Raw genomic sequence first — 905,713 nt, forward strand, 5'->3', positions numbered from 1 at the left:
TACAGGTAAAGTAGAATTGTCTCACAGCTGGTTAACTTAGATGTCAAATGACTTAAGTGGCTGGTTCGGTTTAAAAGAGCCTGTTTTTGGGTCATGTCTGAGGTTGTATGTAATATACCATGTAATATGAACTTAACCTAAGTGTCTGTGAATGAGGACTAGTGCATTGTCACTAAATTCCCACTTAATTCTCCGGTGAATACAGAGAGAGAGGAGATTCATCACATCACAATGAGGAGTGGACACACGAGTAAACAACATAAATCCGCATGCATGTAGAAGCATGTGCAGCTGAAGGACTTCAACAGCTAGCAGCCAAGTAAAAATTGACGTTAGTCTCATTTACATAAACATTTGAAAAATTACGGGGGCTGGGGCACACAGCTGTGTCTGTTGGTGGGTGAACGTTAGAAGCTCCATCATCTCAACTCCCTGCTGATGTAATGACCCTGCCAACTCTACTCATGGCCTGCGGGAACAACAAATTGTTCGTTTGGCTGTTGGTGGGACTTGGCAGTGGCAAGTTGTGTGCGGACATAAATGGTACGACAGAAACTGCCTTCCCAGTCCCTTTTGTTAGACCAGTCGGTGGTTTGAAATCCACCTGACGTGTCTGCAGGTGTACACGCTGTATCTGAAAAGCAGGAGGGCAGCAATGAATAACAGTGAATGAAACAGACAAACAAAAGCTCTAAGCAGACCAGCTGGCTGCTGCCCACGTCTCCCCAGCCACTATTTAATCTATATTTTATTTTTGCTCTTTTCATCTTATTCTATTCTGTTTGAATGCAAAACTGAATGAAAACACACAGTCTGCTAATGCTATAGTAAGACAACATTTACGTTTATTTGTGTTACATGTTGCTCATGTGATAGGTGACTTTCAAGATGATTGGCTGGCACAATTGAGACAATGAATTATTTGTGACAATGTGACAAAAATGTTATGCTTTTCTTTTTATTTGAGGTAATGATTTGCTTTGTTTTTTGTTAACTATAATAAAACCGTTCCAAGGTCGGTCATGAAGACTGCTAACACCCAAAAAGACACTATCAGGGCTTGTGGAAGCATCATCTCAAGCTTGTGATTCACTTGAGTCACTCTCACGGTGGAGTCATGTGACCTCGGGAATAATTTCTGCTCTCATGCTCTTCACACCCACAGTGACAGACATCTGGTCTAATATGCCAAGAGTCTCTGGAAAGAACCCCAAAAAAACCTCTCAGTCTGTATATTTGTGTTTGGTCCTGGGCTTTACGTTTATTTCATTGTTTTCCCAGAGGCTGTAGCAGATGTTTTTGCTTCTGCAGTGTTTTCTGGGGGGTGAAAAGTAGGCGTGAGAGAGGAAGGTGAATGTGAAATTTCCCACCACCTGCACATGCAACACAGCCTTACTCAAAACAGGAAACACAGATGAAAGAGAATGATTCAGAAAACAGCAGCTTGGACAACATCAAAACTTAACCAGCACAACATATTTTTTCACTTTGCTTTGCTGCTTGAAACTTGAGAGTTTTGGTTTGTTAAGTGTTCCTCAGTGCCTCAGTGCTTCCTGTGAGTAAAAGGCAATATACTCTCATATTTTCTCCATTACAGTATGGCGTCAGATACTGCATCCTTTTGTAAGAGATACTGTGAAACTGCTTTTTATATCTAGTAGTCCTTGCTAAATGCATACCTCAATACCGCTAATCTTGCAGGTTAAGAAGATGTGTGTACATTTATAAGATTTACATTAAAAGCTCTTTTGACATCAGTAAGACAGCATCCACAAAAGCAAAACCACCAAAACATCATTAAAACCATTCAGAACCCCTTAGCATCCACATAGCAACATCCTGGTACCCACTCAAAAAATGTCAAAATCTACTTTTTTTATGTCCACTCTCTATCATTGCACAAAACCAGAAAGTGAAATATTTACAGAAACTGTACCTAAACCGTGGCATTGTTTGCTGGGGAGAGCCAAGAATACCAAGCATATCTTGAGTATTAATATCCATTATAAAATTAAACACAGCTTTGTTTAATGTAGGGTCACAGAACGGGCCTGCTCAGTTAAACACACACAAAGCACTTTATATCAGTCACAGCAGAAAAACGATTCATGCTTTCTCCCTCTCACGCACACACAAATCCTACGCTCCTCACAGTCAGGCCCGCATTAAGGAACAGGAACCAGTTTCTCCGGGATAGCAGCAGGAGAAACGGGTCAAGCAGGCCAGGCAGAGAGAGAAGAGCTCTCGCCTGCAGGCAGAAACTGTATGTCCTTGCCCATAAAAAGAATACTGGGATTCAGGGAAAACTTGGTTCCCAATGGGAAAAGTGTGTGTGAAAAACGTGCTTGCAAAAAGGTGTGAGAACAGCGGCTGGAAGAACATGCCGGTACATGCAATTCCAATTCCATGGATTTTAACAGATCGAGTTGTGTTCACATGCTATTCTTCCATAAAATAAATGGACGAATGGACAAAAAGATGCCTCTTTGTAGTAGAATTTACAGCAAGTTAATAAAATTCCAACTATGCAGGTTAGGAATGTAAATATTGAAAATGATGAAAAATAACATTTAGTCATAATTTGGGTTAATTTTGTTTTAGATTTTGTTATAATTTTTTGTATTATTGTTACTGAAAAGACCATTTTCACCATAATTGATGGAACTGATAATAGGTCACAGGTTGCATATTGTATAAAACATATTGGGTTTGTTAAAAAATACAGCCCTGGGTGTAAAAATTAACTTTTAGAAATTATGTTTATTTCATTTGCATTTTACAGAGATTTTACAGTTTCCCATGTGCAACTTCGAAAGACCCAAGAACTCTTACATATTCTTTATGCAAATACTGACCCTACATTTTTATGCCAAAATCGCCCCTTGAGGATATTTGGGATGAACCTTGGTGACGTTTTTTAGGGAAGAAAACTTCCCCTCAAGCATGGAATTTGTATATGGACTGCGTGCACAGCACTATACAAGCAAACGGTTTTAAAATGCACCATGATTTCATTTAGATCAGGTTGTGATTGTTGTATGCAAACCTTAAAATGGACCTTTGGTGCATTAAAACACCTAATCCTGTAAACAGGCTCACGCGGACACCAATCTGGGCACACTGAGTCAGTCATTTTGTTTTTGATCAGTAAAAGTGTTTGGCAGACTCGAGACACTCAACGCAGGTGGATCAGGGGGAGGTGAGAGACAGTGAATCTCTAAGAACTAGACATGTCAGCAGGACTCACAACTTCGCAAGCTAATGGCTATCACTGAAACATATAACTTCTGTCCCATAGATTCTAATAATTAGGCAAACACTCAGCACTATGTAACAAATAAATATGACAGGTTGTAAAGAAGTCGCACAGGTTTACGCCACAACTTGCAATGAAATTGAACTGTATAACAATGTAAAAAGTAAACCCTACCGAAAGGTAGCAAAGCAAAGCAACAGTACAGGAAAAAGATTATGTATGAAAAATGAACGTATACATACCAAGTACACAGTAATAAAAATTTAAACAGCAGTGAAATTGCAGGTAGATCACAGCCAGTAGTAGGCCTAGTATATAAGCATAGTAGCATACATTAGTGCACTTAAAGATGCGTCATTAAATTGTCTGGTAAGCATCGGCCGTGCTTCAAAAGTTAACAGCAAATGAGGTCAAAGCTATTATTTTTAGAGCGTTACTACCATGCAGCACATTCCTTGTGGGCAATCCTGTCGCTAAATGCAACGCTCCATAAAATTCAGTGCAGTGGGGATTGTTGACGTCAGACATGTAAAAGGGTCTTAATGCTAAAGAAACTTATGCAAATTAGATGTCTCTTTATAGATGCAAAGGTTTATGAGGTTGTAGAAGGCAGCTAAAGGTCAGCGGTAAACACGGACTTTTAAGTACAGAGGAAAACCCTCTACGCTCATTCACCATTAATGGCCCGTTCCTCTTTATCTCATTTACATGCCTGTCCACGTAATCCCCCGTATCTCATCTGAATAAGAAAGCAAACATTAGATGCCCAAATTCCTAGTGTCTGTGCATGTTTGCATGTTTGCGTACATGCAGGCTTCCGTGGTCTCTCGTACAAGAACCATGAAGGCCATCGTGTGCCCACTCGTCGTGTGGGCGATGCTGACGGACAGTGTAGGTGAGTGTTTACAAGCAGATAACACAGGACCAATGTGATTAACTGGCAATATCACTAATAACGAAAGTCCACAATCAGTAGCGTAAATATAAAGATCAGTAGACTTTTACTAGGTGACTAGATTTCAAGAGTAACTCTCACTGTCAATTTGATGGTGGAAAACACAAATATATAAAAAAAAGTCCATAATCAATGCATTGAATTTTTATTGCAAGGTCTAGGCACTACATTTCTAGGTGTACCACATTTAAAAATCTTTATTTTATTTGCATCTATGGGATTATATTTTTTCCATGTGTATCTCTGAAGATCTTAATAATACATTATTTATGCATCTATGCATTTATGCATCTACCAATCCTTTAAGATGGACATTTGTGATTCAATTGATAAAAGCTGAAAATAATGCAATAAGATACAGCTTAATATGCAAGTGAACAAAAACAACATTGTTCTTGTACCCTTGCAAACTGTTCTCCTAAAATCCTAAACATGTAAAAAATATAAAAATCCCCTGCTGGGATGATTATTATATTAAATAATATATTGATTTTCCAACAACAGAACTTTTCAATATAAAGGGCAGGACTGGCAGTACAAAAGAACAAGCAGTAAGACGGTCCATAGGAAGACAGCCAAGTACGCAGAGAACAAAAACAGTGTGAATAAGAGATTGGACGGGTGGGGGCTGTGAGAACGAAAGCACTGCACAATTTCTGTAGTGACGCAACATGGATTCTACTCTCAAGTGACCATATTAGGGCAGGGGCAGGGCTTCAGAAAAAAAAACAGGAAGCAGGGGGTCCTCTAGTGGAAATACCACATGACTTCCAGTACCATCTTGAAATATCTCTCTTCCATTCGCCCTCCCTTTCAGCTCTCTGTTTTTCTCTCTCAAACCGAATGCAATCTCTTCTGTGTCATTATGGCAGAATTTATTGATCAGTTAAAACGTGAAGCAAGCAAGAGTAACATGAGGTGCTCTTCCAATCACTATGCTAACAAACAGTATAATCAGATTACTGGCATTTGCCTCAAAAGTTTGAGCAAGCTAATGCAATCACGTACCTTTTCGTAAGACTCATTCTGGTAAATGAAAGTAAACACAATCGCTTGGTGTAAAGTTGTTTAGAAGCTGCTTGTGTATGGTTTATCTGTTTATAACATATCATAGTATAACAGTCTATGTTAAGACCTTATATTCAGTGATCACTGTGGTGATTTAACAGTGTTAAGAGTCAATGAGCATCCAAAGCAAAGGCATGACTGTAAACATACAGTACATTTACGTATTTGGCAGACGCTTTTATCCAAATCTAGTAGTGTTAGAATTTGTACATTTTAATTTATACTTTTTAATCTTAGGGCTGTCAAACAATTAATCACATCCAGAATAAAAGTTTGTGTTAACATAATATATGTCTGTGTACTGTGCATATTCATTTTGTATTCATAAACACATACACACACAGTACATGCATATATTTAAGAAAAATATAAAAATTAGTAAACATTCATATATCGTTTAAATGATTGATTAATATAAATATGTTACACGTGAAGTCGTGAATATTTCCTAAATATGTATGCATGTATGTGTATGTGTTTAAATAGGCTACAAAACACAAAATGAATATGCACAGTACACATACATATATTATGTAAACACAAGCTTTTATTCTGGGTGTGATTAATCGTTTGACAGCCCTAGTTTATTCTCATTCTGTTATTATTTTATTAGGCTGTTATTTAATATTGCTTGTTTACTCCATTTGGACTATTGGTATTTTATATTGCATTATTTCTGCATTGTTTTTACTGCATCCAGTGGCACACACAAAACACAACTGTACAGTTTATTTTATGCTTATTCAGTGCTATAGCTAAACACTACAGTAATACAAATAGTAATCAATCTGCCAAAAAATATGAGTTGGCTACACTTATGCTATATGGTTATTTCCCGAAGTTTTGGAGTACCAGTATGACTGACTGACTGACTAGCATCGTCAACAACAGTCCAGAGTCCTTTGACACGGTCACTCGTGTCAGACACATGTTAACCGTAAGCATAAAGATCATTAGACTGCGGGTTAGGAGCAAGAGAATGATAACATCCACCCTCGCACCCACAACAGAGAGACACACAAACCTCTGGAATCCCTCCGTTTACCTCAAACAAATACCAAGCTGGAGGTCAGTATCGCGCGAAAGGGCGGGAATCACCCGCGATCGGCGTCATGGTAACCACACAAGAACGTTCCGCCACTGCGCGCGCCCCGGCCTCTGCTTTCTTTTTCGCGCTCTCAACTCTCCCGCCCACTCGCGAGGCAATCCCCCTCAGCGACGCTCGAGCGTCACTTTCGCAGCCACGCCTACACTACGACGCTCTGCCCGTTTCTCCGCTACGCACGCAGTGGGCTGTGAACCTGACGCTTGTACACATTGGCGTTATTGTTCTGCGCGTGCAGACAACTGAGCAAAATGTCATTTATACGCTGTGCCTGATAAAACGGTGCAGGGGGAATAATTCACCACAAACCTAATAAAACAAGTTTTTTTTTATTAAACACTGCAGTGGGAACCAATACCAACAGGCACATACTGCATTTAATTGTGCTTGCTTGTATGTTTAAGTATTTTTGAAGAAAGTATTCCATATTGTTTTATCTACGTAACAATGTAAATATAAATTGAACTTGAAACATTTACATGAACTTTAGAATATTTTAATCTTTGGTATGTTCCCCATTTGTTTTCATGCACTCACCTCCACAAGTCTGTGCAAAATGTGCGTGAAAAAAAGATTTTAGTTTTGCATTAACTGCTTTCAGTTTCCTAAACTGACAAGGTGTGCATAAAGAATGTTGCATGTTTATCTAAGAATGCATTTATATGCTTGTACATACAGTATACTGTATGAGTGTGAATAGCCACTGTTATCTCCTCCACACTCTTCACAAAACAGTTTCCCAGCACAGTATCAATAAAACACAAGGAGGGCTGTTGCTATAGTAACAACTCTAGTCTTTGTTCTCTTTTACAGAAAGGGTCTCAGTCTGTTATCACTGCAGCCCAGTCAGCTGCACAGTTAACACGTTGATTAAAACCCATTGACATCCAATGTGCTATCAAAGGAGTTACATGACAGAATTTGACTTTGTGGTTTTGTCCTAACGCTGCAATTAATTGGGAAACAGGGCTTTTGCGATACCCTCATTTGTGATAGCAGGATTTATATCAACAACTTCGGAGCCTTCGGACAACTCTTAGACCTCCAGAGCACCCCTCTACCACCTCTGAATCCCCAAATCCCTCGGGTGGGGGACTGGGAGGGGGTAACATCCACCCTCACTTTATCTTGAGCCTGACACACACACACCCACCACCCGTGAGACCTGTGCTTATGAGGGCAGCAAGAGCAGCTCTGATGTCATCACTGCATGTGTATTGTTGGCCTGCAGTGTTGGTTGAGTATGACTCACCCCTGGGAGCCCACTTGTGCACCCCTAAACGAACGCATATATGAGTAAGACCGTAACATGACCAATGAATATTGATTACTGAGGTCGGGACCTACTTTAATTTTAGGAGAAAAAGGATATTCAGTGCTTTCTCACAGTAGCCTAATGCTGCTGTAGCCTCTGTGTTATTATAGCGATTCGCAAGTATTGTGATCATGTATCATGTTTGTCATTTGTAAGTGGCTTTAAATGAAAGAACATGCAAAGTGATTAAATGTTAATGAGGTCAACAGACCTTGAATGACTACATTGTCGTGCAGTTTTTGGAAATCATTCAAAGCCTTTAACATCTTCATGCATTCAACAGTGTAGTGGAATACATTTAGATGAAACATTATGAACCAGCTGTTAATGTAGCATTAAATGAAAGCAGTTTTGGCAGATAAAAATATGCAAAAGTTTCTCAGACTGCAATGATCATTAAGTTGATACCACAAGGATAAACTTCATTAATTCCCACAGTGAGTGTTGGTCTGCCCGCACTGCTTTTATCCACACTGAATCATCACCATCTGCCTCTGAAAAGACGTCAATGAGAGACAAAGAAGTTCTTTTAGCAATAATTTAACTGTGAATCATCAATGGCGCTGCTTTACCAGTGCACCTGCTGTGATAAATTGAGTTAATATTTCCACCTCGCAAAGCTCTGATTGGTGCTTCTGAGTCGCTGTTTAACACGTGCCCATAAAACACAGATGAGATATCTGCAATAAGTGTGTAGCACTATTAACAGAGCGCAAATCAGAAGCTCTTACTTCTTGCTTCTCAGATGTTTATTTTTTGCAAGAACAACTTGCCATCTTCCCATCAGTGTATCAAACAAGGCTCAGATTCGCCACGACATGAATCAAGAGATTTCAATATGAACATTTCTCAGCATACATCCAAACCTAAAATATCTAGTTAGCAATATTATAGTTTTCTTACTAAATGTCATCCATTTGGTCTTAGGAGAAACATATGTGACCAAGTTGACACCTAAACATAACTTAGAATCTCCTGAGCTATTAATGTACAACTTCAGAGAAGCACATTTTCCTCTATGTTGCTCTCAATGCAGAAGTCTGGTAGAGCATAAATGAAATGTTTAACTCGACCGGCAACCTGAACTCTGTCTTAGAGGGAAAGGGAGAAAAATAGAGGGAAGCAGATGCAGAGAAGGAGGGGTGCATGTACTACTCCATTAGCCTTAAACCATTATGAGTTGGCAGGTGTTGTGTATAAGCCAGAGGAGGAAAACACAATGAGGAAGAAAGTGAAAATGTTCAGTTAACCTGCAAGGCGAGGACAATAGATAATCTGTCCGCCTAAACGTCGAATCTGGCCCCTTTCACGGAACTTAGCAACCAGCACTTAAACACTGTAAACTAAAAACATGATAACTGTCAAGTGTTCAGATACACCGCTGTAGATATGGAGCAGTGGGTCAGTGGGTTTGTACTGTGTAAACAGGTGCTTGTTGTTATTTCATCTTTTATTTTCACTAGCACTGATAAGATCTCACGTAAAGTGTTTATCCTGTGTGAATAGCATTGCATGACGGTGGAATGAAGGGACGTTCAAGATGATGCAAGCATTTTCTACATTGTAGTCTACAGAAGAAAACTTTCACTGCATGTTTTTTAAAGTACATTATTTGTCCTTTTGCATTAATCATCAAATTTGTATATGTACTTGTCATAGTTTACATTGTAAGAGAAGTGAAGAATACGATCCAAGAACAGTTCATTCAGACACAAGTGGCTATGAGATTATACATTATACTATATAGGCCTATTAATATAGAAAACAAGGTCTAAATTCATGCATTTCACTACTGGTAAAATAAAATTAAAGATCGATGTAAATTTAAATCATACACATTCAATGGAAGATACCTTTATACAAACCTACTGACTCATGTAGAGATTTTAAATGAGAGCTGTTCAAGAAATCCCAAAGCACTGGTGAGAATAGACATTTTTTGTCATCAGGTTTTTTGATGTGAATAGTAAGACTGAAAATTCAATGACCCTCTAAAAGCAGTGATATTCTGTCCCAGCAATACATTCAGATTTACTCTTGATATGAGTTGATTTGTTTGAATGGGCTGCCCAGTTTCTAGTAATAAGTGGAAATGTCACTTCTCATTTTCAGTCAGTGCATTTTAGGGGAAAACGTGAACTGACCAAAATGAGTAATACCGTGAAATGCAGAATGCAGAACTTCAATCACACACCAAATATTTACATGAATGTTTGAGATTCAATAGAACAAAAATGGTTCAAACAACAAGTTTTTCCATCATTTGCTCACCCTCATGTCATTTCAAACCTGTATGAGTTTCTTTCTTCTGCAGAACACAAAAGAAGATATTTTGAAGAATGTTGGTAGCCAAACAACATTGGCCCCTCATTGACATCCATTGTATGGACCACTTAAGACATTTCTCAAAATATCTTCTTTTGAGTCATATACAGTAATGTGACATGACTGATGACAAAAAATGTTATGTTTGCAAGAACTATCCCCTTAAATGAAGAAAAATATTCTATAGTAGGAATAAAAATGACTATGGTCAAGTCAATGGGGACCATTTTGGGGTGATCTATTCCTTTAAGTTCCATCCATGAGCAAAGAAACATTTTTATACAGAATATTTATACAGATCTGCAGTGGAGCAATTCTTTGGATGCAGGGCATCATGAAGGAACACTCAACTGATAAAATGTTTACCTTTGATGCACTGTAGGCCGCTTTAGATAAAAGCATCTGCCAAATGCACAAAATAATGCATAAATGTACTTTTGTCATGAGGAGGCCAAGAAGAGACAAGGGGGTTTTCAAAGAAAGGTGGTGGGTTAGTAGCATCATGCACCCGTGTGGGTGCAGAAGGGGGGGTTGAGTGTACGGTTAGTACGCATGCTGGTGGCATTGTGTGAGTGTGTCACACTGGTTGGTTGACTCATCGTGGAGACCGCAGCTATGGAGATGAGTATAGAAGCTGAACAGTGCATTGTTTTTACACCGTTACAGTACACATACAGCCTGCCCACTGACGCCCACTGTTCAAGCTCACACACATCTGCCCACACGCCCTCTGTCCATACCTCTCACTCTCTTTAATTCTCTTGTTGTATGACCTGTCCTGCAGGTTTGGTGTAGATCAGTACTACACAGAATAAACCATTACCCTTGCATTAAACAAGAATCCTTACATTTTTGTATTTGCCCATGAAGAATCTTGCCATAATGCATGAATTTGCCAACTGGCACAAATCAAAAGATCTCACATCATTTTTTTTTTTTTTTGGTCTTATTTCCCTCCTTTAATGTAAGTCTATTGGATTTGCTTGTCTGTTTTATCATCTAAATGTATGCATATATGCATTTCACCTTTCAAATGAGTATGAGCTCCTTGAAACATTATACGTTCGCTTTAGTTTGTATATATCTGTGTAAACGTACACAGTTATAAAGCTCTAAGCCTAAATCAACAGTTCTCCTCCACAGGTCAGTCAGTTCAGAGGGTCACTCGATTAACTCTCCCACCCCATCAGACGTTTATTTGACCGTCATTAGTGGACCTCTCGACCTCTTGCCCCCTGCAGGTCATTCAGCTGCAGAAGTGTGAAGTGTCTTCTCCCACGGTGCAGGACTCCACATACCAGCACTACTGAAAATATACCTTCCCCGAAAAGAAAACTGTTCCAATATCAGTTCCATAATCCTATATCAAAATCATTTAGAAAATACTATTTACACAGATCTGGAGCCATCATCAGTAATTGACTTCACAGACAGTAACTATAGTTACAAAATTCTTTCAGATTTAGGAGAATAGTGGAGCCCACACGACAACAATAAACAATAAAAATGCAGGAAAAGTATTGGATCACTTTCTGAGTATTCTTTTACAGGCGATGAACAACAAAACACTGATGGCCAATCAAAATCAAAATTGAATTTAAAGGGCTCACACATCTAAAATATAAAACTGTGGTGCACATACAGTATATTGTTCTTGGTTTAAATGGGCCTTAAGGAAATCTTTGCGGTACATGTCATAAAATGCATTCAGGAAAAAACCTTTCTTTCCTTAAAGAAAATCCAAGATAAAAAACGGAAGGAAATTTACTATTAGCGACTTGTTAATAAAGGTGATTGAAACATTAAATACTCACACCTCCAAACTGCATTTGACAGGACCACTGATAAAGCTTCAGAGCTTCAGTCAGTCTGATGAGACCAGGTGAGACTTCAATAAAATAAATCAAGGGTTTGCTGTGAATGATCTCACCTCGGACACCCCTGAAGGACAGCCGTATCTGTCACCTCTCACATGTTAATAAATTAGCAGACGGGCTCAGATGGTGTATGTTTCAACACAGCCACTCACAGACTGTGGCATATGACACTTCTACCACTTACATTTTGCCTTAAATTATAAGGGATAAAATATTGCCCCTGGATTCCTGCTGTCAGGCTGTGTTAATTGAGAGTCTGAATGAGTCACTTAAAGGGACAGTTCACCCAAAAATGAAAATTCTGTCACCATTTACTCACCCTCAAGTTGTACCAAACCTGTATAAATGTATTTGTTCTGTTCACCACAAAGAAAGATATTTGGAAGAATGTTAGTAATTTTCAGTTCTGGGGCACCATTGACTACCATAGTAGAAAAAATTATTGTACGTGTTTTTTTGTTCTGTTGAACAGAAAAGAAGATATTTTAAAGAATGTAGGAAAGCAAACAGTTCTTTGACTACCATTGTAATTTTTCCTACTAGTCAATGATGTACCAGAACAGAAAATCACTAACATTCTTCCAAATATCTTCCATTGTGCTCAGTAGAACAAAGTAATTTATACAGATTTGTAACAATTTGAGGGGGGTAAATTATGACAGAATTTTCATTTTTGGGTGAACTATCCCTTTAATGCTTGCTCTTGGATTTCACGCTGCTTAACTTTTTGAATTGTGAAATGTGTGGACTAAAACTCATAGGGAGAGTGAATTTATCAAGATTGACAGGATTGTTACAGTATGCACTTACAATAATATCAAACTGATTTTCTATTAGTTCTGTGTGTGCTTTAAAAGCATTTTGTTAATGTGTTGGTAAATTGCATGTTCAAACTTTAATGCTATATTCTATCTTGATGAGCACATAAAAGACTTTGTGATAAGATTACATAGCTTGCAGGTGAACATTATTAGTTGTGCTTCAAAAAGACAAGCATCACCATTATTATAGCTAGTACTTAGGAATTAGCAATAGTAAGGAACTTTTTAGGTCACTCGAATTGTGTTTTTTTTCAGGAGAAGTGTGATTTTTAATTTTTGATTTTCACCATTATAAAAGGGGTAAGGAAATTATATGATTTGAAAAAGGAACACATGAAAAAGAGTAATAAAAGCAAATATTGTAACTAATAATAAAATAGAAATAAACATTATTTTATGCTCTAACTTTTCACCCTACATGTGGCAGCCCTCAAATAAAACTTGGCATCATTATTGTGCAGGTTTGGCATGATGATTGGTTATATTATTTTTTATTATATTTTATTTTATTTTTCAGCCTGTTCCTCACATAAAACGTTGTATTGTTATTTACTATTAGTCACGCTTTATGTTTGTCACTGGGTTTTGCAAATTTCTAACCAATAAAAAGTATTAAAAAGTTTGAGAATGCAATATGCATTCATTGAAAAAGTTCAGTTTTTTTTCCATTTCCAGAAAAACAGCGAATTTGGACCTCCAAGATTTCAGACGGACAGCGACGATATATAAAAAACAATTAGACAGGCTTAGCAAAGAAAATCTATATTTTAATATAAGAAGTCTTTCAAATGTCAAGCAATTAGAAGTTTCAAAACATGTTTTGATTTTTTTGTCTTGGTTGTTAATGTGTTAAGATTGATTTTAATTATTTTGTACATGACATGACATGTTCCATGCTAATGCTATTAACCAGAAAATATAAATGCTGTGTTTGCTACACAAAAGCTACAAGTCAATTACAAAGGCAAAACATCAGAAAAAGCTAATAGTCCAAATGATCTTAGATGCTTAACATGAGAAGCAGTGTGTGTAGGTCCTTAATCTTTCTCCACAGGCATTTTCATCCCTGAAGAGAAGCTTCTACTCATTACAGCGTTCACGCCTCAACAAACGCGTCTTGTCACTCTTAGCACCAGCCTGGGCTCCGATGAAGTGTATTGGTGAGAGATTAAGGTGGCGGTGGGCGTGTGCGGAGGGGTGTTAGATCTATCAGTCTGTCTGAGGGGGAAGAAGCTGACTCAGTATGGATCCAGACCCCCGGGGTTCTGACACCTCCACTGCAGGTCATGAGAGAGTCTCTGGGCTGCAGGAGAGATTCATGGAAATCTGCACGAAGGCCTCGTTTACTGTGAGAATTGTAAATGTATTACTTTAAAATTAAATAGATTTAACGTAGAGACACTGAGAAAGTTAGAATGCAGACAACATCTGTTACAGTATTTTTATTTGTTATAGGATTTTATTTAATATTCTACAATAATACCCCCATTACTCATTTTTGTATATTCTTTAGGAATATTATGTGTAAAACTATCATAACGTTATAAGTGAAACACTAACACAGACAGAGATGAGGGCGAGAGGTGACAGGTTCAGTGAGAGGTGCGGGAATGTTTGTCCTGACTGAGGTCGGGAATAAACTGGCCACCTGAGAACAGACACAGCTCAGACACGCTGAGTTATGAGGCCGTTTCTGCTCTATATGATGATCAAACCAGAGCCACTGACCCAAACACTCCACATGAGCTCTCTCACATGAGAAAGAGACACTGAACGGAGGCTGCGGGAACTGGTTCTGTTTGGATTTACATCTGATTTACATGCCTACTGGTGGTAACAGAGGGAGGAAGATTGTGCCAGTCGTGAGACATCTCATATTTACTCACTGACCCAGAGACATTATACACTTTAATTATTAATCAGTAGAAAAATGTGTTTTAAACTGTATATTTTTCTGTATTTTATTTTATTCACTTTTCTACCTGTTCCCCACATAAAACTATTGTACGACTTTGGAATACTATACTAAATTTTATTTTATTATTTTATTTCATTTCATTTTATTTTATTTGTTTTGTGGCAACTGGAAGAATATTGCATATGTTGTTTATAGAGCTTTGAGAGTATTGAACATTCTTTTATCAACAAACTGCACAGTTGTGGAATCAACAAGATAGTTTCAATAAGTAATGAGAGAATTTAATGAAAGATATTTTTAATGTTAAAGAACAATTACAGGACAGCATCTCACCACACATTTGTAGTCTATTAAACATAGAGTTACATAAAATATTTTTGCAAAACCTACAAAGTTTTTTTATTTTATTCTCATCTTATTTTGCTTAGGGTAGCAAATAAGCCAGGACTGCCAGGGTGACCCTCAAACACAAACTGTAGATGATGCCACAGGATAAACATATCCAGTAGGAATAGACATCATGCCTCAGGCCTTTTCTCTAATCCTGGACCAGCTTCTATGTGTTAAACGGCAGAAACTGGTTTTAATTCACATACAAATTGTATTTCCTGGTTTCTGCTTGTGTCATCATTCGAGGGAAGCTGCGTTTTCATGAGAAACAGGAAGGACTGGAAGGCGGAGGATCAGATCCAAACCCAGCCTTTTCTAGTATACTGTACGCATGGATACACACACACTAACATGAAAGCAGATGTGTGCTGATCCCACCCAGCGTGCGCGTGATTATACTCAGACTGAACCAGACATGATGACAGTGTAATAACAGACAAAGTGTCTCGGTATTGTTCACTTTTGTCGGTTCATCAGATTGGTTCATTCCCAAAATGTCTCTTCAAAACATTCCAGACTGAAATCTCCCAAAGTGTCTCTCCAACCCTAATCAGGCAAATTCCCAAACTGTATTTGTTTAATTTCCAACATTGGCTCCGTGTAGCTCTGCCACACACCACATTCCATCCATTCCTTCCATGAATATTCCACATAAAAAAATCTTCTTTTCCAGAATCACATTTTTTCAGGGGGAGGATAGCATTCCCAAACCATTAGTCTACTTACATTTCCAGAATTAACAATAACCTGTGTGTGCAACAGGAGGCAGTAAGAGCAGAGCGTTCCATAGTTTTAACTTTGGGAGGGTTACCAAGCAAATAGAGCGGATTGTTCTCTCACCGTCACATATCATGAAGAGGAATTTCAGAAATGTTCCTGTAGCTTCCTCTGGCTTTGTTTTACATACACATCTCTGCATGCACAAGATGACCTGTCATTTGAAGAATGCAAAGTTCAGCGTGTCGATACAAAAATGGAAAAGTTGAATTTAGATCTGTTAACTGGCTCTGAAGAGAAATTTGCAGCTGGTAAACATCAATACTGCTGTCGTTTGTAAACAGGAATTATCAATTGTTGGCACAAACTGAGAAGATACTCTGTTACTTTCAGTCAGTGATCAAACTGCTGGTTTTTAAAGTAATAAAATTGACAAAAAATGCATTGATTTAAATTAAAGGTCCAGTGTATAAAATTTAGCGGCATCAAGCGGTGAGGTTACGAATTGCAACCAACGGCTCACTCCACCCCTCCCTCCTCCCTTTCAAAGCACTACGGAGGCTGACACAGGGCTAAGAAGTCATCAATTTTTCAGTTCTTTGCAGAAGTAGATAATGTATTTAGAGCAGTTTGTGCGTTTAGGGCTACTGTAGAAACAACATGGCCAATTCCATGCAAAGGGTGATAAAAACATGACGCTTCATTATGTAAGGTCTTTATACACCTCTGAACAAATGGTTATGCATATTATATTGCATTTCTGTCAATAGATGCAAATTGTCCATAGATCTGCAGTTTTGGGCCATTTGATGCAAAGCCAATTGCTTTCTACTTAAAATAAAATGTAATGGAGCCAATTCAATTCTCTTGTTTATAGGATTGCTTGTGTTAATCAGGATTATCATTTTTATTCTTATTCTAGAAATGATAATATGACATTTACATCTTACTTTCCTGTGCAAAGGATTTTTGCAAAGGCCTCTTCAGATGAGTAACTTTTATGAGTTTTTTTTTAGTTTAAATGATAAAAGCTTGTGTTTATGATGGGGGACATGAAGCAGAGGAGATCAACTCCAGAGTATCTTATCAAAATGATGACTCGCGTGCTTTCATCAATTAAAGGTCAAACGAGTAATCCCTCTTTCTTCTCTCGTCGAGAGAGACCTCGCTAAAGGTTAGACCACAAACATCAGTCTCTCTCTCATACACACACACGCACACACGCACACACATACACACACACACGTGGGTTGAGAGTGTGGGAGGGGGAGAACATGTGTGTGAGATACTGTGATGTAGACGTGAAAGTGTGAGGACAGATCACTCCTCCCTCACATGAGAAGAGAGATGTCAAGAAAACCATGCAACGAAATCAAAAGTAGCATTTGAAGTTAAAGTTAAATCCAGTGTGTCATTTTTTGAAGGATCTATTGATAGAAATGCAATATAATATATACAGTATGTCTTTAGACGTTTATAAAGACCTTACATAATGAAGCGTTATGTTTTTATTACCTTAGAATGAGTTATTTCTATCCATATACACCGCAGGTCCCCCTACATGGAATTCAGCATGTTGTTTCTATAAGCCCTAAACTGACAAACTGCTCTACAGAGCGCATTTTGTAAATACGTTATCTCCTTCTGCAAAGAAGTGAAAATGTGATGACATGTTTGTACCGTGTCAGCCACCGTAGTGCTGCGAAATGGAGTGTTGGAGTGAACCATTGGTTGCGATTTGCAACCTCACCACTAGATGCCGCTAAAGTTGCTACACTGGATCTTTAACGTCAACCCTATTCGTTTTTTTCCAAAAACGTTTTTGGTGTTATTGTGCACAATCCATCAGTGCACAATATTCCAATTATATACTTTTTTTGGTCAGAATCTGTTTGTTTGAGCCAGACATAACAGCTACTGGCCCAGTATTAAATATGGTTGGGACACACCTTTTACAAAAGGGCCCAAAAGTGGGTGCTGGCAGTGTTCCAGAAAGCAAATTCTCTACAAATAACCGCAAACCCGAATCTTTTCAGTTATAGAACTCCCACTGGCAAAAAATCGCACAAACAAAAAGAAAATCAAGTCCAGTCTACTTTTTTTTGCATAGACTGTTTCACTCAGAAGCCTGTTAGTAAAGTGGGCTATGAGTTATGTTTTTGGGGTAGTTGAGGTCTGTGAACTGAAGAAGCACCAATATTGTTTAAAATATTGTTCATTTGACAACAACATGTATATATAGATTTCAAGCATGTTTTACGTATTTAACTAAGTTTATATTACATTTTAACCATGTTTCTTGTTTGCTAAATACATAACTGGAGCAGTAGACTTTAAAAAACATGTACATTAACCCCTGTCTGTGGAAACGCATGTTCGTGTTCTTGGTTTTGTGGAAAGTTCACACTGAAATCACACTGTTTATTGTGGTCTGAGGTCTCTCTTCTGACTGAAGTGGAGCAATACCCAGCAATAAGCACGTGACAGGTGTCAGAACAGCACCAGATGAAGCAACCACCCTGCAATCCCCCTCATATTTACAAACAAACATCTCCCCACAAAACATCACTGGCATTCCTCCAAAATAATATTCCCCCAGTGCGCCCCCCCCAAAAACAAATTGTTTTTGAGTGGTCCACACGTGATCTGGTGGGAGGGGGGTCTCTGGACGAGTGTTGAAAACAGGAACAGCTTTCCAGCTGCGGTGCAACTCAAACAAAACAAGTTCAGCTCATCAAAACATGATCTCATTCTGCTTAAACTTTCGAAGACATGATGTGTGGGGGGGGAGCAGTGGGGTAAAGTGGTTGTTGTTTTAGAGCATGTTTTTGACCTCGTGTTTTTGGCTGCGATGCTGTTTCTCAACACGAGCTGGAATACGGCGTGCGGGTTCAAAGGAAAAGAGAAACGCTGAGTCACTCAGAGTATCAGGAGAAACAATGACTAGGCGGTCGCTCTCTCTGTCTTCCAGCGTGGAAGTAATTAGCTGGAACATTTAAGCCGGGCACTCGTGTAGCGAACAGGAAGAAAGTCAACATGACGATATTCCAGTATCTATCAAACAATATTTGTCTACATTGAAATATTACAGTAATTGCATCACACAGATCATAAACCAAAGTCACAAGAATTTCACATGTGCAATGTGGTTTCAAACATTTTGTGTGAATCCCATGTATATTTACATGTAAAAATTGTTTTGGTAAAGGATTTTTAATATATGTGTCAATAGCCTACATTGCATCATTAATAATGTGTCATGTCATATATACTCCTACTGTAGATTCATTCCAACTTTTCACTTCAGTAGTGCCGAAATATGCCACATTCCTTCATATACAGCCCCTCGGTGACCAAAACATAAAAAAATGCACCCACCATTAGACCACCAGACAGTCTGAAAGCATAGCTGCTAGACATAAACTCCCCAGTAAAGATTTGTATTTGTTTGCCTTATATAAAAATAGCACACCAGTAGAAAGGCATGTTTTATCTGTTTTGGGGGAAGCCATTCACACTAGTATGCGGAGAATCTAGACAGAAGCCAGCCGTCTGGCCAGACAAGCCCGCCGGTTTCCTGCAGAGGCTCCTGGAGGAGACCCTGAAAGTGTCAGACCACTTTGATGACTCAAAGTCTAGTGGCGAACTGATGTAATGCCAGAGGAATTTACCTCAGCCACTGCTGGCCGCCTGCCCTGCGCACTAGACTAAACTATAGAGAGAACGGTGACAAAACTGGTCCTGCAGCGCCACCTGCTGCTGTATACTGGAATTGGTAACCAAACATCATTGACTCCCATTGATTTCCATTGTATGGACACAAAACCAGAGACATTTCTCTTCTTTTGTACCTCACGGAAGAAAGAGTCATAAACCAGTTTTGAACTACACGAAGGTAAATAAATGATGACAGAATGTTTATTCTTGGGTGAACTGTCACTAGTTTTACAGCCTGCATACTACTCTATACTGAGCTATGTGAAGGGACTACTTTTCTTGGCGAATGAACATTTTGTGTAGGCCTTCTGATGACATAATTCCTACATGGATTTTTGTCTTTGCAAAGGTCCCTTCTGGTCTTCTTATATGTATTGATAAAAGTTAATGGGTTTCCTGTCTAAACACATTTATGACATCCCTGGAAAAAAATAACTGTGAGGTAATTTACCCATGTGCATGTTGTGTCTCATAGACTTCCATTGCAAGTGCATCATACATTGTGATTCCATTAAAACAGAGTTGAGTTGCAGTAAATGCAATATACAAGACAGGTGCTGCAGGGAGGATTGTGTAGGAAATTGCATGAATCCCACCCCTGTCAGGAAGAAAATCCCAGAAAATGTTTCACAGAAATAATGCAGTCGGTGCCACGGAAAGGTGGACCACTGTTCTGGAATTTTCCCATGTTCCCAGCAGCAAACAGGACAGACCATAAGCAGAGCTCCTCGTCTAAGCCAATCAGAAGGCAAAGCTGCAGCACACAGCCAATCATGGGTGCAATCTCACCCAGCCAATCAGAAAGCTGCTTTGATCCATGAAGGGATGTTTATCTGTACAAAGTGTCCCATTTGTATGCACATGCAACATTTGATCAATGTTGTGTGTGTGTGTGTGTGTGTGTGCGTGCGTGCGTGCGTGCGTGCGTGCGTGCGTGTGTGTGTGTGTGTTTTAAAGCATGCAGTGAGAGAAATGTCCCTCTAAGCCAAGTTTGACAGTATGTGCTCCTATTTCCATCTCCGAGGGAGAGTTTGTTTACGTTTGCTTGGGGCACTTTGTGGAGCCATTGACTGATGTGTGAAAGGAATATTTTTTCTCAAACTGCGCTAAATGTAATGTGAATTTTTAAACCGGTGTGCTCACCAAAATGTGAAAATTAAAACAAAGAGTTACCCACTCCTGAAATGTACCAATTCGTGATGTTCAAACTACATTTAACCACTTACATAAGCGTCAGCTATTTTTAAGCGTTTTATTGATCGCAAAAACAAGTTAATATAAATGTTGAGTGTGTTAGCTGTTAAATGATGCATGGTTTGTAAAAGTTCATTGAAAATGTATGTAAAACAAAGGAAATAAAAATGCAAACACGATAAAAAAACACCTTTTCCATGGGCCCTGTGCATGTTGGGGGTTAACAACAAGAATAAAAATGGTATTCTTTGATGTTTTGGTTTCACAAAGATGACTTGGGTAGCTCCAGCAATGCTTTTGTTGAATTGGTATTTATCTTTTATTGTCCAAAAGGATGAATTAAATGTAACCTGGCTTCCACAGGTGTGTTCAAATAGTCCCGTGTGATGTTTACCATGAATGTTAGTTCCTATCATTTTTCCATTAAACCCATTGTTTACTATGTCAGACATTCATTTGTATCTTAAAACAATCATGTTTAGTGGTGGTTGTTCTGTGGAATTCTGTGACTGTGGTAGCGCCTGTTTTCAGGTGGGGCTGTCGGCTGGCCATCGCATCTGACAATGTTTTTTCTCTAATCACTGCATGTGTGACACGAGGGAGGCACACAGCAGACATAAAGGAGTTTCCTTCATGCAGACAAGGTTATTGTTGTGTGGAAAAAGAATGAAAGTTCAAAACATTTTCCAGGCAGGGTGGGCCTTTCCAGAGTTTGGAGCACATTGTCCGTTGTATACTGTCCAGGTTTTTCCTATCTGGCCTTACAGGGAAAAACAATCGGGATCTTTTTTAGCTCAAGGTCACTATTGTTACCAGAAATGTAAAAAAGGCTCTGATGATTGGTTAAAAATGTGAGTGCCTGTGGGTGGAGATAGCAGCGAATTGGTCACATGCACGAGTTACAACACTCATCTGTCCTTTTAAACATATGAGTTAACACTCTTCAAAAACATGTGTTTACAGTAAAGCGGTTTACAATACTGTTAAAAGTTGTCTACAGGAAAATTCCATGTTTCAGACTTCACTTGAGAAAAATATATAAACATCAAACACTTCACATACTCAAAGTGTGTAAAACATGTGAATGTCTCAGACTGGGTGTTTTTCCTGACAATAAACATGCACATGTGCTTGATAATACGTGGGTGTTCAGCTTGTGTGCATTTTTTTTTTACAGGCTGTGAGCTGGCTTTCAGTGCCTGTCTGTACATCCTGATGCATTTACTTCACATGTGACCATTGTAAAAAATAATCAAACTACCGTATCACTGCACATAGCAAGTGAGGTCAAGGTCTATCTAGCCCTCCTCTGACGTCCACATGCATCTCATGGGAAAAGAAAAAAAACATTCATGTAACCAACGGTCAATGACACTCTGCATAACAAATAGTGACATAAGTAGGATGGTAATAGTACAGGAGGTGGATGGATGTGTGTTTGTGTTCAAGAGTGCGTCTACAAACACTTGTATTTATGAGTTTCTCTCTGAGCTCAGGGATAAAGTTCACAGAAAGAGGCATGTCGTTTCTTCATAGTCACATGACCGCTGACGTCCTATCTAATGAGAAGTAGGCCAGAGGATTGCAGTACAGACGATTCTGGACAGCGCAGACGGCATATTCAGTCAATGCAATAGGCATGTTTACACACACATACAGACATTAGTCAAATCCACACTACTATTACATTACTGTGGAAGAATAACTGTATTTCCAGGCATTATAAACTGTTATATGAGTCCAGCTTCATTATTCAGAGAAGTAAGCTGGAACTTCACTGCACACCACTTACCTATACACCAACACCTTGCAGTGGTGCAGTTTTATTAATGCTTTTTTCAAACATAGTGTTTAAGGTGATGAAAATATATTTTTAAGCATCTTGTTTACATTTAAGCATTTGACAAACTTTCTTATCCAAAGTGACTTATAGTGCATTAGGTACACAATGCATGTGTCGTGTTCCTATAGAATAGGTGTTATCTTTGTATGTTTGGTTGTGTTTGTTTTTTTGCAAAAACTTTATACCATTTATAACAGAAAAAATAACTTTAAAAATGTTTATTTTATATTTGTTTTGTATAAATGTTTTTATCATTTGACTGTCACTGAATTTAATTCACCTACATCCACAATCCACGATGAATGTAATGTTTTGCAATATAGACCCAACGTTGGTAAAGTTTGTTACAGACCAAAAAAAAATACTGAAATTTTTATTATGAGTAAGTTATTTTAGACCATTTACTTTTTCTACATAATTTATACCAATAAATATATTTAATATAAAATATTATAAACTGGTCAAATGTATATTGTAGAGGCTTAGACCTTTCCAGTGATATACAGTTTGTCAATAATAGACTAAATTTAATTGTGATTTTATTTTGAAATAACCTTTAGGTTAAAAATCATAAATTTATTGTTTTATAATGTTGTTCTTACATAATCACTTCCTGCAGTTCCTTTATGACTTCCTTCATTTTTATATGTATTTTATTATTAGAACTTTTTTCTGCTGTTTTTTCTGTGAAGCAATGCCCGAAACTTAAAACTCCAAAATGGATATAAGGGAATATTCACATGCCTTGAGATCAGTGTTGGGTAAGTTACTCTGAAAAAGTAATTAATTACTAGTTACATTCGATAATGTAATTAGATTACTGTACAAGTTACTCTCTTCAAAAAGTATTTAGTTACTTATTACTTTTACCAGGGACGAATTGCTTAACATTAAGCAATGCCCTTCTATCAATCTTTTCCCTAATTTTGAAAATTCAGACGTCTTACTGGACATTTTACTCGGAGGAGCGGCAGCTCTGTACAAACGCTCTAAAAGACGCAAGCGGGGAAAGCGAGCGGGTGCGCTCGTCAGACTCCGACGACGCGGATTTAGGACCCCGCTGCCGAGTATACACCTGGCGAATGTCCGCTCCCTTACCAACAAAACGGACGAAATACTCTTACTCACCAGGACAAACAAAGATTTTTCCAACTCCGCTGCGCTGTGTTTCACAGAAACATGGCTCAATGACACCATACCGGACAGCGCGTTACATCTGCCGGGTTTTCAGCTGTTCAGAGCGGATCGCATTGCCGAGTCAACAGGGAAGACACGTGGTGGTGGATTATGTTTTTATATAAACGAAGGTTGGTGCAGAGATATAACAACACTGAAGAAGATGTGCTTTTCGTACTTAGAAGCGTTCTCTATCAACTGCAAACCTTTTTATTCGCCACGCGAGTTTTCCTCATTTATTCTCGTGAATGTTTACATTCCTCCACATGCTTGTGCGAGCGCGGCGCTGCAACAGCTGGCGGATTACATCACTGACACGGAGCAGCAACACCCGGATTCTCTTATTATTATTATTGGGGACTTTAACAGAGCAAACCTCTCCCGTGAGCTGCCAAAATACAGGCAGCATATCACATGCCCCACCAGAGACAGCAACATTCTGGATCACTGTTACACCACAATACGGGATGCATACCACTCTGTTCCCAGAGCAGCTCTGGGTCTCTCTGATCATTGCCTGGTTCATCTTCTTCCGACCTACAGACAGAAGCTTAAATCTGCCAAGCCTGTAGCAAGAACAGCAAAGAGATGGAGCAGCGAAACAGAGCGGGCCTTACAAGCCTGTTTCGACTGCACGGATTGGAGTGTCTTTGAAGCTGCAGCCACTGATCTGGATGAGTTAACTGACACAGTGACATCCTACATCAGCTTCTGTGAGGACATGTGTATTCCCACCAGGACTCGCTTAACATACAACAATGACAAACCATGGTTTACAATGAAACTGAGACAGCTTCGTCAGGCCAAAGAAGATGCTTACAGAAGTGGGGACAAAGTCTTGTATAATCAGGCCAAAAACACACTGACAAAGGAGATAAGAGCAGCTAAGAGAAGCTACTCTGAAAAGCTGAAGAACCAGTTTTCAGCCAACGACCCTGCATCGGTGTGGAAAGGCCTGAAAGACATTACCAACTACAAGCCATCATCCCCTCAGTCTATGGGTAATCAACGACTGGCTGACGACCTGAACGACTTCTATTGTCGTTTTGAAATGCAGAGTCTCACCCTTCACACCCGCCCTGACCCTATCTCTGCTATACCATTAACACCTCCTCTTGACACTCAACCTGCACTTAAGATCTGCGAAGAGGATGTTTGCCAGCTTTTCCGCAAACAAAAGATCAGAAAAGCACCAGGCCCAGACAATGTCTCACCCTCCTGCCTGAAAGTCTGTGCGGAGCAGCTGTCGCCCATCTTCACTAATATTTTTAACAGATCTTTGGAGCAGTGTGAAGTCCCTTCATGCTTCAAACGCTCCACCATCATCCCTGTACAGAAGAAACCCAAAATATCTGGACTTAATGACTACAGGCCTGTTGCTTTAACATCTGTGGTCATGAAGTCATTTGAGAGACTTGTACTGGCCCACCTGAAGGACATCACCAGACCACTTCTTGATCCCCTCCAGTTTGCTTACCGAGCAAACAGGTCTGTGGACGATGCAGTAAACATGGGACTGCATTACATCCTACAACACCTAGACAGACCAGGGACTTACGTCAGGATCCTGTTTGTAGACTTCAGCTCGGCCTTCAACACCATAATCCCAGACCTCCTCCTGCCCAAGCTTACCCAGCTCTCTGTGCCAACCTCTACCTGTCAGTGGATTATTAACTTCCTGTCGAACAGGCAGCAGCTAGTGAGGTTGGGAAAATTTAAATCCAGCACATGTACCATCAGCACCGGAGCTCCTCAAGGATGTGTTCTTTCTCCACTGCTATTTTCACTCTACACAAACGAATGCACCTCTACAGACCCTTCTGTCAAACTCCTGAAGTTTGCAGATGACACCACAGTCATTGGCCTTATTCAAGACGGTGATGAATCTGCCTACAGAAAGGAGGTTGCTCAGCTGGCTGCCTGGTGTAGTCAAAACAACCTAGAGCTGAATGCATTCAAGACAGTGGAGATGATAGTGGATTTCAGAAGGAACCCTCCATCACTTCCTCCCCTCACCATCCTGGACAGCACTGTGGATACTGTGGAGTCATTCAGGTTCCTGGGCTCCACCATCTCTCAGGACCTGAAGTGGGAGTCCCACATAGACTCCATTGTAAAGAAGGCCCAGCAGAGGTTATACTTCCTCCGTCAATTGAGGAAGTTCAACCTACCACAGGAGCTACTGACCCAGTTCTACTCAGTGGTCATCGAATCTGTTCTGTGCACTTCAATTACTGTTTGGTATGGCTCGGCCACCAAATCAGACCTACGAAGACTACAACGGACAGTTCGTAGTGCTGAGAAAATTATTGGTGCTCCTCTGCCCACACTTCAGGACCTGTACGATTCCAGAGTGAAAAACAGGGCAAGAAAAATCATCATTGACTCCACACACCCAGCACACAAACTCTTTGATCTGCTGCCCTCTGGCCGGCGCTTTAGAGCACCAAACACCAGGACTTCCAGACACAGAAGCAGCTTCTTCCCCCAGGCAATCTCCCTCCTAAACAGATAACTGCTCCTTAAGAGCAATATTCCACTTCCACTACTCCTATAGTGTGCACTACTGTGCCTTATTATATCTACATCTTATGTATACATGTATATAACACTACCTCTACTTACTAAATTATCCATTTGCACAAGTGTACATACAATCTGTTAATATGTTTATTCTACTATATACTACCCTGTACAATGTCTCTTATATGTTATTATCCCCCATTTTCTGTAAAATAGTCTTTATTTTATATATGCACAATTTAGAATGTTTTAGACTGTAAATCGTATTATATTGTATTGTCATTGTATTGTCATTGTGTTGAATGTCTGTACTAGAAGCTTCCAACACCAAAGAAAATTCCTTGTGTGTGCAAGCACACTTGGCAATAAAGCTCTTCTGATTCTGATTCTGATTACTAATTACTTTCTATATCCTACATCAACCTTGATAAGTTAAGTGATTCAAGGATAGACATGAAACGGCTCTTTTAATTCATTCAAATAAATAATATAAAACTAGATAAAGTATTATTATTAATTACAAATGTTAGAATTATACATTAAAGCACAGATTTTAAAGTTAGACTTTGAATGTTGATGTAAATTCCTCTTCTGCACACACACGTTACACAAAGTATTTAGTTTAATTACATCAGAAGTAACTAATTAAATTACAGAAAAAATAAGAGTAATCCCTTACTTTACTTTTTCAAGGTAAAAGTAATTAAATTACAGTAACTAATTACACCCAACACTGCTTGAGATGTACTGGAATTGTAACAATATGCATGACAAACAGACTGTAGTTTTCGATAAACAGTAACTAACTTTAAGTTACTTTAAGGTTTTATGTTACTTTCAGGAATACTACTGAATTGTGGGAATGTCTGTATAGTTAATATGAAATATAGAGCAACCCCTTGTTTAAATGGCAATATTAAATGTTTTTATTTAACACATATCGCTCTAAGACGTTCTGCCAGGCCTTGCTCTGATGATGTCATCTCTGCGTCATGAGTGTGCAGGTCAGCACGTACTATAAGAACAAGCTGCTGCTCACAAAGCTCACGGTTTATCAATGGCGTACATCTGGACCATTTCTTTTCCAGATGCTTCTTACAATAAATACTTCCAAGCCAAGTGGTCATGAAACACTTAATGTCGGAGCTTTAAAAGGCAACAGAACTGGAATTTGTAAACCAGCAGAAAAGAACACATGTAAGGGAAAAATGTAGGATGATGGCACAAGTTGTTCCAACAATGTTCTTGCGGGAAACCTTGAGTCCTGGCATTCATGTGCATGTTACCACGTACCACCTACCTAAAGATTACTCCAGACCATACTTCTTCAGGATCTGCTGCTAAAGTCTTGGTTCCAGATATTGCAGACATGTTTAGGGGTTTTGTATTAACACTTTTGTGAAATGACCTAAATGGCTGACCTATAGTTGCCATAGCACATACAACTGTCATAGGAGAAAGTGCAACATGAATGTGTGTATACGCATTTCACCGTTAAACAGAGAAGTGTTCTCCTGTACCATAAACAGCTATTGTATCATTTGCTTTAGTTTGAGTCATCAAGGCCTGTTACATAAAGCTCATGTCCGTACTGAACACAGATCTGCCGCAGAGAAAGTGTTGTGCAGTGGGAGGCTTTTATCACAGATCCTTGCATCATCCAGACTTTCACAGGAAACAGGATGATGAGGGTTCACATGTCTTACAGTCAGATGATGGACTCATTTTATTCTGTTCACGTCTGATCAGATTCATACAGTCAACAGATTCCTTGAAAATATACAGCTTCAAGAAAAGAACATCCTGATGTTCTGAATGTCGATTGGCTGATGGCCCCACAGGAAGTATGCACAGTCCTAAACTTATCACTAGTGACTGTCCTGAGATGAAAACATCTCTTACAACCTGCCCCAGGATTTACCGGTCACATCAGCACCAAACTAGCACTAGCCTGGAGCCACATGCAAATTTACGCCGATGTGAGCTGTTATTTTTTTCAACAGGATAGCGTTCTGTGTCATGCTGACATGAAGCGTATGCACGGGGAATTGAACACACACATAAACAAATGTTTGTAGTGCTCCAGAATATCTTTCCAGGCAGTAATCTACATAAATTTGCAAGGGGCTTTTGTCAGAGGTTATACTGACCTCTGGTTTTTAATGAACCCTATATTCAGGTACAGGTCATGTTTAGTATGTTCCATGATAATGTCATATCAGATGTATAAATGTGATTCAAAAATACCCCTGTTTTCTGTTATTACAAAAGCGACGTGATGTTTGTAACTCGTTGTTGCTGCGCTCATAATTACGTAATCAGCATGATGAGATGCCGACGTCATCGGCAGTGCGTGTTTATCTAAACAGAAAGTACGCCATCTTGTGGTGACTCTGTAAACATTTGACTTTTTTATTGTACTGTAATAACGTTTATAAAGATGGCTTGGCTTTCAGTTACAGTTTTTCACAATTGCTATGACATTTTTTAAAATTCTCTTCACAATTTTCCTAAACTCTTAACACAGTTATCACAACATATGGCTGTGTAGGCTCAATTAACACATTTCTACACAAAATCCATACATTTAACACAAATTTAAAATGCTTTAACTTCTTTAACACACAAGCTCAACCTAGACCAAAACAAAGTATTTTAACTGCCAAATTTACAAATGCTTTCACACTGTAGGCCTATGTCAGAACAGATAACATCACGTTCTAAACCTAACTTATAGGCTAAACTAAAGTCAAAGTGAACAGCAGATAATATTGTGAATTACAACACAAATGTACCACCTGTATTTTATTCCATTGCTAATGAGAAACAGCAAATTAAAGTTATGCAAATATATAAAGCACAGCCGTAGTCTTATGTTTATACCTTCTGTCAGAGCCGATTCTGTCTATAGGCAAACTACGCAAGTTGCGTAGGGCCTCTGCACCACCAGAGGGCCTCCTTGAGTACCGAATCAAAAACACTATAATGTAAACAAGACGCGGATTCAACTTTCTGCCTTCGGAGTGTTCTGTTACAAACTTTACAGGAATCATTTGGACATTTGCTTTTCAATACTTAAAGGCGCAGTTCTTGAAAATCAGCGGCCACTAGCTTTGTATTCTAGTTTTGCAACGAATCTCTGAGTCATTTGCCCACCCCTCCCTTTCGAATTACGACGGTGGCCGCAACAGTAAAAAAAGATGTCGTCTACCGAGACAGCGGATAACAGTGATACAAGCAGGTAAGGCAATATATTAACGTAATTAATCATTTAACATGTATTCTATTGCGAAAGTTACTGTTACAATTCTATAATTAGATATATTTCTTGCGTGCTATCTAGTACACGCTGAGAGTAGTGAAGTAACTAAAGTTAGCTAATCGTAAATAGCAACGCTGTTCAAAGCGTTTGATCTGACAGCGACATAGGCAGTTAGGTGTAAGTTAGTAGACGTTTGTCTCCCCCTTTGTAAAGTCAGGAACAAGCGGAGTACGTACCGCAGGGACGGAAAAACATTATTATTCGGAGGTTATATGGCCATTGGTATAAAATGCTAACGTTACCCTTTCAACAAAACAGTTGTTTGGTAAACATTGAAAAAGTGGAAACATTGAAAATGTTGAATTATCTTACCAGTCTAGCAGAAAACAGGCAACTTCGGCGTCGCCTTGAAAACATTTGTCTTTCAACAGTGCCTTCCATCTGGTAATAGATACACCGATGTTTATCCTGGATTTCTGCCGCCGTTTGTCTCTAATTCGTCTGGCAGCATCACGTTTGTGCTTCTTTGACGACGGAGATTCACGCTCTGTCGGCTCTTGTGCACAATACGCATGGTCCTCCATTTTATCAAAACTTCTAAGACAGAACAATCAATTGCTTCAGCTAGACGACGACTACTCCTCCACCTCTCCGTACTACGACTTACTACTTTGTGCGTCTTCAACTCAGTGATGACGCAAGCTGCGTCTAAAAACACACACGAAGACCAACATATACGAAACGCGCTCTGTAGAGCTGCTTGTCCGTTAGAGCTTACTGTACAAAACATGGCTGCGCACATAGGCGTAATTTGCGGGTGGATGGGTGGGTCGTCCCCACCACTTATTGTGAAGAAATAAAAAATACGGAGGTCTATTTACCGTGCAAGTAGCCCGCTTTGTAAGCAGAGGCTATTTATACTAACTCCGCCCATCAGTTTCAGATTGAATAAACAAAATGTAAGAAAGGCACACAAAATTAACTGCTCCGTGGCTAGAGCGTAAAGCAAGTGTTACCTGCTTCATGTCGTCGTGGGTTCGGACTGCTGTTTGCTGAACTTTTTCCCTATCACATATCAGATTGTAAAGGTATTTATTTTTAATAAAATGATGAAAATATTTGAAAATGGCTGTTCAAGTCATACATGTACCAAACATTTTGCGCTTAATTGCACTTTGGTGCTATATATTCGTCCTTATTGTTCTCGACATGCGGTTGCTATCGCTATTGCAAGATTAATTACATTTGATACTTGATAGAAAATCCAATAAATGGAAAAAGTCACAACTTTGTAGTTTCATGAGATAGAAAACTCCAATAAATGGAAAAAGTCACAACTTTGTAGTTTCATGAGTTCAAAACAAAATTTAGAAAGTTTGTTGTATATTTGTAGCCTATCAGGCAATGCCCGTAGTAATTAGTGAAAATAAGATTTTTTAAAGATATTATTTTCCATCTGTTTCCCCTGTATACTTGAATGTTTGTCCTTATTAGCAGGGGGTTGTCAAACACCAAATTTTTAACATGGGGAAAACACACATTCGTTTCAGTAGTTTTTGTTTCATCACGAATTAATACGTTTAATTACGTACGGCAACAGCCATCCTTACATATAATAAAGCACAACATGCTTTAAATTATATATTGATGAAAACATGATATAGTTTAAAAACAAATGGAAGCAGATCTGATATGTGAAAATTTAGAATAGTGAGATCAGCGGATTCGAACCTGCTTCACGGCGCATGCCGTCTATTGCGCCTTACTACTACACCTGTGCAGTGAACGTGGGGGTGAGACAGAGGCAGAGGACCCAGTGCAGACACGGGTAAGGGGTTAACAAGAATTTAATAAATAATAGTATAAAACAACAACACCCACGGGGGGTAACATAACAAAACACAAGGGTATAAAACATGACACCAAGGACAAGGACTAACTACACCTAACCAGACTAAGACAACACTTGAATTAAATACAAAATAACTAAACTACACTGACAAGACAGGAACTCACCACATATGACACACACACGACAGTACAATGATTCAGCACAGGACAATGAAACAAGAGGACTATATAAAGGGGACTAAATCAAGAAGGGGACAGGTGCGGGACATGAACTAATTAACAAGCAATAACGAGACGAAAGGGCGGGAACAGAGACGCCACACCGGAGAGAGGGAGTATATGGAATACCAAAACTGACTCCACATAAAACAAGAGGTTCTATCATGGTTCTGCCACTAGGTCAAGAAAAGCAAGACAAGGTGGGGCAGAACCATGACAGAAGCCCCTCCTTAAGGAGCAGCATCCTGATGCTCCTCAAGGAACAAACAAGACTACACAGACTGTGACAAAAAACATAACAATACAAAACACGACCAAAAACGTGATACATAGAAAAAAAAGTCCAAACAAAGACATGGCGCCAGCTGGAAGGCCGGCTACACAGCACATGGCGCCGGCTGGAAGGCCGGCTGGACAGCACATGGTGCCGGCTGGAAGGCCGGCTGGACAGCACATGGCGCCGGCTGGAAGGCCGGCTGGACAGCACATGGCGCCGGCTGGACAACACATGACGCCGGCTGGAAGGCCGGCTGGACAGTACATGGCGCCGGCTGGATGGCCGGCTGGACAACACATGACGCCGGCTGGATGGCCGGCTGGACAGTACATGGCGCCGGCTGGATGGCCGGCTGGACAGTACATGACGCCGGCTGGAAGGCCGGCTGGACAGCACATGGCGCCGGCTGGAAGGCCGGCTGGACAGCACATGGCGCCGGCTGGAAGGCCGGCTGGACAGCGCATGGCGCCGGCTGGAAGGCCGGCTGGACAGTACATGGCGCCGGCTGGATGGCCGGCTGGACAACGCATGACGCTGGCTGGAAGGCCGACTCTGGAAGGGAGTCTGGCGGCTTCGACCCTGGATGGGAGCCCGGCAGCATCAACCCCTCCCGCCGAGATCCCTCTGTCTGCTGGGTCCGTCGTTGGCTGAATCATTCTGTCATGAACGTGGGTGGTGAGGACAAGGACAGAGGACCCAGGTGCAGACAGCGGGTAAGGGGTTAACAAGACATTTAATAAAATATAAGTACAAAACAAACACCCACGGGGGGGGTAACATAACAAAACACAAGGGTATAAAACATGACACCAAGGACAAGGACTAACTACACCTAACCAGACTAAGACAACACTCGAATTAAATACAAAATAACTAAACTACACTGACAAGACAGGAAATCACCACATATGACACACACACACGACAGTACAATGATTCAGCACAGGACAGTACAATGATTCAGCACAGGACAATGAAACAAGAGGACTATATAAAGGGGACTAAATCAAGAAGGGGACAGGTGCGGGACATGAACTAATTAACAAGCAATAACGAGACGAAAGGGCGGGAACAGAGACGCCACACCGGAGAGAGGGAGTATATGGAATACCAAAACTGACTCTCTCCACATAAAACAAGAGGTTCTATCATGGTTCTGCCACTAGGTCAAGAAAAGCAAGACAAGGTGGGGCAGAACCATGACAACACCACTGAAGCCGTCGATAAAGCGGCGCAGTTTTTATACTTTTTTCTAGAGGAGTCACCTACATGTTTCGCGCTTGTGATGTTCATGAATATTCCCAATGAGTTCTTACAGCAACAATTTATTAAAGTATTGTTTGTGTCGTCTTTGTCCCCACCACTTTTCAAAACAAAGTTACGCCACTGGCTGCGCAATATAACAAATTCCATGTAGATAGGCCCGCTCCCTATGTAGATACAATTGGTTTATTCTAAGGTAATAAAAACTTTACTTTTCTTTACGTAAGGTTTTTATACACATCTAAAGACACAGTTTTGTATGTTATATTGCATTTCTGTTAATAGATCATACAAAACATCCCGCACTGTACCTTTAATTTATTTAATTACTGTGACATCATGCAGTGCGCGCAGGTGATGACATTGTAACGGCCACTTAGAGCAGGTACGGTAGAGACGAAACTGCGCATGCGCGTGGCGGCAATTGACATGTAATGGATGGAACAGTTTGGGAAGACGAGAGAACCGCTCTGCCGACTTCTGTCCTTTTTCTTTTCTTTTCTTTTTTTGCTTTTGTTTACCAATGTGGGGATGTCTTATGTTTTGTCGCTCAGCCCGCATGTATGCTGACGAGTTGACGACGTGAGAACTTCTTAAACCCGTGGAAAGTAAATCAGCCTTGTTTCTCGTTCATTATTTTCCCTGGCAACGTTAACTTTTCTTCTCTCGTTGCACAAGGCACCCTTACGTTGCGTTACAACATGCGCATAATGTGATGATGCGTCTTACATTTGGCTTCAAAACAAAGCTATCCGTATGCAGCTGGAAAAACGGCAACAACGTGAAGCAAAAGAACAAGAACTAGAAGGCATGTGTTTTTGTACTATTTTAAAGTCTTATTTACTTTTGTCAACTTATGCAAGTACATATTTACAGAACAGTTGGTTTGACTGTGGACGTTCGATAGTCGTGAATTTAGGGACCGTCTCCAAAGTTACATACACATTCATATTCTAACTTCAATAGCATTTACAGGGAATGACTTAGTCACAAAACCAGCTGTACAATGTTCATGTGAGTCTCAGCTATAATGCTCACCACTGTATTTCGTTTTCCCAATGATAATATGTCATTTTTGCGTCATCACATTTAGAGAATAATTCATATGTTTTTTTTTTTCGAATGCTTAGCTTTCTTGGGTAAACTATATTTTCTGTTTTATTTTTGTTAATCACTCATTTGATTAGTAAAAAGATAGATGGTTCCAGAGCCATGTGTTACTTTAGGTAAAGGATTATTTACATGTGAATCAAAATGTGAATTTAATTTATACTTAATTGTTCTTACTGTCAGTTTAAGGTTTTTTGTCTTTTAGTTTTAATTTGTTTAAGTGTGTTAATTGATTTATCATTTTATATCTTATAGTTTACAGTTATGCTCATCTTATTTGAACTGTTATGACAAGGGTCCCTCACAAAGGTTTGCATAGGGCCCCCAGATGTCTAGGTCATAAACTGTCTGTCGTAAACATGTAAAGCGAGGGACAGAACATTACCGTAAGATGAACCTTTTGTGAGGGATCCCCTTCCTAAAACACATGTCCATCTATCAATTTTTATGTGTAAAGAAACATTTAATTTTATGAGATAAATAGTGTATGTGATATTACAGTATAAAGACAACATATTGTTGCCAATCTTACAAATAGTTGGCTACACTTGTTAGAGGTAGACCTACATAACCCTGAAGAGACATTTTCAATTCAAATGCATTTGTACTGTAACAACTTTTACTTTGAGTGCGAAAAAAGGCAATATTCAATACAAATATACAAATATGAAACATTCTGGAATCTATGCATATAGCAAAAAAGCACATCAACACTTACGTAAGCTTCTGGAGGTCCCTGGACCCCAGTTTGAAAACCCCGATCATAAACCACAGGCTATAATACAGAGAGGCAGGTGAATGAATACAGACAAATCTCATCTTTGGCATTTATTGTCCATATTTTTTGAGCAACCAACAGGTAGGATATTGTAAGGGCAGTCCTGACACATATAAAATAATGCAGTTTCTGTAATTCCATCTGATGTTTTTATGGCATTGTGCTAAGATTGACAAATGTTCCTGTTGGTAGAGAACATGTGTTAATGTTTTGGTGATACAGTGTTGGTGAGTGTTGGAGTTTAGTTTATAATTTGTGAGATTTTGAGCATGAAATTAACAGTTTTGCTAATTTTGTGTTTCGGGTGTGTTGCTGTGTTAAGAGTTTAGGAAAATTGTCAGGAGAATTGAAAAAATGGTCATAGCAATTGTAAAAAACTGTAAAGAAGTGTTCGACATTGTAGTCTGAATAATTAAAAAATTCAGTTACAGTAAATCATAGTGGCAAAAGCTCTCTCAATATGAATTTAATTTCAATTTAAGTTTGCTTTATTGACAAAGCATTTGCTGCTGGGCTGCGTACAAAACTATTATGCAGCCAATAATGTTTACCAAAGAAAACGTGAGACGTCTGCAGTGAAAAACTAAATAAAGTTTAGAAATCAAAACAGGCATAAAAATTTAAATATACAAGTGTACATACAGTATATCTATATATGATGGAAACATCAGGCCAGGGCCCATTCACTGTCTCTTCTATTGTTGCAGGCAAAAGTGTGTGTGTGTGTGTGTGTGTGTAAGATATACAGTTTGTACAGTATTACAGTAATTATGCCCATGGAAAGTCCATAAATGTTTTGTATCTTTAATTTTTTTAATAAAAGTTTGTAATATTATAGATGTGTAGTCCTCAAATGACGTAAGATTCTACCTATGCAAATAATGACCCATGATAGCATTCATGATATGATAAGAGGAAACTGTGGTGGTTTATTTACAACGTCACAGCAGGTTTATATCATCCCAGTGCAAACAATAATGAAACAATTGGGCTTTTATTTATCTTTTCATTTGGCAGAAACCACACCTACTGTTACACGTCAACATCCTGCTCCTCAGGATACGCTTCGTCTCTGGTAGTTTAGCTGTGGTGGACTCCTGTGATATTTTGCTTTTTGTGTCTCACAGCATGACTAAAATGATTTTGTGTGTAGTATTTGTCTTACTAATTTCTGTGCCGGAAGGTAAGAGAATGTGCTTGTGAAATTCACATTGCTGTTTATTTAACTTTTAATTCAACTCAAAGTGCAGAGATAAAAATGATAATCAATATTTATTAACAAATAATAAATGGGATTGGTATTTGAGTATTTGTGAATAAAGTAATACAGCCTGCAATGTTTTTTATTAAATTTCAAAGTCTTGGTGATTGTATGAGTCATTAATCAATTTAACCAACAAAGTTTTATGCTGTATGCTGGACTAACAAAACAATATCAGTAATCTTACAGTATACGTAAGGTCAAACAACTACCAGTCAAAAGTTTGAACACAATGACTGAATTTGTCAAGACATACTTTTTTATTCTTAAATGCTTGAGTTTGATAGAAAAATATAAATTGTATGATTATAAACAAAAGGTTTAAATGCATACTGGAGTAAACACAGGCTGACTCGGTTTTACTAGCATCACAAAATGCACCTCTTGAAAAAATGATAAAAATGTGCTGAAATCTAATCTGTTATTATAAAACAGAAAAAAATGATAGGATAAATTTATGGGATTATTTATGTGAGCCATGATACACAATTACATGAAGGTGCTACAAAATGTTTTTAAAGTTATGCTATAGAAGAACACTTTTTTATAGTCTAAAGAACCATTTTTTAGCTTAAAAGAACCTTTTGGCAAACGGAGGCTCTTTGGGATGTTAATGTTCTTAGTGGAACCTTTCCGTTAAAATGTTTCTTCTATGACATCATAAAATGTACTGATTTAATTTTTCTGTTGAATAATGTTATTGTATGTTAACAATTGTTTCATTTGTGTATATTTTTAGGTCTTTTAAATTATTATTTTTAAATATACTATTAAATAAAAAAATACTAATAAATGAAACGTAAAGTCTCCTGAAAGAGAAACCTCTAAACCATAACATTTGTCTCTACAGGTTGTCTTCAATCGGCATCTACAGATGTGTCCTCTACTACACTGAGCACTTTTAAAACAAATTCACATAACCTGAGCAGTCCAACAGCTCGATCAAATTCTGATAAACTTACAACAACTACATCAACCGATGACAGTTCAGCCATCAGATCAACTACTGACCATTCAACAGATGACAGATCAACCACTGACACGACAGGCTCTGAATATGCTTCTCGATCACAGACAACACCACTGGATTTCAAAAGCACCACTGCTCAACAAACAACACAAATGGATGTTACAAAGAGAAATCAAACCACTTTACAATTTACTTCGCAGTTACAAAAGTCTACTGTTCTGAAAACACCCGAATCTACAAATGAAACAGCATTTCCAACAGGACAAAACAGCACAACCTCCAGCACAGGTACATGATTCAGCACATGTAATGATTAGATGATAATGATTATAAATATATTATTTGCAATATATTTTTAATCTATAGATGTTTCTTTTCATACGCTTTTATAGCTCTGGAGAATAAAGGGGGGCATGATGTGGCAGGAAATCCCGGGCTCATTGCAGTGCTGTGTATTTTCTTCATTACGTTGGCTGTTCTTCTTGTAATTGTGATAGTGAAAGTGGTTCGAGCCAGGAGACCACAGTTTGAAAGGCTTGATGATGTACCAATGGTGGGTCTTATATTGTTTCAAGTCATAACCATAATTCATATTACAAATTTGTAATAATCAGGTCATAGGAACAGTAATGAAGTTTCATATTTGTCTGCAATTTTAATTGTTATTTTTCCTTTAACAGGGCAATATAAGTGAGGATGCCCCATTTGCACGCTACCCTCCAAAATAAAGAAGAGACACGCATTTTATTAGAGAAGAAGTGTGTCATTTTCAAACAGAAATGCAAAAATAATATTCTAAACGTTTTCAGATTATTGGCTTGGCTGTGTCCAAAACTACAGACAGCTGCCTTGCTGCTCCAGAAGATAATGTATTGCTGTACAGCTCTGGGCATTTAATGGAGTTCTCAGTTGTGCATATAATTAATCTCAGATGTTTCATGTAAAATTGCTTAGAATAAATAATATACAAATGAGACAATTGTTATAACACATTACGAGTATGGAGGTGTAAAATGAAAGTAGATTATTGTACTGGTAAAATCATCTGGATTTGGGTAAATGTGATGTTTTTATTTCAATTAAAAGCACTTTTTATACCTAGTTATGTCGTGCAATACTCCTATGGTCACTCATTTTGGTCCTAAAATGCCACAACCAAGAAATCAACTTTTAAATTTTGATTAGAAATTAGAAAAAACAAGTCACTTTTGTTCAGATCATTTGCTGAAATTAAAATAAAATTTCCAAAATTGGCTCAATATCCTACACCTGGTGCAAAAAGAAATTACACTTATGTTTAGTAGATACTCTCACTGGAGCGTGACGTTTCCAGTTTAGCCTCTAGATGGCGATCAAATCGTTCATAAGACATTTAATGTTGAGCTTCTGTATAACATAAGCCAGCTCTTTTAAAGTTATTTGAGAAATTGTAAATGGAAAAAGATTTTGTTGATAAATTATTACAAATAAACTAAATTATGCAATAAACTGAAACCATGAAAGCATTATTATCTCAGATACCTGGTAACATATAGATTATAGTCTATATTGCTGTAATCTATACAAAAGGTAATTTATGTTGTCTGCTTTGAAGAAGCTGAAATAAAATATTGCAATTACTTCCATTTGTGTTTTAAGGTTAACTATTGTTTCAAAATGTAGAAAATGAGAAAAGGTATCTTCTGACTGACAGATTCTATGAAAAGTGAAAGTCTATAATTTAAGCGCTGTGACTGATCACCATTGTTATTTACCTTTTTTATTCACCTATTATTTTCGCTGTGCTACATTGTGAAAATTAATTCTTAAAGAGAATATGTTCCACAGAGTTAGTTGCTTATGACTCTAAAAATGCTATTTCAATTCATTTTTAGATGACATAGCATGTCACATACCCTTGAACTCTGTGAGAAAGCATGCACTCATTGTTTACATTAAGACATTCCCTAGCATGTGACTGCATAGGCGTCATGTGAAATCAGTGTGTGGTTCAGAGTTTGAAGTCTAAAAATCTTCCACCTCAAATCTGAAGTGTGTTAACTCATCTACAGAACAGTCGCACCTGCCTGACACTCCCCTTCTACTGCACAGCAATGCACACGTAAGGCCTTTTCTACTTTCTGTTTTTCATACTGGTGAGTTTAAGTGGACATTTTATTCCCTGAAATGTACTTAACATTATTTCCAGCTAGTTGATTTTGTATAATATTTAACTTGTTAATAAAATGAACTGGTTTAGCAAAAGTTTAATTAAAAGTGCTTGACTATACAAAGACAAAATGGGTTACTTGTAAAAGATCTCAATACAAAGTTTTATAAAACTTTTTACTCTTTTTTTTTCTTCACTTGTCTTTGCATTAATATTTTGAAATATCAGTTGATTGTTTTTGTTTGTTTTAAAGAAATTGAGGTAAAGTAATGTAGGAAAACTCAAAATGTTTGTTAGTTAAGTGATCTTAGAATAGAATAGAATAGAATATTCATGTATACTGCAATGCAGTGTAATATAATCATTTACAGTTGTATATACGTTATTAGAAATGAAGCCAGTGGTGTTAATACGATCATATGAAGGTGATCACAATTAATTAAAAGTTGACCCGTTTTAGTTATTACCAAAATGTAATTTGCAGGAAATTTTAACCTTCAGATTTTGGAGACTTACTCAGAGGGTGGGCGTCTGTATCCAGTCAATTCCTCATGCAGGAATTATGACATCATAACAACACTGAACAATTTGATCTCATATTACCTCATGTAATAAACAGGCACAAAGTGCAGGGAAATATGAGTCATAAACATGTTGAGATACTGGCAATGAGAAGAAGTGTGTGCTAATAATGAGAAGGTATAATACATGTGGAAAGACATGCAGAAATAATTCTTAATTATTCTGATTCTTAAGCTCTGTTTGTGGGGGCCAATCACCTGAGTTGTAGATGTCATGTGACTAATCACTCTGAATGCACAGGAAAATTACATTATGTAAATTCTCCAGCTTGACATTTCACAAGCCAAAAAATAAGCAGGTAAAATATGTCTAAATATGTATGAAAAATATGTGTAAACACATTACGGGTAATGAACGGAAGCTTTTACATTGAGAAAGATGCATTCTGCAGCCAGATGGTGTAGTTTCACACGGTTTTGCTAAGACTGCTAACCAGCCAAACCTTATTAGTATCAATCACTGCGAAATCAAGATTGGTAGAACAATATCAGTCCCTATGATATGAATTCATGCCCATCTGAAGGATTATTTTAAAATGTTTTGAAGGATTAATATGTCATTCTAAGTGTTCAGTGTGTCTGCATGGTTGCTGTTCGATGGTTTCTAGTGTTGCTGGGCAAGGTGGTCCAAAGGTGGTCACGATGAGCAGTGAAACTGAGGCAAGCAGGTGTAACATTGTAATTGTGTAATTGTGTTTGGGTTAAATGTCATTTGACAGAAACGGCGTTCAGATCGAGTGGTCCAAACACTCAGCGATTGCCACATGAATCCACCCATTGTACACATGCAGTTGTTGATAAAAGAGTCTTAATCATCAGTCAAGTTTTACAGTTATTTTATTGCCTTTTTGTTTGTTCACACGTGTTTGTCTCTATTAATTACCCACAAAGGGTCAAACGTGTCTCAGTGCTGCCTGAGTATCAGTTAGTTGTGATTATGTGAAGATGCATTATAACACCTTTATTACTAACCATCATGCTTAATAACATGACAATGGCTAAAATTGTGTGTTTTAAAACTGTGACGAATTGTTCGAGGAGTTTTGTGTGATTCGTATGCTTTGTGCACTCCTACATTTGGCAAAACTTAAAAGTTGGATTTTTAAATATTTGGCAGAAATACACATTCAAACGAGCATTCATTCTCTTCCTTCCAGAAAAACGGATCAAAATGTTTGCACCTCTTTTTTTGACAGAAATAAGAATACCTTCCCCCGATATCACAGACTGAAAAACGATTTAGCTAGCTGGTTCATGTCTTTGGCAACAAAAGTGATTTGGTGATTTGGGAACTGATTCCTGATGTTTTTTTCTGTGTTCGAGTGAAATCCTTCATTTTCTGCTGTGCAATGTCATAGCTGATGATTTGCCTATGGCAAGCACTTTCATCCAAAAGACGCCCTGGGTTTGGAGGTATGATGCAACCGAGCAAGACTATTATTAAAGAAATAGTTCAAGTAAAAATGCAAATTCTGTCCCCTCTAGTCATCCCAAAACACGTGTTTAGTAAAACACACTGTAAGAAATACTGCACAAAATATTGGAGAGTGCGCTCTTCTTTAATGGAGACTGGGGCTGTCAAGCTCCAGACATGTTTCAAACAAAACAGAAACACTCAAACAAACAAGCAAAAATGAAAAATGTGTATTAAAAAACAGTTTATAAGACTTGTGCACTATTCCAATTCTTCTAAGACCATCTAATGGCTTTCTGTGAAGAACAGAAGTCCCAAATCACCTTTAATTTAAATAAGACAGGCCCAGTCTGCATTATGGATTACAGCACTCTTGATATTCTCTCTCTTACTCGTTCTGGCCCCTTTAAATGTTGATATTCAATCAAAGTGATTTCTTTAAAATGATCAGTCACGGAGATTACGCATTATGCAAAAATTATGTTTTTTTTCCAAAGAGAAATTCTGTGATTGCTCTGAAGTGAGCTGTGGTGACACAGCAGATATGTTTGTCATCAGCCATATTTCAGTGACCGCTTCACTTGAGGCATTTTACCAGTTGAACGTCTCTCATGTGCTTGTGCTGAAAAGCCACCTGCTGTGTTTGAAATTCATCTGCCATTGCATTCAGCCCATTCAGACATCATGTTCAGTTCTTGAGTACCAAAACATCAAAATAAAACAAAACAGATATGATCTGTACTTTATGCCTGTTGTGAAACTGACATCTGCTTTGTTAAGATTCAACGTCTTTATCACTCAGGTCATTCAGTAGTCTGCGTCACTCCACATCAAAGAATGACGTATTCTTGTTTTATAGCACTTAAGGCGGTCTTGAGAGAACGCAGTTAATTGTGGTTTAATAATTAAACGGTTGTAGAATTGGGGGTTTCCTAAGAAGAAAGCACACTATATGACAGAGCTCACAGTTACAAATCATTAATAAAACAGTTTAGTCATTTGTCAGGGTGTGTGTGTCACATTCCAATCCCTCCCCTTCACGTAGACCTTTCATGTCTTCACAGACTTCCCGCAAAAAATATAATAGTTGACCAAAAATTTTAATATCATCATTAACCCTCAAGCCATTTTATACCTATGATGTATTTTTTTAATTGTTTGCTCATCTGCAATACATCCCTGAAACGTTTCCTTTCAGATGTCACACAGACATTTGCAAGATGTCTGTAAGATGTAAATTATTCAGAATGTACAAAAAATGTAAAGAATGTAAAAAAAGGAAATTTTCTGGTAGCTGGGCGCCAGATATTTTCCATAAAAACAGTTTTCTGGCAAAAAACAGTTTTCCAGTATTCTCTGTTTTCTTGTAAATTTGCTGTCTTTTTCTGTAATTTGACAATTTTTGACCGTATTTCAAAAGTATGAATGTGAAACAGTTGATATCTTACAGACGTACCTGTGCTGTCTGGGTGTATGGCAGCTGTATTTCACTTTTGGCTCGTTTATACTAAAGTGGACAGAAACCAGCAAACAATTTCTATTTAAAGATTAAATAGATCTTTTTCCCAAAGGATCCCCAGAAATATTCATGAGCTTATCGTCGACAGCACTTCATATACATTTCTGCATTAATGTTCACTTCTGAGAAATAGAAATAACTAAAATGCAATCCAGTGTATTTGTTTGCAAATACAGTGTTTACCCAGAACCTCTCCAAGTCATGCACATTGCCCTCTACAAATTATACAGAGTGAGATATTTGTGTCAGTTTGACAACACATACTATATACATTTACTCCCACAAACCTCATAAACATACTACAGTCACAATTCTGTTTCCTATGAGTGTGGGTGAACTGTAAAAGCAGTAAGCACTTGCATACTGAATACACTAAATTAACACTTAAAGAGCACACTATTTATGGAGGTGTAAAAATCTGTCGCTGAATAATCGGTGAGAACCACATCTGAATAAAATAAAGAATTGTAAGAGGAACAGGTTTTGTTTGTTTTTTTTGGTAGGCTACGTAAACTATATTACAGTATATTATATCACTGAGTCCATTAAATGGAACATCAGATATTTCTGAAAAGGTTTTTAAACCTCAGAACGTCAGCCTTCGTTCTAAAAAATATTTTTTTCATATTCATATTAGATCATGTATTTCTGTGTCAGAACCATGATGTCTCAACTCCGTCACCCTTATTTTAAAGACATTATTTGCTATTTTTAAAGCACACCTTTGGTTTTACGACATATAACAGCTATTAACAGCAGAAAATAATACTGGCTGCTTATGCAAAATATGGTTTGTAAACACCAGAAGCTGCCAAGCTGTCAAGCCCTGAGTGAATATACAATATGTTATGTTTAATAGATGCAGCTGACAGTTTGAAAGCATCTTGCATTCTCAATTCATAGCTGAAATCAATATTATCTTCATTGAATTTAAATGGCTTATTATTAGTAGTAATAATAATAATAATAATAATTGATACAACAGTGATACACTTGATACAACTGTGCTCGTTATTTTCATGTCTGGCAGTGTTAACACATTGAGAAAATGGAAGAAGCAGTAAAATACATAGCCTCAGCACATAAATACGTAGTTTTGGGTTATGTAACCTGTTTTTTACTGTGTAAGCAATTAAAAATTACATTAAAATCAAGCCCACTTCCATGATATTTTGGTATCTTGATGTGCAGGGAAAACAATCGCAAATAAAAAACTACTTAAAAATAATCGGTGTAACCTCTACTGTTTAGTTAACAAACAAAGGAGTGTGAAGTATTGTTTAAAGTTTACACCAAAATGTAAAATAATCTCATTAAAAACTCATGTCAATCCAAGCATGCATGCTGTAACTTTTTCAGTGGAACACAAAACAGAAATCTTTAGCTCTTTTTCATTTTTCGAAAATGAAACCTGGCACGTGACATATTTTCCTGCTTTAACAGATGAGGTCAATTTGATCACAATTTTTTTAAAATTTCTTTAGTGTTATATAAGAGCATGCGAGATGGGAATCACGTGCGGGTGAGTAAATGTTTTTTTGTGTGTGTGGGGGGTGAACGATTCCTTCAATTAAGGATTTGATTCTATGTGCATGAATATTTTATTCGGCCCTATTGCTGATTGAACTCCACTGTTTGGGCGTATTATCTTCATGATGTGATTCATACTGTCGTGGTAGAGGCTGTAACTTCGCTGCTGGCATTTATTGAAGTGAAATCCTGCTGGTGCCCTCAGGGTGACATACACATGTCAAACATGCTTAAAAAACACAATCTCAGGCCTTCCACGTTATGCCTTACAGTAGTCTTGCCGATTTAAACAGATTTAAGTGTATCACTGCTCTATTTCATGTGTATCCGTAGTGTATTTTTGGGCAGATGGGCAACAGTAGTGGGTCGTATGTGTGTGCTGAGGCGACAGGCTGCTTTGAGGCCAACACAAGCCTTAATATAAACCACCTTTGACAATGTTTACTCTATGCATAGAAAATCAAGAGCCATTCACCACAAATATGTCAATAATATCAGGGTCTTGGTTCAAGAGTTGTCTGTAGTTCTGAGACTGACTCATTGTGGCCACAACAGATTCACAGCTTACATGAAGCAATTAGCACAACATCCCCACAGTTTTGTGCCGACGGCCTACGGTGTCCCGCTCTTCACATTAGTCACCGCTGTGGCTTCTTACCGTTTGTCAAAAGTGTGACAGATTCACCGAAAAAAAAGTAAATACTGATTGCAGAAGCGGACAGCTCAGCCGGAGTGTCAGTGAAGAGACTATTGAATTGTTTGTACTCTCGCTGCTAAACTGGCTAATCGATGGGTTCTTGATCTTTTTAAGAGGACAGCCCTGCTGTCCCCAATGAGAAACTCTTGGATGTTGTGTTGTTTACTTGTCAGAGGTGAGCGGAACGATCAAGTGATTTTCCCACTTTTGCAATAGTCTCACACCTCACAGGCAAACGGTAAACCAAACACACAGTCTCCTGTGACTTCATTTTAAAGTAGATATACAGTATACGATTTCAATATTGTATATAGTTAGTTCTCACTGATCACTCTACACACTGTAATGCTCATGTAATTGCTCATCGGGGATTTGAACAAACCCCATGTATTACATTTCGGGGTGTGATTTATCCTACATCATTTGTGCTACAGACTGACGGGTCGGATTGTGTGAGAAAAGTATGTTATTACTGTTCAAAGCAAATGAACAAAGCAATTGAGTGATGTTTGCCTCATGGACAATAAAACTGGCGAGATAATCTTACAGGGCTCTATTGAAGTTGCTAAAGCTAAAAACCTCATCGTAACTGTACAGCAATGCAATGGGGAGCATCCATACAACCTGAATTCTGAAACAATTTTGATTTATTTTATGTTTGGTGTTGTAACGATGAGGCAGAGACGAAGCGAAAATAGAGAATCCACATTCTAGCTCAATGTATTGACATTACAAACACAGGTAATCCAAGGCAAACTAGGAGACTCAGGACAAAACAACGACTGACAAACCACAAGGGAAACACAAGGGCAATTTATACACAGGCTAACAATGTAATGAGAGGAGATAACAAGGCACACCCGGGTAGACAAATCAACATGAAAAACTACAAAGAACTACAAAACAGGGCAAAAGACAGGAAATAACCAAAGTTCACAAGGCAAGGGAAAAATAAGCAAGAATTATGACATGCGTACAATACGGTATCTATAGAGATGCTCTTCTACAATGTAAATTGCGAAGAGTGTGTTATCAATAAACGGGAATTGAAATGAACTCAATTGAATTAAAAACTTCAACATTTGAACTTAAAAACTTACCCTAAATTTTTATGTCACATAATTTTTTTCATATGATATTAAACTGATTTGGAAATAATCAACCTCAAACTTCATTTTACAAGTTATTCAAAATGCAGCTAGATTTTTTAAGTCAAAATAATATACCTTAAATTCAGTTGACTTGTAAAGCCAATTTAATTTAACTTGAAAATTAAGGGATTTACACAAAAGTTTTTAAGTTGAAATAATGTGACATTTTTACAGTTTGGTGGTGAGTTTTGCACAGCCCATCAAAACTCTAGTTTTAAATCTTTAAAATCTACATTTAAAGTTTCATATACTGTAATACCAATTTGAGTAACTGTTTTTGTTTGTGTCTGTTGCAGTTTCTTTATGGATATTTAAAAGCATCAAGATGTGGTTCTGAAGTGATCAAACTATCAGCTATAGTGATGGAAAATGAGGTATGTTTGTTTTTGTTCTAAAACTCTTAGTGTTAATGGTGAAGTATGTTTTGAGTGTAAAAAAGACCTATAGGCCACTTCGTAAGACATAAACAACGCAGGTTCAACGCTGGTCCCGAAGATCTTTAACACTGCACACTGAATGTTTGAACAAAATATAACCAGCAACAGTACATTTACAATTCTATCAAAATGTTAAACAAATACCTTTAAGATTAAGGAAGTGCTGCTGGACCACTGTTAACTTTACATCTTTCGAAGTGGTCTATTCCAGCTTCACAGAAGAACTGTAAGACTTCGGTAAGAAGATTTCCCGAACATTGTAAACACTAGCTCTGTGGTGCTATTAAAACTGTGTTGTGGTTGTTTTAGCATCTGGACAAGCCCAACTCACCAAACCTCAACCAATCCCATGAGTCTGGGGCAAGGCTCTCTGTTTGCCTGTCCAAAGAGAGATTGAATAAAGTTATTATTTTTGCACAAAATACATAAATATTTTGGGGTTTGGTGAAATTGAATCAAGGTGCACAAATGACAAATTACTACACCATAAATCTACAGTATATTCCATTATAATTGTTCATTAAGAAGTGTTACTTTAATATTTAAATCCTGAATTGGTAAATTACAGAACAGCTCTTACTCTGCACTTCAACAGTTTTTGCCTGGTTAACTCATAACTTGAATTCTTCATTCAGAGAAGAAGGTTTTCCCTTACCACCAACGCACTGGACCCTCGCCCCAGCTATGCCATTCGTCGCAGGTTGTCCGGGCCAGTCATGCTTCCACCTTTGGCCCGCAGACACTCGTCGCTGGATGGCAGGAAGTTACAGAACCTTGAAGCTCTGTTTAAATCAGCCCTGGCCAGTGTTGAGACACAGAAGGAGATAAAGTGAGTACTGCCGCACAGAAAATTCCCTGCCAAGAAGATGTAGTGCTTTGATAAAAGCATACGACATCAGAAGTGATGTGTTCAGATCTGATTCTTCACCAGCATCACATCTTACCAGTCTCAGATATCAGAAACAGATTGATTCTGTCACTTGTGGATGGGTTTCTCAAAAATTGCACTGAATGTGCCTACAGACTCGCTGAGTGAAATATGAGTCAGGCCAGCAACTGATGTCATAGCTTTGCTGATGTATGAAACAAAGAAGGTGAAGGTGTGTTTTTGTCATCCCAAGTTATATGATTCAGAATCAAGTGAACCTGGGAAAGCAAATGATGGAAAGGTCAGGGAGATTTGAGCAGAGGGTGGGAATTCCCCCCAGGTGCTTAGCTTTCAATATACTGCGTTTACTGAGCCGATAAAAGGGCACAATGACTTGGATGTGATCTTATGAAAACAGAAACAAAAGTGGCCACCTTGCACCAATTTAACACGTACAGCAGGCATTTATTGACACAGTATTATGTCGTGTTTTAATTTTTGGTAATCATAAAAAGAATAATAAACAATTAGTAACATTTGCACTATGTATCCTCTTTACGAAATTAAAAAAGTACTTCTGTGCGCATTTATTTTCTTTGACAGTTTCTACCTTTATATCAGTTGTTGTACTGGCTGCCCAATCCATGTTAAACCCATTTGCTTCAATGTTTATCTACCTCGGTGTGAACTGTTCAAGGTGGGGGTGTGAAGCACCTGGTGATGTAATGCAAACGTCGCTCGGCTGGATATTTATATCAGCCTCAGAGCGCACGCTCCCACTTCAGTCGGGTACGAGCTGTAGATATGTTACGCTGCGCTCGCTGCTTCGCCTTTTTGTTGTCGGTCAGACCTCAATATCTCTCAGGCAGTATTTGAAATCACTTCGTCTCTTTCTGCACCGGACAAACAGCTTTGATTCTGCGAACGCGCTCCGGTATGTTAACTTGAGCTCATCAGACGAGCGCGCTCGTTTCAGCACCGGCGACAGGTGGACAGCTCCGCGGACCGGAAGGGTTTAGACGAGACGACAAATCAATCAATTTTGATGAACTCTTGAATTTGGACAGAAAGTCAGAGCTCAACTTTTGTGACGATGGAGTGCTCGGCGTTGAGCAGGGAAGGCGCTGGTTTGGCCAAGCCGCCCAAGCATTTGTGGCGGCAACCCCGAACTCACATCCGAATCAAGCAGCGGTACCACTCCGACACCGAGAAGTACTTGTGCTGTAACAGAACCGCGGAGAAAAACCGCCCGGGACTCAAAAAACCACGAATGTCCTGGCCGTCGTCTTTTCATAAACGGTAATTTGTTTCAATTCTTAATGCAGAAGAGGACGTTGTCACATTTTACGAACAAAAGTCCAACAAACTACACTGTAAAAAAACCCGTAAAAAACAGATAAAGCTGGCAGAAAATTACCAGTAGCCTACATTTTCTTTTATTTCATGCTAAAATGTCATTTAATGCAGTGCAAAATGTAAAATACAGGTAAAATAACTGTAAAAAAGAATACGGAAAATTCCTATTAATACAGTATTTTTTAGAGTGTAATATTAGCATGTTAGTTACAAAAGCCAGTTTAACCTTAACATTGGGATATTTTTTATTTTATTTAAAAATGAAAACTGACTGGATACATGAAGACATTTTATACCATGATTTATTTATTTTGCATGTTATTATTTGTGCTGTCGATGTTCCCCAATGAATTGAAACATATTTTAGTCAAGACCCTTTTCTGGTCGTGAATCATTGCCATACATATATAGACACAGTGCATTTGATTCACCAATCACCCACACAGGGCTTTCTTAAAATGAAAGCTCAAGTTGTGCACAATGTGGCCATGAAATGTTGTATTATAAGGCAGAGTATATGGCCCATGAGCACTGATTGTTTGGCATTGAGTTTTGAATAGAGCTGAATCACAGATACTCATACTAAGGTGACTCATAACTCTTATTTGACTTTTACTTATTTATTTATTTATTTAAACTCTCTTACTTGTACTATCAAGTTTGGGAATCATATTTCTTTCATTACATTTACCTGAACACGTATGGGTTTTAGTATTGGAAAGGAAAATCAAAAAGCTATCCATTTGAAATAACAACTTTTTGTTCTCTTGGCCGATGTTTTAAAGAATTGGAAATCAAAAACATCACATGGCTGTACATCACAGTTTTTTTAATTAGTAAAAGGCAATACCCAGGAGAATTGAATCACATGATCTTTCGACCTCCTACCTCTGGGATTTTTAAGTCACTTTACTTTCATGTGTTATCTTTTGGTTGAACAAGCAAGGAGGCTGTACTTTTTTTCTTTTTCTGTAATTGCATCGATAATCAACATTTGTTTGGTTCTGTGCAAGTTTTTAAAGCCTTTTACAATAGTTCAGCAAAGCACATCAATGACACATTGTGAAGACGAGCAGATATGTCACTGCACCCCCAGTGACGAATTCATGAAAAGTAGTTCAAAAGCTATGAATATATTTACAGCTTTATAAAGTTTGCTCCTGTGTTCAGAATTATGTGTTTTATATGAGCAGTTTGGCAACGAAATGTAGAAAGTTTTGGCAGTGTGGTTTTTCTGGTGAACAGTGTTGTGTTGATCTGAATCTGACCTGAAAGCATTTGGTGGAGATTCTACAAATAAAAAGAGCAGAAAACTAAAATCAAGTTTTTGCCAGTTGGTTCTGGATTGCTTTAGAAAACGAATACTATAGATGCAAGTTTATCATAATTTCCTGAACACGTAGGTGAATGATTTAGCATGCAGTGGCATATGGCATCTATCATGAAATGAGACCTGATTTATGTTCATAAAAACAAAATGTCAGTGATATAATATCTTATACATCATTTTAAGCATGTTTGTCAAAAACTGTTAATTCTGTCTTTGTGTAAAACGGTTTTAAGAGGAACCATTAATATTGTAATGTAGCTTTAAGAATATATTAGGATGTTAAATGAAGTTACCTCATTTTAGATAGCCCTCTGGGTTTTCAGCGCATCTTCCATCTGTTTAACCACTGACTGAGCTTTACCCTGTAGTGCAGATGTGTTATCTAGAGATCGCACCGCCGTTCTCCAGTTCTCCAGACATCGGAGGAAACAGCAGTCATTTACACATTTAAATTACATCAAGGTGGTGTCAGCTGGTTGTGTTGAAACTATATATATATTTATATTACATAAATTGCTTTTGAGGCACAGGTAGTCCTGCCAAATGTCATTAAGAAATACGTGATGAATGCAACACATTGTAAGGCATAAAAGATATCCTGATGTGAAGGCTGTTTGAAAGGAAAGGAAACATTATCATTGTCAAAAGAAATCCCAGAATGCACAGGTAAAATGTATTTCAGTAGTGTTGAAACAGGTTAGTTTAATGACATATTGATCATTTTACCCTATATTTGTGTGTTTATGGCAAGATAGCTTTTATAAGTCTTAATTCAGACTTTATGAATCTAAAACCTTAAAATGAAAGATAAGCACGCTGCACACAATTGAGAACAGATACTGAAACTATTGATATCTAGTCACAAAAAATATTATTTTAATCTATCATTATTCTTTTTCTTTAATTATGTTATTATGGACATTTTTCTGATATTTGATATTTTATGAAATGATGATATTTTAATGACATTTTATGAAACTATATTAGGCATACAATACTTTCTAATAATCTCTTTTCACTTATATTGCCCAAAACCTCACTGAATTCATTTTAAGCACAACCAAAATTGAAATTTGGAAAATGCAATATACCATCTAGCTTTTAAGACCCTCCATTTTGTTGTCAAGATGCCAGGCTGAGGCTTTACCCTCTGGGGACACCCAGAAAAAGAGAATTATATCCCCTCATCCCAGACCGGGACGTACTTTAACAAGCCACTGCTGGAACACGAAATAACTCTCTAATTCTCTAGCACTATCTACATTGCACTTCAGAAATAACTATATAAATGTAGAGTAGACATGTCTGACACGTAGAAATAAAGTGCTTTCTGAACAGAGAGATGCAGCTTTCATCTGCCCCATTGAAAGAGGGACGTTTTGTTCCTTAACTGGAGATTTTCAGAGAGGACATGTTGTTCTTTTGAGACGTGATTGTATCACTGAGCATCATTTCTAATAGAATAGTTATCCAGGAGAAATTGTTATGCCGGGAATGAAACTTAAGCTTGAAATCGCTAGAATGTCATTTGGAACCTCAAATATGCTAAGGAATCGCCTACATTGTCTGCTTAGCTTGCGGTGTAAATGCAGAAATGCGTTATTTTCTTCTTTCGGTGTCTTTCTGTCAGAAACAAACGCGTTTTAGCTTATTATTTGCACGTTGGTACAGATAAACAATAAAATAAAGTATTTAAGTATTATTACTCTTGCATTAAAAATAGTTGGGGATGTACAAACAAGACACATGATATATTGACGCATTCTGTTATTTAACACTCACATCAATCCTGTGTCACCGTACAAAAGCTGAATTGAATCAGAATCATTTCCTTGTGTCTCATATGTTTGTTATTAGATCTGCATGAATGTTTTATGTAACCAGCTCTGCCTATCCACATTTCTGTGAGCTCAGTTTTGCCCTTTTATTTCTGAGAATCAAAGTGACGGAGGGAACATTTAGACAGATTAAAAGACGTCGACCATGCAATATCACCCTTACACGCACACGCTCGAGCACCTGAACACTCCTGCTGTCATATTCATCAGACTTGATTAAAAAAATGCCATTGATCTAATTTGCATGAGGTGAAGTGTGTTTTGAATGGCTTTAAATGATTGCCTGGTTTTGTCAAGGTCGGATAATTCCATTGGGGAAAATACACACACACAAATCCAAATTGTGGCCATGAATTGTTTTAAAGGGTAGTTATAATTGGTAACAAATGTTTCCGGGAACCCAAACCCAGTTTATGCCCTCTAATCTCGCCCTCTGCCAGCCACATGGTGCCTTATCTGTGAAATTAAACTCGTTTCTCATTTCGGGGGGTTTGGACGGGCGATTGTCGCCACAAGTCTGTCTCTACAGACCGCAAGGAAGGTGATGACCAACTCATGTCACGAGCACAGTCTGGTCACTGAGGCCATGCACCTGACCCCACAACGCTGTGACATTATTACATCATTAATTCGGTCCGGATTTCTTCCCATACGCTCAGTAGCAATCTCTCCTGCTAGTGTCCACCTGAACATTCCACCCTGTGGATTTCTTCAGAGCTTTGATTTTTCTCTGTGCACCAGATCGTAACAATGTCTGGAGCCCTACTGCCTACTCTTTCGGGTGAGACGTTAAACCGAGGTCCTGACTCTCTGTGGTCATTAAAAATCCCAGGACGTCCTTCGAAAAAGATTGGCCAAATTCGCCCATTCGCCTCTATACATCATCATGGCCTCCTAATCATCCCCATATGTACTAATTGGCTTCGTGCTCTGCCTCCTCTCCACCAAAAAGCTGGTGTGTGGTGGGCGTTCTGGCACAATATGGCTGCCGTCGCATCATCCAGGTGGAAGCTGCACATTGGTGGTGGTTGAGGAGATTCCTCCCTTCCATGTAAAGCGCTTTGAGTACCCAGAAAAGCGCTATGTAAATGTAACGAATTATAATTATAACGACATACTTGACATGTGTCGCTATTTTAAATAGTGATGCACAATATTGGATTTTTGCCGATATGCCGATAATTTCCACCTCAATTAAGCCGATAGCCGATGCCGATATATGCTGTCTATCCACCGGGCGTTTTTACGCAGCTAAAAGCTCAGGTGCTGGACAGCACTTTTTCAACCAAGGTGCTTTGGTCGCAATTATAAGCTGCATGAGGAAAAAATAAGCGCCAGCACTGAGCCCGTGGAAAAAAACAAGGGGCATAGGGGGCATATGCTTCACAAATAGCTGATGAAGGTCGAGATGGCGACTTTTGAGATGAGTTATTAAATTTGTGGTGTTGAAGGAGTGTCGTTTGTCTCCTCCTCGTAAGACTGATGCCTTGCAGTGGTTGCAAACCAAAACTTTGACATCAGTCTGACTTACTGTAAAATATTCCCACACCGCTGACATGCTCGCTGTAGCACTCACAAACACGCAAATTGATGCATGCGCATATTAATCAACACAGCTTCCAATCGGCGAGGCATATCGGCATTATTTTCTTTATCGGGCCGATGCCAATAAATCATTTATAAGCCATTATCTGCCGATAATATCGTGCATCCCTAATTTTAAAGTCCCATAATTGCATTGTGGTGATTGAACTGCTATTTTGCAGCTCTCAGACACTCCCAACAGGCAGTACTTTTATAAGAGATCACGTAACGCTTTTCTTCTAAATGTGTGTGCTGAAGTTGTACAGAGTACAGAGAAACGTCTTGAAGTTAATATAGTGTAAGCACAGGGTTTGTTTGCATTAATAACAATTAACAATCAGACCTGGGTAAAAGGTGCAGAACTAATTCTAAGTACATTTTAAAGCAAACAGAACAATGTTTAAATAACTATCATGGCAGATGCTAAAGCTTTATTAACCTGAACTGGTGTTTGCTGAGACACATATTACAATTATTACTGTCCACATTTAAAAATCACCATTATTCACATCAATAAAGGGACAGTTCAGACAAACATAACATTTCGGTCATCATTTAGTAAAATTAATTTAACTTAAAACCTGTGTATCACTTTTTTCCTGTGGTACACAAAAGACGATATTTTGAGAAATGTCTCAGTGGTTTTGTGGTCATACATGGGTCAATGGGGGTCAGTGTTGTTTGGTTACCAATATTCTTCAAAATATCTTCTTTTGTGTTCTGCAGAAGAAAGAAAGTCACGCAGGTTTAAATGACATGATAGCTAGAAAATGAAAAAAAAAATGGGTGAGCTATCCCTTTAAATTAAAAAGGGACCTGAACTACAGCAGCAAAATTCTCACAAAACCCACCAGGTCACATTTAACCCAATACACATCAAAATAAAAAAGTTTTTCTTAAAAAGAAAAATGAAACGTATTTTATGACCTTAAAATCTTAATTTTCTCATTGTTTGTGTGACAATGAAATCAGAACATTTTTGCAACTTGAGAGCGATGTCCTAGACTGTATAAATCAAGTTTTAAAGGAACAGTTCACCCCAAAATAAAAAGTCACCCTCAGGTTGTTCCAAATCTGTATACATTTTTTTTGTTCTGTTGAACACAAAATAAGATATTTTGAAGAATGTAGGAAAGCAAACAGTTCTGGGGCACCATTGACTACTATTGTAATTTTTCCTACTATGGTAGGCCAAGAACTGTTTGGTTACAAGCATTCTTCCAAATATCTTTCTCTGTGTTCATCAGAACAAAGAAATTTATACAGATTTGGAACAACTCGAGGGTGAGTAAATGAAGAAATTTGTTGAGTGAACTGTTCTTTTAAATATACCTTTCTTATAAATTTCAATGTAAATGACTAATTACTGAAACAACCCTTCAGTGGCAACTGAATAACGAATGATCAATACAATGATCTGGGTCACCCATAAACACTACGTATCCTGAACCATATTGCCATTATCAAATGATAACATGATGATATAATCCTGTCAAGAAAGGGATTGTTAAAAAAATCTTACACTGAATTACATAAATTTTAATAATAAATGAATCATTTGCTCATCTGCTAAGAAATATCATATATTTTTGCTCACTGTGCGAGGATGTTAGCAGAGAGACATTAAGGTCTTTTTTCTCCCAATTATAATATGTGCTCATGCGGCCTGTCTAATGAGTAGAAACTCATCATGTTTTGGTTCAATCCGCCATCTGCTATATCTCAGACACGCAGAAAGCCTGTTAACAGTGATTTTCAACAACATTCTTCTGGTTTATACAAATACACAGAGCTCAGGTGTGTGTAAAGCTGGTCATTATTTTCCAAAATCAAGATCGGTTGCTCACAGATTCATATCAAACACTGTCATACAAAAAATATCATTGAACTGATTTTGTAATGTTTTCCAAGAAGAAATAACTCACCCAAAAATGAACATGAGCTGATTATTTTTACTCATATGTCATTTCAAACCTGAATGCTGTAATTATTTTTCTGTGAAATACAGAAGAATTTTTGACATAATTGGCATCAAATATAATGGTTATATAATTGTGTATGAGTAAATTAATTACCATCAAACCAAATTTGTATAACACAAGGTAAACTGTTTTTAAATATGAATACAATTGACCTTGAACTGTTTTTGACAACGGGGTTTGGCTTTTCATCTGGAAATATGACATTATTTGTCGACATTGTTGCCGTCCTTCACTCAAATTTTTTTGGTGATATATAGCACCTGAAGAAGCACCAAAATATGGTGCTATATAGCACTAAAAGCGGTTCTTGGCTCGTCAGAACGATTTTTAATCATTTAAAAATGACAGTTTTTCCATTCAAAGTTGACAAGCATTTTTTATACTTTCTATTGGTTACACATTTGCAAAACCAGTGACAAACATAAAGGGTGACTAATTGTTTATTTTTAAAAAAAATCATGAAATATGGAGATAGGAGGTTTCAGAAGGACAGCAGCAACATTACAGAAATATTTTTATGTTGTACTGTGCATGCATTATTTTCTTACATCAGCAGAGGGCAGCGTTTATTCAAACACTTCTTGAATGTGCTTCCATTAGGGGGTAAATTATAATGAGACAATCTTTTGATTTCATTACCATCACCCATCATCAAGGCTAATGTGATTTCGGTCTGTAACCTCCTGTGTCGGGTCAGAAGGGATTTGCAATATTGCGGGTGATGAATGTTGGAACAGCAATGTACATTGGTGTGGAGATGTGCAAATGTGCTTCATCTTCTCTTATCTGGTTGCTAATTGAAATGATGTTAAAAGCTTTTAAGGCATTTGCTTGGTTGGGGTCAATATATCATCTGTAACACACTCAGACAAAATCCAGATTTATCAGAGGGGGATGGCACAAACGCAGCATGGCTCACGACGATAGCAGATGGCTTGACGGTTCTGAACAAGTGGGCCAGCCTCAGTTCTCTTATGACAGCATCAGCGTCCACCTGTTCTCCAAAGCACAAATGATCACTTTTTCCCCATCAGAAAAACCATTGAGAGTAGAGTGAGAAAATGGATAAATAATTTAATGTAACAGGTCTCTTTAGCAGAGGTGAGGTGCGTCTTCATTGTTAGTCTGAATAGAATGTTGGTCAGGGAAAACTGTTTCTAGGACGATGGCCTTGAGATGAACGTTGTCAGGTGAAGTATGACAAGGACTCTTGTTTGTTTCTAGCAGGGTACTGGTTGCTTGTTGGAGACCTAAAGCAGCATTGCATTACATCAATCTATGGTTTTTAAGGATTGTGAGTGCCAAGTGCCTGTAAATTCTGCCATAACGCTTGTTTTTAGTATTATGCCATGCAATAATAAAAGACTTTAAAGTAATCTCGCTCCTCTCTTCAATATGCCATGAACTGAGATTTGCATTAAGAGAATGATAAGATAAAATAAAATTGAATAAATGAAACCTGTTTTGTTCTATAAATTTGTTTTCTGTATAAAATCGCTGAATTTGCACATTTCCTGCTCAGATAAACGGGAGAAATGCGATGTGCGGCAGCGACATGAGCATCATTTCTAATGTTGCTGTCTCTCTTTATGTCGCCAATATAATGTTTGCAGGCACGTTTATTATACACCCTCACTTTCAACAGTCTGGCTAATATCTTTCATGAATGTGTGTGACATAATTAGTCTTGCTAATCGGACATAAAACCGCAGTGAAAAGGCACAAGGTGAGGCAGACAGTTACCGTGCCGCAACTGAAGGGGGCAGATATGAGCCAAACAGTCAGGATGACTTTTACAACAAAGTGACGGAGATTTTCATGAAAAAGGATAGGCCCAAAAAAAACAATAAAATATTTAAAACTAAAACTTAAATAGAAAATTATTTTACATTTTACATTTACATGGACGTCAGTAGTCGAATTATTTGCCTCATTCCGAGTAAGCTAATATTACGATTAGGGCTGTGTATTGGCAAGTGCCTCCCGATACGATACATATCACGATAGATGGGTCACGATACAATATATTGCTATGTATTTCGATACGATACACATTTGCGATATACTGCAATACTTTAAATAGAAAATGTAAAAAGTAGAGCTAGAAATACATCACGCTGTGCACCACCGGGGGTTTTCTGTAAGGATAAGTGTCAAAACATCCCTTACCTCTGCAGAGTGGCCATGATGTGTGATGCATGGACCTTTAGATCAGAGGTTTGGGTTCTCAAACTGTGGATTGCGCCCCTCAAGTGGGTAGCACAGGGGAATAAGGTGGCTCACGCAAGTCACTTGGTTGTTGTGGTGCATTACAGTTAAAACATTGAACATGGGCAGTTTAAAACCTCTGGTTCATCTGTGCTGTAAATGCTCTGGTGTCACATCCGTGAAAACACAATAAATGTCATTGTTACTTTTCTTAATAAACTTTTTGTCTAATGCACTGCAGTAGCCAAGTGACTTGTGTCATGACTTGCAAAGCCTACAAACAGCATTATTTTATATAACTCTTTACTCCATGACTTATTTTGACATACACATCAGCTCTGAGAGCTCCAAGCGTTCTCATATTTTTCGCCATGCTCGCTTCCACTTACTTTTGGCCGTATGTAATGACATGATTAAAAAAACTATATCGATAGTAGAGGTATCACTATCGATACACTATCGAAAAAAAATATTGCGATAGTTACATGTATCGATATTTTTGCACAGCCCTAATTACGATTAAGGTGTTTACATGAGTTGCTTTAAGAATATACCTTTCATGTTCCCGTTTTACATGTTACACTACATAGTTCGATTAATGGCATACGTCATTACGTCCCTAAGCGACGCCGTTCGACCTTCCCTCCATATTTTCATGTATCAACAAACAGTTCGTCTTCGCCATGGTACCACATACAGTTTTTGGTGTTTCATTTGTTTTCTAGAATTGTTGGCATCTTTCTTGTTTCCCGTTCGGACCAAAAATGTGCTTTCTTGCTTGAAGCCATGTTGTTTGCCTTAAAACAAAACGGCTGTCCACTGCCGTGCGTGTTGTGTAACCTGTCGCAAAGTGCCGCGAAAGTTCCTACACACCGGTAATAGTGCGATTAAGCTGTGTACATGTCAATACCGCACTTCGATAATGCGACGAAAATAGGAGTACTAAACCCGTCTTAATTCGATTTGTGTTTACTACGATTATGAGTTTAGATGGATTAAGCCAATCAAAAAGCTCTGTTTACATGGTCCATTCTTAATCAGAGTATTGTCTTAATCGTGTTAATATCAGATTATTGTTGTCCATGTAAACGTGGTCAATGGTTTTACACATTTGCAGTGGATAAGATCCATTGTGCTCATTAACACTAATGAGATACACCTGTGCCTATATGTGAAAATGGCATGTGGACAGCTGTGGTTTTTCTCCCATTTCTTCTGTTTATCACTGGACCTTGATATTGTGTCCAGTCAGATCATCGGTCTGGTTCTGTCTGAACTTTGGTTTAGTACAGTGTCTGATCAGAAATGAATTTCAATACGACATCTAATGGGAACTTCAGTCTGGTACTGTTGATGTTCATTTTTAGGGCAATTCCGCAAAAATGTCAACCTAGCCACGAAAAAATTAAGTTTTTACCAGCGGTTTTTACTATGGTAACAGTACAGATTTTAACATTTGGTGGTTCAAATACCCATGTGAGATCTCTCTTCAAATTTGTAAAGCATTTGTTTTATTTTTAGTGCATGATTTTTCATAGTCAGGTAAGTGCCATTTTCAGGATTGTCACATCCATAACGCTACATATTCCTCATAAATGGACACATGAAAATGAATATAAAGTAACTATTTAATGTTCTATAAAGAGGCATCCCTTCTCCATTCATTGGGTATTATTGCTTCAGGATTGTGCATTTTATTTTACAGAAATCCTACAAAGTTTATCGTCTCCCAAAAACCGCGTCCTTTTTTTGTCACATCCATAACGCATGTTTATTTCCCTTTTTTAAATAGAATTTTTTTTCACAGACTGACATTTTTTGATGTTTAGACTCTATCAACAAGGGTTCAGTAAAATATAAACAGATGGTTCAATATAATCGTAACAAATTCATTCTCTGAGCATTTTTATGTCACATCCATAACGCAAAATGTCACATCCATAACGCTGGAATTGCCTTTTAAACATGGGTCAGGCTTGTTTTTGCAGTGCATTCCACAACATTGGCACTAGTTTGTGCCCGTATTTTCGATCGAATCAGCATGTTCAGTCGAGCTGGTGGAAGAGACTGCTCTGATTATATTTTTATGTATGATCTATACATTAGGAGTTACACCGTGTCTACACTGGATGCGACCGGTGCGGCGCGACGTGATATGACACACAGTTTGTTCTAATGGGTTCCGCATCCAGTGTGGACAAAAATTTTAAATGATAATGGGTTCTAAGGGATTCACCGATATGTAAATTTTGGCCGATAACCGATAATTATTTAACACTGGAAGCCGATAATCGATAACTTGGCTGATATACAGTATCTAAATATTAATATTACATTTTCTGAGACTGAAACGAAAAGTGGAAAGCTGTTTTTATGTGAAAACATTTACTGCAGAACACAAGGTAACTATTAGTTTTGTTTTTCCCTGAAAATCATGTGCTAAGCCTACTTTACACTAGTTAAAGATTCTTTAACTTTTAAACTTTTCTGGCATATTTATTTAATAAACAAATTAAATATGGTCTTCCAGAGCAACCCAATAAAGTGTTCTTAATAGCCACATATCTAACAGGTCTCCAGACAGAAAGCATTCAGACAGCAATCGGCTTTAAAAAAATATGCTTTTGTTCCTATAATTTACACATTCATAAATATCTACATACTTTGCACCTACATTTACGATGTTTTGCTAATAACAGTGAACGATCACGACAGAAAGACAGTACTGTACTGGATTTTAACTGTGAGCAGCGTGCAGCTGAAGTGTTTTAATTAGAGAAAATGATTAATATTTATTAGCTATAATTTATCGGCCTAAATTTTATTATCGGCCGATACCGATAACACTAAAAAAACACGATATGGCCGATAATTTATCGTGCAGCCCTAGTTCTCATGCGTTTCTAATGTCTTTTGTCCGGTGTAGACAGTGTTATACAGACAAATAAAATAATGTAATATACAGTGCATAGCATATTTTTATATTACATATACAGCCTCTGAAAAAATAAAAGACCATTTCAAAATCAGTTTTCTGATTTTAAAATGCACTATTTATACAGTAGGTATGTGTTTAAGTAAAATGATTCTTTTTGTTTTATTCTGTGAACTACTAACAATATTTCTCCCAAATTTCAAATAAAAATATTGTTTTGTTTGTATTTATTTGCAGAAAATAAACAGGAGAAACAGGTCGAAATAACAGAAACGATGCTCTGTATTCTTTCAGACCTCAAATACTGCAAAGAAAACAAGTTTATCTTCACTTTTAAGCAATACAACAGTACAACAGTACAAACAAACAGTACAAACAAACTTTTTTGTGTGATAACCTCGTATGATTTTTATTACAGTTTTCATGTTGTCTTCACATTGCTGTTGGATGACTTTATGTCACTCCTGAGGTTTTATGTTGTTGGAATTCAACCGACACTGGACTGGAATGACCACAATAGAAATGTTGATTAAATGAAAATTTGGAATGGTCTCTCAATTTTATACAAATAGGATTATGTCTTATTTTTTTTAAAGAAATCGTTTTATTTATATTATATATATTTATATGAAAATCGTAAGTAAACATTTCCTTGTTTTTGAATGATGAATTTAGACTAGTGTCACCTGCTAGTATGGTATTGTCTCTCATGCTGGCACAGAATGTGAGCTAGATGAGCTTTGGCTGTAGACTTTGTGGTGTATTCAAGCTCAACTTTTTTGGGGCCAACCCATGCGACACCACAGTCAGCTTTCGTCATGATAGAGTTCTTTGGCCCAACCAGAATATTTGACAAAACTTACTACTGTTATTCAGGTCTAGTCTGGATCGCTGTGGACAGTGTTTGGCTTTATTAAAGCACATAACCTTTCCTCTGTTTGGATGCGTATCATGCACCTCTGCACATCACGCGGAGTCCTCCAGACTGAAAGACTCTGCTATGATCTGTGGGTTAAGCAAGGTTATAATATATGCCAAAACATGCAGTCTTGGAGGAGGCGGACACATGAAGGTTATGAAAGGAAGCTTTTGTTGGGTTCAGGTTTAGATGTCAGATGAGCCCCAGGTGATGCGTCTCATCATTTGTTATATGCTCAGAGTATCTTTGAGACTATCTTGTTTGAAGGCATAACATTCTCATTCTTTTAGGATTTGTTTGATGTCTTTAGACTTTTTTCCCTTTACTGTGATATGTTAGGGCAGCAAAAATTGAGAAAACAAACTGTTAATAATATATATTTTTATATTTTTAATATATTTATTATGTTATTATATAAAATTATTATTAATTATATTATGCATCTTTGCTATGTTACACCATAGGACACATGCGCGGCTTATATCAACTACCCGCATGCTTTAAGATTTAATGACAACTGATAAAGGTAACAGTTTATTGAGATCTTCAATAATATTGACTTTTGATTGTAGACTTGACAAATCTGAGGTCAGTTTGTGACATTATTGACATCTCTTTCTTTTCAGAAACCTCAGAGATTCATGTTAAATGGTTCCATTTGATATCCATTTGAGAGATCTCATATGAAATTGTGCTTTCTTATGGGTGTGTGCTTTGGCTTTTTTTCAGACCAGAACCGTCTGACAATCTTTCTCAACCTCTGGCTTTTATATCCACAAACATACAGTGATACATGTAGGAACATGACTCCCAAACATGTGTCATCTAACAGGCAGGTCCAAAGTTGTCTGCTTCTCTTATCGGAAAGTGTTAAATTCCTAAAGAGATTTCTTACAGAGACTGGAATGCACATACTGCTCCACATGGTTTTAAAATAAAATATGAACCGGAAAATACATAAACCTTGGGCTATATTTTATCATCATAGCTGTTTATTACTCTGACCCTGATATGTCTATTTTATTTTACGCTCACATCTTTACTTATAAGTGATGAGAATACTTAGAGAAGGATTCTCTAAATTCTCTAAATCCTCTAAATCCAAAATTCTGAGCAGCCGTTATACAAGCAGCAATCGTAAAGGATTATTAAAAATCAATCACATAGTGTATGTCTGGATTTAGAGTCACATTAATATGTACATGCTCTCTCTCTCTCTCTCTCTCTCTCTCTCTGCTCTGAATATTGCGAGAAGGCCTGTTTATTACAAACATTACATCTTCATGAGAGGAAGCGAGCACAGATGTTCATGATCTTACAGGAGGTTTTAAACGTTTCTTCAGGCGGTCATGACCCCTGAGTGGAAAATCCTTGACGTCAGAGACCAGGAAGAATGAGTGAACTCTTTTCAGTGCTTTGGGCAATAGAAATGTTTACACGACAGTCGGATTGACTAACATGTGCACAGCTCCCTCCCACAGATATCCCTCCCGGTGATATCAAAACTGATTGTCAGGAGCCGTTTGGATGACAACATTTCTGTGATTTTGGACCAGACAAAGAAGTTATGAAGAAGTCTATATCAAGTCAATCTTTCCCTGCGGGCGACGGAAGTGCCGCGATTGAGCATGCAGACGACAACATATGCATGTCAGCGCAGCTCCCGCCGCGACTGTGTGTTGTTATGGTGTCATGCTGTGTGCTTTCACATGCTGTTTGACGCCGTTGGCAGCCACCCACCCATCGCAGGCTATCCACTACACACACACACGGATGTACGTATACATTACTGTGGCGTGTGACCGCACACCACCCTCCAGGCTCAATGAGTTGTACCTCCTTTCTTTTTCGCTTTCTTCTCCTTCCCGCCCATCCAACATTTATCCAACAAAACTAATATGGAAACTAAACAGGAACTCATACCCCTAAATAGCTTCTCCAGGGAGCCCAATAATGTGGCTGACGTTTTGCTGTTCTCCTTTTTGTTACTGCTCACAGGAGAAAAGCAGTTTTTAGAACTTTCTGGTGAGTCTTATTTGATAAGTTGATGAAGAAATAAGGCTTCAACAGTGGTAGACGATCTACAGTTGAGAATGGGAACTCTTAATGGAACCAAGACGTTTGGGACAGAGGCGTTAGACTTTCTCTCAGGCCCATGAGGTCTTCACCTAGCTTCTTCTACTTTTACCTGTGTGCTCACTCTGTTGAGTTTTGGATGACCGATACTCACCGGAGACGTTCTTTCAAGATGTTTCTTTCAACTAAAAAACACTGGTAAAAGGCCGAAGATTTGTTTCCGCAACTTTTCGAAATGACGCACAAGGACCCTCGTAACCCCAGGAGGAGTTCGCTCTTTAACATCGGCTCGAATCTGAGACGCCACTCTTGTATCGGGTAGGTTTGGTCGTTTTTTCAAACCGTCGTTTGTTTGCTACTAATGAATTGTGAAATGATCTCCACAAGGTCTAATATATGAGGCTTTTTGGTTTGGATTGCTCATTTCAGATCGGTCAAGATTGTCAGTCTATTGGTAATATTGATGTATGTTCAGATATTTGTTAGGACAAAATACTAGTTTATTTATTGGGATAAACCCCTTGAGATGAAACATCTCGTTTTCGAGGGGGGCCCACTTACTTTACTAGTAACTGTAAATGTATTAGGATTTGTGGTGGTCTAAGATCAACTATTATTTTGTCATTGGTTATGTCTACGGATCTTAAAAAACAATATTAAACTATGTCTGTTGCTTCATGCAATGCAAAACAAACGCAAATTTAGACTATGTGGTCTAATGTAAACAAAGGCCACAGTTTTATAACGTTCCCCCTCCCCTAGATGGCATATGTTTAACACATATAAAAAAAGCTGTGAGACATGAAAACATTGCAGGCTATTGGAAGTCAATATCATGTGACTTTGGCCAGTTATTGCTGAAGCACAGCAGACCGCTGCTTTATTATTAGGAATGCTGTGATGCTAAAGTCCTCTGAGAAATCTCTTCCAGATGTACAGATCACAGTCTCGCATGTGAGCTCGGCCCGCGTTTGAGGAAACTTCCCAGACAGTTACAATTACGTTGAAACATTTCATCAGCCCTTAAACATCACAGATGTGTTCACAGTTTAATGAATGGACGCAGTTAGCATTGAGAATCAGAAAGAAGGCTAAACTCAGCCGAGTACCTATAAGATGCATCATTGTTGATATTGATATACATTCAGCCAATGCTCGAACTGAATCATGTCTGAATCAAGTCACCACCAGGAGATGTTTTATGGGGGAACCAAAAAATTGTACATCGACATAGATCGATGATCATTAGAAAAATATTTTAAGCTGGTTTTAATAGAAAATATCGCAAGACAATACTAAATATATTAAAAATGAGTATGAAACTTTATGTTTTCGAGTACAGTAGCATCATTTTGTATTGTTTTATCAAAGAGGTGCCTCACAACCAGCAAACGATATCACATGCTTACATTTTTAAAGTGACCTGACAAGTCACCTAAAAACAAAATGATTAATTATTGTAAATAATAATGATCTATATTTACTGTATCTTATCTGCACAAATTTCAGAACTGTCATTATTATTTTTTCTCAAATGTATCTTTTTTTATTATCTTTTTTATCTGAGGGATCACCTTTTACTTCTTACAGGGCGTCCCTCATGCCTTATGCGGATCCCGGAACCACCAGCTTAACACTGCTTCATCAATTATGTTAAATGATAAGATGCAACTAAAAATATATTATTTGTACAGTAGACTGTTTTAGAAACACGCTTCACATTAAATGTATTTCTACATTGAAGGGTTCACTTATAGATGGCAGCAATAAAAGTTTGTTAGTGGTCACATTTTTGGTGCAGTATTTCTTTAACATTTTTTAATGCTTCTGCTTTTCTATTCACCCGCTTTTACTCTCCTCGAGTACACTTGTGTCCCATCATTAATAAAACAGTATCATTCCATGGTTTCTTTGGTAAACTGTTGGAAATTATTCTCATAGCAGTTACCTGTGTGTGGCTGCCCTCATCTGGATAAAGAGTGAACTGTTTTATTTTGTTTGATGAAACTCCTTTGAGATAATAATAACTTATGCAAAGATGTTATTGGTTTGGTTTGGTTTATTTCTTATAAAGCACATTTCTGCTGCCACAAGGGCAGCCAAAAGTGCTGTACAATACATTATGTCACAATAGAGATTGGGTTGCATTAGTCCATAAATAATATGCAAAAACTGTACCCTCTTTCTCTCGATCTCTTTCTTGCAAAGGAGAAAATGGGAGTTTAATGCATATGGAAAGATACAATGTGCGCGCGTGTGTGTGTGTACATGTTTTTATATCCCGGTGGGGACCTAAACCTGAACGCACACAGACACATGGAGACTCGTGTCACCGTGGGGACCAAAATTGAGGTCCTCATGGGCACAAAAGCTTATAAATTGTACAGAACAATATTTTTTTAAATCTAAAAATGCATAAAGGTTTCTAAGATCTTTAGGTTTAGGGGATAAAATATAGTTTTTACAGTATAAAAAACATTACGCCTATGGACTGTCCCCACAGAGATAGTAAACCAGACTGTGTGTGTGTGTGTGTGTGTGTGCGTGCGTGCGTGCGTTTACATACCTCTGTCTTTGGTAGTTGCAGCAGAGAATAGACACTGTGAATACCCAGTTGTTTTTGCGGTTTCACACTACTGATAATGTACTTGTGATGTACAATATGTACATTGTTTGGTTTTTAAATTGGATCAGTTTATTATCCATTGGAAATTCAAGGTTTGGCCTGTTGCATCACTCATAATAAATCTCAGATTTATTCAACCTCATTCATGCAGCTCTTATGTAGGGTTGTATTTAGCAAAAGGTGATTTTGTTGATTTGCGCAAATTAAAGCACAGATAAAGGTCACAATTCTGCATAGGCATCAGTAAGGAGGTTTGGAAAATGTATACTGTATGTGCCAGGATTTGAACAAACATAGACTTATTTGAAATAAATCTTGTCCTATACACACGCTATAAAGACATGCAGCATATGCTGATGTGCCTTTACTTTTTTAAGCTATTGAATGTATGGTTTTCTATAAACATTCTGTACAGTACATTGCAGTGTAGATAAAGAAGGGATACAAATCATGCGGACCTTAATATCAGGCTAAATATCACTGATTTGGTGCAAACCCAGTGTAGACAGATGATGTGTGTCTGCAGCGATGTGTTTATTTACACACATGACATTCAGTGCTGTGTATATGTATGAGCTGTTTCGAACGGCCTGTGGTTGACCCCATAAACATATTAAAAACCTAAACGAGGTATTGGCTGCTCTACACCGCTGCTGCGCTACGTCAACGGTGCCGCCATATTAGGTAGGGCAAAAGCCCACTAAACTCATAGAAGTGAATGGGAGAACTGAGCTTTTTTTCTGCATTAAAAGCACGTTTACATTTCTTAACACATTTCAATGGTTTAAATATACATAGAGTACAAATTTATCATGTCCCTAGGTACTTAATATCGCTAGTTCTCTATATTTTCTTAGCGGCGGAGGTCCAGACAATACTTTTTTAGATAAATAATATTTAGTCAATTGAGCCCAGTCGAAAATGTATATAAAAAGTTAGCATCTAATGTTAATATCAGGCCATTTATTTTATATTCTGATACCCACAGTATGTATGAAACATAGAAAGCCTGGTAACTGAGAAAATGTGTTAAAGCCTAGTGGTCTGTTTTAATATAAAAAAACTACATCAGAAACAATCATGTTAAGATTGTTTCTGAGTTTTATTTGAATCATCGAACAAAACACCCAAGGTAAAATGATTTAATTAAAATATTATCTAAAAAAATAAAGATGTTTAACTGGGGAAATGGCTTTTTCTGTCTGTTGTCTTGTGTCATTTATACATTTATACTGATTTTCCCTGACTTTTATACAATTTCAATAATAAAAGATTTAATAAAACAATTACAGCAGTAAAACATGTGAGATAGTAAAACAAATAACACTGTTGTGCATTATAAATAGTATGAAATATGGCAACAAGACCCAATATTAATATATAACCAGGTTTTCCCAAGATTTTAAAGTAACCGAGCTGTGTTCTAATCATGTGTATTTTCATCTCAATTACATCACATTAGCGATGTGTACACAATTATTAAGCCTAAATGAATGCTTGACAAGATTGGGTTTTAGCAGTTCCATATGACAATACATATTTTTTCAAGTCTAACCATCTTCAACTGGAGCAATAACGTTTCTGTACTCCACGTATAAATAATAAAGTATTGGAATTAGTTGAGAAATGAAACTGTTATTGTGTTTATATGCAGAAAACCACTTGTATGTGTTTAGAGTCGGTTTTTGCCCTGACCAATATGGCGGCGCCGTTGACAATGGCGCGTCTAGGTATTATATATGTCTATGGTTGACCCACCAACTGATACCCCCACAACACCACAGACTGAGCAAATATTTACCCTGATTTGAGCAGAGATCAGATTCAGCCCTGAGGGAGCACAAATCAGACCGGGACGTCCCTTAAATCACCACAGATTATTTTACTGGAAATGTAATTTTTATGAAATATAAAGACTGTATAAAACTTAAGACACACTTAAAATGACGATGAAATCATGATTTAAAGCAAGCACAGATTTCAAGCAAAACATTTCATGCAAGTTTGTTCGGTTTGAGGTTTGTGTTGGAGTTTATTTTCTAAAATATATTTTAGTGTATTTTAGTATGCTTTTTAAAATATACTTTTCTAAATGAAGACAACACTGATTTGGTCACCTTAGTTATACTTAAATGTCTGAATACCATTGCCTTATATAACACCACATTAAAAGCATGTTGCATCTGCAAACAATGATGTTAGACCTGTTCTCAGAACTAACTGCACATTTCTGAGGCATTTTTGTATTGACTTTTAACTGCTGTCAGTGTGATTTATCGGCTGATTTAACGCAAGCTTTTTAAGACTTGTATAATGTTGATATTGGACTTTATAGCTGATGTAAAACAATATTTCTTAGCAAAGTCTAGTCACACCATGTCATGGTCAATTTAAATACATTACCTTATATTACATTGACATGTTTAGGTAGGTTTTCTTGTCATTTTGATTTCTATTTGTTGCATTTGTTGCTTTAATGTTTCATTGACTTTGCAAGGTGGTATGAAAAGACTTAAAAACATTTACATTTCTGAATTATAGTGCTATAGAATCGTTTGTGCATCAGTGATTTGTTGTGTTATGTTGTGTACCGAGCTGGGTTTTGTGGGCCGCTCCTGCCGAAGAAGTCCAGGGCCACTTTTTATTCTCAGTCCGCCCCTGTAACAGACCATTAGAAAACAGAAATACAGTATATGGTGTACTGAAAAATATAATAAAATATATTACATAATATATTTGTGTATACTGGAACAAAATGCTTATATTTTTCAATATAAATTTGTATAAGCATAAATTCCTAATGAATTATTAAATATATTGTAAAACTGTAATATAATAAGTTTACAATTATTGTCTATGTTTTCTAAATAATTTAATATAGTGACAGTTAATACATAAGAAAATAGGAATCCAGATCAGACATGTTCAAAAAATGTGTCATCCTGAAAGTCTCCCAACAAAATTCTGTTAATGTGTTTCTTTCATGTCTAATGCATTGACCTTCATATATTGTTAAATGTAACAGTAAAGTAGCTTAAATGGATAGTTCACCCAAACAACATTTCATCATTTATCCACCCTCGTGCGATATGACTTTCTTCTGCAGAACACAAAAGAAGATATTTCGAAGATAACCAACATTGACTGTCATTGTATGAACACAAAACCACAGAGACATTTCTCAAAATATCTTCTTTGGTGTTCCTCTGAAGAAAGAGTCATATACAGGTTTTGAATGACATGAGCGTGAAAAGAGTTAATGCTGAAGACAGTCATTGGCTGGCTCCGCCCCCTCTATGGGCTGTGACCTCACTGTGCAGCTGCCAGTCCCTCAAATGCACATAAACACATATGCACGCAGACACGCACACTCACCAGCGCACACACGTTGCAGTGAAGTCCTGTATATCAGTTCAGCTGTCAGAGCTGCTGGAGGATCAAGAGAGAGAGAGAGTGAGAGAGACTTGTTTGGTTACTTTGAAAGAATCTTGCTCTCAAACATGTACTTTACAGTAGCTTTCCACAACAGCTTTACGAGCGAACTGAGGCTATCACTTCAGAAAAGTTGAAAGCTGAAGGATGACTGCTGTACGAATGCGAGACCGTCAGCTTCAAGCCATCTGGAGAACTTCAATCATGTTAGCATGGCTTGATGTGTTCAATGCTCTTCTGTGACTGTAAGCCAGCGCTTGGAGGCATGTGTCTCAGAGAGGGCTGATTTCGGGAGCACATGGAAAATATGAGTTTGCCAAGTGGCTGTGTCTTTCTTCCGCCGACCGACCGCACTTTTAAAGTTCGGAATGGGAACCTCTGCGGCTCGGCGTGTGCTGTCAACTGTCCCATTGACATCGTGCAGAAACGCAGGCGGTAATTGAATTGTGTTTTCTTATCCTTCTGTTGTGTCTTTTATCAGTGAAACTGGCCAACTTTTTTGTACAGTTTAATGTGCTGAGACAATGAAGTAAGATGTTCTTTGATTTTCTCAAAAGTGTAAAACTGTGACTGTGTGGAGCTGTCAAAACATGAACAAGCTTTGTTTGTTTGAGTGGTCTGACATGTCAACTTGCTCAACCAATGGTGTGAGTTTAGGGCGCGGTTACCTCTTTAAATAACAAATGGGTGAGTGCGTTTGGAAAACCTGCCTGAAAACTATTTTTGCAATTCTCTTTGGTGCCGTTACTGGAAAAGAAGTTACACACTTTGTCTGGATGGTGTGATTCACAGAAATTAAAGCTGCCATCTGCCAACTTCTTTGGTTGAAAATAAGCAAAATTTATAAGTACAATTTCACGGATAAAGTTATTTTGACGTAATTTGACTTCAAGACACGCAAAGATACGTAAACTATATGCAGTTTTATGTTTCAAACAGAGATGGCGATATAGAGACAAAGTTACATTGCTTTGGTTTTGTTAGATGTTAAAGAAATAGTTCACCTTCAAAATAAAAATTCATAATTTACTCACTCTGTCATTTTAATCTGGTGTGATTTTCTTTCTTCTGCAAAACAAAAAAGAAGATATTTTGGTCCACATTGACTTCTATTGTGTGAACACAAAACCAATACAAGTCAATGGGGACCAAACTTTTTCTGTTATCAACATTTTTCTAAATATCTTCTGACAAGATGGCGTGTAAATAATGACAGAATTTTCATTTTTAAGGTGAACTATTCCTTTACGTTATGGTAGGTTTACAATAGCTTGAAAGTGTGTTGCTGCGTCTCTATAATGTGAAACTGTTATCCACACAGGTCCAACCTAAAATTTTCAGTACCCTTGAAGACCATGTTGTATGCTCCTTATGGCAATGATTAAGTACAGTTTTTTGGGTATATACATAAAGTATTCGTTACTTTAATGAAAAGGTTAAGCCAACAATTATTTCAAAGCCATCACTTACTCACTAATGTTCCATGGTATTATCATACAGATAATCATACAGACTTCCATGTAAATACCTTATATTATATACTGTAAATCTAAAAATCATTAAGTGTCATAGATATCACAGTATCACGACTGGATGGCGTCACTGTACCGTGGTACTTTTTGGCACTTTTCACTTTCAAATGCTTTGCTGTTGAAGGACAATTGATGTCCCTGTGAAGGCCTGTGCTGAGGAACTCGAGAAGTCTAGACATGAACTCACAAAATATCACTGATTGCTGACATCAATGTTATGCTTTAGTCTTATCTCAAACACATCAGCCATCTTTGTCCTCTATCTCAGAGCAAACTCGCATCACATTCAGCGTGATGCAGAGCAACACAGATGTCTGTGATCAGCCTGTTAGTGAATTGGAAAGAGTTGTGATTAGTGTGTGCGCAAGAAAGGATTCTGAATCAACAATACAGCACAACGTTGACAACACAATATTTTATCTGCCTTGGTTTTTTCCTATTAATTTTTCCACGCGAATTTTCTTCATAAAAGAATGGGCTAGTTGCACAAGATGGCACCGGTGAGCTTTTGCGACGCCAGAGTCGGCAGACTAATTTCCGGTCGTATAACACTATCGAGTTGTGTTGGCTTAACGAAGTGCTCAGCAATGTAAAGAGGATCTTTCATTTCGCTGATATTTTTTATCTAAAAGCACCCATATTTGCCGGCCCAAAATCCTCCTTTTCCCATACAGTGTTATACGACTGGAAATTAGTCTGCCGACTCTGGCATCGCAGAAGCTCACCCACACCATCTTGTGCAACTAGCGAATTCTAAGCCATTAACCTCTCAGAAAACTGACTACAATATTACAAAGTTTTATTTTGAGAAATCATGTCTTTACAATGACTGCCTTTTATTTAGATGAATAACTTATCCAAAAAATAATATGTGAATTATGTTATCCAATTTTTGAACTCTTGTCTGTAATTGCCTGTAAGTATAAATGTGACATTTTAAACATTTGTTACAAACTCCTAAATTAAATATATTGATTGAGAATGTAGACAAACGGTTAAGACTATTTAAAGGGATAGTTCACCCAAAGATAAACATTCATTCATAATTTACTCTCTCAGAAGTTATAGAAATTTCTTTGTTCTGTTGAACACAAAATAAGATATTTTGAACAATGTGGGAAACCAATCAGTTCTGGGGCACCATTGACTACAATGTTTCTTCTTCCTACTATGGAAGTCAATACAATATGGAAGTTTGATTACAAACATTCTTCCAAATATCTTTCTGTGTGTTTAGCACAACAAGAACATTTATACAGGTTTGGAACAACTTCTGGGTGAGTAAATGATGACAAAATGTTTATTTGGGGGTGAACTGTTCCTTTAAAGGCGGAGTGTCCGATTTCTCTTAGCCGTTGTTGATGTTCAAATCACCAAAACAAACACACCCCTACCCCCATCTGTCGCTTTCATCAGCGCTCGGCTTATTGGCTTCAATGTTGTTTTGGTACTCGGCCCGACTCAGTTGTCTAAAGCGTAATTCGGAAATTGGTTTCCCCGCCTTTAAGTCTGATTGCTGCAAATCAAGTTTCTATTGTAACAGTGGACTGTGGATAATGTAGTAATTCGCCTGGAATTGGACAATTCAGTCTGACACAATCAATTCAATCAAAAATTAATGTACAATTCAATGAGACTGTGGCGCCTACAGAAACAAATGCCTTTTAACATAGGAGATCTATCTTTAAAAGTTGGTATTTGAAGTAAATTTATCTGCGGCCTGTTGAGGGTATTTTACACTTAAAAACAGTTCAAACAAATCAGAACTAACATAATTTACTCACTGTCATGTACTTCTCAGAACTATATTTATAACACACCTAAGTACACTAGACTTATACTGACAGAATTTTTTTAAGTATATAAGTATACATGATCAGTTATAGTTTATATCTAGATCAAATTATTCTAAGTATACTTGACTTGTAGTTGTGTTTACTCCTCTAATTATAATTTACTTCCTCTAATAAAATACTTGTTTCACTATTTTGACTAGTTTACTAAGAGTACACTTCAAAGTGTACTTTCATAAACTAAAAATGTGCTACAGGTACAACTACTAAACTATCAGTAAATAAGTTAACTTGTAGTTACAGCACAAACAAAAAACATAGCTGTAAACTATGTACTACTAGTTGTGTACTCAAAACTGACTTGTGTGCAGTACACTTAATAGTGGGCTAATTTATCCCTAAGTACCTTAAATAGTACACTTAAAAGTATACTACTACACTTTGATATTACTATATACAGTACTTATTTTTTTAAGTACACTCAAAAATATACTTGAGTTTTACTTAAGTATACTCTGACTTACAGTAAAACATACACTTCAGACACTAGAGTACTTTTGATTCTTTGTGACACTCGGGTACTTGGCCCCAGGAAAAAATAAAGAACCCAAGAAAGGAGAAAAATTGTCAAAAAGGAGTAAAAAAGTCATATGGGTTAAGATCTGCTGAGGCAAACCGGGCAACTGCTTTTCTCCCAAACCTCAGTAATATGGTCCTCCTGAGTTCATTATTGGTTAATTTAAGCAGGAAGTGGTAGCGGCCAAGCTTGAATGACTCATTTATTGAAATGTTTTGATGTAGGGCACATCTGCACCTTTAATCAGAGTCTCTAAAGCTGCTCTCTCCTTTAGTCTTCCCTCCCATCATGCATTGAGTCTTTATGACTGGCCACTGTGCACTTTAATTGCTTCTGCTCGGTAACTGATGCGTCCTGTCCTGTCACGATCGAAGCAATGTTCCAAATAAAGACAGATTGTTAATTGGCTCCAGCAGAGGCTCTAAAGTCTGAGCTCTGGACTACAGTTACTTATCTGATAGACTAGGGCCCAAGTGCATTGTGGGAGAAGAACTGTCCCCTATTACGACAGACCTCTCATCGCGCCCTTCACACCAAGAGAATATCGATCCCACCATGCTTGTTCTCCTCTCATAACATGAGCACCCGGTGGGATTGTTCGTGTCTTTTCTGAGTTCACCGCCTCATGTTAGCCAATTCTGAGCACAATGATCTCAACCCTTGACTGTGAACCGGCATTACAAGTGAGCAAAACAAGACCAGAAAGCAGATTCAGAAGCATTGGAAAAGGTCATAATGTAGCGCATCTGTTGTGTATTTCACCGTCATGTCAATAATAATGTTGTTTCACTTCAACATGTCTTGTTTCAAAGGTCAATAGGGTTATTTTAGTCAGGGTCTGCAAAATGTTAAGAGTAGAAATTTGTATTTCATCATTAGTCCAAAACAAGTTTTGCAATAAATTATTTTTCTTTAAATTCTAACTTAACTAACACTTCTAAATTTAAATTCACCACTTGATTTGGAATTAAGAGGAAATTCTTGATTCAGTTTAAACTGCACAACCCTCAATCTAGTTAACTACGTTTCTCAACCAGATTAATATTCAGAACCGATGACGACAATTGAACGTGTGTTGAAACGCAAACATCTCCGGTTCAATAGATTAATTTGACAGTCTATGATGACCTGATAACTTAGACTCCTCAGGCATATTGCTTCATTTAACTTACACATACGGTATTTGTACAAGCAGTTTGTTTTATGACTTGAGTAAATACTGTGTGTAAAAACATTTACCCTCACTACGCTCATCTATTGCTTCACTCAAATCATACATGGTATGACAAAATATTACAATCTGATTTCATCACTCTACCATAGTACCCACACAGAATATTTGTAAGAGTTTTAAAATGCAAAGGCATTTACAGCGTTTATAAAAACTTGTTATTAAACGAATGCAAACATGAAGTAAAAGTCAAATGGGCATATTGGGTATATTATAAATATATTGAAAATTGTGCTACACTTTTCAATCTCACATACGATCTCAAAAAAATGTCACCCAAATATTTAAAAAAAAAATTAAGAAATTATACAAAATATAAAATTCTTTCCCAAAACGCTATTTTGCATTGTAATCATAAAACTAAACATATTATTTGTATGTCAAAGTACATTTTATATACATATATATTAATAATAATTTGTGCAAAAAGCACAAAAAATGCTGTTTTTTTCTAAAACAGCGTGTCTGCTCTTGTAATACTCTAACGTGCTTTGGTAAGTTATAAATCTGTCACATCGCTTGACGTGCATGTTGGGACTTGTGTACTGGCAAAGAGCACAAGCCCCAGTATGTGTGTGTGTGGAATATAGAGAGAGGAATAGAGGTAGTTTTCGAATGTTGGTCTCTGGATTTGTCCAACTAAATTCAAGGTTTTTAAATGAAACGCATTTAAAAATAACATTACATCATTATGATTAAGACATTTTTAAAATAGTAAGGTTGGCCGTGGATGTGTCTTAAAGGATTTTTATTGAAGGTCTGGAGAATGGCAGGTTACCCACGAGCAAGACAGATATTTGACCAAAGGCACGTACGGTGGTGAGTTCACTGTTGCCACATCATACATGTTTAGTCAATCTGCTCTTCAGAAGTTATGATGTGTACTTTGCTCGTCAACACTCCATTGTTTAACTACATGCTTATGTGCTACACCGAACTACGGGTTATGGGGGAAAAAGCTGTTATTGAACAATATTGTACTTTTTTACTTTAAGGTTACTTCCTAATCCATGCTTTTGTCCTTATTTGGTGGACAGCTTACTTTCATTGTATGGGAATTATCAAAATTCTCTTAAATTCTTTTTTGTGTGTGTGCCAGAGATGAGATAATCATTCAGGTTTTTGCCTGCACTCTCTTTTAGATTCAAGGTGTTGTCAAATGTTTTTTAGTTTTAATCAGTTTCTGTAGGGTTGTCTATGTGAGTGTCAACCTATGTAGCCAGTAATTTACGCCAAACGTCTGCCTGGTCATGTCTTCGTCTTGTTTTTTCCTGTGGTACATTCTTCTGGTCCCCTGTCTCTGAAGAGCCAAGGCCAATACAGGAGCCTACACTGGGAAAAATATAACCTGTTTGTTTTACACTTTTTTAATGATAACATCTGTGCAGGAAATGTGCAGTTGTGTAAAAGCCGGTTCACACCAAGAACAAAACATAAAAACTCTTCGCCCCAATGAAATAACCCATCTGACAATGCAGATTCATCCGCTTTGATGTCAACATGACATTAAAATCCACCCTGTTTATTTCTTTAGCACATTCCTGGAATTCTTGTGAATGTTTCATTGGTGCATGGTATTCCAAAAAACAAATGTTTGTCTTTCTGGGTTTACTTAAAATGTAAGGATTTTGTCAACTTGACTGATAATGAAAAAAATGATTTTTTTAGCATTCACTGTAATCCCGAACAGTACAATCTACTCATTAAAAATGAGTTAACTGTACTCAAAACTGAAATAGTCCCGTTTACATAAAACTTTAAAGTTTCCCAGATAGCAAGCAACCATTGAATACATTTTTAAAAAAGGTTAAAATTTAACCAGACTATCATTATGATGATCAGTGTTTTCTTTAGTTGGGCTCTTGACTCTCAGTGTTTCACTACTAGAACATTTGCTTAGCTTCTCTTTAACCGCTGAAACAGTGTGTTAAAACCCGTTTGTTTGGGGTAAAAAGCAAAGAAATCCGGTAGCTGATTTCAATTGGTGATCATTATGAATCACTGATAAAGAGTGTGTTGTGCTATTACTTTGTAAACTATTTTATAACAGATTAGTGTTATGACTGTCATATCCTCAGAGACAAATTAAATATGCTTAAAAACCTTTTAACTAATAAATAAATTAGACATGAATAATCAGTGTATGAATCTCAACAATGGTGACAATCAACAAAATCATTCATGATTCCCAGCATGCATTGCCGTTGATCTGTTTATCTGAATTTGTTTGATGATTGTCACCATTGTTGAGTTTTGTGTGATGAGTGTGTCAGTAAAACCTTCTTTATTTTGAACAATCCTTGTGCATTTATGAACTGAAACATTCTCATCAGTAAGAAAAGGATCAAACTCATTCTTTTTTACAACAGCTTTTGTACTTCATTAATAATTTACACCTATGAAATCTACTCCAAACTGACCTTTTAAAGATCTCTTTTCAGTCAATGCGCAAGTGTTATTTCTGAAACACACACAAGCACTGACAGAGAAGTTAACTTCTAGCCAAGAGTCAAGAGCCCAACTAAAGCAAACACTGATCACCATAATGGTAGTTTAATCACTTGCTAATATTTTTTTAGTAAAGTGTACACTATTATAATAAGTTAACGTAAGTAATGATTTTGAGTCAGCAGTACTTAATTATATTTGATCAGTAAGTTCAGACAACAATTATTATTGAGTTCTACTAACTTAAAATTAAAACGTTACTTAAAAATATTGATGTAATCGGTTTCCTCATATTTTTTAAGTAAAGTCAACTTACTACATTTCACAGTTCGACAGAGCAGTTGATGTTACTAATTATTTTAAGTTCAGTCTACTTAGAATTTAGTGCAATGCCCTTTTATATGTTGGATGAGCTGAACATTTTAAGTTCCCTTTACTCCAATGTCAAATACATATTACTCAACTTTTTTAAGGTAATCGGTTACCTCAAAATGTTTAAGTACACTCAACTTGTCTGGGTTTACAGTGTTGTTTTAATGTTAACATTTGCTTAGACTGAAAATAATACAAATAAATGGCTTTTTAATCAAATTAAATTATTTTAAAAGTAAAAAATTCTTAAAAATAATATTAATTTATATTATAATAAATATTTGTATGTGTTCTGCAGAAAAATGAATGGTGCACAAGTCACCGCCATGATGCTATACTGTTGTCTGTGATTGGCAGGGTGTTGCTATGTGGTTGCTAAGGTGTTCTGAGTGATTTTAAATATGTTTTAAAGATATTCTTGTCATTTCTATAGTTTTCAGTGCAGATGTAAGGTGATTTTTGACTGATGCAGGTCAAAAGAATCCACACTCAATTCTCAATGATATTATGGTCTATGTTATGACTTTGGTCCCTCTCTCAGTGGTAGTCTAAGGGTTTATTCCCCCACTAAATGTAAATGTGTTGGAGAGAAGCAACATTTTACCTGAGAGACTAAAAATAGCCCCTTAGCCGATGGCAATGAACCTTCACCACAGATATAAATAAACCAGAACCAGTGCTGGCAACTTTCACTTCACAGCAAAACAGAGTCATTGAATTCAGTACAGTCATTCCAGAAGAGGCCTTTTAACTTCTCTAACATACAGAATTTACAGCATGTGGTTCATTCACTTGATGAATTAAAAAATTTTAATCACAGTTTTCACTTAATTAACTTAAGTTTTCCTTACAACAAAATGATGGGTGATTATTTCTTTTACAGCATTTTACATTTAGGAATTTAGCAGATGCTTTTATCCTTTTAATTTGTCAAAATGTTTTGTCAGAGACCTAATATCCCCTAACCTGTCCTTATGTTGCAGTTTTGATGTGGAAAATGGGTTGTCGATCGGGCGAAGTCCTCTGGACCCTACCATCAGTCCGAGCTCCGGTCTGGTCCTCCAGACAAACAGTCAGCGCCGCGAGTCTTTTCTCTATCGATCCGACTCAGATTTTGACCTCTCGCCCAAGACGATGTCCAGAAACTCATCGACGGCCAGTGAGCTGTGAGCTATCATTACATACTAAAGATAAAAAAATAAATTGGTACAGTAATAATGTGATTGCATTAGCTTGACTCATTTAATTTGAGCTGAGTGATTTATGGCTAAATTATGTATCTACCTCTTGGCACTTGCTCCTGAGAGTCTTAAACAGATGTGTCATATTTAAATGAGTAATTTGCACGAGGAATGGAAACATGATCTCAGTGGGGTACCAGTCTGTAATAAATTGTAATAATAATGTGATTATGATTGTTTGATTTTTCTCTTGCAGTCATGGGGAGGACATGATTGTAACGCCATTTGCTCAGGTCAGTTGGCTGCTAATTTGGAAAATGTATGAAGAACAAAAATACGTTTTAAACGTCTTAAAAGTGTTCAGACCCAAATATAGGTGCAAACTCTTAAAATTACATTATGAGGTGACTATGAAATATTAGGACTATAAATATTTAGACCCACTATGGTGGAAGAGTTAGTTACTGCATAAAGGTGGCTTTGTTTTTTCTGATTCTATCATTCTTGTAGCATTTTTGATGAAGCACCACCCTCCATAAAATAATGAAAATAAATATTTTAAGCATGTGTGTACTGTAGGTTCTTGCCAGTCTACGTACAGTGAGAGGGAATGTTGCCGTTTTGACTCATGGGCAGGATAGAGGCAACAAGTAAGTCCATAGCCAAACATTAGCAGACAGCCACTGAATGAATGGAAATATTTTAATGTGTCTTAATCTTTATGGATATCATTTTCTTTATGTTAGGAGACAACCTAGCACTAACCCTCAATCTGCCTGCAAGACAAACCTATCAGGTGAGGAAAATTGCTTGTAGCTATCATAGATATCTATCGCTCAAATAAACAAAAATACTTGGTTAAAATTAAAATCTCTTTTTTGGCATGGTCCAGTGGAAATATTGACAGATCACAAATATGAACATCATTGTTGTTGAGTGCTATTGTTCTGAGATCTATAGTTTTGTGGTGGCAGATGAGGCGTATCAGAAACTTGCAGTGGAGACTCTGGAGGAATTGGACTGGTGTCTGGACCAGCTGGAGACCCTGCAAACACGCCACTCAGTCAGCGAAATGGCCTCCAATAAAGTGAGAGGGTAACCTGGGGTTCATTTTGCAAATGCAGGATTATATAACCCCATATACAGTCTAAATGAGAAGACTAGTTTCTTTACAGGCTTTGTATGGTTGCCATAACCGAGTAACACTGTTATGATGTTGTATATTGTGGCGTAGGACTGATCATTGGTGGAGTTATAACATTAGTTCTGCTTCTAGTACGATTTGCTAATATTACACTGTAGTCTGTCACGTAATGGAAACAATAAGATGCTTCTATCTGTTATTTCATGTTCGTGTTTTATTGTTTGCAGTTTAAAAGAATGCTCAACAGAGAGCTTACGCAGCTGTCCGAGACCAGCCGCTCAGGAAACCAGGTGTCGGAGTTCATATCAAACACGTTTTTGCGTGAGTGATTTGATGATTTGTAATGAAGATTTTGCAGAAATGTGAGGTCTGCAAAACAATATAAAAATACTACATAGACATTTGTTTTTTCATTGCATTGTCATCGCTGAACAAAAACACGCCTACAGCACAATCAGAATAATAAGTAATAATATGTGTGAAGGCCAGCTTTACCATTCCAGAAACACTGATGCTTTCAAAATAAATTCAAATAAAATGACAATTCCCTTTAGTCTGAATAGTGCAGCTCAAATTCATATCGCTCGACTGTATGTTTGTGTTGCAGAGAAACAGCATGATGTGGAGGTTGTGTCAGCAGCATGTAAAGAGGAGAAGAAACGCCGGCCTATGTCTCAAATAAGCGGAGTGAGGAAACTGAGCCCCAGTCCGAGTCTCCACCCAACAAGCATCCCACGATTTGGTGTCACCACCCAGCACGAGAACCTCCTGTCCAAGGTTCCCCTCCACCATTATGAACACACTATTATAAAAATAAATCACAGCTGTTTGACTATTGCATGGTTTTACAACAGCTTATTTGATCAACCAAATTCATACTTGGGGCTATATTATTTTTATTAGTAGGAGAGGTGCTCAAATTTTTCTACCATATTTGTAATTCTAGGAGATTGAAGACATAGATCGATGGGGTATAGATATCTTTAAGATAGCAGAGTACTCTGGGAATCGGCCGCTGACAGTCGTGATGTACAACATTTTCCAGGTAATAATTTTAGATTCAAATTACACTGCTTAACTACTGGAATACTAAATTAGCCACACATGATAAATTTAGCCACACATATGCTTAATTTCAATGCTTAAACTATGCTGCGATATTTAAAGTTTCACTAGATGATGTTTATATGCCTTGTTACTCTCAATCTCAGGAGCGAGATTTGCTCAAATGCTTCAAAATCCCACCAGACACCTTCTTAACCTTTCTTATGACTTTGGAAGACCACTATCGTGCGGATGTAGCCTACCATAACAATATCCACGCCGCAGATGTTGTGCAGTCCACACATGTTCTTCTCTCCACACCTGCCCTAGAGGTCTGCATGGATGCTTCTGACACATACATAGTGAGCATGGGAATTAAACTTTAGACAAACTGTTGTTAAAAGCGGGGTATATCTGTGTTTGTTTTTCAGGATGTGTTCACAGATCTTGAGATCATGGCTGCTCTGTTTGCTAGTGCAATTCATGACGTAGACCATCCAGGACTGTCCAACCAGTTCCTCATTAACACAAGTATGGGCTTCTGGGACCTTTGTCTTCTCCCAAATACAAACTCATAAAAGGCAAACATATTTCAACACCCGTCAGGACCACAGTGTGTTGTTTGCTTCCTCTTTAGACTCTGAACTGGCTCTGATGTATAATGATGCCTCTGTTTTGGAGAATCATCACCTGGCTGTAGGCTTCAAGCTTCTACAGCAAGAAAACTGTGACATCTTCTGTAACCTTAGCAAGAAACAACGCCGGTCCCTGCGGCAGATGACTATAGATATGGTGAGTCGCAGCCTGAGACTTTTCATTGTTATTGAAACAAAAATATGCATCTAACGTACATCTTATATACTTTCCATCATTTCCTCAGGTATTAGCCACTGACATGTCCAAACACATGAATTACCTAGCTGACCTCAAGACAATGGTAGAAACCAAAAAAGTGACCAGTTTAGGAGTCTTGCTGCTGGACAACTACTCAGACCGAATACAGGTACTGCACATCTCCGTTTATGCAAAAACAAAAGTAGGTAATGCTATTATAATGGCATGTGCAAAACCAAATATTTTTAAAAGCGGGTGGGTTGTTGACCTGATTATACAGTATGATGTATATACAGTAGTGGCCAAAAGTGATGTCCAACTGTGGAAAACTATTGGCTCTGTATTCAAAAATATTACCAAAGGTTTATTAAAAATGTTTTATGCATGTTGTGTAGTTGTAAACTGAAGCTCCGCTTTGGTAAAAATCTAAGGAGGCGTGGCAAAAAAGACACATAACACATGCACAAATAACGGCTAAAAATATTACTACAAGGGAGGATCAACAAAATATGAATAAATGATCAGCTGTATAATTTTGAAATGAATCTTAAAAGTTAGTCTTTTCTCAATTTTGTACTATGCCATAATCTAACAGAGGGGGCATGAAAGGTAAATATTCTACAAATATGCCATACGGACAATCTATTTTGGCCTCTACTGTACTGTATGTATAAACACATGTCAGTGTATCTTTGTTGCTCACAGATGATGTTATTTTATTAGAATGCACAGCGATTTGTAAATTGCCATCAATGAAGAAACTATTATGTTTTTGGCTGCATAATGTTGTGTGCCTGTTCTCCTAAAAACAACGCATGGTTTGTGCAAGCAGCTTATTATGACCTATACTGACGTTTTCAAGATAAGCGCCCTCTAGCTGTCACATTGTGTTGCGTGTGACATTATAAAATTACATTTGACCATTGCTACCAATCAAAATCTGTGTTCGTTTTTACGTAATGTGTGAACTTTATAGATAGTCCCTTACTCACCGTTTTTACAATATTAAATTTGCAAAACATGCTTTACATTGAAGTATTAGTCAGAAGCTTTGAATAAACACACACTTTTTTTGTTCCCTGGGATTTAGTGAAAACTAGCATGAATAGCATGCACATTAACCCAACAAAAAACTACGGTGAACATTTGTATGACCTATCCTGCTGCCGGTAGGAGCTAATTTTAAAAAGCTCCTATGGGTCGCATTTAAGGAAAGAAACAAACGACCTATATGGTTGTATGGGTTGGAGGATTTTACTTAAAGTTATGTTAAAACATTGTCAACCTTACAAATTGATTACTTACTTCAATATTGGTTAGCAGTGTTCAGATATAAAATTGTATTTTTAATCCATTGTCTAAAGGTACTCCAGAACATGGTGCACTGCGCTGACCTCAGCAACCCCACCAAACCCCTGGAGCTCTACCGACAGTGGACAGATCGAATCATGGTGGAGCTTTTCAGTCAGGGTGACTGCGAACGTGACAAGGGCATTGAAATCAGCCCCATGTGTGACAAACACACGGCCTCTGTAGAAAAAACTCAGGTATGCTGTGATTAAATTCTTAGTATGCGTCCTTAAAGATTGCTGTTTTTAATCGCTGTCTCTGTAAATCCAAAGGTGGGATTCATCGACTACATTGTCCACCCTCTGTGGGAGACATGGGCCGATCTGGTCCATCCCGATGCTCAGGACATTCTAGATACATTAGAAGACAATCGTGAATGGTACCAGAGCATGATTCCACGCAGCCCTTCGCCCACCCCCGACGAGCAGGACTTGCGGGCCATTGTGGGCGTTGGGGGATCAGGAGAAAAGTTCCAGTTTGACCTCACTCTTGAGGAAGAGGTTGGGGAGCTGGAAGGTGATGAGGAGAACATGAACACAGAACAAGGACTTAGATTAAGGACTATGAACGCCAAGCATTCAGCAATGTCCCAGAGCCTCACAGTTGGAGTCACTCCCATTTTAGATGGTGGCGAAAGAGAACTGGACCAAGAAATGACCAGTGTGTCTGTCCTGCAGTTGGAAACTTAACAGGGAAGATCTGCTTTAGTTGTGTTGCTCAGTCACACTCATGAAGTTTGAGGTTTCGTGGTGAACCGTCCACTACCAGTTTTCTCATATTAACTCCGACTTGTCCTTTTGAAATAACTGGACATAAGGTTTATCCAACCGAATAAGCCCATGTTTTAAAAAACACAGATTTTGCAAAGGATTGAGGAGGAACATGTAGATGTTTATGTGGTCCAATTTGAGAGTCATGTGGAGAAACATGGTGTCTTCCCTTGTCCATGCCAACTGCAGAGGAAAGCTAATGAACTCATGATGTGAACTTTTTATTACTACACTCTAGGGTATTTATTATCTTCAAACTTTTCATTTTGGATAACTTAATGCTTTTGCTTTTTTATGCTTTTCCCACTGAGAAATAACCGAGATGGAAACTGAGAAATAACCGTTTCCAATATGGAACTGGGACGGCCGTTACACAACTATTTAATGCATTAGTGATAAGATTGTGACGCTAACAACCTCAGGATAAGAATGATTTCATGTAGCAAAACTCCAAAGGGCAGTCACTAAACTGTCTGTTTATAATCTTGTTTGAAACAAAATTAAAATATGAAAATGTTTCAAAAACTGTCAAAATTAAGACTGCCGTATGGAGAATCCCTTTACATTTCTTTGTACTGAAATACCTCTTGACACGTTAGCACTATGTAGACATGTACTATGTACTGATTATTTAAATATAAACAGGGTTGATTTAGCTTTAATGCTGAATTATGAATGAACTCAAATGATAACTGATCTTCATGGAGGCTTTTGTTTGCAACTCTAAACTCCCCCACACTTAATGCACTTACGAGTGAATCAGTATTTGATGCTGATTCTCACTGACATACACAGGTCTGACATTGTAAATTGGAGATGAAAAGCTGAAGTGGATCTGATGCTTCATTACAATCCACCCAGAGGTGGATTTTTACATGAACCCAGGACAGCACAGACAACCATTACTCTGAGCTAAACAAAGGGCTTCGACTAATAGACGTGTTAGATTCTGCTCTAATGTTGCCATCATTCTCTGATATTTCTTCAAAATATTTCAAAAATAATGTGTTATAGATTTGGATATATAGAGTCAGAGGCAGCACAGACATGCAGTGAAAAGACAAAGAAGCCTTAAAGGTGAAGTGTGTATACTTTTTAATGTTTCTCTTATCCTGGTTTGTGTGGAGAGATTATAAATAAGTAGGGATGTAACAATATTATCGATATTGTGTTATCGCAATAGCAAAATTGTCTCAATATTATCATGCTCACATGACAGTATGAAACGATTGGTCTTCCGGGACTAACATAGAGAAAGTTAGAAAAAATTATATGTTACCTTTGGCAAGGTCCATCTGGTGCAGTTATTTTATTTTATAAAAGGGATTTTTAGGTCATTTGACCCATCTCATACTATAACTCATACTTCTAAGCAACATTTATGATTGGAGGATAAAGAAAAGAAGATGCTGTGGCACGTTTCCAAGTCATCATTTGTCATGTTAAATATTGCAATAAATACCGCACTGTGGACTTATACCTAGGTATTACCGTACAGTGAGATTTTGATATTGTTACATTTCTGTAAATACGTAAGCCTCATAACCACAGAGACTCTGTCGTGTTTTACAAGTGCTGTACTTGTTTGGGATGAGACTAAATCTGCCATATTCGATCACAGGCACTCAGTTCTGGTTTTTGATCACCAGAGCCTTAAATGCCATGTGACAGTGATGACAGGCTGGTGACATCACAAGAATATTTACAGTAACCTTGAAAAGAAAGAGTTATTAGGAAAAAGGAACTACAATATAAAGAGATATTTACAATTTATATGTTACTTAGAATGTTTTTTGACAGAATACATTCACTTTTAAATAGAAATAAACGGATAAATATTTGAGAGTGGGTTTGAAGCATGTCTACCTCTATATTTGACAAATGGCAGACAGGGAAAGTTCTTGGGAAACAGTTGCACGCTTCACCTTTAATTATTTTATGTTAAGAATATAAAAAATAATCCATAAAGTCTTTCAATACATTCCCTTACAAAAAGCAGGAGTCATCCGCACTGAGAAGTCAGAGTTGACTATTTCTTCAGCTTTGATACTTCATGCTTAAAGTGCCACATAACTCATGTAGCCTTGTCCGCATTCATCTCAGAGATCAGCCGGGATAGATACACAAGAATTCAGCCTTGAACACACCCCTTTAGCTCCAGTGCTCCTACAATGGAGGCTGTGAAACATTTCTAGTGTCTAAAACTAAATCTGTTGTAGGATAATAACAGAACTGTACCATTTTGTATGTAGTAATGTGCTAAATTCTCTGTTTGTTAATATTACTGACAATGTCAAAAGTGTTTGTTCGGTTTGTTTACAGGTTAATGCCACACATGCTTCAGCTAAACGTGTTTTATTTGTTCTTTACTGTAAGAGCCAAAAAATATTCAATTCTTAATTCAGGTTGTTCTGAACTGCCAATAAATAAAAATATTGTTGTGTTGTTTGGATCTGTGTTGATCTAAATGTGGAGTAGTAAAATAGGTGTTAAGAACTGGTAAAAATAAATAGCTGGTGCAGGTGCAACAAACATAGCGCGCTTATTCAAATCTAGATTTGTCAATTACATCAAATTGACAAAGTACAAAGTATATAATTTCATTTAGAAATAAATAAATAATAGGTCTGCATAAATATAAAACATGTTTAAAAAGCATATCATGGTAAGAAATGAAGCTGAATAAGCTTGTATATAAAATGCCAAAAGTACAAATTCTAGACAAAGGTGACTACACTGAAGATGCTAAAATAAAGTTCCATGCAGGATGTGACTATAATATAAACTTGAAATATAAATAAAATGTATTTATTACCAACATATTGAACCATCTGTTTATTTTTTCCTAAACCCCTATCAGAAAATATCAGTCTATACACGTTTTCTTTATAAAATGAGGGTAATATCTAATATACATTAGTTTTTGAGAGACAAAATACTTTGTAGAATTAATGCAGGAGTTGTAGGATTGTAAATTAAAATGCACAAACCACAAGCAATAATACCCCACAAATGGAGAAGGGATATACTTTGTATTTTATAGAAAATTATATTTTATTTCATGTGCCCATTCAAGAAAAATTTGGATCGTTGTGGATGTGACAAATTTGAAAGGGGAACATACTTGACTATGGAAAATGCTTTAAAAATAAAAGAAGTTTGAGAGACATCACATTGTTATTTAAACCAACACAGCTATGGTGAAAACTGTCTACTTTTAAAAATAAAGGTGCATAAAAAGGTTCTTCACAGCGATGCCATAAAGAACCATTTTTTGGCAACGCAAAGAACTATTAGAACTATTTAGTCAAAAAGTTCTTTAAAGAACGACCTCTTTCTTACCCTTTTATCCTTTTTTCTTTGGATTTTAAAGGTTCTTGATGAAACCATTTAGACAAAAAATTTTTATATGGCATCCTGAAGCACCTTCATTTTTAAGAGTGTATGGGAACATAATTCCCTTAGTCCAATAGTGTCATTCCATAGTTTTTTTTCCATTTTACTAGCATTCTAATATGGGGACCATAAACTTCAGTTGTGTAAATAGCTCAAAGCTAAACACCACTTGTGGTTTTTCCCGCCACCCAGTGTTCAAATTCTTGTTTAAGTTTGCAAATGTTTCAATAATTTTGGTTTGGCTTGATATTGTTCAGCTTGCGTATTATTTTAGTCGCTAGTTATTTTCAGTTGGAACTAGTTCAGGCTTTACATAAACTATTGAGTTTTAAATGTCAAATGTCAGAAGTTGTGGTAAAGGGACAAGCATTGGTTACATATCAGTGTGTTGAAAAGGCCACTGACCTGCATTGTTCATGTAGGGATGGGTTGCTCGACACCCCGTGTCGACACACGTATCGAGTTTTCGACACACTAGTGCTTCTAAACAGTGTTCCGGAGCATCGCTTGAAATGAGTCTGTCACGTGACCTGAGGAAACGAAGCTTCGTTACCTCACTGACACGTCACGCAGGGATCAAACTCAAAGCCCGTCGATTGCGCTGAACCATAGGAATGTTATAACGATATATTTAATTGATATAATTTTATCATTTTGTATTGATAATTAAAGTACTATTTAAAACCATGACATGTTATAATGTCTGTTGTCAAAAAGTAAATTGCAGGTTTAACACTGTTCGCAAAAAGTGTAAGTGTTTCTTCAACCACAAACTGGTTTTCTGCTAGTAAACGCCGTCCTCGGTTCTCTGCAGCTTACACGTGCAGAAGTGTGTTTGATCTTTAAATGGAGAATGCACGCAAGAGACCCCGTTCTCAAGTGTGGGAACACTTCAGTCTCGACACTGCTAATGTCTCATATGCGAGCAAACTTTGTCTTATTCCAATAATACATCCTCAATGCTTCGTCACTTACGCTCCAAACATCCAAACGCTCTCGGCAACGATACTCAAACAACAGAGCACCAGTCTGTCCCATCTGGGGAGAGGGTAAAATACATATTAATAATAAAGAAATTTCCGTTGGGACAATAAAAACTATCTATTTCCCTCAACAAATGAGCAATAAAGTAATTAAAATGCAAGAAAAGTCACCCGTTTTTGAGTTTAGATTTTCATATTCTATTCCATTTTTATTTGTTGTAATAGATTACACTGTTTAAGAACACAGAGTACTTTAGTATCCATTAGTTTGGTGGGTTAATCTATTTTAAGCTTTACAGGATATGTTGGATTTAAGGCCAACACCAACCAAACACTTAAAATTGTGTCCACATTCACACTATATTATTATTTATTATATATATATATATATATGAAGAGTTTGGTTCCAAACTTTTTTTATCATGTTTTTTTTTGTGTTAGATTGCCGCATTTTTCGAGTTATTATGGCTTAAACCAACTACAGTTTAATTGATATTAAGTGGAATGCACCATAAAAAACATAATTTGTTAACATTTTGAAAAACAGAAATTTAAAAAATCTAATTTTGGAAGTCTTCATATATATTAAATTATTATTCATGTTACTTAAGAACTGGATGTGCTTTTCTTTGTTACTTTGAGTTCTAATTCTATATATTATTAAATTATATATTAAATATACAAATAAACTTATAATAACATTTCAATGAACAAAATATCTGAGTGACACAGTTGGTGTAGGAATTTTTATTGACCACCAGATGGCGAAGTAGAGCACTGTGTCAAAAACTTCGAAGCACCGATACATTTTTTTTTTTAAAGCCTCATTGATTCAGAAGCTTCATTCGGCACATCCCTATGTTCATGTAAACAAATTCTTGAGCCAGCTGGTCATTCTTCACAACCGTTTTAATTGATTAATTATGGAGAGACTGAAGCCCCGACTGCTCAATAATGGATGATGTTGGTTTTAAAGCATCTTGAATATTTTACGTCCTGTGGGAGGGATCGCGATTTTATTCGTTCTTCAAGGCGTCAATCAAAGTGCCCCTGGTCCCGCCCCGTCTTTGCGTCACACGTCTTTCAAGTGACGTCAAGTTTGTCTGCAGGTGTTGGAAGAGGCGCAGTATTGGCGTAAGTGACGTTTAAAACGGATTTTACGGTAAGACCACATCAGTAAAATGCGTTTGAAATTATTTGCGGCGAATACATCGGAATATATGATAGGCGTGCGTGTTTTTACTGTAAAAGAGCTAAAGATTAAGAGCTGATGGCAAAGAGAATAACCTTCATTTGACATGGACATCGCGCATCCTTCTGTTTTTACTCCCAATGAAAGGCACATCTGCCACATTACATTTAACACATTGACACTGCATTGCACGTAATTTCTTTTGATTTGTATATATATATATCAGTAAGAATAATGAAATCGCGATCGTTTTCTTTAGCATCATCTCAGAAGATGGTGAATCAGGTTTAAATATATTCCGCAGCAGTGTTGCGTGTACATGTGCTGTTTCCTATTATGTAAGGATGCCCTGATCTCTTGCTGGTTACATTTTCTCTAACTGATGTTATACACTATATTATACCCTGTATTATATAATATATTTGCATATATTGATGAAATTCATTCAATCTTGTCTTGTTAAACCCTTCAAGGCATTATAACGGCATAATCCCATTTATGGCTTTATTTCCTATGAGATTTTTCTCTTTCTTTTAACAAAATTGCTGATATTAAATCGTCATCATGTCCTTGTTTCGAACCATCTTTCTGGACAACCACAAAAACATGGCTCTGTATGCTCTCTTGCTTTCTCATTTTATTTCTGTGGGAAATCAACATGCTATCTGCAATGACATTTAAAATGAATATTTCTGAACAAATCAGTATGACAGTTCTTGGACAACGCAGCATAAACCACAGAGTCCCCAATGCTGTCAGCGTTGATTTTCCCGGACCTTTGCATTATTGAGGATTGGAGTGTAAAGGAGTGTAAATGAGGTGAAAAGTGCTCTCCAGCGCAGAGCCTTAGCTTTCTTAATGCTGAAACCTCTTTACTTCAACGGTATGAACACAAAGATGCGCTCAGTTCCCCCTGAGGCGGTCCGGCATCTCTGTTTTTGTTGGGCCGGGAGAGCAGCTGGTCTAAAAGTTTGCTTCTATTTTTAGTCAGCTCCAGCCCTGTGTTATCAGGAGAGATGCTGATTTCAGGATGCTTTGGTGTTCTGCGAATCTTTCAGACACACCAGACGTGTGGTGAGTTGCAGATCAGTTTCCAGGGTCTCCTGAGGAGAAGTGTTTCTTTCTGCTTTTGGACCTGGTTTTGAAGATTTTTAATTGAGATGAAGCTTTATTTAATATTAGAATATTTGTGCTGTGTTTAATGGAGTACGGATGTGCAATAGTGCAAACTATCCAAAGCTTTCTCGTCCGACATCATACAAATGTATCTTATGTTCAGGTGTCCTAGAAACTGAATAGGATGCTTATTTGCCACAACATCACCAATCCCTCTTTTGGCTTTTTTTGTCCCAGTATTGATAGTGTCTGATAAAGACAAAAAAACATTTTTATTAATAGAATAATCTTTATCTGTATGTGTGCATGTAAAGGAGAGAGACTATGTTGTAAATGAAATACAGGCTTACTTAAAGTTGACATGAAATCGTAGTTGCAATGGTGTTTTCTTTCCTTTTGTGACGTACGTATGTGAAATGGTGATCATAGATGTGGGGTTTTTTGTGTGTGCAAAAAGAACAGTTTGAACATACTGCAAAATATCTCATTTTGTGTTATTAGAAAGTGGGGTTGCGGGTAGGGCAGGGCGATATGGCAAAAAAGTAAACTCGATAGTTTTTTTCTATATTGATCGATAACGATATTTATTTCGATATATATTTAATTAAAAAACTGTATTTAAAAGAATCTATTTTAAATACAGTTTATTAACAAAAGTTAACCTTTAACCAGGTAAAATTCAATTAAATTAATGCACTGTTGCAACACAGAGGATATTAGGCCATAAACAACATGTACCAGTTCATTCAGTCTCATTTTGACTCAATTGACTCGTTAAGTTAAGGGAGTGTTCATTCAGTACATTCAACCAATGAAAGGGCTCCGTTACTGCGTACATTCGAACGCTATTGGCTCAGCACCTGCGCACATATATAACGCTGCAGTAATGTCGTGCTCGAGTAGTGGGATTCATTCAATGTATTCAGTGAACCTTAAAGACATCTCACATAAACTGTAGTACATTTCTTTAATCATGCAAGCATCGTACATACAAGGTTCAATATTTTAATGTGCACACAAACTCACTTCATTACATTTCTTATCTGTACAGGGCAGCGCTGGTTTGTTTCATATGCACCAGCTCATGTTAGCAGTTATGTTAACGATGGATATAAAAACGTTTGTGCTTGAGTTTCGAAGTAACTCGCTTGCAATTGCGCCTCAAGTTTGTTTTGTTTAACCGGCGATTGCGAAAAAAAATAAGACACTTGATAAACTGCGTGATGACAACTCGAGGTTAGTTTCACCTTTGTTTCCACTTCCAGTCATGTTTTCCTCCTCATGTCGAGTTTTCTTTGCCAAGTGCAGTATGAAATGGACTTTGTACTTTGACGCGCATGATAAAAGCTGCATGCTGACTGACTGTTGTTGCGTTTATTTCTGCGTTCTGTTAGACTGTAAAATTAATCCATATCGAGTCAAAATGCCAATAGCTTATCATCGGTTTTGAAATACATTCTATCGCGATTCGATATGATATTGTTTATCAGCACAGCCATAGTTGCGCGGTAAACCGGTTCTGGAAATTTACCGGTACAATACCAGAATTTAGCTTGTTTCGGTACTTGAAACACTGCTGTTCCAAAGTTCACCGCTATGCGGCACATTATGCCACAGAACTGACGCAGAACCGGCAACATAGAAGAAGAAGATGAATCCCTCTAGAAGCACTTTTGCAACCATTTAAACTGAGACACTGTGAGTGATTTATTACAAATTCGGCTCTTTCTACTTTTGCTGAGAGATCTTTAGATTGTTTTACAGTGTAACGTATATTCTACATGCTGCGATGCGTCTGTACATCCCCATTCAACGGCAAACATAGCATATATAACGTTATCTCAGTTAGCTTACTAATCATCATGAAGTTCTCTTTCGCGTCTTATACATGTTCTTATACTGTCAAATACACACGCTGTTATGTCAAAAACACACAAGGTTCACATAAGCACAGTCTGTTGTGTTTTAAATGTATATCCGCAAGATTCCGCATCAAAAATGAGTTTGCCTGAAAGTGACATTAACCTAATAAATCTGTGTCACTTATTAAAGAGAAAATGAAACTTTTGTAGCTTTATTTAGAGTCATTGCATATTTATATTATACAGTGAAGACTGTGCAGTGTTTTATTTTTATTGATCATTCAGTTTTCATCTTGAGTGCTAACGTTAAATAGACCTACTTGAAACATTTAATTGTTGTTCAAAATTGAATTGTTCATATTTGTGGGATTATGATGATAAGTCTATATAACCAAAGCATTTTTCAATAATACAGTGTAAAAGTGTAAAAATAAAATGGTGCTATATAAAATATAAAAATAATATATGCATTAAAGCAGTTACAGCAGTTTCATGTAGTCTTCTTGACATTTTTTCAAATAATTTATTTTGGGGCTGGTTATTGATCACCTACCGATGTGGTACCGATATTACCGGGAAATTAGATTCTGGTACCGTACCGAAGCCAAAATTTTGGTATCGAGCCAACACTATTTGAAAGATAGAAAATCATTTTCATTGTGGGCCTTTTTGAAACCCTTGCACACCCTTTACTTAAACATGTAAAACAAATGTGAGGCTTTAAGTAAATGTGTGGCTGTAATGGCCACTCTGGGATCAAACTAAACCAACATTCCCTCAAAGTGCTCGAGACAGCCTGATTAGAATCAAACAACTGCCCTTGTCAAAGTGAAATGCTCACACCGTGTTTCAGCCCTTCTCTTATAGAGAAATGAGCGCATTTGGCATCTATAAGATCTGATTGTTGCCGTTGTTCTGTTTCTCTGTGCTTTGCCAAGTCATCCTGATCTGTATAGCATGTGAGCTCATGTTACAGTTGTCCTGCAGACCAAACTTCCTTCCCAGCTCACCTTTAACATCCTGTTTCGGTTAATTGCTTTCTCAAAAAAAGACTCTACAGTTACAGATCATTTCAGCGATGGCTACATCAGATCATGTGAACGTCTTGTGAACAGGAATGCTTTGCTATTTGGCAGAGTTAGATGGAGCTGAACAAATGCCTGTTTTATATTCAAAGACTCCGACCTCTACCAATTATTGTTCTGACACCAAAAGAAAATGTCAGATAAGGCCAAGACCTGGCAGTACTTCAAATTCCTTTTGTTTAGCATTAATTAGACAAAAAGAAAGGATTTTAAAGAGGTGGTGACCCTAACTCAGGTCTGGAAAATGAGTCGCTCATTTAAATATGTTTGAAAGGATAGTAAATGGGTAAATGTTCATTTTAAAGTAGTGTTAGTGCTTTTTCTAACTATTTAGCATAGTCATGTGAAATCATGTGATAGCTGATGAACAGACCAATATTCAAGGCACTAAGCCTTGAGCGAAGTAGTGATGTCTAATTTGTGAACAGATCATTCTTTTCAATGAAACGGTTTATCCAATTCCATCTGAATAAATCATTTACAAATCAGACTGATGTGGGTCTCGAGCCTCACTGACTCGAGCGGTTTTCGAGTTAACAGCTCACTGGAGAAGATAGTTATCAGTAAAAACAAGACTTTCCTGAAGCTAAGCTGTTTCCTGGCTTCAGAACACTTCAGAAAAATATCAAGCACGGATCAATTTGAAATTTATTTATGTTTTTTAACATCCTTTCTAAGGCTTTAACGCTGCAGTCCCCATTCATTGTTTTGCACAGAAAAAGCAAGCAGTAAATTCTAAATGTCTAAATTTGGAAATGAGTGATGCGGCTTGAACGATAGAAGAAAATAACCAACACAATCTTGCAAAAAGTAATGTACGATCTCATTCATACGTTTTTGTACGATTTCCTTTCACGCCAGTGATGTTAGGGGTGGGGGTTCATTATCATTTTTTTCTAGTAATGGTACGATTTTGTACGATTCACAACATGCAAAATCATATGAATAAGCCACCTCGTGAAACAGTTACGAATTCCCGTGAGGTCTGGTTGAAATAACATAAAAGTAAGAATGGTTAGGTTTCTTTACAGTGCACCTGAAATCAAAATTTACTCTATTTACTTTGTTAGCACACATTGGGTCTCATTCACTAATAATTGTGTAGATTTTTCGTATTATACGCAGATTACGCACATTTGAACTTCTCACGAAAACTTTCCGCCTAATTCACAACACGTGCGTACGCACATGAATTTGTTCTTAACCTCGTCCTAATGTTAGTGAATTTGGAGTATTCTAAATGAGTGGCCGCATGCACAAGTTTAGTCATTTGCATAAAATACACCCAGTCCATCTCCATATTAGGGCTTTCCGCCTAACTTTGCTGTATCACCTGTAGTGACTAAGTCAAAGATACTCCAGGCAACTCCATGTGACACTGTCTACAGACGCGCTCTCGCAAGTAATTCCAAGTGCGCAGTCCTCAACATCAGTTCATACACAATAAAACACCTTTTACAGACACGCAGTTTAAAGAGTTCTTGTTAGCCGGCTGTAAAAGTGCTATAGTCTAACGCACTTGTATATGATAAAATATACATCTATGTGTAATTATATATATATATATATATATAATTTTGTCTTAGAGAGAGAGACAGAAAGAAAGAAAGAGACTGGTGATTTTTGCGTACGTGTGCTTTCAGCTGTTTTTTTTTGTGAATCATGATTTATTCGTGAAAACGATCGTACGCAGGTTTCATGCACAAATTTGTGCGTACGCATGCTTAGTGAATGAGACCCATTATTTGTTTTGGGAGGAACAATTTGTAAGTGCAAGTCATTTTGCATTTTGTTTTTGTCTTCGTAATCTTTTATCAAAATTTGATATTGTACTTCTGAAGTAAAGCCTGGTTATTAGCAAATGCTTATGTCACAGAATGCTTACTCTTCCTACCATCCATGTTAAACTATACATATTATTAAGAATCTTGAATAACCTGTGAATAACCTCAATTTCTCTGTTCCCTCTAGATGGCTTCAGCTACAGATAACCGTTATGGACAAAAGGAGTCTTCCGATCAAAACTTTGATTACATGTTCAAAATCCTGATCATCGGGAACAGCAGCGTCGGGAAGACGAGTTTTCTGTTTCGTTACGCAGACGACTCTTTCACGCCAGCGTTTGTAAGCACAGTGGGCATTGACTTCAAGGTGAAGACCATCTACAGGAATGACAAGAGGATAAAACTTCAGATCTGGGTGAGAAATAATTTCCCATCAGTATTGGGCTTTTGAGTTTTGGTGAAATGTTTGCTTGTTACATACTGTATATGTGCCAGTTTATGGGTTTGTTCTGGTCATCTGAAGCAAGGGGCAAAAAAGGCCAAGCGTAGAGATTTATGGATTTGTTTTTGAATAAAGAACTGGAGTAGAAAGATGTTTGAATTATGTTTGAGATGTTTCGTTTTTTGTAAGTTCTTTACAGTTCAGTCTTAGCTCTATAGTTGACAATCAATTGCGTTTATACTGCTGTCTAAACTTACTCTTTATTTGGTATTGATCCTTACATTTCAGAGTAATAAATCCCATCTCAGGAATAGAGGTTAAAGCAATGGTACTAGTTATGCTTTAAGACCCAGATTTTATTGGTATCCTACACAGTTCCAAAATCGTACAAAAGTGCATTTTTATTGGTTTATTATTAGTTTTTAAATGACTCTTGAATTGTAATGCTTTAATGCTTGTGGCAGCCAATAACTCACTGTGTGAAACAATTTCCAAAATTACATAAGATCTTCCTTGCAGCAAGGTTAGATGTATAGCAATGTACATAGACCCAAGACAAAAAATACATTATTATAATTACATGAGATTACAAATGACAAAGAGCTGAATATATTAAATTAACCATTGGAGTCAATGAAGCTGGTGTACTTAAATAAAGATGTGTGGTGGTCTTCAGAGAGAGTCAGTAGCTGGCCTGTATGATTGTGTAGGTTTCCTCATGCATTGGACGAGTAACCAATCAGAAAAGCCTACGATGTGTCAGGACCCCTCCCCCCAATGTCTCAAATTTTCCTGTGGTGGAAAATTACCCTTCCCCACCTCACAGATCAGCACACGCCAGAGAAAAGCTTTCGCTTTATTTCTGTAGCAAATAATGTTCAGAAAGAAATACTAGATCACTACTTAATAAATATTGTGTTAAATATACTTTAACAATAATGTGCAAATACCTTGTGCAACAATAGTCACATGACCTCACCACATTATTCAGCAAATGCCGTTCGGGTTATGATCTCTGAAATTCACTTTTTTATGTATTTTTGTGTGTCGCAGGTCAATAAAATAATATATGATTTTAGTTTATGTAACATCTATTTCATTATTTACACTGGAAATGGAAAGTCAAGTGCATTGCATTGTATTAATGCAGTCTGTACTGCACATTTTGTCATATGCATATAGAAAACATCTTCGATTTTTGGCTTAACGTAGATGTATATTCTGTATATCTTTATATTGTTTTTATGGTTCATAAACAGTGTAATAGAAAATAGAAACACTGCAGCATATTGTTGAAAGATGCTGATGTATTATTGTGGTATCAGACTCCAGAGCCAAAAATAGTCTTCCAGTCTCCATTCCAGATCCCTTTTGATATATTAATAGGTCTGTCGGTAGATGCAGTGGTAGGAACCCAATATGATCTCATGAAGTCTCCATTGGAATGAAACTACGTGCCAAAGAGAAATTCGGTCTATTGATTTGTCAAGTTACTTTGATATAATCTGCAGTGATGCATGATCCATCTGGATTCTTGCATACAAGTTCATTGTCTTACCACCTCTCAGAATATCTTCCGTAGTTGATTGAGTTATATTTCTTAAATATTACTGGAGATCAGATTGTGGCAGTTAATGCCACTATACACAGTAAAAAACAAGTTTAAAAGAGTGAAAACCCTTATGAATAAATAATACCTTAAATTGTATTGTCACAGTCCTGTCTGCCTCCCGGTGTTTTCCTGTGCCTGTTTCTCCTGTGTTCCCCCCTGGACTACATCACCCATCATCCTCCACGTTCCCTCACCAGTCCCTCATTAGCAATCACCACACCGAGGTGGTGACGTGCCATTGCGTTAAATGCATACGTGTCCGTCTCGCTAATGCCTTCGCGTTGCGTGCATTCGCGTTAATAACGTCCGTTTGTCCGGCCCGAGCATCCATTACGGCCCCATACATTAGCGGTCCACCGGGAAAAATTCCGATACTCCAGATGTTCGGTCCGCTCCTGGTCGCGGCCGTAGGCCGTCGGTGGGATGGCCGTTCTGGACTTTGACAGAATGTCCTACTGGTCAGTCCGCCCCTGCTTGGAAGTAAAAGTATATGTGGTATTATAACTCCAACTGCATTATTCTTCAAGAAGAAAGTCACATTTACTTAGGATGCCTTGAGGGTGAGTAAAACATGGGAAAAAATTTATTCAAGCCTGAAGGTGAGGACCATTTATTTTTATTGTGCATAAAACCATAGAATTCAAAGAGGGTGTACTTTTATTTTTCACAAAACTGGTCATGGCAATATTTTTTAATCGTCATTGGCTGATAAATCTTTCCCTTCAGCTGTATATCACATTAGCGCTTTCTTTTTAAGCCATTCAGATGTAAAACCAGCATCTGACATACAGTAAAATTACTAATCATCATTCACTTTTTAATGCGATATTTCATTGTTACACAAAACAACACGCCATGCAGCGACAGTCTTTCTCAAACAGTACTGTGAGGTGTCAGATCTGAAACCCAGCGGTAGGTTAAACACAGATGTTGTTCTTACAAACAGATGTTGATGTTCAAACTCACAAACTATCAAACTATGTCGCTTTCAGTAACCTCAAAAGCCTGTGTCTGTGGAAAAAGCTTGTGGAATAAAAATACGTTTGAGTATATATATATATATATATATATACTGTATATATATATATATATATATATATTTAACTGTTTAATGCTTTTTGTTGTCCTTATGTTGTTCCAATTGCTTCCATTGTTTCCCTCATCTGTAAATCGCTTTGGATAAAAGCGTCTGCTAAATGTAAATGTAAAATGTAAATGTCTACAGTAAAAGTAATATCAAGTGTGGAGTATTCCTTTTTATGTGTTAAGTCTGTTTTGATGCTAAACTTGCATGCTTCTATGTCTTAATTACATTTACATTTAGTAATTTAGCAGACGCTTTTATCCAAAGCGACTTACAAAGAGTATAAGGAGCAATAAGCGATATGTCATACAGAATTATAATTATATTATATAACATAACTCTATGTTAATTACTGTAATTACATATAAATTGTTGAATCCCCCCACATTGATTCTCAATATCAGCCATTAAAAAAACCATATTGGATATATTTGCAAAACTGTATTAAGGGTCTAGTGTTTGAAATTTTGCGGCATCTAGGGGTGAGGTTGGAAATTGCAACCAATGGCTCACTTCACCGCTCCCCCCCTCCTTTTCAAAGCACTACGGTGGCTGACACGGAACTAAGATGTCGTCATGTTTTTCATTTCTTTGCCGAAGGAGATAACGTATTTGGGCCATTCTACAGAATAATATAATATAAATATATAAATATAAAATCAGAGTTGGAAAATCTTGAAGAAATGTGTTTTTTTCCCAGAATTTTTTTATGTATGCAAATTGTATAATATCAAAGGTACACATTTCTAGTAATTGTGCAGTTAATTTTCATATTGTAATTTCAGAAGGTTTTGGGAAATTCTTCCTCTCCCCAAATTTTGTCACAACCGAAACACAAAATTATATAATTTAATAAGAAGGATTATATTTACATATTAAGATTTAGTTTAAATCTACTTTTTAAATATAATTTTTGCTATTTTAAAATAATGTATTCACATGTAAATCAATAACAGTTACAATTTTAACAATTGTTCAATAGTTAATAAAAAGTGTAATTTTTTAGATTTGTTGTATTTTGTAATCTTTCTTTGTAAAGGGCATAAAATTTATCAAAGCGATTTCAAAGTTAAAGCAACAACGAGCCGTTTTGGTGTATGGTTACCCCATGTAGTTGATAAGCACAATTGTCTTATATGTGTGTCGTAAATACTGTCGCAAAGTTTCCCCGTTTGTCAGCTCAATACACGTGAATTTGTTTACAAAGCTGATGTAACCGGTGTATGTGCATAACTGGTCTGAACTACGCAATCTGCACATTTTTACCACAAAACGTTTATTGTGGTTTGGTAGTCTTCGTTTACATGCAATACACAAATTTGTGACGAGAAACAACATGCTAGCTATCGACACCGGGGGCAACAAAATATTATCTCTCAGCTACCTTACGGTTATAAATTGTGAATCGGTGGTGCACCAATGAACAACCTGAACACATCCTAATAACAAATAAGCTCAAAAGTACAGGAGTGTAAGAAAAATGTACATATAACACTTACAAATCCAGTAGCAGGACCGCTAGGTCTCCATCAGTTTTACAACCCGTTGCCTCTTTCAGCTCGCGCCACCGAGTGTAAGCCTGTCCGATATTGATTCATGATCGGGCTAGTGTCCGATCACTCTCTCTCTCTTTCTTTTCGTCGCTTCCTCCGACAAAACCCTCTTTGTTTCTTTTGCAGGCTCTGCTATGGTGATGGTTTGGAGACTTGCGTTGAACTAGATGGTCTCGACTTATTGTTAGATGTTGGCTAACTTCACCCAGGCTATGAGTAAAACGTGACGTATGCCGTAAAGCAGGTGATGGGCGGGGCTTGTGAACCTACCCACAAACCAAAGTTACAAATGTGATTTCAGCCGATAGAGGGCTGCTTAGGTAGAAGCGGCAGTAAAATTCGTCCAGTTAAGAGTTGTCCTACCACTAAAATAATTTTAGAGAGATTATTTTAAGGTCGAAAAACGGCTCGTTGTTGCTTTAAGGATTCATTAGTTTATATATACATTGAACCAAACACTATCATAACATCTTAGTTGATAATTGAATATACTTTATTTTTTACAAAACATCACGTTTCGGTCGTGACATATTTTCAGTAGTGATGGGAATGTTTTGGTAGTGATCACAATATTTAATTTGCAGAGCTGAATCAGACTTTCAAAATTTTATGTTGATACAAATAACTAACTATGTTGCACATACGCAGCCAGCACATATAGCAGACACACATCTGACAGTAAATATCTAATAGAAAACGATTGTTCTGTAACAACCCCACTCGTCAGCCGGCCACGCCCCACCCTGCACCAGGCTCTCACTGATTATACCGCGCCACCTTAATTGCACCTGACACCTGCAGCTCATCACCCCGAACTCTTTATATAGTGTGCTTACTGTGTTAGTATTTGTCAGGTCTAGTTGTCTTAAGTTATCTTTCTGTGTATGCTAGTATGCTAGTTTTTTTCTGTTTTTGCCCTATTGTGGATTACCCTTTTCAACTGTTTTTTCACCCGTGGATTCATTAACTCAACTCAACTTTATTTATATAGCGCTTTTTACAATTTTCATTGTTACAAAGCAGCTGTACATGAGACATATTGACTATAAGCAAAATAATTAAAGTTGTACCTGCAAAAACAAGAAAAAGTTGAAAACACAGAAGACAGACATACCCACATACAAAACACTCCACACACACAATATGCACACGTACTAACACACATAGACATAGAGACACACACACACACACGGATGCGCACGCACACACACACACACACACACACACACACGTACGTACACAGACAAGTACGCACACACACACACGCTCAGTGAGAGCACACATTTAAGATAAAGGAGAGGATAAACCATTAAAATGGTTAAACGTCTTCCGATCTGGTGTGCATCGTCCTTGTCTGGAGAAATGTGACAGAAGACCTGACCTACCGATCACGATGTCCACACCACCATCACAATATTCATCACCGGACCCCTTCGCCACCCTAGAGCCCTTCACTGACCCTCTTTCGGACCTGGACTACGACATCACCTCTCCAGAGACCAGGCTGATGCAGCTCTGCCAGGACGGCATGACTCTGGAGAGGTATGCAGAGTATTTCTTCAAAGCATGCAGACTGTTGAGTTGGAACAACTCCGAATTTAACCATTTGTTTCTGTCGGGACTGGATGATGAGCTACATGCTCTCATTATGCTTCCCGACACGGATGAATACCCCCTGGAGGACTTTATTAACTGAGTGCTTCAGGCAGTGGGGTGTGAATTTGCATTGGGGAAAGTGATGAGTGCGAGCACAGTAGTCATCCGGTCCCAGCCGTAAATGGCGGGGTTGTTTCAGCCCGGAATGCGCGCCTCAATCCTCCGCAGTCCAGCGCTCTGAACCCCACGGATCCCAAACCAGTGACCAGCCAGCCACCACCTCACAGCACGGAGCGATTACCGAACGTCCCCGCAGACGGAGAGCCTGAGCCCTTATATGTAATTACACCAACGCCAGCACGCAACCTAGCAACTGAGCCTGCTTTCGCCCTGGAGCCTGAGCCCCGAGACGCGTCTGACCAGGTGCTTGAGCCGGCAACATCGCCCGCCGCCATGAGAGTTCTGGTGGACTTCGAGGCTTTGAGGGAAGCCCCGCCCATACTCCCGCCGCTGAGGGTGAGCTGCAAACGGCCTCTGGACTGGACTAATGACAGCGCCCAGTGCTTCGACGTCCCCGCTGGTCCCGCCCAGCCCTCCCTCAGCAACCAACTCTCCTTCGCAAGTCCCCAGGAAGCTCCCGTCCTCCCTCCCTCTGCCTTCATCAACCAGTTGGTCAGCCCTGGATGTGTTGGCAACCGGAAATCCCTCAGCTCACCCTCAGCATGCCAGCGTTGTTGGGTCGAATGAGCCTCTGAATCCCCAGCCGCCAACTACCCCTGAAATGGAGTATCCCATGTCTCTGCCCTCAGCCTCTGAGACCCAGACTCCACCTCGGTCCTCCGACCTAGCGGCAACACCTCGGCTCGTACCTCCCTAGTCTTCACCGTGGCCCGTCATCCCTGGCTTCACCATGGCTCCTCCCTCCCTCTACTCCGCCCTGGGACCTCCTCCTGCCTGGTCTCTTGGACATTGTTCTCACCCTGCGCTGGACTCTTCCCTGCTTTCTCCTTCCATCTACACCTCCACAGCCCTATCGACCATCCCTTGCCACTTTCCCTCTACCTACCCCTCATCCACCTCCTGAGCCCCCACCCACCTCCCCTGTTGGTTCGTTAAGGCGCGAGGACATGCCTGCAGAAGGGGGGTACTATAACAACCCCACTCGTCAGCCGGCCACGCCCCCCCTTCACCAGCCCTCTCACTGATTATACCCGCACCACCTTGATTGCACCTGACACCTGCAGCTCATCACCCTGGACTCTTTATATACTGTGCTTTGTGTGTTAGTGTTTGTCAGGTCTAGTTGTCTTTCTGTGTATGCTAGTTCAGACCCATTGAGCCTACTTATGCTTTTATCCATGGATGTATTTTTGTCTGTTTTTGCCCTATTGTGGATTACCCTTTTCATTAAACTGGTTAAATGTCTTCCAATCTGATGTGCATCGTCTTTGTCTGGGAATTTGTGACAGGTTCCCTGAGATAACGGGAACGAGCATTGCATTTAGCAAAACGCTATGGAAAAACTCCTGTTTTATCCGATACTGGAGCCTATTGGTTAACGTTTGTGAAAATCACAGACCAATGGTGTTTGGGCCCGCCGTTTTGGGTGGCACCGCTCACCTATATAACTCCGGGCCAAACGCCATTCAGTACCATATTCGACTTAAGTGCGATGTAAAGACTTGTTGCGTAGCACAACATGCTACGCAATGCTCGTTCCCGTTATCTCAGGGAACTGGGGTTACGTGAGTAACCTTATCATTCCCTTTCGATACGGTTCACTTCGCATTCCTTTTAGCAAAACATTATGGGAATCATATCCCATCACGCCGCGCTACAACAGACTTGAAGAATGCATGCGACCCAGAGATTGGACACCCCTAAGGGCCCTAAAAACCTGGCAGCAGGAGCTCAGGCTCACCGGAGCTCACCATATGTGCACTAACACAGCAGTATAACCGAATAATATGAGCGCATACAGGGGCTCATAACATTTAGTGTCCAAGCCCATATCAGGCAGATAGATCTGCGCTTAAAGGGAAGATCTGCGCTTAAAGGGAGGTATGGCTTCCCAGGAGGAAGCCATACCTCTGGTAGAGTGGGCTTTCACACCTAACGAACACGTCAAATTCAGGGATTCGTACGCGGCCATGATGGAATCCACAATCCATCTGGATAATCGCTGTTTAGAGATTGGCAAACCAAGTGTGCTGTCCACGAACACGAACAGCTGTTCTGACTTTCTGTACTGAGCAGAGCGGTCGGTACACTCGTAGTGCCCTGACTCATTGTCCTCCGAGGGGAGAGCGAGCAGAGAACTTAACGATCAGATCGTGCTTCCCGATTGAACGACTGTCTATGGGGGTGTAATTCGCCGCTTTAGCCGCCCTGTAGACTTTGAGGGTGGAGGTGGCACGGCAGGAAAAGCATAAAGGCAGCGGGACGGCCAGCTCTGGGCTAGGGCGTCGTTCTGCCTCAAGAAGTGCAACGGGCAGTGAGCATTCTCATCTGACGCGAACAGGTCAGTGTCCGCCCGACAGAAAATGCTTAAAATTTCCTTGATGGAGTCTCCATTCCCCCGCGGCGGGCCGCTGCGAGATAGCATATCCGCCCCTGAGTTCTCTGTGCCCGGGACGTGCGTAGCTCTGACCGAGCGGACATTCCGCTGAGCCCTGTAAAGGAAGCACCTCTACAATCTGTTCAATGGGCGAGATCATAACCCTCCCTAGAGATTTATAAGTGAAACCACCGTCATGTTGTCCGATCGTACCAGAACGTGATGGTGTTGGAGTTCCGATCGGAAGTGTCCAAATGCTAATATCACTGCCAGCATTTCGAGGTGATTGATATATAGCTGTGACGGGGGAGCGTCCATGTGCCTGACGCGGGTTCGCCGTCGCACAGCGCTCCCCAGCCCATCTTCGAGGCATCCGTCGTCATCACTTTCCTTCTGCCTACCGAGCCGAGCTCCGTGCCTGTGACGAATAGGTGAGGGGATTTCCAGGGCAGCATAGTTCTTTTGCAGTCATGCGTCACTTTTAGCATCAGCTGTCCTAGCATCCATGCTCGAGGCGGGACTCTCGCTTTCAGCCAAAATTGCAGCGGCCGCATGCGGAGCAGACCCAGCAGAATGAGCGGGGATGCCGCAGCCATGAGACCTGCATTCTCTGAAGCTTCTTGAGCGGGACGAAAGAACCTACTCTGGACGAAGCCGCAGTGCGCTTGACTACCGAGGCGCGTTCTGTTGTTAGCTAGGCTTGAACCCGCGTAGAGTCGACAACATGCTCAAAAATAGAATTTGTTGAGTGGGGGTTAACAAAACTCTTGCCGAGGTTGATTTTGAACCTCAATTTCTCCAAATGCTCGAAGACAGTGGACCTGTTCATGCATATCTCCTGTTCCAACTGGGCTAGTCAGTCATTGAGATAATTCAGAATGCAGTTGACTGCCTGTCTCAGGGGTGCAAGCACCGCATCTGCACATTTGGTAAATGTACGCGGGGCGAGAGAAATCCCGAAGGGCTTCGAACGCGAATCTCAAGAGCGGTCTGTTGCGGGGCACTATAGGGATGTGAAAATAAGCATAAGACTTAACCCCTTTCTCCTCCTCGGGTTCCGCGCCTCAGGTATTCGGAGTCGGCACAGGGTCGAGCATCAGCCGGGGACGGGGACCTCTTACCCTGGGAAGTCTGGCAAACTGTGAGAAAATGGTACTGAATGGAGTTCGGCCCGGACTTATATAGGCGAGCGGTGCCGCCCAAAATGGCGGGTCCTAACCCCATTGGTCTGTGATTTTCACAGACGTTAACCAATAGGCTTCAGTATCGGATAAAACAGGAGTTTTCCCATAGCGTTTATCGAAAGGGAACCTACAGTTCACAAACTATATCGTTACTAAAACATACTAAAATACTAATGATTGGCATAACTGTATGGAGTTTTATTTATTCCCCCAAATAAAGGATTAAGTGTTCCTTTTTGTCACTACCGAAACAATTTTTGTCACTACCTAAACAATGATACCCAGTGATACGTTTCGGTCGTGACTGTTTTGGTAGTTACAATTTTTGAATACTTTTGAGCCTAGCTCAAAGATGCTAATCAGCACATGGTTAGCAAGCACAGTTCTGAACAGAAGTACACACATAAAAACTAAATTTTATGAAATAACGCTCAAAAAAGTTGGCTTAATTGCAGAAAAAAGATGTTTGGTAGTTATGTTCCTTAAAGTTACACACATATTTTAAGACTTTTGAACACATTTACTTTAAAATGATAACACCGATCTACTCACCATGTAGCTATTAGAGAGAGGGACACAGTAATGATTCTTGATAAAAAATGTAGGGGTGTGGCTAAAATCATAAAAAATGGACTAAAACATACACTGTTTCGGTAGTGACATGAAAGTCCGGGACACATTTCTTACGTAAAGTTTAATCATTTACAAATAAAATATAAAATAAACATTTTATGAACTTCACTTTTTTAAAAACATCAAAAATATATTTTTAAAAATAACAATGGAAAAAAATGTTTCATGAGTTGAAATTTAGGGGTTTGGATTCGGGACACCCATCTCCCAATTGAAAGTACCCAATTAATGATGATTTGATATATATTAAGCTTACTGATATTATAAATATTATTGTGGGTTTCGAAAGATGATCTAAGTAAACAACCAATATTTGAATACGTGAATGCTTTTTCAATGTGTTTTTTATATGGGACAGCAGTTTGCACGAATTCTGTGGAATGGCCCATTTACGAAATAGGCTCTGTAGAGCAGTTTGTCAGTTTAGGGCTACTTTAGAAACAACATGGTGAATTCCATGCAAGGGGTCCGGCTATTTTTTACACCTCTATAAAACGCTGCGGTTTGTTGTTTGGTCTGTATGCATAATGGTGTAACGGAGAGTGTTCATAGTTAACAGGCTCATATCTCTGGTGCTGTGATGCAGAGAGATCAGTTCTTTACTTACTAAACCACTAACATTCTGAATGCCTATTCTTGCTCTCGTGGACTATTGGATTTCGTCGCAGGTGGAGCCAAAAATGAAACCATAGCTAAATCCTGTTTTCCTGGTTTGTCTGAATAACAGCAGTGTCTTTGAATACTTTATTTAACCACTTGTTATCCCTAAACTGCTCATTTCTTAATACTCTCTTTGCATCACTTTGCAAATATTGTAGTTAATCATTCTGGGTTTTTGGTCTTTTTAATAACACTACCAGTTTATGTTTCTGATGATCTGCATGTTTTGGAAACCTTTTGATCTAAAGACTAATGCTTAAACATGTTAAATTATTATTGTGACGATATTTTTTTATGCGTAGCTTGTCCGTGAAGCACGGCTCTGGGATCAGTAGGAAATGCTGCTCGATCTAAAAGCAGTGCGTGTCTGAGTCGCTTATAACGTGCATTTGAAAAAGCAACACCCGTCAAACATGATCATTATAAATATACTTTATTATCATAAAAATACCTGATGAGGCTTGAGTAACAGTGATCAAAATATGTCCATAGGCATTTCCAAGATTCTATAACATGTTCTTCTTCTGCAGTGTGTATTTGGAGTTTCCGCACGAGCGCGCCCTCTGGCTTTTGGGTGCAGCAGCATTTTCCCGTACTTCACTCAAAAGCTGTGCATAAATCACGTTATATTTATCTACGGTTTATCGTGACAGCCCTAGCTGATACCAATAAATAAATTTACATTTTAACTCAAGTTTTGGTTTGGTCACTTCGGTTGATTTATGTTATTCTGTTCATCTAATGGTTGGCTGGCTCTTCCTCAACAGGACACAGCAGGACAGGAGCGCTACAGGACCATCACCACTGCCTACTACCGTGGAGCCATGGGCTTCATCCTGATGTACGACATCACCAACGAGGAGTCATTTGCTGCAGTGCAGGACTGGTGAGGCAGATACAGCCATCTAAAACGAACTTAAAAAAGAGAATAGGAAACCCTGCTTTGCATGCAACATATATTCATTGCTCACTAATCTTCTACAGGTCCACACAGATTAAGACATACTCATGGGATAATGCCCAGGTGCTTCTGGTGGGCAACAAATGTGATATGGAAGATGAGAGGGTCGTGGCCTCTGAGAGGGGCCGGCAGCTTTCCGAGCACCTTGGTAAAGTTTCTCCTGTAGTGGTGAACATATCACTACTTTCCATGGATCATGCGTCATACATATCTAGCTTCTGACACAATTGACCCAATTTATGATTGTGGTTTAACATGTTGCTAAAATAATTACACAATACTGCAAAAATGTACATACTGTACATATTGGTAACTATTGCATTTTTAACCATTTTTGTTGATAAATTTTGCTATTAAATAAGTAAAAATTATACATATCAAAATGTTCCTGACAGTAATTGCCATCTTGGAGGTTTTTATTTATCGAGCTCATAACAATGCATTATGGAATTGCCTCCTCTATGAAGATACATCTGGTGTCAAGAGTATTTTCTATGATCTTCTATGTAGCTCATCAGTTTTTGTGACAGAGCCTTTTGGTCTTTACTTAGGTTTTGAGTTTTTTGAGGCCAGTGCCAAGGACAACATCAACGTCAAACAAACCTTTGAGCGGCTGGTGGACATAATCTGTGAGAAGATGTCTGAGAGTCTGGATGCGGCTGATCCTGCAGTGACGGGAGCCAAACAGGGACCCCAGCTCACAGAGCAGCCCGCCGCTCCGCACCAGGACTGCGCTTGCTGAAATCAAACCCAGCTGCAGCTGCACTGCCTTGCACCAACACGAGCAACACGTTTAGGTATTTAAAAAAGAACATGAAACATAAAACCCTCAATTTCCCTTAATGTCTGCTCTGGCCACACCCTAGCTCCTCCTAGGACTTAGCTCCTCCCCCTCATCTCTGAACTGTAGGAATTTTAACATCCTAAGATTTGAAATAATTTTATTTCACCCACAAGTCATTATAAAAAAAGCCATAGTACCCTTTAAGGGTTTGGAATAGGCTTGAAATTTGAAAGGGTTTGCTAATATTTGAACAATATGATTAGGCCTAAGTTTTAAAGGAATGTGAGGTTAAATTAGTTTAGGCCGAGATAAGATTGGACTTAAGTTCATAGCAATTTTGTCCGTGCACACATAATCACTGTTATAGCCTTCATTTCACTTCATGTTTCAAAATTCTTTTTTTATTTTTTCTTATTCTCACTGTCCTTAAATTATTTATGAACAAAAGAAGAGTTTGGTTCCAAAATGAGATAACTCAACTTTTTTCAAAAATCATGTCTTTTATTGTGCATTCCAATTAATATCAATCAAACTGCAGTTGGTTTGTTTTGATTTAAGCCATAATAAGAAAAAAAAAATACAGCTAACTTACACAATAAAAACACGATAACATAATAAAAACATGATTTAAAAAAATGGAGTTATCTCATTTTGGAACCAAACTCTTCAAATATAAAAGAAGACTAGGATAAGATTTCTGTATATTTATTCAGATTGTGTACATAATACAGTGCAGTATTTAAATAATACAGTTAGAGATGCATATATAAAATGTTTTGTTATTGATATAAGTTTTTGACCAATTTACAAAAATATAAAGAAAGTTAGAGAAGTCAGTTAATGCTGTTTTCATGGTAACTTTGCAGTGCTTGTCACAAACCTTTCTTGCTTATTTGTATGTGTGACGTATCAATTGTTCACTGCCTTGCCTCATGTTATTTCAGTCCAGAGACTGAAACCCAAATATCATACAGAAACATTCCTTAATGTAAATTGCATGGAAGGAAATGAAGCCATTTAGGCACATAGTGGTAGGGTTCCTATCTAACTGCTTTGTTAGGTCTAGTAAAGTGTATTTTTAGTCAGAATCTGAGTTTATTTTCTGCCCATGCTCTTGCTTCCATCATTGTAGCAGCGGAGCCATTATCTTGTACTGGCTAATATCAACAATACTCTTATTAAATACTCTCTCTCAACATTTAGCTAAAGTTACTCAGATTTGATTAGCATTTCCCATAATGACTCTCTAGATTAGGTGTCCTGTGAAAGATTTTATGTGGCTCTGTTGAATGCCAGGCCTGCAGCTATAATGCAAAAATTTGCAAAAAAAGTATTAACGTTTACATGTGCAAGATCCTCCCAAATTATCCCTGCATCTTTCCTTTGCTATTCTGTCTTCCTTTCGTGAAAACTTACTGTAAATACATTTGAGTCTTGGTTTTTACGTGTGAACTGTGTTGTAAAAACCCTGGGCTATAAGAAGAAAAAAGGATATAAAGGATGTTCTTTACCTGCTGTTGTGTATGCCTGCTTGTGAATGAATGTGTCACTTTATTACAGAGCAATATTGAAGAAAATACCCGATCATGGGTTATGATTTTTCATCACACTAATAACACATTTTTCTACGTAAGATGTGAAAGAAATGGGATTGTCTATGTAAAGTGGTTTAAATACTGGTTGAGATGCATTTGGACTGAATATCATCTAATCTGGAGCAGGTTTGCTGAAACTCAAAAGCCCGACTAAACTTTTTTAATAACAATCAAATTTGTTGAAAATCACATACAGTTTTTCACTGATATAGTGATTTTACAGATGTGTGAAAGACATGGGCTTGAGTCTCTTATCATCATCACAGTTCACCCTGTAATGTAGCCTCTCCACTTTCATGAGTCATGACAACGATCCAGAGCTTGTTCTCCGTTTCCTACATTTTTATTATGTATTTTTTATTTTCGTGTGCTGATCATGCTTTCCATTGTTTTTTATTCCGTTTTTCTTGTATCAAAGTGTAATGTACAAGGAAAAAAACACTTAATATGCAGTAGTAAATGTACTGTATTTACAAAGGGGTTTGGTGTCAAAGTGTCCAGTGGTGAAATTTACCAAATCAACTGTCTATGTTGTGAAAATGACTGAACTTAATAAAAATAAAGGTTTGTGCTGTTTACTTGAGTCTGTAGTTATGTGTCATTTTATTGGTCAGCATTGTCCCTAACATCTAATATAAATAAATTACAGTGGCCTGTGTCAAACAACAAACGCTAGAGGGAACTAAAGGTTAAAACATTTTCTATGTTGAGCTAAAAATAGAAGCACCCCACTGGGACATTATGCCAGGGTTGCGTTCAGCATTGAACACCCGTTCTGATGACCCAAGAGTTGCAACTATGGCACCTGAGAAGGCTATTCTTTGTGTTCTTTTTAAAGAATTTTCGGAGCCTGATGAAATCGGTATAAATACGTGTTTAATACTATAAAACTCTTACGACAAACATGTCTTCTAATATCTTCAATTGTTGAAGGATGAAGGCTGATTCTGCTGTTGTCATGGCAACACCCGATGGACGCAATAAGATTCACTGATTGGCTGAGAGAAGATAAAGCTGGAGGACAGATTAGAGACAGGTGATATTTAACGTGAAGGACTATGTTACATTTACCGTTTACCATGAATGACTATTTATTAATTTATTATTGATAATTTAAACTATTCTAAATGTATGTTTATAATTCTTTCAGGATCCAATTAGATGTAAGTTTTTGTCTTCTTTTAACACATTTTGCCATATAAAACAAATTAAAATAGATTTTTTTACAATTATAGAAAAAGTTTTAAAAAGTCTACATAGGCCTATCATTTGTTGTACTAGATAACATCATTTCTTTAAATGCCAACATGTACTGTGACATACTGAAGCAGAGCACGATCCCTGCAGGGCAGTATTCCAACATGATAACGACCCCAAAAGAAGCTGGGGTTAAAGGTGATGGACTGGCCAAGCATGTCTCCAGACCTAAACCCTATTGAGCATCTGTGGGGCATCCTCAAACGGAAGGTGGAGGAGCGCAAGGTCTCTACCATCCACCAGCTCCGTGATGTCGTCGTGAGAGAGGACTCCAGTGGCAACCTGTGAAGTTCTGGTGAACTCCATGCCCAAGAGGGTTAAGGCAGTGCTGGAAAATAATGGTGGCCACACAAAATATTGACACTTTGGTCTCAATTTGGACATTTTCACTCACTTTTGTTGCCAGCGGTTTAGACATTAATGGCTGTGTGTTGAGTTGTTTTGAGGAACAGCAAATTTACACTGTTATACAAGCTGTACACTCACTACTTTACATTGTAGCAAAGTGTCATTTCTTCGGTGTTGTCACATGAAAAGATATAAAATATTTACAAAAATGTGAGGGGTGTACTCACTTCTGTGAGATACTGTACATCTCCCTGTTTACTATTACAATAAATAAAAAGCTATTTTCATATTAATCATCAAAGCTCTACGCCAGCTTGTCGGGACTGGTTTGTTTGTCGGACAAAATGGCAGTCAGTCACAGGGGCACATAACATCGGTGTTATGATTGGTCAGATTGCATGTCAATCAAACTGCTTGCGAAGGGTCAATTGCAATATTTAACAAAAATCTTTTATTCACAAGTGCATTATACACAAGTCAAGTTGCACTGTAAAGCACAAAAAATTTAAACGGAGCAAATGTGAAAACGTGAGCAAACAGAAAATAAAAACGGTTCAGAATGAATGGAAGAGCATCTCTACATTACGATTTGTCCAAATTAAAATCTTCACCTAGATCCTTTTAAATCAAACGCACTCTCTTGGGTTGATTATCAAACTGAGAAAGCAGACGACACAAAACATCTGTTTTATTTTACAGGTATTTTGTAAAACTTTACATGACCAAGGTTCTGTGTTGTTTTATCCAAGGTCTTACAAATCAACTCAGTGCAAAAAAAAAGGGTTCATGACAACAATAATGTGTCAGTTTGATGCATGGACTGAACATTTTTAATAAGGCTCTACCAGAAAAAAAAGATGTAAATGTGTGAATGTCAAGTGACCCAAAGAGTTGTTCTGTAGATGAAAGTAGTAAAACTCTAACACATCAGGCCCTGCATTAAAGCTAGTGTTGGTTTTTGACACCTTGTGGCTTTCCAGGCTTTTTGTCTTGTTGCAGCCCACGTCCAGTACCGGGAATACCTCTACCACGGCCTCCAAACACACCTAAAAGGACAGAGAGATATTATGTGACAACTTCAAAAACTGTGTTAACACAATATGATATTTCAGATTTTCATCCAGCAAATGAGGAAATTGAAATAAAAATTACCTCTGCCAGGTGCGCCTCCTCTGCCAGGTCCGCCTCCCCTGCCCTTTCCTTGTGGTTTGTTCTGCTGCATTCCACCCCGGCCACGTCCCTTTGACACTACTTCCTCTTTCACCATATCTATGATCTCATCAGGGATTCTTAAGTATTTAATGGTGCTTCCTCTGATGTAACATTCCGGCATCCTCCAAAACTTATCTCCATCCTGTAAAAAAAAAAAATTCACACAGATGACATCACTTACATTTCAACTAAAAGTTGTGTGACCTCTCAATCACAACAATGTTTAAAATACTCTTAAGACCCTTCAAGGGTGTCTTGAGGGCTTCTCTAGAGACTGTGTTTTATTTACCCGTGAGGTGCAAATAACTTCTCTCAAATTGATGTTCATCCAGTTGTCACAGCTGACCAGATGACCGTTGTATGTCTCACCATTCTTCAACTCCACCAGCTGGAAACAAAAGCAGGATGAAATACAACCTAGGAAATTGACAACTCCTTTAGGTGGTTTTACTCTATCTAACAAAAATATTGTGGAGGTACATTGATTGCATCATTTGATTTTGTGAATTTTTCGTATCAATTTCAGAAGTAAATATCATCTACCATCAACAACTTTGACTGCTACAGTTAAGTCCATAAATATTTGGACAGAGGCACATTTTTTGTTATTTTAGCTGTGTACCAAAATTTATTCAAGTAACAGTTGTATAATGGATATTGGCTTAAAGTGAACATTCTCAGCTTTATTGAGTTTATTCACATCCAGATTAGCTGAAGGCTTTAGGAATTGCAGCTCTTTAATATGTAGCTTCCACCTTTTCAGGGGACCAAAAGTAATTGGACAGTTGAATCAAAAGCTGTTCTATGGACAGGTATGGGCATTTCCTTAAATAATTTCTTCATAAATGAAGCATATTAAAGGTCTGGACTGGAGTTGATGCTACGTGTGGCGTTTGCATTTGGAAACTGTTGCTGTGAGCCAATATCATGGGGTTCAGGGAGATCTCCATGCAAGTGAAACAGACCAGTTAGATTTAAAAAACACAACAAATCCATCAGAAAGATGCCAGGAACATTAAGAGCGACCAAATCAACAATTAGGTACATTCTGAGAAAAAAAAACACACCGTTCAGTTTAGCAACAAAAAATCCTGGATGTGTCCATATGAGATCAACTGTCCAATTACTTTTGGTCCCCTGAAAAAGGGGGAAGCTACATATTAAAGAGTTGTAATTCCTAAAGCCTTCATCTAATCTGGATGTGAATACACTCAATAAAGCTGAGAGTGTGCACTTTAAACCAATATCCATTATATAACTGTTACTCGAATACATTTAGGTACATAGCTAAAATAGCAAAAAAATGTGCCTCTGTTCAAATATTTATGGATCTAACTGTATATGGCTTTACAAGACCATAGCAGTATATTTTATACCAGAGACCTTGCAATTAAACCTTATTTTTTAAGCAGCTTTATATAGCTTCACCCAACTAAACCTTTACAAACTCAATTGCTATGATAGTCTGTGAAGGAAATAAATGAGAAATGTTTCATTCTTTACCATGATGCTAAATTAATACTGTTGATGTCGTTTGTAGACAAAACAAGCAGCACATGTGGTGCTTCATACTCACCATCGGATGGTTCTGTGCTGTCTTCAGTAAAGATAACGGGAGCTGGAAAACAAGAGAAGTCAAATAACGTTAAACCCGTTCATCACCTCGGACATTATTTGGATTTGACGCTGGTGATTAATTGTCGATAGAAAAAAGCACATGGAAACTCAAGTTGTGTGATCTAGCGGTCTATGTTTCTGTTTGCAGGAGTATGTATTAGCGTTCACAGAATTGTATTGTTTACACCAACAAGTGCAGATTTAATAAATCAAGATAGAAGGTTTCAAAAATCAGAAATCTCTTAATTGTTACAGGGCAAGAAAGTGAGCGCCAATCTACAACGCTCCATCATAATTCACAGATACTTCAAGACTAATAAGCAGTATTATGCGTATGCTTACCATGTCAGCCAAACGATTTGTTAATCTTATGTAACTGTGGATTAAATAGATTAATTTTGAAATCACAAAGGTTTGTTCTAAATCGAACGTACAACCCAAGCGGTCGAAATGACTGCGTTCAATTTACTTCCGGGTGAGACCGGAAGTTGTCAAAATAAGAGTTTAGGCTAGCGTTAAAGATGTTTGCGAGTCAAGATATTTACTTCAATTTTCGTGTGACTTGTTTTATTTAGGAACAGAGTCAACGTCCCAATAAAATGCTGTTTATTTCAAAATAGTGTCATATTTTTATTGTTTTACATTGAATTGCGGCAAATGAATGATAAAAACAATATGTACGAAATCAAATATGCAGCTTCAAGAGTCCACTACTGTCATGTTCTTTTTTGTTGTTGCTTTTTCTTCTGATGCTTTTCTTGAGTTTTTCCTTTTAACTTTTCCTTTCGCTTCATTTTGTCAAGTTCATGTTTCCTTTTTTCTTCCAAATCTGGATCCTATGATGTCAAAATAAAAATAGGTCAAATATAAAACTGAATCAAACACAATTTCATTTAGCAGAATTTAACAGATCTTGCCTTTACAGAAAGTTTATGTTTAGAGCTCTACTTTCTGACAGTGTGAAAAAAAAAAACCCTCACTTTTCCCTCTAGAATCATCCGTTTCCTTTTGTTGATGTTCTTCTTCTCATCAAAATCAGTTGCCTCCAGTTTCTACAACAGAATAAAATATTATACAATAAAACGCATGTTCTGTGTGAAACAAAAAAAATGACCACTCATAAAATGGAGTCTCACAATTTCACATTGTCGTCTTGTTACGTTGACCTGCGTGAGGATCTTTAACACCTCTTTTTCTTCAACTGTAAACTCCTTCAATTTTGCCTCTAAAAATACAAACAATACAGTAAATCAATGCATGAAATGTAGACTGCAACACTTGAGAGTATGGGATGACTTTTAAAAATTAAGTGCCAGTTTAAAACGTATCTGTAAAATTGGTTTATTAGGCCCGGCCGACAGTTTCTGGGGTGAACTTACGTATCAGTTCCTCAATGGCACTGACAAGGTGGATGTCGTATTGTGTGACTAATGTAATGGATACACCATTTCGACCTGGACCACAGAAGAAGGACAATGTGAGCTAAAGCACAAAGGTTAACTAATGTTAAGAGCACTAATAGGTCAGCACTAAACTCACCAGCTCGAGCAGTTCGTCCCACTCTGTGGATGTAAGTTTTAGGCAAACCTGGCGTGTTATGGTTGATAACAACCTGTACGGTGGGAATATCCAAACCCCTTCAGATAAATCACACAAAAAATACATTAGAGGCAAATAAATAATCAAACTCAAATAGGTTTTTTCATAAACACTGCATTAATTTGACTTGTTCATCTCTCAGATGTAAACAACACATAGATTTTTGAGACTGTACAAAGCATATAAATATTTATAGTTTTAAGACAGTTAATAATTGGTTGTCTCTAAAGCTGTTTCACAATACTACACATAGTTGACTTACAGAGGTTAGAAACCATTATGAGAATGATGAAAAATGCTTCATACCTGGCAGCAACATCTGTTGCTACGAGAATTTTGAAGACGTTTGACTTGAACTTTGCCAGGTTGGCAAAACGCTGTCTCTGGAAAAAGACAAAACACAAAAACTTAAGCCAGAAATTAGGCACAAAGTAAAAATCTGTTTTATCTAGGTAACACGTCCTTTACCTGCTTCATCATTGAGTGCAGAGTGATGGTTGGGAAATTGAATTCACGCAGCATCATTGTGAGTATCTGACAGTTCCTGTAATATTTATAAACTTATAAACACAACATCATCTTAAGCTTAACATTCTCTTGCACTGTAACTGAGGACTTACTTGCATGTGTTTGTGAATATTATGACAGACCAGTCAGCATGTTCATCCTGGAACTTCTGGATGAGATGGACCAGGTAAGCATCCTTGACCTTCTCAGGAGTGAGGATGTATCTCTGATCCAACTCTTCTACTGTTCGCACCCTGAAAGAGAGAAGAACCCTTTCTTAATATTTAAGTCACATCAATGCATCAACATAATATGTCTACTACCTGATCTGTGTCTAAACAGCTGTACGGTTTATTAGCATCAACACAACAACCTCACTCCTCCTTTTGGGTCTCTATACACACACACACACACACACACACACACACACACACACACACAGTGACTTACTCAGATGTGTGCTCCCAGAAGAAAGGTTTGTTCATGGCGATGCTCTGTAGCTGCTGCAGCGTGTCTGTAAGTGTGGCACTGAACAGCAGTGTCTGGCGTTTTGCAGGCACAACACTGAGAATGACCTCTAGGTCTTTAGTGAAATCTGTGCAGCCCTGCTCCAAAAGACGGTCGGCTTCATCCAGGATCTGCCAAAAAACATAGAATAATTGCTTTAAAACAGACATACTTGGATATTTTGAAGACAAAACAATCGATATAAAATACTGAATTGGAATGTTTGAAAGTTCAGCATCATTACTAGAAACTGGATTTTGTTCAAGTTGATGGTGTCAGAGCTTCTGATGTGATCAGCAAGTCGTCCTGGTGTAGCAACAACAACATGAGGCATTCTCGACAGCTCTAAACCCTGGGTGACCATGTCTTGAAGAAAAAATAACATACTAAATAAAGCATTTGGATATACAAGACATTTATAAAATATTTTGTTACAAGGTCAGGATACTCTGAATACTGTCTTACCCATTCCACCCACAATGATACAGTCCTTCAAGCCCAGTGGCTTTCCTAATGCTCGGAACTGTTCTGCTATCTGGTAAGCAAGCTCCCTGGACAGACATGAAGAGATAATGACGTCACAGCTGACAAAACACCCATAAGGAAAGTTAATATTTTTATGTAAACAAGTAACGAAGTAAACCTAGTGGGGGTTAAGACCAAGCAGAAAACACCATAAGGGTCGTCAGACAACTTTTGCAGCACTGGGAGGACAAAAGCTGCCGTTTTCCCACTTCCAGTTTTTGCACAGCCCATGCAGTCCCGACCTGCGTGAAAAACACAACTCGGGTGACAAACTGATCACTCCTTTTTGTTTACTACAACCACCTAAAACACACGAAAGTACAACCACGACTTAATTGTGTGTTTATAACTTATTAATTACTGTGATCTTGATATTTCTGTCGCGTTTAAGGCTGTTATGACAAACAGATTTAGATATTTACCTTCCAGTATGGCTGGGATACATTTCTCCTGTACTGGCGTTGGACGATTTATGCCCATCTGCTTACACTGCTGGATCAACCAATCACACAGGCCGAGAGACTCAAACGTAGCCATTTTACCACCCTCAACAAATTATCCAAAACATTAATATTTTCTTCTATAAAAACGTAAGTTATTTGTGAGGAACGATCGCAATGTCCCTCGTGTGTGACTCGACTGGACGCGTAAATTATACGTCATGTGAAGCGGCGAGGACCACGCCCCTTACGGTGAACGGGGCTGCGCGTTTTCTGCGCAAAAAAATCAATAAGAGGATGTATTTACGCATTCTGGAAGGATTGCTCTGAACAGCTGAGTTGCATAGAAACTAATAATAACAAACAGCACACGTAGTTTATGTTGTGTAACGGTGTCATATTGGGTAGATGTAACGCGAAGTCGTGCGGGAGTGGCGTGTTCGTGAGCGCGCAGCGGTTGCGGGGTCGCGCTGGTCGGAGGGTGCGCGCAGGTGAGCTGAACTCTTAGCACCTGGATTGTGTCCTTCAGTGCAGGCCGTGCAATACTATTGGGGGTAAAACAAAAACATTGCTCTCTTTAATTTGATTATTATCTTCATAAAGTATATGCATTTTATTCAAAAGAAATAAATATGCGATGTTTTGTTTACTGGTTATTAACGTAATGTGTTTTGTTTTGTTTTATATTTTAGCCATACTGAGCATGGCTAGCGGTGATTTGAGTTTGTCCACATGATGACCTTCTTCATCCTGGCTGAGCATGGCGGAGTCGGATGGTGTGGAGTTAAATCGAGCTCAAAGCAGGTAGACAGACATGCATGCTGCAGCACCATATGTTGCATGTCTGAGAGGCTTTTCATAACGGTACAGACATAAGCCACTATAATGTATGGAGAGGAAACAGGTTGAATAACGGTTGTTTGCGTTCTGTGACCATACGAAAATGTTTATTTTTACTTACCAGTGTTCGTTTGTGTCACTGTGTTGTTCTGCCGTTGTTATTGGCTGTGGTCGTATCCCACATAAACAATGTTTATGTATGTTGCACGGATCCCATTTCTAAAAAGTACAGATCTACTTTGAGGTAAATTATTCATAATATCTGCCAAATGAGTTTTGAGTCTAAAAAAGTCTACTCAGTAAAATAAGTTCAAGTTTGTATGCACCGTGTTCACAAACACCGGTTGAGTTTATGGGTTTTGGTCACAACAACTGTTTGGTGTTTGGCATTTGTGAGTCTAATGGGTTGTGTTTCCATTTGATGAATAATTGAAAACTAAGCAGCATTACAGAGATCATGGTGAGATCCTGCAAGAGTTTAGAAACTGAAAGAAGGTGGTGGAGTGTCTGGAGACAGCAGATGCATTAAGCAAAGTTCCATTGACCGTAAGTGAAAGACATAATAAGCGGAGAGTGGTGAAGGATAAAGTTGTTTCTTTCTCTTTCCAGCATGGCTGACAACAAGAATAGCGTGCTTCGTTGTACTTTCTCGGCCCCCAGCCACAGTAATACTCTCCTGAGGGGGTTGTCTGCATTGCGAGCTCAAGGTCAGTTGCTGGATGTGGTTCTGGCCATTGACAACGAGCGTTTTGAAGTTCACAAAGCTGTTTTGGCCTCCTGCAGTGACTACTTCAGGTGAGACATGACATGTGTGGTATAGAGTGACATTAAGCGATACTTCAGCCAAGAAACAACATTTCCCCATGTTTTACTCAACATTGTTTGTTTGCTTTGGCTTTAAATGGGGAGTACAGGGGTCTGTTCTGATGTCTTTTTTGTTGAAAAGTCGAGTGCTAGATTTCTGAGGAGCTTTTGAATAAAGCAAGGTTTGCAATGGCAGTGAAAACAAACTTTTTCCCATGTGCATATGAACTGCTTTTCTCTAACCTTGGAAATACTGTTCCAACTTTTTCAGACTTATTTTAACATCCATAACATCATTTAGATAGGATGAATTATTTATATTATTTTTTTAGGCCTTGGACTTATGCTTAACCCTGGGAAAAAGAAAGTTTGAAAAGCAAGGCCTCAGCCTAAAATGCATATAAACATTTAAACTGTGGAAACGTTTTTAAAACCTTGTGTAATGTTTGTTTGTGGGAACCTTTTTCAATGTTTGCCATAAAAATGTATGCGATTAATTGTTTTTTTAACCTAAGGCATATTTATTCAAGAAGACAAATGTTTTTCTTTTACCCAAATTATAGATTTGTCTTTTTAGTATTTTCTTTACTTTATAAAAAAATGAATAGCATTGTTTTTCATAAAGGTGAGACCTGTTAAACTCTGTGGACCCCTCGAAGGGTCCAAAATCCTATCATTAACATCAACAGTGTCCATGGTTGACAAATAATTTGTGACAAATAAAATAAGTTCATGTTTCAGGTATATGACAAATATTAACCATATAGACCAGTGTTTCCCAACCCTGGTCCTCGGGGCACACCTTCCAGAATGTTTTAGATTAGGAGAGAATTAAAACATTCTAGAAGGTGTGCCCAGAGGACCAGGGTTGGGAAACACTGATATAGACGGTTTCAGCGGCAGCAACATACTGTAAACAGATGTTATGTGGCCCAAACTTAACTTCCAGTATGAAGGATTAAACAAATGATCAACTGTTGACTAGCTTTAATTAAATTTAATACAATTAATATACAGTACAATAAAATAATAATGTAAATTAATATTAACATACATTAAATATAAAATAAATCCTTATATTATAACCAAACATAGACCAGAGTTAACTTCGGGCCAGACGCGTGTGTCTAATGAAACCGTGTTTGAATAAGATCAAGTGTTTTGCATACATTTTTATGGCTGTATTGACTTGAAAGCCGAATACTAAACTGTCAAAAAAATGGTCCCAAGCGGTCACTGGAGCTGTACTCTTTTAAAAAGCACACCTTTGCACCTAAAGATATTATATTAGTACCTCAGAGGTACATATTAGGACCTTTAAAAGGGTACAGTTCCAATGACCGTTTGGGACCATTTCTTCTGACAATATACTGTGGGTCCAGTAACAAAAATATGTGGCTGAGTCACAAAAATATTAACACCATACAAGGGTTAAACCAACCCAAAGGTTGGAATAACATGAGGGTGAGTAAAAAATAACACTGTATCTTTAGGTGAACTGTTCCTTGGAGTAAGAAGGTGTCAGATCTTTTGAGTAATACTCTTTCTGATCCACACAGAGCCATGTTCACTGGAGGAATGAAGGAGTCAAACCAGGACACCATTGAGCTAAAAGGTCTATCAGCCAGAGGACTGAAGCACATCATCGATTTTGCTTACAGTTCCGAGGTCACTTTGGACCTGGACTGCATCCAGGATGTTCTCGGAGCAGCTGTGTTCCTGCAGATGGTGCCTGTGGTGGATCTTTGCGAGGAGTTCCTAAAATCAGCCATGAGTGTGGAGACTTGTCTGAACATCGGCCAGATGGCCACCACATTCAGCCTCTCCTCCCTCAAAAAGTCTGTGGATGCATTTACATTCCGTCACTTCCTTCAAATCTCTCAGGAAGAAGACTTCCTACACATTCCGATGGAGCGGCTGGTGTTCTTCCTCCAGAGCAACAAGTTGAAGAACTGTAGCGAGATCGACTTGTTCCACGCTGCGATCCGCTGGCTGCAGCATGACGAGTCCAGGCGAGCCGCAGCCAGCGAAGTTCTCTGCCACGTGCGCTTCCCGTTAATGCGGTCGTCTGAACTAGTGGACAGCGTCCAGACGGTCAGCATCATGGTGGAGGACGTCCTGTGTCAACAGTTTCTTCTGAAAGCCTTCAATTATCAGATCCTTCCGTTCCGACAGCACGACATGCAGTCTGCCCGAACTTCCATCCGGTCCGACATCACGTCGCTTATCACTTTTGGCGGCACGCCGTACACCGACAACGACCGTTCTGTTAGCGGCAAAGTTTTTTATCTTCCTGACATCACGGCGCGACAGTTCAAAGAGCTTACTGAAATGGAGATGGGGTGCAGCCATGCGTGTGTGTCAGTTCTGGACAATTTTGTGTACGTGGTGGGCGGGCAGCATTTGCAGTACCGCAGCGGAGAAGGCGCAGTCGACTTATGCTTCCGCTACGACCCCCATCTGAACCAGTGGCTGCGGATCCAGCCCATGCAGGAGAGTCGCATTCAATTTCAGCTCAACGTGCTGCACGGGCTACTTTACGCCACAGGGGGGCGCAACCGAGCTGGCAGCATGTCTTCTGTCGAGTGCTACTGCCCCAGGAAAAACGAATGGATATATGTGGATTCCCTAAAGAGGAGAATCTGGGGTCATGCCGGCGCTACGTGCGGGGGTAAACTTTACGTCTCCGGTGGTTACGGAGTGTCCGTCGAGGATAAGAAGACGTTGCATTGTTATGATCCAGCGTCTGATCAGTGGGAATTCAAGTGCCCCATGAATGAGCCGCGAGTCCTGCACGCAATGATCAGCGTGAATAACCGCATTTATGCCTTGGGGGGCAGAATGGACCATGTTGACCGCTGCTTTGACGTTCTCGCTGTAGAGTATTATGTTCCAGAGACCGATCAATGGACAACGGTCAGCCCGATGCGTGCCGGTCAGTCAGAGGCTGGCTGCTGCTTGCTGGATAAAAAGATCTATATTGTTGGCGGATACAACTGGCATCTCAATAACGTCACTAGTATTGTGCAGGTTTATAACACAGAGACAGATGAGTGGGAGCGGGATCTGCATTTTCCAGAATCTTTCGCAGGAATAGCTTGTACGCCAATTGTACTTCCGCAAACCACCACCCAGCGCTAAGAGTTTGATCAACTCAAAGCACAAATTCTTTTCTATGTGTCCTATAAGGATAAAACGGATAGAATTGACTGAAAGGTTTTCCCTTGGGATGGAAAGGGGTCATTATTGTATGTCTTATGTGCTTTTAAACATGCAAAAGATTTAAGGCCTGTTCATTTTGGTGCAATTAAATGACACAGAATCATAAACGTTCTTAATGAACTTGTTGAGAACCTGACCATAGATTTGGGCATTTTTGTTGTTTGCCCTTGTGTTCTTTGTTTGTACAATTCATATTCAGTAGGTACATGTCGGAACCCCTCATTAGGCCAAATAGGAAAAATGCCATGTCTTCATCCCGAATATCCAACACGATGTCATGACGATTCGAAACGATTTAATAGGTGGCTAATTTCTATGAATTCGTACTTATGCGTACATTTAAAGGGATAGTTTGCCCAAAAATGAAAATTCTGTCATCATTTACTAGCCCTCTTGTCATTTCAAACCTGTATGACTGGTGCTTCCACAGAACACAAAAGAAGATATTTTGAAGAAAGTTGGTAACCAAACGGCGCCAGTACCCATTCACTTCTATTGTATGAACACAAAACCAAAGCAAGTGAATGGGTGCAGGTTAACGACATTCTTCAAAATATCTTCTTTTGTGTTCTGCGGAAGAAAAAAAGTCATACAGGTTTGAAATGACAAGAGGGTGAGTAAATGATGACAGAATATTTGGGAAATTTCATGTTAGATTTCATATAAATTTATGCAAAATCGCCAGTTTGTAAAATAGTTATGTTTTCCGTGAGATCAGGTCGGAATGTCTTGTTTACTTGGATGTTACCAGAGACGTTGAAAAACAGAGTTACAACACTCGCATAGACGTCTATTGGAAGAATGGAATGCAGAAGTGACTCGCGTCATGGAGTGACCCATAGTTCCAAACACTGCACTGAAGCCCATTCATTTCAGTGTCTCCCAAATGCATTTGCTGTACAGTTGGTGAAATAACGAGATCTTACTAACTGACATGAAAGCATAAACCAATTGCAGGCACAAACTCTTCAACTGAATCTAATGTAATTTTTCATTATCTTTTGAAAAAAGTTTGATTATTTTTATTAATTGTTTAGCACCTAAAAAACAAAACATAAGCCAAATAGCAGAGGGCCTAAGTCAACGTGACACAATGACGCAAACTTGATCCTGGTGAACTTGTTCTAAAACATAAAGTATCCAACTACTGTACATGCTTCTTGAGAAGTTGGCTCTGATGTCAGTGTGTACAAGTCAACAGCTGTGTGTACAGGGTAAGGTTGGCGTTATGTGTTTGTTCTGTTGTTTTTCTTAAAAATGTGTTTAATGGACCTTACAGTTTGTCTTGTGTTACGTAAAATTTGACTACACATTCCTTCTGCTCATGTTTTGTGGATAAAGCCCAGTGTCTCCTGAACTGAAGTTGACCGATTATCCCATGAGTTTTTATTGAAAACACAAATGGGTTGTTAATATCTCATATGGTGCACCTCAACCGTATGCATATTTATCATAACCTGTAGCTAAAACACCACACACACAACATTTAGTGGCAGCTAATGTTAACATGATCATACAATCATATATCATAAAGTATTAATCATTTATTATATTAATGACCAAGAGTTCTCCGTTATGATAAGCAAAATTTGGTTGACTTTGGATCTGTTCTCAGTTTTGTATATTTTTTAAAATAAGACAGTGTATCAGTTTGAACTGTTAAAGTGTCACAATGAGGATAAAAATAGATTACACTTTTTTTCTATTGAAACCATTTTTTTCTTAAGTTTTAATACATCAGGGAGCATTTGTAAAATAACACCCCATTGTGAGATATATGGTTATGATTTCACAAGAAACTAAAATTTATTTTGTTGTAGCCATTTTGTATCTAATCATTACAAAAATGGAAATACTAACTGGGTAAAATAATTGTAGCCTTTGTCTAACAATTGTTTTTTCCACCAACTGAGCAAGCACATTTCATAATGCACTTGTAACGTAATGACTGAAATATTAAAAAGGCATTTTTTGTATGAATTGGAAATTTCCACATTATATATGCAGAGAGATTGGATATGGAGCAGTGAGAGAAGCTTGTGGTCTTATTTTGATACTAAAACTAATACTTCCAGTCTTTTCTCTTAACTTTTTGTTGGCAGATTTTTCTTCCAATATATGAATGTGAAAAAAACTACTTAATCGATTAGTTCACTAAATAATGCAAAGTTTCTGTTAGTTTATGCACCCCCAGGCCATCCAAGATGTTGATGACAGTTTCTCCAGTACAACAGTAAGGAAGGAACCGTTTTCTGCCTAAACTGTGGTTCTTGGTCAGTCAAAGTCCTCAAAGAGTGAAAATAGCAGATACAGGCAACAAAAGAGTACTTAAAGAAAGAGTTCACCCAAAAATGAAAATTCTGTCTTCAGTTACTCACCCTTCATTCTGTGTAAATGTACAGATATTTGGAAGATATTTGGAAGAATGCTTGTAACCAAAACAGTTCTTGGACCCTATTGACGTAGTAGGAAAAATTACTTTATAAATGTCTTTGTTCTTTTGAACACAAAAGAAGATATTTTGAAGAATATAGGAAAGCAAACAGTTCTGGGGCACTTTTGACTCCATTGTATTTTTCCTATAGTCAATGGTGACCAAGAACTGTTTGGTTACAAGCATTCTACCAAATATCTTTCTCTGTGTTCAACAGAACAAAGAAATGTATACAGATCTGGAACAACTCAAGTGGTGAGTAAATGGAATGGACAGAAATTTTATTTTTGAGTCGACTGTTATTTTAATGTGGCTTCTGATGATATTTTGAGGTTTTATGAAGCAAAATGTTTGGCCTTGGCGAGAAACTGAATGTTATGTACAACATATTACTAGCAATCTGCAGCCTCTGCCAGTCATCCCTACCCCATCTGAAACTTCAGGTGAATCCAATTGGTAACCCTGGAGTGAGATGGGCAATTGTATCTCACAATATAGTTGTTTGGAACACTGGTGAAATGAGTAGTAAAAAATGTCCCTTTCTCTTTATCTGAGACAACCCTTTGTGTGGTGTCTTCCCGCAGTGCCTTTCAAGAACACAAAACCTGAATATGCCTTTTCTGACTGATGCTTAATGGATTCATATAGATTACTGTTAATGTTGTAAATGTTTTAATGTTTCTTTCACAGACCAATTGTTATGCTTCATAAGACCTCAATATATCATTAAGATATCTTTGACTCCAATAGACCTTTGCTTATTATGAATTATGAATGACCACAGTTTTAGCTCAAAATAATCATCACCTGTTATGTACCTCCTGGATGGCATGGGTAAGTAAATGAACAGCAAATTGTCATTTGTGAACTAACAGTTTAATTTAGAAACTTTCTGAGATGTTTTCCTTTTATTGTGTGCATATTTAGAACAAGATGACTTGCTTGATTGTTACTTCTTACAGTCATGTTCTGCTCTTGTAGATTTCTACAATTTCATGTAATAAGCGTTTGTGGCATAATGTTGATTACCATAGAGAATAATTGTGTATATTTACCTCACTAATAAATGAGAGTCTCACTACAGTTAGCAGACCAATGTGGAAGTCAGCAGTATGCCATTAATGCTGTTTGTAGTGAATCTGAAATATTCCTTTGAGGCGTTTCCAACAACAAAATTACATTTTGTATAATATTGAACATAATGACAGCAGTGAATGACAGTCACAGTCAGCTCAGGGAAACCTTGAAATGTAATAGTGGGCAACATCTGGAAGATTTTTGACTTAGATGGGTCACATTAAAATGGCCTTTATTTTTTCCTACTGAACTGATCAAACATGTCAGCCTTAATAAACCTGTTGCATTCAGATGCTTTTTATTCTAACATGTTGGAAATGATAAAAGCCCGGTCTTTCACCTTGGCATTTAAAATCAGTTTTTTACAAAAATCTTCATATAAACTTGAGATATAATAAATACAGTTCTGAGTTATTGATTATTAATTATTATTTTGAAAATTCTGAATGTATTCTTGGTAGCACTTTTTTGCATTTACATGCTTATATGCTTTTTTGTTATGATGTTTGTCTTCCATGCATAATGCTTCTGTGTTTTACGTCTTTATATTGTCTAAATAAACGAACTAAAAGTTTATTGTTTGTCTACAATTGATGTGGTGTATTGTTTATCTTTCATTTAAGAAATATTAAATTGTTTTAATTAAGGCTACATTTTTATATGTATTGTAAACTATGTAAGTAAAAAATCGGCCCTAAGTATATAAATCTAATGAATGTTTAAAAAGCATGCAAAAGCAATTTTTACCAAGTTCATAAAGAAAGCATGTTTCTATTAAAACACTTAAAAGACTAACACAACAATATTCTAGTTAAATAGGCCTACTATAATAATCAAGTATTTATGTGTGCGTATATTAAATGTTTTATTTTTAAATATAAAAAATTATCTAGCTATCTAATGTATCTTTGTCTTATTTTTATATTAAAAATAAAGATCCTGGATCATCGTGGTGGGTGTGTGTGTTTGTTTTCCCAATGACATGCTTCGGCAGTGGACTGTCACTGGACTCCAATGCCCAGAACTCTGCCCGCGATGACGCGCCGCCGCAGCGCGCAACGCGTCTCACGCATCGCTCAGTGTTTTGGAGAAGAACGGAAGATGGCGACCTCAAACAATCCGCGCAAATTCAGCGAGAAAATCGCCCTGCACAACCAGAAGCAGGCGGAGGAGACCGCGGCGTTTGAGGAGGTCATGAAGGACCTGAGCATCACTCGGGCTGCACGGGTACGTGTGTCACGCCAAACGCGCACTGACCAGCTAAAGCACGGGTGCTATGTAGAATACAGACTGAAATGTGATTGAATCACTTTTGTCGACCGATAGTCGTGATAAAGCTGTATGGGCGATAATGATGTACCTGTGGTTAAGCGTAAGGGGACATGGATGAGATGAATGGGACGCTGAGGATGCGCTGCTGTAAGGATGCTCGGCCAGTCGCCTTACAGATGTCGTGCACATCTGCACAGGGACTGCGAGCCTGTTCTGGCCTATGATAGCATTTCAATCTTTTATTTCTTGTCTTGTTGATGTGATATAGCCTATATCAGAAAGCGTTTTAAATGTCATATCGGAAAGACCGGGGCTAGTTGTCACAATATATGTCCAGTTTCACAAATGCATGTTTCTTCTAGAAGTGCTTTTCAGTGTTGGTTTCAACCACTTCTTAAAATTCTTTTAAATTATAAATGTAGTGTGATTTCAATCCTCCATACAAAAATTCTGTCCCATCACATTTTTGTTGGCTAAACAACAATTGCAAGTTCTGTTGACATTGCACTCCATTGTTTTCAAAATTTTAAATGTTGCTTTTCACACTTTTATTTTTTACCTGAAGATTGAAGATTATTGAAAAATAAGGACTTTTCTTTTGTAGAATAGCATTGACTTCCAAAATGAACTCAAGAAAATTTTGTAAATATTGTGACAACTTGCCCCGGTCTTGCTGTCACCATCCCAGTAGATGAAATAATCCAGACTTTCACCACGTCTCTTTATATTGAACTCTAAAGTATATTAGAAGTGACAGGCTCATAATATGTTGATGCCCATGTTCTGCTATTTTTTCTTGTCTTTCACCAGTGGCTTCTCTCATAACTCACCCGATGAAGTGTTCAGTGTGTGCTTTAGGTTTCATTCATGGGTTCATTAAATCATTCACTGCTGCTTTTCACACACTGTTATTTTGCACAGCTGCAGTTGCAGAAGACGCAGTATTTGCAACTAGGCCAGAATCGAGCTCAGTGCTATGGAGGGTCACTGCCCAATGTCAATCAGATTGGAAATAGCAACACTGACCTCCCTTTTCAGGTGAGAGCATAGCATTTCATAAATTTGACAATAATCTCGTCTATCACTTTATGCATCCATTTTCCCTAATCTAGTCATGATTCATAAACATCCAAAGTGAATAACACAAATGTAGTGTGAAGAATATGGATGCATAGTTTGTTATTCAGTTACTGTTGAACTCTTGTTATTTCGGGCAAAAATCAGGTTATACCAGAGTTGCAGAAATAGCCTTGAATCAAACTGGGGCACTTAAATGTTGGTAAATGAAAACAGATTTTTTAATCTAATAATGAGATAATGACAAGGTTGCCTAGAATGTTGAATTTAATTTATATATTCTTAACTTTTGTTTGTTAAAGGAATATATATGAAACTTTCAAGGTGGAAAGTTGTAATGAGAAAAATCAGCAAATAAATCAATTGAAAAAAAAATTTGGTCGAAAATAACAACTGAACAAACATCAAAAACATTTCTTGCTAAATTGACCGTCTTATTTTATAAGTTACAAAGATGGCAAGTAGCCAAAAAATGCATACGTATGTTCACCTACATTCTAAAAAATGCTGGGCTATTTTTAACCCACTGTTGGGTCAAAAAAGTATCGAACCCAGCCCATTGGGTTGTTATTTAACCTATGCTGGGTTGTTTTAACCCATTGGTGGGTCAAATAAAAACATTTTACAGCAATATTCTGATCAAACTAAAATAACCAATATGATTTTCATCCATAGAAATTTTAAACTGTATTCTATGTATTCTTTATATTAAGACATAGGATATCCAACTGGAAATGGTCAATAGTCACTGGGGGGACAGTGACTAGTCTAGTTGGCGACATTTTTTATATTTTTAAACCACATGTGCAGAAAATGACACTTTGTGTATGTATGATGTGTTTATAGCGTTTCATGGATAAAAGATAGAAATCCACATATTTGAAGTTCACTTTCTGAACTCCTCCCTATTTCCAGCCCTGAGGATATGTACAAAAAATGTATTGACTAAGAATAATGAATAGTAAGAATGTAAAACAAAATATTAACCAAAAAAATTCAGATTACTGTTAAACAAAGTGTCCTGTATCCAGAAAAGTGTTGATCATCAAGTGTTTATTAAAGACAAGTGTCATTTCCTCTGCTATCATTGCTCTTCATTTTATGAGACATTAACTTGATAAAGTTCGGGGTTGTTTCTCATTGCTTTTCAAAGCTTTCATGTTGCCAGTCCATCTTCTGCGTGAAGCTGTATTCTGCTTTTATTTGCCCAGCAATGCTGCAACAGTTTTGAGAGCTGAGAGTTCTCTTAAACAAACCAGAATCTTTTACAGACAACAGTTTTGGACACCAGTCGGACAACCCGACATCATGGCCTGGTGGACCGTGTGTATCGCGACAGAAATCGCATCGCTTCTCCGCATTGCAGACCTCTCTCTGTGGACAAGCACGGACGTCAGATATCCTTCACCACAAATTTTACTTTGCAATGTTTTTTTAACAGTGCATGACTTTTTTCTTAACTTTTAATTACATTGACAGCTGTCCATACAGCTCGGTGTATCTGTCACCACCACTCGACACAAGCTGGAGGAGGTACAACAATTTTTCTTATCAAAAAATTAACAAAACGGGTTCAAAGGTCATAAATGATTCTGTTTTAAATGTTGGCTTCACTTCTACTGGTTCTGCCGCAGGACTAACTCTGACTCAGCTCTACACCAGAGTGCTGTGACTCCATCTCCACAGGACACTTTTGTCGGTGGATCTCAGGAACTGCAGTTAAAAGGAGTTCAAACATGTACGAATTTAGGAGGTTATTTGCTATTTTTACAGAACTTAGAACATCTTTCTAAATATTTTGTAACACATTACAATAAGGTTGTATTTGTTAACATTAGTAAATGCAACAATGAACTATATGGAACTATATGTACAGTATGTACTATATACATACATACTCTTAAAAAATTAAGAGACCATTCCAGATTTTAATTTAATCAGCATTTCTAGATGAATTGTGTCCATTTCAGTCCAGTGTCTGTTGAATTCCAACACAATCAAACCTCAGGAGTGACATAAAGTCATCCAACAGCAATGTGAAAGACTGACAGCAAGACAAGACACATGAAAACTGTGATAAAAATCAGGGTTATCACTTAAAAAATATACGTAAATTTGAACTTTGCTAATACATATAGAAATATTTAGAAAGTAAATATGAACTAGTTTTCTTTGCAGTATTTGAGATCTGAAAAAATACAGAGCATTTTTTCTGTTATTTGACCTGTTTCTCCAGTTTTCATTTTCTGCAAATACATGTAAATAGAAACAATATTTTTATTTGAAATTTGGGAGAAATATTGTTTGTAGTTCACAGAATGAAACAAAATGATAATTTTACCTGAACACATACCTATAAATAGCAAATTCAGAAAAAATGAAAGTAATTTTGAAATGGTCTCAAAGTGTGAAGCTTTTATATTGGAATATTGGAACCGAGTAGCTCTTTTTGTTATCCTGCAGGTTCAGATGGGATGAGAGACTTCTTTACAACCACATTAAGTATTATTGTTTGACTTGCCCTTCAGCATTCATCTCTCTTTTTATATGTTTGTCTTTCAGTACTGTTGCTCACCCCTCCAGACACAGAGGACACAGAAACAGAGATGGAGAAAGATGAACCAAAAGCATCTCTTCACTCAGAGTCACATGATGTGCCAGGAATTAAGTGAGTTTATTATGAAAGATCTTATTTTCTCCTGCACCTGTGATTGACAGAAGGTTTGGCAGAACCTTTAGATGCAGGATTAAATGAACACTCGCAAGCACAAAAACCTTGGGTGAATACATGAAGTTACCAGTTGGCCGGTGTAGTTTTATTAGTATCTGCAGCTAATCATACTCTGACTGCTGTTCATAAAAAACAATAAAAAATAATGAACAAAATTAAAATGGTCCCAAAAAGGACCCATTTTTTAATCTACAATATTATTTCTTCTCATATTTGGGTGACATGTGACCTGGACATGCTTTAGTGAGAATAACCCATTTATTAACAAAATAAAAACGAGGTTTACCACCACGGGGTGTGCATTAACTTTCGAATAATTGAACTGACCGGTGTTAATTATTCCGCTTAATCCATACCACAGGACATTGTTCATATGTTAAATTTCTATGTTTGTCATGTTATCGTCTTTAAAGTGGATATAACATGCTACAGTATTTCATGCATTCTGACTTCTTTACACCATTAAATGTGCTGGCTTCTCAAGCTTAACATGGTCAACTTGTCAAAAACCGAGTTGAACATATGACGTAGTATTTCTGTGCCCGATTCACTCCGCCAGGGATTCGTACAGGTTTCGGAAAGATTTTCTCGAACATGGATTCCCGTTTCGTAACACAGGTTCTTAAGATACGAAGTATGCAATACTGCCGTGTAGGTACTCAAGATTAATATGAGATTGGCCGAAACTGCGTGCGTTACCTTATCTTTAAAATGCTCTTGATGGTAGGACTACTTTCTTGCGTATCTTATTTCAAGCACCCGATAGAGCGAACGGACACGGAGGCTTGAGCCACTGCTATGAGGTGTGAGTGAGAGAGCGAGAGACGGCAAGTTAATTCATACCCATAGAACGTTTGTCAATCAGATTGAAGCATTCAAAAGCCCCGTGGTATTAAAGTGCTTTAATCTATCTTTTTCTTTATACCATTTGTCACTTATGTTACTGTATCTTTCCAGCATATTTCCATCTCCCGATCAAGAAATGAACACCTCTCTGATGCCAGCGGCTAACAGCACGGGCGGTTCTTTACCCGATCTGACAAACATCCAGTTTCCGCCTCCTCTTCCCACCCCGCTGGATCCAGATGATCCCATAACCTTCCCCACATCCAGCCCCAGCAGTACCAGTAACCTGACAACCAACCTAACGCACCTTGGCATCAGTGCCGCCAGTCACATTCCTCCCAACCCTCCTGCCCAACACAGTGGCCCCTCGCCCAATATCAACCCGCAGCAGCCCGCCCCCACCATATCACATGTGGTTTCATCTCAAATACCTATCGCACAGGTAACCTCACCTTCATTAATTGTATAGCAAAACATTACATTCATGTAAATAAACAATATACAATATTACATTTTGCTAGATTAAAATAAAAAACGTTTAAATAATTCTTAAAATGCTTAATTTATTTAACATTATTACTAATATTATTATTATTATTAATCAACATTGTTTTATTTATTTATTCGTTGATTTATTTATCATACATATTTTACTAAATGATTATTTTTAATAATATTTAGACTTTTTATAACTGATTTCTCAATTGATTTATCAGTAGCTCATTTAATAATAATATGAAACAATGGCTTTTTTATTTTTAACATTCACATCGGTGTCTTCTTGTCATAGCCGATCACGATGGACAGCCTGACGCTGGAGCAGCAGTTATCTCAATACTCACTGCTGAGTTTACTGAATGATCTGCAGAAACAGCCACACACGCTCCCTCAGAACATCCGTCTCATTCGACTCCCGCCTCTCACTGTAAGCTCCACCCCCAGCACCGTCCAAATCTCTCTACCCAGCCAATCACAGACGGTCACCAGCGGAACTACCAACTCGGTATGGAGTACAAATGCAGTACAATTTTGCAGTACAAAACAGTTACCAGTATAAATGCATAGATTTTCTAACAGACACAGACATTAATTGTTTGAATGCTGAAATCAGACACTGTTGGAGACTGACCTTTAATCAGATCTGTCACATAGGCTAACACTGTTAGTTGTTTTCCTCTCAACAGCACCGCAATTCAGCCAATCAGTCACCAACATCTCCAGTGTCCAATCAGGGCTTCTCACCTGGAGGCTCACCACAAGTAAAACTTCAATTTTTAGTTTCATTTGACATTTGGTGTGCGTGTTTTTTGTCATATTATTTTTTGTTAGCGCTTTATATGTACTCTGGTGTTGTTTTATTCAAAATTATATATGCTTCAATCAGCTACAAAATTAAGTTATGTTTATTCAATAACATTAATAGTCTGTTACTAATGTTGATTTCGTAACAACAATTATTCTAATTAAAAATTACATTAGTATAGTGTAAGATGCAATAAATGTTATCTCTCACTAATGCTATTCTTCTTTAATAAAAAATGATTTACAATTATTATTAAATGCATTAATGTCATGTCACATTTTTTTTTGACAAATACATTACATTCATTACATACATTGTTTTTAATTACCTTTTGCCTTTTTCAGAAATGTCATTTTGTTTTTAATCTTTTGTACTCTGCTAGTGGGCATTTTTAGGGTAATTTTCCACATACTGTGAATGATTTTGTACATGCTCTTATTTTGCTCATCATTGGTCTTGTGTCCTCACAGCACATTCCGGTGGTTGGCAGCATCTTTGGAGACTCGTTCTATGAACAGCAGCTTTCATCCAGACAGACCACTGCCCTCTCTAACCAGGTACATGCGTTTCAATAGATTTTCAATTTCTGATAAAATTAAGAGACCGTTTCAAAATTATTTTCAGTTTTTTATCATTTTTGTTTAATTATGCGAACTACTAACAATATTTCTCCCAAATTAAAAAAAGTATTGTTTCTATTCGCATTTATTTGCAGAAAATGAAAACTGGAGAAACAGGTCAAAATAACAGCAAAGTTGCTCTATATTTTTTTCAGACCTCAAAACTGCAAAGAAAACAAGTTCATATTCATCTTTAAGCAATACAGCAGTGTTTGTACATGTATTTAGAAAAAGTTAATAATTGATCACCTGGATTTTTATCATATTTTTTATCACACTTTATGTCACTCCTGAGGTTTGATTTTGCTGAAATTCAACAAACACTGGACTGGAATGACCATAATACATATAGAAATTAAATGCTGATTAAACATAAATTTTGAATGGTCTCTTAATTTTTTTCCACGGCTGTATGTGTCCATGTCTGTGAAATCCAAAGTCTATGGTCATAGGCAATATGAAAGATATCAAGGTTAGTTTTACAATGATGTTTTTATGTTGAAGATGATTCTATGTTGAAAACAGTAAGTCACAAAAAATGACTTAAGCTGGGTTTTCACAGATGCATGTTAACATTTGGAATGTTGTTGTTTCAGTTGGAGCAGTTCAATATGAATATGTTGGAGAATCCGGGCAGCTCCAGTCACTGTTCAACGCTGAACTACACGCAGGCAGCCATGATGGGTTTAACTGGGAGCCACAGTAACCAGCTGGACTCACAGCAGCTGAGCTACAGTAACCATGGCAACATTCCCAACATCATTCTCACAGGTATTGTGCATTTCTCTTCGACAAGAACTTTTCAAGAGAGGTCACGGACCTAATTTGAGTGTCTTTATGTCTGATTGGCTGGCTTTATATAACATCATGATACATGATGTTTATATGCAAGCAGAAACAAATCATTAACTTTTAAGTATGGATGTCAAAGGATTAATCGTGATTAACCGCATCCAGAATAAACATTTATGTTTACATAATATGTGTCTGTGTACTGTGCATATTCATTTTGGATTTATATAAACATTCACATACATGCATATATTTAAGAAAAATATAAAAATTAATACATTTAATATACTATTTCACTCATTGGTAAATATAAATAAATTAGGGTGTCAAAAAATTAATCACGATTAATTGCATCCAGAATATAAGTTTGTGTTTATATAATATATACTGTATGTCTGTGTACTGTGCATATTAATTTTGTATTTATAGATGCCTTTGCGGTTAGTAAACATTGTGACACGTTTTTGTGGGCGTAGCTTAGGCAGAGGCCGAAAGATCCCCTGACCGCATTACTAATTCTAGGTAGCACGTTTTGTTTGCTTGCTTTTTGACAATGACTAGAAAAAAATCGGATTAAATTTTAACATGTAATGTCACTCACTGTCTAGGAACGCGATTGTTTTTGAAAAAGTAAACTTTCGGTCGCCGAAGCTCATTAAAGGGGTGATATGACACGGCTAAAACAAATATTATCGTTTGTTTTAGATGTAATGCAATGTGTAAACACGATTTAAGGTCAAAAACGTTGTATTTTCCACATACCGTGCATGTTTGTATCTCCTCTTTGCCCCGCCTCTCTGAAACGTGCAGATTTTTTACAAAGCTCATCGCTCTGAAAAGCGAGGTGTGCTATGATTGGCCAGTTCACCAGTGCGTAGTGATTGGTCGAATACTGCAAGCGTGTGAGGGAAATGTAACGCCTCTTACCATATTTGGAACATCAGGTTCCTCTTCAATTGTACTGACAGGTACGGCACACCTTACTTGAGTATACATTTGGGTGGTCTTAGTCAAATCATACCACCAACTGACGTAGATTTGTGGGGGTGTGGTTACACGAGGTGTTTCAGGCAGGTCTGGGTGAGCATTCGCTTTTAGATAGAATGCATCTTTTCTTCCGACACTTTTATTTTAGCAATTTTACGTGTCCAATACATGCATGTGCAACTTATAACACACCAAAGACACAGAAAAACACGCATTCGTGCCATATGACCCCTTTAAGTATAAGCAGGTCAGCAACATGATCTGGACCTGTCTCGAGCTATCCCAGACGCTACAATATTTTCAAACCAGCTTGATATTATCGCCAAGTGATCTTGTTGTGTGTGACACTGTGGAACTAATCCAGCCAGTCACAGCGCAGAAGGTTTACGTCAAATTATTGCGTGGAGGAATTAAAACTGCTGGCATATATATTTATTAACATTACAGAGTGTGTTAAATGGCGGGTATAAAAGACATAAAGCTATTTTAAACTATCCTAAAGCAACGATAATAGAATATGGTTAAATAGCTTTATGTCTTTAATAACACTTCAATGTTTCACGCTCCATTCCAGTGGATGGCGTCAACGCACCAACAACTCCACCAGTAACCACCAAACTAGAAGTTAGTGCAATGTGGGAGGTGTTTTCACTGTTAGTCGCATCTGCTCCTCGACCAAGGTCTTTTTGTTAGTGCACCTTGTCTGCGTTGTGTTGTGTAGTGTGCGTGCTACTACAACAAGAAGATGAAGGATGCCAAGAAACCTTGTTGAGTAGTGTAAGCGCCATAGCAATTCAAGTAGTCTCACAGTCTCGTAGTGTCAGCTCTGCTTTACGTGGCCTGACATCTACACCTAGCAGACAGAGAAACCAAGCCTGCACAGTAAAGATAAACTGAGAGCGTATACTTCTATAGATGCCTGCGTGTACTAACAGTGGCAAATGTTAGCAAATGCATTACTTGAACACAAACCTGACACATAACATGAACCTTCTCACTGTTCCCTCTCCCTTTATACTAATGCACTTGTGACAACTAAAGAAAAAGAGATGACAAACAGTTTCCTTTATGTTTAGTTTCTGGCTGATAGTTAACTGCTAGTTGTATAACTAACAAAGTTAGCTAGCATACCCTATGCGTTCAAAAGTTAACGCTACGTGAAAAATTACTACCTTGTTCCCCAGTTTCTGATTTGGGCATACGTGAGATATTTTCAGACACATACCCCCAAATCATAATCCATACGAACAAAAGACAGTACTATTTTAATCTTAAGTGTTATGAAGGACACTTAAGATTAAACATTTATTTACGATCCGTATTTATTATAATTATTAACGCGAGCATTTTTAATGATCGTTTCTGTTCAGTCCGCTCGTTTTATTGTGTTTAACTACAGATGTCGTCAGTGTTTTTGTTTGGCAATGGCAGCAGGTATGTGTTAAATATCAAATTGGAGACTGTATTCTGTCGATTGTGGCACTAAACAACACATGATATTTTAAACTCCTTATGTAGCCGAATCTGTGCTGGTTTTGGCCGCCTCCAGTTTTCCATTTGTTTTGCCTCCAGCTGATGCCGTGACGTAAGCGTGACGTCGCCACAAAAGGGGTACATACACACACAGTACATGTATGTGGGTCAAACACGTTAAGATGTCCCCATCAAAGGAAATTTACAAAAGTGATTTTATGTCCATAGAAAGCACATTAAATGTATAAGTAAAATGTCTACTTTATGGTTTCAACCAAGTTTTTGGAGAATAAAATGTCAAAATTTGGTTGAAATAATGTTACATTGTCATTCAGTGTTACACAATATTTATGTACAAATTCTAACAACATGCTTATTCTGACTTGTACATATTAAAATAAATAAAAGAATAAGGGAGCATATTACATTTTATTGTGCTTTAAATGAGTAAAATGTTATTGACAAATGGGCAAAACCTATAGGATAGTGGCAAATGTTAAAAAATGTAAAATTACAACTAATTAGCATTTGGGGTGAAAGTAGTTAGTCTTTTAATATGTCATAAAAAAAATTTTTGTTGTAAATATGCCTGACAAGATTGTTACACTGAATGACATTTTAGTGGCGTCTTCTGAAAATCAGGGAAAAATGTATGATATTTATTTTTTGCTCAGAAAAACAAAAATGCAATTAAATTAAACAGAAAACGTTTTCTTTTTTTGAACAACAACAATTTAAAGCAGTATTACACTTATTGTTTTTATGCTTAAACCCTTTTTCATCTTTGACCCATGCATATTTATGTATTTATTTATATTTACCAATAATTTAAATGATACATAAACGTTTATTAATTTTTATATTTTGCTTAAATGTATACATGTGAATGTGTTTATAAATACAAAATAAATATGCACAGTAAACAGACATATTATGTAAACACAAACATTTATTCTGGATGCGATTAATTGCAATTAATCGTTTGATAGCCCTACTTTTAACCATCAAATGTTAATTTCTTGGTTTCACTTACAGTTTCTCACGGGAGGCTCATCCAGTGTCTTTGCTCCTTGCTGTATTTACTAACTTGCCTAACTCGATTTGTTTCATATTAGTGACGGGAGAATCTCCGCCAAGTCTCTCCAAGGACCTCACCAGCACATTGGCCAGCGTTGGTGATGTCAGCTTTGACTCTCAGTTTCCATTGGACGAGTTAAAGATCGACCCCCTGACACTGGACGGACTTCATATGCTCAACGACCCGGACATGGTTCTCGCCGACCCGGCCACCGAGGATACGTTCCGCATGGATCGACTGTGAATCTGTGAATGCCATTTTAAGCGAGACGTTCAGTTGCATGGCCTCTCTGTTCACCATCTGGTCAGTGGCCGTCCCCCCAACCACCCACATAACAGCATGCTGCCGAAACGCTTGTGACCGGAGGCTTGTGATGGGGGTTCGGGGGGGTGAGTGGAGGTGGAATTGCTGTATCCACACTGGATGGTTTCCAATGCGCAATACTGTCCACCATCCACTCTCATTTTTTGATTTTGTTGTCGCCAACCTGTAGTTTCTGTTCGACTGTTTTTTTGTTTGTTTGTTTGTTGTTTTTTCTGGTTTACTGTCCATTATTGTCTTGATCCTGGAAGCACGTCTACCGTTGTTTTGTTTTACTATAATCATTTTCGTTATCGTTTTCGTTTCTACCGGATACCTGTTTTTTAACGTTTACATTATTCTGTCCTTTAATAACTGTGTATGTAATTGTGTTCATTTATTGGACATTTATTTACGATCTGTATTTATTATAATTATTTTCATCACATGCATTATTTATTCATGTTTATGTAACGATAAGGAGCACTACTCCCCCTGTGGTTTAAGTATTTAAGGGAGGTTGCTCAATATAAAGTGGAAGGCAAAAAAGCTGCTTGAACAAAATGGCTTCCATAAAGCTTCATTTTTGCTAGCATTTTATAACCTCCAAACATCTCAAGATGTGACGATTCGTGTTTTGATATCGTTCGTGGTCTTCTTTCTGTCAATATTCGCCAGTGATCCGTGACGTTTCCTTACAGAAGGACGGCAAGTTTTGCGGATACTTGGAGATCCTGTTTGCATACGTTACTGAAGATTCGTTCGCTGTTTTCGCTGTATCGTTCGCTTCACAGGTGGTCAGTAAATGTGACTCAAGAGCTGCTAAACACTTCACTGTGAGAGGACCTGATTTTGCCTTATATAAACGAAATGCTGTTTTTAACAGTCAGTGTGTTTTTCTAACCGTCTCGGAAACATTTTATCTCTCGTGTCTGGTTCTAGTTCGGCTGCGGTATTCTTGTTTTGACTATCCTGTTCAGTATTAAATCCTGTATAGTTTGTATATGTACTGCCAAACAAGTCGAGGTTCTGTCGTGAAGATGTCAATCTTTTGGCTTGGGGAGAGTAATGCTCCTTATTCTCTGTGCTGTTTACGGGAGTTTGTGTTTGTCATTTTCAAGTGTTCGTTCGAGCCCTGTTGCACGTTGATCAAGTGATGTTGTTTATCCGAAAGGTGTTAAGGAATCACTTATTTGCGACTCAAAGATGCAGTTATGATCTCTATGTACAGTCCGGTGCAAACGTCTGAGACCACGTTGAAAATGAATGACATGATAATTCTTTTGTGCAAAAGGTCAGATTTCCTTGCTTCCATTGAAGCACACAAGATGCTCTTTGGAACGGTCTTAAATCATGCTGGGATAACATGAATCATCAGGTATGGCACTAACTTATGGAGTGCTACCATTAAAGCTAAAGCGGGACGTACCAAATGTCCATTTTTTAAAACTTGTCATTCAAATTTCTATAATGATATAAATTGTAATGGAAAAAAGTATTGAAATAGAAATGAATGTGAAGTGGTCATGGATTTTGGACTCGACTCTCAAAAAAAATAATATATATATATATTGAAAATGTATGCCATTGGAGGGGTGACGTTTAGCCCTTTCTGCAATGAATCATGATGTTTGTTGATCAAATATGAGTCATTTTGATAAGGTTGTAGTTGGATAGGTTTGGGAAAGTTAATCTAGATTGTTGAGGAGAATATCTAGAAAAATATGTAATAATAGTTACTCGCAAAACTGCAAATCCAATTTGTGATTCCTGCAAACTAAAGGCATCAATTAAACAACAATCTGAAAGATTTCTAGTTGAATACAGTTTGTGAACACTCTTAAAACTAAAGGTGCTGAAAAGGTTCGATTCCATAGAAGAGCCGTTTTTGGTTCCACAAAGAACCATTCAGTCAAAGGTTCTTTAAAGAACCATGTCTTTCTTACTTTTTTATAATCTGAAGAACCTTTTTTCGCCACAAAGAACCTTTTGTGAAACAGAAAGGTTCTTCAGATGTTAAAGGTTCTTTATGGAACCAAAAGGCTCTTCCATAGCATCAAAGAACCTTTTGAAGCACCTCTTTTTAAGAGTGTACTTGGGGCCAAGACATAGCAAAGATTTATTAAATGTTGAATAAATGTCAAAATTAGTTATTTTTTACATCGATTCAACATTAAAACAATTATTTTTCACAGATTGTGGATTTACTGTAGTTAGACGTAACGAAACAAACTGCAATACTCACTTTAGTCCTAATTCTTCACAGCATTTATTCAGTTGTTTCACGTTTACCATCAACGTGTTTCTCAAACATCCATCCTGAATATAGTGTATATAAAGCTTATCACAGGAATATGACTACTGCATGTCAAAATGAGAAAAAAAACCTTTGGAACGAGCTTTTTGGTATGAGGTCTTTGTTAGCTTGGCTGATTCCAGTAAAGATTCACTGCACATAAAACAATATAGACCCCCCCAAAACATGGTGCATGTATTATTTAATGCTAGTGGTGTCATTTTACTGGTTTATCACTGATCATGTTTAGAAACAGAATGTATTTATGGGGCTCCGTGTTATGATGAGTGCATTACACCAAATGACCTGCTTGCTTGACCAAAGCACTACTGTTTTATTTCTCTGATCTGATTTGTCACTGTTTTCTGGTCACGGTAGCATTTTTTCCTGTTTTTCACGATTGTAGCATGTTTGATAGTTGGGTCATTTCCCTGGCCTCTTGCATCTTGAGTTTCCGTTTGAAATCCTGTCAGAAATCTCCGAGATATGGCAACTTACTGACGTATGTGCATTTCGAAAGCGTTCAGGCCGCTGCTCCTCGCTCATGAAACTCGGGACTGTTTTATCTTCTGAGAATGCCGACTGTTCAACGCCGTACATGCATTTTCCCCATTGTATCGTGAAGGTATCCTTTGTGAACTGTTCTCTGCATTGCACTGAAAATCCAGAGGGAAAACTTATTCGGAAGTGTGTTCGTGACTTCCCAATGCAAACTGAAAAAAGGGCTCCGTCCGTTTGTTGCTTTAACACGTTCAAAACATTGGGAGATGTGGACAAACCGCATGTGTTTTTTGGTCGAATCTGTTATCGATGCTTAGCATCTTGCTAACACATGCAGCATGCAGCCAAACTGTTTTACTGGACCGAATTTAGCTAACAGTACAGCACTGTATGTTGGAATTGTTCATTCATGTCCTGAATTTTTGTGTGAAAGCAAACCCCTTTAGCGTAACTTTCCCTTTAAGCCTTAGAACTGCTGAGCAGTTAGTTACCATGTCCTCATCCCCTCACCATTAATACTAATAAGGACGTAGTTGTCTAAATGGAATGTATTTCTAATGATAGTGACCCATAGGGCGTATAGCTGATAAATATATCAACCCTTACCCGTAAGTAACGTATAGTGTAAGCATTAACCAAGTGCCATCGACATCGATTACAAATGTTTTTATTTTGTCGACCACCATTTCACTTAACGCAGGTTTAATAAGATGATGTAAAAATGAACAGCTCGTAGATGACAGAATGTGCATAAAGTCTTTGTGAACTTTATGTTGCGAGCGCACGCTCGCTCTTTATTGGAAATAATGGTATATTAGGACATATCATTTGTGGTTTTCTAGAGCTTTCATTGGGTTGGTTCTATAAAGATGCCCCGTTTTGTAGTCGCTTTGCTGGTGTGCTCATCTCTTTCTGTGTCTCCTAAGTGTGGTACCGTATTGTAGAAGGAGCTGATTTCGTCCTTATTGTTTTGCTGGTCCTTTTCCTTTCTCAGAAAAATATGCTAATATGGATGTGCATGATGTCTCAGCTGCATTTATCAGAGCCTTCTTGTTATATCATTTATATTTTGTAACCTGTATTTCTGTACGTGTTTTTAAAATACATATATATATATATTTAATTACAGTGTTTGTGACTTCAGTTCTGATTCAGTGTTTCTTTCGGGTAACTGGTAACAACACTTCTCTAAACAAGAAGTTGATCAATTAACTATTTCTATCTACATACACAGCGGGTATACCCTTACATGGACTTTGCCATGTTGTTTCTACAGTAGCCCTAAACAGACAAACTACAGAGCGCATTTCGTAAATACATTATCTATGACATCTTAGTTCTGTGTCAACCACTGTAGTGCTTCGGAACGGAGGGGCGAGTGGTGGAGTGAGCTGTTGGTTGCAATTTGCAACCTCACTGCTAGATGCTGCTAAATTTCATACACTGGACCTTTAATACTATATTTTGCCAGTTAGTTCTAAATTGAACATTTAAATTTGATCAGAGAAGCTCTGGTCCAATGATCATTGAGCAAATGAAAATACGGCAAACAGTCCCTTACAGAAAAGACACACGAATTTCACATGTTTTTCACATGTGTACAACATGTGCAAAAACACACGTGAAATGTGTATTTTTGGAACAATTTTGTGTGAATCCCATGTAAATTCTCATGTGAAACCCATGGGATCACATGTAAAAACATCATACTAAAGACTGTATCAAACTTCTTGGAATGATGCTCCAGTCAGATTACTGGACTGGAACTGCTATAAAAAAATATATTAAAAAGTGTAATGACACGCAGGACAGATTGTTGCATATATACAACTTAAAACACACATTTTTGTTACTCTAGTAAAAAAAGAATTTATTTAGCATTTGTCACTAAATAAATGTTGAGCGTGGGTTTAAAAAAGCTGGATTTGCTGGGTTCTGAATGCCTCAAAGTCCTCAGGAATGGTATCTGTGGAACAAAAGGAAATATACAGCAGATTCAGTAACTCGCACGTACCTTACATCCAAATGTGACTTTGCATGTTAGAAATGCATTGAATATTGTATAAAGTCAGCAGTAAGCAAGAGCAGTTTTTATTTCTGCAAAAAACTTGAAACATGAGTTTCTAATGAGTATATGAAATTCACTTTTGTTATCTTTTCGTAATTTTGAGTAAAAGGGGATGTTTACCAAGAAAAAAAAGAATTTTAACCACTGATTGGATTGTGAAACAAATCTTTTTTTATGATAGGTATAGTTTAAAGGGAAAGAATTAAAAAAATCATAATAGGACATGTGGACCATTTTGCAGGATGTAAACAACATTGGTATAAAAGCACTTCCTGTTTTTTTTATCCCTAAAAACTTTTGAACAAAATACAACCAGCAGAACATTTAAAACTTAAACAAATTATTAAATACATATCTTTAAGGTTTATTTATATATGTGAATTTAAAAAAAAAATTAAACAGGAAGTGCTTCAGGACCCGTATTGTTTACATTTTTCGGACTTTACACTATGACTGTTCTTGTTAACATTGGAAAATGCATGTAACCAACAATGAACAATACGTCTACAGCATTTATTCATGTTAGTTTACATGACTTCAGCATTTACTAATATCATGTTTTTTAATCCAAATTTATATTTGTTAATAGCTGTGTACTGTGAACTAACATGAACATTGTTTTGACATTAAATAACATTAACAAAGATTAATACATTCTGAAAAACTATATTGCTCATTGTTAGTTCATGTTGGCAAATTCATTTGTTAAATTCATGTTAACAATTATAACCTTATTGTAAAGTGATAACCGTTTTTAGTCTATAGCAGGGGTTCTCAACCTTTTTGACTCCGAGGCCCCCCACTATATAATTTCTACGCACTAAAATATTTCAGAGCTTGATATCAACTGGAAAAGTGTTTATTCTATATTAAACTTGACAAATAATAAGAAATATCTTAGTTTTTAGTTGTTTCAAATGTATTTCAATGCTCATTTTGTCTCATTTTAAATTATTATTGATGCTAATTGGCCCCCTTGGAAGTCAGCTGGTGCCCCCTTTGTGGGCCACAGCCCCCCTGTTGCGAACCACTGGTCTATAGCTATTAGTAGATTCAAAGACAAGAACTGACCATTGCATCGGTAGCGCAGGTTGGCCCAGATGATGTTCTCTTGAGAAAAGCAGAAAACTCCGAGTCTGCCTCCTCTCATAGTTGTGTCAATGATAATTCCTGTGTCTGCCACCATCTGTGTGCCTTCGTAGAACTGAACCCTGTATCCATAATACACAGAACACTCACAGGGCAATACTTCTAATGAATGAAAAGATGATTTGTTGATGCAACACTGTCATTTTTGTCATACCTGATATAACCTTCTTGAGGTCTGTGCTGGAGGAACCAACGGTAGGAGGTCTTATCTTTCCAGCCAACATTTCTGGCATCTTTCCACAAGAGTTTCACCTGGTTGGATGAGTGACCTGTGTGCCAGAGTGAGTTGCGGAGGTTCTCTCCAGGACCAGTGTCTGACTTCACTGCCTGCCGACAAGATAAAGAAACAGGTGTCATGTTCAGAACCGTAACTTGGATTGATCTGAAGCTGTCATTCAGAAATGTAAGAAACCAGATCATACTTTAAGTTGGATACCAGGCTCGGCAACAGCCCGGAAAGGATTGGCTTGCCAATAGATCTGCTCCACCTGTTTCCACATCACCACGTAGAAACTGGAGCTGTCCTGATAGCCGAAGATGAAGCCTGCGTAGTCATCATCCGTCTCAGTATTCACGTGAAACGTCCCTTCAAAGTCCACGCCATTGAATGCGGTGTAGCCTATGAGAGGAATCAGAAAGCAATGAGCTTAAAATCTGTTGTGATGGCGAATCCACTATGCTGTTATCCTTTGTCATAGCATCTTACCCACAGCCAGTCCAGGATCACTGTTCATGGTCTGAACAATCTCTCTTCCCTGTTGAAAGAATAAGGATTTCTTTGGAAAAGTTAACACTGTGAATTAAACCAAACACACTGAACACACGCAGACTGACCTGATTGAGCACCACCCAGTTTGGATCAATCTGTGCATCACCTTCTGGATCCAGAACAACAGTCTGATAAGTTCTAAAGTCAGTGAGAGTGACCTCAGCATTCTCAGGACAAACATCAACAACATCGCTAAATGTGTCATTGTCGAAGTCGTTCTCGCAAACGTTGCCAATTCCATCGCCTGCAAACAAACAGTCAAGAAAATGACGAAAAAGTCAACATGCGGTGAAGATCCAGGTTTGTTAGTAATTCTGCTGACCAGAAAAAAAAAATGCTGGGTAAGATTGGTTAGTGCTGGTTAAGTCGCATAAACCTAGTCATCTTATGTCAGAGATCGTTCAGAGATAGAGATAGTTCGCCGGAAAATAAAAATCTTTTTAGTGACTCTTTCTTTTGTTTTTTAATTTCTACACAAAAGTAGAAATGATGAGAAATGTCTCAGTGGTTTTGTGTCTATGGACGTCAATGGGGACCAATGTTGTTTGGTTAACAACATTCTTCAAAATATCTTCTTTTGGGTTCTACAGAGGAAAGAAAGATGTATATAGATGTGGAATGACATATTAAGGACACGAATATGAAGGACAGAATTTTCATTTTTCAGTGAACTATCCCTTAAATGATGTTTCTAAGCCCGAAACTCCTAACCATCAAAATCCTCCTGCAGTGGGTTTGGTACCAGACGGCAGTTGTCTGGACCAGGTGGAAGGAGATCAGGAATGCCATCGTTGTCGTCATCATCATCACATTCATCTCCAATGCCGTCCTTGTCTGTGTCCAGCTGGGAGCTGTTGATCACTGCAGGACAGTTGTCTCGGGAATCCTGATGACCATCTCCATCACTGAGGACCGAAAGCCAATGGGAAATTTGACATTCAGATCATAAATATAACCAATGGCAATCATATACTGATGACATGTTATACAGCACCTGTCTTTGTTGGTGTCACAAGGATCGCCAATTAAATCATTGTCCACATCCGTCTGCCATAAAAAGAAGAATTATGAACTATGATGATATCACCAATAGTGCTTCACTTAGTGCAAAATACTTTCATGCCCATTTCAAACTGTATTAGAGTTCACATGTAACCCGAACACCAACCGAATAAACCAAACTCTTGCTTCAAACGAAAATGTACCTAAAGATTTTTGTAAAAGTACCATTAGAGGAGAAAAGTTGATTTGGAGTGTAGGGTGTTATTCTGACCTGATCAGGGTTGCGGATGTAAGGACAACTGTCGCAAGCATCACCAACATTATCACCATCTCTGTCTTTCTGGTCCCGGTTTGGTACCTTTTTGCAGTTATCCTGGTTGTTTTTGATCCCTGATAAGAAAAATCCAAGTCTCAGTAGAATCACACATAATACGCCAATGGAGGCATCTTAAAGTCTTACCATCTCCATCTATGTCGTCATCACATTCATCACCGTCACCATCGCCATCTGTGTCCTTCTGGTCATTGTTTTTGATCAGACGACAGTTATCGCAAGCGTCTCCGTAATCATCCTGGTCATTATTCTTCTGATTCACATTGGGGACGAGGACACAGTTGTCCTGTCAGAGAAGACAGCAAGTATGACGTCATGTGAATGAGTATTAAATATTTTCGTTGTCATTATTCACCAATATTTAGGAACAGTTTTAATAATTGAATAGATTGTGCTGACTTCTGTGTTTAAGATGCCATCTCCATCTGCATCATCATCACATGCATCACCAATGTTGTCTTTGTCTGCATCCTCTTGGCCAGAGTTTGGAACAGTGAGACAGTTGTCCTACAAAAACATTTTTAAGACATTTACTTTGACTAAAGTTTGTTGCAAGAACTTGTTGATGATTTTTATTCTTGTTCACCTTTGCACAGTTCCTCTCATCACATTTCAACTTTTCATCAGGAAAGCCATCGATATCAGTGTCTGCTCCACACAAGTATCCATTCCCAGCCCATCCAACTCCACACTGAAACAGAGCAGTTCATCAGTACCAGTCAAACCCATATAGCAGTCTGAATAAAATCCTCATTCTTATGGACTCACCACACATTCGATCTGTCCATCACGGTGAACGATACATTCTGCACTGGCGTGGCAAGGGTTCGGCTGCCCGTTGCCACAAGCACGCTCTGGTTTACAGCCTTTCACCTGATCCCCATGATAACCAGGCTTACAGCGGCCACAGCGAAAAGAACCCTAAATAGAAACACAGTGAATCACATCAACATTTTCCAACTTATTTATAATCACAATAAAAATTTCAGATCATACAGTATGTGCACAAGAAAGGGAAACCATAATGCAGACAGACCACAATGCAATGGCGCATAACTGTTTTTAAATGATGACTCAAACGACGACTGCACATCAAGGTTATTTTAGTTTAGTTTACTTTGAAAGCATTTATGTTTATTGAAATCAATTTAAAATATTGGCCTGAAAATTATTGGAAAAAATAACCTAACAAAGAATTTAAATGTTGCCTCAGAAATAAACTGAAATAAGTTTAAAGCACTAAAATTTTAATAATAAACCAAATTTAAACTAAAATTAATTAATCTTATAAAGCAACATAAAAATAAACAAATACATAATAATAAAACGACAAAGCATAGGCTATAAGAAAGTTACTAAATATTTAACTAAAATTAACATGAAAACTAAAAATCTATAAATAAAAGCTAATTTAAAATATTTATAAAAACTAATAAAACTCAAATCAAAACAATAATAACTCTGCTGCACATAGCACAAAAAAGTATAATGTCTCTAAAACCAAACTTTAAAGTTTATATTAGTATTATATTGTATAAAATTATATTTACCTTAATATTGCCATTATTGGTTTGTGCCTATTAGTGTTTACATGAATTAATACATGAATAATTGTATAATTAAGTAAATAATTGTACATTTTACTTTAATAAAAGGTAATATTTTAATAAAATATTAATATATGTATTAATATTACTACAAGTTTGTCTTCATAATTGAAGTGTAAATGTGTCTTGAGTTTCAATGGTTCTATACTTTCTGCAGCCTGTTAAAACATTGTGTTTGGCACAGACTCAGATAACTCAGTTTATCCTGTTTTGCAACTGAGTGTGGATTTCAAATAAATCTTAGTCATATTCTTTGTTACTTTGTGCAAAGTTTTGCTAATGGTTTTCTCAGATAAAGGTACAGAATATCATGTAACCTGATGTAACTGCTACTTTCCTGGGTCAAGGCCCATATATTCAGAAACACTGATGTAGACCATATGTGCATGACGGGGTCTGAGGGGTCTTGACAGACCATAATGTATCACTCACCGGTGTGTTGACGCAGTTGGAGTTCTCCACGCAGCCTCCATTTGAGTTCTCACATTCATTAATGTCTGCGCAGATCTGCATATATGAGTTTTCATTTCAGACATTCTATCCAATGGCTGTGTGCATTGAAAGATACTCGCACAGAAATGATACATGCATACCTGCTTGTTGGCAGATGCGTATGCAAGTCCTACCCCCTGCACCTGAGGACCCGCGTAACCAGCAGGACAAGGGCCGCAGCGGAAACCAGGTGATGTATTTATGCATCTCACCCCCATGTGACATGGCATTACCGAACACTACACACAATAATTCAGTAGAAACATAAACTGTCATTTGGTGTGATGTAAAAATCAAAAGTCAACTCTTGAATATTTATTGTGAATGGTATCCAATCCCATAGTGCCAATATAGCTGTCACCTCATCAACATCCATACAATGAGTTCCATTTCCTGTCAGACCATCTGGGCATGGGCCACACCTGAACCCACCGGGTGTTATAATGCATTCAACACCAGAGTGGCAGGGGTTAGGATCGCATGCGTTCTGCGGTTCAACTGGTCGCATGCCTGCAAAGGAACGCGCAAAAGAATTCACAATTTAGATGATACACTTTCATTTACAAAAACGGTTTGACAATAAGCTCAGAATTCCTCACCACAGGCTTCACACTCCATAACCGTGTTCTTCAGAAAAACAATTTCCTGTATCTATAAAGATGAGATGATTTTATAGCTTTATGGAAAATTAATTTTAAAACTTTAGATCTTGTCACGTATCTGTCTCTTGTTTCCCCTAGTTGTTGTGGACTTTTAGTTTGTATTCCTTAGTTCCTGTTTCCTGTGTTATGTTGTAGTTCTTTTTGTTCATTGGCTCCCAGTTGATTTCTGTCATGTATCTGTCTCTTGTTTCCCCTAGTTGCTTATTTAGACATTTTGTCTTCTGTCACGAACTGCACGAAGATGCACAGATTCTGATCCAAATGCAGTGTATTTATATATATTTAATAAAACCAAAGAACACATGTACAAAACTCAAAGAGATAATGAAAGAACATCCATACAATGCAATAATACCAGGTAACAGGAGAAACAGGGGTAGTGTTGGGTAAGTTACTCTGAAAAAGTAATTAATTACTAGTTACTAATTACACACTCAATAGTGTAATTAGATTACTGTACAAATTACTCTCTACAAAAAGTATTTAAATACTTATTACTAATTACTTTCTATATGTTATATCAACCTTGATTAGTTAAGTGAGTCAAGGATAGACATGAAAGACTCTCAATTCATTCAAATAAATCATATAAAACTACATAAAGTACAATTATTAACTGACTTGTATAACAAATGTGTGAAAGATACATTAATGCATGCATTTTAAAGTTAGATTTTGAATTTTAATGTCAATTCCACTATTGTATACATTATACAGTATTTAATTCAGTTACATCAGAAGTAACAAATAAGAGTAATCCCTTACTTTACTTTTTTAAGGGAAAAGTAATTAAATTACAGTAACTAATTACTTAGTAACTAGTTACACCCAACACTGAACAAGACACACATGGGAGACAATCAAGTGGGAGCCAATGAACAAAAAGAACTACAACATAACACAGGAAACAGGAACTAAGGAATACAAACTAAAAGTCCACAACAACTAGAGGAAGCAAGAGACAGATACATGACAGATCTTTAGGTGTCAGCCATTTATAACACTTAAAACAAATGATCATAGTTTCTGGACATGGTACAGTTTTTAATAAAACGTTCTGGAAATGCAGAATGGTGAGAATAACCTATTTAACATTGATACAACATTAGAACAATTATCTTTAAAATCTGGGTATCGATTACTGTTGTAGGGGCTGTAACATTGTTTTTAATACATTTCAATAATTATGCTTTCTGTGAACTCGCTGTCTTCCTGCTCAATTGTTTCAATCCTACAGAAACCATTCAAATAGACGAATATAAGACGAAAGACAGTGTAGTTTACCTGTTGTTTTAATAATTCTTTGATTTCAGCAAGCTCTTGGTTTGTGCCTTTAATCTGTTTGATAATCTCTCCATCTGTAATAAAGAATGTGGATTTTAAAGGAGTTTACTACATCCTGGTTTATTTGTAAGAAGTTTACCTATAAATAGAAATTCTGCCATCATATACTTACCTTTACTGTATATCAAATGGAAACTTTAGCAGATCTCTCATATGTGCTCTTTTCTGTACAATGGTTGAGGTCAAGGCCATTCACTTTCATTGTATGTAAAAGAGCAAATTGGAGATGTTGCTAAACTTCTTTGATGACTTCTTTTATAAAAAAAAATCATGGAACAACATGAGCATGAGTAAGCCATGACATTTCATGTCTGTGTTTCGTTTTTAGGTGAACTATCTCTTGCAAATAATAGAAGCAAGAACAACGTGACAGCGCTATGATTAATGTGTATAAAGCTTAGATCAGAATAATGTGTTTTCCAGCAGGTTCTCAGGATGATATTCAGCATGTGATTTTTGTAATCTATTTCACAGCCATTCAGCAGGCCCCTTGTAGCCTAAGCCTGAGCTGATTATGGGGCGATTCACATTTCTCGACGCGTCTAAAACCGCGCGGAAAACGCGAGCATTCTGAAAAGTATTTCCATCTCGATGCGGCGCACTAGAAAAATGTGCGCGCCGCACCGTTCAAATAGCCGAGTGTCTACATTAAAATTACGAAATTGCGCGCGCAAAAGACGCGAAATGTGAATCGCCCCAATGATTATTACTGCATAACTGCTAATGGTTAATTTGTTTCCTGTATTTAAACATGAAAACATGTCCAAATAAAAAGCTTCATTTGGATTCCTCGTGCACGCTTTTGTGACACCACAGGAGTAAAGTGTGATTTATGAGGTTAGGTTAGGCTTAGTTATGTTTTTCTGAGCCACTAAAATTATCACATGAACCTTAAACCATTTATTTCCTTTTGTATTAATGTTGGGTTACGTTTAGGTTTATTTTTTCTGTACGTGATTCTAGTACATTTGAGTAAAAGAAGGACGCAGAAAATAAAGTTAATGGCGGTTTCTGTCAGAGGTCTCCCTCCCCAGAGGGCAGTTTGAATAAACAAAAAGAAAATGTGCTCTTTCCATTGGCGATATCAATGTTTTCCATATGTATTCCAGGCATAAATTCAACATATCAGTCAACCATCTTGCCTGGTGGGCCACTAAAAATGTTGATCTTTCCTGAAATTTAGTGTGCAGAACTTACAAGTTCTAAAAACTTGTAGTATGTTTTCTAAAATGTGTAAGTTGTTTTATGTAATTAATAATATAATTTAGAAGTATATCATTTAAAAGAACAAAACACGAAAACATTATGTAAAATCCATATCAAATAATGTAATAATTATTATAATGTAAATATGTTATTATTCCAAATTATTCCAAATTATTTAAAATTTGTGATTTCTAGAAAAGAAAAGCATTAATCTTAATGAAATCAAATACAAAAACTTTTATTGTTAATTGTCATTAATTATAAAATATGAAAATAATTTGTATTATAAAACAAGAATGTTCAGTTCTAAAATAGTTAAACACCTTGAGATTATTTTTTAAGTGCCATAGTCATAGAAAAGTAAATTGTTCAAAGTTTGTGTAAACTCTGCACATATGAAAGTGAATGCAAACACGTCAACTCACCTCTGGATATTCCTTGAGCAGAAAGCAGAACGGGTAGCAAGCATAAGCAAGAGCTGAACAAGAGCGTCCACTGCATGGTCAGTATGTCTGAGGCTCTGAATGTCTCTGTGTGCTTCTTGTCTCTGCAGCTTTTATACCGCGCCTCTGATGTCATGTGCAGTCTGGATCTTCACACATCACACCTTTCACAGCATTCCAAACTTCACATGTACAGTGAGGAAAAGCCTCAAACCAAAAGATGTTATGTGTGCCAATGCATTTATGCATTAATCCTACACTTAAGTAAATAAAAGACACACTGAAAAACTTTGCTGTAGTTTTGCAGCAGGTTTGCCAGTAACTTACTGTAGATTTAATTTTGTTTTAAACATAAACTTATAGATTTTGTAATTTAACTAGATATTTTCTTTTATAAAACAAGACTAAATATCTTATCTCTTTTCTTGTTACGTAAATGTATCATAATTTAAGAAGTTTTAAATGTTTTTACTAAAACAAAAATGCTAAGAAAGAATGTCAGTGTTACGGTGCTAATGCTAGTAATGAGACCAGTCTCTTCTTGCTTATTTTGAATCTCAAAAGTCAAAGTGTTTTAATTTTGATTAAAGTAAAGTTGAACTCAAATTAAAAACAGTACTAGTATGAAAATATTAAGTAGTAATCAAATCTACGGTAAGTTACCTGCAAACCTGCTGCAAAATTACAGCAAAGTTTAACAGTGCAGATTTAAGAAGATTAATTAATAATAAAACTAAATAAATAAATAAACAGATAGCAGAAAAACTTTTCCAGTTTGGTGTGCAATATGCATCAGAATGTTGGCAAACTGACTGTGGGAGGCCCGTGGGCGATCTGAGGCTGAAACTACGTAGTCACCAACAATAAAGCTTCTTTAAATTAACCATCCTTTGCCTACATCTCTGCACTTTTAAGGCATTCCCAACCAACTTCATGTACATCCCCCTTGCACTTACGTTTGTAGTAAGTCAACAACCATAAAATTATATTGGACCATTTGTCTTTTAAGTCGTATAAAGCAAAGCATCACTGAGGTTCTCTGCACAGTTGAGGGCTTTTATTATAGTAAGTCTTGTTTGTGGATAATTGCATCCACAGATGTAGTTTGAATTCCATCTTGAAGAACCCTGGGGTACATGTGGCGCACCTTCAGCTCTTGTACTTCACTACATTCTGCTGAACTCTCCCTCTGTCTCACTCACTGTGAGCTTTTCTGGAAAAACAAACACAGACGCTAACAGGCTTGCGGTTGCTGTTTTCAGCAGTTTTTCAGATGACACGGGAAAGAGAACTAAACAACTTTTCTCAAAATGCTTCTTCATTTTTGAGTCATTCAGTTTACGGGATTAATGTGCTTGATGTTCCACAAGATAAAAACATGTCTCAGATTGACTCTGCTGACTTTTTATCCCACAACAAGTATATGTTTTGAGATTTACAACCTGATATAGCCACATTTTTCATCAAAGAAGGGGTAAAATAATGCTGACAGCTGAGAATGTCACTGTCAGATAAGGTTCCCCAATGTTCAGCAAGGGAAAAAGTGGGATGGGCTGGATTTACAATCCATTAAGAGTATACTAAACATTCAGTCACTGCCTTCTTTTCTGGCGGGCACTGATATTTGTACCCTTCTACTGTTTAATTCGTAGGCCTACATGACTGCAGGGGAATGCATCCTAATGCCTAATACATCCTAATATTTAGACACTGTTCCCCATGTGCTTCCTATGACAGAAAGTTCCTATGCGTGTCAAATTTACAGCAGGTGGGTTCTGAGATTGTGAGCCTGACATTGTTCAATTTGAAAACAAAAATGTGATTGTTCATATATGTAAAGTTTATGTATAGAGTAAACTAATGATGACCAATTTCTTTTGTTAAAACCTAAGTAAAGTAATGCAGCAAAACACAACATACAGCACAAGAAATGCTTTGTTTAGTTACCTTCAGTTTCAGGAGGCACTTGAAATGTTTTTTAATGTTTCTAACCTCTCTTTTACCACCAGAGGGCAGTGTCAGAACATTAAAACACGCCACAACAAACTGGGTGATGAATGGAAAGTGTCAACAACACGTCCAGCGAGATGTGGGCCATTTCACAGCTGCATTGTATGTTCTTATATATTTACACCTTCTGATCAAATAACGTATAAGTACTGTAACTGTAATTGCTGCGGTTTGTGGATAGTTTGGTAAAAAAAAGTAGGCCTATATGCATTTGGAAGCAACAAATATGTTTTAACAGAGTGTTTTGGGAGACGGTTTCAGCAGCAACAACATAAGCAAACGTTATGTCCTGTGGCCCAAACTTAACTTCCGGTAGACCTCCGCAAAGAATCAATAACTTTTTTAATTTAATTTAATGCAATTATTATATGAAATAAAATGTTAATGATATATAAATAAAAAATCATATAAATTGTTTTATTACAACCAAACACACACCGGAAATTAACTTCGGGCCAGGCTGCGTGTGCTCACTAAATCCTTGGTGTTTCGAGTCAGATCCGTGGGCGTGGCTTGTTGGTTTGGTAAAGCTTTGGTGTTTCAAGTCTTACGAAACCTTTACCCTAACCCACACCCTAACCTTACTCTAACCATTTAAACTACCTATGATTGTTAAAATTGACGAAAAAACACGTTTGGGTGATGACGTAGTGAGAGCCCAGGCGCATGAGTCCCATGAAACCTCGCATATTACTCAGGCCTATGTTATTCTACAAAGGATATGCTCTATGTTTGTTTTGTGTTCTGTTTTTTGTTGATGGTGTTTGCACCCAATAATATTATATAATAATGAATAAAATATTTAATAGAATATTGTTTACTGTTCCCACATACTTTTATATTATATGTAGATAACTGTAAATTAAAATTTTAAGAATGATTCCTTGATTCTTTGTGGTAGTTTTACTTTAATGTAATGTCTTGTAAAGACTTTTTGTATAATGTAACCACGTATGGTGTTAGACGTGACTGATACGATCTAAATCTCACATGCCATTAGATTAAAATAAAACCACTATTTGCCTGGAAACCAGTGAAATGTCCTCATAAGTTGGTGGTGGTCATGATATTTCACTATGTCAAGGAGGACATTTGGCCCTCACAAGCCTATCCAAAACCTGTATACACACACCTGTTAATTATTGCTTCTTCCCTTTGAATCTTTAGATGTACACCAGCAGATGTTCCAGCAGATGTCCTATCCTGTCTGTATCTTCAGCAACATTCCCCTAAATCAATGACCAGCATTTTCCGTCATCATGAGGACCACAGTATCATAAGAACCTAAAGTATGTTTCACCTTGGCTTATATATACTGTATATCATTTGATATAAAAATGTGGATTGGAATAATTATGGGCATTTAAAAGCAGTTCACTAACTTACCGTTTACGGATGTAAAAATCCTGAAACAGAAAACTCAGAAAACGTCAAAGAAATACAGTAGCTAAAACTCTAACCTTACACGGAGCACCACAGTGTGAACACTTTTGGGTGAATGTATTTCACACTTACATGCAATAATTTGGGATAGGAGAACGTATTTAAATAAATCCACAAAAGAAGACAAGCCAGTCGTTGTTTTACTTTACGTTTGTGCTTCTTTATTTTTCTGGTCCCTCACATAATATTTATTGAATAAACACTGTTTCTGCAGTAAAGTTGTAAACGCGTTTGACAGGAACATGTTCGTAAAGGTTCACGCTCTGTGTTTTGAATGTGCTCGAGATTCTAAAAGTGCTTTCATATCATGTATTGCTAAAGCAAATGGCGTTAAATTATGGGAGGAAATATTGACACCGACAGGAGAAAATGGTCTGTACAGGGGATTTCATTAGTGCTGATAATACACATATAGAGTTCACATACAGGATATATGTTAGATGACGAAATGCATATATTAAGGTTTTCCAGTGCCATCAACACTTGAAAAACGTAATGTTAAAACGAAACACCGGCGGACAGCCCCCTCCCTGAGCCCCCCCACCCGTCACAAAAAATAGCCTTTATAAATAATCACATTTAGGACTTATTCACTGTGCTTTAATAAGATATAGCTCTGTTCTGGATGAAAAGATCTCAAACACATTTAATATGAAGGTAGTTTTCTATCGTCAGGCATGCATTACGCACTTAACTCTGTTATACCAGGTTACGTCGCTGGCAAGCTAAGAATGTCCTTCGTCCCGAATTGTTTTCTAATTCATAATAGGTTTTTGTGCTGCTATAGTATGCAATTTGGAAGAGCAGATAGTGTCCCCTCTCGAGCTGTGCTTTTCCATCTTTGGATGAGAATTGCTTCCGATGCAGAACCAGTTCAAGACGTTCATGTCTGCATTTCAACACCGTACCGTTAAAGACACAGCCTCGCGTCAAAAGGGCCATATTGATGATTTTGGTCTGTCTTGAATTCAAGTCTGCATGTGTGATAGTCATGGGACGTCCTTCCTGCTTGACGTGTCAGCTCATCAAGTCTCGTACACAGAGTCACTACAGGAGCCAAACATAACGGGGAGACGGTTGACGGTTCGGATGCACACTAAAGGTTACCTGATTGAGACTGAGAGAGGAGGTGAGGGACTTATGTACATTTTTGAGGAGTCAGTTACGCGTCGAGCCATGCCATGGTGTATTCTGCCATCTCCTACATCACACTGCACTTGGCCTTCAGCTTATCCGCACGTCTCTGCTTGCTGGAGCGCATGTTCAGGCTCATGTCACGCTTCTTGTCCAGGTTCAGCAGCTCCTGAAAAAGCTCCTTGACGTTGGTGTTGGTCTTGGCCGACGTCTCCATGAATGCGCATTTCCAGATGTTGGCCTGAGCTTCGCCCTCCTTGGTCTCCACCTCTCGCTGGGTCTCGTCGCTCTTGTTGCCCACTAGCATGATGGGGATGTTCTCTACGTTGCTTTTGATGGCCAACACCTGCTGGTAGATGGGCTTGAGCTCCTCCAGCGACTGCCTGCTGGTGATGGAGTAGACCAGGATGAAGGCGTGGCCTTTGGAGATGGACAGACGCTGCATAGCAGGGAACTGGTGGCTGCCGGTGGTGTCGGTGATCTCCAGAGTGCATACGCTCTTGTCGCAGCTGATCACCTGCCGGTAGGTGTCCTCCACCGTTGGGATGTAGGTGTCCCTGAAAGTGCCCTTTACGAAGCGCAGAACCAGGGAGCTTTTGCCCACGCCCCCGGCTCCGAACACCACCACCCGGTAATCGTTACTCTGCTCTGGCATGCTGCTCGGGTGTATCGGGGTATCTGACGATTAACACTTGATGATTCCCTGAGATCTGAAAAACAGAAAAGCATAAGATGCATTTGATAAATGTGCACATCATGAGAGGTGGACACCAAATTGACAAGAGAATCCCCCACATTCACAGTTTCTCAGAATTTATCAAACGGTCTGAAAAGAAAAGAAAACCAGCACTGGTGCTTTTCAAAGTAACCCGTCACCTTATCTCATCATTACTTGTGTGTGCATTGTGTTCGTGTTGTTGAATCATGTTTAGAAAATATGTCCACGCCTCCAAAACATCAAATCAGTTAAAGGGATAGTTCACCCAAAAATGAAAATTCTATCAACATTTACTCAACCTCGTGTCATTTCAAACCTGTATGACTTTCTTTCTTCTGCAGAACACAAAAGAAGATATTTTGAAGAATGTCGGTAAACGAAAACTGTTGGTTCCCATTGACTTGCATTGGTTTTGTGTTCAATGGTTTTGTGTTCAAAGTCAATGGGGGCAAACGGTTTTCGGTAACCAACTTTCTTCAAAATATGTACTTTTGTGTTTTGCTGAAGATAGAAAGTCATACAAGTTTAAAAAGAGCTAGGGTGAGTAAATGATGACATAATTTATGTTTTTGGGTGAACTATCCCTTTAAGGCATATTCACGTCAAGAACAGCTATAAAGATAACTAAATTGATAAAGTTGTTTATTTTGAGCTTACATGCTAAAGTCTCACACTTGAAATGGGCGAGCTCTTTAAATTCTAATGGATTTTGATTTTGACGTTTTATCATTTATCAGCTGGAAAAAATTGCTCTGAAAATGATCCCAATGAATAATACAATGCCTGTTTTATTTAAACCTGCCCAAATTTTATTTATTTATTTATTGACATCCATTGTAGGAAAAATGACAACGGTAGTCAAAAGTGCCCCAGAACTGTTTGCTTTCCTACATTCTTCAAAATATCTTCTTTTGTGCTCAACAGAATAGACATTTTTCCTACGATGGTAGTCAATGGGGTCCAAGAACTGTTTGTTTACAAGCACTCTTCCAAATATCTTTCCCCGTGTTCATCAGAGCAAATAAATTTATACCGATTTGGAAAAAGTCAAGCGTTTGTAAATGATGACAGAATTTTCTTTTTCGGGTGAATTGTCCCTTTGAATACAATTTCGTCTTTCTTCATCCTGATTTTGGGGTGAAATAAGACCCGGAAATAAAATACACAGAATGTACCATAGTGCACCACTTACAACAGGGCTGTATTGTATTATTCTTTGCGCACACATGGTTGATCTCCAACAGAATGGTCAGCATATTCTTATTTGTGTGCTTTATATGTATACAGGAGTGTATATGTGACTTTGTGCATACGCCTGTATGCCATTGTGTATTGAGTAGGATGGCTTTTCTGCCATCAGCATCAAGGTCATCTATTAATGACTCATTTATCTCGCTGTGAGGCAGCCGTTGGTCTTGGTCTCCTGTGGAAAGCAAGATCACACCGGATATTTCTGGCACCTCACAGAATTCTCGCAGCATTCGGACACGGAGGCCACTTCCTGACTCCCTCAACAGAGATTTATGACTCATTTTCAGATGATGGATGGTGATTAATGTGATTAACAGAGAACCTGTCTGTGTTTAAGAGCTTGAAAATGCTCCGTGGGTCGCACATCTCCTGCAGCCCCGGAGGAAAATTCAGCCATACTTAGCCTACCAGCAATGAACAGACTTCCTACAGACTTTTCCTTTGGTTTGACAGCAGTAAGAAATACAGCCTGAGCTTAAAGCACGTTTATAGAGATTTTTATGTTCAGAAGCTGATTATATTTAGAAGTCAAGCACTCATAAAACTCGTGCGTCTCATATTCCACCATTTTACTCATATGGTCAGCTGCAAACACCAGACATTTTATGTATAAGTTTTGCAAATCCCGTCTACTGGAGTTAATGAATAGGAGCGTCAGGGGATGTGTCTGACAGCATTGGGATGGGGTTATGAATGATAAATGCCAGATCATGATAAATAGTTACACAAGGTGCTGCTTCTATTTGTACATGCCGTTCCCTTTTGCAGACACAGTACAGAATTGTAAGCTTCAATCGGATTCCACACCAATATTTTGATTACCAATATAAAGAGCTACTAGATGCAGGAATTGCACGTAAAGTACAACGTTCCAAATGCAACTTTTTATGGCATGGGCTGTACCTGTAAAGTTGCTATTTTGCTTCATTTTTACATTTCTCTGGCAACCCCAAACGCCCTGTCTATTTGTGAAGTGTATTCTTTGGCAGATTGACTATTTCCATTGTTTTAATATGAATTAATTTAGATTTTTTAACATTGGTGTTGTCACCTTTTTGGTGTCTATATTAATTGCCTCAAAACAACAAGCATCCTTGGTCATGCATTTCAGTGATTTTCCATTGGGTCTCCTCATACACTGTAAAAATCATTATTTTAAACATAAGTCAATTCAAATGTATTTATTGAATATATAGAATGCACATTTAATAAGTACAGGTAATCTATTTATATATACAGTAAATAGAAATGTGTATACAAGATATATACGAAAAAGAATACAGTAAATGGTATCATTGCAATTTCTATTGTCCTATAAAAATACTGCTAAATATACTAAATACTAATCTAAAAAGTGATATACTGTATACTTCTCCTGAGACTTTTAGAAGACAATAAGTCCTGAAGATATATTAAAACACAAAATGCATTTCCAGCTTACATGGAAATGACCCTTAAACAGAAGAGAATATTATATACGAGAATAGAAGTGCAATATCAAATTGCAGTAATACCATGAAATGTACTTATTTTGACATGGCATTAAAGTTGTCTGTACTGGTTTGTAACAGCATGCATGATGTCACGTCTTTGAACATCTAAGCGTACATCAAAGACTCTCACTGTGTCTCCCTGTGGTACTCGGGGATCTCTGTTGTGCATCTTTTTTGGAAACCCTGGGAGTTCTCCAGTTACTGTGGAAACAGACCTCGGGGGCATGTACATGGTGATGGAGACAGAGGTGCTGATGAAGGGGAGGTAGACTGAGCTCAAAAACAGACATCTAATGTTGGATGGGGGATAGACATCAAAATTTTCTGTCAGTTCAGTTACCGTAGTAACCAAACAACAAACTGTGGCTTCAATCTACGTCACTGCAGCCTATTCCTACACTGATTTGCTGAAAAACTATTTATAGGATAAACTATTACTACTGAGTAAAATGAAATCTTAACAGGGAAGAAAAACCTGGAGATTGCTTCGGGGATCTTATAGGCTACACTATTGTTCATTTTGTTTTGATTTTTGCTCAATAAAAATAAGTCTTCGAGAGGTAGTGAGACTTGCAACATGTAAACGTCCGTCTCATGCGTCTAAAAATACCACAACCGAGCAGCTCCATTCTTACTCTACAGGATTCTGGACCCTTTCCAGCTCTGATGGAATTTAGATATAGACCCTTTAAGATGCGTCTTTTAATCAATGGCTTTTGCTTAGTATCGCGCATAGAGCTGTGATTATAGACAACATTCAAAACAGACATCCTGTTATTTCCTCTCAGCCTGTTGGGTAAAGCACAGCATAGGCCACGCAACATGTACGAGCGCTTCGAAGCTATGGTCGAAATGAAATTTTAAATGATTAGAATTCATTTTTATGTCACGTATGTCGCAATCATGTGACATGTAAATGCATCATCCCGGGTTAATTCCCTTCACATGACCGCATGAACGGAACGGTGTTTTTGTGAAAGCTGGTAAAGGCTACTGATGTGTCCATAAACGTTGGTTTGGCGTCAAATGAGCGTCGTTCCCGCACACAGGCGACGAATAATAAAATGCAAAGGCTTCTCAAAGTCATTACGTTGCTCGGCATGCCACTGCCTTTCCTCCATTCGCTGTGCTCGGAAAGGATGCTATTGCGCTCCGTCACAAGAAATTGCGCAAGGACGCGCGTCAAAGACATTCTCGAGCGACATCGATTAGCGAAATACGCGTTTGTCTAAACGGCTGTGATGTGAAAACATAAATAGCTCGTAAGAAACCAAACCATTTATTCTTACCTGGTGACTTGTGTTGAAACGTCCCGAATCTTGTTACTTATATATTGTAGGAAGCATTAGGAGATCAGATACACGACAAATGTCTTACATTCTATGGCGTGCCAGTCCCGTTTCATTTTCCCGTGTTATCTGCATGGCGTTTATCGAGCGATGTCGCTGAAAATGCTGTTATTGCTCTTCGGGCGGGCGGGCGTGCGCGTCCTCTGTGACGCACACAAGCGCAAGAGATGCTGCTCACCCCCGCGTCCTGTGTCCCGTTACACGACATTGGCAGCGATGAGAACAAAAACCCCACCTGCTCAATACCGTTAAACCATTTTCCATCAACGCCATGTTAATCATACAACATTGTTCCGTAACGGAAGGAGGTCATGCTCTGTTAATAAAACACCATTTTGTGCGCAATATTCTACAGGCAAATACTGAAGAACAATCTTATCTGAATGATATTTTAAAAGGGTTATATAAGACAATAGTAGTAATAAGCGATGTTGTTGTGCCTCTACATATAAAATGTGATATATGGACAGATTTCAGTTATGATTAAGAGAGCTGTTTCTACTGATAGGACAACTGAAATCACATGCATTTGTGCCCTCTAATAATAACAATTAAAGGCTAAACACCAAACAATATAATACTCATTATATTTGTTGTAATATTCTGTTTAATCTTGTAACAACAGAAATCTACTGACACACCTTAAATACAAGGTGTGTACATATTTGCGTCACCACAGCCACGTTTGTTCTTTGCTGAACTGTAGTCTCTGTCTCCCTCCAGCGGCTTTTACGCGAATCGACAAAATACTCAGTTCACATAAGTAAAGCGTTTAAAAACCATTTAAACAACAGCGGTGACGGACTAGCTGTCACAGACAGGCAGTGGGAATCCCAGTAACTCACAAATCTTGTGCTTTTGTTTGTTAAATATTAAATACACTACACACGCAGCGAGGCCATAATCATAAGAACCGTGATTGGTTCCCAAACAACATTAAATGATCAATAAGCATTTCTTTAAATATATGTAGAATAGGCCTAGTCTGTGCAACAGAAAGAGTTCAGTGGATGCTTTTATGGAACCTTACAGCCTGGCAAAAAAAAACATTTTTAGGAACCTTTATTTTTTAGAAATTTATAAGATGTATAACTTGTATAACAACAATAAATAAGGACATTTATTTTAGCAAATACCCCAACCAAACTGGCAGGGCAGTGATCAATAATTAAAATAAGTTAAATGTAATGTGTTATCAGGATAATATTTTTTGTATAGCCTACGTCAGCTCCGTGGTATTTTAAATGTATATACATTTACATCCATTGCAGTAGCGTTGACCAGCAGAGCTTCAGATACATTGACAATCTCAATGGATAGACATTTTTCCTGTTAAACTAAGTGTTCTTGTAAGACAAAGCCAGAGAGAGAGGGAAACACTATGTCTGTATGTGTGTGGGAGAGGGAGAGAGAAAGCATTGCGTTGCGTGACATCAGAGCGCGCGGAGCATCATTGAACGCAAGGCATCGTCCTCGTAGAGAAAGACAGCAGCGACTCCACGCCCAGTAAATACCACCAACGCTGCACGAAAATGAGGTAAGATCCGATCATCTTTAATCTATTAGCCTATATGTGAAATCATGCACGACCTATTATCACCTAACATGCGTGTGTGCTGATGTTTTATGCGTTGAAATGTAACGGACAACATACACTACCGTGAGTCAGATGGTCCTGATGAGAATATTTATGAGGGAGAGATGGCTGCTCGCGCTCACGCATTCCCACCAATGTTATCCTTTAACGAGGCCAACTAAGATGAACCTCTTATGACTGTGACAAATTACTGTTTTTCGGGTTATTTTTTCGTTCTGTTCCGTGTGGGTATTCAAAATACTAGTGCCAAGGTCAAAAATAAAACATCAAAGGCACTTATATTGGAGGATTCTGAGCGTAATGCGATTTGGTGTTAAGAAATCTGAAATACATTTCGTTCTATAGTTTATGATATAAGGTTTAAACTATTTTAAAGAAGCAGATTTTAGGAATGTAATGCCTTTGATGGACAGATAAGCAAGCAATGGGTTTTGTATGCTCTTTTGCGAATGTGCCTCTGTGTTTTGCATGAGCACAAAGAAAATGTGATGATGCTTATTACAGTTGCAGGTGATATTGCAGTCATTGACATTTCAATACGTCATTGATAATCTTTAGTTAAGACAGAAATGGAGGCTCTTCATTACACAATAAAAAAAGTAAAGCCTGGGGCAAAAGGGCCATAAAGCCCAAAGCTTAAAGTTCATCTACTTTGGATCTTTACACAAAATTTCCTTATCTGTGATAAATGAGTTACTGAGATTTCAACTAGCATTAACAGTCCCGTGGACACACATGTTACATTGGTCCCCACAAAGACTGAAAACACAAACCGCTTCTGTAATGTTTTGTATAGAGTGTTATAGATTGTGACAGTTGTTACTTTGTGCTGTTAGTGGATAGTGAATTCTGACTGAATACTCAGACACAAGATGGTGGTGCTCTCTCTCTCTCAAACCAATTATATAAGTCTTGCTTAGGGGTGTGTAGAAAGATTATAATATATGTTTTGTTGATACAAATCTTATCTATAGTCCTAACTTCAGAAGAAACATTTCATGTTTAGAATTTCCATGATTTACTTGTAGGTCAGTTTAATACATTTGTATTGACATTGTTTTAACATTGCAAACTGCAAATATTATACATAAACTGATATAGGCTTTTTCCTGTTCAGGGCAGGGCTGGGTTTGCTAGGGGGTGCGTTTCCCCCCCCAGATGTTATCCCTCCAAAAATATCCAACTGACAATTAAAATAATTAAAAATTAAATACTTATTATTAAATACTTTTGACATATTTGTAATATCTATTGCACAATGATCTGTTAATTTAATCACACAAAAATTTTAAATACTTAAATAATATAAATATCTGCCCAACAAAAATATGTAATTACCCCCCCCCATTGAGCCAGCCTATTCAGCCTGGTTCAAGTGTTAAAACTGTGACTACAGTGAGGGGGAAATATTGGAAGCAATGTTCTTTTCCTTCTATTCTTTACATTTAATCAAAGAGTCTGTTTTGTACTGACGTGTAATATTAGCCTGTTTTCCTCAAAATCATAATATGCATGACATCCCAGTTAAGCTTATTGAAGGTTGAGTCATGTTGTGGTCAGCAAGATAAAAAAAAGTGAGAGATTACATACACTCTTAGAAATAAAGGTGCTTCACACGATGCCATAGAAGAACATTTTTTGTCTAAATGGTTCCATAAAGAACCTTTAACATTCGAAGAACCTTTTTGTTTCACAAAAGGTTCTTTGTGGTGAAAAAGGTTCTTCAGATTACAAGAAGGTAAGAAAGAGATGGTTCTTTAAAGAACCTTTGACTGAATGGTTCTATGTGGAACCAAAAATGGTTCTTCTGTGGCATCGCTGTAAAGAAGCTTTTATTTATTTATAAGTGCTCAAAGACATCTGAGAACTCAGCTCAGGGCTTGAAACTTGTCATGTGGAGATTATAGTTTGTTTCATTCGAACCTGATCCTGAAACAATATTTATCTGTACATGCACATCTGAGACCCTTCAGTCTTATATATTGGAACTGCTGTGTTATATCAAACAAAGGTTATTGGCAAGCATATAATGAAGGTTGCTGCAGCTGTGCTTTACATTTAGCAAACATTAGATGTTGTAAACATTCCATGAGTCATTTTTATTATCGGGCCTATGGTCATCTGAATAATTCAGTGACCTTATTTTATAAACACATTTTGTCAGCTAGTCTTGATTGATGGATCTGCATGAAGACTGCGGTACGTACAAGGGTCATCTGTACGAGAAATTCTGCGCATACCTAGAACCCAGAGACTATTTGCTGCACTTAAAAATCAAAATATCAAATGATGCTGGATCTTTTTGTACTTCTGAGGCCTTATTTTTAATCAGCTTGCTCTAAAATCATTTTTAGTGCATGTGCAAAATGAACATGAACAGTAATCGCAGGTGTAGTTACTATGAACATGTTTCATTAAATTATGTACATTTGGCATCTTTTAAACAACATATATATTAATAACCAAACAAAAATGTTGTTTATTTGTAGTACAATGGCATTCATATATTGTGGTGTGTGGTTAAAATTTCCAAATAAATTGCGACAGTAAAAAAAATGTATCTCCTTTTTATTCTGTTTTTCTTTGCTTTAAAAAAAAACAGCTCACCGGTGGGTTCATAAAATAATCTCAATCAAATCACTCCTAGATTATAAAGCAGGGCACATCATTTAATTAAATGCATTGAAAAAGTCACTCATCCACTATTCCCCACTTGGCTCACGGTTGAATTCTCTGGCAACCATTTTATACAAACGGTTCACAATATACAGTACTACTGTAAAGCTGTTAATGCCGTCTCTTAACCAAACACATGACCTGCTGGCTCAGATCTGGAATTCTCAGGCCTGCTTTCCTTTGCAGGTGCTGTTTCCTTGGTAACCAGACGGTCTAGTAGTGAACGGTTGTTGGGAGATAGATGTGGAGGGGGGAGGAGGGTAGGCTTCCTCCATCTTCTTTGTTCTCAATCCTGCTGCCGTGGCCTGCTTATACAGTGTATCGCAAGAGCTTCCTTCAGACAAGCCTGGTGGAAATATTTATTGATTTCTCAAAAGAAATAAATCAATTGAAGCCTCTAGCTCATGATGGGGTTCAGTAAATCATTTTTACCATTCCTTTGTGCAACCATTTTGTGTTACACAAAGAACCATTTATTCAAAGGTTCTTTAAATAACCATCTCTTTCTTACTTTTTATAATCTGAAGAACCTTTTTTTGCCACAAAGAACCTTTTGTGAAACAGAAAGGTTCTTCAGATGTTAAAGGTTCTTTGTGGAACCAAAAGGTTCTTTTAAGAGTATACTGATTGTCTAAAATTATAATTGAACTTTATTTGGAGTTCTACTTGTACACAATGTACATTTCTTAATATTAGGCCTAAAATGTGTTTTAATGTCACTTTTGATAAGAATTCTATGATTTTTGAATAATATCAATCTTTAAATGCAAGATATTTAAAGTGTATATACTTGCAATAGTTCTACTGTAGCACGATCAAATATACTTAAAGCGATAGTTCGCCCAAAAATTTAAATTCCATTTACATACCCCTCAGTTTGTTCTAAAACTGTATATGTGTTGTTTTGCTAAACAACGGGACAGATATTAGGAAGAATGCTTGTAACCAAACAATTCTGGGGAACTATGGAGTTCCATAGTACAGAACAAAAAATACTATGGTAGTCAATAGTTCCCCAGAACTGTTTAGTTTCCCACATTATTCAAAATATCTTCTTTTGTGTTCAACAGAACCAAGAATTTTATACAGTTTTAGAACAACTTGAAGGTTAGTAAATGATGACAGATTTTTCATTTTTGGGTGCTAGCTCTTTAAGTGTATTGTAATACATGGTATTTCAAATACATTTTAGTATATTTATTTTTTACTTGGGTAGGGATTATGCACTTTATATTATAATTATGTATTATATTGTTTTATATTGTATTTTGCTGTTGTATTTGCTGTTTTGTGTGCATGACTGAAGAGCCTCAGGCTTAAGTTATATCACAAATAAGGAGGACATTAGGGCACAGCACAGTCACAGGCATCTCACACAAAATGTTCAGCGTCTACTGCAGCACATCCAGTAAAAACAATCTGCATAATCCATAATACCAATTATTCTGTCCGAATACATTTTTAATTATTTTTTAACAAATCAATGACTGATATTGACCGAACCATTTATTTCTTACAGTTGTAAGGCTGTGTTTCTTTATTGTTGTGTTGGTCAGAGCTGCCCTGGGCTTAGCTGTGTGAGCTACAGTGTATTAGGTTCTGCTAGGGACAGATTACCCCAAATAACAATTATTTATTATTTACCCTTATGTCATTTCAAACTAGTATGACTTTCTTCTACAAAGCACAAAATAAGATTTTTGAAGAACATTGGTAAGCAGTGACGTTGGCCCTCATTGACTTCCATTGTATGGACACAAAACTACAGAGACATTTCTCAAAATATCTTCTTCATAAACAGGATGTGAAAGACATGAGGGTGAATAAATGATGACAGAATTTTTATTTTTGGGTGAACTGTCCCTTTAAGATGTGCTGTTTTAGGCAGTGTCAGGCTTTGTTAGAGTGTCTAAAGTGAATTTATATCAGTTATTTTACACTTCAATTATTTAACTCCAAAATTGTCTTTATTAAGTCTTTATATACAGTATTTATATAAAATTGTCTTTATATACAGTGTAAACCAGTGCTACCAACGCGCTCTTCTTCATGACTAATGCCCACCAGTTTGTTCCAGTTGTTCTTCTTTACTGTGTCTTTACTGTGTTTGTATTACTTACATTATGAGTCAGAGCATGCATCAGGGGTCAAAGGTTGTCCAACCGTTGTGCATGTAATTGGTCATGTTTGCTAACGATGAATCATTTTTTGAATGTGTCTCGCTGTGATCAGTAGAATTTTCTGCTGCATGAGTCACTAGAGTCTGTATCTAACACTCACTGCGGGGCGATTTCCAAAAATAAGTAGTTGCACTATATTGTGTTCAGCTACGAATCTATTTTCCTTTTAGTGAATCAGGCACTAAAACAAATCAGACAATACATATAAATCAATTGCGAATCTGAGCATGCTAATTCTGAGACATCTGCCCTCTGTGTATATCCGTCCTCTATCTGACAATAAACGACACATCGGAACGGCTCAGTTTGCTATGTGACCCAGGGGAGGTGTGCTGTACCGCTGTAAACCCCAGCGTTAGATCAAACGGTGACATACTGTAAATTGGGTATCACTTCATTTCCAGTCACAGCCTAAGTTCAGATGCTGTGATTTTTAGCACTTTCCCTCCCGAAGCAGAACAGGGATGGGTTGTTACCATGGTAACCATCTAGAACCGCTGCACCGCAATGGCAGCTCTCTGACGCTCTCTCAGTTATTGTCCTCGAGGGACATATCTTTGAACAGCAGCATTCACCGCAGCACATAAAACGCAGCATCAAAACACGAAAAAGGAGGATTGCAGTTTTCTTTCCGGCACCATTAGTGTAATGGTTATTGAAACACCTCCAGGAGCCAATTAAAATCTCTGCATGGCCAACTGGTCATGTATTCGGCCTATTAGATGTGGAACAAAACTAGCCAGATGAAAAAGATAAACCAGCTGCGCTTGAATCCCTGTGGATGGGCACGCTTGCTTCATCATCAAACGTCTCTCTATCCCAAAGATTCTCCCCCCCTTTTATCTTACACATAAAAACAGATATTTTGGTTTCTGTCATGGTGACCTACCCTTGACTTCTAATCTTTTAATACTAAGATAATGATATTTTCTATCTCTTTCACATCTTCCACATAAACCATTTTGCATTTTAGATTTTATTCAGTATGTTTACATCTATTTTTCTTTATGGGGTACAGTTAATTGGTAGATAGGGCCGTTGAAAAACAGAGTTATGACACTCGCATAGACGTCCGTTGGAAGAAATGTCTGCAGAAGTAACTCGTGTCATGGAGTGACCAGTCGTTCCAAACACTGCACTGAAGCCCATTCATTTCAATGCCTCCCAAACGCATTTGCTGTACATTTGGTGAAATAACGGCATGTTTATACATTTTAACAAGTTGGCGGACATATCTTATATTCATAGATCTTATATTTATAGATCTTATATTCATATTACTCCCCAGACAAAACGCTGCTATAAATGTTGTCAATGTCGTATTCAGTGTACAAAATGTGCTAATATATTTAGCAAAGGTTATGCAAATATAGTTGCTGTTGTCTGTCCCGCTAAAATCCATTCAAATAGGTTGACAGCACAGATTTATTTGGAACTATTGAGCGCATCAGGAACCGTGTGACCAGGTCAAAGTGTGTCGCAACTCTGTTTTTCAATGGCTCTGGTTGATACTATTCAGAATAATTTATTTTCTTCTACTGTGTGAACTGACGTGTCCTCATAAACTACAGTAGTCGAAATTTGATCAAAGCACAACAAAGCATATATGCACCTCCACAGGCCATCGCTCTGGCCTCTGTTTTCCCAGAAAATTGGTTTTCTGCCTTGATCTGTATACGTCTGAATTTTAATGGATTGATTCTGGGGTCGTGCAGGATCTTTACATAATCCAGTCTGTCCTCAGATGGACTTCAATGGAGCATAAAGGCGTGTGGTTCTCCAGATAGGTCTGGTTGTGTGCTGGATGTGTTAATGTAGTTTAACACCGGCTGAGACTGGGATCTGTTCAGTCTGGAGAACACAACGGCCTGTTTGTGAGTAAATCTTTATTTGACTAATAGAGGGCTGTTAGAAGAGAATTACAGAGACTTAATTTAGAAAATTAGAGGATTGTCGTGATTGTTGTGAATGCCTTGGGATTTCTTTATCTGTGCTGGTATCTCCATTGAGACAATGATCCAACAGAAGTGTATTTATTTTAATAGATTAAATCTATTAAAAACGGTCACATGGAGTTATGTTTTGTTCGGGTGTGGTTGTTATCGTGTATCAAGCTTTGTGGGTTTTGTTGGCCTGCGTTAGGGTGTGTTAAAACGGATTTGGGTGTTTTAGTTTCTGTAAAGCTGTGTCGGGTGCTTTGAGTACATTAACATGTTCTGGACTATGTGAGGTGTGTTCACCCAAAAATAAAGATTCTGGCATCATTTATTCATCCTCATGTCGTTCAACCCTGCACATGACTCTTTTTTTCTGTGGAACACAAAAGAAGGTATTTTGAGAAATGTCTCAGTGGTTTTGTGTCCATGCAATGGAAGTCAATGGAGGCCTGTTGTTATTTGGTTACCAACATTCTTCAAAATATCTTCTTTTGTGTTCCGCAGATAAAAGAAAGTCATACAGGTTTGGAATTTGAAGAGGGTGAGTAAATGATGACAGAATTTAAATTTTTGGGTGAACTATCCCTTTAAGATGTGTTTGGCTGTGTCTTTGAATCATTCACCTTAGGTGGTATTCTAAGCGGCAGACTGAGGTTTATATCAAGGTACAGGCTATCGCCTTAAACTCCCAGCTTTGTTGAAAGAGAACAGTTCACAGAAACCAATGTAGACATGCTGCTGGCTTGAGGGATATGTGCATGTGTATCATTGGAGAGACGAGGAAAAGCAGGGAGACAGTAGAGGATGGAAACGAGTGAGTGAGCGAGTGGGGGGATATAAAGGTTTGATGTGTTTATGGTTTGGACTGTAATGTGGGGGATGGTCAATAGAGGAGCTGCTGGCACCAGTCACAGAGAATTAACAGCCGTGAATAATGCAAACCTGTCATTTCACACACACACGGAGGCTCTGCTCATACAGACAGATGGCTTGATCCTGGTTTTTGGGACCTGGTCATTCACAAGCTTAAAGATTTGATTTGTGTCTACTTACCAGATATGGCTTTGCAATTATCAGATCAAATAGTCCCTTTAAATGCTGTATATAGCATAGATGGTATATGAGTAATGTTTTATACTGTTAAACATTAAACATGATTTAGTTAAGTATCAATGGATCCGTTGCTCACTTGCCTTTCAGGGTTCAGCTTAGCTTTCTCTTGTTTAGTAACTAATCTGAAAAGCTAAGAAGTGCATTCATGTTCAGCCAAATGTAATGGATGAAACAGTGGTGCAGATTTAGATCAACTGAATTTGGCACATGATGTATTCACCTTTGTGCCATTTGCTGCCATGAAATGTTCCTGAGATGTTATGAGTCTTGTCAACATTCACACCAGTGATGGTTATATGTACTCTGTGGCGTAACTTTGTTTAGAAAAGTGGTGGGGACAAAAACGACAAAAACAATACTTTAATAAATTGTTTCTGTAATAACTCGTTGGGAATATTTATCATATATAGTGGGCTGGGCAGACCGCCCATTGATGCACAAGCAAGTGCCGTGAGCGCAGATGATGCGCTCATTTCATACTGGCCGCATTTCTGGAGTCGGGGGCTCTCTGTCTTCCGCAAATATACTTACGAGTGTGAGCAATGGGAGATGGTGAGAAAGCGGCGCATCCTGTGTTTTCCATGAGTTTTAGATGTTAATGGCCCCTAAGCAATACACACCTTCCGCTTTCTTAATTTCTTCCAAAAAGTGGTGGGGGCGTGTCCCACCTGTCCAAATTACGCCTATGTATGTACTGTATTTATACAGTAGACCTCCAGTGTTTGGGTGTGATGAAATAAACCTTCCTACTGTAGTGCTGCGAGAGCTGAAATTGTTTTTTTTTCTCTATTTTTAATTTGGTCAATATATTCTAGAACAGTGGTTCTCAAACTTTTTCTTTGTAAGGCCCCCTTTGTGTTAAGTGCATCGCTTTGCGGCCCCCCATATAAAGACGTATAATCTTAAATTTAGAATTTTAATTCAACCAAAAACATTCAGTTATACAATGCTGGAACCTCAATTATTTTGTTTGGTGGTGTCATTTTTCTGATGTTTGATTGCATAAAATCTATGATAAATTTCTATATTTCATAAAATGCCACAAAATCTGTGGCCCCCCTGGATCCATCTTGGGGCCCCCCAGGGGGCCACGGCCCCCAGTTTGAGAACCACTGTTCTAGAAGATCCAACTTTAACACCATCTTAAAGGGTTTTACATAATTCATAATAGATGCATTCCAAAACTTTGGATGTCCGAATGTGCTGTTTTTCAGGAAAAGGAAAAAGTACTTTTTAAATGATTAAATACTGTGTTGTCAAAGTTGGGAAGCACTTTTAATACTTTTTATTGTTTAAATACAGTGACAATCATGAAGGGTGACTAATAATAATGATTCATGGCAAAAACAAAATCACGAAATATGGAGATAAAAGGTTTCAGAAGGGCAGCAGCAATATGTTTGTCTACTAAGGTGGTTATAGATTAACAAATAAAAATTCACGGCGTTATGCAATTTTTTTAATCAATACAGACATGAAAATGATGTAGAAATACTTAACACATGTTTACTGTAAAATGTACTAAAAATAAAAAAACCTATGAGATTCAGCATAGGCATAAGCATTCATAAATGGGTCCCACTCCCACATATTGTATGTTGGTAAATTTTTCTGTGATTTGCTGGTATTTTATAAATATTTGTGACCTACAGTTGTGTGTGTCTAAGGGTGAAAACATTTCTACAAGCACCGAATAAACAGATGTCATGTTTCAAAACCCAGCATGACCACTTTAAGCTGTTTTTTCCAGCAGGGGTCTTTTGGGCACTCGTGGGGTGTTGTGATTTACTGTGATCTGTTGACTGTATAGTGTCGTGTACACACCACCCCTCTAAATGGAATTCCTGCAGACATTAAACTGAACTCTGACCCCTGCTCTCTGACCTTCTCAGGGATCCCATCGTGTGATGATGTCGTACCCGACGGCCTCCTATGACCAGCTGGTGCGTCAGGTGGAGGATCTCCGTCAGGAGAACTCTCACCTGCGACGTGAGCTTCAGGACAACTCACATCACCTGTCCAAGCTGGAGAATGAAACCTCAGACATGAAGGTGAGTGAAGCTTAGATGACTATATGATTATTAAACTGAAAATAAGAGGTTTGCTTTTAGTTGAACTTTACATACTGTACTTAATTTAATCACTGAGAAATTGAATCTGTTCAGTGTTTGTTAATGTTTTAGTCAGTTTTGCTCACATATATGATGTACAGTATATACTGTAAATACTGCCAGGCGTGTTGAGCAGTGTGCTGCGTAATCTTGCCTTAGTCATGACCCACTTTCTACAAAATGTCGGGGGACGAGACTCTAATGGTAAATGTCCAGCATCCCTGAGTTGAATGATGCCTGAGTGCATTTTAAATTCACTGTTGCTCATTCCAGTCTTTGTTATTGCTTAAAGCTGAACAGAAGGTTAATGGAGGTTATTTTATCATTATTGACCCTGAGTCTTAAGTTGCAGATGTTTGATGTCATATGAGCTTGATATTGCTTCAGTTTTTGAGTTCCAGTAAAGTGGGTGTGTCCAATTCCTATCATATTCTGCATTATAATAGGGCTGTCAGTTTAACATATTACTTTATTGTGATTAAGTATTGGGAAATGACAAAAAAACATGACATGCAACATAATGTACTGAATATAATGTAACTTGATATAATTTACATTTACATTTATGCATTTGGCAGACGCTTTTATCCAAAGCGAATTACATTGCATTATACTATACATTGTATCTGAGTATGTGCAATTTGTGTAATTGAAATGTTTTTGTAAATGTTTTTGTGTTTATTAGTAAGCTTTTTAATTAATACATTTGGTTAATTGTAATTTAATCAATTTGATGCATGAATTGGCATATGTAGTTTTATTTAATGAATAGATTTATTTAAATCAATGGACTGCCATAAAGACAGAGGTGAACAGTACTAAAGTATTTTTTATCTTTTTTTCACATTAAATTGTTATCATTGTCTTTCACTTCACTACTTTTCATAAATGCATGTCATTTTTACCTTGAATACTTAAGTACATTAAAATCTAGTACTTTTTTACTTTTACAAGTGTTTTACTAAAAAAAAAAATGCAGGAAGTACTGGATTTACAATGTACTTAAGAACTAAAGATAAAAAATGTATATGAAATTTAGTGGAGTAAAAAGTACTATATTATGCTTTGGAATGTAGTGAAGTAAAATCCAAAAGTAAAGACATTTTCCAAAGTGAAAACATTCTGATACAGTACAGATAAATGCGTAGAATAAATCACTTCACACCACACCACAGCTTCACCACGATAATACTCAATTAAATCACAAACAAATTCTACATACAGTATCCATTGAATACAAGGTAAAAACTCACATCGCACAGAACTGCACTATAATTCAATCAATCGGTTTTGCTGGTAATGGGGTGCAGATTCATGCCTGTTTTGTCAATATGACTATGCTTGGAGACATTAATCCTGTGGGGAGTGAAACCTCTGAAGAGCTCATTAAGAATCAACTGCTTTGTTTTTGCTTGTTTGAGTTTGTCCTAAATTGACATTTGAAACACACAGTAATGCATGTTTATCTATAGTGTATAAAAATAGGACTTCTAAAATAAAAACTCATGTTTTTCCCATTGTACAAGGTGATCCAGCTGTTTTATGCAGCTGTAATGCCTTAAAACTATTTTAAAACAAAAGCATCAAAAACTGATTCCAGACCAGCAATGATATCCCATGATTTCACTGTGGCCCACATGTCCAGATGCTCTGTGTAATCCTCACTAAAGCCTGAAAATCACTGACTGCATCAGAGCAGATGAAAGCATTATAAAGATGAGGTCATCTGGTTTTCATGTTATACCTCCATATGAGAGAGAAGATGCTGTTCTGCTCTTCTCTTGGTTATTTTGTGCTAAAATGGACTCCAGGCAAGCGCTGACGGCCGCCTATCTGTGTTTTTGTTTGTTGTAGGAGGTTCTGAGGCAGCTGCAGACTAAACTGGAGCAGGAGGCAGGAACTCTCGCCTCATCGGGCAGAAGTGATGTGCTGGACCAGCTCAAAGGTACCCACTTCTTCACGCAGTCAGAACTATTTATTTTGCATTTATTAATATCTAAAATCCTAATTCTTTTAATGTTATTTACTGATGCATTTGTTAAATGAATGAGGTAATATTCTTGATTTATTTAAAAAGTGGCATGCTCATGTCAAAAGTGTCTGTATAAATATCAGTATTGTTATTTACTGTACCTGTTTGTTCCTTTAGAGCTGCATATGGACTTGACCAACTACTATGAACTCAAGTACCAGCCTCACAACCTGCGTGCGTTTCCAGAGATGATGGCGGGTCAGGTAGGGGAAGGGGAGGAGAGACTCAGCATCGGCAGATCCTGGAGCCCCATCTGTCCATCGTCCCGCCAGTCCTCATCTGCATCTGGAGAGGGTACGGCCATACACCCCACGCACCCTCATCAGGGACCTGGAGAAGGCCGTGTCACTGTCCAGCATTTGGAGGAACTGTGTAAAGAGAGGTGAGATAAACACTGTTTCTTTAGTTAAGTGTTATTGTTTCCTTAAAGAATCTGTGACTTGGCTTGATGAGCAGTTTTATCTTCAGTATTTCCTGTATTAAAGGAACAGTTCATCCAAAAATGAAAAATCTGTCATCATTTACTCACCCTCAGGTTGTTTCAAACATGTATACAGTTCTTTGTTCCAAATGAACACAAAGATATTTGGAAGAATGCTAGCAATTTTCAGTTCTGGGACATCATCCACTACCATAGTAGGAAAAAAATATTGCACTTTTTTGTTCTGGTCAACACAAAATAAGATATTTTGGAGAATTTCACATGGAGAATTGAAGAGTTCTCGGGCACCTTTGACTACCATTGTAATTTTTTCCCACTATGGTAGTCAACGATGTCCCGAAACTGAAAATTATTAACATTCTTCCAAATATCTTTCTTTGTGTTCATCGGAACAAAGTCATTTATACAGGTATGAAATTACATGAGCGTGAGTAAATGATGACAGAATTTTCATTTTTGGATGAACTATCCCTTTAATTGAGTATTAAGGAGTCTGTCTATTTGTGTTGTAGGTCTATGTTGCTGAGTGAAACAGAAAAAGAAGAGAATGAGCAGCGGTGGTATTACTCACAGCTCCAGAGTTTGTCTCAGAAACTGGCTGATCTGCCCCGGCTTGATACGGTAAAGCATTTTTTACTGAATTAGTTCATCTGATGGGACTGAGCTGATGCCATCATGATCAATGGCTGTCAAAAATTAAAAGTTGTCATCACGACATGAATTATTCCTTTAACTGCAACTTAACCACTACCATATGTTTCTCTGGGGCTTTGTGACTTATGACATCTCAAGAGGTTTAGATTTGCTTAAAATGTTAAAAGAATGATAACGCATGCAGTAAAAACATTTTTCTGTTCATCACAGTTTTCCATGCAGGTAGATTTTATTCGTCAGCAGCTGGAGTTTGAAGCCCAGCAACTGCGCTCTGTTATGGAGGAACGTTTCGGCACCAGCGATGAGATGGTTCAGAGAACACAAGTAAGAGCAGATTACAGATTTAGCATTACATTTTCATCAACAAAGAACTAGCTATAAATCCATCTTAAGTGTCACGTGTTTGTCATCAGCACATCACGCGGAAACCAAACTTCATGGCTTATTGTGTCTCAATAATCGGTCAATAATAACTACATGTGCATCTGCATTTAGATCCGTGTTGCTCGGTTGGAGCAGCTGGAGAAAGAGTTGCAGGAGGTCCAAAGCTCACGAGGTCCACAGGAGAAGAGCGCTATAACAGAGACTCAGGTGAGTCAACTCCATCTGCCATTTTATCATTTACATTCATTATTTTTTAAATAAATAACTAGTGAATTAGTTCGCTTATTTTTGCGCTCAATAACATTTTTTTAAATATATTATTATTAATATATATATTATTTTTATCGTATTTAATTATATATATATATATACTGTACATAGTTAATACATTTTAAAACTGTTTTTCAAAAACATGTATAGCTCCCCCATTTCATCATTTACATTTAATTATTTCTATAAATAATCAACTTGTAAAGTAGTATTTTTGTCATAAATATTGTACATACAGTAAATACATTTTCCTTCAAATATATTTATTATATTAAATCATTACATTTTTAAAATGTGTTCTTCAAAAGAAAAATAAGTTTTAAACTTTTTTTAATCCTCTTGACAATTTATCAGTTTGTTTATTATAATCTGTCTATATATTAAAATATCTTAAAATTCAAAAACATGCTAAAATTTAATAGTAAGTAGTCAATAATAACATCAAATAAGCCTTCAAATTTTCTTAGAAATAAAAAGATATATATAATATATATATATAAATTAAAATAAATTATTAATGCAACAAAATAATAGTTATTGTAATTTACAGTCCCACATATTATGAGAGAAGAAATGCCCCTTTGATTTATTATTTACTTTTTCTCAGTTAATTGGTTATACTGTATCAATATGCTACAGACAAGATTTTTGTAAGATATCCTATTCCTCAATATGGTAAAATGATACAGAGAGCAATATATAGATGCTGTAAACTCTTACCAAAGGTTTGACTGTTGTTGTTGACTGACCCGTGAAGAAGGTCTTACAGTCGTCTAGGCTTTTCTTTGCACAGCTGTACCTCTCGGTCTCACCTGGCACTGTCTTAAAGCACAGACTGGCACGGAATGTTGCTATGCAGAAAACAGGGGACATGCCCACTGCTCACCCTCTCCTATTGGGTGCTCAGTATCTGGGATGCTTGGCAAATGTGGGGCTGTCATTTCAAAGTAAAGCTCTAAAGGGATTCCCAGTGCAGTACAGTTCATCTGTGTGCTCAAACACATCACCAGACTGACAGTAAACTCCTGAGACACATTGCCTACTGTTTAAAAAAAACAAGACGCAAGATTTGATTTGTATGCGTTATTAGATAATTATGGGACATACTGTACATACTATTTAGTGTATTTTAGGCTCTAAACTATTTTAGATCTTATAGTCTGCTTCTTAGGTACCCCCACAGCTCAAGTATCTATTTATTAACAACACATGCTTATATATGTGTTCGTCATATTATACTGGATAACATGTATTATTATTATTGTCCATTCATTATTAAAATGAATTATTGTGAATTATGTACAGCAGACTTACCAATAAGCTTTTCTCTCCTTTTAATACTGTGAGACACTTGAATGTCATTTACAAGTTGTCGCAGTTTTGGGGGCAACTGTACCTGATTGTAATGCAAATATGAGAAAAATTCACGCAATAATTTCAGATTCTTCACTTTATTTCATTGATTTTGTAAGTCATGATTTCTGTTTGATAGTTTAAACTAAGGAAGAGTAAATCTTTCCCAGCACTCTATTGGATGACTGCTCCATAGATCAGCAGCATGTGGATAGCTGGTGCCAGGAGTTACCATAGTGACGGGCTTGAGCATGAAAGAATGAATCAAGTGCTTTGGCAATGGTGCTGATTCACTCCCCACATGCAGATGGTGCTTACATGCTCTACCCAGATTTCCATCTTAAAAATATGGCAAATGATCTATGCACTCTTGCAATGTAGTTTAGATTTATCGAGAAATAATCACAGATCAGAACTGACACACAAACCTAATTTTATTAGTAGCACGAATGAACAAATCATGTTTTCTCTCTCCACAGAGCACAGAGTGCTTCTCAAAAGCTTCTGCTCCTGACATGGATACTGGAAATGCTGGTACTTCGGAGGCCCCTGGAGAAGCAGGGAGCAAAGTAAGACCATTATCCAAATTTCCTTGAGATGAAATCCGTTTTCACTTTCAAACATGGCAGCAAGCTGTAAATTCAATCTGTGCTGTAAATAATGCATAAGATATACAGTAAATGTATTGATAGAAATTACTTTAAATGGTTTCATTTTTTATGCAAAATGAAAGGGATTGTTCACTCAAAAATGAAACGTATGTCATCATTTACTCTCCCTCAAGTTGCTTTAAACCTGTAACACAAGAGAAGATGTTTGGAGGAATGTTTGTAAACAAACAGTTCTGGGGCACTATTGACTCCTATAGTAGGAAACAAAACTACTGTAGTAGTCAATGGTGACCCAGAACTGTTTCACACATTTTTTTAAATATTTGCTTTTGTGTGTAATAAAATTAATAAATGTATACAGATCTGAAACTTGAGGGTGAGTATATGACAAAAATTTCCTTTTTGGGTGAACTTTGCCTTTAATACCTACAGGGACATTACCCTTCATTTTAAACACTGTTTCTGTTTAATCTGTATAATTTTCGCCCTTAACTCTGGTTTGTCTCTGACCACTCTATGCAGTTTTCAAATAATTTGTTGTAAACACAAGAATAACTTAAAATACCCGTGCATGTTGTTTGTAAAGTATACAGTTAATATACCATAGTAATATTGTGTTTGTACTGTAGGTAGAGATGGTGTTTTGGCTGTTGTCTATGCTGGCCTCCAGAGATCGAGAGGAGATGTCCCGCACACTGCTGGCGATGTCAAGCTCACAGGAGAGCTGCATCGCCATGCGCAAGTCTGGCTGCGTCCCACTGCTTGTGCAAATACTACACGAGGGGGGCACCGGCGAGGTGGCTGGAACCGGGGGATACAGTCGAGAAGCCCGTTCTAGAGCTAGTGCTGCCCTGCACAACATTGTGTACTCACAGCCAGATGAAGGTCAGGCTCGCCGTGAGATGAGGGTCCTGCACATACTGGAGCAGATCCGATCACACTGCGAGAATGGATGGGACTGGATTGAGAATCATTTGGGAACCCCCTCACCTGGTGGTATCAAGACCACAGGTGAGTCCTGGCGAAGTCAATAATATCCTGGGTTTTTAAAAATAAATGTACTGAATTTTAATTTTACTCTACACATTAACATAATGACAGTATGTGATATTTTCTTTGATCACATCACAGAAATCCCTGAGCCAGTGGATCCTCAGATTTGCCAAGCCTTGTGTGCAATAATGAAGTTATCTTTTGAGGAGGAATACCGCAGGGCAATGAATGAACTAGGTACGGGAAGGAAGTATAGTTTCTGTAATTACACTAGAGAGCAATGCTGTGTGCTGCAGTTGTAAATAAACATTTTCACAGTGAAGTAATACTCAACGGGTTGCATTGAAAATGCTTGTTTGTGCATCTTTCAGGGGGCCTGCAAGCCATTGCAGAACTAATGCAGCTGGACCAGGAATTATATGGTATGCAGAATGAACCAATCAATATGGCCCTGCGGCGGTACGCTGGAATGGCACTAACTAACCTTACGTATGGTGACGTTGTAAATAAGGTACATTTCAAAACACAACATTCAAAAATTTCAATCAAATTTGGACTTCTTTTTAGATAAACATAAGCGTTCAGACTTCAGTCTCTTAATATTACCACACTTGTGTTTACTAGACAGAAATAGTTTCACCAGTCATGAAACTATTTTGCATTATTTTCTTTATATTTTTAGTTTTTTTTTATATTAGTTTGTTTTATAGTTTCGATTGTATTGCACTATTATAGGCTATGCAATAACATGCAAATGTATATCCAAGACATAGAGGATTTTTTAAAGCTTAAGTATTTGTGTTCTTGTTATATTTATAACATTGGCTTTTTTCTTTTCAGGCTACACTTTGCTCAAAGAAAACCTGCCTTCAAGCCATAGTTGCACAACTTGCATCTGACAATGAGGAGTTGCAGCAGGTATAAAAACAAATTTTAGAACAATAAGGCATTTAATCGTTTCTTTATTATCTCATAGTCCAGAAGTTTCAGCGAGTATTCGTTGCTTTGCCCCCCGAACATCTCTGTGATTTGATTTTAGGTGGTATCAAGTATCTTGAGAAACTTGTCTTGGCGTGCTGATATCAACAGCAAGAGAGCTCTACGGGACGTCGGCAGTGTTTCAGGACTTATGACCTGTGCACTGCAGGCTACAAAGGTACCAGGATTTCTATAATATTACGAATTGTTTTAACTCAGTAGTTATTTTATAAGTAAATTTGTGACAGTTACCTTTCATTACATTTAACAAGTAATTCTTCGTGTTCTTCGCTACAGGAATCCACCTTAAAGAGTGTCCTGAGTGCATTGTGGAATCTGTCCGCACACAGCACAGAGAATAAAGTGGCAATCTGCTCTGTTGATGGTGCTCTTGGCTTTTTGGTTAGCACGTTGACTTATCGATGTCAAACCAACTCACTGGCCATTATTGAGAGCGGTGGAGGCATCTTGCGTAACGTGTCCAGCCTTATTGCTACCCGAGATGATTACAGGTCTCACGCGCATTTACATTTGCATTTACATCAAAAGCAGAGTGATCCTTCATAGTACTAATCACATCACACCATTTCATCCTCAGGCAAATCCTCAGGGATTATAACTGTCTTCAGACTCTGCTACAGCACTTGCGATCCCATAGCCTTACCATTGTAAGCAATGCATGTGGAACCCTCTGGAACCTATCAGCACGAAATCCAAAAGACCAGGAATTACTGTGGGACCTTGGAGCTGTGAGCATGCTGCGCAATCTCATCCACTCAAAGCACAAAATGATAGCCATGGGAAGTGCTGCAGCTCTGCGGAACCTCCTCACAAATCGTCCCTTCAAATATAAGGATACTGCTGTTATATCCCCAGGATCCTGTATGCCGTCTCTCTACATGAGAAAGCAGAAAGCACTGGAGGCAGAGTTAGATGCTAAACACCTGGCAGAGACATTCGATTCAATAGAGAAGCAAAATTTCAAACATCAGAGTATAAACAAACCACTGCGGCACATTGAGAGCCTTGCAAAGGATTATGCTTCAGATTCTGGTTGTTTTGATGACGATGAGGCACCTAATGTGTCCAGCAGCCTGGACACGGGGACCTTCTCCATGCTTTCAATGTTCTTGAACAATTCTAACTTCCTTCAGGCTCAGCCTCGAAAGCGAGAGGGGGAGCCTGAACAAGACATTGAGCCCCTTCAAACTGACAATAAAAGGTCACAATCACCTGATGATGAAGTGACGGTTGCAGCTGAGAAATTAGCCAAGAAGATCACCAACACTGTGGCTAAAATTGACAAGCTGGTAGAAGATATTACCATGCATACATCTTCAGAAGACAGTTTCAGTCTTAGTTCAGAAGATCATTTTTTGGATTGGAATTATGGGCCGGATGAACTTCATGAGGCAAGAGCCATTTCGTGCTCCCCTTGCCATTTCTCTGATACCACTGCTTTTTCACCTAAGGAGCGTCTTAGCAGAGCACAGGCCTTCTTGCGTCTCAAAATGGCAAACTCAAGTTTATCCAATGACAGCCTTAACAGTGGTAGCATCAGTGATGGCTATTGTGGCAGTCAGGACCAGACTCATACACCTGAGAGGGCGACCGAACAACGACGTCCAAATAAACTTGACCTGAAGGTGGCTCACGAGGAACCAATGAACAGTGGCATGAATCATTTGTCAAGAATCATTTGTCAAAATGAGATCCCTGAGAGAGATTTTGAGACTAACAAAGATGCCGCTTTGCCTGAATTAGCTTCCACAGATACAGAAAAGAGCCAAGAACCTATAGCAACACCAGCAACCGTATCAACCAAGTTGTCCTTTGATACCAGTATACCAACTGTCAAGCTCTCTCCCTCCTACCAACATGTTCCACTGATCCAGAGTGTTGCTAAGTTTGCTGTTGCACAGACTTCAATTAATGTACAGGCAGCACAAGCAATGCGCAGGCAAGCTTGGGTTCCAACAGTGATGACTGGTGGAAGTATTAGCAAATTGTCCCCAATATGTTCTGCAAGAAGCCCCACAATAGGACAGCTGGAGACACCTCAGAAGTATTCTGTAGAAAACACTCCAATTTGCTTCTCACGCTGTAGCTCTCTGTCATCTTTGTCTTCTGGGGATGGAGCCCTTGATGGGCAGAGTCATACTGACAACGAGCTAGAGAGTGACTCCTCTCTAGAAATCATAGAGGTGGAAGATGTGAATGATGAAAGAAAAGACGAAGAGGATGAGACACTTGATGACTTGAGTGACAGCCAGTTGTTAGTTACTGATCAGAAAACATGTCCAACCAATAACAGCAGCTCTGATCCTGTTGAGATCACTTGTACAATTAACAATGAAAAGAGGTTCTATAGAGGAGTATCTCCGATAATTCTTGAGGACAGGACACCATCCAGCTCTTCAGAAAACTACATTCATGATACGCCACTTGTAATGAGCCGATGTAGTTCTGTGAGCTCACTTGGCAGCTTTGAATCCCCCTCAATAGCCAGTTCTATTCAGAGTGATCCGTGCAGTGAAATGATTAGTGGTACTGTTAGCCCCAGTGACCTACCAGACAGCCCTGGTCAAACAATGCCACCAAGTCGCAGCAAAACTCCATGTTGCACAGAATCAGTTGGGCCAGAGACACAGACTCTAGGTGTAGGAAGCCAATGGGAAAACAGCTTACGCAAGTTTATGGAAATCGCTGACTTTAAGGAAAGGTTTAACCTACCACCAGATTTGGACACAATGATTTATTTCACTGTGGAAAAACCAATTGAGAATTTCTCATGTGCCTCAAGTCTAAGTGCTCTACCTCTGCATGAGCACTACGTCCAGAAAGACGTGGAGCTCAAGCTTACTCCTTTGCTAAACCAACAAGACAATGATCCAGAGGATTCTGGGAAGGAGGAGGATATGGATGACCAAGACCAATACAGTGAAGGCAACTCAGACGATGACATTGAAATCCTCAAAGAGTGCATCAATTCTGCCATGCCTTCCAGGTTTAAGAAGGTAAGACCTACTATGATGCCCACCTTGTCAAACCAAGTTCTCAACATGCAGGGTCGAAAATCTGTGCCACTACCGGTGTATATGGTGCTGCAGAATAGAAACAGCCAAATGTGTCCTGGACAAAAATTCGGAATGTATGCAAACGAAATCTATCATGATGATTCCTCCTACACTGATTCTGCTGAAGGAACCCAAATCAATTTCTCAAGCACCACTTCATTAAGTGACGAAACCCTACAATATCCAGTCAGAACTAAAGGAATAAAGGACTGGAGGTCAAGAAGCAAAGAGACACAGGAGCTTGTTGATATAGAAACCAAAAGAATCGAAGAGCTACGCATGTTCTCTCGCTTTCACAAACCAACTAAATTAGCATGTCAGTCTCAAATAAAGCCAAACCAACTTAACAAAACAATCAGACACATGGTTCCCACTCAAAGATTACTTACACAAAGTAAAGAGATGGCAGCAAAACTGACCCAACAAAGAATTCAAAGTCAATCTCCAGTTCGACAAGGGCAAGGGCAAAATCTGTCACAAAGCATGCCACAGTTAGATATTCCCTTAAGGAAACAAGGCACTGATGTGTACCAAAATAAGAAATCCTGCTCTCTGAGTCATGCCCAGGAAAACACTTTAGCCTTTCAGTCAAGGCATCACCCAGCATCTTCAGAAATGGCCATTTACAACAATAAAATGGATAGACAGAACGGACTGATGAATAGAACTGGACGAAAACTACAGCGTGAATCAGGCCGGACTAACATGATACACAATGCAAATATACAAGATCAAGCCAACAGTTACCAGTCCCGCCAAAAAGGTTTTCAGAGGATTAAGCAAAATCTGGTTTTAGAAGACGCACCCCCATGTTACTCTTTAAGTTCCTCTCTAAGCTCTTTGAGTGATGCAGACTTTGAGGAACATCATGAAAATGTGCAGCATACATGGGTGAGGAATAGAAATAATACAACATGCAAACCTGGTCAGTACCCTTTGAAATGTCAGCAAAACAAGTATGAAGAGAACAGTTCACCAAGCTCAGTCAGCATGGACTCAGAGGATGATCTTTTGGTCAAATGCATAACATCTGCAATGCCTCAGCATAAGAAAAGACAAGCTGCCAGAAAAAAGAAGGCTGAGAAAAAGCACAAACAGAAAACTGCCTCTCAGAAGGCCACAGAGCAAGTGTGCCCAGAAGATGACTTTGACAGTGATGATATGGTATCAGACAAAGACTCTGACCTTAACAGTGTTGAATGGAGAGCAATTCAAGAAGGAGCAAATACCATCATTACAAAGTTGCAAGCTTCGAAGTCCCAGGAACCATCATCAGAGTCTGAATCAGTTATGTCTTTTATCTCTGCTTCGAGCTTTACTCCTAAAGAGAAGAAGGTTTTTAAAGATGATAAAAAGGCTAACAAGCCACTTGATTTTGCCCCTAGGAAACCTGTTCCAAACTTACCCATGGTCTTCAGGGGTAGAACAGTGATATACACACCTAAGAAGGAGATGACCCTCTCTCAAAGACCAGCACCAACACCCAAAAAAGTTACACCGAAATCAGACGCCCCCAAAAATCCAAATCTAGCTCAACACAGATCAAGAAGCCTTCACAGACTGGGCCATCCACTTGACTCGACACAGTTGTCATTGCCCAAGAGAAGTTCAACACCTCCTGCCAGGATACCAAAGAGTTCATCATCTGGATCATCTCAGAGTTCAACTCCTTCCAGGTGTCCTCAGAAAAAAGGAACTTCTCCAACACAACCAATTAAACAACATCAAGAAAAAGTGGCATCTGCGCCATGCAGTCCACCGGAGAAAAGGGTAAGCATTCCAAACACCAATCAAGCTAGATCTCCCGTAGACAAGAAAACTCAGAAATCCCCTGTCAGAATACCATTCATGCAGAATCCAGCAAAGCAAACAAGAAACATTTCACCTTTAGTAACCAACCAGCCCTCTGGCATCAGCAGACAAAACACCCAGATGTCAGGGAAAAGAATCTTACCAGCACACCGAATGGATCTGGTTTGCATGGCATCTAGTCATTCAAGCAGTGGAGAATCAGACCGGAATAGCTATCTCAGACAACTGACGTTCATCAAGGAATCGTCAAAAGTCTCAAGACACGATGCTTCTTGTTCACGCTCTGTTCCTACATCGCAGCATGCCTCACCTCGAAGAGCAGGTCCAGGGGCTCCAGCGGTCTTCCTATGCTCCTCTCGTTGTCAAGAGCTGAAGGAAGAAGTTCAGGGTCCAAGAAGAATGCTTGTGACTCAAGGACAAAGACCAATACAGGAACAAGGGGTTTTCAGACAAGGCACGGCTCTGTCAAGAGCCACCTCCATTGACAGAAATGTCACTGTGAAACGTCCAGCTAGACGAACAAGCTCAGAAAGTCCTTGCAGGGCACAGCAAAGGAATACACCTGGGACAAAGCAAAGAGAGAAGAGGGATGATACCTTCAAGAGATACTCTTCTTCACCCAGTATAAATATCTTAAGTCGAGTCACCAGTTGCTCTTCTCTACGTTCCTCATCTTCTGACTCAAGTGGACGAGCTAAGAGTGAAAGGAACATAAGTCAGAAGCAGCAAAGAGTTGGACTGCGAAACACAGATAGAGCTGCATCACGAAGTACTGACAAAGTGACCTGGAGAAGGATTCGGGATGAGGATGTTCCACAGATATTAAAGAGCACTCTACCGTCCACTGCATTGCCTCTGTTGCCTTCACCTGAGGGTACCAAACAGATGCCACCACCCCTACCAAGAAAACTTCCAACTATTACTCTGGCATCACGGAAAACAAGCGACGCAATTGTTCAAACAGAGGACTTCTCAGCCAACAAAACAAACTCAAGTACCTCCCCCACAATTGAAAATGGCCTTGGCATTACGGAGGTCACAACGATGGCCATCCCCAGAAAAATAAGCACTGCCTTTGGGAATAACCTACAAGATGTGGATTCAGATGGATCCCTCAAGAACTACAGCACAGCATCAACATCTACCTTTCAGTCAGTGGAAAGTACCCATAGTGGTGGGGTTGGCCATTTCCGTCAGAGCTCTCCTAGTAAAGCTGTCAGGGTTACTCCCTTCAACTACATCCCGAGTCCCATGGTCTCCTGCTCTCCACAGACACAAGGTCAAGCACCACCAATGCCTGTGAAGTCAAGTGAGAAACATGAAGCGTAAAACCTGACATGTCCACATTTCCGGGCTTGTATGTATAAGGCCACTGCTGGGTAAAGACAATGGTGGTAATGGACGTTATTCTCTTTACCTCAGTTCTGTGCTTGCCAATGTAGTAGAAGTTTTACCTATTTGAGAAAACACTCACAGTTACCCATGAACTATTGAAAGACACTAGAACACGGACCTAATCACACCACAGGCAATGTACAATTTTTGATATTTTTGTACAGCTGTATTATCCATTGCTTATGCCGTTTGGATGATTCATCACACAGACTGTCATGAAGTTTTCTGTTGGCGCCCCACATTCAAGACAATATGCAAGACATTCTCTGAAAAACAGTTACGACAGATGACCATGTGCCACCTTCAAACCGGAAAAGACTGTTGTACTCTCACAAGAGAACCATGTATGCACATGCCTTTTTGCCACACTGACAGGTTATAACAGCCTATTGCCTTCACTTATTATTAATGCAGGTAAATATAGTTATAGTAGGTCAAATCTGCACAAAATGTCTATGTAATCGTTCTGGTTATTTAGTAAAACTGTTGTAAATATTTACCAATTTAAAACTGTAGGCTAATGCTTCCCAGACGGCAAAATATAATCCTGTCATTGCTAAAAATAGCATGCTAAATACTCACCCACTGTACACGTGTGATGTGAATTTGACAGTTTTTTGTTGAAAATGCCAGTATGAAGACAACCACGCACCTTTTTCCCACACATTCGCATTTTTCAATTTAAAATCATTGTAATTGTTGAGTGTTCAGCAAATGTATGTAAACAATTAAGTGGTTGTACATATTTCTGCTTACCGAATGCTTTCATAATATTATGACTGTGTAAACTCATTTTATGATTTAAGTATTTCAAAGTGAGTAGTAGCTTCGTGGATTGAGACAAAGACTTGGAATTTAAGATGGACTGAATTTTACCTGTAGAATGTTCAAAATGGCTTCCGTTCAACCAAAGCCCATTGCCAAACCCACCAGCTACACAAACAAATATTGTAGGTTTGATTATAGCTCAACCCTTAAATGTTTGACTTATTTGGTGAGGTGCAGTATTTACATTGATTTTGTTTAATCTGTAATATAGCATCTTAATCTGAAGTTTCTTTAGATGCATTCAGTAATGTCACTGGTCCAGCATCTATCTTTGGAAATTCTGAGAATGATAAACAGAGCTACATTTCATATGTGATGTGCTTGACAATAACAATACTGTTGTTCACTGATTAAAGACATCTAGTAACACAATTTAGAAACTGGGTTTGGCCCAATTACAGAGGTTCATGTAATGCTTTCATTTTACAGTGTTGGTAGGGGTAAATATGACGCAATGACAATTTGTCCTTAAATCAAACAATTACAGTTCTGTATCTGGAGCATAAATATTGATGTAATTGATAACCCTAATGTTACCTTTAAGAAATAAATGGTACAGTTCACCCAAAAATGACAATTCTTATAATTTACTAGCCCTCTTTCCATCCCTTGAGTTCCTTTCTTCAGTTCAAAACTTTATATTAAAATGTTATTTTATCAAATGGTAAAGCTCCAAAAAGCACACACAACCATTATAAAAGTAATACAGAAGGTTCTAGCATGTCAGTAAATGTCTTTTGAAGTTAATATGTTTGTGCGAGAACAAACAAACAACCTAAATCCAAACATGGCAGCTTTCAAATATGGTAATTTCAAATCTCATTGGTTCTTGTGTGTCTCATGAGTAGCTGTTGTACGATATTTGAAATTCTTAAGTAAATTAAGAATCTTAATTTTTGGGTGAACTGTTTCTTTACTTTTCAAAGCCTGATTTGGGTTCAAAGTGTTGTCTCAAAGAATATGGTGTAAACTAACAATAAAACAGTGGCCAAGGGGATAGAGGAGTCTTTGAATAAACATTCTCATTAAGTCTGTGTCTGGATTTCAATTTACTGAGTGAAACGGTTTAAAGGATGTAAAATATTGAGCTCATGTGACATTATGACAAAGTACTGCTCTTACCCCCGATGCAGATGAAATAGAGGCTGTTAAAGATAAAAGTGCAGTCCATTAATAGGTTTAATGAAAAGTGCTTTTAACTCTGCAGATGTGTTGTGGAAAGTACAAATAAATTAAGAAGACTCCACAAAGTGTCCTTTTAGACCAAGAGAAAGGTCCGCGTAGTTTGGGCTTGTGCACAAATTCTGGGATGTGTAAAGATAATAAATCCACATCGATCTCTGGAATTGCTATTTTGGAAACACTGAATGGGTTGTTGTTTTGGCAAGTTTGCAACACCTGCACGATACATGTAGCTACTTATTGATTAATTGATTAAACACACCCTGTGAAGAAGAAAAACAACATGCTTGTCCTTAATATTGACTGAGTAGATGCATCACAATCTTTTCCGCCAAACATATTACAAATCATGGATGTACCTCAGCTTTGGAAAATGACAACTCATCCCACAAAAATATGGAAACAAATACATCACTGAAACCTTGAATTTCCATTTAAAGCAAATTAGTCTAAAGCAAGAAGTCATGGGTCAATAAATATGTCCATCACTGCGAAAAAGCAGCAAAGAATAAAATGTCTATGCCAACCACTGTTGAAACACATCCTTTTGTGTTCCACAAATCACAGACGTGAGCGGATGGTGCAAGGAACGATGTCAAAGCGCGCTCCCTTTCACCTCGGCCACGCTGTGTTCCAAAGCCTCTCCGGTCGCGCGCAGCTCCTCCCTGCGCCTCGTGAGATCACTGCGCGCTTCTTGCAGTTTTTCGTGCAGTTCTATGTAGCGTCTACTTTGCAGGTATTTCTCCACCACTTCATTGCTGCTGGAGCTGCCCTTTAAATCTGAAAGATGACATCTGTGTCACTGCAGAGATCGTTTTAGTCACACTGTAAATTTCAATCTATAAAAAAGTGCTCACATAGGACAAATAATACTATAAAACACATAAGTTGATCAAACATACTGATGATATTCAGCTGCCTACAGTCATTCTAAAGTGGATTTACATGACAAAATATTCAACATTACTGTATCGTAAATACGTATTATCTTATATGCATAACTCTAATCAAATCATGACACTACTGTCAAGTTGCGCACATCCATTTAAGCTGTTTGACCAACAGCTATCGTGTTACAAAAGTCTTATAATTTGTGTTCTTGTCTTCATGTTTCTGGTAACTTACCTTCTGCAGAGTCGTGTAAAATAGTAAATACTGGATCGTTGGGATAAGCTCTGTTCACATCCTCAATGAGCTGCTCCACTGTCGGGGGATCGGGTCGGCTCGGCAGGACCATCCGCTTCTTGCTTTTAGAACCAAAATTCATGTTGATTCAAGTTTTGAAGCTCCAGTTTTAACGTTTCACAGATGCTCTTTATAAGGCACTAGTGTTTAGACTAATTAGAAATTCTACGCTGTAAAATAAACTCGATTTGTGAATGCTTTAACATGTTTTACATGTAAACTCAGCATGTAGTGTTTACTGTGAAACTCACTTGTGACCTGACATGTCAGAGGGTGACGTTATACGACTGTGTGTAATGACAGTCGCCGCCTCCTGGCGTGGAGTAACACTGCTTTTTTAAAGGCTTTTAATGCATTTTACTGAAACAATGTGTATTCATATATATTAATGTAATTTGATTATATAAGAAATCTAAATACTATCTCAATTATGTTTAGCGTCATTTCATGTCTTTTAACTTTGCTGATAGGTAAATGAGCTAAAAAGATTACAAAACAAAGTTATTGAATTTATTTATTAGAATAATATTAGGAATTCAAAATCAATAGCTATAAAATATGCCATAAATACAACATTACTATTAATATATCAAATGCAGTACATAAAACATGTTTTCATGCTGAATTGTGATTTAAAAGAAATACAAGAACATTTTGAATAAATACTAGCTTTCGTCAATGACATTTATTATTATTATTTTAAAAAAATATATAAATTGGTAAGTAAAGAATGTAAATGTCTAACTATATAAGTGATATGTTGCACGGTGAGTTTATTTTAACATCTCCGAGTTGAAACAGTAACAGAGTAGTGTTGATACAGCACTTCTGGGTCTGATGTGTTTAACACACTATGTTTGTATCATGTCCCATTTGTCCTGCCTGCAGCCATTTCTGTTTCTCCCTAAATCTGTAAAATAATGATGATAACATATAGCTACAGTATATTTATTAAGTTTATTATATTTATTAAACTAAAAATACCTATTTAATATTAAGTGAACCCAACCACCACCGCCCACCCAAACCAGTTGAAAAACGTACCTTTCAGTCAACGGGTTCAGACTATGGGTATATAAGAATGAAAGAAATGATTAATGTGGAGCATATAAATGAATTGGAAAATGGATCAGGTTTTAGATATGAACAAATGCATTAGTAGTAATACATTTTGTGTATGTATGTGTTAAATGTGGGTGATTTAGTAATGCGAGGACCTACAGGAGTTGCACTGGGCAGTCCTTTGGGTTCAGACTGGGCTGGACCAATAGTTCTGTTTCTCACAAGAGTATGAAGAACTGCAATGCAGACAATCATGAAACAAATGTGCAAATATCAATAAATAATGTTTGTTGTTCTTGTTCTGCATACCCTCTCTGGTGGCATTCTCAGCAACTGTCATGGCTTTCCCGCCCAGATTGTTGACAATCCCGTCCACTGCAGTTTCATACTTCAGAAAAAACGGCCGTACCATATGCCTATACAGAATCTGAGAGCCATTCCAAGATACCGGAGCCATGCACCACAGTAAGAACAAGCACTGAAGTCCAGTTAAAAGAGGATGGGTCAAACCAGAGGAACATAGGTGTATAATCTGGTGTAACCATCACTAGTATTGACATATCTTGCATTGTTCTACTTACCTTACAGACGTAGTATAAAGGAAACCAGTATAGAAAGATGTCCGAGAAGAATTCACCCACACTGAAGAAGCTGTACACGACCCAATATGTCAGCCATTTTGTATCATCCTCTTTATCTGGACTTTCTACGGCTTTGATTCTAAAGTATTTAAATGACACAAAGTACGTTTTACAATGAACTACTCCTTTAAAAGACATGAAGACATTCAAATTGATTAGCAAAAACCAAGAACACGACTCACGAATAATATGCTGGATAAACAAAACCAATCAAATTACAGAGCAGAGAGGCACCATATCCAAATAATAAATATGCCCCAGTAACACCTACAGCACTTGTGGGGAGACAACATATAAAAATTAATGAATGAGGTAAATTGGAAAGGTGACTAAAAAATATGTATTTCCATACATCATTACACATCATAATTAACAAGCTTAAATTAGTAGTAGAAATAAAATAATTGATGCTTAAAGATGTAGGCTAATGCTGCCTTCACGTGCTCTTGGAAATTGGATAATTCCCATTTCAACCCGGAAATAATTTATGGAACGGTGCTCTTTTAATGTTAACAGATACTTGTAATGTTTCAATGCTACTAAATCCTTTTAAAGATAGTTAATCCAGACGTTACTTCCTGTGGTGGGAAATATCCCACTTCCGAGATGTCTTGAAGCCAGCATATTCAGTGCGTGCGTGTTTATTACAACGTCAGTTGTTATACAGCCTACTTTTTAGAAATTTGAAAACTCTACTATGGCTATTATATATATTATAGTACACATTACATATATTATTATATATTAGACACATATAACTATAAAAGTATATATTTACAATATAAACCAAAACTGTTTATGTGTGTTTATGTGTTGATGACAGCAACTTCCCGAGTGAGACATGCTAGCCTCATTTCATCTAAAACTAAATTTACATGACAAAAAATTAAGTTACTTGATATATGTGAAATTTAACGTGTCACACAACAGAAATGTTTAAGTGTACTGTAAAAACTATTTAATTGTTAGGCTATAACTTGAATAAAAAAGCTATGGTAAGTAAGTTATTTATAGCTTCTACTGTAGGCTACGTGATTCGTGTCCACCTGTTACTGTAGCCATACCTCCAGGATTAGAGTTTACTGATATTCTGTCATCTATTACCTCTCAAAATAGTTCATTAAAAACTAAAGCGATAGAATAGATAAGAAGAAAAGCAGCATTAGATGAAAAGACAGGGCTTATAATTACCGATCGCCAGGTAGCGTTTCTTGAACCCAGTTTTTTCTTCGATCTTATTGAGACAGTCGGTGACGAAATTTTTCTCGTTTAAAAAAGCCTCTACCCGTTCTTTTATCTTATTAAAAAAAGTTAACATCGTGTCTTCATTTCCGTTAAGCGAAAGTGTATAACTGTAGACTACACATTTATGGTCAAATGTGTCCTCGTTCACGTGTCTGACCAGACAAACACAATCCGCTTACTGTCAACCTGTCTCGTGTCAAACTGATGCTCTGTGGGGGGGGATAATTGCACTCGATTGTAAATGTATAAATAACAATTATATATCGTAAATAGAAAAAAAAAATTACATTACGCATGATATTATACACTTATGTAAAATAAGGTTTCTTTTTGGTTGCAGCCAGTATAAAAACTAGGTCATGTATTAATAACATGCTGCAGTTTTCACAATGAAATGAACTGAGTGTTGTAATAAACAGTATGAACCACTAGAGGTCACTGCTCTTCTGGCGTTGTTACCAAAATGCCACTTAGATATTTTCTCTGGTCCTGAAAAACAGCATTGAGGCAGCTCTAGTAGGAATGCTCACTTTGCTCAGTCAGTCACACAGGTATGTGTACAACTGCAGCAGGCAAGCAGTTACACGTCCGTGATGAAACCAACGGGGATTACAAAACTACAGGAAGAAAGTCTGCATTCATTTTTTCACGTCACAGAGATAACATGAAAACCAGAAGAGAGAAAACATTCAGAGCCATAAAGTACACGTTATTTGTGTGTTGCTACATCTTCTGGGTAAGAGCATGACCTCTGCTGCATGTATGCTGATTTACAGTATGGAGCTCGAATTCAGGTTATAGTAGCTACATTTTGATGTAATGATGTACCTTTCTCCCCTCCAAAAAACAGATTTTTTTGTATTTAGGACTTTTTCTGTTTAAGTGTTTATGAAACAGATATTTGTAACAAATGTGATGTTTGTCAGGTATTCAGTGCTGTTTTAATCGCTGTTGGAATCTACGCAAAAATTGCCAAAGAAACAGGTATTAATTATTATTATAGGCCAACTTTTCTGTTTTTATATAATGATTTTTTATTGAATTTATGAGTCTTGTGGTATTCTATTAAAGTAACCTAATAACTTCTTCACACTTTTATACACTGACATATTCATGTTTTAATGTGCATGGGCTTCAGATTTCTTGAGCACTGTTATTGAATTCTTATTGAAAGTGTTATGCTGTCATTCTTGTGTCATATTCATTTTGTTGACTAATGTTTTGCAGATGTGGTAGACACACTGATCGCGGATCCAGCGCTGTTATTGATCATTGTGGGCTCTCTTATGTTTACCATCACGTTCTTTGGGTGTTTTGGAGCCCTGCGTAACATCTCAGTGCTGCTGAACACAGTAAGAAATTGTAAAAAGTGCTTTATCTCAGTAGCCATAAAGATTTCAGTCAAATTGCACAAATACTTGGTGATTTCTCCAGCAGTAGCTCTTTAAGTTGGTTTTAGCAACTATAGGGCATTTTAGTCAATTCTACTTTTATAATTATAATATTATACATTATGATATTATTCTTACATATTAATACAATATTATTATTACAATTATAATATTATAATTTTGCACCAGCTTTTGGTTAATAAAGTGAACACAATAAAAACACTTAATAAACTATATAGATACTATAAAACAATATATCAAACTACGAAGTAAATTTATATGCATGTCTTTATACATGTTTATTTTTCATTTTCACATATTTACAAAAATGCATCTGTCCAGTTTGTAGGAATTGTGTTGGTCATTCTTCTGCTACAAATAACTGTTGCTATGCTGTGCCTTATGTTCACTGACAAGGTAGTGTGAAGACTTCATACAGACACACAAAAACAATCTTTGGATTAATGCTGAGGTTATGACATCTACTTTATGTTTGGACAGATGAATTCTAATACTTGTTTGTAGGTTCAAGAAAGAACGGAGCAGCTGATGATGTAGGCGATAGTGCGCTATCGAGACGATGAGGACTTAGAAAATGTTATTGATTTTGTACAGAAAAAGGTAAAAGAAACGTATGTGTTTTTTGTTATATCCCGCTGGTGGTAACATTTGCTAGAAAAAACACACAACGGATCTCTCTTCTGCAGTTTCAATGCTGTGGGGTGAATTCATATTCTGACTGGTCTAAAAATATATATTTCAACCTCTCTGACCATAACCCAAGTCTGGAGGCCGGCGGCGTGCCCTTCTCCTGCTGTAAATGGCTGAAGAATGAGGTGAGATTTTGTCAAATATTACTTATGAGCTTTTCTGTGTTACTCTGAAATGCAGGCAATTCAGTCCAAATCATTTAAGATACAGATTACAATTTCAACTCTCTGGGGGGGCATCTACCTCAAATAAGACCATTGCTATCTGACCATTGCTGTTTTATATGTAGACTGTGTTTAACTCCATGTGCGGCTATGGGACTCAGAAGATGAAGCTAAATGCAGCTGTTCAAATCATCTACACCATCGGCTGTCTAGATAAAATCATATGGTGGGGAAAACAGAACCTTCTGCTGGTGGGAGGGATGACCCTCGTCCTTCTCTTCCTCGAGGTCAGGTCACTTTACTTCAGTTTTTCTTCCTGAAAGTTCTGTGTTTTAACAATATTGCAAGTGGTCTCAGACCTTTGGATTCCACTGTAGGTGTTACCTAAAATGGTAATAAGAGATCTGCTCATAACTGGACTTATTCACCAATCTTCCATTTATAAATGACAGAAACCTAATATACAAAAATGTTATCCATAGAATCCTTATCACGATTATCATCATATATATATATATATATATTTTTTTTAATCTAAACTGCATGTGTGGAAACACTAAACTGCCGTCCCAGACGAAATATGCACACTTTCAACTGCTTTGACGTTTGACATTTAATTTTCTTTCTTTCAGATATGCATGATGTCACTGGCTGCGGTACAGCTCCGTCAAATCAAAAGTGTTCAACAGAAAAAGAGGAAAAGTAGAAAAAGAAGCCAGAACCTTTGCTGCAATAGCAGGTCTTGACTGTTCGTTTTCTCCTTTTTTGAAGCCATCTGCCCCTTTGCACTTGCACTAAGATTTAATGATTGTGCCACATTTGAAATAACAATATAACACATTTCCAATTAGATGTGAATATACTCTTTAATTATACTGTGAGTTACCAAACTAAAACTGTGATTACAGAAAATAGAAAAATAAATAATACTATCATTATTATTCCTTTTTTTATAGTATCTATTATGTTAATAAAATCTTAATAACAATATGTTACCTTTGTTTTACTCAAATAACATCAGACTTTTCAAAACAATAGCATCTAAATTAACAAACTGCTCATTATAATTAAAAGTAGTTCAGCTATACGCATGGTACTTTAGTTAGCCACTAACAAAAAGTAGCCATTCAAACAGACACATTTATAATGCCATTAATAAAACTAAAATACTCAAATTTACATTTCGATGTTAAAAACAAAGTCACAAACAATTAAATTGAATTTCAGCCACAAAAAGACAAAAATGTGATGTAGGAACTTTTGTGCAGGAAATCAAATGAATCAACAAAGTATCTACAGAATGTTGCCAAACAATTTCAACGCATTTAATTACAACTACAATTCATTCAGCTGTCAGGCGGGAAGTGTATGTGACATAAAAACAACATTGTTATGTTTGGTCACACTATACCACTATGTTTAAAAAAAAAGAGTTGGTATTAGAAAAGTCCCTGTTTCTATTTTACAAAACAGTTAAGATACTATAAAGTAGGCCTTATACATGACATAGCTAATCCCAACACTATAGACAACATGTACAAAATCTGTTCCTCATAGGACAACACACGTGTTAGATGGTTTGGATTTCATCATGCCTATGAAGTTAAACTGAGCAGGATTGTAGTCTTGGAGATCACTGAGCACGGTGTGCGGAACGCTCTGGCTTTTCTCACGAGAGGTGACGCGGTAATGCGCTCTAAAGTTTCGGAGGGGTTTGTATTCCGGTTTGAGGCTGTCTGGACAGCGGAAGCCTTCCTTGATGAAGGAGCCATGCTGGGACATAGCTACAAATCCATCCTTGTGTGCCATCATCTTTATTACTGGAGAGTATACAAGCTGAATGTACAGCAAACACCCTGAAATGAAAGGACTGAAAATTAGTCCAACAATGTAGATTTTCCTAAAGCACATGACTTGACAGTACATTACATGCTTATTATTCTAATTTATGGAATACAACACATTTCAATATTTTCAGTGAAAATATGAGAACCCCAGGAACTGTCTAGTACTGTGCTTCTCAAACACACATACCCCCGGTGGGCTGTAGCGGTATTGCAGGAGGGCTGTGGCCTATGAATATGTTCCAAAATATGTTCAAACATATTCAAATAAAAGTATAGTTATAATGTATGTTATTACAGTAGATTCATAAACAGACTATGTAGTCATATATAAATAGTATGTAGTGTTATGGATTTTCATTTGTAAAAATAATTCATAATAAAAAGTATCATCTATACAGGCATCATTACCTTCCCAGAATCTGAATTGCAAACTTAACATGAAACCCATACCGACTAAGTAAATAAATTTATAAATATATAAAATAAATTTTATAATAAATTTTGTTCAAATAGACAACCTCATATATATCTGAATTAATTTATCATTTATTTTCTACAAGACAAAAGTAAACTAATAAAACTAAATATGGGGATCTTGAAGCTATTGTATGCTTTTAGGCAGTCAATATTTAGAATGTTTTTAAATTATTTTTGGTATTCATGTCAATTTTAGTTTATTTTTTATTTTATTAATATTATTAATTTTACTTAATTTTAACTTTTGTCAGAACATTTTATTTGTTTGTTGCATTATAATATTTGTTTTTTTTTTAATTAAATTATTATTGTTTATTGATCATTTTTATTTTCAGTTAATAATACTGCCTTAAGCTTGTGTCAGTTTAATGCTGTAAAACAACACTAATCTCGTTCTGGGGGAGATCTGGTGTATATAATACATTCAGATATGCTCACCTGTACCAACATCCCAGACTTTGATGGTTTTGTCCAGAGATCCAGTGAAGACGTATTTGTCATTTTTTGAGAAAACAGCACACAGAACCCCTTCAAAATAAAAACCCTTAGGGATAAAAAGACGAAAATGTTGCTTATGTACTGTAGCATTTCAAATTAGTCACTTATGAGCTTCCAATTTACTTTTCCTCTTTTACTCAAACAAAGCCAGCATGGAAGGGATAGTTCAGCCCAAAATGAATATTTTGTCATCATTTATTCACCCCCATGTCATTTATGCTCAGCACAAAAGAAGATATTTTGAAGAATGTTGGTAATCAAACAACACTGACCCCCATTGACATTTCTCAAAATATCTTCTTTTCTGTTCCCCTGAAGGTCACACAGGTTTGAAATGAAATGGGATAATAATGCAGCAATTTTCATGTTTGGATGAACTATTCTTTTGCGCACAATAACTACAGCAACCCGTCTCAGTCCTTACCTTATACTCCATGGTGTGATCCAGCAAAACGGGGCTCAAATTCCACAACTTCTGCACACAGTCTTGAGAGCCGATCAGAGCATGCGAGTCCCAGTTGCTCATAGTGATGCAGGTGATGGCATAGCCGTGACGATCCAGCTCGGCCGCTGTGGCGCTCTTAAAATCATAGATGACCACTTCCCCGCCGAAGGTCCCGTAGAGCAGCCTACAGTCGGACAGCAGAGCCATGGCAGAAATGGGGGAGTGCAGCAGACACAGGGAATATCTTTCCAACGGGCCGTCCACACATGGGAAACTATCCCTCGACGTGATCTCAAACAGGCAGACAGCATCCTCATACGCCACCGCGATTTGGTCCTCTCGCGGGCTGATGGCCATGCTGCGTACTGTGGGTAGGCTTTCTGGAGGGGGCAGGCACAGAGTTTCTTGGATAATGTCTAGGGGGTAAATAAAGATGGTGCCGGTCCGCAGGCCGCAGAAGAGTAGACGTTTCTGCTGGGCTAATTCCATACAACACACTTCTGAGGAGATGTCCATACTACCTGACTGAAGACCTGTTATGTACATATCAACAGCTTTGAACCTTTAAACTTGTGGATTTTGTTTTGAATTTTATTTTTAAAAGGTTTCTTAAAAAAATAATATTTCCATTAAAATGTATACATTATAATCATACATACAACATTAAAACATATTATAATTATATGTTTCACCTTCCGAACAGTTCCACATGTACACCTCCGATTTATTGCCCTCTTTGATGTAGTAAACAGTATCACCGTCTTTAGACAAGACCACTAGGGGGCAGTAGGCCGGGATGCTGCTCTTGTTCCTGTACTTTGTGTTGTAGTCCAGGTGCCATATTTTGAGCGAGCTGTTGAGAACAGATGAGGAGATAACTGTGCGCTGATGTACAACCAATGAGGACACTACAGAATCCATTCCACCAATCCAGTCCAACAGGGCTCCTGTCGTCACACTCCAAACCTTGAAGAGTACAACAAGATTAACTCTCCAAAAAGATAAAAGTGAGAAAAGGTGCCTGCTTGTGAATAGAGAGATTAAACAATTAAAAAGACCCGTATGATCCGATCCTGAGCGCTCGTGATAATTTCACTACTGTCACTTGTTGAGACTGCACAAAGGACCGATGCATCGTGCTGAAGGTCCAGAACCTTTTGTTTGGAGGTCAGTGTCACAAGAAACACGCACAATGTTCTGTCACATCCTACAACGAGAGAAAATACACAAACACATCAGTGAAGGGAATTACAACACAGTTATGACAATTATGGTGGTTGTGTATTTTGTAGCTCAAATGGTAGAGGGAATGGGTTCGATGCACATTCTGGGTCTTATCATCCACAATTCATTTATGCACAGTATTCCAAATGAAAAAACTTTCCTTTTTGGCTAAAGGCAGAAAATCTTTCAAACATATTTAATCATCAGGAAGCACCTCTGTTACTGCTGTTATCCTTCTATTTTTAAAAGGCAACAGTGTCATGACAAAATGTTTAACATTATCGGCCGAGAAGTCAAAATGGTGGTGATACAGTATCTAGTCTCATTTTTTAAATATTTTTACACAATTTTTATTGCGTTCAATGCATTGTTGAGCTTTTGGTTCAACCCTGTTACCAATGTAGAAATGTAAAAAAACTGAATTCTGTCATGAATACAGTAAAAAATGAATATGACAAATAACATATGACTATAAAAGTAGAACTGACAATTTGTTCAAAATGTTTTAAAAGAAGAGGACTGCTCTGATAAAGTGAGCATCAGAAAGCACCTCTGTTACTGCTTATTCTCCTATTTCTAAAACGAAACTGTAACATGACAAAATGTATAACATTATTGGCTGAGCAGTCAAAACAGTGATGATAAAGTATCTACTCTCATTTTGTGTTTACACAATTTTTATTGTGTTTAATTGTTTTATTGTGCGCCATGTATTTGTCGAGACATTTTGGTTCAATCCTGTTACCGGCATTTATGTAAGAAAAGCATCATTCTGTCATGTATACATTAACAAATGAATATGACTTTTAAAGCTTGAACTGTCTTCAAAATGTTCTGACAAATTGAGCATCAGAAAGCGCCTCTGTTACTGCTATTATCCTTCGATTTTGTTGTGTGACAAAATGTTTAATCAGCCAAGCAGTGGTGATGAGGTATCTCATCTCATTATTGATATTTTCCCCAATTTTTATTGTGTTCAATGAATTTGTCGAGCTTTTGAGTCAACCCTGTTACCACTATTAATGTAGGAAAAACGGCATAAAGCGAAAACACCTGCAAACAGCAGATTCTCATTTTCAGATGTACTGAGGAACAAAGCCGGAGAGGGAAGATCAACTGTAGACTGGACGGTCTGACTGCTCACCTGCACACACACAAACAAACACCTTCAATAAAGCAGAATTGACGCATTTCGCTTGGATTTTACTAAAACAAGCTACATACCAAATGCAGACGGCCCTCTCCAAAAGCAATGAGGATTTTGGAGTGTTTGGTGAGGGTCAGGGAACAGGTGACGCTGTGATCTGAGCAGGGTAGAGTGGTCTGGGAATTTTGAATGCCGGTAGATGTGTCGTAAAAGCAGAGCGCCCCCTCGCTGCACATGCACGCCACTGAATCGCCCACAACACCAAGAACAGAACACACCTCCGCCGGGACCTCATACAGAAGCTCTGCAGTGTCCAAATGCCAAGCTTTGACCTGTGAGAGGATGGATGAGAGGTATTATCTAACATCGACTAGCAACATCTCTTGCATAAATTATTGAATGTATACTTTTAAATCATAACAAAAATGATTTCATACTTGACCACTTGGGTTGGTTAAGATAATTTTCTTTTCTTCAATCATGTGGATGTGTGTAGGGGTGTGTGTTTGGACAGAAACTGCATCAGGGATGCAGAAAAGCTGTTGTCCACTGGTCAAGCACCATTTCCTCAGTGTGCCATCGACACTAGTAGACAGACAGTTATTGGTTTTATCTGTCAGCTTCAGGGACAGCACCCCCGCTAAAGAGAGAGAAAGATATTCATCACCATGACAAAACCAAAAATATGTTCATCATCATAATCTTGACCACACATAATTTTAGCAAAGTGGAAGGAAAAAATAATACAATTTAGAAAATTCATTTATAGTTATAAATTATTATATAATTGTGATCCCTGTTTAATAGTTATTTAATCATTTCTATCATTATACTAGACTCTAAATTTATTTGCAATGCACATTTTGCCAAGAAACTACAGAATTGCCCAGATGACGAGACTCATTGTATTTTTTGTATTTTAGACTAAATAATATGTTACTATATACATCTGTGGAAAAATTAAGAGACAGTTTTTCTAATTTAAAAATTCTATTCTATTTATAGGTATGTATTTTTGTTTCATTTTGTGAACTACTAACAATATTTCTCCCAAATTTCAAATAAAAAATGACTAACATAAAAATGTTTCTATTAAACATTTATTTGCACAAAATAAAAGGTAAAAAAAAGAAGTTCTGTATTTTTTCTGACTTCAAATACTGCAAAGAACACAAATTCAAATTTACTTTTAAGCAATAAAAGTAAACATGTATTACAGTAACATGTATTTAGAAAATGTTTTTTTTATATTTTATGTGATAACCTTGATTTTAATCCAAGTTTTATCAAAGTTTCTATGTGTCTTTATATTAAAATATTTTATTTTGTGTTTAAAAATGTTTTGAAGCGTCTTTGCAATGACGTGCTGTAGAAATCCAAATAAATTGAATAGCTGTATGAAACTACTGCCAAGAACAAACCGGTGTGGCCAGAAAGAGTGTGAAGAATATGTAGATGTCTCAGGCTCCAGACAATGATCCGTCCGTCCTCTGAACCTGCTATCAGCAGTTCCCTCTTTGAGCACACAACAACAGTCCGCACCCCTTTATAAATCAACAGAGAAATATTTCATACGTGAAGCCACATGCTTGAGGTGTTTTTAACAGTAAGATACAAAAGTAAGATTGAGATCGTTATACACCTTTTGTAAACCCAGTGAGGGTGGTCTTCAGCGGGCCCCCAGGGGCCTGAAAGAAGCTGCATTTGGGCACGAGCACTGGGTCGGTACAAGAACCAAACCAGTCCATGCACTGAGAACACAGCTGACCAATCATAGACGGATAGAGATCAGTGAGGGCCTGCAGTCTAGTGTAGATCTCTGTGACCAACAGTGAGGGATCTTAAAGAAACCATGAGAGAAAAAGTTGAATCAAGATTTTAAATCTATCAATCAAGTCATGTTTTCTAAACACTGAGCAGAAAAACAAAAGTATGAGTAATGAAACCAGAAAACATTATGAATGTGATGTGTAAATGATATACTAACAATATTCCCACTTCTTAGAAAAGACTTAAGTGTGTGTTACTTAATAAAACACAGAAATGAAGCATAAATATTAATAATACATTAATTGATATCATATTAGTAATAAAGTAATAATTACAAATTAAAGAATTAAAAATGAATAATAATAATAAATAAAACAACACTAATTTGACAAAATTTCATAAATTATTTATTTGATAATTTGTAGTTGATTAGCAATAACCTTTTATATTTAAACCACACTTTAAAGTTAACATGTACATTTTTTACTTCAAATTTTGCTCCAAAAATAGACAGAATGTCAAGAAAAAACATTTTGTTACTATGAGGCGAAGCAACCATTGAACTTTCCAGCTTCACAAAATCCACAATCAGGTAAACATAAACTAACATGGATACAGAAGACTGTACTTTTATTGTATTTGTTTTAAATCTGTATATAATCTCTATATTTGAAGAGTTTGTTTCCAAAATGAGATAACTCCCGTTTTAAATTTTTTCAAAAATCGTGTTTTTATTGTGTTAGTTAGCTGTATTTTTTTAGGTATTATGGCTTAAATCAAAACAAACCAACTGCAGTTTGATTTATAATTGGAATGCACAATAAAAAAAACATGCTTTTTGAAAAATATTTCATTTTTCACTTCATTTTTTTTCTTTAATTCAAGATTACCCATTTGTTATTATCCAGTTGGTAGAAAAAAGAACCCAATACCTACCCACAAGACTGTCACTAAAATCTAACATGGGCTTTAGCAGCACAAAAGTCTCTTTGAGCATCTGTATCTCATGACAGTCTGTGAGCTGGGTGCAGAGAGAGAGATCCTGAAGAACACAGGCCACACCACACATCAGAGTCTTACAGCACAACCAATCCAGACTCCCTGTAAGAATAAATGCACATTCGTGTGTTTGTTTTGCATATATTTAATCGCAACACTGAATTTTGGTGTCAAAAACTCACCTAGCACTGACTGGCGTAGCTCCTCCCATTTTCCTGCAAGAGCGAGGTGATAGGGCAGTTCATAGAGCTTCCGCATATTGGCGGCTTCTCTGTTGAACCACAAGGGCTGAGGTGGTACCTTAAAAATATGTTTTATTACCTTGTGTACATTTCACAACTAAATTGATTTAAATTAAAAAATATTGATTTGAATTAGAATAAAGCAGCAAAATGCAGGTTGCAGATGCATTAAAGGGATAGTTCACCTAAAAATAAAAATAAATCTGTCATCATTTATCCACCCTCATGTCGTTCAAAATATGTACATGACTCTTTCTGTGAAACACAAAAGAAGATATTTTGAGAAATGTCTTAGTAGTCCATTATATTTTTTCTATTTAATGTAAGTCAATGGGGGTCAGTGTTGACGGATGATGAAAAAATAGTTTTTTGTGTGAAATGTCCCTTTACGGCACATTTATTTCAGATTTCATAGGTTTAATAAATACCTTTCTGTCAGCATTGAGCAGTGTGCCCAGTGAGGGCAGAAGGATGGGTCTGAGCTGACCTGCACTCCACTGCCCTGAGAAATAATCGGCGAGGATGCCGTGTAAATCAGTTTTCATTTCACGTGTCAGGTATCTGTCTCTTACCAGCTCTGAGAATTGCCTGAAAAGGGTAGAGGTTCAGATCTGGACCGTTATGAAAACGTGTGTTCCATACAAGAAAATGTATGTAACTAAGTCTGGTTATAGAAAACTGGGCAATCCTGTACCTGTGGCGAAACCTGAGGAGAATAACTCCACCTTCCCATCTCTCCATCAGGTGATCTCTCAAGTCGTGCAAGAGACGTGACCAATAAAGGCGCGGGAAGCGCAGAAGCGTGTGACTGGGAGGAAGCCAGTATTTATATATCTCAGCCAGAACATCATTATCTAAAGACAGAATATCTTGCAGCTCTGCTTCTGATAGTCCATGTCTGTTGATATACAAAACATACAAAAAATCTAATTTAGCAAGTTTTAGTAGGGAAGAGTGGCAAAGCTTACTGGTATTCACAATAACTGTGATTATTGATATTGTGTTAACACTACACATATTAGAATATCGTAAATTATTCAGCACCAGTATCTGGTTAACACTTCAACTGTAGGTGGTCACATTGTTCTCAATTTACATTTTAAATGTATAATTCATCCAAAAATGAAAATTATGTCATCATTTACTCACTCTCATGTCATTTCAAACATGTATTACTATACGATTCTTTCTTCTGCAGAACAAAAAAGAAGATATTTTGAAGAATGTTGGTAACCGATCAATGGCGGTATTCTACCAATGTAAGTAAATGGGTACTGCCATTGTTCGGTTATGAACATTCTTCAAAATATCTTCTTTTGTGTTCTACAGGTTTGGAATGACATGAGGTAAATGATGACAGAATTTTCATTTTTGAATTGAAGAATCGTAAGAGCCACAATGGTTACAAACTTTCATTGGCCAAAAAATAAAACCAAAAATAAACACAATTCAAATTCAGTTGAATTTGACAGCAAAAACATCAACTATTTATTCAATTTCAATGCACTGTAAAAAAACAGTAATTTTGAAATATGGTAAAAAAATCAAATTACAGAAAAAGACTGCAAATTCTCAAGAAATACACGTTATTTTTACGTGGGAAAATGTTACGGTATTTTATGGTTTAAACTGGCACCCCAGCTGCAGGAAAATTAAAAAAATTTCACAGATTTTTTTTACAGTGTAGCTATCATGATACTTTCATTATCGTGAATTCTTTTGCCTATAGTCATGTAGTAATAACCTGATATTGTGTCAGTACTGTACACTGTAAAAATGTTGTATTACAGAAATAAACTGCAAATATACAAGTTTGGTGTAAAATAACATAAAAAACATGTCATTTTATTTTATATTATTATATGTTTATCTGGTGCCTAGGCTGCAAGTTTTTTTGTACGGGATTTTATTTACAGTGTAATGGATTAAATGAACACTATAACAAAGAAATGAATACGCGGTTATTACAAGGTATCGCATATTTCACAAAATTTTGATTATTTCACAAAGATGGCACTATAAGCTCAAAATGACAAAGCACTCTTATAATGTCTATTACCCAAAGGTTAGATTCTTCTTTCTCAACATACCAAAATATGACTAACCTTGATAACGAGATGAAACTCAGCGCATGACTGACAATTTTCCTCCCGTGATTCTCCTCAAGAGACTGCACAAACCGTGTCATCACTTCCTGTGCAGTGATGCCCAGATGAACACTGGACATGGAGGTGTAGGAGTGCCAGTGTTTGGCAGCGTCCAGCATGAGTTTCAGATGCAATGGACTTCCGCTCTGCTGGAAGCTGTGCAGGATGATATCTAACTGTTCTGAGGTCAGCTGACGTCCTGTCACTTTCATATAAGCATCAATCATATCTTTTCCCTCATCGGCCGTGAGAGGTTCAACTCTGAAGATGTTTTTCTCTTCTGAAACCAAAGTTTTGCATTTCTCGACACAGTCGTCTGAAACGGAGAGCACTATATGCACGTTGGGTGGGATATCTTTGGGTATACAATCTAGTTTATGGTCCTTGCTCGTCTTGAACAGCGTCTCCACTGAGTCTAGAATAATCAGGAGTGTGTCGCCTTGTTTGGACACGTGGTCCAACATGGAACGGAAGAACTTGACAAGCTCCTCATGTGTGTTGGCAACATGCGGGTACGGGAGTTGCAACCCCAAAGCTCCACACACCTGAAGGCAAACACCTCGGAGAACAGAATCAACATCCGAGCTGAGCGGAGACGTGCCCAGCAACCTCAGCACCACCACCGCCCGCTGGTCCAAGACACCCCGCATATCCTGTGCCAGTTTACAAACCAGAGCTGTTTTACCCACCCCTGAAGGTCCATGAATCAGCAGCGGTTCATGACTTCCATTACTGGACTCCCACATGGTGATGCAGATCTTTCCCATGACACCGTCCCTGCCTCTAAACTCGGAGCACATCTCCATCCTCAGCACAGAGTGATGGAAGATCTCCTGTTTCAGCCAGCTCCATCTCTGATCTCCTGAATTTTGAGGAGCGTGCCTGCCGATCAGTTCCTTCATTTGAGATGTTACCTGCTCACACAGGTTTCTCAGGTATTCCTTGTGTTCCTTACGGCTCGGATCCATGGCTCCTTTGCTGAGCTCCATGCAGAGAGGTTGAAGGCGACCCGTGTTGGAAACGCGTTGCTTCAGGTCGGCAAGGAGCTCGCGAGCTTCTGTGTCCAGCAGGCCATCGGCTGTGACGTCCAACAGGAACTTTGCGAAGTTTCTCTTGCATTCTCTTTTACTGAGTCGAGGAAGTTCACGGATAAAGAGCACTGCTGAAGCATCCTGTGCCTTGAGGAAACCATGATCCATCTCATACTCCAGGACTATCAAACACACGTAATAAGAACACTAAATAAGTGAAGGCACATATTACAAATAAAATGTTCATGTCACAATTTCAAATAAATAATAGTAACCATCATTTATCTTTTTAGTATTATTATTAATAACAAGAATAATTAACTTATTATAATAATAATAAAAGTAACCATAATTTATTGTTTTAGTATTATTATTAATAACAATAAAAATTGGTTAATAATAATAATAGTAACTATAATTTATATTTTTTGTATTATTATTAATAACAATAATAATTGGTTTATAATAATAGGTTTATACTACTACTACTACTACTACTAATAATAATAATAATAATAATAATGGTAATAATAATAATAATTTATAACATTAATAACGGGGCAGTAGTGGCCTAATGGTTAGAGAGTCGGACTCGTGACCAGAAGGTTGCCGGTTGGATTCTCAGGGCCGGTGGGTAACGACTGAGGTGCCCTTGAGCAAAGCACCTTACCCCTACTTGCTCCCCGGGCGCTGCAGTGATAGCTGCCCACTGCTCTGGGTGTACGTGTGCACTACTCTCTGGATGGGTTAAATGTAGAGGTCACATTTCGGGAATGGGTCACCATACCTGACAAATAGGTCACTTTCACTTCAGTTCACTAATTTTAAGTGATCCTACACTTTTTCTGGTATCGTTTTCATTTCATACCAACCTTTGTTTTTTTTTTAAATAATTTAACATAGTTTTGAATCTTTGTTTATAGGCAAAGTACGTGTCATCATATCTCACCAGACTTGAGAAACTTCCGCTTGCATTCTACACTGATGTATCCATCTTTCTCAGCTTGTAGAGCAGCAGTGCGGAGAGCCTGCAACAGCCGTGACTCTGTCACATTCCAGGATATGACATCATTATCTCGCAGCTTTGCGTTGTCAGACCCCTTATCATCATAATGAGAATAATGAGTTGTGATTGGCTGCAGAATATATGTGGGTGGGACTGAGTTGCTGTCTTTGGAAAACCACTGGTTAAGGAGCTTTAAACTCTCGGGATCTTTGGAGAGCTTCGCAACCAGCACCTCAAACTCAGTCTCTGATATCTGGCGAGGAACGGGACGATGGCCGTATTGATTGCCAAGAAGAGCCTTGATGGGAGAAACAGAGATACAGTGTTATAGGAATGCAAAGAAGAAACACAAGCCTGCTGTGTAAAGCCCAAAAGTGTAAAATAGTTTAAATTACATACAATAAATGTCGGCCCATTTGATATCTTCTGACAGGACTCGATTTCTCTAACGCAGAGCTCAGCTGTCATGTGATCAGAGGTGATGATGTCACGCACTCCCCATCTGAAATCCACAACCTGTACGCGACATTTTCTTCTTACAATTAAAAATAAACCAAAATAAAATTGTTTTTTGAGCAGACAATATTTTTTTTAAATTGGCTTAATGGTTTCCTTTCACCATTAAACAATGCTAGAAATTTTCAGCACAAACCTCAACGACAAGATCCAGACTTTGACAGTGAGCCTGCAACTCAGAATATGCCTTCTCCCAGAATGCATTTCTCTCACTTTTCATATCTGTCATAAAAATTCATCATAGTAGGTTTAAAAAGCCTCAGAGCACAACTGAACGGAATCAAATGTAAAGACTCAATATTGCAAAATAAAAGCGGGGTGACTTTATGGGACTTGTATCACTTTAAGATTTTTAGGGTTTATTATGGAATAATGATTATACACTGTAAAAATATCCAAGTGTCTCAGCTGAAAATGTTTGAGTACTTCTAAATGTAACTCATAAACTAATAGTTCAGTTCCTAACATACTAAAAGTTAACACCTAAAGTTAAAAGCATTCATATTCTCATGCACTTTTCTTATTTTTTTGTACATCAGACAGTTTCATCTGTTAAATTGGAGTTTATCTAACATTTTTTACAGTGTATATATTCCACACATTGCACGGCTACTACAAGACATTAAATATTGAGTTGAAACCATCTTATATAAGAATAAAAGACATGAGAACTGTACAGCAAGGAAACAGTCAATCACAATTTAAAGGGATACTTCACCCAAAAATGAAAATTCTGTCATCATTTACTCACCTTCGAGTTGTTCCAAATCTGTATACATTTCTTTGTTCTGATGAACACAGAGAAAGATATTTGTAAGAATGCTTATAACCAGACAGATCTCGACCCCCATTGACATTCTTCAAAATGTCTTCTTTTGTATTCAACAGAACAAAAAAAGATAAAGTATTTTTCCCTACTGTGGGAGTCAATGGGGGCAAGATCTGTTTGGTTATAAACATTCTTCCAAATATCTTTCTCTGTGTTCATCAGAACAAAAACATTTATACAGATTTGGAACAACTCGAAGGTGAGTAAATGAAGACAGACTTTTCATTTTTGGGTGAAGTATCCCTTTAAGTGCAATAACCACAGTGACTGACCAATCACAGTTAATCTAAAAAGGATTATTTTGTATTATTTTAATGTTTACAATCTCAGAGCAATTTCAACAGCAGAAAACTACATCTACAAAAATGTTAATGACTTTTATCGTAATCATTTTAAAGGCACGTAAGAGTTTCCATTGTTGTTTGAACCCTGTTTAAGTAGTTAAACATTTCAAAAAAGTTAAAGACTACGGAAACAGAGAAAGTCCTACCTGAGTGTGTGTAGCTGATGAACACGCGCACCGTTCTAGAAACAGGCCGCAGAGCATCAGCGCTCTGTCCCCTTAAAGCCTCCAGTCCAAGAGCTTCAGTCATCTCCACCACAGCCATCCTGACCAACACACTTCAACTATTCCTGATCCTCTGTGCTCCTGTCCACATAACCTCTAATACACTGAACCACTGAGCATTACTTCCATTTAAACATTCACACCGAAAATATTTTGGAAATCTAAATATTTATTATGAAAATATAATGACAGGAAAGAATAAGGACTAAGGACTGAAAAGCGTCTCTCTTGTGGTGTGCCCAACCTCATTTGTTTGTTCTCTTCTGTAACCGTCATTTTATCCACTGAGATCAGTAATGTCGAGAGAGAGCCGGTGTTTACGAGCCCCTGCCTGAGGCAGAGATCAGACCCCAGAGATCCGCCAGCAGCTGCTCCAGGTTTAATTAACCTAAAGTGTAGACGTGCACAAACTGTTGCTTTTCATTTCACATTATATCAGTCAAAAAATCATGTCTAACTAAAATACAAGCCCTATTCAAATGCATTTGTGTGAAAGTGCATTGCCGCTCAACTCGGCCCCAGAGGTGCAGGTGATTTTTATTTTGCTGGTGAATGTGTTAATTGTTACAGTGTTGTTTGTTTCGTGCATCTCTAATGTGCTCAGTCCCGAGAGAGAATAACTCAAACCTAAAGTCACAGAGGAATCGGCTGACAGGTTTATGCTTTCAGTCGGTATCAAAACTGCATTTGCCCAAGGCAAGATTGTGCAATAAATATGCAACAAGCTATTGAGACAAATAATCAAAACGGTCATTTTTAATAGGGTGCATATCTCACGCAACCTGTCAAGAACACGCCCAGTCATAGGCTATTTATTACATTTAAATTACATTTTGTCATCAAACTTTTATTACCACAATATGAAAATTACTTGGAGCATTGGTACTGCATTTGAAGATCATATTGTAGTAATATAGAATAATATTGACCAAAAATCACAATGCACAAAAAAATGTAAATGTTATTTTTCCTTAAAAAAATGTTTGAACTCCGATAGCAAATAAAACTGAATTAATGTTAAATCAATGTTACAAAAGTTATTATCAACATTTATTTAACATTAAATTTACTTTTCTTTCATTAAAGTTTAAGATGAAATGTGACCTGGACATGTTTGTTTTTTGTGAGATTCATTCAATAAAAATTTCCTGGTGACATGAGTACCACACAGATGGTACCATGTATGTGACTATCTATGTGAGGTCATGACTGCATTAGGGCAACACCTCCCAAATCCCTCTAGGGATTTCAATACACTGGCAACATTTCCAAAAAAAACAAGTCAAGACATCATTTTGTTTTTGTTCCATGTTTTTAGACAGCTTTTGTTACAATTTTTTCATTTCGGCAAAAACTGTTTGAGAAGTGCAGGGATGGGAGAGGCTTTGATAAGTGAATGATGAGTTTTAAGGAGTTATCAGTCTTTCTGAGGTTTTCGACGGCTCATTCTAGCTATTAAGCGGTCAGCATGCACAGGGAGTGCCAGGCTCCACCTCCACCGTGAGTCCTTTGCTCAGGAAGAACGCATCCTGCTTAGGTTCTCTTCCTAGGAACTTCTTCAGCATGTCGGCGGCATCCTCTGAGCCTCCGGGCTTCAGGATGCACTTCCTGTAGTCCAGACCCACCTGTTTACAAATACAGGAACACGAGTTGACTTTAAAAAAACAAGAATATTACCAACAAATCACATAAAAAAAATCACCACACAGAAGTATAACAAGAGCACAATAAAAATCTGATATAAATAAACATATCTGTAAATATCTGATCATATTTTAAAGTATCACCACTAAATTTGCCATATGAGCCAATCACTGTAGGTTTAACTGACCTTGGGGTTCATGATGCCTTCCTGTTTGAAACGGGCGTAGAACATGTCCATCGAAAACACTTCACTCCACAGGTAACCGTAATACTGAGCATCATAACCTCCTGCCAGGTGACCAAAGGTGGCAGGCATGTTTGTCCCTGTAGAAACCAGAAATCAAAGGTTTAAGATACTGTGAGATCCTCTCTTTCACTTTATCAAGTTAGTACTGGATGATGTAATATACAGGGAATGATTTTCAGCAATATTGTGAAGATCAAATTGATTTTGTACTTTTCACATCGAGTGTTTGTCAGACTATGTTTGTCATTTATTTAAGTGAAGCAAAATTAAAATATTTGGTATGTCGGACTCATTTGCATGAATCAGTTCAGACTCAAAGATACATATACACTTTGTATTGATTATACAAAGATAATCAAGTAACTTTAACATAGATGTTTTAGTTAAAGGAGTCAAATTATGGTTTTGCATATACTAAACAATATTAGCCTAAACATGTTTCTAACTAGGATTGTTTTGTTGACTGGACTTAGATTCTCAAGTTTTTGGCCAAAATGCATCAAAGTTTGCCCAACTTGCAAAACAGTGTATTCTGAACAAACAATATAGCAAGATTTTGAAAGTTCCCAAGATGCATTGCAGCATGTTAAATTCTGTGTTTCTGTGATTTGTTTTATAAAGATTTTAGTTCTTGCTGGCTTAATTTATGCTTTAATATTGTTGTTACTGTTAGTTATTTATTGTGTTTAGAGTTTTTTTTAATGAATAATGGTTTTTGATTGTTACCATGGTTGAGGTTTGTGTGTTGAATGTTGAGGTGTAAGTACATGACACAATGGCACAATTAAATGCACTCGACACAATGGCACAATTAAATGCACTCAACACAAACTGTTTGGAGTTATTTGATCAAAGTTTTGGTCTGTTTAAGGTAAAAGGCAAATAAATGTGTTTATTTTTAAATAATCAATCTATATTCTCTATTTATGTTCAGCCAACAAAATATTTTGTTCTGTTGTTCATTAGGTAAACTTGACTATGTTGTGACAACTAATTACATTTTTGATTTTTTAAGTTAAGTGGACTTCAGTCTCTGTTTGTTGAGTCAACTTAAAATAATAAGGCAACCTATCACAAGCACGTTTTTAAGTTGACTCAATTTTTTACAGTAAATTATTAATTTGAATTAAAATGTTTTGAAATGAATTGGTTAAAACATTTGATTTGTCATTTGATTTAATGTATTACATGTTTTATTAAAAATAAAACAATTAGGTATACTAAATAAATATGTTGCATCAATTTTTGCTAGCTAGGTGTTTTAATGCTTACATTAAACATGTTGAATCTACTTGGCACCAATCGCTGTTTGATTGAAAGTATGTTTGTTTTCATTAATTTTTTTAGCAAAACAATTTGGTCAAATGTCTAAAAATTAGGTTGTTTTTAAGAATATTGTTAGATCAAATTAAACGTTCCCATTACTTATTGAACATTTTCAATCAAATTCTCATTTTACCCGGTGAGGCAGGAATTCCCAGGATGTCCAGGCAGAGCTTGGCATATTCCTCAGCGGGGTCAAGCCCGGTCTTAGTGTGCAAAGCCTGGTCCACCATGGCCAGAACAATCTGCCTCAAGTTAAACAGCCCTGGTAAACAGTGAGGAAAAGGGTTATTTTAAAGGTGAAGTAAACAATTAGATTCTTAGAAATAACATAACATATCAATTAGTTTCATAATAAGACCAAGAATGACATCATAAAATAAATGTATGCATCCTAACTCTTTTATCCAAATGAGAGCAGTCACTTCCTTTCAATGAACCAACAACATGTCCAGTTTACAAAGCCATATTTACATGTGGGATTAGAGTTGAAGCAATTGTGATTTAATGTACACTTCTGTCTGTGAGAAAGTCCACTGTCTGTTCCATCTTTATGTTTACCTGTATTAGCGAGTCTGGACTTGATGAGTTTGTCCAGAAGCTCCTCTGGGATGGGGTTTCCGGTTTTGTAATGTTTGGACATGCGCTGCAGTGGCTCCTTCTCCCAAACCCAGTTCTCCAACATTTGAGACGGTGCCTCCACAAAATCTCGCTCCACATGAGTCCCGCTGAACATTGCAAAGTCAGCCTGAAAAAAAAACAAGTACATCCCTATGTGAAATTCACACAACAGCCAAAACAGTAAAATGCAAACTGTAGGAGCACTGGACTTAATGCCGACCTGAGCACAGAGCTGATGCATCACATGTCCGAACTCGTGGAAGTATGTTTCCACCTCGTCGTGCTGCAGCAGGGACGGGGCGTCTGCGGTGGGCTTGCTGAAATTAGCCACCATGGCAGCCACAGACATCTGTCTGGTCCCGTCCGACACCAAACATCCAGGCTGCAGGCCAAAACATGCTGCATGGCCGTACTTGCCCTCTCTGTAGAAATAAAGAAATCAGGAGTCAGTTAAGCGACACCGTCACTAGGGTTGAAGTTTTTAAGGGTGCCATTTCTAGATTAACGTAACTGTATTACAGACACATCAAAGATACAAAGCTCTCACCTCGGGAAGAGATCTAGATAAAACTGCCCCACGACCTGTCCAGAGGTGCGATCCTTAACGCTGTACAGCGTGACATCATCGTGCCAGACGGGGGCACCTTCCACCTGCTGAAAGGTGAGATTGAGCAGCTCCTGATAGATGCCCAGCAGACCCCGAGTCACCACCTCCATGGGGAAATACTCCTTCAGCTGGTTCTGATCCACGGCATACTGGGTCTCCTCCACCTGGGTCATGTAGTAGCGCGTGTCCCATGCGTGAATCTCTCCGGCGAACGGTAGGTTTCTCTTCTGACACTCTTGTTCCTTCAGCTTCAGTATCACCGCCCTCTCCTCCTCACCCAGGAGCTTCATCTTACGAGCCAGATCCTCTATAGCGGACAGAGGAGATATGGAGATAAATGTTAACTATTATCACACAGCTAAGAACGATAAACTATGTCCATTTACAGTGAATGTTGTTATTCATTACCAAGGAAGGCGGAGACCTTCTTGGAGGATTTGGCCATGTTCATCTCAAGAACAAAGTCGGCGTGCGCGGCAAAGCCCAGCAGACTGCTCTTCTGAGAGCGCAACTCCACCAGCTCCTTCAGGATAGCAGAATTCTCCTGTTGGATGAACCATTACACCAAGAGGTCAAGACAACTGGATTCATATTTAAAACATTGATTAAACACACACAGTGTGACAGACAGAAAGCATTTCTGAGATATCTGACCTCTTTACAGCGCGAGTTAAAGGCCTCTTCTAATTTCTTCCGTGTCTCTGGGACGAAGCATTTCTTCATGGTGGGGAAATAATGAGGGTACTTCAGAGTGAGCTTCAGCTTTCCAGACTCATCCTTCTCCAAAGAGTTGAGGAAATCCTCAGGGAGCCCCCCTATAGCAAAAGCATTCACACCCGTCATGTCTCATTCATCAAAACCAAAGAAAAAAACAATCTGCCTACAAAAAAAAATGTGTGTTCTGCGTCAAACGATCCTCCAGCTACCCACCGAGCTCCTCCCGAGAAAAAGTCAAGATGGTTGTATCTTCGTTCAGGTGTTTGTTGAAATCGATACACAGATTGCTCAGCTTCTTCTTGATCTTTTTGATCTCCTGTTACAGGGAAGATGAAACTCAATTCTGGGCAAAGATGCACTACTATTACACAAGCAAACGAAAGATCCGAACATCTGACCTCCTGTTTCTCTTTTGGAAGATGGAGGCCGTTTCTTTTGCCCAGCTTTATGAGTCTCTCCATGTAACGCTTGGCTTCGGGTGACAAACCACCATCTGAAAGCTTCTGCAAACGAGGAACCAAAAATGAAATGAAATCAGGGATACAATAATTTCCAAAAAGTCACATTTATAGTATCATTTAAACTAGGGTTGTGCAATTAATAAAAAACATTGTTGTGATTATTTCATGGGGTGCAATTTCATCAAACGTACGTTTTTGGGATGTGATATTATAATGTTGTCTTTTAGCAACATGAGACATATCACACAGATTCGCAATAATTGAATGTTTATCTTTTATTTAATATTTATCTTCTACATCTGATTCACGGATAAAAATGACTCGAACCCTGATCTGTAATTTTTATTCCTGCTATGGAAAGTCAATGGGGACAATTGTTTGGGTGAACTATTCCTTTAAGGGCGCGGCATACTACATTCGAAATCGAAAAACGACAGTCTGTGACATGATTTCGAACCAATTCTGGTCCAAACGACAATTCGTTTCGCTAGTTCGGCACTGCAAACCAAGCAGAACTCTCCGGGAAAGTTCGCGTTGGCCGGTAAATACCTTCGAGCCACCATTGGTTGATGGCCATTGTGTAATAGGTAGGTGTGCTCTGATGCTCCGGTTTCATTCATGGACAAAACAATATCAGCACCGAAAAAAACGTCAAGATAAGAACAACGCCAAAACAGTATTTTATTCACGCAATGTTGATTTTGAATGTTATTTATTTTATTTGCATTTACTAAAACGCTTTCTCTTCGATGAAATATAGGTGCAACACAATACTCTCCAAAAGAAACTGCTGTATTTTGAAATGTATCATCTTCAAAAACAGCTGTAAATCCAGATGTTTAATATTGAGTTGCAAGTATTGAGATGCATTCCGTTTTATTATTAAGAACAGCCTGAGAAAATCTTTCCCGTGATGTCTGATTATTTTATGTGCCAAGTAGCCTATATTTCAAAATGCACATTATGTAAATGCAAAAGAATTGCTGTTCTTGTATCACAGCTTGTATCATGTTTGTTTTGTGAGATTACGTGCACAGCGGCTAATTTTACATTCTCAGCCCATACCCCACCTCCAAAAACAAAGGGACGTTGGAATGTTCGAAAACAGTATACCGTCTCTCAGCATTTTCGAGCTTTGTTTTACCCCCAAACGCAGAACGAAAACGCAATTCGTTCGTACTATGCCGGGCCCTTTAATCTGTGAACAGATGTCAGAGCTCAGTTCCGAAAAAAAATGTTAGTGAAAATCTAACGCTTGCTCCCGGCTCACCTCCAGAGCCACGATTCTCTGATAAACATCCTCCCGCATGCTCATCTCCACATCAAACTCTGACAGCTTCTTATCAGCCTCAGTGCTGGCCGTGCGGACATCTTTGCAAGAGGACACGTGCTGAGGGAAGTCCAACATGTTCCGCTGGACTGCAAAAAAAGGCGCAATAAATTTCAATAAGGTCATTTTGGCCACTCAAACAGATATGAAACTGTAAACCAGCAGAAATTGTGTTGTACTTGTGTTTATTAATAGTGATATAATCGATTGAATGAAGAAATGAAACGAAGAAGTGGTTGTGTCATATTTTCATTTCTGTTTTTCGGGAATGATTGCAGAATTATTTCAGTGAGGCTAACAGCTGAACAATAGTCAAGCACAGTGCAGTCCACAGGCAGGTCAGCGTATCATTGTGTAAAAAGTGCTGAATGGTGTGCATCACTGCATACAACTTTCCTGCACACTCTGACTTTTTTTGTGCCGCAGTGCTTACAAAATGTGCAGGAGAGCGAGGTAAGTTACACTTTGAAATCGTCATCCTGGACTAAACTGTTAAGGTGAAAATGTCAGAGAATGAAAAAAACTCACTCTCAAAATTTAAGATGTACTTCTTTTGTATCATTCAAAATCATTTCTGAGCTGAAATGAGACCTTGACACATTTTCGCCTTTACCCTAAAATCAACATACCATCAACCTTTCATGTAGGTTATATGATCTTTTCAAAACTAAGTATTTGTACCCGTGTAGTCCACTTCTACATCAGAGAGGGCCTTCAGGGTGTTCTCATAGCTGATGCTGGCCAAGTCCAGGGCACCCACGGTGTCGTACACCTTTTTGGTTTTAGCAATAAGGTCATCGGTAAGCTGGTGGATCTGGTCAGGAGTTAAATCCCATCGCAAGCGGTTGTCAGCACAGACCCGATCCCCGGAGCCAAACACAACTTCACCTGAAAATTCAACCTTTGTTAAGAGACAACTTAATTCATCACACCAATATAAGATTAATACACGATTCCCATTAACCAATCACTGCACATTTATAGGCATAAAACTATGGTTTCATAAAACTATGGTCATGATTTAAAAAAAGTGTAAAAGTCTGAAAAGTGGTTTTGTGTCAATGCAACAGGGCTCAATGTGGGTCAAAACTGTTGTATGGTTATCAAAATATCTTCTTTTGTGTTCTGCAGAAGAAAGTCATAAACGTTTGAGATAACATGAGGGTGAGAAACTGATTAAAGAATTTTCATTTTCGGGTGAACTATCCCTTTAACGGATATATGTTTGCTGACCTAAATGCTTAGACTAGTCTTTCAAGTTAGTAATTTTTTTTTTCTTCAAGATTGGTCATAACTTCTATGAATCAGTTACATATGGAATAATGGTCTAATTGAAATCTGACAACTAAGACTTATTAGTCCTAACTAATTGCTAGTTAGTGAGACTAGTTGTTAAGACACAGTCTTAATTTAGCGGCTACATTTGTGCAACTGGCCCCTAAAATCTAATCTCAGGGGCTAACCAGTTAACCCTGCTATACTTGAACATGATGACACATTGTCACTGAATGGAAAGCGCATCCCGACACAGTAACGTTACATATGAAATGTAACAGTTGTCGACACATTCACGTCACGCATTGTGAAACAAGACCTGGGCCCAATGTAATGAATGAGTTTGTGTTTGTATCAGTGCCGTGGGTTCAGTTTCGGTACCGCAGGGCGGAAGTGAAGACGAGCGGTACCAGCTGACCCAAAACAACACAGATGACTCACAGAATATTAGCGCACGGCGCTAACCTGCATTCTGTACCCCTTGGTTAATAACCAAACAACTGTGGCTGCTCTATCATTGTAAGGCGATGTTAAGCATGATAATAGAGTTATGTGTATCTTACCTGTAGGCGCCATTAGTTCAATCAGTACAAACACAACGTGTCTCAGAAGCGCGTCAAAAGAAACTCACAGCCGCTTCACGTTTCCTGGTCCAGTCACGTGACCATTAGAGGAGACTGTGATTGGCTGCGTGCTTCTGCTCTGTGTGCGTCACCGTTAACTGTCATAAATAATCTTTCTGTAGTTCGTGTTTTTTTATGTATTTTGGTGAAGTTCATTGTAGGTTTGTTAGTTGTTACAAATACTTTTATGTGTTTGGTCATATTTTGTTTTATCCAAAAAAAACCACGAGGCAATAAAACAATAAAATAAATGTTTTATATAGTTGCTATCGAGAAAAATATTAAACATGGGATTAAAAATTCTGCTGTATCACGATTATAGCTGTGAGAAAGTTGTCTTGAATTTTGGCCTGTATTTAATATAATCTGCTGTCTGTATACTGATTTACATGTACATTTCTATACTGTCCTTTGCACACCAGCTGCCATCCTGTGCACGTCTCCACATTTTTGAGCTTCTCCTTAAAATCTGGCTGCTGTTGCAACTTGAGAAAAATACATAATAAATAATAAAGTGTAATTACAAAATACATATTCAATCCCTAAAACTATTATCAACAAAGTATTTGAATGTTCAAATACGTTATTAGACAATGAGTAAATCTCACTTATGTTTTAATGTTTTATTTACAAATATAAAGACAGCTGCATGTTAAAGTATAATTTTTTTCGGAGAAATGTTGAATTCTTGAACTTCTAAAGGATTAAGAGTTATAATTGAAGCAATAATAAAGTATGATTAAGAGTAACAATAAAAATGCCTGTATGTTTCAAAACATTCAAGGACATCTTATAATAGAAAAGTAAAACAAATGCATCATTCATAAAAAATATGATTAACACAGTGTCCTAACCAGATGTTACATGACAAAATTCAAGTCAAGTCTGAACACAAAAATGAGGCATAACACAATGTTTAAAAAATGTTCTATGTATTGTCTGTAAATTACAGCTTCTTGTCTTTTCTGAGAGGAATGGACAAAACTTGAGTAATTGTAAAAACAAAACAGAGCAACTAAATGAGCAACAGATGGTTGTCACAAGTTTGGGACGGAAACTCAGAAGATACAGAGCAGAAAAGATTAATATTATTGATTGTCAATCTATCATGTTTGGTTGGGGCAAAGTATAATCACCAATCATGATGAGTGATAACTTTTGAGGTGCAATTTGACAAGATTTGACCGAGAGAAACCTTTTCCACACTTTGGGCACTTATAGCGATAATCACCTGTATGAAGTCTCTTGTGTTCATTCAAGTGGCTTTTCAATTTAAAGCGCCACCTACATGAATCGCAGCTGAAAGGTCTCTCGTTCTGGTGCACTACCTGGTGTATCCGCAAGCATTTCTTGCTGTGAAATGACTTGCCGCAAATGTTGCATGCCATCTGGCTTGTCTGCCGTGCTTTTCGGGTTTTGGTGACGTGACCGTCTCTCATATTGCCATTTTCCACTTCAGGCGAGCTTAATTGACTGACCTGATCATTACTGAATTCTCGTTTAATGGGGACGGATCTTTCCATATTCAAATCACCGAAGTCTTCATTTTCCACCATGATCTCTGCCTGCTGTGTGAAGCACTCAATGGGTTCAAGTTCTTTTTTCCTATCTTCAGAAGCTTGACTCACGGGCTCATGGGAGAACCCAGTGGTCACCTCCATCTGCACATTGATATCAGAGATTTCTGAGCCCAGTGTACGTTGCAGGAGTCCATCGGCACCGATGCTTTGATTATCTGTGTGACATGTGGCATAAGATTAGGTTCTGTTCACATCAGGAAACAATATGGACAGGGCAATATTGACCTTGTTAGTGTAAAATCATGAGATTGTTGGAGGACAGTGTTGCAAATGTGAAAGAACTATTCCCCAGTTGGTAAATTAATAAACTACGCATTAGAAAATACAAAGACTACTTGTGTTTCTTGTTTTTTATATAGATTTAAATAGACACAATTGTCCGGCCTGAAGTTAACTTCCAGCCTGTGTTTGGTTGTATTATAACAATTTATTTGTAATTTATATTAAAAAATAATTTACATTAATAATTTATAATATATTAATTGTATTAAATTAAGTAAAACTACTCAACAGTTATTGATTCTGTACGGATCTCTACCGGAAGTAAAACGTATGTTTATGTTGTTGCCGCTGAAACCGTCTATATTCCATACGCTGTTTAACGGAACACAACATCCACCTCACAGGAGTTCACTCCAAAATAAAAATAAAAAAATCATCACTTACATACACAACTCTACATTTGTAATCTACATTTAGCAAGACCCCGGCCCTAGTTTGGGGGTGGGGTGAGAGAGAAGCGGTGTACAGCACAGGATTTGTTGTAACGTACAGTATTGGTGTTAAAACGATTATGGCTTATATTAGCAAACGTGTTCTATATTACTTTGTAAGGAGAACAATCACTAAAATCATTTTACAAGAGATTGTTGCTGTTTATCATTAGTTAATGTGTTACTGACCGTTGCTTGTTTTTGCACGGTTGCAGTTCCTCGTATAGTTCAGTGTGCTCTTCAGAGAGCGATTTTCCTCCTTCAGACGCTCTATTTCCGTCTGATATACAATAATATTGTCTTTAACAGTGTCGAATATTTCTTCGGCAACTGCCATCATACGCTTTATTAAAAATGAGTGGATAGACACTAGCTCAACCATGTTGATATTTTCGCCAACTCTGACTTCTTCGTGTCCTTTCTGAACAACGGCAGCAATGCGAAAACATGCTGCGGATCACAGCGCCCCCTTCAGGGTGAAACAAACATCACAGCAGAAGTCGAGCAGTCAAAATACAACCTTTCAGAGAATGTATTTATTATCATTATGTTGAATCATCTAGTCTACTTTCCTACACTCCCGTTGAAAAACAGTCCAAGAACAGCAGCATATCATTATGCACGTTTTCTCTTTAAGATGAGGGAAATCAAAGCGTTATTATGAATGTGACTAAAAAAGGCAGTTTTTGAGACAACATTGTTGTATTTCTGTGACTAAAAATACATAAATCAGAAGCATAATACCCAACAAATGGATGGTTTTCCATAGACCATGAAATAAGGATTATATTTAAATTTTCATGTGCGTATTTCAGAAAATGGACAATTGTCTTAAGTACCATGGGAACATTTTTAGTAAAAGACAAAAATACACTGTGTGGGTCAAAATTATCGATTTTTCTGTTATGTCAAAAATCATTAGGATATTAAGTAAAGATCATGTTCCATGAAGATATTTTGTAAATTTCCTACCTTAAATATATAAAAACTTTATTTTTGTGAGTGGATGGTCTGCCACAGTGCCCCTGATTAACAACTTCAAAGGCAATTTTCTCAATATTTTGATTTTTTTGCGCTCTCAGATTCCAGAGTTTTAAACGGTTGTATCTCAGCCAGATATTGTCCTATTCTAACAACTCATATATCTATAGAAAGTTTATTTATTCAGCTTTCAGATTATGTAAAAATCTCAATTTCGAAAAATTGACCCATAAGACTGGTTTTGTTGTCCAGGGTCACATATGGTTTTCAGGCCTGAGTCCACTTTTTCTCATGAAACACAGGGAAACTTATGTGACAGAAAACATTCTTAAGCTTAAGTTATAGTCGTGCGTAGGACCTACGCCGTAACCTACGGCGTAGCCTACGTACGTAGACGACGCCGTCGTGAACATTTATGGTTCTGCGTTGAGAGTATGCGTCGTACTGCAATTACACCGCCGAAACGCTAGTTGGCTCTTTGTGTTTTCCCGGGTTGCTCTTCTTCGCCGATGTTTTGTGTGTATGCTAGTGTTTGCAAGCGTGGAAGCTGATCGCATCTTAACGGAGTTGGAGCTGATCGAAGTAGAAAAACAGTTACTTTTAATTAAATCACTTAAACAAAAAGCTAGAAACCAGAGATGTCGATGCTCGCCATGTTGTTCTTTTGTGGACTCTAACTTGCCGGAAGAAGACGCCAGAGAAGAAGACGCCAGAAATGCGTAGAAGGAAGTACGATGCTGCCAAACCGACCAATCACAGCGCTTGCGGTCCGCGTAGGGTCCGCGTTGAGTTGACGCGTTGTTACATTTTTGGAGAGGTGCGCGTCAGGCTACGGCGTAGGGTACGCACAGGGTACGCGGCTCTGCGTAGGCTACGCCGTAGGTTACGGCGTAGGTCCTACGCAGAACCATAAACTGACCTTTACTTATTTTTGGTTTTGAAAGTCATCAGAGTAAATGTGAAACAAGTATGAACTTTCCATCACATGGAAAACAGGGGAACTGTATCTGACAGCAAAATTCTCAGCTGTCAGATAAGCTCCCTGCTATAACATGGCAAAACTGTAGCTTTGATGTTCTTTCACGTTCCAGCAGGCCCATCCAATATAGCCAACTGGTGTAGTGGTTTGTTATTTTGGTTTGTGATGAAAACAGAGGTGGACAGTAACGAAGTAAATTTGCCTGAGTACTGTACTTAAGTACACTTTTTGAGTATCTGTACTTTACTTGAGTATTATTTTTTCTGAGTACTTGTACTTTAACTTACTACATTTGAAAGACAAATATCATACTTTTTACTCCACTACATTTATAAAAAGGTCCAAAAGTAGAAAATGGTTTCTATGCAGCGGGGTTTCCTGTGTGCGCAATTTATCTGGCTTGCGATCTGCCAGGACCTTTTACTGTTGCCAAGTATTTCAGTTTTTCTAAGCTCGCGGTTTTCCGGCAAGCTTTGAATGGCCATTTGGCAGATTTTTTTAACGCAAATCTGGCAACTCTGGGATCTTCCCCGCTAAACTAATGTAAACGTAGGCGCTGCTACATCGTTGATAGCGCTCTGAAAAGGCAAATAGAACATTAAAAGAGGAAAAAGGCACATGTTAAAGTGTGGTGTAATCATCTGTGGGTTACGATCAGTCAAAGATCGTTGAAACATTGTCATGAAAATGATCGGCATAACGGCTAACGGTAAATAAGCATCACATACACCTTGAGCTACCGTGCGTGTTAACTTCTGATCTGCTGTATATCATTTAAAGCGATTTGGAAAATGAATGATGTTTTTACTGAAGTAACTATAGTTGAAGTATTCCTGTTGAAATAAAAACAATAGAACCCTGCCCAAAATACAACATAAAATGTAATGGATTTAATGGTTATAATGGGAATTGTACTATGGATACTTGTTGTCTACTTGTATGTGATGGATTCTATTGCTGGGATGGTAAATCCTATTGGAATAAAACCCAAAACACACTACAAAGAGGAATTTAATTTAAAAATCTCATTCTAATTAAAAAATTCATTGTTTTTTTTCAGCAGGGATGGTATTTGCATTAAAACCACAGTATCCACAAATTTACCATTTTCTAAATATAGGAACCATACTCCAATTAATAATCTTTAGTAAAACCACAGCAACTAAACATACCATAGTTTCATTATATTCATTATTATACTAGCTATAGTTTATGTGTAGTTAAATTATGGTAATACAAATGGTAATAAGTCCAACAAACACATGGCTTCTACACTTGACTATTTACAAGAACCTTACTACTTACTGGTAAATTGCTGCTAAAACTGGTAAAGGGAATATACAAAATAAAAGAACACTGCTCATAAATACATATAGGCCTAGGGGGCTAATGAGGATAATAGGCTAAATGATCATACAGGATTATATCTAAACTAAACATATGTGTGCTAAACATATAAAGCTCTTAAAGGAGCTGCTCACTTCAAAATTTGCCCCCATTGACTTTCCATAGTAGGAATAAAAACTACTATGGAAAGTCAATGGGGGCAAATTTTGAAGTGAACTAATCCTTTAATACAACTGATTCTGTGAGCTACTCGGTGTATTCAGTAGGGTGCTTCAGAGGCACAAGGTATATGACAATAAAATATGCACAACTGACATAAAGGAAATTTACTTTTAATACTTGAGTACTTTTAAAAGCACGTACTTCTGTACTTTTACTCAAGTAAGAATCTGTCTTTACAACTTTTACTTGTAGTGGAGTAATATTTGACCAGTAGTATCTGTACTTTCACTCAAGTAAGGAAGTTGTGTACTTCGTCCACCTCTGTGATAAAGTCATTGGTTTGAGGCCTTAGTTCAATTTTTTATCATTAAACACAGGAGAACCTTATCTGACACCAACATTTTTATTTATTAAACATAAGCCTGAAACTCTGAGAGCCTACTTCTTTTGGTTTTGAAACTCAGAAGTGTACATATGATACAACTATGAACTTTCCAACTCAAACAAAGTGGTTACGTCATCTGACAGCAAAATTCTCAGCTGTCAGATAACATTCTGCTTGCTATAACATTAGCTTTAGCTTTGATGGGCTTCATGTTCAAAAGGGCTCAACCAATAGGCCAACTGGTGTAGAGGTAAGTGCTTTAGGTTTGCATTTACAGGTTACAGTACACTTAACACAATGAATTTTGTTTTACAGTGTATAGATCAACGTCAACAATATATACATTCTGCATCGTTTAACAAAGAGGCAATTTATATATTTACTTATTTTTTGTATTTATTGTTTTTTGTAAGAATAACCAAAGTCCCTTAATAGTCAGGACAATTATCTCACATTACAAACCAGAATTAGCAATTAGAGTAACAAGCAAATGATCAAATGTAAACCTGAGTATGATTTTCGCTAACATCAAAGATTGTACTCCTTGTAAACCGTTCCTCTAAAAATGAAATATAACACTCAAGTTTCTCCTATTGAGGTAGTGATGCAGGTTACACTTCACCTGCACTTAAAATATTTGCAGCTCTTTTGCAGGTAGAGTCACTTGCATTCAAAAACACAATTTGTCTTCAAACTCTTGGATAAGCCAATTGCATGAGAAAAGACTAATTTTAGATTGTAGTGCTCAACAAAAGATGGTCCAGAATATGTGTTTAACAAATGTATCACAAATATAAAGTACATGCTTTCATTTGTATGCAAGTATAAATGCTTAAAATACTGAGTTGTCTGTAATGTATTGAACACATCTGTGAAAATTACTTGAAAACTGTGCGTTAATAATTTGTTTTGTTTGTAGGCTATAATTGTCCAGGGTGTTAACAAGTTTACAAATGCTATGAGAATAACTTTACTGTTAGTCACTTAGATCTACATAGAAATTATCTACATTAAAACGTAATGAAATATTTGTTCTATATTATTTTGTTTTCATAGAAACAACATTTAAGAAAAACTTTGATTTTGATAGAAAATGACAATACTGAGTATAAATCTTGGCAGAATAAGTAACAACATGCCAATGCAAGGAGAAAAAAATGTTGTAAACAATGAACTCTACTTGACATCCATCCATGACCGTGACAATGAACCAAGATAACCACAGGCAGATATGTGAGTTTAACATTTAAATCATTTTCCTGCCTTGAAGGAAAACCATCTCATAGTTAAGACAAAAATCCATTAAACTAAAGATAGTCCCAATCCTAATTTAATAAACCCTTAGAATAAACATTGAATTGTCCATTAGTATGGAGACTAATATTTGTCATTATAATAATGATCAATGTTAGTGTGAACGAGCCCTTAATCCTTACCAAAATACACAATATTGGTTCAAACTTTTTATGGTGCCATTCTTCATCACTTCTGTTGTTCAGCCTTTCTCCAGGTTACAATTGAAGCCAGATTTCTAAATACTGGTCCAAGGTCAGAGAGCAGCTCAGGATTAAACTCATTATTAGGCAATTCTATGGGGTCCAGGTCTTCAAAGTTCACAGAGATGTCTTCAAGGGCGTAAAGATGAGGCTCATAATCAAGCAACTCATTTTCTAGTGATTGTAGTGAGTGTAGTCTCTGAAAGTTGAAGAATCAGTTTAACATCTTCCAATTAAATGTACTACAATGAACAGGTTTGATAAGGTTAGAAAACAAATACACCTTTGCTAAACAGATAAACATTCAAAGGAATAGTTCACCAAAAATAAAAATTCTGTATTTTAATATTGAATAATTTTTGTTTTAGATATTAATTTAGTATTTGAGAATTTAGACCTTTTATTTGTCTGAAAACGTTACCTTTATGTCTACAACTGAATTATGGGTAAATGTATTTTGGTAAACTGCTGGGAAATTACTCACCAGTAAGAGTAGGCTCTGTAAAGCCGATCGGCTGATGGAATACATGTTCTGGTTTCTTTGTGAAGTTTTTCTACTAAGCTCTGCACCCTGAGGACATGTAAAAATCACCAATACATTAAAGATCTTTTCACAAGAGCACAGTTTCACTAAACAGCAATAGACTCAGCCCTGTCAAAAACAGTGAAATTATAAAGATTGACCTGATAGTGGCTGTCTCTCCGATACAGCGACTGTTTCCATGTGCTTGTCTGCTGGTTAATAGGACAATAGTGGTTAAATTAAATTTTTTGTTAAATTAAATAGCTGTTAAACATTTCTTCTGTTATACCTCATGAGAATTGTACTGTGATCTTTCTATGGACCAGAATCCATTCGATTGAACCAGTGGACTATGAGGGCTAAAATTCTGGGTTGACACCTAAATAAAAAAAATAAAAAAATTGTAGCTTTATATTGAAAGAATTTCCTAAGATAATTTTATGCATGAAACTCATTACAAACATAATTGTTTATCATACCTGATGAACGTCACCTGTGTTCTGAACACCGTTATAGGCAAGAAAAGCTTCCTTTGACTGAGTGTCAATTGTGTTTAGCAGAGCAGTCGGGACCTTCAGATTTAATATAATTATTTGTATATAAAATGAAAAATATTAAATGTGTATACATATTGTTTTTTATGTGTTAAGTAATACAGGATTACTATTACCATGGGCAGTATTTCTGTTTTACTTACAACAAGCAAAAAAAAGTAAATCAAATGCCTATAAAATATTATTTACTCAGACACCTTAAATTTACCGCAGTTATTACCATACAATCTGTGCCAGGTTTCTCAATGTTGTAGGACAGTAGGGCATCTTCTGAGACGTCTTCCACCTGTGCTAAAGACTTCACAGCCCCACAAGAACAAGTGAGGGAGAGTAGCAGGAGTGCTAAGAAGAGACAAACAAAATCTACATTTCAAAAGTCATCATAGAATTTGCATATTATTAGCCATCTAAATCTTTTAGTTCAAAAAGCTGCCTTGAAGGAATAGTCCACCTAAAAATGAAAATTCTATCATCATTTACTCACCCTCAAGTTGTTCCAAATCTGTGTAAATTTCTTTTTTCTGATGAACACAGAAAGATTTATGGAAGATTTGCTTGTAACCAAACAGTTCTTGGACCCCATTGACTACCATGGTAGAAAAAATGACTTAATTTATTTTTTGTTTTTTTGAACATAAAGAAGATATTTTGAAGAATGTAGGAAAACAAACAGTTCTAGGGCACCTTTGACTACCATTGTCATTTTTCCTAATATGATAGTCAATGGTGGCCAAGAACTGTTTGGTTATAAGCATTCTTCCAAACATCTTTCTCTGTGTTCATCAGAGCAAAGAAACTAATACAGGTTTGGAACAACTCGAGGGCGAGTAAATGACAGAATTTTTATTTTCGTGTGAACTGTCCCTTTCAATTTTGAAGTTAAATCAAATTGGCTTTACAAGTTGCTTTAATTTGGAAGTATTACACTGAAGGGTAAATGGGTTAAAACAGATTTCTCAAGTTAACGAAATGCAGCTATAGATACCTCACTATGTGCTGCTCCAACTTCTTTTTCAACACACTAAAAAATGTTTTTGTGATACCAATTCTTGATGTTTTTTACTTCCCAGAATGTAATTCTCACCAAAAACCAGCAAGGAGGCAAAGATGGCTGTTCCAAAAACACCACTTCCCACTCTTTTCTGCACGTTGCGTTGCACCAGACAGCTCGGTGAGACTAAACAATCGCACGCCGCCACAGAGAGATTCTGAAGAACAAAGGTGCCCTGCTTATCAGAGATTTTCACCATCAGTGTGTACTGACCAGGATAGACGCTTTTGTGTTTCACCAAATGCACCGTGTTTCCTAAAGTACAAAGCAACAGAGATAAAACACTTTGATTCCACTGGCATGGTATAAACGCATTAATCTGACACAGATTGTATATGTGGGTATTTTTATATAAATAAATAAAGTATAAATATATAATATAAATGTAACGTTTTTTCTGTACCGTGGCTCGGGTCAAAGTTCCATTCTTCCTTAACGTCTCCTATTAGTTCAAAGCTGAATGGGCCACTGTATGGATCTCCATCAAGGTCATACGCTGTGATCTCTGTGCTTGAGATCTCCTCAGATTGACAGACAGACACCTCACTGTCTTTTAACAAAGGAACGTTGTCATTCTTGTCTTCGACGTAGATTTGAAGCGTAGCAGTGCTTGTCATTTTAGGATTGTCTGGTATGAAAAGTCAGAGGAAAGGCAAACATACATAAACTACGATCCTTCATTTGCATTTCTGTTGAGTTCTATTAACTTAATATTTTCTTATTGAAGTTAAATGAAGTAATGTCTAATTAAGGTTAAAAATCTATATTATAAAAAAATGTTCTTGGGTGCATTCATTAAATAATCTAATCGATAATATTGGTTTTTTTATATTGGTTTTATGTAAAATATGCATGTACATGACACAAATTGATTTAATCAAGACTACTAAATAAATTAAGTTCATACAACAAGATTATAAAGAATCGTTTCGAACAGATTAGATTTTGTCGGAGAAAAGTAATTCAATTTCGAGGAAAATTTTTCTTTAATTTAATTAAGGTTGTGCAACAACTTTTTTTTGAGTGTACATTCCTATAGAGCGGAAATGACTTCCAACATTTCTAACTCTGAGGTGTCTATACCATAGTAAACAGACTGTATTGTGATTTACCTTTGTCAGTAACGATCACAGTGACTGTATAAGTGCCGTTGGTCACGTGACTGGACTCTCTGTCAAAAGACTCTTTTACAAAGACCTCCCCTGTTGTTGGATTTACTGTCACCCAGCCTGCGGGGTCTTGTTTAATAGCATACCTGAAGGGATAAAAGAACAAGAGGGGATGTCAAGCATTGATCTAGCTTTAAGAAAGCTCAGGAATTTGAGATTTTAGGCTAGCAAAGCTAATTTGAGTTGATGGTGTCTTGTCGAAATTATATTTTTGTCAGGTTCACTACAGGCACTTCTGGGCAAAACTCCCTGCCCATCCATGCAGCCATTACGACTAAGGGAGAGCAACGATAACCCCCCTTAGGGTGAACAGAACAAGCAGATGTAATTAGTTCTTATTGACATTTAAGTGTAACAAATGTGATCAAATGCCTTATCATAAATGTACAACTGAACAACATGAGCATGTGAAGAAGTGAAGAACATACTCAAGTTTGTTTAGACGGTGAGTATCAGGATCGAGCGCTGTCACTTTGTCCACAAACGCTCCAACAGCACCATTCTCCTCAACCACTATTTTCCTCACGGGCTCAGAGAAATACGGAGGCTCATTGACGTCTTCAACAGTTATGTTAATGCTTTGAGTAGATTTTTTTGCTGAATGATTGATGATAGTCCATAACCCATCTGTAGGCCTTTCTTTCACTTCACACGAGTAATGGGGCTCTTCATTCTCAACAGAAACGGTGATGCTTTGCTGTGCTTGTTTTTCAAAGTCTAACGGCTGCAGAAAAATAAAACACGGTGTTATATTTATAAATGAACTAGTAAAAGCATTTTTGAAGACAAAAATTTGCAGAGATACGACAGAACATAACAGACATCCCTGAATAGCCTGCACCTTAACAACTGTGAGGATGCCATCATTCGTTTCCGGATCAGTGCGGATGGAGAAGTGACCACCTTTATCTCCCTGTATAGAGTACAAGGCTCTCCACGCAGCAGTGTTAGGAGTGTCACCATCACGTGTGTGTATGACGAGAGGGGAGATACCCGTCGTCTCCTCCAACACTTTACCAGAACCCTAATTTTAGAGAAAAGATTGATCCATAAATGAAGATTCAGTCGATACGTTCTCATCATCAGGTCTTTCCAAAAATCTAGATATGCAAAAATGACTTCATTTCTTCAATTCCTATCGGTTGATTCTAAATAGATATTCCTGTTTCTTCAAGTTTAGGAACTTAGTTGTCATATTTTTATGAATTAACTAATTGATTTGAAGATAAATATAAACCCAAACTATTTTAATATTGTGTGAAAATGATATACAGTATAGTGTATACAAAGTTTGACCTGAAATAATTCAAAAAAAAATTTGTCGTTACAAAAATCTGAACGCTGTTTTAAAAATTTAATTAAAAACTTTTATTGAACAAGAATCATCTTTAAATGCAATAACAAGGGCTGTCGAATGATTATTCATGACTAATCGTATGCAAAACAAAAGTTTTTGTTTACATAATATATGTGTGTGTGCTGTGTATAATACATATACTGTATATATATATACTGTATATATAAAATATAAGTATGCATGTCATTTTAAGAAACTTTATATATTTATATATTTAATATGTATTTATATAATAGAAATTATAAATATAAAAATGTATAGACACATGTAAATATTTCTTAAATTAATAAAATAAAATAAAAAATAAAACAACTTTTATTTTCCACATGATCAGTGGCGGATAATCGTTTGACAGCCCTACACAAAAGCAACCCACTCTATGGTCCAAGTCTACGGCCAATTTGATAACAACACACCAGATTCTTTACCAATTTGACTTTTTTAAAGTTTCATTTAAAAAAAGCACTGCATCAGAGATGACTGCTTTTTAATATTTTCAACATGTTATCACTCACCGTTTGTCCTGTTATAACTGGTGGATGATTATTGCCATCTATAATGTTGACAATGACAGTGGCTGTGCTTGACAACTTCACAACCTCTCCACGGTCCTTTGCTTCAACGGTTATGGTGTATTTATTAGCCACCTGAAAGTAAACCCAGTCAGACGAGTGGGTTTACATACCCCACACTGATTAGAAACCACCGACGTGTTAGATCACGTCAACACATTAAACTGTCATCTTTTCAATGATTGGGTAAAGGGCGTAAACAATTTGTTCCCACGCAAGTCTCATTTGCGAGTTGATGTCATTTAATGGTAAATATTATTTAAATTGATTTGTCAGGTTTTATAATAACCCAAAACAGCTAAACACATGAAATCATCTTTATGAAATAACCCGAACCTCCAAACATTCTGCGGGCAGTCTTTGTTCTGCTAAAAATACAAAAGTCAAATTTTCTTTATAAATATCATACTGTGAAACCTCCTACAATAAAAAATTGTAAAGTGTGTTGGGTCTTATTCCAGTGAGACTGAATGGTTTCCAGAGATCATTAGTTTCCATCAAAATCAATACCATTTAAACCATTACATTTTTTACAATTTCTCTGATGGTTTCAACTTTTTGGGGAGGGTGTATACTAAGAACTGTATCTACAGAAAGAGTTCACACGTAACTTTGAACAACCTTCTTAACGACAACATACTCTACAGACCAGTATACACATGTTTTCACATATTTTTATATAACATAGCACAGACTGGACTTTTATTGTAGATGCCTGTTGATCTGCTATACGAGCTAGTAACATTACATTTCATGTCGTGCTGAATTGCTGCAATATAGCAACAGCAATTTTACAGGCATGAATATGTTAGCACATAAAAGCACCATGCAAGTAAACTCAAAGCAATGCATGCAATGATAAATGAAAATATGCATGTCATCAATGAGTCTTACCTCATAATCCAAACATCCTTTAAAAGATATTGTACCGCTGTCTTGGAGGTAGAATTCTGCATTTTTAGTTCTTGGAGTCACGGAAATGATTTTGTAATCTATGGTTGAATTAAGAGTTCCTGGTGCATCATTGTCTATAGCTAAAACACCAACAACAAAAGATCCTGCAAACAGATATGGAAAAAATGGCTTAATTTCTGTGTCTGTTGATGTAGTTCATTGATGTAAATAATCAATCAACAACCTATTTGTATTTGACAAATATAATCTGTATTTAAGATTTGATGCATTTGTATTGTAAAATATGATTTGTGTTTATTTACTTTTATTTCGAAATGCTTTAAATGTCATTCAACACCACCTTCATTACCACCACAAACCGTGTTTTGAAATGTAGAAATAACATTGATTTAGAAAAATTATGTTTAACAAAAAAATAAAAGAACAGAAGTCTCCTGTAATGCATGTGCACTGAGCATCTTTTAAAGTAATCCAGAGGCCCAAACGTGGCCGTAGATGAAGAAACACTATGCTTTAAATATTTTAAGTACGTTTAAACATGTCTGTAATGATCACAGTCAGAAAGGCTGGATACTGACCTTGTTTGGTTGCTTCTGTTATACTGACATCATAAACTTTCCTTGGAAAGACGGGCGGGTTGTCATTTATGTCCAGTATGTTGACCTCCATGCCTAGCTGTGTGTCTATAGCCGAGTTGGACTTGTTTCTTGCTTGAAACGTTAGCTTTAAGAGATGATGAATTTGGTTTTAAACCTATGCCCCTCATAATACCCCCACAGTAAAAAAAAAGCATAAAACAAGTGCTTTTCTATTACCATGAGAACTTTGTACTTCTCAAAGTCGACTTTACGATGCACTTTAATGACTCCAGTGGTGGGATTTATAGAAAGGACACCCTTTGGGTCTACATCCACCCCTCTGCCTTTTAGCATGAACTCCACCAAATAACTTCGATCCAGTGTAATCTAGAGTTAAAATGAAGGCGATTTCTCAAGAATGTATACAAAAGTTTGTAACATTGTGGTGCTTTTTGTGTTAAAAATGATTACTAATCTGTGAATTAACTGATGCTTTTTATCCAAAATAGCAAATATCTGCAGTATAGAGCACTGACCTCACCCAGGTCATACGGAAAGGGTCCCGGGTGTTCCTCCACAATGTCAAACGAGTCTATAATCCAGGATCTTTTATGACGTTCAAGAAGGTGTGTGTTGCACAAGCAGAGCATTCCCTAAGAAAAGAAATGTATTTTATTTATTAGTATCATTATTGTTAAATGGCACTTTCAAAAAAATGAAGTTGTGTAAAAATCTGTTATTGCACAGTATGCCAGTAACACCAGTTTACTGCCCCCTCATAATAGGTGCTTGTCATCCCTGAAGCATTATAAATCACAGACTCCCTTTTGTCCGTTATTTACTATATGAGAGAAATATGATCGTATGTCTGAAACACAATATGCCATTGTTAAAACTGCGATCAATATTAGGCAGTGCCCTCGAAATCTGCTAAATGTAAAAATTAGACAGATTTCTAAAAACATGTCCAACAGTGAAATACTGATCTTTGTTATACTGTGATTCACAGCATGTCAATACTACAGCATATACCATTCAAAATATCATTCAACAGTTGACATTCAGTTTTAGCCATGGATGAAAGAGCATACATGTCTGCACTCTTTTGTGACGGCTTACACATGCAATCATGTAATTAACTTCTACTCTATATGTTCACCTGAGAAAATTCCAAGTTGTGAAACTGGTTTGGGAAAGGTTATATGTGACACCCTTTTGTAGATGAGCTGACCCCTATAGAGATATGCACTGGATCGCATGTTACGGAAAGACTGTAACAGACCGTACAAGCACACTAGTAAAAGAAGTACATCCTGACATTTTTTACACATTAATGTCCGTTATAAATATAAGCAAGTGCGTTTTTAAAACCATAGATCAGTACAGGTTATAGAATAAAATTGGCTGATTCACCTGAAAAAAAGTTATGATTCTGAAATTTGTCCTCATTCAAAAGTGCAATGGTAAAAACTGTAAAATTATATTTTGCCATTTCACCTAAAAGAGTTTGTCATGAACTGTCTTTATTAAAGTCAAGAATAAAATGTAATATTAGTACTATTAGTATTTACTTTATTAAGTTGTGTAAAACAAAGTAATGTTGTAATGGATTGATCAGGCAAGAACAGCTGCTTAAAAAACAACTACACAATTTCCCTTTTAAAGTTTGAAAAGCTATTTGCCTTTCTAAAACACAGTAAAAAGTAGAGAACACTCAAAATACTGTGAAAATATATTTACACTAAAGATATGATTAAACCTTAGATACTAGTCAAATACTGAACCAAAAAGCAACTTACCAAAAACACAAAATAGTTGATCATTGTGGTTCTAATAGCATCGGTTCATATTAAGCGGTAAATGGATTTAAGACTGGCTTCTCACAAGCTCTCGCGTTAAGCTCTGCTTCAACACTGACAGTATAGTCACACCTTTGAACAGAAGTACATGTAACTATACCCTGGGGCAACGCAAGTTATAAAGTACTAGTATGTACACAGACATTACAGAGAGACCTTACAGGCGTTTCTATAGGGTAGAGAGAAGCGAGCAGAGTTTCACTGCTTGATTTATTCACCTCATGTTTGTTGTCCAAATAAACAGTGCACTCAGAATCAATCAACCTGCTGTAGACAAGTGTCAGACGATCACAATTGTTCATAAATCACTCAACATCTAACCATCCAGTGCCCGACCTTGAGTTTACCACCACTGCTCTATTCAATAGTGAAGTCAATTTTATTCATATAAGCGCTTTTCACAATACGCATTGTTTCCTTGCAACTTCACAAAACAAATATGGCAATATTAATAATTGGAGTTAAGAAAGTAAAAATCTTGTTTTTATGTATTTATAAGCAGAGCTGGGTAGATTACTTGGGAATTGTAATCAGTTACTGATTACAAACTACATGGCAAAATTTGTAGTCGGTAACATAATCCCTTAGATTACACATTTCTTGTAATGTAATCGGACTACTTTTTGATTACATTTAGATTACATTTGTTTATATGTGTCTGTTTTATCTTTACCTGGTGTATCTATGTGTACGCAACGCTTTTCTTGTTACATTTTAAAATATTAAAATTTAATTAAATGATATTAGATGATAAAAGTACATGAAGTAAAGAATAGAAAAGTATAATAGGCCTTACAGTATCAAGTGCAGATACCAAATCAATGTAAATGGGTGTAATATTCATGTTGTGATGGACAAAACAAAAAGAATTTAGACATTTATTTGACAATAAGCTTTTTGATCTAAACAATAAGCTTTTGTGTACATAATTTAGATTCATAAATATCTGCGTGTATTATAGCCACATCAATAATGTTTTACTAATAGCAAATGTAAATGTTCACAGAAAGACTGGATTAAATGACAGGTACACGCAGTCGCAAAACAACAAAATCAAGTTGTGAAAGATGAAATTTATCATCCGCCCGTGCTTATGATTATCTTATACAAAATCCAATGGAAAAAATGGAGAATATATCAATACATTTCACATTTATTATCTTTGTGAACAACGATTTTGAAAATGGATGATATAATGTGAATGCTGGGCATGGACAATTCAGCAAAACAAACCTTTTTGGATTTATAGTAATGCAGTTTCACAATGAATGTTGTGATTTGCAATAATCACGTAAATCATAGTATTATTGTTGCTAGATTGTGAAGATTAACACTGTTCTTGAACAATACATAGCGAACATTGATGCTTGTAACCGAAAACATGTTACACTCGCTATCATGGGTTGGTTGGTTGATTGGTTTAACAGTTAAAGTGGTAGGCTTACCAACAAAGGTAATATGTTAAGTAATCTATGTAATGTAATCTGTAACAGTAAAATAGTAACTGTACTCTAATTACAAGTATTTTAAAATGTAATGTAATTCAATTAAAGCACTTGATTTTTGGAATCTGATTACTTAATCCAGATTACAAGTAATCAGGTACTACCCAGCTCTGTTTATACACTACCAGTTAAAAGTTTAGAGTCACTTATTCATTCTTTATTTATATTTTTCCTACAACTTTAATAGTAAGTAAAGTATATACTGTAACTGTATACTCAACAAAAATGTGGAGTAAAAAATATGTGAATTATGTTGAATAAATAAATACCAAAATAAAACTTATATGTTCTCTTGAAATTTTATGAACCAGCTTCATTAAATCTTCCCCTGCGATGCTTTTTAGACCAAATTTAAGGAATTCCCATCTACAATGGGCTCTAGCTGCTTTATTATTCATTCCAAGTCATTCGTTTTATTAAACATTTTATTAAAATAACATTTTTTTGTCTTTTTTACTCTTCAAAACAATTTGCATTTAACATTTAGACAAACACTAAATGTTTAAAAATCATGAAAAACATTTCAGTCAAGTGTCCAAACTTTTGACTGTTGTGTATTTTTTTCTTCTTAAAAACTTTAAAAATTATTTTGTTATTTATGTAGATGAAAGTACCCCTTAAAAAGTTTATTAAAAATTCAATGGTATTTATTTCTATCGTTATGATTTTACTTTTACTTTAGAAACGAAATGTGTTAAACACAACTTCAAAAGGATAATGGTAGTTTCATTGATCAAACAAAGTGATAATCTTGTTGCAATTTCACCCAGGAGGTGTTTCCCAACATCAAGTATCAGTGGTTCATGAATATTGGGGCCTTTTTTTATGAGTCATGTGCTTCTAACCCCACCCTCCTTTAAAGACATCCACATATTTATTTAATGGAATCAAGCAACCAAAACAAAAATATTAAACATGCTTTTGTAGAGTCTGTTGTTATTAACATATTCATTTAAGTGAGTTTATATTTAGTGGGAAACTTGTGACTTTACTTCTCCAGTAAGGCATCTTCTATCGAGAATAATTTTGGTAGTTGCGACACCATCCACAAACAAGACTTAACAACAAGTTGTCTGCCTGATAAATCTGTGTACACTAGACCAATAATTAAAAAAGTGCCAACAGTGACCTTCTGTCTCACATCTAAATAAATTACAATAACAATTTTAAGCATGTCTACAGTGTATTTGTCCGGTCTAAAAATATTCAACATGTGCGTGTCTGAATGATGCACCACTGCATTCCTCTCGAGGGGTTTGGTCATGAGAGAAAAGAGTCAAGAACACATTGTTTTGCTGTACAGCTGAATTTTTACACCTGTCAACCTTACATTCTTACTGGATTTAGTCAACGGTTGCGGCTAGCTAAACCTGATGCCAAAACGTCTGCATTTCTGTTAGTAAACTGAATATTCTTGTACATTTGAGTACAAGCGTGGTTATTTTGGCATTTATTAACAAAACTCTTCTGAATTAGGGCTGTCACCACATCACATTTTCACTACACAATTATCATGGCCAAAATTATTTATGTGTGGAACACAAAATATATTTTGTGTTCTGCAGAAGTAATAAAGTGAGACAGGATGGATTGACATGAGGCTCTGACATGAGTAAATGATGACAGCATTTTTATTTTCAGGTCAACTACACCTTTAAGGTATCCAGATGCCTAGTTAGAGGTTTGTGAAATACCACAGAATGTTTTAGTACACTATTTCTCAATGTGCATAATACAATTTTTACTTAATTCAGATATTTGCACAGAAAAAAATCCCTTAAAAAAACGTAAATTTTCTTGCAGCTGGGGCGCCAGAAATAAACCGTAAAATAATAAATAATGATAATCATTTTTCCTGTAAAATAACGTTTGCCCCATTTTTCTTGTAAATTTGTGGTCTTTTTCTGTAATTTTACGTTTTGTGATTGTATTTTCAAAAATACATTAAAAATCTGTAAAAACAGTCAAATTACATAAAATTACAGTTTTTTGACATTATACGTGGAAAATCTGTAAAAATAACATAAGATTCTGTAAAATATTTTTTTTACATTTTAAAATCATACATGTGTCCTATGGTGTGACAGCAAAATTTAGAGAACAAACTGTTCATATTATATGTTTTATAGTATTCATATTTATATTTATCATATAAAATAGCATAAGAGGGATTTATCTTCATTGCTAGTTTTTTTCTAAATTTTTCTCATCACACTCGGACAAATTTGCATATTGGTCTGTCAACCTTATATCAACAGTATTGACACACTTTGACTTAATTTCACCTATATCTACACTATATCAAAGATTGCCCGACAGCTTTCTTTCCCTACTTGCCCATACTTGATGTAAAAGATCAGCGAGATAACCGAAAGATCAGCCTCAAACTAGAAAGCAAATTGTTTCTTTTGCTACTCAAACATTTCAGAGGTTTTATTGACATAAAGTTGCGGCTTTGGGGAAATTCACAGTTGTTGTCACAAGTTCTGGGAAAATAATCCATCATCAACATTCTAAAGCTGGAGTTTGGCTTTATTTTAATAGCAAAGCATAAGTGGACATCAGATGAAAGACACATTCTCAACTCATGACCCAAAATAACAATACTACAATATAAACATTCATAAAATACACGCCTTAAAAGTGACAGCGGTTTTAACTCAAAGCTTGACACACAGAGTCTCTCTAAACGGCAGCAGTGTGGTGAGAGAATATTACAAAATATTTGTGTAAAGTGTAGTTGTTAGATACTTGTAATGTTCGCAAAAGATGTTGTGTCATTCCTGTTATTCAGAACCTTCTCATAGGGGTGAATTGTTAATATTACACCATATTATATTATATAGTATAATATTATTTCTTGAATTAAAGTCATAACTCTAATGTAATTGTCAATTCCTTACTGAACATTCCCTTTAGGCATTTGGTCATAAATATTCTTCTTTATTTTTTTATTTAAAGTTACACATGTACAAAATGTACTGAATGACAGTAATGACCCGATAAGATGAATGATAGGGTCTGTCAAATAATGAAGGACACTCCCAGGTGGAAGGGGACACTGAATGAGAATTCCTCTAAAGGTTTGTGGTAGATTGATATACGGCCAAACCGGTCAACCCCCCTTTAAACAGTCTTGTTTTTCAAACGCTTCTCAAACAATCAGGAATTAATGACAAGGCAGTTTATAAAGAGAGACCGGGCTGATCTATTGTGGCATCCTTGCCCGTTGGTGTTCCCGTTTGCAGAAAGCGGTCTTCGTGCACGTCTTCGTCATCTGATTGGATGACGGGAGTGTTTGATCCATCCTCATTGGACGCCTGGCTGTCACAGGTGGAGTTGGATGAAGTGGACAACATGCGTGCTTTAAACTCACAGGAGTCAGGGATTCCCGAGGACGTGAGGTTTCTGCGAAAGTCATCTTCAACATCAGTGTGGCTGAAAGCTGGAGAGGAAATGACTTGTTAAAGCAATTTGTTTTGGAATGACACACATTAAAATGTCCCTGAAATGCTGAAATAGTCTGAAACAACAATCCAAACAAAAAATTCTCCCCGCCTCTATGTCACCGACTTTAAGCATTCAAGTTTGTTTAAGCATCAGGTTGGCTGACATGATTATGGAGGCTGGGATTTTGGAGAGAGAGCTTGTCTAAAAAAGTTGTAAATAACTGTGCTTAACTGAACTGTAAATACCAGGTATCGCCGATGGTTTTACACAGGAATTTACACTTGAACTCACTAAAATTTATGTTTATATACATGTATGTATGATTTACAATGTATGATGCAGCATTACAGTTATTCTTCAAGATATCCCAAAATACAGTGATAGAAATCTGCAGTATGAATATACTGTTAACTACTTACTGCCAGCAGTACAGAGACTTCACGATCTGGAGTGAATTAACAGATGTCAGTGTGAATTACTGCTGGTGTTCAGAATGTACCTGGAAGTGGAGATGTGAGCGCTGCTTCCTCCCCGCTAGAGCTGAAAAAGACATCCAAAACCTCCTGATCAGAGATGTCCAATACCTCCATCTGTTCTAGCATGTCTACATTCACCTCCATTGATGAGATGCTTCCTAATGGAGCTGGAATGGAAAAGAAAATTGTTGACGCTGTAGTGTACTTCTTTAATTGCAAAGTTTTATTCATTTTACATTTTTGTTATAAGAAATCATTAAAACTGGAATTTTTTGCAATGTATTGATTGTTGCCGATTAAAAATTTGTCATTTCTACCTTTGTTCTTGACCCAGACTTATAATGTACATATTGTCACTGTTTTTCAGGAAATGTAAATAAAACTACTTTTTATATTAATGAATAATGTGTTGTCAAAGTTGACAAGCACTTTTTTACATTTTTTATATATTTTCAAAACCCAGTGAAAAACATAAAAGGTGATTAATAATAATGATTATGGCAAAAAAATTAAAATGACCAAATATGGAGATATAAGATTTTAGAAGGACAGAAGCGTTATGTAAAAAAAAACTTGACTAACATATAATACTTTTACTGTGATGCAGGTATGAACAGCTGGAAAATGTTAATAGAAAAAATGAAATAAACTAAGTGTGTGAAAAACTTTTTTTATATGAATAAAGTCCACAGAGCCAAATATGGCCAAGGTGAGAAAAATGTCATGCATGTTATCGCTTACGTCTCTTATAGTCTATCTGCAGGTGTGCAGATGAGAGGTAGACATCCACATCATGTTGAAAGACCTCTTCAAAAAAGCGCTGTCTCTCTCGCAGCCTCATCTGCTGGCTTTGATCTGTGTCAGGGACTCTCTGCGCATGATCCGAGTTTGCTGCCAATCACAACAAACAAGACACAATAACATTTATTAAACAGAAAATCGTCATTATGTTTTAAATACTTTTTTAAGCTACTTTGTCATAGTTTTAGGTTAGATTTTTCACCTCTATTATTTAAAAGAAGAAACATCTCATGTTAACATCTTTATGTTAATAGCGTCACACTAATAGCAATGACACATGCCGTGCTGATCTGTGAACACTGTTTCACCAGCAGGGGGCAGACGTTTACACTTGATCTTCCCACAGTAAATGTACCATTTGTTTATCTGCACCAGTGTCATTTCATTAAAGGGGCCACGCAACGCTGTTTCATGCATTCTGACTTATTTACAATGTTAAATGTGCTGTCTTCTCATGAATGACATGGTCAACTTGTCAAAAAACGTATTAGGTAGTATTTCTGTGCTCAATACACTCCCCCAGCATTCGGAAAGTTTTCGGAAAGTTTTTTTTCGAACATTAAAATCCGTTTTCGTCCCTTATTGGGCAATTCTCCCGGAAAAGCACACCCACGGCAAGGCGAAAGAAATAGCCCGCCTACGCGTCAACCAATGAGCGAGGAAGACCCGCTTACCATCAAGATTGGCTGCGCTGTGGCCCTGCAGCTGCAGCTCGTCACTCTTGCGATAGAGAAAGAAGTTGAAGTGTGTTTGTTTGTTCACGGAATTTCAGTGATGGATGTTATATAAACGGTTGATATAACGCTGGATTTGGAGATCGTTTGAAACTGATAGATGGAGCGGTCCCAGCGCTAAAAGATACCGGACATGAACCTCATGCGGTAAATCAAACTAGTCATATGTCTGTGTTTTGTTGGCATTTGGCGCGTACGTGCATAATGTAAACAACACAAACTTATAGTGAATGAATAGTTATGTAGGGATAATGTATTGCGGTGATGTATTGTGTGCTCGTGATTTAGTTCCTCCCTCTGTACACCCCCAGGAGGTCGTATTTTCCAGAAATAATCGTACAGCTGTATCTCTCTTTTATAAATGTGATCGAACTAAATACTCATCGAAGATACGACGTATGCAATACTACTTTATAGGTACTCAAGATTAATATGAGATTGGCAGAAACTGTGTGTGACATGGCTGCTTTAAAAGCATTTTTTTTTCATTAATCTCAACTGCATCCTATTGTTTGTTTGTTTGTTTGATGGTTGGTTCAGAGCAATTCACTATTAAACAGTGAATATTAAAATGCCATGCAATACAAGCAATAACTTAAGATAGCCATAACATCCACTAATCCTATATTTTTGCTAATCAAATTTATCTTACAGTTCTTGTCATGTCAGTGAATTAAACATTACCGTTCAACCCAATTTTACTTGAGCCGATACTGTCATGAACAAGATGGACTGAATGTGAGGCGATAAAAGTGAATGGACACAGAAAGGGAACATGCTGTACTGGATACTGTCCTCCATGTAAAATATACAGCGAATGTATTATGTGTGATGTGTGAGTATGTTTGTTGAGTCATTGGGCTGATAAACCTTCTTTACTTAAGCTCTAAGGCTTCAATGAATTTATCTAGGCGGTGTGTGTATTAAAGCTCTTAGGCAGACAGTTAAATATAGCAGCTATATGGCACTTGAACGTGTTTTTTTTTGTTTCTGAACTAGCAACTGTTTAAGACGAAATTTACTGATACCTGCCAAAAAAATGTGTCCCATGGCATTATTTGAAGTACCATATTAATATGTCATTAAATGGGTTACCTTATTTATAATAATGTACATTGTATTACTATGTATTACCGTAAACCACACAAACATGTTTGTAAGTAGTCTTATTGACGTGAAAGGTAATCTCTATTATCTATGTGCTTTTCGCTGGCCAGAAGACATGAAAGCTGCAGAGAGGTTAGTCACTGATCTATATATGGAGACAACACACAAACACAACAATCTTGTTCATGTAGTTTAACTAGTTAGGCATTGTCAGCAACACAAACGTCTTGGCTTCAATTGCCAGCGAACACACACACTAATACAAATTTATAAACTGAATCCACTGTAAGTCACTTTGGATGAAAGTGCATAAATGTAAACAAAAGCAATCTCAAAACAGAAACTAATCATCATCAGCTTGACCCCACTATCATCCCTGTTATAAAACATAAACAGCCTGTTTTGACTTTAGATCATGATTTCATCAGATGTAGTACCGGAGCCACTTAATAGAAGAGGAAATATATCATTAGACTGCATTGTGTATTTAAATGACATGAAATAAGATCATAACAGAATAACAAACAAACAAAACAAATTATGAGCCCCCTGTGGAAAAGACCAGTTTAGACCGGCATGAACTTCTACGCTGGTCCAGACTTGTAAAAACTGGTTAATGCCTGTCTCGCCGGTGGATTAGCATTGGCATGTGGTTAATAGGAAAACTTTGTGGAGAATGCAAGTTGACTTCTGGTGAAGATTCTGTTGGGGACACTAGAAACCAGTTATGCAGGTCTTTTAAGCAGGACTACCAGTAAGACACATTCATTCAGGTGAGCATTTGTGTTTTCCTGTCCTTGAAAAGTGACATAAGAGCACCCACCACCTCAACTGAAATAACAGCCCTAAGGCTCACTGCAGGACAAGACAACAGACAACTGTATTCGTTTCCTTTTTCAAGCCATAAAAACACATCCAGACTTGTCTCCTGTGACGGCACCATAAAAAGAAGACATGACTGAGCCTAGAATAATCAAATCTGCCTTTAAACAGGCTTTAAAATAGGAATAATGTAAAGATTATCTGGCATGTACTAAAAGAGTTGAATATGCTCAGCTGCTGTCACCAGACATGGCATTGAAACAAACTGAAACCTGACAAAAGCTTTCTCAGGCTGCACACCGAGGCAGGAAGGCATAATCTTACGTGTAACTAATAAAATGCCTCCATCTTGTCAATTTATAAATGCATTCTTCAATGTCTATGATATCCTACAATCCGGTGATAACTAAAATAATTAGGATAAGAACAGTTGTAAGCAATTAAATATAGCTGCAAGCAGCGATATGGGACCAAGCCCCTCAAGGCTGCGCAGAGCCACGCCGGAGCAGAGCAACGAGAGCGAAAAAGGCAGAAACGTAGCGTACGTGAAAAAAAGACAGGTTGAGAAGAATAGGTGTGAACGGAAATGTAGACTTTACATATAAATATATTACACGGTTCTCACAGGATTCGATCCCACAACCTCGACATCGCAAGGTATGGGGTTTAACAAGCTGCACCACACAGTCAGATACTCAAGTACTGTCTGGAGCTACAGCAGCACAGAGCCATACTGGTGCAAAGCAACAAGAGCAAAAACCACAGAAATGGAATGTACGTGAAACCGTACAGGTTGATAAGCTCAGGGGAGAATGACATCATACTGTAGAATTCTTAAATAACTGTTTCAGTCTCACCACATGGGCTTCGAACTAACAACCTCAGAGACTCGAGGCTTGTGGTTTATCAGGTTGTACCACTCAGTACTTTCAGTGCTGCAAGCATTGATATGGGCCAATCCCCGAAGGTGCCGAAATGAGAACGTAGAGCAGAAAATAATGAAATACAATGTATTTGAGAAACAGATAGCATAAGTGGAATGAACTCAAGAAGATAATTTTGCATAGTAATGCACAAAACGTTACATCCAGTCAGAATAGTTTAATTCAAGTCAACTTTACATACAGTAGGTATTTCTCGAAAAATTGCCCAAGAAATAAAAAATCAGTTCAGCCTTTTCCGTGCGGCTCCGTCCAAAGATCCTACGAGTGGAGCTTGGAAAACAATAGACCACATTTGTCAAATGAGCAACGAAAAAAAACCTTTTTCATATGCTTTACAGTAAGTTATTAACCGGATGTTAGAAAATGACAAATGAGGCATCAATGGAATCGACATGGACCAGAAGAAATAATGACCATCAGAAAATTTATTTCAGACTAAGCTTTCAAGAGTTATAAGCAATTATCTCATGAAGCTATTGGCGCTGTCTTGAAACTTCACGGGTACGTCCGGGACTGTAATTTGATAAAAATTTGAGCCTAAATACAGCCTCAGATCCATTTTTGGGTCAACTTTGAAAAGTATGCAACGTCATAACTTTCGAACAACAGCAAAAATCGCAATTCCATCACCTCTTTGCGGCTCAGTCCAAAGATTGTGTGAGCCAATTTTCATAACAATCCATCACAATTTCTAGGACTAGTAGCGAAAAAAAGCAATGGCTACTGCTGTAATGAGTGGAGTCTAATGTAACACATGGGGTGTTTCTCAAACGCAAGGACGCGTCCTGGGCAGGTTGCAAATCTCAGCTGCCACGTCATCAAGTGCCGCCGAAGGACATCTCAAACAGAAGTATGCTTGGAAGGAAGCTTTCGCTTCATGTCCTTCGTTCAGGCTGTTTTGCAGGATACAACAACTGTATCCTTCGCTGCCTGAAATCACCTACAATCCTTTGCACACGTTCCCAAAGAACGTCACGAGAATCCAGTCAGCACTTTCTTCACATCGTTTTTATGTAATAAAAGAAAAATGCAGAAAAGGAGTAATTCAATATGTATAATGATTTATAATACGGTACATGACATTATTAAAATGAAAAGTTGTATCTGTTAATATTATTTAAAGGACCTGAGCTAACATGAGCTAAAAATGAACTGTTGCATTGTTATGCACAACATATGCACGATTGAAAATAAAACGAACAATAGGAGATGCTCTCTCTGTGATTTTATTTATTTTTCTGTGGTCACACATGACTTCTCTCTTTAAAGTAACCACGGAGGGGGAAACAGTAAGGACGTTGCCATGCGCTCTTACTACATCGTCTCATTCTAGCATTTAATGTCGAAGAGGACTCTAAACATCTACCTTTAGGAGGACTGCTCTAGGTAGGAGGCAGCCTCACTAGTATGTGTCCTTGTGTTTGAGAAACACCCATGCGATGAGCGTGAGCGAGGAGTGCATGACATGTGCTGAGTAGAATTACTGTAGACTGAGGGGTTCAAAAGTTACAGCCATTTGAAAAGCGAATATTTGAACTGCTGGTGACGCTACAGAGTGAATGCTAGGGCCCCCATAATTGGTCACATGACTTTTGAGGACGACCACTACAAGTGTGCCAAATGTCATCATTTTCCTACATACGATTCATAGGCAGAGGTGGACGAAGTACACAACTTCCTTACTTGAGTGAAAGTACAGATACTACTGGTCAAATATTACTCCACTACAAGTAAAAGTTGTAAAGACAGATTCTTACTTAAGTAAAAGTACAGAAGTACGTGCTTTTAAACGTACTTAAGTATTAAAAGTAAATTTCCTTTATGTCAGTTGTGCATTGTTTTATTGTCGTATACCTTATGCCTCTGAAGCAACCTACTGAATACACAGAGTAGCTCACAGTATCAGTTGTATAAAGGAGTAGTTCACTTCAACATTTGCCCCCATTGACTTTCCATAGTAGTTTTTATTCCTACTATGGAAAGTCAATGGAGGCAAATTTTGCAGTGAGCAACTCCTTTAAGAGTTTTATATGTTTAGCGCATATATGTTTAGTTTAGATATAATCCTGTATGATCATTTAGCCTAATTATCCTCATTAGCCCCCTAGGCATATGTATTTATGAGCAGTGTTCTTTTATTTTGTATATTCCCTTTACCAGTTTTAGCAGCAATTTACCAGTAAGTAGTAAGGTTCTTGTAAATAGTAAAGTGTAGAAGCCATGTGTTTGTTGGATTTATTACCATAATTTAACTACAAACATAATGTAAACTATAGCTAGTATAATGAACTATGTTCATTATATGTTTAGTTGCTGTGGTTTTACTAAAGATTATTAATTGGAGTATGGTTCCTATATATAGAAAATGGTAAATATGTTGATACTGTGGTTTTACTGCAAATACCATCCCTGCTGAAAAAAACAATGAATTTTTGAATTAGAATGAGATTTTTAAATTAAATTCCTCTTTGTAGTGTGTTTTGGGTTTTATTCCAATAGGATTTACCATCCCACCAATAGAATCCATCACATACAAGTAGACAACAAGTATCCATAGTACAATTCCCATTATAACCATTAAATCCATTACATTTTATGTTGTATTTTGGGCAGGGTTCTATTGTTTTTATTTCAACAGGAATACTTCAACTATAGTTACTTCAGTAAAAACATCATTCATTTTCCAAATCGCTTTAAATGATATAGCAGCAGATCAGAAGTTAACACGCACGCGTAGCTCAAGGTGTATGTGATGCTTATTTACCGTTTAGCCGTTATGCCGATCATTTTCATGACAATGTTTCTACGATCTTTGACTGATCGTAACCCACAGATGATTACACCACACTTTAACATGTGCCTTTTTCGTCTTTTATTGTTCTATTTGCCTTTTTAGAGCGCTATCAATGGTGTAGCAGCGCGTACGTTTACATTAGTTTAGCGGGGAAGATCCCAGAGTTGCCAGATTTGCGTTAAAAAAATCTGCCAAATGGCCATTCAAAGCTTGCCGGAAAACCGCGAGCTTAGAAAAACTGAAATACTTGGCAACAGTAAAAGGTCCTGGCAGATCGCAAGCCAGATAAATTGCGCACACAGGAAACCCCGCTGCATAGAAACCATTTTCTACTTTTGGACCTTTTTATAAATGTAGTGGAGTAAAAAGTATGATATTTGTCTTTCAAATGTAGTGAAGTTAAAGTACAAGTACTCAGAAAAAATAATACTCAAGTAAAGTACAGATACTCAAAAAGTGTACTTAAGTACAGTACTCAGGCAAATTTACTTCGTTACTGTCCACCACTGTTCATAGGGCTGCCATAGACTCCCATTGGGGAAGAAGAAGAATACCAACAGAAGCAGTAGTGACCATAGCTCCATCAGGGCTCGGCCCCTAATTGGTTTGTTTTTATTGTTAGTTTCTTTTTTCAGCAATGCAGGGCAGGGTTTTCCCCAACAACATTCTTGAACCAAGTGCCAACACGATGTGTTTATATCTGGCCGTCAAAGAATAAACAGTGCAGACAGCTCTTGTTTGCCACCCATGTGTGAGCAGGGCACAACTTTAAACAGACAGCTCTTTATTTGTGACCCTGGACAACGAAACCTAAGTCCTAAGAGTACATTTTCACATCATTTAATTAGATAAGCTTTCCAGTGGTGTATGGTTTAGGATCGGACTATGTTTGACTGAGATGCAACTATTTAAAACTCTGGATTCTGAGGGTGCAAAAAAATCGAAACATTGAGAAAATCACCTTTAAAGTCATCCATCGGAGGTGCTGTAGCAGGCTGTTGCTAAAAGAAATAGGTTTGTTTAAATGCTGAGTAGATGAACCCCAAAGAAGAAATTCTAAGATAACTTGAGTGGGTAATTCCCAAAGAGCGGGCAACAGCGAGCCAAGTTTGTAGGCGTGTTTTCCAGCCATTTTTGTTCGCAATTTTGCTGCATCCACTCACAAAAATAAAGTTTGAAATACAGTGTATTTGCGGTAGGAAATGTACAAAAATCTTCATGGAACATGATCTTTCCTTAATATCCTAATGATTTTTGGCCTAAAATAAAAATCGATCATTTTTGCTCATACAATGTATTTTTGGTAGGACTCGTTTTGTGGTCCAGGTTCACATTTCTCCTATTAGTGATGTATTGCGCACATGCTGAAATGTTCTGATGAAATATCGATGTGGAACAAACACATCTGAACAATCTGAACAAACATCTGAACAAACTACATTAAGGTTGAATGCCAAAAATGCCTCCAAATTCTTATGTCAAAGTTATGTAAAATTATACTCTTATTTTATCTGTGCAATATTTCTTTAAAAGCTCGATTATCTTTTATCTGCATAAAGCAGCTGTATTACAGTATCTGTGTTTTATGTCTTTTAAGGTCTCAGAACTTCATTGCTAGAACGTCTGTCGCTAGACGGTTTCATCGGATGCACGCTCATGGCCCGAAGTTAACTTCTGGTCTGTGTTTTGGTTAATTTATGTTAATATGAATTTATCTGAATATTTTATTGTATATTAATTGTATTAAATAAAATTAAAACTACTCAACAGTTATTTATTCTTTGCAGAGGTCTACGGGAAGTTTGGTCCACATAATGTTTCTTTATGTTGTTGCTGCTGAAACCATATAGCACCTCTTGAGTTAACACAAAGTTACACAAAATTGTTACTCTTTCGTAGATCAGTTGAGTTGAAAATATCAACAAGAAGCTGAAACCACCAGTTATTATTTGTATACAATGTGCATGAGTACTGCATGGTAAATCATTCCTTTAACAGTCCAAAGCTCTTGGGTTTATATACAGGGTACAAACATACTGATAGTATAAAATCTGTAAAAAAAAAAAAAAAAACACCTTTACATTACACCAATAGTGCCTCACTTATATTGAACATTCCTTTACTCCTGCATTCATTATCTCACACTTGACTTGAAAACAGGACTTCATCTCGCAAGTGTCCAAATATCAACCCATTGAACACGGTTAAACACAGTTATATTGCCATATCCTCTCCTCTTTTTCCATGACCTCATCCAAGCCTAATATATTCAAAAAGCGACAGCTTGCCGTATGCTGGTGTTTATAGAGACTGAGAGAAAGGCAAGAGGCACTCTAGCAAACTCGACAGACATGCCATGAATGGATGAAGGGTTGCATAACTGGGCTGGTGTGAATGGTTTTTGAAATGTCATGTATTTGACTGCGCGCATATAAAAAGATGACTCGGTGTTTCAGAAATAACGCGTGGTTAAGCGTTTTGCTCAGGGGAGCAGCGGCTGTGGCTTCATTTTTTTTGTACATGGTTGAGAAAGATGCAAGTGTGGAAAAATGTGATTTGACTGAGCTGAAAAACGGAAAACAAAACGTTGCGCCCACTGTTGCATGTAGTGAAATGCCATGGCATTTGCAATGGAATCAGTGTTTATGGATGTCAGCTCATGAAAAGTATTCACAACATCACGTGGACTTATCAACATATAATGGAGCAATAGTTATATCATATTCATTTCATATTCTCTTTATTTTGTCAGTGATACAACATCTAAACTGTCCCTAAGTATCGAACTTTCATCCTTAAAATAAATTCTTCATAATGATGCCATAGAAGAACCATTTTTGATTCCACAAAGCTTCAGTTTAAGAGACAATTTTCCCCGTTGCAAGCAAAAATATGGCAAAAAAATTCCAACCGACACTAAAGCTATATGACTTGAGAGATATGAAGTCCAAAAAATGAACCCCAATACCTGCACTGTAAAAAAACTGTAATTTTACAGCTGCCAGAAAATCTTCTGGGTTTTTTAACAAGATGTCTTTTTTTACAATTTATTTTTGAAATACAGTCAAAAACTATAATATCACAGAAAAAGACAGCACATTTACAAGAAAAATGGGGAAAACAGTTTAATATATCCTTATATCCTGACCTACAATTTTACAGGGAAAAAAATATTTTACAGTATATTTCTGTTTTTCCAGATTACAGAAAATTACAGTTTTTTACAGATTTTTTTTCTCTGCGTGGGGCTTCTTCTAAATTTGTCCCATCAACAACCAATCAAAACATCCTAGCAATCACGCATTTATAAATACAACAATTATTTAAAAATGAATAATTCATCTTATTTCAGAAAAGCAACCATTATAAAATGATTATAGACAACTTTGGTGATGTATGCAACTTGCAACCTTCCAAATGAGATGTGTACATACTAGAGTAAAAAAAATGTTTGTTTGTAATATTGAGGCAAAATTTCCTTTTTATAGTTTGAGTCACTTTTAAAAAGTTGCTAAATATTGTCAAATAAATCACTTTTGTTGCTGGTGCTTTTTGAAAAAGGCAAAGGGTAGTCTGAAAATTGCTAAGTAGCATCAATGCATAGCAGTCAACTACAAAAATCCCTCAGAACACCTAAGGATTCACATATAGTAGCAACCATTCTGAATACCCTAACAACCATACCCCAGCATCATAACAATAACTCACAACACCTTACCAACTCCATTCCAACGTTAGCATATGACAAAAATGCCACCCGTTACCTTAGCAATGATGAAAGGAATACCCTAGAAACCACCTAGAACGCTGGTTACGGCAGTAAGGACAAGCGATAACCACATTTTCTTCAAACGTAAACATTTAGTTGCCTTTATTAATATCATAATAGCTATAAGAGTTCATCAAGAAAACTACTGAACCACTTTGGCTTTGATTGACAATGGGGTAGAACCAATATGGGAACAACACAGCAGAGCACAATAAGAGTCAGATTTACCGTCAAGTAGAAAATCTGTTCTAATCCATCCATTTTATGATTGGTTTCAAGTAAATGACCTAACCATGAGGCTAAGTGACCCTGCCCTTCACCAAAACATTCAATAAAATCATTCACAGAAAGCGTAAACAGCCACATGAGAATGAGATCATTATTTTTCTGGTTTCCTCTCAGTCTCATCCTTTTCTCCAATCCATCCCACGTTTTTCACTGTGTTGTCTATTCAGGCAGCAGAGGAGCAGGGAGGGGTGCGTGAGGCGCGTGAGATCAAAGCAAAAGAAAGGCGGATTGTCTGGAAGGACGGATTTGTCATTCGCTCCATACAAGGCTAAGCTCTGTTTCCACCACTCACAACCCCCAGTTTTCTTTGTCTCTCACAGTGGATCTGGCACTGAGGCATTGGGGGGATTATGGTTTAGCAGGGCACCGGACATGGCACAGCATCCGTACAGCCCCTCCCACCCCACAGTGCCAAAAACAACCCATTCAGGCACTCATAAACGCTTCAGTCCAAGTTGTGATTTTCAAGGAATGCTTCAGTCCAGAAATTAACATCTGAAGATTCTCTAAATTGTTACAGGTTCGGTTTAACTTGAAAAGAATGCTCATTTAGGTAACTACTGCACCACTGCAGGAATCTTAACAACACATCAACCTCTTCCGGTCATCTATCCCCAAAACTTCCCAACACTGACATTTTCCTGAAACCCACAAAGGGACACTCGGAAGAGAGAATTCGGAAGCGTTTCAGCTTAAAGGGCAGACAAAACCAGTCCTCCACATCCAACAACGATTTAAAAACAGTGCACAGGAAATGAACTTTCCAGATGAATGAGTTGAAAGGTAATTTGAAAACCACAGGGACTGTGGAGCACAGGTCCAGATTTACTAACTAAGAAACCATACACTAAAAATAATGACTAAAAAAGCACACGCTGGTTCTCTCATTGAAGGAATGTTTGGCAGGAACTGATTTTACACACTTTTAACAAAACGTGTGGTAACCCACAATAGAAACAGCCATTATTGGAGGTATTGGGGGAATGAGGAAACTCAAACCCATAAACCAAAGCTAATGAAGACGTTGGATGAGGCATGTGGTGTTCTATAATCACAAGCTATTTAGACAGTTTACAGATGGTGGCCAAGAACTGTTTAGGTACAAGCATTCTTCAAAATATCTTTCTCTATGGTCATCACAACAAAGAAATGTATACACATTTGGAACAACTCGAGGGTGAGTAAATGATGACAGAATTTTCATTTTTGGACGAACTGTCCCTTTAACATGCATACAGCAAACAAACAAAGTTATATGACTGTATAACTGATACTGAAGTCAATAGCACAGCATTTCTTATGTGTCATATAGAAAAACAGCTGAGTTAAGGCACGGCATCATAGTGTAATCATTTCTGTCAACTCCTGGGGTCATCAGGGTTATGTAACAGTCCGTCTCAAGCACAATATGATGACGTCACAGCTCTGTTATAAAAGACGTGATGTCATGGCGATTTTACAATTTGTCAGGTCAACTGCAGCTGTTCATCAGCATTTCTCTTCTGATCTGACCGGCTGTGCTTTTATGTCCACAATATACTTGAGATTTATTTAAAGGGACAGTTCACCCAAAAAAATAAAATTCTGTCATCAGTTACTCACCCTCTTGTCATTTAAACCTGCATGATTTCCTTCTTCTGCAAATCACAAACGATGTTTGGAAGAATGTTGGTAACCGAACAAACTGATGACAACCGAGTAAATACTGCTCTACTGCCATGTAGAAAAAATCACGGCTGGTGACTTTTCCTGTTAATTCGGCAGTAGTTACATTAGGATCTAGTTCATTGTGTGTGCAAGCACACTTGGCAATAAAGCTCTTCTGATTCTGATTCTAATGCACTCAAAGATGTTTAAATTATGTTTTTTGAAAAAGGAAAAACGCACAACATTTTCTGTGAGTGTAAGGTTAATGGGGTAGATTAAGAGTACGTTTACACAATGAAAAACTGACAACTTTTTCCTTTGCGTTTTCGAAAAGTTTCTCGTACACATGACAGCGTTATCAAAACAATCTGCATTTACACGGATCTGGGGAAACGAATAAAAACGCTTTAAATACAGACCAGTGGATGGCGTTGTTGCGCTATAAAGAAACATACGTGCCCGCACACATACACATAGCCAACCCTGTTTTAAGGTAAAAGCGCTTTTAATACACTTTGTCGGCGTGTATGTGTGTTTATAGTAGTGTGCATATAAATACTGTCTCCGCTGGTCGTAGTGGTGCAGTAAATCTACTTTTTCCTGGAAAAATGATATTAAGTATGTCACAGGGCACAAACATGCAGCATGGAGGCCGCCATTATTGTTTGGGGAATACTCGCGCATGCCTACTACAGACTGAACGCGTCATAGGCATGCGTATGACGTCATCGTTTTTCGAAACCGCCGCCTTCAGCGTTTACACAGAAACGATAATGCCATCGTTTCTAAAAACTTGCACTTTGAGACCCGTTTTTTAAAAGTTTGCGCTTTTTAGTCTTTAGTCTCTTGTAAGCGGCCTCTAAGGGTTAGAATCTATACTTAGGTCATTATGTCTGGAAAATCCCCATAAAACTTGAAAACCCAACATGTGTGTTGTGTGATTTGTAAAAACCAGATACAACAAAACCCATCAACAGCTCATATCTCCCCAGCATTCCATTCTAACAATACAGTCATTGTTAGCAAACCCCCTCCTAGAGACATTTAGTTCAGCATCTTTCATAAGGCGACCCCCAATTTAGCTCTTCTATTTCTGGAGACGCTGAGATGAGGACATGTGCCACAAAGAGCTTTCAGAGTGTAAATCGGGGGCCTAGTATATTCCACAAAATGAATGAAATAATTTTCAGTCATCGTGAAAATATGGAACAGGGAGTTGGTGAACTAGATAGTGAGTCTGTGCTATGCGCCGAAGGAAGAGATCCTGTCTGGAATGTGTTTTCTTTATCACAGACGTCATCCATTACTCCTCTGTTACATCAGTGACCGGCTCCTAAAGAATCCCCCCAAAAAACCCCAGTTCTGTCTGTTTGGATTTAATGGCTGTGAGATTCCATGATTTTCTCTAGATGTTAAGCCTGATATGTGTTTCCTACACTTAAGAATGTGTATTCTTTGTGTAATTTCCAGGTCAATAAATTAGGCTGAACCCAATTTCCACTGCATGTAAAAAATGTAAATGTAATGTATGATTCTGTTCAATGTTATTGTCAGCATCACTCAGAAGTCAATTCAACAATATTGACTTATTAATATTGAATAAAAACAAAATTGTCTATTAACACAGTGGTATTCCTTCGTATTATGTGACCTCCTGACAACATCGGTTCCGTATGTAATAACCATGAGTTAAGAAAGCCAAGACAATTAGCAACACTTTCCATACAATCCGGTCATTCCACCTGAATGACACCACCCTAAACATCTGGTGCACAAATCTCCCAGAGACAGACATGGTACTCATAATAGTGTGACAAATTCTCTTGTGGCCTGTCTAATTTCCAGTCTCAGTCTTCAAGCACGCAGTGTGTGTGTGTGTGTGCGTGCGTGAACTTGGATTGTATCCACAATCCATCTGATAAAATTGAGAAAAAAACAATCCAGTTCAAGACAGACAGCAGACAGGTTAGACATACTAAACAAATCTACAAGTTTGTCTTTTAAACACAAAGCTGTGTGACAATGACCTGCAAATTAAGCTTTACAAATGGTAAAAAAGTTAAGGAAATTTTAAGGAAGGAAATGACTTACTATAAACAAAACATTGACTATAAAAGATGTAATGGTCGAAACTCTAAAAATAAAGAGTTTGAGAACATCTTTCCTTATTCAGCCAGAGATGTGATGCGGCCAAATAAGGGAGGGATTTGAAAGCCTGATGGGGAAGTCTAAACTATGTGGAAAAGACTTATCTCATTTTTAAAACCCACTGAAGTGTCTTAAAATCTTTGTTTTATGCATTGATGTAATTTCCAGTGAAACAGGAATTTAGGATGGGACATATTGTGCGGCCCCTCCCACTTTTAAATTAGCCAATAGTGTTTTAATTTACCTCACAGACTGTACACTGATGAGAAGCTGAAGCGCAGAATAATGTCATGAAAATCATTGATCCGTATTGGCAGAAGAGAGATTTTGAATGCTTATATCTTTCAAATGTGAATTTTGTCAGCAATAGAGCACACTGTAGTTATTCTTAAGGCTAACATTTTCATGATAAAATCCCAAATTTTATGGGAACTTTAAATAAATTATGCTCTCAAATACACTCAATGAATATGGCGTGTTGTCACAAAAATTTCATATGAAAATATTTAGCAGCTTTTTTACACTCCAGGTGTCTTTTAAACCCTGAAATAAAAGAAACCCATAAGAAATACCTGGAGTAAAAACTAGTCCCATATTCTGTGTTGATGAAATTATTATTTTGTTTAATAGTGACAGGCAGTCTCCCAAGCTTGATTTCAGAGTTTGAGAAGAATCAGCTCTATACACCCTAAATCATTTGCCTGTGTGACTTAAAAAGGAGAAATACTCACATGACAGGCATCTGTTGGGGATGTTTGTTCCCTTCGAGCTCATGACTCTAGATGAATGGAGACCCGTGGCCTGATGTGAAGCAGCCAGAACTCAGACTGGACTCTTACTCATTCAGCTCATCTCTCTCTCAGTGACTCATACACATGTGCTCATGCACTTCCTCTGAGTCTCTCTGAGCTGCTCACACTCAGACCTTAGGACAGGGCAAGTGGACTGTACCAAATCATCCTTGGGGGGGGGGGTGAAGCTCAAAGCTTGGGATAAAAAAGAAGGAGGTGTTATGAAACAAGAGAGGAGGTGCTAAAACAAATCCTGTTGTCTCTTTCTTTTTTATGTGTCATAAGTAAATTTGAAGGGTTTTAAGCAGGTTCAGGTTCACACACAGGTGTCCTCATAACCACAGATCATCATTCATGTCCCACAGTCATTTGACAGCCAAGAAGTGTCCAAATACTTTCAGTCTTAATTGTCAATGATATATTAACAGGTACAATCACAGATTCTTGTGAAATGTTTGGAAATTGTGTTGTGTATGTTTGGCCTACCCTGATCGTTCTCCTGCTGATGAGCATAATGTGGTTTTCTTTCTTTCTTTCTTTCTTTCTTTCTTTCTTTCTTTCTTTCTTTCTTTCTTTCTTTCTTTCTTTCTTTCTTTCTTTCTTTCTTTCTTAATGAATGTCAGCTTGATTTTTAATTGCAAATTAATTTCAATGTGTTTTAAGCACCGTGAGCATGGCTCTTATTTGTATTCTGGTTGTATTAAAGGGACAGTTCACCTAAAAATGAAAATTCTGTCATCATTTACTCACCCTTGAGTTGTTCCATGTATAAATATATTTGTTCTGATAAACACAGAGAAAGGGAGAGAATTTGGATGAATGCTTATTTTATTTTTGTTATTAAAAAACAGTTCTGGGGCACCATTGACTATAGTAGGAACAATGACAATGGTAGTCAAAAGTGCCCCAGAACTGTTTGCTTTACATTATTCAAAATATCTTCTTGAACAGAACAAACATTTATAAAGCAATTGTATACTATGGTAGTCAATGGTAGCTTAGATGTGTTTGTTTATAAGCATTCTTCCAAATATGTTTCTCCGTGATAATCAGAACAAAAAAAAATGTATACAGATTTGGAACAACTCTGACAGAATTTGACACAAACTGTTCCTTTAACATGACAATCCTCTTTGACTCTCTACTGATACCTACTGGCGTGAATGCGGCATTACCATATCAGCTATAGTCATTCAGAAAGTCCTTCAAAGAATGATTGAATTTCTTACTGTTCAACAAAAACAAAAAATCACTAACATGGGCGTTCACAGCATGTTCGGCTCCGCCATCAAATCTTTCCATCTTAAATATTTAACCCTCTTACATCATTGTAATTGATATCTCAAACATTTTCGTTACAAAAAGTCATCTTCCCAGTTACTTTAATGTACTTGATTAATCTTATTGTAGGATTTGTAATTGGTATTTTCGTGTGAATCCGCTTGAATTACACTTTTGACCCGCTATCAAAGAAAGAATTCGAAGCAAATAAAATAGGCCTACTCAAAAAATGAAAAAATACATATTTATAATATACAAATAAAATTAATTTCAGTTGGAAAAACTACAAACCTTATAAATGTTTTATTAATTAAAACATTTATTTTAAAGAATCGTCAACGCTTCGCATACCAACGCGCCATCTAGTGGTAAAAGCCGGTACACGTTTTTAATAATCTTAGTTCTACTAATACTGACTAAAATATTTTAATATATTCACAAGTATGATCAATGCAACACAATAATGTGACGGTTCACTAGTTGTACATTTACTTTTAGAAACTGTCACTTGAGTAAGCATTTGACTAAGGAACACCCACATAAAACTCTGTCAAAAGTATGTCTAACACATACAGAGGCATCAGTGTAACCACTGCAACCTGTTAATAGACACACACACATACATAAAAAGAAAACATTAAAATGCAAAACAAATACAATATGCAAATGTAATGATCAAATAAAACTACACCATTGAATAATGGTTGTTTTTCCTGTGCATTCACTGAACACTGGTGACAATATTAAACATGAAGTTGTAAAAATCATGAAGTACGAAGTTGTAAAAATCAGAATGAGGTTAATGTTGCTCTTTGGTTTAGGACTGAAAGTAAACTTCAAATGTCCTTTGGAGACACAACTGTGCAGCTGAGCCTTTGGTCTGTACAAGTGTGTAGGATGCGTGGAAAACATTATCAGCATTAGTTCTTTCTAAATGTCACACACACAGATAGCGCTCTTTATATCCCAGATCTATATGCGTGCAGTGTGTGCGTGTGGTGTTACAGAGTTATATGACTCAAACAGAGAATCTTTGCGACTGTGTGTGTGGGCTTGTGGCCGCAGCGTTTCACTAACGCTTTAAGTGCAAACAAAATAAAGAGCAGATGTGCAGAAGGGTTAACTCTGCCATATTGACATGCCTGGCTCGCGTTTTGGGCCAACGTTGGTGAGAGAATAGAGCTGTTATGCAAACGAGGAAAAACACAACATTGAATCACAACCGTCTTGCTAGTTATACCGTGTATAAATTGCAATCACATTTCAATTTTGAATTATAGGCAGTGTTGGGCAAGTTACTCTGAAAAAGAAATTAATTACTAGTTACTAATTACATATTCAATAGTGTAATTAGATTACTGCACAAATTACTCTCTCCATTACTAATTACTTTCTGTATCCTATATCAACCTTGATTAGTTAAGTGATTCAAAGATATACATGAAACGGCTCCTTTAATTCGTTTTCATTCAAATAAATAATATAAAAATACATCAAGTAGTATTATTAACTGACCAAAGTATTACAAATGTGAGACTTATACATTAAAGCACAGATTTTAAAGTTAGACTTTGAACTTTGATGTCAATTCCACTATTGCACACACATAGAGTAGGCCTACACAAAGTATTTAGTTTAATTACATCAGAAGTAACTGTAATTAAATTACAGAAAAATTGAGTAATCCCTTACTTTACTTTTTTAAGGGGAAAGGAATTAAATTACTGTAACTAGTTACACCCAACACTGATTATAAAGCCTTTTTGACGTGTCCCACAATGTTTGACACAAACTTTACAAAAATCTTAAATCATGTGGTGTTTTTTTTTGAAGGGGGTGTGCAATTAGACTTCTTTGCAAATTTCACTGGCCAGCCAAGAAAACGGTGTAAGAATTCCCCAGAGTGACTGTGAAAGTGGAACCCAAGTCATATGCAGAGACAAGAATATCACAGAGATTTAGGGGCTCTTTCGGGTCAGTGAGAAACCACATAGCAACCACTCTAAATAACCTACCTACCAGCAACATGTTAACAACTATAGGGAATGCCTAAACTGTGTAGTAAATTCCCAAGTTACCACGCAGATGCAGAGAACCCTAGCAACCACATAACAACACCCTGGCAACCATGACGGTGAGTTTTGCATGTGCAGGCACCTATTAAAAATCTAATCGGTGTGACTACACACATCACTTTAATAGTGAACAAATAAATGGCCGCATATGCACTATAAATGATTTTGCAGCGAGCGAGAGAGAGAGAGAGAGAGAGAGAGAGAAAACAAGCTGTCAGACAGTGTTGAGAGGCGTGTGGGAGAGACTGAGAGTGAGTAGGAAGAATAAAAGATAAGAATTTGTCTGCCTGTCAGCATCACAACTTGACGCACTACATTAGATGCTACAAGTGTCTAAAGGTAAGATCATTCTTTAATTTCCTGCACAAAATACTGAAATTTTGCTACTCATAAATGTATCATCAAAGTTAAAAAAGCTGCATTAAATGCAAAACAAATAACGGTTATATTTATATTACACATCAGTATATTTTGTCATTATCACAAATACTTTTGCATGCTTTTGCAATAATTAGCTAATTTATTCAGGAATGTGAATTTTACCATAGGCAGTTTAGTCTTTTACTTGAATGACTTTTATTTTGAAATTTATTTTAAAACACTCTCAGTATAAATACGTCTGTATTATATCTGCATTAGTTAGAGTAACCAAAGCAGTTTAACCAAAGCCAAAAGTTCCTGTTTGAGCATTGCAATGTGTGGTTCACACTGTTTAATGGAAACTTTAGAATGCATTGAATTACATTTGAAGGAAACTGTAGAATTCATCTATTAAAAATCAGTTGAATTGTAGAGGAGAATTCAGCTTTGTGCAAATGTGTATTTTTTCATCATTGGTTCTGTACAAAATGATGACTTTGCATGTAAACAGACATCACCGGTCATGCAGTGAAAGTTTCTCCGGTGTTGATATCTACTAATGTATGTTGCATGTATTTTACAAGCCATCCTCAGATGCCTGTTTGCCTAACTATCATTCAAATAAGCTGTTAAATTCCACAGCTATCTAATTCAAATTTTACTGCCATTACCATCACTGAAGTTCTGTATGTTTATTAAGAAGTAAAAGTGTCATGAAGTAGAATGCATGTGTACATTGACAGATATAAATGCTGTGAGTATTATTAGATTCATTTGACTGAATAGCCGGGGTATTTGAATAGGTAAATACTTACCTTATCTTACACCACATGCAGGGATGTAAACTAGTGGTCATAAAGAGAAACATTCATATAACTTAATGATCGTATGGGATTTGAAAGGTTTTATAAGCCGAATGAGGCAAAAATCTAGCGTGTCTTTGTAAGTTTTCTGGACACTCAATCATGCACTGTTATGATAGATAATCAGTTGCCATAGAAATGGTTTTACACAGGGGGAATTTTAGACTCGAAGCTGGTGTGAGGAAGGTCATCTAAGGCTAAATGGTGCTATAGCACACCAAAAACCCACCAAATTAGCAGAAAGAAGCTTGCAAAGTAGAGTTCACATATTAGGGTTGAAAAAATATGTCATATTTAAATTGCTGTTTTGTTGGACTAACCATTCAAACATTGACCCCCTGAATGCATTATCACACAAATTGAAGTTTTATCAGATATTAATGCCGATGTAGAAATACCCTATTCACAATATGAGTATATTCCGGTAGTCTATTTGATATTAGATAAAGTGATTGGCAGATCAGTTTTTGGCAGCCATCTTGTGGAGTGAAACCAATGTAGAATAGAAAGTTCCAAAAAAACATTCTTTTTACATTTAAATTCATTCATTTGACAGCGCTTTTATCCAAAGTGACTTAAATTTGAGGAAAACAACAAGCGATTCGTCTACACACGGCAAGAAGTGCCAACGTTAAGATGATTTAAGCAACATAGAGAAAGAAGACAAAGATTGTTTTAACATGTAAACCCGTTTTAAAAGAAAAAACCTTAACTAAATAAAATTTCAGGTTACTTTACCTTTGTGTACACTGCAAATAACTAAGCATTTTTGTCTTGTTTTCTAGTAAAAATATCTGAAACTTCTTAGATCAAGATACATTTTCTTGACAAGAAAACCAATATCTAGTCTTGTTGTGTAAAAGAAAATATAGGAATAAGGGAAATTTATGTTTAAAACAAGCAACAAAATATGCCAATGGGGTGAGAAAAATCAACTTGAATTTAGTTTGACTTTTTTCTTAAGTACACATAGTGTTTCACACATAGACTTTCCTAATTCTTATATTTGATTAATATAAAGACTAAATATCTTACATTCTTAAAAAGGGTGCTTTAAAAGGTTCTTCCATGCCATAAAATAACCTTTTGGTTCCATAAAGAACCTTTAAAAACCTTACACTTTAAAAAGGGGTGCTTTAAAAGGTTTTTCGATGCCATAGAAGATAGAAGATTAAAGAACCTTTAACACCTGTATTTTGCACAGATTATTAAAAAGTAAGAAAGAGATGGTTCTTTATGGAACCAAAAATGGTTCTTCCATGGCATCGCTGTGAGGAACCTTTTAAGCACCTTTATTTTAAAGAGTGTTCTGGTCAAGAAAATGTCTCTTGATTTAAGAATGTTAAGATACTTGTACTATAAAATACAAAAAATGCTTAGAATGTCATTTTTTTGCAGTGTAGGTTAAAGTCCAATGACATCAAACTCATATTTCTGTGATATCATATAGCCAACATCTTATAAATCATTATTATAAGCTTACTGTTATGAATCGTGGTGAGGTAAAGATTTTTATGCTCACTGATTTTCTGTGCTGGCTTTTTATTTTTAACCAAAATGTTACAAGCTTTCAAGATTTTCTATGGTTTCCACCATGCATGAACTATTTTAATATTGTGTCATATTGTGTGGCTGTTGCCCAAAGGCGGTTTCACATCATTCTGATTCATGTGTAACCTTTTCTTTTTTCAGAATGTTTTACAGATAAAAATGCTGAAAACCACCCAGTCATCTCCCAGTCAGCATGCCACAACTCTCCTTTGAATCCTGAACCATCTCAACAACTCCACTAAGTGAACTCAATGAAATAAAAACCATGTTTTTTTACCAATCTCTCAATTAATCTCTTACGTCACCATAAGCAAACCTTCACTTCATTAAACATTAAAAAACTTGTATAGATGAAAGTTTTCTTGTCGCCATGGCAAATATGAGTTCCTTTTCCGTTTTGGAGAAACTGGATTCAATGCCAAATTGCAATGAACAGCCACCTGCACCCATTTTCAAAACCCCTTCTCCATTTTGGAATCAGGAATCTGTGTTCAGGAGACCTAGACATGTGCGGGAACCCACACCTGATCCATTGACTCTCTATCCTTACAGATATCCAGACCTCTCTTGTGCTACAGGACTAAATCACATCTACTCATCACTGAATGTGAACTCAATGAATGCTAGCAATAGATATCTAACATCAAAATACCTTGTGAATGACCCAAATATTGGAAGGGGGACTTATTATTGTAGTTACTTAACTTCAGAAGTGGAAGATGGGCTCAGAAATCCGCACCATCCACAAACTGACCCATTTTTAGCTTCATATTACTACAGAGGGGCTGTTCAGGATGTACTGCGAAGAGACGTTCCGAGTGAGGAAATCAACACGGGCTCGCAAAAAAAGAGACCCAGAGAAGAGACGTACTGGTACCACGGACCAGAAAAGAAGAGAATTCTGCACGGCTCTAAAAAGAGACACTATGTGAAAAACAACCAACTTTCAGGTTCTCTACAATATGCAGAATCTAATAAAAATAACCATCACCAGCCCACTTTGAACCCCTCCATGTTTGAACAATCAAAGGATGGTGAAAATCAAACAAGAGAAGAGCTCCCCCTACTGGATGGGAGAGAAGATGCAGAAAAACACCAAAGGAACCAAAGTACTCATTCTGAATCCTCTTCTCCTGTCCTGTGCGTGCTCCATCGTTTTGTTGAGGGTTCATTGGTGGAGCTTGAGGGCGGTCGACTGAAACGTGTGGAGGATTTACGGATGGAAGATTTGGAGCAATGTGCCGAGCAACATCCAGAGCTAAAACTGGAACGCTTCACAGTGTTGAAGATCACGCCATCACGCACACCTGCAGTTTTATTACACGTGGAGATTGAACGTGACCATTCACAGGTTAACACGGAGGACATTCTTAAAATTCTAGATATTTTCTGCATTTATGTTTCATTTTTGGGTGACCTGTCACGTTTTCATTCAGCAGTTGTCTCTGGAGGCGAATGAGGGGTTGCCGTTTTTTGTTTGTGGGCAAGGCTGGTCGTCCTGCAACCCTCGACACACAAGAGAAACCTGCAGACTGCAGTGCCACCAACTGAAGGTGGGAGACGTCTGCTTGGCGCTGACGCGTGACCCCGCCCCCGTGACACAGCCTGCCAATCAGAGCCCAGCTGAGGTGAGCACAGATCACACAGAAGAGAAGAGCACACTACCACAAAAAGACAAATCACGGAAGAGACACTTCACAGCTCCAGAGCTCAGGGAAATTTACAAGGTACACCAGGACACAGATTAAGAAATTGGAGATTCATCACAGTCTAATCAATTCAATAGTTTATTAAAATTACTCACCATTGTTTTATTTTTATGTATTGCAATTGCTGTTGTTATCATACATTACATATGCTATATGTTGTATAATATCTGTGTACATAGTCACCAAAATTGTCATGTTACAGAATACATATGACATATGTGTTCACACAACATGCAACTACCAAAGTACAATAACAACAAAACGGCTCTTTAATAGCATCATGTTTTCACCATAACATTCTGTGTAAGAAATATGTGAGACAATAAAAATGGTCAGGTCATTGCAACACAGTCTCATGGAAATTTGTGACATTGTCACGAACTGTAATTTATTAATTCGTGTCAAGGACACGAATTTCCCCTTTTTTGTGTCAGTCAGCGCTTTTTTTGTGTGTGTGTCAGCCAGCACGACTTTCAATCTTAAGTATTTTAATACGCAATATTAGGGATGCACGATAAATCATCAGCCATATCGGTATCGGACGATAAATAATAAAATTTAGGCCGATAAATTATTAATCATTTTCTGTGGTTAAACCATTTCAGGTGCACGCTGGCAGGTACAGTATGTAGAAAGAGTATTTATGAATGTGTACATTAGGAACAAAAGCATATTGTTTGAATCAGACTGCTGTCTGAATGCTTTCTGTCTGGAGACCTGTTAGACATGTTTCTATTAAGAACACTTTTCTGCTGCTCTGGAAGAACATCTATAATTTGTTAGTTACATAAACATTATACCAGAAAAGTTAAAGAATCTTTAACTAGTGTAAAGTATATTGGTACATAATTTTCAGGGAAAAAATATAACTAATGGTTACCTTGTTTTCTTCAGTGAATGTTTTCAAATAAAAGCACTTGTCCACTTTTAGCCTTTTTTTCAGTCTCAGAAAATGTTATATTGATATTTAGATACTATATATCGGCCAACATATCGGTTATCGGCTTCCAATGTTAACGAATTATCGGTTATCTTTATCAGCCAAAATTTACATATCGGGGCATCCCTATGCAATATCTTTTTGTATAAATATATATCAACGCAATTCAACGCTTTTCAGAGCGATGAGCTTTATAAAAAATCTGCGCGTTTCAGAGAGGCGGAGCAAAGAGTAGATACAAACATGCATGCTATGTGGAAAATACAGCATTTTTTAACCTTAAATCGTTTATACACATTGCATTAAATCTAAAACAAATGATATATTTGTTTTAGCCGTTTCATGATTCCTTTAAAAACTTTAAGGGAGACCTCACATAGGTATTTAAACCACCAAATATTGACATCTGACTTATCAGTATGGTGAAAACCTTTGATTTGTTTTTTCATAAAGTTGGCATTTGCTTGACAATATTTCTTTTTCTGTAAAAATGTGTCAAAAATATTCATTTATGGGGGTGTAATAGAAGTGTTTACTCATTTAATTACTAAAATGTGAAAATCCCTCCCTCTTACATTATAAATATCATGTATCTCTCATTAGAAATAGCTAAATCAGTTGTTTTAAGCGGAAATGTTGCCACAGTTCTTGTGGATTTAGTCTTTTCATGCAATCCCAGACTGAATTATAGGACTCCTTGGTCCTACAATAATCCCAGAAAAAGATGTACGTAAACACCTTCAAGTTTTTTAACAGTACTGTAATGACTGAACATTATTCAGTATACCGTTTTTCTCAGTTTTATTATGAATGTAGACTTGGTTTTGTTATGTTGTACATTACAGGCTACAAACTATTATGAAAAAAGGACAACCTCGATATGTCTTACCCCAACTTCCTGATTCAAAAGAAAACATCAACACAGAAAAAAATCATCATTTCTCAAACCGTTGGTTTTGGCGATGTCTCCGAATTAAAATGGCAAATATGCCGAAAATCGTGTTTGATCAACCATGTAAGACTCTCAATGTCCTGCAACATGTAAAACATCTAAAACAATGTATGGCATATGAATGAATTCCAGTTCTCCACACATCTGGTTTTAAAGTTCATCTATTCCATCAGTGAAGCCTCTTTAATGCACAGCTACAATGTCGTATTGTATCCGTGTTATTAAGAACAGCTGCAAGGTTCACATTTTCATCTGCCAAAATCTATCGCACCTGTTTCTCCTTAGATAGTTTCATTCATTTCATTTTATCATTTCATTTATTCCAAATGTTCAGATCGTAACCGAACGGCCTCCCCTGATACCGCCCACCTGCCCGTTTGGCCAGTCTTCACAGATTTGAACATGGTGAGTGATGACTCTGATCGCAGGTGGACAAAAACTGCAACGCTGACCCTTGAGATGGGGATGTACACACTGTACGAAGGCCAAATGTAAGCGCACACATACATATAACGTTCACACTCACTTTAAAAAGTGATTAACAGATTCACACCAAAACAATTTCCCATGATGCATTGCGGCTGTACAAGCACAGAACAATGAGTTTGACTCTTCTGAACCCACTCAAAGGCCAAATCCAAGCACATGAGGGTTATTTCTTTTTTATTGGCTGTATGGGTGATAACTATAAAAAGAAAACATGTGTTCTTTCATGTATGTGATGGAACCAAAGAGACTCAAAGTGGATTGAGTTTCAGCGGTCTTGTTTAATAGACAAGAGTGCAGAGCATCTGCAAAAGGCTTGGACTCATTTAAATAATTTCCATCTCACACCTTTTGCTGAAATATACTTGAACAAAGCAAGATAGTCATTTCTTATAATCACTTTAATGAACTCTGAACTATAAAACATGTTTTATAATGTGTACAAGTGGCGTTACTAAACAAACCCTTTTTAGGGGCGTGTGTAAATGCTGTGCGTGCTCCCTGAGCAGTCTGCTTTCATGTCTCTGAGGCCTGTTTATTCACTTTAAATCTCCTCGTGTCCTCTTTGATATTCCAAACTTGGTTGTCTGGACACGGACTGAAGCCAGAACGGCGCACAGTTGACTCGGCCGTGGTCAGCTTCCCACAATTCAAGGGGTTTCAACGTTGAATGCTGACAAAGAGGTCCAGTTTTGCTCCATTTAGAGTCTTTGGGCTCTTGAAGATCAAGAAAATCTGTCTATTATCGTTTTCCCGGAAAGAGCAGGAGTGAATTAGTGGCATCCACAGGCACGGACGACCATGTTGCGATACTTTTTCAATATAACGTTGGAGCTGTCATCAAAGTATAAGACGGAGATTCCGTGCAGCTGAGTTGGAGCGCAGCAGGGCTTCGGGACTGTTTCTGGGTTTATGAAATGGACCTAGAAGGAAAAAAGAGAAACATAAACATTAATAATCCTTTTTAACTAAAATCGAAACTAAAATATTAAAATGTTTTACTATTAATATTAAATAACAGTGAGTCAGTGAGTAAATAAATAACAGAACATTTGTCTGCCATGAAAATCATTCACAAAAATGATAACGTCACACATCACTTATGAGATCACTAAGGTTAAAAATGCAACCAAAAATTAACATTCTGTCAATATTTATTCATCCTTGTATACCTGTAGGACTTACTTTCTTCTGAAGAACACAAAAGAAGATATTTTACAGAATATTGTCAACCAAACAACATTGGACCCGGTGACTTCCATTGTATGGACACAAAATATCTTCTTTTGTGTTCCAAAGAAGATCGAGTCATATACAGATTTGAAACAACATTGAATAAATCATGGTGACAGGGTGAATAAATCATGACAGAATTTTTTATTTTTTGGTGAACTTTCCCTTTAAGGCAAAGTGTCTTCTTCATTTGTAAGTAACCTTAGTGAAAAGCATCTGCTACATGAACAAAACGTACCTAAATGTGAAGGGTTTTGTTTATTTTCAATGTTCCTTTTTTCAGCTTGACAGCTCACTACAAACTGTCAAACTGCATCACGAATAAAAAGTTTTACTTTGTGTTCCGCACGTAAAATAACAGCATATTATGGGTTTATACTAACAAGAGGGTGAGTGTGAACCTTTTCGTTTTTTATTGTGTATGAATATATCACACAGAGTTTCCCCAAAAATAAACAGTTAGCCCAAACTGTCTGCACCTTCTGATGACTCACCAGTGTCTGTACGATAGCGTGATTTGTGGCGTTCATATACGAGTTGAGGGGGAAAACACATTCTCCTTCACAATAGTATGCGGCGTAACCCTCTGGTGCGATGATCCAGTCCTGCAAACACAAGCGAGTGAGAGCAGAAAGATTTATAGAGGAGATCCAATAAAAGGTGAAAACAGAAAGTTCATCACCGTACCTGCCATCCCAAGTCTCTGAAACTGACATAGAGTTCACGCTTCTTGCAGCCCTGTTTGGGGTCCACGCTGGCACCCTCTGCAGGAGATGAGAGGAATATATTGTATGTTAATAAACAGCGTGCTTATATATATGTTAATAAAAAACGTTCTATCAGCGTTTATTGAGATGTAATATCATATAAAAGATGAACTCATACCCATGGCTGTCTTAAGGGTCACCTGGCTGGGTGCAGAACCAGCTTTGTGGTTTTTGGAGCGGTTGTGACCCCTCTGTTTGTTCCCAGACGCCGAGCGTACACCACGAAAGTGAACTCCTGGCGCTTTTAAGAACGCCACCATGAACGGCTGTTTGTTCTGAGGTCCGCTCTTGCCCACCAGTCCCACTCTTCTAGGGTTCACACTTTCGCCTACAGGGGGCAGTAATGAGTTCAATGGTGATTTTAAAATAAATCTTTTCATCTTCACATGCCTGAAGCTTTTATAAAACATGAAATAGTTGTTGTTATATTTCAATTTTCATGGACCGTTATGTATGTGACAGTATTTTTTGAACTGTAAGGTTTAATATTTCATATTGTTTTTTACATCTGATGTTTGAAGACACTCACCGTGTGTGGACTCCAGAGAGATCTGCAGGCCTAGATTCTGACCCGGGTTTATAACCCAGTGGTTACTGGTGACTGTGAGGTCAAATACCAGCCACCCCTCTTCTGCCGCCCATACCACCTTAGAGTCCAACAGGTACAGCTCCCTACACAAGGTCAGAAGAGGTCACATATGGGTCAGTAGAAGTCGAAAATTCTGTAGTTTACACTTTTTTGGCTGATAAAGGATGATGACAAAATCAATGAGCAATATTTACTGTTAAAAGACAATTTTATTTACAAATTGAGGGTATTGCCACAATGTTACACAACGGTTGCTTACTGGCCCAAATGAAAAGAAACAATCCCCAAGTCTCTCATTCAACAGAGTCTCTGAGATTTTTTCATCCGCCAGGTAACAATCAAAAGTCCTAAGATTGCTTAGAAAAGAAATCAGCATCGTCATTGTCCATTTGCAGCACAAGGTTTTCGAATCCCTAACACCTTCTAAATGATGAAAAGGTTTTTGGTTCTCCAAAAAAACATTCACTCAAAAGGTTCTTATAAGAAACCTTTAGGTTCTTTTTGGAACCATTCAGCCAAAAATGGTTCTTCAATGACATTGTGAAGCACCTTTATGTAAGTGTATTAATAACATGAAATGTCAAGAAGATAAACCACAATGCCACCTACAGTACACTCCAGTGTGGTTAGAAATGTAATACACCATCCGCACACAAGCCGTATAATTTATTAGCATCGTGATCTCTTCGTGAGGTCTTTCTTTGTAGACAAATTCTTTGCATAAATTCGCCAGAACATGTTCTCCTCAAGAAATGGGCTTTATTCCATGAGTTTCAAGTCACAAACGTCTGCTCGAGTTCCACAAGCGTCAACACGTTCTCAAGACGCCATCAAAGTTCTCTTTTATTAAACGCGATGTGTCATAAAAGAGATCTGATAAAAGACCTCCGGTGATGAAATCAGGGGGCTTCTGGATGGATCTCTTGAACAATGACTTGGCTTACAGGTAGAATTTCAAACCTCGGGGGCAACGAGAGACGGGCTCTTTATTTTCCTCCTGTCTGGTCGCCGTGCTGTCTGTGAGCATCAAGGGGGCAAAGCGTCTCTGCATGACAATGGAGAAGGTGCAGGAAGGATGATTCACAACGGGTGGTCTTCACAGGGAATGTGAGAACCGGGGGTGGATGATGCTTGTGACAAGGGAGAACACGAGAGTCGGTCTGTCTAAGCATGTATCACCTGGAGGACTTCTTTAGGTGGGAGACACGTTATGGACAGGAGCAGAAACATTCCAAAGAGAGGTGTGATACAGCGGCGGTTCTCAACCGGTGGGTCAAGACTTGTCAATGGCTTCTGACAGCGGTGACAAGTAATGCTAAATGCAGATAAATGCATAAGCTAAGTATCTGAAAACTGAGCGTCCAAATCAAACCCTTAGATGAAAACTACATCAAGTAACTAACTATAGACGAATATTTGCTTCCTCCTGCAAATTGAGAACCACTGTGTTAAGTAAAGGCTCATATGAGAGAGAGTGAGTGAAATCGAGTCGGATGGAGGGCCGTTACTCCAAATGTCCGGGACGGCAGTTCCTCCCCTTCGCCAAGGACTCTGTATCTCAATAATTGACAGTAATGGCTTTGTAATGGCCGCCGCTCTCTTTGCCTGTTAGCAGCCACACCGTAAATCACCTGGAGGAATTCAGTGGGAGCCCTGGCACTAGACACGTACCGCTGGGCAGGCAAATCTGTATGTGTGTTCATCCCTCCCACATTTAGACTTTAAAAAGTGTGGGTGGTGGCATATGTTTCATCTCAGACGTTTCACTGTGTTTTATGATGCCTAGAGGCCAGTGTTGGGTGTAACTAGTTACTAAGTAATTAGTTACTGTAATTTAATTCCTTTTCCCTTGAAAAAGTGAAGTACGGGATTACTCTTATTTTTTTCTGTAATTGAATTAGTTACGTCTGATGTAATTGAACTAAATACTGTGTAATATATTCAATAGTGGAAATGACATCAAAATGATAAGTCTAACTTTGAAATGTACGCTTCAATGTATCCTTCTCACATTTGTATCCTTTGGTCAGTTAATAAGAATAATTCATGCTATTTATTATTTATTTGAATGAATTAAAAGAGCCGTTTCATGTCTATCCTTGAATCAATTCTAATCAAGGTTGATGTAGGATATAGAAAGTAATTAGTAACAAGTAATTAAATACTTTTTAGAGAGAGTAATTTGTACAGTAATCTAATTACACTATTGAATATGTCATTAGTAACTAGTAATTGATTACTTTTTCAGAGTAACTTACCCAACACTGCTAGAGGCCCTTCCATACAACAAAAAACCCAGGGATGTGAACATACCTAAGCCGTGAATTAGCTTTTACATATTCCCAAAAATGATATGCTTGATGAAGAATCAAATTAAAGGCCGTATACAAAAGATGCGCATATAAATATAAAATGGATTTACGTATATATGAGATGTGTGGTTTTTTTCTATGTTGGTAGATGCACAGAAATTACACAGAAGTCGAATTGTAAAAGCAATTCTATTTTCATTAACAAAGTGTTAAACGCTCTCTCATTTGTAAGTCGCTTCGGATGAAGCGCCTGCTGGATAATAAAATGAAAACGTAATGTAAGTTTTACTGCTGTAATCTAACGTATTTCCAAGTTTAAAGTAGTTGTAAAAGGTCAAATATAAGAAAGACTTAAAGATGTTATTTAAGGGGAAAAGCGAGTCACAAGATTTGGCATAAAGAAGAATGCAAACGGTTTATAAAGAATAATGTATACTGATGTGCACAATAAGACCAAAAACAGCAATGTTGACCTAGAACCCAACATCCTTAAACACAGAACAAACAGCCAGAAAAAGTATTATCATACAGGTTAATATGTGACATACCTTTTGGGCTTCTGTTGGAGCACCTGGAACACACTGACTCTAAATGTCTCGTTTTCATACCGCTCGTGTACAAAATCCTTGTAGATACGAAATTCTGCGGCAGTCACGGTTTCTCCTGGCGGGATGCGCGAGAGGTCAAAGCGAAACTCTCTGCGATGCTGATGGTACAGGCGGAGGTCATCATCTGCTTCCACTGCAAACAAGAGCCAGAAGAATCGGTTATATGTCCATCTGTAGCAATTTGAAAAAACTAAACCAGGTAAACTACCTGTCCGTACACTTCCTGTCTGTGCACATTTAAGGAACTTAAATAAACAGTCGGCTTGGTCTAAATGTGAACTACAGGCGTTTGTCCCATTTGACTTCACAGCGTGGCTTCCAACCAATGAGCGCACACGATCTGACCACAACATAAGTCAACGTAGCCCAACTTCATTCTTTCAGAACACTCTGAGGTCACACCGAGCGCTAACGCTTGATTGCCTCGCCCACATCACTGTGTCCAAAAAAGAAATGTTTGCTTCCATAAGCCAGTGATTGATCTGAGCCTTGGGGACCCCGAGGACTCGAGCTGGGGGAAAACCACAGGCCCTGCACCCTCCCACCATAGACTTCAATCACACACATGTGCCAACCACAAGAAAAGATCTGGTAAAGGACCGGCCCGGAAACCAGCGGTGCCCCACTTACATATATACTCCATGGATACATAAGCACGTTCAGATGGGGACTCATATTGAGACGCTAACCTCCCAATGCTAACGTGAGTGACGTGTTAACTGCTGTAATTTCATCTCATTTTGGATATGGAAGGAAGGATAAATATTTTGCAACCGGGGGTCCAGAATTTGGATAATAAAATGACAAAGCGGTAAATTTGACAAATACTCAAGTTGCTATTTATGATGTAATATGATTCATATTTAACATCTCATGATAACTATACTTATGTTTGTATGCAAAAAGAAAAAACTTAGATCTCATTAGTTGAACCAAAGTGAAGTGAGTGAAAAAGAAAAACTAGGTGCATTCACACTGTCACTGTATTGAAACTGAATTCAGTTCACTTCCGTTGTGATAGAGTTTCAGTCCACTTTTATTCCCAGACCTTTTAAAACCTGGTCAAGTTAAATATAGAATGGTTGATTTTATATACTGTACATATTTTTGTCTCGAAAAAACTGGGATGTGAGTCCTCCTCATGAGCAATGAAATGCTTTTTATCCTCTTGTAAGTTTAGCATTTGTGTCAGTGTGAATCCACACCCATAAACAGCAAAGAAGGCTAAAAAACAGTCATAGTGATTTCATAATGAAGTCTTGGCTGACGCTAATTTAACCCCCATATTGTTTCCACCCAGCCCTAACCCAGCTGAGTCAGTCCTCAGAGTTTCCAGTCTGATGGTGGCATTGGCTGACCATTTCCTGAAGGTTTCCAACATGCTGTTTTTACAACGCTAACCAATCCAATCACATTTGAGTACCACCCCTCCCCCAATTCTTAGGTTTTAGTGCTGTGTATGACCTCCCGCAGGTATCGGTCAAATTCTTTTTTTTTCATGCACATCCTGTCTGAGTTCATGACATCATGTTCGAGAGAACGGCTACGTGTTTGAATCTTTTCCAGCATCTTTCAAGTTCGTGGTTATTGCAGGAATTTCTTTAACTGTGTGCAGTTGTTTGTTTGGCCGCAATTAAACAGTGGAAAGAAAAACAGCAGGATTTTATAATGGCAATAATTGCTTGTGAGGATTTGATGTGTTTATGTGATGCAAAAAGCATATGTATGTTGTTCCACTTGATCTGAAAACAAGTATGCTTCCAAAAACCCTTTGCAAAACAAACATTTCAAGCAAGTCAAACAATCAAAGACTTTTTTTGTCTTAGGGTATAGTCACTGGTTCGTGCCCTTTACATCTATGGCAAATGCAAATCCTCCCCATAATGCCTCTATTCTAGGATGAATGCTAAACGTCAGACATGAACGAGTTGCTTTCTGAGAGGGACGACAAACTAATTGAGGACTAATTGGATTTTGGAAGCAAAAATGCAGAGGAGCTGCTTACTTTCCTCAAAATCAGCTTATCGGCATAAACAGGTGGGTTTGTTCTGTGTGCTTTTACATTGAGAGCTGAAGAGGAATTCGGATTAACAATTCACACAAGGGATCACTGTTTATGTTAAATGTAAACTTATTAACTGTCTGTAAAGGACAAATCACAACGGGAATCAACATTATTGGAGACGAGATGCTTAACAGTCAAAATCCTCAAGGGAATATTAATGATCAACTTCATCAACTTTTTTAGTGAACATCTGGTTCTTAGGAGAACATTATTCGAGCATCAGTATATCTTTGTGAGACATGCAAATGGAAAATGGGAGTCAGGTTATTTCTACCATGAGCTGCTCTATGAGGTCACAGCCAGACTTATGGAAAATGTGTTTGTCTTGTATATTTTCTCAGCAAAATATATGTTACAGCGTGGTTTGTTTCATAAGACAAACTCTATGCAAATTAAAACAAGCTCATTTTAACCAAGACAACCTTTGTTGTTGGCTTGACAAAACCAAAACCTAAAAGCTGTTTCGTATTAAAGTCAGATTTTAAAGGTCATAGGGCTTAAAAACAGACAGAGCGACACATAAAAACATGATCAAAAGCAGTTGACCAAAAACCGAATAACAGCTTTTGGGTAAAAAATGATGTGATCAATAAGTATCAACATATCACATTACTTCAAAGACAAAAATTTATTCTTTCGCTGTCCTTCCTAAACCTCAGCTGTCCAAATTCGCAGTTTGTCTGCAAATGGAAAAAACACTGTACTTTTGAAATGATCAAATACATTTACAATTACGCATTTGGCAGACGCTTTTATCCAAAGCGACTTACATTGCATTGTACTACACATTTTGTTTCTGACTATATGCAATCCCCTGGGATCGAAGCACTGACTTTGGCATTACAGCGCCATGCTCTTACCACTGAGGAAAGCCGTGTTGTCAAAGTTGACATGCACTTTTTAATACTTTTTATTAGTTAGCTATTTGCAAAACCCAGTGACAAACATAAAGGGTGACTAATAATAATGATTTATGGTAAAAAAAATCACGAAATATGGAGATACAAGGTTTCAGAAGGACAGCAGCGATTTGAATTGACTTGCCAATTTTTTTAAACCCGAAAATTTAAGGAAGCAAAAAATATTTTCTTAAATAAAATGTCTTAAATAGACTCATTGCAGGTGGTAGATCACAGTGGTAAAGCGATGCTTTACAGTCCCAGCAGGGAATGTCAGACCACAGGAGTCTGCCACTTCCTCTATAACTTCTTGCTTTGAACTGTAAATTCATCCAAATGACATAAAATGTGACACAATATGAGACCGCCTAACTTTAACTCTGAAGTCATGGTGAATCAGTTGTTCGGTGTGGTCTCCAACATCCACGACGGGCACGTCACCAAAGACACACAACTCAACAGAGAGGAAATGACCCTGCCAGTCATATGCTACACCAACCCCATCGCCCCCTCCATCACACAGATTCCAAACACATAAGTCTACTCTCTCATAAAATGTGGTAAAACACCCAAAAGGTCAGCCAGCACATCAATTACCTTCTGTTATTAAATACAACATTGCTTCAACAACAGCTGTCATTAGCACTAAAGGGTTTTGATGCCGAATGGGAACTCCCTGAGTTGCTGCTAATCCAGAAAAGTGTAAGTGTAGTCTGTAGTTCAAGATCCAAGGAAAACAAAGACAGAAACTGGGTATCATAAATACAATAACATTCAAAAAGATCCCGGCCACCATCTGGGCTTTCAAAAATAACTCACGAACCTGTTTGCATTAACTGCATAAAGCTTCATCTTTCAAAGAGTAACTGAACACACACCGAGCCACAATTTTACACTTTCGGGCACACTAAAAGGTCGGGTGAAAGCAAGAGTGTTTGGATGATGTATGTGACCCTCCCCATCTCTTGCCCTTAGCACGGTTCAGAAATTCCTCCTTAAATCCAAGTCATGCGAAACAAAGCCCCATTAAAGCCTGTCTCAGAGCTTTGAAGGGTTTCTGTGAAAATCTCATACGTGGTTGCTGTCTTTACATTTCACACTGCTCGACAATTCAATTAAGGGAAGATGGGAAAAATCCAGTCTCACAATCTGAGGTGTGCACTTTACTCACTGTGGTCGAAATAACTTAAATACACTGATTTATGCCATAAAATAGTTGTCAAAAGTTTTATTAATCCTAAATATTAAATTTGTCTTCATTTTTGTCTTTCATGAATGTTAAGCAAAACATATTTTCAATAAAATTACAGATTTTTCTTAAAAGGGTGTTTTGTTAAACATGTTTCACTTCCATTCAGAGACATGGATCTTTTTAGCTATTCAGTTAAAAGAGATTTAAAGATATATATGAATAATTTAAACGATCTATAGCAACATTAAGTGTCTAAAAATGTAAATAAAATCATTTTTAAATAAATTTGCATAACCAGTTGTTTCTGATGCCAAACGAATAAATCACATAAAAATCAATAAACACAACCCTAATGAAACTAAAACTTAAATAAAATAAATAAATAATGAATTAATTATAATTCGAGATAAAAATCATAGTTAAATATACTTAGAAACCAAACATTTCACTATCCACAGATTTGTATGTAGCCTAATATTAGTATATTATCAAATTATGATAGAATATAGCCTACATTAGTCATCCATCAGCATTACTTCTTAAATGATTTGTTTTAATTAGCCTATTGGGAATAATAAGATGCTCACCCATATTGACAAAACTCATCACCATGTCCGCGTCATTTAGGAAACGGCTGTCCTGCTGGCTCACCATCGGTGGTCCCGGGGTCGTGTAAACCGGTTCATAGGAGTCCACATAGCCGCTGCGCTGATCTCTATCCTCCAGGATGGCGTTGTACAGATCCAGCATGTACATGGGAGCTGCGGTGTGTCTCTCGTGAAGGAGCGGCCGGGGTCGATGAGGCAGCCCGAGGATGGAGAGGATCTCGCGCTGCATCTCTCTGCGCTCCTGACTCTTGAGCCGCCGCTGGATGAAACTGGACTGAATGTCATTATCCAGAGTGAAGTTTGCACTCATTGCATCTGCGACGATACTCCATACACACGTCAACATAAAAGCACTAAACAGCTGCTGAGTCATTTTTAATCATTTGTTGTAACGACAAAAAAACCAAAAGTTGACTCGTATTCCCAGCGTTGCTTATTGATTTGATCATATCATTGTGTTGATCTTTTAATATAGGTCTAGTGATTTTGTTCAATAGTCCAGTCCGGAGAAAGATCTAGTCCAGCCCGGAGAAAGATCTAGTCCAGCATCGTTCATGATATTGGGAGGATGGTCTCGAGCTGCTCCTGTCTTAACGCTTTAAATAGCGCGCTGAAGGGAGTGGGTGGGGCGCGCGCACACATTGGGCTGGTAAAACAGCAATGAGGGACTACTTTAGAGAACACAAAGGCTAGACTAATTGCTATAGAGATAAGTATGTTTTGTCGTATGTTTTTCGTACCCCTCTATTATACTTTTTAGTGCTCTATTCCTGGCCAAATATATGCGCAGTAGTTCAATAATGTTTAATAAATATTTTTTATCAGCAAGAACATGAAGTGCACTTGCAAAGATACTTTTGTATCTTTGTACTTTGTATCTTTGTATACTTATGTATTTCTTCGAACGTGTTTCACAGTCTTGCATTGTTGCAGCTTTTCAATAAATGCATATTAAAATGGAGACAAAGACAAAGAGGAAAATATGAAATATATAGTATACATGGTATTCACTATAACACTGATTTAACAAAAATTAAATGGAAAGTGTTTTTACGGTATTCAGGATTCAATGGTTTTACTCATACCAAAAATGCTAACATAGAAATCTGAGAATAATCCTATAGGTTGCATACATGGGTTGTATGTAAAATTATACAATTAAATTATAAACTGATTAGCATTGTATATAGACTATACTGTACTAGCCTTCTGTAGTAAGTTGAAAACATCCCATTACATTTATTTTGTTGCATTAAATGTAACAATACTTTGAAATATGCAACTTTCTAATGTAAATGAAGCAGTTACCTGTAAACCTTGGTTTTGGGTTTTCCCACAAATGTGACCATTGATTGACATGTTAACGTGTCCTATGAGATTGATTTGTCTGAATCGGTCCTAATAATAATACAAAAAATCCTTTAATCATTCTAAATATCAAACATGCTGGTTACTTGATAACTTGCATATAGTTATCAACTATTTTTTGGTGAATCCTTTTTTTCGGGTTAATCAATTCTGATTCATCTTAAATGAGGTCCTTACAAAAATGTATACATGGTATCCATAGCCAAACTAGGTAACTGCAGAGTCTTGGTATATTAGCTAGGCATACCCTTTCCTTGAAGACATTATGTAAAATACAAATTATTATGATATAACTATGTTATTTTGTCAAAATTGTGTGTTCATTTGTATTACGACCCTATAGCATCTCCAATATTGCCTTGACAGAGCTGTTTCTTGCTTTAGTCACAACAGAATTGCACTTTATATGGTTAATAATTGCAACCCAATGACAGTCTTATCCATCTGAGCACACAATTTCCATGTTACCGTGATCAATAAAACACCCAGCACTTCCTTGACCTCAGCCTAGTTTTGCCTCCATGGATTAGCATGTTGCACAGCTCGCCTGGCCTAATCTCTGACTGATTAGAGAGCAAACATAAGACGAGTCTTGACAAAACCCTGCTGCTTGTTACGTGGCAATGGAGATTCTGAAAGACAAGATAACAGCCCAAGTATGCTGACCTGCCATGCCGATGACCACCCGCTGTGGTTAGAGCCCCTGTTCCCCGTGCCACACGGATGGACAGCAGCCTGGAGACTCCAGTCTGGCCAGCACCACCCTCCTGCTGTGCTTCCAGCCTGTATGCAGCAGTCGGTCTGGACCCAAAGGTCAAACAAGTCCCACACCCTGGTTAGCTCATACTAACATGTAGACATCTACTCCTGTCCATGCTGAAAGGCACCAATGATCTCACCAGGAACTCTCGGCTGGTCTTTCCCAGACTTTCTTCCTCTGCAGACGTCTGTGATTGTCTGTTAGTAAAGACTGTATCTTTACAAAAACCATCTCTCCTTTTTGAGGTCATATGTGTACCCGAACTAGAAGGATCTGCTATATGTTTGTTTAATGCAAGTTGACAGCAAATCATTACGCTTCTTGGTTTCTTGATAAGAATAACAAGACATCATTTTGCAACTTTTATGACCTCAAGATTTAAAATAGATTACAGTCTGTTTGACATAAAAGGTTGCATTTAATAGATTTGTCATCTATTTTAATGCTTTAAAGCAATAATACTTTCTTTTCAGTCACTTTTTTCTTGTTCAGCATTTTAGCCCCAGGATGTTCAAGAGCTCGCTCAAACAAAGCTGACAACAAGCAACATTAAGATAATCTCCCAAACCTGTATGAAGAAGCCACTTAAACAAACCAATTTTCACGTGGGATCTCCCAAACAAGATCTTGCAACAAAGCAAAACATGCCCTGAGGAACCAGCCACTACTCTAACCAGCTTTTAAAACCTATTAGGAAAGAATGGATACTATTTAACATTTAACCCTGGTCTTTGGATCAAAGTTTCTGCAAAAGAGAAACTGTTGCTTGATGCCACACGAAGCTTGTCACAATACTTATCTGATTTGACATCAGATTTCCAAGAAAATTACATTATAATACATTATTATAAAATACACGTTTTGTCCAACATTCTATTTTAAATGAATCAATATACACGTTTTGGAATGAAGCCACTGTAACTGCAACACTTCACACATTTTGAGGAATGTTTTGGACAAGAAAGACTTGGGGGATGGGATGCTTTTAATATCAGATGTTGATGGGAGATAATCCCACGACTGGTAATTCACGATTTTAAGTGTCTTTGTACTGAAACAAAGAGTAGGGAGCCGCCCTTATGTGCTGACAACATTCGGCAATTTTATAAACCCGAGTTGCAAAACACAAGACATGTGCTAATGTAATCACACAAATAGGTGCGAATGAGCGTGCCAGCTCGTGCGTCTATGATCAAGATCACGTGGCCAACCAATGAAATAAAATAATGAAATTAAATTAATAATTGTAAAAACGTTTTCTCCAAAATGATCAATAAAAAGTCTGAAATCTGGACCGTGAAATTATAGACGCCCTTAAAATATTATTTTGGATGATTGTCTGAGAGTTTCCATGTTCATCATTTAAAAGTAGCCTTAATTTTACAATTAATAAGGTAGAAAATAATAAAATATCAGAGTGTAGTAACTTAAAGCCTTTAAACACACAGAAGGTCGAATATTCACGGGATAATTTTGTACGAACCTATACTGCCACCATGGGGAGAAAATAAGTAAAACAGCTTGGTTTGAGAAGAGTATCGGCTCGTCAGTCAGTGACTGACATTTGTACAAGCATTATTTAATTATGTCTATGTAATAGACGTAAAATCACGTTATTATTTGTATCATTATTTTTCAACGATTCTGCGATCATTATTTATTTATATGCAGAGCACATATTAAAAAACAAGGACCGATCTCCTAACATAAAGGCCAAACAAAACATATCAACTATTTTCTAGTTTATTTAGCTCTACATTGGCTAAAATGTAGATCTAGTTTTTGACTCGAGTCTTTTTTCTCTACAGAACCCACCCACTCTGCAAGAGCGCATGCGCTTTGGTCTGGCCACAACCTATATAACGCGCGTGCTCTCGGTGTCTTCCTTCTTTTCTCTTAAGCTAAGCTTCAGTCGTGAAGGTAAGGTTTATAATATGTTTACTCATCTTCTATATTGGTTTTTTGAAAGGCGATTATAGCAGCAGATTCTACGAAAAACATATAAATGCTGATTTCCCTGATCGTTCAAATTTGCTGTAAAAATGTTACGGTAACTTATTTTCACCATGTTGCTGTGTTCTGCACGTGTGCAGATGTGAGACTCGAGTCTAAGGCACGATTCTAACGTAGTTTGTTTCTAAAAACTATTAAAGCTCGTTAATATATTACATTTAGTATGTTGCTAAGAAACTTTGTGTTCGAAAGGAACCTGAAGTTTAACAGATAATCACTCGTTTTTGTGGTTTCTACAGAACTTTGCGTGCTAAGACAATGACCACGAGTTTGGCCTCGTGTTCTGTTCAGACAACAGTGAGTACAGAAATCATAATACACATTTTAACTGACGACGGTTCACAAGTATCTTATGAGAACTGTGGTATTTGGTAGCAATGATGACTGAACTTTTTTCCCCAGCAGATCGACTCTGTTGACCATTTATAACGAAACAAAAGCCAAATGCTCTGAGCAACCAGCCACATAGCAAAAACAAAACCATTTTCTTGTATAAATGTTGATTGTGATTAACTTTCTCTTCTACCTTTTCACTAGATCATGCTGTTACCAAATGGGTAACCATAAATGCATCCAGCTTAACAGTCAGACATGGGTCAGTTGGGTTTTTTTTTCTCATTTGCTTTCCAGCATGTGGTGCACATGATGACTGAACTTTTTTCCCCAGCAGATCGACTCTGTTGACTATTAACAAAAATAAGCCAAATAGTCTGAGCTACCAGATGATGCCACATACAACGTTTTGGTTAAAATTTCTTGCTAACTGACCTCTTGTTCCTTTTTTGTGCCTAGATTTTGCTATAATCAAATGTGTATCCACAAGTGAATCTGACTTTATAAGTCAAACACAGGCAAGTTTATATAGTTTTATTTGTCCATTTTTGATCATCAAATGCATGTGATGACTGACTTTTTTCCCCAACAGATCGACTCTGTTGACTTTATTTTCTATTTAAGCCAAAGTTTCTGAAGCACAACCTAGATTTCTTGACTTAAATTATGACTTATTTGTTATTAAATCAAGTTATTATTTTCTGACTCTGCAGGACATGTTTTGATTCAGGATGCCCTTGATATGATTTGTGACCCTGGATGACAACATATGAAGGTATTTTAAGTTTGCCCATCAGCTTATCTGCGTGTTATTTTAAACCGTTGTTCATAACATTTATGGTCTCTTTTCCTATTCTAGGTGTTTGAGAGAGCTTGTGCTGCTCTTGAAACGCTGCGTGGAGAAGTGAATTCCTTGTGGTGCCAGCGAGTACTGTGAAAAGCTGAAATGTCAATTGTTTGTAGAGGTTTTTAGACTAAAATTTTGTAAATAAAACTTAACAATGGAAACCTTTTCTGACTTGGCTTATGAACTTCAATGTGACCAGAGGCACTGTTGTTTGTACTTGAACACTAAGGGGCAGTTTCCCAGATAGGGATTCTTAAATCAGGACTTGGCCTTTGTTAAATTACGAAATTTAAATTGTTTTTAAAAACACTTTACAAATAATATTCCTGGTGTGCATCTTGAGACAAAATCTCACTGTTTTAAGCTGTACGTACAAATAGTGTTCGATCAAGACGACTTTAACATTTCATTTCGTCTGTGAATAAATTTAAGCCCTGTCCGGAACACCGCCCCTAGATCTTTTTATAAATACAGGGTTCCCACGGGTCATGGAATTTCAGGAATGTCATGGACTATAGGATTTTTTTTGTCATCTTTTCCATTTAATGTAATTTTGTGCATTTGCGTATTATAGTTCTTTAGTGCCATTTTATTACTTTGTCACCTGGCACTTAAATCAAATGCAGTCACCGTAGCTCTTAACTTGTAAAATGTACATTTCAAAAGCTTTGGCCAAAAACTGGGTTACGTTTATGGTAATTCAACCTTTTAGTCAGGTAATTTGAGTTGACTTACGAGTGGAAACCCTGTAAATAAAGGGAGTCTAAAATGCAACGTTTTGAGCTATCAGTGCACATTGATAATTGCACACCAAACTCTTAGTTTTTCCATTACAAGCTTAAATTGTACATAATTGAAAAGTTGAGGCATTGCTTAATTTCCAGAATGTTTTTAATGACCGCTTGATTTTTTTTTTATTGCACAAACAGGTAGTCCTTTAGTGTATAAAACAAACCTCACATTTCTGTACAAAATTGGCTTTTGAAAACTTGACTCGTTTAGTGAAATGACCATATTTGGCCATTTAAACTAAAATGGTAGCGAACAACCATTCAAAAAAATCCCATTTACAGAAAGTACAATATGCATCCCTCAACACAACTTATGATTTAAGACCTTAAAACATCTAACAGTTAAATAAACATCTTTACAAGAAACAAGCCTGACACCATTTTGCGATAATTCCTTGGTATTTGTTGTGATCCTTATGATCCAAATAACCTGAGGAAAAACATTGTATCATTTAGTGTAAATACTTTAGGAAAAAACAAAATGTTTATATAGTGAATACTCACAAAATCATGCAAAACATGATGAAAATGTTCCAGAGGGCGATGAATATGCGAAAGTACCGTAGACTCAGTAGAAACTCTCTGATGTTGTCACCTAAACACAATTAATGCATGCAAAAACAAGACTCATTTACATATTTTCTATTCTAGTTACGAGTTCAATACACTAACCATAATTGAACATATTTGTAAAAAAATACAATAATTTTTTCTAAGACATGGCCGACACTCACTACACAATGAATTCACAGCGCCAATAAATAATAAAAAACTACACAAACAACGATGAAGGAAAAATGTTACATTTGAGAGAGTCAGAAAACTATATTTCTCAGCTGGTGATATTACCTGTACTGGATGCCCGAGATTCATCTCCAAATCCCTGAGACGGCGTCTCTCTTTTCTTCCTGCGCACACACGCAGCAAAGATCAGCAATTCACGAACAATCCATTAAACTACAGCTGTCAGATGTGTTTGTATATACGCACAGTTTAAAGTTGAGCACAGCTCCAGCGTTCATCAGAAGTGTTCTGAACACACACACATACATGTCCAGAAGATGAGTGACGTGGATAGGAAAACACACTGTTAATACACCGCGACAGTCATATTTTGTACTCCTGAACATTATAATCAAATGTCTTTCCACAAATAAGGACAAACGTCCCTTATTTTGATCGAAACCAGCACAACTTACCCGAAAAGTAAAAGATCTCCAATCATTTTGACAAATGTTTCCGCACAGATTCGTCTTCTTCTTATGTACGCGTTTGATCGCAGTAAGAATGTTTAGTTGATCCGCGCCACCTGGCGGCTGGAATAGAACGTGAGCGTTTTGTTTCCCAAACAAAAAAAACAAGCTACAGTATGAAGGATGCAGTTTATACTGCAATAAGAAACTCTTAAGAAAATTAACCATGGTTTAACTATAGTAACCATTGTTTTACCAGGGCTTGTGTAGTAAAACTATGTTTATTCAAATCAATCTGCGTAAAACATGGTTACTTCTATTATAAAGGGAGTTGCGGTATATGGTATACAGTACATTGTCAATATGATGGCACTTGTGGTTGAAATGTATTATTTTCAGAATCTTTAGTTTTCTTTAAACAATTGGAGCTCGATTATTATAAGCTTTTTAGGAAAATGTAAGTAGAAAAGCAACTTTGAAGCACAAAACAATCATGAAGCAGCAACACGGTAAATGGTAACATAAAAATATCAAACTGTTTTTTAACAGACGTTATATTTATAAAACCAATAACATTTTAAAATCATGTGACCGCTTTCTCTAGTCTGTCAAGTATAAAAATCCTTCTCATACTTTAATGTATGTTCGTGTGTTTCATTCTTCTCATCTGTTGCCCCACCATAAAATCAAAGTGCAGCCCATTAATGACGGTTTTACAGTTTAAAACCTGATTTCACCAATATTTTTATATTTTCTTTTGGCCAAACTTATATGAAGCATTAAAGTAGACTTGCTTTTAATATGTTTTCTTAATATTTTTTAAATGTTATGCAGCTAAAGCAAAATATGTTAATATTAAAATGGTTTGTAGAACCCAACAACAACAAACGTATCATAATAATAATCATCATATAATATTTTTTAATATTGTAACATTCATCATTTTTGTGCGTGTATATTTTAGAGATAGTTAATAGATGTTGAAATCAACAAACAAAAGCCCTGCTTTTATATTATTTAGATCCACTCTTCTTAGTGGTTTGATTAGATTGAAAATCGATCAGGTTGACTCAGGTTTTTGTTCTCATCCACTAAGTGGCGGTAGCGGTACAGGCTTTGAGTCTTCATTTAACCTCTACAGCGCGTCTCAGCCTGTGCTCTGCTCTATATTAATAGGCAGCTGTGTATGTGCAGAGCCCTTCACTCGTGCAGAAGAAGGGTCTCTTCATGTGGTAGGGTCCGAAGAACATCATGGAGGTACTGGATGTCCTAAACCTGGGCGAAATTGCCCAGTATTTCTCGAAGATGGCGATGTTTCCAGTCTTTGATCTCGCTTATTATATCGTGTCGATACTCTACCTCAAATATGAACCAGGTAATGCATTGTTGTTTGGGTCATCCATTATTACACTATTGCAATACACTAAACCTTCATTTGCGTCGTGATGACATGTGGTGAGATTATATGTATTTTTGTTACCAATTGTTTACGTGATTACACAGGGTCAAATGAAAATGATGTCGAGAAATGATATGCATATATTGTGGTTATTTACATTCTTCACGAAACATAGGCCTATTATTTCTCAGATATTAAAAGATTAGAAAAAATAAGAAATATTAAAGAATATTCTCAATGCAGCCTATATTGTCAACAAGTGTTGTAATTTTGACTGCTTCAGGGTTGGCTGTCACTGCTGCCATTGGTTTTGTATTCGTAGAATGCAGGATAGTCTTACTAATTGTGCATTTTACGAGTGTAAATCATTATCCTCTCTATGTGTTTGTAAAGAGTTTTCAGTCCTCTTGGAAACACTATAGAGCGCTTGTGCATTCCGTGGCGCGTCTTGCTGCAATAAATAGAAGCGCCCTAAATAGAGCGCAGCAGCACGCGCAGCTGAGAGAGACACATCGGGACATTTGTTAGTCAAATTCATTTAACCCACGCCTTATTGTTCTTACTTTCATTTAACCATTTAGTTTAGAAGTACGTCCGTTTCACATTTCACCCCAAAAAACAAAAGTAGCTACTATTTTGAGTCGTTATTATTAGTCATTAAATTCCTATTACTTTCTTGCTCAAATTTTACTATCTATTATTTGTTTGTAGTCAAATCAGCAACCACAAATTTACTATGGTCTCGCCACAGTAACCATAGGTTAACAGTTGTGTTTGTATGGTGGTACAATTTGTAAGAAAAATGATTACTACACTTTTACTATAGTAAAACCATGGTTAATTTTCCTAAGGTCATATACTGAGAAGAATTGCAATCAGGGTAAAGTACATTCAGACATAATTTTCTTTACAATAAATACATTTTTTTAATAATAAATAATAATTATGTTTTTACTTTTCAAGATGTTACTTGTTAGCTATATTTAGCTAGATCTGAAGTGATTTTTAAAGCTGTTGCAACTATCAATAGCATCAACTTTGCAACAATTTACAGATTAATTTACAAAGACGCAGTTATTATAAATCTGTTAATTTGTTCTTCTAATGACACATAACGATACATGGCCATATATGTTAATGGTGAAAGAAGGAGATATAAATATCCAATATTTTGTCTAAACATTGTCCTGCGCTTGATTTGTCGTGTCAAATGTTGGAGGTCGTGGTGTGAGACAGGGCCTACAGTCGCGAGGGACGATAAGCTTTGGGGTTCTGTTTATTTTTAGTGCACATTTAAGAGTATCAGTTTTCAGTCAAAATGCCTGTAGAGTGTGTAACCGCCCAGGCCACACCTGTTCTGTACCATCGCTTCATCTCTGGAGATTCGGCAGGGACCCCTCTATCTTGTTTGACTTAATGCTTTCTTAGTGGTGTCAAAAATCATCATGTTGTGAATATAATATTGCTTATTGTTTGATGTTTGGGCAGCTGAACCACAAAAGCGGTGGTCCGAGTTATTCTTGCTGTGAGACTGTTGTAAAGGGCATCATGTGTGCTAAGGTGGACGCAAGCAAAGCTGTTGTGACCTAAAAATATTTTCTTCCATTGTACTTTCTGTTTATTTTTTCTGGTAGTGTTTGCAAAGCCTGTAATTTTGTTTCTCTGTTCACCAGGTGCTGTTGAGGTGTCCCGTAAAAGCCCTGTGGCCTCCTGGCTCTGCGCTATGCTCTATTGCTTCGGAAGTTACATTCTAGCAGACATCATGCTAGGTGTGTCTCCAATCGACTATTTCCATAACAACAGTCACATCCTCCTCGCCTCAGCTGTCTGGTGAGGACATTTTCAATCGCTCAGTGTTTGTACAGTATACTTTGCATGTGGCACAAATGTTATCTTGGGTCATTTCAAGATATTTGTTTATAAATACAGCATCCTTATGGTGCGCAAGTTGTGCTTTAGTTATATTTTATAAAAATAAAAAATGTTTACATTTGTTTATTTTTTTATTGGAAAACCTTAAGAAAGGTTTATTTAGAATCATATAGACAGCTAAATATAACACTGAATAGTTATTTGCATTACAGTGTTTTTCTATGTGACTTGTTTGAGAAATTCTGCTAAATTTACATTCTGTAGATGATGTGGAGTATGTTACGCAAGTCCTCTGCATACACCAGTCTATCTCAGCCATTTTAAACTTTAAGGCCAATTAATATCCAATAAAATATTCTAGAGCTTGGCATACAAAATCTATGTAGAAATATGTTGATTTTATTTTTTAAACTTGTTTTCATGTTTGTTTGTTCTTATTTTAAATCATTTAAGTTCACTTAAAAAACTAGGTTTTATTTCAATTGTTTGTGTTTATTTGCATGTTTGCGTTTATTTGCATACAAATTCAATAAAAAAAATAAGCTAAGTTAAGTTTGCACAGTTTTTAAAGTCAATTTTACATACATTTTTTTTGTCAAGTTTACACAAAAAAAGTAGCTAAATATTCGTTTTTTTCAGTGTTATCTGGTTAAGAAACTGTTAAGAAATGGGTAAGAAACACTGGTAATGTATATGGGTCAAAACACACTACTTGTCCAAAATCCAATGCATAGCTTACAGTTGAAATATACATAAAAATGTCAATGCTAAATTAAATCAGAGCCCTTAATACATAAGAATTTTCAAGAAGATATTATTGCCCATATATTATGGCAGTTGCATCACCGCTGTAAAAACAACATTTTGTCCATTTTAAGAACAAGCACCGAATTTAAGCATCATTTTGGTAAGACAGAAATATTGTGCCTTTTGTGAAATGGAAATGTGATTGGGTTTCTCTCATTACTTTGCAGGTACCTGATCTTCTTCTGCCCTCTAAACCTGTTTTACAAATGTGTGGCGTTTCTGCCTGTGAAACTCGTGCTAGTGGCTTTGAAGGAAGTCGTCCGAAGCCGTAAAATTGCGGCTGGAGTCCATCATGCTCACCATGCCTACCATCACGGGTGGCTGATCATGATTATCACTGGTTATGTCAAGGGCAAGTATCTTATATCTCCAGAGGAGTGTCTCCTTTGGGTTATAGACCCATCAACAAGATGGTTTACATTTTCTTATTTTACATTTACATTTTATTCTTAAATCTTACATAATTAAATCTTAAACATATTTTTGATTCAGTTATAAATGTTCTGTCGGTTGTATTAAGTTCAAACGTTTGTGTGGTGTTAAAAACTGAAACAGAAAGTTCTTCTGGACCAGCGTTGTTTACATCTACAGTATATAGCATAAGAAAAGTTGCTGTGGGTATAAGTGACGCTCTGCTGATCTTGTTCTATTAATACTCATAGGGTCAGGGGTCGCTCTCATGGCCAATTTCGAGCAGCTGTTGCGTGGAGTGTGGAAGCCAGAGACCAATGAAATCCTCAACATGTCATTGTAAGTATTCATGTTCATTGATGCACTGGGTTTTTTTTACCATTCTTTTAGGCTTACAGGAACAGTTCACCCAAAAATGGCAATCTGTCATTTGCTCACCATCATGTGTGTCATTTTAAACTAAATGTGAAGCAGAATGTCTGAGCTTGTGGTTTCTATCATTTATTAAACCATGTACTCATATGTATTTGTACTGTATATAATACTTAGAACTTTGTTTGCTTTTGGAATTTATTTTATATTGATCATTTTACTTGTTTTTTTTGTATTTTGACTTGGTGTTATAACGTTTTGTAAGACATGGTAGTAGTGTGTGACATTTTGGAGATCTTCCGTATAAAATGGTATTTAATAAAGTTCCATGGAGCCACTGTAAATGCTATATGAATACAGTTTCATGGTAAAACCACAGTACATTTTTGTTCAGGATTGTAGATTTTTGTCTGTACTCATTTTTGTCATAAACTTATTGTATTGCTGTGTTCTGAATGGATTCTTGTGTTTTGCAGCCCTACCAAAGCCAGTCTGTATGGAGCCATTCTGTTCACACTACAGGAGGCTCATGTGCTCCCTGCATCAAAGAGCACACTCATCTGCCTCTTCACTCTCTTCATGGCCACATCCAAGGTACATCAATTCTGTCTGATTATAAAAACGGAGTGTCTATTTACACCGAGTACAAATAGCCCGCCTCCTTGGAAGAGACTATTTGTACTAGCTCCGCCCACCAATATGTAATTGGAATAGAGAAAGTGTAAGAAGGACGGCATATCAAACAGTGGCGTAAGGTGTAAAGTCTGTTTATTACACGGCTCGTTGGAATGCTTGATTCTGATTGGCCAGTCGCGACATTTGCAGGTATAATAAAATAATAATAAATAATAATAATAAAATTCATGTAGGGCTTTAATATCTCAACAAGTCATCATAAGTTTTAATAAATATAATGATTTACACTCTGTTATTATTGCATAATGTTTAATGCACAACAATACTGAGGTGTAAAAAGTAATGTTATACACCACTATTTATAAGTACCAATAGCATCTAACTACTATTTCTACTCAATCCAAAGAAAATACAGCTATTTTCAATTAGTGTAAATAGCATCTATTGCAATACATATTGCAATATATGTATTGCAATAGCCGCTGCCTAATAAAAAGTTTATAAATAAATCAGTAAATCCAGTCTGACCGTTTAGTTCATATTTGCTTTGGCATCTGTTTGCATACTGAATTGTAATTGGACATCCTTGCGAGCACTGCAAGCAAAAACATGCAAATCGAGTTAGTGATGTTTATTTAGGCATAACTGCCATTGCTGTTCATTCTCAGGTAAGAGGTTTGGAGAAAATAAAAAAGCTTAAAAACTCTGTAGCAACACATAAAAAACCATGCGCCGAACCTCCCTTTTACTCTTTACGCAGGTGGTTATGACGGCCCGTCACTCTCACGGATCGCCCTTCGCCCTCGTCGAGCACTGGGTGTGCCACCTGCTGTTCGGATCTCCCCTCGGCGAAGAAGAGTCCCACGATCACCACCACTCCGCACCCGCCGCTGCCTCCGCATCCCTCTCTCCTGCCAAAACCAAGGAGGACCTGAGCGAAGGAACCCGCAAGAGAAAGTCAAAGAAAGCCGAGTAGAGCATCAGCAATGACAGAAGTCATGAACCTAATCTGTGGTATGACACAGGGGCTCAGCTCCGCCTGAGAAAAGAGGGAATTTAATGTTAAACCAATGCAAGTATTTGAATGGTGCTTTTGAGAACAGACATGCCACATACATAGGGACTCTGTATATAGCTTCCCAAAATGTGTGTCTTTGTTTATTTGTCATAATGTTTTATATCATCGAAGCCCCATTTGCCCATCTGCCAAAGTGCTGATGCACAGTATGAAATGAACAGACGGATAATGAATGAATGAAAGATCATAAGAAATAAATCTGCAGACTTTGATTTCAGACTCCATTAAAAGGTCTATCCAAACAACTTAAGGAAACAGAATAATTTGCGTCCCTGAATGCTTTTTACATCCAATGGAATGGAAAAAAAGCAAATATATTTTCAAAAAAAATTAAATTAAATTATTTTACAGCCAAAAGCATACGAGTAGTTGTTTCAGATTGTTTATATCTGTTACTAACCTTGTCACATTTTTATGTCCTCAGTGATAATGGAAAAAATAAATTTGAGAGAGTGAATCATATACGATATCTCATTGATAAATTGTCTCTGCGTACTTGTCATGTCACTTAATGTGTTGGTTAATGTTAAAGTGTTTTAAAATTATGTTTCACAGAAAGTACAGAATTGGCTTTTTTGTTTCAAATGGAGAATACAAGGTGAAGACCTTGTTTGAGGATGGATATTGTTTAAATGACAGATTTTTTAAATATCTAGAATATTAAAAAAATACATTTCTTTGAAAAATAATGACATGGCACATTTTCAAAAGAGCACAAATGTCTTACAGAATAGCCTATTGGTTTGATCAGTCAAATTAATATGAAACCATTACATTTGATTGTTATTCTGAATATGATCAAATACAACCACACCATCATTACAAATCAAAAAATGTTCAGTATTTTTTGTGAGCCATAAATGAACTTTTATTGAAACAATTTTATTATCATGAAATAGATAATACAAATCCTTGTCCTCATGAGAATTTATTTTCAAAGTTCCACACAAATGTACTTACATAGGGAACTTTATTACTCAAATTATGTTCACATATTTAAGTTATAAATAGATACACTCTGCAGAACAAGTTTTGTATCTACACTGCATTTGTGAATGAGGCTCTAGATGAATATGTTCAACCATCATGTGTTCAGTTTCTGTGTTAAATAAATGTCCACGTGCCTCTACACATACAACCATGAGTAAATACTGCTATTCCATCCTATTAAAACCCAAATGAGCTGCGAGAAAAAAATGAAAGAAGACACAGTGAGCTATATATTTACAAAGAACCGTAAATAATGTAAACAATCCGCGTCTGTCATATCCTCCTCTGACCACACGAGGGCGTCTTCACCTGAATCCCGACTTCAGATCTCTGCACACCTGCGTTTCATCAACATGTTTATTTTTAGTTGTATAAATTGACCCCACAACCTATCACACTTTGCAAATTGTCTTTGTAGTTTTCAGTTTTACTTTTGGATTGTTTTGGACTTGTTTGCTGGTTTACATTACATTTCTGTCTTTTTCTTTAATCCTTAACGCGGTGTGAAGAATGGAGACCCCAAGTCTCGATTAAACATTTGATCTCATCTAATCTTAATGATGTTGACACACTCCAAAAACATATGGTACACATTATTTTCACTTGTAAAATCTGGTAAGGAATATGAAAGCAGGTTGTTAACATGCCTCTGTCTCAACTGGTGAAACATCTAGCCAGATGACCGACATTGCTAAACTACAATAAATGATCTAAAAATCTAACAACAATATGTCTAAAAAAACTAAAAACATGATTGTCATAAATAGTATTTTGACACAAAAAGTCTATACATTAACAACAGTTTGTTGCGTCACACAAGTGATTTCTAGCTGATCTGAGGTCATGTCTTGTGTCTGTTCAGTAGCTGCTCATGTTTAATTGGATCTTTGAGGTTGTTCAGACGGGAGGAGAGTTCACACAAGACGTAGTTTCAACTTCCTACAGTTCACATACTGCTCGCTGCAGCATGAACATTATTTTGCTTCATGTGTTTATTGTCATATTCATCAGCGTCCATATCCAGTGTATATCTCACCCAAAGCCTTCATGTGGATACCCTCCATCCCAATGGTGCAGCTCTCTTGAGATTGCCATAGAGTGTGGGGTAAGTCTGGAAACAGGTGATTGTTTAACCTTGTTCTAAATCTGTAGATGTCTGGGCTGGATAGCTTTGGATCTCTAATGCATACTCTGTAAAAATGTTTTTCTAATGCATGAATGTCATCGTAGTGAAAAGTTTACTGTTTAATATTTAAATGGATTAAGTGAAACATTGTAAATGAAAAGCAACACTTGGATGGAACATTTTTTTATGCTAAAAAGATCATACCCAGAGTGTGCTGTGAAAAAAATCTAATTAAAATGTTATAAAGGCACCTCTGAGACACCTTACAATTGAAACGTATTCGTCTTGTCTTACTTATATAAGGCACTATAATATCTGGTGGTTTATTACTCCGTTATGGGCTACGTATGGACTAAAACATACACTGGGCATGGTATAAGTGTGTGTTTAAGTGCCATTTTCAAAGGATTCCTTGTGCTTTTAATGAATATCATGCTTTTGAACGTAACCACAAGCAGTTTCCAATTAAACAAGGCACGAGGTATTAGGGTCAGAGGTTCAGTACTTCTAAAGCATCATTGGATACATGCACCACAAACCAAAATGGCCAATTTCTATTTTTCCATTTAACAATTTTTACATCCAAGTTGTTCTTTTGGGTGCAAAATGTATTGTTTGAAAGGCTGTAGTAAAATTATTTTAAGTTTGATTCCACAAAAAAAAACAAGTGAGCAAGTGAATTTTGTGTCCAATATGTTTGATAAAATATGAGAACTATTATTGGGAGTGTTGTGGCATATTGCACATAAAAATCGTTATTTATGATCAATGTCATGTTCCAGGTGAAAAACACATTTTACTCATTATCAGTGTAAAAACATGTTTAAGACTTAACTACTACTTAAAGGGACAGTTCACCTAAGAATAAAAATGTGTCATTTATTCATCCTCAAGTTGTTTTAAACCATTTCTTTGTTCTGTTCAACACAAAATAAAATATTTTGAAGAATGTGGGACACCAACATTTTCTGACTACCACGGTATGTTTTCTTTTCCTACTATGGTAGTCAATAGTGCTCCAACATTCACTTATAAACATTTATAAACACATTTCTTTCTTTCTGTTCAGCAGAAAAATGAAATGTATACAGATTTGGAACAACCTGAGGGTGAGTAAAGCATGACAGAATGTTAATTTCTGGATGAGCAGTCCCTTTAGGAACTAAACAGAAATTTTAAACAGAAGATTGGAGATTGTGAGGGAGGATGGTTTAGTAGTGTCTGGTTATGTTAAGTAACTGATTTATGACCTCAATACTAAATCTGCTTTGAACCATTTTGAAACACTACTGTAAAATGTCAGCATGGTTAAAGTTGTGCAACACTACGTGATTCTGATGTGCACTTCGATGCTTTCGGCAGGTACGGAAACAATGTATGGAACTAAACGCGACTCGACCGGACCCGGTGGTTCCTCTCGATGTCACTCTCTACTATGAGAGTCTGTGTCCAGGGAGCAGAGCTTTCCTGACAGAACAACTCTTCCCAACATGGACTTTACTGAAAGACATCATGGAAGTCAATCTGGTGCCCTTCGGCAATGCTATGGTGAAATTTGCTCTCTTAATGACCGGTGATTTGTTCACAACACTTGATGTTTTTGTGATGTATCTTGCTCTGTGAACGTTTATGATATGTTAACTTGTAACTTTAGGAGATTCCTGAAGAGAACTCATTCATTTGTCAACATGGAGAGCCAGAGTGTTATGCTAACATGATAGAGGTGAGTTTGTGAGCCAACACAACTTTGCTATAAAAGTTAACAAAGTGCCAACCTACGTGACAATTTAAGGCATTTTATTCACTCTCCCAAAGGTGGACATTTTAAGATGTTTTTAAGAAACCTATCCCGTCCCAGAAGTGAAAAGGCGGATGTAGAGAAGAATTTTGTTAACTGGCACCCATTCACTTGCATTAGCTTTGTGTCCATGCAATAGAAGTGAATGGGTGCCGCCGCTGTAATATCTTCTGTTGTGTTCTGCAGAAGGAAGTCATACAGGTTTGAAATAAAGAGGCTGAATAAATGATGACAGAATTGGGTGATCTCTTTAAAAGTCAATGTTTCCCAATGTTTTTGCATGTGATCTATTTGTATGTTTGCAGTGTTTTGTTAGCTTAACGTTAAGCGCTATTTCAATCCATTGTGACTCATGTATAACACATTTTGAGTGACCTTCAGAGTTGTTGCATATGTGATAACTCATCAGTTGTACGTCTTTTCACAGGCATGTATTTTACATGCAGCTGGTCAATCGGCATTCCACGTCATTTACTGCATGGTGTCGTCTGCAGACGTGCTGAAGTCTGCAAAGTCTGTAAGTGGGTTTCCAAAACCCAAAAGGGTCAGGAGTCGTCACATACAGTCCTGCTCACCATTATTGGCACCCTTGGTAAATATGAGCAAAGAAGGCTGTAAAAATAAATCTGCATTGTTTCTCCTTTTTTAATCTTTTATTTAAAAAAATATACAATATTCCAACATTTCATTAAAGTAAAACAATTTGAAGCATGGGGAATATCACATTGAGAATTTTTTTTTCTCTAATACACACTGGCCACAATTATTGGTACCCCTAGAAATTCTTATGAGTAAAATACCTCCCAAGTATATTCCCATTGATATTTACATTTTCTTAGCACACCAAGGTGACTAGAAACATGACGTTGTCCAGTTATGACTTGTTGCACAGGAGAATAAATATTAGTAACACAAAGCCCAACCCCGCTTAATCATTTATCATAATGGATAAAACCAAAGAATCTAGTTCTGATGTACAATATAGTTCTGTTGAGCTACACAAAATACAAAATGGCTTTAAGGAAATGGTTAAAACAATAAACAATGTCATTTCCAACATCAGGGCAATGATCAAGAAGTTTTAATGGACTGGAGATGTTGAAAATCAGCTTGAAACAGCAGGGCTCTAGAGTGCGACCAATTTGGTGCGATTAAAAAAATTCTGAGGTCGCACTGGTGCGACCAGCCGTTCGAGCGAAAAGAAGTCTCTGCGAAAGTCTCCCTGTGGTTCAACAACAGACACATTAGGCCCATATCGTGGTCTAAATCAATCAGAGATAGTGAAGGGCGGACCCCCCTCTGATTGGCCGTGGTCCAGATATTCCTGTACGTGTGTGTACGTTTGAAAATGCAGTGCTGCAGTCGGACAGAGAGGTGAGTAGCCTATAGGCCCGTCAGTTCAACAGAGTGGATGTAGCCGCGGATGATGAGAGAAGATGAAAAGAACGATTGACAACTTTTTCGTTAAGAATGTTAAGTTAAGGCCTGATCCGTCCGAAAATCATAACCAATGCTCTGACACGCTAGACTGCGACTAAATGGTCTCATTTTGCGACAAATTTTCCTGCCAGTGCGACAAGTTTTTCTTAATGGTCGCACCGGTGCGACTGCCAAACTGATCAATATATAATTTTTGCGTATTATAAATTTAATGCGCAGAAATGTTATATTGCGCAAGCTGCGCATTCAGTCACTCATTTTCGTCTCCCCTCCTTCAACCATTCTCATATCTATCAGTGCCCCGCCCCCAAAGACGTAATTCGCGGGTAAGAGGCGAAGGACCGAAAGAGCAGACGAGTGAAGCGCTCAATCTTGCAACTTAAATAAATATGCAGAATACAAGAATTTCCCCTGCTAAGGTACAAAACAGCAAAGATAACGAAATGTGTTGTAAGTATTGTATGCATGTCAAGCTAATGCAGGAAACATGTGTTTAAACTTTAAGCACTGAACTATTGTATAAAGATCTCTAACAATACTGCAAAGCATACACAACTTTAGTCATCACGCTAAATACTATTTATTTGTGAGTCGCTATTGATAGAAGCCAAACGTGTATCAATGCAGCTTTCATGAAGAATAATCACTAAAAGCCTTCAGGTCTCGCGGGTTGTTTGAGATGCGCGCGCCCAGAGAGTCAGAGCACAAAATACTAAACGGAGATCTCTTTCAAGCCTTCTTACTCTGAAACGGACATATTAACACAAAATAACCTATAAAATTCCCATATTAACAAGAAACCTTGTAAAGGTATTCAGTTTGTTTCGTGACCAAACAGTTGGGAAACAAAACACGTGTTCCGGTATATTGCGCGAGCTCTTAAAGGGGCAGCAGCATAATAAAGATCTCTGTTTATATATGTTCATCAAACAACAACGGACGGGCCCAAAAACACTCACTGATATTAAAGGAATTGTGTTCTCTTATAGGAGTCGTTCGCAACAAATAAAGGAAGAAAGTAGCTTTAAGAAAGATGTGCTTTAAATATGGTAAAGTGTTGAAAGAGAGTTTACATATACAATAAAAATAATTCAATCATAAACAATTATTTGTATTAATTTCTAATTGATTTATTAATGTATTAAACACATTTTAATGAAGTTTTAGTGATTCTTTTTTCTTACCTCACTCCACGACTCTGGTGCTATCAAATTAAGGGCTGGTGCCACCAACTGAATAACTTGGTAGCACCAGTGCCACCTCTCTCAAGTGTTAGTCTAGAGCCCTGCTTTCTTGTAGAATTGTGCTTCAAATAAAGAACTTTATGTTGACCAGATTGTTAGTTATTCATTTACAAGTCAATATTGCCTATATGGACAGCGATTTAAAAAAAAAGAGAACTTGTAAAACTGCGGTGTTAAATGCGATGCGGTCGAAAATTTGGGTGCACCTAACTTTTGTGCTGGTGCACCTAAGAAAAAAAGTTAGTCTAGAGCCCTGCGTGTCTGTATTGTCTCAATGCACAACTAGGAGAAGAATTTGAGTGGCCAAAGACTCTTCCAAGAGCACAGATGGAAAATTGCAGCAATCAGTTGAATTTTGGGGTCAGAAAGCATTTAATAAAAATAAAGGAAAACTGCACCTCCATCACCACAAGTTGTTTGGGACACTGTTCAAGAAACAAATCTTCTGCTCTTATGCAAAAATAAACTGCACCATATTAATCTGCCATACTGGAACTTCCACCAGGACTGGGGTCTATGGCCATATGGAATGAAAAAGAGGGTTTTTTTGGCAGCAATAACACAAGATAGGTTTGGTGCACACAGGGATAAAAGAATGCACCATGTCCAGATCTTCAGTGTTGTGAACATATTTTAATACCAGAGGTTCTGGACATTTTGTTCAGATACATGTCATCATGTTTTATATCAAATACCAACAAGTAAAAAAATCAAAACCTGACTTGCTCTGCTAGAAATATAATGGGTCGTGGTTAGATCGTCCATCAGCACATTGGTTCAAAATAAACATCAACATCAATAAAAAATGGGTCACCGAACACAAAATCAAGATCCTGCCATAACCATCCCAGTTCCCTGACCCGAGCCCTATAGAAAATGAGTGGGATGAACTGAAGTATAGGGAGGACCAACATTTGAAGGATCTGGAGAAATTCTTTATGGAGGAATGGACTCAGATGACTCTCAATGTAATCTCAAACCTCATCAGACTGAAAAGAAAACACTCAGAGCTGATTTTCTTATAAATTAAGGTTGCGGGGTGAATTAAATACAAGTGTGCCAATAATTGTGGCCAACATATAAAACATTTTTTTCTCAATGTGATATTCCTCCCATTTCAAATTGTTTTCCTTCAATGAAATGTTGGAGTTTTGTAATTTTTTTAAATAAAAGATTAAAAGGAGAAACAATTCAGATTTATTTTTACAGCCTTCTTTGCTCATATTTACTAAGGGTGCCAATAATGGTGAACAGGACTGTAAGTGTATTTCTGGTGCTTTATCAACCTTTTTGACATTTTGTAATTTTAACAGTGTTTGGAACTATGTGCGCCTTTTGTGAAATGGGCGACAATAGAGTCGTGTGCCGTGGGAGATCTTGGCCATAGATTGATGCATGAGAACGCAATGAAGACACAAGCGCTTCAACCGGAACACACTTATGTGCCATGGATCACCTTCAATGGGGTGAGGCGTTAGCAGAGTAAATTACAGCGTATGACAATATAATATCTGTATGAGAACTATAGATTTCATAAATACCCTTTCTCTTTTTAGGAACACACAAGTGAATGGGAAGATAAAGCAATGTCTACTCTCTTCAGCCTTGTGTGTGATTTGTATAAAGTATGTTCATCTGTTTAGAGTTTGTCATGTATTCTGTCATGCTGACAGTCAGAAACTGGTCTATTTTTAAAGAGTTTTAATTTCACCTGTTTACTTCTCTACCAGGGAATCAAGCCACCGGCCTGCACTGGAGCCCTGAAAAACTGAACTGGCATTTTTGTTAATACACATTGTTACATATTGAGATATAATATAAAGCAAATGTAAGCTGTAGTGTGTTCATTTTTAGGTCAAATGAATGCTTCAATAATATTTTGAGATGTTGGCTGTGTAAATGATTGGCTGATCTAAAAAACGTGTAATCGTGTTCTTGTGTAAATTGTCTGAGGTGTCTTTGCTTTGTGTTTTTTTAATTGCATGATTCATTGGCACATGATTTGTGTGGACTTGCACAAAAATGCATTGCTGCTCACTGCTTGGTGCACAATGGTGGAGGAGAAAATCCATACTTGTCGTGTTTAAAACACTACTGCTGTTGTGCATGTTGCTCAAAAGTTCTTTTGATGAGAATGTAGTTGTCAAAAACAACTTAAATGCATGAAGTGTAATTTTTTATCAAGGTTTTTGACTCTTGGAAGGTTGATGGGTAACAGACATACAACATTTCAATAATAATACAGGGTTACAGGCTTCTTCCGTCATATTTTGACTGTAAAGCAAAAATGTAATGCATTTTTTTGAACAATTGGGCAAGGCAAGGCAAGTTTATTTATATAGCACATTTCATACACAAGGGCAACTCAAAGTGCTTTACATAAAATGATTGACAAAGATAAATAAGAAGTATCTTTAAAATTCAAATGATTTAAGATCACAAATACAACTTTAGATTTTAAGAAACAATAAAACCGCAATAAAATTGATTAAAAATGTGAGTGTATATATAAAAAGAATAAGAAGAAAGAAATTAGAAATAGAAGTGCTGTTGATGTAAACCAGCACAGTGCTCAGGTTGTAAATGTGCAGCTAAACAAGTGTGTTTTTATAAGTACTGAATTGATCCTAATGATCTGAGAAGTCTGTTTGGTTTATATTCAATAAGCATATCTGAAATGTATTCAGGTCCTTGACCATTGAGTGATTTATAGACAATTAATAATACTTTGAAGTTGATTCTAAAAGTAACTGGTAACCAGTGTAAGGACCTGAGGATTGGAGTGATATGCTCAGATTTTTTGGTTCTGGTCAGAATCCTGGCAGCAGCGTTCTGTGTGAGCTGCAGCTGTCTGATGGTTTTTTTGGGAAGACCTGTAAGGAGTCCATTACAGTAATCCACCCTGCTGGTGATGAAAGCATGAACTAGTTTCTCTAAATCTTGGTTTGAGACAAAACATCAAGATTGTTTACCTTACTTTGTGTCTTTAGACCTCTTAAGTCAAGGTATGTGTTTACCTTGTTAGTTTCATCCTTGTTACCAAATACAATGACTTCAGTTTTGTCTTATTTAACTGAAGGAAGTTTTGACACATCCAGCTGTTAATTTCATCAATGCACTGGCAAAGAGAGTCAATAGGCCTGTAGTCATTGGATGAGAGGGTTAGGTAGATCTGAGTGTCATCTGCATAGCTGTGGTAAGCAATTTGGTACTTTTTCATTATTTTAGGCAACAAAAACAGAAACAGCTGCTTACAAACTTTTCATGGTTACTGTTAGTCAATAGTTAACTATTAGTAAATCATTAGCTTAAGTGAAACATCTAAACAAAGAAAAAAAAACATAAAGCTGCTGGAGTGTTTGAAATGCAGTAGATTCAGATTCATCATGTCTGCAGGCTGGACTGTGTTGTTATTCGGTCTGTTTGTATGTATATATGTACAATCAGGCTCTTTTGAGACACTGGTCATCTCCGAGGCCAGTGAGCAATGGGTAAGACTCTTTCTAATCTGTGAAGTGTCCTAAAATAATTATTTTAACTCATGTTGGTGTTGGTGAACTTAAATAATTGTATTTTTTCTGCTATAGCACCTGCTTAAAACAAATTCCAGAAACCTTAAACTTCCTTTGTTTAAAGATTAATATGTTTAATACTTTGCAGTGTGATGGTCTGAGAAAAGATTTAGGGGTAGCATGCAACATTGTAATTTCAATGAAGTAAATTAAGTTGTATGATATGAATAAAGAATAGAAATAAAACGTTTTAATAATGTTTTAACTCTCCCTGCAGGGCAGTCATGATGACGTGAATCGACTGTTAAAGGTATTGGCCATTCAAAGTTTAGATGGGAGGATTTTTTTACGCGAAACATTTTTTGATCTGTGGAGTGATTCACTGTAAAAAGTAATTTTCCGGCAGCTGTAAAACACCATAAAATAACAGTTTTGTGATTCCTATTTTTTTCTTGTAAATTTGCAGTCTTTTCCTGTAATTTTATGTTTTTTGTCGTATTTCGAAAATACATGAAAAATGGGGGGAAAAACGGTAAAATTCTGTAAAATTACAGTTTTTACATTATACGGGTACAATCTATAAAAAATAACAGTAAAATTCTGTAAAATTACAGGTTTGTTTTACAGTGTAGAAAAAAGCAATACTGAAGCCCCTCCCCTAACCACACCCCTAAACCTAACATACTAAAACATACCAATTAGATTGTATGAATTTATACAAATTAGTGTTGAAACCTATGATTGTAAAGTGAAATTTTGATACAATTGTGTTGAAAATTCACAAAATTTGAATTGAGCCAATTAAGAAATGAGTACATTTTGAAGAGTACTGAAAAGTGCTCAAACTTTACATTATATTATGTTTACAATTATCTAATTTTCTAATTTGTCTCACAGAAGCGAAGTGTGAGCAGCAGTCAGGTGGGATGTCTTCTTCACACAACAAACATTTGCACATAAAAACATACATTTATAAATTTTACCTTTTTTAAATAACGTTTTTCAAGTTGAATGGTAAGCATGTCTGACCCTGATCTCAACTGAAATACAGCAGTCTGAGTCAACAAAAGTAGTCATGCTTGCAACATATTTAGTTTTACTCATACTCAAACAACCTTCTGTCCCCATTTATTTACCTCCAAGGTCAATCTGAGTCATGACACAAAGTCTTCTCTTGTGATTTAGATAGAGGTGCAGAGCGTGAAGGTGGACTGCAAGGTGACGTCACGTTTTGCTCACACCGTCATGACCACTAAAGTTCTCAATAAAGCCAACGTCTCGCAGGAATTGTTTTTTGAGGTGGAGCTTCCCAAGACGTCCTTCATTACCAACTTCAGCATGTCGGTCCTTTTCCATATTATGACACATCAATTCAACACACATCACAGTGCTGCATGTTGTAAGACACTGAATGTTTGTTTTACAGGGAGATTGATGGGAAAACATATACAGGTGAGGTGAAAGAGAAAGAGAAGGCCAAGCAGCAGTATGAGAAGGCTGTATCATCTGGACGGACTGCTGGACTGGTCAAGTGAGACGAACTCAAAGAGTCTACAGTAAATGGACTTGATGTTCTTTGCTAAGATCTTCATTTTTACTTGATGATGTTTGTGTTTCAGGGCTTCGGGTAGAAAGATGGAGAAGTTCTCAGTTAATGTGAATGTGGCAGCAAACAGCAGCGTCATATTTACTCTCACCCATGAGGAGCTTCTTCAGCGTGTGTTTGGCAAATATGAGCTCATGATCAGAGTCAAACCCAAACAGTTGGTCCAGCACTTTGAGGTTCTTTATTTTGCATTAAGCATCCAAATTCAGATCATAAAACAGACTGAAATCGAATAAGTGTCTTTCATCCACAGATTGTGGCAGACATCTATGAACCACAGGGCATTGCGTTTGTAGACGCCTATGGCACATTCATCACGAATGAGCTGCTCCCTCTAGTGGAGAAAACTGTCACTGAGAAAAAGGTGATATGAGACAAGTCTGACTCACTGGACGGCATTATTCAATTGACCACTGATTATTTTAACCTCTTGTGCTTGTCTGTTTAGGCCCATGTGTCATTTTCTCCAACACTGGACCAACAGAGGACTTGCCCTGACTGTGAAGGCACACTTATTGATGGAGATTTCTTTATCAAATATGATGTGAACCGTGCTCATGACATCGGAAACATTCAGGTCAGATATCATTGGGATACAAAAAAATGTAAATTAAAGGGGTCCTGTCATACAAGAATAAATAAATACATTTACAAATTAATAATATACACACACACAAAATGATTATTTGTGTTTTGTTCTGTCATCTACTAACAATATTTCTCCCAAATTTCGGAGAAAAAACATTTCTATTTGCATTTATTTGCAGAAAATGAAAACTGGAAAAACAGGTGAAAATAACAGAAAAGACGCTCAGCATTTTTTCAGATATCAAATCCTGCAAAGAAAACAAGTTTATATTCATCTTTAAGCAATACAACAGTCATATTTCTACATGTATTTAGGAAAAGTTTTTTTAATTATGCCAAAATGACAGTTTTCATGTGTCTTGTCATGCCGTCAGTCTTTCACATTGCTGTTGGACGACTTGGTTTGATTTTGTTAAAATTCAACCGACACTGGACTGGAATGGCCACAGTACATCTAGAAATGCTGATGAAATGAACATTTGTAATGGTCTCTTGTAACAAGAAATACTTTTATCGTTTACAGATTGTGAATGGGTACTTTGTGCATTTTTTTGCACCAACCAATCTTCAGCGAGTTCCGAAGATGGTGGTTTTTGTTATAGACAATAGCTTTTCCATGCAAGGGAATAAACTGGCTCAGGTAAGTTGGATTGTTTCTAAACGTCATGTGAAAGCAAAGTACTTGTCATGCTGAACATTTGATTTTTGGACGATAGACTAAGGAGGCAATGTTGACCATTCTGAGTGAACTTCCAGAAGACGACTACTTTGCAATCATTGTGTTTTCAACAAACTTTATTTTGTGGAGGCCACATTTGAGCAAAGCAACACAGGAAAATGTGGAAGATGCCAAGAAATTTGTCAAAACTATTGAAGTTGTTGGGGGTGAGTACTATCAAGATCCAAGACATTATCATTGGGTAAACATTATAAATTTACTTTATAAATGTTAATGTCACTGTAGCACTATAAACCAGTATTTTATGATTGTGTTTCAGGTACAGAAATGCATGATCCTATGATACATGCTGTGAAGATGTTGTATGAAGAACCACGCAATGGTACAACACCACCGAATGCCATTCCAATGATCATTCTGCTGACTGATGGGGAACCAAACCGATGTATGTACAGTATATACATGCATCACCAATATTTCCATCATTGTCCTTAAAGAATAACATAATGTGTAAAGCTGTCTTGGAGCTAAAATCCCTTTAATTATCCAGATGTTTTCCTTTGTTTCTCATATACACAGTTCTTTGTTTTTGATGCATACAGGGAACATTTTAATTCTTAATGTAACTGTCCTAGCTTGTTAATTTATATGAAGTGTGTGAATAATGTTTCACACTCATTCATAGATCCAAGAACTCTGCCTGAGATCCAGGAAAGCATTCGCAATGCCATCAGTGGGAACATCAGTGTGTTCTCTTTGGCCTTTGGCAGGGGTGCAGATTATGGATTTTTGGATGTTCTGAGCAAGCAGAACAATGGAATCGCACGCAGAATTTATGAGGATTCAGACGCTCCACTTCAGCTAAAGGTAGATATGTTTTTCTTGAAAATGTAGATCCCTTCAGCTTTGATGAAGTCTTGAAGTTATGTTGTCATGAGAGCTATTGAGAAAACTGCCGGACGGTTTGCTAATGATTTGTTTTCCAGGGATTTTATGAAGAAGTGGCGAGTCCTCTCCTTTCAGATGTGAATTTTCACTATCCGGACAACACTGTCAACTCACTGACAAAAAGCCACTTTAAACAGCTCTTCAAGGGCTCGGAGATCATGGTCGCTGGTCAACTTAATGACTTGGAACTGAACAACTTTCTAGTTGAAGTAACTGCACAAGGGGTGAGTGAATTAAGCACAGCTTCAAAAGTGACCATTTTGTAAAGTATTTATTTTTTGTTTCTGACATAAAACAGATTTTAGGCAGTATTTTCACTTGGTTATTTTATGTATTCTCATTTTTTATTGTTTTATCCAATTAACAATAGCAGTTACAATAATTATTTAAAGTAATATTTATACTATATAGCATTTATATTCTCATTAGCAATCCTCCTTGATGGTAATTTGTATCAAGGGACTTATTAAAACTGATCCAGGTTTGCTTGTATTGCAACAGCTGGAGAATAATTTTGAGGCGAAAGGTCAGGCATACTCTGAGGAGTGGAAAACCATATATCCTGATGAAGAGTATATCTTTGGAGATTTCACCGAGCGTCTCTGGGCGTATCTGACCATCCAGGAGCTCTTGGATAAGAAGTCAGTTTGTAAATGCATTCTTTTACACCTCCAGCACACTTAAGAAGGAGAAACAATACTGTCCACAATTTAAAAAATGACTCATGTTAGGCCGTGTTCAGACCTGACTTCTTTTTCGAAGCTGCTAGCATCTGTTTTACATTATAATAATCCTATGGAGTAAACCGTGTTTTCAAAAAACGTTTTAAGTTGAAAAAAGTTCAACTTTTCTGAAAAAAACGCCCTACGTCAAGCTCCTTTTCACAGCTAACCAATGACAAGCGAGTTGTGAGACCTGTCGTTTCCAAAACAACATGCGAGGAAGGTGATTGGTCGAGCAGGACCCTTCTCTAAAAAATAAAATGCGTTGCTTTGAACATATTTTTATATGAATTAAAGTTTATTTTTCACCTTTAATAACTTTCGATTGCATTTCTAGTGAGAAATTAGTACTGTAGTTTTAAAATATGGGGTTGGTTTTTGCAAAGAAGGTCTCTGTTTATAATTCAAATGGACTTCCGTTACTCTGCCTATATGAATGCTGAGCTGCCTTCATGCACAAACACTGCCAGGTTTTCTTTTTACTAAAAAAACGCTCTTGTCAACTTTTTCTTGTCAAAAAAGACGTCAAGTGTGTTCATGGCCTTAATGAGGCCCAATGAATGAGTAATATTTTCTCACAGAGACCAGGGTTCACCTGAGGAGAAAGGAAATGCCACCGCTGAGGCTTTGGAACTCTCATTGAAGTACAACTTTGTCACACCACTGACATCAATGGTTGTCACCAAACCTGAAAGTGACGACTCGCTCATTGCCGATAAGTTGACTGAAGGTAAGACAGAACATGAAAAACAAACTGCTCAACATGTGATTCATAATTCATGTTTCACACTCACTCTTTTCTTTGCACTGATTCACAGAGCAACGTGGAAAAGTTCAAAGTTATGGTACGTCTACACTGCCACATGTTGTTCAATGCAACTTTCTTTCATGTCTGACTTTATATCAAACAAAATGCCACACATGAACCCCCATTAGAGGTTCATTTACATTTAAATTCTAAAAGATTCTTTCACATTCACATTTAAAGGGTTAGTTGATGTTTTTTTTTTTTTGAATAAAAACTGTATTCCTTGCAGGTTACAATGCTGTACCATCAAGCTACAGCTACACAGCACCTACAAATTATGGTAAATGCTTTATTACATATAAAATGAAATGCTAAGTGAAATGTGAAGTAAAGAGTGTCAGTCTCGTTATCAAAGAGTGCATTTTTTGTTTGCTATTAAACAGTTGATGGAGATCCACACTTCATCATTGAACTCCCACGTCACAATGATGCGCTGTGCTTTAACATTGATGACAAACCCGGTACCATATTTAACTTGGTTAGAGACCCACTGACAGGTACGCACAACTGTAAAACACAAATCCTTCAGAATTTAACAAAAAATAGGTGCAAAAGAATGTAGATGTTGCTTGTGATGTATGTACACAGGTATTGTGGTCAATGGACAAACCATTGGAGATAAGAAGGTGGCCCCGGGGAAGAAGGTGAACACTTATTTTGGGCGGTTTGGAATCATCCATGAGAGGTATGGTATCAGATTAATGGTGAGCACAAAGGAGATCTCAGTGTCTGAGGAGGGAAAACAGGCAAAGTTTTTCTGGACCGATACTGGCACCATTAAAGGGCTGAAGTGAGATTCATCTCTTCATTTATTTTATGTCATCGTGAGGTAACAACGTAAACTGAACACTTTGCTTTTCTTCCTCCAGCATGGATCTGCAGGTAGTGAAAGATCGCAGCTTAACGGTGACTTTGAGGAACTCGGTCAAGTTTCAGATCATCCTTCACAAAGTATGGAAGGACCATCCGTATCACCAAGACTATCTTGGATTCTACACCCTGGACAGCCACCTGCTATCAAACAGTGTTCATGGACTGCTTGGTAAACCATCTAAAAACCTCACCGCACTATATTTTGTGCTAAATTCTGAAATGTTTTGTCATATTTTTGGACTGATTCAGGACAGTTCTATCACGGGCTGGAGTTTGAGGTGAGTGACCCGTTTCCAGGAAAAGATCAAGGCAAACAGGATGCTGTCATGTTCGTGAAAGGACATGAGCTTGTTGTTACAAGGTGAATTTAAGCCACTACTGTAGTGTACAGTTGTCCTCGAATTGAACATGTACTTTGAGAAACTGCATCATGCCTGTGAGAGGTCGATGTGACGCTGTATCATTTTCTATCAACAGGGGTTGGCAGAGAGATTTCAGAGAGGATGTGAAGAAAGGAGAAAAAGTGCCTTGTTGGTTCATTCATAATAACGGCACTGGACTGCTCGAGGGAGTTCACACAGACTACATAGTGTCTGGTCTCTTCAAAATCAAACAAGAATGAGCTTCTTTGAGTAAAAACTGTTTGCATTTAGACAAATTTAAAGACATGCACATTTATTAAATGTAATTTTAACAAATAATTATGTCATATAAGAGGTATAATGTCTATAAACACCATACAAAGGTAATAGAGATATTTCTGTTATTAAAGGGCGCAGATTTGAAATGCAACAGTATTAAACTGTTCTGAACTGTACAGTATTGAAATGAACAGTATTACTGCACAGTATTAAATATGAAAAACAAAGCATCAGTCATTTCTTCACAATCTTCGCATTAGTCACAATCTAGTGGTAGATGGTCTGAGTCTATGTTGCTAGGTTAGTTTACAAGCAAACCACTGGCTATATAGAGCTTTTAGAATCAGCAGCACTACACTGTTAGACTTTTCGTTGTATTTTTGCGGTAACTCACTGGCAGCACTATTGCCAGTGACTTACTGTAAATTCCCCTCTACAGTAGCTTAGCTGTATATGTACTTTACAGTAATATGACTTTACTGCAACTTCTTTTTACAGTATAAAATCCATACTGTAATATCTTTGTACAGTATAATACTCTTACCACAATTTGGCTTCACAGTATAATAACCTTACAGTAATTTTACTGTAATTATAACTTGCTTAATAGTATTGTAAAATGCATTCCTTCATAATAATTTTACAATTATTTGTATTTCATATTATTATACAATATGTGCCACTAGCAGTACAAAATCTCTATGATTAGTTTACATGAATAATGTTAAATTTTTTAATTCAAAATAAAGACATAAGTCCATGTACAACAGTAATCTTTTTTATTCAGTACAATATTATTAGTTACATCCATTAATAATGGCTTTTTTAAAGCGACAACGAGCAACTTCTGCTCACTGTTGCCCCACGTGGTTGATAAGCGGAATTGTCTGTTTACAGTGTCGTAAAAACAGTCACAAAGATTTCCCGCTGGCAGCCGACGGACCCAGATACGCTATGAAAACAGCGCATAGCATGTGCATATATATATATATAACGACAACATTAGCCTACTCAATGACTGAACTGTTCAACATTTACGTGGTTTACTGGTCTGAACTAAATAATCTGCTACTTTTTACCACAACACGTTTATTGTGGTTTTTTAGTCTTCATTTACAAGCACTACACACATTCATGACGAGACACGACAACATGCTAGCTATCGACACCGGCAACCATATATTATTTCAATTCAATTTCTTTGCTTCCTCCGACAAAACCCTCTTTGTTTTTTTTTGGCTGGCTCTGCCATGGTGATGTTTTGGTTCGTTTCGTCTTACTGTTAGCTCTGCTGTTGGCTAACTTCTCCCAGGCTACGAGTAAAACGTGACGTATGCCGTAAAGCAGGGGATAGGCGGGGCTTGTACCGGCCCGAACACCAAAGTTACAAGTGCAATTTCAGCCGATAGGAGGCTGCTTAGGTAGCAACGGCAGTCAAATTCGTCCAGTTAAAAGTTGACCTACCACTTAAATAATTTTAGAGACATTATTTTAAGGTCAAAAAGTTGCTCGTTGTCGCTTTAACAATGTGATACAGCAGTGCCTGATGGCAACAATAAAACTCTGTCTCTGTTCTGGTGCTGAACTGGCACTTGCACATTGCTAGACAGATGATCTGAAGAGAAACAAAAAGAAAATGTGTGAGAAATGGTCATGGATTTTCTCTCATTTAAACCAAAAGCCAATGGATATATTCTTTATATGTATCATTTCCTATAAAATAGCATATGCATTGAATTACTCACCTCTATACCATCACCCGCATAGTGCATGCTGATACTCCAGATTAACACACGACAAAGGCATGCAGATGGATAACTTCATAGAAGACCTAGCCCTCAATGCTGATCATCCTGTAGGTTGCAGACATCAAAATACACCATGAAATAAAAACATCAGCTCATGTATGGCATTTAATAGAATATCACAACATACTCTCACAATATAGAATTTGTCATACGTAGCTTAATAACGTGTGGTCTGTGTTGTCACCTCAGACATCTTGGTGGATGTTGGCTGCAAATCCAAAACGTAAAGCCTTTTTAGATATTGCAAGTAATTTCTATTAAAAAGAAACAGAATAAATTAAATAAAGATTTATACCTGTTCTTGAAGGCTACTTCATCATCAGAAGAATGGCAATGATGTCAACATGGTAGTGTACATTCCTCTGCCTTCACAGTCCATTTGACAGAGCAGGGCTTTGATGTCTTTGTTCCATTTAAGGCTCTTCTGTTTTTGATAACAAAAAAAATGGGCACAGTAAAATTACTTGGTTGTAATTATATTATACATTACACAATTTTATTTTCCCCAAAACCATACATTAAATCCAACTTACTGCCACATAATTTAGGGGTTTATTTAGAATATTTTACCATTCTCACAACTTGTGTAGTCATTATTGTGTGAGTTAATAAAGGTCAACCTACTTATGCTCAAATGTTACTCTGTTTACCTAAATCATTACTGGGCAAGTTCAGACTCGGCGGTTCAATCTTGCGAGGACGGGAGGACGCAGACCGGTTATTACAAATGGATCAGCAGAGTACTTGATGCCGTCACTTAACCGCAATAACAAATACATGCAGTCCTAGCTCTCAATGTTTATTTTAGTTTTGCTTTACATTAAACAACGTAAAATGTCCGTTAGATATTAAAAAGTAATCATATCGTATGGGGGATTGATATTGCGATTTAAATATGGCAGGGTCGTAACTCGTAAAACAGAGGTAATTCATTTGCAAATAGACTTTGCTTTTCCTTTTGAAATTTGGCAGACATTGTACGTTCGCGTAAATGCAAATGCAAACGGTTTGCATTTGCGTTTGAATTATGTCACAATTTTGACACGAACAAATCCTTTTTAATTTAGTCACAGAATCACTCCATATGCCGATGTGATGCGGCGTTGAGCGGGGTAACGTACATGAGTGCTGAGCGCCGGCTCTCCGAATTCGTCCGCGCCGATTTTGAAAAAGATGCTATCTTTATTAACCGACTGCATATTTGAACATTAAAAACACACATTCTCGACTAAAAAAAGTCTTAAAACTACATTTTGTGACTGACAGTGATATTATAAACTTTAGGCAGTTTTACTGCTCCACTGCTGCTGCTGCAGTGCATGTGAGGAAATATTTAAAAAATGCAAAACTAAATGTATACAGGACTTCTTAACATTTCGCTAGGTATTTTAAAGAAAAACGTTTTTTAGCAGTTCTCACCTTCTGTCAGCCGCTCACTTCCTCCGGTGTCACTCGCTTTTAGTCAGTCGGACCAACGGTCGTGCTCATGCCAGGGTTGCCAGCTCTGCGGTTTTTACACTAAACACGCTTTCGCAGTAGTAAGTTCAAATTTGGCTTCAGGCTTGCATGCTGTGTTCACACTTTACTTCTTTTTTGAAGCTGCCAGCGTTTGTTTCACATTATAATAATCCTATGGAGTAAACCGTGTTTTCCAAAAAGTCACCACCGGCGTCTTTTTCTGCAGCTCCGGGCGCCATTTTAAGTTGAAAGAAGTTCAACTTTTCTGAAGATAACGCCCTACGTCAAGTATATTTTTTGACAGCTGACCAATGACAAGCGAGTAGCGAGACCTGTCGTTTCCATAACAACATGCGAGGAAGGTGATTGGTCGAGCAGGATCCTTCTTTGGAAAATAAAATGGCGGCCGAAGCGATGCTTTGAACATATTTTTATTTGAATTAAAGTTTATTTTTCACCTTTAATAACGTTCGATTGCATTTCTAGCGAGAAATTAGTACTGTAGTTTTAAAATATGGGGTTGGTTTTTGCAAAGAAGGTCTCTGTTTATAATTCAAATTGACTTACGTTACTCTGCCTATATGAATGCTGAGCTGCCTTCATGCACAAACACTGCCAGGTTTTCTTTTTACTAAAAAAACGCTCTTGTCAAAAAAGACGTCAAGTGTTATCCTTTTCCGTTTCTTAAACAATTGCCAATTTAAAATGTTTCTATATAGTGACACATTTTTAATATCTTCACTGATAAAAGTCAGTCTTCAAATACAGTAACACTACTGCTATTGTGTCAATAGTAGAATACTGTAAATTCCCAAAAATACAGTGTATCACTGTAAATTACAATATCGCGTCATAAAAATACCCACAATGCAATGCATATTACAGTAACTAACAACAACAAAAGATTATAGTATTTTACTGGGCATTTTCTGGTAACTAATTGTAAAAACTACAGCAAAGTCTAACAGTGTACATAGTTTATGAGTTTGGAGACAGTTAATGTAATAATTTCAATACATTAACATTGGAAACAAATGTTCAAAACATAACTTTTATTTTAAAAAATGATGCTAAAATTAGTACTTCATTCAGACACTAAAACATTATATATAATATTTATTTTTTCTGTCAAGTACTTAATATTTGACAAATGATTTTTAATACGCTATATTTTCTACACAAAAGATAATAGCCAGAGCCATATGTTTGTGTACCTATGTAGTAAATTAGACAATAAGACATTTAGACAACAAACATTTCAAATGCAGGTAAAAATAACTGTTACAGTTTACCTTTTCTTTTTCTTTCTTTACTTTTCAGTGTTGTAAAATAAACCACAGGACCTTTTTTTCTTTAATATCAATCAAATAATTAAACAAATTAAAAATCAATAATGAAACCTCAGTCCAAAATAACCTTGTTACTGTACATCTAAAAAACAAGTGAACCACTGATTCTTCTTCATCACCACAAAAAGAACAATCTGGTTGAATATCCATAAACTTGGACAAAAATAATTTACAGGGGTAAAGGTTATGGAGAATTTTTATGTGAAGTTCTTTAGCTTTGTTTGGAATTACAAAATTATTATGAACAGCCCATATGTCATAGGAGAGTATTGAAGGGTACATTTGTTTCCATAAAACCATTGCTTTCAGGGCAATACTATTTGTACAAATTAATGTTTTTCTGATATGCCAATTAGTGCATTTTTTATCAAACAAGTCCACCCCACCTATCATTAAACGAGGAATTTCTTCCATTAACCTAGAGTATTGTAGAGATGACTTGATAAGGTGTAAAAGTTTAGGAGATATTCCTTTAATTACCCTCAAATATTCTATACGAGTAATGGAACTCGAAAGTGACAATCGGACTTTTATCCTAGCATGTGCTTACCCATAATCCCTCACTATCGGAAGTATTCGCCAGCTGATGGCAAGGGGAAGGAATCGAAGGATCCACCCATTAATGTCAGGAGATCATGGCTCGTTGCTGATTTTTAAGCATATACAATAAAAACAAGGGCTGGGCGTAAGTATTGCCATTATTCTGGATTTATGAGTTTATAAAATGCGTCCAAAAACGTAATGCGCGTGTGTTGCAGAACTGCAGGCTGCAGCTCAATGTTTCTATTGATAGAATAACAGTCAGCTAATGCTGAAGTAAACTCGTTAGTGATCGTGTTTCGCAGTATCTTTATTTTGACATTATTGTTGGGTAGTGTGGGTTTGTCTTGCATTTGAACTGCATGTCTACCGTTACCGATAGACATTTCCATAGCAACGCATTGGTTCGCGTAAGAATCGGATGTATTGATTAACATTAATAAATAGATACGATCAGATATACTAATACACAGTGTCTTTTTATCATATGAAGAGTTTAGTTCCAAAATGAGATAACTCCGTTTAAAAAAAAAATTATGTTATCATGTTTTTATTGTGTTAGTTAGCTGTATTTTTTTGAGTTATTATGGCTTAAATCAAAACAAACCAACTGCAGTTTGATTGATTTTAATTGGAATGCACAATAAAAAAACATATCTTTATCTCATTTTGGAACCAAACTCTTCATATATAATATCATATATATTCTAATTTAAAAGCTGTTTTAAACTTACACTATATATATATAATTTTTTGAAATTACATTTTGTTGTCATTTTTCCAGCCTGCCTGTCAGATATCAAAAGATGGGAGGCTGGAGTGTGTTTGTGTGGATGATTCTTCTGCTGGCTCTGCTTGGAGATTCACTGGCATCTGCGCCCGAGTTTGATCCGTACAAAGTTCTTGGAGTGTCCAGACATGCCAGTCAGGCAGAGATCAAAAAAGTGTACAAGAGGCTCGCGAGGGAATGGTGAGTGATGTTTTTTGAAAGAAAGAAGAGAAAACTGACTTACGGACAGCAGTCGGGATTGTATAAATGCTATATACTTTATCTGTAGGCATCCAGACAAGAACAAAAGTCCAGGAGCTGAGGATATGTTTATCAAGATCACAAAATCTTATGACGTAAGAGTTTAACCAATACAATATTAATACAATTTACATCCGAAATATATAGCATGTGAGTGTTTAAAATTATTGTTTTTTTTTATGGATAAATTTGCTTATTTTGGAGTGAACATAATGGCCAATATTATGGTTTAAGAAGCATGCACGTCTGTGTTAAGCATAGTCAATTGTGCTACTTCGCACAGATCCTGTCCAATGAGGAAAGAAGGGCGAACTACGACCGTTTCGGTCAAATGGATGAGAATCAAAACTTCGCCCGAGCTCCACAGGGCTTCAGGCACTTTCAAGACAGTTTCTACTTCGACGAATCCTTCTTTCACTTTCCTCGGACGAGTCGAGATTTCACAGAGAGCAAGCACCTCCTTCATTTCAACCAATACATGAAGGAAGTCATGCCGGATAGTTTCAAGAGGCCTTACCTGATCAAGATCACCTCAGAGTGGTGCTTCACCTGCATTCATATCGAGCCCATTTGGAAGGATACCGTGCAAGACCTAGAGCCTTTAGGTGGGGGTGTCAACTATACTGTATCTGTTTGTCCATGCATCCATTTTGTCTGTTTAGCCATGGATTTTTTTTGAAAATGGATTTTTGGAGTTTGCTCTTGTTTGGTGTAGGTGTTGGTATTGGTGTGGTAGACATCGGATATGAGAGACAGCTGGCCAATCATCTTGGAGCCCACCGCACACCTTCCATTCTGGGTGTTATCAATGGCAAAGTCTCTTTCTTCCAGTATGCTGTGGCCAGAGAATACTTGAAACAGTTTGTGGAAAGTCTTCTTCCCACAAAACTGGTGGAGAAGGTAAGACTGTAACCAATAATTCAATCTTTGATCATTTCGTTGTTTTCTTCATTGTTCTGTTTCTCATCTCTCTTCCCTTATCAGTTGACTGATAACAACTACGTTGAGTTTTTAAACAGTTGGCATGAAGAAAATAGGCCGAGGGTTATGATGTTTGACGTAGCATCTTCTGTACCTCTTTTATACAAGGTGAGAATTTGTTCAAATAATCAGAGACTTCTCTTACATCGACATATTTTAAATACTTTCCCTCATATGCTCTTGTTCCCAGCTCACCGCGTTTGCCTACAAAGACTACGTGAGCTTTGGTTATGTGGATATGGGTTTGACTGAGACCTCTCAAGTGGTACAGAGGTTCAACATCAACACGTATGCTCCCACCATGCTCCTGTTCAAGGAGAACTCTGAGAAACCTGCAGACGTCATACAGGTGAAGCCCGGTTCTTCTGTTTGTAAATATGCACTGGTGGTTTTATTCTTGCTAGAGGTTCTTGCTTTCTACTTTGTTTTCATCCATAGGCAAGAGGAATGAAGAAACAGATCATCGATGAGTTTGTGTCCAACAATCGTTTCCTGCTTGTGCCACGGCTGGTTAATCAGAAACTCTTTGATGAGCTGTGTCCGGTTAAACAGTTCCACCGACGAAGAAAGTAAGAACCGGTCTTTTCTGAAACTTTAGAGCAGTTCTATACAGGCTAGCAACAGCAAGCTAGCTTTGAAAGCATTCAAAGGGGAAAGATCCGATCCTACTTTTTAGGGAGGAATAAAGTGAAGTTATTTGGGTGTGCCGGGTGTATCTTGCTCTCATTCTACCCTCTGATTGACAGATACTGTGTTCTTCTCATCACTGGGGAAGGAGAGCAGTTCGTATCGGTGAACGAGGCTTTCTTCAACTTTGCTTCTGCCAACACTAAAGAAGTTTTGAGGTTTTCTTACGTCTATCAAAAACAGCAGCAGCCTCTGTGTGACGCCCTGCTCAAACAGGACGACACAACCCCTCCACAGGTCAGAGACATTCATGAGTCTGTTTAATGTGTGTCTTTGTGCATCTGTCTCTGTGTGTTGTAATCATTGACTCGGTTAATCAATATCTTCAGGTTATTATCTTGGAGAGGCGGAGCTCTACAGGAAGGGTCTTGTATCGGTCAGTGACTGGTGGCTGGAATGGGAGTGATGATGATAAGCTCCGCCTCCACGAGCAGCTTGATATTCTGCAGAGAGACCCCTCCTACCTCACCCACGATGCAATGCTGCCCGAACTAAATAATGAGTTTGCTTCTGTAAGTCACTCCGCAAAACACAGAAAGATCAAGACCTTTTTTCTTGTAGGGTCCCATTTTGTGGAGGATCTATTGACAGAAATGCAATATAATATGCATAACTATGTGTTCAGAGGTGTATAAAGACCTTACATAATGAAGCGTTATGTTTTTATTAGCTTAATCAATCAATAAGTTTGAACAAATATACTATGAGTTATCACAGACAGTAAATGTGATTTTCGTTTGGAGGGCACAAAATATCAAAATGATTTTAAATGTGCATTTTGCTTATGCATATTGCGATGGTTTGCAATAACTGAATAATTTTAAAGCTTCAGAAAGTTATGTATAGTCAAAGTTTTGGGTTGCTGCAAAAGACCTAACAAAAAGAATGTAAAACCTTTGTATTTTTTTTTTAAATATGTTTTTGACAAACTTATTTTTAGCAAATAAACAAGTTATTGCATAACACATTTTTATGCAGTATCACGAAGCCCCATTCGTTCGTAAAAACGAACAAAAAAGCAATATGCTTACAATGGAAGTCTATAGCAATTGGTGCAATAAAGCATAAATGTATTTACTGAAGTTGTATTTTAATACAGATTTGTGTCATGATTATTAATTCAATTATATGCTTTAATAATGGCATTGTTTTTATATTAAAAAAGATCATTAAAATACAAACATATTTGACTTGCACTGTTTCAGATGTTTCTAATTCGGTGGATGAACACAGCATACGATTACCTCGCCCAGTTTTATTTTGATCTTCTCTACTCAAACTGGTAAGCAGTTATTGGGAGAGTTGCTTTATCAAATAATTGTTTATACAAGTATTTGGAAAGCAGAAGCGAAACCATTGTGGTACTTTTAATATTATTATCCAGGAATAGTGATGTCATTACTGTATAGTGAAGATGCTGCAAATAGAATCTGGTGTTTTTGGTGATATTAGAACCAGAAGAATATGGTAGTAACACTTTGCTGTGCTTTCACTAGGCGTGAGATGATGCCTGTGTTATCACTGATCTTCTCTGCTCTTTTCATCTTGTTTGGGACTGTTATCATTCAGGCCTTCAGGTAAGACTATCCACGTGTACAGTACATTCTGTAAAGGGATAAGACTAGAATCCTATTTTTCAAGTGGAGTTGTATATATTTGTATGTTTTTTTTATGGTGGACAGTGATTCTGGTGAAGACAAACCAGCCAAACAAAAGGCAACGGAATCACCAAAGACAGCCGACGGCTCTCCGGGAACAGAGAGCACTTCCAGGTAACACGCTGGTTGTTTATCGATTAAAACTGTGACCAAAAATACAAAGCATAGTCGGATAGCATAGCAGTCCAGTCTCTAGTTTGTTTTCATCTTGCAGCCGTCCACCCAAGAAGAACTTTGTGGAAGTCACCGAGTTGACAGATGTAACCTATATGAGCAACCTGGTCAGGTTAAAGCCTGGCCACATCAATGTGGTGTTGATACTGACTGATGCTTCTAAACAAGTGCTGCTCAGGAAGTTCGCCAAAGAGGTTTACTCCTTCTCAGGGTGAGTCTTGCTTGCGTTTTTCATTCGTTCAGTGTAACTTTTACTCTGCACCTCTGCTCTAAACTAACCCCTGACTTCTCATAGGTCTCAAACGCTCCACTACTCCTTCTTGAACCTGGACAAACACAGCCAGTGGATGGATTCGCTCATGGAGTCGTCCCCCGACGCACGGCCGTCAGACTGCTCGGACGAAGAGGAGGATGCCGCCTCTTACAAACCTGACTACACAGGTCATGTCCTGGCCCTCAACGGCCACAAAAAATACTTCTGCATATTCAGACCCGTGTTTACGGGAGAGGAGGCCGAAGGTAGCAGGTCGTCGGACGAGGATGGGGCGGCAGCCGGGACGAGCAGAGGCTCACGCTCGCGGGGAAGTTCTAGGCAGAAGGCCACCTCTCTGGAGATCCATCACAAACTGGATCGGCTGGGTCTTTGGATGGAGAGGCTTATGGAGGGAACTCTACCCAGGCATTACGTTCCAGCTTGGCCCTTTCTGGACAACATAACACCACAGAAATAGAGGCGGACCCACCCGGGCTTTCGAGAATTTCAGAATCACATCAGTTTTCTGTTAAAAACACTGGTTATGAGTAGAGTTTTGCTTTATTTGGAGCACCACGTGCTCTTTGGCTGCTTTTGAAGCAAAAACTCCTCTCTGTATCTCTTACTTATCTTTTTCTTGACTGTAGGATGCTTTTCTGAAACCCAGATAAAGCCTCTCTGTGTAGCTTTAGGAGCAGCTCACATTCAGTTTAGTTCCGACTTTTTTCTGGTCGCAATTTGGATTATAGAAATTAGAAATTGTGTGGGAGAGGATTAGTCAGTCAGCCCTTCTACATATGCAAAATCTCACACGAAGAACTTGCTGAACTAAACCGTGCATGAGCAGGTCACTTATAACATTATAAAGACTTGATATTTCTGAATAGATCTTAATGCCATATGTGCATGTGCTGCCTTTCCTTTTAACCTGTTATTTTCTAACGTCTTGTTTTATGTTTTTGCACTTTTGACTGCTGCTTTTTCTATTTAGTCTTTTATTCACAAACTAAACGGTACCGAATCATAACATTTAATGATGGTTGAGATTATGACTGCATCTGAAATATCACTACCACATGAGTCAGGTTAAAATGTTTTCTTTTAAGAAAATGTCTATTTATTTATGTTGCACTGTTTGTGGTTGATTTATATTACATGTGCATTGTTTAAAAAGAATAATAAAATTTGTACTGTAGCAAACATCTCCATCCAGTGAATAAGATCGATCGTATGTTTATTTAAAGGAAAAACTATTTATATTCATGAATATAATGTACAGTACATACATGTCTTTTAATACACAGTTTTATACAGCATTCATAACACCTATACACGTCTTCAGGTAAGCTCCTGTAAATCACATCCTCTAGAACAGTGGTTCTCAAACTGGGGGACATTTAGATGGATCTAAGAGGGTTGAAGTTTTTGTGGCATTTTATGAAATTAACATTTTAAGTTTAAGATCATTACGTCTTTATTTGGTGGGGAGTGATGCACCCTACACAAGGGGCCCTTACGACAAAAAGAACCACTGCTCTAGAACACAAGTCTTCAAAACTCATTCATAATATTATTTTTCTTCACTTTTAAGTCCTCTGGGCCAAAAGATGCAGGCAGCAGGTCCCCAACTCTCATCTCCACATAGGAGCCATCAGGTTTGGACAAATACACATCCCAGTTAGCACCAAACTGTAGTCAAAACATTTAAACAACACATTTAAATTTAAACATGTCACTTTTAACATGCTTTTAAATGTAAAGGTGTAAGTGCTACCTCTCTCATAAACTGTCTGCAGCCACCACATGGAGAAATGAACTGCTCACACATATCACTGTAAAAAAAATACTAGACGTTTGCAAAGATGTTCCATGTATGTTACACCGTCCTTCACAGAAAATAATTTTTGTTCTGAGTTTGTTTGTTTTTGTAGACAACCGCTTCGTTCTCATAATGAGGCCTATTATATTTAAAGAAACCGCAGATTATTTTGCTCACAAGAATAAAAAAAACATCGGCTTTATTGCTTTATTTATTTTTAAGTTTAGTTATCATAAAGGGTTTCTGAAGATCTTGGTTAAATTGAATACGGTATTGCTCCGAATATAAGAGGGAGAGAGGGTTTTTTTTGGAAATACATCTGAAAAAATGGGGTCTTACATGTGAGCCGCAGCAATAGGTGGCGCCAAATACGTGTAAAACGAGTTTGCCTTAGAAAAGCATGTCTAAGAAAAGCTTCTAGTCTGTTTTCTGTCTCTTACGCAGATTGGACTTCTATTAAATTTTGGTAGGCTACAGTACGTGGTTTTCACTTTTAATATTAAATTGTACAGGCTATGGTATGTTATAAAGTTTACGATGTTCGAATTTATCCGGATTTTCCAAAGGCTACTTTAAGTATAGCCCTATACAATACAATATGCAATGTTAATTATTTTCAGGTAGGTAAGTGTATTTTGTTTTTGTTAGACTAAATTTGGTCTGCAAAAATAATTTTCCAACAGCTAACGTTACATCTTGAAAAGGTGGGTCGTCTATGCATGCTGTCTTCACGTGCTCGTCGGAAATTCGATAATTCCCACTTCAACCTGGAAATAATTTATGGAACGGTGCTCTTTTAATGTTAACCGATACTTGTAATGTTTTAATGCTACTTAATCATTAGTAACATTAATGTTTTAATGTTACTAAATACTTTTAATGTAGGTAGCCTAAATTCAGACGTTACTTCCGCGTTTGTTGTGAGAAATATCCCACTTCCGAGGTGTTTTGAACCACCATCTCGGGAACTTGGGTATCAAAGTTATTTCCCAACTTCCCAGTGGGAAACGCGACATCAGAGGGCGTTCATGTGCGATTATTCCTAGAGCACGTGAATGCAGCAGTAGCCTATTATCAGAGTCGTCTTGTGATGTTATTCGGAACAATACGGTAGGCCTACTCGAGCCTACTATAATTTTCTTTAATAAATTTATACCCATGTAGTATCGTATCACATTTTATACATGAATGTGTTCTCTACTTACTGTATGTGTATATTCTTCAATTAAACAAACAAACAAACAAGACAAGTTCAATCTATACACCTTGCGATTGCGATGGCTTTGAAATCTCTGTGTCCCTCAGAGACGGCTTTTGAGATGGCGGTTCTCTCTGCACAGATTCCCAAACAGAAGCACGCGTTCTCCACATTACATCCTATATGACAGATAAGAGCATTCATTTGCATGGGTTTCTGTATTAACTGCATTAACAAGCTCATCGTCCCTCCCTGTTTTTAACCATCGCCAATAGATTTATTTCACTCAGTTTGCTGACGGACAGGTAAGATAGTCACGTGTCATCATACGCCACCTAAAAATTAATTTGCCACCTTGTATCGCTTGTGAGTGTATTTTACTTGATTAGATTTGCTTTGTTTTGTCGTCAGGAATCCTTTATGTTTTTATAGGTACAGCAAAACATAATTTAAGTTTTAAGAACACTTTGAACTTTTTTATCCTCTTGTTTAGTATGTTTGATCATTGGATGGTCTGGAGGGGCTTGCGGGTTCAAGGGCCAAGGTTGTTTACATTCTGTGATGACTTACGTTCTCACACGTGCCGAAAACGGTTCACCAAACACAATTTTACTGCACTTCAAGATTACGATATCTGATCATGATAGGCTATATGATATATATGTTCAGATATGAATACTATAATATATGTAAAGAGCATTTTGACAGTTATACTATGTGCAGGACAATACAATCTTGTCATTTTTGTAATATAAATCTTTTGCATATTTATCTGTTCAATACTTTCTTTCACTATAAAGCAATCCTAATTTTAGACTGTAGCACACATACGTTCCTAGTTATTAGTTACACATCATGAGCAATGAAAAATCATGACATCACGAAACATTTTGCTCATATCTGTGTGATGTTCAATTTTTTTTTAAATATATTATTTAATATTATAATTACTAGCAATAAGTGTTATATATTATGGTTTTCCTTTTTGGCATGAAATTGTATTTGCATTCGTCTGCTGTTTGCTCTCAAGAGTGACAGCAAATTCAAAACACGTACAGCCTTCATATATTATTCATCAATTCTGAGTGCACAAACAACTTTACAGCAGCTTAACATTTTCCTGTTGATGTCTCTTACGCAACCGGCGCTGTGCACTGACTGTTAAAACCGGCCGTTATCGGTTCAACTGAATGATTTCTGTGTGAAACGCAGCAGACTCATGCTCACCTGTGAAAACCGTCCCGTCGTGTGTCAGAAGTGCCGCCCCGACTCTAAACTTGCTGTAGGGACAGTATGCAAACTTTTTGGCTTCTAGAGATCGTCCAATCAACTCTTTCACCTCCGCCAAATGCCCATTTAACCCGTCAGCTGCGTCATTTCTAACCTCATGTACGATCTGTACCTCTCCCATGTTGCCTCGCGCAGTGTGTGTGTGTCGTGTTTTGGAGGCTCAGTGAAGCTGCTCATAACTTTGTTTGGAACTTTCCAGATCTGACAGGTAACCAATCCCTGTTTCCCAGATCTCCCGCCTCCCTGACTTTCTGGATTTGATGTGTGGTGCTGTCAAACAGCAAGGTTATGTAATTTCTAGTCAGAGTTAGACTGCAACCTTTCCCTCAGACAGGCTGGGAGACGGTGAGGATGGGAGTAAAGGTCACTGCACAATAATGCTGACATTCCCCATGGAATAACAATGAAAAGCATTTGCGTTTCCATAGGGACAGATAAATAGACTGGAATCACAGCAAAGATAAGCTGCGTTGGAAAATATTCCGTTTATTGTTTAATGGGCCCCTGCCTTGAAATGACTAAGGTAGAATAAAACAAAATATTCGTAAAAGAATAAAGAATGATCGGGGCATTATGGCTTTTTGGTTTTACCGCATGTTTGTTAGAACAGAGATGTTTTTAATTGGTGTGCTGTTCCTTTAAATTCAATCCAACAGGCACCAGTAAACACTGTACATTTGATGTAATGCCAATGCAAACAAGAATTTGCCCCTTTGTCATTCAAAATGTTCAATGTCATCACATTTAAATGGATACTTCACCGTAAAATGAAAAATCTGTCATCATTTACTCACCTTCGAGTTGTTCCAAATCTGTATAAATTATATATAAAAAGATATTTGTAAGAATGCTTGTAACCAAACAGATTTTGCCCCCCATTGACTCCCATAGTAGGAAAAAATACAATGGTAGTCAAAAGTGGCCCAGAATTGTTTCAGTCAACTTCAAAATGATATCTTTTGTGTTCAACTGAAAAAATGATAAAGTAATTTTTCCTACTATGGGAGTCAATGGGGGGCAAAATCTGTTTGGTTACAAGCATTCTTACAAATATCTTTCTCTGTGTTCAACAGAACAAAGACATTTATACAGATTTGGAACAACTCGAAGGCGAGTAAATGATGACAGACTTTGCATTTTTGGGTGAAGTATCACTTTAATTCTTGTGTTTTGTGATTTTCTTCTAAAGTATAAAATAGAAGCTTTATAAAAAAAATCTTTGTTTGAGAACATAAAAGATGAAAGCCACTTTTAATGTTTCAATTATCCATCTCACATCGTTTTTTAACCATCAGGTTTTATTTTTATGGCGGCAGTTCAACATCCTTTAAAAAAGAGCATTTTAGGAGTTGTCGTTTTCAATTATCCAGTTGATCCAGGAGACGTTGTTGCGGACTTTAGTGTAGACTCCGGGGAAGTACCGGTTGGCACAACTGATGCCCCAGGACACGATGCCCTCAAACAAACCATTACAGATGAGAGGTCCACCAGAGTCACCCTGTAGCCAAACAAAGCACGTGTGTTTTTTCCATTTTCATCTTCCAAAATGTATTACAGCAAAACCAAATCACTCACCTGGCAGGAGTCTTTGCCGCCCAGCGGAGATCCAGCGCACACCATGTTGTCTGTGATTCTGTAGTAGTAGTAGTATTGACACTGAGGGATGATGAGGACGTCCACAGCACGGAGGACGGGAGACAGGTAATAACTGTACACCTGAGTGACGCCCCAGCCGCTCACCGTGCATGTTGTGGCCGGTAGTAATGGAGGGCTACCTGAGACTGGCAATGTAGCTGGCTGAACGTTGGCATTGAGCTCTGCTGGACGCTCCAACTGATACACAAATAAATGTGATTAAAAAAACAGTTACCCAAAACTCATCATATATTCATCTTCATGTTGTGCCAAATACAATACATTCTGTTTAACTTTTTTGTTTCATTGAAGAAAGAAATTCATATTGGTTTGGACATCCTGACATGATGTGTAAATGATTGATTTCATTTATGGGTGAATTGTTTCTTTAAATATACATATATGTTTAACTAAACAAACAAATGTAGCCTAGACTTTAAGGGTAATGGATACTTACTTTCAAAAGCATGATGTCATTGTCAAATGTCCTGTAATTGTACATGTAATTGACCAGCACTCTCGACACGTTGAACACCTGCTCATAGCCCTCTTTTTTAGAGAAGTCATGCTCGCTCAGAACCACTCTTATTAAATAACTCCTGCAGACACACCACAAGGTAACATCAGTAAACAAACAACCCATGCTTCATTTATTGCATTATTTCAGTTTTTATTTGCTGCAAATCTGCTTTATTGAATATCCTTCGCCTCTACACACTGTATATTCTTCATCTACACATTCACTTTCGTACAGTACACCATACTGTATGTGTATTGTGTGTATTTTGTGTTATATATTGTGTCGTGTTGTGTTTTGGGCCTTCTTTACAAAACATGGAATAAATGATCATCTTAGTAAATCACTCATAAGAACGTTCCTAATGCTGTGAACACCATGAACTTCGGCGGTACCCATTTAGTTTTATCGTATGGCCAAGACCTATGCAAGTCAAATATCTTCTTTTGTGTTCTGCAGAAGAAAGGCATACAGGTTTGAAATGACAAGATGTTGAGTAAATAATGACAGAATTTTAATTTTTTTGGTGAACTATTCCTTTAACTTGGCCTAGTGTGTGTTTCTGGATCGAGCTGTCAGTTTTTATTTCTTTTCATTTAACAAGCATCAGACAAGCTCAAATAAATTTGAATTTCTATCTCTATACATACAGAACATGGAATTGGCCGTGTTGTTTCTACAGTAGCCCTAAACGGACAAACAGCTCTACAAAGCATATTTCATATATATTTTATACTTGTTCGTGTGTTTTTAGAGGCAGCTTGCATCGTCACTAAGTTGAAGATGCTCGAAGAAGTAGGAGGAGGAGGTGTACTAGTAGCAGTAGTCGTCGTCTGTCTTATTCAAAGAAAATCGGTGGAGCTGACGTTATTCCCAGATGGAAGGCGCTGATGAAAGACAAACGATTTCAAAGTGACGCCAAAGTTGCCTGTTTTCTTCTAGACCGGTAAGCTAATCCAACTTTAGCAATGTAAGTGAAAACTGTTGTTTGATAATGTTTTTACAAATGGTCATAACCTCAGAGAGAAGTAAAGTTTTTTCAAGAAAATATTTTTGTACTGTGGCGGCCACCGTTGTCGAGCTTCGAAAGGGGGGGTGAGCGGAGGACTGAGAGATTGGTTGCAATTCTCAAACTCAACACTAGTGGCCGCTAAAAATCCCACATAGCGGCTTTAAGAAAAAAAAAGAATAAAAATTTCTACAGTACATATTTAAAATGATTGGTACTGTAAATATGAATAAATAAATTTAAATATTTCCTAAATATGTGTATGTGTTTAGAAATACAAAATGAATATGCACATTACACAAACATATATTATGTAAACATAAACTTTTATTCTGAATGCGATTAATCGTTTGACAGCCCTAATTTGTACATATTTCATGATTTGTTATTTTGTTTCTTATTACCTTTGTTTTTTATTGTGCTTAATGTGACGAATAAACAATTTCAATTGAATAAACATTTATTCATTTTACATTTATACGACAGTATACTTTTATTCAAAGTGACTTTGCATACGCACATAGTAGGGGCATTAAAATGTGTGTACGTAAGAATTCACCACACATTTAGATTTCATTCTTAACATATGCATAGGTAGTGTGTAGAGTCCACAGGTTATACACCCTGTTAAGTTTTATACACGAAGCCCTGGCATGGCTGTAATACTCACGGCCTCCAGCAGTGGGCAGCGGTAACCACCCACTGTGGGTGTATGAGGGTACCGCCGCAGTAATGATAGTTGTTGTACTGAACAGAGGCCTGGTATGGGATAGAATATGGCTTAACCTCCTGTCCTCCAATGATTCTCTGCTGCAGTGAGCCTGTGAATGACAGGAATAATGAGAAGCTCATATTCTTAACACAAAACGCATCACCATCTTTATGTAATGTATGCACATACTGCAACATCTTGTGCTATTGAATATGCATTATATTTAGATGAGACTGCTATACTCAGTTATTCAGGAAGTGAAGTGCTTTACCTTGAAGGGTCGAGATGATGAGCAGCAAGATGAATTCAAGACATTTCTTCATGTTTGAGGGGTCTGAAACACAAAGGACATTTAGAGGTCAAAACTACGCTACAATTCAACATCAGGAATATGATTGAATGACATTAGTACATCAAACTCTTTTTATTTCTTTCATAGGTTAGATCAAATAAAATGACATATCCATATGAAAACTAGCCATAGCTTAACTGTAGTAACCATTAGTAAACCATTGTTTAGTACTGTAGAAAATCTTTTAAATCGTTTTAAGTACTATCTTTATTTTTTTAGTTTAAGTACAGTCAACTTGACTTTACAAGTTAATTCAACTTACTATTTAAACTTGGCCAGTGGTGAGTTGTTATAACTTTAAAAACAATCTGAAATTGGTTATTTTCAACTAATGTAAAAGACATGTAAAGGCAAGACGGTTGCACTTATAAATTTAAGGAAGCAAAGAACTTTTCACATTGTGGTATTTGTTGTAAAATAGTAATAAAAATGGTCATCAAAATACTCTTTAGGATGTTTAAAATATAGTTCAGTTTTATACACACACAATATACGTATATGAACATGTACATATGACGAGTTTATTTCCAAAATGAGATAACTCAGTTGAAATTTTTTTTAAATGTTTTTTATTGTGCATTCCAATGAATACCAATCAAACTGCAGTTGGTTTGTTTTGATTTAAGACATAATAACTCAAATAAAACACAATAAAAACATGATAACATAATAAAAAACATGATTTTTGAATTTTTAAAAAAAATTTGGAACCAAACTCTTCATATAGATATAGATGACTTTTCCAGCCCTAAACAGAAATGATGAGCATTGAATTAGTTAAACTCACCCAGAGCATGGAAAGCTTAATCCTGGGCAGTAATAATCCCAATAACTTCCCACCAGCACTACAGATGCTGGCGATATTGTGTTTGCTTTTATGGTGTAACCGCATCCTTCCATGGGGTTTACTGGTGTTGTTTGTAAACTTACTATAATCGAGAACAAACAACAATAACACGACAGAACTTGGATGACCCAAAAGCTCTCTATAGCGCTTTAATTTGACTCTCTGTCTACCAATGAGCCTTTGATTCATAGAGAGTATGCTGCTCTCTGAGGGGAAATCAAATATCTATTGACTGGTTGGTTTGACAAAACTGCTGTGAATAGGGTATCGGGTGACTGTAAAATTGGGTGGAAAGGGCACTGGAATGATGGTAATCAAAGCAGCTGTGAACAAGGTCTTTGCGATATCCCTTGGCGTTTATTAATGCACGTCAGTATCCTCGGGGGAGAGCTCCACCTTGAGCGACGTGCTTTTTATTGATCTCAGGCCAAAAACATGATGTTCCTTCTCAGATGTTATGAATCTGTTCTTAGAAAAGTCATTTTTGTCACTTTTTTTATTTACAGTTTAACGATTCACTGAATATGAAATCATGTAGCCTAAATCTTACTGTTAATGCTTGTAGCGTTTGCAGTGGAAATGCATATTGTTGCTGTTTTTCAAAACCTTGTATCTCCATATTTTGTGATTTTTATTTTATGCCATAAATTATTATTATTCTAAAATCTCTTTTCTCTTTTGTGTCGTATGGGTTGAAAACTATTTTTATCTTTGGGTGTACCTTATGTGATACAGAGTTTTCACATCATGGTAATGTATTTTCTAATGAGGCGTAACTGCTTGTTTTGTTTAAGAGCAACATGTCTGGCCTACAGGTTCATGTGAGTTCAAGTTCAAATGAGCTTTACTGTCATACCACTGTATGTAAAGACAAACAAAAAGAACCAAATGTTGTGTCTCAGAGGACTATGATCGCAGATCTAACCTCGTATCTCCATATTTAGTGATTTTATTTTTTTGTCATAAATCATTATTAGTCACCCTTTATGTTTGTCATTGGGTTTTGCAAATATCTAACCAATAAAAAGTATTAAAAAGGGCTTGTCAACTTTGACAACACAGTATGCACTCATTGAAAAAGTTCAGTGTTTTTTCCATTTCCTGAAAAACTGAATTTGGTCAGCGACATATATAAAATAACATGTATCTAACCTTCTGAATTCATCCAACTACACACAGCCCTTACAAAAATACTTTACATATCATCATTGTCCTTCTGAAACCCTGTGGGGCGGTTTCCCAGACAGGGTTTAAGCCTAGTCTCAGACTAATTTAAATGTGAGAGATGCCTTGATCGAAAACGACTTGCACTGACATATCTTAAAATATATCACTGTGATTGTTTTGTCTCAAGATGCACAAAGTAATATTTTTTTTGTAAAGTATGTTTTTTAAAACACTTAATTATCCTAATTTAACTAAGGCCTAGTCCTGGTTTAAGATAATCCTTGTCTGGGAAACCACCCCATAATGTCCTAATTCTCTGTTTTTTGAACCTGTAGGCCAGACATGTTGCTCTTAAACAAAACAAGCAGTTACGCCTCATTAGAAAATACATTACCATGATGTGAAAACTCTGTATCACATAAGGTACACCCAAAGATAAAAATAGTTTTCAACCCATACGACACAAAAGAGAAAAGAGATTTTAGAATAATAATAATTTATGGCATAAAATAAAAATCACAAAATATGGAGATACAAGGTTTTGAAAAACAGCAACAATATGCATTTCCACTGCAAACGCTACAAGCATTAACAGTAAGATTTAGGCTACATGATTTCATATTCAGTGAATCGTTAAACTGTAAATAAAAAAAGTGACAAAAATGACTTTTCTAAGAACAGATTCATAACATCTGAGAAGGAACATCATGTTTTTGGCCTGAGATCAATAAAAAGCACGTCGCTCAAGGTGGAGCTCTCCCCCGAGGATACTGACGTGCATTAATAAACGCCAAGGGATATCGCAAAGACCTTGTTCACAGCTGCTTTGATTACCATCATTCCAGTGCCCTTTCCACCCAATTTTACAGTCACCCGATACCCTATTCACAGCAGTTTTGTCAAACCAACCAGTCAATAGATATTTGATTTCCCCTCAGAGAGCAGCATACTCTCTATGAATCAAAGGCTCATTGGTAGACAGAGAGTCAAATTAAAGCGCTATAGAGAGCTTTTGGGTCATCCAAGTTCTGTCGTGTTATTGTTGTTTGTTCTCGATTATAGTAAGTTTACAAACAACACCAGTAAACCCCATGGAAGGATGCGGTTACACCATAAAAGCAAACACAATATCGCCAGCATCTGTAGTGCTGGTGGGAAGTTATTGGGATTATTACTGCCCAGGATTAAGCTTTCCATGCTCTGGGTGAGTTTAACTAATTCAATGCTCATCATTTCTGTTTAGGGCTGGAAAAGTCATCTATATCTATATGAAGAGTTTGGTTCCAAATTTTTTTTAAAAATTCAAAAATCATGTTTTTTATTATGTTATCATGTTTTTATTGTGTTTTATTTGAGTTATTATGTCTTAAATCAAAACAAACCAACTGCAGTTTGATTGGTATTCATTGGAATGCACAATAAAAAACATTTAAAAAAAATTTCAACTGAGTTATCTCATTTTGGAAATAAACTCGTCATATGTACATGTTCATATACGTATATTGTGTGTGTATAAAACTGAACTATATTTTAAACATCCTAAAGAGTATTTTGATGACCATTTTTATTACTATTTTACAACAAATACCACAATGTGAAAAGTTCTTTGCTTCCTTAAATTTATAAGTGCAACCGTCTTGCCTTTACATGTCTTTTACATTAGTTGAAAATAACCAATTTCAGATTGTTTTTAAAGTTATAACAACTCACCACTGGCCAAGTTTAAATAGTAAGTTGAATTAACTTGTAAAGTCAAGTTGACTGTACTTAAACTAAAAAAATAAAGATAGTACTTAAAACGATTTAAAAGATTTTCTACAGTACTAAACAATGGTTTACTAATGGTTACTACAGTTAAGCTATGGCTAGTTTTCATATGGATATGTCATTTTATTTGATCTAACCTATGAAAGAAATAAAAAGAGTTTGATGTACTAATGTCATTCAATCATATTCCTGATGTTGAATTGTAGCGTAGTTTTGACCTCTAAATGTCCTTTGTGTTTCAGACCCCTCAAACATGAAGAAATGTCTTGAATTCATCTTGCTGCTCATCATCTCGACCCTTCAAGGTAAAGCACTTCACTTCCTGAATAACTGAGTATAGCAGTCTCATCTAAATATAATGCATATTCAATAGCACAAGATGTTGCAGTATGTGCATACATTACATAAAGATGGTGATGCGTTTTGTGTTAAGAATATGAGCTTCTCATTATTCCTGTCATTCACAGGCTCACTGCAGCAGAGAATCATTGGAGGACAGGAGGTTAAGCCATATTCTATCCCATACCAGGCCTCTGTTCAGTACAACAACTATCATTACTGCGGCGGTACCCTCATACACCCACAGTGGGTGGTTACCGCTGCCCACTGCTGGAGGCCGTGAGTATTACAGCCATGCCAGGGCTTCGTGTATAAAACTTAACAGGGTGTATAACCTGTGGACTCTACACACTACCTATGCATATGTTAAGAATGAAATCTAAATGTGTGGTGAATTCTTACGTACACACATTTTAATGCCCCTACTATGTGCGTATGCAAAGTCACTTTGAATAAAAGTATACTGTCGTATAAATGTAAAATGAATAAATGTTTATTCAATTGAAATTGTTTATTCGTCACATTAAGCACAATAAAAAACAAAGGTAATAAGAAACAAAATAACAAATCATGAAATATGTACAAATTAGGGCTGTCAAACGATTAATCGCATTCAGAATAAAAGTTTATGTTTACATAATATATGTTTGTGTAATGTGCATATTCATTTTGTATTTCTAAACACATACACATATTTAGGAAATATTTAAATTTATTTATTCATATTTACAGTACCAATCATTTTAAATATGTACTGTAGAAATTTTTATTCTTTTTTTTTCTTAAAGCCGCTATGTGGGATTTTTAGCGGCCACTAGTGTTGAGTTTGAGAATTGCAACCAATCTCTCAGTCCTCCGCTCACCCCCCCTTTCGAAGCTCGACAACGGTGGCCGCCACAGTACAAAAATATTTTCTTGAAAAAACTTTACTTCTCTCTGAGGTTATGACCATTTGTAAAAACATTATCAAACAACAGTTTTCACTTACATTGCTAAAGTTGGATTAGCTTACCGGTCTAGAAGAAAACAGGCAACTTTGGCGTCACTTTGAAATCGTTTGTCTTTCATCAGCGCCTTCCATCTGGGAATAACGTCAGCTCCACCGATTTTCTTTGAATAAGACAGACGACGACTACTGCTACTAGTACACCTCCTCCTCCTACTTCTTCGAGCATCTTCAACTTAGTGACGATGCAAGCTGCCTCTAAAAACACACGAACAAGTATAAAATATATATGAAATATGCTTTGTAGAGCTGTTTGTCCGTTTAGGGCTACTGTAGAAACAACACGGCCAATTCCATGTTCTGTATGTATAGAGATAGAAATTCAAATTTATTTGAGCTTGTCTGATGCTTGTTAAATGAAAAGAAATAAAAACTGACAGCTCGATCCAGAAACACACACTAGGCCAAGTTAAAGGAATAGTTCACCAAAAAAATTAAAATTCTGTCATTATTTACTCAACATCTTGTCATTTCAAACCTGTATGCCTTTCTTCTGCAGAACACAAAAGAAGATATTTGACTTGCATAGGTCTTGGCCATACGATAAAACTAAATGGGTACCGCCGAAGTTCATGGTGTTCACAGCATTAGGAACGTTCTTATGAGTGATTTACTAAGATGATCATTTATTCCATGTTTTGTAAAGAAGGCCCAAAACACAACACGACACAATATATAACACAAAATACACACAATACACATACAGTATGGTGTACTGTACGAAAGTGAATGTGTAGATGAAGAATATACAGTGTGTAGAGGCGAAGGATATTCAATAAAGCAGATTTGCAGCAAATAAAAACTGAAATAATGCAATAAATGAAGCATGGGTTGTTTGTTTACTGATGTTACCTTGTGGTGTGTCTGCAGGAGTTATTTAATAAGAGTGGTTCTGAGCGAGCATGACTTCTCTAAAAAAGAGGGCTATGAGCAGGTGTTCAACGTGTCGAGAGTGCTGGTCAATTACATGTACAATTACAGGACATTTGACAATGACATCATGCTTTTGAAAGTAAGTATCCATTACCCTTAAAGTCTAGGCTACATTTGTTTGTTTAGTTAAACATATATGTATATTTAAAGAAACAATTCACCCATAAATGAAATCAATCATTTACACATCATGTCAGGATGTCCAAACCAATATGAATTTCTTTCTTCAATGCAACAAAAAAGTTAAACAGAATGTATTGTATTTGGCACAACATGAAGATGAATATATGATGAGTTTTGGGTAACTGTTTTTTTAATCACATTTATTTGTGTATCAGTTGGAGCGTCCAGCAGAGCTCAATGCCAACGTTCAGCCAGCTACATTGCCAGTCTCAGGTAGCCCTCCATTACTACCGGCCACAACATGCACGGTGAGCGGCTGGGGCGTCACTCAGGTGTACAGTTATTACCTGTCTCCCGTCCTCCGTGCTGTGGACGTCCTCATCATCCCTCAGTGTCAATACTACTACTACTACAGAATCACAGACAACATGGTGTGCGCTGGATCTCCGCTGGGCGGCAAAGACTCCTGCCAGGTGAGTGATTTGGTTTTGCTGTAATACATTTTGGAAGATGAAAATGGAAAAAACACACGTGCTTTGTTTGGCTACAGGGTGACTCTGGTGGACCTCTCATCTGTAATGGTTTGTTTGAGGGCATCGTGTCCTGGGGCATCAGTTGTGCCAACCGGTACTTCCCCGGAGTCTACACTAAAGTCCGCAACAACGTCTCCTGGATCAACTGGATAATTGAAAACGACAACTCCTAAAATGCTCTTTTTTAAAGGATGTTGAACTGCCGCCATAAAAATAAAACCTGATGGTTAAAAAACGATGTGAGATGGATAATTGAAACATTAAAAGTGGCTTTCATCTTTTATGTTCTCAAACAAAGATTTTTTTTATAAAGCTTCTATTTTATACTTTAGAAGAAAATCACAAAACACAAGAATTAAAGTGATACTTCACCCAAAAATGCAAAGTCTGTCATCATTTACTCGCCTTCGAGTTGTTCCAAATCTGTATAAATGTCTTTGTTCTGTTGAACACAGAGAAAGATATTTGTAAGAATGCTTGTAACCAAACAGATTTTGCCCCCCATTGACTCCCATAGTAGGAAAAATTACTTTATCATTTTTTCAGTTGAACACAAAAGATATCATTTTGAAGTTGACTGAAACAATTCTGGGCCACTTTTGACTACCATTGTATTTTTTCCTACTATGGGAGTCAATGGGGGGCAAAATCTGTTTGGTTACAAGCATTCTTACAAATATCTTTTTATATATAATTTATACAGATTTGGAACAACTCGAAGGTGAGTAAATGATGACAGATTTTTCATTTTACGGTGAAGTATCCATTTAAATGTGATGACATTGAACATTTTGAATGACAAAGGGGCAAATTCTTGTTTGCATTGGCATTACATCAAATGTACAGTGTTTACTGGTGCCTGTTGGATTGAATTTAAAGGAACAGCACACCAATTAAAAACATCTCTGTTCTAACAAACATGCGGTAAAACCAAAAAGCCATAATGCCCCGATCATTCTTTATTCTTTTACGAATATTTTGTTTTATTCTACCTTAGTCATTTCAAGGCAGGGGCCCATTAAACAATAAACGGAATATTTTCCAACGCAGCTTATCTTTGCTGTGATTCCAGTCTATTTATCTGTCCCTATGGAAACGCAAATGCTTTTCATTGTTATTCCATGGGGAATGTCAGCATTATTGTGCAGTGACCTTTACTCCCATCCTCACCGTCTCCCAGCCTGTCTGAGGGAAAGGTTGCAGTCTAACTCTGACTAGAAATTACATAACCTTGCTGTTTGACAGCACCACACATCAAATCCAGAAAGTCAGGGAGGCGGGAGATCTGGGAAACAGGGATTGGTTACCTGTCAGATCTGGAAAGTTCCAAACAAAGTTATGAGCAGCTTCACTGAGCCTCCAAAACACGACACACACACACTGCGCGAGGCAACATGGGAGAGGTACAGATCGTACATGAGGTTAGAAATGACGCAGCTGACGGGTTAAATGGGCATTTGGCGGAGGTGAAAGAGTTGATTGGACGATCTCTAGAAGCCAAAAAGTTTGCATACTGTCCCTACAGCAAGTTTAGAGTCGGGGCGGCACTTCTGACACACGACGGGACGGTTTTCACAGGTGAGCATGAGTCTGCTGCGTTTCACACAGAAATCATTCAGTTGAACCGATAACGGCCGGTTTTAACAGTCAGTGCACAGCGCCGGTTGCGTAAGAGACATCAACAGGAAAATGTTAAGCTGCTGTAAAGTTGTTTGTGCACTCAGAATTGATGAATAATATATGAAGGCTGTACGTGTTTTGAATTTGCTGTCACTCTTGAGAGCAAACAGCAGACGAATGCAAATACAATTTCATGCCAAAAAGGAAAACCATAATATATAACACTTATTGCTAGTAATTATAATATTAAATAATATATTTAAAAAAAAATTGAACATCACACAGATATGAGCAAAATGTTTCGTGATGTCATGATTTTTCATTGCTCATGATGTGTAACTAATAACTAGGAACGTATGTGTGCTACAGTCTAAAATTAGGATTGCTTTATAGTGAAAGAAAGTATTGAACAGATAAATATGCAAAAGATTTATATTACAAAAATGACAAGATTGTATTGTCCTGCACATAGTATAACTGTCAAAATGCTCTTTACATATATTATAGTATTCATATCTGAACATATATATCATATAGCCTATCATGATCAGATATCGTAATCTTGAAGTGCAGTAAAATTGTGTTTGGTGAACCGTTTTCGGCACGTGTGAGAACGTAAGTCATCACAGAATGTAAACAACCTTGGCCCTTGAACCCGCAAGCCCCTCCAGACCATCCAATGATCAAACATACTAAACAAGAGGATAAAAAAGTTCAAAGTGTTCTTAAAACTTAAATTATGTTTTGCTGTACCTATAAAAACATAAAGGATTCCTGACGACAAAACAAAGCAAATCTAATCAAGTAAAATACACTCACAAGCGATACAAGGTGGCAAATTAATTTTTAGGTGGCGTATGATGACACGTGACTATCTTACCTGTCCGTCAGCAAACTGAGTGAAATAAATCTATTGGCGATGGTTAAAAACAGGGAGGGACGATGAGCTTGTTAATGCAGTTAATACAGAAACCCATGCAAATGAATGCTCTTATCTGTCATATAGGATGTAATGTGGAGAACGCGTGCTTCTGTTTGGGAATCTGTGCAGAGAGAACCGCCATCTCAAAAGCCGTCTCTGAGGGACACAGAGATTTCAAAGCCATCGCAATCGCAAGGTGTATAGATTGAACTTGTCTTGTTTGTTTGTTTGTTTAATTGAAGAATATACACATACAGTAAGTAGAGAACACATTCATGTATAAAATGTGATACGATACTACATGGGTATAAATTTATTAAAGAAAATTATAGTAGGCTCGAGTAGGCCTACCGTATTGTTCCGAATAACATCACAAGACGACTCTGATAATAGGCTACTGCTGCATTCACGTGCTCTAGGAATAATCGCACATGAACGCCCTCTGATGTCGCGTTTCCCACTGGGAAGTTGGGAAATAACTTTGATACCCAAGTTCCCGAGATGGTGGTTCAAAACACCTCGGAAGTGGGATATTTCTCACAACAAACGCGGAAGTAACGTCTGAATTTAGGCTACCTACATTAAAAGTATTTAGTAACATTAAAACATTAATGTTACTAATGATTAAGTAGCATTAAAACATTACAAGTATCGGTTAACATTAAAAGAGCACCGTTCCATAAATTATTTCCAGGTTGAAGTGGGAATTATCGAATTTCCGACGAGCACGTGAAGACAGCATGCATAGACGACCCACCTTTTCAAGATGTAACGTTAGCTGTTGGAAAATTATTTTTGCAGACCAAATTTAGTCTAACAAAAACAAAATACACTTACCTACCTGAAAATAATTAACATTGCATATTGTATTGTATAGGGCTATACTTAAAGTAGCCTTTGGAAAATCCGGATAAATTCGAACATCGTAAACTTTATAACATACCATAGCCTGTACAATTTAATATTAAAAGTGAAAACCACGTACTGTAGCCTACCAAAATTTAATAGAAGTCCAATCTGCGTAAGAGACAGAAAACAGACTAGAAGCTTTTCTTAGACATGCTTTTCTAAGGCAAACTCGTTTTACACGTATTTGGCGCCACCTATTGCTGCGGCTCACATGTAAGACCCCATTTTTTCAGATGTATTTCCAAAAAAAACCCTCTCTCCCTCTTATATTCGGAGCAATACCGTATTCAATTTAACCAAGATCTTCAGAAACCCTTTATGATAACTAAACTTAAAAATAAATAAAGCAATAAAGCCGATGTTTTTTTTATTCTTGTGAGCAAAATAATCTGCGGTTTCTTTAAATATAATAGGCCTCATTATGAGAACGAAGCGGTTGTCTACAAAAACAAACAAACTCAGAACAAAAATTATTTTCTGTGAAGGACGGTGTAACATACATGGAACATCTTTGCAAACGTCTAGTATTTTTTTTACAGTGATATGTGTGAGCAGTTCATTTCTCCATGTGGTGGCTGCAGACAGTTTATGAGAGAGGTAGCACTTACACCTTTACATTTAAAAGCATGTTAAAAGTGACATGTTTAAATTTAAATGTGTTGTTTAAATGTTTTGACTACAGTTTGGTGCTAACTGGGATGTGTATTTGTCCAAACCTGATGGCTCCTATGTGGAGATGAGAGTTGGGGACCTGCTGCCTGCATCTTTTGGCCCAGAGGACTTAAAAGTGAAGAAAAATAATATTATGAATGAGTTTTGAAGACTTGTGTTCTAGAGCAGTGGTTCTTTTTGTCGTAAGGGCCCNTGTTTTAAAAAACATACTTTACAAAAAAAATATTACTTTGTGCATCTTGAGACAAAACAATCACAGTGATATATTTTAAGATATGTCAGTGCAAGTCGTTTTCGATCAAGGCATCTCTCACATTTAAATTAGTCTGAGACTAGGCTTAAACCCTGTCTGGGAAACCGCCCCACAGGGTTTCAGAAGGACAATGATGATATGTAAAGTATTTTTGTAAGGGCTGTGTGTAGTTGGATGAATTCAGAAGGTTAGATACATGTTATTTTATATATGTCGCTGACCAAATTCAGTTTTTCAGGAAATGGAAAAAACACTGAACTTTTTCAATGAGTGCATACTGTGTTGTCAAAGTTGACAAGCCCTTTTTAATACTTTTTATTGGTTAGATATTTGCAAAACCCAATGACAAACATAAAGGGTGACTAATAATGATTTATGACAAAAAAATAAAATCACTAAATATGGAGATACGAGGTTTGATCTGCGATCTTAGTCCTCTGAGACACAACATTTGGTTCTTTTTGTTTGTCTTTACATACAGTGGTATGACAGTAAAGCTCATTTGAACTTGAACTCACATGAACCTGTAGGCCAGACATGTTGCTCTTAAACAAAACAAGCAGTTACGCCTCATTAGAAAATACATTACCATGATGTGAAAACTCTGTATCACATAAGGTACACCCAAAGCTAAAAATAGTTTTCAACCCATACGACACAAAAGAGAAAAGAGATTTTAGGCAAAATGTTGAGTCAGTGTCAGTCACTATTCACTTTATACTATACTATATCCCATATGTGCACATTTTAGCGAAGATTTAAAGTGTGGGGTTATAGTGACCCCACAAATGTTTTAATAAATCATAATTTACTTGCATTTAAACAATTCATGACTAACAGAATCTGTCATTGATATTTGAAACAAATCCTTATGGGATCCAATAAAAAATCCTTCAGTTTATATGATAATTCATACTACCTTCCAAAACTTGCATGAAACTCAAAATCTTCAAATAATCTAATGTAATTGGGTTGTGTTTTAAGAAATGTAGTGTTTTTTTAACACAATAATACGAGAGAAACGCCATTAGTGAACCATTAGCATTCCTTGAGGATTTCTAACATCTAAAGTCGGGAAGACTACAGACGTGTTTAAACTCATAAATAGCCAGTACTCTCGATTAATTTAGTGAGTTTATGTTTGGTGGGTCATAAAGGAGAATCCTGCTGAAAGACCAACTCACTTTTCTTCCATGAATCCAACATCGTTACCTGAAATCAGAACTTTGGAAACCTGAGGAACAGTGTTGATGTGCAGGATGTGAAGGACTTTGCTTCATATAGCCCAGCCAACATTCAGTCCTGCATTACACTTTTGAGCCATGGCAATGCTGCTCTTCTTAGTGCTGCTGAAACTCTTCCCAGCGGATGGTAAGTAAACTAACAGTAATTACATTAATTGTAGTCATATATGCGTTGTCGTATACGACTTTACTAAATATTCCAAAGAGGTGGATCAATAGATCTTGCTGTTGTTTAAACTTTATTGTTGCTCATTGTTTGCTAATTCATCCATGTAAGCACTCTTGACACTGACAGTGTTGACAATATTGAGATTAGTGGTTGAACAATATTGGTTTTTTAGTTCCGCATTTGACCCCATCCAACCAATGGTGAATATTTGGATACGGCCTTACGTGCACCTGTTAACTTTCATTACTTGTGTACACCAATGAGTGTTTAATACGGAGGATAAAATGCAAAATGAACGTTTTACATTGTTTTACTTCACATTTTACTCATGTTATTTTATGTTAAATATTTTAATTATGACACTGTAAAAAACTAATTTTACAGAGTTTTAGGGGTTGTTTTAGATTTTTCATGTGTAATGTAAAAACTGTCATTTTACAGAGTTTTACTGTTTTTTAACAGATTTTTCACGTATTTTAAAAATACTGTAAAGTGCCAGAAAAAGACTGGAAATTGAACATGTAGTTTTACACAACAAAACTGTTATTATACTGTATTTTGATTTAAGACTGTATTCATTTACATTTTTTCTTTCAGTGTACATATACACATACTTCAAATAAAACTTTGATATTTGCTTGCCTAGATAGAAATTCAAAATCAGGCTTCGTTATATTGGTCTTTTATTTCAAGGTGAATAGGCATAAGATTAAAATTCATCCTTTTTTGGGCTCCTTGAAGTCTGATCTATTTAAAATCTTTTTTCCCTCCAGGTCTGGACTTCATTCAGGGTCGCATTGTTGGAGGATACACCCCATCGCCGAATTCAATCAAGTACATCGTATCATTACAAAGCTCAAAAGGCCAACACTTCTGCGGTGGATCTCTGGTCCATAAATACTGGGTGCTCACCGCTGCTCATTGCAATATTGGGTTTGTGTTTTTTCACCTTTTCTTTAAAGAAATCTCTGCATAACTGACTGAGAAAGACAGGATCTATGGTAACTGAGCTTCTGTCTGATGGCCAAGTCTGTGGGTGAGATGAAAGCCAGAGTATGGCAGACAGTCACACAGGACGCACGGTAACCTTGACCCATCATCACTGTGTGGTACTTAATGGATGTTGGCTTATCTGCTGCTTGGCACAGCTGAGGCTGCTAACAGCGAGAAATTCTGTCACTCATCTCATGTCCTTCACAAAGAACCTCTGTGAGGAGAACAAGTGATGCAATTCAGATCTCAAACATACATCTATCAGAAGCCTTCACAATTTATACAAATGTAAAAAGATGTATTCCACCTTATGAGTTGACTTTGTTTTGAAGTCCTGACTGTAATTTTGAACTAGTGTCCAGCACCCTTGCTTTAAAGGCACCCAAAAATGAAAAATCTGTCATCATTTATTCACCCTTATGTCATTCCAAACCTGTATGACTTTCTCTCCACTGCAGAACACAAAAGAAGATTTTTTGAAGTACGTTGGTAACCAAACAACATAGACCCCCATTGACTTCCATTGTATGGACACAAAACCACTGAGACATTTCTCAAAATATCTTGCTTTGTGTTCTACAGAAGAAAGAGTCACATTCAGGTTTTAAATGATTTGAAGGTGAATAAATGATGACGGAATTTTTGTTTTGGGATAAACTGTCCCTTTAACTTGTCTAATGTGTTTTCAAGGCTTATGTGGTATACGAATGGTCTTGTTTCTTGTCTTTAAGTATGAATGAGATGATGGTGGTGGCTGGAGACTTTACTCTGGGTGGTTACGAGGGAACCGAGCAGTTTTCCAAACCTCAGTCCCTGATCCCACACCCGATGTACAACAAGAGCTCTAACAATGCAGATATCATGCTCATAAAGGTACAGCACTGTTTTCGGTTCCAACATTCTTCAAAATATCTTCTTTTGCAGAAGTCATACAGGTTTGTAATGACATGAGGGTGAAGTATAACAGACAACACTCAGATGCATGGTTTCTTTCAGCTTAGTTCACCCATAGAGCTGAACCGGTACGTGTCCCTCGCTCCACTCCCCAAACAGAACACAGGCCCACTGGCGGGCAGGATGTGCCGGGTGTCTGGGTGGGGCTCCACCAGTCACAGCGGAGGTCAGATCCCCCTCACTCTCCTCACCGTCAGACTCCCCATCGTCTCCACTGCAAAGTGTAACAGCAGTGAGTCTTTCAATGGAAACATCACAGTCAATATGATCTGTGCAGGGACGAGCGCAGGGGGAAAAGATGCGTGCAAGGTACTTCCTGTTTGTGCATATCCCTGTAGATTTCAAATATTTTAACATATAAACTCGTGGCGAAAGAGCTGCTTGTAACATGAAGGCTTTGTGAATTGTAGAATTTAAGCATTAGCCTGTTAAAATAATCATAAGGGAGGTCAATGTGATGTTTCAGGGGGACTCTGGTGGCCCTTTGGTGTGTGATGGACGGGTCTATGGATTGGTCTCCTGGGGGAATGGCTGTGGAGATCCCAGATTTCCAGGAGTGTATACAGCTGTGTCCAGGTTCCGCAGATGGATTGATCAGACCATATACAGCCCGTTGTCACGATGCATTAGGTCAAAGTTCACTGTACCTATATAGAGGACAGGTCACATTAAAACCGCTCCCTCTCTCCTATATTGAACTAGTACTAATTTTGTAGTGGTTTCCGAAACCTGAAGGAACAACTTAGTTCTCTACATTAATTCACTGTTTTTACCCACGATGCACTTTGATTTTGAGAGCACACTTGCTTTCTTACTATTTTCCTTGATATTGACCGTTTGATCGGACGCGCGCGCCTGACCCCCAGTTAACTTCCGGTTTGTGTTTGGCTAGTGTCTTATAATATAACTATTTATATTTAATTCATGTTAATATTCATTTATATTATTATTTTATTGTATAATAATTGTATTAAATAAACGATTTGTTGAATTTTGTTGTTTATTCATTTTATTAAGTAAACAATTTGATGAATTCAAAATATTGGAGAGACAAGTTTAGCCAAACGGTTATTCTCGGTTTCTTTTGATTGTTATCAGAAATAATCTACAGGCACTCTATTGTTTGGGAATGTGTACCGGCGGAGGTTAAGGTGGGGTCATAAAAGTGCGCATGCGCAGTAACGTTTGTTTGTGTTGTTACGACGAAACAGTCTATAAGGTAAAACAATCGCTTGATTTTAATCCACTCCACAAATATGTGTTCATACACATGTAAAGGTAGTGTAGTGTTTTATTTTAAATATAATAAAAGTCAATATGTTCAAAATGCCTACTACAGTATATTTGTATTCTTGTTAACTTTCATAGAACACTGAATAATTTGTGTTATTTATTGTCAATCTGTCATGTTTATATTATCTATTGGTAAGTTGTCAAACACTTTATATAAGATGAGAGTTTTGTGTTGAAGAGTTGCTTTTTTAAGTTGGACATGCAAACCAACGGTTTTAACGTTTCTTGGGTTCATTTAGCTGAAGTTGTTTTGCATAGCCTAGTTTGTATTAATAAACATTCTCAGCCGAGTTGACAAATTAATAATCAAACCAAAATCCCAAATATGTTTAATTGAAAAAAGAACTCTATTCGATATGACTGGAAAGCTAAAAAAGAGCTGATCTACCTCACGTGCAACAATGGGTGTTTGCAAATCTACTAGGACTGGGTGTGTCCGCAGTTCATCTTCTCTGAAGGTGGCATCAGTTCCCCGAGCCTTTGGTTTCACTGCCTGCACATGACACCGCATGTAAAATGATCACTGCATGACAGACCCTGTGTGTCCACACACAATGATTTATGTGCAGATCATAATGAATGCGTGCAAAAACACCATTTTTACAACAATATCAACTTTATGAGCCATTATTCATTACTTGCAGAATTAAAAACAATATAGGTTACAGAAAACAGGTCGTTGGGGGTAATGACGTTTTGGAGGTTGCATGTTTGGCCATTAAAAAATTATCTGATGGATCTTTGAATAGTATTTCTGGGAAGTAAAGCATAACAACATGTTCCCAGAGGGCAAGCATTGTGAATGAATGTGCCACACGAAAATGAGTAAACACTGAAGAACAATGCCTGTGCAACTTTCCACTTGATGACACAGAGCCTGCATCAACATGCTGAATATTTGTGATAATAATGTGATGTAAAACCACAACATGAAACTTAATAAATTAATAAAAAATAACTAATTTGCTTTATTATCTGCCAAGCCAGTTAACATCGCTGATAATCGGCATATACTGTATGTATATGATCGTGAGATGAAAATGTTGCAACTTAAGTCTTCAATGCAGTAACAGAGGACAAATTTGTTTTATCCAGTAGTTTTTATCTAGGGGTCACGACCTACATGTGGGTCACAGCCTCACAGATGTATTATAATAAAGCCATGGACAGCAGGGAAAAAACGATTTAAATATTGAGCACAAATTCACACCGGTCATACTAAGCAAAAGTCATCATGCACGCTGCATGATATGTTACTACAGTATGTGTAAAAAAACGTGGCCAAAACTGTGCATATAAATACATTTAATAAATAAATATCTTTAACTATAAATATGAATTATCAATAGAATCTACACAGCCAATATTAGTTCAAGCATCACTTGTTGCATGGGGCCAACATGGTTTTACTGATCACAAGTTGATCTGATGATAACAAGTAATTGGCTCATTGAAATTCACATTTCACATCACATTCATGCATTGGGCAGACGCTTTTATCCAAAGCAATTTACATTGCATGATACTATGAGTATGTGCAATCCCTGGGATTGAACCCATGATGTTGGCGTTGCTAGCACCATGCTCTTACCACTGAGCTACAGGAAAGCTCATTCAAAGACAGATTACATAAAATCAACGTCCAGTGCTGGGGAGACTGTAGTTGCTGAAATATCTTATACATTTTGGAGGCTATTACAAAGCTAAATATTGGAAATGGTCTACATTTTGAACTCCCTGGACTCTGTTCTCCTGTGTTCCCCCCATTCCCATCAATGTCACGCTGTTGGGCCTGCAATATGTGATATACTATTAATACATTTTAAAGTTTTATTTTAAAGACATTTCTGGTCTAGCTTGTCAAAATTTAAGTACACTAAACAGTCGCATTACTATTCCAATTCAGTCCTCTCTTGTCTCTGTTCTCAACTAGATTGTTCTCAATGAGGCCAGAACGGTCAAATCTAATCGATTATATCACTACGCACATTTTTAGGAAACCGAAACTGTGCACCAACTTTGTGCTTACGCCTCTCTAGCAATTTCTGAATGGAACAAAATGGCCTCCGTCACGGCTCAATCAGAGACGGAAGGAAGCTGTGCGTCTTCCTGCTCACTGGATGTTTCTGCAGTGGAGTGATGGTGACTGTTGTGTGATTCTGGAAAGGTTATGAGTGTGCCTGAAGATTATGCTCTCGAAATCTTGGAAAGAGAAACAAGCCCCCGCAGCTCATATCCAGACGATGCCAGTATCACTCGGGCTTTTGATATTGTGAAATGAAAACCTGTGCACAGAGGGAAGAAAGCATCCCATAATTCTTTCTCCTGCGATTCGCAGGCGTTTTTAATATCTTGTTCTGTTTGATCAGGCTTCAACTGTAAAGAAATGATAAAAGTTCTGAATAGAGAGCAAGCGGGTTCTTTCTACATCGAAGATATATGAGGACATCTAAATGTCATTAGACTCTGTCAGTTCTTACTCAATCCCATTGGCTATTGCTTTTCACAATAATATGCAAGTTGAAAGTCAAAGAGTGAGAAGGGACTCTGAATAGCCTGCATACATAAAGGTTTTATTATTTCATCGAATATAATTGACACTGAAATGGTTACATTAGGGTTGATTGGGGAATCAGACTCTTCATGAAACTTCGGTGATTATGAGTCATTTCTTGACGCGGGCATCTGGAGAATGCTTCCTTTTAGCATCATTTTGATCCTCAGATAAACAGCTTGGAAAATTCCCAAGATTAACATTGGCGATAGCTGCATTGACAGAGCCGGAGAGCGCAAAACGCACGCAGCCCCGCGCGTCGCTCTACCAGGAAGCCCGCGCCTCAGTGACGTTCATTCTCCCTCAGGTCTCGCAGGGATCTTTGTTTTACATCGCTTCCCAATTTGCATTCGTTTCTCAGGTTTTCCATACGACGCCCGAAAAGCACCGCGCAAAGGCGCACTACCTCCGCGAGCGCGCGTTGCCTTTCAGAATTCCAGAAATCCCGGAATAATTCGAGCGGGCACGCGCTGAACGAGGGAAATTACATGCATTCGCCCCGCGTTTCACACATGCACTCGCGGAGACACGTGCGATAGAGGTAAACAGCCGCCCGCGTCGTGAAGGATTCGCTCGACGGTCGCGCAATTTCACATCGATTTCAGAGGAGATACAGTAGCTGCTGTTTGCGCCTCGGGTTAGTTCATACAGCATGTCTGATGTATTGCCGTATAACGAGGAAAAAATGACTCATTATGGAAACGACGGGGACGAGGAACACCTTTCCTTCACCTGCCGCCTCCAAGATACCAACAACTTTTTCGGTGGCAACCAGAATAAACGGCCACCAAAGCTCGGGCAAATCGGGAGAAGCAAAAGAGGTAACGGAGAATGCCTTTGTTTGTTGCACGAACAAAAGAAGTCGCTTTTGTTGATGCGAAATCCTTGTTGCGCTTCACTTATGCTTGCCAATTACCATTTTACGCACGGGCCAAGGAAATGTTGCGCAAATTCTTTATACGCACGATTTTATCAAGTGATGTCGCATGCATTCCGATTGTGTAACAATGCTCAGTCACAATGCTTTAGCGCCGTCTTTTCTGCTCATTTCTTAAAGAGACCGCTTTTTTCTAAACAATGATGTGATGCACCATTTCTGCTGTTGTATTAAAATGCATGGCAGCATGGAATCACCATCTTTGAGCCCCGTGTGGCAGTGCGTGCGCGAATGAGGGAGAGTGACAGACAAATAGGCAACATGATCTATGTTTTTTCTCTCTGTCCATGTACAGTTGACGAAGACAACGATGGCGAAGGGTTGGACAAGAGCACAGAGAAATCGTCCTCCTCTGCGTGAATCGGCCCAAAGACACTTAACCTCTCATGTGTATATCCAAAGACGTTTTGAAGAGGCACTCTCTCCCATCTGGCAACAAGCACTCCACACATTCTCTTTTCGATCTCCTTAACTCCATTGTCCAGGGTTTACAGACTGACAGTACAGTGGACTGAAGCAGCGGTGCAGAAGAGTGGCCCAGGGGCTTGAAGGAATACTGTGTTTTCCAAACTATTCCGAGATATGTGCAATGACAGAGTTCGGTCTCATTGAAGAGACCGCGCTCTCTTTTTTGGGGGTATAATGAAGCAATTAGAAAGACTGAGCAGAGGATACCATTAACATCTGACCAGTGTCTTCCCCCGGTGCACGGTTAACCGAGTAGCCTACTGGTGGTGTTAATGGTATACAAGCGATGTCGACCTTTCTTCCAGAGTGGACCTTCAAAGGGGTTTCACTATGTATGTAAAAAAAGCTATTTATTAATCTTTGGATACATATTTTGCAGTGTTGAAGGTTGAGCAAACGTTTTATATAGAACGATGACGAGAAGTGTTTTCGGTTTTAATGTTTTGTATGTAGCTTAACTGTGACTCTCGTGATCTGCTTTATGGTAATTTCACTTCATTCGTTTCGATGTTCGTTTGCTACCGGGTTGAATCTGGAAAGTCAGTTTTAATGACAGTACCCTTACAGTTGCATTATTATTGTAAAACATATTTACTGTAGATGTGCCAAATTAACCTGACAGAAATGGACGTTTATGCGCTTTCTTCACGTGCAGTTTTATGAATATTTGGTGGTCATGTTTACAGGGCTCTTTCATACTTGTGATGTATTTTAGTAATGCATGGCGAACCTCAAGACCTCAAGAACGTCTTCTTGATTACCGTATTTATCTGGCAGAACATTTCTACAGAATATCTGTTATAATAAAGATTTTGAGAAACATTAATGGAGGCGCCGTTTTTTGTGCTGGCTGAATCTGTGTGTGTTCACCAATCCAGGGGACGTGACATTTCCCCCCCGCCACGAGCTTTAAATGATTCACGGTTTGGGATGAGCATTGTCAAAGCCCACCAATTTAAATCCAGTCTGGCGAGATGGTGGAAGTCACGCGGCGTATCAGGGCGAATATTATATGCTGTACATGAGTTTCCCAAGGCTCCTTCTACCAGTCTGGAGGTGACTGTTGTTAAAACACGGGGTGGATGGGCTGCCATGGCAACAGATTCACCTTGCATGCAGAACCCCCTGAAATCTCCAATGCGTCCACTAGGGAAACCACAGCAGTAGATCTGACTGTGATTGAGGACCATTACATCTGTTTAGAAACACAATATAAATATAGTTTATATAGCAGACAACAAGTCATCTCTGCTACTATGCCCAATTTATAAAACGTCCTAAAAAGGGCAATCCGAGGTTGCGCCACAAAATGTTGCATTCACGTCATGACATCACACCTTTCCAAAATGTCACAAATAGCATAGCAGGGTATGCCATAGGATGAAGATCAGACGTCGAGGCTGTCGAAACGCATTATGTAATACACCTGGGAAGTCAGCCGTACATGGTGGCACAGGCTGGCGCTGCGTTTGGTACAGGCATGCAAAAACGGCGGCTGCTCCTGCGATTTGCATTTGGCTGCTATGTTTTGGTTTTGTTCAATGGGGGCTCCTGCTCCGGGTTTCATGGGAGTGCCTCGTCCACCGGCAATGTGACTCACGCATGTTAAAATGAATTCAGAAAGCATTCAGAATAGGGAAATGTTAGCGGTTTTGGAAATGACCTGTAGTGGATAGTATGAAAAATATTTTCGTTTCTCTGACGTGGACTCTTCACAGCCTTAAACTGAACTTTGTCATTTGTTTTTATGCTAATTGAAGTACCTAATCTATCCACATTTGATAGCCGTCGGCATGACCTCAGCGTATCCAAAACGGCATCTGGCAACCAAAAACAAGATTTTTTAAAACACTAAGTGATTGATGTCAGACTTCATCGATGATACTGTGGATTTGTTTGGAGGGCTGGTTGTTATTTTGTTGGGAGTCTGAGAAGCTCACTCAGTATGTACACCATGCACACCAGAAGGCGACATACACTGTTGGCTGACTGGACTGTTTCCATGGTTACCATTACAGGTTTTTGCTCTCTTCGCTGCTGCAAAGTCGTCAGCGGGAAGTGTACGAGAATGTTTCAGAGAGTGATTTTTGGTGCAGAGGCTTCAAAAGAAAGCAGCCGGACGGCTTCGTAACAACTGCATCAAAACAAACGTGCGAAATCGAAGGTTCTCTGTGGAAATCCTGCAGTCGTGGAGACTGACTGAAAACATGATGGCAGATATGATGTAACATAGCCACTAATTAAAATATCGAAAATCACATTGCGTAGCACGGTTTGGCTTTCCGCTGCGGGTGATGTAACGCTATTGTGCAGTTCCACGCTTCTGAAGGAAACATTTAAAATGCATCAGCCGTCTAGAGCTAAACGCACAGCCCTAACAAATGTTCCACTGCAGAAGAGAAACCTCGCCGTACTTCGCAATCTATTGCATGGTGATCGTTTTCAGAAAGGAACAGAGTGGGTTCTTTGTCTCTGAGTGCCACAGAAACGCTGTGTTAGAGCCCAGGGCAACATGGCTGGTAACTGTGTAAGTCAAGCTCTTGAATAAAATATGTCGGCCCAGATGGATGATCCAGCATTGGTCACTGGATTAGATCCACATGTCTGAAAGACTTTGTCTCTCACCCAGACAAACTGTTAGGACGTTGACTCAGGTACAGATGCCAGATTCAGGGATAAAGCACTTGAGGCATTAAACCAACTACATCTGAGGGTGAATCAAATCACCTCTCGTCGCACTTCCGTCCGAATGCACGACTTGCGAAATCATATGAGACATGCAAGTACATCGCTATTCAACAATTCAATTCTTTTTATTTGATGACTTTCTAGTTTAAGTGGTACCAATCAGCTATTGAATATCAGCATTATAAAGAAACTAATGTATTATTGAGAACATAATAAGGCAGCACTGGGAACATGTTATTGGAGAATGATTGCCTGTCTGCAAACACAATAAAGCGCTCACCTCTCGTACTTTCAGCCAGAAGAACATTACAGGCAGGATCTGGGCCCATGTGTGTTGTATTACTCCCTTTTACTGGGAAAATTATGTCCACAGGATTCAACTTCTGAGGTTTTCATCAATCGTGATTGCCTATTGAAGACATGAGAGGACAGAAAATTTGGAGCAGAGATATCAAAGTGTAGATTCAAGAGTTTTTTGTCATTTATAGACTGTTTCACCGGACAGACGCACTGGCCCGAAGTTAAAGGGGTCATATGACCAGTGTTGGGTGTAACTAGTTACTAAGTAATTAGTTACTGTAATTTAATTACTTTTCCCTTGAAAAGGTAAAGTAAGGGATTACTCTTATTTTTTCTGTAATTTAATTAGTTACTTTTGATGTAATTAAACTAAATACTTTGTGTAATATATGTGTGTGCAATAGTGGAATTGACATCAAAATTCAAAGTCTAACTTTAAAATCTGTACTTTAATGTATAATTCTCACATTTGTAATACTTTGGTCAGTTAATAAGAGTACTTTATGTAGTTTAATATTATTTATTTGAATGAATAAAAAGAGCCCTTTCATGCCTATCCTTGAATCACTTAACTAACCAAGGTTGATGTAGGATATAGAAAGTAATTAGTAATAAGTAATTAAATACTTTTTGGAGAGAGTAATTTGTACAGTAATCTAATTACACTTTTGAATATGTAATTAGTAACTAGTAATTAATTACTTTTTGAGAGTAACTTACCCAACACTGCATATGACACAGCTAAAACGAATATTATCGTTTGTTTTAGATGTAATGTAATGTGTAAACACGATTTAAGGTTCAAAAACGCTGTATTTTCCACATACCGTGCGTGTTTGTATCTCCTCTTTGCCCCGCCTCTCTGAAACGCATGGATTTTTACGAAGCTCATCGCTCTGAAAAGCGAGGTGTGCTATGATTGGCCAGTTAACCAGTGTGTAGTGATTGGTCGAATACTGCAAGCGTGTGATGGAAATGTAACGCCTCTTACCATATTTGGAACATCAGGTTCCTCTTCAATTGTACTGACAGGTACGCCCACCTTACTTGCGTATACATTTGGGCGGTCTTAGTCAAATCATACCACGAACTGACGTAGATTTGTGGGGGTGTGGTTACACGAGGTGTTTCAGGCAGGTCTGGGTGAGCATTCGCTATTAGATAGAATGCATCTTTTGTTCCGACGCTTACATTTTTGCAATTTTACGTGTCTAATACATGCATGGGCAACTTATAACACACCAAAGACACAGAAAAACACGTATTCGTGCCATATTTATTTTAGATTTAATTTATATTAATATTATTTTGTATTCATATTTTATTGTATATTATTGTATTAAATTAAATTAAATTAAAACTCCTCAACAGTTATTGATTCTTTGCAGAGGTCTACCGGAAGTTAAGTTTGGGCCACATAACGTTTGTTTATGTTGTTGTCGCAGAAAGCGTACATTTCCAGTCATAGGTTTGGAATCACTTACTCTTTCTTTTTGATATTTTTTCAACCTTTTTTAATATTAGTAAACTCATCCAAGTCTAGCACAATTCTAACTGTGGGAATTTTGTTGAAATTAAAAGCCTTGAAAATAAATATTATATTTTAGCATATTCAAAGTTGCCATTTGACTTGAATTTACCTAAAAATCCTTCTCTTGGCTTTTTTTATCTTTCAACTTATTGAGGTCTCACCCTGAGAAGCTTTTTAAATAGAACTGAGGGGGTTCCCACAAGCATTTCCAAACTTTTGATCAGGACTGTACGTTGAAACAGTCTGTTACAATACAGAATTCAATTCTTTTTTCTGCAAATCTTCAGGCAACCACTAACATAGATTATAGATAAAGAAAAACATGTACACAGACATACACGTATGCACTTATACATACACACTTTTATACATATAGTATCCATGCAAGCATAGAAAAGTGAAATATGAAATGAACATAAGACAAACATTTGCAAAATCCTCCAAACATATTCAATTGTCACATTTATACAGACTTTGTCATCTGTAATATTAAAGAGTGAATCATACTGTTTTTGTTGTTGTTTTATGAATTATGTCTTGCATTTATGTACATTATGTAGCGTACTTTTATTAGCATTTGAATGATGTCATCATGCATTCTAAGTTTATGGTGTGGTGTTTACAGTATGTTCTAAGTTAAAAGCAACAAAGTATCTCTGTATGAGATTGCTTTAATGTGACTACACGGTTGAGCGGCACTTCATCTGTCTACTTAATCTGAAATGATAAAGTGAAAATATTGGATCTCCGATAGGGCTTGGATTGGTGTATTGTTTATCAAACACACGTCATCTGCAGTATCTGTGAAACAGAATTATTTTTGGTACTGTGAAAACTTTGTCTGTGATGAAGGAGCATTTCATAATCTTTCCATCTTTGGTTGCCATGGACACTTGCAGAGTTATCATAATGGATAAACAAAGCTGAAATGACAAGATTTCTCCAGTTAAGGATACTCTGGAGGAAAAAAGAACTGATGTAATCTTTAAACACAAGCAAAAAGCATGCCTCATTCATTCTGTTCAACAAGAGAAGGGACAAGAATCAATTACTCATTTAAACCAACAAGAGGCCCAGCCAGACCACAGTTAAAAGCAGACGATCACACACCTGATGGGTCCAGAGAATGATCAATATACAAATAAAGAGAGAGTTTGACCCACTATAAGAGAGTAAGATCACAGTAAGAGAGTTAGTTTGGAAATGTATGCTCAAAATGTGCATTGGAAGAGAAATAGATGTGTTTCTTATTGTATTTTAAATGAATCAATCTAGCACCTTCTCATCTTCTGGCATGAAGATTCTGTGCTGTCATTCTGTGAGTGCAAGAAGTTAAAGAGGTATGGGGCAGCATCTACAGGCAATGCTGAGAATTACTGATATCCACACCTGCTCTTCATCTTTTTATTGAAGCATACTGATGGAACTGATATCTGATTAGACATAAACACAATCCAAAGGAAGTCTCTTGGGTTTCGACTCAGAAGACCATACATTTAAAGTTGATATATTATACTTACATTAAATGAAATACTATACAACAAGTCTCCATACTCATTTTGTCTCATAAGTCATTTTGAAAAAAATGTTTTAGGTTAATTTAATTTTGTGTGATGTTACAGTAACAACCCCTCTAGTATTCAATATATTGTTATTATTTTTATTATACTTTGTAAATTATTTATTCACAAATGCAAATGTTTGGGTATTGTCAAATGTTTTGTTTCTTCGGACGTGCGCGCGCCTGACCCCCCAGTTAACCTCCGGTTTGTGTTTGGCTAGTGTCTAATTAATTTATGTCAATATTAAATTATAATGTTATTTTATTGTATAATAGTTGTATTAATTAAACGATTTGTTACATTTTGTTGTATGTTCATTTTATTAAATAAACAATTTGTTGAATGGGTCCTGTAGTTTGGTCGCATTTAAAGAAACCGTATGGTACATTGACATCTAGCGGTTGAGATTGGTATCGCAGTCTAAATTCAAAATATTGGAGAGGGAAGTTTGGCCAAAAAACGGTTCTTCTCGGTTTCTTTTGATTGTTATCAGAAGGGTCACAAAAGTAACATGTAACGTGTGTTTATGTTGTCAAGATGAAACCGTCTAGTCCTTGGTGGACATAAACAACAAAAAATCATTCAGATGTCAAAAATTTCTCTCAATGTTTAAATTTCTATAATTCCCCCCTCTGGCTTATGTTATTTTATTTTTTGTTTATTTGTTACTTTTTGTTGTTGTTTTCTTCCTTGTATGATTATGATTTTTGTGAAGTCTAACTCTCAATATTGTTCTCAGTAGGTTCTGTATGTTATATTGGTTTATTGGCGTTAATAAATAACAAATCACAACCCCACTGCCGAACGTTTATTAGGAACCAAAAGCATGTAACAGTGTTTCCGCCCGGAGGTGTGAGTATCGCACTCCTAGAGAAGCGAGGACAGCCGCACGCCATTGTATGAATTTGTTGTTTTCAAGTGTTTTACGTTTTGTTTTAGTAAAGATTTATATGTGGTTCGGTTTAACAGTCCGCTGTTAAATTGTTGATTCTCGTTTTTAAAAAAGGTTTTATTTGCGAGTAAGAATATGGCAACAGATTCGTGGGCCCAGGCTGTCGATGAACAAGAAGCCGCAGCTGAGTCGGTATGTTTAGATATCTATGATTAATATGACCAAACAAATAAGTAACGTTAATGTGTTTATTTTGTATGTCAACATTTGGCAGAACTGAAATTAGCTAAGCGTTTAATTGTATAACTTAAAAGCGGTGTTTCAGAATAGTAATGTTGCTAAGTTACATTGGTTCAAACTATTTAGAAAAAGGGCTCAACAAAAGCTATTTAACGATCTTAAATCAAACTTGAAAAATAAGATGTTTTGGAGTATTTTAAGAGTTTATAGTGACATCTCCATAACTTGCTAAATGTTTCATTTGAACTTTTGGGATTTTTTTTCAGGATGTAGTTTCGTTTTCCTACAATGCTTGTACAAGTAACGTTACTTGTATTGCCTTTAAATCTTTTAAATACATATGGAATGTAAATTTATTACTTGTATATGTAAATATATATCAAAATAACGCAAAACATAATTATAATTGCATTTTAAAAACTATTTATTTTCATTGAGTGGAGTTATTATAGCAATTAATTTCAATTTTGACATCACAGATAAGCAGTCTTCAAATAAATGAGAAAGACGACACACCGAAAGCAGAGGCAAATGGTGAGTATAAAATTTTTGTATGATGTACCAAGTAAAACTTATTTTTTGCCATTCATTGCTGTTGGAGAATTTATAGTGAATGTTTTTCAATTTGCTTAATAATAAGGGGCAAAGACGGGAGGAGAAGGAGAGAAGACCGAGGAGGAGGACAAAGGTGAGTTTTATGACATTAAAAGCACTAACCATGGTTTATGTTAAATTTGGAATCCATGTTCCTCCACCTGAAAGTTGACAACTGATCTATGTTACAGACGACAAGGCGGCACAGTCACTGCTAAATAAACTGATACGCAGTAATCTAGTGAACACAACCAATCAAGTGGAAGTTCTCCAAAGGGATCCCAGCTCTCCACTATATTCCGTCAAGTCTTTTGAAGAGCTCAGATTGTGAGTTTGACTGATATGAACTAAGACCAGAATGCAATGTGCGTAAAGTTGCCCGTTTAATTTTTACAGGGTTAATATCAACGAATGCACTGTTCTTGTTACGCAGGAAACCTCAGCTACTACAGGGAGTTTATGCCATGGGTTTCAACAGGCCCTCCAAAATCCAAGAAACAGCATTGCCCATGATGTTAGCCGAACCGTGAGTTCACGTGAACCTTTTCTTCATTTACATCCATTGTAATCAGAGCAGAGATGTTAACAGAACACACTCTTTCAGTCCACAGAATCTCATCGCTCAGTCTCAGTCCGGCACGGGTAAAACTGCTGCTTTTGTGCTGGCCATGTTAAGTCACGTGGACCCTGAAAACAAATGGCCACAGGTATGGACCGTGCCATCATCAGCATATGCAGTTGTATTGCATTCATACCGCTAGTTCAGCTGTTTTGATGGTAACGTCACTCTTGTGACTTGTTTTTGCCAGTGTATGTGCGTCTCGCCCACGTACGAGCTGGCCCTGCAGACGGGCAAGGTCATCGAGCAGATGGGGAAGTATTACCCTGAAGTCCAGCTGGTGTATGCTATCCGAGGAAACAAACGTAAGAGCTCTATTTTAGGATTTAAACTCTCCCTTTCCACGCAATATGTCTTATGTTCTCCATTCAGTGAATGTTGATGATGTTGATCCGTACTGAATACTTTGGAAATTGTCAGTTGATCTGCACACATGACTGTACATTCATGTTATTGGGTTGTGTATGTTTTGTGTGGTCTAGTGGAGCGAGGAACTAGGCTGAAGGACCAGATTGTGATTGGTACTCCTGGTACTGTTCTGGACTGGTGCCAAAAGCTCAAGTTCATCGACCCTAAGAAGATCAAGGTGTTTGTTCTGGATGAGGCTGATGTGATGATTGCCACCCAGGGCCATCAAGACCAGAGCATACGTATCCAGAGGTATTCACGTTTGTTCACTAACTTCACTCTTAAACACTTGCATCAAGAAATTTCCTTTTTATTCATTAAAAGCAAGGAAGGATGTGTTTAAAAGCATTAATTGCAAAACATTTACTGACAGTAACACAATTTTTGTTTTTTACAAAAAATTCTCATTACCTCTAATGGAGAGGTCGCGTTAACCGAAAATTCTCCGTCATTGACAGATTTTTTTTACCAGTGACTGAAAAATCTGAAGAACGGATTACAATAAAGGCAATTTGTCACTCCCCGTTTTGTCATTTCCCTTCATTAGAGCGTGATCGTAGGCTTCTACCCCTGCCCTGAACATGATCGCGAAGGGCCGTGTGTTTCCCATTCCTTGGCTTTCTTACAATGCCTGGTCCGTTTTGGAAAATGCGCGCACGGTCAGACGAGACTCGCGCTGCAGATGCAGCTGTCACAGACCACGTCACGTGCACGCATACACACAAAGGTGTGTAGTGGTGCGGAGTTTACAGAGTTTTTTCCTTCAGAAAAGCGTATTTTTGGATAAACATAAGCTTTCAGTGAGTGGAAAAATGTCTCTCTCTGCGTCTTCTCTGTTCAGTGAGCGGCAGAAGCTGCACATTCATGACCAAACCTCAGCTTACTTGTGAGTGAGTACAAAACACTATTTACAAGCACCTGTCATTGTGACTGACTAGACCAGGGGTCACAACCCGTGGCTCTTCTGCCACCCTGATGTGGCTCTCTGCAGTCTTTATAAGGCCCTGGTTATGCCTGGTAATAAGATGCATTTTGGTCCATCAGATCAGAAGTGGACGAAAGAGGCACATACCCGTTTACACCTGCTGCTGTAATCCGTCTATTTTGTCCACTTTTGACCACTACTGTCCTGATTTCTTCAAGAAATATCTGAAAAAGCATTTCATTCGAATATTCGAAATAAGTCCATGCAAAGTACATACTGTATGAGCGTGACCGGAGATGACAGAAAAAAACATGCAGTGCAGAGCAGCGGCTTTATTTCTGCTTTGACAGATGTGAGGCAACGCCTAGCACTGTATGCGTGTGTTAGAACTGGAATGGTGAGAAAACATTCTGCTTGGTACGTTTTTTGTCTTTAAGCCAAACTTTTAGGTCTTTAGCTGGCATAGTTTAAATCCTTTCTGGCTAGCGCGCTTCTCATAATGTTTATGCATGATGTCCGTATGCGGAGAGTAGACAGTCTCTTGTGGCTGTTCATCAAACGCCGCCAAAACAAGTTCACAGAAAAAATCTGATGTCTAACTAAAGCAGCGTGTGCAACACCGGGATGCTACTCTCCTATTGCAACACTCCCACTTCTTGCCAGGGACAAAAATGTTTAAATTACTTATCTAAGTACAATAAAAATCGCACTATATTGCCACCTAGTGGTCCAACTGGGTAACTACTACCTTACATGCATAACCTGTTACAGTAATTTAAAGGTTACATATATTTTGCGGCTCCAGACAAATTTTATTTGGTGGGAGAAGGCCCAAAATGATTCTTTTGGTTGCAAAGGTTGCCGACCCCTGGACATATGAACAAACATTTGTTATATATATATATATATTATATTATATTATTTTATGTCTGACAACAGAAACATTAAATATATAAATGAATATAAACAACAACGGCTTTATTGGGCATTCAGTTGTATTAAAATACAGCAAGTTCTGCTGTCATCTGCATGTCTGCATGATCTGGGAATGTTGGGTGTGCGGTTTTTGTTGTGACACACATCTTAAATTTCATTCATAATGGTCTTAAAGTCTTAGTCTTTGTGAAACCTGCAGAAACCCTGTTTTAACTAAAACAAAAGTATTCTGTTAACATCTGTTAAGGTACTGGTGGGTGTGTTTCTGTAAACAAAACCAAGCTCCATGTAAATATCTTTGTGCATGTGTAAACAGTAGGGATGCAACAATACAGCTCACCTACGGTCCAATACAAACCTTGGTTTTTCGCCCACGGTTTTCTGTTCAGTTCGGTTCGGTTCTGATGGCTTCGGCACATTAAAATGTTTTTTCATTGTTCTATGCTTATGTGACAGGAACAGTAAAAACTTAAGAAAAAAACTATTTTACTGAAATTCTCTTTGTCACTTGACTTATTTTATTATCTTTAAGCAAAAATCAAGTTGTACAAATTCCTGGTGCATTGAATAAATGTAAAGATTTACACTGGCAGCTCACAGCAGTTTTTGGTTTACATCAACATGCCAGTAAAATAAGCTTCTTGAAGAGGTTTTGCGCATCAGAGTATTTAAAATGACGTAATGCAAAACTTGCGATTGCTGTAATGGAAGTAAATGTGCACTCAATGGGAAAGGCCAAAGATAATATATTAACAAGGTGCGCCGCTGCCATTGCAATAAATTGGAAGAAATGCGATGCAAAATCGCTGCCTGGAGGCGCTCTTGCTATGACTAAGCTGTCCGAAAGGCCACCGAGTGGCATGACTTTCATTAAACAGACTTCGGCGTGGTGCTGTAGACGCTCTTTCTGCATGTGCTGAGAGCAACTCGAACGTGCTGCTTTCATATCTATTGTAAAAATACATTCTTGATGTGCCAAATTTGGACATTATCACTTTAGTACAACGGGCATACAATAAAGCCAGACCGTGTCTGTTCGTCAGCATTATACTCAACAGCACATTGCTGAGAACATGTAGTAGAACATCCAACAATTTTTTTTAATGTTTTAACTTTACTGTGTTTAAATTACAACATGTAATGCACTCGAGACGTGTCACGGTAATGAGAATTTCAGCAGAAAAGCATATGTTAAAATTATTGTTTGATTTTTTGTTTTTGTTTGTGTTAACCAATTTTAATTAAAACTGCCATGACGTTTCAGTGGTTTCGTGGGAATGACCCAAATGCGTTTCTATCAACACCTGTATGAGACCGTTTAACTGACAGAATGGGGTATATGCTTACGGGTCAATGACGTACTTCCGCTAAAATCTCAGCCAGGCTGTTACATCCAGCGCCATCGGGAAAAATGGCTTTTCGCTTCAGGATGCACATAGGATTACGATCAACAACGTGAGTCTAACTATGCAAACACTTCGCCATACGTTGACAACCAAAAAGAAGCACTTCAAGCTATCCGTTTCAAGGTACATCAATAAATATGAAAAAAGCAAAGTGAACTTTTGCACTTACTAGAGGCATGATCACAGAGGCACTCAACAATGCTCACCCGTAGTGCTGTTGGTTTGCTGAAATTTGAACGTTTTCTTATCAAACGCATCGTTATCACTTGGTGAAAAATCCCCTTAGTATTATGAAAGCGTAGGTGACCTAGCTAGCAGAGATTTTAGCGGAAGTACGTCATCGTCCCGTGTGCATATACCCCATTAAACCGTTTGTTCTGGTGCTTGATGAAATGCAACCTTATTGTAAAGTTGATTTGTTTTACTTTACAGGATGCTTCCTAAAACTTGCCAGATGCTGCTTTTCTCTGCCACTTTTGAAGACACTGTGTGGAACTTCGCCAAGAGAATCGTTCCCGACCCCAACATCATTAAACTGAAACGTGAGGAGGAGACTCTAGACACCATCAAGCAGTACTACGTTATCTGCAACTGCAAGGAAGAGAAGTTCCAGGCTTTGTGCAACATCTACGGAGCCATCACGATCGCACAGGCCATGATCTTCTGCCATGTAAGTTCAGATTGTCATTCTGCTGAATATCGATGAGTAGCTTCAACAAAATGTTTTAAAGCGGACCTTCAGAGTGTGTGAACTATGTCTTGTCATCCCAGACCAGGAAAACTGCCGGTTGGTTGGCAGGAGAGCTTTCAAGAGAGGGCCACCAGGTGGCGCTGCTCAGTGGAGAGATGCAGGTGGAACAGAGGGCAGCGGTCATCGATCGTTTCCGTGTCGGCAAGGAGAAAGTTCTTGTCACGACTAACGTTTGTGCTAGAGGTGAGTTCATTTGCTGCCCGTATGCATTCTAAACCATCCCGACTAGTTTAGATTTTGTGCAACATGTCTTCTGCTAATGTGTTGGTCGACAGGTATTGACGTTGAGCAGGTGTCTGTGGTTATCAACTTCGATTTGCCGGTGGATAAGGATGGCAACCCTGACAACGAGACGTACCTGCACAGAATCGGGCGTACTGGGCGATTTGGCAAGAGGGGGTTGGCCATCAACATGGTGGACAGCAAGTTCAGCATGAACATCCTCAACCGTATCCAAGAACACTTCAGTATGTTCAACACTTGTTTTTATCAGCTATATTTAAAGGACACGCGTCTGTAGCGGATAAATGAATGTCTTTTGGTTTTGTATCAAGTGTGAATCACAACGTTGACATTAGACATCATTTATTACAAAAACTGCCCTGTAATCATTGGTTATGTTTAATGGTTAAAAAATGCACTAATTTCTTTTATTGCAGATAAGAAAATTGAAAAGCTAGACACTGACGATTTGGACGAAATCGAGAAAATCGCTAACTGAGGACAATCTGTGCTGTGACCGGACTGCGCTAGCACAGTTTTATTTAAGATGCTGGGATGAGATCTATGCCAGAAAGGATGTTTACATGAGCTGTTTTATCTCAGATGGTGTTTTTATAGGTTTTCTCATTTGATCATTTCACTCTTTGTACTTAATAAATTCTGAATGTGTAGTCTTAACGTCACTTGTACGCTAATGTCATCGCAATGGTCAAAGCGTGTTTTAAGTATGGGGACGATGCCTTTCAATATTACTGAATTCGTGCATCTTTTAAATTGACTACAGAAGTCAGTCTGCCTTCACACCAAGTGTGGGAAAGGTATGTTTTGACTGTTACCGAATTTTAAAATGAAGCTCCAAACTAAGAACACGTGGATATTGTGACGTTATTTTTTTTATTGCTTCTAAAGTGTCGATACTTCACGCTTATCTGTAGTTCTGCGTGTTTGGGTCAAGTGTGTTAGTTATATGAAATCAGCTACGTTGGATTTTGTGTAGCGCTCCAAGAAAGGAATTGCAGGGTTTTATTTAATAATAAAAGGAGAGTGCTGTAATGTGTTATTTCACGAATCAGTTGTAAGCTCAATACCTCATAATATGCTCATACACAAGAGTCGGTTCTGAAGTTATTGGCTTTAAATCATTAAAGTAGTTGCCAAAGCCATTACTGGAACAAAAAGAATCGTATAAGAGCCAAAGATTGATGCCTCCATTGGCTTTCGCTAGTATTCAAATTGATTGAAATAACACAATGGTATTTGTTGCATGTTAAAAAGTACAAAGAGTGAAATAACTTATTCAATAGATGCAGTTTAATGAAGCAGATATGTTATAGCATTCATTGTAAGAATGCTCTGTAGTGGAAATATTGTTTGTATTCTTGGTAACAGACTGCATTGGGATTGTATGTTACCAGGGTTAAAATGCATAAAGCAGATGGATTTTTAATCGTGATTATGGGCTGTGCCATTTCAATTTGCAGCTGCCTTAAAGATGTAAAAGCCTGCGAATGCATCCTCTACAGTCTCATTTCAGGGTAGTCGTAGCAAATTATTATTTTATATTCTGGGACATTTGAATTTAATTACTTTGAACTCGGCTGCATTATATATGCATTACATCCAAATATTTTATTCATTAGTCGCAAGGTTGGGGTAAAGTATCGGTCGTGTCTTTTTTTTTTGTTGACAAATTCAGATTCAATTTATTGTCATTGCACATGTACAAGTACAAGTCAACGAAATGTGACCTCTGCATTAAACCCATCCAGAGAGTAGTGAACACACGCACAGCAAGTCGTGAACACACGTACCCCCGGAGCAGTGGGCAGCTATCACTGCAGTGCCTGGGGAGCAAGTAGGGGTAAGGTGCCTTGCTCAAGGGCACCTCAGTTGTTACCCGCCGGCCCTGGGAATCCAACCTTCTGGTCACGAGTCCGACTCTCTAACCATTAGGCCACTACTGTCCATTACTGCCCATAATACTGGATTGACTAAAGATATTATATCCTGATGCCTTGTTCATTTTTCTCAGTTTGGTTCAAGCTGTGAGTCATATTTGACCTGTTAAATGATATTAAACCGAGGTTTTTATTTTCATCTTTTTTTGCGAACACAAAGGTTATGTGAATTCGGTGGTTAACAAATACTGTCTAGACACCAACACTTAATCTGCTGTTGCACAATCAGCTAATAAATAGAAAAGGACTTTTTACTTTGGATATTAAATACATTCCTGCAGTTAGTTTTACCCGAACGTGTTTATCTGTGTTATTGTAATGCTCGAGGCCAATTTACTGACATCATTGAATCATGGGACTAGACATTATGATGTGGTGTTCACCTTGATGGAGATGGTTTTGTTACTATATTCATTTAGTTTATTAGGTAAAAATGCACTTACATCTGAAATATGAATCAGCCTTTTGAATTATGAACATATTTCCCAAGTTAACCTCAATTGAATGTCGATCACAAAAAAAGTTTGTATCTCTTTTAAAATGCTGAGTGTGTGTTTGGATTGGTACAGGAAGAGAGATGCTTGCATTGGATCATGATAACACTGTTTAACAAATTCAGCACCTCTCAGGTCTGCTGTACATCTGGTGATGTTCATGTCTGAATGATATTGTGTGGTAGAATAAAATTAACAATCTGACTATCTTTAAAAATGTTCTCACAACGAGTACAGTTTTTTGAAGCAGTAATATTACACTACGTCATGCCTAATAATACTGTGTCAATGCTTAGATTCAAATATTTATTATCCAATTAACTAAATGTTTTTTGTTTACAACGACAATGTCATTCAAGTGTTATTAAAAATGGCACTTTAATACATTTTCTAAAACACATTTGCATCATATATATGTATGGATAATATTACAGTTGTATGCATACTTCATAAATGTTCAGTGTAAGGCACAAGATCTGTGAGAAAAGGAAAACCGCATTTTAATTCTGCATTTAAAATTGTTGTACATTGAATTGTGGGATACAGTGCACAATGCAATGTGTTTAGTTGTAAACTGCATATTTATCCAATTATTAAATGTACACAAAAATTGCACGTATACAGCTGCGGACAAATTAAGAGACTCATTTTCTCATTGCTGATCTCAAATTCTCATTTAATCAGCATTTCTAGATGTGTTGTGGCCATTCCAGTCCGGTGTCTGTTGAATTTCAACCAAATCAAACCTCAGGAGTGACATCCAACAGCAATGTGAAAGACTGACAGCATGACAAGACACATGAAAACTCATAAAAATCAAGGTTTTCACATAAAAATCATTTTTGAACATTTTTCATGTAGAAAAATGACTGTTGTGTTGCTTAAAAGTGAATCTGAACTTTGCAGTATTAGAGCATCTTTTCTGTTATTTTCATTCAACAAAACAATATTTTTATTAAAAATTTGGCAGAAATATGATTAGTAGTTCACAGAATGAAACAAAAACAATCATTTTACCTAAACACAAATAGTCTTCAAAAAAACTGAAAATAATTTTGAAATGGTCTCTTCATTTTTTCCGCCGCCTGTATATGATGCAGAAACAGTATGCACTATACACTCACCTAAAGGATTATTAGGAACACCTGTTCAATTTCTTATTAATGCAATTATCTAATCAACCAATCACATGGCAGTTGCTTCAATGCATTTAGGGGTGTGGTCCTGGTCAAGACAATCTCCTGAACTCCAAACTGAATGTCAGAATGGGAAAGAAAGGTGATTTAAGCAATTTTGAGCGTGGCATGGTTGTTGGTGCCAGACGGGCCGGTCTGAGTATTTCACAATCTGCTCAGTTACTGGGATTTTCACGCACAACCATTTCTAGGGTTTACAAAGAATGGTGTGAAAAGGGAAAAACATCCAGTATGCGGCAGTCCTGTGGGAGAAAATGCCTTGTTGATGCTAGAGGTCAGAGGAGAATGGGCCGACTGATTCAAGCTGATAGAAGAGCAACTTTGACTGAAATAACCACTCGTTACAACCGAGGTATGCAGCAAAGCATTTGTGAAGCCACAACACGCACAACCTTGAGGCAGATGGGCTACAACAGCAGAAGACCCCACCGGGTACCACTCATCTCCACTACAAATAGGAAAAAGAGGCTACAATTTGCACGAGCTCACCAAAATTGGACAGTTGAAGACTGGAAAAATGTTGCCTGGTCTGATGAGTCTCGATTTCTGTTGAGACATTCAAATGGTAGAGTCAGAATTTGGCGTAAACAGAATGAGAACATGGATCCATCATGCCTTGTTACCACTGTGCAGGCTGGTGGTGGTGGTGTAATGGTGTGGGGGATGTTTTCTTGGCACACTTTAGGCCCCTTAGTGCCAATTGGGCATCGTTTAAATGCCACGGCCTACCTGAGCATTGTTTCTGACCATGTCCATCCCTTTATGACCACCATGTACCCATCCTCTAATGGCTACTTCCAGCAGGATAATGCACCATGTCACAAAGCTCGAATCATTTCAAATTGGTTTCTTGAACATGACAATGAGTTCACTGTACTAGAATGGCCCCCACAGTCACCAGATCTCAACCCGATAGAACATCTTTGGGATGTGGTGGAACGGGAGCTTCGTGCCCTGGATGTGCATCCCACAAATCTCCATCAACTGCAAGATGCTATCCTATCAATATGGGCCAACATTTCTAAAGAATGCTTTCAGCACCTTGTTGAATCAATGCCACGTAGAATTAAGGCAGTTCTGAAGGCGAAAGGGGGTCAAACACCGTATTAGTATGGTGTTCCTAATAATCCTTTAGGTGAGTGTATAACAGTATGCAATTACAAACACATCTGTTCTTACCTTCGTCTCTGTACTCTATGTTGGTCAGAAACAAACCATGGGCCGGAGCGATCAGATTATTTGGGAAGGCTAGAGAATCTTGTGTGTCTAGTAGTTCCTGAATCTGCCGTGCTACCAATCTACCCTGACCGACGGCAACAAGCGCCCCGGTCATCCTCCGCACCTGTAAGGAGAAATGTCACTTGATTTATTACATATATTTGTATTTATCTCAGAGTTTGTGCGGTGAACAACAGTAACGTTGCAGAGTCACATATGTAACACTAGGAGGCACACATCCCACAATACAAAATTACCAGCACGTTCAAAGAGGTGAAAAGCTTGTACTCACTTGTTTGTATAAAAACGATTTACTTTTAAAAGTGAGCTCCCAAAACTGAATATCTCTAAAATGAAACACAAGAAACAGACACAACACAAAACATATAGATCAGTTTCAATAACACATTGTGTCATGCAGAATTTGACAGACTAGCTCGACAGTAAACATTCTGACTGAACCACACGTCTCTACGGCCAAACTGAAGGCCTCTCAACATATTACTTCTGCTTAGTTGACCCTATATTTCTGCCATTAAAACTAAATGGGACTGCTATTTTCCAAGCTGTCTATACAAAGCAAACAGCTGGATATGACATAGGAGCACAAGCCCTGGAGCGGTCAAGCTTGATAAAATCTCAAGCAGCGCTGACAATATTTACTGCCGGAGAGGTTAAATGTTTCATAAGGCCCCGTGAAGGCGACCCTTCTTTTAAAAAGAAAAAACATGGCACTGAATTTATGATGAGATATGTTTGGATTTACTTCACAGAGAAAGAGGATTGATGTTGTGTGGCTCATATCACGGCTTGAATTTGGAGTCTAATGTATAAACTTGCATTTCAGACAATAGTTTGTCATTTTTGTTTCCATTATTATTAATCGTAATATTTTTTGCAAATGGTTTTGTCACATTTGTGAATGAATTATCAGTGCAATGCATTATGCCAAAGGAATTAAATAGGAAATTAAATATGCATATAGGAATTTATTAGCAGTGGCTATGTTTCCCATGCCGTTTTATGAACTCCAACGGTTCTTTTGTGGAAAATAATCTCAGATCTCATTTGCTTTACTGAGCTAACATTTCATACCCAACTCATTGACTTTGTTCTAAATAGGTGCACCTGGATCAAAGCCATTGTCATCATTGCTTGTTTTCCATTCAGTTATTAATTCCTCATCTCCATATGACAATCATGGATGTCACGGAAGAACAGATGTCACGGACGACCACATGTAGGCATATTCATTACACTTTCATATTCATGATATGTCTTATTCATCTACCTCCTGTTGTATTAAAGCTGTTTTTATATTGACATATTTTCCTCTTTTAGTTTGGATGTGTGTCAAAAGCACATGTGTTGTTGTAGGTTAACTGCAGGTGGTACCATCACTAATAAGGTTTCTGGGTCTTGAATTACAAAAGGAAGTGTGTTTTAGTTTAGAAAGGTTTAATAAAGCAACACAAAGGTCTTGTCAAGAGAACTCATATTTTTACTCCTAGCTGTGATCCTACTAACATATTAATGGAGATATTTATACACAGCTGTGAATAAATGTTTAAAGTCCCAGTGAAATAAAAAATGACAATGCCTATTTTTTCATGAAATATTGCAGCGTTTATTGTAAATAGTTTATCTACGTGGGTCATTCTCTTTATAAAATTTGTGTGCCCTCATAATGTTCAGTTAAAATCAGAAAATGCACTTCCGTCCTGTAATGACTATTCATCTTAAATAACGTATGTTAGACGGCTTGGGCGGAGCATTCGTTAACTCCTCCCCTTCAACTGTCAGTCTGCTGCCAGTTCCATTTCAAAATGCAACGGCTGTTTTTATACATCCAATCAAATCCCAGAGAAAGACGAAAGCCACGCCCTCTATTTTTCTCATTAGAAATTCCATTTCACTCGGAAATGTGTCAGAATACAGATGTAAAAACGATCGCAACTTCCGGTTTCCAAGGACTTTAAAGGAACAGTTTGTTGAAAAATTATGTCATCATTTACAACGCCTCATGTTATTTCAAGCCTGTATTTACAAAAAGGTTTGCAACATTTTGACACTGTTCTTTTCTGAAAGACAACAAATATTGGTATGTGACAACAAAATACGTCAGTATGTGTTTTACAAAAGAAAGTAAAGGCTGGAACACACTACAAGACTTAAAATCTGAACAGATTTTTAAAAAACTAGACATCATACACTTGCAGACTTTTTGAACGTTTGCATAGAAAACAATAAATGATCAAATCTGCAGACTGGCGCAGACTTTCTGCAACAACTCCGGACTGAAAATCTGGGCAAAAATCTGAGCAAAAGTCTTGTAGTGTATTCCAGCCATAAGTTTGGAACATCATGAGGGAGAGTAAACGGTGCATTATTATTTCTGGATTCCTATAAAAGCAGATCAACTTTGACTTTTTAAACTTGACGTTTTATGTGCACAGCCGTTTTGATTCTGTATTTTTACTAAATACGTATGTAGTGATTGAGAGTGTGTGTGTGCGTGTGGAGATGATAAAAGCTGATGATGGCCTGCAGCTCTTAACATGAGTGTGAAAGAGAGCAGATGGTCTGTGTCCTCGCTGTGTTCTCTCTCCCAGCTGAGAGATGCACGTGAGAAACCTAAAATGACCTGCCAAACACATCCCAGTGTGAGTTCATTTTAAACATGTGTGTCTAATGTCCAGAATTACAGACAAAAAAATGAGGTTGGTTCAAACATATTGTGGTTCAAGCGATGTTTTGTGTTATTTTTAATCTATCTATTTTATATCTGAAAACTGACTCCTTTTTGGATCAGTCTAAAATAAGATTCCTGACTTGAATAGCATTGATCTGAACTGACGGCATAGGATTCCTCTTCACTGCTCAGATACAAATAAAGAGTTTGGTTCCAAAATGAGATAACTCCGTTTAATTAGTTTTTTTTAAATCATGTTTTTTATTATGTTATCATGTTTTTATTGTGTTAGTTAGCTGTATTTTTTAGTTATTATGGCTTAAATCAAAACAAACCAACTGCAGTTTGATATTAATTGGAATGCACAATGAAAAAATATATATAAACAGAGTCATCTCATTTTGGAACCAAACTCTTCAAATAAAAACAGCCATTCTTCACTACGTGTGATACCATACACAGTGTTCTTCAGCCAAATACAGCAAGATTAGGAGCCAGCCAGTTTTTGTCAGCATCATGCTTCAGTACAATATCTGTTGCCTAGCAACAGTCTCATCACACACTTGCCTTTAAAACCCTAGATCCCGTCTGACAAAATACAAACCACAAAACCTAGCCATCTTCTTTGGATTAGTATCTGTTTTCTTTACATATGTGTGTTTAGTGTGATTGGCTTTTCTCTGTTTAATATTGTGTAGATATACAATGTAAACATTTTCTTTTAGCTTGTAGTTGATGATGACTAGTGGTGGATGAACATGAAGCTCACTATATTCAGTCATAGTCACTGTTATAAAGTATTTACAGCAGTGTTGTAACTGTTGAGCCTTGATGTATCTTTCTAGGAAATCAGAGGCGTATATTTTTATGTTTCGATGCCAAATGACTACACCTACATTTGCACAAATAATCCCTCTGCACACGCTCTTGAATTTGAATAAAATCTCAAAGTTTGAGATTTTGAGATTAAGGGGATTGGCCAATAAATGCCTTGGCCTGGCTGACAAAACCAAAATGCGGATTTCCCTTGTGTATCAGTTCGTTGGTTTTTGTCTTCAAATATTTGAAATAAAATGTATGATAAAATGTATTCATAAAAAGATTATGGATATATATTTCATACTGTATCAGCTCAGTGGAATAAATTTAGCTAGTAAAGATGTGTCGTGGCAGGCAATGAAGTCAACTAAAAATGGTTGTCACATCGTAACACATCGTAAGTTTGAATATGCATAGGATGAATGAGATTTCACCTTCATTTACTGACAGAATCGTACCTGTGAAAGTGTCTTTGACTGAAAGAGCATCCGGGTTCTAGCTGGGCCAACTCTAGGGTCTTCACTGGATTCTTAAAGGGGGTCTCTGAGTTGAGGGCACGGAAGGTGCTGAAGTTGTGGGTTCCTAAAAGCAGTCCAGCAGCTTCTTGCATTGCACTGATATTCAGGTTCCTGCAGGTTATAGAGCACACGAGTGTAGTAGAGAGTAGTGACGATTGCGGGGTGACTGCAATGAATTTAACATCTGTATATTGTTACTATAGACCGTTTCATCGAACGCGCGTTCGTGGACTGCCCTTAACTTCCTCTGTCTCTGTTTGTTTATCGGTCTAATAACATATATAATGATATTTAATTTAATATTAATTTGTATTATTATTTTACTGTATAATAATTGTATTAAATAATCAATTTGTTAAATTTGCACATGCACAGTAACGTGGTTTATGTTGTCGCTTTGAAACCGTCTATAAGTCTGCTGACTCATTTTCAGAAATAGTTTAAAATGACACAAATGAGAGGGACAGTTTGAACTGGTTTAAGGAATTAAACCTACCTATTGTAACAGCATTTTAGCTACAGAATATATTATTTCTAGGTAAGTGTTTAAGTAGCTAAAATGAGCATTTTTGTTTCATTCTGTAGTGAACAACATTTCTACCAAATTTCAAAATGAAAATATTGTTTTTTTCTTTGCATTTATTTTCAGAGAACGGAAACAGGACGGACTGGTAAAAAAACGATGTTAGCAAATCTCAAACGCTGCAAAGAAAACAAGCTCATATTCATGTTCAAACAACACATTACTAATGTTTTACATGTTTTTTAATCAGTTAAAAAAATGAATACATGATGGAATAAACCAACATTTTTTTACTGGTTATTCACAATGTTGCTTAACTTAAAACTTTCCAGCAATAATATTTATGATGATAAAAAATGTAGTCAAAGAGCACGTCTGGTACTCAAAAAACATGGGTGCTCCAGAAAGGGTGAAAAATGCAAATAAGTGGATCCTTCCTCGTGAAAGACAGAAAAGACCAGATTTAGACACTCCCATATATTTTATTATGGGTGTTTTATAATAGGTAGCCCTGCAAATAATAGCTTTAAAAATATCAAAATCTATGCGAGCGCTTGGTTGTAATGTGTTTTTTCCCTAATGAGGAAAGATTCACTTCAATATGTCGCCCAGGTTTAAATTGGCATACAGATGAACAAAACATCTACAATTTTTTAAAGGGGTCATATGGCGTGAATACGTGTTTTTCTGTGTCTTTGGTGTGTTATAAGCTGCCCATGCATGTATTAGACACTTAAATTGAAAAAATTTAAGTTCCGGAACAAAAGATGCATTCTATCTAAAAGCGAATGCTCACCCAGACCTGCCTGAAACACCTCGTGTAACCACACCCCCACAAATCTACGTCAGTTGGTGGTATGATTTGACTAAGACCGCCCAAATGTATACTCAAGTAAGGTGGGCGTACCTGTCAGTACAATCGCTTTGGAACCTGATGTTCCAAATATGGTAAGAGGCGTTACATTTCTGTCACACGCTTGCAGTATTCCACCAATCACTACGCACTGGTTAACTGGCCAATCATAGCACACCTCGCTTTTCAGAGCGATGAGCTTCGTAAAAAATCCGCACGTTTCAGAGAGGCGGGGCAAAGAGGAGATACAAACATGCACGGTGTGTGGAAAATACAGTGTTTTTGAACCTTAAATCGTGTATACACATTACATTACATCTAAAACAAACGATAATATTTGTTTTAGCCGTGACATATGACCCCTTTAAAGGGATATTAAAGGAATTAATCCAATTGATGTCTGTGGAATAGGAGTTCTTGTGAATGGGCTGGAAAACTGGAGTGTGTGTTGACGAGACTAAGACGAGTGTGGGTGTTGTTCTGCGTCACTATAAGCCTGCAGCTCATCTTGGCCTACTTTATACTAAAAATGAAAAAATAGAACTACTGTTCATGTATCACCCTTGAAGAAAAGCCTTGCGCTGCAGCGATCCTACATCGAAAGCTTCGAAAAGATATCTGAGGCATGTACAGCCATCCTTCCCTCATTCTGTTGCCCTATATAACCCGAAATCATTTGCTTAGTGAGCATTTATAATTCATGTGCTGTGTTTTCCATTGTGAATCACAGTGTGTGTTTGTTTCTGTTCCTCTCAGAAAGGATTTAGCTTCTGTCATAAGCCGGCAGTGATGCGGTTTTACTAAGAAGCCGGGTCAAGCACGTGCAGAAGGGAAAATGGCTCACGTGTCGTGTAGTGCCCAGCATAGATCACTCTCCATTACGGGCATCTCCGTGTAGTGCCTGAGACCGAAAGCGAATCGGTACACGTATGTCCTTGATACGGCGCGGTAGCGTGCATGGAAGTCGCTCTGTACGCGATAAGCCCTGGTGATTCTGTAAAAACAGAATAAAAGATTTTGATTAGAATGTGGTTATGGAAAGGGTCAACAATGTTTGTCTTGTGAATTCGCTCATTTTCTAAAAACAAAGCTTTCAGTTTATTTCAGAGTAACTGAGACGTTTGAAGGGAATATCATGGCACTGGTTTTCACGTAAGATAAACAAAAGTCACTCGGAGCTTAAACACAGTCAGTCTTGCCTCATAACATTATTTTTTGCTCTTGAGTGGTCGCGGACGGCACACATGGTGACTTGGAAATATATTCAACTGATCACAAACAACATAGTAAGAAAAATCACTTTATTAATTGTTCTGTTGAACACAAAAGAAGATATTTAGAAGAATGTAGGAAAGCAAACTACTAAACTACTAAAACAAAGACTTACAGAGAGTTCAGGGAGCAATAAAGTGATATGTCATACAGGAGCAATAATACAATAGGTGCTAATACAAAGTTACTAGTTTCAACAAAAGCTAGACCACTACCTGTTGAGAGAAAGAGAGGGTTAGTTTTTTTTTTTCACAAAAGAAATGGGTTTTGAGTAGTTTTTTGAATGTTGTGAGAGATGTGGTTGACCGGACTGAGGTAGGAAGAATGTTCCACCAGGAAGGAGTTGTGAAGGAGAATGAGCGGGAGCGATTTACTGCCCTTATGAAAAGGCAATACAAGACGCCACTGGTTTGCTGAACGCAGGGTTCTTGATGGGGTGTAGGAGTGTAGGAGGGTGTGAAAGTATGCTGGTGCAGATCCAGTGATAGTCCTGTAGGCAAGCATTAGTGACTTGAATCTGATACGGGCTTCAACCGGTAGCCAGTGGAGAGAGATGAAGAGGGCTGTCACATGAGCCCTTTTGGGCTGTTGGAAGACGAGGCGTGCTGCTGCGTTCTGAACCAGCTGGAGCGGTTTGATAGCCTTTGCAGGAAGACCAGCAAGGAGAGCATTGCAGTAGTCCAACTTTGAGATTACCAGGGCCTGGACAAGGAGTTGTGCCGCATGCTCAGTGAGATAGGGTCTAACCTTTCTAATGTTGAATAAGGCATATCGGCATGACCGCGTTGTCTTTGCAATGTGATCATTGAAGGACAGCTGTTCATCAAATATGACTCCGAGGTTCCTGGCTGTTTTGGAAGGATTGTGGTATTGCCAAGTTGGCTGGTAAGATCGTGTTGCACCGTGGGGTGTGCCGGAAACACGAGTAGTTCCGTCTTGGCAGGGTTCAGCTGGAGGTGATGCTCTTTCATCCAAGCTGAGATGTCTTCTAGGCAGGCTGTAATGCGAGCTGCTACAGTGGTATCGTCTGGGTGAAACGAGATGTAGATCTGGGTGTCGTCAGCATAACAGTGATAGGAGAAGCTGTGTGCCCGTATGATGGGTCCCAAGGATGTTGATTAGATGGAAAAAAGCAGCGGTCCAAGCACTGATCCCTGAGGGACCCCAGTGATAATGTGGTGAGCAGTGGACAGCGAGCCCCTCCATGACACCCTGAAGGATCTGCCGGAGAGGTAGGATTTGAACCAGCGGAGAGGAGAGCCTGAGATTCCTAGAGATGACAGGGTTGCTAGCAGTATCTGGTGATTGACAGTGTCAAACGCTGCAGATAGGTCTAGCAGAATCAGGACCGAGGATTTAGATTCCGCCTTGGCTAGCCGCTGTGCTTCTGTGACCGATAGCAGTGCAGTCTCAGTGGAGTGGTTTGTTTTGAAGCCAGACTGCTTGTCATCCAGTAGTTTATTCTGGGATAGGTAGGAAGACACCTGGTTGAAAACTGCCCTTTCAAGTGTTTTCGCAAATAAATTGGATGCAAGAGACAGGTCTGTAACTGTCCGTAATAGAGGGGTTGGGCTGTGGGTTTCTTAAGAAGGGGCGTGATCTGGGCCTGTTTGAATGTGGATGGAAAAGTGCCGGTGAGCAGGTGTTGATGATGTGTGTGAGTGCTGGTGTGAGTGTGCTGGATATGGCCTGGAGGAGATGGGAGGGGATTGGGTCAAGGGGACAGGTGGTGGGGGTGCTGGAGAGAAGTTTGGTGACTTCAGTGTCAGTCCGTGGGGCGAAAGAGGATAATTCAATGTTTGAAGTGAGGGTAGTGTGTACCGAGGTCTGAGGTGCTGAGAATTGTTTGCTGATGGATGATTTTGACACATTTCACACGAGTGAAATGGAATTTCTAATGAGAAAAATAGTGGGCGTGGCTTTCGTTTTTCTCTGCGATTTGATTGGATGTATAAAAACAGACGTTGCATTTTGAAATGGAACTGGCAGCAGACTGACAGTTGAAGGGGAGGAGTTAACGGATGCTCCGCCCAAGCCCTCTAACATACATCATTTAAGATGGATAGTCATTACAGGAAGGAAGTGCATTTACAGATTTTAACTAAAGATTATAAGCGGAACACAACTTTTAAAAAGAGAATGACCCACATTCATAAACTATTTACAATAACGCTGCAATATTTCATGAAAAAATAGGCATTGTAATTCTTAATTTCACTTTAAGGGTGTTTGGTGGATAAAATGCTGCTGTAGTCAACATTCCCAGTACTAAATAAAGATGATAAAGTGCTTGGGCTTCTGGAGGAGTCCCTCAGTGGGTATATCGCTGCTAACGGGAACATGGAATACAACACAAACAGATCTGACGCGAGCACTGTGAACCTTTAGTATCGATCTAAGCAAACCGGGGGGGGGTTTGTTTCACAAATGACTGTAACTCTGTAAATCAGCAGGAACCTGGTGATATGTCGGAACACAATGCAATCTTTTACTTGTTTCTTCTCCATCAGAATAAAGTCTAATGCTGAAGTATATTTAGCTTTACATAAACATGTTCTGAAAGGTTGTAAAATTATTCATTTTTGACACAAGAAAATTGATAAATGATCATGGGAAAATACTCCAATACTCTGAAATATAGACTAATACAGACCACTACAAGACAGTGTTTCTCTTATTTCTCAGATAAGTCAAATGTAATAAGTCGAATGTAAAACAAGAACAGCCCTCAAAAAAACTAATAAACTGAGAGTGTTTTAGTCTTCACAAAGCTTTTGAGAATGATGAACATATTTGTGACGCACAGCAGACGCAGCGTTTGTCTCAGTGACCACAATCAGATCTGACACCTTGGGTTCCCCCATAATCCCTCTCTCTCATGAGCACAACCGCTAAAATATTTATTAAACTGAGGAAATCCCACCGGCCAACTATTCAAGGTCATACAGTACAAGTTGCTGCTGCAAGCAGTCATCCATTTATTTTGTTTTAACTGCTTTGTAAGACTACACTTCTGCTTTAAATAACATATTGTAACATTATTAATCTGTTAACAGACTCATCTGTGGAGATCTATAATTAAGACGTTCATAAATTGATTCACCTAAAAAGCGTATGGCATCAAAACACAGCGACAATTACTCGACCACTGGTGAGATTTTCGGGGCGTGATGTTTGTCTCTGTGTGATGTTTGCTTTGTTTTGTTTCTGTTATCCACAATCAAATGTCAGCAAATGTCTGTAGCTATGATTTGTGACCAACATTATGTGCGATTATGTAAATGACTCTCACCTTATAGGTTCTGGTTTTAAGTGATAATTTAGGGCCTCGATCAAGTGTTGCTCCAGGAGAGGTGGTTTGTCTCCTCTCCGCAGGATATCTACATGTGCAGAGTTACTAAGGGCGTGCACACCAGAGTCTGTTCTACTGGAGATGACCACTGACACTTCATTAACCGGCTTTAGTTTTCGCACTGCATTCTGCATAAAAAAACAACAAACATTAGAAATTGTTAAAAGGGGTTTACAAACAGTTTTAGCAGGGTGTCAGAATTGTGGTGTAGCTGCTAGTGTCCATGCTTATAGACAAGCAGCATTTTACACAATAAATGCTACTGGCATGAAAGTAAGCTGCTTTGGATAAAGCGTCTGCCAAATGCATAAATGTAAGTGCAAATAAAAGTCAGGTTTCCAACTGTTCTGTTTGCAGTGTCTATCACATAGCATTTTGCGTGGCTTCTTTATTATTTATGGGATAGTGCAGTGCTGAAAGGAAACCAGACAGTTAAAGGGGGTGTGGGATCAGGACATGACTTGGATCGGACTCGAACCCAGGTCCCAACAGCACAAATGTGTGGAGGATGTGCGCAGACCACAGTGTTACTTTGAATCATTCCTGACTGAAGTATTTGGCCAATTCCACACAAAAGCAAGTATCTGTCTTGCCAACAGAAAATCTTAAAATACAGAGATTTTACCACAGAATATTTATACTGCCATTCCAAAAAAGAAATAAGTATGGATCAGAAAACATATTGTTAAGTGGAAGATGACAGATGTTTTCAGACAAAAACCAGAGTCAGGGGATTTAAATTCAGGCTGGTGAAATTGAAAACGGGAGAAATAGCCACAAGTCAAGGTTTGATTTCAGTGTCTGTCTAATGACAGATATATTGTGCCAACCACTCTGCCAAAACAGACTCCCAATGGGCATTTCAAACACATTTTCTGAAAAGAAAAACGTTATTCAAGTAATATACACATCAAATATTAACTTCAGCTGAGTCACAGGGAAAAGAACCGTCTATAAAACCAAAACCATGTAACGTTAACACGCAGGCAACACATGTTTTGGGTGTTAGACAGACAGACTGACCTCTAAGTGATTCTGTACGCCCTCTACTGCTTGATGGGCTGGTGCTTTCATTACACCACTGTAAAGAAAACGACATACATGTTGCTGATGTGTTAACTCTTTTAGCGAATTAAGTATTAATGAAGTGGTTGTCATGAACACAGACCTGTATTTGGTTCCTGCGTATTGAAAAAATATTAAATAGCGGGCAACAGATTGCTGCATGTTTCCCAGCATGTTCGGTTAATGTATCCCGCATAACTCCATAAATAACACTGCAATATCTGTCACGTCTAACATAAACTCCTCGAAATACTACACTACACACATGCGGGGTGCCGCAAAGGAAAACACGGGCGCTGTGACTGCAGTTTAGAAGCCCAAGCGATGCCTGTTGAAAAAGGACGGTTGAACTGTCAAGTTACAGAAACAGCACGAAATATTCTAGTTTGGGGTGGAATTTACTTAATTAAAAGCAATTATACGTACAAAAATTGGATCGAATTGGCAGCATTTAATAGATAACTGTGGAGGAGCGGAAAGGCAGTTTGAAGGGACGACCAATAATGTTTAAAAAATCCGCCTCAACCACCGCGGGAGAATGGCTGACATAATGATGAGTGACAGATGAGGAGGAGCATGGCTGCAGAAAATCATATGAATATCTTATGACAGAACTGTATTGCTTAAAATTTGACTTTATGAGTTATTACTGTAATAATAATATTTTAAAGAGAGGTTATTGTAACATATTTAATAATGGCCCACAATGATTTGACGAATTATTCTCTGAGATAAAATCGCCTTCCTTACATTTTTTCACGAGGTCAGAAATAATTAAGTTTGTGAGGTGCGAATGGTAAATCATCTGTCTTGTCAGCTCTACATTTAAATCTACATTTAAATTGCATTTATTAGTTTTTACTGCAGAAGACATCTATCAAAGCAACACATCGGGAAATTGCGTTGGTAAACGAATAGCATCGACCAGTACAAGCATGACATTAAAAAACACCATAGTAATACACAACATCTGGCGGACAACTACAGTAAAATGTGTGTTGCGTTTAGATAGACGCTCCCTTAGTCTCGTAGCATACTTGACGACGCTCCCTTAGCTCGCGCAGCGCTGAAACTGAGCCACATTGATCTGTAGCAGTGTTTCACAGTGTCACTGTTTTACAGAGGAACGAGAGAGACGCTCACATTTAGTTTAGCCCCTCTACAGCCACCGGCAATGATATTCTACATTTTTAACTGAAACACGGAATAACTGCGACAATGACGGTGGATTTTGAGGAGTGTATTAAAGATTCACCCCGATTCAGGTAAGAACACAAACGCATGTTTCACAGCAGACGCCTGTTTGAATGTAATGTTTAGACATCTCTTTAAACAACACCATTGATTTTATATACCAACGTTAGGTCATAACGCTGTTGACGATTCTCCCCTGCTGTGTTTTCACATATGTCTTTGTCGTTTCATGGTCAGTTCAGGGTTATTTGACCCAACGAGATTTTAGATTGTTGTTGCTGTTTATGTTTAGTTGCCCTATGATGGTTAAAACACAGCAAGTAATTATTAAAAACAGCCCGACTTCCGTTTTAACTATTAATCAGTACATCTCCTAAACAATCGATACATACGTCGAAGCCTAGTGAGATGCCTAACGAGACAGCATTTTTGGTCATCAGTCGTGTGCTATTCAGTATCAGTGCTAGTGATATCTCTAAATGGATCACTAGGTTTTGGACACATCCAGTGTGTTCTTAAGGGACCAGTTGAATGAATGAGGTCTCGTTAAGGACACGGATCCGTTTGCTGCAAAGAAAATGGCACAGTTTCGTTTTTTTTTGTGTGTAATGATTTATATAACGTCAGTGGATAATATTCACAGAAATGCATACTATTATTTACTAGATACATCGTATGAAAGCCTATGCAGTGATGATGAGATGAATTCATGGAGGGGGCGTTGCTGCGCTTTAAATGCCAGCTATCGTGATCGCAGACCACGCACAACCGCTGGCCTTTTAAATGAACGAGTTTTATTAAGGCTGGTTTGATAAGAACCCTGTTCGTGTGATACGGTTTCATAAATGATATTTTTACCGTGTTACATCGTGTTTCTGTGTGCTTAGTTTGTTAAACATTGAGTTTTGAGCAACGCATAGGTTGTGGGTTCGACACCCTGGGAACACACGTAACTGATATAACATGCATGAACGCTTTGGATTAAAGCGTTTTTTTTAACATTCATTTACATAGCGTCTTTTTGTAGTCATGGTTAAACAGAGGACAGCATTCACTGTCGTGGCTTCTAACATTTGAAATTATGGCACAGACAGTATGAACTAATTGGATTTATAGTTCAGTTTGTTAACGTCTGAATGCCAGTAGTTCAGTCAGCGCGTGCAGCTTCCAGCATGGGCAGATTCACTGCTTCAAATACATTCAAATGAGATGAGTCACATGTTTTCACGTATTTCCTCATACATGATCATTCAGAAAGACACTGGACCAGTGGACTGGTTACAGAATGTGGCTTTTATCTGTTTATCTGTCTGTCGCAGACATTGACACATGAATGTCTATGTAAACATCAATGATATCTTCTATCAAACACAAGGACATTTATCTATTGATACAGAATGACACTGTACTGGAAAGGATTTGTGTTTCATTGTATGTGCCTTTGAGGTGGAAAGGACTTGAAGATGTGGAGTCTCCGGAAGGGCAGAACATCTGTATAACTAGTTTAAGTGGGGCATAATGGCTAATCCAATTCAGAGTCCAAGCCAGATGGAAATATTTAGAGGAAAATGATGGTTTATGTTGTACAGAAGTGTCTTCTGTCGCCTTTTAACATGCTGATGCATAAACTTTAATACTACCATACTACTGTAATGCAGTTTTTCGTATGGATGAAATGACTAGAACAGTGTATCCCACAACAATGGGCTTGAATTGACTTTCCATTTCCAGTGAAACGAATCAACCATGTATGATGTAAAAACAATGTAGCGTACTAAATTGAATACTGCTTTGCTTTGTATGCAGCTAGCAATGAGCTAGTACAAAGCTCACCCAATTCCTTGGTGCACGTTTTAAGACATGAGCTTTGTCCATTTAGTCTCTTGTTCAGATTTAGTATTACATACAGTACTTCCCATATACCAAACTAAGCAGGTATTCATTTCTTTTCTCTTTTGGAAGCACGACATTTCCAGAGCCCAAGTAACCGAAGCATCTACAGAAACAGTTGGGGTTCCTTGAGGAATATTCAACAAAAACATAAACCTTTACTGAGTCACTTTACCCACAGAATGCAGGGCATGCAGTGGCAGTGCGTGTGTGGATATGTTGATGGAGGGTCGGCTGCTGTTGTGTAACACACGAAACTGGGACGTGGAGAGTAGGAGGAAAGAAAATAATCTCATTCATTCAGACAGACTGTCATCTTCAGGAAAGGTGGAGGTGTGTTAGGCTTCCTCATGCTTCGACTTGCAAGACGCGCCAGAATTAGAACATAAGAGTGAAGGATTGGGAGGATGTCAGGCGTGGCTGTGATATTGTTCGTATACTTACCTAATACCTAAAGTTCCTAAGTGTCTTACCTTAGTTCACTGAAAAATGTAAAAGGTGATGTCATTTACTCACCCTTGGCTTTAAAGAGAGAGAGTTCACTCAAAAAGGAAAATTCTGTCATTATTTACTCATCCACTTGTCATTTCAAACCTGTATGACTGTCTTTCAGTGGTGTAAAGTATTGGAGTAAATGTACTTAGTTACTTTACTGAAGTATATTTTTGGCTACTTTGTAGTTGTATTGAGTATTAAAGATATTAGAAACTTTTACTCTCTACTTAACTACATTTTTGAACAAGTATATGTACTCTTTACTCCACTACATTTGTAATGACTAATGCATTTACACATTACATTCTGCATGGCACCTATCATCAATTTTGAGGTGTTCAGTCTTATTATGATTTAAGAAAATAAATGCGATTGCTCTCCTCACGAATCATCTGTTTCTTGTTTTTCACTGACATGTCTCTTAAGTGTTGAGGACTAGTGCTTCTTTGAGCCTACGAGTAAAATACTCAAGTACTGTTCAAATCAGATACTCGAAGACTTTTACTGAAGTCGTTTTGGAATTGGTGACTTGTAACTTGTAATGGAGTAATTGTCACTGCAAGGTATCTGTACTTTTACTTAAGTATGGTTTCCAGGTACTCTTTACACCTCTGCTGTCTTTCTTCTGCAGAACACAAAAGATAATTTGAACCAAACAACATTTGCCGCCATTGACTTCCATTGTATGGACACAAAACCACATTTCTCAAAAAATCTTCTTTTGTGTTTCACATGTTTGAAAAGACAGGAGGGTAAATAAATGATGAAGGAATTGTAATTTTGGTACAGTGTCCCTTTAAACGTGTTGAAAGTACATATTTTAGTGTTTCTCAAGGGACGTCATAGTGAGCATTAATACAAACAGTTTCCTTCGGGTCAACTTGTGTCGCAATTGGGCACAAGTTTAAAGAGAGTCTTTTTAAAGAGAGTATTTTAAACATGTTTATAAATAGCTAAATAATAATACATCTGGTTTATAGGCATTTGAGGGACACTCATTGAATGCTGAGGTTTGTTTCTTGCTTGGCGAGTCAGAGAAAAAAGACAGATTTCATTGTTGGCCTTCCATTATTTGCTTATGTGTGTTTTACAAAAGCTTTGTAAGTGAGTCTATGCAAAACAGCACGAGTTTTGCACCACAGCCTTTTTACAAAGGCACAATAACACACCTGTCACAATACTCTTCATTCAGTCTTTACCCGTGACCGCTGGCAGTGTCTTCATTGACAATGCAGTAGAACTGGCATGACGCATTGTGTACAAAACTGTGAACTCCCCTCACACCTTCCTTTCACTGAAACATGTATGTTTATACACACGGAGGTCAAGGTTACACTGTGTTATCTGTGGTTTACATTTATTAAACCATCACATCACACCATAAAAAACACAAAAAGTCAAACGACAAAATCAAGTTTGTCTGAAGGAGGTAAAAGTTATTAGTATACAGTTTCATTCATAAAAACCTGATACGTCACTGTCACACCTAACGGCAATGAGCTCACTGCCTTGCAGAACAATTGCCAAGAATGCCAAGCAAGTGATGGCCCTTTTATAAAGATGCTGCTGATTATCTTAAGATGCTTTTATTATACAGCAGAAAATATTATGTTTGGTACAGGAAACTACTACTTTTCTCCAGGCTTCCCACAGTGAAGGAAACAGACAGATATAGAGGTTATGACCCTGCATCACAGCATGTGTTTCTAATGGATGGGCTTCCTTAATCGGCTGTCTGGAATGCATGAAGAATGTATGGTTTAAGATGACAGCCAAAGGAACCTGAGAACATGATACGAGCGTGGCTATAATGCTAAAACCATACTCTAATACACTCTCGTAGCTCTTAAATTGAAATAAATTTGCTTTATAAGGGGTTGAAATTGAATAACTTGTGTATTTAAAGTAACCATTGTGGCTACACTTTGATAGTTTAGTGTAAATTAAATTCACAAATCAGTAACCCGTGAAAGGTCATGAAGTACATTGATTTTAGGCCAGCATTATTAATGTACAGTAAATAAATTGTATTTTTTTATTAATATTAAAGCCTAAAATGTTTAGTTTCAGTGTTTCCTTGCGTTTACTCCGAAACATTTCATCCTCTTTCCAAATCTGTTCTATTTCAGCAGGCAACCCAATAAATCAATTCCTGCTTTAGTAAAGACACAACCTCATTCAGTCCTAAATGTCAACAGGATGTAACCCCTTCTCTTGTGAATAATGAATATCTTCCTAATACGCATAAAGCAACGTGAGCTGCTATCATTTGCAGTGGATTCATCAGGACTGGATGCCATGGCAACAGGCTTTTTGGAACGGAGGTGGATTGCTACTGCTCCCTGTGTGTGTTTCACATGAGTGACTTTCTATGACTGTCTATTTAGTAATATCAATACAATTCATTTAAGGGTTTCCAGTGATTTGCTAATGCTGATTTGATGTATTAAATCATTAGGTCAAGACAGAATAGGTCGATATTAACCTGATACATAAATCTGATTCTGCGTTTGAAAAAAGTACTTGGAGAATTGAATTATGATTCCATTCTGGCTTCGGATATTTGATCATAGGCTTCAAATGATGGAAGTATCCAGTAATCCTGAAGGGTTTATCCCATGAAACAGGTTTTCAGAGGAGGTACGTTCGCATTAAGTCAATTGTTAGACCTGGATTAAAGCCTGAATCTCATCTCTGTCTGCATACAAAAAGAGCTTTACAGAGCATTAGCTGGAAATAAGTGATGTAGAATTGATTGTAACAGAAAGCAAACAAACACTGGGGAATAATGTTAGACGCATCCTGATTTATACACGCACTTAATGTGTGTATACATTGAAATGACATGATTTCGAAGTTGCCACATATTTCTTTGCGTTCACAAAGTGATTTCACTTAGATTTATTTGACAAGCCAAAATTGAGGTTTTAACAGTCTGTTAGGACCCAAGCGTTCATCACAAATCAAATCTAAAAGGAAGAAAAGCTCATAATAAGGAATTACAGCTGTTTTTCTTAAGAGAGATTGTTCCACCATGGCTTCGGGAGCATGCTGGGAATACCAGGACGTCTACTTTCATGTCAAGACCGTGCCACTGCCATTCAAGAACTTCAAAGGAGCACAAGAAATTGAGATGTTACTCTGTTGAGTGAAATATTTCGCAGTAGTTAGCAAAATAAATATTTATTTTCATCATGCAGTCAAGGCTGGCAGTGTTTATATAATTTTTTAGTCTTTGTAAAGAAATAACAGTTAATAAGTGTCCGTAATCATGCATTGTTTATCTGAATTATACTAAACTTGACCTTTGGAACCTTGCGTTTCTACTCTAGCCCAAAACTTCACTGTTTGGTGTTGCTATGGCAACTATCGATATTGTTTATTAGGGATACACCGAATGTTCGGCAACCGAAAATATTCGGCAAGAAAAGACGTATGATATCATCAAGCAGCAACCAGAGAGAAAGAGAGAGAGAGAGAGACGCGAGCACTTTATTAATGCAGCAAAGTGTCGCAGTGTGTGGAGCATTTTAAAGTGTCAGAGAACGGTCGGTAACTTGTGTACCTCAGACTGGAGCAGGCGGTCTGACAGTAGCCCCGCCGTGTCATCCTTTGACATCATACAGTGGTTCACAGCGTGACGTGTAGAAACCGGAAGTAGGGTAAATGCTTGTCCGCTCAATGCTTATAGACCTAATATAGGCTATTCAAGAAGGGAGGGGGCTCCATTTTTTTGTTTTAATTTAGCCTACTTGTTTTTCTCAATTTTATTTTAAGTTATATTGTATATATCAGCCTTCGGCCAAGTGTTTCATTTTTATTCGGCTTTGGCGAAGAATTTTCATTTCAGTGCATCCCTAATTGTTATTGCCTATTTGAACACCTAGTTCCAGTGTACTATACTTTCTATGGAGACCCCAGCGTATATGGGATTGTGTAATATTGTTATTATCAGTGTTTCCTCCATCTTGGATTTAAAAAAAAAAAAAGGCTTGTCAGGACGTACTGATCACATGTCTTTACATGATACATCAGTATTTACATGATGGAATGTGCCAAAATGTGAAACTTCTGATAAGCTTTCCTACGTTTCCAGTCTGCAGCATTTGCATGTGTATGAATGTCAATGGAATGCCTAATTTTGTCTAGTATGGTCACGCATAGCTCTTAGTATAAAAGGTGAAAATGTGTATGTTTTCACAATAAAATACTTGTATCCTTATACTCAGAATATAAGTCTGAGGTCAACCCTGAGTTTAAACACATGGTCTGAGGGCGATGGGACTCTCTAGCCAATGGCAGACTCAGACTGTGAGAATGTTCACTGCCATACACACTTCATGCTCCATCATTTGATACCCCTAGTAATTATTTTAAATGCAGTTTGTAGGAATATCTTCACATGAGCCAGTGGCCATTGGCATAGTCAATACCAACATTATTGAGAGTGAATATATGTTGGGCAATATGTTCTTCATTCAAATGGATTACTCATGGCTTCTGATAGACTGTGTCTCGCAGAACACATTTTGAAGATTACACAGATTAGTGTACATTCTTTTGTCTGCCTATTGCATCAAACATTGGATTGGGTTATCTCTCTAGACAAGAGTATCTCTGTCTGTTAGTCTCTGTTGATGTTGTTAAGTTTGAGTTTGCTCAGTGACTCAATTAATACTAGTGTTTAACAATGTCCCATCTTTAGGGAGGAAGTATTAAGGTGTTCTAGGATAAGGTCATAACAGTGCAAAGTTCTTAAATTGATGATGCATTTGAGAATTGGTCACTGGGCCTTATATTCATACTGGAGTTTGTGACAGTGCATTCTGGGATTGCCTTTGTTAGTTTGTCTACTCTGTTAGATTTGCGCAGCATTTGCATCAGGATTGAATCTACTGTACTGTATGGTGCCTTTGAATGCTGACTCTATTGGTGGCTGTCCAGGTTTTGGAGCAGAGCAATTGTATGGATGTACTGTTGTTTCCTGTGTCACACAAAGATCAGGGCGAAAGAACAACCGTCGTGCTGTGTTTTCAAGAAATAACAGAAACCAGAATGGTAAGGTCATGAAAAACACTATTATGTGGTCTTTTATCAAGATGAGCTCTACCCATGTGAAGTAATCCCCTATATCTTTTGAATCTGTAGAAAGACACAATGAAGGTACACATTGTTGAAGCCTACGTAGGGAGACTCCTTATCCTGTGTGACACTAAAGGCAGGAAAAGTACAAATCCCTTTAGCATAAATCTTATGAAAAGTGACTCATAGTTTTCTGAAAGAACTTTTTGGACAACAAACTGTTTAGAAGGCTGTTTCGAATCTTAGGTAACTTCACTGAATTCAATGGTAATGCCATTGACTATGTACTTGCCTGAGATTTTATTTTAGAAGCACATTTAAAATGATAAATTAAAAACAGTATTTTACAGTGTGGTCCACGCTGACTGGCGATGGATTTTATTATAGCAGTGAAATCAAATCATTTTGCCATCTTGTGTCCTAGGATGAGGTCATAACTAAGTGCAAAGGTCTCAAATGTCTCAGATGATTCCAGTGATAATGAGAGGACATGTTTTGTCTGGGGTTTTCTCATCCTTCGCAGCTGATCATCACTTCTGTTTCTTTTCAATTTGACTCTATGATTTTGCACTATGGGAAAACATATTTGTGTACACATCTTTGACTCTATACAGATCGGGCCCTCTGTTTCATACTTGCTTAGTGTGGTTGGTTGTCTCCAAACTATCTCACAGATTGCATGTGAGTTATTGCTTAATCATTTAATTTTGTTTAACTACAAAATGCAAGCTTGGATGGTTACGGCTTTTTAACAAGCCTTTGACCTAGACATGAAACTTTGCCGTTGAAAGAATGATGTCTTATTGAAACAACCTTATAGTCACTTGCATAGCTTTTAAACAACAGGTTTTGCTTGTCATGGCTTTCCAAAACTCTTGAACGTGAAATCCTGTTCTGCTGTTTAAACCAAACACTGTCTTCAGCTATCTCAAATGCACAATCATTGAATTTAAAGTGAAGATCAACCGCAATGACTTTCTTTCAAAATGACTAGAAATGTATTTTTCTTGAGAAATGTTGATATAGTGGAATAGTGCTGTATTAAATTCCAGTAAAGCTGAATGCTATCTCCATCATTACATGCAAAGATTTATCTGTGGATTTGATGCGTTGGGGTCATGTGGTCATGGGGTTAGGGGCAGGTCAGTATCACAGTCAGTCAGACGTCTCAGTGCAGTGGTTCGGTACTTCCTACATATCGCCACAATTTGTGTTTGCTTAGGCAGAAGAACTAAGAATTGAGGAATTAAATCAGTGTTGTTGTTTCTGAAACTGCGGTGTTTGCTTGTAGATGTTATGAGAAAAGTGTAACACTGTAGCAGAAAGTTTGTGACAAAAAGTGTGATCCATAGTGTTGTTTCACAGTAATCTATACCTCCATCTGCAAAAAGCAGTACCTTTATATTTAATGATATCAATATTGATTGTGGATTACGTGTTTCTCAGAGACTCTCCCAGTGTATTTTTTACATTATTGATCCAAACATTTCTGTAAGCTAGTGGATGCTAACTAGGGGTGGGCGGAATGACCAAAAATCTGTTTCACGGAATGAGTCATTTTATTTCACGGTAACAATCTCCCATTATTATTCTATATCTTATACTTAATTTTTCTTAGATTGATTTAATTTGTTTATTACAGTTCATTTGAATGCTCACCATAATTTAGGCAAGTTATGAAAATGTACTAAAGATATCAAATTTCGTTTTGATAATCAGATTTATTTATATTTATCTTCTGGCTATATCATATCAAGATAGACAACATGTATAGAAAAATCTCAGCGGAAACGGCATATTCCATCATACCGCCCAGCCCTACTGATAACGGTGGTGTTTTTGTGGTCTACAGCTTCCCTTACACGGCTTTCTTTCTCTCCTTTATTTAGTCTTTTGACCTCGTTTGAATTTATTCATAAATATTTATACAACATAAATTGACAAACAGCCGCTGTTGACAAACGGATCCAGTCAGACATACTTCTGTGTTGTTGTCTGAGGTCATCACACCTAACCGAAAAATGTCGTTTACCGAGTCCATGAAAATTCTGTATGAATGTAGATTGTAACTCTTTTGCCGTCTCTGGATTCATCTGGTTTATATAGACACGTCAATGTGTGTACCGCATGTTATCCATCATGCATTCGACTCATTCCTTCTGTTGCTTGCTCAGCTCTCTCTCTCTCTCTCTCTCTCTCTCTCTCTCTCTCTCAGTCAGTCTCTATGTGGTTTGGACTCTTGCCTCTCCACCTTCCGCTGTGCTCTTGTCTCCTCCAAAGCTGAAATTCATGGCCGACAGATGGACTTATCAGGAAACACGTCAAGCAGCCATTATTAACAACACTAATGATAGTTCCCTAGACAGTCTGACCAAACATGCTGTACTAAAAGTCTCCAATGTCCACCCTTATAAATATTGTAATGTTGTGATTTAAATGCAGATATAATTCAGTCATAAGTCTTTTCGCAATGAACGTTGGCCGTTCTGTTAAAAAATACATGATGTGGAAGGAAAACAGTCTCTAGGTACTGGCTTTTTGGTGTATGTTGGTAATAGTTTTGTCCTCATGAGAGGTTTTGTTCTGTATCTTTCCTGTTCTCTGTCTGACCCTAAGCAGGTGTTTCAGTTTTTTTCTGTTACTGTACCTTTAAGACTTTCTAGTTACTACAGCTTAAGTCAGTAAGAAGTCAGATTGTCTTGTATCAGTAACCGCGCTGTGAAAGTGCTAACAGTGCACTTCCAATGTTATAATGTCATTAAACTGATTTCTGTGGTCAAACGCTGTTCACATGTTGCATACGCCACTGATGACTTTCCCAGAACTTGCCATTTTAAACAAAGTATGAATCCCCACTGTGGGAATTTCACAAGACCAAAAAGATGTAAAACTGCGCAATAGCTGCACATTTTTCATAGCTGTTTAAGAGCTGACCCTGGCGGACCCAACACTGGAAAACATTGTCATTTTGTCTAATGGATGGAGGCTGGTAGGAGGGAAGCACATGCTCTGTGTAATGCATGCTTGGTGTGTTATGAAGCCCCAGTTACCCAACCAGCACATGTGTCCTTAGAGAGATTCATCTGGATGCAGCACAGCTTGATTATGTTTTGACCGTGTATATGTGTGTTATAAAGGCTGGAATGAGATGTTCATGCCAAAGTGTGCATGAATTTGTAGCATACAACATTTTGTAGCATTTTAGTAGCGTTATTCATATTTTCCTGAAGTCCACTTAAAATCTTAATAAAAGTTTATCGCACATTTGAGAGTTGAATATTAGTTTTGAAACCATTTTCTAATTATGATTTTTTTTTTTGTGGAATATTGTGGTGTTTTTTACAAATGACTTATCTGTGCACATTATTTTTTTATTCATGCGCCCTCATAATCTTAAGCCAAAAACGTCAACCGCCCCCCCCCCCCCCAACGACCTCTCTTCACTTCCTGTCATGAGTAATGGTGTGAGGGCGGGGCTTCAATGACTGACTGACTGCAAACTGGCATTCAAATCTGCCTCCATTTTGTTAGCAACGCCCAACTTCTAATGATCCAATCAGTTCTCATTGGGTGAAATCAAGCCCTGCCCTACATTTTTTCTATTCCAGAAGCCGTTTCACTTGGATGTACATTCACCGTGGCATCGTTTCAATAGGCTTCTGCAATGTCACAGCATTTATTCCCGTCCAGAGTTGCATTAATTTTTCGCCAGGATCTTGTATTGATTATGGGAGAATCAGACCACTGCGCAAAGTCTCCTCCAGCACATCCCAAAGATTCTCAATGGGGTTAAGGTGTGGACTCTGTGGCGGCCAATCCATTGAGAAATTGAAAAATTGAAAATGATGTCTCATGCTCCCTGAACCACTCTTTCACAATTTGAGCCCAATGAATCCTGGCATTGTCATCTTGGAATATGCCCGTGCCATCATAGCACTGCCTAGGTTGTGACTTTTTTTTGGGACGGGCAGTGTATATTAGATGTTTATGCAAGGCTCACAAAAACTAGTTCACCCAAAAATGAAAATTCTTTCATTGTTTATTCACACTCATGTCATTCCAAACCTGTATATGACTCTTTCTTCAGTGGAACACTAAAGAAGATATTTTGAGAAATGTCTCGGTGGTTTTGTGTCCATACAATGGAAGTCAATTCGGTCAATGTTGTTTGGTTACCAACATTCTTCAAATTGTCTTCTTTTGTGTTCTGCAGAAGAAAGAAACTCATACATGTTTTGAATGACATGAGTATAAATAAATGCAATCTTTTTTTACACTTTTACATTGCTACAACGGTTGTGTAACAACAACAACACTGCATAGGTCAATTTAAACCAAAAGCTTGGTTTTGTCTATATTTTACAACCATGTGTTAAAAACAACCCAGTGTAATACAGTATACAAGTTACATACAACAGCGGAAAAAATTAAGAGACCATTTCAGAGACTGTTTTTCTCATTTTAAAATGTACTATTTATAGGTATGTGTTTAGGCAAAATTATCATTTTTGTTTAATTATGTGAACTACTAACAATATTTTAACCAAAATTTAAATAAAAAATATTATTTTTTCATGTGATAACCTGGATTTTTATCACAGTTTTCATGTGTCTTGTTGTCATGCTGTCAGTCTTTCACATTGCTGTTGGATGACTTTGTCACTCCTGAGGTTTGATTTTGTTAAAATTCAACAGACACTGGACTAGAATGACCACAATACATCTAGAAATGATGATTAAATGAAAATTTGGAATGGACTCCTAATTTTTTCCACGGCTGTATATGTGGTTTAAGTATAGTCATTTATATAATTTAAATTGATTCGCAAGGGCTTTCTGTCACTTCCTCTTTAGATAGTGAACATTCTCTGACCTTCATCTGAAAACATCTCGCATACTTACAATTGAAACACAGCCAAGTATGCTAAAGCTTTAGTGCTCATGAGATCAAAAACGTGACTGTGCCCTGTAGGTCCAAATGACAGTGACACACTGTGATTTCCAACCATGCATCCCCCCCATTAGTAAGACACATACAAGAACATTACAGTCCCGCACAAACATGCTGTCACATCAGTTTAATGTCTTCTTCAGAAATGACAGACCACCTTCAGAGTTCATATAAACATTCAGGGAAAGACGAGCTCTCATGACTCATAAGAATCAACTTCAGCTCATTCTATCTAGCAGCCTTGAGGCTTTTTCATAGAAACATGCCATACCTAAAAAATGTGTGGCATCACACTGGAAACTATTGATGTGATGACACGTTACACACATTTGCCTTCATTTTCACAGTTTCCGTCCATATACCGTCTATCCCTTTAAGATACTATTATTGTTTCAGTTAAGATCCTTTCTCTCTCTAGTTCTCTCTGACAGCTTCCTCAGCTCTCCCGCGTTTGCATGACCAACGTGCCGAGGCTTATCCGTCTGCTACAGGTCCTCCTGCCAAACAAAACACCCCGCTAAGAGAATTAGCCTCTCGCTCCAGAATCCTGGCACTGTCCGGTTAAAAAAGTTACACGCTGGCTGTTGCTTCTCTATGAGCTTTCCTTTGCAGGGCTGTACATTAACTTTTTTTGCACATAGCACCGGTGCTACAGAGTTTTAAAGATTTGTAGCACCGGCCAAACAGTTGTTGCACATGTATACATCTGTTATCATCTTTAAAAAAACACAAGTGCAGGTCATCACATAAATAGACAGGCAATTGAAAAAGGACATTAATGTTATACAAATGGATAAATTAGGGCCATATAATATTTAGTTTTAACTAAATTCATTTTTCCTTTTTTATTTTTTTGAGTTTTGTATTTTCAATGCTCTAATACATTTGAAACGACTTAAAATTCTTGTGTACTGTAGTATATTTGAACATTACTATAGTAAATATTAAAGTATACTATAGTGGTTACTACAGTTTATAAATTTACTACAAGTTAATTATTTTGTCATCTGGTTCAAATTAAGCAGACTTTTATTTTGGCGGGTGGTCTCGAAGACGCTTGAGCTTCAGCTTGTTTGACAGTGGCTTCACACAAACAGTGAAATGCTCGTAAAATAAACTTAGAACAACTCTGTGGATGAAGTTCATGTGTTCATGTCCTTGTATAGTAAGATACAGACAAATCCACGAGTGTCACGCTTGTAACATGTTAAAGTGTACAACTCACTGACACGCAGAACACGCAGAACAAGCAGAAGACATATTTAAATAGTAGAATTCTGCTTTCGTGATTCCTTCCATGTTTTCCCACATCGCGCAGATCAGGGATCTAGATCAATGGACTCGATGCAGCCAGAAAACTAGTTTTAATCGCAAAACGGAAATAAATAGCAGTGTGCCATTAGTTAACCTCACACACGAACAAGCACAACGACAAACGCACTTCACACAAATACGCAGCTCTGTCTAGTGCACCTGCCAAACTGTATCGCACACGTGCTACACTGTTAAATTTATTCGTAGCACAGACCGATTTTTTCGTAGCATGTGCGACATATACAGTATGTCACACTGTACAGCCCTGCTGTGGGTGTTCTGTCTATCCCCGGAGAGCCGTCCAACGCCGCGTCTACTGCCAGTCAGCTGCAACAAACGTTTGTTTTAGGGAGAATTATTCTTGCGGAAAAGAAGCTAGGTTCTTTTCTGACTTTTTAGACAGGGAAATCTCTGACAAAGCTCAGATCAGTTGTTATTTCTCAGGGCTCAGTTCTTGAATTCTTTCAAACATATTTTAGTGGCTGGGTAATGCAGTGATTGGTGTACAGGCCCCGGCTTTCTGCTGCTTGGCTGCAACTCAGGAATGTGACGGGTGGCTCACCTCACCTGTATGAAGCATGTCTGATGTCTCCCGTAATCCTGTTTTGAGCCTTGTGCAATGGTGGTCAATGAGGAAATCGTTTGGATCTAATCTATAGATTACACACAGCCATGTACAATTCAAGAGATCACTCTAATACATCATTTCTAGATGTATTGTGGTCATTCCAGTCAAGTGTCTGTTGAATTTAATCAGAAACGAACCTTAGGAAGTACTTAAAGCCACCCAACAGCAATGTGAAAGACTGAGAGAGTGCTTACTGGAAGTTTTGCACAGTAAAACACAAGACAGGATTGTTGAAGAATTGGTCATCTGTAGGTGGTAATGTGAATGGGTTTTCCGTCCAGATGGCAAGGACATACTCCAAGCCCTTTTTCACGACATGTCTTCTGGTAATGCAACCACTGTGGTGAATGACCATACGCTAGTGGATTGCTTTGAGTGGCGGGTGAGGGATTTTTTTGTTTTTTTTTCATCTTTCTCCCTGAGATATTTGAGGTTTGTGGAGAGAAGTCAAACCACAGTCATTTTGGCACGGGTTAGAATCGTCTGGCTGGTGAGAGTGCTGCATGGGTGGCCTTAAGAACGCCGCATTTTGACGTCATGTTGATCTGTCGTGCGTCATGTTAAGTATCATGAATTGCATTGAAAGTACTTCTATGACTTACGATCAGGTGTAATTATTGGTTTGTGGTGCTCCACATCAGCAAAACTAAAGCAAGCGATTGAAAATAAGATTGCACGTTGGGTTTCATCTGGCTTGAAAACTTAAGGGCTCCATCAGATATGATATGACACATTTATGTTTTCAGTGGCTAAAACACCGATCTCACACAGTCCCAGACTACGGTTGACAAAACAAGCCAGCAAAAACACAATCCCCCAACATTCTCAAAAGCAATTGCCATGTAAGGCAGGGGTTGCTATAGGAGAAACCCCACCAGACTCCATTAGCAGATGGGTCGAACCTCCAACTCTTCTCCACAAAGCTTGGTTGGATGGCCAGAGTAGGCGGTTAAACGCTGATGTAATATTTGAGCATTAAGGAAAAGGGAACAGGATGGATGCCCACAAAGCGGTAAATGTAGCAGTGCTGAAGAACGGATCATGTACTTAGTGCAGATGTTTTTGCCTCAGTGTTGCCTAATACTTGGCGTAGTCCTTTAGCTCACTTAGGGGAGAGGTGCCATTTGAGCTCCCGCAGTTTGCAGAGGAACGTTTGAAGCCAAAGTAAACCCAGACTGTCCAACACTTTTAGGACTTGCTTTTCCCCTCACCACAAATGATGTCTTAGCACTTGGGTTGGGTTTCCTCTGAACTGTCCCTCAAGCAAACGGTCTGCTCCTCTGGGGAACTGATTGATTACCTCACAGTCCTGTCATTTTCTCATCTGCTGTTTCTGTGCTTATTGGGCAAGGTGTTAAGGATTCATATTTTTAGTTGCCTCTTACACACAAGAACACGTCTAGCATTTCGATTCCATGGTCAATTGACCCTTCACGTGGAGTTTGATTGACAGGCGACCAATCATTACGCCGATATTATGCGCCCCCTCATTCTATTCGCCATTTTGTCCGTCAATCAAACCAAAGAGTTTAACCGGCTGCGCATTATGCAGGTTTAAAACGTCCTTTGCGTTTGTTGCTGGCCGTCACACTGTGTGAAGATGATCCCAGCTATAAGTCATGTCACTGTAGAATCTTAGTTGTCATAATGTACAACAATAAAGACTTCTTAAAACCGACTCATACAAGAAGACTTGTCCGGAGTTTTACCTCATAGACTGTCATATGAGCCGCGCTGTAGGACTGCATCTCATCAACACAGCCAGAATTGTATCGGAGGTCAAATTTGATCTTTATGGTCTTAATCACATTTTACCCGTTGCCTAAACATGTCAGAAACCAATGGTGCTATCCAGTCGTTATGTCGTTACAGCAAGCACAGTACGTTAGGCTAGAGCTTCGATCTTTATTTTGTTTACTTTATTCTGAGTCACTTTCACATCCAGAATATATACTTCAAATGCATATCGCAGACTTTCTTATTGCTTTTGGCTGAAAGTACGCGTCATTTTTCCCCCAGAAATGATGATATCACGATAAATATTCTTTAGTGCAGTGGGAGCGCTTTGGCTGATGACGGACTTAGCAAAAGGGGGCGGGCTTTGCGAAGGGTCAATTATGTGGTACTAATAATAATACATCTGAATTTTGGAATTTGCTGGTCCGATCTGCGCTACCAACCTGCCAAGTTGGTCTTCAGCTTATCAGTTGGTTTAGCTGTTTGACCACCCCAACGCCGTTAAAAGAGAGTCGCGTCAACTCTGTTCACGTCAATGAAAAGGTCTTTGCTCAGGAATGGCAGTTCATGGAGCCGGTTCATAAGACGTTTAAAGACGGTTTATAGGAGGATGTTGAATCTCTGGAAACTTATGTCCCATATCCCCACTTTTTAAGACTCGATGACTGTGGATGACTCGCTCCATTAGACACTAAGAATATACGCCCTCACAAACAGATGCTGTGCACCTTATGGCAGCATGTGAGCCTGTCATCCGCTGCAGCTGAAAAATCTTCCTCCACACCATCTGCAAGTCATTATTACACCATTTACATGCTTCTCCAAGTGTGGCACAGTGAAAGGGAAGAGAAACTGGATTATACCTCAATGTTACATCTAGCACGGTTGACGTACATCACAGTGATCTGGGAGGCTCTCATGATGTCTGTGGGTTTGGAGGGTGAGATCTTTTTCATTATCTCCCAGCACCACTCTTTGATTTGGAAGGCAGTGTAATTTCAGGGTGCTCAAAAGAACTGCAGTGACGTGTTGAGATGTTGCTCATTGGTCTACATGACCGTCGACCGCCCACAGATTCTCTGGTTCTGTCCCATCTTGTCTTGCTTTTCTTGACCTAGTGGCAGAATCGTGACAGAACCTCTTGTTTCATGCGGAGAGTGGCTTTTGGCCCTGTTGGCCTTCCACTCTCCGGTGTCGCGTCTCTGTTCCTGCCCTTTTGTCTCCTCATTAGTGATAATTATTAGTTCATGCCCCGCACCTGTCCCCTTCTTGATTTCGTCCCCTTTATATAGTCCTCATGTTTCATTGTCCTGTGCTGGTTCACTGTGTACTGTCGTGTGTGTGTTGCTTGTGGTGAGTTCATGTCTTGTCAGTGTAGTCTAGTCTTTTGTAGTTTATATAGTAAATGTTATTTTTTAGTCCTGTCTAGTTTAGTTAGTCCGTGTTCCTGTTTTTATCTTTATGTTACCCCCACATGGGTCTTTGTTTTGTATTTATATTTCATTAAATGTCTTGCTAACCCCTTACCCGCTGTCTGCGTCTGGGTCCTCTGTACCCTTGTCTCCGTGTCTCATACCGAGAACCTTGTGACAGAATGAACCAGCCCATTCTGGACCCAGAAGACAGAGGGATCTCAGCGGGAGGGGTCGATGCCGCCGGACTCCCTTCCAGGGTTGTATCCGCCAGACTCCCTTCGAGGGTAGAGGCCGCCGGGCTCCAGTCGAGAGTCGGGACCGCCGGACTCCCTTCCGGCGCCGAGACTGCCGGAACCCCGTCCAGGATCGAGACCGCCGGGCTCCCTTCCAGGGTTGAGGTCGTCGGATTACCCTCCAGGGTTGAGGCCGCCGGTGTCCTGTTCCCGCTGCAGATCCCTGCCAGCCTCCCAGCTAGTGCCCAGGCCTGTCGAGTCGACTCTGTTTGTGTGTTGTTTTTGTCCTTGTTTGCTGCCCAGCTGCCAGAGAGCGCTGCCCAGCCGTCGGAGATGCTGCCCAGCTGCCAGAGAGCGCTGCCCATCCGCCGACATCCTGTCCTGTCATGTCGACATCCAGGCCTGCCCAGCCGGTGATAGCCGGCCTCCCAGTCGGCCTTCCAGCCGGCGCCATGTCCTGTCCAGCCGGCGTTCCAGCCGGCGCCATGTACTGTCCATCCGGCCTTCCTGCCGGCGCCATGTACTGTCCAGTCGGCCATCCAGCCGGCGCCATGTACTGTCCAGCCGGCCATCCAGCCGGCGCCATGTACTGTCCAGCCGGCCATCCAGCCGGCGCCATGTACTGTCCAGCCGGCCATCCAGCCGGCGCCATGTCCTGTCCAGCCGGCCATCCAGCCGGCGCCATGTACTGTCCAGCCGGCCATCCAGCCGGCGCCATGTCCTGTCCAGCCGGCCATCCAGCCGGCGCCATGTACTGTCCAGCCGGCGCCATGTACTGTCCAGCCCGCCATCACGGCGCATGTGTTTCCAGCCGGCCAGCCAGCGCCCATGTACCAGTCCAGCGGCCTTCCAGCCGGCGCCATGTACTGTCCCAGCCGGCCATCCAGCCGGCGCAGTACTGTCCAGCCGGCATCCAGCCGGCGCATGACGTCAGCGCCATCAGCCGGGCCATGTCCTGTCCAGCCGGCCATCCACGGCGCATGCTACTTGTCCAGGCGGCGCATGTACTGTCACCACATCAGCCGGCGCCATGTACTGTCCAGCCGGCCTTCCTGCCAGCGTCATGTGTTGTCCAGCCGGCCATCCAGCCGCGCCATGTATTGTCCACCCCTTCCAGCCGGCGCCATGTACTGTCCAGCCGGCCATCCAGCCGCGCCATGTGTTGTCCACCGGCGCCATGTACTGTCCAGCCGCCCAGCTGCGCCATGTGTGTCTAGCCGGCCTTCCAGCCGCGCGCCATGTGCTGTCTAGCCGCCTTCCAGCGGCGCCATGTCTTTGTTGACTTTTTTTTTTCCTGTGTATCACGTTTTTGGTCGTGTTTTGTATGGTTATGTTTGTTTTGTCACAGTCTGTCTAGTCTTGTTTGTTCCTTGAGGAGCATCAGGATGCTGCTTCTTAAGGAGGGGCTTCTGTCATGGTTCTGCCCCATCTTGTCTTGCTTTTCTTGACCTAGTGGCAGAATCGTGACAGAACCTCTTGTTTCATGTGGAGAGTGGCGTTTTGGCCCTGTTGGCCTTCCACTCTCCGGTGTCGCGTCTCTGTTCCCGCCCTTTTGTCTCCTCATTAGTGATAATTATTAGTTCATGTCCCGCACCTGTCCCCTTCTTGATTTCGTCCCCTTTATATAGTCCTCATGTTTCATTGTCCTGTGCTGGTTCACTGTGTACTGTCGTGTGTGTGTTGCTTGTGGTGAGTTCATGTCTTGTCAGTGTAGTCTAGTCTTTTGTAGTTTATATGGTAAATGTTATTTTTTAGTCCTGTCTAGTTTAGTTAGTCCGTGTTCCTGTTTTTATCTTTATGTTACCTCCACGTGGGTCTTTGTTTTGTATTTATATTTTATTAAATGTCTTGCTAACCCCTTACCCGCTGTCTGCGTCTGGGTCCTCTGTACCCTTGTCTCCGTGTCTCACCCCGAGAACCTCGTGACACAGTAGAGCAAATACTGTACTTTTAGCATTATCATAGATGTTTGCGTATTTTGCAAGAGACCCATCAAATTTGTCATTGCATATCATTCTAACACATTCTAACGTTTTTTTATATCAATAAATAATGCATGACATGGCAGTGTAGAGATAAAAGTGTATGAGCAAAGGTGAGGAACACGATTATCTTTTAGCTTTCTTTATAACAAATGTGCATATCAATATTTTCTGGAGCAATGGTCCTCATTTTTGTCTTTGTTATACTGTTGATACATTCTTAAATATTTACAAATTGGCAACTACATGGTAAGGGATTTGATGGGTTTTAACATTATGAATGGAGTTCTGGCCTTTAACATTAAGCCAAGCTGAAAAAACATTTCAAAACCTGTTATACTTGGCATGTTATGCGTTTTAGACATCAGAGACTAGTGTTGTAATGCTTAAAACAAGAAACACATGCTCTTCATAACTGAGGACATATTATATGATTGATGTAATTTAAATATAGGTTTATCTCAAATAACAAGCTTTTAGTCAATAAGGCTGTGTGGATTGCCATTTGAATACCATTTTACTTGAATCACATGACAGATTCCTGTGCGAAACTGGAAGCTAAAGGGATATTTTACCCCCCAAAAAAATTTCCCCATGTTTTACTCACCCTCAACTCAAGGTATCCTATTTGTGTGTGACTTTCTTCTTTCAGAATAAGGCAGTCGGAGTTGTAATTCCAAGTATGCAGGCTCTTCCAAGCTTTAGAATGGGAGTGAATGATGGATGAGATTTTGATGCTCCAAGAAGTGCATCCATCGATCAAAAAACTGCTCAACACGGCTCCGTGGGGTCAATAAAGGCCTTCTGAATCGAATAGATGCGTTTGTTTAAAAGAAATATCCATATTGACAACTTTATTAACAGTAATGTCTAACTTCCGTTGTCCGTCAGCCGCGCGTGTATATGAGAGGATAGCATTTTGCCAAATGACATGTCCTAAGGTTTTTCGAAAAATGCTGTGTTAATCAGTGGAACCTATGACATACACTGACGGACAACAGAAGTTAGACATTATCCTTAATAAAGTTGTCATTATGGATATTTCTTTTAAACAAACGCATCGATTCGCTCGTAAGATTGTGTTGAAATCTGGAAAATTAAACTTGAATTTAATTTGACCACTTTATTAAGTTTATTCAAGTCTTCTTATCCCATTGGCAGATATTTTTGCTTGTATTTGGCATTTTTTATATTTTCTTTGAGGAAAAAAGATTGATTTAAGAATGTTCAGATTTTTCCACTGCAAAGCAAGACAAAAAATACTTAGACGTTCATATTTTAGCAGTAAATTAAGGGTAAAGGTCTTTGCACATACAGTCTGAAATTTTTGTATGCGTTTTTCTTATTTGGTTCTTGTTTGTACGGTGTCTCTGAATTGTTATAAAAGGCCACTCAAAATGCTTGACGGATGCGAAAAACGCATAAAATCGAACCCGGTCCGAATCTTTTTATGACGGACGAAAATATCGGAGGCAGTGTGTAAATGTGATTGACACAACGTGAGGTCGTATTTATTTTTTAACGTGCGGAAATTTCGGACGCAAATTTCGGACTCAATGTGCAATGGGCTTAAGTCTTATAAATAGGCTAATTTATGATTACACATTGATACATTTGCTTCCCACAACATTTTGACAGAATTAGTTGTAATTTATTCACATTTTAGAGCAAACAAAACATCAAGTTTGTGAATGGACACAAAATTCTCAATGTTGCCGTAGGCACAGTAGTTGAACCAGCCAGTCTTCCTCAACTGTAAAACCAAACCAAATTGTCTTGCTTTTCTCCAGCTCAAAAAGTGATTCTCTGTTCCGTCTGTTTCATAAATAAAGCATCTCGCATTTGTTGTTTTGGTTGCTTATGAGGTAAAGGCTGTAAATAGCGAACGCATGTTGTGGACACAGATTGATATTCAGTGATCTGTTAGCTGCGGGCCCTGAAGGCTCCTCTCATTCAGTGGATGAAAACGGCCCCTGTGTTGGCCTATTGAGTTTGTTTGCTAACAGTCCGGGCTTTGTTAGCGGACACAGCTCAGGGAATGTGCTTAGCTGCGCTGGGAGCCTGGACACAACATAGCATTTTAGTGGACTCGCAGGTGTCTTTATAATTCCCCACATCTGAGTTCATCCTTCATATATGGAAGATGTATAGCTGTACTGCAGCTGTGTTTGACTGTTTCACAGTCTTCGAGGTCACATGACTGTTGACTGAGCTCACAGTGGGCTTGTGTTCAGTGGGAGAAATGGGAAGTCTATCATTTCACCAGATTAGACGAGAGAAATGTACATAATTTATAATTGATGTCTGCTCAGTTGAAGAAATAACAAGAAATACAGTAACTGGATTATTTATTGACTCACTGCATTTTTTTACTTCAATTTTTCCCAAATTGTGACCTGTATCAAACCCAATAGGCATTTTAGTGATTTTCTTTTTTCTTAAAAAAAATCCTCCACAATGCAACCCTAAAAAGAACTTTGATATCTTTAATTTTGACTGAGTAAGGCCATGTTAAAGATATTAAGGAAGCCTTTTTTTGTGAAAAAAATAATACAACAATGTCAATAAAATCAGTCATTTCAGTATTTAAAAACATTTATTTATGTGTTTTGAATGAAATGTAATGACATTTTTATTTCTATTTAATTTTGAAATATATCATATAGTCATAGTCTATCATTTACAGCCATTAAAAACTCATTTTCGCCATTTCTAGATTTAGGGACTTTATTTGCATTAATATATCCCAAAACTACCAACATACAAGCAATATTCAACATACAATAACATACAAGCACTGAAGTGACGGGGTTAGACATGTGGTACTCACATTTTCTTCTAAAAATCTCGCCTTTTATGATCATAGGCTATCCGTGTCCCATCCTTCAAACAGGGCAGCAAATAAACTTAACAGCTTCTCTCTAAGAAATGTTTAAAGCCCAAGAGTAACATCACACCATTTTAACAGACTGTGAAATAGAGGACGTCCACAGCCAAGCAAGGAAATTCCAGCAACAAACTACAGGACAGCAACTCATCTAAAGCAATGTTACTCTTTTTAGTTTTTATCATGTGCAGTGCATTTAAAATACAAATACTGTACATCCCTTATGCGTTTCACTCCAGGCCCCTGTATTATTCCTCATCTAAAATGTCAGCAGAGGAGTTATGAGGATAGATTCATGATTCACGGGCACACATGCGTACACATACATGCGCTTGAATGGAGCCAAGAATAGCTTATGGATGGCTGGGAGGCAGCACGCTCGAGTTTAAGATGAAAGACACGTGAGCCATCTCCACATTGTCCATCCACTCACTCATGTGGACATTACTGCATCTATCAGACCAAACGCTATTCCCAACCCAGGGGTTAAACGCCGGGCCTCGTCTGAATGAATGCACACGTATACAAAGACACACAGCTGGTTGTGGTCTAGATGTCCATTGAGAATCCCTTAAATTGGATCTTTTACATCAGACACTTTTTTCCAAGTGAGGAATGTTTGAAACATTGAAACAATGAAAAAACATTTGTAGATCGGAGCGACATTTGTTCTTCTCTAGCAAGCATTTAAAACACGCACCCGACACAATTCATTTAACATCGTCTTTTCTCAATTAGAACAGCTCTGAAAGCACATGTGCATGTGTTAGAGATGGGCTTGGTTTATGTTGATGCCATTAAACCAACACAATCACAATTTATAATGTAAGAATATGACAGATTGGTGATGTACTGAACCAGTGCACCAACAGATGGTCTGAATCTGTGCTGTTCCTGAGAAACAATGTCTCATAAGCTGTGATGTTATCACATGTCATTGAGTCTATGGTGTCATGGCAGCCGGTCGCAGACTCCCAGGACAGTTTTATGCAGTTTACAGTAGCTGTGTACATCACCATGCTTTTATGCACATTTTGAAATATCGCATCAGAAACAAGCGATGGAGTCGGAGCCTAAAGCCTCATGGGCAAGCGCTCCAACATGTGGTGCGGTTGGCACTCGCGGTCCTTTCCCAATTCCTCCCCCACTTTGGTTCTTCTCCCACTGAACTATGGAAATAGAGGCAAAAAGCAGCAAAAATAAAAGTAAAAAGTGATGGAAACGGAATTTAATTTGCAAAAACATTTCTACGCTCAACTGTTTTTTGGTTTTTGACTTGTGCGAATAAGAGTTAATGGAAATTATGGGGATTGAAACCGCATTCGCTGAATAAAGTCTGATGTAAACATTAAATCCATCTGACTAATCGGCTGTTTCCGCGAATAATGTCTGTCCGGTTTCCGGGTCTTGTTTTATTAACCGTTGGTTGCTAGGTTAGCAATACCACCTTCATCCACTTAAACATTTTGATAGGAATTTCACCTATTTCACATTTGTTTCTTTTCTTTTTTTGCGAACTTCAAAAAGATTCGCTTCACATTTGGATGTAAAACCCAGCTAATGTAGAAGTGTCACAGAGTCTGGCGTGATTTCTCAAAATCTCTATTTTAATGATATGTCAGCTTTTATGAGCTGTCAGTAATCTCATTTTCTAGAGGTGTGTAGATAAAGGGGCCGTATGTAGTTTTGATGATCAAAGATGAGTTTTAACGGATTAATTATCTACTACAGGGACTCTGACTTAGTTGACCGAATTCAAAGTAAACAGGCTATTCTTGCCTTAAAGAATGTTATGATTGTCTACTCTCTATACTGTAGTTGTTCATCAGAATGGACCAAGAAGCCTAGTAGCCTCAGCTGTCTACAGTATTTTAGGATCCATTACCTGAGCTCACTTAATAAGACCACCTACTGGGCAACTTGAAGGACCACCAGCTTGTCGGTGAATCCAGGAGATACTTTTCTGTCTTCACATGGGGTGTGTGTTTCCTTAGCTGTTTTCTACATGCTCGGTTCCCTACTAACAATAGCTCACGGGAATGTGACATCCCTCCTGCTCATCACAGATGACATGGAGTTCAAAGGTTAAGCGGATTGTGAACACATCCTTTTACCCTTAAAATGAAAACAAGAGATGTTCTCGCACTGCACAATGTGATTGTTTTTCAGTTTATTGCTCAACCCTGTAGCATCGGTCTCCAAGATCAGCCCAAGAAATGTTCTCAGTGATGATCCACACCTTCTGTAAGTGCTGTTTTGTACAGCAAGACTTATAGCCCCAAACCTTCCCTCTCCCTTGAGAGAAACCGTCAGCTGTGAGACGCAGTCCAGTGTTCAGCCTAATCTCTGCTGTTTTTTTCTTCCCAGTGAAGATTCATATATCTAGTGTCACAGTTGTCTGTCTCAGTCAGTCACAGTTGACCTTTGCATCAAAACTGCAGTGAGGATTTGTATGCAACACTGTTTCTTCTCCATCTTGTTGAACCAAAGATGACAGGTGTCAGTAAATGTGTGTGTGTTGGTCTGTTGAGTATCGATCTCTCACCACTTCATAACAATATGTCTTGTTAGATGGCAGAGTGGAAGACCCCCGCCTGCGACCTCTGTGCCCCACTTAGTAGTTGCTATGACAACTGACCTTTGTGTGTGTGTTCTTTCATTTATTTAAAGTGTGTTGTGTGTGTTTTGGGCTAATGGTTGAGTGGCCTCAGGAGGGCAGGGGTGCATTAAGGAGAGAAGCTGTGTTGTGGTGGGGCAAAAGATGGCATGAAGGATTAGAGGCCGACTGACCTTTGAATTCATGTTTTGTGATGGTACACTGTATGTTCCAAAGCAAAAGGTTTTTAATCAGCTTATCTTATGTACAGAAAAATAAGTAAGCAGATTTTGAATAAGAGAGCACTAATACATGCCTGGATTTATTTACACAACGTGTATTTGTGTCGTAATCTTTTGTAATTCCGGCTTGTTAAAATTGATTTGAAAAAATCATATTAAAGGAACAGTTTCCCAAAAATGTTTACTCACCCTGAGGTCGTTCCAAATTTGTATAAATTTCTTTGTTCTGATTAACACCGATAAAGACATTTGGAAGAATGCTTGTAACCAAACAGCCCTTGGACACCACTGACTACCATAGTAGGAAAAAAAAATCTTTATACATTTCTTTGTTCTGTTGAACACAAAAGAAGATATTTTGAAGAATGTCGGAAAGCAAACCGTTCTGGGGCACTCATTTTTCCTACTATGATAGTCAATGGTGGCCAAGAACTGTTTGGTTACAAGCATTCGTCCAAATATATTTCTCTGTGTTCATCAGAACAAAGACATTTATACAGATTTGGAACAACTCGAAGGTGAGTTAATGAAGACAGAATTTATAGCACATCATTGTGCGATCATACACGTGTGCCACATGGCAACAATAAGGTACATTAAAAGCAGATTGGCACCGCATGTGTCAGTTGGCACGCCAACGAGGATGCGTGCTGATTATTGCTTTATCACAAATCAAAACCAAGCAAATTATACGTGACGTAGCAGATAAACGTGCAAGCGCGCATGCAGTGCTACACATATGCTTTTTGCTTGTACTCCTCTGAGCCTTGCTTGAGTTAGCTAATGTGACAAATCTAAGTAACAGAGCATGATGTGTGGGAGGATGTAAAAGCACGTCGAGGGTGGAGGGCTGTCGAGGGACTCGCATAAAATCCTCAGACGTCTCGTTTTATCACATATGTACCAACTGTGGCGAGCCGACAATAGCAAGAGCTTTTAGCTGGAATGTAAACTGGATTAGGAAGGCTTTTAGTTGGCGTAAGATTAGATATAGGCTATGTCGTCATGCATTTATGAGGATGTATGCAGTGTTGGTGCACATAGTTATTGAAATTTGAAAACTTATTTATAGAAAATGTTCTCACTTTGTATCGCTCTTTCTTATTTCATACTACTGGGTACACTTAGTACAAATCAAGCTTTTACTGGGGTCAACTACGTCATTGATGTCAATGGGGAAACATATCAGGTCATCAGATATGTGTTAAAATTGACTGGAATATGAGCAAATAGGAATGTATAGTTCTGTTTTTTATACTGTTGTATCCTTTTGTATATTCCAGTAAAAATATAATTTTATATTATAAGAACATATGGATTTTTTTGCATTTTTGCAACATATTGCATTCGTGATTTACGACAAGCATCTCTATTAATATTCATGACACGGAGCAGATTCAAATCCCTTAAACTTGGTATTAAACTTTGCACCGTTTGTGCATAAAGTAATACCTTGAATTGTGTGGCTTGCCTATGATAAAATAAATGTACAAAAAATATATCATCAACCTGTCGTAGAATTACCATATAACACCCTAGAAACCACCAAAAGACCAGAAATAAAACTTGTTAGCAGCTGTTAATAAATGTACCGGAATGTAAATGATTTTGTTTGTCACAAATATACATCACCAGTCAGATCTGGCTGTGAAATACTGTACATATGTGTCTTAAAAATATTGCTTTTTTCTTTGCAGGGCGAACATTGATGAAGTTGAGACCGATGTTGTGGAAATAGAAGCCAAGCTTGATAAGGTACGTTCTGTGTGTGTCTTGAGCCGTAGGTTGAAGGATTAGAAACACCGAGCTAACTAAGGTCTAGTGCATTAGTGGATGAACGGCATAGAAAATGTGCGCTGAGCTAAATCCGAGTTTGTACGGCGTACGGGGTTAAAGTGAGAGAGGAGAACCCATTTTGCGGAAGGATGTGGAGAACATTTGCATCACAGAGCAGAAGCGGCAGGAGTCTCTCTTTCTCTCAATGTTAGTCTCATACATGCAACACGCATGTGTGTACCAATACACGTGCTGCATGCGAGCAGCTTTGCATCCGCTAATCGTGTACTTCCTAATTTTCCACAAATTTAATGACAAAGAGGAATAAATGAGCCTGCCATTCCTCAGCATAGATCGTATTAAATGAGGAAGCCAGAAGCCACATTAAATAATCATGCCTAGTTTACTGCAAGGGTGAAAGGCAGAAATAATTCTTGGTCCCTCAGGGCACCACAACGGTTTAAATAGTATTGATGTAAAGGGCTCAAAGCAATATCAAGTCAGGGACCCAGAATTCATAGCGACAACTTTGCATAATTTCCTCCCATGTGATCCACTGTTAATTTATTGAATCGCTTGTATTCAACATTGTCATCTCAATATAGGATTAACCAAAAGCACAATGACATTTTGATGATGATGATGATGATGGCTAATTGACATAATTGTCTTTCCTGAAAGTGACTCAAAATGTTATTAAGCATTGATGCACATAATTTTCTGTGCTCTGTATTGAATCCTGAATGCAAAGGACATGCATGGATTAAATGTGTAACAGCATGTCACACTGTAAGTGAATTAGAAACAGCGATGAAGAAAAATAAACCGTGCTTGCTTCGCCCAAACCCCAAAAACGCCCAAAAAAGGTCCGATGTGTCATTTTTTGGAGGATCTATTGACAGAAATGCAATATAATATACATAACTATGTCTTCAGCGGTGTATAAAGACCTTACATAATGAAGCGTTATGTTTTTATTACCTTAGAATGAGCTTTATATCTACATACACCGCGGGTCCCCTTACATGGAATTCATCATGTTGTTTCTACAGTAGCCCTAAACGGACAAACTGCTCTACAGAGTGCGTTTCGTAAATATGTTATCTCCTTCTGCAAAGAAGCGAAAACGTGACGACATCTTAGTTCTGTGTCAGCCACCGTAGTGCTTTGAAAGGGAGGGGTGTAGGGAGCCGTTGATTGCAATTCGCAACTTCACCACTAGATGCCGCTCAATTTAAAACACTGGACCTTTAAATGAGTAAATGTATAAATATATATATAAAAAAACGATTTGTCCCATCCCACACCATTTGTGTTACAGACATGTATGAAACCTCAGATCACGAACATGTTATTTTCATTTGTTAGTTGGTGAAGCTATGCAGCGGTATGATCGAAGCGGGTCGTGCTTACGTCAGCGCCAACAAGCTCTTCGTCAACGGCATACGAGACCTGTCTCACCACTGCAAGAAAGAGGAGATGATCTCTGTAAGTTTCCCAGACCCTAAAATCCTGGAAGTATCAACACAGTCTATGTCTTTAGACCCTCATCTCACATTATGTTGCTTGAAATATTATTTCATAAAAATAAGAAGAAAATAAAGTTCTTAAGACCAGATTTGTTTTCTCTGTGTTAAGACAGTGTAGTAAATATCTGTATTTTGTTGGTTGCTATAGTAACGTACAGTAAGCATGGCGCTCTTACTCTGGTCACGTTGCGTTCCATACTATCAAAAATAAGTTTCAAAACACATTTAAATACAAATTTTTTAAAACATAAATCAGGTCAGGTTTTCACACAGTTTTTACACAGTTTAGCTGGTCTCAAATCTGGTAACCATTTTAGTCTGGTTTACACGAAGCTGGCTTACAAAGATATGCTGAAAAGTTAGTTTTTCTGTCAATTTACTTTAGTTTTACATGACTCCTAGTCGTATGAGCTGGTCTTTATTTGTCTGGTTGTTTGCTTTCATTCCAGGAATGTCTCGAGAAGTGTGGCGAGAGCCTTCAGGAAATCGTCAACTATCACATGGTAAGACTGATGTCCCAGCATGCTCACATATGTGCGATAATAAAGCACGCACACATACACGTTTACCGGTCAAAGCTCATAGTAATTCATCATATGTTGCTATAACCTGGCATCTCTGGCGCTTCTCTCATGGGTGTTTTTATTATGAATGCGTATTACGTGTGCTCTAGGGCGTAACTCCACCCTGAGAGCGTGAATGTCTTTACACGGGGTGTTTCGCATCGCATGTGCCTGATTTTTTCCACATGCCACCCAAAAGCCATCTGCTGAATCATAAAAGGCCTGGTCTCCATCAGGTCCTGCTGCACATGTTAGCATTAGTTATACTTTCAGCATAGTTTCTGAAAGAATTTCAACAAGAAAAATTAGAAGTGTGATGGAAAGGTCCAGGCCGAGGTCATGTTTCACACATTTCTCACTTGAGCACTAAGGGGCGATTCACATTTTTCGTGCATCGAGATGGAAATAGTGTGAGAAATTTCAGAGTGCCGTGCGCGCCGCGGTCATTTGACTAGAGAAAGTGGCGCAGCTCACGTTTTCCGCACGGTTTTAGACGCTAAATGTGAATTTGCCCCTAAGCCTATTCTATTTGTTGGAAAAATTACATCTTTTTGCTTTATTACAAATCAAGCCCTGGGATTTACAAAAACGCCCGTTGTAAAAGAAACATTCTTGGTTAATCTGCAACAGAGTACGTCATAAAGCTGGATAATAGTCACCTTCTGAACGCATGTGGACTTTTGGGTGTTTTCCTGTTGTAGAGGACATGTGTAATTGAAAACAGAGAGAGTGAGAATAAGAGAGGCAAAACAAAGTAAAACTCGATGTGCGTGTTGTTTTCAGAGCCACCTTCATTTTTAAAGAAAGAGGAAATACCAGCGCTGCGGATAAAGGTATAAAGGACCTGCAGCTTTTTAATTGTCTGCTCATAGACGACTGATCACTTCCTGTTTGTAGAGTCAGCAGCAGTTTAACAGAACAAGTGTGATGCTTCTCTGTTTTTATGGTTAATTAGAGTACGTTTACGCTTGTGATAAACCGTTTTTGCGAGTAACCACTGCATTCCTGACTTGGAACTTATGTAAGTCAAACCCTCAACAGAACTTGTAACCAAAACATTGTGACTTGTGAGTTGCCATGACAGAATATATATCTGTTATTAGGGGAAAAAAATAAGGAAAGAAAACATTTGCAAAAGAAAATTATAGTGAGTCACGACATACAGTACTTATGACAGGTTGGTACTGTTATGACTTCTTTCTTGGCTTGTGCTTTCACATAAACGCAGGATAAACAGCTTTTTACTTTTCCATTCTGACAAAGATATCATCATTTCTAGATGTATTGTGGTCATTCCAGTCCAGTGTCTGTTGAATTTCAACCAAATCAAACCTCAGGAGTGACAAAGTCATGCAACAGCAATGTGAAAGACTGACAACATGACAAGACACATGAAAACTGTGATAACAACCTTTTCCTAAATACATGTACAAATATGACTTGTTGTATCGCTTAAAAGTGAATATGAACTTGTTTTCTTTGCAGTATTTGAGATTTGTAAAAATACAGAGCATCTTTTCTGTTATTTGACCTGTTTCTCCAGTTTTCATTTTCTGCAAATAAACACAAATAGAAACAATATTTTTATTTGAAATTTGGGAGAAATATTGTTTGTAGTTCACAGAATGAAACAAAAATTATCATTTTACCATAACACATACCTATAATTAGTAAATTCTGGAAGAAAAAAACTGAAAATGTATTTGGATATGGTTTCCTTAGCTGTATATAAAATAAAAAATAGAATTAATATATATAATTCTCAGACTCTTGTGGACCTTTGGCGGTCTCGGCATATGAAGGTTAATACAGCGTTTTTTTCTTAGTAGGAACAGGTGTCTGTTGCAGGATGGACAGATAATACCTCTGTGCTGAAAGAACATTACTTGAATTCACTCCTCTCCCCTGATTTTTTCTGGGTCAAACCAGTTAACCTGCCATTCTATAAATCTAAGGCCTGGGCATTTTACGGTGAATGTAATCCCTCTGCCTCATAAATCCAGGACGCCGGTTGCTGCCAAGTCTCTTCCTGCTGTAAATCACTGTCTGTGTGCCATGGAGAAATAGTGTTGTGTAGGCCAGGTGTTAAACTTGATGCGATTCCAATTTATTGAGAGTTGTCAACGTGATTTGGTGAACTAGATTTTTATTTGATGAATGACGGAAAATAAAAAATTCAATATAGGCACAGTAAACAACAGTAATATTAACTACTAATAATATCAATTTTGTTTTTACTTTAGTGTAAACAGTGTAGATCCGTGAAATAAAAAATGACAATGCCTATTTTTCATGAAATATTGCAGCGTTTATTGTAAATAGTTTATCAATGTGGGTCATTCTCTTTTTAAAAATCGTGTTCCCTCATAATCTTTAGTTAAAATCTGAAAATGCACTTCCTTCCTGTAAGGACTTCTAATGATCTTAGAAGATTTATGTTAGACGGCTTGGGCGGAGCATCTGTTAACTCCTCCCCTTCAACTGTCAGTCTACTGCCAGTTCCATTTCAAAATGTAACGGCTGTTTTTATACATCCAATCAAATCGCAGAGAAAGACAAAAGCCACGGCCACTATTTTCTCATTGGAAATTCCATTACACTTGGAAATGCGTCAAAATAAGGAAGTAAAAACGATCGCAACTTCCGGTTCACGGGGACTTTAAAAGGATCCCTGGGTATAGAGCGATGTATGGCTTAATATATGAACAATGGCATTGACTTTATAATTGTGAAATAAAAAAACAGTGTAACTGTCACAGTATTCATAAACTTTGAAAAAAATATTTTACTTGGAGGCCGCCATTTTTTTTGCATCAGAATCCGTGATGTCATATGGTTTTGACCTAAATCTGTTCTCTTTCGCAACTGAGAAGCGCACACGTTTTCCATATATAACAGTAAAATATGACACGGAAAACATAAGATCAGATATACAAACACACAGGGACAGTCGGTGGCGGTATGTCCTCTTGACACAAGCCAGCCATAAAAGAAGAACGTGTTCAGTATTAGATGTCTGTTCAAGGTGAGCGTGCATTAAATCATAGCTTTAAACTACCGCCTTTGAGACATTTAAGACTATTTAAGACATCAGCATCCACCATAATCGTATACTTTATACATTATGAGAATATACTGATAAACACAATAATAATGCTTGTGGTTTGGTTATTTATTCTGTATTAGAGCACACGTGAATATTAGCCCCCGTCAGCTAATGACCGAGGGAGAGAAGACAATAACTTTAGGCTACTGATGTTGATAAATCAACATCAAAAAGTCAAAATCTGGATAAAATGCATTGTATAATGGCTAAAACACCGTGTATATGATAAATTCGAAATGATTTTGGTTATTAATATGCATGTTTGTGTTGTTTCTGACAAACAATATTAAAATGTAGGAAAATACACCAAATAGCGTCTTTATTTTCTTTCTTTCTTCTTTTAGCATTATATAAAAGGAGGAGCGACAACAGTAAAGGACGAGAGAGAACCAGGCCTGGACTTTACGTTATGTTTTATTATGTGTGACCGGCAGTCGACCATGAGGGAGCTGCCGGCATTTTACTTTACTTTCGTTTTGTTGTTTGTTTATTTTATTAAAGTTTTGTTGTTCAACGTTCGCCGGTTCCCTCCTCCTTCTTCCTTGCTGTGAACATTGTTACACACACACACATATATATATATATATATATATATATATTATCCTACAGAACCTAATATTTACTGAAGAACTGATTAGTGTGTCGGTGTTTCGTTTAGTTTGGCTGCCTAGCTGTGCGTGCAACCAGTTTACGTCATCGAAAAAGAACATGGCGGCCTCCTTAGGTTAAAATGAGTATTACATTTAGGGTTTTTTTAAGAGCTGAAAATATTTGATGTGTTTCTAACGACAAATGCTAGTAGTGTAAGGCTATTACAACGCATTAAGCCATACATCTCTTTATACACCGGGTTCCCTTTAAGAAAATGTAAATCTATAGTAATTACACTAATTGAACCAAAATTGTGTGTTTACATCAGGCAGTCTAAACAGGTCCCTCTTTTACAGCTTATTGAATTGTTGGGCTCCGGGAGTCATAAATTGAACAAACCAGCCAAAGTGACACCAATCCAACTCCATTCTGAGTGTAATTACTGAGATTATCTGTTTGGCACATAGGCAGGGAATAGAGGAATGAAAAGGCAATGCAGTTCTCATTGAGAGATTGTAGAGTTGATAGAAGAGCTTTGGGTTGTTGTCAAACCTGTCGAGAGTGGCTTGGCTGTGGTGTGGTAATTTCAAAATCGAAACAACCAATTAGAACCGCACCTTTAATGACATGACTGTGTCGAGATCATAGAAAATCCCAATTGTTGTTTGTTCATTGGGATTTACCTGGGTTTTTACATAACAGCAGGCTAATTGCCTATATAGTATCATTTTAGTAATATGCAAGAAGGGTAATCCTTAAGAAGCCATGGTGACACAGGTGTCACAAACATTGATGGTGATCTGAAAAGAGGCTTTTAAAGATTTATCTTTATATGTTGTCATGTTGCCATGACAACATATCCAAAATTGTAGTCAGCCTGGTTGGCACATGTTGCAATTTCAACAATGTTTAAAAAAATATTATTATTATAAATATTATTATATTTATTATTATAAATTATTATTATCATTGTTTATTTATTTATTATATTGATTACTAAAGGTAGATTTTAACCCATTTAACCAATTTGTAATGTTTTAATAACATGTCCTGTATTACATTTAACCTGTTTTGATCACATTTTTTGAACAAATTGATATAAGACATAAGTGGTGGAGTGAGCCGTTGGTTGCAATTCACAACCTCACCGCTAGATGCCGCTAACTTTAATACACTGGACCTTTAAAGACACATTTATCTGAAGGGATATATTGTTTCTTACTGTTTAATAACAACATGCACTCGTCTTGCACTCATTTGTCCAGTCACATTTTGTATAAATCTGTCAGTCCTCCCTGAAAATTGGAGCAACATTATTATATTCAGATTTGTTTAATAGGACTAGGTATTATAATTTCTAGTTGTCATGCATCATTTTCTGTAGATCTTGGATCAACTTTGTGTTTTCCCTCCTGTTAAAATTCCGCACATTTCCCCTCTGCGGAGTTACATAACATGCCTATTTCTTTAAGGAAGAAGCGAATATTTTCATTTTTGCTTCGCCACATCAAGGTTCGCCTCCAACTGACTTTATTTCCACTTGAAAGCAACACGGATCTCTTTGACCGTTACCTTTCTCGCTCTTTTCATGCGTTGTCCTCGCATGCTTTCTGCAACACATTTTTCGAATTAAACTAATTTGAGTATACAATTCATGAACGGCCCAGCCGTTTGGCAGCCGGCATCTGTAAAGTGGTCTCGTATGTCGTCCTTTTAACGCAGGAAGTCAAAAGCTGAGCAGGCAATTCCAGGCAAGTCCCATGAAGCTTGCATGTCGCCTGTCTGCAGATCTGATACCGTATCAAGTTCCTCAGTGTGAGAGATGTGCAAAACTACATTTGTTGATCAGCTAGTCACCCTTTGTTCCACGACTGAATGTTTGTTACGCTGGCACATGAGCTCTTTGTAGTGTCTGGCGCTACATGAAAGCCCAGTGCTTTCCGAAGGGAGCTAGCATGAACGCACGGCTGGGCTCCAGGCCACGCTTAAACCTTCTCATACGCTCTCCCTCACCCAAAACGTTCATTCACATGTATCTCTCTTCCTCAGTTGTTCATGTTCTGACTGCTCTTGCTGGAGCTTGACGTTCTCTTTATGTCTTTCTTAGAAATTTACCCAAGGTGAACTTCCTCTGACTTGCAGAGATGATCTGAGGGAAACTAAGCATAAAGATGCGAACAGAAAGCAGTTAAAAATAAATGTTGTTGTTGAGGAAGTGCGTAAGTGAAGGTGTGAGAGGAACGTCCGTAATGAGTCTCAGAGGCACGAGGTGGCCCGGTGTCATTTGCAGGTGTGTGAGGTTGTGGCCGCAGTGTAGAGTCATTAACTGCTGTGAGCGAAGCATGCTGGGTAATTATTTCCCTAAACAGTGTTAAACACTGATCTCTCAGTGCATCGAATGTAACATTACATCCTTTAATTACACATTTTCAGAAGAAATGTGAGGGATTTTTGCCCCTGAGGAACGTAAATCTGAAGCTGTGTTGTAGAGCATCGGTTCCCAACAGGGGGGTCCCGGCCCACAAGGGGGCCTCAGCGAGCTCTGTGGGGGGTCGTGTCATATTTTGAAAAGTGTTGAGCAGTGAGCATTAAGGAGAACGATCATACTGTATTACTTTAGCTAATTTTATCCATGATCCCCTGGCTGACCAAAAAATGGACAAATTTGTAATTCGTCCTCCACAAAAATGACCGAGTTCCACTGCTTCACCTACAGCAGCTGATAGTAATGACCCAGGCATACTGGACCCAGGTGAGGAAGCTCCCACCAATTCGTGTCGCAGTTTTAGCAGTGCTAGCAATACTGGAAATACGAAATGCCGGAAATACCAAGATAGTTACCTGAACTACGGTTTTATTTCATTTTCTCGCAGCAAAGAGTCCCTGCTACAGTGCATTATCTGCGCCAAAGTCCTTGCTAACGAATGCATGAGGCCTTCCAAACTAATGAGACATTTACAGACAACTCATCCTCAATACCGCGACAAGCCCAGGACATTTTTTGAGCGCAAGGCAAAAGAATTGACACACTCCCAAAATGAGATGAGGGAAGTCACAGCTACTGACAAGAAACTTTAAAAAATATTGTATACAGTTGCTGAAAAAATCGCCAAAGCAAAGAATGGGCATACAATTGCAGAAACTTTGATTTTGCCATGCGCAACAGAGATTGTCAAGGAATTATTTGGAGAGGATAAATCAAAACAATTGGCTAAGATACCATTATCAAATAATACGGTCAAACGTTGAATCGCAACAATAATAATAACTTCGCACTTCAAATAGACGAGTCTACCGACGTGTCAAAAATGGCACAACTCCACGCATTCATTCGTTATTTGTTTTGTTTTGTAAAGAGCTCCGTACCACGACGACGGCAAACAATATTTTTTGAAACTTTGGATAATTTCATGAGATCAAATGAGCATTGACCGAATTATTACTCACTACAGCAGCAATCCTCACACTGATTGATAAAGCCCCACAAATAACATGCAAGTATTGAGGTGCCAGACAGCAGTCATTTTGTAATAGCCTATATTCATTCTTTTTTTCTTACACACCAATATGAATACTTATATTTTTGATATTGCATTTCAAATAAGGCCAATTTATAGGCTACTCCTATAGGCTTACATTTTTAAATTACAAATGGCCTCCTGGTCTACTGATGATTTGGTTATTGTATTTTAAATGTTATATATAGGCTATTATTTGTGCATAAACATATCTGGTTATAGTAATAAACATACCGTTTGTTTGAAAACAACAATTTTTTGTCATCCTTGCTGCAAGCTTACAAGAGCGATAATATCATTAGATATGTGTAGGGGGCCCTAAAATATTTTTTGGGAAAAAGGGGGTCTCAGACAAAAAAAGGTTGGGAACCACTGTTGTAGAGGTTTGCCAGAACTAGGAATGCCACAATATTCCAGTGGTTCTCAACAGGGGGGCGTGGCCTACAGCTGACTTCCAGGGGGCTTCAAGGTGACTAATATTGTCAAATTAAAGTACGTTTACAAGATTAAAACCGGAAAAGTTTTTCCTTTGCGTTTTTGAAAAGTTTCACGTACACACGACAGCGTTATCAAAATGATCGTTAACATGGATCCGGGAAAACGATGTATTAAGCATGTCAGACCAGTGGATGGCGCTGTTGCGCTATAAACAAACACTCCGTGCCCGCGCCTACACTGTTTTGATCTAAAAGTGCTTTTAATACACTTTGTCTGCTTGTATATGTGTTTATAGTTGTGTGCATAAAAATACTGTCTCCGCTGGTTGCAGTGGTACAGTAAATCTACTTATCGCTGGAGAAATGATAATAAGTATGTCAGACGAGGCAAACATGCAGCACGGAGGCCGCCATTATTATTTGGGGAAAACTCGGCGTTTTCCAAAACGATGACGTCATACGCATGCCTATTACGCGTTCAGTCTGTACTAGGCATGCGTTTGATGTCATCGTTTTGGAAAACGCCGCCTTCAGAGTTTACACGAAAACGATAATACCGTCTTTTTAAAAAACTTGCACTTTGAGACCCGTTTTCAAAAGTTAGCATTTTCAGTCCCTCAAAACGCCGTTTTCGTGTAAAAGTTTTCCGTTTTTAGTTGAAAAAGGTCTCGTGTAAACGGCCTCTTAGACAAAATAAACATTGAAATAAACTGAAACCAAGATATTTCTTATTATTTGGTGGAAAAGCAGTTTTACCGGCCTAAATCAAAGAGCCCATTTGCCTTATTTTATATTGTAGTCCCTAGATATTTCTCTAGTACGTGGAGTGTGTTATCAAATCCCTGACCATAAGTATAAGTAATAATAATGCTTGTCTTTGCAAACACCACTTTTTCAAGGATTGGCATATCTGACTGGATGGACAGAAAATGCTGATTTTTGTCTAGACTACTAATGGATGTGAAACGTAAAGCCTGAGACTTAATGCTGATGTCTACAGGCTTGTTCGACTTGACGCGGCGCCGACGATCCGACAGGCGGATGACATCAAAGTACCGCGAGAGCGATTCGAAAAACGATAAATAGTTTGCTTTCGAATCGCTCTCGCGGTACTTTGATGTCATCCGCCTGTCGGATCTTGCGGCGCCGCATCATGTCGAACAAGCCTTACGTCTTTCTGCTTCCTCCCTCTCCTTTCCCCTTTCGCTCTCTTTTTCTCTCTCACATGCCAGCGTTACCCTGAAGTCATATTGCTGTGCTGTTCCATGTGACATACCCTGTCACATGTTCCCTCATTGCAGCTCACTGCCGCGTAAAGCCGCTGCACTTGAATCAAAACGATGACATCATTAAGCTCCTCCTACGGACCCTCTGCTGACATTCCGTATGATGCACTGTGGATGACCCTGACATGTCTTATATTTATAACCTTCCATGAGGTTTCCTTGTAAACCCCCCAGGGTCGGATTCACTGAGCATGTGCAGATTGTAATACCCGTGTGGCACTGTATTTGCTTGTCAAGACCCTTGCGGTTTGTCTCCCAGCACCTTGGTGTCCGATGACCTATTTAACCTTTGACCCACTGTGAGCATCCCTTCAGTGAGTTTTTTTTTTTTTAATTTATTTTTCAAGCATTACACGTATAATTAACCACACCTTCAGTGAGAGAGTGTGAGATGTGTGTGGGGTTCTGATGCAGTATTTGGGGTTTGCACAGACCTGCGGCAGTCCTGCCATCTCCTGGTTATATGAGAGATGTGCATCATTTATATTTCAGTACTGTGCGATTTTTGTTGATGCTCACAGACATTTTGGTTTTATTTCAAAATAATTGGAACACTAAAAATAAAAAAATACAAATAAATATTTATAAATATTAAAATGTAAAATGTTTATAAATCAAATTTAAGCCAGCAGAATTGTTTTATTGGTTTTAAGTACAATCAAATTGACTTTACAAGTAATTTTCTTTCAACCTCTTCTTTTGAAATTTGGCTAGTGGTGAGTTGCTATAAATTTAAAAAAATAAATTGTTTATTTTGATCATCTAAAAAGTATTTTGTATTAAATTTAAATATAAAATTTGTAAAAATATTTTATAAAATATTCAAAAAATAAAGTTACGTTACATCACAACTTTTATAGCCATTGAATTACAAATATAAAATGTAGAGTTAAAATAAGAAAATATTTAAACCTATCCTTCCTGACCAATTAGAAATGGCTTCTCAGATCCTAAACCCTGCCCATTTTTATGGGCGCAATCTTTACACAAATTACAATTCTACTCACTTATTCTATTGGTTTGTTCCACACCAATGCATTTTTCCTGTTTTTTCTGTCTTACAGATCCTGTTTGACCAGACCCAGAGGTCCGTAAAGCAACAGCTGCACAATTTTGTGAAGGAGTAAGTCATTTCCAACTCCTCCTGCCCTTTTCCATTTCTTTCTTTCCCCCTCTCCTTTATCATTTATTTGTCTTACCCTGAAACCTCTCTCTGCGAAGGGATGTTCGGAGGTTCAAAGACACCAAGAAGCAGTTTGATAAGGTGCGTGAGGATATGGAGATCGCTCAGGTGAAGAACGCGCAGGCGCCTCGAAACAAACCGCATGAGGTGGAGGAGGCCTCAAGCACCCTCATCATGACCCGGAAGTGCTTCCGACACCTTGCCCTGGACTATGTCTTACAGGTATATGAAAAGATCACAACACAGTAACCACACCATATTATGAAAGTATTTTATTTGGATAAATCTGTAAATATCAGTGGCTGTATCTGGTGCCTTTTTGAATCTAAAATGCCCGTTGTGCCTCCGGCCCTGGCAGCAGTGGGCTGATGGATCAGATCTGACTGTTCCTTCTCTTCTGCACGTGTACCATCTTTTTTTGCCTATCATCAGCTGTCATTTCCTAGCATGACCTCTTTTGTACTAAACTCTGCCTCTCTCCTGGCCATGTGGCCAAATAAGAGCTGTAATGTAATTTTATCGTCCTTGCATGCTTTAAATGCCCTTGCTTTATTTTCAGTCCATTTGTTGTGTTTGGGGAATTCTGTAGTTTGACAAATTCTGGTAATGCCAGTGATCATTTTAGTTGAATGATGCAGCGCTGTTTTTGTAAAACTAGCTATTCGTTTTTGTTCTGTTCTGAAAGAGTGAATGACTGCTTTATGAACTGCATTAAACATAATCGTTTTCTATTCAAATGTAAGGAGCAAAAAAGGCTGTAATGTCTCTTATGGCCATTGTGTGGCACAAATATATTTGTAATCATTAAAGGGACAGTTCGCCCAAAAAGGAAAATTCTGTTCTCATTTTCTTACCCTCAGAATGTTCCAAATCTGTATAAATGTATTTGTTCTGCTAAACACAAATGAAGATATATGGAAGAATGTCAGTAACCAAACCACTCTCATCCCAAATTTTCCCTACTATGGCAGTAAATGGGGGATGAGATCTGTTTGGTTACTGACATTCTTACAAATATCTTCATTTGTGTTTAGCAGAACAAAGAAATGTATACAGATTTGGAACAACCTGAGGGTGAGTTAATTTTCATTTTTGGGTGAAATATCCCCTTTAAAACTTGTTAAAACAATAAAAAACATGAGCAAATAGTTTTCATGAAAGTTAGGTGAAAATATGATCACTGTCTGAATGTGGAAATATAGTCAACGTTGGTGTTCAATAAACACATCACATGAATATACATCACATTAACAAATGTACTGTAAGAGACTTTGGATGAAAGAAGCTACTGAATGACTCTTTGCTTTGATACCTTCCTCAGATCAACGTTCTTCAAGCCAAAAAGAAATTTGAAATCCTAGATTCAGTAAGTAACTGCCTTAAAGTGATACTTCACCCCAAAATGAAGATTCTGTCATCATTTACTCGCCTTCGAGTTGTTCCAAATCTGTATAAATGTCTTTGTTCTGATGAACACAGAGAAAGATATTTGGAAGAATGCTTGTAACCAGACAGATCTCGCCCCCCATTGACTCCCATAGTAGGAAAAATTACTTTATCATTTTTTTGTTGTGTTGAACACAATAGAAGACATTTTGAGGAATGTAGGACAGCAAACTGTTCTGGGGCACTTTTGACTACCATTGTTTTTTTTCCTACTGTGGGAGTCAATGGGGGGCGATATCTGTTTGGTTACAAGCATTCTTCCAAATATCTTTCTCTGTGTTCATCAAAACAAAGAAATGTATACAGATTTGTAACAACTCGAAGGTGAGTAAATGATGACAGAATTTTCATTTTTGGGTGAAGTATCCCTTTAAACTACATGTATTTGATATTACACAGCATCGTCCTTCACTGTAGTTTGTATTACCATGTATTTTTTGCTCTCCACAGATGTTATCCTTCATGCAGGCCCAGTACACTCTGTTTCAGCAGGGATTTAACCTCCTGGAGGAGATCGACCCGTACATGAAGAAGCTGGCAGCTGAGGTGAGATACATCTGTTCCTGCAGCATCATCATCATGTCATCAGAGCCATGTGTTCTCCTGCTCTCCCCTGACACATGGCGTCCAAATGAACACAGACCTAATGAGGGAAAAAGAGGGATAATGTCGCTTCTCGAGGGTGATGGGCATATTGTGTCTGTCTGAGACAGACTTAAAGATAATATAAGATAAAAAAATGTTTTACATATGTGGTCCTATTGATTCAATTCATGCAAAATGAAATGATTCATCAGGGGGGAAAAGTATTTTTACATTTTTGGAAGGCACAACAGTTCAGTTTTAGTTTTAATTTAATTATTTTCTAATTTCTTTGTGTAATGATAAGTCTCATATATGCATATTAAATATAAATGTCATAAACCTGTATATAAAAATATCAGTAACTGTCTGGCTGGATTAATCCAATAACAAACTTAAAACCAGAACAGCAAGGTTTATGAACATATAAAGAATAGCAGTTGTGCGTTGTTGTGTTTATATTGCAGTTGGATCAGCTGGTCATAGACTCGGCCATGGAGAAGAGAGATATGGAGCACAAACATGCCACTATTCAACAGAGGGTGAGCAGATCCATCTTTATCTCATCATCTCCTCATCGCTTCCATTTCCTCTCTTCTAACACAAATCCTTCCTCTCTTTTCGTTTTTGATTAATGACTTTCTATTTTTGCCTACAGGATATCCTCTTGCTCTGCTTTTACCATCTTAAAGGGATATTTCACCCAAAAATGAAAATTCTGTCATCATTTACTCACCTTCGAGTTGTTCCTAATCTGTATACATTTCTTTGTTCTGATGAACACAGATAAAGATATTTGGAAGAATGCTTAAAACCAGACAGATTTTGCCTTAGTAGGAAATGATACAATGGTAGNGGGCCTCAGCGAGCTCTGTGGGGGGTCGTGTCATATTTTGAAAAGTGTTGAGCAGTGAGCATTAAGGAGAACGATCATACTGTATTACTTTAGCTAATTTTATCCATGATCCCCTGGCTGACCAAAAAATGGACAAATTTGTAATTCGTCCTCCACAAAAATGACCGAGTTCCACTGCTTCACCTACAGCAGCTGATAGTAATGACCCAGGCATACTGGACCCAGGTGAGGAAGCTCCCACCAATTCGTGTCGCAGTTTTAGCAGTGCTAGCAATACTGGAAATACGAAATGCCGGAAATACCAAGATAGTTACCTGAACTACGGTTTTATTTCATTTTCTCGCAGCAAAGAGTCCCTGCTACAGTGCATTATCTGCGCCAAAGTCCTTGCTAACGAATGCATGAGGCCGTCCAAACTAATGAGACATTTACAGACAACTCATCCTCAATACCGCGACAAGCCCAGGACATTTTTTGAGCGCAAGGCAAAAGAATTGACACACTCCCAAAATGAGATGAGGGAAGTCACAGCTACTGACAAGAAACTTAAAAAAATATTGTATACAGTTGCTGAAAAAATCGCCAAAGCAAAGAATGGGCATACAATTGCAGAAACTTTGATTTTGCCATGCGCAACAGAGATTGTCAAGGAATTATTTGGAGAGGATAAATCAAAACAATTGGCTAAGATACCATTATCAAATAATACGGTCAAACGTTGAATCGCAACAATAATAATAACTTCGCACTTCAAATAGACGAGTCTACCGACGTGTCAAAAATGGCACAACTCCACGCATTCATTCGTTATTTGTTTTGTTTTGTAAAGAGCTCCGTACCACGACGACGGCAAACAATATTTTTTGAAACTTTGGATAATTTCATGAGATCAAATGAGCATTGACCGAATTATTACTCACTACAGCAGCAATCCTCACACTGATTGATAAAGCCCCACAAATAACATGCAAGTATTGAGGTGCCAGACAGCAGTCATTTTGTAATAGCCTATATTCATTCTTTTTTTCTTACACACCAATATGAATACTTATATTTTTGATATTGCATTTCAAATAAGGCCAATTTATAGGCTACTCCTATAGGCTTACATTTTTAAATTACAAATGGCCTCCTGGTCTACTGATGATTTGGTTATTGTATTTTAAATATTATATATAGGCTATTATTTGTGCATAAACATATCTGGTTATAGTAATAAACATACCGTTTGTTTGAAAACAACAATTTTTTGTCATCCTTGCTGCAAGCTTACAAGAGCGATAATATCATTAGATATGTGTAGGGGGCCCTAAAATATTTTTTGGGAAAAAGGGGGTCTCAGACAAAAAAAGGTTGGGAACCACTGTTGTAGAGGTTTGCCAGAACTAGGAATGCCACAATATTCCAGTGGTTCTCAACAGGGGGGCGTGGCCTACAGCTGACTTCCAGGGGGCTTCAAGGTGACTAATATTGTCAAATTAAAGTACGTTTACAAGATTAAAACCGGAAAAGTTTTTCCTTTGCGTTTTTGAAAAGTTTCACGTACACACGACAGCGTTATCAAAATGATCGTTAACATGGATCCGGGAAAACGATGTATTAAGCATGTCAGACCAGTGGATGGCGCTGTTGCGCTATAAACAAACACTCCGTGCCCGCGCCTACATTGTTTTGATCTAAAAGTGCTTTTAATACACTTTGTCTGCTTGTATATGTGTTTATAGTTGTGTGCATAAAAATACTGTCTCCGCTGGTTGCAGTGGTACAGTAAATCTACTTATCGCTGGAGAAATGATAATAAGTATGTCAGACGAGGCAAACATGCAGCACGGAGGCCGCCATTATTATTTGGGGAAAACTCGGCGTTTTCCAAAACGATGACGTCATACGCATGCCTATTACGCGTTCAGTCTGTACTAGGCATGCGTTTGATGTCATCGTTTTGGAAAACGCCGCCTTCAGAGTTTACACGAAAACGATAATACCGTCTTTTTAAAAAACTTGCACTTTGAGACCCGTTTTCAAAAGTTAGCATTTTCAGTCCCTCAAAACGCCGTTTTCGTGTAAAAGTTTTCCGTTTTTAGTTGAAAAAGGTCTCGTGTAAACGGCCTCTTAGACAAAATAAACATTGAAATAAACTGAAACCAAGATATTTCTTATTATTTGGTGGAAAAGCAGTTTTACCGGCCTAAATCAAAGAGCCCATTTGCCTTATTTTATATTGTAGTCCCTAGATATTTCTCTAGTACGTGGAGTGTGTTATCAAATCCCTGACCATAAGTATAAGTAATAATAATGCTTGTCTTTGCAAACACCACTTTTTCAAGGATTGGCATATCTGACTGGATGGACAGAAAATGCTGATTTTTGTCTAGACTACTAATGGATGTGAAACGTAAAGCCTGAGACTTAATGCTGATGTCTACAGGCTTGTTCGACTTGACGCGGCGCCGACGATCCGACAGGCGGATGACATCAAAGTACCGCGAGAGCGATTCGAAAAACGATAAATAGTTTGCTTTCGAATCGCTCTCGCGGTACTTTGATGTCATCCGCCTGTCGGATCTTGCGGCGCCGCATCATGTCGAACAAGCCTTACGTCTTTCTGCTTCCTCCCTCTCCTTTCCCCTTTCGCTCTCTTTTTCTCTCTCACATGCCAGCGTTACCCTGAAGTCATATTGCTGTGCTGTTCCATGTGACATACCCTGTCACATGTTCCCTCATTGCAGCTCACTGCCGCGTAAAGCCGCTGCACTTGAATCAAAACGATGACATCATTAAGCTCCTCCTACGGACCCTCTGCTGACATTCCGTATGATGCACTGTGGATGACCCTGACATGTCTTATATTTATAACCTTCCATGAGGTTTCCTTGTAAACCCCCCAGGGTCGGATTCACTGAGCATGTGCAGATTGTAATACCCGTGTGGCACTGTATTTGCTTGTCAAGACCCTTGCGGTTTGTCTCCCAGCACCTTGGTGTCCGATGACCTATTTAACCTTTGACCCACTGTGAGCATCCCTTCAGTGAGTTTTTTTTTTTTTAATTTATTTTTCAAGCATTACACGTATAATTAACCACACCTTCAGTGAGAGAGTGTGAGATGTGTGTGGGGTTCTGATGCAGTATTTGGGGTTTGCACAGACCTGCGGCAGTCCTGCCATCTCCTGGTTATATGAGAGATGTGCATCATTTATATTTCAGTACTGTGCGATTTTTGTTGATGCTCACAGACATTTTGGTTTTATTTCAAAATAATTGGAACACTAAAAATAAAAAAATACAAATAAATATTTATAAATATTAAAATGTAAAATGTTTATAAATCAAATTTAAGCCAGCAGAATTGTTTTATTGGTTTTAAGTACAATCAAATTGACTTTACAAGTAATTTTCTTTCAACCTCTTCTTTTGAAATTTGGCTAGTGGTGAGTTGCTATAAATTTAAAAAAATAAATTGTTTATTTTGATCATCTAAAAAGTATTTTGTATTAAATTTAAATATAAAATTTGTAAAAATATTTTATAAAATATTCAAAAAATAAAGTTACGTTACATCACAACTTTTATAGCCATTGAATTACAAATATAAAATGTAGAGTTAAAATAAGAAAATATTTAAACTTATCCTTCCTGACCAATTAGAAATGGCTTCTCAGATCCTAAACCCTGCCCATTTTTATGGGCGCAATCTTTACACAAATTACAATTCTACTCACTTATTCTATTGGTTTGTTCCACACCAATGCATTTTTCCTGTTTTTTCTGTCTTACAGATCCTGTTTGACCAGACCCAGAGGTCCGTAAAGCAACAGCTGCACAATTTTGTGAAGGAGTAAGTCATTTCCAACTCCTCCTGCCCTTTTCCATTTCTTTCTTTCCCCCTCTCCTTTATCATTTATTTGTCTTACCCTGAAACCTCTCTCTGCGAAGGGATGTTCGGAGGTTCAAAGACACCAAGAAGCAGTTTGATAAGGTGCGTGAGGATATGGAGATCGCTCAGGTGAAGAACGCGCAGGCGCCTCGAAACAAACCGCATGAGGTGGAGGAGGCCTCAAGCACCCTCATCATGACCCGGAAGTGCTTCCGACACCTTGCCCTGGACTATGTCTTACAGGTATATGAAAAGATCACAACACAGTAACCACACCATATTATGAAAGTATTTTATTTGGATAAATCTGTAAATATCAGTGGCTGTATCTGGTGCCTTTTTGAATCTAAAATGCCCGTTGTGCCTCCGGCCCTGGCAGCAGTGGGCTGATGGATCAGATCTGACTGTTCCTTCTCTTCTGCACGTGTACCATCTTTTTTTGCCTATCATCAGCTGTCATTTCCTAGCATGACCTCTTTTGTACTAAACTCTGCCTCTCTCCTGGCCATGTGGCCAAATAAGAGCTGTAATGTAATTTTATCGTCCTTGCATGCTTTAAATGCCCTTGCTTTATTTTCAGTCCATTTGTTGTGTTTGGGGAATTCTGTAGTTTGACAAATTCTGGTAATGCCAGTGATCATTTTAGTTGAATGATGCAGCGCTGTTTTTGTAAAACTAGCTATTCGTTTTTGTTCTGTTCTGAAAGAGTGAATGACTGCTTTATGAACTGCATTAAACATAATCGTTTTCTATTCAAATGTAAGGAGCAAAAAAGGCTGTAATGTCTCTTATGGCCATTGTGTGGCACAAATATATTTGTAATCATTAAAGGGACAGTTCGCCCAAAAAGGAAAATTCTGTTCTCATTTTCTTACCCTCAGAATGTTCCAAATCTGTATAAATGTATTTGTTCTGCTAAACACAAATGAAGATATATGGAAGAATGTCAGTAACCAAACCACTCTCATCCCAAATTTTCCCTACTATGGCAGTAAATGGGGGATGAGATCTGTTTGGTTACTGACATTCTTACAAATATCTTCATTTGTGTTTAGCAGAACAAAGAAATGTATACAGATTTGGAACAACCTGAGGGTGAGTTAATTTTCATTTTTGGGTGAAATATCCCCTTTAAAACTTGTTAAAACAATAAAAAACATGAGCAAATAGTTTTCATGAAAGTTAGGTGAAAATATGATCACTGTCTGAATGTGGAAATATAGTCAACGTTGGTGTTCAATAAACACATCACATGAATATACATCACATTAACAAATGTACTGTAAGAGACTTTGGATGAAAGAAGCTACTGAATGACTCTTTGCTTTGATACCTTCCTCAGATCAACGTTCTTCAAGCCAAAAAGAAATTTGAAATCCTAGATTCAGTAAGTAACTGCCTTAAAGTGATACTTCACCCCAAAATGAAGATTCTGTCATCATTTACTCGCCTTCGAGTTGTTCCAAATCTGTATAAATGTCTTTGTTCTGATGAACACAGAGAAAGATATTTGGAAGAATGCTTGTAACCAGACAGATCTCGCCCCCCATTGACTCCCATAGTAGGAAAAATTACTTTATCATTTTTTTGTTGTGTTGAACACAATAGAAGACATTTTGAGGAATGTAGGACAGCAAACTGTTCTGGGGCACTTTTGACTACCATTGTTTTTTTTCCTACTGTGGGAGTCAATGGGGGGCGATATCTGTTTGGTTACAAGCATTCTTCCAAATATCTTTCTCTGTGTTCATCAAAACAAAGAAATGTATACAGATTTGTAACAACTCGAAGGTGAGTAAATGATGACAGAATTTTCATTTTTGGGTGAAGTATCCCTTTAAACTACATGTATTTGATATTACACAGCATCGTCCTTCACTGTAGTTTGTATTACCATGTATTTTTTGCTCTCCACAGATGTTATCCTTCATGCAGGCCCAGTACACTCTGTTTCAGCAGGGATTTAACCTCCTGGAGGAGATCGACCCGTACATGAAGAAGCTGGCAGCTGAGGTGAGATACATCTGTTCCTGCAGCATCATCATCATGTCATCAGAGCCATGTGTTCTCCTGCTCTCCCCTGACACATGGCGTCCAAATGAACACAGACCTAATGAGGGAAAAAGAGGGATAATGTCGCTTCTCGAGGGTGATGGGCATATTGTGTCTGTCTGAGACAGACTTAAAGATAATATAAGATAAAAAAATGTTTTACTTATGTGGTCCTATTGATTCAATTCATGCAAAATGAAATGATTCATCAGGGGGGAAAAGTATTTTTACATTTTTGGAAGGCACAACAGTTCAGTTTTAGTTTTAATTTAATTATTTTCTAATTTCTTTGTGTAATGATAAGTCTCATATATGCATATTAAATATAAATGTCATAAACCTGTATATAAAAATATCAGTAACTGTCTGGCTGGATTAATCCAATAACAAACTTAAAACCAGAACAGCAAGGTTTATGAACATATAAAGAATAGCAGTTGTGCGTTGTTGTGTTTATATTGCAGTTGGATCAGCTGGTCATAGACTCGGCCATGGAGAAGAGAGATATGGAGCACAAACATGCCACTATTCAACAGAGGGTGAGCAGATCCATCTTTATCTCATCATCTCCTCATCGCTTCCATTTCCTCTCTTCTAACACAAATCCTTCCTCTCTTTTCGTTTTTGATTAATGACTTTCTATTTTTGCCTACAGGATATCCTCTTGCTCTGCTTTTACCATCTTAAAGGGATATTTCACCCAAAAATGAAAATTCTGTCATCATTTACTCGCCTTCGAGTTGTTCCAAATCTGTATAAATGTCTTTGTTCTGATGAACACAGATAAAGATATTTGGAAGAATGCTTGTAACCAAACAGATCTTGCCCCCCATTGACTCCCATAGTAGGAAAAAATACTTTATCTTTTTTTTGTTTGTTCTGTTGAACACAAAAGAAGATATTTTGAAGAATGTAGGACAGCAAACAGTTCTGGGGCACTTTTGACTACCATTGTATCATTTCCTACTAAGGCAAAATCTGTCTGGTTTTAAGCATTCTTCCAAATATCTTTCTTTGTGTTCATCAGAACAAAGAAATGTATACAGATTAGGAACAACTCGAAGGTGAGTAAATGATGACAGAATTTTCATTTTTGGGTGAAATATCCCTTTAAGATGGTAAAAGCAGAGCAAGAGGATATCCTGTAGGCAAAAATAGAAAGTCATTAATCAAAAACGAAAAGAGAAGAAGGATTTGTGTTTTTGGTTGAGTATCCCTTTAAGGGTCATGTTGAATTTATGTCCAGCTAAAGAAACATATATGATATATGAAACCCATATACTATACAATCTGCCCACCTCAGATTATCAATTTAATAGCGAGACAGATCTAATCTAGGTGAATTTGAATGAAAAATGATGTTGGCTAATAAAGCGACTTGCTGGTGAGGTCACTGAAGTAGACGCACAACATTGTCCCTTCATTCAGCCAGCTATCTGACAATTCCCATAAACATCACATGACTGCAAACCACAACCGAATGTAGAACCAAAAAATATGCATGTGTGTTTGTGCTGCATATGGTTGCCACATTTTATGTTGTTTGTTTGTAGTGGCTTTGTGCAAAGTGCTTCATCACCATATCAATAAAGGATGGTGTTCTGCCTAAGCACACATCTCTCGGGATCTTGGCCCTCAAGACACACGCACACACTGACACCCATCTGCTAGCACATTGCTAGCCAGCGGGGCATTGTTGCCAATAGATCAGAGCCAGAAACACTCTGACTTTGCCATGTGACCCTGAATCATTGTTTCTGTTTGTCTTTGTTCAGACATTCCAGAGGTACTGATAAGAGGAGGTCAACACATTTCTGGACAAAAAAAACTATCTAGTTTGAAAACTGCCATCATTACTAGAATAGATCTACACAGGGATGAAGAGATCATCAATCATAACTTTAGTTGTCATGATAGAGCCAAGTTCTCATCTGTGCTGTCATACAGCTAATGATCATAACTAATGTGCATCATTATTGATGTAATAAATGTTTATTTCAGAATTCAAGTCCAGTCATTTATGAATGCGTGCACGGATAGTTCACTCAAAAATGAAAAAGATCTGTCATTTACGCACCCCCGTGTCATTTCAAACCTGTATGACTTTCTTCCAAAGAACACAAAGAAGATATTTAGAAGAAAGTTAGTAATCGAATAGCGTCGGTACCCATTCACTTCTATTGTATTGACACCAAACCAATGCACGTGAATGGATGCGGGTTAAAGGGATACTTTGCCCAAAAATGAAAATTGTGTCATCATTTACTTGCCTTCGGAAAGGAGGTCTGAGGTTTTGCTGGGTTCGTCGGATAGGCATCCTCTGTGTTTGGGGGATAAATGATTATAGAAATACATAGCATACTTGCCTTTCCTTGCTATTATCAGAGAGACATCTCATGAGTTGTGTGTCCCACTTTCTTCACATCCATTATCCTGGGTGAAAGATGCCTTTTGGTGAGGTGCTGCTGATAATGCCCTTTGTATGGTTCCCATCAATGCGTCACATCGTCAGTTGTATCTCTGTTCATGAGAACAAAGACATTTATACAGATTTGGAACAACTCGAAGGTGAGTAAATGATGACATAATTTTCATTTTTGGGTGAAGTATCCCTTTAAGCCCCCTTTAAAAATGTTTTTGTATTATTTAACAAAATATCAAAACAAATAAGGCTGTACCTGTTCTCAACACCAATGTTTTCATCAGTCATTTTTTATTGACTGTATAAAGATTTATGCCCAAAAAGGTACACAGCAGAGTGACCACAGTATAGTTGATCACATTAAACACAATAAAAGTCTAAAAAACAGAAGACTTTGTGTTATATATATCTTGTTTTATTATTTAAAGACTCGTTTTTTGTAAAACACTTGGTTTGTTGTATAGTTATGTATTCCAATGCATTTATACATTTTTAAGTCTGGTCGTATTCAAATGCTTGATGTACAACTAACAACATAACAATAACTGTACATGCAGACAGAGTCTGTTTTTATTCATTTTCTCTTTTCTTTTCTCTCCATGTTTGCCGATCACGTCCAGACTTTGATGCAGGTGAGTTTATTCTCTCTTCTGTGTCACATTTTGCTCCGGGTTTGTCAATGATTGTGAAATGAGAAGTACCAGTGGTTATTTTGCTATTTGTTTGTCCATGACTATTGTTTATATTGTCTGTGTGTTATGAACTGTTATGAACTCGGATATGCAGGTTGTGTTTTTCTCTGTACGGTTCAGATGTCAATCGCTTGTGTGTTATGAGGTTCATGTAGCCTTAGGTATGGATTGATTTGTGATCTATAAAGAATTGCTTAGTGACTGTCACATGCCGTGCACGTTTAGTCAATGCGTGCGTGTGTGTAGAGGCGCATCACAAAATCACGTGCACAGTTGTGTTTGAGCTTTGAAATGTCATAGGACTTTAACCGTGTTTATCCATTCAGATTTTTTCCAGTTTTATCTGTTTGGTGTCTGTTGTTATAGTTTCTAAATCCGCATGGACTTTGTGCAATAATAATAGGAAACATCTCATATAAACAAAATATATTTCTAGAGTTGTAAGACTGCAAAAGAGGAGAAAGTGCAGACTGTCAGAGGCACACGATGTTGAAGACGTACTTATAGCTGGAATACGAAACATTTTTGATAAACGATAAATGATCTTTGTAAAGTTATGGTGGCTTCAGGTTGGTCTGTGATAAAGTTCTCAGGGTCTGGAAGTCTCTGTGTGGGCATTTTGCCCACCTCCTCCTTGGCCAACACATCTAAACATAGCAGATGGCAGGAACCGATGTTAAGGGGAGCCAGAAAACATGGACAAATTAGTGCCACCAACTGTCCCTGGCAGACGTAGCTTAATTCAAGAGTGGCCCAAGGCTCAAATGCATCACACACACACGTTTACGCATGTGTTCACAGATAACACTTATTTAGATCATGACTTACAAACGGATTGACCCGTCTGGTTCTGTGATGCTGACTTTTAGAAGAGGTTGATACAAATGACTGGACCATCATTGGACTGGGAACCCAAAAGAAAAATCAAGTAAATGATATGTTATGTCCAGCATGCTTCCACAAGGCAGCAGGTTGTCCCAGTGACCTTCTGACCCCGAATGGGGTTTAACACCTTTATCATGTCCAAACACATCATCTGAGAGGAGCACAGTTCACCACAGAGGGTCTCCAAAGTCTGAAACTCCTCCCACCTTGAAAGTGTGGAGTGGACATGACTCTATGACCGCACAGTCCTGTCCTGCCTCTCCGCTGTGTGTACGTGTGCCTCGTGTTCATTGGGCTGAGGTTGTTGATTCTTTTTGATTGGCTGACGCATGATATTAGACAGATTGAACCATAGCAAGAACAAGTGGTTTTTTTTACAACTGTCCATAAATCGAAATGTTCATCAATGTTTATAGTACATCGGATAATAGGTTTCACGTATCAGTATAACCATCTTGGAACAGTCAACATTTCTGTTGCGAATGACTTAGAAACAGCTGCCAGTGAGACTTCTATGCATGTATATCTATGACCGTGACACTATGGCAAACACTAATTTATTTTGTTCACAAAATAAACTTAGAATATTATATCATATTAGTTATGCACATAATGTATCACGAACAGGTCTACGTTTTAGCACAAAACTCATTAAATGTTGTGTTTTGTATGCAGTTAGCGCATGTATTCATGCAGCCAGCTGCAGTCCTGCGTCCTGCAGTGGGAGGAAGCATCCTGTTGATTTATTCAAATGATTTGCAGATTTCTGAACAGTGTCTTGCCCTCTCTCCCTCCCTTCCTCAGCTTTCCATACCTTCAGTGACAGAGTTACGGTCTCTCGGCCGTCCCACCACCTTGCTGTTTTACTACCTCCTCGTGTTGCATCTGTCACTCCTCTAACACATGCTAACTCACTGCTCTCACACAGGTCCTTTATGCATGTCTAACTCAGTTGTGGCACCCTTGGGATTTCTCTTTCTCAGTGTAGAACAGAGTTATGTCATGTTGTGAGTTCAGCTGCAGTAGGTGTGTGAACGTGCGCTGTGCCAACGCGGAACACAAAACGGGGTTGAATAAAAGACTGTGAAACGGATTGTATTGATGTTATAAGCTATGTGTGAACGTGAGCAGTCTTTGTGTGTGTGTGGTTTTTTATAATAGTTTATAAATGCAACAGGGAGTTTCTTTTGACAGTTAATATACATAAACAATATTATAATACTGTATATAAACTATTTTGCAGAAGGTGAAGAGGGTCCAGAAGCACTTCCTGTTTCAGTTTTTTTAACATACGAATGTTAGAACAAAATACAGAATATTTTAGGACTGAATCAATGTTTTAAGACTTAAGACCCAAACGTATGTGGCCCAAACGTAATTTAAATTAAATATAAAATAAATTTTTATACTAGCCACTTGCCAGATTGATAACTAAACACAGACCGGAAGTTAACTTCGGGCCAGACGTGCGTCAGATGAAACCATCTAATTAAAAAGACTAAAGCTGTGTCCCAAATGACATACTATGCACTTAAACTATGCACTCAACCATGTAGTGTATGAATTTTAGAAGGGTAGTATCGTCCCAAATGGAATACTAAACGGTTTTATACTAACCGGAAGTATATCGGTTTCCCAGACGAGCGCAAATGACGTCAATCGCACAGCACAATGCGTGTGAATAAAAATCAACTTGAACATTGTACCATTCATGTAGTTTTCATCTGTTTTGTCCAGCATTACTTTAGTCACCATCAGATTGAAGCGTTATCACTCTGCAGGAGAGTTTTGCTCGAGCAGCGTCTGATAGCCCCGCCTCCCTTCCGCTACACAAGCGAAACTGCGACCGTTGAGTGCGTGAAGTGTCCACAGTTCCAAACTTCATATTTTCGGTTGAAAAAGTGCATCATCCGGGTACTTAAAGTGCACTTCTTTTTTGAGTGTTTTAAATGTGAACGCACTACTCATACTATTTATACTACAAAATGGCGTAGAATAGTGCACAAATGTGCGATTTGGGACGCACCTTAATAAACTAAAACTGGAAGTGCTTCTGAACCAGACGCCTTGCGGTGAAATTTATTATATATTTATTACGATGTTTATATCTATGATTATTGATTATCTGTTGTGTCTGCTATCGCTTTCCATTGCATATTTGATGTGGCTTGAGATGCGCTTGTAAGAGTAAGGTTATCTGAGAAGAAAGGGAGGAAGAGTTTGAGTGTTTGAGAGGGGCAATAACACGCGCTTGATTAAACAGCATTGCTCTCGCGTATGGCAAGCCGATGGTGTCACAATTACGCCATAGATTAAACACGTTTATATCCGAACGCCGTTTTTGACGCCATTTTAAACAGTATTTGCGACTCCAAACGCCATAAAAACGGCTGTGGACGGCTTTTCGCGCGGTTTTTTTTGTTTGTTTTTGCGGCACAAATTATGGAAAGCCGTTTGTGTCATATTTCGCCATCAACCAGACGCCTAGTGTTCAGAAGACACCTGGTTTTACGGCGTTTAAGACTTACAGACGCCGCAAAGTACGGCGTTTTGTAGCGCATGCTGCATAAATTATGGCGTTTTCGCCGCAGAAACAGCATTAATAATGGCGTTTTAAGTGCAATGCGAAACGTCGTTCATTTCGCCGTTTGGACTTCCAATAGTACGCCGTAAACGACAGCGCTTCCGTGTACATTCATGACTCTGTGTACGTTCATGTTTGTAGAATGCTTTGACTTCTCTCACGAAGGTGTCAGCCTTTGTAGCGCAGTAGACCGCGTGCGCGGCAGCAGCACTCTATCGCTTTTAATGACAGGAGTTCGACTCTGCGGTCCGACCATATTCTTCGTTCCTTTTGAGTGGGTTTATTGGGTCATGTTTTTAAATGTCGGAACACTACCCTGTTGCTGACAACTGATTAAATGACAAAAAATGCTTATTAACAAGCCAACCGGTGTAAGGCCTTAATGCATGTAACAGCTGCGGGCTAAGTCTGCTTACTGTGCAGTGGCTCTTGTGAGTATGTTTTTATTGATTAAAAATGATTTCCCATACGAACGCGTTTGTTTTTCTATTTACATATAGACTGTACATGCATTCAGTATAATACACTATAAGCTTTTGACGATCAAAAATCTAAAAATGATGGAGACTGTTCACATACAGATACAATAAGGGAAATGCTGACAAAAAAAGCTATTGTTGCATTATTACTATATAAATAGAAAAACAAACGCGTTCGTATGGGAAATCATTTTTAATCAATAAAAACATACTCACAACAGCCACTGTACAGTAAGCAGACATAGCCCGCAGCTGTTACATGCATTAAGGCCTTACACCGGTTGGCTTGTTAATAAGCGTTTCTTGTCATTTAATCAGTTGTCAGCAACAGGGTAGTGTTCCGACATTTAAAAACATGACCCAGTAAAACAATTCAAAAGGAACGAAGAATATGGTCGGACAGCGTAGTCGAACTCCTGTCGTTAAAAGCGAAACTGTGCTGCTGCCGCGCACGCGGTCCACTGCGGTGCCGAGGCTGACACCTTCGTTAAAGAATTCAATGCATTTTACAAACATGAACGTACACAGAGTCGTGAACGTACACACTCTAAAAATATGCCGTTTGTGCACATATGAAACATTATTCGCAATAAAGTTAAAAACAGGAAACGTTATTCAGATCGACATTCTACTACACAGGTCATTCTGTTCATTGGAGGGGCTGGACTGTGTAGAAAAGGCGGGGCTGATTTTAATTTTATAGAAAACGCCGCTTTTTACGGCGTCGTTTATGGCGTACTATGGAAGTCCAAACGGCGAAATGAACGGCGTGTCGCATTGAATTAAAACGCCGTTATTAACGTCGTTTCTACGGCGAAAATGCCATAATTTACAGCGCGTGCGCTACAAAACGCCGTACTTTGCGGCGTCTGTAAGTCTTAAACGCCGTAAAACCAGGTGTCTTCTGAACACCAGGCATCTGGTTGACGGCGAAATATGACCCAAACGGCTTTCCATAGCAAATACTGTTTCAAACGCCGTCAAAAACGGTGTTCGGATATAAACGTGTTTAATCTATGGCGTAATTGTGACACCATTGGCTTGCCATACTCGAGCACTTTCAGACAGATGGACGGGGAGCACGCGCTCGTAAATCCACAGATGACGCGGTGCTTTTTGAACGTGGAAGTGAAATAATGTTTGCGGTCGTATCCCTGGCTGAGGTCAGGGGGTAAAGCGAAGAGCTGGCCACATAAATCGACAGCTGTATGCTAATTATGGGAATATTGAGCGTTAGAAGTGCGATGCGCGAGCTTGTGTTGTCATTCGCGTCTCACTCGAGGACCGAGCTCGAGATCAATGAAGCGCGTGCCGGTGACTTTGATGTGAGATGACTTTACTGTGTTGAGCAACAACAGTTAGCTTTTAAGGAAAAGTGTTTAGTTAAAAGTTATTATTAATGCGTGTGGATAAACATTTTGTGAAGATGAAGATATTCGGGAGGTTGAAGTGTGCTCTGGTGAGTTGGAACGAATTAAATGTCTTCAAGTATTATACGCTATTATTTGTCACATGCATTTTTTGTTTGTTTTGTTGTATGTTTTGTTTACTTGGAGAGCTTTGAAACCTTGTTTTGACGTGAACTAAACCGCACGTGCACTTATTGCAAAGTATAAACTAGGCATTCTCCACATGCAAATAGACTGAGCAACACATTTAGTTATTGTAATACGTATATGTATTACTTTAATATGTATAAAAATGCATATTTTATACAGTACAGTGCATTGTTTTATAGATAAATTATGGTTTATGTTTCTTTTTTGTGACGCATGATTTAATGTGTATAGTTCATAAGGATTTCAAATGCATCATATCAAGACCTTGAAGGACACGGATGCCAGAGAATTTCTCATTGAATTCTGTAGTAGTACACAACCCATTATAGTAATGGCTTTCTTTAGATTTTTTGTGGTTTTTCTGGGCATTAAATAATCTTGTGAAATATGAATGGCTTTTATTTTGAGTTGTTTTGTGCAAGCCTGTGTGTTTGTCAGCTGTTAGACGTGTGTAGGAATAGATCAGTGATCGATCAGTGCTCATGTCGGGGAACAACGCTTGGTTTTGCTGAAACTTTCTGAGGCTGCGGGTCATTATTGATTGACATGACAGGGATTAGATATGGCTGCTGTGGATGCGGGGATTATGTTTTGACTGATACGGATTAAATAGTCTTTTGTCTGTCTCTGTTAAGACTTTACTGAACAATGGGGTTCTGTCTGTAAAAGAGAAGAAGAGTATCTCTGTTACAGAATCTACACTCACCGATGCTCTGTTTTACAGGATTTTGCTTACGATGACTCAAAAGTGGAATTCAATGTGGATGCTCCTAATGGTGTGGTGATGGAGGGATACCTGTTTAAGAGGGCGAGCAATGCTTTCAAAACATGGAACAGGTGAGATTCCAAATATGTGATCGTGTTAGATAGTCATTGTGTATGGATTTGTGTAGAGTTCATGTACGTTGATCTGATATCGAGTATGATTCTCTTCTTCCAGGCGATGGTTTTCAATACAGAACAGTCAACTTGTCTACCAGAAGAAACTAAAAGTAGGTGCTAAGCATCCATTCTGTTTTATATCTTGATTATCTTAGAATGTCTAATAAATCATCATTATATTTGCTTGGTCAAATCCAGTTGGTCGAGTTATGATTAGCAATGTGTACACTTCACGTTACACAGCCAACAACAGCAAAGCAACTTTGAGTAAACATTTCATTTTAAACATTTAAAGCAATGTATAAAATGTATGGAAGCACATCATTTTTTACGACATGCATTGTTATTTTTGTGACCTGACAACCCGCCATTATGTATCGTAGGATGTCTTGACTGTTGTTGTAGAAGACCTCAGGCTTTGCTCTGTGAAACCATGTGAGGACATTGAGAGAAGGTTCTGTTTCGAAGTCGTGTCTCCTACGAAGTGAGTATTGTGTCATATGCACAGCATGTGTATACATCAGTGGTGTAAAGTATTGGAGTAAATGTAATTAGTTACTTTACTTAAGTATCTTTTTGGCTACTTTGTAGTTGTACTGAGTATTAAAGATATTAGCAACTTTTACTCTCTACTTGACTACATTTTTGAACAAGTATATGTACTCTTTACTCCACTACATTTGTAATGACTAATGCAGTTACACATTACATTTTGCATGGCACCTATCTTATAATTAATATTGCCATTCACAGGGCAATGAAGGTACTACAATCTTGCGGATTTTGCCATAACTTACAAAAACTTGTCAACATGTCTTCTTTATATGAATATGAGTGCAGTATCAGGTAGAAGTCAATCGCTGGCGGTTTACACACGGTTAGCCCTTACCCGCTATTTCTACAGTAATATATTGGCAACACTGTTGCCAGCTAGTTACTGTAGGTCACACATCTACAAAAGCTCTTGTTTTTAAAACTAACTCTTCCTAAATGTGCTCTAAACATGTTTGCTCAAAATTTGACCATATGGTGGGACTATTGCCATGAAGTGATGTAAACCAGTAAAAAGAATGTATAGTATTTCAATTTTCAAAAGTGCTCTCACACTATATAGACAAAATATTAACCTATAGAATGAGTCGGACACAGAGAAATGAACAATTCACATATGAATCTCAACAATGGTGACAATCAACTGAACAGCTTCATGCTGCAATGCATGCTGGGTACATAGTACAAAACTCATTCATGATTGTTTGTCACCATTGATGAGGTTTGTATGTCAAGTGTCTAACTGTGTCTCAATTGCAAAGAAAGATTTTCTGACAGAGATCTTTCCATTATAACATGTAATCACTTTACCAAACATATCTTAATAAATCTTAAATGCTATATTATTATTATTTAATGATTGAATTCTTTCAGATGTATCTTCAGTTACTAAGCAAACATAAAGTTGCGGTTCCTGTAAAGTCCCTTTCAGTGTTATTGTATAAGTGTACATTTTAAAGCTACAAGAAAGTCAAAGAGTCCAACCAAAGCAAACACTGATCGCCATAATGGTGACTTAAAACATAATTGAACCACTATGAACTAGAGTTAAATCTCAATAAGATCTTACACAGATGACAGAAATAAAGTGAAAGTGGTGTCTGTAATATGTGAAGATGTTATTGATGTTTGTGTTTAATTCTCCTCTGGTGAAATCTTGACAGATTTATTGTGTTCATCTGTTATTTACACTTGTTCATCTAAGACTGTGTGACTTAAGTGCGTTAATAGATTCTTTAATAATGTATCTTCAAACAGCCATTGCAGTAGTTTACTGTAAAACACCTACAGTAACTAGCTGGCAACAGTGTTGCCAATGTATTACTGTAGAAATGGCAGGTAAGGGCTAACAGTGTATGTGAAATGAGGACATGACTGCAGCTGGCCATGAGGCCCAAACCAGCATGTCCAGTGCAAAAAGGCTTTGACTTTTTAATTCTACTTAACATTATTTTATTTATCTGTTATATTGAAGAGACCTTTTTGAAGGAGTTTGGTTTACTTATGAGCACTTGAGCTTAAATGAGACTTGGGTGTTTATAATAGACGTACAGTAGGTTATGGTGTCGGCCATGATTTGTTGCATTTTGAGGTGTTCAGTCTTATTATGATTTAAGAAAATAAATGCGATTGCTCTCCTCACGAATCGACTGTTTCTTGTTTTTCACTGATGTGTCTCTTAAGTGTTGAGGACTAGTGCTGCTTTGAGCCTACATTCAGTACGAGTAAAATACTCAAGTACTGTTCAAATCAGATACTCTTAAGACTTTTACTCAAGTCGTTTTGGAATTGGTGACTTGTAACTTGTAATGGAGTAATTTTCGCTGCAAGGTATCTGTACTTTTACTTAAGTATGGTATTCAGGTACTCTTTACACCTCTGGTATACATACAGTATCTTACAGCTGTATCTATGTACCCCCCCATCAGGAGTTGTATGCTGCAGGCCGAATCAGAGAAACTCCGGCAAGCGTGGATCCAGGCGGTTCAGGCCAGCATCGCTTCTGCCTACAGAGAGATTTCTGAAAATTGTTACATAGAGGTTAGTCCAGCCAACTACACTTAGGAGCTACATATAATGTAATATGTTATGTTACATCATTTGAAATGTGTCATGTTAAAGTATAACATTTTATCATCATTCACATTCAGCGTTTGGACAGGACGGCATCTCCCTCCACGAGCAGTATAGATTCTGCCAGCGAGCCACGGGAGCGTGTTGTCAGAGGAGACAGTATTCTACAGCGGGTACAGTCTTTGCCAGGAAATGAAGTCTGTTGTGACTGCGGCCAGGCCGACCCACGCTGGGCCAGCATCAACCTGGGCATTCTGCTCTGTATTGAGTGCTCTGGCATTCACAGGTGAGAGGTTGTTTTTGTTTGTAGTATATATTTGCATTTAAATTTATTGAAAAACATGAAATACCTGTTTACCCTATTCACTTGACTTAAAGTCCCAGTGAAATAAAAAATGGCAATGCCTATTTTTTCAAGAAATACTGAAGCGTTTATTGTAAATAGTTTATCAATGTAGGTCATTCTCTTTTTAAAATCTGTGTGCCGTCATAATCTTCAGTTAAAATAAAAAAATGCACTTCCTTCCTGTAATGACTATTCATCTTAAATGACGTATGTTAGACGGCTTGGGCGGAGCATCCGTTAACTCCTCCCCTTCAACTGTCAGTTTGCTGCCAGTTCCATTTTAAAATGCAATGGCTGTTTTATACATCCAATCAAATCGCAGAGAAATGCGAAAGCCACACCCACTATTTTCCTCATTCAAAATTCCATTTCACTTGAAATGCATCAAAATACGGAAGTAAAAACAACTGCAACTTCCGGTTCACGGGGACTTTAATTTTACTGTGAATGATTCATAATACACATGAAATGTTAATGTTCACAATGAATTTAAATGATTTTTTTCCCTAAATATTCTGTTTACATTTCATAAAATGCAGTTTTATGTTACAAGGTTATGGTCATATACTACTGTTCACAAGTTTAGGGTCACTCACTCAATCATACAATATTTTCCACATTTTAATATATTAACTCCTCGTAACCAATAACCATGGAATAACACATGGAACTGTGGGATTTATGTTGTGACAAAAAAAGCTCCAATACATCAACACGGTTTTATATGTTTAGCAGAAATGTTTTCTTGCCATTTTAGAGTTTCTTGATGTCTCACCCAAAGATAAATGAATTTCCATCTATTCTGGGCTTTTATTGGCTTTTTCATTATTCATTCAAATTAATTCGTTTTAAAACTTATCTTTTAAACACAGTTCTAGTTTTGTTATAAAAGAAATGAATAAGTTTGCAGTTACAATAAGGCCAACAAGACATTTGAGCATGCACCTGCAGATCAAAAAGTTTGTCAGCTCAAGCGAAACATTCTCTGACCCTAAACTTTTGACGGTGGTGTGTATATTTCATAAGTATAGTTTAGTGTAAGTCATCATTACAAAGCATGCTATTCAGTTATTTCTCATGTTCACACACCTCAAACATCATACAGTAGTCTTAAAGACCCTTCAAATGTTTTGGGAACCACCTGCTTCCATATAGATTTGACTATAGATAGACAAGCCGTAAAGCCACCTGCGTCAAGATGTTTATCCTGAATGCATTAGCAATGACAGATTTAGCCCAAACAGCAGAATGGATTTACATGAGGCCAGCAAGCCCTCATCCTTCAGCATATGACGCTTAATATATACACATACTGCGTCAATCCCTCATCATGATGAAGCACCTCTTGTCCCCCATCACTTCCTCTGTAGATTACAGGCGCCGGCCTCTTAATCAGATTAAACCTCTCCCACCTTCACAAAGACGTACACCCGTGACTGGAGACGGAAAGACGCATTAGCCTTGATTCACTCAGACACAACAGTCTGCAGATGGATGTGCAGATGTCACTGTAACAGGTTTCTTCAAGAGAGCAGAGTAAATGAAGTCCTGTGTTAATGTTATGATGTGTATTGTTTGTGTGCAGGAGTTTAGGAGTGCACTGTTCTAAAGTTCGATCTTTAACACTCGACACCTGGGAGCCAGAGCTTATGAAGGTGAGACTTTCCATGTGGGTTCATCTCACTAAACCATGAATATGCCCTGGTCATTTTCACTCCCAAAGCAATAGAAAGATGTACATAAAGTTACATGGTGGCATTTTTTTTTTGACAGTGAAACACATGATGTCCTTAAATATTCAAGACCATAATGCATAAAAGAGTTACACATAAAAGAGCAAACATAATCAATGTTATTTTAGTTTACTTAAACTAAAAATGTGAAAACGTTTCTGTTCATTGAAATCAAATCAAATACTAACCTAAAAATTATTGGAAAACCTAAACTAAATTAAACTAAAAATGTAAATGTTGCTTATAGCACTAAAATTCAAGTACATTTACATTTATTCATTTGGCAGACGCTTTTATCCAAAGCGACTTACAAGTAGGAGAGCATATAAACATTTTGTCAACATGCTAAACAGTACCGTTAGTTTACAAGTAATAAATAATTTGTAACAGTAATAAACAAAAAATAAAAATTAATCAATCTTATATAGCAACAAAAAACTATACAAATTAATTATAAAGTGACAAAAGCACATACCAAAATTGCTCAAACTTGAACTAAAATAAACATAACAAATAAAAATCTAAAAATAAAAGCTAAATTAAAATAAAATAAGGTAAAAATTAAGGCAATTAAAAACATTTAGTGTAATTACGGGGATATTTGTTGCATAGAATTTACATTAACTGATTTAAAAAATACTGACAATAAAGAATGACAATGCATGGTTACTGAAAATCACTTTTGATAATAATGACAATTACAGTAAAACGTTAATTAATAATGTCACAATGCAAACATCTTAACAACCCTTTAATAAGAAGCATAATTCTTAATATATATACAGTGCTCAAAAACATTAAGGGAACACCTGATCATCATCACAGCATAACACAAGTCAGTTAACCTTCAGGAATGTCAATCAACCCGGTAAGGACGCGATTGTGAACCATTTTCACTTGTTTTGGTGCAAATAAAAGTGACAACAGGTACACAGGAGAGGCAACAGCAAGGGTGGTCTGGGGAGAACCATCCTCAGAGGGTCTTACAGACCTCCACGCGTTATGAAGTATTGGGATGAAATCCTCAGATCTATTGTCAGATCTTAATGCTGGTGCATGATAATGCCCGACCTCATGTGGCCAGAGTCTGTAGGCAGTTTCTGGATGATGAAGGCATTGATGCCATTGACTGGCCCTCGCGTTCCCCAGACCTAAATTCAGTTGAGAACCTCTGGGATCTCATGTATCCGAAGCCGTCAAGTAGCACCATAGACTGTCCAGGAGCTCACTTATGATCCAGATATGGGTGGAGATCCCCCAGGACACCATGTGCCGTCTCATCAGGAGTATGCCCAGACATTGCTGGTAGTTTATACGGGCACGTAGGGCCATGCACAATACTGACTAACATGATGAGTTACTGTGATGAAATTCAATCAAGTTGAATCAGCCAGTATTATCTCAACAGTGATTACTGTAATTCCTGCCCTGAATGAGTTTAGGATTTTGGCTTTCATTGACCATTGTCACATTATTTTGTTTTCAGAACATTATGCAAAGTATATAAGTATATAAGAGTTTTAACCTGGATATTTCGTTCATTGAGATCTAAACAGTGTGATTTAGGTGTTCCCTTATTTTTTGAAAAGTGTATATATATATATAAAAAAAGTTTTTTGGGGTCAAATGTGACCCGGCCATGAGAGCCCAGTGTAATTTCAATGACTATTTTTGTGGTTATGGTCGTCATGTTCGTATTCTCACTGATGCAAAATGCTTTATGATTGTTTCCTTTAGCTAATGTGTGAACTTGGCAACGCTGTAATCAACCAGATTTATGAAGGCTCATGTGAAGAACAAGGACTAAAGAAACCCAGTCCAAACAGCTCAAGGTCAGCTTACACGTACATTACATCGACATTATGTTTTCATAAATGTGAATCTTGCATTAATTAGACGCTCCCTTTTCTGCTTCCGTTGCATGAAGGCAAGAGAAAGAAACGTGGATCAAAGCAAAGTACGTAGAGAGGAAGTATCTGAAGAAGATGTGCGGCTCAGAGGCGCTGGTGGAGGGAAGCCGAAAATCACATCACTGGCACGTGAAAAAGTGCAGGAGACACAACAGCTCCATCAGAGCCCCTAAAACCCGCCGGAAATACAGACACGATGCCACTGTTCTGTCTCCGGGAAATCTTTCTGCTGGTACATGACTGGTCATTTCTGAACATGTTTGATCTTTGACATGTTTGATCTTTGACACTACATGTATTGAACACGATCTCTTTCTTTTTGTCATTGTCCTCAGCTGCCGCAGCTGCAAAGTTTCGGAGGGAATCGTTGTTTTGTCCTGATGAGCTGGATTCACTCTTTTCTTATTTTGACACAGGCTCTGGACCTCGCAGTAAGTCTTCCTGTCTCAATGTTATATTGGATTGTCCAGGTATACTCTTGCCCTGATGTTAACACCTGTCAGGAGATCAGATCTTGAACACATAAAATGTGATTCGGTTGCCCACATTTTTAAATAAAAATTTAGTGCCAACGGGTGTTAACGGCATTTGCAAACTTAAAAGCATTGGCAGAGCGTTTGATTGGCCGTGGTATGAGTAACGTGTTCCTGGCTTGGCACTCATTGGCCCCGCAGGTCTCAGCAGTGACAGCGGGTTGGGCGGCAGTACTGACGGTAGCACAGACATCCTGGTGTTCGGCTCGGTGGTGGACAGCGTCACTGAGGAGGGTGAGTCACCCAAGTGACCCGCTTAGTGTGCAGTCGCACATGGTGCGGCAAACATAATTTCACATCACCCTCCTTAGCATTTGCATTTATATATTGTATTTGTGTAGAATGCGAGGACTCTGATGAGTCCAGCGGGGAGGTGGACATCGAGCAGGAAGCGTCTGATACAGAGAATGGGCGGGAGCTTGAGCCCAACACGTTGCTCCATAAGGCCTCACGGGCCAGAAATCTGCCGGTCATGGCTGAGGCTCTCGCACACAGCGCAGACGTTAACTCCGTCAATGAAGAGGAAGAAAGCAAGAGCGCATTAATACAGGCAGTCACAGGGGTGAGACTTGTGTTAAATGCCGTGTGTAACATTAAAGGGATAGTTTGCGCTAACATGAATTATTTCTTATAATAATGGAATGTTTTTAAAAAGCTGTATGATTTTCTCTACTCTATGGATCACAAAAGGAGATATTAGACCTGTTGTTACCGACAGCCTCAGTCCCCATTCACTGAAAAAAATGAGTCTCAGTATGCCTCAAATTATTGGGTGCTGTCTCTTTAAATCTTTCTCTGTCTTTCATAGGGTTCTTTAATAGCCTGTGAGTTCCTGTTGCAGAACGGAGCAGATGTCAATCAAAGGGACATACGAGGACGTGGACCTCTGCACCACGCCACATGCCTGGGTCACACAGGGTAAGAATTGATTAAATGCTGTGGCACACCGTATACACAGACTATGTGAAACTTTGTCAAAACAATTTATATGAACTGGTTACATATATGACATTTTACAACACAAAAGAACTAACTCAAATGGAGTTGAATGACAAATTAAATGTCCGCCGTTGAACCTTGTACCCGTCCACAGACAGGTGTGTTTGTTCCTGAAGCGAGGAGCCTCTCAGATGGAGGTAGATGAAGACGGGCAGGACCCTCTCAGTATCGCCGTGCAGGCAGCCAACGCAGATATAGTCACATTGTATGTTAAATACTGTACTTCATTTGCCTCAAGGTTTAAATGCACATGGAACTCACTCTCTCTCTGTGTCGTTCAGGTTACGATTAGCGAGGATGAACGAGGAGATGAGGGAATCAGACGGACCCTTCGGACAGCCAGGTCAATACCCCAGCAGCAGTCCCACAGAGCAGCAGTACAAAAAGTGTATTCAGGAGTTTATCTGCCTCACCATTGACGAATGCTAGGGGGCGCTCTCGAGCGGTCAAAGACTGTGGGAAAAACTAAGTGTGTAGTGATTAACAAAAATAGCTTTAGCAAGGAACTGATATCTTCACCGTCCCCCATCATGAGCAGTTAGTTTACACGTCGTGTTCGTATGTCTGTAGATAAGAAAATAATGGATATTTACGGTACGCGACAGTGAAAAGAGACGTTTTAAATGTATGTGCAACCGTGACATTAATTGCGATGTATTTAATGGGTTTAACGAAACGGCCTCATCTCATAGGACTGAGATAGAGTTCGTTTATGAATTTTGAATAATTCACAATAAGATTTCCTAGTGTTATTGAGTCATCATGCGCAAAATATGACTGTGCACTTTTCCTACCTACAGTATTTGTTCTTTTTAATGAACTGAGTTTTTCGTTTTGTTTGTTACTCGGCGTAATGTTAATGTTGTTGTACTTTTTATTTATGTTCCGTCCTGCGGATTAGTGCAATGGAAACTGGAATACGGCAAATCTGTTTTTGCCTACATTATTCTCTTTTAATAACGTACAGAAGGCATTTGAGTTAACTAGACTTTTGCTTGTCTTTCGCATTTAAAAAACACTGAACTCGACTCGCTCCACTCATCAGACCCCCCATACGCTTATGAAACGGGTGTTTGAAACCCCTTTAAAGTTAAGAGAGATGTCATCTATTCTAAGTATTTATAGAAACAATAGCAATTGTCTGTTTCATATATTTGTACACGTATTGCAAAGCTCCCACATGACTGTAATGTGATTTTTATTGAAAAATGCTTGTCTAGATGGGTCTCTAATGTCCGACAGTACGTGCATGCTTTTACTAGCTCGCATATCAGGGCTAAGTGCCTGTCTGCATTAGCTAGCATGGTTACTTATTTTAGCCATTTATTATGTGAAAATGCATGACAGCAGATGGCATCTGCTTTGTATTTTTTGCCCACATTTATTTTAAATGATGCCAGTTTTGAATGAAGACATTCTTGGGTCAGAAGTGGGTTTCATGTGACCGATGCTTGATGGTCAGTACAGTGTCAACATGAAAACAGATCTATGTGTTGATACAGTTACAAAAGTCATCTTACAGGCATTTATAGATAGAAATCAGTTCAGTGAAAAAATAACCTTAAAGGAAAAAAGCTGGAGACTGAAAATTGTACTGAATCTTTCAAGTTTTTTTTATTATTTTATTATTTTTTTAATAATAATGATGATTTGTTAGTTAAGCTGTCAGGTATGATTTAGCAGAAAATGCCAGTTTTACATCTTTTAACTTCATCATGCAGAAAGATAAGTATATAAAGTACGCTGTAATTTTACGTTTCAAACAGAGATGGCGATAGAGAGGAAAAACTTATAGATTGTAGCTTTAAATACATTTATTTCAGTGAGATTTATTATTGAAAAAAGAAAGGTATAGACTAGAGGATTGATCATGCTAACATGGGTGTTGACAATATTATGAAATACTCTGAGGGACCAGGGCTGCGTTTCCCAAAAGCATCGTTGCCTTAAGTTGATCTTAGAACCATTGTCACCAATGAAGCTACGATCAACTTAAGGCTACGATGCTTTTGGGAAACGCAGCCCAGTTCAGTCATTGTGCTTTGTGTTATAAACTAAAAGTGGATCTTTAAAGGTGAAGTGTATCATTTCTTTGCATCGGGTGGCAACCAAAAAAAAGCAAAAGTATTGATCGATTATGAAAACATTTGCTTTTTCGGAAGTTAGTTGACTCAACAGAGAGTCTTACTCAACAGTGTTTACACTTCGGGGGAATCAGTACGTACTAATGCTTTCCTTTTAGATGAAATATTAGCCTTGAAAATAAATGACACACTTCACCTTTAACCGCTGTGCTGTGAATATGCTTTGAACTGTTTTTCAGCTTCTCTCTCTCTTTTGTTCAGCCGGTGTTTATTCATTTGAACCTTTTACTTGTTCACCGCCTTCTCTTGCAACATTCGGTAAAATCTGTTTTCGCACTGTCAGATGATGTTCTGTGTTCAGAGACATTCCTGTATTGTTTGTACATTTGTTTGTTACTGTTTGTATGACAGAAATCTTTAAAAAGAAACTTTTGTCTTTTGAAACACTGGCAAACAATAAAACAAGCAAAGTCTTGAGCTCATACTTCTGCTTTTCTATCTCACATCTCTCTCTCTTTCTGCATCAGTCCGTAAGTTCTTCTGAACAGCTGTGTTTGGTTAAGAAATTACGAAGGCTTTTGCAGACAGAGAGCTACAGGGGTGGATCTTTGATTTGTCTTTTGAGAGACACCCATAATGCAATTTCCCTAAAAAAATCCCTGTTTAAATGGATGTTTCTAGGGAGGATATGGTTTCAGTTCTGTCATTGTCATGATTTCCATCGTGATGATTATATTATCTGACTTGGTATCATTCATCTTTTAGAACCCAGTATACCTGCAACTCCATCGAGGGTAAAGCGCAAGAATTTACGTGTGAGTTATATGAACACTGTTTATTTTGGGGCTGTGGTTCCCATCACTTGGTGGTACTTTATGGGTCTTTTACCTCATTTTTAAGGGTGTTGTGCTTATAATAAATCAGGGATTCATGGACTGCTATAGTGTGTCTTGAGAAGGTAGGTTATCTTCAATTCTTGGTCTTTGAACAGCAACTTCTTTCTCAGGTTTTGCCTTTAAAAGACACAATACGACATTAATAAAAGCAAACATTTGGGACGCCGAAAAGTGTTTGGACATTATATTTTAGATTTATGCATTTAGTGAAGACTTTTATCCAAAGCAACTTACAGTGTATTCAAGACATTTGTTTCCTGGGAATGGAACCCATAGAATGAAACAAAACTAAACAAAAACAGAAAGTGTCCAAATACTTTTTGTCTTACCAGTTTATTCATTTTTTGTCATTTGGGTGGAAGCGGTTTTTGACACCTATTGTTCCCTGCTGCTGTCCACTGGCATGTAGAGTTTTTTTACTTTATTCCTAAGATGTATGCAAAAACTGAACATAAAACAAAATGTCCAGCCAGCAGCAAGGACATCAATTCATGGCAGAGGCCGAGGATGTCCTCCAGTAACTCGATACATTTAGTATGGTAATCATGTTGGGGAGTCTTGAATGAACTTGTTTCCTTTTTTAGACGTCACCACGTGCCCTGGCATCTTTTGGGACTTTTCGCACATGGCTTCACACACCTCCAAAACAATAAGTGTTTGGACCCTCGTGAACCATACATTTGTGAGACCGACTGCTGCCCTAACAGGACACGAAGAGCGGTGCTGAAGAACGTCTTCGGAAGAATAAAGAATAATATATGATCACATTTAAAGCAGATATGTGGAATAGAGATCTATTTTAGTGCCATAAGTTGTTTTGTATCAGATTTAGTCCGACTCTGGGTGTATTTCTTAATAGTTTTATGGCATTTTAACATTTGAATTTTCTTTAATATGAATATTTCAAGGACTCACATAATCATGAATTTATTCGGGATTCTTTCCAGGATTCAGAATTGACTCTTGTCTTATAAGATTTTAACTGTGCAATAAAACTTGTATTTTAAATATTGTTTATCTGTAATATATCCATCTACAAGATCTATAAGAAATCCCTTCGAACAAAGCAGTTAATTGTTTTAAGGTTTTTTTTACAATTTGTAAATTGTTTTTGAAAAAAATATATTGACATAAATCTGTTAAGTTAATAGATATAGTACTGCTTCTTTATTATTATTCAATATTTATGATGATTATTAGTAATAATAATAATAACCATACACTTTTATTATACTTTACTATACTCCATTAGCATATTATATTTGATATAACATATATTGTAACACACATTATTTAGTAGTAGTATTAATAATAAAGTACAGGCATATATCATTTTAGTGCGGAAAAGAAAAACGAACAGTATGCAGTACTATACACATTGTATAAGACGTGTGTTCGTTGTATACTTTAATGTTAATATATAGTTCAGCACGTGTTATAGTATTCTATTTCAGTTATATAAAGAGATTAAGTTGTCCTCCATTACAGCTGACACGGAATGAAAGCTTACGTCAAGACGGTCACGCACGTCAATGACGCGTTTCCAATAGAAACGGGAAAACGTATTCTTGTAAAGCGGTGCGGTATTTTCCCTTCTACAGTTGCACAATTGCTAATCTCAGTTCGCGTTACAAAATGTATGCGCATGCGCAGTGTCGAGGCCATGGACAGGAAGCGCGACTGAAAGCCGCTGATAAGCGCAGGCTTTGGATGTTCCGGGGAGCACTCCAGCCTTCCTCTGGTGGGATTTTAATCGGGACGTTTTATTACGAGTACAAAAACCGACGGTTATATAAGCAGCGTGCCCAGTCGCGGTTCACAGTGACTGATGGAGCTGTATTTTTGTACCGATCGCCGTTTACTTTCGAGCGAACTGTAGGGCCGGTTCCTTGTGTCAAAGGAGCTCAGTAACAATGAAGGCCTAGAGTGCATATCTGAGGGATTTAAAGCTCTCCTGTGCTCCCGGACTCCAGGATCAACGACACACTCAGGTATCAATATCACGGTCAAATAAATGAACGTGATATACATCCATTGTGTATATATTCGCAAAGCGTGTTTTATTAGCCTTACGCAGGGATGTAATGTGAATAAATGTTTTTCGTAGATGGGGGTTGGTGGTCTAGTTGCATTTCGCACTACTCTTTTCTCAATTAGTTGTTTAACGTTTTTTCTTATGTATTATATGATTGTAACAGCGATTGGTTGCTAAGCAGCTGCAGTCGACAGATCATACAAAGTAACAAAATGACGTCTGTAGTTTGTAACATATCGTCAACAATGTTGTACGTCAAACAAAAACATAAACGCACACATATATGAACAATGAAAATGATTGTTGTGTTAATTTTGTCTTGTTTTTTTGTTTATTTTGCTGGCTACATTAGCGCAGTTTTGTGGAAAAGGGTGGAGTCGTTTTCTTGCTGTAAACATCATGTATTATCGCAATAAAACTCTATTAAAGTGACTAGGAATTATATAACGTGTCGATATTTTCCCCACATATATCTTTACTGTATTTGTTTTGCTCTCTCTTTTTTCTCGATTTAAATGCAATATCAATTGGGCCTGCAGGGGTCTCTGTGGATGTTAATTACCTTAATGGTAAAAAAAACACAAAAATGACAAGCCATCACGATTGCAAAATGACATTTTTTCATTCATTGTATTTTGTATTTATCTGTCTTAAGCGTGTTCATATAAAGGGTTTTTCGTTTTATATAAGTGCAAAGGTTTAGCCTCTTATGCCCCTAGTGGAAGGAGATGCATGAGATCTTAAAGGAACAGTTAACACAAAAATGAAAATGCTACCATAGTAGGAAAAAATGGCTTTATAAATGTATTTTGTGTTTTTTTAAAGAATGTTTTGAAGAGTGTAGGAAAGCAAACAGTTCTGGGGCGAACTTTGACTACCATTGTCTTTTTTCCCACTATGGTAGTCAATGGGCTCCAAGAACTGTTTTGTTATAAGCGTTCTTCCAAATATCTTTCTCTGTGCTCATCAGACAAAGACGTTTATATACATTTGGAACAACACGAGAGTAAATGATAACAGAATTAAACATTTTGGGTGAACTGTCCCTTTAAGTCTTCTCACTGTGTTTCTTTACCAGCATTGTGTTTTCTGTTCACATTCCACATCGACCAAACCTTGTTTATTCGACATTCGCAGGCATGGCTTCGCAGCTGCAGATGTTCTCCGCTCCGTCTGTGTCCTCCAGTGCCTTCTGCAGGGTGAAAAAAATGAAAGTGGAGAGCTGTGCTTGGGACGCTTCCAATGAAGCGTACAGTTCTGTGGGCCAAGCGTACAGCTTCAACCCCGCGGCGGGCCTCTCCTTCGGCGCGTCCGGACTGGTCTTCCCCCCGGCGTCTCGGGGTCAGGTGGTGGTCCGTGCCGCCGACAGCACCGGGAGCCACCAGCGCGGATCCAGTCGCAGAACCACCCATCACGTGGAATCGCACTCCTCCCGTGGACAGAGGTACGGCGTGAAACGGAAGAACGAGGAAGCGGAGGCTTCGGGAGGCGGGGGCAGCGGGAGCGGAAGCGTTCAGATCCTGGAGGAGCTTTCGGCGCCCGCTTTCTCCGCCCGCACGGGAGGAGCCGGGACCACCGCCCAGTCCATCCCCCATTCAGCCAACACCACCAAGAGTAGCAGCTCCAACGGGGAGGGGGACTACCAGCTGGTCCAACACGAGATCCTGTGCTCCGTCTCCAACAGCTATGAAGTTCTTGAGTTTCTCGGTCGGGGCACATTCGGGCAGGTGGCCAAGTGCTGGAAAAGAGGAACTAATGAGATCGTGGCTATCAAGATCTTGAAGAATCATCCATCATATGCGCGTCAGGGGCAGATAGAGGTATGTTATGAATGCCTTCACTTGTATGAAAGATGCATTTTTGCAATGTATTCAATTTAACTGCAGAGACTGTTGTAGCAGTCTTCTCTTTTCTACTTTTTCCACATTGTATCTTCCATTTAAAGCGTTCATGCTTGGTTGTTTTACCCAGAGCCATTGAAAAACAGAGTTGCGACACAATTTGATCTCACAGCCACGTGGTTCATGGAGTGCTCAATAGTTCCAAACAAATCCGTGCTGTCAACCTATTTGAATGGATTTTAGCGGTACAGACAACTGCAACTATATTTGCGTAAATTTTGCTATTACCACATACTTTGCACTGGATACTACGTTGACTACTTTTATAGCAGCATTTAGTCTGGGGAGTAATATGAATATAAGATCTATACATATAAGATCTATGAATATGTCCGCCAACTTGTTAAAATGTATAAACATGCCGTTATTTCACCAACTGTACAGCAAATGCGTTTGGGAGGCATTGAAATGAATGGGCTTCAGTGCAGTGTTTGGAACGACTGGTCACTCCATGACACAAGTTACTTCCGCATTCATTTCTTCCAACAGACGTCTATGCGAGTGTCGTAACTGCTCTCGTTTTACCCAAAAGGGCGTTCATTACTCTGGTGATAATGTATAAACAAACAAATGCAATGCTATGCAGGTGTTTCCTTTGTCAACAGAGATGTTGCCTAGCAACCGGACCGTGAAAGATAAACAATGCTATGCATTGCAGGTTTTGCAGGTGTGCATTTAACAACAAAAAAGGCCATTTAGCGTGTTTTGCATGCTTGTGTCTGCAAACAGTTTTTCTTCCTGTAACACTGATTTGCTTAAAAGAACACAACCACCAATGTGGATTTCCATGCGTGATTTCAAGGTGGAAATCTGATTTCATGCAGAATTGTGTGCTTCTTAAAGGGATAGTTCACCTAAATATAAAAATGATTTTATATCGTTGCAAAAGTGTGCAACTTTCTATCTATTGCTGAACACTAAAGAAGATATGTTGGTAACCAAACAACATTGACTTCGATTGGATGAACACAAAACCACTGAGACATTTCTCAAAATATCATCTTTTGTCTTCCACAGAAAAAAGGGTCATACAGGTTTCGAACATCATGAGGCTGAATTTTTATATTTAGGTGAACTGCTCCAGTGTATGAAATTTAGCGGTACCTAGTGGTGAGGTTGCGAATTGCAACCAACGGCTCACTCCACCTCTGCCATTCAAAGCACTACGGTAGCTGACACAGAACTAAGATTACGTCACATTTTCACTTCTTTGCTGTAGGAGTTAACATATTTAGGAAACGTGGTCTGTAGAGCAGTTTGTCCGTTTAGGGCTACTGTAGAAACAACATGGTGAATTCCATGCAAGGGGACCTGCGGTGTATGCAGATAGAAACAGCTCATTCTACGATAATAAAAGCATAACGCTTCATTACGAAAGGTCTTTATACACCTCTGAAGACATAGTTAGGTATATTATATTGTATTTCTGTGAATAGAAATAATTTTTTCTTCAAAAAATGACACATCGGACCTTTAACTAGGAAGTTGGAAATTCAAACTTCCTACGTCGAATGCAAACCATGCGCATTAACACACTGTAAATCTCTTCCAGGTGAGCATATTAAACCGGCTCAGTGCAGAAAACGCAGACGAGTTCAACTTCGTTCGCTCCTACGAGTGTTTCCAGCACAAGGGCCACACATGTCTTGTGTTTGAGATGCTGGAGCAGAACCTCTATGACTTCCTGAAGCACAGTAAATTCAGCCCGCTGCCCCTGAGGCACATCCGACCCATCCTACAGCAGGTGGCCACGGCTCTGATGAAGCTCAAGAGTCTGGGACTCATTCACGCTGACCTGAAGCCGGAAAACATCATGCTGGTGGACCCCATCAGACAGCCCTATAGGGTGAAGGTCATCGATTTTGGATCGGCCAGTCACGTCTCCAAAGCCGTTTGCTCGACTTACCTGCAGTCTCGCTACTACAGGTGGGTGGGATTATCAGTAATCTGTTAATATTCAAGAGATGCCTTATTATTAAATTTAGAAATAACAGTTTAATTATTTTATGGGATAATCTTTTTTTCAGAGAAATGCATCTTATAATATTGAAATGTTTTTTGTATCAACAGAGCACCTGAGATTATTCTGGGTCTGCCTTTCGGTGAAGCCATTGACATGTGGTCGCTGGGCTGCGTCATCGCAGAGCTCTTTCTGGGCTGGCCTTTATATCCAGGAGCTTCAGAATATGACCAGGTCACAAATTATTATTGTTTTGAAGAATATTGGTTTTGACCCCCATTGACTTCCATTGTATGGACACATAACCACATTTCTCAATATATCTTCTTTTGTGTCCCACTGACGAAAGAGTCACATACAGGTTTTGAACAACATGAGGATGAATAAATGATGACAGAATTTTCATTTTTAAGTGAAGTATCCCTTCAAACTTGCATAAATATCCACTGTTGATATTGGCAGGCTGCAGAATTGTCTGCGCAAACATGCGATCAACTTTGTGGTTGTTTTTGCGGTTTCACTTTATTTGCATAATTCTTTGCTTCGGTTACAAAGCATTGCATGCAAATAAACAGCAGTTTCAATAGATGTACATTCTTGAAAAATGACCCTGGAGTTTCTAACCTTGTTTTTTTCTTTCTAGATTCGGTACATTTCTCAAACACAGGGTTTGCCTCCAGAGTATCTGTTGAGCGCCGGCACAAAGACCAGTCGTTTCTTCAACAGAGGACCAGATTCCAGCTACCCACTGTGGAGGTTGAAGGTCAGCATATGACTAGAATAGTTAGTACCATTAAAATGTTGCTTAATATTCACTGCTAATGAGCTGATCTTTCTGTTTCGCCAGACTCCATCTGAGCATGAGGCCGAAATGGGCGTCAAGTCCAAAGAAGCAAGGAAATACATCTTTAATTGTTTAGACGACATGATGCAGGTATATAGAAACACAACTTTAGGATAGACTGGATAAGCATCATTTTGGATAAACAATTTACAGGATGAGTTTCATCCATGGATGTTTTTCAAGGTCAATCTGCCCAGTCACTTAGAAGGTACGGACATGTTGGCGGAGAAGGCGGACCGACGGGAGTTGATTGATATGTTGAAGCGGATGCTGAGATTGGACGCTGATAAGAGAATCACGCCGACAAAGACCCTGGGGCATCCGTTTGTCACCATGACCCACCTGGTCAGCTTCCCACATAGCTCACAGTAGGTTTTCACTCCACTTCCTTTCAAAAGATGACAAAATGACATTTCGAGCGCTTGTAGATTCACATCTTAATCTTGCAGCATGAAGTCGTGCTTCCAGAACATGGACATCTGTAAGAGACGAAACAGTGGCTATGAGAATGGGAAAACCCTGTTTGCTGCTAACGCTGTTCCTGGAACAGCTGGAAACCTGACTGTGACCTTCAGCAGCCAGCTCAACCAACACAGCCAGGTGAATCATCTGAGAAAAATACACTCGCCGAATTTCACGCATTGCAGAACTTTTCCTTTAATCCTTGTGAAATGCTTTCAGGTTCAGTCTGCTGGTGGAGCTGTACCTCTCCTCAACTACCAACCGGCGCTTTACCAGCAGGCCACCATAAACATCCCGGGCCTGGCCCAACCCAGCATCCCCCTGCAGACCCGGCCCACTCAACTGTGCGCTCAGACCGAGCCTTTCCAACAGACCCTCATCGTCTGCCCACCAACCACTATCCAAGGGCTTCCGTCTTCTAGTAAAACCTCCAGCTATCCTGTCAGAATGGAGAATGGTGTTCCAGTTGTCCAGCAGAATCAGTCCGCACAGTCTCTTCAGATTCAGCCGAGCCTGCTTGCACAGGTAAGACTTGCAGATCTCTGTGGGATAATATCTAACTCTGACGTTTCACCGATGAGTTTGGGAGAGTGGAGACGGTGCTCCTGCGAGTGCCTGTAACCGGCACGTGAGATCACAGCCTTATACCGGAGTCTGACCTTTTGTCTAATCCTTCCATGCTTTTTGCTCCTTTCCCTCCACGGTGCCCCTCCTCCGTAGGGCTCCTGTACGCCTCTGATGGTGGCCACGCTGCAGCCCCACACAGCGGGAGTGGCATCCCAGTACCCGCTGCCCCTGGCACTGGGCTGTGGGGCAGGAAGGTCTGCCCTGCTGGATCAGACAGCCACAGTGCTGGTAAAGAGAGACCCACCCAGTGTTTTACCACTAACATCGTCAACTCTCATTGGCCTCCTCCACCCTTCTTCCTCTTTCCCAAATCCTGCTCACATTTCCTTCTTTTGTCTTTGTTTCTCTCTGTCTGGTTACCCCCTCTTTTCTCATTTCTTTTTATTTCTGTGCTGTGGTTTTATTTTTCTCTCAGATCTCCCTTTCTGATTTTTGTTTGTTTTGATCTCTGTTCTTAATTCTTTTATTTATTTTTGTACTGTTTCTCTTTTATTTATTGATTTTGGTCTTTTTGTCAATTACCCTTTCTGGCATTCTTTTTATTTATTTTATAATTTTGTATTTATAAAATTTAGATTTAGATTTTATTTTGATATTTCTGTCCAATCTCCTTCTATTTTGTTTTGATCTCCTATTTCAAATTGGTTTTATTGTTGTGCTATTATTTATTTTATTATTTCATTTGGATCTTTCTGTCAGATTCACCTTTTCTGGTTTTGTTTTGTAAATTTTTAAATTTCTTAGTTGTTTTAAACTTTTTTCTTATTAAAATATTGAAAGAAAATAAAAAAACGAGATCCAAACTATCGAGAGATAAAAATGATGTTAAAAAGATTAAAATATTGAAAGATTTTTTAAAATCTTTTGTCAGATCTCCCTTTTTACATCATTTATATTCATTAATGTTTTATGTCTCATTAGTTTTGATCTCATTTTTAATATTTTCTTTAATTATTTTTTATCTTTCTGTCAGTTTCTTTTCTGATCCTTTTTCCTAATTTCTTTCATTTTTGTGCTATTTCTCCTTTTTCCATTTTGATCTTTCTGTCCGATTCACCTTTTTAATTTTTTTGTTGTTGTAAATTTTGTAATTTCTCTTGATCAAATTTTTTTCCAAATTCTCAGCTTTTTATTTATTTAGATTTTTTTCTAGTTTTATACTTCTAAATTGCTCTTTTTTGTTGTTGCTTTTGTTCATTCTTTTCTTAATTATTTGATCTTGTAGTCAGTTCTCTTTATTTTCCAAACCTTGCTCTTTCTCTCTGATCTCTTTCTCATCATTACTCTCTGTTCCTTTCCTCTTTCTCCTTCTTTCCACGCTCCCATCATTCTCTTTCAGTGCAGGTCTGCTACAGGCATGGGAGGCATGTGCTGACTCTTCTGTGCTTTGCTTGCAGCTTCTTGTTGTATGATTTTTTTTTTTATATTCCCTGACCCCCTCCTCCTCCATCTGACCGTCTGTTTGGCTCTCCTCCTCCTCTCAGGGGAGAAGACTGACCTTGTCCACAGCTCAAAAACACTCACAATCACGGTCCTCTCTCTCTCATAGCCGTGTCTGTCCGCAGGGACTCTAGTGCTGCCCGTACTGGCATGGCAGATCTTCTGGGTAGTGTTTTCTATGTGAAAACCCTCTTTGTGTTCTCTGACTGTTTAACAGCAACGATTCTTTCCAACAGGTTGCCGGACTTCTATTTCCTCCCTCCCCTTTATTTTGAATTCATGTTATTTTATGCTCATGAATTTGTTTGCATGGTGTGCTTGTCTTGGCTTTTAAGATCATTTGAGATGGCTGTGCTACATCTGAAGCTAGACACTCCCTTACGCCGCCTTGGAAGGGATTTGCTGTTTGTTTTTCTCCATCATTTATTCATTAAAATTGTGTTCAGTCACACTGTTGCATGTTATAGATGTTTCAATTCAGATTTTAAAGGCCATCTATACATTTATATCACTCATGGTGTGGTGCAGGTTTGCTGTTTTTACCCACAATTCATTTGACAGTGAATCTCATTCAGGTTCATATTGACCATCACAGTGCCACGCAGTGTGATTTTTGTTCTTTAAGTGCCAGTGTGAGTAAAGCAGATATTCTATGATTCTCCAGCAGGCCTGGCCGACGGGCACCCAGCAGATCCTCATTCCATCAGCGTGGCAGCAGGTGCCGGGCATGACCATCCACAGCTCCAACCACCAGTCTGTAGTGACCGAGTCTCCTCTGGAGGCACTGCTGTCTCAGAGCTCTACACAACAAACATCAAGCTGGAGGTAAACTGTTTTTAGCCAATCATCTTTCACAGTGTGCTATCATTTAAGATGTTGCAAGTCTTTAATGCTGATGCTGGTTGTTTTTCTCTCACAGGGCATCTCAGAGCGGTCAGCACAGCAGCGTTCTCCAACAAAACCCGCACATTCTGGGCGGTATCAATCAAGCTCAGAGCCTCGGTCGAGGAACATCTGCGGTCACACGATCACAGAATAAGAGGAGCAGGGTGTGCTGTGACAGTGGTAGCAGGTACTAACTGTTTACTTGGACTTTATAGTGTGTTATGTCAAAGGGACAGTACACTAGGGGTGTAACAAAAAGTTATTGAATGACATCACAATATTTGAACATAACGTTATGGAAATCTATATGGAAACGGAAAGATAGTTAAGTATTTTTAATAAGAATTTTTACAAAATTCCTTAGAGAATTAAGTTTTCTCTAACTAATACAAATGAAATGGGTCTGTCACAGAAAAATAAAATGGAATTTTACCATAAAATTGAAATGAAAGGAATTAAATGAAGCTTTAATAGAGACCTTACAGCAGTAAAAGGGCCAAAAAAGCGCTTTTTGTATTTTTGATCATTATATTTGATTTATTTATAAAATATAATGCTTTAAAACCCTGGCCTTCATTAACCAATCTCTTTATTTACAGCAGTTCTCTGGAGGGCTCACAGTCGTACAACGCCACCCTCACACAGCCCATCATTATCTCTGACACCCCCAGTCCTGCAGTCAGTGTTATCACCATACACAGTGATTCTGAGGAAGAGGACGAAAGGAAGTTCCACCCTGCTAGGTATCTGCCTGCCAATATCCCAGTTTATATTTTCTCTGTGTGAATTTTCTCAGCGTAAAATTCGTTCCAAAGGGTCACTAACATGACTTTATTTCAGCCGTGGCCCCAGCCAGAGAACGAATGTGATCAGCTGTGTGACGCTACATGACTCGGATTCTTCCACTGCCAGTCCTTTAACTCCCAAACCCCAGAACGGTCACATAGGGGTCCAACCCTCACGTCTGTCCAAATCCCTGGCGGTGGTAGCACCATCTGTGAAAACACAGCCTGGTGAAATCTCTATATCAGCCAAAGTCCCATCAGCTGTAGGTGAGTGTCTACTTTTTCTTTTATCCCATGTTGGAACCTGGATACAAATCTGATCTGGGTCATGCCTTTTCTTCTCTCTACCTCATCTGTCCTAGGCTAAAGGGTAAACATTTGTTTGCTTGGTTCTTCTGTTTCAGGCCTTCCTCAGAATTACTACATGAAACCTAAGAGAGCTGCCACAAGGCAGCCCAGCAGCTCCGGGGAGAGCGTTACTGACCACCAACAGGAGCTTAGCAGATCTCAACCACTTAACCTCAGTCAGGTGGGCACCTTTTCTCAATACCCAGAGTTCTGTTCCATAAAGAGCATGTTTACGAATGTCCTATTTTTTTTCTAGACCACTGTCTCCTCGTCCCAAGATTCAGCCAGCGACTTGTCTTCCCTGCGTCGACAGCAAACGTACCCACCAGCCTCCTCTCATTATTGTCTCCAGGAGGCGCCCTCATTCACCAGCACCCCCAGCTTGTACACTTTCCCCGCCCCTGGAGCCCTTGGCTCCGCCTCCCACATTGAGCATCTGCTCGTCCAGGGTTCCTCCCCCTCCATACACGTCCCACCCGCTAGTCACTATGCAGCCAGTCTTATCCCAAAGGACTCTTTAGGGGGCGTGGTCCACGGACTCTCCGCCCACTACCAGCAACATTACCCCGCCCATCCTTACGTCACCACGAGCACCAGCACCACTAGAGGAAGCGGGACGTACAGCGGCTATCAGCTCAGCCCCAGAAGAGTCTCTCAGTATCCCTACATATGAAATCCACACGGATGTCATGTAGGACCACGTCTTTCAATTTGACAACAGACAGACCTGCCATTGAAGTCGCTGCAGTTGCTTTTAACTTCATTCTATTTATTTTGACTGTTTTAGAACCGATTTTAATATTTAGACATTTTGTTTTTATTTCAAAAACATCTGTTCTCTAAAGGTCCGTTGCATAATGTTATTTTCTTAGAGGCAGGTTTCTGACATGTTTTTATTTTTTCCTAAGCAGAAGCAAAATAATGATGCTGACATGAGAAACGGGGATCGTGATAGTTTATCGCTCAACTAAAGTCCTTACACTAATCCTGTAACTTCTCTACACCTTGGTTTTAAAGTCAGCGTTGTGTTTTCTTAAATTATGTGCGTGAAGCTGACTGGTTTTCAACCACTGGAAGGTCTAGTCATGAAAGATGTGAAAAGGAAAAAAATGTGTGTTCTGTACCCTTGTTGTATTGTTATTTAAGTTAGCAGTATATGTTAGTTAAAGAAAAGGCTGGTAGTATCGTAGAGTATGTTCAGAGACGTGTAAGTACATCAATTTTTCCCTGTTTTATTTTGTGCTAGAATGAATTGTCTAAATTCATCAGTTACCTGTGGAAATGGAGGTGGCAGATATTCAGCTGAATAGATGGGATGTCAAGGCTCATGAAAATGTGCCGTTTAGAGTTCTAGTTAATACGTCACCTAGATAACCATCATGAAACATTCACAGTTTGCTGACATTGTGTGGTTTGTTTGCAGCATTTACCAGTTGTCTGCTTTTCACACTAGAGTACACCAAAAATAAACTGTCTGTGATATGGTCACGTTGGATATATGTTGTGCTATTAGGTGACAGTTAACATTGTGATATCTGAATAGATCTTTCTTCTCATAAAGACACTGTGACTGACCTCCACGGTCCTTGTTCTGGTCTCAATAACATGACGTGCCTTGGCATTCTTCTAAACGTGTTTGGCAGTGTTTTTGAGTTTGGACGTTTCGCATCAACTAAGAAAGTACTGTATACGTTTTGTAATGTCAACAATAGATTAAAACACCTCTGTTGTAACATCACCCAATAAACAAACAACAATTTCATGTTGCGTCTCGTTGATTTTCTTTCAGCTTTTTAAGTAATGTCAAAGAAATTCTAAAACAAGTATACCTTGTAAAATACTAAATGTGTCTGAAATCTATATATAAAATGTTTCTATTAAAAAAAGGTTGCTTTATTCCTTTAACAAATAATTGTATTCAATTAACTAACTATAATAGAACATACTATTTTATAGAAAAATGAGAAATCCGTAACTTTATGGATAAAATAAAAAGTATATGGACATTATAACCGTCTCCTAACCAGTGATGGGTAAGTTACTCTGAAAAAGTAATTAATTACTAGTTACTAATTACATATTCAATAGTGTAATTAGATTACTGTACAAATTACTGTCTCCAAAAAGTATTTAGTTACTTATTACTAATTACTTTCTATATCCTACATCAACCGTGATTAGTTAAGTGATTCAAGGATAGACATGAAACGGCTCTTTTAATTCATTCAAATAAATAATATAAACTACATAAAGTACTCTTATTAACTGACCAAAGTATTACAAATGTGAGACTTATACATTAAAGCATTCATTTTAAAGTTAGACTTTGAATTTTGATGTTAATTCCACTATTGCACACACATATATTACACAAAGTATTTAGTTTAATTACATCAGAAGGAGCTGTAATTAAATTACAGAAAAAATAAGAGTAATCCCTTACTTTACCTTTTCAAGGGGGAAGTAATTAAATTACATTAACTAATTACTTAGTAACTAGTTACACCCAACACTGCTCCTAACCCCCGTTCGCTATGCTTTTAATTATGAGATTTACAAGTTGATCTGTAGGGTCCCATTTCGCGGGAAACGTCAATTCGATGTCATTTGACTTAAAACTATTGCAGATAATTACTTGAAAACTTTATATTTTACAAAGTTACAGCTTGCACCTTTAAACTGCGGCAATGGATGTGTGATAAGATTAAAAATTACACATGTTTAAGGAATAAATCTAAACTAAATGTATTCGTATTTGTTACTTCTTGTCATTACCCGAGCGACGTGTTCTTCCCATCCTCTAGATGGCGGAGTTGGAGAATTTTGACGTCAATGCCGCATGCTTCATTCTCGCGTCCAAACGGGATGTATTGCCCTTTGAAGGGCCCTTCGGGAAGGGGACACCATACAAAACGTCCCTTCAAATAAAGAGAAGATGACGTTGTTTTTATTGCTCCTTCTGCCAAGTAAATTTCAAACGGACAGATTAAGAGACACAATTGAGTTTTCCCCTCTAGAGTTTACACATCGAGAGCTTTACTCTTCGAAGGGAGTAGGGCATAGGGATGATTACTTCGGAATGGAACGCAGTGTCAGTCTGTGGTTGTGATAGTACCGGAAGTGCGGAGCTGAGTGTGTGTGGAAGAAAAAACGACGCGTTCAGAGCTCTGTGTCGTTACATCAGACCTTTTTGCTTTTATAGATGCCTGAGGCTCACGCGTGTGTTGTGTGTGTTTGTTGAGAGAGGCGGAACACCAGCAGCAGATCCGCTGTTACTGCACAGCATCACAGACACTGAGATAAAGATGAGCCACAAGCACAGTAAATGAACAGTGTGACGGGAATCTACCAGGTAATGTGCATCATGCATGCTGCGTGTTGTGTATGATTGTAGATCTCACATACTCACCACATGGCAGTTACGTTTAAAACGAACAAGATGTGATTAAAATGGTAAAAAAGTGGTGATAATTATAAGTATCCTGAATATACTCCTTCTATTCTACATTTACAGAAATTATTTGAAATGCTACAATTGTTTAACTGTTATTATGACTTATGTTATGTGAAGACACAAGCATGATCCTGTATCTCAGTATGTAGCAGCACAATGATCATAGGCGCACACTTATTCTAATAAAATGTGATTAAATGTTAGTTGCTTATAATGGTTTCCCACGTTTTAAGACTCACAATAACTTCTCGTTCCAAAGCATCTTTGCAGTAATAAACAGGACAAGTAGGGCTGTCATTGTTATTCAATAATTACCTTTGATTTATTGTTGTTGATCAAAGTGATTCCAAACTTTGCTGTATCAGGAGGCAGATACCATCCTCATATCTCAGCTTTAGTTTGGGCACTCAGGACTTTACAGTCTTCTGTTATTATCACTTTATAGTTAGGACTATTGTTTCTGTTATTTACAGATTTTTTATTATTTAATTTGTTTTTATTTCAAGTGTTAAGTGTATTCATCAAATGACAGATTACAATATAATATCTAAATAATCACAATTTCTGACAAGTATTAAATGAATGAACCACACAAAAATAAAAGGCAGTTTGTATTGCAATTAATTGTAATAATTCGTAACCTTGGAATTATAAGGTTCTATCTGACATTTTTGTCAACATTGAGTTATTCACATATTCTTATTCTGTGGCAACTTATTTACATAACGTGATGTTTTTTCTTTGCGTTGGGTAGGCTACATTTTGGGACTTTTTAGAAAACAATAAGGTTTTATCTACAAAGTCATACGGAATGCAAAAACTTCTCAAAACCGCTCAGAATGCAGATAGAATCTTATAATTTCAAGGTGACAAAATGTCCTGAAACGGACAATTAATCGCAATAATTTATCAGGCAGTTAATCTTCAGACAAATTTGATAACTGCTTGAGTTTGATCAAGTTGGTGATCATTAAAATGATTCTCGTACACACAGAATAGCAAGAAGACTGATGCCTCAATATCATCTTTAACCTTTAAAAGTAAAAAAAAAAGTATAGCGTTTTTGTGGCATAATTGTTTTCCTTCTTATTTCTTTAGTGCCATCATGAATTTGGTCCGTCTAGTGTGTCGTCATAAGACAGCCCTGGCACTCATTGTCCTCTTCCTGTTCGCCGTCGTCCTCCTTTTCCTCGCCAAATGTACATCTGAGACACTCAAGCCAGCCGAATCCCCCGGGATGGCACCACGGGCCGAGTCACGACAGAAGCACACAGAAGTTTCGCCTCGTATCAAAGAGCTCTCAGCTTTTCTAGTTGTTCTCATCACCACGGGCCCAAAGTACACAGAGCGTCGCAGTATTATCCGAAGCACCTGGCTGACTAAACAGGACCCTGATGTTCTCTACTGGTTCGTCATCGGCACCGAGGGTCTACCGGCTGAGGACCTACAGAACCTCGGAACCGAGCAGGTCCGTCACCATGACCTCCTCCTGCTCCCTGACCTCCGGGACTCATATGAGAACCTCACGCAGAAGCTGCTTCACATGTACTCCTGGTTGGACCGAAACGTGGACTTTAAATTTGTCCTGAAGGCCGACGATGACACTTTTGCACGCTTGGATCTTCTCAAAGAGGAGTTGAAGACTAAAGAGCCCTCCCGTCTTTACTGGGGTTTCTTTTCTGGCCGTGGGAGAGTGAAAGCAGCCGGGAAGTGGAAGGAAAGCGCTTGGGAACTGTGTGATTACTACCTACCCTATGCTTTGGGTGGGGGTTACGTGCTTTCTTCTGATCTTGTGCACTACGTAGGACTGAACGTGGGGTTTCTGAAGACGTGGCAGAGTGAGGACGTGTCATTGGGGGCATGGCTTGCCCCCGTGGACGTGAAACGGCTTCACGATCCGCGCTTCGACACGGAGTATAAGTCGCGCGGATGCAGCAATAAGTATCTGGTCACTCACAAGCAGAGTTTAGAGGACATGTTGGAGAAACATCAGACGCTACAGAGGGACGGGCGTCTGTGCAAGGAGGAAGTCAAACTGAGGCTCTCTTATATTTACGACTGGAGCGTTCCACCTTCTCAGTGTTGCCAGCGGAAAGATGGCATCCCATGACCCCCTCCATCTTGTGCATTTTCAGTCGCTATTTATTTATTTATTTATTTATTATCAATGTTGTGTTTGTTGACCTGCAATATTTTGAACCTTTTAAAAAGGCTGTTTTAACTTGGAGACAATGTTGCAGAATGGTACAGAAAAGCTGCTTTTTATGGCTGCCTAGGCCCGATTCACATTTCGCATCTAAAACCACGCGGAAAACGCGAGCCGAGCCCGTTTCTGTCTTCAAATGACCCGCGGCTTTCCGAAAAGTTGAACTATTTCCATCTCGATGCGGCGCCGACGCGCCTAGAAAAATGTCTCTACATTTAAAATACCGAATATGCGCGCGGAAAAGACGCAATATGTGAATCGGGCCTAAAGAGTCAGTTTACTTGTACAGAAAGTAAGATTCTGGGTAAAGTGGTCTTCGTGATCAATATTTTTGCTGTATTCTCTACTTCGTTTTTTATTATTTTGTGTCCATCATCTATTTCATTGTACTTTTATGATTTCTAAAAGTCTTTGTAATACATTTGCATTAATAAGAAATGTGAATCCGAAAGGAAAGGGACACATACTTCACACAAGCGGTTTATTTACAGGATAGACAAAAAGGGAAAGGGAAAGTTTACTAACCTGAGATGGTAAACTCTGAAGACTGATAACATTTACATGTCCATGAGTCTTTATCGCAGTGTTTCATGTATTGTACATGTTTTTGTGACTGAATTGAAATTATGTACCTCAAAATGTTATTAAATGTTCCTTTTATGTTGATTCTACACTATATCCATTTCTCTATGTGACTCATTATTGCCGAGAAATGTATAGGCCTCAGAGATGCTGACAGATATGATTTGTTGCATAATTTGAAACGGCAACTTGATCAAAATACTGTAGATAACACCATAACATACAACATACCGACTACCATAGTAGGAAAAATTGCTTTGTAAATTTCTTTGTTCTGTTGAACACAAAAGAAGATATTTTTAAGAATGTTGAAAAGCAAACAGTTCTGGGGCACTTTTGACTACTATTGTATTTTTTCCTACTGTGGAAGTCAATGACGGCCAAGAACTGTTTAGTTACAAGCATTCTTCCAAATATCTTTCTCTGTGTTCACCAGAACAAAGACATTTATACAGATTTGGAACAACTCAAGAGTGAGTAAATGGTGACAGAATTTGTATTTTTGGGTGAAGTGTAAAAATACTCAGAATGAATAAACAATTGCACATGAGAAACTCTGAGTTTGGTTGTGGCTGAATACAAAAAATGTATGCCTAATCCTACATAGATTTAGAATATGATACAAAATTATGAGGTCAAATAATAATTTGCACAGCTTCACTATTCATTCCATGGCAGGTATTGCAAAAGACCAAAAGTTAAATACGTAGATTTCAAAATAAAGGTACTGTGAGCCGAGGATGATATATAAATCTCTTTTAATTATTATTATTATATATAAAGTGGTTGGTTTAATAGCTTGAGATGGTAATGTTTCTCAGGTTGTCTCTTACTCGCACAAACTCTGGCACATTCTGCAAATCCTCCCTCTGTCTTAACTCCTCCTGCTCATACTGTAGAAACAGAATTTACAAATGCAACAATATTTATAGGGGATAGTTATGAGACGAACAGACAAATTTGTGTGCTATTTCAATGCATTGTTAATTCAATTCACCTAACTAGTTTAAGTGCTTAGTTCATACATCACATAGTGATCCAGCCAGTGCCAGTGATCCAGCAGTAGTGGTAGTCTCAATGAATTACAAACAATTCTTATAATTTCTTTTGTGTTCCATGGAAAAAAATCAGGCTTTGAAATAATGAAAAAAAATCTTTTTGGGTGCACTGTTTCTTTAAACACGCATATCTCTGTAACCCATTAAGAACCTAAAAGCTCTGCACAGCTAGAGTGAAATGCCCGTTTTAACTGAATGGATGCGGTGTGGTGTGGTGCTGTGGAATGCAGCTGTGGACATGTACCTGCAGGAGTTTGTGGCGTCTCTTACGCAGCTCCTGCTCCAGGTCAGATGGAGGCTGTGAGGACTCTACTCTGTGTTGATCTAGTCTCCTCTGCTCCAGAACTCTCCTCTTCAGCCAGGAGACCCCTGTGAATATTTCAGTCATTCGTCAATGAGTTAGAACCTGAATGTGTGAAATAATGCAAGTAAAGGATCTGTATGAAGATCTCAATGTCTAAAAGAATATATTTTTGTATTTAAATTACTCAACATGTAAATGCAAAGGGCATATTATAAACTTCAAAGGTTAAAATCTACACTACCATTCAAAGGTTTGGAAACACTTGACTAAAACGTCTTTTCATTCAGAAGGTTTAAGTTCAAATGTTTGACCGTCGCTACTTTTGAAGCAAAAATTAGAAAACGAGAACATGTGATACAGTAAAAGTGTATATACATTAAAACAGTTAAGCATCCTAGTACTGTGCTGCCAAAATCTAGTTAACTGTAGTTTTGTTGTAGTACACTTGTTGACTGCACTGCAGTTTAACTCACTTCGTTTTGTTTTACTGTAGTTCAACTCATTGACCTGTATATCCACTTTCCCAGGAGCTCACTCTGCAGGGGTTGTGACCATTAAAAGCCTTGATCTGATCCCTGTGGATCGCTCCTTAACTCATCCACAAATAAACAAACCCCATGTCAACAATCGGGGATGAGAGACACGGATACACAGACAGAGGACCCAAGTGCAGACAGGGTAAGGTGTAAACTAGACTTAATAAATAACAAAACATACAAAACAAAGACCCACGTGGGGGTAAAATAAACTGTAAACATGACATAACAAGAACAAGGACTTACTACACTAAACTAGAAATAACATCTATTACATACAACAAAAGACTATGCTACACTTAACATGACAAGACCTCACCCACACGAAACACGACAGAGTACAATGATTCAGCACAGGACAGAAAACACAGGGACCTTATAAAGGGGACAAATCAAGAGGAAGCAGGTGCGGGGCATGAACTAATTAACAAACAATAAGGAGGAGACGAAAGGGCGGGAACAGAGACGCCACACCGGAGAGTGGAAGACCAACTGGGACAAAACGTCACTCTCCACATAAAACAAGAGGTTCTATCATGGTTCTGCCACTAGGTCAAGAGAAGCAAGACAAGGTGGGGAAGAACCATGACACCCCAGCTTGACCACAACCTCACCTGAGTTTTGGATCGTACAAAATCTTAACATGACAAAGTATGTCAATCTGGATGGAAATATTCACATGTATGTAAGACAAATTGTTTAGCACTATGAGAGATGTGAGTGTAAATAATTTTATAATAATAAATCATTTTACTTACCATTTGTAACTGAGAAGCAGTTCCCGATGTAACCTTCTATGACTACGAGACTCCAAAATAGGGTTGGACAGTTTCTTTGGACGGATGAGTTGGTTCTGGTCTTCAGTTTGTTGAGATGTAGCAGCCGCACAGCTGGAGCTTTCTGACAGACAGAAAGTGGTTGGTAATGCTTTCCTGTGTCTCAGTGGTAAGAGCATGGCGTTATAACAACGCCAAGGTCATGGGTTCGATCCCAGGGGATTGCACATACTTAGACACAAATGTATAGGATAATGCAATGTAAGTTGCTTTTAAGCGTCTGTCAAATGTGTAAATGTAATGTATAATGTAATATATAACGGTAAAGGAACTGACTGTTTGTGTGGCAGACCATAATGTTTTCAGGAAAAATCAGAAAGGGATGGAAAATACCTGTTTTTTGGTCCTTGTGTACCATTCTGTTTGAAATTACCTTAAGAACAAAACGATTGAGGTGTTAATAAATTCTTGAAATAATTTCTTGCCATTTTATGACTTGGCCTTAAATATTTTACAGAACTGTTCTCTTTTTTACAGATTTTCATGTATTTTATTAAATACGGTCGAAAAACATAAAATTACTGAAAAAGTAATTTTACAGGGAAAACTGTTATTTTACGGTTTATTTCTGGTGCCCCAGCTGCCAGAAAGTTTCTGTTTTTACGGGATTTTTTTACAGTGTATTTTTTAAAGTACGGTCAAAAAACTTCCAAGAAAAACGGGGAAACATGTAATTTTACAGGAAAAACTGTTAGGATTATTTTTGGCGCCTCACCTGCCAGAAAATTTCGTTTTTTTTACGATTTTTTTACGCTACTCTCAAAACTTTTCTAAATGTTTAATTGTACATTTAATTTACAGTTATTTTCATTATTATTGTTTTAAACTAAGAAATTTAAGACATGAAACATGGATATGTCCAATTCAAGGTTGACATTATTTACAGATATTTCTCTTATCATTTACAAAGGTGACTTATTTAACCTTCATTTCCATTTGTAGAGGAGATCATAAAGAAGACTGTAAGCATGTTTAATCTTACCTGTGTTCTGTAGTATAACAGCATAATGGTATTTCAGCAGCAGGAGGTACAGTAGACCGCACGCTGTGCGTCTCTTACATACAGACAGTAGTTGTGTCGAAGGTAAAGCTGGTTGATGCTCTATGGAGATGCTAATGACATCAGATTGCCTTCATAATCACACCTCAGATAGGAGGAATAAAACAACTGAATGATGTTCAACACAGAGCAGATGGTGGATTGTCAGCATGTCCAATCCCACTTAGAGGCAGCCTGCTTTGTTCCTTGTAAACACGATGCTGCTAGACCTATTGTTTCACTAATAGATCAAATTTGTTTAATGTCTAGAATACTAGACTTTCATAAAGGACCACTTATTTATTTTGATTATGGCAATACTGTTAATGGTTAATTATATTAATTCTACAGTATTTCACTATTGTAATAATGTCCTATACTGGACCTGACCTAAAACAATGGTTAAAAATTACGTTCTGTTACATATAATTCTTTATATTTGCGTTCTTAAACATCCCGAAAACAAGTGATAAGACACACACACACACACACACACACATAAAAAACATGCCAGCACAGTGGCTTCCAAGAATTGTGAGACGACAGCCGAGTCCACCTTCTGTCTCTGTCTCTCGCCAAGCACACTGTCAATTACATGACCCTGCCAAGATCTCCAGAATGCTATTAGAGATGGGTGGGCAAAACACTTATTCATGTCACGTTGTGGATATCATTCAGCTGTGATTTTAAAACAATAATAATCCCCATTAAATAAATAAATCGGACGTATATAACACTAAATCTGTGCTGGATAAAAATAAATAAATAAATGCACAACTAATATTTTTTGGGAGGGGGTCACAAAATCTTCACATTTTATTTAAAGGTGCAGTGAACTAGGACCACAATTTTAACCTGAGCTTTTGTTATATAAGAGAGAATCGTATTTGAGCGAACATCCTGTAAGTGTCAGACCTGAAAACGGCCTTGTTACTGAAATAACAACTGTTATTGACACGAGGCTCAGCAAACGGCAGGTCCTGGAATGCACTTATAGATAGGTTGAACACCGCCTCCACAGAAGAATATCAACGCCTACTTCTTGAGCCCCGCCCACTGGTTCGCGCATGACAGTACTGAACACAAGCTGCACGGAACCAGATAGAGCGAGTGTAAGCGTCATGCCGTTAAAGATCGCAAAATATTGTGCAGTGCCTGGTTGTGGAAGAACACAGTCGCTGCATAACCTTCCTTCGGATTCCGACAGTAGGAGTGCGTGGTTGAAGTTCATTTTTAAAGACGTTCCAGCTCACGTGGGGAAAACATTGAGTGTCTGTTCGCTTCATTTCAACACGGATTCCTTGAACAAGTCTTTGCGGAGAGACTAAAATTAAAAAGCAGTGCTGTGCCGTCAATATTAGATCCGATAGGAATGGTGCAGCAATCTTATGTGAGTAAAACATATTTGTACTATATGCGTCACTATTGCTTTGTTAGAGATCGCTTGATATGCCCTGATAGTATTACCTGGTGACCTCTAGTCATTTGTAATAATTGTAATCGGCATCTCTGTGATTTGGCGGGCTCATATATCATTTTTCAAGGTTTAATCCACCGTTTGCGAATAATAGAGGCTGTTTTGAAGTGTTTTGATATTATTTCTGGTGCTGGGTCATATCCATATCTGCCAACACTGTCGTTTTGGCCGGGAGTCTACCGTTTGTTTATTTATCATGAAAACTATAACATTTGAGACCCGCGATCGCGGTGATCTCCGGTTCGCGGGTCTTAAATGCTGACATTACTTATTGGACCGAAAACCGCCATACGTAACAACCAAGAATACTGCTTATCTATTGACGGATGTTACATAAAACCCTCGTCGTCAGCTAAGAATCTTGGCGTTCTATTCGATAGTAGTCTGTCATTTGAGAGCCACGTCGCCAACACCTGTAAAATTGCGTTTTTCCATTTTAAGAATATCTAAACTACGTCATATGCTGTCACTATCAGATACAGAGACTGTAATGCACTGTTAGGTGGTTGCCCTGCAGGCTTATTACAAAAACTCCAACTGGTCCACAACGCGGAAGCTTGAGTTCTAACACGTACAAAAAAGTATGAACATATTAGCCCGGTTCTGTCAACCTTGCACTGGTTACCTATAAAGCATCGCGTTAACTTTAAAATCTTGCTTATTACCTATAAAGCCCTACATGGTTTAGCTCCTCAGTACTTGAGTGAACTCCTCTTGTATTACAGTCCTTCACGTGCATTACGCTCTCAGGCGTCCTGTCAGTTGGTAATACCTAGAATTTCAAAATCAAGTGCAGGTGGTAGATCTTCTCCTATCTAGAGCCTAAACTTTGGAATAGTCTTCCCGGCACTGTCCGGGAGGCAGACACACTCTGTCAGTTTAAATCTAGACTAAAGATGCATCTTTTTAATCTTACACTACACTTCCATAATATAAATCGTCTGAGGGTTTAGGCTGCATTAGTTAGATCAACCAGAACCAGGAACACATCCAACAACAACTGATGTACTTGTTGCATCAAAGAGTGCAGAACAGTCCTCTACTCTCAGCCAGTCTTGTCTCATTGTTCCAAGGTTACCACGGTGAGCATGATGCAGTTCATGCCCACACCTGATGGTAGAGCGGAGAATGGGAAGCGGCGATCTGACAAGAGCTGAGATGATAGAGATGGATAAAGAAGGACGCAGTGACTTGACACGTCTTCACTACAAAATTTCAAATGCTATTAGATTAATAATGATAATCTTAAATCTATCATTTACGTTTTTAAGTTTTTAAATTTAAGTTTATTTATTTTTATTTAGCCTTGTTGTGCAAGCACTGTCGAGCTTGTGCAGAGGCAGCAGCTTTTGCCAGAGGGGAACTGGAATCCCCTGGTTGGGCCTGGGTTCTCCTGAGTTTTTTTTTCTCCATTGGAGTTTTGGGTTCCTCGCCACCGTTTGCATACTGTTTTGCACTATTTGCCTGGCTGGGGGGCTGCTTTAAAATTAGAATTTTAAAGTTTACTTAATTAATATTGCATATGGGAATTTATAGTCTGTTTAATATTTGACCTGTTTCTCTCTCCTTTATCTTAAGTGTGTGCTTTCACTGTGCGTGCATGTGTGTGCGTGTGTGTGTGCGTGTGTGCGTGTGTGTGTGTGTGTGCGCGTCCGTGTGTCTGCGCGTCCGTGTGTGTGAGTTTATGTCTACGTGTGTTAGTAGCCTACGTGTGCATATTGTGTGTGTGTGTGTGTGTGTGTGTGTGCGTGTGTGTGTGCGTGTGTGTGCGCGCGTGTGTGTGTGCGTGTGCGTGTGTCTGTCTTCTGTGTTTTCACCTTTTTCTTGTTTTTACAGGTATAACTTTAATTGTTTTGCTTATAGTCAATATGCCTCATGTACAGCTGCTTTGTAACAATGAAAATTGTAAAAAGCGCTATATAAATAAAGTTGAGGAATTACAGAGGTATTACAGAGGAAACAAGCTTTACCAAGCTGCAAATCAAGTCAACAACGTTCATGAAGGAATTAAGTAGGACAATATGCTGCAAATCATGGTTAATTTCTTAAGTTATCAAGAATAAAGTCTATGTAAATCATTTTGAAATTTGAAAAAAAGTGAAGAAAAAAACAGTCAATGAAACCCCTCATCATTTAATAATGATTTATTATTTAGTCTGACATATATAGGCTTTATAAGCAGACATCAAATATGTTTAAAAAAATACAATTGATCAAAAATACATTAACTAATATAAATAAAAAGAATAGATTTAGAGGATGTTTAACAAACTTAATTTACATTTCTACCCTTTGACCTTTCATTCCTACTACATTCGTGGATATAGTGGTCACACTTGTGTGGTGTCACAGAGAAATAACATAAGTTTTTTCATCAAACTAAAAATATTTACTTCTGTACAACTGTCTCTGATTGTAAAACCATAGATAGACCGTACGGTAAAAACAAAACGTAACTCCTACGGTGCTGTAAGACTTTTAATTTGTGGGGTGATTACCCATGATTCCACACAACACATTCCGGAAGTCAGTACTGTCGATGCGGAACTGATGAAGAGAGTAAATAAAAAATATCTGGCAGACTGCGCTTCATCTGCATTTATATAAAAGCTGCGACAATGACAAACGGTAAGTTGAAACGAGAACGTTAAAAGACGAACTGCGGGAAACTGTTAAGCATGACGTATTTGTCGTGAAATGAGACATATTGACTGCAAGCTGGTCTGCTGTGATTGTACGTGGACGTGGCTCATGGGCCAAAGCTTTTTACATTGTTAGGATGCTTTAATATGTTTTTATATAATATAAATATATTTGTCTTCATGAAAGTCATCGTTTAACTATCCAAGGAAACAGTGTCATGGTAACGTTAATAGATTGTGTCTAACAGCTTAACTGAGTAAAGTCTAATCATAACATTAACTTATCTGTCAACAAAATAGATCCATTTGAAATCTTTGGCTGTACAATGATGTAACTGTTATTGGCGTCAGATTTAAAATGGCTGATGGTTTAAAGTTTGAGCTTTATGTTCTGCTTGTCCACAGTGTACTCTTTCGACGGAATTCTTGTATTTGGACTTCTGTTCATTTGCACGTGTGCATACCTGAAGAAAGTCCCTCGTCTAAACGGTTGGCTCTTGTCGGAGAAGAAAGGAGTCTGGGGAGTGTTTTATAAAGGTAAATAATATGAGTCATTCATTTTGCTGCATCCAAAGAATTTGTACACCCCAAAAAATGCAATTTAATTAAATTCATGTCGTTTGGAACCTGTATGACTTTCATTCTTCAATAAAACACTAGATGTAACTTAAGTTGTTAAATCTGGTGGTTGTTATATTTATACAATAGGGACTGATGATGTCTAACGTTTTATTTTGTGTTTCATGGGAAAAAGTAAGTCATGCAGATTCTGGAGAACATTAATGATGACATATTTGCATGTGCACTACCCAAATGTCACTTCTGGAACTGTAATGTGTTATCTACTCGACACTAGTTTTTTGGATGGACTTGTTTTGATGTTCTGTTGTGACTTGTGTTTTCTTTTATCTCCACAGCTGCAGTGATAGGAACACGGCTCCATATTGCAGTGGCAGTGTTGTGTTTGAGTATGGCGTTTTACCTGATTTTTCTGAAATGACCTGGATGGATCAGTCTTATAGACACTGGACTGTTGAATGCCAAAAGAAATGTAGTGGTGGCAGATATTGCCGGCTACTGGTGAAGATGTACTCCGCCTGCCCCACAATGTTGGTAGAAGCTTGATTTAAGAACTTTGCATTTTGTAAATGTTTAAGTTAAGATTAGAGTTTTGGGAATTTGGTCATAGATCAAGATAAATGTTTTTGGAAATGATGTGAAAAGCAACTTTTCAAGGTTAAGAAGCTTCTGCTTAGGGATTCAGAGTTCACTTGTGTACAAAGAATTGTCTATGTTATGTTTTCTCACAAATTAAAGTTTAATTTGGGTTTATAGGGGTAATTTGAAAAAGCTTAAAAACGTTAGGAAAACGGTTATCTTGTAAATTGTTCATGACTTTCTTTTATCAAAAAAGTAGATGTGCTTTTATGGTTTTGTATAATGTCATGCACAGCTTATGCCATTTTCCAAGTGACTCCAAATATTTATCACAAAGATGCACAAGATGTGGAATTGCTGCTGTTTGCAACACAGGAGAACAGTTCTTATGTAAACATTTTAAAAAGACTAAATGAAAATTGAATCGAAAATTGAAATAGAATATTGAGAATACCGAATATTGACTGGGCTTAAAAAAACATTACAATATACATAAATCTCATCTCTCAGATACTCTCATTAATGCAGATACATATATATTGTTTATGGAACATGTTGCGTTAAAGATGAGAATGTAAACACTAAACATTAAATTATCATTCATTATCTGAAGGTATCGGCTTCAATTTTCTTATATCTGTATATGTATTTTATGTAATATAAAAACTGTAAAAAAAAATTGTCTGAAATTCCTCATGCCTGTATCAAGTAAAAACTCCTTTTAAAATCTTTTTTCACTAAAACTTTTCTGTTCCACCTATGTACCCAGGCACTAAACCTGATTTGTCTGTATATATATGGTGATAGATGTTGAATGTTCCGATTTGTCATATGTAAACAGTAAATCTTTTATAGTAGACCCTATGCAACTCAATACGACTGTTTGGGACAGTTTTTTTCCATTAATTCCTTTTCATGTTTGCTTTGTGAATTTGAATAATTGCTGTTTTTTATTTAGTAACTATTTTTTTAAACAGTTTTGAAATTTAGACGTGAGATCGACATAACATATGTCTAAAAGCTGCTCCTTTGGTCAATGCCAAATTAGTTATGGCTTCCTTTTAGATATCACAATCACCTGCACTTGCTGTTACCAAACATCCTTAAAAAAAGAGTTGTTACTCATTTACATTTAGTCATTTAGCAGTCGCTTTTATCCAAAGCAACTTACAGAGAGTTCAGGGAGCAATAAAGCGATATGTCATACAGGAGCAATAATACAATAGGTGCTAATACCTAGTTACTAGTTCCTACAACAGCCAGACCAATAGGTTATTTTAAATAAAATATTCCTAATTACAGTTTAACTTTTGTTTCCACGTTTACTTTGCAACATGGACCGTAAAATGATGCACAAATCACTACAAAATGAGAGGTTTAATGAATGATAATGAAATACATTCTCTTTCACTTTTCTTTTTACACTGCGACAGCGTTTTTAGATACTGTGAGAACATTAACTTTGGCCACAAGATGGCATGCGAGAGGTATTCTTGCCCTCTCATTCGGTGAGGTAACGTTAAACGTGTGAATGTATGTTGTCTTGAAGAGATCAGCTTTGAGTTCAACTATCGCTTTTATGAAGTGTTGAAACAGAAAGGGCGGAAGGTTTCGTAAGTCCTTTGTATTGTTACTAACCGCCCCATGAAAATTTTGTGTTCTTGTGTGCAACATATCACCTGAACATGTGTAAATAAATATTAAGATGTCTAAATTCCTACGTTAAAGGGATAGTTCACCCAAAAAATGTAAATGTTGTAATCAATTACTCAGCCTCAAGTTCTTTCAAAACTGTACACATTTTATTACTCCTCTGAACACAAAAGAAGATATTTGGAAGAATGTTTGTAACCGAACAGTTCTGGAGCACCATTGACTTCCATAGTAAGAAACAAAACTACTATGGTAGTCTATGGTGCCCCAGAAGTCTTTGGTTTTATTCTAAATATCTTCTTTTGTGTTCAGAGGAGCAATAACATTCATATAGGTTTGAAACAACTTGAGGGTGAGTAAATGAGGACAGAATTTTCATTTTTTGGTGAACGATCCCTTTAAAACGCTAGGCCTATTAATATGTTTTTATGCCTGACGAATGAAGTTTATATTTGAAGAGTTGCAAAAGCAGCTAATGTTTTTAAAATTTGTTTTATTGTGCATTCCATTTAATATCAATCAAACTGCGGTTGGGTTGTTTTGACTAACTAAAAAATAGCATATTATTGTGATATATTATGATAACATATTAAAAACATTTTTGAAAATATTAAAAAGCGGAGTTATCTTTATTTAAAATGTATGCAAAAAGGAAATAAACTAGCATAACTTAAAAGTACACACCTGTTTTTTTTTTTTTTTTACAAAAATTCGACAGCAATCGTTAAAATATAAGTTCTGAATTTAAGATAATTCGTTAACGGAATAACTCGTTCTCGCGAGATTTGATTTAAAGTCCCGTGAGTCACGCTTGTGTAGTGACGTCGGGGGCGTTCGTCTGAGGAGAACCTGTAACAGGAGAAAAGAAGAAATTCGCACAATAAGTCTCGCGCTTTGCTCAGCGACTCCTGAAGGAACAGACTTTACGCGCGTGTACGATCTCCAGCCACTGCGCATATGCGTTTAACTCGTGTTTTTCGATGCACGAGGATAGGATTGTGAACCTGGAGGTTGCGCTTTTGTTTCGTTAGTTTTTTTTGTTCACGTTAAAGCACTGCGATCGATCGACTGAGAGCAGCACAGAAGTTTCCGCTCCTCTTCAGGAATGTCCCAGAAGGAGAGACCCATTTTCTACCGACAGGAGCTCAACAAGACCATATGGGAGGTACCGGAGAGGTACAAGAATTTGTCACCCGTGGGTTCCGGAGCTTATGGATCCGTATGGTAAATATCCGCGCTGGATGTCGTGTGCATAACAAGATCTGTCTGCATAACAAGATCTTTCTGCTCGAGTATTCAGGCCTCTTGCACTTGTTTTTCTGGGGCTGTTTGTAGAGACTCATGTTGCAGCCGTGCTTGCAATAAAAGGTGTGCTGAAGTTGAGGAAGAAAGATACTCTTTGCAAACGCGTAACGTTCTTGTTTTTGCACCAGCATGAAAACTCGATGGTATGTTTTGGTGTTGCAGAGCTGTCAGAAAGAGTAGATTAAGTGCACTTAAAAGTGCGCATATGTTGTGGCTGCTTGCTCGGCTCGGCTTTAACGTTACATGCACGAGTACAGCTGGAGGGCGTTTTGCAACGAAAGACAAGCAAGTTAGATTTTTCCCAAAATGTCGTGGTGACCGGTTTAGTCCACTTAAATGACAGCCTGCTATTTACTTTCTTATAAAATAAAAAGGTAAACATGATATTTACAGTTGCTTATGTGGAATTGCGTATAACTTAAAGGTTCCAGGTAAACGCGCATGTAAATTTGAAGGATTAAACTCACTTCAGTATAGAAAAATAACATAATTAAGGTGGAAAGACATATAATCTGAGGCAAAGATAGCAAAAATATTGCATTTAATGGTTAATGCATGTTCATTTCACCGGACTCCTGGACGTGGAAGTGGCATAACGTTATAATTTAGGCCGTGCACATTGTGCATGCTACACGAGTCTGGCCGCGAGGACGAAATGATGTCACTCTTCGCTCTGACTCATAATTCCAGGATTAGGTGGTCTCAACACCGAGCTGGTTAGTCACACTTACAAGGATTCTAAGATGTTGTAAATATTACACGAGTTACTCCAAAGAGTCATTTAGATGTTGTGCGCGCGCACTTTCTTAGCAGGTGACTGAATGATGTTGCACAGAACTGAAACTTGGGGGTTTTCAGGAAGGGAAAAGCCCATGTTGCTTTGAAAGCTGACAGCAGGGTCGAACCACGAGCAGCAGCTGAAAACGTGCCTGCATCAAAAGCCCCATTCCGTTTGATATTCCTGGACGGTCACTGATCATATTCTAGCCATGTCCTCTGTCGGTGAGATATAAATAGTGCTTTTTCGCGTTTGTTCCCAGGACGTCTCAGCCTGGAAAGTCAAGAAGTGCATGCATGCTGAGTGACAATCATTCCCACTCTCATTCAGAGCTCCAGGGCCCCTGTCATGTGTTGCTAGGCATTCAGGAAGCCCCCAGTCATGTTTAATATAAAACTCGGCTACGGTCTTCCGGAAAGCCATTTCATTATTGCAGTGTTTTATGATCTGAGTGTATTATAGTTTGTTTTGTAAACTGGCCATATGTTGCACTGTAACGCTGTTGGGTTGACCTGTTTCAACCTGTCAAAGATGCAGAGATTCGCACAGGTCTATAGTTCAGTAGGCTTTGACTGGGACATCTGCGTAACACAAAATTAGACTGCGCAGAAAGAAACTAGTCTGGATTCCTTTTATTTGACTTCAGCACGCTGAACATCCTGCACATGTGTCAAGAACATGTTGTACAGTCAAAACAGCAAAAGCACATTATTTACTTGGTTTAATCCGAGGTGCTTTGGGCACAGGGAGTGCAGCCTTTGACTAATGCTGCTCTCAAACTGGAAACGCCTTTGGCCTACTTTGGTCCTGTTTTGCTGGAGTTTGTTGTTCTTCATTCGGTACAAGTTCTTCATGATTTAGCCAAGGTTGAATTGAAGCCATAACTACGTTTGTCTCGCTGCCCATTGTCTTAGAGTTAAAGGAATGTTCTGCTGGGTTATGGCTCACTTATGACTCTGTCTTGGAAGTGCTGCCGAGTACCATAGGAAATAATTTGCGCTTTTAAATAATTATTTAAATACTTTTTAGTAGTCGATTTATTAAAGAGCTTATGTTATTGTTTCATTGCAAAAACTGCGTTATTTAAAAAGTTATCCTGTCCAATAGGGCTGTGCGATTTGGGGAAAATATCTAATTGCGATATTTTTGACAGACATTGCGATTGCGATTTGATTTGCGATTTTAACTTTTCTAATTCAAGCATCAATTCAATATTGTTGTGTGGAGCACAGTATGGGTATAGTTACCCTGAAAGAAAACAACAACAAAAAAAACATTTAATTGTTTCCATTAAAACCATTACAAAATTAATTTTTGTAGTGTGCTTTGGGCATTATTCAAACAGGGCTTACTGTTGTTCAATTGGTTCCCAACTTCCAGATTACATCACACCAATAGAATCCAAATACCAGTGTACACTATTATAGTTTCCATTAAAACAAATACAACACCCATTATAACCCTTAAATCCACAACATTTTCTATTGTGTTAGTGAATTATTAAAATAGTTCATAGTTTACATAGGCTGATTTATTATTTTTTAAGTATGTGGGATTTTTTAAAACAAGTAAAAAATGTGCTGAATGTTTAATTTCATCCAAGTGAAATTAGCAAAACAGTTAGATAGAATTTACATTTGATTGAAACGCGGAGCTAGGCGTGAGTTGACACAGGGTGCGCGCGTGCGTCAAGCCTCGTCCATATTGCCAGATGCCCGTGTGGAGCCGGACTCAAGTACTATAAACGTCATTACGAAACAGGCTGTGTGTGCGCGTCAAGTTTAAACGGCTCGTCCGCGAGACGCGCGATTACGACACAGGCTGTGTGTGCGGTCTTCTGAATTGGACGGTTCTTTAGTATTTATTTGCCTAATATGATCGATCTGACTCTGCAGATGCCATAATAACACACACTCTCTCTCTCCTGCCTTCTGTTTGTTTGTTTTTTTAATGACGGACGTTTATGCAGTTGGCTAGGGCAGTGCTGATTGGGCATAACGGAGGTGCGCTCACTCAGTTGGTTAGCAAGAATGCCACTCAAAGCGGGCTTGGAACAGACGCGTTTCCTATTTTTCACATCGCTTCCACATCGCAGCCTCTTGCGATTAGCAAATCGCAACGTCTCACATCGCGATTGCGATTCGATTTCGATTAATCGTTCAGCCCTACTGTCCAAATATTTTGGTGGTGAGGCTGCTTTTCTTTGCGGATCAACTTTTGGTTGTGTGATTGATTTCATTTCTGAGGATGCATTTTCTCTGTGTGCAGTATAGTGCAAAAGCTAACCTAATCATAAGATCATATTCATAACTGCAGTTTATATGTTGGATTTAAATATGCACACATTTTTTTTGTGTAAAAATGCAACATGACTACAATTGCGGCAAAACTGACACAAAATGCTGCATTATGCTGGATTATGCATGCCAGGCATTATGCATTATGCATGCAAGTTGGTTGGTGACATCACTTTGTAAAGAAACGCGTAGGCCTAATATGAATGTGCATGATATTACAGTTTACACCAGTGTTTCACAAGGTGGTCCCAGCTTACTTCATGGGGGCCTCTCAAGATGACTAATATTTCAAAATCAAAGAAAATGAGCATTCAAATGCATTATAAAAAAACAAAAAACAATTTTTCTTATTTTTATAATGTTATAAAACATTATAACATATTTTTAAAAATATTTTATTGGGTAGAAATCTTTGCAAAATTTTGAGTTTTTGTAAGTGGGGTGTGTGAGGCTTTATTGTTGAAAACAATGGGGTGCCTTGGTTGAGAACCCCATGACACATTGGGCTCTACACTGCGACCGACCCCATCTTAACTCATAACCCATTTAAATACAATAAAAAAACTAAAACTACCAAATGTGCCTCCATGTATATATTATGTGACATTATGCACAGCGATCGGCTGCTTTTCATATTAGTGAGCGGTGTTTCCATATGAGAAAGGAAAATACGCGTACGTGCCCTTTAGTGCTTTGCTTTTTTACTTTCGGTTCTGAGGTGATGTCCTTAGTCTGTGGCTGTGCGACTAGTGCTAGGGGTGTGACGAGATCTCGTGGCACGAGATCAATCGGATCTCACGCCACGAGATCTCGTCACACCCCTAGCATTAACATCTAAAACTTGTGGAAAACGCAGGATACGCCACTTTCTCACCATCTCCCGTCGCTCACACTCGTAATTTGACAGACTAAGACAGAGAGTCGCGACTTCAGAAATGCAGCCAGTATGAAATGCGTGCATCATCCGCGCTCACGGCGCTTGCTTGTGCATCCAGTGTCCACTGTCCAATCACAAAAACGCATTTTTGTGACAGTTTGGGATGACAGTTTGGGAACCACATACTGTGAGAGCTGAAGTCGAAATGAAGAGTAGTCAATGGACGGACCGCCCACTATATATGATATTGAATATATATGAATATTTCCAAAGAGTTATTACTGAAACAATTTATTAAAGTGCAGCGTGTGATCTCCCTCTTTCGTTGCAGTTTGAGAGCTGAATGTAACAAAGGCAAGACACAAAGTTCACACGAGACTAATGTGCAGTTTGATTTCATCGTTTGTAAATCTCAAATCAAATGTTATTAGGCATATGTATGTATATTTCATATATTTTAGTGATTCCCTGCGTGTGTTTGTCTGTATTCTGTGGTGGACAGTAGGCTACAGTATAATAATGTTATTCAGTTAAACTTGGCGCAGTGATATGAAACTCTAATGATGTTGACAGATCTGGAACTACTTTATAGGTGTACGCTTCCTGAAAAACAATGCACACCCTTAGAATGTTTGCCAGCCAATCAAAATGAAGCATTCAATAGCCCCCCTTGGTACAATCAATAATAACCAAAAAGGTTAGTTTATCATGCTTTCCCATACTTTGTGCATTCTATACGGTGTTAAATGAATCTTTTTTTTTTAACTTCAATTGTCTGCGCTCCTAAATGTTTAAATTAAAAATCCTAAAAATATAAGTTACCGTAGAGCCCTGACACAGATGGGTTTTTTTTACATTCACTTTCTCAAAAGTATGCGTTGCCTTGTAAATGACATAAGTTGAAAATGATGTTCTGTGGCCCCTATAACCCAATTTGCAAAAAAGATATTGGTTAAAAATAAACAAATATCAGTTATTGAGCAAGTACATAAAAGATCAACTTGGAATAATGATTTATAATTTGATCTGTCGGGTATTCATTTTTTTTGGAAAATGTGGGAAGTGTCAGATTGACTTATACAGATCTAAAGTAACCTGCACATTTATATTTCAAATAGACTTTCTTTAGTAATTTCATTATTCTAAAATTTATGATTTTTCTGTAGTATTTTACAGCTTTCTAATGTGCATTAAAGTCTCCGTGAACCGGAAGTTGCGATCTTATTACTTCTGTATTTTGACGCATTTCCGAGTGAAATGGAATTTTGAATGGGACAAATAGTGAGCGTGTCTTTCGTATTTCTCTGTGATTTGATTGGCTGTATAAAAACAGCCGCTGCATTTTGAATTGGAACTGGCAGTAGACTGACAGTTGAATGGGAGGAGTTAACGGATGCTCCGCCCAAGCCATCTAACATACGTCATTCTAAAGCCCATTGCACATTGAGTCTGAAATTTGCATCCGAAATTTCCACACGTTAAAAAATAAATACAATCTCGCGTTGTGTCAATCACATTTACACACTCCGATCTTTTCGTCCGTCATAAAAAAATTCGGACTGGGTTTGATTTTCTGCATTTTTCGCATCCGTAGCAAGCACGTTGAGAGGCCTTTTTTAACAATTCAGAGACACCGTACAAACGAGTGCCAAATACGAAAAAACGCATACGAAAATTTCAGACTGTATGTGCAAAGGCCTTTAGATGGATAGTCATTACAGGAAGGAAGTGCATTTTCAGATTTTAACTGAAGATTATGAGGGAACACGATTTTTAAAAAGAGAATGACCCACATTGATAAACTATTTACAATAAACGCTGCAATATTTCATGAAAAAATAGGCTTTGTAATTTTTTATTTCACTGGGACTTTAACAAATTGTATACATTTATGTATTTGTGAATATTTTAAATGAGATTGATATGTAATATGTTAGTTCTATAATTGTTATCTTTGTAATTATCTTATATATTTTACTTTTAGCGAGTTGGTTGTGATTATATTCACTCCTGAGCCAAAGGAGTACGTCCAGGTCAAGATACATCAGCGTGTCCTGGTTAGATAGAGAAATGGGACTTTTCCTACACGCTGCTGTGGTGGTTTCCCATCTTTCACAATCATCACGGAGTCACTGGCTCCACTCTGCGTACCAAACGTTTTTTCTGTTGGATCAAACCCAGCGTGCATGTAGAAAACATGCTCTGTCTACTTACTTTTATTTAAACAAAGCTGCACGACCATCATATATCACTTTACTACCTGAAAGTAAAGCTTGCTTATGCCATCTGCTCACAATTCTTGTAAGTAGATATGTCCCATAAACACCACACCCATGAGAGACTGAAGTGGAGAGGGTTCAACTATGCCTTTCGCAGTCGAGCTGGTTCGAGTCACGCACGGCTTGTTATGTAAGGCCAAGAACAGCATTTCTACAAGACTCGGCAATAAAGACTTCGAGTAAACATCACAAGTGTTAACCCTGCATATGATTTATCTTGGCAAGTCCTATCTGTACTCAAGTTTGTATGAGCTCTTGTGTGGCCATTTCTTTCAAGGGTGTGATGGTACAATAGTGCTGGAAATGGCACGTGACATAGTTTGAAAAGATTGTGCATGTCTAATGTGTCTAGTGTTGTGTAATGTGTATATATAGGTGTATGTTGCATATGTGTACACATTTTTATTTTTGGATGAACTGTACATCTCTTTGTATTCTGGTGTCTTGTGGTTTTGGTGAGGGCTTATTATTTGTCTGGGTCGGCAGACGCTGTGGTGAGAGAACACTATTAGTGCACCAAACTTTGTATCCTTATATCGACGAGACTGGCCTACTTAGATTTCCTGGAAATACAATTCGCTCTTTTGATCAGACCAGACTGCCATTGTAACCACATGGTTCCAAAGATCATTTGGAAAACGTAACTATAGCTTAGAGGCATTTTGGTACGCGGTTTGTTTTTTACCCCTATATTTGTTAAATGGTGAAGATTTGCATTATGGGAGTGTTCGTATATATCTGGCGATGATAAAACCGACATAAATCCTGTAGGCTTGCTATTTAAGGAGAAGCTCAAGATGTATTTTAGGGGCAGAATTTATTGAAACTCTAGGGTGGTCCTTTTTTGATTCAAGCCTGGATGTAACCAAAAGTGTCTGTTTTTATCTTGTGGTCCGTGTTGCTAACAGCATCGTGTTTATCCACAGCTCGGCATATGACGCAAAGTCGGACCTGAAGATCGCGGTCAAGAAGCTGTCCCGGCCGTTCCAGTCTATCATCCACGCCAAGCGCACGTACAGAGAACTGCGGCTGCTGAAGCACATGAAACACGAGAATGTAAGAAGGATTTTACTACCTGCACGTCTGCCACCCACTCCGTCTTTCCTCACCTTCATTCATAATGTGAATGCTTCTTTGAATTCATTCAAGCTTTTACGTGTTTTTGTATTTCCTGTACTGATCTTGCAGGAAAATCTGCGTAATTCTACAGATGGGAATTTAACCACCTTGAAATGCATTCAACTTGGCTTTGGTTGGCGAAAATGATGCTCATGTGGGTGATGCAGGCTAGATTCCAGCCTGCAACATATCACCCTGTCTGACTTTCAATATTTTCTTGTTTTTCTACCAGTCTAATAATAATGTAAAAACTGTATCCAGCAGTGTTACTCTTTTAGCTATTCTCTGATTTCCTCTTTCCTTACTATTAAAGAAAGCACACATCCCGGTGGGAGATTCATGTGCATTATGAAACTCGATCGATCGCTGTCTTTGAGCTAATGATGAGAGAGTGGGGAAAGATTGTCTGCTGTTAATGCATAACATGCCATGTGCCCTCTTAGGAAATCGTAAAAGCATGAAGCACACATTATTATACTTTTGTGCGATGTCAGGGGAGAGTTAAAGGCCTGGCTGTTGTTTTTGAGGCTGGCACACAGATGCAGATTGTGTCTCTGCAGTGCAGATTATCTTATTTGCCTGCTGTTGTCAAGGCAGTCTAGTGCTTTTGCATAAGAGAATACAGTATTTTGCCTTTTGGACAGAACCCACAGAAATCTGTGCAGCCTGCCAGCCTTTGTCTGAGCGTGGGTGAAACTCTATGCTGGATCTGAGCCACCCACTCTCTCTCTCTCTCTCACACTATCATTTTTCTTGCTTGCTTGCACTTTTACAATTGCTGGCACTGTTCGCCTTTCTTACAGATGTTAACGTTCAATAAAGTCGTTAAAATGGTTAATTTATTGGCTTTTCAAATATCTTGTCCCTTTTATTTAACAATTTGTGGCAACAGTGGTACTACCCAAGTCATACAACTAAATGTGGCCAGTTAAAGGGAGAGTTAGAAAGTTAGAAATTCTGTCAATTATACACCCTCATTTTATTCAAAAACGTATCACTTTCTTTCTTCTTTGAAACACCGAAGATATTTTGAGAAATGTCTCAAGTGGTTTTGCGCCCATACAATGGAAGTCAATGGGGCCAGTGTTGTTCGGTGACCAACATTCTTCAAAATATCTTCTTTTGTGTTCTGCAGATGAAGGAAAGTCATAGAGGTTTGAAATGACAAGAGGGTGAGTAAACGAAAGAATTTTCATTTTTTGGTGAACTGTCCCTTGAAGATGGTTGCAGGTTCCCACCCTTGACTATCAACTGTCACTTTGTGTATTGCATGTCATTTTGCGTGCACCAGTGCTGACTTTGATGTTATTGTGGGTACAAGTGCATTGACAGTGTAGTTGGTATGAAATGCAGAAGCTGTTCTTGCAGAGCGAAAGATAAAGGTGATACCCACACACATTAATAAAGAAGTTCACAGAGGATGTTCACAAACTGAACCATCAGAACTTGCACTGCATTTGCCATTTCCTCAGATGGGAACCACAGTCGGCCACAGCTTACAACATGAAAAAAAAATCAAACAACAGCAGTCATTACAGCGATTGATGTGATCTATCGAAATAATGGTCTAGAGCTGCAATTGATGAACAATGTGATAACTTGCTAAATTATATATATATATATATATGAAGAGTTTATTTCCAAAAAGAAATAACTTAAAAAAAAAAAAAAAAAATTATTGTGCATTCCAATTAATATCAATCAAACTGCAGTTGGTTTGTTTTGATTTAAGCCATAATAACTCAAGAAAACAGCTAACTAACACAATGAAAACATGTGTTCTCTTTTTGAAAATAAACTCTTCATATACAAACCCGATTCCAAAAAAGTTGGGACACTGTACAAATTGTGAATAAAAAAGGAATGCAATAATTTACGAATCTCATAAACTTATATTTTATTCACAATAGAATATAGATAACATATCAAATGTTGAAAGTGAGACATTTTGAAATGTCATGCCAAATATTGGCTCATTTTGGATTTCATGAGAGCTACACATTCCAAAAAAGTTGGGACAGGTAGCAATAAGAGGCCGGAAAAGTTAAATGTACATATAAGGAACAGCTGGAGGACCAATTTGCAACTTATTAGGTCAATTGGCAACATGATTGGGTATAAAAAGAGCCTCTCAGAGTGGCAGTGTCTCTCAGAAGTCAAGATGGGCAGAGGATCACCAATTCCCCCAATGCTGCGGCGAAAAATAGTGGAGCAATATCAGAAAGGAGTTTGAAGTTATCATCATCTACAGTGCATAATATCATCCAAAGATTCAGAGAATCTGGAACAATCTCTGTGCGTAACGTTAAAATGGACTGTGGCAAAGTGGAAAACTGTTCTGTGGTCAGACGAATCAAAATTTGAAGTTCTTTTTGGAAAACTGGGACGCCATGTCATCCGGACTAAAGAGGACAAGGACAACCCAAGTTGTTATCAGCGCTCAGTTCAGAAGCCTGCATCTCTGATGGTATGGGGTTGCATGAGTGCGTGTGGCATGGGCAGCTTACACATCTGGAAAGGCACCATCAATGCTGAAAGGTATATCCAAGTTCTAGAACAACATATGCTCCCATCCAGACGTCGTCTCTTTCAGGGAAGACCTTGCATTTTCCAACATGACAATGCCAGACCACATACTGCATCAATTACAACATCATGGCTGCGTAGAAGAAGGATCCGGGTACTGAAATGGCCAGCCTGCAGTCCAGATCTTTCACCCATAGAAAACATTTGGCGCATCATAAAGAGGAAGATGCGACAAAGAAGACCTAAGACAGTCGAGCAACTAGAAGCCTGTATTAGACAAGAATGGGACAACATTCCTATTCCTAAACTTGAGCAACTTGTCTCCTCAGTCCCCAGACGTTTGCAGACTGTTATAAAAAGAAGAGGGGATGCCACACAGTGGTAAACATGGCCTTGTCCCAACTTTTTTGAGATGTGTTGATGCCATGAAATTTAAAATCAACTTATTTTTCCCTTAAAATGATACATTCTCTCAGTTTAAACATTTGATATGTCATCTATGTTGTATTCTGAATAAAATATTGAAATTTGAAACTTCCACATCATTGCATTCTGTTTTTATTCACAATTTGTACAGTGTCCCAACTTTTTTGGAATCGGGTTTGTATATATAAATTAAGTTTTATTTAAAATATATTTTAAAGATCAACATTTGTTTTGCATTGTTTCTGGCAAAAGAAGAATCACTCTCTCTATCTCACCAGTCTCTTGGCTATCTGGATCCAAACTAAATTTAACAAGACATTAGTTTTTGATGTGTTAATTTATTGCACATGTTTGCAATATGCACATTTGCAATATTTTGATCATTTTCAATGTATCTTGCAGCCCTTTACTGGCTTGTCAGAAGTATTAATGTTCAAGAGTTTGGAAACGTGTAAAAAAAGTGAAGCCAAACGCCCCGTTCAGACCGCCAGCAACAAAGTGAAGTGATGTCATTCATTTCAATGGAGAGCCGGTGACTTGTTGAGATTTGCTCAACTTTATGCAAATGTGCCAACAAAATCTGTTTTACTGATTAGATCAGTTTTGTGAACCTTGTGCAGTTTTTGTGTTACCGATTTGTGCCTCTGTTGCGCCAGGAGTCGAATACACTGTAGACTTACAGTAAACCAAGCAGTCATTACACGTGTGTCCAACATGTCTGCACGGGCTTCACAGTCAGTTTCTAAATCATTTGACCTTGATCTTATAATCTTGCTGTGACTCAGACTAATTGTCCTTGACTCTTGTCTTTGTTTTAGGTAATCGGCCTTCTGGATGTTTTCACGCCCTCCACCAGCCTAGAAGAATTCAATGACGTGTGAGTATTCACCACTGTGCCACTTCTGCAACATGATTAAACAAACCGTCACTCTAGTATTCCCCACATCAGTGCTCAACGCTAAGGATTTTCTCTACTGGCCCGGTTGGGCAAGTGATTGGAATTTTTACTGGCCCTGCCAAAAATTTTCACTGGCCCCACCTTAAAAAGTAATAAATAAATAATATTGTCTAGTTATTGGTTTGTATGTTGTTTTTACCCATGTAATCTCTATAAAAAAGGTAATGATATAAAAACTATTAGCCTAACTGAAATTTCAAATACTGTTGAAGACAACTAAATCAGTATTAAAATAAAAAAGTAGTATGTGCAAAATACGGAGCCCTTTTAGGGACATGGTGGTGGGAAAAATAGAGGGAGAGAGGGAAGAGAAAAATATTTTTTAATTTGGCGTTATCTCGCAATGTTATAAAAGCTAGACCACTACCTGTTGAGAGAAAGAGAGAGGGTTAGTTTTTTTTTTTACATTTGTCTTTTAAGTATTCACAGAAGAGATGGGTTTTAAGTAGTTTTTTGAATGTTGTGAGAGATGTGGTTGACCGGACTGAGTTAGAAAGAATGTTCCACCAGGAAGGAGTTGTGAAGGAGAATGAGCGGGAGCGATTTACTGCCCTTATGAGAAGGCAATACAAGACGCCGCTGGTTTGCTGAACGCAGGGTTCTTGATGGGGTGTAGGAGTGTAGGAGGGTGTGAAAGTATGCCGGTGCAGATCCAGTGATAGTCCTGTAGGCAAGCATTAGTGACTTGAATCTGATACGGGCTTCAACCGGTAGCCAGTGGAGAGAGATGAAGAGGGCTGTCACATGAGCCCTTTTGGGCTGTTGGAAGACGAGGCGTGCTGCTGCGTTCTGAACCAGCTGGAGTGGTTTGATAGCCTTTGCAGGAAGACCAGCAAGGAGAGCATTGCAGTAGTCCAACTTTGAGATTACCAGGGCCTGGACAAGGAGTTGTGCCGCATGCTCAGTGAGATAGGGTCTAACCTTTCTAATGTTAAATAAGGCATATCGGCATGACCGCGTTGTCTTTGCAATGTGATCATTGAAGGTCAGCTGTTCATCAAATATGACTCAGAGGTTCCTGGCTGTTTTGGAAGGAGTGATTGTGGTATTGCCAAGTTGGATGGTGAGATCGTGTTGCACCGTGGGGTGTGCCGGAAACACAAGTAGTTCTGTCTTGGCAGGGTTCAGCTGGAGGTGATGCTCTTTCATCCAAGCTGAGATGTCTTCTAGGCAGGCTGTAATGCGAGCTGCTACAGTGGTATCGTCTGGGTGAAATGAGATGTAGATCTGGGTGTCGTCAGCATAACAGTGATACAAGAATCTGTGTGCCCATATGATGGGTCCCAAGGATGTCCTGTAGATGGAAAAAAGCAGCGGTCCAAGCACCGATCCCTGAGGGACCCCAGTGATCTTGTGGTGAGCAGTGGACAGCGAGCCCCTCCATGATACCCTGAAGGATCTGCCGGAGAGGTAGGATTTGAACCAGCGGAGAAGAGAGCCTGAGATTCCTAGAGATGACAGGGTTGCTAGCAGTATCTGGTGATTGACAGTGTCAAACGCTGCAGATAGGTCTAGCAGAATCAGGACCGAGGATTTAGATTCCGCCTTGGCTAGCCGCTGTGCTTCTGTGACCGATAGCAGTGCAGTCTCAGTGGAGTGGTTTGTTTTGAAGCCAGACTGCTTGTCATCCAGTAGTTTATTCTGGGATAGGTAGGAAGACACCTGGTTGAAAACTGCCCTTTCAAGTGTTTTCGCAAATAAATTGGATGCAAGAGACAGGTCTGTAACTGTCCGTAATAGAGGGGTTGGGCTGTGGGCTTCTTAAGAAGGGGCGTGATCTGGGCCTGTTTGAATGTGGATGGAAAAGTGCCGGTGAGCAGGTGTTGATGATGTGTGTGAGTGCTGGTGTGAGTGTGCTGGATATGGCCTGGAGGAGATGGGAGGGGATTGGGTCAAGGGGACAGGTGGTGGGGGTGCTGGAGAGAAGTTTGGTGACTTCAGTGTCAGTCCGTGGGGCGAAAGAGGATAATTCAATGTTTGAAGACACCTGGTTGAAAACTGCCAAGTGTTTTTGCAATAAATGGGAGGAGAGAGAAAGGTCTGTAACTGTCGGTAGTAGAGGGGTCCAATGTGGGTTTCTTAACAAAAATAAGAACTACAAAAATAGCCATTAATAATATAAATGTTACACACTGTAGTCTCACCAAATTCAGTTTACCCATTAATGCTCTCCTGCTGAATTTAAACTGGTTTTAGTTATACTACAGTATGTAGCACTGAAGTTAATGACTATTTTTAGTAGCCTAATGATCTTCGGGTTTTGCAATTTACAGACGATCCCTTCGGTCTTGTCTCAGCCGGCTCCCGCCTGAGATCAATACAAGGCTCGATTTGTGGAAAATTAAGTTGAAGTTCATTGTTTACGTTACATAGAATGAGGTGTCATTTGTGTTATAAGAACGTTTAGCTCACAAGTTATTGGTCTGGGAATCTGCGACTATAGACCAATGTTTATGTACGGAGCTAGTCTTCAGTTCTGACAGCAGGACATTAAACATGAAGTGTTTGTCCAAATATGTTTGCGAGAGAACGCAAAAGTTTTGCGAAATAACGCAAATATGTTTGCGAGGGAACGCAATGTTTCTCGTTGGAACGCAAAAGTTTTGCGAGAACGCAATTATTTTTACTTCCTTCTCATTTTTTCCACCACCATGTCCCTAAAAAGGCTCCGTACAAAAGCAATAGCACAAGTAAATGTAATAAAGCAAACATACAAATAAAAATAATGAGTGCTTTTCAGGTTGATCTAATAGTAGTACAGAAATAAAATAACCAAATGTAAAATAAGCATTTATAGTCTTTAATTAATTAAACCTTACTACAGTGAATGTTTTGTTCCTCTTCGTCCTTTGTTGTTTGATGTACGTTAAAAACAGATGTTTATTATGCAGCTGCCCCTTTAAGAGATGCACAGATGTAATAAACTGTAACACATGCTTTGTTTCCTGTTTACTGAAGACATAATGGATTACTTTTACAAGGATACTTCCAAATATGGGCATTTTGGCATAATTTTGTTTAAGACGACGTGAAAGAGAACTCAATTCAGTAGCCTATTTTGCGCTTTGTCGGAGATGTGTTTTTCCGGCAGCGCGCAAATCATACACCATCGAGTATCAAATCGCATTCTGTTTGCGTCGTGTTGAAATGTGTTGTATTATAGATGCTTGCAGGTCACAAATGCATGTCATCTCAAAATATTCCCGATAAAATGACAAGGATAGAGCTTCACAGCCAACAGAAAGCTGTTTTGCACACCGCAGTAATGACTTGGGCGTAGCTGCCACACCTTCGCGCGTTCCCGTGTAATTATTCGAGGTATAGGTGTCTCCATTGCACAACCCTGCGTTTACCTGCGTGACATTTAAATCAAGTAACAATCTACAAAAACAGGTACATTGTGTCCAGTTACAGGAATAATCTAAATTTCCTGCTCTGTTCTGATCTGGGAGGGGTGAAAAACATCGCACGTGCACGTGTTGGGAGTATCTGTGGCTACCATGGCAACAGGCCTGTAGCCATTCAATTTCCTTATAGTACATAGGCAATAATCTGCTCTTATTGCCTCATTTAACTGCCTACTGAAACGGCCCACACGAGAGCGAGAATCGACAACACGTTTATGCAATTCTAGATAATACTCATACTGTATGTGTAGTTTTGCATGTTTGAGGCGAGACTGTAAGCCTAGAATGTGTGATTAGAGTACATTTCCTTGGAGATTTCAGCTGGATATTTCTGCAGTTTTGAAGGCATGCGCTTACAGTGACGTAGATCTGACAGACTAGAGATCTGTTTACACAAAGACTGATGTCTGTATTGATAAATGTATTAACGTCCACACCAATGGACGTCATGTTTATTTTAAGGTTATGTGATGTAGTTGCACATTTTACATGTGCGAGCGCTTTAAACGTACTGTAAATGGATTTTGATTGGTTGTTAACTTTTTGTCGTTCATCTGCTGGACAAGTATTCACAATCTCAATGATTCCGTTCTTCTGTTTCGTATTCCATCTCTCTTTAGTCAGAACAAATTTTAAAACGTGCAACGTTGTCGTTCCCTGTACGAACAAGGTTATTGTAAATATAAATATTATTAAAAAAAACGAAATTAATAGAAAATTAGTAAAATTGGCTCTGCATATTAATAAATAATAAAAAAAGACAAAAACATGATAAAATAGCTAAACGTTAAATATAAAAATATAAAAGATAGTTTCTGTAATTTCTCTAAATCAAAACTGTGTATGAACATGCTTTAGATTTGTCAATGTTTACTCACATTTTATTTTTATTTATTTTCAAAATGTGTTTTTGGTTAAAATCAGTAAACCGTTTAAAAACTTGTCTTGTGGTCTATGCATTCTGTTTTCCTCTATTATGTTCAATATGTCTGTTTTTAAAATGGGATATAATGCCCAAAAAATAGCAGATGTGGTTTGAAAACAGCAAACTTACATCTAAAGGAACAGTTCACCCAAAAATGAAAAGTCCGTCATCATTTACTCACCCCAACTTTACAAGTTGTTCCAAATCTGCATAAATGTCTTTGTTCTGATGAACACAGAGAAAGATATTTGGAAGAATGCCTGTAACCAAACAGATCTTGGCCGCCATTGACTCCCATAGTAGGAAAAATTACTTTATAAATGTCTTTGTTCTGTTGAACACAAAAGAAGATATTTTGAAGAATGTAGGACAGCAAACAGTTCTTGGGCACTTTTGACTACCATTGTCATTTTTCCTACTATGAGAAAAATTAGATGAACTGTTCCTTTGAGGAATGCTCTAGTACTGTATTATACTGTCTTAAAGGCCTAAACTATCTATGTGGTTATTTTAAATGTAGACGCGCGGCAGGCGCGCGCAAATAGGGGGCGACGCGCAGAGTCGAGATGGAAATAGTTCAACTTATCGGAGTGCCGCGCGCGCATCGTGGGTCATTTGAAGAGAGAAAGAGGCGTGCCTCGCATTTTCTGCGCGGTTTTAGACGCGAAATGTGAATCAGGCCTTAGTGTTTAGTCAGTCTTCCACTCATTCAGTGGGGTATAAGAGCCATCTGAGGTCACAACTGCAGAGAAAGACAGAAAGAGTGAGTTTCCCTGGAACAAGAGCTTGACTGTGTGGAAGGTGGGAACAGGAGCTGAACACACACACACACACACATACACAAGCAGTGGTTTTGCATACAGCCTCAGCTTCTTGCACAAGCACTACAAGATGCATGGAAACTAGAGCTAAGAATACTCTTATAAGTACCCCTGCCCCCAAAATCTTACAGAGAATGAGTGGTGCATTTGGCAAGAGATATTTCTGAACCGCGTGTATGCGTATGCTTGTCCTGCACAGATGCAGCGTGTCTGCCAGACGTCTCTGCATTCTGCATTAGTGCTTTAGTTAAGTGGAAGGTATTTGGATGACGGTTAAGTTGTTTCACCCGTTGTTTGCCTCAAGTGTTATGAGAGCACAGAGGAGCAATGCATTCATGCTTGTTAAGGTTAATGATCGAGCTCATGACCGGGTCAAGCCAAAGCCTCTTGGATTCTTTTCAGAGTTCAGCAGAGTTTCCAGTAGGTAACCCTGCACCCAGCTGGCTCGGCACCACATACACTCCACTCTGATTGGCTGTGCGTGGTGCCAATCAGGACTAATCTCCGCCCCTTTTCATTTAGAAGATTATTGGTTGTTTTGTGTTGACAGTGACTGTACACATTTATTTCCTATTGCTCTGGTTACACTAAGTGCTTTTTTAATGAAACCCCAAATCGTTCACATTTTTAAGCCAAAACTTAGTTTGAAATTCACTTGCCATGAAGGTTTTCAGCGGAGTTGATGTGTCATGATGAATTGTTTTTATTAACAGGTATCTGGTGACTCACCTGATGGGTGCAGACCTCAACAACATCGTCAAGTGTCAGAAGTTGACGGACGACCATGTGCAGTTCCTTATTTACCAGATCCTACGAGGATTAAAGGTCAGATTTTTAACAGTTGCTTAAAGGAATACTTTGGGTTCTTTTTTTTAACCGAACCTTGTTTTCACAATAACACACTTGCAATGGATGTATTTTTCCAAAGACAAAATAACTGCAAAAACTACAGAAATTCAGTCTACAGCGACTGCACAAAACAATTTTATTACCACAGTTCAATAGAGAAAAGCAATACGCCCTTTTCACAATGATGTCACTTAACTTCCGCCTTTTTGCAAAGCAGTGTATCATAACATCCGTCTTGCAACAAACAAGAACAAGAAGAAGAAGAACTTCCGTTTTGCCGTCGCGCTGGAATTTAACAACAGTGAGAAAAAAAACTGACAGAACATGTATTCAAGTACTTATCCTAGCACCTTCGCTAACACAAAAAGAAAACAAAACACTTACCTTCATAATCAAACAGGTACTGTTCAACGAAGAATTTGTATCCTTTCTCTAGCTTTGATCTTGTCGTTAGCGAAAATTTGTCTGCAAGACGTTGTACATCATCTAGACATATTTGTGGCAGATGTGCAAGCCACTTGGTAAACTCCATTCTGAGGCGCTAGCGGAAGTAACTTCTTCTTCTTGAGTTTTACTGGCGGTTGGCAAATCAGCTTATAGGTGCATTACCGCCACCTTATGAACTGGAGTGCTAGCGGAAGTAATGATACACTGCTTCGCGGCAGAACGGAAGATGTGTGACGTCATGTGAAAAGGGCGTATTATGGTGACAGTTACAGAACAGGCACTTATAGGCAACGTAAACCAGAATATTCTGTGCTTTTTCTGTGTCAGATATGCAAGTTTTGACTGCAAATATATGAACTCTTTACACAAAAGTTTGATTTTTGGTACTCATTGTGCACAATATGCTTTTTGGAGAGTCATCAAATAACTTGATTCGTAAGATTCATGTATATGCTGTCATCAAAGCAAATGAGAAACACACCAGATACAGAACTTTACATTCATTGTACATGCCATATTGTACACCTGCAACTGTTTGTTTTCTAGCTTAGAAAAGATTTTTCTTTGCGCAACATTAAACCAAATACCAGAGATTCATTTCTAATCAACCCGGAACAAAGTTGAAATATTTCTTCGGATTCATTATTTTATTATGTAAATACAGACGCAGTTGTTCTTTGTTTTATTTGATTGGATAAATGTCTAATGTTCTTGATTGTTCTAAAGAAAATCATAAGCGTTGTTCTTTCTCTTGGACATTTTGCCTGTATAGTAGGTAATTGCTCTTATTGATTGTAGTATTTGATGGAAGTGAATTGATCAGTCTGTATGTCTCTTTACAGTACATTCACTCAGCAGACATCATCCACAGAGTGAGTAAACCATTTCTTTCCATTAGTTTGCTTTGTGTGGTTATTGCTTATAAATAGTCTCTTGTGAAATTACAGGGCAAAACGTGTACTAACCATGTTTTAACCATCAATTATTGTGCCTGCACGGTTAATAAAATGCAACATTATTAAAAAAAAAATGCTAATTTGCATGCATATACAGCCATCGTGGTGATAAATGTTGAAGAAATCTTGTTTAAGGCTTACAGCGCTATCTGTCAATGCGAAAATGAGTTTTTCTCATTAGTGTAGAATGTGATCTTTATTGCTGGTTTTGCACAAGTAAACAGATTTGGTTTTAGGGTTTCGTCTGCATCGCTGCTTGTGTAAACAGCTCTTTACGGCCTTTCTAATAAAGGTTATTTTGGCAGCGACCTGAATTTGGCTTCCAGAATGACTTGTCCAATCATGTTTTACTATAAGGCATGCCATTGACTTTTACTCAGATTCTCTCCTGTTACAGACAAAAATGTTTACAAAAGTTAATTTAATAAAAAAATTTAAGACATTGAAATATTCACAAAACGTTAACTAGTGTATTAATTGTATACTATTATTTTAGAAGTTTTAAGAAACATTTTCCCATGTTGTAATTTACGATAAATAAAAGATGTGAAATAGGGCTGTCAAAACGATTATTCGCGATTAATCGCATCCAGAAAAAAAGTTTGTGTCTGTGTGCTGTGCATATTCATTTTGAATTTATAAACACATACACATACATGCATATATTTTAGAAAAATGCAAAATATCAAAATTAATAAACATTTATATATAATTTAAATTGTTGGTAAATATAATTAAATGCATGTAAACTTTCCTAAATCTGATGTTAATGGGTTATAAATAAAAATGTAATATGCACAGACTTATATTATGTAAACACAAACTTTTTTTCAGGATGCGATTAATCATGATTAATTTATTTGATAGCCCTAATATAAAATATTATATATTTAAGAAAGGTTTATCTATTATAGTGGCATGCCTTGTCATATTGTGCATTTTTCGTGGTTCAACAAAACAAATGAAAATAGTTTAATATGACTAAATTCTTGTCACATCCATATTTTACAATTGGTGTAAAAATAAGCCACCGTCCACTGATGTGTCCATGTTTTCTTTCTGTCCAGGATCTTAAACCCAGTAACTTGGCTGTCAATGAAGACTGTGAGCTTAAAGTGAGTACATATTTATCTGAGACTGCTCTGTTTGCTCAGACAACTACCACCATCTGATGCTTTTTCCACAGTCACACCTGTTATTATTATCCTCTGTTGACCAACACTTGCTTTATAGTCATGCAAACAAACAGAGGCACATGGGGTAATATGAGCACTGATAAATTTAATCTAGTTTATGACTAATGCTTGATTTGATATCTGCGCTCAGATTTTGGACTTTGGGCTTGCCCGGCTTACCGATGACGAGATGACTGGATACGTGGCCACCCGGTGGTACCGCGCCCCTGAAATCATGCTCAACTGGATGCACTACAACATGACAGGTTGGGATTGAAACGGAATGTTTAGGGTGGAACTTGATTTTATTTATTTGGAGTGGATCATGAAAGTGGGCTGTGGTATCAGTTAAGATTTTTACCGCCCATGCTGGTTTAACAAAAGCTATAACTGCAACATATAATTATAAAATGTCAATTGTTAAACATTTTTGACATTTGATAATGAAAAGAAGAAATAGCCTGCAACAAGACCAGATAGTATATTAAATGTGTTCTTGTTTTTTTATGTCAGTGGACATCTGGTCGGTGGGCTGCATAATGGCCGAGCTCCTTACAGGACGGACCCTGTTTCCCGGCACTGACCGTATCCTTTACCCCTCAATTCAAACGGTGCCCACAATCTGTCTCTTTCTGGAAAGACCCTCTGCTGTCTGGTGTTTTTTAGCATATGCTGCCCGAGCCGCCCCCCGATCCACAAGTGTGAATGAAGACACCCACGCGTGTCAGCCAGATCCATGAATTGACAGAGGCAGGGATCCCGAGGGAAATGAGACAGCCAGTGTCAGGTCCACTGCCTCCTCATGAGTCACGCTGCCTGGTGGTCCTGTTGACAAAAACATGATCTTTACTCTGTCAAAAGCACAACTCTGGCCTCGTCGCACACCGCTCAGGGAAAAGACACATTCTCGCTTCTGTTGTGTTGCAGGGGGTTCTTGAATAAAAGTGTATTGAAAAATACAGAATGCAGGACACGTCAAATAGAGTCTTGGGATTTTGAGAGAGTAAATTTGATCTGTGGTTGAAGAGATTAGCTTAGTTTGCTTCTAAAACGTCCAGATACATTTTTTTCTGAGCGCATTTGCCTTTTATTGGACGTTTCTGCATGTTATACGACATCATCTCTTATTTACTTCTGGGTTTTTCCAGCTAACAAAATAGCTGGGTAGTTTTGCTAACATTCCCATTCAGTTACGAAAAGATACATTCTGAATGTTTTAAATGTTGTACTAATAATGTTAGAATAACGTATTTATAACGTTTAGTAATGACAATATTGTAAAAGCACTTGTTTGCGTTACTGCAAGAACTTTAAGAAAACGTTTATAGAACGTTAGTCAGAGTTCTAAAAATCTTCCCTGTTTGCTGGGTTGAAATTATTTGAATGACATATGAATGATATTTAAAGGGGTCATATGGTGCGAATACGTGTTTTTCTGTGTCTTTGGTGTGTTATAAGTTGCCCATGCATGTATTAGACACGTACAATAGCAAAAATTAAAGTGTCGGAACAAAAGATGCATTCTATCTAAACACGAATGCTCACCCATACCTGCCTGAAACGCCTCGTGTAACCACATCCCCACAAATCTACGTCAGTTCGTGGTTTGATTTGACTAAGACCGCCCAAATGTATACGCGAGTAAGGTGGGCGTACCTGTCAGTACAATTGCTTTGGAACCTGATGTTCCAAATATGGTAAGAGGCGTTACATTTCCGTCACACGCTTGCAGTATTCGACCAATCACTACGCACTGGTTAACTGGCCAATCATAGCACACCTCGCTTTTCAGAGCAATGAGTTTTGTAAAAAATCTGCGCGTTTCAGAGAGGCGGGGCAAAGAGGAGATACAAACATGCACGGTATGTGAAAAAGACAGCGTTTTTGAACCTTAAATCGTGTATACACATTGCATTACATCTAAAACAAACGATAATATTTTTTTTAGCCGTGACATATGACCCCTTTAAAAGTGTGTGTGTGTGTTATGTGCCACTTTTTGGTCAGCATAACTACAGCACACAGCCTTTTGTCATCATTCTCGTGTACTATTTTTATCGATCTTTTTTGGTCCGTTAACAGTTAACAGTCTCGGCATGGGCAAAAACATCATCACATTACACGGGAAAAGGAGTCTTTTGGGTTTGCAAAAGCATGAAGATAAATAATGACAGATAATGACAAATAGATAAACACAATAATGACAAAAAGATCAACTTTTTGTTTAAAATGCATAAACTTCAAGTTGGTGATGTTCCAAGATGTTTATTCAAGATATTATTGGTTGCTGTGTGCATCTGTATGGTTTGTTGTATTGAAGTGTGCATGTGTATGGTCTTCGTCGGCTTCCCAATGCTTTGAATGTTTCTAACAGATTTGCATGCACGAAGTCTCTACTCCTTTACCCTCCTCTGCCCATCACTAACCTTCACTATCCTGATTGTTTCTGCTTTCTTATAACACTCACAGCGTCCAGATTTGAAAACAAGTCACTATGCACTTGTCTTAAAGCTGCTCTGTTGCTTTATTATGGATCACATGTGAATAATACTCATGTTCATTTCAATCCATTTGAAACCCTTTTATTTTTATGAGTGCATTACCAACAACAGTTTTCTGATGTAAATGGGTTAACATTACCCAGTAGCTGAGCAGCTTTTGTCAGGTGTTGAAAAGTTGTTCAGAGGCAGAGCCATTTAATACTTACTGTTTGAATATCGTGCTCGGATGAATCATGTACAGAATGAATCATTTCCAGATTAACCAGTACAGCGTATTAAAAATGAATGAGGTCAAATTTGACTAGTTTTACTGCTAAGGGTGTGACATAATCCATAAGGCTTTTGGATGGCTCTTTTCACCTAATAATGTCACGCTTGTATTTTGGGTGACTGACTCGAACCATATCATGCTCATGCATTAACTTATACATAGTTTGTTTTTCTATCTGATCTATTTTTATGTCAGGTAAGTGTGTTTGTTGTGCTGTTCTAACCTGTAGCTTTATCTGCTGAGCGTGAATGTTGTAATGCCTTCGGAATGGAAACAGGGTTGATGGATAACAGCGCAGCACCTTGAACTGTTTACATATAGAAAGGATAGAAATAAAATGCTAGCTTTGGACCATCATGTCGTCTTTTGTTACATTTTGCCATTCTGTTTATCCTTTGTTTTATTATTGTTTCTGTTTTTCCCCTCCCTCCAGTACCTGCTTTCATAGTCACCCCATTCCCTGCGTTTTCCTTTATTTTGCTCTGAAAGATATTGATCAGTTGAAGCTGATCATGATGCTCGTCGGGACTCCAGGGCCAGAGCTCTTGATGAAAATCTCTTCCGAGTCTGTGAGTTTTCTGTTCTGCCTGAGTTTTGCAATAACGGCCCGGCCATCGGTTCCGCTTGCCTCGGTCACTCCAATCACACATAGTTTTTATTTCACAGCTTGTTTCCTTCCTTTTTTGCTGGCATGGACTTGCTCGTGTTTGCTTGTTATGCAATGAGCACCTTAAAATAGTCAGTATTAGTCAGATAGCTGGCAGATGAATTTGCAAGGTCCTGCTGAAGATCTGCCCCCTCATACCAGCGTGTACAAATGCTCCATGCGATCCTGTTGCTGTGTGCGGATCTCCTGGGTCGCGCACCTCCCGTTACACTTCCTGTTTCTTTATTTTGTTCTTAACCCTGGACTAATGGAATGGAATGCATGGGTTTCTGTCTTATCTAACCTTTCTGGTCTCATGGGGAAAATGTAACTTGTGTTTTGTAAAATGTGGAATACGTTGCCACAGGTACAAAGTGCAGCAGATGTTTTGTAGTACAACTATTTTGGTTATAGTTTATAAAAATTATTTTAAAAAGTCTTTAAATGGAAATCAAATCAATTTAAATAAATATATAATAAATTAATAAATTAAATTCAGTTATATAGCAACGTGAAAATTAATGACGAAAAACTGCCAAAAAATAAATTAAAATGAATATAAAATAAACATTATTATAATAAAAAATGTTAAATATTATTTAAACTCCAATTAAACAAAAATAAAACTATAACTCTCTTGTATAGTTTATAAAAACTGTAAAAAAAATATATGTAATTGTAATCAAATACATTTGAATAAATATTGGTCTTAATGAAAATATAAATAAATGCATTAAATTATATAGCAACATTAAAAATAATGACAAAAATTGCTAAAACATCAACTAAAATTAACATAAAATGAACATTGTTAAAATAAAATTTTATAAATATTAAAACTACAATTAAACTGAAACAAAACTATAATAACTCTATTGTAGACCCGTTTCAATTTTTTAAAAACCTAGACATTATTTGGAGATTCATTTTAAATTCAAATCTTATTTTTTCCTTAATATTAAAATCTTTATTGGTAAATTCAAAACTTTTAACACCAGTAAGTGAACATTTTGCTTGTAAACTGCAGTGATTTGTACCTATAGGGCAACCTGTTCAGCGTTTTCAAAAGTGTGCATAGTCACAATGAATCTGCCTAAACCTTACAATGTAAAACCATTTCCTCTTCCTGTCTTGTCCCTGTCCTTCTCTGTTTTACCTTCCCTGCCACAACATTAAACCAAATGATCTCTGAAAATGTTGTGGCAGCTTTACTGATTGTTGAAACGCTCAAAAGGAGTGCATTGTTTTAATGCTAAGGCCCTTGACCTGGGTTCCCCAAGATATAAACCAGCTTCAGCAGATAATGCGTCTGACAGGAACCCCACCGGCCTCTCTAATAAGCAGGATGCCCAGTCATGAGGTGAGAGAGGAGCCACGTCTGGATGCTCTGAGACCACTGACCCAGAACTGTTGGATCTCTTCTAGTTGTCTTTTAAGATTTTTTCACAGTCCCTCCCAATCTGCTGTTCCTCCAGCTCTTTCTAAACTACTGTCTGCTTCTTGTGTGCTACACATCTCTGACCTAATGCCACCACATTGCCACAGTACACTGCAAAGCTGAGCTTTGAGATGAATGCCAGCACTTATCTTAAACACGGGCAGTGTGGACTGCTTAAGCTCTAACATGAAACAAAAAAAGGCAAATAAGCCATTTAATGACATACAAAAATATGTATTTTCCCCCCAAAATAAAAGTTTTGTGATTTATTCACCCTCATGTAGTTCAAAACCTGTATGTGAGTCTTTCTTCTGTGGAACACAAAAGAAGATATTTTGATAAATGTCTCAATGGTGTTGTGTCCATACAATGGAAGTCATTGGGAGGCCAATGTTGTTTGGTCACCAACGTTCTTCAAAATATCTTCTGTCGTGTTCTGCAGAAGAAAAAGTCAGACAGGTTTAGAATGTCATGACGGTGAGTAAATGACCAGATCACTTTTATTTTTGGGTGAACTTCCCCTTTAAGTGCCTTTAAATGCCCAAATACTCTTTGGGGGACAATGTATATCAGGATCCTTTTTCACCTTTTTAATCTGGCACTAATCTTGATTCTAAACCGTGATGTATTCTAAACTATTCATCTCCTGTCTCTTTCTTTCTACATGATTCCACATCAAATACTTTTTGTTTGTCAACAGGCGAGAAACTACATCAACTCCTTACCACACATGCCCAAGCGGAACTTCGCAGATGTGTTTATTGGTGCAAACCCATTAGGTAACAAATCTTTCCCACACCACCTCAGTGTATTGATACCATTTTTCACCTGCGGGGGTGCTGTTGTCTATGAACTACTCTTAGATCTGGCCCTCTTTTCCAATTTGAAGCCAATGATGACATAATCAACCCACAAACAAACATGCCACATAACAACTTTACTTCAAGAGAACACATTTGAACTTCTTAGAAGTAATTGTAATTTAGCATCCTCATGCCAAGTTTTTGTTTAAAGATTGACTGGAATTTATTTACATAAATAAAAGTCAAAGTCATCAGCACACATTTGCAAATAAAATTCACTGGCAACCAAGCAGCTGCTTTGGGCCTCGCCGCCACTAGGGGGGCCCCCAAGAGCACATGAAAGCTTTGTGACATGTTCACGACACGCATCCATTTTCTAACATAGGGCCATACCCACTATTTTTTTTTATTTAATTTAATTTATTTTTAAATTACTGACTAAAAGCAACATTGCAATATCAAAATGAGTGAGGTGGCCAGTTACAGGTTACAGAGCCGAGCAGTGACCAATCAAATCACAGAAGATGGAGCTACTGTCACGTCTTCAGCTGTTCAGCAAGACGCTTCAGTTTAAAATATGAAAGAGTGCTGTGCAACACACGATGTACTGTGACTAAAAACATTTAATAATTGACATCGTGTTTAACGATAGAAATGTTGAACATCCGACAGTATTCCCTGATGCAAACAACAAAATGCTGATTTAGATGAAAAATATGTAATTTACGTGATTCGTGTCATTTATAATTATCTGTCAATTCAGCGTTTTATTTTGGGATAAGGTTAAGAATAATTGTGTGCAATTTGTCTATTAATAATAACAATAGTCGATTGTATTGGGGGCACAGGGGCACCCCCAAATAAAATTCTGCTTAGGGCCCTGTAAAGGCTTGGGCCGGCCCTGCTGACAACACAACATAACTAAAGGCATTTTTTGTCAGACACTATTGCTGATTTATAAAAGAAACTATATAGAGCTGCATTTCCACCGATACCGATTATTCAGAGTGATATCTACCGATACAGATTCTAAAGATTGTATTCATATTTCTTAACTCTCTGAGTGTAATTAATTCATATAATAACTATTAATCTTGAACATCAAACTGGTGATGTTTCTTAACATTTCCCATGTATGATATACCGTATCTATGATATAACGGCCCTGATCATCACCAACATTTTTTCCAGCTTTTATCAACCGATACTGATTATTGGCCGATTTATCTGTGCATCTCTAATATATATGGTTTTGCTTGATCTAAAGCAATTGATCAAGCATTGCATTGACAAAATTTCTTCCAGATAAAATATTTTTGAGCTTGACATTAACTGCAAAACCGTTTATTAATTATAAAAACAGCCAAATAATAATGAAAAAATATTTTTTTCAACGTATTTCAATGCTTATTTTGTCTAATTTTAAAATATTAGTCATTTTAAGGCCTCCTTGGAAGTCAGCTGGGCCCCCCTTTTGAGAACCACTCATCTAAAGAGTTGTTATTGTGAAAGCATTATCAAGTTATCTTTTGTTTTATAAATAAAATAAAAAAGTTTTATAAAAAGCTTGTATTTGCTTTGTTTCAGCTGTCGACCTGCTGGAGAAGATGCTGGTTCTGGATACAGATAAACGGATCACTGCGTCAGAAGCTCTTGCCCACAGCTACTTCGCCCAGTACCACGACCCAGACGACGAGCCTGAGGCAGAACCCTACGACCAGAGCTTTGAGAGTCGCGAGCTGGAGATCGATGAGTGGAAACGTAAGATTGTGGACTGAAATTTTGTTTCTTGAGAAGTGCTGCATAGTGAGTTTAATGGTGACCGTCTCGATCCGCAGGTCTGACGTATGAGGAGGTGATCAGTTTCGAGCCTCCCATGTTCGACGGGGACGAGATGGAGTCGTGAGGGCTGGTGGACTCTCTAGACTTTCATCCGAATGGGAAATGACATTTAAGTGCCTGCCATCATCAACTGCTGGCTTCCTGCGTTCTCTGAGACTGCTTATCCATGCCTTTGTAAACTCACTGTCAAATGAGGGAAAGAAAAACACACACATGCCAACTTCTCTGCGCTTGAATTGCAAAAAGGGACACAGAAATTGATGCTTTGTGCTACGTTTCCATGCCCAGCTTTTCTTTTTCCCCATAAATTAACACAAAATTGGTTTCCGTGGCCAGAATGCTTAATTCATTTTCTGGAACAAAGTGTATTCAATTCAAATGAACCGACCAGATTATTATGCTTTTGTTTGGCATTCTATCTCTAGTAAAGCTAAACATGTTCCCTTAATCTTTGCTTGTAGTCTAATGCTAAAGGACAGATAAACTCGAGTACTGTCACAATACTAAGTTTGAGATACATTATGTAAATAAAAGGGCACAGGTGTAAATAAAGAATGACGTGCAACAGTTTTGCAGAGAAGCACAGCATCACAGAATGTGACCTTTATTATAAATAGCAAAGAAAGCAACTAAATCCAATCAGATCCAGAGAATGTAATTACTATTTAGCTCTTTGTAGAATGTAAACACATGCGGTGATCTCTGTCATCGATATTAATATATGACAGGAATAGTAATAAATATCGCTTGCAAATTATGAAATATCTTGTAAAATATTAAGAGAAAATCACTTAAATGGAGGTCAGACAGGCTTAAAATGATTGTATTGGGAAGTATTTGCAATTCCTCTTGGGGTTGAATCTCTCAAAACGTGCCAGGAGCATGTTAGTCACAAATTTAGAAAAAAAAGGAAAAAACATTTTTTGCGTGACGCAAATGGAAATAGACTTCGTTTTCTCAATGCAAAATGATATTTGTTTCTTTCCTTTGATTTTTTTGTTTGAAATGTGACCTGTTCTTCACACGTTTTTGAGATTCATCCCGTATCTGCCTGATGTTTTTCTTATTGAAATGCACGCTGTTCTAAAGCAGCTGATCCTCTAGCAAGACTAGAGTATAGCTTCTCTCTCTTCATTCTTTTTCATTAATTTATTATTTATGGAAATTAGTTAAAAGAGGTCATGGTTTTAACAGGAAGTCTATATTATCTGAACAGTTGCATTATGGTTCACAGCCAAACAGCTCCCTGGTTTATGGTTTACCTTTGAAAATATGCTAAGTTTGTAAACAGTGACCGAACCTGAGCCAATACTTCTGTTATAGGAGCATGATGATCTTATGTTAACATCCCACACTAGGAAATGTGTTGTCAATCAGAGCCGGCATCTAACTTATTGTATCAGTTTGGTTGTTTAAGATTATATAAAGTGTCTTCTTTTCCACTGTATATTATCACTCAATTTTATTCAGCTATGTTTTTAGTGTAAGCATGTATTATATGTGAAGGGTGTGTTTCTGTTTGTATACACATTTGAGGTTTTCGGAGTGGAAAATCACCAAACGTGTCAATCAGCAAATAGATGAAAGTGCAGCGAAAGCCATTCAGTATGGTTTATATTGTGTTTTGTTGCATGAGTTGATTTTTTTCGTTGAAAAGAGGTCACCATACCTCTCTTTTGTGCAAATAACCAGTTTTTCATCATTCACTCATAAGTTATGTGGTATGTGGTCAACCACTGCTATACAGAAATAAAGGCAATTATTTTTCACAACATTCATTCTTTGATCTTACTCGTGTGTATGGAGTGAATCAGATTATTATAAATGGTGGCGTCAATTCAAGCGAATGTTTAAGATGATACTGCCCTCAAGTGGTCATTTTTCTCATATACCGCACACTCAAAACGTCGAGTTTTTGTAGACATCTCTGTCAAAAAGCAACAGTGGTTTGTCGGTATTGTCCCTAGAAAACATAATGATCTTATAATTTTATAATATTACGACTGCATGTACTGTTAATTCACAATGTCTGTTTCTTAAAGGCACATTTCACCCAAAAATGAAAATTCTGTCATAAATTACTCGCCCTCAAAGTGTTCCAAAATACATTTATACAGGTTCGGAACAACTTGAGGTTGAGTAATTCATGACAGAATTTTCATTTTTGGGTGAAATGTGCCTTTAAATATAGATAAATCAACGATGTTTACCAACACTGGTATTTAAATAATGTTCAATTAAATTAAAAACATAAAAAATGTGAAAAACTAAAAAATACAACTAAAATACAAAAATGATAACAAAACACTGGTTTTGCTAAAATTACAAATAAGACGCATATGACAGACTGACATTTATGAAAAATAGGCCTACTGTTCTCCGAACTTTGCCTAAATGTATTCTCATATAGTTTTACTTTTTATTTGTTTATTACAAGATTATGATTTCTAGTTAAGAAGTAGCTTTGCACTGTTTTTGATCATAAGGAAATAAATGATGTCGTAAGTTTCTTTTGGATGATGGGTAAATATACCACATTGACAAAGCAAAATGTTGAAAACATGAAAAGTGTTATCGTGCCTTCAGAAAAATCTCGTTGAAAAGCATTTTAAATCCTGTATTACAGTGTTTGAGATTGTAATTTCTGTATTTTATAGCCACAGAGAAACATTGACATGCATGATTTATGTGTTTATGTGGGTGTGATACAGTACCATTCTGTTGTTCTGTTGTTTGGGGAAGTTTCGTGCGCATGCGCCGACCGTTGCACGCTTGTGCGTGATTGTGAGCGCTTAGCAGCCGGTGCAGCATGGAAAGGAAAGGTGAGCAACAAAACTACATTAACTACTGTCCTCCGCCACACATTTGTACAAACAACACATACAGCAACACGAATGAGCGTCACACTGACGCGTAAATAATATACTTACCCTGATATACGCGATTTGAGATCTGCCAGTGTGTGAAAATGAAGACAAAAGCCCATGTGTGTTTAGCTCGTGCTAATATAACGGTGGTGAGGTAGCGCTAGCTTTACTTGAACACCTGTTTATTTTGCACCATTTTACAAACATGAAACATTCACCGTCTACATCTAACAATTTTGCCGTTTTTATCGCATTTTGTGTTGTAGTTTAAAGTCATCATTTGCCTCGTGTGGGCTTCTGCTAGCTGAACTTTCACTTGTTTTGGTTCAGCTGTGAATAAAAAAACAAGAAAGACGAGAATTGTTTTGTAGTTGTAAACCTGTTCTTGCTGTAGTGTGTGACAGAAGCACAAACATGTAAGCTTTCAAAGAACTGCGTGAGAAAAATGCAGGAAATTACTATGGTAACGTTAACCATTTCCGTTATAATATCGTCATCGGTACAGTTAGTGTTTCCACTGTAAATAATGAAATAATATGGGTCAGTTTGTGACTAAAGTCACGTTGACGGTTTTAAGGAGTTTTGTAGAAACAATCAATATGTAGTTACCATGGCAAGGGATTTACAGCTAAAATAAAAATGCTAATCCTGGTTTTCACAAACTAAAGAAAAGCTAATGTCAGCTCTAATATACTTGATGACATACAGGATTACAAAAATGCTTTCTCTTGTCAAAAGTGCACAATTTAACACGTTTATATCTGTTGTCTGACAGTACTTGCACTTCAGGCTAGGAAGAAAAGGACCAGGCCCAAGAAACCTGGCAAGAAGTAAGTTTTTTCCCCTGTATTTTATGGCCGAATATGTAAGGTAAATTCAGGTCGATTTGGACAGTTTTTGTCATTCATCTCTCAAAAAGAGTCAAGTAACCTGAGTTCACCATACATGATGTCTAGCACCTGTGTTTGAAATATTACTAAAATGACAACTTTTTTGTTCAGTGTACAATTCAGGTTTGTTTTCAGGATGGGTTTTATCCTGATTTATATAGAATTCTGTATTTTTGTGTCAGTGACAGTGTTATTATATCTTAAAGTGTTGACACAAATACAAAAATTGTCTTCATTTACTCACCCTCTTGTCATTTCAAACAAGAACACAAATGAAGATATTTTGAAGAATGTTATTAACTGGCATTCACTTACATTGGTTTTGTGGCCATACAATAGAAGTGAATGGGGGCCAGTGATGTTCACTTATCAACTTTCTTCAAAATATCTTCTTTTGTGTTCTGCAGAGGAAAGTCATAAATGTTTGAAATGACAAGAGGGTGAGAAAATGACAGAATTTTAATTTTTGGATGAACCATCACTTTAAATTGTCATCTGGAAATCTTTAACATTTTGGCAGAGAGTAAACATAAGCATAATTGGGCATTTGGGTTGAAGGCACAGTGTCTTACTGATGGGTGGTTCCTTAGTAGGTTGTAGGGTTGCAAAAGGGCAACCCCTTCTTTCCTGAATGTAGATGGAAAAATGTACCTTGGGCACTTGGCTGTATGCTGCTGTAGCTTTGTGGCATTTCTGAACATAGGTCCTTTCCTTGCACAGTATTTGCAAATGTACACAGCCTTTTCTACATTGACTACAGCCCTATTTGCACAGGATTAGTATTATCTGGGAACATCGTGTGATTAAGAAATGACCTCCCCACATCTGTATTTCATGTGGCACATTCGCACGGGATAAGTGAAGCCTGTGATTTTACTCAAATTTGCAGATTTATTTCCCGGATATGATGGCAAGGCTTTGCGTATAGTTTGTACTGTATATACATTGCTCAAAAAAAAATAAGGGAACACCTAAATCACACTGTTTAGATCTCAATGAACGAAATATCCAGGTTAAAACTCTTATATACTTATATACTTTGCATAATGTTCTGAAAACAAAATAATGTGACAATGGTCAATGAAAGCCAAAATCCTAAACTCATTCAGGGCAGGAATTACAGTAATCACTGTTGAGATAATACTGGCTGATTCAACTTGATTGAATTTCATCACAGTAACTCATCATGTTAGTCAGTATTGTGCATGGCCCTACGTGCCCGTATAAACTTCCAGCAATGTCTGGGCATACTCCTGATGAGACGGCACATGGTGTCCTGGGGGATCTCCACCCATATCTGGATCATAAGTGAGCTCCTGGACAGTCTATGGTGCTACTTGACGGCTTCGGATACATGAGATCCCAGAGGTTCTCAACTGAATTTAGGTCTGGGGAACGCGAGGGCCAGTCAATGGCATCAATGCCTTCATCATCCAGAAACTGCCTACAGACTCTGGCCACATGAGGTCGGGCATTATCATGCACCAGCATTAAGATCTGACAATAGATCTGAGGATTTCATCCCAATACTTCATAACGCGTGGAGGTCTGTAAGACCCTCTGAGGATGGTTCTCCCCAGACCACCCTTGCTGTTGCCTCTCCTGTGTACCTGTTGTCACTTTTATTTGCACCAAAACAAGTGAAAATGGTTCACAATCGCGTCCTTACCGGGTTGATTGACATTCCTGAAGGTTAACTGACTTGTGTTATGCTGTGATGATGATCAGGTGTTCCCTTAATGTTTTTGAGTTGTGTATATTAGGGGTGTAACGATACACTCAGCTCACGATTCGGTACATATCTCGATGCTGGGTTCACGATACGATACACATCTCGATATTTTGAACAAAATTTAAAAATGAAACTGAAATTCAAATAACATTTATTTTCAAAATTGTAACAATTTCAGTAACTTATTTTGTTGCACATACAACTTAATAAAGAATTTTAACATTTTAAGGCTTAACTGAAATTAGAATTAAGATCAGTGTCAATTTTGACAGCAAATTTTGATTTAGTTTTAGTCATAGTCTTTTGACTATAATGCAATTTCGTTTTAGTCATCCCAATTTTTCATAGTTTTAGTCTATTTTTAGTCGACGAAATCTACATTATATTAATCTACTAAAATCTACCTGGATTAACTCATTTAATTGGTGTAATTAAATGTTCCATACAAAGATTGAACTGTTTTGACATAATTTACTTTACCTTGGAATTAAATTAAACCAGGTCATTACCTTTATTTTTCAGAAAAGTTGAGTAACTACTGGATATGCATTGTTACAACACAGAGAATATTAGACCATGAACGACATGTAGCAGTTCATTCAGTTTCATTTTGACTCAATTGACTCGTTCGTTCAGTGAAGGGCGTGTTCATTCAGTACATTCAACCAATGAAACGCTCTGACAGAGCTCACACTCAAGCGCTATTGGCTTGTGTCTCTTTGAAGCTGCGCTGTCTTTGCTTGAGACAGTAATGAATGAGAAATATCTTTCAAAAAGACATATTACATAAACTGTATTACATTTCTTCAATCATGCAGATCATATACTTGTTTTTTAGCATGTCAGTCGATCTTTTAATATACGACTCACTTCATCACTTCTCTGATCGGAACAGCACTGGTTTCTTTTGGCTTTATGTTGCATATCACGTTATGCAGCAGCTCACGTTAGCGGATAAATTAACATTGGTGTTTAAAAACGTTTGTGCTCCTTTGTAATGAGTTTCGGGGTGACTGGCCTGCAGTCACGCTTCAAGTTTGCTGTGTTTTAACGGCGATTGTGAAGGAAAATATGACGCTTTGTAAACCACTTGGAGACACAGATTGTGTCTTGTGCTTCTCTCTCTATACCGCATACCGCTGGCGCAGAGTAGGTAGCGTCTTGACCACTGAACGAATAGAATTAAACATACCGTAAAATATCCCCATCTCTCTATGATGCGCATCGTGACATTTTTGCATCGCGATCGTTACACCCCAGTGTATATAGTTGTACGGTCAGAGGTTGCGCTAGACTTTTTTGTTGGACATGCAGGCTTATAAAAAAATTGTAATAATCTATTATTACCCGTCACTATGGTGCTAGGTGGCATTATGTGGTAATTAGCATGTTCGTGACATCATCACGCTGTACTTGTTTACTCTCGGAATTTACTGTATTTTAAAGGTACCCTTCTTTGGCTGTTTTTGTTTTTTGGGTGTTTAACAATGGATGTTCGTGTTTCTAGTTTCAAAAAACGCTTTATATTTCACATTTATCTAGTATAATGTTCACCACTGTCCCTCTTCTCACAAAACGATCAGATTTTTCCGGTTTCTATAAAGTCCCTCTTTCCGAAACGCTCTGATTGGTAAAAGTGACCCAGTCTGTCGTGATTGGTTCACCGCTTAGAGCGTGTCTGAAGATGTCCCACTTACACCATATCAGCGAGCTTCCGCTTCTCAGGCTGTTGTGATTGGTAGGACCCCCTCTCAATGCACGTGTATTCATACTACACTAATATTATCACAGCACCCCGGTGTTCGGCGAAATATAGTAAGTAATTTGCGGGGGAATTTTTACTTTACAAATGACAGACATGGCCAATTCACACGGGATTAAGATCACAGACAACCTCTGCAATTATTACAAATGACTAGAGGTCCTCAGGTAATACTAATCCCGTGCGAATTGTATTCTTTTGTAAAATAAGATAAAAAAAGCTTGTAAAAACAAATGCAATGCCATGCACAGATATAAACAGCTGGAATGGTATATGAAATGCAATTGATGCTGGAGAAATGAATAGAAGTAGGCTTGATAGATGAACACACTTTAATCGGCATGCAAAATGCCTGCCATATATCTCGATCCCATTCCCTCGTCTCTGCTCGGTATATCACATCACATCATCATTTTTCATTTATTATATCAGTAAAAAACATAAGTAAAAAAACATAAAAGTCATAAGAGTCTGTATCAAATATTCAGCCTAAAATGCTGGATGCATGCTGATCAATGGCGCTAGGTAAAAAACAGGGCGTTCCACGAGTTCTCTTTTAAATACTGGACGACCGCACATCTGCCCTGAAGAGATCTGTTACGTAAGAGCGCTTTGTGACAGCCATCGAGCCCGATGTGCCTCATCCTGTCTCTTAAGCACACTTTTATATGGAGACCGCTCAGGTGAAGGCAGAAAGCAACATGCCCTCTAGGGTCTGCCTGTGTCCTTGAAATACAACACGATAGATGGCCAGCACCATTTTGAGGTGTACATGATCATCACACGTTTTCCGTGAGCTTCTCGACGTCCTGTCATAAAGTGTCCTGTCCTCCCGCTGTGTGCCTTTATGCCACACCACGCTTGGCAGGAGCGAGTTTGTACTCGCTTATTACCCCCTCCTCTTTCTGATGCCCTTCCCCTCCCTCCCGTGCTGCCTAGTTTTCTGGCTCGCAAATGCTGGATCAGTAGAGCTGAGGCGGCCGCTGAGCTCAGAGCAGGCGGGCGCTTTCTATGGGAGAGAAGAAAGAAGTCTCATCTGCGGTTCAACTCTGGCTGGCACTGCAGCATTCTGCCTCGTGCTGTCTTCCTCTGCCATGTGGCTTTTTGACTGGATCGTTTCGCTCAACACAGCCGTGGTGAAACTCGCCAGCGGTCTGAGGTGCAAGTGAGTCCCACTGTGTGTGTGTGTGTGTGTGTGTGTGTGTGTGTGTGTGTGTGGAGTGGAAAATGAGGTGGCGTCGCTGACTTATTGATGTTTGATTCATTTTTAATCAGGCAGGTGATGCGATCGCGCAGAGTGCTGCAACTTAGATGCATTTTGGAGTTGTAGGGTATGTGAGGCCACTTTCGGGTATGTGCGTGTGAGTTGAGGCTGCAGATGCATTTGTCTTGCATGTATGTGGGCGCATGCAACTTTGTTGATTGCTCGTTTCTGTCATGCAAAGGTTCCCTGAGTGTGTTTGCTGAGTTGTGAAGTTAGAGCCCCAGGTGTATTGACTCCGTCTATCACTACAGTATGTGCAGCGCTGGAAAATGAAAGGGCGACGGTCACAATTTTAGCTGCAGTGGGGTTTTTGTGAGGTTGAGCATTATGTAAGCTGTATCCTCCACAACTGCAGCATGGGGGTCTGGGGGACTGCGGATTGCAGAGTGAGTGGTTCTCTGCACCGGCTGTGTGAAAACAAATCAGGTCACAGAGTTTTGGGGAGCCGAGCGGCATACGGATGCACTATTGGCCTGTTAGCTGTTTTAAAAGGGGCAGTTCATCCAAAAATGTTTTTTTTATCATCATTTAGTCATCCTCGTGTCATTCCAAACCTGTATGACTTTCTTCCTCGGAACACAAAAGAAGATATTTTGAAGAACGACATTGGTCCCCATTAACTTCCATTGTATGAACACAAATCCACTGAGACGTTTTGCAAAATATCATCTTTTTTGTTTTGCAGAAGAAAGAGTCACTTTGATGGATTAATGTACATGTATGCTGTTTTATAAGACACGTGAGAAGGCTTCCTGTGCGAGCACACCACACCCCTTAGTTGTAAAATTCATTTTTTCCTATGAAACCCACATACACCACGTCAGCAGAGACTGATGTCCTGTCATAATGACCTGTTATAACCTATCTCTCGCTCTCTGTCTTTAGATTTCATGTTCTTGGTGGTACATATTGCATAACTGAGCAGGTTTAATCTAGCAGGTCTCTTGATGTGCAGAGAAAACTGCAGCTCACTGTATTTGAGTTAATTCCACAGCTTCAGTCCTAATGTGACGCCTTCACATTCTTAAACAGAAGCTTCAGTTGTTCAGTGCACTGCGGAGAGGCACTGATAGTACGCTCTACTGTCTCTGGATTTGCATTGCGGTATGAAGTTATGCTGTATCATAATAGCTGACTCTCATCTCATTATTTACCCATGATGATGTTAAGAGTGTCAAGGGATCACACACAGTTCAGGATTTAAATATGCGGCCAGTGGAAGATCTATGTTTGTTGGGTAATTAATTGTGATTGTTGATCTTGTGTTTAACAGGGCTCAAAATGAAGAAATAGCACTTGATGAAAATAATTTGAAGACCTAAGTCTTTGTTGGCGTTAGCCGTTGTAGTTGCTGCATTTGTGTTTTTTTGAGTGCTTTCTCAGATTGCATGTTAACGCTTATATTGGGAAAGCAGTGTGTCCGAGATAACACAAATGTAATAAATGAATTTATCCTTTAGGTACACATTGTGTTTAGTTTGCAGCGTGTGTGTTTAGCATTAAAACAGACTTGGTGGATTTCACAGTTCATACATTATATTGCTTTTGTTGTGTACAGGAACACCGTTAAATACATCTGTTACTGAATTATAGAAATATACATGAATCCAGGCGTAGTATTATTATTACTTGCCACACTATGTTTGTATCTCATCCACCTTACACAACCCAGCTTTTATTTTGATTAAGTGTTGGAGATACAATGTTCAGTTTTGGTTGAATTTGTTTATATCACCTTTCAGAAAATGGTGAAAACACTGCACCTTTTAAATGCTGAAAGGGATTGTTCACCCAAAAATGAAAATTCTGCCATGAATTACTCACTCTCTAGTTGTTCCAAACCTATATGAGTTTCTTTGTTTGGTTGGAACACGGAGAAAGATTTTTGGAAGAATGCTTGTAACCAAACAGTTCTTGGACCCCATTAACTACCATTGTAGGAAAAATGACGATGGTTGTCATAAGTGCCCCAGAACTGTTTGCTGTCCTACATTCTTCAAAATGTCTTCTTTTGTGTTCAACAGAACAAAAAAAAGTAAAGTAATTTTCCTACTATGGTAGTTAATGGGGTCCAAGAACTGTTTGGTTTTAAGCATTCTTCCAAATATCTTTCTCTGTGTTCATCAGAACAAAGAAATTGATACAGATTTGGAACAACTCGAAGGTGAGTAAATGATGACAGAATTATTATTTTTGGGTGAAGTATCCCTTTAAATACTGTGTTGACAAGAACTGGCTTCTTATTGGTTAGATATTAACAAAAAAGCCAGTGACATAAAGATTTACTACTAATAATGAATTATTATAACTTTTATTCAGGAACAAAGTGCTAATTTGTTATATGGCAGCCGAATATTGTTGATGGTGATACATTGGTCTACTACAATTTTGAAACTCGAAAACGCAGCAATAGCTTCAAAACATTTTACTCCTATCAAAATAAAGCATGCATCAGGGCTAGGGTTGGGAATCGAAAACCAATTATGGAATTGGAATTGAAAGGTTAGGAATTGGATACTTGATATTAAATTAAAATATCAATTCCTCTTATCAATTCCTGTGTGCATATTTTCAGAAATGTGCATGTGTTAACTTGTGATCTGCTGATATCTCAATAAAAGCCCTTTATACCATATTTTTACTATAGCAACCATACCTATGTACCTATGGCATTTGAAGTGAAGTACTGTAACCACAAATATACCATTGTTTCATTACAGTAACAACAGTTTAACCATGTTATTTGTAGTTAAAGTTATACAAATTGTATTAAATCAGACAAAACATGCTTGCTACCAACCAAAGCTCAGATAATGTGTCAAAAAAGAAAGAAAAATTGGTGAATGAAAGAAAGAAAATGCTCGTCTTTTGAAAGGTATCACAAAACACTGGCACTTTAAACTGTACTTAGATGTTTTGCATTCTAGGAATGTCGTTTATTAAATAAAAAACAAATGGTGTACAACTCTGACACTACTAAGATCAGATCGTTCTACCGAAGCGAGCAAGCTGACAAAACAGATTTGTCAGAAGCTGAAGCCAGCTACAACTCTGCTAGAGCGCTCTGTGCCTGCAAATAGAGAAACTATCCAGTCCTCACAAATCTCTTCAACAGCTCACTGATGTGGACCCTTCAGCAGAATGACTAGTCGGTTCATAGATAGGCAATGAAGGGGTTTTCACACTGAAGGCGACAAGAAGAAATTTATTTTCATTGAGTGTTGACATAAGACAGTGGTGCAGCAAAGTTGAGTTCATCATCATGCAGTCAGTGGTGCTCGTGACAGTAAAGCTGCTGGATGGGATGACCTTCAGCCATTTAATCACTGTCAGATGCACTTGTATTTGTCAGCATGTGCCATAACCGTAAATCTTTTAGAAAGAAATGTTTGTTCTGATACAGTTACTTGTATACAATCTAGTTCCTTTATATTATTAGTTATATCTTTTTTATTTGGCCTCACACAGGTATACTAGAACACATTTTGTTCTTTGTACTGAGAGCAAAATAATATGTATTACACAAACAAATACGATTAAAGTGGCAGTCCGTAAGAATGTCCTCTTTTTTGTCGCCATCTCAGTTTGTAATTGCTACTGCAAGTGATGTGCGGAGGATTTTCTCTACGTGAGTTGTGATTCGGCACTGCTCAACTGTGCGGATGAATCTGATGTATTTAGTCGTATGTCACGTTTGGCCTGTAACAGTGCACTGGTGAGAATCTTCACTGTACATCAGTAGCGCATAATAAACATAACAGATAACATGGCAGATGATACAACACGAAACAAATAAGAACATAAACAGACCCAAATAGTGCAAATAAAGAGGCTGTGTTGAAGTGTTTTGATATTATTTCGTGTGCTGGGTCATATCCATACCTGCCAACTAGAGGTCGACCGATTCATCTTTTTGCCGATTAATCGGCACCGATAACGATAATTTGAACTATCGGCTATCGGCAATAATCCCCACCGATAGTTTTTCCTGGTTGTGTTTGATCCAGATGCAGCAGGGAAAGCTCTACTGTGATTCGCAGGTGGAGAGTTCTGAGTATAATGTAAAACGGCGACCTCTAGAGGTGGAAATAAAGACAGCCTGTTTGGTTTGGAGCTATACAGTTTATGGTTTGGAGACGCGAGACCACAGCCTGCACGGAGCGAAATACATCAGATGGGGGTTTAAAAGTTTCACAATGACAAGGTAGAGCCAGTTGCAGTAAACATGATGTTAAAAAGTAATTAATTTATTAACTATATGCTGCATTTAATGGTGAGCATTAGTATTTTTGCAGACAGGGCTGAGAGCGCGCTAACATTAGTAGCTTATTAACGTTAGCTTAAGAAGTTATAACATAGTGACAAAAATACACGCAGAAATGTTTACATTTTATTATTGTAACTATGGATAAGCATTTGTGAGTATTGTGTGTGTGCGTGCGTGCGTGCGTGCGTGCGTGCGTGCGTGCGTGCGTGTGTTGAATCGAAAACTGATGACAGAGACAGCATGACCGGCTAATGTTAATGACATTCGTTTTAATGTAAACAAACACGCACGTGAACACGACAGTATATTTTGTAAAATATTACAATGGATCCGTCATTATGCTAGTGTGGTGCCAAGAATGGTAATCGGTAATTTATCGTATCGGTAGGTACTATAACTATAGGTAACTATACGCTGAAGCCTTGCCATAATTTCCCGGAAAATAAGTCCGTAATTTTGAGTAAAATCACAGGCTTCACTAGGGATGTAAGATTCACTCAGCTCACGATGCGATGCGATTCACGATTCTGATCTCACGATGCGATTTATTCACGATTTACTCACGATTTATTTTGAAAAAATGAGTTGAAACAAATTAGAAATGAACAACGTCCCTTGCATTATTTCTTAAATGCTTCACGTTTCTTTGTATGATAAAATAATGTTTTATTTCAAATAACAAAACTAAACTGCAATTTTATAACAAATTAATAATAGAAAAAGTCTCTTTAATATAAACAAACTAATACTGTCTGTGCTTTTCTTGGATTTTTTTGCATTTAAGAAATATCAGCATGTCCACGTTTAGGTTTGCAGTTAAAATAGCGGCCCCTGCTGTTCAAAAAATGTATTGCGATTCAGTTCAAGCCTCAACCGATTTGAATCGTCGCTCATTATAACCGGCTCATAATATAATTTTTCAACCGGCTCACGGTGAATCGTTACATCCCTAGGCTTCACTTATCCCGTGCGAGTGCGCCACATGAAATACAGACATGGGGAGGTAATTTCTAAATCACACGAGGTCCCCAGATAATACTAATCCCGTGCAAATAGGACTTAACAAGTGCGCTACGGTTTTTGTGTTATCTATTGAAATGTCGAAATGTCTTACCTATTCTGTTCAGAAGAAATAAAGCGATGTCTGCATCCGTTTTCAATCCTTTCAGATCACGGGGTTCAATGCGTGCGGTCAGCGGACACTCGCGGTGCAGATGCATCTGTCACAGACCCCACGTCGCGTGCACGCATACACACAGTTTGGAGTTTTTTCCTTCAGAAAAGCGACTAGCATCTTTTTGGATAAACCTTAGCTTTCAGTGAGTGGAAAAATGTCTCTCTCTGCGTCTTCTCTGTTCAGTGAGCGGCAGAAGCGGCACATTCATGACCAAACCGCAGCTTACTTGTGAGTGAGTACAAAACACTATTTACAAGCACCTGTCATTGTGACTGACTGGACTGGACATATGAAACATTTGTCTGTAATTATTATTTTATGTCTGACAACAGAAACATTAAATAATATTTAAATGAATATAAACAACAACTGCTTTATTGGGCATTCAGTTGTATTAAAATTCAGCAAGTTCCGTGAGTAAACGCAAGTACAGCTTGATGACGTCACGAACATGCTAATTACCACGACGGGTAATAATTGATTATGAAGAATCTTTTACGAGCCTGTCCGTCAAAATGACTTGACAATATAAAAGTCTAGCGCAACCTCTGGACCCGTGTACACGATATACTGATTCACGATCTCGGGAGCAAGGGAGCTGATCGAAACACATGGATTGTCCGTTTCATATTTATATGTCAAACAGCCAGTAACAGTGTCACGTTTTTGGAAACGCTGGGTACGCGAGACTAGCTCGACCCCAGCTCCACCGTGCCAATACTTTATTTAAATACTTTCATTATGAATTAATTGCATGTTCGTGAATTTAAAAAGTATGGATTAATATTTTAGGTTTTATTTTTCAGTTGATTTTGCCTATGTTACGTAATTTATTCTTAAGCACATCAGTGATGGAGTGAAGTCAATGCTTATATAAATATATGTAAACATAAATACATATAACATCATTATGAAGGACTGTTTTAAGCCATGTCAATCATAGAAACACTATAACTTTCTTCTGTTGCCAAAGGTTTCGTAGTTGCTAGGTAACAAGCAGACCGTTAAGTGCATGATATGTGATGATGTCCTACTGCGGGAGCAGCAGAATGTGTCTTTATAAGAGTTATGCATGCCGTAATTGTTTCTGCTGTTTATGTTTGCGTAATTGCATGAGACGTTCAGCTGGTGTTTTAACTAACAGCGTCAGATCAGTCTGTGGTTGTCCTCTGTGATTTCTGACTCATCGAGAGCCTACTGTGTTTCCTTCTTTCATTTATTTTATATCAGTTCATATCAGTGTTTTCCACCTACATGTCTCCATCTATTGGATGATTTAAGGTTTCTAATGATGGAATGAGGAGAGGGTGTGCATCATGCTCTTGTTACCTATTTTGACCTCTTTTCACATTTTTTTTTGCCATTTTACCCCGTTTTGATCGGTTTCTTCATCTGAGTTTTGCTTTTTAAAGGGATAATTCACCCAAAAATGACAATTCTGTCATAATTTACTCACCCTCTTGTCATGTCAAACCTCTATGACTATCTTTGTTCATGAAGAATGATGGTAACCGAACAGCGGCGGCACCCATTCACTTCTATTGTATGGACACAAGACCAATGCAAGTCAATGGGTGCTGGTTAACAACATTTTTCAAAATATCTTCTTTTGTGTTCTTTTGTGAAGAACGAAAGTCAAACACGTTTGAAATTACAAGAGGGTGAGTAAATGATTTTTTACATTTTTGGGTGAACTATCACTTTAAGAACACATTTAAACATTCAATATAATTCAGTTTAGCATCTTTGTGTGCCATCATGACCTGGCTTTATACACTGCCCATCCCAAAAAAGTCACACACTCTTATATTTCGTTGGACTGCATTTAGCTTTGATTACGGTACGCATTCGCTGTGGCATCATTTCGATAATCTTCTGCAATGTCAAGAACATTTTTTCCCGTCCAGAGTTGCATTCATTTTTCGCCAAGATCTTGTATTGATGATGGGAGAGTCAGGCCGCTGCACAAAGTCTCCTCCAGCACATCCCAAAGATTCTCAGTGGGGTTGAGGTGTGGACTCTGGTGGTCAATCCATGTGTGAAAATGACGTCTCATGCTCCCTGAACCTCTCTTTCACAATTTGAATCCTGGCATTGTCATCTTGGAATATGCCCGTGCCATCAGGGAAGGAAAAATCCATTAATGAAATAACCTGGTCATTCAGTATATTCAGGTAGTCAGCTGACCTCATTCTTTGGGCACACAACGTTGCTGAACCTAGACCTCTAGTTCAATTGGAGGCTGTTACTTATTTGCTTTGCTTTTTTTGGAAGGGCAATGTATATAACACTTACAAAATCAATGCATACATTATATTTTAGGCAAAATCGTTTTTTTTTTTTCAGTTGGACAGGTAAAATGAAATGTAGTAGATTTGACCAGAGCTGGAACAGCGTGTCCTGAAGATGGATCTAAATGTAGTGATAATAATTAATTAGCAGTAAATTGGTTTAGTCTTCTTCAATCTAAGCAGATTTGAGTTATTGGTTTTTGAATAACTTTGTTGTTTAAAGAGCTGCTGCAGAGCCAGTATTTCCTGGTTAAGTACCGGCGTTTCTTCCGTGCCGAATGAGGCCACATTGGGTTCCAGCTATGATGTTTGTCAAATGAAGAGTTTGGTTCCAAAATGAGATAACTCAGGTTTTTCTTCATTTAAATCATGTTTTTTAATATGTTATCATGTTTTTATTGTGTTTTATTTTGTTAGTTAGCTGTTTTTTTTGTTATTATGGCTTAAATCAAAACAAACCAACTGCAGTTTGATTGATATTGGAATGCACCATAAAAAAAACATGATTTTTGAACAAATTTCATAACTGGGTTATCTCATTTTGGAACCAAACTCTTCAAATATATCTCCATCCAGTTATCTCTCTATCCAACTATGCTCATATAAAAACAAGCTGTGAGCTTTTAAAGGTGAAAGTCAACTTGGTTAAAAATTGTAAACTGTAATCTTGACATTGAGTCTTAGCATCTCATCTGATTAAACCAGAGTTGTGTGTAGCCATGAGTTTTGTTGTTGTTTTGCCCTCGTTTTAGTAGCGTGCTTAAAACCATTTTAATCATGGATTGATTATTATAGATGTAGCTCAGTCAAGTATCTCTCATGTGGTGGTGTATGTCTCAGATGGGTGCTAATACATAAGTAATTGATTGTGTCGAGTGCTCTTACATAGCCCCTCTCTCTCTCTTTCTCCCGTTCATGCTTTTGCTCCACGGTGACTCAGTCCTACTTACGTGCTATTACTAATAAGGTTGAAATGAGGCTTGTTCAGATAGCAGGGAGCTTCTCCCTGCTGAGATACAGATCTGATAAACAAGAGAGTCTACAACTCGTCTTCCTGTGAACCTGGTGCCGTTTCATTCTGTAATTAGAGAGAGAGCGAAAGCGAATGGGTTACGACACCACGTGAAAGCAGAATGTACCCAAGAAATGAGGAGGCGGCTATGTTTTTACCTGCAATGCAGTGCTGGCTTCCCTCAGCCATTTAGAGAGCATGGATGCGTGTGAAGGGGCGGGCTCTCGGTGCTGACGGCAGCGGAGAGACGGACGGAGAGAGAGAGAGCGAGCGAGTGAGTGAGTGAGTGAGCGAGTGAGCGTGTGGATGGCTCCAGCTCTTAAGCATTCAGCCTCAGTGTGCATCTGTGTGCACTGAGGTGGCCCTCCGGTGCCTCTGGTACATGGCTCTGTCTCTGGCCTGCCAACCTCTGTCACCTTCATTGGCACTCTCTCTGATGGGCATCCGCGCATCCTGTAGGTAAGAAGCAAACTTGTGTGTGTCTTTGCATGTAGGTGCCGTGCCATGTGCGTACAAGCTTTGGTTTGGATGTGACTGCATGTGCTGAAGCTTTAAAGGGGAAAAGACTGGAAAACAGTTGGTGAGTTTGGGGCAGGTGAGAATAGTGTTGAATAGAACTACAAACTGTTTTTGTATGTCATAACCAGTCTACATGTAATGGCAAAGTAACAAGTAGTATTTATGTGTAAAACTCACAATCTTAGTTTGGTGCTAGTGTAGCTATGCATGCATCTATCCGAGTTGTTCATCTTTGACTTGAAAGCACATCCTTGAAAATACCAGTAGAACATGCAGGGTGGTTTGACTTTGATCAATTTTGGCAAGGGGTGATGCAAGGAAACGTGTCGAGTGCGTGCCGCGCTGCAAGCATTAGCAAACCCACTTGACGTTTGTGCATCCTAACATTCAGTTCCGCCGTACATTAAAGAATAGATTCAGTTGATGTGGTGTTTGAAGTTGCCAAGTTCTTCTACTGCGGAAAACATCCATGCGATCATATTATCTATGCCACACCACAGGTTTTATGTATTATAAAAATCATGTTTTTTGTCTACGGGCTGCAATACTGCAATGCAGTTCGCACGCCAATGAAAACAATAGTTGCACTGAGACGGTTTCGTAGCTGGACGTTGTTTGGCGTTACTGGAAGAGGAGATTGTTTTGATGCATGCGTGACACAAGACAACAGAATGTCAGACGTGTTGTGGTTGCCGTGTGTGTGGGTTGCAGAAGTTCTGAAGGATGAGCTCTGTATTAAGATTGAATTTAACCCTCTGTGCACCAGACCTTTTTCCCTCCCACTCACGAAGCTTACACCACACGGACGCACACAGTGAGTCCTCTTGTTTTTCTCTCGCTGAATGTGTTCGAGATGATGCTTGGCGTCAAGAGGACGGGGAGGTGAAGTTGAACAGTCCAGGCTGGTTGCTAAGGATTGACGCTTTTAATAGAATCCTCCTTCTTGCTGAAAAATGAGTTGGGTGTAATAGAGGGAATTATTGAGATTTGATTCATAGGTCTGACCAGCCGTCACCTGTGAATCAGTTTGATATAAAGAATCCTTTTATAGTAGATTTCAGAGTAAAATCAAGCAGCTTGTTGCTTCGGGGAAGTTCTCAATGTAAACATAATATGGCAAGTTGTAAACATGAGGTCGCTGATACATGTGCACCCCGAGTGCCCGAAATTGCAATAAGCCAACAAATTGGTTTCTAACTTGGATAGGGAACTATTTTACATTTGAGAAAATTGTCGAATTGTATTTTGCAAAAAGAAAACAAAGCCTGTTTTTCATTAATATGGATAATACCGTTATGCAAAAAACCCATCTCATAACTGTAATGCAGTAATGAAATTCATCCCGACTGTATGGACAGTGATGTATCATTTTAAAGAGCTATTGTCATTTTTGTACAAAATGCATCAGATGGTCCGTGGGTGTCTGCTGTCTGAGGCTAAAAACAATAAACTGTAGACATGAGATAGAACTGGCGTGTTTAGGCCTAAAGTAGATTACATCCCCTCCTACAGAACCTCAATTGTCTTCTAGCAGCTCGTGTAAACATCCAGATGAATTGTTTCTCAATTATTATTTTGTTCTTCTGTGAAAGATTAATTGAGTTCATTAGAACGTCTACACCTCTAATGTTTTAATAACACTGCTATGAACCACAAAGCATGACTAGGTTTGGTTGCAAAGCTCCCCATTGAAACACTGACGATTGCAGACACATAGACACTGTAGAGAGTATCCTAAAGATTTGCACATTTCTATCGAATTTTCGGACTGGGGTGATTAACCATCACAAGGCTGTCTGTTCTTGGTGCATTAGAGATCATGTCTGGACAGCTCGGATTTATCATGCGATTTGGCGGTTGCTCAAGTCTCAATGGGGTCAGTCTATGTACTGAAGTGTTCAACAGTTCTTGTATCGCTGCCATGACCTTGATCGAAGCACTTAAACCCAGGTTTCTTCGTCCAGGACCCTCCCTTTATCCTCTTTTTGCCTGGACTAGTAACCGGATTCTTATTACCGTGATATTTTTTTAAAGGAGCAATGTGGAGATTTTAGCGGCATCTAGTGGTGAATTTGCAAATTGCAAGCAAAGGCTCACTGCACCTTACTCTTTCGAAGCACTACGGTGGCTGACACAGGACTAAGATTCTTCACGTTTTCTCTTCTTTGCCGAAGGAGATAACGTATTTATGAAACGCGCTCTGTAGAGCAGTTTGTCCGTTTAGGGCTACTGTAGAAACAACATGGTGAATTCCATGCAAGGGGACCCGCGGTGTGTGTAGATATAAAGCTCATTCTAAGGTTATAAAAACATAACGCTTCATTATGTAAGGTCTTTATACACCTCTTAAGACATAGTTATGTATATTATATTGCTTTTCTGTCAATAGGTCCTCCAAAAAATCACTCACTGGACCTTTAAGTTCCATTAGATATCTGAAAACTATTCAAAAATATGAATGTACTCTTTAAAAGTGCAACACATTTCGTATTCTCTGTAAAAAGATCCATAGTACTGCACTGTTTTGTTTGTGATAGATATGTTTTTTTGCATAAGTCATCATCCTATTTGAACACAATGTAAAAAGCAAGAAACTGACACTACAGAAATGCAAGGCATCCTGGTATGTCGCCTGGATTGTGCTGTCTGAGCTGACAACAGAAAAAATCAGACCGCCCACAATCTCTCCAGACATTTGGGTTTCACATCTTATTAGACACCACCAAGCCTCCCACAGCAAAACAGCTGTAATCTGAAGGGAGAGCTGGAGCCTTCTGTACTGCAAGGCACATTTCCCCCAAGTTGTTACTTGGGACAGGCGAGAGCAAAGTCATACTTTGGGAGGATGTGAGTAATTCAGTTGAATTCAGCATTGACGTGCCAGGTATTAATAATTTCGCCTTGACTTGTTGAGATGTTCCGCGCACGTCCCGTGTAAATTTCCTAAAGCGGTCCTGCCCTATAATTGGCACGCAAATATGTCTAGAGCTGTATAAGGAGGTTAGCTAAATCTTCATTCTGTCTTCATAACGCCAAGCCTAATGGTTATCCTTTATAGGGGTGTGGCTTCAATGTTGCTATAGTACATTTGAAAAGATTTTTTATTTGTGGTAATTCAGAGGCCGAGACCTTTCCAACGAGCCCGGGCTCGAGGCGCTGTGACCCCAGTTTGTTGGTCGGGAACGCCCGGAAGACCAGGCTCCGGAGCAGCCACAAATGGCCATGTTCAACATATTGTAATGAAAGATATGTGGTGTATTTTGAGCTGAAACTTTACAGAGACATTCTGGGGATACCACTGACTATTTTTACATTGCAGAAAACACCTGGATTAGCGGCGCTTTAAGGAGAGCTCTGTATAGAGAGGTACAGTGGGCTTGACTGGGCTACTGTTGTTTTAACATCTGTTTTGCACCGAGCCAGGGGTGTTTGTGAGAATGCTTTTGTTTGTGTGTATATATATATATCTATCTTCCCCCCCCAGAGACCCTCCAACCAAGCGTAGCATTCAGAAATACCTCAACTAATGATGTCCCAGTTGCACAGCTGGTGTATATCTGGGATGAGGCAAAATTGAATGAATTAATGAATTTCTGCTGCAACACAACCACCACCATTAACTCTAACACAACACAACACAACTGAATGGTCGGTTATAATACATATCCTGTTTTTAAAGTGGCAACGTTGGTTTGCTTCATAAAAGAATCAACTCATGAGAGCTAGGGATGTCACGATTCACTCAACTCACGATGCGATGCAAATCACGATACTGATCTCACAGTACGAGTGGTCATGAATCACGATTCGATTTTAACAAAATGAGTTGACAAATTCGTAATGAACAAGTGCCCTTTATTATTTCTCAAAAAAACCCTGCACATTTCTTTGTCTTTTATATCAAATATAACACAACAAAATTCCAATTTTAAATTCAAAAATTAAATAAAGAATGAATTATGCAAATGAAAAGAAGTCTCTTGTCTTTAATATAAACAAAGACTATGCTTTTAAGTAGGGGCGTGATGGAATTGTGTATCTGGGTTCCAGTGTGTTCACCAGTAGCCGAAATCTGAACCTCTGATTTGAAGGATGATGGGGCTTCATCAATATCAATATCAACATCCACACTCGTTGTCTCCATACTTGAAAAGTTGAAACTGATTGCTACAACATGTTGTTCGCCACTATTGCACCTGTAAAGCGAGTTTGCCGTAAACACAGCGGCCCCTGCTGTTCAAAACATGAATCGCGATTCGTTGAACATTTCAACCGACTTGAATCGTCACATATTTGAACCGATTTTCAACCGGCTCACGGTGATTCGTTACATCCCTAATGAGAGCAGATTCTGTAAATCCCTGACATTTGAAGTAATGTTTGCTATGTGGCTATATTTGCCACCGACGGTGCCTGCGTTATTGAAATACTCAGTGACGCATGAAGCACAAAATTGAGTCTGCTTGGGTAACAGACAGAGCTCAGCGTTTCTCAATTAAAAGATTTCACCTTAACAAGAACAATCTGTGTGATGATGCTGCTGTACAGTTGGTGATCTAAGTACGTTCTGTATTTTCTGATCAAGTGTTGGGTTATTCAAGCTGTTCCGTTTGAATCCATATATTATTTATACATTTTTGCAGATGCACGATTTTATTTCCCCCTCAGCCTGTTTAGTTTGGCCAGTTGTGTTGTGTATCTTTATTGAATGGTAAATTGGAACAGACCTACAGAGATGAAGCTGATCTGCCTCGAATTAAACATTTATGTTTAATAGCTCACTGTATTTGATCTGTTATTGCTTCACACATGTCGTTTGATTTGTTCAAAAATTACTTTTTCAAAGACGTTTCCTCCCTCTTTGAGTGTCCTTGAAAAGGCTTAGGTTGTTGCAGACTCAAACGTCCTAGTCGTAGTTCAGAGCCTGGTTTAAGATGCGGAAAATTAGCAATTTCATCAGAGAGATTATGCTACAGAAGGAGGCCAACACATCAGCGCAAACTGCGTAAAGCTGCATATCACATTATATTAATGCGTTCTGCTGATGTAGCCCGCCGATGAAAATAACACGGCGAGAAAAATGATGTGGAAAAGGTCAGTTAGATATTTAGGTACTGTGCTGGTGTGGATCGTGAATTTATGATTAAAACAATTGGATTGTAGCAAAATGGTATTGAAATTTTGCCCCAATTATGACTGAAATCCTGTGTTGACCCACATATTGTGAAATGTTGGCAGGGAATCTATGGTTAAAAATATGAATGCAAATAAATAGTCCATTTAAAGGGAAATTGCACCCAAAAAATACAAATTATTTTACCAGTTGCTGACCCTCGTGTCATTCCAAACCTTTATGACTTTTTTCTTCTGCAGAACACAAAAGAAGATATTTTGAAGAATGTTGGTAACCAAACAACACTGTCCCCCATCGACTTCCATTGTATGGACACAAAACCAGACATTTCTCAAAATATATATATCAGATTTTGAGTCAGATTTTGCCCCCAATTGACTCCAATAGTAGGAAAAAATACAATGGTAGTCAAAAGTGCCCCCGAACTGTTTGCTGTCCTACATTCTTCAAAATGTCTTCTATTGTGTTCAACACAACAAAAAAGGATAAAGTAATTTTTCCTACTACGGGAGTCAATTGGGGGCAAAATCTGTCTGGTTACAAGCATTCTTCCAAATATCTTTCTCTGTGTTCATCAGAACAAAAACATTTTTTGGGACAACTGGAAGGTGAGTAAATGATGACAGAATTTTCATTTTTGGGTGCAGTATCCCTTTAAGGGTATGTTATATTACTAGACATGACCTCGGAGTTGTTAGCTGCTGGAACATGACGCTGTGGGAACTCCAAACTCCTTGCTTACCTCTTGCATACTCGTATTTACAAAGTAACAGACAAAATAATAAATTAGACATTGATGTAGAATGCCTTTGGGTTTGTTTTATAATGAATGCTCATATTTCAGAGGCTCAGCTTTGATGCAGCTGTTTTCACAGTCAACTCAACAGACTGTAAGATCTCGCTCAGCTTGACGTCTCTTAAGATTCTGCCGCGTCTCACGCCGAGCTTGTGTTTGGAGCTATAGTGAGCCGCAGAAGACCTGTAACACTGCAATATCTCTGCAGTCTTTTATGGTTCACTATTGTATCTTCTCTGGTTTATAGCTTTTATAAATGTCTGACAGACGTCCAGTGGATACTAGAGATTGTATACCGTAATAAATATCACAGTATCATTGATGTTGAATTGTAATGTAGTAAAGGGATTTTCAGTTATTGTCAATAACAGTAATGTTCGGCTCGTTTTTAATGCCCATCTAGAATAGGACGTAAACGATTTTTCGCTGGGGGTGGTGGTGGTTGTTATTCTGCTGTTGTTACATCTGTTTTTTAATGATAAGCTTTCTTTCTTTCTCCAGACCTGAGCCCCACCCGAGGGGAGCAGCACAGCAGGCCGACTCCTCTCTGCAGGAGCAAGATGAGGAGATCTTGGGTTCTGATGATGAGGAGCAGGAGGACCCTAATGATTACTGCAAGGGTACGAGTCCACAGCTGTTTACATGTTTATCTCTACTATATAACATTTGATTTATTTCTATCTAATATATAATCGATAATATTTCATATTTTGCCCAGTCATATTTCTGTATATATTTTGCCAACTTTATTTTCTAATGCACATTTTCTAATGTTTGGTAGGTGGTTATCATCATGTCAAGATAGGTGACCTGTTTAATGGACGTTACCATGTAATCCGCAAGCTGGGATGGGGTCATTTTTCCACCGTTTGGCTTGCTTGGGACATACAGTAAGTTCACTTTCAAACAGTAGGCTTTTGTACAACAGGTATCTCACAGCATTTCCGCCGTTGAGTTTTAAGTCGATGCTAATATATGGTTATTTTTGCAGAGGGAAGCGTTTTGTGGCCATGAAGGTGGTTAAAAGCGCAGAACACTACACAGAAACAGCACTCGATGAGATAAAGCTGCTGAGATCGGTGAGCTTCCTCTGACACCAGCGCTGCCATAGAAACCATTATGCGGAACTATTCGCACAACCATTTAGTGTCCGATGAATTTGAGAATGTGACATACCGTGTTGCCGGACGTAATGAAAGTCAGGTTTATCCGCATGGCCTGCGGACTGTGGTTTTGGAAATGAGCACCCTGCCAGGCTTTAGTTTGCAGTAAATGGTTTTGAAATGTTAAACGTCTCGCTTACAAAGACTTTTTTTACCATGCCCATCTGGTCAATTCAGGTCAGAAACACGGACCAGAATGATCCCAGCAGGGAGAAGGTGGTGCAGTTATTGGACGACTTCAAGATATCAGGCGTGAATGGAACCCGTATCCTTTCAATACACAGAACACACACGTTCTCTCCACAAACACAGTACATCTGTACGTGTCCGTATAGATCATTTATCTAAACATCCACAGGTGCTAGTAAACTCCGTATCTGCTTCTGTGCTCTCAAACTGTGGATTCACAGCTGTGAGAGCAGGCGCTTTGCCCAGATACAGCAAACTCACTTATTTATTTGAAGAGAACAGACCGTGAGCCACAGCTCTTGGCTTTTGTTCTCATGGGACTCATTGAGCGCTGTTTCCCTTTACCGTGCGCCGTCAGATGTGTGTATGGTGTTTGAAGTTCTCGGCCACCATCTGCTGAAGTGGATTATTAAATCCAACTATCAAGGCCTGCCGCTGCCCTGTGTCAAGAGCATCATCCGACAGGTGCGTTCCTTTTTGTTCAGAGCTGGGTTTTGTTTAGTTTGATGACACATGTTAGTAATTAGAAGTAACCGTTGAGTCCTTTGTAACCTGGGAACTAGGCTGCATAATTGCATATAGCTAGCTACTTTGTTTGTGACATTTAATTTGATGTGTATTTTGAGACATTCTGCTTCACACTAGGTTTAAAAGCATTCAAACGTTTTTGTAGGTTTTGCAAGGCCTGGATTATCTCCACACCAAGTGTAAGATCATTCACACTGATATAAAGCCAGAGAACATCCTGATGGACGTGAATGAGGCGTATGTCAGGAGACTGGCTGCAGAGGCCACTGAATGGCAGAAGTCTGGAGCTCCACCCCCTTCAGGCTCCGCAGGTGATGCATAGCAGGCGGAAGCTCTACTTTTAGATATACAACGATATTAACAGAGCCTAGCAGATACAAAATATTAATCCATCTCTAATGAATGTACACCTTGTATTTAGTTTAGTAGCTAATCTCATACTGATGTTATTTACATTCAGCAGACGCTTTTATCCAAAGCAACTTACAAGATCAAAAACATGCTCAATAATGTGTCAGTATTGTACATAAACATTTAATGATAAAGAAATCCGTAACGGTGTTCTGCAGATGCTTGTTTAGCTGGAACTTGATGCCTGGTGCATTGTGGGTAGAGCCATTCACATCCAGCTCGGCACAGAACATTTCCATTGATACATTATGCAGGGTGACGTGAAGTCTGCTGGATGGATCTAAATGTAGACTAGTGACTCATACGCTCTTCTAAACAAGCGAAGGATGACAAATTCTCATTAATGTGTCAAGAGAAGCTCATGTGCACTGCCTTTTGAACTCCCTCCGGGTACCGAATGACGTTTTCCTGCTTTATTGACAATAGGGTGCTGACTTTGGATACCTAATTGTCTTGTGTTTTCTTTGTCTGTTTTCAATGTAGTGAGTACAGCACCAGCCCAGAAACAAGTAAGTGTACCGTTTTATGTTTATTACATTGTGGCATTTTATAAGGACTTGCATTGGGGGACTAGAACCAAAATATCATATAGACATGGGGATGGGCTCTTTCGGAGAGTTTAAATTGTGAAAGCAGCACTTTTTGCCCAAAATGTTTATTTATAGTGTGGAATTTGTGTGTCTGTAATGAATCTGCAATGAATCATGGGAAAAGGCAGCTGTTTGATGCTCTTCTCTCTATCAGATGGCAAAGATGTCGAAGAACAAAAAGAAAAAGATGAAGAAAAAACAGAAACGCCAAGCCGAACTCCTGGAAAAGAGGATTCTGGAGATCGAAGGCTTGGAGAAAGGACCTGATGGAGGAGAGGATGAGGAAGAGGATGAGACGGAGACACCCGACAGCACCCCATCTGTACCTAGCAGTCAGACACTTAATGACATCACAGCTGAGGACACACTGGGTGAGACGATGAGCGAGTTTGAAATAAAAGCCGCTCAGAACACCTTAGCAACACTCTTTATTTCTTTATAAAATGTACATTTCATTTATCGAGCTCTTTTTTTAAATACTTCTCTATCTACTTTTGGTGACTCTGTGATCTCTGGCCTATTTCAGAATCCTCGCTGCTCTTCTTTAAGCATACTGCTCCCGACATATCTGTGGTTTAAAAAAAACATGCTTTAAGCTACTGTCCTCATCAATTATAAGCAGCGTTTGTGTTAGCGCTCGCGAGTGTTTTAACTCGGAGGATGAAAACTTTTCTGCCGACCCTGTTTCCACCCCAGATGGCGTCTCACACGGTTGGACTCAGCTCCGAGGCGCCGTCAACGGTCACAGCGAAGGCCCCGAGGAAGAGCAAACCCTAGATGGCCAGGAGCAGATGAAAGACGACACCCCCGTGAATCCGTACGACAGCGGCACCGAGGGGTCCGAGCCCACTAACCCTTACCCAGCATGCAACAGCACAGAGGAGAAAGAGCCCAGACCTCCGTGCCCTGCCGCCACAGAGGGTAATGGACCTTTGATTTGTGGCATGGTTGAGTCACAGTGCCCTAGAGTGCAGGATTCGGAGGGTCCCGGCTCTCCCAGAGCGGAGACGGGCCTCAGCATGGAGGTGGACCCCAGCGCGCAGGTGACCCCAGAGGAGGAGAGCCTGAAGGACGGTCAGTGTGGAGCCCTTTCTGGAGAAAAGCCCCTCCCTCTGATGCTTTGTGTGCTCCTTACTAACCTCCACCTGTCTCTTCTGCTCTCTCGCTGTCTCTGTCCTGATGTGTGTTTTCTTTCAGTGTCAAACTTGCACACTGATCTACCGTTCATCGGTTCATAAAATGATAGTTCCGTGAGATTTTAGTTGCTGGAGAGCTTAAATTGTATTCGTAATTGCCCGCTTAACATTTCCGACCGTTAGATCGATAAGGCTTTTATTTCAAGCACTTAATCACAGGTGTTATGTTTGTTATGATGGTCTCGGCTGATATAGATTTCCTGAGAGCTGTTGTAGTACACACAATGTCCCACAGTCCTCAAATCTGAAAACTCCACACCAGCCAACTCAATCTAACGTCTTTGTGTTATTGATTCTAAAACTATTTCTCTCTTTCCCAACATTGCACTGCAGCTAAGATTGCGGCGGGGAACCTGCTGGTTAACCCCCTGGAGCCTCTAAACGCCGATAAGATCCAGGTGAAGATCGCTGACCTGGGCAATGCATGCTGGGTGGTAAGTCTGACATTTTGCAGGCGCTTGAAGCATTCACTGCAGTTGAAGAACACGCTTGTTGTATACAGTATATTGCATTTCGAATCAATTCTGTGAACTTCAGATATGCTCTTGTAATTTGTAATGCATCACATCAGAAAACGATTGTTTGTAGTCTATGTTCGATTTGACTTGCATGATGATTGATTGGTTAATGGAGCGATTGATTGTTACACCCACGAGGATATTGTTAGCGTGTCTCACCTCTGCATCAGCTGTCGGCTCTGGTTTACGTAACATTTGTTTGTCTTGTTCAGCACAAACACTTCACGGATGATATTCAGACGCGGCAGTATCGCTCGCTGGAGGTGTTGATCGGAGCGGGATATGGCACCCCAGCTGACATCTGGAGCACAGCATGCATGGTGCGTTGAGTTTTTTCGATTTTTGTTTTAAATAATGGCAGAAAAATGCAAAGGGAGAGTCAAGACTCACAGCTGATTCCAGTAGTATGATGGAAATGTGTTTGTAAGAACCACAATGATACACACAAGAATATTGGGTGAAGTGGTTAGTTTTGGATCGTTTTAGTTTGAAATATAGTTTTTGATACTGAATGACATTTCTGTAACGTTTTACCCATCTGCCATTCCATCTATTTTTAGATCTTTTTTCACTTAGCTCAGTGCAGTGCATTCTGGGATTGAAGAATACTGTACATCCAATGATGCCTTAGCATTTGTCTAAAAAAGGATCTTATCTTTATAAAATAGTATTCTGGTCTGGCCTATGATGCCTTCAGATAAATACTTTAGATTCTGTGTACCGTAGGTAGGCGTGTCACTTATGACAGGTCATAGATTGTTACAGAGGTTCTTACGACTCCATTGGCTCTTAAAGTGTTTCATTGAGCTTTGCTGACACTGATCTCTCTGCAGTACACTGACTTTGCAGTTTTGTAAACCGTATGAACAGATCTATAGAGAGAGGTTAAACTCAGTGTCAGCGTTGACAAAAGAGACTCTCCGTCACCTCGAGAAAGCTCGAGTTTAGTCAGGGGTGAGGAGCTTGGTTTGGCCTTTCAGACAGCTGCCTGCCGCCTAGTGACTTTGATGATGAGGTTTGATGTGTCCACACACTAGGGATGCAACAATTCAGCTCACCCACGGTTTTCGGTTCGGGTTCGGTTCTGATGGCTTGGCACATTTAAAGTGTTTTTTCATTGTTCTATGCTTGTGACAGGAACAGTAAAAAGTTGAGAAGAAAAACAAACTATTTTACTGAAATTCTCTTTGTCACTTATTTTATTATCTTTAAGCAAAAATCAACTTGTACAAATTCATGGCTCACAGCAGTTTTTGGTTTACTGTTCATCAACATGCCAGTAAACTAAGCTTTTTGAAGAGGTTTTGCACATCAGAGTATTTAAAATGACGTAATGCAAAACTTAATGGAAGTAAACGTGTGGTGCACGTAACTATGGAGTTATACTGCGGACTATATTAAAAAGGAATTGCAAACTGCATTTGCAAATGCGTTTTCTATTTGTTCGTGTCAAAATTGTGACATAATTCAAACGCAAATGCAAACCGTTTTCATTTGCATTTACGCGAACGTACAATGTCTGCCAAATTTCAAAAGGAAAAGCAAAGTCTATTTGCAAATGAATTACCTCTGTCTTACGAGTTACGACCCTGCCATATTTAAAATCGAAATGGCAATTCCCCATATGCCATTTCACTTCCTCTGGTGTCGCGTATTAAGCCTGCCAAAACTCAAATGAAATCGCAAATCCCTTTGCATTTGCGTTTCCTCCGACTTGTACAGAAACCTGTCAATCAATGGCAGGGGTGGGCTTATTCAATGGGGCGTGTTTGTATCGGGAAGTGACGTCATTCACCGTCGCAGTGGTGTCAGTCAGTCCAACGCTAAGGTGACACTGGTTGTGGCTAAAAGGGATTCAGCTACAGCTAAAAGCCAAAATAACAATAATGGAACAAACGAGGATCAGATGCAAAGTTTCATATAGAGAAAATCTTTACAATGAATCACAATTGCGGTATTTAACAAGTATAATTTAAAGAAGTTAAACGGGCTCGATAAACAGATGAACACAAACAGTGGTCTGGATCTCAATGAGCTACCAATAAAAGTCATATTGAAGCCGTGTGGATTCATCATAATTACATTCATTTCTCAGGTTGGTGCATCAGCTGATGGGCTCATTTACTGCACATGTTGTTGAAAAGGCTGTTCGGAAATTAAATTTTAAATACAGCAACAACTCTATCCAGTAATTTGTAGATGACAGCTACTTCTGTGTCCAGCAAACTCACTAAAACACTGGAGCACAAGTTTGTCTTTGTCTCACTATGTTATGATACACAAATAAAGAGATGTAGAATTCACGTACTTTTGTAATTTATTATTAACTTGTTATACTGTATGCATAATGAACAACAATGATATGCAGGATGCGGTTTATTCATACAAAGTGAACATGTTTTGTTATGGTTTACAACACGTATTAATCATGATGCAAAATACGGTCACAGTGTTGTCAAGAAATGTCATGTCCTCGGAGTACTGTGAAAACGAATATCATAAACAAACATGTGTAGAGGAATGTTGCAGAAGGTGATGTGTCACGAATTGGCAGAAGAGAACCCAAGCGCAGGCAACGGCAGTGAAGGGGTTAACAAATGACTTTATTAGACAAACACAAAACAAAAACCCACGAGGGGGTATGAATCAAGAACTAAACTAAGAAACAAACAGAAAACAAAGACTTCCCACGAGGGGGCAAAAAGAAAACAAGAACAGCAAAACTAAGCTTAAACGACTCAACCAAACATCTACAAACAATACCGGGTAGAACAAACAAACTGACACTCGATGAACAGATGACAGGACAAGGCAAGACGATGACACGAAGCAGCACATAACATACGTAACGTAAACGTACGCAATGACAGAGCACAGGACAATGAAACATGAGGATATTTAAAGGGAAGACAAACGAGGGATAACGACATGGGGCAGGTGTGGGACATTAAACACTCAGGGAAAGATAACGAGGAAACGAGAGGAATGGGGCCAATGACAAGACACTGGAGAGAACGTATATTATTGTCCAAAGGACAATAATAAGTTTCTCTCCACACATAACCAAAGACTTTGTCATGGCTCTGCTACAGGACCAAGAAAAACATGACTAAATGAAGCAGAGCCATGACAGTGATGATTATCCATCCTGTACCGAAGTTTCACATGCTAAGTGATGCCGCTCTGAGCCCAGAGTTCCAGCGCGAGTTATTTCCAAACAAAAAACCTGAAAACTGCACTGTTTTCAACGCCGATTGTGAGTGCAGTTGTAACTTCACTCCTCATGTGTTTAGCTGTATCACATGTATGTATCTACTTAAGTTCCAGTCGACGGTGAATGACGTCACTTCCCGATACAAACACGCCCCATTGAATAAGCCCACCCCCGCCATTGATTGACAGGTTTCTGTACAAGTCGGAGGAAACGCAAATGCAAAGGGATTTGCGATTTCATTTGAGTTTTGGCAGGCTTAATACGCGACACCAGAGGAAGTGAAATAGCATATGGGGAATTGCCATTTCGATTTTAAATATGGCAGGGTCGTAACTCGTAAGACAGAGGTAATTCATTTGCAAATAGACTTTACTTTTCCTTTTGAAATTTGGCAGACATTGTACGTTCGCGTAAATGCAAATGCAAACGGTTTGAATTATGTCACAATTTTGACACGAACAAATAGAAAACGCATTTGCAAATGCAGTTTGCAATTCCTTTTTAATATAGTCCGCAGTATAACTCCATACGTAACACTGCAAACACTAGCGCTCAATGGGAAAGGCCAAAGTTACTGTATATACAGTGAGGGAAATAAATATTTGATCCCCTGCTGATTTGTAAGTTTGCCTGCTTACAAAGAAATTAAGGGTCTATCATTTTTATGGTGGGTTTATTTTAACTGATAGAGACAGAATATTTAAAAAAATCAGGGGGAAAAAATGTTTTATTAAGGTTATAAATTGATTTGCATTTCAGTCAGTGAAATAAGTATTTGATCCCCAAGAAAAAATAACTTTGTACTTGGTGTAGGGCTGTGCCGATAAACAATATCATATCGAATCGCGATAGAATGTATTTCAAAAACGATGATAATCTATTGGCATTTTGACTCGATATGGATTAATTTTACAGTCTAACAGAATGCAGAAATAAACGCAACAACAGTCAGTCAGCGTGCAGCTTTTATCATGCGCGTCAAAGTACAAAGTCCATTTCATACTGCACTTGGCAAAGAAAACTCAACACGAGGAGGAAAACATGACTGGAAGTGGAAACAAAGGTGAAACTAACCTCGAGTTGTCATCACGCCGTTTATCAAGTGTCTTATTTTTTTTCGCAATCGCCGGTTAAACAAAACAAACTTGAGGCACAATTGCAAGCGAGTTACTTCGAAACTCAAGCACAAATGTTTTTATATCCATCGTTAACATATCTGCTAACATGAGCTGGTGCTTATGAAACAAACCAGCGCTGCCCTGTACAGATTAGACATGTAATGAAGTGAGTTTGTGTGCACATTAAAATATTGAACCTTGTATGTAAGATTCTTGCATGATTAAAGAAATGTACTACAGTTTATGTGAGATGTCTTTAAGGTTCACTGAATACATTGAATGAATCCCACTACTCGAGCAAGACATTACTGCAGCGTTATGTATGTGCGCAGGTGCTGAGCCAATAGCGTTCGAATGTACGCAGTAACGGAGCCCTTTCATTGGTTGAATGTACTGAATGAACACTCCCTTAACTTAACGAGTCAATTGAGTCAAAATGAGACTGAATTAACTGGTACATGTTGTTTATGGCCTAATATCCTCTGTGTTGCAACAGTGCATTAATTTAATTGAATTTTACCTGGTTAAAGGTTAACTTTTGTTAATAAACTGTATTTAAAACAGATTCTTTTAAATACAGTTTTTTATTAAATATATATCGAAATAAATATCGTTATCGATCAATATAGAAAAAAACTATCGAGTTTACTTTTTTGCCATATCGCCCAGCCCTAACTTGTTGGAGAAACCCTTGTTGGCAAGCACAGAGGTAAAACATTTCTGATAGTTGCTCACTAGGTTTGCACATGTGTCCGGATACATTTAGTCCACTCCTCTGTCAATCTTTAAGGTTTCTTGGCTGTCGCTCAGCTAATTTGAGTTTTAGCCTCCTTCACAGATTTTCTATTGGACTAGGGCAGGGGTCACCAACTAGCGGGCTCCGGTCCGAATGCGGACCGTGAGATGCGTCCGTCCGGACCTCAAGGCCTTTTGACATATTAAATAAATGAACGGGTAACATTATTTTCTAACGCAATCAAATTTATACCAGGCACATTAAGGTCCGCTCAGTAGCAGTTTGGGTCCTACGGCGCCACGGACAGCTAACATTTGCGCACTGTTGCTACGTTCAGACGTCGATGAGTGAAGAGAGCCGAGACAGCTTCGCTGCACAGCGCGCAGACAGATGTAACTGTCAGTGACTGAAAAACAATGTCCTTTTCAAAAGTTAGAAAAGTTGACGCTGAAAACCATGTTTTCCAAGATGAATGGGTCGAGAGATTTGCATGTATTCTTCCTGCATCGACATGCACAAGACCGGTTTGTCTCATTTGCTCGGAGTCTGTTGCGGTTGTCAAAATTGGAAGCCTTAAACAGCATTATGAAACTAGACAGAGACACTTTGAAGAAACTTACCCGCAGCAGTCCGAGGTAAGGACACAGAAAATATATTAGCTCAAAGCCCAGTAGGAGCGATCTACACGGGTCCTCACTCACTCACTTTTACCGCCCAACAACGAGCATATGAATGTTCACTAAGAATACAGTGGATCTTAGGAAAACATAACAAGCCCTTTACTGTTGGGGAAATAGTAAAAGAGTGCATGGAGGCTGCGTGTGAAACACTTGTAGAAGGAAAATAAGGACATGAACTAAAATAAAATATTAAACCCCCGGCCACAAGAAGAGCTGAAATGTTATCAGAGGATGTTCAGTCACAACTTGATGCTGCTATTTGTTAATCTCAGTTCAGCAGAAAACAACACTTTAGTTTTCTTTTAAAGTTGTTCATGTTGAAATGAATGTATGTTCAGTGCAGGTTTAGAGATTAGGGCATTTTGCACATTTTCCTTCATTATATTGTTGTCAGACATTGTTATGCCGTCGTTTTTATTTCTTTGGTCTGCCAAAAAGCAACAATTCATGTTTTTAGGTATTTAATTGTCCGGACCTCGGCTGGTAAGGGAGGGTTCTTTGCTGGACCTCAAGCAATTTTAGTTGATGACTCCTGGACTAGGGTCTAGAGACTGGCTAGGACATTTAATGTGCTTCTCCTTAAGCCACTCTTTGATTGTCTTGGCAATATGGTTTGGGTCATTGTCATGTTAAAGGCACATGCACGACCCATCTTCAGTGATCTAGTTAAGGGGAGAAGGTTCTCGTCCAAGATTTTACGGTACACTGGCCCGTCCCTCAGCCCCAATCTGTGGAGCCAGAATTCTTGCTAGTTGCTCGGGGATCAAATATTTATTTCACTGACTGAAATGCAAATCAATTTATAACCTTTATATAACATTTTTTCCCCTGATTTTTTTTATATTCTGTCTCTATCAGTTAAAATAAACCTACCATAAAAATTATAGACCCTTCATTTCTTTGTAAGCAGGCAAACTTACAAAATCAGCAGGGGATCAAATAAATATTTCCCTCACTGTTTTAACAAGGTGCGCCACTGCCATTGCAATAAATTGGAAGAAATGCGATGCTAAATAGCTGCCTGGAGGCGCTCTTGCTATGACTAAGCTGTCCGAAAGGCCGCCGAGTGGAATGACTTTCATTAAACAGACTTTGGCGTGGTGCTGTAGACGCTCTTTCTGCATGTGCTGGGTGAGATCAACGCGAGCGTGCTGCTTTCGTATGTAGTGTAAAACTAAAACGGTTCAATATTATATTGAGTATTTTGGCATCCCTACCACACACACACACACAGAAGCATGCTCACTCTGTGTGTCTCTCTGCAGGCATTTGAGCTGGCGACAGGGGATTACCTGTTCGAGCCTCACTCAGGCGAGGATTATTCCAGAGATGAAGGTAATTATTCTTTCACAGCTCGTGATTCAACCCACACATTCCACAGAGCAGCAGAAAATCAAAACGCAAACACAAGCCACATTCTGGGTGTTAATTATCACTTGAACGAGAGCCATTAAGGTGTATTAATGATGCCAGTGACGTCTACTTCACACTCACAGTGAAATATTTACGATGTCATTGGGGAGATGACACCGGGAGTGAACTCGCAGAGATGTTTAAAGCCACGGTCTAGATGACTAACCCGACTATTTTAGCTGACTTTAGAATCACTGTTTATATTAATATACAGCCGTGGAAGAAATTCAGATTAAATTCTTATTTAATCATCATTTCGAGATGTATTGTGGCCATTTCAGTCGAGTTTCTGTTGAATTTCAACCAAATGAAACCTCAGGAGTGACATAAAGTCATCCAACAGCAATGTGAAAGACTGACAGCATGACAAGACACATGAAAACTGTGACAAATCAGGGTTAACACATAAAAAAAATATTTTGAACTTTTCCTAAATACATGTAGAAATATGACTGTTGTATTGCTTAAAAGTGAATATGAACTTGTTTTCTTGGCAGTATTTGAGGTCTGAAAGAATACAGCGCATCTTTTCTGTTATTTCGACCTGTTTCTCCTGTTCATTTTGCAAATAAATGCAAATAGAAACACAATTTTTATTTGAAATTTGGCAGAAATATTGTTAATAGTTCACAGAATGAAATAAAAACGATCATTTTACCTAAACACATACATATATACATAGTAAACTCAGAAAAGCTTGAAACTTGAAATGTTGTCTTAAATTTTTTCCACGGCTGTATATTAATCTCGTTGCTGTCAGGAAGAAACGTTTTATCTCCAATTTTCATGACTTTTCATGACTGTCTGTGGGCTTTGCAAATATTTAACCAATCAGAAGCATGTAAAAACAGCTTGTCAACTTTGACAACATGATTGGAAAAAATTGCAGTGTTTTGTTCTTTTCCGGTTAAGTGGCTGTTTTGGTGATGCAAGGTCGACGATATTTAATTTATAATTCACTTGATTTTGTGCACAGATCACATTGCTTTGATCATCGAACTCCTGGGAAAGATTCCACGGAAACTCATCATGAACGGCAAATACTCCAAGGAGTTTTTCACCAAGAAAGGTACACTTGCTACATGATTAACCGCTCTGCTAATGTTCATTTCACCTACTTGAGAAACTTGCTTGCAGTGTTTAATAGCCTCGCGTGAACATTACACTTTGATGAATGAGGTGTGTTGGCGCGGGTATGGCCATACATTTTCCTGCCTGTGTGTCTGTAGCCTATTTAGCCTCTCTGTTCATTTTCAAATATTCTTGCCTAAAATCAGATTGGATGAGTCATGTTAAAAGCCTTTTTAAAATAGCTGTAATATATCTACACCTGTGTTTAGTTCAATTATGTGTTCAACAAGTTCCTCCGTGTTGCTTGGCGATTTTAGTTAGGAAATCTGTGAGATGCACAACTTAGTGACTTTGTCTTTTACGTCTGTGTTAGGTGACCTGAGGCACATCACTAAGCTAAAGCCGTGGGGTTTGCTGGACGTGCTGGTGGAAAAGTACGAGTGGTCCCGAGAGGAGGCCCAGACCTTCTCCGACTTCCTCCTGCCCATGTTGGACCTCATCTCGGAGAAAAGAGCCACGGCTGCAGAGTGCCTCCGACATCCGTGGATCAACTCCTAGTGGCCGGACGCTCCCGAAACACGCAGTCACACACACGCCGATCTTTTGAACTCACGAATGCTCACCGGTCACAGGCGTTGTCTTGAGAGGCTAGCGGTGTCACGGCAGACGTCAGCCGCACACGCGAGGAGAACCGGTCAAGCACATCTAATCTGAATCTAATCTTGTGTTGTTGTTCTATTTTACGTACTGGGTATCATTTATGTGTACTGTTATCTCAGTGATTTGTTCTCTCGCAAACGTATCACTTTACTAACAGTTTCCATCAGATCACGATATAGTTTGAAAAGTTTGGGATTTGATAGAGGTTCAAGTTTCTTTTACTCTGCAGATGAAACGCAAGCGTGTTGAGTTTGAAGCACTCATTAGTTGATTGTAGTGTTTTCTCAGTGTGTTAAGAAGCCGTGAGAAATGTTTTGTCATGTCGCCACAAGAATGAAGAGGGAACAGTGAAGAATTCCTACATATTTTTAAACCGCTTATTTGAATGTGCGCTACTGTACAGTGTAAGAGAAACACGTGTGCTTTTATCATACAAAAAAAGACAAAGAAAATCAAAAGCACTGAAGTCCTCATTCCAGATCTATAAATGACTATCATGGCCATATCACTTGTTTTATACCATGACCTGGTATTGAAGAAAAAGATGAATGCCAGGGAGTTTTGGTATCTTTTTTTTTTTTTTTTGCTTTACAAGATCTCAAATCAGTTCGCGTTTCAGATGTTGTACATATTCGTACCAAAGACTTGGTTCTTCACAGTATATCAGTATTGTACAGTCCCAATAACTGTGTACAGTTTTGCTATGGCTTCAGAATGGCTTACAAGGAATGTCTGAGAATCGCTGGTTCAAAATATGCCTTGAAATGAATCTGAGATGACCCGGGCTTCTTTTTCAGCTCTTTTCACTTGTTTTATTATTTCAGAGCGTGTCTAATGAAAACAGATGTATAGCTTTGAAGGACCCTCTGCTCTTTTGTGATACAAGGCAGTCTAGTTGGGGACAGTTTTAGGATCACGCATCCACTTTCTCTGCTCTTTTTCAAGAATATCTCTTCGCTTTTGATTGTTCAACTCTGAACTCAAGTGGTTTCTGTAGTAACTTCAAATAAAGATTTTGAAATGGCACATGGCTGTTGGGTTTCACTGCAGATGAAAGGGCAAGTGCCGGTTTTGTAAGTTAAAATGCAAGCGTCACCAGTAGTCAATTTATAGCATTAAGAACTGGTCACTAAATCACAATAAATCATTAAGTGCCTTCCATTGGAAGATAACATGCCTGACATGGTAACTGTGTGCAACTAAATGATGATGATGGGGTTGCACTGGAGGTCAAATGGTGATTTATCGTGAATAAACTGCAACTATTGACCATCGTTACTGGAACAATACATTTACAATGAGTGGTATGCATTGGTGCAGAGCCATTGAGAGCGAGAGTTGCGCCAACAGAAGTTCGACATTTTCGTGTGTCATGTGATTCATGGAGCCTTCAGATAGTTCCAGGAAGTTATGTTTTCTCTTTAAATGCTTTTTCTTCCATTTTTTTAATTCATTAAATGACTTGCGTCTTTAAATGGGTTAAAAGTTTACCTCAGTTGGTCTGTTTAGCCGCAGCTCCATGCGTAACTAGTAACTAACGGGAACTATTGAGAGCCTCCATAGGGAGGCTCATAGATGACATATTTTTGAATGCAAAACCCAGAAGCGAGTTAACATTTTAGGACTTCGGGTTCCATCACTCCAACGTCTATGGGTCTTTTGAATGAGTTTTTGGTAAAAAATAATGAGGTCTGTATATTTAAATATTGAAATGAAATTTTCTAAATATGTTCACGTTTTATTCTATGACATAAAACACACCAATTATAACACGCTTGTGATTTTTTATAGCCTTATTGCGTCTTAAAAACGGCGGTTGCTTACAAGTTGCTACAAGTGACTACTTCCTTTGATGGGGACATTAAGACGTCATCGTGCATATCAAGATCACAAATAATGCAACATGGGCACAATCTCTTTAAGGGGTCATATGGCGCGAAAACGTGTTTTTCTGTGTCTTAAGTGTGTTATAAGTAGGGTTGGGAATCGAAAATCAATTCCAATTTGGAATCGGAATCGAAAGGCTAGGAATCGGATACTTGAGATTAAAATTTGAATTCCTCTCATCAATTCCTGTGTGCATATTTTCAGAAAAGTACATGCGTTGCATGATCTGCTGATATCTCAATAAAAGCCCTTATGAAAATGATCAATATTTTTTACTATAGTAAGCATAGTTTAGCTGTAGAATTTGCATCAAAGCACAGGAATCACAAATTAACCATAGTTGCATTATAGTAACTGCAGTTTAACCATGATGTAGTTCAACTATGATAATACAAATTGTAATAAAGCAGAAAAGGTGTGTTTCTATGTGTAAATATACACAAAACGGTGCTCATAAATATATAAATATATTTTGCAAACAAGTCAATAAGCAGGCTAAATGACCATACAGGTTGATATCTAAATGTTTTACTTCAACTGTGGAATCGAAACTGGGAATCGATAAGAATCGAAATTGATAAGCAGAATCGGAATTGGAATCGGAATCGATAAAATTGAAACGATTCCCAACCCTAGTTATAAGTTGCCCATGCATGTACTAGACACCTACAATTGCAAACAGATGCATTCTATCTAAAAGCGAATGCTCACCCAGACCTGCCTGAATCGCCTCGTGTAATCACACCCCCACAAATCTACGTCAGTTGGTGGTATGATTTGACTAAGACCGCCCAAATGTATACGCAAGTAAGGTGGGCGTACCTGTCAGTACAATTGCTTTGGAACCTGATGTTCCAAATATGGTAAGAGGCGTTACATTTCCGTCACACGCTTGCAGTATTCGACCAATCACTACGCATTGGTTAACTGGCCAATCATAGCACACCTCGCTTCTCAGAGCGATGAGTTTTGTAAAAAATCCAGGCGTTTCAGAGAGGCGGGGCAAAGAGGAGACACAAACACGCACGTTATGTGGAAAATACAGCGTTTTTGAACCTTAAATCGTATAAATGTAGTCTGTTTATAACATCGTGTTAGCTTTTTACTTTTGCTTCTTTTACTTTCACTTTCGGCTTCAAGTGTAACAAATGTTGTGTTAATTTGCAAAGATTATCTTGATAGACAAAATGTGTAAACATCATAAACCTTTGTTAATCACGGAGCTTGATTTTTGCGATCTTCCAAAAGTCTATGGGGAAAATGCATAGGCTTTCGGTCGAGGGAACCAGTGCGGTACTTCCGGGTTAGCCTACAAAAACACGTCATTTCCATTGCTGTGAAAAATCTGTTCCATTGGAGTCAACAGAGTTGACGCGACTCTCTCAATGGCTCTGCACCGGTGAGATAAGACTGCATATTGACCAATCAGAATCGAGTATTCCAAAATGCTTTACTGAATTCAGTTTACATTAATGCATTCAATACAAAAGTGATTATTTACGTTAACAAATTACCTCATTATGGCCTCGGTATTATAAAATAAAGAAGCAACAGACCGACATGACATGGTTTATATTAGAAATAATGTTTTGGTGAAGTAATCTCAAAGGTGGCAATTACTGTGCAGTTTTGTCAGCAGTGATGTGATGTCCATTTTACTTGTGCAGGGACCTTCATGCTTCCTCTGAAGACAAGAAAAGGTACATGTTAGCTTTTTTTAACATTATGAGAGCAGCTAGCCATATTTTCTGAGGTATTTCTTTGGGCCTGACAATAATAGTCTGAAACCTTAAAGGGATAGTAAACAAAAGATGACCTTATGTCAATCCAAACCTGTATGTCTTTCTTTCTTTTGCAGAACCCAAAAGAAGATATTTTGAAGAATGTTGGTAACCAAACAACATTGACTCCTTTTGACTTCCATTGTATGGACACAAAACCACTGACACGTTTCAAAAAATATCTTCTTTTGTGTTCCACAGATGAAAGAGTCATACAATAAATGAATTGTATGACTAAATGATGACTAGATTTTGTTACATTTTTTAGGTAAGAAGATTTTGTAGTTCATCCGGGCACTCTCGGTCATAAAAAAAAAACATTTTCCACAAAAGTGATATTTTTCATCGACTCTTGATACTTACAGTCAAGCTGTGCAAAATTAGACGCATGAAGAAACAATTTATTTTTGAATCTACGTTGCTGTCTCGCTGCTTCACATTCTCTCACCTTTCTTCTCCCCGCCCTGAAAGTCCTCTGGCAGTAGTTTGTCTTGGCGGTTGCCCAGCACAAAAGCCAGAAAAGATAACGTGAGGGAGTCCATGATGCTGATGATAGCCAAGATGTACGCCCAGCGCACTGTGCAGTTACCCAGCGTGTATTTATCAGTCCGTTGCCCACACATGCGCTTCACCTCCTCGGAGTCCCAGCCGTCTGGATAGATCATGCAACCTATGACCATACAAGTGGCTGAAGACAGAAACGAAACTTGTCTATCTTTGGTTTCATTCTAATTCATAAGTGTTTTACAGTATAAACACCTACATTATAAAAACATGTTGCGTAAGAAGGCTCGGATCTATCAGTTTCCATTATGATTTTCAAAACTATACACTGAGAAATCCACTCGAGGAAAAAGTGTGAGAACTAGACACTGTTTTCCATATATCATTGTCAGAAAAACTCAGAGAAATGCTTTGCAATGACTGTTGCCTGGCAACTCTAGGCACTTATCCCATCATTTATTATTCATATGTCAATATACCCTCTGCAGGGCAGCTGGTGCTGGTGTGGTATAGCTTTACACACACTCTCTCTCACTTTCACCCTCACTTTCTTTTAATGAGCATGTGTAATTATTTAAGTGCATTGTTATGTAAGACGGGTTATCTGTGTTATCACTGACTGCATTACTTACAAGACTTAAAAATCATTCGATTTCCATTTGATATCTAAACTGAAAATGTTGCTTCCTTATTTTAGTTCAAATAGTAAAGAACATTTTCTAAACTAGGTTACTTTCCCCAATATTGTCATCTTATATGTATATTGCAAAGCAGCGTGCATTCAATAAAACTGCTGGAACTATCCAGGGTGCTGAAGTCCAGAGATACTCCATGTCAGCGATAAAGGGATGGTTCACCTTCAAAATGAAATTTCTGTCATTATTTACTCACTCTCTTGTCATTTTAAACCTGTGTGACTTTCTTTCTTCTGCAGAAAACAAAAGAAGATATTTTGAAAAATGGTAACATAAAAGCTTTGGTCCCCATTGACTTGCATTGGTTTTGTGTCCATGCAATAGAAGTCAATGGGGACCCACGGTTTTTGGCTACCAACATTTTTCAAAAGATCTTCTTTTGTGTTTTGCAGAAGTAAGAAAGTCACACAGGTTTAAAATGACAACAGGGTGAGGAAAGGCTGACAGCATTTTTCTTTGGGCAGGTGACTTTATCATCTTACATGGCATTTTCTTTTGGCAAAGTGTAAATTAAGAATATCTATGTTCATTCAGGATTTTAAAGTGCCTTGGTTAGCACTTTATAATAACTTTCATAAGCCAACGACGCATTGTTTAATGCTTAACAGATCAGGTAACGTACAGAGGAATATGAGTGGACTATATGGACCAAATGGCATTTGTTTTTACAGAGGATTGCATAGGTGTTTTCATTTGTTTTACAAAAATATATCATTGTTAGGTTTAAATCCTGAAACAATAAATCTTGTGCGTTCATATATTTAAAAAATTCTGATAAACATAATTCCACTTCCTACTTCCACTAAAATGACTTTCTGATTAGTTCAAAGTAAAACTCAAATATAGTTATGATTCAAAGGTATTGATATGATGTCACTCACCAGCTGCGAGCTGCATCCATGCACATATCTTATACACACTGCCCGAGTTGCAGAAGAAGAACAAACTAAAACAAACGATAGTTCCCACAATCAGCAGTAAAGAAATGCCTACGAAGAACATGGCGGTTTTAAAAGCACCAGAAGGGATGGATCCAAAGTCCAAAGCACTGCCTTTACACACCAGTTCTCCAGTGATGGGGTTCCCGATGCAGTAGTGAAAAAGCCCAAAGTAACCCGACTGGGGCGTATCGACGCTGTCTCCAATCCAATAGGGCTGTATAAACACTACCATACCGATGATGGCAAAGCAGATGGTGAAGACCGTCCAGAGCATGCCGACCGCCCTTGCGTTCCTCACGTAGTTGGTGTGATAGATCTTGGCAGCCTCTTGGGCAGATAACAGTTTACTCATGTTTGCCGGAGATGATGGTCCACCCGAGGGTGCGTGCTAAACAAGAGATGATATGAAAGTTACTCTTTACGAAGGTGCTGTGGAGAGCTCCGTGTCCTGAGAGGTGCATGAGATAACCTAACCCAACAGTAACCTGAGTCAACCTTCACTTGTCAGATTAAGTCAACAGAAGTCAGATGTATCTTCTGAATGTATCCATTAGATCAGAGCCATGAGAAGGTTTGGAATCTGATGAAACACTCCGTGGTGCTGTGAGATCATGGGATTATTAATTAATGAAGGGGTTTAGTTACTTTTAGACTGTATCTCAAGACCCAGAGAGATGGCACACTGTTTAACTAAAAAAAGCGAAAAAAAAGTTTTTGTTTCCTCCTGCAGAATAGGGAAATGACAAAGTGGCTAGTGATTTCAGGCACACGTTTCTCTCTGGTGACTAAAATAAAAATGTATTTTAAATAAATAAAAAAATAAAATATACGTATTCACATGCAGTGTATGGAAAACAAATTATTCTTGAATGTTTTTTCGGTTGTTGCAAAAAAAATACAGCTTGGTTAATAGTTGGTTTACATAGACCTCTAAGAAATGTTGTCACACTTTATAATCAAAGTTCTTTAAATAGAAAACTAGGATAATTATTTATTTTCAATAGGAGAATGTTTTTTGTATAGATTTTTGTATTAATACACTGCAAAAAAATGAAAAATGAAGTGCAAAGTCATGTTAACATATGTCAAAACAATGTTACCAATTTTGTTTTATTTAATAATTTATATTTTGCAAACAGTATCTAATATAAAATTTGAGTGACTAAATTCATTTAATTTAATATTTTTTAAATATGTTATAGGCTAAATTTTCTTGTGTAATAAAACGAAATTGAGGTATGATTTTAAAAATTTGTTATAGGCTGTTTTATGGCTTTTCAGCTAATTGTAAAAGAAAAAAACTATTAAACAAAAATCATACACCGGTAACAAAAATGGTCTCAAATAAAAAAATATCAGATCATTTTTTTGACCTACATAAAATGCAAATAATGTATGTATCGTATAAAAACTGACAACACTGTTAAACAATCAGGAAGGAAAAACTACACTGTCTAATAACATTTTAACCAACACCGGTGTTCAGTCTAGGAACGTCCAAAAAATACGTTTCAATTGCAAGTATTTACCAACAGGAGTCGCTGTGACATTATAAAAATGGAGTGCTTGCAATCGCGCTTGCAATATACAGTATAATGGGAAAACTTTCAGCTTTTATTAATCATCTCATACGTACTGGTTTTCTTATTATATTACATCCACATCATGTGTTAATAATACAGACAGATATTTATTAATGTTCCCGTTTAACACAATGCTTTTGTGTGACAATATCACATTAGACCTGCTGCCAGTGAAATTATATGTGCAAGGTATTAAATAATCCCGCTGTCACCGTGAACAATGGTTGGCAAAGCATTTCTAAAACAAGAACAAATAACGTTGACATTTAGGAGGGAATAATGTCATCATGACAATCACCTGTCCCTCTGCTGCATAATTGCGCAATAATTCATGATTAAAATATATGAATCGAAGGTGCTGGGACAATAGCACAATACAGTGCCCCCCTGGGGTCAGAGGAAATCAATGTAGCCCTCATCTGCCCAATTCACTCATCCCTCTGGATTTGTCATGAATAGCAGCCAGACGCGCGTCAAGTGATGGACACAACGCGCCATCTGCCGCTTCCGATAGCACACAGACACATCACTTCTTTTATTTTATGTTGCTGTTGAGTGTCAGAGTAGTGAAGGCAGTGATGAATCACACTGAAAAACACAACATCACTACTATTTTCATCTCAGTAATGAGAAGTGACGGCTTTGTGATAGATTTTTCTGCATGGTGATGTGAGTTTCCTTTGGGACATTTGGAAGCACATTATATCCTACTCCTACTTTGAAGATTTCCTTCATGATGCTAAACCAAATGATATATGAATGTGGTAATTTGTAAGTCACATAATTTATTGTCTTTTTGAGCTCTTTTATCGTACAGCTATCTAGTAACACAGCAGACAGCTTTAAAGCAAAATGATTGATGTCCAGACAGTTATCTAATATTAAATATTTTTTCCTAAAGATGATTGTCCAATAATATATTATTACTTAAATTAGACAACAAAGCAAGAAAATGTAATGTATAATGAAAAATGATTAATCTGAAGGTAGTGCTCATCTCCTTATTCTAAAGTGCTGTCTTTTCATCCAACAGCTGGTGTCCATGAGCGTTGCACTTAAAACAATGAGTTTTCTGTAATGATTTGACCCTGCTTGCTTTAGGGTCCTTAAAACCTTTTCATTGCGTCCTTGATGGAGATCCAAGGCTCCTGATGTCTATTTTAAAATCTTTATTTGTTAGAGTCAGGTGTGTATGAGCAGACATAATAGGCTCTTATTGAAACAGTCTCATGCTTGTCCCATGATGTCTTGCGCCTCAGGTGAATGTCGGGCACAAGAAAAGCTCTTTTTGTTGTTAGGACACAGGCTCTTCTCTCACTCCATTATAAAAGTGTATCCATGTTAACAAGACAAAAAATACTCTTAAAAATAAACTGGTGTGTATCTAATGCACATGCTGGTTGATCAATAGGCCTTTCCTTGATAATGGATGCATAACTCTATATCATATATGACACTTTTAAGACGTAAATGGTGTGACAATGTATTAGGGACATGGAATTTAGTGTTGATCATGTACAGGTAGTATAATAGGTGAGGAATAATGTACAGTGTAGTCAGACAGTCATTGGAAAATAAACCCAGACAGGGTGACAGAGTTTTGAATCACATTCATATTTCAACTTATTACATTCTGAATATAAAATATTTGTTTGAGTTTATAGAATTTTGTGTTGGGTGGAAAGACAGCTGAATGATATGAGAAAAAATAGCACATCCATGCAAAACATAAACAAAAGATGTGGGTAATTCCAAGGCCTTTGCATATATACTGTATACCATATACACAAATATAGAAAACTATTTATATACTGTATATCACATCATTGTTTTTTATATTTACACAATACCTATTAATACCTAATTATTTTTTAAATATTGAGACACTGTACACCATATACACAATTATTATATACAATTATTGTATATACTGTATGTAATATACTTAATTATTTATACGATGTATCATATACATACTTATTTTTTAAACATTTATATGCTGTATATCATATAGACAGTTTAATATTGTATAAGCTGTCATATACACAATTCTCTCTCTCTCTCTCTCTCTCTTATATATATATATATACAGTATATATATATATATATATATATATATATTAACACTGTATGTATATACTGTATGTTGTATACACAATTATTTATATATATATATATATATATACTGTATATATATATATATATATCAATATTTATATATCAAATATTTATATACTATATATCAAATAGGCTACACAGTTATTTTAAAATTATTTATACTGTAAAAATCTGAAATTTTACAAAATGTTACTGTTTTATCTTACAGATTTTTCACGTATTTTTGAAATATGGTAAAAAATGTAAATACAAATTTACAAGATTGATGTAAAATAACAAAACTGTTTATTTTACGGTATTTTACTGGCACCTCAGCTGCCGGAAAATTACAGTTTTTACAGTGTATCATATACACAATTATTTAAAAATGATATACTTTATATAATAACACTATTCTTTTCAATTATGCATTTACTATATATTAAATACACAATTATTTTTAAATATTTATATGGTATATCATGTGCACAACTATTTTCAAATGATATACTGTATAATCATATACACAATTATACAACATGCACAAAACAATTTTCCATTTATTTCTATTGCTCGTATGGTTGATTTATCTTGTTGTGCACCCATGTGTCCAAGTGGTCCAATTTAGACTCGTCTGCTCTTTTCACCATTCGAGACAAAGCAATCCCTCCTCTTCTGCTCCAGCGTGACCTCAATGTCAACTTCTACACATCAGGTCTTTCTGTCTGTCATTTGGCACTACATTATCAATAACTGTGTCAGTCCCAGAGGCTACGCTCAACCCCGCCGCCCCGGCCCAAACCAGGCCCAGCGTGAAATTCGCGAGCGTGGCCGGAGGGAGGTGGGGTGTCGCAGCACGCGACACAGAATGGAGGACCCCGACGAGGCAACTCTTTTGACCACCAGACCGCTCAGGCCGTTGACTTCCTCCATCAAATTGCACCATCTTTGTCAACATCGGACGGGGTGGGCTAATTATTTACCTCCTTTATGAAAACCAGACGCCATTTGTTTCACAGAACAAGCAACTGATTAGCAAAGCCAGCTAATAAAAACAGAGCTAATTGGAAACATTCGCCAAATATAAATCGTACACGTTGCAGTGACCTTTGGCACATGAAACCATGCAACGGTTTAGATAAAAAAAGAACAATAAAACAGATTGTTCGACTTTGTTAAATACAAACAATTTACACTCCAATTACAGCAGAAATGTACACAGTCAGCGGGTTATGACATTTTCACGCTACACCACATCAAGCAAGCAAAGCAGCCTGAAGTCCTAACCTGGGTGCGTTGGCAAACCCTTTTCCACACAGATGGCGATGTTGCTGGGGGTGTGAATGTAATTTGGGGACGGATGAGGCTGTATGTCAGCGTGCATGTGGATATGCGTGTTGCCCAAGGGCTGGCACATACAGTAGACTGACCTAGATGAAGTCAGATCTGTCGGATGAGTGCCTGGCCGTTCCTTCTCTCTCTCTATCCAAATTTGTGGTTGCTGTATTCACAGAATAGAAACAGACATGAACTGTGGCTAATCTGCCCCCCCCCACACAGTCAACCGTGCCGGTTTTTGTATGGAAGCTTTTGTCTGGTGATTCAGACTGTGGTGTGGGGCGACCATTACAGTGAAGTGTGCCAGGATTTAATGTAAACACATCACACAAGGAACATCATCATTAAAAGCAACAACAAACCAGCAAGACATGGCAAGAACATCTATTAAAACATGAAAATGAGTTAGTGATAGTGTAATCCCGTGTTAACCTACAGACAAATATGAGTTAGCAAAAACAGCCTGCGTAGTTCAATTTTATACGGTGAGAAATTGAATCAGCTTATGACCTCAAAGCTAAATATAGCAAACTGTGCAAAGGGGATTATGGAAACATCAAAGAAATATGAAAAATGATATCACGTTCTGCGTCACATCGCTGGAGGTCTGTTGGCTCGGTTCTCAAACACAATTAAAATGCTTTAAATTTCACTCACATAATTGTAATCGTTTTGTGCATGACAGTGATTTAAACATTTTTGTTTTAATATAAATGCAGTTATGAACTGACTCATTATGCCCAAATTAAAGGTTGCAATCACTAAAAGACTGAACTAAGGGTTACAGGAGAGGATTTTCAAACATATCATCTTGTGAGATCAAGATTTGCACAACAATCCTGTGTCCCTAAAAAGCATGTGATGTTTTCAACCTCAAAGCACGGTAGGTTCATATGCACGGCCTGATTAATGCTTACATTATAAAATAATCCCTGAAAGGTTTTGAAAACACATTCTCAAACATTCCTAACCAGCATTTGTGCTTGTTGTGAATGACCTGATCCAATGTATGTTTATTTATGAAAATAATGCTTAGATAATGTTTCTTGTGATGTTTCTTATGTACTTTGTATTGTGAGTGCTTGCCCTGCATTATGCAATATGCTTTTATTGAAATGACACAACTTCTTCATATTCTGAGTGTTGTTTGTACTGTAACCGATCCTTCAGGAAAGCTAATCCTCATGGGAATCTGGCGTTCATGTGAAATTATTTAGCAGCGTTTTGAACAAAGTGCAGTCCCCCCATCAGACTGCTCAATGTACTCCCATGACAGCTCCTTCACTGAACTCCTTTTAGTTAAAGGCTAGCCTATTGGAGGCACTTGCATTTGGTTTCTCTTTGAGAAAGATGGCACACAATTCTTTCATAATGCTAGTCTATAAAATTAATGCTTTTGCTTTAACAGTCATCTATGTTTTGTGATTGTGTTTACAGTTCCACTTTTAAAACAGTAGCCTAAGCTGTGAAAATGTTCTTGTGTCATTACAGGACTATGTAAGGAATATAGTACCGCATTCTGTTTTTTGCTCTTGCATGCCCATTGACTAAGGACGTGTTGTAAATCCTGCCCTTTGAACCTTTTTCCAACAGTAAAACATTCTCTGGTAGCAGCCGTAAATGCGTTTCAGATGTAAAGACTGGTCGAGTTGTTCTTGTGAGTCGGCTCTTTGTAATGATTCATTCGAACCAATTCGCAAAGCGTTCGTAAAATCACCAAAACAACATGCATCGGAATAGGTTTGTTGCGTAAAATAGAATTTAACATTTCTTTATCCATCTTTCTAGCTCTTTTTATGTTACATTTTCATTATCAATCTAAAAACAAGATGCTTTTAAATGATATCGTAACCCATACACACTTAAAATGGATGTGTTAATTTTAACACATTGTTTTGTGTTATTTATTTAACGTAAAAAACGTGTTGTCCCAAGAAATAACACAGAGATGACACAATACATTAATGTGTTGTCCTTAACTGAACACAAAATGTGTTGTTTTTAACACAGTGTATCCTGTCAGTTACATCTAAAACATAGTGATAACATATGCATTAAACAAAACTTATTTAACTACAAAAAGGACCGCTCGCAACACCTGAATAAATCGTTTTTCAGCGAAACGAAACTGATTCATTCAAACTGACTCCCGAACGCTTCCTTTCAGATGTGTCGACTGAAATGGCATTTAATCCGTGACCATTCCGTGTGGTTTTAAAGGTTTAGCCGCCGCTCGACTCTAACTGGTCAATTAATCCCATCTATGGGCGGGAACGGCAGGTATGTGTGGTCAGAACGCGCGCCAATCATCACGTCAAGGCACGCCCACTCCCCTCTGTGTAAGCGCAGCACATTCGGCGTGCGAGGAAGCTCAGTGCGTTGTGTGTGGTTTCGGATGTACGCTTGTGCGCGACACACACATATGACACGATACAGGCTCGGAGCGAGGCGAAAGAAGACAATATGTCAATGTTTGTCGTGTTTAATGCCATCAGCGTTTTGCTGTCATGCTTCCAGTAGTATTACAGAGGTGAGCGGGGATGTCTGGCTGCGCAGCGCTGATTGACGGACCGGAGCGGCTGTGCTTGTTTTAACGCGCAACGATCTTTTCAGCTCGCGCGCGAACTTTGCGAGAACTTTGAAGCATCGCTTTTCTTCCAGAAGAGCAAGGTGAAACAGCATGGCGACACAAAACGATTGCTGTGTCAAGGTCTCTGTAAGGTAAGCCTGACTGACAGAATTTTATTATCTGCCGACACGCAGACCATCATTTCCTATTGTTTGCTACACACTTCATGTAATGCAAGGGGTATTTGCAAAGCGGTTTGTGTAAATGTCACGCATTTTTTTGTAATTGCACGACAAAGAGTTTGTAGGACACACGGTGGCTTTGCGATGGGTGTGTGCTGCGCAAGGTAAGCCAGGGGAGACGCGGAAACATCGCTCGGCATTGATAAAATATATGTGTGCATATATCCTGGTGAAGTGTTTAAAAACGATACATCCGGCGCGTGCGTCAAATGTGTGATTTAAAACGCGCAACTGCGCACCAGGTCAGCTGCACTTGTCGTTTAGGTTGTCTTGTGTTTATCAGAGTGCATTTATTTATTTGCATTATGAGTTTTGCATAACTGCTGAAGGACACGAGATGATGCGGGAATATCAGTGACAACGACGCTCGCGCTCCTTTTAATGTCCTTTGTTAATGCCTCGTTGATCAGGGATTAATATCGGTAGGGATCAATATTTGGTGGAGGCGGAATAACGCAGTTCGTCCGCAATAACCATTAGGATTGGCAATCACGTTAATGGCATCATTTACTTGCCTTGAGCTCGTGAAGCTGAAGCGCGTGTCAGCAGGGGCAGTGAGCATCGGCCGCAGCATCAGACTCAAGGCGGTGGTCTCAGCTTTGTCTGGCATCCTCGTTACGTTTCACTGCTGGGGAAACTACAGCACTTTGGCGAAAGAAATGAAGTGTTTCTGTGTATTATTTCACCAATAATATAATACAATACGAGTGGTGTTTTGAATCCCTAAATGGACCTGCTGCTATGCATGAAAAGGTTAAAATGCCTCTCTTGTGTTTTCTGATATTGGAAAGTCTGGCTCCAGGTGCGTGCTGTTGATTTTTAATGCACAGATTGTATAGTGAGTGTGCTCTTACTGTGGTGTCTGCTGACTCTGGGTCACACCTGCAGAAGGGAGGGGGGCCATTACATCAATGAATGAAGTGGACCCACGTGTTCGGCTGAGCATCACAAAGGCGGGCTGTTATTTCAAGCCATACATCATCTGCAGCAGAGTTGTAGATCTAGTTACAGTGTTTGCAATGAAGCGCTGATGTGCCTCAAACAAATTTTGTTTAGTGGTCTTATTTAGTCTTGCTAAAGCATAACTTGTTGGTTGAGGTGTTGAACCTTTTGGATTTGTTTTGATCCTTATTCTTGGTATAAACCATCCTAATGCCCTATTTACCCTGTCAGTGACTTGCGTAGGTTTGACAAGTACGGGTGGTCGCTAGTTTGTGTTTCTAGTTATGATTTTCCTGGTAATGGTGTCATTCCATGTCGACAAACAGAGAACGTTCTGAGAAGAAATTTTAAGAGGATAAAATTCAATAATTTAACAGTTCTTTGCCAAGGATAGTCTAAAAACTGTGGTTTGATTCTGCATTTCTTTTGACTTTGGATGAAAACCTGAAACCTAAACTTACAACGCTAAAGCATTCTTCTTTCTACCTCGCAAGCACTCATTTCCTCCTGGAAATGCAAATCTAGTTGCGTGTGTTGTATTGCAGTTCTATTCAGATCATTAAGAAGATGCAACAGGCTATTGACAAATGAAAAATATGCAGACCTCATGCAGGGGAACAGATTTTCAGCGCCATAAAATCAAAATTAGGAAGCAGGGAAATCCTCAGAAAATGACATCCATCCTTTTGAGAAATGAAGGAAATCAACCAATCAGATTGTAGATTTTAGACACATCATTGATGTCGACTAATGAAACAAGGCAGGCAATTTATTTCCAGATCAACAGATTAACATTTGTGTTTTTACTTCAGGAAATCAGGAGTTTGAGTATTTACAATTTTGCAACTTTGTGATGTGCTGTTGCTACAATATGTCACACGTTAATTTCCTTTTTGAAATGACTACTTCCTCATTATTGAAAGACGAAGCATTCATGCCGTCATTGCCGTGCAATGAAAACATGAGACCAAATGTTCTCCCAAACGTTTAAGTAGGAAGTATGAAGTAGCTCAGCTTGATTTCATGAGTTGACCCTTCGTCTACTTCATTTGCTCTTAACCACCTTTAAAATCTTTGGTTGAGAGATTGAGTGTTTATCCCTCTATGGAGGGAATTTGCATCTTGTATATGTGTGTGTGTCATCTGCCGGCCAGCTTTTCTCGTCTCCACCCTGATGTTGTTGAAATGCGAGATGTTCTCCAGAAGTGTTGAAATAGACCCAAAAGAGTTTTTCTCATGATTTTCTTGACTGATACAAGACTGTCATCCATAGTTTAATGGAGGGGTCTCTGTTTTTTAGAGATATTGTCCTTTTGCTTTGAAGCAAACTTGAGAATAATGCATGCCATATATATGTGTATTTATCCGTGTGGCTGACAGTTTGAGAACTACATGACATGTTTATGTGTCCAGTCTGCTTCCTATTGACATGACTTTATCTTTCCTCATGGGTCCAGCTGAGAATGCAGGGGTTTGTTGGGGGCTAATGTGAACTGTTGCGGTTTCTGGGAAACAGACTGATAATTGCCTCATTTATGGGAATAGCTTCCACCCTTTTAAGACAGCAGGGTAACATGTTTTGGGTCTTTTAAGATCCTTGGGTTGCTCTGGTGGCCTGATCGAATAGTGTTTTTTACTTATGCTGCGTTCCCACCAGACGCGAATGAAGCATTAAGCCCGAGTGATTTACATGTTAAGTCAATGCAAAGACGCGATTAGACATCCTGCGGCACGATTTACACGAATGACGCGGCGCAAATTGAGCGTTTTGGGAGTTTGATGCGCGTAACGTGTCATTCGCGCGAAATGCGCAAGTTGAAAAATCTGAACTTTGGCAAAAAATTTGCGGCGCGTTAACCAATCAGGAGCTTGCTCTAGTAGAGACGTGATTACGATGTAGTGAGCAGAGGCAGAAATCTGAAACAACAATGGAGGACAAAATCATCATCGCTGTATGTGGATACCCGGAGGTGTACAATACTACATCTTACTTTTATCGAAACAGGAATAAAAAGGATCTTGCTTGGAAGAAAGTGAGTGAGGAGGTCGGACAATCTGGTAAATTGTAAAAAAACGCTCTTTACTCAATTTGAGCTATATAATGTATATACATATTGAGACTACAAGGTAGCTAAAGCCGGCAAATTTCGCAACGAGACTGGAGCCGCCTGGCAGAAGCCCCTCCCATGATGCGAATTCGCGTCTGTTGTGAAGTGAATTTCACGCGCGAATGAAGCGAGTAAACTCAAAATGTTCAAGCGTCCAACTACACGCGAATAGCGCGATTTATTCGCGCAAGTCGGGTCTGGTGTGAATGCTCAGTTAGATTGATCCGGGTTCAGTAACCTATCCATTAAACACTACTGAAGAACCTGCTCAAGTGCGATGCACGAGGACATTGCAATGTAATGTGTGGCCTGTGTTTGTTTTGGATAATGCTTATTTAGTTGAACAGCACTTCAATTAACAACTGTTGCAGATCAGATGGTCAATAAACTTCAGATTAATTCAGTGCTCACTGAAGTTTACGACGGGCTAAACCATTTTCCTCTATGAGAGGGGGCTCATCTTTCAAGATTTTCAGAGAGTAGCCTCCTCATCTATGTGTGCTTTTGTTTTTATGTGCTCACAAAGAGAATGACTACCTGCCCAACCACATGAGCTGCACATTTTTCTTAATTTTTTCTGTCTGTCTGTCTGTATGCTTCCTTTTGGTGAAATATTTAGACTTGTCTTCCCCACACTAGGGGGCACGAAGAGTGGGTGGGGTCCAGTGAGAATAAAACTCACAGTTTGCTCCAAACTGCAATATGGTTAGCTGTCGCTTCCATCTTACTGCATGTCAAAAAATGTGCCACATTTAGCTCACAGAATTCAGTTTATTAATCTGTATAGTTGTTAGAGAATAGTTGCAATTTCACTATTACTAGAAGGTTTTACGGTTTACTGGAAATGATTAATTGAAAGGTTGAAGTAGTTATGCATTAGATTTTGCATACTTCAATGCAACATGTTGAGCGATCGACACAGGAAGTGTTAACCGTAGGAGTCAGAAGTGTGTTCCCCTGACCTAGCTGTGACATTAGGTTCAGTTGCTTGCAGGCAGGAAGACGTGTGATTGAATGTAACAGTAACCAGCTCAACACACAACAGTGACTAGTGAAACTGGCTTTTATGTTTGCCTCAGGCCTTCCCTTTAACTCCACTGCCAGAGCCGCCAATCCTGATTCAGTGCAATGAGAGAGAGACAGAGAGAGTCAATTGATAATGTCTTTCTGGGTGAATTAGATGCTTTTCCCTTAAACATCGTCCTCTGGCTGGAAGAAAAGGTCAGTTGTGTTTCTGTTGAAAAGGGGAAGAGACTTGAAGAGAGAGCGAGAAAGGGCAACAGGGAGGACAAGAGAAAAAGCAGGAAGTGTAGTTCAGTGTCAGTGGGTTGAGTAGGAAAATCAACATTAGCTCTCAGTGGAAGTGTACAAAGAGAGGCATTTATTATTATTATTAATGTGTGATAGGTTTCTTTGTATGTGTGTGTGTGTGTGAGACTTGAAGGCACCAATAAAGAGCTATATGTTACAGTTTTGCACACAAGGCAATGCCATTGGGTTTAAGAGAAGAGGAAAGCTATTATGTTAAGCACTGTAGTGTGACTTTTGGACGCTTAACGCATTAACAAAGTTACGCATGTTAAGGTCCAGTGTATGACATTTAGCAGCATCTAGTGGTGAGGTTGTGAATTGCAACCAACGGCTCACTCCCCCCTCTCTTTTGAAGCACTACGGTGGCTGACACAGGAATAAGATGTCGTAACGTTTTGTCTTCTTGGCCGAAGGAGATAATGTAATTAGGAAATGTGCTCTGTAGAGCAGTTTGTCCATTTAGGGCCACTGTAGAAACAACATGGTGAATTCCATGTAAGGGGATATAGATAAAAATAGCTCATTCTAAGCTAATAAAAACGTAACTCTTTATTATGTAAAGTCTTTATACACCTCTGAACACATAGTTATGCATATTATATTGCATTTCTGTCAATCCGCTTGTTAAGTCTGACGTCACGCACCACCATATATGGAAGGTCATATACTGTTTCTGGGTCCAAACGCTCAATAAGATGTTATAGGCAAACAACACAAAATGCTAATATACGCTCATGGCGAGCTATAAAACTATCGGAAAACCGCGATCCTAACCTTTATCTTAATAACAAAATGCCACATGGCCAGTCAGCGATTTATTTCTCATAATTTATTCAAATATTGTTGTCGGAGATTCCGTGAGCCTGTTGACTGTAGTGTATACTTTGATTTAATACATGTTTCGCTTAAATATGCAATATGAGTAAACAGTGCTCATAAACAACTGTGTAAGCTGTAGCCCCGCTTCAAATGAATAGATGCTTGGACCTTAAAAAGGTATTCCTTAAAGGGGTCATATAACACGGCTAAAACGAATATTATCGTTTTTTTAGATGCAATGTGTATACACGATTTAAGGTTCAAAAACGTTGTATTTTCCACATACCGTTTGTGTTTGTAAGCTCATTGCTCTGAAAAGCGAGGTGTGCTATGATTGGCCAGTTAACCAGTGCGTAGCGCAGATTGGTGGAATACTGCAAGCGTGTGACGGAAATGTAACGCCTCTTACCATATTTGGAACATCAGGTTCCAAAGCAATTCTACTGACAGGTAGACAGGTTCTGACACTTTTCTTTTTGCAATTTTATGTGTCTTAAACATGCATGGGCAACTTATAACACACCAAAGACACAGAAAAACACGTATTTGCGCCATATGACCACTTTAACAACCGAATAGATCCTCCAAAACGATTACGCACAGCATCTTTAAAAGCTTTGAATGTGTAAATGGAAAGCAAAGTCTTGTCTGTGAGTACTTTCAATGCTTTAAGCAATTTTACTTCAAGTCTTTAATTGGGATCAGGGGAGCACAGCACAAGCAATTCCCAGCACATCCTTTCTTGCCGTGTTTAATCTCTTCACAATTGCAGAATAATTAACTTTTGAATATTGTAGTATTGAACCTTTTACTATCATGAGCCGGTTCTGCTCTTAGCATTTACATTCAAGCAAAGGTTCAGGAAAGTTCAATAGAGCTTCCCTTTTGTGAGATTTAAATACGCATGCATGCGCTATTTTTCCTCCTTCACGCTCTGTCTGACTCTCTTGGCTCCCCGCCGGACTGGCCAGAACCTGGACCTCCTTCAGGGCAGGCTTGTACCAGGTCCTTTGAAATCAAACTGACCCCCTGCAGCCCTCTCCAGCCACCAGCCCCCTCCACAGTCCCTGTGTTCTCCTGTGAATAGAAGGGGGGGGGGGGTTGTTGAACAAAGAAGTGAATAGATCTCCAGGTTTGGACCCTGTATGCTGGTCCCACTATAATCCCTCATTTGATGTTTTTTACAGAACGGAGCCAGGCTCAGGAGAATCAAACAGACCCAGTCCGTCCAGGTTCTGGTGCACTTTGTGAGGCTTCATACACCTTCCAGCTAAACAATTAAGTTGTTTATTAATAAGTTGTATCAAGAGATTTTAGGTACCAGCTGGCGATTAGGTGCTTTAGGCTGTAAGAAGATTAAAGAGGGTCTGGGGTCTCGGCAAAAGTAGAAAATCTGGTTTGCTGTTTAATAGTTGTGCTTGCTTGTAAAGGCAGACACTCAGAATGCCACTGTAAACACATAGCAACACCCCGGTAATCACCTACAACACCATAGCATCATGGTGCCACTGGCAGGGGTGTAACGATACAATACACGATACAATAACCCCTCATTCACATTAAAGCGACTTTGTCACTGCAAGTTGGCGGTTAGGTCGCTAGTGGGTGTTCCCACTACTGGTGATGCTCACTACAGGAGCTCAGAGGAGAAGAATCATGTTAGCTCCCATCTTCAGTCCTATTGGCTGTCGATCCCAAAAGTCACTACTCATTTGCATAAAGTTAAACATTTCTCAACTTTGTTTCGTCTCTAGGCACGCCCCATCCGGTCACCAACGGTTGCTACTGATCGCGTCGCTGGAAGTCGCCAGCTTTTCATTGAAATGAATGGGATCATGTCGCTTTGTCGCTTGTAATGTGAACGGGTCATAAGAAGTAACAAAATGTAAAAATTAAAAAAATGAAACTTAAATGTACATTTTCAAAACATAAACAATTTTCCATGATGTTTGTTGGTTTGGTAAGGAATTAACAACATTTAGGGTTTCATTCAATATTCTGTTTCCAAAATAATACAAATTGTAGTTTTTTGTAGTGCGATATGCGATGCATCAATATATACTTACATCCCAGTTTTATACTTACTATAGTCTCACATTAAACTTTTTTTAACACCATGGGTCAAATACTCAAAACATCTTAGCATTGTTGAGGTGACTTGCACGGGCAGCCACTACTCGCATAGGGAATTTAATGGGATACTTCACCCGAAAAAGAAAACTCTGTCATCATTTACTCCTCGAGTTGTTCCGAATCTGTATGAATTTCTTTGTTGTGAAGAACACAGAGAAAGATATCTGGAAGAATGCTTGTAACCAAACAGTTCTTGGCCACCACTGACTATGACTACCATAGTAGAATTATTAACTGTGTCAAAAACTGATCATCATACACATTTGTATAGATGTTACATAGTTATTATTAAATTAGCAGTCTTCTACATGTTGTATTGTGCCTTTGAAAGCTTCATATGCCCCTGAATTGAATATGGTGTCATAAGGGATGTGTTGTCCTCATCTCTATGGTGTCCCATTTGTACAGAACATGGATCGTGTTTCTGTCTCACCTTAAGCTGTGATGACAAACTCGACTGAAAACACAGCCAGTCTTTGTGTGTGTGTGTCCAGATGTACTTGCGCTGTCTGTCACACACATCTGTTTGTGAAGCGATGACATGGTTTAAATCTGGATCATCTCATAGGAAAGCTCAAGTCTGATCTGACTCTGTCTGGTCCTTACAGCTGGGCCCCGGGGTCACTGAAGGTCTCGGTTTGTTTCATTCATGCAGCCAGGATGAACAGATGAGTTTCACACCTATTCAGAGGTTAATAACTGTAGGTCTGTGGTTGACACTTGGTCCAAGGTAATGAACTGATGCATACATTTATCTAAAAGTGACCTTTTATTAAAGATAATTTACATGTGTAGGACCCGTCTGCTGCTTCACATGATATACTTAGTTTTACCATAAAATAAACTCTGTCACACACACACCAGCTGTAGTTTTCGGGCTGTCTGACCCTGAAATAACCATTGATTGAGAAAAGACTGAACTGAGCCTTTGGGACTCAACAGATGTGACTGAAATGTTCAATTTAAATCCCCCAAAATACATCTTTGTGAATGCGTGTTAATGTTTGGAACAGGCTAGACCCCTGGATCCATTTTGAGGCCCCCCAGGGGGCCACGGCCCACAGTTTGAGAACCACTGGCCCAGACCAGTGGTTCTCAAACTTTTTCATTGTAAGGCCCCCTTTGTGTAGAGTGCATCACTTTGCGGCCCCCCAAATAAAGACTTATAATCTTAAATTTAACATTTTTATTTAAACAAAAACATATTCTGTTATACAATGCTGAAACATTGTATAACAATGTTGTATAACAATGTTGTATAAACATTGTATAACATTGTATAACATCTTTTGTCTGATGGTCTTATTTTTCTGATGTTTGATTGCATAAAATCTGGATGAACAATTTCTATATTTCATAAAATGCCACAAAATCTGTGGTCCCCCTGGATCCACCTCGGGGCCCCCCCAGGGGCCACGGCTCCCAGTTTGAGAACTACTGGCCTAGACAGTTCTCCTCAGATCTCTGTAATGGGGGTAATCCCGTCCTGGAGGTCTCGCGGATCACTGAATGGCCCTCTGGGAGGTGTAGGCCAGATGAGAGCTCTTATCCTCAGTGAAGCGTTAATTGGGCTTGTTGTAGAGAGTTTAGAGAGAGTCCGAAAAAAAGTTATCAGATGCTTAATTTGCATAGTGCTGGCGAAGTCCATTAGTTTTAAAATGTAGTAAGCCGCCTACATCAACAGTATGTTAAAGTATCATAGGTAGACAAGGAATGGTTAACTTCGTGTCTTGTCAGTAGCGAGATTGACAAGATTTAGATTTGGATTTTTTTGGGCAAATTTACTACATAACATTTGTATGTGCCATGTATTGTTTTAATTTGTACAGTTTCCTAGTCACAGTTTAGCAACATGCTAGCTTAACAACATTTATAGACGCAGACGGTTTCATAAACAAACATTATGTGGCCCAAACGTAACTTCTGGGAGACCTCTGCAAAGAATCAATTACTGTGGAGTAGTTTTAATTTTAATTTATTACACGGCTCGTTGGAATGCTTGATTCTGATTGGCCAGTCGCGACATATGCTGGTTCGTTATTCCCAGATAACAACCTCTAATAAAAAACTAATAACACGCTTTAAAACTAATAACACACGGTAACCCGGATGCAGCAAATCATTTTGACAGGTTTTTTTTACAAATTAAATATAAATATGTCTTTTAATAACATATATGACATTATATTTACAAATGATTAAACCAAATTGCCTGTTCGTCAACATTTGAACATAGTTTCTTACCTTAAAACCGAAAGTAAACTGCTTTTCCTCACGGAAGGTCTGCATTCGGTAAAAATTAGCTAATAAAATATTTCAAATCCACATTTCATGTCCGTTTTTTTTCTCATGTGGCAAGTAGCCGTGTAATAAGCGGGCTAATGTACAAGCAGCCGGCTGTTATCGCGAAATAAGATACTACAGTGTTATACAAGCTGATCACACTGTTGGGGTTTATTTCTGCGATATCAACTGGCTGCCTGTTCATTATCCCTTACTTAATGCAAATAATATACCATCAAAAAATAATATAAATGAAATTCATAAAATAAATTAAGTTATAACCTAACACAGACCGGAAGTCAACTTCGGGTCAGGCGCGTGCAAAATGAAACCGTGTATAGGTCATAAACCCCACCCACTCCATGTAAATAAATAGGAATCATGCTAAATAAATAAATCCCATTGCACTTCAAATATATTTTTGCCAAAGATGGTTTCTGTCATTTTAGTTTGTTCTCATCACGGTGAAGTATGTTCAAGGGTGGGGTTGCACCAACAAGGATTAGGCTTAAATCTATATTATATCAATGTTTATTTAATAATTCTGTTGCACTAAACTGTAAACCTTGTTTAAAAATAATCAGGTTTATATTTAAGATATCATTTGATCCATGTTTAAATTTTACAGTAAATCTAGATTAACTTTAATTATGTTGCTCCATTATTTTAAACTCCGATTTATCTCTCAGTTAGGGATTAACTTTAAACTTGCTACTGGGAGGTTTAAATAATAAAAAGCGCATATCTATAATAAAGTGTGTAGGAAAAAGATCAGAAACGACACATAAGCGTCATGTCATGCTTCAGTGATGTGTTTATTGTAAATAAATATTGAAATAAATAAAACGCCTAAGCACGAGTGAGGGCACGGCGGTTTGATAGGGTGGTCAGCTGTGAAGCGTCAAGTTCAAGATGCCCTGCTTTCTTATCCAATACATACAAGCACAACATCTGTAATTAAACGAGAAAGGCCAACATCCAAGAAGAGTAAATTTGGATTAAAATAAAACTAGGATCAACAAACCCTAGATTAGCTCTAAACTCTGTTTACTTTAACCTTTGTTGGTGCAACCCACCCCAAGTCTTTGTTTTTCTGTAAAGATTTAGTTATAAGATGTTATGAAAGGGGCGTGGTAACATGATTTCTTCATTTACGAGTCATTGGTGAATATGGGCAGGACCTTGATACAGCGGATCTACCTCACACTCACTTCTGCGCGAACTCTGGGTCCAAATGATGTCATCGGTGCAATATGTCAGCGGCCATCTTGGACATTTTGGTCTTATTGCAGTGGAAGTTCATGGGGGACATGTTATCTATCTTTTACAGTCTATGGGTGCCCATGTGGATGGTACAGAGCTTGCTATGTTTAGTAACAGCTTTTGCACATGCTTTTCGTTATATAAGAGTTAACACGGACTGTTTTTGGAGACATGTTCTGGGTTTCCATGCATGTATTTTCAAATGTGTCGGATTTGCATACGTGTGCATTTGCTTCAGCGAAAGGGAGTGACTGCTGTCCACAGGGACTAGTCAGATGTTGAGTTATGGAGATCATTGCAATCTAACAAAGTGACTTGAGAGAGAGAGAGCGAGCGAGCGAGAGAGCATTCAGGTAGCAGCACATACCTCAAGCTTTTCAATTACAATCTCAGACTGGTCTGCGGGCTGACCGCCGTTATTCCGAGACGTGATGTGTGCTCGAGAAGCTAAACTGCATTGCATCACCATAAAGCTTCTATAGATATGATTACCCTTGAGTCTTGATACTCGGCAGGAGTATTCTGGCAACTATATGCCTGGCAAGCCTATTCGTGGGACCGATGAAAAGAGCCATGCTTGTTCATTTTCACACCTGTGTTTCTCAGCATGCGATTTAATAAATAAAGTGGGCCAATATACCTGCTGTGGCCCCTCCCTCAACTTTCTGCCAAGCCAGCCAGAAGCTCCCCATCTCACCATATGATGGTCTGTTGACGTCCGCTCCTCTGCTCCTACAGGAGGTTCATATGGCGTCTGTGATGGCAGATGCTAGCACGCTTGGCTATGAACACAGTTCACCTGGTGTCTTCATACAAAGGTGGACACGATGTAGATTCAGACAGATTGTGCAAAATGTCGAAAGTGTGTTACCGGGTCAAGTTTCGTTGAACAGACACTCACGAAATCAGGGGCGGCAAAATGCCAAAACGCCGTAGAATTTGAATGAAAACCAGCCATGTCTCTCTCATTTGCTTTCTTTGAGTGTGTCTCTCTGTCTCTCTTTGTTCATGATGACAGTATTGAGAGCAATGCATTATTCTGTAGAAGTCAAAGAGATCAATAAAGGGTTACACACATTGGGAAATGGTCTGCACGCAGAGGGAAACATTAACGCTCAATGACCACTTAGAGAATCATTTTGAAAATATTGCGCCGTTCTTAAGACTCTGATGGCCAATAATCTTACTGCTCTTATTGTAATTGAACATTTCGATTAGCCCCTAAATAAAATCCTGACCAGCCCTTAAAACATAATGGAAAGTTAATGTTACAAATCTCAGTGTTTTGGGTGCTCAGCAGCATCTCTACATACTTTCTATTCAGATTGTATTTGATGGTTCTTTTAGCCGACCATTCCAAACCTCTCTTATCGGCCCATCATTATTGTGGAAACTCATTGTGGTCGCGGTCCAAAGCAACTCTCAAACCGAAACCTGTTCGAGTCATTGTCACTCTCTTGCGGTACATTTTCCCAGCATTTAATGCTCCAAGTATCTGGTTACTGTGGCGATGAATAGACCCGTTTTCATCAGGACAGTATCGTGTTTACTGTCCCATGAAACTTGCCTTAATGAAGTCAACAACAGTCCTGTCATTCTGTCACTTCAGAGACCATTATCAATGTGGTGTCATTTCTGGTGTGGCAGGTTTGCACATGACCTTTGGCTTCCTGGAGCCACGTTTTACAATCGCATGTTGCCTTTGTTCTTTGGAGAGGCACCAAAGTGGCAGTCAAAACACAGAAGACAGGATGTGTGGTGACGGAACAGCCCTCTGTTTTCTATTTTTCACCTGTCTGGGGGTCTTTTTTCAGCCCACTTGGAGAAAGATTACAACAGTGTTTACAAGCAGTCGCTCAGAGATTCGTCTGTGAAACAAATTTTTATCTGATGCCCTTTGATGTGAATAGCTTCTAACTTTATATTTCTCAGAATTGACTTCACGAAGTCTTTGCAGAGACATTTCTCAGTTATTCAGTAATTCTCTCATCATTTAGTCACACTCATGTTGCTTAAGACCTGTTTATGACTCTTGTGTTTTGAGAAATTTCTCAGTTGTTTTGTGTCCATTCAATGGAAGTCTGTGGGGATCAATGTGGTTTGGTTACCAACCTCCTTTAAAATATCTTCTTTTGTGTTCTGCAGTTGAAAGAAAGTCATACAGGTTTGAAATGACATAATTCATTTTTAGATGATACGGCCATATAAAAGGATGTAGAAGGATAGCATGAATATAGGTGTGACATTTTGGTTCACTTGACAGATTCACGTGCCCTCAAAACTGCTTATGTAGTTCATAAAAGCATTAGAATGTCATGATGTGATCCTAAAGCACGTGGACTGTTTCCTGCAGTTAAATTGTATTTCTCTGTTGTACCGCTTCGTAAGACGACACATACAAACAGCGTCTTTAGTAGAGAGTGGGAGCAGTGTGAATTTTTCCGTTTGGTTAAATTCAGAAGTGTGATTACCTAAGGCCATGAATGCTCTGGTGTTTGTTTAAAGGTGAACCTCCAGACATCCTGCTCTTCTTTCAGAGGGCTAAGAAAATCATACAAACACGCTTTGTCATTCTTTTTATCTCTGTTTCGCACACCCACCCACGCCAAAGTGTTTACATTTTCCTGCACAATGTGAGATATACGTTCTGCTGCTTATTTTAAATGCCAAAGTACTTTTTTTCCAACTATTTTACTATTTTGTCCAAGTTACAAAAAGGGCATATTTGTCAGAATGTGTGGATTTTTATTTCGCTTGATGTCAAAATTACTGCCAGGGCAGAAGGTAAAAATGAATAATGAAAATTCAATTCAATTCAATTCAATTTTATTTATATAGCGCTTTTCACAATGTGCATTGTTCCAAAGCAGCTTTACAGGAGCAAATAAGAAAAACACAGAAAGGTAAAACACAGCACAGTGCATGGTGTTTATAGACCAAGCAAGATCATTATAATAAATAATATCTAATAAATAAATGAATAAATAAATGCAGTCTCCCGGTGAGCAAGCCAACACTGCACTGCTGTGGCGAGGAACCCAAACTCCAATGATGAATAATGGAGAAAAAAAAACCTCGGGAGAAACCAGGCTCAGCCGGGAGGGCCAGATCTCCTCTGACGTGAAAAGTAAAATAAATGTTTTTTGTTCTTTATTAAATCTTGTCAAAATGTTTTTCAAGTGTTTTTCTGGTAGATGTAAGGTTAGTGAAAGAAAAGATAATAATTATTGATGGCTTAATACAAATAATGCAGAAGTCTATGGGATGACCTCATTAAAGTAGCGTGTTCGCTGTGTTTTCTGGCATTTAAAGGGATACTTCACCCAAAAACTGCAAATTCTGTCCTCGTTTATTCACCTCCGAGTTGTGCCAAATCTGGATGCATTTCTTTGTTCTGATAAACACAGAAAAAGATATTTGGAAGAATGCTTGTAACCAGACAGATTTTGCCCCCCATTGACACCCATAGTTGGAAAACATACAATGTAGTCAAAAGTGCCCCAGAACTGTTTGCTGTCCTGCATTCTTCAAAATATCTTCTTTTGTGTTCAAGAGAACAAAAAAAGATATTGTAATTTTTCCTACTATGGGAGTCAATTGGGGGCAAAATCTGTCTGGTTACAAGCATTCTTCCAAATATCTTTCTCTGTGTTCAGAACAAAGGCATTAAGACATTTCTCTTTAATGGAGAAACGGGCTTTTGGCAGCAGCTGTTCATGTTCATCACCAGGTGTGTCGTGTGTGTGTGTGTGTGTGTTTATGTGCATGTGCACGACAGAACAAGCTAATCCTAATCTCTGAAACACATTTGCGTCATCTGCCTGTGTCTGCAGGACAACTGCACAACTCTGACAGGGGAACACTCATCCAAAACCATTTACTAACCTCCAAATTAGTTTTAGAAGTGTGTGTGTGTGTGTGTGTGTGTGTGTGTGTGTGTGTGTGTGTGTGTGTGTGTGTGTGTGTGTATGTGTATGTGATGGAGTAAAGTAGCAGAGGATGTAGAGGTCATTTAGAGGTCATTGGTTGGATTATAGATTGAGGATCTGAAGTTTGTTGTTCAGATTGAGAGGAGGTGTTTGGTAGAAGCAGATTTGTGCAGGATGAGATGTTTGAGTTGGCTGGACTGCATGAAGGAGATGTGACATCTGGAGGTCTGAACCTTCAAAAAGAGGCCCACAGGTCCACTGGGAGGTCACGCACACCTACACAAACACACACCGGTAACACACGCGCATGTTCCCTTTCTAACTATGAGGTCTTTGAGGGTACACGGCACATGAAACATGCCTCTTTCAGGTCCTGGGAGTTGACAGGGGTCATACTCATAGTAATGTTCTCCGGATATTTAACCATCAACTGAAGTCAGATGTCATATCAAGGATACCACCCAACAGGGAGTCCAAATATGGTCAACAGGGAAGTTTCAGTTCAATTCAAATATATTTCTATAGTGCTTCGTAAAGTTTTGAATTGTTGCAAAGCACACATGGTATTAAAGGGGAAATCCGCCAAAAAAAGGAGAATTCTGTCATGAATTACTCACCCTTAAGTCGTTCGTCAATTTTAGGACCAGCTTTCTGACTCCTCCATAGACTGCAACGTAACCAAACGTCAAAGCGCTGAAAGTGAGTAAAGACATCGTTGAAATAGTCCATGTCACTCCAGTAGTTCAGCTTTAATTATAAAAAGCGACGAGGATTTCTGGAACCTGAGACCCTTTTATTAGTTATATTTCTGAATATGTGAATTCTTCTGTTGTCGGTCAATCTGATCATTAAGTTGTCATTATGATCGTGACTTGATTTTGATCAAAATATAGAGCACAAGTATGCACTGTAGGTATACATGTATTGTCTCGTTTGTTGATGCAAGTACGTACTAAACTTTGATTAGACAATAATTACGTATTGAGGGTTTTGATTTGATTTTTTATGTGTATATATATTTTTTCTTCTTTTTGCCCTTTTCTATATATATATATAATCTTTATCTGTTATTATTATTTTATTTACTTATTTTATTTGATCGTATTATCTTGGGGGGGATTGGGGTAGTGTGGGGGGAATAATGTTTCTGTTCTCCTGTATCTGTATCCTTTCATTGTTATAAAAATTTAATAAACAGATTAAGCAAAAAAACAACAACAACGAGGATACGTTTTGTGCGCAAACAAACAAAAGTACCGACTATTGGAACTGTACATACGCCCTTGGTTGTTCTTAGTTCCCTTTTTTATTTTATTATTACTACTATTATATTGTCATTCATTGATTTGTGTGTATATATATATATATATATATTTTTTTTTTAATGTGTCTTTTTTTTTTAACTTTTTTGTAAAATGTTAAAATCCTAATAAAATACTATTTAAAAAAAAAAAAATACCGACTATATTCACAATTTCCTGACTTAGTTTCTAACGCGCGTTCACGAGAGCGTCTGGCATGGTGCTGACAAGCATGCGTCGTGAGGTGTTGACCCCGGATGCAATGTGAACGCGCGGTGGAAACTAACATGGACGTCAGGAATATAGTTGAATGGGGTTGGAATATAGGGTTATAGGGTTGACGAACGGCTTGAGGGTGAGTAATTCATGACAGAATTCTCATTTTTCGGCAGAGTTTCCTTTAAATAGCAGTTTTTCTTAAAACTTTTATAAATTTGTTTGTTGAAAGTTTGTAATCTCACTATTGTATTCATAGGATGTATATAAGTAATACTAACTGTAAAATGATTGTCTGTAAGATTATAATCTCTTTTTATGTTGAAAGTTGACAGAATTGATTAAGTGTAGTCAATGCTTCATGTTTATTCTCCCCTGCAGATGTTGTTTTGTTGTGTACCTTCATGGAGAATTCATGGCCCTGTTTGAGCGGTGATAATGCCTTCAGACTGAAATACTGCTCTGATCTCAGTCCCTGTTCTCATTTCAGTGACCGAGCCAGGAATTAATGTCCTTTTACTGTTGCGTTCGGGCATCGAGCCCGAAGAGTCTGCCGGGATTGATCCGCTCCTAAATTGTGCTGACATGTTTCTGATGTCTGACGGGTTGTGTGTGTCTGTGGGTAGAGAGGTTAAGTTAGATGGCAGACACACTCAATAACACACTTCACACATTTAAGCGGCTTGCTGGACAAGTTTGTGTGCCTTTTACATTGTGCGTCGTTGCGTTATTCCTGACACAGCAGTGTTGTGTGTGTATTGAGGTCTTAATACAGCTTGTGTTAACATTCAGGTTAAGATTAGATAAATTATAATAGACACACCTAGATTATTATTGCACTTTCTGTAATGTAGACGGCTTGTCAGTGTGTGGTACCTTTCGACTGGAGCTTTTTTGGTTATTTTCATCACATCCAAGTAAACTCAAGTTTATTTTTAACAAGGTCTCTGATCATTTTAGTCTGACCTTCACAGTCTAAGCGGCACATTTCATCAGGGACTGTTTTATGAACCTGTCACGGTGTAATGCCGATTTAGCGTTACAAACTATATTAAACCCAACAACAGACCAACACCTTATGAATAATCACTGAACCCATTTCACGTGTGGAGGATGTTAACATTGAGAACAAAGAGGGCATTTACATGGAAGTCTTAAAGGTACAGCAACAAAATCAGACGGTTTAATGAGAGGGTTCACCCAAAAATTTATGTTTTGTTATCCTTTTGTCACCCTCTTGTCATTTTAAAGCTGTATGACGTGCTTTCTTCAGCTTAACACAAAAGAAGATATTTTGAAGAATGTTGGTAGCCGAACAACTGAGGTACTCATTCATTTCTGTTGTATGGAGACAAAACCAAGGCAAGTCAATGGAGTACCAACATTCTTCAAAATATCTTCTTTCGTGTTATTATGAAGAAAGTCAAACGGGTATGAAATGACAAGAGGTTGATAGGTGAAGTAATGACAGAATTTTCATTTTTGGGTGAACTATCACTTTAAAGGAATACTTGACCCCCATGGGAGTCAACAGGGGGCAAGATCTGTTTGGTTATAAGCATTCTTCCAAATATCTTTCTCTGTGTTCATCAGAACAAAGACATTTATACAGATTTGAAACAACTCGAAGGTGAGTAAATGATGACAGAATTTTCATTTTTGGGTGAAGTATCACTTTAATGTTTATTTTCAAGGGATCAGAGACAGGTTGGAAATCGATCATGACAAACTAAATTTTGACTACGATTATGTTTCTTTAAATGTTTTGTTTAAAAAGTGCACCTCAGAGACGAAACCTAAACTAAACAATGTGAACAATTGATGAGTTAGTATAGTTGTTGAAATGTCTTGCGTGATATATAACATTTGAATAAAGACAATATCTTAAGTATATTTGAATAAGTAATGTTGAAAGAGATCAGAGTAGAAATGAGCTCTTTGTGTCCCATGGACCGCCTGCCGCTGACAGCAAAAGCTTCGGATGGTTGTATGCAAATCACCCCCGACCTCAAGCAAATGGACTGATAGTTTATAGAGATAGTTCTGCCCCGGATGGGAGTTCATCGCAACTCTAGAAAGCCCTTCCTGAGTAGATCTTTTCCTGTTCTTGCTGTAGTCATAACACGCGCATGTGGGAAAACAAGACTGCATGCGGCATGCATGAATACGACCTCGATCCAAGCTGTTATTTTGACCATGGAAACTTTGTTTATTCAGAAATGTTTAGCCGGGAATCAGATCATCCTGTCAGAAGTCGAGGGAAATCCTATCCTTTCTACACCCACAAGTTGTGAAAAGTATATCAGACCCGAAAGCGGTTTATGAAATGGCTTGTAGGCTATGTTTTTCAACCGATGCTTCAGTGTAGTGAATGTAGACACTCAACAACACATAGTCAAAAGACTTGAGCGTTTGTTTACAGCAGGAGTGGAAGTGCTGAATGATGAGTAAAAGTTGTGCACACTACAGGGTTTGCGCTGATGTCATCACTTCTTGTGTCACGCTTGGGTTACTATGACTTCACTGTGTGCACAAGCGATACACATGTGCAGATGGTGTATAGAATACTATTTACATTTACATCATTTAGCAGATGCTTTTATCCAAAGTGACTTACTAATGAGAGCGTGTTTAACATTTTGTCAAAGAGCTACACAGCAAATGTAGTTACCATACCATACCGTTTATACCGTGGTACAGCATCACAGTATTGGTACAGTATATATTAGAATATATGTATATTTTCTGGAAATTTCTGATGATCAGTTAATACGTTGTTTTATGAATTACATGTCCTCCATAGTATATGCATTTTTATTATGTTTTACATTACTTTTCATACCCTAAATAAAATCTAATAAAATACTAGTAAAAACACATTTGATGATAAAACCTTGAAAGCCTTCTATAAAAGTAAAAGTACATGTAATTCTTATTTGAATATATTTATTATTTAAATTAATTATATTATTATTATATCTTTTATTTGGAGACTTCTTTTACCCTTTTTTTATTCTGTTGTGGTCCGTCATGTGAACACGAGTGAACACACACACACACAGGGACAGTTCACCCAAAAATCATCATTCACTCACTCATGTTGTTCCAAACCCATATGACTTTCTCTCTTCCGTGAAGACCAAATGAGGATGTGAGGACAGACTGCCATCATTGGTTGTCATCGCGTCTTTGTTCCATACAGTTTTCACGGAAGAAGGAACAACATGAGGGTGAGTAAAAAAAATGAGCGTTTTCCTCTGTGGTGAACTGTCACTTTTAAGCATTGCTGCTACTGTGGACCAAAGCTGTTTGCTTTTTGTGGTATCTGTTTAAAAGCAATGTTTCTGTCTACACTTTCTCTGTCTAGCCCTAATGGACGTTTGCATTAAAAGAAATGCTGAGGTTTGGGCATTGTTACAAGGTGCTGTCCTAATGCCCAGGATGAAGTTTAGTCCTGGCACACACAGACACGCACGTCCATGCCTTCTTGAGAGACTGCTTTTTAAAGAAGTACTCCTGTGTTTGTCCAACCAGAGAGTGAGAGGAATACAAAATATCTTGGAGAGAGAGACCGGAGACGGGCCAAAAAGCTACAGTTCAATTTACAAAATGAAATAAAAGAACAATTTACAATATCATGACTTGAAATTGCATGGATTTAATATAAGCACGTAAGTGTGGGGAAGAATTTTAATGTAAACCGTAAAACTGACTGCGAGTTGTTCATGTAAACAGGTGCAGACAATCATGTATGTGATGTGGTTGTTAAAGGGTCTGTCATGAGAGGAAATAGCGGTGCGTTTCCTGTACCGCCGCCCCTCCCTTATGACCCACTGATCTGTTTTTCCAGGCGCCGGTCATAGAAAGGGAAAGATATGAATGAGGGAGTTTACTTTAGATTTGGGGGAGATGGTGATGTCAAATAAACCGAGCTCCTCGTGCTTTCCAGTGTGCATGTACTTTTATTTTACTCGCATAATAACTCGTATGAATGTGAAGCATTTTAGTAGCACATACACTTGAAAGACTTGGTTGTAACAAAGAGTTTATTGCCAGTGGAATGGGTCTTGGCTTGGATTGCGAGGGGACTTTTGGATAAGGGCCCAGATGAGAATCTGCCGGCTTTAATGGTGATACTCGACTGCCCTTGTGTATAAGAGTTCAAATAGATTGAATCAAAAACAATATTTCTGTAAAATTAGCCGGGGTTAAAGTACAGGTCCAGTTTGTTTATATGATGGTTTGTGTCATTGGAGACCTCGCTTGGTTGATCTTTGACTGGGATGTGGCTGCGATGGAAGAAGAGAGATGGGCTTCTCATGTCACCCCGTGAATTGTCATGTGAATGTATGCCCATCGCTGTGTTTTTCTGTATTTCAGATCTTTTTTGTTGTTGTCGCAGGCCGCTGGTCGATTGTACCATTGCCCTCTTCAATTTCCTGAAAACAAGCTCAGGAATGTGGAATGGGAATAGAAAATGCATACATTGCATACAAATGAGAGTTTTTGTTGGCATGATGGTTGGACTGTTCAGTGATGCTAAAATCTAAGACAGATTCATATTCTTGTTTCTTCAATTATTCTTGAAAACAATGTTTAAGTTAAGCTTTATTGACTGTATTTGTGACATGCCGGAAGTCAAGACGGCACTTTAAATGAAGATGATTGAACTTTGCACAGAAAATGGTCAGTACCACACTATGATAAAATCACTTTTTATCAGACTGACAAATTTACACCTGATTTCACAGAGAAGGCTTACATATTAGTGCCATTGTTTTGTCTTAAAGGGATAGTTCACCCAAAAAGAAAATTTCTGTCCTCATTTACTCGCCCTCTTGTCGTTTCAAACCTGTATGACTTTATTTCTTCTACGGACCACAAAAGAAGATATTTTGAAGTATGTTTGGTAACTGGCCTCCATTCACTTGCATTGGTTTTGTGTCCATACAATAGAAGTGAATGGGTGCCGGCTATGTTTGGTTACCAACTTTCTTCGAAATGTCTTCTTTTGTGTTCTGTGGAAATGAAAGAAAGTCATAAAGGTTTGAAATGACAAGAGGGAGTGTAAATGATGACAGAATTTTCAATTTTGGGTGAACTATCACTTTAACATGCACACAAGATGAATATTTGACAGGTCATTGAACTTAACTAGCAGCGGGACTCCTTTTTTGCACAAGTCATCATTTGACGTGGAAACACAAAGCCTGCGGTTAAGGTTGCCTCACAATATTCTGACACGTCTGTAACTAACTGAAAGACGTGGCAAACTGAACTTACTTCTTCACGACAGGAAGTGCTGTCGGTGCAGACGGATGACATGCTTCCTTTTGTTTCTCGCACAAACACGTACAGACAAACAAACACGTAGACACAGACAGCAGGCGGACAGATGCCTCCCACTTTCATGCGTGAGGGTTGTTTGGTCGTGTGGGTGTCATAACTGTTGGACGTGAATGATGGATCACTGCAGATATTAAAACGGCCTCAGTGGGAGGGACGACATACAATTTCTTGTTCGCGAATCTAATTTAGGGATCCAGACATTGTGTGTGAAAGACAGACGTGTAGAGAGAGCTGTGCATTAGGGTACATAATCATGTAAGCAAACAGATGCTTAATCTGTGGGCAAATTGATCAATTAACAGGTTATCTATTTTTTTAAAGGGATAGTTCACCCCAAAATGATACAAATGACTTTTTTTCTGATTAACGCAGAGAAAGATATTTGGAAGAAGGTTAGCAATTTTCAGTTCTGGACCATCACTGACCACCATAGTAGGGAAAATTAAATGGTACTCAAAGGTGCCCCAAACTGTTTGTATTCCTAAATTCTTCAAAATATCTCATTTTGTGTTCAACAGTACAAAATATAATCAAAAATAGTTTTTTACAATGGTAGTGGATGATGTCCAAGAACTGAAAATTGCTAACGTTCTTCCAAATATCTGTCTTTGTGTTCAACAGAACAAAGACATTTATACAGGTTTGGAACTGAGGGTGAATAAATGACAGAATTTTCATATTTGGGCGAACTGTTCCTTTAAATTAAGTTACATAAAAAGCTAAATAAAAATTGTTTAAAACTGTCGTCTAAATTTGTTGTCTTATTCTTATAACCGATATGTTGTGTTGTGAAACATTTGGAGCTTTTATAGCCGAAAGCATTCACATTCATTTATTTGCGTTGAGTATTTTTTGTCCGTGACTCATCAAACTACCTATCAATCATTAAAAATTGATAATGACCACCCAACCTCAATAAAATCCCACTTCCTGTGGGAATTCACTCTCATTGTAATGCAGATTAAAAAAGTTATTTAGCAAAGTATTAATAACCTTCCCGAGACGTACGGCTTGCAAATTGCATCTGTCTTTAAGATAAACAAATGATCCAATGGAGACATTTTGGAGCACTCCGTTACAGGACTTAAGCGCAGTAAGCTGATCTGGTGTCAGTGTTTAATGGCAGGTAAGTATGCATCAGGCAGAAAGGATGTGTAATGGTGTGGGGGTTATTTTTAGGCTGTCATCCTCTTGGGGGGGCGCCTCATGTGTTGTGTTTGTCATCCCGATCAATGCACTTATGACCCTCCCCACATCTATGGAACAGGATGAGAGCGAGAGGAGAGGATTGGTGGATGTAGATGGATGTGTGTGAAGCAGATAGGATACGCTCTGTGGTGTGTGAATGTGTGCGGGTATGTTAATTGATTATTCATGGCCTGTTCTCACTTCCTGCCACAGAGGATGCGTGCGTCCCTCACAGCTGTTGATGGTAATGATCAATGTAACACAGAAGTTAAGTTCAGATTAAAGAAGTAACCAACACTGCAGGGAAGTATGTGGAGTGCTACTGATAATGTGTTTGTGGTGGATTTTTGGGTCTGCCGATGGGCAGATTTTTATGGAGCGGAAGGTTTGTGCGTGCGTATGTGTCTGTGGGGTAATTTAACTATATTTGGGGAGCAAAATTGGCCCCAGACGTTGGCTAAACATGTCCAGACCTCCCTTTTAGGGGCATTAAAAATGGAAAATGTATAGCAAAAAGGTTTTTTCAATTCATTTTGGTTTGGTTATTATTTTTGTATGGTGGAGAGTCCACACATAATGTTTTGTTCACATGCTTGTCTGGGCCTCTTTTAAAGAACTGTGTTGGGGTAAACAGACGTGTGTGTACTGTGTTATGAGTCAGTGTGTATCAGAGAGAGGACAATACAAGTGCTGTTCTCTGGATTCGGGGCTGGGAGTCAGTAAACACTCATGGGCTCTTATTCAGCTTTGGTGGTCGTCGCAATATCTGCTGAAAACTCAATTTGTACGTTTTCTCAAGAAAAAATGAGAGCTGCTTGTCTTTGTAAGAACATATGTGTCCCTAGTCCCACAACAGCCCAAAACATTTACATTCATGCATATGGCAGATGCTATAGATGAGCTATAGAAAGAGAGGCAAAAGTCTAAATAATAAAATGAAGTTCACATTGAAGGCATGATGAATGTAACCTCTCTGTGGGCTCTTTGAGGTTACTCTCTTTAATTGTGTCCTTGAAGAGTTCATCGTTTGAACAATTCACTATGAGTCAATTTAGGCTAATGCATTAGAAAGCACTGTCTGTAGCAGAGATGAATGCATATCAGCCCTGAGCAAGAGCTAAATTACTTGATTCAGTTAATTGGTTAATGAATAACATCGATTTTTAGCCTGGAGTCGTAATTAACCTTGATATGAATATGTCCTTGGTACTCTGTCATTGTTAATATATCCTCCATACTGCTGATCCCTTCACATCATGTCAGAATTGCCATAATCACACACGTTCACATCTATTCATAATCATCCACATTAACGCTTTAAAACGTTGCTCTGTAGGGTAGTGTTTGAGGGAACGTTACTCAACAATTTTAGTAATAGATTAATAATGACAACATATGGGGCGATTCACATTTTGCGTCTTTTGCGCGCGCAAGTTCGTTATTTTAAATGTAGTCACGCGGCAGGCGCGTGCAAATAGGGAGCGATGCGGTCGCAACGCACATATTTATTACTAATTTTTGCTATAAACGCGCTAATTTTTCCAGGTGCGATGGTCATTTGACTAGACGCGAAATGTGAATCGCCCCTAAATGGGCTCTTCACCACTTGTACAAGCAAACATTTCAAACAATGTAAACAGTTAATAACCTCAGAGTGTAATGCTTAAATTATTTAAAGAGTTAAAGATGGGGTAACACACGCAGTTTCTGCAAATCTCATATTAATCTTGAGTACCTATAGAGTAGTATTGCATACTTCGTATCTTTGAAGAGTATTTAGTTTGATCACATTTATAAAAGAGAGATACAGCTGTACGATTATTTCTGGAAAGAGACGAGCTGCTGGAGGCGTGCATTGGGGGGGGAACTACAGCACGAGCATACGTCATCGCATTAGTCCCTTCGTGTTGTTTACATTATGCACGTACGGATTGCCAACAAAACAGACATATGACTTAGTTTGACTTTAACAGTGTAAAGAAGTCAGAATGCATGAAATAGCATGTTACCCCATCTTTAAAAAGTATGTACAGTAACATCTGTCATTTATACTTTGTTACTAGTTTTAATGGAAGTTGTGTTTTTGTTTGTTTTGTCAGGATCAGGCCACAGATGGCAAAGGAAAAGATCGAGGGATGTCACATCTGCACCTCCGTGACTCCCGGAGAGCCCCAGGTGCTCCTGGGAAAAGACAAGGCCTTCACGTATGACTTTGTGTTTGACCTGGACGCCCACCAACACCAGATCTACAGCGCCTGTGTTCAGAAGCTCATCGACGGTTGCTTTGAAGGATACAATGCAACTGTCTTTGCTTACGGACAGGTAAAGTCTTCCACAGACAGACAGACTGATAATGAGTAATATTTTTAAACAATTAGCAACATTTTCTTCCTAAATCCACCCATGAAACAGACCACAGACCATAAAACAAAGCCCATATCCTCATCTTATTCAGTTCTCTGAATGTAAATTCTTCATTGCTAGACCCCCGTGACCCTGTGACCTTTCACTCGGTGCTTAAAGTGATGTGACAGCTGTGTTGGGTGTCTTTGTGTGAAGCTCGGGCCTCTCGGTTGCACTTATCACACGCCCTCTTCACGCCCCGAGTGGCCATTGTACAGAGATCAGGGTTAAACACCTGAACCGCATTTCTGTCAGCGTGTACAAAACTGGATGTGAACCAGATTAAACATGTGGACACTTAGAGACACGCACAGGAGATTTGTAAAGGACACATTTACAGTTATACATTGGGCAGATCTCAAAAGTACCAAATACTGTCTGGTTGACCAGAACGGTTAAAGGCACAGTTCACCCGAAAATGAAAATTATGTCATCATTTACTTTAGGGCTGTGCGATTTGGGGAAAATATCTAATTGTGATTTTTTTGACAGACATTGCGATTGCGATTTGATTTGCGATTTTAACTTTTCTAATTCAAGCTTCAGCTCAATATTGTTGTGTGGAGCACAGTATGGGTATAATTACCCTGCTGAAAGAAAACAACAACAAAAAAACATTACAGAAATTCCAATTGTTTCCATTAAAACCATTACAAAATTCATTTTTGTAGTGTGTTTTGGGCATTATTCAAATTGGGCTTACTGTTGTTCAATTGGTTCCCAGCTTCAAGATTACATCACACCAATAGAATCCAAATACCAGTGTACACTATTATAGTTTCCATTAAAACAAATACAACTCCCATTGTAACCCTTAAATCCACAACATTTTCTATTGTGTTAGTGAATTATTAAAATAGTTCGTTACATAGGCTGATTTATTATTTTTTAAGTATGTGGGATTTTTTAAAACAAGTAGAAAATGTGCTGAATGTTTAATTTCATCCAAGTGAAATTAGCAAAACAGTTAGATAGAATTTACATTTGTTTGAAACACGGAGCTAGGCGTGAGTTTACACAGGGTGCGCGCGTGCGTCAAGGCAACAGGCTGTGTGTGCGCATCAAGTTTAAACGGCTCGTCTGCGAGACGAGCGAGTATGAAACGGGCTATGTGTGCGCGTCAAGTTTAAACGGCTCATCCGCAAGACGCGCAACGCAGGGAAGAGAGCGAGTATAACACAGGCCGTGTGTGCGGTCTTCTGAATTGGATGGTTTTTTAGTATTTATTTGCCTAATATGATCGATCTGACTCTGCAGATGCCATAATAACACACACACTCTCTCTCTCTCCCGCTTTCTGTTTGTTTGTTTTTTTGATTAGGCATAACGGAGGTGCGCTCACTCTGTTGGTTAGCAAGAATGCCACTCAAAGCGGGCTTGGAACAGACGCGTTTCCTACATTTCACATCGTTTCCACATCGCAGCCTCTTGCGATTAGCAAATCGCAACGTCTCACATCGCGATTGCGATTCGATTTCGATTAATCGTTCAGCCCTAATTTACTTCACCTTCATGTCATTTAAACCTGTATGACTTTCTTTCTTCTGCAGAACACAAAAGAAGATATTTAGAAATTCGGCGGTACCCATTCACTCCTATTGTAAAGACACAAAACCAATGGAAGTCAATGGGTGCCGCTGTTGTTGTTTTGATCTGTTACTACTTATAAATTTGTGCTTTGCAAAAGCTGATTTTGGGATGTTTACACTGGATTCATTTATTTTGTTTCATTGTGCATGTGCTGTTGTTCAAAGTCTTGCTGTCTCTGTGCAGACTGGTTCAGGAAAGACGTACACCATGGGCACCAGCTTTGATATGACCATGTCTGAGGAGGAGCAGGGCATCGTTCCTCGGGCAGTGCGACAGCTCTTTCAGGGCATTCACAAACGCAGACTGGAGGCACAGAGAGCTGACAATCCCGAACCAGAATTCAAAGTCAGCGCCCAGTTCCTGGAGGTGAGACTATGAGATGGAATTGAAACTTGTCCTAGTCTTTAAAAGTACTTCTACATGAATGCATGTATGCTTACGGTTTTTTAAATAAAAGATGTTAGTACACAAATAAAACGGGCTGCTTTTAAGGGATAGTTCACCCAATAATGGAATGGTTTCATTATTTACTCATTCTCATTTCATTTCAAGCTTGTTTGACTTTCTTTATTCTGCAGAACACAAAAGAAGATATTTTGAAGATTGTTGCTAACCGAACAACACTGACCCCCATTGACTTCCATTGTATGAACAAATCGAACAAATTGTGATAAAAATCACTGAGAAATTTCTCAAAATATCCTCTTACGTTTTTCAGCAAAGATTTGTATTGTGTTGAATAGATTTTGGTGTCTTTCTGGTCTTCATTAGGATTATGATGTAGTTATATTAGGTTGTGAATATAATGAAGTAGAAACGGGTGCGGAGAGCGACCCGGGCAGATGGCTGGAGTCCCTGACTTCATTTATCTAGATCACATCGTCCGCGTAATGGTGCCGTTAGACAGACTCGACTCAAATCACATCAAGTGTAGAATGAAGAGAGAGAAGGAGAGGTCAGATCGTAATGACATGGAGGAAACCCACTCGGAAGCCCATATTTATTTGATATCAGTCGTTACAGCTGACATCAGATGAGGAGGCGGCGCTCGTCTGCCCAGCCGTGCAGACAGTAGTGTAACCGTAAACTGTCCCATGGTAAGTAATGAGTTTAAACTTGTAACAGTCTGTTTTAAAGATCCCCGCACGCTGTCTGGCACGCGCTGCTGTTGGTTCAGCAGAATCTCGCCTCGCCGTTGGGAATAACCAGATAGATTTGTCTTGAGCTCCACGGCTGTGAGTGGAAGCCCTTCCCCCGGGGACGACTTTAATAGGGCATTAAAATGCCCTCGTTTCATTAGTCTCGTCCTTTCTCTCCTTTGTGCTCTTTGTACATTTTTTCATACATCAGCAGTTTGATGTAAATTGTTTTGAACCCCAAATTGAATTTATCACATCCCTCTGAGCTGCTTATTTTCCCAAACTCTTTCTCCACCCTTACAAAACAAAAATATATGAGAATATACTGGAAAATATACTGGATCAGCACCATTTCAGTTGAATCTCTCCTAAAGACCGGTTCTTTTCCAGTTCTGTTTAATGTCGTGAGGTTATCACTATTAATCTCTGCCGTGACCCCATCCGTCAGTTTGTGTGGTCCCTGGCATCCTTGAGGTCGAATGCGCAAGGCCTTTTTCTGGCCTTTTTTGACCTCTTGACCTTTGGCCTTCAGTAGGTCACGGATCTTGTATATTTGTCTTGCAGCTGTATAATGAGGAGATCCTTGACCTGTTTGATAGCACACGCGACCCGGAGACTCGAGGCAGGAAGTCCAACATTAAGATCCACGAGGATGGCAGTGGCGGCATCTACACTACAGGAGTGACCTCACGGCTGGTCAACTCTGAGGACGAGGTCAGTTATCTGGCAGTTATACATGAGTGATATGCAGCCTGTGATCTGAATCATTTAAACCCAACATGAAATTGAAACTGATGATATTTACTTGACTTATAGACCATTTTGCAAGATGCAAACAATGCTGGAGCACTTCCTTGAAACGAGGAAGGCGGGACGAGAGCCGTGAGAGACCAGTGCAATGCGCATCTGACACTCATTATCACTCGCGTCACCGGCCTCGCACCGTTCCCTCACGGCTGTCGTCCCGCCTTCCTCGTTACATTCCTGTTTTAGTTTCTTAACACTACACATACGTTTGAGCGGAGTACAACCGACAAAACTTTTAGAACTGAATCAAAATGATAAACAAACATCTTTAATACTTAATGATATATTTGGAAGAAAAAAAAACTGAAACAGGAAGTGCTTTTGGACCAGTGGTGTCTTCCAAAATGGTCTGTACCTGTCCCTTGTGTGAACACAATTTAACAGTCTATATATAGAAGATAGTCAAGCTACACTTAAAAAAAATACAATTTAGTTAAAGTCCTAGTGAAATAAAAAATGACAATGCCTATTTTTTTCATTAAATCTTGCAGTGTTTATTGTAAATAGTTTATCAATGTGGGTCATTCTCCTTTTAAAATTTGTGTGCCCTCATAATCAGTTAAAAATCTGAAAATGCACTTCCGTCCTGTAATGACTATTCATCTTAAATGAGGTATGTTAGACGGCTTGGGCGGAGCATCTGTTAACTCCTCCCCTTCAACTGTCAGCCTGCTGCGAGTTCCATTTCAAAATGCAATGGCTGTTTTATACATCCAATCAAATCACAGAGAAAGACGAAAGCCATGCCCACTATTTTTCTCATTAGAAATTCCATTTCACTCTGAAATGCGTCAAAATACTGAAGTAAAAATGATCACAAGACTTTAAAATACAAGCTGCTAAATACAGTGAAGCTGCAGACAAACTAGAATACACTGTTATTTAAAATGAAAACTACTTCGAAAATAGGGCTGTATATTTGTGATTAATTGCAATTAATCGTGATTAATCGCATCCAGAATAAAAGTTTGTGTTGACATAATATATGTCTGTGTACTGTGCATATTTATTTTGTATTTATAAACACAAACGTGCATGTTTCTATTTATATTTAAATTTGGGTCAAAGATGAAAAGGGTTTAAGCATAAAAACAATAAGTGTAATATATATATATATATATATTGTTGTTGTTCCAAAAGTAAAGAAAAAGTTTTCTGTTTAATTTAATTGCATTTTTGTTTTTGTTTTCTGAGCAAAAAATAATAAAATAAGACAATATCATACATTTTCCCTGATTTTCAGAAGACGCCACTAAAATGTCATTCAGTGTAACAATCTTGTCAGGCATATTTACAACAAAAATCAATTTGACTTTTTTTAAATTAGCCACTATCCTATAGGTTTGCCCATTTGTCAATAAGATTTTACTCATTTAAAGCACAATAAAATGTAATATGCTCCCTTATTCTTTTATATATTTTAATATTTTTATTTTAATTTGTACATAAATATTGTGTTACACTGAATGACAATGTAACATTTCAACCAAATTTTATTCTCTTAGAGAACTTAGTTGGAACCATCAAGCAGACATTTTACTACATTTAATGTGCTTTCTATGTACATAAAATCACTTTTGTAACATCTTAACGTCTTTGACCCATTTATATTTATACTTATACTAGAAGAATACATAGACTTGTCTGGTAGTGACTGTCTGTATTCTCTCTCTCAGCTTCTGCAGTGTCTGAAGTTGGGTGCTCTGTCCCGTACCACAGCCAGCACACAGATGAACGCCCAGAGCTCTCGCTCTCATGCCATCTTCACCATCTACCTCTGCCAGATGAGAGTGTGCTCGCAACCGCACCTGGTACGGCCCTCCAAACACATCAGCACAAACCCCTGCCAAAAAGATCTGACAGCAGATGTGAATATTATATAAACCTGCTTACATGATATTAAAAGTTGCAGTCTTAATCTTTATGTTGCCGAGTTACAAAACCATTAACAAGTTCAGACAGTTAGTAAGTTACATTCTGGAGTATTAAAAATCAAAGCGCCCACACTGCTTTTGGATCATTATGTAAAGCCTCTGGCATTAGAGATGTTAAAAGTAAACGTGTTGATACATGGCAGTCATAATCATACATTTGTAATGGAAATGGTTGTTTGTAGTTTAAAGCTGTCGATGTTTCTCGCTGCAGGAGAACGGCGAGATGAACGGTGAATCTGACGGTTCCATCTCTCAGCCTGAGTATGAGACGCTCACTGCTAAGTTTCACTTCGTGGACCTGGCGGGTTCAGAGCGCCTCAAACGCACAGGAGCCACTGGAGAGAGAGCGAGAGAAGGCATCTCCATCAACTGCGGCCTGGTACATTTTATTCAGAGATATGATCTGCTTTTCAAAATTTAGCTTTGAAGAGATTTTATACATCACGCCCAAACCTTCATGTTTCTTGAAACACAGAGGATGTTATTTTTTATGGAATATAAATAGAGGTACTGTAGATAGTAGCATGTTTAGACTGCTCGTTTGCGTACAATGAAAGTGGATGGTGACTCGGACTAAAGCAAGATTTTCTGTCAATAACAAGGGGAATTTCAATTGGTTTCTTACATGAAGCCATTGTATGATCATGTTGACTTTAATGTATGTTTAAGAGTATGTTTACACGATAAAAAACGGAAAAGATTTTCCTTTGCGTTTTTGAAAAGTTTCACGTACACACAACAATGTTATCAAAATGGTCTGCATTTACTTGGATCCGGGAAAACGAATAAAAACGATGTATTATGCATGCCAGGCCAGTGGATGGTGACGTTGCACTATAAAGAAAAACTACGTGCCTTGCGCACATACGCATACCCCGTTTTAAGGTAAAAGTGCTTTTAATACACTTTGTCGGCGTTTATGTGTGTTTATAGTAGTGTGCATATAAATACTGTCTCCGCTGCTCGTAGTGGTGCAGTAAATCTACTTTTTGCTGGAGAAATGATAATAAGTATGTCACAGGGCACAAACATGCAGCATGTTCAATTCTGTGTTTCTTATTTGTTTTTCTTTGTTTTAGTTCTTGCTGGCTTAATTTATGCTTTAATATCATTGTTACTGTTATTTATCTGTTGAGTTTAGAGTTTTTTCAATGAATTATGGGTTTTGATTGTTACCATGGTTGAGATTTGTGTGTTCAATGTTGAGGTGTAATTGCATGACACAACCGCAAAGCCGGTATATAAACACTCAACACAAACTGTTTAAACAGTTATTGATCAAAGTTTGGGTCTGTTTGAGGCAGAAAACATTTACAATCGTAGTAAAAGACAAATACATTTGTTTATTTTTAAATAACCAATCTATATTCTCTATTTATGTTACAAAAAAAATTCTTCTGTTATTTGTTAGGTAAACTTGAATATTTATGTTTTGACAACTTGTTTTATTAACAAAATATTTTGAGTTGTGTGGGCTTCAGACCGCTCATAAATTTGCTTGTGATCGGTTACCTTATTATTTTAGGTTTGTCAACTTTTTTTTTTACAGTGTGGAAAAGCCGCCTTCAGAGTTTACACGGAAACGATAATGCCGTAGTTTTCAAAAACGTGCACTTTGAGACCCGTTTTCAAAAGTTTGCGTTTTCAGTCCCCCAAAACGCCTTTTCATGTAAATAAACAGCCAAAACGCATGAAAAATTTAGCTTTTTTAGTTGAAAACGGTCTCGTGTAAACGGCCTCTAAATATACAACAGGAGTTTTCTGGATTTGGGGGGATTGGATTAGTTTTTTCTTTTTGGGATTTGGCAGTTGCGGTCTCCATCCACTTTGTACTGTATAAATGGCCTTGTGAAAAATGACCATGGTTTTACTCCTACTCATAAATAAATAAATGTTTTTTTCGAATTTTTTATTTTTATGGACCATTCCTATTAACTACCACAACAAAAGAATTACAAAGAAGTTCACAAATAAACCTCAGGCCAACGCCACAAAACTGGCTTTGTCATCAAGTTTCTGTGCTGAACTTCATTATCATGAATGTCCTTTTAGCTGATTCATGTTTTTTTTAAATGCAGCCGTGATGTAGTGTTACTTGGTGCCTTGTAGGTTCATTACTGTGGTCTCGGCGCTGTGTTAAGTTGTTAGAGTAGTTGAAGGTAATTACAGGACTGAAGAAGAGCTGGAGTTGGAAACAAAGCCAAGAAGACCTATTGTTTTGAGAACTTGGAGCCAAATAGAGCTCTTTTGTTTTTGAGCCTAGTTACTTTATTGTAAGAGGGCCCATTTAAATGCTTTTAATCTTAGATAGCAGCATGAGATGATGTGTGACTGTGTGTATGTGTGTGTTTGGCAGCTGGCCCTGGGTAATGTGATCAGTGCATTGGGAGATCAGAGCAAGAAGGCCGGCCATGTGCCGTACAGGGACTCCAAACTCACACGCCTGCTTCAAGACTCACTGGGAGGAAACAGGTAACATCTAACATATATGTACCATATACATGCTCATTACACACGGTTCTTCTCTGTCTCACTTTACTTAATAGGCAAATCATGCTTAAAAACTCTCGTGCAACAATACAAGTTTTGTTTCTACCTAGACAGCATTTCAAGACAACATAGGTGCCCTCCCAACACACAAAGCTGTTTCAAACAACAGGCAGTAAAATTATTTTGTTTATACTATTTATTTATTAGGATTAACCCCTTGAGATGTACTGTCTCGTTTTTGAGAGTGTCCCAACATGCATCAAACACAATCACAACATAAAACCAAAACAACATACGAATACCAATAAATATATAGTATACATCAAGGACGAACAATGTTGTTTCTTCAGTAGCCCTAAACGGACAAACTGCTCTACAGAGTGCTTTTCATAAATACGTTATCTCCTTCGGCAAAGAAGCAAAAACGTGACGAGATCTTATTTCTTACTCTTCGAAAGGGAGGCTGGAGTGAGTCGTTGGTTGCAATTCACAACCTCACCACTAGATGCCACTAAAATCTCCACATTGCACCTTTAAATAAAAGTAAATCTAATAAATACAATACCAATATACCAATGAAATTATAGTGAATTCTTGTGGTACTGTATGTTTATATTATATATTAAACAGGAAATGCTTTTTATTTGTATTTTTGATAAAGACAGCTTTGTCAAAATGAACCCGTTCACACAGATCTGCAAAACACCTTAAATGCTGTATTATGCATGCATGCATGCCAGGCCAGTAGCTAGTGATGTCACTTTCTAAAGAAACACTTACACACATACGCAAGTACTCGCACATGCCTATAGACTGAACATGTAATATGCCTGTTGCGCCCGCGCCATGGTGGATTCGCCATTTACATGGCGGAATTTGCAAGAGCAAAGACTGGACACTTCTCCAGAGAGGAAACACATCTGCTCAGGCGTGAGGTTAAAGCGCGCGAGCAGACCATCTACAGGACATGCCGGATTTTTATGTTTATGTACACAATAATAATCTTTTACATTGTACTCCATTTATTTTTATATTTGGCATGTTTGTGTGCTGCTGCGCTTCCCTCTGTGTAATAAGTAAAGTGAAAGCACGTTGTGGACCCGCCCAGAGGCGCATTTTCTACTAACGCGCTCTTTAAATAACAAAAAAAGATTGCGCCATTGACTTTAGACCAGGTTTGAGTTGGTCTATGGCGCAGTCTGTTTTCAGTTCCTCAAAATAGCAACGCGCCTGAAAACACCTTTTTTTAGACTAGCACGCCCATAGGCGCACAAATGAGCACAAATGCATTTGCTGTTTAAACAACGTGGCACATGACGGGGAAAATGTGAACTGTGTCGGGCTGAAACTAGCAAAAACACTTGCGCTACGCCTTGCGCTGGGTGTACGATAGGGCCCTATGTTTTCAAAAAATGTACACGTTTTTGTTTAGATAAATCACGAAAACCCATAAAAGCTTTTCTGTTTTCACAATAAAAACGGTGTAGTGAAAACGTCCTTAGGGTACCTTGTTTTGTTTAGTTTTTAAGACTGTGTTGCATGTGTCTTGTCATTCATGGGGCAATCCCAGAATGCCTTGCAGTGGGCAGTGTAGTGAATAAAGTTCGTAACACCAAAGATAAAATATATTAACACCACTGCCATTACAATGAATGGAGAGGAAAGCAACGCTCAACATGGCCGCTCTAGCAAAGAAAGTCCCGCTTTCCATTAAAAAGATCCAATCGCCAATCGATAAAGACTGACGATCCTCTGGGGCGGGGCTTATGTGAGGTGCTTACCAGCCTGTGCGTAAGTAGCTGAAGCGACCTCAAAAAGATGATATTTAGCGCAATTTAAGCTTAGCAAACCAAAGTTATGGTACAGTCCATATCAGGTTTAATTATTGATCGGAAATATACTACTTAATTGTGATTTTTGCCACCGATTTTAAAATATCTGCCTTCCACCATTCAAAGAGATAGGACTGTGGACTTGCTATGACCTAATGAACTGCCCAGAAGCGTTGCAAACATGGCCGCCAAGTGGCATGACTTCCGTAAATGGACTTTGTTAAAACTGATTGGGAAATCGTATTAAAATGTATTCTTGCACCATGCTCCTAGCGTAGCAACATGCTAATAATAAACTGTAGAACTGAACTGCTTGCTTTAACAGACTTACGCGATATATTCGAGAAGTGCTGTTTGCGTTGCGTTTTGAGTCGCTGCATGTGCAGAATGTCCAGATAAGACACAGACATGCGTGTAAACATACACATGGGTGTTTTTATGTCATGGTGTGGACCTCCCATTCACTTTTATTACTACTTTAATTATTATAGATTAACCCTCACCATACCTATAATTCCTGACATTTTTAAATGATGCTGCGTGAGCTGTTTTCTGTGTGGCAGGCGCCCACAATGCATGTTTTTCAGGTTTTCCAAAAACCAATCATGTTTTACTAGAATACAATCCTCCCATTGAGCTCTGTTGATGGTTAAGCATGCTAATTATAATATATTATACCACACCCTTTACTAAGCCTTTCATATGTTTTGAATTCAAAATGAAAAGTTTTTTGTTTATATAGCTTTTGTTAACAACAAAAATCAAGCAAAGCGCATCACACACCTTACATACACAAACACTTCAGGTTTATCACCGTAGGAACCTCCCAGTAACTTCTGTTGTTCTCTCATTAAGCTAATTGTAACTACTACAGACTATCCCTAACAGACACATTTTGGCCTTTATTTTTAACACGTGACTAAAGATTATTATGCCACTCTATAAAACTGTTTCTTTGTGTCATTGTAGAGATGTTTCGTCTCACATACACACTCGTATTTGTGTTTGTTTACAAGTCTCGGACAATCCACGCAAGTTCACATGCTTGCAAACGCGGCTGTGCACAGTGCAGTCATTGTGTGTTGAAGGTTAATGCATGCTAACAGAGCGCTTGTGTGGATGCGTGGTGTCGGGTCTCTCAGCCGGCAGCAGCGTTTGGTCATACGTGCTCATGATGTGGGTTCAGAGGGGGAGGTGATTGAATTAAACATGAGACACTGCAGACAGTGGAGCTCCTTAAAGACATTTAAGCGGCGCCCATAAAAGCATGCGGGCGAGTATGGACCGCCGGAGCATGTTTGTGTTTATCTGTCATCTGTTTGTGATTATCTTCCCTTTGTGTGTGTTTCTGGGTTCTGCTACGTGTTGTTTAGATTTTTTTTTTTTTAGATTTAGATTCAATTTATTGTCATTGCACATGTACAAGGCAACGAAATGTGACCTCTGCATTTAACCCATCCAGAGAGTAGTGAACACACGTACCCCCGGAGCAGTGGGCAGCTATCACTGCAGCGCCCGGGGAGCAAGTAGGGGTAAGGTGCCTTGCTCAAGGGCACCTCAGTTGTTACCCGCCGGCCCTGGGAATCGAACCGGCAACCTTCTGGTCATGAGTCCGACTCTCTAACCATTAGGCCACAACTGCCCAACTGTTTATGAAGGTTGTTTGGACTAAGACCATCATGCATTCACATTCTTGTATTTCATAATTTCATTTCTCTACATTTGTCCAGTCAGACTGTGATGATTGCCTGCGTGAGCCCCTCTGACCGAGACTTCATGGAGACCCTCAACACTCTGAAGTACGCTAACCGCGCTCGCAACATCAAGAACAAAGTGATCGTGAATCAGGACAAAACCAGTCAGCAGATCAGCGCCTTGCGAGCCGAGATTGCACGTCTGCAGATGGAGCTCATGGAGTATAAAGCGGTGAGAATGAGGAGGAATGTCATGGTTGCAAATGACCAAAAATGAATATTCTGTGACCCACCCTCACGTCATTCCAAGTTTGTGTTTCACAAAATCGGACATTAAAGGTGTCATGAACTGGCCTTTTTTTTATTGTTTTATACTGTTGTATGAGGTCTACTTATGACGTTCGCGTTGTTTCTACATTCAAAAACATCAAAATCAATAAGTAATAGGCTATTTTCTACCCGGGTTTTGAGGCCGTCTCGACAAACGCTCTGTTTTAATGGGCGTGCCGCATAGAAGACTTGGAAGTAAACGCCCACTGCTATGGTTGTAAAGCAGTTTGTGTAGTAAACTTAGTTTGGAGCCTTCTGTGAATTTGGTTAGACTCGTAACGTTAGGTTACACATTATCAGGACATATCAAGCGATTACTAATGTCGGAATCCGAAGGAAGGTTATGCAGCGACTGTGTTCTTCCACAACCAGGCACCGACTGCACAATATTTTATGATCTTTAATGGCATGCTTATTGCTTGCTCGCTCGATCTGGTTCTGAGCAACTTGTGTTACTTCAGTACTGTCATGCGCGCACCAGTGGGCGGGGCTAGAGAAGTAGTCGTTGATATTCTTCTGTGGAGGCGGTGTTCAACCTATCAATGTCGTCATAGATAGGTGCATTCCAGGACCTGGCGTTCGCTGGGCCTGGTGTCAATAACTGTTGTAATCTCAGTAACAAGGGCCTTTTCAGTTCTGACACTTACACGATGTTCGCGTGAATACAATTCCCTCTTATATAATAAAAGCTTGGGTTAAAATTTACGTCTTAATACATGACACCTTTAAAGGAGTAGTTTACACAAAAATGAAAATTCTATTATAATTCTCTTATAATTGTCAAAGCCTTAAAACAGATAATCGCAATTATTTATTAGACAATTAACCAGCCAAATTATTTAATCGTGACAGCCCGAGTATTTTTCCTTGTGAGTTGTATAGATAAAATAAAAGCCATGACAAGATGTTAAACACTGTAGGAACCAGTTTCATAGGGGCAGAATTGACAAAAATCTGCATGGGATCTTCTTACATGTTTATTGTACGAGAGGAAACATTTTCAGCCGATGTTGAAGCAACATGGAGCAGCTAAACAATCACTTCCTCTTTTACACGATCAAACACAGAACTTTACAGATTTACAACAGACAGTCTGGTGACCTTGTTGCATCTCCTCACATGTTGGTTTTCCTCCAATGCCACCCAGTACGAGCACTAGCTGTTTATGTAACAGGCTTTGATGCACACTGAATATGTGGGGCATGATGACACGCTTAGAACAGGCTCGGCTCATCTTGCCCCACGGTGAAGTTAATGGAGCGAATTGTGAGCTCAGTGTCTCGGCCCGACCGGGAAGATAAACAGTTGTCGATAATGGTCGCGTTTAGCTGTGATGCTGTTGAGTGAGATGAACCGTCCTGACAGATCAGAGAAGGTGGATGGGGGGATGGGTCGGGTGAGGTCAATGCTTCCTCTTACACGCTTTGTGTTTCTCAGGGAAAGCGAGTGGCCTGTGAAGATGGATCCGAGGGATTTAGCGATTTGTTTCAGGAGAACTCGATGCTTCAGAAGGAGAACGATACGCTGCGTATGAGAGTCAAAGCCATGCAAGAGACAATTGACCACCTCAACACACGGGTCACTCAGCTCCTTACAAACGGAGTTAACCTGCTGCTCACAAAGACAGGTGAGAGACTCCTGGTGGTTACCGGAGGTATTACCATAAACGTTACTGGTTGCGTTAGCGATTTTCTCTTTTTTTATTGTCTGTATTGACTTTTAATTTCTTTATAGACAAATTGTTTTCATTTTACTCAGGCGAAACAAATGAGGAGATTGGTAATCTAATCCAGAACTACATTCGAGAGATTGAAGAGCTGAGGTAACACTTGACATTACTTCACTCACGAGTAGACTCACATCTTGTTTTCGTATGTTAGTAATAGAAGACTCATCTCTCTCTCTCTCTCTGTCTTTCTGTCTCAGGTCTAAACTGCTGGAGAGTGAGGCCATGAACGAGTCTCTGAGGCGGAGTTTGTCTCGTCTCTCTTCCCGCTCTCCATACCCCCCTTCTCACCCCGCTGCTCCAGGACTCTCTCTTTGCTCCTCCCCCTCCGTTTCCGTGGATGCGGAGATGACAGATGTCATTCGTCAAGCCAAATTAGACGTGGAGAGGCTGAAGAAGAAGGAGAAAAACCAGAGGAGGAAGAGGTGAGGTCTGAGGGTGGTCCATGAAGATCTCCATACAGATATTTAAAGATGTTAAACATTCTCATTTCACATGACAGACAATAAAATCACATAGAAAATCTCAGTAGAGTATCATAGAGAGCGAAGGTGGGTTGTTTTTATTTGGGCCAGTAAGCAACCACACAAAACACCCTTCAACACCTTAGCAGACCTGCAAAAATACACTAAAACATTCTGAAGATTTGCAACCCCTCATAAGCACCACTTTCGGTGTCCTTATGAAATGTAAAAATCCAGTTAAATGATCATTTCAGCCGTGTTGTGTGACATTTTACCATGTTTGGTGTACATACTCAAATGCTCAAGAAGTCCAAATACCCAAGACGTTTAATATGTCTAGCATCTTAAGTCAGAAAATATCATTTTAAGCACATTAAGTGTTAAAGCTGAAAGAAATTCTTAGTTTTCCAGTTAAATATCAAATGAAATGGTGAACTGCTATTTTACTTAGTTCTATTTTGCGAGTGAAACTTGTTTTCCGGCTGCATTGAGTCCATCAAACTAGATGCGGACTAGTGGACGCCGAATCCTGTTATTTACACATGTCATCTGTCTGTTCTGCGTGTCTGAGTGAGTGAACTGCACAGTTTAACATGCTACACGCGTGATGCTCATGAATTTGTCTGCGCGTTATAAGGACATGAACACATGAACTTCATCTCCAGAGTTGCTCTGAGAGTTTTTTTCACGGTTTGAGTGAAGAAACAGACATACTAAAAAATAAGCGTCTTCAGACAAACTGCCAAAATAAAAGTCTGGTTAACTTGGTATTTTTATGTGGACAAATATATGACTATTTGTTAAATGCAAAGTTAGTTGTTGACCTTTGAAATAATTCTTTCTATTTTTATTAATGTTTCTTATTTATACATTTGTATTATATTGCATTTTGAATGTAATATGGCAGTGTAATGTATTAAATGGGTTAACTTTTCACAGATATTAATGTATGCAATTTCAGCAATACAATTTTTATTTTTTCTAAAAAGGAAACAAATTAGTTGTTCATTTTAAGAGACCTGTATTATTTTCTCTTGTGCATTTAGTATTTCTCTTTAATAAAGAAAAAATATTTATTATCCGAATACCCGATTAATTGATGGAAAATCAGTAGAATACTCGATTGCTAAAATAATCGATAGCTGCAGCCCTACTCTTAATGTCCCTAAAGTTGGAATCGACTCCAAGACAGGAATCGACTCTCGTCGACTCCGTAATTTTTAATGTTGTCATTGACTCAAATCGGTTAAATTGTCTTTGTGATTTGTGCAAAGCAACAATGAACATTTAAAAACTAATCAGGTAAAAGTCATACCTCCACTCCTCTGACTGTACACGTTTACATCCGATCAAAAACACTGTGGTAATCCGAGCATGAGCGACGCCTACTGGTTCTCTCACAATAGGGCAGCAATATTTCCCGTTCATTCTTCACCTTCAATCCGATCACATTAAATTCTCAAATTCTTATTAAAAACTCTCGCATATTTCTTCTGTCCCTCTTCAAGCTTTTATTTCTATAAACAACTGTTAAGACTTTGCTTAAATGTGAGTCTGTGCGCATAACTGGACACACATCAAACAAATTATAAAGCATTTCATCCATCTTAAAAACGTAAAAAATCAGCAACAGCCAGGAAGTCACAAATCATATATTAATTTCTTGTTGCTGGGTTATTATTATAGCATATTTGTTGGATTTAAAATGACATGTTGATGTTTTTAAATACTTTTTATTGTTAAATGCCCAACACAGAAAGGCAATGAGTTACATTAAGAAAAGAACACAAGGTAGGCTCAATGTCTTTTCTCCTTTAAAAAAATATATGTTAAACTTAGCCTAGGGTGAATATATAAACGAAAATAAATAAAAAATGTTTTACGCTTGTTTAGCGCACATTTACGGAGCCTCAATTCAAAACAATGAAACGCGGCGTCTTGAAGTACAAAACATATTCATTTGTGTAACTGTAACTCTCCAAAATCGATGCAATAAAAAAATTATAAAAATAATAAAGGAAACGAAATGTCTTAGCTTTACCATAAGTCTACAGCTACGGTTAGACCTGGTCCGTCATGTCCTTGCGCTGCGTGCGCTTGGAAAACCACATCGGTTTAGGACCAGAAAGGAGTAACTGGTCTGACGGCACAAAAAACTCTCTGTGATGGTGTTCGTTGCTCAACTGCATGTGTATTTGCTAGTGACTATGGAGATTGGTTGCCAGCCCAAAGTTCCCAAGCTGAAGTTCATTCGTTTATTTTTCGTACATATTTTTTTTTAAGATTTGTTTTTGCTGTTTTTGCCTTTAATTGTACAGCTATTGTTAGAGAGGACAGGAAGCGAAGTGGGAGAGAGAAGGGGGTGGGTTCGGGAAAGGACCATGAGATGGGAATCGAACCCTAGTCGCCCGATGCGCAACATGTTGGAGCACTGCCCACTAGGCTATTGGCTCCGACTATATTCGCATTTCTGAGCCCGTTTTGAATGACAGTAAATGGAGTCGAAGTGTCGATTCCATCAAATCCAAAAGTGGGAGTCGAGAATCAGAGTCGACTCCAAAAAACCCGGAACCGAACACCCCTAGTATACGAATATACATAAGAAAAATAAACTTGAATTAGGTTTTACATATTTATTAAATCATTCATTTAATACGTTGTTTTTCTTACCCTATTGGCAGATGGTTTAACTTCATTTTACAGAAAATAAGACTTAATATCTTTAGTAATTTTGTTTCTCAAGTAAATGTATCTGGATTTAGTTATTTGTAGATATTTGCAAAAGGAAACAAGACTAAGAATAATACTTAGAAGTTCAATTTTGCAGTGTGACAGAATTAGAAGATCTTCAGGAAATTAAGGATTAATGAATATCATCAACACAAGAAATACATTTCTCATTGGTTTTCTAAAAGTAATGACTAATCTCTCTCTCTCTCTCTCTCTGGGCATAAACTGAGCTCTTGTGATTTATTGCTCATTATCTATCTGTATCACTATAATAGCTTTGTCCTCTGTGCTTTTTTTGTTACTGAGATGATAAAAGGTTGTAAAATGTGCCACAGTAAGATTTATGTGTTTGTTTGTGTGTGTGTGTTTGTGTGCCAGTATGTCCTGACACTATATGAGGACATTGGGCTGGCACAGATACAAGCACCTCTCTGTATAATGCTTGAGACTAAAGGAACATGCTGCTCATCTGAACGCCTCTTAATGTGCTTGTAATGGGATAGAGGGCATGTGTAATTTCTAAACCTCAGAAGTTATTACTGTTGGAGGACCTGACTGGTCAGTAAAGGGTAAAAAGCGGAAGGTTTAAGATAAATCTCTGGGCTGCATGAGTCCCTGCGGTACGATTATGTGATGATTCAATGATGATTGCTTGTGCCGTTTGGTGGAAATGTCTGAATTTTTAGGATTTTCAAGGTGCTTTTGTGTGATTGTAAAGAGGATTTTATGACGAATGCTGTATTGATTACATTAGAGCGCTGTTATTATGTTTGTACATTTGGCAAATGCTGTTATTCAAAGCGACTTAACCCATGTTCACACTTGAAAGTTGACAAAGGCGTTTTTTTAGAAAAAAAAACGCTAGCAGCTGAACGCCATGACTTCGGAGTAGACATATGCCCGGTTAACCGAAAATATATATCACGTGATTTATGCACAACTTGTGAGTGAAGTACGGTAAAATGCTGCTGCATCCGAAAGCCAGAGGGCGCTCTCGTGCAGAAACTCCAAATACGCACTGCAGAAGAAGACCATAACACACGTAGTTCTAGGAAATGCCTAAGGACATGTTTTTATCACCGATCCTCAAGCCTCCTCAGGTATTTTTATGATAATAAAGTATATTTATAATGATCATGTTTGACGGGTGTTGCTTTTTCAAATGCACGTTATAAGCGACTCAAACTCGCACTGCTTTTAGATCGAGCAGCATTTCCTACTGATCCCAGAGCCGTGCTTCACGGACAAGCTACGCATCAATAAAATAAACGATACCTTGCATTATTGCAGCCAGCTCGGTTTCAGCAGGATTTGGTGGTAACCGCGGTTAACCGGGCACATGTCTACTTCGGAGGCAATGTCTGTGCACGAAGGCAGCCCAGAGAAACAGATAGGCAGCGTAACGGAAGTCTATTTGAATTATAAACAGAGAGCGTCTTTGCAATAACTAATCACATATTTAAAAACGACAATACTAATTTATCGTTAGAAATGCAATCAAAAGTTGTTGAAAGTGAAAATGACACTTGCAAGTATACAAAACTATGCTCCAACGGGCGTTTCGGCCGCCATGTTATTTTTTCGTGCTTGAGCCTTCTCGACCAATCACGTTCCTCGCATGTTGTTATGGAAACGGGTAGCTGTGAAAAAGGAGCTTGACGTAGGGCGTTTTTTTTCAGAAATGTTTTACTTCGGCAGAAAATGGCGATGGCGTTTAAAAAAGCACTCAGGACGGTTTTTAAAAACACGGTTTACTCCATAGGATTGTAATGTAAAACAGACGCTAGCAGCTTCGAAAAAGAAGTCAAGTCTGAACACGGCCTTAGAATGCATTTAAATTTAGCGTTTTTTGCATATTCCGGATACACGCTCCAAAAAATGAATTTCTTTGTATTTTTGTCTTGTTTTATACTACAAATGTCTCAAAATTCTAAAATGAAGATACATTTATTATATTATATAAGTAAAATTATGAAAACAAACCCCCCAAAAAATCTGCCAATGGGTGAAGAAAAATAAACTTGTATTAAGTTTTTAGTACTTTATTTACTGTAAGTTTTCAGTTCAATATTATTTTCTTACCAAGTAGAAACCATTACATTTTAATATTTCTTTTATTTACATTTTGTTAAAACAAGACTAAATATCTTTGGTCATTTTGTGTCTGGAGTAAATATATCTTGATTTGAGCATTAAGACATTTCTACTGGAAAACAAGACAAAAATACTACATAAAAAATCAATTTTTGCAATGTGATCGAGCCATTTTCGTGCCTCATGCATTACCGGTTAAGCAAAAAAAAAAATTGTTTTTGACTTTTGTCTTGCTAATAATATTGCACCTGTGTTTTTTGTCTTTGTAGTCCTGATAAAGAAAAGGGTTTAAAGAAGAGAGCCAAACTTCTTCCTCAGGAAAATGGTGAAAAAAGCGAGAATGAATTGAGCAGAGAAATTGTGGAGAGACGAGAAAATGGAGATGGGGATTCTGATAATGAACCTGAGGAGGTGAGAAATCAAGTTTCTTTCAATGGGGTTTATAGTGTTCATGCAAGTCTGGTGGGTATAACAGAGCAAGGACGTCAAACTGGATTTCATGCGTTGTTGCGTTATGTCATTACAATTCTAACACAACACAACATTTCCATTGATATCTGTTAAACATGAGCTTTATCTGTCCTACGCATGGTTTAGCAAATCTCCTCTTCGTCTCTTTCATTTCTCCAGGATGGCATGTATCCCCTTCAGGAGGACGACCAGGTGGAGAGCGGTTGTGATGAAGACGAAGAGGAGGAAGAGGAGAACCGCGAGGACGAAGAGTTCGACAGCGACGAGAGCCTGGTGGACTCGGACTCTGATTCAGAAGAGAAAGGTGCATTCTGGGATGCACTTGTTACAAATGTCCAATGAGCCTTTTGTATCACCTGACCCTGAACCTGTGACCCTTTGACCCCCCAGTGAACCTCCAGGCGGATCTGGCGGATCTGACGTGCGAGATCGAGATCAAGCAGAAACTCATAGACGAGCTGGAGAACAGCCAGCGACGGCTGCTCACGCTGAAGAACCGGTACGAGGAAAAACTCATTCTGCTTCAGAACAAGATCAGAGACACGCAGCTGGAGAGAGACCGTGTGCTGCAAAACCTCAGTGAGTTTTATATCTGTTTGTCGTGAGGGCTCCGTTTGGCGCGCAGAATGTCAACTTGTTCTCTTGTGTGTGAAAACAGTGTCCATGGAGAACTACACTGAAGAGAAGGCCAGTAAGATCAAATCAGACTACGAGAAGCGTCTGAAGGAGATGAACAGAGACCTGATGAAGCTGCAGGCCGCTCAGAAAGAACACGCTCGTCTGCTGAAGAACCAGGGACGCTATGAGAGAGAGCTGCAGAAACTGCAGTCTGAAGTGACGGAGATGAAGAAAGCCAAGGTGAGAGTAGGAGAGCTTCATATTTGGAGTTGTGCCGCCCCCTAGAGGCCTCGAGGTGGAACGGCAGCACGTTTCACTCACTGTGTCAGTCATTTCATCTGTAGGTGGCCCTGATGAAGCAGATGAAAGAAGAACAGCAGAGGAGGAGGATGATCGAGGCTAAGAGGAACAGAGAAATCGCACAGCTAAAGAAAGAACAGCGACGACAAGAGGTTTGACTTGAATTGACAGTCAAGGCTACTAGTTGCATCCTCGTCAGTTTTGACAGAACGCTAAACTCTGGTCTTTCTCTATCAGTATCAGATTCGTTCTTTGGAGTCTCAGAAGCGTCAACAGGAGATGGTGCTGAAAAGAAAAACGCAGGAAGTGACAGCGCTGAGGCGGCTGGCCAAGCCCATGTCAGAGCGTGTGGCGGGACGGGTGACTCGCAGACTCACCAGCGTGGACTCTGGAGTAGAGCTTTTTGCAAGCACGACCACGACTTCCACTGAACCCGAATCTACACGCTCAGTGTCCAGCATCATACGCCAGTGGAACACCAAACTCGATGGATACCTGGGAGAGAATGACAACCATGGGAGTGCGGGAAAAATGGCAAGGTCAGCAAGTTACCATACATTTGAATAACACACAAATCTAATGATGAGATTAGGAGCGTCCAGCGTTTCCCATACAATGCATTTACTTGGGCGGTCCGCCCAGGTATATTTATGGCCGCCCAAGTATATTTGGCGTCCAAAAAAAAAGTATCCATCCGTGCTAATGACTGTATCTGTGATCGAATAACTAGTGGATAAACAGCTCTCCTTCCTGACTTGTTTGGTGCGAGTCAGCGCATGTGAGCGTTCATATTTCTCGCGGAGCGGAGAGCGCCTTTCTGAAAATTCTGCTCGCTCAATATACGCTCAGTCGCTCGCTCAGCCCTCTTGGTAATTAACTTTTTTGCTGCTGGATTAGGGTACGATCACACAGAACGCGCTTTTCATGTACGAAAACGCGAGGCGCGCCGCGCTGCTCTTTTAAAAGAGTCACCAAAAGAGCAGCGTTTTTTTTGTATGTTGCTAGGTAACCCGAAACAGCCACAACAAGTTTCTCCTCCATGTCTCCAGGCGTTCCGAGCATCTGTAAACTTCCGTTGCCACAAGGAAAGCCCCGCCTCTTCACTCGTTCGATTGGACAATGGAAAAAAGCGCACATGACGTCAAGCGTTTTTCTGCTCAGCGTTGATTTTTTTTCAACTTCGGGCGCTCGGAGCGCTCCGCGTAAAACGCGAGGAGCCCGGCGTGCATAAGCAGCGCGCAAAACGCTCCCTTGAAACAATTCAAAAGAGTCGCGTCTCGCAACAAAAGGTGCGTTCTGTCTGATCAGGCCCTTATTGTCCCATGTACACTGCATGAGCCTGAAGCCTGAATAATAGCACAACGGCAACGGCATGCGTCAACTACAAACACCTCGTCCATTTGCGGAGGAGGTTTGATACAGGCTCATTTCAGTTAAAAACATTATAACATTTATATTTATCTCTCTTAAGAAGAGTTTGTGTCACTTACCCAATGTAGCAGTTGCTTTTCTGAAATAATACCTGAATAAACCTCCGGCCTCGGCCGACAAATGTGATCTCCGGAGGACGCATGCAGCCTTCGAAGACGCAGCTACTTTGTCCAAGTTTCTAAAAGTACATTCTAAAGTGCTGTAACGATTGAGGTTTGACGTTTTAAGACCGCATTTCCTCTTGTTTTGGTCTATTTTTCTTTAGAGCCTGTTTCTTTTATTAACCCCAGTAATAATAAAGGTGTCCATAGTGCATTTAATCTTTTGTGCTTTTATTTTGAATGTTGCACTATGGCAGCTATATGTTCACGGAAATAAAGTAACGAAAATCAAATATACTTTATCAGTTATGATACATTTACTCTTTAGGCACTCTTTAAATAAAAAATGACTAAAAATATTGTCTGTAATGTCACAGAATGTCAAAGAAGCGTTCGTAATACAGCAACACATTGTGGAGAAAGGGCAAACAGCATATAGCCGCTCTTTCATGTAGATGTACTGTATTGTGATTTTGTCCGATGATGTTGCGTTTATAAATCAGGATTTTATCAGCGGTTAAAGTGACTGCTGGTGGCATCCCATTGTAAAATACAGTATAATGTGACAGATCAGAGAGTGGAAGAAAAACAGATAAGTGCTAACAGTAGCATGACGTGATGATGTCACAAATATGCTAATTAGTTTGTGACATCTCCAGCGCCACGCGTATGTTAAAATCCTATGGGAAACACTGGGAGCGTCAAAGTTGGATTTCAGCTATTCATTTGTCTATTTCAATTTTTGATGGCTTTACTCAGTCAGTATTAAAGATATTAAGATTATATTTTCACAGAATTTTCTATGTAAGATGGTTGTATGTAATAAACATTAAATCACAAAAATTACTTTGAACATCTGTATCAAAGCGTTTTTTTATATTGATGTAATCAAGGCCATAGAGGTAGAGAATATTACTGACCAATTTACTGCTGTCTAATCCAAGTAAATCAAGTCCCATTGCATATTATTTCTCGATGAATATTCAGTTTTGCTCAGAAATGTGTCATTCTAAAATCCTTTCAATCCTGTTTTATGTTGATTTTTAAATGGCTCATTTACAGGCTAAGACAAATGTTCTTTAGTATTTTTCTTAGTCTTGGTCTATTGGGTTCTGTTTACATTATGTGTAGATTGTACTTTCTCATTTCTACGTTTTTATTTTTTAGCAGCAGGAAGAAATTCCAAAGGAAGAGTACAAGCCCTGGTTTCTCAAAATCAGCCCGACAGAAGTGGGTAGCTCTGGAGAGAAGAATCATGGACATTGTGATGCAACGAATGACCATCACCAATGTGGAAGCTGATATGGATCGATTGATCAAGGTGACAGACTTTTTTCTTCATAAAATTCAAATTTTACAGATGTTTTTGTGTGGGGGACCAAACCTGAATTGAATTGAATAAAAAAATGTGTTTTTCGTATGGGGGACCAAACCTGCAGAAAATAAATAAATATGTAAAATTAAATATAAATGCACAGATAAACCGGTAGATAAAAATACAAGGTAATCAAAGAAAAATAATACTAAAAAATGTTTTATTAAATTTACTTTATTTTTGTATGTTTTATTGAGTCCTTTATTTTCATATGCCTCCCAATTTTATTTTCTGCAAGTTTGGTTTTTCATTGTGTGTATATGAGGTCAATAATTCCTAGATACTCAACAGTCAGAAAGATCTTTGAACTAGGCGTTGTTCTTGACTTGAGTAACAGTATGTTGTCATTTATTTCTTCCTGTGTCCTTCAGAAACGTGAAGAGCTGTCCGTGCAGCAGGAGGCGCTGTTGCGTAAGAGAGAGAAGTTACTGAACGAGAGCTTCAGAGAGGAAGAGGAGGAGAGACTCCTTCAGGAGATGAATGAGGAGATTGAGGTTCTCAATGCCAACATTGACTACATCAGTGACAGTCTGTCAGACTGCCAGGCCACCATCGTACAGATCGAGGAGACCAAGGTAAAGATCACCCCGCATGCATTTTACAATATTTATTATAATAAAATATTATATTATAATAAAAGTTGACTTGTGTCTTGTGTGTGAAATGGAAATGGCTCAATTTGCACATAAGTAGTCTCAGATTCAAATGGCCTTCTCACAATCTGTCCACAGTTTAATATCCATCTTTAATCCGATATCAACATTGCACATAAAACTGGAAAGCCCTTTCTCAGAAAACCTTTAATCTAATTAGTTGTTTTTAAGTGAGCGGCTCTTAGCTAAACGTTTTAATTTTGATGAGATCTCGTGCATGTTTCCTGTAGGATGAGCTGGATTCTGTGGACACGTCAGTGGTCATCAGCTCGTGCTCACTGGCTGAAGCTCGGTCTTTACTAGATTACTTCCTCAAAGCCTCCATTGACAAGGTGAGTCCAGACAGTAGTCTTTCAGTCTTTCTTTAAATAAGAAAGAGAATGTACTAAAATAACACATGCAATTTATGTGCGTTCAGGGCTTGCAGGTTGCTCAGAAAGAGTCTCAGATTCGACTCTTGGAGGGTCAGTTACGGCAGACGGATGTGATTGGCTCCTCCCAAAATCACATGATCCTGGATGCTCTGAGAGAAAAGGCAGAATGTATCCCTGAATTACAGGCCCTAATTCACAATGTCCAACAGGGTAATTATTTATTCACAAAAAGAGCTCACCACATTTTGAGTGTTTTAAGACTTCTTCACAGACCGCATTTTTAAGAACCTGTCTAAATCACAAATTAAACAACTGTCAAGAAAGAAAGAAAGAAAGGTCAAGAAACAAAGGTCAAGAAAGAAAGAAAGAAAGAAAGAAAGGTCAAGAAAGAAAGAAAGAAAGAAAGAAAGAAAGGTCAAGAAAGAACGAGAAAGAAACAAAGGTCAAGAAAGAAAGAGAGAAAGAAAGAAAGAGGCTATTGGTGGCACAGGTGGCTTTAAGATTTATATTAGACTGTAAACCTTCAACTCATTATTGCATTTTGTATGACAGAGTTGCTTTTCCTTCTTTGTCCTTTAGAAAGATATGTGAATATTACCCAGAATTATTTAACCAGAATATTTTATATAAAAAAATTAATAAATCAAGAAAGTTTGAAAAATGTCTATGAACATCATATAGCGCAGCTGGGAAAATGTCTGGTTTCATTTCTTTTATCTGTATATTTCTCCATTTTAGTTTCTCTACTTTTTATTGTACATACTGGTGTTACATTCATTCAGTTGAACCAGACAGTCTTTTTGTTTATGGCAATACCTTTTTTAAAAGTACCTTTCATCTTGCTGTTAAAAAGTAATTTCTGTAATTTTTTCTTTTTTGTATGCAGAGAACGGCTATGCAAGCACAGATGAAGAGGCGTCTGAGTTAAGTCAGGCATCAGAGAGCTGGTATGAATTGCATCCACATACACGCGCACGCAGTTTCATAACCTGAACAAATCTATCAGTTTTAACCTAAACATTACATTTGTTCGTCCGTAGTTTCCCTCAAATGAAGTTGTCTGCCAGTCAAGATGACATTAAAAGAAAGGTAAAGCTCATTCTCTTGCCTTTGTTCTTGGAAAGAGCCCTTCCTCACTTCTGTGTGTTAACAGAATAACCACCAGGTGGCGATGTTGCATTGTGTTTATATATTTATCACGTGTTCACAGGTTGAGCCTCGACTCTCTGTACAAATGAAGGCGGTGTCTGCCGAGTACCTAGGACCCATTCTGGACCCCACCACCAAGAACATCACCAAGTCACTGGCGTCCCTCTCAGAGATCCACGAGAACGGCCTGCTCCTTAAAGAGCTGTATTCTAGGGAGCTGGTGACACGAACCATCTGCCTCCCGGTTAGAGGACACACTTTGTGAGTGCCACCAGTACTCAGTTTAACAGGACTGATGTTTAGTCTTTGTATAAGAATCTGGATTCTTATAAATAATCTGTTGTTTGAAACGTAATGTTTTGTGTGTTTGATTCAGCCCAAGGCAGTCCAGAGGGTCAGACACATCTCCGTTAACAAGGAGGCAGTCTTATGACCGAGGACAGCCATACAGGTAACTGTATCACCTACCACGTTCACAATGGAGTGCACTCTTTGCTCCCATCTAAAGAGCTGTTGTGTCTTTTGTTATCTCAGAAGTCCTGATGTCGGATACACCCCTCCCTCATCACCTCCTCTCCGAACACGGAACGACCGCAACGTGTTTTCCCGCCTGACCAGCAACCAGAGTCAGGGCTCGGCGCTCGACAAGTAAGTTGATCACACATGCACATCTGTCTTGTGATGTAAGAAACTTCGACCAATCCTGCTCCTGAAGGGCCAATGTTTTATGTCACCACACTGACCGTATGCTAGTTTGCATTCTCCCACATCTTCCCGAGTTTTATTTAGCTGTTTCCCCCTTCCACCCAATTAGTTTTCTTCCTCCTTTGGCTATAAAAAAACTCCTTTGCTTTCTATCAGGTCAGGTGGCTTTGATTATTATAAGCATTATTAACCCAGCAAGTCAGTAGCGCTGCGATTTAACCCTGCGTGTGCCGCAGGCATTATTGATTTCTAATTGCAGTGGAATGGTTAGTATAACTCAAAGCAGACAGCAGAAGCTACGGCGAGTTGTTCAGCTCCTGCGAATTCTCATTATAACACCACAAGTGGGCACATTAGGGTAGGATAACCAATTATTCCACCCTCTGAAGATGGGTTTTGTTTGCACTTTCTTTTCATAATTGAATCAGCAGTCTCTGATATTGCCATAGAGATCTAAATTGGTCATTTGATGCGCCTGTCAGGGATTTATCTCATTATTTCTCCAGCTCCTTGAATATTGCACACTCGGAGAGATCGTGTGTGTGTGGATGAGTGTGGGATAGTGCACATAGCGTAGCACACTACAGTTTTCTTAATGTAATTTCAACCAAGCCATCCCATTCTTCAGTTCTGTGTGTTTTTGTGTTCTGTCTATCGACCATGTTTAGCATGGTTGTTTTGTGTTCAACATAGTTAGTGGGAATTACACCTGGTTTGAGTCACATGACCATAGCATTGCAAAAAATTTAATTAAAATATTTAATTAAAATAGCAATGTACAACCATGATCAGAAACGATTAATTGGTCAGAAAAGTCACATTGATTTAAATCGACTTAGCAACCAACCAGAACACCCTAGCAACAAGGTAATAACTTTCTGGAACACCTTAGAAACTGCACCAAAATGTCCTTCCGATTACTGACATCATTATAACATAGTGGCTTTAGCTAGAGTAATTTTCTTTCTGGAAATGTGTTCGTGGAACAATTTTGTTTATATTTTTTAATTACGTTTTTGAGGAATTAACTTTATTTTTAAATTGTGTCAATGAATGTCCCCTTCTTTGTTAAAGTCCCTGTGAAATGAAAAATTACTATTCCTATTTTCTTCATGGAATATTGCAGTGTTTATTATAAATGGTTTATTAGTGCGTGTCATTCTCTTTTTATAATTCGTGTGCCCTCATAATCTTCAATTAAAGATGGTGTAACATGCTATTTCATGCATTCTGACTTCTTTACACTGTTAAACGTGCTGGCTTCTCATGTTTAACATGGTCAACTTGTTAAAAAACGAGTTGGACGTATGACGTAGTATTTCTGTGCTTGATACACTCCCCCAGCACTCCAACTTGTTTCGGAAAGTTTTTTATAAGTCTATTCCTTTTATTGGGTAATTCTCCTGGAAAAGCACGGCAAGGCGAAAGAAATAGCCCGCCCACGCACCAACCGACGAGCGATATCAGAAAAACCCGCTTATCAAGATTGGTTGCGCTGCGTCAAGATCGGCTGCACTGTGGGCCTGCAGCTGCAGCTCGTTACTCTTGCGATAGTGAGAGAAGTCAGTAGTTTGTTTGTTCACGGCATTTCAGTGATGGATGTTATATAAACGGTGGATATAACGCTGGATTTGGAGATCGTTTGAAACTGATAGATGGAGCGGTCCCAGCGCTAAAAGATATGCCGGACATGAACCGCACGAGGTAAGTCAAACTAGGTCATATGTCTGTGTTTTGTTGGCAATTCGCATGTTCGTGCATAATGTAAAAAACACGAAGGGATTAATGCGATGATGTGTTGTGTGCTCGTGCTGTAGTTCCGTCCCCCCTGCCTGTCTCCAGCAGCTCGTGTTTTTCCAAAATGATCAAACAGCTGTATCTCTCTTTTATAAATTTTAACAAACTAAATACTCTTCGAAGATACGAAGTATGCAATACTACTGTATAGGTACTCAAGATTAATATGAGATTTGCAGAAACTGCCTGTTACCCCATCTTTAAAATCGGAAAATGCAATTCCGCCCTCTAGTAGCGATTCTTCTCCAATGACGTCGGTTAGACCAGGGGTTCTCAACCTTTTTGACTCCAAGGCCCTCCACTGTATTTTACAATGTTCAAAGGCCCCCCTCCCGCTCACAAAAACTCAAAATTCCTACCCAATAAAATATTTCGGAGCTTGATATTAACGGGAAGAGTGTTTATCCTGTATAAAAATGGACAAATAAAAAGAAATATATAGTTTTTTAGTTTTTCTAAAATTTATTTCAATGCTCATTTTGTCTAATTTTAAATTATCAGTCATCCTGAGGCCCCCTTGGAAGTAAGCTGGGACCCCTTTTGGGCCACGGCCCCCTTGTTGAGAACCACTGAGTTAGACAGCTTGGGTCGAGCATCTGTTAACTCCTCCCCTCCAATTGCTGCCAGTTCCATTTTAAAATGCAAGGGCTGTTTTTATACATCCAATCAAATCGCAATAGAAACCACAAGCCACCCCACTATTTTTCTCATTAGATATTCTGTTTCACTCGGAAATGCGTCAGAATATGAGTAAAAACGATCAAAACTTCCAGTTCACAGAGATTTAAAAAAATTAATTGCATTCGTTCACATGACTGTTCGCGGCTACATAAATGAATGATCTCAACTCATCTCTGTGTCTCTAAGCTTTCTATATGATCTGAGCTTAATGATTTTTGTCTATGAGGCTCATCTCTAATGATTGGTCAGATTTGATGAGGTTAGAATCTTGACAACCTTTCAGTCTTCTCTTGAGTTAGCGCAAAATAACACAACCGGACAGCAGACGTGAGACATTCACACAGGCCAGTATTAATAGACCTTCATCAACAGTTAAATTGGTGTTAATGTCACAGAGACACCGAACCAAACTGTCCTGTCAATTGGTCACTCGCCGATGAATCCATTTCTCAAACAATTATCTGTGTGTCTAAAAAACCTTCAGAACCCGAATTATGAAGAAGTAATGATGTTTGACACTTCATTAACATCTCAGAGGGACTGCCAGCAGTTCATAATGTTATTCTTTTCACTGTTAAAACCTTGCTTTCCCTTCATTAAACGCCACCGCACGTAGAAAATGCAGACTGAAGATCGGTGGGCCTGACCCTTATTACCGGCCTATGCGAATCCGTTCCTGTACTGAATGAGAAAGAAGCCCATGCGACCCATAATCCTTTTCTGCAGTTGTACCTGATCTTGGATTGATAAAGCCAAATGGATTTTACAGGAGAATGCCCGGTAACATTTGGTAATCGAAAGACTGATATGAAATTAAAGGAAAGTTTAGGGTTTAGTATATGTTAAACTCTATCGACAGTATCAGGGGCGTGAAAGTAGCACATTATGGAAAATCACTTTAACCCATCCCTCAGGAAGTCTATGAGGCAAGACATTACAAAGAGATTCAAACTAATTTCATAAAGCTTTATTTTTGTTTATTTGCCTCTGTACAAAACTGTGGTTTTTGAGCTGTGAAGTTGTCCGAATCAGCATTTTTAGTAGTGGAAGAACTGTTAAAGCAGATTAACTTCTTGTTTTACATAATTCCTGTGGAGTTTGCTGCATGTAGATATTACTTTGTAAATAGTTATGTCTTTTCGGCATATATTGTGTAAAAGTGACAGGGTTTACCACCCTTACATGTTACTGACAGAGTTCAGTGATTGAATGTCAATATTCATCCTGATGCAACGCCGTGCCCCATAGACCTCCATTGCAACTACACTACTGTAAACATGAGTCTAAATGACCTCCTGTCATCACAGATGTGTTTTCTGTCACAGATGCTGTCGATAGAGCTCAAAGCTAGACATTTTTGTTATATAGAGTATCTTCAGAGGTGTATAAAGACCTTACATAATGAAGCGTTATGTTTTTATTAGCTTAGAATGAGCTATTTCTATCTACATGCACATGGACTGGGCCATGTTGTTTCTACAGTAGCCCTAAATGGTCAAACTGCGCTACAGAGCACATTTCCTAAATATGTTATCTCCTTCAGCAAAGAAGCGAAAACGTGATGACATCTTAGTCCTGTGTCATGCACCGTAGTGCTTTGAATGGGAGGGGTGGAGTGAGCCATTGGTTGCAATTCACAACCTCACCACTAGATGCCGCTAAATTTTTAAGCACCTAAACTGTTTTCCTTAAAACCACAATTTCAATGCGTTTTTGATAAATGTATGTACGTTTTATCATGTACATCATTGTAATACAGTATGTTGTTATTTTGCATACATTTTTTTTGCTTTTTGTATCCATCGCATCTCGCACGTTTCGTGGAAATCATCCAATTTAATATAATACTGTAGCATTTAGTATAATGTGTGCTTGATGTCTGCTGTGTCCACTAAAGGCTTTGAATACTCCACTAGTTTGTATATTGTCTCTGTAAATAGTCAAAGCCATTTAGCCTAGTGTTATAGCGTTGTCATCATTTCAATAGGAGATGCTGCCTGGATGAAATGTGTATTGATGATGTGTCTCACTAAAACACCAGCCTGTATTATGAGAGTCATGTTTTCTTTCTCAATAAAAATACCTCGAGTGAATTGAGACATGAAGTATTCATTAAGACAATCACAACAGAGCTGTAGAAATACATCAGTGTTGACCGTTTGTAAGTTTGGAGTGGGCTCTTCCTGAGCCTTTTACCAGTAACCCCCATCCAATGAACTCTGCATAACCCCTCCTGCTAACTCCTCCCCTTTTGCTCCTGACCCGCCCCCTCTCTGATGCCTGCTTCCTGGAAGGCTCCTCTTCCACTCTGTGTTCTACTCACTCTTCCCACCTTCCCCTAACCCAACTGCCGTTCTGCCCTTTAGGTCGGATGACAGCGACTCCTCTCTCTCGGAGGTGCTCAGGTAGAGATCTCTGTCTGTCATTCTGTTTCCTGTGGCCCTGCCCGGCCACGCCCCTTGGGGCGCGGTCACGGCGCGGGCGTGCATGTCCCCTTTCCATTTGCGTGCAGTGCTGTGAACTACGTGAGAACTGAACGAACCTTACGGACCGACGTATGGACTGATTTAATAGCTTGAACGATTTTGAGGTTCAGAGGAAGGAAACCAGTCTTGGAAATTGAACTTTTGATCTGAATGTACTTTTAAATGTCAGCTTATGACACAAAATCATTGGATTGATTTGTTTCCTGCGGAGCTGTTGGGCAAGCCCTATTAAAATCTCATCTAAAGGTGGCAGCCCACTAGTCGACTCCAAACAACACTGTTTTGGTTGTGGTCACGTCTACCAGCTGTTTTTGCAGAAATCATGGCCTCATTTTTTGAACCAAAAAACTACCTCTGATATTTTGTAGGGCTGTCAAACGATTAATCGCATCCAGAATAAAAGTTTGTGTTTACAAAATATATGTCTGTGTACTGTGCATATTCACTTTATGTTTATAAAAACATAATGTGTATATATATATTTATTGCATATATTTATATGTATACAGAAAAATGAAAAAAAAGTACAATTTAAATTATTGGTAAATACAAAGAAATACATGTAAATATTTCCTAAAAATGTATACATGTGTTTATAAATACAAAATTAATATGCACAGTACACAGACATATATTATGTAAACACAAACTTTTATTCTGGATACGATTTAATCGTGATTAATCGTTTGACAGCCCTAATATACTCGCCGTCTAAAGTGTATGTAATTTTTGGGATCGTAGCAAAAAAGTATTTAATTTTTCAGATCGTAGCAGATTATATACAAATGATTGTGCATCTATTTATGTGACTCTCTGATTTTCGAAGTACTATGTAAACAAAGCTTACGACTGAAATCGACTGGAAAATCGACTAGTGAGATGCCAGCCTAACTTGTTAACATGTCTAACAAGTGTTAAACCAGTTATCTCAATCATTTTTACTTGTGATTTCTCCTGGTCTTTGTTAAAAAGGCGGCAAAAATTGCCTGACAAACCCCACAGTTTCAATTTTCTGTGTTCCAATACAGCGACACTGCGATTTCTCTCCACCTCTGCTTGTCCTATTATCCTGACAGCATGATTACATTTTTCTCGTTTCTTTCGAATGTTCTTGTTATCCCATTAGAAACTAATGGCTCCGTGATGGAACATGGAGTGCTCGGCCCCAAATTTCCAGCGAGATTCTAATCTGTTTAAGGGCAGAAATCGCAGACAGCTGGTTTAACTTGTCAGCAGATAATCAACTATTTCCCAAATGCAACAAAACAGCATGATGATAGACTTCACGCTATGATGTTTTAGTTCTGTATCTGTGAAGCGGTTTTAGAATACATTGTTTTTTTTCTCAGATTAACACTCTTTGATCTACATAAAGCTGAATGAGTCGGTAGGGAAGGCTTTTATTCTTTGAAGCCCAGTGGTCCGCTCTAAATCCCGCTATGGGAACGGTCCGATAAGGTTCATTCATAACAACTCCCCTCTTGGTTTATCCATGAAACGCACAAAACGCTCCGTATCCTGAAAACAGTATTTACCCCCCACCTCTCCCTTCACATGTTTGATATTTTTCTTGTGCATCTGTTGTCTTTGCTTCCATCCCAGTTGAACGGTGCAGAACTTTGAGCTCACTCCTCATTTGCTTATGTGCTGCATGACGGTTTGGTTTTTAGAAGATCATCATTTCCTTGTTTTTGAAATTTGCTCTTGCTGTTTGTTGTAATGTGTGTGGTTTTCACACTTGTGAAAATGAGTGTTTTAAAGCTTTTTGTTGATGTTTCAGGGCTTGCATGTTGTGTTTTTGGCTGTGATTGTATAGGATGTTGTTTTTGGTGTGTCACGGTAATCTTCACATGCCGCATGGCACAGCACCCTGAGTTTGTGTGATTGACATTCACAATGAGAAATAACACTGCAAGCATTTTTCATTTATTTCCTTCTTAAATGACACTCAAGTTCTCTTGTAATACTTCACTTCACTGCTCAAATGAGCAAAAAATCATGCTGTGGATAAATGATGTGGTGTTTTTTTATAGATGCCTGCTGAAGCATCAGTGTTGTTCATATTTAAAGTGACCTATTAGTCAGATATGGTGACCCATACCTGAAATGTGACCTCTGACCTTAAACCCATCCAGAGAGTAGTGAACACACTTACAGCAAGTCGTGAACACGCGTACACCCGGAGCAGTGGGCAGCTATCACTGCAGCGCCCAGGGAGCAAGTAGGGGTAAGGTGCCTTGCTCAAGGGCACCTCAGTCGTTACCCGCCGGCCCTGGGAATTGAACCGGCAAACTTCTGGTCACGAGTCCGACTCTCTAACCATTAGGCCACGACTGCCCCATATTTGTAATTCATTGTGAATGACACGAGGGTGAATAAATAATGATAGAATATATGTGCCTTTTAGTAGGAAGGGGAACCGTGAGCTCTATTCCGGGACCAGATTATCTCAGACATGGTGGCATCTTCTTTCAATTTGTGCCAGTTAGCAGTCACCCTGAACGGCTTACCAACCACATAAAAATACATCCTGGAAACCACCCAGTTTACTATTACATCATAGCGATGTGTTTTGCATTGCAGAGCACAACATCAAAAGTAAAATGCTTTTTGAATTCAGCTTTCGTCAAATCCTTTTTCTATGTAGCTTGCAAGTCAATATTTCTTCCTCAGTTCACACAGACATAAGCTCTTTTACAAATGCTAACATTTAAACTCTTCACACCATGTTAGTATTGAGCCCCGATCGCCATCGGTTCACTGGGCCCCCCTGGAGTCCCCCCCCTTTAGCGAGCACAAATGTGCAAACAGCCGCCTCCCGCGTTTCATCTGTACTCAGAGAGCCGAGATGTCCCAGTTTCCTCTTTAATCAGCCATCCTCTTGTCACCACGGCGCGACTGTGCCTGCACAGAGGCTTTGACAGCTCCACCATCATTAGAACTTCACAGATGCCGAGCCGGACAGCGGCAGCTCTCGGCCCACAAGAGACCAATTTCCCTTCATCCCAAACTCCAGCTTCATTTCCGTCTCGCTCGGCCGGCAGCAAAGAGTGTTCCGAGACTGGGCCGGTCGAGAACGCTGTCAGCCTGAGAGAGGAAGAGCCTCATTATTTTTTTAGGGGAGGGGAAGGCTTGTTTAGCCCTGCCAGGTTGCCAATGTATGTGGGCTAATTGGCAGGCGCAACCGTAGTCGCGAAGCTTTCGGGCGGATGAAATTGACACCAAACAGAAGGTGGTTTTTGGAAAGTGACGCCTACTTTGTTTGCTTGCAGGATTATTTTCACCTATTTACTCAAAGAAAGGATTTTTCCCGCTTCCAGGAGGGGTCACTACTGAGATGACCCCCCTGCGATTTTGACAGACATATTGCATCCTCCGCTCCTCGCAACAGGGGAACATGGGAAAATAAGACGGAAATAAGACAAGAAATGAGAAAGCAACCCTGCAGTCTCTTCACTTGTCACAGTCCCTTAAGTGTGTGAGTCCTTGAGAGAAGTTTTATTTCGCTTTTGCCGAAGTTCAGGAGCGGCGTATCGAAGAATCCTCTCCTCCATCAAAACAACATGTGTGTTCAAAATCTCTCCTGCAATAGAAACTCGCGTTTAGCCTGTGGCGGTGGTCCATCATAAATCTAAGCAGAAATTCGGCTTGCCAGCTGTCAGTGCATGTTACCTTCACTTGGCTCCTTGGTGCTTTTTACGATGGATGTGGAGATTGAGTTTTTCAATCGTACGCCGCCTTCTCTGCGCTATTGTTATGGGATTTAGGAGAGGCTAATGGATGGTGTCCATGACGGGGCGTTGCTCACCCCTGAATTGTGATGTGAATGATCGTGACAGGTGTCGTGTGATGGTTATATGGTTATAGCAAGTCTGTCAGACCTTTAGACACGACTATGAAATGCTAACATCATAACACGAGAGACCCAAAAGTGTTGAGAGTAACCGTTCCATGCTCGCTTTTGTCAGGCCGCTGTCTCCATGACTGTTGGGTTGGATGACCTGATTCACAGTTTGACTGTGTTTTACCGGTTAAGGTTTGAAATGTCCTTAAGGAGCTGCTGGGAAAGTCTGTGCTTCCTAATTGGGACCATCTTACTCGCACACAAGCTGTCAAAGACGGCAACGTTCCGCTTGTCTCCAGCGAAGGGTCTTTTCAACTGTTATGTGGTTATAAATAAGTTGAAAAGTGCTCACGTCACTCTGCGTTCTCAGACATTCAAGGTTCCTCCTTCATTGCACGCAGGCTTGAGTCATGTACCTCCTGTTCTTCTCCATCATATGAACACAGAAATGTGCACATGGACTTTTATGTAGTCATAAGACATCCACAACTCTTTCTCTGAGATATGAGTAATAGTTAATAATATATTCATTATGGCAAGGAGAATGGATAACCCTGTCTAGAGTCCTAACACATCCATCAATCGCAGCCTTTGGGGATTTTAGGGATAAATGCTATGTCTTTACTGGACGGATAAAAGTGCTGATCACATTTCTGCAAGAGAGGCATATGGACATTGAAGATGAAAAACCGGATCCTCTTCATGTGGTACGCTGCTAAGTCAGCAAAGACCAAGCAAACATCTTTGAAATGCCAATTTAAGTATCTGAAACACCCCTCACACAGAGCTTGGCTTCAGTTCACGTCAGGTGGTTTCTCATTTAGGTATTCAGGTCTGTTTAAGGCGACAGTCACACTAGATCTCTTTATGCATGTAAGATTAGTTCAAAGCACATAGTAATAATGGCTAATAAGACTTGTTTTGAACATGTTTTTAATGAATAAATACTAATAAATATTATTACATTGACAATATTACCATTATAGGGATGCTCGATACCATTTTTTAAAAACCGACTACGAGTACCGATATTTTTTCTGGTTCTCTTCGATACCGATACCAGTATTTTTTTGTGTGAGGTGGCAATTTTCCAAGCACAACACACTGAAACTAAACACGTTATGAAAATGTTTTATGTGCTTTTCAGTCAGTTCTGTCACATGAGGTATCGGTCTTTGGGATCGGTGTATCTATATGAGTAGGAGTACATGAGCTTGGTATCGGGCCCGATACCAATACTGGGATCAGTGCATCCCTAATTTTCTAGAAACACTGCAAACCACATGGCATCATTTGTGTTTTATATAATCAGAAGTAGAGCTAGGTGATATGTTGCATATTAGATATTGAGAAAATTGTGTTGAATATTAGATAAAATGACTATCATGAATATTGATGATTTTTGTGCTAAAGACTGCACCAATAGACCGTTTCCAATAGACAAAAATGGCGACAGCAAGCACCACACAAAAGATACACGGATAGTGAATAAGTTGTTATATAAATCTGTAATATAGGGATGGTTTAGTTTTTACAGAAAACTATTTGCAAGTGGTGCAAGGCTTTATTGATATTTTTCCAAATTATGTATTATTTTTCAAATTGGAGCAAAGGAAAAATCAGCTCTTCACTCTAGTGCAAAAGCAAAGATATTGAGAGCATATTGAATATCGTAAAAATCTGGAAGTAGTTATCTGGAAATCAAAATGTAGTTATTGGATATCATATCGCTGCTGTCCTTCTGAAACCTCGTAACTCCATATTTTGTGATTTTTTTTGTTGTTGTTTGTTTGTTTTTTTGGGGGCGGGTTGTTTTTTAATTAAATCATTATTATTAGTCACTCTTTGTTTGTCACTGGGTTTTGCAAATATCTAACCAATAAAAAGTATTAAAAAGTGCTTGTCAACTTTTTAAATTATTAAATTATTTATTGTCAAAGTACAGTTTTTATTCCATTTCCTGATAAACATAAAAATTGGACATACGAGATTTCGATAGCACAGTACAGCGACGACAATTTAGCTATGTGGCCCAGATCTCGTCAAGATGTTTAGGTGTTTATGACCCCTATTGATCTTTACACTTCCGCAAAACACGAAATGTAAACGTCCACGTCTATGAATGGATGCGAATGAAACGCAGAGTCTAGTGTGACCGCCCCTTTACAGTTGCCTTTACATGAAAATCACGTTTTCTTTCCCTCCTGCTGCAGTGGTGGGATGCTATGACGGGACATAATTAGCACCTGCTCCATATATGGAGACTGTTCTATTGTTTCACTGACTTTTATCTGCACGGCTGACGGTCGTATCCCGGAAGACCCGCGGAGCTCCGAGAGGAAGACGCTTGGGAGACGACACGGCAGCCTGCTCGCGGGTGATGTAAATCACAGCCGGAGTCTGATAAAGCTAATTAAGTATCAGCACGTTGATAATGAACTTGAGAGGGAGTGGGTGGAGGTTGGGGGTCTGAAGTGTGCAGGGTTTGACAGCAGGATCTCAGAAACGGGCCGTTATAGTGACTTCTAAACCTCACAAATAGGCTGATGGAATAAAATACTGTATGTTAGAAGACTTGTCTTTTTCTCTCTTTTCTTGCTAAATATATTATTCTTTAGCACATCAGATGATAATATCACAACATGTTCCTTTGTCTGTTCGTTTTTCAACAGATGGCCGTGTCCTATTTAGACGCATAAGAACAAACACTTACTTTACTGTTCTTAAGCCTAGTACCTCACACATTTCCTTCATTCACAATCGTGTCTTAAAATGCAGCTTGTTTTTGTGCAGGGGTGTGATCAATCCCACAGGTGGGCTGAAGGGGGGCAGGACGGCCCCTCTGCAGTGCGTAGCGATGGCTGAGGGTCACACCAAACCCGTGCTCTGTCTGGATGCTACAGATGAACTGCTTTTCACTGGCTCCAAAGGTACAGCACGCATCATTACACCCTGTTCACCAGCTCGCTGTGTGTCTGAACCCGTTAACACTCACACAACTGTTAGCACACAAGTCAGGTTGAATAAGTTTCTCTTGTTGCTGAGGTCATGGGTTGAGTGTTTTATTGAGCTGCACAGCAGCCTACTACTAATGTCAACAAGGGCAATGTGGGCAGACTCGACTAAGATATGAACTTCTTTAGTTATTGTTCGCTAAACTGCAATGATTATTTTGTAATCTGCTGTTGTTTTTTGTTGGGGAACTAGAATCGTAAAACACAATAAAGTAGCAAAGTTTCATCTTAACAACATGCGCACTTTTGTGACCCCAACTTAACCTCCGGTACACATTCACAAACAATAGAGAGCCTGTAGATTTATTTTCAGATAACAATCAAAAGAAACCGAGAAGAACCGTTACTTGGCTAAATTTCTCTCTCCAATATTTTGAATTTAGACTGCGATACCAAGCTCAACCGCTAGATGTCAATGTACCATACGGTTTCTTTAATGCGACCGAACTACAGGACCCGTTCAACATATTGTTAATTTATAAAACGAACATGCAACAAAATTCAACAAATCGTTTATTTAATACAATTATTATACAGTAAAATAATACAAATGAATATTAACATAATTTAAATAAAATATAAATAGTTATATCATTAGAGACTAGCCAAACACAAACTGGAAGTTAACTGGGGGTCAGTCTATTGGCAAATTTGTATTGGTTTTGTATAAACAGTGAATCAAAGCAGGCAGCAGCTAAACAACACAAACTTTGTTGGTGACTGTACACTACCGATCAAAAGTTCAGGATCACATGCTCATTTGTTTTGATTTTTTCCACATTTTGGAATAATAGTAAACCCATCAAAACCATTGATTGTAACTGTGGGAATTATATTGTGAATAAAAGAATCCAAAACAAATGAATCTTTGGAAGGAGTCGCCCTTTGTCAAGAATTTGCATTTCATCATCCAGCTTCTTGAGGTCCCAACCTGGGAAGCTTTTTAATCAATATTGAAGGAATTTAAATCTAAATTAAAGGGTTCTTATTGGCTGCAATTCATTCATTTCATTAATTTTGTCCACAAAAGTAATTTCAAACATAGAAACGTATACCTTCACATTAAAAAGATTAAAAAGATTTGTAAGATCATGAGAAACATCAGGTGATGTCAAACTTTTGACCGGTACTGTATGAGATTACAGTATTGGACATGAATTTGCCAAAATAAAAACTAAAGGCACATTTATATTTCATTACAATTTCAGTGTCATTTTAACTCTTTCCCCGACAATATTTTTTGAAAAAAAAGTCAGCCAGCACCAGCAATTTTCATCATTTTTACCAAAAATAGATGGTCCCATGTTTTTTTTCTATAAATGTATGTTTTATATTTCATCCGGTGTTCATATGCTCTTTTTATCACCTCTCTGATGTTGGTAGGTTTTTTCAAAAGTACACATTTTTTTGTCAAGTACTTCCTCCAGATTTGATTTAGAAGGATGATCGTTCCATAGATGCTGTACTCTTTTATTAGATGTATAACAGCGCCCCCTACTGTATAACACTGAAAACATGGATTCGCCGAAATTTCCATCAGTGGTGGGATAGTGTTTTTTTTTTCCCTTTTAAGGTGTTGTGGTGTCATTTGATCACTTGACAAATCTGGGTCCTGAAACAAAATCAGTTGACGTGATGGCTTAGCACGTATACATTGTGATTGTTCTACAAATCGTATTTCTTCAATTGATGTGGTTTTCAGATCGTACCTGTAAGATGTGGAACCTTGTGACGGGGCAGGAAATCGTGACTCTGAAGGGACACCCAAACAATGTAGTGTCTGTCAAATACTGTCGCAACTCCTGCCTGGTCTTCACTGTTTCCACCTCGTATATCAAAGTGTGGGACATTCGGGACTCTGCTAAGTGTGTCCGGACATTCACGTGGGTGTTTTTTCAATATCTGAAATTTACAACAAGCTTCAGTTAAAGCAATGAAAAATGTGTGTGCAAATTGAGCAGAAGTGTAATATTTGCTGATCTGTGTTCAGGTCATCGGGTCAGGTGGTCTCAGGGGACGCCTGTGCTGGTACAACCACCCGCACCATAACTACAGCCCAGGGCGAGTACCAGATCAACCAGATCGCCCTCAATCCCTCCGGATCCGTGCTGTACGCTGCTGCCGGCAATACCGTCCGTACTTGGGACCTCAACAGGTGCAAAGTTCATTTCTTAACTCAAGTTCACTGCCCTAGAACAGAAGCAATACACGTGTTAACATTTATTGATGAATTTAAAAACCTACAAGGCAAGTGGATTGCAAGGCTTGTTTTCTTCTGTTACCATGTCACCATGTACACATTTCTCCTCTGAAAACACTACAGCATGAAATACTAAAGACCCCATGAAATCAAATGTTTTGTGGCCTTTGTGTGCAGAATGCAGGCCACAGGGAAGCTGACGGGACATATCGGGTCAGTCATGTGTCTTACGGTGGGTTATTCTGGTGGGGGCAAGGACCAGGTGATCACCGGATCTAAAGACCATTATGTGAAGGTGCGATTTAATCCACTTTGTCATTCCTTTCTAAGCAAACACCATCTCCCATACGTTTCTTATACCATCAGTTGAAAATCAAACTCTGTAACATTGTCAGATCTTTGGCAGTTCTGTATGTGGCACACAGAAAGATTCACGATGTGTAAGAGAAAAGTGTTGTTTTTGATTCATGGCAGATATTTGATGTGGCGGAGGGCGCCCAGGGCAACGTCGGACCGGCTCATAACTTTGAGCCCCCTCATTATGATGGGATTGAGTGCCTTGCCGTACACGGCGACATCTTGTTCAGCGGTTCCCGTGACAATGGCATTAAGAAATGGGATCTGGGTCAGCAGGAACTGATTCAGGTAGAAATATTTATGTGTATACAACATATAATGTACATCAAAGATACATTTCTGAAACGTAAATCTGCAAGTAGTAAAAAGTGCTTGAGTTTTGTTACTATTGTTTCTATCATCTCAGTTAAACACAACTTTTGTTTATGGGAAAATGGGCACTGATCACCTGTAACGGTGGTTCTTGAAATAGTTTAACGGAAAAAGTCCTTTTGACACCTCCAGACAGGTTAATTGGGACACGTTTTGTCATTGACATGAATGTCAAAAAGTGTAAATCATCTGTTTTGTTTAAATATGAATTTTCCTGTGCTGTATGATTACAAGTGATTCCACTGTATTTTTTTCAATTTCAAAGCAATTACCTATAGACTCAAACACCTCCATTATACAAAAATTATTGAAGTACTTGTTAATTAAAAAGTCACATCTTGAGAAAAAAGCTGTTAACTTGTACGTGCATAAGATGTGTAAAGTGTATTAAAGATAAAAACAGCTTACACGACTGACAAAATTAAATACAATATCCAAGAGCAAATATACATGCACGTATATATTAAGGTACAATAACCCAGAATTTATTACTCCTGTGTCTATAAGTGTAGGTCGGCTTAATTTGTCAGCGTCTGCTGACATCATCGCTGTCTGACAGCTGAGAAAGCTATTATATATAATTGCGATTTAAAAGCTTTCTCCAGTTTTAAGCCCTTCATCCATTGATTGTATGTAAGGGATAATGTACAGGCAGCCGGTTGTTATGGCAGAAATGAGCCCCGACAGTGTGATCAGGCTTGTTTCACACTGAAGGGGATTATTTCTGCAATAACAGCCATTTAGTTTAAGTTTTAAAGTAAGAAACAACGTTCAAATGTCACGAACAGGCAAATTGATTTAATCATTTGTAAATATAATGTCTAGACTTCTGCCCGATAAACCGACGATAAATATCACGTGATTTATGCACAACTTGAGTGAAGTACGGTAAAATGCTGCTGCATCCGAAAGCCAGAGGGCGCTCTCGTGCAGAAACTCCAAATACGCACTGCAGAAGAAGACCATAACACACATAGTTCTAGGAAATGCCTAAGGACATGTTTTTATCACCGATCCTCAAGCCTCATCAGGTATTTTTATGATAATAAAGTATATTTATAATGATCATGTTTGACGGGTGTTGCTTTTTTAAATGCACGTTATAAGCGACTCAAACTCGCACTGCTTTTATATCGAGCAGCATTTCTACTGATCCCAGAGCCGTGCTTCACAGACAAGCTACGCATCAATAAAATAATCGATACCTTGCATTATCGCAGCCAGCTCGGTTTCAGCAGGATTTAGTGGTAACCACGATTAACCGGGCACGTCTATGTCATATATGTTATTAAAATACATATTTATAATCAGTGTTGGGTGTAACTAGTTACTAAGTAATTAGTTACTGTAATTTGATTACTTTTCCCTTGAAAAAGTAAAGTAAGTGATTACTCTTATTTTTTCTGTAATTTAATTACAGTTACTTCTGATGTAATTAAACTAAATACTTTGTGTAACGTGTGTGTGCAGAAGAGGAATTTACATCAAAATTCAAAGTCTAACTTTAAAATCCATGCTTTAATGTATAATTCTCACATTTTTAATTAATAATAATACTTTATGTAGTTTTATATTATTTATTTGAATGAATTAAAAGAGCCGTTTCATGTCTATCCTTGAATCACTTAACTAATCAAGGTTGATGTAGGATATAGAAAGTAATTAGTAATAAGTAATTAAATACTTTTTGAAGAGAGTAACTTGTACAGTAATCTAATTACATTATCGAATGTGTAATCAGTAACTAGTAATTTATTACTTTTCAGAGAAACTTACCCAACACTGTTTATAATTAATTTTTGTGTAATATTAAACTGCCCCTCTCAAAATGATTTGCAGCATCCGGATTACAGGGTGTTATTAGTTTTGAGCGGTTGTTATTTGAAAATAACAACCCTTGGAATGTCCCGACTGGCCAATCAGAATCAAGCATTCAAATGAGCCGTGTAATAATAGACAAGAACATGTACCAAAGTTCCTGCTAACCGGTGCAAAAAGGTCAGGCATAATAGAAGATTATATTAAGGTGACGTGAAAATGGGCTTTACAAAAAACGAGACTCCCACCGGTCAAGAGATTTGTGCAAAACAATTTAGCATTTTATTTAGCAAAGATCAAAACAGTCTTACAGGAAATTCCCACTATAGTTTCCAAGTGTCCTTAAAGTGATAGTTCACCCCAAAATAAAAATGTAGTCACCCTCTTGTCATTTCAAACCTGTATGACTTTCTTTCTTACGGCGAACACAAAAGAAGATATTTTGAAGAATGTTGTTAAGGGGCACCCATTCACTTGAATTGGTTTTTTGTCTATACAATAGAAGTGACTGGGTGCCGCCGCTGTTCAGTTACCAACATGTATCAAAATATCTTCTTCTGTGTTCTGCGGAGGAAAGAAAGTCATAAAGGTTTGAAATGACAAGAGGGTGAGTAAATGATAACAGAATTTCAGTTTTGGGTGAATCACTTTAAGTCTTTAATTACCTGTAAATACTTGCAGGCTTCTGACAGTTTGCAGTAAAATGGGACATGTGTTTCAAGAAATATGGTCACATTAATGAGATATGGTTCCATTACACAAAATTATGTAGCATTTTTTTGCTTCCCGCTATTAAACACATGTTAAATGAGTGCACAGCTATAATAACACATTCATATTTTTCATATTTTCATGACATACATTCATATTTATTTACTTTTCTATCGATTGACATCATTTTTAATGCAGTAGCGTTGGAATCCCAAAGTAGTAAAACTTGTTTAAGCGGTGTGTTTAACTAACAACACACTCCAATAACCCGCCCTCCCTCTCATTGCACGACTGTGTAAATTTGCCAAGATAAAGTGCTCTGGTTGCCGTCCTTTATGAGAATTTCCCCGGATTCCCCACGGGTCTGGAATCTGGTGGTTAGAGGAGAGAAATATATCGCGGTGACAAGCAGAGCCTCATAATTCCCTTAAATTCTTTTTATTATAACATCTGTGTTTCTGATTTTTATTACTTGTATGGGTGTGTGTTGTATTTTAATTTGAAGATTGGTTTATCGAAGACATTTGTAATATAAGTGGTGGTTGCTATTGTTATTGCTTATACTCGAGGTTTGTTTAAATCCATCAATGTCTTGCACTGTTTATCCTACGGACATGAATGCTACCTCAAATCTCAAGGCTGGATAAGCAGAGGTGCGCAGTTGCATTGCCAAGCAGAATATCAGAGAGGTATCGATGGGCTTCTATGAGCTAAACCAATAAAAACCCTGCAAAACACCTTACCAACGTTTCGGCAATGTCTTGCATGGCCAAACAGCACTTGCATCTTCCAGCAGGATTTTATAATCATTCTGCTACTCATGTTAAATCTGTCCATCCCCACAGCAAATCCCCAATGCCCACAAGGATTGGGTATGCGCTTTGGCGTTCATGCCCGGGCGACCCATGCTCCTCAGCGCCTGCAGGGCGGGCATGCTCAAGGTGTGGAACGTGGATAACTTCACCCCCATCGGAGCGATCAAAGGCCACGACAGTCCCATTAATGCAATCTGCACCAACTCCAAACAGATTTTCACTGCCTCCAGGTGAGTGCATCAGGGCAAATAACAGACACGTAGGCGCTTTGGGAAAACAAGATGCAGAGATTTTAAATATGGTAATTTTCGAATTGGAAAATGATAGCGGTTATTTACGACACACAGAAAGGTCTGAAGTAGGTCATCAGCTCTGTTATGACTCGCATGTCTATTTCTGCCTTCCATCTTCAGTCTCTGTTCTCCCGTGATGTCTTTTTCCAGACAGCAGACTACTTAGAAATGTTCAATTCAATCAGACTTATATGTTTTTAAGACCTAGTTTGGTGTCATTCTGAGCTGCTTGTTATGTAGAGCAGATGGCGTGGGAAGGGGATTCTGGGATTGTTTGACTGTGCTTCATTAATGTGCCGCTAACAATGCTCTCCTGTTCCCTCAACTCTCTCCGTTTCTTTTCCTCTTACTCCTTTCTGCTCTGGGTCTTTATAACTACAGCGACTGTCGAGTGAAGTTGTGGAGTTATGTCCCCGGGCTCACGCCCTGTCTGCCCCGGCGGGTCTTGGCCATCAAGGGCCGGGCCACCAGCCTCCCCTGAGCCTGCACTAATACCTCCCGCCTCTGGTACTGTCCTTTCTCTCTCTCTCTCTCTCTCTCTCTCTCTCTCTGTGTGTGTGTCTGTGTTATCTTTTAATGTGTTCCAGTGAATTTTTCCCATTCCCTTTTTTCCAAACCAAACACTTTTTTACCGCAATGAATGCATCTGAAGCAGAGACAATATGTTCTTTGTGTTCACGCACAATTTCATCACAGATTATCTAATGCATGTCGAAGACAAAAATGACAGCTTGCCTGGTCTGATCTGATTGGCTGCTGACAGGTTTTCATCAGTCAGTGAAGAAAACAAATATGTACACATCCTTATCTGCCACATACAAAGTTATGGTTGTTCGCTGGTCAAATAGTGTCTTCCTTGCTAAGTGGCCGTTGTTGTGAAAATAAGCAGCAGTGTTCACCACACTTGATGATTTTTGGATGGTTTCATAACACTATGGTTACATAAGTTAATGGTAACAGATTTTTTAATTGTTTCAATTCAGTAACATTTTTTGGAGCACTTTTTATAATTTTGCATTGTTGCAAAGTAGCTTTACGCTAACCCTCGTATTCTGTTCCATTTCTGTAATGTTGTACTTTACGGACCGGGTCAAATTGACCCGTACTGCATTCAGTGCAATTTCCTAAAGATCACCACAACGAAGGTACACACAATAAACATTTGATATCAACACTTGACAAACTTACAAAAAAGTGACAATTTGATTAATGAAGCCTCATTTAAACCGTTTTGTTTTGACATTCTGACTTTTTGTCTGACTATTCTTCCCATGTAAGCATCATAACTGAACAATTTAAAAGCAGGGTAGGCAAGTTTTACAGAATATTGCCGCTTACAGTTTTGAATTGAATTGAATATAAAACATGGCCGCGGGAACGTATTTTGATCGGGGGGGGGGCTGTGATTTGTTTCTTTTGCCGGAGCAGAAGTTATGACTGTGCCATGGGCGAGCCGCTTAAGTTTAATGTTAATAAATAACGAAGGCAAAATTTAGTTGCTGCTGAGAATAAAGAAGGATGCCAGTGTGATTAGAGGATACAGCATAAAAACAAACACACATGTTATATGTATGCCTATAGCAGTGGCGGCTGGTGCACAAATTTTTTGAAGGGGCGCAACAAACCATTTGACATGTAATGTAAACATATAATCACTGCTGAGCTAAAAAAAGGTTTAACTATCAAAGCATGTAATGGTGTTTAATAAGAAATGTATTGACACTGATGAAGTCGTGCATGAGGACATTAATGTTCAGTAAAAAAAGTCTGAAATTTGTTTTTGCGCCATTTGGACAAGACCAAATAAGAAGTCACCAAATTTCAAGAAAAAAAAACATAGTTTAACTGATATTTCCGACAATTCAAAAATCAAGACGGGTCAAATTGACCTGCAACAGCATACAAGGGTTAAAAAATCTTTACGAAAAACACATTTGACCACAAATGCAGTTGGAAAGGAGTTTAGAAATATTAAAAAACAGAAACCGTAAAATGATAAAAAATGAAAACAATGCTATACATTTTCTATCATACCATAATGTGCATTAATATGAAGTGTAAAAATAGTTCATAGTCTTTATACAGTAGGTCTATAAAGTCTATAGGATTGTAATCAAACCATTGTTTTAAATAATATAAAACACAAAACATACAAGAATCTATGACATGCACAGTGAATGTTATTTGGGTCAGAGACGAAAAGGGTTTAAGCATAAAAACAATAAGTGTAATACTGCTTTCAATTGTTGTTGTTCCCCAAAAAAATGTAATGTTTTCTGTTTAATTTAATTTTTTTGTTTTTGTTTTTATGAACAAAAAATAAATATCGTACATTTCCCACTAATTTACAAAAGACGCCACTAAAATGTCATTCAGTGTAACAATGTTGTCAGGCATATTTACAACAAAAATCAATTTATGACATATTAAAAGACTAATTATTTTCACCCCAAATGCTAATTAATTGTAATGTTTTTTTAAGTTGCCACTATCCTATAGGTTTTGTCAATAAGATTTTTTTTACTCATTCAAAGCACAATAAAATGTAATATGCTCCCTTATTCTTTTACATATTTTAATATGTACAAGTCAGAATAAGCATGTTTTTGTGAATTTGTACATAAACATTGTGTTACACTGAATGAAAATGTAACATTTCAACCAAATTTTGACATTTTATTCTCCAAAAACTTAGTTGAAACCACAAAGTAGACATTTTACTACAGTTAATGTGCTTTCTATATGGACATAAAATCACTTTTGTAAATTTCTTTTGATTGGGACATCTTAATGTCTTTGGCCCATATAGAGTTTTGGTTACACAGGAATTGTCAAGGTGAGGTTTTTCGTCTGCACGCACAATAGTAATGCATGTTTTATGTGGAAGCGAATGAGAAATTTGGCCAAAAAAGTCAGTTGTAGTCAAGCTGTGCTTTGCTGTTGGATTGAGCACTATTAATGGCCAGGCCCTTTACGGCAATGCTGGTCAGAAACTGAATTTGATTCTGGCAGGGAGTGTAGAAACTTGAGTAAAGTCGTGATGGATTCTAGATTCTCAAGGTTAAAGACAAGTCGAGTGGCAGCATTTCAAATGCACTCAAGGGTACGTGAGCTGCAGAACGCCTCAGAACAAACTACACCGCTCAACTGTGTCATTCTGTTGTTGTTGCTATTGTCAGTTTTTCTTGCTCTTGCTCTTTCATACTCTGTTTATTATATCTCTCTTTCCTTTACTTGGCAACAGTTTCTTTCTCTCTTGTTTGATTTTTCTCTTGATCTCACAGAACTTTCTTCAGGCCAAAAAGGGAAATGGTGCTAATTAGACACTAAACCCTGAGCTTCAGTTTTTCCCACCCGAGCGGAAGCATCTTATAGAGACCAAGAAAACCCTATTTCAGCTTTAAATGTGTTCTAAGGCGGGTGACATAAATCCTTTTAATTGGTTGTAGTTAAGGTCCAGGTACCACAAGATACATTCTGCACCACTAGCCTTTAAGACCCAGTGCTTTCCCCATATCTACCTCAATAATGTTGCTTTAACTGGTCATATATAACCATTAAGCACTATTCCGCCAAGTGCATTTTAGCAAAACCTTGCAAGTTTTGTAAAGACCACTTCTCTACAGTACAGTAAAACATTATTCTTACCTCATTGCTGAATAGTTTTTTTTTTCTTTTTTGGGGGGCATAGAGTGAATTTTAAAACCTTATTGTGCCAGTGCTGTAAGAAATAAACCAAATTCAAGATGAAGTGTCTCATTACTCTTAACATTAGCCTTATTATTTTTTAACAATTTGGCTTTTTAAAGCTGCCAGTTTTTTTTTGTAAAAACATCCGTTATTGCACAAATACATTATTTACAAAAGTAAGCTCATAAAAAATAAAACTACATTTTTCATGAAAAATGTCAGTTTGAAGTCACCTAATTTAAATGTATAAATATGTAAAGTAACCTGAAGTTTTATGTTTGAAACCGAGATGGCAATATAGCGAATAGGGAAAGTTACAGATTGCTGCTTTGAAGTCAACATGAAATCGAAATTGACATTTTTTATTTTGCATTTGGATATAGAATATTGCATGTACTATAAATAATTTATACAAAATCTTTAATCAAAATCTGAAAAATTACTTTTGCTCTGGAGCAGCAATGCTTTTCTGATGACAACAGTTTGACGTTTTGGGCGGAGCATTCATTAACTCCTCCCCTCCAACTGTCGATCTGCTGCCAGCTCAATTTCCGAATGAAACATCTTGGCCCGGTTTCACAGACACGGCTTGCTTAAGCCAGGAATATGCCTTAGTTGAATTAAGATATTTATGTCGCCTTTATAAAAATACCTTAGAAGAATACATTACTTTTGTGCATCTCGGGAGAAAACAATGGCACTAATATACAGTATTTTAAGATATTTCTGGGCAAGTTATATTCAGTTAAGACAGGTCACACATTTATTTTAGTCTGGGACTAGCCTTAAGCCTTGTCTGTGAAACCGGGCCCTACTTTTCTAGATCCAGTCCATTTGCAGTAGAATGAATTAGCCACGCCCACTATTTTTCTCATTTGTTATTTAGTTTCACTCTGAAATATATTACAATACTGGAATAAAGTTGATCATGACCAAAGATATTAAATATTAACAAGATGCGCCACCGCCATTACAATGAATTGGGAGGAATGCAACGCTCAATATGGCCGCTTGAAAAAGGTGATTTTAGCGCAAACAAACCAAAGCTATGGTACAGTTCATGTCAGGTTTAATTATCGATCGGAAATATGCTATTTAGTTCTGATCATAGTCTTACTATGACGTAAATAGCTGTCTGAGGCATTGCAAACATGGCGGACGAGTGGCACAACCTTGACTACGACTTTGTCATGACGTAAATATATTTTTTAAGGATGTTATGACATTTTAAAAATACTAATTTCCTTCAAATCTCACTTTGAATATTTAGGCTTATTTGGCTATGTTGTGTTATCAGTACGAATGTAGAACTTCCAACTAAGTTAAACCTTCATTCCTCAAAACTCCAGTTTCCCTCTCATAATTGGCACTGAAAATCGCCAAAAATTCTCCTCATTTCTTCCGGTCCTGCTAATGACTCATTCATTGGCGTTGTAGAGCGATATAAATCTCATCTTTTTCATCAGAGATACAGTGAGATGCAAGCACGAGGGTCTCAAGGCTTCTTCACACAGCGGGGTTTAGATTTTTATTTGGGATAAAAGGTGCATGAGCGTAATTGGTGAGAGAAGCAGGAGCTCGTGCGTGAGCTTCTCTTTGTGAACTCTTGGTTTTGATGTCTGTGCCATTTCTTCGGCGTGAGATGATACACTGACGCCGTCGGAAGATTCACACAACTCCTCTGTCTTTCTGATTATCGGCCTTGTGCTTCTCCTCCACCTCTCATTTTATGTTTTGCTTTTTTTGTCTCTCCCACAGTGACATGACGGTGAAGATCTGGCATCCGAAGAGGGGAAAGAGAAGGTGACGAACCTCTGTGTGAAGCGTTTGTTATTGGTGCCTGCTGCTAATTGGACGTCCGTGAGCTCATCAAATCCGAGTCTGACCTCCAGCGGTCGGCGGTCTCGTCCATGAAGGAAAAGGTTTACGGTTTATGTAGACCTGTGTTATGGAGATGAGACGCACCTGTAAAGGAAACCTGACGTATGAGGAGTGATAACCGGTTTGAGGAGCTTCTTTTTTTTTTAGGTGCTACTTCGGTCACAACACATTTGAGCACTGTAGTGTCTGTAGAAGAAAGTGTGCACGTACACTTTCTTGTCTAATGAAAAATGTCCTTTGACGACTTTATCGATACATTTATCGTGACAAGGACACTGAAGAATCCAAGATGAAGGACGGCCACTTTAAAACCAAGTGGCACAAAAACTTTTTCGTTGTTATTCAGAGTCAGATGATCTTTAGATTTTTTGCTAGTAACTCAACCGTTTCGACTCTGTATCCAGAACATTCCATAATGACTCTTGAAGGTTTACGCTTTGTGTCTTCAGCATTCCCGATCCTATTTCTAAAACACGTTGTAATGTGCAATAGTGTGAACTTCCACTCATTTCAGCGCCTACGCGAGGTTTCATTTGAACTTTCCTCAGCGACAAAAACTGCGAACCACCTTGTACAGCCCTCCTCCGACAGGCTTGGTTTGCTTTTAAACTCGTCCTCTTCTGTGTTTCCCGTTGCTGTGAATATTAAGTTCTTTAGCTCAGGTTTAAATTAAGGGTGTAAAACTTTCACTGATTCCGGGATTTTGCTCATGACAGGATCCCAGCTTTATTATCTTTTAGATGTGTGAATCGAGCTCTCAGAAGTGTAAGCAGTATTAAGAATCTGCTGAGCGGGCATTTCGAGGGCGTGTGTGTGTAATAAGCCCATCTCATCTGGGGACTGTTGAATTTTGTGACACTGGCAAGATGTTCTCCTGAAGCCTGCAGAATGAGATGCTGCCTCAGGTTTAAGCGGCTGATCTTACGGCGGCAATGCCCAAGATGTCTTTGTTGCGTATAACTTAAGACGATGATTCATAGTATGTTTTGTTAAGAATCTAACACTGGATTGTTAGATGAGAATTGAGTTTTTTAGTCTTTTAAATATACAGTAAGATTTGAAGAATTTGAACAAAAGCTTTTGATTCAGGAGCAGTTTTGATATTTTATGGTGCTTATGTCTGGGCCATGTTTTTTCTTCACCAAGAAATGAAAATATGTCATTTACTTTCCCTTGTTGCCAAACCCAGTTGAAAACAACATTTAAACAGAATTTCCCACACTTGCTTTTTCTACACACTTGAGGTTAATGGGGTCTGCCATATAGAAGCGGGTTTTTGTATAGAAAAGAGGAGCAAGTAAAATATGTATATTATAAAGTATTTTTACTTTTGTGTATTATTAGAACAAAGTGAATGAAATAATGATTTTTTTGGTAAACCATTTATTTAAAGGGACAGTTCACCCCCAAAAAATGAAAATTCTGTCATCGTTTACTCACCCTCAAGTTGTTCCGAAACTGTATACATGTCTTTGTTCTGATGAACACAAAAGAAGATATTTTGAAGAACCTGGAAAACAAACAGTTCTGGGGCACCATTGACTTCCATAGTAGTTTTTCCCCTACTATAGAAGTCAATGGTGCCCCAGACCTGTTTGGTTCCAAACATTAATTCAAATATCTTTCTTTGTGTTCAGCAGAACGACAAAATGTATACAGGTTCGGAACAACTTGAGGGTGAGTAAACGATGACAGAATTTTCATTTTTCAGTGACCTGTCCCTTTAAATCCCTTCATATTAAATAACCAAAAGCTTTCACTTCACTAAAAACATCTGCTGATAACCAAGGCAGCAGTGTTAAAGTAGGTCAAATTAGGGATCGTTTTCTTCCGAGACTCCTTTAAATGAAACGGGAAGCCGCCTCCTCTGTGTTGAAGAATATGGCATGCCTGATGGGGGTATGTGGGCGTTGGCAAGCTTGTCTTGGTAGAACACATGCAACTTTGTTTATTTTTAATGCATCGATCTTGCCGCGCCGAGCGTCGCTCCCTTCCCGAGCTTTCCGTGATTTACAGTCTGTTGTAATGAAGCGTATTTATCACTCTTATCTGACATCCTTTTCTGGTGGCCCCTGGCAATCTCCTAATGCTGAAGCTTTGCGCACCAGCAGCTGTAAAAGAGAAGCTCTCATTTCCCACTGACAGCGATGCGGTTTGTCTGATGAACGACCCACGGTACACATCTACACGTTTAGTTAGAAGCGTGCTGGGATTCCAGAGCGCAGAGCTTTTTCTTTGTCGAATATGACCAAGTTACTTTATCAAAATGTGCAGAATACCTTTTTTGATGTTCAGCGAGAACTTTCATATTTCTCTTTTTTTTGTCAAATGCATTGAGATGTCACAAAGCTGCTTTCGGTTCTTTAAAACTACACAGCGTTGTTGTACGAGGGGGATATGATGAAAATGTAATTTGGTTTGGTCAGGATCTATTAGTCTCCCAATCCCGGAGGCTCACAGCAGAACTCTGTAATATTTTAGTGATCTTGAACGTTTGGAGAGGCTGGTTTGGGGTTGAACCAGCTTATGGCTCTCCAGGAGCAGCAATACCCGTTTTAATGCACAATTGCTGAAGCTATTTGCATACTGTAAAGCTCATATGCATACATGCATATTTATGAGAAAGAATGCTGTAAGGGGCTTCCTCTCTCTTTAGGTTAATATTTAAGGTTAATGGATTCCAGTGGATTGCAGCATACGCATTTGTCTCTTTTTTTTAATTTGGCGGTATGTCCTGCACCCTTATTAAAACGGTATTTTATCCTCATTACGCTGTATGTGGGTTTACAGGAGGAGCATTGCAGTATAGGCGTTTTACGACTATATGACCCCAATTTTGTCGTTTTGTTTTTGGTCTGTCAACTACGTATGAATAATGCGCTCATAAAAACAAATGCAATTTGGACGCTTCCTACAGCTTTAAAGGCCAAATTTATTAAATAATAATCAGAGCTTTCTACTTCAAAGAACCTTTGTTTTTGTAAAGTTTTTGTGCATTGCTTTGTAACGCTCCAGTGTTTTGGGCTTTCAAAAGAGATCAGACGAAATATACGCCGTCGAAAACTTGTTGCCAAAGTTTGGTTTAAAGAATCACTTGCACATTTCTATACATACAACATTCTCACTGGAGTTGAGGGATACTGCACCCAAAATGTAAATTCTGTCATGAATTACTCACCCTCAAGTTGTTCCAAACCTGTATAAATGTCTTTGTTCGGTTGAACACGAAGAAAGATATTTCAAAGAATGTTAGCAACTGAGATTTCTGGGCCACCATTGACTACCATAGTAGGAAAAATTGCTTTATTAATGTCTTTGTTCTGTTGAACACAAAGAAGATATCTTGAAGAATGTAGGAAAGCAAACAGTTCTGGGGCACTTTTCACTACCATTGTCATTTTTCTACTATGATAGTCAATGGTGGCCAAGAACTGTTTAGTTACAAGCATTCTTCCAAATATCTTTCTCTATGTTCATCAGAACCAAGACATTTATACAGATTTGGAACAACTCGAGCGTGAGTAAATGAAGACAGAATTTTCATTTTTGGGTGAACTGTCCCTTTAATAATCATGCAATACTGTTGTCATTTTCAACACACAAAGGAAATTTTGCATATGTTCTAATACCCTTCAATAAGTGCCCCTCATTAGTGAGATCACAAGACTGTTTGTCTTTAACTCATTTCATTTTAGAAATGGAAAACATAATTTTTTACGCATTTTTGGTTTATTTGTAGTGTTGTTTGGAAAGGAGCTTGCTCTGTATAGTTGAAAGCTGTGAAATGTTCTTGCAAGGGCAGTTTGACAATGTCATACGCACTGATAATTTCTGCCTTTCAGCTCTCTCTCTCTCGCTCTCTCTGTTGTATCTGAAAGCTCATTGGTTCACAGAGTGGCTTCTGAGATTGACAGTTACAACCTTAAACACTTAACGCTTTTAAAGCCATGCCAGTCAATGGCCTGCGGTTCCTGGTGCTCGGCAGTCTTAACTTTAAATGCATCTAAAGCTTTTGTGGTTTATCTTCCTGATGCCATTCAGCTTCATCGCTGTAGTTTACTGGTACGTTTAGACGGAGCTTACATCCATTGTGGCTTTAGGTATAATTTATATTTCATATTCTAGGTCAGTGCTGCATACTATTGACATGCTGTCTAAGCTTGTCATCTGTATATAGTCACAATGAAAGCATTTCTGTACGGGGGGGATAGTTGACACCTGTGACCACTGATTCCCAGACCCCTGTGGTACTGTGTATTATAGCATGGTACAAAAATAATTGTACCACGAACACGGTACGTCCAAAAATATATATATATTTTTTGTAAGTGTAGCGCTAACCTGGACGATTGAGCCCTAGCCTGAGTCTTTTCCCCTGCAAAGCTGAAGGTAAGCAGGTTTTCATTGCCAATTAATGTTTCCCAGCTGCCTTATGCCCTCTCTCACAGCCTGAACCACAGGACCACACTGCAATACGCCTAAAGCCTTACCTCTCATAGAGATGTACACTCCATTCAGTGCGTGCAACATCATGCCCCTGAGAAACGCTGCTTTTCCAATGCATACAATCTATTTTAAAGGGGTGCTTTCTAGTTACCTGGCAACCCGGGTACGCAATTAATGCACAGATTTGAAAAGACATTCAAGTAATGGAGAAAAAAGGCTGAAGTTAAAGGCTTTGACAAAACAATCTGTCAACGGGGCCAGCAGCGTTTCAGAGCCGTTCGGCTGCTCGAGTCGATGTAAAACTGCTGACTTGAGCTTAACAGATGTTTTATCGATCTCCAGGAGCAGGTGAAGGCAGGTGCCGAGAGATCGTAAAACGCAGTGGGCGTACCAACTGGTTACAGGTGCCTTTTATTGCGTACACTCCTCCCAAGCGTTGTAAATGTTTGTACAGATTTCTTTCTGCATGTGACCAAACCGGGTGTAAAATATCTGACTGTAAATATTGTACAGGTTTTATTTAATAATGTTCCAGCATTCCTCCAGAGAAATAAACACATTTCAAAAAGAAAATGTATTTTCTTGTACGCTGTATGCGTCATTGTTTGTATCTATATCAGTAGTTAATTCTATATATTGTTCCTGTTTTCTTCCTATTGCAGAATTACAGTTAATCTCTTCCTATTTCCCATCTGTGATGATCCTGTAGATATGATCTGTCCACACAGAATCAGACTCGCTGCCATCAATAATTCATGAGCAATTGTGGGGCATCACATAAACACACACGCTGCGGGTTTTAATCCATAATGGTTTTTGTACTTTAGAGACCGTATATTCTACACAAAAAACGTTCTGCATTTTTACATTATCATTTAGTTTGATCTATGACTGGTATCTTTGTAGGGACGTTTTTCGTGCACAACATGGAATTTACCAGGACCACACACACTTTGCTCTATTACAGGTAATCTCATGAAAACATGTTACTTTTTGCCTCAAAAGCAATTCAAAATCAAAGAAATTATGTTTTATGTGTGGAAAAAAACCCCAAGAGAACCCCACCCGAAACGCAATAGAAAATGTAATGGATTTAATGTTTATAATTGAAACTATAATGGTGTTTTCTGGTATGTGATGCATTCTTTTGGTGGGGTGTTGTGTTATCTATTACACCTATTGGAACAATGCCCAAAACGCACTACAAAAAGGAATTTTGTCATGGTTTTAATGGAAAAAGATAAAAACCGTTAGAATTTCTGTTCTATTGGGTTTCTATTGTTTTTTTCCAGCAGGGATGTATTAAAAACAGTATGGTTGGAACCGTTAATACAATATTTAATTGCATGAATGAACTGAAATGTTTTAATGAAATATATTTTTCACCCTTTTAGAAAATAATACAGTAAGAATGTTCTCACTGCCATGGATTTGCCATAAAAATGTCACATGTAAAAAATCTCAGTGGTCCTAAAATAGGCTTCTTGGTACTCCAAGCAACAACAAAAATCACATTTCATATGTTTTTGGGGTGAAGTATGACTTTGATGCGTTTATGACGTGTTTCACAGATAATACAAATTATGCAACATGGAAAACCCTTGAAGCGTTATTCCTAACAGAAAACGGATATTTTCCTGACTAATGGTGACAAAAGATCTTGAGTGTGACATTTCTAGCTGGTATTGACCATGCTTTCTTTTCCTGTCAGATGACTCTGAAAATGCAGCAAATTTAGACCTGCAGAAACAATTCGTAACAAGCAACAACAACAAAATCTGTTATTGACTGTGAGAACAGACTTCAGCCGCTGATGTTTTTACAGAGGGAGATGGAGCGTTCCGGAAAGACCAGTGCGATTTAAACGGCAGTCATACATCTTCGTTCCTTGTGTAAATCGTCGTCATTAACTAGCGTGGGTGTGCTTGTCATCTGTTATTCGGGAGGACTGTGGAGAGATGATGGACGACTGCATCAACATGTGATTGTGACAATACAGCACATGCTCTTCTAGACTGTTTGCTATCCTCGGTCTGATCCTCTCTCTCTCTCGCTCTCTCTTGATTTAATCTTCAATTTAAAGGAATAGTTCACCCTCATGTCAGTCCAACTCCAAACCCGTATGACTGTCTGTCTTCTAACACATAAGTTGTTAAAGAGTGTATGGTCGGTCTATTCCATATAGGCTAATTGAAGTGAACGGGCAGGTTATTGAGAGCCAAAATGACAAAAAGCACCATATAAGAAGTCCATAACACTTTCAATATTCTGAGCATTTGTTTAATAAAAAATAATGGACTCCACCGACCGACCGAAACAAACTTTTTTTTGTCATTTAGGAGCTCGACAGCCCATGTCCCTTTTTACTTTACATTTTATAAGAGTGGGTAAGTACATGCTTCATCATTTTGTTCGATTGTTTTTTTTGGACTCGCATGCATTGCCCGAAGTTAACTTCCAGTCTGTATTTGGTTATGATATAACAATTTATTTTATATTAAAATATTGATTTATATTAATATTTTATTGTGTATAAGGTTACTATAATGTTAATTAAAACTCAACAGTTATTGTTTCTTTGTGGAGGTCTACCAGAAGTTAAGTTTGGGGACATTTATTTATGTTGTTGCCGCGTATGCCTCTCGGGGGCCACCGCTGGTTCCCGATGAGTCTGCTGAGGGGTGATAAGTGAGAGGTTGTGTGGGAGAGATTGAGGACGGTGCCGTGGCTTAGTGGTGGGTGATGCTGTAAAATTTAGTATCGATCCGATACCAAGTAAATGCAGGGCCAGTATTGCCGATATCGATACCGATACCAAAAGTTTTAAAAAGCATTCACTTGAACTTACATTTACTTTCCTGTAGCTGAAGTGTCATGATTTATCAGATGAATGCATCATTAATATGCTAAATCTGAATACATTTTCATGACCATAAAATATTTTGTGATTTGTGCTCTTAATGTGCCTGTAGGCTAATTAATCATGTGCATGTTAAAACACAGGACATATTTTAAACCAAATAAATCTATTTATTTATTACTGTAATAGAATTTGCAAGCATGAACTTTGCACCAAATTATTATTGGAAAATAGTAATAATAACAGATTGACAGGACAGAAAAAAATATAACAAAACAATTTCTCGTTATACTATTTCTCTGCTTTAAAAAAATCAAAGTGCACAAAATTATTTCTGAAGAACAAAGATTTTAAAACTTCTTTTCCGTTTTTGTTCAGTGTTATATTTAGACACTAATCGAACAAATTAACATGTCTCCCTTTCATTACACTTTAAGTGAATTTATGAACAAAGTGCACACAATTGTTTGAAAAACAAAGTAAATGAAGTGCTTAAATAATAAAGTACTTTAACTCTCAATCTTTGGCTTTTTACCCCCAAATATAATAACTCCACACGATGCTCCTCTTCTTTCTCCTCTGCTCAAAGATATTAATATTAACAACATGCGCCACTGCCGTTACGATGAATGGGGAGGAATGACAGCCTGTGCGCAGGCGCAGTAGATGAGGCGACCTCGAAAAAGGTGATTTTTGGCACAATTTAAGTTTAGCAAACCAAAGTTATGGTACATGTTTAACTATTGATCTGACATATGCTGTTTAGTTGTGCTTTTTGCCAGTAATTTTAGAAATATCTACCTTCCCCCATTCAAGTAGATAGGCCTGTGGACTTACGTGCGTGACGTAAATAGCTGCCCAGAGGCGTTGCAAACACGGCCGCCGAGTGGCACGACTTCCGTAAACGGACTTTGCTCTGCTTGCGCTTGGCGCTGCTGACTGAGTCGCGTGATGTCGGACAACAAAACACAGCAGCGCAGGGAGGAGCAACGTGCGCAAAACTAGGTGTAGGGGAAAAAGGGTTTCTATATTATACAATTATTTAAAATTAGTAGTAAAAACACATTAGTATTGATATTTTTATGTTACCTCTGTACCTCTACAACATCCGTATCGATACTTCAGGATCGATCCGCCCACCCCTACCGTGGCTGCTCTGTGATCAGTGGGTGTGGAGAGGCCAGGGCTCGTTGAGCGCACCGCGGGGGGCCGTTGTCTCCACTCTGTGTGCACGCTGATGACCTGCTTTTACCCCGTTCGCAGAAGACTGGAGGCCAATTTTGGTTTAAATGAACCAATCGGAGAGGGAGATAGTACGGAGCCCGTCTGGTCACCCCTCGGAGAAAAAAAAACAAGACCCGCAAATCCGTGGCCACAGTTTTGTAATTCGTTCCCTCAGTTTAAAAATCCGTGCTCTCGGATTAATAAACTGTGTCACTGTGTGACATAAGAAATAAGTTTCCCTCTTTAGCCTTGGCTTTAGGATTCCTAAACAACTTTTCATTGTGTAAATTTATGTTAGGCTCCATTAACAGATAGTAAATCGGTTCCCAACATAACATAACGTTACATTGTTTACATCAGGGTCGGAAATTAACAGAGGCTTTGGAAAAAATGACAACAAGGTGAACAAATCTGCTCTCCAAGTTCAAGACAAAAGAGGAAAAACAGTCCATGCATAATAAAAAAACGATCTAAATAAGATTAGGTGAAAATGAACGAATGTGGATGACAGCTTCTTTGCTCTGCTACAGCTAGGAGCATTACAGCCAATCAAGTTCAGGGTATGAATATTCTGACCAATCAGAGGCGTTTAAATGATTCACCGGTGAGGAAGAGCTGAAGCGCGTCACGCTCAAAAAGTTTGTCATTAACCGCGCACAGATACGATGTAAGAAAGAGATTCATTAGTAACACTCTACTGTATTACCTGAAGCCATTGAGTGTTTTAGTGATGTTGGATGTACTTTGTTTGTTTTCTACATATTTTCAGTTTGAATAACTGCTTTTTATGTTCCTTAGAGAATCAAAAAAGCAATAAAACAGCAATATAATAATTCATAAATGCTTCTCGGCTTGTTTTGTAGCGTGTAAAGCGTGTGACAAGTGTTCATGTATCCTAATATCTGAAAGTAGACAACATCAAGGGCAATAATCAGCATCAATGATTTTTTTAAATCTTGCAGTCCTATGGATTGAGTTTATGTTTTATCAGATATATGCTGCTCTGATCCACATCAGTTTAAAGACACCTCTGGTGCTGCTTTGTTTCTGTTTAAATTAAACAAGTTATCAGGGTTAAGCTATGTTTTCAACATTTTCATTATTTATATTTTATTGTTTATTTCATCTACATACATTTAGAAGTAAATTATCACTTGTACCTCTTATCAGCAATCCTAGGATTTATTTTTGTATAATTTGATGCCAGGTCAGGGTTAAACACACATTTTGTGTCATGGTCTGTGGGCCCCCTGAAGTAGCCCTGGCCACCCCATATATAAAACTCTAGCTCCGCCACTGGTGCGAAGACCTTAAAGCTCTTGATGTGGAAACTGTAGAGAGGGAAAACGCAATTGTATCTCTTAATGTGTCTGTTTAAAATTCACTTGGCAAAAGGAGCAATAAAAACAACGTTGTTTTCTCTTTATTTGTTTCGTGGTGTCCCCTTCAACGTGATGAAAATTGACTAAAATAACAAAACATCTTTGGAAAAATTTTTTGAAGTGTAATTGGATTTTATAGTGTGGCTCCTGTCCCATTTGTTTACATGGAGAGGGCGGCTTTATGACCTGTACTGCAGCCAGCCACCAGGGACGATCAAATAGTCCTCATCTTCACTTTTCAGGATGTGTGAGGCACCCCTGATAGAGAATGTATTTGGTCAAATTTTATTGAGTCTTTATCTAGATGTGTTTACCCTGCAGGTTCTATGTTTATTTCTGATAGAAAGATTAAGCTGATTAATCAGTTGAATTTGAACTACATTTGGAAAAGAAAAGCTCATTATATTATTATATTAAAATAGATTTTGACTGCATGAATGGAACATGTAAAATAATTGGCTTAAATATTTTTGGTTTTGTGCCCTAGAAATCTTTTCAAGTGTTGGTGGAATTGAATTCTTGTTGTGATTTTTCAATACGAAAACTCACCCTTAAATTGTCAGATTTCATAGGCAAGTTATTTTATAATGGAAACTGATTTATAAACACAAATTTACCCCTCATAATTCTCCAATTTGGAATAATCGCTAAATTTAATTTAATTATTTAGAAACAAGTCACTGTTCTTAAATGAGTGGTGGGAAAGAGGTATCTGGTCTGTTGTTTATCTTCTAGATGAGCATGGTCACTTTTTGAATCACAAGATGTTTTGTGAAAAATATGATTTGCAATGTGCTTATAAGAAATATCATAAGGTGTTAAGGAGTTTTCCTAAGGCTTTTTTGTTGGTTAAAAATACGTTGCCCAGTGTATTCTCCTTAGCTATTCATTTACCATCTTTACAAATAAATGGGAAGGATTTTATTAGGAATAGTTTTCCAAACAAATTAATACGAACTTTACTAACCCATGATGAATTTCCAACTCATTGTAATCGAAATAATGCGATTCGGCTTTTTTCAAAGACCTCTATTAATAAATTAAGAACCATGTATCTTTTCTTTCCTATCCCTCCCAAAGCCAGGAAGCACACTATAAAGTTTTTAATGACATTTATCCTTCCTTAGAATTTCTTAGATATAGGTTTAATATTGATCATAATAGTTGTACGTTTTGCGATTCAGAAATTGAAACAACAGCACATTTATTTTTTGATTTTCAGTACAGTAGAGCTTTTTGGTCTGATTTGTATGAGTGGCTAAAAAATTAAATTGATCTGTTGGCTTTTTCTAAATATTATATACTTTTTGGAATTAGTATGAAAGAGTTTGAATTTTTGTTAAATAATATCTTTATTTTGGGGAAATTCATATTCACATATAATTCATATATTCACATAAGTGTAAGAGCCTTAAAGGTCCGGTTGAACGTGCAGTTTCAGCCAATCTCATATTAATCTTGAGTACCTATAGAGTAGTATTGCATACTTCGTATCTTCGAAGAGTATTTAGTTTGATCACATTTATAAAAGAGAGATACAGCTGTATGATTATTTCCGGAAAAATCTGACTTCCTGGGGGTGTGCGGGGGGAGGAACTAAATCATGGGCACACAATACATCATCATTGATTCACTATAAATTAGTGTTGTTTACATTATGCACATACGCACTGATTGCCAACAAAACACAGACATATGATTTAGTTTCACTTACCGCGCGCGGTTCATGATGGTAAGCGGGTCTTCCTAATGCTCGTCGGTTGACACGTGGGTGGGCTATTTCTTCTGCCTTGCCGTGTGCATGTTTTTCCGGGGGAGAATTGCCCAATAAGGGACTAAGAAAAGTTGTTACATAACTGTTTTTCATGTTCGAAAAAAACTTTATGAAACCTATACGAACCTTGGGGGAGTGTATCGAGCACGGACATACTACGTAACACATCCAACTTGTTTTTTGACAAGTTGACCATGTTAAGCATGAGAAGACAGCACGTTTAACATTGTAAAGAAGTCAGAATGCATGAAACAGCGTTAAATCACCCCTTTAAAACAAACCATTGTTTCAGATTTTTCAAAAAGAATTTGGGATTTACTGTAAATCTTTAAGTAAAATTAAATCGAAATTTGGAAGAAAATTCATTAGATTGGTTGAAGAATTTGAGCTATTAGAAGACCCTGATGTGTAGTAGTTAATTATTGTTTTCTTATCTTTGTTTGTTTTATCCTTTTTCTCTCTGTATTTCGCTCTGTCCTTTTGTTTGTTCTGTTCTTAATTTAGTATATTTTGTATGTGCTCTGTTTTTCTCAGAACTTCTTATTTAATTTTGAAATGCCTTATTGTATTTGTATTTCTAAAGCTTAATAAAAAACCCTGATAGATTAAGGGAACGTGACGTCAGCAGCGCAATGCATCCTGTGACTTGGGGACATCGACAGTGTAGAGACTTGGAAATAGTGGAGGTAGATGTTTAAATTGATATTATACAGTTTAAAACACATTAAAATGTAGAACGCTTGCTGTGTTATGAACTGCCATATCTGCTCTCAGGACCGGAGGGGAAAACGAAAAGAAGTGCAATGTTCCGCTTTGTAACTTAGAAACAACACAATGGTGAAGGTGCAACTTAATGAAAATAAATAACTTTGTCAAATGTGGCTTTGTCATTTGTATTTATTATTACAGATTCATCATTTCTGATCCGCTTGAATATATAAGTGCTCTAACCATGAGAAATCTGCAAAATGCGTAACGTGTACAATAGTGATGTATATATAAATACACACACATATATTATGTAAACAATAATCGTTGTGCCGCCCTAAAAAAGACTATTAAACAAATGACTTTGTAGTAATTTAAATGATTAGGCTGACCACAATCTGTTTTGTGTAATAAATGAATGTGTGCTCTTATTAATGTGCTGACAAAAGTCTAAATGTTCTCCTGCTATGCCATGTTAATACCTTTGCAGCTTTGTCGAAGCTCTTGCAGAATCGCTTTGAGAAAGTAAAGCATGAATTATGTGCAATGGCTAGAGAATAAAATCTTTCCTTCCCATGAAACCGAAATTGAAGTTTATTGTGCCAGGATGCCAACACTGGTGTGATTGGCAGCATGAGGGATGGGCGGACTTCTAAACTCCCATCCAAACCAACACTCACTGCCCATATGGACAGACTCCTTTGAGGGAATAATTCCAACAGCAATATATAGATAATCCAATTCATCCTTTTAATTCAGTTTACAATCCCAAGAAGATCAGGCTAATCTAGTTATTTCTGGCACATTCCAAGATTCATAGACAATAAAAACAAAAAAACAAACTGATTTTATACAGATCCTCATATATCGTATTTATGCTCCAACAGTCTGTCACGTTTCATATATGTACAAAAGTGATATATAGTATATAGTGTGATTAATATGTTTAGCTCAGAATAGGGTGGAAAAATAGCACTGTCTATAGGCTGTGAAGGTGGCATTTCAAGACGCAGTCATTTCATTGATCCACTGCTGTCGATCAACAGCTGTGCATATGGATATCTTCTTTCTGTATGTCCTCATGATGAGATTTGTAGAGGTTGTAAAGGTTGAACTGACAAGAACCTGGAACATCCTACTGAACATGATTTTCAGACACACATCACTGTGAAGAATGTAACGCCTTTTCTTTGGAGAAAACGAACCATCCTTCCTCTCTATAAAGACAGAGTGATCTCATAAGACACTTTTGAGATCCAGCACTTGCGTTCACATTTGCTCTTTGTTCCCTCCCACGCAAAGTTGTTGTTTGAAGTATTTTTCCAGTCTTAATTAACAGTGTCTTAATTAGTCTTTCTCTTCTTCTTTTTATCTTTATCCTCCTGCCGTCCGTCTGACGACTCTTTCCAAGGCAGGAAGCTGTAGGAAACCAGCGCAGAAATCAAATACGTGGCCATCCCGGCGTATCCCCCTATTATCAAACACAGCGGCTGGATCAGTACAAACAAGCAGAACACATTGACCGAAGCGCTGTCGGGAAGCTCCACGCGGGCCTCCTTGCTGGCCTGAAACACGCCGAAAAAATAAACGAGCGCCACGGCTGGGTAAAACGCTAGCTCCACCATGATCGCCAACAAGTCTCACGAATAAACGTGTCAAGAGCTGGGGAATGCAATGTTAATGCTACTTCCCATGACCTTTCATCTACCGTCTAGGTAAAACATTACCTTCTTGCTGAGATAGCGTGCACGGGCGTGTTATCAAAGAGTGAAGTACGAGTTCTTCGCTCAGCGTCGGGAGGCTCCCAAAGAGTGACCTTTACTCCCTAATGGAGTTTAAGAGTGAGCCAACAGCCGCCTGCGGGGATGCTAGTATTAGCATCAAATACATGAAAGGATACAGCCTGGAGACCCCAGCCTTCCAACACATGCTTGGATTAGTCTGGTGTGCTGTGCTTGCCAGAGATTAGGGACTAGGAACGGACTCCTTTGAAAAAGTCCTCTTCCACCTCCATTTTTTTGGAAATGGGTGGGATGCAAAAATTGCATTGTTGTAGATACTGTATGTAATTTATTCATGAGTGTTTGGCAGACTTTGACAGCAGCTGACAGGCTTTGGAACACCTGTAAGCTGTTATCACTGTTAGATTGTTGTCTCGGTCTCTATTTAAAAGATGGTGATACAATAGATATGATGTCACACAAATACGGCTTATGCGCCCAGCAGGATGGGGATGTACATCTGTGTTTGACCCCTAGCCCTTTTCACACCCGTAATAATCATCCTATCAAGACATTCGAGGGTCCTCATTTGGACCTAACCCCCTTCAATTCGCTGCGTTTAATTGCACGCAAAACAGTCCTATTTCTGGCCCCTTTGACGCAATGCGGGAGAAACACAGTAATTAAAGCCCCAAAATCACAGTGAATGGTGCTGTTTGGCTGACATTATGGAAAACATTCTTTTTTTCCATCTCTTTGTTCTTTGTGGCAGCTTGGTCTTCCCATCTGGTGCATTTACGACTCTTGGTTATCAGGCCAGAGATCAAGCATTTCTATCTCCGTCACATCACCTACGGCACCGATACAATGGGATGCTGTTTCATCAGCAGTGGGCAGTAATTATTCATTGTCAGGGGTCAAAGTTGAGTATAGGCTCTGATCTTCCGTTGCTTTACTGTTGAAGGCACCGCATGAGGTTCAATTAAACCCAAAAGTCAGCCCCCACTGACCCGTGTTTTCTCATTTGGTGAACCAACCCCTCATCAGGAACACATCTGCACGTCCTTGTATCCACCCACATGCCCATCCAGATGCCCACATGCTCTCCATGGCCTTTAAAATAATGACTCACTATGGAGGGGGATCGGGGTGTGGGAAAATGTGGTCTTCGTGCCAGTGCTTCCTTCCCCATTGATCTCCAAAGTGGCGCCTGCCTTTCCCTCAGGAGCTGAGACCATTCTACTTAAGCCATCCAAGGAAAAGGGATGAAAACAATCGCTTTGCTTTTAATAGACTTGCATCCTGGGGGAGAATGAAATGTGGCTGCAAGAAACGGAGGACCAGGAACTACCCGTGGAGACAAATGTAGAATAACACAACTTTGTGTGAATGTACCGCATTGGCCATGGATTCAGTTTTGTGTGCAGTAGTTGGTTTCTTGGAAATGGTTATTTGGCTTCGAAAAGTGGTGCAGTAGAAAATACTGTCCACAGCCTTTTAATAAAAAAGACATGATGTTTTCCCAATAGAAAAAGATTACTAAAAATACTAAGAATTCGTCATTTAAGTGGTCACATTTTAAGTCCAATGAACAAATTCAGAAAACGAGTTGTATCACCATACAAAATTAACTAAACTGAAATCATCATTAATACTGGTACAGTTATTATTACAAGATTATTTTATGAAGACATGGTTTGGAACGATTTAGGCTTGTCAAGGAACAAGTGTTGTAGTTGAACAGTTATTCAACAAGTACGTCTTTAGTGATTCACTGAACTTATTGACGCTTGGCTCTGTGGTGCTGTCCACGCGACGTGGTGCTGAAATGCGCACACACGTTACTACAATTCAAGGTCGGTGCTATAAACGTTTTATCAACGTTGTGTGGATACACAATGAAAACTGGACCAATCAGTAATGCTCTTTATATTGTTTTTTATAAGGATGCCATCACATTTTATTATTCAGGTAATGTAGAGCTATATTAATTCATTAAATGGGCATTAGCAATGACGCGTAAAGGCAAAATATGAATTATCGCAAGAGAAAGAGATAACAAACAGCGCGTGCCGGTGCTTCTATATGAAATTTCAGCACTCCTGGGTCAATTTTCAATTAAATTCAACAGATGAAATAAACTGTTTTAGGTTTTAATGTTAGGTAAGGGTTAGTTCTCACTGTAAATCGTGAAAGAATGAGTGGTCGATGTAAAAAAAACGGCAATAGCCATTTAAGGTTTGTTGTTTGGTACGTTAAAAGTCAACAATATGGCTAATGATTTATATTACTTGACAGGACTTATAATGATGATTATAATACATGTTATTATTTATTCAGAATCACTGTTTTTCAGTTTAAGCCATTTCATAAAACCAACGCGTCCATGTCCATGGATTCTGATGGCACTTTGCATATCTTCCCATCAATCTGTCACTCGCTGTCTTTTAGGATTATGATTTTATATCTCGCATTAAAATGCCGTTTAGTGACAGAATTTCGATTCACCTCTTATTTGTTGTTCAACGCCCAGCGCTTTTTGCAACTCTCCTATATTTAGTGCAACTGGAGAGAGCTGTAGTACGCATGGGCGTGTTATAGAGAGGGTAGGGCTGGAGAGCGCAGGATGCTCTTTAATGTGCGCGCATGTAGACCACTTGATGTGCACACTAGATTCCTCTCGTTCTCTCTCGTGATGAACTGCAGCTTACCACCCAGCCACCAGCGTGATTTCCTACCGCAGTTGCAATCGACTTTCCCCCGACTTTGCACCCCGGTCAAGTTTCTTGAGTTGTAGTGTGGACTCTTCATTAATACCCTGGCCTTGTTAACTCCGGGGTGGTCCGAGAGGGACCGTGAAAGCGTCCGCGGGACCAGGCTGCGCGAGCCGTGGAACTGCCCCGAGCCCCGCGCGCTCATGGAGGGAGACATCATGGACAAACTGGACGACATGGCTTCGGTCTACGAGTTCGACCCGTTAACGGGAAACATCCCCGCCACCAAAGTGGAGATCACAGTTTCGTGCAGGTAAGACGATTCATGTCTGATCTGACAGCGCGCGCATCAATACGCGCCTTTCTTTCCTGAGGTGCAGTCTAATTTCTGATGATTTACGCACGAAAGTTCTCACAAAACTTTAGCTTGTTTATATTTTCGTGAGAATGACTAATAAAATATCATATTAAATGTTGCATGTAACAATTTTTCAAGAAAAAATCATCGTGTAACACTGAAATATAACGCCATAAAGGCAACAGCTTCTATCGATTTGGTTACTTTTGTTTTGTGTATACATTTTCTATCGAGAGCTGCAAGTTTTGGTTATGGGTGGGGACAGTTGCGACTGCACGCAAAAAAAGGTATGCATGAATAATAGATGATGCTTCTTGTTCAAAGTATTACAACTATTACATAATTTGTCACTGTAATTCAGCCTAACATAACATGATGACAAATATGGAGATTATATGCAATAACAAGTGTTTCAACTCTTTCGCATTGATTTTCCTAGTGGAGCTCTCGCAATCTTACGCGTGCGTAAGATTTATTTAAGCTTACATTATGGATTTATTTATGCAAAAGTGAAAATATTCATTGAATTGAATAGAATGTGTGAGTGTGCTTGTGCTTTTGTGTCGCTAACATATGTGGGGCATGCATTATAAGCTGTTGTTTGTGTTGCTCGTGCATTCATTATTTATTACGAGTAGAACTACACTCCAGGCTACAGACTATGTATTTTAGAGATGCTCGAAGCATCTGTATTGTCTCTATTGAGTTATTTTGTCTATATAAACACACTGCATCATAACTTAGATTATTGTAAATTAGATGCGCTGTTTTATATCTTTGCTGTGCAAAATTCGTTTTCCTTTTAACTCTAACCTTTACGGTTTGACATTTTCAGCCATTACCATTAACAGAGCAGTAAAATTTCCTCCCAACATAAAATCGTAGCATCTTCATAAGAGAAACTTTGAAACACAGAGCCAATCAGCCTTATAAATGTGACTCACTTCAGGAATTTCCCAGTATGATATGCATATTCATGAAATCAAGTGGCATGATGGAATTGGTAGTGCTTGGTTTGGTTAAATGCTTCTGTGAAGACGTTCATTTAAAAATGAATTCATGTCTACAGTACTGATGATGCATCTGAGTTAGTTTCCCGAGAGGTGATTAATTGCATCTAAATGCAAAAGAATCTCTGTGGATAAGTGCAGTTATTTCATGCCGCGGTGATTTGTCTTGATTTGAAGTTACTTACATTTACATTTAGTTATTTAGCAGACACTTTTATCCAAAGCGACTTACAAAGAGTTTAGGGAGCAATAAGCGATATGTCATACAGGAGCAATAATACAATAGGTGCTAATACAAAGTTACTGGTTTCAACAAAGCTATACCTGTTGAGAGAAAGAGAGAGGGTTAGGTTTTTTTTCTCATTTGTCTGTCAAGTATTCACAGAAGAGATGGGTTTTAAGTAGTTTTTTGAATGTTGTGAGAGATGTGGTTGACCGGACCGAGTTAGAAAGAATGTTCCACCAGGAAGGAGTTGTGAATGAGCGGGAAAGTGATTTACTGCCCTTATGAGAAGGCAATACAAGACGCCGCTGGTTTGCTGAACGCAGGGTTCTTGATGGGGTGTAGGAGTGTAGGAGGGTGTGAAAGTATGCCAGTGCAGATCCAGTGATAGTCCTGTAGGCAAGCATTAGTGACTTGAATCTGATACGGGCTTCAACCGGTAGCCAGTGGAGAGAGATGAAAAGGGGTGTCACATGAGCCCTTTTGGGCTGTTGGAAGACGAGGCGTGCTGCTGCGTTCTGAACCAGCTGGAGCGGTTTGATAGCCTTTGCAGGAAGACCAGCAAGGAGAGCATTGCAGTAGTCCAACTTTGAGATTACCAGGGCCTGGACAAGGAGTTGTGCCGCATGCTCAGTGAGATAGGGTCTAACCTTTCTGATGTTGAATAAGGCATATCGGCATGACCGCGTTGTCTTTGCAATGTGATCATTGAAGGTCAGCTGTTCATCAAATATGACTCCGAAGTTCCTGGCTGTTTTGGAAGGAGTGATTGTGGTATTGCCAAGTTGGATTGTGAGATCGTGTTGCACCACGGGGTGTGCCGGAAACACAAGTAGTTCCGTCTTGGCAGGGTTCAGCTGGAGGTGATGCTCTTTCATCCAAGCTGAGATGTCTTCTAGGCAGGCTGTAATGCGAGCTGCTACAGTGGTATCGTCTGGGTGAAACGAGATGTAGATCTGGGTGTCGTCAGCATAACAGTGATAGGACAAGCCGTGTGCCCGTATGATGGGTCCCAAGGATGTCATGTAGATGGAAAAAAGCAGCGGTCCAAGCACCGATCTCTGCGGGACCCCAGTGATCATGTGGTGAGCAGTGGACAGTGAGCCCCTCCATGACACCCTGAAGGATCTGCCGGAGAGGTAGGATTTGAACCAGCGGAGAGGAGAGCCTGAGATTCCTAGAGATGACAGGGTTGCTAGCAGTATCTGGTGATTGACAGTGTCAAACGCTGCAGATAGGTCTAGCAGAATCAGGACCGAGGATTTAGATTCCGCCTTGGCTAGCCGCAGTGCTTCTGTGACCGACAGAATTGCAGTCTCAGTGGATTGGTTTGTTTTGAAGCCAGACTGCTTGTCATCCAGTAGTTTGTTCTGGGATAGGTAGGACGACACCTGGTTGAAAGCTGCCCTTTCAAGTGTTTTCGCAATAAATGGGAGGAGAGAGACAGGTCTGTAACTGTCAGTAGTAGAGGGGTCCAATGTGGGTTTCTTCAGTAGGGCCGTGACCTGGGCCTGTTTGAATGTGGATGGAAAAGTGCCGGTGAGCAGGGAGGTGTTGATGATGTTGATACTTGCAGATAAAGGGAGAAAGAACACGTTTGTACATGGTGATTTATAGCTGTCTGCACCTGTGGACCGTTTGTTCCTTTTCTCTCCGCCCTTGCATTTATTGCTAACACATCATTAATAAATAGTGAACAGTATTGATTTGTAACTCCCTTTGAGGATACAACTTGAGTCAAAACACCAATGAATAATAAGTGTGAAATCCATTGGCGAAACTCAAGTGCGCTTATTTTGAAAGTCCTCATACATATCAGCAGGAGCAGCATTATTAGTTTGTTCAGTTCACAGTGCACACTGATTTAAAGGGACAGTTCACCCCAAAATGAACATTTTGTCGTCATTTACTCACCCTCAGGTTGTTCCAAACCTGTATAAATTTATTTTGTTCTGATGAACACAAATGAAGATATTTGGAAGAATGTCAGTAACCAAACAGATTTCATCCACCAATGACTCCCATAGGAAGAATAAATACTATGGAAATCAATGGGGGATGAGATCTGAGGGTGAGTAAATGATGACAGGTTTTTCATAACAGATATTTATTCAATCCTTATAAGCGTATGTAGGCTAATAAGGTTATTATTAAATATTCACATACTGTATAGTATAAAACAAACACGCATATGTTTATGCACATATACTGTATGTCATGGAAATGAGGCATAGATATTGTTTGTAGACTTCAGTTGTGTGTTTGGATGTGACCTCAGGCCACAGATTAGCAGAAGAGGTGAAAGACATACATGTGATTCTATTGGCAGGACATTCATTTACCCTGGCGACTCGAATTGACATTCTTGTCACACAGGGCTTGACTGAGAGCTGTTGTCATAGAGTGACAAACAAAGAGATCCGCAGATTAAATCTATAATGGATTTCACCAAGTTTGTAGCGGTCCAGCCGATAGACTTTGTTACATCTGACTTACAGCCGTCTTCTGACGGTTATGTGGTTTTGGATCACATGGGGTCCCAATTGAATCTCTTGTATTATCAATGAGATGTGTTTTATTCTTTGTGCGCATATGCCATAATAATATTGCGCCGTGGACTTGATATTACCCACCACTCAACTTTTTCCCATGTGTACTTCTGCCATAAACCTATTTCTATGCAAACAGGAGCGTGTTCCAATCTGCTCATGCAACATTTATAACACATTAAGAATTCATACAGTCACATTACTGTAAAAATTGATGTTCCTCATAATGTAAACCACTCAACCCACCCCATCACTGTTTAGACAATATTACCAAATCTTTAATTAAGGTGTTTTTATCACCGTGAGCCACTTTAACCTCATATCAGGAAGGTTTGCATCGCCTCCTTTTACCTTCTACTGTAACTAGAAATGTCCTGGTTTTAATCTAATTGCAGCGATGAAATTATTCAACAGCTAGCGATAAACTTGAAAGGGATGTTGGCGAAGATCAATCAAACTTGGGGTGGTTTGTATTAATAGAATTGTGCTTTTGATGTTTTCAGGTGTGCCATCTCTGTTCTTGCACTCTTAAAAATAAAGGTGCTTCACGATGCCATAGAAGAACCTTTTTTTGTGGAAATGGTCTCATAAAGAACATCCGAAGAACCTCTCTGTTTGGCGAAAAAGGTTCTTCAAATTATAAAAAGGAAAGAAAGAGATGGTTCTTTAAAGAACCTTTGACTGAATGGTTCTTTGTGAAACCAAAAATGGTTCGTCTATGGCATTGCTGTGAAGAACGTTTCATGCACCTTTATTTTTAAGAGTATACTGGATTTTGTTCTTTATCTATATACTAATTTGAACATTAATATTGCTTTAATGAGACAGAATGTCACGAGTCATCATCAGAGACCCTAAAGCAGCGCTGTAAAAAAATACTGTAAAAAAACTGAAACCGTAAAATAACAGTTTTCCCCTGTTTTTCTTGTAAATTTGTGGTCTTCTGTAATTTTACATTTTTGGCTGGATTTCAAAAATACATGAATAATCTGTAAAAAAACTGAAAATTCTGTACAATTACACTTTTTTGACATTATACATGGAAAATCTGTAAGAAATAACAGAATAATTCTGTAAAATTCTATTTTTTACAATGAGGTTGTTTACTTTGCCCCTTTAGAAGATAAACACAAAGCAGGCCTATGGTTCAATATGCACAGATTCCTCCCCATTTTATTATTCTGTGTGCGTTGTGTGGGATGGGCTGAAAAGATAATTGATCGCTTCAAACAGCCAATCACATTATAGAGAATCCTTACTATCAAATGTCAGCATGTATTTGGGACAGATCTCACAGACCCCTCCTGTTTTCTCAAACTATCAGATATGGTGATTCACTGTTCTTCGCTGGCTTCAGGGGAAAATAAAAATGACGGCCTTTTATATGTAATTTATGGTCTTTAATAAGTAATTACTGTGATTTCAGAGCAATTACTTGTTCTCTCATTATAATCCCTGTCACAATGATAAGCCTGACGTCAAAAAACCTGTCGCAGAAAAGCCCTGGTGACGCAGTTTCTGCTGTTCGGGGCGTGTGAGATAAGAATGGGATTACTGTAGCTGGATAAAAAGGAAGACGCATTACACCACACGCAGATCGAGAGTTCTCAAGCGCTGTTGACAATGGCGATGTCGAAGATCTTTTTCCTTTATCGGACGCATTGCTGTCAGATCACAGAGATCTGGCCCGCCACAGTCGACCACACTTCTCTCATAGACTGTCCTCATAGTTAACCATAGGATGTCCCATTTCTACCATTTGTTTGATTCAACAACCATCTGGTTTCATTCCAGAGCTCCACTAACTCACTGACTATCCCCGGCTGCCGTTCAGGAGGACTGCAAGTGATCAAATTCTGACACTATATTCTTGCATCTCCCAGGACTTCATATTATGAAGTAATCCTTGAAAGCTGCTGCACTTCACGGTCCCCTGAGAGCTTCATGAACTGTGGCTTTATTTTCTGCTACATTAAACGCTCTCTCTGCAGGCTGCTGAAGGCTGGACAATGGCGCACTGTGGGGCAGGTGGCATCGCTTGTGCTCCACTTATCCCATTTGTAACCCCTAAAATCGTCTTCGATTTGTGCTGCCCTCTGCTAAATACTGCGCAGAGTGGGCGGCTTTCAAGTCTGCGGATCGTCTGATTTGTAGGGATGGAATTTGAAGCAATAATACAAAGATTGCATCTCGGAGGTGAGCAGTGTCGACACTCTGCCCACATTCAGCAGTCGCTCTAATGAAAAACAACACATTCAGGAGACAATACGCCATCAGTCCGTTGAAACGATAAGGATTTAAACAAGAAAACATTCGACGCATACCCTAGGGCTGGCAGTTAATGCATGCAATTAATTCATTATGTTTAATTTAGAGATTTTTAAGATTTTCAAAAGCTGTTAATTCATTTATTCACTTTGACGGTAGAACCGGTTTGTGCGATTTCGTAATTTGCAGCTATAGTTAATTGAAATGTCACACACACACAAATAAATGTCCCCACAGAAGCAGCCATTTATTCATTAATGGATAATGTGTAAATAAAATCCAGATGGGGCATTTAACAAAAAAAGTAATTTGCTATTTTTTGTGTGGTTAAATGCTGTTATCATCTAAGCTTAACAAATGAAATATTGGCCACAAAATGTCACCCTTCATAGAAATGGTAACGCTAACGAGCGATTAATGAGCAGACCAGCTGCAAACATCATTACACATACAAGATTATGGCAGGGAAAAGTGTGGTGAATTTATGTCTACTTTTAAATCTGTGCAGATTTGCAATTACATTTTGTGATTTTTTTAGATAAATAGCATCAGTGCATAATATGTTTATGATGAAGGAGTCTCATCCAAATTACCAAACCTAGAGTAATTACTCAAATCCTTGTCTGTTATTTATTTTTCAGTCCTTCAAAATAAGCATAAAGCATTAACACATTAACTAGATTCATCGTATCTAAAAGTTTTAACCAATTTACATCCCAGACCCAAAAGTCCATAATTATACCTATAAGTGTAAAATTTATTCATGTTATTGAATCTTTGTAGATTTGCAATTAAATCCTGTGATTTTTTTGCGTGAATGAGATAAATACTGTAGCACCAACGCATAATATACATGAAAATGAGTCCAAATCACCAAACCTATAATAATTACACAAATCCTTGTCTGTTGTTTATTTTTATGTCCTTGAAAATCATCTCAAAGCATTAACACGTTAACTAGAAAAAATTGTAGATTAATCATGATTACACATTTCGATCAATTTTTAGCCCAAGAGACCCAAAAGTCCAATTACCTGAGATGATTTAAACCAACAGGAATGTCGCTCAGTTGCCGGTGTCTTGGCCTCTTATATAAGGATCACATAGAGATTGCTGTTTAAGACAGACATGGCGACAGCCACGAAATCCCCAATGGACAACTAGAAGAACCTGGCCTGTTTTGATCACCACGAACATTGATTTTTCTAATCCTGAGGTTTGACCCGTGTTCCCAGTAACACATGCCAATTGTCAATCTGGACTCAACCTCTCACAAATAGCTCTTAGGTATGGCTGACCTGAGCTTTTTATTAGTTTTTCTGACGAACGCGGCTGAGATGCTGTAAATAACACACAATTTTTCATCTTCGCTGTTATGGTCACCATGCGTGTGGGGAAACCAACTTTATGTGAAGCAGAAGAGCTTTTCTGATGTCTTTTAAATTTTAGTAAAATGATTTAGCAAATGCGCTCATGAGCCACTTGATAAGTAAATATAGCTGATGTTTTCCAAGTGCTTTCATTTTGGCCAAAAGCAACCGAAAAGGTCCAGTGTATGAAATTTAGCGTCATCTAGGGGTGAGGTTGTGAATTGCAACCAATGGCTCACTCCACCCCTCCCTTTCGAAGCACTATGGTGGCTGACACAAAACTAAGATGTTGTCACGTTTTCAATTCTTTGCTGAAGGAGATATTTATGAACATATTGATGAATGTGGAGCAGTTTGTCCGTTTAGGGCTACTATAGAAACAACATGGTGAATTCCATGTAAGGGGATCCGCGGTGTACGTAGATAGAAATAGCACATCCTAAGATAATAAAAACATAACACTTCATTATGTAAGGTCTTTACACCTCTGAAGACATCGTTATGTATATTATATTGCATTTCTGTCAATAGATCCTCCATAAAAATTACACACGGGACCTTTAATATGTAAGAATTTCCATAAAGTCAACTTATGGTGGCCATCGGTGCTCTCCTGTGTGTGTATATGAGAGGTCTTGTGTTCATCCAAAATGAACTGTGATTATTTATTTGTGGATCTAACAATGCTTCCTGTCTGAGTTATCAGTTCTTGGCCAATAAAATCTTTTAAGTGAACTAGGATTTATGCTAATTGGCCAAAGTCTGTCAGTATTCAATTGCCATTTAATGTGCTTCCTCCTTTCCATCTGGCATGTGCAAAATCTCTTCCTTCCTCTATCAGAGAAAGGATCTGCCTCCTGTTCTCCATGACTAAATTGACCAGACACGACAGGCCACGTGGATCCTTTCTTGAGCAGATAAACATCCTTAGCTTAAAGCGAGGAGCATGAAACTCCAAAGAATACTGATTACGGTGGCAGAATTGATGTGTGCGGGGCAGCGGGACGCCCCAGTACCCTTCGTCAGTCTTATCACACCTGCACGCACACACCTGGCTGAAAGGCTCCGGAGAACAGAGAGAGACCCGGTTATATATGCTTGCTGTCTCAAGACCATCAGAGAGACAGGTCCGGTTTAGAATTCAAGAGAGAGAGTCTGGTAATGAGTCTCAGATGCTATTATTAAATTACTAGTGGATGAAAGAACTTTGACACCATAAAGCAGTGATGTGATTCAACTTATTAAAAAAAGTTATTAAAGTATTTCATAAAGTTTATAAAGTATTTTATTTAACAAAGTTTGGGAGTTTATGAGCATAGGCTAGATGGCTAAATGTAACTATTCTGGTTCAGCATGATCATTCACACTGCAAAAATGCTTTTAGAGTCAGTGTTGTTTTCCAGTAAAAATATATTAAAATAATATACTTTACAAAAAATGTTAAATGTATATTATAAATGTACATCTTATGTAAGTTCACAGTTTAGTTGTTTTAAAGTAGGGCTGTCAAACGATTAATTGTGATTAATCGCATCCAGAATAAAGGTTTGTGTTTACATAACATATGTCTATGTACTGTGCATATTCATTTTGTATTTATAAATCTATACACATACACAACTATACATATTTAGGAAATATTTACATGTATTTATTTATATTTACCAATAATTGAAATGATATATAAATGTTTATTAATTTTTAGATTTTTCTTAAATATATGCCAAGGATGTGTATGTGTTAATAAATACAAAATTATTATGCACAGTACACAGATATATTATGTAAACACAAACTTTTATTCTGGATGCGATTAATCGCGATTAATCTTTTGACAGCCCTATTTTAAAGTAATTTTTTATGTTGACACAACTTGCAGTTTCTGAATTTGTTCATTCATTTTAACAGGTTATTTAGACTTGTTCTATTAGCAGAATTGGTTTGTATTGAAAAAAAAACAGTCGCCTATATGCATTTTAAGATAAGGCTTTTTTTTATAAGGTAGACAGGAAAAAAATATTTGTTTTATGTAACAGCAATAAAAAAAATCATGGTAGATCAAATATCATAAATACCTGCACATTCGGACCTTAAAAACTGGATTTGAAATTGGATTGATCAGATTTGACCGTTTAAAGAAACTGATTGTCTTTAAAAGCAAGAAAGAAATAAAGAAATAAAGAAAGAAATAAAGAAAGAAAGAACAAACGAAAAAAAGAAAGAAATAATGATTTGCTGTCAAAACTATCTGTTTAAAGTTTAAAATTGTTTAAAAAAATAACATCTTGTTTTATTATATAGACCACTTTGCAAGATGTAAACACTGGTCCAGAGTCACTTCCGGTTTCAATTTCTTATTTTATTTAATCAGTGTCAGTTTAATAAAGTGTCAGTTTGGCTGGCTGAATGATGTTCACCGGTAGTGGTGCTCATTTTGCCAACATATGTTCTCTGACAGGGCTCATCGCATGAAACGCCGCACTGCTTCCCACAGCTTGATGATGAATAAGTAGCATTAGGGGTTTTTTATTAGAGAGAATTCCCTTGCCAAGACAGAGCATGCTGGGTACAGCTGTTCAACACCAGCGAGGTTTGGGACATGTTGAAATTTCTGTTCCTTTGATCGAGTTGCTGGGATTTTATACACCGTAATTTGCTTTAACTGTGGTTCGTTTAATCTTTTTTTTGTGGACCATCGTGTGGTCACTTTCTTTGGGATGCTGAGAAGTTTTAAGAGGGTTTTCAGAGATATCTTTTGTCTATTGTGTTGGAGCTTGAGAGTAGGAGCCAGGCCAGATAACATTCTATGAAATTCTGCGGTGAGGATTCAGCTGTCGCTGTGTGCCTGAGGCCACAGGTCTGTTTCAGCAACACTGGTGTGTGGGGTGAAAGATCACAAACAAGCTGTTTATTAAAGGCTTGAGCTGATCTTCTGTCCCTCTGAAGCTTCGAGATCAGCCCTTCAAGTGATTCATTCGGAGTGCTTCAGTTCTTCATTTGCCACCTTTTTACCCAAACTAGAGAAATAGCGTGCAGAGCGTGTAGGAGTAAATCCAATCCCTCTCTTTATCAAAGGTCCAATTCAAGTCTCAATGCACATAAATGAATGGTGTGCTTGGAAGGAGCGTGATGAATTTAGGGTCCACTTTGGTTATTTAAGCTTTGAAGTATTACAAGAGGAAAAGATATTGTGAATAAATTCACACTTGAAAGGCATTGTTTGTCCTCGTGACTTCAGCCATGATTGTTTTCACAATATAACATGTCCTTAAGTGCCTAAGTGCTTTTATAACGGCTAACATACATTAAAAAGATATATATAGGATAATCATTACACACCACCCTTCCATTAGAAGCTATAATCTTTTACATGTAAGCAGTAAATGACTGTTGGTATGCTATTAAAATAATAGCTTTTAGCAACTTGTGAGTAACCGCCGGTTTTAAGACACAATAAAGCTTTAAAAAATCATGAGCGGGTTATTATAACTGGTGTGCTGTGTGTCAATAGAATAAACTGTGAAAATATTTAGAGGTTTTGTGAACCACAAGTCTACAAGCAAAAACCCATTAAAGAGACATTGACTTTGGGGCGATGAAACCCGATAGTGCTAAAATGCTAATGCGCTTGGGTTTTGCGTACAAAAATACATAATCTCTGTGATAGTAGCTGAGGAAAGAAAGCACAGCTTCTGACCAATCACCATGCAGGGGTGGGGCTGTCACTTTTTTAAACAAAAACGTAGGTTTGGGACATGTTAAAATGCCTTCTTTTAAAGTCAGTTTAGATGGATTTGATGCACTTCAATTGCTTTAACCCTGGATGGTTCAATTGTGAGGTCACAAAATTGAAACAAAACGGACACATTGTAAAGTAATAATGTGTGATGTATACATTTATACATCAGTAATCTCTGGTTCTCGAATCTGATTGGCTGATAGCCGTGAGATATTCCACTAGGATCATCACGGGAATTGACCGTTGAACCGCTTCACTGACGGTCTGTATCACTCCGCCACTAAACTAACTCGGACTATGCTGTCCTCGCAACTGCGTTACTCTGAAGAAGTTAGATTGCTAGCAAAAAACACACGAAGCAGTTTATCCTTTCCAGAATGTTTACTTCTGTGATGCTTTCTCTTTTTTTTGTAAAACTGGCATACAATAAACAAGATATGAAATGACTAACTGCACATTAATTTGTTTGGTATAGCCAACATATAAACGCGTGCACTGCGATCTGCACATGGGTGTTCATGTGATGCGATGAGACTTTCTTTCATTATCATTATATCAATCACAATTTAACTTCCAAGAATCAATATTATGTTAACACATAATATGAACGCTTACAGATAGTAAGTAAACTTACAGGCATATCTTTCTCCAAGGCAAAGATTGTTCGCGTTGTGAACCGAAACTAGGCTACTGCTGTAAAATGAATGAGATCTAAATCGCAACACTGCGCAAACTTCAATACTGGAAAATGGCCACTAGGTGGCGACCGTACACCATGATAATTGGAACACACTTAATTGAAACTAAACGTTGTCAGTGTTGGCGGTGTCTCTAGCAATTTATTCACAGCGCTGTGCACTCATTGTTTAAAAATATTACAGTGCGGGACGCGATCGTCTCGATCAAGATCATAGAAATGGGATTAACACATTCTCAGTGAGTTGCCATTTAAAAGTCTCTCTCAGCACAGCGCAAATTGAAAAGAAGTGATTGTTTGGATTTAGTAGCGGAGGCTTATCTGTTATGCTGGGCTTGGATTCGTGGCGGAAGAAAGTAGTTCCCCATTTCCTTTAAAACCGGAGGGGTTTAAAGACACTCCGACGTTGTTTCAGGTTTATCTACACACTTGTGCCGTCGAACTGATGTATAAATGCAATATCGCTCTCTTAGTCGTCTATGTAGTGTTCTTATATCTGCACGGCTGTGATTGCCTCCGGCTCTCGGCCTCGTGCCTCTGGCCTAATCACAGCCACGAAGACATAAGAACACGACATACACAACTACTCCAGCGATATTGCATTATCAAATGTTTCCCAAATCTTCTAACAATGTTCCAGATTCAAAACAAATCAGGCTATGTCAAAACCAATTAGTTTAATGCTGTTGTTTACCACAGAAAATAATTTAGACATTCCAGTCTTTCATGGTTTTCTTGTCATCATGTGAAAATTTAAAGTGTTTAAATCTCTGCATGTCATAAAATATTAAATATAGATGTACAGTTAAGGTTTCTTAGCAATGTAATTAAAATAGTTTTGTGCTCACCCCTGTCTTGTGGCTATTCAAATAGCTTTCAAAATGTGTTTTATGGTTAATCCCACGGTAGTGCTGTGCCGTGTTGACTTCCTTTGTAAGCACATTAATTATTTTATTCATTTATTTTGCAAAAAAGAGATCAGTTTAAAACATGTATTCTGCTGTAGTCAACAGTACATGAACAAGTGTGCTTGTTTTTTCAAGTCATGTTTTTTTTCAGCTGGAGTACGTACATTTTTTTTTACAAAAAAGGTGATGAAAAAGTTGAAAACTGATACCCCGATTTGCAACAATAAGCGTATAATATAATTATTAAGTTGAACATAAGTTTGATGTCATTTAACTTTAACCCACTTAAAGATAAGTAAAGTAAATAACCTGCAATTTTATGTTTCTAATAAAGATGGCGATACAGAGGCAAAAGTTACAGATTGCACCTTTTAAATTATTTCTTATGGGAACAAAATGATCATCAAAATACCATCTTCAGTTTTATTTTAGAGAGCAAGTGAGTGGGTTTGGCGCATATCTTGGCTTTAAATACGTGGATAGATTTGATCTCTTTGTGGAGAATTACACTTCCAATTAGCTCCACTGAATATGTCAGAACTGTCATGGTCGCAAGGAAAAGCCAATACCATTTCTCCAAAGCAAAGCTTAAAACATTTACTAAAGATTGTTCAGATTAAAGCATTTGTACAGATCTTTTATCACATTTTAATTAAGTAGAACATTTCCAGGAATGTTTTATAAATGAAACTCGTCGGCCAGAGATATGTGACATGGAGTTGTGTGTGCAAAAGTGAGATACTGAGGGGAGAGAGAGACAGAGGCAAAAGAAAAGAGTTGTGACATTAGCCATGGGCAGGGGTTATAGAGAGAGAAGGATAGCAATATCATCAAAGCAGATTCCTCGAAAGGAAAACCTCGGAAGACAATACAACCATTCTACAGAGAGCTGAACCTGAACATTGAGTGAGGGCTTATTTGAAGAGACCGTACAGGAACAGGGAGCACTTGGCAGGTGTGGTAGAGACACGTCCTCCACATGCATCGGGCACTTTTGTTGTTCTGGGATTCGTACATCACTTTTTAGACACACAGAACTGCAGCGTTGAGACAAGGTTGTGTTACCTGAACAAAACCATCAGGGATGACTCAAAAGCAAAAGAGACATTTCTCAAAATATCTTCTTTTGTGTTCCACAGAAGAGTCATGAACACGTTTTTGTTAGTCTTGCGTATCTCTTAATTGCCTCCGCTTATTAAAGTAAGAGAAAGTATTTCAGCATCAAAATGACACAGATTTGATGTTGCTTCCTGTTAGGGACCCCGTATTGGCACTGCGGTGTCACTTTCTACCCCTGGAGAGAGAGACTGTCGCAGTTTCGAGTAATACACCCCGCAATAACCAAGCTCTCCTCTACATCCCTACCTCTACCATTTCACACACCGCATGGAAAAGCCCTGAAGGGGCAGCTGGCCGGAGTGAATAATTAAATAGACGGTGGGAACAGCATACTGTGTGGGCATCCAGATCGATCCCGGCTTGGTTTGCATTGCACATCGAGATTTTTATCAAAAGGATGAAAGCCAATTAGGCCTTGCGGCAACATGGCCCGGCCACCGCAGATTCGCACCATGGGACTGATCTGGGTTGCGGAGTGGGGGAAAACTCGACATTAGCATGCGGAACGAGAGAGAGCGAGAATTCCCAAGCCCAGAGCAACCGAAAGCTTTCAGACTCCGGAGGATTTCCAGAACAGAGGAGACATGCCTGGACTTGAGGAGAAGATTGGCTGACTTGAAGTAGCTCGATTCTCGCAAAATCATTCAAACTAAAATGTTCCAAACTACGGGATATAACTCTCCTGAGACCAGTGGCATAATTGCTTCAGGGAGTGAAGGGGTTTTGTTGTCGTTGGAGCAAATTGTAACCATGCAATATCTATTATAATAGGCTGCCCATGACTGGAAACCTGTTCTTGAGACACATAATCAGTCATGCACTATGGCCTCGGATATCAATTCTAATTCTCAATGTTAATAAAGAGATCATTCTGGGGTGCGTTTCCCAAAAGCATAGTTAGCCAACTATGGTCGCAAGTTCCGTCGTTTCAGCATAGTTCAACGATTCAAGTGTTTCCCGAAACCCTTGTTCCAACGATCAATCGTAAGCAGCATCGCAAAGTTGCGTGGTTGCAACTACAGGTCTAGAGCTGTGGTTAGAAGCATAGTTCCTATTATGACATGTAGACTTACATGCATCATTCTCTTGAGCAAGGTAAGCAAGCAACATGCAGTGCATTCCATATCCATCATTCTAAATATACAAATTCAATTTTACATCTTTTAGTTTGTCAAGAAAATAGAAGCGTTGTTTTTTTTAAAAGTGTGCATGCAACTGGCCCTCTAGGACCCTTGGGAATCCCTGGGCGGAGTTACGTAGGAGGAAACTTATGAATGAGTTAAATATCGTGAAATAAATCTATAGAGAGCAAAAATACGATCACAAAAATAGTTTTCAGATGCAGTGTACATTATTTACAGTAATAATATAACATTAAATCGATCTAAACGAATTAATTAGAAGAGGTAAATTACTATAAATAGAAAAGGTATTACTCCACCACCTATGTGACGTCATCAACTATGTTGTTGAACCAACGTTGTTTAAACGACAGATGTGCGACAAAGTTACTATGTTTTCGGGAAACAGTCGTGAGTAGCTAGTTAGTTTCTTAAACGATGCATCGTACTGTTGTTGTTCGGGAAACGCACCCTTGAGCGAAAGCCATAAACAAACTTCGCCATATGCCGCTTGTCAGGATATAACACGCCTCTGTATATGCATATCATTAGCATTGAAAACTCAAAGGCTGATATCAGGGGACCATTTTAGATGGGTCAGATCTGAGGCTGAAACTCAAGAACTACATTGAGGTGTGTGGGTGTACGAGCTCATCGATTGCATCCGAATGGGTTGCGATGAAAGTTGTTCAGGCGTTGTTTATGTTAAGTCCATCAAACAGGGTGTTGGTGGCACTAACTGTGCTAATGGCATCTCTTCAGACAGCCTGTTTGTTGTGATGTTGTCCACTCGTTTGTGTTTTATTTGTCTGATGAGTACGAGACTCAATCAATCCATCTGTTTGAAATGCATCAATTCACATAGTCTGCATTTTTATCCATTACATAACATATGGTACTCTGCCTCTCAATATGATGTCTGACGTGGTTCTGACAGGTCCAACAGTCCGATAATAACATCAGTTTTGAGGTTGTCATGGCAACCCGTTGCGGCACACTTTGTGTGTCGTTTGATGTGAGGAAGCTGGCGCTTCTGCTGGAAATGTTTCGCAGTTCTTGTCAGTGCAAGGGAAATTTATCAGTACATTTTACATTTGAAAGAATATTTTTATTGACATTCATGGAGACAGAAACACCCAGAATAAGAAGCATCATAAAGTGTTGCCCGTGAGAGCTCCTAGACTGAACACTAAATCAGTTTTGCAGACAAGCATTAAGGCTTCATTGGTTATTTTTTGCTTACCTGGACAACAGTTATATCTCATTCGTCCAAACTGGCCCACACAATGGACCATATTTACTTTCTCAAAAACAGATTCCTGGTTTATTGTGTAGTGTTATGCGAAAAAGTCTTTGTAATGTTTCATCCAAATGTAAAATGGCTCTAAAATGACTTTTCTTTTCAGTTGATCTGAGTGAGGTTGTGTGGTGCCATCAGATATGGCCACTTACTGTTTTGGGCTGTTGTTGTGGGTAATGCCTTTCTAAACTCTTGCTGTTTGATGGCAGTTAATTTAGAGAATTCATTTCAGAAATACATCACATTATGGAAGTTGCGAAATATGTTGTGACAATGTGATCTCTGGGAATTGGCAAAATACTGAAGCCCCACCCCAAACCTAACTATCACTGGCATGAAAGCAAATCGTACAAATACGTACAAATAAGGCCGTGTTCACACTTGAATTCTTTTTTGAAGCTGCTAGCATCTGTTTTGCATGATAATCCTATAGAGTAAACTGTGTTTTCAAAAAAGTCCTGAACGTTTTTTTAAACGCCAGCACCGGAGTATTTTTCTGCAGCTCAGAGGGTCTTTTGAGATTAAAAAAAGTTCAACTTTTCTGAAAAAACGCCCTACGCCAAGCACCTTTTTCACAGCTAACCAGAGACCTGTCGTTGCAAGGAACATGCAAGGAACGTGATTGGTCGAGAAGGCTCAAGCACGAAAAAATAAAATGGCGGCCTAAACTCACGTTGGATCATAGTTTTGTATAAATGTAAGTTTATACAATAATTTCAAAAAACGAAATTTGTATTGTAGTTTTTAAATATGTGATTGGTTATAGCAAAGACGCTATCTGTTTATAATTCAAATATAATTTTATCACGCTGCCTATGAAGCCTGTCTCTCTAAGCTGTCTTTGTGCACAAATGCTATCTTTGAACATTGCTGGCTGCTATTTGTAACCACAACGCTGCGAGCATTTTTTAAACTAAAAAAGCGCCATTGTCAATGTCATATGTGAACATGTATGTGACAGTAATTCTGTCACGAATTACTCACCCTCAAGTCATTCGACAACAAACAAAAATAACTACAGTATATTCAACAATTTCCTGACTTCCTAGTTAGTTCCAACATGTGTTCATGGGAGCACCATGACGCGATTACGGTGCTGACCCCAGATGCTCCTGTGAATGCGCGTTGGAAACTAACACGGAAGTCAGGAAATCGGTGAATATAGTCGTTATTTTTGTTTGTTTGCCCACAAAAAGTATCCTTGTCCCTTTATAGTTCCCCTTTAACCACCTCATAAAAATCCTAAATAGTTAAGAATTTCTGTAAGATTGTGTTGGTTGTCCATACATCGTGTCATGCATCACTTCAGTATGGACAGGAAAATAACTCGCCGTTGACTTGTTGCGGCTGCTTAGTACACCGTGTTAGGTTCTGACAGTTGTTGCATCAAGTTTATTGCTGTCGGTTTTGTTCACATAATTTGAGACCACACTGTTTTTCTTCCCATTTCATGCTTTTAAACATTTCTGTTTGTTCCCTCAACGGATTCTCCAGCTGTTCCAGAACTCTTTTATAATGTGTGACAAGACCTGGGTTAAATTATCCCTCATGTTTCTGCCGAGCCCTAGTACAACATGTTCCTGTAACAAGTTCACAACAAACACTAAACCCATTTTGGAGCACTTCATCTGTCTGACGTTTTTACAACAACCTTGTGCAATGGCTGACAATGGGTTCTACGAGTTGAAGAAATCGTGCTGTGTTGGTAATCTTCTTCAACGCACCGGAGTGGAACACACACTGTGTAGTGCATGTGAAGGTGTACGTGATCTACCGGTGCATGAAACAGAAAGCACTTGCATGAAAGGAAGTGGCATGTGGTTCTAGGAAAGATGGTGGATAGATACAGGAGGAGACAAGGGAACATGTTGAATTGGGGCCAGCGAGTCAACAACCAGGTGACCGAATGTGACTGTTATTCAGAGAGCTTTATAATCAGCCCTATATTACAATACTTGGGGTCAAATCTCAAATATCCGTCCCTTTATCTCAAAGATATCACTTGTCTTTCCCCTCAACAGCCTTAACCGTGGGCATTATCTCCAGCCCTGGGACTAAAATAGCCTGCTAATGGAGCAAATGGAGCTCAATCCTCTCTTTCTGAGTACTTGCTAACTTCGCTGCACAGGTGCCATTGAGAAGAGGAGTGACAGAGCTGATTCGAGACACTTTAGGGGCAGGAACGGGTACTACTCTTCCGTGTACCAGTGACACTGTCTCAGTAGGTGATGTGTCACCAGTGTGTTCTCTGTGGGGGGTGTTTGTTTAAACTCAAAGGGAGCCAGACAGGGACACGCATAAGGTCTTTGCACATACATTCCGAAATTTTCGTATGCGTTTTTTTCGTATTTGGAGCTCGTTTGTACGGTGTCTCTGAATTGTCCAAACGCAGAAAATCGAACCCAGTCTGAATTTTTTTATGACGGATGAAAATATTGGAGCCAGTGTGTAAATGTGATTGACACAACGTGAGGTTGTATTTATTTTTTAACGTGCGGAAATTGCATACGCAAATTTCAGACTCAATGTGCAATGGCCTTTACTCTGCCAGGAAATGACTATGAAAATAACACATCAGTGACTGAGGTTTTTGTAAATTCATATAGGGCTGTCACGATTATTAAATAATCGTCTCATCGCGATTGTTTGACCTCATCGCGATGGTTTCAGATCATCGCAATTATTGCACATCTCTATAGAAGACACTAGGGGGGAGCTGTAGTGCATCTGCATATTGCATATTTTAGTGTATATATTGTTACTAAAGCATGGTAATACTTGTAAAATGTACCAACACAACACAATCACTTAAAAAAAAAAAAACATATACAAATTACCTGCAGTACAATTTAATATTATTTAAGCAAATCTCAGTATGAAAACCAATCTACCAAAATTTCATTAACACACAAGTAAAATTTTATTGTAGTCTTGCGAGTGAGAAAAAAATAGACTAGAAGATTTTCTATGACTGATAGTATTTTAATGGTGGCTTCAATTCACACCTGATCAATTTTCTTAATTTACAAGTATTTGGCGGTTGTATTATTGACAGGTAAAAGCCTAAACCTTAAATATATGATGACCCAATTTTTTCCGATGTATTTCTAAGAAAAAAACATAGTCTTGTATTCAGAACAATATGGTCGTTTCAATCGCTGAATCAAAAATGTATGAGAATTAAATGTCAAAGCTCAAAAACAGACAATTCATCGTCATAATCGTCAAAGCCCTAAAACAGACAATTAATTGTCATAATCGCAATGATTTATTAGGCAATTAATCGTCAGTCAAATTTCATAATCGTGACAGCCCTAAATTCATATTGTGATTTCCAAAGAAGAAGCAGATCACATAATTCTGTGATGGTATCAGGTTGATACTTAACACAGCAGTCACCTTTTTAACATTTTGCCTTAAAGGTGCAATGTGTAATATTTAGGAGGATCTTTTGACAGAAATGCAATATAATATACATAACTATGTGTTCAGAGGTGTATAAAGAACTTACATAATGAAACGTTTTTATTATATTAGAAGGAGTTATTTCTATCTACTGTTCATATGCCGCGGGTCCCTTTGCATGGAATTCACCATGTTGTTTCTACAGTAGCCCTAAACTGACAAACTGCTCTACAGAGTGAATACTGTCACGATCACACAGAGAGAGAACCCAGGGGCAGGCAGCGGTAAGTGGAGAGCCGGCTGAGTCACCGACTGGATTGCCGGCTGAGTCACCGGCTGGATTGCCGGCTGCGTCACCGGCTGGATTGCCGGCTGAGTCACCGGCTGGATTGCCGGCTGAGTCACCGGCTGGACTGGACAGGTCACCGGCTGGACAACCGGCTGGGTCGCCGGCTGGAAGGCCGGTTGAGTTACCGGCTGGAAGGCCGGCTGAGACAATGGTTGCATAAGGCTGGGTACCGGCTGAGTCGCCGGCTGGAAGGCCGGCTGGAAGACCGGCTGGAAGACCGGCTGGGACACCGGAAGCCCCGGACTGGACACCGGCAGCACCAGACTGGACACCGGCTGCACCGGACTGGTCTCTGGACTGGAAACCGGACTGGTCTCTGGACTGGAAACCGGACTGGATGCCGGCTGCACCGGACTGGACGCCGGCTGCACCGGACTGGGTGCCGGCTGCACCGGACCGGACGCCGGCAGGGACGCCGGCTGCACCGGCTGGGACGCCGGCTGGATCACCGGCTGGGATGGAGTCCGCGTTGCCCGCCGCTGCCTCTTTTTCTTCAGGATGTAACAGGTACGGCTGGCTCCAGCTGGGACTCCTCGGAGGTGGACCCCCAGGATGCTCGTCTCCCCCGCTTGCCACCAAGGCTGACTGGTGGTGAGGCTGCAGTTGAACTCCCCAGGGTCACGACACCCATGACGCAACCTTCCGGGATGGACGCTAGGCAGGAGCGTGAAGAGCCAGGAGAGGCGCTGACGGGGAGGCCACTCACCAGCTCCTGGAAGGATCCCCGGATCATCCTCTCGAGAACTGCCAGAGGAGTGGGTTCGACGAGGCCCGCCAGCAAGTAGGCATTGAAAAGGACCTCTGGCAGGAGGCCCCTCCGAGACGCAGAAGCCCAGGCATACTCCGCCAGAGGTTGATCGCCCTGGGGAGGAAAAGGGCCCTCACCCTTCTGGATCAAGGCGGAAGTCGACTGCCAATGCTGGTGGTCAGCCAACTCCCGCCTAGCGGGGGACGAGGCGCTGTCCATAATGCTGCCTGCTGGGTTCTGTATGGCTCGTTCGTTCAGTCACGATCACACGGAGAGAGAACCCAGGCGCAGGCAGCGGTAAGGGATAACAGGACAAGTCTTTAATGAACACAATACAAAAACTCACGATGGGGTGCAAAAACAGAACAAGAACTAGAACACGGAAACAAAACAAGAAATCAAAACAGAACACTTCCCATGAGAGGGCAAAAAACTGAACTAAATCTAAAACGAGACACTACGTATAAACACTCACAAGGTACACAGGCAACATAGCGAACATGGTCTAAGGCACACGACAGGCATGGCTGGGAAGGCAAACAATACACCACCATACACAACGAACGAGCAACAAGACAATGAAACATGAGGACTATTTAAAGGGAACACAAATGAAGGAAGATAACGAGGGGCAGGTGAAAAACATAAGACACGGCAGGGAGGCAATACAGGAAACGGGAGGGGCGGGGCCAATGACGAGACACGAGAAAACACATGGAGTGTCAAAAGATAAACACCCCATGGCTTTCTCACACTAAACCAAAGGCTTTGTCACGACTCTGCCACAAGACCAAGAAAACCATGACAAGATAAGGCAGAGTCGTGACAGAATACATTATCTCCTTCAGCAAAGATGTGAAAATGTGACGATATCTTTGTCCTGTATCAGCCACCATAGTGCTATGAAAAGGAGGGGTGGAGTGAGCCATTGGTTGCAATTTGCCACCTCACAGCTAGATGCCGCTAAAATTTACACACAGGACCCTTAACAGCCACAATGATTGACATGTTATTTTTCTGCCTCTCTACAATTGTATTTTGTGTGATTCATTGGCCAAAAAAGAGAAGATAGATAGGTCTTGGTCTCGTATGATTAAAATAGCCGCCTGGAAGCGTTGCTAATATGGCCGTCAAGTCTTTCCCAAATGGACTTTGGTGCAGGCAAGTTCTTTACGCAGAACATTGCAGCCTATTTTATGACCCGGTCTAACACTTGTTAAAGAAAATGAAATCTTTCTGGTGTTTCAGTGACTGATAAAATAGTGAAATAACCTCAGATACCTCACAACCACTAGCGTTTCAGCAAATGTAAAGTGAGATCACATCACAGACTTAGTACAGTGTAGCTGGACTGCTAAAGTAGCTGCAAAAATTTGCGGAGAAAAGATGACCTTAAGGTAAAAGTATTGTCAAGGGTGATTTTTTAAACTGAGTCAGTTTATAATGGAGGAATCCTGAAGTGCAAAACTTGATTAGCGAATCCAAAGAGCTTGCGAAACAACATTACGAGCACACATTCCTCATGGTTCTTAACCGTCTTTAGGAATCCATTAAGCATGTAATATTTCAGTGTCATTTTTGGGTAACTTTAAGTCATTACATGCACATTAGACATCTAGTTAATCATTGCTAATTACAGGCTTCACTCCCTAAAGGGAACATTACAGAGAAAAAGAGGCATAAAGATACAATTTAAACTGGAAGATAACAGAGGGAACAAAACAATCGTGGCCTCCTCATTTCAACGGTGTACATAAAAATGATCACACCCACCCCTCCAGATTCACACTTACACTGCGCTTCTACACAAATACAGAAAGACATTATGTTCAGAGATTGTATGTGGTTTGTTCTGGGTTTAAAGCTGTATTCTCAAATAGTAATTTTTCATATTTATAATGAGGTCAACATGGAGAAACATTACTCTTGGATTTTCATGACACATTTGCTCCCACAATATTTGTACTCAAAAGTGACATTGTTTTGTGAGCTCTCGCGAAACACTCTGAGGGAAACTTGAGATTTTACATGCGTTTATCCGTCTAGCACCAAAACATCCTGGGAACGTTTTAAACCCGTTTCTGAGGATTTTCTAAAGCCTTACTTATCCTTGGATCTTCTTTTGGCAGATTTTGTAAAACCGTGTTTGTGTTTAGATCTTTGGCTTACAGGGAAAATTCTTAAAGTGAAAAATAATACATTGCAGCAGTAAAATTGCTGTATCAGCCTTGTACTTGTTTTGTAATCTAAGCGAGTGCAGCTCCATAGTTATGGATGTTACATTTTCAGTCAAAACTTTAAACTCTCAGAGAATGTATTTATTACCAATATATTGAATAACCCATGTACAGTATATTTTACTAAACCCCCTGATGAGTTTAGAGTCCAGACATCAAAAAAAGATCAGTCTATACACATTTTCCATTTAAGATGAGGGAAATACACATGGGTCATGGATGTGACAAAAAAGGACACCGTTTTTAGACAACATTGTCGGTTTGTAGGATTTCTGTTAATTAAAATGTACAAACCACGAGCAATGATACTTAACAAATAGAGAAGGGATGACTCTTCATAATATACCACAAAAATGGTTGTTTTATTTGAATTTTCATGTGCCATTTATGAGGAATATGGACAGTTAAGGATATGACAATTTTGTTATGGATGTGACAATTCACTTGCTTGGATGTGACTATGGAAAACAGTGCTTTAAAACTTTAGGAGAGACCTCATACAGGTATTAAAACCACCAAATATTGACATCTAAGATAACAGGATAGTGATATCAGTATATTTTTCATGGTTAACACAATCCTCATAAATGGCAAATAATAATAGTAACGTTGTTGGTAAAGCAATAATACTACACATTTTTTCTTTTTGTACTTTTGTACTAACTAACTTTTGTAGCGTAAATGATCTGTGACCTTAATTTGATTCAAAGCCAAATGAACAGGACCACCTTAAATCTGTGGTGCCTTTGATACCAGATGCCTTGTTTGTGTGTTAGCTGGTTTACCCTGGATGGTAACACATCATGTGCAAGCTTCCCCTGAAGGTTTTTTCTATATGGAGATCCTGTTGTCAAACTGATACATCATTCATGATATCCTGAAGCGTATTACATCACTGCCTCTGTGCTTCTGGGAATGGGCTTGCCTGCAGCTACTTCTACACAACATCAAAGTTTCGCTGATAGGAGATTAGAAAAAGATGTGGGACGGTGACACAAATACATTTTAATAATGAAGTTTTTTTTGTAAAAATCTTTGATCAGGTCTGCAGTAAGGATGCCTCATTCCGCTCCATAGTTTCCTTTGTCAACGTAACTTTCCTTTGCGAACATAACTTCCTTGATCCGCTCAACATGGCATTTTGGAAGGTATGTCAGGTGTAACATCAGACAGTTCATACCTAAACCTAATTGGATATAACATAGACTGATGGCATGTATCATCGATTAACAACCTCGGAGCTGACGCTTGGTCTGCCGTTAAAGGTTTTAAAGTTAGCGTAAAAATCGATTCCCTCGTAGAGAAAATGAATACGATTTTACTTCCGGAACCGACAGTTGTGGTCTACTTCTCATGCAAGTGTCAATGCCCGCTTATACGCACACACACACAGAGGACTGTGACTCCAGGGCATTGATTTACTGAGGGGCGAGCGCTGTCTTCTAAAGATGAAAGCCTTGGCGCTCGTAGTGACAGGAGTTTGATGCCAGAGAGAGAGAGCGAGCGAGCGAGCGAGGGAGACAGAGCGAGCAAGAGAGAGAGGGAGAAATTGAAGGGGAGAACAGATAAGATAAAATATGTGAAATTAAGCAGAAGGTTGAAGAAAATAGAGCTGGCATCTTCTCTGAAGCAGTCAGCATCTTCTCTTGTGAGGAGATGCTTGTAGAACATCTTTTTAATTTTCTTTCTGCTGTGGTTGACGGTTCAGCTGCTCGTCCGCTGTTCTGGCGTAGCAGTTTCTCTCGGGATTCGCGCACAATCTGCCGCCCGTTGCAGGTTTGTGGCACGCTGCATAACGTTGCCGAACCCAGGAATCTTTTAAATGATCCCCGGAGACAGAAATGTCCTGGAGCGATGATAAAACTATGAGTATGTGTTGAAAAGAAACATTCTGGGTTATTTTTAACCACATACGTGTGACCGCCCACCTTTGTTGATGTTCTGAAAAGTGCGCTCACAGGAACTACGTCGGTAACACACATCCAGAAGCTCAGCTTCCTATAGAATATTACTCCTTAGAAAAAACCATCAAGCACTCTCTCCTGCTAGGTGTCCGTTGTATGTTCTTTTCTTTTTTCAAAGTTTTCACAAAGCAGGAAACTTCTGGAATGACATTTTTATCAACCTTACAGCAGAGATTTAAACAACATTATCAACAGGGTTGAGTTACATTGAAATTGTGTTCTGCAACCATTACAAATTACTTCATGAAAAATGTTAGCAATAACATAATCCACTTGTTAAGTCGTGGCTAGACATGTGCCCGGTTAATCGTGGTTACCACTAAATCCTGCTGAAACCGAGCTGGCTGCGATAATGCAAGGTATCGATTATTTTATTGATGCGTAGCTTGTCCGTGAAGCACGGCTCTGGGATCAGTAGAAATGCTGCTCGATATAAAAGCAGTGCGAGTTTGAGTCGCTTATAACGTGCATTTGAAAAAGCAACACCCGTCAAACATGATCATTATATATATATTTATTATCATAAAAATACCTGAGGAGGCTTGAGGATCGGTGATAAAAACATGTCCTTAGGCATTTCCTAGAACTACGTGTGTTATGGTCTTCTTCTGCAGTGCGTATTTGGAGTTTCTGCACGAGAGCGCCCTCTGGCTTTCGGATGCAGCAGCATTTTACCGTACTTCACTCACAAGTTGTGCATAAATCACATGATAAATATTTTCGGTTAACCGGGCATATGTCTAGGAATACGAATTCCGGGTCCTTCGTTCATTTCAAGTGAGGCGACTGTGACATTTATGAGCACTGTTTATTCATATCACACATTTAAGTGTGAAATCTTTATCTCCAGACTCACAATCTCCGACATCAATATTTTAATGATTCATTCAAAAATGTATCACTATATGGCATTCTGGGATGTCATTATGGAGATAAAAATTAGGATTGTGGGTTTTCAGTAGTTTTACAGCATGTCATGAGTTTATATTAACATTTATTGCTGTTTGCCTCACAGCAAAATCATCAGTGTTAAAAAAGGTCAAATCTCACGTTGAGAGTGTGGATTATATATACACTGTGAGTGTTAATTTGACTTTTTTAACACTGGCGATTTGACTGTGCTGTCGCATTCATTGAAGCATTTGGACCCGAAAGAGGCGGTGCGTGATGTCACACTTAAATGTAAGTGGATCCAAGTATCACTAATCTTGGACTACTTTAAGGTTATGAGTAAAAACAATATGATTTAAAGTACTTGGTAACACTATTTCGATATATTCGCCTATAAGTAACATTTCAACGTCTTGTCAACTTCAAGTAAACAGAGTAGTAGACCCAAAAACGTACTGACTATAAGTAAATTTGCAAGTAGCCTACATGTCAGCTTATTTTCTTAACCCTATACCCTAGACATAACCAGACAGTTAGATAGTTAGTAAAATGTCTAAAGTGGACCATCAAAATAAACAACCTATTCTCACTCCTAACTCTCCAAATTTTAGGCTTGGTCAGCGCCCCCCCGCATCACTTTTTAATGCACAGTGTGCACTTTGGTGTCAGTTTTCGACATACTGCATTGCTTTTAGGTTGTTCGGCTTACGTATCAGTTCAAGTCGCATTAATTGCTTTGCATTTGTAAAGATATACGTAAATGGTTTTAGAAATACATATGATTTCAAAGATATTTTAGAGCCAATGACACTTCACATTCAAAGCTGACAAAATGACACAATCGGTCATGAGATACACGAGAGCCAATGCTATGCTAGCTGATGTAGTCCTTCTTCTGGCTTGTGACCGCTTTTGCGTCTGTTACTCATACAAATGGATCGTTTGACCTGGATACGCCTGGGTAGGTTTTGAGAAAAGTGACTATTTTGTATCCTGTGTTTTATATTATATAATGAATAAATATGTAGCATTACTTCCTCAAAATGACTGAACACTGCAGGGTAATGCAAATACAATTATCCTGTCTGTATGCCAAAATTGCTGTCTGTATTAATAGTCAAAATGCAACCACACATAGACCTTGGAAATATTCCTTAAGCCCTAGACTGCAGAAATAAAACAATAACCCAAAGCTTCTTAACCTTTATTGAATTGTGACATGATCAGTCTGTGTCACACTCACCAAAAATACAATTCTTCCCTTCGCCTCAAGAACTCATATTACTCGCAGCCCAAGAGTGGCCAAGTCGCACACGACCACCCACACATCTCTCAGATAACCTTTCAGAAATGAAACAACGTTTTTGATTAATCTTTAATGAATTCTCTGTTGACCTCAGTGGTATATTTCTCAGGGTCACAGAGTATCGAACTGGCCCTTGTGAGGGATATATAAATTTCATGAGGAACAAGCAACAGACAAAGATACGTTGAGGCAAAAGGGTAGAGGACGGACTTGTTTCTTGCTTTGGAGACACTGGGGCTCACAGTTACATTCAGACGGGTTTCAGCTTCAGCTCGTAGCTCTTGAGGGCTGTAATTAAACCCCTTGTAGGATTCCTCAGAGCCGGGAGAGAGAGGGGAACACGGGAGCTTGGCTTTGGACAAGATATTCTGATTTTCAATAGGTGTGATGATAAGGACATGAATAGAATTTAATGAGGCCACTTGCTGTCATAGTGTCAGGAATTAATTTAGAACGACAGGTACCCCTGTCGAGCCATCACAATGTAATGGTATCGCCGATCGTCTTAGGTAGGGCGTTGGTCAAAAGTGTATCTTGAATGAATGGGATGTTTTGCTTCAGCAGAGAAGTCTCAGGGTTGGTTTTGTTACTTCTTGGCACTCGTCTTTCAACAAGCGTGACAGAGAAGATCTGGCTGATTATTTGCTCTTTGATATGCAGAGGACAGTGTTTAAAGTTAATTAAATTTCGGGTCGTTGAAAGTGGATGAGTAACCGAAATTAAACTCGCCAAGCAAAGGGTGTAATTTATGAACGTAATCACGCACACCTGCTTCCCGCTGCTTTTGAAAGGCTCTTTGGACACAGGCACAACATTTCACACATTTTCATACAAATTCGTTTAAATCACGCTGTCTTTTTGGAGAGAGCCATGGAGGCGATCCGCAGGCTTTGTGCATTCTCATGTTAATGGATCGATTCATTTTTTTGTGTAAACAAATAAAGTTTATGAAACACTGAAAGCGGTTTGAGCGGCAAGTCGCTGCATTGTCAGGTGTTGGCAGAGGCGTTGCAAGTTTTTCAAATTAAAATGTTATAAATTTATTTTAATAAACGACTCAAATTGATCAATAAAATAGAGTAATTTCGGTCACACTTTATTTTAAGGTCCAATTCTCGCTATTAACAAACCATTAACTACGACTTTTGTCTCAATAAACTCATAATTTGGTGCTTATTAATAGTTAGTGTAATAGTTGTTAGGTTTAGGTATTGGGTAGGATTAGGGATGTAGAATATGGTCATGCTGAATATGTGCTTTATAAGTGTTGGGTGTAACTAGTTACTAAGTAATTAGTTACTGTAATTTAATTACTTTTCCCTTGAAAAGGTAAAGTAAGGGATTACTCTTTTTTTCCTGTAATTTAATTACAGTTACTTTTGATGTAATTAAACTAAATACTTTGTGTAATATATGTGTGTGTAATAGTGGAATTGACATCAAAATTCAAAGTCTAACTTTAAAATCCGTGCTTTAATGTATAATTCTCACATTTGTAATACTTTGGTCAGTTAATAAGAGTACTTGTAGTGTAATATTATTTATTTGAATGAATTAAAAGAGCCGTTTCATGCCTATCCTTGAATCACTTAACAAATCAAGGTTGATGTAGGATATAGAAAGTAATTAGTAATAAGTAACTAAATACTTTTTGGAGAGAGTAATTTGTACAGTAATCTAATTACACTATTGAACATGTAATTAGTAACTAGTAATTAATTACTTTTTGAGAGTAACTTACCCAAAACTGTTTATAAGTGCTAATAAACAGCCAATATTCTAAAATGATATTCTTGATAATAGTGAGAATTGGTCCCTATACTAAAGTGTTACCGTAATTTCAATATAAAACTAGCATGGCATCACTTTACCGTCCACATCATGTTGCTTTGCATTGTATTAAAAAGTCAAACTTTGTTGCATTGCCATCTGTTGCTCATGTCGTCTCAAATCACAAATGTATCGAATTTAAATAACTTTTGGTTGCTTTGTTGATGCAAATCGTTGTAAACGCCATAGGCATTTCTTACTCTGATGTTAAATATTCAGCATCAACTGGGATGAGCGTAATGGATGGTTGTGATTAAAGAATACAGTTCATCACACGGATTTCTCGATGTTTGCCTAAACTTCCATCTGCATTTATTCCGCATGCAAGGAAAGTAATAACCTCAGTGACATTTGTCCTCTGAGCAAACATTTACGAGAAGCTCAAAGATTCATTTCCATTTTTGAAATCTAGAATACAGAGGGACTGATAAAAGAAGAAAGCGAAAGTTAATTTTCATTTCTTGAAGGAAATATCGGTGTTTGCAAGGCGGTGATAAACTAGTGATAAAGTGCAAGGGTTCTGTTTTTCTCTCAGGTGCAGACGGGAATCAGCGCATACCCTTCAGTATGTCCAAATGTGTTTACTTTCATAGTATGCCAGAAGCAGTTTGTCAAATTATTTTGTCCAAATATGCATGGATCAGTATGCACCCAATTTGGCACAGTAACGGCTACATTTACATTTGCATTTAGTCATTTAGCAGATGCTTTCATCCAAAGCGACTTACAAATGAGGTAAACAATGGAAGCAATCAGCTATCGGCCGATACTTTTAATACAGCCGATGATCAGGGCCGATATATCGGTATAGGCATCTGCAGATTTCAGAATAATCTGAATCTGAATAATTTCTGAATAATTGTCTATTGGCATCTGTGGAAATTTTGAATCGGTGCATCTCTAGTATGTAGACAACAAAAATGCTTAAATAGTTGAAGAAAAAATACATCACATACATGTACCAGTAGACACCATTGTAGTTTCCATTAAAATCACTACATTTCCCATTATAACCATGAAATCCATACATTTTCTGTTGTTTTGGGCAGAGTTCTTTTATTTTTTTTAGCAGGGTAGACACAGATATGTATTTAGTTAAGGACAAACTGTGTTGTTTTTAACACAACAGTTTTTTATTGTGTGTAATAATGATACACAAAATGTTAGCTATGATAATACTTTTAGCAAGACAAAGGGAGTCTGCTATTTCTATGAAAACATTTTTACTCCAAAACGTAGTTTGCATCATCTTCATGGATGCAACACAGCTAGAGACGGGAATAAAGAATATTCTTTTATATACGTATATATATATATATAAAGAAATAAATATAGCAACAACAACAAAAGAAAACTAGTTTCTTCTATAATGCAAATATCTGCTGCTAAATGTGGAAAAACTCAACCACATAACGTCTTGTCACAAGCGTTATATCTCTGGCCGAGCCTGTAATTATCATGTGCAGTGGATATAATCATATATGATGAAGGCACATGGCAGAATCAGGAGCACACAGGTTCCTCTAGACCCAAAGGACGAGGTGAAGCAGACACGTTTAGTGTCATTTCACAAACTCACGCTGCTGTAAACCTGCAATTACATCTGCTTTGTTGATGATACCAAAACCCACTCATTTCACTCTGATCAGCTATTCTGCATGGGTCCTTCAGATGGTGTGTGTGCGTGCAAACCCTCATAATAGAAATGCCATCTCTGATTTAGACGTAGGGGTGTGATGACAGCCGTTGGAGGCGAGGAAGAGCCATCAGGCTCATATAAACAGAAGTGAAACTCCGGCTCTGGAATCAATATCCGAGTTTACTTTGGCAGATCAAGTGTCCTCATATGCGGAGAGAGCTGTAAAACTGAAGCTCAGTTTAACAGAATATTTGTGCATCCCAGCTGTTTGAAAACGATGAACAAGTGATATGTCACAATGCTGTAGCATTATACATGATAGCCCTGTTTACATGTGGTGTTGAGATGCAGTTGAGGTGATTCGATCACAAGTGGTCAGGTGAGACACGTTACAGTTTAAACCTGACAGTAAAGTGCGTCTCTTGTGATAGCTTGTGTTTGGATTACAAGCGGAGGGGGTTTGATTTTATAATGATGACATACATCAGTCACTATGTCAACTGTATTAACACATGTAAAAGAGAAAGCTTGAGGCTGTTTTTCTGCTCTACACTGACAATGTCCATTGGATTTAAACACACCGTGGTGGTAAACATACCATGATGGTATCTTATTTAGGAATATACCACTGAATAATGATAAAATTTATGTAGCTTGTTGTTTACATGGTAATGTAATCTTGTATACTGTAAATCTTATTTTTTATGGGCTTTTAACACTTTTTAACACAATTGATCTATCTTAATCTTGGGTTATTTATTCTCACATGTTCATGCATTTTTGCACCTTTATTTTACTTAGGGTAAAAGTGTCCTTAAAGGGATATTTCAAGCAAAGATAATAATTCTGTTATTTTTTTCTTATGCTATTGAAAACCTCTATATGACTCGTTTTTCTGTGGAACACAAAAGAAGATATTTTGAAAAATGTCCATGGAAGTCAATGGCATTCAATGTTGTTCGGTTACCAGCATTCTTCAAAATATCTTCTTTTGTGTTCTGCAGAAGAAAGAAACTCATACAGGTTTAGAATGACATGAGGGTGAGTAAATGATTTTAAGAATGCGCATTTTTGAATGAAATATCCCTTTAAGTCAGGATTAAAAAGGCAATAACCCTAGATTAAATGTTGTATAAAAAGCCCCTTAATGTTTTTGAAGAAATCTACGCCAAACACTAGATGTTTATCCTGATATTATGATGCTTTTGTGGAATTCTAATGAGACGTTTGCCAGAAGGATTTCTCCATAAAGCTTCAAACGTCAACGTGTCACTGATAGCTTTAATCGAGCTGTCAAAATTACTGATCTCATTTTTTTTCTCCCTCCCCAGGAGTCTGTTAGACAGAGACACGTTCTCCAAATCTGATCCAAGTGAGTATAGACAACGGAGGATGAAACTGAGCGTTCCATCCCCTTTTTTACAGTCTTTCTGCATTAATGAGGCCCCCCACTCTTTCTTTCTGTAATCTTTCATCAAATAGCAGCATGAATCTGATGAGTTCTTCTTATTTTGTGGCTCAATGGCTGTTTTCAGAAGACCTGAACTCAAATACGCAATACCGGCAAGATTCAGAGAGACACTTTGAAAAGATCTTAGACAGATTGAGCTGAAAAAGAGACAAATTGAGAAAAAGATGAGACGGGTACAGCCATATGGATATGAAGAAAGTGTCATACTCTCGCTTTTAGAAAGCGCAGTGTTTCTTAAAAGCTCATCATGTAGTGGAAAATAATGAAAAAACTTGAAATTCACCCCACGTTCCTTGATTACTCGATTGTAATGAAAGAAAATGACGATTTTGTCCAATAAAGTATATTAAGACATAATGGGCCATCATATGTGCACAATTTATTGCATAAAAAGAATGATGAAGGGGATAAAAATAGTAATCAAGTAGCTCATGATTTTTCTGTTTTATTTCAACAATAAAGCCCTATTTTTTATTTATCTCCCCTTTTCACAGTGTGTGTCATGTACACTCAAGGAGTGGAGACCAAGCAGTGGAGAGAGGTGAGCTAACACACTCACGCACACACTATGCTACGGTTTCATCTACGGCGTCGTTGTCATATCATGAGTGTCAACCCTCCCTGTAGCCTCATGCGGTCAAACCGCTGTCTGTTGTACACCATCAAAACACTTTCACTGTCTCATCACTAACAAGCAACACCAAACTCAGCATCCGTGCAGCAGCTCTGTGTTCTGACTCAAGCCGTCGTGCTGAGCCAGTGTTATTTCTCCAACAGTGTCCTCATAAACCATAATAGTGTGTTCAGACCAAACGCGAATGAAGCGTTAAGCGCGAGTGATTTACATGTTAAGTCAATGCAAAGACGTGATAAACCTACTTGCGGTGCGATTCGCGCGAATTGAGCGTTCCGGGCGTTTGACGCGTGATTCGCGCGAGTTGAAAAATCTGAACTTTGGCGAAAATTTGCACGTTAATGTGAATTTCACGCGCGAATGAAGCGAGTAAACTCAAAATGTTCAAGCGTCCAACTACGCGCGAATAGCGCGATTCATTCGCGCAAGTCGCGTTTGGTCTGAACTGGGACTTTCCCATTTAAGCAAATAAATCAGCAGAGGTTTCTCCTGTTGGGTGTCATTGCTTTTTGCCATTGTCTTTTTCTTAACGGTACTGTAAGCTTTGGGTTTCATTTTTATTTGACTCTTTAAATGTTTGGAAGTACAACTCATATAAGGACCGGATATATATGGAGGACCTATAAATGTAAATAAAATTAAAAAATAACTATTTTATAATTGGCATCCAACCAAGGTGTCAAAACCTAAACAATAAAATGAATGAATACTACATCCAGAGGTTAAAATTCTGCCACTCTTTACTCATTTCTTGTTGTTCAATACCCAATTGACTTTTTTACAATTTTGCACAAAATGATGCAAAAATTTTAATCTTGCCCTGCACCGGACCTCTCAAATCTCATTTGCACTTCTGTGTTTTTTGAGCTAGCATAGAAATGTTCAAAACACACAGAAAACAAGGCTTTTCTGATTTTGACAAGTGAGCGATACTCTTGGGTCAACATCATTGTTGACCTTGGGCAAAATTTAGTCAACCAATCAAATTTCAGGGATACGTGTACAGTTCATGTGAAGTTTTAGCTTACAACCAGGGTTAGTTTCTTCTACACTATTAATCTATCATATCCCTATGGTTTTAGGGATAAATTATGGTTTAGGTTTGGATTGGGTATAGGCTTTTTCCAGAAAAATGTCCAACAAAGTATTTTGCCCCAAGAGCGTCTCTTGGCGATGCCAATTCGAACCAGAAACCAAAGGAGCATCTGCACATGTTTACATATAGCTACACAAAAGTAATCATAAAATATAGAATAAAAATAAATATAGAATAAAAAAATATAATAAATATAATGCATTATGTTGTACAGACTTCTTTTATGGTCATTTTATATCACTATTTTCACCTTTTTGAGCATGTTAAATGCTTTCAATATGTACAGGTAGCAAACCGCAGCATGAACGTTCTTCAAAAAGGCTGCATGTGTGAATGTGAACATAAAAATAGTTTACATTGACATGGTGAGCGAATGACAGAATCTATTATATCTGAGTGAACTAAAACAATAAGCAAAACATCACAACAAGTCAAATAAAATGGTCTTATCTTGCTGTTACATACAGTATAAGACCTAAAGCTGGAGGCAGACTCACCTGCGCAATGTTTGTAGATCTGTGTGTAGGCGATGACAGCTCGCCACAGCAATAAATTCTGGCATGCTTCACTTCTCAGCTGTCTATTTTTGTATGCAGTCTGCTCTGATTTAATGTGAACAGAAGACACATGCTATTAAAGTCAAGTTATCTGATTGAACAGTTATTGTTTGTGAATTATTGTTTTTGTTTAGAAGCTTTCGTTTGTTGTTGTTTCCCAATGTTAGCCAAATGGCAGATGTGTTCAACGCCATGGTAAAGTTCATTCTTCCGGTCTGATGAAAGAGCAATTTTGCCATTTAACACTCAATAATACACACGCACACACACACGCACACACTTGCATCCAGAACAGCAGGATGTGATTTGTTCTGGTTCTGTTAACTGTCTCTGTGTAAGTACACAGATGTGCTGTTGTGCTCCGATTGTCCTCCATTTTCTGTGCAGCGCCTGACTCATTTTGTGAAAAGGTTATTGCACATGCTTTTAAACTTCATGAAATCTTGCCCAGTGTCCATGCAATCGCTGTGAAAGAGCCACTCTCTGACAGAACCCTCACCTCAGGATGTCAAATCCTAGAAGCAAATTGTATGAAATGTTTGGATTGCCCAATGGTAGTATGATGTAATGTCAAACATAGCTTTTTAAAGCTGTGAAACAAGTTTTTTTTACTGAAACAACAAGAACAACAAAGTATATCTAATAAAATATAAACAAATATTGAACAAATATATGGGGTGTCTTATTGACACATGCTCTATATTTTTTGGTCTTTGAACAACCCCTTCAAAGCTCAAGTACCCTTCAACAACCATAATCTTGAAACACAGCGCTGAGTTCACATTGGCCGCGTGCAGTCTGAAGATTTGACAGCGCTGACCAATATGGGTCACTGACTTCGAAGATGTGTATGCTTGCGCTGTCATGGGCAGGTCAATTTAATAATCTTGGGTTGTGTTATTTCCCAGATTGTGGGCCAGAGGTTTCATATTTTTCGGGTTGAACCTGTTTTATTTTATTTTTGTTACTTTTGGGTTAAAAAACAAAATGTGTTTTTTAAGAAAGCCACCTACAAAGAACCTAATGTCATGCACTGAAGGGCCTATGACATTAAATTCATAAAGAAGCGTATAACCAATTTAAGAACCCTAAAATAGATAGAATAGATAGGAAGAACTTAAAGACTGTTGAATTTCTATCTTCATTCTAGATGATATCTTTAGATACTATGCACCGATAACTTTCTCCACCGATACCGATAGCTGATTATTTGTAGTGGTATCTGCCGATGCTGATACGAAGATTAAATTAATATTTCATAACCTTCTGAATGTTATTAATTTATATCATGACTATTAATATTGAACATAAAAATTGCAAATTCATTAGATTTCTTGTTCTCTTTTGATTGACAATATATATCAGACCTGATCATTGGCTGTTTTGAAACTATCGGCCGATAGTGTGAAAAAATGCTTCAATCGATGATGCCGATTATTGGCCGATATATCGTTACATCTCTAATAGATACTATCTACTGTACATAAGCACCAGAAAAATCATTATCATACATCATAGTGCATTGTTTCTGAACTAAATTTAATTTCAACTTTTTTTCTTGCTGTCTGCACACTGCTGTCAATCCTGACAATAATTGCTCATTTATTTCATGGTCTGGGTAGACCTTTTAGCTCTTCTTGTACAAAAGAAAAGTAAAATAAAACATCCAATGTTTATTTCCAGCCTACAGTGAGTCGTGCCAGCCGTCTATTGTAGACCAGGATTGATTATAGCAGTCGGACACATTTACTAATAATTGGTAATAACTAAGGCTCTTATTATAAAGCTTTTAGCTTGTTGATTTGAAATTATTATAGCTGTTTGAAGGGTTCATTTTTACCAGCGCACCAGCACACAGCTTGATTCTAATGAGCTTTTATTCATTAGATAGTTGAAAGCTTTTTGTAGATACTGCAATTAAGGTTGTTATCTAATTCTTGCATAAGACATATGACAGGGTTTTAAAAAATATGAATTAACTCATTAAAGAAAAAAGCAGGTTTGTTTTATTGCAGTTGAGAAATATGAGTGTATACAGTACATGCAACCCAACCTGAGTACATGTGCAAAACCCTCTGCAAAATGTCTATTCTACACAATAATATCAGTGTATTGACATGTTTTGGAGGATTTATATTAGTTTAGGGTATATTTATCCAAATGATCAGTATAAAAAAAAAACAACGTAATTTCATATTTCATATTTTGGTAGTCATCACATGAGAATTATCATTCTTAAAGCACTTTACATTCTTTTTATACATTGGTAAACGTTTACATTCTGAAACGCTTTAAATGTAACCCAAACACATCTCTAACATCTCTAACGCAAAGAATAGTGTTTCTTGCTTAATATTTCTCGCGGGATTATTTGTTTTCGCATCACTCGCGCAATTAAAAACCTCCTTTTGACGAATCAAACAAAGTTAGGTAAAACAAGTAAAAATGCTGTAATATGCATGCCAGGCCAGTAGTTGGCGATGTCAAAAACAAATAAAAATTCATCTTGAGCATCATATTCCCATAAAATAATACAAATTCAGTACGTACTGTCACAGTATGTGATTTTGGACAAGTACCTACCTAAGTACCATTTCGGACATACTGCGTCCGCCATGTTTTATGGTCATGTGACCCATATGTTCTTTGACCTGTGACGTATTAACAACAACCTACATGTGAGCGTTGATAAAAACATAATTTAGTCACAAGAAATTAATTTTATTGGCACTTACATTAAAAACCGACGTCCGCCTTAAAGTTTTCCGCTATATTTATTTGATTTACTTTTGAAATTTGACCGTTGCTCAGCTCCCGTGGCATCATGGGATAGATCAGTGTCCATCCGATCCACACTCACGAATCTCGGCAGAATACTTTTGCATACTGAGGTTTCGGACATACTATTCATGACTCATACTCATTTTCGCCTGCTATATAGTATGGAAGTAGGCAATTTCGGACGCAGCGACAGACTACTTAAACTACTTGAGTTGGATTTTTTTAGCCACTCGAGTTGATTTTTGTGACATTGCCAACTACTGGCCTGGCATGCATATTACAGCATTTTTACATATTTTTGCAGATCCGTGTAATGCAGATCATCTTGACAACAGTGTCGTGTGTACGTGAAACTTTTCAAAAAACGCCAAAGAAAAACTTTTCTGTTTCTTACTAAATCAACGTTGTAAACGTACAGTTAATATCACTTCATAAGAAGCAGACTTTGTTTGCAGATTATGTATTAATTTATGTAAATGTTGTGCTGTGCTTTAGTGTTAAAGGTGGCTTCAGTTCATTTATAACATGTTTAGCTGAAGATGGAGAGGAGGGGACCTGTCCAATTATTTTGTCTTGTTATAACAGGGGTAAGGGGGGTTAATGATGGAGTAGTGCGCTGTTAGCTGTGTTTCGGGGGGATCGAGTGCAGCGATTGGCTCAAGCTCCCCCTAATTAAGTCGATGTAATTGTCACCGATCTTCAGAGCTCTCCAGCTTGATGAGTGGCCACACTGCTGTAATTAGTGCTGTAGGAATGACTCGCAGTTCATCCTAATCGCTTCTCTCTCCGCAAGAGCCCGCACCTCGGCATGCCAAATTTCCCCCAACTTCAGATGAGTCTCTGTAAAATACTTCTGATAGTAGAGGCAAAATACAGCGACAAAGATCAAATCAGAGGGGAATTATACTTTATCTGAGAGAACTTTTCTATGTACCATTTTTAGTCTTCTGTTAATCTTGAAGTCATGCTGTTCCTTGTAACTAATCTCATTTTCCTTCTTTCTGACCCTTTTCTCCCACTCTTGTCCCTAATACACTTTCTAGTTCGGGAGAACGGAGGTGATTGACAACACGCTAAATCCAGACTTTGTCAGGAAGTACATCTTGGACTACTTCTTTGAGGAAAAGCAGAACATGCGCTTTGATTTGTGAGTTATTTCTTCAGACTCACGTCATGAGGAGTAACACATGATATTGATATTCCTGTTCATTTGCAAACCCAATTAATGCTCAAATCATTTTTGTATGTGTTTGTGTGTCTACATTCGCTTATTGAAAACGGAAATGACTCATGTAGTCCCATTTCAAAAATATATTTTTTATTAATTGCACACTATTGAATGATGTTGTGACAAAATGATTTGAATTGTGTTGAATTGGATTATTTTAATTAGTTAAATTCAACAAGAAGCTATATTTTTGAGTGGTGACTTTAAGCTGATTTCTTAAAGGGACACTTCACCCAAAAATGAAAATTCTGTCATCATTTTCTCACCTTCAAGTTGTTCCAAATCTGGATACATTTCTTTGTTCTGATCAACATAGTGAAAGATATTTGGAAGAATGCTTATAACCAAACAGTTCTTGGCTACTCATGACTACCGTGTAGGAAAAATTACAATGGTGGTCCAAAGTGCCCCAGAGCTGTTTACTTTCCTACATTCTTCAAAATATCTTCTTTTGTGTTCAACAGAACAAAAACATTTATAAAGAATTTTTTCCTACTAAGGTAGTCAATGGTGGCCAAGATCTGTTTGGTTATAAGCATTCTTCCAAATATCTTTCTCTATGTTCATCAGAACAAAAACATTTATACAGATTTAGAACAACTCAAAGGTGAGTAAAGGAGGACAGAATTTAGATTTTTGGGTGAACTGTTCCTTTAAGAGGCTTTATTGCTTAACGTGTATCTAGATATTCTGTCATTTTTCAATTGTTGAATGTGTAATTTTTGTTATTTATGACTGTTTTCAGGTATGATGTTGATTCTAAAAGTCCTGACCTCTCCAAACATGTAAGTAGTACGAACTTTATGTAACCCAGTAGCGAACCGTGATGTTTGAGCCTTGGCCCTCTGCGCACACGCAACACCCCCCCAACACACACACACTTACCACAGTACAGTAAGGTATTTGACCTTACTGTGCTTTCCTACAGAAGTGTGCATACATCTTTATAAGATCACACTTACCACATGATACATTTACAATGCTACTCCAGACTTGAAACGCAACAAGCCGAACAGCACTGCAAGAGAGTTATCACCAAAATAACACACAATACAAAAACAAATCATTACTCATACATATGCATTATGATCGGCGTGCCGCGTGTATGTGCTCTTCAACGGAATAAGGGACCACATGACAGACACTGCCTCCCAGTCTGATCATAAAACCAACACAGACTAACATACACAATACCAGTTTAAAAAGCCACACCTCATGAGAGCGCTCTCAGCAAAGAAAACCTGCACTAGCAGACAGTAAACAGAGATTCACCAGCGACTGTACTATGATTATAATAAATCTTAATATTGAAATGGTACAGTGAACTAAACTAATGGAACTGATCATAGTAAATTAACCATTTATCTGAAAAAATGTCACTGTTATGCAGAATAACAGCAAATATGCACAATACTGACCACAGTCAAAATCGCTCGTCTCAAATAAAGCTAAGCAACATAAACAAATGTGCACATCAGCAACCAGAATGAATTGAGGCAAAGCGGCCTAATAAATCATAAATAACTTACAATTTGATGACCAAATTACTTGATAACAAAGTCTTCCTCCTGTTGTTTTGATTGAACAACGTTTATCAGCTTTTCTCTTCATAACAAAGTTCATCTACATGCTGTTTTAATGACGTTTTCCGCATTTCTTCTTCTTTTTCTTCTTTTGAAGTTTTATGGCGTGTAGCGAACCAACTTCAGGTGCTTCTTCCGCTTTACGAGACTGCTGGTGAACAATCCCCCAGATGGCGGAAAGTTAGCAAAAAACAAAGCGCGCCTGTTTAGAAAGATGATATGATTGGACAGTTTTACTGTCACTCAAAATGAATCTCTCTCATTGATTTACTATTGTACTGTCAGCAGTAGCCTAATTGAAGGCCCCCAACGTAAGCACGCGTTCAGACAGCGCATGACATCACAGAACTGCGACTGCTCCGTGATCTTGAACTACTCTCGTGAGACTTGGAAATGTCACGTGGATAGAGTCCGCATCGATCCAGGAAGTCAAATATACATATCTTATAGGGAAAATCGGCCGACTTATATTGAAAATAATATGTTAAAGTTTTTAAATATTATTTTTACGATAGTTTAGGTCATCACAGAGGGCCTAGAGGGCCCTGAGGGTTCGCTACTGATGTAACCTGTAAGAAAACATTTGTATGCAAGTCAGTTTCTTAAAAAAGTATCCAAATATATTTTAGAATGTGCTCACCTCTTTAGAGATAAAGACTTTTAAAGTCCTGTCACACTGTTCAACCAACATTTCAGTATGTTGCATTTACAAATGTTAAATTGCCTTAGATATTTCAATTCATCTTTCTTACAGTTGGAGCCGCTTTCGAGGTAGATGTATTAGTCATGAAACGAATCTCATGTAGAATTATATTTACAGCTATTTTTGTGACAGCTTTTTGAATCCACATTTAATAATATATACAACAAAGCTTTTGCTCAATATAGCTCATTTTTAGCTAATAACTTACCATTAAATTTCCTCTTTACCCGATGTCTTTGATTCTCTCATGTGGACGCAAAAAGTGAAACCATCCATAGAAGAAAACCAATATGATCATGTGATTATACAATATATTTGGATATTTTTTATTGGCATGTTATTCACGTTCCCATGATTTTCATCACACCTCAGTGCATGCAAAGCACTCGGATACTGTAGACATCACTATTCAACCTCTCCTGCTGTGTGTGACGTCATCCGTGTGTGTCTGGTATTGTATTTGTGTCTTGTGCTTTCTGTTACACGCTGTGCTCTTTTGTAAACATGGCCGTCCTACTTCCCAGAAGTCCTTTGAACTAAACGTACGTCTTTGCCTTCCAATTCATTAATATGAAGAGAGTGGATTTTGGGGAACATTATAAGCGCTTACTGCATCTTGTACTTGATCCCCCTCCCCATCTACTGTAGGACTTTCTCGGTCAGATGTTCTGCACGCTGGGCGAGATTGTGGGCTCACCAGCCAGTCGACTAGAGAAACCTCTTGGGTGAGTAGATACGACTGTTGGAAACCAAAATGATAGATGGTTGTTTATCTGTCGGCTTGTTTATCAAGTCCAAAATTAACTTTGTCTCACACCTGCCAAAAACAGTGACATGAAACTGCATTTTCATTGGTTCATTTCATAAGCAAGTCTCTGAGAAAACTCGGAAAACTGTAAAACTTGCACACTTGACATACTGCGTAGGTGTTTTACATCAGCGAGGGTCAGATTATCATTCCTACCATTCGTTCCACGTATTATGTTTCTGTCCTTAATAGAGTTACTGGCAAGTATTTAATTCGGTTTTATCGATTTTTCTCGCATTTGCCACTTGGCGAGCGCTACTTGGAACCTGCTTGTTTCCCTTGGCTGTTTCATTGTTGGCAGATGACACGCTAGCAGAAGCAGTCATCTGTGGCCCCTTCTTTCGAAAGCATTGTTAGTCTTTTCGGTTCCCCGTCATTGGCCCCGGTGTTGTAGGTCCTTCCAGATGGAGTCTGATTGTGGAGCACAATATTTCTGGTCGAGAACCTCTTTAATTAGAGCGCCACCGCCATGTGTGACATCAACAGATTTCAAGGCTTAGCTGCTCTTCCTCATTAGCTACAGCAGTGCATTGTGGGTAAACTTGTTTGAGAAGATGTGGTCCTTGATGTAGAAATGTTGACACATGCATTTTTACATGCTTAGTTTTTGTAAGCGTTTGTTGGCGGTACGTCTTACCGTAGCAAAATCACATATTCAAGGAAGGAAGTCCCGAGGGAGGCAGAACTTTAAATTAGGGGTGTAAAATAAAAAGCGGTAACTCCCATGCTGTTTAGTATCGGAATCTAATCTGTGGGTTGGGAAAAACATTTACATGAGGATGCATTAATGCAAATGTCATTGTTCGGAAAAATGGCCTTGTCTTGATTCAGAGGCCTTGTGTATTCTAGATGTTTTCCCCTGGTTTTCTCTCAAAGTCAAGCAGAATGACACGGCTTATTGTTGTGTATGGTAAACTGAGTTTCCCATTGATTAATGTACAACGAAATCGTACGTTTCTTTAGGGAAAAGCTTATAAAGTCCATGAAGCACAGGTTGAATTGCTTCCTCCAGGCTTGTAGACCATATAACAAACTGAATGGGATAACACAGTGTGCTTTACAGACGAAGAGAGCGTCTGTGAAGTATGTTTTCATGTTTTCAATTCAGTTCGCCCTCTAGTGTAATGTCCATTAAGCGTACATTTCTCCTGTAGGCATCTGAGGACATGCTGACTGAGGGACTGAGGGAAGCTGTTATGACATTGAGGAGAAAGATCGGAGAAAAGTGAAGCTTAAAGTTTAATGTAGTTGGTTTGCAGGACCCAGTTTACAGCCACAACAGATCCACAGATATTAAAAATCAGTTTCAAGTCTTATTTGTACACTGTAAAAAAGCTCAACTTTTCTAGTGACTTTCAATTGGCTCATAAATTTGTCACTTGTGGCAACAGTCTTTACAAAACTTTAACTGAGCTAGTTGAAACATTTAGATACAAGACGTAAATAGAAAATGTATAGATGCGCCTGACCAGAAGTTAACTTTAGGTTTGTGTTTGGTTATAATATAACAATTAATTATATATTTAATTAAATTATTATTAGGGATGTAACAATATTATCGATATCGTGTTATTGCAATAGCAAAATTGTCTCAATATTATCGTGGGGACATGACTGTATGAAACGATGGGTCTTCTGGGCCTAACAGAGAATGTTAGAAAAAATAATAGATGTTGCCTTTGGCAAGGTCCATCTGGTGCAGTTATTTTATTTGACAAAAGGGATTTTTAGGTCATTTGACCCGTCTCACATAACCCATACCTCTAAGCAACAGTTATGATTAGAGGATAAAGAAAGAGGATGCTTATGGGACGTTTTTAAGTCATCATTTGTCATTTTAAATACTGCAGTAAATACCGTACTGTGGACTCGACAGTATACCGAGGTATTATCGTACAGTGAGATTTTGATATTGTTACATCCCTAATTATTATTAATTTATCTGAATATTTTATTGTATATTAATTGAATTAAAACTACTCAACATTGATTCTTTGCGGAGGTCTACCGGAAGTTAAGTTTGGGCCACATACCGTTGTTGCCGCGAGGACTGAAAACTTCCATTTTCATGGAAACTGATTTCAGCATTTTCATCAATATTTTATCATTTTTTAGCATAACATATTTCCTTGGAACCTCGCCCAAAGTTTTACATATGGTCTGTCCCACAGCGGGCTTCCATGTATCCCGCAAGTATTGCAATTAGCGTAATTTAACTCTCTTTGCATGAGCACCATTCGCAAATGGCAAGAAGCTAAAGTTCAAACCCCTTCCCCATGTTGAGGTCTATGATGTGTTGAAGCAGATGTTAATGTCAGTGTAAAATTAAATAGAGAAGAAGCAAAAGTGGAATGAGATGTTTCCCACCTTCTTGAACTCGGCCACTCCCGGCGCTCTCATCGCACATATGCCGAGTCTCGGGGGAGAGCTCAAGCACAGCCGACAATCTGTTTTCAATGGTTTAATAAGCTCTCCTAAAGCACGTTTCTGCAGTGTATTAAGGAAGAGCCAAATTACGAGTCTTAAGAAGAGTCTCCACAAGACTCTAACCATGGCCACGGTTCTCATATATACTCATATATACTTACAATAAGTATTAAATTCAGTACTTGTTTTTGTGCTAGATGACCCGATTTAGGATTTTGGACATGAAAAGGGAACCAAACCATATGAAAACGCCATAGAGACTCTTTTGAAAGAAGGCTTCTAAAGGCACAGTTCACCCAAAAAATGAATTTACTCACCCTCAAGTGAGTATAGATTTCCTTGTTCTATTTCCTTGTTCTATCTAACACTAACAATTTGGATGAATGTAGGTACACAAAAAGCTCTGGGGCACCATTGATCACCACAGTAGTTTTCTTTTCCTATGATAGTCAATGGTGCCCCAGAACTTTTTGGTTACAAACATTCTTACAAGTATCTTCTTCTTTGTTTGACAGAACAAAGAAATGTATACAGGTTTGGAACAACTTGAGGGCGAGTAATAATATTTTTGGGGTGAACCACCCCTTAGAATTGTGGAACCAGCACAGACGAGTGCCTGTCACATATCCTTCCAAAAATAAACCACTTCATTTCCACTCTCTCTTGTTTTTGAGGACATATTTTTCAAGACCACCTCAATGCACTTCTCCAAACAGGCAAACAAAAGCCTCTATCTGCGTTTTGTCCTCCATTTCCAACCCCTGCGTTTAATTGTTTTGCCTTTAATCTTCAGGAAATTGGACCTCACATTAATTATGAGGAACAGGTCTGGTTTTGATGATGAAAGAGGCATCTGTGAGAGGAAAGGCGAGGAAAACACGGAGCATATTTAATGGAAAAAGCACCACGGACCAAGTGTATGTGTGTGTGTGAGCGCTTGTCTGGAAGATGAATAATGAGCTAGTGTAAAAGTAACAAGCAATAAGAAGGCGACAATTCTGGGCTTGCACAGCGGTAAGCACCTCAAGTCACTGGATTTGTTTGATAATTTACAGAATTTCATCGGTTTTGTCAGTTATCGAGTAAATATTAGATGAACAGACAACAACGTGAGCTTTTCTTCGCAATAATATCTGCATTACAGCCTGCTGGAAGTTTCTTTCTTGTACATCTATTAGAGCTCGATTGAAAACAGATCAAACCAGAGATTTTGTTGTTTCATGCTATAAATAGGTGGCAGGAAATTAAATAATGAGACAAAAAGAGATCAATTTACATATTCACGCTCATGTTGTTCAAAACCCGTGGAACACAATGAAAGATATTTTGTGAAATGTCTCAGCGAGTTTGTATATATGTACAATGGAAGTCAATGTTGTTTGGTTACTAACATTCTTCGAAATATCTTCTTACAGTCATACAGGTTTGCATTGACATGAGGGTTTTTTGGGTGAACTGTCCCTTAAGTAGCGTGTGGAAGTAGCGTGTTTAAACGCTCTATCTTTAAATGACTATAGAGAAGCCAAAGTGTGTTGATGCACTTTAATCTGCTGTAATACAAGAAAGATCAAGGTCTCTTCAGATTGAGATGTGTAGACACTTAGATTAAGATCCACCGACGACTCACTTATTGAAATGCTATTATTACTGAGGTTCTTATCTGAGAGTCGGACCCCAGATGTTTGTCTTCTCTCTTTTATTCCTTAAATTGGGGCATTCTATAAGTAGATGGTTCAGCAGTCTTAAAGGAGCAATGTAAATGTGAATTTTGGAGATTTTAGGGGCATCTACACAGCAAAATCGGCAGTGTTAAAAAAGGTCAAATTAACACGCACAGTGTATATATAATCCACGCTTCGATAGTGTGGATTATATTTACATTTATTCATTTGTAGGAGAGCATATAAACGTTTTGTCAACACGCTATACCGTTAGTTTACAAGGCCATGCTACTAGGAGGATTAAAGCTGGAGTAAGCAAAGGAGAGAATGAACAACTTTTTTTTTTTGACAGAGAGTTATTGGTTAGTCAAATAAATGCGGAACAGGTATGTTTTTAGCTGTTTTTTGAAAGTTGTGAAGGATGCTGCAGTTCGGGTGGAGGCTGGTAGTTCATTCCACCAAAGGGGAACCGAAAGAGTAAAAGTTTTTGCAAGCGATTTGGTGCCTCGCTGTGATGGAACAACCAGGCGTCGCTCATTTTCAGACCTAAAATTATATATACACTGTGAGTGTTCATTGAAGTGTGGATTATACACTGTAAGTGTTAATTTGACCTTTTTTAACACTGGCGATTTTGCTGTGTAGTGGTGAGGTTGCGAATTGTCACCAATGGCTCACTCCACCCCTCCCTTTGGAAGCATTACGGTGGCTGACACGGGACTAAGATGTCGTCACGTTTTCCCTTCTTTGCTGAAGGAGAACAGTTTGTGCGTTTAGGGCTACTGTAGAAACAACATGGTGAATTCCATTTAAGGGGACCCGCGGTGTATGTAGATATAAATGTTAGAATAACATACTTACAGAATAATAAAAATGGATTTTAGCAATTGTGTGTCTAACCATGTGACCTATAATGGTGCACATCCCGTATATACAAACCACCACGTATATACAAACCACAAATTCACAAGCAGTGCAGAAGACCGAGTTGAGTATTAATGTGCAATTAAATGAGAGCAATTAACATCTCTCGACCTGAATCTAGCTTAGTTCAGGCCTAAACCTATCAAATGTACAAAGTTCAAATGAGTGCACTAGGGCAGGAGTGTTCACGACTCTTTACATTGTGTTTCTTTTTGGAATATCAAATTAGCCTAAAAGTGTTGAATACTTTGGGATTTAAATTGCTTTATACCACTGCAGCGATTGTGGGTGTGAATGTTCTTCTCTTGAGTTGAATAAAAGGCTTCATATGCTATTGGTTGGCTTTACAATCTCATCCCCTTACACTTGTTCTCTTCTCTATGGCTGGAGGTCATTTTTGATATGTAACTGCAAGCTTTCTGCTATAATATCTCACTCTATTCAGCTTTGTGTTTAGATATTTACTGAAATCGTGTTTACTTTGCCATATCCTTAATTTCTATGAAAATCAGTTTATGACCATGTTTTCTAAGGATGTCAGACATGAATGTCTCAGGCCATTATGAAACAGCATTGGAAGGCAATTTGTTTGAAAATCAATTTCTTGTCGGAGCCAGGTGGTCGAGTGGTTCGTGCTCCGACATGTGGCGCCGGTGCGTCCTGGGCGACCCGAGTTCGAGTCCCGGCTCGTGGTCCTTTCCCGACCCTACCCCCTCTCTCTCATCCACTTTGCTTCCTGTCCTCTTTGAACAGAGTCTCTCTCTATCAAATAAAGGCAAAAACGCCAAAAAAATAAATCTTTAAAAGAAAATAAATTTCTTAAAGGGGTCATATGGCACGAACACGTGTTTTTCTGTGTCTTTGGTGTGTTATAAGTTGCACATGCATGTATTAGACACATAAAAGTGTCTAAGTGTCGGAACAAAAGCGAATGCTCACCCAGACCTGCCTGAAACGCCTCGTGTAACCACACCCCCACAAATCTACGTCAGTTCGTGGTATGAGTTGACTAAGACCGCCCAAATGTTTACGCAAGTAAGGTGGGCGTACCTGTCAGTACAATTGCTTTGGAACCTGATGTTGCAAATATGGTAAGAGGCGTTACATTTCCGTCACACGCTTGCAGTATTCGACCAATCACTACGCATTGGTTAACTGGCCAATCATAGCACACCTCGGTTTTCAGAGCGATGAGCTTTGTAAAAAATCTGCGCGTTTCAGAGAGGCGGGGCAAAGAGGAGATACAAACATGCACGGTATGTGGAAAATGCAACGTTTATGAACCTTAAATCATGTTTACACATTGCATTACATGTAAAACAAACGACAATATTCGTTTTAGCCGTGTCATATGACCCCTTTAATATTACATGGAATGCTTGATTCTGATTGGGCAGTCGCGACATTTGCAGGCTCGTTATTCCCAGATAACCAACTCTCAAAACTAATAACACACGGTAACCCGGCTGCAGCCAATCATTTTGACAGGTTTTTTTGACAAATTAAATGTAAATATGTCTTTTAATAACATAAATGACATTATATTTACAAATGATTCAACCAAATTGCCTGTTCGTGACATCTGAACGTTGTTTCTTACCTTAAAACTAATAAAATATTTCAAATTCACATTTCATGTCCAGTTTTTGTCATGTGGCAAGTAGCCGTGTAATAAGGGGGATAATGTACAAGCAGCCAGCTGTTATCGCAGAAATAAGCTCCTACAGTGTGATACAAGACCCTCCAGTTCGCGTCAGGTCCTGATCACACTGTCGGCGCTTTTTTCGGCGATAACAACCGGCTGCCTGTACATTATCCCTTACATAATAAGCTGAGCAAATAGTCCAGGCATGCTATGATAGAGTTCAGCGAAACGGAAATAAGGAAAGATCTTTATCTGAAATTATCCGTCTGATTTGGGTTTCGCCAGCGCAAAGTAATATCCGTAGAAGCCTTTTTCATTTCTGCTTTGCATTTCCAAGCAGTTTGAATGAAAGCATAAAAACAGAAGATTTGGAATGATCTTTTTTCAAGTGCTAATAGGTGTGGCACTTGCAGCTTTGCCACTTTCTCTGGATGAAGTGATTCATAGGTCTTGCAGACCCACAGCAGTGCACACTGTGTGTGTCTCTCTTATTTATTACATCTGATTCAAACCATCAGCTTGTTAGCAAAACTTAACTGGGTGTGTCACATAAGGGAGATATACAATATATGCAATGTACATAACTTTCCTACTTTTGATCAGAATCGTCTCACTGTCACGAAACTAGTTCTTATGGTTGTTGGTATGGCGACCACCTATTTTAGAAGCTCACCTACAGCATGAGCCATTTGAGTTTGTTACTGTGAATCTGAAAAATGCAGATGTGCTCAAAGGCAAATGCATGTCAGGTTACCAGCCTGCCCTTTGGGTTTGATGAGCAGAATATTTGTAGAAATGTCATTTTGTTTGGAGCTCGTTTTTTGAGTTCTGCTGTGGAAAATATATGATGTGTTTTACTGTATCTACAAATACGGGTCTGATTCTGAATCTTAACTGTTTGATCATGAAATGAAATCACACGCAAGATAGTCTCAATATCGTAGTTGTTTCTTCGAGACAGCAGTGAGAACAAATGGAGACACATGCTTGAAATGAAAATGTCACAATGGTCTCCTTATGGTTATAGAAGCGATCTAAAACACGTCTGGAACTGTGCATACAGTATCTGTAGATGTCTACAGTCTGAATATCACATTATGAACTCTCATCCATTTTGTCCAAGACCAATCCATTCATTTTATTACTTGTGTCCAAAATCTGTCACTGGGGCGAACCTTTTAAAAAGCCCCAATGTGTATCATTTAAGTATAGATATGTTTATATTTGGAGTAATAAAATCACTAATATTCCAGCAGCTGGGCTTCCAGAAAAAAGTCTAGTAAAATGTTTGTGTTTGCATGTTTTCCATGTTATTTTACAGCTTGTAGTTTTGTTTCAAAAATACGCAAATTTAAATTAAACAGTAAAATTTTGTAAACATTTTTTTTACAGTGTACCAATATACAGTATATTTTAGGTACTAATATGCACTCTTTAGAATTTTTGAAAGGGTACCGCACCAGTGACGGTGTTTTTTCTGACAGTGTGGCAAGTTAACAAGCCTCTGGAAACACGGCTACATAAATATGACATTATTTTGACTTGAACTTTTCCTCCCTATGCTGTTAAATGCTGTTATTTGCCCATATCCAAAATAAGCTGCCCACCTTTACAGTACAGACAGGAAAAACGGCAAAAGTGACAGGTTTCCCGCACACCTGCAGAAGCGACGATGTCCCCCTATAGATAACAGTCATCCCTCCCGCTGGCCTTTGGCTGTCAACAGCTGAGACACTGGTCATGTGACCTGCTTTAACATGTCTTCATTAAGACATCGCACATTCCCCTGCACTCTCTATCCTTGTTTTCCAGACTCTTCTAACAAGAGATCCGCACTGTTAGAGTCGAGTTAACTTCACTTTCCATTTATCCATCGGCCCTCTGGGAGCGAGGGGGCGAGCTATTCTCAGTCGTCTGATGAAAGATATGATTTTTATCACCTGTGGCTCTTTGATTGTTCTGCTGTAAAGGTACTGATGACAGACTCCACATGTAAGGAAGAAAGATCCAGGGACATAAAGACCAAGTGTAATGGTTGTTCTGTCCCTCTGCAGTGCCGCTGAAGAATAATGACCCCACATATGCAGTAATTCGTTTTTTAGGGCGCTTTTATTTCTTTAACACACACATCTTTATTTTCTCTCTCTCTTTCTACACTAAGACCACTAAGTAACTGTGTGATAAATGGTCACACATGGGCCAGTGGGTTGGTTAGTGTTGAAACGGTAAACGTTCTCGGTTTATTTGCTTGATAGTTTTCTGTGAGATGCTGCTAATGTTGTTGGTGTTTCTGAGGGTTGATTGACAAACATCTCTTCAAATACATTGCAGTGTTCTGTTGAAAAAAACTGTTGAGAAGCAGCGATTTAGAGACATGACACATTTACAGTATGTAAGTCCAGAACCAACTCGGCAAAATCGTAACTATTTTTCAAGGTGGCTAATTCGTATCAATTCGTACAATCTCATTCGTGAAGTTTAGTACGATTTGCTTTCGCGCCAGTGATGTCAGATTTAGGGGCGGGGTTAGGGGTGCATGGGGCTTCAGTATTGCGTTTCTTCTAGCAGTCGTACGTTTTTTGTACAATTCACAACGTACGAAGTCATACAAATTAGCCACCTTGGAAAATAGTTACGAATTCCCCCAAGATCAGGTCGCCAGAACTGTGGAGATGCAAATACTTAACCCTTTCAGCCATGAGTTTGAATTCCATAATCCTCTGCCGTACGTTTTTCTTCCCACAAGATTAAAGCGTAAACAGAACATTAATGTAGGTAGCTGAAAACTGAGCGCTAACACTAGACACTAGAAAATGTTATAAACAAATGTATATAGTATCAATAATATGTACTAATAGTAAGCTGTTGTGAGTGCACTATAGGGTGCAAACATCAATTTAACACAATAAAAACAACACACTGTCACCTTGCAATGAACACAATAAAGAACAGGGATGTCTGTGATTTATATGTTCCTATTAGTAGCCAAATGTTTTAGTGTAGTATACTTGCATCAGTGGTTAGGTGTGTGACATGAATAAACACATAATGTAAGTTGAAGTATGCATTGTCAGAATGGAACTCTGATTCCTAGTATTAATACATTCAGTCTCTACTTTGTCGTAAATTCTGTGGACAGAAAAATATTAAACCTTCAGCTGTGAGATTTCGTAAGACTTTTTGCGGGAAAAAATGGATAATCAAGGAAGATGAAACGTGGAATGAAAGAGTTTTTCCCCCAGCTGAGCCAATGAGTCAGCTTGCCATGGGAGTGTTGCAGCGAGAGTAGTTTCATCAAAATGTTTGTTTTGCACATGAAAGCCACCTTATCTGTTTCTTTCACACGTTGACTGAAATGATGCTGATGTGTGATTCCAAAATTCACATAGAATTGGAAGCTTAGACACAATTTAGGGGTAAGTAAACTGATCCTCATGAATTTACGGTGGAGCAGTTTTGAACAGGTTTGAGTTAATGACCCAGATACCTATATGGTCGATAATTTATCGTGCATCCCTAAGACCTTTTAGGTGAGTTTCGCACACTGGACGACAAGCACGAAATTGATCTAAAACAATTTTTAATTTATATACACTGCGACTCACAATGCATTTACGCCATAAATTTCAATTGTCAATTGAACTGGAGCTCACACACACAAAATGTTTTTGCAGTTATTTGTTGTGTAGTCAGATTTGTGCAGATACTGCGTAATTAGACTGTATTTAATACATCACGATGACTTTTGATTCATCAGAATGAAAAACGGAATAAATTGTATACATTTGAAAGTTGCAGTTAATTATACATGCAGAATTGTTTTTTCCCCACTACCCATGAAATACCTGCAGCCCATTTTTTTGTACCAACCCAGCACTGAACGCTGGGTTGGTACATTCAGATAAGCATGATAACTTGTACACCCAGGAGAATTTGTAACGTTCTGTAATGGAGTTCTGACTTTGACTGTCTATTGCGTGCGAAAAAAAGCACTTGAGTGAGTGTGTGTAAACAGAAGGTTGGACTTCCTGGTGAGATGTGAAGGTGTTTCTCTAGGAACCTGGCACTTATGAGCGCAGGTTTTAGGCAGATTCTCTCGACAGCCTAATTCAGCCGCAACTCATTAATCCTGGCGTTTGAACGATGGCACGGCGGTTCTGAGACCTCCTGTCTTCATTATAGATGACTGCACAGAAACTCACTCTCCACACCCTGCTAATTGGAAAAGTAAACTTTTTCTTTATAGAGCGTCATTAAGAGATTTGTCACATAAGCGACAAAATGCAGCGGCGCCATGCTATTCAAACAAGCTGCTGAGAGGCTAAACTGGGAGTGCTGTATTTGTGACGCATCAAAAAAGACATCATCCATACAAAAAAACTGAAAGCTTTCCAATACTCCATTTATTACTCCACAAACATGTTGCAAAAATAGTATAGATGTTAATTGCTTAACACAAAAGAAGATATTTTGAGGAATGTTATTAACTGGCCCCCATTCACTTGCATTGGTTTTGAGTCCATACAATAGAAGTGAATGGGGGCCAGTGCTGTTTCTTTTACCAACATTCTTCAAAATATCTTCTTTTGTGCTCTGCGGAAGAAAGAAAGTCATAAAGGTTTGAAATGACAAGAGGCTGAGTAAATGATGACAAAACTTTCATTTTTGGGTCAACTATCACTTTAATTCAATACAATAATTAAAGAAATTTGACAATGCAATTCACACAGTAAGTATGAGAGTCAACGTTCAAAGTCTGCTGTGAATGCTGCGGGTTATCTTGCTAATTCGTTTTGAAGGGATGGACGGTCATCACTGTGCTCGACTCAGGTAGATTATTGCCGTCAATAGAAATAACTGGTGACTCTACGACCACTGCCAAGACATCTCATTATATGTTATATGTACTGGCTAATCTAATCATGTCAGTGGTGCATCAGCGCGAATTATTCCGCGAACACCCGTGAAATTACAGGCTCACAGGCATGTTTTCTCTTGGCCGTTGGGGATGATAATCGCTCTCTCCCATCGCCTTCCTCAGTGGATGAATCACAATACCTTCCTCGCACCCTCTCTCATGCAGCCATAGTACTTTGAACAAATAAGAGGTCACGTTCTCCGTCGTGCCGTCTCAATCACCAAAATCACAGGTTGATAATCTATTTGTGTGGGAAGTACTGTTCTCCCCTCCTTTGTGTTTTTTTTCCCCTCAGCTGCGAGAACCCACACGCATATGCTTGTTTTGCACAGGTGCGCTCGCCGAGAGCGAGTTCCAAAAATGATTCACAGCATCCTGATCAGATACCGCCGTGAGTACGTTACAGTTCTCCCTCATCGTTTTTCACAGACATTAGTGTCCGACTTGAAGGGCTACAGCACCTGCTGTTTCAAGCATCATCCATCCTTTACATCCGTAAATTTATAAAAGCCACTTCCAGACCTCCGCTGTTTCTTTTTGCCGTTGTGTGGAATGATGCATGGTCTACTCCTGTGAGTTTATAAAAGTCATTGCCGTTTTTTACGAGCCTTTCAGGTTGGACGCGGGCCGGCTGTGTAGATGTACGGGCCTTATTTCTCAGACCGAGGACCGCAGAAGTCTTCCGTAAAACCCAGATTACAGCTGTTAACTCTGTGGCGTTACTGCCAACAGAAGTAGCCTTTGGCATTTTTGCTTCATTCGTAGCAAGCTAGCCGACAGAGCGGGCACGGCACAACATTAGAAACCCATTACTGTGACTTATTGTACATTTGGATGCCTTTAGAGGCTGTAGCCACTGCTGAGAAGTGCAAACTGATAAACAGAAGGCAGCTGTTTGTACGATGGAGCTTGATATACTGAACGGTGAGGAAATGAAGATGCAATAGCTGTCCTTTTGTAAAGTTAAACTAGCCTAAGATCGGTCCCAGCTAAACCGCGTGAGTTTCAGCTTAGCTAGGCTTGAATATGTTACAATTCTGTCATCATTCATTCACCCTCATGTCATTCCAAACATGCACTGTATGACTTTCTTCAGCAGAACACAAAAGAAGATATTTTGAAGAATGTCGGTAACCAAACAACACTGACCCCCATTGACTTCCATGTATGGACACACAACCACAGAGACATTTCTCAAAATATCTTCTTAAAAGTCGTATACTGTTTTGAATGACGTGAGGGTGAAAGAATGATCACACAATTTTTATTTTTTCCTGAAGTATCCCTTTAAAACTACACTTATCACCAAAGGAAATGCAAGCTTTTCAGTATTTCCATGAAGCAGCACTGGAAACCCCTTCCCTGATTTTACCTGCTGTGATGAAAACACGATTGTGACACAGCTAACTGTCTCCACTACATCATCAACTGCCATCTTCTTCATCGCGCCAGATGCACGTCCCGGAAAAAATCTGATGAAATGCTCGGATAACTACAGGAAATTCAAATTACCTCTCTCTCTCGCGCTGCCTGGAGAAAGTTTCAGCGCTTTTACCCCCACACAAATCTCTGCGGTTCCCAAGGCAAATATGAGATGAATATGTAAAGTGCCGCCTCCATTATTACATTTCTCCTTTTGTTAGTTTTCTCTCTGTTGGGTTTGTAATTACCAGCTCTGGTTGCCGCAGAGAACAAAGGCAGTAAACCAGGGAGTCATGATCCAGTCGGCGAGTGAATGCTTTGGGCTTTCGGGCGAGTACAGAAGTCCATATCTATTTGATTAGAACTCGCTTCCCGTCCCAGAGCTCAGCTTCGCGAATATAGAAGTCAAGCTTGAAAATGGGTGGCGTGCACAGAGCACCTCTGCTCCTCTGGGAGCCGGGAGATTTATGTGCGGGATACGTTGCTATTAAAAGATATTCTGTCATTATTGAATCACCCTCATGTCATTTCAAACTTGTATGCTGTGGAAAACCTTTTTTGTGCTTTTTTAAGTGTGACTCTTTTGATGCCACTCGAGTTTATGATCAGACTTAGTCGAGCTTTAAAACTAAACTAAAAAAAGTTTGTAACTGAATACAGATTTGCATTGTGGGTGTGTTAATAATGACATTGTTTCATTAAAACTAATTTTATATCTTTGTAACCATGCATGTATTTAAATGGCATGGTACTTATAATGGGACACACTGTTACCTGATGTAATGGAAGATTTACAATAAATCTCAAGAGCTTTAGAAGATCAAGGTGTTCTGCACACAAACCGAACGATCAACAAATCTGCAATTTTCAATGCCCTTTGTGTTAAATGAGAGTCAAGTTATTGATAGTTTTGAAATATGACTTGTTATTAAAATAAACTGGGTTGACATATAAGAGAGCTCACAGTTTCTTGCCATGAATCACAAAATCATTCGTCATTTATTGTATCATTAAATGTATTATTGTCAGTTCAAGGTGACAAATCGTGCAGACAATGGATCTGCTTTCAGCTTCTTGTAAAACTTGAAGAAGAAGATATAAAGACAATATGTAAGGCATGATGTACAGGCAGCCGGTTGTTATTGATCAGTGTATCACACTGAAGGGACTTATTTTGCGATAACAGCCGGCTGCTTGTACATTATCCCGCTTATTACACGGTTACTTGCCACATGAGAAAAAAACTGGACATGAAATGTGAATTTGAAATATTTTATTAGCTAATTTTTACTGAATGCAGATCTTCCGTGAGGAAAAGCTGTTGACTTTCGGTTTTAAGGTAAGAAACGACGTTCAAATGTTACAAACATTCAATTTGGTTGAATCATTTGTATATATAATGCCATATTTGTTATTAAGAGACATATTTATATTTAATTTGTCAAAAAAACCTGTCAAAATGATTTGTTGCGTCCGGGTTACCGTGTGTTATTGTTTGAGCGGTTGTTATCTGGGAATAACAAACCTAGGAATGTCGCGACTGGCCAATCAGAATCAAGTATTCCAACGAGCCGTGTAATAAGCTATATTACTTTAAACTCGCAGTGTGTAAAGGGGGGAAGTAAATGAACTTTATTCAACCATCAGAAGCATGACAATTTGAGTTGGCTTCATTATGTGTTTGAAAACTTTAATTAGGCAAACTCGCTTAAATATATTATCTGCTTGCTCTCTTTAGACTCCGGGTGGTGTAATACCATCTACAGTATGCATTCAGAAGCACACTGTTGACAGATTGGCTTCTCATCTTATAGATTTGCCTTTATGGGCTGTCTTCAGCATTAATACATGTTCATTCAACAATCCTCTACTTCTGAAGCTCAGGTTTGTTTCTCTAGACACTCTTAAAAATAAAGGTGCTTCACATTGTCATAGATGAACCTTCCGATTATAAAAAATTAAATGTAAGAAAGAAATGAGCTTTTATCTGAATGCTTCTTTGTGGAACCAAAAATGGTTCTTCTTGTCATGATTCTGCCGCATCTTGTCATGTTTCTGTTGGTCTAGTGGTGGGATCATGGCAGAACCCCATGTTTCATGTGGAGAGAGGCATTTTGGCACTGATGGCCTTCCATACTCTCCGGTCTGTCTTTGTCCCCGCCCTCTCGTTTCCTCATTATTGATTGTTAATGATTTCATGCCCCGCACCTGTCCCCTCTTGATTTAGTTCCCTATTTAATGCCCTTGTGTCTTCTGTCCTGTGCTGGTTCATTGTCATTTGATTCATGTGGGTGAGTCCTTGTCTTGTTAGTGTAGTGTAGTGTAGTGTAGTGTAGTGTAGTGTAGTGTAGTGTAGTGTTTTGTAAAATATGGTGAATGTTATTTTTAGTCTTGTTAGGTGTAGTTAGTCCTTGTTCCTGTTCTCATGTCCTATTATACCCTTGTTCTTGTTTTACTCCCTTATGGGTTTTTGTTTTGTCTTTGTTTTATTTTATTATTAAAGTCCTTGTTAACTCCTTACCCGCTGTCTGCGTTTGGGTCCTCTGTCCTTGTACCTCACCAAACCGTGACACTTCTATGGCATCCGTGTGAAGAACCTTTTAGGCACCCTTATTTTTCAGAGTGTAGAGTTAATATGCATTTAAATATTGTAGCTAGATTATTTATTTATTTTGGACAATCAACAGCCCAGATCCATAGAAGTGTAGCCCACTTTGCTAAAGAACACGTCCTGAAAAGGACCTTCTTGTTTGAGCCCCATGAGAAAAGAAACATGTGGCATCAACACGCTTCTGTTGAGTGGAACACTTAGACTCAGGTTGCTCCAGTGGGTTTATCCCTGCGCTAAAAGTCACTTTGGATAAAAACATCTGCTAAATGGCTTCCTGCTTGCCATGTACTGTATAATAGGGTTTGCTGGCTTTATCAGTTGGATTGTTTTTCCTTTTGAAAGATTCCATTAGGCTTCTTTTCTGTTGAACTCTTCATGAGAAACACATACTATCAGCTGTCTGCGATTTAAGAGTTCAGTTGGTCAGTAGAGGAAACATTTTTACACAAAATATGACTTTTTTCATAAGAAAAATCTCAGGATGAGGTCTTTTTATTCTCAATTCCTTCTCCTCAACATTTGTGAGTTTAACTAGAGAACAAATGGAAACTTTTGCTTAAGTCTCAAGCGTCAAGATATTTCTCCTGGTAAAAGGAACTCTACATTATCAGAAACTAATCTGAAATGTGCCAAGTCTACAAGTCAATATAAATGAAGATTTGTGAACACTTTACCTATACAATTCTACATTCATTTTACTGTTCCACACTTTTAAAGTATTTCACTTTTAGACTGGGTCACTGTCTATCCGCGTTCACGTTTAGGAGGGGTTTCCCTTTGATCTGTCCGTGATTGCGTTCTAAAGGGTGTTCCCCCTCGGTCTGTCCGCAATCACGTTCCGGTGTCGTGAAAAGAACGATCCTGTTTTGGGGTACGACCCCCCGCAGGGGCCCTCAAAAGTGCGTGGGCCTTTAAAATCGTCCTAACCTTTACCCCTTTCTGCGCCCCTGATTTTAACAGTTGGCTTCTTTGTCTCTTAAGCAATTTTAGGAGAAATATCTGAGGCAAAGTTTATAGCCTACTTAAATTAAACACAACTGAGAACTGACAAACAAAATCTCATTGGAATTCGTGACTGTGTTAAGAGGTGGCTAATTCATATGAATATGTACTTATTTGTATGTTTTAATATGATTTGCTTGCGCGACAATGATGTTAGGTTTAGGGGTGGGGTTAGGGGGAGGGGCTTCAGTATACTAACATATTTTTTTACAATTCACATGGTACAAAATCATACGAATTAGCCACCTTGTATAATGGTTATGAATTCTCATGAGAACAGGTTGGAGCTACAATATGAAAAAGATACAATAAAAACTTTCTTAAGGTTACTTTACTGGATGTTGTCAACAAGACATATTATCCTGTTTGTTTCTTCAGCTTTTGTGGCTGTTTTGTACAAGGTCCTTTTGTAATCATACAACAGTATAATCTGAGACTCTTGCTGTTCCAGCGGGAGGATTAAGACTGCGTAATGAACCAATTAACAAACACTTGAGTGTGAGCAAGCACCTGGGGGACCCCTGTCCAAACAGAAGAGATGAAATGGCATTTTCTCACCTCATGCAGCCTGGCGTTTAAAAGGAGAATAAAATGCAATTCAGTTTGCAACAGTTAGGAGAATATTTCTCGATGGAAGGATATTAAAGTTCTGGAGATATTGCCAAACAAATCTTGCTCTCAGAAATGCACATTGCAGTACTAGAGGGTAGATTTTCTACACCGCTTTTTGATTGTTTTAAAATACATTAAATAATATTAATGAATAATAAATATCTCATAGATTAATCAAAATTAATATGAATAATTGAAGAAAGTGTGCCAATAAGAAGTGCCAATTTCAGCCGAAACAAAAAGTTGTCAAATATGTGATCGCCTACAGCACTGTGATGTCCATTACATGAGCAGAGACGGATGTTGTGGTGAATTGTTTTGTCTTCCTCTCATGGCATAAGCCCCAGCCCTCGGGACAAAAGCAGACTGTCCATCTGGTGAGAACAGAACTTTGTTGTACAACAAACCCGTCCCAGTGTGCGGGATGTTTGTCGACAGTAGTCATTTGGAGCCATTAGGGTTTTCAGCTAGAAAATCATGTCAACAAAATGCTTTTCAGTTGTGAACACATGTCCAATGAGCGAACACAGACTGCCTACATCTGTCTCTATTGCAAATGAAGAATCCTACAGGGGAACTTAACCATGTGGGTAACAGCAATGCTAATGAGAATCATTTTAGGCCCTTCAGGAAGTGTTTTTTTATTTCCTAATTGAAGTGGCCTCAAGTGGATGTGCATCTTGTGTGATAGATCTGCATTTGATGAAAGACAGATTAAACAACCTTCTTTTCAGGGTTGATGTATTCTTAGACTATAAATATTATGTCTACCTGCACATACAAGTACACCAGAAGTACAAGCTACAAGAAAAATTCTTGCATCACTTACTCACCCATTTCAAACCTGTATGACTTTCTTTCTTCTGCAGAACACCAAAGAAGATATTTTAAAGAATGTTGGTAACCAAACCACATTGGACCACTTGACTTCCAATGTATGGACACAAAACCACTGACACGTTTCTCAAAATATCTTTCTATATTCTATATGTCTTGAACAACGTGATTTATTTTATTATTTTTGGTGATCTATCCCTTTACATGGGCAATATCTCTTTAAAAAGCCTTGAAAAAGATTTTAAAGGAACAGTGTGGGATTTTTAGGAGGATCTATTGACAGAAATGCAATGTAGTATACAAAACTATTTCTTCAGAGATGTATAAAGACCTTACGTAATGAACCGTTATGTTTGTATTACCTTAGAATGAGCTATTTCTATCTACATACAGAGCGGCCCTACATACATTGAATTCGCCGCCATGTTTTGTACAGTAGCCCTAAACGGACCAACAGCTCTACAAAGCGCGTTTCCTCTCCCGCTACCCTGCGGTATGCAGTCCGGTTGTCCCTGACTTAAAGGGGGAAAATGTCTTCTAACTTACTCCGAACTGCTATCTTGCTGTCAGATCAAACGCTTTTAACAGCGTTGCTATTTACTGTTAGCTAACGCTGCCCTCAAACGTGCTGTGCAAAATGAATTGCTTAGCTTTATCATAGCTTAGACCCCGCAGATAATAAAGCAAATGAATAAAATAAGCGAAGACGACACGAATATATACAAGCAGCACACTAGTGCCAGATAAACAACGCTCAAAACTGCTCCGTTACACAGCTATACAACAACAACAACAACATATCTTGGTTCTAACAAACAGAAAAACCAATGTTACTCACATACTGATCCAAATCAAAGCAACCTCCTCGGGGGTGATTTTTAGACGATCTTTCTCTCCAACGTCTCTCTGCTGGAAAGTATCTCCATAGATATCTATGAGTACCTCCGCTAAAAGCCTTAGTACCGCGGGTGCTAATGCAGGTCCTGTTTTGGATCTGCCGAATGAAATAATATACTGTAAATGTAAATGAAAATTGTGTGATATCATCTCATCTCTGTTTTTAGGGGAATAGCAGGGAAGAACTGCGGTACTATCATCTTAACTGCTGAGGAACTTGGGAACTGCAGGGTGAGTCTGTCTAAAGTGTATCTTGAGACCTACTGCTATTGTGTTTCTTATTCTGAAAAGGTTAAAAAGGGCTAAATGTGTTTAAAGCAGATGCCAGCATTTTTTCTCTGACCTGTGATTAAATAGAGTTTGTCTCATTAAAGCTCTTGTCTTCCTGTGAAGGTCTTTACAATAAGCTTTAACTTATTTAAATAGTCACTGATGAATATGTGTTCATGCAGTTTTGCTTTGATTGACAGTTTTAATTGACAAATTGTTTCCTCATTATATTTCTTTATTCTTTATTACCAAGGGCGTAAGTTTGATTTTGACTGGTAGGGAAATACAATTGGTCTGCAGAGAGGCGCATTGTCACTAAAGTTTAGCGCCGTTCACTTGACTTATTTAAACAATATAATACTTTAACAATGCTTAAAATAGTTTAATTTGAAATAGTTTTCTACACTGTTTTTCATTGTTGTCACTCTCATTGTTACACTGTCTATTGCTGTCTACAGCAGGATCAGTTTCCTTAGAAATACACCAGAATATACAACTACTGTCATGATCCTGTCCTTCTTGTCAGTAGTTTTCTAGTTCTGTGGACAGGGTCATGACAGTATCATGTCTTTTGTGCCTGTTGTGTTCTGTGTGGAAGACACGTGGCCTTTGTCTCATCCGGTTAATAGGGGATTGTCATGCAATGGGAAAAACACTGTTCCTGAATCAATATGTGTTGCAACTTGTCCTGTATTTTTGTCAATAAACTCTTGGTAAGAATGTTTTCTTACTGGGTAACCTGCATAATCACGCTCATCACGACTTGTTGACATAGCTTTGGTGCTTACAACCGAACCGAATCAAATGCAGCATACGTCACACATTAGCGAGAGAAGGCAAAACCAATCATAAAGCGATGTGAGCTACGGAGGCGGGACTCATTGCAGAAAACAAAATTTAACCATTTGTGTACCACAAACTGCGCTATAGAATGCGGTTGTAAAAGATTTTTAATTTCAATTAAAAGATTACTGGATAAATACATATTGAATAAAATAAGTAATAAGTACAAAACACAAGACACAGACGGACACCAGTGGTTATACTGTATATAAATATAGATTCATTTGGTCGAAATTTAGTGTTCCCTGAATATTGGTAGCGACACGTCCCTACCCAAATCGATGCCCTTGATTATTACATTCTTCCAGTTATTGAAATTGCATATCTCACATACAAAAAATATATTTTTTAACTTTTCCTATGTACAAATATTACTGTTGTATATTGCCTAAAAGTGAATATGAACTTGTTTTCTTTGCAGTATCTGAGGTCTGAAAGAATACAGAGCATCTTTTGTTATTGTTTCTCCAATTTTCATTTTCTGCAAATAAATGCAAATAGAAACAATATTTTAATTTGACATTTGGGAGAAATATTGTTAATAGTTCACAGAATGAAACAAAATGATCATTTTACCTAAACACATACCTATAAATAGTAAATGAAGAAAAAATTCTGTCTATTATCTGTCCATACCCCTTCAGTTCCCTGATTATAACCTTTAAAACAACCAAATCATAATCCTTCATCGGCCCAGCGAGGAAGGTCTTCCTCCACAGTGTGATTTTACAGAGCATGGCATATTGTCAATACAAAAGAGCGTATTTCACCTTCATTACAATAGAACCATTGGAGGAGTAAGTGTCTTGAGATATGAGCAATATGAGAGTTCATTGTGAAGTGTTTGTGTGCGTTCTGCATCACGCACACTGCTCTCTTGTTAGGACTGTGACCCGACTGTGTTCTGTGAGGCACCTTCATTACAATTTCAAAAGGATTTTCTACCGCTGTCCCTCTCTGGATCAATGGAAGGGTTCATTTGTAGTTCTTTTTGCACCGCTGCCCGTATTTTACACACCAAAGCTTTCGTTTGCGCACAAGGTAACATTATCACGACAGGGTGGACTCTTGTTGTCATGCATCCAGCCTGGATCTCTCCTGTGGGCTCTAAGTCAAGAGCCTTTCAAAACCTAATCCAGTTCAGGTCCTTCCTTCCTCATTAAAGGAAAAGTGTGAAGCGGTATTAAAATGAAGCTTTTAATGTTTACAAGCCCTCTGAGAACATAAAATTGATTAGAGGGCTAAATTTAAGCAAGGTCTTCTTGTAACTAAAACCCATCTTTGCCCCTTGGGTTTAGACCTCAATGTGCAATGCTTACGTTGAACAGTGTCTTATTATTTCAATGTTTTTCTGCTCCTGTTGTAAAACTGTGTATTTTTATCGAGTTGAGAAGTGGATTGGAAGTTTTTGGTCTTGGTTTTAATGAGGTTTAGATAATTGTTTTGGAAAACAAGATATATTCACTTGTGAAACAAAATGGCACAAGCATTTAGGCCTTCATTTTCTAACAACATTTTGTGATGTTTTTGCGTAAAACCAGAAAGAACTGTTTGCCAATGGGGTAAGAAAAATAATCTTGTTTTACCTTTTGAATTGGATTATTTTTCCTACCCCACTGGCAAACTGCATTAAGCAAACATTTCTTAAGCAAAAACATCACAAAAACCAAGACATATAATCATTTTGTATCATTTTGCTTCTCAAGTAAATAAAATAAATCTCACATTAAGTTAATCTTGTTTAAGGATGTTCGGTAACACTTTACAATAAGGTGCTATTTGTTAAAAATTTGTTTATGCTTTAGCTAACATAAACTAACAATCAACAATACTTCTACACCATTTATTATTAATAATTTATGTTAATTTCAGCATTTACTAAAACATTATTAAAATCAAATGTTGTCACTGTTAACATTAGTTAAAGCACAATGAACTAACATGAATAACTGTATTGACATGAACTAACATTAATAAGGATTAATAAAGGCTGAAAAACTAAATTGTTCAATGTTAGCTAATGTTAGCTAATGCATTTACCATTGTTAACTAATAGCACCTTATTGTAAACTTTTAGCGGATGTTCCAGTGGAAATAAAACCAGGCTGTGAGGTAAAATAAATGCGTTTGTATATTTTTAAAAAGGGGAGGGCCCATTCCATATGTCCTGGATTTAGTGGAAACTGTCATCGCATTGAACAAAGCTGTGCGTCTTTAGGGATAGTTGTAAATCTTTCACAGTTCTTTGGTGTAAAATAGTTTTACCAGCCATTTTGAAAACATGTTGTTAAAAAATATTAAATATAAAATAAAAAAATAATAATAATTTTAAGGTAAGCGCTAACAGTACTATAGAGCAGAGCTGAAGATCTTTGCCTGAACCGACGGGTTCGGGCTTAATTTCTATCATTTGGTACGGGCTCGGGCCAGGCTAGGGCTTGCGCTCCAGCTTGCGCGGTAAATGAGCGGTCATGTGATGCGTTTCGATTAGAGCTAGAAAGATGCGAAAATGGATGCTGAGGAGGTGAAACGGAGGCTTGCCTCTGGCGATTACGTTTTAGTACTAGATTACGATATACAGATCAGTACTATGCATCCAGTAGCAGCAGCAGTGAAAGGGTGTTCAGTGCTGCTGGATGCACCATCAGTGAGCGCAGGACCGCACTGAAGCCATCTACAGTGGATTCAATAATTTTCCTCCACAAAAACATGTAGCCTAATCTTGGTGAGTAAAGGTTTTTCAAATTATAACTAAATATTAAATTCATAATGTAGACAGAGTATATAGGCTAATGTTGGCATTATTCTTTCATTAAATTTCAGCTGTGCTTTTCACCGTCGCGTTGAGGCCGGACTGTGGAGAGAAGTGGCGAAGCAAATCCCGCGGAGCCTTTATCTCTTTATCTAATACCCATCTTAATTTAGAATTTATCTTAATTTAATTTGTTAAGAAAGACTCATTTTTATTGGCGCGTTGGTCTATTTATAGGCTAAGTGTATGCCTAGGCCTATTTAGAGTGCTGAGATGTTATGATGTTAAGGAGGACTTATTTTATTTCTTTGTTCCAACTTCCAAGTGTTCTATAGCTTACGTTAGTCATGAATAAATTATGTTAAAACATGTATAAATGACTCATTCTTGACAAAAGCTGTGTGCGTGTGCACATTTGTCTAATGTCAGGCTGTAAACGGATTCGGGCTTTTATAAAGCTGTCAATCAAAATGTACTTGTCGGGCTCGGGCCGAATTCTGCCGGGCTCGGGCCCTGTTGGGCTGTAGTGGAGAGGGGGCGGAGGCCACGAAACGAGCAACGAAAGCAGTAAGACCGTTAGGACATTTGTTGGTAACCAGAATTTTGCAGTTCAGTTTGGTGCGAATAGAGGGGCTAAAATGACATACTGCACTTCAAAATATATTATTAGAGTGTTGGGATTTAAATTATTGTTTAAATATTTATTTTAGTATATTGTTTATAGTCTATGTGGTGGAAAAGTTGACAAGACCAGACCAATGTCTGAAATCACAGTTACTTTTGCGCTGCATTTTTAACTATCATTATTGCACCAAGGTTATTTTAGTTTACTAAAATTAAAACCTTGAAAGCTTTTTTTTATTGAAATCAAATAAAATATTGGCCTAAAATTATTGAAAAAAAGAAACAGGTTCAGTAATAAACTGAAATAAGTTTAAAGCACTAAAATTATAATAATAAACAAAACTAAAACTAAAATTGATAAATCTTATATAGCAACATAAAAAATAAACAAATAAGTAATAAAATGACAAAAGCATATAACAAAGTTGCTAAATATTTTACTAAAATTAACATAAAAACTAAAATCTAAAAATGAAAGCTAATTAAAAAAATAATAAAAACGAAATAAAACTAAAATTAAAACTATAATAACTTTGCACTACTATCATGTCACCCCCAACACCATGTGACCTTTTTTTATTTGAGTATGTAACTGAGACTCTGCTCTTGAGAAGCAAGGACACACTCAGCATTGTGTCTTGTGTGAATACCGTAGCAACCGTGAGAAAAAGTTCTTGTAATGATTCATCAGCATAGTATGAGTAAGCTTGGGAAAATCAATCTTAAATTCTGTAGCCTGCTAATGACTCTTGCTTATTCCCCTATAGGCTTTGTAGAATCATTATCAAGAACAAACAAGTAAAAAAAAAACAAATTCAAGCAAGCTAAATGAGATGTGTTCCACTGTAACGTTGAGGCTGTGCCAACAGAATAACAGCCTAGCATCCGTCCCCCTACACATCAGTACCATCTGTTAATGTGAGTCGCTGAAGAGCAGGAGATGGAAAATTTAACAGCACATTTGGCATTTATCTGTCAATATTTATCAATATGTAGTATCACGGATTATTATTTGCTACCACACAAGATGTTAAATAGAGAAATTGATTGGACACTGATAATATTGATCTGCCTCTTTCAAGCGTAAGCATATGGTGATTGTCTCTATTGAGAATCTGCAAGTAAGAGGTCTAAGATCTAGTTTGACATTATTAGTAGATAACCTTATTATCTGACTGACCCTTCAAAGCCATCTGCTGACAGATGAGAGTTGAATTCAATTATGTCACTTGCTTATGAATGATTCTCACTTTTACCTATACTTTACTGAGTCAGTGTCTCAGTCTTAAATTTGTTTTTCATGTGTTTCAGTGCTGATTATATCCTTTGGTTTCTGTTTTAGCCAGTATAACCTCTGTTTTGGAGATATTACTTCCCAATGCTGGTTCATTGAATTTCTGACACTGAAACCACAGGGTGTTTTACATCCTGCGAAAGCTGATGCTGTATTGCCTCACATGATCTTTTTATCCTCACTGTAGGACATCTTTCCTCAGCTGTGGTTTGGGTTTCAACCAAGTACATTCGTATCAGTCATTTTCCTCTTAGTTTACTCACTAAAAACAGTTTGATGAACAAATAACCCAATGCTGGGTTACTATAGCACCGACCCATTGTTGGGTTATTTTAAGCCAATATATTGGGTTACAAGTTTAACCCATCCGTTGGGTTATGAAATAACTAATTTGTTGTGTTATTTTTGCCAACATGTTATTTATTATTTTATTATTACTGTTATATTTGTTGTTTATTATATTTGGCCTTCCTATTTATTATTATTTTATTGCAGTGTAAACAAATAATGCACAACATAGAAATACCTTTATAATTCTTTATTTCCAATACAATAAGTTGTGGTTGCTGTACTTCCTTTTATCATAAAATTACTAGCAATTGAGTATCAATTTGCAAGAATCAAATAAATAAATGAACAGAACAGAGGCTTGTTTAGCTTATACAATTATAAACTACCTAAGCAAAAGCTACCAAACAGCAGCACCACCAGGCTTGGCATACCCCAAAATGTATGTAAACAACACGTATCAAATGCTTGTAAAAGACGGATACGGACACGCATCCTGCTTCCCACATTAATGAAGAAAACTGGTTCTATCCCCATGCTGCTTAACATGAAGGTCTTCCATTGCTCCTCCTGATACTGAATGATGTTTGTATTCTCAGATATTCTCTTTTGTAAATATGCACACATACACATTATTATTATTATTACAATAATTATTTATAATTAAAACTGTATTGTCAAAAAGGGTGTACAGGCATGTGGAAAAAAGTACAAGCACACTTCAATATGATGAAGAATTCATTGGTCTTTACATCTTAGCCTGATGACCTGTAGGGATCACACTTTTCCTATTGACTTTAATTGTGAAACTAGTACACAATGTTAACTTCATGTGTCATATTATAGATTATATTAATTTATTATTATGTACACGTTTCATTACATATTTGTTTAATTGTCAAAAATGGAACGTTTTAGTGAAAATGAAACACTCTTTCACATGACTGTACTAACAGGAAGTTTTCAGACATTCTTACCTGCAAGTTGTCATTTAAGGCTTCAGGCTCCCACTTCTGAAGATTTCCTTCGCATATAATCTCTCTAAAAGATAGATAAATAACGTTATATTGAAAGCTTGTCAATGAAGGCCATTGCTGCAAGTCAAGAATAAATGTAACAAAGTAAAATTAACACACTCGTCATTTGAATTCTGGTGCTTTTGAGGAGCGCTGCAGCGGTTGGGAGCCCTGACGCTTCCGCTGGGACCTAAAATCCGAGTGCGCCGCCAAATATCTAAAATGATTTCTACAAAAGTTTATGACTTACCTAAAAGTTTCGGACAAAGTGAGGGGGCATCCCAAACCATTTATTTTATCGACGTTTGAAATAGGTTGGTTATAAAAAGCAAGTGTTGGCGTCGACAGTCATGCAGATTATAAGAACAGTCGACAGAGATGTACGTTTGTGTTGGTATATATACATATACACACACGCACATTTCATAAGTATTATCAATATTAAGTTACCTCTCGTCTGTCAGCAGTGGCGCCGGTCAACCGTTGAAATTTAAAGGGGTCATATGACACGGCTAAAACGAATATTATCGTTTGTTTTAGATGTAATGCAATGTGTATACACCATTTAAGGTTCAAAAACGCTGTATTTCCCACACACCGTGCATGTTTGTATCTCCTCTTTGCCCCTCCTTTCTGAATTGTGATTTTTTACAAAACTGATCGCTCTGAAAAGCGAGTTGTGCTATGATTGGCCAGTTAACCAGTGTGTTGTGATTGGTCGAATACTTTAAGCGTGTGACGGAAATGTAACGCCTCTTCCCATATTTGGAACATCAGGTTCCAAAGCAATTGTACTGACAGGTACTCCCACCTTACTTTCGTATACATTTGGGCGGTCTTAGTCAAATCATACCACTAACTGACGTAGATTTGTGGGGGTGTGGTTACACGAGGCGTTTCAGGCAGGTCTGGGTGAGCATTCTCTTTTAGACAGAATGCATCTTTTGTTCCGACACTTTAATTTTTGCAATTTTACGTGTCACAGTTAAAATAATTATACACTTTAGAATTTCATTTATACACTAAATAAAGAAACACAATATTATCGAATTATTATCGAACAGTCAGTAATACTGTATCATCAGATCAGAGTTAATGTAGTTTTGTTTTGTTTGCAGTTTCACTGTAGTTTTATCAATATTTTTAATTAGCTTTAATTTAATTTTTCGTTTTTGTGTAAATTTTAATGTATTTTTAGCAATTTTATCATTTATTTATTTATTTTTGTATATTGCTTTATACATATTTGTATTTTAGTTTTAGATTTGTTTTTACTTTGTTTTAGTTAATATTTTGAGTGCCTCAACTTGCTAAGGCAACATTTGTGATTTACGTCTAAGTTTTTCCAAAAATTAGCCCAATATTTGATGCGAATCAACAGAAATGTTTTAATAGTTTTTAGTTTTAATAAACTTCAATAATCTTATATCAGGTCCCTGCTGATTTTCACCCCAATAGAAACCATTGTGAAAGAGGAGTCTGTACTGAGATACTGTTTGTATTTGACCACATTCTATGTGTGAGGCAGAGAGGAAATGTCAGGCTCCTGTTTCCTTTACAGCGTTAATATCTAGGAACATGTGTGTTTATGAGGCTTTAGGGAATTCCAGAGATTGAGCTGCATAATTTTGCAGCTGTGGTGTTGCGTGTGGGTAAAGATCGCATTTTAATCCTTGCACATCTTGAACGTTCCACCCATATGCGGTTCTCCTAAAGTGTGTCCTATTTAGGGAATGCGCACCTCGGGCGGATATTCAACCACCTCATTTAAACTGGTGTCAGGGATGATTTCTAGAAAGCCGCATGGCAGAGAACCCTGCCGCTGCAAAGCTGTCACGTGAAGTCACCAGGGCGTCTTTCGCCACCGGGAGGGTGTAAAAGAGGACTAGATAGCTCTCATCTGCTATGCCACACCACACCTTAACCTCTGGATGGATGAGGTGGGGGTACTGTTACCAAAATGGTTGACTTTAGAGGATAGTTAAAAGCACACAAGGAAATGTCAGTCTTTCAAAGCTCTGAATTTGTTGATATGGCTAAAAATGAGCTTTAACAGCAGTGCATAGCATTTTCAGGTATAATAAATGTAAAAGCGCATTCATCAGCAGTAAAAGTGTATTTGCATGTCATCAGAATTCAGAGGGCCGCAGGACTTCAGCAGTAAAGTGTGTTTACTAAGAGAGATATCTATGGAGCTCTGCAGATAACAGGATTGTTGAACATGTGGGGATAGATTAGACATGCATGAGTCCGGCCACGCTATCGTCCATTTAAGAGGATGTAATCTACAACACACTGTACTTTAAAGAACTTGATTTGGATTTTTGTCTAACACTTTGTAAAGCATGTTGACTATCAACAGAAGCAGAAGGAAATGTTGTTGCTCAGATGTTATTGCACAGCGACTAAATGGGCTTTGCATGGAGTGTGTTTGATTTTAACTTGTCATCTCTTATCATCTTTTAACATATCAACAACAAATATTGATGTAGTCTCTACACAAAACAGTTTTTTTTTACAAATTTAAGTTAGTTGTAGACGATAAAATTGAGTTGGATTCACTTATAAATTTGATATTTTAAAGTAGGCAGCGGCTATTTACACTAAGTTTAAATAGCAGTAGGTTCTATTAATTGAAAATAGCAGCATTTCTCAGCGATATGCTATCTACACTAACTGAAAATAGCTGTATTTTCTTTGGATTATGTAGAAATAGTAGTTAGATGTTATTGGTGGGCTACTTATAAATACTGGCAGATAACATTATATTTGCACCTCAGTATTGTTGTGCATTAAACATTATGCAATAATAACAGAGTGTAAATCTTTATATTTATAAAAAAGTCCTTACCCTAAACCTAAACTTTATGAATTCAAATTAATTTTATGTCTTAAATCAATTTTATTGAAAACAAATGCCTTTATGATCTGTAATGTGATAGAATAAGGTAAAAGAGCGTTTTCAGTGAGAGGTAGGGCTGTAGTCAAGTCCACCTTTGTCGAGTCCAAGACAAGTCCAAGACCAGGACTAGTCGAGACCGAGTCAAGACCGAGTCTAAAGAGGTTTGAGTCCAAGTCAAGTCCATGTCCAAAGAGGTTCGAGTCCAAGTCAAGACCGAGTCCAAATGAGACGGTCCAGACAGAGACAGAAAAAAGAATCCTCTTCAAAAATCAAGACCACATTCTTTATTTGTAATTAACAAAAGCTGATCAAATTAGGTAATTTTATTTACTTTAGGTATAGAAATTTCACCAAAGTCACATAAAGCCGAAGTGCAACTTCAGATTTTCAGTCTTTTTACTGTAGTGTAACAACAACAAGTCACATTCTGGGCTTCCAATGGAAAATGCGCCCATTCTCAGCTTGTTGACTTGTCACTTTTGCCAACTCAATTAATGTTGAAAGAATTTAGAAGTTTCAACAAACATCATTATTGTGATCAGTATTTTCTTTAGTTGGGTTCTTGATTCTTGTGTTTTAACGTTTGGTTTTCATTGTCTGTTATAACTAGGGATGGGTATCGTTAAGATTTTATCGATATCGATACTGCTTATCGATACCGGTACTTATCAATACTGTTATCGATACTATGCTCTATAATTTGATGCAAAAACACATGTTGTGACACGATGTTAAACATTTTAAGTTTCTTTATTACAGCTGAGCTTTAGAACGGCAGTTTACAAATACTTCTGAGCAAACAGAAAATGCCACATAACAAAACGTGTGTGGTTCCAAAGCAATTGTACTGACAGGTACGCCCACCTTACTTGCGTATACATTTGGGCGGTCTTAGTCAACTCATACCACGAACTGACGTAGATTTGTGGGGGTGTGGTTACACGAGGCGTTTCAGGCAGGTCTGGGTGAGCATTCGCTTTCAGATAGAATGCATCTTTTGCAGAGGTGGACGAAGTACACAACTTCCTTACTTGAGTGAAAGTACAGATACTACTGGTCAAATATTACTCCACTACAAGTAAAAGTTGTAAAGACAGATTCTTACTNCCATTTTCTACTTTTGGACCTTTTTATAAATGTAGTGGAGTAAAAAGTATGATATTTGTCTTTCAAATGTAGTGAAGTTAAAGTACAAGTACTCAGAAAAAATAATACTCAAGTAAAGTACAGATACTCAAAAAGTGTACTTAAGTACAGTACTCAGGTAAATTTACTTCGTTACTGTCCACCACTGATCTTTTGTTCCGACACTTTAATTTTTGCTATTTTACGTGTCTAATACATGCATGGGTGACTTATAACACACCAAAGACACAGAAAAACACGCATTTGTGCCATTCGTTGCTTTCCTAGTAAAATTCCCAGTCTTATTGCAGCTTATTTATCAGCACACATTTTTTCACACAGTTTGTTTTTTTAATCCTTTATCAAAATTCAATAACTTCCTCCACCTCTGAAATTACTTCCCTATGGATAAGACCACAGAATATGAACCATAATATTGACCCATGACATTTTTCATATAACATCCAATCAAATCCTACTGGGTAATATAACCCCCCCATCCACACGTATTCCCACTGAATATATAGTTTCACTTGCATTTCACTATAGTTAAAACATCGCAAACCTTGTTTTTACCGTTCGAACTGTTTGAAAGCAGTATAAAAAATGTTTGTTCGTTGCGCTTGCTTGATCCTCTCTGTATTGCCTTATTGACCGCTGTCTCTCTTGAGTCCACTCACTGTGGGCGTCCAGGAGTTGTTTAGTTGTTTGTCTCATTTGTGAGTGTGCATGAAGCTCACATAATGTGGTGTAGGTCTCTTCTTCGCCTTTGCAAACATTTGATGCTAATCCGCCCTCTAGTCACATGAGGCATATGTAAGAAACAATGACAAATTGTGTTCTTAAATCAACACTATGAAGACAAGGAAAAAATATGAGTATTTCGCCAGAGTACAGGGAATATCTTTACCAAGGGAAGGAACAATTGATTTCCAGGGAGCACTTCGAACGGAGAGCCTGAGAGTATAAGAGAACTGAAATGTTTTCATTTGGACAGTGTCAATCATCACAGGTAGAAACAGAGAATCTCACAGATGCTGTCAAACCAAGAGGCTTTAGTGTGTTATTTAAATGGAAGGGAAGCTTAAAGTGGTAGTTCACCCAAAAATGAAAATTCTTTTGTATGGACACAAAACCAATGCAAGGTACCGCCATTGTTTGGATACCAACATTCTTCTCAATATCTTCTTTTGTGTTCTGCAGAAGAAAGAAAGTCATACAGGTTTGAAATGACAAGAGGGTCAGTAAATGATGACAGAATTTTCATTTTTTGGGTGAACTGTTTCTTTAACTGCATGCGATTGGCTGAAATACAGACAGAATCAATTAAAGGGGCCATTGGTTGTTTACAATGATGATGCGACAATTGGTGTAATGAAGGAGAAGAGAAGCTGTCTTGAGGTAACGTATGTGTTGTCATTTACAAAAACATACAGTCCAACAAAGAACCTGTTAGGAACCTTTGTTTTTAAGAGTGAAGATCAGCCATAATTTACCTTTATGGCATTTTAGAAGAATGTTTAACATTATTTGCTGTTTGTTCACCTGTTTTCTGCATTTCATGGTTGCAATGACTTTCAGTAGTCTCTTCTAGAAATGCATGAGCGTTAAAGCGTGCAGTCACGTGACCGTCAGTGAGTAACACATCTAACTGCATTGCCACACCTCTGGGGCACAAGTGGCAACAGCACTGTGATGAGGAGAACAGACCGCAATTTATATCAGGAACGTGTTGTACTCACAGGGGCATTTAGATACTGAACTGTTTCACCAGCGGCTTGTACTGCTGAGTCCAAATAACAGCCCTTAGATTTCCAGCCAGTGTCCGCATGACTAACTATTATAAATAGCTCTGCAATGCACTGTGTAACTTACATAGCTTTCAAATCTATAAGAAAAAAACCCCATTTCATTACATAATAAAAATCTGAAATCCTGCATGGGTGAATTTAGCACATTTTCCACACTGAATGTGCAGGAGCGAATCTGATTCATGTCCAAATTGATCAACCCGTAGCATGAAATGTCTGATCTACAATTGCTTCGTATAGATATGGTCATATGCATCATGACAGTTTTGCAGAAGCTGATCTCAGACCAGCACGCTCCTTCTAAGTGATTTGAAAGACTTAACCTTTGAGTTTCAGACTGATTCTTGACATCATGTTTTTCAGCTTCTGCACTGAAGAGAACTCTAATCCTGGAGTCTTTGTGCAGACTTCATTACTTGTTTTCTTTTCTTTTTTGCGGTTTTGTATCTACAAGATCTAGTTTTAATGAGCCTCCTGTTCTCCCCGACGAATTAGATGAAAGTGTTTGGATCTGTTTTCTCTCTGCATTGTTATTAAAATGCTGCATGCATTGCAGTTTTTGTGCTTTTCTTTTAACACCCCCCCCAAAAAAGAGTCATGACTTTTTGTTGTTTCTTTTTAGGACAGTGCGACAATGCAGTTTTGTGCCAACAAACTGGATAAAAAGGACTTTTTCGGGAAATCCGATCCATTCATGGTCTTCTACAGGAGTAATGAAGACGGCACGTAAGTGTCTCGTGTCTTACAGTATGTAAATAATGTGAAATATAGTATTGCATACACTGCAAAACATGATTTTTTGTGTTTTTGTCTTGTTTTCCAGTACAAATATCAAAACATTTTTAATTTAGATATATTTACTCAGAAAGCAAAATATATTAGGTTGTTTTCTAAAAAAATCTAAATTAATTGAGTGGATGCTTAAGACAAGAAAAAAATACATGACAATAGGGTAAGAAAACGTAAGGACTTAATTCAGATTAATTTTTTCTTACTCCTTTATATAAATCTTTTTTTGTTTTAGCGTAAACTCACTAAACCTGACTTAAATCAAGATATTTTAACTTGACACAAGATGTTTTTAGAATTTTATTGCATTTGTAGCTACTGGAAAACAAGCCATAAATAGCAAGCACGGTTTTTTTTGCAGTGATAAGTAGATCACTTCGATTTTCACGTAAATATAAAATCACTAAATCATTAAAAAATATTTTTTTAAGTAAATGTTTTTCTTTAGTCATAATCTGTTTTCCATAAACGTTATCAATTGCTGTGCTCCTATTGGTTCTTCATGAGAAGGAAACTTATGGGCTGTAAATGGCTCTCTGTGTGGAACGGAAAAATACCTTTTATCCTGGTATTACCCAGAATGCCCCATGAAAGCTTCTTTACTTAAGTGACCATGGATTGATGCTTTCAAGAGCTGTGATGTACTTTTCCATTTTGTTTTCGAGAGTAAAAATACTCAGCAGCTGAAAAGTCTCTGCAGAGGCTTCGGATGAGTCAGATGTTGCTTAAAAACAGGTTTGGAGTGCTTTAATGATGCTCTCAGGCTCCGATGAAGGCGCTCATTAGCAAACGTTAAATAATTTGTGTTTGTAAAAGGGAAGGATGTTTGTAGTGAGATAATTAAGCTTAAATGCAATTTTAAACTCTGAAAGATCTGTAGACTTTTGCTCCTCCGTGGTCGAAACGCTGTGGGTTTTTATTATGTTTTAAAACTTTTTTTACAACTTAGGACAAAGTCGAGAGAGATATTCACTGTGCAGCATCTAACAGTAGCAAATAAATAAAACCAAGGTGATGTCCAAAAAATTACTGACAGTTTCGTAATAAACTAATCTTATACTTACGTAACCAGGTAGGTAATAAAACAGCGTTTTGAATGTGCAGTCCAATGGGTTGTCAGTCAGTTTGACAGTCATGAGATGAGGAAAGCAGGTGGCTGATGTCCGTTGTGTCTGATCTGAGGTGTGTCTCATCTTCACGTCTTCCCTGTGTGTCTTTCTTCTCTCAACGTGAAGGTTTACAATCTGCCATAAGACAGAAGTGGTGAAGAACACATTAAACCCTGTTTGGCAGTCATTTACCATCCCAGTCAGAGCTCTCTGCAACGGCGACTTTGACAGGTAACACATACCACGCACATACTGTACCACCTGTCATTCTTAAATTAAACCACTTTAGTGCTCTGAACACATTATTTCTATATGTCCCAGGGATGTTGGCCCAGATTTTAAAACTTTGTTTTTTGAATGTGACATTAAAACAGTTTTTCCATCCCTTCCTCTATTAATTTAGATACTTGAATGCATTCTATGTATACAGCCGTGGAAGACCATTCTAAATTTGATTTACTCAGCATTTAGATATATTGTGTCCATCCAGTCAAGTGTCTGTTGAATTTCGATAAAATCAAACCTAAGGTGTGACAAAGTCATCTAACAGCAATATGAAAGACTGACAGCCTGAGAACACACATGAAAACTCTGATAAAATTCCTGGTTATCACATAAAAAATCATTTTGAACTTTTACTAATGTAGAAATACTACTGCTGTATTGCTTAAAAGTGATCATGAACTTGTTTTCTTTGCAGTATTTGAGGTCTGAAAAAACACAGAGCATCTTTTCTGTTATTTGACCTGTTTCTCCAGTTTTCATTTTCTGCAAATAAATGCAAATGTATAAAATAATATAGTAAAGCTTCAAAATGTCATGTTCACTATGAATTTGCGCTCAAGGTGCGAGATACAAACACACTTTGATAATGAAAGAGATGCGATTAACGTGTTTACGTGCCATCTTACTGCGATTCAAATCGGCATGTGCCACATGGTACTATGATTATTCTATCTATGATTATGAGGTTAATCACATTAACATGAGTCAATATATTGCCAATATATCATTCTAACCGCATTATGAAGGTGCATGTAAATGTAGTCAATTTTGCACAAACCTGGAGGTACTTGTAGGGGACTGTATGTATGATCTGCCCATCCCCTCACACATCTGACATGATTCGCCTCCCTGTCGTTACCAGTCAGCTTGGGGAACCAGAACCGCGTGTCAAAAAATGTTTGTTCTTGGAAGGCTCCTTCCTATGTGCGCTCGGGCTGCTCTCCAGGGTTAATCTTTCATGACAGGCACCACGCTGCAATACGCTACAGAAATGGGGTGCATGTCATGCAAAATCAAAAAGCCTTTGACAACATTTCATGGTGCCTGCATTCAAGAGACGTGGACTACATATTTACCCTATTTTTATCTTTTATTCTGGGGTGGTTTCTTAAAGAGGCGGTGTGCTGTTTAATGTATAGATATGAATAAGGCTCTGTACATAGCTCAGTCAAACATTGCTCTGTTTGTTTAAGCAACCCATCTGTTTTTCACAATTGACGCATTTGACTTTTAAACTAGAATAGCATTCTGAAACTCCAAATCTTTAGACAGGCCATTGTGCTTACAGTATAAACATTCAAATGCTTTAAGCTTTTCTTATTTTCTTTTTTGGCTCATCCTACTCTGCCTGTCAAATGGGGCAATATTTTTGACAGACCAAATGCATCACGAGGCAACAGCAGGGAATAAAAAACAGGATAGTTTGGTATATATATATACAGTATACATTCTGATTGAATGTTATAAGCTGTGATAGCGCTGCAGGTGGTTATGGACTTTATACACAGAGATCAGGGCGGTCCCTTATGTTAAATTTTCCAATGAGAACACCCTCAATTCATCGCCCGTGTCTTTTATTAAGAGGGTGACAAATTACAGCTACCGAGGCCATTAAAATAGATGTCAGCGTGCATCCATTTCATTCCAACACTCCCCCAAGCATCGCTGTGGTTTTATTTTCACCTCTATTAATATGTGTGACTAATGAAATGAATCACAGATGTATTTCTTTTAGACTAAGAATAAACTGCAGGGAAGCAACATGCTTCGTTTTATCTCAGGAAAACGTACGGCAAAAGTTTAGAAATTGCCAGAGGATTCAGATTTTCGCTTGAAATCTTTCTCCGGCATACGCCGGCTGCCATACAGACTTGAAGAGTACAAGTCGAAATATATGAATATTTCACCAAGAGACTGCAACAGTTTTGCAATAAACGGCGATGTTGACATTTGCCGTGGATTTCCAGTCCCACACAACGGGTCTTCACGCCCTCAAATGTTAGCGCCCGCAGCAAGCAGAAACTCAAAATCAACAGTCTGGTTTGAGGTCAGTGCATGGGAATAAAAAAACAGCCCTGGATTGTACCTGCAGCCTGCATCTCCTCACTGTTTGGGCTCAGAGCGCAATCTATTTTCTTCTCTTCTGTTGTGAGGTTTGATAGACAGATTCCTAGGGATCCGTTGCAGCAGCTGCACTCTCTTACTGTCAAAGAACATGACACACAGGTGATAGACGCACGGAGAGGTGCTGACTCAATACTTTGAAGATAACGAACGTCAAAGGATGCAACCACCCACAATCCCGCGTAGGGAGTGCGTTTTTGATGCCTTACTTCCTCAACTACAGGAGATTGTGTGATATTTTGTATTCGCTTCAGAAGGGTGTGCATTTTAACTGGTGAGGTTGGCTAAACTTTTTGCCTATGAGTGCGTGTTGGTGAGAGAAAGTTCTAGAAACAACCAGCACTTTAAATGCTGGCCTCAAAACATTTATAAATGGGTCAGGTTTTGCTGTAGCAATGTAGCTCGTATGCTCATTGTACTGTATTCTTTGGTATTTTTGAGAAAGGAAACCATTTGGAGAGCACGTTTGGTACTCAATTTTTTTGTTGTTGGAATAATTGTGTGTGCTCCAGAAGGGATAAGAATCCAGAAATAGTGGATTCTTCCTAGTAAATGAAAAAAAGATTCAACATCCAGGCACTCACATGGTGCTGATATTTTAAAAAGCATTTATAAACAAGGCTACCTTTTAAAAGGCCCAAATAAACAAACAAAAAAAGGTTATTGAGAAAGTATACACCAAAAGAGTTTTCTCACCATACCACAATTCACAATTATACGCTTATGAAAATGATTTGTAAGTTGAGCTGTGGGGTGCGGTTTTAAGGGAAATTTAAGTTTTCTTACTTCAAAAGACAAAAGGAGATGCTTTTTCATGCAGTAACGGTGAATTGTACCAGGGGTTAACTTTTGTGTTGAAAATGCAAATCATAATGTACCATAAAACATTTCCTTACATGAGTCATTCTATATTTAGGGGTACATTTAAGGTCAGCCAAAAAGTCAGGAAATCAGTATACTTTTTTGATAAATAAACTAGGTGGTTGAATAAAAATTCCCCTTAATGTGTAAAATTAGTTATTTGGCAAGCTTAAGCTCTAATGACTTTTTATATAATAAATTTACACTGAATTGCCAACATTGTCAACCGTTGATTGTAACACAGTTGACAGGTAACAATTGACATTTCGGCCATTTTAGGGCCTTGTCCAAATTGCTTACCCTTTGACTAGTTAGAACATGACCTTGATTAACTTATGTTTTTATATTATTTCTCTACATATTTATGAATATAACGTGACGCAAGTTCAACAGAATTTGTTGATAACATAGTTGACGGCAGAGGTGGGTAGAGTAGCCAAAATCTATACTCAAGTAAAAGTACAAGTAACTAGAGAAATTGTTACTCAAGTAAAAGTAAAAGTCACTATTTAAAAAATTACTTGAATAAAAGTAAAAAAGTATGCAATGAAAAAACTACTCAAGTAGCTAGTTACTTAGTTACTTTGTATCTGATTATATACTACTCATAAAATTAGAACATCTGCAGTGCTCTCTTATATGAAATACAAACAGTTTTTAGACAAAACCCATGTTTTCTCATGTTGTGTCACATGTGTGTGTTGTGAAAAGCTCTTACTTGTAAACAGTGAACCACAATATGACGCTTTTTTAGTTTTGGTTTGATAGATATAGATTCATTTCCACTTCATCCAACGCTCTTTGCGTTCTGCGTGTTCTTAAGTTTCCCGCTATGAGGAGTGAGTAACCCGCCACTTCAGACGATTCAGACCGTGCTGCGAACTGAACAAATCATTTGAACTGATTCGTGAACCTATTCAGACGGTTTTGCCCATTGTTCAAATAATGCTTTCAAAAGAATCGACTCAAAAGAATCAGTAACTCAGGAATGCCCCGGTAAAGACGACAACCTTGAAATAAGCAACGCATTTTATAATGCATATTTTAAAATGACGGAACGGAAGTACCCACTTTTAATTTTACTTTAAAAGTACATATTTTCCAAAATATTACTCAAGTAAATGTAACGAAGTAAATGTAGCGCGTTACTACCCACCTCTGGTTGACGGTCAATTAATCTACTCTATGTGCAGACAATAATATGGATAAAATATTGAAGAGAAGTTATGACTTACCACACTGTCTTCAAATTTCCCTCCAAAAAACGAAATTACATCAAGTGACGTTGGACATGTGACTTTGTAACAAACCATTGCTGATTTAGGGGGTTTTATAGGGAGTAACACGGTTGACTGATTTCTCTGATAACACAGAATGGGGGATTTAATGTAGATGCATGAGCAAAATATTTTTAAGACACCGTTCTCATAATTTGATGATTATTTTGGACAAATATTCATACAAAATATACACAGAAACATGTATTTTAGAGCTAATCTGAAGAGCAAAACCTCACATTGACCAAATCGGACAGCACAAAATTGGTTTTCTGGTATAGAATATTCCATTTTTGAAAGATAAAAGATGGGTATTTGTTGGATTTTTGTATTAAATGAATTAGAAATGTCCCCGAATATAAAAGTGACCATTGCTTGAAGTGTAAAGTTAATGACAAATTAGTAAAATTGATAATAGAGTCCATGGACATGACATGTACCTCTAATTATAGAATGACTCATAGGAAATAATGAGTTGGGTATTCCCAGCTAAACCCATCTTTTTAATTAATAAAATGATTGTAATGTTACAGATCAATATTGTACATCCTTAATATTGCTAATTTACATTTAGTGAAATTTTTTATACACACACTTATAAAGATAACTGTCCTTATAAATATATAGAACATTGTTTCATTTAGTTTTGTGAGTTGTTTCGTCCTGTCTATAGAAAATTGTAACATGTAAGACTACGGAAAACAAGAAGTTCAAAACAAGAAATTTATTGATGGTAAAAACTCTTCAGAAGCCAAACAAGCCAAAATAACAAACAAAAGACTTATTAACCTCTTGCTAACCATTAAATAAAGCAAAAAAACACAAACAAAGTTCACCTTTTCTCAAATCTTAACCAGAATTCAACAGACTCTAACAACACATGCACAGCTTTCTCAAAACTTCCAAGATCTCTCTCTAAAGGAAATGATGACACGCCATTTATAACCTTGTTGGGTTGGGCTGCACCAATCAGGACACAATACCGATCATCTGGCAGGAGCCAATCACCTGCTGGACACAACACAGACAGTCCAAAACAACAGAGATGGAAAAGAAACACAAAACAAACAAAGGGAAAAAAACGACAACAAAAAACATACGGTTGTAAAACAATGTAGATCTTATTGAAAGAATTTGCACGTTTATTTGTGTATTATACACATAACTGCCTGTCACTGCTTTCTCTATTAAAATACATTTAAAGCTGCTTTCCAACAATGCAAAATTTTGAAAAATTAAATCAAACTTTAATATTCACATTTTAAATCAGAGTTTGTTTTGCTGATTCAGTGAAGTGGTTACCACCCCAAAATCTCACAGCACAAATTAATGGTATCATGGGATAAATTAGCCCAGTGTTTAGCTTCTCCATTAGTCAACATGAAGACAGCTCAGCAAAACCAATGCGGGCACTCCAGAACATTCATTTGTACTTTTATCCTGGAAACACTCTGGTTGTCATAAGAATTATTCACTTTTTCTCATAAACTGCTGTAATGATTTGTTTGGGAGTTCTGGATGGATGTAAACAGGAACACATTTGTGCTAGCAGAGCTGCATAGCTTTCTGAAATGCGTCTCAGTGCACAAACACAAGTCGTGCTAATGAGCTAGCTTCAGGAGCGTGCGCTTCATCCTCATTAATATGGGCAGTAGCAAGCATTTTTCCCTCAATTTTGTTGTTTTAAGCCGTTGAGCAAACACCTGCCACAGGACGCGCTCACCGACCGGCACTGCTTCTGTTTTAATTGTGACTGATGACTCAATTAAGCCGCTAGCAGCAAGAGACCAATCAAAGCCAGTCGAACAAGCTTCAATGTTTTAAACAAATAGCTGAAGAAATTCCTCTGAATCAACAAAAAATAATGTTCATTAAAAGTTGAACCCATTTGATTTATTTAGTCAACTTTACTGTGTTTCAAAATGCTAAATAATAAAATGATTTGTCAAACACCCCGTTTCTTTGTTGTTGTTTTGCAGAACAATCAAAGTGGAAGTGTACGATTGGGACCGTGATGGCAGGTAAGACAATCGGTTCTTTAAATGATCGTCTAAATGTGGAACGAACAGTTCTCCCAAAATAAAAAATCTGTCATCATTTACTCACCCCCGAGTTTACGAGATTTATACAATTCTGTATAAATAGTAGTCAATGGTGTCAAAGAACTGTTTGGTTACAAGCATTCTTCCAAAAATCTTTCTCTGTGTTCATCAGAACAAAGACATTTATCCTTTTGGAACAACTTGAGGGTGAGTAAATGATGACAGAATTTTCATTTTTGGATGAATTGTTCTTTTAATATAAAAAAAATGAAAAAGGTGTTGTCTCACCTGGGAATCTTCTCATCTTTTAGCCACGATTTCATCGGTGAATTCACCACCAGCTACAGAGAACTAGCCCGAGGTCAGAGCCAGTTCAACATATACGAGGTGAGATAACACTACATGTTTTTCCTCTACCCTCACTGCGGTAAACGTTTTCTTTCTCCCTAACTCACAAAATAAGTTATTTACAGAATCTCCTGGCTGCTTTTAAATATAATGTAAGTAAAGAGGAGCAAAGGCTGCCAAGCTCCAAATTGAACAAAAAGGCACCATGTGACAGGAGCCGTATTTTGTTTTTCAGCTAAAACATGAATCATGATCCACAATCTTTTCCACCTTCAGTGTTTTCATTCAACATAAAAGTGATTCATCATTCAGATGCCTTAAAAATCTTCTATGTATTAAAGAGTCTATTTTTTATGTTTCTAACTCTTAATTTTGGTTCTTTTCATTGCTTATTACAAGTCTGTAATCTTGCTGCCAACATTCCCTCGAATCCCCATTCAGTGTTATGGGTATACAAACATCTCTTTGTTTTCTCAAACAGTAATTGTCTTGACAGTACAGTTGGACGCATGCAAATCGGGATTACTGTAAGAACATGTGTAGGAATGTGAATATTTACACTGATTTTCCCTCAGCTCCTATTATGAATGTGTTGATGTTCACCAACACATTAGAAAAAATATTTTGTGGCAGTAGTAGCGTAGCAAAATGATGTTTGTTGGGAGCTGTGCGTTCAGGGCCGATGTTACATTCATTTTGTCTCTTTGGAAGGTTACGGTGGTTGATGCTTCAAAAGGACCAAGCCTGTTTAGTGACCTTGAGATTTGGTTTAAAGATGCTTCCGGAAAAAACAGGCGGTTGGGTGCTTAGTGTTTGTCGGAAATAGTTTTATTGTACGTTTTATTACATGACCTTTATATACTTTAAACAGCTTTGACATTTACATCTTATACATTCCTACTCTTTTACAACCTGGGGTGGTTGGTCATGAGACCACACTGAATGTTTTCTCAAACTCTTTCATCTCCAGATCCCTACATCCATCTCAGCAGCAAGAGTCCATTTGAGTCATTGATTGCTTTGTGTTTGGAGATGAATGGGGGCGACCAGGGGTCTGCTATCTCTTTCTTCTCTACTTCACCTAGTAGAACTAAGGGGTCATCTGAATGGGTCCACTTTCATTTGTGTTGATCTAAGCATCATTATCTGTCTTTCTCTTCCTCGTGCGGATACTCTTCCACTTTCGTTCTCTATCGTGGAGACAATGATCTTGTCCGCATCTCTCTACCCAGCTCCATTCAGTCAATAATACGAATGGTTTATCCAACAGTTCTTGCCAAGCTTCGTTACTATGGAATCATTGCACTTCACATTGGTCAGGAAGGAAAATTATTGGTGGTGTTTGCTTAGGCAAGCATCCATTTTGCTTGCTCGTACACTGGGTTATACATTTAAACAGTAACCTCTGATCCTGAATATTAAATGCATATCTGTTCCGACACCGTGCTTGAGTGATACTTTCAATCGTGTGAGACAGATGTGCTATTACTTTTCTGACCAACTTATTATTTTTACCTGGCAGATGATGAAATGGATTCCAGGAAGGACCCAAGCTATATGTATTGGGATGTAATAGACTATGACAGCAAAAATTCAAATGCATGCCAAAACACTAAACAACCCAAACCAAACCACATCCATACAATATTAAAATCTGATATAGAGGATTAAGATCTGATCAAATCCGAACTGTCAGAATGTGGCTGTCAGAATGCCTCATAGTAAACTGTGTGACTTTATAGTGAGTAGTGAATGAGAGTCAGTGGTTTTGGACGCAATATACGCATGAATGCATGACATGTCTCCTTGGCTTATGTTCTCTCATCCATCGAGTTGGATCGAGACGTGATAGACGTGAGCCGAGGCAAAATTCCGAGTTTCCTTTCCACCCATTTCACTCTGACAGCCGCTATACTGTATGAGTAAGGCTCTTAGCATTGTGAGGATGCTCATATTAGTACTATACCAGCTAATGTAGACACATCGAACAGATAAAACTTAAAAACCAAATCATGTTCATGTGCAGTTTGAAAAATGTCATAAAGACTTGAAGGAACGTATCGCCCGACGTGTTGGGGCAGAGAAAAGCACGGGCAAGCACATGAAATATAACAATCATGTTCATTTTTACATTGTGATACATTCTTCTGGGGCTTCCCTCGCCTGTTTTTAGGTGGTGAATCCGAAGAAGAAGATGAAAAAGAAGAAATACGTCAATTCAGGCACGGTGAGTGGAAGATAAGCTTAGTAAACATGCTTTACAGATGTGAGCGTGCATGCACGCGTGTATCTGAGAATGCACTCCGATGCATGCAGAAGCTTTAATTACACGTGTTTCCAGTGTTTAATTATGTGGGGAAAAGCGAAGACATGCACAGTGGCTTTCAGCTGTCTTCCTGCAGTGATGAGTATCTCCTCTTATACGCTTGCTAATAAAACAAGAGCTAAAAGCACAAGAGAGAACTATTCTTTGTAGCTGCTCGGACACACTGGTTTCCTTTGACAGGTCCGTATAAACCTTGTGTTTAAGCCCTCGTGCGTGTGGCTCATTGTTAATAGCAACTATACTTTAAAATATAAAAATAAAAAGAATATACCTAAAATTGTACTTACGGTATTTTGTAAGGGAATGTCTCAAAACTCCGATGTCTGCTATCAAAAGTCTTTTTCTAATGACCTGCAGCGCGTTAACAATCAGCCTATTTTATGAGAAGCGCGGGAGACAACGTTGTTGATTTAAAATTAAACATAATCATAAACTCCATTAATTCTCCTAAGCAATGAAAGAGTAACATCTGAGCAATAAAAATGTCCTCTGGGTTTGTATACTGTAGGCGCGTGTAAGTGGGTGGGAAGAGAATATGAAAGCAGGAATTTGTAGTGCAACAGCGATAAAGTGATATCAACATCCCGCTTTGATTGATGGCTGTGCCAAACCTTGCTTTATTGCACTGTATTACGAGATCAGGCTGAAAACATCGCCTCCCCGAGGGTCCAGCGCTCACATCATTCACTGCCTCATCAGTACCACCAGCAACAGAGACTTGTATTAAGACAATTTCTGACATAACAGAATTGTCGACTGCCAGCATCACGTGACATGTGCAATAAAGAATGCTCATACTTTTGTGTTGCGGTAAATCAGTTGTCTCTTTTGATCTGTTTTTCACGCAGGTGACACTGCTCTCGTTTTCCGTGGAATCTGAGTCGACTTTCCTCGATTACATCAAAGGAGGGTGAGTAGAGAGAAACGCGCTCTCACAGGTGACATGCATGTGGTAGGAACCATCCATCTCTTTTATCTCAGTAATTTAATATTCGGTAGTTTACATGAAAAGTGCAATAAAATGCATAAAAAGAGAGATCGTAAGAAGGGCTTCATGGAATCATCCGAATGAAGGTCTGAATGGAGGACCGTAGAGTGATGTTTGTGGGGGTGTGGAAATTTAAAGGCCAATTTCATGCAAATGTCAATCTTAAGATGAAAAAATGTTTTTACTAAAACATTTTTACATACCGATAGGTCAGATGTCAATATTTGGTGGTTTAAATACTCATACCCAGTCTCTCTTGAAGTTTTTAAAGCATTTTTTTGTTATTAAACCATAGTTTTGTCATATCCATAACGCAATTGTCACATCCATAACGGAACTGTCAGATCCGCAACGGTCCATATTCCTCATCAATGGACCCATGAAAATTTTAATAAAATAACATTTTTATGTTTTTGTGTGAAGAGGCATCCCTTCTCCATTTGTTGGGTATTATTCCATCTGGTTTGCACAATTTGCACATTTCACAGAAAATCCTACATATTCTCTCAAAAACATTCACCCTTTTTGACATCCATAACACATGAATTTGTCTCTATTTTAAAATATGAAACTAGTGTATAAACTGATACTTTTCTGATGTCTGGACTCTATCATCAGAGGTTTAGTAAAATATAAACAGATGGTGCAATATATTAGTAATAAATACATTCTATGACCATTTATATTTCAAGTTTTGACCACATTTATTTGAACCGTTTTACAGTGTGCATATATTTTCTCATTATTTCTCGGATGATATGACGATCAGAGCATTGGTCTAACACACGACGGCGTGCAGTGTTTGGCTGTTCGGTTAAACTATCTGACATTTCACTAAAAGGACGGGGTCATCTCTTTGCATCGATCTGCTTGAAGCTCTCCAAAGTTGTTTGACTGAATGTCACACTTCCAATCGAAATCAGATTTATATGTGAAAAACCCTCTCGACCTTGGCAGTTGTATGTTTGAAATGATGATGGGTTTTTCCAAATACTACTGTAGCTATGCTGTCAGTCACCACAGAGAGAACTCTCGCTCATGCTCGACTTTTACCCTTGGAAAATATTTTCTGTAATATCAGCCTAGACTAATGGGAGCATTTTTCTGTTTCACTATATAAATATATATTTAAAGCAATACATACTGCAGGCCATTAGGCATTATTATGTTTTCCTAGATGCGTAACGGTATATGGATTTGTTGTTTTCCTTCTATACACACACTGTAATAAACTTTAATGTGTCATATGAGTAATACTGTAATTTATTACTGTACATGTAAAGGTGTAACACACAGCAGGGCTCTTTATAAAGAGGTGGCGAAGGAGGCAGCACTGCTTAATAATGTACAATACAGAGAATAAAATACCTTTCAGACATGTTGGAATCAAAATGTGTCAAATCAAATTGAGTCAGTCGTTTTTCAGCGACCATGACCTTTGTTACGTTTATCAGGGATTTAATGATAAATGGTTCAAAAAGAAGGTGACTCATAATGATAATAGTTACACAACAATATGCTTGCTACTGTATTATTGTAGTTACTACCTTTGAATCATGTACAGTTATATTAAGTGGATGGGAACTTTATAGATTGTTTAGAGCCTAACTCAAAGTGACATTCAGGTGAATCCCTGTCATGTTCAACGGAGTGCCCAAACAAGCTCAACCCTGATAGGGTTAGAGGGTTTAGAGCCGTTGGGTTGCGTAAACATCTTCAGACCTCCCGCAGGTTCATGCTCAGCACAGAGAACACAGTGAAATATGAAATAAACAGGCGTGCGTGTGGGCATATCAGAATCAGAATCAGAAAGAGCTTTATTGCCAAGTGTGCTTGGACACACAAGGAATTTGTCTTAGTGACAGAAGCTTCCAGTGCACATACAGGTTAAAAAGTGACAAGGCACAGGTAACAAAACGTAAAAATTAATATGTGAGAGACAATACACATTTGACAGAAAGGACAATAGACAGTATATTGGATGTACAGATGTGCTATATACAAATTATACTGTTATATACAAGTTATGCAGGGGAATGTGGCTAGCTGAATATTATATCAACAACATATGTATAATAAATATGAGTATATAGTTGTGTATTGCACATGTTTTTATTGCACAGTAGAACATTTAACTGTTCAAGAGATGGCCTGAGGGAAGAAACTTTTCCTATGTCTGACTGTTTTGGTGCTCAGTGCTCTGTAGCACCGACCAGACGGCAGCAGTTCAAAAAGAAAGTGTGCGGGGTGTGAGGGGTCCAGAATGATTTGCGAGTTCCCTTTCTGTCGGTCTCTCGACGTTGTGTCAAACCGACAGATGAGGGGGGGGTTGTCTTGAGAACCTATCATCTTCTGACTATTTTGAAAAGGCCAATGAAATTGGCTCATTCATTCACCTTTTGTTCTTCGGAGCCTTCGATCTTATGATCTTTACTCTGATCTACACTGATCTTCAAATACTGCTGGATTCGTACGATGTGGTGCAGCTGACTGTCCCTTCCTGCAGCGACTTCCCTGGGCGTCTCGGCAGTTCCAGAGGTGTTCGAGTTTTTTCCTTTTTTGTATCTAAAGGAGCAAAATTCTCCAGCGCGGCATGTCCCGCTGTTCTTGTGGGTGCAACACACTCATTGAGGAGGGGGACGGACACGATATCTGCCTCAGGTGTTTGGGTCTCCGGCACACTGAGGCAGCCTTTGTGGATATGTCATGCCTGCACTGTGGGCGAATGGCGATCCAGACGTTGCGGTCACGGGTAGCTGTGTTCTTTATGGAAGCAGCCACCACCTCGTCAGCGACGGGGGTGATATGGGGATCTCCGTGAGTGTCAAGCCATCAGCCACAGGCTCGCGGACCGCTCACACCCCGTCTCGCTCATCTGACCGCCCCCCAGGAGATGGTCCTACCCCATCTTGTTCCTCTGCCATGTACTCGGAAGTACGTGACGACGATGAGATGTTGCTTGCGGCATCGGAGGGTGACCTTCTGGCATCTGATCCCGATGATTCCTCGGAGCTCCCTCCCTCGGGGGGGGGGGGGTCGAGCCCAGGAAAAGGCGGACATTGAGATGTCAACCATGCTTTCCCGGGCCGCCTCTCCCCCAATGCTCGTGGCTGGATACGTGGTACCTCGGGTGGCTTGGAGTCGCGCCCGGACCCGAGTTACCACGTATCCAGCCCGGTCCCGTTTTTCCCGGAAGTGCATGAGGAGCTTAGTAAGACTTGGAACGCCCCCTTCTCGGCTCATTTCTGTCAGACTAGCTCTGTTGCCCTCACTTCCCTCGATGGTGGGGCAGCCAGGGGCTATGTCGACATCTCCCAGGTGGAACGGGCCATCGCGGTACACCTGTGCCCGCAGACGCCCGCCACCTGGAGGGGTCAACCTAGAGTCCCGTCCAAAGCGTGTAAGTTTTCGGCATCCCTGATGTCGAAGGCTTACGCGGCCACGAGCCAGGCTGCCTCCTCCCTCCACTCCATGGCCATCCTGCAGGTCCAACAGGCCAAGGTGTTGAAGGAGTTCCACGAGGGTAGGACCGACCCAGGGTTAATGCAGGAACTCGGGCGACTAAGGTGACCGCGCGGGCCCTGGGTCGGGCGATGTCCACTCTGGTGGTCCAGGAGAAACACCTCTGGCTTAACCTTGCGCAGATGCGTGACGCTGGGAAAGTTCGCTTCCTCGACGCACCCATCTCGCAAGGTGGGCTGTTTGGTGATACCGTCGAGGACTTCTCCCAGCAGTTCTCGACGGTGAAGAAGCAGACAGAGGCCATTAAACACATCCTGCCCTGCCACGACTCGGCCGTCTTCCGGCCTTCGAGATCCCGTGCGGCGTCTGCTTCCCAGCAGCCCCGGCCCTCCTCGTCGCTGGCTCCGGCTCCAGTGCCCCGGCCCCCCTCGTCGCTGGCTCCAGCTCCAGTGCCCCCTATGCAGGCGGCCTCCCTGGAGGAGACCACGGTTCCTGCCCCGTCTCAGCATCTGCTGGGCCCCCCGGGGGCCTAGCGCCCACATACTCACAAAAAGAGTTTCCTCTCTCTCTGGGTTGGGATTACAGCCGCTCTCACCCTCTATGCGACAGTGGTCGGCAACTCGATGTTCCGTCATGGCGAGACACAATGTGGAGCACACTCAGCAGCCCTCAGCACTCTCAGTCAGACAGTGCGTTGAGCTGCGTCATCGCCGGGCAGGTAAGTCAGCAGAGCCGATCTCCTCCCCGGGGCCCCCCCACGGCGAGGGATCCGCACTGCCCGCCATCGAACCACCCCCCGGGGGGACGATGAAGCAGATCGAACCCCTAGTCCCCCTGTCTCGGTTCCTGGGAGCCTGGCTACGGCTCCCCAGGCCGTCACGGTGGCTAGGGAAGACAATCCGTCTCGGCTACGTGATCCAATTCGCCAGACGCCCGCCCAAATTTCGGGGCCTCCTCTCAACCTCAGTCAGAGGCGAGGATGCTCCCGTGCTTCGGGCCGAGGTCGACACCCTTCTGGCGAAGGAAGCGATCGAGCCCGTCCCTCTAGCCAGATGTTCAGCAGGTTTTACAGCCCGTACTTCATCGTCCCCAAGAGAGGCGGGGGGCTGCGCCCCATTCTAGATCTGCGTACCCTGAACAGGCACCTACACAAGCTGCCGTTCGGGATGCTCATGCAGAGGCACATCCTGATGTCTGTCAGATGTCAGGATTGGTTCATGGCAATCGACCTGAAGGGATGCGTACTTTCATGTCTCGATTCTCCCATCAAGTGTTAGTAGTTGCGCCCTACTGGCCCAACCGGACTTGGTTCTCAGAGCTGATGCTTCTGACGACAACTCCCCCCTGGCCGATTCCCCCGATGAAGGACCTTCTTTCGCAGGGGAAGGGTACGTTGTGGCACCCGAGACCAGACCTCTGGAACCTCCATGTCTGGCTCCTGGACGGGACGAGGAGATCCTGAGTGGCCTACCCCCAACGGTGGTTGAGACCATAACTCAGGCTAGGGCCCCTGCCACTAGGCAGCTGTATGCCTTTAAGTGGCGCCTCTTCTCGTCCTGGTGTTCTTCTCGAGGATGCTCGTCGGGAACGTGCTGTCCTTCCTACAAGAGAGACTTGAGAGAAATCTCTCCCCTTCCACACTGAAAGTGTATGTAGCCTCCATCGCCGCACATCACGAACCAGTTGCTGGCATATTTTTTAGGATAGCACGACCTGGTCATTAGGTTCCTAAGGGGCGCAAGAAGGCTGAATCCGCCTCATCCGCGCTCCGTACCCTCTTGGGACCTTGAAGTGGTCCTGGCGGGCCTCCAGAGGCCCCCCTTCGAGCCCCTGGGAGAGGCCGCTCTTTCTCATCTTACGATGAAGACGGCCCTCCTGGTGGCGCTCGCCTCCATCAAGAGGGTAGGGGACCTACAAGCATTCTCTGTGTCCACAAATTGCCTAGAATTCGGGCCTGGAGATTCTCACGTGATCCTGAGACCACTCCCTTTCGGGACCAGGTGGTGAACTTGCAGGCGCTCACCACCTGGGAGGAAGACCCAACCCCATCCGTGTTGTGTCCAGTACTCGTATTGCGCCTCTACTTGGACCGCACACAGAGCTTCAGAAGCTCTGAGCAGCTCTTTGTCTGTTTTGGAGGTCAGCAGAAGGGGAGGGCTGTCTCCAAACAGACTGGCGCACTAAATTGTGGACGCCATCGCCATCGGAAAAGAGTGACTGCCCTAAGTGCCCTGTAGTAGCATACAGAATGCAGTAAGTTAATGCAGACTTTTTTTGCACGTAGCACTGGTGCTAGAGAGGTTTAATGTTTGGTAGCACAGGCCAAACAGTGGGCGCACAAGTATAAATCGTCTGTTGTCATCATTAAAAAAAAATGATGCAAGTGCAGTTCATCATGAAAAGGCAGGTAACTGACAAAGGACATTCATGTTACATACAGATGGATAAATTAGGGCCATATCATTTTTACACTACCTAAATTTGTTTAAATTTTTCTAATTAGTGTGTTTTTCTTTTTTTACTTTACAATAGTGGTATATTTGTCCACATGAATTACTGTAGTATACTATTGTATTTACTATAGTAAACTGCAGTAAAATTCTTAAGATACGATCATGTTTTTGAACTTTACTATAGTATACAGTACAGTGTTTATCAATTAACTACAAGGGCACTACAATTTTCAATAGCAAATACTATAGTTCACGAAAGTGTTCAATTTAACTCGACTTTTATTTTGACGGGTCTTTGGGAAGACGCTTGAGTTTTTGTGTTTGCCGATAGCGTCACTCAAACAGTAAACGCTCGTAAAATAAACTCTCCGAGCAACTCTGGAGATGAAGTTCATTTGTTCATATCCTCATACAGTGCAGACGCAGATAAATACTTTGCACATAATTCACTCAGACACGCAGAACAGCCAGATGACATTTAAATAACAGGATTCAGCTCCGCATCTAGTTAACGTTACATGGACTCGGTGCGGTGCGCATTGATTATTGTTACACACAAACAAGCACAACCACGACAAACACGCAGCTCTGTCTAATGCACATATTCTTATTATTCTACATATATGTCATACTGTTGTTTTTTTTCCAGTTACTTGTCCGGTCGGGCACGTAAAATTCTCTCTCACTCGCCCATACAAAACATTCACTTGTCCCGGACAAGCGTTAATGTCGAGCCCTGTTATGACTTCAATATAGTTTATCATGTTTGTTGTGTTTCCAAAATATGTTAGTTTAGCTTGACACAACTTGCATATGTGGGTCTTGTCGAGGCCATTTTACCTTCAGCTTCATAGAAACCAAAATGCTTCCATACATGAGCTTTTAATGTAGACTGACCCGGGCGGTTTTCTTTCTCCGCCATCTTCGTCGTCTCTTATTTGCACGCTGTCAAATATTAAACATTTAGAAAATAGATTTTTGACATTCGTGAATCGATTCAGAATCGTCCACGTCCGCATCGTGATGCATCTTAGAATCTAATTTATCCCACACCCCTAGCCATCGGTCCCTTTCTCTGTGTCAGACTTAACTTTGTTTGTTGTCGTTTACGCTAACGCGAGTGGGTCTTGAGGAAGTGACGTCGCCTGCATCTGTGCAGTGCGACCTGATGCAGCCCCTGAAGTGAGACACAGGCAACAGAAATACTGCAAAAAAATAATAATAACGAGACTAAACGGTACGAAATAGCGTTATAACATTTTGTCTCGTCTCGTTTTGGTCAACGAAAATGAATAGATATTTTAGCATAGTTTTTATTTTGTAAACCACATTTAGTCTCGTTTTTATTCGTCAACAAAATTGCATTATACATGTAATTATAGTCATCGTCACATGACGAGCATTTACGTTGCGTCTCATATCGTTTTCGTCACGTGATAAAGGTTCGTTGACGACGATTGTCGTGATTCTGCCTCATCTTGTCATGTCTGTCTTGATCTTGTAGCAGAATCATGGCAGGATCCCTTGTTATGTGTGGAGAGAGTCATTTTGACCTTGTCGGCCTTCGATACTCTCTCCGGTCCTTGTCTGTGTTCCCGCCCTTTTGTATCTCTCGTTATTGGTTGTTTATTAGTTCATGCCCCACACCTGTTCCCCTTTGATTTGTCCCTTTATTTAATGCCCCTGTGTTCTCTGTCTTGTGTCGGGTCATTACACTGTGTTGCGTTTGTCGTGTGGGTGACTTGCTGAGTTCCTGTCTTTTAGTTAGTCTGGTTTATTTTGTAGTTATGTGATATGTTATTAGTCTAGTCTCGTCAGTTTAGTTAGTCTTGTTCTTGTTCCCTCTGTTTACCCCCACGTGGGTCTTTGTTTTGTATTTTGTGTTTTATTTTATTAAACGTCCATGTTAACCCCTTACCCGCTGTCTGCATCTGGGTCCTCTGTCTGTGTATCCTTGTCTGTTGTCTCACCCACCATCCACACTCGTGACAGATGATATTTAGTCATAATTTTCGTTGACGAAAGCAACACTACTTAGAACTATATAACTATATATTTGTGTGTGCATGCGTATTCAGAGAACTGCATTGTTTCAGAGCGTACATGGCACGCAGCATGTGGGATTCTTCGGTGGTCTGACAGAATATAAATTGATTAAGCCCTCACTTAAATGAAAACAGGAAATTGCCACTTAGAAGAAGCAGCCCACTGCATTATTGACAAATATTACTGCCTAAGTGAGCGAGTATGAAGCTGCAATAGAGATGAAGTGTAGAGGATGAAGTGAAGTGTAGAACATCAAACCCAACCAAGCAGCTCAGGGCTGCTGTGAAGAGAACCAATCAAATTTCAACAGTGTTGGGCAAGTATACTCTGGAAATGTAATTAAATGACTGACTACTCCTTTTAATCAAGTTACTGGTCTGATTACTTTATTTCAAAAGTAATTAGTTACATTACTCATTACATTACTACCCCCCACCCCTCAAAAACACAAAATAACCTCTTTAGCCTTCTCAAGACTAAACTTTATTGGGAAGTGCATACTCTACTCTATCTCGTCTTTAATTATTTTAATACATTCTTTCTGCGTATTCCATAATAAAGCCTGTCATAAATAATAATAATTACTCTGTGACATTTTAACTTAAAACATTTTTTCATATGTTAACTAGAATTTCTAAACCTGCATACTCCATATGTAAAAAGTCTCGCCTTAGTTTCTTATAACTTGTTTATCTTAACTAGTGCTTCTGCATATTTCTATGATGATTTCTTCGTCATTTAACAAATATAACAGCGTTAGAGCAGCAAAAACTAGTCTGACAAAACATAACATGTTGCTAATAGCAGCCTGGCACCCGACAGTAGAAGTTTTTTCATTGTTCTCCGTGCCCGGTGATGTCACTTTCTCCAGAAGTTTAGCCGTGCTGTACTGCCCTTTCAGGTTGTTTTTCGCGGGAGAGAGGGTTTTGCTTACCTCCACATGACCAACAATGCACAACAATGTTCTTCCTTGTTCAGAAGTCAAGCAGAAAAGGATGATAGATCAGAAAATGGTAGGCTATTAATCATAAGAGTGTTGGGGATACTTATTTGGCCCCATGAAGAGCGTATTCACTTGGTCTTCATCGCAGCGAGTATGCATACTTATTAAGCGCTGACCTTTACCTGTATGGACGCTCTCATGGCTGAGTGGCAGATAACCTATTATATGTACAGTGAGGGAAATAAGTATTTGATCCCCTGCTGATTTTGTAAGTTTGCCTACTTACAAACAAATGAAGGGTCTATAATTTTTATGGTGGGTTTATTTTAACTGATAGACACAGAATATTAAAAAAAATCAGGGGAAAAAAATGTTATATAAAGGTTATAAATTGATTTGCATTTCAGTCAGTGAAATAAGTATTTGATCCCCTACCAACTAGCAAGAATTCTGGCTCCACAGATTGGTTATGTGCCTATATGGACCACAGATTAGTCCTGTCACTTTAAGAAAGTACTCCTAAATCAGCTTGTTATGTATATAAAAGATGCCTGCCAACAGAATCTGTATCTTCCAGTTCAACCTCTCCAACACCATGGTCCAGACCAAATAGGTTTTAAAGGATGTCAGCGACAAGATTGTATACCTGCACAAACCTTGAATAGGCTACAGACAGAAGCTTGGTGAGAAGGAGACAACTGTTGGTGTGATTATTTGGAAATAGAAGATATACAAAATAACTATCAAATGCCCTTGTTCTGGAGCTCCCTGCAATATTTCCCCAATGGGGTAAAGATGATCATGAGAAATGTTAAAGATTAGCCCAGAACTACACGGAAGAAGCCTGTTAATGAATTCAAGACAGTTGGGAACACAGTTAGCAAGCAAAACATTGGTAACACATTGGTAACACGCTATGCCACAGTAGACTGAAATCCTGAAGCACCCGCAAGGTCCTCCTGCCCAAGAAGGCCCGCCTGGCTCGTCTTAAGTTTGACAATGAACATAAAAATGATTCAGAAAAGGCTTTGGCGAAAGTGCTGGCACTGCTGTGAGACCAAAATGGACTCCTGTGTTTGGAGGGAGAGAAATGCTGACTATGAGCCCAAGAACATCATGTCTACAGAGAAGCACAGTGTTGGAAACATTCTGCTTTAGGGCTTTTTCTCTGCTACAGGTATACAGGATGACTTCACCGCATTGAGGGGCTGAGGGACGGGCCCATGTACCGTAAAATCTTGGACGAGAACCTCCTCCCCTTAACTAGGTCACTGAAGATGGGTCATGGACGAGCCTTTAACATGACAAAGACGCAAAACATATTGCCAAGACAACCAAAGAGTGGCTTAAGGAGAAGCACATTAAATGTCCTAGCCAGTCTCTAGACCCTAGTCCTATAGAACCTCTGTGAAGGAGGCTAAAACTCCAATTTGCTGAGCGACAGCCAAGAAACCTTAAAGATTGACAGAGGAGTGGACTAAATGTATCCGGACACATGTGCAAACCTGGTGACTAACTATCAGAAATGTCTGACCTCTGTGCTTGCCAACAAGGGTTTCTCCACAAAGTACAAAGTTATGTTTTGCTTGGGGATCAAATACTTATTTCACTGACTGAAATGCAAATCAATTTATAACCTTTATATAACATTTTTTTCCCCTGATTTTTTTTAATATTCTGTGTCTATCAGTTAAAATAAACCCACCATAAAAATTATAGACCCTTCATTTGTTTGTAAGTAGGCAAACTTACAAAATCAGCAGGGGATCAAATACTTATTTCCCTCACTATACTTTGAGTCTCTGGCCTGCCTGTGCATCCCATGCAATGTACATTTTGAGAGTTCTATTAAAGCAGATGAGATTGTGCTCAACCGGGGTGAGAGACTATTGTATATGTGTGAGAAAGCTGAATTTTGAAGTTTTCACAAAATGCTATTTTGGGGGCAATATGTATATATGTGCAGCATAGGGTCAAGAGCATTTTAAACCTTTGTGTGGTGTTTGGGTCTGTGGGACCTGTTTATAAAAAATTGATTGATTATTAGTTTTTCATCCTTACACTTTTTTATAGTTATTTGAGTTAAACGTGACATTTCCCCCAAATCATATTATTTTCTTTTTTAGTTTTTTTTTAACAGAAAATGAATAGCACCTTTTTCATAAATGACAGGTAAATGACAAATCTTAACCATATATATGTTGTCTGTGTTGGTTGTAATTTGGATATATAAATTGTGAAAAGTATTTTTACACTGTTATGACTGTATTGCAGTGATTATAGTTTTATTAATATTTTAAATTCGTTTTTATTATAATTTTTTTTATTTCTAGCAATTTTTTGTATATGCTTTGTCATTTTCTTTGCACATATTTTATAATTCATTTTTTTATTTTTCTCTTGCTATATAAGATTAATTCATTTTTATTTTATTTTTTGGTTATTATTATAATTTTAGTGCTTTAAACTTATTTTAGTTTATTTTTCTACCAAAAATTTGGTAAATATTTGATTTGATTCCAATGAAAAGAAACGTTTTTAAAGTTTTAATTTTAGTAAACTAAAATAACACAGTTGTATTGTATCAAAAACCCAACTATGATAAAATACTTTCAGAATAATATTTTAAACTTTCTACATTTTACATGCTAAGGCGTTGAGTTTTTTTATCCACACATTATGGATTTTAAAGCTGTATTATACAAAACGAGATGCAAAACGTCTCGGTTACGTATGTAACCTCGGTTCCCCGAAAGCTTACGCTATGGGGGGTTCCCCCTCCTTCCTCAAATACTGAAGCTTGATTGCATCACGCCCAGAGGCGGATTAACCATATGGGCAATTGGGCGAGTGCCCAGGGGCACCAAGACTTTAGGGGCACCAAATAAACCCGCAATACAATTTTTTTTTATAAATGTACATAAGCACTTGATTTTTAAGACTTAAGTCACGCACCTGCGCTAAATAGGCGTGGCACCATGTGCGGGAATACCCCCACTTTCAGATAAAAATGGTTCTGTCCTCCGCACTTTTTCGACACACCTCCGCCAACATTCCCGCCAATGTTATCTGGTTAGTTACATAGATTTGAGTGAATTAACATTCAGCCAATCACAAGTGACTGTTATGAGGCGAGTTGTCTTTCGTGTACACTTTAATCTTCAAACAGATGGAAGCGGGAACGGTGCAGAGCGCATTGTTGTAGCGGCGACTAAAAATGCGGGGATTAGCACTGATTAATAAAGGTATATATACATGGCATGCATCAGAAATAAGATGTTATAGTGCCGATAATGTATGCTAATAGTACGTGGAGGTAAGGCCACTATTTAAGGTCCAAACCTGGGTTTTAAAGTGAAAGTGAAGAACGGTGTCATCACTATAGCGATCAATTCATATGTGTCCTTTTTAGTGGAGTACACTTTTATCTTAGTACTTATGTGATCGTTTAGTAAGAAGAATATACACATACTATGCTTAAATAGAGCGTTTGAATAGCTGTATAGCAGTTAAAATAGTAACAATAACGTTTCATGTTATTTTTATGAATAACCTATACATTGTAATCTGGTGAATGCCACTTTGGTGAACACTTTTACATTGTCCCATTGTCCCCCTAATGTGAATACATACATGCAAACTATAGTGTGTGTGTCCCTGTACCCCCACTTTGTGGCATGCACAACATTTACACCTGTTAAAAAAATGTTAGTGATTTTTTTTCACTACATCAAAACCTGAAATGTAACATTACAACAGAAAGCAGGTGCCCCTTAACTACAGTAGGCCTAACTGTTAAAAATACTTAATGGAAAAGTGTTGTTTTTTGTGTTCTATTCTACAAAAGTGTCATGTTAATGTGTAATTCTTGTAAAATAGTATATTGTAAATTGCTGAGTTTTATTCTTATAAAATCTTTTAATAAATCTTTTAATGAGTGGATTCTTGCGTGTGGGTAGGTGGGTTGATGGGGGGAACTTCTGGGGCTGTTGCCCAGGGGCACCATGAGGTCTTAATACGCCTCTGATCACGCCGGTAAATTTTACCAGCCAATGACGTTCGAGCGCCGAGCTATGGGCGGAGCCCACACTATATAGGTCGGTGCCAAGCAGCATTGACTCAGAATCTTTCAACTGAAAGAACATGGATAAGACCCTGAGATTTACAACACAGCAGCGTATGCAATGTCTCGTTACATACGTAACCGAGATGTTCCCTTTCAAGTCGGTCTCTCTACATTGCGTATAGCTACGCTATGGGGAACGCTTAAAATCCTGCTGTGTTGTATTCCCACCTCCATAATACAGCCTAAAGAGCCAGACCCGATAGCGTCGAGCCCATTGACTGCTTTTCCCCGTGGATAACAAATGCCCTTCAGCTCAACCTGAGCGGAACTAAGCACGTTAATAGTATCCACCACTCTTTACTGGCCGCAGCATTACTGGAGCCTCTCACATATGTGTCATATATCGCTTGTAACCAAGGGATAACATACTAAAACCAACAGCGTAGGATACCGGCAGTCCTCTTGAATGATGAGCATGTGGGACAGCATTATACAGTCAACATGCATCCATCAGAGGGGCCCACAGCACGTGGTTGCACCGGCCTTTCCCCCGCAGCTCGGAAGGGGGGGCATGGTTTAGGTGTGCAGTTGAGGATCACAGATATCCTAGCACGGAGGACCTTGACTGGCATCTGCTCGCAGAAGGGACAGTCAGATCCGTTAAGCGCAGCTTATACGTGGGCTCGGCCCAGATAGAAGACACACGCGGCATGCGCGTCCGGAAGCTCCATAGGACCCCCGTACGCGTCACACTCCTTGAAGGACATCTAATCCTCTTGCCGGATTGCCAAAGGGGAACTTGTAAACGGCGTCCTCTTGTTAGCGTCGTCAACGGCGAGAAGTAGTCTTGTAGTCTTTAGTTGATGCTTGCTTCATGAAGGAGAAATAATCTCAGTCAATGCCGCTTGGCGCCGACCTATATAGCGGGTGGCTCCGCCCATAGCTCGGCGCTCGAACGTCATTGGCTGGTAAAATTTACCAGCGCGATGCAATCAAGCTTCAGTATTTGAGGAAGGAGGGGGAACCCCCCCATCGCGTAAGCTATATGCAATGTAGAGAGACCGACTTGAAAGGGAACTGTTATTATCAGCGTTTTCTCCAATGGTCACACCTTGATTTCTCATTACATGATTTGAGTTTGCAGGTCAGACCTTACCTCTGTCACAAAATGCAAACATTTTTGCATACAATTTTGTTTCACACGAGATTGCATTTCGTATGTGTAGGAATGAAAGACAATGTAACGAAAAGTCTGGTGTGATGATGGTATAATGCTGTGGGTCCACTAGACCATGTTGGCAAACCATTAAACCACGAACCCTAAAGGGTTAAAAGTTTAAATATATAATGGATCATAATGGTTTAGACAACATAAAACATGGTGCCTATAGCATAACCACTGCTGTTCAGTTGTGAAGTCCATTATGCTTGTAATTATGGTAAGCTTACATCAGGCCTTAAAGGTTTATCATCTAAGAAGTAGATCATAGCAGAACAAATATATACAACTGACCAGGCATCACATTGTTGTCAAATCTATTATAGGTAAGTGCCCTGAATTAATGTACCGCAAAATTAGCACAAACCACAATGTGTGATGAACATAGCCTCTGACAAATACACAAAGCCAAGTAATTAAAGTGATGGAACAGTTTAAAGGGAATACATCAGGTGTGTGCTAGGAACACGGTGTCAATAAAGTGGAGCGATGTGCATGCGGTCGCATTCAGAAGCAGTTTTTCAGTTTACAGTAGATCATCAGCAAAGAATAATGTACAGTCAGCAGTGATTATCACAAATTGAACCCCCGGAGTGATTGTGAATCATCCACAAGGGTTATACACTCACCTAAAGGATTATTAGGAACACCTGTTCAATTTCTCATTAATGCAATTATCTAATCAACCAATCACATGGCAGTTGCTTCAATGCATTTAGGGGTGTGGTCCTGGTCAAGACAATCTCCTGAACTCCAAACTGAATGTCAGAATGGGAAAGAAAGGTGATTTAAGCAATTTTGAGCGTGGCATGGTTGTTGGTGCCAGACGGGCCGGTCTGAGTATTTCACAATCTGCTCAGTTACTGGGATTTTCACGCACAACCATTTCTAGGGTTTACAAAGAATGGTGTGAAAAGGGAAAAACATCCAGTATGTGGCAGTCCTGTGGGCGAAAATGCCTTGTTGATGCTAGAGGTCAGAGGAGAATGGGCCGACTGATTCAAGCTGATAGAAGAGCAACTTTGACTGAAATAACCACTCGTTACAACCGAGGTATGCAGCAAAGCATTTGTGAAGCCACAACACGCACAACCTTGAGGCAGATGGGCTACAACAGCAGAAGACCCCACCGGGTACCACTCATCTCCACTACAAATAGGAAAAAGAGGCTACAATTTCCACGAGCTCACCAAAATTGGACAGTTGAAGACTGGAAAAATGTTGCCTGGTCTGATGAGTCTCGATTTCTGTTGAGACATTCAAATGGTAGAGTCAGAATTTGGCGTAAACAGAATGAGAACATGGATCCATCATGCCTTGTTATCACTGTGCAGGCTGGTGGTGGTGGTGTAATGGTGTGGGGGATGTTTTCTTGGCACACTTTAGGCCCCTTAGTGCCAATTGGGCATCGTTTAAATGCCACGGCCTACCTGAGCATTGTTTCTGACCATGTCCATCCCTTTATGACCACCATGTACCCATCCTCTAATGGCTACTTCCAGCAGGATAATGCACCATGTCACAAAGCTCGAATCATTTCAAATTGGTTTCTTGAACATGACAATGAGTTCACTGTACTAGAATGGCCCCCACAGTCACCAGATCTCAACCCGATAGAACATCTTTGGGATGTGGTGGAACGGGAGCTTCGTGCCCTGGATGTGCATCCCACAAATCTCCATCAACTGCAAGATGCTATCCTATCAATATGGGCCAACATTTCTAAAGAATGCTTTCAGCACCTTGTTGAATCAATGCCACGTAGAATTAAGGCAGTTCTGAAGGCGAAAGGGGGTCAAACACCGTATTAGTATGGTGTTCCTAATAATCCTTTAGGTGAGTGTATTTTACAATAATAGCCAGATGACTGTACATTCTGTTTATTACACGGCTTCAAAATAAATAAATAAATGCATGTGAAATATTGATTTGAGTTATTATGGGAATAAGACCACCTAGTGCTACAACCAGCCTAGTGTAGGAGAGTACAGTGGTGAATATTGTATATGTTTGTCCACACTGATTTATGGATTCTGGGATTGACCAATGAGATTCAAGTTATTTAAAGCAGTGGTTCTCAAACTTTTTTGTTGTGAAGCCCTTTGTGTAGAGTGCATCGCTTTGTGGCCGCCCAAATAAAAACGTATCATCTTAAACTTAGAATTTTAATTAAACCAAAAACAAATTCTGTTATACAGTGCTGGAACATCAATTGAACCTTTGGTTGGTGGTCTTATATGTTTGATTTCATATAATGCAACAAAATCTGTGCCCCCCCTTGGATCCATCTTGGGGCCTCCAGTTTTTTAAAGGATTAAATAAAATTTGTACACCAAATGCAGGGGATCCTTTTTACAGCCCATTAAGTTTCTGGGACGTGGAAATGCCCAGTAGTGCACATGCTGATTTGGCACAAATGCATTGCTGTGAGTAGCTTATGATTCGACACACAAGATTTGATTTGCTATCATTTGAAATGGCATGCTCATGAAAAAAAATCAAAATGAAAACTCTTCGGTTTCATTTTACTCCTCATGAATGTAAAATGAAACAGTGATAATTTAATAAAAATGTGATAGCGTGTTCATTGGAAATGTGTTTAATTTAGGTCACATCTTGCAGCCTTACAGAAGGTTCGTTCTGGTCCTGCGACTTATAGTCAAACAGTCACCTAGATTACTAAAAATGAATTTTTTTGGATGCATAATGGGAGGCGAGAGTAAATGGCTTTTAATGAATTAATAAAGAGGATAATTGCTCTCTGAGCTACACAGAGGCGTGACATATTAGCCTGGGACTCTAAAGGTTAATGTAATTTTCTCTCTTTTTCATATAGTTTTATCATTTTCCCTCGGTCTAAACTAAATCCCCAATGGCACTCTGTCTTTTTTCCCCGAGGCTGGATGCGGTCTGATAGACTGTTGACTGTGGCACACGTTTTCATGTAATTGAAGAAAAATCATTTTGAAGTGCTCCATTAAAATAATAATTTGGCTTCTGTGCATGTCTGAGTTTGTGTTTTATGCTAATGTTATTATGCATTAAATCTGGAGACAGATCTGACAATAATAGCTAATGTCTGGTCAATTGGCTTTATATGCTCCTATTATCTGTTTATTATGAAGCCATTAAATCCTAATGAGAGTTTTGTGGCCTTTAGTCCGTGCCTTGTACCTTTCCTATATTTTGTACTTTCTGACAATTTTAGCGCATAAACACATTTCAAATTTATAGTCTCTTTTGTAAAATATAAAAAATATGAATGACTCATATTGCACTGCACATATCCAACCAAATAGCAAATTATTGACCAATTCGCGAAAAACTTTTACACTGGTCCAGAAGCACTTCTGGTTTCATTTCATTTTTAAATCTTACATACAGTACATGACAAAATCTCAAAGATATTTGTTTAATTATTTGATTCGATTACAAATGTTCTGTTGGTTGTATTTAGTTCAAACGTACAAACGTGTAGCATTTCAAAAACTATAGCAGGAAGTTCTTCTGGACCAGCCTTGATCAGCATTGCTTACGTTTTCCAAAGCGGTCTATAGTTCATGTTTGTGACATAAATAAATCATATTGGCCTCATATAAACGTATTGCTTGTCATTGCTAAATATGTTGACACAGAAAGATAACTGTGTTCATCAAACTATTTTAAACTTTACAAATCTATAAAAAATGGCCCGTCTTTTATGGGCCGCGTGGGACTCGTTAAGCCGGAGAGCTACATTGTTTCAGTGGCTGTTTAAAATGATTTTCTGATGTTAGAGACCTGCAGAGATCATGAACCTGCAGATAGACCTGTGGAGACCTCGGTGGCCTGATGTTTGAGCGCTGTAAAACTGATAATGGCAACGCAGAGATATGTCGCAATTTGATTTTGTGTGGCTGGGGTTCACTGCACACAGCTGTCATCATTTACTGTACCTGTGTGTACTTGCACATGTTTTAACACACAAATTTACTATATCTACCTGTCTACTTGATTGCTTTGAAACCGCTGCGGAGATCGTTTTTGCTTACTCTTTGTTTTCTCATTTCTGCTTTTTTTCCCAGGACCCAGATCAATTTCACTGTGGCCATTGATTTCACCGCTTCTAATGGTAAGTAATTAAATGGAGAAAACACAGTCTGACCTCTGAAAAGGTTGGGAAATCCGAACCAAATCATTCATCTTTCTCTGAGAGTGAGGCTTGAATGTTTAGGGCCAATGGCTTTGTCGCTCGATACATCCCTATTAGCGGTCAATGGGCGGCCCCCTGTGCTTCGGGGCTGACTGGAGAACTACGTAGGTGTTCAGTCCATGCTGAGAGGTGAGCCGGTCGCATATAATGGATTAAAATGGCCTGGCCACTTCAACCACTTGTGAATAGGACGCCCCGTTGTTTTCAACACTTGCTGCCTAGTTCAAATAATTACTGTTCTTTTACGAATAAATGCTTGCAAAGATCTTTGAATTATTCAGTACATTAGTAAGATTTGTTCAGAACAGCGCATAGCGAGAGGTTGGAAATAAAAGGCTACATGTGTCTGGGTTTTGAGAAATGTATTGTGGCTGTCTGTGGAGAAAAAGAACTGAATTGCAGCGTTAACTGTAAGAATTCAGCCATCTCTCACAGACTGTTTAGATCGCGAATGCTCCAAGCCACAAAAAAACATGAATAGCTTGACAACAGAGCTCTGGTTTGTGTTTCTTAAATGTACTTCCTGGCATGCTTGGCGGACACAACGAGTTCCAGATAAAGACTTTAGAGAATAATTAGTACACATATAAAACAAGCTTTTTGCATTAAAGGAACAGTTCACCCAAATATGAAAATTCTGTTATCATTTACTCACCCTCAGATTGTTCCAAAGATTGCATAAGATTGTATACATTTCTTTGTTATGATGAACACAAAGGAAGATATTTGGAAGAATGTCAGTAACCAAACTGATCTCATCCCCCATACACTTCATAGTATTTATTTTTCCTACTATGGCAGTAAATGGGGGATGAGATCTAGTCGGTTACAAACATTCTTCCAAATATCTTCCTTTGTGTTCATCAGAACAAATAAATGTATACAGGTTTGGAACAACCTGGGGGTGAGTAAATGATGACAGAAATGTCATTTTTGGGTGAACTATCCCTTTAAAGCCATCACAGCATCTGATGGTAGCCTCGAGTTAACGGGACAGTTCACCAAAACGCTTGTTATTTAAAGCTTATGTTATTTCAAACTATTTTGATCAGTCCTCTGGAACATAAGAAGAGACATTTCAAACGATGTTTACTGCTCTTTTTCTGTATAAAAGTAAATGTGAACTGAGGCTGTCAGTCATTCTGCCTTACAGAATGCGTTCCATGGAAGAAAGAAACGGGTTTGGAACAACATCAGGCTGAATAAATGATAAGAGTTTTTATTTTTTGGTCTCTTTCTATCCTATATCTCTAAAACTGAGTATGACTCCACTCTCATGGCATTGTAATGGAAGTAAGAAAAATTGCTTTATAAATGTCTTCGTTCTGTTGAACACAAAAGAAGATGTTTTGAAGAATGTAGGAAAGCAAACAGTTCTGCGGCACTTTGGACTACCATTGTCATTTTTCTTATTATGGTAGTCAATGGTGGCCAAGAACTGTTTGGTTACACGCATTTTTTTTTTATCAATTTGTTTACTCGTGGGTGAGTAAATTATGACAGAATTTCTATTTTTGGTGAACTGTCCATTTAAGAGTGCTGATAAAATCATTTTTTTTCATGTATGCAAAGTCTGCCAAAATGTATAGTTGAACTATATCGCTGAATTATACAGGTTTGCTGTTTCTTTTCCAGGTAACCCATCCCAGTCCACATCTCTCCATTACATGAACCCCTACCAGATGAACGCCTACGCTCTGGCGCTGAAGGCTGTGGGCGAAATCATCCAGGACTATGACAGTGACAAGATGTTTCCAGCACTGGGCTTCGGAGCCAAACTGCCCCCTGATGGACGGGTGTCTCATGAATTTCCTCTAGTGAGTGAGCGGGAGAGTTTGTTGATGCCTGAGCCTCTATCCTTCTGTTATTCTCCCTCTAAACAGAGGAAATGTGTTTTTGCTCTCTGTATGATACTTTGGGACAACATTATATCCTCCACATGCCTTGATAGATCTGGGAGCTGAATTAGAAATACAACAGTATCAAAAACCCGGCTAGATTGCTTTGCTTTTGTTTTATTGGTGCTGCGAAAGCAGTTCAGTGCTGCTGAGGAGAGACTCCATGGGAGAGGCAATGCCCGCTGTCATATTGATTGACATAATCCATGTTCTTGCTTCGGCATTGTCGTTACACTGGACTGCAGTTGGCTTAAATGGTGACGCATATGTAACCTTTGATTTCTGTCTTTCAGAACGGCAATATTGAAAATCCCTACTGTAACGGCATCGAGGGGATATTGGAGGCATACCACCAGAGTTTAAAGACCGTCCAGCTCTACGGACCCACCAACTTTGCCCCTGTTGTAAATCATGTGGCCAGGTGGGTCTTCGGAAAAAACATTTTGAATTTTTTAAATATTGTCAGTATAAAAAGACAAGATTTTCACGATATTCTTACAAATATTTTTTATGCTTTTAAATTAGCCTGAAGTTGTTGTTTGTTTAAATATTTGCCAATAATAAAATATTCATAAAGAATTAATTTATAAACGAAAAATGTTCAAATTTAAATTGTGTTAGATGTTTCAATTTCAGTACTGCATATTTTTATAATACTGATATTTATTTGGAGCTGTTTCTCTAGCTAACCTTGACTTTGACCGTTTGCACATCATTTACAAATTTTCCCCCCTTTAATTTGCCATTTAAAGAGACTTCACTTGTTTTTGTTGACGTGTAAAATGTCAGCACGTTTGCACTTTGCATACAAATGATAGATTGCCGAGATTTGTCACGGAGTGCAACGTAAATGCCATTTTCTGCATGAATAGCGAAATCGATCTTTGTTGAGATTTTTTCGGAGTATTTGTGCATAGCATTTACGAACAACGCTTTATGAATCAGAATTAGGTCGGATTCTTAATAACTGGCTGAGTTCTTTGTTTTTGCCTCCCATGTGCTCAAAACAGTGCCTAAAGACACTTGAAATAATTACCTTGGCTTCAGATTGCTCTGACTCTCTGATGTTTCATCTTTATCTGTCCATGAAAGTGAAAAGTTCAAGTTTGAACGCAAAGTTTGGACCACAAAGCTTCTGACATGCGCTGCTGACACGAAGCAAGCTTGTTATCCTTGTAAAGCTCACAACATACAGTAGGTGTCATGCCAGACTGACACAGTACTGACTGCAGCAATAGTTGTTAATTGGCATTTGATCAAGGGGAGTGGGTGTGTTTCCAGAATAGGAAAAAGACAAAGTAGTCGTGTGAAGAGATCTCCACCCCCTTCCTCATATATGAGCGTCACACAACCAAGTCATTTTCCATCTGATTACACAGCAATCCACTGTTGTAATTAAAAATGTCATCTCCACAGATCTGAATTAGACTTTCTAAATTGAAGCACAATACACCTCCTCGGGCTTAGAGCTGACGCGGACAAAGAAATATTAAACAAGCACGAAAGAACGTGGGTAGAATAGATTTGAGACGTTTGAAAATAGAAAGATAAATACACAGTATTGTGTAGTAACTGACTACATTTAAAGGAATAGTTCACCTTCATGAAAATTCTGTCATAATTCACTCACCCTGTTGTCATTTTCAACCTGTGTGATTTTCTTTCTTCTGCAAAACACAAGAGAAGATATTTAGAAAAAATATTGGTAACCAAAAACCGCTGGTCCCCATTGACTTCTATTGTATGGACACAAAATCAATGCAAGTCAATGGGGACCAACGATTTTCTGCTACCAACATTTTTCTTTCGTGTTCTGAAGAAGAAAGAAAGTCATACAGATCTGAAATGACAAGAGGGCATGTGTATATAATGATACAATTTTCATTTTAAAGGTGAACTATTCCTTTAATCTGGATTAGAACGTCATGAAATGTACATATTAATGTATTTTTTAAGTTCCCTACACAATTCCTTTGTTGTGTGACTTCAATGAATCCAGTAAGTTCCTTCTTTCCAAATTCAACATCCTATGGGGCATGGCCAATTCAATTTTCAACTCCTGGACTGAAAAAAAAATCATGATCTATTCAGTAACTGTCTGCAGGATTATAATAGTGCAACCCAAACTATTAAAACATTTCTGGTAATTGAAATCAAATAAATTGCCTAAATATTTTTGGAAAACTAAAACTAAATGAAAATCAGAAAGTGTTAGTTGAGACTCTTAAATTATTAACAGAAACAGAAACTAAAAACAATTTATAAATAAAACAAATAATTAATAAACGCACATAAATAATAAGCAATAAATACAAATAAATACTAAAATGACAAAAGTGCATAACAAAATTGCTTAAAATTAAAGTGAATAAAGTAAATTTTTAACTAAAAATGTAAAAATATAAACGTTTTAAAACATGAATAAAACTACAACAAAACTACATATGTAAAAACGACATACTGTTGTGTTATATTTTTCTTCTCTCTGAAGGTACGCAGCTGCCGTCCAGGATGGCTCCCAGTACTTCATCCTCCTCATCATCACAGATGGTGTCATATCAGACATGTCACAGACCAAAGAGGCCATTGTTAATGTGAGTATGAGTTTATTTCACAGAAAAAAAATGCACACAATGGGCATCATCATATTGAAAGCTTGTTCTTTCAAGTTCACCAGCTTCCTATGCTATTATGAATGACTGATTTAAGGGTAAAAACAACAAGCTTGTTGAGTGAGCAGAAGGGACCACTATAAAAGGACATGTGTCTCATTAAGGCAAGATGAAGAGGGTGCAGACTACTGCTCTTTTCTAATGCATTGTCAACTGCATACTAAGGAAGCATACTAACTCAAATAGAACCTCATAAGGGACTGATTTGGAGCGCCCTACATCAGTGGCGACTATACTGTATGTGATATACGCATGAAATAAAATGTGTGCGAGTCAGGCATAAAAATTTGGACAGGAAAGTAATCAACAGTATATAAAAGATTGAGCTGGTTGCATTGCATTCTGGAAAAGCTTTCATTGAAAAGGATACATGTAATGTTGCCTAAGAATTCTTCCAAAATGAGGTTTCTTAAGAGGTTGCATAGTTATAATTAGCCTTTGTGTTTGATGTACGCCCACGGTGCCTTAAAACACTGATACCGTCTTCTCTTTCAAACGTCAATTCCAGCGTGGGCTGTACATCAACTCAACTTAGTTGATCTGAGTTTCATGATCTTTCTACATTATTGAAATATGTAACATGGGGACAAAAGCTCAATTTCGTCTCCAGCAGAGCATGTCTTTTATCTAGCCAATGAACAGGCCCGATATCCCAGCAGACTGGATTTAAAGGGAATTTGCGACTGTTTGCGACTGATTTGTAGAACAGCCACACCTTCCTTTTAAGATCTTGCCTGCTGCTCTTTCCCCACGGCCTGCACCTGCCAAGAAGATCCACATTTCTGCCACATTTCCACAGTATGACATTGAACAGAAGGTAAAAACAGAGCCATGCTGCACAATGTTTTTGTTTGTCGTTTTGAAGGTGTTTGCACATCCTCGCATACTGCACATTCTTATCTAAGTGATTACAAATACATGTTTGAATTTGAAACATGGTGTTTGCATCGAAATGTGATTGAAAAAAATGAAGATGATGAATGTTATACCGCTATGTTAAATGTAGAGCATTGCACGATCTGATTAATAATTTCTGAAGGTGTTGAATCTGAAACAGGAAAGATCACTGTTATCTAGAAGGGCTGTGCATCTCTTAATCAAGTGAAAAGGTCATATCTTGATCTTGGTATGTGATTAGCCATGTGATCTGTAACATTCCAATAACTACCATACATGGGATACGGAGGTGTCCACATTCTTTTTAAAGAAACCATAAAAATCAAGGTATCATTCAAATTTGGTGCGTTAGATTTTTTGCGACTAGCGCAATAAATGTAAGTCTATTCTTCACTCAAAGCTGTCATGTGATTTCCAACCATTTTAGGCCTAGTCCACACGTACAGGGGTATTTTTAGGTTTTCCTTCTTCGTTCAAAAAAAAACACGTTCACACGAAAACGCAAAAACACGCTATAAAGCGCTGTCAAATGCATACCAAACCAACAGGTGGCGATATAACTCTAACCATAAAGCCGTGTTGGCCTATCTGATGCCTGGAATCTGATGTCAAATGAAGGAGATGGCGGCACGCATTCCAACGTCATACACCAAATCTCCGGTTTCACCGTCTACACGACAAAACGTAAAGTTTCTAAAAATCTTCACCCTGGCAAGAGTTTTCAAAAAAGTTCGGTTTCAGTGAGCGAGTACTGCGTTTTGGACGAACGTCCAAACCGCATAGAAAAAACTTCGGTTTTGAAAATACCCGTGTTCGTGTGTACAGGGCATAAGTCTCTAAAATGACTCAATTTCATCTAGATGTGTGTTATTTGTTGAGGGCATACAGGTATAGGTCCATAACTGTATTTCATTTAAAGATGTTGTTGATGTATGTTTACTCTGGCTCAATCAAATATTATTAGATATTTTACTGTAAAGTAGAAATGTGGTATTGAACAGTAAGTTTTTACAGTACTTTGCTGCTAAATCTACGGCGTAGACAATGTGCTCATGTATTAACAATTTGCATGAACAAAATTGTAGTCAAATGCGGGTTAGTTTATACATAATATGTTAACTTTTTACACGGTCCCTTACCGTTTTTACAATATTAAATTCTCAAACTTTGCGTTCACATTTGGCAGATGCTTTGGATGAGCAACTTATTATGCATTCAAGACACCGATTTTATTATTATGTGTGTTTCCCTGAAACAGTTATTCTTGTGCTGCTAACATGAGGCTTTACCAACTAAGCTATGGGAATTTCCGATGAAACCCCACAAAACCGCTGCCGGTAGAGACACTGATTTATTAAACCCGCCTGTGGGTTGTATTTGAGAGAAGTGACAAACAACCTATACGTTGGTGTAAAATCAAAACATCTGCTGATGCAACTCATTATTATATAACTCACACATTTAGTGTAGAAAGTCTGTGAGCACATCCAGATGGACCACTAACTAAGTCATTTTTCTAACCAAATCTCCTCCCTGTTAGAAGGTCCTGAGGGAGCCACATGCATTATGTTCAAATAGTGTTTCATAACAGCATGGACCGTTCACAGAAAACCTTAGAGGAACACTGACCTACTTCTCTCCTCTGATTCAGTGGGACAGAAGCAGGTATCATTCATGAGAAAAGCTGTTCCACCAAACAGCTGTTTGCATCTCATCCTCATTCTTGATGCTGTCGTTTAAAGACAGGTCATAGAGGAACGGACATTCGCCCACAGAGGGCCATCTTGATCTGAGGGTGTTTCGACAACATCCCTTCACTTCCCACAACCGCTGACAACATCCTACCCCTTAGCTGTCTCATTACGTTTCAACGGATATGTGAATGTAGACATGTGGCGTGTATATAGTGTATATATATATATATATATATAGAAATACATTTATAAAGGAGTTGTTGAGGCGAAATGTGCATTGTTTTCACAATAGCATATGGCTTTTTCAAGTTATTTATATTGGCTGTGTGGAACTACACAGTTTTCATAAAGGAACAGTCCACCCAGAACATCCTGTCACGTCGTTCCAAATAACACCATGTGGGTTTGGAACGACATGAGAACGAGTGGAAAATGACAGAATGCTCATTTTTGGGTGAACTATTGCTTTAAATCGAATAAAATCCAGTTGTTGGTCTCTGACAGACTCTAATGAAGCATGCATATTCATTTTCTGTCTTAGATAATTAGCAGTGAAGGCTAGAATCCTCCCATCCGTCACAAAAAGACAAGCAAGATTTTTATTTGACATGGTAATTGCGAATAACAATAGTCACGGGTAAGGGCTAATCTGAGAATGATAATGAGAAACAACAACATTGGGTGCGCATTCGTTTGTCATGTTGGACGTGGGCAGACCTCAAAAGATAAGCCAGTCAGGGTGCTGGAATGGTTGCGGAGGTCCGTCATCAGCCAATCAGAGATGACATGCGACAGGCGTAATCAATAAGACAGCTCTTTGTCAGCTTAACTGACTCGCTGCAACCGCTCGCTGCGTGACTGATGATAGCTTTAATAGAAGTTCCTGTCCTCAGTCACACCCTGACAGCGTTGCGTGTTGTTTTTGCCTCCATCATGCTTTTTTACCCTCGTTTAAAGAATAGCCTTCAAACTTGCAGTGCGTTTTCTTCACGTGTGCTTGTAGATTCTTGTAGATGGGTTCCCAGAATTGAGGTGTTTTTATTTTCAAGTGTCGTTTGCGTGAATGCGTCTGCGTTCATATATGCGTATGGTTAAAGAGCTGTTTTTCAATTGTTGTCAAGGAAACAACGGTGAACTAACAGACTTTAGCTTTCTCGTTACTTTTAATATCCGATGTCAATCGTTGACAGGTTATGAAGGCACAAATAGGGCAACCGACGTTAATTATTCATGGGCCCTGCCTCTCTCTTGTGACATGCAGCCATGACAGGACTGTCATGAATGCGGCTGTGTACTGATAGGTTAGGATTGAGGTTTGAGGTGGAGATGACTTACATTCCCCGTCAGTAGAAACCTATGTGCTGTTACAGTATATTCTTTGACCCGAAAAATGCTTCGCTTTCTTAAACTGACCGGAGGGTCATATAGGAATGTTGTTTTTATTGTAGGAGATCACAAAAGGAGGAGGTGGTGTTAATATTGTGGGCTTCCGTCACAGAAAGACCAAAGCTTGTGAAAAGCTATAGAGAAAGTGTGGTGGTGAACATGAGTTTGTGTGTGCTTCATTTATTTATACTTACACAAAAAACATTTGCTTCCAATGATCAGATGTTTGTTTTTACTATGTTGTTTGTCGAGTTTAAAGGTCCAGTGTATGAAATTTAGCGGCATCTAGCGCAGGGTTGCAAACTGCATCCAGCTCATTCCATCCCTCCCGTTTGATGTCGTCACGTTTTCACGTCTTTGCCGAAGGATAGCGTGAATAAACATGATGAATTCCATGTAAGGGGACCCACGGTGTATGTAGATAGAAATAGCTCATTCTAATATAATAAAAACATAACGTTTAATTATGTAAGGTCTTTATACACCTCTGAACACATATTATATTGCATTTCTGTCAATAGATCCTACAAAAAAATTACACACTGGACCTTTAATTGTCACTCTGCTTACGGGACATAAAGTTTAGCCCTGACTCAGTTTGTATTCACTACAGTCCATGCTATTAAATGCCACTTACACAAATGTATGAGTGTTGGAAGTATTGGACTTATGCTAGTTGCACGCTGGTGTAAAATCAATGTAGCATATTTGCATTTGTGTGTATTCAGCTGTCTGTCCTCCTTTTAACTGTAGTAAAAATACACGTATTCACACTGGTGTAAACATTCATATCAGTTGTTTGCACCCAAAACACATCAGTATTAGCACGCTAGCTTTACTGCACATTAGCGTTCTCCAGTCAGTGCCTATTAACTAGCTAATATCTATGCTTGCTAATGTTAGCTAACGCATGCTTAACTCAGTAATTACTCATAGGCCCGGTTTCACAGACAAGGCTTAGCTTAAGCCAGGACTATGCCTTAGTTGAATTAGCATATTAAGTCGCTTTTATAAAAATGTTTTAAAAAGAAACATTACTGGTGTGAATCTTAAGACAAAATAATAGCTTTGCTATTACAACCAACTAATGCAAATAGGTGGGCTGTGTGGCCAGTGCTATTTATACAGCACTCTGAAACCAGAGGCCTATTAACCATAATTGAATAGATACCCTAAACGATGCAAAATACCCATTTGTGGTAAATGAGTGTGAATGTGAGTGCTATGAGTGCTATGTGAGGAATGTTGAGTTGTTTTCATTGTCTTAAATAGGCCGATCTGGGGTTAAGTGTCTGGAGGGTGAGTTGCTGGGTGTTGATAAAGAAACAGGTTCTGTGATGATTATACTGGTAATAGTGTTAAACACCTCTGTTCTAGACACGTAATATGTGTTCACACACTTGTTTGTTGTTGAGCATTCAATGACATTGCTAATTAGATTGTATTTTGGTAGTTCCTGACATTTGTCATTGTAAATATATAGCATTTTGAGTAAAACCCAACCAGAAGAGGAACTTACAAGAGCAGAAGCCTTTACAGTAGAACATTTGGTTTCTATCAAATAACAGGACAGCCACATTGATCAACACTACGCCAATGTATCCATTATTTGAACAAGACCTTAAAACTTTAGGAAAAAACTATTGTCATTCACAACATGACATAAAATATTACTGTCCACACGTCATTCAAAACATGCATATGATTCTTTCTTCTGGAACCATAAGAAGATATTTTGAGTCCATACAATGGAAGTCAATGGGGATCAATGTTGTTTGGTTGCCAACATTTTTCAAAATATCTTCTTTTGTGTTCTGCAGAAAAGAGTCATACAGGTTTAGAATGGCATGAGAGTGAATAAGTGATGAAAAGATCTCTTTAAAAGACATCCTCAACATCTTGTAGGAGTGTTCCCTTGAAGGTTTAAATTCTCAACCACTTGAAATGTGTTCTGTTTGACAGCCTATAAGCTGATATGAGACTCGTTTGTTTTATTGCTGAAACAGTACTTGAGTTGTTGTTCATCAGAACCCTAAGATACTGTATATATAAATGCTCTTGCTTTGCCATCAGGCTGCCAAGCTGCCCATGTCCATCATTATCGTCGGAGTCGGCCAGGCTGAATTTGATGGTAAGTGTTTCAACCCTTTTCAATAACTGCAATCTAAATGAAAAAAAAGCTAACATGTAACACATTCTAGTGCTTTGTTAATAAAAACATAATCCGATTGCTGTTCAACTCCCAACCCAGCACATCTCAACATTACAGTACTGAGCAGTAAAAGATTTGACATTGTACGCCATGCATCATGAACAGACAGCCACCTAAACAAATGGAACAAATTTCTTTATTTTTAATTGAGCTATTTATAACAGTTAGTCAAACGAATACTTCAATAGAAATAATAAAGGTTGTTTTTCATGGTTACAGTTCCATGGATCATGTTAAAAGGCTTGGTCTGGGCTAATCACAGAGCGAGATGTAATTATCAACATACTGTGTTGGGTAACAAGTACATACTGTCATGTCACGGCATGCACCGTTGTAAGCAGTAGGTCCAACTGGGAGGCCGAGACGGGTCGAGAGAGACCTCAATCAATATTGAAATAAAGAGTCCAAGAATAACACCACATCCTCCACACGTGGAGGTGGAGGATGAGCTCCTATTGGATGAGGTTAGCAGGTCATGTGGAGAGGACCTGTTGTTTGAAGACTCAGTAATGGAATTTACTGTGAGCACCTCCTGATTCAGACACAGATTACAGGTTACTTATGACTGGTGCCAAAGCTGTAAGAGATGATTAGGGAAATGACGGCCTTAGGTAGACTTTTGTAAATGACTTCATCACTAGGAATACAATTAAAGAAGTGTGCATTATGGTAGGGTATTTAAAGGGATAGTTCATCCAGAAATGAAAAATTTGTCTGTCATTTACTCACCCTCAGGTTGTTTCAAACCTGTATCAATTTCTTTGTTCCAATGAACACGGAGAAAGATATTTGGAAGAATGTTAGCAATTTTCAGTTCTGGGACATCATCCACTACCATAGGAAAACAATATTGTAGGTTTTTGTTCGGTTGAACACATAATGAGATATTTTGAAGAATTTAGGAAAACAAAGAGTTCTCGGGCAATTCTTCCTACTATGGCAGTCAATGATGTCCCGGAACTGAAAATGACTAACATTCTTCCAAATATCTTTCGTTGTGTTCATCAGAACAAAGTAATTTGTGCAGGTATGAAATTATGTGAGCGTGAGTAAATGATGACAGAATTTTCATTTTTGGAGGAACTATCCCTTTAATTTTTACATGTTGAAATGTATATGGTCACTGGTCAGTTCCCACAGGAAAGAGAAATCACGTATGAGCCCTTACAGAAAAGCCACATGCAAAAACGTGAGGTTACATATGAAACATGTAGTTTTGGACAATTTTTTGCTGAATCCCTTGTAAGCAACAATAGAAGCAGTTAAATGTTCCTCTATTTACCTCCCTGTCTTTTCTCACAGCTATGGTTGAACTGGATGGTGATGACATAAGAATCTCTTCACGAGGGAAACTTGCAGAGCGAGACATTGTCCAGGTGACACCAGGAGTCTTCTGCTTTTTTTAAACAGTACCCATCTTGTCTGAAATGCATACAGTATATGCATGTTATGTTAACCTTGTGGTTTTAAGCAGCTGTGACTTGTAGCTCCGCGTATCCTTCTTTAGCAATCAAATCCATTAAGCATGAACATTTTAATTACTAATACAATCACTGAGCTGAGCTCTCATGTAGCAGCTTTACGCCGTAACACACTATTATAAGCAATTCATTATGCAGGTCCCCTGTGACTGCAACCTGTCATTAGTCATAATAAGAATATCTCAGGCTCTTGAGTCACAACCTTGAGTAAACCTGTGAGTAAAGGTAATTATCCTTTTTCTGCTGGAAAAGAATAGTGTGTTTGTCACCCTTATTTTGTCATTTACTGCTGTGGGTGGATGGGTATGAATAATTGAATGAATAAATCATGGATGTGGTAGAAATGAATGAATGATGTGTGAAGAATGAATGAAAGAATCGATTTAGTTTGGATGAGAAAAGCAAAAAATATGGGTGACTGGGTGGATAAATGTGGTGAGAATGGAATGAATGAATGAACATAAGAACAGATGATGTATAAATGGAAGAATGAATCAGTGAGTCAGTAATGAGTAGGGTAGATGATGAGAATGATGTTTGCAAAGGAGAAGGGAGAAATTAATGAATAAATAATGGATGGATGAATGGATGAATGAATGATGTAAAAATGGAAGAACGAATCAATGAATATATAGAGGACTAGATGGATAAATGGGGTAAGGATGGAATGAACGAATGAACAAACAAGGGAAAAATGAATGAATTTATGAATGAATGAATGATGTAAAAATAGAAGAATGAATCGATTAATATATCTGAGTGAATGGAAGAATGATTGAGGATAATGGAAGTGTATATTAGATGGATGGATTCCGAATGAATGAGTATCTGAATTAATTATCAGTAACTGAACCAATGTTTTCCCCTCCTCACAGTTTGTGCCGTTTCGGGATTACATGGACCGGACGGGTAACCACGTGTTGAGTATGGCCCGTCTGGCCAAAGACGTTTTGGCTGAGATTCCTGACCAGTTCATTTCCTACATGAAGAGCCGGGGAATCAAACCCAATCCAGCACCGCCCCCTTACACACCCCCAGGACACACGCATCACACACAGATCTGAGCACACCCTGGGCTTTGAAAGCTAGTCTGAGACAGCAGCCCTCTTCTCCCTGGAATTATGGGGTAGCTATACAGGACCTTTGGAGCTTTAGCTCCCGAGGTTACCGTGTGTTCGAACTCTCCAAGACACTCTGATGTACAGTGGTGTTTCTTTTTGTGTTTTTTTTTATATATATATATTTCTGCCCGTTTTCCTTGGATAGGACAGTGTGATCCAAGAATGTGACCCAAGGGCAGCTTTTTGTTTTGTTTTGTTCGGAAAATATAATATATAAATATCTTGGCCTGTGACTGTTTCTTATTTCGTGGATGGATCGACGAGGGGACAAGAGCCTGGAGGAGATAGTAAAGAGGAGATGTTTATGGTTTCAACTTGTGCCTGTCTGTGACTTTGTCAGTGTACTGGACACATGTGCCCTATTCTGACATTTGACCTTATTTTATATCAGTATACTAGAGTGTGTGTGTGTGTTACAGTGATGTTTGTAGATCTGTAACACTTTATTTCAAGTGTGAATTGCTTTAATTATGTTAAGCATTGCTTGTGAAAAAAACAGTTTTTCAATTCCATTATGGTTTATGAAAGCATGGGTGAGTGTTTAGAGAATGATGAGTGCAGATTTTTTCCGGCAGTTCCACACAGGACACAGTTACAGAAAGCATGTTTTTGGCCTTCAATGCATCAAAAATCAGCATGCCGAATATGATCGCCAAACCAACCTGCCTGATTTCTGATTTTACTACTCATGATGTTCACACGCATATATATCTGTGGAAATGCAGAAGAGTCGTTCTGCATCAGTCGAACCTAAATAAGTCTCTCTCTCTCTCTCGGGCAGGAATGGAGTGTGCTCAGAGCGCTGTCACGCACTCAGTTCATTCACCAATTCAATTTTGTCAAGAGGCTTTTAATCAAATTAGAGTGTCTGATGTATCTGCACACTGCCAGTACAGGGCTGAATGGAGGAGCTCTTGTAATGGAGCACATTACTGTCCTGTCCGAGTATAATAACCATCAGCATTTATCCCTGTGATTGTGTATGGGGCATTAATTACCTACCCAGGCCACTAAAAGGTGAGATGTGCTGCTGCCAACCCATGAGGCTTTGTGATACATAAAGCGTTCGCTCACATGAAGAATGAAAAGCATTATGCTCCTTTAGCTCATAACATAACAATGCATTGAAATTGTTGCATTTATCAGCCAAAATCCAAATGTTATTTTGTTTTTAGATTTCCTCTTTTTCTTCTGATTGTTTCTTCAGATTGCATTTTTTATAATAATGTGTTTTTTTACATACAATGTTTTTAATTCTACTGTTTGTGTGCTTGAAGAGTTTATTTGCAGAAAAAGATAACTCGGTTTAAATTTTTTTCAAAAATCAAAAATTCATCATCAAGTTTTATTTTGTTTTATTGTGTTAGTTAGCTGTATTTTTTTGTTATTATAACTTAATCAAAACAATCCAACTGCAGTTTGATTGATTGGAATGCACAAAAAAAAGATGCTTTTGGAAAATATTAAAAATTGAGTTATCTGTTTTTTTGTTGTTGTTGAAAATGTTATGTTCATGTTTGTGTATTTTTGTTGTTTCTTCAGATAATTGAAGTCCAGTGATTCTTTCTTCTGATTGCATATTATAGAATGTGATTGTGATAGAATGTGAGTTTATTATGAGTTCTGTAAAAAAAAACTTTTTTGGGGGGTTAACATAAAACCACCCTAAAAAAAAAACCTGGCTGCCTTAAAATGTTGAGTTCATTCAACTATTGATATTAACCAAAATATTAGTTAACTAATGAATTTAATGCAAACTCGTTATGTTAACTCATATTTTTACGTTGAATTTATTCCAAATTGTAAGGCAGCCAGGTTACTTCTTTCTTTTAAGTTAAACCAACATTTCTTTTTTATACAGTACATACACACAACGTTCATGTGGGGAACGGTTTACTTGTTGTTTTTTATTTCTTTATAGCAAACACAAAATCATTAACTGCCACTTTTATGAATACTGTATCCTGCCGTTAAGATAATCAATTTATACTTTTAATGAAATACAAAAACCAGCTGCTAAACCTTAATCCCAAATTATTAAATGTAAATGCCAGTGAGATAATTAAAACCAACTTAACTATGCATATCGTCTAATAATTTAATACACAAAGCTTGATAAGCTTTCATTACACAGAAACCAAGCAGGTGAGATCAATCCAATGTGGGCTGAACATTTCCTATCTATTCTTTTAGAATATTTTAAAGCAAACACAAACGTTGTAATTACAAAACTGTTAAACAAATATAATACAGAGAGTCTTACTGCTTGTTGTTGTTTCGGTGCACAACCAGAACGATTTACAATCAAAAGCTTCAATGTTTACACAGATGAAGAGGGTCTTGGGAGCGATTGCCCTGAAGGATATGTTTCTACGATCCAGTGACTGGTTAAGACAGTTATTGTGTTCATCCATTTCAATGCCTTCAAATTAATGACCTTGATTCAGTAACAACCTCACGCTATTCAAACGCTGTTCATCGGTTCTTTGTTATTTGCAAAGTCAGAGACATCGATGGTTTTAACTAGCAGGGAAGCCATTGTGTGTAATGTCTGATAAAAGCATGGCTGTAAAGAATTAGCACAGAGGAGATTTGCTCCAAAGCACATTAGGGAGAAACAAGCTGTTTACATATTCCTCCCTGACATCATTGTAAGCATCATCACTGTGTTGGTGTAAAGGACCATAAACAATAACAACAACAAATGTTTCACCATTTACCTTAGATACTGATCGCTGCATTGCTAAATATGAATGGGTGAATTGAAAAAGTATTTACTCAGAGTATAAAATGACTTCTGGAAACTATACTGGTTTGATGTCTTTCCTCTTTAATCCATATAGCGTCCTGCAAGAGTTTATAGTCTACTAATTCGATGAGCAATTACCATTCCTCCGAGACGTTTTAAGGGAGCACTTTACTACAAGGAAGTCATAGGCCTACTTTAAATGATATACATCTATGTTTTCCTTCCTTGAGATGATGTTATGAGAATATATATTTCTTTTTATTTCTGTCTGGAATGTACGATAAGCCATTATTACAGTCCTCGGCAGAGAAAACAAGATGACCAGCATCCAGGAGGACTGAATCACTTCATGAGAATGATACCTGTATCACAGGAAGTGTATGACACATGCTCTGTACTGCATATAATGAGCGCTGTCCACATGTAACATATACTGTAGAGAGTGATTTCCTTGGAATAATTGTGCATGTATGGCCTGACGTTTAGTGGATTGATTGAGTTTGTTTTTCTCTTGCTGTTTTTGTGGTTCTGTTGGGACATTTCTCCCTTATTATTTTAAGTATCGTTATTTATGGTCAGATGGGAAATTGGCATCCAACCAGCATATCATAGCCATAGCTTTTAATATTATTATTATTTAGTTATTGTTTTTGTTAATAATAATAATAATGTTAGTATTATTATCATTATTATTAGTTGCCATTAGTATCATTTATAGTAATATTTAATAATTGCCAATAATAATAATACTATGAATAATAATAATAATAATGAAAAAATAAAAATAACACGATATAAAATACAAATTACGTTTTATTTCTTATCATATTTTTATTTTTTGTTTTACTTTTATGGTTGTTATTATTATGACTATTATTATTATTTCTTTTGCATGTTTGTTCCCAACAAATTCTATTGTACATGATCTTTGTCATACGGTGGGTTGTGAAATGCTTTGTATTGAACTGCCTTAACTAAATATGAATAAACTCAAGTCTTTTACAACCTCTTGTTTTCTCTGGAGAGTGTATAGCACTGGCGGTGAGGTATGCCGTGGATTGTGTATTGAATAGGTCAACAACAGACCATTATCACAGGCTCTCTGGAGCACTACGGTCCCCAATGTGAAGACCCGCTGCACTGCACCGCCGTTGACTCATACCGGAAACCTGTGACATAATGAACAGAACAATGTAAATTAGACTTTCAGGAGGCAACAAGAGCCAAATTCATGACCGCTGATAACCATCAGACTCTGTGAATAATGAGTGAATAATATTTCCATGTTTCTTTTTATTTGGTGAATGACTTTAATTAAAAAGAGATATTGAGGCTGGAGTGAAAAAGGGAAGAAACAAAAGATAATTGAATAATTAGGCATAAACAAAATGTGTTGTTTTGAATAGAGTAATTCAGTTCATGCTAATTCAGAAATACTGAAAATATTTCTTGCATGTATGTCCCAAGAATAGAAAAATAGACATAATTTTATACAAAACGTATATAAGACAACAAGGCCCATGAAACTCATAATTATTCAATTCAACAATACAAGTAGGTTGTTTTCTAAAGCAAAGTACATTCAAGCTATAGCCTATGTTTTGTATCACTCTATAGTACATGTTTCATCAAATCATGTGTTTCTTGCGACCTTTACATTACTATTGACATGTGCTACCGGTTGAGGAACACATAATGTCTTTGATCTACAAAGCTAAAAAGACACATTATAAATGAATTGGCCCCATGAATTAAAGGGTCCAGGGGCCTCATTTATAAAATGTTGCGTAGAAACCGATTTTACGATCATTTCTCAACATCCGCACAGAAAACGCATGTACGCCTCTCTATCAGATGTGAAATCACAAAATCGCTGAACAGTTTCAAATCTCTGCTTTTCAACAATGTCAAATTAATGTCATTGACATACGAAAGAGCACCAGTCAATGTCCAAATCCTATACATGGGGCAGGAATGGATTATATTTCCAAACACCCGCAGCACTCGGACAATCAAAAGTGTGTACGTCTGCTCAGACCCCGATGTGGCGCTAAGCACTTTTCCACGTCAAAGACCGTTTTTATAAGTATGAACGTTGCCGTGGATTTTTGCGTACGCACGGATTTGATCGTAGAGTGTCCTTACGCAAAAATCCACGGCAACGTTCATATTTATAAAAACGATCTTTGACGTGGAAAAGTGCTTAACGCATGCTTTATAAATGAGGCCCATGATCTGTTTGTATTCAGTTGGTCGGAAATTTGAAATGCATTGTCCTAACGCCACTCTTAGCTTTTCATTACTTCCCAATTTCAATGAAGAATTTAACTGTCAGATATTAGACTCACAGCCATGTGAGGATCGCAGCCTTCAACGTTATTGCCACTGATTAACGTTAAAGGTCAGCATCACAATTTGAATACCATCCGTGACCCGGCTCATATCTAATTGACGTCTGAATCAATGAGGCAACGGGCTCTCAATGAACGCGTTGTCATATCTTTTCTCGGTCTCGCACGCACGTATACTGTCCTTAATGAGAGGCTTTGCCTTCGTGCCATCTGGGGGAGTCGAGCAGCTGTCAGTGCCTCAAATCTGATCTGAGACCAGGCACTTGGTGGCCTCCTCTGCACCCACACAATTGGAAACACATTCTTATAAGACATCGCACTGAACTTAAGCTTGGTGGCATGGGGTTGTGTCAGAGCTGACACGTATATCCAGACCACCGCTGCAATAAGCGCATGTTTCCTCATGGGGCCTGCATGAGTTTCTCTTACCTCACTGCAGATATACTGTAGTGTAGTTGATCTATTTTTGTCATCCTCTAATTAATCCAGGTTGTGATTATACATAGAGTTCTCTTTCTTGCAGAGCTGCATGGGGACCCCTGGGACTCGTCCTGTGATGTAAATGAAGGGTAGGCAAAATTAAAGCTGAGAAATTTCTCTCTCTTGAATGGTGCGTGGTAAATGATGATAGCTGCATTGAAGACGTCATAGCTCCACAGTCAGTTGAAAGAGGTTTGTCAGTGTGCGACTACTTTTGAAGTCAAACAGAATGTGTCTCACCATCGCTTTCTAAGAACTTACCTCTGCTGTGACTGAACTATTCATCCATGAGCTGTAAAGTGCATGAGCATTTATTTGCTGTTATTTTGATCTTTGCCTTATATGCAGTACATCAAAGCAAGGCACACATTGACGCTGAAAGCCCAGGTTGTGAAAACCTGGCATCGTCTCATTTCCTTAGAAGGCATCGTATGCTGTGCAACAGAAATAAAACAGGTGATTAAAAATAAAATAAAAATAATCAGCGCGGTGATCATGTCATAAAATAAACAGTTTACCCAAAACCATCTGCCATTGTAGACAACGTCACGTCATTAGAGATCGTGATGCATTATTTGTTAGATTTTTATATGTGAAGACGTTTAATGTCTCTGCCAATGAAACTTGTTAGCCACCGACCATAAACAAGCGGGTTATTACTGGTGTGTTGTATGTCGTAGAATAAAACATGAAAATATTCCGAGATTTTGTTAACCCCGGATCTTATTTCAGGCATTTTACCAAAACCCATAAATAAAACAAACTGGCCGTTTCTCAATTCCAAGAACGCGAAGAACGGACTTGTGTTCTCGTGGAGACCGGTCTTGCGAGGCAGCCTCGGAAGAACGAACTTGGATGGACGCACCGCAGTGACTTCAAACGGGTTCCGTACGCGCGCAAGGCTGCATACGATGCATCCTTGATATCAAGAACATATCCGGGTACTTTCATGCGTTCTCTGTTCTTGAGTATAGAGGGTATGGACGTGTCGTCACTTTATCACGTGAACACCACGCGAGCACGCCAGAGCGTGCCCTCCTGGGTGGCAAAACACTCAGAAAAATGACTGCTTACAATATCAGGAAACGCAATTCCGCGCAACATTTCAGTGTCCAGGAACACCTGATTCCTATGTAAGTCGTAGAGAAGTCGTAAGGATCACCGTCTGCTTGTAATTTCAGCAAATAATTGCGTGTTTTATTTGGTTACTTTGTTTCTCCTATTCTCCTCAGCCAATTTGCTGGGTGTTTTGCCACCCAGGGCGTGTCCCGACATGCTCAAGTGGGAAAGTGACGTCAATGCATGCACGTAGAGCGAGAACACAAGGACACAAGACCGTTGAAGAACAAGTATTGAGAAACGGCCATTGACTTTAGGGCGATAGAACCGGAAGTACTTTTTTACCTGTCCTTGATTGTGGGGACGTAGTTTATCATTATGCGCCCTCATATCTTCTTGCTACTCTGGATGCTCTTTATCATGGTGCTATACGATTTATAACTGATAGAAAAGTGTTCCATGGCCTTCATTACCTGTCTGGAGGAAATTGCATTGGTTTTCTTTGATATATAAAGCCATACTGGGCTTTTTACCTTCTTATCTTTGTTGTTTTATTCAACAAAAAGTATCTGGTGATTATTCATTATGTTCTCAAGTAAATGATAAGGTGTGTGTGCCCTCTGTTAGAACTGAACTGAACTTGGTAAGACTGCTTTTAAACACGCTGCTCCCTAAGACTGGAACACTCTCCAAATGGAGATGAACTTGTATGGTCTGGTGTCATATAGTCATTTTGAGCAAATTAATGATTTTCAATTGTTTCTAACTGTTTTAATGTTTTATGATCTAATTGAGTAGGCCTGTTGTGTTGTGTTATACTGTTGTACTTGTTATGTAAACTCAGCTGCTGATCTTCTTGGCCAAGACACTCCTGTAAAAGAGATTTTGAATCTCAGTGAGTTTCTTATCCTGGTAAAATATAGGACAAATAAATAAAAAACCAACTCGCTTCCGGGTTTTGGATACAAAAATACGTCATCCCTTGCGGTACTTTATATTATGGCAGCTTCCTACTTAAATGACTTCCCAAAAGAAAGTTTAAAAAGGGGAAATCTTTTTATTTAGGAGGGAACTATTCCTTTAACTAGTGTTTGTCTGTCTATTCTATTTGTGTCCTCGTTCTTTGTGCGTTTTTCTTTGGAATAGAAATGTATCTCTCGTTCTTCTTATTTATTATTATTTTCTTTTTCTGTTTACCTATGAAGAGTTTGGTTCCAAAATGAGATAACTCCGTTTTTTATTGTGCATTTCAATTAATATCAATCAAACTGCAGCTAGTTTGTTTTTATTTAAGCCATAATAACAAAAAATACAGCTAACTAACACAATAAAAACATGATAACCTAATAAAAAACATGATTTTTGAAAATACTTTAAGTCGGTTCTCTCATTTTGGAAGCAAACTCTTCACATTCACTATATACACTGAATATCCAGTCTTATAAATGCACAAATATGTGCCATGGTACCCTAAAATATTGAGAGAAAGCATAATGAAAACTGGAACAGACCTTTCTCGGACATGCTCATTGCACAGCATTGTTGGTTTTCTGTCTAAACTACACGTTCTGCAGCTATGTACGCCACAAAATCATTTATTTTCTTTATTTCAGATGGGCGTGGTGGCCCTGATAACGCACGATATGTACTGATGTATGTCTAGTTTAATACAACAGCGCCCTCTGCTGGACGTTTGAGAAACAGTCTTAATAATAGGTGTGTTCGATTTCATGCAGCGTTGCGCAGACCGAAGATATCGGAGCACCGCGAGAACGACTACAAAGCACAGCTTTCAAATAGCTCTCGCGGGACTTTGATATCATTTGTCTGCGCAGCGCTGTAAGAAATAAGCATCTCATGACGTCGGTACAAGCGTCTCATGACGTCAGTACAGTTACATATGTCCGCGGCTGGTATAACGCTGACTATGGGCGGATAGACGCCATTTATGAAACCGAAAGAATCTAGGTGTAGCTGTAATGACAGACTGAAAGAAGAGAAAGCGTCCTCGAGAGAACAAAAAACACAATTTTATGACATTACATTCAGGAAGCTAGTCACTCGCTGGTTATTTGACGTTTACATTCACTCGGATTCCGTCGGTCAAAGACGCGGCCTCGACGTTTCGCGTTTTCCTGTTTACCGAGAGCTCGAGCCGGTGAACTCGATGGCGCCCGCCAACATCCATCATCAAACGTACACTATCATACACTGCCTCTTACAAGATGATCACTATGAAGACTCTATGATTGAGCACGACGGTTGTGAAGATGGTAAGTGCCTGCTCTCTCATTGTCCTAGAGCTGCTTTCTACCCTAACGAAAATCAACCAGGGTTTATTACAGGAAAAGTACTGTAGTAAACCAAGCGTTTGGTGGGATCGTTTTTCTACAAATACCACGGTTAAATGACGGTTATTTAACTGAAACCATGTTAAATTTGTGGTTGCTAGGTATATTTCCTTAAAATATAGTTAAACTGTGATTACTGTCGTAAAACATGGTTAATTTTCGTAAGGGTAAATCATTTTCTATTTAATTTTTCATATTAACATTTTTACGTATTATTATTATTCTTTCCTGTTTTAAAAACTCACTTTTGGACATTAAATATTGTGCCTTTGCTGATATAAAATCTCACAAAACTTGTTAATACTAAAAGAAATGTAAAAAAAAAAGTTATATTTGCTAGAAAAAATGCAAACGAAACTTAAATGTAGCTTCACTTCTTACATTCTCCCCCTCATACTTTCTATTAATGTTGCTCAAACTCACAAACACTTGCTCTCCAGAAAATGCGTTTGACGCAGTGAAGATTGCCTCTAAACTGAGAGAACTGGGTGACGATTATGATGAGAAATTCATTCAGCCCCTGATCAAGAATGTGCAGGACGCAGCAGCTGATCAGGTGAGACTCGAAATATGTCCAAAAATCAAATATGTCCTAAATATGTCATTTTTCCAACTACACGACCAACTGATCTGTGACTCATACAATATCAATGTTATCTTGTTCTCGAATGAATCATAATTACGAAGAACTGTATCGACTTTTGTCACACAGTGCTGTTGTTATTCGTTTCATTTCCTGGCAAAAGTGAAACTTGTTAAACATGCACATGCATGCAGAAATTCCTGCTTGAACCTGATCGATAACTCTTGTCACGAATAGTAAACACGTGACTAGACTTAGCCAACATAGAATATTTCCAAGTCAAAGTTCAAGTGCATACTACTGACATGCGCACACTCTGCGTATCCTCTAGGTGGTGAGCGCGTTCTCTGATAGCGTGGACAGTCTGTGTAAGATGTGGGTTGTAGAGCGAGCAGAAGTGGCTTCAGAGAAGCAGCTCCTCAAGGCTGCTGTCACAGTAGGACTTGTTTTTAAGAAGAATTGCCCTGATATGACCAGCGTCATTGAGTCGGCCATGGCGGGATTTGTCAACAACCGTCTAACCAGCTGGATTGCTCAGCAGGGTGGTTGGGTAAGGACAGTACAGCATCATTTTATTGACTGATTAAGTTTCCTTCCATCAAATGAACTTGAATTTTTTTCATTCTGTTCTGTTACCACATAAACATAATGTGTACAAGGAATTTAATGAATGAAGCAGGTATGTGATGTGGTTAGGTACAATACACACCTACTGCATTCAAGAGATTCTTTTTACACCTAGTAAAAGAAGTGAGGTATTTGCATCCCAGTGTAGCATCATAGTGACATTCACTTATTTCCTAAGAAATATAAAACTGTAGTTATAATCTTTTTGTATTTGACTCTTTAGAAAAAAGTTTGAAAAAAAAACTTGTTTGAAATCAAAAATTGTTGATTTTCTGTAATCTTTGATATTGTCGCTGTCCTTCTGAAACATTGTACTGTATGTCCAAAATTTTCAGGAAATGGAAAAAACACCGTACTTTTAGAATGATTGCATACTGTGTTAAAGTTGACAAGCACTTTTTAATACTTTTTTTGTTAGATATTTGCAAAACCCAGTGACAAACATAAAGGGTGACGAATAACAATGATCATGGTCAAAAATAAAAATCACGAAATATGGAGATACAAGGTTTTAGAAGGACAGCAGCGAATTATATAAAATGTTAGACTATAATTGGACCAAAGGCGTTTAATGAGTTGTGCCACCTGTTTTTATAAAGGTCTTAAATGTAAACTGGGGTGTAAAGTGTACAGTATGGGACTATTTGACAGTAAACTAGAAATTTCACTTTTAGATTTTGAAGTTGTTAAAGAGTACATTCCTCAATATTTTTAAGGGCTTATTTTGGTTTATGGAGTGTCCGACAACAAGTTTATGTACATACATGATGTAAAAATACTATTATTTCGTAATAATAAGCAGTTTTTGTTACCTTACTTCTTGACTGACTCTCAAATGATTCGTTCCGCGATTCATCTGTGTAATCTCCGCCTTTCCGCCAGCGTAGTCTGATCTGATTGGTCAGATAGTGTAGTCTGCTGTGATTGGTCAGATGGTCTAGTCTGCTGTGATTGGTCAAACGCGTTCAGCATGTGTCGCAAATGGACCGCCTATCATTACTGCTGTATTACGGTTTGCAGGTGGTTGGATATTAACAGTGTATAGAGCGAGATGGCGTCGATTTTACCTTACCAGTTCGAGCCCGAGTCTGACGAATCATTCTTTAATCCTTATACAGATGCCAGTAAGAAAAAGGACTGTTTTAGACACTTCTCTTGTAACAGTTAGTTATCACGGCATACAGTGTACGGTGTTCGTATCTTCAGATGTTATTATTACTATAGTACACCACGCAGTTCTTGAAATAAAGACTTTGCGAGTTAATATGGTTGAACACTTATATTAGCGCAACGAGTTTATAGCTAACGTTAGGTAAACAAACAGTAACAACCCCAAAAATAACGGTAACGTTAGCTAAACACAGACATGAGATAACGTCACACAAATTTAATTTTAAGTAAAGACAAAAATAAAGAGTCACACTTACAGGTTGTGATTCGGTGGAGCTTACAGGTCCAAATAAAGTTGGTATTGCAACATCTTTTAAGGAAAGACGTTTAATGTATCCTGCAGTAAAGGCGCCAAGATTGATGAAGCAATCTTCGGTAAAATGACGCGCGCAAAGTAAAACGTTCGGTTTATACTCCTTTGGTGTCGTTTGAAAAATAAATAGTAACCATTTTTTCCTCAGAAGTTCTTCCTTTGGTAGTGAAAATAAGACTGACTTAGTTTCACTACATAGAACACAGCATCTCTTAGACATGATGCACACGTCACGAACGAGCTAGTACAGTGTTTGGGGAGGAGAGAGTTAAGTTTTCGCAGTCAGTAGGCGGGGATTTTTCTAGTGACGTAGGTACATTGTGGTTAAAGATTCGGACAGGTCATGGCTTGTTCTCGTGATTCAGAGTCGATTACCTTTTTTATAAGCTAATAACTTTGTTATTCGTTCACCTTCGGATTTACAACTTGGCAGATTGCTTACATTCAAACACGGCAAAATTAAACACTTCATGAAATGTATTTTTTATGATCTCGAGGAATGTACTCTTTAAAGAAGTGTTGAAAATAATAAAAAATGTTTGTCATGTCTGTGTATAAGGACTCACTGTTCTGTGTTTGAGTATTAACTAACCAATATTTTTTGTTCTTTTCCAGGTGTCTGTTTCTAAAAGCAGCACATTTTAAAATGGCTGGAGATCATTACGTGAGACTGTTTCTCTGGACTTTTGATTTAAAATGCAGGATGAACATCTAAGGTGCCAAGATACTCTTTTACAGACAATCACATGACCAGCAAACTGAGGAGCCATTTGATCAGCTGACTGTTATACACGTTTACTCTAAAGCTGTTATTTAGTTAGTCCGCATTAGAATATTCAATTGTTTCAGGGATTCACAGCCAATGGTACATTTTAAAAGTCTTGACAATAGAATGATTTCTTTTTCTTGTTATGTGGTCTGGTGATGTCATTTACATAATTGTGTAATTCTGAATTATGGACTATTTAAAAATGAGTGTACATCGGTTGTACACTCGTTATTACGATGCATTGTGGGATTGAATGAGTGCACTCAATAATGTCCGCCATGAATTCAGACACCACTAAAAATGGATGTCCCCTCAAATAGTGCACTATATTAAGGTATAGGGGTATATATCTCTAGACGCCTCATTGTCCGCTGGATCGTACGTCAATGCCGCCACCATATTGGTGAGGGAAAAAGCCGACTGCAAAGACATACGAATGAATGGTGGAGCTGCAGTTATCTGGATAAAAACACAACATCGTTTTCATTTCTCAACTAATTTCAATACTTTTCGGTTTACGTGTAGTACAGAAACGTTTTGGCTCCAGTTAAAGATGGTTAGACTTGAAAATGTATTTATTGTCATACGGAACTGTTAAAACTCAGGCTTGTCAAGCAATCGTTTAGGCTTAATAATTGTCTACACATCGCTAATGTGAAATAATTTAAGGCAGATTAAATGCACATGATCAGAACACGGCTCGTTCACTTTAAAATCCTGGGAAAAATCAAAACAATTCGTCTTTACTATATGACTATATACTGCTATTTCATACTTACAATGCAAGGCAGTGTTATTTGATTTACTATATCACATACATCACGTTTTACTGCTGTAACAGGTTTACCGGATAAATAAAAGAACATCTTGTATCTTTTTATCGTCTAAAATTACTACAGAAAAAGTCATTTCTACAGTGAAAAACATTAGTTTTTATATAACATGTACGTAAATTAAACTATATTACCTTGGGTGTTTTGTTCGATGATTCAAATAAATCTCAGAAACAATCTCTAAACTACATGTCTGTTTTATTCTGGATTACTGCAACATGGTAATTTATTCTGTTGCTTGTCTTGTCTACAACATATCACTGAACATGGTGCCATCTAGTGGATTCTCACAAATAATGGATTTCACATTTCCTTATGACAACCATTCATTTTAAAGTAGCTATAATCGAGACACAAAGCAACTAGACACATGGTAAATTTGCACTCTATTCGTATATCGTAAACCATTGAAATATGTTAAGAAATGTAAACGTGATTGTGCTTTTAATGCCGAAAAAGCGCAGCTCTCCCATTGGGTTCAGTGGGCTTTTAGTGCACTGTTGCCCTCACACTAATATGGCGGAACAAAGCGGCCAATGCGGCGTCTAGTTATATATATGTCTATGAATTTGTGTGCTTGAGCACCACCAAGTCTTGTTTTACTGTAACTTCAGCAGCTCCAGGCAAAACCGCCAATCTCATTGGTCGGCCAGTTTTTAACAAAAAAACGAGCCCGAGGCGTTTAAAAAAAAATTACGCTTTTACACATGGCGTTTTGCGCGTCGGTGTGCACACTCACATTGGCGCCCTTTGTTTTAGTCACGACGCGTTAAACGAGCGCGATTATCGTCCCGGTGTGGACAAGCCATAAGGATTACAATTTGCTGAATACACTTTTGTTTCTTCTATTATCACAACCACTGTCTGGTGACTGGTTGTGAGTGACTCTTTTCACGTCTAGTGAGTAAACTCGCATAAACCAGGGCTCTCAAGTTTTATCAAATGTTTGGAGTGAGATCAAATCCGTTAGGAGAGGAGCCACTCAAAGTTTCAGCAGCGGCCCCTCAGCCCCACCCAATTCTCTCAAGGTTTTCTAGCAGTTCAATTTTACTATTGTTATAATTGACCAGCACAAATAAACATTTTATAAATTGGTAAATCTGATGAAAGACAGACAAATGAATCTAAATAAAATAGTTTTATATGTTTTTAAATTATGTTTAAAAAATAAAAAAGACATTTGGCCCCAAACAAGCAGTGCTCAATGTACATACTGTGTCATACAGCTGCAGGATTGTAGAAATTTTCCATGTATGACAAGCTGTGTGTGTAAAGCATTACTGAAATGTTAACAAGAGTTCTCTGCTTTGAGAGATATAATCTTAGCATAGCTGAAAAGAACATTAATACAGGAGAATTTAAAATAATAAAATACATCTCTAGTAGGCCTACTTTTCCAAGTTTTAGGTAGCCAAAGTTAAGGTAAAGCATTATGGCCTAATGGTTAGAGAGTCGGACTCGTGACCAGAAGGTTGCCGGTTGGATTCCCAGTGCCGGCGGGTAACGACTGAGGTGCCCTTGAGCAAGGCACCTTACCCCTACTTGCTCCCCGGGCGCTGCAGTGATAGCTGCACTGCTCCGGGTGTTCGTGTGCACTACTCTCTGGATGGGTTTAAGGTCAGAGGTCACATTTCGGGTATGGGCCACCATATCTGACTAATAGGTCACTTTCACTTCACTCACTTTATAACAACCTCTAAAAATCATTTTGACAGGTTTTTTTGACAATTTAAATATAAATATATCTTAATAACATATATGACATTATATTTTCAAATGATTAAAAAATATAACTGTAATATTGGTCTAAATATGGCACATTTGAGCAGCATTAAGTAAGGGATAATGAACAGGCAGCCGGTTGTTATTGCCGAAATAAGCCCTTTCAGTGTGATACAACTGTCGGGGCTTATTTCTGCGATAACAACCGGCTGCCTGTACATTATCCCTTACACAATTCTGCTCAAATGTGCCATATTTACACCGATATTGCATAATGTGAGATGAGTGTCATTTAAAGTGCAAGTTATACATTAAACATAAATGAGATCTCATCCTCATTGATTCCCATATGTATTTTTTCCCTACTATGGCAGTAAATTTTGGTATTGTAATTATGATTATACATTAAAATAGTTTTGCATGTCATATTCTTATAGGTCATATTCTTATAGGCAGACAAACTGTTTATGAGTGATTATATTGCAGTGTTTGCATTAGTAAATCTACACATTGTCTCTTAGCAGCATGAAAAAGAAACGTTTATTTAATCTGGGAATAAACAGAAAGCGAGTGAAAAACAGTCATTAATTTAAATTATAATCTCGCGTTATAAAGGATGAAAAGGACTGCATGAAACTCCCGTTATGTAAATGGGTCGGGGGACAAAAATACAGCTCCATCAGTCCGACCCATTTATTTTGAAGGAATTGTCCACTGGAAAATAAATATGACCTCATAATTTTCTTACTCTCATGCCATCCTAGGTGTATAGGAGTAATTTTCGTTTTTGGGTGAAACGTTTCTCTAACGTTTTAATGCCCTTACGTTGGTGTTCTGTGGAGTTTTGTTACAAAGTGAAATTGCTCCAGACAGGTTGGCACAAGTTAAGGGGAAACAGGGGTCAGCTGTCAGGTTTGAATACTATTCAAAGTGCGGAAACACGGAGTCCTTGTACTCTTTAATGGCTACCTCAAGACCTATCCAGGAAGTTTGTGAATGGTCATTTACCAGGAAGTGCCGCACAAGACATCGCCGTTCTTCGCAAGAAGTATTGTGAATTGATTTGGTCTTGCGTACCCTGAAAGATTGACTAGTCCTTGCTTCTCTGTCCTTGCTTCTCAAGCCATTTAATAGATTAAAACAACCTTGTTCAGGATACACGTTTAGTGCACCGTCACCTTATTTCAAGGACATCGAGTCAAAATGACCGTGCAATCAGTAGCAAAATGACAGTGAAATGGAGTGATTCACAATCAAGAGTAACAGCACAGCTTGTGTGACAGTTTTTTTCTCATATTAAAATTGAAAGCGGCCTGAACATTTGAGCTATTCAACTGGTTATGCATCATTTATGTTACGATGGACCTCAATATTAAGGAGAAAAACACATCAGACCTCCGGCAGTGTCATTCGATCTTTATTCACGGTTCCTTCCTGCTGATTGTTTCGCAGCTTTTCGTGCCGATGTTTGACTTTAAATGCAAATGTCAGCAGCTATGTGTATGCATGGCTGCATGCAAACAAACAAAAGACATGTTTTCGCAAAGTTGCCTTCCAGCTGTTATTGTGTTACAACTACAACAATGTAGAGATGTGTAGTATATATCACAGCAACTATTTATAGCAAAACGTAAAGAAATCAAACATTTCTAACACAGCAAAACAGCCCTGTCACGTTTCTCGTGCTAACAAAGGTTTGTCTTAAACAAAATGGACCTAGCTGCCTTTCTGAACATTTGACAACTTTCGATCCTTCTTAAAAAGGAATTTATCAGCAAACCTTTCTCACGCCACAATCTTGTGGTTATGGCTATTCCTCTACAAGAGGCTCTTTTCATTTATTTAATGGTGGTGCAATTCATCCGATGCACCGTTGATCGAGTTCACAGAAACACTTCCACGTTACATCCGATCTAATCCATTTCTGTGGCGTACGTCTTCTGGCGTCTAACAGACGATCAACGGCTTTCCTTTAAATGTTCATCTAAAATAATATTTTTAAAACGAGTTCTTAAAAAAGCAACGTCAGGTGTCATTGTGCCTCAGTCTTTTCTCTTTGCTATCTCGCCGAAGGCCAGGCCGATCCCTCAGATGCGGCCCCTCGGCACAGCACACGTACTGTTTCCAGATCTTAACGAAAGCGTTCCTGAACTTCTCAATTCGGAACGCGTAAACGATGGGATTGACGACGGAGTTGCCGTGACTGAGCAAGATAGCAATATAGAGCAAATATATTGAATTGTCACAAGTCGGGCAGAAGAGAGTGATGCAGTTCAGCACATGCAGCGGCAGCCAGCTAACGGCGAACAAGAAAAGCACCAGCGCCAGAGATTTGGCCAGCTTCAGTTCCTTTCCGTAATATCGCGTGGGGTCGCTCTGGTTGGCCGTGACCTTCTTATTGAGCTGCCTGTGAATCATGTAGAAGATCTCGGCGTAGATGAGCAACATGACGACCAGAGGTGGCAGCACCCAGCCGAAGAAGTTGAAGTAGACCATGTACTCCATACTGATGACGTTCTCAAACTCGCAGGTTATGAGAAGATCGGCGCCCAGGGTCCCATTGGCTTGCCGTAGCTTCTCGAGGTTGTTCCAACCCAGCATGGGCGTGAGGCCGACTATGATGGCTACCATCCAGCACAACACCACCGCCGTGCCGGCACGCCTCGGGGTCACCACTCTTTTATAGCTGTGGGGAAGAAATACGTTTCAAAACTGACAATTTAGAAATGCTGAAAAATGAAACCACAAGTAAAATAAAGTGTATTTCTATGGAACTACAAACTGGGTCTATATTTACAGGAATAGTTCACCCCAAAATACAATGTGGTCATCATTTATACACCCTCAAGTCATTTAAAACCTGTATTTGACTCTTGCTTCAGTGGAACACAAAAGAAGATATTTTGAGAAATGTCTCGATGGTTTTGTGTCCATACAATGGAAGTCAATGGGGGTCAATGTTGTTTGGTCACCAACATTCTTCAAAATATCTTCTTTTGCGTTCTGCAGAGGAAAGTAAGTCACTGGCCTGACTACTCGAGAATCTGTTTCGTAACTTCAAATGCATGTTTGACCTCCGCTAATCTAAAATAAAGAAGTGCCTGTGGTGAATAGTATGGAAATCAAAATGAAAGGGCAGTGGTGCACAAACTCTGCTGGGAAGAATGACATTGAGATTCAGTCACAATCCCTTCTCTGTAGAGAGCAACAGGTCTTTTCAGACAACACAAATGAGGCTAGCGAAGCATGCCATCCACTCAGCTGGCAAAGTGGCACTAGTCAGACAAGTAACTAACTACGTATTTGTTCGATGTAATCACCTCACACAAACTCTAGACTAAGCACAGAATGTTTTAATTCGATTCTTAAGGAATCATTAAAATAAATGAAGTGGAATTTATTGAAATTGTTGTGCTGGGATATCATTTAATGACGCATTGATTATTAGGGGGCGTCTAAAAAATATCTGCTTGTAAGGATAATGTTCATATATGTAAAAACATGTTTATTGTTTTAAAGTAAATGTTTTGAAACTGTCACGCTAGATCTTTAGCATGCTACACATCAGATAAAGGAAACCATAGGCAGGACAAGAGTAAGGGACAGAGTTTCATGGTTTGAAGGTGACTTTGAAAGTGCTTCTATAAGACAGACAACACAGTAAGACAAACAAATTAACACAAGCACAGACTTCAACATTTCTCGTAAACACATTAAACATGTCATCACTATGGGGTGGGAAAAATTGTGGTGGGAAATATTTTTTGTGATATCAATCTAAAAAGCCAGTGATAACACAACCATCGTTAATTATTATTATGTTATGTTTCACCGAAGGATTTGCATCCAATTTCGTTGTACTATGTACAGTGACAGTAAAGGATTCTATTCTATTATGAAATATTAGGTTTTTCTTAAAGGGATAGTTCCTAAAAAATACATAAAAATTCTGTCATCATTTATTCACCCTCATGTCGTTCACAACCTTTATATGACACAAAATAGGCTATGATGTTTTGAGAAACGCCTCAGTCGTTTTGTGTCAAGGGGGCAATGTTGTTTTGGTTTTCTGCAGGAAAAAGTCATACAGGTTTGGAATGACATGAGGGCAAGTAAATGATGGAAGAATTTTATTTGGGGTGAACTATCCCTTTAAGCATTTAAACTTTAATAACACATCCACGTTCATGACAGGAAAACACGGTGGTCATCCATTTAACAAAATTCAACAAAATAAAAGACAAAGCCGAAGACCCAACATATTGACTTTACCTCATCGGTATCTTGACCCTCAGATAGCGGTCAATAGCAATAGCCAGGAGTGCGAGTATTGAACTTTGCGTTAGTACCAGCACGGTACACGCCACGAGCAGACAGCTGTAGAAATGAGTCTTCAGTCCGATGCTTATGGTTATAGCCAGAGGAATGACAAGAGCCCCCACCGCGATGTCCGCCAGAGCCAGGCTGACGATGAAATAGATGGTCGTGTCCCGTAGTGATCGGTTAATCCTCACAGCCCAGACCACCATCACATTCCCAGTGACGGAGGAAAGGGCAATGAGCACCTCCATCCCAATGTACAGAGACAGTACATCAGGCATCGTTGCGCGGGTTACTAATACGACTGCCGGATAAAATATTCTCCTGGGTTTCTTAAACGAGAAGACTCTTGTTTGATCCTTGAAAAGACGACGTGTCCGTCCCAAACTGGCCCTTTATTCCGCGTTACATGTCTGTGGCAAAGTTGCATTAAGCAGGACGTAAACATAAGTTGGGAGAATGCACGCGTCCTCTCCGAAACGCATCGTCGACAGCCATCATCATCGTGAGGTCCGCGTGTCTAGTGGCCCACAGAAACCAGCATGAGTCACTTCGGACCCTCCACACATCTGCTGTCAGTTTGTCGGAAGCTGTATGCGCGTGACTCAACACTTGTGCACGAGTTGTAATCAATACGCGTTCGGATGGATACAAATTAAGGCAATGAAAATGTCAGTCGATAAGTGCAGTGAGCGTTTACGTTCGCTTTAACTTTTAAACAGCGCCATAACGCAAAGCAATACCTCGAAAGAAGTGATCCACATGAACAGTGTGTGTTAATGAAGCCGCGTCCGACGCATAGTTTCAACGATCAGATGCTGCGCGCACTGGGAGTGAAGAGGAAGCGACGGGCGCGCGCACCAACACCTTATCAACCAACGAGTCACATTCTGACAGTTTTTGCCACGTTTTCTGTACATGGAGGAAACAGAACTGTAAACTTGAGGGGAATGCAGCAGTTTTTAAACGGATGTATTTAAAAGTTAAATCTAAAGGTATTTTAAAGGTATATAAGTTTAATGTTAAAGCTGCAATGCGTAGCCTAAATGTTTCTATATCACCATCCCAGTCTGAAACATAAAATAGCAGGTTACTTTACATATTTTTGTTGGTTGTTATGTGGTTTAAAGTCAAATGACTAAAATCTGCAAAATCGTACAGACAGCTCAACTTATTTTGTTTATCACCATTTACATGCAAGGTCAAATGGTAAACACATTTTTATTCTGCAATGTCCAATGTGGGCATGCTGTTTTGCTACATCCTCAAAAGCATGCGCGGCTCTGTGGTCTTAACAAAGGTCTTCTGAAGCGAATCGATGCGTTTGTTTGTGAAATGTCCTTATTGACAACGCTAACGATAATATCGCTTCAGAATAAATTTGTTAAGACCACGGAGCCGTGTCAAGCCATTCTTTGATCGACGGATGCACTTTTCGGAGCTTCAAAAAATTGCCCCCCATTGACTCCCATTCTACCGCTTGGAAGTAAAAGGATACGTGGTATTATAACTCCGACTGCATTATTCTCTCAAGAAGAATAATGTTATTTATGCATGACTGATGATTGATGCATGACACAGTGTTAGTCTCCTCTTCTACTCGTCAGTGATGTTAATAATGTCGAGGCTGTCTTAACCATTTGCAATGTTTGGTCTCCTCTGTCGTGCTTTAAAAGTCAACATTCTGTGTGGACAATATACTCTAAGTGGGTCGGATACATGTTGTTTTTTATTTTGCACTGATTTGTGCATAAAATTCATTCAATGCATTTCTTTGGTCCGCAGTACACAGTGTGCAGTCCAGACTTCATTTACCCTAATGGAAAGCATATTTAAATTCATATTTCATTACCTATTCACTGTGTGCCATTCATCCAGGGGCGGTCTGGGACAAAAATTCAGCCCTGGCACTGTAGCCACACCAGCCCACATCATTTCCACACCCTGACAACCCAAACCCACTGACACGCTCGTTCACTACTTACATTTGTGTAGATGGTGATATAATGTAAGCAGTGGTATGTAACAGATATTTAAACATTTATTGTGTGTGACTGGCAAACAATGATTAGTACTTTTCTAAGGGTATACGTTTATAACAAATTTACACATACAGTAAAAACAAACGAAAACAAATCTGAGGATGATGTTGTAAAGTCTGTGTGCTGTCTGTTTATGCCATTTGTCTGCTGTTAGTGTCATTCTCTACAGTATGTTGTTCTTTGTCACTCTCTGTCTGTTGGATTCTCCTTGTTTCTCTTGTTGACACTGGGCTGCACGGTGATTTATTGCGATACCACTAAATCCAATTGAAATCAAGCTGGCTGCGATATGCAATGTGTCGATATTTTTTAATGCGTCGCTTGTCCGTGAAGCACGGCTCTGGGATCAGTAGGAAATGCTGCTCGATCTAAAAGCAGTGCGAGTTTGAGTCGCTTATAATGTGCATTTTAAAAAGCAACACCCGTCAAACATGATCATTATAAATTATTATCATAAAAACACCCGATGAGGCTTGAGTAACAGTGATAAAAAGATGTCCATAGGCATTTCCAAGATTCTAGACTGCATTATAGTCTTCTTCTGCAGTGCGTATTTGGAGTTTCCGCACGAGAGCGCCCTCTGGCTTTCGGATGCAGCAGCATTTTCCCGTACTTCACTCAAAAGCTGTGCATAAATCACGTGATATTTATCGTCGGTTTATCGCGACAGCCTATTGTCTGTCTGATTCTTTATTTTCTCATATGTTTTAACTCTCTAACTCTGCCATTTTAATACATCTGTATGGCTGTCTGTGATTATACTTGTTTTTCACTCTTGCCTGACTGTCATTGTGTCCACCTAATTAATAATTATGACCTAATGTACAGTTAAGTTCAAATGTCTGTACATGTAGACATCATTAGGATTGTTGTCAAATGTATTCCCCTCTACTGTAGAGTTAATTATAAACCCAAACTACATTTGTGTGTCACTGTTTTTTCCTACCTCTACCACACTCCTTTCTGTCTCTCCTAGGCCTTCCATAGCATCCTTCCTCACAGCACTGGTACTGGAAGACCAGGGGTCTCTGGCTGTACTGATTCCAGCAACATCCTAGTTAATGAACATTACAGCAAAATGTTTTCTCACTGACCGCTCTCAGAATTGGAATACACAACATTCCAACATTCATAGAATTCCAACATTCTAGTTTTGAATAGATGAACACACAATTCAGATAAGCGAGAATATAAGTTAGCCAATGGCTTATAATACCTCATCTAACTGCATTTAAGTGCTTGTAAAAAAAGCCTATATGTTCCACATAAGGATTAATTACATACTGTAACCCAAATATGCATGTGTTCAATGTTTTATTTTAATATTATGACATATTTATTCAAAGTAAAGTTCATTACAAATGTCCACAGTACTATGGCTTTTATTCTAGTTTTTTGACGTGTACAGAGCTACTATATCGCAAGTAGACTACAGCAGTCTCAGTCTGTTTACCCTAAATTCCACCTTATCTACTGATATTTCAGCCATAAAATTCAAGCTTAACCTGCTGTGTTTTCTGTTTTCTTACCTCTACGGCACTGCTGTCCTCCGGTGCAGCAGCCGAATTTAAACCTTTTGAAAAGAGTTCGGTTAATTTTACGCATTTGGCAGCGTCGGACTTAAGAGCCCTTTTTTTAGCTCGTGTTGCACTGGCACTCCAGTCTCCCTCTGATGACGTGCATGACTGAACGGCCAATTCTGATTTTGTGACCAGGCCGGCAGTTGCTGAAAGGAACACTGTAAGTTTTGAATGCTCATTATCTTCTAAATGTAAATTTTGTCATTGTTTAAAGCACTATACTCATATTAAAGCCATAAAACTTCAGCTTGATTTCATGGGGACTTTAAAGAGCATAGTATTAGTATTTATAATTGGATAAAGCCATATTACCATTTGTTATGGCAGCTGTGTGACTACTACGTTAGGATTTTTAATTTATTGTCCATGCTGGAGTAACTTTAGCTCATTATTTTTATGATCTTACTCCTTTACTATATTTTATTTTTATTCCCAGTGCGTTTGTAAAAGACTGTTGGAATGAACTAAGTGAAGGTAATGAAGACAACAGCACAGAGAAAAATCAATTTGTGAATTCCTGGTTGTGTGTGCCATCTATAAAGAGCACAATAATACAAGGCATTCCTCATCTACTCATTTTCTCTCCACAAAAGAACCCAAAATGATGTTTGTCAGCTGCATATGCCAGTGTTGTGAATTTTGACGAGAATTCATTGTATGAGCGAAAGGCGTTTTTCACAGATGGCAGGAGCTTCTGCCGACACGGTGGTCATTCAATAAAGCCACTATCACAAACAGACAGCCTGGTGCATGATGACGTCTTTATTGTGCCCACTGAGAATGAGATTGAGCCGGTGTTGTGCCAGATTCCCCTTTGAGTGGTCATGAGTAAAGATTTCAAGCAGGGTTGTCATCAACCTTTGTAGACGAGACACAGCAGGGCAATTGGTATAAGACAAACACAGACACAGACCATGAATTTTCAACCAGATGTTTTGCCACCGCACATTTTCTGTGACTGTAACAAGTGAGCTACTGGCTTGCTTCTGCGTTTCAAGCCTTGCCTTGTCTGAATGTGAGGAGAGGGATTCATTTGACGGTCTTTTCTGGCTGGGAAGACAGCAAATGAGGTCTTTCAACATGGATGAAATACGTTCACCAGACCAAACGCTGTGTGTCACTTATCAGCAAATAAACGACAGAGGAGGTGGTCACAACAATCCCTATTATAGGTTGTAGAGTAAATGTCAAATAGGCTTTGATCGCATTGGGCGATGTTGATGACGGAACCCGTGAAGAGGACCAGATACTGCTCTTTGTTTGTCTGACGTCATTCAGGGTTTTTTTAGAGCGGCCACATTTTATGCAATATCTATAGATGATAGATGGTGTGCAATTTGAGCTTTTGTTCCTGGAATGTTCAGGCGATGGTTCTAATGGGTTGCAGAAATGGGTAGTTATAAGAGAAGCCTCTTTTCCCACACATATTACTGAATGGAATGGTATTAAGAATACTAAACCCGATCTGTATGAATTCAGTTTATTATTGACCACCAAGGTCATACGAATATTCTGAAGGTACATCTTATAACACAAAATCTTCACTGTTGAAGGTTTCATGTAACCTGGCTTTGGCAGAACCAAATGTAATTTTTAAAGTACATTTTCAGTCACGTTTTTATGTGGCAAGAGACCACAGCATAACAAATATGTTTTCAAACAAGACCTCTGCACTTTTCCAAGATAACATCTCTTCAAAGCACTCCACTTTCTTGCCTAAGAAGAACTGTATCGAACACATTAATGCTTTTGACATCGTCGTGAGATAATCGATAGATGTTATCAGTCAATGCATCTTCATCATCATTTTCATCTTTGTGTGACTCTCCTTTTGAGGAGTAAAAGATTTTCCCCACCTGCTGATCTTTGAGATATCTCTCGGAGCAGATGAGTAAGCTGCAGAGACTATATCATGCTTTATTTCCTGTCATATGAAATCCGCCCAGCGTCCCACACTGCTAATGCAAACTGACCCTGTGGACTGCCAAAACAAATATCTAAAACCTGTGGCTATACGCCCATATTTTTATTACCCAGACTGGGACATTTATTTTTGTTTCTACGTGACCTCATGCATTCCATGTGGAATCACTACCGCAGGAGATTTACTAAAGCAGCACTCAGTAGATGACGCAAGGCGGTTATGTCTGCTTTGTTTCCTCTCGACTTTGAACTCTTTGGGATTCCTCAGAGTTATTGGAATCCATGTTAGACATGATTGAGTCAAACCATAGTTTATTGATAGATACCTCTCTCCATAGCCATACATTTATAACATTGTTTTTACGTAACATAAAGCAATTTGTTGAATGGGTCGTGTAACTCTGTCTCATTTAAGTTTAGCCAAGTAATGGTACCTCTACTGGTAATGCAAAATAATACTGGCCAGACATACTTTTAACTTTCTAGCTATTGTAATTTACTTGTTATTTCTTTCGCTTGTTATCAGAAATAATCTACAGGTGTGTACTGGAAGTTAAGTTCAGGCCACAAAATCGTGCATGCGCAGTAACGTTTGTTTATGTTGTTGATTTGAAACCGCCTATTACTAGTCAGACCTAATTTAATTGTGACTAAATTGTGTGTTAACTAAGTCCATGTGCATGTATGAAGGCAACTTTCAGATTAAATACAGTGTAAAAAAATGATTTTTTCTGTTATTTTTTTACAGATCTTACACGTGTAATGTAAAAAACCCCAGTAATTTTACGGATTTTAGCTGTTTTACAGATTTTTCATGTATTTTAAAAAATATAGTCAAGAGCTTAAATTTACAGGGTAAATTTTAAATGGAAAAACTGTTATTTTACGGTTTAATTCTGGCTCCCCTGCTGCCGGAATATTTCCATTTTTTGTACAGGATTTTTTTACCGTTTATTTTTGAAAATACAGTCAAAAATGTAATGTAATGTATTACAGGAAAAGACTGCAAATTTACAAGAGAAACGGTGAAGACATGTAATTTTACAGGGATTTTTTTTATTTTACTGTTTGTTTCCATTTTTTACAGAATTTTTTTACAGAAGCTAAATGTGCTGTGTCCTTTTCCTGCCCTGGTGTCTGCTAGTGTGCATATGCTCTTGTATTCTCATTGCCTCTTCTGTGCTTTGGACCATTTGCTAGCAATATAAATTCTCTCTTCCTTTTATTGCCTCTATCTTCATCAGCACTGAGACCAGGCTTAATGGACTATTCAAACTGTACATAACAATGCCTGTACAACTGGCAAATCCCACATCTGAAAAAGATGAATGTTGTAAAAACGTGTATAAAACCAGCTGGTACATGAGTTTCAGTTGTGTAAATGGAACATGCAAACAGAATTCAGTCGTGTGTGTGTGTGACGGTAGTCCCATAGACTAAATACATCTCAGCAGGGGTCTTTTTGTTTCAGCGTCTGCATGCTGGGGTTGATGGTTATCTCCAGAACCTTGGTCAAGCTTGGATATGAGAGATCACACCATGAACAGTCTCTGCATTTATTACAGACAGCTTGTGGCTGTTTACGTTTTGGCTGAGACATCATCCACAGTCATATTTCCTATTGCAAGCAATGGCTGGTTTATTTCAAGGTCAGAACTCCAACTGAAAGCTGAATTATCTTTTCTGCTCTCGTGCCAGGTGAATGCTGGGAGACATAGGAATGTTGAAACATTTGTACTAATTTTATAATTCGTTATGGCTGACAGAAGTAAACAGTGCTGTATCTGGTCAATTTCCTCACCCAGCATGGACTTTCTGCTAAATTTTACTTTTGCGTTCCACAGAGGCAAAGGTGATGCGGGTTTGAAACAACATGGCATGAGGATTTGTAAATGATGACAAATTTTTCATTTTCTTTCACTTTTCATGTGGCAGTTAACTGCAGTGTAAATCAAACATTGAAAAATTGTGACATTTTTTAATTTCATTTAGTTGTATTTAGTTTTTTTTTAAGTTTTATAGCTCACAGTGAAGAGTCAGTCTGTGTAGACGGTTTCAAAGCAACAACATAAACAAACGTTACTGCTCATGCACTTTTTTGTGTCCCAAATGTAACTTCTGGTACACATCTGAAAGAACCTGATTATTTCTGAAAACAAGCAAAAGAAATAACAAATTACATTAGCTAGCAAGCTAAAAGTACGTCTAGCCAATATTATTTATTTAAAAGAAACAATATAAGATAAAATTAAACAAATTGTTTATTTAAACAATTATCATACAATAAAATATGATTGTAAATTATTATTAATATAAATTAAATCAAATATAAATAGTTATATTATTAGCCACTAGCCAGACCGATAAACAAACACAGACCGGAAGTTAACTTCGGGCAAGGCGCATGCATCCTAGGAAACCGTCTATAGTCTTTCACTTGTGACCAACTTGATGCAGCACTTTTGAAATACATTAGGATTCCAGCAGCTGAAATGACTGCCATCAATCACTGGGCAGTTTTAATTATAATCTGGATCAGATTGTTATCAAGATTTGGATTCTATTAGGCTACCACCACAAATCATATCTTCTATCACGCTGCGCTGACCTATGACACTGATCTTTTATTCATTAGTACTGTTAATGACCATGCTTTTTGTATCAGTTAATTTTAGGGTTAGAATTGTAGATTATATGCTTGTATGCTTGTGTTTTTGAATCTGGGAGCGTATGGGGCTGTTTGCCTATAGTATATAACCAGCTCAGTTTTTTTTGCTGTTTTTTATAGCTACAGTGTAGTAATATTTTAACATTGTTAAACTGTGATGAGGTTGTGAATATTACATATTTACTACATTTCACTATCACGATATTAGGTACTGAATGATTTAATAAGAAGAACAATCCCACACAATGATTTGATAAAAAGGAATTGTGATTATGATCAACACATTTAATATGCATGCTGACATGTATGTTTTTGTAAGATTTTGACATTCGTATCTTTCTGTGTTCGGATTATACTTCAATATTTAGCAGCCAATTACGGTTGGATGTTGTGGGACATGTCTTCAGCAGAGCTCTGGGAGCAAGATACACTGACACCAAAGTGTGGTTGTATCAAGCTCGTTAGTTTTTCCAAATTCAACAGTTTATTTAGAGCAGAACAGGGCGTTTACTGAAACTGCCTCAAGCAATCAACTGGTTAGGGTACATTTTAATGTTAAATTAGAGCACTGTGCAAAGAAATGTCTTATACAAAGAAGGGGCTTCATTAACCCTTAGGGTGTTTCACCCATGTCCATTGTTAGGATGGGGAACTAAAAATACATTACACCTTGAGGGGCCTCACCTACGTCCACTGGCCATAAAGTCGGGCAACCAAACAATCCAACAGTTGGCCCAATCAACCCCAAGGGGTTTCACTTGTCCATTGGTCAGTAGGGTGGGGAACTAAATAATCTAACAGTTTTGTACAAGTTTAACTAAAAGATTGAGATAAGCCTGAATGTTTGTTTGAGAAGTAAAATCTTGGCAGTTTTGAGATGCTTGTTTCATGTTGGGATGTGTAACCGATTTAATATTATGGTGAACATTTAACAAATAAAGTTTCATTGTTACATCACATCCCTGTTATTTTTCTACTCAGTTTTTTAAAACTCTCCTCTGTGTCTCGCCAGGTGAACGCATCGATCTTGTGACCTGCTGAGTGTGGATGTGCCAAGGTCGTGTTTGTTGTTGTTTGTTTTCTCCACACAGTAAACAGCTAATGGCTCCACACAGATTTAAGAGACAGACACATAAACATAATACGGGCAGGTAATGTCAGCTTTTGATGACATCACAATGGGATGGGAGCTTTGCAAATGGATATTGTGTGATTTGATGCTTTTTTGTCTATTTTTAAGCTATTGAAGAAAAACATAGCGAGACACTGTTTTACTTTCTCTCAGAGATACAATTTGTACACTGCACATTTTCCCAAAACGTACTCATTTTTCCAGCACATCAGGACCAAATTGCTTCAATTTTCAAACTTCGAAGTTATCCAATCACTGCATATACTTACTATGGCGTTCCCTATGTGTTTGTTTTAGTCATGACAAACATAAGTTTGATTTACTATTGAGATAATTTTGTAATATATTTATATTATATAAAAATATTATATTATATAATAATATAATATAATTCAGTTATAGGCAGTTTTAGCGGCAACAACATAAACAAACGTCATGTGGCCCAAACGTAACTTTTTCTCTGCAAAGAATCGATAATTGTTGAGTAGTTTTAATTTAATTTAATACAGTTAATATACAATAAAATCTTAATAGAAATTAATACAAACTAAATTGTTATATTACAACCAAACACAAACCGGAAGTTAACTTCGGGCTAGGTGTGTGAGTCCGATGAAACCGTCTATAATAATCCTGATCTGGTAAGATGATTTTACAACTTGATTAACAGGGTCTTATGCACAATTTCTTATGTCATATTGAGTGTTGCATTACCTTTCTATTTATAGTAATGGCAGTCAGCATCTTTGCAAATGTCTATTATATTTGGTGAAATCTATTTAGCGTTATGATGGGTTAAATATGTGTAAATAAGTCTTCATATATAGTCTGCAAACTCACTTTGACGTACTCTAATAAACTAGAATGCTGTAAATATCACTGATTTATACCACTATACAGAGGATCAGATCAAACCTCCACTACTCCCCTAGGTTGTTTACAGTACAGTAAAGCCTGATGTTGCATCTGAACCACTCCAGACTCCCTTACCATGCTTCTGGCCTATCTTGATGTTTATAAGATTGGAGCAATGAACATCTTTAACATTTTTTTTCTAATGCACACGGTACTAGTGTAGTCTAGTGTAATATCCCCCACACACATTTTAGACTTAAAGTGAACTCATAAAAACTATGAAATAACCAAATTTAGGAATTATGTTGTGACTAAAAAATTCATAATCATGGATTTAATCTTCAGTGTAGTCATCCTTTGCCTAGAATTTGTCAAAATGCACTCTTGACATTTCATTAGTCTCACATTGAGATGCTTTTTAAATAGTTTTGAAAGCATTCTGTTTTGAGATTTATTGGCTGATTTTCTTCATGTTTCAGTCCAAGTCATCCCTTTGGTAAACATTTTGAAAGAACATTTTAGTTTAATAATTAAAAGTCAATTAATACTCAGTTATATTTTGCTTACAGAACTTAATTCAAACGTTTCAACATACACCTTCAGATTAAAAAAAGTTTTTAAGATCAAGGGAAACATTTCAGTCAAGTGACTCGAAACGTTTGACCTGCAATGTACTTTAAGCCCAGAACCATACACAAATACATTTAGGGTCTGTGGCTAAAAATTGACACCATAAAGGGTTTTGCTTTTTATCGCAATATACATGTACAGAATGTCTAAACAGTATGTGTGACTTTCTTATTTTTGATTGATCATTGAAATGTAACGTTTGTTTAAGGAAGCACGACTGCTGGTAGCAAAGTGTCATGTAAAGCTTTATAGTCATGGAGGTCCATTTACTCTCAGATCAAAACTTTGTGCGTAGTTGACACTGCATTTACATTAATATCTAGAAAAAAATGATGTGTTGATATTATTTTTGGAGAGCTTTAATGGATCATAGGCATTAGGATATAAACAAAATCTTTTTTCGGTTTGTGTGGAGTGGAGATTTTTCACCTCATAAAAGAATATGATCAGATGGAAACAAGGTGAAAAACAGAATTAAACAAAAATGGGATCTTTGGAAAGAGCTCGTCCCATATGGTGCTGTTCTCTCTTCCCACAGCCAGTGAATTAAGTCTGTTTATTAACACTTCAGCCCAGAAATAAAAAATGAGATTTCTGATGTCATGCAAACCTCTGCCAAAATCATCAGGTATTGTGTTAACATGTTACACACATCATCACATTTGTTGGTGTTAGACGAAAGACTAAACCATCTAAAAGAAAACAGATCTCGGCTTCTTCCACAGATGTTTCAGATATGAGAGGAACCTTCTTAAGTAGCTCCTTGTCAGAGCGGACAACCTTGTTTTTAGAGAACAAATTTCATTACTGTTCCACCTCAGCAGTCAAGAAACCAAGCCAATACATCACAGATGCTCTTCACATAAACCGTAACACTCATGTCCAGATGGAAAGAAACCAAACTCGACCAATCATCTGTCAGATGGGAAATTGTGCATCACAATCATCCTCGGCGGTATAGGAGCCAGACCTATTTGAAAGTGACATTTCCATGTGTTGTGATTTTAGGAAGAGATGCGAAGGACTCTGTGCTGGAGGACTGATTTATCTGCCCATTAATGAAGAGACTGATAGCACCTGCTTGCCAAAGGCGAGCAGTTATCTGCACAATAACTGAACGATGAATACTGAAAAGGTCATGTTATGAGTCTCAACTGATGGGTTGTGACTAAAATATGGATCGCAGGTCTATAGGATCACAGGCAGCAGGAAATAATGGTTACAACTCGGAGGAGGAAACTCAAAATCTTCAGGATTTTGGCACAAATTCATCTGCCATATAGCTACAGCCAAATGTCACATGCCCTCATCCTCGAACACCGAGAACAGAGGTGAAAGAAAATACAACCCAGACTACTTTCAATTTGTGTATACATGCAACGAAAATAACAAACCACAATCTGTTTTGTGCTATACTTTTGATGTTGTTTATGCATGTACAACGGTTTTGGATAAACAGTTGGGTCTACGCTTGACACCCAGTGACAAATTTAGGTCCAGACCCATTTGTGGAGAGCTGATAAAAATCATGTTAAAAAGAGAGAAGAACAATCCTGACGCTTTATACTGTAAAATTGGATCCATCTGATGATGTGTTATTTCGGTGAAATAAAATAAGAGACCATTATATATTTTTATTTATAGTTCATGCCCATCAAACAACAAATTTACCCTGGTGTTATTCAGTCTGCTACAATAAACTGCTTTATTCTCTGAACCTGAAAGGATGTGCCGTTCACAAGGGTTCATTCCCAGCTTTCGTGTGTTGTCATTGTGATTCAAATCAGGCAGAGCAGAGACCGTGTTACGCTTGTTTATGTTGAATCTCTCCTGAGACATTAGATGGGAATGAAAGGAGATGTCTTCCATTCACGTATCTGTATTTCTGATTAACTGAGCTCCCAGGATAGTAGCTTTGTTTCAATGTAAACGTGTACTTTCTTGCCCATCCTGCTCTTTTTTTATTCATTGAAAACTTGTCGTTAGCACAAATAGCCTGTACAGGATGCTGAAAACAAGGCATATGTGATCTGAAATATAATGGTTTTCTCAATTAAGGAAATTCCCTTGAGTTTTAACATATTGAAAACATGTCGAACTGTCAGCTACGCATGTCTTGAAGCCATATTGGTAAAAACATGTCGCTTTTTACAAATGCCCTTGTTTTTACTGTGCAGCAATGAAGTCAAGACAGTTTGCTCCAAAGCAACATAGCTTTAGATTTCCATTAGTGTTGGCTTGTGTAGCCAGTATGTTCAATGTTCGATTTGTTCCAAAACAGTCCAATTATGAAGATTATGTCTGATGATTAGGTCTGAAGATAAAGGTCTAGACGCTTAGTTAAATTTCTTAGTGACTTGTACAGTATGTGAACATGATTACTAAGCAAACAACAAAATCACACAAGATAAAACTCAAACGTTTTATTTTGCCAGAGTGTTTGTACAATTGCTTAATACTGACCGTCAGTCTTCTGCAAATAGTCAGTTCCTTGTTCGTCCTGGCTTCACTTCAGAGGAATATTCCATCATAAATGATATAGCAGCTGTGAAGACTTCCTGTAAATTTAGTTCTCCAGAGAACACACCATAACCAAATGAAAACATCACAATCGATATGAACGCCTGCTTACGATGACGGATATATTTCCATGATGTTACATTTTTTCTGCAGAACAGAACAAATGTGTCATAGAGGCAGAAGATGCAAATATTGTTGTGTCATATTCTTCAGTCAATGTGTGTGTGGTTGAATTTATTGAAGTACTGTAGGTGAGGATACAATTTTATATTTCATGGGATGGGTTGATGGTATTATGCATAAATTATTTATTATTTAAATGAATTATTCAAATTAATTTATCTTTAAATATTTTTTTTGGTGGCACCATGCTTGCTGCATAAAGGTTAATGCAATCATCAATATGCATTTGTTTACCTCACAAAATAATTGTTTTAATGCTTATAAGATCACTCTGTATATCTCTCTTATGGCATCATTGCTCTCTGAATAGTAATAAAAAATGGGAAAAAAATCATTGACATAAGGATTTTCGACATTTTTCAAAAACAAATAAATAATAATATCTATTGCAGTTATTCAAACATTAAGCATGTGGTGTACACATAAATGCAGATTAAATATTTAAATTAAGTGATTTGGGTTTTTTTTTTATCTACGAATTGACCATAGCCTTTAAAAATGTCATGTGGTCTTAAAACTTATTAATTTCCTTGATATGCAGATTTTGTTTCTAAATCTTTAGTATTTAAAGTGTTTAGAAAAAAAGTATTTGCATTTCTTTGAGTTTTGGTAAGTAATCATCTTATATTTTTCTACGATAATTTTGTCTTCTTAAATTAACAAAATTAACTTACTTTAGCTGAAATTGCACACAACTAATAGAAATGTTCTAAGTATACCATTTCCTTAAGCATACTGTATCAGAGATTCGTATTTCAGCCACAAAAAAATTATATATTTTTTTTTTAAATTTAAGGAGCACTGTGGAGATTTTGGCGAATAGCAACCAACAGCTCACCTCTCTCCCTCCCTTTTGAAGAATTACGGCAACTTTTGCTTCTTTGGTGAATAAGATAACGTATTAACAAAACGGCAGGGCTGGACTAGCACAAAAAAACAGCACTGGACTTCTTGGCCCAGAACGGCACTCAATTGTGCGGCGGCCCTTCCCCCTGGGGGGGATGGGTTGTGCGGGGGGCTTATGGGCGGCTGACCCATGTTTCGATGCAGCCCACTGATAAAAGTCCTGGTGTGCCAAATGGCCTGTCCGCCCCTGCAAAATGCACTCTACAGAGCAGTTTGTCCTTTTAGGGCTACTGTAGAAACAACATGGTGAATTCCATGTAAGGGGACCCACGGTTTGTGTACATAGAAATAGCACATTCTAAGATAATAAAAACATAACGCTTCATCGTGTAAGGTCTGTATACACCTCTGAACATATTTATGTGTATTATTTTGCGTTGCTGTCAATTGATACTCCAAAAAATTACACACTGAACCTTTAATACAATTATTGACATTATTAGTGGCGTCACACCATGAGTGGTCATTAAAAGTCATTCACTCATTTACTATTATGCAATGCAGTGACTATTCCTGTAACCTCTGCGTCAAACCGAGGCAAACCATTTCTGGCTAAATCCAACAGTGCATTATATCTCCCCAAATAAAGTATTTCAGCTCATGATGTCTGATGTCAGACACTGGCAGTAATGTTTTGAGCAGACACATTGTTTACATTGAAACAGCAGACAAGCACATATTCCTTAAATCCAGTAGGCTGAGGTGAGACATTACTCGACCTATCGTGTTTCAGTAGCATCAATGGGCTTTGACACTCTGTGAAAGAACAGCCCTGACAAAATGTCTTGCCAGTTCATCCATTTGTGTCCTGCACAAGAGCCCCAATGGGTTACGTGCCCAGAATTCTCTGTCTGTGCTGGACCGCACGTCTCTCCAATACAATTACTGTCTAAACTGTCCCAGACAAAAAACTTTCTGTATTTGATTGTATGTGGGGATGTTCAGGGGGAAAATCACAAATGGTAACATCAGTTCTTTCAGGCAAGAGTAATGGATGTGAATTATGAGCTCATTAAATTAGAAATAATGAATTATTGTTCATTCCAAATGATTTGGCATCACACTCAATGATTTAGGTCACACTCAAAAAATATAGTATAATAAACTTTAAACAGCTTGTGCAAGGTCACTTTTAAAAATAAATGTGCTACAAATGTGCTACTTTTCACAGAGTTTCCATAGAAGAATTTCTATTTTTGATTCCCCAAAGAACCATTTACTCAAAGGCTCTTATAAGAACCATGTCTTTCTTTTAATTACTCCATAGAACTGTGATTAATTACTGTGATTTTTCACAGCAAAAATCATTTGTGAAACAGACAGCTTGTTTAGATTTTAAAGTTCCTTATGAAACCATTGAGCTAAAAATGGATCTTCTATGGCGTCTTGAAGCACCTTTATTTTTAAGAGATTTTAATGGACAAGTTGTTGTGCCTTCGTTAATTTTATTTTATCTATCAGTGTGTAAGGGAAAGTTCCATGTAAATATTCTTTAAAACAATTCATATTCACACAGAGAATGAATGACAACAATAGACACTTGTGGGCAGGTTCTGTTGGGACATGAAAGCAATTTATGAAAAAAACAACCACATAGTAATTCCTGCCTGAAATCTAATCAACGTATTCATCACGAGCAGGATTGATAGTAAATTTGACATTTAATGACTTTGAGAAACTTCTCTGATTGCTTTCATCTCCGAGTCTCTGGTGTGCTGTAGATCATTTCCACACCATCAGCTCCGGGCCGAGCTTCAACAGCGCGATGGGACAAGCAAGACTTGAAATTGAGTTTCACGCTTACCGTTCCAAATGACCGGACACGTTCCTTCAACATCCTCTGAAATATGTTTTGTCTCTTTGGGGAAAGCAAAACTTTTATACACAACATAAAAAAATAGAAACATCTTTAGTTAGCGTTTGAAGGCTCTTTTGCATCAAATCGTTTCAGAAGCACAAAAGCAGAGAGCAGGTGAATCTATTGTGACTTAATGATCGCTTCGCTGATATGAATGTTTTCATTCTGCTCACCGACAGACTTTCAAATGACATTTGCTGCTTTATTTGCATCAAAGCTGTCCAGCTTCAATCTCATGCTATAATGACGTCGGTCTGTATGATCAATCACATCCTACCTCATGCTTTCTCACAATTATTTATTTTGGCAAACTAATTCTTGTTCTACATTTCTTGAATAGCCCTTGTCAGCTGAGGGTCTTTCATTGCTCCTCTGGTTGGCCACTTAGGGGAGATTTTTGTGTGATTTGATTCCTTGTGTGTCTGGGCACAAGCTGTTTAGAGGGACATTTACAGAGATGGATATTGTTATAAATACGCTGTCATTGGAAAATCCATACATTATTACTTTTAGAGAGAAGTTTAGGCTAAATGTAGCTGGCTTCTTTTAAGTGTCTTATTTTGGGAAGTGTTTCCAAAGCTAATTTATCTGAGCCTGTTTTTGGTCCGAAATCACTTTTACAATAATACTTTGAATGGGACAATTAAAAAAAACTCAAAACATGTATGTTTGGTTGAGTGTCAAGCGTTTGACAATAAGACAATTACTTGATATGGTGTTCTGACTAGTTGTAAGCATTCTTATGTGTTGTCTTGGGCTTCTGGGTGGTCTCTATGGGGTCATAACCAGTCACGCAGATTGCAGAAAGTTATGCACCAAAATGTAATACTTTAAGGAAAAGTTCACTCAAAAAATATCATTAGCCTATATTTTACTCCCCCTCAAGCCGTCTCAGGTGTATTCGACTATCTTCTTTTAGTGGACCACAATCTGAGTTATATTGAATAATATCCTGGCTCTGCAGTTTGGTAATGGCAATGGATTTTTGATGCTCCAAAACGCGCATATATCCGTCATAAAAGTAATACATATGACAGGGTTACATGTCTCATGAGTCATGACACAAAACGATACATTTGTGGATTACTTTTATGATGGATATGCGTTCTTTGGAGTGGGTCTCTATTCACTTGCATTACAAAGCCAAGAACAGCCAGGATTTGGATTATTATTACAATGTAAAAAAAATTCTGTAAATAAACAGAAATTTTCTGGCAGCTGGGGCGCCTGCAGTGGTGGACAGTAACGAAGTAAATTTACCTGAGTACTGTACTTAAGTACACTTTTTGAGTATCTGTACTTTACTTGAGTATTATTTTTTCTGAGTACTTGTACTTTAACTTCACTACATTTGAAAGCCAAATATCATACTTTTTACTCCACTACATTTATAAAAAGGTCCAAAAGTAGAAAATGGTTTCTATGCAGCGGGGTTTCCTGTGTGCACAATTTATCTGGCTTGCGATCTGCCAGGACCTTTTACTGTTGCCAAGTATTTCAGTTTTTCTAAGTTTGCGGTTTTCCGGCAGGCTTTGAATGGCCATTAGGCAGATTTTTCGTAAATCTGGCAACTCTGGGATCTTCTCCGCTAAACTAATGTAAACGTAGGCGCTGCTACACTATTGATAGCGCTCTGAAAAGGCAAATAGAACAATAAAAGACGAAAAAGGCACATGTTAAAGTGTGGTGTAATCATCTGTGGGTTACGATCAGTCAAAGATCATAGAAACATTGTCATGAAAATGATCGGCATAACGGCTAAACGGTAAATAAGCATCACATACACCTTGAGCTACACGTGCGTGTTAACTTCTGATCTGCTGCTATATCATTTAAAGCGATTTGGAAAATGAATGATGTTTTTACTGAAGTAACTATAGTTGAAGTATTCCTGTTGAAATAAAAACAATAGAACCCTGCCCAAAACACAACATAACATGTAATGGATTTAATGGTTATAATGGGACTTGTACTGGATACTTGTTGTCTAGTTGTATGTGATGGATTCTATTGCTGCGATGGTAAATCCTATTGGAATAAAACCCAAAACACACTACAAAGAGGAATTTAATTTAAAAATCTCATTCTAATTCAAAAATTCATTGTTTTTTTCAGCAGGGATGGTATTTGCAGTAAAACCACAGTGTCCACATATTTACCATTTTCTAAATATAGGAACCATACTCCAATTAATAATCTTTAGTAAAACCACAGCAACTAAACATACCATAGTTTCATATAGCTATAGTTTATGTTTGTAGGTAAATGATGGTAATACAAATGGTAATAAATCCAACAAACACATGGCTTCTACACTTTACTATTTACAAGAACCTTACTACTTACTGGTAAATTGCTGCTAAAACTGGTTAAGGGAATATACAAAATAAAAGAACACTGCTCATAAATTCATATAGGCCTAGGGGGCTAATGATGATAATTAGGCTAAATGGTCATACAGGATTATATCTAAACTAAACATATGTGTGGTAAACATATAAAGCTCTTAAAGGAGTTGCTCACTGCAAAATTTGCCCCCATTGACTTTCCATAGTAGAAATAAAAATTATGGAAATTATGGAATTATGGAAAGTCAATGGGGGCAAATTTTGAAGTGAACTACTCCTTTAATACAACTGATACTGTGAGCTACTCAGTGTATTCAGTAGGTTGCTTCAGAGGCATAAGGTATACGACAATAAAACAATGCACAACTGACATAAAGGAAATTTACTTTTAATACTTAAGTACTTTTAAAAGCACGTACTTCTGTACTTTTACTCAAGTAAGAATCTGTCTTTGCAACTTTTACTTGTAGTGGACTAATATTTGACCAGTAGTATCTGTACTTTCACTCAAGTAAGGAAGTTGTGTACTTCGTCCACCTCTGGGCGCCTGAAATAGACCGCAAAAGTGTTTCCCTGTAAAATTACATGTTACCCCATTTTTCTTGATGCTAAATTTGCCAAGTTTACTGATCCATTGAGTGAACCTCCGTCTAAAGCTGAGAAGACCCGTTCCTTCACCTCCATATATGACCATAGAGAGAATTTCCTCCTGGGAGTTCTCTGAAATCAAGAGTGGTGATAGGTCAGAGAGATTAGCGCTTTCAATTACAGGAACAAATGTGAACATTATAAAGATTAAAGCTTTAAACACAAGCAAAAAATGACTCATCGCAAAACTTTCAAACATACTGTTTGTCGTTCTTTTATCAGATTAATTCAACAGAATTACTGCAGGCTTAAAGAGATTTATTCACCCCTGTGTCGTAAAACACAAAAGACGACATTTTAAGAAATGTCTCAGTGGTTTTGTGTCCATATAATGAAAGCCAATGGGGTCCATTGTTGTTTTGCTACACTAAAAAAAGGTTTTCTTTCAACCATTTAAAAAAAATGAAGGTAAGGATTCACATCTATATTTTATAACTTGAGCCAATGAAAAATAAATAACTTTTTTTATTTTTCATTGGCTCAAGTTATAAAATATAGATGTGAATCCTTCCCCTAAAATGTTTTAATTGGTTGAATGAAAACCTTATTTCAGTGTACCAGTGCATGTTTTTAAAATATATTTTATGGTCTCCAGAAGAAAGTCATGCAGGTTTGAAATGGCATGCGAGAGATGAAATCATTTTCAATTTTGCGCAAACCATACATTAAGTTGCAGTGAAAAATGTTGTCTTGCACTTAAAAGCTACACTCATTTAGCTTTGCAGCCTACAAAGGGCACCTGAGCCCCACAAAAAACATGTAACTGCAGAACACAACATCCCGACCTTTTTAACACAGTGCTCTTCAAAGTATATCATTAATAAAAGCACGCTATAAATTATTAACATCAAGGATCTTGCTTCGTGGCTTCATTTATCCTAAAGTGCATTTAAACGGTGCTCATTTCCATCTGTGTGCCAGGGAGCTTTAGTGGATAATGGGCCATATTGAGCAACAGGAATTGCTTCTTTTTATAAACACTCCAAAGCAGTCCGTCTACAGAGCGAACATACTGCTCACTGTATCCTCAGGCTTTTAGCGACTGACTGAATGGATTTGGGTAAAGGGTATCTCACCTTTGAGAAAATTACTCCTTTTGTCTACAAACCCGATTCCAAAAAAGTTGGGACACTGTACAAATTGTGAATAAAAAAGGAATGCAATAATTTACGAATCTCATAAACTTATATTTTATTCACAATAGAATATAGATAACATATCAAATGTTGAAAGTGAGACATTTTGAAATGTCATGCCAAATATTGGCTCATTTTGGATTTCATGAGAGCTACACTTCCAAAAAAGTTGGGACAGGTAGCAATAAGAGGCCGGAAAAGTTAAATGTACATATAAGGAACAGCTGGAGGACCAATTTGCAACTTATTAGGTCAATTGGCAACATGATTGGGTATAAAAAGAGCCTCTCAGAGTGGCAGTGTCTCTCAGAAGTCAAGATGGGCAGAGGATCACCAATTCCCCCAATGCTGCGGCGAAAAATAGTGGAGCAATATCAGAAAGGAGTTCCTCAGAGAAAAATTGCAAAGAGTTTGAAGTTATCATCATCTACAGTGCATAATATCATCCAAAGATTCAGAGAATCTGGAACAATCTCTGTGCGTAAGGGTCAAGGCCGGAAAACCATACTGGATGCCCATGATCTTCGGGCCCTTAGACGGCACTGCATCACATACAGGAATGCTACTGTAATGGAAATCACAACATGGGCTCAGGAATACTTCCAGAAAGCATTGTCGGTAAACACAATCCACCGTGCCATTCGCCGTTGCCGGCTAAAACTCTATAGGTCAAAAAAGAAGCCATATCTAAACATGATCCAGAAGCGCAGGCGTTTTCTCTGGGCCAAGGCTCATTTAAAATGGACTGTGGCAAAGTGGAAAACTGTTCTGTGGTCAGACGAATCAAAATTTGAAGTTCTATTTGGAAAACTGGGACGCCATGTCATCCGGACTAAAGAGGACAAGGACAACCCAAGTTGTTATCAGCGCTCAGTTCAGAAGCCTGCATCTCTGATGGTATGGGGTTGCATGAGTGCGTGTGGCATGGGCAGCTTACACATCTGGAAAGGCACCATCAATGCTGAAAGGTATATCCAAGTTCTAGAACAACATATGCTCCCATCCAGACGTCGTCTCTTTCAGGGAAGACCTTGCATTTTCCAACATGACAATGCCAGACCACATACTGCATCAATTACAACATCATGGCTGCGTAGAAGAAGGATCCGGGTACTGAAATGGCCAGCCTGCAGTCCAGATCTTTCACCCATAGAAAACATTTGGCGCATCATAAAGAGGAAGATGCGACAAAGAAGACCTAAGACAGTCGAGCAACTAGAAGCCTGTATTAGACAAGAATGGGACAACATTCCTATTCCTAAACTTGAGCAACTTGTCTCCTCAGTCCCCAGACGCTTGCAGACTGTTATAAAAAGAAGAGGGGATGCCACACAGTGGTAAACATGGCCTTGTCCCAACTTTTTTGAGATGTGTTGATGCCATGAAATTTAAAATCAACTTATTTTTCCCTTAAAATGATACATTTTCTCAGTTTAAACATTTGATATGTCATCTATGTTGTATTCTGAATAAAATATTGAAATTTGAAACTTCCACATCATTGCATTCTGTTTTTATTCACAATTTGTACAGTGTCCCAACTTTTTTGGAATCGGGTTTGTAAAAAGAGCACAAAAATCATTTACCGTCAATTGTTTGGTTACCAACATTCTTCAAAATATCTTCTTTTGTGTTCTGCAGAAGAAAGAAAGTAATTTAGGTTTGGAATACGTGATGACAGAAGATTCATTTTTGGGTGAACTATCCCTTTAGAAGCAAGGCACACCACATCAATAGACCATAAAATCACAAACCATGACTTGTGAATTTCACTCAATATGATGGTGTAAAAATGGTGTGGTTAATAGACAGTAAAACATCTGACAACAAATTGTGCTTTTATAGGACATTTATAACAAGGGGATCAGGCACGTCTGGAGACTACTAAAAACAATATTCAGTAGTATTTTTTAAATTATTTTAATTTGGTTTGAGTAATCAAAATAAACAACCGGGTTGATAAGAGCTTTTTTAATGACTTTAAATATATCCCATTGTATCCCATTATCATGATGGATTAAAGGCAAATGCAAAATTTAGGCTACATATTAAGATGAAATGAAGCTTTGTGAAACAATGAACATAAGCTTTAATTCTGAAAAAATCCAGAATAAACTCCCTGGCACAGGATTGTGCCTCTCGAGACACTGACAGCTATTGCCATTTTTACCTCAGAAAAAAATCAATTAATTAAGCCAAATAGACTGATGTCGGTCCACATTCCATTCATTTGTTACCACTAATCAATCTCGAAAGGAAACACAGTAAAAAAGACTTCAAAGAGAATCAGGAGTGTGGAGGAGAATTGTTCTTGGCTGACAAATGAAATGGCTCGTGCAATTTTGAACATTTAAGACAATGATGCGACGTTGACCATATTATTTTATTTGTGCATTGAAGCACACAAAATGGTCTTTGGATCATGCAGAGATAACACGAATCTTCTGGGTTTGCAAGCTTGAGTGCATGCTGACGTTAAAGGAAAAGGAAGGAAACCCTTTTTAATATTTTTCTTTAAATTGTTATGCTGATAAAATAATCACGAATGAAAAATGTTACTTCTTCATCTGAGCATTACATTAACGCCTTTAGCAGACGCTTTTATCCAAAGCGACTTACATTGCATTGTACTATACATTTGTTTCTAAGTATGTGCAATCCCCGGGGATCGAACCCATGACCTTGGCGTTGCTAGCACCATGCTCTAACCACTGAGCTGTTTTACAGTTGTGAGCAATCTTTGTTACATAACTGTACTAATGTTCTTCTACATATAAAATATTGCAACTCAAGAAATATATTTAATGTCAATCTCAATCTATATATTTATTTGGAAAGTAGCCGCGTAAAAAGCAAAACAACTCGTTGTGTTAGTGATCCCCTTAGATGTTAGGATTGGTGTAAACCATCAAAAGGTCTTGCCCAGTGTTTATAGTGGAATCTAAATCAATCTATTGAAAACTGCAGGCCTGCATGGTTTCTGGGAGCTGTTCCTATTTGTTGTCAAATCAATTCAAGTCAAATGGAATGACTGCTGCAATCACTGAACCTTTTCAATTTGCACCATTAATTGCTCTTATTAAAGAAAAGCCCCAACAATGGCTAACAAAAGGGAATTTCACATTTCTACAAGAACATCTTTCTTGTATTGCCAGTCTCACTCACAATGTTTTTAAGGAGAAATCTCTCAACACAGTCAGTCTAGGAGCTCTCAGATTGATTAATAATAAGTAAGTACAGTATATCACCGTCTCGCTGTGGAAAGCACACATCACTCATTTCTTGAGTCCTTCAAGACACACTTGATTTATTTCTCTTAAGGAACCGTGAGTGTAGCTTTGATTTGTTTTTTTTCAATGGTTGAGAAAAAGCAAGATTGATATATCAAAACGAGATCTTTGGGTATGAAAGGTTTTGAAAGAAATTTACTCCACCCCTCCCTTTCGAAACACTACGACGGCTGACAGAACATGGCGAATTACATGCTAAGGCACCCGCGGTTTACGTAGATAGAAATAGCTCATTCTAAGGTAATAAAGACATAACGTTTCATTGTGTAAGCTCTTTATACACCTGAAGGCATTTCTATCAATAGATCATCCCAAAAATTACACACTGGACCTTTAAACTCGGAAAAATGACAATGGTAGTCAAAAGTGCCCCAGAACTGTTTGCTTTTCTGCATTCTTACAAATGTCTTTCTCTGTGTTCATCACACACCTCGAGTGTGGGTAAATTATGACATAATTTTCATTTTTGGGTGATGTGTTCCTTTAAAACTTTCACTGGATGTAAATTACCAGAAGGCATGTTTTGTGAAGGCACAGAGCTACAGCCATAAAATAATCATCTTGTATAAGCTCAGTGAGGATGAAAAACATCTCAAGAAAAATTCACACCTCCAACACAGTGGATTTCATTACTGGGTGGACTCAGGGGATGAAGCTTAGGAACAGCAATGCACATGTCCATCCTAGTTTACGAGTTGACTGTGGCTGGTTTTATGAGAGATGATTAAAATCCCACACAGAGGCTGAACATGAAGTATGTATGGCATGTTATGTGTAGTCCAGACTACAGTGTGACGCTGGAATTTGTTAGGCCTGATCCAGCTATTGAAATGGTTCTTTTTGTAAAATTCCCTTTCCCCCATTTTACAGTCTCTGTGCTTTGAAAATCTATTACTTAAGTCAGTTCTCACAATGGATGTGGATTGGAACAGTCCCCCTCAAAAGCGTAGCAAAAAAGTGTGTGTGTGATATTCTTTTGAAAGTATTCAATACCTTTTTTGACATTTTATTTTTTTATTTGATTTTTGAGTGAACTGTTGCTTGAAGTCAAATGAACCATCCACAATGTATTGTAAATTTAATCTGCACTGTAATAGATGCAGTTTCAGTCCTTGACTGAATTTGGATGGCTTGCCTTTTCCAGTAGCCTAGTCTGTGCCTCACAGAGAGCAGCAATCACAAAACAAATGCCCCTTCTCACAGCAAACGGCACACATGACTGAGCAATGACAAGACTTATGATGTGTTATGTAAAAACACACAGACAGGATTGTTACCAATTCTTTATCAGGCTCAAATATTTATGCTCACGACCTCAGTATTAATTGAAACTGACACGTTAGCTTAATGTGACAATGTGAAAAAATGACTTAAAAGAGTTCAAGGCTGCACTCTTAAGAAAAATGGTTCTAAATAGTACCAAAAAAGGGTTCTTCGGCTTGTAACAATAGCAGAACCCTTTTTGGTGCTATATAGAACCCTTTTTATGAAGTTCCATAAAGAACCCTGCCTTGAAAAGTGCTATATAGAACCTCAGTGGTGCTATAAAGAACCCTATCTTTATCAGAAAACAGGAGGGGTTTTAATTTAGGTATTTTATTAATTCATTCATTTTTTTATATAGATTTTATGATTTTCTATTTCCGTTTTACCTTATAAAAACAATAAGCAGGACATGTAAATCAAGAAAATACTTTTATTTCCTACTGTCACATCATTAAATGTCATGCAACATTCAGTATATTTGTACATATTAATACCTTTCACAATTTTGCATTGTTGCAAAGCAGCTTTAAAGAAAAAAAAACATAGCCCTAAACAGAGACATAGGAAAAAGTAAAGAAATACGTTTTAGTCCATTTTAGCACAAAAGCAGTAGAAATGTGAGAACAAACATTTATAGAAATAAAAGTATATACTGTATATATAACCAGGAAAATTATAAAAATACATGATTACTATTTAAAGTTAACTGATTAGCAAGATTATACAGCAAGCAGCAGTGCAGCCAAGAAGTCAGACAGGCAATACAATGATTTAATCTTACATTGTTTTCTGTGTTAAGTGGCAGATAACTACATCCATTATTTTGAGTTTTTGAGTTTCTGGCCAAACAAAAGTAGGGTCTGGCATGGGGCTCAAATTTGCAGGCCATGATCATCGCAGATTCCCACCACTTTCCATCTATGGCTGTGGTCATCATCCTTGAGCATCAGGCCGAACCAGAGCTGTGTTTGTCAGTCTCAGGTGTTGAGATATGGATGAGACATGGAGACAAAACAAGCTGATATTATGTCACTCTCATATGTCAAAATGATGTCATGGCAGAAGTTTGGTTGAGCTGACTCCTGCAGTATAAACATGTTTTTGGTAATAAAGATAATGTCTGGCTACAGATTCATTCGTAAATTTTGATTACTTACCTTTGAATGTGTCACTGAATTTGCCTCAACCGTCAAAGTCAGACCTGCAGTGGTTTAGAGCTTGGCTTATGATTCACCTGAAACAGAGACATGTACATAGTACTATACACACAAAACTTCATTTCCAAAATTATTTTAACTGTAAATTTCTATCATTTTAATGTGGAAAGGATATCAACTTTAAAAGTAACATGAATATATCACCTTTAAAACATCAAGTATGACACAGTTGTCAGACTTCTGAGCTGAACTGATACTTGGTTAGCACCGAAATACCCGTCTCTTCCAAGTTCACTCCCAGGTCAAGGTCAGATACGAAACTCTGAAATATCAATAAATAAACCTAAATACATGTTGTACAACATACTGTTGAAGAAACATCAAGATAATGTGCATGAAAATATTTTAGAAAAATGGTTTATGGAAGTTCAACCAGTAGAAGTAAATAATGATTGATGCTAAGATGATATTGTTAATATAATATTTGTTTTAAATATTAAGTAGAGTATATACATTTTAACTATCCTAAATAATTGGTAAAGCAGATTCCCATAAATTATATAACCATAGAATATCTTAAATTATAAAAAAACATAAAATATATGATTAAAAACAGCCTGAAGCTTACCTGTGTGGTGTATCAGTCTGCAGGCACCTCAGCAGGACTGTTAAATCAGGACTTTGATTCAGGACATACAACCAATCAGGAGGCAGCTTCTAAATAACTGATTTTCTTTCAACCAAAAAGGGCGGAAATAAAGAAACCTTTCCCAAAGAACCATTTCAGATGAAAATGGGTTCTTCAGAAGACATGTTCTAAATAGAACCTTTACCATCATTAAAGAACCTTTTAAGAACCATCATTTTTTAGAGTGTGGATTTACAGAAACCTTCGTATCGCTACGTCGTTCTTAAGAATATATCGCTACCACTCTTAAGGGCGGTTTCCCAGACAGGGCATAAACCATATCTCAGACTAACTTAAATGTGAGAGATGCCTTGATCAAAAACAACTTGCACTGACATATCTTAAAATGCATAACTGTTATTGTTTTGTCTCAAGATGCACACAGTAATGTTTTTTTGTAAAGTATGTTTTTTAAAACAACTTAATTCTCCTAGTTTAACTAAGGCCTAGTCCTGGTTTAAAATAATCCTGCTCTGGGAAACCGCCCTTTAAGGTATAATTTAAGAATGATGTAGTGTTGAAGATGTTCATAAAAATCGCTAGTAATCCCGTGAGTGTTTCTCGAAAGTTGTTTTGAACATGTTTAGAATGTAATTAAATTGAATAAACATCCTGAGGAATTAATTTTGAGGAAAACACTAAGGTCCGGTTTCACAGACACGGCTTAGCTTAAACCAGGACTATGCCTTAGTTGAATCAAGATATTTATGTCGCTTTTATAAAAATGCCTTAGAAGAATACATTAATGGTGTGAATCTTGATATTTTAAGATATTTATAGGCAAGTTATATTCAGTTAAGACAGGTCAAACATTCATTTTAGGCTGGGACTAGCCTTAAGCCTTCTGAGAAACCTGGCCTAAATATGGTAAAACCAATACACGACAGATTCAAATTAAATAAATTTGTAAAACTTATACCCCTGATGAATAACAATATAAATCATCAGCTAAATTGTTACAATGGCAAAATGATTGGATTTAATGGAAACTATAATGCTCTCTGTGAGTATTGGTACTGGGTGGTGAGATGGGAACCAATAGAAAACCAATAAATGCTGCTGAAATAAGGAACGAAACACATTACATAAAGAAATTTTGCAATGGCTTTAATAGTTGAACAGCTGATGGTTCATAATGGTATTTGTAATAGAAACCATTGGAATTTCTATGTATTTTCCTCAACAAGGAAATCCCATAAGGTAAAATGTGCTGCCCTCTAGTGCTACCTTTTTAAACTAACAGCTGGTTTTCATTTTAAAATCATTCTATATTTTCAATGAATCTGTTAAAAGTTTAATAGTTATCATAAATAACATAAAGCACTTTTTATTACTGTAAGTCCCGACGTAAGGTTCAACTTTAAAAGGTAAAGCTATAGCCTGAGCACATAACAAGTTAGGCTACATAATTATGCATCTCGTAAGATTTCATTTAGATGTAATGTTTTCAGAAACTACACGTCATTTGCCCCTGTCAGTGGCCCGCCAGCCCTTTTTTATTATTGAATTGAACAAGAAACAACTGCACCTTCCAAAAAGTGTAGAATAACAATACAAAATACAAAAGAATTGGCAATAAATAGATGCTCCAAAGATAAAGTAAAAAAACAAAACAAAACAAAAAACAACCAAAAATAAATACATTCACAATATGCCAAATACAGACTCATAGTAATTTACAATAGATGTACCTTTTAGATTTTTTACCATTTTTAGAGACTTCGATCAAAGAGTAAGTTAGTTAGAGAATACTTTGTATAAAGGTGGAGATTTAGACAGTCGAAATTTATGAATAAAAAATTTGCCATTTAGGATAAAAATTGACAAGATTGTCAATGTTTTTTCTTTATGTTCATAATAACAAAATATATTGCTTTCAAATCGAATGTTATCATTGAACCAATTTTTGTAGAAACAACATAAAATCAATTTCCCTAAAATAATAGAACCTTCGGACAATCAACAAATAAAAAAATAAAGAGACTCCTCAGAACTCACAAAAAGAGCATTCTTTTCCAATATCCCAAAGTGTAGAAAGTAAAATATTGGTTTGATATATTTGTGTAAAATCTTTAGATGAATTTCTCTTACCTTATTTGAAATACAAAATCTATAAGGTAGCAACCATGTATTTCTCCAATAAATATCATGAATGATAGCATTCCAATAAAATTTCCCTCTTGGAATAACTTTCTTTTTTTTCATGAAATACTTGTTTAATATCTTTATTTGTACATTTTTTATCCAAAATACTTTTTACATTTATAAGGAAATTACGATCTTTATTTTGAACTTTATATGTCAAATGACTAGCATGAAGTTAGCAAGTCCAAAGGGAATACAGTAGAAAATTCTTGAACTTAGACTAAAAAGAATCATAAGTATAAATTTCAAAATTTGAATAAAATAAATCACCCACATAACTTCTCCCATAATCCAACAATTCCCCCCCCCCAAAAAACGTATTATTAACAGTAATCAATTCATTATTCAAATGTATCATTCTATGAGGAGAAAATTATGCACAAAGCACATTTTCCAGGCTAAGTGCTAGCCTGGAAATTATATAACTTTACTGCTAGGCTAATTTCAAGAAAATCAAGTCCACCCACTTTCTTAGAAACGTTGTTTAGAATAAAGAAACAAATTGAATCAGGATCAGCAATACACTATTTTATCCAGTTAATCTTGAAAGTACTATTTATATCTAATCTAGCATTTCCAATCCTCCTTCAGATTTCTTTCCTGCTAACACATCTTTTTTTTAAATGGTGGTGTTTATTTTTCCAACAAAAAATAACCAGCAGCTTATTAATTTCTTTAAAAGTATGATCATTAACAAATAAAGAAAGGCCAGGAAAAAATGATCTAGATCAACCTTCTGCCTTGGTATTTACCACTGATCTATATAAAATGACTGGATTGGGCCTAGAACGCAAAACCAACGGCAGGAGGTGAAGCCACTGAAGCGATCGCGCCGCCATCTTGGTATGCCCAACTGACAGTGAGCGCCATTGATTTACAGTCAAAATGACGATCAAAAGTAACCTGTTTTTCAGCTTATTAGGGGCGCGATAAGTTTTTAATTCACATGTGTGTTTAAATTAATTGTTACTTCTGATGTTTTTTCCAATGTTTATTTTGGGCAGAATAGTGGTGTATAGAAATCAATGTTGATGACACACTATCTTTTAGTTCTCACGTTACTCAACTAAAGAAAAAAAGAAAAAATCAAGCTTGGTTTTTACTTCAGAAACAAGTTTTGTTTATCTTTAAGAAAGAAATTAGTCTCTGCTACTTTTTTGTCTGTGCTCGACTATGGTGATGTAGTGTGTACCAGTTTGCTCCATCTTTTCCTCTCTCTTCTTTGGATGTTATTTGTCATGGTGCCCTAAGATTTATATCGGATTGTAAGCCATTAACCCATCATTGCACTTTGGAGTGGGCTGGCCTTCTTTGTCCACAAGAAGAAAAATGCATTGGTACGTTTTGATTTACAAATCCATTTTAGGGTTGTTGCCGTCATATCTCTGTGGTTTTATTCAACGGAAAAAATGTTGGGAATACTCCCTACGTTCTCATAATTGTTACACTCTTTCTGTGCCATTTGCTCGAACTGAGCTAGGAAAAAAAGCTTTTATGTATACAACTTCATTTGATTGGAATTTTCTTCAATCAAAATTTAAATAGCTAAATTTGGTGTCTTTGGGACATTTTAAAGGGTTTATTCGTAAACTGGAAGATGATTCAATGATGTGTAATTGTTTTTAGTGTGAAGTTTTGTGATGTGTTGTTGTGTAATTTTGTGTTCGAAACTGATTGTACTGCTGCTCATCTTGGCCAGGGCACTCCTGTGAAAGAGATTTTTAATCTCAGAGAGGCTTTCCTGGTTAAATAAAATAAAATAAAATAAATAAATGTATCTAAGTGAGCGTAAATGTTTAGAAATAAAGCTTCATGACTTAAAGAACATATGACAAATGTGCTTATCTAAATAGATAAATACAGGATGTATATGTTGAGGTGTCTCGTTAGTCTGCTAATCTGATATGTACGCTAATGAAAATGAATGTAACTCACTCTATATCTAATAAGATGGGAAAATTCCCGACTTTAAATAATTGACCATTCACATGCTTAAGACATTTGCGTTGTGAGACTTTAGATATAAAAAAGGGGCTGGTAAGTTACTGTTTTATCACTAATATGTGATAACTCCCTATTAATTTAATAGAACGTTTGGGCATACCAACATGGTGGCACGGTATCTTAAAGACATGAGCTATCCAGTCATTTATATAGACCGTAGCTGCGTTCCATTTGATAGGGTTCCTACGCAATGTTCACTGCTCCCTACTCCCTGAGCATGGGATATCCATTGAAGTGGACTTTGCTGACAAAAAAACGCTCAATTGGAATGCCCTGCAACGTCATCAAAGAAAGGCAACGGCTCGGTTGCGCAGATTATAATATAAATAAATATTGTAACTTTACTTTTAAATTGAAAAGAAATATAAACGTAACATGCAATATGTATATAATCAATGTAACTTTTGTTTACATTTACATTTTACATTTAGTCATTTAGCAGACGCTTTTATCCAAAGTGACTTACAAAGTAGGGGAAAACAATAGAAGCAATCTGTGCAACAAAAGAACAACAATGCATTGGTGCAGTAAAACTGGTCTCAGTTTGCCTACCACAGTATACGAAGCTAAAGTTGTTTTTTTTTGGGGGGGGGTGGGATAGGAATGTAGAAAAGATGTAGAAGACTGTATTAATGGGTCAGATGTTGACGGAAGATGTGTGTTTTTAGCCGATTCTTAAAGACAACTACAGAATCCGCTGATCTTGTGGCAAGAGGGAGATCGTTCCAGAGTCGTGGAACACATCCGGAGAAAGTGTGTGAGAGTGATTTTTTCCCTTTGTGGGACGGCACCACAAGATGTTGTTCGATTGCAGAGCACAGGGATCGGGCGGGTACATAAGTCTGAATTAGCGAGTGAAGATATGGGGGTGCCGAACCAGAGGTGGTTTTGTAGGCCAAGAGCAGAGATTTGAATTGGATGCGAGGGACTGTAGGGAGCCAGTGCAACCTAACGAAGAGAGGAGTGACGTGCACTCTCTTCGGCTTGTTGAAGACCATTCTTGCCGCTGCATTCTGGATCATCTGAAGAGGTCTGGTTGTACAAGCTGGAAGACCAGCCAGCATTGCAATAGTCCAGTCTGGACAGGACAAGAGCCTAGACAGGAAAGGTCTAATTCTCCTAATGTTGTAGAGGATGAATCTACAGGACCGGGTGGTGCTGGCAACATGATCTGTGAAGTTCAGCTGATCATCAATTACCACTCTCAGGTTTCTGGCCGTTCTGGAAGGAGTAATGGTTGATGAAACTAGTTGGTTGGAAAGGTCGTGCTGAGTCTTCGGTCAGCCGGGATCACAAGCAGTTCAGTTTTTGCAAGGTTCAGCTGCAGGTAATGGTCCTTCATCCAGAGTGAAATGTCATTCAGGCATGTTGAGATGGGCGCAGAAACCGTCAGATCATTAGGCTGAAATGACAGGTGGAGCTGTGTGTCATCCACATAGCAGTGATAGGAAAAGTCATGTTTCCGAACGACAGAACCTAAGGACATCGTGTACATGGAGAAGAGCAGCGGTCCAAGAACTGAGCCATGGGGTACCCCTGTACTGAGATGCTGGGACTCAGAGACCTCACCTCTCCAGGATACTCTGAATGACCTATCCGAGAGGTAAGACTCGAACCACCATAGCGCTGTTCCAGAGACACCCATAATCTTGAGGGTCGATAGGAGGATGTGGTGGTTGACAGTGTCGAAAGCGTCAGATAGATCCAGGAGGTTGAGTGCAGATGACAGAGAGGCCGCCCTTGCCAGTATCAGGGCTTCGTTGACTGAGAGCAGTGCAGTCTCACTGGTTGCTGTCCAAGAGGTTGTTCTGTGTGAGAAATGAGGAGAGCTGGTCAGCTACCACAAGCTCAAGGGTTTTTGCAATGAAGGGGAGGAGCGATACTGGTCTGTAGTTTCCTGGCAGTGTTTCTTCAGTCGCGGGGTTATACGGACCTCCTTAAACGGGCCTGCTTACGCTTGTATTTATTATTTGACTGATGCAGCTTTGATTACTGTTATGCAATATAAAAATACATTTTAATTTGGTCAGCTATGTTAATCCATAGTCACGTCGGTCTCATCTAGCCTTTTTCCCCTATGTGGTGCAGCCGTAAACTGCAACTACACAGAACACAACACTGTATAATAATTGTATTAAATAAACGATTTGTTGAATTTTTGTTTATGTTATCACTTTGAAACCTTGGTATTTACCCAGATCATGGCTGTCTCATTTCGTAAGGCTGCGTCCTCCAGGTCTCATTCGAAGGCTGCTACGTCATCGAGGCTGTCTCGTTTCATAAAAGCAGGTAGGACTCTCCGTAGGCACCCTTCAAATGCGACCTTCTTTGACAGGAATTCGGAGGATACATGAGCTGTATCCTTCGTTGCAGGAGATAACCCACAATTCTTTGCGTCGGCCAACGTCTGTTATTTGAATAAACGGCAACAGCTGCACATTCAATCAAAATGTGGTGTTTAAATGTTAACAGTTTACAATTTGTGTCACGTTTTTTTTTCATCTCAACAGGCATATGTAGTAAATAGGTTTACAAGTGTTTAGTGATTTTTAAACGTTTTGAAACAGTAAGGCAAACATTGTATATTTGTTTAACTCTTTTGGCATTGTTTAGGGTAGAAAGTAACCAACTTTTTACCTCTTAAATAATGTAGAAATCATTTTAATTAATTTGACAGATGTGCGAGTGCAACGTGTTGTCATAGCAACGTGGTACTTCCTGTTTCCTTTTCTTCCAGTATGTCCTACGAAGGACATCTCGTTTAATTCTAAATTGAGAATCATCCGTATACCGCATCCTTTAGAGGATGATACCTATGGAGGACACAAGGACACAGCTCATGACGTAATGGGCTCTACGGCACGCAGATGCGCGCGCACGTGAATCGTCACACTTTACTGGCTAGTGGCTACTAGAAATCATTGAGTGTGGACAAGTGGTGAGTGTAAACCTACAGACACGTTTTATTCATAATATACAACCAATTAAATTTCGGCATGATTCTAGTGTAAAGTATTAAGTGGCAGGTAATGCGTGTTCATTCTTCTTATTATGTTTAAACAGACGAGCGAACTGAAGCTAATGGTAGCTGAATAAGCACACACGCTGTAAACCAATGGAAACTGTTAGCATAAGCTAACATCCACTGTGTGCTAGAATGTTCTGTCATGAATAACCTCTTTTGTGGGCTTTTTGAGCATATTTGCCCATAAAGAACAGTTTCTCATTGCTTCACGTCATTGTTTACATTACATTAGGTTGTTCATATATTATTGTCAGAGTAGCGTTTAGCTTGTGCACCTAAACTGACTAATATGAACAGTTGATGTTAACCATTAATTCCAATTAAATGCTGATTGATACACTAAATGTCCTGTAGCATGTAAACTGTATCATTTTAAAGGTTTACATGAACTGCAAACAGTTTTGATACTGATTTCCTGTAACGTTGTATTATGTATTAACAACAATACTGATATCTGTCTTTCAGGTTTCCTTCACATTTTTATTTGGTGAGGTTTAAGCCTCAGTACAGAATGGCAGACACAAAGCGTCTCGCGTTCTCTATAATCCAGTTTCTTCATGATCAGATGTCCTCTGGAAGTCTGTCATCAGATGCTCAAGAAAGCTTAGAAGGTAAAAACTGACTGCAAGAGTCATTTCTGGACACTGTTATGGTGTTGGTTTGTAATGAACGGGTCCCTATTCATCCACCTTTCTAGTCGCCATCCAGTGCCTGGAGACAGCCTTTGGTGTGTCTGTGGAAGACCAGAGCTTAGCAGTCAGTCAAACTCTGCCAGAGATATTTGCATCCGCAACAAAAGAGGTAAAAGTTGTTTTTACAATGCCGGCCTTGTGTGAACCATGTTGACTGTTCCTTCATAACACAGAATGTGATTACATCAAGATGTTCATATATGTATCAGACAGGTGCACCACAAGTCAACACCAGTTCGTCCAGTGCTTCACCTACGGCGGAGCAGTTAGCAGAGGCTGAACGTCTTAAAACCGAAGGTATTACCATTACACCTTCATATTGGTCTTACGGTTGACGATGTTTCACGCAGTCCTCTTGACCAAAGCTGTGCGTGTGTGTTTTCACAGGCAATGATCAGATGAGGGTAGAAAACTTTAGCGCAGCCGTGGAGTTTTACTCTAAAGCCATCCAGCTTAATCCTCAAAATGCAGTGTACTATTGCAACAGGTAAACACTATCATGAAAACATCTTAAATGCAGCAAAGTGTGGTAAATCAGAAACACTGTTTCATATGGGACTCAACTTAAGTAGTGTTGAGTAAAAATATCAATTGTTCGCTTGGTAAAAAGTCATTGTTTTGTTGCATTTAGAGCTGCAGCCAACAGCAAACTGGGAAACTATGCTGGAGCTGTTCAAGACTGTGATCGTGCCATTGGGATTGATCCAAACTACAGTAAAGCATACGGACGCATGGGGTAAATTTGATATCAATCATAATAATGTTTTTCCTGAGGAGGCATTAAAGGGATATTTCAGAGGCAAAACAAAATTTACCCATGTTTTACTCACCCTCAAGGCATCCTGACTGAATATGACTTTCTTCTTGAAGAATAATGCAGTCGGAGTTATAATACCACGTATCATTTTACTTCCAAGCGGAAGAATAGAATGGATTTTTTGAAGCTCCAAAAAGTGCATCCATCGATCAAAGAACGGCTCGACAGGGCTCCGTGGTCTTAACAAAGGTCTTCTGAAGCGAATCGATGCGTTTGTTTAAGAGAAATATCCATATTGACAGCGCTATTAATGTTGATGTCTAGCTTCCGTTATCCCTCGGCTGCGCGTGAACCTGAGGCTTGTTTTTCCGACAAATGACGGTGACGAAAGCTCCCGTGCAGAGGAGATGGCATCCTATTGGAACAAAACAAAAAATGCAGCGTTTGTCAACGGAACTTATGACACGCCTGCGTCATTTGCCGGAAAAACAAGCCTCAGGTTCACGTGCAGCAGAGGGATAGTGGGGAAATTTTTGTTTTGCCTCTGAAAAATCCCTTTAAACGGGGTACTCTGGTATTCCGGTATTCGAAAAACTATATATCAGGTTTTATTTATAGCTTTATGGAAAGTGTTCAAGGGCAGTTGTTTATTTAGCCTTAACATTCATTTCAGGTCAAAGTCAAGTCAGTGGAAAGTCAGAGCTCGCTCCAGTTCATAGATCTGTTCATCTTGCATAAAGTGGTATTGACTTCTGTTGACTTTTTCCTGTTGTTTTCTGTAAAAAAACAAGGCTTGCTCTTGCGAGTTTAAACAAGTACTCGGAGGCCGTGAGCTTCTACCAAAAAGCATTGGAGCTGGATCCTGACAATGGCACTTACAAAGACAACCTGCTAATAGCAGAACAGAAAATGAAGGACACACAGTCCAGCCCAGTGAGTTTACAGAACCACAGTGACTATGTTTACATGCACCCTCAAAATGCGATTATAAAAGGATTTTTGGCAATATTGCAATTACACTTTACCTCATGTAAACGCAATCATTAGATTTAAATAATGTGACTAAGCTCATAATCGAAGTAACTTATGTAGTGTACGCCGGTTTTAAAGGTGTCATATGGTGCGAATACATGTTTTTGGTGTGTTATAAGTAGGGTTGGGAATCGAAAATCAATTCCAATTTGGAATCGGAATCGAAAGGCTAGGAATCGGATCGGAATCGAAAGGAATAGGAATCGGATACTTGAGATTAAAATTTGAATTCCTCTCATCAATTCCTATGTGCATTTTTTTAGAAAAGTACATGCGTTGCATGATTTTTTTACTATAGTAAGCATAGTTTAGCTATAGAATTTGCATTAAAGCACAGGAATCACAAATTAACCATAGTTGCATTATAGTAACTGCAGTTTAACCATGATGTAGTTCAACTATGATAATACAAATTGTAATAAATCAGAAAAGGTGTTTCTATGTGTAAATATACACAAAAACGCTGCTCATAAATATATAAATATATTTTGCAAACAAGTCAATAAGCAGGCTAAATGACCATACAGGTTGATATCTAAATGTTTTACTTCTGGAATCGAAACTGGGAATCGATAAGAATCGAAATCGATAAGCAGAATCGGAATTGGAATCGGAATCGATAAAATTGAAACGATTCCCAACCCTAGTTATAAGTTGCCCATGTATGTACTACACACGTAAAATTGCAAAAATTAAAGTGAACAAAAGATGCATTCTATCTAGAAGCGAATGCTCACCCAGACCTGCCTGAATCGCCTCGTGTAATCACACCCCCACAAATCTATGTCAGTTCGTGGTATGACTTGACTAAGACCGCCCAAATGTATACGCAAGTAAGGTGGGTGTACCTGTCAGTACAATTGCTTTGGAACCTGATGTTCCAAATATGGTAAGAGGTGTTACATATCCATCACTACGTACTGGTTAACTGGCCAATCAGTACACCTCATTTTTCAGAGCGATGAGCTTTGTAAAAAATCTTCAGAGAGGCGGGGCAAAGAGGAGGTACAAACATGCACGGTTTGTGGAAAATACAGCGTTTTTGAACCTTAAATCGTGTATACACATTGCATTACATCTAAAACAAACGATACTATTCGTTTTAGCCGTGTCATATGACCCCTTTAATCGCAATATGTAAACACCTTAATCGCATTTATGCTGCTCTGATCAAGGTGTGCATGTGCTTCTGTCTCGCACCTTAAGCGCAAATTCATGGTAAACATGACAGTCTGAAGTTTCACCGTCAACACAACATGCAGTCAGCAGTCTCTGCTCCTTAATTTCATACAGAAATAGCGCAAACGCGATGACAGCGTACACCACTGTTGCGGAGACATTTTCCATCATATTTCTATATATTTATCACAGCGACGAGTAACCATAAAATACGTCCACATAACGGTGTTTTGCATTTGATGCAAATATATTAAAACGATTAATATATACACAACTTCTGTATCTGAGATCATCGTTTGTGCTGTGTATTAGCAAATAATCAGACTAATAAAACTTCAATGTACTGTAAATGGGAGCAAAGAGGTGTTCTCATGCCATGTAAACATGTTAAGTCCTTGCTCTGATTATTGGAAATAATCGCATTATTGATGTGCATGTAAACGTAGTCATTGATAACAGGCTTTTTTGTCATTTTGAAAGTAGTGAAGCTAATTGAGTTCCTTTATCTTTTTCAGACAGGGGGTATGGGTGGAGTTGACCTGGCTGGTTTGCTGAGTAATCCTGGTTTTATGAACATGGTGAGAGCTCCAATCATCTTGTGTTCAGCTATGCAAAACATATAGAAACAACATATGTACAACCTAATCACTTACACTTTCTTTAGGCATCTAATTTAATGAACAACCCACAAGTGCAGCAACTGTGAGTATACGTGATTAAAACACATATACTGTACACTGATGAATTTGTTAGAAAGATGATTATTGACTTAAGTAATCTTGATTGATAAACTTTGTGTGCATAGGATGTCAGGTATGATATCCGGGCCCTACGCTCCTATGGGAGGTGCCACCTCCCCCGGAGGAGCTGCTGGACCTGCACCTGGACCTGAACCCGGACCCGGACCCGGGCCTGGACTCGGAGCAGGAGCAGGTGCCACTGACCTCTCTGGACTCATACAGGCGTAAATTCACCTTCTTTATACACTGCTAGCTTGCTCTTGTCAGTGGCTAACAGAATATTTCATACTGATCTATGTCTATGGTTTATTTGTGAGATTTCATTGCTGTTTTTCTGTCGTTTGACAGCGGTCAACAGTTTGCACAGCAAATGCAGCAGCAGAACCCAGAGCTTATTGAGCAGTTACGTAGCCAAATGCGCAGTCGACCTCCCAGCAGTGCTGGCAGCGAAGAACCCTGACCACTTCATGTGGTACAACACATCATCCAGTAAAAGTAAAATAAACGTTTAAATGCATTAAGTTTTATGCAGAACAGTATAGACACATTTTAAAGGGGTCATGTGACACGGCTAAAACTAATATTATCGTTTGTTTTAGATGCAATGCCACGTGTAAACACGATTTAAGGTTCAAAAACGCTGTATTTTCCACATACCGTGCGTGTTTGTGTCTCCACTTTGCCCCGCCTCTCTGAAACGTGCAGATTTTTAACAAAGCTCATTGCTCTGAGAAGCGAGGTGTGCTATGATTGGCCAGTTAACCAGTGCGTAGTGATTGGTCAAATACTGCAAGCGTGTGACGAAAATGTAACGCCTCTTCCCATATTTGGAACATCAGGTTCCAAAGCAATTGTACTGACAGGTACGCCCACCTTACTTGCGTATACATTTGGGCGGTCTTAGTCAAATCATACCACCAACTGACGTAGATTTGTGGGGGTGTGGTTACACGAGGTGTTTCAGGCAGGTCTGGGTGAGCATTCACTTTTAGATAGAATGCATCTTTTTTTTCCGACACTTTAATTTTTGCTATATTACGTGTCTAATACATGCATGTGCAACTTATAACACAGCAAAGACACAGAAAAACACGTGTTCGTGCCATATGACCCCTTTAACTTTTAAGTTGTGTTAAAAGTTGATTATTACCTATATACTGATATAGAGGATATAGTATGTTCAGAACGTAACGCCTTTTTTCTTGTTTTGTTTAGAATTCGACCTGGTGGACCTAGGGAAGACGGGCTACTTTTTTATTTTTTAAGATATACCTTGTTCCTACAACTCCAGGGATAAGACATTTGATTCATCACAATAAAAACTGCATGTGTGCCCACCACCCCACATAGCACTACCTGTTGGGAGAAGTCATGAGCACACATTTACACATCATGTATGGGCGCAGGACAGATGTCTGATCAATCGTACTGAAATATCACTCTAGGTTAACACTATATTCCTGAGTACCGGATCGTGATTGTAATCGAATCACAGCATCGTGGACATACATGCAAATTTGCAGTGTTAAAACCTCAGTGATTCACCTGTACCTGTCTTGTGTCTAAAACTGAACAGCATTGACAAGGACCGTGTGCAACCTCAACATCGACAATTAAATGTCAGATTTCATATAGGACTTATGTACTTCTGTTCTCTGCGATTGAATGTTTCACAACTGCTCATGCCTACAACTATTAAAGAAATGAAATTTGTTAAAATTGCCTGTAAAGTTAGTTTTGTGATGGTTTGGGGTTAAACGAAGTGTATATATTTTGGTGTTGCTTTAAGGGAATTTGGTGCGTGTGGTATAAAGGAGTGCTTTCTACAGTTTAAGTGTATTTATTTATTGTCGAGCGTTCTGGGATCAGTCGCATTCCTTACGTCCTGTGATGCACAGCAGTGTAGTCTGGATAGGCAGCTCTCTAGGTTTTGAGACGCGGTCACTGAACAGGTGCTTCAGTTGCAGGAAGTATCGACACAAACACGGGTAAAACGCTTTAATAATACTTGTATATAATGCTTATATGAACTTTTATATATAAAAGATATTTGTATAATTATACTCTAACGTTTTATTGTTTAATTGAGCTTCAGAAAGCTTCGACGCGCTTTTATTGGCAGACGTCTTGCAAATGTATATTCCGTTTGTTAGCTTAGCCTTTGAGCTAATAAATACGTTTCCGGAAAATATGCCTATTTAAAATGAAATCTCACTTATTATTTGTATTTATTTATTTGCAGGATTTAGTCTAAAGTCCAGTGACGTATTGTATTGTGTTGTTCTTATCTATGCACCATATAAAACACATGGGTAAATATTAAATAACTAACGTAGCAGCTCATCAGAGTTAGCATGCTAAATGTGTTACACCGACCATAGCATGATCATTTTAATGGGTTGTATTGGAGAAACACCGTTTTATCTACAAAATGACTTTTTTATTTTTTTCAGGGATGCTTCGTATAACCTAACATCAAGGCTGCCTGTACTCGAGCAGACAGACCACCAGAGGTTATTTATTTCATGTAATGGTTTGCTGAACCGGGATCGCAGCCCATCTCCTCAATATGGAGATTGCTGTAGCCAAAATACTTTGCCTGCTGGGGGTCTTTGCCCTCATGTTGGGTGGGGTCCTCATCCCTGTTCGGGTGATGCAGACAGAGTTTGATAAATTTGGCAGGTACAGAAAAGTGGTTTCGTTCAGCAATTCTTTTGGAGGAGGTGTTTTCCTGGCCACCTGCTTCAATGCCCTTTTACCCGCGGTTAGAGATAAGGTATGTTGTGAAACGAGATTTTTATTTAAAATCATAGTTGTATAAATTTATACATACATTCACAAATATATGAAGAGTTTCCTTCCAAAACGTTTTAAAAAATGTCTAAAACCATGTTTTTATTGTGTTAGTTAGCTGTATTTTTTGAGTTATTATGGATTAAATCAAAACAAACCAACTGCAGTTTGATTGATATTAACTGGAATGCACAATAAAAAAATAATATTTTTGAAAAAATATAAAAACGGAGTTATCTCGTTTTGGAACCAATTATATACCTACAGTCAAATCCAGTTTTACAACCTGAGTTGCAATAAGGAAATCCACAGTGTTTAAGGAGTCAAATTTCAGTTTCACATAACAAATCTCAGATTTCTTTGTTTGCTTTCAGGTGGCGGAAGTCTTGAAAATGCTAAACGTGTCCACTGACTACCCGCTGGCGGAGACCATGATGATGCTTGGCTTTTTTCTAACAGTATTTGTGGAACAGGCCGTGCTTACGTTCCGCAAGGAGAAGCCTTCATTCATCGACTTGGAGACGTTTAATGCAGGTGGCTCGGAAGCGGGGAGCGATTCTGAGTATGATACCCCATTCATTACACCCCCTCGTGGGTCATCCGGAGCCCACCAGCGTCATTCTCATCACCACGGAAACTTCAGCCCTTCAGATCTGACGCGTGCTGGCCCGTTGAGGTTAGCTAGTCTTGTGCTGGCGCTTTCTGCTCACTCTGTCTTCGAGGGTCTCGCGCTGGGCCTTCAGGAAGACGGGGCTAAGCTCGGAAGCCTCTTCATTGGAGTGGCCATCCACGAGACTCTGGCGGCCGTGGCTCTTGGGGTTAATGTAGCCAAGGCAGGAGTGCCCATACGTGATGCTGTTAAGCTGGGCGTAACAGTGAGTCTGATGATTCCTCTGGGCATCGGGATTGGCATGGGTATTGAGACGGCCCAGAACTTGGCGGGAAGTATTATCTCTGTAGTGCTCCAGGGCCTGGCAGCCGGCACATTCCTTTTCATTACGTTTTTTGAGATTCTCTCGAGAGAGCTGGAGGATAAACATGACAGGCTGCTAAAGGTGCTTTTTCTTATCGTGGGCTATGGCATACTAGCTGGGCTCATCTTTATCAAATGGTGAAGAGGTTTGAAAGACTGAGACACATTTCCAAGAGCATTAACTTAACATTAACTGCCAACAGTTATTATCAACATGTTCAGTATATCTACTGTAAAATGATTGATATTCTGTATAGCCTTTTATTACTATTTATTCCCAACAGGGTATAAAACTACTGTACATTTTATATTATTTTAACAGATTGAACATTTTTGGGTGTAACAGAATTAGTACATATAATGACTGAAACTGCTGTAAAAAGTCTGTTTCTGATAAAAGGGTCTGATGTTAAAAGATGTACATCTGTTACAGACACAAAACATTGCCACTCCATTTTGTATCCGTTCTTTCTCCTGTTAGTGTTTGTGTGGATCTTGTAAAAGTCTTTTTTTTTTGGAATGTCAAACGTTCTGTTTGAAATGATTTGCCTAGGAATATAAATTCAAGATGAGGTGTGAATCTAAAAAGATGAAGTTGTTATTGAGATTGAGAACTTTGAGAAGTTTGTATAGAATAAATTCAGTGTGGACTAAAGCAGATTTTTTATAACTATGAAAGTTGCTTCGTATAGAAGAGCTTTACTGGGGGAAATAGAAGCTTTGAAGTCACCATGAAACGGAAGTTGCGATTGACTTCTTTTCCGTGTCGTGACATATCCGTGTGTAACGGCTTCTGAAATTAGAAAAAATGTAGGGCGGGGCTTTATTTTGCCCTTCCCGTTTTGATTGGTTTGTTGTAAGTTGGGCATGGCAAAGGAGGGCTAAAAATGCCTGGCCATTGGACAGTCAGTATAGTCCTATACCTTTTTTTGTTGCTTACGTCATGTGGTGAAGAGATGTTGTTGAGAGGCGGAGAGGAGCTTAATGTTTTTGATTAAAGATTACAAGTGCAAATGAATAAAAATACATAATGGTGTGCATGGATAAATCATTTATAATAATCACTACAACACTGTGTAAAACACTTGGAATTTTCCTCTTTGATTTCATGGTGACTTTAATAGTTTGGGTGGTTTTTTTTGTAACAGCAGGGGGCAGTGTCTTAAATGGAGTTTGAGAGATTTGTGTTTGTTGTGAATACTGTCAAACCAAAAATTGTTCAGACACCAGATATCATTTTTGATATTTTTACTGGTGGGTGCAGGACGCTTCATTTATATAAGTGAAGATGGCAAAATAATGTAAACTGTGACACCCAAATATTGTTCATACAGTAGACTACCAGTAAAATTGATACCACTTTTTTTTTTCTATTTCTAATGCAACCTTTTAACACCACAGACTGAACAAAATGAAGCATTGATTGGTAATTGTTTGCCCTAAATTGGTATGATCTAATTGTGGATTTAAATTTAACAGCTGACAGCTCTAATCCGTTACATACCTTTCTATCAAAGTTATCTGACATTATCAAGATGAATTTGTTCTGACCCAGTTTAACTCTTGAGTTCTTGTCATATTTTATTACCATTTTCTAAACTATAGTGAATCAACTGTGATCATAAATGTTGAAGGTGTCTGAATAAATGTAGTTTTGACTATATGGTGGATTATGTTGTGCAGTATGCCATCATAATTATCATTTTAATTCAGTTTGATTATTCGCCCATTAAGGCTTCAATTATCTGTGTGTGTTTCCGTTTCGATTTTTTTTCATCAAAATAAATCATACTTTACCCCCCTATGTAAAAGTACAAGGAATTATTCAATGTAGTCCACTTGAAATGTATGGCTTGAATGATGCTAGAAGTCAGGAAGAGTCTTAGTAGCAAGTTGATGGGCATTGTTATGAAAATAGCACGAATACTGAATTTACCCAAAGTGAATCTCAGCTAACTGAACCTTTTTATTGTGTATTTAAACAACCTTTGACTGTGTCAATATCCTTGAATTAATCTGTTGTTGTTTTTCTTTTCTCTTTCATTTTTTAAGCCAAAATTTATCTTCAGTTAGCTGACTTTTGTTTTTGTTTGACATGTTTATACTATTCAACAAAAAACTCTAATAATCCAAATCAGTGGAATCCATTCCAGTTTTTTTCGGACAGAAAATGAAGACTTTTTATTAGTTTGTCTTCTCTGTGATCTTTTAAAAGTGCTGCAAACCTGTTCTTTAGAAACGCCGGTTAATCAATCATGTAATTTAATAAAACAATTTAAATCATAATGCTGGATTTTCAGTTCTTGAATAGATGCCCTATATTTACTATAGCCTGGTTGGAGATGTTCCAGATGACCATGTAACCAGTCTGACCCTTCAACCCAAAGTGTGACATAATCTGACGCACACAATTCCTCCTGACCCATTAACACTGAGTGAGTACATGATTCTCACATCAAACTGCCTTTAGTCACGATAGGATTAAACTTGATTGAATTGTTCTTATATCCATGGTTTCATTAAACCAACTCGCACACATAACCTGGCTTTATTTACATGCAAAATAACATCGTGTTCCAAAGAAATTTGCATATTAAGATGCACTTGAAATGTATGAAAGTCTTTTGGTGATATTGAACAGTATTTGTTTTATTATTTAAGTGGATGTATGAAGTCTAACACACAAAAAATGAACCATAAATCAACGCCCATTTTTCTGACACTGCCATTGATTGAAAATCAGTTCCCATGCCAAACATCCCGCGGTATGACACAGATTCACTGTCAACAGAGAAGTGTTCGATTTTACTGCCTACAGATCCTCTTAGTAAACTAATTCCACCCGACTGTGGTCTTGAGTTGTTGGATGGATACATGATGGTTTAATCCCTCTTAAGAATAGGTAACCACTAATTTGGCCCTGTTACTCAGCATCTCGCCATGGAGGAGTTCCTGATACCGACAGAAACCAAGCCTGCCGTCTTCTCTCCAGCAGGACCTCCTAAAAGCCCACCGGAGCGACTGAATGGCTTCATTAAGAGCACATTCACGGTCAGTGTCAGAGAGTATGTGAGGGAGTACATCAAGAGAAATGGGTTACTGACGCTCTCTGTAATGGCTGTGATCACGGGATGTGTCCTGGGCTTCATGCTGAGGGGTCTAACCCTCTCCACACAGGTATTTTACTTTGGCTTCATTAAATGAATGACTGAGAAAATAATGGAAAATAATGCAGAAATTATATTTTGATTTATAATAATGCAGTTGTATTGCTAGTTTGTGGGCACCTCACACACAGAATATTTTTATTCATTCTGCTTCTATGGCCACATGTGTGAGCTGATTTTCTTGATCACATGTCTGAAAACTATTCTGGATTTAATGTTTCTAAGAAAATGATGACTGATGATTTGTTTTTGATATTGAATTACGCCTCGCAATGATATTTAGTGAGGCTGAACATTTTGTCAGGCTTTAATGCATTTAAATAGACACGTTTGTTCCATAATTTTTAAATATCAATTGCATGTTTTTTTCGGCATACTTCAATATTTTTTATTCTTTGTCTGTGCATATGAATTGTAACTACAGAAAAGGGAAAAGTCTTGTTGATCTTTGTTGTGATGGGAAGTGTGCTCAGTTAATCTACAGACAGCAGTCTCTTCAGAGTAAATAGAGGTTGATGTGTGAGACAAACAATCTCTCTGTGCATGACGCGTGACTTTAGTAAACAGTTGTTGACAAGAGTAAGAAGGAGCTCAGAGGGGCTACGTGAGGGATGAACTAGAACTGAGACTGAGAACTGATTATCCTACACTGTAAAACAAAATACCAGTAAAAATCGTGATATTGAAGCAGTTGGGGCACCAGGAAAAAAGTTTTAAAAAATCTAATCAAATATTGGGCTAAAAATGATTGGAAATAAACAAAACGTACAATTGAAATGTTGAAATGAAATAAACAAAAATGTAACTAAAACAAAAATAAATGAATTAATCTTATATAGCAACATAAAAAAACTAATAAATAAAAAAATGACAAAAGTATAACAAAATTGCTAAAAATATAACTGAAATGAACAAAAAAATCTAAAGATAAAAACTAATTTAAAATATTAATAAAATTAAAATGAACCTAAAAACAAAACTATAATAACTCTGATATAGGCAAATAAAATAAACCCTGAATGAGATGTGAAGCCCTCTTACCGTTTGGCTATTTACCTAAAGTTAATAGACATAGTTGAAACTATTATTATGTTAAAGGAACAGTTCGCTCAAAATAAGCATTCTGTCTTCATTTACTCACCCTCCAGTTGTACAAAATCTGTATACATTTATTTGTTCTGATGAACACAGAGAAAGATATTTGGAAGAACCCTTGTAAACAAACATGTTTTTGGCCACCATTGACTACCATAGTAGGAAAAACAAGCATTCTTTCTCTGTGTTCATTAGAACAAAGACATTTATACAGATTTGGATTAACTCGAGGGTGAATAAATAAAGACAGAATTTTATTTTTTGGGGGAAATGTTCTACGTTGATAAGTTGGACATAAAACAAATTTCATTTGTTATTACTGAATGTCCTTAACATTCTTTTATATTTTAAATAAACGCTTTTACACAGTATGACATTTTGCTCTATTTACTTCTGTAATATTTTTCTCTGTTTTTCTAACAAGGCAAAAATCTATTTCTCCTTTCCTGGTGAGCTGCTCATGCGGATGCTTAAAATGCTGATTCTCCCCCTAATCACCTCCAGGTATCACTTTGTTATTTATAAACAAATCTATTTTTTCTGTCTAAAGAATAAATGAGTATGTTCTCTGATCAGCTGTTATGTCTGTAGTTTAATGTCTGGATTGTCGTCTATGGAGTCGAAGGCCTGCTGCAGGATAGGGGTGCTGACGGTCACCTACTATCTTTGGACCACGTTCATAGCTGTAGTGGTTGGAATTCTTCTGGTTCTGATCATTAAACCAGGCTATGGCACAGACATGGAGAGAAACAGGCTGGCGGGTGGACAGGTCATAACATCTGCAGATGCACTGCTGGATCTAGTCAGGTATCGGGCTGTCCATAATATCATGGTGACTGGACCATCATGTTAGTGTTCGACCAGAATATTCCTTCTGATAAAGTGTTTCATAAATTGACACCATTCATAATTAAGAGTTGCCCAAGATTGAGGAGTTTAGGTCATCTCATAATGTGCAATCCTATTAAAGCTGAAGGGTGATTAGGGTATTTTTAGTTATCTGTACAAAAGGCCATGTAAGTGGTCCCTCCCACCTCTTTCCCTCTCTTTCTGCCCATGCGGGACACCGCGAGCTGCTGTTAGATATTCTATGTGTGTGCCAGATCTAAAGAGATGCACGGACTGTGTTTTACTGTATCTTCATAAAGTATACACTTATTTCTTTTTCCAGGAATATGATTCCCTCCAACCTGGTTGAAGCCACTTTTCAGCAAGTGAGGAAATGCACTCCTCCTCACCATATCAAATATCCTACATACGCTTTATTCAATACAGTAACCGCACCCTAGCAACCAAAACTTCTTAGCTACCACACAAAGCCCATAATTACACATTCCTGACCAGCATTATGGTAAAAAACAAATATAATCCTATTTTAATGTGTGTATTTTTTATCTTTTCAGTACCAGACAGACCTTATTCCCATAATAAAAACGCCAGTTGACACGGGACGGCCTAATTTTGTCTACATGATGCCTGATGATGACAATCCGAAAGGTCGAATGGTGCTGTTGGAGCTCACACCACCTCCAGACATCGAGTACAAGACCCGTCCAGGCAGAAGTCAGCAGATGAACGTGCTCGGCATTGTTATTTTCTCAGCCACCATGGGTAAATCATCTGCTCATCGAGTGCAAATATACATTTACTTTATAAAATGACAAAACGGGAGTATAATAAGACCTTTTCCTTTAGGTCTATTACTGGGTAAAATGGGGGACCGTGGAGCTCCGCTGGTGAACGTTTGTCAGTGCATCAATGAGTGTGTGATGAAGATCATTAATGCGGCTGTGTGGTAAGACAGAGAGAGATTTTTTTTATAATCATTCATTTACATTTTCAAAGGGTTCCAGAGCCACTTCCATTAAAAAAACTGAAATGAAAAGGATGTATTTACAAAATACTTGACCAAGAGTTCTCATATGCACTCAACAAGTGTGTGACATCTGACTGCATAACTGAAGAGTGTGATAGATACATGCAGAGATTACTGAGCCCATGTACTTAAGAGCTCTCACACACTTTGCTCTTCTCAGTAGTAACAATGTTCTATGTGCACATTGCTGGAAATATCTTTGGTAACACTTTACAGTAAGATTGTATTTATTAACACTGGTAAATGCATTGACTAACATGAACTAACAATATAGTTTTCAGCATTTATTAATCCTTGTTATGTTAGTTGCTGTCAGTACGTTAGTTGATGTCAATACAGTTATTCATGTTAGTTCATTGTGCATTAACTTGTGTTAACAGATTCAATATTTGACATTGAAAAACTAATAAATGCTTTAGAAGTTTTGTTTATTGTTAGTTCATGTTAGCTAATACATTAACTAATGTTAACAAATACAACCTTACTGTGAAGTTACCATTTCTTTTGACTCCAAATCAAATCCAAATCATAATGTTTTTTTTCTTCACATTCGGACAGCTGTTCCTCATTGCAAAAACAAAATGTGAACAAATCTTTGTTCAGTAACTTGTCGGTAAAAAACAACTAGTAAGATTTACATTTTGTGTGTGTGTGTAAATTTACGCAAAATTTGCACACTGTTTTTTAAGTACATTTTACTAAAGAAAACTGTGTGCAAAAACTTGACACAAAAAATGTAAGTAAATCCTATAGATGTCTTTTTACAGTGTATTAATATGAAGTATGGCCATTTGAAGACCATTTTAAAGAATCTTATAGTTTCTACAAGGCAGACTCATCTTTGTATTTTAAAACAGGTATTTTCCTTTCGGGATCATTTTTCTTGTGGCTGGGAAAATTCTGGATATGAAAGATCCCAGCATACTTGGGAAGAAGCTGGGCTGGTACGGGGTGACGGTCCTCACAGGGCTGTTTGTGCATGGCCTCATCTTGCTTCCATTCTTTTACTTCCTTTTGACACGGAAAAACCCTTTTACATACATCAGAGGACTTCTGCAGGCCATGGTTATTGCCCTAGCCACATCATCCAGGTCAGAACAGAAATAAAACACTTTAACAAGAAATATCAATAAATAAAGGAGCAACATGACCCCACGAACTGTACGTTTTGCTATTTTTCACAGTTCAGCGACTCTGCCCATTACAATGAAATGTTTGTTGGAGAACTGCCAGGTGGACCGGCAGATCGCCCGCTTTGTGCTGCCTGTTGGAGCGACCATTAACATGGATGGAACAGCCCTTTATGAAGCAGTGGCTGCTATTTTCATTGCTCAGGTCAATGAGTACGAGCTGGATTTTGGACAGCTGGTCACCATCAGGTATAGACAAATGGAAAATCTATCCAATGGATAATATTTGGAGAAATTAAATCAGGAGATATAAACAGTGATCTAAATGTACAGTTGCAATGAATTCTGTTTTTTTGCTCCAACGTAATTTTCAAAAACCCTTGTGACATACCCGTTCTATTACCCTTTACTGCGCTCCATCCAGTTGTTATGAACAAATGAATGAATAAACTAATGTCTTGTATGAATGGAAATCAGGATGTAAAATCGCAACTGTTCCTGTTTTCTTCAGTATAACAGCAACTGCTGCCAGCATAGGCGCTGCCGGAATCCCACAGGCAGGCCTCGTAACCATGGTGATAGTGTTGACATCCGTAGGGCTGCCACCAGATGACATCACACTGATTGTGGCCATTGATTGGATTCTGTAAGTTTGAGATAAATGCTAGTTATATCAGTTCATTAAAGCTCTAACCAGTGTCATCATAAAATAAACAAATTATAACAGCAAAAATTAATACTTAAAGCATTATTTATATAGGAATCTTCTGTCTTGTCTGAAAGAGATCGGTTTCGAACTATGATCAATGTACTCGGAGATGCTCTGGCAGCTGGAATCATCGGCCACATGTGTCAGAAAGACTTTCCTCCTGACAGAGCAGTAAGTCAGCCTGTTTACAAGAATTGTTAAGTCAATGACTTTTAAAGGAATAAAAATTCTGTCGTCTTTCACTCACCCTCATGTCAAACCTGTATATGACTCTTTGTTCTTTGCACACAAAAGAAGATATTTTGAGAAATGTCTCAGTGGTTTTGTGTCCATACAATGGAAGTCAAAGGGGGTGAGTGTTGTTTGTATACCAACATTCTTTAAAATATCTTCTTTTGTGTTCTGCAGAAGTCATACAGGTTTGGAGTGACATGAGGGCGAATAAATGCTGAAAGAATTTTTATTTTGGGGTGATTTATCCCTTTAATAATAGTTTTTTTTTTCAGGCAAAAGCGAATGGAGCGTCACAGGACAGCCAGGCAGCTAATAACATGGAGAATGTGCCTTTAACTGAAGTACCACTGCTGGCCGCTAGTAAAGACTTCATATTTGAAGTGGTTGGGGACACCGTTTTTGAAAGGCCCACGGTATATTACAACATATGTCAGGTCTAAGTCTACGCATTGAGCCTTAAAGATATCAGATACACTATTTGTGCCATGAAAAATACTGAGTGAACTGTATTTTATAATAATTAATATTGGCTGCTTTTTACAGCTGAATTTTGAGCAGCGTTTCCCTATTCAATGGGTCTGTTTTTTTTTTTTAGCTGTTTGTTGCTGTTGGTACAGATGTTAAACAAATAGTTCACCTGAAAATAAATATATATTTACAGTTATTTCTGCCATCCTAGATGTGCATGACTTAAATATTTTTTTATAAACTTTATAAACATATCTGCATGTATAGGTCCCAACTTAATGTGTAGCACTACAAAGCTCATATGGGTGGGTGAATGTCTTCTGAAGTAAAACAATAGGTTTGTGGGAGAAATATTTTGAGCTTATTTAGCAAAACTCAATCAAAAACAAACCCATAAAAGCACTAAATGCAAATATAGCAACATACAATAGAAAAGATTATACATCTTGGGTGGCATGAGAGTAAATTATGGGAATCTTCATTTTTGGTTGAACAATTACTCCATAGGCATTTGTAATTCAGGTGAACTATAGTGTACAAAAAAACACGAGGGAAGCATTTACAGTTAAAAATGTTTGTCCATAAGCCAATTATCCACAATCATGTAAATAATGTTTTTGTATCTTTATATGACTTTTATTGTATTTTAAATCAATAAAAATTGTATAAATCTCTGCACAGTGTTGTGTGAACGCGTGCATGCACGTGAGCACAGACGATTAGCCCTGGATTTGGCTTTGGGGAAAACAAGCAGTACAAACGAGCAGAGATTACATCCAATTAGACAGAGCCGCTTGCCTCAGGTTTAAAAGCTCAGGTTGATCATTCCAAAAACAATTAACAAATGAACCATTCAGAGGTTATGACCACTGAAACACGCAGTAGCTTTCATGACATGCTCCTCCAAAGCAGAGCTTTTAGGCCTCAAGTGCTTTTAATCCTAAACAATAATGAACGTTTAAGATGTTTTTAATCATCACATATTGAAAATTAAGTTCACTATAGGACATGTGATTTCTATCAGTTCAGTTTATTTGACTCTGGTGATATAATCCTTCTCTACCCAAATACACTGAACATTTTCAAGTCAGTTTAAAGTGGGATTGTACATTTTTATGGCTAGTTTTCACTTCAAATAATTGGTGAAGACACTGATGAAACACACTTGGTTTACAAAGTGAAAAACCTGTTCTGCTTCCCAGCTCAAATCCCAATAAGGAAAGAGCGACCTCTTCTGTCAAAAGAGAAATAACTCTTTCTTTTACTACAAATCTTTTTAAAACCTAATCATTTTAAAGGTTTTATAAACTTTAAAACATTTAAATTAAATGAGCAAAATATTTATGGTGTAATGCTTGGCAAAGAAAATTGGCTAATTAAAGCTTTGTGAAAAAAAACAAAATACTCAATGCATAACGTATACACTAAATAAAATCGTAATACAAAAATCCATTTTAAAATTTGCCCTTACTCTTTATATATTAGAAAACATTACAATTCAAGTAACAGTATTCATTTTTACGACAAAACAATTGTATTTATTTGAATACATGAAAAGTCTTGCTTCAGGACTTCAAGTCACACTATGAATAAAGACCCAAATGACACAGTTACATTGATCATAATTGAACATGCACACAATATTAGTGCTGACCTGCAACGGGTGTATGCTAGTACTGTAGTATCTCCAAAAAAAACTGTTATCTATACGTTTTACTCAAGTTAAAATTTCACATTAATGTACAGAGCTGTATCAAGGGAGTGACTGAGTACATCACTACAAAAGTAAAAACACTACACAAAAAATATGTATTTCTACTGCTGCAAATGTTACCTAATACTGACGTGAACAAAACTATAAATTGCAGCCATGCCCCTACCTTATCCCTATTATTGAATCCATTTGGAAAGAAACTTTGCAGACCTTCTGAGTGGGGAGGTTAAGTGTTAGGGTCAATGCTCACGGTTTGAAAAATAGAATAACAAAATAAAAGCTTTGAACCATTTTTAAAACAAAAGCAAACAGACAACTGAAAAAAGAACATGCTGTTAAATGCAAAACAAACTTTAATGTCTACACAATATAAAACTTAATTTCAAAAGGAAAAAATGCAGTTTTGGAGTAAATGGACCTGCAAAACTGAACACTTAAAGGCAGAAGCGTTACACTCTGAGATCTTTGGTCCTCCGATCTTTCCCCTTACAGATGGGTTAGCTGGACAACAAGATGCATTTCTTCACTATTTACAAAGGGAAATGTAGTTTGTATGGACACTGCCAAAACTCTTCACATCTTAATATGATAAAGAAAACAACACTAGACCCATTCGTCCAGTGTGATTAAAAGATAAACAGAACAACAATGCCATGAGACATTGAAGGCATTCCAAAAAAAACTCCGAAAACAAAACCCTGGATAAATATTTGCATTGTCCAGGGCTTTACAATTGCCAGTTAAACAGTCATCAGGGATCAATCTTGACCAAAAAAAAAAAAAATCTACATATGCTCAACCTCAGAGTAAAACACTAGCACACGAGTATGTTTACGTAGACAGTCAACAATAACTGAAATCATTTAGAGCAATGCTGATTGAACTTTCAGAAAAGTGCCTTCACTTGTGAGACTTGCTGGTTTTAAATGACACTTGCAGGACTTTGTCCCCCAAGCGATATCCATTCAGGCTAGCGATGGCCATTGCTGCCTCCTCGTAATTTGTCATGGTAACAAACCCAAACCCTTTGCATTTGTTGGTATTGAAGTCACGGATGACCTTGACATTGGTGACTGCACCAAAAGGACCAAACATCTGCCAGAGAATACCTTCATCTGCATCCTGACCCAAATTATAGACGAAGATACACCAGCCAGAGGAAGAGCTACTGGGCACATTCATACTGGAGACACTGCTCATGTGGTCAACACTCATGGGTGAGAACCTGCAAGAGCAACGAAAGGACAGTTAAGTAAACTAAAGCCTTTCAAACAAGTGCCAACGATCTAAAATTATACAGGGTACAACATTAATGTCATAAATTCATGTTAGAAAAATGTACAGCTATCTCACCTGAAGCGCTGGGCCTGATGGTGAACGGGTCCTCCGAACCGACGGGACTGAGTATGGTAGAGCTGGGAGAGGAGCTGGGAATTCTTGGTCTGGTTAGGATTGGCAGCAAACTTCACTGTGATTGGTTCAGAGGCACCAGGTGGTTTGGAGCCATTCAGTAGTTTAATAGCTTCATCTGCTTCAGACCTCTTATCAAACCGAATGAAAGCCACTCCACGTGACAGTCCTGACACAGAATGACACATACACAAAGAAAATTACATCAATACATGTTCAGGCTGAAGAACTATGTGTCCAGACAGTATCATTACCTGAAGCCTGATCGACCAGCACACGAGAATTAATTATGCGTCCGAAACGGGTAAACATGTCCTCGACATCCTTCTGCGTCAGGGTCTTGGGTAAACCACTGATGTACAGATTGGCATCTTTGATGCTTTCAGAACTCGGCCGGGCATACGAGACCTGATTTAATGGAGATAAAAACCTGCATGAATGACTGTTTCATTGCACTCATATTTAGAAGACCAACTGTAATAAGCCATTACTTTTGACCCCAAACAGTATGATTTCAATGTGTAACCAAAAGAGTAATCTTATGCATAAAAAAGCAAAAAAATAAATACATTTACAATATTCTCCAGATCATATACAGTTATATATTCTATGCCTACAACCAAATAAATAAATAAAATAGAACAACTTTCAGGTTGAAAACTACAAAGATCCAAAATAAATAGAAAACCATCGGACTTAAGTGCAGGGCTTGTGTTCGGCACAACTTCATACTCAAGTAAATGACTAACAGTCATCCCGTCCCAACTTTTACAGTGTTGCAAATTAAAAACAATGGCAGAAGATTGAGCAAAGTTGTACAGAAATGTCACAAACTTCAGTATAATTCTGTTCCGAAATTAAACCTTGCAAAGTCCTCAAGGGCAGCCAATCGTACATATTTTACGTCTAGAGACTTCAAAATGTCAACAAAAAAACAAAACAAAGACTTAAAAAAAAACACTTGTATCAAACTCATAAAAATATTTTAAAAGAAGATCATTCCTTACAGAAAGCAGACAGGACTGGAACACGGCCTTTTACTGTGCGAAGTCTACTTTAACAAGATGGCACACCTATAATTTCAAACATGGATACAGAAACACCTCTTTGCACGTTACCTTGATAGTTTTAGACTGTAGTCTCAGGCCATTGAGTGTATTGATTGCCCTTTCTGCATCATTAGGGTTAACATAGTTAACAAATCCGTACCCTAAACTGTGGCCTAGAGAAAACAAAAGGGAAAAAAAACAAAATAAAAATAACAAACGTTCGTCCACGTCATGTAGACTAGTCTCTCTGCACAAAACAAAACATAACCATACAAGCTAATCGTAAAAAGGAATTACATTTGTAAAAGAAAAAGTCACAATGTCAAAAAACAATTTAAGTATGTGACATCAGAAAAGAAACGAAAAGACAAATAGTCATCACAGTATAACTTAGGGCTGTGCAAAAATATTGATACATGTAACTATCGCAATTTTTTTCCCAATAGTGTATCGATAGTGATACCTCTACTATCGATAATTTTTTTTAAATCATGTCATATACATACGGCTGAAAGTAAGTGGCATGGCGAAAAATATAAGAACGCTTGGAGCTCTCAGAGCTGATGTGTGGTTGTGCTTTGGTTTTCAAAATAAGTCATGGATTGAAGATAATAAAATAATGCTGTTTGTAGGCTTCGCAAGTCATGACACAAGTCACTTGGCTACTGCAGTGCATTAGACAAAAAGTTTATTAAGAAAAGTAACAATGACATTTATTGTGCTTTCACGGATGTGACACCAGCGCATTTACAGCACGGATGAACCAGAGGTTTTATACTGCCCATGTTCAGTGTTTTAACTGTAATGCACCACAACAACCAAGTGACTTGCGTGAGCCACCTTATTCCCCTGTGCTACCCACTTGAGGGGCGCAATCCACAGTTTGAGAACCCAAACCTCTGATCTAAAGGTCCATGCATCACACATCATGGCCACTCTGCAGAGGTAAGGGATGTTTTGACACTTATCCTTACAGAAAACCCCCGGTGGTGCGCAGCGTGATGTATTTCTAGCTCTACTTTTTACATTTTCTATTTAAAGTATTGCAATATATTGCAAATGTGTATCGTACCGAAATACATAGCAATATATTGTATCGTGACCCATCTATCGTGATATGTATTGTATCGGGAGACACTTGCCAATACACAGCCCTAGTATAACTTAAGGAAAACACCTTCCATCATCCCTTTACATAAAAAACAAATCCATAAGTAACACTTTGTCAAGTAAATAAAATACAATTCAATGTGTAACATACACTAAATTTATAAGTATTATAAATCCACTGAGTGGGATGCTGGGGGCAAGAAACAAACAAACAAAAATGAAAAAAATAATGACATAGATGTATGAAGATGGCACCAGACTGACTGGCCACTCCGGGCACTCCATGCTTGAACTGTAAATTTGTTACTCCTCAAAAACACCACAAGAGAGGAAAAACAATTACGGAAAACAATCTGGAGTATTGGTATCTGTATCTGGCACATTTAAAAGCACACAAGTCAGTGCAGGCACTGTCATCCAATAAAAAAACTAAACTAAAATGAAAAAAAATCTGCACCGAGTAGAGCTTTTGCAAATCCTATTTAAAAAAACAACTTGTTTACAGAAAGCTAATGTGTTTGACTTCAGTCTAAATGAAACTAAGAATACAGTACAGTAAAATAACTCAAGACTCAAAACTAACCAAAATCTCAAAAAATATTGAATCGGACCAGTACCATCTTTACACCTTCTGTAATAAGAAAAAAATGAAATAAAACCAAGCAAAGTGTTTATTGGAGCATATAAACAGACCACAGTATACAGTGCGAAATGCTTCCATAAACACTGACACAAGCTTCGATAAACTGGTCAAAAGAAAATTAAATACCAAGAGAAAAAAGAACAAATAGAAAAATTAACAAACAATAAAGAGATCAAATAATACCCAGCAAACTAAAAACAAAAGCACCTGGTGTCTATGACAATTCATAAAAAGAAGTTGACGTTCTGCTTGTAAAACTAGCAATAGAAAAAGCCATTGACCCGTCTGTTGTGTTAAGACCTACCTGCCATCTTGTCCCTTATGAGTTTGGCTGACTCCACCTCTCCAATGCTGCTGAACAGACTGCGAAGCTCCTCCTGACTCATGTTCTGGGGCAGGTAGTTGACGATCAGATTGGTTTTAGCATTACTTGGCTCATCGCCCATGTGGTCTTCGTACCCATTTGGCATATCGTACACGTCTTGCTATAAGAGAGATAACGCAAGAGAAAGCATGGCATCAGAATTCAGAACTGTCACGCTTAAACCAAAACAAATGTGCTAGATTACTCAAAATCAAAAAAACTACTCAAAACTCAAATTTCGGTTAAAGATTAGGGCTGTCGTGATAAACCGACGATAAATATCACTTGATTTATGCACAGCTTTTGAGTGAAGTACGGGAAAATGCTGCTGCATTCGAAAGCCAGAGGGCGCTCTCGTGCGGAAACTCCAAATACGCACTGCAGAAGAAGTCCATAACACGTCTAGAATCTAGGAAATGCCTATGGACATATTTTTTATCACTGTTACTCAAGCCTCATCAGGTATTTTTATGATAATAAAGTATATTTATAATGATCATGTTTGACGGGTGTTGCTTTTCCAAATGCACATTATAAGCGACTCGCACTGCTTTTAGATGAGCAGCATTTCCTACTGATCCCAGAGCACGGACAAGCTACGCGTTAAAAAAAATATCGACACATTGCATATCGCAGCCAGCTCGATTACAATAGGATTTAGTGGTATCGCGATAAATTACCGTGCAGCCCTAAATTATAAACAATAAATAACTAAGTCTTACCTTTGCAGCAGCACTCTTGTCTCTTTCATTCCCTTGGCTCTGAACCTCACAAACCTGCATCAACAAAACACTGTCATCACATCATAGAACTGTGCTTTATATTTTAAAATTACTTTGATGAACACAAAAGAAGATACCTTGAAGAATGTAGGAAAGCAAACTGTTCTGGGGCACTTTTGACTACCACTGTCATTTTTCCGACTATGGTAGTCAATGGTGGCCAAGAACTGTTTGGTTACAAGTAGGGCTGTCACGATTATGAAATTTGATTGACGATTAATTGTCTAATAAATCATTGCGATTATGGCGATTAATTGTCTGTTTTAGGGCTTTGGCGATTATGACGATTAATTGTCTGTTTTTGAGCTTTGACATTTAATTCTCATTCATTTTTGATTCAGCGATTGAAATGACCATATTGCTCTGAATACAAGACTATGTTTTTTTTCTTGGAAATACATCAGAAAAAATTGGGTCATCATATATTTAAGGTTTAGGCTTTTACCTGTCAATAAGACAACTGCCAAATACTTGTAAATGAAGTAAATTGATCAGGTGTGAATTGAAGCCACCATTAAAATACTATCAGTCATAGAAAAGCTTCTAGTCTGTTTTTTTCTCACTTGCAAGACTACAATAAAAGTTTACTTCTATGTTAATGAGATTTTGGTAGACTGGTTTTCACACTGAGTTTGGTGGTGTGTACATTTTACAATTATTACCATGCTTTAGTAACAATATTGCGAATTTATACACTAAAATATGCAATATGCAGATGCACTACAGCTCCCCTAGTGTCTTCTATAGAGATGATCCGAAATCATCGCGATGAGGTCAAACAATCGCGATGAGACGATTATTTAATATCGTGACAGCCCTAGTTACAAGCATTCTTCCAAATATCTTTCTCGGTGTTGTTCATTAGAACAAAGAAATTCATACAGATTTGGACAACTAAAGGGTGAGTAAATGACGATTTTTTATTTTTGGGTGAACTATTCCTTTAATTTCATCGGAAGAAGATGCGAATTACACGACTATATGGTTGGGTACCGGACTCGGTACTTTTAAGGGCACCGACGGAATTACGTGGTACTACGAGTATCGATTCACATTAAATCAATCGGTGCCAAATTTCGGTACTTGAGAACGCATCGGGTGCTGTGCGTGAGCAGGTACGCGCGCCGCGCGCGCGAGAGAAGAGAGAGAGAAGAAGAGAGAAGAGAGAAGAGAGAGAGAAGGAGAAGGAGAGAGAGAGAGAGCGAGATGGTGGAGGCCTCATGGTTTATGTAAATTATCACACTGCATGAATAAATGATTATGTGTGTGAGGAGGAAATAGAATAATCTGGTTGTAATAATAATGCTGTAGTTATTTCTATAGTCTTTGTTTAAAATTTCAATGAAATTTTTGAATTGAGAGGTTTGGACTTTTTTCACTGAAATAAAGTAAAGTACCGAAAAAAGGTACCGTTTGGTACCGGCACCGAATTCCAGGTACCGTTTTGGTACCGGTACCGGCTAAAAAGTGAACGGTACCCAACCCTGACGACTACACAACTCACTTTTAAATATCGTATGTGTCCTCTTCTGACGGCCATGTAGACACTTTGGAGCTTCAAAATTCAAATCTGGAAAATAAAGAAATTATTTTTAAAACAAGGCACTGGCAAGCCAGGAAATAAATCTGCGTAAGGCATGGCATGGAAGACATCTTTATTTTGGCCGCTTAATTTCAATGTAGAAATCACAGTATGCAAATGAAAAACCAATGTAAATCTCACATTCACTTGTTTAGACAAGCAAGTTGTATTCGGTTTACGAATTACGGTAAAATAAACAGTCATTCTTTGAGAAGCCCTCGCCACAAGCATCACTTCATTCATTACACATACAACACCATAGAAACGGTGTGCAGGTTAAGTTAAAGCGGGAACCGCGGGCGGCCTCGCTTAACGTTTAAAGCCGTAATACTTAATATGCACAAATATATCTAACATGATTAACGTTACCTAAATCTCTAGTTTCAAGTTATTTACATGTTTTAAGACGTTTAGGTTGAGATTAGGCCGCTCTTCTGAGGCCTGCTAGCATCAGGGCTAACAGCAAGCGCTCATGTGCGCGTGAGGCCCGGCTTCTGAATAAAACTTTTGGCAAAATAATTCACGAACGATACTGGCGAAGTTTTCAAAAACACAAACGACATACCTTAGTTTCGTTTGCCCTGCTGTTCCGTTGCAGTCGAGCAAGTCACTAGCCGTTTAATTCACAAGGCGGTGATCTTTCTTGTGTACCTGGCTACCTCACACACCCGCCGATCTCAAACGACAACGAGACTTAACTGCGCTGAAGCGGAAGTGAAGCCCCGCCCCCTTCTGTCTGGATGGAGAAAGGCGCAGCAGACCTCGTATATTTTTGACATATAAACATTAGACTTTTAAAATAATGAGAGCTCGACATTACGTATGCATATACTTTATATAATTTCACTGCGGTAATAACATTGTGTAAAATCGTACTTTGTTATAAAACTGGCAAGCCTGTATGAAAATGTACCATGGATTTATTATAGTAAATGTGTAGTTGTCGTGTGTTTTTAGCGGATTGATTTCCATTTGCACTACCATAGTTTTGCTACAAATATCACTGTAATAACTTTTTTATGGGTAATTTACATAAAGGTGAACGGTTGATACTGAACAGTATTAGCGGTTGACTGATATGTGTTAAATAAAAATGTGCAAAAATAATTTGGGAATCTTTATTCAGTAGAAGACTACAGACAGATATTTATGTAATGCATCCTCTGTACTGCTACACATTGGTCATTATGTGTACTATTACACTGTAAATGTTCTCTCCAGTATACAGTACAAACTCAACTAAATCAATAGAAAAGATCTGATAGCACAATTTATTCATCTTGGAAGCATGGAAAGTCTTGCTCAAACAAACAGAATTAACAACTGCAACTTAACACAGAATTTGATTTTTGTTGACTGCAAACTTTTACTGAAACGTAATCATAATGTTCCACTGATTTTTACTTAGGCTACTGTTTATGTAAGCAGTATGTACAAAGCATTCTTGTTGGGCAAGATTAAACCAAAGTAGGATAACGGAATCAACTATTAGCCTATATATCGTAAGATCTGTTGCTATTATATGTTCATGGAGGGGGACGAACTTCAGCCTTTAAATTCAGTCTACATAAAGTTCACGAAAAACAGCCCTTCGACATTCTACATTGAAAAATATTTCTTTCATGCCTTGTATCCTAAATGTCTATTTCCACATATTTTCTACTTTATATGTTGGAAGCCCCTGTACAGTAGAAGAGGTAGACAGTGTGGCTAAAACAAACGTTTGTAAAGTCCACCTCGAACCGATTTTTTAGTAAAGTGGAAGTTTAGGTGTGATTTTTTTTTAAATAAGTTGCCCGGTGATGAATTTGTTTTTCTACTCTTTGTTATGCGAAGACCAGAACAATTGAAATTGACATTAGTGTGGTAACCCTGAATGACATCCATTCGATTTTATGGACTGTTAACTGCCAAAGATGAGTTGGGGATAAAAATAATCCTGCTTTATGATGTTGGGTCCTTCCATTGGTCTGAGCTTTTTTACTCTTTTGGGTAAATCAGAATAAAGATACATTAGATCTACAGTATATCTATATATGAATAGTGTATACGATACAAATTTTAGGTTTTGTAGCAATCCTTTCTAAAACAAATAAATACTATCACAACATCACGGATACAGGATCCTCACTACCTTTATAGACAGAATATGATTGTATGATCATTTTGTATATGACAGCAAAAGAATAAAGAGCCAGATGAATTTCAGTTCAGATGAGAGACAATCTTATTCACAATGCTTGTGCAAAGAGGAAAAAAGCTTGAATTGAAAGCCACGTGCATCCAGGTAAAGAGCATTTAGAAAGACAGCTCATTATGTGCTGGTCCAGTATCAAAATATCCCACAGCGAAAATGGAAGAGTAGAATTAATTCTCCGTGAATTTTTAAAGCATCATCTTCTTTGTCCGCTTAAATGACAACGGCACAGACCCAAACTGTGGCTTTCTTTCTTCCATAAAGACAAACATCTTTAGATGTTCTAGTCTTACTGACATTCAGCTGCAGTGCCGCCCGCCTCTACACCCATGGAGAAACCATTACTGAGGTTCTTGGGACTGGGTGGAGTGGTGCTCAAAGGCTCACATTTGCCACCAGGATCCACAGAGCAGCTCTTTTTTGGAACTCTGGGTCGTACCACAGGAGCTTTCAGGATGACGGAGGTCTGCCGGTGCCCCTCTGCTATCAGAGGCGGACGGACGGGCATGGTTCCAGGCAGGGCAGAGGGTTTGGATTTATGTGGAGGGTGGAGGGGAGGACCTGGAGAGGACGGCACGTTCACGGTACCGTCTTTGACCTGCTCAGAGCCTTCTTTGATAGGAATGGGCTCCTTTAGAGAATCCAGTGTATTTTCCTTTTGTATGCTGCCTTGGCGAGAGGTCTTGTCCGAGTTGGGCATCTCACAACTGTCGGTCCGCCGCCGTGAGCCCTCGTGCATACGGCTAGTGGCGACCACAGCTTTCATAGCAGCCTAAAACAGAGTGACTTCGTATTACAATGGGCCAGTTCAGTAAATTGCCTATGAATTTCTAATTAAAGGCACAAAATTGAATGTAAGATTCTAGCAGATTTCAATTTCTGTGTACAAAAGAAAGTTGCAAATAGGCATCGTGACAAACCTTCAATTTGCGCCGAGCATTGAATTCTTGTAGTTTCCTCTGTGTCGTGTCCATGTGGGAGAAACGTGCTGCCTTTCCAAGCACCCATGGGTGCTCCAGAGCCTGTTTCACCGTAAGACGTTTATGAGGGTCCAGCACTATGAGCTTACTAACCTACACACAACATAAAAGAAACAATAGCAACTGTATCCGAGGAGGTGGAGATACTGTTTTCTCATTTGAAAATAATCTGTGGTCCATTAACATCATCAGCGTTACAAACAGGACAATAAGCAGAACCCATCACGCCATCTAAACAGATGGATGGCAAAAGGAACCCACCAAATCCTTGGCATTGAGGGAGACTTCATCCCACCAGGGGGAGACAAACTCGTAGTCGCAGTTCAGAATGCGACTGTACATGTACTGGTCACCCCTCGGATCGAAAAATGGTTCAAACCCGCAAAGCCTGAGAGTGGAGACAGAGCGGAGGAAGATAAATGAGAAAATGCAATTAATAACTTGGACATTGACCCAGAGAGGAAACACTTAACCAGAAAAACTATAACGCAATTACACAAACAACAAACGAGGAGGAAATGATTACATGCGGAACATAAGAGGATATCATTATATGCATTCATTTACATATTCAGTGTATACACACACACACACACATATAATTTTTATATCATATACTTAAGGCATATATGCCCTCAATGCAGCAAAATAACAATACAACGGACTTTAATTGACATATTTGTTCCTCAAAAGGTTAATATTGTGTATTTTGCACATAATCTTTATTTCACATTCTCAGATATTAATACATTCTGGAGGGCATCTCTCGTTTTGCATTGCTCTTGCTATTCTTTGGAAATCCTGAACTGCGTCATTGCTAAAATGGTTTGCTTATTATAAGTCAGCTGTGTGTGCATTTGTGCACATATAATAAAAAGTGTCTGCTAAGTGAATAAACATCAATGCAAATGTATTACTCACAGAATGTAAAGGATGACTCCCACCGACCACATGTCGACCTCTGGACCATAAGCGTTTCCTCTGAGGATCTCAGGGGCTGAGAGGATACAATATGCAATCAAATGAATGCAAATACACAGACTGAGGACACTTGATTAGTTATTCATTGGAAAATCAGCTGCCTTACTGAATGGCGTTCGCTTTAAATTGATTTTAAATTCTGAAGGTTCTGAATCATAAAAAAAGCATAAGCAGCAGGAAGCTTGATAAAATGCAACTATTGTCCTCTCTTTAAATCAGCCTCACCGCAGTAGCCGGGGGTCCCACACACAGTCTTCATGGTCACTTGCTCATCGATTATCTTGGACAGGCCAAAGTCAGCTGTGAGCGAATCAATAAATTCCATTAATTACTGGAGGAGCTTTAGCCGTCTCCCCTGACATGTTCATTTCACTGTTCAGCGTTCATTTGTCATGCAGCACAAACATAACGGATTAAATGTCTACTGTTTGTTACCTATTTTGAGAGGCGCGTCTATTGAAAGGTCAGCGTAGAGGAGATTTTCTGGTTTGAGGTCTCTGTGAACAACTCCATTCTCATGCAAGTACTACGAAAGAGACAGAACAGACGTATCAGACCCACAACACTGAATGTGCATGTGCAGACTCGTCATAAGATATCAGGATTTATTAAACACTCACTCATATCAATATCACATTCATTCTGCATTTTATTCTCTAAACCAATGTTTCTCAAGATGACTTTATTGAGATTTAATATTACAAGCATTAAAGGTGCAATGTGTGATATTAAGCAGGATCTACTGACAGAAATGCAATATAATATAAAATCTTCAGAGGTGTTGAAAGACCTTCCATTACATGAAATTCACCATGTTGTTTCTACAGTAGCCCTAAATGGACAAACTGCTCTAGAGCATGTTTCGTACACTATTTTCTTTGGCAAAGAAGCGAAAACGTGACGACATATTAGTCCTGTGTCAGCCACCACAGTGCTTTGAAAAGGAGAGGGAGAGGTGGAGTGAGCCGCTGGTTGCAATTCACAACCTCGCCACTAGATGCCGCTAAATTTCACGAACTGGACCTTTAAAATAAGCTAAAATCAAGATATTTCTTAATGTTTGGTCATTTTAAAACAAACAGACAATGCATCGTTCTATACCATGATCCAGCGGCAACTTTCCGATCTCTCTCGTGAAGCCAACACAGAAGTGACTTAAACTGCAATTCATCCACTGGCCGCTAGAGACTAGCTCCAAAAGAGAGCAGAATCTCATTGAGCCCCATGTTAAAATGCCCAACTTTACAGCAGAAAAAAACATGTTCACAGCCTGGTACAAAAAATAGCTAATTTTACCCTTATATTAAGCCTTAAAATTCTGCAAATCAGGAGCGTCGCCACTTGAGTGACAAGTGGTTTCAGCAAACCAGGCACCTCAACTTCAACCACGTCTTGTCATACTTTATACAGTCTATCATGATGATGATGGGGGGGGGGGGGGGTTGGTTTGGGTCTCGGAGTCAACCACCTGGTTTAACCACCACTCTACTAAGTATTTAAATTGAGTCATTGCCATGCAAACACAGCTCCTTTCTGTCATGAACGTGGGTGGTGAGGACAAGGACAGAGGACCCAAGTGCAGACAGCGGGTAAGAGGTTAACAAGACAGACTTTAATTATAACTAAAAAATACAAAACAAAGACCCACGTGGGGGAACATAACAAAACATAGCAACAAGGACAGGAACTAACTAGACTAGAAATAATAACAACACTTGACATAACCACAATAAACTAAACTAACTACAGAACAGTAACTCACCCACATGACACAAACACAACGCAACAGAACAATGAACCAGCACGAGACAGAAGACACAAGGGCATTATAAAGGGGATAAATCAAGAGGGGACAGGTGCAGGACATGAACTAATTAACAAACAATAACGAGGAGACGAAAGGGCGGAACAGAGACGCCACACCGGAGAGAGGGAGTATATGGAATGCCAAAACTGACTCTCTCCACATAAAACAAGAGGTTCTATCATGGTTCTGCCACTAGCCAAGAAAAGCAAGACAAGGTGGGGCAGAACCATGACAGAAGCCCCTCCTTAAGGAGCAGCATCCTGATGCTCCTCAAGGAACAAACAAGACTACACAGACTGTGAAAAAAACATAACTATACAAAACATGACCAAAAACGTGATACATAGAAAAAAAAGTCCAAACAAAGACATGGTGCCGGCACGAAGGCCGGCTGGACAACACATGGTGCCGGCTGGAAGGCCGGCTGACTGTACATGGCGCCGGCTGGAAGGCCGGCTGGACAGGACATGGCGCCGGCTGGAAGGCCGGCTGGACAGGACATGGCGCCGGCTGGATGGCCGGCTGGACAGGACATGGCGCCGGCTGGATGGCCGGCTGGACAGAACATGGCGCCGGCTGGATGGCCATGGCTGGGAGACACGCTATCACCGGCTGGGCAGGCCTGGATGTCGACAGACAGGGGGGAAGTCGGTGGCTGGGCAGGCTCTCTGGCACGGGCAGCAGTCTCCGACGCTGGGCAGCGCTCTCTGGCAGCTGGGCAGCAAACAAGGACAAACACACAAGACAAGTCGACTTCACAGGCCTGGGACCAGCTGGGAGCCGGCAGGGATCTCGCGGGAACAGGACACCGGCGGCTCACCCTGGAGGGGAACCGCGACCTCAACCCTGGAAGGGAGCCCGACGGTCTCGATCCTGGACGGGTTCCGGCAGTCTCGACCCCGGAAGGGAGTCCGGCGGTCCCGACTCTGGAAGGAGTCCCAGGGCCTCACCCTAAGGGAGTCCGGCGGCATCAGACCCCTCCCGCGAGATCCCTCTGTCTGCTGGGTCCAGTGTGGCTGGTTCATTCTGTCATGAACGTGGGTGGTGAGGACAAGGACAGAGGACCCAAGTGCAGACAGCGGGTAAGAGGTTAACAAGACAGACTTTAATTATAACTAAAAAATACAAAACAAAGACCCACGTGGGGGAACATAACAAAACATAGCAACAAGGACAGGAACTAACTAGACTAGAAATAATAACAACACTTGACATAACCACAATAAACTAAACTAACTACAGAACAGTAACTCACCCACATGACACAAACACAACGCAACAGAACAATGAACCAGCACGAGACAGAAGACACAAGGGCATTATAAAGGGGATAAATCAAGAGGGGACAGGTGCAGGACATGAACTAATTAACAAACAATAACAAGGAGACGAAAGGGCCGGAACAGAGACGCCACACCGGAGAGAGGGAGTATATGGAATGCCAAAACTGACTCTCTCCACATAAAACAAGAGGTTCTATCATGGTTCTGCCACTAGGCCAAGAGAAGCAAGACAAGGTGGGGCAGAACCATGACACTTTCTTTGAATCAGATTTATAATGTGCTTTATTTACAGAAATCTGAATCTGGTGCATTTAATTTGCTACTGTAGTTTAATCCGATTGCATTACAAAGGAAATGCTCTATTGATCATGGCTTTAGTGATTCATCAAATGATGTTAAAAATAAAACATTATAACTGGGCAGATGTCCAACAAGAGCCATGTAGAGGTGAAGCAATTTCAAGTCTGGAAAAAAGACAATTGCAAAGCTTAGAAACTAAACAGAACCCCATTCCCAGTACAGCGCAGCTACTCAAATAAGTGATTTGTTATGTTGATTTAATTCATTAGTGTTTTCATTTGTGAGCTAATACTTATTATTCCGCTCTGTTTATGCGTAACTGTGCATGACTAAATCAGTCATGATGGAGGGTATGAGTGCACCGAGACAGTCTGTTCTCTGTATACATCCAATAAAACAACCGGCATCAAGCCCGAAACAGACGCAGCGTTCAGCGTCTCCTCGCTTCAGCCCATCTCTAGGCTCCAGGATGAGTTTTCAAGGCTGCAAATTGCAGACTGTCTCTAGGATCTGAGGATCGGTGGTGGAGCCTGAACCTTTCAGACCTGTCGTCTTCCCTGAAGAGGTTTTTCTAGCACTCCGAGATCACGGGGTCGTTCTCCATTATCAGAGCACAGGCGCCTACGAGCAGCAGTCTGATAAGTGCGGCAATGATTCATGCGGCCGTGTTAATTAATTTTGTGTTCGCAGACGCAAGACAGATGTTGTTCTCTCAACGCAATTCCAAAAATATAAAAGTGCATCACGGCTGGCGGGGAGACAATGGTTTCCTTTCAAACGTGAACCCGGAGGTTTGTTATCAATCTGATGAAGTACAGGAAGTGTTTGGCAGATGACGGGTGATAATTGAAGGCGGCAGGAGTCACTTTCGTGTTTTAGCACATGACTGGAGTGGGGCCTGGAGGTGAGACAACACTCCATCTGAATAAAGAAGAGCTTCAGGACTTCATTCTGTTGTTGTTTAATCCTAAATGCTTTTGAAGAATTCTTGTTCTTAGTATGTTTTTAATGTTCGTTTTAAGTTATGATACCATAATATCATTTATTTTTTTATGATTCTACAGAAACAATGCAACATAAAATACTGGGCCAAATTATTAAAATCGAACATGATTTTTTGAGCAAAACTCACTGAAACGTTACTACAATGTTGTGAATGGTTTCTATGCAGTTGTCTGAGTGGTTTTAAAGCATTGTTATGTGGTTGCTAAGGTGCTCTGGGTGGCTGCCGTTTATGGCTCGATGGTTGCTAGGGTGTCTTGGCAGTTTCTAGTTGGATGCTTATTGGCCTAATTCAAAAGAGAGCACCATGAAATTCAGCAAGAAATGTTAGAAGCCCTTTGTCAATATAAAACTATAAGAATTTGTTGCCCAATCAGTTGTCCAATAACTAATGACACACCTTTCCTAATTTAAATTTAAGATACGTATTTGAGGTGTCATTCATGCCATTGCCAAGAAATATGGACATGCTTCGTTTGTTCAGAAACCAAGACAAGCTTTTTTCAAAATGTTTCCAAAAAATGCACACACACATACTAAACCTAATGCACTAGAGATGAAAACACAGAAAACATGGATTAAATGGATCTGATGTGCACATGCAAAGCAGCAATCTTTAGATAAATCAGCTCATGTAGCCTCCGCATTGTTGCTTCATTGTCAGAAAGGTACACGGTTGCAGAGCTGTTACATAACACAAGACCACATTCCTCCTGCTCAGGCAGATTAAAACTCACAGAAAAAATTGCAATGTTGTTTTTCTGAGGAGATTATTTTTTTTCTTCTCCGCACACATCCGCTTACTCTACCATTCGCTTTTGAGTGACGACAAGGCTGACCCACATCTCCAAACGCATCCACTGTCAGCCCAGCGCTGGACATGTGTTCGGCCACGCCAACATGCACACAATAATCCCCTGGTTGAGGACGCCTTAAAACAACTGCTCTGCCCTATGGCACGTATCATCATATCCTGTTATTTGGTCACAGAATTGCATTCATAATGAAGGCTTTGTATAAAAAAACGTTCTCCAAGCACACAGTAGGCCACTTGGGTGACACATCAACCTGACAAACCACACCGTAGATCTGTGACATGGACAAAAACCTGACCAGCCCGACAGCCACATTGGCTCAACCGATGGTGCATATTTGGGGTGAAGGGTTGGATCTCCTTATCAACCAATAAATGTAAAAAATACATTATTTCAGTTTCGGGGGGTCACTTATAGTGCCAAAATTCCATACTGGACTGTTACCATACTTTTAAGTCATGCAATAATTTAGTTTGAATGGACTTCAAAACATAAATACACAGCTTCACTACAGCTTAAAAGTGCAGACAATATACAGTACATCCCATGATTCACTTGGTCTTACCGCCACAGCTTCCAGGATCTGTTTGATGACATGAGCAGCATCTCTCTCGCTGTAGTAACCTCTCTCCACAATCCTGAAACAACACAATCCTCATGACAAAATCACACATTTAAACATCACACGTACATGTGCACTGTATGTTTTTAAAGAGGAAGAGCTGATGTTTAGGCGTGAGTGTGCGTAGATCTGGCAGCGCTCAGTGCTCTGTTTAGCAGTGTGTAGGCAAACACATCCTGCTTCTGCTCTGCACCAAACCCACTTAAACCAATTATCGGGAACTTGTTTTATTTAATTAAGTCTCAGTGCCGGGCAGAGGAACAGAGCTCATTTATCTCTGAGACTTGAGCAGTAAGACATCGATGAAGAGGAAAGAATGAGATTCCTGTGCTTGTATCCACATTAAGATCAGAGGTGACACACGTAATAACCCTCATTAAAGGGGTCATATGGTGCGAATACGTGTTTTTCTGTGTCTTTGGTGTGTTACAAGCTGCCAATGCATGTATTAGACAAGTAAAATTGCAAAAATGAAAGTGTCTGAACAAAAGATGCATTCTATCTAAAAGCGAATGCTCACCCAGACCTGCCTGAAACGCCTCGTGTAACCACACCCCCACTTATCTACATCAGTTTGTGGTATGATTTGACTAAGACCGCCCAAATGTATACGCAAGTAAGGTGGGTGTACCTGTCAGTACAATTGCTTTAGAACCTGATGTTCCAAATATGGGAAGAGGCGTTACATTTCCGTCACACGCTTGCAGTATTCGACCAATCACTACGCACTGGTTAACTGGCCAATCATAGCACACCTCGCTTTTCAGAGCGATGAGTTTTGTAAAAAATCTGCACGTTTCAGAGAGGCGGGGCAAAGAGGAGATACAAACATGCACGGTATGTGGAAAATACAACGTTTTTGAACCTTAAATCGTGTATACACATTGCATTACATCTAAAACAAACGATAATATTAGTTTTAGCCGTGTCATATGACCCCTTTAAAGTCGTTTTTTGTTGCTCAGCTGAGTTTAGTCACTTTTCCATTGCTCAAAAGGGTTTATCAGTTCAGAATTGTTATTTATTGAGGTAATACATTTGTCTTGGATGTGTAAACATTAATAAATGAGATGGTTGTTGATATACAGCTAAAGTATAAATGTGGCCTGCATTGTTCAGATAATGTTTTAGGAAAATATGATGAGAAATGTTGGAGATCGAATTTTGATAGTAGATTTAGGCCCGAATCTAAGAATAAATTCAGAATAAATCAGAATAAAAATGACGTCACCATTAGCTTTCACAGTAATTTCATTTCTCTCTAAAAGAAATGAGTGAGATATTAAAATGTGCTAATCTGTAATTTTTCATCCAGATGGAATCAATATCTGAAGGTCAGAAAATGATCTAAATCAAATGAGACCATTACTTGAGTTGAAAATGAATCAAATATTGATTCACATGCAATATCTGAATTACCCATACCCTCATTCACGACACACATCATACCTGTCAAAGAGTTCTCCACCAGTGACCAGCTCTAGAATGAGGAAGATCTCTGTCTCAGTCTCTAAAATTTCCTTCAATCGAATCTTAAACAGACAAGAGGAAGGACATTACATCAGAGCAGCCAACAAAAACAATATTACCATGACATGTTTCATAACAGTGTGAATGGTATTAATTTTACGATATTTGGATGAGAAAGACGAAGCAGGACTCCGATCTCTGTCCTCACTATTTTCTTGTCGATCTGAGTTGACAACATGGAAGATTAAATTATAATCATTGGGTTACAGGAAATGATATGAGCAAATACAGGGACAAAGTCATTTACCGTTTTCTTCAGGACTTTGACAGCTTAAGGTTTCTCTGTTTGCTTCTCTTCGCAGCGAAATACAACAGACGTGGCACCCCTGATAGATAAAAAAATGCTTATTAAATACAAACATTCACTTTTAATAATAGCAAATACTGAAACACATACAGTAGCGCAGAACATGCATCCATAACAAGCCATTACACATCAAAATTAATTAAAAAACAAGTCTGATCAAAGAATTGGCTGGCGTTTCATGACAGTGACCTCCATTGTTCACCTCATGACAGAGTTCTCTGATTCTCAACCTGTATGTACTCAATCTCCTCCGACATCACTCCTGTGGCCGTGCATTTCTATGGCAACTCAGTCTAAACAAGAAAACCTTGAGCAATCAGTCTTCATTATGACACAGACCTTCTAGAAAAAGAAATACACATTTCTTGATGACATACGAAGATAAACCGAGGCCTGATTGAATGGCTAGTCCAACCGGAGACTGGATCATTAACTGGTTTCTCTAAATGCACTGGACAAGACTTAAAATCCATACATACACACATTCACTTGTTAATCTGTTTTTTTTTTTGACAATTAACTAAGCAGCAAAAACACACCGGGTGCAAATGTAATAAACACATTCCTTGTAAACAAGCATGTTTTTATGGATGCTTGACGATGTACTGTCTCTAGTAGTGATGTGATACGCAATCCTCACATCTTGAGATCTGTTCTGTGAATGACTCAGATGAGATGAGCACTCAGATGAAGACCATCATCCGACCATCACCATCTGCCGCCTTGTTATCCAACTTTAACACTTACACAGATCTGAGTCCGACAAATACACTCTTCGCCATCACAGACTGACATCAAAGCACACACACATGTAACTGGTTTTGTCAGAGTTGGTTTCTTTGAATTCTGTCAAGCTCCCCTCGACGTTGAATTCTATACTAGACTACACAGCCATGATGACAGGCTGAAGTCAGGTGACAACATTTTGTATCCTATATCCTGGGAGGTAATAATGACATTTTGAAGCACTTGGTGACATTTACAAACATCGGGTGCCTCCTAAGCGCCCTCAATTAGATGCAGTATAATTAGTGCACTACAGGAGATTACATTTGAGCTCAATTAATTTAGAAATCACCCATCCTTAACTGTAACAATTATAGACAACAAACAATCATTAGTACTTCAAAACAAGCTTAATGCAACATAAAATCATAAACATTTCTGCTTTAAACATTGGCACCACAAACATTTCTATTCAGGCTTAAAATGTGTTTAGTTACTAAGGTAACACGTTGCATCCATGTTATGCTTTAGATACATAATGAAACAGCCTATAATGATTTTAGTGAGCAGTACTGTAAATCTATAACGTGCATTGCATAAAGTGAACACTTTATCATAATTCTGCATATTATTTTTATATATTGTATTTTTACCACACCCTACTCATGCATTCACACCTTAACAACAAAACCAACAAAGTGAGACCGTACTCACCTGCCTAATTCTAGGCCCATGTTGTAGAAATCCTCCACTGTCGCATCTCGGCGCGAGCCATCGACCCAGTATTCCACCGAGCACGCGCCGGACTGAGAGGTGGGCATGATGGACCCTCTGCACGCTGTTCTGCTGTTATAATGAATGCAACTAACCCCTTAAATCAGGGAAGCCCGTAAAAGACGAGTTACACTGTTACATCTGGTTGTCAGCTTGAGCTGGATACGGATGTTTATGAATGTATTGCAGGTGATCCTCTGTGGTTTAAGATGTCCAGGTTTCCATGTCCGTCATATTAAAAGTCAGTCCAGACTCTGAAGCATCACTGCGGGTTGAAGCTGATCTCCAAATATCAGCCTTTCTTAATTGATCTAACATTTATCGAAAAATATATCGTATATGAGATACGATGTACTCGATCTGTTCAAACAAATCTTGATCAAAACAACGAAATGGATCTTCAGTTTCCCAATGGCCTCGCAGGGTGGTTCGGAAAATATCCCAAGCTTAAACCTCCCATGACATGTAACATTCACGAAAACATCATAATCCTGCGAATACAACCAGCGATCTGGATATCACAACCGACGGGTTGCTTCTCAGCTCCTCGTCTAAATGAAGAAAAATAAAAACAAAAGATCAGCGCCTTTGTAAGTTATGCTTCTTAAATACCGGAGGATTTCTGCATTGGCAGGATGAAGATGAAGTAAATGTCGTTTCAAATGTAAATCTCACTGCTGTTTGTGCTAGTAAGGGGTGGTGAAAGGGAGGGGGGTCTGTCACACTAAACCACACATACTCACGCCCAGCAGCCTTTCTTCCAATCCGCGGCTTTCACTGTGGGCTGAAATTTTGAAACCGGAATATTCAGTTCAAATAGCGAATGCGCACGTGTAACGGTTTGTGTCATTTTACACGTCGCATATGAAATGCCATATCTTCGTTTTCATCGATTAGCTCGCAGTCAACAGTAAAGCTGTGAACGGAGGTTCATTTCAGCACCCCGGACAGCTCCGCTTGTCTTTATTTTCTGCTGATAAAAACGAACAAGAGGGATTGTACTCATAGCAAATGCGGGCGCTATAATTATTTGATTGCAATCGGATCCCGCATGACTGAGTTAATGTAAAGGACGCTTAAATGATTGTATATATATATATATATCTACAGCACTTGGGGTGTGCTACAAGTAAGATGCACAGATGTGATCGCTCACAAGATTAAAATAAACCAAATCCATAGCAGCCATAGAAAGTGCAGCATGCACGCGACAGAAGGCGTGTCACGAGACACTGTTGTTTTCAGAGACAGATGATGGCACGTGATGCGATGTTCTGTTGGTCGTGAAATCTCACTAACACACATTTTGAGCATGCTGTGTCAATGTTCGTGAATATACAGAGTAAATAATTTAAATTGTTGCATGAGTCGAATATCACATTAATATGTTTATTTCAGCCTTTAATATAAAGACATACAATTGAGATGTTTTTCGAAAACATTATTATTATTGCTGTATTATAGTATTATTTTGTTGTTATTCCATGAAAACTAAGAATTATAGTGCTGTCAGAGAGGCGGAATGGTTCTCTCACTGCTGCACTCTATGGTTGCCAATGAGCAGTGCAGTACTTTGAAAGTTAATGAAAACTCTTCGAACTGTTCACCCAGTGGAATTATTCCATCAACATTTACTCACCCTCATGTCTTTCCAAATCCAGATGACTTACATTGGTTGAAAAAAAATTGTTGAAAGTTTAAAACATCTTTCTTTTTTTAGGTTTTATAGGCCTCAAATTATATTGTATAATTACATATATATATATATATTTTTTTTTTTAATGTTCATTAATTAACTTGTATGTTATGTTTTATGTTAAATGGAAAAACGCTTCATGTCCAAGAATGATTATGTGTTCAAGCTTGTCATTCCACAATATGTAGAGGCAATACAAAGAAACTAAATGTTGTGCATCACATGACCTCCATGCTACAGATTTAGCATAAATTTACTGTATATTTATCTACCTGTCTGAAATAAGTAATCCAACTATACCTATGCCTAACATAAATTTAAGTGAGTTTAAATTATGTTATAATCACTTTAAATGAGTGATTCTTAACCTTTTTGACTTTAAGAATCCCTCCATTCTCCACAACAATATTTGAAGCTCCCCGTTCACAGTTTCAACTAAATAAAATATTCTAGTATTCTGGTTATGCTTGGCATAACCAGAAAGATGCAAACACCAATAAATGTCTTCATTTTTAGTTGTTAACCTCATCTTAGTTGTTTTAGCTCATCTTCTCTTATTTTAAACAATTTTAAGGCATCTTAAAGTGATAGTTCACCCAAAAACAGATCTCATCCCCCATTGACTCCGATATTATTTATTTTCTCTATATGGCAGTAAATGGGGGATGAGATCTGTTTGGTTACTGGCATTCTTGTAAATATCTTCCTTTGTGTTCAGCAGAACAAAGAAATTTATACAGCTTTGGAACAAACTGAGGCTGATTAAATGATGACAGAATTGACTATCCCTTTAATAAAAAAAAGTTTGTTGACGCCCTCCAGTGGGCCCCGGCCCCTTGTTGAGAAACACTGCTTTACAGTTCATATACTTCAAACCATCTGTATAACTACATTTAAACTTTAAACTAAATTTATCTAAAACTACATATAACATAAATACACATGACAAAACTTAGTGCAGTTGTACAGGGAGACAAGGAATGCAAAAAAGACTAATTCCGGCAAACAGCTGCAAACAGTGCAGCGTGAATGTAAACAGGATTAGGGATGTTTTTGCCTTTCAGGCCCATCAGGGCTCCTTCCTGCACATTAAGATTATAATACAGTTGTATATTATACAAATTTCTACCCTCTTTGTTCTGTCTACCCATTTCTGAAAACAGCATGGTTTACAGGGAAAGATGTGCATGTTAGAATCATGTAGGCCAAGTTCTGTGTCTTTGTTTATATAGAAATAAATCTTGTTGTCAACAAACACATATCTGGATCACTTCTTTTTTAATGCATCCTACATATATATATATATATATATATATATATATATTTTATATATTATTTTTGACACACACATAAAAACAACATTTATGGAATCCAAATCGTATGGCAAATGCTATTTACCTTCAGGTTTCTTTCTGTAATAAACAAAGCAAGCAAATAAAGATTTTTTTTGTCTCTGTATAATAGTCTTTATCTATAATCACAACACACACAGTAAATCCATTGCTGAACACTCTCTCCATAGATTTTTTTATCTTTAACCTCATGTGCAATCTATACTTCAACCACTAGATGGAAGCAAACATTAGGCAATGGAGAAAATGCCTTCGCTCCTCCTTGAGTTCAGACTCAAGAGTTGCTCATGAGAATAAAGCCACATGCAGGAGATTTGCTGTGTTTACAAGCCACCATAAATCATAAAGCAACAAAGCCACAAATGACATCATCTTTTAAATGAAGCAAACCACGGATCCTCTTACAGCCGCAACCTGAAATGATCACAACAGTGTTTGGCTGACGGAAGCCTTTAAACCTTCCCATTAACTGGCAGATGTTGATGATTCTGCTTGACTGTTTTCAGCAGTCGCACACAAAGCACATGGACCAGGACATGGTCTTCATTAGGACACAAGGTCCTCCTTCACCTCCAAATGTGTTTTGCTTAACAGGATTTCTGCTTACAGAAGCCAGGCTGGAAGGACCTTTAAATGACTGCAGTGTGTTATTAAAAACATTACCCACTGTAAGTTCACTGCCTCTAAAGGCCCATCACCCTGTGTGATTCATCTGTTTGGGATTCGACGAAGTAAATGACCGCATTTTCAGACCACTGTAAGTGCCTCAAATTGCGCGGGCTAATTTGATGCAGAAAATCCCCCCAGAGGTTTTACAAGCTTTGTAAATGAGTGTGAGGTCCATTAGAGGGGATTCATGTGCGCTTTGAGGAGACTCGAAGCTGTTTTTGAGCTTTTAAATTGGCGCAGTTTTGATGTCAGCCTATTTGCCATGATGGAACAGGAAAGGTAGAATGAACTCTGCGTTTAAACAAAAGCACATAGGCCTATACTTTTATTGACAGTCATGCACAATAGAGCTCCGCTTACATACAAATATAACATACAAAGGACATACAAAAATATACATCCATTTTATGCGTTTTATCTAGAATGATTTCATTTTATTGAAACGTAACAAATGCATTTGACTTCTGCTGTTAGCAAACAGGACGGTATCATCACACCTGTGTTTGTTGCAATTTACATGTAGACTCTATAAAGCAGATTCATTGCAGTTTAATGGGCCTTCCAATGACTTATTCACAGAATTAATGTTTTATGCAATGGCATGTCAGAGAGGGCAGTCGATCTGATGAACAATAGTCATTCTAGGGAACCTACTGTAATTAAAATCACATTTACATATATTGAATATTTGATGAAAGTTTTCAAAGGAAAAATGAAAAGGCCTATGTACAAAAGTTCAAACTGGACATTTGGACAAAGTATTTGGATTTTTTTACGTGTCAAAACAAAATATGCATAATGTAAGACGTTTTCGTTTATATTTGACAACTTGTGTAGCTTGTGTGTTGCACCCCTGAAATCTTCTTAATTTCATAATCAATGAGGTCTTGATTTTGTTATGTGAGCTCATTTACATACATTACAGTTTATTACACCAACTAATGAGGTTAGGTCAAACCATGTGAACTATGTGTCTCTCCTCCTCTTCTCCTCTCCTCCCATTTCACCTCCTTCTCTTCTCCTCTGAAAGAGAGCTAATTAAACTCCACAAGTGTTTCATGTTTTATTTCAGCACATTTAGACTCATTGGCTGGTGAATAATGAACAGTGCAAAGCAAGGAAATCAATTTTCCAGCTACGGGAGCAGAATAAATAGATACAGAGTGGTAAACTAAATTAAACACTGGCACCTGAGGCTGACTGCGAACAGATGCTCGGGCTGCAATAGAAACGCAGTGAGATTTCCTACCACCAATGGAGACACGTACATTTATGAGAGTAAATATGTCACATTCGTTACAGTAGAAGCACCTTTTGTGTTTCTATTAAGACTTTTAGTCTGAGAAATGCGAAATATTTGTTTTATTTAAATAACCAATGAAAGATACAATAACTATATCTATCTTTTATTCTTTTCGAACAGAGAGGATATTCTGCCTTGCAGTTATCGAACAGGTTGATGTCTGCCCTCTAGAGGCAGGGTTGTGTAAGTGCGTCTGCATTAGAAATTCAATAGCGTTTAGAAATTCAAAAGCGCTTTTTTGTGCTATTGAACTTGACTAGATTTACTAGGTTCTTATTTTATTGTAGCTCATATATTTCATAAATATGTCAAAGGCTTATAGAGTTTTTGAGCTGGTTGGAATATTTCCTTAAGGGCCATTATGACATCAAAATTCTGGCTCCTCTGGGGACTCTTTGGAATATCGTGGAGGAAAAGTGGCTTACTGTCATTTGCTATGAGAAGGAAATTAAAATAAAAGAATCAATTTGGTTGTTCAAATTGTTTACGAATCTCAGTGCGGCGGCAAAAGTGATGTTCAGAGGGAGGGAAACATCCATCGGGCCCTGCGCCCATTTGCATTTATATAGTTTCACTATCAAAATCACACAACACATTTTTATTTTCATTTGGTCACTAATATGGACGTGCCATCCGTGCATATCCTGAATATTAAAAACACCCACCCAGCACTCAAATGGCTCCCTTGTGTGTTCAGAGTAGGTGCTCTTGTACCTTTAATGAAGGAAAATAGGTGTGGGACTGTCATAAGTACGCCGAAATCATACTTTTCCATTAGGATGAAAGATCACAAACATTGTCATAATTTACGGAAACCATTTGAGATTGGGAGATTATTTTGTTTATGTATTTATTTAGACTATTCTTCTTCTGGAACAATTAGTATTAATCATGTGGCTCCGCAACATCTGTTTGCCAATGAACCACAAACCTTGAACAAATAGAGTACATCTCAAATTGCTTGGCTGCGCTTAAAGGGGTTTCATAATTACTGTATCCTAACAGAAAGAGGCTCGCTGGGAACTGCTCGTATAAATTCCCATCGCCTTGCGCGCATGTGGAGATCACAGGTCTGTCGGAGAGCCAGCTGGTGGACAGGTGTCCGACACACTTTTCTTTACATGAAACATATACAAAATAATACTTATGTTACAGTGTTATGTCACTTAGGATGTGTGTCTGCTAAATGATAAGTGACAGAAAATAAAAACCTTCAAAATGTTGTTTGTGTTGGAGCTATTTGACTTTGAAAGGCACAACGATTCCAAACACATATGTTACGGCACATAAAAAAAGGGGAAGCAATAACAAAAGTTCTGTTTTCAGTTTACGCAGCATTTTTGATGCACTTTCCCAAGAAATATTCAGATGTATCAGAACAAATTAGAGTTCATCCCGAAGGCAAAAAAAAAATAAGCAAGCAGTCATAGATAGATGAAACAATAAAAATGTAATCTTACTATATTGAAAAGTTGGCTGTCATTATTTGGCTAGGAGGATTATATCACCATCTATGTCTGGAATACTGATTCAGGGAGGACACATAACTGCATACGCAGCTCTCTTTGAGGGCCTCTTGGTATTTTTTTGACAGCTCCTGTATCTCGTTGTCTTGGCCCCCAGGGGCCCACCACAGGCCAAAACTTCACTAATAGTTTTGGCAGCACAGAATCTGTAAAAACAGTTACACAGACCTAGATTCCATCAAACACCTTACCCACTGTAAACAATAAATATTATACCAATATACCAAGTTATGTCTAAAGGAAATGTCTTGATCCCTCCTAATTATAATAAGTATACAAGTTGACAATATTATTATTATTATTTAATAAATGTTTATTATTTGTTTCGGATAGGTATGATTTGTTTATTATTATTATTATTATTATTGTTGTTGTTGTTAATTAATAACTGTTTGACTATTTGTTTTGGTGGGGGGTTATCATTTTCTTTATCACAAATGACAAATGTTACATTTGTACAAATGTTACATTACACAAATTATACAAATAAAATCTCAATTTAAATATAGTTCCCTTTCTGTCGGTCTCTCGACGTTGTGTCGAACCGACAGATGGGGTTCATCTTGAGAACCTATCAACTTCTGACTAGTTTAGAAAAGGCCAATGAAATTGTGGGCGTGCTGCATTCATTCACCTTTTGTTCTTCGGAGCCTTCACACATGATTGACTTCGAGACTTCAAACTCTACGCTGAATTACTGCTGGAATCTTACGACATGGTGCAGCGGACTGTCCCTTCCTGCAGCGACTGCCCCTGGGCGTCTCGGCAGTTCCAGAAGTGTTCGAGTTTTTTCTCTAAAAGAGCTAATTTCTCCAGCGTGGCATGTCCCGCTGTTCTCGTGGGTGCAACACACTCATCAAGGAGGGGAACGGACACGATGTCTGCCTCAAGTGTCTGGGCGCCCGGCATGCTGAGGCAGCCTTTGTGGATACGTCCTGCCTGCACTGCGGGCGGATGACGATTCAGACATTGCGTTCACGGGTGGCTGTGTTCCCTCAGGATTCAGCCACCACCTCATCTGCTTCCCATTCCGTGACAGCAGTGGCTACGGCCCTGCCGTCCGCTACGGCGAGCAGCGAGGGTGATATGAGGATTACTGTGAACCTAATCCGTCAGCCACTGGCTCGCGGACCGTTCGCACCTCGTCTCGCTCGTCTGACCGTTCCCCAAGAGACGGTCCCACCATCTTGTTCCTCAACCACGTATTCGGAAACGATGCGTGATGATGATGACATGTCCCTTGCAGCATTGGAGGGTGACTTACTGGCATCTGATTCCGATGATTCCTTGGAGCTCCCTCCCTCGGGGGGTCGAGCCAAGGAAGAAGCGGACGTCGAAATGTCAGCCATGCTTTCCTGGGCCGCCGTGAGCATTGGGTTGCAGTGCCCGCACTGCCTCTCCCAACACTCGCGGCTGGATATATGGTACCTCGGGTTTGAGCGTGGCTCCAAGCCGCACCGCCCCCAGTACCGTGTTTCCCGGAAGTGTATGAGGAACTCAGTAAGACCTGGAATGCCCCCTTTTCGGCACGTACACGTCAAACTAGTTCCGTCACCCTTTCTTACCTCTATGGTGGGGCAGCTAGAGGATACGTTGATGTCCCCCAGGTGGAGTGTGCCGTCGCAGTGCACTTGTGCCCGCAGACGGCGGCCACCTGGGGGGCTCAACCTAGACTCCCGTCCAAAGCATGTAGGTTTTCGGCATCTCTGGTGTCGAGAGCTTACATTGCTGCGGAACCAAGCTACCTCCACTCTCCACGCTATGGCCATCCTGCAGGTTCATCAGGCCAAGGCGTTGCGAGAGCTCCACGAGGGTAAGACCGACCCAGCGCTTATGCAGGAACTCCGCGCCGCCACGGACCTCGCTCTACGGGCGACCAAGGTGACCGCGCGGGCCCTGGGTCGGGCGATGTCCACACTTGTGGTCCAGGAGAGACACCTCTGGCTGAACCTTGCACAGATGAGTGATGCCGAGAAAGTCCGCTTTCTTGACGCACCCATCTCGCAAAGGGGCTGTTCGGTTATACTGTCGAGCAGCAGTTCTCGACAGTAAAGAAGCAGACAGAGGTTATCAAGCATATCCTCCCCCGCCGCGACTCGGCCGCCCTCCGGCCGTCGAGATCCCATGCTGCTTCCCAGCAGCCCTGGTCCTTCCCACCACCCTGTCAGCAGCCGCGGCGGAAGCAGAAGCGGCCCTCATGGGAAGACCCCAGGGAGATCGAGAATACCATCGGGCCCGACCCCAGCCATTCCATCGGTGGGTGGTCGATCCGGGACTGTTCCTGCCACGTCCCAACAGCCCACTTTATCAAAAAGAGTTTCCTCTCTCTCTGGGTGTTTATCACAGCCACTCTCACCCTCTACACGACGGTGTTCGGCAAGTTGACGTTGTGTCACGGCGAGACCCAATGTCGAGGATAATCAGCAGCCCTCAGCACTCTCAGTCGACGGTGCATTGTGCTACATCATCGCCAGGCAGGAAAGTCAGCAGAGCTGATCTCCTCCCCGGTGCTTCCCCACGGCGAGGGATCCGCACTGCCAGCCATCGAACCACACCTCGGGAGGTCAATGAAGCAGATTGTACCCCTAGCCCCCCTGTCTCGGTCCCTGGGAGCCTGACAAGAGCTTCCCAAACCGTCACGGTGGCTACAGGATACGATCCGTCTCAGCTACGTGATCCAACTCGCCAGACGCCCGCCCAAGTTTCAGGGCATCCTCTCAACCTCAGTCAGAGGCAAGGATGCTCCCGTGCTTCGGGCCGAGATCGCCACCCCTCTGGCGAAGGAAGCGATCGTGCTCGTCTCTCTAGAAGAGATGTTCAATGGGTTTTACAGCCCGTACTTCATCGTCCCCAAAAAAGGCGGGGGTTTCTAGATCTGCGTACCCTGAACAGGCATCCTCTTTCTCGGTATGAAACTCAACTCTGTCTCCATGACAGCGCAACTGACTACCGAGTGCCCTCAGTCAGTGTTGAACTGCCTGAACCTTTTCAAGCAGTCAGCGGTCCCCCTGAAACAATTTCAGAGGCTCCTGGGACACATGGCATCCTCGGCGGGGGTGATACCCCTCGGGTTGATGCACATGAGAACGCTCCAACACTGGCTACAGAGTTGAGTTCCCTGGAGAGCGTGGCACACAGGCAGCAGGCGTATGGTCATCACCCCTCTCTGCCGACGCACCCTAACCCCATGGTCTTCAATGACCTTTCTACGGACAGGGGTCCCTCCCTCTCGGGCAGGTTTCGAGGCGCATCGTGGTGATGACAGATGCCTCCCTGCAGGGTTGGGGTGCCGTGTGCAACGGGCATGCAGTGTCGCTGCGATGGACGGGCCCCCGCCTGCGCTGGCATATCAACTGCCTAGAGTTGTTGGCTGTGCTACTTGCACTGAAGAGGTTACAACCTCTTGTGCAGGATAAGCACGTGCTGATCCGGTCGGACAGCACAACTGCCGTAGCGTATATCAACACCAGGGTGGCATTCGCTCACGGCAGTTAACACGACTCACCCGATGCCTCCTCCTGTGGAGTCAGCAGGTGATCTGCTCCCTGTGAGCCAGACATATCCCAGGTGACCTGAACCAGACAGCCGATGCGCTCTCTCATCAGTTGACGCCTCGTGGAGAGTGCCGACTCCACCCCCGCGCAGTCCAGCTCATTTGGGTGCAGTTCGGGCAGGCTCAGGTAGACCTGTTCGCCTCCCTGGACACCACCCATTTCCTGCTATGATGCTCCCTGTCTGAGGCCCCCTCGGCACGGATGCTCTAGTGCACAGCTGGCCGCGGGACAAGCGGAAGTACACCTTCCCCCCAGTGAGCCTCATTGCACAGGTTCTGTGCAAGGTCAGGAAAGAGGAGCATCAAGTGTTACTAGTTGCGCCCTACTGGCCCAACTGGACTTGGTTCTCAGAGCTGATGCTTCTGACGACAACTGCCCCCTGGCCGATTCCCCTGATGAAGGACCTGCTTTGGACCTCTGGAAACTTCTGGAATCCCCATGTCTGGCTGTTGGATGGGACGAGGAGACCCTGAGTGGCCTACCCCCTACGGTGGTTAAGTCGATCACTCAGGCCAGGGCCCTTGCCACTAGGTGGCTATACACCTATAAGTGGCGCCTCTTCTCGTCCTGGCGCTCTTCTCAAAGAGAAGACCCGCGGAGTTGCTCGATCGGGAACGTGCTGTCCTTCCAGAGACTTGAGAGTAATCTCTCCCCTTCCACACTGAAAGTGTATGTAGCCGCCATTGCCGCTCATCATGACCCAGTTGCTGGTAAGTCTCTAGGACAGCACAACCTGATCATTAGGTTCCTAAGGGGCGTGAGAAGGCTACCGCCTCATCCGCGCTCCGTACCATCTTGCGACCTTGATGTGGTCCTCAAGAGGCCCCCCTTCGAGCCCCTCGGAGAGCCGTTCTTTCTCACCTCACGATGAAGACGGATCTCCTGATGGCGCTCACCTCCAAGAGAGTAGGGGACCTACAAGCATTCTCCGTGTCCACAGATTGCCTAGAACTCGGGCCCACCGGGGAAGAAGACCCAACCACATCCGTGTCTTGTCCAGTACGCACATTGCTCCTCTACTTGGACTGCACACAGAGCTTCAGGAGCTCTGAGCAGCTCTTTGTCTGTTTTGGAGGTCAGCAGAAGGGGAGGGCTGTCTCAAAGCAGAGATTGGCGCACTGGATCATGGACGCCGTCACTACGGCGTACCGGTCCCAAGATCGCCCGCGCCCACTGGCAGTGAGAGCTCACTCCACCCGGAGTATAGCTTCCTCGTGGGCACTGGCTCAGGGCACCTCTCTGGCAGACATCTGCATAGCTGCGGGTTGGGCTATGCCCAACACCTTTGTGAGGTTCTACAGCCTCCACGTAAAACCGGTATCAGCTCGAGTCTTGCAGGGCATCAGGTAAGACTGGCGGCCGGTAGGGCGTACGCCTGTGAAAGCACCTTCCCCCCTCCTAGGTGGGTCAGCGTGCTATTTTTGCCCCCCTTCTTCCCCCACTGGGTGAAGAACAGGCATTCCATCAATCACTAAGCACCTCCTGTGGGCGGGCTGGGCAGAGCAGCCCTGCCCCCTTAGGCCAGGTACCAGCTGAGTTATCTACGCATAGCTCTAACCGGACCTAGTGCTCCAGACGTAGTAACCCCCCAGCAGGGCGGTTCCGTCTGATGTATTCTCATGATTGGTTCCCACCTTGGCAACCCATGACCTTCCCTAGGTGGACCTCCACCTTGCGGTAAACTCCTTCAGTCCGCACATTCCTCCCATGAGCTCTCCCCTAAACGGTGAGACCATGTTGGTATCTCCACTAAACTCCTCCCTACGGTAGGAAGTGGTCTCTGTAGCGCTTCCCCCATTTGAGTAAGTAGCGCTTACCCAGTGGCCTTACGGTACCGGGCGGCTTCTCGCTGTTAGAGAAACAAGGCCGCCGCCTGTGAGGGCCGAAGGCAGGGACTTCCCACCTTTTCAAAAAGCTCTGGGACCCCCTACCTTTCCACTGGTAGGTTACAATTTCGCGGTAGCGCTCACGTCTGACACACCCAGGCCAGTCACCGTTGCTTCACTAGAGATTGTGACACGGCACAGCGCCATGGCGTTTTCCATAGGAACCCCATCTGTCGGTTCGACACAACGTCGAGAGACCGACAAAAGGGAACGTCTTGGTTACGGATGTAACCTCAGTTCCCTGATGGAGGGAACTAGACATTGTGTCCTTCATGCCACAACGCGTGCCGCCCGCTGCAGCAGTCGAGAGAGGTCTCAGGCTCCTCAGCCCAAAGGTGAATGAATGCAGCATGCCGTCTCCCTTTTATACTCGGAGGGGCGGAGTCCTGCATGCAAATTTCATTCGCCAATTTCATTGGCCTTTTCTAGTCAGAAGTTGATAGGTTCTCAAGACGAACCCCATCTGTCGGTTCGACACAACGTCTCGTTCCCTCCATCAGGGAACTGAGGTTACATCCGTAACCAAGATGTTTTAAGTGCTGCAAATATTTATTAAAGCAGTTTGAAAGAAAGTACAGAATTCTGAATGATACTGTTGTCACTGTTCAACATGCCATGTCAACTTTCCTCATAACTCATTTTTTTGGGCATTTCTTAGTAATAAATCAATAGTTTGGTCTCATGTAATTCAACTGTCCAAACATACCAACATTACATATTTATCTAATCACAGAATTATCTTGTCACAGCAGACAAACTCAGTCGCTGAAGCTTCTTCTTTGTTTAGAAAGCACCTCGCATGAAAATGTTACGACTGTAAATTGTAAGCATTAATCATACTGACACTCGACTATTCAGTATTGGGAAGTAATAATCCAAACATAATTCTGCCCTGGACTATAAATACTTTTTGCCAGCACTGCGTGGTTTTCCACACTCGTCCTCTCAGGACATTTTGTGAATTGGTTTACTGACTCTTTGTGGTCTCCATGGAGATCTGACACTGTCATGAGCACATCAAGATCTGTTGCAGCTAATCCTATTGATCTGAACCCAATGCTCGGCTCTAGACCCTTATTCAGACACTGTTTGCATGCATACACCGTTACAGATATCTAGTAGTATCATAGATGTAAAGAGCATCATGCATGCTGCCATGCACCTGTCACCGCTCAGCTGGTACTAATCAGATTTGTAGAAGGTTGAAGGTTGTTATTTACCTTTTCAACAAACATATGCAGTTTACACGGCTGTTCATTTATTATGTATGTACTGTAAGTGCTGTCTCATCCGCCAGCAGGGCAGACAGGTAGTTATTGGATGACACAGTGAATTTGTGACACAATGGAATTGAAGTTACTCTTGAGACAAAGAGTATCATTTTAACATTTGTTAAAAAAAACTGCCATCTAAAAGATGACATCTAAAGATGTAGAGGATTAAGGATGAGCCTTATGTGATTTGGTAATGCCAATGAATTTAATACATTTAAATAAATAAATACATATAATTTTGGTTTTTATCATCTTGGACATGCTCATTGTTAATGGCATAAATTTAAATGCCATATTCAGCTAATTCTCACAAATGTTCTGAAGTCAAGAAAATATATACAGTAAGAAAAACAAAGTGATATTCTCAACAGAAAAGGTCGGAGATCATTTACCGCTCAAACTGCAGAATTTACGAGGAGCACTGGATAGATTGTTTTGGTACACTAAGTCAGATGTGCCTTTGTAATGCAATCAGCGGACATATAATCATTCCAGCCCTGCATGAGCACTTTTGGGAAAACAGTGAATCAAAGGAAGAGCTCTGGACTATAGAGTAGTTGGGTCACGTCCCTGTTTTACGCACGCCACCTCTCTCTCCGTGTATGGCCCAGTATCGATTTGCTGCATTTAGCTGAGTTTTAGCATGCTTTTAAAATCACTCCCAGCTCTCTGGCTCAGGAGATGCTTCATTCTTCTAACACCATCACATTTATTCCTGCCACATCCATCTGTATTTACAGGCATACTGATTTTTAAGAGGACACTAATAATAGAAGGAGCGTTTTGACTACAAGAACCTTTTTCCAATAAATCAATGACTTCGCGGGAATTGAAGCGGTTTTGCCGTGTTTACTAAATGTGAGGGGTCTAAATGTTTTTTTTCTTTTTCTTTAGGGAGAGTATGCTTGAATATGCTTGAGAACATGCTTGACTCCTTAAGATTTCAGGCTTGTGTGAGGAAAATATGTAAGAGTTTAGAATAACTTTTTCTCATGCAAATATGACCACAAGATGTGACCAAAAGTGAGTTGAAATCATTTTTCTTACGCAAGTAAGTAATAAGTAAACTAAGTTAATTTTACCAAGCACACTTAAGTACTTAATGTTATTAAGTACAAAATACTTAGGCCTAGTATAATAATATTACATACTTGTAGTAAGTAGGTCTATTAATTTTGTAGTTTATAAAAGTATACTTTTTTAAGTATAACAGAAGTGAACAAATTCACTATTTTGTTTGTATTGAAACTGTAAACTAATTGATATACTGATACTTGTTCAGTACTTCTAGCACATTTTTTATTTATGTAAGTAGGCCTACACTCTGCAGTGTACTGTCTTGCAGCTTTTATACTGTACTGCATGTGTAGTTCTGCATTTTCTTGTCTACTTAACATCATACTTATATAGTTTACAATACATTATTTATACATTACCATAATTTGTTACTATATAAACTTGAACATTTTTAAGACAGTAGGCCTATGTAAAACTATGTTTAAAAGAGTATTTAATAATCTACTCAATCAAAAAGTAAACAAAAACAAGAAACAAGAAAAGAAAAACTTAGACTTCTGTCAATATAAAATCAAGTATATATTTAAGTGTAATTTAAGTATATTTCTGAGAATGTTACATAAAAGTAGACTAAAAGTATGCTTTCTTATTTTTTGGTTTAAGAAGTACACATCTGAATAAACTTTTTTTGTACGCGGTTTAAGAAAAAACAAATATATAAAAGATGACGCAAATACCAGAAGATGAGCAGAAGTCTGTGAATGATCGACAGTTTTCTTGTGGAGCTCTGAGGGAGAAGATTCCATGTGGTCTGTGAGTAAAAAGATGCTGAATATTTAATGATCGAATGATTTCAACAGATTTCAATGATTTTCCCCAAACTTTATTTACAACATCTGTCTGAAAATAATGATGTGTTTTCTAAGAGAAATCACCGCATACCTCTAATTACCTGAACTGCAGCCAGGACATTATCATCACCTTAACAATCAGGACAAATGGTGCTAAAGGAAGAAAAAACTATTTGGCTGTGGCTTCAGCTTTTGTGGGAAAATGGCCCCTGGAAAGCATCCAAACAGGCTTGGCAGTGGAATTTATGTAAAGGCATGACTTCCTCTTAATGCCTTTGAAAGGTTCTTATGCATTCATTAGACAGTCTCCCATTCCATAAAGATCTGAGCCGAGTGAATAAAGCAGACTGAATGCACAGATTTGACTAAAGTGAGGGAAAGGTGACTTGGAATAAGAGCACATAGATCTACTACAGCATCTGCTTTCAGTAATAGAAGCTGTCAGTTACATACAGAGGGAATCTGCTCAGAATGGAACCCAGCAGGATGTTGGGACACATACTTTGAGGATCAATGAAAAGACGACAGTGACAACTGCTGTTCTCGGATGAACTCGAAACATTCAGAAATATCAATCAATGTTAGAGCAGAACCTAAATCACAACAATAGTCGAGGTGTAAACCAGTATTTTACCAGGCCCAGATGGAGTCGGTTGACTTTCTGACGTTTTCTGTGCTGGTTCTGAGGTAAAAGTAATTATAATATGGTAAAACCGAATACGAATAACAAAAAATACTCTCATGAACATAAAAAAATAACTAAAAGCCATCAAAAACAGTTAAAAGATGAACAAACCATAGTGTCGTAGATGAACAAAATTAAGTCAAATTAAGAGCGTAAAACTATAAAATGATCAAATTTATGAGCAAAAATCCAATTTAATTTGATTCACATGCACAGTTCTAATTTTTTTGCTCTTATCGAGCCCAGTATAAGATTCTTTAGATTAGGATTAATCAAATTAGTTCTAAATTAGATTAGATTGATTTTATATTTTATCTCAGTATATTTTATATTTCTATTCCTTTGGATTAGTTTTACACATTTCTCTAAAATTTACCAGATTAAAGTGATAGTTCACCCAAAAAGGAAAATTCTGTCATCATTTACTCACGCACTTGTCAATTTAAATTTATATGACTTTCTTTTTTCTGCATAACACAAAATAAGATATTTTGAAGAATGTTGGCAACCAAATAATGGCGGTACCCATTTATTATATAGACACAAAACCAATGCAAGTCAATGGGTACCGCCATTGTTTGGTTTCTTCAAAATTTCTTCTAATATCTTCTAAGAGGGTGAGCAAATGATGACAGAATTTTCATTTTAGGGTGAACCATCCCTTTAACGTTTCACCACAGGTTGTACATGTACTGTATATTTGTTTATGTGTCAAATAAAAATCTTCAATGTTCAAACAAGTGAAACAATGAGATCTCAATTGTGATTTTTTTCATTGGAGTGTTTATCCTCCTTCTATTAACCGCGATCTACAGTACACAACATTGCCGGCAATCTCTGCATCAGCAATGCATTGGGGTTTGCATGGGAAGAGATAAATGACTTCTGTTCACGCTCATAATTGAACTTTGCTGCCAGGCAACCATCACATTCATAAGATTCTGTTTTTGTTTAAGTAACTTTTTCACCTCTGTGCTATCTGCTGTCGTCCATCAGATATCCCTCCTCCAATAATAACACACTCTGGATTAAAGGCTTCATGTTAAAATGGGTGAAGGTGTAGTTTCTCTTCCCTTTTCTTCATGGTGTTTTATGTTCTCAGCCTGTCCTGCACGAGCCAGAAGGACCTGACCTAGAAGGAGGGCGACAGGTTTAAAACATCGTTCCAGCTATTCCAGTAAAGTCAGGAGAGCATTGCATCCAGCAGATGAGATGTCACCCGGTCAGGTGCTTGTGTCAGGGCTGGAGGTAGACACCCTGTTAGAACTCTGAAGAATCCAGTATTTCAGTCGTTCCAGAGATGTTGGCATTCTCTCCCGCTACAGAGTCCAGTGTCCAGGGATGCTCACAAAAAGCAGGAGCTAAAATTGTATTCCATTGTGATGCGTTTCATCAACCGAAACGGGACACTCTCTCACTGAATCGTATCGACCGGGAGGGCTTGTTTTTCCCCTGAAGACATCATCTTTTTTATTACATTCCGTCCCTAATGAGTGCATGGCTCTCTGCTGCCGCATGCCATTCCTGTCCTACAATTCAATACAGCTGTGTGGTTAATCAGGTTTTTGCATCAAATCAAATAACTTTTCTTTGTTTTTCGTAGGATGAAGCGGTACAATTTTTCCTTATTTTCGTATTTCTCTGCATTTGAAATTCTGCAAATTCTGGATAAATCTGGAATATTTAAGGGACATTTAAACCAAAAATGAAAATTCTACCTTCATTTACTCACTGTGAAGTTTTTCCAAGCCTGTATAAATGTCATTGCTCTGTTGAACGCAAAGAAAGATATTTGGGAGAATGTTCGCAACCAAACAGTAGACCATTGACTGTCATAGTAGGAAAAAACAACTGGTAATCAATGGTGACCCAGAAGTGTTTGGTAGCAAACGTTGTTTAAAACATCTTCTTTGTGTTTAACAGAACAAAGAAGCTTGTTTATATTTACATTCATGCATTAAGCAGTATGTGCATGCTCTCGAATCGAATCCATGCTAACACGCTAACACAACACCAGTTAAGCTGCAGAAACACAAGAGCACTGAACATTTCGTTTTCTTAACCAAAAAGTCTATTGTGAAACATGATGCTTTGATCTGATGATATGCTCAGCATGCTTGAATGGACCTTATTCAGAATTTATGGCTTACTTGATATCTGTTCAGTGGGTTGGACTATTATGCGATCTGTGTTGAACATTCAGTCTATAGGAAATCTGTTTTTTCAACAATTCTTAGTGAAAAAACACAAAGCCTTAAGACAGTACACCTGCATACAACATCTGTATGTATAACCCCTCACAGCCCATTTTCATTCACGTCAAACCACCCATAAGGGCCGGTTTTTGTGTGCAAAATAAATACATACTTATAACCATATTACGATTCAGTGCGATTTTCCAAGGTCAAATATTAATGAAAGCAGCTCAGAAATGGATTTTAGTGATGAACCATAAGGTTGTCTTCAACAATGTTCCTAACATGTCTCACCAACATGCATCTTAAATAATTCTCTTTTAAGCAACGATGAATCGCTTCCTGACTTAATATGGTAAATCCATAAGGCATCTTGAAGAAATGCATATCCTGCCATCTGAAGTGAAGACGCCCCACTCTAAGCAAAGTCTTTGGATGTGTAGATCGCATTGTTTATCTGACCTTGGGCTCTGTAACTTTAGGTCTGTATAATGTAAACATATTTGCTTTCATGATACACAATCAAAGTGCTGGCGTCTGGTGGAGGGTAGGGAAGGGATAGATGGTCTCATTGTCTGTCTGGATTTGTGTGCATTTCAATGAAGAGGGTCAACGAAAGTTCATAGACGGTTCTGGGTTGGAATTAATACTGTCTGCATGTGTGCCTGCACCCTGTGTGGTTGACATGAATTACTGTCTGAATATTGTTGGTCTTTCATTTTCCGGGGGTTTCTTTTACAATTATTGTCAAAACCTATGCGATTTGTTATCATTGCTGCTTATAATGGATAAGATTATATTTTAAAAGCAGAACGAATTATGCCCGGTGAAATTCGAGCATATCCTCAATAACAATATTATAAGGCATTTACATGTTGAATTCAACCTGCAGTACAGAGGCCGCACAACTTGTTGCTAGGGTGCTGTTGGTGGTTGCCAGGGTGTTGCTTTGTGGTTGCTAAGTGTTTTTAGTGCAGTGCTACAGGGTGGTCTGGATGGTTTCTTATAACAAGAGCCCACCCGTAACTCTCTGTAATAAAGAGTAAAGGTCCCTAGGCCTAAATATGTCTGGATTCCTCCTGTAATGTAAGTCTATATGATTTTCATCATCCACCCGATCAAGATTGCTTAGAAAAGTAATAGCACACCTCTCCTTGATAAGCCATACCATTATCATTCATGTCTACAACACAACAGAGCAGTACAAACATAGAGCGTGGTTCAAGAGTTTGTTGAAATCTCTATCCCTAAGTATGAACAATAGTTAGATGCTTGAAACATCAATAAAAAGCAAGTGTGATTTCAAGTCTAGATGCATTTTTACAGTCAGTCCGCTAAGTTTCCTTCTTATTGAGTTGTTCTCAAAAGAAAACAAAGCAGCCAATGACAGGCAGCCAAGAAAAGATCTGAATGAAACAAATGGAACAGAATTACCTGGTGTTTCATATCTTCATTAAACTATTGCCGTCAAGAGAAGCCATAAGTCATTTGTGCTGAAATATCCATTTGATCAATCTTGGACCGCAAACGCCTCCAACAGAAAGAAAAAGAAACGATGCTATTAAAACGCAGACGAATCGGGTTGCTTGCTAAAAACGTATGTATATCTAAAGGTCTGTGTGTTCAACAGTAATACCTCTCTACTTCACAATGAGCTGTACTGACTTCAGTACAGCTAAACCTGTCAGGTGAGGCTTCTAAACTGGGATCTAGTGCCCATTTTGGCTGCGCTCAAAACAGCCTTCCTACCTGCCTCCAAAGCACTGCCCCGGGTCTCCCCAGCACATGTATTTTGCATTATGCATAGTCCACATTGCATCAATAATTCAAAAAGTACATCCAGATTTCCTCGAGCCTTGGGGACCAGAGCTCCTGCTTCCCTACCTGTCTGAACATCCAGGGCTGAACCTTGATCACACCTTTGCAGTGTGTGTGTGTCTTATGAGATGTCTGTCAACATGTATGTGTCAGTCTGTCACTGTATGCATTTGGCTCGACACCAACATTTTGGGTCCGGTATCATACCAGCCCTTGTACCTCAGTGTTGATGTTTAATCGATACATTGACACAAACAGACGGCAGGCAGACGATTGAATGTACGTGATGGATTGGAAATCTCGCAGTTGCAACGCACAGATCATTTTCCCCTTAGTCTCATATGAACTGTGTCAGATTTGAGTGTGTTATTGTCATAACACTAATCATAATATATCTTGAAACTCTATAATTTTATCTGATTATTCTTAAATTAGGCAAATATTACTTAAAGAAACAGTTAACTTAATTCATTAATTTACTCACACTTGAGTTGTTCCAAATCTGTATACATTTCTTTGTTCTGATAAACACAGAGAAAGTTATTTGGACGAATGCTTGTAACCAAACAGTTCTTGGCCACCAAAATTACTTTAGTTTCGTTTTTGTTCTTTGACAGAATTTAAACTGTGTCTTTAATGCTTTTTAATGCACCCCTAAAGAACTGCATACATTCTTAGTTCTGTTTGTCATTTTTGTGTCTTATTAGCATTTGACATTTTTGGTACTGCAACACCACCCAACCCAATTTTGTCAGGTTATCTGGAGACTCAAAAAATTGCAGTAGTTCAGAGTGCTTTTACAATTACGCGTATTATTCATTCGCTGCTCATAAGAAGGACGACGAACCAAGTGGCTTGAATTTTGTTCGTGTCTGGGGTTTTATTATTCCAGAAACTGTTCATCTTTTGGGAGTCATGCGTTTTTATAATCAACAATGCCATTATCAAAGATCCTATCTGGATGTACATAAATCAGATCTTCTGCCAATTAGCAGAACAAAGACAACAGAACAAACGGCGAGATAAATCGCGAGTCCATTATAAAAGCAAAGACGAAGCATCTGACAAACAAAAACCTTGCCATCCGCAAGAGTGCACAGACCCGCTAAACGCTAATGCACTCCTGCAAACAGATAAACCAATTAAACACAGAGCCGCATCATAACGGGAGACAAGTTTGTGCGTACAGGCCTCTTTCTGAGTTTCTGACACACCAGGTGTATCAGCGTGACACCCGCACGGGTCGGATTAGCAATGCAGGTCGAGATGTGGGCTGTTCTGTTTGACCGCTGCTCGGGGGATGAGACCTGATTATCAATGAGCAGAGCGTTACTGCTCTCCTGCCCTGCAGGCTCTCTCCTGTGTTCAATGCCGCACGTCAGAGCTTGTTAGGGCAGTCGGAGCCCAGAGAGCAGAGCGGGACAGGTCCAAAGAGCAGGAGTGTTGGGGGGGGTTTAATCACAGTCATTCCTCCCCATCCCAGCCCACATGTACATTTACCAGCGCTGATATTTGGGCTGCCCTGGAGCTGAGCTCTAATTGACAGGTTAATGGAGAGAGGAAACGCTCAGGCGGGACAAAAGGATCATTAGCAGGTTTGTGCAGTAACTGTGCATTGCGGCAGGCTCGGCACTTGGCACCTGGGTTAGTGTTGAGTTAGTCTTAAAAAATACCATATTGGAAGGGGGTCGTGGGTGCCTGCCTCTGCTGACAGGGTTCATGGGGTATCAGACAACAGCGCCGGCGGGAAAATTCAGGCAGGTTTGGCAGATCCACACACCGAGACTCGCATAGCAACTCAGTAAAAATCGCCATGAAACTTTTTTTTAGAATGTCTTGAATGTGGGTGGAAACAGAAAAAGTGCAATGGCATTATTATGTATGTATTGTATGGTACTACCACAGTATTTTTTGATTAAGGAAGGGATCCCACAATATGATGTTTTGATAAGAGCTGGTCTGTAAAAAAGTGTGATTTTATGCATTTTACTGTTTTATTTTAAACAAATAATTAATGTGGCTTAGTAAATATCACAAAAATAAACAGTTATATTAACTTAATAAAATCTTTTGAAATCATTTTACTGATACTGTTCAGCGGGACATATTAAAGAAATTTGATTAAAAATTCAACAGTTCATTTATCTAAAATGTACATAAATTATTTAAGTTTATTTAATGAAAAACAAGTATTTAATTAACAAATAATATTTTTAATATACATATAACATTTCGGGTTAATTCTGACAGAAATATTTGAGTTACTCATATTTAAGTTTTTTACTTACATTTACACAATTTAAACAGTATATTTCATAGATTTCACAGCTTTAAAAAAATTTTAATCTTTTTTTAGTGTAAACTGTTTAATGTAAAATAACCTTGAAACAGAATACATTTTAGAGTGTAATTCTCACATATTTTTGAAATACTGTAAAAAGTAGAATGCAAATTTACACGTAGGGTGTAAAATAACATGTTAATATGTAAATTGTATTCTACATAAATATAATTTACAGTTTTTTTCTGGCATCCCAGCTGCCGGAATATTACAACAATACAAAACAGGTTCGCTGCACTTGTTTCGAAGTTTAGTTATGCAACATGTACAATTATTGTGTTCTGCAGTTAATCCTTTTTATATTCTTTTGGAAAGTTTCTTTACTTTAACTTCAAAATGATTTGAATGCAGCAATCAGTTTTTGCACAGCTGTGTTGACCCTCCCAAACTACTCAACAAGATTTAAAAGCACAGTAACATGTTTTCAATTTTATCTCCTGCAGTTATCAGTGTGCGAGTGTGGAGAAAGTATGAATACAGGTGCCAACATTTTTCACTGTATCATCCAGAGTTTAGGACTCTAAATCAGACTTGCGAAACAGATATCATAGGAACGTCTCAAAACAAAAAGGCATTTTGTGAGACAGCAGCTAAAAAGACACAATCCGTGCAAAAAAGAGAAAGCGCAGAAATATAACTTACTAAGGTAAGCAAGATGGGCCCAGGTGGACTTTAGAAACTTCCTCAAGTTTAATTCTACCATTGGGTTTTTTAGGAGAGACTAATGCTGCTGAGAGAAAGGTCGATGTTGTGCTCGCCGGGTGTGAAGACATGAAAAGCAGGCCGAGGAATGCTGCGTTCCAATAATGACACACACGGCTGCCTCCACCTTACGCGATCAATGGCTGCTGAGCGGTCCGCTGCTCCCCGGAGCCGCCCGATGGCTCCTATTGTCGGGGAGAAAGTGGAGAGGTGACAGAGGCCATGAGGAGCTGTGGAATCGGCCTTCACACCTGCCCGACAGGCTCCAGATGCAGGACCAGCCTTTATCTCTTCAGTATCTGCTTTATTTAAACTAAATCTACACTCTTTGTTAATGCATCGTAATGAGAGGTGAGGGTTGGAGTCATGAGAAGGCTCTGGTGTGTCCCGCTGAGGTAAACTTTACTGTGTGTGTGTATGTGTGTGTGTGTGTGTGTGAGAGAGAGAGAGAGAGAGAGAGAGAGAGGATGGGTGTGTGATGATTTCAGAGAGACTTCCTTAAATACTTTAAATTAGTTCCTGTTTTGGATCCAGAAGGCAACAGTTATCGTGCTAACAGTGGTCCCAACCTAACATGATTTTTTTATTTAAAGGTCCAATGTGTAATTTTTCGGAGGATCTATTGACAGAAATGCAAATACATAACTATGAGTTTGGAGGTGTATAAAGACCTTACATAATGTAGTGTTATGTTTTTATTACCTTGGAATGAGCTATTTCTATCTACATACACCACAGGTCCCCTTGTGCTTGATTCTCCGTGTTGTTTCTACAGTAGCCCTAAACAGACAAATTGCTCTACAGAGCGCGTATTGTAAAAAGTTATCTTATTCTGCAAAGAAGCAAACTTGACAACATCTTAGTCCTGTGTCAGCCACCGTAATGCTTCGAAAGTGTGGGGGGGGAGGGGTGGAGTGAGCTGTTGGTTGCAATTAGCAACCTCACCACTAGATGCCGCTAAAATCACACAATGACCCTTTAAGTCATTAAGGCTGATGTTGTTCTGAAGCTATACAACCTTCTTTTTGTACACAACATGAAAAATCGTTCTCTTCCCCACAATGGCAGCAAATGGCAGCCATCACTTCAATCTGGATGGGTGATATGGCTCAGCTGGATCTATGTATTACATCTATGAAATGCGCTACAAATACATTCCAATGATGTGCACTAGTGGAGTTCTGGGAAAAGAGCAGTGGATCCATGTGAAGTATATGGGCCTGTTTGAAGCACTGCCTAAAACCAAGCAGGTCATATAAAATATAAAAAGCCCTAATAAAAATGTCTATGGGCTGGCACACTGCAGGTATATGACCCTCAGTACACTACAATAGCTTGAGTAGAACAGAAGGAAATGCTTCATTGTCAATAGCTTGAGGTTTCCATAGTTTCGGTTTGTCTATTGCTGTCCACAAAGCAAAAAACTTTTCCTCAACTTGTGAGCTCAAGTAAATTTCAGCCGAAATTCATTGTCAATACAAAGTTGAACTAACTTCTGTCTTCCTAAAGTTACTAAAAAATATATGTATTTGAGTATACCGTTACTTGTGTTTGGGTTATAAAATGACTGCGCTACTCTTTCTCTTGGGGTGAAAAGTGAGTTTGTGTATATGCATCCGGTTTCACTGTTGGCTATACAGTGTTGAAAACTAACAAGCCATTGGGTTTCCTTTGTTTTAACATTAGCATTAAGATTAGCACTACACACAAATCCTGGGGGAAAGGAAGCGACCTGTGGGGCAAAGCAGACAGTTGATTGACAGTTGGAAGCATCTAAGAGCGAAGGGGGCCTACCAGCTGTCAGTCAAATTTGGGGGAGAGACAGCAGTGGGGGAACTGGCACATTCCACGGCCTGTTTTAATAGGATCACTTCGCAATGCCTGAGGATCTAATATTCAACCAGCAGAAGCCAAACCACTGTTCACCTGCAAGCAGCAGCAGCAGCGTTTGAAGGACAGCCACAAGAGAGAATCCACAAGCAGCGAGCAGGCTCGTATTTAAAAAGAAAATCACAACATTTAAGCACAAACAGCATTGTGTACCGACACATACACACTCAGAACTATCTACATAACTAATGTACTAATGTAGTACAGTGTAAAAGCAAGAGTAGCCAGATTAGTAGGTCATCAGGGTATTCTAGGCATACCAAAATTGTCACTACACACAATATGCATACTGCATACTGTAGAAATAGCTGGGATAGTATTCTTGGCCTCATTGTCTTTAAACCAAATGTCTAAATAATGAATGTCATGGGAATCACGTTGAGGCCTGCAGTCAGCTGGTTGGCTGATGGCACCACATAAAAAGCATGCAGTCCCTTCACTATTCACTATGGTTTGTGCGATGTTTTGAATACGCTTAAGAGATGTTCTCAATAACATTGCTTTAAATGTATGTATTTGTACGTGCAGGACATGTTTCTGTGTGTTGTGCACACTGTGCCCCCTTAAAAAAAAAAAGATGCACGACGCCCCTGCCCATAATGCAATGCATGCACACAACCTGACGTTTCATTTCCACCTGAAAAACTCAACCCCCTCAGTAAATGAATAATACAAAACATTGCATCACAAATATAAAACGATTAGTTCCAGTCCTTGATTCTGATTGGTCAATATGCCTGCTTCACCTAACGATTCTGTAGCTCATTCCGGAAGGCTGCGTACTCCGGAGGTCGCATTCGAAGGCTGCATACATCGTCGAGGCTGTCTCATTTGAGAAAAGCAGGAAGGACACTTCGAATGAGCCTTCTTTCACAGGAATTCGGAGGACGCGTGAGGTGTATCCTTCGAACCAACATCATTTATTTGAATGAACAGCAGCAGCTGCACGTTCAAGAAAATATATGGTGTTTAAAGGTAAACAGTTTACTTTTTTGCACGTTTTATTTCCTCAGTAGACAGATGTAGCAAATTAGTATGAAGTGTTTAGTGATTTTTAAATGTAAGGAAAGAAATTGTAATTTTTTTATTAATTTGACAGATGTTAGAGCGCAATGTGTTAAAACCTTTGTTAAGACCACAGATCCGTGTCGAGCAGTTCTTTGATCGATGGATGCACTTGATGAAATTCATATTCACACAATGAAAGTCATATTCAGTCAGGATGATGCCTTGAGGGTGAGTAAAACATGGGGAAATTTCATTTCTGCCTCTGAAATATCGCTTTAAGTGATTTTTGCATTGTTACATGTTTTTCGGCTTTAATATTTGGTCACCTTGGAATTATAAGGTTCTTTCTGCATTCTAAGCAGCTTTGAGATATTGAGCACCATTTCCATTTGACTTTGTATATAAACTCTTTTTGTTTTCTAAAAACGTCCCAAAATGTACACAACGTAAAGAATACGAATATGTGAATAACTCAATTTGTACAAAAATGTCAGATAGAACCTCATAATTCCAACGCGACGATTTGTATTGTGTGGTAGTCATTTTATAAAAGCAATAAGGTATTCGAGGCTAGTGCTTCTTCGTGAATAAATCACGCTTCGTGCCATGCCTAACAATGCACTTCAGCTGTGATTTATTTAGGATAAAGCACAGCCTTGACTACTTTATTGCTTACATAAGAAATTTGTTGAGGTCACGTGACAACAATGCAAAGAATACATTGTAGTTTGAAACATTTATTTTTGTGTTTTTTTTACCATGCTGGTTTTACATTATGTGCAGTACATTAGCATTCCATTCCAAGCCATTATCTATGCATTTGGTATATAATCCCTAAAATCCTTGTACACGCAAAAATATTAGATTATGTTCTATATTAAGATTTAGTTAATTGTGTTCGGAATTACTAAAGAAGAAAAAGGCACCTGGGAAAAAGCTGTGCTTTTTTCTAAATGAATCTAAAGTAAACTTTTGCTTGACAAAATAATCAAGCTACTGTTTTAACTACTGGTGGTACTGCTTCATTAAGAAAACCCACACTGGATCTCTTGATCACATATCCCTCTCCTCATGTTTTCCACCTTCTGTCTTTAATTTCTCTCCAAACGTATGTCTCCTTTTTTCCACTGTAACGCTAAGTTATTACAACACCTCTGGGAGCGATCTCTGCACGCTTTAATATAAACACATTCGCAGCTGGAAAAGACAGAGAAGGGTCAGGCGGAGAAAAAAAGAACGGATGAAAAGATAACATCTACAGAAAGGCTTCAATGCACCCCCTTCCTAAAGCAAAAGGAGAGTCGGTAACTGTAGCCAGGGTGGAACGGTTAAGCCAGGTCCGATGGGATTCTCGTGGTGAGAAACGCAGCAAATGCAATACGAGGTTCCTGTGGTGGAGGCCCAGCAGAGCTAATGGACAAAACAGACTGAGAAGATTCGCAGCGGTGGTCCCGGCAAGAGCCGTCCCCTCACTCGGAAACCCGGTCGTCCACGTCGTCGCCGTATTCTGAGCTCGGGGTTTTTCCCTCCCTGTGGGCCCCTAAATAATTTAGAACAAAAGACCTCTCCAGAGGTATTATAAAACGAGAGGACCCATTCCCAGATTACAAATAGGGTTAAGGGTGATTGAATACGACATGTTCCAGTGAGTTATAAGTATTTCTTTCCTACTGCAGCATTCCCTCTGAAACTAATCGCGGAAGAGTACTTCTGACTGGGTTGTTTGGTGGAAGAATTGGGTCTAATGATGCAGCGTTCTCGCTCTGAAGCGATCTGAAGAACGCAGCTGACCTTGTTTTCAAAGCCGAGGACAGATGTGTAAAGAAAGCCGGACTTGAAAGCGAGACCGGATGAACCGAGAGACCTTGACTGCGATGTTCAGAAACATGGAGACCTCCAGTGCAAAATATCACACATGAGTCACGGCATGCTGTCAGGTTTTAGTCTTGAAATAAGCCACTTAGACAGCCACCAAGAGTTTGGTCAGATTTACAGTTTTTGGCGTGGGTCACATTTCCTGCTACATAGATTTAAACGACAAAGCTTTTATATGACTCTCCGTATTGAAGACATAACTTCTTTTGGTGGTTTAAAAAGCAATTCAGATAGATCATACATGCCACAGAGCGAATGTTTATGGAGTCATATGCTGTTGAAAAAAGTCCAAATCGTAACTTTTTATGAGCGCACACGCCGGTGAATCGTTTCTAATGGGAGTCGCATATGAACCCCCTACGATCTCAGGCTAGGAAAGTAGTCTCCCTTCAAAATTCTCATCATACGATTGTCAGCTAATGTTCCTCACGATCATTTATCCCCGACAATCTGGCTTGGGACATTTAGAGGCTCCGCAAGGAGTTGAGTTTGGATGTCCAGTCTCAACAAAAACGGGCTGTGTGGGGTAAGAAATTAGGCCCAGAGGAAATGGCTTCACTCAGCACCTGGGCACCACAGGCGCGCTGGTCCACGCCGCGTTGGCCGATCAAAGTGCAGCCGTCACCGGGGATGTAATGAAAATAAATAAATTACGCCCTCGATGAATCGAGTGTGGGGTAAATGCATGGAGGTGTTTGGTTAGAGCAGAATTAGGGGGGCTGGGTGGTGTTGGTGTGGGCGTAAGGCACAACAGAACCGCTTTTTCCCAGCCGTTTGGTGCTGCGGTGATGTGTAGTGGAATGCGATAGCATGAAGGAATGTGCCACAGTGACTTGTGGTCAGGACTCTAGGGTGTGCAAAGAGGGGAGTGTGGCCCTGGGGACGCACGCGTTCAGACGACCAGACGCAGGGTCAAGGTTGGGTTTCTGACCCAGAAATGTCGGGGTGTTGGAGATGAAGTGAAAAGAACTGTTTTGTCAAATATTATGGTAGAAATGCACCAAGTTAAGTGTTATGGAGAGCATCACAATGCGTGCCCCATTGACTTCAATTGTAAGTTCATTACTGTAATGCTTTTGTTTGTTTCAACAGACTGAAAGATGAAGTTATTTTCTGCGGTTTAATGGACAGCATGTCGCAGATGCTGTTGATAGAGCGTGACTTGTTTGAAACGTTGAGCATTCCTTTAATGTAACTGATTAGCCGATGGTTTTAAAGGGAAATCTGGCGATGTTTTAGTTGAAACTGTTAAAAAGTTTGGAGGAAATCATTAAAGGGTTTTATAATGTTGGATGTGTTCATTTAAGTGTCAAAACATCAGAGAAAGATGCGAAACGAAATGTTTGATGATGCAATTATTTTAATTACTTTCAGAGCAGCAATTTACAGCCAAGTAAGTGACTAACAATTTTTTTCCTGCCAGCAGCACTGTTTACAAAGCACATAGCAGTCATATTCAAATGAATCTGAAATCTCAAAGACAGTCTGTGATTAGTGGGGCATGTTCGGTTCAGATTGCGGTTGTAGACGCACTGTACTGCGATATCTAAAGACATTAAGAATTAATCATTCACAGATGTTTGCCTCATAATTTGCCGTGGAGCGCTGAAATATTATTCATGTTTAGTTGCAGAGGTATGATTAGCTCTGTATTAAATTCTCATTTCGTCTCTGCGTTCCTGATTCTTCGGTGCAATCACTAAATCTGGAATCTGCATTGTGCCTCATCGGAATCCCACCCGGTTCGCCGATTTTTCCATTCCCGGGCAACCCAGGATTTATGAGTAATAGAAATAGACAACATGATCAGTCATAAATATTTCATAAACGCCTTTTTATGCTATTCGGTTACGCAGGCCACTAGCAGCAGTAACCCCAACCAAGATCTCATTTGTTGTTTTAGTGTGCTAGGAGGCTCCAGCCCGAGTCCTCGTACAATACAAAACTATAAAAAAGCATCCAAAGGAAGTTTTTATTTATAACGTTGCACTTTTATGGCACAGGAAACTTAGAAACAGTGAACAATTGATGATGTACAAAAAAAGTTATATGGCTATAAAAATGTGGTAGGGTTAGAATAGAATTCTAGAATAAGATTAGATCAATTTTAATGAGATAAATTAAGACTTTCGAGATTTAAGATTATTTTTTACTGTATTTTTTACTGTATTTCTTTAAATTGCAAACTACCATATGAGGAGACTCATATGTGACCCTGTCTATGTCATCCACGCTAAAATCTCTTCGATTTTATGAGATTTTGAGCATCGTAGTCATAGATAAAATGTAAATTATGATGATATTGATGAATTATGATGAAATGATTATGTAAATTGATGTAGATTATGTTATAGACTTTGGTATACAGTACTCAAATATTCATTTACAATACTTAAATTATTGATCTCAAAAACAGATTTCAGTCTTTGACATGGCTTTAGTCAATATTGAAGATATCAGGGTAAGGTTTTCACATAATGGTCTTTACATTATGTAGGATGGTTTTACTTATCTATTTTGTTGAAAACAGTAAATTATAAAAAGATTTAAATTTAAGACTTAAAGAAAACACAGCGTAACACAGGCAGTTTCTGCCAATCTCATATTAATCTTGAGTGCCTCTACAGTAGTATTGCATACGTCGTATCTTCGAAGAGTATTTAGTTTGATCACATTTATAAAAGAGAGAAACAGCTGTACGATTATTTCTGGAAAAACACGAGCTGCTAGAGGTGGGACTAGTGGGGAGAGTGGGATGGAACTACGGCACGAGCAAGCAACACATCATCACATTAATCCCTTCGTGTTTTGTACATTATGCACGCACGCTCTGATTGTTCATGAAGTGAGTTCATGTCCGGCATCTTTTAGCACTGGGACCGCACCATCTATCAGTTTCAAAATATCTCCTAATCCAGCATTATATGCACCGTTTATATAACATCCATCACTGAAATGCCGTGAACAAACAGACACACTGGGGGGTCTCGCTCGTCGGTTGGCTCGTGGGCGGGCTCTTTCGCCTTGCCGTGCTTTTGGCCAATAAAAGGAATAGGATCTCTTCGACGACACAGGGATCAAGAATTAGAAAAAATGTTCCGAAACAAGTTGGAGTGCTGGGGAAGTGTATCAAGTACAGAAATACTACGTCATACATCCAACTCGTTTTTTAACAAGTTGACCATGTTAAGCATGAGAAGCCAGCACGTTTAACAGTGTAAAGAAGTCAGAATGCATGACATAGCATGATACCCGATCTTTAAGCTTTCACAGAGAGGGTCACTTATGACATTACTATGAGAAGCACGAGATCTCATCAAAATTATTGCCGTCGAGGAGAAACACCTCATTTATAATATTTTTCAATGAGCAGGCCTGGCAAATAAATGTCTACGAAAGCAAATCTTCCTAGCAACCACTGCAATGAAAACATGGAAATCCCAACAACAAAAGTGCCTATATAAATATTAATCCCCTGTTAAATATTAATTTCATAGTGAAATTTGCATTTTCCCTTTGATCCTATTTGCTTGACTTTCCTTTCTGCTATCTGAGCTTCTTTCCTTTACCGCTGGCTGAAGTTAATGAAAAATGTATGCAGAGTCTCTCTCCAGCAGTCTGGCCCACTGCCCTTCTTTGCTGGAGGATGACAGGACTACAACAGATAACTGCTCATTTGCCCTGCTTTACCAGCAGCGCTGACATGGGGCAAATTCAACCGTTTGTCTTTAAGCCTCGCATGTACACGCGGTGTTTGAACACGTGTGCTGCCCTTGTACGTGCGATGTGTTTGTGTGTATTACAGGTCTGGCAAGCGGTGCGGTATAAAGCTGTCTTTGCGAGGCTTTCTGTTCTGTCAGGATTAACTGGAGATCTGCTCAGTGCTGAGCTAGTGAGATTGAGACCCAGAATACTGGAGTAATTTCTCCCCGTGGACTCGTTCTATGCCACAAAAACTGTCAAACCAGCAGCAACGATTCTCCAGTCATCTGACCATAAAAGCGAACAAACCAGCCACCAGGGAATGCTTATTTTGTTCTGGATAATATGTTTGTCTACCAGTCAGCTGAATGTGTTTTTTCCCTTTCTTCCTTTTATGTTCTTGTTTACATCCACGTACAGTATCAAACGGTCTAAGTAAAACCATGACAGAACAACAGTGGTATCCATTTACAAAATCAATGTAAGTCAATGGGTACCGCTGTTGTTTGGTTACTAACATTCTTCAAAATATCTTTTTTGTGTTCTGCATACGAAAGAAAGTCATACAGGTTTGAAATGACATAAGGGTGAGTAAATGATGACAGAAGTTTCCTTTTTGGGTGAACTATCCCTTTAAAGGTCAATTATAAAGCCATTGGAGTTTAACATCACTAATCCAAGTCAGAAAGTTTGTTGCAACTTGTTGCGCTACATCAACATCATCACGGTCATATATTTATTTTTACAGGCGGCCGACCTCCTTACGGACAACATTAAGACTGTGAGTGACAGACGTGGCTCTCTGTGCTGTAAACCTCAATCACTTTAAGAGCGTTCAAAGACAGAGAGAGAGAGAGACAGAGTAAGAGAGAGGTGTTTGAATTTGATTTCCTTTGCCACCCCTGAACCCACACTAAAGCTCCAACAGTATTCATCTCTCACTCAGAGAGGATTACGACGCCCCGCTGCTGTGCTCTCCTCCCAACATAAATTGGATATTTAGCGTTTAACGTCAAGGTTAAACGACCTTGTCTTCCGAGACGTGCCGTCTCAGAAGTGGGATACCTCATTGATTTGAGCTCTTTCGCTGAATTTCTAAGAATACTATCTGTGCATGTTTGGCATCAGATATGGTCCACGGCCTCCATCTTAAAGACGTGGAAGTCGGCGAAGTTTGTGTCGCTGTTTGAAAAATAGACTGTGTCTGATACATCGGATTATAGGGAGACAGATAAAAGAATGTTGTGAAACACTTGTAATTTGGTCGGTCTGATCTGAGATGACCCAGAAATGGTGTCAGACAAGAGTTTATACAGTGTAATGTAGGATAAAGCCTGTATTTTTTGGAGGATCTATTGACAGACATTCACTATAATATACCAAACTATGTGTTCAGAGGTGTATAAAGACCTATTTTATTTCCTTAGAATTATTACCTTAGAATCCGCCTACATACACCAAGGGTCCCCTTGCATGGAATTCACCATGTTGTTTCTACAGTAGCCCTAAACGGACAAACTGCTCTACAGAGTGTGTTTTGTAAATACGTTATCTCCTTCAGCAAAGAAGCGAAAACAGGACGACATCTTAGTCCTTTGTCAGCCACCGTAGTGCTTCAAATGGAAAGGGTGGAGTGAGCCATTGGTTGCAATTCACAACCTCACCACTAGATGCCGCTAAATTTTATACACTGGACCTTTAAAGCAACAACGAGCCGTTTTGGTGTTTGGTTACCCCATGTGGTTGATAAGCGCAATTATCTGATACGTGTCGTAAATACTGTCACAAAGTTTCCCCGTTGTCAGCTCAATACACGTGAATTTGTTTACAAAGCTGATGTAACCGGCGTACTCCAGATACGTCATTTTGAAACTACGTCCACCGAACTATGGAATCTGGACATTTTTACCACAAAACATTTATTGTGGTTTGGTAGTCTTCGTTTACATGCATTACACAAATTTGTGACGAGAAACAACATGCTAGCTATCGACACCGGGGCAACAAAATATTATCTCTCAGCTACCTTACGGTTATAAATTGTGAACCAGTGGTGCGCCAATGAACAACCTGAACACATCCTAATAACGAATGAGCTCAAAAGTACAGGAGTGTAAGAAAAATCTACATATAACACTTACAAATCCAATAGCAGGACCACTAGGTCTCCATCAGTTTTGCAACCCGTTGCCTCTTTCAGCTCACGCCACCGAGTGTAAGCCTGTCCGATATTGATTCGTGATCGGGCTAGTGTCCGATCACTCTCTCTCTTTCTTTTCTTCGCTTCCTCCGACAAAACCCTCTTTGTTTCTTTTGCAGGCTCTGCTATGGTGATGGTTTGGAGACTTGCGTTGAACTAGATGGTCTCGACTTATTGTTAGATGTTGGCTATCTTCACCGAATCTATGAGTGAAACGTGACGTATGCCGTAGAGCAGGTGATGGGCGGGGCTTGTGAACCTACCCGCAAACCAAAGTTACAAGTGTGATTTCAGCCGATAGAGGGCTGCTTAGGTAGAAGCGGCAGTAAAATTCGTCCAATTAAGAGTTGTCCTACCACTAAAATAATTTTAGAGAGATTATTTTAAGGTCGAAAAACGGCTTGTTGTTGCTTTAAAGGGATAATTTACCCAGAATAGAATTGTTGTCATTTATTCACCCTCATGTGGTATAAAATCTGTATATGACTCTTTCTTCTGTGAAACATGAACTAATGTATTTTGAGGATATATTATAATATATATTATCTATATAATATATAGAATCTCAGTGCTGTGTGTCCATATAATGGAAGTCAATGTGTTGTTTGGTTACCAACATTTTTCAAAATAACTTCTTTTGTGTTCTGCAAAAGAAAGAAATTCATACCGGTTTGGAATGACATGAGGAAGAGTAAATGATGAAAGAATTTTCATTTTCAGTGAACTATCACCTTAAATGTTATTGCACCACATCACGCTTCTTTTGGATTGATTGTATCATGTCAGTTATATCAGTAGTAATAATTAATGTGGACAATAAATGTTTTTATTTACAATGACCCATAATTCCAACTTTAGTCTCACAGCAGTTATAGAGCAACAGCGATCTTGTTTTTCTTGTAATTGAAGCTCCATCAGATATTTAAGTAAATGAGTCATGCACATAACAAGTAACCAATTTAATTGCTTAAATACTCTGCACATGCTGGGACAAGAGCAGTTTCACTGAAAGTGACCGTGATGTCCCACAAGTAAAACAAGATTATCTACAGTGTGTAAAGGCGTGTGGATTGTGCGTATGCGTGCGTAGAGGAAATCAGGCAGGACCTTTCAACAACGCTAAAACTAACTCTGCCGCTCCTATAGCACGGACTGATTTTTCATTCTGACATTCAAATTCTAAAAGTATATTTTTTGTTTGAGCCTAAAAAAGGAATGATTTTGAATGCTGAATGAAAGTACAAAGACTGCATCTCTCAAACTCCCTAGATGGTGTTTAATCACAACTTCAAAGTGTAATTGACCTTTTCATCTTCCCCTGTAGAGCAGGAATAATAACAAGGGAAGACAGGTCTGAGGACTAATTGGTTTTCTTTAAAGTCCAGGCTTGTCCTTGCTTAGAGCTGCTCTGTACAGCTGTGGGTCATTATTGCACAGACTATGACACTGAATCTGAGGAGCATTTAAAACACACAGTCACTCTACTGGTTGGACGGGTATTGTAAGGGAAAGTTTCATTTTGTCCTTTGTATTTTGGCCTTAAATTTAATGTTCAAGACTAAATGTGTTACAGTGTTTCTTTAGACAAGGATAATAACTTAAATAGTAAATAAATAAGAAAAAAGTTTGTTATAATATCTTAAAAAGTTATTTTTTATATTAGAATGATGAACTATTATATTTATATATACAGCCACTGGAAAAATTAAGATGTATTTTGTCCATTCCAATCCAGTGTCTGTTGAATTTCAACAAAATCAAACCTAAGGAGTGACATAAAGTCCTCCAACAGCAAATGTGAAAGACTGACGCATGACAAGACACATGAAAACTGTGGTCAAAATCGAGGTTATCACATAAAAAAATATTTTTGAATATTTCCTAAACACATGTACAAATATTATGGTTGTGTTCCTTAAAAGTGAATATGAACAGTATTTGAGGTCTGAAAAAACACAGAGCATCTTTTCTGTTATTTTCACCTGTTTCTCCAGTTTTCATTTCCTGTGAATAAATGCAAATAGAAACAATATTTTTATTTGACATTTGGGAGAAACATTGTTAGTAGTTCACAGAATGAAACAAAAAAGACCACTTTACCTAAACACATACCTATAAATAGTAAATTCAGAAAAACTGAAAATTATTTTGAAAGGGTCTCTTAGTTTTTTTCTGCAGCTGTATATATATTTATGTATATTTATTATTTATAATATGTAATATTTGTATATTAGTATTATTATTATTACTACTACTATTGTTATTATTATTTGTTAATATAAATGATTATACTTGTATATGTATTTATGCGGGTCATACATTTATAATATGTCATATTTTATTGTTATTCTAAACATTATTATGATTATTATTATTTATAAATATAATTTAGTCTAAATATTGTAGTACATATGCTTATACAGTATATAGTAGGTAATGACACATGTGGATTACAAAAAATGCACTATTACTGGTCTACAGGACATCCCGTTGTGCTGCAGTGTTGATACTTGATTCTCATCAGATCAATGTGTATGATGAACCCAGCAGTGATAACTCTGCTGGGATTGGTTCAGAGTGCCACTGATAAGACTGAAGCTCATGTGCTTCTGGACTCAGTTCTGTCCTAATCCTGGGTCATTTCTATACCCGCACCTCTTTTATTGCATAATCCTCCCACCTTACATCTGTTTAAAGCTTCTCTCTGAGACACATACACCCATAGACTAACAACCACACACACAAATAATCAGAAATAGCTTTCACTAACCCACACTGTAAAAAAAATCAAGGTGACTCAACTTCAAATCTGTTAGTATCTCTTAGATAAAAAACATACTTACTAAAATAGAAGTTAAAAATACCCATCAGATTTCTAGAAGGTCTAGCTTTAAGATTAGAAATCGTCCAACAGTCGATATGAAGTTGAAGCAGGTTGTGGAAAAACTTTTCTTTCGTTATTATTTCGTTATTTCGTATTTTGCAATAAGATTAGATCTACTATCGTTAAACTAAGCTTTGACCAAACTGAGCATGCTCATTATCAGCAGCACCTTTAAGAACAAAACATTGTAAAATTGAATGTTTTCTGTGCTTGCAAAGTGACTTTCGGTCACTTACTGTATAATAAATGGTCTACTGTAAACTTGGAGCACGTATGATAGTTTAGTCAACCCCTAAAATCGAGTTTGTCTAACAAAATACAAGCTGAACTTTTACTGTGAAATCAGTTGCTATATTGAGGTGATTGTCCTTCACCAAATTTTCTATGACCCCCCCTCACTTCAATGTCTCTTTAGATTCAGTTCATCTCAACATCACCCCGAGGCAGCCATGAGCAGAAGGGAGCGTTTATCTCCAGAGCTTTTCGTCAGCCTGTGAAACATGATGGACGTAAACGATTTTCACTGATCGCCACACGCCCTTTTTGTTTGTAGGATGCTCGGCACTGGGGATTTCAGTTCCGCTCACCTGAACACCTGCGCAGACGGCGAGCGCGCGGCAGATGGGAGGCCGTCGTCCCCGTGCACCGTTTCAGAATTCACAATCAGAGCCACGATTCCTCCCTGCCCTCTTCAAGTGACAGAAGATCCGGCAAGTTTTGAGGAGGCAGTTGAAAGTAATGAAACAAATGGACAACAGGTTTTTCTGGCCTGGGCCTCTTTCAAGATCTCATCCATCATGTCTCATTCAAACGTCCCTAATCTTCTCTACATGTTGGCACACTTGTTTCCACTTCAAACGGTCAATCCGCGGCTACTTTAGATCACAGAAGACAAATGTCAAAACACTTGATGTTAAAAAAAGAGAGTCCTTCTTGAACCAGTAATGCATTATTAATTCAACTTCCTGCTGAATGAGGAGTTCATATCGTTGGCGGAAAAAATATATAGCGAAGGTGAAGGTGACCGTGTATCCGTTTGCATGTTTCGGCAAGCGGCGTGACCCGTCGAACTTTGACCTCTTGACTTTGTTTGGCATAATAAGCCTCGCTCTGTTAGATGAGAATCATCATCAGCAAACTATGCCAAACAATTACAGGAAGAAAAAAATAAAAACACAGTAAGTGCAATTACATCCACAAATTGGATTCTAAAGGGGGGAAATATGGGGCTGGCTAATGGACCATTTCTAGCAGCTGGAGAAAATGCAAAGACAGAGAGAGAGAGAGAGAGAGAGAGAGAGAGAGTGAGAGAGAGAGAGAGAGAGAGAGAGAGAGAGAGAGAGAGAGAGAGAGCTCTTGTTCTGCTGAATAAGAGAAAGGATTCAGACACGAGGCCGAACAAAAGCTCATGCATGTTTCATGGTTCCACATTAGCAATTAGTAGGATCACAGCATTCAGGCTCGGACCGCAGACCCATTAGTAGACTCCGTTTGTGGTGGACTAGGTTTTTTATATGACTAGAGTCATATAAAAAACATCTTAAAAGGAGTAAGCAAATGCAGCTGTGACCATGAGGATTAAATTCTAGTCTGGATCCGGGTGTTAATGAGCCGCTAAATGATTAGAGCGTTTTCTGATATAGAATTCATGCACAACATATGTATTTTATAAATCCCCTTTTATGAGCAGTGTGTAGCCTGTTTATGAGCCTGTCAACCATTAGTCAGGACTAAAGGGGAAATTTAGTTTTACATTGTTAAAGCTTTAGAAATATAAGGAGGCCGAAAGATCTGAGAACATATAAAAAGGGATTCAAAAATTTGAGATTTAGGAGGGTTTTTTAATAAGAAATATTTAGCATTGCACCATCTGAAAAAAATATGTAACCAGTCACCACAAACTTGAATTGAGGCCTGATTGTTTCAGGTTTTGTCTGTGACAGCTCCAAGCTGCCGTGCTGATAATGTTATTTGTATTAAAAAATATATAAAGAATAAACCAAACCACAACACAACACAACACAACACAACACAACACAACATAAAATAAAATAATGAAATAATAAAATAAAATGAAATCCAGTGGACTGCCAACCAATGTTATTTTAGTTGACTAAAATTAAAACTTTGAAAACGTTTCTGTTTATTAAAATCAAATAAAATACTCACCTAAAAATTATTGGAAAAACTTAAACTAAATGAAACATTTAAACATTGCCTCAGAAATAAATTTTAAAAGTTTAAGGCACTACAATTATAAAAACGAACAAAAACTAAAATAAAAATAAATTAATCTTATATAGCCACATAGAAAAATAAACAAATAAATAATATAATGACAAAAGCATATGAAAAATTGCTTAAAAGATATTATAAAAACTAAAAAGCTAATTTAAAATAAATTTGGCTATAAAGGCCAAAAATAACAAAAGAAAACTATAAAAATGGAGACCTTGAAGTCCGTCTCAAAACCTACTGCACATTTACATAAATTGAACACCCTTAAACTGTCTAATCATTATGATATCCTAATGTGAAATAATAGCAAAATTAGAACATCTCCATAACCCTTCCACTCATGGCTGCCTCATGAATTTATGGGGCTATGACAAAATGATAAAGTTGGAATCCATGATGATGACCATGATGATGGCACAATATTTCCAGCAGTGGTTGGGCTATGCACCGGAGAGGTCACTACAAAAGAACCAAAATATCACCATGCAGATTACTTTCTTTTTTCACACCAGTAGACCAGCAGAACTGGAACAGAACCTAATTATCACAACCCTGCGTTTTGTCCTTTGTGTTAACAGGCACAGATAAAGTTCTGTCCTCAGTGTGTTGTCCTCAGGAAGGGACCTTGGTTAATTACAGCTTTTAAGATGTGTGCAAGGGGCCTGCGGTTTGGCTTTTAGGGATACAACATCTTTCTCTGGTCTCGACCGAGCCACCCGCCGCCTACAATGGCGAACGGGTGGTACGATATAATTACGCGTCCCGTGACTTTGACAGCACGGCCAGCTTGCCCTTTTCAAAAAACAAAACATAATACTCTCAAAATATAATCAGATGGAAAAGGTAATTGGATTATTACAAAAGAGGAACAGGCAATTAAGGCATCTCCAGAGGACATTTCATGTTTTTGCCCCAGTCTGGGCTTGATGATTGAGGGTCATGATCTTCATTGTGATGATTTGTTTGTAGAACATTTCACTCCCGTGGGCGTGCGATGTCTTATATTATATTCATGTCTAATCTCCCTTTTATGAGATATTTGTATACGTTACATATTACGCCATTAACGTGTCACGTAAAATGTACAACACAGAGGTATTCTTCTTAACAAACCTTGAAACTGGTATTGGGTTGTTAGGTATTTCCCTGTGGATGCCCATAAATGCTCTTCCTGCTTTCCTGCATTTCTAAACCGGGCTCATTAACCAGCGAGCCAACGAGAAATCTCGACTCCTGGAAATGCGCTCCCTCCGAGAGCGTCCATTAGAATGGAAATCAGCTTATTTCCTTGCCCACTTATATCTGCAGGACTTTCTACTGTAGGCCTACTGAGGTGACGGTTATGGAGACTTTGACTTGGGCCTGATTGTTATGCGGGATTTTAACGGATCTGCAATGCTATCTGATCAAAATGCACTTTTACAACCAACTACTGCTGTCGCCAGCTATCCCTGCCATTATGTGTTCATTTACAGCTCTGCATATTTATTCAGCTCAAAATGATCAGAAATTGCAAACTGAACCCATGATTTAAAAAAAATTGACTGATCTCATGGATACCAAAAGCTGACATTAAGATTTTGTTAGTTGGTTAGCGTGAAAATGCTTTTTTTCTCTGAATAAACCGCATTTAATTCGCAGTCCTCACATCTGATGCAAGAATCGTTTTGTGCATGTAAAGTTCCTAAAGAGACAGATATCTAGATAAGAAAGTGAAAGTGATGTTTTCTCCTGAGTCCTTACCTAGTTCCAGTGCTAAACAGCTGCCAGTGTTTTAGAACCAGTAATACATACTGTAATATTTTTATAGATGTTTTTATTTGGGTGCTTGTGGTGTTCAATAAAACGCTTCTAGAAAGGTGTGTAAAGGCCAGTCTTAAGACTGAATGTGTTTGCATCAGGAATCGATTAATCGAACTGCTGGTTGCATGTGCTGTACATAGTTTGATGGACAATAGCTGGAGTTAAACTCAACACTGGTAATGTGCATTCAAATGTATCATATCTGTAAATAAGAATTAACGGTAACACTTTACATTAAGGTACCCTTTATAAAGCATTTATAAATGTGTTCATTAATGATTAATAAGTCGTTTACAAATGCATAATGAAGCAGTTATAACTGCATGAATAAAAAGGGGGATTCTAACGAAATACCTGCCAAATAGTGAGCCATTTAAAAAAAATGTATGTTATACTAAATGCTTAATAAATGTATTTATTCATTATTTATTTTACTCAAAAGCAGATTCTTTATTATCTTGATTTTGTTTGCAAAATAGGCTGTCAGACTGGAGAATGTAGTGTTATGTTGGTTTTTCTTATTATTGTATATTTCATTTTCACAGGTTACTAACGTTCATAACTTGTTAATAAATGGTATACAGGTAATCACTTTACATTAAAGTCAGAGTAAAGAGAATTCTGAGAATTGTTTCTAAACACATTATAGATGTTAGAAATGTATTGCTGAAACACATTACAAAGACTCAGAAGTATGTAGTACTGAATTGTGGAGTTTAAACCGTTAAACAGTTTTTCACCTATTCTCTATTCAGGATTGTTTGGGCGGGGCTAAAACAGGGGATCGATGACGCAATGGAGCGTCCGAGCATACATGACCCCTCCCCAATCACTAGCATCCGGTGTCTGTTCAATCACCAGCTCAGGGTTGTAAGCTCTCAGGCACACACTTTCAGGTTCTCACTCTGTCCAACTAAACAAATCTCACGCCAAACAACAAGCAAATGTTAACGCAGACGCGAATGGATGGATGAGAATAACGCGAAAGGAAGGATGATCACTGCACGTGATGGCGACGTGCTTTAGTGAATGATGTTTAATTAACAAATTTCGAGAGGAGCGCGAGCAGATAATCCACCCGGCTGGTTCACTATCAGACAAAGCTGTTTTAGGCCATGCCCATGTTCACACTTGACTTCTTTTTGAAGCTGCTAGCGTCTGTTTTAAATTACAATCCTATGGATTAAACCGTGTTTTCAAAAAAAGTCCTCAGCGCTTTTTAAAACGCCAGCGTCTTTTTCTGCAGCTCAGAGCGTCTTTTGAGGTTGAACAAAGTTCAAACGCCCTGTCAAGCACTTTTTTCACAGCTAACCAATGACAGAGACCTGTCGTTTTCATAACAACATGCGCGGAACGTGATTGGTCGAGAAGGCTCTGGCTCGAAAAAATAAAATGGCGGCCGAAACGCCCGTTGGAGCATGGCTTTGTATAAATGTAAGTTTAATTTTCACTTTCAATAACTTTTGATTGCATTTCTATCGAGAAAGTAGTATTTTAGTTGTTAAATATGTGATTGGTTATAGCAAAAAGACGCTCTCTGTTTATAATTCAAATAGACTTCAGTTACACTGCCTATGAAGCCTGTCTCTTTGCCTCCGTGCACAAATGCTATCTTTGAACATTGCCGGCTGCTATTTGTAACAACAACGCGCTCTTGGTTCGGGCTAATAACAGGCTTGGAGCCTTCTCCCCGGACAGGGGGAGAGTAACGTTACTCCGAGTTCGGAAGAAACTGCGGGCTCGGAGCCCTCTCCTCTGACAGCACGCCAAATACGCATACCTTTAAACCAGCCCTTGAATTATCTATTGATGAATATCTTGCGCATTGACTCGCGCATGTTTGAATTCAAATTCTCCCATAAAACGTATTCCATAATTCACATATAGCCTATACGCCCTTTTCACATGACGTCACGCATCTTCCGTTCTGCCGCGAAGCAGTGTATCATTACTTCCGCTAGCACTCCAGTTCATAAGGTGGCGGTAATGCTGATTTGCCAACCGCCAGTAAAACTCAAGAAGAAGTTACTTCCGCTAGCGCCTCAGAATGGAGTTTACCAAGTCCCTTGCACATCTGCCACAAATACATCTAGATGATGTACAACGTCTTGCAGACAAATTTTCGCTAACGACAAGATCAAAGCTAGAGAAAGGATACAAATTCTTCGTTGAACAGTACCTGTTTGATTATGAAGGTAAGTGTTTTGTTTTTTTTGTGTTATCGAAGGTGCTAGGATAAGTACTTGAATACGTGTTCTGTCAGTTTTTTTTCTCACTGTTGTTAAATTCCAGCGCGACGGCAAAACGGAAGTTCTTCTTATTATTCTTGTTTGTTGCAAGACGGATGTTATGATACACTGCTGTGCAAAAAGGCGGAAGTTAAGTGACGTCATTGTGAAAAGGGCGTATTGGGCTGGGGACTCAGGTTGAGCGATGCGAGTGGGCGTGGCTTCAGCGCAAACAGCGGACACGCCCCCAGCGTTTGAGAGCAGAGAGTCCTGCTTATTTTTCCAACTCTTTGATAACTTATTTTATTTACTTAGTTTTTTCCTCCATTCAAATTTGGCTGGGTGGTTAATAACACACTTTTCTGTTGTGTGACAAACTCAGAACACATATCTTAGTGTCACTTTACTCGGACTTTAAGGTGCATTTTCACAGGTTACTAATGTTCATAACTCATTAATAAATGGTTCACATGAATCCACTATATTAAGGCACACTTTAATGGTTTGCTAACATTTATAACTCTCAACATTTATAAGTTAGGTGTTTTGAAGTTGTGAATGAATACTTCACAGGCATCCACTTTTCTTTAAAGTACACTTTCATGGCCTACTTTGCAAACAACATCAAGATAATTAATCTGCTTGCGAGTCAAATAAATAATGAATAAATACATTTATTAAGCATTTGTAACATGTGAGTTAAAATGGCTGACTATTTAGCAGGTATTTCGTTAGAATCCCCCTTTTATTCATGCAGTTATAACTGCTTTATAATGCATTTGTAAACAACTTATTAATCTTTAATGAACACATTTATAAATGCTTTACAAAGGGTACCTTAATGTAAAGTGTTACCGAATTAACAAACTGATGTCTAGTCACTGAATAAAACTTTATAGCTATATTTGTGCCAAACACACAATAGCAGGTTGTCCCCTTTTTCACAATTTAAGAGCTTGTCTTGGTTTCATTAACAATGATTAATTCCTCTAGCTGCTACATTGATTATAGGTGAATGACGATTTAATATGGCATTAAACAGGCTAACCATTTTCAATCGAAGAAAGAGAGAGCGAGAGAGTTAAAGAGAGAGGCAGTACTAATAAGTAATACTAATACTTAAAGAGAATAGGGTATAATAACTTTCATTAATATATCATTAGCATAATGGTTAAGATTAGCATTCAAAAATGAATATAAAGATGTCAACCTTTAACTCTCTGAACCTAAATAATGTAGTCTGTTCAACATTAGTCAATATAATAAAATATGTAGGGTTCCAAAAAGACTATTACCAATTTCACAATTTCCTAGTGTTTAGTATTTCCCTCATTGTGCTGTTCACTGAAGCTGGCATGTTTGATTTTGATGTGATCTGTTTGATCTAATTATGTTCTAAATAGCAAATTTGACCTTACAAACAGTGGTTTTTATCCCTATAGCTGGGGCAAAATGGCACAAACCCAGCCGTTAGGCTATACTAACCCAGCAAATATTTCTCATTTTATATTCTGGAGGAGGGAGAATGAAATAGAGGAGAGTTTTTTTAAACAAATACAGTGTGTGCATTCAACATGTTAAAAAACAAACAAACATCTAAGCCTCTGTTACCATAGTCATGCAATGTGGGCTAATCTGATCAATTACTAGAGTAACAGAATCTGAGAGTGATTTAGCTGCGTTTGCTGTATATGTGTGTTTAGAATATTGTACCGTAGCTTATAAAGTACTGTAAAAAATAGAGTATATGCATGCGGGGTGATGACGTACTTACGCTAAAATCTCAGCCAGCTAAGCACTTCCGCTCTCAGCACTGAGGTAATTTGTCACCAAGCGATAAGGATATGTTTACTAAAAAAAAAAACATTAAAATTTCAGATAACCGACAGCACTACAGCTCAGCATTGTTGAGTGCCTCTTTTTTCATATTTGTGGATGTAGCTTGAAACGTGAAGCCTTTCCCTTTTTTGGTTGTTGATGTATGATGTAGTGTTTGGATAATTTGACTCACTTCGTTGACCGTAATTCTAAGTGCATCTTGAAGCGACTGAGTGAAAAATGTCATTGTTCCCTATGGACGCTATATGTGTGATAGTTGAGTCAACTTAAAATAATAAGTCAACCTATCACAAGCACGTTTTTGAGTTAACAACAAACAGAGACTGAAGTTCACCCAATTTAAAAATTTATGTTTAAATCATTAGTTGTCACAACATAGTCAAGTTTACCTAATGAACAACAGAACAAAATATTTTTTGTTGGCTGAACATAAATAGGGAATAGATTGATTATTTAAAAATAAACGAATTTATTCGTCTTTTACTACAATTGGACATGTTTTCTGCCTCAAACAGACCCAAACTTTGATCAAATAACAGTGTAACAGGTTATGTTGAGTGCATTCATACCGGTTTTGCGGTTGTGTCATGCACTTACACCTCAACATTGAACACACAAACCTCAACCATGGTAACAATCAAAAGCCATAATTCATTGAAAAAACTCTAAACACAACAGATAACTAGCAGTAACAATAATATTTAAGCATAAATTAAGCCAGCAAGAACTAAAACACTAATCTTTAAAAGAAAAACAAATAAGAAACACAGAATTGAACATGCTGCAATGCATCTTGGGAAATTTCAAACTCTTGCAATATTGTTTGTTCAGAATACACCGTTTTGTAAGTTGGGCAACCTTTCTGATGCAATTTGGCCAAAAACTTGAGAATCTAAGTCCAGTCAACAAAATAATCTTTATTAAAAACATGTTTAGGCTAATTTTGTTCAGTATATGCAAAACAATAATTTCACTCCTTTAACTAAAAGTTATATGTTCAAGTTACTTATCTTATTAACATAACTGTGCTGGCTGAGACACAACATGCAAGTGATCATGATCGAGTCTATTACCTACAGTATTAAAACTATCTAGTTGCATTTTTTACAACTTAAAAATGTAGTTTAACCAATTTGACCTTCATTTAAGAAGTCAGTTTATTATAATTTAAGATCAGTATAAAGCCAATTTGAGTTAACATACAATAAGGCAGCTTTGAACTCAAGTTTTTAAGTTCTATTTTTACAGTGATTGTTTTTTTTTGTGGAGTGATAAAAATAATATGTCCTGGTCCTTTTTCAGCACTATTGTATGTAAGGGATAATACAGGCAGCCGGTTGTTATCGCAGAAATAAGCCCAGACAGTGTGATCAGGACATCTACGAAATACGGATCTGGACATGAAATGTGAATTTGAAATCCTTTTTAAGTGACTGGCCAATCAGAATCAAGCATTCCAACGAGCCGTGCAATAATACATTTTATCCAATCATATTCAAGAACCGGAATTCTTACATAAAACAATATTGTAATGCCATTGTGTATTGGCTGTTCATGTTGCATTGTATTGTTTACCGTAACAAAAGATAGTTAGCCTGTGTGTTACTGTATAGATATCACCTACCGAGTTTTAATGCAAAAAAATTGTCCTTTTTTACTGTAATTGTGTAAAGTATATACATAAATGATGACAAAATGCTCATGAATTGTGTTGCAACATCCTGTTAATAAAAAACGATTGAATTATATATGTAGTATTTAAAAAATGTGGGCAATACAGTAATAACAAAATGTTCATTATAGGATGAACTATTCCTTTATAATGTTTCGCTTTTGACGCCTAATGAAGATAAACAATTCTTAAAACAACTCTTATGAGTCGTCACACTCAACGAGACTCCTCATGAGAATCAGTTCAGGGGCCTCATTTAAAAAACGTGCGTACACACATATTTGATCGTAGAGTGTGTGTACGCAAAAATCCACGGGAATAGTCATATTTATAAAAACAGTCTTTGACGTGGAAAAGTGCTTAACGCCACGTCAGGGTCTGGGCAGACCTTTTGCATGTCCGAGTGCTGCGGTTTTTGGAAATATAAGCCATTCTTTCTGCTCGTATACGATTTGGACGTTGACAGGTGTTCTTTCATATATTCATGACATTAGTTAGACATCGTTAAAAGACGGAGATCTGAAACTGATCAGCTGCGTGCAATTTCAAGATCATTTGTGATTTACAGATTTCACATCTGATAGAGAGGCGTGCACGCGTTTTCTGAGCGTACGTATTTTCTATGAATCACCTTTGAGAAATGATTGTAAAATCAAACTTAGGACGGTTTCTACGCAACGTTTTATAAATGAGGCCCCTGATCTGAAACTCCTCCATTGAGCTCTCAGCTTCCTCTCGACACTCTCTTTCCCTCTTTATTTCTCCTGCTTTTTCTCACTGTGCCTCTGCACAGATGGTCCTCATTAATAAAGCAAGCCAGACTTTCACCCTCTTTTGAGTGTATGTGTTTCTGAGAGGAAGAAAGAGAGAGATGAATCAATGAGCAGCAGATTGGCTCACTCCTTTTAATTATGCTAAAATATTGTTAAGCACAGGAAATTAATGTGGCAAGCAGGATGCTATGAAACACAGTACTGCTGGGGCTTGAGCCCTGATGGTGAGGCATAAAAACCAGGCCGGTGGAAATGTTTTAGGAGTTTATTAGCTTTCATGCATATCTTGAGAAACACAAGAGAAAAATAACAATAAACTATGAACTTTAAGCTTTGGGAACAAATGGATACAGAAATAATGGCATGTGTTCACAGAGCAACCAAAGATTTTAAAGGGATAGTTGGACTGAAAAATAAAAAATATTTCTTGTCATTCCAAACCTGTGTGACTTTCTCTCTTCTGCAGAACACAAAAGAAGATGTTTTGAAGAATGTTGGTAACCAAACAACGTTGGCCCCCATTGACTACCATTGCATACAGACATTTCTTAACATATCTTCTTTTGTGTTTTATAAAAAAAAGGTCATATACAGGTTTTGAACCGCATGAGGGTGAATAAATGATGACTGAATTTGAACTATAAAAGTAAGGTTGGCTGTATAAGTCCTGTATTTTTAGAGAATGTTGTGATTGTCAATTCAAGTATAGAATGAAATAAAATAGTTACAAAGATAGTCACTGAGTGAACCGACTTCCCCTAAAGGGACTTTAGGAAGCGAAACCGTTTAAGAAGTGAAATGACTCCGTCCTTTAAACAGACGAGAGAAGATATCTCCCCCTTTTAGAACGGAGCGAAGATCTTGTTTCATCCTTGACACATCACATCACATCTCTAAATTGCTATAATGAATGATGGCACACACGTCATAGCCGTTCTCATGTTTGGCCAAGATTGCTCAATAACTCAGAGCACTTATGTTTCCTGAATCAAGAAAATCAAATCAATTCAAATGAGAGAAAGAACACATTACACAGTCGCTTTAAAAAGCGAATTCATTTAATAGTTGTGCCACGTTTTTGTGTGGGATATGAGCGTACTGCCCAAAAAAGTTTTATTGCAATCCAGTTTAATCTGGCTGACCATTTAAATTCAGTTTCAAATTCTATTTCAATTCATATTCACATGTATTGTTATTGCCTCAGTTACGTGAACTGCATTATTATAGACTATATCATCATACTACAGCATTATTTATGAAATGATCAGCGAAATGGAGAAGCGCATATAAAACAGCGCGGCCAAGGCACGCTTTCATCCTCATCGTATTCTCCTCACATTGCTGTGTCTTGACCTCTGCATTCCATGACATTTTCCACATCAAGGTTCCTTCAGGATTCTCGATCTGGATGATGTGGTGTGCTTTTGACATCCTGCAGGAGGCCCGATAGTCTCCGCTGGTTTCGTTTTATGGCCAAACAAATCCAGCCGAGGGACTTTAACTAGTTTTGTTTCTTCTATTTGTGCACTTGCGGTGTGACACTCAGCAGGATTACAGCTTCAGTCATGAGATTGCAGGGCTTGATTTGTTAAGAGTAAGACATCTTAGTTGCCCCTTCTTTATCTTGTTAGGGGGTACCTAGGGTGCAATCTAGAAGCTCTATCCCGGCCAGGCACACACTGAGAGTTTGATAGGACGTTGACGGTTGGGCTTTTGATTGCTAAAAGGTCAAGCTGAGCTTTGTTATCTCTCAAGAGGACAGTGAAGTGGTGCCACACGAGAACGCTACAGGGATACAGTCACCGTCCGCTATGAATTTACAAGAGGTGTGAGATGTTGACAGACACAGCAGAATACAGATCAGCTCATCTGAGCTGCGAAGAACTAAGTGCTGTCGAGCCAAAGATACAACGCCTCTCGATGCTAATTACCAAAGAGGGGTTGCGTTTGTTTGTTTGTTCAGGAAACGCCTCACTTTTCTCTCTGTCACACTTGAGTTAGCGGGAGGTTTGCTGCTTTGAATCAATGGTTTGGAACTTGATATCAAAAGGATGATTAATATTTCTGCTCTTCCTCAATAAATGTTTACTCTCGAGTTTCTCAAAGCACGTCATTCACAAATACAATACTAGCTGAGCGATTACTGTGTGCATTGCATACTTTCACGAATAGTGATGTATAACAGCATGTTATAAACAATTCATACAATTCACTCACTGTTTAAAAACTGATATTTATGCAGTTTGCTTTTAAAGAGTATAAACAAATCCTAACCTCATGCAAATGAACAAAACATAAACATAATACACTATTATAACGCTATGTACCAGAAACGAAAGTTGTGTTTAAAATGATTTTGCGCACAATGCATGCCCTTTCAGGTTTGAAAAAAGCAACTATCAATCTGTAGTGCTTAATGCAATTGACATTTACCCAAAAAGCATTGAAATGCAGAATTAAACGCGATTCATAGCTTATTTATTCATATCATAACAATAAGATGCATTACCGAGACATTCAGGATGCATCATTTACAGGTCCCGGTGTCATAGTAAGGGGTAGTTTTTCGAATCTTCCACCATTTCCTGTTTCAGCTGTCTGGTAACAGATAATACCAAATTGGGGGAAAATTGTTCAAATCTGTGCACAATTACCCCCATCTCTCCTCAGTAAGACTCCCCTGGCACGGTGGTTTCCATCGCTGCATGAGACCAAGCTCAGCACTCAGTCCTATCAGCCCCCATTTCCTCGCCACTCACAAACATTACTGAAAACTACAGCCGTTCAGGTGCATTTACTGCCAGCCCGTCCTATAGAGTGGAGACTAGGGACTCCCTCCATGTCTGCAGGTGAGAGACAAGATAGAAGAAAGAGAGAGAGAGAAAGGGGAAATGTGTGTGCATAAAGAAGTTTGAGGGGGTCAAAAGACCGCAATGGCCAAACTTGTGGGTAATCTTTTACATTTTTACTGACTGATAACAAGAAAATAAAATATAAAGAAGAGCTTTCATGTTGGTCTGCAGGTCTGTCTGATTGATACATTACCTCATGTTTTTTCGGATGTCTGAATCTCATTTGATCTGGACTGAATCCCACTTCTT

General features: G+C 38.4%; 46 protein-coding genes, 4 long non-coding RNA genes and 3 other non-coding genes across 92 annotated transcripts; 30 read left to right on the forward strand and 23 right to left on the reverse strand.

Annotated features, from left to right (window-relative positions):
* Positions 1-6,391: 6,391 nt before the first annotated feature.
* LOC130571628 (uncharacterized) lies at positions 6,392-38,688 on the forward strand. Its single transcript, XM_057362754.1, has 5 exons — positions 6,392-6,589; positions 35,978-36,143; positions 37,072-37,479; positions 37,584-37,744; positions 37,872-38,688. Exons 1-5 carry the CDS (start codon positions 6,392-6,394, stop codon positions 37,917-37,919), a joined length of 981 nt encoding a protein of 326 aa, XP_057218737.1. The 3' UTR covers positions 37,920-38,688.
* A 9,629-nt stretch (positions 38,689-48,317) lies between these two features.
* pde4cb (phosphodiesterase 4C, cAMP-specific b) lies at positions 48,318-86,891 on the forward strand. 6 transcript variants are annotated; one of them, XM_057361741.1, is made up of 15 exons: positions 48,318-48,836; positions 78,760-78,942; positions 79,214-79,250; positions 79,537-79,607; positions 79,704-79,753; positions 79,932-80,044; positions 80,329-80,422; positions 80,709-80,878; positions 81,048-81,146; positions 81,313-81,477; positions 81,577-81,676; positions 81,783-81,937; positions 82,026-82,148; positions 83,344-83,526; positions 83,602-86,890. In XM_057361741.1, exons 1-15 carry the CDS (start codon positions 48,631-48,633, stop codon positions 84,016-84,018), a joined length of 2,166 nt encoding a protein of 721 aa, XP_057217724.1. In that variant the 5' UTR covers positions 48,318-48,630; the 3' UTR covers positions 84,019-86,890. The 6 variants fall into 6 exon arrangements, with proteins under 6 accessions (XP_057217724.1, XP_057217727.1, XP_057217725.1 ...); XM_057361744.1 differs by lacking the exon at positions 48,318-48,836 and adding an exon at positions 63,063-64,083; XM_057361742.1 differs by lacking the exon at positions 48,318-48,836 and adding an exon at positions 70,002-70,258 and having other exon boundaries at positions 83,602-86,891.
* A 2,616-nt stretch (positions 86,892-89,507) lies between these two features.
* On the forward strand, positions 89,508-110,761 carry rab3ab (RAB3A, member RAS oncogene family, b). Its single transcript, XM_057362232.1, has 5 exons — positions 89,508-89,640; positions 95,705-95,932; positions 107,606-107,724; positions 107,823-107,947; positions 108,351-110,761. The coding sequence occupies exons 2-5, from the start codon at positions 95,705-95,707 to the stop codon at positions 108,539-108,541; spliced, it is 663 nt and encodes a 220-aa protein (XP_057218215.1). The 5' UTR covers positions 89,508-89,640; the 3' UTR covers positions 108,542-110,761.
* A 1,445-nt stretch (positions 110,762-112,206) lies between these two features.
* On the reverse strand, positions 112,207-115,071 carry lsm4 (LSM4 homolog, U6 small nuclear RNA and mRNA degradation associated). The gene is made up of 5 exons (XM_057362221.1): positions 114,955-115,071; positions 114,572-114,613; positions 113,285-113,383; positions 112,936-113,137; positions 112,207-112,829 (listed from the first exon to the last, which is right to left on the reverse strand). The coding sequence occupies exons 1-5, from the start codon at positions 114,955-114,957 to the stop codon at positions 112,729-112,731; spliced, it is 447 nt and encodes a 148-aa protein (XP_057218204.1). The 5' UTR covers positions 114,958-115,071; the 3' UTR covers positions 112,207-112,728.
* Positions 115,072-115,184: 113 nt separating this feature from the next.
* Positions 115,185-118,405, reverse strand: ddx49 (DEAD (Asp-Glu-Ala-Asp) box polypeptide 49). Its single transcript, XM_057362219.1, has 13 exons — positions 118,173-118,405; positions 117,869-117,992; positions 117,691-117,776; positions 117,470-117,591; positions 117,169-117,356; positions 116,832-116,972; positions 116,680-116,755; positions 116,518-116,594; positions 116,152-116,249; positions 115,992-116,066; positions 115,749-115,837; positions 115,593-115,664; positions 115,185-115,448 (listed from the first exon to the last, which is right to left on the reverse strand). The coding sequence occupies exons 1-13, from the start codon at positions 118,285-118,287 to the stop codon at positions 115,329-115,331; spliced, it is 1,383 nt and encodes a 460-aa protein (XP_057218202.1). The 5' UTR covers positions 118,288-118,405; the 3' UTR covers positions 115,185-115,328.
* Positions 118,406-118,435: 30 nt separating this feature from the next.
* klhl26 (kelch-like family member 26) lies at positions 118,436-127,100 on the forward strand. 2 transcript variants are annotated; one of them, XM_057362217.1, is made up of 4 exons: positions 118,436-118,744; positions 118,883-118,994; positions 119,640-119,825; positions 121,394-127,100. In XM_057362217.1, exons 2-4 carry the CDS (start codon positions 118,951-118,953, stop codon positions 122,973-122,975), a joined length of 1,812 nt encoding a protein of 603 aa, XP_057218200.1. In that variant the 5' UTR covers positions 118,436-118,744; positions 118,883-118,950; the 3' UTR covers positions 122,976-127,100. The 2 variants fall into 2 exon arrangements, with proteins under 2 accessions (XP_057218200.1, XP_057218201.1); XM_057362218.1 differs by having other exon boundaries at positions 118,436-118,681.
* A 512-nt stretch (positions 127,101-127,612) lies between these two features.
* Positions 127,613-143,078, forward strand: crtc1b (CREB regulated transcription coactivator 1b). 2 transcript variants are annotated; one of them, XM_057362683.1, is made up of 12 exons: positions 127,613-127,794; positions 128,761-128,877; positions 130,188-130,313; positions 130,388-130,449; positions 130,551-130,669; positions 131,479-131,584; positions 132,605-132,935; positions 133,284-133,496; positions 133,678-133,752; positions 134,267-134,353; positions 135,013-135,187; positions 138,784-143,078. In XM_057362683.1, the coding sequence occupies exons 1-12, from the start codon at positions 127,669-127,671 to the stop codon at positions 138,987-138,989; spliced, it is 1,743 nt and encodes a 580-aa protein (XP_057218666.1). In that variant the 5' UTR covers positions 127,613-127,668; the 3' UTR covers positions 138,990-143,078. The 2 variants fall into 2 exon arrangements, with proteins under 2 accessions (XP_057218666.1, XP_057218667.1); XM_057362684.1 differs by having other exon boundaries at positions 127,614-127,794; positions 130,551-130,654; positions 138,784-143,076.
* A 553-nt stretch (positions 143,079-143,631) lies between these two features.
* Positions 143,632-152,985, reverse strand: comp (cartilage oligomeric matrix protein). Its single transcript, XM_057361884.1, has 19 exons — positions 152,902-152,985; positions 151,211-151,284; positions 149,864-149,915; positions 149,626-149,774; positions 149,366-149,503; positions 149,205-149,279; positions 147,934-148,086; positions 147,752-147,856; positions 147,565-147,672; positions 147,292-147,451; positions 147,103-147,221; positions 146,824-146,876; positions 146,541-146,734; positions 145,895-146,073; positions 145,767-145,815; positions 145,483-145,679; positions 145,215-145,387; positions 144,983-145,122; positions 143,632-143,809 (listed from the first exon to the last, which is right to left on the reverse strand). Exons 1-19 carry the CDS (start codon positions 152,975-152,977, stop codon positions 143,754-143,756), a joined length of 2,250 nt encoding a protein of 749 aa, XP_057217867.1. The 5' UTR covers positions 152,978-152,985; the 3' UTR covers positions 143,632-143,753.
* Positions 152,986-156,511: 3,526 nt separating this feature from the next.
* Positions 156,512-162,514, reverse strand: diras1a (DIRAS family, GTP-binding RAS-like 1a). The gene is made up of 2 exons (XM_057362697.1): positions 162,258-162,514; positions 156,512-158,216 (listed from the first exon to the last, which is right to left on the reverse strand). The coding sequence occupies exon 2, from the start codon at positions 158,159-158,161 to the stop codon at positions 157,574-157,576; it is 588 nt and encodes a 195-aa protein (XP_057218680.1). The 5' UTR covers positions 158,162-158,216; positions 162,258-162,514; the 3' UTR covers positions 156,512-157,573.
* Positions 162,515-163,732: 1,218 nt separating this feature from the next.
* Positions 163,733-189,790, forward strand: apc2 (APC regulator of WNT signaling pathway 2). 2 transcript variants are annotated; one of them, XM_057361956.1, is made up of 16 exons: positions 163,752-163,854; positions 166,777-166,850; positions 173,713-173,871; positions 175,786-175,876; positions 176,081-176,345; positions 176,918-177,026; positions 177,270-177,383; positions 177,555-177,650; positions 179,546-179,635; positions 180,307-180,688; positions 180,809-180,907; positions 181,042-181,181; positions 181,511-181,588; positions 181,710-181,826; positions 181,946-182,160; positions 182,247-189,790. In XM_057361956.1, the coding sequence occupies exons 3-16, from the start codon at positions 173,728-173,730 to the stop codon at positions 187,864-187,866; spliced, it is 7,560 nt and encodes a 2,519-aa protein (XP_057217939.1). In that variant the 5' UTR covers positions 163,752-163,854; positions 166,777-166,850; positions 173,713-173,727; the 3' UTR covers positions 187,867-189,790. The 2 variants fall into 2 exon arrangements, with proteins under 2 accessions (XP_057217938.1, XP_057217939.1); XM_057361955.1 differs by lacking the exon at positions 166,777-166,850 and having other exon boundaries at positions 163,733-163,854.
* A 690-nt stretch (positions 189,791-190,480) lies between these two features.
* lg20h19orf25 (linkage group 20 C19orf25 homolog) lies at positions 190,481-191,396 on the reverse strand. The gene is made up of 2 exons (XM_057361957.1): positions 191,068-191,396; positions 190,481-190,722 (listed from the first exon to the last, which is right to left on the reverse strand). Exons 1-2 carry the CDS (start codon positions 191,207-191,209, stop codon positions 190,538-190,540), a joined length of 327 nt encoding a protein of 108 aa, XP_057217940.1. The 5' UTR covers positions 191,210-191,396; the 3' UTR covers positions 190,481-190,537.
* Positions 191,397-191,728: 332 nt separating this feature from the next.
* On the reverse strand, positions 191,729-194,211 carry reep6 (receptor accessory protein 6). Of its 2 annotated transcripts, XM_057362326.1 has the most exons (7): positions 194,022-194,211; positions 193,013-193,097; positions 192,771-192,909; positions 192,499-192,667; positions 192,349-192,425; positions 192,172-192,192; positions 191,729-192,037 (listed from the first exon to the last, which is right to left on the reverse strand). In XM_057362326.1, exons 1-6 carry the CDS (start codon positions 194,146-194,148, stop codon positions 192,175-192,177), a joined length of 615 nt encoding a protein of 204 aa, XP_057218309.1. In that variant the 5' UTR covers positions 194,149-194,211; the 3' UTR covers positions 191,729-192,037; positions 192,172-192,174. The 2 variants fall into 2 exon arrangements, with proteins under 2 accessions (XP_057218309.1, XP_057218307.1); XM_057362324.1 differs by lacking the exons at positions 191,729-192,037; positions 192,172-192,192 and having other exon boundaries at positions 192,203-192,425.
* A 475-nt stretch (positions 194,212-194,686) lies between these two features.
* zgc:113223 (uncharacterized protein LOC541424 homolog) lies at positions 194,687-197,299 on the forward strand. Its single transcript, XM_057361288.1, is given in 8 exon segments — positions 194,687-194,811; positions 195,002-195,059; positions 195,303-195,427; positions 195,809-195,883; positions 195,992-196,087; positions 196,174-196,302; positions 196,467-196,628; positions 196,974-197,299. Coding segments are annotated over 8 exon segments (831 nt in total). The 5' UTR covers positions 194,687-194,739; the 3' UTR covers positions 197,088-197,299.
* Positions 197,300-197,862: 563 nt separating this feature from the next.
* On the reverse strand, positions 197,863-211,216 carry nwd1 (NACHT and WD repeat domain containing 1). The gene is given in 19 exon segments (XM_057361287.1): positions 197,863-198,197; positions 199,104-199,209; positions 199,588-200,141; positions 200,271-200,574; positions 200,667-200,815; positions 201,886-201,976; positions 202,057-202,311; positions 202,417-202,619; positions 203,401-203,523; positions 203,622-203,819; positions 204,686-204,850; positions 204,931-205,048; positions 205,419-205,578; positions 205,685-205,888; positions 207,096-208,350; positions 209,118-209,472; positions 209,574-209,690; positions 209,827-209,912; positions 211,010-211,216. Coding segments are annotated over 19 exon segments (4,866 nt in total). The 5' UTR covers positions 211,128-211,216; the 3' UTR covers positions 197,863-197,892.
* A 599-nt stretch (positions 211,217-211,815) lies between these two features.
* Positions 211,816-219,980, reverse strand: thop1 (thimet oligopeptidase 1). Its single transcript, XM_057361929.1, has 13 exons — positions 219,876-219,980; positions 218,719-218,925; positions 217,978-218,126; positions 216,645-216,749; positions 216,460-216,562; positions 216,184-216,344; positions 215,938-216,073; positions 215,470-215,836; positions 215,143-215,344; positions 214,863-215,049; positions 214,438-214,566; positions 212,919-213,055; positions 211,816-212,712 (listed from the first exon to the last, which is right to left on the reverse strand). The coding sequence occupies exons 1-13, from the start codon at positions 219,886-219,888 to the stop codon at positions 212,551-212,553; spliced, it is 2,058 nt and encodes a 685-aa protein (XP_057217912.1). The 5' UTR covers positions 219,889-219,980; the 3' UTR covers positions 211,816-212,550.
* A 530-nt stretch (positions 219,981-220,510) lies between these two features.
* zgc:173548 (uncharacterized protein LOC100126026 homolog) lies at positions 220,511-222,640 on the reverse strand. Its single transcript, XM_057362236.1, has 2 exons — positions 222,418-222,640; positions 220,511-221,670 (listed from the first exon to the last, which is right to left on the reverse strand). The coding sequence occupies exons 1-2, from the start codon at positions 222,608-222,610 to the stop codon at positions 221,075-221,077; spliced, it is 789 nt and encodes a 262-aa protein (XP_057218219.1). The 5' UTR covers positions 222,611-222,640; the 3' UTR covers positions 220,511-221,074.
* A 4,924-nt stretch (positions 222,641-227,564) lies between these two features.
* On the reverse strand, positions 227,565-236,174 carry cdh27 (cadherin 27). The gene is made up of 17 exons (XM_057362755.1): positions 236,097-236,174; positions 234,834-234,950; positions 234,535-234,684; positions 234,298-234,442; positions 233,699-233,862; positions 232,748-232,879; positions 231,717-231,899; positions 231,304-231,599; positions 230,819-230,961; positions 230,110-230,334; positions 229,740-229,961; positions 228,864-228,997; positions 228,581-228,673; positions 228,391-228,480; positions 228,263-228,313; positions 228,063-228,149; positions 227,565-227,777 (listed from the first exon to the last, which is right to left on the reverse strand). The coding sequence occupies exons 1-17, from the start codon at positions 236,118-236,120 to the stop codon at positions 227,565-227,567; spliced, it is 2,469 nt and encodes an 822-aa protein (XP_057218738.1). The 5' UTR covers positions 236,121-236,174.
* A 3,106-nt stretch (positions 236,175-239,280) lies between these two features.
* Positions 239,281-257,547, reverse strand: si:ch211-253b8.5 (dysbindin). Of its 2 annotated transcripts, none has more exons than XM_057362822.1 (4): positions 257,373-257,547; positions 242,329-242,478; positions 241,611-241,754; positions 239,281-241,106 (listed from the first exon to the last, which is right to left on the reverse strand). In XM_057362822.1, the coding sequence occupies exons 1-4, from the start codon at positions 257,413-257,415 to the stop codon at positions 240,847-240,849; spliced, it is 597 nt and encodes a 198-aa protein (XP_057218805.1). In that variant the 5' UTR covers positions 257,416-257,547; the 3' UTR covers positions 239,281-240,846. The 2 variants fall into 2 exon arrangements, with proteins under 2 accessions (XP_057218805.1, XP_057218806.1); XM_057362823.1 differs by lacking the exon at positions 257,373-257,547 and adding an exon at positions 252,787-252,991.
* A 3,513-nt stretch (positions 257,548-261,060) lies between these two features.
* LOC130571630 (uncharacterized) lies at positions 261,061-265,310 on the forward strand. The gene is made up of 3 exons (XM_057362756.1): positions 261,061-261,127; positions 263,704-264,913; positions 265,002-265,310. The coding sequence occupies exons 2-3, from the start codon at positions 263,933-263,935 to the stop codon at positions 265,308-265,310; spliced, it is 1,290 nt and encodes a 429-aa protein (XP_057218739.1). The 5' UTR covers positions 261,061-261,127; positions 263,704-263,932.
* A 1,687-nt stretch (positions 265,311-266,997) lies between these two features.
* Positions 266,998-278,462, reverse strand: bmp7a (bone morphogenetic protein 7a). The gene is made up of 7 exons (XM_057362058.1): positions 277,902-278,462; positions 273,099-273,291; positions 270,179-270,321; positions 269,768-269,977; positions 269,570-269,646; positions 269,377-269,487; positions 266,998-268,572 (listed from the first exon to the last, which is right to left on the reverse strand). The coding sequence occupies exons 1-7, from the start codon at positions 278,293-278,295 to the stop codon at positions 268,423-268,425; spliced, it is 1,278 nt and encodes a 425-aa protein (XP_057218041.1). The 5' UTR covers positions 278,296-278,462; the 3' UTR covers positions 266,998-268,422.
* Positions 278,463-281,907: 3,445 nt separating this feature from the next.
* LOC130571369 (uncharacterized) lies at positions 281,908-283,103 on the forward strand. Of its 2 annotated transcripts, XR_008965071.1 has the most exons (4): positions 281,908-281,970; positions 282,303-282,360; positions 282,601-282,658; positions 282,856-283,103. It is a non-coding gene; the product is annotated as an uncharacterized LOC130571369 (long non-coding RNA). The 2 variants fall into 2 exon arrangements; XR_008965070.1 differs by lacking the exon at positions 281,908-281,970 and having other exon boundaries at positions 281,977-282,360.
* LOC130571740 (small nucleolar SNORD12/SNORD106) lies at positions 282,431-282,525 on the forward strand. Its single transcript, XR_008965120.1, has one exon. It is a non-coding gene; the product is annotated as a small nucleolar SNORD12/SNORD106 (small nucleolar RNA).
* LOC130571739 (small nucleolar SNORD12/SNORD106) lies at positions 282,696-282,786 on the forward strand. The gene has a single exon (XR_008965119.1). It is a non-coding gene; the product is annotated as a small nucleolar SNORD12/SNORD106 (small nucleolar RNA).
* LOC130571741 (small nucleolar SNORD12/SNORD106) lies at positions 282,958-283,042 on the forward strand. Its single transcript, XR_008965121.1, has one exon. It is a non-coding gene; the product is annotated as a small nucleolar SNORD12/SNORD106 (small nucleolar RNA).
* A 1,019-nt stretch (positions 283,104-284,122) lies between the features above and the next one.
* smim7 (small integral membrane protein 7) lies at positions 284,123-285,324 on the reverse strand. The gene is made up of 5 exons (XM_057362323.1): positions 285,234-285,324; positions 285,025-285,066; positions 284,884-284,942; positions 284,539-284,629; positions 284,123-284,464 (listed from the first exon to the last, which is right to left on the reverse strand). The coding sequence occupies exons 1-5, from the start codon at positions 285,257-285,259 to the stop codon at positions 284,449-284,451; spliced, it is 234 nt and encodes a 77-aa protein (XP_057218306.1). The 5' UTR covers positions 285,260-285,324; the 3' UTR covers positions 284,123-284,448.
* Positions 285,325-286,363: 1,039 nt separating this feature from the next.
* tmem38a (transmembrane protein 38A) lies at positions 286,364-292,681 on the forward strand. Its single transcript, XM_057362861.1, has 6 exons — positions 286,364-286,602; positions 288,300-288,456; positions 289,473-289,657; positions 289,968-290,055; positions 290,565-290,682; positions 291,485-292,681. The coding sequence occupies exons 1-6, from the start codon at positions 286,479-286,481 to the stop codon at positions 291,698-291,700; spliced, it is 888 nt and encodes a 295-aa protein (XP_057218844.1). The 5' UTR covers positions 286,364-286,478; the 3' UTR covers positions 291,701-292,681.
* A 946-nt stretch (positions 292,682-293,627) lies between these two features.
* Positions 293,628-300,326, forward strand: ifi30b (IFI30 lysosomal thiol reductase b). Its single transcript, XM_057362862.1, has 7 exons — positions 293,628-293,897; positions 295,281-295,466; positions 295,573-295,641; positions 296,144-296,233; positions 299,714-299,866; positions 299,957-300,025; positions 300,131-300,326. Exons 1-7 carry the CDS (start codon positions 293,664-293,666, stop codon positions 300,170-300,172), a joined length of 843 nt encoding a protein of 280 aa, XP_057218845.1. The 5' UTR covers positions 293,628-293,663; the 3' UTR covers positions 300,173-300,326.
* Positions 300,327-303,142: 2,816 nt separating this feature from the next.
* Positions 303,143-308,758, forward strand: itih3a.1 (inter-alpha-trypsin inhibitor heavy chain 3a, tandem duplicate 1). Its single transcript, XM_057362757.1, has 19 exons — positions 303,143-303,252; positions 303,339-303,443; positions 303,532-303,694; positions 303,772-303,882; positions 303,967-304,095; positions 304,630-304,746; positions 304,823-304,991; positions 305,105-305,230; positions 305,471-305,652; positions 305,772-305,957; positions 306,235-306,374; positions 307,037-307,185; positions 307,274-307,301; positions 307,485-307,543; positions 307,647-307,760; positions 307,852-308,053; positions 308,133-308,305; positions 308,386-308,497; positions 308,614-308,758. The coding sequence occupies exons 1-19, from the start codon at positions 303,158-303,160 to the stop codon at positions 308,756-308,758; spliced, it is 2,505 nt and encodes an 834-aa protein (XP_057218740.1). The 5' UTR covers positions 303,143-303,157.
* A 799-nt stretch (positions 308,759-309,557) lies between these two features.
* Positions 309,558-312,271, reverse strand: LOC130571514 (uncharacterized). Its single transcript, XR_008965097.1, has 4 exons — positions 312,005-312,271; positions 310,881-311,009; positions 310,523-310,793; positions 309,558-310,392 (listed from the first exon to the last, which is right to left on the reverse strand). It is a non-coding gene; the product is annotated as an uncharacterized LOC130571514 (long non-coding RNA).
* Positions 312,272-313,966: 1,695 nt separating this feature from the next.
* Positions 313,967-319,901, forward strand: dnajc16l (DnaJ (Hsp40) homolog, subfamily C, member 16 like). The gene is made up of 15 exons (XM_057362869.1): positions 313,967-314,077; positions 314,717-314,902; positions 314,991-315,057; positions 315,246-315,567; positions 315,678-315,862; positions 315,947-316,051; positions 316,134-316,292; positions 316,382-316,512; positions 316,690-316,867; positions 316,960-317,142; positions 317,836-317,912; positions 318,127-318,207; positions 318,313-318,402; positions 318,503-318,673; positions 318,758-319,901. The coding sequence occupies exons 2-15, from the start codon at positions 314,739-314,741 to the stop codon at positions 319,191-319,193; spliced, it is 2,349 nt and encodes a 782-aa protein (XP_057218852.1). The 5' UTR covers positions 313,967-314,077; positions 314,717-314,738; the 3' UTR covers positions 319,194-319,901.
* Positions 319,902-319,932: 31 nt separating this feature from the next.
* cdab (cytidine deaminase b) lies at positions 319,933-323,817 on the reverse strand. Its single transcript, XM_057362878.1, has 4 exons — positions 322,960-323,817; positions 321,800-321,911; positions 320,490-320,547; positions 319,933-320,404 (listed from the first exon to the last, which is right to left on the reverse strand). The coding sequence occupies exons 1-4, from the start codon at positions 323,141-323,143 to the stop codon at positions 320,267-320,269; spliced, it is 492 nt and encodes a 163-aa protein (XP_057218861.1). The 5' UTR covers positions 323,144-323,817; the 3' UTR covers positions 319,933-320,266.
* A 306-nt stretch (positions 323,818-324,123) lies between these two features.
* On the reverse strand, positions 324,124-376,281 carry LOC130571721 (tRNA pseudouridine synthase-like 1). 6 transcript variants are annotated; one of them, XM_057362874.1, is made up of 8 exons: positions 376,088-376,281; positions 375,943-376,000; positions 374,860-375,047; positions 371,140-371,289; positions 368,860-369,030; positions 365,183-365,237; positions 364,852-365,014; positions 349,925-350,047 (listed from the first exon to the last, which is right to left on the reverse strand). In XM_057362874.1, the coding sequence occupies exons 1-8, from the start codon at positions 376,156-376,158 to the stop codon at positions 350,034-350,036; spliced, it is 870 nt and encodes a 289-aa protein (XP_057218857.1). In that variant the 5' UTR covers positions 376,159-376,281; the 3' UTR covers positions 349,925-350,033. The 6 variants fall into 6 exon arrangements, with proteins under 6 accessions (XP_057218858.1, XP_057218859.1, XP_057218857.1 ...); XM_057362873.1 differs by lacking the exon at positions 349,925-350,047 and adding an exon at positions 362,793-362,952; XM_057362872.1 differs by lacking the exon at positions 349,925-350,047 and adding an exon at positions 362,793-363,197.
* On the forward strand, positions 330,249-342,583 carry LOC130571102 (transmembrane protease serine 9-like). The gene is made up of 12 exons (XM_057361835.1): positions 330,249-330,465; positions 331,271-331,333; positions 331,496-331,646; positions 333,244-333,385; positions 333,645-333,902; positions 333,980-334,129; positions 338,096-338,200; positions 339,561-339,709; positions 340,493-340,684; positions 341,476-341,617; positions 341,741-342,007; positions 342,165-342,583. The coding sequence occupies exons 2-12, from the start codon at positions 331,282-331,284 to the stop codon at positions 342,351-342,353; spliced, it is 1,797 nt and encodes a 598-aa protein (XP_057217818.1). The 5' UTR covers positions 330,249-330,465; positions 331,271-331,281; the 3' UTR covers positions 342,354-342,583.
* Positions 334,683-338,267, forward strand: LOC130571723 (cytidine deaminase-like). The gene is made up of 4 exons (XM_057362879.1): positions 334,683-335,540; positions 336,589-336,700; positions 337,953-338,010; positions 338,096-338,267. Exons 1-4 carry the CDS (start codon positions 335,357-335,359, stop codon positions 338,231-338,233), a joined length of 492 nt encoding a protein of 163 aa, XP_057218862.1. The 5' UTR covers positions 334,683-335,356; the 3' UTR covers positions 338,234-338,267.
* On the forward strand, positions 354,044-361,537 carry ddx19b (DEAD-box helicase 19b). The gene is made up of 12 exons (XM_057362870.1): positions 354,044-354,115; positions 354,643-354,697; positions 354,804-354,851; positions 354,949-355,084; positions 355,191-355,283; positions 355,362-355,464; positions 355,567-355,681; positions 355,859-356,036; positions 359,484-359,721; positions 359,823-359,985; positions 360,078-360,269; positions 360,462-361,537. Exons 1-12 carry the CDS (start codon positions 354,059-354,061, stop codon positions 360,521-360,523), a joined length of 1,440 nt encoding a protein of 479 aa, XP_057218853.1. The 5' UTR covers positions 354,044-354,058; the 3' UTR covers positions 360,524-361,537.
* A 759-nt stretch (positions 376,282-377,040) lies between the features above and the next one.
* acap3b (ArfGAP with coiled-coil, ankyrin repeat and PH domains 3b) lies at positions 377,041-444,872 on the forward strand. Its single transcript, XM_057361423.1, has 24 exons — positions 377,041-377,249; positions 404,328-404,385; positions 405,775-405,894; positions 406,385-406,438; positions 416,501-416,559; positions 416,658-416,841; positions 417,941-417,985; positions 418,516-418,611; positions 419,115-419,189; positions 428,474-428,485; positions 434,777-434,889; positions 434,993-435,044; positions 435,318-435,418; positions 437,415-437,526; positions 437,637-437,845; positions 439,491-439,560; positions 441,376-441,470; positions 441,566-441,780; positions 441,884-441,979; positions 442,223-442,315; positions 442,423-442,643; positions 442,890-442,999; positions 443,175-443,285; positions 443,362-444,872. The coding sequence occupies exons 1-24, from the start codon at positions 377,203-377,205 to the stop codon at positions 443,507-443,509; spliced, it is 2,496 nt and encodes an 831-aa protein (XP_057217406.1). The 5' UTR covers positions 377,041-377,202; the 3' UTR covers positions 443,510-444,872.
* Positions 444,873-447,658: 2,786 nt separating this feature from the next.
* Positions 447,659-459,109, forward strand: hipk1b (homeodomain interacting protein kinase 1b). 7 transcript variants are annotated; one of them, XM_057361419.1, is made up of 16 exons: positions 447,670-448,051; positions 449,233-449,915; positions 451,549-451,922; positions 452,067-452,190; positions 452,600-452,719; positions 452,804-452,890; positions 452,984-453,168; positions 453,250-453,400; positions 453,482-453,787; positions 453,983-454,117; positions 455,994-456,154; positions 456,249-456,401; positions 456,814-456,957; positions 457,055-457,266; positions 457,404-457,528; positions 457,604-459,109. In XM_057361419.1, the coding sequence occupies exons 2-16, from the start codon at positions 449,235-449,237 to the stop codon at positions 458,018-458,020; spliced, it is 3,375 nt and encodes a 1,124-aa protein (XP_057217402.1). In that variant the 5' UTR covers positions 447,670-448,051; positions 449,233-449,234; the 3' UTR covers positions 458,021-459,109. The 7 variants fall into 7 exon arrangements, with proteins under 7 accessions (XP_057217401.1, XP_057217400.1, XP_057217399.1 ...); XM_057361418.1 differs by having other exon boundaries at positions 447,659-448,051; positions 453,250-453,787; positions 456,817-456,957; XM_057361417.1 differs by having other exon boundaries at positions 447,661-448,051; positions 453,250-453,787; positions 455,997-456,154.
* A 1,161-nt stretch (positions 459,110-460,270) lies between these two features.
* Positions 460,271-464,129, forward strand: b3galt6 (UDP-Gal:betaGal beta 1,3-galactosyltransferase polypeptide 6). Its single transcript, XM_057362048.1, has 2 exons — positions 460,271-460,699; positions 461,900-464,129. Exon 2 carries the CDS (start codon positions 461,907-461,909, stop codon positions 462,909-462,911), a length of 1,005 nt encoding a protein of 334 aa, XP_057218031.1. The 5' UTR covers positions 460,271-460,699; positions 461,900-461,906; the 3' UTR covers positions 462,912-464,129.
* Positions 464,130-464,206: 77 nt separating this feature from the next.
* On the reverse strand, positions 464,207-468,191 carry si:ch211-160o17.6 (protein FAM107B). Its single transcript, XM_057362758.1, has 6 exons — positions 467,306-468,191; positions 466,657-466,696; positions 466,246-466,387; positions 465,566-465,646; positions 464,892-465,024; positions 464,207-464,482 (listed from the first exon to the last, which is right to left on the reverse strand). Exons 1-6 carry the CDS (start codon positions 467,327-467,329, stop codon positions 464,381-464,383), a joined length of 522 nt encoding a protein of 173 aa, XP_057218741.1. The 5' UTR covers positions 467,330-468,191; the 3' UTR covers positions 464,207-464,380.
* Positions 468,192-471,332: 3,141 nt separating this feature from the next.
* Positions 471,333-473,245, forward strand: tmem167b (transmembrane protein 167B). The gene is made up of 3 exons (XM_057362183.1): positions 471,333-471,467; positions 471,887-472,018; positions 472,399-473,245. Exons 1-3 carry the CDS (start codon positions 471,458-471,460, stop codon positions 472,479-472,481), a joined length of 225 nt encoding a protein of 74 aa, XP_057218166.1. The 5' UTR covers positions 471,333-471,457; the 3' UTR covers positions 472,482-473,245.
* Positions 473,246-475,113: 1,868 nt separating this feature from the next.
* On the forward strand, positions 475,114-504,712 carry mapk14b (mitogen-activated protein kinase 14b). 2 transcript variants are annotated; one of them, XM_057362889.1, is made up of 12 exons: positions 475,114-475,516; positions 482,755-482,884; positions 486,718-486,776; positions 492,724-492,835; positions 494,149-494,178; positions 495,330-495,377; positions 495,589-495,703; positions 495,951-496,022; positions 498,699-498,778; positions 500,994-501,072; positions 502,684-502,857; positions 502,935-504,712. In XM_057362889.1, exons 1-12 carry the CDS (start codon positions 475,398-475,400, stop codon positions 503,000-503,002), a joined length of 1,086 nt encoding a protein of 361 aa, XP_057218872.1. In that variant the 5' UTR covers positions 475,114-475,397; the 3' UTR covers positions 503,003-504,712. The 2 variants fall into 2 exon arrangements, with proteins under 2 accessions (XP_057218872.1, XP_057218871.1); XM_057362888.1 differs by lacking the exon at positions 498,699-498,778 and adding an exon at positions 500,136-500,215 and having other exon boundaries at positions 475,115-475,516.
* On the reverse strand, positions 496,032-517,119 carry LOC130571730 (uncharacterized). The gene is made up of 3 exons (XR_008965117.1): positions 516,835-517,119; positions 505,653-505,729; positions 496,032-496,262 (listed from the first exon to the last, which is right to left on the reverse strand). It is a non-coding gene; the product is annotated as an uncharacterized LOC130571730 (long non-coding RNA).
* Positions 505,687-541,160, forward strand: srpk1b (SRSF protein kinase 1b). Of its 5 annotated transcripts, XM_057362887.1 has the most exons (16): positions 505,687-505,760; positions 506,581-506,635; positions 527,151-527,269; positions 527,431-527,539; positions 527,641-527,728; positions 527,990-528,077; positions 528,360-528,466; positions 528,675-528,840; positions 529,424-529,449; positions 529,685-529,901; positions 530,227-530,604; positions 531,060-531,160; positions 531,457-531,564; positions 538,258-538,327; positions 539,382-539,474; positions 539,850-541,160. In XM_057362887.1, the coding sequence occupies exons 1-16, from the start codon at positions 505,748-505,750 to the stop codon at positions 540,032-540,034; spliced, it is 1,923 nt and encodes a 640-aa protein (XP_057218870.1). In that variant the 5' UTR covers positions 505,687-505,747; the 3' UTR covers positions 540,035-541,160. The 5 variants fall into 5 exon arrangements, with proteins under 5 accessions (XP_057218870.1, XP_057218866.1, XP_057218868.1 ...); XM_057362883.1 differs by lacking the exons at positions 505,687-505,760; positions 506,581-506,635 and adding an exon at positions 511,066-511,354; XM_057362885.1 differs by lacking the exons at positions 505,687-505,760; positions 506,581-506,635 and adding an exon at positions 511,066-511,354 and having other exon boundaries at positions 530,227-530,451.
* Positions 541,161-543,413: 2,253 nt separating this feature from the next.
* Positions 543,414-546,302, reverse strand: lhfpl5a (LHFPL tetraspan subfamily member 5a). Its single transcript, XM_057362555.1, has 3 exons — positions 545,885-546,302; positions 544,253-544,492; positions 543,414-543,707 (listed from the first exon to the last, which is right to left on the reverse strand). Exons 1-3 carry the CDS (start codon positions 546,294-546,296, stop codon positions 543,697-543,699), a joined length of 663 nt encoding a protein of 220 aa, XP_057218538.1. The 5' UTR covers positions 546,297-546,302; the 3' UTR covers positions 543,414-543,696.
* Positions 546,303-553,324: 7,022 nt separating this feature from the next.
* On the forward strand, positions 553,325-630,452 carry kif21b (kinesin family member 21B). Of its 10 annotated transcripts, none has more exons than XM_057361639.1 (35): positions 553,325-553,683; positions 578,715-578,937; positions 580,792-580,974; positions 582,312-582,461; positions 584,231-584,365; positions 584,700-584,867; positions 586,845-586,960; positions 590,541-590,736; positions 592,272-592,461; positions 592,569-592,656; positions 592,761-592,985; positions 598,118-598,259; positions 598,479-598,623; positions 598,710-598,898; positions 598,978-599,177; positions 599,282-599,389; positions 599,475-599,776; positions 601,937-602,090; positions 602,516-602,719; positions 603,028-603,129; positions 603,216-603,381; positions 604,058-604,118; positions 604,212-604,260; positions 604,382-604,581; positions 604,697-604,771; positions 604,855-604,968; positions 609,870-609,908; positions 616,627-616,763; positions 618,550-618,730; positions 618,838-619,002; positions 619,225-619,342; positions 619,522-619,692; positions 623,151-623,350; positions 623,795-623,920; positions 628,862-630,452. In XM_057361639.1, exons 1-34 carry the CDS (start codon positions 553,643-553,645, stop codon positions 623,892-623,894), a joined length of 5,037 nt encoding a protein of 1,678 aa, XP_057217622.1. In that variant the 5' UTR covers positions 553,325-553,642; the 3' UTR covers positions 623,895-623,920; positions 628,862-630,452. The 10 variants fall into 10 exon arrangements, with proteins under 10 accessions (XP_057217622.1, XP_057217623.1, XP_057217625.1 ...); XM_057361640.1 differs by having other exon boundaries at positions 601,940-602,090; XM_057361642.1 differs by having other exon boundaries at positions 592,593-592,656; positions 601,940-602,090.
* A 15,245-nt stretch (positions 630,453-645,697) lies between these two features.
* On the forward strand, positions 645,698-764,803 carry cpne5b (copine Vb). Of its 2 annotated transcripts, XM_057362045.1 has the most exons (21): positions 645,698-646,126; positions 678,176-678,216; positions 678,810-678,856; positions 684,427-684,530; positions 685,357-685,396; positions 687,422-687,439; positions 687,546-687,622; positions 706,829-706,892; positions 720,209-720,312; positions 721,611-721,715; positions 728,011-728,052; positions 728,385-728,460; positions 730,595-730,648; positions 731,596-731,657; positions 749,989-750,035; positions 751,752-751,933; positions 752,308-752,435; positions 754,506-754,608; positions 760,737-760,794; positions 762,178-762,251; positions 763,232-764,803. In XM_057362045.1, exons 1-21 carry the CDS (start codon positions 646,017-646,019, stop codon positions 763,418-763,420), a joined length of 1,725 nt encoding a protein of 574 aa, XP_057218028.1. In that variant the 5' UTR covers positions 645,698-646,016; the 3' UTR covers positions 763,421-764,803. The 2 variants fall into 2 exon arrangements, with proteins under 2 accessions (XP_057218028.1, XP_057218029.1); XM_057362046.1 differs by lacking the exon at positions 687,422-687,439 and having other exon boundaries at positions 763,232-764,800.
* A 2,507-nt stretch (positions 764,804-767,310) lies between these two features.
* On the reverse strand, positions 767,311-769,753 carry LOC130571218 (uncharacterized). The gene is made up of 3 exons (XR_008965060.1): positions 769,319-769,753; positions 769,007-769,128; positions 767,311-767,395 (listed from the first exon to the last, which is right to left on the reverse strand). It is a non-coding gene; the product is annotated as an uncharacterized LOC130571218 (long non-coding RNA).
* A 2,252-nt stretch (positions 769,754-772,005) lies between these two features.
* LOC130571097 (uncharacterized) lies at positions 772,006-776,072 on the forward strand. Its single transcript, XM_057361827.1, has 4 exons — positions 772,006-772,389; positions 772,908-773,023; positions 773,382-773,600; positions 775,776-776,072. Exons 1-4 carry the CDS (start codon positions 772,065-772,067, stop codon positions 775,803-775,805), a joined length of 690 nt encoding a protein of 229 aa, XP_057217810.1. The 5' UTR covers positions 772,006-772,064; the 3' UTR covers positions 775,806-776,072.
* Positions 776,073-778,663: 2,591 nt separating this feature from the next.
* On the reverse strand, positions 778,664-789,130 carry LOC130571096 (adenosine receptor A1). The gene is made up of 2 exons (XM_057361826.1): positions 782,757-789,130; positions 778,664-781,170 (listed from the first exon to the last, which is right to left on the reverse strand). Exons 1-2 carry the CDS (start codon positions 783,083-783,085, stop codon positions 780,510-780,512), a joined length of 990 nt encoding a protein of 329 aa, XP_057217809.1. The 5' UTR covers positions 783,086-789,130; the 3' UTR covers positions 778,664-780,509.
* A 27,388-nt stretch (positions 789,131-816,518) lies between these two features.
* sgta (small glutamine rich tetratricopeptide repeat co-chaperone alpha) lies at positions 816,519-827,260 on the forward strand. 2 transcript variants are annotated; one of them, XM_057362349.1, is made up of 13 exons: positions 816,519-816,721; positions 817,274-817,419; positions 817,506-817,609; positions 817,710-817,797; positions 817,888-817,987; positions 818,132-818,236; positions 819,049-819,190; positions 820,984-821,046; positions 821,133-821,170; positions 821,274-821,432; positions 821,557-821,703; positions 822,424-823,196; positions 823,662-823,780. In XM_057362349.1, exons 2-11 carry the CDS (start codon positions 817,320-817,322, stop codon positions 821,666-821,668), a joined length of 1,011 nt encoding a protein of 336 aa, XP_057218332.1. In that variant the 5' UTR covers positions 816,519-816,721; positions 817,274-817,319; the 3' UTR covers positions 821,669-821,703; positions 822,424-823,196; positions 823,662-823,780. The 2 variants fall into 2 exon arrangements, with proteins under 2 accessions (XP_057218332.1, XP_057218333.1); XM_057362350.1 differs by lacking the exons at positions 816,519-816,721; positions 817,274-817,419; positions 817,506-817,609; ... (6 more) ...; positions 821,274-821,432; positions 821,557-821,703 and adding an exon at positions 824,376-827,260 and having other exon boundaries at positions 822,430-823,196; positions 823,662-823,984.
* Positions 827,261-827,842: 582 nt separating this feature from the next.
* slc1a8a (solute carrier family 1 member 8a) lies at positions 827,843-833,799 on the forward strand. Of its 2 annotated transcripts, none has more exons than XR_008965059.1 (10): positions 827,843-828,151; positions 829,661-830,043; positions 830,408-830,450; positions 830,640-830,847; positions 830,932-831,031; positions 831,970-832,203; positions 832,297-832,491; positions 832,754-832,888; positions 833,003-833,122; positions 833,458-833,570. XR_008965059.1 is itself a non-coding variant. In XM_057362035.1 (10 exons), exons 2-10 carry the CDS (start codon positions 829,832-829,834, stop codon positions 833,623-833,625), a joined length of 1,392 nt encoding a protein of 463 aa, XP_057218018.1. In that variant the 5' UTR covers positions 827,843-828,151; positions 829,661-829,831; the 3' UTR covers positions 833,626-833,799. The 2 variants fall into 2 exon arrangements, 1 of the variants encoding a protein (XP_057218018.1); XM_057362035.1 differs by having other exon boundaries at positions 833,026-833,122; positions 833,458-833,799.
* A 96-nt stretch (positions 833,800-833,895) lies between these two features.
* On the reverse strand, positions 833,896-843,003 carry elavl1b (ELAV like RNA binding protein 1b). Its single transcript, XM_057362036.1, has 8 exons — positions 842,873-843,003; positions 842,230-842,295; positions 840,666-840,719; positions 839,884-840,064; positions 837,896-837,999; positions 837,032-837,185; positions 836,721-836,946; positions 833,896-836,592 (listed from the first exon to the last, which is right to left on the reverse strand). Exons 2-8 carry the CDS (start codon positions 842,263-842,265, stop codon positions 836,268-836,270), a joined length of 1,080 nt encoding a protein of 359 aa, XP_057218019.1. The 5' UTR covers positions 842,266-842,295; positions 842,873-843,003; the 3' UTR covers positions 833,896-836,267.
* A 414-nt stretch (positions 843,004-843,417) lies between these two features.
* si:ch73-60h1.1 (calcium/calmodulin-dependent protein kinase type IV) lies at positions 843,418-856,377 on the reverse strand. Its single transcript, XM_057362546.1, is given in 11 exon segments — positions 843,418-845,276; positions 845,425-845,577; positions 845,746-845,872; positions 846,406-846,481; positions 846,691-846,765; positions 846,901-846,991; positions 852,238-852,310; positions 853,744-853,826; positions 853,925-853,987; positions 854,072-854,150; positions 855,572-856,377. Coding segments are annotated over 11 exon segments (1,410 nt in total). The 5' UTR covers positions 855,679-856,377; the 3' UTR covers positions 843,418-844,793.
* Between the last annotated feature and the right edge of the window lie 49,336 nt (positions 856,378-905,713).

This window comes from Triplophysa rosa, linkage group LG20 (genome assembly GCF_024868665.1).
Source record: "Triplophysa rosa linkage group LG20, Trosa_1v2, whole genome shotgun sequence".
Taxonomy (NCBI): domain Eukaryota; kingdom Metazoa; phylum Chordata; class Actinopteri; order Cypriniformes; family Nemacheilidae; genus Triplophysa; species Triplophysa rosa.

What these genes read in the sequence shown, in the direction of transcription:
- crtc1b (XM_057362683.1), top strand. Translation starts at nt 127,669, where the DNA reads ATGGCGACCTCAAACAATCCGCGCAAATTCAGCGAGAAAATCGCCCTG. An exon ending in AACATGTACGAATTTAGGAG is followed by an intron (nt 130,670 to 131,478) that starts GTTATTTGCTAT and finishes TTTGTCTTTCAG; the next exon opens with TACTGTTGCTCACCCCTCCA. An exon ending in CACCTGGAGGCTCACCACAA is followed by an intron (nt 133,753 to 134,266) that starts GTAAAACTTCAA and finishes GTGTCCTCACAG; the next exon opens with CACATTCCGGTGGTTGGCAG.
- mapk14b (XM_057362889.1), top strand. Translation starts at nt 475,398, where the DNA reads ATGTCCCAGAAGGAGAGACCCATTTTCTACCGACAGGAGCTCAACAAG. An exon ending in GGAGCTTATGGATCCGTATG is followed by an intron (nt 475,517 to 482,754) that starts GTAAATATCCGC and finishes GTTTATCCACAG; the next exon opens with CTCGGCATATGACGCAAAGT. An exon ending in CTAGAAGAATTCAATGACGT is followed by an intron (nt 486,777 to 492,723) that starts GTGAGTATTCAC and finishes TTTTATTAACAG; the next exon opens with GTATCTGGTGACTCACCTGA.
- diras1a (XM_057362697.1), bottom strand. Translation starts at nt 158,161, where the DNA reads ATGCCAGAGCAGAGTAACGATTACCGGGTGGTGGTGTTCGGAGCCGGG.
- slc1a8a (XM_057362035.1), top strand. Translation starts at nt 829,832, where the DNA reads ATGTCTGGATTGTCGTCTATGGAGTCGAAGGCCTGCTGCAGGATAGGG. An exon ending in GCCCTAGCCACATCATCCAG is followed by an intron (nt 832,204 to 832,296) that starts GTCAGAACAGAA and finishes TATTTTTCACAG; the next exon opens with TTCAGCGACTCTGCCCATTA. An exon ending in GTGGCCATTGATTGGATTCT is followed by an intron (nt 832,889 to 833,025) that starts GTAAGTTTGAGA and finishes CTTGTCTGAAAG; the next exon opens with AGATCGGTTTCGAACTATGA.
- si:ch211-160o17.6 (XM_057362758.1), bottom strand. Translation starts at nt 467,329, where the DNA reads ATGCTGTTATACTACAGAACACAG. An exon ending in TGTTATACTACAGAACACAG is followed by an intron (nt 466,697 to 467,305) that starts GTAAGATTAAAC and finishes TTTGTTCTTAAG; the next exon opens with GTAATTTCAAACAGAATGGT. An exon ending in TCCCCGATTGTTGACATGGG is followed by an intron (nt 465,025 to 465,565) that starts GTTTGTTTATTT and finishes AATGACTGAAAT; the next exon opens with ATTCACAGGGGTCTCCTGGC.
- bmp7a (XM_057362058.1), bottom strand. Translation starts at nt 278,295, where the DNA reads ATGACTCAGCAGCTGTTTAGTGCTTTTATGTTGACGTGTGTATGGAGT. An exon ending in CTCTCTGGAGTCCACACACG is followed by an intron (nt 269,978 to 270,178) that starts GTGAGTGTCTTC and finishes TGCCCCCTGTAG; the next exon opens with GCGAAAGTGTGAACCCTAGA. An exon ending in ACGCTATCGTACAGACACTG is followed by an intron (nt 268,573 to 269,376) that starts GTGAGTCATCAG and finishes TTTTCCTTCTAG; the next exon opens with GTCCATTTCATAAACCCAGA.
- LOC130571096 (XM_057361826.1), bottom strand. Translation starts at nt 783,085, where the DNA reads ATGCCTGATGTACTGTCTCTGTACATTGGGATGGAGGTGCTCATTGCC. An exon ending in AGGGTCAAGATACCGATGAG is followed by an intron (nt 781,171 to 782,756) that starts GTAAAGTCAATA and finishes TCTTCCCCACAG; the next exon opens with CTATAAAAGAGTGGTGACCC.
- lsm4 (XM_057362221.1), bottom strand. An exon ending in AAGTTATTTGCACCTCACGG is followed by an intron (nt 113,138 to 113,284) that starts GTAAATAAAACA and finishes TTTTTTTTACAG; the next exon opens with GATGGAGATAAGTTTTGGAG. An exon ending in AGGAGGCGCACCTGGCAGAG is followed by an intron (nt 112,830 to 112,935) that starts GTAATTTTTATT and finishes CTGTCCTTTTAG; the next exon opens with GTGTGTTTGGAGGCCGTGGT.
- cdab (XM_057362878.1), bottom strand. Translation starts at nt 323,143, where the DNA reads ATGGGAGAGGTACAGATCGTACATGAGGTTAGAAATGACGCAGCTGAC. An exon ending in CGACGGGACGGTTTTCACAG is followed by an intron (nt 321,912 to 322,959) that starts GTGAGCATGAGT and finishes TCTGTCATATAG; the next exon opens with GATGTAATGTGGAGAACGCG. An exon ending in GCAGACAGTTTATGAGAGAG is followed by an intron (nt 320,405 to 320,489) that starts GTAGCACTTACA and finishes TTTTGACTACAG; the next exon opens with TTTGGTGCTAACTGGGATGT.
- rab3ab (XM_057362232.1), top strand. Translation starts at nt 95,705, where the DNA reads ATGGCTTCAGCTACAGATAACCGTTATGGACAAAAGGAGTCTTCCGAT. An exon ending in GGATAAAACTTCAGATCTGG is followed by an intron (nt 95,933 to 107,605) that starts GTGAGAAATAAT and finishes CTTCCTCAACAG; the next exon opens with GACACAGCAGGACAGGAGCG. An exon ending in GCAGCTTTCCGAGCACCTTG is followed by an intron (nt 107,948 to 108,350) that starts GTAAAGTTTCTC and finishes GTCTTTACTTAG; the next exon opens with GTTTTGAGTTTTTTGAGGCC.
- lg20h19orf25 (XM_057361957.1), bottom strand. Translation starts at nt 191,209, where the DNA reads ATGAATTTTGGTTCTAAAAGCAAGAAGCGGATGGTCCTGCCGAGCCGA. An exon ending in TTTACACGACTCTGCAGAAG is followed by an intron (nt 190,723 to 191,067) that starts GTAAGTTACCAG and finishes GTCATCTTTCAG; the next exon opens with ATTTAAAGGGCAGCTCCAGC.
- hipk1b (XM_057361416.1), top strand. Translation starts at nt 449,235, where the DNA reads ATGGCTTCGCAGCTGCAGATGTTCTCCGCTCCGTCTGTGTCCTCCAGT. An exon ending in CGCGTCAGGGGCAGATAGAG is followed by an intron (nt 449,916 to 451,548) that starts GTATGTTATGAA and finishes AATCTCTTCCAG; the next exon opens with GTGAGCATATTAAACCGGCT. An exon ending in CAAAGTCCCATCAGCTGTAG is followed by an intron (nt 457,267 to 457,403) that starts GTGAGTGTCTAC and finishes CTTCTGTTTCAG; the next exon opens with GCCTTCCTCAGAATTACTAC.
- comp (XM_057361884.1), bottom strand. Translation starts at nt 152,977, where the DNA reads ATGCAGTGGACGCTCTTGTTCAGCTCTTGCTTATGCTTGCTACCCGTT. An exon ending in CCTCAAGAAGGTTATATCAG is followed by an intron (nt 145,123 to 145,214) that starts GTATGACAAAAA and finishes TTATGGATACAG; the next exon opens with GGTTCAGTTCTACGAAGGCA. An exon ending in CCTGCGCTACCGATGCAATG is followed by an intron (nt 143,810 to 144,982) that starts GTCAGTTCTTGT and finishes TTTGTTCCACAG; the next exon opens with ATACCATTCCTGAGGACTTT.
- srpk1b (XM_057362883.1), top strand. Translation starts at nt 511,098, where the DNA reads ATGCCCTTCCCCTCCCTCCCGTGCTGCCTAGTTTTCTGGCTCGCAAAT. An exon ending in ATCAGGCGTGAATGGAACCC is followed by an intron (nt 528,078 to 528,359) that starts GTATCCTTTCAA and finishes GTGCGCCGTCAG; the next exon opens with ATGTGTGTATGGTGTTTGAA. An exon ending in GGAGGAGAGCCTGAAGGACG is followed by an intron (nt 530,605 to 531,059) that starts GTCAGTGTGGAG and finishes ATTGCACTGCAG; the next exon opens with CTAAGATTGCGGCGGGGAAC.
- cpne5b (XM_057362045.1), top strand. Translation starts at nt 646,017, where the DNA reads ATGGAGGGAGACATCATGGACAAACTGGACGACATGGCTTCGGTCTAC. An exon ending in GTTCTCCAAATCTGATCCAA is followed by an intron (nt 678,217 to 678,809) that starts GTGAGTATAGAC and finishes CCCTTTTCACAG; the next exon opens with TGTGTGTCATGTACACTCAA. An exon ending in AATACGTCAATTCAGGCACG is followed by an intron (nt 730,649 to 731,595) that starts GTGAGTGGAAGA and finishes TTTTTCACGCAG; the next exon opens with GTGACACTGCTCTCGTTTTC.
- ddx19b (XM_057362870.1), top strand. Translation starts at nt 354,059, where the DNA reads ATGGCAACAGATTCGTGGGCCCAGGCTGTCGATGAACAAGAAGCCGCA. An exon ending in CCCATGATGTTAGCCGAACC is followed by an intron (nt 355,284 to 355,361) that starts GTGAGTTCACGT and finishes ACACTCTTTCAG; the next exon opens with TCCACAGAATCTCATCGCTC. An exon ending in CAGAGCATACGTATCCAGAG is followed by an intron (nt 356,037 to 359,483) that starts GTATTCACGTTT and finishes TTTACTTTACAG; the next exon opens with GATGCTTCCTAAAACTTGCC.
- tmem167b (XM_057362183.1), top strand. An exon ending in CTGGGGAGTGTTTTATAAAG is followed by an intron (nt 472,019 to 472,398) that starts GTAAATAATATG and finishes TTATCTCCACAG; the next exon opens with CTGCAGTGATAGGAACACGG.
- b3galt6 (XM_057362048.1), top strand. Translation starts at nt 461,907, where the DNA reads ATGAATTTGGTCCGTCTAGTGTGTCGTCATAAGACAGCCCTGGCACTC.
- LOC130571721 (XM_057362872.1), bottom strand. Translation starts at nt 376,158, where the DNA reads ATGCTGGGAAACATGCAGCAATCTGTTGCCCGCTATTTAATATTTTTT. An exon ending in TACGCAGGAACCAAATACAG is followed by an intron (nt 376,001 to 376,087) that starts GTCTGTGTTCAT and finishes TTTTCTTTACAG; the next exon opens with TGGTGTAATGAAAGCACCAG. An exon ending in AGTCAAAGACACTTTCACAG is followed by an intron (nt 365,238 to 368,859) that starts GTACGATTCTGT and finishes GTTTCATTTTAG; the next exon opens with AGATATTCAGTTTTGGGAGC.
- elavl1b (XM_057362036.1), bottom strand. Translation starts at nt 842,265, where the DNA reads ATGGCCGTCAGAAGAGGACACATACGATATTTAAAA. An exon ending in ACAAGAGTGCTGCTGCAAAG is followed by an intron (nt 840,065 to 840,665) that starts GTAAGACTTAGT and finishes TCTCTCTTATAG; the next exon opens with CAAGACGTGTACGATATGCC. An exon ending in TACAGTCTAAAACTATCAAG is followed by an intron (nt 837,186 to 837,895) that starts GTAACGTGCAAA and finishes CCATTAAATCAG; the next exon opens with GTCTCGTATGCCCGGCCGAG.
- sgta (XM_057362349.1), top strand. Translation starts at nt 817,320, where the DNA reads ATGGCAGACACAAAGCGTCTCGCGTTCTCTATAATCCAGTTTCTTCAT. An exon ending in TGCTCAAGAAAGCTTAGAAG is followed by an intron (nt 817,420 to 817,505) that starts GTAAAAACTGAC and finishes CCACCTTTCTAG; the next exon opens with TCGCCATCCAGTGCCTGGAG. An exon ending in AGGACACACAGTCCAGCCCA is followed by an intron (nt 819,191 to 820,983) that starts GTGAGTTTACAG and finishes TATCTTTTTCAG; the next exon opens with ACAGGGGGTATGGGTGGAGT.
- zgc:173548 (XM_057362236.1), bottom strand. Translation starts at nt 222,610, where the DNA reads ATGGTTGAGCTAGTGTCTATCCACTCATTTTTAATAAAGCGTATGATG. An exon ending in CCGTGCAAAAACAAGCAACG is followed by an intron (nt 221,671 to 222,417) that starts GTCAGTAACACA and finishes CATGTCACACAG; the next exon opens with ATAATCAAAGCATCGGTGCC.
- acap3b (XM_057361423.1), top strand. Translation starts at nt 377,203, where the DNA reads ATGACGGTGGATTTTGAGGAGTGTATTAAAGATTCACCCCGATTCAG. An exon ending in AAAGATTCACCCCGATTCAG is followed by an intron (nt 377,250 to 404,327) that starts GTAAGAACACAA and finishes TTTTCTTTGCAG; the next exon opens with GGCGAACATTGATGAAGTTG. An exon ending in TCTACCAGAAGAAACTAAAA is followed by an intron (nt 435,045 to 435,317) that starts GTAGGTGCTAAG and finishes TATGTATCGTAG; the next exon opens with GATGTCTTGACTGTTGTTGT.
- LOC130571723 (XM_057362879.1), top strand. Translation starts at nt 335,357, where the DNA reads ATGGGAGAGGTACAGATCGTACATGAGGTTAGAAATGACGCAGCTGAC. An exon ending in CGACGGGACGGTTTTCACAG is followed by an intron (nt 335,541 to 336,588) that starts GTGAGCATGAGT and finishes TCTGTCATATAG; the next exon opens with GATGTAATGTGGAGAACGCG. An exon ending in GCAGACAGTTTATGAGAGAG is followed by an intron (nt 338,011 to 338,095) that starts GTAGCACTTACA and finishes TTTTGACTACAG; the next exon opens with TTTGGTGCTAACTGGGATGT.
- reep6 (XM_057362324.1), bottom strand. Translation starts at nt 194,148, where the DNA reads ATGTTAACTTTTTTTAATAAGATAAAAGAACGGGTAGAGGCTTTTTTA. An exon ending in GAAACGCTACCTGGCGATCG is followed by an intron (nt 193,098 to 194,021) that starts GTAATTATAAGC and finishes CAAGTGCTGTAG; the next exon opens with GTGTTACTGGGGCATATTTA. An exon ending in CTTTATACTACGTCTGTAAG is followed by an intron (nt 192,668 to 192,770) that starts GTAAGTAGAACA and finishes ACTGGACTTCAG; the next exon opens with TGCTTGTTCTTACTGTGGTG.
- pde4cb (XM_057361741.1), top strand. Translation starts at nt 48,631, where the DNA reads ATGGAGTGCTCGGCGTTGAGCAGGGAAGGCGCTGGTTTGGCCAAGCCG. An exon ending in GGGCAGGATAGAGGCAACAA is followed by an intron (nt 79,608 to 79,703) that starts GTAAGTCCATAG and finishes TCTTTATGTTAG; the next exon opens with GAGACAACCTAGCACTAACC. An exon ending in CCAGTTCCTCATTAACACAA is followed by an intron (nt 81,677 to 81,782) that starts GTATGGGCTTCT and finishes CTTCCTCTTTAG; the next exon opens with ACTCTGAACTGGCTCTGATG.
- LOC130571628 (XM_057362754.1), top strand. Translation starts at nt 6,392, where the DNA reads ATGGTAACCACACAAGAACGTTCCGCCACTGCGCGCGCCCCGGCCTCT. An exon ending in ACTAATTTCTGTGCCGGAAG is followed by an intron (nt 36,144 to 37,071) that starts GTAAGAGAATGT and finishes TTGTCTCTACAG; the next exon opens with GTTGTCTTCAATCGGCATCT. An exon ending in GGCTTGATGATGTACCAATG is followed by an intron (nt 37,745 to 37,871) that starts GTGGGTCTTATA and finishes TTCCTTTAACAG; the next exon opens with GGCAATATAAGTGAGGATGC.
- lhfpl5a (XM_057362555.1), bottom strand. Translation starts at nt 546,296, where the DNA reads ATGAGTAAACTGTTATCTGCCCAAGAGGCTGCCAAGATCTATCACACC. An exon ending in ATGGATGCAGCTCGCAGCTG is followed by an intron (nt 544,493 to 545,884) that starts GTGAGTGACATC and finishes TTCTGTCTTCAG; the next exon opens with CCACTTGTATGGTCATAGGT.
- dnajc16l (XM_057362869.1), top strand. Translation starts at nt 314,739, where the DNA reads ATGGGAGGCTGGAGTGTGTTTGTGTGGATGATTCTTCTGCTGGCTCTG. An exon ending in CCACAAAACTGGTGGAGAAG is followed by an intron (nt 315,863 to 315,946) that starts GTAAGACTGTAA and finishes TTCCCTTATCAG; the next exon opens with TTGACTGATAACAACTACGT. An exon ending in CTGTACCTCTTTTATACAAG is followed by an intron (nt 316,052 to 316,133) that starts GTGAGAATTTGT and finishes TCTTGTTCCCAG; the next exon opens with CTCACCGCGTTTGCCTACAA.
- klhl26 (XM_057362217.1), top strand. Translation starts at nt 118,951, where the DNA reads ATGGCGGAGTCGGATGGTGTGGAGTTAAATCGAGCTCAAAGCAG. An exon ending in TTAAATCGAGCTCAAAGCAG is followed by an intron (nt 118,995 to 119,639) that starts GTAGACAGACAT and finishes TTCTCTTTCCAG; the next exon opens with CATGGCTGACAACAAGAATA. An exon ending in TCCTGCAGTGACTACTTCAG is followed by an intron (nt 119,826 to 121,393) that starts GTGAGACATGAC and finishes TGATCCACACAG; the next exon opens with AGCCATGTTCACTGGAGGAA.
- ddx49 (XM_057362219.1), bottom strand. Translation starts at nt 118,287, where the DNA reads ATGGCTACGTTTGAGTCTCTCGGCCTGTGTGATTGGTTGATCCAGCAG. An exon ending in CAAGACGACAATGTGAAATT is followed by an intron (nt 115,665 to 115,748) that starts GTGAGACTCCAT and finishes ATTCTGTTGTAG; the next exon opens with AAACTGGAGGCAACTGATTT. An exon ending in GGATGATTCTAGAGGGAAAA is followed by an intron (nt 115,449 to 115,592) that starts GTGAGGGTTTTT and finishes TTGACATCATAG; the next exon opens with GATCCAGATTTGGAAGAAAA.
- ifi30b (XM_057362862.1), top strand. Translation starts at nt 293,664, where the DNA reads ATGTTTAATTGGATCTTTGAGGTTGTTCAGACGGGAGGAGAGTTCACA. An exon ending in AGATTGCCATAGAGTGTGGG is followed by an intron (nt 293,898 to 295,280) that starts GTAAGTCTGGAA and finishes TGCTTTCGGCAG; the next exon opens with GTACGGAAACAATGTATGGA. An exon ending in CATGGATCACCTTCAATGGG is followed by an intron (nt 299,867 to 299,956) that starts GTGAGGCGTTAG and finishes TTCTCTTTTTAG; the next exon opens with GAACACACAAGTGAATGGGA.
- cdh27 (XM_057362755.1), bottom strand. Translation starts at nt 236,120, where the DNA reads ATGATCAACTATTTTGTGTTTTTG. An exon ending in AAGGATGTTTGGATTATGAG is followed by an intron (nt 232,880 to 233,698) that starts GTAAGACTCATT and finishes GTTTACTTTCAG; the next exon opens with GTGGCTAATAAATACACCAT. An exon ending in ACACAGGTGACGTTCATCAG is followed by an intron (nt 228,481 to 228,580) that starts GTATGATAAACA and finishes TTTTTTATTTAG; the next exon opens with GTGTCAACCCAGAATTTTAG.
- smim7 (XM_057362323.1), bottom strand. Translation starts at nt 285,259, where the DNA reads ATGATTGGAGATCTTTTACTTTTCGG. An exon ending in GGAGATCTTTTACTTTTCGG is followed by an intron (nt 285,067 to 285,233) that starts GTAAGTTGTGCT and finishes GTGTGTGTTCAG; the next exon opens with AACACTTCTGATGAACGCTG. An exon ending in GCTGTGCTCAACTTTAAACT is followed by an intron (nt 284,943 to 285,024) that starts GTGCGTATATAC and finishes GTGTGTGCGCAG; the next exon opens with GAAGAAAAGAGAGACGCCGT.
- itih3a.1 (XM_057362757.1), top strand. Translation starts at nt 303,158, where the DNA reads ATGACCACTAAAGTTCTCAATAAAGCCAACGTCTCGCAGGAATTGTTT. An exon ending in ATGACATCGGAAACATTCAG is followed by an intron (nt 304,096 to 304,629) that starts GTCAGATATCAT and finishes TATCGTTTACAG; the next exon opens with ATTGTGAATGGGTACTTTGT. An exon ending in TTGAAGTAACTGCACAAGGG is followed by an intron (nt 305,958 to 306,234) that starts GTGAGTGAATTA and finishes GTATTGCAACAG; the next exon opens with CTGGAGAATAATTTTGAGGC.
- apc2 (XM_057361955.1), top strand. Translation starts at nt 173,728, where the DNA reads ATGATGTCGTACCCGACGGCCTCCTATGACCAGCTGGTGCGTCAGGTG. An exon ending in ATCTGCCCCGGCTTGATACG is followed by an intron (nt 177,027 to 177,269) that starts GTAAAGCATTTT and finishes TGTTCATCACAG; the next exon opens with TTTTCCATGCAGGTAGATTT. An exon ending in ATGGTGACGTTGTAAATAAG is followed by an intron (nt 181,182 to 181,510) that starts GTACATTTCAAA and finishes TTTTCTTTTCAG; the next exon opens with GCTACACTTTGCTCAAAGAA.
- LOC130571097 (XM_057361827.1), top strand. Translation starts at nt 772,065, where the DNA reads ATGAAACCGAAAGAATCTAGGTGTAGCTGTAATGACAGACTGAAAGAA. An exon ending in GCACGACGGTTGTGAAGATG is followed by an intron (nt 772,390 to 772,907) that starts GTAAGTGCCTGC and finishes CTTGCTCTCCAG; the next exon opens with AAAATGCGTTTGACGCAGTG. An exon ending in AGGACGCAGCAGCTGATCAG is followed by an intron (nt 773,024 to 773,381) that starts GTGAGACTCGAA and finishes CGTATCCTCTAG; the next exon opens with GTGGTGAGCGCGTTCTCTGA.
- tmem38a (XM_057362861.1), top strand. Translation starts at nt 286,479, where the DNA reads ATGGAGGTACTGGATGTCCTAAACCTGGGCGAAATTGCCCAGTATTTC. An exon ending in CTACCTCAAATATGAACCAG is followed by an intron (nt 286,603 to 288,299) that starts GTAATGCATTGT and finishes TCTGTTCACCAG; the next exon opens with GTGCTGTTGAGGTGTCCCGT. An exon ending in TATCACTGGTTATGTCAAGG is followed by an intron (nt 289,658 to 289,967) that starts GCAAGTATCTTA and finishes TAATACTCATAG; the next exon opens with GGTCAGGGGTCGCTCTCATG.
- thop1 (XM_057361929.1), bottom strand. An exon ending in GAAGGTCTCCGCCTTCCTTG is followed by an intron (nt 215,837 to 215,937) that starts GTAATGAATAAC and finishes TGTCCGCTATAG; the next exon opens with AGGATCTGGCTCGTAAGATG. An exon ending in AAGGCATCATGAACCCCAAG is followed by an intron (nt 212,713 to 212,918) that starts GTCAGTTAAACC and finishes ATTTGTAAACAG; the next exon opens with GTGGGTCTGGACTACAGGAA.
- si:ch211-253b8.5 (XM_057362822.1), bottom strand. Translation starts at nt 257,415, where the DNA reads ATGAGCTCGAAGGGAACAAACATCCCCAACAGATGCCTGTCAT. An exon ending in GCAGATAGACTATAAGAGAC is followed by an intron (nt 241,755 to 242,328) that starts GTAAGCGATAAC and finishes TTTCCATTCCAG; the next exon opens with CTCCATTAGGAAGCATCTCA. An exon ending in GCTCACATCTCCACTTCCAG is followed by an intron (nt 241,107 to 241,610) that starts GTACATTCTGAA and finishes TTTCCTCTCCAG; the next exon opens with CTTTCAGCCACACTGATGTT.
- LOC130571102 (XM_057361835.1), top strand. Translation starts at nt 331,282, where the DNA reads ATGAAGAAATGTCTTGAATTCATCTTGCTGCTCATCATCTCGACCCTT. An exon ending in ATGACATCATGCTTTTGAAA is followed by an intron (nt 333,386 to 333,644) that starts GTAAGTATCCAT and finishes TTTGTGTATCAG; the next exon opens with TTGGAGCGTCCAGCAGAGCT. An exon ending in GAAACTCTTCCCAGCGGATG is followed by an intron (nt 339,710 to 340,492) that starts GTAAGTAAACTA and finishes GGCTCCTTGAAG; the next exon opens with TCTGATCTATTTAAAATCTT.
- kif21b (XM_057361639.1), top strand. Translation starts at nt 553,643, where the DNA reads ATGGCGACACAAAACGATTGCTGTGTCAAGGTCTCTGTAAG. An exon ending in AAAAACCAGAGGAGGAAGAG is followed by an intron (nt 592,986 to 598,117) that starts GTGAGGTCTGAG and finishes TTGTCTTTGTAG; the next exon opens with TCCTGATAAAGAAAAGGGTT. An exon ending in AAGATGACATTAAAAGAAAG is followed by an intron (nt 604,261 to 604,381) that starts GTAAAGCTCATT and finishes ACGTGTTCACAG; the next exon opens with GTTGAGCCTCGACTCTCTGT.
- LOC130571630 (XM_057362756.1), top strand. Translation starts at nt 263,933, where the DNA reads ATGGCAAATATGAGTTCCTTTTCCGTTTTGGAGAAACTGGATTCAATG. An exon ending in TTGAACGTGACCATTCACAG is followed by an intron (nt 264,914 to 265,001) that starts GTTAACACGGAG and finishes TTCATTCAGCAG; the next exon opens with TTGTCTCTGGAGGCGAATGA.